This window comes from Pleurodeles waltl, chromosome 4_2 (genome assembly GCF_031143425.1).
Source record: "Pleurodeles waltl isolate 20211129_DDA chromosome 4_2, aPleWal1.hap1.20221129, whole genome shotgun sequence".
Taxonomy (NCBI): Eukaryota; Metazoa; Chordata; class Amphibia; order Caudata; family Salamandridae; genus Pleurodeles; species Pleurodeles waltl.
The window spans coordinates 602,966,885-604,120,317 of NC_090443.1; positions in this window are offsets into that span (position 1 = coordinate 602,966,885).

Below are 1,153,433 nucleotides of genomic sequence, written 5' to 3' on the forward strand. Positions count from 1 at the left end.
AAGTTAGTAAGCTATTAGTCCTAACTTTTTAGAAAAAATAAACCTTTTCAGAAACTTTTAGAAAGTTTTAAATAACTTTTTAGAAAGTTAAAAGTGACTTCTAGGTACAATTATGTATAGCTCTAAGTATTGAAGCAAGTTTCTCTTGTGAAAAGCACTAGTGACAAAGTGGTAAAGCAATTGCAAGTATTTATTCCATCGCTGCACCACCAATGTAAGAGGCTGGCCTGGTTTGTAGTGGGTACCCTAGGTACTTACACCTTATACCAGGTCCAGTTATCCCTTAATAGTGAAATGTAGTCAGTGTTCTAGCAGCTTAGGCTGATAGAGGTAGCTGTAGCCGAGCAGCTTAGGCTGAACTAGGAGACATGCAAAGCTCCTGAAATACCACTATAGTTACACAGTCCTTATACACAATAAAAGACAATACTCAGTGTTACCAAAAATAAAGGTTCTTTATTTTAGTGCCACAAGGCTAAAAATATCTTAGAGACAATACTCCTTCTGGAGGTAAGTATTCTACACAATATATACACTAGAGACCAAAATCAGTTAAGTAAATAGTCACAGAATAGTAGAAAATACCATAAAATGCAATAAAAAGAAATAGGCCTTGGGGTAACACAAACCATATACTAAGAAAGTGGACTGTGAATCACAAATTCCCCCCTATGCAAGTGTAGTGTGTAGAGGGGCGCTGGGAGTGTAAGAAAACCACAAAGGTGAGTAAAATACCCCACCCCAGAGCCCAGGAAAGTAGGAGTAAAGTACTGCAAGTTTCCTCAGGAGACACTACAAGTCGTGATAAGAGTTATTGCAAGAACCAAGCAAGACTGCAAGCAACAAATGGTAGATTCCTGGACCTGAAGACCTGTGAAGAGAGGAGACCAAGTCCAGAAGTCACAGAAGATTCCAGGAAGGACAGGAGTCCCTGCCAACCTAGAAGATGGTGCAAAAGAAGATTCTCCAGTTGGAAAAAGTCTGCAGAAGAGCACCAAAGAAGATGGCTGCAGGTTCCTGCATGATGCAAAGGATGTCCTACGTCGAGATGTTGGGTGCAGGCGAGTTGCAGAGCTGGATTCATCCAACAAGCCTTGGTTCAAGCAATGTCACAGATGGTGTCAAAATGGCGCTGCCTGGACCCAGGAGGGACCTGAGGGCCTCAACTCAGACTGAGGAGGCAGAAGGGGCTCCTAACACTAGAGGGAACCCACAGATGACCAGGCAGCACCCACGGGGGTCCCAGGACATGGGGACAAAGAAGGTGCAAATTGCAGTTGCTGCAGCACTACAAAGGAAGGCCCCACGCCGGAGAACAACTCAGCGAGTTCCGCGTCGCAGGATAGAGTGCTGGGGACCTGGGTTATGCTGTGCATGAAGCATTCTTGCAAATAGTGCACAGAGGCCTCAGGAGCTAGAGATGACGCAGGGCACAGAGGTACCATCGCAAACTGGGAAGGCAAACTTTTACCTCTGCCAAATTTGGACAGCTGGACATTAGGAAAGTCTGTGTTGAGAGGGTCCACCCCCTGTGTTCCAGGAGAGGAGTCAGGGAGGGAGCAATAGTTAAAAATATAAATAACACTTACCTGCCATGCGGCCTCGCCTCCGCCACTCCCGCTGCCTCAGTACTTCTGCCTTGCTCCCCTTCCCTACTCAATTCAGACGCTTTTGTCATGCTGTTACACAGCATGAGAGAAGCGCAGAGATTGGCCTGAATGGGCTGAAAAGCTGCTCAGCGAGGGAGTGGGAGCCTGAGCTTGGTCTTCACCCTGCTGTGAAACCCAGCCGGGTGAAGATTTCTAAGTGCGCATGTCGGTTTGGCCAGCCTTAGACGGCCGGCCAAACCAACATGCGCACTTAAAGTGCACCTAGTACTCCCCCACTACCCCTGCTGATGCGGAGGATGCTGGCCCCACCCTACCTAAGTGGAAAAATAAAATGATAATAAAATGCTTTTATCCCCATCTTATTTTTCTGCTTCCCTGCTTCCGTTCAGCAGTGGGAAGACGCTCCTTTGCCATAGTGGAAGGGCCGCCCCTATGTAGACTCGGGATTTAACGATGAGTAATCTGCTTGGTCTTTATTGCAGCAACTTAGAGGGTCCCCATTTAATTGCTATAGGTTCAACATGATATATGTATGCATTTCCTACTTGAACACGTGCCTATATGCATTCAGCATATAGGAAATGCCTTTATTCCAAAGCAAAACACGTCCTTGTATTTCTGAGACAATATGGGACATGTAGTTTGAGTTCTTGTCTATGTATTGCCAAAGTATGAGGTATTATCTCTTCGTTCCCTACTTTCATGGTATCAAGGAATTACATTTGAGTATCATCCACATCTATATTTTTCTGAGACATTGTGAGAGAAGTAGTTAGGATTTAGGTCCATGGATTTACAAAGTATGAAACTAAGAGATTCATCCCTCAATTCCCCAACCCTGTGATATCAGGGAATTACTTTTCAACAGTGCTAAGGGGATACTTCTTTTGCACACGTTCAAACTAAGTAACACATTGGTCACATTATGAATCCATGACGTGTATATCTTTTACCATGTCGGTGGGTGACTATTGCCTTATATATTGTAAAATTATTTTTTACGATGATAAAGCACGGAGAATTAAACAGTGATTGTCTTTTAGAACAAAATGATTTTTATAATTATTGCTCATGATAAATAATGCCTCTATGACATCGTACTCTAATGTCATTTTTATGTGGGTTGTTGTATGTATTTCATAATGATGCTGGGCACATAATGGACATTAGATATTTGGAATTATTTGATAAAGTATACGTTTTATATTTGACTCTTAATGCAATCGCTCTGTACTACAAAACAGCACATGCTGATGGAATTCATTCTTAATTTGTCGTACAGAAAAACAATTTCCGAAGAAACCGGAAACCTTGCTTGGGGGTTTTCCTGAACAGCTATCCTGGTTGTTTTCTGAAGAAGGCAACGGTAAAGTTCAAACTGTGAACAAGTAGCAATTTATTGTTTGATCAGAACCGAGAGATATACAAAAGTGAAGAACACGAGGTTGCCCCAAAAACACGAATGAGAAAGATTTCGGAAAATCCATGTTTTGACAATGAAGACAGTGGGATGTTATAATGTCTGTTGTAGTCATAGGCAATGACATGCCTAGTTACCCGAGCATAACATATAGGAGGAGTAACTTCTTAAGAGAAAAGCTACTCAAATGTAACATTGAGAGATCAAGTGAAGGGAGAGATAAGAGCCTGACCACCTTTTACATGTGGGGAATTGTAAAGTGTGTAAATGTAGTAAAAATACCAAGGGGTATTAGATATCGTGCAGTGATAAGAAGAGAACCGTAAGAAGATCCCAGATTGTAGTAGGTTACTACCTTTTAACGTGATGGGACCTTAGTTTTTCGTATAGAAAAATATGTATTCTATGTTTATAAGTCTGATTGTTGCCCTTCACTTACTTTGGGATGGTTACAGTCACTCTCCAACTTGACATCCACATTGTTTGACAAGCATTTGCAATATAGGGACCACACCATCAGATTTGGAATGTGTCTCTTTATGTCTCCAGCAGGCACAAATAGGGACAGAGCATATCTATATTTATGTGGGATTAAGTATTCCTGCCATATATCATAGGATATTGCAAGTCACCAAGGGGTTCCATGAGAATATAGAGGAACTAGGTCAAAGGCTGAGTTTATTTCTAAGGTTATGGATCTCCGAGGATACTTGTCATGTACTGCAGGAGGTACCTTGGGGCAGATTTGAGAAAAGTGGCACTGCACTGGGTGCAGCACCACTTTCCTTGCGTCCCTTAGTACCCCACTACCACCAATATGTGTTCGACATTTTTCAAATACGGCACAACATGGCGCAGGGAAGGGGGCAATAGAGTAAGAATTGTTGACTCTATTGATGTACTGTTCTGGATTAGCACCAAAATGTTGGCGCTAACCTTGAACAGTACATGTGGGCCCATTGTAACCAATGGTGGGCCCCATTTTAACGCCTGCTCTGAGCAGGCATTAAAAATGCTGAAAAAAATTACACAAACTTGTATTTATATAGCGCCTACTACCCCTGATGCGGTGGTCAAATACATCTTTTAGATTTCTTTGTGCCGTTTTTTGGGTCCTCCCTAAAGCCTGGCGCAGGGATAATGTGGGGCAAGGGGTTACAAAGTGGCACAATGCATGCATGGCGTTACTTTTGTAAATCTGGTGCAGCATTTTTGCCATAATATTGCCACATTAGCATTAAAAAAATGACACTAATGTGGCGATATGTCGCAAGGGGCTCTTAAATCTGCCCCTTTATTCCTTATAATACATCGTCATTCCATTACCTTTCCCACAAACCACTTAAATCCTTGGTGGGTATCTATTTCATCCCAAAGAGAGAACATGTTTGCAAACATGAATAATAAAATTAGAATCTCTAAACACATCATAAAAGCTGTTTTGTTTTTTAAAAAGGAGAAGTAAAAAGTTGCAGAAAGATTATAACTTTTAAATTGCCAAAGTTCAGCAAATAAACATGTTGTCGTAAATATCTGTTCTTCTTGTACAGCTAGAAAAACAAATCAGAAGAAAGAAAAGCAACATTTTGCTTTTTGTTCTGTAAACAGTTGCTTTAATTGTGCTCCATGACTTGTCCTATCTTTCTCCTGGGCTGCTGACTCTGGCAGCAGGCATAGTGAAGACGTCAGGGCTCAACTGTATAGAGAAATGCCATTAGAACTCAACTGTAATAATCAGCAACTGAGTTCCCCACAGATAAGAATACTGTAAATTTCCGTCATCTGACTCCCATTACTCATAATGGGGACCTCACCAACAACGTTCCTTGGCATTTCTACATAAAGTATTTGGCTACTGCTTATATTACAACAAAATAATTTAATTTGCGTAACAACAATATTTAAAAATAGTATTTTTAATGTTCTGCTGTCAGTAGTGAGAAATGCATCTATGCAGACAGGAACCCAAAAATGAACCTGTAAAAAGCAAAAACAAATTGCATATTTACAAACCCAAAGTTACTTTTTCTTAATATATTTCATGAGGCTGGCTCATAACCTTAGCACTCCATTTTTCAAATCATTGGTTCATTAAAGGAATTGAGAGGGGATTACTGAGGTATGTTGAATACATCTTGTCTGCCTCTAAGAGTTTTGCAAATTATTGGCTAATGTTTTCAGCAATAAAACATTAGCTGTAGAGATGGAACTGGCAGTTCAACTATCAATCCCATTCCTTAACCTCTTTCGGCATACTTTTAAATCTATCACCCACATGCTGCTCCTTTCTTCCTCACCTCTCCAGGTGTTTCATAGCAAAGACAAATTAGAATCCTTGTTTGTATTATGTTGTTCTTCCGGAAATCTTGAACTTACTTTCCCATCAAACGTACTAATTTTCTTACTTGAGAAAAGTACCTCATGCCCCTAAGCACTACCCAATTACCATTCTTCGAAAAAAATATATCCCATGACCTGAAAATGCAGAACAATGTTTGCCTGATCTTCTTTGTTCCCGCTTCTGCTAAAGCCCTGAAATTATTTCTCATAGCACAGTTTAAGGATTACTTTGCGCCCTCTGGCCACTTAGATGAACTCCAAGTCGAGGGGCATTAAATCTGTCCTCTTGTGCTTGATAACCCATGATTGAGAACAGATGCTGGCCGCATTAGTGTTCTGGCCCTTTCTGACCTGTCTGATGCAATCACCACTGTCAGCCAAGATATCCTTCAGAAATACTTCTCATAGGTCCAAGAGAGTTTAAGAAATGTTCACTGCTACATGTACACAAACTACCCACATCTTCTTTCATTTGGATAGTGATTTACGCACAGCTCTCATCAGCTTTCACAAGCTTAAATTGGAAATGCATTACTCAATGGAACTCAGCTTTATCTTTTTCAACACTGATAGGATAAAGATCACAGTTGTGGGTATCAGAGATGACTTCTGGGTTCCAACCTTTGTAGGAATCCTATTTTGGACTGTCTTCACCTTCCTGTACAAATGGTGAATATTCTTAGGTCCAAGATCGATTCATCCCTCTCCCTGTACATTCAGGTCTCCCAAGTCTTATCTTCCTTTTTCGGTCATCCTTAGATTCAGCATTTTAGCTTTGTACACCACATATATTGTCTACTCTTACTATCTTCCGCCTGAGCAACTGGAATGCCCTCTACCTCGGAGTTCCGAACATTTTTTGTGATATCTCTAGGATGTGCAGAACGCAGGCACGTCACCATACTGGGGTTCGTTTGTGTGACTCTGCTCGTATGTTTGCTTCTGCTTCCTCTCTTCCTGGTTCTTTGCCTACCTTTCCCACTTCCTCTACTGTCCACTTCAAGATTCTCTTTGTTGTACACAGTGGCATAGCAAAGGGCCCGCAACCCCTGAGGTTCGGCGGGGTCCCCGAGTTCCAGGGGGCCCCCTCAACACAGTACCCTGGCCTGAGTGCTCTTAAGTGAGTTCGGAGATGGGCCCCTCCATGTACTTGGCAGGGGGGTGGCCTCAAGTTTCGTTACGCCACTGACTGTACATAAGCCAATTTAAGATCACTCTTAAACTTTCATCCAGAATAAACACGTGAAGTGCATCTCAGGTAGGTGCTGCGCTCTCAGGACTACAAATTAGGGGGAAGAGGTACAGTTGTGTTTGTTCTTTCTCCTACGTTCTCAACAGTATTTCCATCACCATCAGAAACTTCTTTGATAACTTTCTGTTCAGCAAACATTTCAAATCATGCTTACTGTCTCTTCTTCCACAACTAATCTTTGACCTTACCTGATCCTGAATATCTGTATCTGCACCACGGATCGTTACATTGAACATATGCTGCCTAAAACACAAGACAACTACATAACATAACAAAACAGAACTCATAACTAACATAACATAATTAAATGCGTTTTTGTATATTTTCATCTAACATTTTAAAACTTGTTTTTTACTACAGAACTTTACCAAAGTACAACATTTACAAGATATGCCAGTTTTATTAAAATAGAAGAACTGTTCCTCTAAAAGAGAATGTCCCCTAACATTTCTGTGAGAGCTTTGAAGAACCATCAATTCCTGCCTAAATGGCAAACAGTCGAATATTTACAAACAGAAAACACCACACCTACAATAGGTCCAAAGTCTTGCAAAATATGTTTTAGGGGTTTCGCTAAAACTAACACGTCTTTACCAATGATTTCTGGAAAATATTGTTGTGAAATGCACCTTTAAATATGTTTTCGTGTACGTATTTGAAGGAAATCTCTCGATCCTCCTTTTGGACCACTGCAACACTGGGCGGCATTTTAACAAGACGTCCCGGGGAGCCCCTAACTCCCAAATAAATGTTTTGCTTGCTTGCATGCTATCCAGTCTAAATGTACAGTCTACCTGTTGATAAAGCAATTTTTTTCTCTGTTTCATAGAAAAATATGGTGGCCCTAGTCATCAAAAACGTGTGTTTAATGTGTAACTCCTGCTCGATTCATGGCAGCTGAGGGAAGAGGGGGCAAGTTGGGGTTCTCTCTGAGCTGCACATCAACACTACTAAGATTGAATACTTATATCATGCAGCCCTTTTCCAAAGGTTATATTATATAAATGCTGCTGCGTGTGGCATCAGTGATCCCAGCATCAGTTCATTAGTTTCACGCGGAGCTTGCTGTCAGCTCTGTAGATCAATTAAGGTTGACGTCCTGGCCTAGGGGGAGGTCACTTCCAGTCCATGGGATACTTGCACATGAATTATTCGAGCAATCGTCACAAGCGCAATGAGACATTGTTCTTTCCTCAAGGGTCTCTCCTAGTGAGGCCTTGACCTCTAAATCACACCCTGCCCCTTTTTAAACCCGGTACAAAATCAGAGAACCTCAACTGTGTTTCAAACGAGGCTTCAGTCCAGTGATAGAGAAGTTACAATGCCATTTTTAAATGCATTTCAAATGAACAAAAAAAGAAATAGGTTGGATAAACTGGAAGGAGCTGCATAAATTAGACTATAAATCGTTATCACTAACGTAAGGTTTTATTTAGGGCTATTAATCCATAAAACCGCGGGTTACATGAGCTTATCCAGTTTTGTTGGGATTCACACTTCGCAGCCATATAAAGCAGGTGTCTCTACCTGGACTCGGTAAGCTTGAAATGGGGGGGGGGGAGGTAGCAGGGGATAGCTTGATTAACAAGCATTGGCAAAGCCAACAGGTCTCGCCTTTCAGTGGAGTTACCCAACTTTTTTTGTTGCACTGTGTTCTTTGACAATGCTGTTATGAATCAGCAAAAAATAAACTAAACGCCCATTTGTTAATGTAGAACAGTATCAGCAAAGTTTTTCAGTCGTGCACATGGCGCTTTCAAGTTTTATACATCGATAACTCGATCAGCAGTCCTGCTATACAAAACTTGAAAGCGCCATGAGCACGACTGAAAAACAAAATAAACAATAACAAGTAACCTGTAGTTACCTGTCATTGTGTGTTTTGTTTTTCAATCGCGTTCATGGCGCTATCAAGTTTTTAACAGCAGGAACTTGATCGGCAGCATTGGGGCGCTTTATACAAATCGCTCCTGTACTGCCAGTTGAGAGAAGGTCTACCTAAAAATAACAAGCATTTGCAATGAAATGGGTCTCTCATTTGCTTGAGTTAGAGTTATTAGCATTGTAAATTAATAACTGGACTTTTCGTGCCACATAAATTGCCTCATTATTTGGTCTTTTCTTGCCACATAATTCAAGTGGTCCTGCATCTAACTAAAGCACTCCCATTTACCTTCTTTCTCTATCTGCAGCCAAAAATGAAAATGTTGCCACTTAGCACCCTAATTTAAATCTGCCATCCTAATTCCAATTGCATACCACTTTCACCACCCCACCATCAGAGTTGCTGGCTGGCTAACATAATTCCCCCCAAAAAGACACAAAACAGTCATGAGAGAGCTAAAAAAGACACTGAATGGTGGGAGGGGTTAATATTTTGAGTCCCCACTAACTTATTGTGGGGACTCAGAGATGGTCTAGACAGAAAGAGCAGGTTGTGGTAAACGTTTTGAAGGTCAATCAGTCAATCAGAAATTTGTAAAGCGCACTACTCACCCGTGAGGGTCTCAAGGTTCAGAGGTTAGGGGGGAGGGGAGGAGGTGCTGCTACTGCTTAAACAGCCAGGTCTGGAGAAGTTTCCTGAAGGTAAGGAGCTCTTTGGTTTGACGCAGGTGGGTGGGAAGAGTGTTTCATGTCATGGCAGCGAGGTGCAAGAATGATCTGCCGTCGGTTGTAGTTCTACGGACGTGTGGGACGATTGCGAGGGCGAGGTCGGCGGAGCGGAGATGCCGGATCATAGTGTAGAAGGAGAGACGTCTGTTGAGGTATTCTGGTCCAGTGTTGTGCAGTGCTTTGTGAGTGTGGGTGAGGAGTTTGAAGGTGATTCTGGTGTTGACTGGAAGCCAGTGCAGGTCTCTCAGTTGGCCTGTGATGTGGCAGTGGTGGGGGATGTCCAGGATGGATCCATTGCAGCCTCTTCTGGAGTTTGGCCGTGGTCCCTGCATAGAGGGCATTGCTGTAGTCCAGTTTGCTGCTTACATGTGCTTGGGAGACTGTTCTGGTATTGTTGTGGATCCATTTGTAGATCTTTCAGAGCATGCGGAGGGTGTTGAAGCAGGAGGAGGAGATTGCGTTGACTTGCTGGGTCATGGATAATGAGGAATCCAAGATGAATTCTAAGTTGCGTGCGTGGTCGAGGGGAGTCGGAGTGGCTCCCAGAGAGGCAGGCCACCAGGAGTCATCCTATGCGGAGGGAGTGGAGCTGAAGATGAGGACTTCCGTCTTGTCAGAATTGAGTTTGAGACAGCTGTATATCATCCATTCGGTGATGGCCTTCATTCCTTTGCGGAGATTGGTCTTGGTGAAGTCTTTGGTGAGGGAAAGGATCAGCGTATGAGATGATGTTGAGGTTGTGGGATTGGGCGGTGTTAGAGAGCGGCGCCATGTAGACGTTGAAGAGGATCGGGCTGAGGGATGAACCCTGGGGTATGCCGCAAATGATTTTGGTGGCCTCCGAGCGGAATGGGGGAGGCAGACTCTGAGAGTGTTCCTTTGTCCTAGGACCACCACAGGCAAAGATATGAACAAAAATGTTTTGGGTAAATGAATGCCCTGCTAATTATTATGGGACGACCGAGTACAGCGAATATTGTAGTATGTTAACTGTAATGCTTAGACCAGCCCCTAGAGAACACCACAATAAAAATAGCATGTGTCAGAAACATGGTCATGTAACCATACACTTATCCCCTGGAGGGCAGGGTCCCAAGACAACCACAACTCAATTGCACAATTCTAGTGGCCCTGACAAAAGGGCCCAGTTAGCCCTGACAAGAACCCACAATGCACGAAATACAGCAGCTGTGCCAACAGCATGGCACTGCCTATTGAAGAGCAGCACACCTGGCAGTGTCTCATGTCTGATAATTAGCATGGGCCGCGTGCAGCACCTATCGATTCCTATGGAATCTCTTTAATTACCAACAACATAAAGGAGAGACTATCAGGAGATAGAAAAAACCCCACCTCAGACTTAATTAAAATATTAGCCACTTTAGCAGGAAGCAGATTCCACTTAAATGAGAAACAATTTCTCTGTCTTTTTTTTTTTCAGCCGCGTGAAAATCTTGCAGCACATTATAGTAGTTTGCAAAATATAAGATGTCACTTTGGTCCACAAATCTAATGGTAGGTGCCAGTTTACCTTGAATGACTAACACATAATTTTAAATGCATAACAGGCAATCAATTGAGCGCTAAATGTACTAGAATTAACTTTCCCCTAATCCTGAACGGCCTGAATGTCCTGTTTGGTACAGGGCCAGTCAGAGAAAAAGAAAGGTTGAGCAATTGTTGCAGGTTTAATTGATTAATCAATGTTTTCCTCTGTATGCAAATTAGGGCGATTTTCCTAATGCGGAGCTGTGGAATGTACAGTTCAGGGAATGCGATCAATGGAACAATATTTGAAAACAACCCCTTGTCTGCTGGGGATGTCAATCCACGTGGAAGAATTTTGTGGCGATAAAAACGCGTCCAAAAAAACAGATTGCCAGGGTTTACTTTTATTTATCGGCGGTAGCATGAAACGGTGTGCATAGCACAGAGACGACGGATCATTATACCAGGAAGTATCTAGTCAATGATGGGCTTTAAGGGTTGACGATAACAAGACACATTTATCATTTGTACATATTTACACCCCACAAGCAATGACGAGAATAAATGCATCAGTGGGCAGGGGATATGTGGTGAGAAACAGAGGGGGTCAAGCAGAGGTGTGTCACTGCTGACATTACGATAAGGGGTTCTGCTTTTGCCCATACCACAGTGTACAGTTTGGGGCCTTTCGCCCTCAGTTATACAACTTTGCTCTAAAACGCCACTTTGTCTAACCTCGGAATGTGTGGAATATTAATGTGACTTAAGCAGGAACAGAGGACCCATACTCTTAAGGCCCACACCATATTCTTTTGTGCCCACAGGAAGTTGACCTGTACTGCGGAATCCAAGAAGTTGATAATTATGTGAACAATAGTCCTATGAATATGGTATTAGCCCAAAGTTGACAAATGTGTAATAAAGTCCCACAGTTCGTATGTATGAGAAATACTGCCTCGAATGTGACTTCTGTAGCAAAACGGCATTTTAGAGTGATCCTCAAACCAGGAAGTCTGCTGTAAGCATGTGAATAGGAACAGACGGGATAAAACTTCCAAAAAGCTGATAAGCGATGCCCTTTGACGCTCTCCTCTCTAACACTGCATTAGGATTATGTACACCATCTAATTGGACACTAAAATCTATTTTATTTTGGTCCCACAGCCAGCGATTCGGAGGCATGGTAGCACTTAGCAGACAAACTATTATAGGTTCTGAAAGTTAAAATCAGCACATACTACCACAGACAAAAAGAAGCCGAGCTCTTGGCTGCGAGGCGCACACTTTCCTCAATGCTGTTTCGTGTGGCATGGAGAGCCAGTGAGATGACGGAGGAGGCGCTTTCTAGAAAAGACAGACAGCGAAGCCCTCCCGCACGGGTTCATGCGAACTTAATCACCCCACCGTCCCCAGCCGTGTACCATAAGTATTTTTGTCTGAAAAGCCCTTGTTTGTATTGCTCCAGGGTGCTGCTAAGCTCCGATTTTAGCAACCACTTTGGCCGCCATGGAAGGCCAAGGGAAGAGACAAAACAAGCATTTGCAATGCAATAGGTTTTGCACATTTTGAACAATTGTCATCTTTTGACAACAGGCCCATAAGCCAAAAAAGCTCTAATAAAGTTAGCAGAGCAGCCTGAGAAGATTTATGGCCCCATAAACCAGATAAGCAATGCCCTGTGCATGATGTCATGTCCTGACTGCTGGCACGAGGGGCCCTGGAGACAGAAACTCTCTGTGATGGGATATCATATGGTTTTTGTTGATTAAAATAAGCTTATTTTAAGAGCCATTTGTTAAGTAAAATAAGCTTATTCTAGTAACCTACAAGGACAGCACTGGAATAAAGCCAAAACAAATGTCAGCTTGGGAGGAGGTGGGAGGAACGAATGCTGCAATAAAACTCAGGCAGCTATCAGCCTAAACCACCCACAGCGAAAGGGGAGCACCAAAGAAATGTCAAAAACAGCCCGTCACAGCAAGAGATAAAGAAAGCAAAGTGGAAGAATACAGTACTAGGTCACTGCTCTCAAACAGAAGAAGGATGGAGAAAAAGGCAGAACTGACCACTAGTTAGCAAGAATTTTTAAAGGACAGAGCAATCGACAAATGAAATTGCTTTAACTCACAGAATTAAGTATACACCAGGTTGAACGCTAGCGCTCGACCTAAAAATGTAGCCCAGAAACCATCCATAAAATATGGACGCTGCACACTTTCGCAGTAGTAGGCCGGTGCACTTGAGGAGGGCTAAACCCCGGAAAAGGCATGACATATGCATACCTTTGACCAGAGCCAGTTTTAGGGCTGGTGGCACCCTGCGCAACAGTCTTTTTTGGCACCCCTCCACATGACCACCTCCTCGAATTCACTCACTAACACACAGCAAATGTGCACCACATCTCTCTATAGCCCCCCCATTCATTTGTTTTAAAGCGCTTGTGAAGGCTGGCTTTATTGATCCACTTAGCTATCTATAAAATATAGTCCTGTTCTTTGCAGCAGCATATTAACCCTCTGCGCTACTTTATGGTGGGTCAAAGCTGCTGCTAGACAAAACTCCCATCTCTCTCCCTAGCAGGAACATTATTCACAATAGGTATCTTGACATTTTAATTGTTTCCTGAAGGCTGGACCCACAAGGAGCGTTTCAGTAGGTGCTTTTAAATTGCAACTTTCGTAGGTCTGTGCTAAATACAGCGCCCCCCTGAGGTCAGCACCCCCCAGTCCAGTTCAGCACCCGGTGCAGTAGCACTGCTCGCACCGCCCTAAAGCCGGCCCTGCCTTTGACAAGTGAAATCAAGAGAATTTTTAAAGGCAAGCCCACCAACAAATGAAAGTAATTGGCATGAAATGGGCGTGGTTAAAGCCCACAGAATCGATGACAACAGGTCTCAAGCGCTCTCCACCTAAAAAGGTCAACAGGATCCATCCCCTGCCTGCAATGGAAAAAAACCTACCTTGGCAAGCTCTACACAGTAAAACAAAATTAGAGGCAATGATTCAATCGCAGTAAATTAATATAACACTCATGTATACAGCGAGAGAGAAAGGGAGAGAGAAATGCAACATACAGCACTGCGAGTGCAGTAAAAAAATAAAGCACACGTTTAGCTTGGTTAAAACAGCAATACCCACCACAAGCCCACTTCCCAGCAAAAATAACGAAACTCACTTGCCCTGTGTCCAGAGCAATAATAACTCAGTACTGAAGCATTCTGCAGTATGAGATGGGGACAAAACAAAGTGGTGCTACTTTAATACCAAGGATATTAGAAAGCATGGATTTTGTCTGCAGTAACAAAATAGAGCTGGATAGGTAGAACAAACACATGCATGGACTTTACTCCAAGTAAACCACATATATATATGTGTGTGTGTATACATGTATATATATATATATATATATATATATATATATATATATATATATATATATATATATATATATATATATATATATACACATAGATAGATAGATAGATAGATAGATACATATATATATATATACACATAGATAGATAGATAGATAGATAGATAGATAGATAGATAGATAGATAGATAGATAGATAGATAGATAGATAGATAGATAGACAAAATACTTGCACAATCCCTGAAAAAAAAATGCAGCTATTATGCTTCTCTGGTCGTGGAAATAAAAAAAGGAAACTACAACAAATGCACTGTGCCTAAGGTAAAAACATCTCACACACATGCACTTGTCTAAGGGTAAAAGTAATATGGCACACTCATACCATTGTTTTGAGACAAATAACAAATAATACAAATATATTCTCTGCAAGGGCTTGAAATATTTTAACATGTCTGTAGTAATAATGCTGCAAACTTTGTCTGAGTTAAAAACAAAATAAAAACCACCTTATATACCTGTCACAGAAATGATACAACACTCATGCGCTGCATAATGTGTGCCTGTGTGACATAATAAAAACATATAAATTAGAGTTGCTTTCTAGATAGTATAAAGCTATTTCCGCTGACAGCTAATTTAGGGGGTCATTACGACCCTGGCAGTGAGCATTAATGTGGAGGTAAGTACCGCCAACAGGCTGGTGGTACTTACCGCCATATTATGACATTGGTGGGTTGGCTTAAGCCAACCCGGCAATGTACCTCTCCAGCTGCCATGCCGGTAACAGCCACCAGGCTGGAGATAACCATCTCCAGCCCGGCGGCCGCCATTGTTCTGCCTGCAGGATTATGACCCCGCCTACAGCCATGGTTTTCGTGGCATTCGTAACGCCACAAAAACCATAGCGGTAGGCCATATCAGTGACAGGGAATTCCTTCCCTGTTCACTGATAGGGGTCTCCCCCCTTCCTCTCCAGTTATCCCTCACCCTCTACCGCTCCAGGCCCCTCTCATCCCCACTACATTCACACCCCTTCACACACGCATACACACACCCATTCCCACATGCTTACACGCATGCATACATCTATTCACACACACATCTGCACACATTTTCAAACATACACGTAAACATGCATTCACATAACACCACATACATTCACTCACACCTCCATACATGCACACACGCATTCAACACACAACACACACCAGCATCCACGCACACACAAACATTCACACACACCCCCACACACACACACAACACACAACACCCCACTCTCCTGTCAGAGACCGGACTTACCTGGATCCAGGGGGTCCTCCAGCAGCAAACAGGACAGGGCGCTGCTACCGCCAGCAGCACCCACCAGGAGAACACCGCCAGGCTGTATTATTGGTCATAATAAGGCTGGTGGCTGTCTACTGGCATGGCGCTGCTGGTGGCAGCAGAGCCACCTTACCGCCATCTGCCGGTATGGCCACAGCCGGATTTCCGCCATTCTTGTGGTGGAAATCTGGCTGTGGTCATAATATGGCGAACGGGTGATGGCCACGGCTATGGTCTGTTGTCGGCTGTCACCCCGGCGGTAGGCTGTTTTTACCACCGATGTCAAAATGAGGGTCTTAATTTGTATACCCACAAACACTGTGACCCACTTTGCTAAGTCAAACTGTCGCGTGACAAAGCCCTGATCCTACGGCCCATAATGTAGATTTTCCTAGTAATTTATGAAGGAAATTCTTAATTTTATGAACGATACGGAGGTGAGTATTATGCTTCTCTTTTCATTTTATTTAAAATAGCAGCGAGCGGTCAACACTAAAAATCCCATGAGGCTAAGAACAACAGCCAATGAGAGACTTCAGAAAGACTTCAAAAATGCACCAATCAACGGTGAAAGCACCCATGAAGTAGTTATCTGGCGCGCGAGCAGCCCTCTTTTCTTGTGCAAGGGATCAAAAGGTAAAGAACATAGGAACAATAGATAAGATAATACAGGCAGCCATTAAAATGAAAAAAGTCTTTGTATAAAGTTCACGAATTAATGCAGCCATTGCAGCAAAACCATGGATTCCGGGACAGCAATGTGGGGAAGAATGTGAGATGACGTATCGCTCCGAATCTGGAAACGAAGAGTAGGATTATCCTTGTGATGAAGGTTGAGCCGAGGAAGATGAAGCTGTTAGGGAGGGAGAAAACAGAAGTGAAAAACATTGTGGTGGGATAATACTCGCCTCCGTATCTTTAATAAAATTAAGAATTTCCTTCATAAATTACTAGGAAATTCTACATTTTATGGCAAGAACGGAGGCTCATATTATGCTTGTTCAAAGCAAATTAATCACAGATAAGGCAGCATGTTGTACAGGTTTACAGTAAAAAACTTTGTAAACATTATCATTAGACCAATCAGACGATTTGAGAATGTCCTCCAGACAAGAGCCGGCCCAAAAGGCTTTAGAAGCCATGGCTCCTCTGAACGAATGAGCTCCAAAAGAAGAGATGTCAATGCCAGCTAAAGACATAACCCACTTAACCCAACTAGCAAGGGTAGGAGAGAAAACTGGCTTATATGGTTTCTTAAAGGAAATAAGCAGCTGGGACACTGAGGCCGATCTCAAATCGGCTGTCTTTTGTTCATAAATCTTTAAACATTGAGCTACACATAGCTTAGAATGATCAGGAAAAGAAGGATAAAACACTGTAGACAAATTAGTTTTTGTACGTCTATGAACTGAAAACAGTACACCTAAAGGAGTAAATTGGTGGACAGTAATATCGAGAGCTCTGACATCGGAAAGGAGTTTGATAGAAACTAAACATAGCAACATAGTAAGTTTTGCAGGTAACATTTTTAATGAAAGAAGAGAATTATCAGGCCATGAAATAAAAAGGTTTAACACTAGGTTAACATCCCACACCGAACTATACCCTGGTAAAGGGGGATTACAAAATGTTATTCCCTTTAAAAGACAACAGACTAGAGGATGTTCTCCAACTGGTTTTCCATTGATAAACGGATGTGAAGAGGAAATAGCAGATCGATATAGGTTAATGGTGTGGTAGGACTTACCTTTGCTGGCTTCAGCCGCTAGGAAATTGACTATAGCGGATACATCTGCTGAAAGGGAATCAATGTGTTTTCCCAAGCACCAGCTATCCCATAAGGACCAGGCAGATCTGTATGCTTTCTTAGTACCTGGGGCCCACGAATGGCTGATGAAGTTTGAAGCTTCTTCCGAAATAAGCAGGACTGAAGAGGAATCCCTGAAATTTTCCAGCCTGAGAGTGTTAAGAGATTGTCGGTAATGAGGTTGTGAAGGAGACCTTAAGGATTGTAAAGCAAGTGAGGGAAAGCAGGGAGAAGGAAAGGAGGTTCCACAGAGAGTTTTAGAAGGGTGGGAAATCACACCCGAGACTGCCAGAAAGGCGCTATGACAACCAGTACTGCCCCTTGGCGTCTGACTTGGGCCAGAAGTCTGCTGATCATAATAAAAGGAGGGAAAGCATAGTTGAGAGAGGTCGACCAGTCCTGAGAAAAAGCATCAGATGCTAAGGTCAATGAATCTGGACGCCAACTGAAGAATAGAGGGAGTTGGGCATTGAGACGGGAAGCATATAGGTCTATTTTGAAAGGACCCCAAAAACGATGGACAGAGTTGAAGATTTCTGGGTGAAGCTTCAAATTGCTTGAGTCCTGGAAATGACGTGAGTGCCAGTCCGCTACAGAGTTTCGGTTTCCTGGTAAATATTCTTCATGTACCGAGATTTTGTTTTGGAGGCAGAAATCCCCAAAACTCCTGGCTAGATCCGCCAAGGGTTTGGACTTGGTGCCTCCCAAGTGGTTGATGTAACTGACAGCAGAAATGTCCAACCTGAGGAGAACAGAACAGGAGACTCTGGGGGTCATTCCGACCCCTGTCGGGGACCAAGGAAGCACCGCCAACAGGCTGGCGGTGCTTCCCAGCCCATTCTGACCGCGGGGGTAAAGCCGCGGTCAGAAAAGGGAATCCGGCGGTTTCCCGCCGGATTTCCCCTGCATGGGCTGAATCTCCATGGCGGCGCTGCAAGCAGCGCCGCCATCGAGATTCCGACCCCCTTCCCGCCATCCTGTTTCTGGCGGTTTTTACCGCCAGGAACAGGATGGAGGGAACGGGTGTCGTGGGGCCCCTGCACTGCCCATGCCACTGGCATGGGCAGTGCAGGGGCCTCCTAACAGGGCCCCACCATGATTTTCACTGTCTGCTTAGCAGACAGTGAAAATCGCGACGGCTGTAACTGCACCCGTCGCACCCCTGCAACTCCGCCGGCTCCATTCGGAGCCGGCTTCATTGTTGCAGGGCCTTTCCCGCTGGGCCGGCGGGCGCTCTTTTGGCGGTTGCCCGCCGGCCCAGCGGGAAAGCCAGAATGGCCCCTGCGGTCTTCTGACCGCGGAGCGGCCATTTGGCGGTTCCCGCCAGGCGGGCGGCTCCCGCCGCCCGCCAGGGTCAGAATGACCCTCTCTGTCTTTTGCCAGGCTTCTGATCGCAAAGGAGCCGGCAAGCATCTCTAAACAATTGATATGCAACTTGGACTCCTCTAGTGACCATGTGCCTCCAGTCGAAATGGGGCCACACCGGGCACCCCAACCCGAAAGACTTGCGTCCGATTCCAAGACAGGATCTGGGGCTGAGGCAAAATGGTTCTTCCGTTCCAAGCATCTAAATGGTCTAGCCGCCATTGTAACTCTATTTGAGATTCTTGATCTAGGGAAATGACATCTGAATAAGTGAGGCCTTTCTGAAGAAGTCGAATTTTGAGCCTTTGAAGAGCTCGATAATGAAGGGGACCCAGAAAAATTGCCTGAATGGAAGAGGAGAGTAGGCCTACCATTCTTGCTAAAGTTCTGAGAGAAATTTGGGCTGATCATAAAATCTGAAAAATTTCTGACATGATGGATTTTACCTTTGCAGAAGGTAAGTGAAGAGTTGAGGAGACGGAGTCTACGAGGAAGCCTAAAAATTCTATCTGTTGTCGTGGGATTAAGGCAGACTTTTCTGGGTTGATGACGAACCTGAGATCTGAGTGAAGAGAACACGTTAATTGGATTTGAAATTGAAGGCAGGAAAGACTTTGATTCATGATGAGAATGTTGTCTAAGTAAATAATCAGTCTGACGCCTTGAGCCCTGAGATAGGCTACCACTGGTTTCATGAGTTTGGTAAAACACCATGGAGCGGAAGAAACACCGAAAGGAAGAGAGGAAAACCGAATAATCTGACCTAGCCATTGGAACTGTAAGAATTTTCTGGATTGGGGGTGAATTGAAATGGTAAGATATGCATCCTGAAGATCTAGACGAACCATCCAATCTCATTGTAACAGAGAGTCTCGGAGATGCAAAATAGTCTCCATCTTGAAGTGCCTGTAGACGACAAAGTGATTGAATTGTTTTAAATTGATGACTGGTCGCATCTTTTTGTTTTTCTTCTGGACAAGGAAGACAGAGCTGAGAAACCCGGATGGGTCCTGAGAACAAGGGACGATGGCTTGTTTTTTGAGAAGAGCTTGAACCTCCAATGAGATTAAGTTTGTCATTTCTGTAGAAAAACATGGGGGATGAGGAAGCACTGCTTGAAAGGGCTCTGAATAGAGTTCTATAACATAACCCAGAACAGTGTTTTAAACCCATGGATCCGAAGTTATAGTCTGCCACTTTGGAAGAAAATACTTGAGACGGCCTCCTACAATAAGAAGGCCAGAAGGGTGACTTACCTGCTTGAGAGGTATATTTGGAACCTCTGTTGCCTGTGCCACGGTATCCACAGCTTCTTTGCGGGTAGAATTGTGGATGATATTTCTGGTACGAGGCTTGGCAGGTGGCTCTGGCACCTTGGATATTGTATGGACGGCCGGCAAAGCGGTTCCTTCCTCTGCCGGCCCTGGGGAAAACCCGTCCAGAAAACATTTTCCTCAAGGACTGTTGGGATTTGTCCAGAGATGCAAAGGTGGCCACGTACTTACTGAGTTCTTGTCGCGCAGCGACACGCGGCACGAGCTGAACACTCAGCTCGGGACACGCGCGCGGCATCAAGACGCGCCGCACCCCCAGCCTCTCCTGTTTAACTCGAGGCCCCAAATTAGGCATGGGGCCTCGCTTCTATTCTGGTGCAGCGCGCCCCCATTGATTCATATGGTTTCCCCCCACTTACCTTCTATTGTGTTCCTTTTCTCTTGTTGTCGCCCTCATTTTTTCTCCCTTTTTTATGTTTTTCCTTTTCCCATGATTCCCCTCTCTTTCCCAGCCTACCTTGGTTCCCTACTCACTATGGTGCCTTGTCTATTGCCTTCTGTGTATTGTTCACTATCCAGTATGGTGTCCTTTTACTTCATGCCGGTCGTTTCCTGTCCTGTGGGTATTTAAGTGCTGTGATTCCTTTTCTTCTTGCGCTGCAACACTTCCTTTTGGATGGTGGTCTTCGCTCCTTCTCCTTTGCATCAGATACTGATTCCGCTTTTGTTCCAGTTTTTTCCTGTTCATTTTGTCTCGTGTTCGGAAATGATTGATCTTTTTGCTCTTATTTCAGGAGGTCCTTTTTGAGGTTTTTTTCCCCTTTCTAAGGGCTTTTTTCCCTCTGGCACTCCTTTTGAAGGACACGGACTGGCTTTGGTGCTCCCATCACCTGCAGCACCGTGGCTACCAGAAAGAGTCTCCCCTATCTGGGCCAAGGCAGAACCTACAAGAACAAGAACCTCGTCACACGTTCAACGGACTCCAGGCACCAGCAACGAGTAAGTTGTGACAGATTGCAGCGCCAAATTAACCCAACTTCGTCAAGCAGAATGGTTGATACTGTAGCGGCGGCTGCGGACCCCAACCAGTCCCTTCTGGCAACCGTTCAGCAACAGGCCCAGGAACTGCAACAATAATGAAACGAGAATGCTGCCTTACGACAAGCTTTGGCCTTCCGCAGTACGGATGTTCCTACCGTCTCCACATCAACTCCTCGGTTTTCTGGGGAACCAACTAAGCTGCAAGAGTTTGTGGATGCGTTCACTGTTTACTTTGCTTTCAGACCCACACAATTTTCTCACAACAAGACAAAGGTGGGTTATCTCATCAGTGCCTTATCCGGTACTGCCTTGGCCTGGGCGACTCCGATTGTAGCCTCCCATGACTCGGTGTTGTCTGATTATCCAGCCTTTGTGAATCGTTTCAAACAAATGTTTGGCTGTCCAGGATTAGAGGCCTCCGCAGAAGAAGCACTCCTCTGTGACATCCAACAAGGCTCTCAAGATGTCCTCCAATACATCACACGCTTTAGACAACTGGCTGCCGAAACAATATGGGTGGAGCGTACTTTGGTAACCCTTTTTCGTAGAGGGCTACGAGAGGAAATTAAAGGCAAATTAGTGCACTCTACCCGAGTAGAAGATCTTCGCGGTCTGATGGATTTAGCTCTTTCTATCGAATACCGTCTCCAAGAACGACGTTTGGAGAAAAGAAGAAATAGACGACCTTCCCAGTCAAGCACCTCACGTGCATCGTCCGGAAGAACCTGGAACTCCCTTAAGAGAAACCGAAGGTGAACCCATGCAGGTGGGTACTACTCGTGGCCCACTTTCATTCAGTGAACTTGAAGAAAGACGGAAAAAAGGATTGTGCCTGTGTTGTGGTGCTGCAGGTCATATGCTCTGTACATGCCCAGTTCATCCCCTAAAGCCATTGGGAAACGCTACTTCCCGTCCTCTATAAGGAGGGAGGTGACGGGATTATCTGCAATATCTTCCATCAGTTCTTTCAAGGACAATGCCACAATTTTGTTCATATTACCTGTGACCCTGCAGTTACCTGATGGTCATGAAGAAAGGACACTGGCCCTATTGGATTGTGGAGCTAGTGGCGTTTATATGGATATGTCCTGGGCTAAGACACAACTAATACCAACACGGTCTAAGGATGTCCTGGAACAAGTACACACTGTTGATGGGTCCTTAATATCCTCTGGTCCAGTTGTTACTACTACCTCGCTTCTAGGTCTACAATTTGGGAACCACCAAGAACAAGTCTCCTTTGACTTTATATTGTCTCCCAGTCATTCTATAATTCTAGGGATTCCATGGTTCGTAAAATACAATCCTTACGTAAATTGGGAAATCCGGACTATTTCTTTGTCTTCTCAGTTTTGTTACGAACACTGTTATGCCTCAGACACTTACTGGTCACCCAAGAAAATGATACCCTCTGAACCTACTGCAAGTTGTTCCATAAATATAGTCCAGGGGGTCCCCGACCACTATTTGGACTTTCAAGATGTCTTTCAAAAACCATCCAGGCCTGTATTGCCCCCACATAGAGATTATGATTGTGCAATTCCCTTGGAACCCGGGGCGACCGTTCCCTTTGGGAGAAAGTACTCTCTCACTGAACCTGAAAGGGAAATTCTCAAAGACTACCTCCAAGAAAATCTTTGCAGTGGTCTTATTGTACCATCTTCATCCCCGGCGGGGGTTCCCCTTTTTTTTGTACCCAAGAAAACGAAAGATCTTCGCCTCTGTTTGGACTTTCGTGGTTTAAATAAAATCACTATAAAGGATAGTTATCCATTACCTCTTATCAAAGACATTCTGGAAGCGCTCAGAGGGGCACAACAGTTTACCAAATTAAATCTTCGTGGAGCCTACCACCTTTTGCGCATCAAGAAAGGAGATGTGTGGAAGACTGCTTTTTAAACTCCATTTGGGCATTATGAATACAGGGTTATGCCTTTTGGCCTAACTAATGACCCCTCAATATTCCAAAGATTTATGGACTCTGTGTTCTCTGATTTGTTAAAACCATACAGTTGTGATATACTTAGACGATATTCTTATATATTCTAGACATCCTGAACTTCATTCTACACACGTTAAACAAGTTCTACAGAGACTCAGGCAACATCAACTCTACTATAAACCAGAGAAATGCGAGTTTGATAAAACCGAAGTCAAATACTTAGGCTATCATATCAGTCCCACTGGCATATCTATGGATCCGGAGAAGGTTCAAGCCATCCTAGACTGGCCTTCCCCTTCATCTATCAAGGAAATTCAATGTTTTCTAGGGCTGACCAAGTTCTATCGTCAATTTATCTTGGACTTTGCGGAACAGACCAATCACATTACACAAACACTAAAAAAGGAGAATCTACTAAATGGATTTATCTGGAAAGATGCGGCTGAAACAGCTTTTCAAAACCAAAAGAAGGCCTTCACTCAAGCACCAATTCTGAGACATCCGGACACCAACAAACAATTTGTTGTTGTTACTGACGCGTCCGTAAGAGCCATTGGAGCAGTATTATTACAACAACAAGATGACGATGGTTTAGAACATCCAGTTTTTTATCTGTCCCATGTACTCTCTGTGTCTGAACAGCATTATTCGGTACTGGAAAGGGAATTATTAGCCCTTAAAACTGCCTGCCAGGAGTGGAAACAATTCCTTATGGGATCCAAAGAACATTTTGAAGTGAGAATGAACCAACGGAATCTGCAATGTTTATGTAGTTTTCCGTGCCAAAACAGTTGTCAGGCTCGTTGGGCCTTTTTCTTTAGTCAGTACGACTTCTATGTCACCTATATACCTGGATCCCAAAATATTCTGGCCGATGCCCTATCTCGCCGTTACCCTGATTGTACTCCTATAAAGCCACAGTATTTACTTGAACCTAGCAAAATCATTGGTGTAACTCACTCATTCCTGGATGAAGTACAGCTGGAATACTCAAACCTTTCTGAAAAAGAACTTAAGGATTTATGCCCCCAGATACATGAACAGAAAGGATATTAATATTATAGGGACCTTTTGTTCCTCCCCACAAAAAGAGTACAAGAATGGGCGCTTCAGATGTGCCATGATTCTCTGATTGCTGGTCATAGAGGTATCAAAGCCTCGCAGGAATTACTCTTGCGATCTTTTTGGTGGCCTACTTTGAAACCGGATGGCGAAGATTATGTAAAGGCCTGTCCGATATGTGCCCAAGTAAAAATACCATGTACCAGGCCAGCAGGATTACTGCAACTGTTACCTGTTCCACCAACTCCCTGGCACACAATTTTGACCGATTTCATGTGTTCACTACCTCCATTAGCAGGAAATCGGGTTATCATGGTAACAATAGATTCCTTTACGAAAATGGCTCACTTCACTGTCCTGAAGAAATTACCCACCTCACAAGAACTAAGTCAGATATTCATCCACCATATTTTTCGTCTCCATGGGCTTCCCCACAGCATTGTGTCAGACAGAGAACCTCAATACATCTTACAGTTTTGGAAACATTTCTGTAGAACCTTGAACATCAATGTAGCATTGTCATCTGGATTCCATCACCAAACCAATGGGCAGACCGAATGTCTCAACCAAGGACTAGAGCAGTATCTTCGTTGCTTCTGTAATTCTACTCAGAGTAACTGGAACACTTACCTTCCTATCGCAGAATTCTCTTACAACAACACAGCCCATAGTGCCTCCAAGGTCACCCCCTTTTTCTGTTCCTACGGCTATCATCCTACCTCTTTTCCTACTACTCCTAAGTCTACCTCTTCTCTTCCTGCTATCACCTCTTTTTCCAAACTACTACAGAAAATCCATAGACTGATTTGATCTAATCTGCTGGACACAAAGAGATACATGAAAAGAGTGGCAGATAAGAAACGCAGTGAGACTCCAGTACATCACATCCAGGATAAAGTCTGGCTTTCCTCAAAATATCTGCCCCTGCGACTCTCTCAGAATAAGTTTACACCACATTACTACGGTCCTTTCCGTATTCTTCAGATAATCAATCCTGTCACTTTCCGTCTCCGCTTACCTCGAACCTGGAAAATCCATCCAGTCTTTCATGTTTCTCAGTTGAAACCCTAGACGCCTGATCATTTCTCCTGGCAATTCCCATGTCCTCCTCCCTTGTTGGTAGATGATGAACCAGAATATGAGATACAGGAAATTAGTGATTCTCGTTTCTTTCGAAACCGTCTTCAGTATCTGATCCATTGGAAGGGTTACCATCTTAGCGAATGCTCTTGGTAAGATGCTTCTTCTGTTCACGCCCCTCTTCTGATTCGTCCATTTTTCCGCCTGTTTCCACACAAACCTGGGGCTCCGGGGGGGACCTACTGTCGCACAGCGACACGCGACACGAGCCAAACACTCGGTTCGGGTCACGGCACGTGGCGGCAAGATGCGCCGCGCCTCCAGCCTCTCCTGTTTGACTCGAGGCCCCAAATTAGGCATGGGGCCTCGCTTCTATTCTGGCGCAGCGCGCCCCCATTGATTCATATGATTTCCCCCCACTTACCTTCTATTGTGTTCCTTTTCTCTTGCTGTCGCTCTAGTTTTTTCTCCCTTTTTCATGTTTTTCCTTTTCCCATGATTCCCCTCTCTTTCCCAGCCTACCTTGGTTCCCTACTCACTATGGTGCCTTGTCTATTGCCTTCTGTGTATTGTTCCCTATCCAATATGGTGTCCTTTTACTTCCTGCCGGTCGTTTCCTGTTCTGTTGGTATTTAAGGGCTGTGATTCCTTTTCTTCTTGCGCTGCAACACTTCCTTTTGGATGGTGGTCTTCGCTCCTTCTCCTTTGCATCAGATACTGATTCAGCTTTTGTTCCAGTTTTTTTCCTGTTCATTTTGTCTGGTGTTCTGAAATTATTGATCTTTTTGCTCTTATTTTTGAGGTTTTTGTCCCCTTTTTAAGGTTTTTTTTCCCTCTGGCACTCCTTCTGAAGGACACGGACTGCCTTTGGCGCTCCCATCGCCTGCAGCACCGTGGCTACCAGAAAGAGTCGCCTTTATTTGGCCAAGGCAGAACCTACAAGAACAAGAACCTCATCACACGTTCAGCGGACAGGCACCAGCAATGAGTAAGTCGTGAGAGTTCTTTAATAAAAAAATCCCCAAAGAGCATGCCTTCTGCCTTGATACCTGGGTCAGAGACCGCTAAGTTAACTAATTTGGGATCCAATTTTAGGAGGAGTCCCTTCCTACGCTCGTGCGTTATTGTGGCATTAGCGTTGCCTAAGAGGCACACAGCCCGTTGTACCCCTAGAGATAGTTCCTTTGGATTCACTGCAGCCTGTTCCAACCTAGTGGATTCTGCTAAGTAAAAAATACGTGTCACCGGGCCCACCACATCCAAAAGTTTATCTTGACAAGTTGACCAGGCCTTGTCCACACCCTTACGAGGGTCTTTCCCAAATTTTGTGAAAAAAGTGATCAAAGAAGGGTCAGTAGAGGGAGTAGAAGACATTTTTGAGTGAAGGGATGGGCGAGGGCATTCAGAGCGTAACTTTGCTCTAGTTTGTTTATCCAGCGGAGTACGCAAACAAGAGGCAACGTACTCCCCAACATGTTCAGCTGGGAACTATTCGGTTGATTGAGGGTGATGTATTTCACTAGGATCAAGCATAGGGACTCCTTGAGAGTCAGAAATGGAGGCAGAATTGGAGGAGGAGACTTTGGACTTTTTTGGAGGAGGAGCTTTGAAAGGATCATCATTGTCCATGTCAGATTTGTCAGCCTCCGAGGCTGCATCACCCATCTCATCGTCTGTGTCCAGATTTTTTGATATAACTATAGGGGTAGAAATATGTTTCGTTTTCATGGAACATTTAGCAGTCCATTTTGTAGTAGAAATCCCCTCCCTTAAGGGAGGCCTGTGAGGTGCCACGTCCTCCGCCTTTTGTGAGGAAGTCTCACCAATCAACAGCACCATTTTTGCAGAATTTTTGGGAAGAGGGCGCTTTCTGCTATCCCCCGCAGATTGGGCCAAAATCATCTTGAACACCAGATTTAAAACTGATTTCTCAAGATTTTTTGTCAATATAGTAATTGAAGCAGAAACTGCTTGATCCACAGAAACTTGAATTAAGTCATTCAAGGACTCATTAATCATTTTGTCCTCCTCATTTTGATTGATAGCTATGGGAGAGCTATCTATTTCCATGGTAAAATGCTTGGTAAAGAGAGAGGCAGTAAAAACAAGCAAACAAGGGGTTGAAACTGTAGAGATGAGGAAACTCCGTGTATGGGCGGGGAAAGAGGAGTGGCGGTGACCGGAGGAAGGGAAAACCCTTCTGTGATGAGGAAAACGAGCCTCGTAGAAGCAGAGAGTGAAGAACAGCTGCCAGGGAGCCAGGCGCTAGTCGGAAGGTGAGGAAATACAGCGTTCGCCTCAATCGTCGTCGTTCAAATGCGGTGACGCGAGGTGAGGGTAACACTGAAGAACCAGCTGCGAGACGCGCGAGCCGAGCGCAAAGGGGAAAACCTAGGCGTGCGGCTACAAGCCGTCTAGAAGGAACGCGCGAGTAAACCAGCGCGTTATGTAAACAAACAGAATAAAAATACATTAAAGGCAGTTCGTTAAACAAATAAACTTATTCTGAAGAGTACTTATCTTGACCGCCAGCAGCAAGAAAAGAGGGCTGCTCACGTGCAAGATAACTACTTCATGGGTGCTTTCACCGTTGATTGGTGCATTTTTGTAGTCTTTCTGTAGTCTCCCATTGGCTATTGTTCTTAGCCTCATTGGATTTGTAGTGTTGACCGCGTGCTGCTATTTTAAATAAAATTAAAAGAGAAGCACAATATGAGCCTCCGTTTTTGCCATAAAATTGTAGTTTTCATAGATTTTATGCTTCTGCATTTGATTTCTATCTTGTGTGGTCCGCGATGTCTCTGTCTATGCCTTGATAGATAGCGTGACTGTGCGCCTTGGAGTTCCCGATTTTTGAGGTTAGAGATGCAGCCAGAGGAGGCTTGCGCAGTGGAATCACGCGCTAAGTTGCCTCACCTGGTGCGTGGATTTAATGTCATACTATTTGGTACTTGTAGGAATGTACCCTCGTTTTGCCATAGTTACCCCCACATTTAGCCTGCTGTTAGTATGCTTAGACTGTTTTCACTGGGATCCTGCTAACCAGGACCCAAGTGATTGTGCTCTCTCCCTCTACATTTGGTTGCCTAGGGCTTTGCACACCCCACAATTGGCATATTGATGCCCACTTATAAGTCCCCAGTATTTGGTACTTAGGTACCTGGGGCATTGGGGCCCCAGGGGTTCCCCATGGGCTGCAGCATGTATTGTGCCACCCATGGGAGCCGTTTAGAAATGGGTCTCTAGTTGGCAGAGGTTTACACCCTTGTCTAAGTAGGGACCACAATCCTAGTCAGGGTAAGTCACAACACAATAAAAATTATCCTGTGACCACCTTCTGGCAACTTGGCAATGAGCAGTCAGGCTTAACTTAGAAGGCAATGTGTAAAGTATTTGTGCAATAAATCATGCAGTAACACAATAAAAACACCACAAAAATACATCACATTGGTTTAGAATAATAGATAATATTTTTCTGAATAACATAAGTCAAAACGACAAAGATCCAATAAGCACCAGTTGAAATATCACTTTTAAAAGGTTTAAAAGAGTGTCAATCCTTAGAAATTAACAGTTGTCTCTTTGTTACTCACAGTACCTGGTATGCGTCAAAAATAACACCACACGGAGACCGCAGAAGAGGAGATGCGTGGAAAAATAAGGTGTTGTGTTGGATTTTTCGACGTAGCACAGATGATGCGCTGTTTGCTTCCACGCTGCAAGGGGTTTGCGTCATTTTTCAGCACACAGTCTTGGTTCCTGTGGGAAACTGGCACCATATTGCAGTACTCCTCCACTTTTTGCCTGGTTTCTGAATGCAACTTGGACTGCAGTGCATTGAGATACTGCTAACCAGTTCCCCAGTGCCAGTGTTCTTTCACTAAAACAATTGTAAAGGTATTTGGATATACCTTTAGCTACCACTATAATTCCCTAGTAAAAGGTACTTAGGTACCCAGGGCATTGGGTACTAAGGGTAGGCCCTGAGGGCAGCAGCGCTGATTGTGCCACTCTCTAGGGCCATGCATCCATATGCACCCAGCACTGCCATTGCAGGCTGTGTGTCCTGGTGCAAACATAAAACACAAACTTGACTTGGCACACTACCTGTGTGCCCTGTCCACTATACACTGCAGTTACTACGGGTAGGACACCCCTCTAGCAGGCCTTCAAGCCCTAAGAAAGGGTGCTCCATAATATATGTGAGGGCATAGCTGCAGGAGCAACATGTCCATACTGTGTCCCTGCCAAACCTGGGACATAGTGAGTGACCATAGCAGCCATTTTAATATATGTGCTGGACACTGGTCAACACAAGTTTCCCAGTTACATAATGGCTACTCTGAACCCTGGGTTGTTTGGTATCAAACAACTCAGAATGAGAAATCCAAACTGGTACCAGTACTGGATTTATTATAAAATGTACCCAGAGGTCACCTTAGACTGGTTCCAGCCAGCCTGCTACCTCCAGACAGCCAATCTACAAACCTTGGGGGAGAACCCTATCTCTCTGGTTAGCAAAACTATGTCCTTCCTGGGTGGAGGAGATAACCCCCCCCCTTTCAGGAACTTGCACTGCTCTGACAGTGAACTTCAAAGGGCTACCACTCTTGAAACTCGACCCCTAGGTCTGCTGCTAGCAGCAGATGGCCTACCCCTTTGCAAACCCTCACTTTTGGAGGGAGCAAAGGTGGGAAATCACACAAAGGGAAGGGGGAGTGGCCTCACCTGGCATGCACCATCCCTAAGGTGTTGCCTGCCAAGAGGACCCTCTATTTCATTTTCCTCCATCTTGGATGGAAGGAAAATAGCCCGTCAGGTTTAAGGACGTGACCCTTCCCACAGGAAGTGGGCACTAAAGTGGGTGAAGCCACTGATAGGTAAGCGTCCCATTGGACACTACCAGGTTTCTCCTAAAACGCCCACTAAATTCAGTATTTAGTAGGCATCTTTTGGACCTGGCCCTTTTACAGGGTCATTCCCCAGACTTTTTGCCTTTTGCCTCCTTATTTTTCTGAACTTTGTTGGCTGACGTTATGACTCTGAGCATTTCTTCACTGCTAACCAGTGCTAAAGTGCATGTACTCTCCCTTGTAAAATTGGTATGATTGGATCATACTTAATTAGCATATTTAATTTACCTATAAGTCCCTTGTAAAGTGGTATCCCTATACCCAGGGCCTGTAAATTAAATGCTACTAGTGGGCCTGCAGCGCTGCTTGCGCCACCCCCTGAAGTAGCCTTTCAAACCTATCTCAGGTCCGCTAGTGCAGGGCCTGTGTGCGCAGTATCCTGCCACAGGGACCTGGCATCTAAATTTAATTGCCAGGCCCAGAATTCCCCTTTTACTACATGTAAGTCACCCCTAAGGTACGCCCTAGCTAGCCCTATGGGCAGGGTGCCATGTATGTAGAAGGCAGGACATGTGCCAGGTTGAGTGGCCTGTCCTGGTGGTGACAAACAGCCTAACTAGGTGTCTTATGCTGTGAGTGCCGCCTTCTCATAGGATTGCATTAGAAATGCCCTGCCTTATGAGTAAGGGGTATTGTCTGATTCATGAGGGGTAGCGTAGGCTTGTTTGGTATGGTTGTAATGGTGATGAGAAATGCTGCTTACTGGTGTAGGTGTATCTTTTATGACTGGACCTAAGTGGAGGTTAGTGGCCTATTGCTAAGTGTAGGTACTTACCTGCCCTTACCAATAGCCCATTTTCCAACATTATGTTTTGTGCAATACAGTTTATTTTTACATAGCTCATTGTTGTGTTTACTTTGTGTGGTATATTTTGTGTCACGTGTGTTGTGTGTGTTGTGCAAATACTTTATACATTGCCTCCGGGTTAGGCCTGCCTGCTCATGCCAAGCTACCATGGGGGTGAACAGGGGTTATCTTGGACATGTAACTCCCTTGCCCTGACTAGAGTGGGTGCGTTCTGCCTAGCTTAGGTACATACCCTAGCCAACCAGAAACCCCATTTCTAACATTGGTTGTCAGCGGTGAGGATAGGACTTGCCCTTGCACAGTACCACTGTGACAAATTTTTGCACTGCAAATTGCACTTAGACCATTATGGTGGTCATTACAACCCTGGCGGACGGTGTTAAAGCAGCGGTAAAACCGGCAACAGGCTGGCGGTAAAAAAATTGCAATTACGACAGTGGCTGAAACCGCCAACAAAGACAGCCACTTTAACACTCCGACCGCCACGATGGTACAAACAAACAGCGCGGCGGTCACCGCCAACAGACAGGCGGAGGACAATGTACCGCCCACACTATTATGACAGGCCAATCCGCCACGTTTTCCGGGGCGGATTCACCGCGGATAAAAACACGGCGGAAACAGGAATTTCGAAGGGAAAACGCTCACCTCTACACACTCCACGAGGAACGAGGACACCATGGACCCAGAACTCCAAATTCTCCCTGCGATAGTCTTCCTGCTCCTCTACCAGGAGCACGAACGCCGGCGGCGAAGACCACGGTGAGTACTGCACCTACGACACAGTGGAGGGGGGAGGGAAAAAACAGGGACACACACACGCAACACCCCCACCCCCACCCTCACCCACTACAACACACACACTAATACATATTAAAACATGATAGTTACACCCCCCCAACCCCCCCCGGAAGAATGCAAAGACAAAAGCAAATGAGTGTAACCATTGTAATATATTAAAATTAAGTAGGCAAAAATATATATATACACCATTAACAAAATATACACCTAGCATAGTAGTCCAGGTAGTGCTCCAATTAAGTCTGTGGAACACTGGGCCCACACGGTATGGGCGAGGCCCACACAAGATCCCCTGCCATGACGGAGAGAACACTGCAGGGGCATCAGAGAGCAAGAAAACAGGCACCTCAGGGCGAGGGAAAGGAGGGGCACCTCAGCGGGTTGAGTGCACAATGCCAAATCCACGAGAGGGCCACATGCCCACTGTTCAATACTGGGGAGTGCAAAGCCACAGTCTATCAAGTCTCTACAGTGGGTGGGTTGCCCACTGTTCAATCCTGGGGAGTGCAAAGCCACAGTCACTCAAGTCTCTACAGTGGGTGGGGTGCCCACTGTTCAATCCTGGGGCGTTCAAAGCCACAGTCTCTCAAGTCTCTAGAGTGGGTGGGTTGCCTGACCAGAATGAATGCCCTCCAGGAATGCATTTGTTTGTTGCAACTGCCTCTCTTCTCCCTGAATGGCATTCAAAATGGTAGACTGCCCAACAGTGAGGGACCTGAGGAGGTCAATGGCCTCCTCACTGAGGGCAGCAGGGGTGACTGGGGCAGGGGCTGAGGTGCCTGGGGCGAAGGTGATGCCCACCCTCCCGGGTGAGCGGGCACGGGGCAAAGGCTGAGGGGCTGCTGGGAGGGCGGTGCTGGTAGGGGGGGTGGCGGCTGTACCTGTAGATGGGGGGGCACAGATGTTGCCACCACCACAAGGGAGCTCCCATCAGAGGACGAGTCCGTGTCACTGGTTTCAGCTCCTGTCCCCGCCGTGGAGCTCCCCTCGCCCTCCGTCCCACTGGTGAAGTCCGAGTCCGTAGTGTGGCCCTCCATGGCCATGTGGGATGCAGCCCCCTCATGCTCCGGTGCCACTGCTCCTCTGCCTGATGATTCTAATGCACACAAGAACAGGGAGACCACAAAAAGGGGGGGCGACAGAAGAAAGACATGTTGAGTGCATGCATTACCGCTACCGTTGGCAGACACGACAGACACACAAGCCCCCTGCACTACGTCGCGCTCTTGGGCTCCACTGTTCAATTCCTGGGAAATGGGCTACTAGGCTATGGACGACATCTGCACACATGGATGACACAGGGGCATGACTAGGTGTACTTGGCACTCTACAGAGGTGGGGTGGGGTGCCACATGGCCTGCCTTACGGAGGGACCTTGCCTACGGAACTCGCCCTGGCCTAGGGAAACCCACAGCCCACCTCCCCCACCCAGACCCCTCCACTGCGCGCAAAATCAGCAGGATGAGAGTGTACTCACCCCCTTGTGGCTGCTGTGATGCCCTCAAGCGCCCATCCAACTCCGGGTACGCCGCCGCCAGGATCCTGAACATCAGGGGGGTCATGGTGCGACGTGCACCCCTCCCACGTTGGGAGGCTATCCCCAGCTGAGCCTCCGCCGTCTTCTTGCTCCAGCGGCGAATGTCCTCCCATCTTTTCCGGCAGTGGGTGCTCCGTCTGTGGTAGACCCCCAGGGTCCGGACGTCCTTGGCGATGGCACGCCAAATATATTTTTTCTGGTGGGGGTTGACCTACATGAATTGTACAGGTGGAAGAGGAACTTTTTACCAACTGCACAGTCACAGTCATTGGCCCCCATCCCTACCCTTGCCATGTGGCACATGCACTCACCGTCGTTTCATGCACGCCGCAATCTCCCCCCCCTTCTTACATCTACCCCACTCCACACAGGCATAGCCCATATAGCATGCTCCCAGTGTACTTACCTGTTTGTCTGGAGGACCGTAGAGTAGCGTGTACTGGGGGAGGACCCCGTCCACGAGTTTCTCCAACTCCTCCAATGTGAAGGCAGGGGCCCTTTCCCCAGACACACAAGCCATTGTCTCTTCCAGACCGAGGTCACAGCAGCACTTGCAGTGTAGGTCCTCTCCTGTCGAAGATCAGGTATCGAGTGATTGAACAGATAGGAAATGGTGGTCACGTCCACGGCGGGGCGTACCGTCACTGCCAGCGTACATCATCATTGGCTCCTGGGACCCCTAGGGTCCAATGTTAACCAATGCAGCATTGCGCGTGGTCTTCTACCGCCTACCACGACGGTGTACAACGCCAGCGCAGTTACCTCACATCCAATTGTCCCACTTTGCAGGTCAGGCAGGCGCCATTTCAGTGGCCCACATGGCTTCATTTTTAACTGCGTCACACTTACCTAGGCCTGGACTCAACACACATACAGGCCACTTTTTGGATTATGATTGGTGTTCTGTGTAAGCTGTGGGTACGTACCTCTGAGTTGTTTGACTCTGTGCTCGCTGTTGTCCATCATAGGCACCGTCCGCTGGGACATGTGAGGAGATGGCGGCATCCTTCGGTGTACCGACCCTTGGTGGACCTGTCGACAATGGAGGAAAGACATGTGATCATCACCTACAGGCTTGACTGTGCCACTATCCAGCCAGACCTGATGTCAGCTATCCGCCATCCCACAGGAATCCCCCCTCAAGTGCAGGTGCTGTCAGTGCTCCATTTCCTTGCAAGTGGGTCATTTCAAACAACAGTGGCCATAGCATCAGGGATGTCCCAGCCTATGATTTCCAACGTGTTGTCCAGAGTGTTGTCTGCCCTGCTGAAACACATGCGGAGCTACCTCATTTTCCCTCAGGTGGAGGATTTGCCTACAGTGAAAGGTGATTTCTATGCCCTGGGACATATCCTTAACATCATAGGTGCCATTGATGGGACCCATGTGGCTTTGGTCCCCCCCCCCACAGGAGTGAACAGGTGTACAGAAACCAGAAGAGTTACCATTCCATGAATGTACAGATGGTATGTTTGGCAGACCAGTACATCTCCCATGTGAATGGCAAGTTCCCTGGCTCAGTGCATGATGCCTACATCCTGCGGAATAGCAGCATCCCTTATGTGATGGGTCAACTCCAGAGGCACTGAGTGTGGCTATTAGGTGAGCACCTGGAAGCAAGACAGTGGGAATGGTTGTCTGGGTCTGGGGATATCCCTACAGGTTAGTGTGTGTCTAACAGTTGTCCCTCGCCATTTGCAGGTGACTCTGGTTACCCCAACCTGTCATGGCTACTGACCCCAGTGAGGAATCCCAGGACAAGGGCAGAGGAACGCTACAATGAGGCACATGGGCGTACACGGCGGATAATCGAGCGGACCTTCGGCCTCCAGAAGGCCAGGTTCCGGTGCCTCCATATGACTGGTGGATCCCTATTCTACTCACCAAAGAAGGTGTGCCAGATCATCGTGGCCTGCTGTATGCTTCACAACTTAACTTTGCGATGACAGGTGCCTTTTCTGCAGGAGGATGGTCCAGATGGCGGTGTTGTTGCAGCTGTGGAGCCTGTGGACAGTGAAGACGAGGAAGCAGAGGAAGAATACATGGACAATAGGGACTCAGTGATCCAGCAATATTTCCAATGAGACACAGGTAAGAATACAAACCAGCCTACTACATGTACTTTAACACTACTACCTCTCTACTGTCTGTCGTTTTCACCCAGTGTATGGTCACTGAGTTGTCACTTTCCCTTACGATTTCACAGATGTGTGTCCCACAGTGTGACTTCTGCTTTGATTCATCATGGACTACAGCTGTGTGACATAGGTATGTTGACATTGCAAATGAAAGAGCATTTTGCCACATTAATTGCTAATACACTATTCCGAAATCACAGACTGACTCCAGATTGTTTTGTGCTTTAAGGGTGTTTATTTTAGTGCTCAATATTGGAGGGGGTAGCAAAATGGTGAGGGGTGATGGCGGAGGAATGTCCATGGCAGAGTCCAGTCTATTAGTCTCACAGGTGCATTGCCCAAATGGGGCATAGGAAGTGGAGCTGGGGCAGTTTAAGGATGGACAGGGTGACAAAGTGGGACAGAAGGATGACAATCAGGGTGGTCTCATTTCTTGGCAGGGTCTCAGCATCGTTCTCTGTCTTTGTCCTGGACCTCAGGGACTGTTTGCGAGGTAGTTCTCCTTCTGCAGGGGGTGGGGTGCTGTTGTGGTGGTCCTGTGGCAGTGCCTCCTGTCCACTAGCGCCGGCGGAGGTGGTGGGCAGTTCATCGTCCAGGCTAGTGTCAGGGGCCCCTTGTAGTGCCACAGTGTCCCTCCTGGTGTTGAGTACTTCCTTCAGCACCTCTACAATGGTGCCCAGGGTGGAATTGATGGATCTGAGTTCCTCCCTGAAGCCCAAATACTGTTCCTCCTGCAGGTGCTGGGTCTCCTGAAACTTGGCCAGTACCGTTGCCATCGTCTCCTGGGAGTGGTGGTAGGCTCCCATGATATTGGAGAGGGCCTCGTAGAGAGTGGGTTCCCTTGACCTGTCCTCCCCTTGTCGCACAGCAGCCCTCCCAGTTCCCCTGTGTTCCTGGGCCTCCGTCCCCTGTACCGTGAGCCCAGTGCCACTGCCCCCAGGTCCCTGTTGTTGTTGGGGTGGTGGGTTAGCCTGGGTTCCCTGTAGTGGTGGACACACTGCTGATTGACGTGTCCTGGGGACGGAGGTATGGGCCCACTGGGTGGGTGCTGTGCTGGTGTTTCCAGAGGGGGGAAGCTCTGTAGTGGCCTGTGACTGTGTCAGGGGAACACACTGTCCCGAGGTCCCCGATGGGCCAGGCTGGTCATCTAGATCCAGTTGGACAGAGGTGCTGTCATCACCGTGGGCCTCTTGTGTTGGTGGTGTGGACCCTCCAGTCCGGTGACGTTGGGTAGGGGTCCTGCAGGGGTATAAAAGGATGTTTATTACATCTGTGTGTGCCATGGTGTGCAATGGGTGGGTGACCGTGTACCCCAGTGCTTGCATTCCTGAGTGGGACCTTGTGTGATGATGTTTTAGGGGGGTGTATGGGTATGTGCAGTGGACATGCTTTAGTGATGTGTGTCCATGCTTTGTTGTTGCATGCAGGGCTTGGTGTTGGGATGGGTGGTTTGTGATGTTGGGACATTTGTGAGGAGTTGGAGTGATGGGGTGAGGGTGAGGGTAGGGGTATGTGATGGCATGCAGGTAGGGTGGGGGATGTAATAGTTAAGATTTGACTTACCAGAGTCCATTCCTCCAGCTACTCCTGCGAGGCCCTCAGGATGCAGAATCGCCAAGACCTGCTCCTCCCATGTTGTTAGTTGTGGGGGAGGAGGTGGGGGTCCGCCACCAGTCCGCTATACCGCAAGGTGGTGTCTTGAGACCACGGAATGCACCTTCCCCCGTAGGTCATTCCACCTCTTCCTGATGTCATCCCGATTTCTTGGGTGTTGTCCCACTGCGTTGACCCTGTCCACTATTCTGCGCCATAGCTCCATCTTCCTTGCAATGGAGGTGTGCTGCACCTGTGATCCGAATAGCTGTGGCTCTACCCCCGGACGATTTCCTCCACCATGACCCTGAGCTCCTCCTCAGAGAACCTGGGGTGTCTTTGCCGTGTCATGGGGTGGTGTGGGTGATGTGTGGGGTGGTGTGTGTGGTGATAAGTGTGCTGATATGTAGTGGTGTGTTGTGTGAGGTGCGTGGAAGTTATGTGGGTGATGGTGTTGTATGCTTGTGGATGCTAGTATTGTTGATGGTGGTGTCTCTCTCTGGCCTTCTCTTTTTAATTGTGGTCGTAGATGTTTGTGGGTGATGTGGGTGTGTGTTTTATATTGTATTGGGTGTGTGGGAGTGGTGTGTGTATATGTATCAGGTGTGTGTATTTCAAATTGTCTAATGTGGCTGTGTTTTGGAGATGTGTGTGTATTTTGAGCGCAGCGGTGTGTACCGCCAATGGAATACCGCGGTTGAAAGGCCGCTTTGTGGGTTCGTGGGTCGTGATAGTGTGGGAGTATTTCTGTTGGCGTGACGGTGGAGGTTTTGTTTTCGCCAGTTTATCACTGACCTTTGGTGTGGCGGACTTGTGTGGGTGTCTGAATATTGGCGGATTCCGTGCTGTGGGTCATAATAGCTGTGGTGGAATTCCGCTGCCGCAGCAGTGTGTTGGCAGTCTTCTGCACGGCGGTAAGCAGCTTTTATCGCCAATGTTGTAATGACCGCCTTAGTCACATCTGCATTCATCTGCACACTGAATGGGTCTTTCTTCCTGGGCTGAAAGGGTGGAGAGCCTGATAGTTGCACTTCAAAGGCCAGTGGCTTGGCCACACCCCTGTGCACTGTGACTCTTGCAGCTACCAAGGCTTATTTACTCATGCTCCAAGGGACCTTCAGGCTCCATGTAGCCTCAGCCTCCAGCACTTCATCCTGCCAAGCACAGTCTCCTCTCTGTTGCTCCAGCGACATGGGACCCCTCTTTAGGTGTTCTGACTTGGGCTCGCTGCGACTTACTGTGCCTGCTGCCAGTGAGTTGCCTGTGGGGGCTGCAATTGCTTCTGTTGACTCTCACAGATGCTGAGGGCCACGCCAGACTCCCCTCCTTGGGTTGAGTCCCCTGGTCCTCTTCAGCCTTGCAACTCATCTTTTTTTGCATTTGCCAAGGCTTGTTGATGGTTCTCTGGCACCTCAGACCCACTGCAACCCAACATCTGACGTAGGACATCATCTGTATCACTTCAGGGACTCCTCTTCATCTCCTGCGCTGCACAGTGGTCTTGCTTTTGCCCGGTTGACCTGGTCCTGCATCCACAGAAGGGTGGGTAGGGTCTCCTGCCCTGACCGGACACTCCATCACAAACTGGACTTCGTCCTGTTCCTTTGCAGGCCCTCTTCTATCAGAATCCACCCTTGGGTTCTTCCATTCTGGTCTGGGTCTTGCACAATCTTTTTCCTAAGTCCTCCTGTTAGTTTTGGGGAAAACCAGGTACTTACTGCTTCTCTCCTGGTCGCTGGGGGTCACTCTGGTACTCACCTATTGGGGTTCCTAGTTCCCTCAGCTCCACTCTAAAGACTACACATTCTTGGTTGGGGTACTGTATCTCACATTCCACTTTCTTCGTAAATGGTTTGGCCCTCCCCTAGGGCCATCAGTTATTTCTACTACTTTTGATAATGCTTCTTGTTTTCATGCTCTTTACTGATTGCTATTGTGTATATAATTAGAGTGTTTAGTTAGCTACAGTTGGGGGGACTGCCCGTTAGTATTCTAGTATTTGTGTTACCATAATAAAGTACCTTTATTTTTGTAACGCTGTGTGGTTCTTTCATGTTTGATAGTGCTGTGTGACTATAGTGGTATTGCATAAGCTTTGCATGTCTCCTAGATAAGTCTTGGCCGCTCATCCACTGCTCCCTCTAGAGAGCCCTGGCTTCCTAGACACTGCCTACACTTCACTAATAGGGGATACCTGGTATAATGTGATAACACAATAGGTGCTCATCACACAGCATACCAGCTTCCTGCAACACTGATATTTAAATCGCCTGTGCTGCCTGCTTTTGTCAACTTGCTGCCATTTGAATTTGACTCCTAGAAAAAGGGAAAAGAAATGGTCCACCAAACCAATTGTCCAAAACCATACAGGTGTTGAATGCCTTAGTGCTCGATTATATATCATTGCATTCTATTTTTGTTGCTGGGTATTTAAATGTGACGCTTGAACCGAATCATGTATTCTCTGAGGTTACGCAGTTAGAAGATGTATCATGGAATATTCCTCCTTTCTCTTCTTTGAAGAAACAGGTTAAATTAAGTGCTAGGGTGCTTCAGATTATACATTTCATGTTAACGCATGGCCTCCGCACAGGGAATGGGCGTTTTCCCTCGGATACCCCCGCTAAACCCACGTTTTCTAGAAGGCTTTATAGTAGCATACTGTGGTAATTGATGTGAGGATTTGGAATATTATCCAAGATATTTGCATAGGAAATCAGTATAACAGTGATCATGCTCCATGCTTAGCCACATATGATGGCCTCACTGCTAAAAGAACAGTCATGCAACCAAGTAAAGGAATTTCATTACCCCTAGTAGTCTCTTCCAACAAGCGCACCTTGAAATGGGATTGATTCAAAAATTCAAGAAAATTGTGGGGGACCATGCATGACTTAGTCTCAAACCATCAACTAGTGGACGATCCTTGCTTATATTCCCCAAACAACATTATGAATCTGCATATGGATCTATTTTCTACTTTGAGGGAACTCTTTCTTAGAACTGTTAAAGAATCAAAACGCCCACTAGTGGATTTCCATAATAGGTGGTTTGGGAAAGCATGCAGAGAGTCCAAGAGTGGCTTGATTAAGGCAATTAAATCTAATGATAGATCTTTGATAATTAGCGCTAGGCGAGAGTATGCCCTAACATTAAAGACCTGTAAAAATAATTGGGAAGCAGAGTCCTGGCAGGAATTGCTGGTAGTGGCCAAGAAAAAGCAATCAAGATGTTTTTGGTCCCTGGTGGCTTCTAATGGATGAAGCTATCATTTTAGACCTGATTGTCATATTTCATCGGAAAATTGGGTGGCCCATTTCACAAAACTGTATGAAGCAGAAGCCGCCAATAGTGTGGTGCCTAGTGGAGAAGTGTGGCTCAGTGGTTAGAGCAGCAGACCCTAATGCAGAAATCAGGCCCGGGACCAGGGTTCAATTCCTGTCTCGGCGGGTCTTGGGCTCAATTTCCTCAGAGCTGATAATTCTCGCATCGGTGCCTAATCTAATTCATGGGTCCCACTCTGTAACTCTGGGCAATAGCTTGCTTAATCTCCACAATGGCCCCAACAGTGTTGGGTTGCCTGGCTTCACCTTGGAGGTTGCCCAGGAATAGGCACCTCACAGGGAAAAGCCAGGAGGGGTTCCACAGCGGTGTTCCTTGAGACCCTAACGGGTGAGTAGTGCACTATACAAGTACGAAGTTTTAGAATAGATCCCCCCACTGATAATACTCTTACTCCATTCTTGCTGAATGAATCCAAAATGGCAATAATGGCCCAAAAGCCAGGAAAAAACCCTGGTCTAGACGGCATACCTGCTGACCTATATAGATCTGACTTAGATATATGGGGCCCATATGTTAACAATGTATCAAACGGGGTCTTGACTAGTGGTATTTACCCTCGCTCCTAGAATGGTGCAATTATTGTACCCATCTATAAAAAGGGGAGAAGGGCTGCTCCGGAAAATTACAGGCTGATCACCCTTTTGGACAATCTTCAAAAAATATTCTGTTACCAGGTCCTGATAAGGATTAAGGAATGGTTAGGAGAGTCTCAAGTCCTCAGTGATCTCCAAGCAGGATTCAGACAGAAAGTTAGCACAATGGATCAGATATTTAGGTTCCTTACGATTAAATGGAAGTCTGTGGATCTGGATGGAGGGAACCTCTATGTGGCCTTTGTGGACCTTAAATCTGTGTTTGACCTGGTCCCGCGTTATAAGCTGTGGGAGGTGTTGGATGGAGCCAGATTCCCGAGTCCCTTATTAAACATAATTAAAAGTCTATACAAGGAGAGCTTTGCAAAAATAAGATGGGGGTAAATGGGAAGGTAACAAGTGAAATTCCGATTAAAAGGGGGGTGAGGCAGGGGTGCGTTTTGGCTCCGACATTGTTTTTAATATTTATTAACACAAGTATCCCTTACTTACTTGCCTGCGATAATTATGCACCCAAACTAGATGGGATAAAAACTCTGTGTTTACTCTTTGCAGATGACACTTTATTACTATCACAAACTGCTTCTGGTCTCACAAACTTACTTGTGAAGTTTATGTCTTTCTGTAAAGATTATGGTCTTGACGTCAACTCCACGAAAACCAAATACATGATCTTTGGTGACAAAAAATGCACAGCAAGGAAGGTAATTTTAATGGAAGGGGAAGTCATGGAGAGAGTCACTGATTTTGATTATTTGGGGGTTAGATTAGAGGATACGCATATATGGCAGGCCCAGCTATCAAAGGCTCATACGAGATTGAAGCAGAATTCGGGTGGCGACTTGAGATTTGCCAATAGGTCTCATAGATTTGATATTTCTCCTGCAATAGAAATATATAAAATACAAGCAAGACGTAGTGCCTTGTATGGAGCAGAGCTATGGGGGCATGGCAACTTGAGGGACCTAGAGCTTACTGAAAACTCATTTATAAAGGCTTTGCTCAAAATACCCACTAGCTCTCCCACGTTGCCTGTCCAGATGGACCTGAATTTAGACTCTATTGCACACATCGCTGCTTTAAGACCAACATTGTACTGGATTAGGATATGGTCCATGGACATTTTTAGACCTTTTAGGATATGGTTGAACGCCCTGATTAGTAAAAATACCACAAAGAAAATCCCATGGTGCAACCACGTTGAAGGCAGTTTGACTAACTTAGGATTGGCCCATTTCTAGTTAGCTCCATTTGGTCTTCCCAAAAATGCGGCGCAAATTGTCAAGGATACATACTGGTTAAAATTGAAAGCAGGTAATTTGGCTGAGGTGTCTCCGCTTAGCTTGACAGATAAGTTTATGTCAGTCAAATGCCACTATGAATTTGAAAATTACATGGATCTGATTATATCCCCTTGAGCACGTGTACTTTATATTAGGTTTAGGCTGGGATCGCTACCACTACGCACTTTTACCTGTAAATGGTCTCAACAGGATTCTCAACATGATTTATGCCCTATGGGCTGTGGCTTACCAGAATGTATTGCGCATGTATTATTTCATTGTCCAGCTTACGATAAACAACGGATGCAAATGATAATACCCCTTTGCAGATCCATGGGCTTTAATAACCGGTTTTTAGCACTTAAGATATGCAAAGCAAATACCCATGGTATAGTGGTATGCACGCTAGCTAGATTTTTAGATGCGATTTGGCATGTAAGAGTAAAACGTTTAGAGGCACCTTTTGAATAAGTGTATACACTTTTCTTATAGAGACTATCTGATATTAATTGCTAATATGGTTGTATTTGGTTTTTGCTTTTTTATTTTTTAACAATATTGTATTTCCTGCTCCCTATATCTTATAGGCAGAATTTTTTTAATTTACGGTTTTATTACTGTTGATATGTGTATTGTGGGATGTGCTTTTATGGTATTTTTATTACCGAAATAAAGCTGATAATGATGACTTAATCTCCTTGTGTCCAAAAAGGTGTAACATAATTTGGTTCTCATTAGAAGCACTTTATAAAAAACTACAAAATGAACTGTTCCAAAACTGTCTCTGCATGTGCATGTGTGATAATGAAATGTGTCCAGGTGCTGTTCTTTCTTCTGTTTCTACTGTGACGTGCTTGAATTTCAATCCTGGTGGCGCTGGACTCAAGTTTTTCTAGCGATATTTGTACTTTTCTCTGCAGTTGTGACAAGGAGCAGAGTTTGAAATCAGGAATGTTGAAAATGGCCTTTCTGCAGGGTCACCCCCAAATGTTTAGCCTTCTCCTCTTTTTCTGACCTCTTTTTTGCTGTCTTTAGGACTCTTCGCACTTTACCACTGCTAATCACTGCTAGAGTGCATATGCTCTTTCCTTAAAACATGGTGACATTGGCTCATACCCAATTGGCTTATTTAATTTACTTGCAAGTCCCTGGTCAAGTGCACTACATGTGCCCAGGGCCTGTAACTTAAATGGCCCGACTGCTCAGTGCCAAGCTACCAGAGGGTGGGCACAGGATAATTTGGATTTTGTGTGACTTACCCTAACTAGAGGGAGGGCCCTTGCTTGGACAGGGGGTAACCTGACTGCCAACCAAAGACCCCATTTCTATCAGGGGTTATCCAAGGTGAATGAGTTCTCCTAGTCTACTAGTTTATCAGCTATGAGAAGTTCTCAGAGCTAGTGATACAGCATGTGTGTGGTTGTAGCAGCCCCCAAAATGTTTAGGAGAATGGTACTCCTGCCATTAACCAGGATTCTTGTGGAGCTGAGTGCTGGCAATACCTAGCTACTCTGGTACTTTAGCACGAGGTAGTGGGAGGGATTGGAGTCTACGAGGAAGATACATTTTGTACTACTAGTCTGATCAAGGGGTTGTCTCCAGTGGGGCTACCTTGATAGCAAAGTTGCTGTTAATCGAAGATGTTAGAAATGGGGTCTCTAGTTGGCAGTCAGTTTACACTCTGTCCAAGTATGAACTCTCACTCTAGTCAAGGTAAGGGAGATGTCCAGCTCAGATAAACCTTGCTCACCCACTTGGTAGCTTGGCACGAGCAGTCAGGCTTATCTCAGAAGCAATGTGTAAAGCATTTGCACATAACACACAGTAATACAGTGAAAATACTACAAAAGGACACCACACCTGTGTTAGAACAATAGCCAATATGTAGCTGTGTAAAACAAGACTAAAATGAGCAAAATCCAACATACAGTAATAAAGATATGAACTTTACAAGAATTAACTTAAAAATACAGTTCCTAGGAGTTGATCTCTCCATCTGGGGCTATCATCGCATTGTGAACAAATCCAACAGTTCAGACCAACCGAGGTGTTGTGGGCCAGCTACAATGTTGGGAGGAGCCGCAAACAGTACTTTGGAAATGTAGGGCATTGTGGGCCTCGCAATGAGATCCAGAGTGCAGCGTCACTGGCATCAACGGGCTTTGGTTCTGGAGGTTGGTGCAGGGGTTGTAGGGTCGTTGAAGTCACACACGTTGCAGATTCAACTCCAGGCTGATGACGAATTCAGGAGCGCTGGCGTTGATGTAATCGGTGCTGTGGTGCAAAGCGAGACGATGCAACATGCGGTGCCTAGCGGTCATGGTTCAGGCAGTGACTCAGTGACAGCGTCCTGCGGTGTCGGAGAGACCAGGGCTGCAGTATGAAGCAGAGCGGTGCAACATGCAGTGTCTCCAGGTTGCTGTGCAGGCAGTGGCGGCATCATTGCTGAGTGCAGTGGGTAGGCTCAAGGCAGTGGTACGACTCAGAATGGGCTCCGTGCAGCACCCAGGGGTTGTGGTGCAGACAGTGGTGTCTGTTGATGATGCTGGAGTCGATGGCGTTGGCGTCGGTGGAGCTGGCCTTTGGGACAGGATGGTGCTTTGTGTACCTCACTAGCGGTGCCCTCAGGCCACAGTGCAGGCAACGGAGTCAGTGTCAGCCTAGAGTGGCATCATCGGGTATACCAAGGCTGTGGTGTGAGCGAGGCAGTGCAGAGTGTGGGGCCCACAGGACACGGTGCGAGCAGCAGTTCTGTGACGTCATCCGGTGGTGGCATCAGTGAGACCAGGGTTGTGGTGCAGAGCAGGGCACGCTTTGTGCGGTGTCGAAAGGTTACAGTGCAGGCAGCGGCATCGTTGACAGTGTCGTGGTAGTTTTTCTTCTGTTGCAGCACAAAACACACAGTTCCCAGTGTTGTAGTCAGATGAATCTGAAGTATTTGATAATCCTGAGACTTCCAACAGGAGGCAAGCTCTACTTCAAGCCTTTGAAGTAATTTCACAAGCAGGATACAGAGCAAAGTCCAGTCGTTGTTCTCTTTAAGGCAGAAGCAGCAACTGCAGGCCAACCCTGCAAAGCACACAAAGCAAAGGGACAGTACTCCTCCTCCAGCTCTTCTCCTTGGCAGAGGTTCCTCTTATCCAGAAGTGCCCTAAAAACCTGGGGTTTTAGGTTTGCTTAATTCTGCCTTTCAAGTAGGCAAACGTCAAAGGAAAGTCTCTGTTGTTCAAAAGATCCTGCCTTGCCCAGGCCTGGCCCCAGACATACTTCAGGGAATTGGAGACTGTATTGTGTGAGGACAGGCACAGCCCTTTCAGGTGCAGGTTTCAGCTCTTCCCTCCCCACTCTAGCCCAAGAAGACTGATCAGGATATGCAGGACACACCTCTAGAGGGAATTCGCAAACAGCCCAACTGTCTGTCTGACCTAGACTTGGATTCCACAGGCAGGCAGAGGCACAGAGTGGTCAAGCAAGGAAATGCCCACTTTCTAAAAGTGGCATTTTCAAACAGACAATCTAAAAAAACAACTCTACAAAATATGTATTTTTAAGACCTCAAACTCCATATCTCTATCTAGTCCCCATGGTAACCTATGGGAGGGATAGGCCTTGCAATGGTGAAAAATTAGTTTGGCAGTATTTCACTATCAGGACATGTAAAACACACCAGTACATGTCAAAGCTCCCAAATACACTGCACCCTGCCCATGGGGCTACCTAGGGCCACCTTTAGGGGTGACTTACACATAGTAAAAGGGAAGATTTGTGCTAGCAAGTGGGTACACTGGCTAAGTCGAACTGTCAGTGCACAACTACCCACACAGACACTGCAGTGGCAGGTCTGAAACATTTTTATAGGGCTACTCATGTGGGTGGTGCAATCAGTGCTGCAGGCCCACTAGAAGCATTTTCTTTACAGGTCCTGGGCACACATAGTGCACTTTACTAAGGACTTACTAATAAATCAAATATGCCAATCATGGAAAACCAATCAGAGTCACAATTTGCATAGAGAGCATATGCATTTTAGCAGTGGTAAAGTGCCAAGAGTCCTAAAGCCAACAAAAAAAGGTAGGAAATATAGGAGGAGGAAGGCAAAAAAGGGCCAGGTCCAACAGAGGAGTTCTCACACAATGAATGTTTTATAGATAGCAGATGAGGGGGGGGAGGCTTCAGACTACCATTACCTTACTGTTGTTCTTAAGAAATACTCTGGAGAATGAAAAGTCATAAATGTCGCATATGGTGCCTGGGTAGGACTTTTTTGGGGGAGGACAGTGTTATGGGGCAAGAAAAGCACATTTTATACATTTACAACGCCATTAGTTCTAACTTGAGCAAATGCAACACCTATTGCATTGCAAATGCTGGTTTACCATGCTGAGAGTTTACTGAATTCTAGCATATATGTTGAGCGAAAGGCAGAACACATCCTATCTCTCCAGGGAAGTCATTTTCAGTTATTTCAGCATTGCTGAATTCTCTATACAAGCCATGCATGGTGTGAATTTCAACCTCACACAAGCAATAGTTGGTAACGCATGTCTGCTAGAAAACCTTAGCCTATATATAAGACACCATAATATTCATTTTAGTTTTAATTTTAGTTTGATGAGACTATAGCTACACTAAAAAAGGCTGTGCTTACGTCAGGTAGTAAATCCATGATTGGAATAATAATCGTGCTTGGCCAATTGTCATTCCATGTACCTGTTTTTTAATTAAATCCAGTGTATCTTGTAAATGAAGAAACAATGGCCCAGATTTAGGAGGGCCTAGTGCCTCCTTCTGCCACTTTAGCGTAATCTTTTTTACACTAATGTGCCCCAACGAAGCCAAAATCGGTGTGCCTGATTTATAAAGTGGCGCAATGCACGCATTGTGCCACTTTGTAACCTCTTGCGCCACATTATGCCTGCGCCAGGCATAACCTATGCAAGGGGGCGTTCCCTCATTAAGGGGGCCAACAAAATGAAACAGAGAAATCTAAAAGATTTCTTTGCACCATTTTTTGCGGCAGTAAAAGGAGGCATACCATTATTTATAATGGGGCTCAATGTGCTTTTCAGGATTAGTATCAACATTTCTGACACTAATCCTACAAAGTCCCAAACTAGTGTAAAAAATGTTGATGCTAGTACCCTATCGCCATGGTGTGCCGTATCTTAGATACAGCGCACACATAGTGGAATAAGGGGCGCAAGAAAAGTGGTACTGCATTGGATGCGGCACCATTTTTCTTGAATCAGGCCCAATCATTTTTAAGATACCACATATTTAAAGAAAGAGACTTGCTGGAACATTTTAATCCTTCGCAGGAATCAATGCTCACTGAGGTCGATGGATCTTCAGGCCATGATTAAGATGTGGTAGAAATATACAGCAAAATTTCAATACAAACCAATTAAATTAGACAGTATGACCAATGTGGCCATACAAGGAACACTCCAGCCAGGAATAAAGTGAAGGGAGTTATTACAAACATAAGCTCAGAGTTGAGTAAACAATTTTCAAGACAAAGTTATAAAGATACAGAATCACTGAGAGTTGACCAAGGCAACAAAATAAGTTCAGGTGAATTAACAGTAGGAGAACTGGTCATTTGACAAAGACAAAGCAAAACATCAATAAGATAATTTGATGGACTGAAAATAAACATTGCTCAGTTTTAATAAGCATCACTGTAGTTCAAATCACCAAAGTTCAAATTAGCTGGACACAGGTAAGCCCGGCAGTTAAACAACAAGGGAAAAGCAGGTGTGGGGCAAAGCACATAATGGGCAAAAATCAAAGGAACAAAAAAAGTAAAAAAGAATTTGGAAAAAGGTAACCTCAACCAACAAGTTACTAACTGAGATGGGCAAAAGGTAGGTGAAAAGAGAAAGCGTCAGCATGTCAGAGGCTTGGACAAGAGTCTTCTGTAAGGGTTAGGAATAAAATCTACAAGTCTCAGCAAGGCATTTCAAAGGGTCTAAAGGCAGGGAGGTAGATAGCCCCCAAGAGGCTCAGTATTCAGAATTTGGGCAAAAAAGGGTTCAGCTCCCCATCTTCAGAAATCTTGAATTCTTCTGACCAGAGTCCAACTGGACATCAACATATCAAAGTTTGTACGACAACCTGATGTGTCAAGACACAGTTCATTTGATGTTGCTGAGGGATCATCGAACAAAAATCGATCATTCGATCATACGACTCCAAACTGAAACCTTCTCAGGTTTTCCCAAGTCTGTCATGGGAATGGCATTTGTCTGCGTTACTCCACACAAGATTGAAACAAATGTTTAAATTGCTAGTCCATAGTCCAGGATGTTCCACATCCAAGGTCCAATTGTGTAAAAAAATAGAGAGCTATTACCAAACTAGTCTTCTCATGGGAATGAAGTCTGAAAGAAAAGTTCATGTTAGCAAGATGACTTGACATTTTCTGCACAGTCACGGAATACAGGGCCTAGTAGGCCTCACTTAGGCTAATGCATGTGACTTTGCACGGCACATTAATGCATTCAAATAAAACACATTTTAATATGCAAAGTATGAATTAAAAAATAATAATTCTTCATTAGCATTCATGTTACAGTAAGTTTAAACAAAATGACTCTGATAATGCATTTCAATCAATATAATGTGGAACATCCTTTCTCTATTTTTGGACATGTATTTAAAAAACATTAATTATTAGAAATTCAATATTGTTTCAATATGGACTATTACTTAACTATCTACATTTTTAACATAATGTCAGCTAAACCCTTCAACATATAATTAAACTTCAATGCCAGTTCAAGTCCTGTTTCAAGTAGTCATGTTTGCAATGTATTTTCTTATCTCCTTACTATTGCCAATTATGTAAGTGCAACACTGTTGAGCATGAAACATTTTGCAAACTCTGCCTTCCTTTGTGAGAAGAGTATTTCATGCAAGGCGATTTTGTAAAACCATTGATCCTACAGCAACCATTTCTGTGTCCATTATCAATATGGCACCCGCAGTGTCTGTAGATATTTTCTCTACTATTGTTGACAACCTCCTAATCTTGAGATAATTTAAGATCACACCTACTGATGGAATTATGGCACCAAGATTATTTCCCACAATCTCCAAAGCACTGGCTCCTCTCTTGACTCTGATGTTTGAGTTCCCATCCCAGACTGGATCATTAAAATGGTTCACATGATATATGGAAGGAAAAATTGCTGCCAGGTAACGTACCATATAAGCCTTTCGGCAGCTTGTACTGGCATTCTTTCCCCACATGAAATATACACCTGGTATGGCAAGATCTTGTCCATTCAAAATGAAAGTCCAAACACTCTTAAACAAAAACACATCTGCATTCACTTGTTCCTACACAATGTTTCTTAGTCATTGATCTAGGTCCATATATAGATAACTTCCCTATATGTTGCCAATCTAAAGCCAGGAATCCTTGATTTCCATCTACTGAATGTCCTTCATCCTTTCTCCTTGTTGCTCAGATGAGATTTTACCTTAAAAACACAAGAGGCATCTGGCAAAAAACAGGAAACGGTTTGTTTAAATGAACATTACTGCTAGGAGAGAAGTTACAGCACCGAGGTCTGAGGACTGTCTCTCGTAGAACATTGAAATGACTCATGTTTTATACATTTCTTTTAGTGCAATAAACACAAAAACATTCTTCTGCCGATGAAATATGCAAACTATTGACAAGAAGTCAGATATACAATTTCCAGATGAGGAATGCAGGTGAACCTCTATCTGGTGTGGACAGCATGTAGGCCAGTGAGTACGTGTCCAGATGTCCGACCTGAGGGGCGAGTGGTCACTGCCTGTGCTGTGTGTGCGGTGTCCTGATTGGCTGTGTGCACCTAAATACATGTGGGGTCTGACTCAGGACATTTGTGCTTTATTGCAGCCATTCTCCGGGGACCATTGTAGTGTTGCTGCCTATCTGTGGGATCTGATCTGAGCTTGTGTGTTTGACTGTTGGCTGTGTTACCCCACCTCTGACCTGTCAGTCACCCTTCAGGCCTGGCCACAGTGCCTGCCTGACCACGTACCTACATCCTGAGGTTGCCGGAGAGCTCATGATGCTGGAATCCAAGAGGGGTGATGTGACTACTTGTATTAAAATGTATCGTTCATGTAAAGAGGTGTTTGTTGTTGCGTGTGTTGATTGATCCAATGCCAACACAAATGGTAACATTCTCCTCTCTAGTTGAATCTTCAGCTACACCATCAAGCCCCAGTGCTGACACTTTGGCCCATATTTACTTTGTTTGTGCCGGATTTGTGTCTTTTTTTTACACAAATCCAGCGCAAACTCAACTCCATATTTATATTTTGATGCTAGACCCGTCTGGCATCAAAACCTGATCTTGGTACATGTGGCCCTTAGTCACACATTTCAGGTGCAAAGACAACACATGTGCCCACGCATTCTGTCGACGGTCAGGTAAGACACTGTCAGCATACCACATTTCACTGTATCAGGACAGCAAAGTGGCCAATCCATGTTTAGCGCTACATTGTCATCATTACACACACATGATCCTTGCCATTATGTTGGCAAAGGAGCATTCACGCCGCAGGGACACTGCCAATGGGGCATTTGTTACCTACATACAAATGTGCCGCATCTGTTATGGACCACTGAATGCATGATAATTGCAGACTGAAAATTGAGCCACATGTCCATCACACGGTAACTCAGTGTCCCTTGATGCACAAGCCACAATACCTGAGTCACTTGAATTGCAGTGTACCAGGGAAGTGCCATTGAAATTGTCACTCAAATACAAATCATGACATGGAGTACCATCTGAAGTGGATTAGCCACAAATGTTTGTTGTTGGATTTAGCACCATATGATTGTTAGGCCCAGTGTATGTGTCTATCACACACTGGAGTGTAAGTCTCAATGTGAGTTTGCAGTGGTATGTCTGTTGGAGTGTCTATATGCAGGATCACCAGCTCACTCATATAAAATGTTACACACTGTGATATGTTGTCCACATGTTTGTACAGTGATCTGACATTGATCACATATTTCCTTTCCATGTGTTACAGGTGGACCTGCCCCCCTATAGCATCGGGAAGTGGCTTGGTTTCAGGACCTAGGCATTTCCAGTAAGTGTGATAATGTATGTCCTATTTAGTGATTGCAGCTGTTGTGTGAGTGGCTCTTGTGTGTTGCACTCATTAAAAGATATGATGAGCTGGCACGTGATCTGATATATTACTTGGCTGGTTGTTGAAATAGTGTTCTGTGCAAAGGTTAGACATTCACAGGCAGAGAGTCATATCTTGGGAGTCTTGTGCTGCACAATAGGCAGCAGCATGTGAACAAGGTGATTAGTAGCCACATGTAGGCCCACTTGTGACTTGGAAGTGCTCCAGTGTCAGAATATTGTCACTGAGTTATACCCTCATTCTCACAAGACAGTGATGCATCAGTTTTCAGCACAAAATTCTGCATTCCTGTATTGTAATATACATGTAGGACTGAATGGGTAACTGTCCCCAGCATCTAGCCCCATAAGATGTACTTCATTTATATGACACTTATGTGGTATGTAATAGGCGTGCATGCAGGTCAAGGCCAGACGTGTACTTTCATCAATGTGGGTGTTTTGGGAATTGTGTTGGCAGATCTGGTGTTGATGGTTGTCCACAATTGGACACATGAATGTAGATGTGAATGACCTATGGATACCTCATTACTAGGTGGCAGCCCTCCTCACTAAATACATGTGCAAGTGGAGATGGCTTCGTGGTTGTCCTCGACAGTTGTGATGATGTATTAGGCACAGGGGTAGGGAAACAACATATATGGAGATAGATGTGATGGTCACAGTGTAGATGATAGTCATCTTATTCAAGCATGCATGTGTCCCAAACAACACTGACCCCTTATGATTAGCAACTGCATACCATGCTGCCAATTACATCTACACATCACTGGTCTTGGGTGCCTTGAAGTTGACTCAGATGATAAAGATTAGTTGGCCAGGCCCATGTGAAGTAGTTGCTGCCTTTGCATTGTGACACATTACACTACATCAATGCACAGATCACTTCATTTGGTCCAACTCTTGTTGTGCTTTGCTGTGGTGTAAAAGACATGATGGGTAGGCAGCATTGCCATTTAATTAGTAAGGGACAATATATCATCTGGACTGTGATTTGGACTGCATGTGCAAATTGAGGCAGAGTGTTAGATTATCATCTGTACATGCATCACACAATGAGGATACTGATGGTTGCCTGTCTACTTTTTACAGCTGCCAACATGGATGTAGCAAAGATCAGGGTTTTCCAGAAGCGGGCAGTGTAGGAACGTACCATCTTGCCTGGCATGTTACCCCCATTTTTACTTGTATGTCAGTTTGTTTTTGCCTGTCTCACTGAGATCCTGCTAGCCCGGACCCCAGTGCTCATAGTTTGTGGCCTGAATGTGTGTCCCTGTGTAGTGACTAACTGTGTCACTGAGGCTCTGCTAATCAGAACCTCAGTGCTTATTATCACTGTCTTTAAAATTGTCACTGTAGGCTAGCAACCATTTTTACCAATTCTATTTGGCACACTGGAACACCCTTATAATTCCCTAGTATATGGTACTTAGGTATTGGTGTTCCAGGAGATCCCTATGGGCTGCAGCATTTTATTTGCCACCCATTGGGAGCTCAGACAATTCCTACACAGGACTGCCACTGCAGCCTGAGTGAAATAACGTCCTCGTTATTTCACAGCCATTTTACACTGCACTTAAGTAACTTATAAGTCACCTATATGTCTAACACTCACTTGGTGAAGGTTAGGTGCAAAGATACTAAGCGTGAGGGCACCCTGGCACTAGCCAAGGTGCCCCCTCATAGTTCAGGGCACTTTCCCCAGAAGTTGTGAGTGTGGGGACACCATTACACGCGTGCACTACATATAGGTCAATACCTCAATCAATCAATAATATTTATAAAGCGCGCTACTCACCCGTGAGGGTCTCAAGGCGCTAGGGGGAGGGGATTACTGCTGCTCGAAGAGCCAGGTCTTGAGCTGCCTCTGGAATCCGAGGTGGTCCTGGGTGGTCCTGAGGTTGGCGGGGAGGGAATTCCAAGTCTTGGCCGCCAGGCAGGAGAAGGATTTCCCACCTGCCGTGGTGCGGCGGATGCGAGGGACGGCGGCGAGGTTGGCGGAGCGAAGTTGACGGGTGGGCGTGTAGAAACTGAGGTGACGGTTGAGGTATTCGGGTCCCTTGTTGTGGAGGGCTTTGTGTGCGTGGGTGAGGAGCCTGAAGGTGATCCTTTTGTTGACGGGTAGCCAGTGCAGGTGTCTCAGGTGGGCGGAGATGTGGCTGTGGCTGGGTATGTCGAGGATGAGGCGTGCGGAGGCGTTTTGTATTCGCTGAAGACGTTTCTGGAGTTTTGCGGTGGTTCCTGCGTATAGGGTGTTTCCGTAGTCCAGGCGGCTTGTGACGAGGGCGTGGATCACAGTTTTTCTGGTGTCGGCGGGGATCCAGCGGAAGATCTTTCGGAGCATGCGGAGAGTATGGAAGCAGGAAGATGAGGCGGCGTTGACTTGTTTGGTCATGGTGAAGCGGGTCCAGGATGAATCCGAGGTTGCGTGTGTGGTCTGAGGGGGTTGGTGCGATGCCCAGGGCCGTGGGCCACCAAGAGTTGTGCCAGGCGGACAGGGTGTTTCCGAGGATGAGGACTTCCGTTTTGTCTGAGTTCAGTTTCAGGCGGCTGAGTTTCATCCATTCTGCGACGTCTTTCATTCCATCCTGCAGGTTGGTCTTGGCGATGGTAGGGTCCTTGGTGAGGGAAAGTACCAGCTGGGTGTCGTCGGCGTAGGAGATGATGTTGATGTTCTGTTTGCGTGCGATGTCGGGGATGGGGCTCATGTAGACTTTGAAGAGAGTCGGGCTGAGCGAGGAGCCCTGTGGGACGCCGCAGATGATCTCGGTGGGGTCCGAGCGGAACGGCAGGAGGTAGACTCTTTGGGAGCGGTTGGAGAGGAAAGAGGTGATCCAGTCCAGAGCCTGTCCTTGGATACCAGTGGAGTGGAGGCGGGAAATTAGGGTTCGGTGGCAGACAGTGTCGAAGGCGGCCAAGAGGTCGAGGAGGATGAGGGCGGCTGTTTCTCCGTTGTCCAGCAGAGATCTGATGTCATCTGTGACAGCGATGAGGGCGGTTTCTGTGCTGTGGTTGGCTCGGAATCCAGACTGGGAGGGATCGAGTAGGTTGTTGTCTTCAAGGAATTTGGTCAGTTGCTTGTTGACGGTCTTCTCGATGACTTTGGCAGGGAAGGGGAGGAGCGAGATGGGGCGGAAGTTCTTCAGGTCGCTGGGGTCCGCCGTAGGTTTCTTCAGGAGAGCGTTGACTTCCGCGTGTTTCCAGCTCTCGGGGAAGGTGGCAGATGCAAACGAGCTGTTGATGATGGTCTGGAGATGGGGGGCGATGATGTCGTCGGCTTTGTTGAAGATGAAGTGGGGGCAGGGGTCCAAGGGGGCACCGGAGTGAATGGTGTTCATGGTGGTTTTGGTCTCTTCCGCGCTGATGTGTGTCCAGGCGTTGAGGGTGATGGCTGAGGCTGTGGGTTCTGTTGTGGTTGGGTGGGTCTGAGGACCGAAGCTGTCGTGTGGGTCGGTGATCTTTCGATGGAAGAAGGTAGCGAGGGAGTTGCAGAGATCTTGTGAGGGCGTGATGGAGTTGGCGTTAGGGTTGGAGAGCTCTTTGACGATGTTGAAGAGTTCTTTGCTGTTGTGAGTGTTCTTGTCCAGTCTGTCTTTGAAGGATGTTCTTTTGGTGGCGCGGATCAGCTGATGGTGTTCGCGGGTGGCGTTTTTTAGGGCAGACATGTTTTCTACGGTGTGGTCTTTGCGCCAGGTTTTCTCGAGGGTACGGCAGTTTTTTTTGGATCCCTTGAGGGCGTCTGTGAACCATTGAGGTTTCCTGGCATTGGTCTGTCTTGGGAGGCGTCTGAGGGGTGCGAGGTTGTCAGCGCAGTTGGAGATCCATTGTGTGAGGCTGAGGGCTGCGTTGTTGGCGTCGGTGGGGATGGTAGGTTGGTTGTGGCTGAGAGTGGAGAGTAGCTGTTCCGAGGAGATTTTGTTCCAATGTCTACGTGGGATGGGTTGTGTGCGGAGGTGGAGAGTCTTGCGTCTGAAGGTGAAGTGGACACATCTGTGGTCGGACCAGTGTATTACGGAGGAGTGGCTGAAGGATACGTGGTTGCTGGCGGAGAAGATGGGGTCGAGCGTGTGTCCGGCGATGAGGGTGGGGGTGTTCACCAGTTGCTTGAGACCGAGGTTGGTGGGGTTGTCGAGCAGGGTGGTGGTGTTGGTGTCGTTGTTCTGCTCCAGGTGGAAGTTGAGGTCTCCGAGGAGGATGTAGTCCTGCGAGGCTAGGGCGTGCGGGGAGATGAAGTCAGTGATGGATTCGCTGAAGAGGGCGCGTGGTCCAGGGGGTCTGTAGATGAGAGTTCCTCTGAGGGTGGTCCTGGGGTCGGTGTGGATCTGGAAGTGCATGTGTTCGGCGGCGAGGGGGGTGTCTTCGGTGAAGGTGGTGACGTTGATGGAGTTCTTGAATATGATGGCGATACCTCCTCCGACTTGGTTGGTGCGGTCTCTCCTGGAGATCTTGTAGCCGTCGGGGATGGCTATGACGATGTCGGGGGCCGATGAGGCGTTCATCCAGGTCTCAGTGATGAGGCGACGTCCGGTGTGGTGGAGTCCAGGAGGTCCCATATTTCAATGGTGTGCTTGTGGACGGAGCGTGCGTTGATGAGGATACATTTGAGGTGGTTATTGGCGTGTGGGCTCGCGGGCGGGGTGCAGTCACGGTGGAAGGTGTGCTTGCAGGTAAGACATGCGAAGGGTCAATGGGTGCGTTTGGGGTTGGCTTGGAAGCAGGTTGTAGAGCGTCCCGGGTTGAGTGCGTGGAGGAAGGTGGGGTCGTAGCGGCGCTGGGGGGTTTGGGAGTGCAGAGGGCCAGGGGTCGTGGCGCTGGGCGCGGTCCGGGCGCGGATGGGCGCAGACGGGCTTGCCTTTGGCGCGCCCGCTGCGCGTGGCCGCGCAGCGGCCGCCATAAGAGGGAGGAGGGGGGAGGAGTGGTCAGCTGGGGCGGGAGGGGGGCGACGAATGGGAGCGGGGGCGGGGTCGCACGGCTGTTGGTGGCGGGAAAGCAGGGGGTGGGGGTGGGGGGGTCAGATAGAAGAGAAAGGGAGAGAAGAGAAGGAAGGGAAAGTGCAAAAAGAAAATTACAGGGGAAGGAGGTGAAAAAGGAGGAGTTGGCCAGGAGGAGAGCAGAGGAGAAACGTGAAGAAGAATGGACGAGGGAGAGAACAGAGAAGGAAGAAGAAAAATGGACTACCGAAGAAGAGAAGAACACAGAAGAAGAGAAGAACACAGAAGAAGAGAAGAACACGCAGGAATGGGGTGCAGAAGAGGAGAAGAACACAGAAGAGGAGAAGAGCACAGAAGAGGAGAAGAACACAGAAGGAGAGAGGGACACGAAGGAAATGGACTACAGCAGAAGAGAAGAACACAGGAGAAGAGCAGAACACGAAGAGAAATGGGGAGAGGAAGAAGAGCAGAACACGAAGGAAATGGGGTGAGGAAGAAGAGCAGAGCACAGGAGAAGAGAAGAACACGAAGAGAAATGGGGAGAGGAAGAAGAGCAGAACACGAAGAAAATGGGGTGAGGAAGAAGAGCAGAACACGAAGACAATGGGGTGAAGAAGAGGAGCAGAACACAAAGGAAATGGTCAGCAGAAGAAGAGAAGAACACAGGAGAAGAGAAGAACAGAGGAGAAGAGAAGAACACGAAGGAAATGGGATGCAGAAGGAGAGAAGAACACAGGAGAAGAGAAGAGCACGCAGGAATGGGGGGCAGAAGAGGAGAAGAACACAGAAGAGGAGAAGAACACAGAAGAGGAGAAGAACACAGAAGGAGAGAGGGGCACGAAGGAAATGGACTACAGCAGAAGAGAAGAACACAGGAGAAGAGCAGAACACTAAGAGAAATGGGGAGAGGAAGAAGAGCAGAACACGAAGGAAATGGGGTGAGGAAGAAGAGCAGAGCACAGGAGAAGAGAAGAACACGAAGAGAAATGGGGAGAGGAAGAAGAGCAGAACACGAAGAAAATGAGGTGAGGAAGAAGAGCAGAACACAAAGACAATGGGGTGAAGAAGAGGAGCAGAACACGAAGGAAATGGTCAGCAGAAGAAGAGAAGAACACAGGAGAAGAGAAGAACACAGGAGAAGAGAAGAGCACGCAGGAATGGGGTGCAGAAGAGGAGAAGAACACATAAGAAGAGCAGAAAACGAAGGAAAATGGATACCAGAGGAAGGGCAGAAAACGAAGGAAAATGGATGCCAGAGAAAGGGCAGAAAACAAAGGAAAATGGACAGAGAGAGGACAGCAGAGGTACGAAGAAAAAGTTGGAAGAGAGGGAGTTCAGAAGACAGAGGTGAGTAACGAGGGGCTGGACGGGGGGAGCGCAGGGAGTACTTACGGTTTTGCTGGGAGGTGGCAGGAGCCTGGGCAGGTGGAGCTGCAGCGGCGGGGGAAGCGACCTACCCTAGGGTCAATACCTATACCTATATGTAGCTTCACAATGGTAGCTCTGAATATGGCCATGTAACATGTCTAAGATCATGGCATTGTCCCCCCATGCCAAATCTGGTATTGGGGTGCCAATCCCATGCATCCCTGGGGCTCCAGCATAGACCCCGGGGACTGCCAAACCAGCTCTCTAGGGTTTTCACTGCAGCTACCACTGCTGCCAACCCACAGACAGGCTTCTGCCCTCCTGGGGTCTGGGCAGCCCAGTCCTAGGAAGGCAGAACCAAGGATTTCCTCTGAGAGGGGGTGTTACACCCTCTCCCTTTGGAAATAGGTGTTAAGGGCCTGAGAGGAGTAGCCTCTCCTGGCCTCTGGAAATGCTTTGAAGGGCACAGTTGGTGCCCTCCTTGCATAAACCAGCCTACACCAGTTCAGGGAACCCACAGCCCCTGCTCTGGCGTGAAACTGGACAAAGGAAAGGGGAATGACTACTCCCCTGTCCATCACCACCCCAGGGGTGGTGCCCAGAGCTCCTCCAGTGTGTCCCAGACCTCTGCCATCTTGAATCCAGAGGTGTGAGGGCACAATGAGGCCTCTGAGTGGCCAGTGCCAGCAGGTGACGTTAGAGACCCCTCCTGATAGGTGCTTACCTGATTAGGTGGCCAATCCTCCTCTGAGGGCTATTTAGTGTCTCTCCTGTGGGCTTTTCCTCAGATAACGAATGCAAGAGCTCACCAGAGTTCCTCTGCATATCCCTCTTAGACTTCTGCCAAGGATCGACCGCTGATTGCTCCAGGACGCCTGCAAAACTGCAACAAAGTAGCAAAAAGACTACCAGAGACATTGTAGCACCTAATCCTGCCGGCTTTCTCGACTGTTTCCTGGTGGTGCATGCTCTGGGGGCTGTCTGCCTTCACCCTGCACTGGAAGCCAAGAAGAAATCTCCTGTGGGTCAACGGAATCTCCCCCCTGCTAACGCAGACACCAAACTTCTGCTTCACTGGTCCTTTGGGTCCCCTCTCATCGTGACGAGAGTGGTCCCTAGAACACAGGTGCTAGATCCAAGTGACCCCGACAGTCCAGTGGTCTATCTGTCCAAATTTGGCGGAGGTAAGTCCTTGCCTCCCCTCGCCAGACAGTAATCCTGTGTACTGCGTGAACTGCAGCTGCTAGGGCTTCTGGGCACTTTTGCAAGGAATCCTTTGTGCACAGCACAGCCCAGGTCCCCAGCACTCCATCCTGCATTGCTCAACTCGCTGAGTTGACCACCGGCTTCGTGGGACCCTCCTTTGTAGTGTTGAGACAACCACTGTGCTCAGTTTTCTTGAACCCATGTTCAAGTACTTCCTTGGGTGCTGCCTTCTTCTGCATGGGCTCTCTGTATTGCTGAGGGCCCCCTCTGTCTCCTCTTCCAAGCGACGACCTCCTGGTCCTTCCTGAGCCCGGGCAGCACCCATTTTCTGTAACTGCAACCTTTGCAGCTAGTAAGGCTTGTCTGCAGTCTTTATGCAAAAAAACAACTCTGCATCCCCCAGCATTCCATGGGACATCTTCTGTGCAAAGGAGAAGTTCCTGGCACCTTCCGTAGTTGCAGAATCCTCAGCTTCTTCCACCCAGAGGCAGTCATTTTGCACCTTTATCCAGGGTTTAGAGGGCTCCTGCCCCCCCTGGACACTTTCGTGACTCTTGGACTTGGTCTCCTTCCTTTACAGGTCCTCAGGTGCAGGAATCCATCTTCAGTGCTTTGCAGTCAGTTGTGGTCTTTGCAGAATCTCCTAAGACAACTTTAGTGTGTTTCTGGGACAGTAGGGTCACTTTACTCCTACTTTTCAGGATCTTGGGGTAGGGTATCTTGGACACCCTTAGTGTTTTCTTACACTCCCGGCGACCCTCTATACACTACACTAGGCCTGGGGTCCCTAAGTGGTTTGCATTCCGCTTTCTTAGTATATGGTTTGTGTTGCCCCTAGGCCTATTGCATCCTATTGTATTCTACAGTGTTTGCACTACTTTTCTAACTGTTTACTTACCTGATTTTGGTTTGTGTGTATATTTTGTGTATTTTACTTAGCTCCTAAGGGAGTATATCCTCTAAGATATTTTTGGCACATTGTCACTAAAATAAAGTACCTTTATTTTTAGTAACTCTGAGTATTGTGATTCTAATGATATAGGCCCTCAATACAACATTGGCGGTAAAAGCCGCTTACCGCCGTGCAGAAGACCGCCAACACACCGCCGCGGCCGCGGAAAACCACCACAGCTATTATGACCCACATTTCGGAATCCGCAAAAATTCAGACACCCACACAAGTCCGCCACACCAAAGGTCAGTGATAAACTGGCGAAAACAAAACCTACACCGTCACGCCAACAGAAATACGGCCACACTATCACGACCCACAAATCCACGCGGCGGTCTTTCTCCCGTGGTATTCCACTGGCGGGACACACCTCCGCGCTCAAAATACACACACATCTACAAAACACAGCCACATTGGACAATTCTAAATACACACACCTGATACACATACACACACCACTCCCACACACCCATTACAATATAAAACACACACCCACATCACCCACAAACCCCCACGACCAGAATCACAGAGAGAAGGCCAGAGAGAGACACCACCATCAACAAACTAGCATCCACAGACACACAACACCATCACCCACACAACTTCCACGCCCCTCACACAACACACCACTACATATCACCACACTTATCACCACACACTCCACCCCACACATCACCTACACCACCCCATGGCAAGGCAAAGACAACCCCGGGTTCTCGGAGGAGGAGCTCAGGGTCATGGTGGAGGAAATCGTCCAGGTAGAGCCACAGCTATTCGGATCACAGGTGCAGCACACCTCCATTGCAAGGAAGATGGAGCTGTGGCGAAGAATAGTGGACAGGGTCAACGCAGTGGGACAGCATCCAAGAAATCGGGAGGACATCAGGAAGAGGTGGAACGACCTACGGAGGAAGGTGCATTCCGTGGTCTCAAGACACCACCTGGCGGTTCAGAGGACTGGCGGCGGACCCCCACCTCCTCCCCCACAACTAACAACATGGGAGGAGCAGGTCTTGGCGATTCTGCATCCTGAGGGCCTCGCAGGAGTAGCTGGAGGAATGGACTCTGGTAAGTCAAATCTCAATTATTACACCCCCCACCCTACCTGCATGCTATCACATACCCCACCCTCACCCCCAGCACCCCAACTCCTCACATATGTCCCAACATCACAAACCACCCATCCCAACACCAAGCCCTGCATGCAACAACAAAGCATGGACACCCATCACTAGAGCATGCCCACTGCACATACCCATACAACCCCCTAAACCATCATCACACAAGGTCCCACACAGGAATGCAAGCACTGGGGTACACGGTCACCCACCCATTGCACACCATGACACACACAGATGTAATAACCATCCTTTTATACCCCTGCAGGACCCCTACCCAACGTCACCGGACAGGAGGGTCCACACATGTCCACACCACCAACAGAAGAGGCCCACAGTGATGACAGCAGCTCTGTCCAACTGGATCTAGATGACCAGCCCGGCCCATCGGGGACCTCGGGACAGTCGGTTCCCATCACACAGTCACAGGCCACTACAGACCTTCCACCCTCTGGAAACACCAGCATAGCACCCAGCCAGCAGGCCCATACCTCCGTCCCCAGGACACGTCAATCAGCTGTGTGTCCACCACTACAGGGAACCCAGGCTAACCCACCACCCCACCAACAACAGGGACCTGGGGGCAGTGATAGTGGGCACACGGTCCAGGGGACGGAGGCCCAGGAACACAGGGGAACTGGGAGGGCTGCTGTGCGACAGGGGGCGGACAGGCCAAGGGAACCCACTCTCCACAAGGCCCTCTCCTCCATCATGGGAGCCTACCATCACTCCCAGGAGACGATGGCAACGGTACTGGCCAAGTTTCAGGAGACCCAGCGTCTGGGCTTCAGGGAGGAGCTCTGAACCATCAGCTCCACCCTGGGCACCATCGTAGGGGTGCTGAAGGAACTTGTGAACACCAGGAGGGACACTGTGGCACTAGAAGGGGCCCCTGACACTAGCATGGACGATGAACTGCCCACTACCTCCGCTAGTGGATAGGACGCCCTGCCACAGGACCACCACACCAGCACCCCACCCCCTGCAGAGGGAGAACTACCCCGCAAACAGTCCCTGAGATCCAGGACAAGGACAGAGCACGATGCCAAGACCCCCGCCAAGAAATGAGACCACCCTTATTGTCATCCTACTGTCCCACTTTGTCACCCTGTCCATACTTTAACTACCCCAGCTCCACTTCCAATGCCCATATGGGCAATGCACCTGTGAGACTAATAGACTGGACTCTGACATGGACATTCCTCCAACATCACCCCTCACCATTTCACTACCCCCTCCAATATTGAGCACTTAAATAAACACACCTAAAGCACAAAACGATCTGGAGTCTGTCTGTGATTTCAAAATAGTGTATTAGCAATTACAGTGACAAAATGCTTTTTAAATAGTAATGTCAACATACCTGTGTCACACAGCTCTAGTCCATGAGGAATCTAAGCAGATGTCACACAGTGGGACCCACATCTGTGAAATCGCAAGGGAAAGTGACAACTCAGTGACCATAAACTGGGTGAAAATGACAGTAGAGAGGTAGAAGTGTTAAAGTACATGTAGTATGCAGGATTGTATTCTTACCTGTGTCTCACTGGAAATATTGCAGGATCACTGAGTCCCTGTTGTGCATGTCTTCTTCCTCTGCTTCCTCGTCTTCACTATCCACAGGCTCCACAGCTGCCACAACACCGCCATCTGGACCATCCTCCTGCAGAAAAGGCACCTGTCATCGCAAAGCCAAGTTATGAAGCATACAGCAGGCCACGATGATCTGGCACACCTTCTTTGGTGAGTAGAATAGGGATCCACCTGTCATATGGAGGCACCTGAACCTGGCCTTCAGGAGCCCGAAGGTCCACTCGATCACTCTCCTAGTTCGTCCATGGGCCTCATTGTAGCGTTCCTCTGCCCTTGTCCTGGGATTCCTCACTGGGGTCAGTAGCCATGACAGGTTGGGGTAACCAGAGTCACCTGCAAATGGTGAGGGACAACTGTCAGACACACACTAACCTGTAGGGATATCCCCAGACCCAGACAACCATTCCCACTGACTTGCTTCCAGGTGCTCACCTAATAGCCACACACGGTGCCTCTGGAGTTGCCCCATCACATAAGGGATGCTGCTATTCCGCAGGATGTAGACGTCATGCACTGAGCCAGGGAACATGGCATTCACATGGGAGATGTACTGGTCGGCCAAACATACCATCTGTACATTCATGGAATTATAACTCTTCCGGTTTCTGTGTACCTGTTCACTCCTGTGGGGGGGACCAAAGCCACATGTGTCCCATCAGTGGCACCTATGATGTTGGGGATATGTCCCAGGGCATATAAATCACCTTTCACTGTAGGCAAATCGTCCACCTGAGGGAAAACGATGTAGCTCCGCATGTGTTTCAGAAGTCCAGACAACACTCTGGACAATACATTGGAAAACATAGGCTGGGACATCCCTGATGCCATGGCCACAGTTGTTTGAAATGAGCCACTTGCAAGGAAATGGAGCACTGACAGCACCTGCACTTGAGGGGGGATTCCTGTGGGATGGCGGATTGCTGACATCAGGTCTGGCTCCAACTGGGTACACAGTTCCTGGATTGTGGCACGGTCAAGCCTGTATGTGATAATCAAATCTCACTCCTCCATTGTCGACAGGTCCACCAATGGTCGGTACACCGGAGGATGCTGCCATCTCCTCACATGTCCCAGTGGACGGTGCCTATGAAGGACAATAGAGAGCACAGAGTCAAACAACTCAGAGGTAGGTACCCACAGTTTACACAGAACACCATTCATACACAAAAGGTGGCCTGTATGAGTGTTGAGTCTAGGCCCAAGTCTGTGTGACGCAGTTGAAAATGAAGCCATGTGGGCCCCTTAAATGGCGGCTGCCTGACCTCTAAAGTGGGACAATGGGATGTGAGGTAACTGCGCTGGCGTTGTACACCGTCGCGGTAGGCGGTCGAAGACCGCGGCGCAATGCTGCATTGGTTAACATTGGACCCTATGGGTCCCAGGAGCCAATGACGATGTACGCTGGCGGTGACGGTACGCACCGCCGAGAACGTGACCGCCATTTTCTATCACTTCAGTCACTCGATACCTGATCTTCGACAGGAGAGGACCTACACTGCAAGTGCTGCTGTGACCTCGGTCTGGAAGAGACAATGGCTTGAGTGTCTGGGGAAAGGGCCCCTGCCTTCACATCGGAGGAGTTGGAGAAACTTGTTGATGGGGTCCTCCCCCAGTACACACTACTCTACGGTCCTCCAGACAAACAGGTAAGTACACAGGGAGCATGTTGTATGGGCTATGCCTGTCTGGAGAGGGCTCGATGTAAGAAGGAAGGGGGCAGAGTGCTGCGTGCATGAAAGACGTTGAATGCATGTGCCACATGGCAAGGGTAGGGATGGGGGCCAATCAGTTCGACGCTGCAGTTGGTAATAACTTCTATTTTTCCCCTGTACATTTCATGTAGGTCAGCGCCCACCAGAAGAAAGATATTTGGCGTGCCATCGCCAAGGACGTCCGGACCCTGGGGGTCTACCACAGACGGAGCACCCACTGCCGTGAAAGATGGGAGGACATTCGCCGCTGGAGCAAGAAGACAGCAGAGGCTCAGCTGGGGATGACCTCCCAACGTGGGAGGGGTGCCCGTCGCACCATGACCCCCCTGATGTTCAGGATCCTGGCGGTGGCCTACCCGGAGTTGGATGGGCGCTTGAGGGCATCACAGCAGACACAAGGGGGTGAGTACACTCTCATTCAGCTGACTTTGCGCGCATTACGACGTGTCTGGGTGGGGGAGGTGGGCTGTGGGTTTGCCTAGGCCAGGGCGAGTTCCGTAGGCAAGGCCCCTCCATAAGGCAGGCCATGTGGCACCCCACCCCACCTCTGTAGAGTGCCAAGTACAGCTATTCATGCCCCTGTGTCATCTATGTGTGCAGATGTCGTCCATAGCCTTGTAGGCCATTTCCCAGGAATTGAACAGTGGAGCCCAAGAGCGCAGCGTAGTGCAGGGGGCTTCTGTGTCTGTCGTGTCCGCCAACGGTAGCAGTAATGCATGCACTCAACATGTCTTTCTTCTGTCTTCCCCCCCTTTTTTTGGCCTCCCTGTTCTTGTGTGCATTAGCATCATCAGGCGGAGGAGCGGTGGCACCTGAGCACGAGGGAGCTGCATCCCACATGGCCCTGGAGGGCAACACTACGGAGTCAGAATTCACCAGTGGGACGGAGGGCGAGGGGAGCTCCACGGCAGGGACAGGAGCTGAGACCAGCGACACGGACTCGTCCTCTGATGGGAGCTCCCTTGTGGTGGCGGCAACATCTGTGCCCCCCGCATCTACAGGTACAGCCGCCACCCCCCCCTACCAGCACCGCCCTCCCAGCAGCCCCTCAGCCTTTGCCCCGTGCCCACTCACCCAGGAGGGTGGGCATCACCTTCGCCCCAGGCACCTCAGGCCCTGCCCCAGTCACCCCTGCTGCCCTCAGTGAGGAGGCCATTGACCTCCTCAGGTCCCTCACTGTTGGGCAGTCTACCATTTTGAATGCCATCCAGGGTGAAGAGAGGCAGTTGCAACAAACAAATGCATTCCGGGAGGGCATTCATTCTGGTCAGGCGGCCCTTCACCGAGCTTTTCAGACTCTGGCCTCAGCACTGATGGCAGCCATTGTCCCCGTCTCTAGCCTCCCCCTCCAACTTCCTCCACCCCAACCCAATCCCCTGTACCTCTGCCTATCCCAAGCACACCTACAGACCAATATGCACACACGTCAACACACAAGGGTAGCTCTAGCAAACATAAGCACCACACATCCCACAGGCACTCACGCAAGCATCACACACATGCAGACACACCAACATCCACTGCCTCCACTGTGTCCCCCTCCTCCTCGTCTCCCTTCTCCCTCCCAGTCTCGTCTACACTCACACCTGCATGCACTACCTCTACAGGCACTACGTCCCTCTCCAGCACACCCACCACCACACCCCACTCACGTGCAGTCACCACCCCACTACCATTCACACGTCCCCTGTATCCTCTCCCAGTGTGTCTGTGACACCCCCTCCCAAGATACCAAACGCAGGCACACACCCACCCAACAGCCATCCACCTCACGACAGCCTCCAGCGCATGCACCTTCACCCAAAGTCAACAAACGTACACCTCCTACAGCTACCACATCTTCCTCCACTCCCAAACCCCCTCCAGCTACCCGTCCCAGTGTGTCCAAAAAACTTTTCCTGTCCACCCTTGACCTCTTTCCCACACCTCCCCCACCCCGTCCATTTCATAGGTCCCGCAGTAGGACCTCAGCCACAACATCTCCGGGATGAGTGGTGCCTGTAGTCACTGGAATCTGGAGTGCACCGGCCACCAGGGCAGCCAGTGTGGCACAGAGCCACAGCACAGACAGTTCCCCACCTGTGAATCATCAGAAGTTGGCCAGTGCCCGGCGGGAGAGGGGGAAGACTCCAGCCACCAAAGCCGCTCCCAGGGGTCCCGTTGGGAGTGTGGAGTCAGCTGTGACACCTTCCAAGGTGGGGAAGGGCCACAAGAAAACCCGGTAAGTCTGGGAAGAGCAGCACGGCGGAGAAGACCGCCATCATCCCCGCTGCCCAGGAGGCCACCGCCAGCCCCATCCCAGCTGCCCAGGAGGCCACCGCCAGCCCCAGCCCAGCTGTCCAGGAGGCCACCGCCAGCCCCAGCCCAGCCGCCCAGGAGGTCACCGCCAGCACCAGCCCAGCTGGGCCATGAAGGACCACCAGCGAAAGACCCGGTGGCCCATGAAGGACCACCAGCAAAATGCCCGTTGGGCCATGAAGGACTGCCAGCAGCTGAGACCCTGCAATGTAGACCGTCATCTGAAGCACCGCTGAACAGGGCACCGCCATCTGAAGCACCGCTGAACAGGGCACCGCCATCTGAAGCCCCGCTAGCCCATGAGCGGCAGGGGCAATGACGCAACTGGGTCCGTCACGGGGTGAATGATGCACTCTGGGCACCATGCCCCCTCCAGAACCAGTGGAGAGATCCATCCACTACCTCTGTCCTTAACAGGATGAAGCACTCTGGGCACCATGCCCCCTCCAGAACCAGTGGAGACTGTCATCCACTACCTCTGTCCTTAACAGGATGAAGCACTCTGGGCACCAGTCCCCCTCCAGAACCAGTGGAGAGATCCATCCACTACCTCTGTCCTTAACAGGATGAAGCACTCTGGGCACCATGCCCCCTCCAGAACCAGTGGAGAGATCCATCCACTACCTCTGTCATTAACACGATGAAGCACTCTGGGCACCATGCCCCCTCCAGAACCAGTGGAGACTGTCATCCACTTGTGAGACTGTGGCTTTGCACTCCCCAGGATTGAACAGTGGGCAGACCACCCACTGTATAGACTTGTGAGGCTGTGGCTTTGCACTCCCCAGGATGTAACAGTGGGCAGACCACCCACTGTATAGACTTGTGAGACTGTGGCTTTGCACTCCCCAGGATTGAACAGTGGGCAGACCACCCACTGTATAGACTTGTGAGACTGTGGCTTTGCACTCCATAGGATTGAACAGTGGGCAGACCACCCACTGTAGAGACTTGTGAGACTGTGGCTTTGCCCCTCGTGGATTTGGCGTCGTGCCCTCAAGTGGCTGAGGTGCCCCCCTTTCCCTCCCCCTGAGGTGCCTGTTTTCTTGCTCTCTGATGCCCCTGCAGTGTTCTCTCCGTCATGGTCAGGGATCTTGTGTGGGCCTCGCCCATACCGTGTGGTCCCAGTGTTCCACGGACTTTCTTTGTGCAGTACCTGGACTACTATGCCTGGTATTTATTTTGTACATTGTGTATATATATATTTCTGCCTACTTGTTTTTAATATATTCCGATGGTTACACTCATTTTCTTTGGTCTTTGCATTCTTCCGGGGGGGTTGGGGGACGTAAAAATATTGTATCATGATGTATTAGTGTGTGTGTTGTAGTGGGTGACGGTGGGGGTGGGGGTGTTGCGTGTTGCGTGTGTGTGTCCCTGTTTTTTCCCTCCCCTGTGTCGTAGGTGCAGTACTCACCGTGGTCTTCACCGCCGGCATTCGTGCTCCTGGTAGAGGAACAGGAAGACTATCGCAGGTAGAATTTGGAGTTCCGGTTCCATGGTGTCCTCGTTCCTCGTGGAGTGTGTAGAGGTGAGCGTTTTCCCTTCGAAATTCCAGTTTCCGCCGTGTTTTTATCCGCTGTGAATCCGCCCCGGAAAAGGTGGCGGATTGGCCTGTCATAATAGTGTGGGTGGTACATTGTCTCCCGCCTGTCTGTTGGCCGTGACCGCCGCGCTGTTTGTTTGTACCGCTGTGGTGGTCGGAGTGTTAAAGTGGCTGTCTTCGTTGGCGGTTTCCGCCACAGTCGTAATTGCAAATTTTTTACCGCCGGCCTGTTGGCGGTCTTACCGCCGCTTTAACACCGTCCGCCAGGGTTGTAATGACCACCATAGTGCTATATGATATAAGTGGTATAGTAGGAGCTTTGCATATCTCCTAGTTCAGCCTAAGCTGCTCTGCTATAGCCACCTCTATCAGCCTAAGCTGCTGGAACACTACTAATCTACTAATAAGGGATAACTGGACCTGGCACAAGGTGTAAGTACCATCAGGTACCCAATATAAGCCAGCCCAGCCTCCTACAGGCAGTGAAATACAGACACATATTGGATGTCGTGTCTGGGTACCGAAGGATGGCAAGATGCTATCAGAGAGAGCGAGCCTTAGGAGAATGGCGGGCTTTCAGCCAGGGGGAACCAGCATTGGCCACAAAGGTTGGAGTCACCACCACAACTGCAGCCAGTACCACAGCGGCCACCGTCACCAACCACCACACCTGCTGCACTGTCAACCTCGCCGCCACTGACCACCACACCTGCTGGACCATCAACCTCAGCAACACAGACCACCACATCTGCTGCTATGGACATGGCCACAAAAGGTGAGCTCCAGAGGGACATGAGAAAAGTGTTGAAAAAGCTTGACACCATACAGAGGGATGTGGACAAAAATACCCGGAGGCTCAAGGCAATAAAAAAAGACACTGAGGAGGGCAAACCTGTGAACTCTTGACTCCCCTCACCTCTAATTCAGTCCCCTCCCTCCTCATTCCTCATCCAGTTTTGGGGGTTAGTGGTAGATTAGAGTAGGGTAGTAGTTTAGATGGGATACGTAGGTTGGGGGGGTTTCAGGGTTTCATATTATTACATGTTAGTTTGTGGGTGGGTGGGGGTTAATATTGGGGCTTTTGTGTATTTAAAAAAAATAAAACAAAAAAAAATACAAAAGAATATATATATTTGTTTAGTATTAGTTAGTATATGTTTAGGCTAGTAAATGTCCTACATGTGTCTCGTCATATAAGGGGGAGGGGGACAAATATTTAGGGGGTCATTCTGACCCTGACGGGCGGCGGAGGCCGCCCGCCAGAGTTCCCCCCTCCGAAATACCGCTCCGCGGTCGAAAGACCGCGGAGGGTATTCTAAGTTTTTCCCTGGGCTGGCGGGCGGTCGCCAAAAGACCACCCGCCAGCCCTGGGAAAAACTCCCTTCCCACGAAGATGCCGGCTCGTAATCGAGCCGGCGGAGTGGGAAGGTGCGACGGGTGCTGTTGCACCCGTCGCGTATTTCACTGTCTGCCAAGCAGACAGTGAAATACTTGTAGGGGCCCTCTTACGGGGGCCCCTGCAGTGCCCATGCCAGTGGCATGGGCACTGCAGGGGCCCCCAGGGGCCCCGTGACCCCCCCTACTGCCATCCGGTTCCCGGCGGGCGGACCGCCGGGAACTGGATGGCGGTAGGGGGGGTCGGAATCCCCTCGGCGGCGCAGCTAGCTGCGCCGCCTTGGAGGATTCCAAAGGGCGGCGGTACACTGGCAGGAGACCGCCAGTGTTGCCGGTCCGACCGCGGCTTTACCGCCGCGGTCGGAATGCCCTTGGGAGCACCGCCGGCCTGTCGGCGGTGCTCCCGCAGTCCTCCAACCCGGCGGTCATTGACCGCCAGGGTTGGAATGACCCCCTTAGAGTGTGTTGTTAACAAATATTTAAAGTGTGTTGTTAAATGTGGTAAGTAAGCTTAGCATAGGGTAGTTAGGGCCAGTTGTTGGTAATGTATACTGTAGTTAGGATAGATTAGGTTAGTATAGGTGTGTTACATAGTTTTAAGTTCTGTTTCGTACATAGTTATTAAAGATTTTGGTACTCCCTTACTGCATGTGTCATATGCTTGGGGCTCAGTGTCTTTGCATGAGTGGACAATGCCAATTGTCTGTTGACCTGTGTATTCCGTGCTGCATCCACATCCCTCTCTTGACATGTTAATTCCCACTTCCAACTGAGCTGTCACATTGGCAGCTTCAACAAATCTGAATCTCAATGCATCTGTCATCCATTGTACCCACCACTGAACGTAACTATGGTTCCCATATATTGGACAGGTAAGTGTGCTTTTTAAGCTGTAATAGTTTTGATCCTGTGTCGTGATGTTGGGCACTTTGGGACATCTGCCTGCAGCCTGAAGTTCATGTCCACACTGCTAAACTGAGTAGTGCCAATTTCAGATGAAGTAAAGCATACAAATTTCACGCCTATGTGTTTTACTTGTACTCCCAGCTGACGTTATTGGCCAAACACTATTACACAGCCATTCCTGCTGTATGTTGTGGGTGAGGCATGTATGTTTTAAAGCAAATGTCACATACACAATGACTTGCTTGTAGGGGATGTGGGCAGCATTGATTTTCATCTTGTGGATACCTTGGCCCTGAATTATACTATTTTTGCACTGCATTTGCCTCATTTTTTAACTCAAAAGCAGCGCAAAATTACAAAATACAATGATATTTTGTAAGTTTGCACTGCTTTTGCTTAAAAAATTATGCAAATGCAGTGCATAAAAAGTAAAAATCTGGGCCCTTGTGCGTAGATATCTGCCCACATTATTTCTGAACTCTGGTATTGAAACTCTGTGACCATAGACATGTTACATGCATCACAAATCTCCAGCAAAGTAGATGTGTCACATTACACAGAGACAAAGTGGGTGTGTAAGTGTTGTTTATAAAAGTGCTGTAGTGCAATATTTACATAGTCCAGGTCTGTGACCCCATTAGTGTAAAGCATTCTATTATGACGCAACACAAGTGCAAAGGTTGAGTGACATGTCATGTGACATGCTGAGATTAACTGTTGTTCAGTGCAGAGGAACATGAATTGCCAATTTAGTAGTGAGAGGCAATTGCAGTCCATAGTGGAAAGGTTAACAGTGTGTCGGTGAAGAGTGCATATCACCAACTGTAGCAACACTGGCAGGTTGTCAAGCACAGGACAAAGGGAAATCAGTGCCCATTTGGCATGGGCTGGTGCTACCGGGTACTGCTGCGGGTGAAGATGATCTGTTCCACATCTTCATCCTCTGATGTGTGTGTCGTCTCCTCTGCCCTTGATGGTGGTTCTGGTGGGTTTGAAGGGGCCACACACACTTCAGTGGTTGGAGAAGTGGACACCAAATTCCCGGCAGCTGCCATCTGTGGAACTACATATGGCATCACTGAAGCAGGAGGAGCAGCTGATTATTGAGTATGGCAGCAACATCCCTGTGGTAGGCAGCCATGTCTGCCCTGTGGGAGGCCAGTTCCCGGTGCATGGAGTCCAACTTGTATTCATGCTTGCAGTTGCAAGATTGGGAGGGTAGGTGTTGTGGCAACTCCCTCACAGCAGTGGTGAGGTCCCTCACACACTGTTGGACTCCTTGAAGTAGGGATTGTGTGACTTGTATGGCTGCTGTCTGTTCTGCGCACGTCATCATGCACATGCGCATCCCCTCAAGGCTGGCTACCATAGTTTGCATCCCCAACCGCACTTCCTTGGCCAGCTCCTGCTGTACTCCCACTACTGTCCTCTCAAAGGTGGTCCCTGTGTCATCAAAGTCCTCAGCTGTGTTTGAGATGGCGGGTCTTACTATTGGGGTAGTGGGTGGCTCCTCTGGGATGGCTGCTACATGTATGCTCCTCCTTGTGATTTAAGGTTGTTAGATTTTCATCCTTGGTGTGGTTTCCCTTAACCTTTTGCCTCTGTTCCCCAGGTTGTTGATGTGTGCTGGACTCTGAGTTTGATGTTTTTGTTTCTCTGAGCACTTTACCACTGCTAACCAGTGCTAAAGTGCAAGTGCTCCTTTACAAAATGTGTATGTAATTGGCTTATCCTTTGATTGGCATATTTAATTTACTAGTAAGTCCCTAGTAAAGTGCACTGGAGATGCCAGGGTCTGTAAAGCAAATGCTGCTAGTGGGCCTGCAGCACTGGTTGTGCCACCCACATACGTAGCTATGTAATCATGTCTCAGACCTACCATTGCAGTGTCTTTGTATGCAGTTTTAACTGTAAATTCGACTTAACCCACTTGCCAGGCCTAACCTTCCCTTTTCTTACATATAAGTCACCCTACGGTAGGCCCTAGGTAGCCCCAAGGGCAGGGCAGGGCGCAGTGTATGGTTAAGGTAGTACATATAGGTGGTCATTACAACCCTGGCAGACGGTGTTAAAGCGGCGGTAAGACCGCCAACAGGCCGGTGGTAAAAATTTAGCAATTATGACCGTGGTGGAAACCGCCAACAAAGACAACCACTTTAACACTCCGACCGCCACGGCGGTACAAACAAACAGCACGGCGGTTACCACTAACAAACAGGCGGGAGACAATGTACCGCCCACAGTATCACAACCTAACAATCCACCACCTTTTCCAGGGCGGATTCACCGCGGATAAAAACACAGTGGAAACAGGAATTTCGAAGGGAAAACGCTCACCTCTACACACTCCGCGAGGAAGGAGGGCACCATGGAGCCGGAACTTCATATTCTCCCAGCGCTAGTCTTCCTGCTCTTCTACGAGGAGCATCAACGCCGGCGGCGAAGACCACAGTGAGTACTGCACCTACGACATAGGGGAGGGGGAGGCAAAAACACAGGGACACACACACTCAACACCCCAACCCCACCCCGACCCTCACCCACTACATCACACACACCAATGCTTATCTATACATTACAGTAACACCCCCCAACCACCCCGGAAGAATGCAAAGACAAAAGGAAATGAGTGGAACCATTGTAATATATCAAAATACAGTAAGCAAATATATACATATATATATACACACAATAAACAAAATATACACCACGATTAGCAGTGCAGGTTTTGCACCATTCATAGTCCGTGGCGAGGCCCACACAAGATACCGGAACATGACGGAGAGAACACTGCAGGGGCATCAGATAGAAATACAACAGGCACCTCAAGGGGGAAGGGAAGGGGGACACCTCAGCCGGATGAGTGCACCACGCCAGATCCACAAGGGGGCTCCATGCCCATTGATGTATCCTGGGGAGTGCAAAGCCACAGTCTCTCAAGTCTCGACAGTGGGTGGGTTGCCTACAGTACAATCCTGGGGAATGCAAAGCCACAGTCTCACAAGTCTATACAGTGGGTGGGTTGCCCACTGCTCCATCCTGGGGAGTGCACAGCCACAGTCTCACAAGTCTATACAGTGGGTGGGTTGCCCACTGCTCCATCCTGGGGAGTGCACAGCCACAGTCTCACAAGTCTATACAGTGGGTGGGTTGCCCACTGTTCCATCCTGGGGAGTGCAAAGCCACAGGCTCACAAGTCTATACAGTGGGTGGTTTGCCCACTGTACCATCCTGGGGAGTGAAAAGCCACAGTCTCACAAGTGGATGCATGTCTCTACTGGTTCTGGAGGGGGACTGGTGCCCAGTGTGATTCATCCTGTGCAGGACAGACGGAGTGGATGCAGGTCTCCACTGGTTCTGGAGGGGGACTGGTGCCCAGAGTGCTTCATCCTGTGCAGGACAGACGGAGTGGATGCAGGTCTCCACTGGTTCTGGGGGTGGACTGTTGCCCAGAGTGCTTCATCCTGTGCAGGACAGACGGAGGGGATGCAGGTCTCCACTGGTTCTGGAGGGGGACTGGTGCCCAGAGTGCAGCACTCACCCCGTGACGATCCCAGTTGCGTCACTGCCACTGCCGCAAATGGGCTAGCAGTGCTTTCCATGGCGGTCTTTGCCCTGTTCAGCAGTCCTTGGCCTGTTCAGCTGTGCTTGAGTTGCCAGTTTCTGGCCTGTTCAGCGGTGCTTTCCATGGCGGTCTTTGCCCTGTTCAGCGGTCCTTGCCATGGTGGTCTTTGCCCTGTTCAGCGGTCCTTGGCCTGTTCAGCGGTGCTTGAGTTGCCAGTGTCTGACCTGTTCAGCGGTGCTTTCCATGGCGGTCTTTGCCCTGTTCAGCGGTCCTTGCCATGGCGGTCTTTGCCCTGTTCAGCGGTCCTTGGCCTGTTCAGCGGTGCTTGAGTTGCCAGTGTCTGACCTGTTCAGTGGTCCTTGCCAAGGCGGTCCGTCATTGCCCAGCTGGGCTGTGGCTGGCGGTCCTTAATGGGTCAGCTGGGCTGTGGCTTGCGGGGCCCTCCTGGCCAGCTGGGCTGTGGCTGGCGGTGGCCTCCTGGGCAGTGACGATAGGGCTGGCGGTGGCCTCCTGGGCAGTGACTCTGGCGGTGGCCTCCTGGCCAGTGACGATGGGGCTGGCGATGGCCTCCTGGGCAGTGACAATGGGGCTGGCAGTGGCCTCCTGGGCAGCAGGGATGATGGCGGTCTTCTCCGCCGTGCTGCTCCTCCCAGACTTTGGAGATTTCTTCTGCCCCTTCCCCACCTTGGGAGGAGTCACACCTGAGTCCACACTCCCACCGGGACCCCTGTGAGCGGCTTGGCTGGCTGGAGTCTTCCCCCTCTCCCGCCGGGCACTGTCCAACTTCTGGTGCTTCACGGGGGGGACTGGCTGTGCTGTGGCTCCGTGCCACACTGGCTGCCCTGGTGGCCAATACACTCCACATACCTGTAACAACAGGCACCACTGTTCCCGGAGATTTTTTGGCTGAGGTGCTAGTACGGGACCTATGAGTTGGACGGGTGGGGGGTGGTGGGAAATAGGTTAAGGGTGGACAGGAAAAGTTTTTGGGAGACACTGGGACGGGTAGCTGGAGGGGGTTTGGGAGTGAGGAAGAGGTGGTGGTTGTAGGAGGTGTAACTTTTGTGGATTTGGGTGCAGGTGCATGAGCTGGAGGCTGCCGTGAGGTGGATGGCTGTTGGGTGGGTGTGTGCCTGCGTTTGTGTATCTTCGGAGGGGGCGTCACAGACACACTGGGAGAGGACACAGGGGACGTGTAAATGGTAGTGGGGGTGGTGAGTGCACATGAGCGGGGTGTGGTGGTGGGTGTGCTGGTGCAGGACGTAGTGGCTGTAGTGGTAGTGCATGCAGGTGTGAGTGTAGACGAGACTGGGAGGGAGGAGGGAGACGAGGAGGAGGGGGACACAGTGGAGGCAGTGGATGTTGGTGTGTCTGTATGTGTGTGATGCTTGCGTGAATGCCTGTGGGATGTGTGGTGCTTATGTTTGCCTGAGCTTCCCTTGTGTGTTGAGGTGTGTGCAGGCTGGTCTGATGGTGTGCTTGGGATAGGCATAGGTACAGGGGATTGGGTCTGGGTGGAGGATGTTGGAGGGGGGAGGCTAGACACAGGGACAATGGCTGCCATCAGTGCTAAGGCCAGAGTCTGAACGGTTCGATGAAGGGCAGCCTGACCAGAATGAATGCCCTCCAGGAATGCATTTGTGTGTTGCAACTCCCTTTCTACACCCTGGATGGCATTCAAAATGGTAGACTTCCCAACAGTGAGGAACCTGAGGAGGTCAATGGCCTCCTCACTGAGGGCAGCAGAGGTGACAGGGGCAGGGGCTGAGGTGCCTGGGGCGAAGGTGATGCCCACCCTCCTGGGTGAGCGGGCACGGGGCGAAGGCTGAGGGGCTGCTGGGAGGGCGGTGCTGGTAGGGGGGATGGCGGCTGTACCTGTAGAAGTGGGGGGCACAGATGTTGCCGCCACCACAAGGGAGCTCCCATCGGAGGATGAGTCTGTGTCGCTGGTTGCAGATCCTGTGACCGCCGTGGTGCTTCCCTCCATCCCACTGGTATATTCTGAGTCCGTAGTGTGGGCCTCCATGCCCATGTGGGATGCAGCTCCCTCGTGCTCTGGTGCCACTGTACCTCCGCCTGATGATGCTAATGCACACAAGAACAGGGAGACCACAAAAAGGGGGGGGGACAGAAGAAAGACAGGTTGAGTGCATGGCTTACCGCTACCGTTGGCGGACAATACAGACATAGCAGCCCCCTGCACTACGTCGCGCTGTTGGGCTCTACAGTGCAAATCCTGGGAAATGGCCTACAAGGCTCTGGACGACATCTGCACACATAGATGACACAGGGGCATGTATACCTGTACTTGGCACTCTACAGAGGTGGGCTGGGGGGCCACAGGGCCATGCCTTACGAATGGGCATAGCCTACGGAACTCGCCCGGGCATAGGGGAACCCACAGCCCTCCTCCCCCACCCAGACACCTTAACTGCGTGCAAACTCCACTGAATGATAGTGTACTCACCGCCTTGTGGCTGCTGTGATGCCCTCAAGCGCCCATCCAACTGCGGGTAGGCCACCGCCAGGATCCGGAACATCAGGGGGGTCATGGTTCGACGGGCATCCCTCCCACTTTGGGAGGCCATCCCCAGCTGAGCCTCTGCCGTCTTCTTGCTCCAGCAGCGAATGTCCTCCCATCTTTTCCGGCAGTGGGTGCTCCGTCTGTGGTGGACACCCAGGGTCCGGACGTCCTTGGCGATGGCACGCCAAATATCCTTCTTCTGGTGGGCGCTGACCTACATGAAATGTACAGGGGAAGAAGAAAAGTAAGTACCAACTGCACCGTCAAAGTGAGTGGCCCAAATCCCTACCCTTGCCATGTGGCACATGCATTCACAGTCTTTCATGGACGCAGAACTGTGCCGCATTCCTTCTTACTACCAGCCCTCTCCACACAGGCATAGCCCATACAACACGCTCCCTGTGTACTTACCTGTTGGTCTGGAGGACCGTAGAGTAGCGTGTACTGGGGGAGGACCCCGTCAATGAGCTTCTCCAACTCCTCTGCAGTGAAGGCAGGGGCCCTTTCCCCAGACGCACAAGCCATTGTCTCTTCCAGACCGAGGTCACAGCAGCACTTGCAGTGTAGTTCCTCTCCTGTCGAAGATCAGGTATCGAGTGATTCAACAGTCAGAAAATGGCCGTCACGCCCGCGTTGGAGCCTGACCTGATGTCAGCAATCCGCCATCCCACAGGAATCCCCCCTCAAGTGCAGGTGCTATCAGTGCTCCATTTCCTTGCAAGTGGGTCTTTTCAAACAACTGTGGCCATGGCATCAGGGTTGTCCCAGCCTATGTTTTCCAACGTGTTGTCCAGAGTGTTGTCTGCCCTGCTGAAACACATGCAGAGCTATATCGTTTTCCCTCAGGTGGAGGACTTGCCTACAGTGAAAGGTGACTTCTATGCCATGGGACATATCCCCAACATCATAGGTGCCATTGATGGGACCCATGTAGCTTTGGTCCCCCCCCACAGGAGTGAACAGGTGTACAGGAACCGGAAGAGTTATCATTCGATGAATGTACAGATGGTATGTTTGGCAGACCAGTACATCTCCCAGGTAAATGCTATGTTCCCTGGCTCTGTGCATGACGCCTACATCCTGCGGAGTAGCAGCATCCCTTATGTGATGGGTCAATTCCAGAGGCACCGGGTGTGGCTATTAGGGGACTCTGGTTACCCCAACCTGTCATGGCTACTGACCCCAGTGTGGAATCCCAGGACTAGGTTCAGAGGAATGCTACAATGAGGCCCATGGGTGGACTAGGAGGGTGATTGAGCGGACCTTCGGCCTCCTGAAGGCCAGGTTCCTCCATATGACAGGTGGATCCCTATACTACTCACCAAAGAAGGTGTGCCAGATCATCGTGGCCTGCTGTATGCTTCACAACTTGGCTTTGCGATGACAGGTGCCTTTTCTGCAGGAGGATGGTCCAGATGGTGGTGTTGTGGCAGCTGTGGAGCCTGTGGACAGTGATGAGGAGGAAGCAGAGGAAGAAGACATTGACAACAGGGACTCAGTCATCCAGCAATATTTCCAGTGACACACAGGTGAGAAAACATTCCTGCCTACTACAAGTACTTTAACACTTCTACCTCTATCCTGTCTGTCAATTTCACCCAGTGTATGGTCACTGAGTTCTCATTTTCCCTTACGGTTTCACAGGTGTGGTTTCCAACATGTGTCATCTGCTTAGATTCCTCATGGACTAGAGCTGTGTGACATAGGTATGTTGATATTACATTTAAAAAATCATTTTGTCACTGTAATTGCTAATACACAATTTCGAAATCACAGACTGACTCCAGATTGTTTTGTGCTTCAAGGGTATTTATTGAAGTGCTCAATATTGGAGGGGGCTGTAAAATGGTGAGGGGGGATGGTGGAGGAATGTCCATGGCAGAGTCCAGTCTATTAGTCTCACAGGTGCATTGCCCATATGGGCATAGGAAGTGGAGCTGGGGCAGTTCCAATATAGACAGGGTTACAAAGTGGGACAGTGGTTTGACAATCAGGGTGGTCTCATATCTTTGCGGGGGTCTTGGCATCATGCTCTGTCTTGTTCCTGGATCTTAGGGACCGCTTGCGGGGTGGTTCTCTGTCTGCAGGGTGTGGGGTGCTATTGTGGTGGTCCTGTGGCGGTGCCTCCTGTCCACTAGCGCCGGTGGAGGTGGTGGGCAGTTCATCGTCCATGCTAGTGCCAGGGGCCCCTTGGAGTGCCACAGTGTCCCTCCTGGTGTTAGGAATTTCCTTCAGCACCCCTACGATGGTGCCCAGGGCGGAGCTGATGGTTCTGAGTTCCTCCCTGAACCTCCTGCATGCGCTGGGTCTCCTGAAACTTGGCCAGGACCGTTGCCATCGTCTCCTGGGAGTGGTGGTAGGCTCTCATGATGGAGGAGAGGGCCTCATGGAGAGTGGGTTCCCTTGGCCTGTCGGCCCCCTGTCGCACAGCAGCCCTCCCAGTTCCCCTGTGTTCCTGGGCCTCCGTCCCCTAGACCGTGTGCCCACTGCCACTGCCCCCAGGTCCCTGTTGTTGTTGGGGTGGTGGGTTATCCTGGATTCCCTGTAGTGGTGGACACACAGCTGATTGACGTGTCCTGGGGACAGAGGTATGGGCCCGCTGGGTGGGTGCTGTGCTGGTGTTACCACAGAGTGGAAGGTCTGTGGTGGCCTGTGCCTGTGTGAGGGGAACCGACTGTCCCGAGGCCCACGATGGTCCGGGCTGGTCATCTGGATCCAGTTGGACAGAGCTGCTGTCATCACTGTGGGCCTCTTCTGTGGGTGGGGTGGAGATGTCTGGACCCTCCTGTCTGGTGACTTTGGGTAGTGGTCCTGCAGGAGTGTAAAAGCATGATTGTTGCATCTGTGTGTGTCATGGTGTGCAATGGGTGGGTGACCGTGTACCCCAGTGCTAATATTCCTGTGTGGGGGCTTGTGTGATGATGTATTAGGGGGGTGTTATGGGTATGTGCAGTGGGCATGCTTTAGTGATGGGTATCCATGCTTTGTTGTTGCATGCAGGGCTTGGTGTTGGGATGTGTGGTTTGTGATATTAGTACATTTGTGAGGAGTTGGAGTGATGGGGAGGGGGCGAGGGTGGGGGTCTGTGATAGCATGCAGGTAGGGTGGGGGATATGGTAGTTAAAGGTTTGACTTACCAGAGTCCATTCCTCCACCGACTCCTGCGAGGCCCTCAGGATGCAGAATCACCAAGACCTGCTCCTCCCATGTTGTTAGTTGTGGGTGAGGAGGTGGGGGTCCGCCGCCAGTCCGCTGTACCGCCAGGTGGTGTCTGGAGACCACGGAACGCACCTTCCCCCGTAGGTCGTTCCACCTCTTCCTGATGTTGTCACGATTTCTTGGGTGCTGTCCCACTGGGTTGACCCTGTCGACTATTCTTCTACATAGCTCCATCTTCCTTGCAATTGAGGTGTGCTGCACCTGTGATCCAAATAGCTGTGGCTCTACCCGGACAATTTCCTCCACCATGACCCTGAGCTCCTCCTCCGAGAACCTGGGGTGTCTTTGCCGTGCCATGGGGTGGTGTGGGTGATGTGTGGGGTGGTGTGTGTGGTGATAAGTGTGGTGATATGTAGTTGTGTGCGTTGTTTTGTGCATGGAAGTTGTGTGGGTGATGGTGTTGAGTGCCTGTGGATGCTACTTTGTGGATGGTGGTGTCTCTCTCTGGCCTTCTCTCTGTAATAGTGGTCGTAGCGGTTTGTGGGTGATGTGGGTGTGTGTTTTATATTGTAATGGGTGTGTGGGAGTGGTGTTTGTATGTGTATCAGGTGTGTGCATTTCGAATTGTCCAATGTGGCGGTGTTTTGTATGTGTGTGTGTATTTTGAGCGCGGCGGTGTGTACCGCCAATGGAATACCGCGGTTGAAAGACCGCCGCATGGATTCGTGGGTCGTGATAGCGTGGGCGTATTTCTGTTGGCGTGACGGTGGAGGATTTGTTTTCGCCAGTTTATCATTGACCTTTGGTGTGGCGGAGTTGTGTGGGTGTCTGATTTTTGGCGGATTTCGAGATGTGGGTCATATTAGCTGTGGCGGAATTCCACGGCCGCGGCGGTGTGTTGGCGGTCTTCTGCACGGCGGTAAGCGGCTTTTACCGCCAATGTTGTAATGACTCCCATAGTAATGTGTTTTAAATGTCCTGACAGTGAAATATTGCTAAATTTGTTTTTCACTGTTGCAAGGCCTGTCCCTCTCATAGGTTAACATGGGGGCTACCTTTAAATCTGATTATAGTATACATTCCCTTTGGGAACGGATGGACATGTGGAGTTTGGGGTCTCTGAGCTCACAATTAAAAAATACATCTTGTAGTAAAGTTGATTTTACGATTGTGTGTTTGAAAATGCCACTTTTAAAAAGTGAGCATTTTCTTGCTTATACCATTTCTGTGACTCTGCCTGTTTGTGGATTCCCTGTCTGGGTCGGTTTGACAGTTGGGCTGGTTGCACCTCACACTAGACAGTGACACAAAGGGAGCTGGGGTGTAGCCTGCATATCCTGGTGAGCCCTCTGTGCTAGGAGGGAGAGGAGGAGTGGTCACTCACACCTGAAAGGGCTGTGTCTGCCCTCACACAATGCAGTCTCCAACCCCCTGGTGAGAGTCTGGGGCCTGGCCTGGGCAAGGCAGGATTTCATATTCACAAGAGACTTTGCTTTGAAGTAGTCCTACTTCAAAGGAGAAACTGTGTATAAGAGGGGCACCCAAAACCACATACTTTAGAACACTTCTGGAAACAAGAGGATCCTCTGCCTGGAGAAGAGCTGAAGAGCTGAGGAAGAAGAGCTGCCCTGCCTGTGATTGTGCTTTGTGGAGCTATCATGCAGTTGCTGCTTCTGCCAGAGTAAGAGGGCAAAGACTGGACTTTGTGTGCCTTCCATCTTTTGAAGAAATCTCCAAGGGCTTGATTTAGAGCTTGCCTCCTCTTGTTTGAAGTCTCAGGGACAGCAAAGACTTCTCACTGCCAGCACCTGGAGTCTCTGGAGAGACTCCTGCTCTGACAAGTGGTGCTCTATCCAGTCCCTGGGCCCTTGGAAGGAAAGCTGGTGAACATTCAAGGAAATCGACTTCGGACGACTTCGGATCAGACGTCGCTGAATCCAGGGACGCCGCCTGCACCCAACTCCGTGATCTTTGGTGGAATGCAACGACCTTCGCAGGTCCAACATCGCTGCAGGCCCACTGAAGTCCGCGACTCCGTGGAAGTCGCCGCACCACATCGTGACCGACGCCTCTCGAAGTGCACGGATTCAACGTATCGCACAGACGCCGTGATCCCCGACTTCGCACATCGGCTCATTTTAATTTCTTTACCAAGGTACTGTACCTGGGGGTCTACGCGACTCTGTATCCGGCGCCGCTGGTGTCAGATTGTTGGGAATGACTCCGTTACGACGCCGTGTTAACACCTTATCAAAACACTTTTTGTTTCTAAGCGCTATTTTTGAGTTTAATCTTTAAAAATTCATAACTTGACTTGTGTATGTCGGATTTTTGTCGTTGTGGTCTTGTTTTGTTTAGATAAATATTTCCTATGTTTCTAAACTGGTGTTGTGTCATTTTCTAGTGCTTTCATTAAGTTACTGTGTGTGTTGGTCCAAACTGTACAGCTAGCACTCTGACGTTAAGCCTGCTGCTCTGCCAAGCTACCAAGGGGGTAAGCAGGGGTTAGCTGAGGGTGATTCTCTTTCACCCTGACTAGAGTGAGGGTCCTTGTTTGAACAGGGGATAACCTGACTGTCAACCAAAGACCCCATTTCTAACAGAGGTGGTGTCTGAAGGGTTCCCAGGACATCTTGGTGGGTTTCCTGGCTGATGGTTGTCAGCTGGTCATCCAGGTCATCAGGGTAGTCCAGGACAGACAGATCCACAGGAGAGCCATCGTCCTCTGCAATAAAATATTGTACAATTAGTGTGTCTGTGTTGTGCCAGTTGTAATGTGACGTCACTGACTTCCTATTGGTAGTACATTGTTATCATGGTTCCCATGCATTGCTCCTGTCATTAATGTCACATGTAATAAGGGCATTTTGGGCAATTGTCTGCGTCACATCTTCTAGGTGTGGGTTCTGTCCAAATTGTGACTTGCCACCTTCTTGTCCTCATCAACCCTCCCTCTGCTTCCATTAGCATGGTGAGGCTTTGAAATGATTGTTGGTGTGCTGATGCCACAGCACCACACATGACAATATGGCCCTGTCCCAGTCTATCATTTTTCACATACACCTATGCGGTGCTCAGACCTAGCACCATACCACGTATAGCATTTCCATGAAACAATACAGGTGCTACCATTGGTAGTTTCTCATGTTGCTGTTTGTGTATGTGTGCTACATTGCATTGTACTGATGGGCCTGGCAGAGTTCCATTTCCTCTTGTGACTGTGCAGGTGTGTTTGCCATCCTACACACATATGTGCTCCCCCTCAATGCAGTTCACTTAGCACTATGACAACTGAGATGTTGCATGGTGGCATTGATGCTAGTGTGACACAGACATGGGGTAAACCCAGGAATGGGTTCCATGGGTATGAGATTACTGCTGTGTACATCATTATGTATATGACAGTGCCTGATGGTTATTGAGTCTATGGACATGAGCAGTTGACAGGAGTTACACTTGGATAGGGATTGATGGGGATTGATCACATAGTCATACTGAACCCTCAATTTGAGTGTATTTGTGCCATGGGCACCTAACTGCCATTTCCTAATTGACCAGCACACACAGCACAGGTAGTAGTGGCAACTGTTATTAATGGTGAATGCCGCTTGAGCCAATGGCCTGAGACTGGGCATTGTCCTCTAGTTTACATTCTGACAATACCAGCTGTCCTGTGACACCAGACAAGTTTTACGTTCTACCCTAACCTCCTGGTCTGCTTCAGTATTTCCAGCAGCCTTGGCATGGCGGTTTATCCCCATGCAATGGTTGTTGGTGTTGTGTTGTGCCCCTGGATGCCCCTGCACAGCCCATGCACCAGGCATGGGCAGTGCAGGGAGTCCCGTGCCATGACCCTTTGCACATTCCACTGCCTGATTTTCAGGGATGACATACACTGTGTAGTAAGTGTGTGCCTCTCCCTTCTTGCTCTTCACATTCAGGCATTTTGGTCCCCCTTGCAAACTTACCCTGCATATGTGTTGTTTCCTGGTAGTCTGCACTGTCCTGCGATACCAGTGACGATTTCCTCTGGGATGATGGCTGCAACCATCTCATCTATCTCGTCCAAGTCCTCGTGTGGTGCTGGACTCCCACCTCTGGTCTGCAGTGCTGCCTCCCTGTTCTTTGCCATTTTTTCCTTTGTCCTGCTCTAGCTCTCATGCCAGCGTTTCTTGAACTCAGTGACAGTTCTCCTGACTGCTGCCACTCTGTTAATCTTGTCCACAATCTGTTACCAAATTGCCTCTCTCCTCCCAATTGGCAATTTAGAGGTGATGAAGAGTTGATGCTGGTGCTCCATCACCTCTCTCACCAGAATGTCATGCTCCTCTGCGCTGAAGCAACACTTCCTCTTCTTTTCTCTGTCCTCCTGCCTGGTTTCTGGCTGTCTGGGGGTCTCCCTGGGGTCTCTCCTGGCTTCTGGGATCCATTTTGGGGCTCCTTAGCACTGTTTGTGTCGCTTTTTGACTTTTTTCCATGTCGCAAACTGGATTAGAGTCATTTTTCCTGCGTTAAATTAATTTTGCCTTACGACAAGGAGCAATGGTTAACATCAGGAAAAATGACTCTAACCTATTTTTAGCACCACCCGTGCATCAAAGTATAAATTTGATGCACGGGTGGCATTAAGAAATGACGCTAGCCAGCGCTAACATTTTTGACGCAAAACTGCGTTAGCGCAGTTTTGTATCAAAAAGTATAAATTTGGCCATTTTTTGCTCCACTTCCCTCGCTAATTGTACCCTACCCAATTTGAGGAATGTGTTTATACAGCAGGAAACCCCCAATTGTAGGAAAAAAAAGTACCATGACAAAGTCGGGCAACAATGACGTGCACAAACAGTAAGCCACTGAGAGAGCCAGTTCATGAACCACTCCTGCTCAGGGGCACCTCCCTCCTCACGTAGTTCTCTCTGCAGTCGGTGCAACGCTTGAATGGCAAGTGTCAAAGTTTGATTGTCTGTATCATTGCCAGGTATATGGCTGCAGCAGGATGAACCGATCTTGGCACACACTCCACCTTCCATTGTGGTCATCAAGTCCAAAATATACTCATGTTGCATCATCATGAGGCAAATGGCTTTTAGTTTTTCCTTAATGGCATTAAAGCCGAGCTCAGTATTGTCCATCATTTTTAGCATCTCCCACTGTGTTATCTGCAACTAGCAGGCATTTGCTTTTTTCTGCAAGGGGAATGTTTTTCTCATTTGCCTTTTATTTTGAATACTACTGCAATGAATTTCAGGAGTACTCAAAATTTATACTTTGTATCGGGGGTGCTGAAGCTTACTGCACATTTGTGTTCTGTGTCTGTGAGAAAGCATTGCTTTCCCAAATGGTTACCCCATCCCTGTCGTGGTTGCAGCCCAAATCCATGATGGGCCTGGTTTTCTGGCTGCTGCTGCCATGCACTGTCCCAATTTCCTAACTCTTGCTGCAGTGGTGTTGCCTAGGCCAGCACTGCATTCTTAAACAAGACATTTCTTTCACTCTGTGCTTTTCTCAAGGCTGCAGTAAGATAGGTTGCGGGCAAAAGCGGTACGCTTTGGCTCTAATGTTCACAGAAACATACACACTCTTACGTGGGGATCCTTTCTTGGACCACCAGCTGTTTTATTATAAACACATTACTTTGACCCATGTACATTAGAGGGAGATTCCAGCCAGATGACCACAACTGTATGCTGATTGCTAAGTGCTTTGCTGCAGCTGCTTATGCAGGCCTCTTGCTCAGGTCTGAGGGATGATATCTTCCGGGGGGAACCTGAAGGGCAGAAATAGAGCTTAACATGCTGTGCTCTAACATAGCCTAGTTAGGAGCTATTCTTAACGATTTTAGTGACAATATGGTAGCGTTATTTTTATGCTTTACTCTCCTTGTCACAATTTTAATCCTGTAATGCTTCATCATCCTAGTTATTGCAATTCAATGCTTTATTATCTAAGATGCAGTTACTTCAATAACACCTTAATGAACTATGTTCTGCCTCTGATTGTCCTTGCATTGGTGAGACTAATGTAACTGAGAGAAACGGATGAGATCTGAGTGACAACGATTTGCCTGAGGAGTCAAGTGTGTAATGCGCTCGGTTACCCAATCATCCCTGCTCTTGGGTGGAGATGAGGCACTGCTAGTTAGCTGGAACAAAACCCGGATTAGGCTGACAGGTGTCACCTGTAGTGGGTTCAGACTCAGTCCCCCACAAATAGAAGTGATCCTGCCACCTGAATCCAGTAGTCTCATCAGGATAATGATAGCCTATGCGACAATGTGCTGTTGTGTTTCCCTGGGTCTGATTCTGTGGTTGGGAGTTTTGTGGGGCATGGCCTGGGCTTGTTGATTTCTGCACGTGGTGTGCTCTTAGCCAGCATCTTCTAGGCATATGGCCTATCTTATGGCAGTAGTAGCATTGTATGAGTTGGCTGCTGCCAGTCTCCCTGGTTTCCATTGCTGTAGCCATTTTTGAACCCTTGGGGTTCCTGCCCCAGAGTTCCCTTCATCACTTGTACCATTTGCCCGCTTGCTGCCAATGTAGCCCCCTCTAGGGCGGTCTTCTTTAGCTTATGTTGGATAAACTTAATGTTTTCCCTCTGGCCCTGTTACTGCTTCTTCTTATCTTTCTCTTGTTTCTTCTTCTGGAAGTGCAGTATGTGTGCCTGTATTTCTCGTCAGGGTTTAGTTTTCTAGCCCTACTACATTTTCCAGACCACTTTGTATGTAAGAGGGCAGCCCCTTTTTGAGGATGTTATAAAAGGAAATGACGTGAGGGCCTATGTCTGTCTACTTCTGTCCTGTCTCTTGTCCCCGCCATTCTCTCATCCTATCTAGGAAGTCTGTTATGGTCTCCTCAGTTCTCATGGTTTCTGCCATTAACCCACCTATGTCTGCACAGTCAGGGAGTATTTCCTTCAGGGCAATCCATATCTAGTGCCTGTATGAATTAAATGCAACCCTGTTGTGCTCTAAGTTAGTGAACGTGACCGCCAGGATGCAAGCATGGGCGAACACTGTGTTGGTCTGCTGACTGATAATGCTGCTTAGCAGACTCTTCACATTGCCAATTGATGAAGTGATCCCTGTGGTGTTCATTTCTAAACATGAAATCTGTTTCACAGCTACATCCAACAACAGTGGCAGCTTGGCTCTTAACCCCTCCTTATCGATCTGGGCCCATTGCACATAGATGGTCCCTTACCTGCCCTTCTGTACCAACGGGCATATTCTCGCTCCAGACATGTCTGACGGTTTTCCATCTACATAGCTTTCCCATCTCCTCAGACACTCCTGCATGTAAGGGAAATTCCACTCGGTATCCCCCCCGTGCTGGATGCAGTCTTCGGCAATTTCTATGTCCTATGGTTTGATAGATCCCACCTCTGGCCAGGGCCTATCGTACTGATCACTTCTCTCAGTCCAATGGGCTAGCAGGTGACAAAAGGGTTGGGAAAATAATTTTTCTTCTTCCTAAGCTATTATGGTTCTTGGCTTTGGTTTACCTGTCCCGCACGTCTGGATGAGTAGTAAACATCCTCATCCCTGCTTTCCTCGTGTGCACGCAGTGATGCCATTTTGGTCCTCCTATGTCTAAGTTGGGTTTGCACCAGTCTCCCTTGGTGCCTAATCTCCTGGTCATTCCCTCTCCTTTGCTGGTGTTCAGGTGAGGTATCGACAATCAAAAGTTTCCCTTCTGACTCTATCTCAGATTCTTCCATGACTGGGCCTCTGTGCCTACCCCTGCTCTCCTTAGGCGAAGGGTGCGCTGCTGTACTCTCTCGCTGGGCTTCCAGGGTAGAGCTCCCTCCCTCTCTTTTCTCAGTTCACACCTTTCCTCTGACTCCCATCTACACTCTCTCCTTCATTTGGAGCTATGTGTTGTCCTTCTAAGTCTGGACCTGCTCTCCTGCTCGCTCTCTGTAGCCTCCTCGTGGCTACCTGAGCGTACCCTGTGACTTCTTCCTCACTGCCAGATCTCTGAGGGCTGGGACCTCTTCTGTCACTCTCACTAGCTGTTTCACTATCTAAGACTGCTACAAATCTTCCCTTCACCCTGCCCCATTCCCCGGAACCTACAGGGGTGCATGCTCCCTGTGCTGTGAATGCCAACCGTGACGGACGGGGGGTCGAACTTTGGGGTGGTGCAGGGAGTGTTGCGCCTATGGGCCTTTTGGTCTGCCACACCGGAACCTAACAGCCTGCTGTTCGGTAGGGGCCGCCTGAGCTCCCTCAACTGGCAGGTTAGTGCATCCCAATGCAGGGATAGTTGGCATTTGGGAGATAACCTCATACCTACGTATGGGAGATGAGGTGGGGACAACTTGCTTACCTTCTCAATGCTGTCGGCCTGTACTTCCTCAAAGATGGCCCATAGTTCCAACAATGCTACCCTTTCGTCTTTCTTCTGCCCTGTGTATTTCTTTTGTACATATTTTCTTGTGTGGTCAATGGTGTTAGAGTTGGATGTTCCCTCTTTGGGCCAGGGGAACGTCTGTGTCTTGGTGTGTATGTGTAATTCATAGCTGAGCTTGCTAAACCTTTTGGCCTGTATGGGGAACTTACTCTGCATGTGTTTTAAAGCTGATCCCAAGGTGGTATTAGGGTAGTCTTTTCTGGGGACAGTTACTCTTGAGTTCTCGCTCTTTAGGAGATTTTTATGTTACATACATTGTAGCTTTGTATTTATATAGAGTTTCTCACTCATTCAAGTTGATGACTTTTCTGTTTTTATGGGTCTCTAAATTTTACTAGGGTGACAGGAAAATATATACAAGGGAATTATTGGGTCTTTTCTGTAATGGGAAAGTATGTACCCAACAGGGTTTACTGAACCTAATTCCGTGGTGGAGGCTATACACAGGGGGATTCCTAGACCTAATGAGCGCAAGGCTCTTCACAGATGCATCAAAATAAACAATCAACAAACAAATGCATGAAGAGACACAGCTCTAGGAAAAAAGTGCAATTGTTAGTTTGAAACAGCCTGCAATTTGGTGACAAAATAGCGAGCCTTACTTTGGTATCAAACAACACTTTGCGCTAATTAACAAGTTTCTTCATGTATACATTAAACATTGACAACAACATAACATTCAGCATTTAAGACAAACATAGTCACATTGCTCTATCAGCATCATAATATCAAAACAACACCATTTCAACTGGCGGAGAAGATGCTGACTGGGCCCAAAGAGATCAGGGGAATGCCCTGCCCACAATACCTTAGCCCTGCCCACTACTAGTGCATGTTATTCTGTCACCAAGTGAAAAGGGTATGTCCAGACATGGGTTCCATGCTCACTATATCATCAGATTCAAGCTAGCCTGGCTGATGAGGGGGTGACATGCTGAAACTGATCCAGGCCAGGTCCAGTGAGGACCTGGCCTTGCACTTAGGGCTAGACTGTTCCCAGGGTGGGGAGGGGGCAGTGTTAAGACTAATTTGCATATGGCTGGGTCTAAACTGGAATGGCATGGAATGGCATGGGATGGCATGTAATGGCATGCGTGCAAAAAAAACTGATGGATTAAACCCAGATCTGTGACGGGGGTGAATGGTTGATTTGTTCAACATTACTTCCACCAGCTGTTCTTTGCACAATTGTTGCCCTAAGTGAGAAGGCTATGCCCACACGTTGGTCTTGTACTCACTATGCCACCAGATTTAAGCTAGTCTGGCTAATGACGGATGATACCCCAAAACTGATCTCAGGATGTTTGCTTCCGGTCCAGTGAGGGCCTGGCCTAGTAGTTTGGGCTGGACTGTTCCCATGTGGGGCAGGGTCAAGACTGATTTGTATATAGATGAGTTCAAACAGGGATGGCTTGGCGAGCAAAAAAACTGGTGGATTAAACCCAGATCTGTGACTGGGGGTGAATGTTTGGTTTGTTCCGCAATCCATAATTCATCTGTTCTATTTGCAATTGTTGCCCTAAGTGGGAAGGGTATGCCCAGATATGGCTCCTATGCTTGCTATGCCAACAGATGCAAGATAGCCTTGCTAATGAAGGGTGACAACCCGAAACTGGTGCTAGAATTCTTGTTTCTGGTCCAGTGAGGAACTGGTCTGGTAACTCGGGCTGGAATGTTCCCACCGGGAGCCAGTTGAAGACTGATTTGTACATAGCTGGGTCCAAACTGGAATGGGATTTCGAGCAAAAACATTGTTGCATTAAACCCAGATCTGTGACTGGGGGGTGAATGTTTGATTTGTTCTACATTCCTTCCATCATGTGTTCTTTTTGCAAATGTTGCCCTAAGTGGGAAGGGTATGCCCAGATATGACTCCTATGCTTGCTATGCCACCAAATTCAAGATAGCCTTGCTAATGAAGGGTGACAACCTGAAACTGGTCCTAGAATGCTTGTTTCTTGTCCAGTGAGGAACTGGTCTGGTAGGTTGGGCTGGAATGTTCCCACCGGGAGGCGGTTGAAGACACTGATTTGGACATAGCTGGGTCCAAACTGGAATGGGATTTCGAGCAAAAAAATTGTTGCATTAAACCCTGTGACTGGGGGGTGAATGTTTGATTTGTTCTACATTCCTTTCATCATCTGTTCTTTTTGCAAATGTTGCTCTAAGTGGGAAGGGTATGCCCAGACGTAGGGCCCGTGCTCACTATGCCACCAGATTCAAGCCAGCCTGTCTAATGAGGGATGACACCCTTAAGAGCCCAGAATGGTAGAATCTTGTCCAGCGAGGAGCTGGTCTGGCAGATTGGGCAGGACTGGTCCAATGGGGAGCAGAGTCAAGACTGATTTAGATTTTTTATGGCTGGTTCAAAACTGAAATGGCATGGCGAGCAAAAAAAATGATGAATTAAATCCAGATCTGTCAATAGGGATGAATGTTTAATTTGATCCTCATTCCATCCATCATCTGTTCTTTTTGCAATTGTTGCCCTGAGTGGGAAGGTATGCCATGACTTGGGTCCCGTGCTCGCTATGCCGCCAAATTCAAGCAAGCCTGGCTGATGAGGAGTGACACCCTAAAACCAGTCTCACGATTCTTGTTTCTGGTCCAGTGAGGACTTGACCTGGCAGTTTGGGCTGGACTGTTCCCATGGGGAGCAGGGTCAAGACTTATTTTCATATGGCTGGGTCCAAAATAGAATAGCACGGCAAGCAAAAAAACTGATTGATTAAACTCTGATCTGTGACTGGGGGTGAATGTTTGATTTATTCTGCATTTTTTCCATCATCTGTTCTTTTTGCAATTGTCCCCCTAAGTGGGAAGGGCATGCCCAGATGTCGGTCTCGTGCTTGCTATGCCACCAGATTCAAGCTAGCCTAGCTGATGAGGGGTGACACCTTTAAACCAGTCCAGGCATGCTTGTTTCTGGTCTTGTGAGGACCTGGTCTGGCAGTTTTGGCTGGACTGGTCCCACAGGAAGCAGGGTCAAGACAAATTTGTGTATGGCTGTGTCCAAACTGGAATGGCATGGCAAGCAAAAAAGCTGATGGATTAAACCTAAATCTGTGTTTGATTGTGGATGAATGATTTGTTCTGCATTCTGTCCATCATCTGTTCTTTTTCTCATTGCCGTCCTAAGTGAGAAGTGTATGCCCAGACTTGGGTCCCATGCTCACTATGCATCCAGATTTAAACTAACCTGCCTGATTAGGGATGACACCCCAAAATCGGTCCCAGGATGCTCATTTCTGGTCCAGTGAGGGCTTGGTAATTCGGGTTGGACCGTTGCCATGGAGAACAGGGTCAGACTGCTCTGTATATGGCTGGGTCCAAACTGGAATGGCATAGTGAGTAAAAAAACAAATGGCTTAAACCCAGATCTGTGACTGGTGGTCAACATTTGATTTGCTCCACATTCCGTCCATCATCTGTTCTTTTTGCAACTGTTGCCCTTATTTGGAAGGGTATGCCGAGACGTGGGTACATGCTTGCTATGCCACCAGTTTAAAGCTAGCCTGGCTGATGAGGGGCAACACCCTGAAATTGGTCCCAGGATGCTTGTTTCTGACCGAGGGAGGACCTGGCCTGGCAGATCTGGCTGGACTCTCAGGATGGGGAACAGGATCAAGACTGCTTTGCATATGGCTAAGTCCAAACTGGAATGGAATGGCAGGCAAAAAAACGGATGGATTATACCCAGATGCGTGACTGGGGGTGAATGTTTGATTTGTTCTGCATCTCATACATCATCTGTTCTTTTACCAATTGTTCCCCTAAATGGGAAAGGTGTGCCCAGACATGTGCCCTGTGCTTGCTATGCCACCAGATTCAAGCTAACCTGGCTGATGAGAGGTGATGCTTGTTTCTGGTCCAGGGAGGTCCTGGCCTGGCAGTTCGGACTGCACTGTTTCTATTGGAAACAGGGTCAAGATTGTTTTGCATATGCCTCGCTCCAAACTGAAATGACTTGGTGAACAAAAAAATGGATGGAATAATCCATGATCTGTGACTGGAGAGGTCAATGTTCTATTTGTTCTACATTCCATTCATCATCTTTTCTTTTTGCAATTTGTCACCATCAGTGGGAAAGGCATGCTGAGAAGTTGGTCCTTTGCTCCCCTATGTTGCTGGATTCAAGCTGGCCTGGCTGATGGGGGGTCACACCCTAAAACCGGTTCCAGGTTGCTTGTTTCTGGCCCAGTGAGAACCTGGCGTGGCAGTTCATGCTGGGCTGTTCTCATGGGGAGCAGTGTCAATAATGATTTGCATACGCCGGGTTCTAAACTGGAATGGAATTGTGGGCAAAGAAAATGACTGATTAAACCTAGATCTGTCATTGGGGGTGAATGTTTGATTTGTTCTGCATTCCGTCCATCATCTGTACTTTTTGTAATTGTTGCCCTAAGTGGGAAGGGTTCCCTAGACATTGGTTCTGTGCTCGCTATGCCGCCAGATTCAAGCTATCCTGGATGATGATGAGTGATACTCTGTAATTTGTCCCAGGATGCTTATTTTTGGTCTAGTGAGGACCTGGCCTGGCAGTTCAGGCTGGACTGTTCCCAAGGTGGGCAGGGTCAAGATTGATATGCATATGGGTCCAAACTGCAATGGCATAGCGAGCAAAACTGTTGGAATAAACCCAGATCTGTGACTGAGGGTGAATATCTGATTTGCTCTGCATTTGGTTCATCATCTGTTCTTTTTGCACCTGTCACCCTTATTGGTAAGGGTATGCCCAGACATAGGACCCATGGTTTCTATGCCACCAGATTCAAGCTAATCTGGATGATGACGAGTGATACTCCGAAATCGGTCCCAGGATGCTTGGTTCTGGTCCAGTGAGGACCTTTCTGGCTTTTCGGGCTGGACTGTTCCTACGGGAAGCAGTGTCAAGACAGATTTGCATATAGCTGGGTCCAAACTGGAACAGCAAGGAAAACAAAAAATACTGATGTATTTAACCCATATCTGTGACTGTGGGTAAATGTATGATTTGTTCCGCATTCCAGCCATCATCTGATCTTTTTGCAATTGTTGCTCTAAGTGAGAAGGGTATACCCAGTCGTGGGTCCATGCTTGCTATGCCACCAGTTTAAAGCTAGCCTGGCTGATGAGGGGTGACTCCCCCACCCCCCAACCACCCATCCCCCCATCCACCCACCCCACCCCACCCCACCCCATCGCCATCCCCACCCCCACCCCCACCCCCACCCCCACCCCAACCCTCACCCCCTGATCCCAGGATGCTTGTTTCTGGTCCAGGAAGGACCTGGCCTGGCAGTTCTGGCTATACTGTTCTTATGGGGAGCAAAGTCAAGACTGATTTGCACATGGCTCGCCAAAAAACTTTGATGGCTTGGCAAGCAAAAAAATGGATTGATTAATCCTAGATCTGTGACTGAGGGATCAATGTTTGATTTGTTCTGCATTCTGTCCATCACCTGTTCTTTTTGCTCACTATCTCAAGCTAGTCTTGCTGATTAGGGGTGACACCCGAAACCTGTTCCAGACTGCTTCTTTCTGGTCTAGTGAGAACCTGGTCTTGCATTTCGGACTGGACTGTTCCAATGGTAAGTAGGGTCAAGACTGATTTGTATATGGCTGGGTCCAAACTGGAATGGTGTGGCAAGCAAAAGAACTGATGAATTAAACCCAGATCTGTGACGGTGGGGGTGAATGTTTGATTTATTCCGCAATCTGTCCATCATCTGTTCATTTTGCAGTGGTCCAAGCAGCCAACAACCCTGTATTTCACCTAGGGATCAAGTTAACTGACTGGCTGACACCCAGTGGTCCAACCGATCACCCTTCCTGACACTTCCAATCAAGAAAGTGACTTCAGTGGACTACAATTTTCCTAGTTTGCCACATGCCAAATGTTAAGACTAAGGCTCTGATCTATTCTCTTTCCCTTGTGATGGTGGCTTTAGGATAGACCTCAGCCCTCCGGATTCAGTAGAACTTTCAGTCAATTGATTTGTCTGCTTGATTTTCTTGTTTGCGCAAATGTGAATCTGTCTGGGCAGGGGTCTCCTTCCTTTGGTTGTAGTCAAGTTTGAAGAACCAATCTGCTCCTATCTGGCTCTCTAAAGTGTTGCTTGAATGAGATTTTACCTTAAAAAACAAAAGACAAGAGGCATCTGGCAAAAAAGGAACCGGTTTGTTTAATTAAGCATTATGGCTGCAAGAGCAATTACAGCACCGGGGTCTGTGAACTGTCCCTTGAAAAACATCAAAATGACCCATGGGAATGATTGTTTATGTGCAGGAAGGTGTCCTTTTCTGCACCTGAACAATCAACAACGGTGATTTTAGTACTTCTTTGAGTGCTGCAAAATGCAGCACACAAAGAAGTAGCAAATCATCATTATTTAATGATTGTTTATGAGCAGGAAGGGACTCCCCTGTCTGGGGGCCCCTGCACTGCCCTGCGACTACCCGTACCGTTCAAACCGCCAGGAAAAGGCTGGCAGTAGGGGGACTCGTAATCCCCTGGGCAGCGCTGCAAGCAGCGCTGCCCTGGCGGATTATCACCGCCGGGGCAAATGTGGCGGGAAACCGCCGGCCCCGGCGGTGCGACCGCAGCGCTACCGCCGCGGTCGGAATCCCCTCTGAAGCACCGCCAGCCTGTTGGCGGTGCTTCAGCCACAACAGCCCTCTTTGTACATCAAGTGGCAATGAGATGTCAATGTTCAGCTCCACCACAATTGCAAACTCAAGAATATTGAACTGGATTCAGGTTGTTAATTCAAAATGTTGCAAACTCCTTCTCCCAGTCATCATCATCAAGACAAAGCTTTATTCAGTCATTAGAAACCATCCAAGCATACAAACCAAAATACTCCATATATAATTACATATATAAATACAACAGATAAAACCATCATAAAAAATGCAGACAGCAATAAAATTATAAGTCCCCGAGAACCAAACCACTGTGCATGGATAAATAGCACTAATTGTTAAACCTAAATTCTGTAAAAAGGGAGAACAACCTTCTGTACGGAAATAAAAAAAAGAAGAAAAATAAATATGCTAACATTCTTTTAAAAGAAGGGTGTGTATGTACCATGCAGCCACAAGGAACTTGCTAACTGCATGTACCATAATAGTGGAAGTGTTGTTTTTAAGTTCCGGAAAGTAGTAGCATAGTGTCTAATGCCCAGGGTCCGGCAAATGGGACATATCCACTTACACTGAGAGATAGTGTAAGCTATACAAAAAAACAGAAAATGTTCAACTGACTCAGAGGCTAAGCCCTTGGGATTCTCCCAAAACTCCAAAGACCTAGAATACGAAACCAATTTGACACATATTTGAACCATGGGATGGAGACTGCATTAGGTCTTTTTAAAAGATCAAGAAGTGAATTCCTGTAGGTACTGAGTTCCGGGGTGGGCCAAATCCTTACCCAGTATAACAGAGATCTTAAAGCTAGCATATCTGAAATTCTATTAAGACCAAGATCCAGAATAATAGGAGCCAAAGGGGTACCACCTGGACAAGAAAGTAAAGCTCCAGCAAAACAGATTTCACTCGCAGACAGTTTGTGAGCTTTGTGATAACCCCACAACTCTGCGCAATAGGTAGAAGCATTTTGTGCTTTTGGCAGGTAAATCCTAAAGGCCAGAGATACAGTTCTCGTGCCAATGCTTTTTTTGCCATTTAGAGTGGGAGCGTCGTTCTGGCAGAGAGACACAGCTTACACCATCTCATTTATATATAAAGTAAATAATGTTGGTGCCAACCTTGATGAACTCCCCGCTTTATGTGGATATGATCAGTTAGTTCTCCCTGGTTGCCCCATCTCACCTGAGCATAGGTGCCTTTATGAAGCCACTCTGAAAAATTAATTATATTCCTGGGATTACCTGCTTCATGTAAAGCCTCCCCCAATTTCCCTCTAGGAACCAAATCAAATGCAGACCAAAGGTCCACAAAAACAACATACCGATTTTGTTTGGCAAGAAGTACATACTTCCAATATAAAAGAGCCAAACGGAAGACTTGATCCACAGTGCTAGTTTTAGATCAAAAACCTGCCTGAAGGGGAACAACACATGATTGGCGGGGAACAACACATGATTGGGGTCAACCCACTCTAACAACCTTTCCACAACCTGCTTAGCAAAGATTTTTTGTAGGTTATCGATGAGACTGATTGGTATATAATTAGCAGGGGAACTAAATTCACCTTTCTTATAGATGGGTATTATTTCAGCCCTCTTCCAGGTATGAGGGGTAGGGCCCCCGGGTGCTGTTGCATTAGAAATCATGTTAACATACCTGGACCAGATTTTCGGCTCAGATTTGTATAAGTCCACTGGTATTTTGTCTGGACCAGGGGCTTCGGAAGATTTTAAGAAGGCAATTGCAGCACTGGTTTACCCCAAGGTAAAAACAATGCAGTCATCAAGACTACTAATGCCCATTCCGGGCCCTCCTGACAAGGAGTTTGGTTCGAGGTGCCTCAGAGGGAAGAGTCATGACTGGATATATCACAGGGGGGAGCATAAAGTTCAAAATAATGATCAACCCAAGTCTCTGGTTGGAAATGAAAATGATTAAAGCTCCCACTCTCATGCTGACTATTAGAGAGTAACTTCCAGAAAGTCATGTTATCGTTTCGTCTGGTTGCTTCAAGCAAATTCTGCCATATGGTATCGTCCCAATTTATCTTCACCTGTGCAGGAGTTCTGGCCGTCCTAATCTCCCCCTGTGAACGAGACACGACAGCTAGCTTTAGAGCATCATTGTTAAACCACTCTTTTTTTGAGTGCGGAGATAGTCTTCATAGTAGTAGTCTTATTATAAAAGATATCCTGTAGTTTGGGAACCAAGATCTCATCAATACTGAGGATTGGAATGTTTCCAACCTCATACTCCTCATACTTAGATAAAGTATCAATAAATCTCCTTGTATAAATAAGGATTTGACATCACTTTCTGCCAGGTAACACTTTTGTAGTCATTTGCCACTAATGGCTCGGGCACCAAGGTAAAATAATTATTCTGTGATCTCAGAAATACATCATTATGTAGAGTAAGAAGCAGAGAATTATGATTGCTATTGTCGCGAAAGTCTACCCTCACATCTTCCAGCATAAGCCACAATCTAACATCCACTAAAAAATAATCAATGACACTAGTAGACTGGCCACGCTTGAAGGTAGAAGCATTACTTAGATCTGATTGCGTACGACCATTACAAGCCCTAAGCCCTTGTTTAAGACACAGCGCTGATAGCTGAAGAGTGGCATGAGAGCAAAAGCGCAGTTGTTTTCCCGTCAATTGTGGAATACCCCAGAATTCGTCCTCATCAACAGTCAAATCATTGCTATAAGAGGAGGGTTCAAATGAGCAGTTGGCATCACCTGTGACCACTAAGTTAAGAGAATAGTGCAATGTATCTATGCATTCAGTTAACTGGGCCAAGGTCTGAGACGCTACACACAGTGACACTGATCTAGCATACACATGAATTATTACAAGCTTAAAGCCTTGCTTTAATTCAAACTGTAGGCCTAGTAAATCAGATTAATCTATTTTTAGGGCTGAATAAGTGCACTGCAGATTCTTGTTTATCAGTATTACAAGTCCTCCCTTAGCCTGACCGCTGTCCCCAGCAGCAGGCTGGGCCTCCACATAATAAGATAGAAAACCATCAAGAAAGACTGGACCCGAGACCCAAGTCTCCTGAAATATATATGTATCCTGCTTGATGACATATTTAGCCCACTCGGGATCCACTAGTTTGCTATTCAACCAAGCCAAATTCCAAGACATGATAGATAACTTAGCACTATCTTCCCTAGTTTTAGGCCGATATCTCTGGACCTTATTCATTTTCCTACAATGAACTGGACCAGCCAACACCCCATCCCTGCCCACAAGGGTCATTGGCATAATTACAGCATGGGATTTGGTGGATAGTCAATCAATAGCAGTCAGGTGGGAGGAATTATTAACGGCCAAAACAGGGACAAGTAATTGGCTGAGGTCGCATTTCCCACCTACTGTCCCCCTGCAAATTGTAGGTGTGATGGAATCGGGCAGGGATAGTTTTAGCCTGATACCCACCCCTCTAGGGTTCTTGAGGTAATAGGTGCACAATTCAAAATCAATCAGATTGGTCACTAACAACTTGTCAATGAGAAGAATGGAGATAAAATCATGGTTTGACCCTTGTGGGCTATGTCTTTCAGCCTCTAAAATGTCCGCTCTAACAACAGAGAGGCAGTTGCGCTGGACTCTCAGCCAGTAGATAACCTTATTTATCAGGGAATCCTGTGTCTCTATAGACCCTAGTGGCAGCTTTGGTACCCCGAACATGAAGATAGCGCTTCCTAGCCTACCCACAACCTGAGCCTGTTTCTTAGATATTAATGGCCTTACATCAGACAGTTGTAGAGTACCACCTGATGTCCTGGTCTTTTGCACTCTAGACATAACTTCTCCAATGGCCCCCTGGAGGGGCCCTTATGTGAGCAGTGGGTTGGGCTTCAGCAAGGCAACCTATCTTTGCAAAATCCCTCCCCTTAACATTGAGGCAGTGCTTACACCTGCTGGCCTCATTGGAGGCCTTTGATCCCTTAGCATGAGAAGCGGGTTCATTAATAGGAGGCAAGTTACTGGCAGGCCCCGGAAGCTGATCACTTAATAATAACCTAGGTTCAGACAAAATAATACCGATGGTCCTTCCCCCTGAAACAGACACAGTACGACCTGCACTTGGCCACGGGCACGTACAACTGCAAAGCTAACCCGTTTCCCCTGTTACTTTATATAATAACAGCAACTCCAGGCTCTTAGCTTCATCGAATTTCTGGTGCACAGATGACAATCAGGATTATTACATATCCTCGGCGGGCTGCCTTGGCCCAAGGATATACTGTCCAAGGTGTTGTCTCCAGCAGGTAACCCAGGGCGTGCAACAGTAAAATCATCACAGAGCCCCCCATTCACTGCCAGAGGCCCATACACATTAGAGCACAAAATATACAGAACCACAACTATTGGGCAACATTTTTCATCTATCATTTGAAACCCAGATGTAATTGTAATTTCTCTTGACACATTCTGCTCTAACCCTACTCTGCTTCTGTTCTTCTGTCACTTCTTCTTGCAATCTCTTAACTTCCTCCAACGTATCAACATCAGTTAAGAGGAAATTTCGACTTTTGTCATCACTTGTCTCAATATTCCATTCTTCATTAAAGCAAGTACAACATAGGGCACAATATCTTGCCACTTCACCAGCATAAGTATTACCTAATGTTACATAGTCAGTAGATTTCTTATGGCCGTACATTTAAAGACAGTCATTTTTATAGGCAGCTGTAATGTATTCAACAGATTGTAAATCTTATCACAGTTGCGGATAGGGGATCCAGAGGAGGTCATTAAACCTCAGTGACACCAAATCCATACTGACAATAATTGAAGACTGTCACTTTGAGCTGTTCAGAAACACTGCATACTCTGGTAAAAGCAACCAATTTGTAGCAGGGAACTGGTACACCTCTTAATGTTAATATTTGGGGAAGCAAGGATGATTTGCTCATAGCGGGTCAAACGTGCTCTGGTCAAGTATTGGGTTTTAGTTGGGGCCAAAAATATTTCCACTGAGATGGGAATAAAAACTTTCAGGGTATGACCCATAACAATGCCTTTGCACTGTTCGATGCTAAAACTCAAAGTGGCGACTGCCTTGATCCTGTGGTTTGACCAAGTGTAGCAGAAAAACACCCCACTGGCTTCTTCCCATTTGCCATTTCCATGCAAAAGAAAACCACTTTTTATAAACAGACATTCCCAGGGCTGGGGCTCGACATATGCTTCTTCTCAGCTTCTTCTGCAGTTGTCATACAATGACACCGGATCAGACACATCTTTGTGTGTCAGCCTCTGTAAAGGCTTGGCCACAAGAGAAAAGTTTGGAATCCACTGGCGACAGTAGCCAACCATTTCCAAGAACATTCAGACTTTTCTTCTGAGTAGCAGGGCAATTTCTTTTCATTATTACTGAGACACTTTCTTGCAACACTTCCCTCACATTATTCCTAATGTTGTGCTCTAAGTTCAGGATTTTTTATTTGCAATACTGTAATTTTGATGAGGAAACTTTATGTTCATTGTCTCCTAAATGATTTAAGAGATGAATTGTATCTCTCCTGGCACTCCTGCATGCTTCTCGTGTATTTGTTGCAGTTAATAGGTCACCTCTGCACTGAACTAAGACTGAGTGATAGGGCATTTTAAGGGATTCCAGAATCATTTTTGCAAGATCTGGTTGAAAATTAAAGGCCTCTCAGTATATCCTTGAGGAGTTCAGCACCATGCCAAAACATGACTATCAAATTTGAACACAAAGAGGAATTGACTTTCCTCATGCAATGCTAAGAAGAAAAAAGGTTGACATAAATCAGTCACCGTAAACCATTCTGCTTCACATGGAATTTAGAATAAATTTACTACAGGATTCACTACCAAGGGACAATATAGGTCAACGATCTCATTTACCTTTCTCAGGTCCTAGACTATGTGATACTTTCTATTGGAATAAACTGGGAGAGTTACATGAACTTCCCATTATCTCTTTCAGGATACCTTGTTCAATTAAACTATAAAGCAGTGGAGTGATTCTGGCAATTATCTCGGATGTCATATTAAACAGGGGTGTTTTTGGATACCGTGCCTGTGGCTTCACTGTTACTTTGATAGACTCAACTCCTTTGATGAGTCCTATTTCCATTGCTGAAAAAATCCCAAACTTTAGGGGCCATATTTATACTCTGTTTGCGCCAGAATTGCGTCGTTCTTTTTTACGCAATTTCGACGCAAAACTAACTCCATATTTATACTTTGGCGTTAGACGCGTCTAGCGCCAAAGTCCATGGAGTTAGCGTCATTTTTTTGCGTGGACACCTACTTTGCGTTAATTATATGCAAGGTAGGCGTTCCCGTCTAAAAAATTGACTCCGAGGCATGTGCGTCGGATTTATACTCCCGGGCAAAAATCACGCCCGGGAGTGGGCGGGTCAAAAAAATGACGTACGCCCGCTTTTGCGCCGTTTTTTAGCGCCTGCAAAAGGCAGGCGTTAAGGGACCTGTGGGCTCTGAAGGAGCCCAGAGGTGCCCCCCCATGCCCCCAGGGACATCCCCTGTCACCCATGCCCACCCCAGGAGGACACCCAAGGCTGGAGGGACCCATCCCAGGGACATTAAGGTAAGTTCAGGTAAGTGTTTTTTTTTTTTTTTGTGGCATAGGGGGGCCTGATTTGTGCCCCCCTACATGCCACTATGCCCAATGACCATGCCCAGGGGACAGAAGTCCCCTGGGCATGGCCAATGGGCAAGGGGGCATGACTCCTGTCTTTGCTAAGACAGGAGTCATTTCTATGGGGGTTGGGAGTGAAAAAAAATGGCGCAAATCGGGTTGAGGCGAAAAAATTGCCTCAACCTGACTTGCCCCATTTCTTGACGCCCAAGCCCCATATCCCCCTACGCCGGCACTGCCTGGTGTACGTCGTTTTTTTTAACACACACCAGACGGCGCCGGCGGCTAACGCCGGCTAACGTCATTCAATAAATACGGCGCCCGCATGGCGCTTCAGAATGGCGTTAGCCGGCGCTAATTTTTTTGACGCAAAACTGCATTGGCGCAGTTTTGCGTCAAAAAGAATAAATATGGGCCTAGGTGTCACGGTGTCTTTTAAATCTTCAGGCAAATCATTACATGTCAGCATTGTTTACAATGTGACACTCGGGTATTGCTTCACAATTTTACAGAGCACATCTTCATTTGTTTCGGATTGTGATTCCTTGGGGAGCGCATTCAATAGAACAGTTTAGGTTGCGTCCAAGTAAACATACAGAACTTGAATCACAGACCACAAGTTGATGCGCATCTTCAAATGCACCTATTTTTTACAGGGATATATTCTGTTACAGGGTTTGTCAGGTGTTTGTTTGCAACTCCTACAACCTGGATTTTCTTTCCTGAAAGGCAAATTTGGCACTTCTGCTGTTCTGACAGTGGAACGTGTAGCTCCTGTGTCAACTAGGAATGGCAAATCATGATCCATAACACTGGCATTTACATAAGGGCCACTTTGATCTACTTCTAAGGATGCACCTATCATGCAATCTTCATCACCCGAGCTATCTGCTTGAAAAATCTCGGAAAATTCCTCATCACTCAGGCCCATTAGGGGCAACTGTGATGCTGTCTGACTCACATTGGCATTTACAATTTGATTTAAAATCTGTTGGGGAACAACCATTTGCTGTTAAGTCATCGGGGCTTGCAGAATCTGCATCTACTGTCCTGGGAGTCACATTTACATTTTGCACTTGGGGTCTTTGAACTCTTTGGATTTGAACCTGATTATTGCCATGTACTTGGGAAACTCCAACATATTGTGCTTGATTGTTCATATTGCTAAAGGTACGCTACCTTTGCCATTGCCCCAAATTTCTGCATGTGTGACACAGATTTGTTCTCTTCGAAGCAGGAACATCAACCACACCTCAACTTTGAACTACCTGAATACCACATCCTCTGCCTCTATGCTGGACAACATCCATCCATTAGCTGCTGTGACATTCCTTGCTTACCACCAATGTTCATCATCATCTGAGGGTTCTAACTAGCTTTCTGTCCAGCTTTCAATTGCATGACCATAACCTTCTCTTTTAACGTTTTCTGTTTCAATTCCAATTCGTCACTACAATACTTTGCATACCGCATGATTTCATCAGATGGGTTTGTTCTGCCAACAAAACATCTGAACACAAAATGACCCATATATTTAGCTTCTATTGTCTCCGTACCACTATCATGTTTGAAAGCTTGCAGCAATCTTTTGTAACAAGCATGAATTAACGCCTTTGCCTCCTGGGCTGTCCTGTCAATCTTCTGCCAATCAATGGCCTTCATTACAACATTGGCGGTAAATCCCACTTACCGCCGTGCAGAAGACCGCCAACATACCGCTGCTGCAGCAGAATTCCGCTACAGCTATTACGACCCACAGCTCGTAATCGGCCAAAATCCAGACACCCACACAAGTCCGCCACACCAAAGGTCAGTGATAAACTGGCAATAACAAAACCTTCACCGTCATGCCAACAGGAATACGCCCACACTATCACGACCCACGAATCCACGTGGCGGTCTTTCAACCGCGGCATTCCATTGGCAGTACACACGGCCGCGCTCAAAATACACACACATTTACAAAACACAACCACATTGGACAAATCAAAATACACACACCTGATACACATACACACACCACTCCCACACACCCAATCCAATATAAAACACCCACCCACAGCACCCACAAACTCTTACGACCAAAATTGAGAAAGAAGGCCAGAGAGAGACACCACCAGAAACAACACTAGCATCCACAGGCACACAACACCATCACTCACACACCATCCACGCACCTCAGACAACACACACAAACACATCCCCTCACACATCACAACACACACCACCTCACACATCACCCTCACCACACCATGGCACCTCAACGACACCCCAGGTTCTCTGAGGAGGAGCTCAGGGTCATGGTGGAGGAAATCATCCGGCTAGAGCCACAGCTATTCGGATAACAGGTGCAGCACACCTCCATTGCAAGGAAGATGGAGCTATGGCGCAGAATCGTCGACAGGGTCAACGCAGTGGAACAGCATCCAAGAACAGGGGTGACATCCGGAAGAGGTGGAACGACCTGCGGGGGAAGGTGCGTTCCGTGGTCTCAAGACACCAGATTGCAGTACAGAGGACTGGCGGCGGACCCCCACCTTCTCCCCCACAACTAACAACATGGGAGGAGCAAGTCTTGGCTATAGTGCATCCTGAGAGCCTCGCAGGAGTAGCAGGAGGAATGGACTCTGGTAAGTCAACTCTTTACTACATACCCCACCCTACCTGCATGCTATCACATACGCCCACCCTCACCCTCACCCCCATCACTCCAACACCTCACAAATGTCCCACTATCACAACCCACACATCCCAACACCAAGCCCGGCATGCAACACCAAAGCATGGACACCCATCACCAAAGCATGTCCACAACAGATACCCACACATACCCCAAACCAATTATCACACTAGGTCCTAGACAAGAATGCAAGCACTGGAGTACAGGGTCACTCACCAATTGCACACAATGGCACACACAGATGCAATAATCATACCTTTACACCCCTGCAGGGCCCCTACCCAACGTCACCGGACATGAGGTTCCAAACATGTCCACTCCCCCCACAGAAGAGGCCCACAGTGATGACAGCAGCTCTGTCCAACTGGATCAAGATGACCATCCCGGCCCATCTGGGACCTCGGGACAGTTGGTTCCCCCGACACTGGCACATGTCACCACAGAGCCTCCCCCCTCAGGAAACACCAGCACAGCACCCACCCAGCTGGCCCATCCCTCTGCCCCCAGGACACGTCAAGCAGCAGTGTGTCCACCACTATAGAGAACCCAGGCTTACCCACCAACCCAAGAAAATCAGGGACCTGTGGGCACTGACAGTGGGCACACGTTTCAGGAGACAGAGGCACAGGAAAACAGGAGAACTGGGAGGACAGCTGTGCGACAGGGGGAGGACAGGCCCAGGGAACCCACTCTCCACAAGGCCCTCTCCAACATCATCGGAGCGTACCATCATTCCCAGGAGACGATGGCAACGGTACTGGCCAACTTTCAGGAGACCCAGCGGCTGCAGGAGGAACACTATCTGGAGATCAGGGAGGAACTCAAGTCCATCAACACCACCCTGGTCACCATTATAGGGGTGCTGAAGGGCCTTGTCAACACCAGGAGGAACACTGTGGCACAACAATGGGCCCCTCACACTAGCCTGGATGATGAACAGCCCACCACCTCCGCTGGCGCTAGTGGACAGGAGGCACCTCCACAGGACCACAACACCAGCACCCCACCCCCTGCAGATGGAGAACCACCCGCAAACGGTCCCTGAGATGCAGGAACACGACAGAGAACAATGCCAAGACCCCCGCCAGGAAATGAGACCCCCCTGAATGTCATCCTTCTGTCCCACGTTGTTACCCTGTCCATCCATCAACTGCCCTAGCTCCATATCCTACGCCCCTTTGGACAATGCACCTGTGAAACAAATAGACTGGACTCTGCCATGGACATTCCTCCACCATCACCCCTGCCCATTTTACAACCCCTTCCACTTATTTGCACTGAAATAAACACCCTTGAATCACAAAACAATCTGGAGTCAGTCTGTGCTTTCACAAATGTGTATTTACAATAACTATGGAATATCGCAATGTCTGTTTTATTGTCAACATACCGATGTAACACAGCTCTAGTCCATGAGGTAATATAGCAGAGGGCACACAGTGGGACCCACATCTGTTAAATGGAAAGGCAAAGTGACAAGTCAGGGTCCATACACTGGGTAAAAGTGACAGACTTATGATAGGTCAAACAATTGCATGAGATGTGTGAGGCAGTGATATCTTCTTACCTGTGTCTCACTGGAAGTATTGCTGGATAACATTGTTTCTGTTGTCGATATCCTCTTCTTCTGCCTCCTCTTCTTCACTGTCCACAGGCTCCACAGCTGCCCCAAGACCTCCATCTGGACCATCCTCCTGCAGAAAAGGCACCTGTCATTGCAAAGCCAGGTTGTGCAGCATACAGCAGGCCACGATTATCTGGCACACCTTCTTTGGTGAGTAGTAGAGAGAACCACCTGTCATATGGAGGCACCGGAACCTGGCCTTCAGGAGGCCCAAGTTTCTTTCTATACTCCTCCTAGTTCACCCATGTGCCTCATTGTAGCGTCCCTCTGCCCTTGTCCTGGGATTCTTCACTGGGGTCAGTAGCCATGACAGGTTGGGGTACCCAGAGTCACCTGCAAATGTCGAGGGACAACTGTTAGACACACACTAACCCGTAGGGACAGCCCCAGACAACTATTCACAGGGTATAGGGTCCTTGTCCTCACCTGTTAGCCACACACGGTGCCTCTGGAGTTGCCCCATCACATAAGGGATGCTGCTATTCCTCAGAATGTAAGCGTCATACACTGAGCCAGGAAATTTGGCATTCACATGGGAGATGTACTGGTCGGCCAAACACACCATCTGCACATTCATAGAATCCAGTTTCTGTACACCTGTTCACTCCTGCGGGGGGTACCAAGGCCACATGTGTCCCATCAATGGCACCTATGATGTTGGGGATATGTCCCAGGGCACAGAAGTCACTTTCACTGTAGGCGAATCCTCCATCTGAGGGAAAACGATGTAGCTGCGTATGTGTTTCAGCAGGGCAGACAACACTCTGGACAACACGTTAGAGAACATTGGCTGGGACATCCCTGATGCAATGGCCACTGTAGTCTGAAAAGACCCACTTCCCAGGAAATGGAGTACTGACAGGACCTGCACTAGAGGGGGTATTTCTGTGGGATGGCGGATAGCTGACATCAGGTCTGGCTCCAACTGGGCACACAGTTCATGGATTGTTGCACGATCAAGTCTGCAGGTGACTATTACGTGTCTCTCTTCCATTGGCGACATGTCCACAAGTGGTCTGAACACCAGAGGATGCTGCCATCTCATCACCTGCCCCAGCGGACGTGCCCTATGGAGGAGAACAGCGAGCAGAGAGTCAGCCAACACTGAGGTATACAAACTGTCATTTGCACACATTTGTTAATCAACAATGTTCCTGTTACTGTGTGTATGCAAGGCCTAGATAGGTGTGACATAGTTATCATTAATGCCATGTGGCCCCCTGAAATGGCGGCTGCCTGACCTGTAAGGTGGGACAAGGGGATATGAGGTAATTGCGCTGGCGTTCTACGTTGCGGTAGGTGGTCGAAGACCGCAGCGCAATCCTGCAATGGTTAACATTGGACCCTCTGGGTCCCAGGAGCCAATGACGATGCACGCCAGCGATGACGGTACGCACCGCCGCGGACGTGACCGCCATTTTCTATCTGTATACTCACTTGATACCTGACCTTCAACAGGAGAGGACCTACACTGCAAGTACTGCTGTGACCTCAGTCTGGAAGCGATGATGGCTCATGTTTCTGGGGAAAGGGCCCCTGCCTTCACTTCGGAGGAGTTGGAGAAGTTAGTGGATGGGGTCCTCCCCCAGTACACGCTACTCTACGGTCCTCCAGACAAACAGGTGAGTACACTGTGAGCATGCTGCATGGGCAATGCCTGTTTGGAGTGGTGTGGATGGAAGATACATGGGGGGGGACTGAGCCCTGCATGAGCGGACCGTGCGTGTATGTGCGTCAGGGCAAGGGTGGGAACGTGGGCCAATGACTGTGACAGTCCGGACGGTTAAAGTGTTTCCTTGTCCCCTGTACTATTCCTGTAGATCAGCGCCCACCAGAATAAGGATATTTGGCGTGCCATCGCCAAGGACGTCCGGACCCTGGGGGTCCACCACAGACGGAGCACCCACTGTCGGAAAAGATGGGAGGACATTCGCCACTGGAGCAAGAAGACGGCGGAGGCCCAGCTGGGGATAGCCTCCCAATGTGGGAGGGGTGCCTGTTGCACCATGACTCCCCTGATGCTCCGGATCCTGGCGGTGGCGTATCCGGAGTTGGATGGGCGCTTGAGGGCATCACAGCAGCCACAAGGGGGTGAGTACACTCTCATTCAGCTGACTCTGCGCCCATTACGAGGTGTCTGGGTGGGGGATGTGGGCAGTGGATTACCCTAGGCCAGGGCGACCTTTGTAGGCAAGGTCCCTTTCTGAGGCAGGCTATGTGGCACCCGAACCCCACCAGTGGTAAGAGCCATCTATAGCTAGTCAGGCTTCTGTGACTTCCATGTGTGCAGCAATCGGACATAGGCCTTGTATCCCATGGCCCTGTGAATAATCTAGGAACTATAAGTGCATGGCGTAGTGCAGAGGGCTGCTGTGTCTGTAGTGTCTGCCAACGGTATTGGTATTGCATGCACTGAACATGTCTTTCTTCTGTCTCCCCCTCCCTTTTTGTGGTCTCCCTGTTCTTGTGTGCAATAGCATCATCAGACGGAGGAGCAGTGGCACCGGACCAGGAGGGAGCTGCATCCCACTTGGCCCTGGAGGGCGAGACAACGGAGTCTGAAGCCACCAGTGGGACGGAGGGCGAGGGGAGCTCCACGGCGGGGACTGGAGGTGACAGCAGCGACAGCGATTCCTCCTCTGATGGGAGGTCCCTTACGGTGGCGGGCCCCTCTGTGCCCCCGCATCAACAGGTACAGCCGCCAACGCCCCTGCCAGCACCGCCCTCCCAGCAGCCCCTCAGCGCGTGTCCCGTGGCCACTCACCCAGGAGGGTGGGCATCTCTTTCGCCCCAGGCACCTCAGGCCTTGCCCCAGTCAGCCCTGCAGCCCTCAGTGAGCAGGCTATTGACCTCCTGAGATCCCTCACTGTTGGGCAATCTACCATTGTGAATGCCATCCAGGGTGTCGAGAGGCATTTGCAACAAACAAATGCATACCTGGAAGGCATTCATTCTGGCCAGGCAGCCCAACAGAGAGCATTTCAGGCTCTGGCCTCAGCACTGATGGCAGCCATTGTCCCTGTGTCCAGCATCCCCCCTCCAACTTCCTCCACCCAGACCCAGTCCCCTGTAACTCAGCCTATCCCAAGCACACCATCAGACCAGCATGCACACACCTCAACACACAAGGATAGCTCAGGCAAACATAAGCACCACACATCCCACAGGCACTCACACAAGCATCATACCCATGCAGACATTCCAACATCCACTGCCTCCACTGTGTCCCCCTCCTCCATGTCCTCTCTTCCCTCCCTGTCTCGTCTCCACTCACACCTGCATGCACCACGTCTTCAGCCACTACCTCCATCACCAGCACGCCCATCACCACACACCACTCACGTGCACTCACCACCCCCACTACCATTCACACATCCCCTATGTCCTCTCCCAGTATGTCTGTGAGCCCTCCTCCCAAAGTACACAAACGCAGGCACACCCCCACCCAACAGCCATCCGCCTCACAACAGCCTCCAGCCCATGCACCTTCATCCAAATTCAGCAAACGTACACCACCTACAACCACTACCTCTTCCTCCACTCCCAAACCCCCTCCATCTACCCATCCCAGTGTGTCTAAAGAACGTTTCCTGGCTAATATTGACCTCTTCCCTACACCCCCCGTCCGTCCCTAGGGCCAGGCTTTCCAGGTTCCAACCCAGCACCTCAGCCACCACATCACCAGGCACAGTGGTGCCAGCAATTGCGGGCTATTGGAGTGCGCCAACCAACAGGGCTGCCAGTGTGCCATGGAGCGAGGGCAAGGACATTCCGCCACCTGCAAAAGTTAAAAAGTTGCAAGACAGCTGCGCCACCATCCAAGGTGGGGAAGGGCCAGAAAATAAAGGGCAGGTCAGGAGAGGGCATGGTGGGACCGACAATGTCACACCTTCTGTCCATGTCGACGCCAACTTGTACGGCGGAGAAGACCGCCACCTGCACCTGCACCGCCACCTGCACCGCCACCAGCACCGCAGTCATTGAGCCCGCCACCAGCACCGCCACCACAGAGCCCGCCGCCAGCACCGATGCCACAGAGCCCGCCACCAGCACCGCTGCCACTGAGCCTGCCACCAGCACTGCCACCACTGAGCCCACCACCAGCACCGATGCCACAGAGGCCGCCGCCAGCACCGCTGCCACTGAACCCGCCACCAGCACTGCTGCCACTGAGCCCACCGCCAGCACTGATGCCACAGAGCCCGCCACCAGCACCGCCGCGACTGAGACCGCCGCCAGCACCGATGCCACAGAGCCCGCCACCAGCACCGCTGCCACTGAGCCCGCCACCAGCACTGCCACCACTGAGCCCGCCACCAGCACCGATGCCACAGAGGCCGCCGCCAGCACCGCTGCCACTGAACCCGCCACCAGCACCGCTGCCACTGAGCCCACCGCCAGCACTGATGCCACAGAGCCCGCCACCAGCACCGCCGCGACTGACCCCGCCGCAATCACCGCCAGCGGCCCCGCGACATCCTGAGCCAGTGGCACCACCACAGACATGGCTGCCATCCCCAGTGGTCAGTCGTCCGATTCTGGTGGTCAGTTCCAGGAGCCTGGGCAGCTTCCATGATGAACGGCTTTCAGTGGACAAAGGCATTCACTACCTCAGTCCTTGGCAGGATGAAGCACTCATGGCACAAGGCCCCCTCCAGAACCAGTGGAGAAAGGCATCCAATACCTCAGTCCTTGGCAGGATGAAGCACTCTGGGCACAAAGCCCTCTCCAGAACCAGTGGAGAAAGGCATCCACTACCTCAGTCCTTGGCAGGATGAAGCACTCTGGGCACAAAGCCCCCTCCAGAACCAGTGGAGACTGTTATCCACTTGAGAGACTGTGGCTTTGCACCCCCTAGGATAAAGCAGTGGGCAAACCACCCACTGGAGAGACTTGAGAGACTGTGGCTTTACACTCCCAGGATACAGCAGTGTGCAAACCACCCACTGGAGAGACTTGAAAGACTGTGGCTTTGCACTCCCCAGGATACAACAGTGGGCATGGATCCCCCTCGTGGAACAGTGGCGTCGTGCATTCATCAGGCTGAGGTGCCCCCCTATCCCCCTCCCCCTGAGGTGCCTGTTTCATTTTGATCTGATGCCTCTGCAGTGTTCTCTCCGTTTGATGTCTGGTATTATGTGTGGGCCTCGCCCACGCATTTTGGGCCCAGTGGTCCACGGACAATAATTGGTGCACTATCCGGACTTGTGTAATTGGTGTACATAATTGTATATACTGTATTTCGAGTTTTGACTACTGGATTTTTCATGATTACAATAGTTTAACTCGTTTCCTTTTGTACTTGCGTTCTTCCGGGGGGGTGGAGGGGTGTAAATGTAATGTTGCGCCATGTATTTGTGTGTGTGTTGTACTGGGTGGGGGCGTTGCGTGTTGCGTGTGTGTGTCGCTCTCTTTTCCCTCCCCCCTCCCCTGTGTTGTAGGTGCAGTACTCACCGTGGTCGTTGCCGCCTTCTTTGGTGTTCCTGATAGAGGAGCAGGAAGACCATCGCAGGGAGTATCTGGAGTTCTGGCTCCATGGCGTCCTGGTTCCTCGTGGGGTGTGAAGAGGTGAGTGTTTTCCCTTCCAAGTCCTGTTTCCGCTGTGTTTTTGTTCGCGTTGGTTCCGCCCTGGAAAAGGTGGCGGATTGGCATCTTGTGATAGGGAGGCGGGACATTGTCTTCCGCCTGTCTGTTGGCGATGACCGCAGCAGTGTTTGTTTCTACCACCGTGGCGGTCGGAGTGTTAAAGTGGCTGTCTATGTTGGCGGTTTCCGCCGTGGTCGTGATTCCATTTTTTTTACCGCTGGGCTGTTGGCAGTCTTACCGCCGCTTTAACACCAACCGCCAGGGTTGTAATGAGGGCCAATATCTTTTGGAGACACCTTGGGCCTCATTTACAAGCGGCCTGCAGGGCTATATCCTCAAGGCCACCCAAAGTTACTTTGTGTGACTATGCATGGCCTTTTAGATCGTGCCACCTTGCACGCATTTCTCTGTGTGAAAGGGACCTTCCATGGGTGTTGATGGGGGTGTTTCCACACAACACCCATGGAATCTAATGCATTCAAATATTTATAAGGTTTTGTAAACCCAGGAATGCGTCAGCTTCCTTAGCCACCCCAGGGGTGGTGTAAGGGGGGCTCAACTGAGATAAATAACATAATTGCTCCCCATTGTTCCATTTTCTATGTGTGTTGCATTCTATAGTATGCATAGAAAGAGGAAAACACCTCTTGTGATTGTTTTTGTGCAGGGAGGTGTCTCTTCTGCACAAAAACAAGCATCCCTGCAACACAGGCATCCTTGCACCATGGTGTATGAGTGCCTGTGTTGCCACATGGCAGCAATTTGTGCACCAGCGCAAGTGACAAGGACAGGAATGCTCTGTATATTATAAATATAGTGCATTCCTGCCCTTTTGTTTTGATGCTGTTTTTTCATCAGTTCTTCAGAAGGTGCACCCGTTACTGAATCTGTTTGAGGTTCACAATCAGGCCAATCAAAATTCACCTTGCATTCAGTCCACAAATCAGTCATAACCACAATATCAAACAATGTGTTCAAATCAGCCCACAGGCATTTTGAAAGTTGCACAAATCTCTCTGTCTGCTTGTACCACTCCGCTGGTTTCTCTCCCAATCTCAGGTAATCATTTGTGAATGGCAAAATATAACTTCTACTCCAGGGTATATGAACATAATCTCTACCTGATATTTTTCTCATGGTCAGCATTGGTACACTGTCCTTGGCTTGATTTGCTCCTATCGGAGGCACATTTGGCTTGGCTTTCTTCTGATCTCTTTTCTTTGCCCATCTACCTTCCCACTTATCTATAGTTCCCCATCTACGAATGTATATAATCATGTCTTTTATGTGCATTTTCATTCCAGCATATCTTATATTGACTGTATCCTTTGTGCTGAACTCCGATCTGCAACTTCTCTTTAGGGGCATTGATTTTTCCAAATCCACATCATATTTCTCTGCCACTTCAGCTAATTTCTCATAAGCCTGTCCTGTCCTTTGAGTAATGTCTTTGCACATGATCCGTAGTTTATCTTCTGTGCAATTTTCTAATAAGCTGTGTCTAATGTTCCTAAAACCATTTGATTTGATTCCAGTTTCAGTCTGGGCACACTCACTGATTGATCTCTCTCTGGAGTCTATTCTGTTCTTACATTGCAGTTTGTCACAGCTCTCTCACCTTCAGGATTCAAATTGTTTAACCAATCATTCAGCTGCTGCGCAGCGAAAGCGTATATTATTATTCTGTGAAACTCCTGCTCTGAATGGTCCTACATTCTGCTGACTTGGGGTACTACAATTTAACGTTCTCTGGTGTGTTAATGGGTACCTCTCCTTGTGGAGTGCTACAATTTGCATTTGGAATCTGAATAGGTCTAGGGACAAAATAAGGTGGGGTTCCCTGAGGAAACTTTCTATCAGTAGTAAATGCTGTCTGACTTGTTATCAGGTTTGGATCTGCAATTCATGTAGGGGTTAATGATCTAACAAGAGAACCTATTCTCTCTATTTCTGAGTTGTTAGAATATACTGATCTCTGCACACCAAGTGGTGATATCCCAGAAGATGTAACTGGTGTTTCAGGAACTGTTGGGACATTTATTGAGTGTGCATTGCTTCCAGGTGTACCTGGAGCATACAAAGGAACAATGGGACCTATAGTCACAGGAACTGTTAATGCATCTGGACCCACATGATTTGTCTGATTCTGAGGAATTGGCATTCCTACACTCTGCCCTGTTAGGACAGTACTGAAACTTTGTCCTGTTTGACTTGGGGTAACATTTGACATAGACTGACCTGGAGTAAAAATGTGCACCATTTGGGCCCATATTTATACTTTTTGACGCAAAACTGCGCTAACGCAGTTTTGCGTCAAAAAAATTTGCGCCGGCTAACGCCATTCTGAAGCACCATGCGGGCGCCGTATTTATTGAATGACGTTAGCCGGCGTTAGCCGCCGGCGCCGTCTGGTGTGCGTTAAAAAAAACGACGTACACCAGGCAGCGCCGGCGTAGGGGGATATGGGGCTTGGGCATCAAGAAATGGGGCAAGTCAGGTTGAGGCAATTTTTTCGCCTCAACCCGATTTGCGCCATTTTTTTTCACTCCCAACCCCCATAGAAATGACTCCTGTCTTAGCAAAGACAGGAGTCATGCCCCCTTGCCCAATGGCCATGCCCAGGGGACTTCTGTCCCCTGGGCATGGTCATTGGGCATAGTGGCATGTAGGGGGGCACAAATCAGGCCCCCCTGTGCCACCAAAAAAATAAAAATAAAATACCTACCTGAACTTACCTTAATGTCCCTGGGATGGGTCCCTCCAGCCTTGGGTGTCATCCTGGGGTGGGCAAGGGTGACAGGGGTGTCCCTGGGGGCATGGGAGGGCACCTCTGGGCTCCTTCAGAGCCCACAGGTCCCTTAACGCCTGCCTTTTGCAGGCGCTAAAAAACGGCGCAAAAGCGGCCGTACGTCATTTTTTTTGACCCGCCCACTCCTGGGCGTGAATTTTGCCCGGGAGTATAAATCCGACGCACATGCCTCGGAGTCGATTTTTTAGACGGGAACGCCTACCTTGCATATAATTAACGCAAAGTAGGTGTCCACGCAAAAAAAATTACGCTAACTCCACGGACTTTGGCGCTAGACGCGTCTAACGGCAAAGTATAAATATGGAGTTAGTTTTGCGTCGAAATTGCGTCAAAAAAAACAACGCAATTCCGGCGCAAATGGAGTATAAATATGCCCCTTGATTCGAACTGAAACTTGGCACAGGCAGTTTCACATAAGGTGACTGCACGGTGTGCTTCACATTAGGATTGGACACTACCTGATTCACAGCGAGACTTTGTACAGGCTGAACTGTCTTAAAAATCTGAACTGGTTGATTCACATCAAGAACTTGTGTCACTGAACTTGCAGGCGGACCTGATACTATCTGATTCGGGGTCTGTGCAACTGGAGCAGTAGGCTTATTCGGGGTTACCTTTTGTGCCTTCACTTTTTGCTCCTACCTCAACTGAATGGTATAGCGATGGACGATTCGTCAGGAACTGATTTATAAATTCATCATCTGAATTTCTCTCATATGTCACTGTCTTTTTATCCTCAGTACCTGTTGTCTGTTCTTCCTTTTCTGCCCTTTTCTTAGTTGTAGGTTTAATGCTTTCATCCTCTTCACTCAAAATAATTGGATACATTGTGACTCCCTCAATTATATCGGCTCTCTACATATTCATTTCTGCATCCCATCTAGCCTCTGCAAGTGTCTTTATTGCTTTCAGCATTCTGTTTTCAGATTTGTTTGCTATTTTCTCTCATGTGTGGAGTTCCCAAATACTAAGGGATTCAAACTGTACGGGTCTTGGAGACAGTTTCATCTCGAAAAGCACTTGCCTCAGATTGTCTAGAATTCTCAGATTAAAAGTTCCATGATGGGGAATTGCTAAAGCACCTTCCTTTTCAATAATTTTGCATCACCGTTCAAGCCACAAACATGCATGAAATCCTTTTACAGATGGTACATAATGACCAAGAGTACCTTCGAGCGGGGTCTCTATGCCCTCTCTAATGGGGATAAACAAATCTCCTCTCAATGCACTCTTCAAAGCTTTCAAAAACTTCATTTTTAATCAAATTCAGTTAATCACAGTTACTTTGATTGAATCAGGAAGTAACCTCAATCCCATAATTCTTTTCTCTCAATGTTTTCAACCAATAGCAACGCAGCACTGTCCACCAGTACCAGCGTGGCTTCACACGAACCAACCCATGCCAGCGTGGCACACAATGATGTCACGTTCTCACTTCTTTCTGCACTGCAGTAGCTTCGCAATTGTCTTTCACACAAATGCTCACACCCACCTAATGCAAAATATTGTAAGCTAAAACCAACAACCTGTCTGCACAATATAGGGTGGGAACTTAAACACTTCAAAGCCGTACGGAGATACACTTTCCAGCTGTAGCATTCATCATTACACAATGTGTAAAACTTGACCAGCAATTCTCACTCCAGTTGATACATATCCTCCATGCGCACTTAGGATTCACTTAATACTGACTGCAACTCACTCAAGGAAAACTATTGGAACTGTCAACGACATCTCATGACAAGTACCTCACTGCAGACAATAAATTAACCAAGTGTCTTCTGTGTTATGCCGGGATCTTAGGCCACAACGGACTTGTGTACAACAACAACAATCACAGACATTTTTTAGCAATAAGCACTACAATCAAATGAATACAACAGCTCTGCAAAATACTTCACAGCATCATACTTTACCGCAATCTTCAGGCCAAAAGCAGTTCAAGCTCAAAACCCTATTAATACTCACATATCCGTCTCTCGTAGGCATGACACTGAAACCTCATCAGTCTTCGGAATGGACCATGGGACAGAAATCGGTATAAACAAATTATGGGCTGGGCAATCGCATGGGACCAATCCTATCTCCCTAACACTATGCTCGAATGGTTCTTCCTCCTTGTGGGACAAACCATTGCTCTGCTAACAGATCTGCTGGAGCATTTTCATTCTTTGCCGGAATCAATGCGCTTTTAGTTCAACAGATATTTGGACCTCGCATGGGATGTGGTAGAACCATACAACAAAATTTCAATACAAACCAATTAAATTACACAGTCTGACTAATGTGCCCATACAAGGAAAACTCCAGTCAGGAATAAAGTTAAGGGACTTATTAGAAACTTAAGAACAGAGTCATGTCAACAATTCACAAAACTAAGATAGAAAGATACAGAATCGCCAAGTTATTGACTAAGGCAACATAATAAGTACGCGCTAAATAACTTTAGGAGAAGTAGGTACTCTACAAATACAATGCAAAACATCAATAAGATAATTTGATGGACTGAAAATAAATGTTGCTCCGTTTTAACAAGTATCAAGGCAGTTAAAATCAACAAATTTCAAATTAACTGGGCACAGGTAAACCTTACAGTTGTGTGGGGGGAAACACATGCAGGAAAAACAAAAGGAACACAAAATTCAAAAAGACTTTGGAAAAAGGTAATCTCGGGCAACAAGTTACTAACTAAGATGGGTAAAAAGCAGCTGAAAAGAGAAAGTGTCAGCATGTTAGAAGCTCAGTGAAGAGTCTTCTGTGAGGGTTGGGAAAAAAAATCCCTAAGTCTCCACAAGGCATTTCAAAGGGACAGAAGACAGAGAGGAAGAACCCCCTTCTAGGGGTTCAGCATTCAGAATTTAGGTGAAAAGGGGTAAGCTTCTCATCTTCGGGAATCTTGAATTTTTCTGACCAAAGTCCAACTGGACATCGACATATCAAAGTTCATACGACTATCTGATTTGTCAGGACAACAGTTTATTTGACGTTAAAGGGTTAGTATCCAATAGAAATCGATCATATGATTCCAAGTTGAAACATTCTCAGATTTTCCCAAGTCTGTCATGAGAACAGCATTGTTAGAAATGAGGTCTCTAGTTGGCAGTCAGTTTGCACTCTGTCCGAGCAGGGACCCTCACTCTAGTCAGGGTAAGGGAGATACACACCTAGAATAACCCCTGCTCATGCCATAGATAGCTTGGCACAAGCAGTCAGGTTGATCTCAGAGGCATTGTGTAAAGTATTTGTATCGACACACACAGTAATACAGTGAAAACACCATAAGATGGACACAACACCAGTTTTATAAAAATGCCAATATGTATCTAAATAAAACAAAATCAAAACAAAAATCCAACATACACAAGCAAAGTTATGACTTTTCAAATTAAAAAGAGTCTCAATGCATAGAAATCAATGGATGTAAGCTTTTTCCAAAAAGTACCTGGTTTGCTTAAAAAATAAAGCCTCACAGGCGAGCGTGCATCAGAAAAGTCAGTTATGCATCGATTCCTTACTCGCAAGTGAGGCCATGCATTGCTTCTTCTCCGGACGGGTAGGCGATGCCTCATTTTGGTCTCCTGCAGAAGAGCGATGCATTGATTTCTGGATGGGCAACCTCGGATCCATGCAGGTTCACGGTGATTTTGACCCCCAGTGTCGATGCATGCGAAATTCCGGTGCACAGTGGTGGAGAGTTGTGCTGTGTGACTGATGCGTCAATTTTGGCTGCCACACACGGGTGTTGTGTCAATTTCCTAGCCACAAAGCAGGTGGTGCGCAGATTTTCAGCCGCAAAGCAGGTGCTGTGTCCATTTTTCTCCTGCATGGCTCCTGTGTGTGGATTTCAGTCTTGGTTCCACCAGCTTCTCCTTTCAAGTGCCCAGGGACTGGATTGGGTGCCACTTGGCAGGATAGGAATCTCAGCAAGAGAGTCCAGGTGATGGCAGAGGATGTCTTTGATAGCCCTGAAACATCCGAATGGGGGCAAGTTCAGTCCAAGCCCTTAGAAACATTTCACAAGGAGAAAAACACAGCAAATTCCAGTCTTTTTCCTGTCACAGGCAGAAGCTGCAACTGCAGGCCAACCGAGCAAAGCAAACTCACTGGCCAAAGTACTCCTCCTCCAGCTCTTCAACTCTTCTCCTTGGCAGAGGTTCCTCTTGATCCAGAAGTAATCTAAAAATCTTGTTTTTTGGATCCACTACTTATACTCCTTTCTGCCTTTGAAGAAGGCAAACCTCAAAGGAAAGTCTTTCTTGTTCACAAGATCATGCTTTTCCCAGGCCTGGCCCCAGACACACACAAGGGGGTTGAAGACTGCATTGTGTAAGGACAGGCACAGCCCATTCAGGTGTAAGTGTCAGCTCCTCTCTAACCACTCTAGCCCAGGAGACTTATCAGGATATCCAGGCTACGCACCAGCTCCCTTTGTTTCACAGTCTAGAGGGAATTTGCAACAGCCCACCTGTCAGTCTGACCCAGATGTGGAATACTTTCTAAAAGTGACATTTTCAAACAGACAATCTAAAAAACAACTTTACCAAAAGAGTTCAACTTCAGAGACCCCAAATTACATATCTCTTTCTGCTTCCAGTGGGAAACTGCACTTAAGAGATATTTAAAGGCAGTCCCTATGTTAACCTATGAGAGAGATAGGCCTTGCAACAGTGAACACCGAATTTGGCAGTATTTCACTATCAGGACTTGTAAAACACATCAGTACATGTCTTACCTTCAACATACACTGCACATTGCCCATTGGGCTACCTAGGGCCTACCTTAGGGGTGTCTTACATGTACAAAAAGAGAAGGTTTGGGCCTGGCGAAGTCAAATTGGCAGTTTAAGACTGCACACACAGACAATGCAGTGGCAGGTCTGAGATGTTTTCAGGGCTACTCATGTGGGTGGCACAACCAGTGCTACAGGCCTACAAGTAGCATTTAATTTACAGACCCTGGACACCTCTAATGCACTTTACTAGAGACTTACTAGTATATCAAATATGCTAATCATGGAAAAGCCAATTACACATACAGGCACATATTTATGGATTTTGATGCAAAGCTGCGCTAAAGCACTTTTGCGTCAACATCCATAGCGCCTGCTAGCACCATTCCGTAGCGCCAGCCAGGTGCCATGTTTATGCAATGGTGCACGGTGGCGCAAAGGACAGGCTAGCATCTAAGGAAAAGATGCTAGCTGGGGGGTGGGATTGCGGGAGGGGAAAAGGCCCTAGTGGGTCAGAAACAACGCTAGGCTTGTTTGCGGTAATAAATGTGCTGCTAACCAGCCTAGTGTCATTTTCTGATGAACTAGCACCCAAGCATGACTCCTGCCGTAAAAATTCTCCTTACTATTGTCAGATATGTACGTGCAACACTGTTGAGCATGCAACATCTTGCAAAGTCCGCCTTCTTTTGCAAAAAGAATGTCTAACCCTAGGTGATTTTGTAAAACAATTGATCCTACAGCAACCATTTCTGTGTCCGTTAACAATAAGGCATCATCAGTGGATGTAGTTTATCTACTATTATCGACAACTTCCTAATCATGAGATAATTCAAGATCATACCTACTCATGAAATTATGGCACCAAAAATATCTCCCACAATCTATGAAAAACTAGCTCCTCTCTTAACTCTGTTGTTTGATTTCTTATCCCAGACTGGATCATTAAAATGGTCCACATGATATATCTTCGGAAAAACTACTTTCGGGTAACATGTACAATAATAGCCTTTTAACAGCTTGTAATAGGCATTCTTTCCATATATGAAATAAGCACCTGGTATGGCAGGAGCTTGTCCGTTCAACATGAAAGGCCAAGCACCCTCAAATAAGAACACGTCTACATTCACTAGTTCCTACAAAATGAATGTCAGTCTTGTCTAGGTCTATATACCCATACCTTCCCTACATGTTGCCAATCTAAAACCAGGAATCTTTGATTTCCAGCTACTGAATGTGCTTAATCTTTTCCTCCAATTTTGGAAAGCTACTCCCTTTTCTATTTTAGCCTTCATAGCTCTTCTTCTCTCCTCAACTTGCCCAATGAAGTCTTTCTCTACTGGGGTAAGAATACAAGGCAAATAGTTTTTGTGGGCGTAAACTGTACCAAATGTCAATGTAGGCTCAAAGAAACCTCCTAGTGTTTCTATGTTTTCCATCCTTGCCATGTTGCTCAAAAGTTTCATAATGGGAACTACTGAAAACACTAGTCATATTTTGAATACAAGTATTGCTACTTCTCCTGCTAATACAAAAGTGTTAGTAACAGACTACAGAAAATGCCATAGGTCAGGGCTAACTATGGTATGTTGTAGCACATGTAGCAATCTCTAGCTTCCATGGTAGCTACATACTTGTTAAGCAACTTATACTACACATTTGCAGATAAATAATATCTAGAACCATCAGTTTGTAATTATTTCTCCTCAGTGTACAGGGGGGTTCTCTTCTGCAAGGGGAATTGCTCAGTTTGGGACACTTGTACATGTAGCTTTCTCTGAATCACTTGCTAAGGGCAGACTCAAACCAATGATCAATAATATAATCATTATAACTGTCACTACCACTAAGCTTATACATATGCATCTGCATTTGCTACTTCTATTTCGATACGACTCCATGAATTTTCTAATTTCAGACCAAAAGTTTGAATTCAAAATCGAAAAAACAAATCAAAATGGCAAGCGGGTTTAATGTACCACTGTCTCTTTTCAGTCCTTTTTATTTGTGAGAAAAGCAATAATCAAAATAGCCTTCTCCCATTCATGTGCTAAGTATTTTCTGTTTGGTACTCTCTTTCTCATCAATATTCTGTTTACTCAACCTTCAGCATCACTGTCACTTTGACCTGAATCTCGTTCTCCTCAACAATATTCAGAGACACTTCTCCAGCAGGCACTAAGGGGGTTATTCTAACTTTGGAGGAGTGTTAATCCGTCCCAAAAGTGACGGTAAAGTGACGGATATACCACCAGCCGTATTACGAGGTCCATAGGATATAATGGACTCGTAATACGGCTGGTGGTAAATCCGTCACTTTTCCGTCACTTTTGGGACGGATTAACACCTCCTCCAAAGTTAGAATAACCCCCTAAGTGCTCTTTAAGCCAATTGTCTCCTGTTATAGCTCTTTCTCTACAGCAACTGGTCCTTCATCAGCATCAAAGATCGCATGAGTCAACTGATTCTGTCTCGACCCTTCTGTACCATCAAATGTTGTTGACTCGCTCAGTCCTGTTTGACCATACTTATGCTGTAGCAGTCACTGGTCCATCCCCAATAGTTGACTAACCTGACCCCTTTCACTCATTGTAACCAACCCTTCTGGAACAGGTGCTGTATCATCAAGGGACTTGGAACTTTGTGAGTGTGGGTAGCATGCACCCAATTAGGGAGACCAGCACACTTCAAAGCTGTAGTAGTTACAAAGACCACTTGAAGAGGACCTCTTCAACTTGGTTCCAAGCATGTTTTGCTCACATACTTTTTCACCATGACCCAGTCACTGGGACATAGGTCACTGCAAAACTCCGGCTGTGACTGTACTATAGCTTCCCCAACCTCATGAGACAAAGACCAAACCACTTCAGCCAGTCCTTTGCAAAAATCCAGCACCAAGTCATCTGTAATGTTCACAAGTGTATTTGCACGCACTTCTGGCAATCTCACAGCGCTCCCCATGATAACCTCATGGGGGGACAATGCAGTTTTTCTGTTGGGTGTACGGCGCATACTCATAAAGACAAGAGGCAATGCATCTGGTCATTTCAAAGTGGTGAATTAATATAACCTTTGCCAATTTGGACTTCAGGGTGGCCATCTGCAAAGGATTTGCAAGCAAAGGACCCCCCCACCCATGAGCACCACCATGCATGTGTATCCTCCTCACCCCAGAAGACACCCTCAAGCTCATGAATACCACCCACTCTGGGGCACCTTTGGACCCATGCCCCCACCACATATTTAATCAAGCCAGCGCCATCATCGTTCCCATGCTGTGCCGCACCATCAACTGTTTCACCGAAACCACCACCTTCCTGGACGCCTGGAAACATGCAGAGATAAAGCCCCTTCTGAAGAAGCCTTCCACAGACCCTATGGAGCTGAAAAACTACAGACCTATCTCACTGCTCCACTTTCCAGACCAGGTAACCGAAAAAGCGATCAATGCACAGCTCACCAAGTTCTTCGAAAGCAAACCGCATCCTCGATCCCTCCCAATCTGGATTCAGGAGCAACCACAGCATTGAAACTGCACTCCTAGCAGGCACAGATGACATCCGCACCCTGCTGGACTGCGGTGAGACAGCTGCCCTCATCCTCCTTGACCCTTCCGCTGCCTTTAACACCATCTCCCACACCACCCGTGCACCAGGCTACACAACGCTGGCACCTACGGCAAAGCCCTGAAATGGATCCGCTCCTTCCTCACCGGCCGAACCCAGAGAGCCAGGCTCCCATCTTTCACCTTGAAGCTGATGTAAACCAGATGCGGAGTTCCCCAGAGCTCCTCCCTGAGCAACACCCTCTTCAATATCTACATGACCCCACTCGCCAAGATTATCAGACACCACGGGCTCAACATCGTCTCAGACACCGACAACACACAGCTCTTTCTCCCCCTAACAGACAAATCATCTTCAGCCACAATGAACTTTCACAATGGAACAAAGGCGGTCGGTGACTGGATGAGGGACAGCTGCCTCAAACTCAACTCGGACAAGACGGAGATTCTCATCTTAGGGCCTGCCACTTCCGCCCAAGATGACTCCTGGTCACCTAGCAGCCTCAGAACTGCCTCACCTCCGACCGACCACGCCCCCAACCTTGGCATCATTCTGGACTCATCACTGTCCATGACTCGCCAAGTCAATGCAGTCGCCTCATCATGCTTCCACATCCTGCGCCTGCTCTGAAAGATTTTCAAGTGGATCTCCATCGACACAAGGAGAAAAGTCACCCTGGCACTCATCAGCAGTAAACTCGACTACCGCAACACACTTTATGCCAGAATCAACAAAAGACTCCAAGAAAGACTCTGGAGAATACAGAATGGTGTGGCCAGACTGATCCTGGACATCCCTTGCCACAGCCACATCTCTGCCCACCTGAGAGATCTACACTGGCTCCCTGTCAACATATGCATCACCTTCAAACTCCTGACCCACACATACAAGGCCCTCCATAATGTTGGACCTGCCTACCTCAACCACCATCTCTCCTTCTCCACCCTCTCCAGGCAACTCCGCTCAGCACAACTGGTCCTCGCTACCATCCCCAGGATCTGGAAGAACATGGCTGGAGAAAGATCCTTCTCCAACCTCACCATTCAGACCTGGAACATGATGCCGCTCCACCTCAGGCAGTCCCCATTGCTGGCTCAGTTCAGGAAGGACCTCAAGACCTGGCTCTTTGACTAACCTGCGTCCCCCAGCTAGCGCCTCGAGACCCCATGAATGATAAGCTGCGCTTTATAAATGTTGATTGATTGATTGACTGTGAAAAATGCATACAGTGACTAGGACATATCTCAGTCAATGCCACACAGGCAGCTTTATGAAATCCACCTGCATCCTATTGAACGGTGCTCCTGATCTACCTATGCGACTCAGTGTAACAACTGTGCATTCTCCTACATTCATCTGCTTGCATGTGACACATCTGTGGCACACAGTTTCTGCAACCACTCTGAATCTGGAGTTAAACCATGTCTGTCTAAACGTTCTGATCATTTCACCCCTAGCTGTATGTACCTGTCCATGATAGGATCTAGCCATTGGTAACAGAAAGCTATTGGACAACACTTCTTTTCCGCCACTTGAAACCCAAATATCATTTTCAGTGCTCTTGACACATCCTGCTCTAACTCTACTCTGCTGCCTTTCTTGTGTCACTTCCTCCTGCAATTTCTTAACTTCCTCCCACATATCAACAGCAGTTAAGAGGAAATTTTGACTTGTCTCTTCACTTGTCTCATTAATCCATTCCCCATTAAAGGAAATACAACTTAGGGCACAATATCTTGCCACTTCATCAGCATATGTAGTACCTAATGTTACAAAGTCAGTAGATTTCTTGTGTGCTGTACGGTTAACAACAGCATTTTTTGAAGGCAGCTTTAATTCATTTATCAGATTGTAAATCTTATCACACTTGTGGATAGGGGGTCCAGAGGAAGTCATGATCCCTCTGTGGGACAACAACCGTCCGAAATCATGAAGGACACCAAACCCATACTGACTATCAGTGTAACCCATTTGGCTACTTGGGCAGAAAGACTTCTTGAAGCCAGGAGGCTTCAATTACACCTGAGACTATGCAAACTACATAACCTCTCAGGATATAATATTTATCTCTTAAACAAAAGCCATTAACGAACATGATACAGTCATTTTCAGTTAAGGGGGCATCTTGAATGCCAGGTCTTGGTTTGGTGCATGATTCAGTCACATCAAGACAGTCATGTGCAACCTCATCCACACAATCATTGACATTTTCAACAGGATTTGGCAATAATGTAGCAGGGTTCAAAACGATACAGCTTTTAATGTTAATATTTGGCGGAGCAAGAATGATTTGCTCATAGTGGGTCAAACACGCACTGGTCAAATATTGGGTTTTTGTTTGGGTCAAAAATATTTCCACTGAGTGGGGAATACAAATGTTCAGGGTATGACCCATAACAATGTCTTTGCACTGTTCAATGCTGACACTCAAAGCAGCAACTGCCTTTCAACAACCAGGCAGCACTAAACCCACAGGATTGAGTGAGGCAGGAAAATAAGCCACTGGCTTCTTCGCATTTCCATACAGCTGTGTCAGAACTGTGAGAGCATACCCAATCCTATCACAGTGAAACAAAGAGAAACAATTGTTATAATCAGGCATTGCCAGTGTTCGAGTTTGGGGCTCTGCATAGTCTTTCTCTCAGCTCTGTGAAAGCAAACATGCAGTTGTCATCCAATGGTACCGGGTCAGCCACATCTTTGTGTGTCAGCCTCTGTAAAGACTTGTTCAAAAGGGAAAAGTTTGGAATCCATTGGCAATAATGGCCAACTATTTCCAAGAACATTCTGACTTCTTTCTGAGTGGCCGAGAGATTCATTTTCATTATTGCTTTCTTGCAACATTTTCTGCACACCTTTCTCAATGGGGTAACCTAAGTGCAGGACTTCTTTTTTGCAATACCCTAACTTTCCTGCGGAAACTGTGTCTATTCTCTCCTAAATGATTTAAGAGATGAATTGTATCTCTCCTGCATGCTTCTTGAGTGTTTAATGCAACAAGTAGGTTGTCTATGTACTGTACTAAGACTGAGTGATAAGGGATTTTGAGGGATTCGAGATTCTTCTTTAAGATCTGGTTGAAAATCAGAGGACTTACAGTATGCCCTTGAGGAGTTTGGCACCATGCAAGAATATGACTGCCAAATTTGAACACTAAGAGGTATTTACTTTCCTCTTGCAATGGTATGGAGAAAAAGCCTGAAATATACAAATCCCTGTACACCACACTGCTTCACATGGAATTTGGAATAAAATCACTGCAGCATTTGATACACCTGGACTAAGGCTGGGCGAAACTCATGGACTTTTATTCTGTAGAAATCCTCAGAGTTGATAAAAACTCAGAGAGATTCTGTGGAGTTCCGTCCTTCCCCACTACCTGACAATATAAGCTGTCAAATGAAATACTTCAGTCCGCATAACTCTTTTAACTGCAAATAACTTAAATACTAGTAAATGAAATGCACTGCATCCTTCATTCTGTATGGCCTTACGGTGCACAAGGCCAGAATTGCTGATGCATCAGTAAAAGAGGCAGTGAGATCACAAACTAGAAAGTATGTCTTGTGAAAAAGCAGCACACTTGAAAAGATAAGTTGATTGAACAGTGTACTTCTTAAATGAATAAAGGCTGCACTCACCAAGTCATTGCTATCTTTGCAGGTCGGGCTGGACTTTTCCCATGCAGAACAGGGTCAAGACTGATTTGCAAATGGCTGGGTCCAAACTGGAATCGCATGGTGAGCAAAAAACTGATGGATTAAACCCAGATTTGTGACTGGGGGAGAATGTTTGATTTGGTCTACATTCCGTCCATCAACTGTTCTTTTTGCATTTGTCACCCCAAGTAGGAAGGGTATGCCCAGATGTGGGTCCCTTGCTTACTATGCCACGAGATTCAAGCTAGCCTGGCTGAGGAGGGGTGATACCCCGAAACTGGTCCCGGGATGCTTGTTTCTGGTTCAGGGAGGACCTGGCCTTGCAGTTCTGGCAAGACTGTTCCCATAGGGAACAGGGTCAAGACTGATTTGCATATGGCTGGGTCCAAACTGGAATTGCATGGTGAGCAAAAAAACTGATGGATTAAACCCAGATCTGTGACTGGGGGAGAAATCTTTGATTTAGTTTACATTCCGTCCATCAACTGTTCTTTTTGCATTTGTAGCCCCAAGTGGGAAGGGTATGCCCAGGCATCAGTCCGTGCTCACTATGACACCAGATTCAAGCTAGCCTGGCTAAAGAGGGGTGATACCCCGAAACCAGTCCCAGGCTTCTTGTTTTTGGTCCAGGGAGTACCTGGTCTTGCAGTTCGTGCTGGACTGTTCCGATGGGGAACAGGGTCAAGACTGATTTGCATGTGGCTGGGTCCAAATAGGAATGGCATGGTGAGCAGAAAAACTGATGGATTATACCTAGATCTGTGACTGGGGGAGAATGTTTGATTTGGTCTACATTCCGTCCATCAACTGTTCTGTTTGTATCTCTCTGACCACAGCATTTCGGGAATCCCAGCAGTGAAATGCTTATTGCTTTGACTTCTCTATGTTATGGCATGGAAATCTACAAGGGAGTGTTATTTGCAGTTCTCGTGAGGCTGCTGCTCACTGAATTCCCAAACCTCTTGACATCATTGCACCTGGTGAGGAATGCAAACCCAGATGACCATGCCCCGGGTCCCAGCACTGTCAAAGGAAACCAGACGTCTACCTGCCCTCAGTCAATTAAAGGAAATGCTGAAGCATTAGCAAGGGAATGGGATTTTGTAATTTCATGATCTGACAGCTCAGCACCAGCAAGTCCACAGCAGAGCAACAAAAACTATGATTGGGCGGGAGAAAGAGCACAATTGGATGTGATTGGAGAACACATCAAGGAAGATGGGACAAATAGAGTACCAATAGCTTGAAACAGACTGCCCGTGAGGATAAATAAAGGAAAACCAAAGCTGTGAGCAAAATTAGTGGAAACAGCATCGTGATTTCAGCACAGACATTTGTGATAGCCCTGTCTATTGTGAAAAGTGAGTGCTGATAAACTGAGTCCGCCGATGGAGCTGAGCGGCAGAATTTATTAGTAATTCTGCATTACAAGAGTAATGTGGAGTTACTTAAATTCCTCCAATTCTGCTGGCGGAATAAAAAATTCTGCCCACCCTTACATGGGATAACATGGAACCCCAATCTCATTTACCTTTCTCAGGTCCTGATCTATGCAGTGCTTTCCATTGGGATTCCGCATTCCTAAAATGGGAGAGTTACATGGACTTCCCATTATCTCTTTCAGGATATCTTGTTGAGATAAACTATTCATCATGGGTGTGAATGGCAGACTCTAGTGTGGATTTCCAATCGACAATACGCACAGCATCCCTGAGTTGTTCCCGAACGCAATTAAAGGTGTAAGTTTTATTCTAATATTGTCCCTATTTTTTAAATGAGTTTTGAAGTGGGTATGATGTGAATGTAAACTTTTTGAGGATTTTCAGACCAACTGCGTACATACAGTTACCCCTCCTTGCCGTGGCTGTGGCCCGTTCCTTGCTGGGCTGGGTTCCCTGTCTGCTGTTGCTGTCTAGAAAGTCAATCATGGTTTCCCCAGGCTTCATGCTCTCTGCCATTAATCCTCCTACGTCCTGACAGTCGGGGAACATTTCCCTCAGGGCCATCCATATCTGGCAAAACAAGGGGGTGTCTATTCCAGGGAGAATTGGAGCACTAAGTGATTTGGATTAGATTAATTCAACTAAATAGTGTACAACAGTGCACTACAGTGGGGATTACACCCTTCAAATCCCCTACATTGATTAGACAAGTTAATCATTCAAAACATAATGCAATACTGTGGCACTCGTTAATATCACCTTGTACCAAAATAAATCTAGTATCTATTATTAACCTTGACAATACCAGCATTGAAAAAGACCCCCACAATATCACATGAAAATCCAATAATGACATCAGAGAAAGGCATTAACATTTAAATAATTTACTATGAACAGTTATTTTCTATTAGAAGTCTCTATTATTCAATATTTTGTCACAAAAACTATTCTAAACCCAAATATTTGTCACAATTCCATCCAAAATTCCATCCAAAATTATAAGTCCATATTTTTATCCATCATATCTTGACATATGAGTTGTGTTCTTCCCACATTTTTCTCTTTGCTCCAAACTTGTATATCCCTTCGAGTCACTTTAGTCCATCCTCTCACAGTTTACTTCATGGTCATGTTGAATTTCCATTATTAGGTTATTAGTTCATCTCTTCCATGACACAATTACAGTCACAATAGTTAGTCCATCCTTTCCATAATGACCTCACAGCCAACACGTGTTTCGTCAAATGACTTCATCAGGGCTGAGATTTTAGTCGCTTTCATCAGTTGCAAAGGACCATCTGGATACCAAGCCCATAGAAAATAATCATCACTCACCATTAACCAATCCATATTTAAAGTTGCTCCTGTATGTAAAAAGTTAACTGAAATCTAAGAAAAACAAACCACACTCAATATCTACTTCCACATAATTATCCAAAACTCAAGAGTGATAAGCCGTTAGTATATAAGTATGCCAATTATAAATTCAATATACCGATGTACCAGTGCCATCAAGAATCGGTCTTTCAAAACCAGTAGTAATTAAAGCTTGTCTCAGTCCAACTAACCTATTATATAAATAGCAAGTCCAAAAACCCAAATGCAAAAACGGAACTACACCATTGTGTTAGTCTTGTGCAAAAAAGCGGCCACTTTTACTGACACTCAACGTGCAAAATCCTCAAAAGCACCACCATTGTAAAACCTGTGGATTATTAATTGGGTAAGAGTGACGAGTATCTGTTATCCATAGCGAAAGTAGTTTGTGAGTACCATCGCTTCCAAGGCAATTGCCTACTAATCAAAGGTTTGTAGTGAGTACAAAGAGTTTATAATAAATATCGCTAACAGAGTCAAACATGAAATATAAACAAGACTCTGTACACCTTTCGGCGTGTACCGTATTGTGTCTCTAATCCCCTTCATAAGTTATTTTTTACCTGAGAACAGTTGAATTCCGGTGTCTGAAAGAATCAGCAGTATGGGCGACCACCGTATGACTTCCTTCAAACGGACGCGAGCACACTATCAGCGCTGCATCTGTATGCCCCCTATTTCAACAAAGTGAAACAGTGAGGGCGCGGAAGCAATTGAGTGGTTTTTGAACAAGAAATCTGCGAGTTTATGGGAACACACAGGGATGTTATTGGACATGATTTCCTTGATTCTCAACAATAATTTTTTTCTTTTTAAGCCAGATTGGTATCAACAGAAACAGGGGGTGGCCATGGGCTCCAGGTTTTCCCCTTCTTATGCAGGTTTGTTTATGGGCCTGTTTGAGGAGAGGTGGATCTGGGGTCCTGGTGCTTCTCCTTGGCAAAAAATGTGGGAAGAACACAACTCTTATGTCAAGATATGATGGATAAAAACATGGACTCATAATTTTGGATGGAATTTTGGATGTAATTGTGACAAATATTTGGGCTTGGAATAGTTTATGTGACAAAATATTGAATAATAGAGACTTCTAATATAAAATAACTTTTCATAGTGAATTATTTAAATGTTAACGCCTTTCTCTGATGTCATTATTGGATTTTCATGTGATATTGTGGGGGTCTTTTTCAATGCTGGTATTGTCAAGGTTAATAATAGATACTAGATTTATTTTGGTACAAGGTGATATTAACGAGTGCCACAGTATAGCATTATGTTTTGATTGATTAACCATCCATATCTGGGTCTGAATGAATTGAATGTGGCTCCGTCGTGCTCGGTGTTATTCAGCGTGACTGCTGGGATGCAGGCTCAGGAAAACACCATATTAGTTTGCTCTCTGATGAAGCTGCTGAGCAGACTCTTGACATCGCATACTGCTAGGTTTAGTCCAGCAGTGTTTTTGCCAAAGTAAAAGATCCACTTTCCTGCTCTGTCCATCAATAGGGGCTGTTTAGTCCTGAGCCCTTCTTTTTGTCCATCTGTGCCCATGGCACATAGATGGTCCCTGATGCACTCTTCTGTAACAACGGGCATATTTTGGCTCAGAGCAGCTCTGCTGGTTTTTCTTCAATGTACCATTCCCATCTTCGCAGGCATTCCTGCATGTAGGCGAAGTTCTATTTAGGATCTCCCCCTGTGTGCCAGATGCAGTCTTCTGTGACGGCCGTGTCCTCTGGTTTGAAGGATCTCTCCTTCAGCCAAGGTCTATCATACTGGCGCTTCTTTTTGGTCCAGAGGGCTAGCAGGTGGTAAAATGGACATGCAAAGGACTCACCTTCTTCTCCAGACACTCTCTCTCTAGGGGTCAGTTTGTCTGAACGGCGCGTGTGGGTGGTACTAAGGACATCTCCATCGCTGCTCTCCTTGTGCATGCTTAAAGGTGCCATTCTGCTTTTCCTATGCCTTAACTTCTTTTGGGCTAGGCTACTATGATCTCTTATTTCTTTGTCGGCCCCTCTCCTACGCGGATGGTCTGGTGGGGTTTGGGGCCTCCCTTATGGATCTACCTCAGATTTGACTTCATGAGGAGCATAGGGGCTAGCTCTGTTCTCCCCTGAAGGAGGGCGCACTGTTCTGTTCTACCTTTATGCTTCCCAAGGAAGAGCTCTCTCTGTCCTCAACCTGTGCCTGTCTTCTAACTCCCACTTGGGCTGCCTCCTGCGCTGTGCGAGTTTCTCCTTGGTGAGATAATGCTCTTAAATTCATTTTCTGTTCTCTCTTCTATTGCATGGGCACCCCTTGGTGGAATTTACCCTGTGACTCCCCTTCTGGGTTGGACCCTGGAAGGCTGGGAACTGTTTTCTCTGCCCAATTGACGATTACATTTTCCAGGACCACTATGAACCTCCCAATCACCTGAGAGAGCTCTATTGGACGGGTTGGAGTATGTGCTCCCCATGGTGCTGGGGTTCAAATGTCTTGATGCAACAGACAGGGGTTAAAATTTTGGGGAACCCTTGCACTGACCGGGGATGGGCTCGGTACCATCTGTGCCTGCCAGTCTGGTGACTCCCCCGCCCTGGATCCAGTGTCTTGCTACTCTGGCGGAGAGTCCTCTAGGCCCCATAACCAGCAGATTGATGTACCCTAGTGCAGGAATGGCTGGGGTGGCAGGCATCAGACAGAGCACCTCCATGCCTACGTATGTTAGGGGAGGTATAGTAGCCTTGGTTGTGGGTTCTGGGTGGTTACATGTCAGAGCCACCTCAAAGATGGTCCATAGTTCTAACAGATCCTCTCTTTTACCGTACAAATTTTGTCTGAATGTGTGTCCTTGTGTGTCCTATGATGTTGGTGTCGAAGGTTTCCCCCGCTGGTCAGGGGAAGGTGTGTGCCTTAGTATATGCGTGCCATTCATGCTTGAATTCATCTAGCTTCTTAGTCTGTGTGGGAAATCTACTTTGCATGTGTGTAGGAAAGTACCATCTTGCCTGGCATGTTACCCCCATTTTTCACTGTATATATGTTGTTTTAGTTGTATGTGTCACTGGGACCCTGCTAGTCAGGGCCCCAGTGCTCATAAGTGTGCCTGAATGTGTTACCTGTGTTATGACTAACTGTCTCACTGAGGCTCTGCTAATCAGAACCTCAGTGGTTATGCTCTCTCATTTCTTTCAAATTGTCACTAACAGGCTAGTGACCAATTTTACCAATTTACATTGGCTTACTGGAACACCCTTATAATTCCCTAGTATATGGTACTGAGGTACCCAGGGTATTGGGTTTCCAGGAGATCCCTATGGGCTGCAGCATTTCTTTTGCCACCGATAGGGAGCTCTGACAATTCTTACACAGGCCTGCCACTGCAGCCTGAGTGAAATAACGTCCACGTTATTTCACAGCCATTTTACACTGCACTTAAGTAACTTATAAGTCACCTATATGTCTAACCTTTACCTGGTAAATGTTAGGTGCAAAGTTACTTAGTGTGAGGGCACCCTGGCACTAGCCAAGGTGCCCCCACATTGTTCAGGGCCAATTCCCCGGACTTTGTGAGTGCGGGGACACCATTACACGCGTGCACTACATATAGGTCACTACCTATATGTAGCTTCACAATGGTAACTCCGAATATGGCCATGTAACATGTCTATGATCATGGAATTGCCCCCTCTATGCCATCCTGGCATAGTTGGCACAATCCCATGATCCCAGTGGTCTGTAGCACAGACCCTGGTACTGCCAAACTGCCTTTCCCGGGGTTTCACTGCAGCTGCTGCTGCTGCCAACTCCTCAGACAGGCTTCTGCCCTCCTGGGGTCCAGCCAGGCCTGGCCCAGGATGGAAGAACAAAGGACTTCTTCTGAGAGAGGGTGTTACACCCTCTCCCTTTGGAAAATGGTGTGAAGGCAGGGGAGGAGTAGCCTCCCCCAGCCTCTGGAAATGCTTTCATGGGCACACATCGTGCCCATTTCTGCATAAGCCAGTCTACACCGGTTCAGGGACCCCTTAGCCCTGCTCTGGCGTGAAACTGGACAAAGGAAAGGGGAGTGACCACTCACCTGACCTGTACCTCCCGTGGGAGGTGCCCAGAGCTCCTCCAGTGTGCTCCAGACCTCTGCCATCTTGGAAACAGAGGTGCTGCTGGCACACTGGACTGCTCTGAGTGGCCAGGGCCAGCAGGTGACGTCAGAGACTCCTTCTGATAGGCTCCTTCAGGTGTTGCTAGCCTATCCTCTCTCCTAAGTAGCCAAACCCTCTTCTCTGGCAATTTAGGGTCTCTGCTTTGGGGATTTCCTTAGATAACGAATGCAAGAGCTCATCCGAGTTCCTCTGCATCTCTCTCTTCACCTTCTGCCAAGGAATCGACTGCTGACCGCGCTGGAAGCCTGCAAAACTGCAACAAAGTAGCTAAGACGACTACTGCAACTCTGTAACGCTGATCCTGCCGCCTTCTCGACTGTTTTCCTGGTGAAGCATGCTGTGGGGGTAGTCTGCCTCCTCTCTGCACTAGAAGCTCCAAAGAAATCTCCCGTGGGTCGACGGAATCGTCCCCCTGCAACCGCAGGCACCAAAGAACTGCATCACCGGTACCCTGTGTCTCCTCTCAGCACCACGAGCGAGGTCCCTTGAATCCAGCAACTCTGTCCAAGTGACTCCCACAGTCCAGTGACTCTTCAGTCCAAGTTTGGTGGAGGTAAGTCCTTGCCTCCCCACGCCAGACTGCATTGCTGGGAACCGCGACTTTTGCAGCTACTCCGGCTTCCGTGCACTTCCGGCGGAAATCCTTTGTGCACAGTCCAGCCTGGGTCCACGGCACTCTAACCTGCAGTACACGCCCTCCTAAGTTGTTCTCCGGTGACGTGGGACTCCTTTGTGCGACTTTGGGTGAGCACCGTTTCACGCATCCTCGTAGTGCCTGTTTCTGGCACTTCTGCGGGTGCTGCCTGCTTCTGAGAGGGTTCTTTGTCTTGCTCGATGCCCCCTCTGTCCCCTGACGCAATTGGCGACATCCTGGTCCCTCCTGGGCCACAGCAGCATCCAAAAACACTAACTGCATGATTTGCAGCTAGCAAGGCTTGTTGGTGGTCTTTCGTCGGGAAAACACTTCTGCACGACTTTCCAAGGCGAGAGGGATCTGTCCTCCAAAGGGGAAGTCTCTAGCCCTTGTCGTTCCTGCAGAAACCTAAGCTTCTACTGTCCAGTAGCAGCTTCTTTGCACCCACAGCTGGCATTTCCTGGGCATCTGCCCATCTCCGACTTGCTTGTGACTTTTGGACTTGGTCCCCTTGTTCCACAGGTACCCTCGACTGGAAATCCATTGTTGTTGCATTGTTGGTTTGTGTCTTTCCTGCAGAATTCCCCTATCACGACTTCTATGTCCTTTGGGGAACTTTAGTGCACTTTGCACTCACTTTTCAGGGTCTTGGGGTGGGCTATTTTTCGAACCCTTACTATTTTCTAATAGTCCCAGTGACCCTCTACAAGGTCACATAGGTTTGGGGTCCATTCGTGGTTCGCATTCCACTTTTGGAGTATATGGTTTGTGTTGCCCCTATCCCTATGTGTCCCTATTGCATCCTATTGTAACTATACATTGTTTGCACTGTTTTCTAATACTATTACTGCATATTTTGGTATTGTGTACATATATCTTGTGTATATTTGCTATCCTCATACTGAGGGTACTCACTGAGATACTTTTGGCATATTGTCATAAAAATAAAGTACCTTTATTTTTAGTATATCTGTGTATTGTGTTTTCTTATGATATTGTGCATATGACACTAGTGGTACTGTAGGAGCTTCACTCGTCTCCTAGTTCAGCCTAATCTGCTCTGCTAAGCTACCATTATCTATCAGCCTATGCTGCTAGACACCCTATACACTAATAAGGGATAACTGGGCCTGGTGCAAGGTGCAAGTACCCCTAGGTACTCACTACAAGCCAGTCCAGCCTCCTACATTGGTTGTGCAGCGGTGGGATAAGTGCTTTGAGACTACTTACCACTCTTGTCATTGTACTTTTCATAGGAGAAAAATATACAAAACAAGTTCAGTGTATGTACACCTAACCAAAAAGTTTTGCATTTCTTTTCTCACCTCTTTTCTAAAGTGCTGAAAAGTACTTCTAAACTTTCTTAAAAGTTCTTAAAAGTTTAAAAAGTTTTTTTTCTGTCTTTCTAAAAAGTTCTGAAAACTTTTTTCTCTTTTTCCATCACTTAAACTCTCTCTAAAAATGTCTGGCACAGGCCAAAATGTTGATCTGTCCAAACTTGCATATGATCACCTTAGCTGGAAAGGAGCAAGGAGTCTCTGCATAGAGAGAGGTTTGAGTGTAGGGAAGAATCCTTCTTTGGAATTATTGCTTAACATGCTTAGAGAACAAGATAAGGCCAGAAGGGCCCCATCTGTTGAAAAAGTAGCCAATGGTTCCCAATCTGATCCAGGGACTCCCCTAGGAAAAGATTCAGGAAAGAAACTTCCTAGCCTGCCCATTACTAGACAGTCTAGCATAGTTGGTAATGATGAAGAGGTACACCATACAGATAGTGTTATCTCACATCATAGCAAAAGTATTGTTTCTCACCACAGTAGAAGTGATGTTTCTGTTAACCAAGCTGTTAGGGTGCCTTCTGTAAGGGACAGGTCTCCTTCTGTCCATTCTCACCACACTTCTGTGTCAAGGAATGTCCCTCCCACCCACCCTGATGACAGATTGTTAGAAAGGGAGCTCAATAGATTGAGAGTGGAACAAACCAGACTGAAGCTTAAGAAGCAACTGCAGGATTTGGATAGACAGTCCTTAGAAGTAGAGAAGGAAAGACAGAAGTTGGGTTTTGAAACCCATGGTGGCAGCAGCAGTATTCCCAATAGTCATCCTGCAAAAGAGCATGATTCTAGGAATCTGCACAAGATAGTTCCCCCTTATAAGGAGGGGGATGACATTAACAAGTGGTTTGCTGCACTTGAGAGGGCCTGTGTTGTACAGGATGTCCCTCAAAGGCAGTGGGCTGCTATCCTATGGCTATCATTTAGTGGAAAGGGTAGGGATAGGCTCCTTACTGTGAAAGAAAGTGATGCCAATAATTTTACAGTTCTTAAGAATGCACTCCTGGATGGTTATGGCTTAACCACTGAACAATACAGGATAAGGTTCAGAGAGACCAAAAAGGAGTCTTCACAAGACTGGGTTGATTTCATTGACCATTCAGTGAAGGCCTTGGAGGGGTGGTTACATGGCAGTAAAGTTACTGATTATGACAGCCTGTATAACTTGATCCTGAGAGAGCATATTCTTAATAATTGTGTGTCTGATTTGTTGCACCAGTACTTGGTGGACTCTGATCTGACCTCTCCCCAAGAATTGGGAAAGAAGGCAGACAAATGGGTCAGAACAAGGGTGAACAGAAAAGTTCATACAGGGGGTGACAAAGATGGCAACAAGAAGAAGGATGGTAAGTCTTCTGACAAGGGTGGGGACAAATCTAAAAATGAGTCTTTATCAGGCCCACAAAAACACTCTGGTGGGGGAGGTGGGCCCAAATCCTCTTCAAATCAAAACAAAGAAAAGAAACCATGGTGCTATTTATGTAAAATAAAAGGCCATTGGACAACAGATCACAGTTGTCCAAAGAAAAGCACCAAGCCTCCTACCACTACAACCCCTACTGCTACACCTAGTGTCCCTACTAATAGCAGTGGTGGTGGGAGCAAACCTACTAATAGCCAATCCAAGGGAGTAGCTGGGATCACTTTTGGTAACTTAGTTGGGGTTGGTCTGATTAGGGAGACCACAGAGGCGGTGTTAGTCTCTGAGGGGGCTATTGATTTAGGCACCTTGGTTGCTTGTCCCCTTAACATGGATAAGTACAAGCAACTACCCCTAATAAATGGTGTTGAGGTTCAGGCCTACAGGGACACTGGAGCCAGTGTGACTATGGTCATAGAGAAACGGGTCCACCCTGAACAACACCTACTTGGTCACCAGTACCAAGTAACCGATGCTCACAACAACACACTTAGCCACCCCATGGCTGTTGTAAATCTCAACTGGGGGGGGGTTACTGGTCCAAAGAAAGTTGTGGTAGCCTCAGATTTACCTGTAGACTGTCTACTAGGAAAAAATGTGGAGACATCAGCTTGGTCAGATGTGGAGTTGGAGGCCCATGCAGCAATGCTGGGCATCCCAGGGCATATTTTTGCTTTAACCAGGGCTCAGGCCAAAAAGCAAAAAGGACAGGGTGACTTGGATCCTGGAACAATGGACCAAGTGCTCCCTAAAGCTAGGGCTAGTAGAAGTAAAACACTTCCTACTATCCCTCCCTCTACAGTGGATTCTACTTCTGAGGAAGAAGAATTTCCACCCTGTGCAGAACCTACACCAGAGGAGCTGGAAGCAGACACTGCTGAGCTTTTGGGTGAAGGGGGGCCTGCCAGGGAGGAGCTGAGTGTGGCACAGCATACCTGTCCCACACTAGAGGGTCTAAGACAGCAAGCTGTCAGACAAGCTAATGGGGATGTCAGTGACTCACACAGAGTTTACTGGGAGGACAACCTCTTGTACACTGAAGCAAGGGATCCTAAACCTGGAACTGCCAGGAGGTTAGTGATTCCTCAGGAGTACAGAAAGTTCCTCCTAACTCTAGCCCACGACATTCCCCTAGCTGGGCATCTGGGACAAATGAAAACTTGGGACAGGCTTGTTCCCTTGTTTCATTGGCCTAGAATGTCTGAGGACACAAAAGAATTTTGTAAGTCCTGTGAAACCTGTCAAGCCAGTGGCAAGACAGGTGGCACCCCAAAGGCACCCCTTATTCCACTGCCTGTGGTTGGGGTTCCCTTTGAAAGGGTAGGGGTTGACATAGTTTGCCCCCTTGACCCTCCTACTGCTTCAGGCAATAGGTTTATCTTGGTGGTAGTGGACCATGCCACGAGATATCCTGAAGCAATTCCTTTAAGGACCACTACAGCACCTGCAGTGGCAAAGGCCCTCCTGGGAATATTTTCCAGGGTGGGCTTCCCAAAGGAAGTAGTATCAGACAGGGGAAGCAATTTCATGTCTGCTTACTTAAAGGCCATGTGGAAGGAGTGTGGTGTGACTTACAAGTTCACTACACCCTATCATCCACAAACAAATGGACTGGTGGAGAGATTTAACAAAACTCTCAAAGGCATGATTATGGGACTCCCTGAAAAACTCCGCAGGAGATGGGATATCCTTTTACCATGCCTCCTTTTTGCCTAAAGGGAGGTACCCCAGAAAGGAGTGGGCTTCAGCCCCTTTGAACTCCTCTTTGGACACCCTGTTAGGGGTCCACTAACACTTGTCAAGGAGGGTTGGGAACAACCTTTAAAAGCTCCAAAGCAAGATATTGTGGATTATGTACTTGGCCTCAGATCAAGGATGGCTGAGTATATGAAAAAGGCCAGTAAAAACCTTCAGGCCAGCCAAGAGCTCCAGAAGCAATGGCATGACCAGAAGGCTGTTTTGGTTCAGTACCAACCAGGGCAGAAAGTGTGGGTCTTGGAGCCTGTGGCCCCAAGAGCACTCCAAGATAAATGGAGTGGACCCCACATAATTGTTGAAAAGAAGGGTGAAGTCACCTACTTAGTTGACTTAGGCACTGCCTGGAGTCCCCTTAGGGTGCTCCATGTCAATCGCCTGAAACCCTACTATGACAGGGCTGGTCTCACCCTGCTCATGGCAACTGATGAGGGACATGAAGAAGACAGTGATCCTCTACCTGATCTCTTCTCTTCCACAGAACAAGATGCTCTAGTGGAAGGTGTAGTTTTGGCTGATTGTCTTACTGCTGAGCAGAAAGACCATTGCATAAATCTCCTGGGTCAGTTTTCTGAACTCTTCTCTACTGTGCCAGGTACCACTTCTTGGTGTGAGCACACTATAGATACTGGAGACAGCTTGCCTGTCAAAAGTAAGATCTATAGGCAGCCTGACTATGTCAGAGACTGCATAAAGCAAGAGGTGCAGAAAATGTTAGAACTAGGAGTGGTTGAGCACTCTGAAAGTCCATGGGCTTCTCCTGTGGTACTTGTACCAAAACCTCATTCCAAGGATGGAAAGAAGGAAATGCGGTTTTGTGTAGACTACAGAGGTCTCAACCAGGTAACCAAAACTGATGCTCACCCTATACCCAGGGCAGATGAGCTCATAGATACACTGGCATCTGCCAAGTATCTAAGCACTTTTGACTTGACTGCAGGGTATTGGCAGATCAAATTATCAGAAGATGCAAAACCTAAAACTGCATTTTCAACCATTGGAGGCCATTACCAATTCACAGTAATGCCTTTTGGATTGAAAAATGCACCTGCCACTTTCCAGAGGTTGGTGAACACAGTCCTGCAAGGGCTGGAAGCTTTTAGTGCAGCATATCTGGACGATATAGCTGTCTTTAGCTCCAGTTGGGATGATCACCTGGTCCACCTATGTAAAGTTTTAGAGGCCCTGCAAAAGGCAGGCCTCGCTATCAAGGCTTCAAAGTGCCAGATAGGGCAGGGGAAGGTGGTTTATCTGGGACACCTTGTTGGTGGGGAACAGATTGCACCACTTCAGGGGAAAATCCAAACTATTATAGATTGGGTTCCCCCTACTACTCAGACTCAGGTGAGAGCCTTCCTAGGCCTCACTGGGTATTACAGGAGGTTCATTAAGAACTATGGCTCCATTGCAGCCCCTCTTAATGACCTCACATCCAAGAAGATGCCTAAAAAGGTATTATGGACAGCAAACTGTCAGAAAGCTTTTGAGGAGCTGAAGCAGGCCATGTGCTCTGCACCTGTCCTGAAAAGCCCTTGTTACTCTAAAAGATTCTATGTCCAAACTGATGCATCTGAATTAGGAGTAGGGGCAGTCCTATCACAACTTAATTCTGAGGGCCAGGATCAACCTGTTGCTTTTATTAGTAGGAGGTTGACCCCTAGAGAAAAGCGTTGGTCTGCCATTGAGAGGGAGGCCTTTGCTGTGGTCTGGGCACTGAAGAAGTTGAGGCCATCCTTGTTTGGCACTCACTTCATTGTTCAGACAGACCACAAACCTCTACTTTGGCTAAAACAAATGAAAGGTGAAAATCCTAAATTATTGAGGTGGTCCATATCCCTACAGGGAATGGACTATACAGTGGAACATAGACCTGGGAGTAGCCACTCCAATGCAGATGGACTCTCCAGATATTTCCACTTAGACAATGAAGACTCATCAGGTCATGGCTAGTCTTATTGTCCTTCGTTTGGGGGGGGGGGGGTTGTGTAGGAAAGTACCATTTTGCCTGACATGTTACCCCCATTTTTCACTGTATATATGTTGTTTTAGTTGTATGTGTTACTGGGACCCTGCTGGTCAGGGCCCCAGTGCTCATAAGTGTGCCTGAATGTGTTACCTGTGTTATGACTAACTGTCTCACTGAGGCTCTGCTAATCAGAACCTCAGTAGTTATGCTCTCTCATTTCTTTCAAATTGTCACTAACAGGCTAGTGACCAATTTTACCAATTTACATTGGCTTACTGGAACACCCTTATAATTCCCTAGTATATGGTACTGAGGTACCCAGGGTATTGGGGTTCCAGGAGATCCCTATGGGCTGCAGCATTTCTTTTGCCACCCATAGGGAGCTCTGACAATTCTTACACAGGCCTGCCACTGCAGCCTGAGTGAAATAACGTCCACGTTATTTCACAGCCATTTTACACTGCACTTAAGTAACTTATAAGTCACCTATATGTCTAACCTTTACCTGGTAAAGGTTAGGTGCAAAGTTACTTAGTGTGAGGGCACCCTGGCACTAGCCAAGGTGCCCCCACATTGTTCAGGGTCAATTCCCCGGACTTTGTGAGTGCGGGGACACCATTACATGCGTGCACTACATATAGGTCACTACCTATATGTAGCTTCACAATGGTAACTCCGAATATGGCCATGTAACATGTCTATGATCATGGAATTGCCCCCTCTATGCCATCCTGGCATAGTTGGCACAATCCCATGATCCCAGTGGTCTGTAGCACAGACCCTGGAAATGCCAAACTGCCTTTCCCGGGGTTTCACTGCAGCTGCTGCTGCTGCCAACCCCTCAGACAGGCTTCTGCCCTCCTGGGGTCCAGCCAGGCCTGGCCCAGGATGGCAGAACAAAGGACTTCCTCTGAGAGAGGGTGTTACACCCTCTCCCTTTGGAAAATGGTGTGAAGGCAAGGGAGGAGTAGCCTCCCCCAGCCTCTGGAAATGCTTTCATGGGCACACATGGTGCCCATTTCTGCATAAGCCAGTCTACACCGGTTCAGGAACCCCTTAGCCCTGCTCTGGCGCGAAACTGGACAAAGGAAAGGGGAGTGACCACTCTCCTGACCTGTACCTCCCCTGGGAGGTGCCCAGAGCTCCTCCAGTGTGCTCCAGACCTCTGCCATCTTGGAAACAGAGGTGCTGCTGGCACACTGGACTGCTCTGAGTGGCCAGGGCCAGCAGGTGACATCAGAGACTCCTTCTGATAGGCTCCTTCAGGTGTTGCTAGCCTATCCTCTCTCCTAAGTAGCCAAACCCTCTTTTCTGGCTATTTAGGGTCTCTGCTTTGGGGATTTCCTTAGATAACGAATGCAAGAGCTCATCCGAGTTCCTCTGCATCTCTCTCTTCACCTTCTGCCAAGAAATCGACTGCTGACCGCGCTGGAAGCCAGCAAAACTGCAACAAAGTAGCTAAGACGACTACTGCAACTCTGTAACGCTGATCCTGCCGCCTTCTCGACTGTTTTCCTGGTGGTGCATGCTGTGAGGGTAGTCTGCCTCCTCTCTGCACTAGAAGCTCCGAAGAAATCTCCCGTGGGTCGACGGAATCGTCCCCCTGCAACCGCAGGCACCAAAGAACTGCATCACTGGTACCCTGGGTCTCCTCTCAGCATGATGAGCGAGGTCCCTTGAATCCAGCAACTCTGTCCAAGTGACTCCCACAGTCCAGCGACTCTTCAGTCCAAGTTTGGTGGAGGTAAGTCCTTGCCTCCCCACGCCAGACTGCATTGCTGGGAACCGCAACTTTTGCAGCTACTCCGGCCTCCGTGCACTTCCGGTGGAAATCCTTTGTGCACAGTCCAGCCTGGGTCCACGGCACTCTAACCTGCATTGCACGACCTCCTAAGTTGTTCTCCGGCGACGTGGGACTCCTTTGTGCGACTTCGGGTGAGCACCATTTCACGCATCCTTGTAGTGCCTGTTTCTGGCACTTCTGTGGGTGCTGCCTGCTGCTGAGAGGGCTTCTTGTCTTGCTCGACGCCCCCTCTGTCCCCTGACGCAATTGGCGACATCCTGGTCCATCCTGGGCCACAGCAGCATCCAAAAACACTAACTGCACGATTTGCAGCTAGCAAGGCTTGTTGGTGGTCTTTCGGCAGGAAAACACTTCTGCACGACTTTCTACAGCGGGAGGGATCCGTCCTCCAAAGGGGAAGTCTCTAGCCCTTGTCATTCTTGCAGAAACCTAAGCTTCTACTGTCCAGTAGCAGCTTCTTTGCACCCACAGCTGGCATTTCCTGGGCATCTGCCCATCTCCGACTTGCTTGTGACTTTTGGACTTGGTCCCCTTGTTCCACAGGTACCCTCGACTGGAAATCCATTGTTGTTGCATTGTTGGTTTGTGTCTTTCCTGCAGAATTCCCCTATCACGACTTCTATGTCCTTTGGGGAACTTTAGTGCACTTTGCACTCACTTTTCAGGGTCTTGGGGTGGGCTATTTTTCTAACCCTTACTATTTTCTAATAGTCCCAGCGACCCTCTACAAGGTCACATAGGTTTGGGGTCCATTCGTGGTTCGCATTCCACTTTTGGAGTATATGGTTTGTGTTGCCCCTATCCCTATGTGTCCCCATTGCATCCTATTGTAACTATACATTGTTTGCACTGTTTTCTAATACTATTACTGCATATTTTGGTATTGTGTACATATATCTTGTGTATATTTGCTATCCTCATACTGAGGGTACTCACTGAGATACTTTTGGCATATTGTCATAAAAATAAAGTACCTTTATTTTTAGTATATCTGTGTATTGTGTTTTCTTATGATATTGTGCATATGACACTAGTGGTACTGTAGGAGCTTCACTCGTCTCCTAGTTCAGCCTAAGCTGCTCTGCTAAGCTACCATTATCTATCAGCCTATGCTGCTAGACACCCTATACACTAATAAGGGATAACTGGGCCTGGTGCAAGGTGCAGGTACCCCTAGGTACTCACTACAAGCCAGTCCAGCCTTCTACAATGTGGCTTAACAGTGACTCCATGATTGTCTGGGAACCTTTTTAAGAGACTGGTATAGTTCTAACTTTCTTGAGCTTTAAATAATCCTAAATTCTACTCTGACCACGGGAAATATGTACACAAGATTATGCCAGCAATAACTACTAGCGATAAGCTCAACTGTAGAGAGAGATGCATCAAACAGACTTTTCATAGTACTTAAAACAACGCATATGAAGGGTCACAACCTGAAAGAACGTGCAATGATTAGTTCAAAACATTATAACCTATTTTTAGCAGCTGATTAGCAGATATGGATTAATAATTTGTGAAAGAAAGGTAACGACTTCTTCATGCGTACATTAAACATTTATTGAGACACAGCATTTCAACCTAAAATGTAATTGTAATAGTTTATCAGCACCACAACATCAACAATGCATTAGTTGAAAACCACAATGGAAATAAAAGAGAAGAGAAAAAGAAGTGATAGAAAAAAAGGATGACTTTGTCCAAAAACAAAAACCTTAGCTTGCTCCTAGCGCATGCTGCCCGATGTCGAGGGGGAGGCTCTGCATTGTACATGGAACTAAGTGAGCCTGATAGTCTGTCAATATCGGCTTGGGGACAAAGACAGCAACAATTTATGCGGAGAAGGAACAACTCAACAACTACAGGCCTTCCTTGGCCAAGCACAAACTACACCATCTGTGTCAAGCCCAGCGGTCCAAGCGAATAACACCTCTCACTTCTTTCAGACGCCACCAATGTTTAAGAGACTGGTAGTATTGAGAAACCCTATTAGCCTGAAAAAAAAGATTGAGGCGTTGGCCATATATCAAACCCACGGCCTATGCACACCATCTGTGTCATGCCCAGTGGTCCAAGCAGTGAGGCTTCGTCCCTATATCACACTCAGGGATCAAGCATATCACCTGTGTCACGCCCAGCGGTCCAAGCGATACACTGCATCATACTGTATCACAATGAGGGATCAAGCATACCATTCAGCTCATGCCCAGCAGTCCAACCGACTAAGCAATACATTGACCTCACAAAGCAGTGTGTCAACTATCGTAAAATGGTCACCTCCAAGACTGGCCTGTGACTACTCAGTTCGGCTACATGAAATGTGCAAATGTCAGATTTCTGTCAGTGGCAGGGCGCTCAGGTTCAATTTTTACGCTTCTTCCTAGTCTACCATACACCAAATGCTCAGCCTAAGGATCAGCTATAGGGCCAGATTTACAAGGCCCTAGCACCACAGGAGTGTCACTTTTTAGTGGCGCTCCAGTGGTGCTTTTCACTGCAGTATATTTACAAGGAGGCGTTAAGCCATTTTTTGTGGCTTAATACCTCTTTGCAAATATGGCCCCCCAATGCAGTTTTCTGTGTCACTTTGGTGTGCAATGGGTGTTGTTGTGGGCGTTCCACCACAACACCCATTGCTTTTGACGCTGTCCCAGATTTTCAAGAAGGCATATATCTGAGGAAGCACCAAAAACTAGGGCCACCCCAGGGGTGGTTTTAACATGGTACAACAAGGAGGAATAATTGTATTCCTCCTCGTTTTTTGCTATTTGTGGGTACAGCACACATAGAAGGAGCTAAAGGCCATGAATGATTGTGATGAGCAGCACACATAGAAGTGCCAAATCACCATTGTAGATTGTTTATGTGCATGAATGGGCCCCTTCCTGCACATAAACTATAACATGCCTCAACGCAGACACCCTTGCACTATGGTGCATGAGCTTAATTCAGCACTGGTGCAGGCGGAAACACAGGGGTGTGTTGTATTTCTGTAAATACGGCGCATCCCTGCATTTCAAAAGTGTAGCAGCGCAGCAGTCCTATTTTTTATGTAGTACCATGCTGCGCCACTTTGTTGTAAATCTGGGCCGTAGTTTCTTACTCACTGGTAGGTGGCTTCAGAATGGACAACTGCCCCGTTATTCAGCAAAACTTTCAATCAATTGTGTCATCTGCTCACCTCTTTTTGCTACAAAGATCTGAATCCGTATTGTCGAGTCCTCGTCCTTCCGCTGCAGTCGAGCTCAAAGAACCAACCTTTCCAGGCTGGCTCACCTAAATGTTGCTCGAATGTGGATTTACCTTAACCCCTACTGCGCCAGGGACGTAACGATTACGTCCACCGGCACAGTGCTCCTGTGCCGAGGACGTAACCATTACGTCCTCGACCTGGAGCTCTGAGGGAGCGTTGGCTTCCCTCCCACCCCCCCAAGGCAGGGATGGAAGGTGAAGCCCTTCCCCTTTTGCCCTCTCCACCCCCTAATGACATCAGCACGTAATAGCACGCTGACATCCTTACAGGGTGCCAGTTGCACTGGAAGCCATTTGCTTCCAGATTGCAATCGGAGAAACAGGTAAGTTTCTCCTCTGGTGGGTGTGGAGTTTGAAACAAAGCGGCATCGGGGAAAGGAAAGGTTTTCCTTTCCCCCGTGTCTTTTTGAGCATTCCTGCTGCCCGATCGCACTGCCGCAGATATGCCCACTGGACGCCAGGGATTTTCTTTTTTTAGTTGAACTTGCTCGTTTCTGTGTCCCTTGGGCAAGGGTCACTCCCCTTTGGGGGGCATGTGTGTTATGGCCATTTCTGCCCACCTGGGGGGCAGATCGGCCTATTATTTTTAGGCTGGTCTGCCCCAAGGGGGCCAGAAAGCACTAGGGGCCATATGTACGAACACATTTTCCCATAGACACAGAATGGGCAAAACTGCTTGCTACATCTGGCCCTAGAACGCCAGGGATGTATTTTTCTTTGTTTATTTATGTGGGGGGGTGCCCCTTGGGCATGGGGCACCCACCCAAGGGGGGCATAGAACTGTTGGCCATTTCTGCCTCCCTTGGGGGTATATCAGCCTATTCTTTTTAGGCCCACCTGCCCCCAAGGGGGGCAGAAGCCACTTGGGCACCAGGGATAGTGTGTGTGTGTGTGTGTTTAGTGGATGGGGGGGCAGCCCCTTGGGCAAGGGTTGCTGCCCTTTGGGAGGCGTGTGTTTTATGGCCATTTCTGCCCCCCCTTGGGGGAAGATCTGCCTATTATGTTTAGGCCGATCTGCCCCCAATGGGGGCAGAAATCACTGGAACGCCAGGGATGTTTTTTTTAATTTGTTTATTTATGTGGGGGGGCATAGAATTGTTGGCCATGTCTGCCCCCCTTGGGGGCAGATCGCCCTATTTTTTTCAGGTCCACCTGCCCCCAAGGGGAGCAGAAGCCGCTTAGCCATCAGGGATAAAGTGTGTGTATGTGTGTTTATTGGATGGGGGCAGCCCCTTGGGCAAGGGTCGCACCCCCAAGGGGGGCATAGAACTGTTGGCCATTTCTGCCCCCTTTGGGGCAGAAGCCACTTAGGTACAAGGGATAGTGTGTGTGTGTTTTTTGTTGTTGTTTGGGGGTGGCCCCTTGGGCAAGGGTCGCTCCCCATGGGGACACACTACTAAAGGTATTTTTTGCCCCCCCACCCCCTATGGGGGGCAGAATCTACGTAGATGCCAATTTCTAAATGCTTGATGGTGGGGTGTTTGTCAACTGGCGAAGTATTTGCATTTGTGATACATTTTTTGTTCTCCTTTTTGTTCTAGTTCAAAGCTTTTGCTTTTTTTGCTGTGGCTCCTTGTGGTTTTGGCGGTGGTTGACCTGCGGTTTGCATAGTTGCATGTTTTAGGTAAGCAAAAACAATTTACTCCAAAGGAGTATTGTTGCCATGCATGAATGACATGTTTGTAGGTGGTGTACTAAATGCAGGATTGTGTGTGAAATTGTCCTTAGATTTGTGCACAATGATATTTGTGTTGTCTTATGTCTAATTTGCTTTTCTTTCTTTCTTTTTAGTGGGATATCATTGGTGATTGCTGTGTCTGTGCAGAGTAGTTGCTGTTGGGTCAAACTTTTTCAGGCAAGTGAGAGGTATAGTTTTTGAATTTATAACTCCTAGTGATAAAGCTTCACTTTATTACTTATCTTAAACAGTGCTGGTTGTTGGTGGTGCATTTGTCCAGTTACTTTTCGTAGGAAAGATCATAGCTAGCTGCAGGATGATCGCTCAGCAGGTTGCTGGTATGCTTTTTGAGTCATTGTCTGATCATGATTATGAGACAGACTCTGCATCTGAGGCAGAGGAGGAAGTGAGAGATTCTGGCAGTGAAGTTTCTGTCGGAGATTAATCTTCTGATGAGGAAGCCACTCTCAGTGCAGATGAAGAGCCTGTTTTAGAGGAGGACACTGATGTGCCATTGGTGCAGCAACCTGGGGCTGAAAGGTTTCCTGTTAGAAGACCTAAACTCTGGGTTGCCCCAAACATGGAGCAGCCAGAGTTGCCTGCCTTTACTGGTCTCCTGGGGTGTAGAGTCAATACTGAGAACTTTTTGCCTGTCAATTTCTTTGAGTTATTTATGGATGATGTGTTTTTGGAAGAGATTGTGTTGTGAAAACACGGTAAGAAGCGTTGTAAAGATTTGGGGACGTTTATTTCGATCCAATACAGGGACCGCCGCTGTCACGTCCTCCGGCTCCGCAGCCTTCAACCGTCTCTTCTCCTCGCGCTCGAGAGCACGGGAGAACGCGACAGCCGGCAGCACGCAGAAATAGGTTCGGCACGCGGTAACATTACCGCGTGCCTAACCACAGAACACAACATAATATCTTCTTCTTTTTTTTTTTTTTTTTTAACTTCCAAACCAGAGAAACACAACCCAACATTAGAACAAACATTATAATAACATAACATTTAACCACTAAACAGTCTTGGCAAAAATAACCATAGCAACAAGTAGATTTCCTGTTAAGGGCAATGACATACCCTAAGTTTGAGCGGCACCCGTTTCACTCGAACAGATCTTCTAAGTGTTTGGGGAACTCCCAACTTAGTGTCTGACACCAACCGTTCCTGAACCATGCCCTCTCATACCGCTCTACTACACCTTTTCATTCCACCGTCCCTGTCGTCATTCACCTTCACAGCTTTACTCATATTCCACCATTGACCACCCTCAACCATGATAGCATTACCACACACTTTCCTCACTGTAACTGGACTTCGATAACAAGCTTCCCCTTTCCTCACAAAGGTCTGTAACTTGATGCGCACACTATCACCTGGTTGAAAAGAGCGTTCTTTTGTAGAATTTTTCTGGTCATACCTAGCTTTCACCCTGTCTTGATTTTTCTTTACCTCACCCCTAACTTTATCCTTGTCCACCACATCAGGAAATTTACCCAACACGATCTTGGCTAACCAAGCCGGGAAAGGTTTCGACGTACTACGCCTACCTTTCAACAGTTCAAATGGGGAGATTTTCGTCACTGAATGTGGTGTGGTACGATAAAACCACAACATCGAATTCACAGCTTCTTCCACATCCAATCTACTCGCTTTAGCCCACTTTATGCATTCCACAACCACTCTGTTCATTCTTTCAACTAAACCATTCGTTTGAGGATGGTACAGCGAACTCTTCAAATGCTTCACATCAGACTCTCTTAGGAAGGTTTCCATCTCATTGCTCACAAACTGTACACCATTGTCCGAGATTAAATATTCTGGAAAACCTTCCCTCCAAAAAATCTCTTTGAGGAACTGTATGGCAGAACTTGCCGAAGGCTTAGCGAAAAAACACACTTCTGGCCACTTACTAAAATAATCCATCAGTACAAAAGCATAGTGCATGTGACTAGGGAGAAAATTGTAAGGCCCAACCATATCAACACCCACTTTAACCCAAGCCTTCTCTGGTAAAGGTATGGGTTGTAATGGTGGCTTCACAATCTTCAACCCTTTTTCAGCACCATTGCACACAACACATCCATGAACAGCCCTTTCCACATCCTTATCCATAGAAGGCCACCAATACAGCGCCCTGATCCGTCTTTTTGTCATGGTGCCACCATGGTGCCCATCATGCGCATGGTCCACCAATTTTTGTCTAAGCTCACATGGGGGTACACATTTATCATTCCTTAACACAATGTCATCCTGAATTGATAACTCATCAGCCACCTTGGCATACGGTTGGACTTCTGAATTCAAATTCCTTTCCTTAGGCCAACCGTTGACAATATACTGCTTAACCCTGGAAAGCACCTCATCATTGCTTTCAGCCATCTTCCATACCGTTTCCGTGCACACTTTGGATTCATCGGCATCCACAGCCGCTATAAAACAATCCTCCACATCATCCTCCACATCAACAGTACTTTCATCACTAATAGGTAAACGAGATAAAAAGTCAGCTGTGAAGTTGTCTTTTCCTGGAATATATCTGACATGAAAGTCATATTGTAACAGTTTCGTGGTGAGGCGTGCTATACGAGGGGTTGTATAATTGATCTTGTCTCCATTCAAAATGTACACCAATGGTTTATGATCAGTTTGAACAACAAATGTTCTCCCCCATAAATAGCTTCTAAATATCTCACTAGCCCAATAGCATGCTAGCAGCTCTTTCTCAATCACAGAGTAATTGAGTTCTGGCTCACGTAATACTCTAGAGGCATAACTAATAACCTTCTCATCCTTCCCCATACCTTGAGACAGCACCGCACCCAACCCATACCTACTAGCATCAACAGTGATGGTGCACAATTGGCTGGGTCATATGGACTCAATGGCCTAGCATCGACCAACTCCTGTTTGACCCTTTCGGATGTAGCTTGACACTCACTGTCCCATATGAACGGTACTTTGTTCTTGAGCAAGTTACACAAAATCTTCATTTTGCTAGCATAATTGGAAATGAACCTAGAATAGTATTCACACATGCCTACAAATGATCGCAACTCGTCTTTGTCCTTGGGATTAGGCGATTCCACAATCGCTTTTACCAAACCGGGCCGCGGTGCAACGCCATCCCCAGACACACAATGACCCAAAAATTCTATCTTATTCTTGTAAAACTCACATTTTTCTTTCCTTACACAGACGCCATAAGACTGAAAATTTTTAAAGACAGATCTGATTTTCACGTGATGACCTTCCAAATCCCTAGTATGAATCAAGACATCATCTTGGAAAACCAGAATGCCCTGTACTTCCCCCAACATTTTGTGCATGATGTGTTGAAACGCTGACGCAGCAGAGGCCAACCCAAATGGCATCCTGCAAAACTGGAAAGTGCCAAACGGAGAATTAAAAGCTGTGTAATGACGCGAATCCTCATCCAACACCACCTGGTGATATGCTGAAGCAAGATCTATTTTGGAAAACCACACAGAGCCTCTGAGCTCATCGAGCAGGTCGCTAATCTTAGTTAAAGGGTATGAGTCTACCCATATCTCCTTATTGAGACTCCTCAGGTCCACACATAAACGCAGGTCCCCATTTCGTTTCTGGGCAACCACCAATGGAGAAAGCCACAAACTGGACTCAATAGGCTCAATTACACCATTATTTTGTAGTTTGTGCAATTCAGTTTTAAGATCCTCTCTTAGACTAAATGGCACCGACCTGACCTTATGTCTCACTGGGATAGCCCGATCCTTTACCTCAATTTTGTGCTTGAAACCAGCAATCTTTACCAAACCCTGTGCAAAAATGCTAGGGAACTCCTCTTCAAAAGGTGCCTTAGATTCTGAGTTCCCTACGACAAGGACTTGTTCTTTAGCACCAGGTTTCAACACCATGCCAAACAGCCCTTGATGGTACCATCCTAAAATGTTCAAACCTTTACACGCCACATAAGTTTTACCGAAGATCTTCCGATCCTTGAACTCAAGACTATCTTCTATGTAGCCTTCCAGGTTAATTTTCCTGCCCTCATAAGACACAGGTGATCTGTCAGGAGGCAATAACTTCCTATCACCCCAAACATTGTGGAAAAGATCCGATGTGATCATAGTAATACGTGCCCCAGAATCCACTAACAACCGAAGCCACTTATCACCAACCCGAATATCAACAAGAGGATCTATGCATTGGTTTTGATCCTTGACTCCACATACCCTTTCAGTGACTACCATAATCATATCTTGATAGGCCTTAACAAAAGAATCCTCTTCATTTTCCCCCTCTTTTTCTACCACTGTGGACACCTTAGCTTGTTTATTAAACATGGATGGACAGACTTTAGCAAAGTGACCTACTTTACTACACTTCCTACATGCAGCATTCTTTGCTGGACAACTTTTGCCATCCTTAAAGTGAGGCATGTTCCCACATCTAAAACATATGTTAGACGACCTGAAAAATAGATTGTCATATTTTCTCGAGTCGCCTTTCTTTACCGCACTCAGTTTAGTAACGACATTCACATGCATTTGATCAGAGTCCTTCAGCCCAGTACTTATTGAAAGTTCCTTTAGAGATATCTGCGCCAGTTCAACGCTTTTAGCTGTTTTAATGACATCTTCCAAGGTAGGATTGCCCATGGTAAGTAGCTTCTGCTGAATGTGCCTATTTGAGCAGTGACCGATAAACTGGTCCATTATTAACTGGTCTTGGAAATCTCTAAAGTCACACTTCGCGGCTAATTGTCTCAGTGCGCTGACATATGTGTCAACATCCTCACTTTGAGACTGCTGACGCTTGAAGAATAGTCCCTGCTATAATGATACAATGTTTTGCACAGTTATTCAAGGAATTGCTTAGAGTGGACACTGTTGCTTGTGGCACAATTCGTTGTAACCAGAAAGGATACCCAAGGAAGCTTGTCTGTAAAAAACCTGAGAGGGGACAGTGCAGTGCCTTGCGGAATGATGAGCTGCTAGCTTTGAAATTTTCAGACGGGAGGGATGTCTACATGCTAAGGACAATCCATGATGAGAGTACTTCCCCCGTGACGGGGGCCAGGTTGCTGAAGTGAGCAAACCTGTGTGCATTTTAGATTATAATAAACACATGGGAGGTGTAGATAGAGTTGATCAGAGGTTGGAACCTTATACTGCTATTTGTAAGTCTTATGTTTGGTATAAGAAGTTAGCAATTCACCTTATCCACTTGGCAACTTTTAATGCTTTTATTGTGTTTAAGGATAGGTCTTGAGAGTCAACGATGACATTTGTGAAATTGCAGGAGTCAGTGATAGAGAGCCTTATTGTGGTGGAATAGGCAAGAGTTTCTAGAGAAGCAGTGGTGGAGGATGTGGCTAGACTGAAAGATCGCCACTTTGCTGGGCACATTCCTCCCACGCCCCAAAAAGACTTTCCAGCTAAGATATGTAGAGTCTGTGCTCGAAGAGGTATCCGGAGGGAGACTCGAATGTACTGCCCAGATTGTCCTTCAAAGCATGGGCTGTGTGTGGGTAGTTGTTTCACGAATTACCACACCCAGAAGAATTACTGGGAACTGGGAGTGTAAACTGCCTGTTTTATATGTTCATGTGCTCAGTTTCATGGTTGGCATTTCTGTCATGTACTTAGTTAAAGCTTTTGTGTTTGTAGTTTTGTAATTATTCCTAATTAGTTAGTGGTTATTTTGTTTTTAAAACAAACAAAAAAGTGATGCCATTGTGTGTGGAGTGGCGCTTGGCTGACAGTGTACATATTGACTTGCTTTTGGCTACTGCAACACACTGCCAGCCAAACGCCAGTCCACACACTCCCATCAGCTGGTGTGATTGCTGTATCAGGCATGTGGGCTTATGAAAGTGATGGGCCCTTGAGTGGCGCTGTCTGACGATGCAAGTGTTGTAATGTGCTGGGGACGTGGCTGGCGCCGTGAATGGTCTTGTGCATGTCATGTATGAAAGGTGTGTGAATGGACTGTAAAGCAGTTGGTGCCTTGTCGTGTCTTTACAGCTCACGAGCTGTGAGTCATTGGTTCAGTTTCAGTTATTAACAGTGCATTTCATTTTTGTGAAATCTCTTGTTAATAAAAATTTGATCCACTGAGCCATCACTCACCCTTGTGCCAAATCCACCCAGTATGTGTGGTAAAAATGACAAAACCTGCTCCGCTGTAATCAGGCATCGCAGCACACCTGTGACACGCTAGGTGTCTCGGGTGGGACCCCGATGATGAAGCATGCCATCAACTTGGTTGGTGGGTGAGGGTTCTTTTGAACATAACCTAAGGGTGTTTCTTTTCACAATTTTTGTGTTTGGAACATCACATAGGTATGTGGACACACCAAAATGATCTATTGCAAAACTACCTGTGTTTGGGGGGGACACCTATTTTTGTGGTCCTGGGTGCTGCCTTCATCTAGGGAAATCTACCAAACCCAGACATGTTTTAAAAATTGACACCCCAAGGAGTCCAAGGAGGTGTGGCTTGCCTGGATCCCCCAACATTTTCTTACACAGACTCCGCTGCAAACCTCAAAATTTGCCTAAAAAATAATATTTTCCTCACTTTTCTTTGCAGGATCACTGCTGCGGCACAAATTCCCTACCACACAGTGTTCCCCTCAGTCTCCCAAGTAAAATGATACCGCACTTGTGTGGGTTCCAAAAGCAGAGTCAGCCTAAAAGATGTAGAAAAGGAAAATATGTGCTTATCAAGTTGCTGTGCTATCCCTCAATCTCTAAAGGTTTTTGGCATTTTTCTGTTGCAGGCACCTGGGCCACCCACACAAGTGAGGTATCATTTTTATCGGGAGACTTGGGGGAATGATGTGTGGAAGGCAATTTGTGGCTCCTCTCAGATTCCAGAACTTTCTGTCACCAAAATGAGAGGAAAAAGTGTTTTTTTGGCCAAATATTGAGGTTTGCAAAGGGTTCTGGGTAACAGAACCTGGTGAGAGCCCCACTAGTCACCCCATCTTAGATTCCCCTAAGTGTCTAGTTTACAAAGATGCGCAGGTTGGTAGGTTTCCCTAGGTGCCAGCTGAGCTAGAGGCCAAAATCCACAGCTAGGCACTTTGTAAAAAACAGCTCTATTTTCTTTGTGAAATGTGATGTGTCCACGTTGTGTTTTGTGGCAAGTCCTTTCGCTGCTGCTAGGCTTACGCACACAAGTGAGGTACCATTTTTAATTGGAGACTTGGGGAATTGCTGGGCGGAAGGAAAGTTGTGACTCCTCTCAGATTCCAGAACTTTTTGTCACTGAAATGAGAGGGAAAAGTATTTTTTGGAACAATTTTGAGGTAGGCAAAGGATTCTGGGTAACAGAACCTGGTCAGAGCCCCACAAGTCACCCCATTCTGGATTCCCTTAGGTGTCTAGTTTTCAAAGATGCACAGGTTTGATAGGTTTCCCTAGGTGCCGACTGAGCTAGAAGCCAAAATTCACAGCTAGGCACTTTGTAAAAAACAGCTGTTTTCTTTGTGAAAATGTGATGTGTCCGCGTTGTGTTTTGGGGCATTTCCTTTTTTGGGGCGCTAGGCCTACCCACAGAAGTGAGGTACCATTTTTATCGGGAGACTTGGGGGAACGCTGGGTGGAAGGAAATTTGTGGCTCCTCTCAGATTCCAGAACTTTCTGCCACCGAAATGAGAGGAGGAAGTGCTTTTTTGGCCAAATTTTGAGGTTTGCAAAGGATTCTGGGTAACAGAACCTGGTCAGAGCCCCACAAGTCGCCCCATCTTGAATTCCCCTAGGTGTCTAGTTTTTAAAGATGCACAGGGGTGGTAGGTTTCCCTAGGTGCCAGCTGAGCTAGAGGCCAAAATCCACAGCTAGGCACTTTGTAAAAAACAGCTCTATTTTCTTTGTGAAATGTGATGTGTCCACGTTGTGTTTTGGGGCAAGTCCTTTCGCTGCTGCTAGGCTTACGCACACAAGTGAGGTACCATTTTTAATTGGAGACTTGGGGAATTGCTGGGCGGAAGGAAATTTGTGACTCCTCTCAGATCCCAGAACTTTCTGTCACTGAAATGAGAGGGAAGAGTATTTTTTTGGACCAATTTTGAGGTTGGCAAAGGATTCTGGGTAACAGAACCTGGTCAGAGCCCCACAAGTCACCCCATCTTAGATTCCCCTAGGTGTCTAGTTTTCAAAGATGCACAGGTTTGGCAGGTTTCCCTAGGTGCCAGCTGAGCTGTAAGCCAAAATCCACAGCGAGGCACTTTGTAAAAAACAGCTGTTTTCTTTATGAAAATGTGATGTGTCCGCGTTGTGTTTTGGAGCATTTCCTTTTTTTGGGCGCTAGGCCTACCCACAGAAGTGAGGTACCATTTTTATCGGGAGAATTGGGGGAACGCTGGGTGGAAGGAAATTTGTGGCTCCTCTCAAATTCCAGAACTTTCTGTCACCGAAATGAGAGGAGGACGTTTTTTGGGGCCAAATTTTGAGGTTTGCAAAGGATTCTGGGTAACAGAACCTGGTCAGAGCCCCACAAGTCGCCCCATCTTGAATTCCCCTAGGTGTCTAGTTTTTAAAGATGCACAGGGGTGGTAGGTTTCCCTAGGTGCCAGCTGAGCTAGAGGCCAAAATCCACAGCTAGGCACTTTGTAAAAAACAGCTCTATTTTCTTTGTGAAATGTGATGTGTCCACGTTGTGTTTTGGGGCAAGTCCTTTCGCTGCTGCTAGGCTTACGCACACAAGTGAGGTACCATTTTTAATTGGAGACTTGGGGAATTGCTGGGCGGAAGGAAATTTGTGACTCCTCTCAGATCCCAGAACTTTCTGTCACTGAAATGAGAGGGAAGAGTATTTTTTTGGACCAATTTTGAGGTTGGCAAAGGATTCTGGGTAACAGAACCTGGTCAGAGCCCCACAAGTCACCCCATCTTAGATTCCCCTAGGTGTCTAGTTTTCAAAGATGCACAGGTTTGGCAGGTTTCCCTAGGTGCCAGCTGAGCTGTAAGCCAAAATCCACAGCGAGGCACTTTGTAAAAAACAGCTGTTTTCTTTATGAAAATGTGATGTGTCCGCGTTGTGTTTTGGAGCATTTCCTTTTTTTGGGCGCTAGGCCTACCCACAGAAGTGAGGTACCATTTTTATCGGGAGAATTGGGGGAACGCTGGGTGGAAGGAAATTTGTGGCTCCTCTCAAATTCCTGAACTTTCTGTCACCGAAATGAGAGGAGGACGTTTTTTGGGGCCAAATTTTGAGGTTTGCAAAGGATTCTGGGCAACAGAACCTGGTCAGAACCCCACAAATCACCCCATCTTGGATTCCCCTAGGTGTCTAGTTTTCAAAGATGCACAGTGTGGTAGGTTTCCCTAGGTGCCAGCTGAGCTAGAGGCCAAAATCCACAGCTAGGCGCATTGTAAAAAACAGCTCTGTTTTCTTTGTGAAAATGTGATGTGTCCACGTTGTGTTTTGGTGCATTTCCTGTCGCGGGCGTTAGGCCTACCCACAGAAGTGAGCTACCATTTTTATCGGGAGACTTAGGGAAACACTTCGTGGAAGGAAATTTGTGGCTCCTCCCAGATTCCACAACTTTCTGTCACTGAAATGAGAGGAAAAAGTGTTTTTCTTCAGCAAATTTTGAGGTTTGCAAAGGATGCTGGGTAACAGAACCTGGTCAGAGCCCCACAAGTCACCCCACCCCACCTTTGATTCCCCTATGTGTTTAGTTTGCAAAAATGTGCATGTTTGCTAGGTTTCCCTAGGTTCCAACTGAGCTAGAGGCCAAAATCCACAGCTAGGCACTTTGTAAAAAACAGCTCTGTTTTCTTTCTGAAAATGTGATGTGTCCACGCTTTGTTTTGGGGGATTTCCTTTCTCTGGCGCTAGGCCTACCCACACAAGTGAGGTGCCATTTTTATCGGGAGACTTGGGGGAACGCTGGGTGGAAAGAAATTTCTGGTTCCTCTCAGATTACAGAACTTTCTGTCACCGAAATGATAGGAAAACGTGTTTTTTTGCCCACATTTTGAGGTTTGCAAAAGGATGCTGGGTAACAGAACCTGGTCAGAGTCCCACAAGTCACCCCATCTTGGATTCACCTAGGTGTCTAGTTATCAAAACTGTGCAGGTTTGCTAGGTTTCCCTAGGTGCCGGTTGAGCTAGAGGCCAAAATCTACAGCTAGGCACTTTGCAAAGACATGTCAGATTTCAATGTGAAAATGTGATGTGTCCGTTTTTCTGTTTCCTGTCGCGAGCATTAGGCCTACCCACGCAAGTGAGGTACCATTTTTATCAGGAGACTTGGGGGAACACAGAATAGTAAAACAAGTGTTATTGCCCCTTGTCTTTCTCTACATTTTGTCCTTCCAAATGTAAGACAGTGTGTAAAAAAGACGTCTATTTGAGAAATGCCCTGGAATTCACATGCTAGTATGGGCACTCCAGAATTCAGAGATGTGCAAATTACCACTGCTTTTCAACACCTTATCTTGTAGCCATTTTGTAAATACAAAGGTTTTCTTGATACCTATTTTTCACTTTTTATATTTCAGTAAATTAATTGCTGTATACCCGGTATAGAATGAAAACCCATTGCAAGGTGCAGCTCATTTATTGGCTCTGGGCACCTAGGGTTCTTGATGAACCTACAAGCCCTATCTATATATCCCCGCAACCAGAAGAGTCCAGCGGACGTAACGGTATATTGCTTTAAAACATCTAACATCGCAGGAAAAAGTTACAGAGTAAAACGTGGAGATAAATGGCTGTTTTTTTCACCTCAATTTCGATATTCTTTTATTTTAGCTGTTATTTTCTGTAGAAAACGCTTGTAGGATCTACACAAATGACCCCTTTCTGAATTCAGAATTTTGTCTACTCTTCAGAAATGTTTAGCTTTCTGGGATCCAGCATTGGTTTTTCACCTCTTTTTGTCACTAACTGGAAGGAGTCTGAAAGCACAAAAAATAGTAAAAATGGGGTATGTCCCAGTAAAATGTCAAAATTCTGTTGAAAAATAGGGTTTTCTAATTCAAGTCTTCCTGTTCCTGAAAGCTGGGAAGATGGTGATTTTACCACCACAAACCCTTTGTTGATGCCATTTTCAGGGAAAAAACCACCAGCCTTCTTCTGCAGCCCTTTTTTCAATTTGTTTTGAAAATTTTGAAATTGTCGCTGTATTTTGGCTAATGTCTGGGTCTCCTTGAAGGGAACCCACAAAGTCTGGGTACCTCTAGAATCCCTAGGATGTTGGAAAAAAGGACACAAATTTGGCATGGGTAGCTTATGTGGAGGAAAAGTTATGAGGGCCTAAGCGCAAACTGCCCCAAATAGCCAAAAAAAGGCTCGGCACAGGAGGGGAAAAGGCCTGGCAGCGAAGGGGTTAAAGAAATGAAACTCAAGAGCCATTTGGCAAAACAGGAACAGGTATTTTAATTAAATTCAGCAGCCGCTAGGGTGCAGTACAGAGTCGGGGTCTGATGACTGTCTCTCAAAGTTACAGAGTTCTAATAGCCCTTATATACATTATATTTAAGGGTTATAAAACAATTCTATATATTCTTTGCCGAAAGGAATCCGGTCCTACTCACGGAGTCGTAAATCTGACCATCTGATAAAGTGCTCAGGTGGGTCTCGACCTTGTGTGGACAAAATGCAGGACAGTTGGCAATATGTCCAGAGTCCGGCATGAGAAGTGCATGATCACTGTGTGTTGTGTGTGTGCTGTATGCTAATTGGCTGAGTGTTCCTAACGTCATGTGGCATCTAATTTTTATGGTGTTATGGGAAAGCGTGCCTCTCCAGCCAAATGTCTTTTATTGGGGGCCCATCTCCATGACTATTCTGGTGTTGCTGCCTGTCAGAGCGATCAATCTGGGTTTTTCCTGATCAAGTGTTTGTCTACGGGCTGCGTGTCACCCCACCTGAGATCTGTCAATCAGTTGCTTCAAGCCTAGGTCACAGGGCTTACCTGACCACGTATTTCTGACTCAGGTTGATAAAAAGGTCACATCAGGTGGAATCAACAATAGCAATGTGAGTTCGTAGTTATGCTCACAGATATCATGACATACATTGACATCATTTTTATCTCTATCAACATGCTGCTTGTGGTTGTTATTGTGGGTGAGTTTATGTTTGCATGTGCTTTGGATAGGGCTGAGTTGAGGGATTTGGGATGGGGAAGGGCTAGGAGTGTGGGCATGAGGTTGTGGTTTGTGGAAGGCTGTGGCCAAGGAGGAGGCCAGACCCTGGAATGTCCGCTGTCGGCTAGATAGGGCACTGTGAATGCCATCCAGGTAAGCCAACATCTGGGTGTTCTGGTCAGCTAGCCCCTGGATGGCATTCAGAAGTGTGGTCTTGCCTACCGCGATCGTCCATAAAAGTCTACAGCCTCTTGACTGAGCGCAGCCTGGGACACCAGGGCAGGGTCAGAGGTGCCTGCAGCAAAAGTGAAGCCACTCCTTTCAGGGGGATAGCTACGGCCAACTAGGGGGGAGCAAGAGGGAGGGAGGAGTTTGGAATGTGAGGGGTGACGAAGATGTAGGTGTCAGTCACTCCAAAGTCTACCCCCACTAGGGACTGGTCTTCATTGGAGGACCCCAAGGAAGATTTTGAACCATCTATGGCCTCTTGGCCAGTCCCTTTCCCCTCTGTGCCACTAATGTGGGCACATTCTTGTCTGTTGCAAGCAATACAGTTTGTCAGGCAAATTCATGTTGGTAATCACAGACTGGCTTACATGCATATTTGTGAAGGCTCAGGTCTACCTGCTACTGTCCATATTAACTTACTAGAAGTTTGTCGGACAATCTATTTTCAACCATATGTCAGATAAGAAATGATGCCACTGTACACAGAATTCCAATACTTTTGGTGCAGATGCACATACCCATATTGTCAGAGCACCAACTTACCAATGTCAACTCTGATATATCAGCTGCATTATAATTGCACAGTTTACACAGTTACCAGTAATGGGGCCTACATTCACTATACACATTTGTGGCATACAATCCCACCTGACCCAATCATGTCATGACATGGGGCATGTTTTGTGAAACTGTCTATCATGTCATTGTGAAAATTCTGGATATCCCTTTATTTGCATGCAGCCATGTGCCTGCCCACACTAGTACTTGCCTTGAGAGGAGAAATCTAGTGGCATTTTACAGCACAAAGCGATACACCACACACAGAATAATACACTGTCTGATCAACTTACATCTCCGGAAATTTTAATGGGCTTTGGATGTTTGTCAATCTCAATGTTTATGACATACAACAGAGCTAGAAAGTAAAGAGGTCAAAGCGCAACAATGTCTGCAGACAATGCCTTACCCCCTTGTTGCTGCTGTTGGGCCCTCAACTCCCCATCAAGCTCCCGGTAAGCCACAGCAAGGATGCGGACCATTGGGGGTTCAGGGTGGAGCGTACCCGCCTAGATCACTGGGAGATCTTCCTGACGCAGGTCCTCACACCTATTCCTACAGTGCAGACTGTGCCGCTTGTGGACTCCCATGGTCTGCACCTTCTTTATGATGGCCTTACAAATCTCCCGTTTCTGATGGATATTACCCTGTACGGATAACAGAAAGAACAAGAAAATACATTTAGGTGTTTCTGTTTGGCAGTACTGCTGTGACATTACATTTTGGATATTTCTAGGTACAGTCACCAATTAGCAACTAGATTTTTTCTAACATAATATGACAGGTATGACATATATTTTTCAAACAAAATATGACAGGTAGCTCAGAACTACAGTGATCTCATGAGCACTGTCAATACATGATTGTCAAAACTGTCAAAACATTATCTTGGCCAGACCTATGCACCCTATCCTGTTGTTAGAGACACCCCTGATGACTCCCAATCATTGTGAGCTGCTAAAGACCAAACCACCTGTACAATCCTTGCACATAATCACATGAACAGCTACATTGGCTTCCTACCTAAATTCCTGAGAGTCAGAACCCATGGTCTGTATCACATACAGTGGCCAAAGGCAAGATAGAGGGGCTGCTATGTGTCACTGATAGCAGAGATTTGTGGGATATATGAACAAGTGTGTTCTGGATTGGGACAGTCTGGGATATATAAGTTTGAGCCAGTGTCACATAAACTTGCTGTACATAAACTAACTATACATATATGTGGCTCCATGACAGAGTTAAACCGTACAGAGGAACCTAATAAACATTAAGGGGGTCATTTCGACCTTGGCGGTCTTTTCACAAGACCGCTGAGGGACCGCCGTGCTAAAGACCGCCAGTGGTGGCGGTTTTCTGCTCGGCGTATTATAACTGCTGGCAGCCCTCCGTCCTTTTCCGGACGGAGAGCCGCCAGCAGCCATACTGGCATGCGGCGGGGAAGTGGAGGTTGCTCCACCGCCACATCAACAGAACACCACCCACTGAATCATGTTCTGTGATTCGGCGTGGCGGTGTTCTGTTGACGGTGTGGTGGCGGCGGAGCAGCCCCCATGGATCCCGTCCCCTCCCGGAAGATCAACGGACAAGGTAAGTTGATCGTCCATTAGGGGAGGGGGGTGGGTGGGTGTTGTGTGATGTGTGGGTGCATGGGGGTGTGAGTATGTAGATGGGGTGTGTGAGTGCATGTATGCATGCGGGGGTGTAGTGTGAATGGAAATGTGTGCATGTCTGTCTGTATGTATGTCTGTATGGATGCGTGCGTGTATGTCTGAATGAGGGTGTGCGTGTATGACTGTGTGTGTGCCTGTTGACATGTTTGTTCGTGTGTGTGCGGGAATGTGTGTTGGTGGTGCCTGCATGCGTTTCGGGTGTCTGTCTGTGTTGTGATGTCGGGGATAGGGGTGGGGAGGGGGTCCTGCCACCTTTGGGGGGTGGCAGGGGGTGGGGGGTGTCGGGGACAGACTCGGGGGAGGGGGGTGGGGGGTGGCGGAGACCCCTATCAGTGCCAGGGATGGAATTCCCTGGCACTGATAGTGCTTACCGCCATGGATTTCATGGCGGTTCCAAACCCCATGAACTCCATGGCGGTAAGCCGGGTCATGATACCGCCAGCGGTCTTGTGACAGCCGCCGGGCTGGAGACCCAAGTCTCCAGCCCAGCGGTCGTCTCCGCCATGGCGGTCTGATCGGAGAAGTGGCGGATGACCATGGCGGTAACCGCCATGGTCATAATTAAACATTTTTTACCGCCAGCCTGTTGGCGGTAAAACCGCCACTTCTCCGTCAACCGCCAGGGTCGAAATGACCCCCTATGTCTTAGAATTCCACTTGACAGTACAGCATCAGACAACTCCAGACCCTATAAATTTTTCCCTCAACATCACTATCATTTCACCATGGCTGTATATTGTCAGTCATACTACTGGTACACTGTCTGCTGGCCATTGGTAGTCAGCTGCCTGCAGTTTGTATCATGAAATAGGACTTTTGTGTTACATGGACACACATTACTGCTTTTACTTTCAAGTAACTTCACATTGCCTTGCACAGGCATTTCAAACAGTGGCAAAAACCAAGCTGGTCCAAGTACATCATTCTGTCAACTCCAATCACAACTCTTCCCCATTAACAAAAAGGAACAAAATAGCCTGTGTATCAGAAAGCAGAGTCAGACATTCCCCAATCAGGCATGTACCTATTCCTCAGGAGTCCCATAGAGCTGACTGTACAGGGACAGGACCTCCCTAGCAATGAGCTTGGGCTCCTCCGTGCTGAAGCCAGGGGCCCTGTCACCTGCTTTGCCTAGCATCCTGGCCCCCAGAGATCGGTAATAGCAGCAACAAAAATTGAGAAGGTCTTGTTAGCTAGCTACAGCGTTAGGAGGAAAGTGAGTGTTTTTTTTACAATGCAGGGTGCAAGTACATGGCAGACGTGATCAGTGATGGAGATGGACACAGCCTTTGGCTTTCATGCATAGCCCTTACACACGTTATTCTATGGTAAGAACCATTGCAGAGAGTGCCACCTACCACACTGTCAACTTCCACCGACGGCTGTTGGGTAGGCAATGTTCTGATAGGAAGGTCATGCAGCCGCCACTTTAGGATGTGAAGCTGTGAATTTTTCTATTGTTAATGTGTCACCAGCACTCAAAGTGGAGGCTCTTGTATTTCTAAATGTCAGATATGAACAACACTTTTCTTGGCAAGATTTGACATAATAAAATGTGAACCGTGGCTGTGTATCAGATTTCAAATGTATTATTTGCACATAATGAAAAATCTAAGAATTGAAATTAATGTTTGAAGTCCACAAATTTGATGTTAATGTGTTGTTCATGTATTACCCAATGACATTTCTACTGTTACCAAGAAGTCAGATGTGTGTTGACATTAAAAGTATGGTGTGAACATTTCAGCTGATATTTTCTTTTCCATGCATACAAATGTCTGAACAAAGCCATGGGTAGGAGGCAAAGCCTCAGGTGTTTTGGCCCTTTGGAGACCTTGCTACGATGGTGGAAAGTGACATCATCAAGAAAATTCGACTAAATAGTCAAACTATCCTGGATTTGTGTCAGCAGTTGGAGCCTGTTCTCCTGCATTAAAATAGGAATCCAACAGGCTTAACACCAATTGTGAAACTCATTGCATTACTGCATTGTGTTGCCACTTGCACTTATCAATACACTGTGGCAGTATCAGGGGACATGTCCCAGCCAACCTTCAGTGGTGTGCTACAGGAAGTCCTTGCTTCCTTGATGAAACACATCAACAGCTACATCAAATTCCCACATGCACAAGATTTGGCCACCCTGAAGGGAGCTTTTAATACATTGAGTGGACTACCACATGGTTGAAGCAATAGGCGACATGCATATTGCCTTGGTGCTACCACACGAAGAGGAAAGGTCTATTGCAGTTGGAAGAACTTCCATTCCATCAGTGTGCAAGTTGTCTGCTTACCAGACCTATACATCTCAAGCGTGTATGCCCGCTTCCCTGGGTTAATACATGATTCATTCATATTATGAAACAGCAACATACCCATGCAGATGTCACAGTGGGTACGAGCTAAATGTTGGTTATGCCACAGGTTGGTTTACAACGGAATGGAACAGGGAGGTAGGATGGAATGGGACTTAGGAGAAGTCTGGATACAACAGGAAATGGTTGATCCTGAACTGGTACAAGATGTGGAGGGGACAGTTGATGAATACTCTCAATATGTCTGTGATGCTCTTCTGCTGTAATTTGATGCAATAGTAGCAATTATGTTTTTTAAGTGATCCAACGGTAAATATGGATTTATATTTATTTGTGCATGGTGTGACTCACATCTTTCTCCTTGTTTAGGAGGTGGGAGAGGGGACAGGTTAATGAATTGTAATGTTATTTTGTTTTTAAAATTAATACATCTAAAAAAAAGAAAAAAAGGAATGGTCAGTGCAGGAAAGTCCAAGGCAAAAATGTTAGTGGATCCGTTTCCCTACACTAAGGGGGTTATTACAACTTTGGAGGAGGTGTTAATCCGTTCCAAAAGTGACGGTAAAGTGACGGATATACCACCATCCGTATTACGAGTTCCATAAGATATAATGGACTCGTAATACGGCTGCTGGTATATCCGTCACTTTACCGTCACTTTTGGGACGGATTAACACCTCCTCCAAAGTTGTAATAACCCCCTAAGTACTGTGTTAATTGACAGAGATTAAGGCCAAAAGACCGCAGCGGCCATTCTGGCTTTCCCGCTGGGCCGGCGGGCGAACGTCAAAAGGCCGCCCGCCGGCCCAGCGGGAAAGACCCAGCAACGATGAAGCCGGCTCCGAATGGAGCCGGCGGAGTTGCTGGGGTGCGACGGGTGCAGTGGCACCCGTCGCGATTTTCAATGTCTGCAAAGCAGACACTGAAAATCATAATGGGGCCCTGTTAGGGGGCCCCTGCACTGCCCATGCCACTGGCATGGGCAGTGCAGGGGCCACCAGGGGCCCCACGACACCCGTTCCCGCCATCCTGTTCCTGGCGGTAAAAACCACCAGGAACGGGATGGCGGGAAGGGGGTCGGAATCCCCATGGCGGCGCTGCAAGCAGCGCCGCCATGGAGGATTCCCTGGGCCAGGGGAATACCGGTGGGAAACCGCCGGTTCCCCTTTTCTGACCGCGGCTTTACCGCCGCGGTCAGAATGGCCCAGGAAGCACCGCCAGCCTGTTGGCGGTGCTTCCGCGGTCCCCGGCCCGCCAGGGTCGGAATGACCCCCTAAGTGTGCTTGTGCTAAGTATGTCTGTCCTCATAACTTGTTATTTGAGTTAAATTTAACATGTGGTAAAATTAATTTTCCCTTGTTATTCTGTTTCAGGGACCTTCACCATTTCATCTGCATTTGGACATTTCAAAGTTGTGACATGTGCAGTGATATGTTGCTGTTTGATAGTACAAAGTGAACATGTGTTGATTCTGGGACACACACACATTGGGGATGGACAAATCTTTTGCAGAGACAAATTACACCCTGATAGTATGGAAGTTCAGAAGATTGTATCAAACCTGTTTTCTGTGTAATGGTGCCATCAAAGCAATATATGCAACTTGACTTGCTCAAAGCACATGTGTATGGCAAGCCCTAGCATACTTTTCTTTATTCACATTGTTTAAATCTTAAATTTGTGGAAAGTGGAGGTGGTGCTTGATATGTTTCTTCATAGGTGATAGAACCTTTTGTTAGCACACCACTGAATGGTGAATGTGTCATTGTACCAGATACTGACATGGTGTCCTGTAATGGTCTTGAGACCTCAACTGTTTTTACTGCCATGATGTAGACTATTGGTGTTATTGATCAGCGATTCCTATGGTGAGGGCAAGATGTATGGCTCCAACTGAGGTCATTCATCAGTGATAGTTTGCCTGTTTTATTTGATCCCATTGCATATTTCCTTTCCTCCATGGGTGTCAAGGTCATAGAGATTATAACCCTGAATGGCACATACTATTGGGGTTAGGCCAGGTTATTGAAACCCAGATTTCATTTCTTCAACTACTTGTTGCCAGCATTTGTAAGCTCCAAATACATTCTGATTTGAGTTTGTTTTCTTTGAATACATAGGATAACACTTTACCTTTTTGTCATTTCTACATTTTTTGGCAAATTAATGTTCAAAAGATTTGACAACATGATGATGGAAGGTGGACGTGACAAATGAAAGGCCACAAATATTCCAACTCGGGTCTTGTAGTCTGTGTCCAAAACATTTATTTGCATGACACAAAAGAACCGTAAGGTGGCTCAAAAAAGATGAAATGAACAAATAAAGCCTATATTGGTGGATGGAAACATGGTAGTAGAGCCAAAAACAGTTTGGAGTCCAATGTCCAAAATAGAACTGTCCTCACAAAAGGTAAATGTGTCCACGAAATAGTCTGCACAGTGAATGGTAGACACACAGAGGAGGAAATTAGGTTCTACATCTCTTGGAGGCGTTGGTGTTGGTCTTACCATCCTCTCCTGCTGGTATGGATGATTGTCCCCTCCAGTGAGGAGGTGGGGCACAGTTAGAGGGACTGGAGCAGGAGGAGCAGGCTCCTCATGTGGCAGGGCCTCCCTGTCTGTGGCTGGGAGTGGTGTACTTGGCCCAGATGTGGAGGGACCAGAGACGGGGCAGATGTAATGTGGAAATCCCAGCACATATGGTGATAGATGTCAAAAAGCACCCCAGTCAGGGAGCTCATTCTTTGATTGTGGTTCCATAGTGCCAAAATGTGCTCCCTCTGCACTTCCTTGATTGCCCTGAGCTCAGTTACAACCTGGCCCATCAGTCTTGGGACTGTTGTACTGATCCCAATACTTGGTCAATGGTGGTGTGGCTGACAATGACCCCAGTGGCCCCTCTTTGCTGGCCTACAGATTCCCTTCCACAACCCCTACTGCCCTGCGCCCTATAGGAAGTGTGTCCCATCCCGGTGGCTCCTGGCAGAACTGGAAGCTTTCTTGGTGTTACTGGTAGGAACAAGATTTTGTGTACCTCCTCAGTACACAAGAAGTGGAGGTGTCCTCATGCTGAGATGTTGTTGCAGCTGTGGTGGGAGGTGGAGGTGTGGGCTGAGAGTGACTCACTAGAGCTGTCGGCCAGACAGACCAGATGGACCAGCTGGCTCCTGATCATCTGGACTTGCAGTAGTGGAGTCCTCACTAAAGGCTTGCGCCTTGTCTGAAGTGAAGGTTTCTTGCCTGTCAGGCGATGGTCCACTGGGCCGGGTGGTAGGACCTGTGAAGGTTGCAGAGAAAATGCAAGTAATACATAATTTGTGCATCATATGTGTCTTTTTCTACAAATGGGCCAGCCTTAAAAGTATGACAGAGTGATAGACCTATTAGGCCTTTGTGTTATTTTCATTATTTTACACATGCAGCCTGATTTACATAGATGACAACTTCAGTGCTGACGTTGTAGAGGTGTCCTGAAATGCAAAAGTGTTATTTCAGAATTTTACGTAACGTGTAGCAGACATTCCACACAGCACAATGGTGTATAGACTGGAGTACTGGACCATTCCAAGGTCTAGCAGGCAACAAAACATTGGATTCATAGTGGTTCAATTTACCACTGGAACTGTATTTGGTCATCATATGGACCGTACAAATGAACTTGTGTGTGGCTACTACTTCTATTCAGCATGCCGCAACACATTTTTGGAAATCTTGGATTCAAAAGACAATGAATTATGTAAGCATTTTCATCAATTCAATTAGCTATGAGCAGGTGTCAGCATGGTTGAGAAACACAAGAAGCGGCATTTTAATTCATAGCATGACCTGTTGACTGTCAAATGCACTAGTTTTTTAAATGTGTGTACGTATGGAACAACATTACGTTGCACTATTGTTTTTCAGATCCAACAACAGAGCATCGCGGTAGTTGTAGACATCTGTTGACATCATAGACAATACTTATTTGAAAAGTAATTTACCCATATCACTTCCAATGACTATATTGGAGATGAACACACACTTTCAACATGTACACACAAATGGATATGATGTAACTAGGCTGCAATACTACTTAGAAACACTATACTTTCCTGTCAAAATGTATGTAGTTTTGGACCTGTTTTTGGAAAAACAACAACGTACATTGATAGAAAGCAAGTGGCAGAGCCAATGCAAGGAATGATCCATGGGGAAATACACATAATCTGCCTATACATGTTGCACTTTGTTAAAAGGAGAGCTACAACAATGCTGCTAGTAATTGGTATGACAACATATATTTTGTTGAGTGAGTCAAACGTATCTATAACTGTTTTGCTAAGTGTGTTTCAGCATTCTAAATGTCAAACGGAAGGGCAGGACTCCATTTGTGATTGTTGAGACATTGCTAAGCATAATTTAGCAGACTTTACTCCACCAGGGATTCCTTTCAAGCCTTCAGGAAGTAGGATCTGCAAGACCATCTCCTCCCAGGGTAGAACTTGTAATGGGTGTCATGGAGAACCACCAACAGTCCTCTTGGCCTTCAGGTGATGCATGGAGGCCAGTGAATTAACTTTCTCCTGCAGGTCATTCCACCTCTTCCTAATCTCGTCCTGTGTGGGCAGATTGCTAGCTACAGCATTTACTCTGTCAACTATTCTGGACCACATTTGCCTCTTCTGGGATATGATAGTGTTTTGGACTTGTGCTCTAAACATTTGTGGCTATACGCTTATGATTTCATCCACCATAACAGAATACCCTCCTTCTCAAAAATGTAGATTTCTCCTCCCTGCCACAGTGAAATATTGAAGAAAGCTAATCTAGTGCCCAAAAAGATGAAGGGGAATTCACGAAATATGGTTTTAAGAAAAAAAAATACAGAGGGAGAGAACTACAGAAAAAAAACCTGTCTCCTGTGTGGCAATTTCTGCATCCAAACTGTCTGCTGCGGTGTGATGACAAAGGATCATGGTCTGAAATGGAGTGTGTTTATTGCGTGTTTTGCATGTGTTCACAATTGTCCAACTTTGAACAGGTGTGGGGTGCTAGCATCCACTCAATGGCTACAGCCATAGTACTATACTGAACGGGTTCCGCGACAGACTCCTGCTGTCATGGGCCCACCACTGTCACACCACCAGCTCAACTGTGTGATCTCAATAAGCTCGGTAGGATGCCGCCGTCAAGAAGGCGATGAAGGGCATACTCATCATCATTGGAGTCGGCTACTGAAGGCAGCTGGCATGACGGAGTATTCAACTTCGTGACAGTCTTTGGCTTAGCTGCAAGACATCTAAATATGGTGGGTGGAAGACTGCCGAATTGACAGTTTGTTCATGCCCACTGGGTACATGGCTTGGCAGTGCAACCATCAAGATCGAAATCAGGCCATTTGTTTTAAACCCAGCTCGTAAACCAGATTGGGAAGGATGGAGAATATTATTCTACCCAAAGTAATTGGTGATTTGACAATTCACCAAAGATTCCAGCATCTTCCTGAAAATAGGGAGAAGAGAGGTTGGGCTGTAGTCACTCAACGTGAGTGGGTCAGCATTATCTTTTTTAAAGGAGCACAATAAGTGCCCTGTTCCAAAACGAAGGCACTTTGCCCTGCTCAAGAGACAGGTTGAAGAGAGAATTCATCTGGGGATTAATGATGGTGCCTGCCTTTAATAGTACTTGAGGGGGACATGGATCAAGGGGGGATCCAGGTTTGATTTTTTGCAAGGTTAATTCAGATTCTGTCAGAGAGATCTTTGTGAAATATTCCAGCAGCGGGCATTCCTGCTTATAAGAGGGACAAAGAATAGACCTCTTAGAGGTGGGGTCATCAGAATGATCAGACTTAGCACATTTTTTTCCACTTCAGAGTGGAAAATGTAGGATAGATCTTCTCCAAACAGCTGAGAAGACGTAAAGCATTCTTTTCACACCTCAGGTTTAAAAAATGACAACAATATTCAATAATGCTCTAGTGCCAATTTCTGATGAACAAAATCATTTTGGGCTTTTTTTCTCAATATCTAAAGCTTTCCCTCCACTTCCTTTCCAGTTGCTGAGATTTAAGCTTTTCCACCAGAAGACAAAATGAGAACTAACCAGAGTAAGGCATACTCTTTTCCTTGTACTAGTGTCATGGTACCAAACTTGCCAGTAATGTGATATCAAAGGAATTAACCCCTGTGTTGATCCCCTTAGACGTATAATCTTTATCTGAGAGAACAGTTTGTTTTCCCTTTAAGCACTAAGGGGGTCATTCTGACTTTGGCGGGCGGGGGAGGCCGCCCGCCAAAGTCCCGCCGTCAGAATACCGCTGCGCAGTCAAAAGACCGCCGCAGTAATTCTGAGTTTCCTGCTGGGCGGGCGGGCGACTGCCAGAATGGAGCCGGCGGAGTGGAAAGGGTGCAACGGGTGCAGTTGCACCCGTCGCGATTTTCAGTGTCTGCTATGCAGACACTGAAAATCTTGGTGGGGCCCTGTTATGGGGCCCCTGCAGTGCCCATGCCATTGGCATGGGCACTGCAGGGGCCCCCAGGGGCCCCACGACACCCGTTACCGCCAGCCAGGTTCTGGCGGTCAAAACCAGGTTCTGGCGGTAAGGGGGTCGGAATCCCCATGGCGGCGCTGCCTGCAGCGCCGCCATGGAGGATTCCTCAGGCCAGGGGAAAACCGGCAGGAAACCGCCGGTTTCCCTTTTCTGACCGCGGCTTTACCGCTGCGGTCAGAATTAGCCTGGATGCACCGCCAGCCTGTTATAGTTACATGTGGATGTTTGAGTCATGCCCTGGTTAAGATACAATGGCACAAGAAAACTGGAAAAAATGTCAAACGTACACAGCTTATCCTTGACAAGCTGTGTGAGGTTTAAGTCAGACATGGAATCATTAAACTGCTCTGCTAAACTATTGTTAGGTTCATCTATGTGAATAGAAAATTTTCCAATAGTACAATATTTCAGTATTGTAAGTAATAAGTAGTGATGACATCAATAAGATCATCCATAGACTGAGAGAAGGCTTTGGGAGGATGATACACTACAGTAACGGAGAGGGAGAAGTTCTCGAAAATCTTTACAGTGGAAATCAATACCTTAATAACTACCAGTACCTCTAGTGCAGAAAAAGTACATGCAAATTGAGAGCGGTAAATGACAGCAGTCACACCACCAGGGCCTACTACTCTGTCTACCTGTGAAATTAAATAGCCCTGTGATATGGCCAAATATCTGTATTTCCATTGAGCCACGGTTCGGTGAGGAACATAATATCCCACTCATTGTCCTTAGTTAGGAACATTATTTCCCACTCATTGTCATTTATTGAGTTCCAGGTAAGTTCCAGATTTTCCTCTTTGCCATTGTTTGTCTCTCTTTCTCTTCTTCTTTGTGTCCCACTTTTCTGCCTCTATCTCTATTGTTCTGGGTAAAAGTCTGATAATGAAAAATAAATCCAGGTTCTCAAAAATGAGTGCCAGTGTGCCCCACCCACAATCATTGGCTCACTTTAAGCACTGCCTCCACCTGCATGAGGATGCATTTGTTAGTTTACTGTCTCGAGTTTTCAGAGTGAAATGGTAAGCATGTTCAACCATTGGTTGCAAAATGCACAACTTTGCACCATCTTTTCAATATATTGTTGAGGGAGACCCACACTCAAATAGCCACTTCGATTCCTCTGACTTCCTCACTGCACTCACTTGCTCCACCCAGCCTAAGGGCTATTGTAACTAAATTTGCCAGTGCAGCCCTGCAGCTATTCATGCTAGATGTAGATAGTGCAAATTGTAAAGTTTACTTTCATTTTAAATAATGAACCTGACATTGCCTTTAATAAACTGGCGTTGACCAAGTTTACTTTCACTCAAAAAAGAAAGGTGTTGATATATAATCATCATATAAAATACGCATATTGTGCGTTATTTGAAAAACACAATGTTCAGTCTGAGCTGTGCTCTGTAAAAGATTTTCAACATATGTTTCGCAATCTCTTCCAAGCACATTCATGATAATGGAATCTGTTCAGCTATACAACAGCACTCATGTTTCAGTTTTGACAGCTGTGTGAGAGTAGGAGGATGCAAATTGTAATGTGGCAATCAAATATGCAGGGTCTAGAAATCTCCAGTGAAAATGGAAAGAAATTTCAGACATAGAAAAAGACTCTTTAAAGGCAAAATATTCATTTAGAAAAGAAATTGCATTAGGAGGTTTATATTTCTGCTTTCTTGAATGTAAATATTTCACACGTCACTACGAATTTGTAGTGTAAGCAAATAGCTTACAGGTGCACTCAGACGAAAACATAGTAGATTCGTAGTATCCTCACATTGCATGTTCGAATTGTGCATTATTTGCAAAAATCCGTGGCTGGAAAAAAGCACACTAATGCAGAAAGTGAGGGGACCAACTACATAAAACTATGCTCGCTGGGTCAATTAGACTCTGGAGGCCAGATTTTCAAACCTTTTGCGCTGGGTTTGTGTCACAAAAGTGACATAAACCTGCACACATTTTTTTGGGGTGGATTTATTTTCCTGCTCAAAAAATGTTATGTGCTGGAAAGTTGCCTAAAAGTAAGGCAAAGCAGTGTGCTAGTGCGCCTGGTCCTTGATAAGTAAACTTATAAGGGGACACTTGTAGGTCAATGAACCTTTTGATTCGCATGGAGTATCTTAGCTACGGTGTAACCAATGTTCATCAATAATCAACACACAAATCAATACCATTAAGCAAAACATTAGTCAGCAGTTAATAACATCGCACCATGACATTCAGTCGTGAATAACCACAATTCAATATACGTTTTATCAATTTTATTTCCCTATTAGTTACAATACTAAGTCATAGGGTTAATTCAAACTTTATTTAAAGCAAATCAAGATTAATTCATTAGTGACCACCAATAACATAATCTAATCATTTCTAACGCTTCAGCATAAGCCAACATATGAATCAAAGGCGAATATGTCAACATGAGGAGCAGGGCTCAGCAAATCAGTCCGCTGTCATTGTCACTATAGTTGTCAATGTCTAGAATAGGAACCTCACCTAACCCAGATTAGCATTAGCATGTGGGACTTAATGCAAAAACAATTTTAAACACAAATTTGGAAAAACATCTAGCTAGAAGGAAAACTATTAGACAGGGCAGTTGGTACCTAGAAAGAAAAGGCACAAAAGTTAATTCAGTCACATTGTCATAGCTACCTATCCACGATATGGATCAGCTACAAAGTCAGTCTTCATCTTCGATCAGCATCACATCAGGCTCTCAAGAGCTTGAGCCAAATGACAGAATCTCTAATCTTCTTCTATCTCGCCTCAATTTCAGAATATGGTCTGAGTTTTATCCCCTCTGTCAAGTTATTATATCAAAGTCGCCCAGACTATCGCCCAATTCCTAATTGGTCAATTAATCACAAGATGTTGCATTATCCAATAGTCCTTGTTTTCCTAATCTATGAATTCTAACATTACACAGTTCCCATGTAGTTGATTGGTTCACTTTACGATGTCCTCATCATCCGGCTTGTCAGGTATAAAAAATGTTGCATCTTCTTCTCCAGTCAGTATCTCTATTGTTCGAGTCCTGGGAATGTGCATACCTAGGCCCATATTTATATTTTTTGACGCAATCCAGCGCTGGCGCTGATTTACATCTAAAAATACAGTATACCGCCGGCTAACACCATTCCTACGCGCCATGCGGGTGCCTTATTTAAGGATTGACGTTAGCCGGCGCTGCGTGCTGGTCAGAGTAAAAAAAAGTGACTCAAACCAGGCAGCCCCGGCGTAGGGGAAAATGGGGGTTGTGCGTCAAAAACTGGTGCAAGTCAGGTTTGAGTCAAAAATCATGGCTCAAACTGGACTTGCGCCATTTATTGATGCACAACCCCCATTGAAATTACTCATGTCTTAGCAAAGACAGGAGTCATGCCCCCTTGCCCAATGGCCATGCCCAGGGGACCTCTGTCCCTGGGCATGGCCATTGGGCACAGTGGCATGTAGGGGGGCCCAAATTAGGCCCCCATATGCCACTTTAAAAAATAAAAAAATAATACTTACCTCAACTTACCTGTACTTACCTGGGATGGGTCCCCCATCCATGGGTGTCCTCCTGGGGTGGGTGATGGTGGCATGGGGTGTCCCTGGGATCAGGGAAGGGCACCTCTGGACTGCCTCCATGGTCTGAGACCATGGAAGTGAGCCTACAGGTCCCTTGACGCCTGCCCTCACCCAGGCGTTAAAAAACGGCGCACATCAGGCTGTGCGCTGTTTTTTAAGGCCCGCCCCCCTCCTGTGCGTCAAAATGACGTAGGAGTATAAATAAGGCGCCTTAAAGTCATTTTTTGGACGGGAACGCCTACCTTGCATGTCATTAACACACAGCGGTTTACCGCATCCAAAAAATGATGCACACAGAGGTTTTTTGACATCCACGGGGTCGGGTGTCATAGTTTAAATATGGGGCAAGGTTTGCGGCGAATGTGCGTCAAAATCTTTGACGCACATTTGGCACAAACAGAGTATAAATATGCCCCTGAATACTTTACACAGTCCTTGATACAAATTTTTATTCCCTCATCTCCTGTCCATCGATTCACGCATAGGATTTTAGCTGAGCAGATTTTATGAAACAATGAGCGGTTGATGGTCAGTTAAGCACACCAGCATTTCTACATTGAGCGTTAAGATTCTGCACAAGGCCTAGCAAAACTAGGCCATTACTTCGGCTAAGTTAAGCTTTACAATATAATGCAAAACATACGTTTTATCTTTGAATATGTCATATTACTACATTATTCAGTACGTTTTTCTATATTTCATACATGTTATTTATTTATTAGTACATTTGTGAATCTTGGTGATCGCTCTCTGATGGCACATTTTCAAACGCGCACATTATTTTTCTACATTAATCGATTTCTACATTTCAAAATACTTAAACATTCAATAATAGCTTTTAATTAATATATCTGCTCTAGCAAGTGCAAAACACTGCTTGTCGTTATTCTGCATCAGATGGTATATGGGCTTTCTCATTCAACGACCCAAGCTTTTTGACAGGAAATCTATATAGTAACAATAGGAGACAAGGATTTGTGCCAAAAAATAATGCCACTTTGAAGCGGACCTTAAAAGGAGAAATACTTATGGTTCCCTTTTCTTTTAATACTTTTCGTGTCTGCTGCACTGTATAGTACACATAAAAAGTAGGAAAAGTTTTACAGTTTGTCTAGGCATACTATTTTGCACTGGAGGGGTACCCTTCCAGCACAACAAATATGCTAGACTCACGCAGACACTGCTGCACTATGGTGCAATGGCGTGTGCATTTAGCTCACCAGCATGAGCGTGCACTGGCACTAGGGAGAGGGAAGGAGAATGCCATATCTCTGCAGATATGATGTGCTGTGTTGTGTGGTAGGGTGCTAAATCTGGCCCTTCTCGTGCAAAAATGGGTGCTAAAGTAATTTACACTCATTTTTGCACTATGGCCTATTAGGGTCTCGCTCTGCAACCGCTCGGGTTTTCTGCTTGTAATTGGCAACAGCTTTTGTCTAGTGTTAAAAACAAAACATAGCAAATGCAGATATATAGAGTGAAAAGCATTATTACTGTTTACACATACTATGGTCAAGTTTTGGCTCATATTTAAATCAGATGGAGAAATACACCTTATGAGTGGAGCAAATATAATTTGTAGTGGGTAGTTTTGTACTTTGTCTTAACACCAGACATTCAATGACTGTAAGAAATTGGGAGTATTATTTGAGGGAGGGTGATTACCTACCTCAAGTAATAATCATGAACCATATTAGGATGAATCACCAAAGTCACTGGCACAGTCCTGCGCTGTGCCATTTTCTGTTAAATATGGGCCCAAAAGTTTCCAAATACCAGGTTTTAGGATCAGATAGGAGGAGTACACTTTGACATAGCCATAGGTCCCATGACATTGGAGAAAACACTTGGGAGAGGGATTGAGACTCAGGACCTGGGTCCCAGGCAAGTTAAGTTGGAACTGGTCAGGTCAGCAGTTCCTGTAGCTTTTTTTGTCCCTGTCACTTGAACAGCAGGGCGTCCTTATGACCCTTGAATCCCACTTTGTTGTCCTGGGTACCAGAGAGATAGCAGATTGAGGGCCTGATTCTAACTTTGGAGGACGGTGTTAAACCGTCCCAAAAGTGGCGGATATACCACCTACCGTATTACGAGTCCATTATATCCTATGGAACTCGTAATACGGTAGGTGGTATATCCGCCACTTTTGGGACGGTTTAACACCGTCCTCCAAAGTTAGAATCAGGCCCTGAGTCTTCTCAGGTTTCAGAAGGTTCAGTTCTACTCAGATCTTCTATCGGTAGTGTAATGGGGAGGGAACTGCGAGTGCCACATTTATGCCTGGCACCTGCCTGTGTGTGAGGTGACTCCTGGCCCCACTCTAACCAATGGGATAAAAGTTGACAGGGGCAAGCCTACCCACCTTTACAGCACTTCCTGTGTCCCCAGAGCAAACAATCCCACAGTCCCCTCTCTGCCCAAAATCAAGATGGGGAAACCTTGCAGCACACACTGAGAGAGGAAAATACCTCCTACGATTGTTTTTGTGCAGGAAGGTGTCCCTTCTTACAAAAAAAATCACCCCCACAACACAGGCATCCTTGCATCATGGTGCAAGGGTGCGTGCGTTGGTGCATGGCAGCAATTTGTGTGCCAGCGCAGCGGACAAGGACATACAGTAGATGTGCCATATCTTGTGAATACAGCGCATTCCTGCCATTTTGTTTTGACGCAGGGCAGCACAGCAAAAAGGCCTGCAACACTGCCTTGCAGCAAAACTTTGTTAATGAGGCCCTGAATGCTTTTGAACTGGGCATTGTGAAACAGTGAATGCAGGTATGCAATGCCTTTGTCACGTTCAGAATAATGACATCCACCTCCCAGGTCCATTGGAGTTTGCTTAGTGATACCTGTGTGTGTTCTCTCAAAGCCTGATAGACCCAGGTGATAAGGAGTTGACTTATGTCTATGCTGTACTGAAGTATGAGAGTTTGGCTCCTCTGATGTAATGGTCCATTCTGCACCTCATACAATTACTATTAATCTGTAAGTCAGAAACTGGCCTTTGTGTATGTTATACTGATCCACTAGCTCTTCCAAAGTGCAAAGATGTTCCTCATGGAAGAAATTATCTAGTATGTATAAACCTGCTTCATCTCAGTGACACAATTTGTTTAGAGTGAGAAATCTATTTCTCTTAGGAAAGCCCAGCAGCAGAATAGTTAGGGAGTATTTAGCAATATGTTTTGTTAGTTGGACACTTCCATGGAGGTACCTGCAAGCAAGCTTCACCAACCATGGCATGTCTCCGCCAAACTTAGAGCCTGATTTAAGGAAAGTAGTGCTGCACCCAGTGCAGCGCCACTTTCCTTGCACCCCTTAGCACTCCCCTAATGCCATCATGTGGGCGCCGTATCTAAGATAACGCCGCTCTAGGCAATAGTTAGGGAAACTAGCATCAAACTTTTGGACGCTAGTTTGCAGCTTTGCAGGACTAGCGTAAAAAAATTGACGCTAATCCTGCAAAGCCCATTGAGGCCCATTGAAAACAATGGTGTGCCTCCTTTTAACACCTGCTCTGAGCAGGCATTAAAAGTGCTGAAAAAATGATGCAAAGAAATGTCTTGGATTTCTTTGTGCCATTTTTTCTGCCCCTCTAATAGGGGAACACTCTCTTTGCATGCATTATGCCTGGTGCAGGCATAGTGTAGTGTAAAGGGTTACAAAGCAGCACAATGCATGAGTTGCGCCACTTTGTAAATCTGGCGCATCGATTTTGGCCTCGTTGGGACAAATTAGTATAAAAAAACTACACTAACGTGGCACAAGGAGGCGGTAGGGGCTCTTAAATCAGCCCCTTAGTGCCTGATTTAGATCTTGATGGTATTGCCGCCAATCTGCTGCAGCGGCATTTGCAAGTACTCCTTCAAGCCAACGGTTTTCTGACCACCATACTTAGATCTATGGCTGTGCAGCTGCCTTCTGCATCGACAGAGTGTACTCCGTTGCACTGGCTGTAAACCCCAGCCAGCGCAGCAGACTCCATTCCTGGCGATGAGCATTCCGTCGCCATCGGATGGGCAGCATTGCACCAACCATATTTAGATAATACAGTTGAGCTGGCAGTGTACCAGCAGCGGTCCCAGGATGACAGAAGTCCATCTTAGGACCCGTTCAGCATTGGAAAATGGCTGCAGCTATTGGATGGATGTTAGCAGCCCAAAGCTGATGTATATTGACAATTGTGAACACCTGCAAAACACACTATAAAACCTGCTGCATTTCAGACCATGATCCTTTGCAATCCCACTGCTGACCACCATTCTGAGGACGACTTTGAACTGAACATCCAGGTTGTTTTTGGTTTGCCTGTACTCCCTCAGTTTTTTTCACTTTTCATTTTTTTCTCATTATTTTGCAATCATTGTAGGGGCACTAGTATATATAATTATAATCACAATTGCAGAGAGGAGGAACCATCATTTTACAGAGGGAGATGATAGACACAATTATTAGAGTACGGACCCAATTGTTTGGAGCACAAGTACAAAATACTACTCTATCTCAGGAAAGGCAAATGTGGGACAGAATAGTCAACAGAGTGAATGCTGCAGAAAATAATCTGTGCACACAGGAGGAAATTAGGAAGAGGTGAAAGGCCCTGGGGGGAAGAGTCTGTTCCCTGGCCACTAAGTGTCACCTGGAGGCCCAGGGGACTGGTGGTCGTTTTCCTACCCCCCCATTACAACTCTTTCACTGGAAGGAGAAGGCCTTGCAGATCCTTTATCCTGAAGGCTTGACAGGACTCCCTGGTGGAATGGAGACTGGCAAGTTCCACCTATAATTGTCTCACTAGTCACAAATGGAGTCCTTGTCCTTAACTTAGCTATTCAGACTGTTTCTAGACACCTGCCAAAACATATATATGTAAGCTTTACTTACCAACATATCTTGCGTTATCCAAATCAGTAGCATAATGATTGCAACTGAAGACACCTCCACTCCAGGCCAAGATCAAGCTTTCATTAAAGACACCACTCCTGCAAGTTCAGATGATGAGGGGATGAGTGGCCCATCTTGTCTGTCCAGGCAGACAGCCCCAGTTAGTCACACTCGGCCCACTCCTCCCACCCTGGCTGCTACAACAACTACATATATGGATACCTCTGCTCACTGTGTCCAGAGGAACACAACTTCCATCTTGGGCCCCTCAGTCCTGGCTACTGTAGAACAACCGCCACCACCTCCACTTGTGCCAGGACCCAGTGGGATGGGCCACACTGTCTCATGGGCATAGGATAGTGGGTGTAGGTGATATGGGAGGGAATCAGTGGGGCAGAAAACTGAGGGCACTGGAATCATTGTCAGCCAGACCACCATTGCCCAACTCTTGGGAGCAATACAACAGTCCTAAGACATGATCGGACAGGTCCTAACAGACATCAGGAACCTTAAGCAGTTGCAGAAGGAACACATTATTGAACTACAGGATCATAACACCAGTTTGTGCTTCCTTGACTGGGGTGTTGTTTGACATTTACCATCACATGTGCAGGGCTTTTCCTTCGCCCTGTCTGTGGTCCTTGTACATCAGGACACAAAAAAACCACCTTCCGTAGCTACAGACAGGGAGGCCCCGCCACAACAGGAAACTGATCCACCCACCCCAGTCCCTGCACCTATGCCCCTCTTCCTGGAGGAGACGTTCATCAGGACCACTAGGATAGGATGTCAAGACCTCCACCACTACCTCCAAGAGACAACAAACCTAATTTCCTCCAGTGTGTGTCTACCCTTTACTCAATGGAATATTTTATAGACACATTTTCCTTTTCTGAGGAGAGATGTATTCTGTACATTGGATTCCAAACAATTTATGCTCAGCAAATATAGTTTCATCCACCACGATGGACTTTTTTTTTATTACTGTCCTGTTTTCTTTCTGGTTTCAAAGCCATTACACTCATCTTTTTGTTGAAAATAAATGCACATAAAACCAAGTGAAAGACTGGTGTTGTATTTATTATGGTAATTCATTTTCTATATCTTCTGTGCACCATCATTTTTCAAAATCTGGAAAACAATGTGACACTAAATCAAAAATAGATTAAAATATACCATCTGGGTAATGTGTTGTCCATGTTCAAAAACAATGGAAAAAGAAACATTAAAATCTGAATGTATTTGTGTCATACAATCAAATATGCATTCCACAAATCATGCAGAAGCCAAACAGTCTGTGCCATTTAGAAGTTGACAATCCAGAATTATGAGGAAACACATCAACAGTTTCCTAACTGAACACAAATTGAAGATTTAGCAATGTGAAGGGAGACCAGTATGCTATGGCCTAACATACACATGTGGTTAGCGCAAGTTAAGCAGCACGTATTGACTTGGTGGCAACATCAAGAACTTCCATTCAATCACAGTGCATGTTGTCCCTCTACAAGATCTGTCCACTCCAAGTTGGTGTCTGTCCCGGGATCAACCCCTGTTCCCTTTGTCCTTTACAACAGCAACATATCACTGCAAATGTCACTACTTTGAAAAGTCCACATAAAGATGACATGGCGAAGGACACTCAAACAGAATAACAAGGGAAATTTCACAATTTCACATATTCAGTTTGACTCAAATGACAAGAGGACACATATATTTAAGGCAAGCAAAATTAATGTATGTCAATAGACACAGTAGTTAATGTAGGGAAACTGATCCACAAACATCTTTGCCTTGGACTTTCTTGAACGGACCATTCCTACAAAACTACCATTGCAAACTGATACGTTCCCTATATCACAAGTTTTTCTGACATTGGATGTCTCAATATGTAGGGGGACACTTACACTCAGGTCAAGAAGTAGTCAATGGCATCTGGACGTAGGTCAGTTCCTTCCTCTTCACCACTGTTATCTTCATTGGGCAATTCAACATCCTCACCTGATGGCTCTTCATGGTCTCCATCCTCTGCGATGATTAGGATGTTCATATGCAGGGCAATATGAAGCATGCAGCAGGCAACTGTGATTTGGCATACCTTATTGGGTGAGTAGAGGAGGGTTCCACTGTTCTTGACCAGACACCCAAATCCGGCCTGCAGGAGCCCAAACGTCTGCTCCACTGGCCTCCATGTTCTTCAACGCGCCTCACTGAAGCAGATTTTCCCTGGCTTTGTTGGATTTCTCTGCAGTGTCAACAACCACAGTCGGTTAGGATATGCTGAGTCTCCCACATGGAAGCAATAACTTGATAGATTAAAATAAAAAAATTCTAGCTAGCGTGTCAAGAAGTTTAGATTCTCTTAAGGACACGGAGGCAAGGATTATGCTTCTCTTTCTTTACTGACATTATAACAGTAGCCAATCACATGTAAGAAAACTTTAAACTACATATTCCATGAGCATCAGCCCTCCTTCTCATCCAATCAAATAGTGTCTCTGCTTTACATATGTTCCTGACTCTATCATCCTTCCTCTTTCTTTGCAACCATAATTATAATACAACCCGAACATAAGTCTCAACTCGGTAGAACATTAACACGTCCTCCTGTCAGACGACACGTCCCTGGAGAAAAGAACTGTTTGGAACTGGAACAGATCACATGAACCCTTGATGCAGATACATTCCTACAGACTTGTTGTCAGCACCTACGAAAACAGAAAACTGTAAGAATAACTTCAAAACAAAAATACAAATTATAATCAGGGTGGGCACAGAAGTAAAACATACCTTCATACATTTATATATATTAATCTCACAATATCAAGAACCATATGAAATAAAATATTACTTTTTCCAGGTGGGATAATCCTCACCTTTGTGTCCTTAATAAAATCTAAAATTCTTGATTCACTAGCTAGAAAATGTTTTATTCTGTGGCAGGACCGAAGACTTCAGATTATGCTAGTTTAATGTTAATCCACCACTCTTGATGCCACATCTACAATCAGTTTATGATAAAACACTTTAAAAGTTTAGTCAGAAGACCAGTCCACCACAGCCATAATATCTTCCAATCGTGTGCCAACAGAATAGGTTTTGGACCCCATGGTGCCATGAACAGAATGAGCCCCAGATTAGCCTATATCAATACCAGCTTCCCCAAGCAACCATTTAACCATCGGGCCAAAGTCTCAGAAGAGACCGGGCAGTAATCAAACTGACCGGTTGCATCACGTTGATGCTCCCTAGTACAATCCTCCTAAGCTTTTAAGCACTGAACCACACATAGATTATGATTATGAGGAAATGCAGGATAAGAAACACAATGTGAGGCAGTTTTAGTATGCCTAGAGATAGTGAAAGACACCCCAGAGGGTGTGAATACTCTACCTGCAATATCCAGCACCTTCACGTCTGAGACCTGTCTACAGGATATACATTATAAAAGGAGAGTCAACTTCTCAGATAACTGCTTATGAGAGAGGTCTTCATTAGAAGGCCAAGTCCTAAGAAATCGTAGGGCCACATTAACATCCCATAAAACCGAATATTTGGGCTGAGATGGACGCACCATTCTAATGTCATACAAGAGCCTACATACTAAAGGATACTACCCTGCTGACTTACCATCAACATGCGGATGTCCTGCAGATATGGCAGATATGGCTGACCTGAAATTATTCACAGTCCTGTAAGCCAAAGCTTTACTGGCCATTTCTGAGAGGAAGTTTACTGTTAGTTGAATTCCGGCCCCAAGAGAGCCACACCTTGTTCACAGCACCAACTAACCCATCATCGCCAGTCTGTCTCATACTATTGGTGAGTAGAGGGAGCCCGAGATTGAGAGAGGAAGAACATTGCATCCTCTGAAACTCCTGGCATCTGCCAGTATCTCCATGTCATGAGAGATAATAGCCTCTTCAGAATTAACAGAAGTTCAGAAAGAGCCAAATGGGAGCTGGAAGATCGCTATTGCCATCACCCCTGGACACCAAAGCTGTGTTTTCCAACATGTGGTTACCAACACCAATTCTGCTCTCTGACATCTGATCTGTGTCAAGACTCTTTGGATCATGAAAAATGGGGTAAACTCATAAAGGAGCCTCGTCGACCACGACTGTAGAAATGCATCTGAAGCCTCTGCCAGAGGGTCCGGCCTCCAACTGAAGAACACTGGAATCTGAGCATTCAGCCTCAGGGTGAACAGATCTATCTGGCATGGACCCCATCACTGATTTATGGCACAAAATATCATGGGACGCAGTTCCTAATCGCTTGAGTCATGAAAGAAACACAAGTTCCAGTCCACCATCATATTAGATTTGCTTGGAATGTATTCTGCCACTATCGACATCTGACGCTCCAAACAATAATGCCAAAAATCATTGGAAATCTTGACTAGAAGCCGAGATTTTGTTCCCCCTAGGCGATTTATGTACCTGACTGTGGAATTGGTGTCCATTCTCAGGAGAATACAACATTTCTCTGCATGAAGGAATAGACATTTGATTGCAAAAGCTCCTGCTAACAACTCCAGGCAGTTGATATGATGCTGAAGTTCCTCCAGAGATCATCTGCCGTCCATCTCTACCAGGCCACAATGCGCCCTCTCACCCCCCATGACTGGCGTCTGATTCTATTATCACTTCCGGGGACAATGCAAAGATGACTTTGCCGTTTCATGCATCCACGTGTTCCAACCACCAGGATATTCCCGCCCTGGCATCCTCTGAAAGCAGAATCCACTCTGAGTAGGCAAACCTTTACCAAAGATGTAAAATCTTCAGACGCTGAAAAGCCTGATAATGAAGGGGCCCTAGAAAGATCGCTTCAATAGACGATGCTAGAAGCCCTACCAGGCGAGCTAATGTCTTCAGTGATATAGTTGGAGAGACAAGGGCTCTCCTCAACTCTTTCTTGATGGACTTCCGTTTTGAAAGAGGTAATTTCAGCTGAGCATTGACCAAGACCTAAGAACCCAGTACTCTGAGAGGGGCACATACTCGATTGCTTGATTGATGACAAAGTCTAGATCTTCAATTAACTGAAAAAGTAAAGTTGTAATACTTCTAACTCCATTGAAACTGAAGGAACCTTCGATGAGGAGCAGAAATCGGAACCCATAGATAGGCGTCCTTGAGGTGGAGGCGCACCATCCAGTCCCTCTCTTGCAAAAGATCTCTGAGAAGATGTATGCCCTCCATTTTGAAATGGCAGTATGCTATCCACGTATTGAGCTGTTTCAAATTTAGTACGAGGCGAGATCCCCCACCTTTGTTTGAACTAAGAAGATTGGCTGGCGAACCCATAGGGATGGTGAATGGTCTCTACAATTGCCCCTTTCTGAAGCAGAGAATCAACCTCTTCGTCTATGAACTTGCTCTCTGTTAAAGAAAAAAAAAGTAGAGGGGTAGAAGGGTTTGTCTGCACCGGGGAGGAGTAAAACTCCAGACAAAAACCCTGTGTTTTCTACAAAACAGAAGGGTCTTGTGTAATGGAAGCCCATTTGCCCACAAAACGTTGAATCCTCCCCACTAAAAGAATGTCTGAGGTGGAAGTAAGTTTTACCTGTATACATGGCATCCGATGCATAGGTTTCACCACAGTGTCTGACTCTATGGGCCCTGCTATGGCCTCCCCTGTATCGTGTGGGATAGAAATTCTAACCAGATGAGCTTCCCCTGGTTCTTGATGTGAAACCTCTGGAGGTCGGATGAAAACCTCGACCTGGTACATGACCGCTATAATGCCCGGCCCTGGCAAAAAGGGCATTGTTGGAAACTTTTTTCATGGACCATTCAGCCTTGTCTAGGGCTGAAAAAGTGGCTAAATATTTGCCAAGGTCCTTCTCAAACTTGTTGCCGAACAATAAGCCATTAGCCAATGCCCCTGCCTCCGTGGACGCCAGTTTAGCCAACTTGGGGTCAATTCACATGAGGAACAACTTATGACATTCCGTGGACATCGTGCAGTTAGCGTTCCCTAGTAGACATACAGCTCTCTGAGCCCACTCTAAGATTACTTCAGGATCCAACTGGGTATTAGTGTTCTTTGCCTGGTTCACGAGGTTGAGAATTTTAGTGAGAGGACCTGACAGACCTAATACTTTATCTTGGCATTTGGAATACAACCCAGCTAGGTTACCTGAATTTGCTATACACCCATTACCCTTGAGCTGGGCCACGCTGCAATGTCTGACCTGGAATTAAGGGGCACCCACTGACTCACACCCACCACCCGGATCCCATGCCACCTACCAATGATTGTAGTTACGCCCACTGTACTCACCCCCTTGTGGCTGCTGTGATGCCCTCAAGCGCCCATCCAGATCTGGGTTGGCATACCACAATTCTTCTGATGGGTGCTGACCTGCAGAGAAATACAGACGGGAGAACACCATTACATATACAATCCAGCCTGTTGCACATATGGCCCACAAATTCCATTTCCATCTCCATTGGCACACACATCACCCGGTGCCCACCATGTATACTACTAAAAGACATACCACCACCCCAAATGCTTGCACACACATCTCCAAGCAACCTTGCCACATGCATTGTGTCCAAGGTGTACTCACCTGTTGGTCTGGAGGCCCATACATCAGTCCATATTGGGGTAGGACCCCTTCCACCAAACACTCCAACTCCTCCGAAGCGAAGGCAGGAGCCATTTCCCCAGTCACACGGGCCATGGTAGGTTCCAGACACAGGTCACAGCAGCACACGCAGCGGAGGTGTTGTCCTGTGGAAAATCAGGAATCAAGTGAGGATTTAGATAGAAAATGGCGGTCACGTCCGCGGCGGTGCAGACCGCAGCTGATCGCCATTGGCCACTGTACTCTATAGAGCCCCATATTAGCCAATGAGAAATTGCAGGGCGGTGCAAGACAGCCTTTCGCCACGACACCCAACGTCGGCAGAGTTACCTCACTTCCCTAGATACAGGACAGGTGGTCGCCATTTACTGGTGGTGGACAACATTCAGATAATCCATAACTGCGTCATTGCTAAAGGTTGCACGTACATGCCATTCCCACTGTCCCATCACATTAATGCTCTATGTACATTGAGGTAGTGGTTCCATTGTTCAATTTGTGACAGCATACTCACTCTTGAGTCCCTTAGATACCTACCACTGTGGAGGAATAGGAGAAGGAGGCAAGCCCCCATGTACAGACCCCTTTAGGACTTGGCTACACTGGAGGATGGGCACATAATACTCATCTATAGACTGGACAGGGCCACATTCACAGAGCTGTGTACCCACTTGGAGCCTGATCTGATATCTGCTATCCGTCATCCCACTGGGTCCCCCCTCTTGTACAAGTTCTATCAGTGCTCAATATCAGTGCTCCATTTCCTGGAAACTGGTTCTTTCCAAGTGACAGTGGGCTTGGCAGCAGGAATGTCACAGCCAATGTTCTCAATTGTGCTGGCAAGGGTTCTGTCTGCCTTTGTCAAACACATGTGCAGCTACATTGCTTTCCCCCAGATGGATGATTTGGCCACTGTGAAGGCAGGATTCTATGAAATGGGACATATACCCAATATTATTGGTGCGACTGATGGAACACATGTTGCGTTAGTGTCCTCCCGCCCCCCACCAGAATGAACAAGTGTTCAGGAATCGGAAGAGTTTCCACTCACTCAATGTGCAAATTGTGTGCCTGGCGGACCAGTACATCTCCCATGTCACTGCCAAGTATCCTGGGTCAGTGCATGACGCCTTTGCTCTGAGGAATAGCAGCATCACAAATGTGATGGCACAACTACAGAGGCACAGAGTGTGGCTAATAGGTGAGCCTGAGTGCCCACCCAATGTATGTCAGTGTATGCCTTCTGGTGTTAACCCCATACCATTGTGTAAGGCTAATGTTTGTCCCTCAATACTTGCAGGTGACTCAGGCTACCCAAACCTATTGTGGCTCCTGACCCCTGTGAGGAATGCCAGGACAGGGGCTGAGAATCGTTACAATGATGCACATGGGCGAACCAGGAGAATAATCGGGAGGACCTTCAGCCTCCTGAAGGCCAGGTTCAGATGCCTGCATCTGACAGATGGATCCCTGTGCTACTCACCTGAGAAGGTTTGCCAGATAGTAGTGGCATGCTGCATGTTGCACAACCTGGCCCTCAGACGACATGTGCCTTATCTGGAGGAGACTGGAAATGCCCCTGTGGCAGCAGTGGCCCCAGAGGACAGTGAGGATGAGGAGGCAGAGGATAAGAAAGAACATCAGTTATACGCCGATACTTCCAATGACACACAGGTGAGACAGTGGAACTGACCATTGCTCCGACTATTGATGTTTTCTGTGTGGCTGTGGCATGAAGGCATTCACTTCCTTTGAACTCAACTTATTTTCACCTATGGCTAGTCTTTTTACAGATATTGGTGATATGACAACAGTGTCCTGATGTGTTTACTGCAGACAGCTACAGGTCATCATTTGTATGCTATCACAGTGTTCAGATCATTTGCACTAGATGTGACTGTTCCGATAAATGCACATTCTCAAGGGTGTTTATTGTAGTGTAAATAATTGATGGAAAAGTGCAAGGGAATGGGGTGATGGTAGAGGAAAGTCCAGGGAATTGTTCCAGTCTGTTTGTAGCACAGGTCCAGTGTCCAAGGGGCCATCGAAAGGGAGCAAAGTCAGTTCAAAGTAGACAAGGTTGTTAAGGATCTGGCCCATTGTGTCCTAGGATTGTTGGTAGGCCCCCAGAATCTTGGTGAGTGCCCCCTGGAGAGTCGGTTCCCTGGGTCTGTCCTCCCCCTGGCACAGAGCGGTTCTCCTAGTGTCCCTGTTGCCCTGTGCCTCTGTCCCCTGAACGGTGTGCCCACTGCCGCTGTCCCCAGGTCCCTGATTGTCTTGGGGCGAGGTGTGTACTGGGATCCATGCACAGGTGGGCACACTGCTGATTGACGTGTCCTGGGGACAGAGGTGTGGGGACATTGGGTGGATGATGTGGTGTTAGATACTGATGAGGAAGGCTCTGTGGTGAGCTGTGAGTGGGCTGGGGTGGCAGACTGATCAGTGGTCCCTGATGGGCTAGGTAGTTCATCCAGATCCAGAAGTCCAGAGTTACTGTCATCACTGGGGGCATCTTCTGTTGAGGGACTGGTTAGACGTGGCACCTCCTCTCCGCTGAGATTGGCTGGGGCACCTGTGGGGATGTAAGTGATGTATTATGCTACATGTTTTTGACAAATTGTACATCGCTAGCTTGCTCTTTATTGTTGCTGTTGTCCTGCCACCTTTGTTTGTGTATGGTGATGTATTGTGTGATTGTTAGTTCTCCATGCTATGTATGCTTTTGTGAGGGGTGTACATGGAGGGCTGGGAGGGCATGCCCATGCATTGGTATAGTATGCTAGGCATTGGGGTTAGTCATATGTGTAGGTGCAGTGTGTGGGATTGAGTGGAGTGATGGGAGAGAGGGTGAGGGGTGTGATGGCATACAGGTATGGGGGTGATAAGTAATAAATATTGACTCACCAGTGTCCAGTCCTCCTGCTACTCCAGTGAGTCCCTCAGGATGCAGTATTGCCAAGACTTGCTCCTCCCATGCTGTGAGCTGTGGGGAACGAGGCGGGGTCACCACCAGTCCTCTGGTTGGTGAGCTGGTGCCTTGTTGCCACAGGATGTATCTTTCCCCGTAGGTCGTTCCACCTTTTCCTGATGTCATCCCTTGTTCTTGGATACTGTCCCACGGCGTTGACCCTATCCATGATTCTCCGCCATAGCTTCATCTTCCTGGCAATGGATATTTGCTGGACCTGTTCTCCAAACAGCTGTGGCTCTACCCTGACTATTTCCTCCAACATGACCCTCAGCTCCTCACCAGTGAAACAGGGGTGCCTTAGTGGGGACATGGGTGTTGTGTGGTGTGTGTTCGTGAGAGAGTGTTGAGTAATGTGGTGGGGTGTGGGATGTGGGGTGTATGACGTATGTATGGGTGTTTGAGGTGTGTGTGTCTAGTTGTATTAGTGGTCTTGGTTTCAATCTTGTGGCAATAATTGGTGTTTGCAAAGGGTTGTGGGTTATGTGGGTGTGTGTTTTATAGGGCTGTGTGTGGGTGGGTGTGGTGTGTGTATCAGTGTCAGGTGTGTAATTTCGGTTTTGGCCAATGTAGTGTTGTTTTGTATTTGGGTGTCCATTCTGAGTGCGCCGGTGTGTACCGCCAATGGTTAAGCGCCATTGAATGTCCGCCGTGGTGAATCGTGGATCATAATGTGGTGGGCGTTGTATTGTTGGCGGAATGGTATGGGTGTTGGTACCAACACTTTAACACTGACCTTTGGGCTGGCGGATTTGTGCAGGTGGCAGTATTCTGTTGGATTGGTGTGTGTGTGTCATAATATGGGGAACGGATATCCGCCACCGCGGCGGCATATTTGCGCCCGTCACCGCAGTGGTAAGCGGGATTTACCGCCAATGTCATGATGAGGGCCTATATGTGGTGCAAACCATAGTATCTGACTCTTAGAAGGTTAGGCATGAAGGAAATGTAGCTGTGCATGTGGTTATGTGCAAATAATGTACAGGATGTTTGGTCTTTAGTAGCTCACAATGAGTTGAACTAATCTAGAGTGGGTCTCACTACAGGAAATGTTTCCAGTCCCTGGCTTAGATAATGTTTGTGTCTTGGATTGCTAACATGATGAGAAAGAAAGTGTTGAGGCTACTCCACAGATCACTTGAAATTAGTGTTTCTTAGGAACTTGGAAATGATTGAGAATAATCTGTAATGACTGTTCTGGGAATGCATGTGAGAGATGGCAACAAATTGTGTCACTGCACTACAGACAGACATCTTTTATTGTATCTTGTTCTCATCCATACAGGTCAATGTCCATCAGAAGCTGGATTCGTGGATGGCCATTGCAAAGAAGGTACAAACCCTGGATCTCTTCAAGCGGCGCAACCTGCACTGCAGGAAGAGGTGGACCTCTGATGCTGGACCAGGAAGTCAGCAGAAGTCCAGCTCACCCGGGCCTCCCAATGAGGCAAGAGTGTGCACCGCGCCCTGATCACCCCTAATGGCCCGCATCCTTGCGGTGGCCTACCCAGACTCTGATGGGCAATTGGGAGCCTAACAGCAGCATCAAGGGGGGTGAGTTATTGTATATTGCTAATGCTGTTGCTTAACCTTTTTAATTGACACACATCCAACGTAGACAAGGATTTTTGGAGGTGTAAGTTTTTCAGACAGTGTCTGATGCTGTGTTTAGTGTATTGCTTTTTTCTAAAGGTTGTCACTAGATTCCTCATCACAAGCCAAGTACTGTTTTGAGCAGACACATGTCTGCATGCGATAAAAGGGGTACCTGCGTTTTATTCATGTTATGAGTGACACTTTTACCAAACATGCCCCATTTGAGGATTGGGTAGGTGTGATGCTCCATCACAAATGTGAGTAGGTAATGTGGACCCTATTCCTGCTGATATGGCATAGTAAGCACTTATGAGACAGTTCATGTTTCAAACTTTACATCGGTAAGTTGGTACAATGAAATATGATCATGAGGATCTGCACCAAAAGGACTGTAAACATGTGTACAATGGCATCATTCCTTATCTGAAATATGTTTCAATAGCAAAATTCAATTCATTTCATGTAGACAGTAGCAGATTGTCATGAAGACTTTTTCCCTAATGTGCATGTAAGCCAATCTGTGTCAACCAACATGAATGTTTCATGCCAGATTGTATTGATTGAAACAGACAGAAATGTGCCCACATTGGAGATAGAGTTACATGTACCCCAAAGAACATTTAGGCATCCTTATTTATGTGCAGATGAAAAAAGCAATTATGTTGAAAAAGGTGATAATTAAAAGGGCAATTGCAGATGGAAGGCTCCATCACATAGATGTTGGATTATCCCATTTGTATAAGTCAATATCGGGCTCAAAACATGTCTCTTTTGGATATGTGAAAATGTTTGTGCTCTGTACTGAATTGGTTTAGGAATGTATCCACCCCCCATGCATTGCTAGTGCAGTAGTAATTTCTTCCCAACCCTAACTCCTTCCCAAACACCCTACTCATTTTCTGAAGGAAGATATTATGGGGCATATTTAGAAGCCCCTAGTGCCACCTTGAACAGCCCTAGTGTCATTTTATTTATGCTAAGGAGGTGTTAAGGAGGCCTTTCTCCCATGCAGTATTTACGAAGTGGTGCAATGCTTGCATTGCGCCACTTTTTGTGAGCCCCTGCACCACATTATGCCTGTGACAGGTATAATGTATGCAAGGGGGGGGCGTTCTGATGCAGGGAGGCCTGAAAAAACGGTGCAGTGAAATTTACAACATTTCACTGCAGCATTTTTCTGTCATTTTTGACAACTGCACAGAGCAGGCATTAAAATGACACACCCATTTTAATCAATAGGCCTCCCTGTGCTTTGCTGCACTAGCATCAACACTTTTGACGCTAGTGTAGCAAAGCGCCACAATAGCGTCATGGAGCACCATATTGTAAATACCATGGTTTCATTGGGTGGGGCAGGAGCAATGCAAGATAAGTGATGCATCGGAACCAATACGACACTTTCTTGTACATATGCCCCTATGATTGCCCTGGCCTGACCCCTTACTCATCCTAGACCACCCCCAAACGTAAATCCACCCCACCAAATTGTCTTGCCACTCCTTCCACACCACAATCCAGCCCTTGTACATCCCAACCCACCCCTTCTAAAGCCAAACCTACCCCTCCTAAATACAAACCCACCCCTCCCAAATCCAGACTCACCCACCCAAAACCACTCCTCCCAAAACCAAGGACTCCCCCCGCCAAGTAAGATCATTGAGGTGCCTGCTCTCTACCCCAGAAATGCCCCTTCTAGAGGAGGCTTATTTCGGCAGTGTAACTGAGAAGCAAGTTATGGGCATGCAACCCAGACTTTGTACTTTGTGGCCTAGTGTCTTTGATGTGATTTTGTTTTTGAGTGAACCTTACAGAAAATATGAGAGAGTTCTCTCATACTTGTAAAAAATATTTTGATTCCAGAATATCTTTATCCTGGCCTTATTTTTAGATTGTTACAAATTGTTTGCTGATGATGTTATTTCTGCTATTGTGTGTGCCATGCACTTACTCTCATTTGTGATAGTGACAAGCACAGGCTGTATATTTTAGATATAAATTTTTTATGCATACATTTGTGTTGTACATTTGTGATGGATATGTTAATTTTGGTGCAAGCATTCATCAAGTTACTTGTCACTTACCCACATTTATTTGTGTTTCTGTTATTGTGACAGGAGAATTCATGTGTTTTTATTTTTACATGATGTGTCAATAATATACACACATGCATTATACAGGGAACTTGACATTTCACAGTTAAATGACATCTAATGTTTGTCATTCTTGCACAGATCTTCATACATCTCTGACATGTTTGCCGTTTGGAGGTAACATTGTTTGTACATTCTGTGTACACCCACTAGTAGCACTTTGTAGTGCAATTGCTATATTATCATGGATTTGAGTAGTTCCTATTGAGTATACTGTTTATGTATATGATATGGTACTTTAGGGAAAATTATTGCACACACCTGTGTGAACACATTTCTATTTGTGATTGCTGTGCCTTTTTGTGTAAGTGTCCATTGCCATGAAGGCAGTTAATACCAGATTGTTGGGTGTTACTAATATATCGAGGTCTGTTTTTAAACATTTTTCCAAGTACATTATTACAGACATATGCATTGCACATCATTGTAGTATTGCTTGCAAGCATTTCTTGAACATGCTTGAGTCCAGTGCTAATGTACAGGTAAAATTCTAAGGAAGGCAAGTAAAACAGTGAACTGTTCAGGTGACAACGGGGTTGGTTTTCATCTTGGCCCAGGAGCAGCCCCAATAGCAGGACTTGCACTATTGGATTCATGGCGGTAGGAAATGGGATAATTAGAAAAAAAGTACGCTTCATGGTGGCTTGGTTGCCACAGTTAGGTTGGCCGAAATGCACATCGTGATTGGCTCAGCTGTAAAAGGGGTTAGAGTCCCTCGACCCGCCTCTTTTGCATATGATTCAGTTGATGCGGGTGGAGATTCATGGCAGTGATGACGGTTCGTCAGCGGTCTTTTGTCTATGGGATCGGCAACATCAAAATTTGGTGGGCGGACGGGAAATCCAATGATAAATTAACGGCAGGACTGTTACCGCCAAATCTAAATCAGGCCCATGGTCTTTGGTAGAAAGAAGTGCAGAAGAGCATTAGGTGATAGTGGACCCTGAACCTGAATACAACAGGTATCCTTCAGTGATTTGTTGGATAACCAATAGGATGCCCATTGAAGTTGGCTTGCCAAATAGCAATGCTCAGTAACAAGAGCTCCAAAGCCCCCCTTGTTGATAGGCAATTAAAATTTAGTGGGGCTGCCAAGTAGCAATGCTCAGTTACAAGCGCTCAAAGACCCCCCCTTGTCTACAGTCTTTTATAATTAAGTGAGCGCAACTCAGCACCTCCCACTACCCCATATTAGGTCACTAAGCATTCTTTTGAAGTCTCTGGAAACGTTTCTAGGAGGATAGATCAGAATGTTGGTAAAGTAATACAATAGATGGGCGAACATAATTTTAGATAGGGCTATTTGACCTATGACAGTCAGAGGATTCCTTCTCTAAAAAACAATATGAGATCGCAACCTGACAAGATTGCCCCTGTACAGGCCTTGTTCTGAGTGGCATGTTCTGAACCCAAGGTAATAGAAGGATGTTTCCTCCCAGGGAATGGGGCCATCTCACAAATCAATGCTGGCAGCAGAAGCGCTAAGCGAGAGAGGAAAAACACGATTCACTTCCGTGTCATATCTATGCAAAACAGAGCCTATGTTACTGTGACCAGAGCAACGTCATCAGCACAGAGCGAGTAAGTAAGTGTCCCTACATTTAAGGGAATTCCCCAACGCATCCCCTCCTGATGCCCAACAGCAGCTAGTGTTTCATGGCGAATGTAAAAGGCAGTGGAGAAAGCGGACACCCTGCCTCATTTTCTTAACAGATAAAATTAATGTGCTAATCCCAACTTGTAATTTGGGGGCAACTGGAAAAGTATTGGTATCTAAAGATGAGAAAAAGTTTTTTAGAATTTCATCATTTTGATTCCATTCCACTATTAGTAATGTGACATATGATATACCATCTGACAATCTCTGTATTTCCAACTCTTTTTAGCTGGATAAACTCTGACTTTCTAGAGCTGTGATATAATTAAAAGCTTGGTTACATACGCAAGACGTAACTTGAAATATAATACAGATGTCAGTATAGATAAATGCCTTCAGTGTTTGGTAAATACTAACTACGACTTGAATGAGTCTCAATGTAACACGTTTGTAAGCTCCAACATATTAAATAACATTAGAATCATGAGTTTCCTTCTAGCAATAATAAATCATTTTCCCGCCTCTGTCAATACCTCATGTGATTCAAAAGAAATGGGAATATTTGCAAATAACAAGGGCAAGTGTAAAGTTCATAATCGTTGAAAGCGTCAATGTGGAAATAATGTGCAAATACCAAAGTCAAAATCTTTGGTCTCAAGTATTGTCCTAAAGTTCTTCTCCGAATCCACATTCTTTAAGTTCTAGACTCTAACAGGAAGGGTCCAGCTTCAGCATCTAAGAAGCATATTTATACTTTTTGATGCAAAACTGCACTAATGCAGTTTTGCATAAAAAATGTTAGCACCGACTTGCGCTATTCCTGAGCACCAGCTGGACACCATATTTATGGAATGGCGCAAAGCGTGGGCCAGCATAAAAAAAAATACGTTAGCCGGGTGGGGGTGGCGGTATGGGAGAAGGGGGTTTTGCACCAAAAATTTACGTTAGGTTGGTTAGAGGCAAAAATAATGCCTCTAACCAGCCTAGCATCGTTTTCTGACACAAAGCCATCCATACCGCATGACTCCTGTCTTAGAAAAGACAGGAGTCATGCTCACCACCCCAATGGTCAGCACAGGGGACCAGTGACTCCTGGGCATGGCCACTGCACCCTGTGCCATGCAGAGGGACCCAAGTTGGGAATTACCTATACTTACTCTGCTTACCTGGGATGGGGTCCCCCATCCTCCGGTGTCACCTGGGTGTGGGTGGGGGTGTTCCTGGGGCTTGAGGATGGCACCTGTGGACCCATTCCATGGTATTTAAACATGGGAATGGGTCCGCAGGTCCCCTAATGCCTGGTTTGACCCAGGTGTTAAATAATGGTGTAAAGCAAGCTTTGCACCATTATTTAGCCCCTCCTCCCATCATTTTAGCATGGGGGGATAAATATGGGGCTATGAGTTAGCATCATTTTTTAAATGGGAACGCCTACCTTGCATCTCATTGACTCAAGGTAGGTTCACGTATCTAAAAAAAGGTGCATACTCCAATATTTTGACGTTAGACGGGTCTAACGTCAAAATATAAATATGGAGTTAGTTTTGCATCAAATTTGCATTAAAAAAATGACTGAAATTCAGCACAAATGGAGTATAAATATGCCCCTAAGTATATTGTTTGCCTTGCAAGGAGCACTTTGAAATGCAAGAACGTTTTATTCCATGAATCCACTATAATCACAACATTTCAAGTCACATGAGAGTTGTGGGCAGTTCTGCAACATATAGTCTGCCTTGACTCCTTTTTTGTTTTTTGCATAAATGTCTGAGTGTACAGCTGACAGTTTCTGTGGTCGTAAACATGCTCACAAAGATGTCCAGAGACGTGCTTTCCGCATCTGCCCAGTGCATACAGGTAGCATTTGTCATGGACCATGAGTGTTCCAGCAAGAGCTGAAGCCTCAGTTGTGAGGCTCCAGGTTTAGTTGGATGATTTCTGTGGAACTCTTGAAGATTAAAGTCTGGTTCCAATGATTGATTCTCAAGGCCATGCCACTTCTAGTCCATTAAGTATTGTAATTGTCGTCTAACAATTTGTGCATCTATAATACTATGTATTTCATATTCATTTTCAGCATTCTCCTGGACAGACAGGATTTTGAGCAAGAAACAAGGTTTGTTGCAGAACAAAGTTTTAACAAGGGTGCTAGAAAAAACGTGGGATGACTTTTAAAAACTGTGACAATACTAATCACGTGGTTACAGGCTTCACAATTTATTCAATGGCAAATAGACCAACAAGCTTAGGTTGCAACTTGGAAGACTTTTGTGAATTCTCTGTGAGTTACAGTGTACTTTGGTGCTGCGATTTGTTTTTATCAGACTATAACTTTAGCTAGCATTTGCTTTTTCTGAAGCCTCATGTGCTAACCTCTCTAAAGTTCAATTAAATGTGCCTGGACTGAATGAACTGATACAGAGGATTGTAAATATAATCACAGATTTCTGTGGTGAGGTCCATACATACAAAACAAACGTGATATCTTTATGGCAGAATGTTAAGTATTGTTGTAGATTAGTTCACTAAACATACACTCTTACTCTAAGTTCTTGCAATAGTATTTGATACATCATATACTGTTCAACACATTGATTCAATCACTCTGTCTGCCTGTCAATCTGAGGATGATAACTAGTAGATAGACAGACTTCTATGTCTAACTCTTTACATAATGCAGCCCAGAACTATGAGATACGCCAAGATCTCAGTCTGTAATCAAAATCTGCGGCATACCATATAATCAAACTATATTTTGTGAACAAAAAGTGCTAAAAAGGATAACCTAGGCAATACAGTCAAATGTCCCATCATAGTCAAATGATCAACAACTGCCAGAGTAACAATTTAAGTCTGACTCTTAGATAACTGTACAATACATATGTTCTAGGAGGAATAGACATTAGTCCTTGGAGACATGTTTGAACTCTTAATTTAGTTACAAACAGTATCTGCATGCACATATTGCTTAATATTCTGTAGACATGTCAACACTGGCAATCAAAAGCATCTCAGTTATTCCAAGATGCCTAGCTGTCTTTTATTCAAGAAGCTAACTCATACCTTGCTGTCTTTGTTGAAATGAAAAGAAATACAAAGCTTTTCTTTCACATTTTTGTCACTTGACCGTCCTTTGCTCCGAACCAAGCTTCTTTATCAATAGACTGTCTCTGTGTGCACACATTTGATAAATCAGCTTTAACATTTATTAAAGTTATAGAATGGTTTCTCTAAATGTAATAAGCCAAAATCTGAGGAGGTTCACTAGAAATGTTATTTTCATGTTCAGGTTTATTTTGTTGCGTTCGGACAAGCCTTGCCATCACACCAACCAAGGGCCATATTTACAAGCCACTTGTACCACTAGTGCGTCACTTTTTGTGATGCGCTGGCTGGGCAGAGTGCAGACCCATATCTATGAGGCCACGTAAAGCCACTCTGCATGGCTTTTCATGGCCTCATAGATATGATATAAGGCATTGCAGTGCAAGTCACTGCGTTGCCTTACACTTCATCAGGGGGCTTTCCATGGGCATTGAGGTGGTGTTCTCCATGCAACACCCATGGGTGTTGAGACATACCCAGATTTACAAGGCTCTTTAACCCCGGAAATGTGCCAAAACTGTACTCAGCCCCAGGGGAGGTGCAAGGTGAAAATCTTTATTTCTCCTTGTTTTAACTCTTTCTATGTCTTCTGCATACTACAGCACACATAGAAAGAGAAACAGGCCTCCATAGATTGTTTATGTGCAGGAAGGTGTCCCTTCCTGCACAAAAACAATCCTGACAACAACACAGACACCCCTGCACCATGGTGCAAAGGTGCTTGCATTGGCTGTAGGCATATCTTGTAAATACGGTGCATTCCTGCTCTTTCAAACTAGTGTAGGGCAGTGCTGTAAAAAGGCTTGTGGTGCTGCCCTGTGCCAATTGCTAGCAAATATACCTCCAGGTTTTAGCTAATCCAAAAACAACCAAAAAAGTGCAGCATCATTCTCAACTTTCACAAAGTTAGGACCCTAGCGGACTTTGAAAACTGTAACTTTCTTTGATTTTGGCTGTCATACTTGGATAGGGAACAATCTTCTTTGACTTAAGTAACTTAGGTTGCAAGGTCGTGTTTTCTTAGCTTACAAGGATAATTTTATGTTGCAATTTAGATACCGCACCTATGGTTCAGGCAAGGTGATTTTAGTATCCACTGTTTGGTTTGGAATGATAATATAGGCTAGGCAATAGGTCAAGTTTACCCTAGCCTGGCCATCTGGATACAACAGAAGCCGTGCAAATATCCAAGCTTTTCTGAACTCACTGCTAACCATACAAAGGATACCATGCTGGTGAACAGTAGGCTCCGTGAATGGGATGAGATATACAAATGGAGACAATGCCTTTTCTGAAAGCTCTGCTCAATCTGCACAGCAGGAGTATTTTTATCTAAAGATAAGAAAGAGTTCTTTGGAATTCCATGATGTGTTCTGGGAAGTGGGAATAAAAGATAAGTCCCAAGATGTTCCTTTGGTTCTCACTGATTTACATGTCCCATATCAAATGTTTGATTAAACCATCACAAAATGACTACAGTCACATGAAAAGTGTTGGATCAAAAAAATTACCTAAAATGCATTACAAATGGTAGAATTTGGAGAAATCACTATGACATGGCTGCAAGCACTGGGAAATGCAAATGCAATTTGGCATACAGGGAAATGTACATTACATGAAATACGTCTCCATCAATTGTTTTGCCGCAATGAAGTTGGGCAGCATGTCCTGTGTAGTGGTGCCGTAAAAGTTGCCACAAGTCTTTCTAATTAGATACAGCAGAATGCAAATGAATGGGTTGTGCTAATAACTGTTGTTGTTCATAAATGTATAGATGTGCATCCTACCTACAAGAGATAAATACAATAACAACAGTGCTTATGAATACATGACTAATAACATGCACAAAGCCACTTGTACCCAGGACCGATTATGTGATGATATAGACTGCTGTATCCCAAGCTCTTGTGGGTGATATAATTGTAACAATATGATTAGGCAGATGATTTGGTTTTGCTCAACTGACTGTCCTTTTGGTGTTCATTCTCCATTCTTTCACTTTGGCCACAAGGTGCAACAACCCTATTGAGGCCTCATATTCCCACAGACTTGTCAATGTTATTTTTAGTAAAATGCCTCACACTGCCATGTTTAGTGCCTGTTGATTCACTATCGGCCACCATTTCATGTCACGTGATTTATTCTTTACATAACTCATGGTTGTGTAAAGGCACAAATAATACTTTGTTACATCAATATACATGCAGTTTCTTTCACAATGAGCATTTGACTCCTCTCTAAATTAAATATATACTGTGCTTGCCTCTTCATGTGTTCAGGAATATGGCACCTCCAATAGAGATATTGGCTTTGTTCTCTAAGGAGAATGTAAAGAACATCTGTGAGAAATTGGGTTGTTGGTTCAGTGGGGTGTTAACCCTGCACAAGCAACAGCCACAATCCCTGTCAGGGTGAACCACAAACATCACTACATTTACCTGTCCTTAACCCTCTGGGAGCTTAGCGCAAAAGCGATCAGACTTAATTTAGAGGTAATGTTTAACATATTTATGCACACAAACAGTAATAAAGTGAAAACACAAGAAAAATCCTACAAAATTTAAATTTATAAAGTAAATTTTAAAAAAAATTATTAGATACCAACATGACAAAAAATCCAATCAGTAGACCTGGGATTATTAATTTTTAAAGTTTAAGGGAAAAAAGAACTCTGACATCAAGTCGCACAAGACCAGGTCAAAGCCGAAAAATATTTCAGACTCTGATGGAGCCCAGGTTAGATACAAAAAGTAGATTGGGCTGGGGCTTAATTTCAGAAATGTTCTGAGAAGATGAAGTTTAGTGGGGCAAGGCTGCTCACTGTGTCCATAGAGGGAGCATTGTAGTTGGGAAGCTGCTGAAAGAAGTCACAGTGAAGATTTTTTTATTTGGACACTTTTATGGATGTCGAAAATCTCCAGCGGTACAAGTTGGAGGCTGTAGCTGAAGAGAGATCCAGGAGGCCGGATACCCCTTTGGTGAAGGACTACTGAACAAGATTTGCTGCTGTGGAGAGGAATGTAGCAGGAGCTGCTGCAAAGTTAGGTTGACTAGCGATGCACCTTTGGTGGATAGATGAGCAGGTTGGTAAGCAAGCAGGTTGATCCCAGTCTTGCCTTGTTTCTCAGAGCAGTTTTTAGCCAAATTTTCCAAGTTTGGGATTTTCCCTATCTGGGCATCTTTTGCACCACCATTAGGGGTCCAGGACTGGAAGGGCACCACTTGGGGGATTAGGACTCACTCAGACTGGTTCCATGTGTGTGTTCAAGATGGTTGGAGCCTTTTCTGTCCCTTCGGCTCCGATCAGGAGGCCAGCCAACTAGCCCTTAGAGTCACTCTGGTAGTCCTGGGTTCAAGCATCAAAACAGGGCTGAAGCAGCTGGGCAGGTGTCTGTGGGTTCAAGGCAGGCTCCAGGCAGTAAAGTGGTCCTTCCAGGTGCAGCAAAGCAGTCTTGTGGTACACACAGCAGGCTACAGCAACAGTCAGTCCTCTGAGAGCCCTTCCGATGGTCCAGAAAGTGAACTGAAAAGTGGAGGCCTCATTTACAATGTTTTGGCACAGGGGAGCACAGCAAGCCTTCTTGCTGTGCTGCCCTGCATCAAAACAAAAGGGCAGGAATGCACTGAAACCATAAGATACAGCGTATTCCTGTCCTCTTCCACAGCGCTGGTGCACAATTGGCTGCCATGCGCCAACGCAGGCACCCTTGCACCATGGTGCAAGGGTGTCTGCGTTGAAAGGATGAAATGTTTTTGTGCCTTCCTGCACCAAAACAATCATTGGAGGTGATTTCCTCTTACTATGTGTGCTGCAGAATGAAGAGATAATGGGTAGAAATAATGTTATTTCTCCTTGTTGCGCCTCCCTTATGCCTTCCCTGGGGAGGCATAGACTTTTGACACATTCCCAGATTTACTGCATGTTGTAAATCAGGCAATGTGTCAAATACCATGGGTGTTACACTAGAACACTGACCGTAACGCCCATGGCATGCCTCCCTATTGCAGTGTGAGGCAACGCAGTGACTTGCGCTGTATTGCCTCACTCCATATCTACAAGGCCATGGAAAGCCATGCAGGGTGGGTTTACGTGGCCTTGCAGTGTGCACCACCGGAGCGTAAAAAAAAGTGACACTCCAGTGACACACAACTGCTTGAAAATAAGCCCCATGGCACTTAAAACTTAAAAGTACATATCCAACCTATTAATTACAATGCACCCTGCCTTTTGGGCTTTCTGGGGCCTACCCTAGGGGTGACTTATATACAGTAAAAGGGGGTTTAAGGCTTGGCAAGGGGGTTATATTGCCAAATCGATTGGCAGGTTTAAAACTGCAGTCAGGCTGCAATGGTAGACCTGGGACATGTTCTAAGGGGCTTCTTAGGTCGGTGGCACAAAAATGCTGCAGGTCTACTAGTAGCATTTAATTTACAGGTCCTGGGAATATTATTTACCACTTTACTAGGGATTTGTAAGTAAAGTAAATTTGCTAAGCCAATTTTACCATGCTTAAAGAGACAGCACAAGCACGTTAGCACTGTTTACCAGTGGTAAAGTGTACAAAGCCCTAAGGCCAACAAAAACAATTTCAGAAAAAATAGGAGGGTGAAGGCAAAACGTTTGGAGGTGACTACGCAAAGAGGGTCAATTCTCTGCATCTCTGTTCAAAAAGTTTGAAACAGTTAGCTTGACTACTCAGGGTAGGATTGGGCACCCACATTCAGCAGAACAAGGTACTAGGGGGCCAGAGTGGACACTTTGGACAGTTACCTTGTCGACCCTGGAGTGTTTTTGAAGCAAAATTCAAACTTTTCAGGACAACCATGATAGACAATAATGGAGTGGCCTTGATGCTGAGAGATGCAGGCAAAGGATGCTCAAAAGATGCTCCAGTTGTGGTGCAATGGTGGAGGTGTCTTTGTGAGTGCTCTTTGTCCATGGGTGATGAGGGGCAACCTTGGCCAAAGAGATTAGGCTCCCTCAAAATCCTCCATGTTGCAGTAGCAGACCAGGTGATGCTGGGCTACTGCTCAGTCTGCACTGCGGTTGGGGCAAAATCCTTAGGTGGGGGCTAGTGTGCCTTGGGTGCTATGAATCTGGACTTGGATAGCACTCCCCAGTCCAGCAGACTCAGGTGCAACTTTGGCTACCACTGATTTGTCATCTGGGGGACCTGGTGACTGGTAACGGCAAACCGTCTACTGTGGATACCAACTTGTTGGTTTGGGCAATTTCAGCTTTTGTGTCCCTGGAGCTGGTTCCAGGGGATCAACCTACTGATCCTTGAAGTCACTGCTGTTGTTGGATGTTAGGAATCAACTTTTCCCCTAATCAGGAGCCATAGGCACAGTCTAAACTTTGCTATCCCAAAGTGCAGTAGGTGCAGACAGTCTGAGCATGCAGCAACTCTTTGTGCAGATCCAAAGGCAGCTGGGCAGTCCTTTTTCTGTACTCTCTCTGATTTCAGCATGATCTGAGGGTCAGAGTGCCAAGGGTGCCATATTTATCCCAGAAAAGTGCCCTAAGGGGACCATGCGGTCACTAGTCAATGAGCTACTGGGTCCTCTACTACCTAGTGATGAAGTTGTGTGGCATCTGGCTATCACAAAGTACCACATTCTTGCTCCTTTCAAGATGACACAACCCTTCCTCATTGTTAGGACAGTGGTAGCCCACCCTAGAGGTGTGCCACGCCCACAGTAGAACCAGCTTGAGGCGAGTTCTCCTTCCCTGACCCTGTCTCCACTTTGTCAACAGTAACAAAAAACAGCCTGCTTCAGGGTGTTGGCACTACTTCCCTCACAAAGGCAGCTTCACCTTTGAACCTCGCCTTTAGGGATAATACCCAAAGTGACCATCCTAGGGTAGGAGGTGACACCTCTCGCCAAGGCAATTTCCTTTGTTCCTGTGCTGGGGAGTCATTCACATATCTCCCCAGGTAGTCATAAAGCTGTTTGCTAAGGCCCTTGAGAGCACGCTGGACTAGCTGGAGCACAGAGTGGCAACTTTATAAAAGTTCCTTACCTTTCATAATGGTATTAAATTCATCCTGGGCATCAGGTCAAGTTTAATGCCACAATTAATTTGATACCTTATATGATTGAGTTAGGTAGTCCCATTCAGGAGTTAGCCAGGTTGGAATGCCAACCAGATACCCTGTGTTAGCCAATGGGGTCACCAACTTTATCCACAGCAAAACAACAATTTGGAAGTGTTGTTGTTAAGACACATCAAAAATAGATGTCTTACTTAACAAAATACAGCTCCCTGCAATAGAGCTCTATAGGCCTTCCTTAGGGGAGACACATATAGGCCCTCATTATGACATTGGCGGTAAGTCCCGCTTACCACCATGCCGACCGCCGCCAACATACCGCCGCCACGACAGATTACCGCTACCCATATAATGATTCACACATAGCAATCCGTCACTATAGAGACACACACACAAGTCCGCCAGCCCAAAGGTCAGTGATAAACTGGTGGTAGCAAAACCCACATCGTTACGCCAACAGAACTATGCCCACACCATTATGACCCACGACTCACTGCGGCGGACATTCAACTGCGGTAAACCATTTGCGGGACATGCCGCCACACTCAAAATACACGCACTCAAACCAAACAACACCACATTGGACTATTCAAACTACACACACCTGACACACATACACACACCACACCCACACCACTAGAAAACACACCCCCACACTACCCATAACCCCTTACTAAAAATTATTGCCAACTGAGAGAGACAGACCAAGAGCATCCACAGAACCACAGCCACAAAACATTATCACCCACACACCATCCACGCACCTTCCAGCACACACCCCAAAACATCACCCCACACACCCTCACACACACCACTCACACTACACCCATGGCACCACAAAGATACGCCAGGTTCTCAGAGGAAGAGCTAAGGGTCATGGTGGAGGAAATCATCCGGGAAGAGCCACAGCTATTCGGATCACAGGTGCAGCAGACATCCATTGCTAGGAAGATGTAGCTATGACGGAGGATCGTGGACAGGGTCAACGCCGTGGGACAGCACCCAAAAACAAGGGATGACATCAGAAAGAGGTGGAACGACCTACGGAGAAAGGTGCGTTCCATGGTAGCAAGACACCAGATAGCAGTACAAAGGACTGGTGGTGGATCCCCACCTCCTCCCCACAGCTAACAACATAGGAGGAACAAGTCTTGGCAATCATGCATCCTGAGGGCCTGGCAGGAGAAGCAGGAGGACTGGACTCTGGTAAGTCAAGTCTTCACTACTATCACCTCCCTACCTGCATGCCATCACATACCCCCACCCACACCCTCACTCCCATCACTCCACCACCTCCCACACACCCCACCATCACAACCCACCCCTCCTAAAACAAAAGCCTGCATGTAACATCAATGCACGGACCCCCATCACAGACCTGCATGGACACACATCACTAAAGCATGCACACTTGAGACAATCACCTAGCCCACTAAATCACTACTCACACAAGGCCAAGCTGCCAGGGCAATAACAACCATAGAGGGCAACACACCCATGCTCAAGATGGCACACACAGAAACAATAACACTGCATTTACATCCCCACAGGTCCCCCATCCAATGTCACGGTAGAGGAGGTGCCAGCAACATCCAGTCCCCCCCCAGAAGAGGCCCACAGTGATGACAGCAGCTCTGGATGCCTGGATCTGGATGATCAACCTGGCGCATCAAGGACCTCCGGACAGTCGGTTACCCAGGCACAGTCCCATACCACCACAGAGCCTCCCACCTCAGGAAACACCAGCACAGTACCCACCCAGCGAGCCCATACCACTGCCCCCAGGGCACGTCAATCAGCAGTGTGTCCACCACTACAGGGACCCCAGGACACTCCACAAATACAGGACGATCAGGGACCTGGGGTCAGTGGCAGTGGGCACACGGTTCAGGGGACAGAGGCACAGGACAACAGGGAAGCGGTGGGACTGCTGTGCAACAGGGGGAGGACAGGCCCAGGGAACCGACTCTCCAGGAAGCACTCACCAACATCCTGGGAGCATACCACCATTCCCAGGTGAATATGGGCCAGATACTGTACAAGTTGCAGGAGACCCAGCGGCTGCAGGAGGGACAGTACCTGGGGATCAGGGAGGACCTGAGGGCCATTCACACCACCCTGGTCACCATTGCAGGGGTGCTGGCAGACATAGCCAACACCATGAAGGAGGCAGTGGCACACCAACGGGCCCCTGACACTAGACACACCGATGAACGGACCTCCACCTCTGCTGCTGCTAGTGGACAGGAGGCCCCACCACAGGAACAACAGGCCACCAGCACTCCTTCCCCTGCAGAAGGAGAACCACCCCACAAATGGTACCTGTGATCCAGGCAGAAGCCAGAGACTATTCCAAGACCTCCGCCAGGAAATGAGACCCTCCTGATTGTCACCCTTGTGTCCCACTCTGTCACCCTGTGCACCTTGACCTGCCATTGCTCCACTTTCTATGCCCCCTTGGACAATGCACCTGTGATACAAATAGACTGGACTCTAACCTGGACTTTCCTCCATCAGCAACCCAGCCCACTGCAATACCCCCTCCACTTAGAAGCACCTAAATAAACAAAGGTGGAATAAATACAAGTATGGAGTCTGTCAATTGACTGAACTATGTATACGTTTAACACGCTTTAAGCATTGCAATTCAACTGTACAGTAATGTATACATAGGTATGACCTGTAGTTGGCTGCAGACAACACACCAGAAGCCAGAGTGGGGCACAGATATCTGAAAATAGAGATGCCAAAGGGTACAGTAAGTGGCCATAGCAGTGGGAAAAACAGACTGCCATGTACAATGTCCAACACAAAACTGTCAAAGGAAGGTGAAGTTACAGTGTCTTACCTGTGTGTCACTGGACATACTGTTGTATTATTGCTGTTCTGTTGTCCTCATTCTCATCCTCTGCCTCCTCTTCATCACTGTCCACACGGTCCACTGGTGCCACACGCCCATCTGCAGCCTCATCCGCCTGCAGAAAAGGCACCTGATGTCTCAAGGCAAGGTTATACAACATACAGCATGCCACAATGATCTGGCAGACTTTCTTGGGTGAGTAGCACAGGGAACCACCTGTTAGATGAAGGCAACGAAACCTGGCATCCAGGAGGCCGAACGTCCTCTCGATTATTCTTCTTGTTCACCCATGTACCACATTGTAACGTTCCTCTGCCCTTGTCCTGGGATTCCTCACAGGGGTCAGAGGCCATGAGAGGTTGGGGTAACAAGAGTCACCTGCAAATATCAAAGGATATCTGTTAGCCAAAGGCTAACCCCTAGGGCAAACACCATACCCATACACCAACATATACTGGGTGGGAACCATGGGCTCACCTATTAGCCACACCCGGTGCCTCTGGAGTTGAGCCATCACATATGGGATGCTGATATTCCTCAGGATAAAGGCATCATGCACAGACCCAGGATACTTTGCATTGACATGTGAGATGTACTGGTCCGCCAGGCACACTATCTGCACATTCATCAAGTGAAAGCTCTTTCAATTTCTGAACACCTATTCATTTCTCCGGTGGGGACAAATACAATACGTGTACCATCAATAGCCCCAATAATGTTGGGGATATGTCCCATTGCATAGAAATCAGCTTTCACTGTGGCCAAATCCTCAACCTGGGGGAAAACAATGTAGCTGTGCATGTGTTTTATCAGGGCAGACAATACTCTGGTCAGCACTATTGAGAACATTGTCTGAGACATTCCTGCTACCAAGCCCACTGTCACTTGGAAAGAACCAGTTGCCAAGAAATGGAGCACAGATAGGACTTGCACAAAAGGGGGGGATCCCAATGGGGTGACGGATAGCAGATATCAGGTCAGGCTCCAAATGGGCACACAGCTCCTTGATTGTGGCCCTGTCAGATCTGTAGGTGAGGATAGTGTGCCTGTCCTCCATTGTTGCCAAGTTCACCAAGGGTCTGTACACAGGGGGATGTCTCCATCTCCTATTCATCTGCAGCGGTTGTAATCTATGGTGCAAAACGGGGAGCAGCTGGTCAGTAGTGCACATTTCCAAACTGTACACTGCATTGCATGTTGTAACTGAAACAGTATGTTGTTGGATAGGCCCAAATGGTGCCTATGTGTACTTTGACCAGTTGCAGTTAGGTGCCATGGCCTGCCCCCCCATGAAATGGCGTCTGCCTGTCCTGTGTGGATGGACATGTGGAAATGAGGTAATGCCGCTGACGTTTTGCGCCTTTGCGGGAGGAGGTCGAGTACTGCCGTGCAACTACTCATTGGTTGTCATTGGGCTCTATGTGTTAAGGTGGCCAATGGTGATGTACGCTGGCGGTGACGGTATGCATGGCCATGCACGTGACCGCTATTTTCTATCTGTTCTCTCACTTGCTACCCGACCTTCAACAGGAGAGGACTTACACTGCAAGTAATGCTGTGACCTGTGTCTGGAACCGACCATTGATCGAGTCACTGGGGAAAGGGCCTCTGCCTTCACTGCTGCAGAGTTGGAAAGACTGCTGGATGGGGTACTACCCCAGTACCGAATGCTGTATGGGCCTCCAGACCAACAGGTGAGAACACTTTGAGCCCGATGCTTGGGGCATGAATGAATGGAGTGCTGTGTGTGAGGGCCTCGTGGAAGTGGGGGTTGGTGGAAGGGTCCTGGGCACCGTGCTGCATGTATGGTGGGCAATGTCTGTGCGTCAGGGGATGTGAGGGCTATGGTGGGCCATGAGTGTAACAGGGCGGACGGTATGGCTGATACCTTTTTCTATGTTTATTGGTCTGCAGGTCAGCGCCCATCACAAAAAGGGTGCCATCGCCAAGGACGAGCGGACCATAGGGTCTACGGCAGGCAGAGCACCCACTGTCACAAAGGGTGGGAGGACCTGGGACGCTGGGCACAGAAGATGGCGGAGGCCCAGCTGGGGATGGCCTCCCAATGAGGAAGGGGTGTCTGTCGAACGCTGACCCCCGTGGTGGCCTGCATACTGGCAGTAGCCTATCTGGAGCTGGATGGGCGCTTGAGGGCATCACAGCAGCCACAAGCAGGTAAGTACAGTTTCCAAATATTCTACTTGCCCATGGTGGGGTGCCCCTAGGCCAGGCTGGACATTGCAAGGTAGGTCCCATGTTGGGTGAGGCTGATGAACACCACCTCCTCGAAAGCTAGTAGGCATCCACTAATGGGCAGGGGTCTGTGGGTGTCAGGTATGCTGCTATTGGCGTTAGGTATTGCTGTCCTTGGGCTGGTGACTAGCATTGTGACTGGTAGTGCATTGCATAGTGCGTAAGCCTGTTCCCTGTGTGAGGGTGCTGTGTACGCCCACGGTAGGGTTGGTGCAGCCATTGACCAAGTGTATCCTTTGTCTCTCCCCCGCCTTTTTGATTTGTCACCCTGTACTTCTGTGCATTAGCATCATCTGGCGGAGGAGCAGAGGCCCCAGCAATAGAGGGAGCTGCATCCCACATGGCCCATGAGGCCGAATCCATCGAGGGTATCAATGAGATGCAAGGTTGGCGTTCCCGTCCAGAAAAGGACGATCTGGCCTTTGCGCCATATTTATCCCCTGTGCTAAAATCCAGCATGGGGAATTTGGGCCTTAAATAATGGTGCTAAGCTTGCTAGCACCATTATTTAATGCCTGAGTATGGGCAGGCGTAAGGGGACCTGTAGGCATATTTCCATGGTCCGAGACCATGGAAATTGTCTAAAGGGTGCCCTTCCCTGGCCCCAGGGACACCACCACCCACACCAGGAGGACACCTAAGGATGGGGGACCCATCCCAGGTAAGTCCGGGTAAGTATATATTTTTTTTCACCAACACCGCTCGGGGGCGCTGACTTGGGGCCCCCTGCACAGCACTGGCCCTATGGCCGTGCCCAGGGGACGTTTGTCCCCTGGGCATGGCCAATAGGGTGGTGGGCATGGCTCCTGTCTTTGCTAAGACAGGAGCCATGTACATGGAGGTTGTGTGCCAGAAAATGGTGCTACACTGCTTAGAGGCAATTGTTTTGCCTCTAAGCAGTGTAGCGCCATAATTCAGCGCACAAGCCCCCCCCATGCCTTCTCCGACCTGTTAGCGTCCTTTCCAAGGACACTGACAGGGCATTAGTGCCGGCTAGCGCCATTCCAAGATGCCAGCCGGGTGCCATATTTAGCCAGCGCTATACTTTTTCACACAAAACTGCGCTAACTGCGTTCACAGAGAAAGAGGAGAGCAAGTTACCCAAGGACCGTTAAGGTGTTCTGCCCCTAGGAATGCTGTACCAGACGTTTGCAGACAAGAACACTGAACACACCAAACAAAATCAACCACAAACTAATTGGTCATACACCCCGGAATAACCCTTGTATATGAACACGAAAGGGCATGGCTGAAGCTAAACATACACCAGCAGGAGATTATCATCTTGAAAGGGAAAACTCGGCCATTCAACTTCACTTGTAAAAAATATTGTTTTCAATATCACTGGCACTCGCATCGGAACTGTTTGAACTAGTCACTGAGCAGCAAAGAGCGAACTATCTTAGGCTGCTGTAGGCTGAATTCAGTAAGTAATTTCCAAAGGTGACGAAATGAGAATGCAAAGCTCTCTGTTGCCTAAGGGCCAAAAGAAAGTAAATAAACAGAGAAGCACTCGCCTACACGGGCCAAGCAGCCACAGATCCCTGAAGTGCATTACTGCTCAAAAAACCAACAAGAGTGCCATTAGTGAAAAAGGGATTCGAACCTTCTTCAGTTCTACAAACACAAAAGCACCTGTTTCACCATATTCGCTAGTAAAGAAACCCATCACACCAGACGCCAAAGCACAGACAAAGGAACAATCAACACTAGCAGAAGAAAGAAATGGAAGAAAAGAGAAAATCACCCGGCTAAGCACCAAGCTCATGGAGAACATCTCATTCAGTGATGGGGAATATATTGAACATTAGCAGAAAGCACATACATTTCCAGTGTCATCGACAGTAATAACTCAAAGTGCTGACAAGACTACCCTCTTTCCAAATAATTCAACAACGCCATAATCCGAAAAAACAAATATGTAGTGCTCAGGGCAACCTCACACTAAGGCCCATATTTATACCTTTTTTGCGCCGCATTTGAGTCATTTTCTGACGTAAAAGCAGTGCAAACTTCCAAAATACAATTATATTTTGTAAGTTTCCACCACTTTTGCGTCAAAAAATGACGCAAATGCGGCACAAAAAAAGTATAAATATTACCCTAACTCTCCATCCAACGAAACGCCCCAAAGTGATGATACAAATGAGATAATCAAAGAAAAATAAGGAGTATTAGGTAAATATGCTTACACCTACACAGAGCGTAGTAAGGAGGTCAGCAATGAGTTTTGCATTGAGGAGAACTGGAGCCGCTACCCTCTGGTTTGGGTTAGGAAGAAGATTGAAGCATCCGGAGCCTCTCCCCATCACATTGTTTGGGGAAAAAGATATAGATGCTATTGAGAGTGTTTTCACCCCAGCCTTGACTGCTTCTAGTCCAGTACACCATTCGAACACACCAAGGGCCTGATTTATACTTTTTTAGATCCGCTTTTGCGTCATTTTTTGAAGCAAAAGTGGCTCAAAATTACAAAATATAATTGCAACGCAAACGTACAAAATATAATTGAATTTTGTAAGTTTGCGCAGATGCGGCGCTAAAAAAGTATAAATCAGGCCCCTAGTGATCAGGCCCCCTAGTGCCCAAAAAGCTCTGGAAAGAGAGAGTGAAGGGAATTAGCCCACACATGGTGGGCAGTACTAGATATGACCCTAACTTCAATAGTTCAAGCAGTAGAGCTGCATGCAGATAAATTAGAAATTCAGATTTCAGTACGGTAAACATTAGCAACCTACAGCATTACTGTAGGTTTGAGGCCAGATAGATTTTAATCCGTTAACGAATGCAGCCCAAAAGCACGCTAACAAAAATGAAAAGTCTTGCTCATGTACACCAGTCACAGAAAAGTTGTCATGACTGAAATGATCCAATCGATCCTACATGATCTAAAAAGGGACAGTGGTGGCTGCTGCCGTTTGTAAATGGTGGGGCGTAAAAGTTGCGCATGAAAATTATATGTCGCAAGTGAGCAAAGACCTATGGATAAAAGGGGGTATGAGAGGCTTCTCCCCCAAGAAAAGTTTGAAAAAAGGAGTAGCAAATAATGCATTTTAAAGGAAATTTGAGAAAGTGGGTGGTATATAAAGCAATTGTGAATGTGTAGCCCTGAAATATTGAAACAGCATAAAAACAAACTTCTATTTATTACCGCATTAAGGGGCATATTTATACTCTGTTTGCGGCGAATGTGCGTCAAAAATTTTGACGCACATTCGGCGCAAACCGTGCACCATATTTAAACTTTGACGCCCGAGCCCACGGATGTCAAAATTCCTCCATGTGAGTCACTTTTTGGATGCGGAAAACTGCCTTGCATTATTGACATGCAAGGTAGGCGTTCCGCCCAAAAAATGACTTTAAGGCCTGTGCGCCTTATTTATACACCAGCGTCATTTTGACGCACAGGAGAGGGCAGGCCTTAAAAAACGGCGCACAGCCTGATGTGCGCCTTTTTTTAACGCCTAGGTCAGGGCAGGCGTTAAGGGACCTGTGGGCTCACTTTCATGGTCTCTGACCATGGAAGGAGTACAGAGGTTCCCTTCCCTGCCCCTAGGGACACCCCCTGCCACCCTCGCCCACCCCTGGAGGACACCCATGGATGAGGGGACCCATCCCAGGTAAGTACAGGTAAGTTGAGGTAAGTATTTTTTTTATTTTTTTTAAAGTGGTATGGGGGGGCCTAATTTGGGCCCCCTATATTCCACTGTGCCCAATGACCATGCCCAGGGGACAGAAGTCCCCTGGGCATGGCCATTGGGCAATGGGGCATGACTCCTGTCTTTGCTAAGACAGGAGTCATTTCAATGGGGGTTGTGCATCATAAAATTGTGCAAGTCCGGTTTGAGGCATGATTTTTGCCTTAAGCCTGACTTGCACCATTTTTTGATGCACAACCCCCCTTTTCCCCTGCGCCGGCACTGCCTGGTTTGAGTCTTTTTTTTTTACTCTGACCAGTCCGCAGCACCGACTAACGTCATTCTTTAAATAAGGCACCCGCATGGCGTATAGGAATGGCGTTAGCCGGCGGTAAATTTTTTGACGCAAACCAGCGCAGGCTCTGGTTTTCATCAAAAAGTATAAATATGGGCCTAAATATGTTCAACAGTTAGTAAAGAGTGGTAGAGAAGTGAAAATTAAATCCTGGGTTTGCCTACTTCACTGTCAGTGTGCAGGAATAACAGCGTGCAAGACTGCAAAATCCTTCCTCTGCCCATGGCATCCATTTAGGCTGTCTGTGGCTGGACTGGAAGAAACCCCCAGTGGGCTTTTCACAGCTAATATGCCTTGCTAGGTCTGCGCTCGGCCTCTCATTGACTCCAGAAGTGGCAGAGAAGGCGTCTGATTGATGTTGCATTTGTAATAAATAGCATACGGCGCAGAGTGCAAACATCAACCTGTAGACAAATTATGGGAGATCTCATTTATATGTAACTTTAGAAAGCCAAATACTAGAATACATTTCCATCCATACCCACAGTCTCCACATGTGCATTCATTTCATTCTTCTATCAATCTCGCGCTCAGATAGCAGTATTTAAGGAACTGGTACCTGGCGAGGGTTATACTGGAGCAGCCCAGTGCATACCGCACTCATGCTGGAGGGATGCAGGTGTTGCCCGTGTGGACAGGGCATTATTAGAAAAAGGGCCAGTCCTTGAGTTTACTAGATTCCATTTTAGGGATCACTACACCTGCCCCTGAAGCCACCCAGCAAGGCCCATAAAATCATATATGAAAAATAGACGCTAAAAAAGAAGTGGCAAGCTGTGACAGGAACTGTAAAATAATAGTCTCTAATCAGATGTTGTAAAAGCACACATGAGACATTAACTATACCAATGCATAGAAACGTGAATTTTATGGGATTACAGCTCCTCTGGGAACAGCTTCACTCTAAATTCGACTTTCTCTCACACTAGGTAAATTATCCTCTCCAATGGTATTGGCATCCAGTCATGTTTTTTAAAGCCACAATCTTTGTCGCTCAATTTATCATGGGTCAAAGGGAAGGGTGGGCAAAACTCCCAAAATCAATCTGTATCTAGGAAACTTGTCTCATTTCAATTTCATTTTAAGTTACCAGCTGCAGCTCGATCCCACGATGGACAAAGCACCTCACGTCATAAACCACGACAAGCACAGGTCAAACGTGCGTGATAGCCAGTGCTTAATTTGTAAATAAAAATTTGCGGTGCCCAAAGCCACCCTCTTAAACACACGGCTGCTGCAATTAAATGTGCGAACATGGATTACTAAGGAAGACTAATCCTGAAGCCATCTCGGGCCTCTTCAATTCATTTAAAGCCATTCCCTGCCTCTTCAGCTCACTCTTGCAGCTTTCTCTGATTGTGATGCTTTTTCTTTTTTCTCTTCCTCCATTTCTCCCATATGTGTCTTTTGCTCACAGTAAGTGCTTGAGGCAGAAACATAAGTGCCGGCCCCCAAAAAGAAGTGCCGGTGCTCCGCACCGGAACCAACAAGCACGAATTAAGCACTGGTGATCCCTCATGAGGGCATGTCATGCTACCCGCCATTAACTACCTGTAGCGGCTCTGCACACCCGATAACATTTTAACCTCCACAGACAGTTCCCTGTGATTAAAATTCTATAATCCAAAAATACCTGGGTGCCCATAACGATTTTATGACTTCCTTGACTACGGCGTTAGCAATCACAAGGATTAACGCAATCACCAACGTTCGTGGTTACCAACTCAGCCTCACCTCTCCGTTAACACTCTGCCTGAATGACTGAATCCCGCTTCTCATCCCCCCAGTAAACATTAGCCAACTCCAAGTCGCCTTCGCTGGCTCTTCCTTCATCGAGTTTCCGCTTAATATACACACAATAAATATATTTCAATTTTGCACAAAACATTATTATTGTGTCACCTACTTTTTCCTCAGGGTTAATGTGCCACATGACTGTGACTCAATTCCAATCTTTATGATTATGATGGCTGATCACATGAGGCTTGACTCGAGTTAAAGTCGCATTTGTAGTCTGACTGTTTTGCTCGCTGAGAGGGAGGAGAGGTAAAGAAAGGCTGGCTGAACAGCCCTCTCAACCAATCCAGGCGCTGCTCCCGTGCTGTTACACAGCAAAGGAGAAGCGCCAGGATTTGCTTGAGTGGGAAAGCTCACCACTCATTAGGAGACTGGGGGTCTGCGGCTTTGAGCAACCCCTGCTTACTAATGTGCAGTAGAGTGAAGCCTTTAGTGCGCATGTCTAGCTGGCCGGAGAAAGGCACCCGTAAACCTGATATGCGCACTATGGAGCCTAGGTGCTCGTTTGCCCACTGCTACCCATGACCATGTGTCATCAATGAAGCCCTACCTCCTTCAGAGCCATTGCCGTGGCTGAAGGCTGACACTGGCTAACTGAGCTAAATGTTTTCAATTCTGATAAGTGCAATATTAAGTGTAATATTCACATGCAATATGGGGGAGGGAGGCAAAATATCAGTGGGGCAATGCCCCAAAGCTCAAAGGCAGAAACCACCCCTGAAAAGGGAACCAACAAGAATTAAGAACCCATTTAAGTGGGAACCAGAGAAAGTAAAAGACAGCAGCCTCTAGCCGAAGTCAGAGAAGAGCTGTCCGGAGGAGAAAAAACGAGAGAAGTAGAGAACCATCAAATCTAAGAGAAAAGGAATGCCAGCATTTGGAATTAAAGGAAGATACCAAACATGGTCAGGAAATTGAGGCATTTCCCTCAACCTATTACAAAAAAAACAGGACTCTGTGAAAACGTGGATTATTAGTTGAGGTGGATGGAAGTCCGCCACAAGTAATAATTGCACAATTCTTGTTAGGTCCAGTAATGGATTTGGGCCCATATTTATACTTTTTCAGTGCTGCATTTGCGCTTCTTTTTGCTGCAAAAGCGGCGAAAAACGTACAAAGTACAATTGTATTTTGTAAGTTTGCGCTGCTTTTGCGTAAAAAATGACGCAAATGCGGCGTTAAACAAGTATAAATATGGGCCTTAGTAACTTAAACCTGAGCTCAAGCCGTAGTAGAAACGGCACAGAGCAGACATGTTTAACTTAAGAAAACATGCAGAGCATTTAGAAGTACCAAAACAGTTACAAAGTCAAAAACATAACACATTTTATAAAAATAGAAAATATGTTAATGAACAGAAATGGCACTAAAATGCCAAAAACCCAGTACGGGGAACCAGAGATTTGATTTTTTTAAGTTTTAAATAAAAAATGTGTTGAAATGTACTGCTAGCATGAAATCGCGATATGGTCCGTATTTATATAGGCAGTTTGTAACCTTGTTTCTTTTGCTTCCTAGAACGCTAACGTTTACTGAATTAATTAGTTTGTTATCTTGTGTACAGTATATGCTGGTTGATATAGACTAAAACAAAAATCGGGGCAAAATGTGTTAAGTGCCAACTGCAGTCATTAGGTTGCTGTTGGCTGGTACCTAGGCACGAGTTAATGCCAACTGCGATGAAGCATGGTTTGGATACAGAGACTAGGTATGCCCCGGTAGGAAGATTTACCTTGTGACTTAGGGCCTGATTTAGAGTTCAGCAGACAGATTACTCCATCACAAAACGTATTACAAGTGTCATTGGGTACAATGCACTTGTAATATGGTGGTTTGGACATCTGCCCAATTTGTGATGGAGTAACCAGTCAGCTGTACTCTAAATCATGCCTTTAGTCCCTAGGATGGTAGTCAAAAAACATCAGCAGGACAAGACAGTAGGTTGTGTTTCACAAGGCTGCATAAAGTCCGTGTGAAGCTATTAACTTTTGGAGAGAATGCTCTGAGCAGGAGAAATTCAAAATTTGTGGCAAAGAAGGTCCCTTGCTAGACGAATATTTTGGCACCTTTGCCCGTTAAAGATTTCTACTTTCAGACTTAGGGCCTGATTTAGATCTTGGCGGTAATGGTCCTGCCAATGATTTTTCGATGGAAAACCCATCCGCCTACTAGGTGGTGCACCCACCCGATTTAGATTTTGGCAGTCCCATAGACGTCAATCCACCTAAGTCCCACCGACTCAGCCGGAACTTCTCAACCATATTGAATGTGCCAAAGGAGAAAGCGTCTGACAGCAGGACTCCAGCCACCCTTCCTAACGAGCAAATTTGGATGCGCCTTCCCACCATGCGAACTGTGGGGGTGCTCCCTCCATACGTAGTTGGCGGATTTGGGGACAATGTTGTAAAAAAAAAAAAAAAATCCAGATTCCACTTCCGTTTTGGACTGGAAATGACCTTCTATCACTGCTGCAACTGGACCACAGAGAAAACACAACCCGGCCGTCATTTGACTCGAAGGTAGGGAATCCGCATTGCCAGTCTACGTTGTGTGGTAACTGCACATGAGCTCAAGACTACTGCAGTCATATACATGTCATAGTAATTGTTTAAAGTTACTATGACATATTTATGTCGGGAACACAATTTTGTCAGACATGGAGGGGGACACACTAGTATAAGGGCCAGATGTAGCAAAAATAAAAATTGCGACTCGCATTTTGCGAGTTGATGCGACTCGCAAAATGCGAGTCGCAAATTGGAATGTCAGAAACAAAAGCGATCCGATTTTGCGACTCGCAGCCGGACTCGCAATGCTGTGTGCGAGTCCGCAGTTTGCGAGGTCGCTGTTTGCGAGTGTGCAAAAAACGAACTCGCAATTAGCGAGTGGGTGTCGCAAATTGCGATTAACTTCAAAATTGCTTGCAGGTGCAGCAGAACACTCCAGAAAGCATACCAGAACACTCTGGAAACACTTCCTGGCACATGATGATGACATCACAGCCAGGAAGTTAACAAATACACCTGGGAGGAGGGCTCAACAGTGAGCAGTGTCTCTGCCACTGACAGTAGGGTGCTGAGGAGTGGTAGGCACAGCACCATGGACGCAGCAGGGACCAGCCAGGCTGGCAGGAGGGGCAGGAGATCATAGATAACAGCCAGGACAGATTAATGTGGCACATGGCTTTAATGTGCCACATGACTGGTTGGCATTTTCCTGCCCATGGACAATTTCAACTTGTATATAGTTTCTTCATGACATTAATAAAACAGTTATTTTTGTTCCACTTAACAAATGGTTAATAGGTGAGTATGGTGGGAGTTGACACGTACCGTCCAAAATATTGCGTTGCAATGTGGTCCCGTCTCAGTCTGCCTTGATTAGCTAGACTCCTATCCCCATGATGGCGATGTGGTTGTTCTTGCTCTTCATCATCAGGATCTGGGTCTGCAGGGGTGAGAGGTAGCCCACGTCGGGTGGCTATGTTGTGGAGGATGGCGCATGCGACCACAATTTTGAAAGCGGTAATGGGGGTGTATTGGAGGGCGCCTCCACTGCGGTGGAGGCATCTGAATCTTGCCTTCAGCAGTCCGAAGGTGCGCTCGATCAGGTTCCTGGTCCTCTTATGCGCACTGTTGTATTGCCTCTCTGATTCAGTTCTTGGTGTTAAAAACGGAGTCATGATCCAAGGCCTTAGAGCATATGCACTGTCACCTGTTGGGCACAAAAGTACACTGTTAGGAAGTCCAGATAGTCGTGCACAGTGACCTGTGTGTATGTCTGCAAGTGTCTGTGGCTCTACCTAGGAGGTAGCCGTCTCCGAATTCCCCACGTTCCAGGCGTTGATGTATCCCACTATGCCTAAAAATGTATGAGTCATGGGTACTGCCTGGAAACTTAGCTACGATGTCCGTGATGACGTAATGGGCATCACAAACAACCTGTATGTTGAGTGAGTGGGTACACTTTCTGTTGCGGAAAATGTGTTCCAGATTAGCAGGGGGGCATATTTGAATGTGTGTCCCATCTACACATCCAATGACATGGGGAAAGTGGGCAATGCGGTAAAAGTCCAGCTTGGTGCTGTTAATTTCTGCCTCATTCCTTGGTAAGTATATGAAGTGAGACCTGTGCGTGACTAAGGCATCTAGGAATGCCCTGAGGAACCTTGACACTGCACTTTGGGATACCCCACCTGCCACGGCAATGACCCCCTGATAGCTCCCTGAGGCCAAGAGGTGCAGTGCGCATAGTACTTGCACATGCGTAGGGATGGCGCAGCCACGCAGAGTCTTGTGTTCTAGCTGTGGTTTGAGTAAATCTATTAATTCTAGAATGGCTGCGCTGCTAAGGCGGTATTTATCATAGATCTCCTCTTCAGTTTGCTGGAAAAGAGTCTGCCTGGTTCTATATATCTTCTCCTGTCTGTGGCCCCTCCTCCTCCTCTGCTGGGCTGCGTAGACTCTCCTCCTCACTGCTATCAGGTATATCTCCGCCATCTTGAGTAACCCAGATGGCTTCTGGGTCTCCTTTTATACTTTGGTAATGTTTACCACCTGCTCTGAGTTAGTGGTAAATGGGACATGCAAACTGGGCTTTTTGCGAATAGTCGCAATTTGCGAGTTGCAATTGCATATGGGTTGCGACTCGCAAATTGCGACTCGCAATTTGCGGGTCGCAAAATGGGGTCGCAACAGATGCGACTCGCAAACGGATCCCATCGCTTTTTGCGAGTCGGAAATGGTCTTTTTGCATCCCATTTCCGATTTTGCACTGTCGCAAATTGCGATTCGGCCCGTTTGCGAGTCGCAAACGTTTGCTACATCTGGCCCTAAGGCACATATCACACACATACACAGATGTCATTTTGGTGTCAATATTCATTGTCAAATGAATGCCTGCACCACAATGACATAACATTCACACTTGTCAACTATGTTCATGTGTGCACATGGCAAGGGGACCTGTAACTGTGATGTTGTGCTTCCAGTTGTGTATGCGAGTCAGTATGTGTATGTGTGTGTGCGATTGGGTTGGCTGGTTGAGGGGGAGGGAGCTGGAGTGGGTGATGTGGTGGTGTCACATTGTACACCACCTACATGTGGGTCTGATGTTGTTGTGTATGTTTGGTTGTGTGTTGTGTTGCTGTGTGTAAAATTCAGATGAGTGTCTTGTGGTGTGGTGATCATTGTTGTGATGTGTGTAGCTGTGCTTTCATGTGAGTGTGTTTGTGTAGTTGAGTTGGTTGTCATGGTTGTGTTGTGTGTGGGTGTAGTGTCAATAGTGTGTCTATGTTGTGTTGTTGTGGGTCCATTTTAGTTAGTCACTTCGGTACCATGATAGCTCCGCTTAGGCTTGCATCCTGTGTCCTTTTATCTGATATTATGCTTTGTATGCCTGTATTCATTTTTATTCATTTTATTAATGCTTCTTTTAGTGGCATTGTTTGAATTTCATTATCAGCTGCTATTCTGAGAAAGTGTGGTTATCAGTGTTATGGATGATGTACTTTGCATCATGTTCTGTTCCTCGAAATCACAAGAACAGAATGCAAGGCACACAGAATAATATTTCGCATTGCCAGACCCAAGACAGCATAAACAGTCCAGTGCTTAGGTACATACCCGCGTTAGCCTTCTGTTCATTAACATAAACATGTCCCCTAAAAAAACACCTTGAAGGGCAATGGGCATTTGAGGGAATTCCAACCAGAATTTCCATCCATGCTGCATGTCAGTTTTCAGTAGACCTCAGCCTTTGTGTCTCCATGGATCCTGATCTGGAGACTGGCCGCATGAACTTGTGCTAAGGTATTGGGGTGGGGTGAGCTTCACAGGGACACTGTATAGACAGATTTGGCTTACAAGGCCATGCTTTAACTTAGGGGCTAGAGATTAGACTTTTAGGTAGGAGCTGTATACTCATGTCATGACATATGTTGGGGTTGTTTATATTTACACCTTTAATTTTCACAGCCCTGATTTAGTTATTACTCATCATCCTAATCATTGCAGCTCATGCATATTATGAGAGATTTCAGTCTTTTCAATAAATGTATAGAAAACTGTTCTGCATCTCTTTTCTTGCCTCTGTGTGTGTAAGAGACTCATATGTGGAGAGAAAAGGGTAAGGTTTGTTTAGCACGATTTTCCCTGAGTGATTTTCATCCATTCATGGATGCTACAAATCACCTCTACTGTTTGGGTTTTGGTGAGATGCTGTTAGAGAGCAGGGAGGGTTGGACTGACAGCTGCCAACTGGTGTGGGAGTGACTGGGGCCCTCATTATGACCCTGGTGGCCTGAAGACCGCCAGGGCCGCGGTGGCGGTCTCACCGGCGATGGACTGGCGGTGAAGACCGCCACATTATGAGTGTGGCAGATTGGCCTCTGCCAAAGCGCTACATCTCCGCTGGTACCGCCAGGGTGGTAGTGCAGCCAGGCCGGAGGACAGCACCTCCATGCCAGCTGTCCACTGAAGACCTCCGGCGGTATTATGATTCGGCTTTCCGCCAGCGTTTCCGCAGCAGTAGCACCTCCACAAAAACCCTGGCGGAAAGGCTGCAGGCGACAGGATATTCCTTCCTGTCACCGGCAGATGACTCCCCCAGCCCCTTGCAATTACAATACCTCCCTCCTTTTATGACAGCACCCCCCTTCCGTGATAGGACCCTCCCCTCCTCCCCTCCCTTAGACAGCACCCCCTCCTACCACCCCACCCTCCCTGCATACACGCACACATAAACACACACACATGCACCCTGCATACACATATTCATCAACACTTACAGACACGCATTCACCAACATGCATACATAGACTCATTCACTCGCATCAACAGACATGCATTCACACTTATATTCCAACATGTACTCACTTAAACAATAACAAATGCATTCACACTTACATTCACACACGCATACACACACACAGACAAACACCTACTCACACACGCACACACAACAGCCCCCACCCTCCCACCCCCATCCCCTGTCAGACGATTGACTTACCTTGTTCAGCGCGGAGATGGTCCACCAGGAAATGGGACCTGGCGCTTCCACCGTCGGCAGCGCCACACCATCAGGACACCGTCATGCCGTATTACTGCTCGTAATATGTCGGGCTGAGTCCTTTTGGAGTGGCAGTTGTGGCTGTGGACCTGCCTCTGTGCCACCGAACACCAGTACGACTGCAGAAGGATTTCTACCCAAATTGTGTCAGAAATCATCCAGTGCTCATAATATGGAGGTCAGAAGACCACCAGCACTGGCACCCGTGGCTTTGGAGGTCTGTGTAAAAGACCGCTGAAGTTGTAATGAGGGCCTCAGTCACCTGCAACACAGAGGTGCTGCCACCCCAAATCCAGCAGTCTTGCTGGGGTACAAGAGTCCTTATGACAGTGTCATGGATGTATGGCAATGTGTGTTTCTAACATGGATGTGTTGTGTTGTGGTGGAATGGCACTGGATAATAGTGTGTATGTCATGTGTTGTGTAGTGTGTAGTGCAGGGAGACACAAATACCTAAGGTACAGTGTGTGTGTGTGTGTGTGTGTGAGACTTACCTCTCTTTCATAGCCACTGCCATTGCATGATATCCATTGTGTCCTGGGATGGCACCCCTCCGTCAGCAATCCACTGCCATTACACCACCTCCAGGATTTTAACATCAAAATGTGGTTGGCAGGAACCCATTAGCTTGATATCTCAGAATAGCACTCCGTTGTGGCGGTCAGCAGCTCAGCCGCAATACATCTAAATATGGTGGTCGGAACACTATCAGCTTACAGCTTTTGTGTCCCTGTAACTTAACGTGATGGCAGACACCTGACCCTTGGATTCCACTTCTCCATCATGGGAACAGATGGAGCAAGGTCCAGTCCTTATGGCTTTCCTCGCAGGCCACAAAAGAAGGCACAGTCCTTCTTCTGGCTTCCACATGTCCAGCAGTGTTCTGAAGAAGGTACTGGGGGTGGCACATTTAAGAACAGTGCAAGCCTGTGGGTGGAGGGAAACTCCTGGACACTCCTGTACTAATGGGATGACAGTTCCCATGGGCTACCCTCCCCACTTTTGCAGCACATCCTGTGTGGTTTATTGTAAATGATTCCTCTCTACCTAAACCAACGTGCCAGAACCTTTCTTGCCCCGTGCAGAGCTCCCTGTGCCCACTCAGAGGTGTGGCTATGGTAATGGGCAAAACTTCCCTTGCGGCCACTCCCAGCCAGATGTGCGGTAGCTCCCCCTCTAACTGGGTTCAGAGACAAGTATGTTCTGAAGACAAAAGGAAGGCAGACCTAGGTAAGAGCAACATCTGCTAGTGACAGGGTTGGCATCCTTTGAAGTTAATTAAGTTCCTGGGAACATCCCAGATCGCTGTCAGGGGAAGGTTTGTTCCTCCTCCTTTGATTGAGTCCTAGGAGCCATTTCACTCCTAATCAAGGAGCACTTCAGTTTTCTGGATGTGACCATCAACACTAGCAAAAATGCATATTTGGCTCAGGAAGCAAAATTACAACTTTATAAAAGTGTAATTTTCAAAATAGAAATATAAAATCTACTTGAACATTAAAGGGGTGATTTAGATAATGGCAGACAGGGTACTCTGTCACAATGATGATTGATATCATGTCCACCGAAACAAAAATATAAAGGGGTTTAGATTTCGGTGGATGGGATATCCGTCACCATTGTGACAGAGTAACCTCTTCACCAATATCTAAATGTGGCCTTCGGTTGGATTTTAGATTGTTATAAAAATGAGTAATTGAATCATTTTTCAAGCCACTCCCAAACTGAAGGTAGGCATTATAAGGTGTTATAATGTAAACCAGGGCTTTACTATGGGAGAGCCTGCCTTACCACAATGGAAAATGACTTTGGAGGTTTTTCACTGCCAGGACATTAAAACATTAACTATGCATGTCTTACTTTTTAAAGATCATGCTCCCTGCTCTATGGGCATTTAGGGGCTACCTTAAGGATGACTTATGAATACCAAAAAGGAAGGTTTGGGCCTGACTAAAAGTTTATGTGGATGAATTGGAAGTCTTTAAACTTCTGACCCTGGTTGCAGAAGCAATCCTGGAGACATGCTTTGCATTTTCACTTTAGAGGTTGCACAATATGTGCTGGAACCCACAAGTGACATTTAACTTATAAAACATGGGTATATGTTGTACCATTTACTGGGGACTAATAGGTAAGTTAATTATGACAATTAGCTCTATACTAAGTTGACATGTTTTAGGGACCAGATCAAATACACTCTGCACTAGGGAGCAGTGTCCCAGTGTGCAGAAACCCAAAATCAGCAGAAGAATGTAGCAGTAAGTGGGAGTGAGCATGCAAAAATAGAAATTTTCCTACAGAAATGATTTTAAAAAACTGAAATAAGTAGACAGATGACTTGGTGACAGGGCATTAATACCCATTCAAATTAAAAAAAGTCTTCCCTATTTTCAAAACTGCCATAAAAATACACCTCACAATAAGCAGAAGAGCCAGTAGTCCCCCAGTGTCTACAGTGATGGCACTGGCTGTACAGACAATAACAACAAATAAGGAGGATGTAAGTGCAAGAAAGGTAAGGCAATTAGAAAGTGGCTTCATATACCCACAGGAGGCTGAAACAGGATTTTACACCCAAATTCAAACGTAACTACATTATGGACACATACATGTATGCTCATGGACCAAACAAATAATTACTCAGAGAATTTACAATAAATGAACATGATACTGCTGACACAACCAAACCCGTGAGGCACAAAAGTACCAATCCCAAGAAGGCATCAACATTGACGATTGACAGAGAATATCAAGAAATTGTATTAGAAAGGATTAACCAGGCTAAGTAGCTAGGGACAATATCCCAAAACATAGTAAGAATATCCCGGAGATCTGAGCAAAGTTACATCAATTGATTGAGGGGGCTAACATTAAACAACCGTAGTCCTTCCAACTCAACAAATCCCCAGCAAATGAAAATAGAAGGATCTGGTCGACCACAACAGACTATAACTCAGGCTAGTGCTTGGTCCCAAATAAACTGGCCCGGAACCCAACGACCTGTAATAACTCCAATTTCACTGAAACAAGATGTGCCAATAAAGAGCATTATAGCCAACATTCACTATCTGTGGCTAGTAACCCATTGATTCTATCTATATCCAGAATATGAATCGCGTGGTAGAGGATGTATCCAGAACAGAGGAAATATTATTAAACTTTGTAAAGCGCTGCCAGGGCTTGGAAACACTGAATCAAAAGATATTGAGTCATTTACCTTCAAACCACTAGTTGAATACATTAACAAAAGGAGATAGCCTTGTGTATATATAACTTGATAATCAAACTAATTAAAGGGCAAAGGATGCAATCAGTGCAATAGGGCATCAAAGAAGTAGTAACGTTGCTGGCAGGCCCCAGCAACAAAACCAGCCCCACCCTGCTAGCCTACATAAACAACCATTAGTCAGTTCAGCCCTGCAGACAGCCCTCAGATCAACCAGGGGCTTATACCTCTATATTGCATCAAATATTGACAACCTTAAATTACATGTTCATCTCAATTTCTAATTTCCATCAAATTAGCAAATTCAAGGTAATCCCAATATTGGGAATCGATGATGCCCTTTTAGAATCTACTATTGCTCTCTAAGGCACTCTACATGAAAATCAGGAACAATTGGGCAACCAGGATGGGATTGAAAAACTCAGCTGACAAATTACAAATACAGGAATGTCCATTGCTCAACTAAACATATACCTAAGTATTTGTAGATGCAAAGATAATTTGGGAGCATCCACTCCACTTCTCTGGCCCTAGTTTCGAGTGTCATTAACAGGGACCTTAACAGCAGGCTCAAAGAGGGTCAGGACAATCTTAAAAACGCACCCAGCATATCCAAGAGATCAATATTAGGAACTTGAAAAGCATAATTAAATAAAACCATGAGATGTATGAATCTTGCCAAGGACAATGGCGCAATAAAATGTGAAATAAAAGACTTAGGAACGTGGTGCAGGAAATGGATCTGGGAAGAAAAGAAATTAAGAGAGAAGAATTAATAATTTAAGCTATTTTAAGTCCTGCAAAAACATTATGGAACATTTTCAATCAAATATCACTGAACATAGCTCAAACATTCAATGTAAACATCACACCAGAAAACTGGGAAAGATGCATAGGAAAACTATATGTTGAAAGCCATAGATTGAACAATGAACCAGTACTAATCAGCACAAGTAAATGACACTTCAATGCACATGGTGAAAACCTGTCTCAGAACACAAGAAGAGATAGTGAACACAAGGCAATCTGCAGCAGTATTCCGGGATCAAATAGTAGACCAGCAGCCATTCTCAAACATGCTCAGCCACAAAGGACAGCAGTACTACTACCATTGTTTAACACGTCTAGCCACCAACACTACCCTAGACAGCTGGAGAGGCTCAGTTCATAAAAAGGGCCCTTTCAATGCACCAGAAAACATCCGTCTAATCCCTCTCTTGGATGTGGAAGGGAAATGCTATGCAAAAAAGTAAAACAAAGAACTGGAGTGATGGGCACAAGAGAAGAAATTGATCCCAATATATCAATCATGATTTCAGAATGGATGCTGTATAGAGGACAATGTGTTATGCTTAGTTGTATTAGTAGAATAGACAAAGTTCGAAAGGGGATGGTAACTATAGACTGGTTTATAGACTTTGTCACAGCATTTGGTAACATCAAAAGTACTTAATTATGAGCTAAATTAAGCAAGTGGGATATTCCAGCTACCATATTAAATGCTATAATTAATCTACATATAGGCACATTGATGAAGGTCAAAATTGATGTAAAGATTATAAATCCTGACTCCACTGTGAGTAGGCCATAGCTCCAATTTCTGTATTTCCAAGACACCTGATGTGACATCACTTGGGAACAAGAGCCTTATTATCTTAATTTTAAGATCAAACAAGAACAATATCCAAAACAGTATAGTCTGAATTGTCATATTGTTACATTGTTTGTTTTAAAGAACGTGTCTTACACCAGTATCTTGATGGTCATTGGTTGTAGAAGACATTCATAAGGTGATGTCGAAAACATCATCTTCGATAAGATATAGTATAAAAGGACTGACACTTGACCACTTGTCAAGAAAGATCCTTCTACCCAGATTATCAAGCAAGATACTGCCAGAGTAGATGTTGACCACCAGAGATGCTGCCATATCACACTTTCTACTGAAAGCTTACCACAAGTCTAAGAGGATCTGATGCTGATGTGATGGGTGTTTGACTTTCGCAGGGAACACCACCTCTCTGACTACTGATAATTACAGTGCTTGTTGTAAATAGGTATGCAGTTCACTTATTCTCCTTAAGAAACTCTAGATGCAAGTAATGCTACTTTATGTTCTCCTAGCATAGTACACAGAGGTATGCGCTAAGGGATTAGGTTTTTATTAGATAACACTTTAACCTTGGAAGAAATGTTAATTTTACTCTTGTTGTTTGCAACATTCATTTATGCTGTTTTAATCGTATTGTCTATGGTTGTTTTAGATGTGCTGAGTAACAGGGTAAACCTGTTGAAATAAACACTTGCTTTAGTTACAGTATCTTTTTTTTAGCAGATCCTGTGTGTGGTATTGAAGAGACTTAAAGAGGTTTCTTTATTTCTAATCACCACAATGTTCCTGGATCCCTGTTTAGAGACTATTAGTAACCCAAAAGCATTGACACCACTTCAACTATGTATTGGACGGGGTTCTGCGGGGCTACAAAAACCTGTCTTTCACAATCAAGAATTCATGTATTGAACTAATTTCACGTGTCATCCGTGGGTAGGAAAATACACTTTATAGAGCTGACCAGGAGACTCAGTTTCCACAACAAAATAATATCAGGATGGGTAATGTCCAAAAACCTCAACTCCAATAAGGGCCTTAAGCAAGGCTGCATATTAGCAGCTCTTCTCTTTAACCCCTTCACTGCCAGGCCTTTTCCCCTCCTGTGCCGAGCCTTTTTTTGGCTATTTGGGGCAGTTCGCGCTTAGGCCCTCATAACATTTTGTTCACATAAGCTACCCACGCCAAATTTGCATCCTTTGTTTCCAATATCCTAGGGATTCTAGAGGTACCCAGACTTTGTGGGTTCCCCTAAAGGAGACCAAGACATTAGCCAAAATACAGCGAAAATTCTGTTTTTTTCAAAAAAAGGGCTGCAGAAGAAGGCTAGCGGATTTTTCCCCGAAAATGGCAGCAACAAAGGGTTTGCGGTGGTAAAATCACCATCTTCCCAGCTTTCAGGAACAGTCAGACTTGAATTAGAAAACCCAATTTTTCAACCCAATTTTGACATTTTACTGGGACATACCCGATTTTTACTATTTGTTGTGCTTTCAGCCTCCTTCCAGTTAGTTACCAAGATGGGTGAGAAACCAATGCTGGATCCCAGAAAGCTAAACATTTCTGAAAAGTAGACACAATTCAGAATTCAGCAAGGGGTCATTTGTGTAGATCCTACAAGTGTTTCCTACAGAAAATAACAGCTGAAATAAAAGAATATTGAAATTGAGGTGAAACAAAGAGCCATTTTTCTCCATGTTTTACTCTGTAACTTTTTCCTGCAATGTCAGATTTTTGAAAGCAATATACCGTTACGTCAGCTGGACTCTTCTGGTTGCGGGGATATATAGGGCTTGGAGGTTCATCAAGAACCCTAGGTACCCAGAGCCAATAAATGAGCTGCACCTTGCAATGGGTTTTCATTATATACCGGGCATACAGCAATTCATTTGCTGAAATATAGAAAGTGAAAAATAGGTATCAAGAAAAACTTTGGGGCATACTTATACTCCGTCTGCGCCGAATGTGCGTCAAAAATTTTGACGCATATTCGGCGGAAACCTTGCCCCATATTTAAACTTTGACGCCCGAGGCCGCGGACGTCAAAATCCTGTTGTGTGCGGCATTTTCTGGATGCGGGAAACCGCCTTGCGTTAATGATATGAAGGGTAGGCGTTCCCGTCCAAAAAATGACTTAAACGCCCGTGCATCGTATTTATGCTACTGGGCAAAAATCCCACACGGCTGGGAGGCGGAGTCGGAAAATGCCGCTCAGCCTGATTTGCGTCAAAAATTAACGCCTGGGTCAGGGCAGGCGTTAAAATGGGGCAAACACACCTGTATTTGATCAGAACACACAGAAGCAACAGTAGAGCAGCAAAAGGAAGACATGGAGGTGCTTCTCATCCAGCGAGCACGCAGACGCAGAGCACAGCAACAACAGCAGCTTCCACAACACCAGCAGGGACCCCAAAGGCAACGCAGAAGGCAGGAGAGGATATTCCGCACCAGGACAACCCTTCATGGCCTCAGGGAACATGACATCATCCAGAGGTACAGGTTGAACTGGCAAGCCATTCAGCAGCTGCTGCGCAACATTGAGCCACAGTTGGCACCCAGCTTGCTGACACCCGCACCATCCCAACAGAAACCAAGCTGCTAGCTGTACTACACATGTTGGCAAGTGGCTCCTTTCAAACCACTGGCGCCCTGGTTGCTGGGATCTCACAGCCATCATTCTCTGCCTTCCTGCCCAAGGTACTGGATGCCATCATCACACTCACACCCCACCACATCTGCTTCCAAAACACACAGCAGAAGCAGAAGGAGACAAAACAGGGGTTTCATCTCATTGATTGATTCCCACACGTTCTTGGTGCCATTGACTGCACACATGTACGCCTTGTGCCACCTGCTGCAACTGAACATCTATACCACAACAGGAAACACACACACTCCATCAATGTGCAGGCCATTGTCGATCACCAAGGATTGATCACCAACATTGTGGCAAAGTATACTGGGAGTGTACATGACTCAATCATCTTCCGTCACTGTAACATCAATCAACCCTTCCAGGATAGACGATATGGAAATGGACTACTTGTTGGTAAGTACAGAAACCTACTTATATACACACTGCACAGCAACCCTCTAGACAAACAACACATACACCATTTCATTTACACGTGGCCGGGAACACACTGAGGTTGTGACATCGCTAGGCATGTTTGATAGGTCTGAAGTGAACCTGTCACACATCTGAAATTGTTGTACAGTCAAATCTTAAGACGTCAATGATCACAACGTATGGAGAGGTTTGGCTAATTGTCACCTTGCAAAATTTAAGCGTCTCACTGATGTTTAAATTAATCCATTGCATATGTCTAAAAGTATGAGATGTCCAGGGTACATAGATACTAACGTGTTACCACCACTGTCAAATTGAATTTGTGTATGGAACTATCATCTCACCCCCAGTGAAGACACAGGAACACCTGTATCACAAATCACAATGCAAGGGAGTACACACTGTACTGCAAATCCCAAAACATACTGCTGACAACCGGTCTGCAGGCAAACACTCGTTCAGCCAAAGAAACAACCTAATGCAAATGGTACATCCTAGAAGCCTAGGAATCAACACAATAACACAAAAGAGTCACAGACAACACAAGACAACTACTGCCATACAAGGTGATATTAATGGGGCAAGCTACATCAACTTGATCTCAATCATTTTCTCTTTCAGCTGATCAGGGGTATGGGATCAAGCCATGGATTATGACACCATTTGGCAACCCAAGCACTGCAGCAGAGGGTGCCTACAATGAGGCACATAGGAGGACACACACCATAGTCGAGAGGACCTTTGGCATCCTCAAGTCGAGATTCAGGTGCCTCGACATCACTGGTGGCAGCCTCCTATACTCACCAGAAATGGTCTGCAAGGTCATTTTAACATGTGCCATCCTCCACAACATTTGTGTACGAAGGAACATTCCCCTATTAGAACTAGAGCCACAAATACCTGAAGAGGAGGAAGAGGAGGATGCTGGCCTGCAACATGAGGGGGACCAACAAAACACAGCTGCTGGATTTTGTAGGCGCCAACATATTATGAACAATTTCTTTTGAAACAACTCACCATCACCACTGTATCAACATATGTAAATAAACACCTATAATAATCACCATATCATGGTCTGGGTAATCATTTTTGCTCACCTTTATCTCTAACTATCAGAATAAGAGTGTAGCCTCATGGAGCATTGCTGACATACCGATCAGGGCACAGAAATTTCCAAAGCAATTGTGATGTGTATTAATCAACAGTCACATTCACACACACTGTAAATGACATATATCATGTACATTTCACCTTTGAAGGGCAATAGCAGAGGACTATACCTATTTCACACATACATGTTGGTAACTTGGTTCATCGCAGCATGTGGCACACAAGTAAGACACCATGGGGGTTATTCTAACTTTGGAGGAGTGTTAATCCGTCCCAAAAGTGACGGTAAAGTGACGGATATACCACCAGCCGTATTACGAGTTCCATAGGATATAATGGACTCGTAATACGGCTGGTGGTAAATCCGTCACTTTTCCGTCACTTTTGGGACAGATTAACACCTCCTCCAAAGTTAGAATAACCCCCCATCAGTCAATCAGGGAAAAAAAAGCCTCATACATGAGACATTCAATGTGCTATTGCATTGGTAACAGGAATGTATGACCAGGCCCTTGACAGCAGTAAGTCGTACAGCACCTATCTTTGCAAGGACTATCTGTGACTAGAATTCCATCTAAGCAGAACATAGACAGCACAAGTGCCACACCTATGACAAGCACTGCACACATGACTTTCCATGTACATGTCAGCCCATTTCCTAAGTCCTGACACACCCATGCTCGTGGTCTCACCCCACCTGTCTTAAGAGGTACCTGGAATATTAATATGTGTACCCTGAGATTTTTCTGGGTAAATAGTATTATTTGTTCAAAAGTGCTTGTTTCAGCTACCTGTGTCTGTTTTACTGTGGACTCTCTGTGTTTCAGGCAGCCTGGCCTCTTTTAAAGTGGTGTTTTCTTTTAATTCGTCTTTGCCGTGACTGTGTGAATTGCTTTGCTAGTTTGTGGCATAAACCCCCCTTTCTTTTCTCTTCTAAGTAAAACGGATACATACATCTTGCAGAGTGTGTTTTTAGGAGACTGTTTTGATCTGTTCCTGTGATTTAAATTGTGCTTAAAAACTGTCTGCCCCCCTGTATTTTTGCCTTTAAGAAAAAGCCCGATTTTAGAGTGCACCCCAGCACTATTCCAGTGTTTGTTTCTTAAACAATCTCTCCCTTACCTGGAAAGTAGACTCTGCTAGCTTGGAAGTGTGGATTCAGCCTGTCTGTATCCAAGGCGATTCTGAATAGAGCAGCAGTTGCCTTTCCCCCCGAACCACAGGGACTGTACTTAGCTGATTGGCTTCCTGAGTCCCTGCTGCACCTGAGACCCGCCCCCCACACCTGCTCTGGCCCCTTAAGTTTGTGGAGGGAAGCCCAAGACAGCCACCTCCATTTTGTGAGCCTCTGTGCATCTCCCCTGTGTCCTGATACAGCCCAGTGTTCAAGGATTGCAAAAGACTTAGGCAAGGAGCCCTGAGATTTTTCTGGGTAAATAGTATTATTTGTTCAAAAGTGTTTGTTTCAGCTACCTGTGTCTGTTTTACTGTGGACTCTCTGTGTTTCAGGCAGCCTGGCCTCTTTTAAAGTGGTGTTTTTTTTAATTCGTCTTTGCCGTGACTGTGTGAATTGCCTTGCTAGTTTGTGGCACAACCCCCCTCCCCCCCTCTTTTTCTCTTCTAAGTAAAAAGGCTACATACATCTTGCAGAGTGTGTTTTTGGGAGACTGTTTTAATCTGTTTCTGTGATTTAAATTGTGCTTAAAAACTGTCTGCCCCCCCCTGTATTTTTGCCTTTAAAAAAAAGCCCGATTTTAGAGTGCGCACCCAGCACTATTCCAGTGGTTGTTTCTTAAACAATCTCTCCCTTACCTGGAAAGTAGACTCTGCTAGCTTGGAAGTGTGGATTCAGCCTGTCTGTATCCAAGGAGATTCTGAATAGAGCAGCAGTTGCCTTTCCCCCTGACCACAGGGACTGGACTTCAGTTAACTTGCTCCTTATATAAGTTCCTATTGGTTGTTGCATATGTTGTTGTGATAGGTTTTTGGGAGATGGTCTTTCATTGGTTGCTGGCTCCAGTGCTGGGGTTATGATTGGTGGATAGGGCTGGGAATCTGATTGGCTGTTGGTTCTAGGGCTGAGAATTCTGATTGGCTGTTGGTTCTAGGGCTGTGATTGGTGGATAGGGCTGAGATTCTGATTGGCTGTTGGTTCTAGGGCTGAGAATTCTGATTGGCTGTTGGTTCTAGGGCTGTGATTGGTGGATAGGGCTGAGACTCTGATTGGCTGTTGGTTCTAGGGCTGTGTTTGGTGGATAGGGCTGATCTTCTGATTGGCTGTTGGTTCTAGGGCTGTGATTGGTGGATAGGGCTGACATTCTGATTGGCTATGAATGGTGGATATGGCTGGGATTCTGACTGGTTGCTGGTTTTAGGGCTGGGGCTGTGATTGGTGGTCAGGAATAAGGCTGTGATTGGTGATTAGGGCTGGGTTTCCCATTAGTTGTTTGAATCAGGGCTTGAAATTGGATTGGCTAGGGTTAGGACCAGCTTCTTATTGGCCAGGATTCAGGACGTCTCAGCCCGGGCGTTGATGCAAAGGGCGGAGAGGACAAGGGCAGTTGCCTGTTTGGGCCTGTTCGGGACAGGTAGGGACTAGGGATTAGGGCCAGAAATGCTGCCCAATTCTCAGTGGACCAGGAATGGTTCCAGCCCCTACATCCCTCAACATGCAAACACATATTCTACAAAGGCATCCAACTAATACATCACAAACTGACCACAGACAGATTACATTGCCCCATCACCCAACACAATACCCTTTATACAACACATATACACATATCCCCCACAACTACTACAGTCAAACACCTGCATTCTCACAGCAAACACTACTCTGTCCACTCCCACTAACGCAACCTGCCATCACCCACACAACACAAAACTACAGTATACATTTCTCTCAGTCTCAGCCTTCCAGATACACACTCTCTGCTCATACTAACCAACAACACTATCCGCTGTTTGCTCCACACAGACCACCTGTCATCATAACAATGCCCAAACCCTGCATTCAAACACACCATCTACAAACACTCTTCCCCTCTCTTCACCAATTACACACAACCATACAATCCCCACATTTCACTCCACCACACATATTACCTCTTCCAGTCATTGCAACTAATACTAACTCCCCTGACACACACCCATCACCTCTTACACACCTCGTATATTCATCTCCAAAACACATCAACACCCAATCTAACACTCTAATTCCACTTACCAGCACTAACTCACATACAAATCCCTCACCAAAAACAACTACACCAATATCCCCTCTCACTCTTCCACAAAAACAATACCGACCACAAACATCAGCACATCAAAGCAACACAAATTTACATTACACTTATCATCATACCACTCCCACCCTTAGGACTACACAAAGAATACAAATTCCATCCTATCTCCACCCCTACTTTCTCACTCTTCACAAACACCTACCACAAGCACCCCAACCCAGCAACTTTCATTCACTCGCCTCTCCTCCATTGCACAATTTAGACCCTTACATCATGATCCACATGCTCCTCCACCACCCCTAACCCATACTCCATCCACACTAAACAAACGCAAACAAAATAAAAAACATGCCACTCATAGCAACCTCACATCCCCTTGTCTATTACATAATAAAACTACCCTACAAAAAACAGTACACTCCTCATTGCTCTCTCAGCCACCAAGTCCACCACCCACACACACAGACCCAACAAAATGCCTCCTTAACCTGCTGGAAGAGGAACACTTTATTGAAAAGCAAGACTATTGTGAGCCTCAAACAGTTATCACAACTAGCAACACTCCTGCTTCAAGCTCACATTATACTACTTACCCTTCTCCTAAACAAAACAACACTACCACTAACACACCTTTTCTAAACTGCCAGCTCATAAATGCTCAATCACTCTCATAAAACAAGCACCACATCTACGACCTGCTCACAGACACACAACCTGACTTCCTATTCATAACTGAATCCTGGTTGGGAGATGACATGGCACCAGTGTTGCACGAAGCCGTTCCTCCGGGCTATCAAACCATCACTCAAAACCGTATAGGCAAGAGAGGAGGTGGACTAGCTATTATATTCAAACAGGCATTGAACCTCAGTAAAACAGACAACATCTCCATACAAGGTTGTGAAGCCCCCCTTACCAGATGCCACCCTACTCCAACTTCCTCCTGTAACTTTCTCCTCCTTTACAGACCTCCACCTAACAACTCCACATTCCCAGATGCTTTTCTAGACACAGTCTCAAACCTTATTACACTATACTCCAACCTATGCATTCTTGGGGATCTAAACATTTGGTTTGAAAATCCCAATATGCCCTATCCAAAAGCTATCACCACTGGCCTAGTCGCATTGAACCCACATCTGATTGTACACAATCCCACACACATCACTGGTCACATCCTAGATGTCATTTTTGCTAAGCCTGAACTAGTTACTATTCATAGCATCACACCAATCACTTGGTCAGACCTCCATATGGTAACTTTCCAACATACAACTCCACAAATCAACACACCCCACAACTACTTACATACATACACCTATCGACCATGGAGCAAACTCAATTTGGATCACTTAGAAACACAACTAACAGCAAACACAGATCTACATACAATTAATTCTGTGCCAAAACTTTATGAGTGGCTACAGGAAGCTTTTGATATCCTAATACCACTCAGAAAAACTAAACACAACAAAAGAAAACAAACACCTTGGAGAAACACGGAACTTAAAAAGATAAAGCAACAAATCAGAAAGTTGCAGCGGACCTGGCTCAAAACAAACAACAGTCAAGACAAACTGCAGCTACACAAACTTAACAGGATATACAAATCATCAATCAAAAAAGCTAAAATAAGATACTACTCAGACAGAATTCAAAATGCTCAATCTACAACCAAGGAATTTTATAAAATTCTCTATGAATTTCGAAAACCTACATGCATGGAAGGAAGTCATCCCACTACTCAAGATTTCACAAACAAATTGGCGACTCACTACACAACCAAGGCAGACACATTGGACTCCTATTTAAAACAGAAGAAAACCATCAGCACCAACCCCTTTCCTAAAATACACTTTAAGAATAAACCAACCCAACCTCTACAGTCCTTCAAACAAATATCCAAGGATGAATTTATGGATTTGGTCAAAGCAAGCAGACCTTCTGGTTGCCCTTCTGACCCTTGCCCACCACAAATTCTTCTATCTACTTCTGCTGCCACACCTGTAAGAAGAATCATCAACAACTCTTTAACTTCAGGAACTTTTCCTGTAGACCTGAAAAAGGCATACATACGACCTTTATTAAAGAAAACAAACCTAGACCCGCAAGACCCCAACAACTACAGACCAATCACAAATTGACCTTTCCTGGGCAAATTGATAGAAAGAGCAGCATTTGCCCAGATGTCACAATTCATTGAAGACAATTCTATACTTTCAGACTTCCAAACTGGATTCCACCCAGGAAGAAGCACTGAATCGGCACTCATAGCAATCTGGGATGATCTTAAAATCACAGTCGATCAAAATGGAGTTGCTGCACTACTTCTCTCGGACCTCTCAGCTGCCTTTGATACGGTTGACCATGACACCCTAACTCAAAGACTCCACAAAGCCGGCATACAAGGGATTGCTCTCGACTGGATTACTTCCTATCTTCAAAAAAGATCTAATATCATCCACTCGCCCCCCTTCTCGTCCAAACCCTACCTCACAAAAGCAGGGGTACCCCAAGGATCAATCATCTCACCTTTGCTTTTCAACATCTACATGATATCTTTACCAGAACTGATCAATGATTTCCATCTCACATGCTACAACTATGCAGATGACACACAAATATTACTTAAATTAGAATGCCCCAACAACATTGAAAACTCACAAATCTTCAGTTGCCTCAGAGCTGTTGATCAGTTGATGACCTAGAGCCATCTCAAACTAAATACCTCCAAAACAGAAATACTCATATGTGGTGACTGGAAAAATTATGACCCTCTGTGAGTCTGGCCTGACGATCTTGGACCACCTCCTCAATTATCCAAGGAAGTTAAAAATCTAGGAATCACCATGGATTCCAAGTTAACTATGAATGCCCAAGTGGACAAATTAGCACAAACAAGCTTCATCACCTTGAAGACCTTACGACGCATCTTCCCCCACCTCAGATTTCCACACAAGGTGCAAGCTACTATCTCGCTTTTACTATCCAAACTGGATTTTGCCAATGGCCTCTACCATGGATCATCTCTATCTGTTATGAAAAAACTACAAAGTATCCAGAATTCCGCAGCCAGGCTATTATTACATGTAAAGCCGCAAGCCCACATCTCCCCTACCTTGAGAGCACTACACTGGTTACCCGTTGCCAGAAGATGCACTTTCAATCTGCTTTGTATCCCCACAAAGCTATACATGGAACAGGACCGCTTTTTATCAGAAACAGAATTACCAAATACATCCAACAAAGAAACCTCCGCTCAAGATTGGCACCCCGCCTTAGAACACCACCATACAAGAAAAAGACTATAGGTGGTACATCCTTCTCCGTTCAAGCAACCAAACTATGGAATTCATCACCCACAACTATAAGAGCCACAGATAACTTTCTTGTCTTCAGAAAACTACTCAAGAGTTGGCTCTTTCCTTCATAACCACCATATTCAAACAACTATGGACTGCATATGCCTATGTTGATAAATATTTTTTTCAGATTATGTATATATTTCTAGTTATTTCTAGTTTCTTTAGAAAATATGTACCGCTACTATGTCATAACAATAAAATACACACACACTCTTTAAACCTGTTTGACTAAGTATATTTTACCCATGGTTCTAATTATGTATTGTATGTGCATATGTGTGTGTATTCATGTGTGTATGTATATATATATATATATATATATATATAGATATATAGATATATATGTATGTGTGTGTATATGTTGTTTCAGTGCTTGGCATGTTCGTGGGTCATTGCATGGCTCCTGGGTGGGTTGTTATACTAGATATCTATGAATTCCTGCTCTCATCTTATCACACTTCCCTACCCATCATCATATGTCATGTCTCTATCAAACTATCGTCCATTCTCACTCTGACTCATCCCAAATCCTTTCTACTACTTTCATCTCCTAAATAACTCTGCCAAAGCTCTTCCCTCCGCTTCCACATCTAACTCACCAAACCTCACCGTGACCTCCCACACAACCCTACCAATTTCTCCTGCATTTATCTCACCCTGCTACTATGCTCTCCCTAACCCTTCCACATACTCTTCCCTCCTCCACCCCCCTTTACTCATCCCAAGCCTTTGGGTTGAGTAAATTAAGGATATACTCCCAATTAACACTTCTGGACTTCTTTCCTCTTCCACCCCTCCATTACTCCAGTCAATCTAACTAACAAACTGTCATATCCGCGGCTCAAATTAACTCATAATAATACTAAAACTGTACTCATTATTTCCAGATACTAATCCACCACTAATTCTTGTTGAGTTCCAGACCAGCGTGCTACTCACCGAAAAAGGGATTCGACGCCTCGTCAGGGGTAGTAAGCGCTATATAAATACGAATACAATACAATACAATACCCAGATATTCCCTCCTCTACACACACACAGACTAACAATAGTAATCCAGTGTGCTTCACCCTTTAGTATGGTATGCCATAGTCATTGTACATCTGTCTGCATGGACGTCAGGTTAAATTATGCACTGGCTTGTAGTCTCTAAGCCCTGTTATTGTTGGCCATTTGAACTAGAATCTCACCTACAGGACTTGTGAGAAACTGATGCAGCACACACCTGTGAGCACCTCCATGCAGACCAGCCATTTGTACATGCACTGCCCTTGTAGATGCTTGGAACAACATAGAAGCTGCCATTTTGTCGATTACACTGTTATGCATTGCTGGAAAAATAAGCTGTGTAACACAGCCCTTGGGTTTATGTGTCACCTTCCAAAACACAGGACAAACACAGTCTTCCATGTCAACTGTCTTGTTCTTCCTCCGACCAGTCTTAGTCAGACCACTGAGTATGTACCTTGTGAAATTGCTAGATCCTGATTGACCCTGCATCCTGTCAGCCTGATTGGCACCTGTCTGTGCGTTACCCTAAAGGTTCCTTGTGGCTACATATATATCATACTTGCTTTCCCAACCCTCACATTCCTCCGGGGGTATTTTGTCAGGTGGTTCTTCAATGCATACTCAAATGCATTGTATAGCATAATCTGCTTATTTATCATACCATAATTGGGAACTTGTCTCCAAATATCCAAATCATGGCCTATCCCTTGTCTGGGTCTCATGTATGTATGAGCGACAAAGTGAGACAGTGTACCATGGCTGTATGCAGGGATTGGGTATGGTGCCTCCAGCAGAACCAGCAACGTCAGATAATGTGCATGAAAAGTCCGCACATGTTAGGACCCTGACAGTTCACACGCTGAATCACATTGCTCACAACATATTGATGATCTGTGCGTGCTGAATAGCTGGAAGATTAATCAACACAGAGGCTATGATGTTCCCAGATGCAGTGGGAATTTTACAGGCCAACCTGTATACAAATGTTGTAATGCCACCTGCTGGAACAAGACTCCTGAGATATGATCTTACTCAGCACACCAAGGTTGCCCTGTTGACAGTCTCATAACACGTCTGCAGTGACAGGGTGGGACCATCCCCATGTAGGTTCTTATATCCTCATTGGCTTTACTTCCATTGATCTCCAAAGGATACTCAGTAGATACAGGAATAGCCGCCACTGACTCATGATGAGACCTGGATGTAACTGTGACAACATAGACCCCTAAAAATATACAGGATCAACATTGGACCACACACATGAACCATAGGCATTGAGGTATTGTACTTATGTGCGTCACCTTGCTATCCTCTCCTGACGCCAAACATGCCCAATTTGTGCAATACAGATATGTATGCCACACGTTTGGCCATTTAGTGCATCAGTCAAGAGTGAAAATCCTGGACATGAAGTAGCAGATCATGGTCCGCAGTAGTATGATGTCTCACATGTGCCCATACACCGTCATGACCAAAGTGGGTGCAATCAGCCTATCTCAGTTTTGTCACAAATGTAATATAACATTAAAATGGTAAAATGACCCAAACCCAGTTAATGCCTGAAAATTTGATGCATACTCGTCAAAAAATGATGCACAAGCGTCAAAAAATGACGCTTATGCCCGAAAAACAACGCATAATGCCTTGAAATAGCCATTGCCCCTGAGCTGTATCTTCCACACTGTACCTCAGAAAATTGGTTAAGTGTAAAACTATTTCCAAACATATGGATGCGGGCTCTATTCTACTCCTGTGCGTCGAAAAAAATGACGCGTAGACTGTATGCGTCAAAATATTTTGATGCATAATGATAAAAACGCCCCCCATTTTAGGCAGGAAGTGATATAATAGGCTATCCTGTTTACAGATTATGTACAGTGGGTGTACTTTCACTTTGCAGTCTGTGATACTTCCTGACTGTGTGGCTGTGTTGAGAGTTTTGTCTGGTCAAATTGTGCTTTTGTCTCCTGTGTGGTCTATTTTTTTAATCTTTTTGTGAATAAAAACTTGTTGTTGTATCCTGTCTGAGTGTTTTTTGTGTACATTTGTGTTGTAAAGTATTGTCTTTGTTTTGTTGGGAGTCTGTTGTGGGTAGTGTTAGTTTTGGTATAGTTGAGCTGTGTTAGTTGTTTAGTTTAAGTTTTTTCTGTTATACTTTCCCCCTATTCTGCTTTGTTCCCCTTTATCCCCTATTTCTCTGTTGCTTCTAAGATGTTGGGTAGGCCTCATCTTGGCAAGATGGGTGAGGAGGAGCTGGGTGGATTTATATGGCTGGTGTGCCATTTCCTACCCCTAATGATTGAGGCAGGTGGGCGGGTGATACGGGGGTATCACACTGAGGCCCGGAGGATCAGATGGGGAAAGGTGTTGCATCATCTGCAACGGATTTATCGGACACCAAGGAACGACCACCAGCTGAAGCACCCCTGGGCTGACCTTATCTCCAGGGAGCAAGATCTGCTGGACCACCTGGGGATTGTGATTGGTAGCCCTGTTGGTGAGTATAAATCATGTAAATGTGCACGTTTAAATGCTCTGTAGTGACATCAGTTGATTTTTACAATATCTGCCGGCAATGTTGTTGAGTGTGTGGAATGCTACTTTCATCATACAGGGTCATATATCTACTTTGTTAAGGACCACAATTGCTAGCTGTTAGGAAGCAAGAGCTCCGCAAACTTACTGAATACTTTTGCATTATGTAAGCTAGTGCCACCTTTGTGTCAAACAGCAACACAAATCAGGAGCCAATTATGTATAGATATAGGCCACAGTTGCCTGTGAGGTATAGAAATTTCCAAATAATTACCAACATTTGTTGACCCAACAGCTAGACTGACTTTTGAAACACTACATGAGGCTGAAAATGAGTGCAGGTTTCACGTCAATTGGTGATAGCAATGTGGCTCTAACATATGTCTCATGTGTGTCTGGTGAGTGTGTAAGGAAACCGATCACGGAAATTCCAAAAATCTTAGGGATTGTTGTGCCCCTCCTTCATTTCGGATACATGTCTGATCTGGATTTGGACACATAGGGAAAAAGTTCTAGCTGCGCTCAGCTAACATCTTAGACTGGTATTTGGAGTTTGTAGTGCCACATTAAGTTTAGGGATGGCTGGCCAAAGGTATGCACATGGGTTCATATCTCTATAGTTGGTGCAACTCATCGTAGCTGGGCCACATCAAATGAAGAAACTGTAACAACATGAGGGCTAACAACTGTCCCTGGCCCTCTGTACATTGTACCTGTGTGTCATAAATTTGTCATGGTCACAATGGCTGGTTGACTGGTAATGCAGTCCTCACGGAAAGTGGCTTTGGATGTCTCTCTTGGATACACATGATGAGACGAGTACACTCCATTATTATGTCTGCTCACTAATGAAGGAGCATGTTTGCCACCACATGATAGTTAGGGCCACTGCATGTGTGCAGATATGTGTGTAACACTCACTGGAGACCCATGGTATGTACATTTTAGCCGTGCTATACCGGATGCAGTATCATCATGTCTGAGAGGCTTTACTTTCTTATGTAATCTTACACATAGTATTTGTCTTTGGAATTGTTGTACAGTGCACAGACATTGAGCACATTTCTCCCTTCCATGCCTTACAGGTGGACCGGCACCCTACACTGTTGGCGAGGTGGCCCAGACATCTAGCAAGGTGTGATGCGCTGGCCAATCTTTTGTTTTGTTCCATGAGTGGAATATCATTTTATCACCATCTTTGAGTTGGCCAATCCTCATCCTATTGTCTTATTTAGGGATTCTAGGTCAGTCCTGTAGGCCCCGCAATGTGAATAGGGATGAGTCATGTGGATAACACTTGAATCAGAAGAATTGGACCTAATTTGTGATTTAGTCAGCCAGTCAGACCCAAATTCTCCCAGAATGAGGCTTCCAAATGCTTATCCACAGACCTCTGCTTCCCAGTTCACTAATGTACTTATTAAACTGTAGGTTGAACTTCCTAGCAGCATGTAGCTCCACATGTAGTGCTACGAGTATGTGGCACTTGAGTGCAATGGCCTAGGTGTGCATGTAACTCATGGCAGGGGTGTTCTTGCATATCTGTGTTTGTTGTAAGTTATGGCTCACTGGTAGTAAATGATGTGGACAAAGGTCTGCATTTCCAAACATGAGTGGCGCCGGGATTGGTCAAGGGTTTGCTGTCTCCTATTTGGAGATTCTCCTTATCCTGTGGTGTGTGTGTTGAGCCAAGCACATGTCCAGCTTTCCTAAGCTTCCTGGGTGTCCTTGTTGTTTGAAATTGTTAGTTGTTAGTCCACCCCACCCTCAAACACAGGCATAGGTTTTTGAATAGTGTACCTAGGACTGATGATACAAGTTTGGTACACAGACATGTAAATCAGTGAATCTTTTGTCTGAACCTAGTATACACACTCATGTTTTGCACATGAGTACTATACTAGCAAGTCCATTTACAACTTGCAGATCATGTGGCCTTAGACTTCCATCCCGTACAATGACATTTATAGCCCTGGCAGTGGTGGAGGATGTGCAGCATGATTGATAGCTGACAACTGGCAGAACTATGATGCCAAAATCATTACAGTTGTTACCCATCTTGTAGGGTTTGGATGTGCTATGTGTGATAGGACCTTTGTAGACTGGCTTGCCATGTACTTCCTCAGGGACAATCAATGATCTGTATGATGATAGGAGCTGTTACAAGTACAATAGATGTATTGTCTGATTTACTTATTGTGCCATTTCACACAATGCAGTACCTAATGTTAGATTTTCTATTTGTTTTCACAGCTGCAAATATGACACCCATCCAGGTCAGGGAGTTTCAACGAGGTATTAACACATACTTCAAGTCAAGTCTGGGTACCGAAAAATGGCCAGAAGATATCGGCATGAACGGGCATCCAGAGCCTGGAGGGCATTTTCACATGGCGGCCCTTCTTTGCTCACCACAACCACTACCACCCAGATGGCACCAGCAGTAGCTGGGACCATTGCAGGAACATCCTCAGCAAGTGCTCCAGGCCCAAGCACAGCACCACCGGCAGGGCAGCCCACAGCCATGGACACTACACGGGCCCACACTTCCTCGGCTGGCACCCAGACCACCCCAGCTGCGGCCATTGACCCTCCTGCTTTTGGACATATGCAGCGTAAATTGGACCGTGTCCTGCGGAAGATGAGTCGACTGCGGCAGGAGGTGCGACATGTCAACTGGCGGGTGCAGTCAATCAAGAGGACCCTCCGGAGGGCTAACCTGTACAGGTTAAACGGACATGATTCCCTCCCCTCCCTCCACTTTCCTGGTTCTTATACTTTGTGGGTTTAGGGGGCTTAGTGTTAGGTTAGTATAGGATGTTAGTTGCGTTAGTGTTAGTGGGTGGGGGGTCCTCTATATTTCTACTGTTTATTTTTAAGTGTGTGGGTGGGTGGGTTGATTGGCAATGTTGGTGTTCTTGTGTGTTTAAAAAAAAAGAAATTAAAAATAAAAACAAAAAAAACATATAAATATTTTTGTTTAGTATAGGATAGTATGTGTTTAGGTTAGTATCTGTTGTCCTCCATGTGCCCCGTCTCATAAGGGGGTGGGGGGTTGATGTTTAGAACGTTTTGTTAAATGTGATAAGTAAGTTTAGCTTAGGTTAGTTAGGGACAGTTGTGGGTAATGAGTACTTAGAGTAGATTAGGGTAAGTAAGGCTTTTCCCCGAGTTTTCAATTCTGTTTTTACTGTTTAATAAATATGTAGGTAACCCTTTACTGTATGTGTGACATGCTTGTAGATCAGGGCCTTGGCATGAGTGTACAGTGTTTCTTTTGTATTACATTTTGAGTCCTATGCTGCTAACAAATCCCAAATGAGCTGTAACATTGGCAGCTACCCCAAAGCTACCTTGCAAAGATTAGGCCATTCATTGCAACCACTAATCACAGTTACTATGGATCCCAAAGTGTGTTTATTTCATAATGTATGTTTTCAATGTCACATACAGTGCTTCCAGATTTAGTATTGGGGACACTAAGTTATGTCTGACTGCAGTCTCATGTCCAAGGAAACCCTTATAAGGTGAGTGGTAGTAAGCTCTCTTGTAGTATAGTGTACATAATTCACATGGATGATCATTTGTTACACTGTTCAGCATGATAACTTATTTGGATGTGAACTCATACACCTCCATTCATGCAGTTTGGTGACTGTTCGCTTATATTTGTGGGCAATGTTACATGTGTTAGTTTTGCATTGAAGCAGCATTTTGTAGGCACCATTTAATGGTTTAGATATCCCTTGCAGAAGGGTTGATCTGTCCAACACAGCATTATGGTGTATAGTTTCTCTTTTCCTCAGATATTAGCCTCAAGAAGGGCAGAGTATGGTAGAATCCAGGCCACTGTGCATAGTTATCAGCCTACATTATTTCAGGACAGTTGTATTGACAAGCTGGTTGTGTACGTGCTATTTATTGAAAAGTGATGTAGTGCTATATGTACATTGTCCATGATTGTGAGTCCATTATAGTGACATCTTCCATTGTGATCCTACACGAGTGCAAAAGGACATTTCATTGGACATGCTGGGGTGAAGTGACAGACAGTGCAGAGGGACAGGATTTGCCAATGAGTTAGTGAGAGACAATCACAGGGCAGGCTGACAAGATAGACAGTGGTTTGCTGAACAGTGCTTGAGTACAGTTGCTGCAAGACTGGCATGTTACGAAGTGCAGGACCTTGGTAATAGGTGGCCATGTGGCAGGGACTAGTGCTTCCGGGTACTTTTACGTGTGAAGATGATCTGTTTCTGGTCTTCATCTTCTGATGTGTGTGTTGCCTCCTTTGCCCTTGTTGGTGGTGGTTGTGAAGGGGCAACACACACCTCAGTGTCTGAGACATGGAGTCAGACATCCTGCTTGCTGCTACCTGTGGGGGTCTTAAGGGCAGTACTGCTGCAAGGAGGATCTGCTGGTTCTTAAGAATAGCAGCCACATCACAATGGTAGGCAGCCAGGTCGGCCCTGAGGGGGTCATGATTGCATTTGTGCATGCAGTGGAAGGTTTGGGGTGCGAGGTGTTGTGGCAACTCCCTTACTGCAGTGGTGAATTCCTTTACAGTTTGTTGTATTCCTTGCAGGATGGATGTTAGCGCTTGCATGGCTGCTGCCTGATCTGCAGATGACATCATGCACGAGCGCATCCCCTTAAGGCTGGCTGCCATATTTTGCATCCCCACCCGCACCTCCTTGGCCAGCTCCCACTGTACTCCCACTACAGTTCTCTCAAAGCTGGTGCCTATGTCATCAGAGTCCTCAGCTGTATTGGAGCAGGCAGGTTGTCCAATTGGGGTGGTGGGTGGATCCTCTGCGATGGATGCTTGTTCTGTGCTCCTCCTTGTGACTGAAGGTGGGGTCTGGAGGGTTCCAAGGACATCTTGGAGGGTCTGCTGACTGATGTTTGTCAGATAGTCATCCATGTCATCAGGGTAGTCCTGGACAGGCATATCCGCAGGAGATCCATCGTCCTATGCAATGAAATAGGGTACAATTAGTGTGTCTGTGTTGTGGCATTTGTGATGTGACATGCCTGCCTTGTGATGATTTCACATTGTGATCTTGGTTCCTGTTCACTGATCTAGTCTTTCAGATGGACATTCTCCCAGGCCTATGCCCCACCTGCATGTCACATGTATTGTGGTCAGTTAGTGGACTTGTCAGCATCACATCCTCTAGGTGTTGGGTTTGGCCAAATAGTGACTTGCCATCTTCTTGTCCTACTCAACCCTCCCCCTACTTCCATTCTCATGGTGAGACCTTTCACTGGCTGTGGGTGCTCTGATGGCACTAGCAACACACTTCACAATCTGGACCTGCCACAGTCTCTGATCTATCACATCCACCTATATGTAGTTGAAATGTAGCGTATACTATGCATAGCATTGTTATGGTACGATATGGATGTCGGCATTGGTAATGTGTACAGCTGATGTTGGGGAATGTGTGGTACATTGGATTGCCCTGATAGTCGGAGCAGTTTCCTATTTCCTCCTCTGACTGTGCAGGTGTATTTCAGTGACCAGTTACATGTGTCCTCCCCCTCAATGCTGTTGTCTGAGCAGTATGACATTTGGGATGTTGCATTGTGACCCAGGCACAGGGTGGACCCTGACATATGCAGCATGGGAATGACATTAGTGCTGTGTACCTCCTAAGGTTGATGACATTGGCTGATGTTTGCAGCAACTATGGGCATTCACATTTGACAGGACTGGAACATTTGTCTTGTTTTAGGGGATTGTTAAGGTTGTCATCCTAAACCCTCTAATTTAGGTGTGTATGATCCATGGGGACGTTACTGCCATTGGCTACTTGAGCTGCACACACAGCGGAGGTGGTAGTGGCAACTGCTGTCAAGGTTACATTCCAGTTGTCGGTATGGCTAGAGGTTGTTAATTGGGCCCTAGTTAATGTAGGGGGTATAGTGGCTGACGTGTGACGGGATGTCAGTTTGACATTGTGCCCTTCCCTCCTGGCGTGGCTTTACCTTTGCAACATCGTTGGCATGGCAGCATACCCCCATGGAAAGGTTGTTGGTGTTGTGTTATGGTGTGCCCCAGCTTTTCTCTGAACAGGCCATTTCCCCGTGCCGTACCCCTTTACCCATGCCACTCCATGTATATGATGACTTACATGCATTGTGTAGTGGGTATTCCCCCCGGGTTGCAGTTAACATTAGTGCATTTTAGTTTCCCATACGACTTACCCTGCATGTGCGTTGTCTCCTGTAGTCTGCGCTGTCCTGTCCTTGAATCCCTGTGATGATCTCCTCAAGGATGACGGCTGCGACCATCTCCTCCATGTGGTACAGGGGCTACTGGTGTGCTGAACTCCCACCTCCAGTCTGCAGTGCTGCCTTCCTTTTCCTGGCCTTCTTTTCCTTGGTCCTGCGCTTGCAGTCATGCTAGCGTTTCTTGCACTCGATGGCTGTTCTGCGTACTTCTGCCACACTGTTAATATTGTCAACAATTTGTTGCCATATTGCCTCTCTCCTACTGATTGGCAACTTTGAGGTAACAAACAGTTGGTGCTGGTGTTCTGTCACCTCTTTAACCAGGATTTCCTGCTCCTCTGCACTGAAGCGACACTTTCTTTTCTTCTTCTCCCTGTCCTGGGTCTTGTGTGGGTCCTCCTGGCTGGTTCCTGGTCTGTTGTCATCTTCCTGGGGTCTGTACAGGCATCCTGGATCCATTTTGGCTCTCCTTTGCTGAAATGGCTGTGTTTGCTGTGATTTTTGACGCTATTGCGTCAAAAAATGCTGCATGTCCGGTTTGCGTTGTCATAAATCGTCTCACAGTCATTTCTGCCACGTTAATGTCATTTTCCTTTACGACGTGACGCTGCGCTGTGCGTAAAAAAAAATTACTCACACCTGTGGTTTGTGCCGCAGTGTGTCAAAGTATAAATTTGACACCCGCACGGCGCACAGAAATGGCGTTAGCCGGCAGTAATATTTTTGATGCAAAACTGCGTAAGTATAAATATGGGCCTTTGTATTTCCAAAATGGCCACAAGATAAGGTGTTGAGAAGCAGTGGTTATTTGCACATCTCTGAATTACGGGGTACCCATACTAGCATGTGAATTGCAGGGCATTTCTCAAATAGACATCTTTTTTACACACTGTCTTACATTTGGAAGGAAAAAATGTAGAGAAAGACAAGGGGCAATAACACTTGTTTTGCTATTCTGTTTTCCCCCAAGTCTCCCGATATAAATGGTACCTCACTTGCGTGGCTAGCGCCCGCGACAGGATATGCCCCAAAACACAAAATGGACACATCACATTTTCACAAAGAAAACAGAGCTGTTTTTTGCAAAGTGCCTAGCTGTGGATTTTGGCCTCTAGCTTAGCCGGCACCTAGGAAAACCTAGAAAACCTGCACATTTTTGAAAACTAGACACCTAGGGGAATCCAAGATGGGGTGACTTTTTCAAAACCTCTTCATCTCTATTCTACTGTGTGCAATGTGTGATCTCCTTTCTTCTAGCATCATGAGAGAAGTATTTTCTAATGGTCTCATTGAACATGTCACATTGTTTTCATATGCCGGTATAAAATATTGGCAAGCTGTTTCCATTTCTTTTACCTTTGGATGTCAATTCATGCTCATCTGTAAAGGTACTTTTGAAAGAATCATGTCAAAGTTAGAATAAAAGTTAGAATAATAGTATTCAAAAGATTGTTGCCTATAACCTACGCTAAGCGATGCATGTAATGGCATGACAAGTGTAAGCGATGGTATGTCTCCCCCTCCATAGCTGATGAAGGTAAGTGCTCACACACATAATAATACTTTAAAGCTTGTATGTTCTTGAACTAAACTACAATAAACATTTGTTGTGTAATCTTCTTTCATGTAATCTACTAATGACACTTTCAATTTATCCTCATCTATGGCATGTGCAGATGTCATGCTATTAAGTGAAAATATGGATTTTTCTTTCTATGGTGTATAGTCTATATCTACCAATATTGCTATGGCTACTAAAAATGTAATTTAATAATCTTGCATCTAGCTCTGGTTAGGAAACACTTTTGTCTAAGGTCAGATCTTTTTAAACAAAGTGTAGCAGCAAAAATGTAAATAATTTGGTTTCAAAGTTCAATATTGCACAGTTTTTCAATTTCTTCTCTCATTGTTTAGTTCAGTTAGTTCTTTCAGCTTTCTTTATAGCAGACTTCATATAGTCATCCTTAACCCTACTCCGTCTTCTTCTAAAATGTCATCCCTACTCTCCTACTGCAGCCTTAGGCTAGGAAAATCTCTTTAATTATTTTTGTTTAGCTACCTATCAATCTTTATTTCAGTCTATTGCATTTCTCATTCAATAAAGTTCTTCAAGCAACTTTTTGTTTCTTTAAGAAATCATTTTCTGCAACTTTTCCTAATTCCAGACTCAATAAAATATCACAGTAGTTCGGACAGCCCTTCACTCAAATCAAGCAAATCTGATATTGGGACATTTAGCACTTTTTTCACCTAGTATGTCCTTTTAGGTGCAGAATACCTCCAACAAGGTATTCTTGCTCTTTTTGATCTTCTGGGTGTCTGTTGATCTTCTCCTTCTGTGTAACTTATACTGCTTGACTCTTTCTTGTCACCAATTGTTGGCAATAGGCGTTCAACTGACACACTTCGTCTCAATTTCTTTTGACCATAGGTTCTTGCCCATTTAGCTTGGTAAGTGACTCTTCTTGATTCAGTAGCTGTCCCTTCACCTGGATCTTCTATTTGTTCTGGTGTTGACTCAACTGTCACTTCAGGTTGAGCTCTTACTTCTCTTTCTTCTTCACCAGAAATTGCAATGCCATTTTGTGAGATATCAGGAAACTGGATTGATGCACCTGTCTACAATTCTTCACTCCTTTCTTGTCCTTGCTGTTGTACCTCTTGCAATATTGCTCCTTGTTCTTGTCTAACTTGCAGTGGTAGTGTCACTAGTGCTCTCGGTTCTGGCTCAAAGAACACTATTTCTTAGTATGGATCTCTGGGTATGCGATGGATGCACCCATTTTGGTACTCTGGCACATTTAACAGCAGTATTCGTGGTTAAAATCTCCTTGTATGGGGCCTTTCCACCTCAGCTCTAGGCAGGACTTCCTTAAATGCTTTTATATCAGCACCCAGTGTCCGGGGCTAAGGTCATGGCACTGCTCTTGATGTGGATTTGCAGTGACAGCTTCATCCTGTCGAGAAACAAAATGCACCACATCAGCCAATCCTTTGAAGTAATCTAGTATAATGTCATCTGTAATGTTTACAAATGCATTCACAGGTATAGCAGACAATTCATTGCACATTTGTTTGACCAGTCATCCGTAGGGTTGTATTCCCTCAAGCTTTTGCCCGCTTACCTCCTTTTTTCACTGATTCTTTTTTTTGGTGCAAGGATTCTGAGCACTTTACCACTGCTGATCAGTGCTAAAATACATGTACTTCTCCAATAAACATGGTAACATTGGTGTATCCACATAAGTGGTGTAGGAAAGTACCCTCTTTCTTGGCATGGTTACGCTATTTTCTGCCTGATGTCAGTGTGCTTGACTGTGTCTACTGGGATCCTGCTAATCAGGACCCCAGTAGTTATGCTCTCCCCATTAAAAATTGGTTGTTGGTGACTGTTGACACTGTATTTCATCCACAATTGGCATACTGGTGCCCTCTTATAAGTCCCTAGTATATGGTACCTAGGTACCTAGGGCGTTGGGGCTCCAGGAGATCCCTATGGACTGCAGCATATATATTGCCACCCATAGGGAGCCCATGCAAAGGCTTCTGCAGGACTGCCATTGCAGCCTGCCTGAAAAGGTGCAAGTACCCTTTCACTGCCATTTACACTGAACCTGGTCACTTATAAGTCACCCCAATAATAGACCCTCCAGAACTGAGGGCAGGGTGCAAGTACTTGTGTGTGAGGGCACCCCTGCACTAGCAAAGGTGCCCCCACAATCTCCAGGACCATTTTCCAAGCCTTCGTGAGTGCGCCATGTCATTTTATGCATGTACTGGACATAGGTCACTACCTATGTCCAGCTACATATTGGTAACTCCGAACATAGGCATGTTTGGTATCAAACATGTTGGAATTATACCCCAAGGCTTTTGCAATTATTGGTTGTATGATTCCATGCACTCTGGGGGCTCCTTAGAGGACCCCCAGTATTGTCATTTCAGCCTTCTGAGGTTTTCCAAGCACCTCACAGACAGGTTTCTGCCCTCCTGTTGTTTGAGAAGCTCATGCCCAGGAAGGCAGAACAAAGGATTTCCTTTGGGAGAGGGGTGTTACACCCTCTCCCTTTGGAAATAGGTGTTGCAGGCTGGAGAGGGGTAGCCTCCCCAAGCCACTGGAAATGCTTTGAAGGTCACATCTGGTGCCCTCCTTGCATAAACCATTCTATACCAGTTCAGGGACCCCCAGTCCCTGCTCTGGTGCAAAACTGGACAAAAAAAGGAAAGTGACCATTCCCCTGTCCATCACCACCCGAGGGGTGGTGCTTAGAGCTCCTCCAGAGGGTCCCTGGGTTTTGCCATCTTGGATTCAAGGTTGGCAGGGAACTCTGGGAGCATCTGAGTGGCCGGTGCCAGCAGGTGACGTCACAGCCCTCCCCTGATAGGTGCTTACCTGGTTAGGTGACCAATTCCACTTTCAGGGCTATTTAGGGTCTCTCCTTTGGGTGGTTCCTCAGATTCAGATTGCAAGACTCCAACAGGAATCCTCTGCATCCTCCACTTCGACTTCTCACTGAAGAAACTGCATCTGGACCCTCCAGGAACTCTACAAGCTGCAAAAAAGAAGCAAGACAAATTCTGCAACATTGAATCTTCAGCTCCTGCCAGCAACTGCTCCCGGTCATGCATCCTCTGAAGACAGCCCGTCTTCAGCCTGCATCAGAAGAGCGAAGGAATCTCCCTTGGGGGGAAGGAGTCACTCCCCTGCTTCTGCAGGCACCAACTGCAACGATGACCGGCTGTGTGGATCCACTCTCCTGCTGAGCTGCATGGATCCTGTATCACGGGTGATAGACTGAAGTGGTCCTGATTATCCACTCTTCCAACTGTCCAACTTTGGTGGAGGTAAGAGCTTCCCTCTCCACACAAGACAGTACCCCGTGTACCACGTGTTTTGCAGCTGCAAAGGGTTGTTGGCATCCTTTCTCAAAGTTTTTCATGCATCTTGAAGATCCCTAGCAATCTATCCTGTGATGCACAGCTTCCTGAGTGCTTCTCCGTCGGCATGGGAGTCTTTGTCATAGTGCTGTGTGGACCTCTTCTACAACTACCTTGTCCCCATGCTGTGGGAGTCCTGTGTGTGCTGCCTGGTCTTCTGTGGGCTCTCTGAGTTGCTGAGGACCCCCTCTGGTTCCCCCTCCTGGGTAGAGTCCACCTGGTCCTTCCTGGTCCCGGGCAGCACCATTTTCCGCTAACCGCGAGCTTTCAGTGGGCCAAGGCTTGTTGGTGGACCCCCGTGATGCAAATCAGACTGCAATCCTCCATCCGGCGTGGGACATCACTTGCACTCTCCAGGAACCCGACTTCATCTTCTTGGATGCAGTGCTGACTTTTCTTCTCCACCGGTGGTTCTCCTTTTGCACCTTTATCCGGGTTAGCAGGGGCTCCTGCTCTTCCTGGACTCTTCTGTGCTTCTTGGACTTAGTCCCCTTATTCCACAGGTCTTCTTGTCCAGGAATCCACTGTTGGTGTCTTGCAGTCCCTTCTGGTTCTTGCATAATTCTTCTTCTCGTTTCTGTGTGTGTTCTGGGAAAGTTACTGTGATTTACTCCTGTTTTCCTGGTCACTGGGGTGGGTTCTAATACTCCCCTTTGGGTTTTTTAGTACTCCCAGCTCCCCTCTACCCACTACACTTGCCTAGGTGGGGGACCCATGTTTACATTCCACTTTCTTATCATAAGGTTTGTGCTCCCCTGGCCCATTTCTAACTATTGTCATTCTCACTAATTGCAATGTTTTCTAACTGTTTTCATGCCTATTTCTGCATACTAGTGTACACAATTTGTGTATTACTTACCTCCCAAAGGAGTACAGTCTATGTGGTATTTTTGGTACTTGTGTCACCAAAATAAAGTTTCTTTATTTTTGTAACACTGAGTATTTTCTTTCATGTGTGTGAGTACTGTGTGACTAGAGTGATGTTACATGAGCTTTGCATGTCTCCTAGATAAGCATTGGCTGCCTATCCACAGCTACCTCCAGAGAGCCTGGCTTCTAGACACTGCCTACATTTCCCTAATAAGGGATAACTGGATCTGGTACAAGTTGTAAGTACCATATGTACCCACTACAAACCAGGCCAGCCTCCTACATTGGTGGTGCAGCGGTGGTGCCTTATCACTCTGTCACCTGGTGCTTTCCACAGGAAAGACTATCCTTACCTAGAGACAATACATTGTACCTAATGCAGGAATTGAGTCTCTAAACTTCTTTCCAAGATACTAAAGGTTAGGTAAGTTAGGTACATCCTACACCACCCTAACACACACCATGTCTGCAGCTGGACCTAGATCTGAGGGCATGGACTCTCCTTATGAGGGCATGACCTTCAAGGAATTGAAGGGGCTGTGTTCAGAGAGGAAGGTAGGTATGGAGAAGAATCCTAATAAGAGTTTACTTCTGAGCCTCCTTCTTCAAGACGACCAGGAACATGCTGGTAGCCAGGAAAAGGAGGAGGAGGAGGAGGGAGACTCTAACCCCCTTGAGTTAGAAAATAATCGTCCAGGCTCAGAGAAGGGTTCTTCAAGGATCTCACCCCTAGCAGATAAACTAGTGCAGCTGGCAGTGGGAGGGGAAGTCACTCAGGTAGGGCTCCCTTTACACCCAGAGGACTGTTAGCTAGGGTCACCAAGACTGAGAAAAGATCCACTTCCGCCCACTCTCATGTCACTGAGGGGTCACACTGTACAACTCCAGAGGAGGACTCTATAGATGGAGAACTCAGAAAGCTGAGACTGGAGTAGGCCAGGCTGGGGCTGTAGCAGCAACAGCTAGCCCTAGATAGTCAGACCTTGGCAGTGGAGAGGGAGAGGCAGGGGTTGGGGTTAACACCCCATGGTGGCAGCAGTTTCAGGGATTATAGAGTCAGGGAGGACTCCATATATTCCAGGAACCTGCAGAAAATTGTCCCCTCATACAAGATTGGAGATGACATATACAAGTCATTTGATGCACTTGAGAGGGCCTGTAAAGTTTGGAGGTTCCCTCAAAGACAGTCAGCTACTATTCTCTGGTTGCCTTTCTCTGACAAGGGGAGGGATAGACTTCTCGCTGTCAGAGAAGAGGATGCAGACAACTACATTATTTTAAAAACAGCACTCTTGGAAGGTTTTGGTCTCACTACTAAACAATATAGGATCAAGTTCAGGGAGACCAGAAAAGAGGCCTCACAGGATTGAGTTGACTTTGTGGACTGTTCTGTTAAAGCTTTAGAGGGCTGGTTACATGGCAACAAAGTGTTTGACTATGAGGGCTTATATAATCTGTTACTAAGAGAGCATATTTTAAATAATTGAGTGTCTGACTTGTTGCACCAGTAGTTGGTAGACTCAGATCTGACCTCTCTCCAAGAATTGAAAAAGAAGGCAGACAAATGGGTCAGAACAAGGGTGAGCAGAAAAGTTCATACACGGGGTGACAAGGACAAGAAGAAGGTTGGTAAGTCACATGACAACGGTGGGGACAAAGATAAAAACAAAGAGTCTTCATCAGGCCCACACAACTCTTCTGGGGGTGGGTCTAAATCCTCTTCTCATTACAATCAGAACAAAAAGCCTTGGTGCTACATTTGTAAAAACAAAGGCCATAGGGCAGGAGACAGTTCTTGCCCTAAGAAAAGCACCAAACCTCCCACCACCACTACCCCCACTGCTACAACTAGTGCCTCTAGCAATAGCAGTTGTGGTGGGAAAACTAATACTACAAATAGTCTGTCCAAGGGTGTAGCAGGGCTCACTTTGGGAAATGTAGTGGAGGTTGGTTTAGTTAGGGAAACCAAAGAGGCTGTTTTCGTCTCTGATGGTGGCATTGACCTTGCCACCTTTGTTGCTTGTCCCCTTAATATGAATAAGTACCAGCAACAACCCCTAATAAATGGTGCTCAGGTTGAGGCCTACAGGGACACAGGTGCCAGTGTCACCATGGCTACTGAAAAACTGGTGGCCCCTGAGCAAAACCTACTTGGTCATCAATGTCAAGTGATTGATGCCAATAACAGCAGTGTAAGCCACCCCATAGCTGTTGTTGATCTCAACTGCGGGGGAGGTTACTGGTCCTAAAAAAGTTGTGGCATCTACCAACCTATCTGTAGAGTGTCTAGCAGGGAACGACTTGGAAACTTCAGCTTGGGCTGATGTGTAGATGGAGGCCCATGCAGCCTTGGTGGTCATTCCTGGGCATATCTTTGCTTTAACCAGGGCTCAGGCCAAGAAGCAAAGAGAACAGGGAAACTTGGGCCCATATATATACTTTTTGACGGAAACCAGCGCCGGCGCTGGTTTGCGTAATTTTTTTACCGCCGGCTAATGTCATTCCTACGCGCCATGCGGGCGCCTTATTTAAGGAATGATTTTGGCCGGCGCTGCAGACTGATCAGAGTAAAAAGAAATTACTTAAACCAGGCAGCGCCGGCGTAGGGGAAAATGGGGGTTGTGCGTAAAAAAATGGTGCATGTCAGGTTTGAGGCAAAAATCATGCCTCAAACCGGACTTGCGCCATTTTTTGACGCACAACCCCCATTGAAATGGGGCAAAGACAGGAGTCATGCCCCCTTGCCCAATGGCCATGCCCAGGGGACTTCTGTCCCCTAGGCATAGTCAGTGGGCACAGTGGCATGTGGGGGAGGGGCAAATTAGGTCCCCCTATGCCACTTTAAAAAAAAAAAAAAAAAAAAAAAACCTCAACTTACCTGTGCTTACCTGGAATGGGTCCTCCCATCCATGGGTTCCTCCAGTGGAGGGCGAGGGTGGAAGGGGGTGTTCCTGGGGGCAGGGAAGGGCACCTCTGAACTCCTTCCATGGTCAGAGACCATGGAAGTGAGCCCACGGGTCCCTTAACGCCTGCCCTGACCCAAGCGTTAACAAACGGCGCACATCAGGCTTTGCACTGTTTTTTAAGGCCCTCCTGTGTGTCAAAATGACGCAGGAGTATAAATAAGGTGCACAGGCCTTAAAGTCATTTTTTGGGCGGGAACGCCTAGTCTTGCATGTCATTAACGCAAGGCAGTTTCCTGCATCCAACAAATGACGCACACTGAGGAATTTTGACGTCCGCGGGCGTCAAAGTTTAAATATGGTGCATGGTTTGCGCCGAATGTGCGTCAAAATGTTTGACACACATTTGGTGCAAAAAGAGTATAAATATGCCCCTTGGATCCCTAAAGTATGGACCAAGAGCTTCCCAAAAGCAGGGCTTGGAAGGGTAAACAATTATCCCCCATCCCTCCCTCCACTGATGATTCTCCCTTTGAGGAGGAGAAGTCAACTCCTTGGACAGAACCTACTCCTGAAGAACTTCAAGCTGATACAGCTGAACTCTTAGGTGCAAGGGGGTCTGCCAGGGAGGAGTTAAGTGTGGCACAGCGTACCTGCCCCACACTTGAGGGAATGCAACAGCAACCTGTCAAAAAAGAGGCAGGGGATGTCGGTGACACCCACAGGGTGTATTGGGAAAACATTCTCTTGTATTGAGAAGAAAGGAACCCCAAACCTGGTGCCACCAGGAGATTGGTCATCCCTATGCAATACAGAGAATTTTCGTTAACCTTGGCACGTGACATTCCCCTTGCTGGACATCTAGGGCAAAGTAAAACCTGGGACAGACTGGTCCCTCACTTTCACTGGCCCCACATGTCAGAAGATACCAAGGAGTTTTGTTGCTCCTATGTCACTTGTCAAGCCAGTGGCAAGACAGGTGGCACTCCATAGGCCCCCTTAATCCCACTGCCAGTGGTTGGTGTACCCTTTGAAAGGGTAAAGGTCGATAAGTTGGCCCCCTTGATCCTCCCACAGCTTCTGGGAACAGATTTATTCTGGTGGTGGTGGACCATGCCACTAGGTATCCATAAGGCATACCTCTTAGGACCACCACAGCTCCTGCAGTAGCCAAAGCCGTACTGGGAATCTTTTCCAGGGTGGGTTTCCCAAAAGAGGTTGTATCAGACAGGGGTAACAACTTCATGTCTGCATACTTGAAAGCAATGTGGAAAGGGTGTGGTGTAACATATACATTCTCTACACCTTACCATCCCCAGACAAATGGGTTGGTTGAGCGTTTTAATAAAATGCTCAAAGGCATGATCATGGGACTCTCTGAAAAACTCAGGAGGATATGGGATGTCCTGTTAACATGCCTCCTCTTTGCCTTAAGGGAGGTACTCCATAAAAGAGTGGGCTACAGCCCCTTTGAACTCCTCTTTGGACACCCTGTTAGGGGTCCATTAGCTCTTGTGAAAGAGGATTGGGAGCAATCCCTGAGGCCCCCTAAACAAGACATAGTGGGCTATGTACTTGGCCTCAGATCAAGGATGGCTGAGTATATGAAGAAGGCCAATAAGATCCCTCAGGCCAGCCAAGAATTGCAGAAGCAATGGCATACCAAGAAGGCTGTCCTGACAGTGTGCCAATCAGGGCAGAAAGTGTGGGTCCTGGAGCCTGTGGCAACAGGAGCACTCCAAGACAAATGGAGTGGAACACACATCATAGTGGAGAAAAGGGGTGAGGTTACTTACTTAGTTGACCTTGGCACTCCTAGAAGTCCTCTCAGAGTACTTCATGTGAACCGCCTAATGCCCTACTGTGACAGGGCTGACTTAACCCTGCTCAGGCTGCTGATGAGAGACAGGAAGAAGACAGTGACCCTCTCCCTGACCTATTTTCACATTCTGCAGCTGATGGCTCAGTAGACGGGGTGGTCTTAGCAGATGGCCTTTCTGAGTCTCAAAAAGAGGACTGCAGAAACCTCCTAGGACAGTTCTCAGAATTGTTTTCCCTTACACCCGGACAAATCACATGGTATGAACACACCACTGATGCAGGAGACACCATGCCTGTCAAGAGAAAAATCTACAGGCAACCTGATTATGTAAGGGATTGCATCAAAGCAGAGGTACAGAAGATGTTTGACCTAGGAGTGATTGAGCACTCTGACAGCCCCTGGGCTAGCCCATTGGTGCTGGTACCTAAACCTCACTCACAAAATGGGAAAAAAGAGATGAGGTTCTGTGCAGATTATACAGGGCTCAACACAGTCACTAAGACTGATGCAAACTTCATACCCAGGGCAGATGAGCTAATAGATTTACTGACATCTGCAAAGTATCTAAGCACCCTTGACTTGACCGCAGGGTATTGGCAAATCAAATTGTCACAGGATGCAAAACCAAAAACTCCATTCTCAACCATTGGAGGGCATTATCAATTTACTGTTAGGCCCTTTGGTTTGAAAAATGGACCTGCCACTTTTCAGAGGTTGGTGAATACAGTCCTCCAAGGGCCGGAAGCCTTCAGTGCAGCATATCTAGATGTCTTTAGATCCACCTGGGATGACCACCTGGTCCACCTATGGAAAGTTTTGGAGGCTCTGCAAAAAGCAGGCCTTACTATCAAGGCTTCAAAGTGCCAGATAGGGCAGGTGGCTTATCTGGGATACCTAGTAGGTGGGGAACAGACAGATTCAGCCACTACAAGGGAAGATCCAAACCATTTTGGATTTGACTCCCCCACAACACAAACCCAGGTCAGAGCCTTTCTAGGTCACACTGGGTATTACAGGAGGTTCATTAAGAACTATGGCTCCATTATTGCCCATCTTAATGATCTCACCTCCAAAAAAATGCCCAAGAAGGTATGATGGACAGCCAGCTGTCAAAAAACGTTTGAGGAACTAAAATAGGCAATGCTCTCTGCACCTGTTCTAAAAAGCCCAAACTGCAAGAAGTTCATAGTTCAGACTGATGCTTCAGAAGTAAGGATGGGGGCAGTTCTTTCACAGCTTAATACAGAGAGACAGGTTCAACCATTGCTTATCAGCAGAAGGTTGATCCTCAGAGAAAAGCGTAGGTCAGTCATAGAGAGGGATGACTTTGCTGTGGTCTGGACCTTGAAGAAGTTGAGACCATACCTCTTTGGAACTCACTTCATTGTTCAAACAGACCACAAACCTCTCTTATGGCTTAAGCAGATGAAAGGAAAAAACTCAAAATTGTTGAGGTGGTCTATTTCCCTACAGGGTATGGACATTACAGATCTGGAGTAACCACTCCAATCCAGAAATTTCCATTTAGACAATGAAGACTCATCTGGATAAGGTTAGGCTTATTGTCCCTCGTTGAGGGGGGGTGTACCCTCTTTCTTGGCATGGTTAACCCCATTTTATGCCTGATGTTGGTGTGCTTGACTGTGTCTACTGGGATCCTGCTAATCAGGACCCTAGTAGTTATGCTCTCTCCATTAGAAATTGTTTGTTGGTTACTGGTAACACAGTATTTCACCCAAAATTGGCATACTGGTGCTCCCTTATAAGTCGCTAGTATATGGTACCTAGGTACCCAGGGCATTGAGGTTCCAGGGGATCCCTATGGGCTGCAGCGTGTATATCACCCATAGGGAGCCCATGCAAAGGCTTTTGCAGGACTGCCATTGCAGCCTGCCTGAAAAGGTGCAAGCACCCTTTCACTGCCATTTACACTGCATCAGGTCACTTGTAAGTCATCCCTATAGCAGGCCCTCCAGCCCTGAGGGCAGGGCTCAAAGTATCTGTGTGTGAGGGCACCCCTGCAATAGCACAGGTGCTCCCATGACCTCCAGGACCATTTTCCCAGATTTCATGAGTGCGGAGATGCATTTGTAAGCATGTACTGGACATAGGTCACTACCTATGTCCAGCTACATAATGGTAACTCCGAACATAGATATGTTTGGTATCAAACATGTTGGAATCATACCCCAAGGCTTTTGCAAGCATTGGTATTATGATTCCATGCAGTCTTGGGGCTCCTTAGAAGACCCCCAGTATTGCCATTTCAGCCTTCTGAGGTTTTCTAGGCACCTCACGGACAGGTTTCTGCCCTCCTGTTGCTTGAGGAACTCAAACCCAGGAAGGCAGAACAAAGGATTTTCTTTGGGAGAGGGGTGCTACAGACTGTGTCTTTGGAAATAAGTGTTACAGGCTGAGGAAGGGTAGTCTCCCCAAGCCACTGTAAAAACTTTGAAGGGCACATTTGGGCCCTCCTTACATAAACCAGACAACCCCAGTTCAGGGACCCTCAGTCCCTGCATTGGCACAAAACTAGACAAAGGAAAGGAAAGTGAACACTCCCCTGTCAATCTCCACCCCAGGGGTGGTGCTCAGTGCTCCTCCAGGGGGTCCCTGGGTTTTGCCATCTTGGATTCAAGGTTGGCAGAGAACTCTAGGAGCATCTGAGTGGCCCATGCCAGCAGGAGATGTCACAGCCCTCCCCTGATAGGCGCTTACCTGGCTAGTGGACCAATCCCACTTTCAGGGCTATTTATGGTGTCTCCTTTGGGTGGTTCCTCAGATTCGGATTGCAAGACTCCAGGAGAAATCCTCTGCATCCTCCACTTCGACCTCTCTCTGAAGAAACTGCATCTGGAACCTCCAGGAACTCTACAAGCTGCAACAATGAAGCAAGACACCTTCTGCAACATTGTATCTCTGGCTCCTTCCAGCAACTGCAACTGTTTCCCAATTGTGCATCCTCTGAAGACAGCCCGTCTTCAGACTGCATCAGAAGAGCAAAGGAATCTCATTTGGGGTGAAGGAGTCACTCCCCTGCTTCTGCAATGACGACCGGCTGCATGGATCCCCTCTCCTGCTGAGCTATGTGGATCCTGCATCACGGGTGGTCGACTGAAGTGGTCCTGAAGGACCTCTGTTCCAACTGTCCAAATTTGGTGAAGGTAAGAGCTTGCCTCCCCACGCAAGACAGTACCCCCATGTATCGTATGTTTTGCAGCTGCCTAGGCTTGTTGGCATCCTTCCTCCAAGTTCTTCAGGCATCTTGAAGATTCAGCCCCCAGCACTCTATCCTGAAATGCACCGCTTCCTGAGTGGTTGTCTGGTAGTGAGGGAGCCTTTGTTGTAGTGCTGCATGGGCCTCTTCTGCAACTTCCTTGTCCCCGTGCTGTGGGACTCCTGTGTGTGCTGCCTGGTCTTCTGTGGGCTCTCTGAGTTGCTGAGGGCCCCCTCTGACTTCCCCCCCTGGGAAGAGTCCACCTGGTCCTTCCTAGTCCCGGGCACTGTCATTTTCCACTAACTGCGATCTTTGCGTGTGCCACGGCTTGTTGGCGGACTCCAGCGATCCAAACCAGACTGCAGTCCTCCATCCGGCGTGGGATATCACTTGCACCCTCCAGGAACCCGACTTCGTCTTCTTGAGTGCAGTGCTGACTTTTCTTTTCTACTGGTGGCTTTTGCACCTTCATCCGGGTTAGCAGGGACTCCTGCTCTTCCTGGACTCTTCTGTGCTTCTTGGACTTGCTCCCCTTCTTCCACAGGTCCTCTTGTCCAGGAATCCACTGTTGGTGTCTTGCAGTCTCTTCTGGTGCATGCATAATTCTTCTTCTTGTTTCTGTGTGTGTTCTGGGAAAGTCACTGTGATTTACTGCTGATTTCCTGGTCACTGGAGTGGATTCTAGTACTCCACTTTGGGGTTTTCTAATACTCCCAGCTCCCCACTACACACTACACTTGCATAGGTGGGGGACTAACTTTCGCATTCCACTTTCTTAGTATGTGGTTTTTGCTCCCCCAAGGCCCATTTCTAACTGTTGAGATTCTCACTAAATGCACTGTTTTCTAACTATTGTTATGCCTATTTCTGCATACTAGAGTCTATAATTTGTGTATTACTTACCTCCTAAGGCACTACAGTCTCTATGGTGTTTTTGGTATTTGTGTCACCAAAATAGAGTACCTTTTTATTTTTGTAACACTGAGTATTTTCTATCCTGTGTGTGAGGAATGAGTGACTACGGTGTTATTGCATGATCTTTGCGTGTCACCTGGATAAGCCTTGGCTGCTCATCCACAGCTACCTCTAGAGAGTCTGGATTCTAAACACTGCCTACATTCAACTAATAAGGCATAAATGGTCCAGGTATAAGGTGTAAGTACCATAGGTACCCACTACAAACCAGGATATCCTCCTACATTTGGTATGCCATATATCCAGGGCCTGTAAATCAAATACTACTATGGACCTGCAGCACTCATTGTGTCACCCTTAGATCTTTAAACATGTCTCAGGCCTGCCACTGCAGAGCCTATGGATGCAGTTTTACCACCACTTTTACTTTGCATCTAAATGCTCTTGTCAAGCTTTAAACTCCCCTTTAATTTCATAAAAGTCACCCCTAAGGTAGATCCTAGGTAACCTGTAGGGCAGTGTGCTTTGTAATTAAAAGGTAGGACGTGTACTTTTACATTTTATATGTCCTGGTAGCGAAAAACTCCCAAAGTAATTTTTCACTACTGTGATGCCTACACCTCTCATAGGTTAACATTGGGAATTCCTTAATATACTTTTAAGATGTAATTCCTGATTAGAAGAGAGTAATTGGTTATGTTTCACATCTTTGGAATGGTAATGATAAAAACTCTTTACTAGTGACACCAGATTTAACATCACTATTTTAGAATATGGGCATTTCTCTGCTCTTACAGATCTGTGTGCCTGCAGCCTGCCTCCAACACACGTCCGGGTTGGATAACAGCTACAATTTGTGAGTTCCCTCTAGACAGCCACAAACACAGGAAGGTTAGGCGTGTCCAAGTGCTCATCTACATTCATCTGCATTCTGATATCTCCTCCTGGGCAGGAAAGGAGTGAGGGGCTGACACCTACAACTGGATAGGCAGTGCCTGAACCCATCCAAAGAGCTGATTACCCCCTACAGATTGTCTGGAGCCAGGGTTAGGAGGAAATGACATCTGTGCACTTCAAAAACCCTTCTTGAAAGTCACCCCTGCTTCAAAGGCATAACTGGATCTGTGACCCCACAGAATCAGACAAGTCAGGACCTACAACTAGACTCTGTCAGAAGAACTTCTGTGATGCATCAAGGTCTATTTCTCTGCCGGACTGCTGACCTGGAAGGACTGTTTTTTTTGTGTTTTTTTTTGGGTGGACTCTGCCTTGCACACCAAGTGATCTCCAAGGGCTTTTTGGCTTACCTCCTGTTACTTGAGACTCAGGGATAACAAAGTCTCTACCCCTGCTCCTGTGCCTGGTTCACTGGAAGTGGACCCAGATACTTGCACCAGAAAAATTGACGGATCTCCATCCTGTTAGAAGCAGCAACTGACACATTAACCCTGTTGTGGGAGTAGGGTCAGCACATTGCTCTTGGAAACGCTGCCTTGCAGTTGAGAGGCCAGCATTCGAAGCCAAGCATCTCTGTTGCAGCAGCTGGGAGAGATCCACTGATCTCCTTGACTGCGCAGAGAACCCGGCTTTCAGACCGAGCACCTCTTGGCTCAGCACCCTGTCATCGAAACTGACAGAGCACCACCAGTGCATATGAAAAATCAGCACATCACCTCAACTCAGCCTCAACTTCGGGCTATTCACTGATGCATAGCTTGCCTGTGCCCCGCATCTTGTGTTGCAGCCAGGATCAAGGTACTCTGTACACCTGGCCTGCGCAGTTCTTGTACCTGGCCTGCTCTCCATTGCAGTTGGTATGCCTTGTTGGCTTTACCCTGGTGCAATGTGACCACAAGTAACCTCTCAAATGCTATTTGCTTCTAAGAGCCAGAACTGTTTTATTTTATTAAAATTCATAACTCAAATTCTACTTATTGGATTTTCGTCATTTTCGTCTTGATTTGTTCATAAAATTGTTGTCTATTTTTCTAATCTGGTGAAGAGTCATTTTGTGGTGTTTTCGTTGTGTTCCTGTGTGTGTTGCACAAATACTTTACACATTGCCTCTTTAGATAAGCCTGTCTGTTCTGTGCCCAGCTACCAGAGGGTGAGCACAGGTTATCTTTCAGTGTGTATCTGACTTTTATGACTGGACTGGTGGTCCCTACTTGGACTGGGTGCATACAACTGCCAAACTAGATACTTCATTTCTAACAATGCCCCACCAATATGTCATGTGGTGATAATCCGGTCTTCCTGTCAGGTGTACTTCAACGGCTCATCAGCACCAAGGGCAAACCATCAGGCTGTTTCAGTGAAGTGGATACGCAGACATTCACAAGCCGGGACTTTATAGTTCTATTTAGCTGCTTAACAACCCCAGACACCTCTGAATGATAGCTACAAAATAGTTTCTGCTCCACCTGTAATGCTGCACACAACATCCTAAGGACCTCATTGTTAAAATGAGTTCTGCGACCTGACTCGATGGAAACTGGTATTCTGTACCTGAGTATTAAGTCTCTCAACAGCAGTTTAGCTACAGTGAGACTGTCATTTCTCTGTGTTGGGTAGGCTTCCACCCATCAAGAGAAAATTCACACTATAACTAGGATGTATCTCCGGCTGTTGCACACATAAATCTTGATAAAGTCCATCTGCATCTTGATGAAGAGACCGCTTGATCTCCCTACATTACTCAGTGTGATTGGTCTTCTTTTCCCCACATTCATCTGTTGGATTGTTACACAATGGTGGAACAATTCCTCTGCAAGCATCCTAAATCTGGGGTTAAATAGTTTTGTCTAAACAATCTCACCTTTGTGTCCCTCCCTAAATGTGTGGGACCGTGAAAAAGTTGTGCCATGAGGAAACGATAAACTGTCTGGTAACAGTGGTTTCCCATCTGCTGGAATCCAAATGTAATTTGTGTCTTTTCAACATGCTGCTCTGATCAAACCCTGACGTTCAGCTTCTGATACATTTTCCTGCAATCTCTTGAGCTCTTCCCATGTATCAGCTATATACATCAACATTGAAACAACAGTGTCCTCTTCAGATTCATCCATATATGTCCCCTCAAGTGTGCAGACCACAAGTGCACAATAAAGTGCAACTTCATCAGAATATCTGTTTCTGACTGTGACACATCCACTACCACTTATGGGAACTGCACATTTAATAACTGCAATTTCAGTTGGAAGCTGCAATGCTTCTAGCAATCTTTTTGCATATTTGCCATTTCTGATGGGGGAGCCAGCAAAATCATGGACCACACCAAAGCCATACTGTATCGGTAAATATAGTCACTCTCATTTGAGCAGTTAGACTGCAAGCTCTGGTAAGGCAATGAATTCTGCAACTTGTCCTGAGTTAACACCTTGAAGCAATGAAGGTTCTACAAATTCTTGAATAGTATAGACAGCGTAAGCTTCACCTTACCTGTTTTTCCTGTTTCTTTGCTCATTTGCTCTCTAATTTCCATTTATGAAAGCATTTGACTAATTCTGTAATGTGCAACTGCATTCCCAAAGAATGCATTGTTTCAATTGGTTCATCATCTAATTGTACCCTGAACATTTAGTGCAATGGGACTCTTTTTGAAAGCTTGACAAGAGTTTCTGGACAATTCAGTTAATTGATCATGTGTAGCTGCTGCGTGCCAGGAAATTCTTTGCTCAAATAAATTAATTCTGTTTTTTGCTATTCGTTCATATTTTCAATATCTGAGCATCCTCTAATTATTTCTTCTAATTCTATTTTTAACTTCAGTACATTTAGTGGTCTTTCTTTCACTGTACTTTGACTGGGATCTAGACTTCCTGTGTTTTCTTTCTTTGTACTAATATTCACAGCTTCCACAAACCATAGGGGAAAAAATACCATTGTCAAATAAATTCATCTCACCTTGTGTTGTTTGTGTTTTAAAGATAATCCTTCTCCCCTCCCTTAATGATTGAACAGTCTGTGGGATTGTCCATGCAACAATGTATGAATTGTGCAAAGTGGGGATAAACTCTGCCACAGTTGCTCCTCCAACAGCTCCTTGAGCTACAGCATTTGAAACATAATAAATCGGAGAAGTTGCTGTGCAAATGTCCACTGGTTGTGCTGTTATAACCCAAACAACAGATGCTGGTACAGTTACAATAGAAGCAGTAGCACATGGAGAAATCACTGCCAGTGCAGTCTCAACTCGGGCAGGCACATGATTAGTTTTAACAGGTTGTACAGCAGGCTGTGTCATAACAGGCTATGTCATCTGTAATCAGCTCTCAATTTGAATTGCATTCACGTCAACAAGGGCTGTAACCACTGTCACATTAGTAGTTGCCGTTCCCTCAGTATTTGTCACCGGACCAACATAAGGTTGTGGACGTGCAGCCAATAATTCATCCAATATCTCATCTCCTTAATCTAAGATTCAGAATTGATTTAGGAGAAAGAGAAAAAAGATGTCAGTCACAACTCATAAAGAACTCCAGATAGAGAGATTAAAGCATAAAGCTTCAAAGTCAAATATCAGTTATCAATCAAAGCAGAACTTCCCATAAAGAGAGGTTCAAGAAACTCAGTACAGTCTCAGAGCAGCATAGATTCAAGCAGGAAAGTGAATGGGTATGAGTAATGAGGCCACCTACTCTAGCAACACATATTAATATAAATATGGCAATCTAAACGTTTGCAACATGTTTCTTCTTCCTCCTGTCAGCCACTCAGCATTCATTGTCTTCATGGGAACAGGAACATGTTGTTGTTGTCTCACCACAGCAACAATAATCCACAGACAGAAATGTTTAAGTGAATCACTTTTACCAAATACTTTTTATAAATCCACAAGAGTTCTAATCATTTACTTTCCTTACTTTCAGTTTTATGGTTAAGCTTCTATATCATTTTACTAAAAAACAACCTACCTATTGATTCCTTATACTAAATCTGTATGATTAGAAACATTTTGCAGAATTAACCTAAAACATTTTAAAGCATTATTGCATTCTATGAAAATGTGCCTATGGGAGTGTCAAAGCTAACTTCTTTCACATGAAGTCATCACTTTCACACCATATCAGCTTGTCAGAAATGTAACATATCACATACTTAACCTAGGCTAGCCTTTTAAAAAATGCAGTTTCAGCTATTCAAGTCTAATACATGTAAATGTGACTTGAATTAAAAAGCATTGTTTTTCCTACAAGGCCTACATGTTAATTCTGCACCATATTACATTAATTTTTAATATTTTAAAATGCTTCTTCAGTTGCTAAATGCAAGATTTTAATATTTGCCTGCAATCTAATTATGAAAGGGAGCTGGTTTTTGGAAAAGGTAAAAAAAGGAGGGAGCATCAGCGTGCAAATATCTGGGCATTTGGGGCCAGATGTATCATGAAGGCCTTTTGCGATTCTGTATCACATTTGAGAATCGGTAATAGCGATTGCTTAAAAATCGCAAATGCTATTACCGAATCGCAAATTGCGATACCGGCCCCATTCGCGCCTATGGGCCTGTTGGCCCATATCTGCGAATTGTTTGCATTTCCAAAATTGCGATTTCTTGACCAGAAATCGCAATTTTGGAAATGCAAAACCCCAGGGTGCTGGGGTCCTAAGGCCCCCTCTGCTGCACCCCAAAATTATTTTTTGGGACATGTAAGGTGCACACATGCCAAAAGGACATGTGTGCTTTACATGTACATTTTAAAAATGCATTTAAAATGCATTTTTCAATTTTGCACATGGTTACCACCAGGTTCAACCTGGTGGTAAATAGCGATTCCTAAATGCCCAAATCACCTTTAGGAATGGCTTCAGACATGTGCTAGGAAATCGCAAATAAGGAATCCTTATTTGTGATTTCTTATTTAGAGAGTCACAATTTGCGACTCTCTAAACAGGGTCGCAATTTTAAGGAATCGCTATTTTAGCGATTCCTTAAAATTGCGTTCAGAATGTCTTTCATACATTCTGAACTGGCTTTTTGCATTCGCAAACGGGCATTCGCACCGTTTGAGAATGCAAAAAACCTTGATACATCTGGCCCTTGGTTTGAAGAGAGAAGCAGTGTTACAACGCATTTGAATGCACTCAAAAGTTTGGCCCAATTGATAACTTGTGCTTTAAAAAAAATATTGAAGAACACCACAGGTCCAGTCGCGACCACACTCTTTAAGCTAATGCTGACGTTGGCATGTAGAATGGTCACTTTCAGAAATGTAAGAAAAAGCACAATGTAAATGTTAGCACTGGCTTCTCTATTTTTCAGACTCCTCCAAACAGTCTCAAATAAGTCTGGAAGTTAACCTCTCAAAAGTAGCGCCTGTAATTGAACGCCCTATTCCTAGCATATTGTGTGATTCTAAAAAAAGTTGCATTACTTACCCTGAAATAACATTTGTGGCAGTCTATCATGAAAGAGACATCATCATGAAAAACATAGTTTGATTAATGTCTTGTGATGGGAAGCAAAAGCAATATAGGAGATGGATGCTTGCTACATTGAAAGAGAACCCACTTACTTTCCTTATAAGCAGCCTAACTGCCATATTTTGGGAGGTGCCTGGCTCCCTCTTCAGGTTGTGTGTGCCATATTGAAGGGCTTTCCATCTTTTAATTGTAATTTTATGCGTTTGCAATTTCTCACTTTTACTTTATTTTAGAGTTGTGTTAACAGTAGGTTTAATGCACAAGGTAGCTCGTGCCTGAACTTCAGGGTTGCTAGACCTTGGTTTGCTTTTTGTTACCCACTCATTTATTGGCTTAGCGTGCTGCAGAGCGCTCAAGGCATGGCTCCTGCCATGACCCCTCTGATGGCAGGTTACTTCAAGGGCTCCACAGTGGGTCCGCTGTGCTTGCTGCATTGTAAGAGAACCCACTTACATTCCTTGTGGGCAGCCATATTTTGTGAAGTGCCTGGCTCGCTCATCAGGTTGTTGGTCCCATATTGAAGGGTGTTACTTCTTTTAATTTTAAATTTATGAGTTTGTAATTTCTCAATTTTACTTTCTCTTAGAGTTGTGCTACCAGTAGAGTTCAGAGCACAGGGCAGCCTCGGTCTGAAGTCCTGGGTGGCTGGACCCTGGTTTGCTTTTTGTTGCCCATTTGTTTATCAGCTTAACGCACTGCTGAGCGCTCAAGCTATGCCACCTGCAAAACTCCCCTCTGATGGCGGGTTACTTCAAGGGCTCCATAGTGTGTCAGCACCACTGGCACACCAAAGGTGCGTCAAAGACAAACCTGCCTGTGCCAATCCATGCCTGGACTAGGCCTAGCACCATACGTCCTGGCCATTTTGGCAAAGATTCTTGCCCCATAGGTTACTCCTGAAACGAGCTACTCATATGGAATCCAGGCAAGAGATTTGATTGCCCCGTCTGACTCAGCTGATTCTATCCGGAAATGTCAGGTATGTGGCACTTACTTTTGCCCGACTGCTCCATTGGCCATGGACGACCCCAACACTGCCTCAATGTCAATTACCTATCCCTCAGAATATAGAAGGAAAGTTAATCCTCCAGATAGACCATCACCCATTCTAGTTAACACCAGAGCCCTGGTTAGGCATAACACTGAGGTTTTTTTATTGATGGACACCCATAAGCCCTATGTTGCTTTCATCACAGAAACATGGGCAGATCCCTCTTCCAACCCTGATATATTAGTGGCTACACCACAAGGTTATGCAATTTTTAGGCTAGATAGAACAGCCAAATGTGGGGGTGGCATAGACATTGTTTACAGAGAGGACCTGAAAATTAGCTGCAACCCAACTCCCTCCACCTCCAACCCAAGCAGTCTCCTTCAAGATAAAAGTTTAAAAAAAAAAAACTTTTAACAGTTTGGTCATTAATTGGCCACCTGGTCCCAGGCACATGTTCTTGCAGGAGATCGGCAGCCTTCTTGAGGCCAACATTTTAGCCACTGACTATATGGTTTTAGGAGATTGTAATTTTTATCTAGCGGAACAGCAAAATAAGGATACTGCTGCTTTGACCCAGACAATATTGGGCTTGGGCCTCTCGCAGTTGTTAGATGGCCCTACCCACCAGACGGAACATACCCTGAATTTCATATTTACCAACAATACCTTCCTGGCTAATGTAAGCACTCTCCCACTTCTGTGGACTGACCACAGTGCAATCTTTTTTGATCTCCTCCACAACTCCCCTGGCACTAGTACTACGCCAGACCAACTAGCTCAGTGACTCTGCCTGGCATAAAATTCAACCAGGCCTCTTCAGATTTCTAGACGAGTCATTCCTCATCTTCCCAGAGGACCCTGACGTAGCTGTCTCTCTATGCCTGCAATGGTTAGACACGATGGGTAACTCACTTACACCTTCTAAAACAGGGAAGTCCAAATGAGTCAATAAATTGGCTCCTTGGTTCTCTGGAGAACTTAAGGACCTCAAGCAAATCTGTTGACCCCAGGAGAAAAGACGGATAAGGGAATATAAGGAGGAAGAGATGATCAACTACAAGAGCTGCCTAACAGCTATCTTCAAAGCAAAAACTACCTGGTTCATTAATAAGATATAAAAAGCAGAAAACTCCACAGAAAAACTGTTCTGAACCATCACATTGCTAACAAAGGGTGCAACAAAACATGACACCTCAGCTAAATAAAGGTTCTCTAGATCTCACAGATCCTAGTAGCTTCGGTCTCATATCCTGTCTGCCCGTTCCAGCAGAAATTGTAGACAAAATCATGAACAGGCAACTTGTTGATTACATCCAATCAAATAATCTCATGGATTCTACTCAGTTTGGCTTCTGAGGCGACCACAGCACAGAGACAACCTACAAGATAGACATTTGTGTTCCTTTCATTCCATAGATGAATTGCCCTATGGATATATTTGTAAGAAACTATTTAGAGGCTGTCTGGATGATTATATAACAACACACCATTAAATGTTAAGCAACAGTAATTCTTTCTAATTTACGGTTTTTGTGGTGTCTTTGTTTCACTTGGGGAGCACTTCTATCATCACGCACTATTTGTCAGTGTTTTTTAAATATAATTTGTTTGGTTCTTACGTTGATTTGCAATAAATTAATTTGGTGCATTTCAGGACTGGTGGCATAAGATATCACTATGATAAGCTTGACAGAATTATAACTGTCCTGATGAAAGAGTTGATCTGTTGATTATTTCAGCTGCAGGAACTCCTACCTCCTTCTACAATATTTTTAATGAGTTTCAAATGAATGTGTGCTTTTTTCACACATTACAGAGACAGCACTATTGAAGTCCACTAAGTGTAGGAGGCTGACCCTCTATGTAGTGGTCAAACCTAGGAACACTGTGCAGGGGGGCCAGGCAACCACACGTTGGTCCACAGAGGTAAACACTAGAACACCTAATGCTCTAATTTTTATAGTAGCTTGGTCGAGCAGTTAGACTAATCTTGGAGAAGTGCAAAGCACTTGTTGTAATCACAGTATCAAGAAATGAGACCACACACTCAAAAGAATAACTTGAGGCCAACTTACAAAAATGCTTCAGATTTTTATATACAATTTCAAGACCAAGATCATCAGAATCAGGTAAGTACTTTTTAAGTTATGTCTTTTTGAAGTTTCGCACCATAGGACTCAATGGAGAAAATACTTTGAAAATACATATAAAATCAGGCAGTGCATTTACCATTGTCTCTTTCTGAAGGTATGTTGAGGTCGTCACTGGGCACTATGGGCCAGAGCAAATCAGTGAGCCAGGAGCTGTGCGCAAAGGTGCCCCTGGAAGTAGTAGGTAGGTCCCTTTGAGGGTTGCTTACAGGTCAGCAGGGGCACACTGGTGGGAGGTCCTGGTGGTTTCTGAAGTCCCTTGACTGAGGCTTCCTCTTGGTTCTTTTACAGTCTGGAATGGGTTGTCCTTCTTGGTGTCCGATGTGAGATGACCAGTACCAAAGGCTATTGCACGGTTTGGCCACTGGAGGCTGAAGTGCCACCAAACTTGTCACACTTGCAAGGTTTGTCCTCACAGTTCATTGGGTGGAGTTTGGTCTGGCTGCATCAGCCGGTTCCTTTGTCAGCAGTCGTTCAGTGAAGTAGCCTTCACTGGGTCCTTGGTTCCTTGGTGCAGTAGAGTGATGTCTTTACTCTGGAGGGAGATCTTTGGTGATTTTTGAAGAGCGGAGGTCCTCTGGGGGTTTGCGGAGTCTGTCCAGTGTTCAAGCAACCCCTCAACAGCAATTGGCGAGTCCTGGGAGCAGCAGGCAGAGTTTGGTGCATTTCTTTGTGCAGCAGGACTTCAGTTTCCAAGCTTTGGGTCTCCTTTGTTGCTGGTCTTCTTTTGTCCTTTGACTCTGATTTCTTGGTCTAGGAATGCCCACTAAATACTGTATGTAGTGGGAGTTTGGGGGAGTACCTGGTAGTGACCAATGGGTCATCTACCTTAGGGTGGCTGCACCCACTAAGTGACCTCTTCCTGTGGGCAGAGGCCACTTTCCTACACTTGATTGGCTATTTTCCTTCTATGCAAGAAGGAAGCAAATGAAATGGAGAGGCCACCTTGCATGCAAAGCCTTAGGGGTGGTGCAAGCTAGGGATGACAACTCCTCCTATCCTTTTTGTGGTTTTCCACTGTTGCTCCCACCAAAAGTGAGGGTTTGCCATGGGGGTAGCCATCAGCTGCTAGCAGCAGGCTTGGGGGTCAAGTTTCAAGGGTTGTAAGCCCTTTGAAGCTCGCTAGCGGGGCAGTGCACATTCCTGAGGAAGGGGATGATTGCACCTCTACCCAGAAAGGGCTTTGTTCTGGGACCCAGAGAGCAGGATCTGTCTCTCCAGGGCTCCAGAATCTTGTTTGGCAGTGGCAGGCTGATTGTGACCGTCCAGCAAGCAAGCCAGTGTAGTTAGTTTTTGCAGGGGGCACCTCTAGCTGACTCCTCTTTACATTTTGTAATAAATCCAATACTGGTAACAATTTGGATTTATCATTCTGAGTTGGTTGATACCACACAACCCATGGTTCAGAGTAGCCTTCATGCAACTGTGAAACTCGTACTGACCAGTGTCCAGCACATGTATTAAAATGGCTGCCCTGTTCACTTACTATGTCCCAGGTTTAGCAAGGACACAGTAGGGGCATATTGCTCACGCATCTGTGCCCACACATACAACATAGTGCACCCTGCATTAGGGATGGAAAGCCTATCAGAGGGGTGACTTGCCTGTAGTGCATGCAGTGTGTAGTGGACAGGGCACACAGGCTGTGTGCCATGTTGAGTTTGTCTTTTAGGATTACATGAGAACACTCAGGGGGTCATTCCAGCTGCGGTGGTGGTACGGACCACCGCATACAGGGCAGTCTGACTGCCCCATTCTGACCATGGCAGAGCCACCATGGTCCAACCGCCGACATCGCCAGGCTGCAGCCAGCCTGCAGCCTGGCGGTTCCAGAAGTTGTTATCTGCCAGGGCAGCGCTGCAAGCAGCGCTGCCCTGGAGATTTCAAGTCCCCTTTCGCTACCCTTTCCATGGCGGTTAACACCCCCATGGAAAATCTGGTGGAATAGGGTTGTCAGGGGGCCCCTGTGGGCCCCTGCACTGCCCATGCACTTGGCCTGGGCATTGCAGGAGCTCCTGTGCACACCCCAATTGCGCATTTCACTGCCCGAATTACAGGCAGTGAAATGCGCAGCAGGTGCTACTGCACCCGACGCACCACAACATTGCTGCTGGCTCAATTTTGAGCCGGCGTCACTGTTGTGAGATCCCTCCTAGTATGGCGGGTCTAAAGACCCCCAGTACTGGTGGTCTTTTGCCTTCAGCAGCTTCGGTGGTCCAATGAAAGGACCGCCAAAATCAGAATGACAACAAAACATTACACCTCAGCTAAATAAAGGTTCTCTAGATCTCACAGATCCTAGTAGCTTCGGTCTCATATACTGTCTGCCCTTTCCAGCAGAAATTGTAGAAAAAATCATGAACAGGCAACTTGTTGATTACATCCAATCAAATAATCTCATGGATTCTACTCAGTTTGGCTTCTGAGGTGGCCACAGCACAGAGACAACCTACAAGATAGACATTTGTGTTCCTTTCATTCCATAGATGAATTGCCCTATGGATATATTTGTAAGAAACTATTTAGAGGCTGTCTGGATGATTATATAACAAGACACCATTAAATGTTAAGCAACAGTAATTTTTTCTAATTTACGGTTTTTGTGGTGTCTTTGTTTCACTTGGGGAGCACTTCTATCATCACGCACTATTTGTCAGTGTTTTTTAAATATAATTTGTTTGGTTCTAATGGTGATTTGCAATATGAAAGTGGCTTGGGTTAAACTGAATTTATCCCATTATTGGGAGAATCCCGAGATGATTCCTGGTAACGCTAAACGCCTGATCAAAGACCGCTATTGGGAAAAGATCCATGAGGAATCTCTCGGCTCAATTGGGTTAGGTCTGTTGACAGCAGAGTTTCTGCTGGTTAAGCACGAACCTCTGCCTGAAAGCTTCCTGAATCTCCCTATCCCAGCCCGTGCTCGCTCCTTATTACTTCAGTTCAGATATGGAACATTGGCAGTCAACAGCTTCACGGCTTGCTGGTCGACCAATAGTTCTTTGTCTGACAAATGCATAAACTGCCATCTATGCAAGGAAACTTCTGAGCATGTCCTATTTTTCTGTCCTCTGTACAAATGCCCTCGCTGGAAGTGGATAATCCCTCGGTGCAAAACACTGCCAACACAAAACCGTAACAGTGTATATAGAATATGCAAATATGACACTTCCATGCTGATAGTGAGTTCTGTTTCTAAATATTTGGCAGCAGCATGGAAAATCCACAGTAGGATCACTACAGATCTTAATCCACCGGTCGAAGAACGGTCTAGAAGTTAGCGAACTAGCACCCTGTTATATTAGTCAGGGATTTTAAATAAAATGATTAGTGCGACCTATCGAGGATATAAGACTGTAGCCCCGAGCATGCTGTCTAGTGGGCTACCCCAATTGAAGTGACTTATAGCTCCTCAGCATATATAATTTTATAAATCGCAAGATGCAATTTAGTTGATCAACTTATTCAATAGAACTGATTAACTTATGGCCTTTTTCTTCACTGGTTGACCTCTAGCTTTTGCTAACAGGAGCTATTATATGTAATTTTTATGTCTTATTTTATGTATAAACCCGTTTTAGAATGGTTTTTATGCTTTTACCAATTTATTAGTATTAGTTTAGCATTTAGCATCTTGCATAGGGTAAGATTCAGAGACTATTTTGAGAGTCTTGTCTTAATTATCTATGAAACTTTTTATGTAGTTTTATGAACTTTTTCTTTTTTTTGTATTAATTGCCAATGTCTTTTTTATTATGCAATGGTTTATGGCTTTTATCTTTTTGTACGTATGATCACTTTTAACTTCTCAAATGGTCCAAATCTGGACCGAATAAACTATTGATTGATTAGTTTGCAATAAATTAATTTGGCTCATTTCAGGACTGGTGGCATAAGATATCACTATGATAACCATGACAGAATTATAACTGTCCTGATGAAAGAGTTAATCTGTTGATGATTTCAGCTGCAGGAACTCCTACCTCATTGTACAATATTTTTTATGAGTTTCAAATGAATGTGTGCTTTTTTCACACAGTACAGAGACAGCACTATTGAAGTCCACTGAGTGTAGGAGGCTGACCCTCTATGTAGTGGTCAAACCTAGGAACACTGTGCAGGGGGGCCAGGCAACCACATGTTGGTCCACAGAGGTAAACACTAGAACACCTAATGCTCTAATTTTTATAGTAGCTTGGTGGAGCAGTTATACTAATCTTGGAGAAGTGCAAAGCACTTGTTGTAATCACAGTATCAAGAAATGAGACCACACACTCAAAAGAATAACTTGAGACAAACTTACAAAAATGCTTCAGATTTTTATATACAATTTCAAGACCAAGATCATCAGAATCAGGTAAGTACTTTTTAAGTTATGTCTTTTTGAAGTTTCGCACCATAGGACTCAATGGAGAAAATACTTTGAAAATACATATAAAATCAGGCAGTGCATTTACCATTGTCTCTTTCTGAAGGTATGTTTAGGTCGTCACTGGGCACTGTGGGCCAGAGCAAATCAGTGAGCCAGGAGCAGTGCGCAAAGGTGCCCTTGGAAGTAGTAGGTAGGTCCCTTTGAGGGTTGCTTACAGGTCACCAGGGGCACACTGGTGGGAGGTCCTGGTGGTTTCTGAAGACCCTTGACTGAGGCTTCCTCTTGGTCCTTTTACAGTCTGGAATGGGTTGTCCTTCTTGGTGTCCGATGTGAGATGACCAGTACCAAAGGCTATTGCACGGTTTGGCCACTGGATGCTGAAGTGCCACCAAACTTGTCACACTTGCAAGGTTTGTCTTCACAGTTCATTGGGTGGAGTTTGGTCTCACTGCATCAGCCGGTTCCTTTGTTAGCAGCCGTTCAGTGAAGTAGCCTTCACTGGGTCCTTGGTTCCTTGGTGCAGTAGAGTGATGTCTTTACTCTGGAGGGAGATCTTTGGTGATTTTTGAAGAGCGTAGGTCCTCTGGGGGTTTGTTGAGTCTGTCCAGTGTTCAAGCAACCCCTCAACAGCAATTGGCGAGTCCTGGGAGCAGCAGGCAGGGTTTGGTGCATTTCTTTGTGCAGCAGGACTTCAGTTTTCAAGCTTTGGGTCTCCTTTGTTGCTGGTCTTCTTTTGTCCTTTGACTCTGATTTCTTGGTCTAGGAATGCCCACTAAATACTGTATGTAGTGGGAGTTTGGGGGAGTACCTGGTAGTGACCAATGGGTCATCTACCTTAGGGTGGCTGCACCCACTAAGTGACCTCTTCCTGTGGGCAGAGGCCACTTTCCTACACTTGATTGGCTATTTTCCTTCTATGCAAGAAGGAAGAAAATGAAATGGAGAGGCCACCTTGCATGCAAAGCCTTAGGGGTGGCGCAAGCTAGGGATGACAACTCCTCCTATCCTTTTTGTGGTTTTACACTGTTGCTCCCACCAAAAACGAGGGTTTGCCAGGGGAGTAGCCATCAGCTGCTAGCAGCAGGCTTGGGGGTCGAGTTTCAAGGGTTGTAAGCCCTTTGAAGCTCGCTAGCGGGGCAGTGCACCTTCCTGAGGAAGGGGATGATTGCACCTCTACCCAGAAAGGGCTTTGTTCTGGGACCCAGAGAGCAGGCTCTGTCTCTCCAGGGTTCCAGAATCTTGTTTGGCAGTGGCAGGCTGATTGTGACCATCCAGCAAGCAAGCCAGTGTAGTTAGTTTTTGCAGGGGGCACCTCTAGCTGACTCCTCTTTACATTTTGTAATAAATCCAATACTGGTAACAATTTCGATTTATCATTCTGAGTTGGTTGATACCACACAACCCAGGGTTCAGAGTAGCCATCATGCAGCTGTGAAACTCGTACTGACCAGTGTCCAGCACATGTATTAAAATGGCTGCCCTGTTCACTTACTATGTCCCAGGTTTAGCAAGGACACAGTAGGGGCATGTTGCTCATGCATCTGTGCCCACACATACAATATAGTGCACCCTGCATTAGGGATGGAAAGCCTAGCAGAGGGGTACTTACCTATAGTGCATGCAGTGTGTAGTGGACAGGGCACACAGGCTGTGTGCCATGTTGAGTTTGTCTTTTAGGATTACATCAGAACACTCAGGGGGTCATTCCAGCCATGGTGGTGGTACGGAACACCGCAGACAGGGCGGTCCGACTGCCCCATTCTGACCATGGCAGAGCCACCATGGTCCAACCGCCAATACCGCCAGGCTGCAGCCAGCCTGCAGCCTGGCGGTTCCGGAAGTTGTTATCTGCCAGGGCAGCGCTGTCCTGGAGATTTCGAGTCTCCTTCCGCTAGCCTTTCCATGGCGGTTAACACCCCCATGGAAAATCTGGTGGAATAGGGTTGTCAGGGGGCCCCCTCGGGCCCCTGCACTGCCCATGCACTTGGCCTGGGCAGTGCAGGAGCCCCTGTGCACATCCCAATTGCGCACTTCACTGCCCGAATTACAGGCAGTGAAATGCGCAGCAGGTACTACTGCACCCGACGCACCACAACATTGCTGCTGGCTCAATTATGAGCCGGCGTCACTGTTGTGAGAACACTCCTAGTATGGCGGGTCTAAAGACCCCCAGTACTGGTGGTCTTTTGCCTTCAGCAGCTTCGGCGGTCCAATGAAAGGACAGCCGAAATCAGATAACCACTTTGAGACTACATCAAATACCAGGCAAAAAGTGGGGGCTAACCATGACAAAAGAGGCCTTGTCTCACACTGATGAAATCAAGGCATCACTTGACCAAGGTCACAACGTAGCCCTCATCCTGCTAGATCTATTAGCAACTTTTGACCTGGTTAACCATAAGTTGCTGATGGGTCAGCTAGCCAACTTTGGGATCACAGGAAAGGCCTGGAAACCGCTGAACTTCTTTCTTCTTAGCAGAGAACAGACTGTTTGACTGGGCAAATTTGTTTCCCAGCTTTTCTCCCTTCCTTGCGAGATCCCCCAAGAGTCCGCGCTTAGTCTGACACTTTTCAACATATACATCACCCCTTTAGCCAAACTAATAAAATCTTTTGGATTTTCCCTGACATCCCACACTGACGACACCCAAATTGTCGTCTCACTTGTCAAAGGGGACCCTGACACAAGGAAAAGTTTTTGAAACTGTCTACAGGCAGTCAACTTATGGATGAGTGGAAACTGTTTGAAAGTAAATGCAGGGAAGACCAAGGTCATACTGTATGGTACCCACACCTCCCCCTGGACACCTAACTGGTGGCTGCAGGACATAGGTTCTCTTTCCACACCAATTAAAAAAACTAGGAGCCTGGGAACCCTAATCAAGGATAAATTGAGTTATAACCAGCATGTCCACTCAGTAACCTCTTCTGCCTATTTTATGCTGAGGTCTATAAAAAGATTCTCCATTTTATCCCTGTCAATCTTCAGAAAATGGTGGTCATGTCACTGGCTATGGCCAAACTTCATTATTGTAACAGCCTTCTCCTCACCGCTCATCAATATCTACTGACTAAACTCCCAACCCTGCAAAATGCAGCAGCCAGACTTTTATTGAGGATCCCAAAACATCATTCAGTGTTGGAACCCATAAAAAACTCTTTTGGCTCCTTATAAGGCAGGGAATCACCTTCAAGGCACTCTGTATTGCGTATAAGGCACTACATCACTCTGGCCTAATTTTACTAAAACATTGCTTCAAGTGGTATACTCCAGCCAGACCTCCTACGTTCAATATCCGCCAAGCTTGCTGTCATCCCCAGGTTCAAAAGGGTCACTTGGGGCAGTAGAAATGTGGTATTGGGGCCAGCTAAAGCCTGGAATGCTCTACCCTGATACAGTAAAGAGTTGCCGAACCTCTTAGCTTTCAGAAAGGCTCTAAAAACCTGGCTGTTTAACATCTCCTAATGGCACCCAGGTACCTACAATGCTAGTCAAGCTCAGCGCCAAGACACGTCCAAGACACATATGGGTATTCAGTGTCTGAACACATTAAAAAACTCTATTGACTCCATTTAAGGCAGAGAATCACCTTCAAGTCACTCGGTATTGCATATAAGGTGCTATATGATTCTGGCCCAATTTTTCTAAAACATTGCTTCAAGTGGTATACTCCAGCCAAAACGTTTTGAGGCTAGTAAATATTGGACTGAATAAAGCAGCCTGCATGGCAATGTTAGCCCCTCTGGCTGTCAAACCACAGGAACAAGGATATGACAGTAAAGCACTGGATAAACATGGAGATGGGCAGTAGATATATTTAATTATTATGGACATGAAAGCAGTAGAAAAGGCTGACAAGTTAGCAAATGGCACGTCAATGGCATTTTATAGGTTGTCAAGTACCTTGAATAAGAAATAAGATCCTAATTGTCGAATTTCAGATTTTAATGTCTGTCCTTAACTGTTTTAAGTTTTCTCTTGTTCTTTTAATTTCTGTTATATTTATACAGGAGTTTGTGATTTTGATTAATCAAGCAATAAAAGTATCTATCTATCTATCTATCTATCTATCTATCTATCTATCTATCTATCTATCTATCTATCTATCTATCTATCTATCTATCTATCTATCTATCTATCTGTGTATTTGTTCTATGAAGCAGCATGGTGGCCATGGAAAATATGGAATCACTTCATCCAGTGATGAAGGTCTGCTTCTGCCTGGCCACTGCTCTGGAGTCCAGGCTTGAGATGCCATGGGTTATGGAATGCATAATCTGACGTACAACCCCAGGTTTTATCCTGATGATAAATAATTATGTTTTTTTTATTTTTTTTAGAAAACAAGATAGTGTCCCACTGCTTTCTAACCAGTTGCAAGCATTTCCAACGACTGAAATGATATAGTAAAATTGTTACCACATACCAGCGCACTATAGAACAATTGGTTACGTTTCCTAGATCCGATATGGCATGAGCAGTTTGCCTGTAGATTCACGTTCCAGAGCACGATCACTTGATAGGAATCCCAGAGTGTGAGCTGTCAAAGGCTGTTTGTCTCTAGATAGCCGGGCACTATAAAAGGGTAGTGTTAGTACTGGGGTTCCTGGTTGGCTAGGGCTGGCACCTAAGCCAGGCAGCAACCAACACTCTAGTCAGGGCAAGGGAGATACACACCTAAGATGACCCTTGCTCGCTCCCTTGGCAATTTTAGCCAGAGCAGTCAGGGTTATGCCTGAGGTAATGTGAAAAGCATTTGCATAACACACTCAACCCAGTGACCAAATAAATACACCACAAAAGAGACTTCACAATTAACTATATAAAAATAAACTGTATTGCATAAAGACATAGACTAAAATTACATAAATCAGTAATGCTTTTGCCAAAACAGGCAATTGTCAGACCCTCATAGGCCCATGAAAAACAAACATCTCCATGTCACGTTACTCATGAAAACATTACCCTCACCATGCATGCAAGGCAAATCCTGAAAATATGCATGTCCCTCAACATGGCAAGCACGATCTATCATGTCAGGTCATGAAAAATGCAGCATACACAATGAATGTGGAAATACCATGGTGAAATGCAACTGTTACAGTAATCACCAACAACCCCTTTTAGCTGAAGGTTGCAGCACGTCTGCACTTCTTCTAGAAGTAATACGGTAACTGGAAATCCACCACATAAGGCACAGAGGGGCAGATTTAAAAGCCTCTTGGATCACTTTAGTGCCACCTTAGTGTCTTTTTTTTGGTGCCATTGTGGCCTTTTCTCCACACCATATTTACCAAGTGATGCAATGCATGCATTGTGCCACTTTGTAATCCCTTGCTCCACATAATGCCTGCACCAGGTATTCTGTATGCAAGGGGGTTGTTCCCCAGTTAGGAGGCCCCAAAACACGGCGCAGTGAAATTTTAAAGATTTCACTGCACCATTTTTTTGGTCATTTTTAACACCTGGTCAGAGCAGGTGTTAAAATGACACACCCATTTAAATCAATGGGCCTCCTTGCACTTTGCCACACTAGCGTCAACATTTTTTAGGCTAGTGTAGCAAAGCGCCACACTAGCGTCAAAGATTTTGATGCTATTGTTCTAACTACCGCCATGGTGTGCCATATCTTAAAAGCAGTGCACACATATGGTGTTAATGGGTTGCGGGAGCCACATGAAAAGTGGCGCTGCATTAGATGCAGCACCATTTTTCTTAAATTCGCCCAGAGTCTTCTGTGCTCTTTCTACATGATGGGCAGTAAAAAAAGTTCATCCCTTCCAACACAGGAGCTCCTGCGCACCTATTACAGTAATTGTAGTACTTTCTTTGTATCAAGAGAAGTGACCCCGCTCCTCTCACGAGGGCCGCAACACAGAAAATACCCTGCCTCCCGTGGGCGCCTCCGGGAAGGGGAAACACCCAGGAAGCATGGGTTCCTAATCCCAAGGCCCCCACATGTGGCATCCAAGGCAGTGCAGCTACCAGTGGACATGCAGTGCAGCTGCCTTTACGGTACCGCCAGGCCTCCTCTCAAGGGGGTGTGGGAATTGAGGGAGGCCACTTTTCTGCTGTAGAGTGCACAAGGAGGCCCTCCATACCGAATGAGCGTGGCCCTTGCCAGACACGATAGAGCTCTGGCCCAGTCTACCCAGCGGCATCTCCTCTGGCGCTGCTTCACCGCGGCGTGAGGCGGCAGTGTTTTGCTTGCTGCTGGTTCGGCTGGCAGCCTCTCCTCATGGCCTCACGGAGCAACCGTTCTCCACTTTTGCTGAAGGCTAGAAGAAAATGGGTTTGGAGCGCGACGATCCTCGCCCACCACTGGGCCCGGATTCCCCAGACAGGAGGAGCACACAACAGAGCCTACGTCCGCGCTCAGCACGTGCTGATTAAAAAGAAATCCCATGGCCAGAACTGGGGCGTGCCTCCTTTCATGGTCCACACTGGTGCCAGACTCGTAGGCCACCACAGTCCCATGGCAGAGGTGAGCTAGACCCTCAAAGAATGACCCTGGGATTACAAACAACCAGGGAACCAGCCAACAGGTCCTGAGAGATCACTGGGACCATACAGAAGTAGAGAGACAACAGCAAGCCAGCACATCAGGATCCTTGGGTTTCAATAGCAGTCCTTCTTGTGACTCAGCAGGCCACAGGCCAGAAAAACAAGCAGGTCAGTCCGAATGGCGGTTCCTGACATTTCCTTAAGCAGCATATGGTGCCCAGTCCACCCAGTTGTCTAACAACATGCAGAACAACCCCTGTACTTATACTCATTTTGTCTTTTATCTCAGGGGGCACTTCAAAGGACCTTTAGAAGTGCACAACATCCCCCTTCAATCCCAGCCCTGGCTCATGACATCTGTAGGGGGTAAACAAGCCCTTTGTGTGAGGGCAGGACACAGCCTATACAAATGTAAGTGTGCCCTGCCTCTCCCTTTCTCAGCCCAGGAAGACCATTCAGTAAGCAGAGGTAATCCTCTTACGACTCCACCCTTCTATGTGAAATGACTGTCTGGAAAGTAAGCACAAAGCCCAGCTGTCGCTCTAACCCAGATGCGGATTGGAGTCAGGCTGCAAAGCACAAGAGCCATAAGCACAGTGAAATGCCCACTTTCTAAAAGTGGCATTTCCACAATGGTAATAAAAAATCCACCTACACCAATAAGAAGGATTTCTCACTACCAATCCAAACATACCAAACATGGCCACTCTGCTCCTCATGGATCAGAAAATAACAGACATATGCAAGGGCATTCCTAATGCAATCCTTGAGAGGGGCAGCACTCACAGCAGTGAGAAACCAAATAGGCGGTGCGTCACTAACAGGATAGGCCACACAATAGGTACAAGTCCTACCTTTTACCTACACAGCACCCTGCTCATAGGGCTACCTAGGGCCTACCTTAGGATTGACTAATATGTATTAAAAGGGGAGCTCCAGACCTGGCAAGTAATTTAGATGCAAAGCCAATGTGGCAGTAAACTGCACACACAGGCCCTGCAGTGGCAGGCCTGAGCCTGGTTTGAAGAGTACTTCTGTGGGTGGCGCAAGCTCGCAACAAGACCACTAGTAGCATTTCATGTACATACCCTGGGTATAAGGGATACCACGATAAAAGGGACATACAGGTAAACTAAATGTGTCAATCGGGTGTAAGTCAATCATACCAAGTTTAGAAGGGAGAGCACATGTATGTTAGCACTGATTAGCAGTGATAAAGTGCCCAGAGTCCTAGAGCCATCAAAAAGAGGGTCAGAGAAACAGGAGGAGGCAGGTAAAACATTTGTGGATGACCCTGCAAAAAGGACCAGGTCCAACAGGTAGGTATTCCCAGCATTCTCCTGTTTTGCCTGTCTCCCAAAGAGATAAGGAGTGTTGGGAATATGCCTTACTTTGACCCCCATTTTTTGCATCCAGTGGTCTCCTTATGTCTGTTTTAGGGATGTTCGTGCTCTGTGGTTGTACCGAGTCTGGAAGGTTTAATTTGATACCTGCCTTTGAGAGGAAATTAGAGGTTAGATGGGTACCTTAGTAAAGTGTCTATTGTGGCCAGGGTGCTCGGTTAGATGCTTGGCATCTTCCCTTGTCTGCCTAGAAAGTAATACACTTTTGGGGAATATTGTGGCCATTACTGCTTCAGCTTAGTTTTCATATTCTTTCTACTTCCACGGAGGAGAAGATGTTCCATTCCTTGGATCTCAGTAATGCTCCTCTTGTCTCCCTGAAATGGCCTCATGCTTTTCAACAATTTTAGCACTACGTAATTTCGGGAAGCTGGTCCAGGATGGCAAGTCTCTGGTACAGCTATTAGCAGGTAAATTAAATCCACCATTACTTTGGTCTACTCTTTGCCTAAGGTTCCCTCCGGGGTGGCATCCAGGGCATACGTGAGCAGTCTGGCACTATGGTGGGCTAAAATTCCAGGTATGGGTGTATCTGAGATTTGTAGGGATGCCACATCTGCCCTTTCCCACACTTTTGGTTAGCACTACTGTCTTTTGGGGTTAATTGAAGGAATTTTTCCAGTATTGTCAACAATTCTAATCTATCTTGATGTCATTTGGATTCACTTTAAAGTCTCTGGGTTTGCAGCAGTGAGTGGCTTTGGGCCATATGTACGAACACATTTCCCATAGACACAGAATGGATAAAACCCCTTGCTACATCTGGCCCTTTGTGTTTTCTTTCTGATATCTGATTTCCACTCTTGGGACACTGTCTGCCAGGGGCTCAAGCCTGTCTAATGCGTTTTGAACTGCACCTGTACCCCTCTGGTCTTGCCCTATTTTCTGGTGCATCACTCGCATAGAAGTCCTCGAGGAGGAATCATAGCCTGCCACTTTGGCATGTTCTGCCAAAAAACCCGTAACACAGGACTATTCTGTTGGGCTGCTCCTCCTCACAAAAAGTGTCACCACATAAGGTGAATGCTTCTCTTGTCACTCACAGAGTCAGTGTAGTTTTCACACTGGACACAGACATGACAAATTTTCAGCATATTTGTCTCTCTTGCTTCTGTCCTGAAGAGCTGTAAACAACTAAATTTTCACTTAGTCTCTCGTGTCCATTCAGGGTGACCAGGCAATCTACATTTTAAAATATAGTCCTGGTTTTTAACCATCTACCCTGGCAAATTTAATTAAATCACATGTCCTGATTTTCAGAGAGGGAAGACTCAATACATTGGGGCACGTTTTTGTGAGCTCCATTGTAGCATTAGTTAGAATTAAAATTAACACACGTGATGATACTGTGTGCAAAAACGTTGCATTCAATTCCCCCTAGTGCCTCATTGGGTCAGAGTGATTTGGCTACTGTGTTTTCTACGACTTTGACCTCTGTCAATTGTGTCATACTGTGCCCCTCTGTTGATGCAAACTTGTAGTCCTAGTTCTAGATTTGTGGAATTCCCTTTGTTGTTCCTTCAGGATCTGGTTATCCTGCCTCCAGTCCATCTCCTTAAGCATGAGTTCTCGTAGAACACCCAGGAGCAGCTCCTCCGCTAGGGAGGAGGAGGGTCGCACTCCCCCCACCCCCTGACAGCAGCCGCCAAACTTCCACAATAAAATATGTTTATCATTGTTTTATTGTAGAAGGGACGGGGCCACAGGCTGTGACAAGCACACACTCCCCCTCAGTGCGCATGTATCTTTGGCCTGCCATCTTGGGAGCGCCCTGGCTGGGCGCTCCGACCAATCTGAACGCTGCTGTCATGCAGCGTTCAGATTGGCCGAAGGGCAGGCTGGTTGCATGTGGCTGCAGCCTGCGGCGAAGGAAAGAGGAGCGGTGAGGTAGTGGCGGTGGCAATTCAGGTAAGTTTTTTTTTTTTTAATTAATTTTCTTTCCCATACACCGCCACACAACGCCCCGCCACGCGCCGCGAGCTGCTCCTGATGGAACTGTTGAAACATCTTGTGTAAGAAAAATCTTTTTTCATCAAAAACACATACACACGTCCACCCAAATTTAGGCTTACATTATACATTTCAAAAGCAAATGCTGTGGCTTTTCACCTCTTAAAAACAGAGTTCCAGTGTTTTTAAGTAAGTTAAATCTGACGATCTATGTGTTCTCTGAGTTAAATATGGCACAATAAAATGACCTTCCACTCAGCTCACAAGTGCACAAGCTGAATTTAAATAGAATGTCTGGGATCCACGAATGCTCTAAGATGATAAAATACCACCTATCAATAATGGAAATTTACCACGGGAAGAACGTTATTTATTTTCATCCAGATGAAAATTAATTTGACTGCAGAGTGACTTGTGCGCAAAAAGGAAATCTAAATTACTTTCATTTCACGGGTGTCCAAAAAGCTCAATTACTGTCGGAACGCTGTCAAGAATACAGACGAGCAGAATCAGTATGAGAAGCACATCTCCACAGGAGATGCATTTGGCGGCAGCTACTCAGAAAACAAACTGAGAGTAGTTGGAATTGAAGCCTAGCACATTCTGGGCACGTGAGCAGATTTCACTTCAGGTCACCCTGGCCCAGTAGCGCGATAAACGCATCTTTATTCAACATATCTGCATACTAAATACCTCAAGCAGCCCAAGAGAAGCTCCAAAAGAGGCCGATCGCATTTACTTTGTCACTATCCCTCACCTGAAGAGTGATGTTTAGCGGGTGGCTTCCAACAAACTCACGGGGACAGGAAAGAGTAAATCATTTTCAAATGTCTTGAAATAGATCATAGTCAACGCATTTTAACTTGTTTTCACGCACATGAAGATTGAATGCACTGGTCATGGGGCATATTTACAAGCCCCTTGTGCCGCCGTAGCGTAATTTCTTTTTGATGCTAAGGCAGCATTACGGTGACTTTCCCCCCACGCCGTATTTACAAAGTGGTGCAAAGCTTGTGTCGCACCACTTTTAACCCCTTGTGGCAGGCACATTAAGCCTACTTCAGCCATAATCTATGCAAGGGGGTCATTTCGACACAGGGAGACCCCAAAAAATGGTGCAGTGAAATGTGAAAGATTTCACTCCGCCAATTTTCTGTCATTTTCAATGCCTGCAGCAGGTGTTAAAATGATACACCAATTTTAATCAATGGGCCTCCCTGTGCTTTGCTGCACTAGTGTCAACATTTTTGACGCTAGGGCAGCAAAGGGACACAATAGCATTAAAAAATGTTGACCCTATTGTCCTAATGACTGCTACCATGGGGCAGGGGTGACGCAAGAAAAGTGGTGCATTGGGACCAATGCACCACTTTCTTGTAAATATGCCCCATAGTCTGTTATGACTCCTGTCATCATAGGAAATCTTGGTTGAAACACCGAAGCTAAACTATATTTATAAACACTGTTTTTATGTATTTCTATTTCAGTTAGAGTAGAAAAAGTATTTTCCACCACCGAAAGACTTCAAAGCATCAAAGGATGTGTAAGGATTATTTCTATTCTGTTTTGAGTCTGGGTTCAACCCACAATTTAGACTCTCTTTCACCACCATGACAGGAGGATTACATTCTATTTAAGAAATACAGGCAAAGTTTGACTTGCCTTCTGTGCTGGAAAACTCTGACATGCATTTAAGATGGCTGGCAAAGTATATACTGAAACACGGTTCAACAGTTAATGCTAAATGAAACCATGGGGTCACACCGTGTTTACAAATCCAGAAGCAAGGGACCCTCCAGCTACTCTAGTCTGTCTTCAGTTTTCCTCTTCGTTGTAGCAAAACAACAGATCATCATTGTCAAGACAATAATAATAATAAATAATAATAAAAGAGCAAGAATTGTAAGTCCAACAATGGCACAGTACATTTGTAAGAATTAGGCACCCCTAGTGATCTCTTGTCAATCACAGTAAAAGTGTTCGAACACCATGAAGGGAGAGTTTAGGAAGAATTGTCTTCATGTTTGTTGTCTACAATAGTAGCAATACTGCCTTTTACGCTATTGAGGGAGATTCTAACAGCTATTGTAAGACAATGTCATCTAAACAAATCTAACATTGGATTAAGTTGGATGAAAGATCCAAAATGCCTTTGCTGCCAGCTTGGCAGAGCAAAAGCAAACTATGGGCCTAATTATGAGTGTGGCGGTATTCGGATCGCCACACTCACAGTGGCTGTCCACTGCAGTGACTGTGGCAGTCTAACCGCCACATTACGAGGTTGCCATCTCTGCTGGGATCGGAGATCCCAGCGGGCTGACAATGGTGCAGGTTGGAATCAGCCAAGGCGGTGCTGAACACATCGTCGCCCTGCTGATTACAACCTGGTTCTCCACCAGCCTTTTCATGGTGGGTTCACAGCCATGGACAGGCTGGCAGAGAACAGGTGCAGGGGGCCTGTGGCATGTGCAGTGCAGGGGCACCCCGGCCCAGCAGCCTTGAAATGCACACTGTTTGCTCAATTATGAGCCCAGAACAATGCTGTTGCACCTTTTCCACTCGGCTGACCGACGGAAAACTTGGTTTCCACTGGTCAGCCCAGTGGGAAAGTTGTAATGGGGCCAATAGAGGGACCGCCAGCACTGTGGCGGTCACATCATTGGGAGTTTTTTAGACAGCTGTTTCCATCCACCAAACTCCTAATGACCCCCCTAAGTCTATTGTACCAAGTGAATCATATGTCAAATTATTTTAACATCCATTTGTAACTTTGTTTGTAAATACTTTAGTGTGGGTGCAGTCAAAATAAGACCAAGTAAACATTTTTTCTTTACAGACATGGCATTCTCCATTTTTCAAAGCTAAAGAAAATAAAGAGCACAGTGCCTCCACCAGTGCTAGAGGTTTGAGCTGAGAAAAGTAACTTTAAAAAAAAAGACATTAAAATGATTGAAGCAAGTATAGCAATTTAGCATTTATTCTAGGTTAATATTTTTTAAAAAGGCAAATGACTGAAAAAACAGTTGGGTCACCAGTTCAGAATTAGTATATGATTAGGGGTGTGAGACATTTGTGTACATTTTACCTCATATGGTGTATAATTACGTGAAGTTATATAATGTCGTAATTTCATAAATTTCATGTAACATGAATAATGCAAAATTCTAGAAAATAAGTGAAATATGCTGACTTTTTTTAAATTTGCGTAGGCCTCTACACGATGTGGGGGAATAAAGAGCTTTATTCGTTCTGCTCATAACTATACATCCCCATTCCTAGTGTGTGGTTCCAGTGGAATGGACCAGATGTGTAATGTGGTCTCTGTTCAAAATTTTTAGATTTCAGGGGACATATGCAACATAATTTTAGCCTGCAAAAGTAATTTTTTCTTGGAAAGATGTGAGGATGCATTTTGACCACTGTTATTGGGGGTATCTCCAGAGGACCTCGTGTACAAATTTTCAAAGGAGTGCATGGATGGATCACTGACACAATATTGTGGTAAACAATATAGATTATAAAAATATTGTGTGAAAATATCGTTTACCACAATATTGTGCTTCTATATTAACAATGGTAAGTACAGAAATATCAGAAATAAATATTTTTTAACACTAATATCGTCCATGAATTGACTAGAAGAATGGACGTTTTAATATAAATTGAGGTTAAAGTTGTATATGTTAGATGTCTTAATATGTAAACGTAATATAATGTAAATTATATATATTCAACTAATGTTTAAGAACATATATAAACATATACATATAAACACATAAACACACAAATATGTGTGTGTCTTCATACAAAGATATATATACATATATATATATATTTGTGTTTATATAAATATGTGTATATCTACATATTATTATATTATATAGTGTAACATATTTAATACAAATATTTATTTGACATTATATTAATGGTTTTCCATTTTAAATGTATTACTATGAATACATATAAATAATTAATAACATATTTATTTTACATTCTATTAACTTTTTTACTATGTTAACTTTATTAGTATGAAATGTTATATGTACACATATACGTAGTAACAAATTTAACATATCCATGGAATTAATAGAATGTGAGAAATATTTTTATTAATTATGTTGTGCTATATATATATATATATATATATATATATGTGTGTGTGCATATTCATATATATATGTGTGTGTGTGTGTCTGACATACATACACTATAAAACCATACAAAATATAAACAATTGAATAAGGAAAAATATATGAATTTATGTTGAAAACAAAGTAACATTAAAAAATTAAAAAATACAAAAAATATTATAAACACTAAAATATTTGTATAAATAAAAATAAATAATATGAACTATAAAAAATAATTACTGCTATAAAATCAATTTATCCAATTTTATGAAAATGATTGGGTTCTAAGAATATTTAATATACTATTCCCACTCCAGTTTATGCAACAGTAGAGAAAGAGTGGGAATTCGGACGGGTTAGATTTACTTTTCCTGCTCCAGTCAATGCAATAATAGGAAATGTCTTGGACTTCTGAAGAGTTAAATTTACTATTCCCACTCCAAACAACACAACAATAGGAAAAGTGTTAAACTTCGGATGGGTTAAATTTACTATCTGCACTCCAAACAGGACAAAAGTAGGGAAAGCATTGGCTTTCAGCGGGGTAAAATTTACGATTCCCACATCAGTCTCCACAAACGTAGGGAAACTGCTGTATTTTCAATAGGGGAAAATTTAGTATTCCCACTACAAACAGTGCAACAGTAGGGAAAGTGTTGGACTTTGAAGAGGTAAATTTAACAATTTCCCCTCCAGTCTGTTCAACAGTAGAGAAATAGTTGGATCTCATAGGGATGAAATGTACTATCTCCAGTCAGCACAACAATAGGGAAAGTGTTAAAAGTGAAAAGCCTAACTCTATTGTTCCTATTGCAGTCTAAACAAAAGCAGGGACAATACTTGGCTTCAAACATATTACATATTTGAGTAACTCCACGAATGTAGAAAAAATATTAAACTGACAATAATAAAATCAATTAAAGTAAAAAATAAACATATGTATTTATTTAAAAAAATGAAAAAATACATTCATTTACATATTTCTATTCAATAAAAAAATATAAATTAACAAATGCTTGTTATTAATTAATTAACTTCCCACCTTGTACCCCTACAAACCCAGCAACCCACACCTTCAACATAACTAAAAAAACACTATTCCATAATTTACATATTTAAAATAAATGAGCTAATTAATATTGAATTGTTAATTAATTATTACTTAGTTAACTTCCCATCGTAGTACTCTACTAATTTATCATCCCTCAACTAAAATAAAATGAAATTAATCAAGCATTTTACGATTTACATATTAAAAATTCAATTAAATAATTAATTTGCAGTTATTAATTAATAGCTCATTTAATATTACTTAATGATCTTCCCACTTTCTACACCTACAAACTAAGTATTGTGCACCTAAAATATAAGTGAAATAAATCAGTATTCCATAAATGACATAATTAAAAAATCAATTAAATAATTACAAATGTATGACTCATTGCTAATTAATTATTAGTTAACTCCCCAGCCAATACCCCTACAAACCGAACAGCCCGCAAATGACATATAATGAAAATAAATCAGTATTACATAAATTACATAATAAATATCTATCATATGATTAAAAACATACTCAATAATTCATAATTAATTATTACCTAGTTAACATGGCACCCTATCGTCTTAGCACCCTACAAACCCAACAACCTGCTACAAAACTATAAATGACTATTAAAAATGATTAGAATACTTAAAATTACAAGCCATATTTTAAAAACAATGTATAATGTTTATAATAAACAAAAGTAACACACAAAATTACAAAATAAAACACACTAAAGCATTTAAACAGCAATATTTGTAAGTACTATATTAGTGAAAACATAATTTAAAAGACCAATATCATTTAGAATAATATTACTTACCTCCAAAAAATGGTATCCTTATCAACGATATTTGTGCATCACAATATTTGTATGTCATGATATTTAGTTTCAGATAGTTCTATCTCTCAAAAGCTTTAAATCAATATTTTGTGCAAACCCTGGACTGGATTAATCATGTCAAAAGATACTTAGGAGGTGGCCATGCTTCTGTACTGAGACATCTATCTCAATATAGCTCCTTACTAAATTTATACTGATCCATGAATGGTGAAGCTTGGAAGAGATCAGACCCTGGCATGAGGGTTGTACTGCACTATCACTTGTTTAACTCTGGTAGTCACAGGATCTGTTTGAAAAAAACATTTCCGCAGCAGTGAGGGTGTAGTCTTTGAAGATTTCTGGCAGGTGCACATGCAAATGTAGAAACATATACGCTCTGGTGTCAGTCATTAATCATAAAAGCCATTGTGTAAGAATGGGATAGGACACAGAAGCTAAGAGAGAGAAGAGAGAATGAAAGCAGAAGGATGTGCTTTAAAGCATCTAATGCATTTAACCAAACACACGCATGCACATAGGCACACTCACACACATGCACACAAACACGCACACACATATATATCTATATAAACACCACCCGGGGCAATCTAGTCGTGCTAGACCTGGTGAAGTCTGGAGCACCAGTCAAATACAGGGACAACCTTGTCCCACTGAAAAAGTACCTTGATGCGCCGCTGATTGGTCCCAATGCATGGAGCAGAGGAGGGGATGTGTTGGTGTTGATCATGCTTGATGTAGGCAATGCATTGGTTCTGAGCTGTGCAATACGAGACGCGTCAGCTGTGTTTCTTAGCGATGTAGGCCATGTGTCATAGTTTTGCTACGCAGCCAGCAATGTCTTTATCCTCAGTGCCATTGGTGATGCATCAGCATCGAGGAGAGATGTGTCAGTTCTAACCGGCACATCAATGGTAATGCATGGATTTTGTAATTGCAGCACTTTATACCACTTCCAAGGGCCCAGGACTGGATTGGCACCACTTGGCAGGGCAAACTTGAGGCAAACAAAGTCCTGTTGTGGAATGAAGTGAAATCTTTGATGTCCTCGAGACTTAAGAACGGGAGGCAAGCCCTTGGAATTACTTTGATTCTGGGGATGTAGAGATGCAGGGCCAGTCCTCCCTCACTCGCAAGCAAGGAGGGCAGCAGGCAGGCACAGGAGAGCAGGAGTCCAGCAAAGTCCAGCAGAGTCCAGCAGAGTGGCAGTCCCTTCAGCAGCACGGCAGTCCTACTTCCTGGCTTAATGTCCTCAAGTCCAGAAGTGTACTGATTTGATGGGGTCAGAAGTACCATTTTTATACCTAGTAGTGTCTATGAAGTGGGGAGAGTTCAAAGAGAGACCTTTAAAGTGCACATGGACCCTGCCCTTCCAGCCCTGCTTCCATACACACTACAGGGGGCTATGCAGCCCTTTGTGTGGGCTTAGGACACAGCCCATTCAGATGTAAGTGCCAGCTCTTCCCTCTCATCCAGCCCAGAGTGGGCCATCAGGATGTTGATGGTCGATCAGTCACACATAAACTCCCTTTGTGTTTGGATGTCTGGAGGGAATGCACAACAGCCCAGCTGTCACCCACCCAGATGTGTATTCAGAGACAAGTAGAAGGCACTAGATGATTTAAAGTAAGAAAATGCCAACTTTCTAAAAGTGGAATTTTCAGAATTACAATTTAAAATCTGACTGTATCATCAGTTGTGATTTTTAATTGTGAATCCAGAGACACCACAATTGGGGGTCCCATCTCTTCCCAATTGGAAATTACACTAAAATGTAATACGGCAATTCCAATGTTAACTTATGGGAGAGATAGGGCTTGCAGTAGTGAAAAACAAATTCTGAACACCTGGACATGAAAAACCTAAAGGTACATGTCCATTTTTTCAAATGCACTGCACCCTTACCTTGTTCTGTCCAGGACCTACTTTAGGGGTAACCTATATTTATTTTTAAGAAAGTAGCTTTGGGCCAGAGGGTTAATGTTAGAAATTGGGTGTTTGGTTGGGAGTCAGGTTACCCCCTGTCCTAGCAAGGACCCTCACTCTAGTCAGGGTAAGTCACACACAATCCAAGTTATCCTGTGCCCACCCTCTGGTAGCTTGGCACTGAGCAGTCAGTCTTAACATAGAAGGCAATGTGTAAAGTATTTGTGCAATAAATCATACAATACCACAACATAACACCACAAAAATACAGCACACACTGTTTAGAAAAATATATAATATTTATCTGCATAAATGCAGGTCAAAACGATTACAGATGAAATAAGCAAATGTAAGTGAAAGTGATATCAAAGTGTTTTAGAGTTAAAATATTACTGTAAAAGCAATAAAAAGTGTCTTAAGTTCTCCTAGAAAAAACAAGTGTCTCTTTCAGGGCAAAGTACCTGGTTTGCGTTGCATAATCCTCACAAGGGACCGCGGAGGAGGAGGTGCGTGGAAAACGGGAAGTGTGTGTCGGTTTCACCCCTTCGCACGGACTAGCGTCATTATTTTCCACGCGGGGAAGACGTTGCGTCGGTTTACGGTGCATGGACTTGGATCTTCTTCAGGTTGAGGGACTTTCAGACGCCCCGGGGATGATGCGTTGAATCCTGGGCTTGCGGAGCGAAGTCACGGGGGCTGCGTCGATTCCAGTAGACGATGCGTGGAATTTCTTCCGCAGGAAGTCGGGCGGCGTCATTCTGAGTCAGCTTGCGTCGATCCAGTAGGGCCATGCATCGAAGTTCCTGTCGCATCGCTGGCGCTGCGGACTCAGAGTGCAATTAATTTTTCACTGCGAGCAGGCTGTGCGTCGTTCTTGGCAGGCAGTGCGTCGAATTTTCACCATACGAGGATTTCAGCTGCAGGAGAGAAGTCTTTTTGGTCCTGAGACTTCAGGGAACAGGAGGCACACTCTATCCAAGCCCTTGGAGAGCACTTCTGCAGCACAGCAAGAGAGCAGCAAGACAGCAGAGCAACGGCAACAGCAAGGCAGCAGTCCTCTTCAGAAAGCAGTCAGGTGGGTCTTTTGGGCAGCTAGTCAGTTCTTCTTGTCAAGGTACAGGTTCTGGTTCAGGTTTCTTCTCCGGGAAGTGTCTGAGGTGGTAGGGCAGAGGCCCTGTTTCTATACCCAAATGTGCCTTTGAAGTGGGGGAGACTTCAAAGAGTGGCTTAGAAGGTCCCCTTTCAGTTCAATCCTTTCTGCCAGGGTCCCAGTAGGAGGTGAGGCAGTCCTTGGTGTGAGAGCAGGCCCTCCAACCTCCCAGCCCAGGAAGACCCATTCAAAATGCAGATGTATGCAAGTGGGGCTGAGTATCCTGTGTTTGGGGTGTGTCTGAGTGAATGCACAAGGAGCTGTCAACTAAACCTAGCCAGACTTGGATTGTAAGGCACCAAAAGATTTAAGTGCAGAGAAATGCTCACTTTCTAAAAGTGGCATTTCTAAAATAGTAATATTAAATCCAACTTCAACAGTCAGCAGGATTTTGTATTACCATTGTGGCCATACTAAATATCACCTTCCTACTCCTTTCAGATCAGCAGCTACCACTCAAACAATGTATGAGGGCAGCCCCAGTGTTAGCCTATGAAGGGAGCAGGCCTCACAGTAGTGTAAAAACACATTTAGGACTTTTATACTACTAGGACATGTAAACTACACAGGTACATGTCCTGCCTTTTACCTAGACAGCACCCTGCCCTAGGGGTTACCTAGGGCACACATTAGGGGTGACTTATGTGTAGAAAAAGGGGAGTTTTAGGCTTGGCAAGTACTTTTAAATGCCAAGTCGAATTGGCAGTGAAACTGCACACACATGCCTTGCAATGGCAGCCTGAGACAAGGTTAGGGGCTGCTGAAGTGGGTGGCACAATCAGTGCTGCAGGCCCACCAGTAGCTTTTAATCTACAGGCCCTGGGCACATACAGTGCACTCTACTGGGGACTTATAAGTAAATTAAATAGCCCAATTGGGTGTGATCCAATGTTACCATGTTTAAAGGGAGAGAGCATAGGCACTTTAGCACTGGTTAGCAGTGGTAAAGTGCGCAGAGTCTAAAAACCAGCAAAAACAGTATCCTAAAAGTGGAGAGAGGCAGGCAAAACGTTAGGGGTGACCACCCTAAAGCTGTCAGGTCTAACAGTTAACTTGCCAGGTCAACATTGCAGTTTAAAACTGCACAGAAAGGCTCTGTAATGACAGGCCTGAGTCATGTTTGAAGGGCTACTTAAGTGGATGGCATAGCCAGTGCTGCAAGCACACCTTTACCATTTAATTTACAGGCCCTGGGCACAGGTAGTGCACTTTACTAGGGACTTGCATGTAAATTAACTGTGCCAATTGTGGATAAGACAATGTTACCATGTTTTGAGAGTGCATGCACTTTAACAGTGGTTAGCAGTGGTAAAGTGCCCAGAGTCCCAAAGGCCGTTTTTTTTAATGTTGGGTATTATTCAATTACTTTACGTTAATCCAACCACCGCCGTGCACAGCCTGCAGCCAACCCCCTATAAGCATTCAACCCCTGTGGCCAAATGGAGAGGGTTGGCTGCATGGTCTGGTTTTTGACGAGGCCCTGCAGCCAACACCCTGTAAGAACCCAATAGCTGCGGCTGCATAGTGGGGCTTGGCCGCATGGCCTGGTTTTCAGCAGTCAACCCCCTATAAACACACAACACCACAACACACACGGCCTTCGGCTATGCTCAGCAGGAGTTGGCTTATGGCCAAACCCTGTGGCCAACTTCCCATAAGGCTCCCCTCCCTGCGTGATTTGAGCCTTAGAGCCCTCATCCCCCACGGCCTGGGCAATTATTAAAAGAGTGAGGGCCCACCAAAATATTTTAAGGGAGAGAAGGCTCCCTCCTTCCCTGAGCTGATTTTGGCCCAAGGGACCCCATCTCCTGGGTCTTTTATACATTTAGAGGCATTCTGGGAATTGTGGTCCAATGTCTATCACACACTGGAAGTCATTCTTTCACCTGTAATGTATAAAAGTCACGACAGTAGGAACAGTGAGTAAAAACAGACTAAAACCACTGTGAAAAGGCGAGGAGTCTAAATGCGCTGTGGTCTCTGGCGCAATGCTGTTAACCATTAAAGGAATTTGCCAAGTGGAGTCTCTGGGAGTGCAGCATAATTTTTCTTTGGTGCACAATAAACAGGGTTTGTGGTTTTAGTCACTACGCTGGCATCAATAGTCAGAGTGCACCACTCTTTAGACCCCTTTGCTTTGGATTTAATACAAGCGGCAGCACCCAGTATCTGTGGTAACTGTATGGAGCTCATAATCTGTCAGAGGGTTGCCGAGGAGACACAAATCTCCTGCATTTGTACTAAACAATTGAAGACTACGGAACTGGAGAGCTGGACTTCAAATGCTCCTTGCGCGACTCTGTGATGGGTGGGACGGCCTCATCAAGGAATATGATGAGCATATGTCCATTGACAATGTTTCCACGGTACCGATGTGGCCCTTTAACTGAACAATGATTTGATGGGAGAAAAGGTCCAGAGGCTTTGTGCAATACTTTGTTGTCTTTGCAAGTGTGAATCACTAAATGAGGGAATATAGACTAGATATATGGAAATATTTTTTCCTTGGATGGAAGCTTTGTTGGCTTAAAGTTGAACACATAAACTGATAAACACTAAGGGGCATATTTATGAAAAATGGTGCTGCAACTAGTGCAGCGCCACTTTTCTTGCACCCCTTAGCACCACCCTAATGCCACCATGTGTGCGTCGTACTTAATATTTAATATATGGTGCACCGTGGCGGTAGGGAAGGAACTAGTGTCAGAATTTTTGACGCTAGCTTGGCGCTTTGCAGCATTAGCGCAAAAAATGATGATGCTAATCCTGCAAAGCACCGAAAGGCCCATTGTAACCAACGGGAGCCTCCTTTTAACCTGTTAGATGCGGGCGTCGGCCACACACCCTCCCTGGTGCGGGTCACGACCAGTGGCCGACACCAGGAAGGGTATTAATAAATCCTCGGCCTCGTAAGAAAGGCGAGAGTCTCCCCCTTCTTACGAGGCCTTCTGAAAGTGTTTCCTGGCCGCCAGGGATTTCACTTTGGGGGGGCGGCCCCCTCGGAAAACGGGCCGCCCCACCCGGCATAATTTTTATTTAAAAAAAAAGGTAGGTGCCCCCTGGGGATTTTTTTTTTTTCAAAAATAAAAATAACAAAAATAATATAAAATGACAGGGGGTCGCCCGTGGGCAGGGTGACCCCCTGTGGGGGCAATATTTTTTTTTAGATGTTGTAGGGTTTCCCTGGGGGCCACTAAAAAAAAATAGATATATATAGATCTATATATATCTATGTAGATAGATATATCTAGGTACATGGATATATCTATAGATATATCTATGTAGATAGATATATATATATATAGAGGTAGATCTATATCAATCAGAGAGATTTATAAAGCGCGCTACTCACCCGTGAGGGTCTCAAGGCGCTGGTGGGGGGGGGGGCGGGGGGAGGGAAAGGGGCTGGGAGGTTCACTGTTCGAAAAGCCAGGTTTTGAGGCCCTTCCTGAAAAGAAGTAGGTTTTGGGTCTTGCGAAGGTGGGTTGTGAGGGCGTTCCAGGTTTTGGGTGCAAGGTAGGAGAAGGATCTGCCCCCGGTGGTGGTGTGTTTGATGCAGGGGACAGAGGCGAGAGAGAGGTCAGCTGAGCGGACGTTTTGTGTGGGGGTGTGGAAGGTGACTCTCGTTGAGGTAGGCAGGGCCTGTGTTGTGGAGTGATTTGTGTGCAAGGATGAGGATCTTGAAGGTGATCCTTTTGTCAATGGGGAGCCAGTGGAGGGATTTGAGGTGTGGAGAGATGTGTTTGTGTCGGCGGAGGTCGAGGATGAGTCGTGCTGCTGAGTTCTGGATGCGTGTAGTTTGCGCTTGAGTTTTAGAGTGGTGCCGGCGTAGAGGGCGTTTCCGTAATCAAGCCTGCTGCTGATGAGTGCGTGAGTGACAGTTTTTCTGGTCTCTGTGGGGATCCATTTGAATGTTTTTCAGTATACGGAGTGTGTTGAAGCATGAGGAGGTGAGAGCGTTGATTTGTTGGGTCATCGAGAGGGAGGAGTCTAGGATGATGCTGAGGTTGCGTGCGTGGTTGGCGGGGGTGGGTGCAGGGCCTAGCGTGCTGGGCCACCATGAGGGGTCCCAGGTGTTTTTGTGTGGGCCAAAGAGGATTATTTTGGTTTTGCTTGAGTTGAGTTTCAGGTGGTTGGCTGTCATATATATATCACTTTTGTCAATATGTGTGTGGTTTCCCTGGGGGTAAAAGGGTCCGACTTGTCTAGTGGCAGTTTTAGTGCCGTAAAGAAGCGCAGAAGGTTTATATGCCTACTGCAAAGAGCAAATCTGTATTTTATGTAAATAGCTGAGCACATTAGTAAAGTCTATGGAGAGATGAAGGGCACTTTTGCTGGGTGGTAATGAGGGAATCCGAGGAGGAGGGAGTGGGAGCACCAATAATGATTGTTGGACTGGGCGCAGGAGGTGCTAAAGACTGTGACGAATGGTATGTGACAAGGTGTTTTTTGAGTGTCTTGAAAGTACGTGCTGATTGAGGGAAGAAGCGCAGGTAAGGTGGCCTCTATTGTTGCACGTATCTCACACACCATCGATTTTGTGACTGTCTACGTAGGCTAGTGTTTTAGAGCAACAGTTTAGCCAATAGCAGAGATGGCATCTTGATGGATGACTGCTGCCTGCACTCGGGTTATAGAGGACCGCTCTGACATAGGATCAGAGACTGAGACATCAGATACTGAGACAGCATCTGAGGGATAGGACAATGGCGCAGACTCTGGGAGTGATTTTTCAGTCAGAGGAGTCCCATTCGATAACTCCTCTTCCAGTACATTATGAGGGAGGTGATGAGGACAGTCCTGCTGTCCCTTCGCAAGCTGTTCGTGCAACTGGGTAATAGTGGGTTAGGCCAACCCAGAGAGCAGGTGAATGCGGCGGCAAGCAGAGAGAGAGTGCTCTCTTGGGAGCTCCCCAATTTAGTTCAGCCCCAAATTCCACCACCCAAATCATATTGTGGAGACATCAAAATTATCTATGGCAAAACAAACTGGTTTTGTAAGGCAGGCACCTGTGTTTTTGGTCCTGGATTCGGCGGCCATATAGAGAAACACACTAAACCCAAACATTTCTGGAAACTAGCCATTCGGGGGAGTCCACAGAGGTGTGACTTGTGTGGATTCCCCAAAGTTTTCTTACCCAGAATACCCTGCAAAGCTGAAATGTTGAAAAAAAACTCAATTTTTCTCGCATTTCTGTCACACAAACTACAGGAATATGCTGGGATCCACAACATTCCTACCACCCAGTGACTCCTCACCTGTCCTGATAAAAACACTACCCCACTTGAGTGCCTACACCTAGTGCCTGTGTCAGGAATGGATCACCCCAGGGTCAACAGCTGCCTCACGTAAGGACCAACATTGACCGTTGTGTGATCTATTCCTGTCGCAGGCACCAGGCCTAACCACACAAGTGAGGTATCATATTTATCGGGAGACTTGGGGGAACGCTGGGTAGAAGGAAATTTGTGGCTCCTATCAGATTCCAGAACTTTCTGTCACCGAAATGTGAGGAAAACGTGTTATGTTAGCCACATTTTGAGGTTTGCAAAGGATTCTGGGTAACAGAACCTGGTCCGAGCCCCACAAGTCACCTCATCTTGGATTCCCCTGGGTTTCTAGTTTTCAAAAATGTGCTGGTTTGCTAGGTTTTCCCAGGTGCCGGCTGAGCTAGAGGCCAAAATCCACAGGTAGGCACTGTTTTCTATGAAAAAATGTGATGTGTCCACGTTGTGTTTTGGGGCATTACCTGTCGCGGGCGCTAGGCCTACCCACACAAGTGAGGTATCATTTTTATCGTGAGACCTGGGGGAACGCTGGGTGGAAGGAAATTTGTGGCTCCTCTCAGATTCCAGAACTTTCTGTCACCGAAATGTGAGGAAAACTTGTTTTTTTTGCCACATTTTGAGGTTTGCAAAGGATTCTGGGTAACAGAACCTGGTCCGAGCCCCGCAAGTCACCCCTCCTTGGATTCCCCTAGGTCTCTAGTTTTCGGAAATGCACAAGTGTGGTAGGTTTCCCTAGGTGCCGGCTGAGCTAGAGGCCAAAATCTACAGGTAGGCACTTCGCAAAAAACACCTCTGTTTTCTTCCAAAATTTTTTATGTGTTCACGTTGCGCTTTGGGGCGTTTCCTGTCGCAGGCGCTAGGCCTACCCACACAAGTGAGGTATCATTTTTATCGGGAGACTTGGGGAAACCCTGGGTGGAAGGAAATTTGTGGCTCCTATCAGATTCCAGAACTTTCTGTCACCGAAATGTGAGGAAAACGTGTTATGTTAGCCACATTTTGAGGTTTGCAAAGGATTCTGGGTAACAGAACCTGGTCCGAGCCCCACAAGTCACCTCATCTTGGATTCCCCTGGGTTTCTAGTTTTCAAAAATGTGCTGGTTTGCTAGGTTTCCCCAGGTGCCGGCTGAGCTAGAGGCCAAAATCCACAGGTAGGCACTGTTTTCTATGAAAAAATGTGATGTGTCCACGTTGTATTTTGGGGCATTACCTGTCGCGGGCGCTAGGCCTACCCACACAAGTGAGGTATCATTTTTATCGTGAGACCTGGGGGAACGCTGGGTGGAAGGAAATTTGTGGCTCCTCTCAGATTCCAGAACTTTCTGTCACCGAAATGTGAGGAAAACTTGTTTTTTTTGCCACATTTTGAGGTTTGCAAAGGATTCTGGGTAACAGAACCTGGTCCGAGCCCCGCAAGTCACCCCTCCTTGGATTCCCCTAGGTCTCTAGTTTTCGGAAATGCACAAGTGTGGTAGGTTTCCCTAGGTGCCGGCTGAGCTAGAGGCCAAAATCTACAGGTAGGCACTTCGCAAAAAACACCTCTGTTTTCTTCCAAAAAATTTTATGTGTTCACGTTGCGCTTTGGGGCGTTTCCTGTCGCAGGCGCTAGGCCTACCCACACAAGTGAGGTATCATTTTTATCGGGAGACTTGGGGAAACCCTGGGTGGAAGGAAATTTGTGGCTCCTCTCAGATTCCAGAACTTTCTGCCACAGAAAGGTGAGGAATATGTGTTTTTTTAGCCAAATTTTGAGGTTTGCAAAGGATTCTGGGTAACAGAACCTGGTCCGAGCCCTGCAACTCACCCCTCCTTGGATTCCCCTAGGTCTCTAGTTTTCAGAAATGCACAGGTTTGGTAGGTTTCTCTAGGTGCCGGCTGAGCTAGAGGCCAAAATCTACAGGTAGGCACTGCGCAAAAAACACCTCTGTTTTCTTCCAAAAATGTGTATGTGTCCACGTTGCGCTTTGGGGCGTTTCCTGTCGCAGGCGCTAGGCCTACCCACACAAGTGAGGTATCATTTTTATCGGGAGACTTGGGGGAACGCTGGGTGGAAGAAATTTTGTGGCTCCTCTCAGATTCCAGAACTTTCTGTCACCGAAATGTGAGGAGAACTTGTTTTTTTAGCCACTTTTTGAGGTTTGCAAAGGATTCTGGGAAACAGAACCTGGTCCGAGCCCCGCAAGTCACCCCTCCTTGGATTCCCCTAGGTCTCTTGTTTTCAGAAATGCACAGGTTTGGTAGGTTTCCCTAGGTGCCGGCTGAGCTAGAGGCCAAAATCTACAGGTAGGCACTTCGCAAAAAACACCTCTGTTTTCTTCCAAAAATTTGTATGTGTCCACGTTGCGCTTTGTGGCGTTTCCTGTCGCAGGCGCTAGGCCTACCCACACAAGTGAGGTATCATTTTTATCGGGAGACTTGGGGGAACGCTGGGTGGAAGGAAATTTGTGGCTCCTCTCAGATTCCAGAACTTTCTGCCACAGAAATGTGAGGAACATGTGTTTTTTTTAGCCAAATTTTGAGGTTTGCAAAGGATTCTGGGTAACAGAACCTGGTCCGAGCCCCGCAAGTCACCCCTCCTTGGATTCCCCTAGGTCTCTAGTTTTCAGAAATGCACAGGTTTGGTAGGTTTCCCTAGGTGGCGGCTGAGCTAGAGGCCAAAATCTACAAGTAGGCACTTCGCAAAAAACACCTCTGTTTTCTTCCAAAAATTTGGATGTGTCCACGTTGCGCTTTGGGGTGCTTCCTGCCGCGGGCGCTAGGCCTACCCACACAAGTGAGGTATCATTTTTATCGGGAGACTTGGGGGAACACTGGGGGGAAGGAAATTTGTGGCTCCTCTCAGATTCCAGAACTTTCTGTCACCGAAATGTGAGGAAAACTTGTTTTTTTAGCCACTTTTTGAGGTTTGCAAAGGATTCTGGGTAACAGAACCTGGTCCGAGCCCCGCAAGTCACCCCTCCTTGGATTCCCCTAGGTCTCTAGTTTTCAGAAATGCACAGGTTTGGTAGGTTTCCCTAGGTGCCGGCTGAGCTAGAGGCCAAAATCTACAGGTAGGCACTTCGCAAAAAACACCTCTGTTTTCTTCCAAAAATTTGTATGTGTCTACGTTGCGCTTTGGGGCGTTTCCTGTCGCAGGCGCTAGGCCTACCCACACAAGTGAGCTATCATTTTTATCGGGAGACTTGCGGGAACACTGGGTGGAAGGACATTAGTGGCTCCTCTCAGATTCCAGAACTTTCTGTCACCGAAATGTGAGGAAAACTTGTTTTTTTAGCCACTTTTTGAGGTTTGCAGAGGATTCTGGGTAACAGAACCTGGTCCGAGCCCCGCAAGTCACCCCTTCTTGGATTCCCCTAGGTCTCTAGTTTTCAGAAATGCACAGGTTTGATAGGTTTCCCTAGGTGCCGGCTGAGCTAGAGGCCAAAATCTAAAGGTAGGCACTTCGCAAAAAACACCTCTGTTTTCTTCCAACAATTTGTATGTGTCCACGTTGCGCTTTGGGGCGTTTCCTGTCGCAGGCGCTAGGCCTACCCTCACAAGTGAGGTATCATTTTTATCGGAAAACTTGGGGGAACGCTGGGTGGAAGGAAATTTGTGGCTCCTCTCGGATTCCAGAACTTTCTGCCACAGAAATGTGAGGAACATGTGTTTTTTTTAGCAGAATTTTGAGGTTTGCAGAGGATTCTGGGTAACAGAACCTGGTCCGAGCCCCGCAAGTCACCCCTCCTTGGATTCCCCTAGGTCTCTAGTTTTCAGAAATGCACAGGTTTGGTAGGTTTCCCTAGGTGCCGGCTGAGCTAGAGTCCAAAATCTACAGGTAGGCACTTCGTAAAAAACACCTCTGTTTTCTTCCAAAAATTTGGATGTGTCCACGTTGCGCTTTGGGGCATTTCCTGTCGCGGGCGCTAGGCCTACCCACACAAGTGAGGTATAATTTTTATCGGGAGACTTGGGGGAACGCTGGGTGGAAAGAAATTTGAGGCTCCTCTCAGATTCCAGAACTTTCTGTCACCGAAATGTGAGGAAAACTTGTTTTTTTAGCCACTTTTTGAGGTTTGCAAAGGATTCTGGGTAACATAACCTGGTCAGAGCCCCACGAGTCACCCATCTTGGATTCCCCTAGGTCTCTAGTTTTCAAAAACGCACAGGTTTGGTAGGTTTCCCTATGTGCCGGCTGAGCTAGAGGCCAAAATCTACAGGTAGGCACTTTGGAAAAAACAGCTGTGTTTTCTATAAAAAAAATAGGATGTGTCCATGTTGTGTTTTGGGGCATTTCCTGTTGCGGGCACTAGGCCTACCCACACAAGTGAGGTATCATTTTTATCGGGAGACTTGGGGGAACATAGAATAGCAAAACAATTTTTATTGCCCCTTATCTTTCTCTACATTTTTTCCTTCCAAATATAAGAGAGTTTGTAAAAAAGACGTCTATTTGAGAAATGCCCTGCAATTCACATGCTAGTATGGGCACCTCGGAATTCAGCGATGTGCAAATACCCACTGCTCCTCAAAACCTTATCTTGATCCCATTTTGGAAATGCAAAGGTTTTCTTGATACCTCTTTTTCACTCTTCATATTTCAGCAAATGAATTGCTGTAAACCCAGTATAGAATGAAAACCAACCGCAGGGTGCAGCTCATTTATTGGCTCTGGGTACCTAGGGTTCTTGATGAACCTACAAGCCCTTTATATCCCCGCAACCAGAAGAGTCCAGCAGACAAAACGGTATATTGCTTTCAGAAATCTGATATCGCAGATAAAGAGTAAAACATAAAGAAAAATGGCTGTTGTTTTCAGCTCAATTTCAATATTTTTTTATTTCAGCTGTTATTTTCTGTAGGAAAACCTTGTAGGATCTACACAAATGACCCCTTGCTGAATTCAGAATTTTGTCTAGTTTTCAGAAATGTTTAGCATTCTGGGATCTAGCATTGGTTTCACACCCATTCCTGTCACTAACTGGAAGGAGGCTGAAAGCACCAAATATAGTAAAAATGGGGTATGTCCCAGTAAAATGCCAAATTTGTGTTGAAAAATGTGGTTTTCTGATTCAAGTCTGCCTGTTCCTGAAAGGTGGGAAGATAGTGATTTCAGCACCAGAAACCCTTTGTTGATGGCATTTTCAGGGAAAAAACCAAAAGCCTCCTTCGGCAGCCCTTTTTTCCCATTTTTTTGGAAAAAACAAAAATTTCACTGTATTTTGGCTATTTTCTTGGTCTCCTCCAGGGGTAACCACAAACTCTGGGTACCATTAGAATCCCTAGGATGTTGGAAAAAAAGGACGCAAATTTGGCGTGGTTAGCTTATGTGGACAAAAAGTTATGAAGCCCTAAGAGCGAACTACCCCAAATAGCCAATAAAGGGCTCAGCACTGGGGGGGAAAAGGCCCAGCAGCTAAGGGGTTAATGCCTGCTCATAGCAGGCGTTGAAAGTGCTGAAAAAAATGACACAAAGAAATCTCTTAAATTCCTTTGCACCATTTTTTTGCCTCCCCCCACTAACTGAGGAATGCCCCCTTCGCATACATTATGCCGGGTTGTACCTTGGCTGGTGGGAGGAGCAGTTATATTGTAGTGACCGTATGGAAAAGCATGCACTCCTCTTGGTTCGTTACATTGAAGATATATTCTGTATCCAGAATGGTACTTATGATTCAGCTAAGGCGTTTGTAAAGATTTTGAATGTGAATAATTTCAATTTTAAATTTTCCTGCCAGATTAATGCGGAGGCTATTGAATTCTTGGACTTGCATATAATGATTGAGAATGGAAAGTTGGGGGGCAAGCTGCATAGGAAGGAAACAGCTGGTAACAGCTTACTTCAGGCAAGTAGCTGTCACCAGAAAAGCCTGATTAGGAGTAATCCATATGGAGAACTATTAGGGACAAGGCAAAATTGTAGTTCAGATATGGCTTTTGAGGTAGAGATGAAAGTTATGACTCAGAGACTTGTGGAAAGAGGATACAATTTGTCAGATATTAATAAAGCATTGGAAAGAGTAACATTGATGAAATGTGAAGATCTGTTGGTGCCAAAAATGAAGTCCTCTGTTGAAAACAATTGTCCAAGGCTTATCATGCAAGTTATAGTCACCTTGGTTTTTTAAGTGAATATATTTGATAGATAGATAGATAGATAGATAGATAGATGTGTGTGTTTGAGACCACCACAGTACTTGCTAAAAAAATGCCTGCTGTCCTCAAATCTAAAATAAACAAATATATCTATATATATATACATATATATACATATAAATAAATATATATTCTAGCTAAAAATACATTCAATTACTTTCATGTTTATTTTTAAGTAGAACTCAGATATGTTATGTTACGTTATGTTATGCTATGTTATGTTATGACGATTTGTAGAGCGCAATTTATCACCTGTGAGGGTATCCAGGAGCTGGAACAAGAGTGTAGGCCGAGTGGAGGTCCTAGTTCAACAGCTAGGGTTTTGGTTCTTGTGGAAGTTGAGTAGAGAGGGAGAGGTCTTGATGTGTTGGGGAAAGTCATTCAAGGTATTGGCTTCGATGTAGGAGAAAGATCAGCCTCCTGGTTTGCTTCTGCCAATGAGAGGGTTATGTTAGCAGGAGAGAGGGGATGAGCATAATTGTCAGGTTGGATGGTAGAAGTGAAGGCGGTAGTTGAGGTAGACAGGTCCTATAGTGTGGAGGACTTTGTAGGTGTGGCTAAATACCTTGAATTGGGAATGTTTCTAGATGAATAGCCAGTGTAGCTCTCTGAGGTGGGGACTGATTTGTTCACTACGTGGAACATCTAGGATGTTAAGTGGCATTCTGTGTGGTCTGGAGTCTTTGTCAGCATGGAGTGTGTTGCTGTAGTCTAGTCTGCTGGTTATGATGGACTGGGTCACCCTGCATCTCTTGTTTGAGATTCACCTGAAGATCTTGCAAAGCATTCTTAGTGTGAGGAAGGAGTAAGAGGTTATGACATTCACCTGTTGATCATTGTGAGTTTGTCATCTGGGATAATTCCAAAGGTTTCTGTGAGGGGCAATGGGGTGGGCGTGGGTCCCACTTTCACTGGCCACCAGGAGGAGCCCCAATGAGAGCTCTTGTTCCCAAAGATCAGGGCTCCTTTTTGTCTGTATTGAGTTTTAGGCAGTTCTGCTTCATGCAGTTTGTCACATTGGTCATGCAGGCTGTGAACTTGGTCGTAGTGGTGTTGTTGTCATCTCTGAGGGAAAGGATGAGCTGAGTGTCGTCATCATAGGAGACGATGTTGATTCCATGAGCTGTTAGGATGCGGGCAAGAGATGCCATATATTCTCAAATCAATATAGTAAAAATGGGGAAAAATTTAATAAACAATATGATGCAAAATTGTTGCAAATCCAGTAAGGGAATCAGAGATACAAATGTTCAAGGTTTTATGGCAGAAAATGCCTAGAAACCATAAAGAATAAATTAACCAATATTTTCAGTTTACAGGGACCTAGCATGATATCAGGCCATATGTGCAGGAGCCAAGGTCAGATAAGCCAAGCGGATTGCACCATACAAAGGTTTCACGTAAGAAATTAGAGCTGACTGCTTGCGCTGGTGCACTGTGTGCTGCCTAGTGTCACTGAAGGCACCCTTACACCATGGTGCAAGGGTGCCTGTGTTATGTCAGAGTTGTTTTTGTGCAGGAAGGGATAACAAGCAGAAATATCTTTATTTCTCCTTGCTAGGCCTCCCTTGGAAAGACATGCAGTTTTGACGCAATCCCGATTTTCCTGCCATTAGTAAATCTGGGATTGTATCAGAATCTATAGGTGGATGCATGGGAACACCCATTGAACGTTTTCTCAACGCAGAGTAATGCATGGTAGCAATTTGCACTGTCTTGTGGTACTCTGGATTTACTGAACTACACAGAGCGACACGGTGGCTTTACATGGCTTAGTAAATCCCACCTAATGTGCAAGGGCAACACAAGCCCCCTAGTCTTTTTTCTATGGGGCTAGACAAGGTGCTGTAGCTGGCTTCCTCTAATTCAAATATGCCAAGTCTGGGTTCCCAATAAAGCTTTTGAGTTTAGCCTAAATACTTGAGCAGCACAAAACTACATTCTGTAGATACTAGTGTCACTTCAGTGGTGTGGTTTCTCCTCTCTCCCAGTCCCCAGTTTTCCCTTTTGATTTTTTTGTTCTCAAAATCCTTCTATAGGGAAAGGCAGGATTCTGTAACTAACCAGGGCTCCATAAGGTTATTTATGTCTTTTTAATAAAGCTCTGCACAGCAATAAACAGCAGCTCATAGCAAACAAAGTCATAACTTTCTCAGGCTGGCTTGACACCTTCTCTTGCTCTTCCAGCAGTTCCAAAAATAACTTAATTCTATTCACATGCAAAAACACCTGAAGGACCTGGCCCGTCAGTTCTAGCTGGACAGTTCTCATGAGGAGCATGGTCAAGACTGATATGCATATGACTGGGTCCAAACTGAGGTGGCATGGTGGGCGAAAAATGATGAATTTGGGTGAGGCCAGAGCGATTGCAAGTGGCAGAGATTAATTCAAGCATTCCGTCCATCACCTTGTTGTTTTTGTATTTGATGCTGTAAGTGTGCCGGGTATGCCCAGACATGGGTCCCAGGCTCACTGCCACTGGAAGCAAGCTATACCTTGCTGAAAAGCCCTAACTAGCCCAAAAACAGTCCTAGGTTGCTTGTGTTCTGGTTCAAGGAGGATCTGGCCTGGCAGTTCAGGCTGAAATGTTCTCATGAGGAGCAGGGTCAAGACTAATTTGCATATGGCGGGGTCCAAACTGAGGTGGCACTGTGATGGAAAAACAATGGATTGGTATGCGGCCCTAAGCAATCGCCAATGACTGTGATTAATTCAAGCATTCCATTAATCACCTTGTTGTTTATAAAATTAGTTCTATTCACAGGCAGGCCTAGGTGAACGTCTTTCTTCTGGACTTTCACAAATTCAAGTCATATGATGAGCTGGTGGTGTGGTCCCATTTTTAACAATAGCTTGTGATTGGTGTCAATTCTTGATCTACTTTTAACAAAAGTTCACAGCTCAGCCATCCAAATTTTACAGTGGGTCCCCCTGCCTGCAACTGTCCCAGAAGCAGTTATTCCAAATGACTAGATCATTTCTCCAGGTCCTCCACCGATGGCCTGTCCTATGTCAGTTAGGAATCAATACTACCAAAGTCCATCTGTTCTGAGCAGAGGATGAGGTCTAGGTAGGGTCCAAGTTCAGTGACTTCTATCATGCTTCTACCTGTTTAAATATGTTTGAATGACCAGGCCCAGCACTGTTCTTTGGCACACCATCTCCAATCCTCTTCACTTAAATCTTACACATTCCAGGCTAATTTGTCAGTGATTATTACATCCAGCCTTCATACTCCAAGATGTAATCTATTGTCTCTTGAAAGAGATGAATTTCACAACACACCAAGTCTTAATCACTGCTAGGAGGAAATCCCAGCAGAACTGAATTTATTACTACACTGTTTCTGGGTGAAATAAAGTTTTTTTTTAAAACCTTCATCATTTAACTAAATGTCTGATAATAGTGATAATAAATTTGAATGAGTTAATCTACATTTCCCTGACCGGTGGAAAAGTAACTTCTAATCACAATCAGCACGTCTCACTTTTATACAGTAAGCACTCTGCTTCATGGACTACAAGACACACAATTATGGCATCTTAGCTAATGTGTATAAGCAGGTTTTTATACATGCCAAAACAGTTTATTTTAGGCATGTGTTACTCTGGATAGAATGGTAGCCTTGAGGCCATGTTTTTTCCAGTCACCTATGTGACTGCAGGTCCACATGTGAATTTTACTTTTATGCCGTTAGTGATTTTCCTGCACAAATAAACTGCAACTTTACTTAAGAGCTAGAAAGGCAAATGGAGCTAGGCAGATGTATTATCCCATGTATAGGGGGAAAGCTCAGATACTGGGATGCTGAATGTCAGTCTTGTGGTGCCCAAAGTAAAAAAAACTGAAAAAGAAAATGTAAAATGAGAGAGCACTCAAAAAGATGCACTTTCTCACACTTGTATACCTATAGCTAGAAACTGTACAAACACAATGGCCCTGATGAGGACCCTGGCAGTCCGAAGGCCGCCGGGGCCGCAATGGTGGTGTCACTGCCAGTGGGCCAGCAGTGAATAACGCCAAATGAGGAGTTTGGCAGTTTGGCCAAAGCCAAACCGGTGAGCCTCCACCCATCCCACCACATTACCGCATTCTGCCGGGCTGGAGGTGAGCACCTCCAGCACTATGGATGACACGATCCCGCTAGTGGTGTCATGAGGCGGGAGGCTGACGGCTTTTTTCTGGCAGTTGCACCACCAGAAAAAGCTGGCAGTCTTGCAACCTGGCAACAGGAATAAGCATTCCTGTTGCCAGGATACACTTGCATACACATGCAGATACCCACACACACGTACTCACACACTTCTACACACAAACAACCCCCCACTCACCCATGCAAACAAGGCATATGCACCCATTAACACTAAAAAACATACACAAGCACCTCACTCATGCATGCATTCACTCCCCTCTCTCCCCATGTGCGTACATACATTCCCACCCCTACTACACCGTATACACGCACTCATCAGCCCTCCATATCCATTCACACAAACAGTCAGCCCCCTCCCCGTCCATGCACAATCACTCACACACCCAGACACGCACCCACAAACACTCCCCCTCACCCTACATTCACGACATTCACACACACACTCACACACACACACACCCCTTCCCTGTCGGATGATCCACTTACGTCATTTGTCGAGGAGATCGTCCAGGAGGGGATGGGTCCTGGCGCTAACACCGCTGGGAGTGCCTTGGCATCTGGACATCGCCACACCGTATTATGAGTTGTAATACGGTGTGCGGTCTCTTTTTGGCATGGCGGTACCGCCTCTGTACCACCGACCGCCAGCACAACTGGTTTCGAAGTTCCACCCGATTTTGGGCAGAAGTCAGAGATCAGTCGTATTAGGGCAGTCTTAAGACCAGCGGTATTTCAGCACCCGCTGCTTTTGCAGTCTTTGGAAAAGACCGCAAAAGTTGTTATGAAGGCCAATATAACAACATAAGCAGAATTGGTAAACATTTTATATAACACACAATACTGTAGCAATGTATTTTATATTCAATAAATGTAAACCAAAAGTTCTCATCTGCCAAAGCAGAGAAGAAGAGAAAGAATGTAGGCCAGCTAGAGCACTTGGATTATTGAACTTTTTGTGACATCCTGATTTCACAGATTTCTAGAACGTTGAACTGTGTTTTACTGTATATTTTTGTCATTCATTTTGTATGAATGTTGGAGACTTTTCTTTGCTGCTAGGTTTTTCCAATAGAGGAATTATGTTATAACCGGGACTCCAACCTTAAAATAGAAATGTGAATGTTTCACTTTATATGTTTTGTGACTGCACTGCTCAGTATGTGCAGTTTTTAGTCACCACAAGGCCTGGTCAAGCTAAGTCTCAATTATGACCCCCCCCCAGTAGTCAAGTCTGTTAATATTTAAGGTACAAATAATAAAAATGCATGTTTGGCTCCACAAGGAGAAGGTGCTGTGAGACAGTGCTTGGCTGTTCTCAAATTCAGATCATTTATAAAGAGTTATATCTTTAGAAAAAAACAGTAACACAAACTGAACGCCTTCACCACCCACCAAAACTTCAGATAATGTATTTATTCTTTTATCCTGTGTGTACCAAAATGTTGTTGCCTGCTATTGGGAGTTTGGCGCCTGAGGCTGTGTGTAGGTGTAGGCACATTGATTTGATGAGTAATACACATTTAGTTTTTGAACGTGAAAGCCAAACGCGTAAGTGACAGAATCGTAAAAGTAATTGTAGAAGAGAAAATCAATGCAACTACCTGAGAATATGCTTCAATTTGGCACGTCAGCTTCAGCTCCATTTAAAACCATTTCAGTACCCTGAAGAAAACCCTCCATAGGTGGATTAAAAGTGGTGCAGCTTCACCCTAAATTAGCTGGTGTGGTTGAGACAAGGCATTTTCCAGTCAAATGTGGTGACGTTAGAGGGGAAAAGGCATTTGTGATTACAGATATAGATGCAATTGTTCCAATTTACCCAGTCACGACTGGTGTCAGGGCAAGGTGGTGGGGCACAAACCAAAAACACAACAAAAAATGCAAAAAAACTTACCTGCTACCCGCCGCATCGCTGCATTGCTGTTCGTCAGGCTTCACTGCAGACGCAAGCTCCGAGACTGCCCTACGGCCAATCCTAATGCTGCTCCGATGCTGCTGGCAGCATAAGAGCAGCATCTGGATTCACATGAGTGCCCTCGTTTTGTACTTCCAGGTAGACTGGGACACTGTGCCTGCTGTCTCCAACCTGGCAACGCAGTTTGGGTTGGAGACAGCTCAGTGCACATGTCAGTTTGGCCATCCTGAGACTACCAGCCAAAACCACATACACACTGACAACAGTGCACAACACTCCCCCTCATGCTAGCCACTCCCCATGGGCCTGTCCCCTAGAAAAATAAAATGATAATAAACATGGTTTATTATTGTTTTATTTTTCAAGTTTTGCAGCTGTTGCCACTGGAGGGACTAGTGGGGGTGGTGACTCTCCTCCGCCATAGTGGAGGAGCCACTGCTGAATTTACCTGCTCTTTCCTTGCCCCAAGTATGATATTACTAGAAAGTGTTTTAAATAAAGGGGCACAGTGTGTCAAACTACAATTGTCCTATTTAGAAAGGAATTGCAACTTTTCTTATGTGCTGTTATTTTCCCACATTGAATAATTTACTTTTTATCTGTGCAGTTGTTTTATTTCTTTATATGGACTATTAAAGTCTAATAACTGAAAACAAACTGAAATTACTGGGACCGTGAGATATTTTTCATTCCAGACACCTAAGGTCTTTGCTGCTACCTTTAAGAATCTAGGAGTCTTTATCAACAGTGAGTTTGCCTTGTTATTCCACAACAAGGCTGTCACAATATGGATAATCGCCCAGGCTAGCTTGCCTGAAGCTTTTGTGGGCTCAGGTCACACAGCTCTTGCTGGGCCCTGCCCTGTTTTTTCAGAACCTGCCTTCTAACAATATATCACTAAAGCAGGCTAGGGACAATCTAAAATTTGGTGTATTGCACTCCATTCATCACGGTGCTGGAGGACGTTATGTCTGCCACCCTGATTGACTACTGTCCACCAAATTAAGAGATCACAGCTGGTTCAGCTGTAAGCTCTGTTTCTTGACAGGAACCAGTATCGTGAAGCTTTCTCTCAAGGTACAAAATGTTTGGTGGTCGGCTGCTATCAGTTTGATGGCCATCCAACTTTAACAATGTTTATGTTTTTAAACTCCTAAAAGGGAGTTTGTTATTATACAAACAAAAAAACAAAGGATCCCCACACTTAGGGTGTTTTTGACCTTGGTGTGTGAGTCAATATTTTGATTTTTTTATCCTGTTCATTAACAACAGGTTTTAGCTGTTGATGATGAGCAATGAAAAAAGGACATCACACTATCAACCATAAATAAGACAGGTGGCATATTAACCTTTCCTGACTGCTTGCACTGCATGGTGCTGTCAAAGGAAGCTTCTTGTCAATGGAGACAACTGGAACTACGTCAGGGGAAAGCTGTTAGTCATCCTGAAGCTAAATATGGTTGATGGGCTGTCAGTTTGCTGGGCAGGGTACTCTGACCTCCAAACTCTAAATTTCCCCCGACTCTACTTTTCTGATATCTACACATCTAGATCAGGTACACTTGAAGAGACATGTGCAACACTGAAATGGACTGGGTAGGACCATTGTGTTTAGGTCAGTGGCAAGCCCAACTGTGAATGATGAAAAAGTACTTTGGTTATTACAAATGGGAGTGGTGTACTTTTTAGTTTAGCGAAACGTTCTTATGTGGCTAGTGCGCGGTGAAAGAAAGGAGAATGGTCCATTTATTTAATGAGTCTTATTGTGGGGGGTGAAGTTAGCTCAACTTGGTTAACTCTGAAAAACAGCTAAGGTTACCAAGTTATTGCATATGATAGAGTATGTGGTGTGCAGTGCAGCCAGGTATCCACTCACTGCATTATATATTCATCGTTCACAGAGTTCAAGAAGGTTATAGTTTTCACAGTTGAGAGACCTAATACAGTTATATGGTGCATGAACAATGATGGCAAGAGTATCAGTGTAACAGTTTGCTTGTAAAGTTTATTAAGCAGGAATCTTGTGTTCTATTTCATGGACATATTAGGAAGACTACTATACCTATGAAGGAGGGGGAGGAAATGCTGCATAGCAAACAAAATCCTGCACTTCTTTGTGGAGGCCTACCCTATGAACCTTGCAAAAAAGTACATGAAGAACAAAAGTGACCTACTTTTGCTTGACTGTATCCCAATAATTGCAATATATATGGTATACGGTACACCTGCCATGCACTATAAGGTTATTGCAAGTCACAAAGAAGTTCCATGACTATTGAGATAGTAGAATCTTTACATAAATATTTAATAATCTCAACTTGTTACTGGACCTCCACGGCAATTAACCTTGGAGGTAAGTAAGAAGGGAGGAAGCTGCAAATCAAAACTTTTAAGATGCTCAATGATTCAAATACACTTGATCTATAGAGACAATAAGAGTTTGGGTTCTATTTAAAGAGGTTTAGTAATCATTTAACTCATCAATATCTTTATTAGTAAATCAATCAAAGTCAATAGCAATTCATAGAACAAAGCATATAGAATTGTCACATAATGCTCTAAACCATATGCTAGTCTTAGTTTCAGAAAATATAGTTCAGCAGAGAACCATTAAAAAGTTCTTGTATCAGGTGTGAAAGCATAAAGTTCAGTGGAATCTCTCAATAGATTCAAGCAGCTTAGGCAGAAACAAATGAATGAAAATTGTCAGAATCAGAGAGCCAGTAAAAAGCATGTGTCTGCAAAGAATGGAAGCGTCAGGGTCTGAACCTAGTGGGGTTGTGTTAAGATGGAGTAAAATCTGGCGTTTCTTTCCCTGGGGACTATTTTACAGCTTTTGCATTGAAACGATTCATAAAAGTCTCATAGATAATCTTTTTCATTTTGACCAATAGGGTTGCGAGGTCTTCGTGTGAACAGGACAGCTTCCATGGAGATTGCAAGTTTTAACAACGAACATTCTATATATGCAATATATTTTACTAAATTGTAAACAATGTTACATGGAGTGCTGTTCCCAGGCATTCATGCCTATGGAAGAAAGAAAGTGTCAGGGTAAAGTCAGGTCCACTCTCACACGTCGCTCCAGCAAAGCCTTATTCATATAGAAACATTTTTAAAGATAATCTAACATTGCAGTAATTCTTTTTATTTAGACTTAGAACAAAAGCACAAATGTGTTTTATTTGTTGCTATAAGGCATTTGTGTTATGAAATGTTATACTTGTGGTCATGACAGAGGTCAAAATAAGCAAAAGAAAGGACAAAAGTATTAGGAATTAACATTTTCTGCTAAGTGTATGTCATCGGGCAAGCTTTGAATGGAAACATTTTTATTGATCTGCAATGTTTAGTTAGGTCTACAATCCTTTAATACAGATTAATATATAATTATTTTATTTTTATGAAACTCTCTCTCACTATATAGAAGAACAAGGCAATAGGCCATTTCCATTATAACTCATGGACCAAGGCTAAGCTGAGGTGTAAAATAAAATATCTGAAACACCTTGGCACACTCATGGAGGCTGGATGCGTCTTCAAAATAAATCAATTAATCTCAGTGATTGTTCCTCAGTCCTCTAGGTTGTGCGACAAATGGCATTAACACATGCTTGCCTGGATGTCATAGAATCAGCACCTTCCCAATATTATGTTTTTCTAAAGAAAAAGTGATACCATATTCAGCTAATAATTAAAACGTGTATACTTATTTTAATGGACGCTAGAAACAAAATTGCATTTCAAAAACCATCCAAGGTCATAGATCAACTGGTGTCAGCATGCTTCTGCAACAAGTCTGATATTTCATGAATTCAGGCAAGGTACTTCTAAGGGGAAAATATAAGCAAGAGGAAATTAAAATCCTTACACATGAATACATCTCCAAACACTGGGGAATTCTCAGGTATTTATTTTTTAAGTCAACACAATGAGCCTTATTATGAGTTTGGAGGTTTTTTGGCAAGACCGCCTCGGTGGCAGCCGCCAAAAGACCGCCATGTTGGCGGTAATCCAACCGCCGTATTAAGAATCACACAGTCAACTCCGCCACAAAACAGCCAAATTTCTGAAACTGCCAGGATACTGGAGGACGGAAAAGAGGCAGTCCCACCACCAGCACCGCCAGTCCAACAAAAATCCTCCCATCAGATTATGATCCACAAATCACGACAGCGGTTCTTCCATGGAGGAAAACCATTGGCGGTGCACACCGCGGCTGTCTCAAGTCACATCACACTGAACACAACACCACATTGGATAGTTTGAATACCCTGCAACTGACACACATGGACACACCTGACACACCTACACACTGCACTATATAACACACCCCTACACAACCCACAATCCTTTGCAAACAGAACGCCACACACAGCCACCGACAAGCAAAATCTTTTTCAGATGAAGAAAAACCAACAATAGGCATCCATATACATTTCACCATGCATAAATTTCACACCTGCACTACATACACAATACACATTTTACTACCACACACAATCCACAACAACCAACACCCACTCACATCACAGCACCTACACCTCACCATTAACATTTTTCTGCAGCCTTTTTCTTGAACACTACCACACCATCTTCACCACCACGACCATGCCCCCACAAAAAAAAACACGATGGTGAGTTGAGGGTCATGGTGGATGAAATTGTCAGGGTAGAGCCACACCTGTTCAGACACAGGTCCAGCAAACATCAATTTCCAGTAAAATGGATTTGTGGCAAAGAATAGTCGACAGGGCAAATTCTGTAGGTAGCTATCCATACACAAGGGAGGACATCAGGAAGAGGTGGAATGACCTCAGGGGAAACTTACGTTCCATGGCATCCAGGCACCAGCTTGCGGTAATGAAGACTGGCGGTGGTCCCCCACCTCCTCCCCCAACTTTAATATCTTGGGAGGAGAAGGTCTTGGACATATTGCATTGTGAGGGTGTGACAGAAATATCTGAGGGAGTGGAGTCTGGTAAGTCCCCACAAAATCCATGTCACCCAATTGTTATGTCCTGCCTGCTCCCTCACCAGGAAGTCATGAAGCCATGGCAGGCACAAAATGCCATCCTGGCTTCCATTGCTGGGGTGCTGAGGGACATCAACACTACCCTCAGTAGGTCTGCCACACAACATCAGGCCTTTTCCATTAGTAATGAGTCATCAGGCCTTTCGACATCTGCGGCTGCTTGTGGAATTGAGGCTCTGCCAGGATAAGGACATGCCTCAGACACCCCACCCTCTGTAGCAGAGGAAACCCCCCATAAATGTGGACGTCCACCCAGACATCTAGGAGGAGCAGATGCCAAGACCAAACCCACTGCCAGGAAGTGAACCTCTCCTGACTGGTTACCCTTGTGTGCCACAGATACACCCTGTTGACTGTTCTGAAACCTATCTCCATTTTCCTCTGGTGCAAGGACACTGGACTTGTGTTTCCTGGTGGTTCAGTCAACATGACTGAACTCTTCACTGTTTACTTTGTGTTTTTTTAGCTACTAATCGCACATACATTTTTAGTGTTCACAGTAAATTACATTTAAACACAGGTCCTGTGTAAGTGTCATTTATCAACCATGTACAACTGTTATGCATGCCGACTCTAGTCTCAATATGTCCCTCCGTATTGTGTAACCTTTGTTATGGACATCACACATGGACCCTATCAGCAGGAGACTCATTATATTGGGATTGTAACATGGACAGAATCCAAAACCAGTGTATACTACATCTACACACATTAATTGCTAGATTTGCAAACAGCAGATAAAGTAGTACTGATAGTAACATCAGAATGTCTGCTTAGGTGTCCTACACTACTAACCCACAGGATACAGAGGTTAGGGATATATCAGTCTACCTACAAGCCAGGAGGCATTCAGATTGGTCCTTTATATCACCAGGTAAAGCCTCATCACATACCCATACCTTAACTTCCTAATAATCATACCCCATGATACATACAAAGATTAATACTGATGTCCCCAGTCCAGGGATCTTTCACTAACATTGGTCACGTACCTGTAGGCTTGGCACCCACCTATGTCATTCAACAGAGATATACAAACTGGTCTACAAAGTAGGAACACACTTCCAGCTATATACAAGGTAGGTCACATACAACAGAAATAATTGTGATGGTAGAGGCTATGGTTTAACATTTTCACATGTGTCAGATACATATGGACACACATGAAAGCATTTGACCACCTCCAGTACCAAACAGGTTATCTTGATGGGAAAACACACTTCCACCCCAGTGTCCTGACAGCCTGCCCATGTTAGTTACACTCCACATACTCATGGCAAATAGTACCTGGTATCAGCCTTGTCCACTTCACATGTCTGCCTACAATTCCCATCTGCCTCTGACACTGTCTGTGACTTGCCAAGGATAAAGAGCCAAACAGAAACTCAGCAAATCTGATTGACAGAGACGATGGATAGGACATAGCAGAAAACATTAATCAATTCTGATAAGTCATGTCCACAATTGTGACTTTGCTTGTGCATTAACAAATCATGACATTGTACACCACTCTGTTCTGTACACAATACCAATTTACAATCTGCATGCAAAACTCACTCATTGGCAATGGAGCTACTTAAGATCTCATAGATGATGGTAAAAAAGAGGTGACATGCTACCCATCAAATCTAGATTACAAAATGAAATCTCACCATTAAAAAGACATCACATACCTTGAGTCAGTTGAAGTACTGATTGATGAGATGTACCCTGAAGTCTCTAGGTTATTCTTCATCTGGCTCATCATCACTTGGCAAATCAGCATTTCCACCCACAGGTTCTGTTGCCTCCCCCTCATCTGGTATGAATATTATCTAATGTCTCATTGCAAGGTTGTGGAGCATGCAGTAGACAACAATTATGTGACACACCTTGTTGGGTGAATAGAGGAGGGCTCCTCCTGATATGTCCAGGAAACAAAATCTTGCCTTCAGGAGCCTAAAAGTCCGCTCAACGACCTGCTTTGTCCTTCTGTGGGCCTCATGTAGCGCACTTCCCCTGTTGTGGATGGGTACCTCATGGGTGTCAACAACCAAGGATGGTTTGGATAGCCAGAGTCACCTGTAAGGAATAGGTATAACAACACAAACACATATCGAGGACATGCACATTTGTGATAGCAGGAGATAAGCTCTGCAAACACAAGTGTCAAATCTGACTTACCAACCAGCCAGAGTTGTTTCATCAGCAGTGGATATTGTTGTTCCGCATGATGAAGGAATCATGGACTGATCCTGGATACTTTGCACTGACTTGTGAAATGTACTGGTCTGCCAAACACACCACTTGGAAGTTGATGGAGTGGTAGTTTTTCCCATTCCTGTTTCCATGCTCATTGTCACTGAGGGGAACCAAGGCTACATTGGTGCCATTTATGGCTCCAACCAAATGTGGAATGTGTCCCATAGCATAAAACTCTGCCTTCACATAAGCCAAATCCGCACGTTGGGGAAACCTGATGTAGCTGTCCAGGTGTTTCAACAATATGCACAGTACATCCTTCAAAACCAGACTGAACATGAGCTGAGACATCTCTGCAATTAGGGCCAATGTATTCTGAAATGACCCCGTGGCCAGGAAGTGTAGCACTGACATGACTTGAACGATGGGAGGTATGCTATAGGGATTGCGAATGGCAGGCATCAGATCTGGCTCCAACTGATCACACAGATCCATGATTGTATGCCTATTCAGGCAATATGTCTGTATAGTATGTCTCTCCTCCATCGTGTGTAGGTCTAGTAGTGGGTGGTACACTAGAGGTTGTCTTCCTCTCATCATGCCAGGGTAACTATGTTTAAACATAAAAATATTGTATGTGATGTGAATAATGCACACATAATCAATATGTCTATATACAAGTCACACATATCTGCAGTCGAGGTCAGTTAAAACATCTGACATCTAAAGTACAGCATATACATACCATGTCACTCCCCTTGGTGCACATTCCCTGAATTCTCTAATGTACTATACATGCATATTATCTGTGGCTGTCAATGTTTGATCGTCCAACCTAGTTTACATGTGAAACATATTTGTTGTACCTATTCTACATTACCAATGCATATAGGATGTTGAGAATAGGTGTATATTTCTATCACCACAAATCCCTCTGTTGTACAGCTTTAACTACTCACATGCGCAAATAGACTACTATACATGAAAGCAGTACTTACATATATTTAGCACAGTATAGGGAATTGTTAATGACACAGATTCCAAAGATTTTTCATACATGAAATTGCCTCAAAATGGCAGCCGCTTGACATACTGTACTGGACATGTGGAAGTGACCTAACTCCTCCTCATGGCAGTAGGTGGTTACAACCCCGATGGAAATTGCCATTGGAACACATTGCTGCCTTTGGCGGTCTTGGGCCAATGGCGATGTCTGCCGGCGGTGACAGTCCTATACGTGGCGAATGTGACCCCCATCTTTTGCAGTATTGCTCACTTGACTCCTGATACTGCTGCCAGCAAAACCTCCACTACCTGAGCTGCTGTGTACTGCCTCTGGGAGCTATCATGCCATGTCCTGCAAGTTATAGGGCCCCAACCTTCACCCCAGAAGTTTGTGGAAGAGGTCCTACCCCTGTATGAACAGCTATATGGTGCACCAGAGTATCAGGAGACTCTAATGCAATCCCAATGTGTGAAAGGTGGGGTGTATGATGGAGTACCTGAATAAAGTATTGAAAGTTTTGCCACTCATGTCTGGTTGTATGGAAATGTGTACAGGTGCATAAGCAGACATAGAGTAGGGTCACATTGTAGATAGTGTGTCATCTAACTTCTTTCATACACAGCATACATTGCAGTTTGGACAATAACAATGATAGTGTGAAAAATGTTTTTTGTTGACACTCCATGCTGTGGACAATCATGTGGCCAGGTCATATGTGGGTAGTCAATACCAAGTAATGATCATGCATGTTGTATGGGGCACTCCACTTCACACATGGGCTGCCTGCAGATGCTAAATTGTCCATGAGTGTGAACTGAGAGGATGGGAATGTTTGCCTACTTGCTGTGACTGAAGTATTCTGTCCACTTGTGTTAGTATGATGCATGTGGACATAACTTTCTCCTTTGGTCTTTGTCATCCATCCAGGTCGAGACCCATCAAAAAAACAAATAAAAGGGTATCTGGCGTTCCATCACCAAGCGAGTGTATACCCTGGGGGCCCACAGCCAGTGGAGCACCCACTGTAGGAAGCGGTGGGGGGACCTAAGATGCTGGGCCCGGAAGACTGCAGAGGCCCAGGTGGGGGTGTTCTCCCAAGGAGGGAGGGGTGCCCATCGGACCTTGACCCCCCACTTATGGCCCACATTTTGGCAGTGGCCTCCCCTGAGTTGGATGGGCGTTTGAGGGTAGCACAGCAGCCACAAGGGAGTAAGTACTGACTACACACATGTACATGCCTTTGCCAGTTAAGTGTATGATGTCTAAGTATCTCAGCTATGACAACGTGGTAAGTGCTACAGATAAAGGGTCTCCTGGGAAGACATAGTACTACAGTTGCCAACATTGAAACACAGATGTGGACATTGTATTGTGTATAGGGACATATTACTCACCTCTATTAACCACATTTTATAACAGCATGTGGTGATGCACATGTGACTGAGTCATATGTACACCTCTACCACCTCTACACTGTTATACATATGTATAGCCTGCTGTGTCATCCTTCCCACCTACTGGCCCACACTCCAAATACCCAATTGGTAAGTTGTCCATCTCTTTGGTCTCTGACCATTCCTATTCCACTGGATCAAGCTCTATGTGCAACATAGGGTCTGACAGATAAGTAACTGGGCCAAATATTCCTGTGTTTTGAAATAGATGGATGCTTCATGTGAGGGTGTTATCCCAATCAGAAAGTTTGACATGTCATACTTACTGCACTCCCTCTGAGGTGTGAGGATGTGTCCCATTGTTATGTCTAAACTATACATTGGCAAATGTGATGTTTGATCAGGGTGGGCATCATACATGATGGAAAGCATGGTGGTCATAATACATCCACAGTAAGATTAATCATTTACATGTATATTCAGACAATTTGTACCATGTACCTGGTATTGAGAAGGTACGTGGCTTGCCTGCTGATCCCTTATGCCATGTATTTTGTCCTTGCTACATAGGGCAGGACCATCCCTATATGGGTGCAACATACACTGTTTTTTGCCTACATCTTGTGTCAATTGGTGCTTCATGCCTTTTTTATGTTGAGGGATCTTCTTTGCCATACTCACCTTTGCTAATCGGAGTCTGTTTTGACAGTTTTTTTCAATGGATCAGCTCATTTCTGCCTGACTTAATTGTGTATCAGTTGTTCTAGTTGGGATTCACATGCTGGTGGAAGGGGATATGTTTTCAGTCATTTTGCTGGACTATAGGTGAATGTATCACTCATGGTTACATTAGAAGTGGTTAATGCTGGTGTAACCTTTGTTCTAAATGTTTGGTTATATAATGTCTGACAGTTGATAAAGATGTAGGTAATTTTATCATGTAGAGGTTTCTACTCAGCATGAATAGTGGAATAGTATGTGGCCTTTATACACATGATTATTTTCCATTGTATTTAAGGTGTTGGTATGCTCCCTATGGCTGTCTGTGGGTTTGTGGGTGCCTGTGTGCTAAGTAGGCCCCTATTGCTGGACATAACTTTGTTGTCTATCTGTCAATGAGTAAGATAAGTGGGTCCAGAAACTCTGTCCAAACCTTTGCTAAACACTTGATAGATGTTATGCTAACATGGTATATAAATGTATGAGCGTCACAGTTTGGGCATGCCATATGTAGTGATTTCATATGAGGTATTTGACATTGGGAATGTTATGGACAGAGTTACATGTTAGGTATGTGATTGCAAAGCAACATGATGTGTTGTACTTGAAATGTGATGAGTTTACTTTCACGGAACATGACTAATGGTGATGGTCTAGGCAAGTGTGGATTAGGGGTAGGCATGATATTGTGATGTGAGTAAACACCATTTGCTAAGGATGATTTGTTGCCACACAGTAATGATCTGTTCAGGGAGAGACTTTTTATGTTGCCAAGTCATCTTGTGCATGAATAGTTAGTGTTACAGCTAAATTGATAGGATGGTGATGTAGTGGGCAGATGGTTGGTTTATTTGGTGGGTGAGACTGTTGTCACATAGGATTGTTGGAAAAATGTAGTTGTGACATGATGTACGCTCTTAATGGTTCCAACCTGGGGTTTTCTTAGCCATAGATGTGATGTTACTGTTGTGTATGGTTTAATTTATGTGTTTGTAAAGAATGTGATGACCCTTCCTCTCTCTCTGTTTCTCAGCATCGGCAGGCAAAGGAGACAGAGCACAGCCAAGTGGGGAAGCTGCTGGTCGTGGTGCCTCCAGTCATGACACTACAGACACAGAGTGACCGAGTGACCTGGAGGGTAAGGGGATCCAGTTCATCATCTTCAGAATCCTCCTCCAGTGGACACTCCCTGGCCGTGTTAGACCCATCTGGGACCACCCCAGCACCATCTTAGTCCACCTCTCCCCTTACTACCACCACCCTCCCTGTAGTCCCCACTCAGTTGGCCATGCTCACTCACCCAAGAGGGTGGGTGTCTCCTTTGCCGCAGGCACCTCTGCCCCTGTCAGCCCTGCTGCCCTCAGTGAGGAGGCTATTGACCTCCTGAGCTCCATCTCTGTGGGTCAGTCTAACATCGTGAATGCCATCCAGGGACTTGCAACTTAGATAAAACATACTAATGTGTTCCTGGAGGGCATTCTCGGTGCACTGGCTGGCCTACAGAGATCCTTTCAGGCTGACAGCAGCCAGTTATCCTTTGTCTCCCGTTGCAACTCCACCTTCTTCCTCCCAATCCCAAGCTCCTCTTCCATGACCGAGCCAAAGCACACAGACAGACAACAATAGATCCACCTCAACATCCAAGGGTACCTCATACAAATATAAGCACCCTAAGACACACCACCGGCATGCACACAAGCAACATAAACCTCCACACACAGTAACAGTCACCACCTGCCCTGACACCCTCATCACCCCTAGCATCACTGACAGCATACCAGACACACCTGCAGACACATCAACATTCACAGATCCAGCCACTACACCTATCGTACCCACAAACAGCACCGCAGTAGATCCTCAGACAGCCACCCTTCACCACACCCACAGAGAGCACAACCACAGACATTCCTACTTGCAGCACATCTACCATACCTACAGTAACCACCCCAACAAACAGTCACCCACCCACCACGGTATCCCCCAGCACTTCCACCCCTTCTCCCAAGACACATAAACACCCTCACTCACCCACCCAGACACCCACCACCCACAAACATACCTCATACAAACATGTACCCAAGACATCCACACCAGCACCTCAGACAGCCTCTCCCCCTCCCTCCATACCCAAACCCTTTTGCTATGACCATCTCCATGTATGTAAAAAGTCTTTCCTTTCTTAGTTTGCCCTTTTACCCACTCCTCTCCTACCCCATGATACCACTAATCGGTATGTGTCCCTCCCCAAGTCTGGCCCTTCTACCTCCAAGACCTCTCCTGTCCCCACTGCAAGTACTGATGACCCTGCCAAGAAGTCTACCCCTCCACAAAAAGCCTGTCCTCCCCTGAACCTAAGACCAAGTCCAACCTCCCTCCCAAGCCAGATCCCAAAGCCCCCCTCCAAAATCTAAACCCAAGCCCCCCTTCTGCCCCCCCAGATAAACCCTGAGGTACCTGCCTGCCCCATAGATGGCCCTACCTGTGAAGATTACATGGCAGTCAGGAGTCAAGTTTGGGGTACACATCTGTACATTGTGTGCATACAGACAATTTCCATTAAGGACTGGCCTATGGCCTTTGCTTTTTACAATCATTTTGCTAAGAATAATAACTTAAACCAAAATCTAGTTGGTTTCCTGGTTACATCATGGTCATGCATTTCTTTTCCTGGTATGGAGTTATTCCTGACTGACATTAGTTGTGTGTCTGTATGTGTGTGTGTTCTGCTTGGACTACATGTGTTGTTTAGGCAGCATGTGAGGTTGTGTGCAGAGCTTCTGTCTAAAAGTGGTAGGGTATGTGTTGTGTTATAGACATTTGTGTGTTCAAGAGTTATTGTTGTGTTGGTATTATGTCTTGTTTGTGTTGAGATGTGTTTGTTGGTGTGTTGTGTGGTTTTGTGTGCGTTGCCTGTCTGTGTGTTATGAGCATGAAATGCCCGATTTGATGTTCTGTGTAAGTCAATCGGTAAGTAGTATGATTGTTTATTTGTATGCGTTTTTGCCTGTTGGTGTTACGTTGTGATGTATGTGTGATGTGTACCTGGGTAGTGTCCCCTGTGGGTCCCTGCCAAGAGAGTGGAGATGGTGCGGCTGTGTTGTGGTTGTGATATATTGTGGTGTTGTTTGGTACTGTGTGAGTGTGGGCCTGTGCAGTGTTTCCGTGCATACATGTGTGTGTTTGTGACGTGGGTTTGTGTGGTGGCCGTAGTGTGTTTTTTGTGTATATGCGAGTGTGTGTGTGTTAGTGTGCTGCTACATGTGAGTGTCGACCTCCCACCCCCTTCCTAAATGTATGTTGTGTGAGTGTACAAAAATTTACAATATACAACAGTAACAGGTAAGTGTATGTACTGACAGTTTCTGGAATCGTCGCAGATTCTGAAGTCAGTGGGCGAGCAGGAGCAGCGGGTAGACGTCTAGTTATGGTTCCATGGCGGCTCAGGACGAGAATGTTTTCCTGAAGGTGGGTGTCTCCTTTTATGTAGTTGGTTTCCATCTGGGTTTCTGTGGTGGTGCGACTGTGGCGAAACCTTGGCGGTGAGCAGCCTTGTAATATGTCCAGCAGAAACATGGTCTTCGTTGTTTTGCAGGTGGCTACCATCATCCGTGGTGGCTGGACCGCACTTTCAGTGCCGGCGGTGCTTTGGATCTATTCTGTTCAGAATACCGCCATGGTCGTAATTTGGCAGTCTTCTCCGCCAGCCTTTTGGCAGTATGACCACCAACCTAGCGGTCCTGAGACTGGCACACTCGTAATGAGGCCCATTATGTGGTTCACATAACTGCAACATAGTTACTTACCACTCTGTGCTTTTGAGGGAATAGCAGTTTTCTTTTACACAATTCACATTTGGACCCAAAACATGATTTAAATTAATGCCCCCTGGCCCACTGCCTGCTCGGCACCTGGGCCATTAACTTTTATCAAGTTTTTGGGCCACCACCTACAGGGCATGCGGCAGGCCTAGGGGGCATTTTTTTTTTTTTTAAGTTTATGGCCTACCACCCACGGAGCATGCGGTGGGACCAGGAGGCCTTTACTTTTATCAAGTTCCCCAAAACTTGAAAAAAATACATGCAAATAGCAAAATAAAGGGCAGTAGAAATGTTGCAACATTTCCATATTTGTGGCACAAAATTTCCATATTTGGGCCGCAAAATTTACTAATCCATGCATAATATCCTAGGGTCATGAGTCATGACATGTCATGAATTATTAAATGTGAGGTCCTAAGAGGTGCATTTTTGGGGGGCCTAGGGTAAAGTTAGCACAGGTAACTATAACTGCTGAAATTCTATGGTTTTGTGTGTTTAAAATCTGAGTCTAACTATAACGTCTCTTTTCAGTGAATTTTCAAGGATTTTTTAATGCTATCTCCTAACTACAACGTCCATGTAACCTTTGCTTTTTAATGAATTTCACCAGTTGTTTTAACATAAATCATACTACAACTTCTCCTTTAAGTTCAATTAGTGATACACATTTTTTCAAGTTTATAAATGCATTTCATTCCAATATTTATTCATATGTCACGTTTCAAAACGAACAATTAAAAAATGAACGGTAGTGACATATAGGCTCTCAATACAAGGTTGCTGGTCTTACGACCGCCAGCCTCGTCGTGGCATTCAGTACCGCCAACCGCCACCTTAAGACCCTGGTGGTTAGACCACCAGGGTGCCACCAGCACCGCTGGGATTCATGATCCCAAAGGCCTGACAGAGGCGGAGATTGCAATCAGCCAGGGTGACACTTCATGCAGCGCCGCCCTGCTGATTACAACCTTGTGCTCCAACAGCCTTTTTATGGCGGTGTTACCACCATGAAATGGCTGGCGGAGAACAGGTGCAGGGAGCCACAGGAGGACGCCTGCACTGCCCATTGGCTTAGCATGGGCAGTGCAGGGGTCCCCCTGCCCACCACCATTACTATGTTCAGTTTCTGCCGTGTAGATAGTGAACATTGCGGAGGTGCTGGAGCACCCTGCGGCGGCAGCATTGCCACCAGCTCGATTACAACCCAGAGATAACGCTGCTGCCTGTTTCCTGCTAGGATGGTGGGGGGATTAATGGGTCCTACATGGAGGTAGCCAGAGTGGTGTCAACCTCCCTGTCGGAAGTTCGGCGGACAGGGCAGACGGTCCGCTGAACTCCTAATGAGGCCCTATAAATACAATAGAACACTTTTTTCCTCTTTTTTTAATCATTTTATGGATCCATGGATCTGCCACAAATTCAACAGGAGGGCCTGCTTGATTAATCTATGGTTACTAGCTCCTGTGACAAGCTTGCAGTGGATTCGCAGATTTGTCAAAACATTTAAAAAATATATAAATATCATATACAGGCCCCTCAAATTTGAACATTGACATCAGAGAAAACATATCCGTACATTAATATTTGGAAGCCTATTTGTGTTTTATACTTATACTTTTTACCTACTTAGTTTTATACTTATACTTATTCATACTTATTTATTGCACAAGTTTTGCAAATGAGTGGATCTACCACAAAGGCACCATGGATCAGCCACGATGCCAGGAACACACTCGAACGTCAACCTCTGTATGGCTACAGTATGTTCCCACCAATGCAAATTGCAAACCACACCCAAAATCAGTCATTTGGCTTTCAGATCTCTTTTCAGAAACCCAGAGCTCTCATTGTGTTTTTTCTATACCTGCAAAACAACATAGTTTAACAATAAATGTGTCTTCTTCAGAGGAGTGAAGAGACTCAGAACAACATAATGATGATGAGAAGCATATGCCACCTCTCAAGAAGTAGTCCGAGGTATGGAAGCATTTTTAGGAGAAACAAAAGATAGTGGCTAAAATTGTGAAATGCAGCATCTGCCACAAAGAATTATTGCATGGAAAATGGAAAAAGTATTCCCATGGTACATCATCCATTTGGAAACATTTGAAGAAAATCCATCTGTGCACTTATGACAGAATGATGAGAGGGATGGCAGGAGGTGGCACATCATTGGCAGCTAGACCATCTATGCAACCATTAGAAATGGACCAGGTAATCACTATCCCCGGATATTCACAAAAACTTTCAGAGATGGTGACTCATTATGGAAAATGTCATATGCCTGTGGGACTCATTATATCTTCTGTGGCTGACTACAAGTATGCTGTTAACAACCATACTTGTTAATTTTCTTTTTTTTCCTCTCTGTTCCGCATTCCATTGTTTGCAAAGACTGAAGCCAGTTGCTTCCTCTGAGTTACCTTCATTTAACTTATTTCACTACCCTGGTTATTTGGGTTCCCAAAGACAAAATGCAAAAAAGATATAAATCTTTTTTTTTAAATCCATACACAACATGGTTAGTTTTAGAACCATTTCATCTGGTCAAAGAAAGAGCTAACTTTGGCCCAGACTTATACTGTGTTTGCACCAAATTTCCATCATTTTTGGACGCAAATTTGGCGCAAACCTAACTCCATATTTATACTTTGCCTCACCGCCGGCTACCGTCATACCATAAATATTAGCCTGGCCGGCATCTTTGGATGGCGCTAGCCGGTGGGATACTTTTTCTCGCAAAACTGCGTTAGCATAGTTTTGCGTGAAGAAGTTTAAATCAGGGCCTTTATATTTTAGGTTTTTGTGCAAGTGTGTGTTTAAGCTTTTGTGAGTTTTTCTATCTATACCTGTATCATTCCCGACAAAAGTGATATTAAAGTAGTACGTCACCAAGTGGAATAAACCTATAAAGTATTAAACAAGACACTAGCAAATGTTTTGTAATGCAATCTAGAATACTAAAATAGAAATGGATGTGTAAGTGACTCTATAGGTGTCTCAGTGGTTGTGTCAGTGGCCATATGGGTGTATCAGTGCTTGTGTAAGGGGCTCTCTGAGTATGCAAATAGCTGTATAAATCTGTGAGTGGGTGTGGAAACGGCTGTGGTGATGTGTGAATGAGAGTGTGAGTGTATGTATGGATGTGTGAATCTATGTGAGTAGGTGTACGCATGTGTAAATGTGTGTGTGTGTGACTATGTGGGAGTGTGAATTGGTATACATGTCTGTGGGGTTGTATCAGTGTGAGTGACAGTATGGGTGTGTTAGTGGGGATGTAAATGTCTGTGTGGGTGTGAAAGTGGGTGTGTCACTGTGTGTGTGACTGAGTGTGTAACTGGGTGTCTGGGATTATGAGTTGGCATGAGAGTGGCTGAATGGGTCAGTGAGTCAGCGTATAAGTGTCTGAGTGTTTGTGACCATGTGTCAGTAGCTGTGTGAGTGACTGTATTGAAGGGTCAGTGAGGATGTAAATGTCTGTGTGTGTGTGTAATTGGGTGTGTGACTGTGTGTGTGTGTGAGTACCTGTGTAGAGGTGTGAGTGGGTGTGAGAGTGGCTATATGGATGTTTGAGTGGCTGTGTGGATATGTGAGTTGGTGTGTGAGTTTTGGTATGGGTATACATTAGTCTATGTAAGAAGGTGTTTGCATGTGTAAATGGGTGTGTTAGCGGCTGTGTGGGTGTTTCAGTACCTGTGTGTGTTAGTGAGGATCTAAATATCTGTATGGGTGTGTGAGAGTGGATGTGTCAGTGTGTCAGAGGGTGTGTGAGTGTCTGTATCAGTCTGTGAGGGGGGTATGACAGTGGTTCTATGGGTGAGTGAGTGGATGTGTGGCTGTGTGAGTTTGTGTGTGAGTTCTTGTGTGGGTGTGTTTATGTGTTTCTAAGTGAGTGTGCGAGAGTATGAGTAGCTGTGTGTGTCTGTATTGGTGTGTAAGTATGTTTTTGAATCACTGAATGCGTATGTGAGAAGTGAGTGTCTGTATAAGTGTGTGAGTGGATATATGAGTGGCTGTATGGGACTGTAAGTGGGTGTCTGACTGTGTCCACTGTATAAAAAAGAAAAAAACAACTATTAATTAGTATTACAATTTATAAAATTCAAATTCAAAATGTTAGTGATTCATAACTTTACAATAGCAATAAATCACTACACATTTCCTATGCTCTAACGGTCTGTTATAATAAAAATAAGCATTTCATTTTCCCTTTTTTACTGTCCTCAGATTTTATATTTATACAACATAGATGATGTACCATATAAAGAATCAGGGGTAAAACAATGTATAAAAAACAACTGCATAGTATGTGTAGGAAAGTACCATCTTGCCTGGCATGTTACCCCCATATTTCACTGTATATATGTTGTTTTAGTTGTATGTGTCACTGGGACCCTGCCAGCCAGGGCCCCAGTGCTCATAAGTGTGCCCTGTATGTGTTACCTGTGTTATGACTAACTGTCTCACTGAGGCTCTGCTAATCAGAACCTCAGTGGTTATGCTCTCTCATTTCTTTCCAAATTGTCACTAACAGTCTAGTGACCAATTTTACCAATTTACATTGGCATACTGGAACACCCTTATAATTCCCTAGTATATGGTACTTAGGTACCCAGGGTATTGGGGTTCCAGGAGATCCCTATGGGCTGCAGCATTTCTTTTGCCACCCATAGGGAGCTCTGACAATTCTTACACAGGCCTGCCACTGCAGCCTGAGTGAAATAACGTCCACGTTATTTCACAGCCATTTTACACTGCACTTAAGTAACTTATAAGTCACCTATATGTCTAACCTTTACCTAGTAAAGGTTGGGTGCTAAGTTACTTAGTGTGTGGGCACCCTGGCACTAGCCAAGGTGCCCCCACATTGTTCAGGGCCAATTCCCCGGACTTTGTGAGTGCGGGGACACCATTACACGCGTGCACTACATATAGGTCACTACCTATGTGTAGCTTCACAATGGTAACTCCGAATATGGCCATGTAACATGTCTAAGATCATGGAATTGCCCCACCAATGCCATCCTGGTATTGGGGAGGCAATCCCATGATTCCCCGGGTCTCTAGCACAGACCCGGGTACTGCCAAACTGCCTTTCCCGGGGTTTCACTGCAGCTGCTTCTGCTGCCAACCCCTCAGACAGGTTTCTGCCCGCCTGGGGTCCAGCCAGGCTTGGCCCAGGAAGGCAGAACAAAGGACTTCCTCAGAGAGAGGGTGTTACACCCTCTCCCTTTGGAATAAGGTGTCAGGGCTGGGGAGGAGTAGCCTCCCCCAGCCTCTGGAAATGCTTTAATGGGTCCCCTATTACGACTTCTGTGCTCTTTGAGGAACTTTAGTGCACTTTCCACTCACTTTTCAGGGTCTTGCGGTGGGCTATTTTTCTAACCCTCACTGTTTTCTTACAGTCCCAGCGACCCTTTACAAGGTCACATAGGTTTGGGGTCCATTCGTGGTTCACATTCTACTTTTGGAGTATATGGTTTGTGTTGCCCCTATCCCCATGTGTCCCCATTGCATCCTATTGTAACTATACATTGTTTGCACTGTTTTCTAATACTATACTGCATATTTTTGGTATTGTGTACATATATCTTGTGTTTATTTGCTATCCTCATACTGAGGGTACTCACTGAGATACTTTTGGCATATTGTCATAAAAATAAAGTACCTTTATTTTTAGTATATCTGTGTATTGTGTTTTCTTATGATATTGTGCATATGACACTAGTGGTACTGTAGGAGCTTCACTCGTCTCCTAGTTCAGCCTAAGCTGCTCTGCTAAGCTACCATTATCTATCAGCCTAAGCTGCTAGACACCCTATACACTAATAAGGGATACCTGGGCCTGGTGCAAGGTGTAAGTACCCCTTGGTACTCACTACAAGCCAGTCCAGCCTCCTACAGCCTGTTGTTCCTGTGGTGGGGCTCCTGTCCACTAGCGTCAGCAGAGGTGGAGGGCTGTTCATCAGTGTGGTTAGTGTCAGGGGCCCTTTGATGTGCCACTGCCTCCCTCATGGTGTTGGCCATGTCTGCTAGCACCCCTGCAATGGTGACCAGAGTGGTATGGATGTCCGACAGGTCCTCCCTGATCCCCATGTACAGGCTCTCTTGCAGCCGCTGGCCCATCATCTCCTGGGAATGGTGGTATGCCCCCAGGATGTTGGTGAGTGCCCCGTGGAGAGTCAGTTCCCTGTTGTCCTGTGCCTCTGTCCCCTGAACCGTGTGCCCACTGCCACTGACCCCAGGTCCCTGATCATCCTGTGCCTGTGGGGTTGCCGGGGGTCTCTGTAGTGGTGGACACACAGCTGATTGACGTGTCCTGGGGACAGAGGTATGGGCCCACTGGGTGGGTGGTATGCTAGTGTTTCTTGTGGGGGGAGGCTCTGTGGTGGTATGGGACTGTGGCTGGGTAACTGACTTCCTTGTCATCCAGAGCCAAGCGAGCATAATGTCCTATATCCTGCTAATGCATCCTCAATAACTAGACTATTACACTTTAACAACTATGACCCTCCTTACAATTTTTGTTCCAAAAACAAAAGATAGGAGTTTGGTAACTTCAAAGGCAATCTTAGTCTGAATTTAGGGTCCATCAACTTCTCCTTTATAAACGGACAGTGTAATGACAGTGTAATGACTAGATCTAAGGCTAAATTCTTCATGAAAAATGATAGCGACAATAGTGTATGTTTTACCAAAAATATATATTTGTCCTGCTTTAAAGTTAGTAATCTCAGTATCTAATTTACTACCATCTGCTCTGCATCATTATAGCATTAAAATAACATACTTTCCACTTCTTGCTACATGTAAAGTCGACAGAACATCTGTACGACAATTTGGACATACATTATTTTGGGAAGCTTTTTTCACTAATCTCTCAAAACGCACATTTTTGGAGTCTGGTAACATTAAATAAATAAAATGCTCTCATTCTATTTGTATAGTTGATGTGTATAAGCAAACTTCACATTCACGTGCATGAGTAACTAAGTCCAAATAACTCAGTAACATGTATCTCTTCTTCTTCTTCTTTTCTTCTCCTCAAACAGCTCACATAAATATTGAAAACTCTAGTGCATCCTTTTGAATGTTTTGAGTAAACTCTACAGAACTACTGCAGAAATCGACCATGTCTAAGATTACTGATGCAGAATGTATTTTTGTTCTCTCTGTAAGCAAACTGTTGAACAAACTACACAGTGCAGAACACAATGCATTCTGTTGTCTCTCTTGAATTGCATCTTAAACATGAAGTAAAGCAAACAGAACATTTATCACAACAGTAGAAAAGTAGTTTGCACCAGCGAGGTTTGACAATTGATAACCAACAATCTCTCCATCATTTTCATGTTTTTGTTTCTTAACAACTTCCTTCTTCTCTTTTATTTCCTTATTTGTAACACTATCACTACACTTCTTTGAAACTTTACACTTTGGGCAATTGGATGTATCCTTTAATAAAACTTGAGTTTGCATTTACTCTGCTCTCATCAAGTGCTACTAGATGAAATGCAGGCAATATACTAACTCGACACAAAGCTATATATGACATACCTTCCTTAACCCCTTCGCTGGCAGGCCTTTTCCCCTCCTGTGCCGAGCCTTTTTTTGGCTATTTAGGGCAGTTCACGCTTAGGCCCTCATAACTTTTTGTCCAAATAAGCTATCCACTCCAAATTTGCGTCCTTTTTTTCTAACACCCTAGGGATTTTAGAGGTACCCAGAGTTTGAGGGTTCTCCTGGAGGAGGCCGAGAAATTAGCCAAAATACAGGGTTTTTTTTTGTGTGTTTTTTTTTTAAATGGGAAAAAAGGGGATGCAGAAGAAGGCTTGTGGTTTTTTCCCTGACAATTGCATCAACAAAGGGTTTGCAGTGCTAAAATCACCATCTTCCCAGCATTCAGGAACAGTCAGACTTGAATCAGAAAACCACATTTTTCAACACAAGTTTTGCATTTTACTGGGGCATACCCCATTTTCACTATTTTTTGTGCTTGGAGCCTCCTTCCAGTTAGTGACAGAAATGGGTGTGAAACCAATGCTGGATCCCAGAAAGCTAAACATTTCTGAGAAGTAGACAAACTTCTGAATTCAGAAAGGGGTAATTTGTGTAGATCCTACAAGTGTTTCCTACAGAAATTAACAGCTGAAATAAATAAATATTGAATTTGAGGTGAAAAAACAACCTTTTCTCTCCACGTTTTACTCTGTAACTTTTTCCTGCGATGTTATATTTTCAAAATCAATATACCGTTACATCTGCTAGACTCTTCTGGTTGTGGGGATATATAGGGCTTGTAGGTTCATCAAGAACTCTAGGTACCCAGAGCCAATAAAGGAGATGCACCTTGCAACAGGTTGTCATTGTATACTGGGCATGCAGCAATTATTTTGGTGAAATATAAAAAGTGAGAAATAGGTATCAAGAAAACATTTGTATTTACAAAATAGGCACCATATAAGGTGTTGAGAACAGTGGTTATTTGTACATCTCTGAATTCTGGGGTGCCCGTACTAGCATGTGAATTACAGGGCATTTCTCAAATAGAAGTCTTTATTACACACTGTCTTACATTTGGAAGGAAAAAATGTAGAGAAAGACAAGGGGCAATCACCCTTGTTTTGGTATTCTGTGTTTCCCTGAGTCTCCCGATACAAATGGTACCTCACTTGTGTGGGTAGACCTAATGCTCGCGACAGGAAACACAACATGGACACATCACATTTTTACATTGAAATCTGACATGTTTTTTGCAAAGTGCCTAGCTGTAGATTTTGGCCTCTAGCTCAGCCGGCACCTAAGGAAACCTATCAAACCGGCACATTTTTTAAAACAAGACACGTAGGGGAATCCAAGATGGGGTGACTTGCGGGGCTCTGACCAGGTTCTGTTACCCAGAATCCTTTGCAAACCTCAAAATTTGGTCAAAACAATACTTTTTCCTTTCATTTCGGTGACAGAAAGTTCTGGAATCTGAGAGGAGCCACAAATTTCCTTCCAACCAGCGTTCCCCCAAGTCTCCCGATAAAAATGGTACCTCACTTGTGTGGGTAGGCCTAGCACCCGTGACAGGAAATGCCCAAAAACACAACATGGACACATCACATTTTCCCAAAGAAAACAGAGCTGTTTTTTGCAAAGTGCCTAGCTGTAGATTTTGGCCTCTAGCACAGCCAGCACCTAAGGAAACCTTCATATTTTTTTAAACTAGAGACCTAGGGGAATCCAATATGGGGTGACTTGTGGCACTCTGACCAGGTTCTGTTTCCCAGAATCCTTTGCAAACCTCAAAATGTGGCTAAAAAAACACTTTTTCCTCTCATTTCGGTGACAGAAAGTTCTGGAATCTGAGAGGAGCCACAAATTTCCTTCCACCCAGCGTTCCCCCAAGTCTCCCGATAAAAATGGTACCTCACTTGTGTGGGTAGGCCATAGCATCCACGACAGGAAATGCCCCAAAACACTATCTGGACACATCAAAATTCATTTTCTAACTTTTCCCATAAATTTTTTCAACAAAGTCCTTTGCCAACATATTTTTTACATTAGCTCTTGTCTTAAGAATATGGTTAACAGTGTAGAACGTCCAGAGAAATTGCTTTCAAATAGAAGATAGACTACATATGGAACACTTTGTCAAAATATAGGGTCCTCAGAATATAACATTGTTGAACTATACAGATCTTAAGTCTCTAAATGTTTCTTCCACACACTCATTGAAGCTCCTTTAGCTTCTTTCATTTGCTACAGTTCAATTGCAACACCCATACCCTCTTTTGAATGCAGTGGATGGATACCGTAGTAGTCAGAACTTTCTTCAGATCTACTTCTATCCACTTTTTTAAACTGTCCACTTGAAGGCAACATTTTTTTCCTTCCTGTAACTTCCATGTGCGACATCTACATTTTATAGTACACACATTATTATCTTTAAGACACAATGTAGCTTACTTCACCTTATTTACATCCACTAGTTCCTGCCAGATTTGTTTTATTTTTCTTGATCACACCATTCACTAGAAACACAAGCAGTTCATCTACATCTCTTTCTACTCCCACAGTTTCAATATTACATTCACAAACTAAGGTTAAATACACAATTCTACCTTTAAGCCCTTTCTGAAGCTTAATAGGTGGAAGTTTCCTAATCTTTGGTCCTATACCAACTATTACTTTAAAGAAAATTCAAACACCTCTAGGTTATTGTGTATTGCTCTGGCAGGCCTTTTATTGTCCCCTAATTTATCATACCAATATTTTAACATTAACTGGCATGTTGACAAATCAAAACATTCATACAAATAAATACACTGCAAATTCTAGCCACTTTTCTCTGTTTTCTTCTTCAGTTTTCAAGGCATAGTAAAATTTCAAATGTGGCCTTTCTAGTGCACGCACCACCAAATACAAACATAGGCGGTCATTTTGATATTGGCGGTAAAAACCACCTACCGCCGCGGTGCCGGCCGCCAAAATACCTCCACCGGGGCTACCATCCGTCTGCCATATTATGAGCACTGCCGGCCTTCCGCCACAAGAACGGTGGAAATCGGGCAGTGTTCATGGTGACGGACTGTGATAAGGTGGCGCTGCTACCACCAGCACCGCCACACCAGTAGGACGCCGCCAGCCGTATTATGACCAGTAATATGGCCTAGAGGTGTTCTCCTGGTGGGGCGCTGCTGGCGGTAGCAGTGCCCCTTCCAGTTCCCCGCCGGAAGACCTCCTTGACCAAGGTAAGTCAGGCTTCTGACAGGGGAGGCGGGTGGGAGGGTGGGGGGTGTTGTATGTGTGTGTCTGAGTGTGTGCATGAATGTGTGAGTGTGTGTGTGTGAATGCGTCTGTGTGTGTTGTGTTGTTGGTGTATATGTGTGAGTGAATGCGTGTAAGAATAGTGAAGTGAGTGCGTGCCTGCATGTCAGTGTGAATGTGTGTAAGAATGTGTGCCAGCATGGCTGTAAGTATGCCTGTATGAATGTGTGTGTGCCAGTGTGAGTGAGTGATTGGGTGTATGCGTGGTGCATACCTGCAGGTGTGTCCGTGTATGGGGGTGGGGGGTTGAGTGAGAGGATCGGAGGGGGTGGGGGTGTGTTTGTTTGGATCAGGGGTGGGGAGGTGAGAAGAAAATAGGAGGGGGTGGGGTTTGTGTATTTGGATCGGGGGTGGTGGGTATATTTGAATGTCAGGGTGGGGGGTTAGTGTGTGTATGGGGGTGGAGAGGCTTTGGATGGAGGGGGGTGGAGGGGTTTGGTGGGTGTTGGGGTGGGGGGAGCCGCCTACTGGTGACAGAGAAGGAATTTCCTGTCACCGGTAGGGCCTACTACCATGGTTTTCGTGGATTTGCTAACGCCATGAAAACCATGGTGGTAGGCAGGCTCATAGTGCCTCCAGCGGTACTGTCCTGGCCGCCGGGCTGGAGAATGACATCTCTGGCCCAGTGGGTGATACCGCCATGACGGTATGAGTGCAGAAGTGGCGGGTTGGCTGCAACTAACCCGCAATTCTCATAATGTGGCCGTATGTACCGCCCGCCTGTTGGCGGCACTAACGCCACATTAACACTCACCGCCGGGGTCATAATGACCCCCATAGTTTGGTTTCTCTGTAGAAACTGCAAAACACTTTGCTAGTTCTCATGTAGAGTTGTCAGTGCTAATATCTATGTTTAGTTCCTCAGACCTGAACCAACTAACTCCTCATTTTGCCTAGACTCTACTTCAGGGCCATAGACACATAAGTGAAAAACTTCAAAAACATTTTCAACCTCTGATACTGTACCATAGAAAAGTGCTTTGTTCATGTATCCTAAACACAATGCAGGACTTTTTACAAAGTAAAATCTCCTAATGAAATTTCATTTTTTTGTATACTTTATTAAAAAAATTTACAGTCATACATTGGAGGCATCAATACAGTAAATACTACCAATAAACAGGAGATTTAGCAGTTGCAATCAATGGTACCATTTCACTTGAAGAATGTCACATTACATAGAATGCTCAGACACAGGGGCAAAAAATATGTGGTCCAACAGCAATACTGAGCACCTTGCATTCTAGGACACCTTGGCCTCCTCAGCCTTTACTCTCTCTCGGTGCCTCCTGGAGGCTACCCCTACAAGTCATTTGTGAAGCTAGCTCAGTCTCCTTGGCCATTGCCCCACTTGTTGGGCCCAATTTACAAAGGTAAACTTGGACCAAAAGTTTAAGTTTAGACCAAAAGTTAGACTTTTGGTTTAAGTTTAGACTTTTGATCTAAATCTCCCCACGTGTGCATTAGGCCCTCCTGAAAGAAGCCTCCCAAGCTATCACGTACTATTTCCTGTAGTGCAGACACCGCCCTCTTTTCCTACCTAGGAGGGAACCACTGGCAATGTTCCAATGCTATATTGAGTGAGTACAGCAGAGAACCAGCCTGTGTCTCCAACTCCCTGTGCAATGCATGTCCTGTTGTAGACAGAGTATATATAACATTGTACTTCAGAGTGGGTCTCATAAACAGAACCTGAATTAGCATCAGCGAAGAAGCCACAGTCCTCTCTAGCCAAATGAGCAGCAGCTCCTTTGGTCCGTGTATCCAGTAGTGTGCATATGTGAACTGAGCTACCCAATAGTACACTTCTAAGTCTGGAAAGGTAAGCCTTCCCATGTCATACAGTAATGTCAAGGCATTCCAACTAACTCATCATTGCCTATACGCACAAGCCAGTCTGACAAAGATAGCTTGCAAATTATTAAACAAAACACAAGATAGGAGGATCGGAATGTTAGCAAATAGAAAACAGAAACTAAGATAACACCACCATTTTCTTTATGGCTATCCGGCTGGTGAGCAAGAGTGGAAGACATATCCAGTGGTCAACGACCTCCTTTAATTTATGCACTGCCATACCATAATTCTCCGGTCTTGCAACTGACGGGTCAGTATGCACTTGAATCCCTAGGTAATGTACCGCATCAGTGGTCCACTTCAAGGGGAATTCCAGAACCACTAGGGTCGTAGCCGCCGTCAATGGAAATATCAATGACTTCTCCCAATTGATGCAGAGGTACAAGTGGCTTCTAAAGAACAACCCTTCCCACAATACTGGTGAGAAGCTCTGTTCTGGGTCATGGATATATAGCAGAGTATCATCCATGTATGTTGAAATAATCACGGTATAGTAAGTGAAGTATGGACCTCTGTGTGTGTGATACTCTCTGAGTGCACACTCCAGAGGCTCTGCCAACAGGACACGCTGCAGTGCTGACAAAAGGCATCCCTGTCTGGTTCCCCTGGTGATTTTGATGGAATCAGTGATTGCTCCATTAACTTGTATGCACACCATCGGTTTGGTATAGAGTACCTGAATCAAGGGTAAAAAAACATCCCCACATCTATACGGCATAACACTGCAAAAAGAAAGCTTCATTCCACTGAGTCAAAAGCTTTCTCAGAATCAAGGAAGCCAGCAGTCACTTTTCTGTCACGATTAAGACTTTCAATTGCACAGAATAAGTTCTGAATAGTGTATGATAGTGTCTAGCCAATCATGAATCTGGATTGCTCTGGACCCACCATCCTGGGAAGCAGAGATGCCTAACTATAGCATACTTTTTGCATCTACATTCAATAATGATAAAGGCCGATAGGATGGACAGTTAGCCACTGGATTGTCGGGCTTCACTAGAGTAACTAACAAGGCCTCTCTTATTGAACGTGGCATGTAGCCATCCTCCACCATTCCCTCATATAGTGAAATCGGGCAAGGAATCAACTTATCTCGATACGTCTTGTAAAAGGCAACCATGAGGCCATCTACACCCAGTACCTTCCCTGTGGGCATATCCTTAAGTGCAGCCCTGATTTCCCATCGACTCAGGAGAGCCGTAGGTCACTCCCTATGTTCATTGGCAAGCCATGTCCTAGCGATATGAGCCAAATAATCAGCTGTGGCATCCTCACCCAGCATTCATTTAGAGGTGTACAAGTTTGTTTAGTTTTGGCAAAATCGGTTGGAAATTTACCCCGCCACATATAGCAGCATTTCCTGTTCATCCTGAAGCACCGGAATGGCATCCTCCTCACGTTGAGGGAGAAGGAGGGTCACCAGTGTGGCGCAAGGTCATTCGCCCACTTCGTACACCTCTGCAGTTGCATACTTCCCTAAATGATTAAGCTCACTCTGTGAGGTAATGTGGTAGTCCTCTAACTTATCACGAATGTCCCCCCAGGAGACTAGGATCAGCGGTCTCTCTATGTCTATGCTCCAGAGCCCCCAGTACCTTTTTGTTAGACCTGACAGCCTTAGGGAGGTCACCCCCCAACTTTTTGCCTTCCTCCGTCCACTTTTCTGACACTGTTTTTGCTGGTTTTAGGACTCTGCACACTTACCAGTGCTAAAGTGCATATGCTCTTTCCCTGGTAACATGTTAACATTGGTTGATCCCCAGTTGGCATATTTGATTTACTCATAAGTCTCTAGTACAGTGCACTACATGTGCCCTGGGCCTGTAAATTAAATGCTGATAGTGGGCCTGCAGCACTGATTGTGCTACACACCTAATTAGTCCGTTAACCATGTCTCAGGCCTGGCATTGCAAGGCCTGTGTGAGCAGTTTCACTGCCACATCGACTTGGCATTTAAAAGTACTTGCCTAGACTTAAACTACCCTTTTTTTACATATACGTCACCTGTAAGGTAGGCCATAGGTAACCCATAGGGCAGGGTGCTATGCGGGTAAAAGGCAGGACATGTACATATGTGTTTCATATGTCCTTTTTAGTGAAATACTCCTAAATTTGTTTTCCTCTACTGTGAGGCCTGTTCCTTTCATAGGCCAATATTAGGACTGCCCTCATATACTTTTTGAGTGGTAGATTCTGATCTGAAAGGGGTAACCAGGTCTTATTTAGTATTGACAGAATGGTAATAGAAAATCCTGCTTCTTGATGATGTTGGATTTTATATTACTAGTTTAGAAATGCCATTTGTAGAAAGTGAGCATGTATCTGCTCTTAAAAACCATGTGTGCTTTACAGCTTGTCTCCAATCAACACCTGGACTGGGCTGGTTGACAGCTCCCTTGTGCATTTCACCCAGACATCCACAAATACAGGACACTCAGTCACACCTGCATTCATCTACATATTGAATGGATCTTCCTGGGCTGGAAGGGTGGAGGGCTTGACACTTACATTACAAAGGCCAGTGGCCTGCCCTCACACTATGGGCTGCCAAGCTCCCTACTAGGACCCTGGCAGACATGACTGCGCTGAAAGGGGAACTTGTGCACTTCAAACCCACTCTTTGAAGTCTTCCCCACTTCAAAGGCATTTTGGGGTATATAACCTGGGTCCCTGACCCCACCAACTCAGACACTTCTGGACCTACACCTGCAACCTGTCAAGAGGAACTGCCTGGCTGCCCAAAGGTCCCATCTGGACTGCTTTCTGAGAAGGACTGCTGTCCTGCTGTTGCCCTGCTGCCCTCTGACTTTGCTGAGAAGGACTCTGCCTTTCCCCAAAAGTGCTCTCCAAGGGCTTGGATTGAGCTTACCTCCTGTTCTGGGGTCTCAGGGACTGCAAAGACCTCTTCTGCTAGCTTTTTGCTAGTACACCGACTTCAGCGATTTTGGAACGACTTCAGTGACGCCAGCGGTGTCCCAGCCTGCTCCCGTTCCGTGGACCTCGCTGCACGACTCCGGTCTGCAATGCAAGTCCAATGTAGTCACAACTCCACTGATGTCACCCAGGGTCATCGCAACGCTGCAAAGTTGACACATCACGTCCTGATGGACCAGAACCAGCGACCCTGCTGGGTCACAAGGAATCAATGCATCGTGTACGATGACGCATCATCTCCCCTTGCATCCAGACGGAGCCGATGATGCCCATCCACCTGCTTCGCAACGCGGAGCCAATTCCTCTCTCCTCAAACGCGGTAAGGGACTGACGCCACACTGAATCCACTGACGCCTCTTTACGACGCTGTGCGACATCCTTCTTCTTCGTTTTCCAGACTGTACCTGGTGGTCCGTGCGACTCTGTAACCAGCACCTGGGGTGCTGGAGTGTTGGGAATGACTCCGTGATAGCCCCAGTTGGAGCTATTGTGTTTTCCAAGTGCTTTAGTTGGATTTAATCTTTAAAAATTCATAACTCTGCTGGTGTACATTGGATTTTCATCATTTTGTACTTATTTTATTCAGATAAATAGTCTCTATTTTCCTGAACCCATGTGGTGTATTTTTTGTGGTGTTTTCACTATGTTACTGCCTACATGTTGGCCCTCCGCAACCAGATGCACTGCTTCTGGAAAAAGAGCAGCCTCAAGGCCAGTCAGGAGGTTATGAAACTCTGATATGACCAGAAGGCCACCTTGGTGGAGTTTCAGCCTGGTGACAAAGTTTGGGTAATGGAGTCAGTAGAGCCTATAGCTCTCAAGGACTGCCGGACTGGCCCACTTGAGATGAAGGAGCATAAAGGGAAGGCCACTTACTTAGTAGACCTCCTGTCCCCTAGGAACCGCCTAAGGGTGCTCCATGTGAATAGACTGAAGCCTCATTTTGAGAGGACTAAAGTCAATATTCTTCTGGTGGCAGATGAGGGTGTGGTGGAGGAAAGGGAACCTCTCCCCGACCTCCTTTCTGCCAAAGAAGGTGATAGGTAAGTGGAGGGTGTCAATCTCTCTGACTCCATGACCCTGGACCAGCGAGGGGGCTGCTACCAGCTACAGAAGCAGTACCCCTCCCTGTTTTCCCTCACCCCTGGACTCACACACTTGGGTGTTCATGACATTGACATGGAAGACAGTCCCCTGTAAAAATAAAATGTACAGGTTGTAAGACAGGGTGAAGGCCAGCATCAAGGATGAAGTTGCCAATATGCAGGCCCTGTAGTGCTGGTACCCAAGGCTGACGCACTGGGTGCCAGAACAGAACTTAGGTTCTGCGTGGATTACCAGGGTCTTAATTCAATCACCGAGACTGACACTCACCCCATCTCCTGAGCTGATGATCTCATTGGCAAGCTAGGTGCTGTCAAATTCCTAAGAACTTTTGATTTGACATCAGGGTACTGGCAGATCGCCTTGACTGAGAGGGCTAAAGAGAGATCTGCCTTTTCAACACCTGAGGGACATTACCAGTTCAGGGTAATGTCCTTTGGCTTGAAGAATGTCCCCGCTACCTTCCAATGGTTGGTTAATGGGGTTCTGGCTGGAAAGAATGCGTTCTGCACCGCCTATCCAGATGACATTGCCATCTACAGTTCCAGCTGGGAGAAACACCTGCTCCACCTCCAAGAGGTGCCCCGGGCCCTGCAACAGGCAGGCCTGACAATCAAGGCAAGTAAGTGCCAGATTGGGCAGGGTTCCATGGTGTACGTGGGACTCCCAGTAGGTGGTGGCAAGGTGCAGCCCCCCTAGGCCAAGATTGAGACAATCATGGCCCAGCAACCACCTAGAACCCAAACAGAAGTGAGAGACTTTATGGGCCACACTGGAAACTACCATAGGTTTGTTAAGGGTTATGGCACCATAGTGGCTCCCTTAACAGAACTCACTTCCAAAAAGCAACATAGGTTGGTTAATTGGACAGAGGCTTGTCAGAAAGCCTTTGACTCCCTTAAGGAAGCCATGTGTACAGCACCCATGCCCAGGGCCCCTGACTACTCCAAAGAGTTCATTGTTCGTTCAGACAGACGCTTCAGAGCATGGCATAGGGGCAGTTCTACCACAGCTGCATGAGGAGGTCCTAGACCAACCAGTAACCTTTATTAGCAGAAGGCTATTACCACAGGAACAGAGGTGGAGTGCCATTAAAGGAGAAGCATTTGCGGTGGTCTGGGCACTGAAGAAGCTGAGACCATACCTTCTTGGGGCTCACTTCCGGGTTCAGACTAACCACAGACCCCTCAAATGGCTCAAGCAGATGAGGAGTGAAAATCCTAAACTCTTGAGGTGGTCCATTTCCCTAAAGGGGATGGACTTTACCATGGAGCATCGCCCTGGGACTGAACAGGCCAATGCTGATGGCCTCTCCAGATGCTTCCACTTTAATGATCAGAGGTCCCAGGGGGTTGGGTAGCTCTCCCTACTTTCAGCTGGGGGAGACACCTGTTAGACCTGACAGCCCTAGGGTGGTCATCCCCAATGTTTTTCCTACCTCCCTCCACTTTTCTGACACTGTTCCTGCTGGCTGTAGGACTCCTCACACTTTACTAGTGCTAAAGTGCGCATACTCTCTCTCTTAAACATGGTAACATTGGTTCGTCCCCAGTTGGCATATTTGATTTGCTCATAGGTCCCTATTAAAGTGCACTACATGTGCCCAGAGCCTGTAAATTAAATGTTACTAGTTGGCCTGGAGCACTGATTGTGCCATCCATATACGTTGCCCCCTAACCTTGTCTCAGGCCTGGAATTGCAAGGCCTGTGTGTGCAGTTTCACTGCCACTTCGACTTGGCATTTAAAAGTACTTGCCAAGCTTCAAACTTCCCTTTTCCTACACAGAAGTCACCCGTAAGGTAGGCCCTAGATAACCCATAGGGCAGGGTGCTATGTAGACAAAAGGCAGGCCATGTACATATGTGTTTCATATGTCCTTTTTAGTGAAATACTCCTAAATTTGTTTTCCTCTACTGTGAGCCCTGCTCCTTTCATAGGCTAGCATTAGGACTGCCCTCACATACTTTTTGAGTGGTAGATTCTGATCTGAAAGGGGTAACCAGGGCATATTTAGTATGTCCACAAAGGTAAAAGAAAATCCTGCTTATTGGTGAGGTTGGATTTTGTATTACTATTTTAGAAATGCCACTTTAAGAAAGTGAGCATTTCTCTGCACTTAAAAACCCTCTATGCCTTACAGCCTGTCTCCAATCAACGTCTGGGCTGGACTGGTTGACAGCTCCCCTGTGCATTTCACTCAGACAACCACAAACACAGGACACTCAGTCACACCTGCACTCATCTGCATACTGAATGGGTCTTCCTGGGCTGGAATGGTGAAGGGCCTGACACCTACATTACAAAGGCCAGTGGCCTGCCCTCACACAATGGGCTGCCAGACCCCCTACTGGGACCTCAGCTGACAGGACTGCGCTGAAAGGGGAACTTGTGCACTTCAAAATCACTCTTTGAAGTCTCCCCCATTTCAAAGGCATTTTGGGGTTTATAAACTGGGCCCCTGACCACACCAACCCAGACACCTCTGGACCTACACCTGCAACCTGTCAGGAGTTATTGCCTGGCTGCCCAAAGGACTCATCTGGACTGCTTTGCTGAGAAGGACTGCTGTCCTGCTGTTGCCTTGCTGCCCTTCTGGCCTCTGACTTTGCTGAGAAGGACTCTGCCTTCCCCAAAAGTGCTCTCTAAAGGCTTGGATTGAACTTACCCCCTGTTCTTGGGTCTCAGGGACTGCAAAGTCCTCTTCTGCTGTCTTTTTGCTAGTACACCGACTTTGGCAATTTCAGAACGACTTCAGCAACACCAGCAACACCACAGCCTGCTCCTGCTCCAAGGACCTTGCTGCACGACATCAGCCTGCAACGTAAGTTCGATGTCGCCAGGACTCTGCTGACGTCACCCAGGGTCATCGCGAGGCTGCAAAGTCAACATATCACATCCTGATGGACCAGACCCAGTGACCCGCCATGTCACAAGAAATCGACGCATCGCGGATGACGCTGCATCATCTCTCCCTGCATCCGGATTGAGCTGACACCTCCACCTGCTTCGTAGCACAAAACCGACGCCTCTCTCCTTGGACGCAGTAAGGGACTAATGCCACACCGATTCCATCAACGCCTCTTTCCGTCTCTGTGCAACGTCCTTGTTCTTAGTTTTCCATAGGTACTGTGTCTTCAGGTCTGTGTGACTCTGTAACTGGCACAGGTGGTGTTGGAGTGCTGAGGACAACTCTGTCAATGACGCCGTGATAGCCCCAGTTGTAGCTATTGTGTTTTGTAGGCACTTTCGTTGTATTTAATTTTTAAAAATTCATAACTCTGCTTGTGTACACTATATTTTCATCGTTTTGACCTTATATTATTATTCAGTTAAATATTATCTATTTTTCTAAACCTGTATGGTGTATTTTTGTGGTGTTTTCACTGTATCAGTGTATGATTTATTGCACAAATACTTTACACATTGCCTTCTAAGTTAAGTCTGAATGCTCAGTGCCAAGCTACCAGAGGGTGAACACAGGATAATTTGGATTGTGTGTGACTTACCCTGACTAGGATTTAGGTCCCTATTTAGACAAGGGTGTATATCTCTGCCAACTAGAGACCCCATTTCTGACACTTTTCCAGTCTCTGTAGGAGATTGTGAATTGAGCGGAGGACTCCAGCATGTTTCAAGATGGTGATACTCCTAATATGAGCTTTGAACACCTCCCAAACTGTGGCAAACTCAGTCACCGAGCCTATGTTCGTTCAGAAAAAAAGTCTATTGCCTGTGCTAATTCATCTTTTTAAGGCTGCATCTAACAGTGAATAGTTATGGGAGTGCCCACGGTTTGCAGCTGCGAACCTTATGTACAAAACTGCACAATAATAACCAAAAATGTACTTGTGCATGTACATTGTGCACTTTGGAATATTGTGTGAAGGCCCCCGCTGTGGGATGCTGAAACTGCCAAACTTCTAGCAGACCCCTCTGTTCGAAGATCTCATGTATAACGTGCACCTCTGCTGCTGTGCAACGTGTTGCACCTTCGGAGCAGTCCAACAGTGGGTCAAGTATACAATTAAAGTCACCACCCCGTTACTGAAGGATGTCTCCCCACTTCAGCAGCTCTGCATCTAATGTGCAATAAAAATCAGAATCCTGATAGTTAGGGCCATACACTCCCAGCAACAACACTGCAAAATAATTTCACACACAATTTGCAACCACATATCTGCCACCCTGATCTATGCACAACTCTTTCAGATAGATCCCTGGCCAACATCTAGTCCAAATCATCACCCCACGTACGTGCGAGGTAGAGTTGGCTGCACTGAAAGTACCCTGTAGCCTGCTCTGTGTAAGCATAACACTTCCCAGAGGGAGCTGAGTCTCCTGTAAGATACCTATATCCACACTTGTGACAGCCATTGCGGCTGTTGCATTGCATGTGAGTAGCCATGTGAGTAGCCATATAGGGTGGATTTTCATAGAATTGTTTGATGTACCAGTCACATCAGTCCCTGTGTCTGTGTGGCAAAGTCATATATCTCAACCCAACATGTATACTTGTAGCCATCATGTACTATCACCAATGCAGGGCCTCCAACTGTAAAGAACACAACCCTCCCCTCACCCACACCATGCATAACAAAAACAGGCACAGTGATAAATGCTTCCCACCCCAACTTGCCCAAGCCTTTGCATCTCAACAACAATGAACAACTATGTGGTACACATATGGGGGCAGATGTTACCTCAACGGCTCTTTTTCAATCACCCAGAGTGCTAGTCCTAGAAAGTTTAATACCTGTACCATAGTATCTAAAAGTTCTGTATAAAATCCTCTTCTCCATCTGCCACGCCCAGAATCATCTAAGCACAGCCACTACCCCCCACTCAAGGGCAGAGCCCAGGTGTGAAAGGGCAATCAAATAAATAGTGACAAGACACCCTAGGAATGAACAGTGGTGTCTCACAGAACATATACGTTGCCCATTGCAACACAACAGCAGTAAGTTCCCAGCACCCAACAGCAGCCCTTTACTGGCACACAGCTTTTACTAAAAATTCAGTAATATCTCATGAAAGAGTGAAAAGCAGCCAAGGCCAGTGGCAATCCACTGCCCACTGTGCCAGTCAGGTTACTTGTCCTCTGGGTCCTGCGAGGCAGCCTCTTCCATGTTGCTTGGGTTTGGTGTTCGCCGCTTTGATTTAGCAGAATCATATCACTTCAGGAACTGAGTCAGAGGTTTGGCACAGTGTCCTTTCCTCTGGATCTGCATGTTGCTGAACAAAAGGCCCACCGGCCGGCATCACCAGCTCAGAAAGATTCTCTCAGAACATCGTTTAGGAAATATTGAAAGGCTTCTGGGGCATTACATAGACCAAACAGCATAACTAGATACTCAAAGAGGCCATAACGAGTCTTAAAAGCCGTTTTCCACTCATCTCCCTCTCGAATTTGAACTAGGTGATAAGCACCTCGTAAGTCAAGTTTAGTATAAATAATGGTGGATTTTACCTGATCTAACAATACTGGTATGAGAAGTAGTGGATATTTATTTTTAACTGTGATCTTATTTATCGCTCTAAAGTCAATACAAGGCCTCAAATCGCCATTAGCTGTAGGTACGAAAAACAGTGGAGAAGCCGCTGGAGATTGTGATGGCTGAATTAGCTTGTTGGCTAAACATTGATCAAGGTATTCTCGTAGGACTTAATTTCCTTTTTCTGATAAGGAATAGATTCTACAATTTGGTATATTGGCACCAGGTACAAGGTCGATCTGACAATTGTACGGCCTGTGAGGTGGTAAGGAACTCGCTTTCTTTTCACAGAAAACGTCAGTATACTCTGAATACTGTGAGGGCAGATCAATTTCCTTCTCAACTGCAGTAGCAATAGAGTGTTGAAGATTTCCTTCTTTGTCTCGTCTTGGTTGAAAACATCTTTTTGCACAAGAGGAAGAAGAAAAACACAAAACCTGGTTGCGCCAGTCTATGCATGGATTGTGTAACATTAACCACGGCAGTCCTAGGATAAAACCATATTGGGGTGCTTGGATTATATCGAAATGAATTATCTTACAGTGGTTCTGATTCTTATCATCTTTGCAAATCATTTGTATTCATGAGGTTTGTTTAGTAACGGGGCCTCCTGCCAATTCACTACCATCAACTGCATAAACTCTGGAACCTTTTTCTTGACACTGGGTATATGCAAGGCTAGTGCAGTTTGTTGGTCCACAAAATTTCCTGTTGCCCCTGAATCAATTAGAACTTGTACATTATGTATTTTTCCCTGCACAGTCATTTGTACTAAAATTTGAAAATGTTTGACATAACTATTTGTGCAAGAGCACACTCAAGGGATTGTCAATTTGCCCAAGAGGTCCCCTTCGTTTTTTTCTTGGGCACTTTAGTTTTCCTGTGAATTTTCCAAAGCAACCGGTATCTTTTTCTTTGTCACAAATATAGGATCAATTTTACTTTTGGGTTTCTTTTGACATTCTTTTACAAAATGACCCTTTTTTCCACAATGCAGACACTGACCATTTCTCCGTTGCATGTCTTTCTCCTCTTTGGTCAATGATGGGCGAGCAGTTCTGATATCCATCGGTTCTATCATAGGATCAGAGGACAATTGAAGGTGTTTGGACCGTTCCATTCGACAGTTGGGTTTTTCCTATTTTTTCCTTACTCCTTTTCTTTCAGAGAGTCTATGATCTATCCGTAGGGTTAGATTTATTAAATCAGTGCAAGTTTCTGATTGTGGTTCAACTTGGGCCAATACATCTTTTAGTTTGTCTTTTAGCCCTCGATAAAATACTGCTAACATTTTTTCCTCTGGCCAAGTGGTTTCCAGTACTAACCGGTTGAAGTGTGAAAAATACACTATCAAGTCTTTGTTTCCTTGGCGTAATTCTAGTAACGCTTTGTCTGCAGACATAGTTATTGCGCGTCTGTCAAATACCTTGACAAATTCTTCTACGAAACGACGCCAATTATATAAAAGGGAACTGTCTAATCGGACTAATGGCACTACCCAAGTAGCTGCATCACCATTCAGATATGATATCAGGAATGCAATTCTAGATTGTGCGTCCGGAAAGGCACTGGGACGACACGTAAAATGTAGTTCCACCTGTGTGAGAAAAACTTGAACCTTATTGGGATCCCCTGAAAACCTCTGTGGTGCAGCTAGAGAAATCTGTGTCGCCACATTCACAGCTATGTTAGTAGGTGTGGAAAGCGTAGGACAAGACTCAGATTCAGAACCACCCACCTTTCTCTGTAACTGAGTTACTTTAGTAACTAAATCAGCTGTAACATTTTTTGAGTCTGTCAAATCCCTTTGCATCTGAGTGACTACTTGCATAAGGGTATCTAAGGTGGCCATTTTGCGCAGCTCACGTACAGACCAAGAGGAAAGTATAAACTTGTGGGCTCACTATTCTGTCACAGTGTCCTTTCCTCAGGATCTGCACGTTGCTGAACAAAAGGCCCACCTCCTGGCGTCACCAACTCAGAAAGCTATTATAGCACAGAGTTATGATGAAGCCAGGCGGGGGGAAGGGAATTAGGGTAGGGAACTGCAGGGAGAGAGATCTGAAAAGAAAAGGTTCGAACAAATATGCATATACTCATGCAATAGCAATATAACTCATCAATAGACTCTTGACCAAAGGCGTCTCCGTGATATCAGATTGAGACCCCTTTTGAAATGAGGGCAAAGCCCCTTCTTTGAATCATGAAACAAGAACAAACTACAACCTCAGAACCAAGAGATGGCAAGAGGTTTGGACTATGATCATACTCTGAATATCAAATCTGTAACAACTATGCATTCATAATATAAACTTTTGATCACAGCCTAGAAATTCTCAAAGAATTAAATATGCTTTTCACATATTATGCTTTCCAAAAAACAATGAAATCTATAATTTGCTTATCTCCAAAATGCTTTCACATTCACAACTATAGGTCGGAAAGTTTTACTCATTGAACTTGAAGCGCTTTGTTCCTTATGCCAGATAGCGCTTTCACTTGTTTCATCTGAAGCGCTACCCTCATTATGCTAAGGGGCGCCTTACTCATTTGGCCTCAATCACTTTGAATGTTGTGCCAAGGGCTTTTTACTCATGTGGACTGAAGCGCTTTGAGTACCGCGCCAAGGGTGCTTTACTCATGTGGACTGAATCGCTTTGATTCCCGTGCCAAAGGCGCTTTCCTCAAGTGGACTGAAGCACTTTGATTATCGTGCCAAGGGCGCTTTCATCAAGTGGACTGAAGCGCTTTGATTACCGTGCCAAGTACGCTTTCCTCATGCAGACTGAAGCTCTTTGATTGTCGTGCCAAGGGCGCTTTACTCATGCGGAGTGAATTGCTTTGATTGCCGTGCCAAGGGCGCTTTACTCATGCAGACTGAAGCACTTTGATTGCTGTGCCAAGAGCGCTTTACTTATGTGGACTGAAGCACTTTGATTGCCGTGCCAAGGGCGCTTTCCTCAAGTGGACTGAAGCGCTTTGATTGCCGTGCCAAGGGCGCTTTCCTTAAGTGGACTGAAGCGCTTTAATTGCTGTGTCAAGGGCGCTTTCCTCATGCGGACTGAAGCGCTTTGATTGCCGTGCCAAGAGCACTTTACTCATGCAGACTGAAGGGCTTTGATTGCTGTGCCAAGAGCGCTTTACTTCTGTGCTCCGAAGCACTTTAATCGTCGCCCCAAGGCTGCTTTACTCTGAAAACTGAGAACGCTTTGCTCGTTGTGCTAAGGGGTGCTTTACCTTTTGGAAGTTACAACTCCCTTCAAGATTGGGCTCATCAAGACCTTACCGCTATGAGTCCGACCTACTCGTATCTGAATTCACCATGGAAACAAGGATACTCGGATTGCCGTCCATCTGCCATGCAGGAAATCTGCTCTTCTTCAGAGGAACCCCCACGAGGTCTGACTGCATCGTAGTCTTCAAAATAGTGAGCAACGTGCTTGGGTGTGGCTGGGCTTTATAGGCCTGCCACACCCCAAGATGGCTGCTGCCTCTAAAAACATGGGAATTGTAGTCCCTTCATAGAATAGCACTGATAAGTGCCTCTTGTCCACCAATGTCCTGAACCTTCAGCTACATGAGCTTTACCACAGGGCAGACGGCATTGATGGCCACTTTTGGAATAAGAGGAGATAACAAGTGGTGCGCATAAAGCACAGCAAATCAGCGCAGCAGAGTTTCGGGCGGGACCTGGACCGCGCACAGCCTTATTCCTGACAGTTTTCAGATCTCCAAAAATCTTGGGCTTCCCATCCACCATTACTCTCAAGCTGGCTGGGATAAAGCATATAATATTTGAAGTGGAGCTGTTAAGTCTATGTTTAGCATGGATGAAGTGTTTACGGACCTCCTGGGCCTGCTGCATGAAAACGGGGTAGAGTGCCAGGACTGCATTGCACAGCTCCTTGAGATCACGTGCCCTTTGTAACATCACATCTGTCCCTGTAATTGAGTTGTTGTGCTACTATGGGGTGTGGTCTTTTGCCCGGTGCCAGTGGAGGCCTTGGAGCCAGTGAGCAATGAGCACATTCCACCACAAACATGTCTGGGAATGTGTCACGTCCCAACAGACTGATGAGCAGTGCCTCCATAAAGCTTTCCATATTAGCTATACATGTGGTCTCCGTCAGCCCCACGATGCGAAGATTATTATAACACGATCTGGCCTCTAGGTCTTCAGCCTTAGATTGTAGGGTTTGCATAATATTGTCCAGCCACTTCTGCGCTGTCACCATGGTTACCTGCTCATCCTCTGCCACAAACCTCTCTGCTCTACCATATCTAGGTGCTCCATGTGCCTGTCAAGTCCTTCGACATTTGGTCCATATGGAAGGATAAGGTATCTATCTTACCATCTATTTTTGTGAGGCTATGTGGCATTGCTATTAGCATTTGGTGCAAATCGTGGCTAATCCCCAGTTCTATCTCCTCCTGTCTCAGAGTCACCACTTCATCCTCAACCCGCTGCTTTGGTGTGCTATAGATGTCGAACTGGAGTTTAGATTGAGTTTATCTGCCTTTTCTCATGTTGACACAGAAATCCAGCAGAGCCCTGGGCACCTCTCCGGTGTGTGAGGCAAGCAGTTAGTAGGTTTTCAGAGCAACTACAGACGAGGGACTCACAAGCCTAGGCCATGCAATTCCCCACCATCTCCAGGGCAGTCAGACACGGTTAGTGTAGCTGCGCCCTCACCACAAAGTAACTACCTCATCTGTGCGGTCCTCCAGAGTGTACAGTGGCAATGCAGCAAGTAGGGGCCCCCAAATACGTAGGCTTCAGGAACAAGTTTTCATAGCCCCCCACTCCTCCTGTGATCCTCCGCTCTGCGCCTCTCTGCCCCCTGCCCCCCTGCTATCAGCGCTCACTCCCCTCCCTCTCTCTCTACCCGCCCGTTTTCTCCCTTCTCCGGCCGGTCTCCGCTTCCCCTGCCGCTGCCTCCCCTGTGGCCCCGCCTCCCGCACACACCCATTGGCCCTTCCTCCCTCCTCCCAGCTGCTCCACCCTCCCATCCCACCCTCTTAATGGCGGCCGCTGGTGCGCCAGAGGCAAGCCCGTCTGCACCCAGACCGCGCCAAGCGCCAGTCCCCCTGGACCCCCCAGCCAAGACACCCCCCAGACAACACTATTCCACAAACACACTCCACTCCCTCAACCCAGGAACACGCCCCGCATGCACCCAAACCAACCCCACACACACAAGGACCCTTCACCTGCTACGCCTGCTGCTTTTCCTGGTCCACCTCTCACACCTCCGACACCCACACGCCACACACCACCCCCGGCACCCCCCACACCAAACACCACAGCCTCAAAACAACAGACTCACGCACAACCCCCACACACCCCAACAAGTCCCACCTCAAAAAAACCCACAACCCCAACACACTCCACTACAAAACTTACAAAACCCACACCAACCCCACAGGCACCCACACCAACACCATCGCACAACACAACAACAACACCCCCACAACCATCTCAACTGCCTACTCCTCAACACCCGATCCTTACACAAGCACGCCATAGAACTCTTGGACCTCATCACATCACACTCACCTGACATCGTCTCCCACACAGAAACTTGGATAAACCACTCATCTGAGCCCGACATAGCCACAGCCACCCCTGACGGATACAAACTCCAACGCAAAGACCGGCTAAACAAACCAGGAGGTGGCATCGCCATCCTGCACAAAGACACAATTAAGGTCACCACCAACACACACAACACCCTCGACAGCGCAGAACACATGCACTTCCTAATCCACATAAACAATAATACCACCCTCAGAGGCACACTCATATCCAGACCCCCAGGGCAACGCACCCACTTCTGCGACACTATCAGCCCTCACGCACTCATCTCCACAGACTACATCCTCCTCGGTGATTTTAACTTTCACCTGGAGAACCCCAAAGACCACAACACCTCTTCCCTCCTAGACAACCTCATCAACCTCGGACTCAAACAACTGGTCACAGCACCCACCCACTCAGCAGGACACACACTAGACGCAGTCTTCACTTTGAGCCATCACATAACCTACACCCATACCACCGAACTCCACTGGACCGACCTCCACTGCATCCATTTCTCCTTCGCCAAACCCCCCTCACACCACCAACAACACACCATGCCCTACCGCTTGTGGGACAAAATCCCCTCAGAACACCTGAACTCCCAACTTGTACAGAACCCTCCCGCCTACACCAACGACCCCAACACTGCTGTCCACAACCTCACAAATTGGATCACCACCTGAGCAGACACACTCGCCCCCCCTCAGAAAAAACATCACCACTCGCAACATCAAGAACGCCCCATGGTTCACCACTGAACTCCAAGACTCCAAACGCAAATGCTGCAAAGCTGAGAAAGCCTGGCGACAGGAACACTCAACCACTAACTTCTCCACCCTCAAAACCAGCATTCGTACTCACCACCAACTCATACGCACCACCAAAAGAGCATACTACAAAGAACGCATAGATAGCAACTCCCACAACAGCAAAGAACTCTTTATCATCATCAAAGAGCTCTCCAAACCCAAAGCCTGCAACATACACCCCACACACACACAACTCCTCTATGACTCCCTCTCAAACCACTTCCACTGCAAAATCCTAGACATACACAATAGTTTCACAACACACACACCCACCGCACACACCCCCCACCCATCCAACACAGACCCCCCTCACACTCCCGCCAGCCTACTTACCACCTGGCCCCCAACCACCGACGAAGAAACCAAAACAACTTTGAACTCCATCCACTCTGGATCCCCATCCGACCCCTGCCCCTACCGCATCTACAACAAAGCCAGCCCCACCATCGCCCCCAAGCTTCGCGACATAATCAACACCTCATTCGACACCGCCACCTTCCCAGACGCCTGGAAGCACGCAGAAATCACTGCACTCCTAAAAAAGCCCAAAGCTGAACCGGACGACCTCGCCAACTACCGCCCCTTCTCTCTCCTCCCTTTCCCTGCCAAGGTCGCTGAAAAACTAGTAAACACACACCTATCCCACTTCCTGGAGGAAAACAACACACTCGACCCCTCCCAATCCGGTTTCTGCAAGAACCACAGCACGGAAACCGCCCTCATCGCATGCACTGACGACATCAGAACCAGAGTCGACAAGGGTGAGACCATTGCACTCATCCTCTCCGCGGCCTTTGACACAGTCTGCCATCACACACTCCGCACACATATCCACAACGCAGGGATTCGACACAAAGCCCTAGACTGGCTCACCTCCTTCCTCACCAATAGAACCCAAAAAGTCTGCCTCCCTCCCTTCCCATCCACCGCCACCAAAATCATCTGCGGTGTCTCCCAGGGATCCTCCCTCAGCCCCACCCTCTTCAACATTTACATGACCCCGCTCGCCAACATCCTCCGACAGCACGGAATCACCATCCTCTCCTACGCAGACGACACCCAACTCATCATCTCCCTCACCCGCAACCTCACTACCACCAACACCAACCTCCACGCTGCACTCCTCGACACCGCCGCCTGGATGACAGCCAACCACCTCAAGCTCAACTCCAACAAAACCTAAATAATCATTTTTGGACCCAACAAAACCATATGGGACGACTCCTGGTGGCCCACCGCCCTAGGTCCCGCTCCTACCCCTGCTAACCACGCATGCAACCTCAGCATCATCCTAGACCCCTCCCTCTCCATCTCACCACACCTCAGATCCCTTCACTGGCTCCCCATCGACAAGAGGATCACCTTCAAAATCCTCATCCATGCGCACAAATCCCTCCACAACGACGGCCCAACCTACCTCAACCAAAGAGTAAACTTCCACACTCCCATCCACCACCTCCGATCTGCCGACCTCGCACTCCCCATAGTCCACCGCATCAAACGCACCACCACAGGAGGCAGATCCTTCTCCTACGTTGCCCCCAAGGCCTGGAACTCCCTCCCCACCGACCTCCGCAAGACCCAGGACCTCCTGCTCTTCAGAAAAAAACTGAAGACACGGCTGTTCAAACAGTAACCTCCTCCCCCCCCCCTCAGCGCCTTGAGACCCTAGCGGGTGAGTAGCGCACTCTATACATGTTTTGATTGATTGATTGATATTTAGACTCAGAACAAAAGCACTAATATTTGTATTTGTTACTATAGGGCATTTGTGTCATGAAACGTTATACTTGTGATCATGATAGAGGTCAAAACCAGCAAAAGAAAGGACAAAATAATTAGAAATTAACATTTTCTGCTAAGTGCATGTCATTGTGCAAGCTTTGAATGTAAATGTCTTTATTTATATGCAAAGTTTAGTTAGGCATGCAATCCTTTAATACAGGTTAATATATAAAAATAATGTCTGATTAAACTCTCTCTTACTAAATAGAAGAACAAGGCAATATGCCCTTTCCATTATGACTCACTGGACCAAGGCTAAACAGAGGTGTAAAATAAAATATATGAAACACCTTTGCACACTCATGGGGGCTAGACAAGTCTCCAAAATAAATCAATTAATCTCATTGATTGTTCTTCAGTCCTCTAGGTTGCATGACAAATGGCATTAACACATGCTTGCCTGGATGTCATAGAATCAGCACCTTCCCAATATTCTGTCTTTCTAAAGGAAAACCAATCAATCAATCAATCAATATTTGTGAAGCGCGGTTACTCACCCGTGAGGGTTTCAAGGCACTCAAAGGCAGTGCAGGGGCCTCATCCGAGGAGTCACGTCTTGAGGTTCTTCCTGAAGGTGGTGAGCAATGGGCTTTGTCTGAGGTGGAGTGGGAGGTGCAAGGGGATACGATGTCCAGCTAATAATTAAAATGTGCATACTCATTTTAATGGATGCTAGAAACTAAATTGCATTTAAAAAAATGACCAAGGTCTTAGATCATCTGCATTGTGTCTGATATTTCATGAAATCAGGCAAGGTGGTTCTGCAGGGAAAATATAAGCAAGAGGAAACTAAAATCATTACACATGAATGCATTTCCATACACTGGGGCATTCTCAGGCATTTATTTTTTGTGAAAGAAAGTCAACACATGTGATTCACATTTCTGCAACATAGTTACTTACCACTCTGTGCTTTTGCTGGAGCAGCCATTTTCTTCTACACAGTTCACATTTTTTTCCATATAGCGTTAGGGATGTACTGGAAAATGGTGTCTTTAAAATAATTAACACAAATAAAAACAAAAGGAACTGACCCACCTAGGATATTGTGCATGGATTAGTAAGGTTTGCAGCCGAAATATGGAAATTCTGTGGCACAAATATGGAAAGTTTGTGGCATTTCTGCAGCACTTTATTTTGCTTTTTGCATGTATTTTTTTCAAGTTTGAGGAACTTGATGAAAGTAAATGCCCCCCTGGGCCAGCCGCATGCCCTGTGGGTGGTGGGCCCTAAACTGTTTTTAAATAAATGCCCCTTGGGCCTGCCATGTGCCCCATAGGAAGTGGGCCAAAAACTTGATTAAAGTGAATGCCATCAGGTGCCCATCAGGAAGCGGATGGGGGGTCATTAATTTGTATCATGTTTTGGGCCCACCTACCAAGTGGCAGAGACTGTAATAGCATGTTGGGGCATGCAACAGGCCCAGGGGGGGCATTTTTTTTTTTTAAACGTCTAGGGCTCATTGCCCCAGGACACGCAGCAGGTCCAAATATTGAAAAAAGTTAAAGGCCCAAGGTGACCTGTGGGGACATTCATTTGTATCAAATTTTGGCCTTCCCACCCACGGGGCATGCTTTGGGCCCAGGGGAATTTACAGATGGCAATAGTCACGGTCTCCAAAGCATGCAAGAAATCCTTCTTCCACTGGGCCAATACAAGGAGAGTCCAATTCTCAAATTATGCGGACACTTTTGTAAAAAGCGTGTTTTGACAAAACTGCTGATTTTGCGATATTTGTGAAAATGGCAAAATCACAAAATCCTAGAGGGTGTGATGGAAGCAAGCCCATTTCATTTAGAAACTAAAGTGTTAATGCATCCTGTAATGGTGTAAAGTACAAATGTATCCTTCCATCATCTACGAAGCTTTTGAAGAGGCCTGTCAAAGAAAACACTTTAGTCTGGGTGTGTAGTGTTTTCATAATATACATATACTTTATCACAGGATGAACGATCAATATTGGAATTAGGGCTATCATTCTGCCCAACAGCGAATTTTAACTATACGAAAACACGAATTGATATCTTTCACCTGATCAGGAAGTTGAAGTTAATGAAAATCTTTGCACAACAAAAGGACGTAACCATATCACATACAACGGAAATGAACAGATCGGAGTTGGCTTCAGAATTAATGATTAGCGATATAGACGGTTTAGCTGCCTTACGTGAACTGGAGATAGGAGAAAGAACATGGGGAACAGATATGGAGCTACTAGAGGACTTAGACCTACAAACGGATTGTGCCAGCGGTAGCAGTTTCAAAGCTAAATCGAGATGTAATCCAGTTTTACCACATGATAATATTGATGCTTTTCATGAAGCAGTAACTTTGGAGCTGCTTAATTTGTGGAAGAGGACAAAAGATGATTATGCACGGAATCTAACAGCAGGTCAACGAACAGCACTGACATCTCTTAAGAAAGCAACCTCATTTGTGATAAAGCCGGCGGATAAAGGCGGCAATGTAGTGTTATGGGATGCTACTAAGTACCAACAAGAAGTTAAGAGGCAACTGCTTAATCCAGCCTGTTATGAGATATCCACAATATCAGCTTACCTACACTCTATAAGCAGGTTTCATGATTTGCTCTTTGATGGTGTCAGTAGAGGTTTACTCTCGGATGACGAGTACAAGTTTTTACTGGTACGGAAACCAGTGGCACCTTGCTTCTATCTGCTACCCAAGATTCATAAGGATATTGATAAACCTCCGGGTCGTCCTATAGTATCAGCAAGAGGCAGTCTTTTGGAGAATGTTTCCATCTACTTAGACTATTTTTTGAGTCTGTATGTATTGAATTTAAACTCATATTGCAGAGACACTACAGATTTCTTAACAAAAATACAGGATACTCCTTGGCAAACTAACTATATCATGGTAACTATAGATGTAGTATCGTTGTACACCTGTATCCCACATGAGAAGGGAATTCAGGCGTGTCGACATTTCTTTAGGGCCAAACCAATCAGATTGTTGGAACACTCTGAACTACTTCTGAACATGTTAAAATTTTGCTTGGAAAATAATTTTTTCATATATGAGGATCAATGGTATAGACAAACAACTGGGACTGCGATGGGAAGTTGCTTTGCTCCCAGTTATGCCTGTTTATTTATGGGATGGTGGGAAACACAATGGGTGATGGCAGATGAAAAGATGGAATGGTTCCAACATATCATATTTTGGACACGATATATCGATGATATATTTATGATATGGGAAGGCCCAGATTCAGTGTTATATGATTTTTTGAATTCGCTACCGAATAGGGACCTAAATTTACAATTTTCCTATAAAATACATAAACAGGTAATGGCATTTTTAGACATAGAGGTCTGTGTAAAAGAAGGCACACTACATACAAAACTGTTTAGGAAAAGCACATCAGGGAACAGCATTCTACACGCCACAAGTCACCACCCTCCGAATGTAAAATGGAGCATACCCTATGGGGAATTATTAAGAGCTAAGAGAAACTGTAGTACCCCACAAAGTTTTGAGAAAGAACGATTAACAATGACACAGAGATTCAGATCTAGGGGATACCCATACAGAGTAGTAAAAAAGGCATGCCAAAAGACAGCAGTAGTTCAAAGGGCGGAACTATTGATTCCCAAAAAGAGAGGAGAAGGCACTAATACCCCGAGATTTGTGACAGTCTTTAATGCATATTCGTCAGAAGTCAAAAAGATCCTCATAAAATATTGGCATCTTATCAAGGCTGACAGAATAATTGGGCAGCTAGTCAGCCGTACTCCTTTGATAACTTACAAAAGGAGTAGTTCTTTAAGGGACATTTTGGTACATAGTTATACAAGGAAGAAGAAAGAAACTTTCTTAGATAAATATAAAGGCTTCTATAAGTGTGCCAAGTGTAAAGCATGCAGATACAGTTCAAACCGGAAGCAATGTGAGTTACCCACGGGTAGGCAAGTAGATATTAAAAAGTATATTAATTGTAACTCAGATTTTGCTATCTATGTAATAGAATGTCCATGTGGATTACAATATGTCGGCAGCACAATTTTTCCTCTGAAGAAACGCATTCTTGAGCACTGGAGAGCGATATTGAACAAGGATGCTGCGTATCCAGTAGCGAGACATTGTAATCTTGAGCATGAGGGGAAAGTTGAGAAGATGACATTTTTTGGTATAGACAGGGTCTTGGCCACTCCGAGAGGATGGGACAGAGAAAAACAATTGAGAAGTTTGGAGTCTGAATATATTATTCAGCTTAATAGCCGTTATCCTTGGGGATTGAACAAGGACGAGGAACTTTCTGTTCATATTGGTTAATAGGATGATGTCAAGGCAGGGTCCCATTACAACAATGTTCGGTCAGATTACCTCTTATTGTTTGATTGAAAGGCCTACAAAAATATTTATTTGATGATTCATTGTGTTACAATAGTGGCTCATCCGATTAGTGATATGATTTTTGGTTAAATAGGAGCATTATACTAAAATGGGAAGAGTATATAAAATGGACATTTAAAATTATATTAGAATGTATATTCCTATGGACATATATAAATATACATATATTATAAAAAAATTAAAAAAAAAAAAAAAAAATGTGTATATATAGATATATATCTTCTATGTCTATTGATGATGGTATATATAGCAGATGGGAGGGGCCACATTTTTTCTGTTGTATAACTCTGTAAGAAGGGCCAAGGAAGAAGACCGTGAAGGTTGAAACGCGTTGCCCTATGTTCTGTTTTATGGATTTTTGAAATAAATGAAGGCCATTGTTTTGCAAGGAGTGCCAGATTTTGAATTGTTTTTGGCGTGGATTTGAAATGGGTCCTGTGCCCATTGACTGAGCACCAACCTCGATAGGCGAGCCCTGAAAGAAACACAGGATTCCCTCTTTGATGATATATATATATATATATATATATATATATATATATATATATATATATATAAATGTTAATTGACTAATAAGTGAATTATTCACTTTTTATAGTTAACTATTTCTTAATTATTTGCATAAATGTTTAATTATTTCTAAATTATATGAAGAATTTTAATTTTGAGTTGTCGCATCACTAGAGGTATTAGGTAGGTAGTGTTTTAATTAAAATGACTACTAATTCATAATAAATAATTAAAATGTTATTTTTTCATTTGATAATTGGTATTTTTTGGGGTGTTGAATGTATTGATTGTATGGGTATGTACTGATTATTTTAGGAAACCTATATTTATTACTAATTATTGGTGCTGTTGTGTGCTTTTTCTATTGATTACTTATTCATTAACAAATTAAGAAACTATTTACATTTTTATATGATTTTTGTAAATGTATTTAAATTATTAGAATAGTTTCTTATTATGTCTATGTTAGAAATTTGTGCTTTTAGTGGGTCTGAAATATTTTTTCATAAAAAAAATTACATTATTCCTAGTCTTAAATGATACTTCGCCCCTATAATATGTGTTCCAATTTTACATAATTTGAGTATTTAGTTAACGTCTAATACATTTATTTGATATATAGATTTGCATTGTAGGTTATTTGTAATTACTTTTTAAACTACTACCGCAATTGGTATATTTATTTTTCACTGTAATATTAGAGCTATTTCTACCAATGAATATTGAATTGCATAACATTTAATGATTTGTTGTATAACTTTTTTAACATAAACATATTAATTAATTCTATTACCTGAAAAGTATGCCACTTTGTCCAGTGTTTGTTGAGTTGGATTTAGAATAGTAAATCTCAAAACCCACAAAATTAGGCACTTCCCCTATGTTTAATGGACTGAAGTTAGAAAAGTAAATCTACCCCCACCTCAAACCCAAGTATAATCTGTGCACTTTTCCAAATGTTTGTTAGACTGGTGTTGGATTAGTATAGCTGACTTCTTCCCAAGAAATAAACATGCATTTCACCAATCTTGGAGTGGAGTAAGAATAGTAAATTTAACACCCAATTAATGTCCTTTCCTCATAGTTTTTTTAAACTAGAGTTAGAATAGCAAATCATATTCCCCCCATATATTTCCACTTTTCCTAATGTTTGTTGGAGTGAAGACAGAATAAGGACGGTAAATTTAACCAACCAATGCCTGCATTTTACCCATTGTTTCTTATACTGGACTTAAAATAGTACATTTAATAACCCCATATATATGCATTTTTCTCAATGTGTGTTGGAGTGGAGCTAAATAGTAAATCTGAGCCCCTCCTCTTTCAAAACATAAGCTCTTTCCTCACTGTTTACTAGACTGGCATTAGAGCAGTACATTTGACTCCCAGCCCATATGTTAATGTACACATTTTCCTTAATTTTTGTTAGATTGGAGTTGCATTAGGGCATTTGATTTTTCGAGTATCAAATTTAGATTGGAGTTGGATTAGTATTTGATATTTCACCCAGAAAAAAAATGTTTAGATATTTGGATAATGTAAAATGTCAATTTAAATTTAATATATGAGTCTATTTTGATGTTCTTATGTTTCTTAAATTATTGTGATTTTTCTACATTATTTTTAAGTAATGTAAAATTATTTCTGCAGTATTTTTAATTTATAATGTTTTAATATGTTAAGAATATGTTTGAAGAAAAAGTTCAATAATTATAAATGTAAACATTTTTTAGGTTTGGGAAACAATTAATAATGTGTTCTATAAATTGTATTTATTACCTGAAGAGGGCACAAAATTTGAGTCTCATTTTTTAAAAGGTATGCATGGCTTCCAGTGTGATTTTCTAATAGTTAAAATTTATATCTCTCCAAGTTACCGCATCGTTAGATATGCAGTCTGATGTGTAACTGGAAGGAACAGTTGTGCCTATTTTCAGAGGAAATTATTGTGCCTCTACTATTGACTATTTAGTTTTCATGGACAGCTTCTCTAGAGTGTTGAATTAGAAGCAAACTGGTGGGATCACAATGGTTTAGTGACTGTCGTGCACTTTCTAGTGAAAACATTGTCAAAGTCAGTCAAGATGCTACTTTCTTCACAACCTTCTGATGACGATCTTAGGCTATGTTGGCATCTCAGGGATGAAGGGCATTTTCTTGCTTCTCTTTTGATAAAGCATTCAGAGATCTTTTGAAGTTGTTTGGCTGAAGTAAGTGGTGAAGTTATGCTAGCTCTCTTTGGAGAACTATGTGTAACTATCATGGATGGTTTAATGAAAATATCCAGGAATGCCCAAGATTTTCTTAGATTGTTTGATAGACATAGGGGCATATTTAAGAGCCCCTAGCGCCACGTTAGCGCCACAATAGCATAATTTTTTATGCTAAGGCAGCACTAAAGTGGCTTTCAACATGCACCATATTTACAAAGTGGCACAACACATGCATGACCCCTTTGTAACCCTTTGCGCCACATTATGCCTGCACCAAGCATAATGTATGCACGGGGGTATTTCCTCGTGGGGGGCAAAAAAATGGTGCAAAGAAATCTAAAAGATTTATTTGCACAATTGTTTTTCTGCACTTTTTAGGCCTGCAAAGAACAGGCATTAAAATTAGGCTCCCATTGTTTTCAATGGGCCTCTAGGTGCTTTGCAGGATTAGCATGCATTTTTTGGTGCTAATCCATCAAAGCACCAAACTAGCATAACATTTTTTGACGCTAGTTCCCTAACTACTGCCTTAGTGCGCCATATGTTAAATACGACGCACACATGGTGCTGTTAAGGGGCACTAAGGGGCGCAAGGAAAGTGGATCTGCACTGGGTGCAGCACCACTTTTCCTAAATATGCCCCATTGTTTCTTAGCAAATTGCTAGCTAAGGGAGGCTCTAACTGCTAAACCAACCATCTGTGGTTAGAGACGCGTGAAGAAGCTGCAAACACATCTTAAAGTCAAGGAGAGATGAATTGTCCTATAAAGATTTGGAAAGGTTAGAGGTCACTGCAATAAAAAAGAGCAGCAAAATGTTATGGGATACTATGAAAAGGTTCAGGCAAAGGACTGCTCCATCTAACACACTGTGCTGCAATATACCCGGCAACGAATCGGTGACCCATTTTAAATCCATACATTGGCCAAAGGAAGAGGACAACCTAACAATGTCATTATTGAACAGACTGGAAGGATGTCTGAGACTGACTGTCACCTATAGGAAGTGGAGAAGTGGAGCAGGCAATAAGGCAAAGCTCAGATAGGAAAGCTCCTGGGCCAGATGGTATGGCCAGTGGAATACCGTAGATTCGAGTGAGCAAGGGCCAGAAGTACTAAAATGCAACTTTGCATTTCTTAATAAATGACTTCATGGAAATCGTTAATTAGGAAATGCAAAATGCTATGTACAAAGATACTGATTTCCTAATAGCGATTCCTACAAAGTAGGAATCACTATTAGGAAATCACAAATATGAAATCCCATGTCATTTGAGACAATGGGACAGTTTTGCATTTTCCAAATAGTGACTTCCTATTAGGAAATTGCTAATTGGGAACTGCAAAACCAAGGATGATTATGGGCAAAAGACCCCCCTTGGTGCACCCCAAAAATAAGGTCAACATGCAGAGCACACATATTCCCAAGGGGCACTCTAAAATTGCATATGGTTACCATCAATTTGAAGTTGATGGTAATTGAATTTCCTAAATGCTCATTTTGCATTTAGGAAATGCTTTGTAGATGTGCCAAGAAATTAGAAATAGGGATTTCCTGTTTCAATTCCTTAAAGGGCTTTGTACATCAGAAAAGCCCATTCTGCATTTCTTAATGGCCTGAAATAGCGTTTGGGACCGTTAAGAAACACAAAATGGCTTTTTACATCTGGCCCATAGAGTGGAGTGGCATAGAGTGAAATGGCATATACTGGAGTGACTTACAGTGGAGTAGTGTAGAGTGGAGTTGCCTACACTGGAATAGCGTAGTGAGGAGTAGCATGTAGTGGAGTCTAGTGGCATGCAGTGGATTAGCATACAGTAGAGTGGTGAAGAGTAGAGTAACTTAGAGTAGAATAGGTTATGGTAGAGTTGCGTAGAGTGGAGAGGGGTACACTGAAGTGGCATTGAGTGGAGTGGTGTACAGTGGAGTGGCAGAGACTGTAATAGCATAGAGTACAGTGTTGTTGAGAGGAGTAGCATAGAGTGGAGAGGCATACAGTGGAATTGCATACTATGGAGTGGCAAAGAGTGGAGTAGTATAGAGTGAAGTGGGGTAGAGTGTAATAGCGTTCAGTGTAATAGTGTAGATTGCAGTGGTGTAGAGTGGAGTGGCATACAATGGAGTGAGGTAGAGTGTAGTGGCATACAGTGTACTACCATACAGTGTAATGGCATACAGTAGAGTGGCAAAAAGGGGAATGACAAAGTGGAATAGAGTACAGTGAAGTGGTGCAGAGTGCGGAGACTCAGAGTGAAGTGTGGTAGAGTGGGGATAGCATAGAGTGGAACACCGCAGAGTGAAGTGGCATAGAGTGTAGTGGCATACAGTGAAACAGCGAGCAGTATAGTAGCATACACTAAAACAGCAGAGAATGCATTACACTAGAATAGAGTGCCATACATTGGAGTGTCACTGACTGGAGTAGTATAGACTGGAGTGGCGTATGCTGAAATACCGTGGAACGAAGCGGTGCAGAGTAAAGTGGTGTACAGTAGAGTTGCATAGAGTGGAGTACTGTACACTAAAATAGCGTAGAGTGCAGTAGTGCAGAGTAGATTAGACTAGAGTGGAGTGGCATAAATTGGAGTGGCATAGAGTGGAATGGCTTACACTGGAATACTGTACAGTTGAGTGACAGAGAGTGGAGTAGTATAGATTGGAGTGCCATAGAGTGGATTGGAGTACAATGGAATAGCATAGAATGGAGTGGTGTACAGTGGAGCGGGGAGGAGTGAAGTGGTGAAAAGTTGAACAGCATAGAGTTGAGTGTCATTGACTTTAGTTGTGTAAAGTGGATAGGCCTATAGTGGAGTGGTGTACAGTGGAGGTGCATAGAGTCGAATAGCACACAATGTATAATTGTCAGTGTAATGTTGTAGAGCAGAGTGACATAGAGTGGAATGGCACACAGTGGAGTTGCGATGACTGGGCTGGCAAAGAATGTAGTGGGGTAGAGTGTAATAGTGTACAGTGTAGCAGAGACAGCAAAGTTGCGTAGGAGTTTAGTGGTGTACAGTGGAGGGAGGTAGAGTGTAGTGGCATACAGTGCAATAGCGTAGAGTTGAGTGACATAGAGTGGAGTGACATAGAGTGGATTAGTATACAGTGTAATGATGTACAGTGAAGTAGTGAAGAGTGGAGTGGTGTAGAGTGCAATAGCTTAGAGTATAGTGGTGAAGAGTGGAGGTGCGTGCACTGGAGTAAGGACTGGAGTGAGGACTAGCATTGCCTGGAGTAATGCATAGTGGAATGACGTAGACTGGGGAGGCATACAGTGGAGATCGTAGACTGGAATGGCGTATAGTGTGATGGCGTACAGTAGAGTGGCATAGATTTGAGTGGCACAAAGTGCAATAGTGTACTGTGTAGTGTTGTAGACTGGAGTGGCATAAAGTAGAGTGGTGTACAATGGAATTGTATACAGTGGAGTGGGGGAGTGCAATAGTGTTCAGTGGAGTATTGAAGATTCCAGTGGTGTAGAGTAGATTGGCATACGGTAGCACAAGTTAGAGTATACTGGCATATAGTATGGTAGCACACAGTGTAGTGGTGTACAGTGGAGTGGCAAGGAGTGGAATGCATTCAGTGGAATACAGTGCAGTGGTGCAGTGTGCAGAGGCTCAGAGTGAAGTGTGGTAGAGTGGAATAGTGTACAGTGGAACACCATAAAGTGATCTGTCATACAGCGGAGTGGCAGAGAATAGAATAGGATACAGTAGAGTGGCATAGGGTGGAGTGGTGTAGAGTAGAGTGACTTAGAGAAGAGTGAGGTTGGCTGTAGTGCCATACAGTGGAATGAGTAGTTGTGAGTGGAGTGGCGTACAATGCAATAGGGTGCACTGGTGTGGGGTGGAGTGGAGTAGAGTGGAGTGGTATAGAGTAGAATATCAGAGAGTGAAGTGGCATAGAGTGCAGTAGCATAGATTGGAGTGAGGTACAGTGTAGTGGCATGCAGTAGAATACTGTACACTGGAGCGGCGTACAGTGGAGTGGCATACAGTGGAGTGATGTACAGTGGAATACCATACTGTGTAGAGATGTAGAATGGCATAGCGTACAGTGGGTGTTGTAGAATGGACTAGCATAGAATGGAGTAGAGTAGAGTTGAGTGGCATACAGTGGAGTGCTGTACACTGGAGTGTCCAAGAATGGAGTGGCATAGAGTGTAACAGCTTGCAGTGGAGTGGTATAGAATGGAGTGCCATAAACTGGAGTGAGGTACAGCGTAGTGGCATGCAGTAGAATACCATACACTGGACTGACATACAGTGGAGTGGCATATAGTGGAGTGACATACAGTGAAATAGCATACTGTGTATAGATGTAGAGTGGAATAGTGTACAGTGTAGTGTTGGAGAATGGACTAGTGTAGAATGGAGAAGTGTAGAGAGGAGTTGCATACAGTGGAATGCTCTACATTGGAGTGTCCAAGAATGTAGTGGCACAGAGTGTAACAGCTTGCAGTGGAGTGACGTAGAGTGGAGTAGCACAGAGTGCAGATGTCATGTGCCAAGAATATAGATATGAGGTATCAATGATAATATTTGGTACTAAAGACCTCATTTACAAGAAACTGGCACATCAGAATCAATGCACCAGCTTTCTTGCACCAGCCCTGGACACCCTAACTATGCCAAGGTAGTGCTGTCCATGGCACACGTTTCCACAGATGCATCTGAAAATTTGGCGCACCAGTGGAGCTAAACTAACTCATTGCTGGACTATCGTCAAAAAAGTTTTGCTACTCCTGCAATACTAAGGGGAGTCCATTGTTAAAAAGCACACCATCACTTTAATGCCTGCTCTGAGAAAGCGTTAAAAAATTGACACTGTGAAAGCACAGAATGGCACAGTGAAATCTTGCAAATTTCACTGTGCCAGTTCTGCATGGCTTTTAATCGAGGAATGCTTACCTAGCATACATTATACCTGGTGTAGGTATAATGTGCTGCAAGGCTTTACAAACCAGCGCTATGGTCCAATTGCACCAGTTTGTAAATGTGGCACAGTGTAGGGGGCTGCTTTGCTCCACCGCTGCATCAAAAAAAATTATGCAACAGTAGCGCAAGGTGCTTGCAAATAAGCCCCTATATGTAAACAGTGCAAATGGTGTTAAGGCTCTAAGGGCCAGATGTAGGAAGCCTTTTGCACCTCGCAAACGGCGAAAAACGCAGTTTGCGAGACGCAAAAGGCCTTACGCGATGCAGAGTCACATTTTGCGAGTCGGTACCGACTCACAAAATGTGATTCCGACTCGCAAATAGGAAGGGGTGTTCCCTTCCTATTTGCAACCGCATCGCGATGTTGAGTTGCTTTGTGACCGCGAAAGCGGTCGCAAACCAACTCGCAGTTACCATCCACTTGAAGTGGATGGTAACTCATTTGCAAAAAGGAAGTGGTCCCCATGGGACCCCTTCCCCTTTGTGAATGCCACAAAAAAGTATTTTTCAGAGCAGGCAGTGGTCCTATGGACCACTGCCTACTCTGAAAAAAACAAAAACAAATGGTTTCGGTATTTTTTCTTTTTGCAGCTCGTTTTCCTTTAAGGAAAACAGGCTGCAAAAAGAAAAAAAAAAAAACGGCTTTATTTAAAAGCAGTCACAGACATGGTGGTCTGCTGTCTCCAGCAGGCCACCATCCCTGTGAGTGCCTAAACTCGCTATGGGGTCGCAAACTGCGACCCACCTCATTAATATTCATGAGGTGGGTCTTTGCGACCCCATAGCGAGTCTCAGAAGGTGTCTGAGACACCTTTCTGCATTTCATTTTGCGAGTTGCAAATTGCGAGTCGCTAGTACTCGCAATTTGCAACTCGCAAAATGAAACCTACCCACATCTTCCACTTCTGCTGCCGCTAGTGACCAGGAGGCCTCGCCACAGCACTCACAGCCCAATAGCACCCCTCCCCCTGCAGAAGTTGAACCACCCAGCAAACGTTCCCTGCGACCCCGACAGAAGCCAGAGACACTTGCCAAGTGCCCCACCTCAAAATGAGACTCTCCTGATTGTCCCCCTTGTGTCCCACTTAGTCACACTGTCCACCTTGAAATGCCACTGCTCCCCTTCCTATGTCCCCTTAGACATTCCCCCATTCCATTGCACTTTTTCCCTTTATGTTAGCATTTTAATAAACACCCTTTGAAAAAAATCAATTTTGAGTATGTCATGTACTTCAAATATGTATTGATTGAAACAGGTACAACCAGAGAAAAATAATTGTACATAGAATGAGCATAGAATTAATGGCCTGTAGCTGGTTGTTGTGATCACACCAGGAGTATTTGTCAAATCACCATCATCTGCAAAATGAATAGCCTGAGGCAACAGTAAGTGGGCATAGAAGTGGGCCAATGCCACACAACCAAAGTCATTGAAATGTAAAGTTACACTGTCTCACCTGTATGTCATTGGATGTACTGACAGATTAAAGTTGTCCTCATCCTCATCCTCTGCATCCCCATCCTCACTGTCCACAGGGTCTCCTGCTGCCACATGGGCATATCCAGTATCCTGCAGAAAAGGGACATGGCATCTGAGGGCAAGGTTGTGCAGCATGCAGCATGCCACGACTATCTGGCAGACCTTCTTGGGTGAGTAGCACAGGGATCCACCTGTTAGATGGAAGCACCGGAACCTGGTCTTCAGGAGGCCAAAGGTTCCCTCAATTATCTTTCTGGTTCGCCCATGTGCCTCATTATAATGTTCTTCTGCCCTTGCCCTGGTATTCCTCACAGGGGTCAGCAGCCATGATAGGTTTGGGTAGTCAGAGTAACCTGCAAAGATTGAGGGACAACATTTAGCCACACACTATCCTATATGGCCCACACCATACCCATACACCAACATATTTTGGGTGGGAACCAGGGCTCACCTATTAGCCACACCCTGTGCCTCTGTAGTTGGCTCATCATATTTGGGATGCTGCTATTCCTCATGACAAAGGCATCATGCACCAAACCAGGGTACTTAGCATTGACGTGGGAGATGTACTGGTCCGCCAAGCACACCATCTGCACATTCAGTGGAACTCTTACGATTCCTGAACACCTGTTGATTCTGGCGGGGAGAGACAAATGCAATATGTGTTCCGTCAATCGCCCCAATTATATTGGGGATATGTCCCATTGCATAAAACTCGGCCATCACAGTGGCCAAATCCTCAACCTGGGGGAATACAACATAGCTGCACATGTGTTTTATCAGGGCAGACAAGCCCACTGTCACTTGGAAAAAAACAGTTGAAATGAGCACTAATAGAACTTGCACAAGAGTGGGGATCCCAGTGGGATGACGGATAGCAGATCTCAGGTCAGGCTCCAATTGGGCACACAGCTCTGTGATTGTGGCTCTGTTCAGTCTAAAGGTGAGTTTTATGTGCCTGTCCTCCGGTGTAATCAAGTCCACCAGGGGTCTGAACACGGGGGTATGTCTCCTTCTCCTATTCATCCTCAGCGGTAGGAACCTAAGGGACAAAAGTGTGAGGAGGCTGTCACAAACTGAACAATGGAGCCACAACAGTAGTTTGCAATATGTATACATGTAATGAGTCAGTGTGATCTGTCCAGTATGTGCCTATTTCTCCTGTGATGCAGCATTATTCCATAGGCCTGCCACCCCCTGAAATTGCATTCGCTTGTCCTGTGTGGAGGGACAGGTGAAAGTGACGTAATTCCACTGACATTGTGTGATGTGGTGGAAGGCGGTCCGGAACCGCAGTGCAATTCCTCAATGGTTAATATTGGGCCCTATGGGGTACAGTGGCCAAAGGTGATCTACGCCGGCAGTGACTGCATGCACTGCTGCGGATGTGACCACCATTTACTATCTGAGTCCTCACTTTTTTCCTGACCTTCCATAAGAGAAGACCTACACTGCATGTGCTGCTGTGAAATGTGTCTGGAACCTACCATGGCCTGTGTGACTGGGGAAAGCGCCCCAGCCTTCACTTCGGAGGAGTTGGAGAGACTGGTGGATGGGGTCCTATCACAGTAGGGACTGCTGTGCAGGTGAGTACCCTGTGGGCACGATGAATGTGGCATGCATGTACGGAGGTGTGTGTGAAGGCATCGTGTAAGGGGTGAGGGATGTCCTCCTGGCTGGGTACACATTGAGTGCTGGGCTATGTGTGTGCCAATAGTGCTGGAAACAGGTATGATGGGCCATTTGTGTAACTGGCTGGACTGTTTGTCTAATGGTGTTCTCCTATCTGTATTGCCTTTGCAGGTCAGCGCCCATCAAAAGAAGGGTATATGGCATGCCATCACCAAGGAGGTGCGGACCCTTGGAGTCTATGGCAGGCGGAGCACCCACTGTTGGAAACGGTGGGAGGACCTGAGACGCTGGGCACGGAAGACGGCGGAGGCCCAGATGTGAATGGCTCCCAATGCAGAAGGGATGCCCATCGAACCCTGACCCCCCTAATGGCCTGCATACTGGCGGTGGCCTATCCAGAGCTGGATGGGCGCTTGAGGGCAACTCAGCAGCAACAAGGGGGTGAGTGCAGTGGCCATCATTAAAGAAAACAGCAGGAGGGGTGGTATCTGGGTGGTGGGTGGGTGTCAGTGGGTGCCCCTAGGCCAGGCCAGACATAGCAGCATAGGTTTTCTGGTGGCTAAGGGTCTGAAGGGAAAATACTGCTTACCTAGCTTGTTAGCATCCACTACTGGTCAGGGCTGCGTTGGTCCCAGGTGTGCTGCAGTTGGCAGTGCGTGCTCTTCCTCATGCCTTGGTGGCTAGCAATATCACTCGTAGGGCTATGCATAGTGCGTAGGCCTGTACCCTGTGTGTGAGGGTGCTGTGTATGCCAAAGGTGGTGTTGGTGCAGTCATTGACCCAGTGTATCCTTTGTCTCTCTTCCACCCTTTCTTGTTTTGTCATCCTGTCCTTATGTGCATTAGCATCATCTGGCGAAGGAGCAGAGGCACCGGCGATGGAGGGAGCTGCATCCCACAGGACCCAGGAGACAGAGTCCATCAATGCTGAGGGTACCAGTGGGATGGAGGGCGAGAGACTGGAGGGGACAATACAGACTCAGATACCTCCTCCGATGGGAGCTCCCTGGTGGTGGCTGACACCTCTGTGACCACGCCAGCTACAGGTACAGCCACCACCCCGTACCAGCACCCCTCTCCCAGCAGCCCCTCAGCGAGTTACCCGTGCCCGCTCACCCAGGAGGGTGGGCATCTCCTTTACCCCAGGCACCTCAGGCCCTGCCCCAGTCAGCCCTGCTGCCCTGAGTGGGGAGGCTATTGACCTCCTGAGATCCATCTCTGTAGGGCAATCAACCATTGTGAATGCCATCCAGGGGCTGCCAGCCCAGATGCAGCAATGCAATGCATTCCTGGAGGGCATTCACAGTGGATTAGCGGCCTAACAGAGATCAATTCAGGCTCTGGCCTCCTCCCTGATGACAGCCATTGTCCCTGTTTCAACCACCCTTCTCCAACTTCCACTTCCCAGTCCCATTCTCCTCAACCCAAACCCATCCCAAGCACACAGCAGACGAGCATGCACACAGGACAACACCCAAAAGTGTCACAGGCAAACACAAGCATCACACTTCATCTCACAGGCTCTCACACAAACACCATTCAGTTGCAGACACAACAACATCCACTATTCCCACTGTCTCCCCCTCCTTCTCCTCCTCCACCTCCCACCCAGTTACGTCCACACTCACACCTGCATGCCCTACATCATCATCCACTACCTGCATCATCACCACTCCAAGCAGAACACACACCTCACTGGCAGACACCTCAACAACATCCATGCACACATCCCCTGTGTCCTCTCCCACAGTGTCTGTCCCGCCCTCCTAATGTACACAAATGCAAGCACTCAGACACCTAACAGCTGTCCACCTAACAGCATATGACCCATGCACCTGCACCCAAATCCAGCAGACAAACACCTCCAACAACCATTCCCTAATCCTCCACTCCCATTTCTTAAACCCTCTTCCTGCTCCAATGTCCCTAAAAAGCTTTTCCTTTCAACCATTGACCTCTTCCCTACCTCTCTCCCCAGTCCTGCACATATGGCCAGGACAGCAAAAACCCAGCCAAGCTCCTCAGCCAAACAGTCCACGGGCCCAGTTCCATCAGCACCTACTCGTGGTGGAAAGGATTCCTGGCCACAAATACTGAAGGGGAAGGAGCCTGCACTAGCCATCAAAAAGGGCAAGGAGCCTGCACCAGCCAGCAGAAAGGACAAGGAGCCTGCACCAGCCAGCAGAAAGGGGAAGGAGCCTGCACCAGCCAGAAGAAAAGGCAAGGAGCCTGCACCAGCAGAAAGGGCAAGGGGCCTGCAGCTGTCACAGAACCCCCACTGCCAGCCGTGGTTGTGCAGCCATCAGTGAGTGCAAGGGCTGAGCAGGAGCCTCCCACTACCACCTCCACCACAGTGCAGCCATCGGAGGGTGCAGGGGCTGAGCAGGAGCCTCCCACTACCACCACCACCACAGTGCAGCCATCAGAAGGTGCAGGGGCTGAGCAGGAGCCTCCCACTACCACCACTACCGCAGTGCAGCCATCGGAGGTTGCAGGGGCTGAGCAGGAGCCTCCCACTGCCACTGCCACCACCACCACAGTGCAGTCGTCACCCCCGGCAGACACCATATGATCCAGCCTCCATTGGGCTGCTGTGCAGCCTGTCCCCTCCAGAACCAGTGAGCAAGTCACCCACTTGAAAGACTGTGGCCTTGCACTACCCAGGACCATGCACAGGGCATTTTGCCCCCTCCAGAACCAGTGGACTAGTCACCCACTTGAGAGACTGTGGCCTTGCAACTCCCAGTACCAAGCACAGGGCATGTTGCCCCCTCCAGAACCAGTGGTCTTGTTTCCACATCCGGCTAAGGTGCCCCCCCTGAGGTGCCTGTCTGTTTGCCAACTGATGCCCCTGCAGTGTTCTCTCTGTATTGGTGCAGGGAATGAGTGGGGCCTTGGACTTTGTCCTGTGGCATGTGGTCCCTGTGAACTTAGGACTGGGCAGAGTCACTTTTTTGTACATTTGTACATATCTGTTGCATTGTAAAATTGAATTATTAATTTTGTGCTGATCTTATTACAATCACTTTATTCAATTCCTGTTGTTTTTGCATTATTCAGCCGATTTACGGGGATAAATTGTGCAGCTGGTTGTGTGTATTGTGTGTGTGTATAGGGTGTGTGTTGTGCGTGTGTGTGTCACTGTCATTTTCCTCCCCCCTCCCTTGTGTGCTAGGCGGCTGTACTCCCTGTCTCCAATGGTGAGTCCTTTCACTTCTGTGATGTGTTTCCACCAGCCCTTTGATAGCGTTAGTACCGCCCCAGAAAAGGTGGCAGAGTCATGTGTCTTAATATGGTGGGCTGAAGTTTGTCTTCCGCCTGGCTGTAGGCGGCTACCGCCGGGGTGCCTGTTATTTCCACCCTGGCGGTCGGTGTGGTACATTGGCTGTCTTTCGGAGAAGTCACCGCCATTGTCATAATTTGGCGGTACTTACCACCAGCCAGTTGGCAGTATTACAACCACTTGATCACCAACCGCCAGGGTCGTAATGAGGGCCTTGGTTATGTAATGTGCCATGGTATACCACAGTAACCTTGCCGTATACTACAGTACATGCACATGAGTAGGCAGTATGTGATTGGCTAATGGCTGTCTTTACAAAACGTAAAAGCCATGATCAGATTTTCGCTTTGTTCTTGGCTAGCGTCTTAAATATACGTCAGAAACTTTTACGAAACACTCACACTCACTGGGTAATGTCATCAGAGATTGTCTATGACAACTGAAAATCTATGGTTTTGTGTGTGTAAAATCTGAGTTTAACCATAAGGTTTGTGTAACCATGTTGTTTTCAGTGAATTTACAAGTTTTTTTTAATCCTATTTCCTAACTTTAACGTCCCTGCGAATTTTGTTATTTTCAGTTATTTCTAAGGTTCTTTAATGTTATCGCCTAACTATAACATCCATGTAACCTTTGGTTTTTAGTGAATTTCATCAGATGTTTTAACATAAATCATACTGCAACTTCATATTTTACATCAATTTAGCAATACACATTTTTTACAAGTGCATTTAATTCCTATATTTATTCATATGACACATTTCAAAACTAACAATTAACAACAGAAGGTAAGTAGCATATAGGCCCTCATTACAAGGCTCTCTCGGTGGGGGTCAAGACCGCTGCTGCTGTGGTAGTCTGACCTACCCAGCTAGAAACTCTTTATGGGTCCGGCGGGGAGGTAGCCAATGTGGCGGTAACCTCCTCATCGGAAGTTCGTGGATGGTGCAAATTTTAACATTGAAATCAGAGAAAAGATATCTATACATTAATATTTGAAAGCCTATTTATGTTTATACTTATACTTTATACTTATTTCGTTTTATGCTTATGCTTATGCTTTATACTTATTTATTTTACAAGTTTGGCAAATCCGTAAATCTGCCACGAAGGTACCATGGATCGCCCACGATGACAGGAACACACCCAAACCTTAACTTCTGAATGACTACAGTACACCCCCACCAATGCACATTACAAAACACACCGTTAATCAGTCAGTTGCCTTTCAGATCTTAGAGAACACTGAAACCCAGAGCTGCATTGTGTTTTTTGCATTTCTGCAAAACAACACAGTTTGATAATGAATATGTCTTCCTCTGAAGAGGGAAGAGACCCAGAACAACATGATGATGATGAAGAAGATATGCCACCTCCTAAGAAGGAGTCTGAGGTATCGAAGCATTTATCCATACCATCAGGAGAAAAAAAGATAGTGGCTAAAATTGTGGAATGCAACATCTGCCACAAAAAATTACCCCATGGAACAGGGAAACAATATTCCCGTGGTAGTTCGTCCATGTGGAAACACTTGAAGACAATCCACCTGTGCACTTATGACAGGATGATGAGAGAGAAGGCAGGAGGTGGAGCATAATTGGCAGCTGGACCATCTGTGCAACCATCAGCACTGACCAGATGATCACTATCCCTGGATCTTCACAAAAACTTTCAGAGATGGTGACTCATTTTGGAACTTAATATATCTTCTGTGACTGACTACAAGTATGCTGTTAACAACCATAGTTGTTAATTTTCTTTTTTTGTCCTCTCTGTTCCACGTTCCATTGTTTGCAAAGACTGAAGCCAATTGCTTTTTCAGAGTTACCTTCCTTTACTCCTTTTACTACCCTAGTTATTTTGTTCCCAAAGAAAAATGTAAAAAAATATCTAAAACTTTTTTAAAAATCTATACAAAAAATTGTTCTTTTTAGAACTATTTCATCTGGTCAAAGAAAGAGCTAACTTTATGTTTTATGTTTTTGTGCAATCGTGTGTTTAAGCGTTTGTGAGTTTTTCCCCCAAAGTGAAATTAAAGTGGTAAATCTGACTACTTTAATATTCACCAAGGGTAATAAACCTATAGAGCGTTAAACAAGACAATAGCAAATGCTTTGCAATGCCATCTAGAATACTAAAATTGAAATGTATGTGTAAGTAACTCTATGGGTGTCTCAAGGGTTGTGTCAGTAGCTGTATATGTGTATTAGTGCTTGTGTAAGGGGCCCTCTCAGTATGTGAATAGCTGTATAAGTCTATGAGTGGGTATGGAAGTGGCTGTGGGGATGTGTGAATGAGAGTGTGAGTGTCTTTATGGATATGTGAATCTATGTGAGTAGGTGTATGCATGTGTAAATGGGTGTGTGAGTGACTATATGGGAGTGTGAATTGGTATGCACATGTCTGTGGGGCTGTATCAGTACCTGTGTGAGCGACAGCATGGGTATGTTAGTGGGGATGTAAATGTCTGTGTGGGTGTGTAAGTGGGTGTGTCACTGTGTGTGTGACTGAGTGTGTGACTGGTTGTTTGGGATTGTGAGTGGGTGTGAGAGTGGCCGAATGGGTTAGTGAATCAGCATATAAGTGTCTGAGTGGCTGTGAGGGTGTGTCAGAAGCTGTGTGAGTGACTATTTGAAGGGTTATTTGGGATGCAAATGTCTGTGTGGGTCTATAATTGGGTGTGTGACGAGTGTGTGTGTGTGTGTGTGAGTGCCTGTATAGGGGTGTGAGTGGATGTGAGAGTGTCTACATGAGTGTGTAAGTGGCTGTGTGGGTATGTGAGTTGGTGTGTGAATATCTGTATGGGTATATGAGTCTATGAAAGCAGGTGTTTGCATGTGTAAATGGATGTGTGACTGACTCTATGGGAGTGTGAGTGGGTGTGTTGGTGGCTGTGTGGGTGTATCAGTACTTGTGTATGTGACTATGGGTGTGTTAGTGGGGATCTAAATATTTGTATGGATGTGTAAGTTGGTGTGTGAGTGTCTGTATCAGTCTGTGAAGGGGGTATGACAGTGGCTCTATGGGTGAGTGAGTGAGTGAGTGTGTGGCAATGTGAATGTGTGTGTAAGTTCCTGTATGGGTGTGTTTATTTGTTTATAAGTGAGTGTGTGGAGTATGAGTAGCTGTGTGAGTGTCTGTATTGGTGTGCAAGAAGGTTTTTGAATGATTCAGTAAGTATGTGAGAAGTGAGTGTCTGTATAAGTGTGTGGGTGGGTGTATGAGTGGCTGTATGGGACTGTAAGTGGGTGTCTTCTAAGCCAGCAACACCCAACTGATCCTCTCCCTGTCCAAGGACTCTGCAAAGGTCAAGAGAAATTTTCACAATGGGAGGAGAGAAGTCGCTGCCTGGATGGAGGCCAGCTGCCTCAAACTCAACATGGACAAGACAGAGATCCTCATAACGGTCCACCCTTTCTGTCTGAAATGATTTTCTAGGGGCCCAATGTTCTGGGAAACGCACCTGTGGGCCACGCACACAATTTGGGCATCATTCTGGACTCCTCGCTCTCCATGACCCGATAAGTCAATGCTGTCTGTTCGGCATGCTTTCACACCCTCCCTCTCCTTAAGAAGATTTTCAACTGGATTCCCTCCGACACAATAAAGACAGTCATCCACACACTCGTCACCAGCAAACTTCCCACCTCAGAGACCTTCACTGGCTCCCAGTCAACAAGCGCATTAAATACAAACTCCTGATTCACACATAAAAGGCTCTGCACCACATAGGACTGGCATACCTCAACCACCACCTCGCCTTCAATGTACCCAACAGACATCTCCGCTCCTCCTAGCTTGCCATTGCAGTCGTCCTCAAGATCCGGAAAAGAACAGGTGGAGGAAGATCCTTCTCCTACCTGGCAGCTCATACATAGAACATGCTACCTCTTAAGTCAGGCAGATCGCATCACTGAAGAGTTAAGGAAGGACCTCAGGACCTGGCTCTTCAACTGACTGGAACGCCCACAAACAGCACCTTGAGACCCTATGGGTGATTAGCTGTCTTCTACAAATCTATGATTGATTGATTGAAGTGGGCGTATGTTTTTTAACTGTAGTCTGGAACACCCTCACAATGTAAACCAGTACAACAACACTGAACAACTCATTTGTAAACCACATTACTCCAATAGATGGTGTCATTCATCTGTATAGAAAAGAAAAAGCAAATATTATTTAGTATTACAATTTATAAAATTATAAATTAAACTTAGAAATGTTAGCAATGTATAACTTTACAATAGCAATAAATCGCTACACATTTCTCATGGTCTAACACTATGTTATAGTAAAAATAAGCATTTAATTTTCCCATTTTTACTGTCCTCAGATTTTATACTTATACAACTTAAATGATGTACTGTATAAAGAATCAGGGGTTAAACAATCATATAGACTATAGAAAAAAACAACTGCGCAGTATGTTACGGCAAATAAGCAACACTGTGCAATCCTTCACAAAAGATTTTTAAACAATCATTTTATATATACCTGCCCTACTAATCTAATTAAATATATGCTGAAAATTAGAATTTCATCATTAGCAGAAGTACTAGGTATTTAAGGCTCACCAGGATAGGCAAAACCTTATATCACTCTTGGTAGACTGCATAATGTCCTAAACCCAGATAACGCATCAACAATAACTAGAGTATTCCACTTTTATAACTGTGACCGTCCTTAGACGTTTTGTCCAAAAACGAAAGATAGGAATTTGGTAACTTCCAAGGAAATCTTTGTCCGAATTTTAGGTCCATCCACTTCTACTTTTTTAGATAGACAGTGTAATGACCAGATCTAATGCTAAATCTTTAATGAAAAATTATAACGACAATAGTGTATGTTTTACCAGAAATAGATATTTGTCCTGCTTTAAGTTAGTAATCTCAGTATCTAATTTACTACCATCTGCTCTGCATTGTTATGGCTTTATAATAACATACTTCCCACTTATTGCTACATGTAAAGTTGACAGAACATCTGTTGGACAACATTATTTTGCAAAGCTTTCTTCACTAATCTGTAAAAACTCATAGTTTTGGATTCTGGTAACATTAAATAAAGAAAATGCTCTAATTTTTTTAATAAAGTTGATATGTATGAGCAATCTTCACATTCATGTGCCATGAGTAACTAAGTCCAAATAACTCATTAACAGGTATCTCTTCTTCTTTTTCTTCTTCTTCTTCTAAAACAGCTAACATAAATATTTGAAACTCCTGTGCATCCTTTCAAATGTTTTGAGTAAACTGCACAGAACTACTACCTAAATCTACTACATCTCAGATTACTGATGAAGAATGTATTTTTGTTCTCTTAGTAAGCAGACGGTTGAACAAACTACACAGTGCCCAGCACAATGCCTTCTGTTGTTTCTCTTGAATTGCATCTTAAACATGAGGTAGTACAAACAGAACATTTACCACAACATTAAAATAGCAGTTAACACCAGAGGGGTTTGACAATTGATAACAAACAATATCTTCAACATTTTCACTTTTTGGTTTCTTAACAACTTCCTTCTTCTCTGTCATTTCCTTCTTTGCAACACCACCACTACACTGCTTTGAAACTTTCCACTTTGGACAGATCGAGCGTTTCTCATAAACTTTATACTGATCTAAAGGAGGAGCATAAAGACTCCTTAATTGGTTGTATTCTTTAATACAACTTGAGTCTGCCTTTACTCTGCTCTCATCAAGTGCAACTAGATACAAACCACTGTCCTAACATAACATATGACATAACTTCCTTAAACACTGTACTTCCAATGTTAATAGATGCTGCATTTAAACTTAACCCTTGTGATTTGTAAACAGTGAGCATATGCTAGAGAAATTGAAAACTGCTTCCAACAAACATATAAATCTTTCAGGAGCAAAAAAAAGTGCAGTAGATTGTCCAATTTGCTTTGTGTTGTCAATCTCATCAAATTAAATCGGAATTGGGTATTCCACCTCATTCTTATTAGGAAAATGAATAAAATCAAAACTGAACCAAATCTACTTCAACATTTACATTTTAGCTCAAAATCACCCTACAGTTTTTGCATAGGCAGACCAGTTTCTCCAAACCTGCAGTTTGTGAAACAGATTTTTCTAATGAATCATGTTTTGCTTGTAACTGTTCACTTAGAAATACAGTGACACCCTGGTGCTCCATTTTATCTATTGCCTTTAGTTGCAAAACGCCTTCTTTCTCCAATTCAAGCAATGTATTGTTGAAAGATGCACACTCCTCAAATGTAGGCACTAACCACACAATCGGGTTCATTATGACCCCGGCAGACGATGTTAATATGGAGGAAAGTACCCCCAACATGCTGGCGATACCTTTCTCCATATTAAGACATTGGCAGTTTGGCTAAAGCCAAACCGCCAATGTACCACACCATCCGCCACGGTGGTAATGACCGCCGGGCTGGAGACTTCAGGCTCCAGCCCGGCGGCAGTCACTAGCCCGACTGCGGGATTATGACCCCGCTTACCGCCATGGTTTTCGTGGCTTCCTTACCGCCACGAAAACCATGGTGGTAGGCACTATCAGTGACAGGGAATCCCTTTCCTGTCACTGACAGGGGTCTTCCCCGCCTCCTCCCCCTCCCCTGGTCCCCCTCCCACCTCCCCTCTCCAGACCCCTTCTTCATTCATGCACATTCATTCACACACGCACATGCACATTCACACACTCATTCCCACATTCAACCATGCATGCAGACATCCTTTAACACACACATCCACACACACTTACATGCATACAAGCACACACGCATTCACACAACACAAAATACACGCACTCACACATCCACACATGCACACACATATAACATGCAACACACACCCGCATTCATGCACGCACAGACATACACACACACCCTCCCACGCAGACAACACCCACCACCCCCTCCCCTTTTGGAGAATCCGACTTACCTTTTGTGAGGGGTTCCTCCGGCAGCAGACAGGACGGGGTGCTGCTGCCAGCAGCAGCGTCCGCCAGCAGAACACCGCTGCACCATATCATGGGTCATGATACAGACTGCGGCGGTCTACTGGCGTGGCGCTGCTGCTGGTAGCAGTGCCACTTTACCACCATCCTTCGGCATGTCCACAGCCGGATTTCCGCCATCCTTCTGGTGGAAATCCGGCTGTGGTTATAATACGGCTAATGGGTGGTAACCGTGGCGACGGTCTTTTGGCAGCAGTCGCCGCAGCGGTAGGCGGTGTATACCACTAATGTTATAATAAGGGTCAATATGGTTATCTTCTTGTATAAAACTGAATATATTTCTACTGCTGTCTTCGTTGTTGGATAATGTTTTTTTAGAAGATGACTTTCTAGAATACTCCTTCCCTCTTTTGAAAGAAAACTCTAATATCTTTCAAAATATTTCCAATTTCAATGTCAGATGCTTGTTGCCTATTCCTAATTAATTCTTGTGTAAGGTGTAAGTTGTAGTTGACCTCCAAAACAATCAAACGTTTTCCTCTAAATAGAACATCATAATGCATTCTCAAAACCTCTTGCATTCTCAAATGTACAAAGGCAAGCATTAAGTTTAAGACGATGCTCACCTCACTGATGATTAAAATGTTCAACTTTTTTAATACTTTGAAGCTTCATGACAAGCTTCATTGGGTAACTTTTGGTATTCCTGTTTGTTGTCATGTTCCACATGCAGCAAGAAAAGTCGATATAAAGTAATACCTTTAATATTGTGTGTACCACAAACAATAAATAGAGTCTATAGTCTTCTGTAGAAAAGTAATAAGAACTTGTATTAGGAAACTTTTACCAGTACCAGCTTGACCTCTGACATACAACAGTATAGGCTTAAATGTAGAGCATGCACACTCTTTTTGGTGTGAAGCAATCTGTGTTCAAGTGTAGCTTTCAATTTCATATATATTTCCATTTGCTTAGCATTTAGTTGTCCAACTAAATCTGCTAAATCAATTGCTTCTTGTCTTGATTGCTCCATTGCAGTCCCCACCCCATTCTTTGAAATAGCAGCCTCATTTTCAGTTACTGACTATCCAAGTGGATCCCGGCCTTGAGGACCTGAACTTTGGCTGCTTTTTTAACTTTCTTTAGCTACCTCAGCAGCAATTTTATCTTCCTGTTCAATTTCATCATTCAACATTTTCAAGTAGTTTGGAAATACTGAACACTCAAGGCCATCCTTTGCAGCATTGAATGAGTCTTAATTGTAGTCAAATTCTCTTAGTAATTCTGTTTCCAAACTCCAAGGTAAACCTCACACTTACACCTGAATAGGCTGTGTCTTGTTACCATACAAAGGGCTCATACCCCCCTGTAGGGAGTCCAGAGCCAGGACAGGAAGAACGGACCACTGTGCACTTCAAAGACCCCCCTTTACATTCACCCCCACTGCAAAGGTACAACTGGGTATAAGTACTGGACCTCTGACCCTACCAACTGCCTGCTGGAGCTGTGAAGAACTCTGCCAGGAGGAAGGACTACTGTGCTGCTACAAAGTCTGCCACTCTGGACTACTGCCCTGGAAGAACTGTATTTCTGCTCTGCTGCCGTGCTACCTGCTACCCTGTACCTTGCTTAGGAAGGACTAGACCCATCTCACTTGAACCCAGAGTGAACAGAGTTTTTGTTACAGATGAAGGACATCAGAGTTTGAAATCTGTGGTTGGAATACTGTAAAAAATGTGCATAATTCAAAGATCAAAGTTCTTCTGGTGTCTTCAATTTGATGCCTTTAATGTTACAGTTTTCTTCTCTCAAAAGCTCATGTAAATCATCCCATGCATACACTGCACCTCTAAGTGTTATAAACCAAGTTGGTGTACATAAAGTTTGCAACATACACTTGAGCTCACCATGACAACAGTACCAGTATTCATTGGTCCTACATTGGCATGCCATCACATTTATAAAGCTATACCTGTGCTTCAAATTTTTTCCATTAATATTTTCAACAACATCCTCTGCAGACATATTTTTTACATTAACTCATGTCTTAAAAATATGGTTAACAGCTTATGAGCGTCCAGACTGATCACTTTCAAATAAAAGATGGAATACATATGGAACACTTTGTAGAAATATAGGGTCCTCTGAATATAATCTTGTTGAACTATACTCATCTGTATTCTCTAAACGTTTCTCACACACACACTCATTGAAGCTCCTTTAGCTTGTTTAATTTGAAACAGTTCTATAGCATCCCCCAAAACCTCTTTAGGGGTGGGGTGAAAAAATGGCATAAGGAAATCCATGAGATTTCTGTGTGCCATTTTTTCAGCACTTTTAACGCCTGCTCAGAACCTATGCGGCATGCAAACTGTGGCTTGTCCCCTGTTTCATCTCCCCCTATCTCAGAGTCACTATTTCATCCTCAACCCGCAGCTTCGGTGTCCTACAGATGTCGAACTGGAGTTTAGATTGAGCTTAGCTGCCTCTTCTCATGTTGACAAAGAAATCCAGCAAAGCCCTGGGCACCTCTCAAGAGTGTGAGGCAAACAGCTAGTAGGTTTTCAGGGTAACTACAGAAGATTGGACTCACAAGCCTAGGCCATGCAATTACCCACTTTCTCCAAGGCAGTCAGACACGGTTAGTGTATCTGCGCCCTCACCACAAAGTGGCTACCTCATCTGCGCAGTCCTCCACAGTGACGATGTAGCAAGCAGGGGCCCCAAAAACGTAGGTTCCAGGATCAATACTTCACCTCCAACAACTCTGCAAATGAGCATTGTAGTCCACCCCTAGGTGCAATCACAGTGTCCCAGGGATCCGGCTGTCCTCCTCCCGCTCTTCCAGGAGGCACCCCTTGCTCATGGGTAGTGTGTCAACACTACCCACCTAATATCCAGTGCTCAGTAACCACTACAGGGGTTGCACAATGGCACATTGGCACTGCAAGTCAGAGTGTTGCAGTCAGTATGTTTCGGGCAGTCCCAGGCCTAGATCCTCAGCGTATGTCAGTCTCCACTCTAAATGCAGCCAGGAAGGTCCCCCTTGCAGCAATTCCTAGTACTTTGTGTGTCTGCAGAAGTGAGTCAGTTAGGCAGGGAGGTACCATCCAGCTATCCAAGTGTCAGCATCCTCTGATGCTTCACCCAGGGGTTCTTCAAGGGTAGCGATTTACCATGGCCCTTGTTGCAGAGTTCAATGGGGGCCAGGATTGAGGCACCGAGTATACATACAGTGGTGCTCAGCCACAAGAGGGTGTGGCCTCCACGCCGCATGGGCTGCAATCTTCACCAGTCATGCTGCCATGCAAGATGTCCACCACACCTTGGAGGAGTCTGTCTGGCAGAAAACAGCAAGGGCCCCACGCAGCCCCTGCATGCCTCCCCATGCCTTCCAGGTCAAGCTGCACTGCAATCCAGCTTCTTGCCATGCCCGATCACTAGTCCCAGCAAAGGCGGTACCTGCTGGCGCGATCGTACAGGAATTGCCTCAGGTCACCCCACAGCTACTCATACCGCCCTAAGTCCGACAAGACTCCAGCATGTGTGTGAGGGGCGTAGAATCTAAAACCAGGATGCCACTCCCAGTCTGGTTTCCACAGGAACCAGGAGCATCTGACTCAGTCAGGGTGGGCGTACCGTCCCCTGCCCAAGCATCACTCCAGGGCTCCGGGTCATTGAAGATTTCATTTTTTTGGGTTGAAAGGGTGAGCAACAATAGAGGGGTAATGTCTCGGGCAGAGGTGCTCGCCTACAAGGGCGGCCATCCTTGAGCCAGGCAACTCCCTCCCTCAAATTTCACATTTTTTGAATGATGAACAGCCAACATTTTAAATGATGAAAAATACTTGTGCACACTATCCTGGATAGCCACTCCAGTAAGTGTCCTTGCACATTAGAATATTTCCTAACTTTGCACGGATCTTACGCTTGCAACATTGCAGTTTTATGGTTCACACTTCTATCTGGTATTTGATGTAGAAAATGTCCTAATTGTTAGACCTGGCATCCTGGGCATAGTTTATCCTGTCTTTTTGCCTCTGCTTCATGTGTTTTGACTGTGTGCTGGGCTTTGTTTTTGCTGGCTTTGGTACTTTAGGCACTTTATCACTGCTGATCAGTGCTTAAGTGCAAGTACTCCCTGGGTAAATTGCATGTGTAATTGGCTTTTCCATTATTGGAATATTTGATTTACTAGTAAGTCCCTAGTAAAGTGCACTATAGGTGCCCAGGGCCTGTAAATCAAGTGCTACTAGTGGGCCTGCAGCACTGATTGTGCCACCCACATGAGTAGCCCTGTAAACATTGCTCAGACCTGCCACTGCTGTGTCTGTGTGTGCAGTTTTAAACTGCCAATTCGACCTGTCAAGTCTACCCACTTGCCATGCCCAAACCTTCCTTTTTTGGACATGTAAGACACCCCTAAGGTAGGCCCTAGATGGCCCATGGGCATGGTGCAGTGTGTGTTAAAGGTGGGACATGTACTGATGTGTTTTACACTTTCTAACAGTGAAATACTGCCAAACTCAGTTTTCACTGTTACAAGACCTATCTCTCTCAGAGGTTAACATGGGCACTGCCTTTAAATAGATTTTAAGTGCAGTTTCCCTTTGAGAGCAGATAGAGATCTGTAGTTTGGAGTCTCTAAACTCACAATTTAAAAATACATCGTTCAATAAAGTTGATTTTTAGATTGTCAGTTTGAAAAAACCACTTTTAGAAAGTGGGCATTTTCTTGTTTAAACTACTCTGTGACTCTGCCTGCTTGTGTATTTCCTGTCTGGGTCAGACTGACAGTTGGGCTGTTTTTGAATCTCCACTTTCCTTTCCTACTTCAAAGGCAGAAAGTGGTATAAGTAGTGGACCCAAAACCCTCAGATTTTCAGATTACTTCTGGAACCAAGAGGAACCTCTGCCAAAGAGAAGAGCTGAAGAGCTGGAGGAGGAGTACTGCCCCTTTGCCTGTGATTGTACTTTGCTGGGTTGTCCTGCAGTTGCTGCTTCTGCCTCAAAGAGGACAAAGACTGGACTTTCTGGTATATTTCTGCTTGTGGAGTGTCTCCAAGGGTGTGAACTGAGCTTGCCTCCCATTTTGAAGTCTCAGGGCCATCAAAGACTTCCTCTACCAGCACCTGGACTCTCTGCTGAGACTCCTACCATGCCAGGTGGTGCCCTACCCAGTCTCTGGGCCCTTGAAAGGGGAAGCTTGTGGAACCAAGGTGGAAATCCACACACAGGAGCCGTGCGGGTAAAATTTCGATGCACCACCTGCAACTCAACTGTAAAAGCGGCACGCCACCTGCATCATGGCTGAAATGGAAGCACCAGCTGCATCGTGGCTGGGAAATCGACGCATCATCCGGCATTGTGGCTGGAGAAAACATGCAACACCTGCTTGCGGCTGCTGAAATCGACGTGAACCCCATGCAGAGCGGATTCTGGTCCTCGTGTGGCTGGATTTTGCATGCAAAATCACTGTGCGTCAAAATTGACGTGAACCTGCTGGGACCTGAGGTGCCTGTCCGGAAATCAACGCATCAGTCTGTTGCAGGAGAGAAAAACGACGCATGGTCTAACCTACCGGAGAAGAAACGATGCACGTCCTCAATTGCGAGTAAGAAATCAACACATCGCTAACTTTTCTGATGTACGCTCGCCCGTGCAGCTTTATTTTGACGCAAACCATGTACTTTGTGTAACAACAACATTTCAATTGTTTTCAATGGAGTAAGATTCTATTATTTAAAAAATTCATAACTTTACTTCTGTATGTTGGATTTTTGTTGTTTTGGTCTTGTTTGATTTAGATACATTTTGTAGTGTTTTCACTGTATTATTGTGTGTTTTGGTACAAATACTTTACGCAGTGGCTTTGAGATAAGCCTGACTGCTTTTGCCACACTACCAAAGGGCGTGAGCAGAGGAGTCTTAAGTGAGAATCTCCCCTGCCCTGACTAGAGTGCGGGTCCCTGCTTGGACAGAGTGTAAAACTAACTGCCAACCAGAGACCCATTTCTAACACTAATATATCAATTGATTCCTGGTGAAAACTAAACATCTTATTACAGTCCCACTTATATACAGGGGCATGTCTGGGCCTTCCTAATACCTCTTCAGCTCTCTCTTCTTCTACATTTCTATGAACCATCTCCCCCTTTGCAATGAAAGTAGCATTGTTTACCTCATAGCATCTGTCACTTGTTTCAACTGCATGCACTAATGCCTCAGTACTTGACAAATTCTTCCTATCTCCTTTAAAGATTTTGCAAAAATTATTTTGATTAATAAACCTTTTTTCCCTACTTTTCTTCATTGACAACACTGTGTTATCCAGTGTTCTCATTTGTCAAGGTTTCTATGGTGTCAAGGTAAATAGTTTGCGCTTCATGGCCAATACTTTATCAACCACACTCATCGTACCAAATTATGTATTACCCAACTTCTAAACATTCTCATTCATATTTCTTTAAATTGTTTGTCTCTTTGTCAAACTAAGGGCCATACGTATCATGCATTTTACCAGTCACAAACGGCCCAATTTGCAGAATTGGGCAGTTTGCGACCGGAAAAAAATAATAATTGGTATGTACGAATTCCAACTTGCAATTTTCTAACATTTTACTGTATCGCAATTTGGAATTGTGAATACATATTGATTCGGTGTAAGGAATCGGCGTGTTCAGGGCATCCTACCCTAATACTGAATCACAGTGGTATTTAGAAATGTTTTGTGACTGAAATGTGGTTGTGAAACATTTGCATTTTAGGTGGTAACTCATTTGTAAATGGGAAGGGGTTCCGAAGGGACCCCTTCCACTTTGTGAATGCACACAAAAACGTTTTTTAGGAGCAGGCAATGGTCCCACGGACCACTACCTACTCTTTAAAAATGAAAAGAAACTTTTCATTTTAAATCTCTAAACACATCATGTTTTCCTTTAAGGAAAACGGGCTACTTTAAAAAAAAGATTGCTTTATTTAAAAGCAATCACAGACATGGAGGTCTGTTGACCCTGGCAGGCCACCATCTTGTGATTTTTGTTTCCTAATGGGTCACAAATTGTGACTTGCCTCATGAATATTGATGAGGTAGATCAATGTGCGACCCATTAGAAAGCTCTAAATGAAATTCATGAAGTTTCATACACCAGAATAGCGACTACCTAATTACGATTCACAGAGAATCGCAATTAGGTAATCGCCATTTGGAATATTGATACATCTGGCCCTAGGAGTTTTCTTATAAGATTTCTCACTTTAAATGTGATTTACTACTTCTCCTTTGTGAATTGATTTTAAGTCTCACTTTTTATTTGCATTTCTTTCCACATTTTGCATTTTTTCCCATACTTAATTTAAGAAACTCCTTAGTTCACTTACCAGCAGCTCTTTTTCCCAGCGCATTCTCCATATCATGTCCTTTTACACTCACAGTTTTAAGCAGATAGTAGTCTTTCTTCTGTTTTCTTCTTCTTTGCGTTTATCTCAGCATTGTAAACCTTCCTCTTTAAACACAGGTAGGTATCTGAAAAGCAATTATAGACTACATTTAACTTAATAGCACTTACTATTAGGTTGCATATTATAATCAAGTGAGTAGCTACATAAGTGGTTATGTGAGTGTGTAAGTGAATATATAAGTGTCTCATTGTGGGTATATAAGTGTATATATCAGTTACTGCATGGGTGGGTGACTGGGTATATGAGTAGTTCAGTGCTTTTGTGAGTGAGTGTATCAGTGCCTCTGTGGGTGTGTCACTGAGTGTATAAGTAGCTGTATGGGTGTGTGACTGGCTGTGTTAGTGACTGTATAGGTGTCTAAATTGGTATGTAAGTGGCAGTATGGATTGGTAACTGGTAGTGTTAGCGGGTGTTTGGGTGTGTAACTATTACTGGTGGATACATAAGTGCCGGGGGTGTGTGAGTGGATGTTTAAGTACCTCCCTCACTATCTGACAGGGTGTGTAAGTGCTCTGTGGGGTTGTAAATATATATGGGAGTTGCTGTATGGATGGGTGCCAGTGTATAATTGGGTGTATGGGTGTGTAAATCTGTGCATGACTGAATGTTGAGTAGCTGTATGGGTGTGTGAATTACTATATAAATGGAAGTATAGATGAGTAAATGGATGTATAAGTGCTTTTGCTGGTGTGGGGCTGAGAATGTCAGTCACTGACTGGCTATATGAATTGTGAGTATGTGAGTGTCACAGGGTGTGTGACTGCATTAGTAGATTAAAATTAAATATTATTAAATTAAATACGTATGCAACCACCCACATCTACTTCCAAACACACTCATTCATACTGGCTTAATAAAATAACTATATTTGTCAGTATACCAATGCTTTGTCGTCCATTGCTGCTCACTATGTTTTTACTTAATTTCCTCACCTGTCTAGAAGCTATACATTTTCTTTCAGCTTATATGCACTCATATTCGTTTTACATATACATTTTTATTGTACATCCTAATTCACATACCTGTAAAGTCTCTTTGCTGTTTTCCAACTTTTCTCTTAATATCGCTTAATATCTCTTTTCAGTGCAAATTTCAAGTCAGAAATATTGCAATGCTCCTCCACTCTCAGTACAAAAGTACCAATAATGGACACCCTTCCCACTGTGCTTTCACTCATACTCCTGTACTTAGCAAATCACAGGCTTCCTTTCATCTTTTAATTTTGTTATACCACTTCCAAATGGTCACTATTTCGAACCCTTTCTAAGTCTCCTCTAAAGAAGCTCAATTTAGTAGTTTTTTTGGCTGATCCGTGGATCCACCGCAGCACTGAGCACAGTCCCCTTGTAAATCTGCAGCAGAACCACACATCCATACCCAAGCCCTTAAAAGCATTCAACAATATTCTGTCAATTCTTTCCATTTATATTTGACTTTGTAAAAAATACTCAGTTACAAGCCATACATTCCTTACTGAGCTATTTTTGTACACCATTCTGCTTTTGAGTTTCACACTGCAGTCTCTTTTGTTCCCTTCACTCACACTCTTTTACATTTCCATAGTAACCATGTTTGCAACACTTTCTAGCTAGCAGTAGGTCAAAAACAAGACTTTGTCAGAGGAGCATACTAGTCTCAAATTAAGCTGTAGCAGATGTGTTTGACTGTTTGCACTTCCAATCATATCCCAAACAACATAACTTTTATTTTACTTTTTCAAAGCCAATCGCAGAGTTAGTTGCTTTTTTGTTAAAGTTACTACCTAATTTTAGTTCCCTGCAAATCTCCAACATCCAATCAAATATGATCTTTTATATTTTAGGTGGTGTATTCCATGTTAACTGCCTTTCATCTTTAAAAACTGCCTCATTCTAGAGTAGCCTTTTCCGGTGTGCTACTCCTGCTCGTCTGCAAAATGGTCACAGTATGGTTTGTAGGCCATAGTTTTGCGTTTTGGGCCTGAGAGAGTGATAGAAAGAGTGGTGTTGACAGTGTCCTGGGTTTACCTAATGACACTTTTCCCACATACTTCTTTGGTGTCCTTCAACATTTGCCTAAGACAGAAGTGGCAGTCATCAACCAAACTTTGTCCACAGGTAGAGAAATCCAGGAAACAAATCAATAAAACTGTTTCTTCATTCCTCCAAGATCACAAAATGGGCTCCATATACCTTAATAACTTATGCTTCGATATGGATGGAATATATTGAAATGATGGAGTCCATTTCACAGACAGAGGCAACCATGTGTTACTAAACAACTTAAAAGACTGCATCCTGTTCTTTGTCTAATGATTATCTACACATCATAAACACAAAGGCTCTTTTCAGAGACAACCCTTTTCCCAAACACTGGTTCATTTTGTTTTCAAATACTTTTTAAAAACATTTCTGACTCACATCCATGGATTTGTTGCAGATCCCCAACCAAAAGAACACAATCAACACAAAACAGCAACATATTTTGGATCTGCGATGGATCAGCGGATCCATTCCCAAGCAAAAGCACTTATTCAAAACAACAACACTTTTAATACAGTGACACGTGAGTGGCTGAGTGGGTGTGTGAGCCGCTGTGTGGGTTTGTGAGTAGGTGTGTGAGTGGTTTTATGGGTGTGCAAGTAGGTGTGTGAGCAGCTGTGTGAGTGTGTATGTGGGTGAATGAGTGGGTATGTGAGTGGGTGTATAGGTAGCTGTATGCATATATGTGTTGGTGGAAGCTCTGACAGCTCCCTCCAAGCAAAAGCAAACACTCCAGTTCCAGTAAGCGGGAGATATCAAAATGCTTCCGCTTGCTGGAAGCAGTGTTTTTCATCTCTTTCCCTTCCTGCAGACATGTGGGTAGGGAAAGATATGAAAGCATTGCTCCCGCACACAGGGAGATGCATTTTCAGCAGGAGGGGGGAGCCGACTGGGACCGTGGGGGCATTGAGGCTCCCCTCACAGTCCCGGGAAAGGGAAAATACAATGAAAGGGCACATAAAAAAAGGGTGAAAAGGCAAGGAAAAAGCTGTGAGAATGAGGAAAAAAAGCAAGGAAAGAGCATACAAAGTACAGGGGGAAAAAGCAATGACAATGAGGGCAAGCAAGGAGGCAGCACTCAAAAACAGGTGAAAAGACAAGGAAGAAGCAGTGAGAACAAGGGAAAAGCATGCAAGAGCCACACAAAATACTGGGAAAAGCAAGGAAAGGGCACCTAGAAAATGTGTGAAAAAGCAAAGTGAAAGCAGTGAGGATGAGGGAAAAGCAAGGAGAGGGCACATAAAATACGGAGGCAAAAGCAAGGAAAAATCAGTGACAACGAGGAAAAGCAAGGAGAGAGCACTAAGTAAATAGGTGAAAAAACAAGGAAAAAGCAGTGAGGACTGGGGAAAAGCAATGAGGGGCCACACAAAATATGGGGACAAGTGAGGAGAAAGCAGTGAAAATGAGGGGAAAGCAAGGAGAGGGCACACAAAATACAGGGACAAAGGAAAGAGAAAACAGTGAAAATCAGGAAAAGCAAGGAAAGGGCACACAAAAAACGGGTGTAAAGCATGGTGAAAGCAATGAGAACAAGTGAAAAGCAATGAAAGGGCACACAACATATGGGGAAAAGCTAGATGAAAGCAGTGAAAATGAGTGAAAAGCAAAAAAGAGTGCACACAAAAGCAACACAAAAAGCAAGGTGAAAGCAGTGAAAACGAGGAAAAGCATGGAGGAGGCAAACAAAAAACATGTAAACAAAACAGGGAGAAAGCAGTGAAAGTGAGGGAAAAGCAAGGCGTGGGCACATAAAACAATGGGAAGAAAGAAGGAGAAAGTAGTGAAAATTAGGGAAAAGCAAGGAGTGGACACACAAAATATAGTGTGAAAAAGCAAGGTGAAAGCTAAGAGAATGAGGGGAAAGCAAGGAGAAGGTATGCAAATAAAATGAGGGGAAGAGCAAGTAGAAACTATAAAAAACAAAGGAAAAGCAAGGAGTGGGCAGGCAAAATACAGGTGAAAAATGCATGGTGAAAGCAATGAAAATGAGTGAAAAGCAAGGAGAGGGCACACAAAAAACAGGTGAAAGAGCAAGGTGAAAGCAGTAAAACTGAGTGAAAAGAAAGGAAAGGTCACACAACAAAATGACAAAAGAAACAAGGTGAAAGCAGTGAGAACGAGAGAAAAGCAAGGAGAGGGCACTCAAAAAAGGGAGAAAAAGGCAAGGAGAAAGCAATGAAAATTAGTGAAAAGCAAGGAGAGGGCACACAAAAACAGGTGAAAGAGCAAGGTGAAAGCAGTAAAATTGAGTGAAAAGAAAGGATATGGCATGCAACAAAATGACAAGAAATAAGGTGAAGGCAGTGAGAACGAGGGAAAAGCAGGGAGAAGGCACACAAAATATGGGGGAATAGTAAGGACAAAGCAGTGCAACTTTTTGCAGCAAAATCTTGGCAGTTTCGCAGCAAAAAAAACAAGCTTGGGGTTGGGTTGCTTATACGTGGTTGGCAACAGGGGTTGGTGGGTTAAAGAGGGTAGGGTGCAGGGTCTGGCTACAGTCCTGGCCCTGAGCCCAACCCCTGTCATGCACGGCCAAAGGATGTGCATGGTAAGGGGTTGGGAGATTGGGGGGGTTGGTCACAGTCATGCCCTGCAGCTAACTCCTGCAACGCGTTGTGGAAGGCCGTGCACAGTGGAAGCTGGATTAACATATAGCAATTAAAATTACTTAACGTTAAAAAACCATTGAAATTCACTGAAAAATCAAAGGTTACAGGGACATTATAGTTAGGAGAGAGAATATTTTTTTTAAACATAGAAATTCACTGAGAAAAACAAAGGTTACAGTGGTGTTATAGTTTGGAAATAGAATTTAAAAAACCTGAGAAATTCTCTGAAAAAGACAAAGTTTACAGGGACATTGTAGTTAGGCTCAGTTTTCACTTGTACAAAACCATGGACATTCAGCAGTTATAGTTACCAGACCTATCTATAACCTATGCCCCTGCAATGCGCTACTTATGACCTCACATATTACATCGCACATGACAAATTCAGTGACATCACTAATGACATCTCAAACAGCTATTTCCCGAGGGTGGGCACCTCGAGAGATAGCAGGAGCCTGCCCTGGGGGTGGTGGTCCCGAAGGCCATAAATGGCTCCAGGAGGAGGGCCATTGTTGTGCACAGGCTGACCCCAGGCAGGTGGTAGTCCCGAAGCCATATATGGCCCAGGAGGTGGTCCACGTGGCCCCCCTCCCTTCTGTAAAAGGGACAGCTCCCACCAAGCAAGCAAGAGTCGTCAAAATTCTCCCGCTTGCTGACAGTGTTTTCATCTTTTTCCCTCCCCACAGACATGAGGGCAGGGAAAGAGATTAAAGTATTGCTCCCGCATGCAGGAGCTGCATTTCCAGCAGCTTCCTGCATGCAGGAGCAATGCCGACTCCTGCAGGAGGCGGAGAGCTGGCTGGGACTGCAGGGGGCTTAAGGTTCCCTCCGCGGTCCCGATTATGGAGATGCATTCCTGATCAACAGGAATATGATTGCATCTCCACCAAACAAAGAATCACTCCAGAAGTGGCATAGGGTTGGGTGATTATAGGGGGTAGGCCACAGGGCCTGACCATAGGTCAGGCCCAGTGGCTAACATCCAGCTGTGCACGGGCCAAGGCCATGCTTGGCACATGGTTGGGTGGTTATAGGGGGTAGGCTGCAGGGCCTGGACACATGCTTCCCCTGCGGCCAATCCCCACTGTGCATGGCCAAATGCCATGCATTGCGCAAGGTTGGGTGGTTGTAGGATGTAGGCCATACCGCCATGCCCCGCTGCACCACCACCATGCACAGTTAGCTCATCAATAATTTTACTGCTGTTACATTGATATTATTAATGATGCCATAAAAAATGTCATGAGTGCTGTAAGATCTGGGGCAATCAGCACTGCATGGTGAGGGTATGAGCTATAGTTACCTTATGGCACAAGTTACAGTTACTTGAGATAACCATAACTAAAACTGCTGAACTTCTATGATTTTGTGCGTGTAAAATCAGAAACTACAATGTTCCTGTAACTTTTGTTTTTTTCAGCTAACTTCTCTGTTTTTAATGTTAAGTCATTAAAGTTACTTTACGTTAATCCAACCACTGCCACCCCTGGCCTTCGGTCATGCACAATGGAAGTTGGCCGCAGGGCCAGGCCTGTGGTCAGGCACTGTGCCCGGCCCACTCTAACTGTTGCGTAGGCTCTCGTTATTCTAATGAGATACTGGATTTTGAGCAGCAAGATCGTCCAGGGTGTGGGAGTCTGAGTCTGACCCACAGTGGGTGACACCTGTCGCTCCAAATCCGGGTTTTGCTCCGGCTAACTAGCAGTGCCTCATCTCTCCCGAAAGGTAGAGATGATTGGGCAGCCGAGCGCATGACATATCATACTTCTCAGGGAAGTCGTGGTCACTCAGGTCGCATCCGGTTCTCTCATTCGCAATTCAGTCTCATATGAAAGCAGTATGAGTTTTAAAGACTGGTTTAATAAAACGACTGCATTTTAGATAGCAAAGCGTGAGCTGCAATAACCAGAATGACACAACATGACAATATTAAAATGGTGACGATGAGAGTGAAGCATAAGAATAACCCTATCATATTGTCACTAGAATCGATGGACTATTTTCTATCTGAGTCATAATTTGAGCACAGCATGTTAAGCTCTAATTCTGCCTTTCAGGTTCCCCCGGGAGGACATCGACCCTCATACCTGAGCAAAGGCCTGTAGTCTGCGTTAGCATCTGCAGCAAAGCATTCAGCAATCGGCATACAGTTGTGGTTCCCTGGCTGGAATCTCCCTCTTAACGTGTAATGGGACTAGAAAGAGTTTTTATAATAACACAGCTAATGTTCTAAGAAAATGAACCTAAGTAAGGATATGTATTTTCTACCAATGTTGGAGACTAAACTTCTATCACATTCACCGGCAATGTATCAAACTGTAGCCTTGACTGAAGCACAAAGTGATCAAGAATGTTTTATTTGAGAACACAGTGCTGGGCTAAGCAAAACAGTTAGATAGAAGAAATTAAAACAAGACCGTAAAACTGGTTATTGTAAAAATAACAATGGGAAGCCGAATAAAATATATCTAGGTCAAAGTGCACAGCGGCCTAGTGTATTAAACTAACGTGCATGGAGCTATAGCTAAAATGGCTACACAACATTACCACCCAACTCCCTCCCACGCACACCCTTTTTTGGCCATGCATGGTGGAGGTTGGCCGCATGGCCAGGCCATGCACAAAAACCTAATTAATCAGTCACCCCTGAACTACCCTCAGCTTTGGGAAATGAAAGAAAAGGTGCTGGGGTCCCCCTGGGGTCCCGCCAGGGCAAAAACTTTTTTTTATATTTGTGCTGCAAATTTGCAGCGGTTCAGTGAACCCATGGCAAAACTTTTTTTTTAAAACATACGTGGTCTCTGTTCTTGCATACAAAAAGCGCCCAGGTAGGCCAGGTCCTGGGGGCATGAGGGTAATTGTGATAATGAAGGAGGAGGGCCCAAAGGGCCCCCTTCCAAGAGCTTTTTTTTGCCCCGGGGACCATGACCTTCCCAGGGCTTTATTAAAAAAGGGAGGAGAGACGCGCGGGCCTCCCTCCATTGGTCTCAATGAGCCCTGGGGACCACCACCTCCCCAAGGCTCTATTGAGTAAAGATGGGGCAGTGGACCCTCCTCCTAGGGCTTAAAGATGTCCGGGACCCACCATCTCCTGGCACAAAATAAACACTAGGTGGGGGGCTGCGTGAACCACCCCCAGGGACACCACCTTTCCAGGGCCGAACTCTGAATTGAAATTGGGAAGGGGGGTGCACGGACCCCTTCCCTGTGCAGATTTTGGCCATGGAAACACCATCCCTCAGTGCCCGTCCATGTGTTGTGGGTGCCTTGGGCCCACCCAGGGCACCCACTTTACCATGATGAGGACCGCAAGGAGAGCCTCAAGGCCCTTGCGGTCGCAGCTGGCTCCACGCCTCCTGTGAGAGCCAGCATTGCTCCTGCAAGCAGGGATCTGTGAAATATGCAATCTCCAGAGGTGTTGTGTTGAGTGCTGCAGTGGAACCACAGATCAATGGAGCCCTCTAAAAAAAATGTTTTTTTATAAATTTGACCCGGAAGGCCCAGGGTGTCAGGGTGCTTCTATCTTGTGAACGGCTTACCACCTTCCTTGAGGTGGTGATAACATATTATTGTTTTTTAACCGGATTTCAGTCACAAAACTTTAATACATCCCTAAAGGAATTAGTATCAGGTGTACACCCTTAAAATGCCCCTTCCAAATACAGATTCTGTATTGTAAGAAATTGGGTTATTGGTTGAGGGAGGTGTGAAACCCTACTCATGCAGTAATCACAATACTTATCAGAGTGAAGTCACAAGCAAATCCTTGATTAACCTGTGCTCAACTGTCAGTTAGCTTCACACAGAGCAGTCAGGTGTGACTAAGAGGCAAAGTATTTGTGCAACACTTCAACAGTAATAAAGTGAAAATACAACACAACACAAGAAACATCCCACACTAAATTAGAAAAATAGATTAGATTTAAATAAATAAAACAAGACCAAAACAACAAACATCCAATCAGTAGAACCATGCCTATGCAAGTTTAAAGTTTTTAGTGAAAATAGCACCAAAAAGTGCACAGCACCAACTGTGGACATCTGGTCATGCTACACTGGGATAATGTTCCAAGTTCAGGCTGACTGTGATGGAGCATGAGCTGGATCCAGGGACCCACTTTAGCTCGCTGAACAAGAGTACCTTAAAGCTTGGTAGCGGAGCATTTAGAGGTCCCATGTGGAGGATGCATCATACAGCCGAGGAAAATTAAATTCTTGGTTGGAGATACGACACGCAGACTGTTCCTAAAAGTTGCGAGGTTACAGTGCCACGTCCTACATCATCTGCAAGGAGGCTGTCAACAAGGGGATCTTGTGATTCAAAGTCCTGCATTGAGGATGTGTTTCAGACTACTGGTTCCAAAGGTAGTTGCAGGGCTGGTGATGCGAGGTTCTGAGTTGTTGTCGAGGTTGCCGTAATGATAGGCGTGTGATGCAAGGGCCTGATTCAAAGATGCTTTGCACAGTGGCAGTTCTGATGAAGCTGCGTTCTGTGATGTGAAGTGCAGGTGCTGGTAAAGTCCATGCAGCAGAGGTGATGTGTCATCCTGCTTGGGGTTGCGCCTTGGAGCAGAGGCGATGCGTCTGTTCTGCTGACCCACCGATGGGCTGACAAAGTACCTTCAGGCCTACTTTCAATGATCCAGGACTGGAATAGCCCCAGTTGGCAGGGTAGGATTCACAGTTGCAGAGTCCAGGTGCTAGTTACAAGAGACTAGCCCTTGGAGTCATTCTGGTGGTCCTTGCTACAGGTGCAGGTCCAATCCTTCTTACCCAGGCAAGAGGGCAACAAGGTAGCAGGTCAGCACAGTAGGCAGCAGTCATTCAGAGCAGCAGTCCAGCAGAGCGACAGTCCTTTCAGCAGCATAGCAGGCCTTCTTCTTGGCAGAGTCTTCCACAGGTACAGAAGTGTACTGAAGAGTTGGGGTCTGAGGTCCAATGTTTATACCTGGTCTTTGAAGTGGGAGAAACTCAGGTTTTCTGCCTCCCCTGTCCTGACTCCAGACTAAATACAGGGGTGTGCAATCCTATGTGCGAAGGCAGAATACAGCTATTCAGGTGTAAGTAGGTCTGTGCCCAGCTCCATCCTCCCAGTGATGACCCATCCAGGTGCACCTAAACTATTATGTGGAATGCCTAGGAGGAATAAATAGAGACCTACTGCTAACTATACCTAGTCATGTGACCCAAAGACAGGCTGCAAGCAGTGAAGACAGGCTAAGGCAGCAAAATGCCAACTTTCTAATAGTGGAATTTTCAAAATTGTAATACAAAACCCAACTTTACCATGAAAGAGGATTTTTCATTACAATGCCAACTACACCATTCATGAACTGTTTACCAGTTCCCATTTGGAAGATATCCTCATTAAATCTAATCAGGTAATTCCAATGCTATCCTATGGGAAAGGTAGGCCTTGCAATAGTGAAAAGCAAATTTAGGAGTTTTTCACTATCAGGACATGTATAATTTAAAAGTGTATATCCAACTTTTTAAGTACACTGCACCCTGCCCTCTGGGATGTTCAGGGCCTTCTCTAGTGTTGGCTTATCTATATCAAAAAGGCCTGGCAAAAGGTGTATTTTGCCAGGTTGAAACAGCAGTTTAAAAGCTGCCCCACAGGCTGTAAGGGGAGGCCAGAGACATGTTTAAAAGGCTACTTAAGTGGGTGGCACAATCAGTGCTACAGAGCACAAGCACTTTAGCACTGGTTAGCAGTGATAAAGTGTGCAGAGTCTTAAGGCTAACAAAAACAAGATCAGAAAAATATGGAGGATTGGGTAAAAAGTTTGGAGTAAGGCCACAGGTATCTATTCCCAAACGCAGGTACAGATTGGGATTGGGGAAATCAAAAATGTTATTTTGCTGTCGGAAAAACTCCGATTTTATGAATCGGAGCCTTACAAACCATAAAATAGCTTAGTACATGTGGGCTCAAAATTCCTGAATACTGGTTTTTGTACCCTCTGAGATTCAATACAATCAATTTTTACTGAAGTACGACTTTTTCATTCACAAATTGCCTCACGGACCATGGAACAAGGGAGGAAGGGACTCCTACACCTAGCATCTTTGCGCCACTAATTTGATTTATTCCTGGTAAATGCTGCAAATTAGGCATGTTTAAACTACAAGTAATTAGCACGTTTGCAGACGTGCAATGTACGTTATTCGTGGCTATTGTTAGGAGAGTGTCAGAGGCAATTCTTGTAAAGGGAGTGAGCACATGCAGTGATGTGTTTTTCACACGAATCTGTACTTGGGCAAAAGCAGCAAAGTGTCCGTTTTCAATGTGTGTCTGGGGCTGAAACATTTAACTGGAAAACAATTTTAATCGAAGGAATTTGTAAAAAAAATATAACACCTCGTATTTGTAACTCTGTGCATGCACACTGTAAATAAGGGGCAGCAGAGACTCTCAAAGTTGTGAAGACAAGAATTTGGCAGCAATATTCTTGAATTCCATCCAAAACCACCTATATACTGCACATCGTGCATTCAAAGTTTGCGCATACCAAGAATATTCGACGCATCGAATACGCTTGAAAACTCTGCCCATGAGTATATGTAAACAATGATGTTGGAAATTTCATCCGTTTTGTGAAGCAGCCCCATGGAATGATGTAAAAGTAACAACAATGGGCAAGCCACAATCACAACCAGCCGCAATCCCATTTTTTCCCAACCTTGACGAATTATGCCTGCAAATAATGTTTGCAATTTGCAATGCGTTTAAACAAAATGAGATGCAATTTGCATCTAAAGAACTTTCTAGAATGTAGCAATTGAAACGTGTTCAGCAGAGCGATCAGTGCCCCCCTTGCCTTTTGTTAAACCAGATTAAAAGCCTCCGGTCGTTAATTGCACGTTTCCATGCTTTAGCAAGAGGCAGTCAAATAGTGGATAGAAAGAACATTTCCAGAGCATCGAACGACACATAAGCAAGGAATGACAATGGTACAGAGCAAATGATTCTGTGCGTTTTCGCTGGGAAAACCCATTCATGCAAAGTCCATCCCCAAAGAGAGACTGACCACGGAAGCATTTTCCACATTCTGTGTCGAATGCATATTTCATTACAGAGCACCAGGGAAATTAATATCCTGGGCACCAGTGAGTGCCTTCTAAAATAAATTACTATGCATGAGCTAAGTCTGACATCTCCTAAAAAATGAATGAATCTAAACCTGTGTTTTACTTTCAAGTGATATTTTAGCCGGGTTGCTCATCCTTCACACTAGAATCACAGTTGAGAATCATACTAATGAAGAAACTCTTTTTTGCCGATTTTTTTTCTAACCCACAGGCTTATAACTAAACGTCCCCGACTCCCCGTGACTTGAGAGAGGACGCAAATGGGGCATAAATGCCCTTCCTTCTAAATATATTTTCTTAGAGAAAACAAACAACCTAATCTTTGAGCCTGCTGGTGTGTGAGGAAGGGGAGGCAACACCCGTCTTCCTCTGTTATTAGTGCCTCATCTTGAGCTAAATTGTTATGTATGAAGCTATAGAGAGCAGAGGCCTCTCTCGCCTGCTCTCCCCGTAGGCGGCATATATAATTTCCATGGAAACGGTACAGCAGAGAATATGTCTGTTCTTAAGAGGGATTGCAATCCTGTGGCATCTCAAATTGTTTTGTACGATCCCTTCGCTTTAGGAAACTGAAATATGCTTTATTTAAATTTGTTAGGAGAAAAAACACACAGAATACATTTTAAGAATAATTATACATAATACATATATATGCATAGCATAAGTGTGAACTAGGTCTAAAAAATGAGAAAGTATCCTGGATTTTGATGTTCCTTGACAATTCAGATTTTGTTGCACTGAAAACATTGAATTGTTTGTTTTATCTTTGATTCCAGTTATGAACCACATTAAGGCAACCCTTCATATTGCAGGGTGCAACTGCAAAGGTGTGGTGTCAATCAAGTTAGATTAAACTAAGTTAAAAAGGCGCCAATACCAGGGGTATCCATGCGCCTAGTCCAGCATGCGATAGACCCGCAAAGATCGATAAACTAAGAAATCTGTTTTTGAATTATACAAGGGAAATCATGTTTCGAACGTTGAAAGGCATTCTTTTCCACAGTTTATCCCTGACTGTTTGAAACAATCTCCCCCTAGTGTAGCAAATATGTACTGACGGCTTCCTGCCATTCCTTGTTTGATAGATAACGTCTCAGCAATTCTGTTAAGGAAGTAAGGCGACACTGCCTAGCCTCCCAAAGGGCAGGGCCATGCATATATATGTATGAAAATTGTAAGTGAGAATTTAATGTTTGCCTATTGTGAGCCAATAACGTCTTAGCAAAACTGAACTTATATGGTCACTGCAGCTGAGTCCTTCTTAGGGCCACTTAGGGCCTGGTTTAAAGTTTGGCAGAGGGGGTTACTCCCAGTGCTTAATTTGTGCTTGTTGTTTCCTGTGCTGAGCACCGGCACTTATTTTTGAGGGCTGGCGCTTATTCTTCTGCCTCAAGCATTTGCTGCGAGCAAAAGACACACATGGGAAAGACGGAGGAAGAGAAAAACGAAAACACGGGAGAAGGCAGAAAGCTGCAGGAGTGAGATGAAGGGACAGGGAGTGGCTTTAAATGTATTGAAGAGGCCTGTGATGGCTTGGAGTGGGATGGGTTGGAATGGAGTGGGGTGGGATGGATTGGAGTGGGGTGGGATGGATTGGAGTGGGGTGGAATGGACCTGAGTGGGGTGGGGTGGATTGGGTAGCAGAGGACTTGATTGGAGTGGATTGGTTTGGATTAGATTGAAGTGGGATGGGCTGGATTGGAGTGGAATGGGTTGGACTGGGGTGGAGGAGGATGGTTTGGATTGGAGTAGGGTAGTTTGGGGTGGGTTGGATTGGAGTAGGGTGAGTTGGAGTGGGGTGGGGTGGATTAAAGTGGAGTAGGGTGGGTTGGATTGGATTGGAGTAGAGTGGGATGGATTGGAGTAGGTTGGCGTGGGTTAGACTGGAGCGGTGGTGGATTGGACTGGAGTGGGGTGGATTGGACTGGAGTGGGGTGGACTGGACTAGCATGGGGTGGAATGGAGTAGAGTAGATTGGATTGGACTGGAGAGGATTGGTGTGGGATGGATTGGACTGGGGAGAGGTGTGTTGGATTGGTGTGAGGTGGATTGTATTGGTGTGGGGTGGACAGGATTGTAGTGGGGTGTGTCGTGGTAGATTGAAGTGGGGTGAATTGGGATGGAATAAAGTGGATTGGATTAGGGTGAGGTGAGGTGGGCTGGACTGGAGTAGGGCAGATTGTTTTGGATTGCAGAATGGGGCAGATTGGAGTGGGCCAGACTGAAATGGATTGGAGTGGTGCAGGTTGCTTTGGATTGAAGTGGGGCATATTGTATTAGGGTGAATTGGGATGGGGTGAATTGAGATGGAGTGGGGTGGATTGTATTGGGTGAAGTGAGGTGGACTGGATTGGAGTGGAGCGTATTGTTTTGGATTGGACTGGGGCAGATTGGAGTGGGGTGGGTTGGAGTGTGACAGATGGTTTTGGATTAGAATGGGGCAGACTGGAGTGGGCCAGATTTGAGTGAGGCAGAATGTGAAGTGAGAGGGATTGGACTGGGGCAGATTGTTTTTTTTGTATTGGAGTGGGGCAGATTGTTTTGTATTGGAGTGGGGCAGATTGTTTTGGATTGTAGTGCAGCAGATTGCAGTGGGGCATATTGGTTTGGATTGGAGTGGTGCATATTGTTTTATATTGGAGTAGGGTAGATTGAAGTGGGGCAGATTGTTATTGATTTCAATGGGGCAGATTGTTTTGGAGTGTTGCAGATTGTTTTTGATTAGAGTGGGATGAATTGGAGTGGGGCAGATTAGATTGGGGTCCTTTGGGAGGATTGGAGTGGGGTGGGTTGAAGTGGTTTGGCTTGAGGTGAATGGTTTGGATTGGAGTGGGGTGGATTGGTGTGGGGTAAAGTGGGGTGGATTAGAGTATATTGGAGTGGGTAGTTTGGGGTGTACTGGGCGAATACGTGTTAAAGCATAATTTCATAAATTACGCATAGTAAGGAAACAATGTTGCTTGAACAAGTTCTCATCTTTTAAAAAGAGCGACCAGGTGCAAAAAATGAAGAAAACATGAGTGAAAAGTAAGAAAACAGGACCTGTCAAAATAAAATAAAGTTAGCTTTTAAAAATAAAACTTTTAAAAGTTTGTTTGCAGAGCACATTTTTGCCAGTCACAAGACTACTGTTTGCAGGACGCTAGAAGTTAAAAAGTACAAAATAATACCTCAATCACGATGGGTGCAGCGGACCGGCACTAATTAAGTTGAATCAATAAGTGCTTGATCCCTGCTCCACACCAAGGAACAGAAACAAGCAAATTATGAGGCTGTAAAGAAGAGTGCCACTCAAACCATCAAATGGTGAGCGATAGGCAGGCTCCAAACCCTCAACTGTAAACAACAGAGTCTTTCAAGCAAGACGCATGCACTAGCGCTTGCTATCGCAGGCTCAACCCTAAAAAGGTAGACAGGGCTTTGCACCAACAATGCATGCCTTTTTAGGGCGTGATAAGACTGGTGATCTCTGTATTCGTCCTTTGGTCACGTATGCACACCTAAACTCTTTATTTTTATTTTAGCTTGTGTTAGTGTGTTTTTTGTTTCCAATCACCTTCCCTTTGGGCGTCACTATGTGGTTACTGTTCTCCCAAATGATAGTGACAGCCAAATAGCTTTAGGTGATAGCAGGGTCATGCTGCCTCCAGAATAATGTGATGAGAAGCCTCCATACGTGCAGGAAACTCCGTAAAGGTTTCAGCTCATCTTGCGTTCCTTCGTGCGATATTGGCTCTTTTTCGGGTGACCCTGTGAAGACAGTCAATAATGTTTTACATAAGTTAGCACCGTCTGAGCTGGCAGATCCACATAAACATACAACTCCAGTGGCCTTCTATAGACAGAGCCATTGGGTCAGACAGGTCCCGACCATTAACTCTCTCAAACAAATTCCATGATCATGCTGTCCTTCAATCCCTTTTTTGTCAAGTCAAGTGTTGTACACTTGAGCACAACTACTACCGTTCTCCAAAGACAAAACTGGGCTGAGCCTACCTAGGCTGGCACACTCCAGTAGAAGAAAGCACTAAAACACCATTTCCATACTTCACTCAAGATCCCAATATTGACATTTTGCAATGTAGGGACGTCTGTGTGGATCCCTGATACTGAGAGATGCTGTGCTGCCTGCTATGCTTAACCTCTAATGGAATTTACAGCCTGCTTTCAGCAGATGTCATGGATTCAGGATTACGCTGCCTCTGTATTCCGTGTTTACACATTTAATTGCAGCAGCTGCATATTTAATAGGATCGCTTTGGGCACCAGCACCTTTTTATTTATAAATTAAGCACTGCACTATGGGGCATATTTGAAAAAAGTGGCACTGCACACAATTCCTTTAGCACCCCCCCCAACGCCACCATGTGTGCGTCATATTTAAAATATGGCGTACCATGGCAGTAGTTAGGGGACGAGCGTCAGAATTTTTTATGCTAGTCTGGCGCTTTGCAGGATTAGCATGAAAAATGTTGACGCTAATCCTGTAAAACATCCAGAGGCCCATTGTAACCAACGGAAGCCTCCTTTTAATGCCTGCTCTGAGCAGGCATTAAATGTGCTGGAAAAACATGACGCAAAGAAATCTGTCAGATTTCTTTGTGTCGTTTTTTGGGCCCGCCCTAACAGGGGGATGCCCCCTTTGCATACATTATGCCTGACGTAAGCATAATGTAGCACAAAAGGTTACAAAGTGGCGTAATGCATGCATTGTGCCACTTTGTAAATAAGGCACAGCGTTTTTGGCCTTCTAACGTCACATTAGCTTAAAACAAATGACACTAATGTGGCATTAGAATGGCACTAGGTGCTCTTAAATATGCCCCTAAAGGGCATATTTGAAAAAAGTGGCACTGCACATGGTGCTGCACCACTTTTCTTGCGCCCCTTAGCGCTCTCCTAACGCCACCACGTGTGCGCTGTATTTAAAATATGGTGCAACATGGCGGTAGTTAGGGGACTAGTGTCCGAATTTTTGATGCTAGTCTGGCGCATTGTAGGATTAGCATAAAAAATGTTGATGCTAGTCCTGCAAAGCACCCAGAGACTCATTGTAACCAACAGACACCTCCTTTTAACTCCTGCTCTGAGCAGGCATTAAAGTGGCAGAAAAAAATGGCACAAAGAAATCGGCCAGATTTCTTTGCACCATTTTTTTTTCCCTCCCTAACAGGGGAATCCCGCCTTTGCATACATGATGCCTGGCACAGGCATAACGTAGTGCAAAGGGATACAAAGTGGCGCAATGCGTGCTACTTTGTGAATATGGCACGGCCTTTTTGGCCTTCTAATGCCACATTCACGTAAAAAAATGATACTGTGGCTTTAGAATTTCACTATGGGCTCTTAAATATGCTCCTTTATTTTATGTGGCTAGCTGAGTGGATTAGTAAAGCCAGCCTTTACAAGTGCTTTAAAACACATGAATGTATGTGAAAGGGGAGCGATGGAGAGATGAGGGGCACATTTGCCGGGTGGTAGTGAGTGAAACCGAGGAGGCAGTCATGGGGTGGGGGGCGCCACAATAAACTGTTGCACAGGGCGCCACCAGTCCTAAAGCCTGCCCTGATTGTTGGAGTCAAAAGGCTTGTTGCTCTTTGAAGTGAAAATGTTGCAGACAGTTTTGACACCGGCAGATCAGCACTGGAACAAAGGGATAAACGGTATTCCCCATGAGTAAAATAATTGAGGGACGTGGACTGTAAAATGTGTTGATGTTGAAAATAATAATCTTTTGTTTAATATCACCTCAGATTTTTAGCTTCTTTAACTGAACCTGTTTTTGTTTGTCATAGGACTCTGCACAGTTTATTTCTGATAACTAGAGGTAAAGTGCTTGTGCTCTCCCCTTTAAACATGGTAAACTTGGTATACACCTAATTGGCACATTTGTTACTTAAATGTCTCTAGCATATGTTACTACATGTACCTAGGACCAGTACATTTAATGCTACAAGTAGGCTGCAGGACTCATTGTGCCATTTACCAAGTAGCACTTATGGGAAATTGGGTTGTTGATAGACTGGGATGTGAGCCCTACGAAAGCAGCAACCACAATGTTTGTCAGGGTGAGGCACAAGCCAACCCTATATTAACCTGTGCTCAACCCTCTGATAGCTTGGCCAAGAGCAGTTTGCCTTAATTTGTAAGCAATGTGTAAAGTATTTCTGTAACACTTCAAACAATAATAAAGTGAAAACACCGTACAAAAACAAACTTGATTTAATAAATAAGCAAGACCGGAACAAGAGAATCCAAACCATACACATGCAATTTTGAAGATTTTAGTGAAAATAGCTCCAAAAAGCATAAAGCCCCAATTGTGGAAATTTGGTCGCAGCTGACCGGGACAAAGTCACAAGTTCAGGCCAACCACAATGGAGCATGGGCCAGCTACAGGGACCTAGTTTAGGCCTCTGAACAGAGCACAATAAGTCCTGGTTAGAGAAGAGTTATGCGAATCCGTGGCAAAGATGCATCATACAGATGAAGAAATGCATCTGTGATGGGGTTGTGATGCGAAGTTGTGTAGCCGGGGTGATGCATCAGTTCCGAGGAGCGGTGAGGATCCAATGCACAGTCTGGCATTGTCATTGAGGCTGCTGCTGACGAAAGATGCGAGGGCCTGTGCTGAGGATGTGTCACGCATCAACGGTTCTGAAGACATTGCAGACTGTGAAGGTGATGTGGGTCATTGAGAAGGGTCCAATCCAAGCAGCAGCAGAGATGCATCAGTTCTGCTCAGGGTTGCGCCGTACAGCAGAGAAGATGAGTCCATTCTGCTGGATCCACTGAGGCTGGCATAGCACTTAATCCTATTTCCAGGGGCCAGGACTGGGTTGATACCATTTAGCAGGGTAGACTCACAGATGGCAGAGTCCAGGTGCAGATGCAAGTTTGTTGCAAGCCTGTTGTGTCCCTCAGGCTTCAGATAAGGAGGGCAGCCAACTAGCCCTTGAAGTCACTCTGTGTTCTGGGTTCAGGAGCTGCAGGTCCAGTCCTTCTCACCCAGGTGAGAGAGCAGTAGGTAAACACAGTAGGGCAGCACTCCTTCAGAGCACCAGGCCAGCAAAGTGGCAGAACTTTCAGCAGCACAGCACTCCTTCTTCCTGGCCGAGTATCCACAGGCCCAGAAGTGTAGTGAAGTAGTGCTGTCTGTTGTCAAGTATTTATACCCAGTTGTCCATTTGAAGTGGCTGAAGATCCTAGAGGCATGCATTTGAAGTGCCAAGGTGCCCTGCCTTCCTGGTCCCGGCTTCAGACTAAATACAGGGGGTATACAGGCCTTTGTGTGGAGGTAGGACACAGCCTATCTAAGTTTGAGTGGGGCTGGGTCCCGCTCCTCCCCCCTATCCAACCAGTAATGGCCCACCCAGTCACACTTAAGTTCCTCATTGTGTGTGGCTGTCTAGGAGGAATACACAAAGCCCAGCTGTCAACTACACCCAGTCATGTGACTCAGAGACAGAACCGAGGCACCAAACGGCTAAGGCAAGAAAATGTCAACTTTCTAAAAGTGGCATTTTCAAAAATGTAATTTGAGATCCGACTTTACCATGAGTTAGGATTTTTCATTACAATCCCAGAGACCAAAGATGAACTTGTTACCTATTCCCATTTAGAAATTATATTTATAAAATGCACCCTGCCCTCTGGGCTGTCCAGGGCTTGTCTTAAAGGTAAATTATATTTATTAAAATGGAAGAGTTGGGCCTGGCAAAATGTTTACTGTGCGGGGTCGAAATAGCAGTGTAAAACTGCCACACACATGCTGCAATGGCAGGCCTGAGACACATTTAAAGGGCTACTTAAGTGGGTGGCACAATCAGTTAAGGCCCAATAATAGCATTTAATGTACAAGTAGTGCCACTTTACAAAGGTATTGCAAGTCAATTAAATATACCAAATGGGTAAAATCAAACTGAACATGTTTTAAGCAGTGAGCTCAAGCACCTTAGCAGTGTTTAGCACTGGTAAAATGTGCTGAGTCCTAAGGCCAGCAAAAACAAAGTCAGCAAAAAGAGGAGGTCGGAAGGCACAAAGTTAGGAGGGAAGCCAAAGATGCCAAGTCTAACAGCTCTGTAAGGCCCTGATTTAGGAAAAGTAGAGCTGCAGCCAGTGCAGTGCCACTTTTCTTGCACCCCTTAGCGCCCCTCTAAAGCCACCATGTGTGCGCCATATCTAAAATATGGTGTACCATGTCAGTAGTTAGGGGAACTAGCATCAACATTTTTTATGCTAGCTCAGAGCTTTGCAGGATTAGTGTAAAAAATGTTGATGCTAATCCTGTCAAGCCATTTGAGGCCCATTTTAAACAATGGTGTGCCTCTTTTAACACCCGCACTGAGAAGGTGTTAAAAGTGCAGAAAAAAAGAGATTTCTTTGTGACATTTTTTGGGTCCCCCTAACGGGGTACACCCCTTTTGCATACATTATGCCTGGTGCAAAGGGTTACTAACTGGCACAATGCATGCATTGCGCCCCTTTGTAAATGTGGTTCAGCAATTTTGGCCTCGTTGGGCCACATTAGCATCAAAAATATTGAGCTAATTGTGGCGCAAGGAGGCGCTAGGGGCTCTTAAATCTGCCCCTAAATGTCTCCAAGCCTGCCTATGCAGCCTGCAGTTTTAAAGTGCAACTTTGACCTAGAAAATTAAATCTTTTGCCAGACCTAAACATTACATTATGACCTTTTTTTATGATGCTTAGCTTCAATTTGAGAGCAGTTAGAACCATTTGATTTAATGGGCTCATTTAAACAGTAATTTAAAACCCAACTTAATGGCCAGTTCAGATTGTAAATTACTATTTTAGAAATTACAATTTTAGAAAGTTGACATTTCCATGACTAAGCCAAATGTTCCAGCGTCTAGGTTCACTTGACTGTCAATAGGTCCCCTGTGGCGCTATGTGTATAGCTTTTAGACAGTGAACAAAAGGCTTGGGAGTGGAGAGGTGTTTTTCTTCCTTGAGCAGGATGGACTGGGAGGGTTGTGCCCAACCCCTTCTTGAGCTTTAAAGGGTGTCTACCCTGTCACTAGCAGATGTAGCTCACATATGAGCCTGCTTGCTTTTGACTTCTGGTAGCGCAGGTGTTTTAATAAAAATTATTAATGAGTGTTCATATATTTTGAATAATAAGTTTATGTAGAAAATATAATAACGTAGAAAAATAATGTACGCATTTGAAAATGTGATTACGAAGAATGGCCACCAATGTTAACAAATGTTCTAATCAATGATTAAATATTATGAAATGTTGAATATATTTCAGACTAATGCAGTAATATGTCATATTGAGGGTTATGAATTAGGCTTTATTAATTGTAGGCCTTAACTTAGCGAGTGTCTTTGCCTATTTTGCCAGGCCTCATGTAAAAGCTGTATTTCTTAGCGTTTAATAAAAATGTTGACCAAGTGAGTTAAACTGTGAATGTCTATTGTACTGTATAAATGTGCTCATAACGGATGCTTTTTTTGTGAACCAACAGCTAGGAGATTATTTTCTTGCTAATGCAACATTTTATGTGTAATGTGTGTGAGACTGACTTTCCCAGGACAAGAAAAATGAAGCACTAGAGTAGAAGCTGCAACAATATTGTTACCTGACAAACCGGATGATGAGGACATCGCAAGACGAACCAGTCAGCAATATGAGAACAGAGTAATATTAGAATTCATAGATTTGGGATTTTTGTTTTATTGGAAATAGTGTGAACATACGATTAACTGACCAATAGGGAATTAGGGGATAGTTTCAACAATTTTGACTTAACGACACTGCACAGTGAGAAGGGTCACTCATTCTGAGAGAAGACAGATTCATTGGCCGAAAGGTCGATATTTCTTATGCGTCTTTAGTAGAGATGTGCTTAACTTTAATGCTTAATGACTTTGCCCTTTTATAATTCTGATGTTGAAAACTGACACTTTGCTGATCGACTGATGTCCTCAGGACGAAGACTGATTTTTCTTTGCTGATCCACCCTGAGGATAGGTATATTCAGAATTGTGATTACCATGCTTATTTGCTTTTTCTTTCTAGGTACCAACTGCGCTGTTTTGATAGAACCATAGTTAGATGTTTTTCCAAATTTGTGTTACGAAATTGTTTTGCATGAAGCCCAACATGCTGATGATAATTTGACGTTAGTTAAGGATTCTCACTAATGAATTATGATAACAGGCACTAATGCTTGAAGAATTTCTCTGCTAAACTTCATGTACTTCATTTCATTGACGCAGTTGACTTTGCTATTGATGTGCACAATAACTTTAGAATGTGTTGTAGTTCAAGCTTTGATTAGGTTACGTTTCTTCTGCCGCTTTGGACAACCAGTATTGTTTCTGTATGTGTTTCATCTGATTTTGATATTTTTCTACATGACCTTAGCATTGTTAAAATAGGGAGATAAAAATTCTAAATTTTACTAAAGGTGTGGGTATTCATGGCAGAAAGGTCATGGTGCGTGACAATTACTGACTCTATTGATTATTGATTTGCTGACTGCTGATGATTATTGATTACCTGTGTATTGATTATTGATTATGTACAGGATCTATGGTAAGAACATCTTAATTGCGAGTCAAAAGGTTCATTGACCTATTTGTGTCCCCCTTGTCAGTTTACTAATTAAGGTCAGACGCGCTAGCGCTTCCTACTCAGCTTGGCTCTAAGCCGAATGGGAGGGAGTAACTGCCCCAGAACTGGTTTGGGGTGACCACAAGGGAGGGTGTGCCCATTATCATAGCTACACGTCTGAGTGGGCACAAGGAGCATTGACTAGGAATAGAAGGGTTCAGCTATATTGGATTTAGGTAGAGAAGGGCACCATGGGGTAGTTAACTATAAAACACACAGGAAGTGCTGCAAAAGTGGGTAGGATCACCCATCTGGCAACTTTTTATTTCATTGGTTGGGGATTGGCCAGGAGTTTCTCCTACCCACACGCTGGCACTGCTCATAAAAGTGGCATCTACTGTACCAATCTCAGAACATTTATGAACCCGTGAAGAAGGATTGCCCTGTTGTCTGAGAAACCTGAAAGAAGACTGGACCTGCTTGTTTTAAACCCAGGATCCTAGAAGTGGTCCCAATAGTAAGTTGGTTGACCTCTACTTTGAGATACAGGGACAGAACAAACTTCCAGAGGCCTTTCCTGCAACTGCCCAGCTGAGCAGGACTGGATGTGTCCGGGACCTTTTGGCCTCTGCTGAAGTGAGTCTTGACCCCTAAATGCTGTCCATAAGGTTCTTGTTGGTGTCAATGTGTCCTCCTCCTAAAGTTTCCTGCCAAATGTTTGCTCTGAGAATTGATGGGGAACAAAGACAGAAATTCCAATTTCTCCTACCTGGAGCTTTCCTGCCAAAAGTCAGCAGCTTCACTGAGACCTCGTCCAATGGTTAACAGATGACCTAGAGTCCCTATAGCCACAGCCTTGCTGATGATCTTTGACTTCCATTTCAGAAATTAAGTCCAAAGGTAAAACTTTTTGCTCTGACATACCTGTGTTATACGGTTCCTATTAAGGTAACAGAACTTCAGAATGTGGGGGACTAAGTCCATCCACATCAGCAGGACCTGTTGGCCCAATGCCCGGCAAGCTCACAATGCCTCACCTGAACCCCTAAGCCTACCAGGGTGGAAGGCGATTATGGAAACCTGAACATGGCACTCTGACTCCTCAAGGAAGTTGTGGCACCAGACCTTACCCTTTCATCTGATTAGTCATGCATGCATGCCCAAGCAAAACACAAGAGAGATATGAAATAAGTTTTCAATACATGTATTGAAACAATCATAACCTTGCATAGAAAGCTTGAACTGCGATAATTAGGCTGATGAAACAAAGCAAAGTTATCAGCATTATGAACATGGTAAAGCTAGAAGTTCTAGAGGTTCCTTCTTAACCCTAAGATGACACTGAGAGCATAGCTGGTGTACCCTTCTACCTGGCCCAATCTAAAGAAATAGCCTGCAGTGAGGATGGCAATCCTCTCGGGAAGCTGGTAGGTTAGCACCAGCAGAGATGCATGTTGAACACAGCATTGGTTCCAAGAGGGCAATCGCAGGAATGCCCTCTGCCCCTTCCGGGTCAGTGCACTATTTATATAATAAAACCATACTGTGTTGGAAGCACAGCTTTGATACATTGCTGTGTACCTAGATTTAAGAAACTGTCTCCTTAACAGGCAATACAAGAACTAGGATACAGTATACAGTGTCCTAGCCTTGAACAGAAAGTACTTATTACATATCATGCAAAGGCTAACTAAACAAGCCATACCACATATTTCTAGAAGAATATCATGCAAGTAGTGTGTGTAAAATGTTTTTGCTAAATGCAGTGCAGCTAAAATGCATAAAATATAAATATGAAATTAACTAAAAACACAAGGAACCAACCTGGGTACAGAAGGTCCTCATAACACCGGGTCCTGTATTCAACCTGAGCTCCATTGCTGTCAGTCTTAAGTTTTGACTTTGTCCCAGTCAAGTGCCACTAGATGACCATGGTTGTTGCATAATGCTTTTTGGCACTGTTTTGATTCTTAAACCTTAAAAAATCATAACCCTGGTTCTACTTATGAGATTTTTTGTCATTTCTGTGTCATTTTCCTTTATTAACATTTGCTAAATTTTTCTATATTAATTTGGGATTTTTCCTATATTGTGTTCTCACTTTATTACCATTTGAGTTCTAAATAAATACTTCATATAGTGTCTTTAAGTTAAGCCAACCTGCCTCTGTACTAAACTACGAGATGTTTATCCACACGTTTATTTAATTACTTTTGTGGTTCACCCTGAGAAGTATTGTGATTATTATTTGAGGTGGGTTCTCATCCTTTTATCTAATATTCTAAGGCCCATATTTATAGGAAAATGACGAAGCACGACGCTGCCCCAAAATTGGCAGTGCCGTGCTCTATCTTTTACACAACCCAGGGATGCACCGTATTTAATTGAATACGGCGTGGCCCTGTGTTGTCCCCTGCACTGGCGCTAAACTTAGCTGCCACTGCAGGCATCCTAGCACCATCGTGCAAGGATGTCTGCATTGAGGGGTGTGAGAAAAGGTGTCCTTTCCTGCACAGAAACAATCACTAATGGTGATTTTGCAAGTCTGTGTGTGCTGCACAATGCAGCACACACAGAAGTGCCAAAGCGTCATTTTCAAATGATTGTTTATGTGCAGGAAGTGACACCTTCCCGCACATAAACAATAATTTCTGGCATTTTGCTCTTTCTATGTGTGCTGCAGAATGCAGCACACATAGAAAAAGCAAAAAACAAGGAGGAATAAAAGTATTCCTCCTCGTTGTGCCTTGCTAATGCCACCCCTGGGGTGGCATTATATTTTTGCGCTGCCTCAGGTTTACAAAAACTTGTAAATCGGAGGCAGCGTCAAAATGCAATCGGTGTTCCTGTGGCACGCCCACAGCAACACCTGTTGCACAACCCTTCCAAGCAAAAGGGCTGCATGTGAAGGGGTCGTATTTACAAGGAGGCTTTAAGCCACAAGAAGTAGCTTAACGTCATGTTGCAAATACAGTGCAGGGCATTATGCCACCGGAGCATCATGAAATGTGCAGTTGAGGATCTGGTATAAAACCAAACAATCCTTCTTAGAATCTGACAACAAAATAGATTTTAGATTTTTAAATTCTCTGCTATTTGTAATTGAGCATTATTTCTGCTTTTTTTCTAAATGTCACCCCAGACCTCACCTTTGATTTTTGAAAGAATGGAAGTGGATATCAGCAACATTGAAAGCTTTACTATGGCGGAGCTTAAAACGTTGTGTAAGGGGAAAGGGGCTGAAGGTAGCAAATCCCTCCAAGAAACGGAAGCACCAGATAACCCTCATATCCTGGGAACAAGTCTGGATGCTGCAAGCACCATCACAGTAACAGGATGATGATGATGTGGGAGGGAGGAACTGGAAAAGAAGAGAGAATATCCTGGCAATGGTTCCAGAACCAACGGAGAGAGGAGTCCACAGGAGTGAGGCCACTGTCAGGAGCTGTGTGTCCTTCAATAGGCTGACAGTTGTAGGACAGGAAAGCTGAAAGAGAGCTGAGGCTGCAGCTGGCCAGTCTAGTCATAGAGGAGAATAAGCTATCCATGGAGGAAGCAGCCACAGCCAGGGACCTAGAGGAGAAGAGGGCAGAAGATGAGAGAGTCCTGGAAGACAAAAAGGCAGAAGTGGCGAGAGAGATGGAGGAGAAAAGCCTAGCACTAGAAAAGTAAAGAAAATTTTGCTGGAACATGTACTGAGCCAGACAGAACTGACCCGAAAGCCAGGAGGGTCAAAGAGATCACTGAAGATGGTGGCATCGACATAGCAGCACCTAGAGGAGGTAAAATTTCACATCCACAAAGAGCAGGTACCTAGCTTTGCGGTGGGGGGTAATACTCCTAGGTGGTTTAAGGCCTATGAGGTGGCCTTGGAAAAGCAGAGGAAGGACTAAGGGGGCAAATCTCTAGAATTATGCGCCCACTTCGGGAAGGGGTACTCTATTTGCCATAGTGAATGATGATAGGACAAAGGATACCCTCATGAAAGAAGCCCTTATTCTTAATATGTCTTGACCCTAGAGATGTATTACTTAAAGTTTAGGGGCAGCCAGAAACTCTCACTAGTCTTAGGTGGATTTCATAGATTACTCTGGGAAGGCACTGGAAGAATGGGTATAGGGGAGCAAAGTGAGTGACTATGATGTTCTCTACAATCTATTTTTGAGATAGCACATGTTCAGTAATTGTTCTGCAAAGATGTGAACAGCAACAGATTCATTCAAAGCTCCCTGTGCCCAGTGAGCTTGCAAAGGAAACTGACCTCTGGATTAGCACCAGGATGTATAAAACGCCAACTGGGGGGAGACTACCAGGAGGGTGGACAGAGTTTCCACCAGATGAAGAGGAGGGAGACAAAATAAAAATAAATGAGTTCTCTAAAGGCCTGCAAAAGAGGTGTGAGGGGAGAAATCCCAGCCCAATCATGGACAGAAAAAAAGGATTTAATTTGAAAGACTGCTTGGGCTAACGTCCGGTGCAAATTCCATGAATTTTAACAATATGGGTACTTTAAGTGGTATGCCATCTTCCCCGCAAGAAGCAGCACCCCACTGGAGGGCCTGCCCTGGGAATGGCCAATGTAGTGCTGGGGGAGGAGGATACCTGAGCTGGTTTTGGGAAGAGTGCAGAGGTTTACAACATTAAATGCAGGTGTCATAATATTATTCAAAGAATAAATTTGAGTTGACAAAGTTGTCATATGGTTGAGCCAAAGCTTTTTCCAAGGTTTCGCTGTCAATCTGTCTCACTCTTTCAGCAGCACCTTGCTGGAAAAATTTCCAAATCTCATTATATATAGCATGTAAGAAGTGTTTCTGAAAAGATATTGGAGGACCTGCCAAAAATCTTGTAAATCTATGTCATCAGATAGGAGTGATAGGTGTTTGTTTACTGCAGGTAGTGTTGGATGTTGTAACTATTGTTAGAATAATTTCCCCACACTAAAAGTGGTCACTACACATGAATGTTGTGATTGTTAGTAATGGGGGTCTTGTCTGCTTGCTTTAAAAGCCAAAGTGGGGTTTTAAAAACATGAATGACAACCATTAGTTTCTACTGGCCACACAAACCACCTTTCTGGATCTGAAAGTGAAGAGTTATATGTGCCATTCTGTGTCATGTCATTTAATTCATCTTTAGAATAGTTTGCAAAGTTTTGCCAATTTTAAAGACATGCAATAGAGGGAATACAAGGCATGGTCATGTCTTTAGATACATGCATGTTCTTTGTTGCACTGTTTTGTTCAGGAAAATCATATGCTGTGGTATTAGGCAGGCTCTAAATAAAGCATCTATATCCTGTACTCGCCAATTACGTGTTACCCAAATTGATCTCAAATCAATATTATTTTTCCAATATCCTTAACCTTGTATGGTCAGTTCAGATATAAATAAATCAGAATAAATCAATGTAATTTGTGTAAGCAGCTTCATTGCTGCTGGTGAAGGGATAAGTTTATAATAATGGGTCTAGGCGATTGTGTCCTGAAAAACATGCAAACTATTTCATGTATGTTTTTGAAAATGTCTACTGCTGGTGTTAGGCAATGTTCCCATTGTGTGTAATTAAATACTGCACAGGGAGAACTAGCCCTTTGTAAATAATGGTGAGAATATTGATGGTAATGAAACATTTCACCATAATTAGCAGAATTCAGGTACAAATCTTCAGTTTCAAATGAAGAACAGCTTTCCAATTCGAACATATTAATTCTCACTGTCGTCAAATCCCATTATTCAGAGATAGCACTAGGCATCATAATGTTGTACATAGATATTTTGAAGCCATATGGTATTTGAATAGTTTCAGTAGGGCCACCTCATCCAGCATACTTCCATTCAAGACGGGAAAAGCAGAAATGTTCACAAGAGACAGGTCTCTTTGCAGCCTATGCCAGGAAGGGTGAGGCTTCAACACCTCAGCTACAAGGTCAAGAGCAATGCGTTCTGGGAGGTAATGTCCATTTAAAATCAAGAAGAATACTGTGACAAACTCTATCCAAATGAAGAGAAAAATTTGTGCAATGGCAATTCAAATGTAGGACCGAGGTGGAATCATGTAAGGCTTTTTCAGCCAAACAAAAACGACATGTACTTCATGCACAGAAACGTGAAGAATTTGAAGAAAAATCATCAATGTGGATAAAATAACCAGAGGCAGTCTGTGCAAAAACAGGGACTTCACATGGTAAAGGGGAACTGGTAATCACTTCCAAAGGTGGTTGATATGATAATACAGAAGTTAATTGTTGGAAACAGTAGTTGAAGACTGTAAACTCACACCTGGAGCTTGTCCTGTAGTAACAGGAACCCACGGATCTAGAACACAAATCTACAGCTAATAGAATGCATTTAAAACCCCTATCGGAATTTAAGGGCCCACAATGGTCTAAATATACACACTGGAGGGGGGTGTCTGTGGTGGGCTTGCAGTGGTGTAACTTTTAATTTGTTGGCATATGTCACAGCTTAAGGACATACTGTTTTGTCAGTTTGTACAGCCCATGCCAACAGTAGCATGTCTGAAGTAAAGAAACTGTAGATGCCACACCAGCATGTGCAGGCACCAAACCCTCATTTGCAGCTGTTATTAGTTGTAGCCTGCAGTTCTGGTTGGATATCACTCAATCACCCACCCTGGGAATGTAGACAAAAGGAATGTCTTGCGCATTCAAAAAAATTGAATACTTTGCTGGATATTTTCTTAGGTAAAGGTGTGCCACTGCCTGATGCAGTGACTGCAACCATGAAGTCATCAACCGCCCTTGTATAAGAATCAGTATTCACAGCTACTGCAGCAGTTTGAACTGCAGCTTTTGCTGCTTCACCAGCCAATTAATTCCCTGCAACATGTACGCTGACATGTTGTTGACTTAGTGTATAAATTACATGAGACTGTGGCAAGCAATCTTTAAGATGCACCACTTTTTCCCAAAGCAGTATATGCTTGAAAGTATTCCCCTTGGAGTTTCTGAATCCATTTTCATGCAAATATTTCAAATTCTCATTATAATTCTGGGCACAGTAACACAAATCACACACTATTAATGTGGGGAATTCAGGATTTGTATTCATTTTTGCCAGGGTCAGTGCTTTTAATTCAGCCAGCTGGGCTGTGCCGTCCTCTAAGGACTGCACAAGTGTTTTTATGTGCTGGATTTCACCATTTTTCATGACACCGCATATTGCTGTTTGGTGGCTATTGCAGGTTGCGCAGAACCATCAGTATAGATTACATAATCATACTGTTCAGGAGGTAATACATCACTCGGCACAGAGTATTTGTATTGAAGAAATTCTTAAATCTGCAAAGTGGGGTCAAAAACATAAACTACATCAGATTGTGTCAAGGAAGTGGCCCACTGTATCCATATTTGATGTAAGGCTTTCACGTTTAGGAGACTCACCTTGGTAACAGCCTCGAGGGATTTGACAGGAGTTACGACAATGATGTGTTTCTTATGAGCCAATTGTCTTTCCTCTGTGATAGCCCTTTGAATTAAAGTCAATATTTTTCAGTGGATGCAAAGTGCATTTTAGCATTGGAATGGAGATGCAATTTATATGCAATAGGCATTGTGTCAACCTCAAAGAAGGTGACATATGTGTGTAGCCAATGGAACCTATAATGACGCATTTCACTAGGTTGGTTGTGTACGAGTATGTAAGTGTCTGGATACTAGCATGTCAGTCTGTAATGATCTGAGTATTTGTGTGTGTTCAGATGTCCAATGTGTATTGGGAAAATCTTGACAAATTAAAATATACAACAGTGTAGGAAATGACCCTCTCTACAGGGTCACCAACAAAGTTTTTGCCTTTTTCTCCAATTTGTTGCTGGATTTTTGCTTGTTGGCCTTAGGGCTCTGTGCACTTTACTACTGCTAACAAGTGCTAAAGTGCATTTGCTCACTCCCCTGAACATGGTGTGATTGGCATATACCTGATTCACATATTTAATTTACATGTAAGTACCTTGTAGAGTGGTATGCCATATACCTAGAAGGGCTGGGGGAGGGGCAGCAAGGTAGATGATTTCAATGGCTACACAACCTAATTGTGAGGGAACACATGCTCACAACCTGGTTTACAGGGATGCACCAACACCTGGTAGACAGCAAGCTTTCTGACCCCAGGAAGCTTGCTGAGAAGGTGAATCTCTGGGTCAGCACCAGAGTGTCTAAAAAGGTACCAGGGAAGAAGGGTGGCTCAGGTTCCTCCCAACAGAAGGAGGGGGAGATGAAGGGAGGCCAAAACAAGCCTGTGGATAAGGGGAAAGGAAAGAGTTGCCAAGTCCCTTCTGAAAAGAAAGAGGAAAGTTCTGGTGGATGGTGGCCCAGGGTGCCCCATTTACAACCCTGCTGCTTTGATTGTTCTTACTTAGGACACAAATGGGGGACTCTGTCTGTCCAAAGAAACTCCCCACTAGTTTGAACTCTACAGGAGTGACCCAAGTGGTCTTAGGGGGAGGTAGTCCCCAGGGGCAGGAGTTAGAACATGCCCTAGTCTCCCTTAGTTTGGGAGTGAGCTCATCGGGTAGACTGGAGATCCCTGAAGGGGAGAGTCATTAATTCCATCAGGTCAAAGTGAATGGGGTCCTTGTCACTGCTTTGAGGTACACTGGGGCCAACCAGACCATGAAAAGGCTAGTTTCACCTAAGAACAATACCAGTCAGGTATGTAGGGTGGCCCAGGTCCAGGGGCAAGTCGTTGTCCATCCCATGGCCCTGGCATCCCTGGAGTGGGGTGGGGAGGTAACCCAGAGAAAGTAATAGTTGGTTCCAAGATGCCGACAGACTGCCTTCTGAGAAATGGCTTGCCACCAGTGATAGAAGAGCCAGGAGGGGCACCAACCCAGGGTGCTTTAAAAGCTCAAACATCTGGACAGACCACTCCCAAACAGAGGGTACGGAAGCTCAGATGGAGCGATGGGGAAGGAAGGATTCACCCCTGATCCCTGTTCAGCCTTAGGGTACAGAACCTGGGCTGACTGACCAGTCTCACGTTGCCATCCCTGAACTGGTGGGAGGGAGAGTAGAGAAAGGGTACCTAACACCTGGGGCTACCGCCCCTCAAACTGAGAAACCACAGAAGTCAGAGACCCATGGAGGGCCTGTGGCCTGGTTACTGGAACTGGCAGTTGCCAGTGGCATTTGTTGGTTGTTGTCCTTATGAAAATAATTTTCCTTGGTTTGAGGACAGAAGTCTGATTCAAGGGTGGAATGAGCCACAGCACTTTGTTGGCCATGGTGGTACTGTCTGCCTACTGGGATAAATTTGTCAGCAAGTTAAGGTTAGGTGGTCCACAGGAGGAGATTGGCCCCATTGGCCAGTTCAGTGGCTCAGGACAGTGAAGACAGAGGGATTCAACTGAATTCAGAGAGGCATAGAGCTGACAAATGCACCTCCAGTAGAGGGCCATTGCCCATGTTCTATTGCGTGAGCAGGAAAGTCCATCAGGGTATTGATTAGTTTACCCTGGGTTTAGGCTGGGGGGGGGAGTCATGTTGGAAAAGGCCCCCTCTACAGGGTCACCACCAAACCTTTTGCTTTCCTCCTCTTACTTTTTTCTGATTTTTTGCTTGTTAGCCTTAGGGCTCTGATCACTTTACATTTTTTAACAAGTGCTAAAGTGCTTGTGCTCACTCCCCTAATCATGGTTTGATTGGCCTATGCCTGATTGGCATATTTAGTTTACTTGTAAGTCCCTTGTAGAGTGGTATACCATATACCCAGGGCTTGCAAATTAAATTCTAATAGTAGACCTGCAGCAGTTATTGTGTCACTCACTTAAGCAGGACCTTAAAACATGTCCCATGCCTGCCATTGCAGCCTGAAGGTAGTGTCCCACTGCCATGTCGACTTGGCATTTAAAAGCTATTGCCAAGCCTTAAACTCCCCTTTTATTGTATATAGAGCACCCCTAAGGTGGGTCCTAGGTAGTCCATAGGGCACCGTGCTGTATAATTAAAAGGTAGAACATGAACTTTTTAGTTTTATATGTCCTAGTATTGAGAAACTCCCAACTTCATTTTTTTCACTACTGTGAGGCCTATCCTTCCCATAGGATAACATTGGGGATTCCTTATTAGATTTAATACGCTGGAATTCCTAAACCAGAAGTGGTAGATATACCATGTTTGGTATCTATGCACTTGTAATGATAAACCCTCTTAAACTGTGAAGTCATATGTATCATTACCAGTTTAAAAATCCCACATCTAGAATGTTCATTTTCGTGTCCTTAGCTCTCTGTGCCGGCAGCCTATCTTAGGTCATATGACTGGGTGTAACTGACAGTTAGGGCTTCGTGAATTCCCTTCAGACACTCATACAATAGTGTGATTAGCTGAGCCTGAATGGTTCATTAACTGGCTTGATAGGGACAGAGCCAAGCACAGTCCCACTTGTAGCTGAATAGGCTGGGATCTGCCACCACACAATAGGCTTAACAGCCCTATATTGTCAGTGCAGCCAGCTAGGAGCCAGAGCAGGGAAGTCAGGAAACTCTTGGAACCTCAAAGAACCTTTCTGGAAACCTCTCCCATCTTCTAGGAGCAGGGCACCAGGGTATAAAAATAGGGCTCTCTGACCCACTCTTTAGTTAACTATTGGACCTGTGGAAGGAATCTCAGAGGACTGCCTGCTGCTGTGACCATCAGTGAACTATGCCAGAATTCTGCTGTACCTGTAAGGACTGCTTTGCTCCCTGGTGCCTTCCTTGACCCTTCAGAGGCCAACCCTGCACTAAAGTCCTGGCCTACCCTGCTATGAAGCCCTGCATCTTTACCTGCTCCCAAGACTTCCTGAAGTGACTCCAAGTGCCAGTTTTGCTGGCCTCTTGTTCAGAGCCACAGGGACAGAACAGTCTCCCAACATCTTGAACCCGCACGTGTACCCAGCCTGAGTGGGTAGTGAACCCCCAAGAGGTCTCTACCCACTCCTGGACCCTTGGTTGTGGTGATAAAGGTATCCAGGTGGCCCTTTTCCAAAACTCCAGTTCTACTAATTGGATTCTGTTGGTTTTGGTGTCAAATAATTTATTAAAAATGTTTATTTTCCTAAATTGATTTGGGATTTTTGTGGTTCATCCTGCAAGGGATTGTGGCTATTGCTTTACCAGAGCTCACACCCCAGTCAACCAACAACCCAATTTCTCACAAACAGTGTGATCTACATTGTGTGTAATCTGTATGTTTGTTCTACTATAATTAAAGAAGACTACTAGTGACTAGTTTGTTTTTGGTGTTTGGTGGTTACAAAAGAGCACACTTCTCTAAGAACTGTGGGGCAAGGCTGTTGCGATCTACTTTCACTGTCTACTTAAGTCATTGTCCATCAGATAGATGTCATCAACATATGACAATGCTTCAGAGTCAGTTTCATGTAGAACTGATGTTACTCAGGCAACGACCAGTCAAGGACTCCTGAGTTAGTTAGCAAAACATTCTTTGTGACCTTAGGGTGCTGAAGAAAGTTAAATCTCTGCTTTCAGGCATTATATTCTGTTTATTATGTTGTTCATTAGAACCGTGCTGTGTGAGTTTTGAATTGCACAGGTGCAGGTGAATTCTTTGGGCAGCCAGGCAGTTCATCTTGACAGGTTCCCGGTTTGGGTCCAGAACTGTCTGAGTTGGTAGGGTCAGGGACCCAGTTTATATACCCCAAACTGCCTTTGAAGCGGGGGAGACTTCAAAGAGTAGTTTTGAAGTGTACAAGTTCCCCTTTCAGTACAGATCCGTCTGCCAGGGTCCCATGGTCCCAATAGGGAGTTTGACAGTGCATTGTGTGAGGGCAGGCCACTAGCCTTTGAAATGTAAGTGTCGGGTCCTCCATCCTCCCACCCCAGGAAGACCCATTCAGTATGCAGATGAATGCAGATGTGACTGAGTATCCTGTGTTTGTGTTTGTCTGGGTGAAATGCACAAGGGAGCTGTAAACTAGCCCAGCCCAGACGTGGATTGGAGACAGGCTGTAAGGCACAGATGGATTTTAAGTGCAGAGAAATACTCACTTTCTAAAAGTGGCATTTCTAAAATAGTAATATATAGTCCAACCTCATCAAGAAGCAGGATTTTATATTACCATTCTGGTCATACTAAATATGACCTGGTTACCCCTTTGATGAGAATCTACCACTCAAACAGTATATGAGGGTAGTCCTAATGCCATCCTATGAAAGGGGCAGGCCTCACAGTAGTGGAAAACCAGTTTAGGAGTTTTCCACTACCAGGACATATAAACCACACATGTACATGTCCTGCCTTTTACCTACATTGCACATTGCCCTATCGGTCACCTAGGGCAGGGTGCTAGGGGTGACGTATGTGTGAAAAAAGGTGAGTTTTAGGGCTTGGCAAGTACGTTTACATGGCAGTGAGACTGCATGCACAGACCTAACAATGGCAGGCCTGAGGCATGGTTAAGGGGTTGCTTAGGTCGGTGGCACCATCAGTGCTGCAGACCCACTAGTAGCAGTTAATGTATAGGTCCTGGGCACATGCAGTAAACTTTACTAGGGACTTACAAGTAAAGCAAATATGCCAGTTGGGAATGAACCAATGTTACCATGTTTAAGGGAGAGAGCATATGCACTGTAGCACTGGATTGCAGTGGTAAAGTATGCAGAGTCCTAAAACAAGAAAAAATCTGTGTCAAAAGAGTGGAGGATGGCAGGCAAAAAGTTGGGTGATGACCACCCTAAGGCTTTCAGGTCTAACGGTAGAGAAACAAAAGGTTATGATTTTCCCAGACTTCACTAGGGAGGTCCAGAGGCAGTAAGCCTCCTTCACGGATGCTAAACGATGGTTTAGAACCATATGTCATGATGGTCCCAGCTTGGCTACGAGTTATCAATGCAGTTAATTTCTTTACTTCTCCATCAGAACTTTGGGACTGGATCAATCACCTCCCCGAGACAGAGAGGGATGCCACGGCCAACAACCGCAGACCGAACCAGAAATCACATGGGAAAAAGGTGAAACAGCGGACTCATGCTGTCCCTTCATGATCTCAGGCCTTACAGGATCATTGAAGAGTGGTGGAGGTGGTGGTAGCCCTCAGCGAGGCTAGATCTCACCCATCATCTGTGGCTGGCCATGACAATTCACAGGACTCTAACTGAGATCATGATTCAATTTCCTCACTTGGCTCTGGGAGCTTGCTGCCACTGATTACCCCGGCACATCAGATGAACTCATTTGACAACCCAGTGGTGCAACTGTAAATCCTGTTTTGAAACTGCCTATCTGTCTCACTGTTGGGCTTGTTTGATTGCTGACTCTCTACTGGGCCAAACAAGGGATCTGTTATTTCCTTAGCCCTAATGGGTGGTGGGGTGTGAAGCTGGGAGGCATCACGGCTGGTGGAACCCCCCTAGACTGAGACTGACATTGTGCAGGTGGTGTCTGCATGAGTGCTGCATGTTTTCTATATGGTTTAGATTGGGAGCATGTTACTTCTTGTCCAGGGGTTGGTGACTTGGGATACTAGTTTAAGGTTGTTGATGTATAGGTATAAGGCTACCCCTGCCTGTTCACACTGTGCTCTACTGAAACCACTGAGGTCCCCCACATACACAGGAGGCCCTCACCCTCCACCCTGTTCATTGTTGTACTACCACAATCACATACCACAATGGCAACCCCTTTGACTTACAGTTTCATTAGCTGGAACGTGCGAGAGCTAAATAATATGGCAAAACAGTACAAGGTCAGTGCCTATTTAAGAGAATGGGGGTGCATATTGCCCTCCTACAGGAAGGACATCTTACCCTCACTGAAAGAGAGGCATTGCGCAAACGAAGGCAGAGCCCAGTGTACGTCGCCACATACTCAGCTTTTGCCAGGGGTGTTCTGGTGTAGGTCTGCCTAGTGGTGCCCTTTCAAAAAACAAACAAACTAATTGACCCTGCTGGTAGATATGTGGTGGTGTCAGGTCAACTGGTGGGCAGGGATCTGACAATAGTGAGGATCTATGCTCCTAATACAGATCAGGGAGGTTTTCTTGATGGGCTGTCCAGACACTTAGCATCATACATGACACAGCACATTAAATTGGAAGGTGATTTTAAATATGTGGTGGATCCAACACTTTATTTGTTAGTGGAAAATCTAGAGGATCCTGCATTCTCCAATACCAATGGAGATGCTGTACGGAACTAGTTCTGAGATAATGCAGCTATGACTGAGTCCCCTTTGGCTGACTGGAACGTGTTCAAGCCATTTATTAGGGGGCACTGCGTAGTGGAGGTTGTAAAGTTTGACACATACTACTAAAGGAGGTGGAGACACAAGATAGAGCACTGAGAGACTTGGAGATTGCGAGGCCTGGGAATCTGGGGTTGAATAAACAATGATTAAAGGCTAAAGAACAGGTAGTGGTCTGTACTGAGTAATTGCACTGCCTTTACTATTGAGAATGCTTGACATGAGCCCATGCAGAGTGAGACAAAGCGGAACCCTGTTGGCTTGGCTTCAAAATCCTACAGCTAGAGACTCTTTAATATTAGAGGTAGACTCTGGGCTGGATGAGCGTCTATACAGGCAGGAGGGCATCAATGGTAGATTTGGGGAATAATACACAGAGTTATATGCTTCTGCACCAAAGTTACACCCTCAGGTCACTCAACACTTCCTGAACCCCATTGTGCTCACATCATTTTCTCAAACAGAAACAGTAAGATGAGATATTGCACTTCCAGAAGTGTGGGTGGCAATTAAACTCATGACACAGTTCACGATACCGTGAATGGATGGGCTGCTGGTAAAATATTATGCAAGCTATATCGAAGAACTGGCACCACAACTCTATGCAGCATCCCAAGAGGCGGGACGGCTGCCCACCTCAGTGGGTGAAACTCTGCTGGTCCCGCTATTGAAGCCGAGCCACCCCCCCCCCCAGGATGTGTAGGCACATCTCACTCTATCCAGGCTTCACATGGATTAAAAACTCCACAGTAGGGTCCCAGCAATGGGCCTCTTTCCCTTGAAGCCCACCTTGATCCACGCAGATCAAGCTGGATTTACTTTGGGGTATAACACTTTGTAGAATATTCGCAGGCTTCTTGCAATCATTAATTTAGAAATAGTGGATAGAGATCACGCAGCGATTACAGCCATAGATATCGAAAAGGCTTTTGACACCCTTCAATGAGATTTCATCTACCAGGTTCTGATGAAAATGGGGGTGGGCCATGGGTTTGTTCAATGAACTGAACTCCGGTACTCCTCGACTACAGCTTGATTCAGAATGGGACAATGTATTTCAAAAGTATATGAGGTAGGACAGGGAATCCGACAGGGATGCCCTCTCTCTCTGTTTCTTTTTGCCATAGCGGTTGAACCGCTGGGTAATGGGGCACACCCCGGCACAGGCTTTAGGATTAGAGATACGGTGGTCACACACTATTCTGCTCTGTACACTGAGGATATGCTACTGTTTTTGAAAAATACGGGTAAGGACCTGCCACATCTAATATCCTTTCTGGAGCAGTTTAGATGGGTCTCTGGGCTGTGTATTAACTGGCAAAAGTCTCACTTATTCCACCTGAGCAAGACTGCACCCCAGCATCATGTCCTCCACAGACCTACCTGGGAAGGGAATTGCCTCAAGTACTTTGGAGTTCGGATCTATCAAGATTTGACTGATTTCTTGATTTCAAGAGTGGGAGGACAGAGGAGGATGGATGAGTGGCATACTCATGGAGTGATGAGGGTTGGGGACCACTTAAGAGATTGGTAACTTTTAACATTTGTTGACCTCTCCACTGATTTGATATTCCGAGAGGACAATTTTTATGCCACTGGGCGATGATAGCCACGTTGCGAATTGACTGGGGTAGAGGCTCAGCAGAACCTCCATGACATAAGGGCTGCCAAGTCCTGTGCATCACATCAGGTCGACGTAAAGATGTAACATGTATATATCAGACATTGAAACAGGATATAACCACTCCATTGATAGGACTGTGTGTCAAATGGAAGGCGGACCTCACTAGTAGGGTTACAGAAGAGGATTGGGCCAAAATACTTGCATGCACATCCACTGTTTCCAGGATCGCCAGATTTAAGCTGATTAGTTTTATTTCTTACAAAGAGCATACCTTACACCTGTCAATTGTCTCTTTCACACGGCCATTGCAGCCTGCCCCTGCTGCAGGACCAGGGTGCAGTACTGTTGCATATGGTGTGGCCTTGCCTAGTCTTGACAAATTACTGGAGTGAGGTGGTGAATGATATCAATGAGGTGACCCAGAGAATGATTCTGTGTGCACCCTTGACATGTTTACTAGGAGGATACCCTAGACCAGCTAGCGGTAATATTAGTTCCTGGTTTATAGATTTAGCCCTGGTACTAGCTAAACAGGGGATCACCATGAATTGGAAGACCACTGGAGGATCTAGACATAGGAAATAAAAGGAGGAACTCTTTCAATGGGCGGGATATGAGGGCGCGGAATTTCACCGGGAGCTGAGAAGTGGTGGAGGCATAGTGGATAGCACTAGGGTGTGGAACCACTTTGGCCCACATGTATGTACGTTTTGCGACTCGCAAATCGGTCGCAGCTCTATTTGCGACTGTGCAAAACACGAAATGGTATGTACAAATGCCAATTAGGAGTCCCAAATAGCGATGCAACCAATTACCAAATCGCAAACATTTGCAACTTGAGTTTGCGACTCGCAATTAAGAAATCGCAATTTGTGAGTCGCAAACCGAATGTACAAGGCAGTCGCAAATTGCGAATAGTCGCAAATAGGCCATTTTTAACACCCAGATTAGAAATGATTCCAAACAGGTGGTAACCAGAACCAAAGTATAAAAGCAGACCCAGAAGGCATCTGGGTTTTTCAAAATGGCTGAACTCTACGTGATTGCATGGAGGAGGCGAGTCCAGGCTGCCCAGCAGAGGAGGATGAGGCGGAGACAGGAGTGGATATACAGAACCAGGCAGACCACATTTCAATAGACTGAGGAGGAAATATGTGATAAATATAGACTGAGCTGCACAGTATTCTTAGAGATTTATGAACTTCTGAAACCTCAGCTAGAAAGCCAGACCCTGCGCAGCTGCTCCATCCCCACACATGTGCAAGTGCTGTGCTCACTGCACCTCTTGGCCTTGGGTAACTACCAGGGCATGATTGCATTTGCTGGTGGGGTGTCCCAAAGTGCCCTGTCACGATTCTATAGACGGTTCATAGATGCCATACTCGCGCACATGTCCAGATACATTTATCTTCCCAGGAATGCGGAGGAAATACACAACACCAAATTGGACTTCTACAGAATTGCAAACTTTCCCCATGTAATAGGGTGTGTGGACGTGACACATATACCCATATGTCCTCCTGTAAATCTGGAATATGTGTTCCCCAATAGGAAATGTACTCACTCACTCAACATCCAGGTGGTATGTGATGCCCATATTGTCATAACTGATATAGTGGCAAAATTTCCAAGGAGCTCACATGATGCATACATATTAAGGCACAGTGGGATACACCAACGCCTAGAAAGTGGGGAGTTTGGTGAAGGATATTTATTAGGTACTGTGTAGTATACACCAATGTCAGAAATACATTTCAATGCATAACCATGCTCATATCTGCTGTTTTGTTACACAGGTGACAGTGTATATGCTCTGAGGCCATGCATACTCACCCCCTACCTAACACCTTCCAATCAGAATGAGAGGTGCTACAACATTGGACATCGGTGAACCAGAACCGTCATTGAGAGGACCTTTGGCATGTCGATGTCACGTTTTAGATGTCTGCACAAAAGTAGAGGTGCACTCCAGTATGCCCTACAGACTGCATGCAAGATTGTGGCGACATGTGCCATCCTCCACAACATAGCAACCAGATGTGGTCTACATCTCACCCTTGATGACACAGATTCTGAGGATGAGGAGCAGGAGCCACCAATACGACAGCCTGGAGATGGTAGCATCGCAATGGGGGTTAGACGGAGGCAGGATCACATAGCAAGTCACTACTTTGGCAGGTAAGTGCCAACCATAAAAGCACTCATAAACGTAGCCAGGTTGTGCAAAACAAAAATATCCTTTAAAGTCAGGAGTGCATAATGTAAATGGTGGAGTATAGCTAGCAGTAAAGAAGTATAATGTAACAAAGCCTAACATATTCAACTCATGTGCCTTAGGCTAAACCTAGGAAGACAACATCACAGCCTCCTACGGCTACGACCACCATGGCCTATGCCTGGTTGGTCCACAGATGTCTGCCGGGCACTGCTACTACGCAGGATGAGGGCATCTGAGGCAGAAACGCTGCTCATGCTTGATATGTCCTCACTGTCCTGAGGGGTGTCACCAGTGCCTCTTGCTGCCTGGGAGGTATGAAAAAGGTCAACAGAGGCAGTAAAGCACCCTAGTCCCATTGCCACATCTCCAGCAAAATGCCCTAATTCAACCTGGAGCGTGACAGTGCGTCTTGACAGGCAGGTAGTTGTGGTGGCTAGGCGGCCAATGGACTGACTGAGCCAGTCCAAACGTGCAGCTGTGTTGCGCTCTCTTCACCTTGCATGGGCCCAATCCGCCACCATTTCCCTACATAGGTCATTGATGGCGGTGATGAGGTAGACCATGTTGGTGTTCATGGTTGATAATTGGTTTTCAACATTTCCAAATCCCTGTGTGAGGGTCTGTTGCATTCGGTGCAGGTTCTGGTTCATCATTCACATTTGTTTGTTTTGCAGGCAGTGACTGTGCATTAGGGATGCCTCCAGTCCAAGGAATTGTTCTGTTGTGACATCCTCCTCACCTTCATCATGTGTCAGACGACGCCTTCTACACCCAGACCCACCTGTTTGCAGTGGTACACTCTCACCCATCTGTGGCCCCGGTGTCAGGTTTACTGCCTCATTGTCCACATCTGTCTCCTCTGTGGTCTCACGTGTATGGTGAACAATTGGTGTGGTACTGCACACCCCTGTGTAAATGCTGACTCCCTAGTCTGCTGTCATGGTGGCATCGTCATCTCCCTCCACACTAGGCTCATCAGTGGATACTTGAGAGAGACCTGTGGGACACAGGGGATACACTCTCAGTGCCTTTCTGATGGGTGGCTTATCAAAATAAATATTCCTCAAAATTTGAACTACTGTACTACATTACCAATAATGCACTGAACCTGAGGTGGGCATATAGGCATGGAACACTTTGGATGATGCATGCTTTTGTGAACTGTGGTTGTGTGCATGGTGCCTTGAATAGTATAAATAAGGGAGATTTGCTGCTTACTTTTGGAGGTTCCAGGTGCTGAACTGTCCAGGTCCCCAATTCCAACAACAGCCTCTGGCTCCAGAGTGGTCTCCACCATGCTCTCTATTGCTGTGGGTCGTGGTACTGTGGATGGTCCCCCATCTATTCCATGCACCTCCTTCTACCTCTCTGCAACCCTTTCCTTGGTTCTTGACCTGAGGTCATACCATTTTTTGCGCACCTCCTCGATGGAGCAATGACTGACTCCTATGGCATTTATCTTGCTTTGCATGTCCAGCCAAATCTTCTATTTTTGTCTGTCAGGGACACTTATTGCTACCTTTCCAAACAGGACCTCATGGTGTAGGCAGCGCTCCTCAGTGAGGACCTCCGACTCTTTGTCAGAGAATGTCAGCTTTCCCTTCCTCCCTGCAGTGGCTGCCTCCTTAGTTTGGCTTGCCATGGCTGCAGTTGCTCCTCTCAGCTGGGTGTGCCTCTGCTGTCTGTCCCAGCTAGACCCCTCCCACTTCCAATGGAGGTACTTCCTGGTTTTGAGGTCATCATCCAGCACCAAGAAGTGTAATTTCTCTTTTCTTTTGCACCCGTTCGCTAATTGTGGCTCAGTCGCAATTTGCGATTCTGTTACACACCCATGTGCAATGTAGGAAATCACAATTTGCGATTTTGCAAATTGCAATGCGACTCAGCACCGAATCGCAAAATTGATTTGCGTTTTTTTCTTACATCCCGTTTTGCAAGTCGGAAATATCAATTCACATTGAGTCGCTATTTCCGACTCGCAATTCTTTAGCTTCATACATGTGGCCGCTAGTGGACTTCCTTAGGGAGCTAATACCAGATGACCCAGTAGAGTCACCTGCACCATCAGCTAATCCAACAGAATATGTACAAACTCTCTTTCTGTGCACAATGGAGAGGGGACCAGTTTCGGGGTATCACCCCTTGTCAGCCAGGCTAGCTTAAACCTGGTGGCATAGCAAGCACGGGACCCATGTCTGGGTATACCCTTCCCCCTTTGGGCGAGAAATGCAAAAACCACAGATAACGGACGGAATGCAGAACAAATCAAACATTCACCCCCACTCACAGATGTGGCAGTTCGGGCTGAACTGTACCCATGGGGAACAGGGTCAAGACTGATTTGCATATGGCTGGGTCCAAACTGGAATGTCATGGCAAGCAAAAAAACTGATGGATTAAACCCAGATATGTGACTGGGGGTGAATGTTTGATTTGTTATGCATTCCATCCATCATCTGTTGTTTTACTAAGAATGGGCAACATGTACAATGATTTCTCAGTACATTATCACATAAAACAAAAGCCATGTAAAGGGTTACGGACAGAAAAGAAATGCTAAATTAAAAACATGCATTTAAAAATGGAGGCTCTAAGCAGGCTCTACCATGCTTTCAATACAGGTTAGCCTAGTGTATCTGACAAAGAGATGATGAATAAAATCTGACATGCCTGACAAAACTAAAAAGTATACGCATGGGCTCACCATCAATTGGCAGAGGGTAAAGTCTTTGAGACACATAGGAGTCTGCATGACTGTTACATGTCATCTGGTATCCTCAGAGCAGGTAGTCCCTGATGTAGTCGACCAGGATGTGACAGGAGACAATGAGGTGAGGCACTATCCAGTGGCTTTAGTTCCCTTTGAATGGGGGTAGTCTCCGGTTAGCTGTTAGTCCAGCCATGTTTGTTAAGTGTCTGTTATGGAATGACTTAAAGCACACCATTTGGAATGATGTGGAGCTCAGGTCTCACCTTGAGATGTTTGGATTGTCTGAGTCATTGTGCCTGACCCCAAAATTCATGGCAGCATGTCCTGGGAGTCAGAAGAACTCGGACCCTGAAACAGTGTCCCTGGTGCCTGCAATGAAGAGGACGGGCAAGGGGTGTGGGAAACCTATCCTAAAAATATCCACAGTCCAGGAGGAAGCTGATCCTGATGCCCCGGAAAGTCCAGGGTAATAAATTGCTGCCCTTGGAACCCTAACGAGGCCCTGATTTAGATCTTGGCAGTTGAGTCATCTGTCTTCCATGGTTGCAATTTGTCCATCTTGCTGGTGAAAGTTCTCTCACTTGAATTATATATTTGATGGAAACACCTCTGTCAGCCTTGATGGAGGTTTAGCCATCGGACCAGTGGTTGTCCTCCATTGGCAGCATATACTGTCTGCCACTGGACACTACTCCATAAGTGTTGGAGTGGCAGTTAACCTTTCAACAGATTTATATGTGTCTGTCATCACAACAGTGTTGCAGGGGTCATGCGATGGAGTACCTTAATGGCAGATGTGTTTATCATTGATTTTTTTTCCCATCTTATGAACATTAATCACATCTGGAATGCACAGTATAAAACACCCCTCTTCCTCACCAACAATCCATTGCCTTAAACTTTTCAAAGCAGCAGGAGCTCCCAAAGTTTTGGTCCTCATCTTTACAAATTCTTACTTTTTTTTTCACTATGCTTGTATTTTTTGCAAAAATTTTTTTTAACGTGGCACAGTGAAGGAATCCTATATTTTCAAAACTAGAATTAACAGTAACGATAGATGAGATTATTAGGATGGAGCCACAGTTGTGTGGTTCTCATGTTCACACTACCACAAGGATACAGAAAAGGCAAGTGTGGGATGTAGCTAACATCGGGTGCTCACAACAGGAAACATTTGAGGGTGAAATTTCACTTCCTGGCTGCCAAAGCACACCTAAAGGCTAAGTAGGCTGATGGTGGCTATCCAGGAAAATAAACCTCTCTCCCTGGAAGGAGAAGGTCTATGGAAGTCTGCACACTGAAAGCTTTGAAGGAATCCCTGGTGGAGTGGCGATTGATAACTCAATTTACTATTTTCCACCAACCTAACTTTAGCTACTCATAATTATTTTTGTTTCTATATTCTCTATATGTAGTCCTGATTTGACACATGCATACTGTGTTTAAATTAAGGTTTATTGTTATCTCTGAAATTATGGCTACATATTCTGAAAATTCTGGGGGTAGTGGAGATATGATCTATCCATAGTCATTATGTAATCTGATGGTCAATTTTTAAATTATATCTTTTTAATGTACTTTGTGTATTATATTTGATTTAGCCACAACAATCATGCTGAGATCAGCCTTATAATTTATTTTGCCTGACCAACTCAGGCAGGGGTTCAATCACTGGGACCTAGCAGGTCTGAGGGGGCAGTCAACTGGTACTGTGAGCAGCTGCCCCAGTGTCTCACAATTGTTGCCCTTGTTCCTGTTTTTGTATTCTTTGGGCCCAATTTACAAGAAACTGGTGCCCAGAATTGATGCACCAGTTATCTAGCACCAGCCCTAAGGACGCCATGGTAGAATAGCACTGTAATTGTGATACGGCACTCCATTGCACACATTTCCACAGATGCATCAGATATTCTGATGCATCTGTGGCGGTAAACTAATGCATTGCTAGACTGGTGTAAAAAAAGATGATGCCACTTCATCAATACGTGGGGGGTCCAATATAAAAAAGCCGAGCATCACTTTAATGCCCGCTCTTAGCAGGCATTAAAAAATGTATGCTGTAAAGATACAGAATGGCGCAGTGAAATCTTGTACATTTCACTGCACCAGTTCTGTGTGGCTTTTAATGGGGGAGCTCCTATCTTGCACACATTATACCTGGCAGAGGTATAATGTAGCTCAGAGCTTTACAAACTGGCGCAATAGTCCATGACCAAGAGCATGGTCAACTCAGACCTCTCAAAGTGCAGTTTGAGGTGGTTCACATGTAGTACCCTCAAAGGGTTCCTAGGGGACTGCATGTCTACCAGGTAGGTATCATCACTCTTGCGCTCCTTCACCTCAAGTGGCCTAGACCACCGGTCCTGGAGAGCACAGGGTTTTAACGGGGCCATCACCCAGACCTTCTGGCCAGGTTGAAACTCAAACAGAGTGTTATTCTGGTCATACCAGTGTTTCATGTCCTCCTGGCTATCTTCCAGATTATCTTAAGCGAGTTTCTGGAAGTGGGCTGTCTGGTTCCTGAGGCCAGAATGTAACTGAATACATCCTGGGGAGGCTTCTTGGGAGCTTGCTCCCAGCCCTCCGCCACCAAACTGAGAGCCCCTCTCACAGGGTGCCCATACAGAAATTCAAAAGGGTTGAAGCCAACTCCCTTCTGTGGTACCTCCCTGTAAGCAAACAACAGGCATGGCAATAAGATGTCCCACTTACGTCTCATGGATTTAAAGAGACCCATAATAATGCCCCTCAGGGTACTGTTGAATCTCTCAACCAACCCATTGCTTTGGTAGTGGTAAGGCATGTTGAACTTGTATGTTACACCACACGCCTTCCACATGGCCTTTATGTACTACGACATGAAATTAGCACCACAGTCAGATACTACCTCCTTGGGGAAACCCAAACAGGTAAATATCCCCATCAGTGCCCTGGCCACTGTGGGCTCAGTCACTGTCATCAGAGGGATAGCTTCTGGGTACCAGGTGGCATGGTCCACCAAGACCAGGATAAGCTTGTTGCCCATGGCTGTCTTGGGATCCAGAGGCTACACAATGTCAATGCCCACCCACCCAAAAGGGGTGCTCACAACAGGAAAGGGTTGAAGATATGCCTTGAACCTCTTCCCAGATGTTCTACTCACCTGGCAAGTCTGATAAGACCTGCGAAACGCATCTGAGGCCTTCCTCATGTGGGGCCAACAAACGTAGATGACAAGTCTGTCAAAGGTCTTGTCCTGCCCCAAATGACCTGCCAAAGGCACATCATAAGCCAGACCCAGTTGGAAGGCTATGAAACACTGGGTTACCACCCTGCACATGGGCTGCCCCATGCGCAATAACCTTAGGATCACTATACAGGAGATCATTCTCCCAGTAAATCAGGTGAGATCCAGAGGTGTCACCAGCTGCCTGGGCCTCGGTCTGTTTCTGAAGGACATCAAGGGTGATGCATGTTTTCTGCGCTGCACAGAACTCCTCCCTGGTGGGTCCTCCTTCCTGCAGCCAGTTGGTCAGCTTAGGCAAGTCCCTCAGTTCGGCCACTTCTTCCCCTTTGCTTCCAGGGTGTCCCACTCAGGTTAAGCCTCCTCCCAAACCATGGGAATCTCAGAAGTGGATTTCCCAGGTCCCTTGGCCCACCTCCTCATGGAAGGCACCTGGGCCACTGTTTCAGGCTCCAGGTCCTTCTGATCACCCTCTCTGGCAGCCAAGGGCCGTGTAGTCATGCACGCCTACTCTGGCAATCCCAACATTTCCAAATGTGACCTGAGCATCACCTCCTTCCAGGCAGTGTGCTCCGGGTCATTCCGTAGCAGATAGTCAACAAACATGGATGGACTCACAGCTACCCTCAAGGAACCTGAGATTCCCTGCCCCCATTCAAAGGGAACCTAAGCTACCAAGCATTGGGCCTCACTGTTGTCTACTGCTACAACCTGCTGGACCACATTAGGGATTACCTGCTCTTGAGATATCAGATGACAGCAGACTGTAGTCATACTGGCTCCTGTTTCTCTAAAAGCCTCCACTCATCTCCCATTGATGGTCACCCACTGTCTATATTTTTTAACATTGTGAGGCATCAGGGTTCCCTGGACCACCTTACCCTCTCCCAGGAAGACTAAGATTATCTCAGCTGGTTCCCCACCACTAACTGGGGTCAACTTCTCCAAAAGCGCTACACTGGCCACCCCAAATGACTGCCTAGTAGTCGGGGAATGTGTCCATTTGAGACACTTGGGGTTTCCTCTGAAATGTCCTTCCTGATTACAGCAAAGAATTTGAGGGGTCCCTTCCCTGCAGGCTTTCCTGAAGGAACCAACTCTTCTTATTTTCAACAGCGGGTTGAGACTCCTTACCCTGGGAACTAGTTTGGGGCCCTTTATAGTGCTCCTTACTTTTAACCTTCCCCAGCCCTTCTTCTGTTGGGGACCCATCCCACACTTGTCTAAGTCTCCGACAAACAACTTCTTGTGGACCCTGGTACTCATCCGGTCGTTCGCCTCCTGAGCAAGCTTCCTGAGGTCAGTGAGTCTGCTGACAATCGAGTGCTGGCATAGCTCTGGAAAACACAGACAAGACAACAGTTCCCTCATAAACAAATAGTACAGCCTCTGAGAATCTGTTACCTCAGTGCCCTTCATCCAATCATCCAGTGCTCTGCAGAAGGAATCCACACACTCAAGCCAGGTCTGAGAATCAAGTTTCCTACTTCCCTGAACTTCTTACTGTGTGTCAGGCCATGTCTAGTGATGAGGGCATCCTTCATCTTGGTGTATGTGAGCTCACCTAGTGCCAACAAGGTGTCCCTTCCCTCTGCTGTGAAGTAGTTCAACTAGCCTGCTCCCCGATCTCTCTCAGGGTTCACATGCATGTGGAGTGCTACCTCATAGCCATAACACCACCTGTGGATATCATCCTCCTTAGTGTACTCTTTCCCTAGACTCTTGGGAAGGAGCACTCTTCTCCCAGACTGCACTGATAAAATGCTGCCACCATCTATGCCGGGCTTGCTCCTCTGATCAAGCTCCTTTCAGCTCAGCTCCTGAGTTAAAAACAGTTTCCTCTTCTCTATGGCAAGTTTCTCTTTTTCTGAATCCCTAATGATCTTTGCTAGATCCAACTGAAGCTCCCTGTAATGCTGCAGCTTAAGTTTTTCCATCTCCATCTGATGCTTCCAAGCCTCCTGCCTGTCCCTCATTCCTCTGCAGTCAGACCACTGGAGGAAACACAGCAACTTGCCCTGGAGATTGCCACCCTTCTAGGCAGATCCTGGTTATCTACCACATTCTGCAGGTTTTCCTCTCCTGCCACAACAACATTCTCCTCCTCCCCTGGGGGCCCAAGAGCCTACTTTGCTAACCAGGTCATCCGTGCCTTTTGCAGCTCTTCCCTTTTGTTGATTCCTTTAATTGGGCACTGGAGCTGCTTACAAAACTTTCTGAGCAGAGAAACAGAGTATGCCTCTGACTTTTCCTCCTCAAACACTGCATCTGCCAGGGTTTCTATATAGAGATTAAATAACAATAGGGACAGTAGGCACCCGTGCCTGGTTCCTCTTTTGATTTTAAAGGAGCGAGTTAGGGTGCCATTAACCAAGACTCTTGCAATCAGGTCATGGTATAGCCTCTGCAATACCCTTATGAACTTCCCTCCCAAGCTTAAAGCTTCACAAAGAGTATACAAGTACACCCAATTAACCCTATTGAACGCCTTTGTGGCATCAATCGTAACTAAAGCTAAGGGTTCCTTGCATGAATTAGCTGAGTCTATTGAGCCTATCAAGCTGTGTGTCAATTCGTGCAAATATCTGCCTTTTAGAAACCCCTTTTGATCTTCCTGTATAAGACTACCTAAAATGCTTCCCAGTACGTCCGCCAGGATTTTTGTAAATATTTTATAATTGCAATTTAGCAAAGAAATCGGCCTATATGAATCGCAACTCTTGGGATCTTTCCCTGGATTTAAGATTAATGTGATGGTAGCTTCCTTCCAAGAGGGAGGCAGTGAGTCGCCTTCATCTAAGATGTTATTGCATAAACCCATTAAGTTTTTTGGGATGCTGCCCCCTAATACTTTATATATTACAAAGGGTAACCCATCTGGACCTGGTGCTTTCCCTAGCTTCCCCAACTATATAGCCCACTTTAGTTCGACCTGCTCTATCTGTTCACTTAGAACTTTGTTATCTTCCTCCTCCAATACTGCTAGGTCGAGGTCCTTTAACCATAACTTCACTGTCTCAGATGGCACCTCTAGATTCTCTGAATAAAGTTTCTTAACCGGTTCTGTGCCTTGGACGAGATGATCTCGTCCAAGGCTACAGTTCCCCTGTGCCTTGGACGAGATCATCTCGTCCATGGCACAGGGGAACTTGGGGGCGCGCTAGCGCGCCCCCGTGCACCCCCCTTCCCCTCCCCAAGTCGGGATGGAAGGGGAAGACCTTCCCCTTCCACCCCCGACCCCCCCCACCCCCCCCTGTGACGTCAGCGCGCGAGCGCGCGCTGATTTATCACAGGGGCCTCCCTAGTCGCGCTGGAAGCATTTCTTTTTCAATCACTTGGGAGGCCCGGAGGGGCTTCAAAGGGAAGGAAAAGTATTTCCTTCCCTTTGAAGTCCCTCCGAGGGTTTCAAAAGCCGTATTGCTTGCATAGAAACCACTAGACCCCAGGGATTTTTTTTTTTTTTGTATTGTTATTGACAAAAGGGAGTGACCCCTTGGGCAAGGGTCGCTCCCAGGGGGGGCATATTTTCGGGAAGGCCTTTTCTGCCCCCCCTGGGGGCAGATCGGCCTACTATTAGGCCGATCTGCCCCCAGGGGGAGCAGAAACCTCTAGGCACCAGGGACCATTTTGATTTTTTTTTTTTTTTTATGTTTCTTTTTTTTTTTTTTTTTGGTGGGGAGCGACCCCTTAGGCAAGGGTCGCTCCCCTTGGGGGAAAATTATATTTTGATGAGGCCAATCTGCCCCCAAGGGGGGTAGAAACCACTAGACACCAGGGAGTTTTTTCTTTGCGTGAATTTCACGCAAAGGGAGTGACCCCTTAGGCAAGGGTCGCTCCCTGGGGGGGAGGGCAATTTATTTTAGGCCATTTCTGCCCCGTAGGCAAGGGTCGCTCCCAGGGGCGGGGGTGGGGGCTGGGGGGGTAAATTTATTTTAGGCCATTTCTGCCCCCCCTGGGGGCAGTTCGGCCTATTATTAGGCTGAACTGCCCCCAGGGGGGGGGGCAGAACCCTCAGGGCACCAGGGCAAAATTTTTTGTTGTCTTTTTTTTTTGTTTGTTTGTTTTTTTCGAGATGGGGAGCGACCCATCAGGCAAGGGTGGCCCCCCTGGGGGGCAAATTGTATTTAGGCCATTTCTGCCCCCCTGGGGGCAGATTGGCCGATTTTAGGTCAATCTGCCCCTAAGGGGGCAGAAACCACTAGGCGCCTGGGATTTGTTTTTTGGCGCCAATGTCACGCAGGGGGAGCGACCCCATAGGCAAGGGTCGCTCCCGGGGGCGGGGGTGGGGGCTGGGGGGGCAAATTTATTTTAGGCCATTTCTGCCCCCCCTGGGGACAGTTCGGCCTATTATTAGGCCGAACTGCCCCCAGGGGGGGGGGGGCAGAACCCTCAGGGCACCAGGGCAAAATTTTTTGTTGTGTTTTTTTTGTTGTTTGTTTGTTTTTTTCGAGATGGGGAGCGACCCATCAGGCAAGGGTCGCTCCACTGGGGGGCAAATTGTATTTAGGCCATTTCTGCCCCCCCTGAGGGCAGAAACCTCTAGGCGCCAGGGCAATTTTTTTTTTTGTGTTTTATTTTTTTTTGTTCTTTCTTTTTTTTAGAGATGGGGAGCGACCCATCAGGCAAGGGTCGCTCCCCTGGGGGGCAAATTGTATTTAGGCCATTTCTGCCCCCCTGGGGGCAGATTGGCCGATTTTAGGTCAATCTGCCCCCAAGGGGGCAGAAACCACTAGGCACCGGGGATTTGTTTTTTGGCGCCAATGTCACGCAGGGGGAGCGACCCCGTAGGCAAGGGTCTCTCCCGGGGGCGGGGGTGGGGGCTGGGGGGGCAAATTTATTTTAGGCCATTTCTGACCCCCCTGGGGGCAGTTCGGCCTATTATTAGGCCGAACTGCCCCCGGGGGGGGCAGAACCCTCAGGGCACCAGGGCAAATTTTTTTGTTGTGTTTTCTTTTTGTTTGTTTGTTTTTTTTTAGATGGGGAGGGACCCATCAGGCAAGGGTCGCTCCCCTGGGGGGCTAATTGTATTTAGGCCATTTCTGCCCCCCTGGGGGCAGATTGGCCGATTTTAGGTCAATCTGCCCCCAAGGGGGCAGAATCCACTAGGCGCCTGGGATTTGTTTTTTGGCGCCAATGTCACGCAGGGGGAGCGACCCCTTAGGCAAGGGTCGCTCCCGGGGGCGGGGGTGGGGGCTGGGGGGGCAAATTTATTTTAGGCCATTTCGGCCCCCCCTGGGGGCAGTTCAGCCTATTATTAGGCCGAACTGCCCCCAGGGGGGGGGCAGAACCCTCAGGGCACCAGGGAACATTTTTTTGTTGTGTTTTTTTTTTTGTTTGTTTGTTTTTTTCGAGATGGGGAGCGACCCATCAGGCAAGGGTCGCTCCCCTGGGGGGGCAAATTGTATTTAGGTCATTTCTGCCCCCCTTGGGGGCAGATTGGCCGATTTTAGGTCAATCTGCCCCCAAGGGGGCAGAAACCACTAGGCACCTGGGATTTGTTTTTTGGCGCCAATGTCATGCAGGGGGAGCGACCCCGTAGGCAGGGGTTGTTCCCGGGCAGGGACAGGGGGATCTTGGGGAGTCAAATTTATTTTAGGGCATTTCTGCCCCCCCCCCCCTCCCGGGGGCGGCTGAGCTAGAGGCCAAACTCCACAGGTAGGCACTTTGCAAAAAACACCTCTGTTTTCTGTGAAAAAATATGTTCTGTCCACGTTGTGTTTTGGGCCATTTCCTTTCGTGGGCGCTTGGCCTACCCACAGAAGTGATGTACCATTTTTATCGAGAGACTTAGGGGAATGCTGGGTGGAAGGAAATTTGTGGCTCCTCTCAGATTCCAGAACTTTCTGCCACAGAAATGTGAGGAACATGTGTTTTTTTAGCCAAATTTTGAGGTTTGCAAAGGATTCTGGGTAACAGAACCTGGTCTGAGCCCCGCAAGTCACCCCATCTTGGATTCCCCTAGGTCTCTAGTTTTCAGAAATGCACAGGTTTGGTAGGTTTCCCTAGGTGTCGGCTGAGCTAGAGGCCAAAATCTACAGGTAGGCACTTCGCAAAAAACACCTCTGTTTTCTTCCAAAATTTTTGATGTGTCCACGTTGCGCTTTGGGGTGTTTCCTGTCGCGGGCGCTAGGCCTACCCACACAAGTGAGGTATCATTTTTATCGGGAGACTTGGGGGAACGCTGGGTGGAAGGAAATTTGTGGCTCCTCTCAGATTCCAGAACTTTCTGCCACAGAAATGTGAGGAACATGTGTTTTTTTAGCCACATTTTGAGGTTTGCAAAGGATTCTGGGTAACAGAACCTGGTCCGAGCCCCACAAGTCACCCCTCCTTGGATTCCCCTAGGTCTCTAGTTTTCAGAAATGCACAGGTTTGGTAGGTTTCCCTAGGTGCCGGCTGAGCTAGAGGCCAAAATCTACAGGTAGGCACTTCGCAAAAAACACCTCTGTTTTCTTCCAAAATTTTGGATGTGTCCACGTTGCGCTTTGGGGTGTTTCCTGTCGCGGGCGCTAGGCCTACCCACACAAGTGAGGTATCATTTTTATCGGGAGACTTGGGGGAACGCTGGGTGGCAGGAAATTCGTAGCTCCTCCCAGATTCCAGAACTTTCTGCCACAGAAATGTGAGGAACATGTGTTTTTTTAGCCAAATTTTGAGGTTTGCAAAGGATTCTGGGTAACAGAACCTGGTCCGAGCCCCGCAAGTCACCCCATCTTGGATTCCCCTAGGTCTCTAGTTTTCAGAAATGCACAGGTTTGGTAGGTTTCCCTAGGTGCCGGCTGAGCTAGAGGCCAAAATCTACAGGTAGGCACTTTGCAAAAAACACCTCTGTTTTCTTCCAAAATTTTTGATGTGTCCACGTTGCGCTTTGGGGTGTTTCCTGTCGGGGGCGCTAGGCCTACCCACACAAGTGAGGTATAATTTTTATCGGGAGACTTGGGGGAACGCTGGGTGGAAGGAAATTTGTGGCTCCTCTCAGATTCCAGAACTTTCTGCCACAGAAATGTGAGGAACATGTGTTTTTTTAGCCAAATTTTGAGGTTTGCAAAGGATTCTGGGTAACAGAACCTGGTCCAAGCCCCGCAAGTCACCCCTCCTTGGATACCCCTAGGTCTCTAGTTTTCAGAAATGCACAGGTTTGGTAGGTTTCCCTAGGTGCCGGCTGAGCTAGAGGCCAAAATCTACAGGTAGGCACTTCGCAAAAAACACCTCTGTTTTCTTCCAAAACTTTTGATGTGTCCACGTTGCGCTTTGGGGTGTTTCCTGTCGCGGGCGCTAGGCCTACCCACGCAAGTGAGGTATCATTTTTATCGGGAGACTTGGGGGAACGCTGGGTGGAAGGAAATTTGTGGCTCCTCTCAGATTCCAGAACTTTCTGCCACAGAAATGTGAGGAACATATGTTTTGTTAGCCAAATTTTGAGGTTTGCAAAGGATTCTGGGTAACAGAACCTGGTCCGAGCCCCGCAAGTCACCCCTCCTTGGATTCCCCTAGGTCTCTAGTTTTCAGAAATGCACAGGTTTGGTAGGTTTCCCTAGGTGCCGGCTGAGCTAGAGGCCAAACTCTACAGGTAGGCACTTCGCAAAAAACACCTCTGTTTTCTTCCAAAACTTTGGCTGTGTCCACGTTGCGCTTTGGGGTGTTTCCTGTCGCGGGCGCTAGGCCTACCCACGCAAGTGAGGTATCATTTTTATCGGGAGACTTGGGGGAACGCTGGGTGGAAGGAAATTTGTGGCTCCTCTCAGATTCCAGAACTTACTCCCACAGAAATGTGAGGAACATGTGTTTTTTTAGCCAAATTTTGAGGTTAGCAAAGGATTCTGGGTAACAGAACCTGGTCCGAGCCCCGCAAGTCACCCCATCTTGGATTCCCCTAGGTCTCTAGTTTTCAGAAATGCACAGGTTTGGTAGGTTTCCCTAGGTGCCGGCTGAGCTAGAGGCCAAAATCTACAGGTAGGCACTTCGCAAAAAACACCTCTGTTTTCTTCCAAAACTTTGGCTGTGTCCACGTTGCGCTTTGGGGTGTTTCCTGTCGCGGGCGCTAGGCCTACCCACGCAAGTGAGGAATCATTTTTATCGGGAGACTTGGGGGAACGCTGGGTGGAAGGAAATTTGTGGCTCCTCTCAGATTCCAGAACTTTCTGCCACAGAAATGTGAGGAACATGTGTTTTTTTAGCCAAATTTTGAGGTTTGCAAAGGATTCTGGGTAACAGAACCTGGTCCGAGCCCCGCAAGTCACCCCATCTTGGATTCCCCTAGGTCTCTAGTTTTCAGAAATGCACAGGTTTGGTGGGTTTCCCTAGGTGCCGGCTGAGCTAGAGGCCAAAATCTACAGGTAGGCACTTCGCAAAAAACACCTCTGTTTTCTTCCAAAATTTTGGATGTGTCCACGTTGCGCTTTGGGGTGTTTCCTGTCGCGGGCGCTAGGCCTACCCACACAAGTGAGGTATCATTTTTATCGGGAGACTTTGGGGAATGCTGAGTGGAAGGAAATTTGTGGCTCCTCTCAGATTCCAGAACTTTCTGCCACAGAAATGTGAGGAACATGTGTTTTTTTAGCCAAATTTTGAGGTTTGCAAAGGATTCTGGGTAACAGAACCTGGTCCGAGCTCCGCAAGTCACCCCTCCTTGGATTCCCCTAGGTCTCTAGTTTTCAGAAATGCACAGGTTTGGTAGGTTTCCCTAGGTGCCGGCTGAGCTAGAGGCCAAAATCTACAGGTAGGCACTTCGCAACAAACACCTCTGTTTTCTTCCAAAACTTTGGATGTGTCCACGTTGCGCTTTGGGGTGTTTCCTGTCGCGGGCGCTAGGCCTACCCACGCAAGTGAGGTATCATTTTTATCGGGAGACTTGGGGGAACGCTGGGTGGAAGGAAATTTGTGGCTCCTCTCAGATTCCAGAACTTTCTGCCACAGAAATGTGAGGAACATGTGTTTTTTTTAGCCAAATTTTGAGGTTAGCAAAGGATTCTGGGTAACAGAACCTGGTCCGAGCCCCGCAAGTCACCCCATCTTGGATTCCCCTAGGTCTCTAGTTTTCAGAAATGCACAGGTTTGGTAGGTTTCCCTAGGTGCCGGCTGAGCTAGAGGCCAAAATCTACAGGTAGGCACTTCGCAAAAAACACCTCTGTTTTCTTCCAAAATTTTGGATGTGTCCACGTTGCGCTTTGGGGTGTTTCCTGTCGCGGGCGTTAGGCCTACCCACGCAAGTGAGGTATCATTTTTATCGGGAGACTTGGGGGAACGCTGAGTGGAAGGAAATTTGTGGCTCCTCTCAGATTCCAGAACTTTCTGCCACAGAAATGTGAGGAACATGTGTTTTTTTAGCCAAATTTTGAGGTTTGCAAAGGATTCTGGGTAACAGAACCTGGTCCGAGCCCCACAAGTCACCCCTCCTTGGATTCCCCTAGGTCTCTAGTTTTCAGAAATGCACAGGTTTGGTAGGTTTCCCTAGGTGCCGGCTGAGCTAGAGGCCAAAATCTACAGGTAGGCACTTCGCAAAAAACACCTCTGTTTTCTTCCAAAACTTTTGATGTGTCCACGTTGCGCTTTGGGGTGTTTCCTGTCGCGGGCGCTAGGCCTACCCACGCAAGTGAGGTATCATTTTTATCGGGAGACTTGGGGGAACGCTGGATGGAAGGAAATTTGTGGCTCCTCTCAGATTCCAGAACTTTCTGCCACAGAAATGTGAGGAACATGTGTTTTTTTAGCCAAATTTTGAGGTTTGCAAAGGATTCTGGGTAACAGAACCTGGTCCGAGCCCCGCAAGTCACCCCATCTTGGATTCCCCTAGGTCTCTAGTTTTCAGAAATGCACAGGTTTGGTGGGTTTCCCTAGGTGCCGGCTGAGCTAGAGGCCAAAATCTACAGGTAGGCACTTCGCAAAAAACACCTCTGTTTTCTTCCAAAATTTTGGATGTGTCCACGTTGCGCTTTGGGGTGTTTCCTGTCGCGGGCGCTAGGCCTACCCACACAAGTGAGGTATCATTTTTATCGGGAGACTTGGGGGAATGCTGAGTGGAAGGAAATTTGTGGCTCCTCTCAGATTCCAGAACTTTCTGCCACAGAAATGTGAGGAACATGTGTTTTTTTAGCCAAATTTTGAGGTTTGCAAAGGATTCTGGGTAACAGAACCTGGTCCGAGCCCCGCAAGTCACCCCTCCTTGGATTCCCCTAGGTCTCTAGTTTTCAGAAATGCACAGGTTTGGTAGGTTTCCCTAGGTGCCGGCTGAGCTAGAGGCCAAAATCTGCAGGTAGGCACTTCGCAACAAACACCTCTGTTTTCTTCCAAAACTTTGGATGTGTCCACGTTGCGCTTTGGGTTGTTTCCTGTCGCGGGCGCTAGGCCTACCCACGCAAGTGAGGTATCATTTGTATCGGGAGACTTGGGGGAACGCTGGGTGGAAGGAAATTTGTGGCTCCTCTCAGATTCCAGAACTTTCTGCCACAGAAGTGTGACGAACATGTGTTTTTGTAGCCAAATTTTGAGGTTTGCAAAGGATTCTGGGTAACAGAACCTGGTCCGAGCCCCGCAAGTCACCCCATCTTGGATTCCCCTAGGTCTCTAGTTTTCAGAAATTCACAGGTTTGGTAGGTTTCCCTAGGTGCCGGCTGAGCTAGAGGCCAAAATCTACAGGTAGGCACTTCGCAAAAAACACCTCTGTTTTCTTCCAAAATTTTGGACGTGTCCACGTTGCGCTTTGGGGTGTTTCCTGTCGCGGGCGCTAGGCCTACCCACGCAAGTGAGGTATCATTTTTATCGGGAGACTTGGGGGAACGCTGAGTGGAAGGAAATTTGTGGCTCCTCTCAGATTCCAGAACTTTGTGCCACAGAAATGTGAGGAACATGTGTTTTTTTAGCCAAATTTTGAGGTTTGCAAAGGATTCTGGGTAACAGAACCTGGTCCGAGCCCCGCAAGTCACCCCTCCTTGGATTCCCCTAGGTCTCTAGTTTTCAGAAATGCACAGGTTTGGTAGGTTTCCCTAGGTGCCGGCTGAGCTAGAGGCCAAAATCTACAGGTAGGCACTTCGCAAAAAACACCTCTGTTTTCTTCCAAAATTTTTGATGTGTCCACGTTGCGCTTTGGGGTGTTTCCTGTCGCCGGCGCTAGGCCTACCCACACAAGTGAGGTATCATTTTTATCGGGAGACTTGGGGGAACGCTGGGTGGAAGGAAATTTGTGGCTCCTCTCAGATTCCAGAACTTTCTGCCACAGAAATGTGAGGAACATGTGTTTTTTTAGCCAAATTTTGAGGTTTGCAAAGGATTCTGGGTAACAGAACCTGGTCCGAGCCCCGCAAGTCACCCCTCCTTGGATTCCCCTAGGTCTCTAGTTTTCAGAAATGCACAGGTGTGGTAGGTTTCCCTAGGTGCCGGCTGAGCTAGAGGCCAAAATCTACAGGTAGACACTTCGCAAAAAACACCTCTGTTTTCTTTCAAAAAAATGGGATGTGTCCACGTTGCGTTTTGGGGCGTTTCCTGTCGCGGGCGCTAGGCCTACCCACACAAGTGAGGTATCATTTTTATCGGGAGACTTGGGGGAACATAGATTAGCAAAACAAGTGCTATTGCCCCTTGTCTTTCTCTACATTTTTTCCTTCCAAATATAGGAGAGTGTGTAAAAAAGACATCTATTTGAGAAATTCCCTATAATTCACATGCTAGTATGGTCACCCCGGAATTCAGAGATGTGCAAATAACCACTGCTCCTCAGCACCTTATCTTGTGCCCTTTTTGGAAATGCAAAGGTTTTCTTGATAGCAATTTTTTACTCTTTATATTTCAGCAAATGAATTGCTGTATACCCGGTATAGAATGAAAACGCACTGCAGGGTGCAGCTCATTTATTGGCTCTGGGTTCCTCGGGTTCTTGATGAACCTACAAGCCCTATATATCCCCGCAACCAGAGGAGTCCAGCAGACGTAACAGTATATTGCTTTCCATAATCTGACATTGCAGGGAAAAGTTACAGAGTAAAACGTAGAGAAAAATTGATGTTTTTTTCACCTCAATTTCAATATTTTTCTTTTTCAGCTGTTATTTTCTGTAGGAGACCCTTCTAGGATCTACACAAATGACCCCTTGCTGAATTCAGAATTTTGTCTACTTTTCAGAAATGGTTATGTTTCTGGGATCCAGCATTGGTTTCATGCCCATTCCTGTCACTGACTGGAAGGAGGCTGAAAGCACAAAAAATTGCAAAAATGGGGTATGCCCCAGTAAAATGCCAAAATTGTGTTGAAAAATTGGGTTTTCTGATTCAAGTCTGCCTGTTCCTGAAAGCTAGGAAGCTGCTGAGTTTAGCACTGCAAACCCTTTGTTGATGCCATTTTCAGGGGGAAATCCACAAGCCTTCTTCTGCAGCCACTTTTTCCAATTTGTTTGAAAAAAACGAAATTTTCACTGTATTTTGGCCAATTTCTTGGCCTCCTTCAAGGGAACCCACAAAGTCTGGGTACCTCTAGAATCCCTAGGATGTTGGAAAAAAAGGACACAAATTTGGCTTGGTTAGCTTATGTGGACAAAATGTTATGAGGGCCTAAGCGCAAACTGCCCCAAATAGGCAAAAAAAGGCCTGGCACAGGAGGGGGAAAAGGCCTGGTAGCGAAGGGGTTAAAGTAATTCCGGATAGCTTCCCCAATCTCCCCGTTACTCCTACAGATATCACCTGATTTCTTACCATAGATTTCTACCACCTTGTTCCTAACCAGGTTTGTCTTTATTTTCCAAGCTAACAATTTCCCGCAGTTTTCTCCATGTTTAAAATGTGTCATCCTGTTTAATTCAAATCTTGCCGTAACTCTCTTATCAATTACAGCTACAAGCTCCTACCTTAAATCTTGGTGTAGCTTATGTCATCTTTCAGTCCCCCCTCATTTATGATCCGGAAGTATCAACTCTTGCTCTACCTGATGTAATCGCTCGTCCAGTCACCTGACCTCTTCTTTGTAAGCCCTGGCGTGAAAAATCAGAAGAGACCAGAGTATATCCCCATTGATGTGTGGGGATTGGTGCAGGAATATAGCCTTGTATGCAGATGACCTGATGGTATACACTACAAATTTAGAGCAAACAGTCTTTATCCTGAAAAACCAAAGGTTGTATACTTATAACACACAGGTGGTCATTACAACTCTGGCGGTCGGTGTTAAAACTGCCAACAGGCCGGCAGTAAAAAAAATGGAGTTAAGACCGTGGCGGAAACCGCCAACATAGCCAGCCACTTGAACACTCCGACCGCCACGGCGGTACAAACAAACACGCAGCGGTAACCGCCAACAGACAGGCAGAGGACAATGTACCGCCCACGCTATTACAACCCACCAATCCGCCACCTTTTCCGGGACGGATTCACCGCAAACAAAACCACGGCGGAAACAGGACTTCGAAGGGAAAACGCTCACCTCTACACACCCCACGAGGAACCAGGACGCTATGGAACCAGAGCTCCAAATTCTGCCAGCCTTTATCTTCCTGCTCCTCAACCAGGAGCACGAACGCCGGCGGCGAAGACAACGGTGAGTACTGCACCTACGACACAGGAGAGGGAAAAAACAGTGACACGCAACATGCAAAACCCCCACCCCCACCCCCACCCTCACCCACTACAACACACACACAAGTACATGTTGATACATCACAGTTACACCCCCCAATCCCCCTGGAAGAAAGCAAGGAAAAAAGGAAATGAGTTGAATAATTGTGATATATTAAAAGACATGAATCAAAAATGTATACAAATATATAAATTTATACTATATACATTTATATACACCAAGAATACAAGTCCAAGGGATTCCACCATCATATTCGTTGGATCACTGGGCTCAAAAGGCATAGGTGAGGCCCTGTCTCAATACCCGATCAAAATGGAGAGAACACTGCAGGGGCATCAGATAGAAATAAAACAGGCACCTCAGGGGGAAGGGGGGGGCACCTCAGCCAGTTGAGTGCACGACGCCAGTTCCACAAGGGGGCTCCATGCCCATTGATGAATCCTGGGGAGTACAAATCCACAGTCTCACAAGTCTCTACAGTTGGTGGTTTGCCCACTGTTCAATCCTGGGGAGTGCAAAGCCACAGTCTCTCAAGTCTCTACAGTGGGTAGTTTGCCCACTGTTCAATCCTGGGGAGTGCAAAGCCACGGTCTCTCAAGTCTCTACAGTGGGTGGTTTGCCCACTGTTCAATCCTGGAGAGTGCAAAGCCACAGTCTCTCAAGTGGATAACAGTCACCACTGGTTCTGGAAGGGGCCTTGTGCCCAGAGTGCTTCAACCTGCCAAGGACTGAGGTAGTGAATGCCTTTCTCCACTGGTTCTGGAGGGGGCCTTGTGCCCAGAGTGCTTCATCCTGCCAAGGACAGGGGCAGTGGATGTATCTCTCCACTGGTTCTGGAGGGGGCCTTGTGCCCATAGTGCTTCATCCTGCCCGTGGCGAACTCAGTAGCGTCAGAATCATTTGCGCTGACTGGCCTGCGGGTCTGCTGGCGGTGGTGTCCTGGGCAGCAGTGCTTTTGGCGGTGTCCTTGGCAGCAATGCTTGTGGCGGCTGTGTCCTGGGCAGCAGTTCAGCTGCTGGAGGTCTTGTTCTGCCCTGCGGGGCTGCTGGCAGCGGTGTCCTTGGCAGCGGTGCTTTGCCGGTGTCCTTGGCAGCGGTGCTTGTGGCGGCGGTGTCCTGGGCAGCGGTTCAGCAGCTGGCGGTCTTGTTCTGCCCTGCGGGTGTGCTGGCAGCAGTGTCCTGGGCAGCGGTTCAGCTGCTGGTGGTCCTGTCTGTGGCAGCAGGGCTGCTGCTGATGGTCGCTTCCTGGGCAGCGGGGTTGCTGCTGGAGGTCGCTTCCTGGGCAGTGTGGCTGCTGGCAGTCCTGTCTGTGGCAGCGGGGCTGCTGCTGGCAGTCGCTTCCTGGGCAGTGTGGCTGCTGGCGGTACTGTCTGTGGCAGCGGGGCTGCTGCTGGCGTTCGCTTCCTGGGCAGCGGGGCTGGTGGCGGTCTTGTCCGCCGTGCTGATCTTCCCAGACTTGCCAGTTTTACTGTGCCCCTTTCCCCCCCTTGGATGGTGGCGCAGCTGTCTCCACACTCCCAACTGTACCTCTGGGAGCGGCTTTGGTGGCTAGTTTTTTTCCCTTCTCCCGCCGGGCACTGTCCAACATTTTATGCTTGACAGGTGGGGGACTGTCTGTGCTCTGGCTCCTTGCCTCACTGCCTGCCTTGTTGCCTGTTGCACTCCATAATCCGGTGACTACTGGCACCACTGGTCCCGCCGATGTTGTGGCTGAGGTGCTAGGTTGGGACCTGGAGAGTCGGGCCCTAGGAGACTGACGGGATGGGAAGGTGATGGAAAGAGGTCAAGGCTGGCCAGGAAAAGTTTCTTAGGAACACTGGGACAGGTAGCTGGAGGGGGTTTGGGAGTGGAGGAAGAGGTAGTGGTTGTAGGCGGTATACGTTTGGTGACTTTGGGTGAAGGTGCATGGGCTGGAGGCTGTCGTGAGGTGGATGGCTGTTGGGTGGGTGTGTGGTTGCGTTTGTGTACTTTGGGAGGTGGCCTCACAGACACACTGGGAGAGGACACAGGGGATGTGTGAATGGTAGTGGGGGTGGTGAGTGCACGTAAGCGGGTGTGGTGGTGGGTGTGCTGGTGATGGACGTAGTGGCTGAGGATGTGCTGCATGCAGGTGTGAGTGGAGACGAGACAGGGAGGGAGGAGGGAGACGAGGAGGAGGGAGACACAGTGGAGGCAGTGGATGTTGGTGTGTCTGCATGTGTGTGATGCTTGCGTGAGTGCCTGTGGGATGTGTGGTGCTTATGTTTGCCAGAACTTCCCTTGTGTGTTGAGGTGTGTGCATGCTGGTCTGATGGTGTGCTTGGGATAGGCTGAGGTACAGGGGTGTGGGTCTGGGTTGAGGAAGTTGGAGGGGGGAGGCTAGAGACAGGGACAATGGCTGCCATCCGTGCTGAGGCCAGAGTCTGAAAAGCTCGCTGAAGGGCTGCCTGACCAGAGGGAATGCCCTCCAGGAATGCATTGGTTTGTTGCAACTGCATCTCTGCACCCTGGATGGCATTCAAAATGGTAGACTGCCCAACAGTGAGGGACCTGAGGAGGTCAATGGCCTCCTCACTGAGGGCAGCAGGGGTGACAGGGTCTGAGGTGCCTGGGCCGAAGGTAATGCACACCCTCCTGGGTGAGCGGGCACGGGTCAAAGGCTGAGGGTCTGCTGGGAGGGCAGTGCTGGCTGGGGGGTGGCGGCTGTACCTGTAGATGCGGGGGGCACAGATGGGGCTGCCACCGCAAGGAGGCTCCCATCAGAGGAGGAGTCTGTCTCGCTGGTGTCAGCTCCTGTCCCCTGCCGTGGAGCACCCCTCGCCCTCCGTTCCACTGGTGAATTCGGAGTCAGTAGTGTCCTCCGGTGTACAGACCACTGGTGGACCTATCGACAATGGAGGAAAGACATGTGATCATCACCTACAGGCTTGATCGTGCCACAACCCAGTAACTGTGTGCCCAGTTGGAGCCAGACCTGATGTCAGCTATCTGCCTTGTTCTGCCTCCTTGTTCTGCCTCCTTGTTCGAGCATGTGCCCCATTGAAGCAGACTTCCACTGCCGAGGTGGTAACAACCATGGTCTGCTTGGGGATGCATCATTTGGAAATTAGATGTATTCATTTTTGTGGTAAAGCATCACATTTTTAAACTGTTGGACCACACATAAGAAAGTGGCTTGGTATATCCCATTGCATTCCCCAATTGTGTAGTAGAAGGACCCAATTACTGTGAAATGCAGTATTGCCATTGTCTTTGTAAGTGGTATGATAGTGGTGGGATTGTGATTCACAGACAGCAGTTCTGGTGAGCACTAATGTGCCAACCCAACATAGGCTGATGGTTCAATCTGTACCTTTTGATGATATCTCTCTCCTGTATGGTACCAAGGTCTGCAAAACTTTGGAAGGCTTTTGGCTGGCGTCTTCTGGCTCTAGAAGTGGGCATCTATGGTGCATGGACCAGTCAAGGTGTATTATGTAAACTGTAAGGAATATATAATATAAATAATATTTTTCAATATTTATACAGTTAATATACATTAGTTAGAATGAAAAATACATTGCAATTTTTTGTGTGTACTTTAGCTTTTTTCATTTTTTTCTCTGTCAACAGAGGCTTAAAAATACATGGTGTACAATTAAATTATTGCACATTATAGACCATATGTACAAAGCCATTTAGCATTTCTTTACCGTCCAAATCGCTATTTCGGGCCATTAAGAAATGCTAAATGGCTTTTTCAAATATACAAAGCCCTTCAGGGAATCGCAAATTGCGATTTCTACCCAGTAGAAATTTCAATTTGTGATCCTCTGAATAGGAAATCACAAATAGGGGTTACCTATTTGCAATTCCTATTCAGATCTACAAAGTATTTCCTAAATGCGAATTGGGCATTTAGGAAATGCTATTGCCATCGACTTCTAGTCGATAGTAACCATATGCAATTTTTTTTAAAGTACCCACATTTTTTTTATATACGTGCTCTACATGTGCACCACAATTTCTGGGGTGCTTTTGGGGGTCCTTTCGCCCATAGTTATCCTTGGTTTTGCATTTCCCAAATAGAAAACCGCTATTTGGGAAATGCAAAACCAGCCCATTGTCACAAATGGCATGGGATTTCATAATTGCAATTTCCTAATAGCGATTTGTACTTTGTAGGAATAGTTATTAGGAGATCAGTATTTTGATACACAGCATTTTGCATTTCCTTTACAGCAATTTCGAGGAAGTCGCTATTTAGGAAATTCAAAATTGCATCTATGTACGTCTGGCCCTACATCTCTAGCTTCTCAGTTGAATTGTCGAGTTATACATGAACGATGGAATAAAGTAACACCATCATAGTGAATACATTTTGCCATTTTAGATAACTCCATCAACATTTCTTCTATGTAACATTTGGCATTCTTAAAATGGGTGCTGTCTGACTTATACATCATGCAAGACTGACAAACTATGTCAGCCGGGACAAACATCCATCAGTAGCGTACACGCTCACAGGTTTGTATTGTTTGATTGACTTTGCCAAATGCAATGATTGGTGTAGGCATTTCATTGACATACACATATATCACTGTGGCGTACATGCAACTTCAACAACATTTAACTTGACTCCAAACCTTTGCACTGCACACACCTCCTCCAAGATTGCTTCTCACCTATCTCTGCAACCATAAATGGCTGATAGTTCTGAAAACAGGGCCCCCAACTTCACTGAAGAAGAACTTCAAATGTTGACTAATGAGGCCCAGTTCCTCCACAGCCAGCTGTATGGATCTGCAGAGGAACAGGTAAGGAAGGCAATCGTTCACCAATCATTGTGTATTTAGCTAAAATTATTACATAAACTCAATTTGTTTTGTTTATGTGCTTGCCTTTTTTTAATTGATATATAAAAAAGAGCATTTGTAAGCATTACCATGCTGTGTTTTTTCAGGTTGGCTGATCACACTACATGGAATGGTTTGAAAACGAACCCTAATTGCATGCATTTGTGGACATAGTGAAAAAGGAGTATTTGTGGGTTGTGTTGGTCTTTAGAATGATTAGAAATAGACCAATTAAGATTTCCACATATTGATAAGGTCTTAGTTTGTTTGTATGTTTAGAAATATATGTATATTATTTTAACATATACAGTGAACAGTTCCATTGTAGCATGGTCAAAACTGATTTTTATAGAGCTGGGGCCTAAGGTGGCATGGTGTGCAAAATAATGATCGACTGGGATGTGGCTCTAAGTAATTACCAGTGGTTGAGATTAATTCAAGCATTGAATCTATCACTGTTTGTAGACTTTTGTATGTCATCCTAAGTGGGACGAGTATGCCCAGATGTGAGTTCCATGCACACTGTGTCACTGAAACCAAGCCATACCTGGCTAATGATCCCATATAAAGAGCACAGCCGGTCCTGGGTTGCTTGTGTCCCGGTTCAGGAAGGATCTGACTTGGCAGTTTTGGCTGGACTGTTCCCACTGGAACAGGGTCAAAACTGATTTTCTTCTGCCTGAGTTGCTTGTCTCCCAGTTCAGGGAGGACCTGGCTTGGCAGTTTGGTCTGTACTGTTTCTACTGGAGTAGGGTCAAAACTGATTTGCTTATAGCTGGTTCCAAATGGAGGTGGCATGGTGTGCAAAATAATGATGGACACCGGGATGCGGCCCCAGTAATTACCAGTGGCTGAGATTAATTCAAGTGACCTATTCATCACCATTGCTATAATTTACTAAAGTAACTATAACTTGTGCCCCGCTATGCAGAGTGTTGTTACAATGGTGTCATTTCGGTGATGTAATATGTTAGGGAGTTAGCAGTGCATGATAAGGGCACGAGTTATAGCTAATTTATGACATAAGATATAGGCCCTCATTACAACCCTTGCGGTCGGTGATAAAGTGGCGGTAATACCGCCAACAGGCTGGTGGTAAATACGGCCAAATTATGACCATGGCGGAAAGAGCTCAGACAGACAGCCACTTTACCAAACCGACCGCCAGGGCGGAATCAACAGCCACCACGGCGGTAGCCGACTACAGCCAGGCGGAAGCCAAGGTACTGCCCATTGTATCATGACAGCCACCTTTTCCAGGGAGGTACCAATGACATCAAAAGCCTGGTGGAAACACTGCACAGAAGAGAAGCGGCTCACCATTGGAGACTCAGAAAAGAACTACGCCGCCATGGAGCCTGAACTGCAGATCTTTCCAATGCTCTTTTACATCCGGCTCCACCACGAACACCAACAACGGCGAAGACGACCACAGTGAGTACAGTCACCTTGCATACAGGGGAGGGGGGAGGAAAAAGAGAGTGACACACACACAAAGCATGCAACACCCCAACCCCAACACTATACACACAATCAGATGCAGTGAGAAAACATATGTACCCCGTACCCCTCAGGAATAATGCAAGGACAACACGAATAGATGAATGTGAGTGTAATAATTTAAATACATAAGAAATACGTACATCCAATCTAAAAGTATATACATATGTACAAATCAAGGGACACGTCCAGTCCTCAATGTGTGTGGGCCACAGGGCCACATTATAAAGTCCAAGGCCCCACTTGTCTCCTACAACAACACGGAGAGAACACTGCAGGGGCATCAGTTCGAAAATAGGCAGGCACCTCAGGGGGACAGGGAACGGGGAGCACCTCAGCTGGAAGATGGTACAACACCACTGGTCCTGGAGGGGGCATCTTGCCCTGTGATCTTCATCGTGGGGAGGATGGGGTGAGTGGGTGCCATACCCACTGGTTCTGGAGGGGGCATCCTGCCCAGTGATCTTCATCCTGGGGAGGATGGGGTGAGTTGGTGTTTTCCCCACTGGTTCTGGAGGGGCATCGTGCCCTGTGATCTTCATCCTGGGGAGGGTGGGGTGAGTGGGTGCCATACCCACTGGTTCTGGAGGGGGGATCGAGCCCCATGATGCAGATCTTGGGGAGTGCAAGGTCACAGTCTCTCAGGTGGGTGTCTTACTCACAGGATTTGCAGAGGGCAGGGCGCACAACAGACCATGGACGCAGGACTACAGACTGCCCGCCGGCAGTGACGGCTTCTCAGTGGTGGTGCTGCTGATACTGCTGGTGGTGGTGGTGGGGGGAAGCTCCAGCCCATCCCTTGCAGCCTCGGACGGCTGCCCACTGCTGGTTGTTGTGCTGGTGGTGGTGGTGCTGCTGCTGCTGGTGGTGGGGGTAAGCTCTAGCCCATCCCCTGCAGCCTTGGATGGCTGCCCACTGCTGGTGGTGGTGATGCTGCTGGTGGTGGGGGGGAAGCTCCAGCCCATCCCCAGGAGCCTCAGACGGCTGCCCACTGCTGGTGGTGGTGCTGGTGGTGCTGTTGTGTCTAGTGATGGGGGGCGGAAGCTCCAACCCATCCCCTGCAGTCTTAGACGGCTGCACCACCATAGTTGGTGGTGAGGGCTCTGACTGAGTCCCAGCACCAGGTACCTTGTCCTTTCTGCCTGTTGGTGCAGGCCTCTTGTCTTTCCTAGCAGCAGCTGGGGATTGCTCCTTGCCCTTCCTGGCAGCAGCAAGGGATTGCTCCTTGCCCTTCCTGGCAGCAGCAAGGGATTGCTCCTTGCCCTTCCTGGCAGCAGCTGTGTATTGTTCCTTGCCCTTCCTGGCAGCAGCTGGGGGTGGCACCTTGACCTTCACGGCATCAGCTGGGGAGGGCTCCTTGCCCTTCCTGGCAGCACTTGGGGCAGGCACTCTTTCCGCGTGGCTGGCTGGTGCCCGGGATCCTTTACCACCACAAATTGCTGTGGACACTACTGGACCCATGGACTGGGTGGCTGAGGTGCTTGCCTGGGTTTTAGCCACCCTGGCCAGACATGAAGGACGGGGAGGAGGGCTAGGGATAGAGGTCAATGGTGGAGAGGAAACGCTTCTTAGGGACATTGGGAAGGGAAGAGGAAGAAGGTTTGGGAGTGGAGGAAGAGGGAGTGGTTGTAGGATGAGTCAGTCTGCTGTGTTTGGGTGCAAGTGCATGGGTTGTTGTGAGGTGGATGGCTGTTGGGTGTCTGAGTGTTTCCGTTTGTGTACTTTGGGAGTGGGGGGCACAGACACAGGGGGAGAGGACACAGGGGACATGTGCATGGCTGTTGGGGTGGTGTCTGCCAGTGAGGTGTGTGTTCTGATAGGAGTGCTGGTGATGGCGGTGGTGGATGAGGATGTAGTGCATGCAGATGTCAGTGTATACGCAACTGGGAAGGAGGTGGAGGAGGAGGAGGGGGACACAGTGGAGGCAGTGGATGTTGGAATGTCTGCATCTGGATGGTGTTTGTGTGAGTGCCTGTGGGATGAAGTGTGGTGCTTGTGTTTCCCTGTGCCAGTCTTGTGTGTTGTTCTGTGTGCATGCTCGTCTTCCTGTGTACTTGGGATAGGTTGGGATTGAGGGGAATGGGATTGGGTAGAGGAAGTTGGAAAGGGGAGGGTGGAAACAGGGACAATCGCTGACATCAGAGAGGAGGCCAGAGCCTGGATTGATCTCTGTTGGGCCGCCATGCAAGAGTGATATCCCTCCAGGAATGCATTTGTTTGTTGCAAATGGGCTGCCAGCCCCTGGATGGCATTCACAATGGTTGACTGCCCAACAGAGATGGATCGCAGGAGGTCAATAGCCTCCTCACTCAGGGCAGCAGGGCTAACTGGGGCAGGGCCTGAGGTGCCTGGGGCGAAGGAGATACCCACCATCCTGGATGAGCGGGCACGGGCAACTCGATGAGGGGCTGCTGGGAGGGCTGTGCTGGTACGGGGTGGCGGCTGTACCTGTAGCAGGGGTGGGCACAGAGATGTCTGCCACCACCATGGAGCTTCCATCGGAGGAGGTATCCGTGTCCAAATTGTCCCCTCCAGTCCCCGCTGTGGGGCTCCCATCACCCTTCGTCCCACTGGTGCCCTCACCATCTTTGGACTCTACCTCCCGGGTCCTGTGGGATGCAGCTCCCTCAGTCGCCGGTGCTTCTGCTCCTCCGCCAGATGATGCTAATGCACATAAGGAGCGGATGACAAAACAAAAAGAGGGGGGATAGACAAAGGATACACGTGGTCAATGGCTGCACCTACACCACCGTTGGAGTACACAGCACACTCACACACAGGGAACAGCCCTTCGCACTATGCAATGCACTACCAGTAATAATGCTAGTCAGCAGGGCATGTGGAGGGACACATACCGCCAACTGCAGCATACCTGGGACCCCCACAGCCCTGCACAGTAGTGAATGCCTACTAGCTAGGTTAGAGGAATATCACATCAGAACCCTTGCCAAAATCAGACCTACTCAGCAATGTCAGGCCTGGCCGAGGGGTAGCCACAGACACACATTCCCCACCCAGATACTACCCCACCATGCGTAAGTAGTATTGATGGGCTCTGTACTCACCCCCTTGTGGCTGCTGTGATGCCCTCAAACGCCCATCCAGCTCCGGATAGGCCACTGCCAGTATGCCGGCCATGAGGGGGGTCAGGGTTCGACGGGCACCCCTTCCTCGTTGGGAGGCCATCCCCAGCTGGGCCTCCTCCTTCTTCCGTAGACCACTAGGGTCCGCACGTCCTTGGCGATGGCACACCATATACCCTTCTTTTGATGGGAGCTGACCTGCAGAGGAAATACACACAAGGAAAGGTATTAGTCAATCCGTCCTGGCTGTTACACTCATGTCCCACCATACCCCTTCCCATTCCATTGGCAGAGACATGGCCCAGCACACGAGCTGCACGCCACCCAGGGCCCATCCACCAACCCCCCCTCTACACGAGGCCTTCACACACACCACTCCATGAATTCATGCCCCATGCATTGTGCTCACAGTGTACTCACCTGTTGGTCTGGTGGTCCATACAGGAGTACCTACTGGGGTAGGACCCCTTGCACTAGTCTCTCCAACTCCGCCAAGCTGAAGGCAGCGGCCCTTTCCCTAGTCACACGGGCAATGGTAGGTTCCAGACCCAAGTCACAGCAGAGAATACAGGTAGGTCCTCTCCTGTAGCAAGTGAATGAACAGATAGAAAATGGCAGTGACGTCCACAGCAGTGCATACCGTCACTGCTGGCGTACATCACCATTGGTCACTGTACCCTATAGGGCCCAATAATATCCAATAAGGCGTTGCACAGCGGTTCCCGACTGCCTCCCGCAACAGCGCACAGCAGAACTAACTCACTTCTACCTGTCCCTCATACAGGACACTCGTCGCCATTTCAGGGGGGGCAGGCCATGGATCATAACTGTGTCACAGATCACAATTGTGCATACAGGACAAATGCACTAATACATTTAAAATTCACATCATGCATTAAAATGTAGTGGCTACAATGTACAGTTTATGACCAGCTCCTCACTCTTTTGCCCCATAGAGGATGAATAGGCGATGGAGACATCCCCTCATGTACAGACCTCTGGTAGACTTGGCAACAATGGAGGACAGGCACATTATCCTCACCTATAGACTTGACAGGGCCACAATCATGGAGCTGTGTGCCTAACTGGAGCCTGATCTGATATCTGCTATCCTTCACCCCACTGGGATCCCCCCTCTTGTGCAAGTGCTATCTGTGCTCCATTTCTCGGCAACTGGTTCTTTCCAAATGACAGTGGGCTTAGCAGCAGGCATGTCACAGCCTAAGTTCTCAAACGTGCTGACCAGAGTGTTGGCTGCCCTGATTAAACAGCTACATTGTTTTCCCCCAGGTGGAGGATTTGAATACAGTGAAAGCTGACTTCTATGCAATGGGACATATCCCCAACATCATTGGGGTGATTGATGGCACACATATTGCATTTGTTCCCCCCCCGGCACAATGAACAGGTCTTCAGAAATTGAAAAACGTTTCACTCGATCAATGTCCAGATAGTGTGCCTGGTGGACCAGTACATCTCCCACGTCAATGCGAAGTATACTGGGTCTGTGAATGGTGCCTTTATCCTGAGGAAAAGCAGCATCCCAAATGTGATGGCCCAACTACAGAGGCACAGGGTGTGGCTAGTAGGTGAGCCCTGGTTCCCACCCAGTGGATGTTGGTGTATGGGTATGGTGTGGGCCATAAGGGATAGTGTATGGCTAACTGTTGTCCCACGATATTTGCAGGTGACTCTAGTTACCAGAACCTATCATGGCTACTGACCCCTGTGAGGAATCCCAGGACAAGGGCTGAGGAACATTACAATGAGGCACATGGGCGAACAAGAAGGATCATTGAACGTACCTTTGGCCTCCTGAAGGCCAGGTTTCGGTGCCTCCATCTAACAGATGGATCCCTGTGCTACTCATCCAAGAAAGTCTGCCAGATAACTGTGGCATGCTGCATGTTGCATAACCTTGCCTTGAGATGCCATGTGCCATTTCTGCAGGAGGAGGAGGCTGGAGATGGCTGAGGGACAGCAATGGACCCTGTAGACAGTGAAATTGAGGAGGCAGAGGATGAGGATTAGGACAACAGAACTGCAGTGATTAGACAATACTTCCAATGACACACAGGTAAGGCATGTAACTTCACAGTCCATTGTCATTTATTTGTTTCCCATTGTCACTGGCATGCTGTGAATTCCCACTTCTATGCCTACTCACTGTACCCTTTGGCAACTCTTTTTGCAGATGTTGGTGCCCCACTATCACTCCTGGTGTGTTCACTGCAGCCAACAACAGGTCTTTCCTATGAAAACTTTACTGTACAGTTGAATTGCAATGTTTAAACCTTGTTAAACGATTACATACTTAAATCACTTGATATACTCCATACTTTTATTTCTTCAAAGTGTGTTTATTGCAGTGCTAAGAAGAAAAGGGAGAAGTGCAATGGACTGGGGTGATGATGGAGGAAAGCCCAGAGTAAAGTTCCAGTCTATTTGTAGCACAGGTGCATTGTCCAAGGGGGCACAGGAAGGGGAGCAATAGCAGTTCATGGTGGACAGGGTGTCTGAGTGGAACACAAGGGTGACAATCAGGAGAGTCCAATTTCCTGGTGGCGGTCTTTGCAATAGTCTCTGGCTTCTGCCTTGATTGCAGAGAACATTTGCGGGGTGGTTCTCCTTCTACAGGGGGAGGGGTGCTGGTGGCCTGTTGGTCCTGTGGCGGGGCCTCCTGTCCACTAGCAGCAACGGAGGTGGAGGGAAGTTCGTTACTCTGGCTAGTGGCAGGGGCCCACTGTTGTATGACTGCCTCCCTCATAATGTTGGCCATGTCTGCCAGCACCCCTGCAATGGAGACCAGGGTGGTGTTAATTGCCGTCAAGTCCTCCCTGATCCCCTGGTACTGTCCCTCCTGCAGCCACCTTTTCTCATGCATGTTGTCCAAGATCTGGCCCAGCGTATCCTGGGAATGTTGGTATGCTCCCAGGATCTCAGTGAGTGCCTCCTGGAGAGTCGGTTCCCTGGGCCTGTCCTCCCCCTGGTGCACAGCAGTCCTCCTAGTTTCCCTGTGTCCTGTGCCCCTGTCCCCTGAACCGTGTGCCCACTGCCACTGACCCCAGGTCCCTGATTGTCATGGGTATGAGGTGTGCCCTGGGGTCCCTGTAGTGATAGACACTGCAGATTGACGTGTCCTGGGGACAGAGGTACGGGTCTGCTGGGTGGGTGCTGTGGTGGTGTTTCCTTAGGGGGGAGGCTCTGTGGTGGTGTGTAACTGTGGCTGGGTAACCGACTGTCCAGAGGTCCCTGATGGGCCAGGTTAGTCATCCAGGCAAGCAGAGTCGCTGTCATCACTGTGGACCTCTTCTGTGGGGGGACTGGATAGAGCTGGCACCTCTTCTCCGGTGACATTGGCTGGGGTACCTCTGGGGATGTAAATGCAGTGTTATTGTTTCTGTGTGTGACATATTGTACATAGGTGGGTTGCTCCCTATGGTTGTAATTGCCCTGGCATCTTTACCTTGTGTGAGTTGTTATGTTGTGGGCTAGCTGATTGTCTCTAGTGTGCATGCCTTAGTGATAGGTGTTCATGCAGGTCTGTGAGTTGTGTCCATGCATTGGTATGGAATGCAGGGCTTGGCATTGGGATGAGTGAGTTGTGATGGTGGGGTGTGTGGGTAGTGGTGGAGTGATGGAGGTGAGGGGATGTGATGTCATGCAGGTAGGGGGGTGAAAGTAGTAAAGAGTTGACTTACCAGAGTCCAGTCTCCTGCTACTCCTGCCAGGCCCTTGGGATGCATGATTGCCAAGACTTACTCCTCCCATGTTGTTAGTTGTGGGGGAGGAGGTGGGGGTCCACTACCAGTCATCTGTACTGAGGGCTGGTGTCTTGCAGCAATGGAACGCACCTTCTTTCGTAGGTCATTCCACCTCTTCCTGATGTCATCCCTTGTTCTGGGGTGCTGTCCCATGGCATTGACCCTGTCCACAATCCTCCGCCATAGCTCAATCTTCCTAGCAATGGACATCTGCTGCGCCCGTTCTCCAAATAGCTGTGGCTCTACCCTGATGATTTCCTCCACCATGACCCTTAGCTCCTCCTCAGAGAATCTGAGGGGTCGTTGTGGCACCAAGGGTGTTGTGTGAGTAGTGTGGGTGAGGGTGTGTAGGGTGATGTGTTGGGGTGTGTATTGTAAGGTGCGTGGGTGGTGTATAGGTGATGTTGGTGTGTGTCTCTGGTCTTGTCTGTGGTCGTGGTGTCTGTCTCATGCCAAGGGTTTGTAATGGGCAAGGGTTGTGGGTGTGTGTTTTATAGTGGTGTGGGTGTGGTGTGTGTATGGGTGTCAGGTATGTGTTGTTTGAATTGTCCAATGTGGTGTTGTTTTGTTTGAGTGTGTGTATTTTGAGCGCAGCGCTATGTACCGACAATGGGTTACCTCCATTGAATGTCCGCCGTGGTGATTCGTGGGTCATAATGTGATGGGCGTAGTTCTGTTGGCGTAACAGTGTGGGTTTGGATACCGCCAGTTTATCACTGACTTTTGGTGTGGCGGATTTTTGTGTGTGGCTAAATAGTGACAGATTGGTGTGTGTCATAATATGGTGATCGGATATCCGTGGCGGCGGCGGTATGTTGGCGGCAGTCAGCAAGGCAGTAAGTGGGATTTACCGCCAATGTCATAATGAGGGCCATAGTTACTTATTATAACTATAACTAGTGAAATGCAGTGGTTTTGTTTGTTTTAAATGGCATGTTTTAACAGAGATTTTCAACCCTTTGTCCCTTTTACCTTTGGTTTTCAGTGAATTTCTAAGGATTTCTTAATGAAAGTTAGATATAATTACAATTCCTAACTACAGCATCACTTTAACCTGTATTTTGTTCAGTTAATTTCTATGTTTTTTAATGTAAAGTAAGATGTATTTCACCATGCACAGCATGGCGTTGGGCACATGGCCTGGCCTATACCCAGGCCCTGAGCCCAACCCCCTGCTGGTGCTCACCCTCTGCAACTGCTCTATCCCATGTTGTGAAAGCTGGCCAGTGGCAAGGCCTTGTGCCCAATCCTCACAGGATGACTATGTGAAGTTACAATTTAAAGGGTATTATTTTACGTAAGGCAGACTTATTGACTTTGTTAAAGGGTTAGAGCACCAAAATATAACAAAGGCTTGGCTTTGTGAAGGGGCCACCATATCAGTATACATAGAGCAGCCCTATTGTCTTTGTCAAAAAAGATACCAATGATTACAATCAAATGCATTTTTCATTAATTCATACATTGCAGTGTTTAATAAAAGCGAGTTATAAAATTGCAATAAAGTCGTATTTAAAAAGAAATCAACATGTCTATGAGTATTTCTTTTAATATATTTTAGGACATAAAATGCAGCCATAGAAACAACCACAAGGGGGCCCTGTACTCCAGCTGAAGAGCATAGAGTTCCCGCTTTGAGAGCTTTAAAAAAATATGGGAAGCTGTTCTGCGGTCATGGATTTAATGACCAAGGAGTCTTAGACCCTAATTACGAGTGTGACGGTCCACGGACTGCAGCACTTACAGTGGCTGTCAAACCTCTGCAATTGTAGCGGTCCGACCGCCACATTACAAGGTTGGCGGGCAGCCCGCCAACCTACTGCCATCTCTGCCGGGATCAGTGATCCCGATGGGCTGAGGGCGGTGCAGGTTGGAATCAGCCATGGCAACGCTGAACGCAACACCGCCCTGCTGATTAAAACCTGGTTCTCTGCCAGCCTTTTCATGGCGGTTTCAGGAGGCCACAAGTGGGCCCCCGCACTGCCCATGCACAGCATGGCATGGGCAGTGGAGGGGTCTGCTTGCCTAGCACCCTCGTAATGTGCACTGTCTGCTGTGCAGATGGTGGGCATTACGAAGATGCTGGTGCCGCCTGCTGGGAGCAGCAATGCCATCGACTCGATTATGAGCCAGCGACAATGCTGCCGCCACTTTTCCACAGGGCTGACCAATGGAAACCTTGGTTTCCAACAGTCAGCCCAGCAGGAAACTTTTAATGGGGCCGATAGGGAGGTAGCCAACATAGTAGCAACCACCCTGTCAGGATTTTGGCAGATGGGTGTTCCTGTATGCCAAAATCATAATCGGCCTTGCCACTCATTTATTATTTTTATTCTTTCCTATTAAAAAAAATAATAATAATTGGGTGTCCCAGTGACCATGCATAGCATGGCATGGACAGTGGAGGGGTCTGCTTGCCTAGCACCCTCGTAATGTGCACTGTCTGCTGTGCAGATGGTGGGCATTAAGAAGATGCTGGTGCCGCCTGCTGGGAGCAGCATTGCCATCGGCTCGATTATGAGCCAGCGACAATGCCAAAATCATAATCGGCCTTGCCACTCATTTATTATTTTTATTCTTTCCTATTAAAAAAAAAAAATTGGGTGTCCCGGTGACCACCCAGGACGCCTAGATCTTTAATTTTTGTTAGGGGTTTTAGGGGGAGCTTAGGGAGCCCTGTGGCCCCGTCGGCTCCCATGGCAGGAGCTGTCCACCTTTTAAATTTTTGGTGGGTGCTCACCTTGGGCACCTGCAAGCCAGCTTTTGTTAGGGGTATGCAGGGGTAGTCCCAGGGCCCTGATGGTCATCCTGATGGGAGGCAGCCACTTTTTAAATTTTAGGTGGGTGCCTTGGTGCCAACCAGGAGCTAACTTTTGTTAGGGGCTATAGGGGGAGACCCAGGCTCCTGAGGGCCCATCCAACTCCCCTGCCAGCACCATGCTGTGTGCTGGTGGTAGCCAGCTGTTACTTTGCTCGCTTCTGGGCTGGAGCAACATTTGTCACTGATCCCACAGGTGCAGGAACACCAGTGACTCTGGAGATGGGGACCCTAGGACATTGGAGTTGTAGTGGGCCTGGGAGATGGAGTTCCAGGAGTAAATACATGACTCATAGAGGGGGGCTGTATGCTCCCCTACAAAATGTAAATTATGCCCATGAGTGATGGGGTTCCTGGGGCCTCAATGAGGCTAGGGAGGAGGCTCACACCTCATTCCCTTATTTATCAGGATTGGCCTTGGGGGATGGGGTCCTTGAGGCCTCAAAAATCCTTAGGTGGGGCGTTACAAGCCTCCCTCCAATTAAATCATACATACGCCACCACCCTCCAGCAGATGCACAGTGCAGGGTAGAAAAAAATAAGTTTTGGGACCCAGGTCCAAAGGAAAATCTCCAAGAAACTTTCTAAAAAGGTGCTACTTTTTGATTAGTTGGTGCATTGAAAGATGCAGGGTGATCCGGCAAGCCAGGGTCTATATAAACGGGGGGGATCCCAAAACACAAAATCCACATTCCATTTTCCATAGACGTCTTTAGGATGGGCTACAGCAAAAACTATCAAACAGAATTACACCAGACTCGGGAAAAGCTAGATCTTGGTCCATGGCCTCCCTCCCTAAGCCTCTTTATGACCTTGGGACCCCATCGTCCAAGGCCATACATATAAGTTGTGGTCTCCTCTCATTTAATGAAAAAAACAAAAGGGCCCTGAGGATTGGGGCCTTACAAGGCTCAAGGAGGGGAGCTGCACAGCCCCTTTGTGGGCCCCTCCCCTTTCAACTAATATGTACAGCCTTGGGGGATATGGTCCACAGGGCATAAAGAGGTTTGGGGAGGAGGGCCTTGCAGCATCCCTCCCGTTTTAACTTATATGTGATGGGATCCTCAGGGCCTAAAGACACTCTGAGAGAGGGGCTGTGCGGTCCCCTACCTTCAATAAAAAAAGGCCCTGAGATATGGGGTCCGCAGGGCCTAAAGAGCTCAGGGAGGGGGGACGTGTGGCTTATCTCCCCTTTTAACTTAGACCTACAGCCCTGAGGGATGGGGTTCACAGGGCCTAAAGAGCCTTGGGGAGGGGTGTTGAGTGCCTCCTCCCATTTATTTTTAGAAATGGCCTTGGGAGATGTGGTCCCAAGGGCCTACCAAGACTCAGGGAATGGGGGCACACACTCCCCCTCCCTTATGATAAAAAATACAGCCCTGGGGAATGGAGTCCCCAGGGCCTAGGCCCCTAATTAACCCCCCTGCACATCCTCCCTCCCCTTTTAACTTGTGTATACGGCCATGAGGGATGGGGTCCCCAGGACCTAAAGAGGCAATGAGAGGGAGGTTGTGCAGTCCCCTCCCCTTTAATAAAAAACAGAGGCTCAGGAAGAGGGCCAATGCATCCCCCTCCCATTTATTTGTATTTATGGCACTGGGAGATGGGGTCTCCAGGGCCTAACAAGGCTCAGGGAGTGAGGTAAAGCAGCCCCTCTCCACTACAACAAAAGCCTCCCCCCCTTTTAACTTACATATACAGCCCTGGGGAATGTGGTCCCCAGGGCCTAACAAGGATCGAGGAGGGATCTCAAATGACATCATTGATGATATCACTAAAGAAATAAGTGATGACATCATCCAATGAGTGTGCTAATTTGTCTTATAACAAAACACATGTGTTCCTAGTACATCATAGGTCCGTTGGTAACTGTTACACTGGCAAAAACCATGTTTTGACAGCAAACAAAGTTTAAAGCTATTTATATAAAAAAAAAAGTTTGTTGTAGAGTTTATTAGCTTTTGTTACCAATAACATTGTTCACGGCAAGGCCACACTCACATATAGACATCTTGATATGGTTTTATGTGACATTTGATAGACATTTATATAAAAAAAGAATTGTGTGGCACATTATTGGGTACCTTGTACTAGCATCTTGAATGTGTCCTTTCCGTTGAATGTCCATAGCTTTGGATACCCCATTATTCACCCAAGTGCACATGTGGGTTGTGTGTATTTACTCAGACACTGTCAATGTGAAGTCACTTTCTATATTTAATTTCTAAAAAATATGCCAACTTGTTTTGGCTCTGATGTTCTATGTAATTTTTCCTTATGTGCTGTTGTATAGTCTATGTAACTTCATATTTCCTGCCTGTGTTCCTTTCAAGGGAGTCTATATGAATCTAACACTCAGAATTGTGAATCAACAACACGACTCACAATGTACAGAATTTCCATATACAGACAACATAGCGGGACTTCTGGAAATGCAATAGCATTTTTTTCACATCAAGGACACATGTCCAGTTTACACTGTGCCTTCTTCAGAACCTAATATTGGCTCTAGCTGTAATGATAGGTCTAACCTGAGGACCATATTTACAAGAAATGATGCATCGCTGCATTGCGGCAACAATGCATCAGAATAACTTGTGCTTCAGTATGACAGAATCCTACACCATGGATACTTATAATACGGTGCACCATGGCGTAAGGACCCAGGCTGCGTAAAAAAAATGTACGTATTCATGTGCATCATTTCATAAGGAAATCTAATGCTTCTGCTGCAAAAGTGATGCAGGGCTGATTTGTGACACGTAAAGTACCACAAATTGGCCTTGCATCACTTTAGAATGTGCCATGTTTAAAAAAAATACAAAAATAGAAGAAAAAAATGGCGCACACAACCGAAGGCAGCCATGAACCAGGGAGCAGAGACCAGAAGCAAGCACAACAACCCCAGCACCAGCCAGGATGTCCTTACAGACTACAAGGAGAAGAGGAAGAGGAAGTGTTACTTCAATGAAGAGGAGAATTACATCTTGATCACTGAGGTGACAGAGCACCAACATTACCTATTTGTCACCTCTGCCACTAGGGAGGAAAGAGGCCATTTGGCAGTACACTGTGAGCATGATGCATGGCACATGAATGTATGGAGTGTTGTGGATGGAAGAGACAGGGGCAGAGGCCAGCATGGAAGGATGGTGAGTGTATGTTTTTCTGGGCCAGGGTGGGATGTTTGTGGCCAATGAGTAAGAAGAACCGGACGGGGGAGTAACATGCATTCTTACTTCACTATTCCTCTAGGTCAGCACCCACCAGAAGAAGGGGATTTGGTGTGCCATCGCCAAGAAAGTGCGGACCCTCGGGGTCTACCATAGACGGAGCACCCACTGCCGCAAAAGATGGGAGGACCTGCGCCGCTGGACCAGGGCCTACAGAGGCTCAGGGAGGAGGCCCAATGCAATGCAAGAAGATGGCGGAGGCCTAGCTGGGGATGGTCTCCCAACGTGGAAGGGGTGCCCGTTGCACCATGACCCCCCCTGATGTACCAGGTCCTGGTGGTGGCATATCCTGAGTTGGATGGGCGCTTGAGGGCATCACAGCAGCCACAGGGGGGTGAGCTCAGTCTCATTCAGCTGATTCTGCGCACTTAATGAGGTTTCTGGGTGGGGGAAGTGGGCTGTGGGTTCCCTTGGGCCAGGGCAGATGCGCCAAAGTAGATCCATTGTTTTTCAGGCTCAGTGCCACTCCAACCCCAAAAGTGGTGGTGGCCCTCTACACCTAATCAGGCTCCGGTGAGTCCCAGCTGTGCATCAAATGGGTCTAGGCAGAGTCCCCCATGGGCATGTGCTTTTCCCCTGAACTGTTAGTGCATGGGTTAGTGCATAGGGCTGCTCCCTGTGTGTTGTGTCCGCCAACGGTAGTGGTGTTGCAGGCATTGACCATGGGTCTCTTCGGTCTTTCCTCCCCTTTTTGTTTTGTCACCCTGTCCTTGCGTGCATTTGCAGCCACCAAATCCTTAAGCACTGTGGTCCCTGCAAATCCTGTAACATCGCGGGCGGCACCCATCAGGGCTGGCAGTGTGCCATCTAGTGAAGCCAAGGATCAGCCCATTCCGCCACCTGCCAAGGTGAAGAAGGGGACCACATGCCGTAGGGAAAAGCTACACCAACCACCCAGCAAGGCCTCCTCCAAGCCAAAAGGGGACAGCGCCAAGGTCCCAGCAGCGACTTCCAAGATGGGGAAGGGACATAAGGCTAAAGGGAAGTCAGCACAGGACACGGAGCATTTGGCTGAGGGACTGGTGTCACCCCTTCTGGCAAACAGAGCAGCAACCTGTACGGCGGTGGTGACCGCCGCCTGCACTGCCACCTGCACCCCCATCTGCACCGCCACCTGCACTGCCACCTGCACCACCACCTGCACGTCTTCTGCATCAGCAACAGCCCCCAGCATAATTCCCAGTGGGCAGCTGTCCGAGGCTGCAGGAGACATCCTGGTGTCTCCCTCCACAGGTGCTGACACATGCACCACGGGCAGCATCTCCCCCAGAGACACCACTGCAACCACCGCCACCAGCCCCGCAGCGTGCACAGACAGTGCCACCACAGCCGACATGGACAACATTCCCAGTGGACAGCCGTCCGAGGCTGCAGAAGACGTCCTGGACCCTGCACAGCGTACATGAGGCACCACAACCAGCACTGTTAGTACCAGCAGTTGGCAGGCAAAGTTGCAGCAGGGTGGAGTGTGTCTCTGACTCCATGGAGCATCATGCTACCTGTTGCCAGGCAATCTCATGGCATACACACCCAGGTGAGGGAATGGGACCTGCCACACAGCATGTGCAGCACTCTGGGCACAAAGCCCCCTCCAGAACCAGTGGAGAACAGCATCCACTACCCCAATCCATGGCAGGATGAAGCCCTCTGAGCACAAAGCCCCCTCCAGAACCAGTGGAGAACAGCACCCACAACCCCAGTCCTTGGCAGGATGAAGCACTCTGGGCACTAAGCCCCCTCCAGAACCAGCGGAGAACAGCACCCACAACCCGAGTCCTTGGCAGGATGAAGCACTCTGGGCACTAAGCCCCCTCCAGAACCAGTGGAGAACAGCATCCACTACCCCAGTCCTTGGCAGGATGAAGCACTCTGGGCACTAAGCCCCCCCCCAGAACCAGTGGAGAAGGGCATCCACTACCCCAGTCCTTGGAAGGATGAAGCACTCTGGGCACTAAGCCCCCTCCAGAACATGTGGAGAGATACATCCACTACCACAGTCCTTGGCAGGATGAAGCACTCTGGGCACTAAGCCCCCTCCAGAACCAGTGGAACATGTCACACACCTGAGAGACTGTGGCTTTGCACTCCCCAGGATAAAGCAGTGGGCAACCCACCCACTTGAGAGACTTGAGAGACTGTGGCTTTGCACTCCCTAGGGTAAAGCAGTGGGCAACCCACCCACTTGAGAGACTTGAGAGACTGTGGTTTTGCACTCCCCAGGATAAGGCAGTGGGCAACCCACCCACTTGAAAGACTTGAGAGACTGTGGCTTTGCACTCCCCAGGATAAAGCAGTGGGAACCCACCCACTTGAGAGACTTGAGAGACTGTGGCTTTGCACTCCCCAGGACCAAACAGTGGGCATGGAGCCCCCTCGTGGAGCAGTGGTGTCCTCCCTTCATCCGGCTGAAGTGCCCCCCCTCCCCTTCCTCCTGAGGTGCCTGTTTATTTTTGACCTGATGCCCCAGCAGTGTTCTCTCCGTTTAGAGTCAGGTATCATGTGTGGGCTTGGCCCATGATTTTTGGCCCAGTGGCCCACAGAAATTTGCAAAGGACAATGTACAACCTTATGTACATAGTGTATATTTTTGTAACTACTGTATTTTTAATCTTTACGTATATCTGACTATTTCTAAAATATCACTGTTTTTTAACTCAATTCCATTTGTCCTTGTGTTCTTCCAGGGGGTTACAGGGTGTATATGTAATGTTGCTGCATGTGTTTGTGTGTATGGTGTTGTAGGTGAGGTTGGGGGTGTTGCAAATGTGTGTCACTCTCTTTTTCCTCCCGCCCTTGTACTAGATGCAGTACTCACTGTGGTCGTCACTGCCGTCTTTGCTGCTCCTGGTAGAAGAGGAGTTAAACCATCATTGGTAGCACCTGGAACTCGGGCTCCATGGCATCCTGGTTCTTCGTAGGGTGTCAAGAGGTGAATGGTTTCCGTTCCAGAGACTGTTTCAGCCGTGCTTTTGATGGCATTGGTACTGCTCCGGAAAAGGTGGTGGATTGGTGCCTTGTAATACAGTGGCCGGTACATTGTGTTCCGTCTGTCTGTTGGCGGTTACCGCTGTGGTGTTTGTTTCTACCGCCGTAGCGGTCGGAATGTTAAAGTGGTTGTCTGTGTTGGCGGTTTCTGCCATAGTCGTGATTCAATTTTTTTTACCGCCGGCCTGATGGTGGTCTTACCGCCGCTTTAACACCGACTGCCAGGGTTGTAATGAGGGCCTATGTTTTACTTGGCACCATGCACATATATCTGGACTGTAAAGCTTTGAAATAGAATGTGCTTGTCAGAGGAGAAACAGCTCACTTGAGATGGGGGGGTCAGGTGTGGGGCATGTGAAGTATCAACACAAGGGAACATGCCAAGAGCCACATGAATATAAACTGGCATGACACTACATAGTACGCAGTTGTCCTGATGTGTGAGTTGAGACCACACAGGTGTCAGCCGCGATGGTAGGGACCACCAGAACTCATGCCTTGTACTAAATCTGACTGGGTCAAGGTGAATGCAAGTGGTGCTGTTGTGTGCAGAGTACCATTTGTGTTGAATCCTAAGATAATGTGTGGCCCAAAGATGGTGTGCGACCCTGGTGGGGCCCTGGTTGTGCAGTGCATCGTAAGTGTTGGCTGAGTAGGTTGACCTGCCATTGTGTCTGAATGGGGAGACATTGCATAGCAAGGAAGTCACAATGGATATGTGTCCTGCAAGGTAGCCTATCCAATACACATGCACTGCTGTTTCTGACAGTGTCACACTTGTGTTGCAGCTGGGAAGGAAGGACATAGAAGATCCCATTCAGGTACAACATCCTACATGTGATGTGGCCCTGAGTGAAGACATAGCATGTGGCAGGAGGTAGTCAGAAGGGAAATTGTCTCACCATGCCACATCTGTTGCAGTTGTAGGATGTGAAACAGGGATCTGTCAAGGTACATGGAAGAACAGTCGGCCATTACAAAGGACAGGAGTCAACAATGTTGGAAGACCGAGGTGGATGTGCACAGTTATGTTTCAGACCTGGGTAGGTAGATGTCACCAATTCAATGTGGGGTACAGTGTGACCCATAGCACTCATTTACAGCCAGTCACGTCAGTCAATCGGATATGGTCACACATATTGTTGGTGTTATAGGCACATGAGAGTCTATGTATGCTCTGGGTTCCTTCACTGTGTAGCATTAGGTTAAGTCCCAGGCAACAAATGAGGAGTGGCAGAGGAGGCATTTACATTTACAAGTGAGTGGGCCTGAGTCAAAGGATGTATCAAACGATGCAGATACCCCACTATGGCAATTATCAACTGTGATGAGTGCCACTGCTAGCAACTAACCCAGTGTGACTGGGCCCATCCCCTAAGAGTTGTCATACAATGAACTCACATGAGTATACACAAATAGGAAATACATGGTAATTGCATGTCCTCTCACATTCCTGCAGTGTAGCAAAATGTATTGGTGTGTAGAGGTGTGCAAGAGTTGTTTTGCCATATTTTAACTTGGACTCAATAACTCTGTGTAACAAACATCCTGTGCATTAATGTTGTACTAAAAGTCAAATAGGAGCAAGTCTGTGTGTAAATCACATTACTCATGCCAATATCTAACATAGCACACCATTAACACATCTCTATCTTATTGTAGAGGATGTACCTACACCTCTAGACCAGCAGCCTGTCCAGGTGGATGACCTTGCTGAGGATGACAACCTGCAAACCCTAGACCAAAACACTCTCTAGCAAATCCTGGCCTCCATTGACACACCATCTAGGGTTGCGGGACGGGCCAACAGCATTGCGAGGTCTCCAGAGGATCTACCAATCACCCAACAAACACCCACCTGCCAGCCAACCACCAGCCCTGTACTCAGAGGACCCCCAAGTTGAATTCCAGCGTCATGTGGTAGGAGTCCAGCGAGAGATGTTAGATGCAATGTGGGTGGGGATGGAGACCAAGATGGGCACCTTAGAGTCAGTCCTTAGGTGCCTCAGTCCCAATAAGGACACCTCAGCAGCAATATAGAAATTGATCATCCATCTAAAAAAACATTCACTTTTCCTAATTTAACAAGGCCAAAGTACACAAGTGTTTTCAATGTTGGCAATTGCAATTGCATTGTCTGGCCAAATCTAGGAATACCCATGTCAATAGAGAACAAATAGGAACAGTGCTGTTGTGTGCACATGGTATGGTACACATGTCCCTAGTAATTGATCTTTTCGGTTCCTTATGCAGCCTGCGATAGGCTTGATTCAATGGCCATTAACCTTTGCAAAATGAGCAATGTCTGGCAAGTACATGTATTGTGACTCAATATTGTGTACCTGATATAACTAGGACTCACCTCTAGACACATTGCTACATAGACTTACTACGTCCCAGGTATTTGAAACATGGATGGAGGCTGGCTAGCTAACTCAGTAATAGAGATGTTAGATACATCTTCTATATTGACTAATGTACATACTTGGAGGACCATTCCATGGCTCATCACATGCATTTCAAATAATTGCATGTGTCCCTCTACATAGCCTAGTGTCTGTCCCTACATGTCAGCTATTAATGTCACCTTGCTGCACATCACCCCGTAGCATAGCCATGTGATGGGTGTGTGCATGCATGTCATACATCTCATATACACATGTATTGTGTGATATATCTAGCAAGTGTTAGCCGAACTGTAATCCTGGGTGACATTTTTGTTTCAAGCCGTTATGGGTTACACCACCAGAAGGTGGATTGTGTAATGGACTGTCAGATGACAACGCCGTGCAGACATGCCTTTGGTCAAACACACCTTGTCATTTTTGGTAACAATACACTGTAAAGGTATGACTATGTATTCAATATGGAAAATGGTGCATTATACAGCATGTGTGGGGCCTTTCACTGCATTTCCACGTGTGGAACACTGTCATCTGGGCCAGCTACCCTTACCTACTGTGTCTTCACTGAGGTGTGAATTCTCACTTCCTGTCTGGACTTACCATACAAAAGGTACATAGAATGCAATGTTGATAACTACAGTACCAATGTGCAGCTGACATGCATTTGAAAGGTTAACCATCCCAAGCCATGTTCACCTATAAATCCTCTCCCATATACTTTAACAGATTATGGCATTTTAGTCATGGCTTCTCTGTCACCCCATCTATCATGTGGGCCTGCATAGATTGGCAACTCATTCACCTTGACATTAGTCACTATCTAACGTACATACAACTTTGACCTATTTCATTTATAATGTACCATGTCCGGAGCAAAATATTTCATTGGAATTAGGATGCCTACTGAACATGTCACTGCAGCCATTAACCAATATCACACACAATCCTTGCATAACGCAGTAACCGTTGAGGTGACACTCACTGGTGGCCTCCAGATCCTTGAAGCTGTCCACCTCAGCCTTAGTGTAGGGTTGAGATCCACCTACAAGATATAACATGGTACATTACAATGTGAATGCAGAACACATAAACTATGGACATAAGAAGCACAGTACATTGAATTAGCAAATGTCTATGTAAGTTTGCACATTGAACTTGATGCACATGGGAAAGTTGACATGGCCTAATGACACACATAGGTAAGGCAGGTTGAAATGTTTACATATGTGATGTGCCTAATCAGGAGCACAGACTGAGGACCAAGTACAAATACATCACTCCTTGCAAAATGGTGCAAGGGTGCCTGCTTTTCATAGGTCTTTGACCCTAATGATTTGACATAGCACACTCTGTAAGGTATTACTCTTACATTAGCTGTGCCTTTCTCTTGTCCATGACAATGCTCTGCTCATCAGGCAGTTGCCATGCTTGTTCCTTGCCTTCATTGAGCTCAGTACATGTTAATGCTGCACAGGAAACAGACATTGTACATCCATAGCCTGTACAGACACAATGAGGAATTGAGAACATCTGCACACTGATATGTATGAGAAATGGTTATATGTGCCCCAAACAACCTGTCAAAAATTTTGACATAGTTGCATGAGAGTGGGTTCACCTGTAATATACATTGCGTCTCATTTACAAGAGGCTTGCGCCACTGGAGCGTCATTTTTTTATGACGCTCCGGTGGCACAGACCTCGCAATCATAGCTAACATGCATTGCAAAGCGACTCTGCATGGCTTGGTCTGACCTCATAGATATGGAGTAAAGCAAGGCAGCTCAAAGCGCTGCGTTGCCTTACTCTACGTCAATGAGGCATTCCGTGGGTGTTGCAGTGGCCTTTCCCACTCAACACCCACAGGTTTTGACACATTCCCAGATTCACAAGAATCTGTGAACATGGAAAGGTGTCATAACTGTGCGCCCCTCCCACCCAAGGGGAGTCGTAACATTGAGAAACAACCTTATTTATCATAGTTTTTTTCATATTTGTATGTGTGTTGCATTCTGCAGCACACATAGAAAGAATAAAACATATCAATTGATTGTTTTAATACAGGAAAGTGTTCCTTCCTACACAGAAACAATTGTGTCAACAATGCAGACACCCTTGCACCATGGTACAAGTGTGCCTGTGTTGGTGATAGGCACCAATCTGCCCACCTGCAGGCAGAAAGGACAGGAATGAGCCATATGTCATTAATACAGCACATTCCTGCCATTTCTTTTTGAGCCCTGTGTCAAAATGCCTCTGTGGCATGCTTCTTCTTATCAAGTTAGAGGCTTGGTATTCTGACCATAAAACATATGTGACCCTTAGAGTCATTGAAGCAATATCATATATTAGTATAGGAGACTCAACTATAAACTCACAGTTTATGTGTACTTACCAACAGCTCCCCCCACTTCAAGTCCAAGGTGATCAAGGAGATCAGCCTCCTGGCTGACCACATCTGCCCAGCGATGCTTCAGCTGATGCGTTATTCAGTCCACTTTAAAGATCCTGAGCATGTGCTGCTGCATCTTCTCCCACAGCGTATTCCAGTCCTGGATTGGGTAGAACTGGATTACTCTACACCCATTGGCAATCATGTTGGGGAGGTAGTGAGTTATCAGCCTCAGGAATCCTGAACTCCTGGTCTGGCATGTGGACCACTCTGTCCCTCCCAAAGATATCCCTCCCTGAAAAATAAGTACCCCCAAATAACAATAAACAACCTAAGACCCCCCAACTACCCCAAACAGTACAAAACCCTGAAAAGGCAGACACCCAACAATACAATGAACTAAACAATACAAATTGCAATTACAATATATAAAACAAGCTTTTGGGACACAACAGGAACATCACAGACACCAACAAGACCAAGAAATAGCTCAACACTCTCCGGCAATCACAAGACAAAACCACCAGCCAGCATAGACAAAAAGACTGCAAGGGAAAATAAAAGTAATTTCACACTTCCTGGTTTGCAGCGTGACAGAGCCATTGCATCATTTCCTGGGCAGATGTGTCATGTTTTCACCAAATGTGTCTTTTTTGTAACACATCCGTTGAAAGATGTGATTTTCACAGAATGCATGACTGAGGAAAACTGGTACTTTGTTGCAGTACCCCTCCCACACACACTTTTTGCCTGGCTTCTGGATGCAACTTTGACTGGAGTGCACTGGGATCCTGCTAACCAGGTTCCCAGTGCCAGTGTTCTTTCCTTAAAACATGGTAAAGGTAATTGGAAACACCCTTAGCTACCACTATAAGTCCCTAGTAAAAGGTATGTAGGTACCCAGGGCATGGGGTACTAAGGGTAGGCCCCTGATGGCAGCAGCACTGATAGTGCCACCCCCTAGGGCCATGCATCCAGATGCCCCCAGCACTGCCATTGCAGGCTGAATGTCCTGGTGCAAACCTAAAACATAAACTCGACATCACACATTGCCTGTGTGCCTGTGTGCCCTGTCTAACATAAACTGCATACACTATGGATAAGATAACCCTCTGGTAGGCCTTCCAGCCCTAAGCCAGGGTGCACCATATTATATATGAGGGCATAGCTGCATGAGCAATATGCCCCCACTGTGTCCTTGTCAAACCTGGAACATAGTGAGTGAACAGGGTAGCCATTTTAATACATGTTCTGGACAATGGTCATCACAAGTTTCCCAGCTACATATTGGCTACTTTGAACTCTGGGTTGTTTGGTATCAAACGACTCAGAATGATAAAACTAAACTGGTACCAGTACTGGATTTATCTCTAAATGTACCCAAGGGTCACCTTAGAGGTGCGCGCTACAAAAGCTAACTATTCTGGCATGGTTGCTGACTGGTTCTATCCAGCCTACCACCTCCTGACACTCAATCTCCAAACCTTGGGGGAGAGATCAGTCTCCATGGTTTGTAGAACACTGCCCTTCCTTGGTGGAGGTGCTAACACCCCCTCCCTCAGGAATGTGCACTGCCCTGCTAGTGAGCTTCAAAGGGCCTTGAAACTCGACCCCCAGGCCTGCTGCTAGCAGCAGATGGTCAACCCTTTTACAAACCCCCACATTTGGAAGGGAGCAAAGATGGGAAACACAAAGTGTAGGAGTTGTGGCCCCACCCGGCATGCACAAACCCTAAGGTGCTGCCTGCTAGGCGGACACTCCATTTCATTTTCCTCCATCTTAGATGAAAGGAAAATAGCCAATCAGGGATGGGGAAGTGACTCTTCCCACAGGAAGTGGTCACTATAGCGGGTGTAGCCACCAAAGGTAGGTGTCCCATTGGACACTACGGGGTTCCCCCTAAAACGCCCAATAAATTCAGTATTTAGTGGGCACCCCTAGCCCAGCTAAAGAGATTTGAAGGACACAAAGAAGACCAGCACCAAGAAGATCCAAGGCATGAGAACTGTGGACCTGCTGCACAAAGAAAAGGTGCCAAACCCTGCCTGTTGCACCCAGGACCCAACAATCATCGCTACGGAGAAGCTGGGCAACTGGATTGACCTCAAGAACCCTGAGGATCTCCAGGCTTTGCCAATAGCCCAAGAACTCCCTCCAGAGTGGAGGTACCACTCCACAACGAAGAAGAAACCAGCAACCCAGTGACAGTCACTTCACTAACTGGCCGCTAACTCCTGAAGCAGAAGTTGCAGCCAGACACACCAATAACCACCAGGTTAAACCTTGCAAGTGTGCCATGTTTCATGGCACTGTGCCCTCCAGTGGTCAAACTGTTCCAGTACCCTCGGTACTGGTCAGCTGATATTGGACACCTGGTAAACCAGCCCACCAGGGGCTGAAAACGGACCAGGAAGAAGAATCAGTTGAGGGACTTCAGGAACACCCTGGACCTCCCATTAGAGTGCTCCCATTGTCCTGTAAACGACCCTTGAACCGACTAACCGACTAACCTCCAGTTCCAAAGGGCATGCTTGCGCACAGCTCCTGGCTTATCGATTCACTCTGCACCCAGCCGTCCTGTGCCCTGCAACAAAGAACCTGCTCTGCTCGAAGGGTCCCTCACCCCTTGTGACCTTGACACTCCAAATGAACCCCAAGGAACCACCTCTAAACTTACCTGTACAGTGCATTTCCAAATAGTCCCTCACAGCGGTCCTGCACCCGCTCCAGAGACATTTCATTGCTGTTCCCGCTGGAACCAGAAGCCACCCAAACTTCTCCAGCTGGCACAATGTGCCCACCGACGACCTCAACCAACCTGCAAACTGCAAAAGAAGAACTTGGTAACTGAACTGTATGATTTTATATGCATTTTTAAAGGGGACTTTCCATTGATTCCTATAGTGCGTAATTACGCACAAAAATACTATTTCTATTAAACTTCAAAAATACCTATCTCCAAAAGTACTTAACCAATTTTGATAATCTTGGTTTTAAAAATTATATAAAAATCTGAAGTACTTTTATACATTGGTCTTGAGTTCTTCCTTTGAATATGTGTGCTTTGCAATTCACCAAGATTGGCCTAACTACTTGACCAAACTACCATATATATTAGTGCTTTGGGTAATCTAGTTTTCACTTCTGTAAACCAGTGTGTGGTTGCCTAGAGCCCCAGCACAGGGTGCCTAGCTTTGCACACTGCATAGAGGGCCAGCCTCCTACAGTGACAATGCAGAATGTTGTATTTTTGATGCATCTCCTTGGATGGGTGACATTTGGATAACGCAACTGGTGTAATGCAGCATGCATTACACTAATGCATCTGTTTAAATTGATGCAATGTGCCAAATGTGTGTTTTGTAGTGTAGTATATTAAGCAGTGCATGTAAACAATTCCAGGGATCAGTGTAGTGCCTGTGAATATATGAGGTGACATGCTTGATGTCTTGGAATGTGTTGCATGTGCATGTTGACAGTGCACATATGTATGACTTATTGCATTACTGGGGACCTATCACACATATGGTGCACTTCCTCTATTTGCGCCTCTTTGCACCTTACAAGAGGTGTGCCATGCGCAAACTGAGAAAGTGCACCCTATTATGTTGAATGCACTGTCCCTAGGGCAGCCACAAACTTGCACTGCCCTGGAGGCAGCACATTCAAGTCTAAAATGGAGCAGCTGTTTTAAACCATTCCGTGTTTCTCCGTGCAGGTCGCAACCCACCTGCACATTTAAGGGGGATTAGAGATCCCCTTGCAGGTGGATGCAGTGAATGACTGCACCCCCTTGCCAGGGTATGTCTGGGGGGTCCATAGAATACCCTTGTCCCACCCCAGAGAGCTGCCATCAGGGGGTACATTGACAGTGTTCCACCTTTCAGGTGGCACACTGCCAGTGCAGTTCCTGACAGCTTCTTTGCGCCTGTGCCTGCACCTATATTACAGTGCAGATGCAGAGGCAAAGGGATTCTCTCATTTGCATGGGGCCACGCCCCTTTGCAAATAAGGGAACACCCTCCGGTGATAGGGCTGGCATTATATGTGTGCCAGCACTTTTGGCATTGCAGAAGGGGCCACACAAGCATCTGCGCCCCCTTCTGCAATTCCAAAGTGCTTGGGGATGGGCAAAGTGGGTGCAATCAGCCATTGTGCTCCAAGGGCACTTCTATAATATGGCAGCTGGTGTGAATACTGGGGCACGTAAAGTAGCAATGTCATTTTACCTGGCATGTTAAGGGGCCTATTAACTAAACTTTGATGGAATTCAGGGCAGCAAGCCACATTGATGCGCTGCATAGCTTGAAAGGGAGAGGGCTGAACTGCTCCGTATTCACAAAGATGTGGAGCATTTCTGCTCTCTGCTTGCGCTGATGCACATCAGGTAGTCTAGTGCCAACACAGGCATCATGGCTCGGTGGTGCCAGGGTGCCTGCATTGCAAGGATAATTTTTTGTACAGGAAAGGATAGTTTCCTGCACAAGAGCAGTCTCTCAAGGCCATTCCCTCTCTCTATGTGTGCTGCAGAATGCTGCACACGTAGATAGAGAAAATAACAAGGACCTAAACATATTTTTCTCCTCGTTACACCATCTTCTGGAAAGCGTGGAGACTACACGCAATCACAGGTGTATAAACCTTTGTAAATCTGGTATTGCATGAAATCCATGGGTGGATGCATGAGAATGCCCATGTTCCACCCATGGAACACCTTCCAGAATGGAATGGAATGCATTGCAGCACAAGCTGCTGACTTGCATTACATTTTTTCTCTACCCCACACAAGGCGGCGCAGATAGCCCCTTGCATGGCTTTTTAATTGCCTAATAGCATTTTGCATCACAGATGCACCACAACAGTGTGCAACCATGATGCAAAATGGTAGAAATTATTGCCCTGAGTGATCTGGAGTTGTTTATATTAACAGTCTCACGTACAAGCATCCTGCCCACGCTGGAGAGTCACTTTTCCAAGCGTTCCACTGGCACGGGATTCTCAATCATACTTATGGTGCAATGCAAAGCTATCATGTATGGCTTGGCATAACCTCATAAATATTTAGTAAGGCATGGCATCGTAAAGCACTGCATTGCTTTACTCTGCATCAAGAAGGTGTTGCATGGGTATTGCGGTGGGCCAGCACCCATGGAGTTTGACACTGAGCCAGATTATCAGACTCACGTATACCTGGTACAGGCCAAAAGCCTTACACATCTCCAGAATAGCCGTAACAAGGAGAAAGGTTTCAACTTCTCCTTGATTTTTCTGTTTCAATGTGTGCTGCATTCTGAAGCGCACATAGAACAAACAAAAACACTCCATGGATGGTTTATGGCAGGAAGGTGCATGAAGAACTATGTGCAACCTGATGCCAGATTGGGTGATGGCATAAACCTTTTCTATGACACCAGGATTACATCCTAAATTTAAATGAATCATACTGAATTTTAATGGGTGTTGCCTTGCAAACCACCCCGTAAGACTGCTGCAACGCCCCCTTGACACACAGTAAACAAAGCCTGCATAATGAGGTGCCTTGATTTACTCCATGGCTATGAGGCAATGATGAGCCACACAGGGTGGCTTAGTATGGTCTCATAGATATGGTTGAGAGGCTTGGGCCACCTGAGGTCCAAAAGTAGTGATCCACCAGCAGCACCAGCCTGTGGTACATAGGCCCATATCTGTATACTTTTATCCTAGGATGTGTTGTAGATGCATTACCCACTCAGGGAGTGACACACACTGGCTGGTGCAGCCTTTATAGTGTTTGTGGCATCTGGGGGACAGATTGACTGTCTAGATGTGTAACAGAGGTGGCTAAGCATATATGACACATGTTGATATGTGCAAACCTACAGTTGCCATAGAGTGATACCCAACAACCACAATATCATGTGTGGTACACACACATCTGCTGTATGGGCTTGGGTCTGGAAGAATATGTGTGGCACATGCACAGTACTAATGCACATCATTGTTTGCCTCAAATCTTTGCCTGTATTTTAGTGATCGCGAGGCCAGCTTGGATAGCCAAAATAAGTCTGATTTATTCCCAGGAGGTATAAGTTTGCTATTGACATGCATCACATTCTGTTGCTATATTGTGTTGTTACTTCGACTTAGGATGTCTGATGGTCAGTACACTGCAACAGTACACATTATAAAAACATGTCCAAACTGTACCAAATTGCTATCTTTGGTGTCTGTCTTCCCAATGGACATGCCTCAGGGACAGGTTGTTGGCATGCACACATTTTTGCATTAACAAGATGTTGTCCAGCAGTGTTTGTTACACATTGCTGAATACCTTTGGTATGGGCCAGTTATTAGTATGTGTGATGTGAGTGTTTAAATGTTTACAGTGACTATGTAAGTAAGATTGCTTACACAATGTTAGTGTCATAAATGTACTGGCATTTTAGCACACTTTGTTCATGAAGTCCATATATTTGTGTCCATTGACGAGGCTCAGGCACCTGCAAAAAACTTTCTGTACTATTTGGTCTCTTCTCCATCTCCCAGCAATTGTCTGTATATTTTGGAGTTGTTCCTCATCTTCCTCATCACCCTCACCCGGGCCTTCATAGTCCTTATTTCCCTCCTCTCATGGGACATTGGTCCACACACATATTTTGTGCAAAATGCAGCCACAAGTATGATCTTACATGACATGGGGGGAGTAACGCAAACTTCCCCTGGACATGTCAAGACAGCAAAAGCGTGACTTAAGGATTCCAAAAGTCCACTCCACTATGGACCAGGTCCTGGTAAGTGCATAGTTGTGGCTCTGCTGGGCCTCCCTCAGAGGCTGTGCATAGGGGGAAATGTCCCTTGGCTGCAGACCATATCCTTGGTCAGCTGAAAAGACAGGAGGGGAACAAACAGTCAATGGTCATGACGGCTAATGGACCCATATTCAAGTGCATTCTGCTGTGTGGCCTGATTGACTCATACACATTTCAGCTGGTATGGAACATGCACTGACATTGTTTGGCATACATGCACTTTCATTTTTGGTACGATTGACACTGTACTACAAATACAGGTATACTGGTCTGTGTGATACACTTGCTCATTGTAAGTGTCAATACCATGAACTAGGTGGATAATTTTTGGTATGGAGAGTCAGTTATCCATTGAGGAGGCACCTCTCTCAGACTTCTCTACTGTGTTGGTTCGGGACTACTATTGGCATTTCTGACCTACAACATGTCTGATTTTTCAAACTTTAGCTGGTGCAGATGATGTTGTTACATTCATTCACTCAGATTTGAATGTGGCAGTAATAGTCACTGTTTTTCATTAGCAACTGTCATGGAGAGAATAGTGAGTGCATACCAATGGGGGACATGATAGTCTCCACATGGTATTGGACTGTGACCACTATGTTGACAGAAAACAAGTGGAAATATATGTGGGAGTCTTGCACTGTACAGTGCAACTGATAAACTATCACTGATTGAGGGTGCCATATTAATTAAATACAGCGCATTTCTGTTCCTTCTGCATGCGCAAGATCACAAATTAGTTACTAGTGTCAACACAGGTACCCTTGCAAAATGGTGCAGGTGTATCTGCATTGTTCGCTCAGTTGTTTTTAAGCAGTCAGGAACACCTTCCTGAACAAAAACAATCAATGGAAGCTTGTTCATCTTTCTATGTGTGCTGCAAAATGCAGAACTTATAGAAAGAGGAATTAACGAGGAGAAATAAAGTTATTTCTCCTCGTTACACCTCCTTTGGGTAAGCGCACACCTTTAACACATTTCCAGATTTACAGTTCCTTGTAAATCTAGGACTGTGTCAAAATCCATTAGTGTTGCGTGGGAATCCCACAGCAACGCCCAGAGAACACATCTTTGATGTAGAGTAAGACGACGCAGCACTTTGGCTCTGCCTTGCTTTACTCCAAATCTATCAGGTCATGCAAAGACTTTGCATTGCCTCATAGATGATTGAGAAACCTGCTCCAGCAGAGCGTCATGGAAATTGACACCCTAGCAGTGCAGGCTTCTTGTAGATGAGCTTAACAGTGGCTTAGCAGGGCTCAACATGTGTGCCTTGGAGGGTTGCATTGCACATGTGCCATGTAGTATGGTGCAAGTATAAAGTCCCATACCTGCTATGTATGCACTGTCTCATTCACCCAAACCAAATATGACTATTTTATCCAACGTATTTTACTGTCATGAGGTCGGTCATGTACTTCAGATGTACTTGCCAACAAGTAGGCATTTCCATGCATCATCCGCGGGGCATCTGTAAACCCCGCAACCTGAAAAGGATCCACGACCGGGTGCCGGAAATCGACGCACAGCCATCCCTGCGTGAAAACTAAACAACGCATTGCCGTGTGCGGCCCGAGAAAGCAGCGCACACCGCTTTGTTTCCACGCATCTCCTCCTCTGCGGCCCTTTGCAGAGATTTTTCACGCGAACCAGGTACTTTGGTCTTGAAAGAGACTTAGGGGCTCATTCCAACCCTGGCGGTCGGTGTTAAAGCGGCGGCCAACCCGCCAACAGGCAGGAGTTAAAAAAAATGGAATTCTGACCCTGGCGGGAGCCGCCAACACAGCCCGCCACTTTAACACTCCGACCGCCACGGCGGGGCAAACAAACAGCGCGGCGGTCACCGGCAACAGACAGGCGGCAGACAATGTACCGCCCACCCTATCACGACCCACCAATCCGCCACCTTTTCCGGGGCGGGAGCCCCGCCGATAAAAACACGGCGGAAACAGACCACGAACGGGAAAACGCTCACCTCTATACACTCCACGAGGAATCTGGACAGCATGGAACCCGAATTAAACATCCTACCAGCGATTGTCTACCTGCTCCTCTACCAGGAGCACGAACGCCGCCGCAGGAGACAACGGTGAGTACTGCACCTACGACACAGGGGAGGGGGGAGGAGAAAAGATTACGGGCACACACATACGCGACACCCCCCCCCCCAAATCCCCACACACCAATGCAGAGCAACAAGTCAGAGTTACACCCCCCAAACCCCCTGGAATAATTCAAAGACAAAATAAAATGATCATTAAAATAGAAGTATATTAAAGCATATTTGAACTTAAGTGAAATATGAAATTTATAAAATAAATAAATCACAACATGAACAATGCATACATAGTCCAAAAGTCCGGCACATATTGGCTACATGCCATTGTTCGTGGGCCAATGTGCATAAACACATGGGCAAAGCCCACACACGAGACCCGATTCCATTGGAGAGAACACTGCTGGGCATCAGATAATAAAACCACAGGCACCTCAGGGGGAAGGGAAGGGGGGGCACCTCAGCCACATGAGTCCACGATGCCAGATCCACGAGGGGCCTCCATGCCCACTGTACCATCCTGGGGAGTGCAAAGCCACAGTCTCTCAAGTCTCTACAGTGGGTGGATTGCCCACTGTACTATCCTGGGGAGTGCAAAGCCACAGTCCATCAGGTGGATTACAGACTCCACTGGTTATGGAGGAGGCATGGTGCCCAGAGTGCTTCGTGAAGCCCTGCCCGACACAGATCCGGCCCTGCCAATGGGCCAGCGGTGCTTGAGATGAAGGGCCCAGTGGAGCGGTGCTTGACAGGAGGGGCCCAGCAGAGCGGTGCTTGACAAGAAGGGCCCAGCGGAGCGGTGCTTGACAGGAAGGGCCCAGCGGAGCGGTGCAGAGACGCCGGGGCCCAGCGGAGCGGTGCTTGAGATGAAGGGCCCAGCGGAGCGGTGCAGAGACGGCGGGGCCCAGCGGAGCGGTGCTTGACAGGAAGGGCCCAGCGGAGCGGTGCTTGACAGGAAGGGCCCAGCGGAGCGGTGCTTGAGATGAAGGGCCCAGCGGAGCGGTGCAGAGACGGCGGGGCCCAGCGGAGCGGTGCTTGACAGGAAGGGCCCAGCGGAGCAGTGCTTGACAGGAAGGGCCCATCGGAGCGGTGCTTGACAGGAAGGGCCGAGCGGAGCGGAGCGGTGCTTGAGATGAAGGGCCCAGCGGAGTGGTGCAGAGACGGCGGGGCCCAGCGGAGCGGTGCTTGACAAGAAGGGCCCAGCGGAGCGGTGCTTGACAGGAAGGGCCCAGCGGAGCGGTGCAGAGACGGCGGGGCCCAGCGGAGCGGTGCTTGAGATGAAGAGCCCAGCGGAGCGGTGCAGAGACGGCGGGGCCCAGCGGAGCGGTGCTTGACAGGAAGGGCCCAGCGGAGCGGTGCTTGACAGGAAGGGCCCAGCGGAGCGGTGCAGAGACGGCGGGCCCTGTTCAGCAGTGCTTCTCTTGGCGGGGCCCTGTTCAGCGGTGCGTCTCACGGCGGGGCCCTGTTCAGCGGTGCTTCTCTTGGCGGGGCCCTGTTCAGCGGTGCTTCTCACGGCGGGGCCCTGTTCAGCGGTGCTTGTCTTGTGTTCCTAGGGAACCAGATCTGGCCAATTATTCCCGCTCAGTCGCCATCCGACCTATCACTTGCGGGGCCCTCCTGTGCTAGACTCCTGGGCCCGTGGGTGTCCTCCGTCACACCCCAAATGGGGCTGGTGGGGCCTTCCTGGGCAGCTCGCCTGCTGCCGGACTTGTCCGCCCTGCTGCCCTTGCCCCCCTTGGCCGAATCTCTGGGGCCCTTGCCTCCCTTTGTGGATGGGCCAGGTGACGGTGCAAGGGTGGTGTCCTTGGGGGCAGCCGTCTCAGGCCTGTCGCGCCGGCCCTTCCCTTTTTTGGTTCTTTTCCCAGGGGGTGGGCTGGCTGTCCCCTTGCTGCTGGCCAATGTTCCTGCCCTAGGAGCTGGTGGACTCCAATAGCCCTGAACGATCGTCCTAGTAGGTGCAGGGCTTGTGGTGGCTGAGGTGCTGTTTGGACTCTTACGAGATGGAGGGGGTGGGTCAGGTGATGCAAAGAGGTTAATTTTGGAGAGGAACAACTTTTTAGGAGCAATGGGAAGGGTAGGTGCAGTGGGTATGGGAGTGGAGGAAGAGGATGTGGTTGTAGGAGAGTCAAGTGTGCTGTCTTTGGGTGCAGGTGCTTGTGCTGGAGGCTGTGGTGAGGTGGATGGCTGTTGGGTGGGTGGCTGCCGGCGTTTGTGTGGCTTGGAAGAGGGAGTGACAGACACACTGGGAGAGGACACAGGGGACGTGTAAATGGCAGTGGGGTGGTGACTGCACATGTGCGGACTGTTCTGGTGGGTGTGGTGGTGATGACGTAGTGGCTGATGGTGGTGTGCATGCAGGTGTGAGTGGAGACATCACAGGGAGGGAGGAGGGAGACGAGGAGGAGGGGGACACAGAGGAGGCAGTGGCTGTTGGCATGTCTGCATGTGGCTGTTGCTTGGGTGAATGCTTGTGTGATCTGTGGTGCTTATGTCTGGATGAGCTGCCCTTGGGTGTTGAGGTGCGTGCAGGCTGGTCTGTAGGTGTGTCTGGGATAGGCAGAGGAACAGGGGAGTGGGACTGGGTTGAGGAAGTTGGAGGGGGGAGGCTAAAGACAGGGACAATTGCTGCCGTCAGTGCTGAGGCCAGAGCGTTGAACGATCGCTGATGGGCAGCCTGACCCGAATGAATGCCCTCCAGGTATGCATTGCTCCGATGCACCTCCCTTTCTACCCCCTGGATGGCATTCAAAAGGGTAGACTGCCCAACAATGAGCGTCTGGAGGAGGTCAATGATCTCCGCACTGAGGGCAGCAGGAGTAACTGGGGCAGGACCTGAGGTGCCAGGGGCGAAGGAGATGGCCGGCTTCCTGCCCGAGCGGGCACGGGGCGGAAGCTGAGGGGCTGCTGGGAGGGCAGAGCTGGTGCGCTGGGTGGCAGCTGTACCTGTTGTTGCGGTGGGCACGGATGTTGCCGCCACCACAAGGGAGCTCCCTTCCGAGGACGTGTCGGTGTCGCTGACGTCTCCACGGGTCCCCGTTGTGGAGCCCCCCTCGCCCTCCGTCTCACTGGTTAACTCCGAGTCGGTTGCAGGGCCCTCCGGGGCCATGTGAGATGCAGCTCCCTCGTGCGCCAGTGCCACTTCTCCTCCGCCTGATGATGCTAATGCACACATGAACAGGAAAACCAAAAAAAAGGGGGGGGAGAAGAAAGAAAGACATGTTGAGTGCATGCATTGGCGGCACCGTTGGCGGAGAGGACAGACACAGAAGCCCCATGCACTACGCCGCGCACTCGGGGTACACTACTCAATTATAATGACTTGGCCTACAAGTCTATGGTCGACAAATGCACACATAGGTGAGCCCGGGCCATGGATAGCTGTACTTAGCACCCTACAGAGGTGGGGGGCGGGGGCACAGGGCCATGTCTAACGGAGGGGCCTAGCCTACAGAAACCGCCCTGGCCTAGAGATAGCCACAGCCCTCCTCCCCCACCCAGACGCCTCCACTGTGCGCTAATATAGCGGAATGTGCTGATACTCACCCCCTTGTGTCTGCTGTGATGTCCTCACGCGCCCATCCAAATCGGGGTAGGCCACCGCCAGGATCCGGGACATCAGGGGGGTCAATTGATGACTGGCACCCCTCCTACGTTGGGAGGCCATCCCCAGTAGAGCCTCGGCGGTCTTTCTGCTCCCGCGGCGGATGTCCTCCCACCTCTTGCGGCAGTGGGTGCCCCGTCTGTTGTGGACACCCAGGGCCCGGACGTCGTTGGCGATGGCACGCCAAATGTCGATCTTCTGATGGGCGCTGACCTATGTGACATGTACAGGGTTGAAAAATAAATATCATCACTTTTCTGCATGGTCGATGTGCGCTGCCCCCCCTCCCCAACCTTGCCATGTGGCACATGCTCTCATCTGTCGTGCGTTGCACTCCTCAATCGCTCCCCTCCCCACCATCTTACATCCACCCCACTCAACACAGGCATAGCCCATACTACGTGCTCCCAGTGTACTTACCTGTTGGTCTGGAGGACCGTAGAGTAGCGCATACTGGGGGAGGACCCCATCAACAAGTTTATCCAATTCCTCAGATGTGAAGGCAGGGGCCCTTTCCCCAGTCGCAGCAGCCATTGTCTCTTCCAGACCGAGTTCACAGCAGCACTTGCAGTATAGGTCCTCTCCTGTGGATGATCAGGTCTCGAGTGATTAAGCAAGTAGAAAATGGCGGTCACGCCCGCGGCGGTGCGTACCGCGACCGCCGGCGCACATCGTCATTGGCTCCTGAGACCCATAGGGTTCAATGTTAACCAATGCTGCTTTGCGCCGCGGTCTTCGACCGCCTACCGCCACGGTGTGCCACGCCAACGCATTGACCTAACATCCCATTGTCACACTTCACAGGTCAGGCGTCACACAGGCCTAGGCCTTGCATTGCCACTCATACAAGCCATTCAATGCATAGCGAATCGTGTACTGTGCAAGCTGTGGTTACGTACCTGTGGGTTGCTTGACTCTGTGCTCCATGTTGTCCTTCCTAGGCACCGTCCGCTGGGACTTGCGAGGAGATGGAGGAATCCTCCCGTGTACAGACTGCTGGTGCACCTGTCGACAATGGAAGAAAGACATATCATACTTACATACAGACTTGACCGAGCCACTATACAGGAACTGTGTGCCCAGCTGGAGCCAGACCTGATGTCCCCCATTCGCCAACCCACAGGGATTCCCCCTCTGGTGCAGGTTCTGTCAGTACTCCATTTTTTGGCAAGTGGATCATTCCAAACAACAGTGGCCATATCATCAGGGATGTCTCAGCCTATGTTTTCTAAGGTTTTGTCCAGAGTATTGTCTGCCCTGATGAAATACATGCGGAGCTACATTGTTTTCCCTGAGGTGGCCGATTTGGCTACAGTGAAGGGTGATTTCTATGCCCTTGGACATATCCCCAACATCATTGGTGCCATTGATGGGACCCATGTGGCCTTGGTTCCCCCCAGTGGAAGTGAGCAGGTGTACAGGAACAGAAAAAGTTATAATTCTATGAATGTCCAGGTGGTCTGTTTGGCTGACCAGTACATCTCCCACGTAAATGGCAAGTTCCCTGGGTCAGTGCATGACGCGTACATCATGTGAGATAGCAGCATCCCTTATGTGATGGAACAGCTACAGAGACACCGTGTGTGGCTAATAGGTGACTCTGGTTACCCCAACCTGTCGTGGCTACTTACCCCAGTGAGGAATCCCAGGACAAGGGCAGAGGAACGCTACAATGAAGCCCATGGGCGAACTAGGAGGATTATAGAAAGAACCTTCGGCCTCCTGAAGGCCAGGTTTAGGTGCCTGCATATGACAGGGGGATCCCTAATGTACTCACCAAAGAAGGTGTGCCATATCATCGTGGCCTGCTGTATGCTTCACAACCTGGCTTTGCGACGCCAGGTGCCTTTCCTGCAGGAGGATGGTCCAGATGGTGGTGTTGTAGCAGCTGTGGAGCCTGTGGAGAGTGAAGAGGAGGAGGACGACGGGGACGACACAGACAACAGGGACACAGTGATACAACAGTATTTTCAGTAGCACACAGGTACGAATCAACCACGCCATTTTACATTTACTTAAAGTCTCCTGCCTCTCTACTGTCTGAGTTCCCCCCCAGTTCCTGTTAACTGAGTTGTGACTTTCCCTTCCGTTTTCAGAGCTGTGGGCCCCACTGCGTGACCTCTGCTTTGTTTGCCCATGGACTACAGCTGTGTGACAGTGGTATGTTGTCATCACAATGTAACTGAACATTTTGGCACCGTTATGTCTAATACATTTGTTCAAAATACAAGCAGACTCCAGATTTTTTTACTGCAAGAAGTGATTTAATTAAAGTGCTAAATTTAAGGAACATGATTGTAAAACGGGGATGGTGGAGTAATGTCCATGGCAGAGTCCAGTTCTCAGTCGCACAGGTGCATTGTCCATATGCCTGTGGAAGGATGGAGCAGGGGCAGTTCAAGGTTGGACAGGGTGACAATGTGGGACAGTGGGATGACATCAGGGGGTATCGTTTGCTGGCGGGGGTTTTGGCATCCTACTCTGTCTTCTTGTGAGATCTCAGGTTCCGCTTGCAGGGTGGTTCTTCTGCAGGAGGTGGGGTTCTGGTGGCCTGCCGTTGTGTGGGGGCCTCCTGTCCACTAGCGCCGGCGGAGCTGGTAGGCTGTTCCTGGTCCAGGCTAGTGACAGGGGCCCTTTGTGGTGCCACATGGTCCCGCAATGTGGTGACTATCTGGTTGAGGGCCACTACGATGGTCCCCATTGCGGAACTAATGCACCTCAGTTCCTCTCTGAACCCCATGTACTGTTCCTTCTGCAGTAACTGGATCTCCTGGAACCTGGCCAGTACCGTAGCCATCGTCTCCTGGGAGCGGTGGTATGCTCCCATGATGGAGGAGAGGGCCTCTTGGAGAGTCGGTTCCCTGGGCCTGTCCCCCCCCTGTCGCACAGCAGCCCTCCCAGCTCCCCTGTGTTCCTGGGCCTCTGTCCCCTGGACAGTGTGCCCACTACCACTGCCCCCAGGTCCCTGTTGTTGTTGGGGTGGTGGGTCAACCTGGGTGCCCTGTAGTGGTGGACACACCGCTGATTGACGTGTCCTGGGGACAGAGGCATGGGCCCGCTGGGTGGGAGCTGTGCTGGTGTTCCCAGAGGGGGTTAGGTCTGGTGTAGCCTGTGGCTGTCTGTGGGGAACCGTCTGTCCCGAGGTCCCCGATGGGCCGGGCTGGTCATCAGGGTCCAGGGAGACAGAGCTGCTGTCATCACTGGGGGCCTCTTCTGGGGGTGGGATGGACATCTCTGGACCCTCCGTGGCGGTGTGGTGGCGTTCGGGTCCTGCAGGGGTATAAGAGTATGGTTATTGCTTCTGTGTGTGGCATTTTGTGTAATGGGTGGGTGGCCGTGTCCCCCAGTGCTGGCATTCCCTTGTGGGGGCTTTTGTGATGGTGGCTTGTGGGGGTGATGGGTGTGTGCAGTGGGCATGCTTTGGGGATGGGTGTCCATGCTTTGGGGACGCACGCAGGGCTAGGTTTTGGGATGGGTGGGATGTGATGGTGAGAAAATTTGCAAGGAGTTGGTGTGATGGGGGTGGGGGTGAGGATGAGGATGGGGGTATGATTTGGCATGCAGGTGGGGTGGGGGGAATGGAGTAGTGAAGATTTGACTCACCAGAGTCCATTCCTCCGCCTACTCCTGCGAGGCCCTCAGGATGCAGGATGTGCAAGACTTCCTCCTCCCATGCTGTGAATTCTGGGGGAGTAGGTGGGGGTCCGCCGCCAGTCTTCTGCACCGCAATGTTGTGCCTTGATACCATGGAACGCACCTTCCCCCGTAGGTCGTTCCACCGCTTCCTGATGTCGTCCCGATTGCGTGGATGCTGTCCCACTGCGTTGACCCTGTCCACTATTCTTTGCCATAGCTCCATCTTCCTGGCAATGGTGGTGTGCTGCACCTGTGCCCCGAAGAGCTGGGGCTCTACACAAACTATTTCCTCCACCATGACCCTGAGTTCTGCGTCAGAGAACCTGGGGTGTCTTTGGGGTGCCATGGGGTGGTGTGGATGAGGTGAGGGGTGGTGTATGTGTTGTAGAGTGTGGTGAGTGTGGTGGCATGGCATCGTAAAGCACTGCATTGCTTTACTCTGCATCAAGAAGGTGTTGCATGGGTATTGCGGTGGGCCAGCACCCATGGAGTTTGACACTGAGCCAGATTATCAGACTCACGTATACCTGGTACAGGCCAAAAGCCTTACACATCTCCAGAATAGCCGTAACAAGGAGAAAGGTTTCAACTTCTCCTTGATTTTTCTGTTTCAATGTGTGCTGCATTCTGAAGCGCACATAGAACAAACAAAAACACTCCATGGATGGTTTATGGCAGGAAGGTGCATGAAGAACTATGTGCAACCTGATGCCAGATTGGGTGATGGCATAAACCTTTTCTATGACACCAGGATTACATCCTAAATTTAAATGAATCATACTGAATTTTAATGGGTGTTGCCTTGCAAACCACCCCGTAAGACTGCTGCAACGCCCCCTTGACACACAGTAAACAAAGCCTGCATAATGAGGTGCCTTGATTTACTCCATGGCTATGAGGCAATGATGAGCCACACAGGGTGGCTTAGTATGGTCTCATAGATATGGTTGAGAGGCTTGGGCCACCTGAGGTCCAAAAGTAGTGATCCACCAGCAGCACCAGCCTGTGGTACATAGGCCCATATCTGTATACTTTTATCCTAGGATGTGTTGTAGATGCATTACCCACTCAGGGAGTGACACACACTGGCTGGTGCAGCCTTTATAGTGTTTGTGGCATCTGGGGGACAGATTGACTGTCTAGATGTGTAACAGAGGTGGCTAAGCATATATGACACATGTTGATATGTGCAAACCTACAGTTGCCATAGAGTGATACCCAACAACCACAATATCATGTGTGGTACACACACATCTGCTGTATGGGCTTGGGTCTGGAAGAATATGTGTTACACATGCACAGTACTAATGCACATCATTGTTTGCCTCAAATCTTTGCCTGTATTTTAGTGATCGCGAGGCCAGCTTGGATAGCCAAAATAAGTCTGATTTATTCCCAGGAGGTATAAGTTTGCTATTGACATGCATCACATTCTGTTGCTATATTGTGTTGTTACTTCGACTTAGGATGTCTGATGGTCAGTACACTGCAACAGTACACATTATAAAAACATGTCCAAACTGTACCAAATTGCTATCTTTGGTGTCTGTCTTCCCAATGGACATGCCTCAGGGACAGGTTGTTGGCATGCACACATTTTTGCATTAACAAGATGTTTTCCAGCAGTGTTTGTTACACATTGCTGAATACCTTTGGTATGGGCCAGTTATTAGTATGTGTGATGTGAGTGTTTAAATGTTTACAGTGACTATGTAAGTAAGATTGCTTACACAATGTTAGTGTCATAAATGTACTGGCATTTTAGCACACTTTGTTCATGAAGTCCATATATTTGTGTCCATTGACGAGGCTCAGGCACCTGCAAAAAACTTTCTGTACTATTTGGTCTCTTCTCCATCTCCCAGCAATTGTCTGTATATTTTGGAGTTGGTCCTCATCTTCCTCATCACCCTCACCCGGGCCTTCATAGTCCTTATTTCCCTCCTCTCATGGGACATTGGTCCACACACATATTTTGTGCAAAATGCAGCCACAAGTATGATCTTACATGACATGGGGGGAGTAACGCAAACTTCCCCTGGACATGTCAAGACAGCAAAAGCGTGACTTAAGGATTCCAAAAGTCCACTCCACTATGGACCAGGTCCTGGTAAGTGCATAGTTGTGGCTCTGCTGGGCCTCCCTCAGAGGCTGTGCATAGGGGGAAATGTCCCTTGGCTGCAGACCATATCCTTGGTCAGCTGAAAAGACAGGAGGGGAACAAACAGTCAATGGTCATGACGGCTAATGGACCCATATTCAAGTGCATTCTGCTGTGTGGCCTGATTGACTCATACACATTTCAGCTGGTATGGAACATGCACTGACATTGTTTGGCATACATGCACTTTCATTTTTGGTACGATTGACACTGTACTACAAATACAGGTATACTGGTCTGTGTGATACACTTGCTCCTTGTAAGTGTCAATACCATGAACTAGGTGGATAATTTTTGGTATGGAGAGTCAGTTATCCATTGAGGAGGCACCTCTCTCAGACTTCTCTACTGTGTTGGTTCGGGACTACTATTGGCATTTCTGACCTACAACATGTCTGATTTTTCAAACTTTAGCTGGTGCAGATGATGTTGTTACATTCATTCACTCAGATTTGAATGTGGCAGTAATAGTCACTGTTTTTCATTAGCAACTGTCATGGAGAGAATAGTGAGTGCATACCAATGGGGGACATGATAGTCTCCACATGGTATTGGACTGTGACCACTATGTTGACAGAAAACAAGTGGAAATATATGTGGGAGTCTTGCACTGTACAGTGCAACTGATAAACTATCACTGATTGAGGGTGCCATATTAATTAAATACAGCGCATTTCTGTTCCTTCTGCATGCGCAAGATCACAAATTAGTTACTAGTGTCAACACAGGTACCCTTGCAAAATGGTGCAGGTGTATCTGCATTGTTCGCTCAGTTGTTTTTAAGCAGTCAGGAACACCTTCCTGAACAAAAACAATCAATGGAAGCTTGTTCATCTTTCTATGTGTGCTGCAAAATGCAGAACTTATAGAAAGAGGAATTAACGAGGAGAAATAAAGTTATTTCTCCTCCTTACACCTCCTTTGGGTAAGCGCACACCTTTAACACATTTCCAGATTTGCAGTTCCTTGTAAATCTAGGACTGTGTCAAAATCCATTAGTGTTGCGTGGGAATCCCACAGCAACGCCCAGAGAACACATCTTTGATGTAGAGTAAGACGACGCAGCACTTTGGCTCTGCCTTGCTTTACTCCAAATCTATCAGGTCATGCAAAGACTTTGCATTGCCTCATAGATGATTGAGAAACCTGCTCCAGCAGAGCGTCATGGAAATTGACACCCTAGCAGTGCAGGCTTCTTGTAGATGAGCTTAACAGTGGCTTAGCAGGGCTCAACATGTGTGCCTTGGAGGGTTGCATTGCACATGTGCCATGTAGTATGGTGCAAGTATAAAGTCCCATACCTGCTATGTATGCACTGTCTCATTCACCCAAACCAAATATGACTATTTTATCCAACGTATTTTACTGTCATGAGGTCGGTCATGTACTTCAGATGTACTTGCCAACAAGTAGGCATTTCCATGCATCATCCGCGGGGCATCTGTAAACCCGGCAACCTGAAAAGGATCCACGACCGGGTGCCGGAAATCGACGCACAGCCATCCCTGCGTGAAAACTAAACAACGCATTGCCGTGTGCGACCCGAGAAAGCAGCGCACACCGCTTTGTTTCCACGCATCTCCTCCTCTGCGGCCCTTTGCAGAGATTTTTCACGCGAACCAGGTACTTTGGTCTTGAAAGAGACTTAGGGGCTCATTCCAAACCTGGCGGTCGGTGTTAAAGCGGCGGCCAACCCGCCAACAGGCAGGCGTTAAAAAAAATGGAATTCTGACCCTGGCGGGAACCGCCAACACAGCCCGCCACTTTAACACTCCGACCGCCACGGCGGGGCAAACAAACAGCGCGGCGGTCACCGCCAACAGACAGGCGGCAGACAATGTACCGCCCACCCTATCACGACCCACCAATCCGCCACCTTTTCCGGGGCGGGAGCCCCGCCGATAAAAACACGGCGGAAACAGACCACGAACGGGAAAACGCTCACCTCTATACACTCCACGAGGAATCTGGACAGCATGGAACCCGAATTAAACATCCTACCAGCGATTGTCTACCTGCTCCTCTACCAGGAGCACGAACGCCGCCGCAGGAGACAACGGTGAGTACTGCACCTACGACACACGGGAGGGGGGAGGAGAAAAGATTACGGGCACACACATACGCGACACCCCCCCCCCCCAAATCCCCACACACCAATGCAGAGCAACAAGTCAGAGTTACACCCCCCAAACCCCCTGGAATAATTCAAAGACAAAATAAAATGATCATTAAAATAGAAGTATATTAAAGCATATTTGAACTTAAGTGAAATATGAAATTTATAAAATAAATAAATCACAACATGAACAATGTATACATAGTCCAAAAGTCCGGCACATATTGGCTACATGCCATTGTTCGTGGGCCAATGTGCATAAACACATGGGCAAAGCCCACACACGAGACCCGATTCCATTGGAGAGAACACTGCTGGGGCATCAGATAATAAAACCACAGGTACCTCAGGGGGAAGGGAAGGGGGGGCACCTCAGCCACATGAGTCCACGATGCCAGATCCACGAGGGGCCTCCATGCCCATTGTACCATCCTGGGGAGTGCAAAGCCACAGTCTCTCAAGTCTCTACAGTGGGTGGATTGCCCACTGTACTATCCTGGGGAGTGCAAAGCCACAGTCCATCAGGTGGATTACAGACTCCACTGGTTATGGAGGAGGCATGGTGCCCAGAGTGCTTCGTGAAGCCCTGCCCGACACAGATCCGGCCCTGCCAATGGGCCAGCGGTGCTTGAGATGAAGGGCCCAGCGGTGCTTGAGATGAAGGGCCCAGCGGAGCGGTGCTTGAGATGAAGGGCCCAGCGGAGCGGTGCAGAGACGGCGGGGCCCAGCGGAGCGGTGCTTGACAGGAAGGGCCCAGCGGAGCGGTGCTTGACAGGAAGGGCCCAGCGGAGCGGTGCTTGAGATGAAGGGCCCAGCGGAGCGGTGCAGAGACGGCGGGGCCCAGCGGAGCGGTGCTTGACAGGAAGGGTCCAGCGGAGCGGTGCTTGACAGGAAGGGCCGAGCGGAGCGGTGCTTGAGATGAAGGACCCAGCGGAGTGGTGCAGAGACGGCGGGGCCCAGCGGAGCGGTGCTTGACAGGAAGGGCCCAGCGGAGCGGTGCAGAGACGGCGGGGCCCAGCGGAGCGGTGCTTGAGATGAAGGGCCCAGCGGAGCGGTGCAGAGACGGCGGGGCCCAGCGGAGCGGTGCTTGACAGGAAGGGCCCAGCGGAGCGGTGCTTGACAGGAAGGGCCCAGCGGAGCGGTGCAGAGACGGCGGGGCCCTGTTCAGCAGTGCTTCTCTTGGCGGGGCCCTGTTCAGCGGTGCGTCTCACGGCGGGGCCCTGTTCAGCGGTGCTTCTCACGGCGGGGCCCTGTTCAGCGGTGCTTCTCACGGCGGGGCCCTGTTCAGCGGTGCTTGTCTTGTGTTCCTAGGGAACCAGATCTGGCCAATTATTCCCGCTCAGTCGCCATCCGACCTATCGCTTGCGGGGCCCTCCTGTGCTGGACTCCTGGGCCCGTGGGTGTCCTCCGTCACACCCCAAATGGGGCTGGTGGGGCCCTCCTGGGCAGCTCGCCTGCTGCCGGACTTGTCCGCCCTGCTGCCCTTGCCCCCCTTGGCCGAATCTCTGGGGCCCTTGCCTCCCTTTGTGGATGGGCCAGGTGACGGTGCAAGGGTGGTGTCCTTGGGGGCAGCCGTCTCAGGCCTGTCGCGCCGGCCCTTCCCTTTTTTGGTTCTTTTCCCAGGGGGTGGGCTGGCTGTCCCCTTGCTGCTGGCCAATGTTCCTGCCCTAGGAGCTGGTGGACTCCAATAGCCCTGAACGATCGTCCTAGTAGGTGCAGGGCTTGTGGTGGCTGAGGTGCTGTTTGGACTCTTACGAGATGGAGGGGGTGGGTCAGGTGATGCAAAGAGGTTAATTTTGGAGAGGAACAACTTTTTAGGAGCAATGGGAAGGGTAGGTGCAGTGGGTATGGGAGTGGAGGAAGAGGATGTGGTTGTAGGAGAGTCAAGTGTGCTGTCTTTGGGTGCAGGTGCTTGTGCTGGAGGCTGTGGTGAGGTGGATGGCTGTTGGGTGGGTGGCTGCCGGCGTTTGTGTGGCTTGGAAGAGGGAGTGACAGACACACTAGAAGAGGACACAGGGGACGTGTAAATGGCAGTGGGGTGGTGACTGCACATGTGCGGACTGTTCTGGTGGGTGTGGTGGTGATGGACGTAGTGGCTGATGGTGGTGTGCATGCAGGAGTGAGTGGAGACATCACAGGGAGGGAGGAGGGAGACGAGGAGGAGGGGGACACTGAGGAGTCAGTGGCTGTTGGCATGTCTGCATGTGGCTGTTGCTTGGGTGAATGCTTGTGTGATCTGTGGTGCTTATGTCTGGATGAGCTGCCCTTGGGTGTTGAGGTGCGTGCAGGCTGGTCTGTAGGTGTGTCTGGGATAGGCAGAGGAACAGGGGAGTGGAACTGGGTTGAGGAAGTTGGAGGGGGGAGGCTAAAGACAGGGACAATTGCTGCCGTCAGTGCTGAGGCCAGAGCGTTGAACGATCGCTGATGGGCAGCCTGACCCGAATGAATGCCCTCCAGGTATGCATTGCTCCGATGCACCTCCCTTTCTACCCCCTGGATGGCATTCAAAAGGGTAGACTGCCCAACAATGAGCGTCTGGAGGAGGTCAATGATCTCCGCACTGAGGGCAGCAGGGGTAACTGGGGCAGGACCTGAGGTGCCAGGGGCGAAGGAGATGGCCGGCTTCCTGCCCGAGCGGGCACGGGGCGGAAGCTGAGGGGCTGCTGGGAGGGCAGAGCTGGTGCGCTGGGTGGCAGCTGTACCTGTTGTTGCGGTGGGCACGGATGTTGCCGCCACCACAAGGGAGCTCCCTTCCGAGGACGTGTCGGTGTCGCTGACGTCTCCACGGGTCCCCGTTGTGGAGCCCCCCTCGCCCTCCGTCTCACTGGTTAACTCCGAGTCGGTTGCAGGGCCCTCCGGGGCCATGTGAGATGCAGCTCCCTCGTGCGCCAATGCCACTTCTCCTCCGCCTGATGATGCTAATGCACACATGAACAGGAAAACCAAAAAAAAGGGGGGGGAGAAGAAAGAAAGACATGTTGAGTGCATGCATTGGCGGCACCGTTGGCGGAGAGGACAGACACAGAAGCCCCCTGCACTACGCCGCGCACTCGGGGTACACTACTCAATTATAGTGACTTGGCCTACAAGTCTATGGACGACAAATGCACACATAGGTGAGCCCGGGCCATGGATAGCTGTACTTAGCACCCTACAGAGGTGGGGGGCGGGGGCACAGGGCCATGTCTAACGGAGGGGCCTAGCCTACAGAAACCGCCCTGGCCTAGAGATAGCCACAGCCCTCCTCCCCCACCCAGACGCCTCCACTGTGCGCTAATATAGCGGAATGTGCTGATACTCACCCCCTTGTGTCTGCTGTGATGTCCTCACGCGCCCATCCAAATCGGGGTAGGCCACCGCCAAGATCCGGGACATCAGGGGGGTCAATTGATGACTGGCACCCCTCCTACGTTGGGAGGCCATCCCCAGTAGAGCCTCGGCGGTCTTTCTGCTCCCGCGGCGGATGTCCTCCCACCTCTTGCGGCAGTGGGTGCCCCGTCTGTTGTGGACACCCAGGGCCCGGACGTCGTTGGCGATGGCACGCCAAATGTCGATCTTCTGATGGGCGCTGACCTATGTGACATGTACAGGGTTGAAAAATAAATATCATCACTTTTCTGCATGGTCGATGTGCGCTGCCCCCCCTCCCCAACCTTGCCATGTGGCACATGCTCTCATCTGTCGTGCGTTGCACTCCTCAATCGCTCCCCTCCCCACCATCTTACATCCACCCCACTCAACACAGGCATAGCCCATACTACGTGCTCCCAGTGTACTTACCTGTTGGTCTGGAGGACCGTAGAGTAGCGCATACTGGGGGAGGACCCCATCAACAAGTTTATCCAATTCCTCAGATGTGAAGGCAGGGGCCCTTTCCCCAGTCGCAGCAGCCATTGTCTCTTCCAGACCGAGTTCACAGCAGCACTTGCAGTATAGGTCCTCTCCTGTGGATGATCAGGTCTCGAGTGATTAAGCAAGTAGAAAATGGCGGTCACGCCCGCGGCGGTGCGTACCGCGACCGCCGGCGCACATCGTCATTGGCTCCTGAGACCCATAGGGTTCAATGTTAACCAATGCTGCTTTGCGCCGCGGTCTTCGACCGCCTACTGCCACGGTGTGCCACGCCAACGTATTGACCTAACATCCCACTGTCACACTTCACAGGTCAGGCGTCACACAGGCCTAGGCCTTGCATTGCCACTCATACAAGCCATTCAATGCATAGCGAATCGTGTACTGTGCAAGCTGTGGTTACGTACCTGTGGGTTGCTTGACTCTGTGCTCCATGTTGTCCTTCCTAGGCACCGTCCGCTGGGACTTGCGAGGAGATGGAGGAATCCTCCCGTGTACAGACTGCTGGTGCACCTGTCGACAATGGAAGAAAGACATATCATACTTACATACAGACTTGACCGAGCCACTATACAGGAACTGTGTGCCCAGCTGGAGCCAGACCTGATGTCCCCCATTCGCCAACCCACAGGGATTCCCCCTCTGGTGCAGGTTCTGTCAGTACTCCATTTTTTGGCAAGTGGATCATTCCAAACAACAGTGGCCATATCATCAGGGATGTCTAAGCCTATGTTTTCTAAGGTTTTGTCCAGAGTATTGTCTGCCCTGATGAAATACATGCGGAGCTACATTGTTTTCCCTGAGGTGGCCGATTTGGCTACAGTGAAGGGTGATTTCTATGCCCTTGGACATATCCCCAACATCATTGGTGCCATTGATGGGACCCATGTGGCCTTGGTTCCCCCCAGTGGAAGTGAGCAGGTGTACAGGAACAGAAAAAGTTATAATTCTATGAATGTCCAGGTGGTCTGTTTGGCTGACCAGTACATCTCCCATGTAAATGGCAAGTTCCCTGGGTCAGTGCATGACGCGTACATCATGCGAGATAGCAGCATCCCTTATGTGATGGAACAGCTACAGAGACACCGTGTGTGGCTAATAGGTGACTCTGGTTACCCCAACCTGTCGTGGCTACTTACCCCAGTGAGGAATCCCAGGACAAGGGCAGAGGAACGCTACAATGAAGCCCATGGGCGAACTAGGAGGATTATAGAAAGAACCTTCGGCCTCCTGAAGGCCCGGTTTAGGTGCCTGCATATGACAGGGGGATCCCTAATGTACTCACCAAAGAAGGTGTGCCATATCATCGTGGCCTGCTGTATGCTTCACAACCTGGCTTTGCGACGCCAGGTGCCTTTCCTGCAGGAGGATGGTCCAGATGGTGGTGTTGTAGCAGCTGTGGAGCCTGTGGAGAGTGAAGAGGAGGAGGACGACGGGGACGACACAGACAACAGGGACACAGTGATACAACAGTATTTTCAGTAGCACACAGGTACGAATCAACCACGCCATTTTACATTTACTTAAAGTCTCCTGCCTCTCTACTGTCTGAGTTCCCCCCCAGTTCCTGTTAACTGAGTTGTGACTTTCCCTTCCGTTTTCAGAGCTGTGGGCCCCACTGCGTGACCTCTGCTTTGTTTGCCCATGGACTACAGCTGTGTGACAGTGGTATGTTGTCATCACAATGTAACTGAACATTTTGGCACCGTTATGTCTAATACATTTGTTCAAAATACAAGCAGACTCCAGATTTTTTTACTGCAAGAAGTGATTTAATTAAAGTGCTAAATTTAAGGAACATGATTTTAAAACGGGGATGGTGGAGTAATGTCCATGGCAGAGTCCAGTTCTCAGTCGCACAGGTGCATTGTCCATATGCCTGTGGAAGGATGGAGCAGGGGCAGTTCAAGGTTGGACAGGGTGACAATGTGGGACAGTGGGATGACGTCAGGGGGTATCGTTTGCTGGCGGGGGTTTTGGCATCCTACTCTGTCTTCTTGTGAGATCTCAGGTTCCGCTTGCAGGGTGGTTCTTCTGCAGGAGGTGGGGTTCTGGTGGCCTGTCGTTGTGTGGTGGCCTCCTGTCCACTAGCGCCGGCGGAGCTGGTAGGCTGTTCCTGGTCCAGGCTAGTGACAGGGGCCCTTTGTGGTGCCACATGGTCCCGCAATGTGGTGACTATCTGGTTGAGGGCCACTACGATGGTCCCCATTGCGGAACTAATGCTCCTCAGTTCCTCTCTGAACCCCATGTACTGTTCCTTCTGCAGTACCTGGATCTCCTGGAACCTGGCCAGTACCGTAGCCATCGTCTCCTGGGAGCGGTGGTATGCTCCCATGATGGAGGAGAGGGCCTCTTGGAGAGTCGGTTCCCTGGGCCTGTCCCCCCCCTGTCGCACAGCAGCCCTCCCAGCTCCCCTGTGTTCCTGGGCCTCTGTCCCCTGGACGGTGTGCCCACTACCACTGCCCCCAGGTCCCTGTTGTTGTTGGGGTGGTGGGTCAACCTGGGTGCCCTGTAGTGGTGGACACACCGCTGATTGACGTGTCCTGGGGACAGAGGCATGGGCCCGCTGGGTGGGAGCTGTGCTGGTGTTCCCAGAGGGGGTTAGGTCTGGTGTAGCCTGTGGCTGTCTGTGGGGAACCGTCTGTCCCGAGGTCCCCGATGGGCCGGGCTGGTCATCAGGGTCCAGGGAGACAGAGCTGCTGTCATCACTGGGGGCCTCTTCTGGGGGTGGGATGGACATCTCTGGACCCTCCGTGGCGGTGTGGTGGCGTTCGGGTCCTGCAGGGGTATAAGAGTATGGTTATTGCTTCTGTGTGTGGCATTTTGTGTAATGGGTGGGTGGCCGTGTCCCCCAGTGCTGGCATTCCCTTGTGGGGGCTTTTGTGATGGTGGCTTGTGGGGGTGATGGGTGTGTGCAGTGGGCATGCTTTGGGGATGGGTGTCCATGCTTTGGGGACGCACGCAGGGCTAGGTTTTGGGATGGGTGGGATGTGATGGTGAGAAAATTTGCAAGGAGTTGGTGTGATGGGGGTGGGGGTGAGGATGAGGATGGGGGTATGATTTGGCATGCAGGTGGGGTGGGGGGAATGGAGTAGTGAAGATTTGACTCACCAGAGTCCATTCCTCCGCCTACTCCTGCGAGGCCCTCAGGATGCAGGATGTGCAAGACTTCCTCCTCCCATGCTGTGAATTCTGGGGGAGTAGGTTGGGGTCCGCCGCCAGTCTTCTGCACCGCAATGTTGTGCCTTGATACCATGGAACGCACCTTCCCCCGTAGGTCGTTCCACCGCTTCCTGATGTCGTCCCGATTGCGTGGATGCTGTCCCACTGCGTTGACCCTGTCCACTATTCTTTGCCATAGCTCCATCTTCCTGGCAATGGTGGTGTGCTGCACCTGTGCCCCGAAGAGCTGGGGCTCTACACAAACTATTTCCTCCACCATGACCCTGAGTTCTGCGTCAGAGAACCTGGGGTGTCTTTGGGGTGCCATGGGGTGGTGTGGATGAGGTGAGGGGTGGTGTATGTGTTGTAGAGTGTGGTGAGTGTGGTGGTGTATGGTGTTTTGTGCGTGGAAATTGTGTTGGTGATGTTGTGATTTGCCTCTGTGTGATGGTCTACTCTATGCTGTGCTCTCTCTCTCTGTCCTTCACTTGCAATTGTGGTCATAAGGGTTTGTGGGTGATGTGGGTGTGTGTTTTATATTTAATTGGGTGTGTGGGAGTGGTGTGTGTATGTGTCTCAGGTGTGTGTATTTTGAATTATCCAATGTGGTTGTGTTTTGTAAAGGTGTGTGTATTTTGACCGCGGCGGTGTGTACCGCCAATGGAATACCGCGGTTGAAAGACCGCTGCAGGGATTTGTGGGTCGGAATGGTATGGGCGTATTTCTGTTGGCGTGACGGTGGAGGTTTGCTCATCGCCAGTTTCCCGCTGACCTTTGGTGTGGCGGACTTTTGTGGATGTCGGGTTTTTGGCGGTTTGCCAGTTGCGGGTCAGAATGAACGTGGCGGTTTACCGCGGCCGCGGCGGTGTTATGGTGGCCTTCTGGCTGGCGGTAAGCGACTTTTACCGCCGAGGTCAGAATGACCCCCTTAGTTTGCTTTTTAAAGACTTAAGACACTTTGGGCCTGATTCTAACTTTGGAGGACGGTGTTAAACCGTCCCAAAAGTGGCGGATATACCACCTACCGTATTACGAGTTCCATAGGATATAATGGACTCGTAATACGGTAGGTGGTATATCCGCCACTTTTGGGACGGTTTAACACCGTCCTCCAAAGTTAGAATCAGGCCCTTTATATCACTTTTCAGTGATATCTCTCCATTTACTTATTGCATCTTTGATCGTTTTGACTGCAATTATACAGATAAATATTACATATTTTTCTAAACGCTGTGTGGTGTATTTTTGTGGTGCTATATGGTGGTATTGTATGATTTATTGCACACATACTTTACACATTGCCTTCTAAGTTAAGCCTGACTGCTCAGTGCCAAGCTACAAGAGGGTGGGCACAGGATAATTTGGATGGTGTGTGACTTACCCTGACTAGAGTGAGGGTCCTTGCTTGGACAGGAGGTAATCTGACTGCCAACCAAAGACCCTATTTCTAACAGCTTGTTTATGATGAAATGTCTGAAGATGTATGCATCATGAGCACTCCCAGAGAACTCTGCCAGCACATTGATGAACATCCTCAGATGGTCCACTATTCCCTGCATGTTTATTGAATATGTGTGCTTCTAATTGTGGCACTGGTGAGATGTAGCAGCAGAAGGCATCAGTTGCACGAGTGCAGTGCATTGACCCCAACCCATGTAGAAAACCTGCAATGGCATAGAATCCCTGCTTGTTTTTCCGTTGTTTCTGCTGTGTGTTGGGGAACATGAGGTAATAGGATATGAGGCTTATGATGGCATTGAGAACGGAGGAGAGGAATGTGGTAAAGGATGGCTGAGATATTCCTGCCACTCTGGCTGTGGTGGTTTAGAATGAGCCAGACACCAACATGTAGAGTACTGCCATCAGCTTGGCCTGCGGAGGGATGTTGGTGCACCTCTGGGATGTTGCCTGCAGCCTTGGTGCAATCTTCTGCTGGATCTGGACAAAGGACTCCCTCCTGAGCCTGTAATAGGTGATGACTTCCTCCTCTCTGAGGTCACTGAGGATAGTCCTCTGCTGGTATGTTGGCTCCCTTCCCCTGTGCTGTCTCTGTGGTAATGGTGGAGGTGGTGGTAGTGGCCATCGTCTTCTTCCTGCTTTGAGCTGTAGTATGAGTTTCTCCATGGCATAGTTGAGCTTCCCAAAGTGCTTTGGGTATGTTCGGCTTATGTACCAGTGCCAATGAGCCATTTGTACACCATTTTTACACCCGGGTTGCCAATGAACAGGAATTTTGATGTATTTTTGACTCTGTCTGTCACTTGCCAACAATGTGTCACTTTCCCATAAACTTGTAGATGTGGATGCTTTTGTTCTGTGGTGGATTTTAGAGGAGAACGCCTACCTTGCACATGTTTAACGTTACCTGATGCAGCCAGGTGTAGAGTAGATAAAAAGCTATGCAGGACAGAGAAAAATGACGCATTATGCCAAATGCATCACTTTGTAAATATTGAGCATGTATTGTGCCACTGCTGCATCAAAAAAAGATGCAATGGCAGTGCAAACTCCTTGCAAATATGCACCTGGGTATCAATGGATGGCCAACAGCCGGGTCTGCAATGTTGGTCATATCAGAAGAGACCAAAACACAAACCAAGGCTTATCTACAAGCCCTGTGGCACAGGCAGCCCAGCAAGTGACCTTGCAGCGCTATCCTGCACCTCATGGAAAGGGCAGAAATGCCCTGCATCTACAAGATAGAGTGGATTTCTGACCTCTCCCCTGCCTTGGGGCACAATGGGCTGCCTAGTGCTGACAGAGGAATCCTTGCACATGGTGCAAGGATGCCTTCATCGCAGGCATGATTGTTTCTGTGCAGGAAGGGACAGCTTTCTGCACTGAAACAATCCATGGAGACTGCTTTCTCTTTCTATCTGTGCTGCAGAATGTAGCACACATAGAAAGAGGAAAAAACGAGGAGAAATAAAGATATTTATCCTCGTTGCGCCACCCCTGGCAAGGCGCAAGATTTTGACAAATTCCCAAGTTTACTGATTTTTGTAAATCTGGGTATGCATCCAAACCCATGGGTCTAGTAAAATCCCCCACAATGCCCATGAAACGCTTCCCTGACGCAGTGTAAGGCAACGCAGCGGCTTGCACTGTGTTGCCATACACCATATCTACAAGGCTATGAAAAGCCACACAAAGTGGCTTTGCAAGGCCTTATAGATATGGGCCTCCAATTTGAATCACAAAAAGTGTGCTCATTTTGATAATGTCACCATCAAGCACTTGGTTTAAGTATTATTTGTGGCAACCCTTTAAATGGTACATCCAGCTATTAGACTATTGGTTGAATGTGGTGAGAACCCACTTCAAATTGGAGTCTAAATTCTTGTCACAGTGAACCACAAAAATATCTAAATTAACCTGTGCTTAGCCCTCTGACAGCTCAAACAGTAACAAACAACACCAGAGAAATTCCAGATAATTTTAGAAAAATAGTTATAACGTGTACAAATAAAATGACACCAAAATGACTAGCATAAAATAAACAGAACAGGAGTTACAGTTTTTTTAATCTTTTCTCAAAAAGATAGTACCAAAAACATGAAGCACAAATTGAAGTCATTTGGTTGCAGTAGTCTGGGGCAAAGTCAAAATGTTATGGCTGACCTCAATGGTGCATGGGTTGGGGTCAGTCAAAAGTTTCTTTTGTATGTAGAAGTTTTTTTAGCAGTGCTATTTCTTCAGTTGGAACAGATCTGCAGGCTCTATCCAAAGAGGGCTACTCGAGCCCTGATTCTTCAGCTGCAAGGTCCCAACGAATAAAATTTGCAGCTGTGGAGAAGAATGAAGCTGTAGCTGCAGGAAAGTCTATTCCTACAGTGATGCACCTTCAAAGGTTAGACTCTGCCGCTTGGCCAGGGTCTCCTGACAGTTCTTAGGGTAGATTTCTCATAACATTTTTCAATGTATCCACTTTCTCTTTTCCATGGGCTAATTAGTCCAATTCTGCCCCTCATAGAGGGTCAAGGACATAGGGTGCACCTCTTGTGGGGGTTAATACTCACTCGTTCAGAGAAAATAGAATAGTCTAGTATGGGTCAAGTTGGAGCTAGTCAGATAGACAGTCTGCAGGATATACCTGAAATTGAGAAAACTGGTGTTTGAACAAAATATTAGAAAACAATATTGTGCTACAAAAATATTGTGTCAAGAACATCAAAAATATCAGGAATATCGAAGGTCAAAACATAATTTTTAATGTTGCTTTAATAACGGTTTTAAAAATATTGATGTGGGAAATATTGTTATATGTAATATTGTTTGAATGTGTTAATTAGCATGTAAGGAACTGTAGTTTGTTTGATTGTATGTGTTTCTTAATTTTTTTTATTTGTGTTTTTAGTAAGATCATTTTTTTACCCGTCAAATTGTTGAAATTTGTATTTTTAATTCTCTAAAAGTATATAATTATTTTTTTTGGTAGCAGGATATTGGGCTTTAAGGGAATAAAGCTGAGGATATTTTTGTAAAATATGGCCCTCATTACGACCCTGGCGGTCGGTGATAAAGTGGCGGTAATACCATCAACAGGCTGGCAGTAACTACCGCCAAATTATGACCATGGCGGAAAGATCTCTGAAAGATAGCCAATGTACCATACAGACCACCAGGGCAGAAACAACAGCCACCACGGCGGTAGCTGACTAAAGCCAGGCAGAAGTCAATGTTCCGCCCACCATATTATAACCCTGCAAACCGCCACCTTTTCCGGGGTGGTACAAACGACATCAAAAGCCTGGCGAAAACAGAGCTCAGAAGGAAAAAGACTCACCACTGGAGACGCAGGAAACAACCACGCCGCCATGGAACCAGAACTGCATGTCTTCCCGATGATCTTCTATGTTCTGCTCCACCACGAACACCAACGCCGGTGAAGATGATGACAGTGAGTAGAGCTGCCTAGCACACAATGGAGGGAGGGAGGAAAACGAGAGTGACACACACACGCACAACACACACCCCACATACAACACACACCCCACACACACACAATACACACAACCAGATGCATTATGAAAAATATTTTACCCCGTAACTCGGTTGAATAATGCAAGAACAAAACGATTTTGCAAAAGTGAATGTAATGAGATCAACACAGTAGAAAAAATAAGTTAGGCAATATAATAGATATATACATATGTACAGAAAAAGGGACACAGCCCTGTCCACAATGTTTGTAGGCCACATGGCCACAGGCCAAAGTCCACAGCCACATGTGTCACCTGCTTCAACACGGAGAGAACACTGCAGCGGCATAAGTTGGTAAATAGGCAGGCCCCTCAGGGGGACAGGGGACGGGGGACACCTCAGCCGGGAGATGTTATAAGACGACTGGTTCAGGAGGAGGCAACATGCCCTGTGCATGTTCCTGGGGAGTGCAAGGCCACAGTCTCTCAAGTGGATGTCTTACCCACTGGTTCAGAAGGGGGCAACATGCCCTGTGCTTGATCCTGGGGAGTGAAGGGCCACAGTCTCTCAGCTGGGTGTCTTACCCACTGGTTCTGGAGGGGGCAACATGCCCTGTGCTTGATCCTGGGGATTGATTGGGCCACAGTCTCTCAGGTGGGTGTCTTCCCCACTGGTTATGGAGAGGGCAACATGCCCTGTGCTTGATCCTGGGGAGTGATGGCCATGTGGGTGTCTTACCCACTGGTTCTGGAGGGGGCAACATGCCCTGTGCTTGATCCTGGGTAGTGATGGCCCTGTGGGTGTCTTCCCCACTGGTTCTGGAGGGGGCAACATGCCCTGTGCTTGATCCCGGGGAGTGTAAGGTCACAGTCTCTCAGGTGGGTTTTATACCCACAGGCTTTGGAGGGGGCAGGCTGCACAGCAGCCCATGGCGACAGGATTATATACCGTACGCTGGCGTTGACAGCTGCACAGTGGTGGTGCTGCTGGTGGGGGGCAGCTCCTGCCCATCCCCTGCAACCTCAGATGGCTGCACAGTGGTGGTGGTGCTGCTGGTGGTGAGAGGCTCCTGCTCATCCCTGCAACCTCAGACGGCTGCACAACCATGGTTGGTGGTGGGGGCTCTGTCACAGTTCCTGCCCCAGGCCCCTTGGTCTTCCTGCCTGCTGGGGCAGGCTCCTTGGTCTTCCTGGCTGCTGGGGCAGGCTCCTTTCCCTTCTTGCCTACTGGTGCAGGCTCCTTGGTCTACCGGGCTGATGGGGCAGGCTCCTTTCCCTTCCTTGCCTGCTGGTGCAGGCTCCTTGGTCTTCCTGGCAGTTGGGGCAGGCTCCTTTTCCTTCTTGCCTGCTGGTGCAGGCTCTTTGGTCTTCCTGACAGCTGGGACAGGCTCCTTTCCCTTGAGGATGCCTGTTGCATGCTCCTTCACCTTCAGGACATGTGGCCTGGATCCTTATCCAGCACGAGTGGGTGTGGTGATGACTGGGCACATGGACTGTGTGGCTGAGGTGCTTGCCTGGGTTCTTCCTACCTTGCCCATACATGCAGGACAGGGTGAAGGGTAGGGAAGAGGTCAATGGTGGATAGAAACAGTTTTTTAGGGACGTTGGGGTGGGAAGAGGGAGAAGGAATGGGAGTGGAGGATGAGGGAGTGGTTGTTGGAGGTGTCTGTCTCCTGCTTTTGGGTGCAGGTGCATGGGCTGTATGCTGTTGTGAGGTGGATGGCTGTTGGGTGTCTGAGTCCTTGCATTTGTGTACTTTAGGCGGGGGACAGACACAGTAGGAGAGGACACAGGGGACATGTGCATGGCTGTTGTGGCGGTGTCTGCCAGTGAGGTGTGTGTTCTGCTTAGTGTGGTGATGCTGGTAGTGGATGATAATGTAGTGCATGCAGGTGTGAGTGTGGACGGAACTGGGTGGGAGGTGGTGGAGGAGTGGGAGGAGGAGACAGTGGAAATAGTGGATGCTAGTGTGTCTGCAACTAGATGGTGTTTCTGTGAGTGCCTGGGGAATGAAGTGTGGTGCTTGTGTTTGCCTGTGACTCTCCTGGGAGTTGTCTTGTGTGCATGCTCGTCTGCCTGTGTGCTTGGGATGGGTTGGGGTTGAGGAGAATGGGACTGGGCAGTGGAAGTTGGAGGGGGGAGGGTAGAAACAGGGACAATGGCTGAAATCAGAAAGGAGGCCAGAGCCTGAATCAATCTCTGTTGGGCCACCAATCCAGTGCGAATGCCCTCCAGGAATGTATTAGATTGTTGCATCTGGGCTGCCAGCACCTGGATGGCATTCATAATGGTTGACTGCCCCACAGAGATGGATCTCAGGAGGTTAATAGCCTCCTCACTCAGGCCAGCAGGGCTAACTGGGGCAGGGCCTGAGGTGCCTGGGGCGAAGGAGATGCCCACCCTCCTGAGTGACAGGGGCTGCTGGGAGGGTGGTGGTGGTACGGGGACGGCGGATGTACCTGTAGCTGGGGTGGTCACAGAAGTGTCCGCCTCCACCAGGGAGCTTCCATTGGAGGAGTTATCTGTGTCAGGACTGTCCTCTCCAGTCTTCGCCATGGTGGTCCCCTCACCCTCCATCCCACTGGTGCCCTTACCGTCGGTAGACTCTGCCTCCTGGGTCCTGTGGGATGCAGCTCCCTCCATCACCGGTGCCTCTGCTCCTCCGCCAGATGATCCAGATGATGCTAATGCACATAAGGACAGGATGACAAAACAAAAAGGGGGGGAGAGACAAAGGATACACTTGGTCAATGGCTGCAACAACACTACCGTTGGCATACACTGCACCCTCACACACAGGAAACAGGCCTAAGCAATATGCCATAGCACTACCAGAGAAATAGTTAGTGGCCAAGGAATGGGGAGGGCATACACTGCCAAATGCAGCACATCTGGGACCCACGCAGCACTGACCAGTAGTGGATGCCATCAAGCTAGGTAGGCAGTATTATCCTTCAGATCCCTAGTCACCAGAGGACCTACGCTGCTATGTCTGGCCTGGCCTAGGGGCACACAAGGACACACAATGACTACCCGGATACCACCCCACCAGGCGTAAGTTGTAATGATAGCCACTGTACTCACCCCCTTGTGGCTGCTGTGATGTCCTCAAGTGCCCATCCAGCTCTGGATATGCCACGCCAGTATGCTGGCCATCAGGGGGGTCAGGGTTCGACAGCACCCTTCCTTGTTGGGAGGCCATCCCCAGCTGGCCCTCTTCCGTCTTCCGTGCCCAGCGTCTCAGGTCCTCCCACCATTTGCAACAGTGGATGCTCCCCCTGCCATAGACCCCCAGGGTCTGCACCTCCTTGGCGATGGCCCGCCATATACTGTTCTTTTGATGAGCAATGACCTGCAGAGCCAATACACACAGGAAAATAGATTTAGACAGTCCAGCCAGTTACGCATATGGCCCACCATACCCGTTTCCATCACCATTGGCACACACATGGCCCAGCACATAACCTATATGCCGCCCTGAGGACATCCACCCACCCCCTTACACGAGGCCTTCACACACACCACTACCTGCATTCATGCCACATGCATTGTGCCCACAGTGTACTCACCTGTTGGTCTGGAGGCTCCTACAGCAGTCCATACTGGGGTAGGACCCCATCCACCAGTCTGCCCAACTCCTCTGAAGTGAAGGCTGGGGCCCTTTTCCCAGTCACACGGGCCATGGTATGTTCCAGATACAGGTCACAGCAGCACAGGCAGTGTAGGTAATCTCCTGTAGAAGGTGAGGTAGCAAGTGAGGAATCAGATAGAAAATGGCAGTCACGCCCGCTGCGGTGCATACCGTCACTGCCGGCGTAGATCACCACTGGCCACTGTACCCTATAGGGCCCAATTTTAAACAATGAGGAGTCGCACGGCGGTTCCCGACCACCTCCCGCAACGGAGCACGTCAGTGGAATTACCTCACTTCCACCTGTCCCTCCACAATGTACAGGTGGACACCATTTCAGGATAGGGGGCAGGCCCTAGAAAATTGCTGCATCACTGGTGATATTAGGACATACTGGACAAACCACACTGACCCATTATAAGTTAACAGGATGCAAAGTTCTGTTGTAGCTCCATTGTTCAGTTTGTGACGGGTTCTCACTCTTTTGTCCCTTAGATTCCTACCGCTGCGGATGAATAGGAGATGGAGACATACCCCCGTGTACAGACCCCTGGTGGACCTGGCAACACAGGAGGACAGGCACATTATCCTCACCTATAGACTAGACAGGGCCACAATCACAGAGCTGTGTGCCCAATTGGAGCCTGACCTGATATCTGCTATCCGTCACCCCACTGGGATCCCCCTCTTGTGCAAGTGCTACATTTCCTGGTAATTGGTTCTTTCCAAGTGGCAGTGGGCTTGGCAGCAGGAATGTCACAGCCAATGTTCTCAATAGTGCTGACAAGATTGTTGTCTGCCCTGATTAAACACATGTGCAGCTACATTGTTTTCCCCCAGGTTGAAGTTTGGCCTCAGTGAAGGCCGAGTTCTATGCAGTGGGACAGATCCCCAACATAATTGGGGTGATTGATGGAACACATATTGCATTTCTCCCCCCCCCCACCTGAATGAACAGGTGTTCAGAAAAAGGAAGAGTTTCCACTCTATTATTGTACAGATGGTGTGCTTGGCAGGCCAGTACATCTCCCTACTATCCTGGATCTGTGCATGATGCCTTTTTTCTGAGGAATAGCAGCATCCCAAATGTGATGAGCCAACTACAGAGGCACAGGGTGTGGCTAAGAGGTGAGCCCTGGTTCCCACCCAGTAGATGTTGGCGTATGGGTATGGTATGGGCCATATGGGATAGTGTGTGGCTAAATGTTCTCCCTCAATATTTGCACGTGACTCTGGTTGCACCAACCTATCATGGCTGCTGACCCCTGTGAGGAATGCCAGGACAAGGGCAGAAGAACGTTATAATGAGGCTCATGGGCGAACCAGAGGGATAATTTCTGTGGCACTGGCATGCTGGTATTTCCCGCCTCTATGCTCACTTACTGTTCCCTCTGGCAATTCATTTTGCAGATGTTGGTGACCTCACATATACTTCTGGTGTGATCACTGCAGCCAGCTACAGGTCATTAATCTATGCTCATTTTCTGTACAGTTGATTTGCAATGTTTGTTCTGTTTCAATGAATAGATAATTGATATACTTGACTTAATCCAAACTTCTTTTTTTCCCAGGGTGTTTATTGAGGTATTAAAATATAGTGGGCAAATGCAATGGGATGGGGTGATGATGGAGGAAAGACCAGGGTATTGTTCCAGTCTGTTTGTAGCACAGGTGCATTGTCCAAGAGGACATAGGAAGGGGAGCAATGGCAGTTCAAGGTGGACAGGGTGACTGAGTGGGACACAAGGATGACAATCAGGTGTGGGTGTGTGGGTGTGGTGTGTTTATGGGTGTCACGTGTGTTGTTTGAATTATCCAATGTGGTGTTGTTTTGTATGTGTGTGTCCATTTTGAGCGTGACAGTATGTACCGCCAATGGTTTGCCGCCGTTGAATGTGCGCCGTGGTGATTTGTGGGTCATAATGTGATGGGCGTTGTTCTGTTGGCATAACTGTGTGGGTTTGGATACCGCCAGTTTATCACTGACCTTTGGTGTGGCGGATTTGTGTCTGAATACTGATGGATTGGTGTGTGTTTGTCATAATATGGTGAACAGATATCCGCTGCAGCTGCGGTAAGTTGGTAGCAGTCAGTGTGGCGAAAAGTGGGATTTACCGCCAATGTCATAATGAGGGCCTATATGTTTTAAATTTGAATTGAAAAGTTATTAATTTTAAAGATATGCAAATGAATAGTTTAGAATTTTAAAATATATTTTATTATATCAATATTTGAATATTTTGTAATTTGATCTTAATTAAGATATATATTAATGGCATCATGTCTTTACAATATAAAATTGAATATTATAAAATATCAAAAATATCCTTTTTTTAAATGATGAAGTAGTGTTTTGAGAATAATTTTTAAGTGAACATTAAAAATATTACAGTATTTTAGGAGATTTTTATAATTGTATAAGACGTTTTTGTAAATATATGAAGTTTATTTTTAAGTTATATTTTGAAAATATTTTAATATATAACATTTTTAAAACTTTTTTTTATGATTGGTAAATTTGTATTAGGAATTTTAATTTATTGTATTTTTCAAAGTTTATGAATGGTAGTAAATATTTTCAAAACTATAAACCGGGCTGGGAGCCAGATTTTGGTGAGTACGCCCGCTGATGTGTGGCTCGCAGAGCTGAGGCATAACTGCTTCTCTCCTGGTGCGGTGGGCACGGAAGGTCCTAAAGTTATTGTGCCCTCCTCCCAACGCTGAAGTGTTGCTGGGTGTTTTGGCAGCCTCTGGTCCTCGGACATCCCTCCCACCTGCACTTCGCGATGAGCCTGGAAAGTGTGAGCCATTGCTGGCTATCAATTCACATGGCTCAATAAAGCCATGGGGACCAACACCCGCTGATGCGCTGCACACCCGGGAGCGCAGCAGAGGGCTCCTAAACCAAAAGAGACATATGGAGTGCTGAGAGGCCCTACAGATGACCCTGGGGCCACATATAACAATTACTCAGCTGGGCCTGTGCAGCCAAATTCAGAATTGCAACCCCACGGAGGCTCTACAAGCACCGTGTGGAATGGGCTTAATCCTTTCACCTCTTATGGCTAGATGATGGGGCTACCTCAGGGCCCTCCATCGAGCCTAGTGAGCAGCCTGACTCTGGATGGAGTAGCCCCCCTCGGGAACTTTTCTGCGCCAACTCAGATTAGAAGCAGCGGAGATACAAAATTGATTGCCAGTGAGATTGACTCGGCCCAGGACCCCGTGGGTCGGGCTGGGGACTGCCTGATTCGCAAAACACAGGAGAGCCAGGTGACCATGGGTGCAACCTACTGCTGCCAATCCCTCAAGCCCCACTGATGACCCCCACGCATTCTACCACAGCAGAGGTTGCCAACCTAGAACAACCAACTCCTTGTGACCTGATGCAGGCTCCCCAACCTGCTGCTGCCGCCTGACCTTGCCACATGAGTGCCAATAACGGAATGGTAGGACCAGATTTTCCTTGCCAGGTTCCCCTCAATCCCTCAGGGGGTGGGACAGCATTGTGGGACAAGTTGGATCTATTGGCCTGAGACTGTCCCATCCAATCCCTGGTTGTTCGGCTGCTCGTGCTGCTGCATTACTGTGGCAAGCCAGCTGACTCCTTGAGGGTGAGACTGAGAGACACGGGCAAGGATAAACCGACACATGCAAGATCAGTCCAAGCCTACATGGACCAATACACTACTGACCCTACCACTGGTGTCGCTGGTAAGAGCGCAATGGAGAAAGTCTCTGCTATCACCAGTGACCTTGTGACTATCCTCCAAGCCATTCATGCCTCTCAGTTGGCTGTAGAAACTAAGATAGGCAAGGTACACTAAGATGTCACCCTGCTCAGGCAAGATCCATACAATGCTGCAGCACGAATTGCAGAAGCAGAGTTAAGGTTCTCTGCAGAGAAGGATGATGTCATAACACTCAAAACCCAAACTTCAAAGCTGTTCACTCACACGGCAGAACTCCATTGCCGTACTGAATATGCTGAGAACTGACCTCGGCGCAACAGTATCAGAGTGATAGGTGTATCAGAGCGAACAGAATCACAACAGGCTGCAGACTTCCTGGAAGCCTGTGTTAAAAAATGGATGCTGGCTGACCTTCTCTCACCCTGGTTTGCAGTTGAGCGTGCTCACCGCACCCTAACACCTAAACCACCACCTGGTGCTCCTTATAGGCCAGTAATAGTATGCATCCTAAACGACCAAGGCAGAGATGTGGTTCTTTGAGAGGCTCGCACTCATCCCGACCTTTGCTTTACAGAAGCCAAGGTCCTTGTCTTTCCAAACTATACTTGCAAAGTTCAACAACAAAGATGCCCCTTTACAGACATCAAGCAAAACTAAGAGACATGGGTCTCCAACACTTCCTCCTCTTCCCAGCACGGCTTTGAGTGGTCCACACAAAAATAACTCATTTCTTTGATTCCCCAGAAACAGCGTGGCAGTGGATCAGAGAGGACTTTGCCCTCCAGTGCCTGTCAGAGATCCATGCACACCCCTCTGGCAGCCTATAACTACCTGCTGGGGGACCGGGGCTTATAAACCAATGCTGTCAGACCTGATCATGGGGGAAACACCATGGCTGTACCTCTGAACCCTGCTCCAGTTCTCCCCCGGCTTGAGGAGGCCCTCCATCCTTGTCAGTGATGCAACAATTTGCTGGAGCAGACGAAGAGCATCCACCAAATTCAAATGATCCTGAGAGACAATCACATGCTCCACTGCCCAACGATGTTGATTCTGATCTTTCTCGTATCCCTTACATTGTCATTATGCTGGAACAACCCATGATTGGGAGTATAGAGAGGAATATCCCCTGGAAAAACATATTGAGTTATAGTTACCACTTATCCTTCAAAGAGGGGGGGTACACTACATCACTCTCCTCCTGTTGAGTGTGTAGTTTTTTTTATGTTTTCATTGTTTGGGGGTGACAGAAGCTTCTGTGAGGGAAGTATGAGGAGGGGAGGGTGTTGGGGGTTGTGATTCAGTGAAGGTTTATTGTTTGATTTGTTGTTTGTTCAACTGTGTATGGTAAATGTTTCTTCAGGAGGTCCTCACATACAGACACACTTCCTTTTAAACTCAATCTACAGGATGCACTCTGACTGCCACCAGATAACACACATAACAGCGCTTCCAACTAGTTGCTGGGTGAGTGGCGAAACTAGGTATCCCCCCTCCCCGCATGTTAATGCTTGCTGCACCCCTTCCATGGCACCCTTGTGCACCCTTTCATGGAATGTTAACGGTCTGCTAGACTGAGTGTATCATGCGGGCCACAGCAGCGGATCCAGAGGAGTAGCCATACTACTCCGCAGATCCTTTCCCATGGCTGTCTCCCACAGGGTAAGTGACCCTCTGGTCCACTTCCTAATCCTCACTGGCACAATCGAGGGATGCACCATTAACCTAGTGTGTGTATATGCCCCACTGTCGCATAGGCTCTCATTATCCTAATGAGACTACTGGATTTTGAGCGGCAAGATCATTCACAGTGTGGGGGACTGAGTCTGACCCACAGTGGATGACACTTGTCACTCTAAATCCGTGTTTTGCTCTGGCTAACTAGCAGTGCCTCATCTCTCCCAAAGGGAAGAGACAATTGGGCAGCCGAGCGCATGACATCTTAGCACTTCCCAGGGGAGTCGTGGTCACACAGGTCACAACCAGTTCTCTCATACACAGTACGGTCTCATATATAAATGACAAAGGCAGTTTAAGTTTTAAAGATTGGTTTAATAAAACAACTGCATTTTAGATAGCAAAGCGTGAGCTGCAATAACCAGAACTACACAACACAGTAAGATTAAAATAGTAACGATGAGAGTGAAGCACAAGAATAAGGCTATCATAGTGCCGCTAGATTATTTTCTCTCTAAGTTATATTTCGAGCACAGCATGTGAAGCTCTAAGCCTGCCTTTCAGGTTCCCCTGGGAGGACATCAACCCTCATACCTGAGAAAAGGCCTGTAATCTGCATCAGCATCTGCAACGGGGCATTCAGCATCTAGTTGTGGGTTCCTGGCCGGAATCTCCCTCTTGACGTATACTAGGACTAGAAAGTGTTTTTATAACTAACACGCAGATGTTCTAAGAAAATGTCCCTATGTAAGGATGTGTATTTTCTACGAATACTGGAGACTAAACTTCTACCATGTTTACCGGCAATGTACCAGACTGTAGCCTTGACTGAAGCACGGGGCGATCAAGAATGCATTATTTGAGAACACAGTGCTGAACTAAGCTAAACAGCATAATTCGGCCTTTGAGCAAAAAAGCGATGAGGAGAAAATAGCAAAGCAGCAAAGCGAGCACTAGTTGCCAGGCCGTCTGAGGGGCGGAGGAGCTCAGCAGGCCGCGCGCTACCTTTCCCACGCACAAAACCACAAGGGGAAGGAGCTCAGCAGGCTGCGTGCTGCCTATCCCGCGCACAAAACCACGGCCTGGCAACTAGTGCTCGCTTTGCTGCTTTGCTATTGTCTCCTCATCGCTTTTCTGCACCAAGGCCGAATTACGCATGCCAGATACTGCCGCGTGAGCAGAGTGTGAGTTTATGACCTGGTTACTGACTGTCCGCTGGTATGATGTTCACAATGATCCACCAATAATTTCTGGAGCAAAGGAGTGACAATTATATTTTGAGCCCTGAAGAAGTCCTTCACTAAGGACGAAACGCATTGTCTGTTTTGTTTTTACATCTAGGGACACTTTAATAAAGAAAAATCACTTTCATTACAATATGGACTAAACTGATTTGATTATTTTTTGTGGTGCACATTCAAGAATTTCTTAGCTTCAAAATCCTCTGGAGTCAGGACCTTGGCAGCAGGTACTTTGTTCAGTGCACACGCTCCATCCTTTGATTATAAAAACTATATACAAGCTGGTGATAGGAATAGGTGCATCTCTTCTTCTTTATTTTTGAACCCACTGCTTGCTTTTGTCTAATTTTCTACAATAGAAATGGCTACACATACACCCTCCCCTTGTCAGTAGAAAGTGGTTTAAGCCTAAGATAAAAATGCCCTAAGCTAAAATATATTTAAAACCCTACTGAATTTTAACAAGTCAAGATGACACACAAGCATATTATTTGGCAATTTTAAAAATGAGCAGGCGGCCAAATCCGAATTCAAAGGAAAGTGTCAATTTAGGATAATTCCAAATGAAGCATCAGTCATGGAAAGCAGGAGATTCTCCACCTCAGCAGATGACAAAACCGGTAGATCCACGCCAAAAACTACCAAGGAGCAGGTGTGTTCCATAGCCCAAGTGTCAAAAAAGGTGACATCCCGTGCAGTGCCTATGAACAAGTTAATGGTAACTTCCTCTAGGAAGGGTAGCTCGTAAGCAGCTTCTCTGAGCAAACGCAACCGCAGCGCGCATGTCTGGTAATGAACCCTCAATGAGAACATCAACAGATCAGCATCAATCACTGAGGGGCGATGCTGTGAGAGACAAACTTCCAGTGCATGTTCAAAAGAGCACCAATGGCACCGAAACACGGGCTGCACACAATCCAAAACCGGTCTGAATGACAGAGACCAGTCACACCACAAATGTTCCAGGAGTGTTGCTCCAAAGTGCTGCATTATGCGTTCACGACACAGCTGCGCTGATGGGATCGCCCTCATTTGTCCTTGTTGCGGCGGGACAGCCATTGTGGAAAAACAACAGCAACAGCAAAATGCCGGCTAATAAAGCCAAAGTTATTGGAAATCCCCCAAAAATGCTTCCGAAAATTGAATGAATAGCCAAAGGTATTAAACCGAATATAGAGGAAGAGGTGTGAACAAAACCAATACCAACAGCTTTGAAAAAATGTGCAAATCCAGCTGTGCTGGACGCATTAAATATACGCCCCACGAGTGCACCGTAGTGGCTCGGAAAGTTCGCATTTAACAGGGATTGTATTTCCGCTGATGGCCTTGCCACCTGAAGTGCTTATGTCTCGCGTGCAGATGTAAGGGCTACATGCTTCTGAAACAATAAAGCTTTCAGTCTACTTAACTTGTCAAAATTCACCTTGGAAGTAGCAATGTGAGGCCAAATATCTGCTACCTCCCTAAATTTAGTGGGGGGGAAATAACACGTTCCTGCAGCATGTAACGATCTTAGTGACCGAAACAATGTAAACTATTCCGGCCCGCATGCCACAACAGTCTTCACTATTGAGGAGGACGTAGCTGCCGTTTGAAAGCACCTGGAACGTACGTTTAATCAAGGGAACTCCCTTCAGATAGCAAGCCAAGTTTGCAACCAAGGCATTACACGCCCCATGCAAGGACAGCTGCTTACATATCATCAAATGGCTGACTGAAGTATCGCTTGCACTACTGCTAAGAAAGACCTCTTTCATGCCATTGAGGCATTTGTACGAGAAGGGAAGCTCCCACACCTCATGGTTGTAACTATCTCCCAACTTTTCATATCTGCCTACCGGAACATGTTTCAAACAAGAAGTGAATTGTAATGTAGAAATAGGCAAATTAATAACCCCGTATATCAACCACTCTGCTGAAGGAATTTCAGCCACGGTAAAAGGCAATCTTTCTATCTTTTCAATGTTAAGCATGACATAAGTCGCCTCCTTTTTAGCCATTAGTTGTTGTTGTCACGTTAAATTAAAGGAAACAAATATTTCCCTGGCACTGATGTGCTGCCACAGAACGCGACCCGCCTTCAATATCTGAAGTGTCCAACCCAACTGCATAATGGACCTGGTCTGACTCTGTCCATGATATAAAAAAGATATATCAGATCGTATAATGTCTATAGCAGAAGAAACAATGGGGGTCATTTTGACCTCGAAGTCTTTTTTCCAGACCGCCGAGGGACCGCCGTGCGGAAGACCGCCAGTGTTGGCGGTTTGCCGCTAGGCCTATTATGACCGTTGGCAGCTCTCCGTCCTTTTACGGACGGAGAGCTGCCAACAGCCATACTGGCGGGCGGCGGGGAAGTGGAGGTTGCTCCACCTCCACCGCCATGCCAACAGAACACCGCCCAGCGAATCATGTCCTGTGATTCGGCGTGACGGTGTTCTGTCGGCGGTGTGGTGTTGGCGGAGCGGCCCCCATGGCTCCCGTCCCCTCCCGGAGGATCGTCGGACCAGGTAATTCGATCGTCCGTGAGGGGAGGGGGGTGGGAGGGTGTTGTGTGCGTGCATGGGGGTGTGTGTGTGTGTATGTAGAGGGGGTGTGTGAGTGCATGTACGCTTGCAGGGGTGTTGTGTGTATGGGAATGAGTGCGTTTATGTCTGTAGGTATGGCTGTATGGATGTGTGCGTGTATGTTTGAATGTGGGTGTGCGTCTCTGACTGTGTGTGTGGATGTTGGCATGTATGTCGGTGTGTGTGCATGTATGTGTGTTGGTGGTGCCTGCGTGCGTGTCGTATGTGTATGAGTGTTGTTATGTTGGGGGTCGGTGTGGGGAGGGGGGTCCTGCCACCTGTGGGGGGTGGCAGGGGGGTGGGGGTAGGGGAGGGAGTCGTGATGGAGTGGGGGAGACCCCTATCAGTGCCAGAGAAGGAATTCCCTGGCACTGATGGTGCTTACCGCCATGGATTTCATGGTGGTTTCAAACCGCATGAATTCCATGGTGGTCAGCCGGGTCCAAATACCGCTGGCGGTATAGTGACGGCCGCCGGGCTGGAGACCCTGGTCTCCACCCTGGCGGGCGGAACTGAGAACTGGCAGATGACCATGGCGGTAACCGCCATGGTCATAATACGCTGAGGAAAGACCGCCAGCCTGTTGGCAGTCTTACCGCCGCTTCTCCGCCTTCCGCCAGGGTCATAATGACCCCCAATGTTATTAATTGTATATATCCGGTCGGACATGGTGTGAATCCCATTGTCCACAACAGCTAATGCCTTTTTCATATTTTCCTGATCTATCTGCCTTAGCTGGGCTGCAGCCTCTTGTTGGGGAAGTTTCCATATTTCATTGTATACCTAATACAAGAAACGCTTCCTACGTGGTATCTTTGGGCCTGACAAAAAATCTTGTAAGTCAGTGTTGTTAGACAGGAGACTGAGATGTGTCTTAACTGCTTCTAGTGAGGATGATTTTAACCACTGTGGGCACAATTTTCCTACACTATATGTCATAATTATGTCAACATGTTCTGGTGATATATAGCGAGGGTCTGACCTCCTCGTTCAGAAACCCCCGAGGAGATGACAAAACGTTGATGACACCCGTTGGTATCTATTGGCCACAATAACCACCCGCCTGGACGTGTCAGTGAAGTATTAAATGTACCATTCTGGACCCACTCATTAAGCTCACTAAAAGTTGCATTTGTGTACTTTTGCCAGTTATTACATTTTGCAGGAGCAGGTATACTGGGCATGTTTAATTCTCTAATTGTAGCTAAGCCTAAGCAATTGGTCTGTTGTACTGTTTCATTTAAAAAAAATCATTTGAACGGGGATGAGACATGCTCTAAACAATGTTTCTCTACCCTTGGTCTGCCAATTTTTTGTTCCCCAAACACTTTTCAAATCAACATTTTTTGACCAATATTCATAACCTTCAATTGATAACCGGGAAACAAAGAAGTCCAAATAAATACATTTTGTGTTGGTCAACAACATATGTTAACCCTAGTGGGAGTTATCTTAAAATAATATGACTCAGCATTTTTTTGATGATGCCCAGAAAAATACAAACATTTTTCAAAATACGTTTTTGAACCCCCTTGCGGGGGAGTTGGTCAATGTTCCCATTGTGCATAATCAAATATTGTTTTTTGACTGCTCGCTTTATGTAGGAAGTGGTGTCCATAATAATTATAGCAAAACATGTCACCATAATTGTCTTTAAACTGGTAAAACATCTTCATTTTCATAGACAGTATAATATTTCAATTCTGTCATCATTGAATCAACCGTTTTCACATCTCAATCATCAGATACAATGCCTGGTATTACTATGTCGTTCATGGATAACTTTAACACATACAGTATTTTAATTATTTCAGTGGGACCATACTGTATATATCAAACATTACTTTATCCCACACAATCCTATCAGGAATTGGCACTGCAGAAATGTTCACAAAGGACAAGTCTCTTCGAACCTTATGTGATGAAAAATGTGGTTTCAAAACCTCCTCCACCTGTTCAACCGCTGATCTCTCGGGAAGAAAATGACCATGTATTAACAGGAAAAAAGTAATGACAAACCCAATCCAAAGCAAAAAGGCTAGGACAGTCAAGAAAAGCCACACATAGTTCCATGGAAAAATGAAATACGTATCTTTAAGCCAATATATCACCTCTGAACTCCATACAGGTGGGTTAGCCAACTATGACCCGTACCTAAGACTCTGGCCGTTAAGGATTGCTTTAAATCGCGATTTAATCGCTCCATGACAGAATTTTCCTCGGGATGAAATGGAGACGAGTAATGGAGCTCGACCCCCAACGAAGCCATGGTGTCCCTGAATGCCCTTAAGGCAAAAGCAGGGCCCTGGTCCGAATGGAATGCGGCAACTGCATATGTACCGACAAAGACTCGCAAATCTTTAATAACAGTCCGAGCGTCAGCCGAGCGTTGTGGCCACACCCACACAAATCGGGAGCAAGAATCAACAGCGACTAGTATATATTTGTATGCACTATCAGGTGTTAATGGACTGCAATGATACAAGTACACACATTGTAATGGTCTATTTGAGATTAAGAGGGGTGTCTGCGGCGGGCGCTTAGCTGTGGAAACTTTAATTTGTTGACAGATGTCACAACAAAGGACATACTGCTTAGTCTGTTTATGGAGACCAGGCCACCAGTAATGGGCCTGCAAGAGTGAAATTGTAGGCGCCACGCCTGCATGTGCAGGTGCCACCCCTTCATGTGCTGCTTTAATCAATTGTGGTCTTACATCTTTCTTGGGGATGTCGCATACGCCTGGAATCTTAACTTCAGCATTCAGCATACTTCCCATCAAGTACTGATATTTATTAGGAAATCCTTTAGGAAAAGGCTTACCATCAACCGTAGCTTTTATGGCAGCCATAATGTCTGTGTCTGGTTTGGAACTCGAACGAGTCACTGCAGCTACAGTGGCAACTGCCACTGCCGACTTTGCGCTTTCATCAGCCAAAGTATTGCCAGCAACGTGTATCCCAGTGCGCTGGTGTCCAAGTGTATGCACAACATGGACTTTGGGTGGTGTCTCTTTCATGTCTGCTACCTTCCCCCACAGTAGTCTGTGTTTTATGGTGTTGCCTTTCGAATCTCTGAACCCAGTCATGCTCCAGTAATGCAGGTATTCATTAAAAGACTGGCTCAATAATATGAATCACAAACAATCAGTGTGAACTGTGTCGGATCTGTATGCTCTAGTGCCATTAGTAGAGCTTTTAGCTCAGCCAATTGTGCTGTACAATCCCCTGAGGTCTGTGTATAGGTATGTTGGGGACAGAATTTCTCCCCCTCCATATAGTCGCTCACGACCGCACATGTAGCAGAATATTGATGTTTAGTTCCAATCGCTGGTTGCGCAGAGCCATCGGTGTACATGACTACATGATATTGATCAATAGGCAAGGTGTCAGCGGGAACTGGATATTCTACTTCATATTGTAGAAATTCTTGAGTTTGTAACTTTGGGTCGAAAATGTCGTCTACATCAGTGGTTGTTAAAGACGTAGCCCATTGTATCCAACGTGGATGAAGTGCTTTTGCGTTCGGGACGCTAGCTTTTGTAACAGCCTCAAGGGCCAGAATAGGAGAAATGACAATGATGTGTTTTCCTTGGGCAAGAGGTCTTTCTATAAAAACAGCCATCTGTACAGCAGTGAGAATTTTCTTCTTGGGTGCAAAGCATTGTTCTGCGCGGAATACAGGTGTGATTTGTATGCAATCAGGACTGTCTCACCTTCATTAAATGTGACATATGTAAACCCAATGGCCCCAGCTGTCACCCTGATGACCAAATGTGTCTTATTGTCCCGTGTGTGTAAATGTTTTGCTGCTAGCATATCTGCTGTAACTCTCGAAGAGTATGTGTAAGGTTCAATTGTCCAGAATTTGCTTGAAAAATCAGGACGTATTAACTCATATAAAGGTTTTATGCGTGTAGCATAATCAGGAATGTATGTTCTGCCAAAATTTAGAAAGCCCCACAAAGATTGTAGTATTTTAATCGTATTTGGTGGTTGCAATTTTGCACATTTTTCTAAAAATTGTGGCGCTAGGCTCTTCCCTTCATTCAACAGCTCATATCCCAGGAACAGGACGCTGAGGAAGGCAATTTTTGATTTTTTGAAGTCAAATTTATAGCCGGGGTTCGGCAAACCCTACAACAATGCGGGCTACCCGTCTTAAATGTTGTAGTAACTCGTCATCCGTGAGATATATATTGTCCACATATGACAATGCTTCAGGGTCTATCTCATGTAAAATGGCAGTCACACGAACTGCAAATAGTCCTGGGCTGTTCTTATACCCCTGAGGCAAACGACAGAATTTTTTCTGGGAGCCTATTGCGCTAAAGCTTGTTAAGTCTCTGCTTTCAGGTGCTATATTCTGGCAGAAGAATCCATTCGAGATATCCAAAGTCGTTTTATATTTTTTCTGCACAATGTTGCTCATTAGTGCAGTGCTATGAGAATTTTGTATAGCATATGTACGTATATGTCCGTTTAAATGTCTGTAGTCTAAAACTATTCTGTATGAATGGTACGGTTTAGCTACAGGGAATAAGGGGTTATTCATCGGTGAGACACAGGGTTCAATCACCCCCGGTATTCTAATTGCGTAAGTATTTCTCTCACTGGTGCCTTTGCTTCATGTTTTATTGGATACTGTGGTTGTGGCTGAGGTTCCTCTTTAATGGGAATTACATGGTATGGAGAATCCCTGTCCCACCCTACGTGATTTCTATATAACGCAGGTGCTTGTGCTAGAGCCCATTCTATAGAATAGGACTCAGCGAGTTCCTCTGGAACAAGGGGAGAGAAGGAAGGTTTAATAACCTCCTCTCCAGATGGGTAGGTGCGGACAAAATCAGGCGACAATCTTGTTCGGCCAACAAAATGTCATATATTTTAACTACACGATCCCAAAAGATTGCGTGTATGGTGCGTTCAATGTCTCCTTCTAATTGTAGAGTTACTCTATACACCCTATCGGGTTCGGAGACACGCATATCCGCTGTTTCTACTTGTATAAAGTCATCAGTTGCTTTCACCTCCAGATGCTCTAGAAGATTCTGGCGAACTATTGTGAGTGCAGTGCTAGAGCCCAGTTCTTGTTCTTCAAGAGAACCCTCTTCCTGATTGGCATGTCTAACTGAGACAGCTGCCACTTTTTTCTTTTTAAATTGTTGTTTTTGTTGTACTGGTTTCTCTTCCTTCTTAACAGAAACCTCCGAAGTGCATTGTGATTCCTGTCTCGGTTTCACGTACTCTGTTCTCCGCTCTGATCACCCACCTCTCTCATTTCTCTTTTCCGATGAGTCCTGAAAGGAACGAGATTGGCGTGTATCAGTATATTGATATCTATCAGGCGTTTTTATATTCTCCCTATTTCTGAGATTATACCTATTCTGTGGGGCCTCCGTGCTTGGAGATTCTCCCCTTTCTTTTTTAGGCGTTTGTTGTTTTTTCTCCCAGCGTTTCTTATTAACCTCAGGTTGTTGTTCAGTATTGTCTTTATTAATTTTACCCTGAAATTGAGGTTTTTGTGGTCTAGCCCCAAGTCTATCTCGACCGATACTGGAATATGTTTCCACTATTATTTTAGGCAGTTCTCGCTCCTGATCTAGTTGCGGAACGTCACGAAAACGCATGCGCACTGCAAGTGCAACTGCTTCCCTTTTAAGATTACTTAGGATAATTGAAGAAACTGTAGCAAAGTTGCCCATCAGTTCCATTCCCAAATCTAGGGCCAGGGCAGCCCAGTATTCATCTTGAATTTGTTTTAGCAGTTCCGGTAGTTTTGGCTAGTGTCGGTGTACTGTGTGCCGTTGTATAGAGCGTAGCAAATACCGTGCCCCATGGATTGAGGTGTTCAACTATAGCAAGCACATAGTTAATATTCTATGTTTATCCTGAGGTCCCGTATGGGGAAATACTGCCTCCTGCATATTAATTTTTTGTGCTAGCCAAAACGGAGTCTACTCTCGTTTGGCTGGGACTTTACCCATAATCGAGTGTACAGTCACTGTATTTCTACCTGGTGTTACTGCATGTGGTTTGCTGGAGCAGCACGCACTGGGTTTGTATTTAATGTCTGCATCACAAACTGTACTAATAGTCTATATATTGCTGTTAATTCAGTATATAAGCGTCGAACCTCAGCTACCGCCATTATCGCAACCACAGGATGAGGTGTATATGTGGCCAATAAGGCCAGGTAGGCCCATCATTACTTAGTGGACCTAACCTTACTGGTAATATTGTATGGGGTATGGCGCCATCATACCAATTATTATGTTCTTGAAAAGCTAGAGGTATCTCTAAGTATGCGTACGCCCTGTACTGCCCAGGCGCGTTCGCAACTGTGTATGTATGGAATGTATTTGTTCCCATCAACTGCTGGAAATGTGACCCAAGAGTAAAACAGCTCTGTTCTATAGGCTGCGTGGGCATCCACCACAAATGTGACTGGACCTTCCTGTGCTGTAAGACCATGTGCTAGTAAATGTGCCCTAAGTGGTTGTCTCATGTTAAGAGCTATTTGTACAGCCTGGGGATTCGCCATTATAAAAGCACTAAGGGTTCAGAGAAGGCACACCAAGACAGGGTTTTATTCCTTTTAAGGTTCAAGCTTGAACAACCACCCACTGAAAAATAGGGTTACCTATACGGCGGTGGTGAAAATCCTCAGTACCACGGACGTCTCCGTATTCGGAACTGAAGGGTCATTATATAAAAATGAGACCGAGATATGCCGGTGGACCCGAAAATTAGAGCCTGACCAAACGCTGGCAGCACCATGTCGGTTAAGGGTCTCATTATCCTAATGAGACTACTGGATTTTGAGCGGCAAGATCGTTCACAGTGTGGGGGACTGAGTCTGGCCCACAGTGGATGACACTTGTCACTCTAAATCCGGGTTTTGATCCAGCTAACTAGCAGTGCCTCATCTCTCCCAAAGGGAAGAGAGAATTGGGCAGCCGAGCGCATGACATCTTAGCACTTCCCAGGGAAGTCATGGTCACTCAGGTCACAACCGGTTCTCTCATACACAGTACGGTCTCATATATAAATGACAAAGGCAGTTTAAGTCTTAAAGATTGGTTTAATAAAACAACTGCATTTTAGATAGCAAAGAGTGAGCTGCAATAACCAGAACAACACAACACAGTAAGATTAAAATAGTAACGATGAGAGTGAAGCACAAGAATAAGGCTATCATAGTGCCGCTAGATTATTTTCTCTCTAAGTTATATTTCGAGCACAGCATGTGAAGCTCTAAGCCTGCCTTTTAGGTTCCCCCGGTAGTACATCAACCCTCATACCTGAGCAAAGGCCTGTAATCTGCATCAGCATCTGCAACAGGGCATTCAGCATCTAGTTGTAGGTTCCTGGACGGAATCTCCCTCTTGACGTATACTAGGACTAGAAAGTGTTTTATAACTAACACACAGATGTTCTAAGAAAATGTCCCTATGTAAGGATGTGTATTTTCTACGAATACTGGAGACTAAACTTCTACCATGTGTACCAGACTGTAGCCTTGACTGAAGCACGGGGCGATCAAGAATGCATTATTTGAGAACACAGTGCTGAACTAAGCTAAACAGTGTGATAGAAAAAATTAAAACAAGACCTTTAAAACTGGTTACTGTAAAATAACAGTGCAAAGCTGAATAAAATATATCTAGGTGAAGTGCACAGTGGCCTAATATGATAAACTAACGTGCAGCTATATTAATAATGGCTACACTACACCACCAGTCGCTCTCCATACCTTCCTCTGAAATCTTTCTTCACACTTACTAGATCTCTGACAAGGGATGACCTTGATAGGGGGTGATTTTAATGCAGCCCTGACTCCCGAGCTAGACATCTCTGGCCCTCTCTCTGTGTCCTGACATATGAATGCCCGTCATCTAGCTGATTGGATCCGAGACAGCAATTCACACATACCTCTGCAGCACATCACACTCACTCATGCATAGATTTGATATTCATGCTGCTGCAAGACTGCTGTTGCATCAGTCAGATCCAAATATTACCGAGAGGCCTTTCCAATCAATCTCCCATCCTTCTTCATATTGGACCCTCTAAGGAGAGTCTACGCCCACTGTGGCGCCTTAATGCACAATATTTTCAGGATAAAATCTATGTCCAGGACCTTTGGGCGGAGCTCCAGAACTACTTTAAGAACAGTGACGGCTTGGTCTTATTTGCGAGGACCCTCTGGGCTGCCAGCAAGGCGAATCTGTGGGGGCTTCACCAGGGGTTGTATACGGGCGCATGAAATAACATGTCTGCTGCAAATTACCCAGCTGGAAGCCTGTGTTCTTCAGTTGGAAACCAATATTGCGAAAGGAGCAACTGCGACCCGTGAACTGGGCCTGCTGAGAGATGAAATATGCCAGCAATCTCTGGAGGCAGCCAAGCATCTTTGGCGAGCTATTCAGGCCAATATATATGGCTTGGTAGACAAAAATGGTAAACTCCTATATTGACACGTTTCCCACAATCAAATGTCTAGGAGTGTGCTAGAACTCATCAACGAAGAGGGCAATAGAGTACACACGGTAGATGAGGTGGTAAAAACTTTTGCTTATTATTACCACAAACTATATACCGCTCCACATCAGCACAACTGAAATAATCCAAATAATTCCTCACACAACTGTTCCTCCTCCACGTATCTAAAACTGAGGTTCAAATGTTAGACGAACCTCTTACAGATAAAGAAATACATGCTATTCTATCAGTAATGCCCTCTTGGAAAATCCCCGGGCCATATAGTCTTCCAGCTGACTACACAACATTTTGAGAAACTCTAGTCCTGAAATTTTTGGCCCTTTATAAAGAGCCTACTGGCACCTTACCACCTGAACTGGACACAGCAACAATTGTGGTGATACCGAAAACTCCACCCCGTCTACATCTTGTGTCGCTTACCGGCCCATATCTCTTATTAGCTGTGAAGTCAAAATATATGTTACCCTGATAGCCTCCAGGGTCAAGTGTGTCCTCCCCACCATGATCCACCCAGATCAATGCGGCTTCATGCTAACGCGTAGCACGAGGAACTGCATCTGATGCCCCCACGTAGCCCTTGCCCACCAGCATTGCATGCTAACGAGTCTATTGTTACTTTTTCTTGACTTGAAAAGGCATTTGATAAGGTGGATTGGGGTTATTTGGGGGCTGTTTTGATGCGCGCTGGGCTAGGACCCCAACTCTGTACACTTGTTTGTGCCCTTTACTCCAATCTCATGGTACGATTTCAGATTAATGGACTCTTATCTGACGCCTTTCCCACTGTATGGGAAACTAGACAGGGGTGCCCCTTGTCCCTCCTCCTATTCACGCTTGTGATTGAACCACTTTGCGTACCTGATTCGCAGTGATACCCAGATCCAGGGTTGGAGTTGGGGGGAAGGAAGAGAGGATTGCTTTGCTCTATATGCAGATGATGCCCTCCTCTACCTGGCTAACCCTGCCTTCACATGCCCACGTTGCCTACGAATCCTTCAATGCTTTGGGGTTGCCACAGGATTCTGATTGAACCCTTCAAAGTAGGCACTTATTCCCTTGACCCCCTCTCGGGATTGTTTTGCCTGGCATCCCCATCCATTGCCTTAGCATTAGGTGCATGGGTATCTCTGCCCCCAGATCTGGCTTGGCGTCTTAATTTTGAACCTCTGGTGAGGAAGACCAAGTAAGTAGCAATCTCTACCATTAAACATAATGGGCAATGTTGCTCTCTATAAAATGATGGTCTTGCCTTGGTTCCTTTATGAGTTTCAGAATACTCCACTTACTATACTGTGGAGATGGTTCCGACTCCAATACAGATATGTGCCCTCCTTCCTCCGGCAGGGTGCTCAACCCCTATTAGCACTCAAAACATGCCAACGTACAGTGTACGAGGGTGGTCGGGGAATGACAAACTCATATCTATATCATCTGGCTTCTCACCTTCTCGTGATCCACAACTGGTTCAATAGTGGTTGGGCCGATGCCGCTTATTGCTTGGCGTTATCCCTCCTGAACTTTCCTCAAATCCAATCTATGTTATATTGCTCCCCGATTCCCCACAATTCTACTACTGCAACCAAAATAGTGCTGTTGGTCTGGACAGCAGCCCTGCGAGACATTCAATCGCTAAGCAGGCTTACACAGCAAACAACTTCTGGCACAGCACCTGGTTTTGCAACACCGCACAGTTGCAGGGTTTTAAGTAATAGGACCTCATCGACCTGTCACAACTAGGAGATGTCTGGAGATACATGAGGTCATTCTAGGATCTACAGCTCAAGTGCATTCTCACAAACATGCAATTTTATGAATACCTACAATTGCACCATGCCCTTCATGTCAGGTCCTGAACCTTTTCCTGAATTCAGCCCTTTAGAGGCCAAACTCCTCATGGGGCAGTAGGAAGATGAAAAATATCTCAAATCTACTGCACACTTATCCTCGAATATCCCAGGAGACCTAGCTTATCTGACGTCTTGTTAGGAAAACTGGATAGGATCCTTTAAAGATGATGACCGGCGGGGTGTGTTAATTGCACCCAGAACCCTTATTGCTTCTTCTCACCTGTGGCTGATCCAGCTTTATTACCTCCATGTAGCTTACCTTTCCCCACTGTGACTTTACCATTCAGTTCTGTGCACAGAGCCCGATTGTCTCCATTGTGGCAGTACCCCAGACGATTTCTACCATATGGTATGGGTATGTCCCAAAATTCAACACTACAGGTCAGCTGTCATGGCTGAACTCACAAAGTTCCTGGGGTGGGAGGTCCCTCTTTCCCCCTTTATGATCTTGCTGGGGGTGCTGGAGGGTGTGCAGGGCATGAGAGCGAATAAAGGGTATCTGGGAATGGCCCTCATGGTTGGTAAATGAGACATTATAAGCCACTAGAAAGCTCCTATGCTTCCAACTCCCACACAAGGGCACCGGGGAGTTGGCTGGTATGCACAGCATGAGAGGTCAGTCTATGAGGCCAGGGGTGCCCCTCAAAACATAATAGAGTATGGGGGAAGTGGCTGGGGCAAAACGTCTTGGTCACACTATGTGGAAGGATGGGGTGGTCAGTCTGATGCTAACAGATCGTAGTGACTATTTGATAATTCTGTTGTACAATCTTGCTATGAGTGACAGAAGTGAAGCGTTAAGAGCTATCTGTATAAGGTAGTGTTTCTTTCTTTTGATAACACCTAATAAAATTTGTTACAAATACATATTATTGCTATAATTTAAAGTATAAATATGTATAGAAAGGTTTGCAGTTTAGATTAGTGTCTTTTCAGATAACATTTCTGTTAATTTTATAATGAAAAATATGTGGGAATGTGGAGTATTGATTGTGTATGTAATGTTTTTAATTTGTGATATGGTATGTAAAATGTTTTATGCTGAAGTGGATATGTCCCCCTAATTGGTTAAGATTGGAGTGGGAATAGTAAATGTCACCCTTTCAGTGTCCAATACCTTCTCCCAAATCGGTGTAGGTTTGAGTGGGAATAGTGAATGTCACCTTTTTAGTGTTCAACATCTTCCCCAAGTTGGTTTAGATTGGAGTGGGAATAGTAAATGTCACCCCTTTAGTGTCCATCACCTTCTCCAAGTTGGTTTCGGTTGGCGTGGAAATAGTAAATGTCACCCCTTTAGAGTCCAAAGCCTTCCCCCAAATTGGTTTAGGATAGGTGAAGGTGTTGAACACCTTCCCCAAATTGTTTAGATTGGAGTATGAATAGTGAAGGTCACACTTTTAGTGTCCAACACCTTCGCTTAATTTTAGTATAATAAAGAGATGTCGCACATTTTTCTTTTTTTCTTTTCAATCTTTATTTATTCTATAGTTTTATGTTTTAAGATATATATATAAATACGTATATATATATATATATATATATATATATATATATATAAATACATGTTAGGTAAAAATAATATAAAGTAAAGTAAAGAAAACATTTTTGTTTGCTTTTTAATAAAAACACGTAAATTACATTTTATATACATTTGTGTGTTGTAGATTTTCAACTGTTGTTTTTTATTAACAATTTTTTATGTCTTAACTTTTTATATACATATTTGAACATTATTTCAACATGTGTTTTATTAGTACATATCATATAATTGTATATATTTTATACTACTATTTAATTTATGCCTTACAATTTGTTCATACTTTTTCGTAATATTGTCTGAAATGATCTATATTCTTAATATTTTTTTTTACATTTATTAAACATTTTCACTATATTTCCCGTTCATTTCTATAGGGAGATTATTCTTAGTTTCATTTACCGGTCATGCTTTTTTACAGTTTCCTTCTATTTGTGTTATTTATCTTCCTGGAACCAGGTTGTGGTACACTCTTGGTGTTCATCATAAAAGGTAAGTCCATTTTTAAGGATTTTTTAAGGGTTTGGATGGTAGGGGGATTTAGGAGGAAGGTTTAAAACTTGGTTCTAGTTCTTTGGTATATGTGGATGTATTGCTGTTAGTGTTTTATACTAGTTCGTTGTTTTGTTTTTTGTCTTTGTTTTAGTAAATAATATACTATGTTAAATTATGTGACATTAGTTATATTTTGATGCTTAAGTGTTATGTATATGTGTATTTGGGAATGCAATGTATTTTGTGGGTGGGTTTTTTACATTTACTTCACAGGTTTTGTCTACAAACACCTTCTATGGGCATTTGGAGTTTGGTTTCTTTTTTAAAAGGAAATCAGTTATGGTTTATAATAAACCAATGGTTTTTACTTAGGTTTACATTTTTTCTGGTTTCCTGGAGAAGTTTATTTTTAAAACACTTTTTCTATTTTTTTAATGAAATCTAGATACTTTGGATTGCTTCAAGGGATTTCTATTGGGTTCCTTAAATTTTTTCATTCAGAGTTTTTTTTTTTTTTAAATATATTTACCTTATTTATTGTAGATTACTTTTTTTTACATGGAGCTGCAGAACAGTAAGTTTTATTTCACTCATTTATTTTGAGTGAGAAATGTGATATTATATTATTTATTGATTATTATGTGGAATTGCTTCGATAATGTGTTGTATTTATTTTATGTGATGGACTGAATTCGTAAGATTTTTGGTTGCCAATTGTTATTTTTTTTAAATAATTAATACATATCTTTGTGTTATATTAGTGTTTATTGACATTGCAATTTTATATAACTGTTTCACTGATGTAATAACATATTATATTTATAATTTAAAAAAAAGGATTTGCTAAGTTGGTTTAGATTTTATTATGGTTTTTAAGGACTTTTGTAGGTTGGTTTAGGCTATCATTTCCAAGTAGTCTGTCTCTATAACCAGCACCAGACTGTGGGTGGGGGGAAAGTCCCTTTCTCCCCAAAACATGTTTGGTGAATTCTCTTCTCATTCCTGGGTTTGACTATAGCCTATCTAGTGAAACAATACTGAAGGGAGGTCTGGTGTCAGAGTCCTTTGTGTGTACAGGGAGCAGTGCCCTTTCAAATGTAAGGGGGGCAAGGTACACCTCGGCCTCACCCATCCTGCCAGGATAGCCAACTACTCTCGAGACTCAGGCCCTATGTCCTCTGTCTGATCCCAATACACACTAAATACACACTCAAGGAGACAAGCAAATCACACACCAGGTGCAGCTGGAAAGTTCTAAGAAGGCTCCAGACATTTTAGGCAGCAAAATGTCAATAGAGGTGCTGTCCAACTTAATAGTTAAAATCCTATTTTTGCATTAAGGAGGAACTTAAAATATTATCTAACAAGTGGAAGAAGCATATTTCAATCATTTCACAAACTGAATTTATGCATATTTAGGAATAATGAAGTAAACAAATGTTAGTCTATATCAGTGCTGGGCCTAGACTACTGAAAATAGCTTTTAGGTTCTTCAAGAGAAGGACATTTTCAAACATTAAATATACATATTCTACTTTTGATGTAGCAAGCACCCTGCCCTCTGGGCTTGTAGGGCCTACCTTTGGGGTGACCTATAAGTATTAATGAGGTATTTTACACTTTAAATGTATTCGTTGAGGACAGAACACTCCCTCACAACCATGATGTTTGAGATTACATGTGACAAAATACAAGATGCATAGCACAAATACTTTAGCAATATGAGTGACAAAGTCACCATGACATGTAACTCCTCATAAACAAACTGTAACAAATTGGAAATGTACATACCCATGTCAGAAAATTACAGAGCAACACCCTATTAGTGTTTATTTTTTAAGCATCCTCCTGAGCAATCGCAGGGGATGTTGGCCAAGAAGCTAGAGGACAGGTCTTCCGCTCGGCATCATGTTCATATCCTGCTTCTTGACCTACATATCAACAACAATAGGTGCATCAGAACATCCTCCTCACAGTCTATCCATTTCAGGTGGCAAGGTAGAGCAAGGAGTCAAGACATCAAAATTAAGAAGATAATATCCCTCACAGATCAAGCTGCCACCCCCAATTCCTAAAATTCTGAAAGCAGATAAAGACCCAACTCATCCAAAAACACCTTCTCAGTCATTTATAAGGAACTTACTAGCTCCTCTAGTCCTTCAACATCAATAACCTTCCCTGTTTCCTCAATATAGTTTCTGTATCTTCCTAAAGTATTGTGCAGAGGCAGATGGAGATTAATCCCTCTCCTCCATGGTACAATCTATAGGGTATAAAAATTATTACCTGCCCTAGTATGCCATATAAATATATTTACTGAGGCCTCCCACGTGTTGTTTGTTGTCCCTTCCAGGAAACCCAGCCCCATCCAGGAAATCCAGCCTCAACTAATAAATTAGTCATACAAAAAGTACACATAGGTGGTCATTACAACCCTGGCGGACGGTGTTAAAGCGGCGGTAAGACCGCCAACAGGCCGACAGTAAACAAATTGGAATTACGACCGTGGCGGAAACCGCCAACAAAGACAGCCACTTTAACACTCTGACCGCCACAGCGGTACAAACAAACAGTGCGGTGGTCACCGTCAACAGACAGGCGGAGGACAAAGTACCGCCCACACTATCACAACCTACCAATCCGTCACCTTTTCCGCGGCGGATTCACCGCGGCCAAAAACACGGCAGAAACAGGACTTCGAAGGGAAAACACTCACCTCTACACACCCCACAAGGAATCCGGACGCCATGGAACCAGAGCTGCAGATCCTGTCAGCCCTCATCTTCTTGCTCCTCTACCAGGAGCACGAACGCCGGCGGCGAAGACCACGGTGAGTACTGCACCTACGACACAGGGGAGGGGAGGGAAAAAACAGACACACACACACGCAATACCCCCACCCCCACCCTCACCCACGACAACACACACACTAATACATATTGATACATCACAGTTACACCCCCCAACCCTCCTGGAAGAATGCAAAGACAAAAGAAAATGAGTGTAATCATTGAAATATATTAAAATCCAGTATGCAAAAATATACATATATACACTATAAACAAAATATACACCAAGAACAGTAGTCCAGGTAGTGCTCCATTGAAGTCCGTGGAACACTGGGCCCACACGGTATGGGGGAGGCCCACACAAGATCCCTGACCATGATGAAGACAACCCTGCAGGGGCATCAGATACCAATAAAACAGGCACCTCAGGGGGAGGGGAAGGGGGGGCACCTCAGCCGGTTGAGTGCACAACGCCAAATCCACGAGGGGGCAACATGCCCACTGTTCAATGTGGGGGGGGCAATGCCACAGTCTCTCAAGTCTCTACAGTGGGTGGGTTGCCCACTGTTCCATCCTGGGGAGTGCAAAGCCACAGTCTCTCAAGTCTCTACAGTGGGTGGTTTGCCCACTGTTCCATCCTGGGGAGTGCAAAGCCACAGTCTCTCAAGTCTCTACAGTGGGTGGTTTGCCCACTGTTCCATCCTGGGGAGTGCAAAGCCACAGTCTCTCAAGTGGATGACAGTCTCCACTGGTTCTGGAGGGGGCTTGGTGCCCAGAGTGCTTCATCCTGCCAAGGACTGAGGTAGTGGATGTAAATCTCCACTGGTTCTGGGGGGGGGCTTGGTGCCCAGAGTGCTTCATCCTCCTTGTGACGGACTCAGTAGCGTCAGTGCCCTTGGCGCTCATGGGCCAGCGGTGCTTGTGGCGGCGGTGCCCTGTTCATCGGTGCTTGTGGCGGGGTGCCCTGTTCAGCGGTGCTTGTGGCGGCGGTGCCCTGTTCAGCGGTGCATGTGGCGGCGAGGTCCTTTGCAGTGACTGAGCTGCTGGCGGTCCTTCATTGCCCAGCGGGGCTGGTGCTGGCGGTCATGTCTGGCCCTGCGGGGCTGGTGGTCCTCTCTGGCCCAGCGGGGCTGGTGCTGGCGGTCCTTCATGGCCCAGCGGGGCTGGTGCTGGCGGTTGTGTCTGGCCCAACGAGGCTGGTGGTGGTGGTCCTCTCTGGCCCAGCGGGGCTGATGCTGGTGGTCCTTCATGGCCCAGCGGGGCTGGTGCTGGCGGTCGTGTCTGGCCCAGTGGGGCTGGTGCTGGCGTTCCTCTCTGGCCTAGCGGGGCTGGTGCTGGCGGTCCTCTCTGGCCCAGCTGGGCTGGTGCTGGCGGTCGTGTCTGGCCCAGTGGGGCTGGTGGCGGTGACCTCTTGGGCAGCAGGGCAGGTTCTGGCGGTGGCCTCTTGGGCAGCAGGGCAGGTGCTGGCAGTGGCCTCCTGGGCAGCGGGGATGATGGCGGTGGCCTCCTGAGTAGCGGGGATGATGGCGGTGGCCTCCTGGGCAGCAGGGCTGGTGGCGGTGGCCTCTTGGGCAGAAGGGCAGGCGCTGGCCTCTTTGGCAGCATGGCAGGTGCTGGCGGTGGCCTCTTGGGCAGCAGGGCAGGTGCTGGCGGTGGCCTCTTGGGCAGCAGGGCAGTTGCTGGTGGTGGCCTCTTGGGCAGCGGGGATGATGGCGGTGGCCTCCTGGGCAGCGGGGATGATGGCGGTGGCCTCCTGGGCAGCGGGGAAGATGGCGGTCTTCTCTGCTGTGCTGCTCTTCCCAGATCTGCTGACTTTCTTGTGGCCCTTCCCCACCTTGGAAGGTGTCGCAGCTCCACACTCCCACCTGGACCCCTGGGAGCGGCTTTGGTGGCTGGAGTCTTCCCCCTCTCCCGCCGGGCACTGGCCAAATTTTGATGCTTCACAGGTGGGGGACTGTCCGTGCTGTGGCTCTGTGCCACACTGGCCCCACCCCCGCAAACCACGCACGCAACCTCAGCATCATCCTCAACCCCTCCCTCTCCATGACACAGCAAATCAATGCTCTAACCTCCTCCTGCTTCCACACACTCCGCACTCTAAAAAAAATCCTTCAAATGGATTCCCCCAGAAACCAGAAAGACAGTCACCCACGCACTCATCAGCAGCAGACTGGACTACGGTAACGTCTCCTACGCCAGCACAACACTCAAACTCAAACGCAAACTCGAGAGAATCCTGAACACAGCAGCACGCCTCGTCCTTGGCCTCCCCCACCACGAACAAATCTCACCACACCTCAAATCCCTTCACTGGCTCCCCATAGAGAATCACATTCAAGATCCTCATCCACTCACACAAATCCCTCCACAACACCGGCCCAACCTACCTCAATGAAAGAGTTAACTTCCACACTCCCACACGCAACCTCCGATCAGCCGACCTCGCCCTAGCCACAGTCCCCCGCATCCAACGCACCACCACAGGAGGCAGGTCTTTCTCCTACCTCACCCCCAAAACCTGGAACTCCCTCCCCACCGACCTTTGCAAAACCAAAGACCTACTGGTCTTCAGAAAGAACCTCAAGACATGGTTGTTCGATCAGTGACCCTCACTGCCCCCCCCCGTTTTCCCTCCCCAGTGCCCTGAGACCCTCACGGCTGAGTAGCGCACTCTACAAATTTTTTTATTGAGTGGCTGCCCTGGTGGCCGGTGCACTCCAGATTCCGGTTACTACAGGCACCACTGGTCCCGGAGATGTTGTGGCTGAGGTGGTAGGATGGGACCTGGAGAGTCGGGCCCTAGGAGACGAACGGGGTGGGGGAGGTGTGGGAAAGAGGTCAAGGTTGGACAGGAAAAGTTTTTGGGAGACACTGGGTCGGGTAGCTGGAGGGGGTTTGGGAGTGGAGAAAGAGGTTGTGGTTGTAGGAGGTGTTCGTTTGGTGACTTTGGGTGAAGGTGCATGCGCTGTAGGCTGTTGTGAGGTGGATGGCTGTTGAGTGGGTGTGTGCCTGCGTTTGTGTATCTTGGGAGGTGGCGTCACAGACACACTGGGAGAGGACACAGGGGACGTGTGAATGGTAGTGGGGGTGGTGACTGCACGTGAGCGGGGTGTGGTGGTGTGTGTGCTGGTGATGGCAGTAGTGGCTGTAGATGTGGTGCATGCAGGTGTGAGTGTAGACAAGACTGGGAGGGAGGAGGGAGATGAAGAAGAGGGGGACACAGTGGAGGCAGTGGATGTTGGTGTGTCTGCATGTGTGTGATGCTTGCGTGAGTGCCTGTGGGATTTGTGGTGCTTATGTTTGCCTGAGCTTCCCTTGTGTGTTGAGGTGTGTGGTTGCTGGTCTGAAGGTGTGCTTGGGATAGGCTGAGGTAGAGGGGATAGGGTCTGGGTGGAGGAAGTTGGAGGGGGGAGGCTAGAGACAGGGACAATGGCTGCCATCAGCGCTGAGGCCAGAGTCTGAAAAGCTCGCTGAAAGGCCGCCTGACCAGAATGAATGCCCTCCAGGAATGCATTTGTTTGTTGCAACTACCTTTCTACACCCTGGATGGCATTCAAAATGGTAGACTGCCCAACAGTGAGGGACCTGAGGAGGTCAATGGCCTCCTCACTGAGGGCAGCAAGGGTGACTGGGGCATGGCCTGAGGTACCTGGGGCGAAGGTTATGCCCACCCTCCTGGGTGAGCGGGCACGGTGCAAAGGCTAAGGGGCTGCTGGGAGGGCGGTGCTGGTAGTGGGGGGCGGCTGTACCTGTAGATGCGGGGGGCACAGATGTTGCCGCCACCACAAGGGAGCTCCCATCATAGGAGGAGTCTGTGTCACTGGTGTCAGCTCCTGTCCCCGTCGTGGAGCTCCCCTTGCCCTCCGTCCCACTGGTGAAGTCCAAGTCCATTGTCTCGCCCTCCAGGGCCATGTGGGAGGCAGCTCCCTACTGCTCTGGTGCCACTGCTCCTCCACCTGATGATGCTAATGCACACAAGAACAGGGAGACCAAAAAAAGGGGGGGACGACAGAAGAAAAACATGTTGAGTACATGCATTACCGCTACCGTTGGCGGGCACGACAGACACAGAAGCCCCCTGCACTATGCCGCGCACTTGGGCTCCACTGTTCAATCCCTGGGACATGGCCTACAAGTCTATGGATGACATCTGCACACATGGATGACACAGGAGCATGACTAGGTGTCCTTGGCACTGTACACAGGTGGGGTGGGGTGCCACATGGCCTGCCTTACCGAGGGACCTTGCCTACTAAACTCGCCCTGGCCTAGGGAAACCCACAGCCCACCTCCCCCACCCAGACACCTCCACTGCGTGCAAAATCAGCAGGATGAGAGTGTACTCACCCCCTTGTGGCTGTTGTGATGCCCCCAAGCTCCCATCCAACTCCGGGTTCGCCACCGCCAGGATCCTGAACATAAGGGGGTCATGGTGCGACGTGCACCCCTCCCACGTTGGGAGGCCATCCCCAGCTGGGCCTCCGCCGTCTTCTTGCTCCAGCGGCGAATGTCCTCCCATCTCTTACGGCTGTGGGTGCTCCGTCTGTGGTAGACCCACAGGGTCCGGACGTCCTTGGCGATGGCATGCCAAATATATTTTTTTGGGTGGGCGCTGACCTACATTAATTGTACAGGGGGAAAAGAAATGTTATTACCAAATGCACCGTCACAGTCATTGGCCCCCATCCCTACCCTTGTCATGTGGCACATGCACTCATCGTCGTTTCATGCACGCCTCAATCTCCCCCCCCATCTTTCATCCACCCCACTCCACACAGGCATAGCCCATACACCATGCTCCCAGTGTACTTACCTGTTTGTCTAGAGGACCGTAGAGTAGCGTGTACTGGGGGAGGACCCCATCCACGAGTTTCTCCAACTCCTCCGATGTGAAGGCAGGGGCCCTTTCCCCAGACACTCGAGCCATTGTCTCTTCCAGATCGAGGTCACAGCAGTACCGTCACCACCGGCATCGTCATTGGCTCATCAGACCCATAGGGTCCAATGTTAACCAATGCAGAATTGTGCCGCGGTCTTCGACCGCCTACCGCGACGGTGTACAAAGCCAGCGCAATTACCTCACATCCCATTGTCCCATTTTACAGGTCAGGCAGCCGCCATTTCAGGGGCCCACATGGCTTAGTTTTTAACTGCGTCACACATACCTAGGCCTAGCCTCAGCACACATATAGGCCACTTTTCGGATTATGAGTCGTGGGTACGTGCCTCTGAGTTGGTTGACTCTGTGCTCGCTGTTTTCCTTCATAGGCACTGTCCGCTGGGACATGTGAGGAGATGGCAGCATCCTCCGGTGTACAGACTGCTGGTGGACCTGTCGACAATGGAGGAAAGACATGTGATCATCACCTACAGGCTTGACTGTGCCACAATCCAGGAACTGTGTGCCCAGCTGGAGCCAGACCTGATGTCAGCTATCCGCCATCCCACAGGAATCCCCCCTCAAGTGCAGGTGCTGTCAGTACTCCATTTCCTTGCAAGTGGGTCATTTCAAACAACAGTGGCCATAGCATCAGGGATGTACCAGCCTATGTTTTCCAACATGTTGTCCAGAGTGTTGTCTGCCCTGCTGAAACACATGCGGAGCTACATCATTTTCCCTCAGGTGGAGGATTTGCCTACAGTGAAAGGTGATTTCTATGCCCTGGGACATATCCCCAACATCATTGATGGGACCCATGTGGCTTTGGTACCCCCCGCAGGAGTGAACAGGTGTACAGAAACCAGAAGAGTTATCATTCCATGAATGTGCAGATGGTGTGTTTGGCAGACTAGTACATCTCCCATGTGAATGCCAAATTCCCTGGCTCAGTGCATGACGCTTACATTCTGCGAAATAGCAGCATCCCTTATGTGATGGGTCAACTCCAGAGGCACCGTGTGTGGCTATTAGGTGAGCACCTGGAAGCAAGTCAGTGGGAATGGTTGTCTGGGTCTAGGGATATCCCTACAGGTTAGTGTGTGTCTAACAGTTGTCCCTCGCCATTTGCAGGTGACTCTGGTTACCCCAACCTGTCATGGCTACTGACCCCAGTGAGGAATCCCAGGACAAGGGCAGAGGAACGCTACAATGAGGCCCATGGGCGAACTCAGCGGATTATAGAGCGGACCTTCGGCCTCCTGAAGGCCAGGTTCAGGTGCCTCCATATGACAGATGGATCCCTATTCTACTCACCAAAGAAGGTGTGCCAGATCATCATGGCCTGCTGTATGCTTCACAACTTAGCTTTGCGACGACAGGTGCCTTTTCTGCAGGAGGATGGTCCAGATGGCGGTGTTGTTGCAGCTGTGGAGCCTGTGAACAGCGAAGACGAGGAAGCAGAAGAAGAAGACATGGACTACAGGAACTCGGTGATCCTGCAATATTTCCAGTGAGACACAAGTAAGAATACAGACCTGCCTACTACATGTACTTTAACACTACTACCTCTCTACTGTCTGTCGTTTTCACCCAATGTATGGTCACTGAGTTGTCAATTTCCCTTACGATTTCACAGATGTGGGTCCCACAGTGTGACATCTGCTTTGTTTCCTCATGGACTAGAGTTGTGTGACATAGGTATTTTGACATTACAATTGAAAGAGCATTTTGTCACTGTAATTGCTAATACACTATTTCAAAATCACAGACTGACTCCAGATTGTTTTGTGCTTCAAGGGTGTTTATTTAAGTGATCAATATTGGAGGGGGTTGTAAAATGGTGAGGGGTGATGGTGGAGGAATGTCCATGGCAGAGTCCAGTCTATTCGTCTCACAGGTACATTGCCCAAATGGGCATAGGAAGTGGAGCTGGGGCAGTTTGAGGATGGACAGGGTGACAAAGTGGAACAGAAAGATGACATTCAGGGTGGTCTCATTTCTTGGTGGGGGTCTTGGCATCGTTCTCTGTCTTTGTCCTGGATCTCAGGGACCGTTTGCGGGGTGGTTCTCCCTCTGCAGGGGGTGGGGTGGGGTGCTGGTGTGGTGATCTTGTGGCTGTGCCTCCTGTCCCACTAGCGCCGGCGGAGGTGGTGGGCAGTTCATCATCCATGCTAGTGTCACGGGCCCCTTGTTGTGCCACAGTGTCCCTCCTGGTATTGAGTACTTCCTTCAGCACCTCTACGATGGTGCCCAGGGTGGAAATGATGGTTCTGAGTTCCTCCCTGAAGCCCAAATACTGTTCCTCCTGCAGGCGCTGGGTCTCCTGAAGAGAGTGGGTTCCCTTGGCCTGTCCTCCCCCTGTCGCACAGCAGCCCTCCCAGTTCCCCTGTGTTCCTGGGCCTCCGTCCCCTGGACCGTGTGCCCACTACCACTGCCCCCAGGTCCCTGTTGTTGTTGGGGTGGTGGGTTAGCCTGGGTTCCCTGTAGTGGTGGACACACTGCTGCTTGACGTGTCCTGGGGACAGAGGTATGGGCCCGCTGGGTGGGTGCTGTGCTGGTGTTTCCAGAGGGGGGAAGGTCTGTAGTGGCCTGTGACTCTGTGAGGGGAACCGACTGTCCAGAGGTCCCCGATGGGCCGGGCTGGTCATCTAAATCCAGTTGGACAGAGCTGCTGTCATCACTGTGGGCCTCTTCTGTTGGTGTGTGGACATGTCTGGACCCTCCTGTCTGGTGACGTTGGGTAGGGGTCCTGCAGGGGTGTAAAATAATGTTTATTACATCTGTGTGTGCCATGGTGTGCAATAGGTGGGTGACCGTGTACCCCAGTGCTTGCATTCCTGTGTGGGACCTTGTGTGATGGTGGTTTAGGGGGATGTATGGGTATGTGCAATGGCCATGCTTTGGTGATGGGTGTCCATGCTTTGTTGTTGCATGCAGGGCTTGGTGTTGGGATGTGTGGCTTGTGATGTTGGGACACTTGTGAGGAGTAGGAGTGATGGGGTGAGGGTGGGGGTGGGGGTATGTGATGGCATGCAGGTAGGGTGGGGGATGTAATAGTAAAGCTTTGACTTATCAGAGTCCATTCCTCCATCTACTCCTGCGAGGCCCTCAGGATGCAGAATCGCCAAGACTTGCTCCTCCCATGTTGTTAGTTATGGGGAGGATGTGGGGGTCCGCCGCCAGTCCGCTGAACCGCAAGGTGGTGTCTTGAGACCACGGAACGCACCTTCCCCCGTAGGTCGTTCCACCTCTTCCTGATGTCATCACGATTTCTTGGGTGCTGTCCCACTGCGTTAACCCTGTCCACTATTCTGCGCCATAGCTCCATCTTCCTAGCTATGGAGGTGTGCAGCACCTGTGATCCAAATAGCTGTGGCTCTACCCAGATGATTTCCTCTACCATGACCCTGAGCTCCTCCTCAGAGAACTTGAGGTGTCTTTGCCGTGCCATGGGGTGGTGTGGGTGATGTGTGGGGTGGTGTGTATAGTGATAAGTGGGGTGAGATTTAGTGGTGTGTTGTGTGAGGTGCGTGGAAGTTCTGTGGGTGATGGTATTGTGTGCCTGCGGATGCTTGGTAGTAGTTTGTAGTGTCTCTCTCTGGCCTTCTGTCTGTAATTGTGGTCGTAGGGGTTTGTGGGTGATGTGGGTGTGTGTTTTATATTGTATTGGGTGTGTGGGAGTGGTGTGTGTATGTGTATCAGGTGTCTGTATTTGGAATTGTCCAATGTGGCTGTGTTTTGTAAGAGTGTGTGTATTTTCAGCGCAGCAGTGTGTACCACCAATGGAATACCGCAGTTGAAAGACCGCCGCATGGATTTGTGTGTCGTGATAGTGTCAGCGGATTTCTATTGGCGTGACAGTGGAGGATTTGTTTTCGCCAGTTTATCTCTGACCTTTGGTGTGGCGGACTTTTGTGGGTGTCTGAATTTTGGCGGATTCCGTGCTGTGGGTCATAATAGCTGTGGCAGAATTCCGCAGCCACGGCGGTGTGTTGGCGGTCTTCTGTATAGCGGTAAGCGGCTTTTACCGCCAATGTTGTATAGAGGGCCAAAGTGACTTTGGACAAATTCACACTTGGGGGAAGTAGTTTATAAAAAATAATTTACCCAAGTGCATTAAAGACATAAGGCAGGAAGTGCTAAATTACATTGGATATCACAGTAAATAACACCCAGAGAGGACAAGTAAGTCTAGTGTCTGGGCCTTATCCAATAACTAGTACAGCACATGATCTGTTATCAAATGAGTGGCATATGGTGCTACCACAATTTAGGCCTTGAAAGGAACTCGTGGATTACAATACCCAGACCTTTTTTAGTAACGTGATGATACTTATATGACAGGATGCCGCTTTGCAGATGTTGTATAAAAATACCTTATATCTGACTGGGACAATGGTGTTGAGGTTTCAAGGTTTTCTGTATATTGCAGGCCATCAACAAGTTCCATTCCATCCCAAAAGCATTCTTTCTTTTTTATCTTCTCTTTGAAGCTGCTTATCTGTGCCCAACCAGATTACTCTGTATTGATGTTAACTATACTCATTCAGGATATTGTGTACTGATGTTAATTACATTCTTCCAGGACAGCGAGTGCTGATTTTAATTATACCAAACTACTTACTACAACTTAGAACCCACATAGAACTTGAACCTGCGACTCTTCTCATACAGTGAGTGTCTGCTTAGAATATTTATGCCAGCATCGCTTTACGGTCTAATACATATAACTCTAAAGCCAGAACTAATTAATGCCTCTACTGTCACTGGGTATGCTTCTGCCTTTAAAATCTAGCATAACACAGAAGACCAGGGTAAACTCAGATTAATAACTAAAGGCTTCATTATAAGTCTTGCAGTCTTAAGATCGCCAGACTCATGTTGGCAGTTGGACAGCTGCATTGGCAGGTGGCCCAACTGCCTAATTACGACCCTGGTGGTCGGACTGCCAGGGGACCGCCGTCTCCATCAGGAATGTTGTTCCCGACAGGGTGTTGGCGTTTGGAGTCGTGCTCATCCATGGCGGCGCTGAGTTGAGCGCCGCCGTCCTGATCAGGAGTCCACTTTCTGCCAGCCTTTTCATGGCATCATTCCCACCATGAAAAGACTATGAGGGGCTGTGTTCCTGCCATGTATTTGTGAGAATTACACAATTCACTTTACTTTTGCGTTGTAGGCAAAGTACACTGTTCTAGTGCATTTTTGATAATGGGAAAAGAAAAAGCACAGTTCAATATGTTTCCATTATATCTGGTCAAGTAAGGATAAAAATGGAACTTGGTAGTCTTGGGCTATACCATGATCAGGTTATTCTTTACTGTGCAAACAGAGAACAGGTCTATGCACCTATTTTTCCTGAAATTGCACTATTTGCAGCAAATACTAGGATACACAGAGCAGTGTTTGTCTTGCTGTTCTGCAATGTACTGCCAACAGCTCATTGACTAACTTGTAGGATTTCTGAGGTAATATATGAACTCAAACCAGCTCAGTTCTAGCAAACTATGGCACAAAACCCTTCTGGCCTTGTGCGTAGGCCCTGACCATGATACGACCAGTAACCCTTCTGTATGAGCGGACATGGCTCATATGGGGATGCTTTTCAAACCATCATGAAGTAAATCTAGGAAGAGAAATGTTGAATGCATTGTTTTGCTGAGAACATTGATTGTGGAGTCATCCATCATCAAAGTGAGTTTTATTCCCACAATATTATAGCAGAGCTTTGGTAAATGAAAAATCTGTAACACCCTCAATGAAGTAGAATAACATCATGAAGGTCCAACTTACCCTGACTTGAGACACTGCTCAGAGTTCAGCTGCGAACCAGCTTGTCACTACATAGCAACGAACAGTGAACAGTGAGGTGAGGCCATATGAAGTGAGCCAGGTTCCTAGAATGGAAATTAAGTAAGTCCTGAGTGGGCAATAGTGGGCACACTCATCACAAAAAAAGCTTAGAGGTAGGATTGAACTATACTGTTAGACTACAGACAGTGTCAAAGCTGTAAATATACAGCAAAATTGTGTTTTGCTTTCCAGTTTCCACTGAAAAGCAAATTTGCCTTTGGTTACTGATGGACATATGCCCTTCATGTATGGTCACCCTGATGTTTTGCCTATTTATGGAACCCAATTTTTTGTTGCTCGTAGGACTATGTGCACTTTACCCCTATTAGCAAGTAATAATGTGTTTGTGCTCTCCATTTTAAATGTATTTAAATTGGTATACACCTGAATGTCACATTCATTTTGATTTCTAAGTCTTCAACATATAGAACTACAAGTACCCAAGGCTTGTAAATCAAATACTACCATTGGGCCGAGTAAGCAGGTTTAAACTGCTACCTCAAACTTGCAAAAGAAACCTTTTTCCAGTCCTAAACCTTCTTTTAATATGCAGAAGTCACCCCCTATTTAGTCCCTAAAAGCCCATACGGCATGCTGCGTCATTCTATTTAAACTGTAGGACATGTATACGTAATAGTTTACGTGTCCAGGCAGTAAAAATTAAAAACAAAGTTGTTTTTCACCTTAACAAGGCTGGCTCTCCCATAGGAAAACACTGGGTTACCTCATAGCGACTTATAATGCTTAGTTTCAGTTTAGAAGCAACTAGAAAATTGATTTAAGGACTCATATTAATAGTCATTTAATATCCAACTTAATGGTCAAGTCAGATTTTATATTACTATATTACCAAGGTTGGTGTTGGTATAATGCTGGGATTTGGAGTTGTAGTTGGTTAAGGGGAGGAGGTAGGTGTGGCAATGGTCGTTGGATGATGGGTGCTAAAAGAGGAAGGGTCTAGAGATGGAGGGGCACATGGTAGTGGGTGGGAGGCAGTGCTGTCAGCGAAGGCTCTGCCCCGGCCCAAGTCTCTCTCTTCACAGCAGAGTGTATGCCATCCAAAAATGCAACTAGCTGTGTGATTTTCTGACTTATTTCCTGAATGTCTCACAGCAGTTCATTCTGCCCTACAGAGTGGCTTCACAACATAACCAGAGCCTCCTCAGAGAGCACTGCTGGGTTTACAGGTGCCGGAGCTGAGATGCCTGGGGAGAAGCAGACTCCAGACTTTTTCGGGGGCTGGGTGTTGCCCACTACCAGGGGAAGTAGTAGCGAGGGTGCTGATGGATCTAGTGGTGCTGGATTAGGTGGTAATTCCTGCAGATGATATGCAGCCCTGGACTCTTGGGGCTGACCTGATATGAAAGCCTATGAATCAGTTGAAGTATTGGCCTCTTGTCCAGCCTCATCCCCCACCGCTGCTGGCTCCTTCCACGTCAGTGCTATCACCGTCTGATGCCGAATCATGAGAATGAGAGTGATGTTGTGCTACCTTTTAAGTCCATTGACTTGGACTCTCTTCAGAGGGGCTAGTGAATATGTGGCCAATATCCAGCCAGTATACAGAATCCTCAAATTGACAATGAAAAATCATATGCATAACACTGCATCTTGAAGAGGATACTAAATGATCAGTCCCAAGGAAGTTGTAACCTTTTCAGCTCCCTCAAAGTGTACATCATTTGCAGTACTATAGCATTAGGATGTATCTTAAATTGCCCCCCCACACCCAAACCGTTCCCTGACTAGTGGCATAACCTTAAGGGTATCTAATTGCTATTCCATCTTGCCTGCCCTGCACTCCCTAGTTTGACAAGGCATCACAAAGCAAGGTTTAACCAAGTGTTACACAGAATGGCTGGCATTAGATTTAGACTATTCTCTTATGGGGCTATTCTGCAGGTGAATCACACATTACAGTCTCAGAACTCAGATGCAGCCTATGTAAACAGCTGCATACTCATCCTGGATTTATTTTTCATCTCACATCTAAACTAGTGGGATTTACATCCAGTCCTCCTCTTATAAAGATCTTTTCTTACCTTTCTTACTGCCTAGCGAAAACATGCAAATATGATGAATGCTACTAAATCCACTAACAAAGGTGGTACCTTCTGGTTAAAGTGAGTGAATAATCTTCATGTGCCTATCATTTACTGCAGCATGCATTGAGCACACATCAATGCCACTAGATGTATCTTGTTATGTATGGCTGCAACTTGTATATTGGGTTCCCGATCAATGTTCTAAATGCACTGGTTATGCTTAGTTAACCTAGTCCCGTCATTTGTTAATTAAAATATAACCTGCAACACATAGCTGTAACACAGAAATCTTTGGTACCCAATGAATTTGACACTTTAGGGTGGAAGATTAATTGACACACAGCCACTAATATCAAGGTCAACAAATGTATAATAATAAATCAATGAAAGATGAAAGACCCTGAAGACAAAATTGTTGTTCTGAAATTGGACCAAATTCCTTGAGACTCAGGTTGCAGCTCTGCATTCCTGCACATGCCTAAAATTCTCTATTCTTCCAAAGCAGACCTGTATCTGACCAATTGTCTTTTTCATGAAGTCTCAGAATCTAATAGTCTTTAAACCCCTTTTAAATAAGGCAGGCTGAAAGCCCTCCAAAGAAGGTGATGGCTATAGATCATATATCTTTAAAATAGGGTGTATATAGGAATAGGATGCTGGCCTATTAAGCCCATCGTCTAATCTGAGTTGCAAGTGCTGTCTTCCCACAGGCGCCCACCAAAATAAAACTGCTTTATTATGGTACACTGGTACCAGGCTGAGTGCTGTGGTGGATCCGTCTGTGGCTGTGCGGATCGGCAAAAATCAGAAAAACGTGCTCAGGGAACCCTCCTTGTGGCCTATGAGGTCAGGATACCTGAACGAAGGTTACCTAGTGGCCCTGCAGACCACCCCCCATATGCAGGCAACCCAGGAGGGGGGCATGCAGCCTCCCGCCCTGGGACAAAAATGGCCCCAGGGGGCCCATCCCTTGGGGCCCAACCAATTGCTAAAAGGGGGGGCTGCGCAGCCCCCTCCCTGGGCTGATTTCAGACCCGGGGACCCAATCCCCTCCGGCCTGGCCAATTACTAAAAGGGGAGGGGGGTCATGTGGCCCTCCTCCATGGGCCGATTTCATCCCCGGGGACCCCATCCCCTGGAGCTTGGCCAATCAGTAAAAGGGGAGGGGGCCCTCCCCTGGCAGATTTATTTTGACACTGGTGTGTCAGGGCTCCGTGTGCCTTATCTTAAACCCACAGGTAGGCCTTGCAGAGACGATATGAACCAACTCCACAATCCCTCTCCTCTTTCTTGCATACATGTGTTAAAAGTACAAGAAAGAAGGATGGGGAACGGGGAAGAGATCCTGATATATTCTGAAGTGGTAATCTTCTATGTGTGAGTCACTGCTCCTGTAAAATAAGAAAGAAACAATCATAAACTAGGATGTGCAGATATCCCCTGTGTAACCCTACCCACCCCTAGTAATACTATCTACCTGGTAAGGTAGATGAGTTAATGTATATTCACCTGTTTGAGTATTGCTTGTAAGCTGCAAAACTGGAATAATTCAACTTGAAGGATCCTTGAGGAGATAGGACTCCTTATGAGTGCAGGAACCCAGAATAGACTCAGTTAAAGTATCACTGAGTACTTTTAAACAATGTTGTAGACATATATAGGCTGGCGTATCCAAGCACCAAGTAATATATGTAGGTAGCCAGTTCAGGAATGCGTAGAGAAGCGCCCCAACATAGCACCAGTTGGCAGTCACTGATGAGGATCTAGATTCAATAGGCACACTTCATGTGCGTGCATTAAACCATGAACAGAAACAAGTACAAGCACTCCATGCGTAGACCCAAACTGGTAATAGTAACTAAGGTTAAAGTACTCCATGCATAGCAGAATACATGAATGAAAGCAATTTGGAAAAGTGCTCCATGTGGTTGCATCACACCATGAGTAACTGAAAGCGCTTCTTGCGCATGCAGCCAATGCAAGGGAAAATATGCAGGAAAAGCACTCCTTGGGCATGCAGCCAACACAAAGGAAAACAATTTGGAACAGTGCTCCTTACGCAGGTACTCACAGAGACCAGGGTAGCTGAGGAAGAAGACACGCTCCTCACGTCTCTGGAAGGCACTACTAGGAAAGTCGCTGAACGTGGCTTCAAGGGGGCAGGTCAGAGGTGAAGTGGCTTTGGGTCTGTAAACACCTGTTATAAGCACACCACAACCTGGAAACACACTCACCATGTGTGACCTTACAGGAAGTCCAGTCAGCCCAGTGCATCTACCGCCAACCTTGTATAGTACTGCTGAAGGTGCTTTGCCCATGCAGCTGGTGGACACAGAAACCTCTGGGCTTCCTCAATCAAGTTCGTGACTCCGGGCACATCGCTGCCTTGGGACCATTAGAGTGCCCTCCTCCCCTGAGACAGAAGACCCACTGCCAGAGTTGCTGTGTAGGGCTTTAAATGGTGACAGCCATGAAAGGAACCGACTGACCGAGAGGCATGATGGATATGGGAAAGAGGTTCGCATGAGCTCTCCTCGGGTCCATATCCCTTCCAGTCCATGAGGTAATGTAACTTGTCTCTTGTTCTTTGTGAATCAACGATGGCCCATAACTTGTATTCCTCTTCATCAGAAATTGGAATACGCAGAGTTGGGGAGTTAATCTGACTATCAGGATCTACTCTTTGGAGGAGTGATACATGGAATACAGGATGTGTTATTATTGCTGCAGGTAAGTCTAACTTCATGGAAACCTAATTAATTACTTTGACTATGGTGTAGGGACCCAAGTGCAATGGTAGAAGTTACTTTGACCCATGAAGGTTTAAGACCTTTATGAAAAGCCATACTCAATCCGCTAAAATGTATGGGGGTTCATATTGTCAGTGGGTATCCACCGCTTGTTTGTATGTGTCCAGTTCAAAACAGGCCTGCTGCCACAGGGTTTGTAAGGAGGTATGGAATTAATGAACAGTGGGCATTGTGCTGCTGCTGGGCTTTTTTCCATGGAATTACTTGAGGGTGATGTCCCTGAAGACAGTAAAAAGGGGATAAGCCTATGGATGTGTGTGTTGTGTTGTAGTATGCAAACTCTATCACTCATAGCATTTCCAACCACTCCTTATCTACGGAAAGTAAAAGGCATCATAAGTATTGTTCTATAGTCTAGTTAGTTCTTACTGGCTGCCAATTTGTTTGTGAATGGTATACAGAAGAGAGACGTACCTCCATATCTAAAGATGTGCATAATCCATTTCAGATACAGGATATGAACTGAGATCCTTGTTCTATGATTAGGACTAGGGCCATGCTCTGTAATCTTACTACGTGTTCAATGAAGACTGGCACAAGTTCAGAAGCTGAGGGAAGCTTGTTCAAAGGCATGAAATGTGCCATTTTAGAGAAATGTTCAACAGTAGTGAGAACGGTTGTGTAGCCTATCTTGATTTTAGGTAATTCAACCACAAGGTCCATGGATACTATGTGGCAAGGATGTGGGGGAATGGGTATGGGGTGCAGCAACCCCACAGTAGATGCATGTTGGGTCTTTCCCTGGGAACAAACTATACACCAAGCTATGTACTCTTCAGTATCCTTAGCCACGGAAGACCACCAACAGTGCCTTTGGAGGTGTTCAAAGGTTTTATGGTGCCCCAGATGGTTTGTCAGAGATGATCATGACATACAAAAAACACCTGTTGTTGGTGTTCCAAGGAAGGAAAGTAGCACCTGGTTTCTTTATACAAAAGCCTATCTTTATATTTGAGGCCTTTGCATACAGAAGACCATTCCTCAGGTGTTTTGTTACTAATGTCTTTACCTAGTGTGTCCAAAGAGGCAGAATTGAGGTGTAGACCATGAAAGCAATGTGTTGGGATGATTGGAGAAGGTTCAGATTCCATTGAACCTTCGTCCTCCTCTCCACTCCTGGAAAGATACTCTGCTTTAATGTCCTCTCTCCCTGGGTGGTAGGTAATGGTAAAGTCATAATCATTAAAAAACAGAGTCCATCTTAACTGCCTGGATGTTAGGTCCATAGCAGACTTCAGGAACTATAGATTCCTGTGATCAGTATATATGGTTATAGGATGCTTGGCATCTTTTAGAGGGTGCCGCCACTCCTCAAAGGTGGTCTTGATTGCCAATAGTTCACTGTCAGCTATGGTATAATGGCAATCGACTGGAACCAGTTTCCTTGAGTTGTAAGCTATGGAATGTAGTTATCCTGTTCAAACATTGCGTTGTGAAAAATCTCACAGTGCAGTTTGAGACGCATCAGCTTCCACAACAAAGGGTTGTTCTGGATAGGGATGGGCTAACAATGGGACAGAGGTAAACCTATTTTTCAGGGCTATGAATGCCTATTCAGCATCAGCATCCCAGACGGATTTGACACCTGTGCATAGCAGACAAGTGATGGGGGTTATGATGGTTGAGATATTGTCAATAAAACACCTATAGAAATTAGCAAACCCCAGAAAGCTTTGCAATTCATTGACTGTGGTAGGAGATGGCCACTGAAGAATGAAGTCATTCTTTTTTGTGCTCAAACTAATATTTTTGGGACTCATGATGTCACGGAGGAATTTGACATTGGTAGTATGAAACACACTTTTTTCCAGCTTTATGTACAGACCGTACTTGTGCAATTGCTCGAGTATGGCATGGACCTGCTGAATGTGGTCTTGCATGTTGGTGGAATATATCAATATGTCATCAATATATCAATATAGACAACACAGCAGGTACCAGTACCTTAACACCTCATCTGTGAAGAATTGGAAAGCAGGGGGAACATTACAGAGTACAAAAGGCATGACCTGGTATGTGTAGAGGCCATACTAGTCTGGAATGCAGCTGTCCACTTGTAATCCTCTTGGACTCTGATGAGATGGATTGCCCTGTGCCAATCCAGTTTGGTATATATGGTTGCATTTTTTATTTGAGCAAGAGAAAGGTGATCAAGGGTAATGGTTGTTCACGACTATGACATTCACTGTGCAGCTGTTGGATGCGGCACGATCCAGTTGGCTGAGGCAAGGCCGTAGCCAGTAAGAACCTACCACTCCCATCAGGGGTGGATGATCACATCCACTGTATAACCTGTGCTCACTCTTGCGTAGCTTAGCAGAGTGCAGTCAGGCTTATCACAGGTGCAATGGGTAAAGCATTGGCACAGCACTACCACACAACAATTACACTGAGCGACACAAAAGAGACTTCACATGAGGTGTATGCTAATAACATGGTCACATGGTCATGTGAAAGAACATAATACTTTTCCTCCCAGCACCCTCATGCAGTGCAACCATGTTGGCAGCACGAGACCCACCATAGCGATCACCCCAATTCAATATCAGTTTTAGGATGTGTCCTGGTTCCCAATGAAAGAAGCAATGTGTACATACAGAGAATCTCAGCACTTTTAAAATAGCTCTGCGGCCTAGACGACACAGGTCACCTTTAATGTCAACTATAATAGTAAACAAAATGCACAGCACCCCCACTATGCATGTGGTCAGTCCAAGGCAAACACTCTCACACACTCCCTCTGCACCTCTACGTGGTGCCATGGATATCAGGCAGGCTAGTATGCATGCACTCACACACACTCGCTTCCAGCACCCTAATGCGGCGCTCTGACATTTGGCAGGTGAATTGTCAATGAGTTTGCATACCCCTCTTGGACCCAAACCTTCCTCCACCCTCCAACCAATTCCCACCCCAAAGAACTAGAAATGCAGTAACCTTTCCCTGGATATTCGGTCGCTTGTTGCCGGTGGTTACACTTATTCAGGATCCTGGGGCAAAGGGGTGGGGGAGAAAGAGGAAATGGCTGACCAGGTAACAGTCAACAAATGGAGGTTTGGCGACAACTTGGGAAGTTCACTCAGGGGTCTCCACACCGGCCTTCTTGCGTGGGCCGCGGTCTGCAAAGCTCAGAGGGAGGGACTCCTTGGGGGACACACTATTCACAGGGGCACCCAGCCAAGCCGGACACTTCAATCCAATTATTGTTTCCAATTCCGTGCCTCCCAGGAATGGAGACATCACATCTGGAGCAGGGTGGCGTGGGCTACCCCAAATGTCCTGGTTGCACGCAAAGAGTTATCAAATCTTCACCTCCCAGAAAGGAATTGCAATTTTGGGTGTGCAGCCACATGAGTCGATTCTGATCAACAACAAAGAGTTACCAATTTCCGTGCCCTCCTGGTATAGGCACAGTGTCTGGTGTGTGACGCCTTGAGTTGAACCAGACAATTCTGATTGCACCTGCAAAGTGACCAATGTAGTACCTCCCTGGAATGAGGCACAATGTCTGGTGCACGATGAATTGAGTCCCACCAGACAATTCCACTTGCACATGAAAAGTTACAAAAGCAGCACCTCCCTGAAATGAGGTACAACATCGGATGCGCATGCCTTGAGTTGCACCAGACAATTTCTCTCACACACAAAAAGTTAGCAATGCAGCGCCTTCCTGGAATGAGGCACAACAACTGGTGTGCAATGAGTTGAGTCACATCAGAAACGTCCGACCACACGATTAGGTCCAATCCTGTACCTCCCTGGAATGAGGCACAATCTCTGGTGAGTGATGACTTGAGCCGCACTCGACAAATCCGGTCACACACACAGAGATGCAATTTCAGCAGTGTCATACAAGGTAGAATGCGGCACTGCTCTGGGTACGCCCCCACTTCAGAGGGTTGTTGCAACCAGTGACACAGACACCACACACAATGAGTATGCAGTCGGGTGTCGCACAAGAGAAATATGGCACGCTTGACAAATGAGGGCCACGCAGGGTCCCGAAACTGGAGAATCCACTCACTGCCAACCAGACGCACATGAGTGTCATGGCCACACAATGAAGGGCCACACTCCTTAAATGTGGGCAGTACTTTGAAGGCTCCACACCAGGCAAATCTTGTCTTCAGCTGCAATTACTTAGTTCTATGCGCATACCGCTGCTACCCAGTGGAAGACAGCAGATGATGGAAACACGTAGGAGGGCACTGCTCTCTAGATGACACAGGTAGAAGGTGTAGGCCTCTTGTAGGAGGTCTTTGACATCCCTGAGACCTCCAGAAAGAACAGAGGACAAGCCCTTGGAGAGCACACTTCAAAGTGCCACCCTGCTGCAAGCCGTTTGTCGAGGCAAGCCACAATGCAAGAAGGGTGCACGGTCCCTTATCAGGGCAGTAAATACTCCGGTGCCCAACAGATTCCTCTGGCAGTGTGCACCACACAGCTCAGGGTCTCCGTCACACATTCCTGCAAGTATATCTCTGAGTTGCTGAAGTGTGGTACCCCTGCTTATACTGAAGTGCGCCTTTGAAGTTGGGGATGGTTCAAAGGGTTACTCTAAATTTCATTCCTGTCTGCCATAGGGCCATGGAATGGAGATCCTAATCTTTAGTGCGGCCAGGATCTGGCTCTGAAAGGCCAAGTGTCAAAACCTCTCCTTCCAATCTGTCCATCCAAGCCCTCAAATTGCAGAGGTCTGTCAGTCCAGTTGCCCATGTTTTATAGCTGTCACTGGAGAATGCACAGATGTGCTTTTCCACAGCCTCTAGAGGAATGAAGCTGAATTAAAAAGGTATACAAAAGGAGTTTTAGAACATAGAAATGCACACTTTCTAGAAGTGGCATTCCCAAGGCATTACTGATAAGGCCATCTTTACCATTGGAAATGGTTTGCCATTGTGAATCCAATGATAGTAAACATTATGAGGCTGCCCCACTGCAATCCACTACTGCAGATAGGATTAATCGTAAACTGTCCCCTACATTAACCTATGGGTAAGGCAGCTCTCATTGGTAGTGAAAACACAGATGAGTATTCTTCACTCCATGGGCACATGTGCCCGGGTACACTGACAAGCCTGCAGGGGCAGGCTGGACACAAGTTTTAAGAACACCACTAAAGTGCAAGTGCACCCATACTGACCTGCTGTGACAGGCCCACTATACATACGAAAATGTCACTGTGCAAGTGTGCACATACTGGCTAGCTGTGCCAGGCTCATAATATATATGAAACCTCCATTGTGCAAATGTGCACCTACTGGTAAGCTATGGCAGGCTGAGTATATACATGAAAACATGAATGTGCAAGTGCGCACTTCCCGGCTAGCGCCACTTCCTAGCAGATGTAGGAAGGGCTTGTGCACTCTCATACTGTGCTTACAGTGGGAAAGGGCCCAGGGCCAAAGGACCATTAAAGAAAAATCTGCAAAGACCCCTAGAAAAAGCAAGAAAGTTTGGGGAACCACTACCTCAGCATGTCAGATATAACAGCAGTAGCCTATGCACATGGGTAGATCCCCCTCTTTCTTTGCTACAAAAAAGAGGGATGAAGAAATAGGGGACTTGGAACAATGTATGAACCCGTTCTCAAAGTATTAGACTAGAAAGGGAACGCAGATGGTTGTTCTCTTTTTTGGTGAGGGACTAGACCCAGCTGCAGGGATGTTTTGCTCCTGGTACCAGGTCTATGTGGCAGTCGAAACTATGATGAGTGGGTACGGTATTGGCTCCCTTCTTGTCGAATTTGTCCCTCAAGTCCACTTATTCTTCTTGTATTATCACCTGAGCAGCACCTGTAGTTGCCAGTGGAATAGCATGGGCCTGCACAGACGGCCTGAGTGTGCTGCCTTGGTGGTGATAAAATGAAGATGCACAGTACTTTGAATCCATATTATTAACTCTGGTCACCCAATCTATACTTGGGTTGTGGGCAGCAAGACCCAGGCTAAGTATGAACTATGGGTCAATCAATCACGTCAAACAATGCATTACTGATATCCATTCATGCAGTGTCCAAGGGTTTAGTCATGTAACCGATAAGCCCCAAGGTCAAGTCCTTTCCATCCACTGCTTTCATGGTTTCGGGTATGCTTTTTACTATGGTGGCTATCCCCAGTGCTAACAGATATTAGGGATCAATGAAGTCGCCTGTTGCCCCTGAATCAATAAGCGCGTTTGCTTGCCAGGTTTGACCGGACATGGAAACCAAAGGAACCGCCATGCTGTCATGTTGATGGTATATACAAGTTCTACTTTGCAGAAAAATTCAGTAGGCCAACATCAACTACTTCTAGGCTTGGTCGTTTCCTACCTGTTCTGTACTAACAACAGGAAGAGTGTATGGTCTATTCAACCTGGGTTTCATAGGCTTGACAGGGCATTCCTTATCAAAGTGGCCATTCCTACCACAGTACAAGCAGAGGTTATGCTTCCTTCTCTTTCTTTTTCTTCTTTCGTTAATGGTCATTCCTTAACAAAGTGGCCGTTCCACCATAATGGACCATGAACCCCTTCTATCTGCATAGGTTCAGTGACTTCGGGGTTCCTAGGTTTTTCTCTAACCACAAGGAGTTTGTGTTATCCAGTCCTTCCTTTCTCTGATTTGCGTTCCATTAACTGGTAGTTAAGTTTGACCACCAAATATATAAAGCCCCATTCTCATCAATAGGGTTTGCCATTTGTGCGATCAAGTCTTTTAGGTCATGGCTCAAACCACAGTAGAATACAAATATCTTTTTGGTCTCAGGCCATTCAGCTTCGATCACTAAATGCCTGAAGGTGGCTACATAATGACCTAGATCAGAACTACCCTGTTTCAGGTTAAGGAGCGCATTATCTGCAGCCTGCACAAAGGTGAGATGGGGAAACATTCTCTGCATAGTGTTCTTAAAGGCAACATAATTGTATAGCCGGGATCATTGTTTTCTACCAACAGAATGTACCATTGGGCAGCATCCCCTCCCAAATAGGAAAGGATAAAACCAACCTTGAAGGCATCATCAAGGAAGGCTACGGCACAGGCCATGAAGAGCAGATGACATTGGTTAAATAAAACACTAAACTTGTTGCTGTCACCCTAGAAGTGCTGAAGTGCACGCAGAGGAATGGGTTGAGGTGTAGCAACTTGTATCTGGGTCAGGGGACCCTGTGCTGGGGAGCCTGCTCCTGTTACAGAAGATGTTTTACAACCTGGTGAAAACACGGGTGCCCTTAGTATGTCTTTTTGTTTAGACTTGGTTGCGGAATCCGGACCCCAGGCACCAGAATGTCTTGCCCTGAGCTGGGTATGTAACATTGTTACGTCATGCCTTAAACTTTGGTTTTCCACTTGGATGTTTGCCAACATGGTGGCGATATCCCATAGGGTAGTCTTTAGGTTACTCATATTGTCTGGGCGAGGCAATCATCTTGGGCTTTGCCTTCTGTCAGGGCACTGCAAACCTTACCTTAAGCCTGCACGCAGGCCTCACAGAGATGATACGAACCAACTCCACAATCTCTCTCCTCTTTCTTACATATGTGTGTTAAAAGGACAAGGTAAAAGGATGAAGCACGGGAAGGAGGTCCTGATATATTCTGAAGTGGTATTCTTCAATGTGTGAGTCACTGCACCTATAAAATATGGAAGAAACAGTCACAAGCTAGGACGTGTGTAACCCTACCCAACCCCTGGTACTACTATCTACCTGGTAAGGTAGATGAGTTAATGTATATGCACCTGTTAGGGTATTAGTTGTAAGGTAGACAACTGGAATAATTCAAGTTGAAGGATCCTTGAGGAGACAGAACTCCTCACGGGTGCAGGAACCCAGGATAGACTCAGTTAAGGCGTCACTGAGTATATTTTGACAGAGTTGTAGACAGATATAGGCTGTTATATCCAAGCACAAAGTAATATATGCAGGTAGCCAGTTCAGGAATGCATAGAGAGGAACACCCTAACAAAGGAGCACCATTTGGCAGTCACTGATCTGGATCTAGATGTACTAGATGTACCAGGAGCACTCCGTGTGCATGCATTAAACCATGAACAGAAACAAGAACAAGCAATCCATGTTTGGACCCAAATTGGTAATAGTAACAAAGCTTGAAGTACACCATGTGCTTGTCTCACACAGTGAGCAAACAGAAGGTGCTCCTTCAACCTGCAGCAAACATGAATGAAAGCAATTTTGAAAAATGCTCCATGCACCTATATCACACCATGAGTAACTGAAAGACCTCCTTGAGCATGCTGCCAAGGTGAAGGAAAAAAGCAGGAAATGTGTTCCTTGCACATGCAGCCAACTTGAAGGAAAACAATTTGAAACAGCGCTCTGTGCGCAAGTACTCACAGAGATCAGTGTGGATGAGAAAGAAGACAGATTCCTGCACATTTCTGGAAAGCACTACTAGGAAAGTCACTGAACACAGCTTCAGCGGGGCAGGTCACAGGCGAAGCAGCTTCAGGTCTGTGAAGACCAACTATAGACGCGTCACAACCCGAACGCACACTAACCATGTGTGACCTTACAGGAAGTCCAGTTGGCCCAGTGCTTGCCAAAGGTGTTACGCATATGCAGCGACCAGACATGGCAACTTCCAGGTTTCCTCAATCAAGCTTTTGACTCCAAACACATTGCTACCTCAGAACCATGACAAGGGGGCCCCATCCCTCGAGGCCCAGCCAATTACTGAAAGGGGTTATGGGCTACATGGTCCCCCTCCCTGAGCTGATTTCCAGAGCACATAGGGGGTCATTCTGACCCCGGCGGTCTCTGACCGCCGGGGCCAGGGTCGGCGGGAGCACCGCCGACAGACCGGCGGTGCCCCGCAGGTCATTCTGACCGCGGCGGTTCGGCCGCGGTCAGATGCGGGAAACCGGCGGTCTCCCGCCGGTTTCCCGCTGCCCTGCAGAATCCTCCATGGCGGCGGAGCGCGCTCCGCCGCCTTGGGGATTCTGACACCCCCTACCGCCATCCTGTTCCTGGCGGGTCTCCCGCCAGGAACAGGATGGCGGTAGGGGGTGCCGCGGGGCCCCTGGGGGCCCCTGAGGTGCCCATGCCAATGGCATGGGCACTGCAGGGGCCCCCGTAAGAGGGCCCCACAAAGTATGTCAGTGTCTGCTATGCAGACACTGAAATACGCGACGGGTGCCACTGCACCCGTCGCACCTTCCCACTACGCCGGCTCAATTCTGAGCCGGCGTCCTCGTGGGAAGGTTGATTTGCCCTGGGCTGGCGGGCGGCCTTTTGGCGGCCGCCCGCCAGCCCAGGGCAAATCCCAAAATACCCTCAGCGGTCTTTCGACCGCGGAGCGGTATTTTGGTGGGGGAACTTTGGCGGGCGGCCTCCGCCGCCCCCCAAAGTTAGAATCACCCCCATAGTGTGCACTGTTGGGGCAGCAGGAGGAGCCTCAATGTTCCTGCCGTCCCTACTGGCTCCCTGCCTTCAGTGGCAGCAAGCATTGCTCTTGCATGCAGGGAGTAGCAAAAAATGCTGCTCCCTGCATGCAGAGCAATTTTTTCAACTGTGAAACTGATGAAAAGTCTGCTCCCAGTGGGTGGGAAGTGTTTTTCTGCTCCCGCCCGCTGGGAACATGCTTTCTGTTTCCTCTCACTTGGCGGGAGCTGTCAGAGCTTCCACCTAGTGAAAACAAAAGTATATGTCCCGTGGGTGGGTACCTCGGGACATAGGGAGCCTGCCCTGGGGGATAGCAGTCCCCAGGGTCATTAATGGCTCCAGGAAGAGGGCCCCAGAGACCCTTCCTTTAGAATTGCATGGGATGGCCCCCAGGAGGTGGTGGTCCCCAGGGCCAAAAACTGCCCAGGAGGTGGTCACGCGGCCCTTCTCCTCCTTGCAAAAAACAGCCTGACCCTGGGGAGGTGGTGGTCTCTAGCGCTAAAAAGGGCCTGGGAGTGGGGTCTACACGGTCCTCTTGTAAAGATTGGCCTTGCCTCTAGGAGGTGGCTTACCCGGGGCTGTAAATGGCCTTTAGCAGGGGGCCCCTCTCCCCCTTAATGAACATTGGCCTGGCCCCAGGAAGGAGGCATTCCCCATGGCCGAAGAAGGGCCATGTTTGACCCCTCTCCAATAGAGGGGCCAAAGTTTAAACAAGCACAGTCTTTAATTTTTTACAAGATTTGCAGATCTTCAGCAATTATTGCAGCAAATGTTTTTATAAAATGCTTTGTGGCCCCAGAAGGGTCCCTTGGGGACCCCATCACAAGGCCTAGGGGGTCAGGGTATTCTTACCCTGCCCCCTTCTCTTTTTTTAAAACTTTTTTTGGTACTCCTCTCAGTCCTAGTCCATTTCCTGGTTGAAGTGTTGGCAGCCAAACAGATCTCAGCAACAGGTCTGTCGAATCCACGGAGGAACCATAGGTCAGATGTATCAAGCATTTTTGCATTCACAAACGGTGTGAATGCCCGTTTGCAAATGCAAAAATTCCTTTCAGTATGTATGAAAGGCCTTCGCTATGCAATTTTAATGAATCGCTAAAATAGCGATTCCTTAAAATTGCGAGCCCATTTAGAGAATCGCATATTGCGATTCTCTAAGTAAGAAATTGCAAATAAGGAATTCTTATTTGCGATTTCTTAAGCACATGTATCAAGCTTTTTCTTAATGCAAATTGGGCATTAAGGAATCGCAATTACCACTAAGTAAAACTTGGTGGTAAACATGTGCAAAATTTTAAAATGCATTAAAAATTCATTAAAAAAATTTACATGTAACACACACATGCCCCTTCGGCATGTGTGCGCCTTACATGTCCTAAATTATTTTTTTGGGGTGCAGCAGAGGGGGGCATTAGGCCCCCAGCAACCTGGGGTTTGCATTTCCCAAATTGTGAATTCCAGTTGGGAATTCGCAATTTGGGAAATGCAAAAAATTCGCAAATATGGGCCTACAGGCCCATAGGTGCAAATGGGGTCCGTATCGCAATTTGCGATTCGGTAATAGCATTTGGGATTTTTAAGAAATCGCTATTACCGAATCGCAAATATGATACATACCATTTTGCGACTCAGAAATAGCGATTTCTTAAAAATCGCTATTACTGAATTGCAAAAGGGTTAGATAATACATCTTGCCCCATGTGCCTAGATATGCAGATTTCTTTGTATTTCAATATCTCAAAACAAAAACTGCTGAAAGGATTTACACCAAATCACAAAAAAGACAGTCCTGGACCAAGATCTTCCTTTCTGCCAAATGTGGAGTAATTCTCTTCAGCGGGCTGAAAATGCATCTTGGGACCCACCCTCTTTCTTCTCCCCCGCTTGACAAATCACCCTGAAACTAACAAGGCAGCAGCTGAAGTGAGTGGTAAACTACTGTTGAACATTTCATGAACATTTCTTCAAACAGTGCCAAAAATATAGGCGAACCAAAAAATGCTTAATTTATGGGAATCAGGTCCTAAGTATGACTACCTATTTTCCTTCTGTTTCTACCTCCCTAGTACATGTTTTATATTATTATGTTCTCTTCATTCCCCTATTTCTCACAGCAATTTATCTGCCTTTCTTTTCTTTTCTACTTACAATGTCTCTCTCCCTTGTTTGCCAGGGCCCAGACTGGCCCCATCTTCTTTAGATGCCCCATACCCTCCTCATCCTTCGGGATGTCCAGTTTTGACAGTGACAATATAACTGCAACCAAGGATCTTTTTCCCTGTGTTGCCTTCTTGTTTTCTACACCTTGATTGGGTTTCTTCCACCTTTTTCCTTTTTATGTAATTCTTCTCTCCTTTCTCTTGCTTTCTTTTTGCACTTTGTTTCTCAAATGGGTACTTCATTTGTTTACAATAATGTTGCATATGTTTTCCTATGATGTGCATAGATGACTTCTTCCAGAATAACAAAATGGAAAGTTAAAGGTTTAAAAAACCCCATTAAATGCCAACATGTTTCATCCCACCTATCTAGACTTAAATGTCAACTCCCACTAATTCAAGAAGCACACCTCACTGAAGCAGACTTTAAAAAATGTAATTAAAAATGCGTTGGTGAATTTTACTTCACCCCCTCTTTCCCTCATAAAAATGTCATAAACATTTAAATATCTCACTTGTTATCCAGGAGAATGAGGAAGAGGGTAGATGAGTATTAATTCAACTTAGAATTGATGATATCACTTTCAGAATTATGAATGTTTACGGCCCCACACACCAGGACCCAATTTTCTGAAAGACTATCTCTCAAAAGATTCCACAATACTCAACAGAAAGCTTTATTCTGGGTTGAGATTGCAAACAAATCATTCATGGCTTCCTCAGCTGACACTCAACCACTAGATTCCTTTGTCAAAAAGCTCATAAAAAAGCATATTATCAGGCAGAACACTTTATTCTTTAACAGACTCCTGGAGATTAGTTCATCCTTCCCTCCAAGAATTCTCCTTTTACTTAGCCCCTCACAGTTCCCAAACCGGGATAGATTACGGGCCTCATTACGACCCTGGTGGCCAGTGGTAAGCTGGCGGTAACACCGCCAACAGGCTGGCGGTGTTCCGCCAGCTATTATGACTGTAGCGCAATAGCCATGGCCATACCGCCGACCCCTCCAACATACCGCCAGGCGGAAGCACCGCTGCCACAGGGTTATCAATACCCGACTGCCAGCCTGGCCACGGCGGTAAACACCGCCATAGAAAGGCTGGCGGTAAGGGGGACTCAGGGTGCCCCTGGGGGCCCCTGCACTGCCCATGCACTTGGCATGGGCAGTGCAGGGGCCCCAAGGCACAGCCCCATCACGCATTTCACTCCCCGAATTTCGGGCAGTGAAATGCGTGACGGGTGCTACTGCACCCACTGCACATCAACATTGCCGTCGGCTCTATTACGAGCCGGCTGCAATGTTGATGTGACTTTTCAGCTGGGCCAGCGGATGGTCACACTGTGACCGTCCGCTGGCTCAGCGGAAAAGTCAAAATAGGGAGGCAGATATACCTCCAGCACTTGCGGTATACTGGCGCCTGCAACTTCGGCGGTCTTTAACAAAAGTTATAATGTTTCTTAGTAAAACCTTTACTCAACATTTGGTTAATTCCAAAATTGGTTCAATTTTGATCTTGGATCATGCCCCTGTATGTACCGTTCTAGATATTCTTCGAGATACTCTATACAAATCTCGTTGGAGTGTCAATAATATCTTATTAACTGACATAATTTCGTCAAATCCTATGAAGCTTTTGTTTATGATAATTTTGAGATTAATGAGACAGGATAGACCTCTTTTCAGTTTGTCTAGGGTGCCTTCAAAGCAGCCTCCATAAGTGTTTTTATTAACTATGTCTCTAACAAACGGAAGTCACTGAAAAAACAATCAGTTATCATTTTAACTGATATTGAAAGATTACAACAGAAATATTTTACCTCCAAAAATAACAAAGCAGATTTCTGTGCTTTGGTAGCAGCCAAGATTCAGTTTAATAAATCAACTACAGACAAAGCATGAGTTAATTTACTTCAGATAAATGCCAGATATTATGGGGGGGTTAATTACTTGAAATGTAGGAAGGAAAAAGCTTCCACCAAATCAATTATAAATCAGTCTGGCACTAAGCTGTTTTGTGATTCAGAAATTCCTAGCCAGCTACTTCTCTGACTATTATCAAGCCCTGAATTTACACCTTCAGAGGATTCTATCAAATAATTTTTCTCTCATGCTATAATGCACAAGTCTGTACCTATTGATTTGGCTTCTCTTGAGCTACAGCTACAAATGGAAGAATTATTTTCAGTAGTCAAACACCTCCCATTGGATTCATGATCGAATTCTATCTTCTTTTTTCAAAATTATTGTTCCCTAAATTAGTCAAATTCTTTATTCGATCTTATAAAAGCAGATCATAAAACATACATCATATATAAAAAAAGTACATGCATAATAAAAACACGAATAATGAATTCAGAAGTAAAAATGCAATCATAATAAAAAATAAAAAAAAGCATGATTAATAGATTCACAGTATAAAAGAAAATCACACTTATCCTGAAGGAGGGAGGGCCACTATCTCCATGTACAAATGAGAACAATAAAACATCATCATTAAAACATCATAGGCTTACGCAAATGAAGTCCACATTTTAAAAAGGAGCCTAGTGCATTACATGTAACACGGCCCTCTAGTTGTAAGAAAATCAGTGCCACTCTACACTTGCTAAACTTGCATTTTTGAAGCAGAGGCAATAAAAACCATTTGATGAGGTGAAGATAAAACTTGCAGAAAAAAACTAAATGCAAGAGGGTCTGAGGGGACAACTCATCACAAAGGCAAGTTCATATACCAGAAGGAACAAACTGGCCTTGCAAGAAACATAGGAGCCATCTAATAGAACCTAGTCTGAAACGGGTCAGCGTTCCCATGTACCTGGGACCAGATTCAAATATGGAGCGACCCCTTCAGCCACTTGTAAAAGATAATGAGCCCGATTTAGATCTTGGCGGTAATGATCCCGCCATCCACTTTTCGACCTACAACCTGTCCACAGCTGTGACAGCCCACCTAGCATATTTAAATGTTGGTGGTCCCATAGATCAAAGCATGCATTTGAACTGCCATCTCTGCCAAGAAACACTGCTCGCATCAACGATGCCATAGAGAAAAGTGGCTGACGGCTGAACCCCAGACACCATTCCCACTATGCAGATTTGGATGTGCCACTATGCAGATTTGGATGTGCCTTATTGCCAAGACCAAAAGTGGTGGTCCGACCTTCATGTTTGAGTTAGCCGATTGGGAGTACAAAAGGGGTGAAAACGTACCTTTTTTCTCCATTCCACACCCATCTTTGACTGGACAACACCTGCCATCACTGCAGCCACCGACCCACAGAGAAAACACGATCCCCTCTGCACAGGACTCGAAAGGTGGGATGCTGCATTGCCAGGGTACGTTGGGTAGGCATTGCACAGGACGACAGGACCACTGCAGGTATATACATGTCACAGTAATTTTTTTTAATCACAATGACATGCATATGTCGGGGTAACAATTGTTTCACAAATGGCTGGGGACACACTGGCACAAAACACATCTCACACACATACACAACTGTCATTGTGGTATCATCATTCATTGTAAAATGAAGGGTGGCACTACAACGATGGTACACTCACACTGGGCAATGATGTCCATATATGTAAATTGCAAGGGAACCTGTTTAGATGGGTTTGTGCTATCTGTTGTGTATGTGAGTCAGTATGTGCATGTGTGCGTGTGTGGATAGGCAGTTTGAGGTGGAGGGAGCTGTAGTGGGTGGTATGGTTGTGTCTATCTGTGTGTCACTGGCATGTGAGATCGATGCTGTGTATGTGGTGTTGTGTGGTGTGGTGGACATTGTCATGCTGTGTGTAGTTGTGCTTGTGTGTGAGTGTGTTTGTGTATCTGAGTGTGTAGTTGTGTTGGTTGTTGTGGTTGTGTCATGTGTGGGTGCAGTGTCAATGGTGTTTGTATGTTGTGTCATGGTTGTATGTCAATGTGTGTTTTCGGCATGTACGGGTTGTTTTGTGTTGGAATGGCAATGTGTTATTGTGTGTTTGTGGTGTGTTGTGTAGTGTGTACTGCAGAGGTACACATATTGCTAAGGAACAGTATGTGTGTGTCACTTATCTCTATTCCATAACCCCTGTTGTATGAATTCCAATGAGTTCCGCAGCCATCTACCTCCATCAGCAATCTGTAACTAGTCAATCCGCTTGCAGAGCTGTACCATAATAAATAGGGCAGGCAGAACACAGTTGGCTTTACAGTCTTTTCAGGTACACATCAAAACGGTGTGGCGGTGCAACCGCCAAGATCTAAATCAAGCCCAATATTCTGTAATAGCAGGTTTCATTACTTCCCTATCCTCCCTCTGTGCACTTCTATGGAACAGAAAGCAATTCCTAACCCATCCTTTATCCTTTTTTGTAATACCCTCTGGCTTCTCGTATATAAAAAAGAACAGCCTAGGGCAAAAGTTTCTCTCCCTGATGTATTTGAGCCAGTGGATTTTGATCTCATGTAAACAGGAGGGACAGTCTAGGATAATTGCGTGACTTAAACCAGCCTCTGCATTCAACCAGATTGAACACCAGAGGAACTGCGGGACAAGTTTGATCAAATCTGACACAGAGTCCAAGCCGAGCTCTGATGAGATGCAGAGTGCGAGGTAGACAGGTGGATCCCCCAACACACACCCCTGTAAAATCTATCGACCTCAGTTTGCAATCTTCCCACATCCCTATATCCCCAACCCCTCAAGCCTAAGTCACAGTAGGAAGGCACTTTCTCCTGTAGATCTCTAGTACAGGGGCTACAGGTTTTTTTCCTATCGAGGCAGCTAATGCAAAAATAAAGCCAACTGCATGCAGAAAGCAATTTACCCTGTTCCCTGCACACGATGCCCAAGTACTTGTATCATCAAACATCCAGGTCTGAGAACTGTCTCACTTTATCTATTGATCTTCCCCCAATACATACTGAGAGTGTTTTTGTGTTTTTGGTCCACACACCACAGTAAAGGTTTTTGAATAATTGGTTTCCAAGCTAAGCTTTTTCATAAAGACAACAAAGACGGAAACTAATACCTTTAAATCATTGGCCATTCTTGCAAGTAGCACAGCATCATCTAAATATAGAATAGCCGGCATGTTTTTTTTATTGACCAAAGGAACTTATGCCCCCATGTTAGAAATGGGGTCTTTGGTTGGCAGTCAGGTTACCCCCTGTCCAAGCAAGGACCCTCACTCTAGTGTGAGTAAGTCACACACAATCCAAATTTTCCTGTGCCCACCCTCTGGTAGCTTGGCACTGAGCAGTCAGGCTTAACCCTCTAAATATCTGAAACAATACTAGCTTTTGGAACCATTGCTTATTAACACTCTTGCCTCCTTCACAAGCTCTCCCATTAAGGTTCATGTCTCTCAGATGCCCCCTATCTACATCAAAAACACATCCAAAGCTGCATTATTATATTAAACACTGGATTGATAGCCCTAAATCCAAAACTGGACATTTATGGGAGTCTGATTTTCAATTTAGTTGGACTATGCCTTTCTGGGAGAAACTTTGGGAGTGATTCACAATACAGCACATCTTGCCATCCTTACACAAGCACTATACTATTTTTATAATAGACTTTTTTTATACCCCAGCACACCTCTTTACACTAAAGTTGCTCAAACAAAATACCTGTTGGCACTGTAATACCAATCCTGGTATCTACATTCATATGTTTTTCTATGCCCTTAATTATATCAATCTCTGTGCTTATTTGGGTAAGAATAGGGGATATTATTGTAATTTGTAATTGTTAGAAATTGGGTCTCTAGTTGTCAGTCAGTTAACACCCTGTCCAAGTAGGGACCCTCACTCTTGCCAGGGTAAGGGAGATACACGACACAGATAACCCCTGCTTACCCTCTTGGTAGCTTGGCACAAACAGTCAGGCTTATCTCAAAGACAGTGTATAAAGTATTAGCACAAACACACACAGTAACACAGTGAAAACATCACAAAAGGACTTCACACCAGTTTAGAAAAATAGCCAAACAAAATGTATCTAACTCAAACAAGACCAAAATGACAAACATCCAACATATACAAGCAAAGGTATGATTTTTTAAAGTAAAAAGAGTCTTTATCCATAGAAATTAATGAATGTGTTGTTTTTGCACAAAGTTCCTGGAATGTGTCAAAAATAAAGTCACACAAGTGAGCGTGGGTCGGAAAAGCAAGCAATACGTCAATTACTTACGCGCAAGTGAGGTCGCGTGTCGATTCTTTCTCCAGCGGCTAAGCGATGTATCAATTCTTTCATCGCATGGAAGGTATGCGTTGATTTCCTGACGAGCAGCCTCAGGTCTGTGCGATGATGTTGAAGATTGTGATGCCCAGGGACGATGCGTGGAAAATCCAGATGCACGGCAGCGATGAATCCACACTGAACTGGTGATGCGTTGGTTTCACTGGCGTTGCGTCGATTTTTCAGCCGCTGTGCAGGCGCTGTGTCAATTTTGCTGTTGCTTGGCTCCAGTGCATGATTTCACATTGGGTTCACCAGCTTCTCCTTTCAAGGGCCCAGGGACTGGATGTGGCCCAACTTGGCAGGGTAGGTGTCTCAGCAAGAGAGCCCAGGTGCTGACAGATGTTGTCTTTGATGTCCCTGAGACTTCAGAACAGGGGGCAAGCTCAGTTCAAGCCCTTGGAAAAACTTCACAAGTAGGATTTCAGAAAGTAAAATCCAGTCCTTTCACTCTCAAAGCAGAAGCAGCAGCAGGCCAGCACAGCAAAGCAACAGGCAGAGTGGCAGGTCCTCCTCAAGGATCAAGTTCTTCTCCTTGGCAGAGGTTCCTCCTGAGCCAGAAGTTATCTGAAGTTGTGAGGTCAGCAGTCTGATAATTATACTCATTTCTACCTTTGAAGTAGGCAAACTTCAAAGAAAAGTCTTTGTAGTGCACAAGATCCTGGTTCTTCCTTGCCCTGCCGCAGGCACACACTAGGGGGTTTGGGCACTGTATTGTGAGAGGACAGGCATAGCCCTTGCAAGTGCAGGTCTCAGCTCCTCCCTTCCACTCTAGCCCAGGAAGACTAATCAGGAAAGGCAGGACACACCTCAGCTTACTTTGTGTCACTGTCTAGAGGGAATTCACAAACAGCCCAATTATCAATATGACCCAGATGTGTATTGAGTAGCCGGCAGAAGCACAGAATGATTAAGCAAGAAAATGCCTACTTTCTAAAAGTGGCATTTCAAACAGACAATCTAAAAATCAACTTTACCAAAAGATGTATTTTTAAATTGTGAGTTCAGAGACCCCGAACTCCACATCTCTATCTACTCCCAATGGGAAATTGCACTTAAAAGAGGTCTAAAGGCAATCCCCATGTTAACCTAAGAGGGATATAGGTATTGCAAAATGAAAACCAGATTTGACAGTATTTCACTATCAGGACATGTAAAACACACCAGTACGTATCCTACCTTTTAAATACACTGCACCCTGCCCATACGGCTACCTAGGGCCTACCTTAAGGGTGACTTACATGTAGTAAAAGGGAGGCTTCGGGCCTGGCAAGTGGGGCCACTTGCCAGGTTGAATTGGCGGTACAAAAACTGCACTCACAGACAATGCAATGGCAGGTCCACATGTTTACAGGGTTACTCCTGTGTGTGGCACAATCCTTGCTGCAGGTCCATTAGTTGCATTTGATTTACAGGCCCTGGGCACAGATGGTGCACTATGCTAGGGACTTACCAGTAAATCAAATGTGCCAGTCATGGAAAACAAATTACCAGTATCATTTAGACAGAGAGCACTTGCACTGTAGCACTGGTTACCAGTGGTAAAGTGTCCATAGTATCAAAACCAGCAAAAACGAATTACAGCACAGGATTCAAAAACAGGAGGTCAGAAGCAAAAAGTACAGGGAAACCATGCCAAGAGCTGTCAGGTCTAAAAGTACTCCATTCTCTTTGGTTGCTTTTTTCTTGGGATGTTCAAGGAATTCCTGCTCCCATAATAAAATGTTAGGCTTGTTAGTAGACCTTTTAATCATGAATTGTTTACACATGGTTACCTCCTTTGTGAAATCTATGGATAATATTACTCTTCAACGGTAGTGGAACCTGGTTTGTCACAACCATCAATTGGATCAGTATGATCTAAATTCTACCTCTATATTTGCCAAATGCAAAATATTGTGGGAACCACTTACCAGATACTTGTCTTCAGTTACAAGCAATATAGCCTAAATATTTATAAAGTCACCATCTACTGTTTTAATGGTATTATTGTGCATATTTACAATGCTGCTCTATGTTGATTCTAATGTATTTGACATGTGTTATACTTTTTTGTACGTTTATGTTATTGAAAATGTCTACATTCTCTTTGTTCTCTCGTTTCCCCCTCTTTTCCTTTCCTGTGTGCTCTTTTTAATTTGTTGTGTATCCATTTTAGTTATAGCTCCATGCACATTATTTTAGAACACTAGGCCTGCCGCTGTGTACTTTAACCTAGAAACATTTTATTTAGCTTTGTTTATTATTTCAACAATAGCCACATTTGCAGGCTTGTTTTATTTTTCTCTATCTAGCTGTTCTTTGCCTAAGCCAGCACTTTGTTCCTAAACAAGACATTTCTTCCACTCTGTGCTTCTCTCAAGGCTGCAGTAAGATAGGTTGCTGGTAAACCTGGTAACGTTTTGTCTCTGGTATTCATAGAAACACACACATCCTTACGTAGGGACATTTGCTTAGAACATCAGCTGTGTATTATAAAAACACTTTCATGTCCCATACATGTTAGAGGGAGATTCCAGCCAGATGACCACAACTGTATGCTGATTGCTGAACGCTTCATTACAGCTGCTTATGCAGACTTCAGGCCTTTGCTCAGGTATGGGGGATGATGTCTTCCCAGGAGAACCTGAAGGGCAGAACTAGAGTTTAACATGCTGTGCTCCAATATAGCCTAGGTAGGAATTAGTCTATTGACTCTAGTGACAATATGGTAGCGTTATTTCTATGCTTTACTCTCCTTGTCACAGTTTTAATCCTGTCATGCTTTATCATCCTGGTTATTGCAGTACATGCTTTATTATCAAAGATGCAGTTGCTTCATTAAAACCTTATTGAAACATATACTGCCTCTGCTTGTCTTGTAATGTAACTGAGAGAAACAGATGTGATCTGAGTGACCACGATTCCCCTGAGAAGTCAATTGTGTCATGCGCTCGGCTGCCCAATCATCCCTGCTCTTGGGTAGAGATGAGGCACTGCTAGTTAGCAGGAGCAAAAAAAAACAGATTAGGCCAACAGGTATCACCTGTAGTGGGTTAAACTCAGTCCCCCACACCGCAGGCAATTCTGCCGTTCAAATCCAGTGGTCTCATTAGAATAATGAGACCCAACATGACAACTTCCTTTCCAATTCTTCTTGACATTGCTTCCTAAGTTTGCCTTCTGTTGGAACCAGGTTTAAGACAAGCATTATTATCTATTTGTTTACTTGTGGTTAAAACGTGTTAGAATGCTTGCCTCTTTTTAAAATAATACTTCCCAGATGGATTGGTATGTTAGAAGTCTTTCATACTTTCAATTTTCTTTAACGAAAATATTAAACAAAAAAGAAACGTTTGAAATCGTACTAGAAATAGAGTGATCCAAAAGTCATGTTTACATTAGCATCAACACATCTACATTATTTACATCATTTAATCAAATATTAGAGGCAGAAGTTCCTCTCCAGAATAACTTGCCAAACCAGTAGAGTATCTGGACTCTGGTCTTGTCCAATCCACAGTGGCCACAGACGGGCTCGCATGTCGAGCTGTTTTGGAGTCTCTGCTTGATGAGGCCAATGCACAGTGGCTTAAAATGTCTCATTAAAGAAGGCAGCAGGTCACTTCCAAAATGCACAGAGAGCGGCACCAAACTAGGAAGTTAAAAAGCCAAGTTGGCACCTACCCTTTGGCCTCTTGATCACATCATAATTACACAGAAATAACTTTTCTGCTACAAGTAAAATCAAATGAAACGACAAGGAATGCTGAAGAATTAGCTCCAGTCCCCCCCCCCCCTTGAATTTAAGTGCAGTGTGCAATATTGTGCCTCATCCAGAGTGCATATTAATCAATAACAAGATGCCCACTATATACCATAAATTACCATCATTATCCAAGGAGCAGCATTACCCATACTATAGGTATGCCATCATTCCATGTGTGTCCCAATAATTAAAGAAATATAATAGTTATGCCAAAGTTAGTTCTGTACCACCTGTGAGCACAATCATGCATGGATGCTCAAAATATGTGATAAATTATCACCATTATGCCAGTCCTAGACCCAGCATAATTCCAGAGATGGGCACCATTATACTGTCATCCCTTCCCATTCTCCCCACAATTAATACATTTTTCTGGTTATGCAGAGAGGTTGAAATAGTAATTCTCTAGGAGGACAAGAAATGGCACCTATTGGCTATTATTAGTTCAGATCAATGTCCTCTTGCTAGCGATGAGAACAGAGTTACTGGGAGATCGGGTGATAGAGAGTGTGACAGGATCAGATAGAGGAGATCAGAAAGAAATTAGAGTTAAGGAGACATATGTTGTTAGAAATGGGGTCTTTGGTTGGCAGTCAGTTTTCACTCTGTCCACGCAGGGACCCTCACTCTCGTCAAGGTAAAGGAGAAACACACCAGGGTAACCCCCACTCACCACCTTGGTAGCTTGGCACTAGCAGGAAGGCTTGACCCCAGAAGAAATGTGCAAAGTATTTGTACCAACATACACAGTAATACAGTCAAAACACAACAAAATGGACACCACACCAGTTTAGAAAAATAGATGACATTTATCTAAATCAAAGACCAAAACAACAAAACTCCAACATACAAAAGTCAAGATATGAATTTTCAAAAGAATAAGAGTCTTAGGGGGTGATTCTAACATTGGCGGGCGGCGGAGGCCGCCCGCCAATGTTCCCCCGACAAAAAAACCGCTCCGCGGTCACAAGACCGCTGAGGGTATTTTGAGATTTGCCCTGGGCTGGCGGGCGGCCGCCAAAAGGCCGCCCGCCAGCCCAGGGCAAATCTACCTTCCCACGAGGACGCCGGCTCCGAATGGAGCGGGCGTAGTGGGAAGGTGCGACGGGTGCAGTTGCACCCGTCGCGTATTTCAGTGTCTGCTTTGCAGACACTGAAATACTTTGCGGGGCCCTCTTACGGGGCCCACTGCAGTGCCCATGCCATTGGCATGGGCACTGCAGGGGCCCCCAGGGGCCCCGCGGCACCCCCTACCGCCATCCTGTTCCTGGCGGGAGACCCGCCAGGAACACGATGGCGGTAGGGGGTGTCAGAATCCCCATGGCGGCGGAGCGCGCTCCGCCGCCATGGAGGATTCCCCCGAGCAGCGGAAAGTCGGCGGGAGACCGCCGACTTTCCGTTTCTGACCGCGGCTGAACCGCCGCGGTCAGAATGCTCGAGGGAGCACCGCCAGCCTGTTGGCGGTGCTCCCGTGGTCGGTGACCCTGGCGGTCACCGGCCGCCAGGGTCAGAATGACCCCCTTAATCCTTAGAAAACAGTGAGAATGCTTTTGTTACACAAAAGTACCTGGTTTGTGTCAAAAATAAAGCTGCACAGGCTAGCGTGCGTCAGAAAAGTCAGTGATGTGTTGGTTCCTTACTCGCAAGCGAGGCCATGGGTCGTTTCCTTCTCTGATCTGTTTGTGTTGTTTTTCTCCCTCACAAGAGAGCGATGCATTGATTTCCAGGCAGGGCACCTCGGGTCCAGGCAGGTTTGCGTCGATCTTTCACGCCCAGCGATGTTTCTCTGAAACCCGGTCACACTGTCAGAAAACCACACAGCCTGGGGTTTGCATCGTTATCAGCATCTGTAAGTGGGTGATGCGCATTGTAACTCCAGCCGCAACGCAGGTGGAGCGTTGATGTTAGCCACAAAGCTTACGGCCCTTTGTTTACCAGTCACATTGCAAAAGGTGCATCAAAAATGTCCCTGCACTGTGGTGTTTACATGGATTTCAGTCCTTTTCCACCAACTTCACCTTTCAAGGGCCCAGGGAATGGATGGGGCACCACTTGGCAGGGTGGAGTCTCAACAGATAGTCCAGGTGCTGGCAGAGAGAAGCCTTTGATGGCCCTGAGACTTCAACAACAGAAGGCAAGCTCAACTCAAGCCCTCAGAGATTCTTCTCAAGCACGAATGCACAACAAAGTCTAGTCTTTGTCCCCTTTCACAGGGAGAAGCAGCAACTGCAGGATAGTCCAATAAAGCCAAGTCACAGGCAGGGGAAGCACTTCTCCTCAGCTCTTCAGCTCTTCTCCTTGGCAGAGGTTCCTCTTGAATCCTTGATGAAATCAAAAATGTGGGGTTTTGGGTCCAATAGTAATACTCCTTTCTACATTTGAAGTTAACAAAGTTCAAAGGAAAGTCTCTGTTGTTCACAAGATCCTGCCTTGCCTAGGCCAGACTCCAGGCTCATACCAGGAGGTTGGAGACTGCATTGTGTGAGGGCAGGCACATCCCATCAGATGTGAGTGCCCACTTCTCCCTCCACTCTAGCTCACATGGCCCATCAGGATATGCAGGCTACTCCCCAGCTCCATTTGTCTCACAGTCTAGAGGGAATTCACACCAGCCCAACTGTCAGTCTGACCCAGACAGGGAATCCACAAACAGGCAGTGTCACAGAATGGTTTAAGTAAGAAAATGCCCACTTTCTAAAAGTGGCATTTTCAAACTGACAATTTAAAAACCAACTTTACCAAAATATGTATTTTTAAATTGTGATTTCAGAGACGCCAAACACCATTTTTCTATTTGCACTGCACTTAAATATCATTTAAGGGCAGCCCCCATGTTAAACTATGAGGGAGATAGGCCTTGCAACAGTGAAATCTGAGTTTATCAGTATTTCACTGTTCAGACATGTAAAACACACCGGTACATGTCCCACCCTTAGCATACACTGCACCCTCACCATGAGGCTACCTAGAGCATACCTTAGGGGTGCCTTACATGTAGAAAAAGTGAAGGTTTAGGCCTGGTAAGTGGGTACACTTGCCAGGTCAAACTGGCAGCTTAGAACTGCACACACAGACACTGCAGTGGCAGGTCTGAGCCATGTTTACAGGGCAACTCGTGTGGGTGGCACAACCAGTGCTGCAGGCCCACTAGTAGCATTTGATTACAGACCCTAGGCACCTCTAGTGCACTTTACTAGGGACTTACTAGTAAATCAAATATGCCAATCAGGAATAAATCAATCATCCATACAATTTACAGAGAGAGCATAAGCACTTTAGCACTGCTTAGCAGTGGTAAAGTGCCCAGAGTCCTAAAGCCAACAAACACAGGTCAGAAAAAATAGGAGGAAGGAGGCAAAAAGATTGGGGATGGCCCTGCAAAAAGGGCCAGGTCCAACACAACCCCCCACCAGCCTAAAGTCAGGGGAGACCAATGAATACCTTGATGGACTTCCCTGATTGGGGTGATAGAACAAGGTCCTAGGCCCACAACAGCAGGGGCATGTTCCAGTTCTACGCCTTCCTGACTCTATTTGGATCCCTCTGTCTGTACTCTCAGGGCCCACTAAGCTAACCCATGGAGAACCTTTCTCCTCACCTGCAGATACCATCTGTGCAGCACCTAACCTTACTTTGCTCCCAGATGTATCCCGGGGGTAGTACCACCATGGCCAACACAGTGGTGTGGCCCACTCCACCCCCGGGGTGGACTCCTGTCTCCCCCGGGGCAAATCTGTCCACCAGTACAGCAATCCACAGTGGCCACTGATCGCTGTCAGGAATTAGAACTAGGCCAAAGGCCTTTCAAGGCTCTCCAACCACTGTGACTGTGGAGAGTGGTGGGCAGTAGCCCCAGGTGCCCGGCACCCTTTGACCACTCTCCCTTTCACCAGGTCAGGGATGACAACCTGACACTGGTTCTCCCCTCCTGGGCTCTGTACCCTCCCCCTAGGAGCGGCACCCCAGAGTCCAGAGTTGTGAGGCTGCTTGTGGAAGCAGCCATGCACAATTCTCCCATCAGTGCAGGGATGTTAACCTGCAACTTGTCTTCCAACCTGGGGTCTGTACCTTCAGGTTGGAAGGTTGGACCAGGGCCAGGGTCGAGGCTTCTCTCCCCTGCCCTTCCTTCTGGGGTCCTGCACCCCCCAACTAGGAGTGACCCCCCGCGAGAATCCAAAATTGTCAGGGTGCTTAAAAAAGCAGTCCTGCACAATTCTACCACCAGTGCAGGGATGTTAACCTGCAACTGGTTTTCCAACCTGGAGTCTAAACCTTCAGTTTGGAACAGGCGCAGGGCAAGGCTTCCCTTCTTCTGCTCTTCCTTCTGGGGTCCTGCACCCCCCCAATAGGAGTGGTCCCCCCAGAATACAACACAGTAGGTGCACTGTTAGCAGTAGTCACCTCCCTCCAGGTCAGGGGGGACACCCTGAACCTGGCCCTGCAAATGAGGGTCTGTGCCCTTGGATTGAACTGGGGTCAGGGGTGAGTCTCTCTCTCCTCTGCCCTTACTCCCAGGGTTATGCATCCCCCCACCATGGAAAGTACCCCTAGAAGTCACATCGTGGTGGGTGTGATTGGGCAAACCGCCCCCATCAGGTCAGAGTTTACCCTCTGCACCTGATCCTCCAGTCTAGCATCTGTACCCTCAGACTGGACTATTGCCTGGCAACCCAGGACTTCCTGGGGAGCACACCTACCCCCCACCAGGTCAGAGCTTACCCCCTGAACCTGGCCATCCAGCCTAGAGTCACCACCCCCAGGCTGGACCACTGCCTGGCAAGCCAGGACTTCCTCTGGAGTGCACCTACCCCTTACAAGGGAAACACCTTCCTTAAGGGCCACATGAGAGTCTGGCTGGTGCTGGTCCCCTGACCTCTGCCCACCTGGCAGAGCCTGGTTCCCCCCAGCCCAGAAATGGTATCACCAAGATCATTCCTGGGGGGATCTGACCTCAGAGCTAACCCCTGACCCTCCAGATTCTCCATTGGGCCCTAGAACCCCCTCTCATCCCTCTGTCTGGACTTCTGCACCCCCTCACTAGGAGTGGTACTGCCAGACACCAGAACTGGTGGGATGCTGGCTACAGCTGCTCCCACCCAAGTCCTCCTGACACTATGGGGTCTCCCTTAACAGATGACCCTATGGTACAGGGTAGGCTCCCCTCCTTGGGTTCACTCATGGAACCGTCACTTTTAGTGATGCACCTGCGGTGCTAAGCACAGCTCCGTATTTACAAGGTGGCGTTAAGCCACTTTTTGTGGCTTAACGCCACCTTGTAAATATGGCCCCTTGCCACACAGCACTGTGCGTGGAAGGGGCGTGCAATGGGTGTTGCTGTGGGCGTGCCACAGCAACACCCATTGCATTTTGACGCTGCCTCAGAATTATGAAATCTTGTAAGCCTGATGCAAAATCTAACACCACCCCAGGAGTGGCGTTAGCAGGGCGCAACGAGGAGGAATACTTTTTTGCTTTTTCTATGCATACTGCATTCTGCTGAAGGCATAGAAAAAGCAAAATGCCAGAAATTATTGTTTATGTGCGGGAAGGTGTCCCTTCCTGCACATAAACAATCACATCCTTTAACATAGACATCCCTGCACAATGGTGCAAGGATGCCTGCGTTGGTGCTAGCAGCTAAATTTAGCACCAGCGCAGGGAGAAACGTAGCACTGCCAATTTTGGCGCAGCACCGCGCTGCGCCACTTTTCTTGAAATCTGGCCCAAGTCTCTGGGCATGTGCACTTCTTCATCAGCACTGAACATCAAATTTTTGCTGCCACCATCGAAGCTGGACTCAGCCCTCATGACTTCCAGCTTCCACAATCTTAGCTCATAAGCCATTATCCTTTTCTCTTCTAAGGCCATCCTCAGCTTCTCTAACTCCAACTGGTGAGCCCTCTCTTCCTGTCCGTCCTGCAACTCTTCAGGAGTCAGACCTCTTGATGGCACACTGCTACCTATCCTGGTGACCCTCCCCCCTTGCGTAACAGGTACATCCACCACACCATTTTGAACTCTCGGCACCTTCTCACCCTCATACTCCTCCTCTGTGTGCCCCCCAGCCTCCTTGGCTGCCACCTAGGCCCTCAATACCTTTCGCAGCTCCTACTTCCTGGTGGAGCTCTTGATGGGGCAGGCAAGATCCTTACAAAACTGTTTTATTTGAGCAACTGTGTAACCCTCCAGCTCAAAAACAGTCTTTGTAGACACAGCTGGTGCATCCCCAAATTGAGGCATGTTAGTAAGGTTTACTCACAGATGCAGAGTCCCAAAAAGAACAGAGCGTTTCCAATGAGAAGTTAAAAAATCAACAAAGAAGATCACCAAAAATATGGAAGCAGGAAAAAGTCCAAAAAGAGAAAAAGCAAAACGAGTAGTATGTGGTCACTTAATGGTCTGCACTGAAAACAGTAGCGTACACTTAATCACTGTATGTCAAGTACAAATACAAGTCCAATCCCATTGCTGCTACCAATGTTAGAAATGGGATCTCTATGTAATAAAAGTTTCCACAAGGATCACTGTTGAGAGAAGAGCTGGGCTAAGATAGAATAAAATAAAATGTACCAAATGTGTGCTATACTTCTGTCCTACCTGAGTCAATAGAATCAGGGTTGTCTCCTTACACAACAATAGCTCTTTTTCACCCTGAAATACCATTCCCTACTAATAATGAAAATAGACGTTATCGGGAAGGAAAATCTAGAAAGCAGATTGAATGCTTCTATGTGTACACTAGAAAGAGCAAGGGTATTTGGGATCTAACAATGTATTGGGCTTGCATGGAGTACTAAGGACAGAAGAGTAATAAAAAGTAGGTCAATTCACTCTTCCGCTGTCACAGAAATATCCTACCAAGCACTTCATCTCTTAGCCTCACACGTGCATGATGCTGGTCTGACTAGAGTCTGAGCCTCAGCTGACTAAGGCTTATCCCACTGGTGCTTGATCACCTTTCAGATGGACTTGGAGCATAAAGCCTTGCTCAATATGTTGGCTTCCTCCGAGGTGTAATCTGAATCATCACAAGATTGTGCAGTTTCTATTGATGTTGCCAGCCCTTGTTGCTATCCCCCTTTCTTCCTCGTGTTTGGGCGTATTTACTCAGCAGAGGGAAGTATCCTTACTTTTAAAGAATTAGGTGCATGGCTACTGCACATCTACCCAATTTCCATTCCATTCCCCTTTTGGCATCCTTTGCATTTGACACCATCTCTGCCTGATTCATGTGGCCATCTGGACTACTGGGCCTTTTCTGCCTAACTCTCTATTTGGAGTACATACATTTAGCACCCAAGTGCCCCTTTGCCTAGGTTGGTGCTGTGTAGCTGCCAATATTTTATTTTATTATAATTATAGTTTGTGCATCTATTTCTCACACACCCTCACGCAACACACACCAGGCACTGAGGGGGTCATTCTAACCCTGGCGGTCGGCGACCGCCAGGGCTAAAATGACGGAAGCACCGCCAACAGGCTGGCGGTGCTTCCTTGGCCATTCTGACCGCGGCGGTAAAGCCGCGGTCAGAAAAGGGCAACCGGCGGTTTCCCGCCGGTTTACCCCTGGCCCAGGGAATCCTCCATGGCGGCGCTGCTTGCAGCGCCACCATGGGGATTCCGACCCACTTACTGCCATCCTGTTCCTGGCGGTTTTCACCGCCAGGAACAGGATGGCGGTAACGGGTGTCGTGGGGCCCCTGGGGGGCCCTGCAGTGCCCATGCCACTGGCATGGGCACTGCAGGGGCCCCCTAACAGGGCCCCACTAAGATTTTCAGTGTCTGCAAAGCAGACACTGAAAATCGCGACGGGTGCCACTGCACCCGTCGCACCCCTTCGACTCCGCCGGCTCCATTCGGAGCCGGCATCCTCGTAGAAGGGGGTTTCCCGCTGGGCGGTAGGAATGACCCCCTGAGTCCCATAACACAATGAGCCTGATTTAAGGAAGGTGGTGCTGCAACCAGTGCAGCGACACTTCCCTTGCGCCCCTTAGTGTCCTTCCCAATGCCACCATGTGTGCGCTGCATCTAAGATGCGGTGCACCATGGCAGTAGTTAGGGAGCTAGAGTCAAAACCTTTTACGCCAGTTCGGAGCTTTGCATGATTAGCATCAACTAATTGATGATTGATGCTAATCCAGCAAAGCCCATTGAGGCCCAATGTAAACAATGGTGTGCCTTCTTTTAATGCCTGCTGTGAGCAGGAGTTAAAAGTGCCGATAAAAATGATGCAAAGAAATCTCTTAGGTTTCTTTGCGTCATTTTTTCGGCCCCCCTAACGGGGTAATAGCCCATTTGCATACATTATGCCTGGTGCAGGCATAATGTAGTGCAAAAGGTTACAAAGTAGCGCAATGCATGCCTTGCACCACTTTATAAATTTGGTGCAGTGATTTTGGCCTTGTTGGGCCAAATTAGGATTAAAAAAATGAAGCTAATGAGGAGAAAGGAGGTGCTAGGGGCTCTTAAATCTTCCCCAATAACTCTTCTTTGTGGTCATCACACATGACATGAAAAAGCTTCCCACAGAGGCTGGAAATACAAACAGCATCGTTCCAACCACACACTCTACAAAGCGTAGCCTGCTACATATGTGGGTTAGCACTTCAGCGCTAAACACAAGGATGGTACATGCTATACAAATGTTTAATACAATGTGATACAAACACACACTCTCATGCACACTGAAAAACACCAGTATTTAGTGTGGCTCATGCAGTTAATGCTCCCTTTAGACTTATGCAGTCATCTGAAAGTCTCGATTTCGTCATTCCGAGGTCACCCTTGCTGGCAACCCGTTAGCCTTGATTTCGGCCCCTCTCTGTATCAGAGTACTGTGCATTAGTGCTCCGAACACCAGAAACTGTGCATGTCCGATGGTCTGCATGGAACTTTAGCTGCTCACACGTACATTTTTGTGTTTCACTTCTCCTTCATCAGTGAGTGTCTGTAGCTGAGCAGAAGAGGCGAAGCTACAACTTCAGACCTTCAGAGTGCTGAGTTAAAAAGAGGTGGGTTGATGCCTGAATTTCCTAATTAGCAAGCTGCTCCTGACTGCTGCCTCCATTCTTCCTGGCTTCCTTTCTGCCTCTCCCTGCAACTCTCTTCTTTAGATCTCGTCACTCTCTTCAACTTTCTTTCGCATGTATCTACCAATCTCCATCACCCACATCTCCGCTCTCCTGCATTTGCTTCTAATCATGGCTGTTATTTCTGCTCTTCCCATTATCTCTGAATCTTGCCATTTTCTCTCGTCTCCCTGTCTGCCTGCTTCCTGAGGTCTTCTGTCTTCCCTCAGTATTCTAATTACTGGTCTCCCTGTGACTTTTATTCCCACTTGTATCTGTGTCTAACACTATCTCCCTCTCTTTCCAAGCTGTCTCCTTGTATCACATTTCCATTCTGACACATCTGTCTCTCTCAAATGTCCTCTTTCGCCTTTCGACTGGCCATTGTTTCCCTCTCGCTTGTATGTCAGTGCTTAATTTGTGCTTGTTGTTTCTGGTGCTGAGCACCGGTACTTATTTTTGAGGGCCGGACCTTAGTTTTCTGCATCAGGCATTCACTGCGAGCAAAAGACACATGTGGGAAAGGCGGAGGAAGAGAAAAACGAAAAAGCGTTGAAAGGGAGAGAGCAGAAAGCTGCAAGAGTGAGACAGGAGGCAGGGAGTGGCTGTGATTGGATTTAAGAGGCCCGAGAAGGCTTTAGGATTACACTGCCTTGATGTTCTGTGTATGCACATTTAATTGCAGCAGCCGCGTGTTTCATAGGAGAGTTTTGGGCACCGGCACGTTTTTATTTACAAATTAAGCACTGTTGTATGTCACACAGATCGGACTCACACACTTAGCTGCCACATTATAACTTTGCTATGTCTCAAACACTAATCAACCTGTCACGTCCTCTTCTTTCCTCCTGCTCTTTCTTTCTACCGCGGTTTTGTTCTTTATCCTTTCTCACTCACTTTTCTCTTCGACCTCAGTCTTTTTAAGCCTGTCTTTTTCTAAGTTGCCTCTTTCTCCTGAACCTCGCTCTCTTGAAGTCTCGCTTCTCACTCTCTGGTCTCTCAACTCTCCCCAGGGCATTCCACGGAGCAGCAGTCAGGTAGCATCAGTTGCTACTAATTTTTTTTGTGTGCAAAATTGTACTGCCACTGCATTGGAGGTGGATGGGCCACTTCCATTATGGGGAAGCCAGGGCCTCCCCCCACACTGCGGGGGCTACAGTGCCCTGTGTGACCCCCTTCCACTGCCTTCTTTTAGTTCCAGTGAGCTTCCTCTATGTGATAGCAGTTTACAAGATCTTGTGCCATTGGCTGCTATGAATCAGCTATAAAACTGGCTAGTTGGCATTAGGGGCAGTGGTAGACATTTTTTTTTAATTTGTAGTAAGCAAGCAACGCTGCCATTTCTGCTGTTTTCGTACACTCCTGCCAAAGGTTAAAACAGAAGGTGGAATGAACAAAAAATGCCCTGAAAAACACTTAGGGGCATCTTTATACTCTGTTTGCACGGAATTAGTGTCATTTTTTTGTACTCTAATTCGGTGCAAAACTAACTCCATATTTATACTTTGGTACTCGACCCCTCTAGCACCACATTTATGGAGTTAAAGTCATTTTTTGAAAGTGGAGACCTACCTTGCCTTAATGAGATGCAAGGTAGGCGTTCCCGTGCAAAAAATGACTCTATGGCCTTAACACCATATTTAGGGGCATATTTATACTCTGCGGCATATTTATACTCTGTTTGCACCGAATTAGCATAATTTTTTTTACTCTAATTCGGTGCAAATCTAACTCCATATTTATACTTTGGTGCTAGACCCATCTAGCACCAAGGCCCTGATTTATACTTTTTTTGCACCGCATTAACGTCATTTTTTTATGCAAAAGTGGCGCAAACTTACAAAATATTGGCCCTTATTAATACTTATTGCTGCAAAACTGCACTAACTCAGTTTTGCACCAAAAAGTTTAACACTGGCTTGCACCATTTCTGTGCACCAGCCGGGCACCATATTTATGGAATGGTGCAAGCCGGTGCAAAGGGTAGGCTAGAGTTTTAAAAAATGACTTTAGTCGGGTGGGGCTGGCAGTATAGAAGAAGAGGGTTTAGCACCAAAAAATGGCTTTAGGCAGGTTAGAGTAAAAAAAAAGACTCTAACCAGATTAGCGTCATTTTATGGTGCTAAACCTACCATGCCACATGACTCCTGCCTTAGAAAAGCATAGCCATTGCACCCTGTGCATGGCCATTACACCCTGTGCCATGTATGGGGGCCCATTTCAGGGCCCCCTATGGCACTTTCAAAAATAAAATGCACTTACCTGTACTTACCTGGGATGGGGTCCCCCATCCTCGCAGTCCCTCTAGTGTGGGTGGGGGTGCCCCTGGGTCCTAGGGAGGGCACCTCTGGGCTTATTCCATGGTGTTCCACCATGGAAATAGGCCCACAGGTCCCCTAATGCCTGCCCTGACCCAGGTCTTAAAAAATGGGGCAAAGCAAGCTTTGCCCCATTTTTTGACCCCTCCTCCCTCCCTTGCACGATTTTTGCATGGGAGTATAAATATGGCGTTAAGGCCACAGAGTCATTTTTTGCACGGGAACGCCTACCTTGCATCTCATTAAGGCAAGGTAGGTTTCCACTTCCAAAAAATGACTTTAACTCCATAAATTTGGCGCTAGACGGGTCTAGCACCAAAGTATAAATATGGAGTTAGTTTTGCACCGAATTAGAGTAAAAAAAACGGACGCTGATTCAGTGCAAACAGAGTATAAATATGCCCCTTAGTGTAAAAAAATTATGCTAATCTGGTCAGAATCATTTATTTTGACTCAAAACTGCCTAACGTCATTTTTTTTTAAGCTAGCCTACCCTTTGCACCGGCTTGCACCATTCCATAAATATGGTGCCCAGCTGGTGCTAAAAAATGGTGCAAGCCGGTGCTAAACTTTTTGGTGAAAAACTGCGTTAGTGCAGTTTCGCACCAAAAAGTATAAATAAGGCCCTTATTCCTTCTTTCCTCCTGTGGGGAATGCATGGAACAAGGAATTCCGGTGCCGTCCAACATTATCACAGACCGAATAAAATAATTACCTTCTTGATATTACAACAAGTTAATTACACTGCCGAGCCCCTAGCAGTGCTCTTCAAATCAACTTTCCCAGCAGGGGAGCTTGCGTGAGATAACTGCCTGCTGAGGCGCCCGGAGGACACTACATGCAGGCTCAGCACATAGAATCCTCTCTTGGAGAAGTTGCTTTGAACTATGTTGTCAGGTCCGGGCAATATATTTACCTGACTGCAGTTTGCATTTAGCTAAATACAGTGCTCAGTTCCTAACATGGCCTTTGACGCCGAGGTTTCCGCTCTATGAGCTGAGGATCAGCCCCACTTCCACTCCAAGGACAGAAAAACAAAGATGTGCTTCTTTTGAAATTGGCTCTAAAATTTCATCCATACCTAATAAGGGTCAGTATTGCCGAAAGAACGTTCGCCAAATTACAGGGAACCTTTTGAGCCATGGCAAAAATGAAAGAATAGATTGGTGAAAAAGTGCTCAAACTATATCACATATCTACCTGCAATTGCTTGTAAATCAGTTACGTTTTTCATAACAATTGTAATGTGTTAATTATAGTGCATGATCAAGCTTGCCATTTAAATAATGAATAAACTGATTTCGCTCTTTGATACTTATGAAACAAAATAATGAAACACATTGGTTTTGCTCCACACATAGCCAGGCTTTTCGCTTTTGATAAGTGGAGAAAACGTATTTCCTCTACCTCTTATTATGTAAAAAAAAAAAAAAAATGAACGAAATCAGTTTGTGTCTTGCGTGCTTTTAAGAAAATGCCATGTGTCCATTCCGGTTTAGATAAATAGCAAAACGCATACAGATTTGTCAGTATTTTTTTTTGTTGCACAACTGAAAGGTTCCTCTGATATGGCGCCACCTGATTAGGTATCATGAGGATACAATGGAAGGAAAGAAGGGAACTATGTCACTCAATTGACTTTGCAAAGCAAGGTACCAGTGTTACTTTCAAACAGTTATGTGTGCAACATCTTCATTACGCCACACCTCAATATGCAGCATATATCGGGTTTAAACAGCAAAAAATCGGTGTTGAGTGTCATTCTGTTTAGTTGTGTCTCTTTTGCTTCATGTTATTGTATTACATGTTCGTATCTACACATTCTTATTTGATAGCAATTTAGATATGAACAGTTGAAATTAAAATGTAGCTTTTAATGAAATGGCTTGCACAAATCTGAGCCACAGTCCATGCAGTCATATTGTCTGTGATCGCAGACATACTCATGAATGTCGACTATGTTCCACTCTGTTATTAAATAAACAGTTCGATTCTTATCCCGATTTGGAATCCTTCTATTCTTATTGGAAATGCATTTAAAAAATAGCACTTACAAATATTGCAATGATTCTGCAGTTCTCTCAAAAACTTCATGTTGCTGACATCTGGTGGTTTAATTTAGTATTTCATGCCGATATATTGTCTAGCATTGGTTTCAGCCCTAAAGGCTCAAATTGAATTTGGTTTCTTGCATGGAGTATCTGTCACTAAGGGCCATATTTATACTTTTTGACGCAAAACTGCACCAATGCAGTTTTGTGTCAAAAAGTTTAACGCTGGCTAACACCATTTCTTTGTGCCACCCGGGCGTCAAATTTATACATTGACGCTCCGTGGCGCAAATCATGGGTTAGAGTCATTTTTTTTACTCTAAGCATTGCGCCACATCGTAAAGCAAAATTACGTTAACGCAGAGAAAATTACTCTAATCCAGTTTATGACATTGCAAACCGGATATGTGCCATTTTCCGCCGCAATAGCATCAAAAAGCGGCGCAAACACAGCAAAATGTGCTCAGGAGCCCCAAAATGGACCCCAAAAGCCAGGAGAGACCCCAGGGAGACCCCAGTCGACCAGGAACCAGCTAGGAGGACCCAGATAAGACCCAGGAGAGGGAGAAGAAGAAAAGGAAGTGTTGTTTCAGAGGAGCAGGAAATACCTGTGAAAGAGGTGACGGAACACCAGCATCAACTTTTTGTCACCTCAAAATTGCCAATTGGGAGGAGAGAGGCAATTTGGCAACAAATTGTGGACAAGATAAACAGTGTGCCAGAGGTACGGAGAACAGTCACTGAGTGCAAGACATGCTGGCATGACTGCAAGCGCAGGACCAAGGAAAAAATGGCAAGGAACAGGAAGGCAGCACTGCAGACTGGAGGTGGGAGTTCAGCACCGCAGGAGGCCCTGGACCAGATGGAGATGGTGGCAGCCGTCATACCAGAGGAGATCGTCACAGGAATTCAAGGACAGGACAGCGTAGACTACCAGGAAACAAAACAGATGCCGGGTAAGTCGCATGTGGGACAAAAATGCCTAAATGTTAACTGCAAGCGGGGGGGGGACATACCTACTACACAATGCATGTCAGCCATAGAAATCAGGCAGGGGAAATGGCAAGGGGGCATGGCACAGGTGCATGGGCTGTGCAGGGGAAACCAGCGGCACAGCACGATACTACACCAACAACCTTTGCATGAGGGTACTCCGCCATGCCAAGCCTGCTGGAAAGGCCAAGCCAGTATATGAGGGTAGGGTAGAACGTAAAACTGGCCTGCCATCACAGGACAGCTGGTATTGTCACAACATGAACTAGGTCTCAATTTCTAGTCTTAGGCCATTACCGCAAGTGGCATTTACCATTGACAACAGTTGCCACTACCACCTGTACAGTGTATGCTGGTCAAGTTGCAAATGGCAGTTAGGTGCCCATGGATCAAACACACCCAAAATAGAGGGTTCAGGATGACAACGTTATCAATCCCTTGTAATTCCTAACAAAGTGTAAATCCTGTCAAATGCTCATGTCTATAGGCGCAATAAACATCAGGTATTGTTACTTACATTATGAAGTACACAGCAGTAATGTCCATGCTGTCCATTCCAGGGTCCACCCCGTGCCTTTGTTACAATAGCTGCAATGCCACATTGCAACATCCCAGCTGTCATACTGCTAAGCCAACAGCATTGAGGGGGAGGATATATGTGTCTAGCTAGTTAAACACAACTGCACAGTTATAAGAGAAAATGGAGCACTGCCAGGCCCATCAGTGCAATCCAATGTAGCACACATTCGCAAACATCAACATGACACACTACCAATGCTGACACCTGTATCGTGCCATGCTAATGCTATATATAGTATGTGCTTGGTCTCAGCAACGTATAGGTGTATGTGAAATATCAGAGACTGGGTCAGTCCCATATTGTTAAGTGTGGTGCAAGTGGCATCAGAACACCCACAGCCATTGCAGGGCCTCACCATGCTCATGGAAGTAGAGGGAGGGTTGAGTAGGACAAGAAGGTGGCAACACACAATTTGGACAGAACCTACACCTAGAGGATGTGACGCAGACAATTCCCCAAACTGCCCACACTACATGTGACATGCAGGTGGGGCGTAGGCCTGTGAGAATGCTAATATTATTGAGAGGAACAATAAACAGGAACCAAGATTACAATGTCTCACTAATAGGAAGTCAGTGACATCACATTACAACTGCCACAACACAGACACACTAATTGTGCAATATCTCATTGCAGAGGGCGATGGCTCTCCTGAGGATATGCCTGTCCTGGACTTCCCTGATGACATGGATGACGAGCTGACAAACATTAGCCAGCAGACCCTCCAAGATGTCCTTAGAACCCTCTAGACCCCACCTTCAGTCGCAAGGAGGAGCACAGATGCAGCAGCCATCACAGAGGATCCACCCACCACCTCAATAGTACGACCTGCCAGCTCCAACCCATCTGAGGCCTCGGAGGACACTGGTACCACCTTTGAGAGGACAGTAGTGGGAGTACAGCAGGAGCTGGCCAAGGAGGTGCGGGTGGGGATGCAAAATATGACAGCCAGCCTTGAGGGGACACGCATGTGCATGATGTCATCTGCATAACAGTCAGCAACCATGCAAGCGCAACAATCCCTGCTGCAAGGACTACAACAATGTGTTGGACTTTTGCTTATGCAGGGTCATCCCCAGTCTTTTTCGCCTCCTGCCTCCTATTTTTTTCTGACATGTTGCTGTTGGCTTTTCAACTCTGAGCACTTTACCACTGCTAACCAGTGCTAAAGTGCATATGCTCTCCTGTTTAAATTGTATGTAAGTGGTTTATCCATGATTGGCATATTTGATTTACTAGTAAGTCCCTAATAAGGTGCACTAGAGGTGCCAGGGCCTGTAAATCAAATGCTACTAGTGGGCCTGCAGCACTGGTTGTGCCACCCACATAAGTAGCTCTGTAATCATGTCTCAGACCTGCCCCTGCAGTGTCTGTATGTGTATTTTTACACTGTAAATTCGACTTGGCAAGTGTACCCACTTGCCAGGCCTAAACCTTCCCTTTCCTTACATGTAAGGCACCCCTAAGGTAGGCCCTAGGTAGCCCCAAGGGCAGGGTGCAGTGTATGGATAAGGTAGGACATATAGTAATGTGGTTTATATGTCCTGACAGTGAAATACTGCCAATTTCGTTTTCACTGTTGCAAGGTCTGTCTCTCTCTCATAGGATAATATGGGGGCTACCTTTAAATATGATTAAAGTGTAGATTCCCCTAGAGAGTAGATGGACATGTGGAGTTTGGGATCCCTGAACTCACAATTTAAAAATACATCTTTTAGTAAAGTTGATTTTAAGATTGTGCGTTTGGAAATGCCACTTTTAGAAAGTGAGCATTTTCTTGCTTAAACCATTCTGTGACTCTGCCTGGTTTGTGGATTCCCTGTCTGGGTCAGTTTGACAGTTGGGTTGTTTTTCACCTCACACCAGACAGTGACACAAAGGGAGCTGGGGTGTGATCTGCATTTCCTGATTAGCCATCTCTGCTAGGAGGGAGGGGTGGAGTGGTCACTCTCATCTGAAAGGACTGTGCCTGCCTCTGACAATGCTGTCTCCAGCCCCCTGGTGTGTGTCTGAGGCCTTGCCTGGGCAAGGCAGGATTTCACAAGAAGGTGTGAGTCCCCTTTGAAGAAAGGTGACTTCAAAGACTAAAATGGGTATAAGAAGGGCACCCAAACTTACAAACTTCAGAAACACTTCTGGAACCAAGAGGAACCTCTGCCTGGAGAAGAGCTGATAGCTGAGGAAAACGTGCTGCCCTGCCTGTGACTGTGCTTTGTGGAGCTTTCCTGCAGTGCTGCTTCTGCCAGAGTAAGAGGGCAAAGACTGGACTTTGTGTGCCTTCCATCTTGAAGAAGAAATCTCCAAGGGCTTGATGTAGAGCTTGCCTCCTGTTGTTGAAGTCTCAGGGATAGCAAAGACTTCTTCCTGCCAGCACCTGGAGTCTCTGGAGAGACCCCTACTCTGCTCTGTGGTGCCCTTCCAGTCCCTGGGACCCTGAAAGGAGAGGCTGGCAGCCTAAGGACAAAAATACACGCACCGAGCGCCGTGCGGAGAAAAGATCGACGCGAATCCGATCGCGGCTGAGAAAACGACGCGACGCCGGTTCCGCAGCTGAGAAACGACGCCGCAGGAAACGCGACCGAAAAACCGACGCCCGGAGCAGGAGAAACGACGCGCAGCATCGCTGACGGAGGCTGAGAGATCGCACCCTGCGCCGCGGGACTTTCGGATCGTCGTGTGGCTGGCTTTTTCAACACGCACCGCCGTGCCGAGTTGTTTTCGACGCACACAGCCGTGCAGGGTTACTTTCGACGCACACCGCCCGTGCGGGGTTATTTTTGACGCAAACCAGGTACATTTACACGCTAGCAGCGCTAGTGTGTTGTTACAACTACCTAAAGACTCTTTTTATTTTAAACCTTTAAAAAATCATAACTTGACTTGTGTATGTTGGATTTTTGTCGTTTTGGTCTTGTTTTGTCTAGATAAATATTTCCTATTTTTCTAAACTGGTGTTGTGTCATTTTGGTAGTGTTTTCATTAAGTTACTGTGTGTGTTGGTACAAATACTTTACGCCCAGCACTCTGAGGTTAAGCCTACTGCTCTGCCAAGCTACCAAGGGGGTAAGCAGGGGTTAGCTGAGGGTGATTCTCTTTTATCCTAACTAGAGTGAGGGTCCTTGCTTGAACAGGGGGTAACCTGACTGTCAACCAGAGACCCCATTTCTAACACAATGTATGAGGGATTTCACCACAGCAGTTAGGGAGTTGCTACAACACATGGCATCCCAAACCTTTCACTGCATGCACGATTGCAATCATGACCCCCTCAGGGCCAACCTGGCTGCCTACCACAGTGATGTAGCTGCTATACTCAAGAACCAGCAGCTCCTCCTTGCTGCAGTAATGCCCTTAATAGCCCCACAGTTGTCAGCTACCAGGAATTCTGACTCGACATCTTCAAACACTGAAGTGTGTGTTGCCCCTTCAAACCCACCACCACCAAGGGCAGAGGAGACGACACACACATCAGAATATGAAGACGTGGAACAGATCACCTTCACCCATAGGAGTACCCAGTAGCACAAGTCCATGACACATAGGCACTGATTTGCTATGTCCTGTGCTTGTTAACATGCCAGTCTTGCTACAGTTGGTAACATTCACTGTTCTCCAGCACACTGTTTACCTTACCACTTTGCACTGAAATTATCTCTCACTACCTCATTGGCAATTCATGTTCCTCTGCACTGAATGACACTTCACCACAGCATGCCCAATGACATGTCCCTCACCATTGCACTTGTGTTGGGTCACAATAGAAGGCTTCACACTAATGGACTTACAATCCTGGACTATGTAAATATTGCACTGCAGCACTTTAAAATAAATAGCACTTACACAACCACTTTGTCTCTGTGTAATGTGACACATCAACTGTGTAGGAGATTTGTGATGTATGTAACAAGTCAATGGCCACAGAATGTTAATCGAACACTGTAGAAAGAATGTGGGCTGATAACTATGCACTGGGGTCTGGATTTTATCATCATCTGTGCTTCCTTAGGCTTATTTCTGAAGTTAAAAGATCACAAACAGTATAATGCTGTTTAGAACTGAAAATATCAGCTCCAAAGTATGTACAAGATGAAACTCAATGTGGCCGACATTCCCTTCAAGATGATCATTATGTATGTGACATCTGACTATAAACTTTAATCACACACACACACCATACAGCAGGAATGGATGTGTATGAGTGTATGGACAATTATGTAACCTGGGAGTACAATGTAATAAATGATAGGTGTGAGTTATGTATACAGAACTTCATCAGATTATAACATCACTCAGCTTATCAGGGTTCACATGAACATCAGGCTGCAGGCAGACGCCCACAGTGCCCAAGATTCCAACACATGACTCAAACGATGACAGATTTAAAAACACACCAACCTTTAAAACACGTTGGGAACCATAGTTACCTTGAGTGGTGGATGCTATGGATGGCAGATTCATAGAGAAGTAGCTTTGTTGTAGCTGCCAATGTGACAGCTCATTTGGAAGTGGGAATAACCATGTCAAGAATGGTATTTGGATCCAGGATGGAACACAAATGCAAGTACTAAATTTACACTACACACCCATGCAAAGGCCCTGATCCCCAAGCATATGGCACATACTGTAAAGGAGTACCTAAAACTTTATTATATCAGTATTAAAGGAAACTTAAACTAGGGGAAACACCTTAACTAACCTGACCTATCATAACTATACATTACCCACAACTGGCCCTCACTACCCTAAGCTAAACTTACTTACCACATTTAACTAAACACTCTAAACATCAACGCCCCCACCCTCCTTATATGACGGGACACGTGTAGGACAACATACACTAACCTAAACACATATTAACTTATCCTAAACAAATATATATATATATTTGTATTTTATTATACACATAAACCCCAACATCATCAACCCACAAAAAACATGTAATAATATAACACCCTCCACCTCCCCAACCCACTTATACTAACTAAACTAACAGCCTACTTTAACCTAACACTAAGCCCCCTAAACACACTAAAGAAAAGAACGAGGAAAGAGGAGGGAGGGGAGGGAATCATGGGTGAGGATCCAAAATCCACAAATTGGCCCTCCCCAGGATCTTCTGAATACCCCGCAGTCTCCTGCTATTGCGGGCCACCTCCTGCTGCAGCCTGCCCATCCGGCACAGCATACGTTGCATGTCATATATTAGTGTCTGGAATTCTTGAATGTCCACTACGGCAGCTGGGGTTGTCTGGGTACCACTTGTAGATGCTTGTGTTGGTGCAGTGGTTGGAGGGGGAGGTGCTGGAGGTGCTGCTTGTGGGCCCTGGGCTGACGAAGTCGAGGGACTTGCTGGAGTGGCTGTCATCCCTGGGGGCACTGTGGTCTGAGCTGTGGTGGTGGTGGCAGTTGTGGGCAAAGCTGGCCCACCATGGGCAAATGCCCTCCATAACCCTGTGGTTCTCTCATGGCGATATCTGCGTGCTATATTGCGGAACCCAGCCGCCACATCGAGTACGTGGCGGTAACGCACTGCCCGCCTCTGAAATTCCCGTATCTCCAGGGCATTCATGTTGGCAGCTGGAAAAATAGAGACAGCCAAACATTGATGACATCATTGTGTGATACATCTACAGATGATATTCACTTCATCAAAAATAGCACATACAGTCCAGATCACAGTACAGATGATAGAATGTCCTTGAGGAATGACATGCCAACTCAGCCTACCCATCAACTATCTAACAGCACAGCCATGCACAACAAGTTGTGTACTTAATTAAATGATCTGTGCATCTTTGTACAGCTATTAGTCACATAACAAATGCTGCAAGTACTCCACATGTGCCAGGCCGACTAATAACTATCTTCAGGATCAAAATCAAGGCACACTAGACCTGTGATTTGTATATGGAACTGCCAGGACGGTATGCAGTTGGTAATTATGAGGGGGCATTGTAGTTTGGAACACATGAATGCTTGAATTACATGTCTGTCATCTACACTGTGATCATCACACCTAGCTACACATATTTTCTAGCACTAACCTTGTGCCTCGGGGGGGAAGGACATGCAACACATACTTTAAAACATTAGGGACAACCACTGAGCTTTGGACAGCTGTCCATGGGTTTAGTCAGTCCACCACAGGAAAGGAGGCCTGCCAACTAGGATTGAGTCAACCTTTGGACAATCACATCTACATTTAGTTTACTAATTGCCGACAATTGTCAACATCATTAGATCTCACTGACACATTTCCAAAATCAAGCACATTGATGCAAGCACCCATCTGGCCTTGACCTACATGCACGCCTATGACATTTCACTCAAGTGCTACATAAATGGAGTACATGTGGAGCTAGATGCTGCTGGAAAGTCACCCATACAGTCCTACATGTTCATTACTTAACAGGGATGTGCAAGTCTGTGTGTAAAACAAATGCATCACTGGTCTGTGTGAATCAGGGTATTACTTGCTGACTAATTTATGACACTGGCCACCTCCAAATGAATTTTTGGCATACATGTAGCAACAAATCACCTTGTTCACCTGCCCCTGCCTATAGCGCAGCACTCGACTCTCAATATATGACTCTCCGCCGCAGAATGTCTAACTCTAACATTGAATAAAATGACAACCTCCAGTCAAGTCACATATCAGTCAGTGGTCCCTTGCACATCATCATGCTAATAAATAGTTTGTGACCATGCATTCACAGAGAGCAGGGATCCCATGATGAGCCATTCACTTTACAAAATTGTTTGGCTATAAAGTGACACAGATGGTAACTGCACCAGCTCTGTACCAGACATTGCGCTCAAGGATAAAATGTTGTTGGGCCATGCTTCTCAATGATAGGATTTCAACGCCTACTCCAAAAAGCCACGAGATGAACCTGTTTGTGCTACTGCAGTCTAATAGCATCCTGGCACAATTGGGTTTGGCCATTTGAAAGATTATCTGTCCAGACGTGTCTTTTTTTTAAGTTGCATTTTCTTCATTTGTTTACGCTACAGCTATGGAAATTAGCACAAAAAATTTGATTGTAGCAAATGTGCTATACTTTTGCATCCAGAAATAATGCAAATGCTGCACCAACAAAGTAGAAATATCGGCCTAAGATATTAGCAGAGGTTAGGAAGAGCTTTGTACATATGGCCATGAATACTGTTCAGACATGCTTAAAAAAAACTGGGGACCTCGTTGGTTCCTTGTATTAGCATGTGAAATAAATCCCATTCCTGGTACACTCACAGGCCCTGAATCATAATTTTTTTTGTGCCTCATTACCATCATCTATTGACGACAAAGTGGCACTAATTTACAAGATAAAATTGTCTTTTGGAAGTTTGCACAGCTTTTGTGTTAACAAATGACGGTAATGCGTTGCAAAATTTGTATAAATCAGGGCCACAGTTTGTTCAACTTGCATTCCACATGTCCACAAGCATGTCACAAAATCTGCTACTGTCACTACAGAGCATTGTACTGTACACATTAGTCAAATGTGTACTCACCAACAAGGCCACCAATCACCACACCCAGGTGGTCCAGCAGCTCCGGGGCCACCAGGTCAGCCCTCGATGTTTCAATTGGTGGTCGTTGCGCTGGCTGTTGAGGATTCTTCTTAGGTGGAACAGCACCTTTGCCCACCTGAGCCTCCTTGCCTCCGTGTGATACTCCTGTATCACCCGGCCCCCAGCCTCCAACATCAGGGGGAGGAAGTGGCACACCAGCCACACAAAAGCCCCTAGCTCCTCCTGACCCATTCTCCCCAGACGTGGCCTTCCTAACATCTCAAACAAAATAGGATAGTAGAGGGTAAAGAGGGGAAAAACAGGGAAAGGAGGTATGGAAAGAAAACTTAACTAGCCCACAGACAGCCCAACAATTCTCCAATTAACATTACCCACAAACATACTCCCAACAGTGCAAAGACAAATCTAATCACAATAAATGACATAAAAACACTTACACAGATTACCACAGACACTTACAAAACACCAAAATACAATAGCAATACCACACAGGAGACAAAATCACAATAGTCACAGAGACAACTCAAGACACAGCCACACAGTCTAGAATAATCACAGACTGCAAAGTGAAAGTGAAAGTACACCCACTGTGCCATTTCTGTAAACAGGATGTCCTATTACATCACATCCTGACTCAATTGCGGGCCGTTTTTTGTTTTGCGTATAATTTTATGACGCTTACGGGGTTTGCGTCAATATTTTTTCACCCATATGCATGAAAATTCCCAACCATTTAAGGATCAATACATTTTAAATAGATAACCAATTTCTTGGTGTGAGAGAACAGGACTGATTGCAGAAGCCCCCTAACTTTTTGCCCCCATTTTCCACTTTTTGCTGGTGTTCTCCTGACTCTGATGGTGCCCTGGGTACTGCTAACCAGTCCCAGGGCCTGTGCTCTGTGCAAAATCAGTATGCAAATTAGGCTAATTATAATTGGCTAAGTCAAACTACCTATAAGTCCCTAGTATATGGTAGGGCATGTAGGTTTAGGGTCCCCAGCATAGGTAGTGCCCCATAGGTGCACTGCTGAGGTGCCCATTGCCATTTTAAAGGCAGGCCTGCCTTGCTGGCTGCTTTTAAATTAAAGTTATATGCAAATTCGACTTTGGAATTAAAAGTAGTTCCAAAGTCTTAAACTACCTTATTTTTACATATATATGTCACCCCTAAGGTGTCCCCTATGTTCCCCTAGGGCTGGGTGCCATGTAACTATAAGCAGGGACCTTATAAAAATAGATTTATAAGCCCTGGTGAGGTAAAACAGCCAAATGTATTTTTCCCTCATTGTAGTGAATGGCCTCCATAGGCTAGAATGGGGAGACTTTATTTTAATTTCAAAAGTCCCCTTAAGTAACAGATACCAGAAGTTTGGTATCAAATTAATTGTTATAATAAATCCCAGAACTTCCAGTTGTTGAATTTAATATAACTTGTTCAGGTAAAGGGTTTTAAACTTTACCTGAAAAGTTGCCAACTTCAGCCCTGCAGTGTTTTTAGTACTGTGCTCTGATTGGCCAGCCTCTGGCAGCCTGGCCAGGCTGCTTTGATGAGGTGTGAAGTGGTCTGGCTCCACACAAAGAGATGTGCCTGGGGGAGGAGATCGCCCCTCAGCAGATGGTAAAGCAGGAAGGGGGAGGGCTGCAAACTGGCCTTCAAAGGCAGGGAAGGACATTTGGAGCAACCCAGCAACACCCTCACATCCTGCAAACCCAGACAATTAGGGTCCCCCTTGATTAGATTAGGAGAGGGCAGGAGAGGGGTGTGTTTAGGATTTTTAGCCACATCAGTGGGTGGTAACCTCCAAAAATCACTTTCAGCCATGATGGATTTTTGAGGAATGTTGCTCCCTGGGATTGATTTTTGCCACGCTTCCCAGGAAGTGGTCATCACAGGGGGAAGGACCCTGCACCTGATTGGAGAACCAGAACCCTCCTGTTTTTCACCCAGGAGCAGGGATAAAACTGGCAGACCTGCACCCACACCTCAGATCCCTATCAGATTCCAACAAGGAAGAACTACAGGAGAAGAAGGACTGCCCTGCTGGACCCCTGACCTGCAACTGGACACTGCACTCTGGAGGACTGCACCAGCTGCACACTTGGGCTTCACCACTAAAAGGACTTTACCTGTCTTCTACTGCTTACTGCTTCAAGAAGGGACTCCCTGTTTGCTACAGGTACAACGGAGCTGCCCAGAGTCCCCTGCATCAAGGCCTGGAAGCAGAGCCCAGCTGACCAGCGTCCAGTGGCCATTTGAGGATTCTGACCAGGTGCATTCTGGGAATTGCAGTCCCAAATTCCAAGGAGTAACTCAGAGCTTCTGGAACCTTGGATCAAGTTGTGGACACTTCAAGGACACAAAAAGGAACTCTGGAAAAAGATTCAGAAGTTTGGAGACGTTTGGAGCAACTCCATAAGTTGAAGAGGTGCATTGTGGGAGTTGTAGTCCCAGACCCCAAGAGGCACACCAGAGCCTCTGAACCATTGGCTGGTGCTGTGGACTACTTTCCTGAATTAAACACTTCTGAAAGTAAGTGTGACAGTGTTACCTCGTGGGTGGCCTGAACTCTGGACTTTGTTCCTTTCCAGTGTGACTTTTTTTTTTATCCCTTTGAGCTCTAGTTCCTTCTATGCGCTAGAAAGCATTATTTCTTTAAAAATGTATATCTCCGCTTCCCCTTATCCGATTTGGTGTCATTTTAAAGATACGAATATAATCTATTCTTAGAAATTGATTTTGGATTTTTAAACAGTTTCCTGTGTTTTATTTAATTATTGTTTTGTGATATTTGAATGCTTTACGCTTTGTCCCCTAAGTTAAGCCTTGTCGCTCATTGCCAAGCTACCAAGGGTTGAGCTGGGTTGAATTTACTGAGACCCAACTGGACCTAAGTGAAGGTTAGTGGCCTATTGCTAAGTGTAGGTACTTACCTGCCCTTACCAATAACCCATTTTCCAACACCTGGGGTGCGGTGTCGGAATTAACACTAGGGACCAATTGATGTATAATGTGTGTGAGCGTCATTTTGTAACGCATATGCGTCATATTTTGATGCATATGCCTCTTTTTTGACGTGCTTGCGTCAAAAAATCTGTCTTAAACTGTGTTTGTGTGATTTTTCAATTTTTTACATGTATGCAGCCTATAACTATACAAAGATACAATGGTATGACCTGCAGTGTGTGTTCTAGTGCTTGGGCACATGTGGCAGACTATATTACTGTGACCTATAATACTCATGTTGTTGTGCAGGATTAGCTCTCTTAACTGACACAACAGCAACACAAACTTTGGGAATATAATTGGTATTTCCTAGTGTAGGAGGCTGGACTGGCTTGTAGTGAGTACCAAGGGGTACTTGCACCTTGTACCAGGCCCAGTTATCCCTTATTAGTGTATAGGGTGTCTAGCAGCTTAGGCTGATAGATAATGGTAGCTTAGCAAAGCAGCTCAGGCTGAACTAGGAGACGTGTGAAGCTACTACAGTACCACTTAGTGTCATATGCACAATATCATAAGAAAACACAATACACAGTTATACTAAAAATAAAGGTACTTTATTTTTATGACAATATGCCAAAGTATCTTAGAGTGTACCCTCAGTGAGAGGATAGGAAATATACACAAGATATATATACACAATAGCAAAAATATGCAGTATAGTCTTAGAAAACAGTGCAAACAATGTATAGTTACAATAGGATGCAATGGGGAAACATAGGGATAGGGGCAACACAAACCATATACTCCAAAAGTGGAATGTGAACCACGAATGGACCCCAAACCTATGTGACCTTGTAGAGGGTCGCTGGGACTATTAGAAAATAGTGAGAGTTAGAAAAATAACCCTCCCCAAGACCCTGAAAAGTGAGTGCAAAGTGCACCAAAGTTCCCCTAAGGACAAAATAGTCGTGTTAGAGGGAGAATGCAAGGAAAACACAAATCAGCAATGCAACAACGATGGATTCCTGTCTGAAGGTACCTGTGGAACAAGGGGACCAAGTCCAAAAGTCACAAGCAGCTCGGAGATGGGCAGATGCCCAAGAAATGCCAGCGGTTGGTGCAAAGAAGCTCTTACTAGGCTGAAGAACTGTGAATACTGCAGGAACGACAAGGGCTAGAGACTTCCCCTTTGGAGGATGGATCCTCCACGCCTTGGAGAGTCGTGCAGAAGTGTTTTCCCGCCGGATGGACGCCAACAAGCCTTGCTACACGCAAATCGTGCGTTTGGCGTTTTTGGACGCTGCTGGGGCCCAGGAGGGACCAGAGGGTCGCAAATTGGACCTGCAGAGAGAGGGGACGTCGAGCAAGACAAAGAGCCCTCACTGAAGCAGGTAGCACCCGGAGAAGTGCCAGAAACAGGCACTACGAGGATGCGTGAAACGGTGCTCGCCGAAGTTGCACAAAGGAGTCCTACGTCGCCGGAGACCAACTTAGAAAGTCGTGCAATGCAGGTTAGAGTGCCGTGGACCCAGGCTTGGCTGTGCACGAAGGATTTCCGCCGGAAGTGCACAGGGGCCGGAGTAGCTTGCAAAGTCGCGGTTCCCAGCAATGCAGCCCAGCGAGGTGAGGCAAGGACTTACCTCCACCAAACTTGGGCTGAAGAGTCACTGGACTGTGGGGGTCACTTGGACGGTGTCGCTGGATTCGAGGGACCTCGCTCGTCGTGCTGAGAGGAGACCCAAGGGACCGGAGATGCAGCTTTTTGGTGCCTGCGGTTGCAGGGGGAAGATTCCGTCGACCCACGGGAGATTTCTTCGGAGCTTCTGGTGCAGAGAGGAGGCAGACTACCCCCACAGCATGCACAAGCAGGAAAACAGTCGAGAAGGCGGCAGGATCAGCGTTACAGAGTTGCAGTAGTCGTCTTTGCTACTATGTTGCAGGTTTGCAGGCTTCCAGCGCGGTCAGCGGTCGATTCCTTATCAGAAGGTGAAGAGGGAGATGCAGAGGAACTCGGCTGAGCTCATGCATTCGTTATCTGAAGTTTCCCCAGAGACAGAGACCCTAAATAGCCAGAAAAGAGGGTTTGGCTACCTAGGAGAGAGGAAAGGCTACTAACACCTGAAGGAGCCTATCAGCAGGAGTCTCTGACGTCACCTGGTGGCACTGGCCACTCAGAGCAGTCCAGTGTGCCAGCAGCACCTCTGTTTCCAAGATGGCAGAGGTCTGGAGCACACTGGAGGAGCTCTGGACACCTCCCAGGGGAGGTGCAGGTCAGGGGAGTGGTCACTCCCCTTTCCTTTGTCCAGTTTCGCGCCAGAGCAGGGGCTAAGGGGTCCCTGAACCGGTGTAGACTGGCTTATGCAGAATTGGGCACACCTGTGCCCAACAAAGCATTTCCAGAGGCTGGGGGAGGCTACTCCTCCCCTGCCTTCACACCATTTTCCAAAGGGAGAGGGTGTCACACCATCTCTCAGAGGAAGTTCTTTGTTCTGCCATCCTGGGCCAGGCCTGGCTGGACCCCAGGAGGGCAGCTGCCTGTCTGAGGGGTTGGCAGCAGCAGCAGCTGCAGAGAAACCCCAGGAAGGGCAGTCTGGCAGTACCAGGGTCTGTGCTACAGACCACTGGGATCATGGAATTGTACCAACAATGCCAGGATGGCATAGAGGGGGCAATTCCATGATCATAGACATGTTACATGGCCATATTCGGAGTTACCATGGTGAAGCTACATATAGGTAGTGACCTATATGTAGTGCACGCGTGTAATGGTGTCCCCGCACTCACAAAGTTCAGTGAATTGGCTCTGAACAATGTGGGGGCACCTTGGCTAGTGCCAGGGTGCCCTCACACTAAGTAACTTTGCACCTAACCTTTACCAGGTAAAGGTTAGACATATAGGTGACTTATAAGTTACTTAAGTGCAGTGTAAAATGGCTGTGAAATAACGTGGACGTTATTTCACTCAGGCTGCAGTGGCAGGCCTGTGTAAGAATTGTCAGAGCTCCCTATGGGTGGCAAAAGAAATGCTGCAGCCCATAGGGATCTCCTGGAACCCCAATACCCTGGGTACCTCAGTACCATATACTAGGGAATTATAAGGGTGTTCCAGTAAGCCAATGTAAATTGGTAAAAATGGTCACTAGCCTGTCAGTGACAATTTGGAAAGAAATGAGAGAGCATAACCACTGAGGTTCTGGTTAGCAGAGCCTCAGTGAGACAGTTAGGCACCACACAGGGAACATACACATGCACACCTATGAGCACTGGGGCCCTGTGTGACAGGGTCCCAGTGACACATACATATAGGCCACAAACCTATGAGCACTGGGGTCCTGACCAGCAGGATCCCAGTGACACATAACAACCATACTGAAAACATGGTGTTTTCACTATGAGCACTGAGGCCTGGCTATCAGGATCCCAGTGAGACAGTGAAAACAGTGACAAACACCCTGACATACACTCACAAACAGGCCAAAAGTGGGGGTAACAAGGCTAGAAAGAGGCTACCTTCTCACACAACCCCCCCCCAAACGAAGGACAATAAGGCTAACCTTGGCCAGTTGAGACTTTATTGTCTAAGTGGTGATAAGTAGAGAGTAGCTCTGCAATAGACTGGTTACTCCCTTTATCATCCACTATATGGTTACTTCCCTGTGGGGATGTAAACCACCCTGTTTGAAGTTTTTTAGCTAAGCAACAATGTGAAGATGTATTTTCAGAGTTTCTATCAGTAAGTTTTAGTTTAGAGCAGTGGGAATTGTCCACTGAACCTATTTGTAGTGATGGAAATGCCAGACAGGGATGCTGTCTCAGAAAAGCCATAGCTGGGCAAAAACTTTGTCCATCTGGCTGGAAGAGAGAACAGGGATGCTGTTTCTCTTGAGTTGGAGCAGGGCAGGGATGCTGTCCTATGAGCTCCACACTAGGGCAGGGATGCTGTCCTAAGTGTTGTGAGGTAGTGCAGGGTTTCTGCACTAAAGTTTCTCTGGAAGGGTTGGAGGGATGCTCCATGTTAACTAAAATGGTGCTGTTTTTCTCACCAATGTTAGTTATCCCACAGAGAGGTACTTCCACCTCAGGGAGTCCAGCTTTGCCAGCTGATGATTCCCTTAGAACAGGTGCCACCCCAGGAGAGGTTTCTCCCACCACAGGAATAGTATCCTGAATGGTAGGGTGGTTAGGGGATACTGTGATACCCTTTTTACCTGTTGATCGAGAGGGATCCTGAGTTTTCAGGCCTTCTCTCCTTTGCTTTTTCATTTCACTTGAAATGAGAGGGAACAATTCCTCAGGGATGCCCAGCATGGCTGCATGGGCATAAAACTCTACATCAGCCCAACCTGAGGCCTCTAGGTCATTACCTAAGAGACAGTCTACAGGTAAGCTAGGTGATACCACCACCTGCTTAGGGCCAGTAACTCCACCCCAACTAAACTGAATTATAGCTAAGGGAAGAAACTTAGTGGAGTTATGGACATCAATAATCTTATACTGTTGTCCAATGATGTGTTGTTCAGGAGGCACTAGGTTTTCAGTCACCAAAGTGAAACTGGCACCTGTGTCCCTGTAGGCCAAGGCCTCAACACCATTTATTGAAACTGTCTGCCTGTACTTATCCATTGTAAGGGGACAAGCAGCCAGTGTGGCAAGGCCAATGCCACTAGGTGTGACAGAAACTGTCTTGGGACTGATTACATCAGTTTCCACTATGGACCCATAAGTGAACCCAACTACACCCTTTGCTTGACTGTTGCCAGCAGTCCCACCACTAGTACCACTACTGCTAGGGGCACTAGAGCTTGATGTATTAGTGGTGGTAGGCTCAGGGGGTTTACCTGGACAGGACTTATCCCCTGGCCTATGGCCTCTGTTTTTACACACAAAGCACCAAGGCTTTTTAATGTGTGCAGGTTGGGAAGAAGAGGAATAATTTGTTTTATCCCCACCCTCTGAAGAGTGTTTAAGATTTGAAGTGGGATCTTTGGTTTTACCCTTATCCCATGCTTATCTTGAGATTTTTCACCATCTTTCTTCTTATTGCCATCTTTGTCACCCCCTGTATGAACTTTTCTGTTCACCCTTGTTCTGACCCATTTGTCTGCCTTCTTTCCCAATTCTTGGGGAGAGGTCAGATCAGAGTCTACCAGGTACTGGTGCAACAAATCAGACACACAATTATTAAGTATATGCTCTCTCAGGATTGTGTTATACAGGCTTTCATAATCAGTAACTTTACTGCCATGTAACCACCCCTCCAAGGCCTTCACTGAATGGTCAATGAAATCAACCCAGTCTTGTGAAGACTCCTTTTTGGTCTCTCTGAACTTTATCCTGTACTGTTCAGTGGTTAAGCCATAACCATCCAGGAGTGCATTCTTAAGAACTGTAAAATTATTGGCATCACTTTCTTTCACAGTAAGGAGTCTATCCCTACCCTTTCCACTAAATGATAGCCATAGGATAGCAGCCCACTGCTTTTGAGGGACATCCTGTACAGCACAAGCCCTCTCAAGTGCAGCAAACCACTTGTTAATGTCATCCCCCTCCTTATAAGGGGGAACTATCTTGTGCAGATTCCTGGAATCATGCTCTTTTGCAGGATGACTATGGGGAATACTGCTGCTGCCACCATGGGTATCTAAACCCAACTTCTGTCTTTCCTTCTCTAATTCTAAAGACTGTCTATCCAAATCCAGCTGTTGCTTCTTGAGCTTCAGTCTGGTTTGTTCCACTCTCAATCTATTGAGCTCCCTTTCTAACAATCTGTCATCAGGGTGGGTGGGAGGGACATTTCTAGATACAGAGGTATGATGGGAATGAACAGAAGGAGACCTGTCCCTTACCAAGGGCACCCTAACAGCTTGGCTACCAGCATAATGTGAGAGCACATCATCAGTATGATGTGATTCAACCTCTGTACCAACTATGCTAGACTGTCTAGTAATGGGCAGGCTGAGAAGTTTCTTTCCTGAACCTTTTCCTGGGGGAGTCCCTGGATCAGATTGAGAACCATTAGCTACTTTTTCTACAGATTGGGCACTTATGGCCTTATCCTGTACTCTAAGCATATTAATTAACAGTTCTAAGGAAGGATTCTTCCCTACACTCAAACCTCTCTCTATGCAGAGACTCCTTGCTCCTTTCCAGCTAAGGTGATCATATGCAAGTTTGGACAGTTCAACTTTTTGGCCTGTGCCAGACATTTTTTAGAGAGAGTTAAAGTGATAGCAAAAGAGAAAAAAGTTTTCAGAACTTTTTGGAAAGACAGAAAAAAAACTTTTTAAACTTTTAAGAACTTTTTGAAAGTTTAGAAGTACTTTTCAGCACTTAGAAAAGAGTGAAAAGAGGAAATGCAAAACTTTTTGGCTATGTGTATATACACTGACCTTGTTCTGTATATTTTTCTCTTATGAAAAGTACAATGACAAGAGTGGTAAGTAGTCTCAAAGCACTTATCCCACCGCTGCACAACCAATGTAGGAGGCTGGACTGGCTTGTAGTGAGTACCAAGGGGTACTTGCACCTTGTACCAGGCCCAGTTATCCCTTATTAGTGTATAGGGTGTCTAGCAGCTTAGGCTGATAGATAATGGTAGCTTAGCAAAGCAGCTCAGGCTGAACTAGGAGACGTGTGAAGCTACTACAGTACCACTTAGTGTCATATGCACAATATCATAAGAAAACACAATACACAGTTATACTAAAAATAAAGGTACTTTATTTTTATGACAATATGCCAAAGTATCTTAGAGTGTACCCTCAGTGAGAGGATAGGAAATATACACAAGATATATATACACAATAGCAAAAATATGCAGTATAGTCTTAGAAAACAGTGCAAACAATGTATAGTTACAATAGGATGCAATGGGGAAACATAGGGATAGGGGCAACACAAACCATATACTCCAAAAGTGGAATGTGAACCACGAATGGACCCCAAACCTATGTGACCTTGTAGAGGGTCGCTGGGACTATTAGAAAATAGTGAGAGTTAGAAAAATAACCCTCCCCAAGACCCTGAAAAGTGAGTGCAAAGTGCACCAAAGTTCCCCTAAGGACAAAATAGTCGTGTTAGAGGGAGAATACAAGGAAAACACAAATCAGCAATGCAACAACGATGGATTCCTGTCTGAAGGTACCTGTGGAACAAGGGGACCAAGTCCAAAAGTCACAAGCAGCTCGGAGATGGGCAGATGCCCAAGAAATGCCAGCGGTTGGTGCAAAGAAGCTCTTACTAGGCTGAAGAACTGTGAATACTGCAGGAACGACAAGGGCTAGAGACTTCCCCTTTGGAGGATGGATCCCCCACGCCTTGGAGAGTCGTGCAGAAGTGTTTTCCCGCCGGATGGACGCCAACAAGCCTTGCTACACGCAAATCGTGCGTTTGGCGTTTTTGGACGCTGCTGGGGCCCAGGAGGGACCAGAGGGTCGCAAATTGGACCTGCAGAGAGAGGGGACGTCGAGCAAGACAAAGAGCCCTCACTGAAGCAGGTAGCACCCGGAGAAGTGCCAGAAACAGGCACTACGAGGATGCGTGAAACGGTGCTCGCCGAAGTTGCACAAAGGAGTCCCACGTCGCCGGAGACCAACTTAGAAAGTCGTGCAATGCAGGTTAGAGTGCCGTGGACCCAGGCTTGGCTGTGCACGAAGGATTTCCGCCGGAAGTGCACAGGGGCCGGAGTAGCTTGCAAAGTCGCGGTTCCCAGCAATGCAGCCCAGCGAGGTGAGGCAAGGACTTACCTCCACCAAACTTGGGCTGAAGAGTCACTGGACTGTGGGGGTCACTTGGACGGTGTCGCTGGATTCGAGGGACCTCGCTCGTCGTGCTGAGAGGAGACCCAAGGGACCGGAGATGCAGCTTTTTGGTGCCTGCGGTTGCAGGGGGAAGATTCCGTCGACCCACGGGAGATTTCTTCGGAGCTTCTGGTGCAGAGAGGAGGCAGACTACCCCCACAGCATGCACAAGCAGGAAAACAGTCGAGAAGGCGGCAGGATCAGCGTTACAGAGTTGCAGTAGTCGTCTTTGCTACTATGTTGCAGGTTTGCAGGCTTCCAGCGCGGTCAGCGGTCGATTCCTTATCAGAAGGTGAAGAGGGAGATGCAGAGGAACTCGGCTGAGCTCATGCATTCGTTATCTGAAGTTTCCCCAGAGACAGAGACCCTAAATAGCCAGAAAAGAGGGTTTGGCTACCTAGGAGAGAGGAAAGGCTACTAACACCTGAAGGAGCCTATCAGCAGGAGTCTCTGACGTCACCTGGTGGCACTGGCCACTCAGAGCAGTCCAGTGTGCCAGCAGCACCTCTGTTTCCAAGATGGCAGAGGTCTGGAGCACACTGGAGGAGCTCTGGACACCTCCCAGGGGAGGTGCAGGTCAGGGGAGTGGTCACTCCCCTTTCCTTTGTCCAGTTTCGCGCCAGAGCAGGGGCTAAGGGGTCCCTGAACCGGTGTAGACTGGCTTATGCAGAATTGGGCACACCTGTGCCCAACAAAGCATTTCCAGAGGCTGGGGGAGGCTACTCCTCCCCTGCCTTCACACCATTTTCCAAAGGGAGAGGGTGTCACACCCTCTCTCAGAGGAAGTTCTTTGTTCTGCCATCCTGGGCCAGGCCTGGCTGGACCCCAGGAGGGCAGCTGCCTGTCTGAGGGGTTGGCAGCAGCAGCAGCTGCAGAGAAACCCCAGGAAGGGCAGTCTGGCAGTACCAGGGTCTGTGCTACAGACCACTGGGATCATGGAATTGTACCAACAATGCCAGGATGGCATAGAGGGGGCAATTCCATGATCATAGACATGTTACATGGCCATATTCGGAGTTACCATGGTGAAGCTACATATAGGTAGTGACCTATATGTAGTGCACGCGTGTAATGGTGTCCCCGCACTCACAAAGTTCAGTGAATTGGCTCTGAACAATGTGGGGGCACCTTGGCTAGTGCCAGGGTGCCCTCACACTAAGTAACTTTGCACCTAACCTTTACCAGGTAAAGGTTAGACATATAGGTGACTTATAAGTTACTTAAGTGCAGTGTAAAATGGCTGTGAAATAACGTGGACGTTATTTCACTCAGGCTGCAGTGGCAGGCCTGTGTAAGAATTGTCAGAGCTCCCTATGGGTGGCAAAAGAAATGCTGCAGCCCATAGGGATCTCCTGGAACCCCAATACCCTGGGTACCTCAGTACCATATACTAGGGAATTATAAGGGTGTTCCAGTAAGCCAATGTAAATTGGTAAAAATGGTCACTAGCCTGTCAGTGACAATTTGGAAAGAAATGAGAGAGCATAACCACTGAGGTTCTGGTTAGCAGAGCCTCAGTGAGACAGTTAGGCACCACACAGGGAACATACACATGCACACCTATGAGCACTGGGGCCCTGTGTGACAGGGTCCCAGTGACACATACATATAGGCCACAAACCTATGAGCACTGGGGTCCTGACCAGCAGGATCCCAGTGACACATAACAACCATACTGAAAACATGGTGTTTTCACTATGAGCACTGAGGCCTGGCTATCAGGATCCCAGTGAGACAGTGAAAACAGTGACAAACACCCTGACATACACTCACAAACAGGCCAAAAGTGGGGGTAACAAGGCTAGAAAGAGGCTACCTTCTCACACCTAGTTTGAGCAGGTGTTGCATCAATAGAGGACAGAAAGGCTACGCAACTAAACAAATAGACTCATGGCCCCTGGGCATGGCCATTGGGCAAGGGGGCATGGTCCTGTCTTAACTGAGACAGTAGTCATGTCCATGGGGTTTTAACGTAAAACAATGATGCTAGTTTGGGCAGAGGCATTTTTTTGCCTGTGCCCGTACTAGCGTCATCCTCTGATGCTAAACCCCCTGTTCCACCTACGCCTCCCGCACCCGGCTAGCATCCTTTTCCATGCGCAGTTCAGCGTCAAAAAGTATAAATATGGGCCAAAGTTTCATATGGGAAGACAGTGTGCCTGCTGACCTAGACAGCAGTGCTTTCAGAAAAAGTGTGCAAAGGGCAGGGCATTTGAAGGGGGTGGAGGGAGACAATTGAAGACAGAAGCTTTTTGTGGTAAGGTAAACTAAGCTATAAAATCGCCTTCAATTTTCACTGATGCATGATTATTCTCGAACTTGGAAATTGGGGTGGTGGACAGAACCCTGAAAATTTGTTTGCCACAATATAGTACAATTGATGATCATGCAAATAAATGTTGTGCTATTAGGAATGTTTGCAGTATGACAAGCAAGGCTGCTTATGAATGAGAAAGATAATAAAGTGAAGGTATGCGAGCAAACATATCAACGCAATTACTCTGAGATAATCAGTGATTGATTATACTGAACTGCATTGTTCGAGCTCCAGTTGCTGGGAGTGCAAAGAAATGATTTTCAAACAATTTCTTTCTTCTATACCTAGAGATATTTTTCTTCAACCATGTGCTTTCCATTGCAGTCCATGTAGTTTGCTTTTATTACCTCAGAAAGGATACCACATACATTTGTGGCTTCTTGCAAAAATTTATTTAGTACCATTTTCTCTCTCTAAAAAACAAACAAGTAATTGCATCCTGGATACTATTAAGTAGCATCTGAATGGGGTAAAAAATGGAGTTTGCATTTCAATGTGGAATACATCTGCCATATTTTTGTCCTGCAAAAAAAACTTCAAATAAAATGCTTTTGAAAGATCTGGCTGGTCCACTATTGGGTGGTAGCCCCTTGCACAGGAGAAACACCTGGTATCCCCTCTTTGCCGAACTCCGGGCACAAAGTGGAAATGGGTTTTTTTTTCTAATTCAATCTGCCTGGGCATAGAGTGATCATTTTTTTGTTACACCCCCATCCTTCCTGGAGGAATTGCTAACAGAGACCAACTTCTAGAGGTTGCAATGAAGGCTCTCTTAACATTATATTGTTGGGTCGTAATTGAGGAATGTTCTAGGTCTGAAAGCATGGTCTTATTGGAGAAATGAGTAGCCAAGAATTGTCAGATACTGATTTGTATCACTGATTATGTGTTACTACCGGGATGCATGATGGCATTGTGTGATACTGTGAATTGATCATTCGTGGTAGTGCTAAAGTGTAGGATTCATCACAGGTTTGAGGCAATACACTAACTGCCTGGGGAAGCAGTATTTACCCTTCATCATGTGCCATGTCAAACTACAGAGGTCCAAAATGGACCCTGTTGGGACAGAAAAGTCCTTTGCATGGTAAGAAATGTGTACCGCAACCCTGAGTGCCGAGCTTTTCTGTTGTCTGAATCCCTAATGCTGATTTGTCTGTCATAGGTGAACACAGATCATGTGTATGCGCCATGACATAGGCCTGTCACAAGGATTGTGGTGTTGTTGGACTGGGAGTGGCACCCAAAGTGTTACCCTCACAGTGGTGGAACGCTACCGCCTTAACCAGGAGTTATGCAGCCCAAGCGCCTTGGTGACAGTGTACTGTGCAGTGATCAGTAGTAGTGAACAGGATCCTTTTATCCTCTGTCACTGGAGTGAGGCCTTCAGGCTCACTCACCTTTTTGCATTTTCACTGCTTTGTGCCGAACTCATCCCTCGGCCCGCATCAGGTAAATGTGGAGTGCTGCACAGCAGGGAGTAGTGACTCTGCGCTGGTTGTGTGTGTGCCTAAGAAGGGTACAGTACAGAGATAAAGAGGTACTGGGAAGTAAGTGTGTGGTTAGTGCATTTACGTGCTGTGTGTATGCCTGCAAAGAATACAGGATGCAAGAGATTTAGTGCCATGCACTGTGTGCGCAATGATAGCATGTGCTGGGTGTATGTGTGCTTGAATGAATTAAAATACATGAAGGGTGAAGTGTTGTACTATGTGCACATTACGAGTGTGTGTGTTGGCAGTGTGTGTTTGTAAATAGCACCAGCCAGTTAAATCTAGAATAGCTTCAGTGCTGAACAGTGGGTGCAGACTGAGTGTGTGTGCTGAATGCATGTGCACATGTAAGGGTACAATGCATGGAGGTACTATCGCTGAAGTGTCCTGTGAATGTACACTGAGTAAGCATCCCTGTAATGGTACATTACCTGAGGAAATTGAGTCCCGTTTTGGGAAGCCCAGGCCTGCCTGGTGAAGACATGAGGAGGAGAGGAATCCATCCCGACAGATCTGTGTATTGCTGCATTCCTATTAGCTGAGTGGGGCACAAATTGGAGAGAAAGGGAAGAGACTCCATTTACATTTCAAAAGACTGCTCTTTGATTCAGATCACAAGGAAGGGGCCCAGACACATCTTATGAAAGCAGGTGAGGATGATAGATTCATTATTCATAAAGAGTAAGGCTGTGGGGTCGGGGATTAACCTTTGATGCACATATGTTTGTGGCTGACATCCAGTTGTGAACTCTGGTCACTGCCATAAATTTTGTTGAGGAGCCGGCTGTGACAGATATCTTTCATGAGGAAAGAAGAAAAGTAGAAGTGTCCACATCAAAAGAAGCAGACCCTCAACATAAAACCTCAAAGACTCAGATGCTAAATCACATTTGGTGTCTGGAAAAGGACTATTAAGAATGAGAGATTGATTTCCCAAACATTCATCATTTGTCAAGCAGCAAGACGGGCTCTCTTCAAGGCTTGTGCCTGTGACCAGCATACTGTGCAGTGGCATGCTAATCTTTATGCTGGATGAGGGGACATCACCCATGGAAACCAAGAACGCCTACCATTCAGGCTTGAGCACCATCAACTGACTGCTTGCCGTGACCAGTGTGTCCTGTGAGGAAGGGGAGTGCAAGTTCTGCGACCTCTGTATGACAGTAGAGGGCTGCAGTGATTTCAGACATGTAAAGTGTGCAATGTGGAAAGCACCATGCCCACACCACTGTGCCATGGTGAACTAGTGTGCCAGAAGGGGCTTAATAGGCATGAGCATGAGACTTATGTCTGCCATATTGATGGTGATCGCACCGAAGAGTCTGTGCCCAATTGTGAACAATGTGGCAACCCTGAATGCTAGAAGGGGCTGCCGGTATCACTCTGCCCAAGTGTTCAGGTAGTGGCTCATACAAAAGAATTACTGCTGTGACCAGCAGTCTAACCACGAACTGCATTTGACTGTTTCCCCCAAGGATCGAAGGATGCTGTAAAGGACGCTTGCACCCTCCCCAGAGTTCCAGTTGGGAGTTGAGCAATACCCTCCCTTTTGTTAAGGGAAGGGTGACTTACCCCAAGTTGGCCAGATGGGAGCAGGCCTGATCGCTGAATGAGGCCGCAGCACTGTTCATAGGGGAGAACCTGCGCCTACTGGGTGCTCCCACCCACAATCTTCACCAAACTGGATCTGAACTCCGGAGCACCCACGGAAAGGGCACTTACTGCACCGCTGAGCACTTCCATACCACTGGTGTGGGTAAGTTCAGAACTAGGACTGAGGGGCCCGGGAGACTTGCTGCTAATGGTGCTGCAGCACCATAGATACATCTGACTAAGGAGTCAAAGGGGAACTCTTCAGTGCAGCCTCATAGTAACCATTCACTGGATGCGGCCACCAGTAAATTGGGTATTACCTACACATCTTACACAAAGGAGGGTGGGACAGAGATTAGTCTGACAACTACTACAGCCCCAACATCAAGGGGATTGTGGTGTTTCTTTTGAATGTCATATTTCTTGGCATGTGTTGAATTAGAAATAGACTACTATTTTTTTTATAAAAGCAAGTATTTGGCTGGATATTGATTTATTGTTAGTACCATTTGCACTTTGACTTGTGAGTAGTGTTCACTACTGTACCTAAATTCCACTGAGGGAGGTTTGACTGCTCAACCACATCTACCACTGAGAGTCAAGTGCAAAAGGGGTACTTGGCTCAGTTGAGCAGGATCCATTGTAGGTCAGGCCCTGGGGCATTGAAAGTAAAAGACCTCAAATGGTATGGTTGCGCCCAGTAACCCCTGTGTACCCTGTGATCCTTTGAAGGGAGTTGTGACCTACCTGACTTTGCCTTACAATTAATATGGTGGGCTAAACGTGAGAAGATGTACACTTCAACATTTGCAGAATCTCCTTTAAAAGGTTTGCGTCTAGTGGTAGGCGAGTACCACACAAACTGTTCACTCAATTCTAGCGCTTATCAAAAGTATGGAATATAGCATTATCTTCACTTACCAATAACATTGCTTTGGTCTGGAGTCTTCTGTACTCATATTTCATGCTGTCTCAAAAAGTGTCCTCAATATTCACAAAATCTGCCATCAAAAAGTGATTGTTACTTAAATCTTTTGATTGTCATCTCTCCTTTTTCTTTCAAATGACACTCTTCTCCCTTTTCCATCCTCTTCATACCTTTTCTCTCTTAGAGCAATCTTCTCTAAGTCACTTGTAAGTATGCCTTAATCTTTGCTAATGTATTTCTACAATTTGCACACAACTCATTAAACAGATCATAATCTTTCCTTTTTTGAAAGCCACACCCCTGTAACTTAACTATACAAACCCTTCTGTAGCTCATTTATTAATCTCACTAAACATCTGCATGAACTCACACATCCCCCTCAGGCCACACTAATGATAAAACCAAACTCCTCTTTAGCTTACTACAAACCTAGGGGCAGATTTATGAAAAGTGGCACTGCCACTTTTCTTGTGCCCCTTAGCGCCCCCATAATGCCACCATGTGTGCGCCGTATTTAAAATATGGAGCACCATGGCGGTATTCAGGGGGACTAGCGTCATCATTTTTTACGCTAGTCCGTCGCTTTGCAGGATTAGCGTCAAGCATTTTGATGCTAATCCTGCAAAGCACCCAGAGGCACATTGAACATAATGGGAGCATATTTTTAAAAAATGTCAATAAAAATTACGCAAATAAATTTCTTAGATTTCTTTGCACCATTCCCCCTCCCCCCGGCAGCACCGGAACAACCCCCCTTACATACATTATGCCTGATGCAGGCATAATGTGGCGCAAGGGGTCACAAAGTGGAGCAATGCAAGCATTGTGCCACTTTCTTAATATGGCATGGCGTTTTTGGCCTTCCAACGTTACATTAGCGTAAAAAAAAATTATGCTAATGTGGCGTTGGAATGGTGCCAGGCCCACATAAATCTGGACCCTTGAGTTCTGGAGCAGCATGTTGCTCAATGTAAAGTGCTTTATTATCTTGTCAGGGGCAGTAAGAGCTTTTAAATGCAATTACAATTACAAAGATCGCACTCTCGTCCAAGAAGGGCACAAATACATAAACACTACATCCCGCAGTGTTCTTTAACTGGAGAAACATACAGGACTTATACCCAGTCAAACCATATTGTTTTACCAGCAACGTCCAAATATATATATTATGCTTTGCTACCAATTGCTATTCCACCTTATGACAATCATAGGTGTTATAAGCCGACTAGTAAAAGCTGTCTGGCTGCTTACTTAAAATGTACAAATAATTATTCTCTGTCTGTTGCAAGTTTTACAGTTCCCGACTTCACTGCTAAAGTTGCTCAGGGTACCGTGTTCACATCTTAACCTGGGTGTTTTTCTTTGATCAGCTTGTTCTCTCATCACTCAGTTCATAACAGCATCTTCGCTGCAAGTGAATTCCCTGTTGAAGATTCCATGCTTGTTTCTGCATAGGAATGCAGCAGGATGAGTACCTGAGCAGAAAGCATGATAGGAGGTTTGAATTAGCAGTAGCTACTTGGCTCCTTTTTAGGTCTGGATTGAGAGTGCAGTTATCACCAGACCTTATGTGATCAAGAGAAAAGATTTATGAAGTATTACTGAAAGAGAGGCTTTGGCTCCGCCCACAGTCTGATTGTCTTGACTATAGCATTTGTTTGGGCAGAAGTAGTATGCGTCTGCTGAAAGTGTCCTTGTGTTTTACCTTTTGCCTTATGTTCATTTTTATGCTGAATATAAGAGGGCTGAGTCGGTTATGGTGACAATAATTACGGTGACAATAATCAAAGCCATAGGCCTGATCTGTTTATTATGAAAAGATGTGACAAACAAAGTGCTGACATATTTGTTGTGAAAAGTATATGATAAAGACAAAAGGCATTTAAAAGTGGATTGCTCATACACTCAATTAAAGGCTGTATTTGGGTGTTTCACATGTAATTTCAAAGATAACCATAACAGGTAAGGAATTTCGTGTTGGTTTACTCTCTGACTAACCCAAAGAGCAGAAGATTCACCCTGTGGCAATCTTTCTTAAGTTGTGTTGTATGTGATTTTGTCAACTGCAATTTTGTACATAATTGGAAAATTACGACTGGATGTCTGAAAACCTACATCTAATGCTACAGGTCTTATCTGTTTAAAATGAAAATAAAAATTGTGACAAAACCCAGGGGCAAAGATTTTCAGAGTTAGAGTCCTTGTTAAATCCCCTTCACGGAGCTTGCACATTGTCCTGTCATCAGTAATTGTACATATTTAAGACTGTATACTTGATTGGTGCCTTGCATGAAATCTTATGCTCAATACAGTGGCCCGAGTTTATGTTGACAAGACAATAATAAAAGTTATAGTTCTGACTGGTGCATTAGGAAACATTATCTTCAAAGCTATTGGTCTGATCTGTGAATTATGTAAAGACAATTATGGCAGAAGGGCTAACTTATTTATTATGAAAAACATATGTTAATGGCAATAGACCTTTATGGGTGGATTGTTATTACACTGCAATAAAGGCTAAAGATAGGTACTTTTTAGAAGGAATAGGCAGATCGTTTGATGGTAGTTTCTCCCTTTAGCAAACACTAAGGGCAAACACTTTGTGTTGTGATAGTCATTGCTAGACCCTCTTTACAAGTGCCTGACAGGCATAAATTGTTTGTCAGGGGATGACGTTAAATGTAGGGGTGGGCAGAAGTCGTAGAGTTTCACTCCATGGAATTCCACTGAGTTACTGAAAAGCTCTTCAATTTTCTTTGCGATTTTATATAGCAAATTTTAGGCTCTCCAGAATTCGTCAAAAATTGTTTTAACAGCTTTTGTCAAAATCAGTTTCAATTGACTCTTTAGTAGATCATAATCTGCTGGTCACTGACTATTATTTCCAGTGTATAATGTTTTTTCTTTGTCATTTTTAGCAATGTAATTTTAAAATTCAGCTCAAGATTAATTTCAAATTCCGAAATGCTGGACTGGATTTTCACGGTCAAAACAAAAGGACATAAACTTGTTTTCCCACTCATCAGCTGCAAGGTATTCCCATTCAAAACCTGTGTATCTTCGATTTGCAACTCTTTATCTTTTCGATTTTCGACTTAGACTTGTTTGTCCTTCACTCAGATCTGTTCCTTCTGCTGTTTCTGCTTCCTCATTTACACTTAACAACACATCAGAAACCTTTACAACTGTAGACAGGGAAGGTCATTTATCTTCGTTCACAGTTTTTCTAGACAGTGGTGATACAACTGGACTTATGGTTCTTATTGACCTAGCAAGGACCTGACATGTTCTTCTTTGACTTTGACTTGTTTCACCTGCACCACTAGCCACTTCAGAAGAAGTCAAATCTATGTGCTATTTTGGGAAATGGTATTTGTTTTATCTCTTTTCCCAATTGTCTACTCTGGGAGAGTCCTTCTGCTCAGACTTGACTCTCTTGCTACTTTCACTTCCGGTTCTTCTGATAGAGGAGTATCAGGATTGTCTTTAATTTCTGCTGTCAAAGAAGTACCATGATCTAGGTCTTCACCAGTTTGCAATGCCTTTACTTCTGCAGTCTCTTGCTCTGTTTCTGTCACTTGATCCCCTTGAGACTGTACAGTTTCTGCTGGTGCTTTCAGGAACACTGGATCTTCATCATCTAGAGGATATGGCACTTTATGAGTATGACTTGCATGAATCCAGTTTGGAAATCCAGTACACATCACAGCAGACCTTTCCATCTGGGATTCAAGCAAGTCTTCTGCACATGCTTCTTGATCACCACCCAATCACCAGCCTGTATGCTGATTTTGGGATGGTAGCACAGCTGTTGCTTCCACCTAGTGAGACAAAGCATGAACCACATCTGCTAGACTCTTGCAGTAAGCCAGCACCAAGTCATCTGTTATGCTTACGAGCACATTTGCAGGAACAGCTGGCAACCTCCTGGCTCTGTCTGTTAATATTTCAAATGGCAAGAGTCCAGTCTTTCTGTTGGGTGTACTTTGCATACTCATCAGAACCAAAGGTAAAGCATCAGGCCATTTCATATTAGTAGATGAACACATTTTTGCCAATCGAGCTTTCGGAGTACCATTCATTTGCTCCACTAATCCAGAAGCTTCAGGACAGTAACTACAGTGCAGCTTCTGCTCAATGTTAAGGGATGAACATAGCATTTGTATCACTTTGTTTTTGAAGTGACTTCCTCTATCTGACTCTAAGAGGCTGGAAACCCAAATCTTGGGATCAGCCCCCTAAGTAAAAACTTTGCTACTGTGAGGCTTTCATTTCTATGTGTAGGGTACGCTTCAATCCAGTGACAAAATTTGCAGACAATCACCAACATGTACCTCAAATCACCACACACAGGCATCTCAGTGAAATCCATCTGCATTCTGTTAAATGGATCACCTGATCTTCCAATGTGACTCAAATTGACAACAGTTCTCTTTCCCACATTCATTTGCTGGTATGTAATATATCTGTGACAAATTGCTTTTGCAACCAGCCTAAATTTTGGATTGAACCAGGATTGCTTAAATGTTCGAATCATTGCATCTCTGCCAATGTGAGTTTGACCATGATAATATCTTGCCATGTGTGTCAGTAGACAGTTTGGTAAAACTACCTGTCCTTCATTTGAAACCCAGATTTAATCAATTTCTCTTTGGTTACAACTCCATTTTATCCAGCTTCTTTTTTCATCTTCTGGAACCTCATCTTGCAATCATTTAATCTCTTCCCAAATGTCAACCACTGTCAACAGAAAACTCTGACTTGTCTCATCAGTACATGTTAAATTTTTCCCTTCTTCATTGAAAGTGGCACAATGAAGTGCCCAATATCTGGCCTATTGATCAGCATATGCATTACCCAGTGAGATAAAATAATTTGCTTTGCTATGCGCAGTGCACTTCACAACTGAAACTTTGTCAAGTAATTCCAAAGCTTCTAGTAATCCATAATTTCTACCACCATTTCTAATTGGTGAGCCAGAAGAGGTCACAAAACCCCTTTGGGACCACAACTGCCCGCCAAACCCATATTGGCTCTCTGTAAAATCATACTTTTGAGCTGTGAAGACATAACAGCATGTTCTAGTAAGAGCAACCAATTCAGCCACTTGTGCAGAAAATACTCCTTGAAGCCATGAAGGTTTTAGAACACCAGAGATAGTGCACTCAGCATAACCAGCTCTTATTGTCTCTTAAAAGGAACCATCAACAAAAAATATTGTGGTCATTTTTCTCTAACTGAGTATCCTGAATATCAGGTGTTGTTTGGTGCACAGTTCAGTAACACCCAGCCAGTCATGTTTCACTTAATTTACACGTTCAGATTCAGCAGTGGCTATAGGTAATAATGTAGCAGGGTTAAGTACTCCACACCTTCTCAGGGTAATATCCGGGGACCCCAGAAACAACAATTCATAGCCAGTCAATCAAGCCTTTGTCAAGTATTGAGTTTAGGGCCTGGTAAGCAAGACCTCAACTGAATGAGGGACAAGAACAGTTAAAGGATATCTCATCACAATACTCTCACTCTGGGCAAGACTAACACCAACCGTAGCCACCTGCCTCAAACAACCTGGTAAAGCAGTGGCAACTGGATCCAATGTAACTGAAAAATATGCTACTGAATGATTTACACTACCATGTACCTGTGCCAGGACAGAAAGAGCGCAGCAAACACATTCAAGACAAAACAATGGTTTTGTGTAGTCAGACATTCGCAAAGCTGGTGCTCTGTACAGACTCTCAGCTTTCATATAAGCTTCATTAAAGGGCACCGGATCAGTAATATCTTTTTGGGTCAATCATTGCAAAGGCTTGGAAATAATGGAAAAATTGGGAATCCATTGGTGACAGTAACTTCACCATTCCCAAAAACATCCTGATATCTCTTTGAGTAACAGGAGGGTTCATTCGCAATATAGCTGTAACCCTTTCTCTGGTCACTTTCCTTGTACCTTCTCTATTTGATGTCCCAAGTATGTCACTTCTTTGTGACAGTACTGTAATGTTGCTGGAGACACTTTGGGGGTCATTCCGACCCCGGCGGGCGGCGGGCACAGCCCGCCGGGCGGAAGCCGCCAAAAGACCGCACCGCTGTCAAATGACCGCGGCGGTCATTCTAACTTTCCCGCTGGGCCGGCGGGCGATCTCGAAAAGATCGCCCGCCGGCCCAGCGGGAAAGCCCCTGCAAAGAGGAAGCCGGCTCCGAATGGAGCGGGCGGATTTGCAGGGGTGCGACGGGTGCAGTGGCACCCGTCGCGATTTTCTTTGTGGGGCCCTGTTAGGGGGCCCCTGCACTGCCCATGCCAGTGGCATGGGCAGTGCAGGGGCCCCCAGGGGCCCCACGACACCCGTTCCCGCCATCCTGTTCCTGCCGGTAAAAACCGCCAGGAACAGGATGGCGGGAAGGGGGTCGGAATCCCCATGGCGGCGCTGCAAGCAGCGCCGCCATGGAGGATTCCCTGGGCCAGGGGTAAACCGGCGGGAAACCGCCGGCTCCCCTTTTCTGACCGCGGCTTTACCGCCGCGGTCAGAATGGCCCAGGAAGCACCGCCAGCCTGTTGGCGGTGCTTCCGTGGTCGTTGGCCCTGGTGGTCGGTGACCGCCAGGGTCAGAATGACCCCCTTTATGTCCAATCTCACCTAAATGATTCAGTAAAGCAATAGTATCTTGCCTGCATGTTTCTTGTATCTTTGAAGAAACCATCAAACCATCAATGTATTGAACCAATATAGATTTGAAAGGCATTTCTAATGAGTCCAAATTATTTTTCATCGCATGATTAAATATTGATGGGGAATCTGAAAATCCTTGTGGAATTCTACACCAGGAATACACATGACTGCAGAATTTAAAACAAAAGAGAAACTGGCTGACCTCATGTAGAGGCACTGAGAAAAATGGATGTGACAAGTCCACTACTGTGAACCATTCTGCGTGACACAAAATTTGGAACAAAATCACTGCTGGATTAGGCACCACTGGACAACATCTGACCAATATATCATTTATTTTTCTCAAAACCTGAACTATGCAAAATTACCCACCAGGCTTTCGCAAACCCATAATAGGTGAATTATATGGACTGCTCAGGCTTTCTTTCAGAAATCCTTACTCAACGAAATCTGCAATTACAGGAGTAACTCCTTCCTGGATTCCTGGACCTGAAGACCTGTGGAAGAAGGGGACCAAGTCCAAGAAGCACAGAAGAGTCCAGGGAGAACAGGAGCCCTTGCTAACCTGGATGAAGGTGTAAATGAAGAACCACTGGTGAAGAACAACAGTCAGTACTGCACCCAAGAAGATGGATGCGGGTTCCTATTTGGTGCAGATAATCTCCCATGCCAGATGGATGATTGCAGTCTGGTTTGTGTTGCTGGACTTCGCCAACAAGCCTTGGCACACACAAAGAACAGGTTGGCGCTGCCCAGGACAAGAAGGGACCTGGTGGACTCTACCCAGGAGGAGGAGTCAGAAGGGGCTCTCAGCAACTCAGAGAGCCCTCAGAAGACCAGGCAGCATGCACAGGAGTCCCACAGCACGGAGACAAAGAAGGTGCAAAAGGAGGCCCATGCAGCACTACACAAAGGGATCCCATGCCGTTGGAGGACCACTTAGGAAGCGGTGCGCTACAGGATAGAGTGCTGGGGGCTGAAGGTGCATGAAGAACATTGTGGATGGATGCCAACAAGCCTTGGTAACTGCAAATATGCGGTGCATGGGGTAGTGTCTTGCGTCGGAAGGCAAGCTCTTACCTCCACCAAAGTTGGACAGTAAGACGTCAGGACCATTGGGATCACTTCAGTCCACAACCCATGATGCTGGATCCATGCACTTTATCAGGAGAGGGGACCCAGAACACCGGTCGTCACTGCAGAGGGGTGCCTGCTGAAGCAGAGAAGTTACTCCTTCACTTCAAGGGAGATTCCTTCGTACTTCTGATTCAGGATGAAGACAGGCAATCTTTGGAGGGTGCACGCCCTGGAAACAGGTGCAGTTGCTGGCCTAGTTCAACTAGGAGCTGAAGATACAATGTTGCAGAAGTCGTCTTTGCTTCTTTGTTGCAGGTTATAGAGATCCTGGAGGGTCCAGATGCAGTTTCTTCAGTAGGAAGGTGAAGTAAAGGATGCAGAGGATTCCTGCTGCAGTCTAGGAATCTGAATATGAAGAACCACCCAAGAGAGAGACCCTAAATAGCCCTGAAAGGGGGATTCCTCAGCTACAAGGGTGAGCACCTATCAGGGGAGGGCTCTGACGACACCTTCTGGCACTGGGCACTCAGATGCTCCCAGAGTTCTCTGCCAGCTTGGAATCCAAGTTGGCAAAACCCAGGGACCTTCTGGAGGAGCTCTGATCACCACCCCTGGGGTGGTGATGGACAGGGGAGTGGTCACTCCCCTTTTCTTTGTCCAGTTTCGCACCAGAGCAGAGACTGGAGGTCCCTGAACCGGTGTAGACTGGATTATGCAAGGAGGGCACACAGTGTGCCCTACAAAGCATTTCCAGTGGACTGGGGAGGCTACCCCCAAGCCTGTAACACCTATTTCCAAAGGGAGAGGGTGTAAAACCCCTCTCCTAAAGGAAATCCTTTGTTCTGCCTTCCTGGACTCGAGCTGCTTGAGCAACAGGAGGCCAGAAACCTGTCTCTGAGGTGGCAGGAGCTGAGGCTGCCTGGAAAACCTCAGAAGTCTGTAATGGAAGTACTGGGGGTCCTCTAAGGAGCCCCCAGAGTATATGGAATCATACAGCCAATGCTTGCAAAAGCCTTGGGGTATGATTCCAACATGTTTGATACCAAACATGGCCATATTCAGAGTTACCGTTGTGAAGCTGGACATAGGTAGTGACCTATTCCTTTGCACGCGTAAAATGGCATCCCCACTCTCACGAAGTCCAGAAAAATGGTCCTGGAGGTCGTGGGGGCACCTCTACTAGTGCAGGGGTGCCCTCACACACAGGTACTCTTCACCATGCCTTCAGGGCTGGAAGGCCTGCAATAAGGGTGACTTATAAGTGACCTGCTGCAGTGTAAATGGTAGTGAAAGGGTGCATGCACCATTTCACACACACTGCAATGGCAGTTCTGTAAAAGCCTTTGCATGGCCTCCCGATGACTGGCAAAAGAAATGCTGCATCCCATACCGATCCCCTGGAACCCTACTGCCTGGGTACCTAGGTACCATATACTAGGGACTTATAAAGGGTAACCAGTATGCCAATTTTGGGTGAAATACTGGGTTACCAGTATGCAGTTACAAAATTTAGAGGAGAGAGAGCATAATCACTGGGTTTCTGGTTAGCAGGATCCCAGTGAACACAGTCAAACACACTGACATCAGGCTGAAAAGGGGGGTAACATGCCAAAAAGAGGGTACTTTTCTACAGTAGGTCACTTGGCAGCCCCTGTACTGTAAATGCGCGTGTTAGACCTGGCATCCTTGGTGTGGTTTCCCTTGTCTTTTTGCCTCTGCTTACCGTGTTTCTGACTTTGTGCTGGACTCTGTTTTGCTGGTTTTGGTACTCTGGCCACTTAACTACTGCTGACCAGTGCTAAAGTGCAAGTGCTCTCTATGTAAACTGTGTGTGTAATTGACTTTTCCATGATTGTCATGTTTGATTTACTAGTAAGTCCATAGCAAAGTGCACTAGACGTGCTCAGGGCCTGTCAATCAAATGCTACGAGTGGGCCTGCAGCACTGATTTTGCCACCCCCATGTGTAGCCTTGTAAACATGGCTCAGACCTGCCACTGCAGTGTCTGTGTGTGTAGTTTTAAACTGGCAATTCGACCTGGCAAGTGTACCCATTTGCCAGGCCCAAACCTTCCCTTTTTGAACTTGTAAGGCACCCCTAAGGTAGGCCCTAGGCAGCCCCATGGGCAGGGTGTAGTGTATGTTAAAGGTAGAAAATGCACTGTTGTGTTTTACATGTACTGACAGTAAAATGATTTTCACTGTGGCAAGGCCTGTCTCTCTCAAAAGTTAACACGAGGACTGCCTTTAAATATCTTTTAAGTGCAGCTTCCCATTGGGAGCAGATAGAGATGTGGAGTTTGGGGTCCCTGAACTCATAATTTAAAAATACTTCTTTCGGTGAAGTTGGTTTTTAGGCTGGGATATTGACGCAACACCCGTGTGCGGCTGCCAAAATCGACGCATCACCCATGCAGCGTGGCTCTTCACCACTGTGTACCAAGCTTTTGCTTGCATTATAGCTGGCTGTCTAAACCACAATTAACCTGCATTGACCTGAGGTTGCCTGTAAAGAAATTGACGCATCGCTCTTCTGCATGAGAAAAAAATAATGCATTGCCTACCCGACAGGAGAAGAAGTGACGCACGGCCTCGCTTGTGAGTCAGGAATCGATGCCTTGCTTACTTTTCTGATACACACTCGCCTGTACAGCTTTATTTTTGACACAAAACCAGGCACTGTGTGTAAAAGCAATGCATCCATTGATTTCTATGGATTAAGACTTTTTAATTTAAAAATTCATATGTTTGCTTGTGTATGTTGGATTTTTGTCATTTTGGTCTTGTTTGATTTAGATAAATATTGGTTATTTTTCTTAACTGGTGTAGTGCCCCTTTTGTGGTGTTTTTACTGTATTACTGTGTGTGTTAGTACAAATACTTTACACATTGCCTTTGAGATAAGCCTGACTGCTTGTGCCAAGCTACCAAGGGGGTGAGCAGGGGTTGTTTTAGGAGTGTACTCCCTTATCCTGACTAGAGCGAGAGTCCCTACTTGAACAGAGTGCAATCTGACTGCCAAACAAAGACCACATTTCTAACAGTGGGGAAAAGAGTAATGAATTGGAATTCTTCATTATTTAGCCAATTGGTATGCATGTTTCCTCATCATCACTATTTGTTTGAATTGCAATTCCATCATTTGTACAAGTAATTGAACATCTTAATTTGCACAATAAGTTTCTTCCCAGCAAATATACTGGACTTGAGTCACAGACTACAAATGTATGCGTACCTTCAAAAGTACCAATTTTAACAGGAATGAATTCAGTAATTGGATTTGTCAGGTGCTGATTTGCTAGTTCTACAACCTGTACTCTTCTCTCAGAAAGTGGCACATTGGGAACTTCTGGAGTTCTGACAGTGGAGTGTGTAGCTCCTGTGTCAACCAGGAATGAAACTTCATGAGCCATAACTGTTCCATTTGCATAGGGACTACTCTGATCCATCTTTAATGAAGTTGCTAACACACATTCTTCCTCACTCATAATTTCATCACTCAATTCATTCTCACTGTGTAAGGGATATTGTGTAATCAATTCTTGTCCATCTTGACTTAACCTTTGTCCCATGTTCTGTTGAGGAACCACTACCTGCTGCTGTGCCATTGGAGTTTAAGTTATTTGCATTTGCTGTGGCACCATCTGCATCTGCTGTTGCATTTGCTGTTGTGGTACCTGAAACGTGGCACCTGCTGTTGGGGAATTTGTATTTGCTGAATCTGCATTTGATTATTCATATTCTGGACATTTGCATTGAGATTCCAATTTCTTAGTCTGCTCAAATTTGGAAAAAGATTATGTTCACTCATCTGTACAACACCTTCCTGCACCATCAAAGGACATTCCTGCTTCCAATGTTCAAAACTCCCGCACACATGACAAGGTAGCATCGTCTTCGTTGCCTCCACATCACCTGGATTAACAATAGTATTTAGATCAACACGATTTCTATTTCCACCACAACCACGTTCTCTTCCTCTCACCTGTCCCTGACTCTGAGCCACTTGCATGTTTCCTTGTGGCTGTTGTAGTTCCTGCATCTCTGCTTGTGATGCTCTAACCTGCATCACCATTGTCTTTTCTCTCAATCTATTCTGCTTCATATCAATTTACTCGCTGCAATATTTAGCAAACTGCAATACTTCATCAATCGTTTTTGCTTGCCAGCAAATCAAATGACTCTTAAGCATGTTACCAACTTCAGGTCTCAACCCCCGCATAAACCTGAACACAAAATGAAGCATATCTTTGAGCGCAGTTGTCCCCAAATCCTTTTTGATTGCTACTCTCAGGCAATAGCTGTTACGGTTGTCCACCAATCCATGCGAAGCTCCTTTCACCAACTGACCCATCCCAGTGCCGACCCAATGACGTCACTCTCACTCCACACAGTGGATGTCAAAGCCTCGTAACTCGTCTTCACGCAACTAAATGCAAATATTGTGAGCACCAAAAATCAACAAAAAACAACCTGTCTGCTTACTACACTTCGGAGTCTGTATGGAAATTTCGACTGTGGCCTTTAGCACAAACAGCTACTCTTCTGGCTGTGGCTTTCTCACAAATACAAGTAAGATTTGACCAGCAAACCTCACTCCGGTTAGTATGGATCTTCCTTGTGCACCCAGGATTTACCTTATACCAACCAACAACATACACACAAGGGGAATATTACTATAGCTGTTTTCGACAGCGCTGAATCGACCAACACCTTCCTGGCAGGCAAGTAAACAACAACAAACAAATGTCTCATACACTTGTACAATACACTGGAGTCTTAGACCTTGCAGAGCCCATTACAACAACAACCACGTGGGCAATATTTGAGCACAAAATGCCACACTCATCTAGAGTACAACAAATCCCTTACTCTCACCCTTTGCAGTATGCAAGCTCCCTATTCAACTAGTTTGGAATACAGAAACTCCCTACTTCATTCATACATCACAATTCACCGGCGATTTGCCAAAGCATTGCATGCAAACCCTAATTAGAACTCAAATGGCACTGGGATTATACCAACCTCATCTAAACAAACTTTGGCAAAACCAGTTGACACGAAACAATGGATGATCTCTCTCCTATTGAGACGAAACCATTAAAAATAAACAAAACAATAGATGATTTCTCTCATATTGAGGCAAAACAATCCTCTGCTACCAAAATTCTGTGGGTATGTGACCTCCTAAATTAGGTTTAGGTCACATGTAATAGGGCAGTGACATCTACCCTCAGAGTTCATCTCAAATCTTTTGTCTCAAACAGGAGAAATAAGATAATCAAATAAAAAAATAAGGATCAATAGCAATAAACAACAACAATATGCGATAAGGAGTCAGTAATATACTTACACCATGACTTATGTGGCCATAAATCACCACACTAATTTAGGAAAATTCAAACTTTTATTGCCCTTATATTAACAATGCTAAAGTCATATCAGTGATACGCAAAACCAGATGATAGCAATACAGAAACAACACAGGCTGTCCAAAACGTCTGAATAATCTTAGTTTGATAAAAACAATCACCATTAGACACTCCTAAAGAATTATACAGAATAACAACTGAATTATTTGAGGAATAGCAATAGATTTCATTATTTTGTGTAGTTGAATCAATCATAATCAATTCATAAGCATACATTTCAATTATTGGGTCTGACATCTTTGCTAAAAAATTCTAATTCAAAACATATACGTGGGGCTGGGATTTGTCACATAAAAAAATAAAAAATAATGCAAAAATGAATTTGGAAAACATCTGAAATATGGCGCTAGCAAAAATGCAGTTAGATTTCTAAGGAAAGACCTGAAAAGGAAACAAATGCACAATGGTTATACCTTTCATTTTTTTTGTTAATTTAGTTATTTTATTTTTTGTCCTCATAGTCTCGTAACCAGTCAGGTCAGGCTACCAAGACTTCTGAATTACAGCACCAGAGGGGCGAACCAGCACTCATAGGCCCCATCCGTCTGTCAGCCTTGTGATAAGGCCCGCTCTACCAAGAGACTCTGCTCCAAAGAGACAGGGCCACCCCTTTACCCCACAGGTTATGCAACCGGGGGACCAGCAAAACATATAATCATCGGACTCTCCACTATAATCATTTGTTCCATGTTTAGCTTACATCTACTTCCCTTTCCCTCCATAATGCCCAAAATCTATTTCTCATCCTCTGGAGGCCATCTTTTTCCAAATTACACACTTTGTTGATAGATACAACCCAATCATGAACACTCGGGCCTGGGGAAGCATCCATTTTTCGGCAAATCTCACGTCGTGTCAGAATAATTAGCACAAATAGCATGTGTCTCTGTTCTTTAACCAGATTTGGCAAGCCATTCTCCCTTAAGCTGATTCTAAATATTACTAACTAAAGAGTTACGCTGCTATCTGGGCTCACCACATCCCGGATCACTTGCCCTATTTCCATCCAGTATCGATCAAGCTTTCGACACCTCCAGAACATATGGATATCATTGGCACTTTCTTCATTGCATCTTGGACAACATTTCTTCCCCTTTCCAAAGGCAGTTAATTTCTCCGGAGACCAGTATACTCTATGCAAAGTAAAAAGATGATCCCTTTTCAGAGCAGCCGGTTTAACTATCTCCCAAAGTGTAGGAAACAAAATTTGACAAAACTTACCAATGTCCATTGAAATTACTTCCTTACTCCATTTTTTCGCTGGCACTAAGCAGGGGTCTTCTGTCGCCTCCATCAACATCCAATACCAGAGGGCAACTTCCTTATGATACCCTTAGTTATAGCACAGTTTCTACTCCCAAAGAACCTCTCTTTGCTCTAATCTTCTAATCTGGGAAGGACACTTGCCCAACTCGCCAGTTGACAATATTTGAACTTGGAAACCTTGCTTCCAGCTAGCTCCACAAACCCATCCCATGGTATCAATTCCTTCTTTACCAGAATTTGCCCCCAACTACCTACCCTGTTTCTCCATAATGGAAGAGATAAAATGTCTTGCAAACATTGTGGAGTGCCTGGTGAGTCCCATATTGGTGCGAAATCACTATAGTATGGTATACCCAGCAGTTATCACATCTGAAACCATATCTTACATGCTGAATTAAGATACTTAAGTCTAACCTTCTTAAAGTATTTAGGGTGACCATATTTGTATAAAAAGTGGTCTCCAGCCTTCAAGATATCGATCATGACGACTCTGTGGTACAGGTCATATATTTTTAAGGTGAAATTCCATCTAATATTTATACAGATCCGGGACAGCTATTCCCCCTTGATGCTTTTTCCTAGACAACCTTCTCCACGCAATGCGAGCTCCCCGTGATGCCCACAGAAAAGAAGTCAAGTCTCCCTGTACCCTTCTAAACCATATTTCTTTAAATTCTAGTGTGATAGTATTGAACAAGAAGGTGAATTTCGGTAGCACAAGCATCTTCAGAATGTTAGATCTACCGAACAAGGACAGTGGAAGCACAGCCCATGACCTCAATAACTTCTTTGTAGATAGCCATACTTTATTAAAGTTTTTTCAGGCCACCTCCCTGAAATCCACAGAAACTTGAACTCCCAGATATCTGATCTCTTCTTTAACAAGGGGGGATTTGTAACAGATATTCCAGCACATTAACTCTGTTTTCTCTTGATTGACCGAATACCCAGACACCTGACCAAACTCTTCCAAAACACTCCAAATGCTTGGTAATGAACCTATCAAATCACTAGTATATATCATAAGATTGTCACCATATAATGTCACCTTTTTCTACCACTCTCTCGGATGAACCTGTATTATATTTTGATTGGATCTAATCATCCTCGCCAAAGGTTCAATGTATAAATTAAATAAAAGAGGCTAGAGTGGGCAACCCTGAAGAGTACCTATCTCTATCCTAACTTGAGTTGATAGCTTACCATTCATCAAGACACTCACTACCGGATCCTTGTATAGCTCCTCTATTGCCTTAATAAAAAGGCCGCCAAAGCAATTTTTTTCCTTCAGCTAATGGTCCTATTCATTCCTTGTCTGAACGTTAAATCCCATTTCACCCCTAATTTGCAATTCCTGAAGCACCGACTCAAAACATCGAAGCTGATTCTTCTCTCCTCTGAGTTTATATTCAGAGATGCTAACTAATCTTCCTCTAATGAATGCCTTGTATGTGTCCCATACAACTTGTAATGAGGCGGACCCAACATTTGTTGCAAGAAAACATTTTGATTCTTGTTTTAGTCCTTCAATAATATTTTCATCAGCCAACAAGGCACGATTTTGGGGCCACCTAGGAGGATTAGTTGGAATATCATAACTCATATAAATTTTAACTGCCAAGTGGTCCGACAGATGTTCTGGTACACGAGCCACATATTTCACCTTCCCACAAAGACTAATTTGGATCAATATAAAATCAATCCTAGATCTATGTCTGTATTTTTTATTGTGGAAAGTGAATCTTGGGCCCCGTTAGCTCAACTGCACCAAATATCCACCAGACCCAGATCTTCCATAGCCTGTTTTACCCAACATCTAGTTCTTGGGGAATTCGCCATACCTCTAGTGGTGGATTTATCCAGGATTGCGTCTAACAGAATATTAAAATCACCACTCAGAACCACCAGATATTTGGCAAGAAGTAACTGATTATAAAGAGATTGAAAAGGTGTTGGATCATCCATATTTGGGCCATAATAGCCTGCAACCACGAACCAGACCCCGCCAACTTTAATCTCTATTGCCAGCCAACGACCCCTGGGATCCATAACCACTTCCCCCAGGGTTGCCTTAATTGTTTTTTTTAGTTAAGATGGCTATGTCCTGTACCACAGCTGTTTGCTTAGTGACCACAAAATGATCTGTCCATCTGCACTCTTCCCTTCCATTCTTGTTGTGATAGACTTCTTCATCTATCCTCCCCAGGAGCTCAAGGTTTTTCCACCTACAACCATTTACTCTGAGGCCATTAATGTTCCATGACAAAACCCTCAAGTATCCTGTATTAATGCTTGACATGGTAGCAAAAATAAGGGTTCATTCTGCCTAAAACAAACTAAATGGTAACCTGCCACCGTGGGCCTATATTTCTTAGGGACAATTTGTTTTTGCATGTTTTCTCCCTCAAATGCTCCCGGTGACCTACTGAATCTGAAATTAAAATTAAATTGTGCCTTTCCCTGAAGCCCCCACCCTCAACCCTGAGGAACCCTTCCTACATCTATTGGAGTAAAGGACTCCTATTTGGACTTCCAGGAACTCTCGACCTTACAGTATAGTATAATAAATCACTCTGCCCCCTGCATCTGCTCTAAGAAGGGATGTACTTCACCCGGCTCTCTTATGTTGCACATTTTGCTCTGCCACATAATACTAAGGGCTGCAGGAAATCACATCTGAACAGTGGCCCCCAATGCTCGAAGCTCCTGCATGTATTTCCCCAGCTCCCATTGCCTATCCTGGGTTGCCCTTGAAATGTCCCACCTAATGAGAAAGAACCAGTCCCCTTCAATAAACCTATTTGTTTTTAAAACCGCCGTCAAAATTCTTTCCATTATAGAATACGATCTGAAATTAATCAAGATTTTCCTGGGGTTTTTCCTATTTAGATCTTTCCTATTGGGGTCTCGGTGAACTCGTTGAATATCCTCCTCTAAATTCACATGCTGTAGATCTGGGAAAAATTACTTGAATAGTGCTATTACAAAGGCTTTAATGTCCTGCCCTTCGGCCTCCTCTGGAACCCGTCTCATGCTATTTTCCAGGCTCTCAAGCCGATCATGTAGCAATTTTTCCTTTACCATTATTTGCTGGATATCTTGTTCATTAAGAGTTACTTGTGAATCTAGCTCCTTAACTGTATTTTCTAAAGATACCATTTTGTCTGTTAGTGTATTTATTTTAGTTTCCATAATTTCACGGGTTGCTCTAATCCGTGCTAATTCTGCTCAGAAATCTGAAATTTCCCTCTGATCTCTTCTGATAATGTGGTAAGGAGGTTGGTTATATTACGTATTTGAGGGTCCTTAAACTGTGCCTTTGTGTCTGAAAGTATTGGACTTGGTAACAATCCTGAAAAGGGGAACTGTGTGGGGTCTCTATACCCTAATCCCTTCCGAAGGGGAGGAGGTGTCTATACACGTTCGAGACGTTCCTTCAACACTCCCCACCCCATCATTTTCAATAACAGTTTCCTTGTCCCCTAAGGAGCAGTTCTGTCCACTTGTGCCATGTCCAAACATCTAGCCCCCACATTAAAAATTGAAAATAAAGGTGTCCTCGTATGGGGGACCTTTCCTTTCCTTTTAGAAGCCCCAAGCTGCCTCTCTCATTTGACTGCTTCAAAATATCTTTAATAGGATCTTCTTGCTTCTGAGCAATTGAATGTATATGGCTTCCCTGTTTCTCTGTGCGGTTCCCCCACCCCAGAGTGGTTTGGGGTTTAGTGCTACACCCCTCCTTACCTTTATTTTTCTTATAAAGAAAGCGTGCCGCCTTACAGCTACCTATCTCGAGTACCTTCCCATGGCGTGCTCGGCTGGGCGTCATTCTTTCTTCTAAACCTGGGTGCCCTGCCCTAGCTTCCTATAATGTTCCCTCTCTGGAGCTCCATCTCGATAGAGAAAAAAGGGCCGGGGATGCACAGCCGGGAACACGTCCTCCCTTCCACCAAGGATCAGGAAGCGGCGTCCCCGCACCACGCTCCAGGCTGCTCCAGCCCACAACTCGGCACCGCGAGAAGCAGCGCGTCCGTTGTGCAGACTCCAACAGTGGTCCGCTGTGGTCCCACCGTTCATGAGAGGTAAGACAGGCTGCAATCCGATCCACGGTATACCGCATGAGCTCACGGCAGATGGTAGAGAGCATAGTCAAACGCAGTCGAGGTTCCTGGAGCCCGCAACTGCCCCCCTCACATGGCCGCCAGGTTCCTCCCTCTCAAGGATATACCTCTCATAAAAGAGACAGCAGTTAGCAAAGTCTTCAGCAGCAGAGCACCAGAACAGCAGATCTTCAACAATCGGCATCAAGAACATGGAAAAAGGCAATAGTTCAGTAAAGTTGGGCCTAAGTTAACTGATCCATTAGAATCATAAACATAACAGTGCTTCTTCCCCTCCCAACTGAACTACTTCAACTGAAACTTTGCTAAATTAAAGTCCCAAATATTACTAGCTAGACTCCTATTGGACAAGACTATGAGGTGTGACAGTGAGCAACCAATCGAATTACATCTCTTATTCAGTTTTCAACTTTCACTGTGTTTCTTCGAGATAAGCCCGTGTTGACACTTTTCTCCAGACGGCAGTTTCCGCAAAATAATAACATTGTAGAAAACGGCACAGATTGTGACAATTCAACTAACATTACTTCTTACCAGAAACTAAAGCCCATTGTTAAAAACTTTCAATAGTTATCACAAGGAAGTACAGAATGAGCAGAGTGAAAAAGCAGTAGATTTCCATTATGAGCTTTCAATCGAAAAGTTAATAAACAATGTTCGCAAAAGAATTTCAATAGAATCAGCATAACATCAAAACACCATACTTGTGAAAAAATACTTAAAGCTTAGGCCTTTTGACTAATGCTAATGCATGAAGAATAAATCAAATGTAATATTCAAACCATGAAAATCGTATAATTAATATTTCATGACTCTTAATTAGTATCATATATGTCAATCATATTTAGTACATTGTTTAACCAGTCAATAATAATTTAAAATCCCAGGGGGCAGATTTCTGGAAAGTGGCGCTGCACTGAGTGCAGCACCACTTTCCCTGTGCCCCTTAACATCCCCCCTACCTCCACCATGTGTGCGTCGTATTTGAAATACAGTTCACCATGGCGCAGGGTAGGGGGCGAAAGCATCAGTTTTCATGACACTATTGATGTACTCTTCAGGAGTAGATCCAAAATATTGGTGCTACGCCTGCAGAGCACATAGGGTCCTATTCTAAAGAATGGAAGCCCCCTTTTAACGCCTGCTCATGAGCAGGCGTTAAAAGTGCCATAAAAATGGCACAAGGAAATCTCATAGATTTCCTTACACCATTTTTCCGGCTCCCCCAGTGGGAGAACGCTCCCTTTGCATACATTATGCCTGGCGCAGGCATAATGTAACGTAAAGGATTACAGAGTGGCGCAATTCATGCATTGCACCACCCTGTAAATACGGCGCGGGATTTAGGCCTTGTTGGGCCACATTAAAGTGAAAAATAATGACGTTAATGTGGCTCAAGGTGGTGCAAGGGCATCATAAAAATGCCCTTAGTTTTATTCATCAAAATTAATTCTCTTTTGTTAGTACATGTAGTTATGATTCATCAAAATATGTTTTCAAAGTATTTTGGGCCATATGTACGAACGTTTTTTCCCATAGACACAGAAAGGGTAAAACCCTTTGCTACATCTGGCCCTTTGTTATTTCATATTGAACTCGAAAGGGTGGACACCAGGTCAAACACATTTCAAACATGCACGCTTCCATTTCTAGCACAAGTTTCTCTATTTGAGCTCTTTTATTACATGTCATTTATACAATTTATTTATTTATATTTTATTAATAATGTTTGCTCTCTAACACATCAAGCAAACAAAGGGCCAGATTTACAAAGCTTTTGCACTGGGTTTGCATCACACACCTGCTCAAAATGATTTTTTTGGGATGTACTTACAGGCGCAAAACTTGTTTCAAACTGGAAAGTTGTCTAAAAGTAACAGAGCACTATTTTGCATTACTCTGCATCAGAAGGGCATTACATGGGTGGGACATCGGTGTTATAATGCAACCACCCATGTTTTTTACTTAAAATTCTATATCCTGACAATAGTATACGGTGTTTTGCACCCAAATAATAATGCCAATTTGAAGCAGGCATTAATAAATTAAATACTTTTATTTCTTCTTTCTTTTCCTACTTTGCAGTGTGCTGCACTGTACAACACACATACAAAGTAGCAAAAGATTTACAGTTTGTCAAGGCAAGGTATTCTGTACTGGAAGGGTGGCCTTCCAGTACAAAATCTATGCTAAACTCATGCACACACCTTTTCACTCCAGAGCAAAGGTGTGTGCGTAGAGCTCTGCAGCCTTATTGTGCACTGGCTCTAGTGAGAGAGGAAGAGAGTGCAATATCTCTGTAGATATGACGTTTTCCTACTCTCTCCCTGTCATGCAACCCAGTACAGCAACTTTGGCCCAGATATTAGAGAGCCTTGCCCCAATCTAACACCACATTAGCATTATTTTTGTACACTGGTGTGACGTTAGAAGGCCAATAAAAACGCCATGCCATGCATTGCGCCACTTTGTAACCTTTTGCACCACATTATGCCTGCACCAGGCATAATGTATGTAAAGAGGAGGGGTTCCCCGTTAGAAGGGGCCAAAAAAATGGCACAAGGAAATCTAAAAGATTTCCTTGCGCCATTTTTTTCGGCACATTTAATGCCTGCTCAGAGCAGGCATTAAAAGGAGGGTTACATTGTTTTCAATTGGCCTCTGGGTGCTTTGCAGGAATAGCATCAAAATGTTTGACCCTAATCCTGGAAAGCATAAAAAATGTTGACGCTTGCACCCTTAACTACTGCCATGGTGTGCAGTATTTTAAATATGGCGCACACATGGTGGTGTTAGGGGGGAGCTAAGTGGCACAAGAAAAGTGCTGCTGCACTAGGTGCAGCATCCCTTTTTATAAATCTGCCCCTTTGTGTCCTGCGCTACATTGTGTGACAGGTGCTTAAATCTGACCAAAAGTGTGGTAAAAAATGCCATAGCAGTCAAACTCAGATACGCTGTCAAATAAGAATATTCTTCCCTGCTGAACTGGTCCAGTCAAAGCCATAGCTTTTCAGGAGTTTGAGGTACATTGAAAGGCACAGCTTTTTCATATGGAAACACATAAATCAACTTTACCACGCTAAAAGCAAAAAATAATTTGCCTGAAAAAATTACGCTTGAACAAAAGCAAGTAGTTTGAGTAAGCCAGAATAGGTGCAGCTTCGAGTTACATAATTTTAACCAAAGCACAATTCTCAGATTGCACTTGTGGCTTATGTCGAAGGCAAGATTTTGAAGCTGGGCAGGCTGACATTTAGGGCCTCATTTCTGTGGTCCATGGCACAGGGCAGCCCAGTAAGTGCCTAACTGTGCTGACCTGTACCACCAGAAAATGACAGAAATGCACAGTATCTACAAGATACAACACATTTCTGTCCTCTCCCCCTGCACTGGTGCATAAGTTGCAGCCTAGGACCAATGAAGTCACCCTCGCACCATCGTGCAAGGATGCCTGCATTGTGGGGATGATTGTTTTAGTTCAGTAAGGGACACCTTCCTGAATAGAAACAATCAGAAGTGGTGTTTTCCTCTTTCTATGTGTGCTGCAGAATTCTGCAGCACACATAGAAAGAGGAAAAAAACAGGGAAAAATAGCAATATCTCTCCCCATTGCATCACTCTTTTGCCATCCCTGAGGTGGTGTAGGAATCTGAGGTATTGCCAGATTTGTAAATCTGGGAATGCTTTAGATTCCTCCAGGTTCTATGGGTGCTGCATGGGGGTTTTGTGCCCACAGGGCTTCATCCTGCCAAGGACTGAGGTAGTGGATGTGATACTCCACTGGTTCTGGAGGGAGCTTTGTGCCCACAGTGCTTCATCCTGCCAAGGACTGCGGTAGTGGATGCCTTTCTCCACTGAAGGTGGTGCATCATGGAAGCTTCCCAGGCTCCTGGAACTGACCACTAGGCTCGGACGACTGACCAGTGGGGATGGCAGCCATGCCTGCGGTGGTGCCACTGGCTCAGGATGTCATGGGGCTGCTGGCAGTGCTTGCGGCGGTGTCAGTCGCGGAGTGCTTGTGACGGACTCTGTGGCATCGGTGCTGGCGGCGGACTCTGTGGCAGCGGTGCTTGCGGCGGGCTCTGTGACGGCGGTGCTGGTGGTGGGCTCAGTAACTGCGGTGCTGGTGGCGGGCTCAGTGACTGTGGTGCTGGTGGCGGTCTCAGTGACTGCAGTGCTGGTGGCGGGCTCAATGACCGCGGGGCTGGTGGCGGGCTCAATGACAGCAGTGCTGGTGGCGGTGCATATGGCAGTGCAGGTGGCAGTGCAGGTGGTGGTCTTCTCCGCTGTACAGGTTGGCGTCGACGTGGACAGAAGGTGTGACACTGGTCCCATTGTCGGTGCTAACATGCCCTCTCCTGGCCTGACCTTTATATTCTGGCCCTTCCCCACCTTGGATGGTGGCGCAGCTGTCTTGCCACTATCCCATTTTGTTTTCCCTGAGCCCTTGGTGGCAGGTGTTTTCGCCTTCTCCCTCTGGGATGTGGGCAACTTTTTTACTTTTGCAGGTGGCGGAATGTCCTTGCCCTCGCTCCGTGGCACACTGGCAGCCCTGATGCTTGGCGCACTCTAATAGCCCGCAGTTGCTGGCACCATTGTGCCCGGTGATGTGGTGGCTGTGGTGCTGGGTTGGGACTTGGAAAGCCTGGCCCTAGCGGACGGACGGGGAGGGAGGTGTAGGGAAGAGGTCAATATTAGCCAGGAAAAGTTTTTTAGACACACTGGGACGGGTAGATGGAGTGGGTTTGGGAGTGGAGGAAGAGGTAGTGTTTGTAGGAGGTGTACGTTTGCTGAATTTGAGTGAAGGTGAATGGGCTGGAGGCTGTTGTGAGGTGGATGGCTGTTGGGTGGGTGTGTGCCTGTGTTTTGTGTACTTTGGGAGGAGTGCTCACAGCCACACTGGTAGAGGACACAGAGGATGTGTGAATGGTAGTGGGGGTGGTGAGTGCACGTGAGCGGTGTGTGGTGATGGGCGGGCTGGTGATGGAGGTAGTGGCTGAAGATGTAGTGCATGCAGGTGTGAGTGGAGACGAGACAGGGAGGGAGGAGGATGACGTGGAGGAGGGAGACACAGTGGAGGCAGTGGATGTTGGTATGTGTGCATGGGTATGATGATTGTGTGAGTGCCTGTGGGATGTGTGGTGCTTATGTTTGCCCGAGCCACCCTTGTGTGTTTAGGTGTGTGCATGCTTGTCCAATGGTGTGCTTGGGATAGGCTGAGGTACAGGGGATTGGGTCTGGGTGGAGGAAGTTGGAAGGGGAGGCTGGACACAGGGACAATGGCTGCCATCAGTGCTGAGGCCAGAGCCTGAAATGCTCTCTGTTGGGCTGCCTGGCCAGAATGAATGCCCTCCAGGTATGCATTTGTTTGTTGCAAATGCCTCCCGACACCCTAGATGGCATTCACAATGGTAGATTGCCCAACAGTGAGGGATCTCAGGAGGTCAATAGCCTCCTCACTGAGGGCAGCAGGGCTGACTGGGGCACGGCCTGAGGTGCCTGGGGCGAATGAGATGCCCATCCTCCTGGGTGAGCGGCCACGGGACACACGCTGAGGGGCTGCTGGGAGGGCGGTGTTGGTAAGAGGGTGGCGGCTGTACCTGTTGAGGCGGGGGCAGAGAGGAGCTCCCATCAGAGGAGGAGTTGCTGTCGCTGCTGTCACCTCCTGTCCCCGCCGTGGAGCTCCCCTCGCCCTCTGTCCCACTGGTGGCTTCAGACTCTGTTGTCTCGCCCTCCCGGGCCAAGTGGGATGCAGCTCCCTCCTGCTCCGGTGCCACTGCTCCTCCACCTGATGATGCTATTGCACACAAGAACAGGGAGACCACAAAAAGGGGGGGAAGACAGAAGAAAGACATGTTCAAGTGCATGCAATACCACTACTGTTGGCGGACACTACAGACACAGCAGCCCTCTGCACTACGCCATGCACTTATAGTTCCTAGATTAATCACATGCCCATGGGGTACAAGGCATATGCCCGATTGCTGCACACATGGAAGTCACAGGAGCCTGACTAGGTGTCTTACCACTGGTGGGGTTGGGGTGCCACATAGCCTGCCTCACAAAGGGTCCTTGCCTACTAAGCTTGCCCTGGCCTAGAGTAACCCACTGCCCACCTCCCCCACCCAGACACCTTGTAATGCACGCAGAGTCAGATGGATGTGACTGTACTCACCCCCTTGTGGCTGCTGTGATGCCCTCAAGCACCCATCCAACTCCGGATACGCCACCACCAGGATCCGGAACATCAGGGGGGTCATGGTGCGATGGGCACCCCTCCCACGTTGGGAGACCATCCCCAGCAGGGCCTCCGCCATCTTCTTGCTCTAGCTCCCAACTTTTCTGGCAGTGGGTGCTCCGTCTGTGGTGGACCCCCAGATTCCGGACGTCCTTGGCGATGACACGCCATATATCCTTCTAATGGTGGACGCTGACCTAGAGGAATAGTACAGGGGAAAAGGAAAAACTTTAACCGTCTGGACTGTCACAGTCATTGGCCCACGTTCCCACCCTTGCCCTGATGCACATACACTCACTGTCCGCTCATGCAGGGCTCAGTCCCCCCCATGTATCTTCCATCCACACCACTCAAAAGAGGCATTGCCCATGCAGCATGCTCAAAGTGAACTCACCTGTTTATCTGGAGGACTGTAGAGTAGTGTGTACTGGGGGAGAACCCCATCCACTAACTTCTCCAACTCCTCCGAAGTGAAGGCAGGGGCCCTTTCCCAGACACATGAGCCATCGTCGCTTCCAGACTGAGGTCACAGCAGCACTTGCAGTGTAGGTCCTCTCCTGTCGAAGGTCAGGTATCAAGTGAGTGAACAGACAGAAAATGGCGGTCACGTCCACGGCGGTGCGTACCGTCACCCCCGGCGTACATCGTCATTGGCTCCTGGGACCCATAAGGTCCAATATTAACCAATGCAGGATTGCGCTGCAGTCTTCGACCGACTACTACGACGGTGTAGCACGCCAGCGCAGTTACATCATATCCCCTTGTCCCACCTTACAGGTCAGGCAGCTGCCATTTCAGCGGGCCACATGGCATTAATAATAATTGTGTCACACCTATCTAGGCCTTGCATACACACAGTAACAGGCACATTGCGGATTTACAAATGTGTGCTAATGACATTTTGTAATACCTCAGTGTTGGCTGACTCTCTGCTCGCTGTTCTCCTCCATAGGGCACGTCCGCTGGGGCAGGTGATGAGATGGCGGCATCCTCCGGTGTACATACCACTGGTGGACCTGTCGACAATGGAAGAGAGACATGAAATAGTCACCTACAGACTTGATCGTGCAACAATCCATGAACTGTGTGCCCTGTTGGAGCCAGACCTGATGTGAGCAATCCGCCATCCCACTGGGATCCCTCCCCTAGTGCAGGTCCTGTCAGTACTCCATTTCCTGGCAAGTGGGTCTTTTCAAACTACAGTGGCCGTTGCATCAGGGATATCCCAGCCTATGTTCTCAAACGTGTTGGCCTGAGTGTTGTCTGCCCTGCTGAAACACATGCGCAGCTACATCGTGTTCCCTCAGGTGGAGGATTTGCCTACAGTGAAAGGTGACTTCTATGCCCTGGGACATATCCCCAACATCATAGGTGCCATTGATGGGACACTTGTGGCCTTGGTACCCCCCCCCCGCAGGAGTGAACAGGTGTACAGAAACCAGAAGAGCTACCACTCTATGAATGTGCAGATGGTGTGTGTGTTTGGCCGACCAGTACATCTCCCATGTGAATGCCAACTTTCCTGGCTCAGTGCATGACACTTACATTCTGAGGAATAGCAGCATCCCTTACGTGATGGGGCAACTCCAGAGGCACCGTGTGTAGCTAATAGGTGAGGACAAGGACCCTATACCCTGTGAATAGTTGTCTGGGGTTGTCCCTAAGGGTTAGTTTGTGTCTAACAGTTGTCCCTTGACATTTGCAGGTGACTCTGGGTACCCCAACCTGTCATGGATACTGACCCCAGTGAGAAATCCCAGGACAAGGGCAGAGGAATGCTACAATGAGGCACATGGGCAAACTAGGAGAGTGATTGAAAGGACCTTCAGCCTCCTGAAGGCCAGGTTCCGGTGCCTCCATATGACAGGTGGTTCTCATTGCTACTCACCAAAGAAGGTGTGCCAGATCATCGTGGCCTGCTGTATGCTGCACAACCTGGCTTTGCGACGACAGGTGCCTTTTCTGCAGGAGGATGGGCCAGAAGGAGGTCTTGTGGTAGCTGTGGAACCTGTGGACAGTGAAGAAGAGGAGGCAGAAGAAGAGGATGTCGACAATAGAAACAACGTTATAGAGCAATACTTCCAGTGAGACACAGGTAAGAAGATGTCACTGCCTCACACATCTCATACAATTGTTAGTCCTATCATAAGTCTGTCACTTTCACCCAGTGTATGGACCCTGACTTGTCACTTTGCCTTTCCATTTCACAGATGTGGGTCCCACTGTGTGACCTCTGCTATATTACCTCATGGACTAGAGCTGTGTTACATCGGTATGTTGACAATACAATTGACATTGCTATATTCCATAGTTATTGCAAATACACATTTGTGAAAGCACAGACTGACTCCAGTTTGTTTTGTGATTCAAGGGTGTTTATTTCAGTGCAAATTAGTGGAGAGGATTGTAAAAATGGGCATGGGTGAGGGTGGATAATTGTCCATGGCAGAGTCCAGTCTATATGTTTCACAGGTGCATTGTCCAAAGGGGCATAGGAAGTGGAGCTAGGGCAGTTGATGGATGGACAGGGTGACGAAGTGGGACAGAAGGATGACATTTAGGGGGGTCTCATTTCCTGGTGGGGGTCTTGGCATTGTTCTCTGTCTTTGTCCTGGATCTCAGGGACCGTTTGCGGGGTGGTTCTCCATCTGCAGGGGGTGGGGTGCTGGGGTCGTGGTCCTGTGGCGGTGCCTTCTGTCCACTAGCTCCGGCGGAGGTGGTGGGCTGTTAATCATCCAGGCTAGTGTCAGGGGCCCCTTGTTGTGTCACAGTGTTCCTCCTGGTGTTGACAAGGTCCTTCAGCACCCCTACAATGGTGACCAGGGTGGTGTTGATGGAGTTGAGTTCCTCCCTGATCCCCAGATACTGTTCCTCCTGCAGCCACTGGGTCTCCTGAAACTTGGCCAGTACCGTTGCCATTGTCTCTTGGGAATGATAGCACGCTCCCATGATGTTGGAGAGGGCCTCATGGAGAGTGGGTTCCCTGGGCCTGTCCTCCCCCTGTCGCACAGCAGTCCTCCCAGTTACCCTGTTGTCCTGTGCCTCTGTCCCCTGAACCGTGTGCCCACTGGCACTGCCCCCAGGTCCCTGATTTTCTTGGGGTGGTGGGTTTGCCTGGGTTCCCTGTAGTGGTGGACACACTGTTGCTTGACGTGTCCTGGGGACAGAGGGATGGGCCCGCTGGGTAGGTGCTGTGCTGGTGTTTCCTGAGGGGGGAGGCTCTGTAGTGGCATGTGCCAGTGTCAGGGGAAACGACTGTCCCGAGGTCCCAGATGGGCCGGGCTGGTCATCTTGATCCAGTTGGACAGAGCTGCTGTCATCACTGTGGGCCTCTTCTGTGGGGGGAGTGGACTGTCCGGTGACGTTGGGTAGGGGTCCTGCAGGAGTGTAAAGGCATGATTATTGCATCTGTGTGTGCCATGGTGTGCAATGGGTGGGTGACCCTGTACTCCAGTGCTTGCATTCTTGTCTAGGACCTTGTGTGATAATTGGTTTGGGGTCTGTGTGGGTACCTGTAGTGGATATGCTTTGGTGATGGGTGTCCATGCTTTGGTGTTGCATGCAGGGCTTGGTTTGGGATGGGTGGGTTGTGATAGTGGGACATTTGTGAAGTGCTGGAGTGATGGGGGTGAGGGTAAGGGTGGGGTATGTGATAGCAAGCAGGTAGGGTGGGGGATGTAATAGTTAAGATTTGACTTACCAGACTCCATTCCTCCTGCTACTCCTGCGAGGCCCTCAGGATGCAGTATAGCCAAGACTTGCTCCTCCCATGTTGTTAGTTGTGGGAGAATGAGGTGGGGGTCCGCCACCTCTGTCCTCTGTACTGCAATCTGGTGTCTTGAGACCACAGAATGCACCTTCCCCCGTAGGTCGTTCCACCTCTTCCTGATGTCATCCCGTGTTCTTGGATGCTGTCCCACTGCGTTGACCCTGTCCACGATTCTGCACCATAGATCCATCTTCCTAGCAATGGAGGTGTGCTGCATCTGTGATCCAAATAGCTGTGGCTCTACCCGGATGATTTCCTCCACCATGACCCGGAGCTCCTCCACAGAGAACCTGGGGTGTCTTTGAGATGCCATGATGTGGTGTGGGTGATGTGTGAGGTGGTGTCGGTTGTGATGTGTGAGGGGATGTGTTTGTGTGTTTTGTCTGAGGTGCATGGATGTTGTGTGAGTGATGGTGTTGTGAGCCTGTGGATGCTAGTGTTGTTTCTGGTGGTGTCTCTTTCTGGGCTTCTTTCTCAGGTTTGGTCATAAGGGTTTGTGGGTGATGTGAGTGTGTGTTTATTATTGGATTGGGTGTGTGGGAGTAGTGTGTGTATGTGTATCAGGTGTGTGTATTTCTATTTGTCCAATGTGGTTGTGTTTTGTAAATGTGTGTGCATTTTTAGCACAGCGGTGTGTACTGCCAATGGTTTACCACGGTTGAAAGACCGCCGCGTGGATTCGTGGGTCGTGATAGTGTGGGCGTATTCCTGTTGGCGTGACGGTGGAGGTTTGGTTATCACCAGTTTATCACTGACCTTTGGTGTGGCGGACTTGTGTGGGTGTTGGGATTTTGGCGGATTCCAGGTTGTGGGTCGTAATAGCTGTAGCGGAATTCCGCCGCTGCAGCAGTGTGTTGGCGGTCTTCTGCATGGAGGTAAGTGGGATTTACCGCCAATGTTGTAATGAGGGCCTGAGTCTTAACCCTCTACAGGTGACACTCGTTGCTGTAATCCGGGTTTTGCTCTGGCTAACTAGCAGTGCCTCATCTGGACCCAAGAGCAGGGATGATTGGGCAGCAGAGCGCATGACATAATTGATTTCTCACAGAAATCGTGGTCACTCAGGTCTCATCCGTTTCTCTCAGTTACAGTAGAGTCACATACACGATGACAAATAGAGTCAGAATATGTTTCAATAAGGTTTTAATGAAGAGACTGCATCTTAGATAGCAAAGCAAGTACTGCAATAACCAGGACGATACAGCATGACAAGATTAGAATTGTGACAAAGAAAGTGAAGCATAGAAATAACATTACCATATTGTCACTAGAGTCAATAGACTAATTCCTAGCTAGGCTATAATAGAGCACAGTATGTTAAATTCTAATTCTGCCCTTCAGGTTCCCCTGGGAAGACATCATCCCCCATACCTGAGTAAAGGCCTGTAGTCTGCAAAAACAGCTGTAGTGAAGCGTTCAGCAATCAGCATACAGTCGTGGTTCTCTGGCTGGAATCTCCCTCTAACGTGTAGGGGACAAGGAAGTGTTTTTATAATAAAACAGCTGATGTTCTGAGAAAATGTCCCTGTGCAAGGATGTGTGTTTTTCTATGAATGCCAGAGGCAAAACTTTTACCACATTCACCGGCAACCTATCTTACTGCAGCCTTGAAAGAAGCACAGAGTGAACAAGAATGTCTTCTTTGAGAACGTGGTGCTGGCCTAAGCAAAAACAGCTAGATAGAGAGAAATAAAACAAGACTGCAAAAGTGGCTATTGTAAGAATAATAAATGAAACTGAATAAAATATATCTAGGTTAAAGTGCATGGCGGCAGCCATAGTATGCTAAAATAACATGCATGGAGCTGTAACTAAAATGGCTACATAACAATGGGAGCAGCGCAAATGAAGCTAACAGCATGTAGTATGAATGACTGAGGGCCTCAATAGAAGCAGTACTATGCACTGACAAAAAGAGTGTGTGCTTTAGGAGCAAAAAGACAAATTGGTATGCTGGAGCCCCTTTGTATTTCAGTAATATAACCAATTTTTGAAAAGCTCCATCTTCCCATGACAATTAAAATTTAGATTTTTGCATATTTTCTGTGCGTGAACTAAATACACTATTTTACAATTTGTGCATTTGTTTGATGCGTTGTTGTTTCCAAATGTTTGTGTTTTTTATGTTCAGATTGATGCCATTGCTATAACCAGGGTCCCTGGCTTCTAGCAGTGATATAAGTCCAGACCACACCACCTCCCTCACACCCTGGCAAACAGCACAAAGGTTGGAGATCTGATCCAGCATAATTTCCAACACTAGAAGGTAGATCTACGAGCTGTGCTGCCATAACTGCATGTACAATTACAGGTCGAGGACCAAAGGGTTCATTCACCAATGGCAATAGGCAAAGGCCTAGAATGGTAAAAAATGTCTGAGTCCATTGCGTATGCCATGGGAATATACTCTATTAGCTTTACGTGGTCATAGTCTGCAGTTTATTGGATGCAATAGGGAATAAATTAGCAGCCAAAACTGAAATCTGGATTGCCATTCCACCCCTACGGAAGATGTTGACAAAGCTACATATTTTGCCTACTGGGGGATTTCACAGGTCAGTGGTGTCTTCATGGTGCTAGACACTCTATGTTTTTTAAACATCTTAAAACAGGTAATGGGTGCCTTACCACAGTCTATGACCCATTGTTGTGTCCATTTCACAGTTCATTGATTCAAGGAAATAGCTAGACACCACATACCATGTAAACATTCCATTCATAAGGTTGATAGGTGAGTACAAAAACCTACTCCAGTTTAAATATTATTTCAATGCAATAGTGCTATTTTGAGTTACTGTTATAAGCCAGTTAGTGTTTGAGTGAATACCATTACCAGACTGATGTAATGACAGGAAGTCAATTAGGACCCAAAGTAACTAAGGTTGCAAGGCATTTTTTAAATGTGCACATTTTAACAAATTATTTGTGCGTGAAGCCTGCCTGGTCAAAATACATATTGCCAGAACATGGATCAAATCAGCAACGGTGGGAACACTGTAGATAGGCACAATTGCTCAATTTATTGTTAACGTATTTTCTTGTGTGATCACAGGGTATTATTTTGTTACTTTGTACTCACTGCCATTCATTGCCAAATATCAGTTAGGCCTTTGCACCACACACTCTCAATACATACTATTTTTGGAAGTGCAGTACATTAATCTGTAACAGTACATATTTAATGAAAACAACGGATAAGCATCTGTTTTAGCACCATGACACAATTTTCTCTATTCCCAAATTGTGTATAACAGGTTTTGACATTATCCAGTTTGATAATACTCAATTTAATGATCTCAGAGGAGGAATTGCTGGACATTGCTCTGCCTGCCAAGAGCTAAGCTTTTGTGGTCATTCCTCTGTGACCTTCCTAGGTACCCCGACATAGGGACAACTCCTTTGATGGCCACCATTTGTCTATGCTACCAACAGTGTGCGACTAGCAAGTGACTGGAAAAAAGTCACAATGTGGATAGCAACAAGGCTGATAAAAGCAATGCAAATGCCAAGTGAGAGAACCAAGCTAATGAGGATGAGAATACTGGAATGTAGGATAGCAACAATTAAAAATATAAGATAAAAGAGACAACTAAACATAGTGAGAAAGGTAGAGGTAAAAGAGGCAATGAAGTCGCTAGCAGAAATAGACTGTGCTGAAAAATATGAGTGTCATCTTGGTTTAGGATTAAAGTGGAAGGATGTTCCTTCTCTTCCTGTTTGTTGTTATGAATGAGCTGGGTGGCAGTTGTATCTCTTATTGTCTTGCAATTCATGTTGGAAAAGATGGGTATCCATGCTGATAGATTCATTCTTTGAAGTGATATGCTAGAGAGTGGGTGAGGAAACTTAACATGAAGTATTTCAGCCATGTTGAATACAGGTAGTGCCCAAAATCAAATGTTTGCAGATTATGGTGGAGAGTCATTAAACACTGTAGCTGATTGCCTAAAAAGAGGATTGTCTATGTGCTGCTGGGCTGTCACGAGGTGTGGCCGACAGTCCATGTGTAACTTCACTGTCACGAGAGGCAATTGGTGGCCCTATGCAGCTAGGTACCTGGTGCCTATGACATTGCTGAAGTGCTGATGCGCATCTCTTTTGGCATGCTCTCAAATACACATTTGACTACTTCCGCTTATGTGCGCCATTTCTGAACCAGAAAGCTTTGAGTGGGAAAAGCCACCAGTAGAGAGATCTCATCAGTGTTTGAGCCATTGATGCACCATATTTGCAAATTGAAAAGCAGTTGATTGACCACCCCTGAGCTCTCGTGTCCATGACTCAGGATGGTGCCATGATAGAGAATGAACATCTTCAGTGTCCTGTACTGTTGTCTCTTTATCATGTGTTCTTCAGGGAGATTATTTTATGCTCTGCTGGCGGAATTTGTTCACTCTGCATTCTGACCAAATTCCGCCATCTGCCACGTGGTGGAGCTTTTTCTTGCATGTGCCTTGCCAATGGTAAGTTGGCAAGCGAGAACGAGCATCCCTAGTGTGATTTCCGGGCGCTAGGAGGGCACTGGTGAGATTTTCTCACCATGAATGGTCACAGGTGGCCGCAACAGTTCACAGTGAGAAAGCTACCTCTCGAGAAGAACATCTACTCAAATTCAACGCAAGCAGCAGCGCCCTCCAGCATGCTTCTTGATGCCATTCGTGCTAATTTCTCAATGAGGAACCAGCTTCTGGTTCTTACAAAAAATGGGAGTAGCACTACGTGCCATTTTCTGCCCATTCATAGAACTCTGTGAATCTCACAGCGTTTTCATGTAATTCCACTGAATTCCACAGAGTAAAACTCCATTAGGTCCTCCCACCCCTAGTGTTCTCCCTTTAAGAACACAAATGGAATTAAAAAGCATAATTGTTGGCCAGCTCTTCTCACACCCACTTTCGGGACAGATCGGACACTATGTGGCATTTTCAACAGCTCACTGAGCTGGGAACCTAACCTGCTCTGGGATCACTCTGACATCTTGGTGGGCCATTTCGATCACTGGCACCCTCTCCGCCTGATCTTGATTGGGATGCTGAGCTGTGTTTCAGTGATCACTGTCTCACTCTGCAGCTTTATTGGTGCACGGACCTCAGGGTGCTCCTACTTTTGTGAGTAAGGAAAAGCTTCAGCATTGCCCAGAGATACAGTTAACATCTAGGGCCACTGCAATTGAAGCTGGGCGACATCTTTGCATATGATGGGTCAGGAATGTGACGTGCCAACTACAATAAATGACACTTCTGCATTGCAGTATGAAATGAATTAAGACTTCCAAGAGAAACTGACGCTTGGTAGGATAAAATGGCACAATCCATTTCTGACATCAGCATAGCAGTTTGAGTGGTGAAGAATGGATTTTAGGGCTTGGATGGAATTATTGTGATTTGTCACCTGGGATGGATGAGCTGTAAGTGCAAACGTGTGGTGCACACTCAACAGTAACACCATGCTAACAAAGTAGAGGATGGAGAGAATCAATCAAGGCAGATCAATTTGCAGATCAGAGGAATCCTGACTGTTGTTATACAATTAGAACATATTTTTCCATCTCTGATGGGCTTTTTCAAAATCCTCAATTATAGCTAGAGAGGACACATTAGGTGAGTTCCTCTTACTAGAGTAAGGGGGTTCTTGTACCCACACCACAATAAGGGTACATTTCTGAAAAGTAAAGGAGATGACCCTGGACAGCACCAGGAAATAATCAGAAATGCAGTGGTACACACATATTATTTATTTTGTCTGTTCTGTTATTTTGATAAGAAAATTGTAATGATTATTGTCCTTAACAAAATATTTTTAGTGTCCAAATGCTTAACCATGTGGCCATGAAACCTCCACCTCTTTATGCCCACCACCCCCTTGCCATCAACAACTGCTGAGCACTTTTATGTCATTGGTGTCGCCTAGCATTTGAGACTTCATAACCTTTTTCCACAAAAGATATCCAGGCCCATATTTGTGTCCTTCTTATCACATGTTGGCGTAGTCAGGGTTTGTGGAATCTACTGAAGGGAACTGAGCCAAGAAATCAGCCAAAAGGTAGCAAAATGTAGGGAGAAAATGCAAAATGTGAAAAAATGCTGTGCAACCAAGGCATTTTTGTTTCCACAAATGGCACCAGCAAAACATTTTGTTGTTTGACCACCCTCTACTTAGCTTTCAGGAATATGCACAGTTGCAAAAAAAAAACGTCCTTTTTACCACAGTTTGTGCAGTTTTCTAAGTGATAGTCAATTTTTTTCTATTTTTTGTGGATTGTTACTACTCGCAGTTTGTGGTGGAAATGTGTGAAATCTATATATCAACCTGGAAAGCTATACATTTCTGAAAAGTAGACAAAATTAACAATTCAACAAAAATACATTTTTGTGTCTCGCTCTTGGGTTTTCCAAATAAATTATTGAAATGAAAAACAAATCAAAATAGGCTAAGAAAATAGAAATAGGTGGCAATATTTTCATCTGTATTTTGCCTCAATTGCCAGTTTACAGAAGTAACACACATATCAAACTCTTCTAGTCACAGGAATATAAAATATTTGTTGATATGTGCAAAAACATGTGATATCCAGGCCCATCAAATAAACTGCAATGCATGATGATTGTTCATTGTGTACCGACCATGCATCAGTTCAGGCAGTAAAAGCTAGTGAATGAAAAATGAGTATAGAGGAAACATATATATATGTTTGAAATGTGCCCAAGAAAATTAGTTAAGGAATGGTGGTTATTGTACAACTCTGAATTTCAGTTTACCCAAATTATTTGATTCAAAGTGCATTTTTCAAAATGTGATAACTCCTCCACACTGGCTTACAGTTGGGATCGAAAAAATGATAAACATTCAACAGATACTAGCAAATGTTGGACTATTCTATGTTTAAAAACTTATCTAGATTATAACAGTACCACACTTATATGGGTAGACCTATCACCTGCAACAGGAAAGCCCCCAAAACACAAGGATACATAAAACGTTTTCTGCAAAGGTCAACCTTTGATATAATTATTTTCTTCATATTTCTTAGAGAAAGTTCTGCAATCTGCAAGATTCCACAAAATTCAAACCACCCAGTGTTCCCACACTTCTCCTACACACTTATGATGCTGGTCCTATCACTCATGATAGGAAAGTCTTTAACATGCAACAAGGAGCCATTAGGACTCTGGTTTGGATCCTGGCAGATGGAATAACATCACACAATAAAGTAGGACTTAAAATCTGGCATCCTGGCAGATGGTGGTCCATCCCAATTAAAGATGTCCACCAGCCAAGCGGTCATCTCTTCAGGTTGCTGCCATCACGGTGCTTCCTTTTAAGACACAAAGGTTTGGTGGACGGCTACTGCTGGTTTTGATGGTTGTCCTCCAAACTTTGAACATTTTTTGCTTTTCAGAAACAAACTCTCAAAATTGTAGTTTTTATTGAAAAACTAAATAATTAATGACCACAGAGTTTTGTCCGAGGATGTGGGATTCATTTTCTATCCTTGACTGCTACGTTTTCCCTGGCAGTGACCACCAGAAGAGAAAAACCATAAGACCCACCATTATAAATAGAATGGGCAGTGTGATGGTTTTATTCTGACAGTCTCATCTCTATTGGGCTGTCGGAGGTATCTTTCTTAATGGAGCCAAAAGAGGTTTCATTGATAGAAAGCTGAGTGTCCTCCCAACCCTAAATAGGGCAGGAAAACTATCAATTTGACAGACATGGTTCTTAGTCACATTTGTGAAGGAGAGTCCTGTCCTCCAAACTCTAAACACTGAATAACCCCCTAACATTTTTTTTCCTTCCAAATTCATCCATTCTGGTAATGTGAGTAGGTGCAGTATTTGGGTCCAGACTTGACTGTCTTCCATTAAAACCTACCAACCCCAGATATTTCTGAAAACTAGACACCCAGTGTAGTCCTGGCTGTATGTATCTCACTACTTATTCTTCCCCAGAATGCCCTGAAAACTTCAAAATTTGGCTTAAACCACAGATTTCCCTCCCATTTCTGTGAGGAAAAATTCCAAATGTCTGTGGGATGCACTAAATTCCTACCTCTTAGCAGTTGTGCACTAGTCAAATTAAATTAGTGTCCACTTCTGGGTACCACTTCTGGGCACCACCCTGGAGGCTAATATGGATTTTTCTCATATTTCTATAAGGGAAAGTTCTGGAATCTGTGGGGCTCCAAAAAATTCCTATCATTCACCACTTCCACACTTCTCTTGATAAAAATGTTACCTCACGTGTATGGCTGAGCCTATCACCCCTGACAGGAAAGGCCCCAAAACACACAAAGGAAACATTCAGGAGGTTCCTTTTAAAATTACTCATTCTGGTGATGTGGGTGTAGGAAAGTACCCTCTTTTTGGCATGTTACCCCCGATTTCTGCCTGATGTCAGTGTGTTTTTGACTGTGTCACTGGGATCCTGCTAGTCAGGACCCCAGCGCTTATGGTTTATGGCCTGCTTGTCAGTGTGTTTCACTGTTTTCTAAATTGTCACTGGAATCCTGCAAATCAGAACTCAAGTGCTCATGCTCTCTATGTTTCTAAATTTGTCACTACATACTGGTGACTCAGTATTTCACTCCAAATTGGCATGCTGGTCACCCCTTATAGGTCCCTACTACAGTGGTTCCCAAACTTTTTCCACCCATGGCTCCCTTGACCAATTGGCCATTGGCTGCTGCTCCCCGTTATGTAACTTTTTTTTTAAGGGTGGGGGAATGTAAGCCAGGATTCGGGAGCACTTCCATTTTTCTCCCCAAAAAATTATTGGAATGAAGCCGATAAAGGGCTTCTGCAATAGGGACTTGTCTTTAGTGACTTGGAGTATGCACTGCCAGTAATCTGTTGCTGCAGGCCAATGTACAACATTTTTATCACGCTCTTTCTGCCTGCCATAGTGCTTTCTCCTTGTTCCTGGCAAGTTAAAAAAAGCACATTAGCATTTTTGATCTCAGATCCTGCCGCACCACACTTGGAAGTCCCTCATATGACAATAGACCTGATTCATGCCTCAAGGGGAGAAATACATTCTTCTGAATCTTTTTTTTAAATCTCCCACTTTCCTCTTAAATTTTGACATTTTTGTAATTTCATGATTACCCTCTTTTCTTGAGTATCTGCAGAACACGGACAGCAGTAACACTCCACCACTGTCCTGATTGTGCCTGACCCTGTCTAAAGGGACACGTTCTTGTAGGAAGGTAGCCTCTTTCTAGTCTTGTTACCCCCCACTTTTGGCCTGTTTGTGAGTATATGTCAGGGTGTTTTTACTGTCTCACTGGGATCCTGCTAGCCATGGCCCAGTGCTCATAGTGAAAACCCTATGTTGTCAGTATGTTTGATATGTGTCACTGGGATCCTGCTAGCCAGGACCCCAGTGCTCATAAGTTTGTGGCCTATATGTGTTCCCTATGTGTGTATCACTGAGGCTCTGCTAACCAGAACCTCAGTGTTTATGCTCTCTCTGCTTTTAAAAATTGTCACTGGAGGCTAGTGACTAATTTTACCAATTCTGATTGGCACACTGGAACACCCTTATAATTCCCTAGTATATGGTACCTAGGTACCCAGGGTAATGGGGTTCCAGGACATCCCTATGGGCTGCAGCATTTCTTTTGCCACCCATAGGGAGCTCAGACAATTCTTACACAGGACTGCCACTGCAGCCTGAGTGAAATAACGTCCACGTTATTTCACAGCCATTTTACACTGCACTTAAGTAACTTATAAGTCACCTTTATGTCTAACCCTCACTTAGTGAAGGTTAGGTGCAAAGTTATTTAGTGTGAGGGCACCCTGGCACTAGCCAAGGTGCCCCCACATTGTTCAGGGCAATTTCCCCTGACTTTGTGAGTGCAGGGACACCATTACACGCGTTCACTACATCTAGGTCAATACCTATATGTAGCGTCACCATGGTAACTCCAAAACATGGCCATGTAACATGTCTAGGATCATGGAATTGTCACCCCAATACCATTCAGGTATTGGGGGGACAGTTCCATGCATCCCCGGGTCTCCAGCATAGAGCCCGGGTACTGGCAAACTAACTTTCCGGGGTTTTCTCTGCAGCTACCGCTGCTGCCAACCCTCAGACAGGTTTCTGTCACCCTGGGGCCTGGGCAGCCCAGTCCCAGGAAGGCAGAACAAAGGATTTCCTCTGAGAGAGGGTGTTACACCCTCTCCCTTTGGAAATAGGTGTGAAGGGCCTGAGAGGAGTAGCCTCAACTGGCCTATGGAAATGCTTTGAAGGGCACAGATGGTGCCCTCCTTGCATAAGCCAGTCTACACCGGTTCAGGGATCCCCCCAGCCCTGCTCTGAAGTGACACTGGACAAAGGAAAGGGGAGTGACCCCTCCCCTGACCAGCACCTCCAAGGGGAGGTGCCGAGAGCTCCTCCAGTGTGTCACAGACCTCTGCCATCTTGGATGCAGAGGTGTGAGGGCACAATGGACAGCTCTGAGTGGCCAGTGCCAGCAGGTGATGTCAGAGATCCCTCCTGATAGGTGCTTACCATTCTCTGTGGCCAATCCTCCTCTGAGGGCTATTTAGGGTCTCACCTGTGGGTATCTCATCAGATAACAAATGCAAGACCTCACCAGAGTTCCTCTGCACTTCCCTCTTCGACTTCTGCCAAGGATCGACTGCTGACTGCTCCAGGACGCCTGCAAAACCGCAACAAAGTAGCAAGAAGACTACCAGAAACATTGTAGCGCCTCATCCTGCCGGCCTTCTCGACTGTTTCCTGATGGTGCATGCTCTGAGGGCTGTCTGCCTTCACCCTGCACTGCAAGCCAAGAAGAAATCTCCCGTGGGTCGACTGAATCTTCCCCCTGCTAATGCAGGCACCAAACTTCTGCCTCACCGGTCCTCTGGGTCCCCTCTCATCCTGACGAGTGTGGTCCCTGGAACACAGGAGCTGGGTGCAAATGTCCCCGACAGTCCAGTGGCCCTTCTGTCCAAATTTGGTGGAGGTAAGTCCTTGCCTTCCCGCGTCAGACAGTAATCCTGTGCACTGCGTGAACTGCAGCTGCTAGGGCTTCTGTGCACTCTTGCAAAACTTCCTTCATGCACAGCCTAGCCAAGGTCCCCAGCACTCCGTCCTGTTTTGCACAATTTGCTGAGTTGGACTCCGACTTCGAGGGACCCCCTTTTGTTGTGCTGAGTGGACCGCCGTCCTCAGATCTTCTAAGCGCCTGTTCAGGTGATTCTTTCTTTTTCATAATACTATTCGGCTCCATTCTAAACGTAACTTGTCTTTAGACGGTAGTATGAAACAGAAAGAATCGCAGCGAAGATAAATCAAACTTGTTAGGTTTTTGCAATGTTATGATGTCTATTGTAAAATCCATCAAATTTGCTTTGTTTCCACTGCAAGTCTTTCTCTTTCATACTACCATGCAGCTTTTTTAGCTGTACGGTAGTATGAAAGAGAGACTCACAGTGGAAACAAATCAAACTTGATGGGTTTTACAACTTACAACATAACATTGCAAAACCCTAACAAGTTTGATTTATTTCCACTGTGATTCGTTCTTTTTCATACTCCTGTACAGCTCCATTTTAAATGTGATGTATTTTTAGAATGGGGCCATACGGTAGTATGAAAATGAAAGCATTTCAGTGTTCTCTAGAAGTGTGCGGTGCCCCTGGTGAGTTCTGATGGCGCACCAGGGAGCCACGGCGCACACTTTGGGAAACACTGCCCTACTATATGGTACATAGGTACCCAGGGCACTGTGGTTCCAGGGGATACTTATGGGCTGCAGCATTTCTTTTGCCACCCATAAAGAGCACTTATAAAGGCTTCTACAGGACTGCCATTGCAGCCTGTGTGAAATAGTGCATGCACTATTTCACAGCCATTTTCACTGCACCAGATCACTTATAAGTCACCTATATATCAGGTCTTCCAACCCTGAAGACTGGGTGCAAAGTACGTGTGTGTGAGGGCACCCCTGCAATAGCAGAGGTGCTCCCACATCATCCAGGCCCATTTCCCTGGACTTCGTGAGTGTGGGACGCCATTTTAAGTGTGCACTGCACAGGTCAGTACCTATGTACAGCTTCACAATGGTAACTCCGAATATGGCCAAGTAAGGTGTCCAACAACTGGGAATTGTACCCCAATACTGAGTCCACAGCTCCATAGTGGACCATCATTGCAGCCATACCAGCCTTCTGAGGTTTTCAATGCAGCCCCAGCTGCTGCCACCACACAGACAGGCTTATGCCCTCCTGGGGCTTGAGCAGCTCAATCCCAGGAAGGCAGAACAATACACCCTCTCCCTTTGGAAATAGGTGTTACAGGCATGAGAGGGGTATCCTTCCAGAGCCTCAGGAAATGCTTTGAAGGGCACAGATGGTGCCCTCCTTGTATAATCCAGTCTACACCAGTTCAGGGACAACTCCCCTGTCCATTACCACCCCAGGGGTAGTGCCCGGAGCTCCTTCAGAGTGTCCCTGGGTTCTGCCATCTTGTTTTCAGGATGGTCAGGGAACTCTGGGAGCATCTGAGTGGCCAGTGCCAAGAGGTGACGTCAGAGACCCCTCCTGATAGGTGCTTACCTGGTTAGGTGACCAATCCCCCACTCAGGGCTATTTAGGGTCTCTCCTTGGGGTGTTTCTTCAGATTCGGATTGCAAGACTCCAGCAGGAATCTTCTGCATCCTTTACTTCAACTTCTAATGATGTATCTACTGCTGACTGCTCCAGGGACTCTGCAAAACTGCAACAAAGAAGCAAAGATGACTTCTGCAACATTGTAACTTCAGCTCCTGCCAGCAACTGCAACAGTTTGCAGGTCATGCATCCTTCAAGGACTGCCTGTCTTCGGCCTGCACCAGAAGAAGCGAAGGAATCTCCTGTGGAGTGACTGAGTTCCTTCTATGCTTCAGCAAGCACCACTCTGCAGCAACGACCGGTCACTTGGGTCCCCTCTCAGATGACAGGTGTGGATCGAGCAACACGGGTGGTAGACTAAAGTGACCCGACAGTCCCAACATCCAGATGTCTAATTTTGGTGGAGGTAAGAGCTTGCCTCCCCACGCAAGACAGTACACCCATGCACTGCGTGACTTGCAGTTGTCAAGGCTTGTGTGCGACCTTCCAAGATGTTCTTCATGCACAGCACAGCTTAGGACCCCAGCATTCCATCCTGTGATGCATAGCTTCCTGAGTGGTTCTCCGGCAGCATGGGAATCCTTTGTGTCATGCTGCATGGGCCTCCATTTGCACCTTCTTTGCCCCTGTGCAGTGGGACTCGTGTGCATGCTGCCTGGTCTTCTGAAGGCTCTCTGAGTTGCTGAGAGCCCTCTCTGTCTTACCCTCCTGGGTAGAGGCCACCAGGTCCCTCCTGGTCATGGGCAGCGCCATTTTCTGTTAAGCACGAGCTTTGAGTGTTTTTGGTGGAATCCAGCAACGAAAACCAGACTGCATTCATGCATCCAGCGTGGGAAATTTTCAGCACCAACCAGGAACCCGCATCCATTTTTTCTTGGTACAATAGTGACTTTGTCTTCTCACCAGTGGTTCTCCTTTTGCACCTTCATTGGATTAGCAGGAGCTCCTGTTCTCCCTGGACTCTTCAGCGCTTCTTGGACTTGGTCCCCTTCTTACACAGGTCTTCAGGTCCAGGAATCTATTGTTGGTGTCTTGCCGTCATTTCTGCTTCTTGCATTATCTTCTATCACAACTTGTAGTGTGTTTTAGGAAACTTGCTGTGTTTTACTCCTGCTTTACTGTGCTCTGGGGTGGGGTATTTTACTTACCTTTGGTGTCTTCTTATACTCCCAGCACCCCTCTACATACTACACTTGCCTAGGTTGGAAACCGACTTTCGCATTCCACTATTTTAGTATATGGTTTGTGTTCCACCTAGGCCCATTGCACCCTATTGTGAATTTCACTGTTTGCACTATTTTCTGACTATTTATTTACCTGTTTTTGGTCACTAGTGTAGATATTGTGTAATTTACTTACCTCCTAAGGGAGTATAGTCTCCAAAGTATTTTTGGCAGTGTATCACTAAAATAAATTGCCTTTATTTTTGGTAACACTGAGTATTGTCTTTCACGTGTGTGAGTACTATGTGAGTACATTGGTATTGCAAGAGCTTTGCATGTCCACTAGTTAATCCTTGGTTGCTATGCCTACAGCTACCTCTAGACAGCCTGGCTTCTAGACATTGACTACATTTCACTAATAAGGGATAACTGGACCAGCCTTCAAAAGTGGGCAACTGTGGTATTTGGGCCTGGGATTCGCCAGCATTGAGGGAGACCTACCAACCCCATACACTTCTGGAAACAAGACTCCACAAAGAGTCCAGGATGGTAAGACTGTCATGGATCCCACAACATTTTATTAGCCAGAATGCATAACTATTAAACTTTGGCCAAAATCATAGATATTCCTCACATATCTATGAGAGAAAGTCCTGGAATCTTCTGGGATACACAAAACTCCTACCACCCAGTATTCCCACACTTCTTTTCAGTAAACAATTGGCCAAAGCTTTGCTGGTATGCCTATCGTCTGCAACACAAACAGGTCAAAACTTCAACAGTGTGAAGTCAATGTGGTGTCTATGAGGTCTTCACATGTTTATGGTTTTAGTCCATTCATTTCAGATGTGTTAGGTCAACCCACACATGGGAGGCAATGTTTCAATAGGATAAATGTAGGACTGCAAGGTGGTCAGACTTTGGCCATTGGCTGACAGTGCCTGAGTTTCTGTGCATAAATATGGGAAAACTAGCATTTGTGAGCCATACTTAGGGGCATATTTATACTCCGTTTGCGCCGAATTAGCGTCGTTTTTTTCGACGCAAATTCGGCGCAAAACTAACGCCATATTTATACTTTGGCGTTAGACGCGTCTAGCGCCAAAGTATGGGCAAATAGCGTCATTTTTTTGCGTGAACGCCTTCCTTGCGTTAATGAGATGCAAGGAAGGCGTTCCCGTCTAAAAAAATGACGGCGACGCAAATGCGTCGTATTTATACTCCCGGGCAAAAAGTGGTCGGGTCAAAAAACCCCGCATTTGCGCCACTTTTTAACGCCTGGGTCAGGGTAGGCGTTAAGGGGCCTGTGGGCTCAAAATGAGCCCACAGGTGCCCTCCCCCGCCCCCAGGGACCCCCCCTGCCACCCTTGCCCACCCCAGGAGGACACCCAAGGATGGAGGGACCCATCCCAGGGACATTCAGGTAAGTTCAGGTAAGTATAAATTATTATTATTTTTTTTTTTGGGTGGCATAGGGGGGCCTTATTTGTGCCCCCCTACATGCCACTATGCCCAATGACCATGCCCAGGGGGCATGACTCCTGTCTTTACTAAGACAGGAGTCATGTAAATGGCGTCTGGGCGTCGTTAAAAATGGCGCAAATCGGGTGGAGGCGATTTTTTGCGTCAACCTGACTTGCACCATTTTTAAGACGCCCTAGCGCCACTTTTCCCAACGCCGGCGCTGCCTGGTGTACGTGGTTTTTTTCCACGCACACCAGGCAGCGCCGGTCTGCTTGCGCCGGCTAACGCCATTCAATAAATACGGCGCCCGCATGGCGCTTCAGAATGACGTTAGCCGGCGCAAAATTTTTTGACGCTAAACTGCGTTAGCGCAGTTTAGCGTCAAAAAGTATAAATACGGGCCTTAATGTCAGCAGGTCATTCTCACTAAGGAAACTTTATGGGAATCACCAAGCTACACTGCCCTGGATTCCCCTCGGACTTTAGATTACAGAAATATCCAAGTTGTACACGGTTATCAGGGTTCCAGCTGACTCCAGGACAATAGAAAGGGAGAGGACATTGGGTGTTTCAGGCATATGTTTGTTACTTTTGTAGGGAATTCTGTCTAAGAAAACATGTGGGGAACCACACAAGCCACACCACCCTGGATTGCCCTGGCTAGCTGGGCTTCAGAAATGCCAATAATTGGTAGGGTCCCCCTGTTGCTCGCTGACCATAGCACAAAAACTGCAGCCTCTCCACACTGTAAGTGAAAGGAAAATGGAATTTTTGTGGGTGGTAGTTTTGATATGAGGGCTAGTAGAGAGGGGGGAACAGCCTTACTGCTTCCTCCTTGAGAATAAATAATCTCTAGGACCTCAGGTAGAACCTGAGACTAAGATGGTCTAGACCCGAACCCCATTCCTCTTCTCAGTTTTTCCCCTGGTAGGATAAAGTCTTTTGGCATCCCTTGGTGGGTAGACTGGGGTGTTTACCACCTATATGCCCATCCCTGAGGTGTTAGAAAGCTGAACAAAAACAAGGGAAACACTGAGAAACAGAATGGTGGGGGGGGTGGTTGTGTATCCTGACCATGGACTGCAGTCTCTACCTTAGGCATCAGACAGCCTTTCTGCCCCCTTAGTTGGCTAATAAGAGGGTTAACCTCCTATCCTTATGCCCAGTAGACAGAAAGTTCACTAGCCAAAATAGATCTATGTCCAAAAAATGAAGGAAATGAGTCAATGGCCTACCTTGGCACTGGAAAGTCTTCCTGCAAAATGGGGAGCTTTTGTGATCTCTCTTAACCCATTTATCAAAACTATGCCCAGATGAAATCAAATTTACTCTTACTTGTCGTGGTACTACTTCAGGATTCGGGCTCTAAGCCCTGGTAGACCAGATTTACTATTTGCTCCAGAGGTGGGGCATGTGGCCCGAAATGAGGACTGATTGGCTCCCACTACAAACTAAGTTTTCTTTTTTTAAAGAATCCTGGGCCCAAATTATATATCAGATACACTGTCCCTGTTTGCTCCCCAGTGCACCTTCAACTAGGTGCACCTGGCGCAGACTAGGTTGGTACTCTCAAAAGAAATGCTGTCCTCAGTGCAGTGTGGCAGCTGACAGTTTGCACCTGGTATGAGGAGAGCACATTGGTAAAGGACAGGGCCACAGGCTGAAACCACAGCTTCATCTTTCACTTAAGGTATAAAAGCCTGTCTTAAAGAGGGAGAAGCCTGGAGCTTCCAGGGACCCCCTGTTTCCCTCACATATTGTATCATGGAGCAACACTCTCACTGTGCGCTACCTCTATGTTTTTTTACTTCTACACCCTTTTCTGTAATACAGCACTGGCACAAACAGTTCCCTCATTTGCACAGGGCAAATGAGGGACCACTATACCCCAACGATGCAAGAGGAGGAGTAAAATACCCTTAAACTTTGTGGCACTTCCTGTAATATGGCCTGAGTGCCTTGTGTTTTTTGTCCTGGGGGGTAGTAGGAGGTAAATTCCTAAATCTGTCCTGCAGAGGAGCAGAAAGTCTGTTTGGGCTCCTGGATTGAGGGTGTAGCCAGATGCCAGAACACCTGCTCCCCACCACATTCCATTTAAATAAAACAAACAAAACCTATCTCTGGTGTCCAGTAGGCTTTCTGCCCCCTGGAATGGGTTGACTGGGCCAACCCCCCCAGTCGCCCTCCCAATGGGAGCAGGAAGAATATTTATTTTCTGAGGGTTTGAAGGCAGCCCAATGCGTGCAGGTCCAGGCCCCCATCAACTTCCATTTGTATAAACTTCCCTGCTTCTAGTGGGTTTTTGTGTCTCTGGCATGGGCAGAGTGAGGGTGAACCCCTGAATCTAACTCCCGGGGGCAGAAAAATTGTATTGCCTCTGGACTAGAGGGGTATGGCGCAACACCAATAAGGGCCAGCCTGCCATCCCATAATTTATATGACAGAAATGGAATTTCTGTTGTCTAGTGGTAATTTTTGCCCCTCCGGGCTTGCAGGTTTGGTGTAAACTCTCCAAAACTGCCTCCGGGGGGATGGGAGGATTGTGCATCTCTGAAGTGGACGAGTGTGACCTGATGCCATTTTAGGCTGTTGACCAACCGCTTTACTACAATATAAAATTCTCTGATGGTAAGAGGGGCTTTCTGTCTCACTGTGGTGGACAGATTTGGTGTAAAATCGTCAATCTGTTTCCCAGGGTTCAGAATAAATTAATAAGTCCCTGGGGTAGAAAGGTACGACCCAGTTCCACTCCATGCCTGCTCCCATCCCTTACGTTGTAAAAACAAAAGGAATTCTCAATGTCTACTGGTTCATTTTTCCCCCTTAGCAGAAAGGTTGGGTTAAACTCCCCAGTCAGCCTCCTGGGGGGACAGAAAGACTGTAAGCTCTCCTAATGTGATGGGGTATGTCATGACAACCTCGAGAACCAGAGTTGATCACCCCATTTTCACTTCATTTTACAGTTCTGATTTTTTTTCATTTTCGTAAGGCTACTTTTGGCAATGATGTTTACATATTTTTATCAGCTTGCTTTTATTATAGGAAAATGAGGAAGAAGCTGCTTGTTTAGTTAGCCTTTGTTGACATGTAATCAGTACTTTCTGCCCAAGGCTATTGAACACTGTACACGATATGCTAGTTGTGTTGTCTGTTTAGGAGACAACTTCTAACACCTAGACACAGCAGTGCATCCGGACTGTACTACCAACACAGTATGGTTTTTATATAAATGGTGCACAGACCCAGAGGGGGCAGATGGCATTCTTGCCTTGACTAATCTGGGGTGCATGCTCTGTGACATGCAACTTCCCTGCCTTTGATCTACCAGCCTCCGGAGAGGATTGCCATCTAAATCACATACCAACTCCTGACACTGTTTCCAGGTATGGGGTTGGGGCTAATTCCTTAGATCGTATCAGGCAGAAGGGTACACAGGATATGCTGTCAGTATAGTCATGGGGTTGGGTAGGAACCTTTAGACCATCACGAACCACTTATATCATGGTTGGATTGTTTATCTTTTTTTACCATGTTTGTAATGCTGATTGCCTTGCTTTGTTTCATCTGTCTAATTATCATAGTGCATTCTTTATATGCAAGATTGCGATTGTTTCAATAAATGTATTGAAAATGTATCTTGCACCTTTTGTGTTTCGCCTTGGCAAGCATGAGTAATAATACGATAGGGTTAAAATCTGATTCCACAGCATCCCTGGGGAGTAAGAGTGTGTGTTTAGGTTGCCATAATCACCTTCCATCCCAGTTGGTTTGGGGTTCGGGTGGTGCACTGTGAGCTAGCCAGGAGTTAGGCTGATAGTTACTAATGATGTGGATAGACTCAGCCTTCCACACTCTGCTCTTTTGCCATCCTAAACAGGCAGTCCTATTGCTATAGTAGGAACCACAGCTAAGAGATTTAGGACTTTTTTTCTACCAGATAGAAATCTTGCCAGACTGATGAAGGATGTTTCACCATATCCCTTGTTACTGCATCTAATTCCTTCCTCCATCAACCACCCCATAGAGGCAGTGGAGGACGGGCATGATACTTCTCAATAATGTGCAGTGGCAGTAGTATACTAGCAGAATGTTTTCTCACATCACTTCAGAGATCTCTTTGGGAGTCCATCTGGGAAGTTAATGATGATGGAATTAGGGGGGAAATCCTTTAATTGCTTGCAACCCTAGATCATTTTCAAAAGGGTGGTGACTTGAGTATTTGAAATGTCACATATAAACCATGCAAAGTAATGGGCTCATTGCAGGTACATAGTTTGCTGAGGATGCCCAGGATCCCCCAGCATCCATGACCAATCTATTTTGATGATATGATCTGATATGATTTGATCTATTTAGATTGATCAAGTTTTGTCATACATATCTGTTCCCTCTTTCACAGTGTGAGAAATTAGGTTGTTGGTTGACTGAAGTGTGAGCCCTGGCCAAGCAGCAACCACAATTCTTGTCAGGGTAAGGAACAAGCAACTCCAAATTAACCTATGCTCACCCTCTAATAGCTTTGCACAGCACAGTCAGGCTTAACTTGAAGGCAAGTATTTGTGCAACACTTCAAGAAGTAAAACAGTGAAAACACCACACAAAAAGGATCCCACACCAGGTTAGAAGACTAAGGCCCTCATTCCAACCCTGGCGGTCGGTGTTAAAGCGGCGGTCAAACCGCATACAGGCTGGAGGTAAAAAAAATGCAATGCCGACCTTGGCGGGAACCGCCAACAGAGACCGCCACTTTAACACACCGACCGCCACGGCGGGACAAACAAACAGCGCGGCGGTCACCGCCAACTGACAGGCGGGAGACAATGTACCGCCCACCCTATCACAACCCACCAATCCGCCACCTTTTCCGGGGCGGTAGCCCCGCCGATAAAAACACGGCGGAAACAGACATTTCAAACGGAAAACACTCACCTCCATACACCCCACGAGGAATCTGGACAGCATGGAACCCGAACTACACATCCTACCAGACATTGTCTTCCTGCTCCTCTACCAGGAGCACGAACGCCGGCGCAGAAGACAACGGTGAGTACTGCACCTACGACACAGGGGAGGGGGGAGGCAAAAAATTACGGGGACACACATATGCGACACACCCACCCTCGCCCTCAACCACTACAACACACACATCAATGCATAGCTACACATCACAGTTACACCCCCAAACCCCCCGGAAGAATGCAAAGGCAAAAGGAAATGATTATAAATATAGAATTATATTGTAAGACTGAGTATAAAATATATCACACATCTATAACTTAATATACATAAATTGTTCTGTCCAATATGTCCATCAGCCATTGTTCGTGGGCCACTGGGCCAAAACACATGGGCAAAGCCTACACAGGATACCTGCCTCCAACGGAGAGAACACTGCAGGGGAATCAGATAGGAAAACTACAGGCACCTCAGGGGGAAGGAAAGGGGGGGCACCTCAGCCAGATGAGTCTACGACGCCAGATCCACGAGGGGCCTCCATGGCCACTGTGCCATCCCTGGGGAGTGCAAAGCCACAGTCTCACAAGTCTCTACAGTGGGTGGGTTGCCCACTGTGCCATCCTGGGGAGTGCAAAGCCACAGTCTCTCAAGTCTCTACAGTGGGTGGGGTGCCCACTGTTCCATCCTGGGGAGTGCAAAGCCACAGTCTCTCAAGTCTCTACAGTGGATGGTTTGCCCACTGTTCAATCCTGGGGAGTGCAAAGCCACAGTCTCTCAAGTCTCTACAGTGGGTAGTTTGCCCACTGTTCAATCCTGGGGAGTGCAAAGCCACAGTCTCTCAAGTGGATAACAGTCTCCACTGGTACTGGAGGGGGACTAGTGCCCAGAGTGCTTCGTGCAGCCCTGCCCGACACAGATGCGGGCCTGCCCCTTCCGCCAATGGGCCAGCGGTGCTTGAGATGAAGGGCCCAGTGCAGCGGTTCTTGAGACGGCGGTGCCCAGCGGAGCGGTGCTTGAGATGAAGGGCCCACTTCAGCGGTGCTTGAGATGAAGGGCCCAGTTCAGCGGGGCTTGAGATGAAGGGCCCAGTGCAGCGGTGCTTGAGACGGCGGTGCCCAGCGGAGCGGTGCTTGAGATGAAGGGCCCAGTTCAGCGGTGCTTGAGATGAAGGGCCCAGTTCAGCGGTGCTTGAGACGGCGGTGCCCAGCGGAGCGGTGCTTTAGATAAAGGGCCCAGTTCAGCGGTGCTTGAGATGAAGGGCCCAGTTCAGCGGTGCTTGAGATGAAGGGCCAAGGTCAGCGGTGCTTGAGACGGCGGTGCCCAGTTCAGCTGTGCTTGAGATGAAGGGCCCAGTTCAGCGGTGCTTGAGATGAAGGGCCCAGTTCAGCGGTGCTTGAGACGGCGGTGCCCAGCGGAGCGGTGCTTGAGATGAAGGGCCCAGTTCAGCGGTGCTTGAGATGAAGGGCCCAGTTCAGCGGTGCTTGAGATGAAGGGCCCAGTGCAGCGGTTCTTGAGACGGCGGTGCCCAGCGGAGCGGTGCTTGAGATGAAGGGCCCAGTTCAGCGGTGCTTGAGATGAAGGGCCCAGTTCAGCGGTGCTTGAGATGAAGGGCCCAGTTCAGCGGTGCTTGTGATGAAGGGCCCAGTTCAGCGGTGCTTGAGACGGCGGTGCCCAGCGGAGCGGTGCTTGAGATGAAGGGCCCAGCGGAGCGGTGCTTGAGATGAAGGGCCCAGCGGAGTGGTGCTTGAGATGAAGGGCCCAGTTCAGGGGTGCTTGAGATGAAGGGCCCAGTTCAGCGGTTCTTGAGACAGCGGTGCCCAGCGGAGCGATGCTTGAGATGAAGGGCCCAGCGGAGCAGTGCTTGAGATGAAGGGCCCAGCGGAGCGGTGCTTGAGATGAAGGGCCCAGTTCAGGGGTGCTTGAGATGAAGGGCCCAGTTCAGCGGTTCTTGAGACAGCGGTGCCCAGCGGAGCGATGCTTGAGATGAAGGGCCCAGTTCAGCGGTGCTTGAGATGAAGGGCCCAGTTCAGCGGGGCTTCAGATGAAGGGCCCAGTGCAGCAGTGCTTGAGACGGTGGTGCCCAGCGGAGCGGTGCTTGAGATGAAGGGCCCAGTTCAGCGGTGCTTGAGATGAAGGGCCCAGTTCAGCGGTGCTTGAGATGAAGGCCCTAGTTCAGCGGTGCTTGAGATGAAGGGCCCAGTTCAGCGGTGCTTGAGATGAAGGGCTCAGTTCAGCGGTGCTTGAGACGGCGTTGCCCAGCGGAGCGGTGCTTGAGATGAAGGGCCCAGTTCAGCGGTGCTTGAGATGAAGGGCCCAGTTCAGCGGTGCTTGAGATGAAGGCCCTAGTTCAGCGGTGCTTGAGATGAAGGGCCCAGTGCAGCGGTTCTTGAGACGGCGGTGCCCAGCGGAGCGGTGCTTGAGATGAAGGGCCCAGTTCAGCAGGGCTTGAGATGAAGGGCCCAGTTCAGCGGTGCTTGAGATGAAGGGCCCAGTTCAGCGGTGCTTGTGATGAAGGGCCCAGTTCAGCGGTGCTTGAGATGGCGGTGCCCAGCGGAGCGGTGCTTGAGATGAAGGGCCCAGCGGAGCGGTGCTTGAGATGAAGGGCCCAGCGGAGCGGTGCTTGAGATGAAGGGCCCAGTTCAGCGGTGCTTGAGATGAAGGGCCCAGTTCAGCGGTGCTTGAGATGAAGGGCCCAGTTCAGCGGTTCTTGAGACGGTGGTGCCCAGCGGAGCGGTGCTTGAGATGAAGGGCCCAGCGTAGCGGTGCTTGAGATGAAGGGCCCAGTTCAGCGGTGCTTGAGATGAAGGGCCCAGTTCAGCGGTGCTTGTGATGAAGGGCCCAGTTCAGCGGTGCTTGAGATGAAGGGCCCAGTTCAGCGGTGCTTGCCCTGTTCAGCGGTGCTTGCCTTGGCAGTCCTTGCCATGTTCAGCGGTGCTTGCCTTGGCGGTCCTTGCCCTGTTCAGTGGTGCTTGCCTTGGCGGTACTTGCCCTGTTCAGCGGTGCTTGCCCTGTTCAGCGGTGCTTGCCTTGGCAGTCCTTGCCCTGTTCAGCGGTGCTTGCCTTGGCGGTCCTTGCCCTGTTCAGCGATGCTTGCCCTGTTCAGCGGTGCTTGCCTTGGCAGTCCTTGCCATGTTCAGCGGTGCTTGCCTTGGCAGTCCTTGCCCTGTTCAGCAGTCCTTGCCCTGTTCAGCGGTGCTTGCCCTGTTCAGCGGTGCTTGCCTTGGCGGTCCTTGCCCTGTTCAGCGGTGCTTGCCCTGTTCAGCGGTGCTTGCCTTGGCGGTCCTTGCCCTGTTCAGCGGTGCTTGCCTTGGCGGTCCTTGCCCTGTTCAGCGGTGCTTGCCCTGTTCAGCGGTGCTTGCCTTCGCAGTCCTTGCCCTGTTCAGCGGTGCTTGCCCTGTTCAGCGGTGCTTGCCTTGGCGGTCCTTGCCATGTTCAGCGGTCCTTGAGTTGGCGGTCCTTCATTGCCCAGCTGGGCTGTGGCTGGCGGTCCTTCATTGCCCAGCTGGGCTGTGGCTGGCGGGGCCCTCCTGGGCAGCTGGGCTGTGGTTGGCGGGGCACTCCTGGGCAGCTGGGCTGTGGCTGGCGGGGCCCTCCTGGGCAGGTGGGCTGTGGCTGGCGGGGCCCGCCTGGGCTGCAGTACCGGGCCTGTGTGTGTCCTCCTGCACACCTGGGATGGGGCTGGTGGGGCCCTCCTGGCCAGCTGGCCTGCTGCTGGACTTGTCGGGCGTGCTGCCCTTCCCACCCTTCCCTGCACGCTTGTGGCCCTTTCCCACCTTTGGCGGTGTGCCAGGTGGCACCTGACTTCCTGACGGAGCCAATGTAGGGATTTTTGTACCTGGGGTCTTTGGTCGCTCGTGCCGGGCACTGGCAATCTTAGGATGCTTTTCCGGTGGTGGGCTGGCCGTGCCTTGGCTCCTAGCTGAACTGGATGCCCTTGAGGGTGGGGGACTCCACAGTCCATGGACAACAGTCTTCACTGGTCCCGGTTTTGTGGTGGCTGAGGTGCTGATTGGAGTCTTATGAGATGGACGGGGTGGGGGAGTTGTAGGAAAGAGGTCAAGTTTGGAAAGGAAAATCAATTTGGAAAGAGAGGGACGGGTAGGTGTAGTGGGTATGGGAGTGGAGGAAGTGGATGTGGTTGTAGGAGTGTGAAGTCTGGTGTCTTTGGGTGCAGGTGCTTGGGCTGGAGGCTGTCGTGAGGTGGATGGCTGTTGGGTGGGTGGCTGCCTGCGTTTGTGTAGTTTGGAGGAGGGGTGACAGACACACTTGGAGAGGACACAGGGGACGTGTAAATGGTAGTGGGGGTGGTGACTGCACGTGTGCGGAGTGTTCTGGTGGGTGTGCCCGGTGATGGACGTAGTGGCTGAAGATGTTGTGCATGCAAGTGTGAGTGGAGACGTCACAGGGAGGGAGGAGGGAGACGAGGAGGAGGGGGACACAGTGGAGGCAGTGGCTGTTGGTATGTCTGCATGTGGATGTTGCTTGTGTGAATGCTTGTGTGATGTGTGGTGCTTATGTCTGGATGAGCTTCCCTTGGGTGTTGAGGTGTGTGCAGGCTGGTCTGTAGGTGTGTCTGGGATAGGCAGAGGTACAGGGGATTGGGTCTGGGTGGAGGAAGTTGGAGGGGGGAGGCTAGAGACAGGGACAATTGCTGCCATCAGTGCTGAGGCCAGAGCGTTGAACGATCACTGATGGGCAGCCTGACCAGAATGAATTCCCTCCAGGTATGCATTACTCTGGTGCACCTCTCTTTGTACACCCTGGATGGCATTCAAAAGGGTAGACTGCCCAACAATGATGGTCCTTAGGAGGTCAATGACCTCCTCACTGAGGGCAGCAGGGGCGAGAGGGGCAGGGGCGACAGGGGCCTGGGGCGAAGGAGATGCCCACCTTCCTGGGTGAGCGGGCACGGGGCAAACGCTGAGGGGCTGCTGGGAGGGCGGTGCTGGTGCACTGGGTGGCGGCTGTACCTGTTGTTGCGGGGGGCACGGATGTTGCCACCACCACAAGGGAGCTCCCTTCAGAGGATGAGTCGCTGTCACTGACATCAGCACGAGTCCGCGCTGTGGAGCTCCCCTCGCCCTCCGTCTCACTGGTGAAATCCGATTCTGTTGCATGGCCCGAATGGCCATGTGAGATGCAGCTCCCTCGTGCTCCGATGCCACTTCTCCTCCGCCTGATGATGCTAATGCACACATGAACAGGAAGACCACAAAAAAGGGGGGGAGGAGAAATAAAGACATGTTGAGTGCATGGATTACCGCTACCGTTGGTGGACAAGACAGACACAGAAGCCCCCTGCACTACGCCGCGCACTTGGGGTCCACTATGCAATCCGTGGGACATGGACTACAAGCCTATGGACGACAACTGCACACATAGATGACACAGGGCCATGGATACCTGTACTTGGCACCCTACAGAGGTGGGGGGCGGGGGCACAGGGCCATGCCTTACGGAGGGGCCTAGCCTACAGAAATCGCCCTGGCCTAGGGATACCCACAGCCCTCCTCCCCCACCCAGACACCTCCACTGCGCGCAAAGTCAGCAGAATGAGAGTGTACTCACCCCCTTGTGTCTGCTGTGATGTCCTCACGCGCCCATCCAAATCTGGATAGGCCACCGCCAGGATCCGGGACATCAGGGGGGTCAATTGACGAATGGCACCCCTCCTACGTTGGGAGGCCATCCCCAGCAGAGCCGCCGCTGTCTTCCTGCTCCCGTGTCGGATGTCCTCCCACCTCTTCCGGCAGTGGGTGCCCCGTCTGTTGTGGACCCCCAGGGTCCGGACGTCCTTGGCGATGGCACGCCAAATCGCGAATTTCTGGTGGGCGCTGACCTATGTGACATGTACAGGGAGAGAAAAATTGTCATCACCTTCTGCATGCTCGATGTGAGTGGCCCCCCATCCCCACCCTTGCCATGTGGCACATGCTCTCATCTGTCGTTTGAGGCATGCCTCTATCGCTCCCCTCCCCTCCATCTTTCATCCACCCCACTCAACCCAGGCATTGCTCACTAAGCATGGTCCCAGTGTACTTACCTGTTGGTCTGGAGGACCGTAGAGTAGCGCATACTGGAGGAGGACCCCATCCACAAGTTTCTCCAACTCCTCCGCAGTGAAGGCAGGGGCCCTTTCCCCAGTCGCATGAGCCATTGTCTCTTCCAGACCGAGGTCACAGCAGCACTTGCAGTGTAGGTCCTCTCCTGTCGAAGATCAGGTATCGAGTGATTAAGCAGATAGAAAATGTCGGTCACGCCCGCGGCGGTGCGTACCGCGACCGCCAGCGCACATCGTCATTGGCTCCTGAAACCCATAGGGATCAATGTTAACCAATGCGGCTTAGAGCCGCGGTCTTCGACCGCCTACCGCCGCGGTGTGCCACGCCAGCGCATTGACCTCACATCCCACTGTCGCACTTCACAGGTCAGGCAGCCGCCATTTCAAGGGCCCACATGGCCTAATTACCAACTGCGTCACACATACCTAGGCCATGCACCAACACTCATACAAGCCATTCAATGCATTGGGAATCGTGCTATGTGCAAGCTGTGGTTACGTACCTGTGGGTTGCTTGACTCTGTGCTCGCTGTTGTCCTTCATAGGCACCGTCCGCTGGGACATGCGAGGAGATGGAGGAATCTTCCCATGTACAGACCGCTGGTGGTTCTGTCGACAATGGAGGAACGACATGTCATACTGACATACAGGCGTGACCGAGCCACTATACAGGAACTGTATGCCCAGCTGGAGCCAGACCTGATGTCACCCATCCGCCAACCCACAGGGATCCCCTCTCTAGTGCAGGTGCTGTCAGTACTCCATTTCTTAGCAAGTGGGTCATTTCAAACAACAGTGGCCATATCATCAGGGATGTCCCAGCCTATGTTTTCCAAGGTGTTGTCCAGAGTGTTGTCCGCCCTGCTGAAACACATGCGGAGCTACATCGTTTTCCCTGAGGTGGGGGATTTGCCTACAGTGAAGGCTGATTTCTATGCCCTTGGACATATCCCCAACATCATAGGTGCCATTGATGGGACCCATGTTGCTTTGGTCCCCCCCAGCAGGAGTGAACAGGTGTACAGGAACCGGAAGAGTTATAATTCCATGAATGTACAGATGGTGTGTTTGGCTGACCAGTACATCTCCCATGTTAATGCCAAGTTCCCTGGGTCAGTGCATGACGCCTACATCCTGCGGAATAGCAGCATCCCGTATGTGATGGGTCAACTCCAGAGGCATCGGGTGTGGCTATTAGGGGACTCTGGTTACCCCAACCTGTCCTGGCTACTGACCCCAGTGGGGAATCCCAGGACAAGGGCAGAGGAACGGTACATTGAGGCCCATGGGCAGACCAGGAGGGTGATCGAGCGAACCTTTGGCCTCCTGAAGGCCAGGTTCAGGTGCCTCCATATGACAGGTGGATCCCTAATGTACTCACCAAAGAAGGTGTGCCAGATCATCGTGGCCTGCTGTATGCTTCACAACCTGGCTTTGCGCCGCCAGGTGCCTTTTCTGCAGGAGGATGGTCCAGATGGTGGTGTTGTAGCAGCTGTGGAGCCTGTGGAGAGTGAAGAGGAGGAAGCCGAAGAGGACGACATAGAGAACAGGAACACAGTAATACAGCAGGATTTTCAGTAACACACAGGTAAGAGTACACACCGGCATATTACATTTACTTAAAGACTCCTACCTCTCTACTGTCTGACTTTTTCCCCCAGTGTATGGTAACTGTGTTGTGACTTTCCCTTCCGTTTTCAGAGTTGTCGGCCCCACTGCGTGACATCTGCTTTGTTTCCCCATGGACTACAGCTGTGTGACAGCGGTTTGTTAGCATCACAATGTGAATGAACATTTTGGCACGGTCATGTCTAATACATTTGTTCTAAATCACAGCCAGACTCCAGATTGTTTTGTGCAATAATTGTTTTTATTCAAGTGCTCTAAATTGGATGGGTGGTTGCAAATCGGTGAGGGGTGATGGTGGAGGATTGTCCATGGCAGAGTCCATACTATCAGTTTCACAGGTGCATTGTCCAAATGCCTGTGGGAAGTGGAGCAGGGGCAGTTTAAGGTTGGACAGGGTGACAATGTGGGACAGTGGGTTGACAATCAGGACGGTATCCTTTGCTGGCGGGGGTCTTGACATCTTACTCTGTCTTCTTCCTGGATCTTAGGGCCCGCTTGCGGGGTGGTTCTCCTTCTTCAGGGGGTGGGGTTCTGGTGGCCTGTTGGTCTTGTGTAGGGGCCTCCTGTCCACTAGCGCCGGCGGAGGTGGTAGGCAGTTCTTGGTGCATGCTAGTGGCAGGGGCCCTTTGAGGTGCCACAGTGTTCCGCAATGTGGTGACTACCTCATTCAGGGCCACTACGATGGTACCCATGGCGGAACTGATGTTTCTTAGTTCCACCCTGAACCCCATATACTGTTCCTCCTGCAGAAGCTGGATCTCCTGAAATCTAGCCAGGACCGTCCCCATCGTCTCCTGGGAGCGGTGGTATGCTCCCATGATGGAGGATAGGGCCTCGTGGAGAGTGGGTTCCCTGGGCCCGTCCCCCCCCTGTCGCACAGCAGCCCTCCCAGTTCCCCTGTTTCCCTGGGCCTCTGTCCCCTGGACCGTGTGCCCACTACCACTGCCCCCAGGTCCCTGTTGCTGTTGGGGTGTTGGGTTAGCCTGGGTTCCCTGTAGTGGTGGACACACCGCTGATTGACGTGTCCTGGGGACAGAGGTATGGGCCCGCTGGGTGGGTGCTGTGCTGTGTTCCCAGAGGGGGGAAGGTCTACTGTGGCCTGTGGCTGTGTGAGGGGAACCGACTGTCCCGAGGTCCCCGATGGACCGGGCTGGTCATCTAGATCCAGGGAGACAGAGCTGCTGTCCTCACTGTGGGCCTCTTCTGGGGGTGGAGGGCACATTTGTGGACCCTCCTGCGCGGTGATGTGGCGTTCGGGTCCTGCAGGGGTATAAAAGCATGGTTATTGCTTCTGTGTGTGTCATAGCGTGCAATGGGTGGGTGCCCGTGTACCCCAGTGCTGGCATTCCTTTGTGGGGGCTGTTGTGACGGTAGTTGGGGGGGGGTTTATATGTGTATGTGCAGTGGGCATGCTTAGGTGATGGGTGTCCATGCTTTGTGGATGCATGCAGGGCTAGGTGTTGGGATGGGTGGGTTGTGATGGTGAGACAGTTGCAAGGAGTAGGATGTGATGGCGGTGAGGGTGGGGGTATGAGTTGGCATGCAGGTGGGGTGGGGGAAGAAGTAGTTAAGATTTGCCTTACCAGAGTCCATTCCTCCGCCTACTCCTGCAAGGCCCTCAGGATGCAGGATGTTCAAGACTTGCTCCTCCCATGTTGTAAATTCTGGGGGAGGAGGTGGGGGTCCGCCGCCAGTCTTCTGCACCGCGATGTTGTGCCTGGATACCATGGAACGCACCTTCCCCCGTAGGTCGTTCCACCTCTTCCTGATGTCGTCCCGATTTCTTGGGTGCTGTCCCACAGCGTTGACCCTGTCGACTATTCTTTGCCATAGCTCCATCTTCCTGGCAATGGTGGTGTGCTGCACCTGTGTCCAGAACAGCTGTGGCTCTACTCGTACAATTTCCTCCACCATGACCCTGAGTTCATCATCAGAGAACCTGGGGTGTCTTTGCGGTGCCATGGAGTGGTGTGGGTGATGTGTGGGGTGGATTGTGTGGTGCTAAGTTTGGTGATGTGTATTGTTGTGTTGTGTGAAGTGCGTGCAAATATTGCTGGGTGACAGTGAATTGGGCGTCTGGGTGCTCGGGTATCTTTTCTCGGTGCGTGTTCACGAATCTCTAGGAGTGGAGGTTTGTGGGTGATGTGGGTGTGTGTTTTATATTGTAATGGGTGTGTGGGAGTGGTGTGTGTATGTGTCTCAGGTGTGTGTATTTTGAATTGTCCAATGTGGTTGTGTTTTGAAAATGTGTGTGTATTTTGAGCGCAGCGGTGTGTACCGCCAATGGAATACCGTGGTTGAAAGACCGCCGCGTGGATTCGTGTGTCGTGATAGTGTGGGCGTATTTCTGTTGGCGTGATGGTGGAGGTTTGGTCATCGCCAGTTTCCCGCTGCCATTTGGTGTGGCGTTCTTTTGGTGATGTCTGTATTTTGGCGGTTTTCCTGTTGTGGGTCAGAATGACCGTGGCGGTTTACCGCGGCCGCGGCGGTGTTATGGCGGTCTTCTGAACGGCGGTAAGCGCCTTTTACCGCCGAGGTTGGAATGACCCCCTAAGACTTGATTTAATAAATAAGACAATACCAATATAATACAAATATAAAAAATTCAGCTGATTTCTTGGCTCAGTAGAACTTGAGTCATGAGGAAAGAAGGAAACAGCGCCTTAAAGCATTAAGGGGGTCATTCTGACCCCCGCCGGCGGCGGTAGCCGCCGGCCTGGCTGGGACCGCCAGAAGACCGTCCCGGGGTCAGAAGACCGCGGCGGACATTCTAGGTTTCCCACTGGGCTGGCGGGCGACCGCCAAAAGGCCGCCCGCCAGCCCAGTGGGAAACACCCTTCCACGAGGAAGCCAGCTCCGAATGGAGCCGGCGGAGTGGAAGGTGTGCGACGGGTGCAGTGGCACCCGTCGCGAATTTCAGTGTCTGCAAAGCAGACACTGAAATTCAAAGTGGGGCCCTCTTACGGGGGCCCCACGACACCCCTCACCGCCATCCTGTTCCTGGCGGTCGGAACCGCCAGGAACAGGATGGCGGTGAGGGGGTCGGATTCCCAGGGCAGCGGAAAACCGGCGGGACACCGCCAGTTTTCCTGTTCTGACCGCGGCCAAACCGCCGCGGTCAGAATGCCCTGCGGGGCACCGCCAGCCTGTTGGCGGTGCTCCCGCCGACCCCGGCCCCGGTGGTCCTTGACCGCCGGGGTTGGAATGACCCCCTAAGTGTCAGCCGAGGATATGTGGTCACGCTGGACCGGGATAAAGTCACAAGTTCAGGCCGACCACAACGTAGCATGGGCCAGCTACCAGGATCCAGTTAGGCTGGCTGAACAAAAGTACCTTCAGTCCTGGTTGTGAAATGTTGCGTGAATCAGAGTACAAGAAGTATCACACAGCCGATGCAATGCAATGGCTCTGAAATGCAGCAAAGCTGCTGTGTGATATCCTGATGTGTCATTGTTGAGGATCCCATTGATGGGGCTTGCAATGTGAAGGCTGAGTTTGGGGATGTGCTGCATAGCTGAGCCGATGCATTGGGTCTAATGAGTTGTGAAGCTGCGATGACGGGTTTCCGTGCCATCCTTGAGGCTGCCGTTGATGAGGGATGTGAGGACCTGCCGTGGAGAAGCGTTGTGCTGTGTCAGTTCCAAAGGTGATGCATCAAACCCCAGATTCGGGCTGCAGTGGTGATGTGAGTCCTCTGTGCTGGGTCCAAACAACACAGCAGCGGTGATGTGTTGATTCTGCTCGAGGATACATCGCTCAGCCAAGGAGATGACTTGGTTCTGCTCAGGGATCAGGGATGTGCCCCTCAGCAGAGAAGATATGTCAGTTTCTCTTTGAAGGACCCTAAGCCCACTTCCAAGGATACCGGACTGGGGTGGCACCACTGGCAGGGTAGACTCACAGAAGGCAAAGTCCAGGTGCAGAAGCAGGGTGGTTGAAAGTCTTTTAAATCCCTGAAACTTCAGATCAGGAGACCAGCCAACTAGCCCTTGGAGTCACTCTGGGCTCTGGGTTGGAGAGGTGCAAGTCCAGTCCTTCTCACACCCAGGCAAGAGGGAAGCAGGCAGCAGGCCAGCACAGCAGAGCAGGAGTCCTGCAAAAGAGCAATCTAGCAGAGTGGCAGCCCTTCAGCAGCACAGCAGTTCTTCCTGGCAGAGTATCCACAGTTCCAGAAGTGTACTGAATTGGTGGTGTGTAAGGTCCAGTATTTATACTTTGGTGCCCAGACTCTGGAAGATTGAAGAAACTTCTAGACAGTGGCTTTAAAGTGCAAGGAGTTCCCTTCCTCCTCTGCCCTTGCTCCAAGCTGGCTGGAGTGACAATACTACGTTGGTAAGCCCTTTGTGTGTGGACAGGACACAGCCTATTCAGGTATAAGCGAGGCCATGTCCGGTTCCTCCCTTCCATCATGCATAGTGTGAGAAAGGCTTCTTTTTGCATGGTTAGCCCCTCACTTTCTGCCTGGAAAATGTTGTGTTCTTGACCTGTAAGTGCCCTGAGCCCCTGCTCAACAGGTTTTCCAGGGACAGATTTATTTCCCCAAAATTGTACTATGCTTTGCACATCAGCCACCCTTGTAAGTCCCTAGTAAATGGTGCCCGGGGTATCTAGGGCCTTGGTACTGAAGAGGGTCCCCAGAGCTGAAGCACGAATTGTGAAACTCTCAGAGACCCCCACACCAGCCTCATGCAGACTGCCAATGAAGTGCATGACCTGGTGCATTTTAAAGTTACAAACTCGACAGGGCACTCACCAACAGTGCCCTGTCTACTAACACGACATGCACTATTGGTAGGTCACCTCTCTGACAGGCCTTGCAGCCCTAAGGCAGGGTGCAGTGTAATGCATGTCATGGCATATGTTTACATGAGCAAATATGCCCCTACTGTGTCTTTACAAAACATTAAGGCATAGTAGGTGAACAGGGGAGCCATAGCGAGTACATGTTCTGGAGACTGGTCATTATGAGTTTCCCATCTACATGATGGCTACTCTGAACCCTGGGTTGTTTGGTACCAAACAACCCAGAATAACAAATCCTCACTCATACCAGTGCTGGATTTATTATACCATGTAACCAGGGGCCACTTTAGAGGTGCCCCTGCAAAACCTACACCACCCTGGCATGGTTGATGGCTAGTCCAAACCAGCCCGCCACCATCAGACATGATTCTGGATCCCTTGGGTGAGAGCTTCTGCTCTCTGGGATTAGAATACAAAGTATTTCCTGGGCAGAGGGTGTCACACCTCCTCCCACAGGAATGTGCACTGCTCTGTCAGGAAGCTTCAAAGGCCATGCCACCTTTAAAGCTCCTCTCCAGCCATTTGCTGCTAGCAGCAGATGGCCACCCTCCATTCCAGACCCCACTTTTGGTTGGAGGAATGGCAGAAAAACATACAAAGAGTAGGGGGAGTGGCCACCCTCAGCCTGCACCACCCCTCAGGTGTGGAAGACAAGGTGACCTCCCATTTAATTTTCCTCCATCTGGAATGGCAGGAAAATAGCCAACCAGGGTTAGGGATGTGACCCCCTTCCCACAGGAAGTAAGTGAAGCCACCCAAAGGTAAGTGGCTCATTGGCCACTTCCAGGAACCCCCCTCTAGAGCCCATTGAATGCAGTATTTAATGGGCATCCCTAGACCTAAAAATCAGATTTGATGCATAAAAGAAGGCCAGTGACAAAGAAGACCCAAGGCTTAAGAACAGACGTCCTGCTGCAAGAAGAAAAAAGTGCCAGACTCTGCCTGCAGCACCCAGGACCCAACAATCGCCGCTGAGGGGTCAACTTGACATCGGGCAGACTCTAAGAAACCCCAGAGGACCTCCAACCTTCTAAAAATTGCCAAGAACCTCCCTCCAGAGTGAAGACATCACTCCCTGCACCCAGCAAGCAAGATCTAGTGAAGTCCAGTTCACTGACTAGCTGCTGACCAATGAACGGGACACAGCAGCCATTCCAAGTTCCACCTGAAGGGGCCGGACGACAAATCCTGCAAGTGTGCCAAGCTTGGTGGCACTGCAAACTCCAGTGGTGGAGAAGTGCCATAGCCTGTGGTATTGGACGCCCGCATGGGACACCCACAAGAAACGTCTGAACTCTCCAAGGACCAGAAGCAAGCACCAGATGAGGGACTTCAGGACACCCAAGAACCACCCCTCAGTGGCCCTGCTGACCTGTAATCAACCCTCAAAGTGACCTGAACCTGGCTCCAAAGGCTCTTTGACACACAACTCTTGGCTGACCTATCTGCCTTTCACCCGGCCTCGCTTGCCCCTGGATCGGAGAACCAGCTGTGCTCTGGTGTCCCTAACCCCTTGCAACCTCAACAGTCCAAGGTGACCTACGAGACTTACCTCTAAATCCCCCAGAGTAGTGTGTTTCCAAGTGGTCCACTTCCCCGTGGCTCACCAGCTCCATGACTTTCAGTCACTTCTCCCGGCAGAACCGTGAGCCACCCAAACTTCTCCGGCAGGCCCACGGAACATCTTGATAACCTTGACATAGAAACAAAAGGTGACACTCGTGAGATCATTGATTTTATATGCAATTTAAACATTTTATCCTATTGAATCCTATGGTGTGTAATTACACACAGAAACAGAGCATTCTCTAAACTTTGAAAAAACATAATTAAAAAAGTACTCACCTGATTTGGAGGATCTTGATCTTAAAAATGTTCTAAAAATCTGAAGCATTTTTGTAAATTGGTCTTAAATTATTCTTCTGAGTGTGTATCCACATTTATTGATACTGTGAGTACAACCAGTGCTTAGCACATTCCTGGTTTAGCCTAACTGCTCAACCAAGCTACCACAAAAATACAGCATTAGGTGATATATGTTTGGCCTCTGGACACGAAATGTGTTTGCTCTGACTCTCTGCACAGTGTACATCATTTTGTACACTATATAGCGAGCAAGTCTCCTACATTTGGTCTATCAGTGGTGGGATACAAGACTTTGCATTTGCTGATACTACTCTATCACTAAGGGGGTCATTCTGACCCCGGCGGTCAAGGACCGCCGGGGCCGGCGGTAGCACCGCCAACAGGCTGGCGGTGCTCCGCCGGGCATTCTGACCGCGGCGGTACAGCCGCGGCCAGAAACGGAAAGTCGGCGGTGTACCGCCGACTTTCCGCTGCCCATGGGAATCCGCCATGGGTATTCCGACCCCCTCACTGCCATCCTGTTCCTGGCGGTTCCGCCCGCCAGGAACAGGATGGTGGTGAGGGGTGTCGTGGGGCCCCTGGGGGCCCCTGCAGTGCCCATGCCAATGGCATGGGCACTGCAGAGGCCCCCGTAAGAGGGCCCCACTTTGAATTTCAGTGTCTGCTCAGCAGACACTGAAATTCGCGACAGGTGCTACTGCACCCGTCGCACATCCTCCACTCCGCCGGCTCCATTCGGAGCCGGCATCCTCATGGAGGGGTGTTTCCCACTGGGCTGGCGGGCGGCCTTTTGGCGGTCGCCCGCCAGCCCAGTGGGAAACCCAGAATACCCGCGGCAGTCTTTTGACCGCGCAGCGGTATTCTGGCGGTTCCCTCCAGGCGGGCGGCTCCCGCCGCCCGCCGGGGTCAGAATGACCCCCTAAGTGTTCACTCAACTAACTCTAAAAATTGTCTTTGACCTAGTAGTATCTTACAATTGGACTATATTTCAAATTTTTTATATTAATTACTAGGGCCCTGGTTAGGTCCCTAAACTAGTGATTAAAACTAAAGCAACTTTGGTTAGACCTTAGAAAAAGTCCCAAAACATTTGAAAAAATGTGCAAATGTTTTCCTAAACTAAAAAGGCCCCAAATTTAGGGCACTAAACATGTCTGACTCAGAGAACCAGACTCACAAAGTCGCCTGGGTCCTTATTTGGCCTATAGTCATAAACACCTAAGGGATCTCTGTCATACTTTACAAATCCCAACTGGGAAAAGGGCTTCCACAAAAAAGCTTAGACAGCTGGAAAAGCACGACTGAAAACACCCCAGAATAGATAGGGGAGAAGAAAGCATTGAACAAGAAAATAACTCTGAGGTTAGAGGCAGTAACCAGCCCCTCTGCCTCAAATACAGGTACCCCCTCAGAGGAAGAACTACACTTAGCTAGATTGACCCAAAGGATGGCTTTAGAGGCTCAACCTTTGAAGATAGAAGTACAAAGAAGGGAGTTGGGCCTAGGACCCATCTCTGGTGGATGCATACAAATAAATAGGGAGAAAGAGGGATCTTTCAACCTAAAACTCCCAAAAGGAGTTGTCTCCCCTTACACTGAAGGTGATAATATTGTCAAATGGTGTTTGCCTTTGTTCTCAGGTAAATGCAGGGACAGTCTCCTAGTGCTGAGTGAGGCAGATACCAAATCCTATGACCTTCTGAGGCGTACCCTGATTGAGGGTTTGGGATTCACAACTGAAGAGCATCACATCAAATTCAGTGAGACTTGAAAATCCCAGAGTCAGCCCTGGGTAGGCTTTGTTGACTGTTCAGTAAAAATGATATGTGGCTAGTTAGCAGGTAACAAGGTACAAAATTATGATGGGCTTTACAATTTGTTCATGAAAGAATATCTATTGAGCAATTGTTACAATGAGAACCAACATCAGTTCCTGGTAGGCCAAGATCCACTTTCCCTTCAAGTGTTGGGGAGGAAGGCAGACCACTGGGTCAAGACAAGGGTGACCAAAACAACTACTGGTGAGGGAAACCAAAAGAAAGTGGCCAAAAAGCCCCTCGCCCCCACCAAGGGAAACATAGGAAACAAAACAAAACCAAAGAGTCTGCATCAGGCCCCCAAAAACCTGTTCAGGAGGGTGGGCCTTGAGGCTCCTCACGGTTCAGTGGTGGGTATAAAGGAAACCACTTTCATCCTGAGAAGGCACCAAACTGGAGACCCTAGCTGTAATAACAAAAAGAATGACTCTAGTCCACTTGCAGTAAATGCAGTTGCTAACCTCCAGATGGGACCAGAGTTGTGGCCTGACCATGTCAGTGAGCCCACGGAGACAACAATAGTCACTGAGGGAGGGGTTAATTTATCCTGTACTGCCTGGCCCACTAATAAGCACAAATAGAGACAGCACCCTGTGATTAATGGGACTAGAATTGAGGCTTTGAGGGACACAGGGACTAGTGTCACCATGGTGGCCCAGCACTTGGACCACTCAGATAGGAGAAGACTTCTCCTGTCACCAATGTTGGCAATATCACAAATATCCACCTGGTGGCTATGGTATCTTTTGACTGGGGGGAGTAGTTGGACAGAATAACGTGGCTGTGTCCCCATCCATCCCTGTACCCTGGTTGCTTTGCATGACCTGGAAAATTCTTCCTGGGTTGCAGTAGCACTGAGGACCCATGCAGCCATGCTTCGGATCCCAGAATGGAGTTGTGTAAAAACCAGAGCACAAAGCAAACTCCAAAGTTTGTCCAAAGTGAACAAGAGGTGCTGGATCCTGTAAGGATGGACCAGCCCTCCAAGGGAAAGGGACAGAAGACTTGGAGACCAGCTTCTATACAGACTCCAACTCAGAACATCCCTTCCCAAGAAGAGGACCTGTGCACCCGAAAGGGAACGGAGCCTGAAGAGCTTGGGCTTACACAGCAGAGCTCTTGGGACTAGGGGGAACTTCTAGGGAGGATCTGTGCGAGGGACAGTTAACCTGTCCCATTGAAGGCCTGGGGCAGCAAGCTGCTCAGGAAGCTAAAGGGGGTGTTAGTGGTACCCACAGGGTCTACTGGGTGGATGGGCTGCTGTATACTGAGGTCAGAGACCTCAAGCCTGGTGCAACCAGGAGGGTGGCATTGCCTCAGCAAAAAAGAGATTTCCTCCTTATGCTAGCCACACACTAGCTGGGCACCTAGGCCAGAACAAAACCTGGAGCAGGTTAGTGAATCACTTTTCCTGGCCTGGGATGACCCAAAATGTGATGGACTTTTGCCAGTACAGTGTTACCTGTCAAGCCAGTGGCAAGGCAGGAGGCCACCTGAAGGCCCCTTTAATTCCACTATCTGTAGTTGGGGTATCCTTCAAAAGGGTAGGGGTGAACTTTGTTGGCCCCTTTGGTCCTTAGAACAAGCTCAGAAAATAGATACATCCAAGTGGTAGTGGATCATGCCACTAGATATCCTGAAGCTATCCCTCTTAGGACCATCACTGCCCCTACCGTGGCCAATGCCCTCCTATGTATTTTCACTAGAGTGGGCTTTCCTAAAGAGGTAGTATCAGACAGGGGTTCCAACTTCATGTCTTCACACTTAAAATATGCGTGTCAGGAATGTGGTGTGACTTACAAGTTCACTACCCCATACCATCCACAAACCAATGGGCTGGTTGAAAGATTTAACCAGACATTGAAAGGCATGATTGGAGGACTCCGTGAAAAACTCAGGAGATGGGATGTCTTACTCCCATGTCTGCTTTTTGTCTACAGGGAACTCCCACAAAAGAGAATAGAGTTTTCCCCCTTTGAACTTTTGTTTGCTTATCCTGTTAGAGATCCATTAAGTCATTTTAGAAAAGAATGGGAGAGGCCTCTCAAAGAGCCCAAACAGGACATAATGGATTATGTGCTTGGCCTCCGTTCCAGGATGGCTGAGTACATGGAAAAAGCAAGCCAAAACCTTCATGGCAGCCAGGGGCTCGAGAAACACTGGTAAGACCAAAAAGCTGCCATGGTGGAATTCCAACCAGGGTAGAAAGTTTGGGTGCTGGTGTCTGTGGTCCCAAGGGCTCTCGAGGAAAGTGATCTGGGGCCTATCCCATATTTGAAAGACAGGGGGAGGTCAACTATTTGGTTGACCTTGGCAGCTGTAAAAATCCCAAAAGGATGATCCATGTCAACTGTTTCAAATCCTATTTTCACAGAGCTGATGTGATCAGGTTCATGGTTACAGATGAGGGACAGGAAGAAGAGAGTGAGCCTTTCCATGATCCTTTCCTCTCCAGCAATCCACAAGATGGTTCTGTGGATGCAGTGGTCTTGTCAGACACCCTCACAGACCAATAACAAGCTGATTGAATGCAAGTCCTCAACCAGTATGCTGACCTATTCGCTCTGATCCCTGGTAGGACTAACTGGTGTACCCATGACGTGGACAGCCTTCCTGTCAAAAATAAAATCTGTAGGCAGTCAGACCATGTCAGAGAAAGCATCCAAGTTAAAGTCAACAAAATGCTGGATTTGGGTGTGATTGAGCCCTCTGAGACCCCCTGGGCTAGACCAGTAGTTTTAGTCCCTAAGCATCACTTAAAGGGAGAGAAAAAAGAAATGAGGTTCTGTGTGGACCACAGGGCCCGTAATGCAGTAACACGACGAAATGCATGTCCAATTCTAAGAGCGGATTAGCTCATAGACAGGTTAGGGGCACTGAAATATCTGGGTACCTTTGATCTTACATTTGAGTACTGGCAGATTGGCCTGACCCCTAAAGCAAAAGAAATATAAGCATTCTCCACCCAAGTGGGCATTATCAGTTCACTGTTATGCCCGTTGGGTTAAAGAATGCCCTGCCACCTTCTAAAGGTTGGTGAACCAAGTCCTAGCTGGGTTGGAATCCTTTAGTGCGGGTTATCTGGATGTTATTGCTGTCTACATCTCCACCTGGTAGTGTCACCTGATCCACCTGGGAAGGGCCCTTGAGGCTCTGTAAAAGGCAGGACTTACTGTCAAGGCCAGTAAATGCCAGATAGGGGAGTGAAAAGTGGTATACTTGGGCCACCTGGTAGCTGAAGGTCAAGTTCAGCCACTCTAACCCAAGATCTAGAGCATTCTGGCCTGGGAAGCACCAACCACCGAGACTCACGTCAGGGCATTCCTTGGCTTGACTGGGTAATAAAGGAGGTTTGTGAAGGATGATGGCACTATAGTGGTTAGTGGTACCCCTCACAGAACTCACCTCCAAGAAAACCCCCAAAAAGATGAATTGGACAGTGAGTTGTCAAAGGGCCTTTGGCACTTTGAAAGTTGCAATGTGCTCTGCTCAGTCCAGAAAGCTCCTGTTTACTCCAGGCAGTTTATTTTCCAAACAGACCCCTCATAACTTGAGGTAGGATCAGTTCTAGCCCAGAAAAATGATGAGGGGCATGACAAGTCTGTTGCTTTTATAAGCAGAAAACTACTCCCTAGGGAAAAATATGGAGTGCCATTTTGCTGTGTTCTGGGCCCTGATGAGGTTGAAGCCATATTTTTGGCTCTCACGTCCTAGTTTAAACAGACCACAGACCTCTTATGTAGCTGCAATAAGTGAAAGGTGAAAACCCCAAATTGCTTAGGTGGTCCATATCTCTACAGGGAATAGCCTTTAAAGTGGAACACTGCCCTGAGACTGATCTTGCCAATTAAGATGTCCTCTCCAAGTTCTTCCACTTAGAGGATGAAGCCTCTCCTTCCGTTTTGGGTGTGGTAGTGTGAGAGAGGTCTCTTTTTGCATGATTAGCACCCCACTTTTTAGCTCAAAAAGGATGTAGTTAATTTCTGGCAGTCCCTAACCCCTTGCAACCTTGACCCTCAAAGGGGACTCACCAGACTTACCTCTAAGTCCCCCGGAGCAGAGAGTTTCCAAGTGGTCCCCTTCCCTGTGGCACAACAGCGCCAAGAATTGCACCCACTGCTCCCGCCAGAACCGGGAGCCGTCCAAACTTCTTCACCTGGCCCAAAGGACATCTCGACGACCTCAACCTTGAAACAAAATATGATATTTGTGAGAGCTTTTCCTGGTTTTATATGCAATTTTAAAGATTTCTCCCATTGATACCTATGGTGCGTAATTGCACACAGAACATTTTCTAAACTGTGAAAAATCACTGTTTACTCCCAGGATGGCCCATTAAGTCACACCTAAGCTCCCCTTGTGTGTGGCTCACTTCCTTTCCTACAGCTCAAAAAATGAAAACACCAAAATAATTCAATAATAAAATAAAACAATAATTTCATTAAAATATTTAAATAAAACAAGTACAATGCAAACAATAATACATCTAATATGTGTTTTACAGTCTCTCATTCAATACACTTATCAATCAGAAAAGAACAAATAAAATACAGCAAATACTTTACATAACAAATTATCAATTAAATAACTTACACAATTAATTAACAAGTAAATATTTAACTATCATAAAACATTTTAAAAATTATAATTTAAATACCTTCAGACTCTAGTCCCCTGTAAACGCAAAAAACCACTGATATATTGTACATTAGTAACTAAATTATGCAAAAATTAAAAATCACATAATAAATTGAAATAAACAACAATTCATCAATTAAACAATTAACAAATATAATACCCAATGAAATGTGCATTATCCATTACAAACCCAATTTAAAATTAGAAACAATAGTTTATAATTTAAGTAACTTCCCAACATATTTCCCTACAAACCAAACAGGAAAAAATTAGAAATCTCCCCAGCAACAGCCCTAGAGACAACTACAAAAAATGACCCATGTGATTCTAAAGTCCAAGAGCTTGTATACACAAATCACACAAACCTTTTGTAGATTCTGCAAACTCAGCATGATATGACCATGGTTAGGGTTGCATTGTCAAATCAGAAATAGCAGCGTAATATCTTAAATATTTAGATCTAATCCATTTGAAGTCAATCACGTGGTGCATCGCAGAAATGAGAGGAGAGATGGTTTGCTGAGGGACACTGATTGGGAGGGGGATAAGCAAGTGCACAATGACGAGAATACCAGAAACTACATCTTATTAAAATAAATGGTCTCACTTGAAAAGTTGGCATGACTAATTCCCAGTATTAATTACATTTCATTGTGACTGAGTAAATTCATTTAAAGTGCAACAGCATTAATTTATCAGTTACAACATTATGCATCATTAAAACCATCAATTTTCAAAAATAATTGTTACCGCTTATTACACATTTGCACGTTTGTTTAAAAATCTAGTACAAATATTATTGTATGTAAATAGAGTTTTAAACAGCCGACGTATTGGGCAGACAATGGTAGAGTGCTTGGTTTGAAAATTGTTCAATTGCTGTGTAGCATTTGTGGGAATTGTTTTCGTGACATGCATGAATCAGTGGTGCTTCTCATTGCAGTTTCTGGGCATTAGCATGTAACTGAGGACAAAGGAGTAAGAGAAAGAACGCATGCTTTACCTGTTTTTGTTGTGTCGTGTTGCGGCGCATATGCATTGTACAGTGGCCTAGATTAAAATGTTAGTCTAAGGCTGGAAAATTGGAAGTGGATGACATATGAAGACAAAACACTTCTTCACCCTTCCATTATAAATCATCAGTGATGGGGAGACCATATATCACAAATAGCTAGAGGTATAAAACACCTGGTAAATCTCAATCTAATCCCTAATTCTTATGGGTGCATATTTTATTGTAGTTGACAATTATATCTTCTCCCATAGGTATTGTGGCCTAAATATTGTTTACAAAAATACTGTCCAATTGAGTGTAGACTTCGTATTATTAACTCCGATTGTTAACAATATTTAGAACACAATATTTTGGTAGAAATTATTTAGTCTACCATATTTTGGTACATACCATTCTTAATCCCTCCTTGACTGCAACTCTAAACTTTTTTCTCTTGTACATTGTAATGAGTCAGCCATTTATGGTGGAGGGGGATATCTATCCTCTTATCATTCGGTAGCACCATTCTCCTACACATTTCTTTTATACCATCCCTTACACTATCACTTATATGTCTAAGCCTGACCCAACCTACACATAACCTAACCTCACATAATACTTTGCCCTATGCCCCACCATAGCTGTAGCCTTACCCTCACCAAAAAACTAGCCCTTATTCGAACTGTAGACCAACTTTGCTTATACCATTCCTTACTCAAATCCTAACCCATCTCCTGAAAGCAAACTACCTAACTCTAACCAAGGAACAATATTTATCAACACAATAAGGTGGAAAGAAGACATTGATCAAATCAAATGAGGTGGTGGGAAAGGAAAAAATAGGGCAAGCACACTGAACCAGTATGTTTGTGTGACATTACAAATATGCTCTTATGTTACTGGCAAATTAATAAAACTTTTTACTTTCCAGTGCCGAATGCTCTCAGTATAGATTTACCAGGCACACTAGAAGAGTAGCAGCAGTACATAAGAAAGCAGCCATTGTTTACAAGGTTGAAGGCAAAGTTTGAAGACAACTTCTGTGTCCTCCCACTGGTTGGTGGAAGAAGAGAAAGAAAAATGTCCTTGATGTAGTGGTAACTTCAAAAGAAATGTGAACAAGGATCCATTTCATCCCAGCCCTGGCTCCAGACTACCAGTAAGGGGTGATCAGCCCTTTGTGTGAGGGCTGGACACAGCCTATTCAGATGTAAGTGTGAACTGCCTCTCCTTTCCAAGGATGGTTATCAGTATGCAGACGAATTCAGATGTATCTCCTGTCACACCAAGCCCTTCCTGTTTGTGGATCTATGGAAAGAATGTATAAATATAGCTGCCACCTCAAACCAGATGTGTACTCAGAGACAGGCTAAGGCACAGAATGGTTAAAGTAAGAAAATGCTATATTTCTAAAAGTGGCACTTTCAGACCTTTTTCAGCATAAAAAAAAAAAAAACTTTACCAAAAAATGTATTTACACTTTGACGCCCGAGCCCGCGGGTGACAAAAATCCGCCGTGTGTGCCAGTTTTTGGATGCGGCAACCCGCCTTGCGTTAATCATATGCAAGGTAGGCGTTCCCGTCAAAAAATGACTTAAACGGCCGTGCGTCGTATTTATGCTTTGGGGCAAAAATTACGCACAGCACGATTTGCGTCAAAATTTAACGCATGGGTCAGGGCAGGCGTTAAAATGGGGCAAACACACCTGTATTTCATCAGAACACACAGAAGCAACAGCAGAGCAGCAGAGCAGCAACAGGGAGCCATGGAGGTGATTCTAATCCAGCGTGCACGCAGACGCAGAGCCCAGCAGAAACAACAGCAAGTACAACAACACCAGCAGGGACCCCAAAGGCAGCGCAGAAGGCAGGAGAGGATATTCTGCCCCAGAACCACCCTTCAGGGCCTCAGGGAACACAACATCATCCAGAGGTACCAGTTGAACTGGCAGGCCATTCAGCAGCTGCTGCGCAACATTGAACCGCAGTTGGCCCCCACTTTGCTGACACCCGCACCATCGCAACAGAAACCAACCTGCTTGCCGTACTTCATTTGCTGGCAAGTGGCTCTTTTCAAACAACTGGTGCCCTGGTTGCCGGAATATCACAACCATCATTCTCTGCCTTTTTTCCCAAAGTACTGGATGCCTTCATTGGACTGACACCCCGCCACATCTGCTTCCCTAACACACTGCAGAAGCTGCAGGAAACAAAACAGGGGTTCTACCTCATCAGTGGCTTCCCACACGTCCTTGGTGCAATCGACTGCACACATGTACGCCTTGTGCCACCTGCTGCAACTGAACACTTCTACCGCAACAGGAAGCACACACATTCCATCAACATGCAGACCATAGTTGATCACCAGGGATTGATCACCAACATTGTGGCTAAATATCCTGGGAGTGTACATGACTCATTCATCTTCCGTCGCTGCACCATCAATGAACACTTCCAGGAGGGACGGTATGGCAATGGACTACTTGTTGGTAAGTACAAAAACCTACTTATATACACACTGCACAGCAACCCTCTAGGACACACAACACATACACCACAACAGCAACATGTAAACAGGAACACACTGAGGTCATTACATAGCTAGCCATGTTTCTTAGGTCACCATTGAACCTGCCACACACCGGAAATTACTGTACAGCCTAATTTTAAGAGGTCAATGATCACAACGTGTGGAGTGGGTTGCCTCTAAGAAACCCCAGAGGACCTCCAACCTTCTAAAAATTGCCAAGAACCTCCCTCCAGAGTGAAGACATCACTCCCTGCACCCAGCAAGCAAGATCTAGTGAAGTCCAGTTCACTGACTAGCTGCTGACCAATGAACGGGACACAGCAGCCATTCCAAGTTCCACCTGAAGGGGCCGGACGACAAATCCTGCAAGTGTGCCAAGCTTGGTGGCACTGCAAACTCCAGTGGTGGAGAAGTGCCATAGCCTGTGGTATTGGACGCCCGCATGGGACACCCACAAGAAAAGTCTGAACTCTCCAAGGACCAGAAGCAAGCACCAGATGAGGGACTTCAGGACACACAAGAACCACCCCTCAGTGGCCCTGCTGACCTGTAATCAACCCTCAAAGTGACCTGAACCTGGCTCCAAAGGCTCTTTGACACACAACTCTTGGCTGACCTATCTGCCTTTCACCCGGCCTCGCTGGCCCCTGGATCGGAGAACCAGCTGTGCTCTAGGTGTCCCTAACCCCTTGCAACCTCAACAGTCCAAGGTGACCTACGAGACTTACCTCTAAATCCCCCAGAGTAGTGTGTTTCCAAGTGGTCCACTTCCCCGTGGCTCACCAGCTCCATGACTTTCAGTCACTTCTCCCGGCAGAACCGTGAGCCACCCAAACTTCTCCGGCAGGCCCACGGAACATCTTGATAACCTTGACATAGAAACAAAAGGTGACACTCGTGAGATCATTGATTTTATATGCAATTTAAACATTTTATCCTATTGAATCCTATGGTGTGTAATTACACACAGAAACAGAGCATTCTCTAAACTTTGAAAAAACATAATTAAAAAAGTACTCACCTGATTTGTAGGATCTTGATCTTAAAAATGTTCTAAAAATCTGAAGCATTTTTGTAAATTGGTCTTAAATTATTCTTCTGAGTGTGTATCCACATTTATTGATACTGTGAGTACAACCAGTGCTTAGCACATTCCTGGATTAGCCTAACTGCTCAACCAAGCTACCACAAAAATACAGCATTAGGTGATATGTTTGGCCTCTGGACACGAAATGTGTTTGCTCTGACTCTCTGCACAGTGTACATCATTTTGTACACTATATAGCGAGCCAGTCTCCTACATTTGGTCTATCAGTGGTGGGATACAAGACTTTGCATTTGCTGAGACTACTCTATCACTAAGTGTTCACTCAACTAACTCTAAAAATTGTCTTTGACCTAGTAGTATCTTACAATTGGACTATATTTAAAAAAATGTATATTAATTGCTAGGGCCCTGGTTAGGTCCCTAAACTAGTGATTAAAACTAAAGCAACTTTGGTTAGACCTTAGAAAAAGTCCCAAAACATTTGAAAAAATTTGCAAATGTTTTCCTAAACTAAAAAGGCCCCAAATTTAGGGCACTAAACATGTCTGACTCAGAGAACCAGACTCACAAAGTCGCCTGGGTCCTTATTTGGCCTATAGTCAATAACACCTAAGGGATCTCTGTCATACTTTACAAATCCCAACTGGGAAAAGGGCTTCCACAAAAAAGCTTAGGCAGCTGGAAAAGCACGACTGAAAACACCCCAGAATAGATAGGGGAGAAGAAAGCATTGAACAAGAAAATAACTCTGAGGTTAGAGGCAGTAACCAGCCCCTCTGCCTCAAATACAGGTACCCCCTCAGAGGAAGAACTGCACTTAGGATGGACCCAAAGGATGGCTTTAGAGGCTCAACCTTTGAAGATAGAAGTACAAAGAAGGGAGTTGGGCCTAGGACCCATCTCTGGTGGATGCATACAAATAAATAGGGAGAAAGAGGGATCTTTCAACCTAAAAGTCCCAAAAGGAGTTGTTTCCCCTTACACTGAAGGTGATAATATTGTCAAATGGTGTTTGCCTTTGTTCTCAGGTAAATGCAGGGACAGTCTCCTAGTGCTGAGTGAGGCAGATACCAAATCCTATGACCTTCTGAGGCGTACCCTGATTGAGGGTTTGGGATTCACAACTGAAGAGCATCACATCAAATTCAGTGAGACTTGAAAATCCCAGAGTCAGCCCTGGGTAGGCTTTGTTGACTGTTCAGTAAAAATGATATGTGGCTAGTTAGCAGGTAACAAGGTACAAAATTATGATGGGCTTTACAATTTGTTCATGAAAGAATATCTATTGAGCAATTGTTACAATGAGGACCAACATCAGTTCCTGGTAGACCAAGATCCACTTTCCCTTCAAGTGTTGGGGAGGAAGGCAGACCACTAGGTCAAGACAAGGGTGACCAAAACAACTACTGGTGAGGGAAACCAAAAGAAAGTGGCCAAAAAGCCCCTCGCCCCCACCAAGGGAAACATAGGAAACAAAACAAAACCAAAGAGTCTGCATCAGGCCCCCAAAAACCTGTTCAGGAGGGTGGGCCTTGAGGCTCCTCACGGTTCAGTGGTGGGTATAAAGGAAACCACTTTGATCCTGAGAAGGCTTGTGCCATGATTACAAAACCAAAGGGCACCAAACTGGAGACCCTAGCTGTAATAACGAAAAGAATGACTCTAGTCCACTTGCAGTAAATGCAGTTGCTAACCTCCAGATGGGACCAGAGTTGTGGCCTGACCATGTCAGTGAGCCCACGGAGACAACAATAGTCACTGAGGGAGGGGTTAATTTATCCTGTGCTGCCTGGCCCACTAATAAGCACAAATAGAGACAGCACCCTGTGATTAATGGGACTAGAATTGAGGCTTTGAGGGACACAGGGACTAGTGTCACCATGGTGGCCCAGCACCTGGACCACTCAGATAGGGGAAGACTTCTCCTGTCTCCAATGTTGGCAATATCACAAATATCCACCTGGTGGCTATGGTATCTTTTGACTGGGGGGAGTAGTTGGACAGAATAACGTGGCTGTGTCCCCATCCATCCCTGTACCCTGGTTGCTTTGCATGACCTGGAAAATTCTTCCTGGGTTGCAGTAGCACTGAGGACCCATGCAGCCATGCTTCGGATCCCAGAATGGAGTTGTGTAAAAACCAGAGCACAAAGCAAACTCCAAAGTTTGTCCAAAGTGAACAAGAGGTGCTGGATCCTGTAAGGACGGACCAGCTCTCCAAGGGAAAGGGACAGAAGACTTGGAGACCTGCTTCTATACAGACTCCAACTCAGAACATCCCTTCCCAAGAAGAGGACCTGTGCACCCGAGAGGGAACGGAGCCTGAAGAGCTTGGGCTTACACAGCAGAGCTCTTGGGACTAGGGGGAACTTCTAGGGAGGATCTGTGCGAGGGACAGTTAACCTGTCCCATTGAAGGCCTGGGGCAGCAAGCTGCTCAGGAAGCTAAAGGGGGTGTTAGTGGTACCCACAGGGTCTACTGGGTGGATGGGCTGCTGTATACTGAGGTCAGAGACCTCAAGCCTGGTGCAACCAGGAGGGTGGCATTGCCTCAGCAAAAAAGAGATTTCCTCCTTACGCTAGCCACACACTAGCTGGGCACCTAGGCCAGAACAAAACCTGGAGCAGGTTAGTGAATCACTTTTCCTGGCCTGGGATGTCCCAAAATGTGATGGACTTTTGCCGGTACAGTGTTACCTGTCAAGCCAGTGGCAAGGCAGGAGGCCACCTGAAGGCCCCTTTAATTCCACTATCTGTAGTTGGGGTATCCTTCAAAAGGGTAGGGGTGAACTTTGTTGGCCCCTTTGGTCCTCAGAACAAGCTCAGGAAATAGATACATCCAAGTGGTAGTGGATCATGCCACTAGATATCCTGAAGCTATCCCTCTTAGGACCATCACTGCCCCTACCGTGGCCAATGCCCTCCTATGTATTTTCACTAGAGTGGGCTTTCCTAAAGAGGTAGTATCAGACAGGGGTTCCAACTTCATGTCTTCACACTTAAAACATGCGTGTCAGGAATGTGGTGTGACTTACAAGTTCACTACCCCATACCATCCACAAACCAATGGGCTGGTTGAAAGATTTAACCAGACATTGAAAGGCATGATTGGAGGACTCCGTGAAAAACTCAGGAGATGGGATGTCTTACTCCCATGTCTGCTTTTTGTCTACAGGGAACTCCCACAAAAGAGAATAGAGTTTTCCCCCTTTGAACTTTTGTTTGCTTATCCTGTTAGAGATCCATTGAGTCATGTCAGAAAAGAATGGGAGAGGCCTCTCAAAGAGCCCAAACAGGACATAATGGATTATGTGCTTGGCCTCCGTTCCAGGATGGCTGAGTACATGGAAAAAGCAAGCCAAAACCTTCATGGCGGCCAGGGGCTCCAGAAACACTGGTAAGACCAAAAAGCTGCCATGGTGGAATTCCAACCAGGGTAGAAAGTTTGGGTGCTGGTGTCTGTGGTCCCAAGGGCTCTCGAGGCAAGTGATCTGGGGCCTATCCCATATTTGAAAGACAGGGGGAGGTCAACTATTTGGTTGACCTTGGCAGCTGTAAAAATCCCAAAAGGATGATCCATGTCAACTGTTTCAAATCCTATTTTCACAGAGCTGATGTGATCAGGTTCATGGTTACAGATGAGGGACAGGAAGAAGAGAGTGAGCCTTTCCATGATCTCCTCTCCAGCAATCCACAAGATGGTTCTGTGGATGCAGTGGTCTTGTCAGACACCCTCACAGACCAATAACAGGCTGATTGAATGCAAGTCCTCAACCAGTATGCTGACATATTCGCTCTGATCCCTGGTAGGACTAACTGGTGTACCCATGACGTGGACAGCCTTCCTGTCAAAAATAAAATCTGAAGGCAGTCAGACCATGTCAGAGAAAGCATCCAAGTTAAAGTCAACAAAATGCTGGATTTGGGTGTGATTGAGCCCTCTGAGACCCCCTGGGCTAGACCAGTAGTTTTAGTCCCTAAGCATCACTTAAAGGGAGAGAAAAAAGAAATGAGGTTCTGTGTGGACCACAGGGCCCGTAATGCAGTAACACGATGAAATGCATGTCCAATTCTAAGAGCGGATTAGCTCATAGACAGGTTAGGGGCACTCAAATATCTGGGTACCTTTGATCTTACATTTGAGTACTGGCAGATTGGCCTGACCCCTAAAGCAAAAGAAATATAAGCATTCTCCACCCAAGTGGGCATTATCAGTTCACTGTTATGCCCGTTGGATTAAAGAATGCCCTGCCACCTTCTAAAGGTTGGTGAACCAAGTCCTAGCTGGGTTGGAATCCTTTAGTGCGGGTTATCTGGATGTTATTGCTGTCTACATCTCCACCTGGTAGTGTCACCTGATCCACCTGGGAAGGGCCCTTGAGGCTCTGTAAAAGGCAGGACTTACTGTCAAGGCCAGTAAATGCCAGATAGGGGAGTGAAAAGTGGTATACTTGGGCCACCTGGTAGCTGAAGGTCAAGTTCAGCCACTCTAACCCAAGATCTAGAGCATTCTGGCCTGGGAAGCACCAACCACCGAGACTCACGTCAGGGCATTCCTTGGCTTGACTGGGTAATAAAGGAGGTTTGTGAAGGATGATGGCACTATAGTGGTTAGTGGTACCCCTCACAGAACTCACCTCCAAGAAAACCCCCAAAAAGATGAATTGGACAGTGAGTTGTCAAAGGGCCTTTGGCACTTTGAAAGTTGCAATGTGCTCTGCTCAGTCCAGAAAGCTCCTGTTTACTCCAGGCAGTTTATTTTCCAAACAGACCCCTCATAACTTGAGGTAGGATCAGTTCTAGCCCAGAAAAATTATGAGGGGCATGACAAGTCTGTTGCTTTTATAAGCAGAAAACTACTCCCTAGGGAAAAATATGGAGTGCCATTTTGCTGTGTTCTGGGCCCTGATGAGGTTGAAGCCATATTTTTTGGCTCTCACGTCAAAGTTTAAACAGACCACAGACCTCTTATGTAGCTGCAATAAGTGAAAGGTGAAAACCCCAAATTGCTTAGGTGGTCCATATCTCTACAGGGAATAGCCTTTAAAGTGGAACACTGCCCTGAGACTGATCTTGCCAATTAAGATGTCCTCTCCAAGTTCTTCCACTTAGAGGATGAAGCCTCTCCTTCCGTTTTGGGTGTGGTAGTGTGAGAGAGGTCTCTTTTTGCATGATTAGCACCCCACTTTTTAGCTCAAAAAGGATGTAGTTAATTTCTGGCAGTCCCTAACCCCTTGCAACCTTGACCCTCAAAGGGGACTCACCAGACTTACCTCTAAGTCCCCTGAGCAGAGAGTTTCCAAGTGGTCCCCTTCCCTGTGGCACAACAGTGCCAAGAATTGCACCCACTGCTCCCGCCAGAACCGGGAGCCGTCCAAACTTCTTCACCTGGCAAAAAGGACATCTCGGCGACCTCAACCTTGAAACAAAATATGATACTTGTGAGAGCTTTGCCTGGTTTTATATGCAATTTTAAAGTTTTCTCCCATTGATACCTATGGTGCGTAATTGCACACAGAACATTTTCTAAACTGTGAAAAATCACTGTTTACTCCCAGGATGGCCCATTAAGTCACACCTAAGCTCCCCTTGTGTGTGGCTCACTTCCTTTCCTACAGCTCAAAAAATGAAAACACCAAAATAATTCAATAATAAAATAAAACAATAATTTCATTAAAATATTTAAATAAAACAAGTACAATGCAAACAATAATACATCTAATATGTGTTTTACAGTCTCTCATTCAATACACTTATCAATCAAAAAAGAACGAATAAAATACAGCAAATACTTTACATAACAAATTATCAATTAAATAACTTACACAATTAATTAACAAGTAAATATTTAACTATCATAAAACATTTTAAAAATTATGATTTAAATACCTTCAGACTCTAGTCCCCTGTAAACGCAAAAACCCACTGATATATTGTACATTAGTAACTAAATTATGCAAAAATGAAAAATCACATAATAAATTGAAATAAACAACAATTCATCAATTAAACAATTATCAAATATAATACCCAATGAAATGTGCATTATCCATTACAAACCCAATTTAAAATTAGAAACAATAGTTTATAATTTAAGTAACTTCCCAACCTATTTCCCTACAAACCAAACAGGAAAAAATGAGAAATCTCCCCAGCAACAGCCCTAGAGACAACTACAAAAAATGACCCATGTGATTCTAAAGTCCAAGAGCTTGTATACACAAATCACACAAACCTTTTGTAGATTCTGCAAACTCAGCATGATATGACCATGGTTAGGGTTGCATTGTCAAATCAGAAATAGCAGCGTAATATCTTAAATATTTAGATCTAATCCATTTGAAGTCAATCACGTGGCGCATCGCAGAAATGAGAGGAGAGATGGTTTGCTGAGGGACACTGATTGGGAGGGGGATAAGCAAGTGCACGATGACGAGAATACCAGAAACTACATCTTATTAAAATAAATGGTCTCACTTGAAAAGGTGGCATGACTAATTCCCAGTATTAATTACATTTCATTGTGACTGAGTAAATTCATTTCAAGTGCAACAGCATTACTTTATCAGTTACAACATTATGCATCATTAAAACCATCAATTTTCCAAAATAATTTTTACCGCTTATTACACATTTGCACGTTTGTTTAAAAATCTAGTACAAATATTATTGTATGTAAATAGAGTTTTAAACAGCCGACGTATTGGGCAGACAATGGTAGAGTGCTTGGTTTGAAAATTGTTCAATTGCTGTGTAGCATTTGTGGGAATTGTTTTCGTGACATGCATGAATCAGTGGTGCTTCTCATTGCAGTTTCTGGGCATTAGCATGTAACTGAGGAAAAAGGAGTAAGAGAAAGAACGCATGCTTTACCTGTTTTTGTTGTGTCGTGTTGCGGCGCATATGCATTGTACAGTGGCCTAGATTAAAATGTTAGTCTAAGGCTGGAAAATTGGAAGTGGATGACATATGAAGACAAAACACTTCTTCACCCTTCCATTATAAATCATCAGTGATGGGGAGACCATATATCACAAATAGCTAGAGGTATAAAACACCCGGTAAATCTCAATCTAATCCCTAATTCTTATGGGTGCATATTTTATTGTAGTTGACAATTATATCTTCTCCCATAGGTATTGTGGCCTAAATATTGTTTACAAAAATACTGTCCCATTGGGTGTAGACTTCGTATTATTAACTCCGATTGTTAACAATATTTAGAACACAATATTTTGGTAGAAATTATTTAGTCTACCATATTGTGGTACATACCATTCTTAATCCCTCCTTGACTGCAACTCTAAACTTTTTTCTCTTGTACATTGTAATGAGTCAGCCATTTATGGTGGAGGGGGATATCTATCCTCTTATCCTTCGGTAGCACCATTCTCCTACACATTTCTTTTATACCATCCCTTAAACTATCACTTATATGTCTAAGCCTGACCCAACCTACACATAACCTAACCTCACATAATACTTTGCCCTATGCCCCACCATAGCTGTAGCCTTACCCTCACCAAAAAACTAGCCCTTATTCGAACTGTAGACCAACTTTGCTTATACCATTCCTTACTCAAATCCTAACCCATCTCCTGAAAGCAAACTACCTAACTCTAACCAAGGAACAATATTTATCAACACAATAAGGTGGAAAGAAGACATTGATCAAATCAAATGAGGTGGTGGGAAAGGAAAAAATAGGGCAAGCACACTGAACCAGTATGTTTGTGTGACATTACAAATATGCTCTTATGTTACTGGCAAATTAATAAAACTTTTTACTTTCCAGTGCCGAATGCTCTCAGTATAGATTTACCAGGCACACTAGAAGAGTAGCAGCAGTACATAAGAAAGCAGCCATTGTTTACAAGGTTGAAGGCAAAGTTTGAAGACAACTTCTGTGTCCTCCCACTGGTTGGTGGAAGAAGAGAAAGAAAAATGTCCTTGATTTAGTGGTAACTTCAAAAGAATTGTGAACAAGGATCCATTTCAACCCAGCCCTGGCTCCAGACTACCAGTAAGGGGTGATCAGCCCTTTGTGTGAGGGCTGGACACAGCCTATTCAGATGTAAGTGTGAACTGCCTCTCCTTTCCAAGGATGGTTATCAGTATGCAGACAAATTCAGATGTATCTCCTGTCACACCAAGCCCTTCCTGTTTGTGGATCTATGGAAAGAATGTATAAATATAGCTGCCACCTCAAACCAGATGTGTACTCAGAGACAGGCTAAGGCACAGAATGGTTAACGTAAGAAAATGCTATATTTCTAAAAGTGGCACTTTCAGACCTTTTTCAGCATTAAAAAAAAAAAACTTTACCAAAAAATGTATCTTTAAATTGTGGGTCCAGAGAGAGCAAACTCAATTTTTTCTATCTTTTTCCAATTGGAAATTACACTTAGAAGAGATTCCAAGGTAACCTCAATGTTAGACTATGGAAGTGATTGTCCTTGCAATAGTGAAAAACAAATTTAAGAGTTGTTCACTTCCTGGACATGTCAAACTCAAAAGTGCATGTCCAACTTTTTAAATGCACTGAACCCTGCCCTTGGGGCTAACCAGGGCCTAACTTAGGGGTGACTTACATGTAATAAAAAGGAAGGTTTGGGCCTGGCAAGTGTGTACACTTGCCAGGTCGACATCACAGACACACAGGCTCTGCAGTGACAGGCCTGAGACAAGTTTGAAAGGCTACTGTAGTGGGTGGTAAAATCAGTGCTGCAGGTCCACTAGTAGCATTTGAATTGCCCTTGGTACACATAGTGCACTCTACTAGAGAATTAACAATAATTCAAATATGCCTATCATGGAGACACCAATGTTATCCTGTTTTAGACAGAGAGCGCATGCACTTTAGCACTGAACAAGGTACAAAGTCTGGGGATGACCCTGCAGAAAGACCCTTTTCCAACAGAACCCATAACAGAAGGTTTCAGAGACTATGTTGACAATGGTGGGACGAAACTCCAGAACAACTGAAACCTGCTTTGAGTACAGTAAATACACTACCAGTGACTTTCAGTGACTGTAAAAGGGGTTTCAGTACCATGAACCTGATTATGTGACCCTTACAAAACTATCTTGGTATTGTACATCTTTCTTTGTTAATGTTTATAAATCTAATGGCCATCCCCTACCCCTTTGGAATACAGTGCCATATCTTGACAGGTGACTGACTGTTCATCGTCATGCAGATGATACTTGGGGGCAGATTTATACTCCGTCTGTGCCAAATATGCGTCAAAAGTTTTGAAGCACATTCAGCGCAAACGTTGCCCCGTATTTACACTTTGACGCCCGAGCCCGCGGGTGACAAAATTCCGCCGTGTGTGCCAGTTTTTGGATGCGGCAACCCGCCTTGCGTTAATCATATGCAAGGTAGGCGTTCCCGTCAAAAAATGACTTAAACGGGCGTGCGTCGTATTTATGCTTTCGGGCAAAAATTACGCACAGCCCGATTTGCGTCAAAATTTAACGCATGGGTCAGGGCAGGCGTTAAAATGGGGCAAACACACCTGTATTTCATCAGAACACACAGAAGCAACAGCAGAGCAGCAGAGCTGCAACAGGGAGCCATGGAGGTGATTCTAATCCAGCGTGCACGCAGACGCAGAGCCCAGCAGCAACAACAGCAGGTACAACAACACCAGCAGGGACCCCAAAGGAAGCGCAGAAGGCAGGAGAGGATATTCTGCCCCAGAACCACCCTTCAGGGCCTCAGGGAACACAACATCATCCAGAGGTACCAGTTGAACTGGCAGGCCATTCAGCAGCTGCTGCGCAACATTGAACCGCAGTTGGCCCCCACTTTGCTGACACCCGCACCATCGCAACAGAAACCAACCTGCTTTCCGTACTTCATATGCTGGCAAGTGGCTCTTTTCAAACAACTGGTGCCCTGGTTGCCGGAATATCACAACCATCATTCTCTGCCTTTTTTCCCAAAGTACTGGATGCCTTCATTGAACTGACACCCGCCACATCTGCTTCCCTAACACACTGCAGAAGCAGCAGGAAACAAAACAGGGGTTCTACCTCATCAGTGGCTTCCCACACGTCCTTGGTGCAATCGACTGCACACATGTACGCCTTGTGCCACCTGCTGCAACTGAACACTTCTACCGCAACAGGAAGCACACACATTCCATCAACATGCAGAGCATAGTTGATCAACAGGGATTGATCACCAACATTGTGGCTAAATATCCTGGGAGTGTACATGACTCATTCATCTTCCGTCACTGCACCATCAATGAACACTTCCAGGATGGACGGTATGGCAATGGACTACTTGTTGGTAAGTACAAAAACCTACTTATATACACACTGCACAGCAACCCTCTAGGACACACAACACATACACCACAACAGCAACATGTAAACAGGAACACACTGAGGTCATGACATAGCTAGCCATGTTTCTTAGGTCACCATTGAACCTGTCACACACCGGAAATTAGTGTACAGCCTAATTTTAAGAGGTGAATGATCACAACGTGTGGAGTGGGTTGCCTAAATTTCACCTTGCAAATTGTAAGTGTCCCAATGACGTTTACATTAATCCATTGCATAAGTCTAAAGGTATGTGATGTCCAGGATACAGGATACATTGATATGAACGTGTTAACAACACTGTCAATTTTAACCTGTGTATGGAACTATCATCTCACCCCCAGTGAAGACACACAGACACCTGTATCACAAGTCACAATGCTAGGGAGGGCACACTGTACTGCAAATCCCAAAACATACTGCTGACAAACAAACGGTCAGCAGACAAACACTCGTTCAGCCAAGGAAACAACACAATGCAGATGGTACATCCTAGAAGCCTAGGATGCGACATTATAACACAAAAGAGTCACAGACAACACAAGACAACTACTGCCATGAAAGGTCATTTCAATAGGGCCAGCTACATCAACATGATCCCAATCATTTTCTCTTGCAGCTGATCAGGGGTATGGCATCCAGCCATGGATTATGACACCATTTGGCAACCCAAGTACTGCTGCAAAGCGTGCCTACAATGATGCACATAGGAGGAAACGCAGCACTGTCGAGAGGACCTTCGGCATCCTCAAGTCAAGGTTCCGGTGCCTCGACATCACTGGTGGTAGCCTCCTATATTCCCCGGAAATGGTCTGTAGGATCATCCTAACATGTGCAATATTGCACAACATTAGCATCAAAAGGAACATTCCCCTCCTGGAACCAGAGCCACACATGCCTGAAGAGGAGGAAGAGGAGGATGGTGGCCTGCAACATGAAGGGAACTACAGAACACGGCCGCTGGTATACGCAGGCGGCAACAGATCGTCAACAATTTCTTTTGAATATAATCACCTTCACCACTTTAGTTAACTAATTTAAATAAACACCTATAATAATCACCATATCATGGTCTGGCTATTGTTGATATACTGATTAAGACACTGAACATCCCAGAGCGAATGTGATGCCTAACATACAATGGTCACATACACACACACTGTTAATGACATATATCATGTACATTTCTCCTTTGAAGGCCAATAGCAGAGGACCACAACTATTTCACACATACATGTTGAAATCAAGGTCCAACGCAGCATAAGGCACACAACTAAGACACCATCACTCAATAAGGGTAAAACAAGCCTCATACATGAGGCAGTCAATGTGCTCTTGCATCAGTAACAGGACTGTCTGACCAGACCCTTGACAGTAGTAAGTCCAACTGCATCCAATATTAGCAAGGACTATCTGTGACCAGAGTTCCATAGAAGCAGAACATAGACAGCGCAAGTGGCACACATATGAGCAGCATTGCACACATGACATTCCATGTACATGTCAGCCCATTTCCTAACTCCTGACACACTCATGCACCTGCTCACAACCCACCTGTCGGAAGAAGAGGTCCCTGGAATACTAAGATGTGTACCCTGATATTCCATCCTCTACACACACAGCTTGTCAATAGCAATCCAGTGTGCTACACCCTTTCCTATGGTATGCCATTGTCATGGAACATCTGACTGCATGGACGACAGGTTAATTTATACACTGTCTTCTAGTTTCAAAGTCCTGTTAGCACCTGTAGATTGCTTACCGTGTGAAAATGTCTGTTGGCCCTTAGAATGCAAGTCTCACCTACAGGACTGGTGAGAAACAGATGCAGCCCAAACCTGTGATCACCGCCATGTACACCACCCATGTCAAAAAGCACTGCCCCTGCTGATGCCTGGAACAGCATAGGGGTTATCATTTAGCCAATTACACCGTTAAGCATTGATACTAATTAAGCTGTGTAACACAGCCCTTGGGTTCATTTGACACCTTCAAAAACACAGGACATACACAGTTTGACATGTCACTTCTCTAGTTTGTCCTCCAAACAGTCTGAGTCAGACCACTGATTATGTAACTTGGCAAATTGCTGGATCCTGAATCACCCTGCATTCTGTCAGCCTGACTGTCATCTGTCTGTGCGTCACACTAAAGTATCCCTGTGTCTACATATGTACAACACTTGCGTTAGCAAACCTCTCATTCATCCGGGGGTATTGTGCATGGGCTTCTTCAATGCATACACAAATACATTGTATAGCATCATCTGCCTTTTAACTGTAACGTTTGAGTCAAATCCTCTTGGAAAAGCAAAATTCATGGCCCATCCCTTGTCTGGCTTGCATTTATGCATGAATGACAAAGTGTGACAGTGTCCCAGGGCCGTAGGCAGGGATTGGGTACGGGGCTTTAAGCACAACCAGCAACCTCTGATAATGTCAATGAAAAATACACACATGTCAGGACCATGACTGTTCACACACAGAATCACAGTGCTCACAACATAGTGATGGGCCGTGTGTGGTGAATAGCTGCGAGAATAATAAGCACAGAGGCTATGATGTTCACAGATGCAGTGGGAATTGCAGAGGCTAACCTGTGTACAAATGTTGTAATGACACCTGCCGGAACATGACACCTGAGACATTATCTCACTCAGCACACCAAGGTTGCCCTGTTGACTGTCTCATTACACGTCTTTAGTGACAGGGTGGGACCATCCCCACGTAGGTTCACATGTCCACATCCACTTTACTCACATTGAGCAACCAAGGATACTCAGTAGATACAGTAATAGCTGCCACTGACTCATGATGAGTCCTTGACCGAACTGTGACAAATTACACCCCCAAAAATATACAGGATCATCATTGGACCACACACATGAACAAGACACCTATGTGCAATTGATCACTGGAAATATGTGGACACGTGCTGTCTTGTATGCTGGTCCACCACAGCCACTTGATAGTTGGGGCTCACTTCTATGGCCTCAACTGTGGTGTCATCATACATTTGAGATTCACCCTTGTCTGTCTGTGCAAACAACATGGTACCCACTTCCTCAAGGCATGTGTATGACTCACTGTGGGATTCACCAACTAGTGCCTAGGAAGCTGTTATCAATATTCTAGGACATAGGATGTAGAAAATGTGGACCATTGACATGAACAAGCGTCTGCCATCTATCTGGTGCATGCTATGTCACGTGTGGTGTCTACGTGACCCTAAATCTTGGAAGTCCACTTTACGGATGTTGCTACATGTATGACTAACACATGCCCTCTCTCATTTCCACAATGACTTGCATCTAAAGATTGGACACATGGAAGTCACATTCATACAAGCATATGTACAAATATGCTTCATGTGATACACACACACTTGGTCAACAAATACATTAGTTGCCAAAGCACACACTTTCAGCCAAAGGCATTTAGGTATTGTAAATATGTGCATCACATTGCTATCCTCTCCTTATGCCAAACATGCACAATTTGTGCAACACATATATGTAGGCCACACTTATGACCAACTATTGTGTCAGCCAACCGTAAAAATACTGTGAAGGGAGTAGCGGATCATGGTCCGCTGCAGTATGATGTCACACATGTGAACATACACCATCAACACCATAGTGTCTTCAATCAGCCTATCTCTGATGTGTCCCAAATGTAACATAACAAAAAAACAAGAAAAAATGCCCAAAACCAGTTAATGCACTGAAATGTTGACGTTCTTAGCGTTATGCGTCATTTTTTGTCTACCAAAACTGTATTTGCGTAATTTTTTTTGACGCACAGGAGTGAAAATTAGCCCGCATCCAGATATTTGTACATGCCATGTACTATTATGTGGATGCGGGCTAAGTTTCACTCCTGTGCGTAAAAAAAAAGACGCAAATACAGTTTTGGTAGATAAAAAAATGACGCATAACGCGAAAAAGGTGGGACTTTTCATACAGGAAGTGATGTAATAGGATATCCTGTTTAAAGATCATGTACAGTGGGTATACTTTCACTTTCACTTTGCAGTCTATAATCCTTCTAGACTGTGTGGCTGTGTAGAGAGTGGTGTCCTGAGATTTTGTGCTTTTTTGTCCTGTGTGCTATCTGTAAATTTGTGAATTAAATATTGTTGCTGTATACTGTACTACTGTGTTTTGTCTACATTTGTCCATTTATCTTGTGTTTTTGTTGTTTGTGGGAGTCTGTTGTGGGTAGTGTTAGTTTGGGGATAGTTGGGCTCTTTTAGTGGTTAAGTTTACTTTTCATCTGTATTTGTACCCCTACTTTCCCCCTTTTCCCCTTTCTATTTCTTTGACCCCTATTCCCTTTCACTTTTCAAGTATCTCTGGTAGGCCACGTCTTGCAGGATGGGTGAAGAGGAGTTGGGGGGGTTCATCTGGCTTGTGTGCCATTTCTTGCCACTCATGATCCAGGCAGGGGGCAGGGTGATACGGGGTATCCAACAGAGGCGTGCAGAATCCGGTGGGGAAAGGTGGTGCATCACCTGCAGCGTGTGTATGCCAGCCAGAGGAGTGACCACCAGCTGAAGCACCGGTGGGCTGACCTCATCACCAGGGAGCAGGATCTCTTGGACCACCTGGGAATCCTGATTGGTGGCACTGTTGGTGAGTACTAATCATGTAAATGTGCACGATTAAATGCTCTAGTGACATAAGAGGATTTGTACTATGTCTGCCAGCTAACTTGCTGACTGTGTGTAATGCTGGGGAAACCACTGTGAGTACAGGGGTTAGTCATGTGGATGACACTTGTATCACCAAGTCGCACTGGAAGTCAGCTCTGATTTAGTCAGCCTGTCAGACCCACATTCTCCAAGATTGGTACAGCAAGTTGCTTTCCAATAGACATCTGCTTCCCTATTTACCTACGTAATTATGAAACAGTAGGTAGAACCTCCTAGCAGCATGTACTTCCACATGTAGTGCTACAAGTATGTGGAACTTGAGTGCAATGGCCTAGGTGTGCATGCAATTCATGATCATGGGTGTTCTAGCAACTATGTGCCTGATGTAAGTCAGGCCTCACTGGAAGTATATGTTGTGTACCAAGTTCTGCATTTCCTGACATGTGTGGCCCTATGATTGCTCTAGGGTTTGCTGACTCCTAATAGTTGATAGACCTTACCTGTGGTGTGTGTATAGAGCCAAACATGTGTGGAGTTTTCTATACACTCCTCGGTGTACATGTTGTTGGAAATTGATAGTTGTTTATCCACCCCCCCACCCTCAAACACAGGCATGGGTTTGTGAATGGGGTACCTAGTACTGATGCTACCAGTATGTTACACATACATGTGAATAAGTGACTGTTTGGTTGCAACCTAGTATACACACTCAGGTTTGGCACTTGGTACTATACTGGCAAGTCCAGTTACAACTTGCAGACCATGTGGCTTTAGTTTTGCTTTCCGTACACTGACATTTGTAGCCCAGGTCTTGGCGGAGGTTATGCAGCATGATTCTTAGCTGATAACTGTCAGAACTCAGATTGCAAGTCAAAGCCAGTTGTTACCCATCTTGTAAGTTATGGATGTGCTATGTGTGATGTGACCTTTGTAGGCTGGCATGCCATATACTTCCTCAGGGACATTCAATTATCTGTATTGTGATATGAGCTGTTACAAATACAGTAGATGTATTGTCTGATTAACTTCTTGGGCCATTTCACACAATGCAGTTACTAATGTAGAATATCTGCATTTGTCTTCACAGCTGCAAACATGACTCCAGACCATCTCCGTGAATTCCAGCGCCGGGCCATGAGATACCAGCACATCCTGCTGGTGGAGTCGGGGTTCCGGAGGATGGCCCGGAGATATCGCCATGAACGGGCCTCCAGGGCATGGAGAGCCTTCCCACAGGGTGGCCCTACTTTGCCCACCACAGCCACCACCAGCACAACCACCAATCCAAGCCAGGTGGCCCCACCCACAGCTGAGACTGTTGGTCCTACATCTGCTGGGCTTCCAGGCCCCAGCATTGCCAACGGTGCAGGACAGCCCACTAGGCCTGGCACCACACACACACAGACCTCCTCCACCGGTACCCAGACTGCCACAGCTCCTTCTGTTGACCCTGCAGCCTTCCACAACATGGAACGTAAGATGGACCGTGTGCTGCGCAAGTTGAGCCACCTGAGCCGGGATGTGCGCCACATTAACCGGCGTGTTAAGTCTATTAAGGGGACCCTCCGGAGGGCCAACCTCTAGACATTTTTTGATGGACATGATTCCCTCCCCTCCCTCCTCTTTCCTTGTTCTTATAGTTAGTGGGCTTAGGGGGCTTAGTGTTAGGTTAGTATAGGCTGTTAGTTTAGTTAGTGTTAGTGGGTGGGGGGAGGGGGGTCCAGATTCTTTATATTTTTACTTATTAAGTGTGTGGGTGGGTGGGTGGGATGGAGGCTATGTTGGGGTTCTTGTGTGTTAAAAAAAAAAATATATATATATATATATATAAAACAAAAAATATATATATTTGTTTAGGATAGTATAGTATGTGTTTAGGTTAGTATGTGTTGTTCTCCATGTGTCCCGTCCCATAAGGGGGGTGGGAGGTAGATGTTTAGAACGTTTCATTGCATGTGATAAGTAAGTGTAGCTTAGGTTAGTTAGGGACAGTTGTGGGTAATGAGTAGTCAGGGTAGATTAGGGTAGGTAAGATTTTTCCCTCAGTTTCCTCTTCTGTGATTAGCATTTAATAAATATTTGGTTAACCCTTAATAGTATCTGTTGAATGGTACTTGATCGTAGGTTTGGATTCAGTGTACATACATTTTGTACTATAACATCTGTGTCCTATGCTACAAACAAATCCCAACTGAGCTGTACGATTGGCAGCTAGCCCAGAGCTACCTTGCAAAGTGTCGACCCTTCGTTGCAACCACCAATCACAGTTAATATGGATGACAATGTGTTTCTGTTGATAAGTGTGTTTTGAAACTCACAAACAGTGCTTCCAGACTTGGTATTGGGGAAACAGTTTTAGGTCTGACTGCAGTGTGATGATCATGGACACCCTTATAAGATGAGTTCTCATTGGCAATCTTGTATTCTTGTCTTCATGGATCTCATACATCATTTGTGACACAGTTCAGCATGATTACCTATTTGTATGTAAACTCAGACACCTTCATTTATGCAGTTTTTGTAGTGTTTGCTTAGATTAGTGTGCAATGTTATTTGTGTTATTTTTGCATGTTGACAACATTTTGCGGCCACTATTTGATGACTTAGTTATCCCCTGAGGAAGCATTCTTCTGTCCAACACAGCATGATGGTGTATGGTTTCTCACTTCATCAGATTTGTCACTCGGGATGAGCAGAGTATGATGCAATCATGGGTACTGTGCAGATTTCTCTGACTACATATTATCAGGACAGTTGTATTGACAAGCTACATAATTTGACAGTAGGCACATTTCAGTTATCTACTGCACAGTTGATATGTCACATTACCCAGAGACAGATTTGTTGTGTAAGTGCTATTTATTGAAAAGTGCTGTAGTGCCGTCTGTACATTGTCCATGATTGTGAGTCCAATATAGTGACATCTTACATTGTGATCCAACACAAGGGTTTACCAAAATGCTTTTGACATGCTGGGGTTGATGTTTCAGACAGTGCAGAGGGACTTAATTTGCCAATGAGTTGGAGAGAGACAATCACTGGGCTGGGTGACAAGATATACAGTGATTTGCAGAACAGTGCTTGAGTACAGTTGTTGCAAGACTGGCAAATTACAAAGCGCAGGACCTTGGTAAATGTTGGCCATGTGGCAGGGACTAATGCTTCCGGGTCATTTTCCTTGTGAATGTGATCTATTCCATGTCTTCTTCTTCTGATGAGTGTGTTGCCTCCTCTGTCCTTGTTGTTGTTGGTTGTGAAGGGGCAACACACACCTCAGTGGAGTGGAGTCAGACATCTCGGTCGCTGCTCACTGTGAAGGTCTTAAGGGCAGTACTGCAGCAAGGAAGATCTGCTGGTTCTTGAGAATAGCAGCCACATCACGATGGTAGGCAGCCAGGTCAGCCCTGAGGGGTTCAATGTTGCATTCGTGCACGTGTCGACAGGATTGCTGTTGTAGGTGTTGGGTCAACTGTATTACAGCTGTGCTGATTTCCTTCTGGGTTTTCTGCAGTTCCTGCAAGTTAGATGTTAGGGCTTGCATAGCTGCTGCCTGATCTGCAGATGACATCATGCACGAACGCATCCCCTCAAGGCTGGCTGCCATATTTTGCATCCCCACCCGCACCTCCTTGGCCAGCTCCCGCTGTACTCCAACTACAGTTCTCTCAAAGCTGGTGCCAGTGTCGTCTGAGTCCTCAGCTGTATTGGAGCTGGCAGGTCTTACAATTGGGGTGGTGGGTGGATCCTCTGCGATGGCTGCTTGTTCTGTGCTCCTCCTTGTGACTGAAGGTGGGGTCTGGAGGGTTTCAAGAACCTTTTGGATTGTCTCCTGGTGAATGTTTATCAGCTCGTCACCCATGTCATCAGGGAAATCTGGGACAGGCGTATCTGCAGGACATCCATGTTCCTCTGCAATGAAACAGGGTACAATTAGTGTGTCTGGGTTGTGGCATGAGTGATGTGACATGCCTGCCTTGTGATGAATTCACATTGTGATCTTGTTTTGTGTTAATTGCTCCAGTCCTTCAGATGGGCATTCCTCCAGGCCTATGGCCCACCTGCATGTCACATGTATGTTATTGAGTTATTAGACTTGTCAGCCTCATCGCCTCTAGGTGTTGGTTTAGGCCAAATAGAGAATTGCAACCTTCTTTTCCTACTCAAGCCTCCGTCTACATCCATTCTCATGGTGAGACCTTTCACTGGCTGTGGGTGTTCTGATGGCCCTGGAAGCACACTTAACAATCTGGACCTGCCCCAATCTCTGATCTTTCACATCCACTTAAATGTATTTGATATGTGGCATATCCTATGCATGGCAATGTTATGATCTGATATGGATGTTGACATTGGTAATGTGTACTGCTGATGTTGGGGAATGTGTGTTACATTGGATCGGCCTGATAATCGTATCAGTGTCCTATTTCCTCCTTTGACTGTGCAGGTGTATTTCAGTGACCAGTTACATGTGCCCCCCCCTCAATACTGTTGTCTGAGCAGTATGACATTTGGGATGTTGCATTGTGACCCAGGCACAGGATGGACCCTGACATATGCAGCATGGGTATGTCCTTACTGCTGTGTAGCTCCTATTGTTGTTAACATTGGCTGATGTTTGCGACAACTATGGGCATGGACATTTGAGAGTACTGGGGCCTTTGTCTTGTTTCTGGGGATTGTTGAAGTTGTCATCCCCACCCTCTAATTTAGGTGTGTATGATCAATGGGGAGGTGACTGCCATTGGCTACTTGAGCTGCACACAGAGCGGAGGTGGTAGTGGCAACTGTTGTCGCAGTTACATTCCAGTTGTCGGTATGGCTAGAGGTTGTTAATAGGGCCCTAGTTAATGTAGGGGTATGATGGCTGAGGTGTGCCGGGATGTCAGTTTGACGTTGTGGCCTTCCCTCCTGGCGTGGCTTTCCCTTTGCTCCATTGTTGGCATGACAGCATGCCCCCATGGGACTGTTGTTGGTGTTGTGTAATGGTGTTCCCCAGGTCTTCGCAGAATGGGTCATGCCCCCCAGCCGTGCCCCTTTACCCATGCCACTCCATGTATAAAATGACTTCCATGCATTTTGTGGTCGGTATCCCCCCCTGCTCACAGTTGACAATATTGCATTATAATTCCCCATGCAACTTACCCTGCATATGCGTTGTCTCCTGGTAGTCTGCACTCTCCTGACCTTGAATCCTTGTGACGATCTCCTCAGGGATGACAGCTGCGACCATCTCCTCCATGTGGACCAGGGCCTCCTGGTGTGCTGGACTCTCACCACCAGTCTGCAGTGCTGCCTTCCTGTTCCTGGCCATCTTTTCCTTGGTCCTGCGCTTGCAGTCATGCCAGCGTTTCTTGCACTCGATGACTGTTCTGCGTACTTCAGCCACACTGTTAATCTTGTCGACAATTTGTTGCCATATAGCCTCTCTCCTACTGATTGGCAACTTTGAGGTGACAAACAGTTGGTGCTGGTGTTCCGTCACCTCTTTAACCAGAATTTCCTGCTCCTCTGCACTAAAGCGTCACTTTCTTTTCTTCTTAAAAGTGTCCTGGTTCTTGTGTGGGTAATGGCTTGTTCCCGGTCTGCTGTCATCTTCCTGGGGCCTGTAGTGGAATCTGGGATCCATTTTGGCTCCCCTCTGGTGAAATGGCAGTGTTCGCGGGTTTGTTTGACGCTATTGCGTCAAAAAACAGCGCATATCCGGTTTGCGGGGTCGTAAATCGACCCACAGTCATTTCCGCCGCGTTAATGTCGTTTTGCTTTATGACTTGACGCTGCAGTGTGCGTCAAAAATAATGACTCCCACCTGTGGTTTGTGCCGCCGTGCGTCAAAGTATAAATATGACGCCTGCACGGCGCACCAAAATGGCGTTAGCCGGCTGTAATATTTTTGACGCAAAACTGCGCCGGCGCAGTTTTGCGTCAAAAAGTATAAATATGGGTCTTGGTCTGCTGCCCAGTGCAATAAAAGATATGCAGATGCATGGGATTTTTTAAAGTAATTTGCTAATCACTTGGTATGGAATCAATGATGTAAGAGATTATTTCTTAACGCTAAACGTCCTGTGGCAATATAGCATGGCCCATGATATCTCTAGTAGCATATATGTAGCATATATCTAGAATATCATTCACCATGCTCAAAATATCAAACATAGTGTGCAACTGCTCAGCGTATTACTTGTTATATCTCTTAATATATTTGAGTGTACTCATGATAGACCAACTGAACATGCAGGTCTCTTCCTGTGATGTCACTTCCACTGTCATTTCTTAAATTTGTTTGGTTATGCAGCGCGGCATCGTTATTACAGATGAGTCGGTTTTCTCAGGCGGTTGGTCCCTTTTTCATTGGATAAGGTAAGAGGCTTTGCACATTGTCATGTCGCTATTGGCGCTGTGACACCTTTATGCGCTGTAGTTTATATTAGTCAGCGTCGGTTACAGAGACTGTTTTTCTGTCACGTTTAACAGCCGCTGCCCCACTTTGCTTAATAGGAGGCAAGTCTCCTGTTTTTTTCTATTAGGTAAAGGTTAAATTTTTATGTGGGATTTCTCATCTTAAGTTCTTCTTTTGTATGGTTCTTTGGACTGTTTTCTCTTGAGATTCCTCGGGTGTTCGGTGACTTGCACCAATGGATTTAAAGGCCTTCACTGTCACGACTCACGTGCTGCTTGCGCCTGGAGTTTGCAGATCTTGAGGCGTGGATCTTGAGAGTTCGACTTTGGCCCAAAAAGGGGCGACTCTTTCTGGTAGCCACGGTGCTGTAGGCAAAGGAACGCCAAGGACAGACCGTGACCGTGAGAAAGTAGCGCCAGAGGGAAAAAAAACCTTCAGAAGAAGAGGAAAAAACCTCCAAGAAGATTCGCAGAGGATTCCTGAAACAAGAACAGAGGAACAGGAATCAAAAAGAACTGACGTAATAACACAGAAATGGCGAAATCCAGAACCAAAGGCTAGGAAATCAGGAGCGAGGACACTAACTGAACAGAGAGTGTTGCAGCGCAAAGAGGAGAAGAAAACACCACCCTTAAATACCATAAAACAGGAAGTGACCCACAGGAAGAAAAAGGACACCATCTTAGATAGGGAAAAGTAGATAGAATAGACTGGAGCAGAAACCATAGAGAATAGGGAAGGAGGAATGCTGGGAAGACAAGGGTAACCTGGGAAGGGGAAAAGACATAAAGGAAAGAGCAAGAAACAGACCCAAAAAGAAAGAAGACAGAAGAAAGAAGAAAAGGAGCCCAAACAGGTAAGAGGGGTCAGGAGACCCCAACAAAACGGAGGGAGAGAGCAGCGCGAGGCCCCAAGTAAGCCTTGGGGCCTCGTAGGGTGCAGGAAAGGCTCGGGGCGCGCCGCGTCTTAAAGACGCGAAGTGCGGCCCGAGCCGAACGCGCGGCTTGTGCTGAACGCTCGGCTCGCGCCGCGCGGTGCGGCGCGACAGTAGGCCCCCCTCCCGAAGGCCCTGGTTTGAAAGGAAATAAAAGGTGAAAGCGCTGAGTCAGAAGAGGAGCATGAACAGAAGATGCATCTTCCCAAGAACATTCACTGAGAGGATAACCCTTCCAATGAATCAGATACTGCAGACGGGTGTGAAAAAGACGAGAGTCACAAATCTCCTGAACCTCATATTCAGGAACATCATCCACTAAGACAGGAGGAGGACAGGAAAACTGACGAGAATACGGATCTGGTACATAAGGTTTGAGTTGGGAGACATGGAAGACTGGATGAATCTTCCACGTGTGAGGCAAGTGAAGACGGACAGTGACAGGATTAAGCAACTGGAGAATACGGAAAGGCCCGTAGTAGCGAGGTGTGAATTTGTTCTGAGAAAGACGTGAGGGTAAGAATTTTGAAGAAAGCCAAACTTTATCTTGTGGATGGTAGTCCGGAGTAGCCCTACGTTTCTTGTCTGCTACTTTCTTCATATATCTCTTGGTGTGTAAGAGATTAGAACGAATCAGTCTATGGATTTGTAGAAGACGTTTGGAAAAATGAGTAATAGCGGGCAAGGGAGTGGGAGACTGAGAAGAAGTAGGAAAAGAGGTAGGATGAAAACCATAAGAACAGAAAAAAGGAGTGGTCTTGGAGGCACTATGGACTGAATTATTGTAAGAGAATTCAGCAATAGGGAGATAAGTGTTCCAGTTGCTTTGAGTTGAGTTGCAAAAACAACGAAGGTATTGTTCTAAGCCTTGGTTCAGACGCTCGGTCTGTCCATTGGTCTGAGGATGGAAGCCCGATGACAGAGCTCTATCGATATTTAGTGTCTTACAAAAATACCTCCAAAACCGGGAAATGTACTGAGGTCCTCTATCAGATATAATAGTATGAGGAAGTCCATGAAGACGGAAGATATGTTCGATGAATATCTGGCTTAATTCTTGGGATGTAGGTAGCTTTTTCAAGGCAGTGAAGTGAGCCATCTTAGTAAAGGAGTCCACAGTGACCATGATTACCCGGTTTCCTGCTGAAAGTGGTAACGAACACATAAAATCAGTAGAGATGGTGTGCCATGGAGTTGGCGGAACCGGCAAGGGCTGGAGTAATCCTGCAGGTCTGGTTCGGGGAATCTTGACTTGAGCGCATGTGGGACAAGCCTGAACGTATGTTTCAATATCCTGTTTCCAAGTAGGCCACCAGAAAAATCGTGATAACAGTTCTTGTGTGGCCTTGATGCCTCTATGACCAGCAACCGGTGAATCATGACACATTTGTAATGCCTTTTCTCTAACTCTGTTAGTAGGGATGAATAACAGATCGTGATAATAATAGTATCCTTGTCTCTTATGTAAAAGAGGCCTTAAGTTCTCTACTTCATCATCAGATAGATTGGAGTATTCCAGTTGTACCTCCTCCAGAAAAGACTGAGCTACCCCAATGATCTTATTAGGTTCCAGTAGGGGTTGAGCTGGGACAGGAGTACAATCTGGATAACGACGCGACAGAGCATCAGCCAGAATGTTTTGGGAGCCAGGAATATATGTAATGTAGAAATCATGCTGGCTGAAGAAGAAGGCCCAATGAGCTTGACGACTATTTTGGCATACGAAATTTCGTAAACATTGTAAGTTTCGATGGTCTGTTCTCACTTCAAAAGGCTCCTTGGAACCCATCAGAAACTGTCTCCATTCAATACAAGCTGTTTTCAGAGCCAACAATTCTCTTTCCAGTACTGAGTAATGTTGTTCTGCAATAGAGAGTATATGAGACAAATAGAAAACAGGATGTTCAAGACCATCATCCTCTTGTTGTTGGAGTAGGACGGCACCAATGGCTTTTTCAGAAGCATCGGTGACGACAATAAATTGTTTGTTGGCATCTGGATGTCTTAAGATGGGAGCTTGTGTAAATGCCTTCTTTAAATCCTGAAAGGCTGTTTCGGCAGCTTTAGTCCAGACAAACCCTTTAATAAGATTTTCCTTCTTTAAAGTGTGAGTTATATGGCTAGTTTGTTTTGCAAAGTCTGCGATGAATTGTCGATAGAAGTTCGCTAATCCTAGAAAGCATTGTGTTTCTTTAATAGAAGATGGAGAAGGCCAATCTAGAATAGCTTGTACCTTTTCTTGATCCATAGCTACACCGGTGGGACTTAAATGATATCCCAGATATTTGACTTCCGTCTTGTCAAACTCACACTTTTCGGGTTTGCAAAATAATTGATGTGCCCGGAGTCGTTGAAGGACTTGTTTCACATGGGAAGAATGGAGTTCGGGATTTCTAGAATAAATAAGAATATCATCAAGGTAGATTACACCTGTCTGATTCAGGAGATCAGAGAATACTGAGTCCATAAATCTCTGAAAGATTGCCGGGGCATTAGTAAGACCGAAAGGCATTACCCTGTATTCAAATTGACCAAATGGAGTCCTAAAGGCCGTTTTCCACTCATCTCCTTCTTTAATGCGTAAAAGGTGGTAGGCTCCCCGTAGATCTAGTTTGGTAAACCGTTGGGCCCCTCTGACTGCCTCTAAAATGTCCCTTATGAGAGGCAAAGGATAACGATCTTTAATAGGTATTTTATTCAGGCCTCGAAAATCCAGGCAAGGGCGAAGATCCTTTGTCTTCTTGGGTACGAAAAAGAGAGGAGCCCCGGCCGGAGAAGACGATGGAACAATAAGACCACTTTGAATATTTTCATCCAAATACTCCTTTAGTACTTCCTTTTCAGTTTCCGTGAGGGAATACATCCTGCCGAAAGGAACGATAGTGCCAGGTTCCAAGGGAATAGCACAATCGTAATCTCGATGTGGAGGTAACACAGGTTTGGAAGGTTTTTGGAAGACATCTTGAAAATCCAAATAGTGTTCAGGAACTCCTTGGACTGTATTTATGGTCGAACCGGTAGTACCCTCCGTGATTATTGATCTCTTAGGCGACCAATACTTGTCTGAAGCAAAACAGTGCTCGTGACAGAACTGTGAAGACAAGGAAACCGTCCGGGTAGCCCAGTTCACATATGGATTATGTCTGATGAACCACGGGATTCCAAGAATGATGGTATGGTTGGGGGAAGTTATAAGATCAAAGGAGATGTGTTCCTGATGGTTACCGATCTGTAGATTCAGCATCAGGGTAGTTGTATCAACTGGACCCGATGATATCAAAGATCCGTCCACCGTGTGTACTTGTTCGGGAATCTCCTTAGGTTGTATAGGAACTTGTTGAGTAGTGGCCCACTTCTTATCCATATAAATACCACTAGCTCCACAATCTAGTAGTGCCATAGTCTTCTCTTGATGGCCATCAGGTAATTGTAACATGACTGGTACAATGAACAAGGATGTGGTATTGTCATTGAAAGAACTGATGGAAGGTATAGCTGCTAATCCCGTCCCCTCCCTTCTTACAGAGGACGGGAAGCGGCGTTTCCCGATGGCCTTGATGGACGTACTGGACAGGTACGCAGTATGTGGCTGGCAGAACCGCAGTATAAACACAAACCCTTCTTTCGTCTATCTTCTCGTTCGCTAGCGGAGAGAGGGCCTCGAGTTGTATCCACCTGCATGGGTTCTCCTTCGGTGTCTCTGACAGGAGGGCGAGGTTCCTCAGAACGATGCGGAAAAACTCGTGAGGTGCTTGGTTGAAAAGACCCTCTGCTCTTTCTCTTCTCTGCTCTCCGTTCCTGAAGGCGATACTCGATGGAGAGGGCTTGATCCATCAGGCCACGAAGATCTTCCACTCTGGTGGAATGTACTAGTTCATCTTTTATTTCTTCTTTGAGTCCTCTACGAAACAAAGTCACCAAAGTACGTTCCACCCAGGTGGTCTCTGCCGCTAGTTGCCGAAAGCGTGTAATGTATTGAAGGACATCTTGTGAACCTTGATGAATATCGCATAAGGCTTCTTCCGCTGAAGCCTCCAATCCCGGACGACTAAACATCAGCTTGAAGCGGTTTACAAAGGCGGAATAATCCGACAATACCGGATCGTTAGATGATACCATCGGGGTTGCCCAGGCCAAGGCAGGACCGGATAAGGCACTGATGAGATAACCCACCTTTGTTCTGTTATGGGAGAATTGGGTGGGTCGGAAGGCGAAGTACACTGTTAAGGAATCAAGGAACTCACGCAGCTTGGTTGGTTCACCAGAAAAACAATGGGTAGAGGCGGAGAGCGTCGGAACATCACCACTACGGAAAGCCAAAGCCTGTCGCAGCGCAGCATTCTCACTACGTAGTTGCTGTAATTCTTGAGCTTGTTGCTGAATTGTAGTTAGAAGAGCTTGATCCGGATCTGCAGCAGCTACCACAGTGTCTTCCATGGTGTTAGAAGACGTCGGGATGGTTTGGCGCTGCAATCTGTCACGACTCACGTGCTGCTTGCGCCTGGAGTTTGCAGATCTTGAGGCGTGGATCTTGAGAGTTCGACTTTGGCCCAAAAAGGGGCGACTCTTTCTGGTAGCCACGGTGCTGTAGGCAAAGGAACGCCAAGGACAGACCGTGACCGTGAGAAAGTAGCGCCAGAGGGAAAAAACCCCTTCAGAAGAAGAGGAAAAAACCTCCAAGAAGATTCGCAGAGGATTCCTGAAACAAGAACAGAGGAACAGGAATCAAAAAGAACTGACGTAATAACACAGAAATGGCGAAATCCAGAACCAAAGGCTAGGAAATCAGGAGCGAGGACACTAACTGAACAGAGAGTGTTGCAGCGCAAAGAGGAGAAGAAAACACCACCCTTAAATACCATAAAACAGGAAGTGACCCACAGGAAGAAAAAGGTCACCATCTTAGATAGGGAAAAGTAGATAGAATAGACTGGAGCAGAAACCATAGAGAATAGGGAAGGAGGAATGCTGGGAAGACAAGGGTAACCTGGGAAGGGGAAAAGACATAAAGGAAAGAGCAAGAAACAGACCCAAAAAGAAAGAAGACAGAAGAAAGAAGAAAAGGAGCCCAAACAGGTAAGAGGGGTCAGGAGACCCCAACAAAACAGAGGGAGAGAGCAGCGCGAGGCCCCAAGTAAGCCTTGGGGCCTCGTAGGGTGCAGGAAAGGCTCGGGGCGCGCCGCGTCTTAAAGACGCGAAGCGCGGCCCGAGCCGAACGCGCGGCTTGTGCCGAACGCTCGGCTCGCGCCGTGCGGTGCGGCGCGACATTTACTCCCACTGATCACGTTTAGGTGTATTGGTGAACAGACGCAATATGTGTCCCATTGTTATATGAAAGATGTTTGAAATGGGTTAATGTTTATGATTTTATTTATACACAGAAGCGAAGAGACGATGTTGTGCATCATTAAGGACTTAGGGGGTCATTCTAAGTTTGGCGGGCGGCGGTCGCCGCCCGCCAAACTTACGCCGCCAAATGACCGCTCTGCGGTCAAAAGACCGCGGGGGCCATTCAGACTTTCCCGCTGGGCTGGCGGGCGCCCGCCAAAGGAGCGCCCGCCGGCCCAGCGGGAAAGGCCCTGCAACACAGAAGCCGGCTCCGAATGGAGCTATGCAGACAGTGAAAATCATGCCGGGGCCCTGTTAGGGGGCCCCTGCACTGCCCATGCCAGCGGCATGGGCAGTGCAGGGGCCCCCAGGGGCCCCACGACACCCGTTCCCGCCATCCTGTTTCTGGCGGTGAAAACCGCCAGAAACAGGCTGGCGGGAAGGGGGTCGGAATCCCCATGGCGGCGCTGCTTGCAGCGCCGCCATGGAGGATTCTCCCAGCTGGGGCTAATCCTGCGGGAAACCGCCGGACCCAGCTGGGCGACCGCGGCTTTACGGCCGCGGTCGGAATACCACATGAAGCACCGCCAGCCTGTTGGCGGTGCTTCCGTGGACAGCCCCAGGGTTGGAATGAGGGCCTTAATGCCCTGATGAAGGTGGCTGTGAGTAAGATGTATTGACTCTGACGTGTAAGTCCACCAAAACACGTGTCGGCAAGTATGATGGCATACTTATGAATGGAGTTACATCAATTAAAATGAACTATATCTTGACAAATATGATGGCATACTTATGAATGGAGCTACATCAATTGAAATGAACTATATCTTACAGATTCACTGGGTGGAGTTCTGTCAGTGAATATTTGAATTGATTCTATCAAAACCGATTTTAATGACACCCATTCTGACATGTGTCCAAGAGACTTTTTTTGAGCGAACTACTGTGAGCCATTTGGAGATCACCCATATCCCATTTAGTTACAAATCGGATATACATATGTATGAATATTTGTGATTCACGTGTTTATGATGTAACGTTGTGTATTTGTATGTTGTATGTGTTGTTGTGTATGGTGAGTCGTCTCTGGTTTTGTATGTCCTTATCGTTTTAAGATGATTTGGTGAAGGGGGGTTGTTTCATTTTAAGCTTTATTGAAATATTGCATATTATTTTGGATATATTTGTATAATTATAATTAATTTGGATTGTTATTAAAAAGAAGAAAAAAGTTTGTTACATCCAATACTTCAGTCTCTGTCCTCTTGGATTGAGCTGTCTCTCTGAGTGTTTAGGAGAGTGTCATTTCCAGAGATGTTCATGCACAGTGATGTAATGGACGGTGAAGTCACACGCAGTGAGGGCACACCCATTCTACCTAGCTTGGTGAATCACACACTTCCTTTTTTAAAGCATACATTTTGGGATACAAGTTTGGTTGATCAAATACAATTACCATAAATGTGACTCGTACCCTGCCCTCTGTTCACAGAATTAAAAAAATGAAATTTTGCACATAGGTTTAGAAAGTTCGCCATGCAACCGTAATAATTTAAACACTTGAGCGACAAGGCATTATTTCAAATCAACTGTTTATATCCCAGGGCAATGTGCTTCTTTTTTCCATTGAAGTTGCAATAGAAGTGCTGTCCTTTAAAGCTTCAATGATGACAGTGAAATAAGGGGAATCAAGGTTAAGTTGTCACATGTGGCATCTACTTTATTTATTTCAGCATCTACTGCAGAGGCCATTTTTATAGACGGGTCTGTGGTTGATTGGAAGAATTTGTTTGTTTCTGTTTGTCCTTGTGCATACTAGTCAATTTTGATAATTTAAAAGAGGAGTAAATTGTTTAGTTGTAGTAGTGGTTTTTAAAACGTTTGTGTTATTCTTACATAGCCTGTAGTGTTAGTTTCTTTAGTTCATTCTTATTATTGTGAGCTTCTTAACATTTCGAGGAGACACATTTCTCCTTGTAAACAGCAACAGCTTCCCAAGACACACTGAAAACATATTTAAGTGATACACTGTATGCAGTACACAATGTATATTTTATTGCAAGCCTGCTGAATTCTATCATGTGTCCCTTTATCCTAGGCTTGAACATCAACGACTGATTATCTTCTGATCGTACCAGTACTCCTGTAACATCGTCTAACTAGCTGTATTTCCTATAACTGTCGGTTTGATGGAACTCATGGATTTTGGACTTGTAGTTAGAACAGAGGAAGATGAAGGTCTGCTGACAGAGCAACAGTGCCAGGTGCTGGTATAATGTCAATATTATGCTGATGGAGCCATGAGCGTGCTGTGTAAAATCCTGTGAAGAGAGAAATGTTCATTCGTCCTGCATGCCCTGCATGTTCCTGCATGTTACAATCTTTTATCTTCATTTTCATGATCCATGTCCTTTCCTAGAGACATCCTGTTCTGAAATGGGAACAAAACTAGCCAGTGCACGTTTCCAGAGTGGATCAAGAATAGTGGAACATATGTAGTCATCTTACAACCTGTTACTTATCTCCAGACTACTGATTAAGAGGTCAAAAAAACAAATTCACTTTCATGGTTATCTTGAAGTACATTTCCATCTTTTTCACCTTCATTGCAGCACATTCAGTAATGGAGTGGATTAGTTCATAGTTGCAATATGGCTGATGGCTGCAAGTGGCAAAACCTCAAACCGTGCAAACATTATGATATTGGATTGTAGTAGCTTCGTTGCTGAAGAGTCGACAACATGGCTTTGACAGAGCCATCACCTTTACTTTGCATTCTATACTCATTGAGCAACCTTGTGCTGCTCAAACAGGCATTAAAACGTAGGAGGTGGAGCTGAAATTGGTCCGAATCTCCTTTACCAGTGCAGGTAGAGGGATCGTGTTAGTGTGCTGAAGGGGTCTCCACTGCTTTCAGGCTTTCACCTAATCGACAAAACGTGCCCAAACCATGTAAAGGTTCACTATCAAGTCATTAACAACTTTTTCTTTTTTTAAATATTCAGGCACAAGAAGGTTGTTGCAATTAATATAACAGAGCAATCAGAAGTATCAACCATTTAACAACGGGCCATGGACAATATAACCGACATCGTCACTGAAAACAAATCTAATCATGTGATCTCTGGGTTGAAGCCATTCGTAGTCTTTGCCATTGACTTCTTTTAAGATCGTGGGGGCTCTCTGTGTTTTCTCTTTGGACAACATTGCTTTTGATATGTGTTGGCAAATAGCTGAAATAAGGCTGCCATTGATCTTTCAGAAAGAAGCCTCCAAGGAGCCTTTTCGGCTCTTTCATGGACACAGGTCCATGTTGTTTTTCATACTAAGGTCATTATTTATACTTTTTGGTGCAAAACTGCACTAACGCAGATTTACATCAAAATGTTTAGCACCAGCTTACACCATTTCTGTGCACCAGCCGGGCACCATATTTATGGAATGGTGCAAGCCGGTGCAAAGGGTAGGCTAGAGTAAAAAAAAATGACTTTAGTCGGGTGGGGTTGGCGGTATAGAAGAAGGGGGTTTAGCACCAAAAAATGACTTTAGGCAGGTTAGAGTAAAAAAGAAATGACTCTAACCAGATTAGCGTAATTTTATGGTGCTAAACCTACCATGCCACATGACTCCTGCCTTAGAAAAGGCAGGAGTCATGCCCACCACCCCAATGGCCAGCACAGGGGACAAGGGTCCCCTGGGCATGGCCATTGCACCCTGTGCCATGTATGGGGGCCCACTTCAGGGCCCCCTATGGCACTTTAAAAAATAAAATGCAATACTTCCCTGTACTTATCTGTTCTTACCTGGGATGGTGTCCTCCATGCTCCGAAGTTCCTCTGGTGTAGGTGGGGGTGCCCCTGGGGCCTGGGGAGGGTACCTGTGGGCTCATTCCATGGTGTTCCACCATGAAAATAGACCCACAGGTCCCCTCACGCATGCCCTGATCCAGGAGTTAAAAAACAGGGCAAAGCAAGCTTTGCACCATTTTTTGACCCCTCCTTCCTCCTGTGCACCATTTTTGCACGGGAGTATAAATATGGCGTTAAGGCCAAGGAGTCATTTTTTGCAAGGGAACGCCTACCTTGCATCTCATTAAGGCAAGGTAGATTTCCACATCCAAAAAATGACATTAACTCCATAAATTTGGGGCTAGACGGGTCTAGCACCATAGTATAAATATGGAGTTAGTTTTGCACCGAATTAGAGTGAAAAAAATTATGCTAATTCGGTGCAAACAGAGTATAAATATGCCCCTAAGTTTGGTTGGTATGTTAGGTCGAGCAGGACAACAATAATCAACTTCCAATAGAAGAAAAGATCAATCTTGTTCTCTGTTTGGATATCACTTATAATTAAAAGGAGAGTTGCTCTGTGAGGACGGCTAAGCATTTTCACTAATTAAAAACTAGACCTGTTTATTTGATTTTGAAGCAAGGAATACCAAGCAGGGCTCTGTATGTTGGGAGGGCCCACTGGAATTATGTGATTTTGTGGCTGTGATGTTATTGCATGATTATGATTTAACTGCATCTGCCCCACAATCCACCATCTGCTGCATAATCTGCAGATATTTAAACAACAATTGTTTCCAGCTCAGTAGGATCTCAAGTTACTAAAAACGTGGTGATGTGTTGCTGCTCAGTGGAAGATCCTTTGCAAAAGTTGACTTTCACCTTTCAGTTGTTTATTGCTGTACTTGGGTGTTAAACTGGTACTAATGAGGTGCTGGGACGGAAACGTGCTCTGCATGGTGAGAGATGTGTACCCCTGCTCTGAGCGGCCAATTGCATTGTTATCTGGATCCCTAATGGTGAAAATGGATCATGTGTGTGCGCCATGACATAGGTCTGTCTCACAGGTTGTGGTTTTGTTCGACCAGGAGGGGCTCCCAAATGGCTACCCTCATAGTAGTGGAAGGCTACTGCTTCACCAGGAGTTAAACAGCACAAGTGCTGTGGTGGCAGTATAACGTGTAGTGATCAGAAGTAGTGAACAGGTACTTTTAACCCTGTACCACAGGAATGAGGCCTACAGGGTTTTTTAAAAGTTCTGCTGCTGTGTGTTTAACTCGCCCCTGGCCTACATCAGGTTGCTGTGAAAGTGCGCGTGTGATGAAAGCTTACTGAGTGCATGTGTGCTTGCAATAAATATACTACACCTAGGGTGAAGTGTGGTACAGTGTACACTTGGTAAATGTGTGTGTGATGGCAGGATGTGTTTTTCAATAGCACACTGTGGTGCAGTACAGAGAGACAGTAGTACTGAACACTGTGCGCAGACAGAGTGTGTGTGCTGCATGTGGGAACGCTGGTGGTAGAATGGTACATAGGCACAACAGGACTAGACAGTGGATTGTGTTGTAAATGTACACTGAGTGCAGAAGTGCCTGCATTGATACAATTTATGGATGACCTTGGGTTCCAATTTGGGAAGCCTAGACCTGCATGGTGGAAACATAAGGAGTAGAGGAATTCCTCCCAGGCAGAGTTATACCTTTCTGCATTCTAGTAAATTGGGTGGGACAAGAACTAAGGGCCATATTTATACTTTTTGACGCAAAACTGCACCAGTGCAGTTTTGCGTCAAAAATAATACTGCTGGCTAACGCCATTTTGGTGCGCCTTGCGGGCGTCAAATTTATACTTTGACGCACGGCGGCACAAACCACAGGTGGGAGTCATTTATTTTGACGCACACCACAGCATCAAGTCGTAAAGCAAAACGACGTTAACGTGGCGGAAATGACTGTGGGTCGATTTATGACCCCGCAAACCGGATATGCTCCGTTTTTTGACGCAATAGCGTCAAAAAACCATGTGAACACTGCCATTTCACCAGAGGAGAGCCAAAATGGATCCCAGATGCCACTACAGACCCCAGGAAGATGACAACAGACCAGGAACCAGCCAGGAGGACCCACACAAGAACCAGGACACTTATAAGAAGAAAAGAAAGTGTTTCTTCAGTGCAGAGGAGCAGGAAATTCTGGTTAAAGAGGTGACGGAACATCAGCACCAACTGTTTGTCACTTCAAAATTGGCAATCATTAGGAGAGAGGCTATATGGCAACAAATTGTTGACAAGATCAACAGTGTGGCAGAAGTACGCAGAACAGTCATCGAGTGCAAGAAACGCTGGCATGACTGCAAGCACAGGACCAAGGAGAAGATGGCCAGGAACAGGAAGGCAGCACTGCAGATTGGAGGTGGGAGTCCAGCACACCAGGAGGCCCTGGACCACATGGAGGAGATGGTCGCAGCCGTCATCCCTGAGGAGATCGTCACAGGGATTCAAGGACAGGACAGCGCAGACTACCAGGAGACAACGCACATGCAGGGTAAGTTGCATGGGGAATTATAATGCACTAATGTGAACTGCAACCGGGGGGGGGGGGGAATACCTACTACACATTGCATGTAAGTCATCATATACATGGAGTGGCATGGGTAAAGGAGCATGGCATGGGGGCATGGCCTGCACAGACAGAAGCTGGGGCACACCATTACACTACACCAACAACAGTCCCATGGGGGCATGCTGCCATGCCAACGATGGAGCAAAGAGAAAGCCACGCCAGGAGGGAAGGGCACAACGTCAAACTGACATCCCGACACACGTCAGCCACCATACCCCCCACATTAACTAGGGCCCTATTAACAACCTCTAGCCATACCGACAACTGGAATGTAACTGCGACAACAGTTGCCACTACCACCTCCCCTCTGTGTGCAGCTCAAGTAGCCAATGGCAGTAACCTCCCCATGGATCATACACACCTAAATTAGAGGGTTGAGGATGAAAACTTCAACAATCCCCTGAAAAAAGACAAAGGCCCCAGTACTGTCAAATGTAAATGCCCATAGTTGTTGCAAACATCAGCCAATGTCAACAACAATAGGAGCTACACAGCACTAAGGACATACCCATGCTGCATATGTCAGGTCCATCCTGTGCCTGGGTCACAATGTAACATCCCAAATGTCATACTGCTCAGACAACAGCATTGAAGGGGAGGACACATGTAACTGGTCACTGACATACACCTGCACAGTCAGAGGAGGAAATATGACACTGATACGACTATCAGGGCAATCCAATGTACCACACATTCCCCTACATCAGCTGTACACATTACCAATGCTGACATCCATAACGTGGCATAACAATGCTATGCATAGTATACGCTACATTTCAACTACATATAAGTGGATGTGAAAGATCAGAGCATGGGGCAGGCAATGTTCCCTCTAAGGTGCGCGCCTGGGCGGCCGCCCACACAGCGGTCAATCTCAGCGCAGGGGGCACACTGGAGCGCGCATTTTAAATGACAGACTTTGAAGGTCTAAGTGAAGAAATCTCTCAGAGGAGAAATAAAACAAAGGAGGCTAATTAAACCTGAAAGGCAATCATTTGCATCTGTAGATGGGGTGACCTCCATCGTATTGGGCAACATTTAGCTTTTATTGCATTTCAGAAAACAAAGACAAACACTGCCAAATATGACGGAGATCATCCCATTCACAGATGCAAATGATTGCTTTTAAATATTTTCAGGGCTCTTGAAGGGGCGCTTCCCGTTTAATTCATTCTTTGTGTTCTAATCTGTTAGCAATAAAAGTTAAAGAATGACATTTTGGAAAAGGTGGCTGCAAGAGTCCACACTGTAGGCACAGAGAGGCCTGTCAAAATGTGCTGATTTCCTTCAACTATAGTGCAGACTACAGTGAGATTTCCATTTCCACAGTTTTCTTTTTTTAACATGGGATGTTTCATTAAATCACAAACTTTTGTACAAGTGGGTGAGCTAACAAATTAAAGGGGAGAGCCTGTGCAAGAGTCCAGCCCTGAAAATATTTAACAGGGAAAGTCTACATCAAATGTCACGTAAATATGATAAAACCTCTACAAAATTCAAAAAGTTTATTTCTTTAACGTGGAAGCTTTGACATTAATACTCAGATTACAGCACTGTTTTAAGAAGTACTTTATTTAAACATGAACAATGAGTAAGCTAGGAGGCAAAGCAATTTTTTTGTGAACACTGTATGTGGCCCAGGTAATTATTGAGCAATATTATAGTCTACTAAATCAAACATAGGTTTCTGTACACATACCTGAAAGTGCTTTTTTATGAAATATTGAAGAAAAAAGAGTTTTGCTAAAATAAAATATTTGCCTAAGATCACACAATTTAAATGGGGAAGCCACAATTTATCCAGGGTTCCTGGTGTCACTTTGTACAAATCAGGTACTAAATGGGTACCTATTTGACTCTTCTTATGTTAAAGCTTTCTCTTTACCTCTTTGTTCACTTTTCTGCAGTCTTTATATAGCACAAACATGACCCGAAGGTATTGCTACACAATGCTACAAAAATAAAAACATGCAATTTTTAAGACCAAACAAAAAAACCATCCACATTTTCTATACTAGTGGAAAATTTAATTCTACATTACTACATCACCTGAAAGCTTTACTTAGCTAGTCTAATAGAAAGGTTCAGAATTTATCATTGAGTTTTTAGTGTTCTAATAGCATATTTCTACATGTTTAACTGTGCCCCATCCTCTTCATTGTCATGTTTTTAAAAAAACAGAATAAAGAGAGAGAGAATGAATAAGTATTTGTATGACATTGCAGCACAGTTTGGTATTTCATATTATGACACTCCGGACATTCAGTAGCATGCGGGTGTAAGTTCTTATTCACTGTGACTTTTGGTGACTGGGTGAGACTGGAGTGTTATACCACATTCCTCATAGTCCTCATAGTCAATATATATATATATTTTTTTGTTTTAAAAAAAAATAAAAAAATGGGCACCTGAGGTTGAGTTGGCAGCCTGAACGTGTTGCCTACAGTATTTGGTTGGTAGACGGTGTAGAGGGTTATTCGGGGAAGAGCGTGAGAAGTTGAGTCTGTGCTCTGGGGGTGTCACAGAAAGAAGCCTGGGTAGGGGACAAGCTGCAGTGAATTAGGAAAGGACCATGTTAAATTTTACAAAACTCCTCTCTGGATCTTCTGTTGGACTGCAAAGATTGGATTATTGCATGAGCTGCATGATGCCCTCTGAAATGTCACTACTACCTATTTTTCTTTTGATAATACAGTTTGAATAATAACATTTAAAATATAAGTTACTGTTTGGCTCATTTGTGTAGAAAATTAAACTTTTCTTTCACCCGATCACCCAAGAGATAGGAGGCTCACTTGCATAATGACTAATGGTAAGTTCCATTTGCGCATACATCTCCAAATACTGTGCACAAAGCCACTGCACTGCAGCTCACCAAACAAAATAATTAGAGGGAACATTGGGGGCACGTCCAGATTGTTAAGTGTGCTGCTAGTGCCATCAGAGCACCCACAGCCAGTGAAAGGTCTCACCATGAGAATGGATGTAGACGAAGGCCTGAGTAGGACAAGAAGGTGGCAATTCACTATTTGACCGAAACCAACACCTAGAAGAGATGATGCCGACAAGTCTAATAACTTAATAACATACATGTGACATGCAGGTGGGCCATAGGCCTGGGAGAATGCCCATCTGAAAGACTGGAGCAATAAACACGAAACAAGATCACAATGTGAATTCATCACAAGGCGGGCATGTCACATCACTAATGCCACAACACAGACACACTAATTGTACCCCGTTTCATTGCAGAGGACAATGGATCTCCTGCGGATATGCCTGTCCCAGATTACCATGATGACATGGATGACGAGCTGATAAACATTCCCCAGGAGACCATCCAAAAGGTCCTTGAAATCCTCCAGACCCCACCTTCAGTCACAAGGAGGAGCACAGAACAAGCAGCCATCGCAGAGGATCCACCCACCACCCCAATTGTAAGACCTGCCAGCTCCAATACAGCTGAGGACTCAGACGACACAGGCACCAGCTTTGAGAGAACTGTAGTTGGGGTACAGCGGGAGCTGGCCAAGGAGGTGCGGGTGGGGATGCAAACTATGGCAGCCAACCTAGAGGGGGTGCGTTCGTGCATGATGTCATCTGCAGATCAGGCAGCAGCTATGCAAGTGCTAACATCTATCTTGCAGGAACAGCAAAAAAGCCTAAAGGAAATCAGCACAGCTGTAATACAGTTGACCCAACACCTACAACAGCAATCCTGTCAACGCGTGCACGAATGCAACATTGAACCCCTCAGGGCCGACCTGGCTGCCTACCATCGTGATGTGGCTCCTATTCTTAAGAATCAGCAGATCCTCCTTGCTGCAGTACTACCCTTAAGACCACAGGTAGCAGCGACCGGGATGTCTGACTCCACGTCTTCTAACACTGAGGTGTGTGCTGCCCCTTCACATCCACCACCACCAAGAACAGAGGAGGCAACACACACATCAGAAGAAGAATACATGGAACAGATCACCTTCACACGGAAAAGTACCCGGAAGCACTAGTCCCTGCCACATGGCCAAAAATTACCAAGGTCCTGCGCTTTGTAACATGCCAGTCTTACAACAACTCTACTTAATGACTGCTCTGCTTACCACTGTATATCTTGTCAGCCTGCCACTTGTGCTGTCTATGTACTGCTTCTATGGAACTCTGGTCACAGATAGTCCTTGATAATACTGGATGCAGTTGGACTTACTGCTGTCAAGGCTCTGGTCAGACATTCCTGTTACTGATGCAAAAGCACATCAACTGCCTCATGTATGAGGCTTGTTTTCCCCTTATTAAGTGATGGTGTCTTAGTTGTGTGCCATATGCTGCGTTGGACCTTGATTTCAACATGTATGTCTGAAATAGGTGTGGTCCTCTGCTATTGGCCTTCAAAGGAGAAATGTACATGATATATGTCATTTACAGTGTGTGTGTATGTGACCATTGTATGTTACGCATCACATTAGCTCTGGAATTTTCAGTGTCCTAATCGGTATATCAGCAATGCTCCATGAGGCAACACTCTTATTCTGATAGTTAGAGATGAAGGTGTGCAAAAATGAATAGCCAAACAATGATATGGTGATTATTATAGATGTTTATTTAAATTAGTTCATAAAGTGGTGATGGTGATTATATTTAAAAGAAATTGTTCACGATATGTTGGCGCCTGCGTAAACCAGCGGCCGTGTTTTGTAGTTCCCCCTCATGTTGCAGGCCACCATCCTCCTCTTCCTCCTCTTCAGGCATGTGTGGCTCGGGTTCCAGGAGGGGAATGTTCCTTTTTATGCAAATGTTGTGCAGAATAGCACATGTTAGGATGGTCTTACAGACCATCTCTGGGGAATATAGGAGGCTACCACCAGTGATGTCGAGGCACCGGAACCTTGACTTGAGGATGCCGAAGGTCCTCTTGACTATGGTGCGTGTCCTCATATGTGTGTCATTGTAGGCACGCTCTGCTGCAGTACTCGGGTTGCCAATAGGTGTCATTATCCATGGCTGGATACCATACCCCTGATCAGCTGCAAGAGAAAATGAAGGGGATCATGTTGATTTAGCTAGCCCTATTGAAATGACCTTTCATGGCAGTAGGGGCCAGATGTAGCAAAGGGTTTGCGCCTCGCAAACGGCGAAAATCGCCGTTTGCGAGGCGCAAAAGCCTCTTTGCTATTCGGAAATGCATATTGCGAGTCGGGACCGACTCGCAATATGCATTTCAGAATCGCAAATAGGAAGGGGTGTTCCCTTCCTATTTGCGATTCGGAGTGGAATGCAATTCCATTTGCGACCGCATATGCGGTCGCAAATGGAGTCGCAGTTACCATCCACTTGAAGTGGATGGTAACCCACTCGCAAATTGGAAGGGGTCCCCATGGGACCCCTTCCACTTTGTGAATGGACCCACAAATAGTTTTTCAGGCCAGGGAGTGGTCCAAGGGACCACTCGCTGCCCTGAAAAAATACCGAAACTAAAGTTTTTTTTTTTTTTTTTAAGTGCAGCTCGTTTTCCTTTAAGGAAAACGGGCTACACTTAAAAAAAAAAAAATAACTGCTTTATTTAAAGCAGTCACGAACATGGACGTCTGCTGACGACAGCAGGCCTCCATGTTTGTGAGTGCCTAGACTCAATATGGGGCCGCAATTAGCGACCCACCTCATGAATATTAATGAGGTGGGTCATTGCGACCCCATAGCGAGTCGCAGTCGGTGTCTGAGACACCGTACTGCATACCAATTTGCGAGTTGCAAATTGCGAGTCGCAGGGACTCGCAATTTGCAAGTCGCAAATTGGCGTTTTGCTACATCTGGCCCTAGTTGTCTTGTGTTGTCTGTGACTCTTTTGTGTTATTATGTCGCATCCTAGGCTTGTAGGATGTACCATCTGCATTGTGTTGTTTCCTTGGCTGAACGAGTGTTTGGCTGCTGACTGGTTGTCAGCAGTATGTTTTGGGATTTGCAGTACAGTGTGCTCTCCCTAGCATTGTGACTTGTGATACAGGTGTCCGTGTGTCTTCACTGGGGGTGAGATGATAGTTCCATACACAGATCAATTTTGACAGTGTTGTTAACACGTTCATATCAATGTACCCTGGGCATCCCATACCTTTAGACTTATGCAATTGATTAATGTAAACGTCATTGGGACACTTACAATTTGCAAGGTGACATTTAGGCAACCCACTCCACACGCTGTGATCTTTCACGTCTTAACATTAGACTGTACACTAATTTCCGATGTGTGACAGGTTCAATGGTGACCTAAGAAACATGCCTAGCGGTGTCACGACCTCAGTGTGTTCCTGTCGACATGTTGCTGTTGTGGAGAATGTGTTGTGTGTCCTAGAGGAATGCTGTGCAGTGTGTATATAAGTAGGTTTTTGTACTTACCAACAAGTAGTCCATTGCCATACCGTCTATCCTGGAAGTGTTCATTGATGGTGCAGTGACGGAAGATGAATGAGTCATGGACACTCCCAGGATATTTAGCCACGATGTTGGTGATCAATCCTTGGTGATCGACAATGGCCTGCACATTGATGGAATGTGTGTGCTTCCTGTTGCGGTAGAGGTGTTCAGTTGCAGCAGGTGGCACAAGGTGTACATGTGTGCAGTCGATTGCACAAGGGCGTGTGGGAAGCCACTAATGAGGTAAAACCCCTGTTTTGTTTCCTGCTGCTTGTGCAGTGTGTTAGGGAAGCAGATGTGGCGGGGTGTAAGTCCAAGGATGGCATCCAGTACTTTGGGCAAAAAGGCAGAGAATGATGGTTGTGATATTCCGGCAACCAGGGCACCAGTTGTTTGAAAAGAGCCACTTGCCAGCATGTGAAGTACGGCAAGCAGCTTGGTTTCTGTTGGGATGGTGCGGGGTGTCATCAAAGTGGGTGCCAAATGCGGCTCAATGTTTCACAGCAGCTGCTGAATGGCCTGCCAGTTCAACCTGTACCTCTGGATGATGTTGTGTTCCCTGAGGCCATGAAGAGTTGTTCTGGGGCGGAATATCCTCTCCTGCCTTCTGCGCTGCCTTTGGGGTCCCTGCTGGTGTTGTGGTAGCTGCTGTTGTAGCTGCTGAGCTCTGCGTCTGCATGCACGCTGGATAAGAATCACCTCCATGTCTCCCTTTTGCTGCTCTGCTGCTCTGCTGTTGCTTTTGTGTGTTCTGATTAAATACAGGTGTGTTTGCCCCATTTTAACGCCTGCCCTGACCCAGGCATTAAATTTTGACGCAAATCGGGCTGTGCGTCATTTTCCGGCTCCGCCTCCCGGCCGTTCGTAATTTTTGCCCGAAAGTATAAATACGACACACGGCCGTTTAAGTCATTTTTTGGACAGGAACGTCTATCTTGCATATGATTAACGCAAGGCGGGTTGCCGCATCCAAAATATTACACACACGGCGGACTTTTGTCGTCCGCGGGCTCGGGCGTCAAAGTTTAAATACGGGGCAACGTTTGCGCTGAATGTGCCTCAAAACTTTTTACGCACATTCGGCGCAGACGGAGTATAAATATGCCCCTAAATGAGGAGGAGTCAGGCTCCCCCTCTGTATTTCAAAGGGCTGTTTTATTCAGTGACAGATCACAAGGAAACATGCCTGGACGCACCTCAGGAAGATGGAGCTAATCAGGGAATCAGAAAGAATAGGTCTGAAGGCCCGGGATTAACCACTGATGCACATATCATTGTGGCTGCATCCAGGTGTTAACTCTGGTCATGCTCATGAATCTTGTTGTGGATTTATCAGCTTCGGAGTCCTGCCTGCTGTGACAGACATCAGGAAAAATAAAGGAGAGAGGTGACCATTTCAAAGAAGCAGAACCCCAACATAAAACTTCAAAGGAGCAGACCCCAAATCACATTTGATGTCTGGAAAAGAACTGTTAGTAGGGGACTTTTAGACCCCCAATGTTGTCATCTGCCAGCCAGCTGTGCTGCATAAGAAAGGGAAGCTCTGCAAGAATTCTGCCTGTGACCAGGACTAGGGGCCCAGCGTGCTAGTCCCCTTCTGGGTGAGGGGACATCACCCAGGGAAGCCAAGATCACCTGCTTGGGACCTGGAGCACCAGTGCCTGCCTGCTCACCAAGACTGGTGAGACTGTGAGGAAGAGGAGGGTGCAGGAGGGAGCAAGGCACAGAAGACAGCCTGGTGTGATCACTCTGTGTGAGGAATTCAGTCTGCTCTGATCGGGCAGTAGCCTGTGTGCTGGACTCCATTGGTGACCCGTATGCCAGGAGTGGCCACCATGAACTTATCTATGGGAGCAATCTGGGAGAACCCGCTCCCTGTAACTATCGGGCCATTGCCCATGTGCATACTGAACTGAGCACCCCCATATGCCACGAGGGGCTGCTGCTAAGTGACGAACATTTGTGGTGGGAGAAACTTGTCTCTGCATCGATCAGGCCATTGCCCAGGTGCTTACTTTGACTTGGCGCCCCATATGCCAGAAGGGGCCGCCGTTACATGGATTCAAAGTCTGTGGCTGGAGAAACCCATCCCCCATCGATTGCGCCATTGCCCATGTGATGAAGTGACTTGTCGACCCCATATGCCGGGAGGGGTCATTGTGGTTATTCATGTAAGGCTAGTGTGACTGGAGTGGGAAGTCCCTCATGCCAGTAGGGCCCGCCAAAGATGCTGAAGCTGAGCGGTCCAGGTAATAATCTGAGCCTGGAAAACTGTTGTGACCAAGGTGGACATAGCCTTATTCTGTAGATTGCACCCATGGAACCTGTCGGAACATGGAAACCAACCCCTCACCCTCTGCAAAGGGAAGGAGAGACTTACTGCATGACAGCCTGAGCCGAATCACCTCGCCTGTCTGGATTCTGCAGATAGCGTGGATTAGGGAAGAGAGCCGGGGCTTTCCACGTGCTGCTGTGTGTGACCACGAGCAGCCCAACTCAGCTGATCCAGATCAGGACCATGCTGCACCACTACAACGTACTTGGCTGCTGGAGGAAGTAATCAGAGAATTGGCCCTTTGGGGCCCCAGGGGACATACCACCATTGGTGCTGCCAATCTATAGACACTAAAACTGAACTTACTAGCAGAGTGTGAGGTAGGAACTCTTGAGTACGGCCTTATAGTTTACATTCCCTGGATGCCACCATGAGTGAATGGGGAATAACAGCAAACCTGTTGCACTAGAGGTGGGAGGACAGGGGGTGGCCTGACAACTACTAAAGTCCTGAGCTCAAGGGGATTGTGTTATTGCTTTTTAATTATTGTTTATCTTTGCAATGCAGATTTAGAATTAAAATACTCCTTTTTATACCAAAAACAAGTGTTTGACTGGACATTGATTTATTGTCACGCTGCCCGCACCTTGAGTTATGAGTCATGTCACTGATCTGTATATGAGCTTTCCCTGAAGGAGCCTTGACTGCTCCAGCTCTGCTATCCAACTGAGAGACAGGTGCAGGGGGGGTGGTTGACCCAGTTTAGGGGGATCCATATTAGGGTAGGCCCTGGGACTTCTGGGGTGAACAGCCTCAACCACCTCAGTTGGGGCCAGTAACTCTTGCATGTCCCATGGCCCCCCGGTCAGGGTTCTGACATGAGGGTAAACCTTTGCCAGGACAGTGTTCACATGTGCAAAATTTGCAAAATAATTAAGTAAAGCTACCACAAAATGTGCCACATTCGCCACATAATTTGCTTTTTCTTTCTGTATCATTTAGTGATCCCTGCCTCATAATTTGGTCCTCCCATCCAGCATAATTCCAGTCACTTGATGTTAGGCAAGCTATTTTAAGCACGTTGGTGCATACTTTTATCACTCAATTGTATTTGGCCTAAGCCCCAGTGATTGTTTTAAGAGAATCACACCTAAATTCCCATTTCTTATGAGGTCACTCTTACTTTTTCTCATGTAAGACATGGTTGGAATGAAACATTCTGTGTGCAAAGTAACACTGGAAGTGGGCCACACTATACTAGTACTGTTACTCTCACAATGCTACTCAAAAAGTTATTCGAGACATCTAAGCCTAGAATGATTGCACAAACGATCATCCCAAAAATGTTTCCTCTACCTTCAAAAACAAAGTAGAATGAATTATCGTCTTGTTAAATTCTGAATATGAAGGCCCAAAATACAATCCCAGCATCTCTGCATGACCAATCCGTTATCCTGTGATAATAACTTTACCGGGCCTCATTTGTTGACTCATAAATAAAAAAGATGAGAAGTTAGAAACCAGATAACTACCAGGACTAAGCGCTTTTAATATAAATGGCAGACACCTCCAACAAAATACAACTACAGACATATAAACATACATTTGCAAAAAGAAAAATAGAGCAAACATCCACACACAAACACCTCAAAGCACTCACGAACTGGAGAAATTGGAGAAGTTTAACAGAATGTTTTAATTGTTTTTAGTGAATGTTCACAATTTTCATGGGACAACGTAACTCCATGTTGCCAACTTAAAGGTTGCCCCTATTTTATTTTTCTTGTTTTGTATTTTGCTTTAAGGATTTGTTAAACTAATACACAATTTAAGGAGATTCATAGAAGACACAAACACCCCAAACCAAAAAGGTCACCTAGAATAGACAGACACCAATTTCAAACACAATCACTCATGAATGCTTAAAGAAAGTGGTAAATATTGGCTCACATGAACAACAAAACACAGCTAGGCTGACACGAAGCTACCCATGGCAATACAACATGTACGGATACACATATTGACAAACCATTAGGAACGACATTGAAAACCCACATCTCTCACATCAGTGAACCAAACACAGAAACACACTCACACAAAGAAATGCAAGAGCAACAAAATACTTAAATTATGTCACAAACAATTGCATAGTCAGTCCGTGAATACATAAGTGAGGAGACATCCCATGCATCGTATCACGAGAGCCCAGGACGCTGTCTGACTTGTGTACACTAGTAGCTGAAAGGTCATCACAAGAGCTCTAGTGTCCTGCTAGACTGCAGAAATCGTCCAAGAACCAACCGGCCACAAAGCCCCTTAGTTACATTAAAAAAACGCCCACCTCATGTCCATTAAATCTAGGTGGGGGGTGAAAAATTGTAACATGTGGGTAATGGTACTAAAAAGTTTGGGAAGCAGTGCCATAGAGATTCCCGACCAGTACAACGCCGGGATATTTATTTAGCATTTTTGAAGTGTGTCATGCAGGTTCTTATTTGTTTCAGCATGCTCACTGCATGAATCTCAGAAGTATATGTTCCAACGTTTTGAGGAGATCACTAGTATGTGCATGCCTCAGTGAGGATGTGCAGGGTCCATAAATGCATTAAGGGTTGCCGTGGCATCCACCCACGGCTTTCTCTGTGTGGGGGCTCCTGAGCATTGAGGCTCCCTGTACTGGCTGATGCCTGGAAGTAAAACCCAGATGTTTCTCGAAATGATACAGGTATAGACCAAATGCTGCTCAGCACAGGATACCACACAAATGCTTCTCTAGTGCTAAACTCCAGAAATTCTATAATAGTTAACTTCCATAAAGAATCACGCTGCTGTTTCTGTCTCACTGCCTATGCACCCACATAAGCTGGGTGGTGGTTTTTGTGTGGTGCAAATTAGTAGTGGCTAGAGACAAATTATGTGACAAGCAACTGCAGTCCCTGCTACAGAATCCTCTACTGTCAATCACCCAGGCAAAATATAACCTACAAAAAAACACGTGCACAACCTGTGGGCTGACCCACCCTGTGAAAGACATTTCAGAGAGTGCTTTGCATTGAAAAGTGGTCTAACAAGCATGTTATAGATTCTGCTCGTTGCTGAACACTGAAGAAAATGTGTGGCATAGGAGGGGTGGGCAAATTAGTACCCGCAGTGAAGTGCTCACAAGGAGGGAAGAAGAAAGGACCATCATGAATCACAGTAACAAGGAGGGTGGGGTAGAAGAGGAGGTCTGATTGCTGAGCCACTATGAAGCAGAAACAAGGACAGCAGGTTAGTGCAGGAACTGGGATCTCCATTGAAGTTCGGACTGCCATTTTGAGATCAGTCCTCCCCAAAGAATAAGCACAATAATGCAGTTAGGGGATCATCTGAAGAACATTAAAAAGGGTTTCTGCAGTGAAAAAATAACAAAATAATAACGCTTCCTGTATACAATGCATGTATGAGATGACAAACTGAATGTGTGATGGCTGAGTTTACTTTTCACGTGAACAATATACCCTCACGTACTGCAATGGATTCACTTTCTGGAAGGAGAAATGATAACTCCAGACAGCCACTAACATGAGCTGAGAGATGTAATCATCTCTGGGCTAATACAAACTGTGATTGACAAACTTTCTAAGAAGTGCATGTAGTTATTAGATCCAAAAAAGCTAATGACGGAAAAGACCTGACCAAAGTTCACTCTCTACATTGGAAACAATAGGTTTGCTGACAACCGTGCTGTCACGTCATACTTAAAGTGTACCCTGTCCATGTATTTCCTGGGAAATGGGCCGCCGAACTGGGAGTTTTTACAAAAACAATTGACTCTACTTTGCTCCTGTTGCATCATCTTCTCTGGCCTTATATGTGTTAGCACATACCCACAGTAAATGATTTATTGCTTTGGTTGTTAACACAATATTTCTCAGAGTTAGAGCTTATTTTCAGACAGAAAGACTTGACAACAATGAGCAGGGGTTGTCTCTTTCTGAGTTGCGCTGTCTAAAATAATGCACTAATTGAGAGAAACATCTGGATAAATGAGTAGATGCACTGTAGGCCAAAAAATCCCTTGTCTATGTGCTGAGCCAAAAAGACAAGTATTAATATTGTAAAGATCTGAATCTTACATGATCTAAGTCCAAAATTGATTTAAAAAAAAAAAAAAACGTGTACATGAAAAACTTGCTGAATCACCTACCTCTTTTCATGCAGCACCTTTCTTGCATTCTGGACGGTACGGCTTACCCACCTCCATTTCTTTAATGACTTGTTAGGTTATTCTGCTTTCTATGGACTTGGAGGAAGAGTGTTTAAAGCATTCCAATATGGTGTCTATACTGAGTGACAATCGAGCTATTTCACGCAGGTTTTCCGGGCTCTTTGGTGAGCCGTTGATTTGGCGATTTCCACCTTCATAAATTACTTATCGAATTCATTTACCTTGCATACCGGATTGTCGAACTGGCTAGTTTTAAATAACATTACCGCGTTATATTTATCAATCGCAAATAATTTTTTCGACATACGGGGGCCTCACACGTGCGCTCATATCACATGCTTACTTAATTATTTAACACGACCTTAATCACAGTTGACATGCGTTGTTAGCCTAACTTATCTCAATATGTATGTTCTAGAAAGTTGCCAATGTATGCGTCTCGATTAGCATTTATTTCACATTTTGTAACGCATATTCACTGACTTTTACAATAGCCAGAAACCCGGGCATATCCTCCTACAAAAATGGTATACCCTCAGTCCTGGCAACATGAACAATACTGATCTGTTTAACACTACATATAGAACATCGAGCGTGGACCTATTTTAACAGACAATATTAGTCAGTAGTAACCGGTCACGTAAACCATGTTAAACTGTTTTTCATCAAAGCTGAACAAGCGTGGGATCGATTCAACAAACGATATATTTTTACGGTAACCAGCAACAAAACTTCACAAACTTCATGTAAAACTTGATAGCTCGGTTTGTCAAAAAAAATATACTCTCAATAATTTATATTACAGCACATTACCAGGTCATTAAAGATTTACAAACAGTACTAAGTGATCATTTGACTACGAAATACCCCGGATTTATAGCCATATAAATACACACATAACATGAACAACTCCTCGTGGTCACATTTAAAGGGAAAATAAAGTACTGTGTTTGGCGTCTGCCAGAATCAATGATTATCCTAAAATATGTGTAACAAATCAATCGTTTCATTTATAAAACACGTTCAGAAGAAAGGTACAAAAATTCACCAGCAGCTCAATGGCTGAAGAGAAAAGCAACGAAGAAGTCAGGCTGTACACTGACAACAGCTGAGTACAGTCCACGCACAGGGCTGTCACTTAACATTTCAACTGGGTATCTCTGACTTAACGTGCTAAACATTGCAGCATAATCCAAGTCATAAAATATAGCTGTGCTGGTTAAAATGGGGTAGCTGACCAGGGGAGGGGAGGTCTCCCCGGGGATTATTGGGAAATTGGAGCAGTCTCGGGCTCCTTTTGGGCTATAGCCAGTGTGAGAGAGGGCCTCTTTTTGACATGGTTATCCCCCCACTTTTTGCCTGGCGTTGATGTGTCCTAGAAATTGTAGTGCTCAGGGACCCTGGTAACCAGGTTCCAGAGCTCTTTCCCTAAATCTGTTGTGATGCATTGGCACAATTGGATACACCCTTAACTACAACCATTGGCACAATTGGATACACCCTTAACTACCACCATAAGTCCCTAGTAAGTGGGTACCTATGTACTCAGGGCATTGGGTACTAGGGGTAGGCCCCTTAGGGCAGCAGCACTGGTTGTGCCACCCTCTAGGGCCATGCATCCAGATGCTCCCAGCACCACCGTTGCAGGCTGACTGCCCTGGTGCAAAATTAAAACACAAACTCAACATGGCACACTGTCCACCATACTGTGCATTTACTGTGGGTATGACACCCCTCTGGCAGGCCTTACAGCCTTAAGGCAGGGTGCTCCATATTATGTGTGAGGGCATAGCTGCATGAGCTGTATGCCCCCACTGTGTCCTTGCCAAACCTATGACATAGTGAGTGAACAGGGCAGCCATTTTAATGCATGTGCTGGACACTGGTCAACACGGTTTTCCAGCTACATGATAGCCAATCTAAACCCTCAGTTGTTTGGTATCAAACAACTCAGAATAATAAATCCAAACTGGTGCCAGTATTGGATTTATCCGTAAATGTACCCCGGGGTCACCTTAGAGGCATGGTTGCTGACCAGTCCTATCCAGCTGCCACCTCCAGAGAGCCAATATACAAACCTTGGGGCAGAGCCCTGCCTCTCCGGTTTGTAAGACAATGCCCTTCCTGGGCAGAGGAGCTAACACCCCCTCCCTCTGGAATGTGCACTGCCCTGGCGGTGAGCTTCAAAGGGCTTACCGCCCTTGAAACTCAACCTTCAAACCTGCTGCTAGCAGCAGATGGCCTCCCCCTTTGCAAACCTCCACCTTTGGCAGGAGCAAAGGCAGGAAACTCACAAAGGGTAGGGGACGTGGCCCCACCTGGCATCCACCACCCCTAAGGTGTTGCGATCGAGGGGGAGCCTCCACTTAATTTTCCTCCATCTTGGATGGAAGGAAAATAGCCAATTAGAGTTAGGAAAGTGACCCTTCCTACAGGAAGTGGTCACTATAATGGGTGTAGCCACCCAAAGATAACTGTCCCAATGGACAGTATCAGGTATCCCCTAAAACACCCACTAAATTCAGTATTTAATGGGCACCCCAGACCAGGAAACTAGATTTGAAATGACAAAGAGAAGACAGCACCAAGAAGAACCAAAGCACGAGAACTGTGGACCTGCTGCATGAGAGGAAGGTGCCAAACCCTGCCTGCCGCACCTGGTTCCAGACAATCGTCGCTGTGGAGGAGCTGACCACTGGACTGACCTCGAGAAACCCAGAGGACCTCCAGGCTTCGCCAATAGCCCAACATCTCCCTCCAGAGTGGAGGTACCACTCTGCAATGACAAAGAAAGCAGCAACCCAGTGAGGGTCACTTCACTGACTGGCCTACAACTCCCAAACCGGAAATTGCAGCTGGACTTGATGATACACAGACAACCACACAGACAAACCCTGTAATTGTGCCAAGCTTGGTGGCACTGCACCCTCCAGTGGCCGGACCATCCAAATACCCTGGGTAACTGTCAGTGGACATTGGACTCCAAGAAAACCAGCTTCCCCAGAACTGAAATTGGACCAGGAGGAAGCTCCAGTCAAGGGGCTTCAGGAACACCCTGGACCTCCCACCAGAGTGCCCCCGTTGTCCTGCAGGCGACCTTGAAAGCAACTTACCTCTGGACCTGAGAGGCACCTTTGCACACAGCCCTTGTATCAACAACTTGCCCTGCGCCCGGCCGCCCAATGCCCTGCAATGAGGAACCAGCTGTGCCCGAGGGTCCCTCACCCCTTGCGACTTCAACACCACAAGGGGACCCCAAGGCACCACCTTTGATTTAACAATAACAGATCTTTTCCAAGTGCTCCCCATCAGTGTCCCTGCACTAGCTCCAAGAGTCTTTTTATCGCTGCTCCTGCCGGAACCAAGACCTGCCTCCATCTGGCACACCGTTCCCACTGATGACCTTGACCAACCTGCAAAAGCTGAATTTGGTAACACAAATGTGTGATTTTATATGCATTTTTAAAAGTGACTGCCTATTGATTCTTATGGTGCGTAATTACGCATAGAAAGACTGCATTTATTCAAAGTTCAAAACTTCATATCTTAAAAAGTATTGAACCAATTTTGATAATGTTGGTCTTAAAAAATGCTTACTTCCCCCCCTCCCTCACGCTCTTTAGCTTGGCTGGTTGGGCGTGTCAGTTGGGGTGTTTTTAACTTGATGTTTGGGACGTCTTCTTGTTGACAGGTGCACCGGGGCGATGTTTGGTATGTTTGCATCTAATTGTCTTTTGGAAGCAGGAGCATTAGCGGGAGCAAGGCCCGTTGGCACGGTTTGCCCAGTTTTATGCTTGAAAGTGGCAGGCTAGATGAGAAAGGAGAGGGTAGACTGGACTTCGCCTGGACAAGCCAGGTTGTTAAACTGTTCAGCAGGAAGTTATGGTAGTTACAGTTGCAGAGTAATAGCATCTTGAAAGAAGTTTTAAAACAGCAATTTGAAAGGCAAAAGGAAGAGGACAGGATTGCTGTACTGCATGTGGGGTGGGGGGAGGTTAGGGGTGAGGGGGGTGGTGTAGTAAAATCATATGTATAGTGAGATGGTTAGCCTGTGAGGCAAAGGCCAGGGTTCGTGTGACTGTTAGGTGCACCTGTCTTCAATACCGCTGCCTTTTCCACACAGCACAGTATCAGACTTGGTTATGCCCCCATTTTCCTCAAGATATCCTATCAAGTCAGACTATAAAATTATAAAAAAGGCAGGTAACGGATACATAGTTACAGGGGAGTTTCATTATCGAATGTCTCCATTCCTTCTGGACTATATTAAAGACTGTGGAGTTTAATTGAGGTAAAGGCGGAACAGGTGTGCTTTTAGAGCTTTGTTATAGTGTTTAAAACACATTGGCAAAAGACATTGTCATTTACAAAGTCAATAGCTCTAGCTCTCACAAATGCGAGACCTACTGCATTGAAAATGCTTGTTAAATATTGTGGAAATGTGGTTTTAACTCTTTATGTCCTTTATAAATGTTAAGCTCTGAAGCAAAGGTCGCTGCAGTGCTGTGCTCTCTGAAACGCTCCTGTGGAATGCCTCAGACGTGCCCTTGTCCACAGGAGAAAACGTCCATCGGAATTTAGCATGTCTGCCGCCACACTGTGAAGTCGACGGAAAAACAAGTGCACGTTGGTTAGAGAGGTCCTGGAATGCACGCCAAATGGATTCCAGGCAGGAAGGGCGTAAGGTGGTAAAGTCCGATGTGTTTACAGCTCGCTATAAATACCTGTGGACTTAGCAAGTAGAATGACAGGCATTTGACGTAGATCTGTGACTCGCCTTCTGTTTGTTGTCAGGGCATTTATGCTGTATTTTCTAAATCGGTAATTTACATTAGTTACATCATGCTGCTGAAACTGCAGGAATGGGTTTCTGGTGAGCCGTTAACGAGGACTAAGTTCAACTCGAGAATTCTTGCTGCTTAGCATCTCGCTAATATCTAACATTTGATGGATCCTACACCTGTCCATACGTCAGCCATCTTAGTAGCGTAACTACACGTTTTTGGTCATTAATTTGTCCGCTATATGTCCAAATGTTGCTTGGACCTTGACGAGAACTCTTGCTGTAATTTTTGAAACATTTGTTTTCTCTGGCATTAAAGACTCGAGAATTCAAACTCTTAACTTGCGAAAACATTTCTTCATTTACAAAATTTTCCAAAACTTATAATGCACTGAGCAGAACTAAAACAGTACATAAAGCCTTAGGGATTTTAAGCAGTACAAAAATGGAAATGTGACAGTTAATGCCTATGATTTTTTTTTAAAGGTTTACTTTTAAGAAGCAAATCTGTGACTTATTTTGTAACTTTCTCTTAAAATACACAGCTAAAATGTCCCTCTTGTGTTTATATTATTTTATTTGGGAATTTTATAAAGTGCTGTAAAGCCCCAGGGGAGATTTTTAGCACTTCGACGGGGCATGCAAAATATGGCTATGATAATAATGGAATGTTTCAGAACTTTTCGAAAATAGGGGTATTTTATGGTCACTGTAACTATCATTACCTTGGGGCGAGGTAGTTACATGGTGGTGGAAATCTTGCCATTTCTCCCCATATATTTTACAGGGTTTTCCTGGTGAAATATGCCAAGAGAAAACTGTCAGGTCAGATTCTGATCCCTGTGCTCAAGTTCCTGTTTGTAGAGATATCCGAATTTGTTTAAGATTGTAAGAAGGCCCTAAAACACTAGGGAACCAATGGCAGCAATAACAAGGGGTCAGTTATGACAGCATTTCTCCTTTTGTAAAAGTTAACAAACTCAAATAATTGGTAGAAGCAGGGCCGGCCCTAAGGCGGTAAGACGGTGCTACCGCACTGGGTCCCGACTTCGGGTGGGGGTGCCATGTTTTCATGTACATTATGTTTTTAAGCACACTTACAGCCCTTCCTTGCCTCCAGCAATTTTTAGGTAATAATAAAGATGTCAAGATAACTCCAGTGATTAATGTTCTTCCTGAAAAGAGATCGGTTTTGTCTAGTGGAAGTTTTGACTCATCTGAAGGTTGCGGAGAGGGTTGATATGCTTGCTGAAAAGAATGTATACCATGCAGATCACAATGTGCATGTAATGTGAATAGGTCAGTGGGTTCCTGCTTTTTGAAAGTGCCTTTTGTTACTTGCAGTTTATAAGGTATATTCCTAATATAGAACAGATAACTTTTACCTGTCATTAAAGAGCGTTATGATTTCCCCCCATCTTTAATTATCCTTATTCTCCAAAAAGAGTTCAGGTGGGTGGAAATCAATTCTTCTTAGTAAAGAGACCCCCCAAACCTGGTGTCACATTTTTAATTCTGTGTTTGTGCTCCTCCAGACCAAACACTCTTAAACTATACTGCCTACCAGTATGGCTGACATGTGACTCCTACACCTTGTAGTCCTCTGTCTTATGTAACATTTCATTTACACTGATTTACACACATATGTCTCTGTGCTCTGACACCCTCTACTTATATGAGTGGTGCTATAAAACTAATTAAATGCATGTGAGTGAGAGAGGTTGTGGAGACTTGTGAGGCACTGTTGAAGGGTGGTGGAGAAGGAATCTGTGGCAGAGGTGGTCATTGGGGGAGTGCCGACAAATACTGTCACACTGGGCACAACCAGTGCTGAAGCCAGCCCTGGGCAGAAGAGGGGGGGAATCACTACGTCATAAAGTTGTTCCAATATGATAAGACAGAAGCTGGTCTCAGACATTTAATCAGCGAGGGAGCAAACATAGGAAGGATGGGCATGGGAGAAGGGAGTTACCAATAGCCCTGAATAAATAGGCAAATTTTCAGAGACCTCCTCTGAGTGGTGCTGCAAATCTGAAACAGGATCCCACAGTGAGTGCGGGCTACTCAGATGCAACTTGAATGATAAACATTCCTACACTAATATCTTTAAATATTGCACACAGTGAAAGCTCACCGCACAACTCAGAAAATAGAGAACAAAACTGAAGGATAACACATATAAATACTGAATTTAATCTATTTACTGAGAAGAGAACATCTAAAAATTCAAAAAATCACTGCATGAAAAATGCTTGCAGAACACCTCATTGAATGTTTATTCTCTGTTCTGATTTAAAATTGTTCCTCACCATCACACAATTTTTCCAAGTCTGGAGCAGTTATATTTATTTATTTTACTTGTACTAAGAATTTTATACTCAGATGAGTATAAAGGGATTCTTATAATTTCTTCATTCCACTTTCTTAATTTAATACAAAACGATTGCATTTTCTCAGAACTAGATAAATTCTGTGTCCCATAGATGCTAATATCTTTAAAAAATCCAACAAAAAAAGTAAAAAAGTGTATAAAACATTGGACTCCTTCTTCAGATGCGAGTCAGGATACAGTTATTATGCAATGGGAAGAATGTGGTTTGAAGTAAAATGCAATGTTTTCCTTAGTCACAGGCTTCTCAGGTAGTAGTGTGTGGGTGTTTGAGGTTAGCATTCAACCAATATACATTAGAGTAATACATGATCATCCAAACCAGTAGCAGACTTAAAAAAATAAAATGACTTTAATGCACACTAGAACTATGTACTGCACAACTTGAAATACACACAATATAGTTTAGTGTTCTAATTCTGGAGTTAAGTCTGTGCTTGCCCCCACTACTGGGTCGATTTCCACCCCTTGGAGTCAAGACAGAACCCATACTAAGTCAATAGTTAGTGAGATTAAGCTCAGATGCTGATTAACCCGAATACTCTTATAATTGAAAAGACAAAAACCTATTTTGGAAAAATACAAAAGCAAGGAAAAATAAAGTAAATGGCTGATTTACAAATCCCAACTGTTCTTGCTTGTGAAAGAAAATTAAACACGTTTCAATCAAAAATAGAAGTTCAAGTTCAATAAAATCACCTGTAAAATAAAACAGAAAACACTCCCTCAAAATAAAAATACCCAATGTAAACAATAACACACAAGACAAAATATCTAAAAATAGTTCAAGACAACTATGACAAAGCTCTCCCTAACTATAACCAAAGAAACACAATAATATACAAATACTTACCTTACTGATGATAAAGCAGTTTTTATGAAATGTAATGCTGTACACTAATGAAAACTGGAACGTTTGATAAAATGGATTCTAGACCTTAGATCCCATATTGTTTGTGACATTTCACTGCACCACATGGACAAACATGTATTTTCATGTCTCAGTGGAATAAAGTTTAAATGTGTTTCATGGGCCATGACAGACACGTTCACAAGCTGTTCCAAATACAAATTGTATTACCTCAAGGTTGCAGCTAGCTGTCTCTGCAGAATTATGTAACCATATTTGTTCCTTACAGGTGATGTCCTTGGTAAGCTCTGTGTTGTAGAATCATGAAATATTTTCGAATTGTTTTAATTTGCAACTGTTTCACTTTACTTAAATCTGTTTGCTTTAGTTTGTCAGAACCATGTAAATCCTCAGTAAATATCTAAAATCATTTGCTCATAACCCTATAAAAGAGTGTTCTTTTGCACGTGTAGAAAGAATCTTTTTATTACTGACCCTCAGAGATGAAGCCATGATGGATTTCTCGTCCATTTTAGATCTTGTAATTTGCTAACCTGAACTTTACTGAGGACTTTGATTTATTTTTGTACTTTAACTGAGCTTTGCACTCTGACTTATTTATTAATCGATTTTGACTTTTCCAAGCAATTATGTATTACAAAATTCTGAAAATAAAACCTTTAACCTTTTTAACCTTAAAACGTCTCTGACTGTCATTTTTGTAGCACCAAATGGGCTTTATGTGTTACATTGAAATCAGCAACTAGAAAGGTTTAGAACTGAGACACAGGTTCAGAGGAGAACACCAAAATCTGCAAAGGGATTAGCACTACCCCCAGTCAATTGGTCACCCCCACTCAAAGAGAAGAGCTGTAGTGTGATGTCACTAACAATCTATCACCCCCCAACATAGTAACTATAGAAAATACTTTAACATTAATCTTCCTTTACAGGAGAAGAGCAATGAGGAACCTCTAATCTGCAAAATGGCCGGGATGCATAAACAACAAAAACAGATTCCAAAATGAGGCAAACAGTAAAATAAAATCGGGAAAGAATTGAAATTATTATGCCTTTCTTACTCTGAAACCAATGCAATAAATCTAAATAATGAATATATTTTCTAAGTCTATATGAATACTTAAAAAGTGTAGATTGTAAAATTGTAGTCTGTAACAACTGTCGTAAAGAAGTCCTCTATGAAAATGCAATGATATGCCAAACAACTGTTAAATAAATTAAACATAACTTATGTGCAGTATTTAATTTATAATAGGAGTTAGGAAATAAAAAAATAAAATAAAAAAATACAAAATCTTTTTACAAAACAATTGTGCACAACAATATTCATGTAAATGTGTAAGAAAAAGTCATCAAAACAAATACATGCAAATACATGCATTTTCCTTTGTGACTATAAACTTTACAAATGTTTGTGAAAAAATAAAAAGTTTAATGTTGAATAAAAACCGGTACACTAAATGGTTACTTTTTTACTTAATAATGTTGAAAAGAGTGGAATATTTCACAAAAATAGCAATGAAGTTTACTAAATAAAATTTAAATAATTTTAACTCAAAAGTAACCAACTCAATAAAATTAGAAAGTTGCATTAAATAGTTCTACTCCAAACCTAACCATATTGGAGAAAGTGGTGGACTTCAGGGAAGGGTTCAGATTTACTATTATTATCACAAATGTAACCACAATGGGAAAGTGTTGGACTTTGTGGAAGGGGCAACATTTCTATCCTTGTTCCAAACTTCACCACAATGGAGAAATTGCTGGACTTTGGTGAAGGTAACATTTACTATCCTCACTCCTAAAGTAATCAAATTGGGGAAGTGTTGGACTTTGGGGTGGGGTAGATTTACTATCCCTATTCTAAACTTAACCACAACAGGGAAGTGTTGGACTTTGGGGGGGGGGGTTACATTTACTATTTCCACTCTGATAACCACATTGGGGGAAGTCATAGAATTTAGAGAAAGATCAAAGGTGCTTTTAAACCTCAAATCTTACCATTAAGAAAATCTGACAAACATATTCTTAGACATTCCATTTTTTAAAACTTAATTCAATTGCCAGTTTAATAAAAGAATCAAAACTAAAAACGTATATAAAACAAAAGTACCACAGCAACAATTTAAATATTTAAAAGGCAATACATGAAATTATAAAACTTTTTTTTTAAATAACTCCACTAAACAATAATCACATTATATAAAAAATATTTTTAAAACAAATTAAAAGTACAATTTTCCAATAAATACTGAAATTAATAATACCCAAATCCCAGGCTAAAAAAGTCACATTAAATACATACAAATAATTTTAAAATGGTATCTATTTTAAAAATAATATCTGTCTAAATAAATTAAATGTGTACAATTAATACATGAATACAAAATAACATGAAAAAGATAACACATTATAAAATTAAAAGCCCTTCTCACCATAATCTCCTGCTTAGCCTACAACCCACTTCTAAAATATGTACAAGCAATAAAAACATATCAATAATAAATTAAATAAAACTATAATGCTATCAAATGCTTAAATAAATATACAAATTATTATATATGGCATTATACATAACAGTATTTAACAGCTCAGTACTAAGTTGAGCAATATTAAATTTGAATTTAAAAAATGATATTCTTACTTGTGATAAACTATTGCACAACAGAAATTACATGTTGTTATTACAGCAATGATTTTTTTGACACAATATTAAGTTGGAACACCATATGTCACATTACAGGCATCCCTGTCCCAATTGCATACCTGTTAGTTATGATTATATAAATCAAGGGCTACAAAACCTCATATTATTTTCAAGGAGCCCTTGCCGGAAAAACAAAAGTTTGTCAGGGAAAAAAGTGGGTAATGAACTTCTATATTAACTACAAGGGACCTGATTTACAATTTGAATGATGGTACTCCATCGGCCTGTCAGTCATTTCAGTATGTTCAAAGTAAATGCCATCACACAATTCCCTTCAATGTACCAAACATTTGGTGTACAGCTGCTGTCCACTATGACAGCCATTCACCAAACTTAACTTTTTTTTATTCTTCAGAAACAAACTGATGACCTTCACACCCTGGAAATTTTGTCCCACAGCATGTGTGTTTATTGGTTATCTATTCCTCTGACAGCAAAAAGAGACTTTACAGCACCCATTCTAAATAGGGTGGGTGGTATAATGTACTTTTCTGTTCATAGACCCTACTGGGGGCTACATTTACTGAAAACGTAAGGTCCCCTCATCTCTAAACCATTCAACTATTCCCAGAGTTTAGCAGAAAGGGTACTCTGTGTCACTGTTGAGAGGGAGTACATTATCCACCAAACTCTAAACCTGGCCATAGATGCAAAATTATAGGCCAAATGCTAGCTTTTTTTCTTACTGAAAGATTTTAATATGACAATCAGAATATGTGAGTTGAATTAAATACTTAAAGTGTAACAGTTGCTAGTCTTTGCTTTGGCCTTGTTTTTAATATTTGCTTCATTAACAAATAAATGATGTTATCCTTTATTGAACAAATGCTTGTTTGCTCATATAATAATGCTTTTTTTGTGGATGGTAAAGTAATGGTATAAGGAAAGAGCAATACCACGGCAATAGTTTGGGGAGTTTGAGCAATTAGATTTGAATTTATTTAGGGAGTGTTTTTTGTTAGGCATTTTACCACCAAAGAAAGCTATTGGTCCGGGCTTTCATCTTTAAGTGGCAAAGACAAATATATGGGTACCACTGCTCACTCATCATCATGAACTTGGGTGATTTTTGTGACACAAGCATCTGGTCATTTGAACATGGAGTAATACTGCCAGATTAAGTTACTGATGTTTGCATCTGAACATACAACCATTATTTTATGTATTATGTAGACTAAGTAGAAATATTTGGGATGCCAACATAAATGCAAGCGAACATCAAACACGTAATAAATACATTATAAGTGTTAATGTTGGAAACGCAGCGCGTGAACTGAATGAAAAGAGAGACAGGAAAATTCTGAGAGATTTTCCAATGACGCCTTTCTTTGTGCCAATGAATTCTCCAGCTATTACAACACAGGCTTTGTTAAAGGACACAAACACATAGTTGAAATCTCTGTTGATGAAGTGAGAACGCAGACCAGTGTTAAATTTCCTGCTTCGTCATCGAAAGCTACACTGCGACTGATGGAAACACATTCCAGAATGATGGGATCAAAGGCAACATTAGCTGTCATTGAATGTGGCGGCTGTTGTGAGATGCGGGGTAAATGAAAGTACATTTTATCTGCATCCAGTGTATATTGTCTGATCTGAAGGGTGGCTTATTACACATAAACTGAAGTACTAGAAATTTTGGAAAGATATTAAAATATCTCAGAACTACAGCTATCCTGCAAACCTGAAAGACACATTTTGGCCACTTCACAGCTTCACTGTTTTCACTGCGAGGTTGTTAGTGCAGTCTGCAAGTAGTCCAAGATGAAGTTTATTAACCTATAGGAAAGACTAACTATAATATCCTGATCAACTTTGATACATCAAAAATAAATACACATTAAAAATACCAACGAAACCAAAAACAATATTGCACAACTCATACACCTTACTATCAGGTGAAAACACAACTAATACAGTAGTTAATCCATAAAAGACTAAAACGATTCCCAATAACACTCAGAAGTTAAAGTGAAGAGCATCACAAAGGATTTCTGAAATGTTTAAGATGTACTGTGAAGACTTACATTGCATGTGCCCAGGAGTTTACCCGATGCCCTATTCCATCATGGTGGTTCTCTGTCCCACCATTAGAAAGCACCCATTCAGTCTAAGGCCTATGGAAATCTGTGACACCTGAGAGTCAGTGGGGCCGTGGCTCAGCACATACCACAGGGACCCTATCATTTTGCATTACGCCACTGCCACCATCCTCTCCTTACTCCGATTTGGGTGGGGTGAGGCTGCAAGCTGCAAAGATGAGATCCAGTTCTGTATCCAGCCATAGTTGTGTCTGACCCGCTGTTCCCACTTTTCATATATCATTTCACTGACTACTTATTTCTGAGTGACCTATTCTTTAAACTGAATGATGTATCCTTCTGAATATTGTCATTGCATTGCACTTCTTTACTATCCTATTTAAATGTAAATTCAAATGTAGATAGAACGTGGCAATGCCTTTTAATATCTTGTTTTGCTGATTAAAATCCACCGTAAAGAATAAGACGAATACTTTGGAACCAATTATACGCAGGGCTGGACTGGCCATTTTACCACTCTGGCATTTTCCTGGTGGACTACAGGCCAGCCTGCTGCTTACAGAACTACATAGGCTGCAATAACCAAACCATAAAAGTTCCCAAGGCCTCAATTTAGTTGCTGCCTACTGCAATGTTAGGCAAATGTGAACATTTTTGCCAAGAGATAATTTTGGTTTCCATTTCAATCTTAAATTCATGCCTATTTCTTATTTCACATCAGCACAAAAGGATTGTCCAATTGTTTGAGCACCTCAATCGATGTTCTCTGTTCGACCTCTACACTACAGGGAAGTATCCTTAAAGTGTAGTTGACGTGATTGCATTCATTTTGGGGGTGAAAAAGTGAGACTAAATTGCCCCTTCACAAAAATGTTTATTGGGCATAGCACAAAGCCAGAACCCTACTGTTTTAGGTAGCAAAGGATGCAATTTCAATATTCATCTTTCTTAAGTAAAGAATATGAAGAGGATTAAAATGTGTAGGGATGTCACCTAGTTTTTAATGGTCCAGCAAGACAAATTTACAGTTTCACACCAGAAAGGAGGATTTTTCATTTCACTTGTGCGGATGCAAATTTTCTGCACCCAGGTCACAATTTATAAAGCACTTTGAGCACATAAAGTAAGTAACATGTTCTTGCACAGTTTTATGTGTCTACTGTTCTAGTATTTCTTGGCTCTAATGAGACACCTGAGGGAGGGTGTAGCAGGCTCCTATACATCAGCAACCCCTATGTTGTAAAAACCTCAGCTAGCTTGAGTAGATTTAGCTGGGTTTATTGGATGAAGATGAAATGCTCACCACTTAATGTCCTGATGCACAATCTCTCACAGAACTAAGAACCTGTAGCTCAACACTGCTGGTATCACAGATATAGCAACCTGGGGAACAATGATTCTTGTTCATAGTACACTGAATACAAAACCTTACTGGTTACATACCAAAAGTTACCACCAACTAAAAACTGGAGGTGCACATGAGTCTTAAACTAGAGAAAGCACAGTAAATCAGTCATAATGCAAACTCTAGCATAAAATTCAATGTATGATTTTGTTTTCTTACTGACATTGTGTAAATGAGGCTCTGAGTCTGATACACTAGGTTGGAACTCTGATATATTGTCTAACTGACCAACTGTTTTCTTTATAAAGGATGGCTAGTACATATTGTACACTTGAGATCTGGGCTCTGCTGCCTGCACTTCACTATTCGGAGCTAGGATGGTGAAGAGGGTAATGCGTGTTGGCTAGCATTCCTAATCTCTCGTCAGATTCCTTTATACACCCAAGCATCTCATCAAAGAGCTACTAGAACTATATTCTGTGATTGAAATGTGTGGATAGCAATGAGACAACTGAATGTACTAAGAGGCAGGAATGGTGCAAGGAATTGCATCGACCCAAATACATTGACAAAAGGCTGCTTTTTAGGCCTTTTGCACTAATTCGGTGCCATCAAGAGGTGGCCACGTTATATCCTCTAATGCACCTGCCTGCCTTGATACGAGATAAACAAACAGCAAGTACTGAGTCACAGAAATGTCACTTATATAGTTAATAGTTATATCTGTATATAAATAAATACGTTATATATATATATATATATATATATATATATATATATATATATATATATATATATATATGTTAATTAGAAATGTTTGGACTATAGCTGTGTGCCACTTCCTTATTAGCTCCATTTAACTTGTCATAGTGAAATCTCTCTGCATGCCCGCTTCAGGTTAATTTTCCCTGTCCTCTATTGCGCATGTGCGTCTTTACTGAGATCCCTCCTCCTTCCTCTGGCCCATTTCAGCAGTTCAAGTCAGTTAACCTATGTGCCCTCGTTTCACGTGCTCTCGTACAGTAGCTCTGCGAACCGTCATATTTTGGAGATTCCTGATTATTTTGACATTTACCAGTCCACTCTCGGTGGCCCACAAATGAGGCTGTTTTTCTACATTATGGGGGGGCCCGCGGAGAGAGAGACTCGCTCTAGTCTCTCCGCGGGTCTTTTCGGGACTACAGGAAGTGGCGCGGGTGCGCCATGATTGGGGGACAGGTGAGTAGGGGTGGGGTTTTAGGGAGGGGATAAAAGGGTTGGGTTGGGTGGGGTCGGCCTCTTTCCAGGCCGACCATTAGAGGGAGGAAGGTGTTGACCACCCACCCGCCCTGCACAGAAGGTAGGCAACAAGGATTTGGGGTTAAGGGTAGGGGGGGAGTCAGTTAGGTAGGTTGTTAGGTTTTCAACGTCAGCTAGGACAGGTGCAGTGCACAAGGGTTGGCAGGAAATGGGGGAGGGGGGAGAGCCAGATGCGGGCTTGTTCCCCCCTTCCAAGGGGAAAAATGAGGTGAAGGATCAGAATGGGGGGGGAGGATTGTTTACAAACAAGGAGGGCATGGAAGGAATGGGGGCGTGTCTAGGGGAGGGGATTTGAGGAGAGCTATTAGAAGAGGAGGAAGGGCATAAGGAAGCTTCTAAGTTCAAAGATGGGTGAGAGGGATTTCATACAGTTCAAAGTTGTTGTTATTGATGTTAAAATCCTGTCCTAAATAAATGACCTTTTGCACTAGAAAATGAGTGTCAATGTATGTTTGTCCCGAGTACCACCGCGAATTAATCCGGGCTTGCAGAAGGAAAAACCTGACTTTAAATTTCCTTCTCTGTCTGTGGGGTCAGAAGCAGCAAGAAGCGAAGCGGTTATAATGATAGATTCGTCTCACAGGCTGCAGTGACCTTTAGAGAGAACATTATGCACAGATGTATTCAGAAAAGGAAAATTTAAAGAGGGAAAGCAGCATGTGCGACTCCACGCCAACGCAGCCGGGATGAATATGCTGCTCACATCGGTGGTGAAGCTTTTAATCCACAAACCGCTGCGAAATTCCATTCATTTTGATCCTACTGCTTAGGCGGTAGGAAACAGCGCTACTTGTTTGCTGCCTACACACATTCCATGCCAGGCACTTTAAACTCGGTTATGCCTGGCGAATGGCGTTCACCCGCCCGTTCAGTTGTCTTAAAGTTCTGTAAAATAGAGCAAGGTAGGGAATAACAGAAAAAACACTCGCTGACCGCAGTTGAAAAGCCTCCTGTAAGTCTAGTGTCTTCTTAAAAGTGGTGAAACACACACTACCGCTGCTATGCGTCTGAAACACACAATTACTCATTTTGGAAATATCTGAACATGTATAGCAACACGTTTAAGTCGTGCTGTGAAATCCAGAGTGTGATTAGCGTGATTCTGCATCAGGCATGCGGTAAAATGAGTTCTGGAGTAGAAGCATTATCTCTTTCAACCAGCAAAAGACTAGAGTCAAATATCGGAATAAAAATTGCAGTGAAAGTATTGGTAGACGCCATGCTTAAAATGCAAAAGCAGCACTAAGTAACAGCTGTTCGAAACTTTTTTTGCAAACGGTCCCATTTGCTACATCGGGCCATTTAAAGAGCCCCAGAATGTGTCTGCATTTGCTACAATTACTGCTCTGTATAGAATGGCAAGGATGGCAAGAATACTGACTGGTTTGCAGAGAAGGAGGAGACGGGAGTGAAGATTTAGAGTCAGAGTTATTCTCTTTTAATAGACAGAGGAGGAAATCTTTAATAAATATAGGCTGAGTAGGTCAGTTATGTTAGATATTATTGCTGAAGTCAAGCCTTACATACAGAGACGCTCTCTTAGGAGCAATTCGGGCCCACCAATATGTATTATATTTACTGCACTTTTTAGAGTCTGGGAGTTTCCAAGGTATTATGGTTGCTCAGGGTGGGTTGTCCCAAAGCACATTGTCATGTTTGCTCACTACTTTTCTGGATGCAATATTCTTGAAAATTAATAATGATATAAAATTGTCTTCGGCTACACAGGAATTGCAGTTAACTAAGGTACAGTTTTATCAACGTGCACAATTTCGCCATGTAATTGGCTGTATTGATGGAGCTCATGTTCTAATATGTCCACCATCGTACAATGAATATATCTTTAAAATAGGAAGAGCCTATGCATGCAATCAATATTCAAATTGTTTGTAATGCATATATATTTCATTGTTGATATAATTGCAAGATTTACTGGTAGTATCCAATACTCCTTTATGTTTAGGCATGGTAGGATTTATGCACACCTTCAAAAAGGAGGATTGGGAATGCGTCCATTACTTACGATAATGGCATTACTCCTAGTCCTACTCCCTCGCCTTCCTTTCAACCAATGAGGCTTCCTGCCTCCCCCTAGACCCTCCCTTCCCCTTTAAAACCCCCACCACTCCCACCACCTCCTGTACAAAAACAAGCCCAAGCAGCAACTCAGGCGGTCCGTACCGGGGGGCGGGACGGAACGGAAAGGAAGGCGAGGGAGTAGGACTAGGAGTGATGCCATTATCGTAAGTAATGGACGCATTACCTCCCGTCCCTCCCTCGCCTTCCTTTTAACCAATGAGACATAGCAAGAGAAAACAGGAGTCGGACACTGAGTTGCAATAAGTTTAATTACAATCCATAAAGACCATAGAGAACCTACCCCCCTATTACATCATAGAGAATAAGACCCGGTGACCCAATACCGACTCCAAACTTCCCAAGTCCGCCAGCCTATAATGCCGAACAAATGTTGAAGGTGAGGCCCAAGTGGCGGCCCTGCAAATTTCCACTACTGAAGCGCCCTGAAGTTCAGCCACCGTAGCCGCCATACCCCTGGTAGAACGGCCTTGAATCCCCTGCGGAGGAACCACCTCTTTCAACGAATACGCCAACAGAATCAAGGAGCGCACCCACCGACTCAACGAAGCCGTGGAAGGCTTCTCACCCTTCCGGGCCGGACCGAAATTCACAAAAAGAGAATCACCTTTACGGAAAGGAGCCACAACATGCAGATACTCTAACAATGCCCTGCGCACATCCAAAAAATGTAACCGAACCTCCTCATCTGAGGAAGGATTCGGACAAAATGAAGGAAGGATGACCTACTGGCGAGCATGAAAAGAAGAATGAACTTTTGGAATAAAAGAAGGAACCGGAACAAGCACTACCCGATCCGGAAAAACCTTACAAAAAGGAAAAGAACAGGCCAAGGCCCCCAATTCCCCTAAACGGCGGGCCGAAGTAATGGCCACCAGAAAGAACGTCTTCAAAGAAAGATGACGCAAGTCACAGTCCCCCAGAGGTTCAAAAGGGGCAGCAGTCAATGCATCCAAAACTAATGAAAGATCCCAGGAAGTAAAAGAACGTACTGGGCGAGGAAACAAGTTAAGAAGACCCTGAAAAAATCTAGGCATCAAATGAACCTCATCCGACAGATTACGCCAAGGACCCCTAAATGCCTGAATAGCCGCCCACTGCACCCGCAGAGAAGCCACCGACAAACCCAATTGTGCACCATCCTGTAAAAATGGCATCACATCAAAAATAGAAGTGAATTTAGGATCCAATTTATGCCAGAAGCACCAAGAAGAAAAAACTTTCCACTGTCTACCATGAAAAATCAAAGTGGAACGCCGCCTTGAAGCCAGTAAAGTAGAACTCAAAGCTACTGGTACCCCCAGACCCGTCAAACCCCGTCGTTCAACTTCCAGGCTGTTAAGTGCAACCTCCTCAACGACCCCTTCGAGAGGCAAGGAAACTCCAGGGGAGACGGACAAAGAGGAAGAGGCCACATCCGACCTGACGCCATCAACTGCAGCAATGGAAACCAATTCGCCCTCGGCCAATGGGGCGCAATCAAGATATCCCTGGCTCCCAAATGCCGAACTCTCAACAGAAAAGCCCGGAGCAGCTGAAACGGCGGGAAAGCGTACAAAAGACCCCGAGGCCAAGGACACGATATCCCGTCCACCTCCCAAGCCTGAGGACAACGAAACCGGGAGCAGAAGCGACTGAGTTTCGCATTCTCCGGAGACGCAAACACATTCATTACCGGAAGACCCCAGAGGCGAACAAGATGAAGAAACAGCGACCTCCGGAGCGAGAAAAGTTGTGAGGAAGGAATCACCCTGCTTAGCAGATCCGCCCGAACATTGACCACCCCCCGAATGTAGGTAGCCCGGAGTGAAGGAACCCATTCCTGAGCCCACAAAAAAAAAAATCTTGCCAGACTGAACAAAGCCCTCGACCTGGTCCCCCCCTGCCGGTTTACATAAGCTTTGGTTACTAAGTTGTCTGTCCGAATAAGAACCACAACTCCTTTCAGGGATACCTGGAAATGAATCAGAGCCAACAACACTGCCTTCAATTCGCACCAGTTTGACGACCGATTGGCCTCCAGCGGGGACCAAAACCCCTGAATCTGCGCCAACCCCATCCAAGCACCCCAACCGGAGAGGCTGGCATCCGTCGTTATCACAACTGGGATTGGAGGAGACAAAGACCCCCCTACCTGAAGATGATTGGACCCCAACCACCATCTCAACTCCCTGCATATCAACCCTGACCCCGGAATCCGAGTCAGCAGAGAACCAGACCCTGGAGCCCACCTCCTTAGGAACCAGTTAATTAGGCAAAGAAGATGGAATCGCGCCCAGGGAACCAGAAAAATCACTGACGCCAAATGACCCTGCAGACGTAACCATAGAAGCGCTCAGGGGCAGACTGCAACACGATCGCCCTCACCAGGAACTGGAGGACACCTAACCTCTTTTCCGACACAGTCGCCAAACCTTGATGAGTCAGAAACCGAGCCCCTAGAAACACCAGATCTTGGGAAGGAGCCAAATCTGACTTCCCCCAGTTGATCAAAAACCTGTGGTTTTGCAGGACCACCAGTACCCGGGCCACATGCCTCCGCAACTGGACCTATGAGGGTGCATGTATTAGGATATCATCCAGATAAGGATGAATAAACACCCCTTCTGAATGTAGAAGAGCTACTAGAGGGGCCAGCACCTTGGTGAAAATCCAAGGAGATGACTTGAGGCCGAAAGGCAGCACACAAAACTGATAATGTTCCAGGCCTACTGCAAACCGTAGGAACCGCTGAGAAGCCCTTGCCACTGGCACATGTAGGCATGCATCCTGCAGATCCAGCGATGCCAGAAAATCCCCCTGACTGACCATCGGAAAAATAGTCTGAATTGACAGCATGCAGAAATACACCGTCTTGATCCAAGCATTCACTCCTTTCAGATTGAGGACAGGCCGAAAACCCCCGGACACCTTCTGAACTAGTAACAAGATGGAATAAGTGCCCAGACCCCTTTCTCCTACAGGAACGTGGGAAATGGCCCCTTTGAGAAGTAAGTCTCGGACCCCATTCAACAATGCCTCTCTTCATGCCCCGACCGCAGGCAGAGGAGTGGGACGCACCCCGGAATCTGGAGGCACCACATCGAAATCTATCACGTAACCATTGGCCACAATGTCCAGCACCCAATGATCACTGACACTCTCCTACCAAGCAGAAAGAAAGTGCCTCAGCCGTCCCCCAACCTGCCTTATGCCAGGCCCACAGTGATTGTCAGGACCCCTTCTTGAACCCACCCCTGTTCAAAGGAGCAGACTTCTTAGGGGAAAAACAGGGCTGAAAACGACGTTTCCTGAAAGAAAAAGATTTTGCATCCATTTTGGGAGAAGACCGGGAATGCTTCTTCCACCCATTGCCAGAAGCAGAGCCACCCTTATGAGGCAAGGCATGCTTCCTCTCCTTAAATGGCTTGGAAAGCATGGAAGGCAACTGATCACCAAACAAACTACGTCCTTCAAAAGGCAGTCTCAGGAGAGCAGACTTCTCCCCCAGATCCGCCTTCCATGATCTTAACCAGAGGGACCTACGGGCCCCAATCAAAGCCCCCGATGCCAGAGCCGAAGTACGGACCACATCCGATGATACGTCCGCCAGCAACCTGGCCTGCTGCTCCATGACAGCCAGAAGTTCGGAGCACTCCGCACCTTCCTGTACAGCAACCGCCAGTTTATCAAAGTCCTGCACCAACGACTGGGCCACATAAGCAGAATATATACCTGCTCTCAGGGCCAGATTTTCTGCCGCAAAAGCCCTCTTGAGCCCAGAATCCACCTTACGGTCTGTGGCATCAGTAGGCACACAATCCTCCGGATTGACTGTCGTCTTGCCAATCAGGGTTGCCAAAATGGAATCCAGACGAACAGAGGGAGGTAGTACATCCTCCCCTTCCAGTAAATAACGTTTCTGAAGAAATCGTGGTACTTGAGCTTTATCCACATCCTTCCATTCCTGAAACACCATATCCTTCACTGGTCCCTGAAAAGGCATGGCAAACTTAGAAGGCGTCTGATAGTGAGGGAACAAGTGTGAGTCAGATCCCGCAGGCTGAAACACTGGAAAACCTAAATTGTCCCGCACATGGGACATCACCTCCCACATCTCTTCCCTGGAGACATATTTCCCCCCAGAGGAAGTAGATGGAGCATCATCCTCCTCATCATCTGAAGAGGATCTCTCCGCAGTCGCAGGAGGACGGGCCGCTTTAGACCGACTAGGCCTGGCCGTCCCTGCCTGGAGAGCCCAAGAAACAGCCACCTCTATCATGTCCTGTACCTCCTCTCTTGACATCAGTTGTGCAGAAGAACTGCCCGGAACCTGGCGATCCCCAGGTGTAGAAATGGCAGTAGTACCCTCCGCCCCTGAGGAGGAGGAAGAAAAAACAATCCTGTGCCGTTTTGTAGGAACCTTCGGCATGATAATCTCAAATAGTACTACCACCCCCCTGAACCCAACCTCTAAATATACTAGGGAAAGGTCCTCCTACAAAAAATCAATCATCCAATAAAAGTACACCATTAATTAAGAAAATAAGTTAAAACGCGGGCAGAACGCCTGTCCTACCATTCAAGACGCCCAAAAATGCTCACCGGCACCCCAGCGCGGCTCCGCGGGCCGAGGAACCGGAAACAGATGCCCCAGCCGTAAAGAGCCGCCTGACCTCATGAGCCGACTCTCAGGACGCGTCTGCCAAGCAGCCCCGCCTGCTTTCAGAGACGCGACCGGCCGGAGCACACCCCGAGGAGCCCCGCGCCTCGAGGAGTGCAAGAACGATGACCCCCAGGCCCAGCCGTGGAGGAAAAGCGGAAGGTAAGTCTAGCGTGGGCTAGACAGAAAAAAACAGGAGGTGGTGGGGGTGGGGGGGGGGTGTTTAAAGGGGAAGGGAGGGTCTAGGGGGAGGCAGGAAGCCTCATTGGTTAAAAGGAAGACGAGGGAGGGACGGGAGGTAATGGATATTTACTAGACAATTTAACACTTTTTTGCATAGGTATATCATAGATATGTTCATACATTATGTTTTGACTTTTTTTAATTTAACATTGTAGGAGACAGTGATGAGTGATGAGTTTTAACCCCCTATCTGATCTTGGCAACAGCAAGGGAGTGGCCCCACGATGCTACCCATAAAAAAAACGTACTGACATTGAATGGATTTTCAGCTTTTTAAAATCTCGTTTCTGCTGCCTCCATTAACGTGGTGGTGAAGTGTAGTATAGACCTTATAAAAGGTGCACGTTAGTAGAAACATGTGCTATACAGCACCGCATAGTTACACAAAGAGAGAAGTGCCTATGATACTGTATGAGCCAGATGAACATAATGTTGCAATACCACTACGTCATCCTCAAGATGCCTCAAGTGTAGGAGAAGGAAGAGTGTGTTGTGCAGGGATCACTAGAAATTTTGTATAAAGTAAGTTTTATATTGAGATGTAAAATTAAAAACACACACAAATGTTGCTATTACTATAATTTGTATTACATTGTTTTCATGTTTTATCTTTTTTCTTCATGTTGATCCTCAAATATTATTTAAATGGTTTTACAGGAATGAGAAAATCCTTAACAGTGAAACAAATATAACAAGTGGAAAGATGTTTAAATGCTTGTTTCTCCCTCTCACAATGCTTGATCTTTCCGTGCTTTTAACATGATGTCCATCTGATACATCACTTTCAGTATTTTGTCTGCGATTGTGACACAGCCATTGCTTCTGCCACTGAGGCTTGAGACCTCTTCACTTTCACTCCCCATAATTCACCAATTGTGGAAATGTTTGAAGTTTGAATATTCTCTAAAACACTGGTGACTCGAACCAGGGCACAGGGAACATTCCCACTGTAGTGAACCGTCTCTACCTGCTTGTTGACTGTGCACCTTGATAAAGTAGCTATAGCGTATGTTAGCATGTGAACAGACTGTGAATTCATTTAACTTGCACAGAAGCTGATGATGGTGGTGCCCATCATTGGAAATGGCCCTTTTTGCTGGGTTATCCCCAAACCTTCTGCCTCTGACGACCTGTTTTTGCCTATGTCCTGAATTTCATTTTGCTAGCTTTAGGACTCTGGGCACCCTACCACAGCTTACCAGTGCTACAGTGCAAGTGCTCTCTGTCTAAATGGTATTGGTGATTGGTTTATCCATGATTAGCATGTCTAATTTACCACTAAGTCCCTAGTATAGTGCACCAGGTGTGCCAGTGCCTGTAAATCGAATGCTACTAGTTTGCCTGCAGCACTGATTGTGCCACGCATCTGAGAAGCCTGTCATGGAAGTGTCTAAGTGTGCAGTTTTAAACTGCCATTTCGACCTGGCAAGTGTACCCACTTGCCACGCCCAAACCTTCCCTTTTACTACATGTAAATCACCCCTAAGTTAGGCCCAAGGCAGCCCCATGGGCACGGTGTAGTGTATTTAAAAGGCAGTACATGTACTGGTGTGTTTTACTTGTCTTGATAGTGAAATACTACTAGATTAATTTTTCACTATTGCAAGGACTATCTTTTCCATAGGGTTACATGGGGATTGCCTTGACATATCTTTTAAGTGTAATTTCCTTTTGGGAGCAGATGTAGATAAGGAGTTTGGGGTCTCTGAACTCACAATTTAAAAATACATCTTTTAGTGAAGTTGGTTTTCGAATTGTAAGCTTGGAAAATGCACTTTTAGAAAACGGGTATTTTCTTGCTTAACCATTCTGTGCCTCTGCCTGTCGGTGGAATACACTTCTGGGCTGTTTGCACATTCACTCTAGAAAGTCACACAACAGGAGCTGAGTTGTGCCCTACATATCCTGATGGCCCATCACCAGACTGATGGGTCTTCCTGTGCTAGAGTGGTAGGAGGAGCTGACACTTGCACCTGAATAGGGCTGTGCCTGTTCTCACACAAAGCAGCCTCCAACTCCCTGGAGTGTGTCTGGGGCTAGGGCAGGGAAAGGCAGGGACTTGTGCAATACAAAGGCTTCTCTTTGAAGTTTGCCTACTTCAAAGACAGAAATGTGTATAAGTACTGGACCTCTGACACCACAAAGTTAGACTCCTTCTACACTGAAGTCATTCTGTCAGGAATAAGAGCTCGTTGCTGTAGGAGGGTCTCACACTATGCCTGTTGCTTTGCTTTGCTGGCCTGCTGCTTGCTGCTTCTGTCCTCGGAGTGAAAGGATTGGACTTTGCTTTCCACATCCTTCTTCCAAAGGTTCTCCAAGGGCTTTGCCTCCTGTTAAGAAGTCTCAGGTACATCAAAAACTTCATCTGGCAGCACCTAGGTTCTCTTGCTGTCCTGACTTGCCAAGTGGTGCCAAATCCAGTTCCTGGACCCTTGGAAGTGAGTTTTGGTGGAACCAAGAAGAAACAAGCACATTGACTTCAGTACTGGTGCTGCTGTATGACTCCGCACCGCTGTAGCACCGAAGACATGGTCTCCGCTGAGTGCAATGTCCGATGCTGCAGGCCCGATGCCAGTGCAGCACTTCCGGAGTCCCGCCACAGCCTGAGTTCCCATGTCACCCACGTTCGTGACACCTGACTCCGACTCCATCACAGCACCTGTGGCCCATGGTGTGATTGCGACATTGCAAAGTCCATGCCTTGCATTTTGACCTGCTGGATCGACCCCACCTTGTCATAAGGAAGTGATGCCTCGCCACCAGTGCTGCATCACCTCCCCTGTAACCCTAAGGAACCAACGCCTCACCTCCCCTTCCTAGCAGTAAGTAACTGATGCCTCACCTACCCAGTAGCATTAAGGAACCAAAGCCGCACCAGCTCCAGCGACGCCTCACCTCCTGACTCCGTGTAACATCTTTGTATCCTCATTTTCCAAGGTACTGTACCTGAGGTCCATGTGACTCCATGATCAGCCCACATTCCCTCGGGAGTGGCGTCTAACTGTTGGGAAGGACTCTGTTAAGACATAGTGATAACCTCAGTTGGAGCTATTGTGTTTCTAAGCGCTAGATTTAATCTTTGAAAATTCGTCCTTGCTTATGTATGTTGGATTTTTGTCATTTTGGTCTTGTTTTACTCAGATAAATATTGGTGATTTGTCTCAGGTGTGGAGTACTTTTGTAGTGTTTTCACGGTGGTATTGTGTGTGTGTGTGTGTGTGTGTACACAAATACTTATCACATTGCTCTGAGATAAGCCTGACTGCTTGTGCCAAGCTACCAAAGGAGTGAGCAAGAGTTATCTTAGCTGTGTGACTCCCTTATCCTGACTAGAGTGAGGGCCACTACTTGGACAGGGTGCAAACCACTGCCCACTAGAGATCCCATTTCTTACACTGGTGATCAGTGGTGAAGGCAGGACTTGTTTTTGTATTTTACAGCAGTGATTGGTGTACTCTACTTTTATATCACAGACCACTACACCTCAACATACTGGTTTGAGTTTTCTCTTTTTGCAACTTTTGAGTTTGATTTACAATCATGTCTCAGTCTCATGAGCTGTCAGTTGGAACTGCAGAGTGGGGGTTTGAGCCTGAGAGGTTGGAGACCTATTCGGTGCCTCAGCTCAAAAAGTTCTGCAAGGTGCTCAAATGTCCTATAATAGGCCTCACTAAAAAGGAATAGCTGCAAAAGGCGCCGAGGGCCTGGTTGGCATCAAAGGAGGCTGATGGGCACACAGGGGAAGAGAATGCTATTGTGGAAGGAGAGGAGCAAAATCTGCATGATGATTTGATGAAGAATCAGGATCTGCCTGGGAGGAGGGCACCTTCCAGGACAAGCAGCAATGTTTCCTCAAAAGGTCTTTCCCCAGAGGAGCTGGAGGACAGACGGGAGGCTAGGAGGGTCCTAATGGAGCTGGAGAAGCTCAAGCTGAAGCACGAGGTGGAGCTTCAGTTGGAGCTAGCTAGGTTCAAAAGAGCGACAGAGAAAGAGAAAATCTCAGTGGAGAAAGAGAAAATCTATATAGCTGGTCCAGCACAGATGGTGGCAGCAGTTCTACAGTGTGGTCTGAGGGGAAGGTGCATATACCCAAGGATGTGGTGAAGGATTTTATTGTCAGGGATGACTTAGAGCAGTCGTTTAGGGGTTATGAGTTGGCGCTGGGAAGCACAGGGCCCCTGAGAGAGATTGGTGGGCAGGCATGTGAAGGTATTTCTCGGTGGAGGGGAGGGACCCCTTGTTGGCTTTAGAAGAAGAGGATCAGAAAAAGGTACCCTGCTATGAAGGACACCCTGACCAGGATGTATGGTCTTACCCGAGAGAGTTACAGGGTAGAGTTTAGGGAGAGTACTAAACTTGGGTCTCAAACGGGGGTGGGGTATGTTGATTCTTTCTGCAGAGCACTGGTTGGTTGGGTGAAGGGCAGCAAGGTAACAGACTATCAGGGGCTGTACAATTTGATAGCATGGAAGCACTTGTCTAGTTGTTGTTCCAGAGCTGCACCAGCACTTGCTTGACAGCAAGCTCACTGAGCACCAGGGTCCAAAAGAAGTTCTATATGGGAGACTCAGCCAAAGGTGGGCAGGGTCCCCAACAGAAGGAGTGGGAGGTCAAGGGAGACATAAACATGTCCCAGGATAAGGATGGAGAAAAAGGTTCCCATGTTCCTTCTGGAAGGAAGGAAGGTGGTTCTAGTGGGTGGTGGCCCAGGGCACCCCATTTTCGATCCCATTGCTTTGAGTGTTCTCATATAGGACATAAAAAGGGGACTCTGTCTGACCTCAGAAAGCCTCCACTGGTGGCCCCTCTACATGGGTGGCCAATTTGGCCTTAAGGGAAGATAACCCCCATGGGCAGGTCATAGACCATGCCATATTGTCCCTTAGTTGGGAGGTGAACTCAGATGATAAGTTGGTGATCCCAGAAGGTGGATGTTGTCATTTCCACCAGGTAAAAGTAGTGGGGGTCCCAGTCACTGCTCTGAGGGACTCTAGGGCTAGCCGCACCATGGTTGTGGAAAGACTAGTTCCGGCCAGGTGTGTAGAGTGACTCCAGCCAATGGGCAGGACTTTTTCTGCCCTATGGCTCTGGTGTCCCAAGAGTGGGGTTGGGAGGTGACCCAGAGAAGGGTCATAGTTAGACCCAAGATGGCGATGGACTGCATTCTGGGGAAGGAGTTACCCCCGGTGCCAGGAGAACTGGGAAGGGCGGCTGCCAAAGGCACTTTAACAATTCAGTTTTGTGGGGGCACCACCTCAAAATGGAAGGTCCAGGATGCCAGCAAGAGGGACAGGAGGAAGGAGAGCCTACCTCTGTCCTCTGCTCAGCCTGAGGGTACAGACCATAAGCTGAGTGACCAGTCTCAGGGTACCACCCCTGAGCTGGTGGGAGGCGAAGTGGAAAAAGGCACCTGGGGCCACACCCCCCCACTTTTCGAAACCAAACAGGCTACAGATCCTGGAATGGCCTTGGGTCTGGCTCTTGAAACTGACAGCTGTCAGTGGCCGCTGTTGGTTGTTGTCCTTGTGGTCAGTGTTTTGCCTGGGTTAGGGAGCGGAGTTAAACACAAGGGGTGGAATGGGGCACATCAAACTGTTGACCATGTCTGCCTACTGGGATGCATCTGTGAGCAACGTAAGGTTAAGTGCTGCAAAGATGGAGTCCACAGATGAGGAGAAGGGTTACTCCTGGCTTAGTTCAGTGGGCCATGAGGGTGTAGCCAGAGGGATCCACCTGGGTTCAGAGAGCAGTAGAACTGGCAAGAGCCCCTGCAGTAGTGGGCCATTGTCTAGGTTCTATCGCCCTAAGCTTGGAAGTCCAGCAAGATATTGATTAACCTACCCTGGCTTAAGGCTGGGAGGGAGATGGGTTGGAAATGGCCTTTTTTGCAGGGTTATCCCCAAACTATTTGCCTCTGATCTCTTGTTTTTGACTATGTGCGGCATTTAGTTTTTGTTAGTTTTAGGACTCTGTGCACTTTATCACTGCTAACCAGAGCTAAAGTGCAAGTGCTTTCTGTCTAAATGGTACTGGTGATTGGTTTATCCATGATTGGCATATTTGATTTACCAGTAAGTTCCTAGTATAGTGCACTAGGTGTGCCCAGGGCCTGTAAATCAAATGCTACTAGTGGGCGTGTAGCACTGATTGTGCCCCCCACATGAGTATCCCTGCAAACATGTCTCAAGCCAACCATGGCAGTGTCTGTGTGTGCAGTTTTAAACCTGGCAAGTGCACCCACTTAGGCCCACACCTTCCCTTTTACTACATGTAAGTGACTTCTAAGGTAGGCCCAAGGCAGCCCCCTGGGCAGGGTGAAGTGTATTTAAAAGGCAGGGCATGTACTGGTGTGTTTTACATGTCTTGATAGTGAAATACTGCCAAAATAATTTTTCACTATTGCAAGGATTATCTCTCCCATAGGGTAACATGGGTATTCCCTCGAAATATCTTTTAAGTGTAATTTCCCATGTGGAGCAGATAGAGATTGAGAGTTTAGGGTCTCTGAAATCACAATTAAAAAATACATATTTTGGTGAAGTTGGTTTTTGAATTGTAAGTTTGAAAATGCCACTTTTAGAAAGTGGAAATTTTCTTGCTTATCAATTCTGTGCCGTTACCTGTCTGTAGAATACATATCTGGGTCAGGATCACAGCAGGGCTGTTTGCGTATTCACTCTAGTCAGTCACACAAAAGGAGCTAAGGTGTGCCCTGCATATCCTAATGGCCCAACACCAGAATGATGGTGTAGGAGGCTGTACTGGCTTGTAGTGAGTACCAAGGGGTACTTGCACCTTGCACCAGGCCCAGTTATCCCTTATTAGTGTATAGGGTGTCTAGCAGCATAGGCTGATAGATAATGGTAGCTTAGCAGAGCAGCTTAGGCTGAACTAGGAGACGAGTGAAGCTCCTACAGTACCACTTAGTGTCATATGCACAATATCATAAGAAAACACAATACACAGTTATACTAAAAATAAAGGTACTTTATTTTTATGACATATGCCAAAGTATCTCAGAGTGTACCCTCAGTGAGAGGATAAGAAATATACACAAGATATATATACACAATACCAAAAATATGCAGTATAGTCTTAGAAAACAGTGCAAACAATGTATAGTTACAATAGGATGCAATGGGGACACATAGGGATAGGGGCAACACAAACCATATACTCCAAAAGTGGAATGCGAACCACGAATGGACCCCAAACCTATGTGACCTTGTAGAGGGTCGCTGGGACTATTAGAAAATAGTGAGGGTTAGAAAAATAGCCCACCCAAAGACCCTGAAAAGTGAGTGCAAAGTGCACTAAAGTTCCCCCAAGGACAAAGACGTTGTGATAGAGGAATACTGCAGGAAAGACACAAACCAGCAATGCAACAACGATGGATTTCCAGTCGAGGGTACCTGTTGAACAAGGGGACCAAGTCCAAAAGTCACAAGCAAGTCAGAGATGGGCAGATGCCCAGGAAATGCCAGCTGTGGGTGCAAAGAAGCTTCTACTGGACAGAAGAAGCTAAGGTTTCTGCAGGAACGACAAGGGCTAGAGACTTCCCCTTTGGAGGACGAATCCCTCACGCCGTGGAGAGTCGTGCAGAAGTGTTTTCCTGCTGAAAGAACGCCAACAAGCCTTGCTAGCTGCAAATCATGCGGTTAGTGTTTTTGGATGCTGCTGTGGCCCAGGAGGAACCAGGATGTCGCAAATTGCGCCAGGAGACAGAGGGGACGTCGAGCAAGACAAGGAGCCCTCTCAGCAGCAGGTAGCACCCGGAGAAGTGCCAGAAACAGGCACTACGAGGATGCGTGAAACGGTGCTCACCCAAAGTTACACAAAGGAGTCCGACGTCGCCGGAGACCAACTTAGAAAGTCGTGCAATGCAGGTTAGAGTGCCGTGGACCCATGCTTGGCTGTGCACAAAGGATTTCCGCCGAAAGTGCAGAGGGGCCGGAGTAGCTGCAAAAGTCGCGGTTCCCAGCAATGCAGTCTGGCGTGGGGAGGCAAGGACTTACCTCCACCAAACTTGGACTGAAGAGTCACTGGACTGTGAGGGTCACTTGGACACAGCTGCTGGATTCGAGGGACCTCGCCCGTCGTGCTGAGAGGAGACCCAAGGGACCGGTAATGCAGCTTTTTGGTGCCTGCGGTTGCAGGGGGAAGATTCCGTCGACCCACGGGAGATTTCTTCGGAGCTTCTAGTGCAGAGAGGAGGCAGACTACCCCCACAGCATGCACCACCAGGAAAACAGTTGAGAAGGCGTCAGGATCAGCGTTACAGAGTTGCAGTAGTCGTCTTTGCTACTATGTTGCAGTTTTGCAGGCTTCCAGCGTGGTCAGCAGTCGATTCCTTGGCAGAAGGTGAAGAGAGAGATGCAGAGGAACTCGGATGAGCTCTTGCATTCGTTATCTAAAGTTTCCCCAGAGACAGAGACCCTAAATAGCCAGAAAAGAGGGTTTGGCTACCTAGGAGAGAGGATAGGCTAGCAACACCTGAAGGAGCCTATCAGAAGGAGTCTCTGACGTCACCTGGTGGCACTGGCCACTCAGAGCAGTCCAGTGTGCCAGCAGCACCTCTGTTTCCAAGATGGCAGAGGTCTGGAGCACACTGGAGGAGCTCTGGACACCTCCCAGGGGAGGTGCAGGTCAGGGGAGTGGTCACTCCCCTTTCCTTTGTCCAGTTTCGCGCCAGAGCAGGGCTAAGGGGTCACCTGAACCGGTGTAGACTGGCTTATGCAGAATTGGGCACATCTGTGCCCAAGAAAGCATTTCCAGAGGTTGGGGGAGGCTACTCCTCCCTTGCCTTCACACCATTTTCCAAAGGGAGAGGGTGTAACACCCTCTCTCAGAGGAAGTCCTTTGTTCTGCCATCCTGGGCCAGGCCTGGCTGGACCCCAGGAGGGCAGAAGCCTGTCTGAGGGGTTGGCAGCAGCAGCAGCTGCAGTGAAACCCCAGGAAAGGCAGTTTGGCAGTACCAGGGTCTGTGCTACAGACCACTGGGATCATGGGATTGTGCCAACTATGCCACGATGGCATAGAGGGGGCAATTCCATGATCATAGACATGTTACATGGCCATATTCGGAGTTACCATTGTGAAGCTACATATAGGTAGTGACCTATATGTAGTGCACGCGTGTAATGGTGTCCCCGCACTCACAAAGTCCGGGGAATGGGCCCTGAACAATGTGGGGGCACCTTGGCTAGTGCCAGGGTGCCCTCACACTAAGTAACTTTGCACCTAACCTTTACCAGGTAAAGGTTAGACATATAGGTGACTTATAAGTTACTTAAGTGCAGTGTAAAATGGCTGTGAAATAACGTGGACGTTATTTCACTCAGGCTGCAGTGGCAGGCCTGTGTAAGAATTGTCAGAGCTCCCTATGGGTGGCAAAAGAAATTCTGTAGGCCATAGGGATCTCCTGGAACCCCAATACCCTGGGTACCTCAGTACCATATACTAGGGAATTATAAGGGTGTTCCAGTAAGCCAATGTAAATTGGTAAAATTGGTCACTAGCCTGTTAGTGACAATTTGGAAAGAAATGAGAGAGCATAACCACTGAGGTTCTGTTTAGCAGAGCCTCAGTGAGACAGTTAGTCACTACACAGGTAACACATTCAGGCACACTTATGAGCACTGGGGCCCTGGATGACAGGATCCCAGTGACACATACAACTAAAACAACATATATACAGTGAAAAATGGGGGTAACATGCCAGGCAAGATGGTACTTTCCTACACAACCCCCCCCCAAACGAAGGACAATAAGACTAGCCATGACCTGATGAGTCTTCATTGTCTAAGTGGAAATATCTGGAGAGTCCATCTGCATTGGAGTGGCTACTCCCAGGTCTATGTTCCACTGTATAGTCCATTCCCTGTAGGGATATGGGCCACCTCAATAATTTAGGATTTTCACCTTTCATTTGTTTTAGCCAAAGTAGAGGTTTGTGGTCTGTCTGAACAATGAAGTGAGTGCCAAACAGGTATGGCCTCAACTTCTTCAGAGCCCAGACCACAGCAAAGGCCTCCCTCTCTATGGCAGACCAACGCTTTTCTCTAGGGGTCAACCTCCTACTAATAAAAGCAACAGGTTGATCCTGGCCCTCAGAATTAAGTTGTGATAGGACTGCCCCTACTCCTAATTCAGATGCATCAGTTTGGACATAGAATTTTTTAGAGTAACAAGGGCTTTTCAGGACAGGTGCAGAGCACATGGCCTGCTTCAGCTCCTCAAAAGCTTTCTGACAGTTTGCTGTCCATAATACCTTTTTAGGCATTTTCTTGGATGTGAGGTCATTAAGAGGGGCTGCAATGGAGCCATAGTTCTTAATGAACCTCCTGTAATACCCAGTGAGGCCTAGGAAGGCTCTCACCTGAGTCTGAGTAGTAGGGGGAACCCAATCTATAATAGTTTGGATTTTCCCCTGAAGTGGTGCAATCTGTTCCCCACCAACAAGGTGTCCCAGATAAACCACCTTACCCTGCCCTATCTGGCACTTTGAAGCCTTGATAGTGAGGCCTGCCTTTTGCAGGGCCTCTAAAACATTCCATAGGTGGACCAGGTGATCATCCCAGCTGGAGCTAAAGACAGCTATATCGTCCAAATATGCTGCACTGAAAGCTTCCAGCCCTTGCAGGACTGTGTTCACCAACCTCTGAAAAGTGGCAGGTGCATTTTTCAATCCAAAAGGCATTATAGTAAATTGGTAATGGCCTCCAATGGTTGAAAATGCAGTTTTAGGTTTAGCATCTTCTGACAATTTGATCTGCCAATACCCTGCAGTCAAATCAAAAGTGCTTAGATACTTGGCAGATGCCAGTGTATCTATGAGCTCATCTGCCCTGGGTATAGGGTGAGCATCAGTTTTGGTTACCTGGTTGAGACCTCTGTAGTCTACACAAAACCGCATTTCCTTCTTTCCATCTTTGGAATGGGGTTTTGGTACAAGTACCACAGGAGAAGCCCATGGACTTTCAGAGTGCTCAACCACTCCTAGTTCTAGCATTTTCTGCACCTCTTGCTTTATGCAGTCCCTGACATGGTCAGGCTGCCTATAGATCTTACTTTTGACAGGTAAACTGTCTCCAGTATCTATAGTGTGCTCACACCAAGAAGTGGTACCTGGCACAGTAGAGAAGAGTTCAGAAAACTGACCCAGGAGATTTATGCAATGGTCTTTCTGCTCAGCAGTAAGACAATCAGCCAAAACTATACCTTCCACAAGAGCATCTTGTTCAGTGGAAGAGAAGAGATCAGGTAGAGGATCACTGTCTTCTTCCTGTCCCTCATCAGTTGCCATGAGCAGGGTGAGATCAGCCCTGTCATAGTAGGGTTTCAGGCGGTTGACATGGAGCACCCTAAGGGGACTCCTGGCAGTGCCTAAGTCAACTAAATAGGTGACTTCACCCTTTTTCTCAACAATTGTGTGGGGACGGACCACTCCATTTATCTTGGAGTGCTCTTGGGGCCACAGGCTCCAAGACCCACACTTTCTGCCCTGGTTTGTACTGAACCAAAACAGCCTTCTGATCATGCCATTGCTTCTGGAGCTCTTGGCTGGCCTGAAGGTTTTTACTGGCCTTTTTCATATACTCAGCCATCCTTGATCTGAGGCCAAGTACATAATCCACAATATCTTGTTTTGGAGCTTTTAAAGGTTGTTCCCAACCCTCCTTGACAAGTGTTAGTGGACCCCTAACAGGGTGACCAAAGAGGAGTTCAAAGGGGCTGAAGCCCACTCCTTTCTGGGGTACCTCCCTGTAGGCAAAAAGGAGGCATGGTAACAGGATATCCCATCTCCTGCGGAGTTTTTCAGGGAGACCCATAATCATGCCTTTAAGAGTTTTGTTAAATCTCTCCACCAGTCCATTTGTTTGTGGATGATAGGGTGTAGTGAACTTGTAAGTTACACCACACTCCTTCCACATGGCCTTTAAGTATGCAGACATGAAATTGCTTCCCCTGCCTGATACTACTTCCTTTGGGAAGCCCACCCTAGAAAATATTCCTAGGAGGGCCTTTGCCACTGCAGGTGCTGTAGTGGTCCTTAAAGGAATTGCTTCAGGATATCTTGTGGCATGGTCCACTACCACCAAGATAAACCTATTGCCTGAAGCAGTAGGAGGGTCAAGGGGGCCAACTATGTCAACCCCTACCCTTTCAAAGGGAACCCCAACCACAGGCAGTGGAATAAGGGGTGCCTTTGGAGTGCCACCTGTCTTGCCACTGGCTTGACAGGTTTCACAGGACTTACAAAATTCCTTTGTGTCCTCAGACATCCTAGGCCAATGAAACAGGGGAACAAGTCTGTCCCAAGTTTTCATTTGTCCCAGGTGTCCAGCTAGGGGAATGTCGTGGGCTAGAGTTAGGAGGAACTTTCTGTACTCCTGAGGAATCACTAACCTCCTGGCAGTTCCAGGTTTAGGATCCCTTGCTTCAGTGTACAAGAGATTGTCCTCCCAGTAAACTCTGTGAGAGTCACTGACATCCCCATTAGCCTGTTTGACAGCTTGCTGTCTTAGACCCTCTAGTGTGGGACAGGTCTGCTGTGCCACACTCAGCTCCTCCCTGGCAGGCCCCCCTTCACCCAAAAGCTCAGCAGTGTCTGCTTCCAGCTCCTCTGGTGTAGGTTCTGCACAGGGTGGAAATTCTTCTTCCTCAGAAGTAGAATCCACTGTAGAGGGAGGGATAGTAGGAAGTGGTTTGTTTCTACTAACCCTAGCTTTAGGAAGCACTTGGTCCATTGTTCCAGGATCCAAGCTTCCCTGTCCTTTTTGCTTTTTGGCCTGAGCCCTGGTTAAAGCAAAAATATGCCCTGGGATGCCCAGCATTGCTGCATGGGCCTCCAACTCCACATCTGACCAAGCTGATGTCTCCAAATCATTTCCTAGTAGACAGTCTACAGGTAAATCTGTGGCTACCACAACTTTCTTTGGACCAGTAACCCCCCCCCCCAGTTGAGATTAACAACAGCCATGGGGTGGCTAAGTGTGTTGTTGTGAGCATCGGTTACTTGGTACTGGTGACCAAGTAGGTGTTGTTCAGGGTGGACCAGTTTCTCTATGACCATAGTCACACTGGCACCAGTGTCCCTGTAGGCCTGAACCTCAACACCATTTATTAGGGGTAGCTGCTTGTACTTATCCATATTAAGGGGACAAGCAACTAAGGTGACTAAATCAATAGCCCTCTCAGAGACTAATATAGCCTCTGTGGTCTCCCTAACAAGACCAACCCCAACTAAGTTACCAATAGTGAGCCCAGCTAATCCCTTGGATTGGCTATTAGTAGGTTTGCTCCCACCACCACTGCTATTAGTAGGGACACTAGGGGTAGCAGTAGGGGTTGTAGTGGTAGGAGGCTTGGTGCTTTTCTTTGGACAACTGGGATCTGTTGTCCAATGGCCTTTTACTTTACATAAATAGCACCATGGTTTCTTTTCTTTGTTTTGATTAAAAGAGGATTTGGGCCCACCACCCCCACCAGAGTGTTTTTGTGGGCCTGATGAAGACTCATTTTTAGATTTGTACCCACCCTTGTCAGAAGACTTACCATCCTTCTTTTTGTTGCCATCTTTGTCACCCCCTGTATGAACTTTTCTGTTCACCCTTGTTCTGACCCATTTGTCTGCCTTCTTTCCCAATTCTTGGGGAGAGGTCAGATCAGAGTCCACCAAGTACTGGTGCAACAAATCAGACACACAATTATTAAGAATATGCTCTCTCAGGATCAAGTTATACAGGCTGTCATAATCAGTAACTTTACTGCCATGTAACCACCCCTCCAAGGCCTTCACTGAATGGTCAATGAAATCCACCCAGTCTTGTGAAGACTCCTTTTTGGTCTCTCTGAACTTTATCCTGTATTGTTCAGTGGTTAAGCCATAACCATCCAGGAGAGCATTCTTAAGAACTGTAAAATTATTGGCATCACTTTCTTTCACAGTAAGGAGCCTATCCCTACCTTTTCCACTAAATAATAGCCATAGGATAGCAGCCCACTGCCTTTGAGGGACATTCTGTACAACACAGGCCCTCTCAAGTGCAGCAAACCACTTGTTAATGTCATCCCCCTCCTTATAAGGGGGAACTATCTTATGCAGATTCCTGGAATCATGCTCTTTTGCAGGATGACTATGGGGAATACTGCTGCTGCCACCATGGGTTTCAAAACCCAACTTCTGTCTTTCCTTCTCTAGTTCTAAAGACTGTCTATCCAAATCCAGCTGTTGCTTTTTAAGCTTCAGTCTGCTTTGTTCCACCCTCAACTTATTGAGTTCCCTCTCTAACAATCTGTCATCAGGGTTGGTGGGACGGACCTTCCTAGATACAGAGGTGTGATGAGAATGAACAGAAGGAGACCTGTCCCTTACAGAAGGCACCCTAACAGCTTGGCTGACAGTGTAATGTGAGAGCACATCATCTGAATGATGTGACTCCACCTCAGTAACAACTATGCTAGACTGTCTAGTAATGGGCAGGCTAAGAAGTTTCTTTCCTGAATCTTTTCCTGGGGGAGTCCCTGGATCAGATTGGGAACCATTAGCTACTTTTTCAACAGATGGGGCACTTTTAGCCTTATCTTGTTCTCTAAGCATGTTAAGTAACAATTCCAAGAAAGGATTCTTCCCTACACTCAAACCTCTCTCTATGCAGAGACTCCTTGCTCCTTTCCAGCTAAGGTGATCATATGCAATTTTGGACAGATCAACATTTTGGCCTGTGCCAAACATTTTTGGAGAGAGTTAAAGTGATAGAAAAAGAAAAAAAAGTTTTCAGAACTTTTAGAAAGACAGAAAAAAAACTTTTAAAACTTTTTAGAACTTTTTAGAAAGTTTAGAAGTACTTTTCAGCACTTAGAAAAGAGTGAAAAGAGGAAATGCAAAACTTTTTAGTTATGTGTATATACACTGAACTTGTTTTGTATATTTTTCTCTTATGAAAAGTACAATGACAAGAGTGGTAAGTAGTCTCAAAGCACTTATCCCGTCGCTGCTTCCAATGTAGGAGGCTGGACTGGCTTGTAGTGAGTACCAAGGGGTACTTGCACCTTGCACCAGGCCCAGTTATCCCTTATTAGTGTATAGGGTGTCTAGCAGCATAGGCTGATAGATAATGGTAGCTTAGCAGAGCAGCTTAGGCTGAACTAGGAGACGAGTGAAGCTCCTACAGTACCACTTAGTGTCATATGCACAATATCATAAGAAAACACAATACACAGTTATACTAAAAATAAAGGTACTTTATTTTTATGACAATATGCCAAAGTATCTCAGAGTGTACCCTCAGTGAGAGGATAAGAAATATACACAAGATATATATACACAATACCAAAAATATGCAGTATAGTCTTAGAAAACAGTGCAAACAATGTATAGTTACAATAGGATGCAATGGGGACACATAGGGATAGGGGCAACACAAACCATATACTCCAAAAGTGGAATGCGAACCACGAATGGACCCCAAACCTATGTGACCTTGTAGAGGGTCGCTGGGACTATTAGAAAATAGTGAGAGTTAGAAAAATAGCCCACCCCAAGACCCTGAAAAGTGAGTGCAAAGTGCACTAAAGTTCCCCCAAGGACAAAGACGTCGTGATAGAGGAATACTGCAGGAAAGACACAAACCAGCAATGCAACAACGATGGATTTCCAGTCGAGGGTACCTGTTGAACAAGGGGACCAAGTCCAAAAGTCACAAGCAAGTCGGAGATGGGCAGATGCCCAGGAAATGCCAGCTGTGGGTGCAAAGAAGCTTCTACTGGACAGAAGAAGCTAAGGTTTCTGCAGGAATGACAAGGGCTAGAGACTTCCCCTTTTGAGGACGGATCCCTCACGCCGTGGAGAGTCGTGCAGAAGTGTTTTCCCGCCGAAAGAACGCCAACAAGCCTTGCTAGCTGCAAATCGTGTGGTTAGCGTTTTTGGATGCTGCTGTGGCCCAGGAGGGATCAGGATGTCGCAAATTGCGCCAGGAGACAGAGGGGACGTCGAGCAAGACAAGGAACCCTCTCAGCAGAGGTAGCACCCGGAGAAGTGCCAGAAACAGGCACTACGAGGATGCATGAAACGGTGCTCACCCGAAGTTACACAAAGGAGTCTCACGTTGCCGGAGACCAACTTAGAAAGTCGTGCAATGCAGGTTAGAGTGCCGTGGACCCAGGCTTGGCTGTGCACAAAGGATTTCCACCGGAAGTGCACAGGGGCCGGAGTAGCTGCAAAAGTCGCGGTTCCCAGCAATGCAGTCTGGCATGGGGAGGCAAGGACTTACCTCCACCAAACTTGGACTGAAGAGTCACTGGACTGTGAGGGTCACTTGGACACAGTTGCTGGATTCGAGGGACCTCGCTCGTCGTGCTGAGAGGAGACCCAAGGGACCGGTAATGCAGCTTTTTGGTGCCTGCGGTTGCAGGGGGAAGATTCCGTTGACCCACGGGAGATTTCTTCGGAGCTTCTAGTGCAGAGAGGAGGCAGACTACCCCCACAGCATGCACCACCAGGAAAACAGTCGAGAAGGCGGCAGGATCAGCGTTACAGAGTTGCAGTAGTCGTCTTTGCTACTATGTTGCAGTTTTGCAGGCTTCCAGCGCGGTCAGCAGTCGATTCCTTGGCAGAAGGTGAAGAGAGAGATGCAGAGGAACTCGGATGAGCTCTTGCATTCGTTATCTAAAGTTTCCCCAGAGACAGAGACCCTAAATAGCCAGAAAAGAGGGTTTGGCTACCTAGGAGAGAGGATAGGCTAGCAACACCTGAAGGAGCCTATCAGAAGGAGTCTCTGACGTCACCTGGTGGCACTGGCCACTCAGAGCAGTCCAGTGTGCCAGCAGCACCTCTGTTTCCAAGATGGCAGAGGTCTGGAGCACACTGGAGGAGCTCTGGACACCTCCCAGGGGAGGTGCAGGTCAGGGGAGTGGTCACTCCCCTTTCCTTTGTCCAGTTTCGCGCCAGAGCAGGGCTAAGGGGTCCCCTGAACCGGTGTAGACTGGCTTATGCAGAATTGGGCACATCTGTGCCCAAGAAAGCATTTCCTGAGGCTGGGGGAGGCTACTCCTCCCCTGCCTTCACACCATTTTCCAAAGGGAGAGGGTGTAACACCCTCTCTCAGAGGAAGTCCTTTGTTCTGCCATCCTGGGCCAGGCCTGGCTGGACCCCAGGAGGGCAGAAGCCTGTCTGAGGGGTTGGCAGCAGCAGCAGCTGCAGTGAAACCCCAGGAAAGGCAGTTTGGCAGTACCAGGGTCTGTGCTACAGACCACTGGGATCATGGGATTGTGCCAACTATGCCAGGATGGCATAGAGGGGGCAATTCCATGATCATAGACATGTTACATGGCCATATTCGGAGTTACCATTGTGAAGCTACATATAGGTAGTGACCTATATGTAGTGCACGCGTGTAATGGTGTCCCTGCACTCACAAAGTCCGGGGAATGGGCCCTGAACAATGTGGGGGCACCTTGGCTAGTGCCAGGGTGCCCTCACACTAAGTAACTTTGCACCTAACCTTTACCAGGTAAAGGTTAGACATATAGGTGACTTATAAGTTACTTAAGTGCAGTGTAAAATGGCTGTGAAATAACGTGGACGTTATTTCACTCAGGCTGCAGTGGCAGGCCTGTGTAAGAATTGTCAGAGCTCCCTATGGGTGGCAAAAGAAATGCTGCAGGCCATAGGGATCTCCTGGAACCCCAATACCCTGGGTACCTCAGTACCATATACTAGGGAATTATAAGGGTGTTCCAGTAAGCCAATGTAAATTGGTAAAATTGGTCACTAGCATGTTAGTGACAATTTGGAAAGAAATGAGAGAGCATAACCACTGAGGTTCTGTTTAGCAGAGCCTCAGTGAGACAGTTAGTCACTACACAGGTAACACATTCAGGCACACTTATGAGCACTGGGGCCCTGGATGACAGGGTCCCAGTGACACATACAACTAAAACAACATATATACAGTGAAAAATGGGGGTAACATGCCAGGCAAGATGGTACTTTCCTACAGATGGGTCCTCCTGAGTTAGAGTGGTGGGAGGAGCTGATACTTGCACCTGAATAGGGCTGTGTCTGTGCTCGCACAATGCAGTTTCCAACCCCCTGGAGTGTGTCTGGGGCCAGGGCAGGGAAAGGCCGGACCTAGTGTACTACAAAGACTTCTCTATGAAGTTTGCCTACTTCAAAGACAAAACTGTGTATAAGTACTGGACCTCTGACACCACAACTTAGAATCATTCAGCACTGATGACATTCTGGCAGGAAGACAAGCTGGATGCAGTAGGAGGGGCTGACACTCTGCCTGTTGCTTTGCTGTGCTGGCCTGCTGCTTGCTGCTTCTGTCCTGGGAGTGAATGGACTGGACTTTATTTTCTACATCCTGCTTCCAAAGGTTCTCCAAGGGCTTGGACTGAGCTTGCCTCCTGTTAAGAAGTCTCAGGAACATCAAATACTTCATCTGCCAGCACTTGTGTTCTTTTGCTGAGAGTCCTGACTTGCCAAGTAGTGCCAAATCCAGTTCCTGGGCCCTTGGTAGTGCGTAATCAAGAAGAAACAAGCACATCGACCCCAGAACGGCTTTGGAACCAGTGCCACTGTCTGACTCTGCGCTACTGCCTGCACCAGAGCCGTGGTCCCTGCTGAGTGCAGCGACCGTGACCAATGCCACAGGCTCGACGCTGCCGCAGCGCCTCCGAAGTCCCGCCACAGTGTGAGTCCTGAGTGCTGTGTCACCGACGTCTGTGAAATTTGACTCCGACTCCACCCCAGAACCTGTGGCCCTGTGGTGTGATAGCAACACTGTAAAGTTGATGCCTCGCATCTTGACCTGCTGGATTCATTGACCCGACCTCATCGTAAGGAACCAATGGCTCGCCCCCGTGCCACATCACCTCCCCTAGAACTGTAAGGAACCAACGCCTCACCTCCCCTGCCTAGAAGAAAGTAACTGATGCCTCACCTGCTGGGTAGCAGTAGGTAACTGCCCTGCACTGGCTCCAGTGACACCTTACGTCCCGACTCCGTGCAATGTCTTTATTTCCTCGTTTTCCAAGGTACTGTACCTGCGGTCCATGTGACCCCATGACTGGTGCGCACTCCTTTGCGAGTGGCTTTGGACTGTTGTGAACAACTCTGTCAAGACATCATGATAGCCCCAGTTGGAGTTATTGTGTTTCTAAGCACTATATTAAGATTTAATCTTTGAAAATTCCTATCTTTGCTTGTGTATGTTGGCTTTTTGTCATTTCCATCTTGTTTTACTCAGATAAATATTGGCTATTTTCCTAAAATGTTGTGGAGTTATTTTGTGGTGTTTTCACTGTGCTACTAGAGTGAGGTTCCTTAATTGGACAGGGTAAAAACCACTGCTAAATAGAGACCCCGTTTCTAAAGCACCTATGATTTATATTATCCTGATACAGAATCTGCAAGTTGTTTGACATCCTCAGAAATAACATTTTGTCCCTCCTCAGCAGTATTGTTGTGCTTGTCTGTGTCATCTTCCATATTACCTAAATTAGGTTTTATTGACACGTATTGTGCATTAACAGATTTCATGTACTGGGCTGTGTCGCATTCATCTGTCGAATGAGCAACACCTGAACCACTCCATTTTGAAGCATGGTTTTTGCACACAAAAGGCATTATTTGCATGTGCCTGCCTCTTCTAGCAGCTTATGTTATATCCATGACTGTTGATTGTATCTCTGAGTCCTGCAGAACATCTGACAGTGGGGAGAATTGTGCTCTGCATCTGGCAGGCACTGATGGTGGTGGTGAGGGTGTTGTAACATTATCTTTGCGGACAGGCTTCTGTGAAGCTCCGACACCCAGCCATGATCGTGTACCATTGTGCCTGACAGCACTGAGTACACATGGCCCAGAAAGTGACTGGATGACCTCTAGACCCATGTGATTCCACAGGGTTACTGGGGGTAGCTGAGAGAACACAGAGGCTGTGTGGCAAACCCAACCACAGAGCCTGCCTAACTCCATAAAGGGGGGAGGCACCTAACCACGATCACCCTGCATCCCCAGATGGCAGAATAAGCTGGACCCTGTGATCAGTGAGGGAGCTGCCCCCCGTGTGTCCCTGGGGACAGCAGAGAGACCACCGATGCCCAATGGGGAACCTGATCGCGAGGCGGCCTGACTTCACGATGGCAGGTGCCGCTTAACTACAACCAGCCTGCATCTCCTGATGGCGGAATAGGCCAGCCTCTGCGGTCGTTAAGGGAGCTGCTCCCTACGTGTCCTGCTGCTTCCAAGTGTGGGCCTGTGATTGCCTGGATTGGGCCCCCCCTCATGACGGAGCCAACTTGCTGGCAGAGCGGCTGAGATGGGCCATGCAGAGGCGAGGTGAGGAGGGGCCTGCTGGCAACCAGCCTGACAGATCGTTGACTGTGTCCCAGCTTGCTAATTGGCCTGCGGCTCAACCAGGAGGGGGTGCTTGCATGCCCATCCCTTCTGCCATGGGTGGCGGACTGGGGGAGGCCCACTAGAGGGCTCAGCTTGTCAATGTGAGGTGCATATAGATGAGCAGCACCTGCAGCTCCCCAGGGTCTTGGAAGACAGCAGGTAATTTGCAGTGGTGCAGCAACCTGGGACCACCCAGGAATGGAGGTGCGGATGGAGGCTGGCCGTCCCGGCCCATAACTGACCGTGTGCTGTGAGCATTGTGGGTGGCACCTGGGGAGATGGCTGCAGCCTTCACCAGTGATATCCTATGGCATTGGGACTAAGAGGCTGGATCCAGCGGGACTGGGGTGGCTGTGGCATCCCCCCAGCACTGAGTCGCCTTAACGCCAGAGTGTCTTTCCACCGGTGGCCCTGACCCACACTGCTGCAAGAGGGCAGACGACCTTAACCTTATTTTTCCAGGCTGAGCCCATGCCCCTCCTGCACCACACCACCTCCTCACCATGGGTTACCAGATCCTATACCGCCCATCACTGCTTGGACTTCTACTGCCATGGAAGAGCATGTGGAGACACCTCTCATCTGTGGATGGGCAGATCCTGCTTCCCAGTTGCACGTGGACTGACCTAAGAGGGTGTTGCTGGCAACAGTTGGGGGGGCTCTGCCCAATGATGGGCCGGCTGCCACTGATCACACTGCCCCAGACCAAAATGAACCAATACAAGGTACCCAAACCTCTGCAGCGAGGAGCCCGCGTAAGCCTCAGGCCTCTGGCTGGCCCTCACCAACCTCAATGGAACTAAACATCTCTGCTCCTAAGAGGGGGTGGAAAACAAGGTTGACCGCCTCAGGATTGACCTCTCTGCCAAGACCTACACAAGGTAACTGACAGAGTCACTGAGGTAGAGGCGCACATTTCTACAACTGAAGACGAAGTGACCACACTTAAGCGTCAGGTGTCCAAACTATTGGCCTCAGTTGCAACAACTGACGAGCATGCAGAGGATGCCGTGAACTGGGCATGGCATAACAACTTATGTTTGGTCGACCTCCCTGAGAACTTAGATGAATCCGATCTGTCTACAGCCCTCCAGACCTGGTTTCCCTCCTGGGGGCCAACAATCAAATCCATGGACACCCGAGGCCCTTGGGAAATCCATTCACATATCACTCCTCCCATACTTACAGTATTTTTTCTTGAATGTGAACAGTCTATTAGACCATATCAAATGGCTGGATGTACTGAACTACATCAAGAGATACCAGCCGAATGTGGTACTACTGCAGGAGACCCATTTGGCTGGTACTCAGTGCAGCTTCCTCGGCTGCTTTGGGTATGACAGGGTTTATCACTCCAGTTTCGGTAGAGGCTCGAGGGTGGTTGCCCTCATGCTACATAGATCCTTATCCATGACGATTACCACGTGGGCTCCCAGGGAAGGTGCACTAGGATAGAGGGACGAATAGCTGCCAAGCCATGCAACTTGAACTCTTGTTACGTCCCTCCACAGCTGCTACAGCCTACTCTTGGGGTTCTTTGGGCCCTTTTGGTAGCACTCCTTCAGGGAACCACACTGATAGGTGGAGATTTTAACACAGTCCCGAACACCGAGCAAGACATCTCCGCTGTGCCCTGACCCAGTAGAAGGGCCAGTTTGGCATGTCTACACTCCTGAGTGGACTCCCTCGGCATGTGCGATGCATGGCATTCCTGGCATCTGCAGTTGAGGGCATGTACTTATACTTATCAATCTGCTGCTCACCACAATGAAGACCAGATTGACCTGATATAGCTGCCAGCAATGAATTTCCTGGTGCTGACTGCAGCCCAGATTCTCTCCTGCGGCATCTCTTACAACGATCCTCCTCTCATACTGAAATGGCGTATACAACCACAGACCCTGCACCCCATGTGGCAGTTCAGTACATGGAATCTGAAAGATCTGGAGTGTGTGGAGTTCAAAGAAGAGGAACTCTGTGTCTATTTCCAGGAGAACACTGGTTCGATAGCATCAGAAATTATGCTTTGGGCAGCATATAAACCCTATATGAGGGGGGAGCTTAAAGGATACGTCAGGGAAAAGGAGGCGCAGCAGCAGGAGGAAGTGAATAGATTAAAGTGTAAAATACAGGACCTACAGCACCAGCCCTATCAGCTGGATACTAGGGAGTGACAACGTCGGCTGATGCTCTTGAGGGCCAAGTTCAAACAGATGTCCTTTGAAGAGGCATGACAATGTTGGAAAGCCTCAATGCAAAGAGTAAACGAAACAGCAGATAAAACTGGGAACATTGGCTTGTGACCCGCAATGCATAAACCAGGGTAATACCAACCATTAGAGATTCCCCAGGCGCTTCTCAGGAAGACCTGCCAGCGATCGTCTGAACCTTTACAACATTTTAAAAAGACCCCTATGCACGGTGTTCGATGCCCCCAGTGGGGTGGGGGGACTTGATTCTCTGGGATATCCCGATGCCCTCTATCCCCATATTTCTAGCTGGCTAGCTGGAACAACCCCTGACAAGGGTGGAGGTAGATGTCTCCATTTTAGACCTTCAATTGAGAAAGACGCCAGGCCTTGATGACTATTCCATTGAATATTATAAACTGTTTGGATTGCATCTAGTGCCCCATCTATTGAGCAACTCCATAGAGGTGATACAGTGTGGCTCCTTTACCCCTGATCTGGACAGAGCTATGATTGTGGTCATCCCTAAAGAGGACCATCCCCCAGATCAATGCTCCTCCTATCGCCCCATATCACTTCTTAACGCTGACATAAAAATGTATGCAACGTCTTGGTGACCCGCCTGGCCTGCACTTTGCCCTACCTCATTCACCCGGATCAGTGAAGGTTCATGCCGGGTGTGGACCACACTGCATCTGACGGGTCCAAGTGGCCTTCTCTCAAACGCTGAGACTGGAGGGCATGCTGGCACTCCTCCTTGTGGCTTTTTGCAAGGCCTTTGGCTATTCTGGGAATTCCTGAGGGAGGTCCTTCTGCAGATGGGCCACAATTCCGTAATATGATCTGTCCCCTCTACCAGAACCCTGTAGCTCAGGTGCTAGTAAACAGCATGATGTCTGACCCATTCCCTATCCACCCAGGGATGCGTCAAGGTTGCCTCCTCTCCCTCTTATTATTTGCCTTGGCAATTGAGCCACTGGCCTGTCTTTTACGCTGTGATGCTCAGGTGAGGGGCTGGAGATGGCGTGTGGGGCTTGAGAACCACGTGTCACTGTATACTGATGACATCCTCCTCTTCCTCAAGGAGCCCCAGTTTTCTGGACCCTGCTATCTAGAGCTTTTGGCTCACTGTAGTGAGGCCTCCGGCCTCCACCTTAACACAGGAAAGTCAGTACTGGTTGAGGTTAGGGGAGATGTGGAAGGCCGCATCTGGTGCCTGGATAGTCCTCTGCAACGGAATGCCTTCAAGTACTTGGGGATCAATATCTAGTCCCTCCCAGATCAAGCCTGGCAGCTCAACTTCTGTCCCTTATCCTTGGCTTTGGACTAGGATCTGAGCCATTGCTGCGGCCTACCGCTTAATCCTCTTGGACTCAATGCTTTCCTTAAAATGATTTGTCTCCCCACTACTTTTATGTCTTGAAGAACTTCCCATCCTGCAAATGGTTCCATTGCCTGACTCCCAAACTCACTACCTTCATATGGGCCAGAGGGCACCATACAGTGGCTTTCAACACAGTGCAAAAGTCTCCCTTCGAGTAGGGACTGGGAGTGCAGGACATTTCTTTATTCTATTTGGCTGCACAATTAGGGCCAGATATGAAGAAAAGTGGCGCAGCGTGGTGCTGCACCAATATTGGCAGTGCCGCGCTGCGTCACTTTAGAAATTAAGGGATGCGCTATATTTAAGGGAATACGGTGCACCCCTGCATTTCCCCCTGCGCTGGCACTTAATTTAGCTGCCAGCACCAATGCAAGCATCCTTGCACCATCATGCAAGGATGTCTGTGTTGAGTGGTGTAATTGTTTATGTGCGGGAAGGTGTCCCTTCCTTCACATGAACAATCACTAATGGTGCTTTGGCACTTCTGTGTGTGCTGCACAATGCAGCCCACACAGAAGTGCCAAAGCGTCATTTTAAAATGATTGTTTATGTGCAGGAAAGGACACCTTCCCGCACATAAACAATCCTTTCTGGCAATTTGCTTTTCCTATGCGTGTGGCAGAATGCACCATGCATAGAAAAAGCAAAAAAAGGAAGAGGAATAAAAGTATTCCTCCTTGTTGCGCCTTGCTAACGCCACCCCTGGGGATGACGTTCAATTTTGGCTCTGCCTCAGGTTTCTGAAACTTTATAAATCTGACGCAGCAGCAAAATGCAATGGGTGTTGCTGTGGCACGCCCACAGCAACACCCATTGCACGCCCCTTCAACACACAGTGCTGTGTGGGAAGGTGCCATATTTACAAGGTGGCGTTAAGCCACAAAAAGTGGCTTAACGCCACTTTGTAAATACAGCACTGTGGGTAGCGCCACAGGAGCATCACAAAAAGGGACGCTCTTGTGGCGGTTGGGGCCTATAAATATGGCCGCTAGTACTCACCAATGACTGGTTCACTGGTGGATGGGACGACCTGGCCTACCGGTTGGAGCTTCATATACAGGGGTTTGATGGACTGTTAAGTCTGCTGTATGGAGGCCCGATCTCCCAAACAACACCCACATGTACACGAATCAAAGTGCAATGCTGGAGAGCAGCCTTATGCCTGATGCGGTGGGATTGCTGCCATACTAAATTGACTCCTCTATGGCAGGCATGTGATTGGGGCAGTTAAATGCATTTGAGGGTTTCCTTCAATGGGACAAAATCAGGATCCCATACCTAGGGGACATCCATGAAGGGAATCACTTAATGTTCTTTTAAACTTTGAGGGAACACTACTCCTTAGCCAATACGCAATTCTTCCACTTCCTACAGATGCACTACGCCCTTAAGATGCACTTGACCCCTGACCTGCATCTCCCAGACCACAACCCCCACTGAAGCTAAACTAATAAAGGAACGGCTAGGCAAAAAAGCAATCACTCAAATGTGCCGATCCTTCATTACTAATGCCACTGTGGGCTTGAATCTCTAAAATGGGTGGTTTGGCAAGATGATTGGAGGAAGGCATACCTCGTCCCTAGAGAACTGGCAATATTCTCACACCTGCGGATGGTACAGTTTAACTATTTTCACATGACATACCTGTCTCCCTCACGCATGCACCAAATGTCCTTGGACATCCTCCAGATGTGCGAGCTACAGACTACTAACAGCAGACATTATGCATATTGCCTGAGAGCGCCTCGTACTGTGCCCTTTCTGGAATGCAGTGGAGAGGGAGGTTTCAGAGGTCTTGGCTCGCCCGATTGAGCTGAGCCCTAAAGTAGCACTATTGGGACTTGTAGAAGAGCTGTGAGAGCCACAGGCGAACCGGTCCTTTATATGGATGGTATGTATAGTGGCAAAAAGAGACACTGCCCACCTATGGAAAAGATCACTAGCCCCATCGCTATTGATGTGGCAGATCGGTGTTGACTGGTCCGCCCAACAAGAAAAGCCAATATATGAATCGCAGAGCTGTCCTCAGAAGCATGATAAGATATGGGGTTTACCATGATCTGTTCCAGTAAGTGGATTGATCCTTTCAAAAGTCACAATATATGTTGTTATTGACCTGAACTCTCGAAGGATACCTCTGGCATGAACGTAATGTACTCACTGTTAATGTCTGAAAAATACAAAAATAAAGTAAAGTTGGTTATAAAAAAAAACATTATCTTACTCCGTTTCTGATGGAGTGTCTTGATGTGCCTCATTTTCAGAATCATCACCTCTTATTGATGGTACATCTGTGTTATATATAAAAAACTTTTACGTATGCAGAATCTAAGTGTTTTTTTAGTAATTTTTTAAAAATAAAAATGCATTTTCCTTTGGATTGGAATGTGTTTGGGGATTTGTTTTTGATTATAAATCAACTAAATAGTACAGTTTAAAAAAAGTCTAGGCTGTATGTACTGCATCACCCATAATGCATCATAAAAGTATTAGTAAGCATTGTTAGGACTGTGCTCCTCAGTGAGAAATATATACATTTTTAAAGTATTTTTTGTAAAAATACCTTTAATTTAGTGTTAGAAATTGGGTTGTTGGTTGACTGGGGTGTAAACCTTAGTCAAACAGGCAACCACAATCCTAGTTTGGGTATGTGTCAGACAAACCCTAAATTAACCTCTGCTCACCCACTGGAAGCTTGATACAGAGCAGTCAGGCTTAACTTAGAGGCAATGTGTATAGTATTTGTTCAACACTCCAAACAGTAAAACAGTGAAAACACCACACAAAATAAATCCAGACCAGCTTAGGAAATAGAGTATCATTTAATAAATAAAACAATACCAGAACAACAAAACTCCAATAAGTAGAACTTGAGTTACACATTTTTAAAGATTGACATGTAAAGTAGCTCTTAAAAGCAATTAGTGCCAATTGGGGATATCTGGTCGCAACGAACCATGACAAAGTCAAAGGTTCAGGCCGACTGCGAAAAAGCGTGGGCCAGCTAAAGGGACCTATTTAGGACTGTTGAACAAAAGTACCTTAATCCTGGGTGCAGATTGCTGCCTCAATTCTGAACCATGTAGTAAATGGAGTGCATTGAAATTATCCACACCACAGTGGCAATGCGTTGATGCTGAGATGCGACAGAGTTAGGCTGCAAGTTACTACTGCATCGATGTTGAGGATGCTGACACCCGGGTGGCGATGCAAAGACCAGGTTCGAGGATGCGTCGTGCAATTGAGGCAACATGTCAGTTCTAATGAACATAGAGGGTGTGATGCGGACCTTTCGACGTCGAGGCTGCCATCAACACGGATGCGAGGACTTTGTACTGGGAAAAGCAGTGCAGTGGCTGTTCTGAAGGCAATGCACCAGCTCTGTTCCACGCAACAGCGGCAAAATGCTGATTCTGCTTGTGCAGCAGAGGATGCATTGGTACCACTAGAGCAGACATGTTAGGCTCACTTCCAAGTTTCCAGAACTTGGGTGGCACCACTTGGCAGAGCAGACTCACAATTGGCAGAGTCCAGGTGCAGGAGCAGGGTGGTTGGAAGTATTTTATGTCCCTGAGGCATCAGGATCAGGAGGCCAGTTAGCTAGGCCTTGGAGTTACTCTGGGTTCAAGTGATCACTCAGACAGCGGAACAGTAGCATGGAGGGAAGCGCAGTATGGCAGCAGTCCAGCAAAGCAACAGTCCAGCAGAGTAGCAGTCCTTCAGCAGCACAGCAGTCCTTTTTCCTGGCAGAGTAGTCACAGGTCCAGAAGTGTACTGAGTTGGCGATGTCAGAGGTCCAGTACTAATAACCAGTTGGGCCTTTGAAGGGGGGGAACTTCCAAGCCAGGCCTTTGAAGTGCACAGAGGTCCTGCCCTTCCTGCCCTGGCTCCAGGCTCACTACAGGGGGTTATGCATCCCTTTGCATGGGCACTGGACACAGCCTATTCATGTGTAAGTGAGGCTGCGGCCAACTCCTTTCTCCGATCCTGCCAGGATAGACTATGAAGGTCCATCAAGTCACATCTAAGCTCCCATTCTGTGTGGCTGTCAAGGGGAATACACAAACCCAGCTGTCACCCACCCCAGACAAGTGATTAGAGACAGGCAGCAGGCGCACCAAATGGCTACAGTCAGAAAATGGCAAATTTCTAAAATAAGCATTTTCAGAATTGCAATCTAAAATCCAACTTCACCGTTAATAGCAATTTTAAATTATGATTTTAGAGACACCAAACTCGAAAAGCCATTCTCTTCCCGATTGCAAATTACACTTAGAAGATGTAATAAGGTAATCCCAATTTTGGGAGATATAGCCTTGCTGCAGTGAAAAACGACTTTGGGAGTTTTTCATCCGAGGACATGTAAAACCTCAAAGTATGTGTCCTGTCTTTTAAATACATTGCACCCTGGCCTCTGGGTTATCCAGGCCCTACTTTAGGGGTGACTTGAATGTATAAAAAGGAATGCTGTGGGCCTGGCATAAGGGTTGTCTTGCCAAGTCGACATGGCACTGTAAAACTGCACATACAGGTCCTGCAATGGCATGCACGAGACATGGGTAAAGGGTTACTTAAGTAGACGGCACAATCAGTGTTGCAGGCCCACAAGTAGCATTTAATTTATAGCCCCTCGGGACATGTAATGCACTTTTCCAGGAATGTATTATTAAATTAAATAGGTGTAAGCTAATGTTACCATGTTTAGGGGAGAGCGCAGAAGCACTTTAGCATTGGTCAGAAGTGGTAAAGTGCACAGAGTCCTAAAGTGAGAACAAAAATGGCAAAACGGTGAAGGAAGTAGGCAAAATGTTGGGGAGTAAGGCTACCCTAAGGCTGTCAGGTCTAACATTCACTAACCTACCTTTTGAAGTAGTAGGTGGTGTAAAGGCATCAATTTCTGAAAGCCCAATTAAGCTTGCTGGATTGAAGATGCTTTCAGTCATCAGGTGTTGGAGGCGCCTTGGTTGAGAGTCCTCCCCCCCACCTGTTCCATGTGCATCAGCAAGTTGACGTGCAACTTTTTTTCAGTACATGAATACCCATGGCGCTACCACTTCCTTAGCTCCTCCATGGTATGCTGTATCATTCCAACTGTATTAATTTTGTCTGAATGTCTTTCCATGTTTTTACTGGTTATGAGCAACTTGAAAGAGCTTTTTGCCAAATAGCTCATCAAGATGAAGCACATACCCTTCAGTGGGGAACCTCCAGCTCCTTCCCACAGAATTTCATTTTTATTTTACCTACTGCTGCTTCAGTTTCTGTTTCTTAATAGGACTGGTCACCAAAAGTAGCTCCAAAAGGGCCAACAAGGTAGCCAATAAATCAAAAACACACAACCTACTTTCCTCTCTCATTCATTGAACTTCAATAAACATGTAGGAAAACACTTCCACACTGTGAGGTCATCAAGGAGTTCCTGACAGCATCTTTCACAGATTCCAAATACCGATTTGCTATTTTGGAAATCATAATTCCGAAATTGCTAAATTGGGAATGTGAATCAAACCAGACTGCATAATGAAGTACAATGATCCACTTCGATACATTAGAATTAGCGATTTCTAAATTGTGATTCAGTAAAATTCACAATTTGGAAAGCAATAATCCAAACATTTTGTATATCTAGCCATAAATACCTTGCTGTCACATCATTTCCACGACAGATATTTACCTACTGAATTAACACCATGGCTCAAAATTAGCGTGGAAATTCAGCAACAGATTGTTCTCTGTAATTTAAATGAAATTGGGTGGAAAGTGAACGATTTTCTGCTGCCTCCAAACTCTAAATGAGGATCATTGTTGCAATTTTTCAGACCATGCCATAAACTTGTTCTTTTATAATACCATTGTCTCTGTTAGGCATTCATAGTAACATTTTCAGCAACATGATACATTTGAACATTTTCTGTCGAGTTGCAAAGTGTGAGGACTTCTTTTACATTACAAATTCCATATTCCAACAGCCCTAAACATGAAGGGGGAAAATATTAATTTAATATGATATACTATAAGAAAAGGTGTGACTCAATTTGGAATTCACTTCTTATCATTTGGTCATAACAGATGCAAGAGGCATAAAGTCTAAACTCAGCCGTAAATGGCAATGTCTCGTATGTGGTGACTACAGAGGATTACTGTCATCTTGCCCCCCCCCTTCCTCTCAGCAGTCCTACCATAACAAGCTTTACGCACACTGCTTACACAATTTGCTGCTAAAGTAAAATCAAAATTCTTAAATATCGATCTGTCCTGTAACTCCTCTTTCCTGGCTCCACCCAACTGCATCCGGCCAGGAAGTAAAATAGGATGATCCCATCATCACTTCCTGATTTCTTTTTTGTACATGTCAGAGTTTGCTGCACGTTGCCAAGTAAGAGAAATTTCTGCGTTTGCGACTTTTCTTTTTATTTATAAAGCAATTTGTGGCCTACGGAGGTTGCCATTTAGCCAGCATCTATTATCTTGTGTTATGTGTATCCCCAGTGATCACACAAGCCCAATATAGCAGTTCTGTCCTGTTTGCCTCAGTGACCCAAATTGAATACTTACTAGTTTAAAGCCAAACAGAGCGTGAATATTATTTTGTATATCTTTAAGACACCACAAGAGCAAACATCCACATGCTACTATGGGTCCGATTACGAGTTTGGCACTCGGACTGCAAGTGAACCATGCTCTCAATAAGACTGGTGCACCGGTGGCCTCCCACCCACTGTATTATGATGTATGCAGGTTGAACCACCAACCTCGTCAACATGTTGCTGCCCACCAGTGGGGAAGTGGGCTGCAATGTTGGTGGTACATACTCCATTACCATGATGGCTGCGGTCAACCGCTGAGCCTATAACAAAAACACAGTTGACACAGCAGCCCCCTTGTGATGGTTATCTGATGGCAGTTGGCTATCGCGATATGCTATCAGCAAAGCACCAGATAAGTCCCAATTGGATGGATTTAAAAAAAGGACAGCTGACATCCATTGGCTAAGTGGACACACCTGCAAATCACACTATAAAACACACCCCATCCCAGACCATGATCCTTTGCCTCTCCACTGCACACAGCAAGACAGAGACCACACATATTTTTTTCATTTTTGTTACATAAGGCAGCCATTTTTTCCCATCGCTTTTCCCATATTTCACACATTTCTTCTAATTCTTTTTTCCCCAATATCACTTGTCTTGCATAGTTAGTCACTGTGACCCACTTTAATTTACAGTCATGTCATGGCCCAAAAATCCATGTTTTTCAGAGGATGAGTTGGGTGTCAGGGTGGATGAAATCATAAGCGTAGAGCCAAAATGGTTTGGGTCCCAAGTCCAACATTCTGTACTCAGTAGGAAAATGGAAATGTGGCAAAGGATAGTCAACAGAGTGAATGCTGTAGGCACCACCTAGTACACAAAAGAGTATATTAGGGAGAGGTGGAATGACCTGAGGGGGAAGGTGTGTTCCCTGGCCTCCAGGCAACACATGGAGTCGCAGAAGACTGTTGGTGGTCCTCCCAGTGTCCCATTACACCTCTTTCTCTTGGAGGAGAAGGTCTTGGCCATCCTGCATCCTGAAGGCTTGACAGGAATAGCTGGGGGAGCAGAGTCTGGTAAGTCACATTGCAAAAACTGTCAGAAAAATTCAATGCCCTGTATCCGCACATCACAGTTTTTGCCATTGTGTTGTTCATCTACTTTCCTTTCATACAATACTCAAAGTATCGGAGATGGTAGATTGCCGACGTGCATTGTTGTACATAACATCACATGTATCAATCTCCATTACATGCCATATGATGGAATTAGGTCTGTAAGAGTTTTAATACCACAATATCATCCCAGGCCCCATGGCATGGGTCATCATGTAAATGTATGGTCCAACCTAACTGCAGTGTGGCAACAGGTATGTCAGACTAACCATTTGTTGGGAAGTAGAGAGAGTGACATGACTACAACTACTATGAGGCCCTCTTTCTGTAACTCAAAAAAAGAGGCCAATGTGCACTTGCACAAAGATGCTTGTTAGCCATGTCACAACTGATGGTCACACAACGTCTACTGTTACATATATAACCAAGTTGTGTGTTTGCCTGCATCTTACACATCTAGGCCTTAGAATGGTAAAATTCACATGCTACATCTTCACTGTCTTTCCTTAACTGTTTGACAGATGTCATATTCATTCCTTAATCCAAATGCAACTTATCAGCACATCTAAGGGACTGCTCAATCTTAATAGTTTTTGCAACCTCCACAAATGTCTTGTCAACAACTTCAATACCATGAAAATATATCACAATAGGAAACCCTACCTATTAACATTTTCCTTGGTCTCTACTTAATGTGACACTAAACATTTGGATGTAGATTCCACACTTCCACCAATAACAATGTACTCTATTTCTCAACAGGTCGAACTTTGTCAGACATTGTCCATCGAACAGACTCACAACCCACCTCCGGATGAAGCCTCAGGGATGACTCTCCTGGACATGTGGATGTGGATGACGCACCTGGGACATCTTGTCAGCCTGGCCAGACGGCAACAGTGAGTCTCACTGTGCCCACATCAGCACCTCTCACTCCAGCTGCTACAACATCTCAGCCAGCAACATACCCCCCAATCTGTGTACCTAGCATAGTTAGTACAATCTTGTGCCCCTCAGTCCTGAATCCTGAAGTGCAAATCACCAGCCCTGACACAGAGGGACCAGGACCCAGTAGGAGAGGGAACCCTGGGCGAAAGGCAAAGGCTTAGGTGGGTAGATTCCGTGGGAGGGATTCTGTGGGCTGGCAGAGTGAGGGCACTAGGGCCACTCCTGACCAGGACACCATCAGCCAAGTCTTGAGGTTCTATCATGAGTCCCATGGTGTGATGGGCCACTCAGTTACTGAACTCTATAAAATTAAGTAGCTGCATAGGGACATGTACGAACAGAGGGAGGCCCATTACTCCAACATGGGCACCCTAACGGGGAGCTGATGGACATCCGTACAACCCTGGGCAGGGTTTTTCAATCACCCTCTACTTCTTCCTGTGGTGCAGCTACATCAAGCCCATCTGCATCTGTGGCAGACACAGGAAGGGAGGCCCTGCCAGAAGAAGAAACATTGTCAGACAACCCTGCCACTGTAGCTGCTGAAACCCCCCGTCCTTGCAAGTGGCGACATTCATGCAAATATCCAGAAGGTGCGGATGACAAGACACCCACCACTGCCAGCAACAAATCTCAACCTTAATGTTCTCCTTGAGTGTCACACATTCACTCTGTGGACTAATTCTGAACACTTTTCCATTTCTGATGGGAGGAGTAATCTGAACTTTGGAATTCAGGTGATTTGGAATCTACATCTATGGTTTCATTCACCATGACTAACTACTTATTGTCTAAGAAGATTAATATTACATTGTTCAAACCATAGGCTGGCAAGATCTCAGAAACAGAGAAAATCAATCATGATTAATTGGTCTGTATAAGTGATCAAATTTACAGGTACAGAGCTCTACTACATGGAAGGAAGGGATATACCAGACATTGTCCTGTAGAATAGGCAAAAATGAATTTGATTGATGTCCTCAGCTGGAGCCATATCGCCTACCTCACAAACAGAATCCAGCATCTTATAGTACAAGATTCGGACAGATAGCAGTGCAACAGTTCCTGATCATAGAGTCATTATAATCCAGTGCTACTGCATCTGGTGGTATGACACAAACAAATGTCAGTGATGTGCCACAGGCACTTTGGCCTACAATAATTAAACACATCAACAGCTATATATAGTTTGTGCAAAACTAAATGTGTTTAGCCAATGTGAAAACTAACATGGATTTGGCCTACAACTACATATGTTCTGACCACATGGTGACACACATAATGCATCATAGCCACCACACGACAAGGAACAAGTTCAATGGAGTCTCCTTACCTTCCATCATATCACTGTGCAAGCTGTCTTGGCACAGGTCTTGTACACCCAAAGTCTGTGACACCAGGAACAATCCATGTCCACTTCGTATGTCCCAACAGCATCACATACCTGCCATTGTCACAACTCTGAAATGTCCAAATGAAGATGCCCTGGTGAAGGTGCCTAAACAAACACAAAAACAAAGATTATAGTTATGAAGCCATACACACTTCACATAGCAAACATCTGGGTGATGCAGTCCATGACACAAATCTGACATAAACACAGCAACATTTACTAAATATGAATGTGTTAAAAGCTTCCTCACCAAACACCCTTTGCCAGGTTTTGCCAGATCTTCTCTTTTAAAAATATATACTCCTCATATCATCACAACAAGAGTTCACTATACAGTCAAAGTCATGACATCTCACGACATACTTACTAAGAAGCTGCCGATGAGGTCTTGTCCCAAATCATCTCCTTCCTCTTCACCACTATCATCATCATTTGGCACCTCAGGATTCTCACCCGCTGGCACCTTAGACTCTCCCTCCTCTGCGATGTAAGAGATGTTCCTTCACAGGGCGATGGAATGGAGAATGCAACTGACGATGGTGATTTGACACACTTTCCCAGGTGTGTAGAGGAAGGCTCCAACAATCTTGTCCGGACAGAGAAACCTGCTGTCCAGGAGCCTCCATGTTCTTCCATGGGCCTCATTGAAGCAGACTTCCCCAGGCGTTGTTGGATTCCTCAGGGGTGTTAACAACCATGGACTGTTGGAATATGCTGAGTCTCCTGTTTTGTAATGACACATAAGTGCTACAATGGGTCACACACTTCCTGATTATAACACCTGACATTGCACACACAAAGGTAGGACAGATGTTACTTACCAACAGGCCAGACCCTCTACAGTTGCAGTTGTGACATCAGCTGTAGTATGGCGCTGTTCTGTATTACAAAGGAGTCATGGGCTGAACCTGGGAACCGGGCACAGATGTTTGAAATTTACAAATCTGGCAAGCAGACAACTTGCATATTGATAGAATGGAAGTGCTTCATGTTTCAGTAGAAGTGTTCACTGGCATGCAATATGGGTGCCATCAATGGCTCCTACCACATGTGGGAGGTGACCAAATCCTTAGAAACCAACATTCACAGTGGCTAAATCCTCACCTCTGGGGAACCTGATATAGCTGTCAATGTGTTTCATCATGTCTGATAGCACGTCTTTTAAAGCACCACTGAACATATGTGACATACCACCAGATATAGTCACTGTATATTGAAGGACCCTGTGGCCAGAAAGTGTAATACTGCCATGAGTCTCACAGTGGGTGGTATGCATGTTGGATTTGTGTTTTGAGGCATGAGATCTGATGACATAAATCTTGTATAGTTAGCCTTTTCAGATGAAACCTCTTAATTACATCCCTTTCCTCCTTGGTCTGAAGGTCTGGAAATAGGTGGACACTGGAGGTTGTCATCTCCTCCCTCTCCCAGGGTACCTATGTGTGGAATCAAATAAATAGGTTCATCACTCACAGTGTCCAGAGTGACATATATGATAAGTAAGACCAAAGTGGTCCTCATGTGCACCTTGATATAGAAAAGTAATTTTTGTCCTCCCAAAATACCGTCACTGGTGTTGTACCGTCCACTGAGGTTTGATGGCTATTATGACCAGTAACGCACTACACTAATGATTATGCAGAAGAAATTCCACACCAATGGAGTATTACATATATTTACATGTTACCACACACTTGTAGTGGTAGTAATGCATTTACCAGTCAGCAATACTGTTGCTTCAACCGTTAAAATGACGGATGCCTGACCTTGTATATTGGACTTTTGCCAGCTCCCGCCGCCAGCAGAAGTCAACCGCTCAATGGGCGGTTAATTCCACAGCGATCACAGCTTTAAACTAACATTATTGACTGTGATGATCAGGGACCAATGCTGTGCCCATCTACTCTAATGACCGTGTATGTGGTGTACTTATACGCCATGGTTTGCAAAATAATTCACTTGGCTCCTGACACTGCTGCCATCAACACCTTGGCCACTTTAGCTGCTGTCCCCCGCCTTTGGTAACAATTATGCCAGGCCAAGCATGTGAAAGGACCCCTGCCTTTTCTCCAGAGGAGCTGGAGAAACTTGTTGAAGAAGTCCTTCCCCTGTATGATCAGCTCTATGGCTCACCAGAGGTCCCAGATATTTTTTAGATGACTGTAGTCACATTTTGTCGTCCATACATAGGATGCACATGTCATGGATTGTTGAGTCCTGTACTTCGTGTATTTCAAATGACCATTGTGTTGGGTATTGAGTGAAAAGCCCTAGATCCTCCTTCTGTTGTAGTCACATGTCTATGCAGGTAAAAGTTTCAGGGTTACAATGATATATTTGATGATCAAATTATGGTAAATGAGAAAATAAATGTATTTGCATTATAGCATGAGCTGTGTATATATACTGTTATAAGCAGTCGAGGAGGAGGTTAGCAATGTGTACAGTCCCACATATCACTCAGCCCAGATCACGCCTTAGCAAACTATTGTCTGAGAGCTAGCTAAACCTCACTGACCCCTTCAGAGTGCCACACAACCTTGTGCTGACATATGGGATGGCCACAAGATGTACTGTTGTGAATTGAAGTGATGGAAATGTGATGTCCATGTTGGTTCATTATACTCAGCCTGCAGAGAGCAAGGCCTGTCAAAGACTTTTCCATTAGGTGCCGTAGCCCAGGCTGGGGCATAGTTACTGTGGCAATGTAACTGATATTAACGGTAAACTTCCTGTCGATCAGAAAATCCTTGAATGTTCCCCAAATGAGTCTTCTGAACCAAGTTAAATTGACTACATTTGGAATGGTGACTGAGGTAACCACCTGACCTGCTACATCTTTCCATTGACCCACATTGTCAATGTGTGACATTTACTACTGACAAGCCCCTTATACCCACGGGTCTGTTGTCACTTTTCCATAATTCATGTTTGCACGGTAGTGGCCTATTGCACACGAGACAAACATACATTTCAGATGGTTGGTTAATTCTTGAGAGATCATTACATGTGAATCACTAGCTTTCTTACATCCAACCAATCAGACCAAACATACCTTGTTATGTTGAATATCATCTCTGTAAGAGTGACACATATGGTAAAGGGTGTGTCCCGTGATACCAGTGCATACCACAGAAACTCAATAAGGTACAACATGAGATTCCATTCAGTAGTCCACATGTCCACACATCCACAGATAGGAAGCTCTCAGTGACACCCATGCCAGCACTTTCATTGTCACCTAAGTCTTAGGGTGCAGTTTATACTATGGTGGTAGCCTGTATGGACCGTATGCAACAAGTCAATGTGTCTGGATGTAAAGGTGTTTGTACAGTCATGCACAAGTAATTTATCCATCTGAAGGTAACAATGGTGTGTTGTGTTTCATAGTGGGTCACATCACAGTACATGTCGGTTGGCCCTGGGCTACATGATGTTAGTGGACTGGCTTAATCAGTCTAGGCCATGACCCAGGTTGTTGGTAGTCAGCAGATGACTGCAAAAGTGTGTATGTATAGCCCTGTACTTATCAGCATGTGGAATTTGTACATGTAGTGTGGTACCAATTCAAAAATGCTTGTGGTAGGTGACTACAAAATGTGTCTGGACCAAACAGAAATCCTGAAATATGCATTTATGATCTCTTCATTCATCTAGTTTATCCATACAGGTCAAACCACATCAGAAGCAAGCCATTTGGAGAGCTATAGCCCAGAAGGTGCTGACCCATTGGGGTCTATCGCCCACACAGCATCCATTGTTGGAAGAGATGGGAGGACCTGAGACACTGGGCCCAGAAGATCACGGAGGTCCACCTGGGGCTGTAACCCATCATGGATGGGGCGTGCGCTGGTCCCTGACCCCCTTAATGTCCCTCATACTGGTGGTGGCCTACCTGGAGCTTGATGGCCGGTTGAGCAGCTACAAAGGGATGAATCCTGGACATGTTACATTGCCACCTTTATGTGTTAGAAACAGCTATATCCCCCTGAATATTAGAGGTGGCTCTTGTGTGATGCACAAGAAGAGTTATTGTTTGTGTAGGTCTGGTAGTAGTTGCACTCTGATGTGCCTCACCTATTGTCCAAATGACCAGGCACACAACAGAGTCCAGTCCACTACCAATATCCACTCTTGGGCAGACCCATGGCTGAGTAAAGTGATCAATCAGCTCATGTTGTTTGATGTTGTGGGTGACATTTGTACCCAACAGGCCACTTGTCTTCAGTGTGTCATGAGTGCTGGTAACTCCCTACTGTGTCTCATGTGATAGCGGCCCTCATGCATGTGACATTGCATATAGTGAACTTTGGGTGCAGTCACTAAGCAATACTTTCCCTTGGTAAGTGGGAAATGTACAGTTGCATGAGTTGGCAAACATCACTGTTGCCAACAGTATTTGTGCTTGCATGTTGGTATGTGTACTTTTCACTTTTGTAGTGTAATTTACACTACTGTTTCACACATGATCAACCTATCTTCATAGGATGATGTCTGATTCCATCACATATGTGTGCATGCACAAATATGTTGGAAAGTAGTTTTATGTGATGGGTATTCAGGTCATGTGTTACCACATACAGGAGTGTAAAACATTGATTGGTGGCAGGGCAGACATCTGTGAGGAAACAGGCAGCCACAGTACCTCAGGTCATGACACTACAGACATGGAAGGACCTGGAGGCCTAGAGGGTGAGGGGAGTGCCACAGAGGACACAGACTCGATATGGTAGTTTTCCGAGTGCTGCTCCAGTGGACCTTCCCAATAGTGTTGGGACCTACAAGACCAGTTCCTACACCATCCTTGTCCGCCACCCCCACTACCATCTCCACCTTCCGTGTTACTCCCCTGTTGCTCCCCACCCACTTGGCCAGGCCTGCTCACCCAAGAGGCTCCTTTGCTCCAGCACCTCATCCCCTGCCCCTGTTCCCCCTGCTGCCCTGAGTGAGAAACATCTCTGTGGGTCAGATGGAACTTCTAAATACGATCCAGGTGCAGGGCAGTCATCTTCAACAGATGGTGGCCTACCTGGACAGCATCCACAATTATATGTCTGGCGTACAGAGATCTTTTCAGACTCTGGCCTCCTTCCTCACAGCAGCCTTCTACCCATCCCATACTTCCACCCTACCACCTCCCTCTTCCCCATCCAATTTCCCTATTCCCATACCTGTCCCAAGCACACTCACACATACGCATGCACACACCTCAACAGCGCCAAGCAGCACACGCAAACAGAAACAGAAACACCACAAAATACACAAGCACGTAACCACTCACCAGACACTCACCCCACTCACAACCACCACTGCCCCAACAGACCCCAGACACCACATCCACAGACCCATCTACCACTCTCACCATACCCTTAGACACCAACCCCACAGACCCACCCACCACCTCCACCATACCCCCAGACTCCACATCCACATACCGGGCATCACTCCCACCATACCCACAGACACCACACCAACAGACACATCCACCACTCCCACCATACCCCAGATACCACATCCACACCAACAGATGCATCTACCACTTACACCATATCCACAGGCACCACCCCCACCCCAACAGACACATCTCCCATTCCCAGCATACCCAGCCCATCCACATCACACACCACAAAGGAACGCAAACATGCACATTCACCTCACCCACACATCAAACACCTACAAAACACAAACATCACACTTCTGACACACAGACAGTATCACCAACAACACACATGTCCACACCTGACACTTCCACTTCCTCAACCTCCCAACCCCTAATCCCTCCTGGACACCCTATTCATTTCCCAAAAGAAAGTTTAATGTTTGCCCTTGCCTTTACTTCTGTAAAAACCACCCCACTCTCAGTGCCAAAGGGACCACATTGTCAAAGCCCAGCTCACCTGAGTCCTTGTTCAGTTCTGATGGAGGTTGAAGACAATCCGACCCCACCCTGAAACTGCTTGTTCCAGCACACTAGTTTTTTAAAACAGTGCACTAAGAACAGAAGCTCAAGGGAAGGGGGGAAGTGGATAAAATAAAATAAAGAGACAACAGCGTTCTTGCGTTTCCACTGTTGAAGTGCTGCACAAATCTGCGCCCCTCTCTGACTTCGGTAGAAACTGGTGCCTAATGAAACATAAACAAAGAACAGATAAGTACATCCTATTCCTAACTGGGTTCCTGACTATCCCTTTATTTATTAGAAATTTTCTTCTAAAAGTACCTCTTGGATCCTGGTCTCTAGTTTCCAGGTTTGGAATGTGTTACTGCTCTGGGATGTGCTTTCTATTACTCTAAAGCTTCTAAAACATTAAACAAATACCGTTATCAGAATTATCAATATCAAACATTCATCTTAATATAACTAAAGCCTAATTTGCCAATAGCAGACTCACTTTTCCCATATTTCCAGAATCTTTTATAAAACAAATACTGTACTTTTACGTCAAAATACAGCATGTAATTTGTGCAAGTCCTTGATTTACTGTTTGCATTGCTGTTAATGGTTTCCACGGTTCGATTCTTAAAAGTTCCATAAAAAAATGTTTGCTTCACAAAGTTCCGCAAAGTATTGTTGTAACAAAGAGTTTGAATCACAATGTTCGTGGAAGGTATCTTGTTTCAAATTGTCTATACACGAATCCAGAAATTATTGTCAAAGTTCTTTCAGGTAATAAAAGTTTTGCACTTACTTGTTGCTGGCAAGAGATACTGATCAGTCTAACCTTGTCTTCTTTCTCTTTTGCAGGTTGCTTGTAGGAGAGAGGCTGAGGCAAGGAGGAACCGGAAACCGGAAGAAGGAAGAGCCAGCAGCTGCACCCATTGAAGCCAATGAAAGTCTGTAGAGAGCAGGAGTGCCAGCGCCGAGGGATCTGTCCTCAGGTAAGCGGGAGGTAGACGAGCACAAGCACTGGGCGAGGCTCGAGGGCTGCCTTTTATAGACAGGGCTGGGTGTGGTCCTCACATGCTGCACATGTTCTTGAAAGGTGTGCAGAGCTGGGTGTGGTTTGAAGAGCTGGGTGTGGTCCTCACATGCTGCACATGTTCTTGAAAGGTGTGCAGAGTTTCAGTTATTATGCAAATGAGTTAAATTAACACATGGCCTAGAGAGGAGTGTTTTAAAGAAGCCTTGGTAAAAGCAAGGCCCAATGTGTAAACAAAACAGCACATTAAACAACATACACAGAAGCCTAGGGGGGGGGGGAAGGTGAGATAACAAGAAAGGCTTTCAATAGTAAGTTTAAAAGGGAGCTATTACAGAACCCACTAGTGCAGTGAGAGGGGACATGCTCTTTGCTGTGCACAAACCCTAACACACATCCACACCCCAACTCATCCCTTCCACATTCAAGTTCTTCCCTGTGACACCTGATTCCCACTCAACCCAGCCATGCCACAAATAAACCCACAAAACAGGGCACCCCTCCCAAAGTCAGGCCTACCCCTCCCACAACCAAACAACCTATCCCAAAACCGACCCCACCCCTCCCAAAGGACATAATTTAGGTACCCGGGCTGCCCATTAGATGCCCCTTTCTGGTGAGGTTCCTATGGTAATGTCCTGAGAGGCATGTGTAGTGGCACAGCAGTGTGCTGACCCACATTTGGACAACTGGACTGGCCAATTGCATTGACTACATGTCTTTCTGTTTTATTCGAATAAAAATAAGTTTGTAGTTTTTATATACATTAGTCCTGACATTATACTTCTTGCATTTTGATGTTCATGGATACTTTGGGGTGTATGACTACAGTTGTGTTTGTTTAACCCTGATTGATGATCCATGTGGTTGGTATGACCTGACCTTGAAACCAGTGCTGGAGTCACCCAGGACAAGGGAAAATGTTCAATAGATAGAGAGATGGGATGCAATCTTATTGGGGCTGACATTGTATTGGGTGGAGTTTCATATGGTAAGTATTTCATATTGGCCTGGCCAATGTCAACATCAATTGGGTTACCTTTCTCCCTATGATGTAGATTGGACATTTGTTTAATGTGTGCAGCTAGGGATGTGTTTGTCCACACATGTAGGGTGTTTAATTGTTAAACCTTTGTATACATTTTAATGGATATGTGTCCATTTTCATCTGTGTACCTTACACCTACTTGAACGAAATGTGTGACCCATGATGTTACTGCGATATTTGTTTTCATGACTTGCACTTACAGATTTCCACCATATGCATGGCACTTGGTTATATTATTGGTTGTCCCCTGATATACATCAATACACAGTTCCTGTGCAAATAGTCATTTTGAGGGATGCGCAAAGTGAAATGTGACCCAGGGCACCAGCCTTCCTGGTGTTCCCCTGGTAGAGGCATACCTATTCTGCAGGGATTCATTACATTGTGACCATTGAATATTTCTCACACTGATTAGTCTGCATCCCATTTACCTTGCATTATCTTGAATTGTGAGTGATATGTAAAAGTCCATTAAATAGATTTAGCAGAGAAGGTGTGTTTGAGTTTCAAGACACAACCATACAGATGTATCTTTAATATCACAACAGGCCATGGCATGTGAACAATGTGAGTGTGTCACTTAGATTTGTAGGTGGATTGTTGATGAGGAGTTGCTGCTGTGTGAAACAAGGTTATGGACACATCACTATCCCTGAATATTGGATGTTCACAAACTTAACATTTAGAAGTGTGTGCTGTGCAGTGTCACTGACCTGGCCAGAAAGGGCATCATGGGGATGTGATTGTGTCATACATTGAGTACAACTCCAAACTGGGGCACACAAAATATGTTTGACCCATGGACCATTTACCCCATGCCAGGTCCATGGCGGGGCATTGATTCGCTGTGGAGTTGATGGAAACAGGTAAGTGTTCGGCTTACAGCCGGTTGCATCCACAATGGAGTCGGTTTTGGGCATCATCTAGCAGCACAAGCAGCAGAAGTGCATGTACTTTCGGCTCCATGGCAGTACAGGATGTGTGAAGCTGAGTACAGGTGAGTTTGCACCTTATACGCCTCCCTCCAGCTCAGATATAGTGGTTGGACCTCCAAGGTCAAGTCAACAACAAGTCACCTTGCAATTGGTCCAATGGTTGCATGGGCAGTTCACCCTCTCACAGACACATTGGCCTATCTCATCAATGCTGCAGTCTAGACTTGCTGGGGAAATTGTCAGGACCTCAGCAGTCTTTCATCTGTGTGACTGACTGCATGCATGGTAATATGGCGGTCGGACTGCCAAAACTGTGGCGGGGTGATCGCCGCCATCACAATGGCAGTCCCAGCACCACCAAACTCATAATCAGGTCCTTTGTTTCTATAGAAACTGTCTCAAATATGAAATTATGCTTTTGTGCTGTCTTCTGTGCACACTGTGGCTCTCTGTTCAGTATGGAGTATTTGAAGCACTCTGCTAAGCTCAAGAATGCAGAACGGGAGAAACCTGTCCCCACAGATGACAAGCCTACAGCAGAAATTCGTTTACTCAATTTAATTCAGCAGATGATATATAAGGCTGTGGGTGCCGCCCTCAAGTCCAAAGAGCCTGCCCCTAAGCAGCAGAGCTTATCACAGGACACTGAATGTTTCCCAGAGTCTGTTCCCAATGATAAGGAGGAGGGCTTTTTCCAGCAGTACCACCAAAAGGAGCCTGAAAAATCTCCCTTGTTTAACACAGTGCACAAACTTCTCTTTAAGGATGGACAAAGGTAGTAAGATTCCTATCATGAAGATATCCACTTTTGAATTTAATTATTGAATTTTCACCTAATGTTAAGGTTGGCCCTCTGATGGCAGGTTTGTTATCTCAAGGCTCTATCATTTCAGGGAATGTTGAACTTGCTCTACAACATACATTTACAGTCTTCAATTTTGCAGTGCATACAGATGCTTACTCTTTCCTACATAATCCAATCTCTACTGAGACATTTCCAGAGTTTGGCAGGCTCATTTCAGCAAGGCAATGATGGACACCTCCATTTGTCGTTAGTGGAGCAACAAATTTGGTTTTTGACCAATATTTTATATGACCCTCTTTGTACAGCGAACACAGCTCAGTATGAGCAATAGCAGCAGGTAGATACTTCTGGGTGAGTTCTTGGTGAGCTGATTCAAGCCAAAAAACATTCCTTTCTCTAGTAAGAAGGTATTTTTGACCTCAGTTAGAGGACACGGTTAAAAAAAATGAGCAGAGAATCAAAAACTGATGGTTCTTGTCTGACTATCATTCTGCTGCACACATAGAAAAAAAAATGACTATGCCTCTAAGGATAGTTTTGCGCAGGAAAGTGCCATGGAGCAAGGTATCTGTGTTGGTGCTAGTCAGGCACAAGTGTGCCACTTCTATGAGAGAGGTGAACTGCACCACATCTTTGTAAATATGGCGTAACCCAGCTCTCTCCCTTTCACTCAGAGCAGGGTATCAACTTCCTGTACTGCGCTGCAGTGCGCAGAATGTTAGGAAGTATGCCCCCAGGTTATTTTTTTTGCTTTCCCTAGAATAATGATGGCAATACCAGCAATACTGTTTGCATCCAGGGTGGTCATCCATGAAATAAAAGTATCTGTGTGTTAATGTATTGGTGAGAGAATTTAAAATGTTGCACACACATGCAACAAAATCGGAATGTTTTGGCTGCAGCAAAGTGGTTAGACTTGGTGGGGTGAACCAAGGTGGAATCTGGGAAGCCTTAGAGGGTTTGGCAGGTTTTTTTTGCAGGTGATGAGGAAGTCAGAAATCCAAGTATAGGTAGATGAAAGAGTGGACAGCGTCTGAGTGGCAGAGGACCTCCTTCTGCTCTGGGTGGCCCATATGTTTTAAATTGCCAATATCTATTCACTTTGTGTAGCTACGCATAGAGTAAAATAGGTGAAGAATTGAAAACCATAACTCATCATATATTCACACTCCTCTTATAATGTAGCAAGTCTAATCATGTGTGGGCATCCACAGTATAAGATTGTTGACACAATATATTTTTGGATCTAGCATAAGATGGGGATATTTTGGTGTATTGATGCTCAACCATGGCATAATGATGCCCACCCAGCGTTTTTGCTGACTCTGGCATGGTGGTCATTCTTAGCCTATCTCAAGCACCTGTGGCATGATAACACACAAGTTGTGGTCAATTTCAGGTAGTCTCCTGGTCCTGTGATAATGGCACTAATCCTTAGTATACTGTGGCTTAGAAGTCATGATTTTGTTCAACCCTGGTATCAAGTGTTCTGTTACATACTGGTGGTAAATAGAAGGCTTAATACTTGGCAGTGCAAAATGGCAGTAATTTAAAGCATAATATAGCCTTTATGAATATGATGGTGATAATAACTGATTTAGTGCTGACTCCATCGGACCTCTGAAGTGCAAGGTGAGATGTACTTGTGACAACTTTGTAGAAAGTGAATATGCTTACTAGCTTAGGGACAGATTTAATTTGAAGATCTCACTCCCGAAAACAGATGTTTCAGAATGGCACAGGTTCTTTGAGTAATATTTAGATATGGCTCCCCCTTTGTTGGGAAACTTGTAAAATCTTTGTTAAAAATCCATATGACCAAAACTATTTGAAGAATTCTATGAGGTGATTAGATGTGAGGTTATATTAGATAGTCTCCTTAAAAATACAGAATTTGAATATTAATTACAATATTTACCTGTGGGTGTAATCAGCAATACCTTTTTTAGAGCTATTCTGGATGTAATTTCTTCGGATCAATCATGCAAAATCCTCTGGCTTGGTAATATACAGGAAAAGTTTGGAAAGCTTGATTGTTGAATATGTGCAGTGAAACTACTACTACTAGTAGTAGTAGTAGTAGTAGCAGTAGTAGCAGCCTTGGATGGCAACACGGGCTAGAAGCTCTGTGGTTAAGGCCCCTTGGTGGGCTGTTTTTTTGGTGGCCTTCTGAGTCTTCACAAGGGCACAACACCAAATGCTGTAGTTAAAGCCTTTGCATACATGTGAGCCTGACACATGCACAATAAGGTCAGGTCGCCGCAGAAGCAGAATGACAATGAGCTCCTCCATCTGAACCCACCACGAAGTGTGCCTCCCTCTTGGCTCCCTACCGGAGTTGCTGATGGGAAGCCATTAGCACTTACTTTGCAAGGGACTGTGTCAGAGGAGAGGACTGGAGCTGGTGGAGGGGGATTGGTGAGGGCCAGCAACGAGCTGGTGGTGGCCCTCAAGATGGTTCCTCAGTTGTATTGTCTCCCTGCGTTGAATAGAACAGGCAGAGATAAGTTACTCTCTGCAGTACTCCTTTGCCTGCCATAAATCAATTACTGTAGTCAACAGGAAAAGATTGTGGCCTGGGCCCACTTTGAAACTGGGAATCTAGGAGGCAGAATTAAGAGCCCCTAGCACCTCCTTCTGCCACATTAGCATCATTTTTTGCAAAGCAGGCATTAAAAGGAGGCACACTATTGTTTACATTGGGCCTCAATGGGCTTTGCAGATTTAGCATCATCATTTTATAAGCTAATTCTGCAAAGTTCTGAACAAGAGTAGAAATATTCCGGACGCTAGTTCCCTAGCTACCAACATGGTGCACCGTATCTTAGATACAGCGCACACATGGTGGAGTTAGGGGGGCACTAAGAGGCGCAGGACAAGTGCCACGCTTCTTAAAACTGGCCCCAAGTTTTTGAGTTCCAGCATCAGCCCAATAGCCTGTTTAAAGCACTTTACTTCCTCTGCTCCATTTCATTTTATATACAGCTGCCTGTATTTTAGGAAAGTGACACTATTATTTATTTATTTTGCATCTACACACTAGTGTCATTCCCTTTATTGCAGCTAGCAAGTGATGTTAGCAGTAAAACAACATAAAAAACAGATACATCTTTTACCAGTCCCTGAGCATTGGAGGGCCTCTCTTAAGTACTCTAAAAAAGAAATATCTGAAAGCCCTGTGTAAGATTAAAAGGCAGTATAGATCTGTGCCATTACCGCAAATGTTTTCCAACACATAGATGCATGAACCTAACCAGGCAGTATATTGTGAAAAGTTACAATCTGAGAATGTGGGCCACTTTATTTTTGTCTGCCTGGACCTAATTGTGGCCCCATTCTACCCAGTAACTAGATACATTTTATACTTCTATTACGACATAAGTGAAGAACCATTTTAGCAACAAATAAAAATTACAAAACACTTTCACTTTAAAGTTGGAAAAAATAGAACTTGAAATGCATTCTTAGAATTTAGGAGCACTGATAGGGCAATCCTTGACTTGTCTAAACCAACAGTAAAGTGAAATCAAAGTTCTAAGCATGCTCAGTGCCTTGAAATGACATGCTGCTCGGTGAGACCGTCTACATGAAGAACTTGTTAATCTGCGTAGGGCGGGCCTTGTGACATTGATGCTCAACTTCCTTGAAGGACAGTTGGCCCTTGACCAATTATTTAAATTTACATCAGAAGTTGATCCTTTCAAGCGACTATTCAGTTTACCTGGTTCTGTCCCCTACACAAGAATCACAGGACTTTATAGAGTAGGTGAATATTAGTAGCCAAAGATTTTGCAGATTAAAAGGTTGCTTATCATTCTCTTTTCATGCTGAAAACGTAAGATAAGTGTGAAGCAGTAGCAACCTTTTGGTTTGGGCAATGCCATTTAGAACAAAGGTGTTCACTGCACTATCAGTACTGAAATCTTGCCCTTTTATATTTGGAATATATTTATGAAACCTGTTACCTTTTATTGATTTCAATTTGTGGTAATGTTATGAATCTTAAGATATTGAATTGGACCGATTACTGGGGCTGTTTTTTACTTTATTATTGGGGGATGTCTATACAATCAAATGAAAAATAAAATGATTCAAAGACCAAGAAGTGATAAGAGCACGAACAGTAAAGCACAAAGTATGCGGTCATGGGTTACAAAACATGGCATGGAAAACAACATCATTAGGTTTGTGGACAACCCTGGCAAAGTGTAGCAGTTTCTCTGTAAGACTCAGTTTTAAGCCTGCACACAAATTGTACAATATACTTCAATATACGATTACCTCTTCGGTATTGGATAGCAATATTTTGTATCCACATTGCATTTCATTGAGTCTGTTTCTTGTTTCTTTATCTTGTAGAATGTTTGACATGTCACTGTGATGCACATTACATTCCTATGTGGTATCCTGGTTGCTAGGTGAGTTCAGACTTTCCCTGTACTTCACCTGGCAAGCAGTGGTTCTCCGTGGGTCCTTGTTTACCTTCAAATAAACTTCACCTAAAAGGTACTATTCTGCTTTTGGTCTTCCTTCGTTAGATACTACAAATGGTTCTGAGAGAGCGTAGTTTAAATATTACATATTATAGACGTGAAATGCTTATGTTTAACAATGCTGAATTAATAATTGAAATGTATTCATAAACGTGGAGAATTGTTCACCTGTGTAAACTAATGTCAACTAGAAGAAATAATCATTTACAACTGAGCACATTAACACGTATAAAACCGCATTCATTAGAACTCGTATATCTTAAGTTAGCGTGAGTAGAGAATTAGCTGTGTAACTCTCATATTAAAGCGTATTTTTCTGTTTCTCCAGTATGCTGACTTGCAAAAGACCATGACCCAGCGATTGTTCTTTCTTCTTACTTATTTGCAACAATGCCCAACTCTCTCATCCGCATGCTAGTAGCTTTATTATAAATTTTATAGGCTTTGCAACAAACATGGACACTTTCAAGGTCAATAAAGCAAGGAGAAGAGAACTCTTGACCCGAAGTGTGTGCCAAGGAAATGAAGTAACCCCGGATATGTCACCTACGAAAAACGTCAATTATGAAGACCAATTAGGATTTAGAGAGATATCGTGAGATGACAAATGCATTACTTAATGTAGAATTTGATTGGTTACCAATAGTGGGGTGTAGTGACTAACCAATAGAATTTTGGGGGAATGTATTTTGGGAAAAGGGATAAAAACCCATGACACAAGAGACAAAGCGCATTAGGTAGGGAATGATATAAATTGCATCCAGAAACTCTGTCACTCTATTTGGTGACTTGAGACTTAGGCAATAATCTTTGCCCATAGACTGCCCATTACACTTTCCTCCTTAAGGGGAGAGTGTCCCTTGCCTTTACTTAGATAGACTGACGGTGATCTAACTGATGTCCTGAAGACGAAGACTGACCCTGTATGCTGACCTATCCCGAGGTGGGTAAATATATTACTAATGAAATCTATTTTGCCTTTTCTTTCTAGGTACCAACTGCTGTATGTTTGATTAGAAATCTTAGTTAGACGTTTTCCAAATTGATGTTCTAAATTGTTTTGCATGAAGCCCCACATGCTAATGCTAATTCGAGGTTAGATGAGGTATTCATTAGACTGACGGACTGACGTGACTGACGTGGTGCTATGCTGAACTAAGACCTATAGGAGGTATCATGTATCGAGATCTGTTCTTATTCACATAATTATCTTATGTTCCTGATCTTTGCATTATTGAAAGCTCTTCGTAATTGTCACCTTGTGATTATGTTCATATGCTTCTTGGTTTTGGGACTAATGCATTTACTATTAGATTGTAATCAATAGGGAATAAAATTCACTAAAATCTCCATTAAGGTGTGGTTATTCGTAACTAAAAGGTCATGATTGCGCCGAAGGTTTATTAATGACTAAAGTGAAATATATTTTTATGTTAACTGTTGACAATGTTATTGACATATTGATTGACTTATTGTTTAGTTATCTCGTCTTACAGTGTCTCACCACTGGGTCCAAAGATTCATCGACCTAAAACGAGTCCTGATGTGTATAAATTAACATAGACGGACGCGTTAACAGTTCTGGTAGCAGAGGATGGTTTGGCCCTTGGGGGCCCTAGGACGGAGTTTTCATTGTTTAATTTGTTTTCTGTGATAATGCAGTTTGGAGAGATGATGAGTGGCTAGGTTCGCCATGGCTTTCCTGGGATCTCGGAGCCTGCCTGAATGAGTTGGGAATGTTCTCAGCACCATAGTATGCATGGTTAGGGTCTTTGCGCTTATTAAATCTTATGCATCTTGCAGGTGGTTGTGAAAAATTTGCGTGTGTCTAGGACAAATTAAGTGTCAATTAGAAGGAGTGGGCGTACTCCACAGTATGAGAGTAGGGAAGTCGGCGTACTTCATGTGAATGCAGCGCTTATTGCTCAAAATTATCCACGTGGTTGGTTGTTATATACGGACCTATTGAGGTCTAAGACTCCGGAGTATGATGGTAAATATTTTTGTTGTATGTTGTAATCTGTGCGGTTTAATAGGTCAATCGGGCGTGGTTGACAAGTCAAGTTCGAGTTATAATGCATGTGTGAAACCTTCGATGGAGATTTGACGAGTTCTAAAGTGCACTAGAAGGAGTCATTGACAAGTCGAGAGTAGGATTTGCAGGTCGAATTCTGCTTGCGTATGTGGGAACTGAGAAAGAGAAAGTAGCGGCCGAGGCTTCAAGTGAAATCTCTGTAAAGTTCTGAAGCAAATGTGTTACCCTTCCTGTAGTAAACCGGCAGATTTGTGTTGTCATTTTAAGGTGCTTGCAATAATTCGCATTAGTTTGTATGAATTGTAAGGAGTTAGCGAGGTGTGGACAAGCTGCAAGACTTTGTCAGCCGCAGTGTGTGTGAGTGTGACGTCAGTGGTGCCGCGCTGAGATAGGTCAGATAGGTCAGATGCCGAGAGGGGTTGCGCACGGATTGGCTGCCGTCTGTGAAAGGCAATAGGATGAGAAAAGGGTAGGTGAAGAGTGTCCTGGGAATTAAGCCGTTTTCTGATTAAATACGAAATAAAATAATTGCAAAAATGAATTTTGTTAAGGCATTCAAAAGCGCTTTGAAAGGAGATGTATATATTGTAGCAACCGATGGGGAACCTACACCACCTGAGGGTACTCCAGCTTATACAGTTATGGAGGAGAAGGGTGTTGGACCTTGTTTATGGATGAAACAATGGTGCAAATTAACAGAGAAAGAGGGGTGTCTAGCGTTTCCAGAACATGGGACATTCAATCCAAAGGTATTAGAAAATTTGAGGTGGATGTTAGGTACGCAGAAACCACCTCCGAGACCAGCACAATACGAGGCTTTGGCGATTTGGGACCTGATGGCTCTTAAACATAGGCAAGAAAGGTTTGACAAGAGCAGAAAAATCCTATGCAGAAGCTAGATGGGACAATGAGAATAAAATGTGGAGACGAGGAATAGTAGATGGGGTAAAGCTGTTTCCAGCAATAACACAGGGAGAAGAGACACAGGGAAAGAAAGCTTCTTGTAAAACCGACAAAGATTCAGGTAAAATTAAAGAGAACAAAAGGTCCTGGAAAGAAGAGGATGATTCAGATGATGAGGCGTTTATGGATAGATTGCTACATGACCGTCCACCACCGTATGCGGTGAGCGACAGTGTTCCGAGTACTAGCTTGGATCCTGGGAACCAGACGCAAGAGAAGGGAGTTACTGATACGGTACAGACTAGTGATACAGTCTCGATACAGAGTGGTGACAGTGTACCAATCCTACCTATGAGAGAAACAGCTGGTGGTATCTTAGTGCATGTGCCTTGGTCAAGGGGAGACATTTTGTCCTTTACTAATGATTATCCTAGGTTAAGAGAAAAACCGATTGATTGGTATCAACAGACAGATAGATTTGTGAAGCTTGCGAAGTGTCTTTGGGAAGATTTGAATACTTTATTTGAGATCATTGTTCCGCCAGACTTGTGGCTCGAGTGCAAGAGAGGGGTAGATTGGCCCACGAAGGAGCCGGCCAGGGATAAGGTGACTGGAGCACCTTCTGAAGAGGTGATGAAATATTATCATAAAGTAATTGAGTTTTTGAAACAAAAGGTGTCGCCGAAGGTGACTGGCAGAAAATTGACCGGACTTCGCAAGAGGTTAAAGAATCAATACATGCGTATTATGAGAGATTGTTGAAAGCATTCAAACATTACAGTGGTACTGAGACCATCGAACCAAAGGACATGAATCATCTTGTGTTTAGGTTCGTCGAAGGGCTGAGACCGGAAGTCAGCCAGATGATTAAAAATCATTTGATTTGTTGGCAAGCTAAACCGATTGATGAAGTGTTACAGTATGCGAAATACTGTAGTGATGAAATTGAGTTGAAGCAGAAAAAGTTGAAGGAGAAAGTGATGGTGATGCAGATAAGAGCTGCACAAGCTGGAATTCAAGGAAATGGTGTTCAGCAGATGATACAACAACAACCACAAATGAATAGCGTGTTTCAGGCACAGCCGCGAGGTAGAGGTCGAGGTTTTGTGAGCCGTAATTCAGATATGAATAATGTTGTTATTCAAAATGACGGTCAGGTAATGAAGAAGATGTCACCATGTCATGCGTGCGGGGGCATGGGGCATTGGAAACGGGATTGTCCGAATGTGGTGCAGGATGGTACAGTTCAGCAGAGCATTAATGCTGGTACACTACAAAATCCACGAGGTCCAAGAAAGAGACACCAGAACCCGAATTTTCAGAATAATTTGGTGCAAATGCCAGGGGTACAACCCATGCAGCAAATGCAAATGCCGCATTTCCAAACAGTGTCAGTACAACCAATACAACAGCAGATCCCTATGGTGCCTAGACAGCAAATGCAGTTACCCCTAGCTCCGATGGGACAGCAACAGGTGACGCTTCCTCAGCAGGTCACAGGCCAGGTAACAAACCAAAACAACACTGTACAACAATTCCCATTACGAGGTGAAAGTGATATGAATGAAGAATGGTCAGACGACAGCTCAGACAGTGAAGAGTGCAGGCTTGCAGCCTCTTTAGAGGTAGATCAGAGAGGCCCATATGTAGAGGGAAAAGTAATGGGCTATAAGGTTTCATTCTTAGTTGACACAGGAGCCACACGCTCTACAGTTCGCAGTGTAGAAGTACCGAGATTACCTCTTTCAGGGCGCACCATACGAGTGGTCGGTGTGGCTAACCAGTATCTGACAAATCCAATTACTGACCCAGTGCAGGTTGAAATTGAAATTTCCAAGGCCTGCATAGATTTGTTGTATGCGATTCAAGTCCAGTGTCCTTACTAGGAAGGGACTTACTATGTAAGACCAAATGTTCGATTACCTGTTCCAATGATGGAATAGAAGTTCAGACAAATAGTGATGATGAAGGAGATGAGGGTCAATTCATAGAAGGAGGAGAGACGAATGAAGATTACCCTCTAATTACTCTATTCCCAGTGTTTACTTTGATCGATCTACCTGCTGATCTACAAGGGTCTGTAACAGAGAAAGTGTGGGATTTGACTGGAAAAGAGGTTGGATTAATCAAGGGAGTAGGGCCAGTCAAGGTGCAAATAAAGCCAAATGCAGTGTTCCCACAAGTACCACAATACCACATGACTCAGGATGTCCTCATTGAAGTGACACAGATAATTGCAGATTTTCTCAGACAGGGAGTTTTGAAAGAAGTTCTGAGCAGTCCATCTAACTCACCTATTATGGGTTTAAAGAAGCCCTGTGGAAAGGTTCGAATTGTGCAGGATTTGAGAAAAATAAACGAAATTGTGATAAAATGCTGCCCTGTGGTACCTAACCCAGCGGTAATAATGTTCCAGGTTCCTTGTGATGCTGAATGGTTTACTGTAGTAGACCTATCACAAGCATTTTTCTCAATACCTCTACACGAAGATAGCCAATTTTTGTTCAGTTTCAAATTCCTGGATAAGGTGTACAGCTGGTGCAGAATTCCTCAGGGGTTTTCTGAGTCACCATCCATCTTCAATCAGATATTGAAGAAGGATTAGGAACCTCTTGTGCTGCCTTTTAATTCGACTCTTGTGCAGTGCATTGATGATTTGTTGATTGCATCCAAAACCAGAGACAGCTGTAAATACGATACCATTGCATTGTTGAATCATTTGGGAAAGAATGGACATAAGGTGTCACCTAAGAAGTTGAAATACTGTCAAAAAGAAGTGAAATATTTGGGGCATCTGATTGAGAAAGGGTCCCGAAGAATATCAAAAGAAAGAATAACAGCTGTTTTACAAATGAATCCCCCAACAACAAAGAGAGATGTCAGATTGTTTTTGGGAATGGTGGGTTACTGTCGCCAGTGGATACCCAATTTCTCAATCATCTCAAAACCCTTAATAAAATTGACAGGAAAAGAGGTCAAGGATGAACCATACACAATCACTTTGACAAAAGAAGAGCTTGAGTTATTTTTAGAGCTGAAGGAGTGCATGTGCAGGGCTCCAGCACTAGGAATGGCTGATTATGAGAAACCTTTTCTGTTGTTCTGTCATGAACGTGATGCTTGTTCTTTGTCTGTTTTAACACAGGTCCACGGAAATGCAAATCGCCCTGTAGCATATTTTTCAGATACTTTGGACCCTGTTGCAGCAGCCTTACCGGGTTGTTTGCGAGCAGTCGCAGCAGTTGGTCAAAGCCTTTCACAATGTGAGGGCATAGTCATGGGATACCCTTTGACAGTATTGGTTCCACATTCTGTCGAAATTCTGTTGACCCGAACTAAGACGCAACACATGACAAATGCACGACTTACCAAATATGAGACGATTATTTTGGGGTCACCAAATGTTACATTAAAAAGATGCACTGTGCTGAACCCGGCAACTCTACTTCCCAATGAGAATACAGAAATCAAAGATGGGGAAGAATTTGAGCATGATTGTCTTGAGGTGACTGAGCTCTGTACCAAACCTCGCCCAGATATACACGATACCCAGTTAAAATAATACGACTGCATTATGTTCGTTGATGGGTCCTGTTTAAGAGATTCAACAGGAACATTGAGAGCTGGTTACGCAGTATGTACCATATCTGGCATAGTCGAGGCCTCTTGGCTCGAGAAAGTGTTTTCTGCACAGGTGGCAGAATTAATAGCTCTTACAAAAGCCTGCCACGCTGCTGTGAATTTGAAAGTCACAATCTATACTGACAGCAGATATGGATTTGGAATTGTACATGATTTTGGCCAACTCTGGTCACAGAGGGGTTTCATGACATCCTCTGGTTCACCAGTAAAAAATGGAGAACAAATAAGAGATTTGTTACATGCGATTCAGTTACCTCTTGAAATTGCCGTGGTGAAGTGCAGTGCTCACACCAGATCACAAGACTTTGGGGGTGATTCTAACTTCGGCGGGCGGCGGAGGCCGCCCGCCAAAGTTCCCCCACCAAAATACCGCTCCGCGGTCGAAAGACCGCTGAGGGTATTTTGGGATTTGCCCTGGGCTGGCGGGCGGCCGCCAAAAGGCCGCCCGCCAGCCCAGGGCAAATCAACCTTCCCACGAGGACGCCGGCTCAGAATTGAGCCGGTGGAGTGGGAAGGTGCGACGGGTGCTGTTGCACCCGTCGCGTATTTCAGTGTCTGCATAGCAGACACTGAAATACTTTGTGGGGCCCCCAGGGGCCCCGCGGCATCCCCTACCGCCATCCTGTTCAGGATGGCGGTAGGGGGTGTCAGAATCCCCATGGCGGCAGAGCGCGCTCCGCCGCCATGGAGGATTCTGCAGGGCAGCAGGAAACCGGCGGGAGACCGCCGGTTTCCCGCATCTGACCGCGGCCGAACCGCCGCGGTCAGAATGCCCTGCGGGGCACCGCCGGTCTGTCGGCGGTGCTCCCGCCGACCCTGGCCCCGGCGGTCAGAGACCGCCGGGGTCAGAATGACCCCCTTTGTGTCAATGGGGAATGGTTACGCGGATCAAGTTGCAAGATTTTGTGCATTAAACTGTATATCATTTAAGGAGCAGTGGGAATTGTTACCACAACCTGAGAACGACACAACCTTAAGCCTAGCATTACGAGTGGTTGATACCTTAGACGAATTAAAGACATTACAAAGCCGTGCCAGCAAAGAAGAAAAACGTTCCTGGCAGAAAATGCAGTGTGTACAAAGAGCAGATGATATGTGGGTGTCAGAGGAAGGAAAATTGGTTCTGCCAAATAGTCTTCTATCACAATTTGCTTGATTATATCATGGGCAGGCACATTTGGGAAGAGATGCCATGATCAGATCTTTTAAAATTGATTGGTTCAATCCAAAATTCAGACATGCCGCAGAAATTACTTGTCACAGGTGCGTCATCTGTCAGCAGATGAACGCTGGAAAAGGAACATTGGTAACTTTGAGCCACATTGGAAGAGCTGGAGGTCCATTTAACAAAATGCAAATGGATTTCATTGAAATGCCTGTTTGTGGAGGATTGAAGTACGTGTTGGTGATTGTGTGTGTTTTCAGTCTTTGGACTGAGGCATACCCCACATGTAGGAATGACAGTCTTACAGTTGCAAAACTACTACTCAGAGAGTTAATACCAAGGTTTGGGTTTCCGGTTTCTATAGAATCAGATAGGGGAAGACACTTCGACAATGAGGTGATCAAACTTCTGTGTGCCGCACTCAACATTGAGCAGAAGTTGCACTGTAGCTATCGCCCTGAAGCATCAGGACTAGTTGAACAGATGAATGGTACCTTAAAATCAAGAATAGCAAAAATGTGTGCAGCAACAAACATGAAGTGGCCAGATGCATTACCTCTAGTACTGATGTCTATGAGAAACATGCCAGATAAGAAAACGGGACTGTCCCCCCATGAAATCCTCATGGGTAGAGCAATGAGGTTAACAGCGGTACCTGCAAATGCACTAGTGAATATTACAGATGATTTAGTGTTGGATTACTGCAAAGGTTTGGCTGACGTGATTCGCTCTTTCTCTCACCAGGTGGAAGCTAACACATTGCCGCCAATCGGCGAACCAGGACATTCTTTGCAAGCTGGAGATTGGGTGGTTGTCAAGAAGCACGTGAGAAAATCGTGTCTTGAGCCACGTTGGAAGGGGCCATATCAAGTAATATTGACAACCACTACTGCTGTGAAGTGTGCCGGGGTTCCCAACTGGATACATGCCAGTCACACAAAGAGGGTAACGTGTCCTGTTGAAGAGGAACTTGAAGATTCCGGTACAGCAACTTCAGGAGGAGAAGTCTCAGAGTCAGAGATCAGTCAAGGAAGATCTGAGACTGCGGGAGAGCCCACTGAGAACAGCCTTGTCCCTCAAGCTGACAGTGAGTTCGAGAGAGGTGACAGAGAGCCTATCTCAGTTGAGGCAGCAGGAGAATTAAGACAAGGAGAGGTTCTCCCAGAAGTAGACGAATACAATTCAGAGCCTGAGTTCAGTGTAGAACCAGAAGACGACAGAGAAGGAGAAGTTGAACCGGTTGCAAGTCCGTCAAGAGAAAACACCATATCACAAGAGGAGGGTGCTATTCAACGTCCTGAAGGAAAACACCGAAACAAGACACACAGAGGTGATAATTGGCCAGACAAGCCACATCTCAGAATAAGGGAAATAGCAAACGAGACAATAATAGAAGAAAGCGATACTTCACAGGCAGATGATCTGAGTGAAGGAGAACAACAAGGTGAACGAAAATTAAAAAGAAAGAGAATAGCAAACCGAAGATACACAGGTCCTGAATGGGCATATGCTACAACCTCTGAATGGCAACAAGAATTCTTAGCATTCTGCTTTGATCGAGAAGTGCCAGGCCAATACTACGGTACCTGAAGGTATTCTACAAGAAAACTTGGACAAAATTGAAAACGTAAAAGCTGAAAAGAGAAAGAGACTTTAGAAAACTACCGGAAAGTGACACTAAACCTGGATTTGACTTCAAGAAACCTGATTACGACAAGCTGCTAACCTGAATTGACGAAAAGGGTCCTGGAGTGAGTGAAGACGCTGTAAAATACGCAGAAAGAGTTTGCCTTCTTGAGTTGATTGTTGATCTGCTATTCTGATTCTATACAAACATGGCTTATAGTAGCAAAGGAAGTAAGGTGTGTGGTTGGTTAGGACTTATGATAGGTGTTGTATGCGCAATAATGATTGTGGGAGTGATTGTAGGAATGCCATGGAGAGAGAGTAAAACTATTAATGCAACTTCAAAACCTGAGACTACTACTGCTAGTAAACTATCACCGTGGGAGAAATTTGAGCAAGACGCCAGACATCTGGATGAGGGAACTAATGCAAAAGGGGAACTTTCTACTAATGTCTTCTATCGCTTACTAAATGAGTATGTGGAAACTATGGATGCGAAAGATTGTTATGTGTGTACTAAAATTCCTTCATCTGTGCAGGAGGGAGTTACTTATCATAGCCTCCCTCTTACTTATGGGATTAGCTGCAGCTTGCTATTAACAAGACTTTATAATCAAGAGCATGTGCAATACTTTTATTCAAATTTGGATGTTGTGTTTTCTTTTGTGCCTGTGATTGAATTCTTAAATAAGTTAGCTAAAGAGCATGATATTAAAATAGTTAGAGGATTCTTTGAGCCAACACTTACATTTGGAACTTGTTGGAAAATGGGTTATTGATAGGGCAGGTAGGTACCTACACCTAGCAACAAGACACAAACCTCCACAAAAGTACAGTTAGGTCTCAGTAAATTAATCCCAGCTCTACCCTTGGTAGCTTGGCATCGAGCGTCAAGGCTTAACTTAGGAGACAAAGTGTAAAGCATTCAAATATCACACAACAGTAATTAAATAAAACACAGGAAACAGTTTAAAAATCCAAAACCAATTTATAAAAATAGCTTATATTTTTATCTTTAAAATGACACAAAAACGATTAAAATCGGTTCAGGGGAACCGGAGATATGAATTTTTAAAGTATTATTATTTTCTAGCGCATAGAAACAAAAAGCGCCAATCGGGTCATCTGGTTGCACCAGGACCGGGACAAAGTCAAACTTTCAGGCCGACCGCGATGGAGCCCTGCTCGGCTACAGGTCGCGGAAGGCCTCGGTTAAAAAGTTACCTTCTGACTTAGTCTTTATTTTGAAGTTTTTCTTCACCGGGACGAACCTGCCAGTTGGATCCGACCTCCTGGAGCCCTTGTCCGGATACGCGAAGTCGGTTTCCTCGGTGGTGATTTCTACCTTCGGACTTAGTCGTTTTTTCGAGATGAAAATCCTTTGACCGGGGTAAACCTGGATCTTGATCCGACGTCCGTGGAGCCCTTCTCGGATACGATGGCTGGAAGGTCCCGGTCAACTTTTTACGTTCGGACTTAGTCTCTTTTTCGGATGTTTTTCTTGACCGGGACGAACCACGAAGTCAGGCCGGGTCGCGGTTGAGGCAAGCCGGCTAGAATTTCCGCGTCGAGTCGGTCACTTTATGGAGCTTTTTTCCAAAATTTCTCCAATCTTTTCCAAACTTCTGGGGCTTCACCCAGATGTTCTTTTAAGGTTCTTTTGGGGTCCACAGCTCACCCCAAGGGTCCAGAAGTTCTGTGATGGTCCTTGGGAAGTGCGGACTTCAACTCCCAGAATGCACCTGGCGCAAACTCCTTTTTGGCCACTGGACAGTGGTCAGCTGGTCACTTTTTCAGGAGTTGGTGCAGGGGACTCTGGTTAGCAATTTTTCACCTGTAGCAAACAGGGAGTCCCTCCTTGAACCAGTGGAAGCCAGGCAAAGTCCTTCTTGTGGTGAAGCCCAAGTGTGCAGCTGGTGCAGTCTTTCTGAGTGCAGGGTCCAGGTGCAGGCCAGGGGTCCAGCAGGGCAGTCCTTCTTCTTCTTTAGTTCCTTTCTTGTTGAATTCTGGAGGGGATCTGAGGCGTGGGTGCAGGTCTGCCAGTTTTATCCTTGCTCCTGGGTGAAAAGCAGGGGGGCCCTGGTCCTCCAATCAGGGACAGGGTCGTCCCCCTGTGATGACCACTTCCTGGGAAGTGTGGCAAAAATCCATCCCAGAAGGCAATAGTCTCTAAAAATCCAAAATGGATGAATCTGATTTTTGGAGGAGAGATCTGGCTGAGCCCACCCACTGGTGTGGCTAAAAATCATAAACACACCCCTCTCCTGCCCTCTCCTAATCTAATCAAGGGGGCACCTAGCTGTCTGGGGTTGCAGGATGTGGGGGTGTTGCTGGGTGCTCCAGATGTCCTTCTCTGCCTTTGAAGACCAGTTTGGCAGCCCTCCCCCTTCCTGCTTCCCCATCTGCTGAGGGGAGATTCTCTCCCCCAAGCACATTCCTTTGTGTGAAGTCAGGCCACTTCACACCTCATTAAAGTAGCCTGGCAGAAGCTGCTGCAGGCTGGCCAATCAGAGCACAGCAGCAAAAACAATGCAGAGCTGAAATTGGCAACTTTTTAGGTAAAGTCTAAACTTTTTACCTGCACTAGTTATATTAAATCCAACAACTGGAAGTTGTGGGATTTATTATAACAATCAATTTGATACCAAATTCTTGGTATGTAACATTTAAGGAGACTTTAAAATTTTAAATAAAGTCTGCCCATTCTAGCCTATGAAGGCCATTTACTTCAATGAGGGAAAAACGAATTTGGCTGTTTTTACCTCACCAGGGCTTATAAATCTATTTTTATAAAGTCCCTGCTTATAGTTACATGGCACCCAGCCCTAGGGGCACATAGGGCACACCTTAGGGGTGACTTATATGTAAAAATAAGGTAGTTTAAGACTTTGGAAGTACCTTTAATTCCAAAGTCGAATTTGCATATAACTTTAATTTAAAAGCAGCCAGCAAGGCAGGCTTGCTTTTAAAATGACACTGGGCACCTCAGCAATGCACCTAGGTGTGCACCACCTATGCTGTGGTCCCTAAACCTACATGCCCTACCATATACTAGGGACTTATAGGTAGGTTAACTTAGCCAATTATAATTAGCCTAATTTGCATATCCATTTTACACAGAGCACAGGCCCTGGGACTGGTTAGCAGTACCCAGGGCACCATCAGAGTCAGGAAAACACCAGCATAAAGTGGAAAATGGGGGCAAAAAGTTAGGGGGCCTCTGCAATCAGCCCCAGTTTCTCACACAACCCCCCCCCAGCCCACACGCCCAGGAGACTCAGCCCAACCCTGGGAGAGTCTTCCTGGCTTGTTAGGCGAGGAAGACAGTGAAGAAAACTGGCTGTCCCTTTGCAGGGCCTACTCTGCCTTATATCCTCCTGTCAGGGTCACTCCCTCTGGGTAGTGAAGCCATCCCAACAGTAAAAGGACCCAACCCAAACTGAAACTTCCCTCTAGGGGGGTCTTCCTCCTCTCTCTCTGCCAACTTGGGTAGTGAGGTGCCCACCTCCCCTACTCCTAACTTTGCTAGGGCAACACCTAGCTTACCCAAAGAAGTCACCCAACACTTGAGCAACCCCACCATGACCAATAGGGTCAGGGGGCCTACTTTGCTATTGGCCCTGGGGTCTGCCTCCCAGGCCAAGTACAGTGCTGCCAGAAAGGCTAGCACCCAGCAGAGGCTACTGACAGCTGTCAGTACCCAGAACCACACCCTAAGCTCTCCACTGACAGGTGGCTGAGCTGCTTTAGGGGCATCTTTAGGGTCCTGGCACCCCTCTTGCTGTCTAGAGTGGGGGGCTACCACCTCCTGTGGCAGACACCCTCCTTCCACTCTCCCTTCTGTCAGTGCAGGGGCAACACCTTGCATCTGGACAGCTGCCTGACTACTCAGGACTTCCTTGGGGTCAGGTGAGGCCTCACCAGTGCCAACTCTGGGCTCCCCCCCTACTGGGGCAGAAGGCCTTTGGCTCCCTGGAACTCTCTTTAAGAGTGGCCTACCCTTCCTTTTCTTCTTTCCTTTTCTTGGGGACCCCTGTCTCCTAACTGTAGGGACTGACTCCCCAGGACTTTGGGTTGGGGGGGCGCCTTGGGCAACCACCCCATCTGTGACCAGACTCACCTCTGGGAGGTCATTGCCCAGGATACAATCTAGGGGGAGGTCAGCACTGACTACCACCCTAATCCAGTCAAGGATACCCTCCCTCTCTAAGGGCACTATGGCTACAGGTTTGGAGGTGACCTCCCCTGTGGCTATCCTGACTTTCTTTGTCTTTCCTGGGACATACATGTGTGGGGTCACTAACCGGTCACTCACTACAGTGTGACTGGCACAGGTGTCTCTCAGGCCAGTGGTAGGGATCCCATTCACTTGAATGTGGTGGAAGTGCCTACTCCCACCCTCAGGGATCACCAGCTTACCATCTGGTCCTGTCTCCCAGCACAATGCTAGGAGGACTTCATCATCTGAGGAATCCTCCTCTATGGCTACACTGGACAGCCCAGTGCTAACCACTTTCTTTGGACAGGCTGCATCTCCTCTGAAGTGACCTGTCTGCTGACAGTCAAAGCAAGCCCTACTGTCCAAGAGCTTTTTTAACCCTGGGTCTCCCTGTCTCTGCATGTCAGATTGGGAGTGGGATTTACTCTCCTCCTTCTTAGGGTTCTGGGGTACAGAGGGAGTCTCTGTGGTGGGCTTACCACCTCCCTCCTTAGGTTTTTGGGGACCTGTCCCCCCCTTCTTGGAGTCTCCCCCCTGGGACTTGACAACCACCCTGGTTCTCAACCACTCATCAGCTGCCTCCCCTAGCTCTCTAGGGTTGGTCAGCTTAGAGTCCACTAGATGCTGGCGTAACCTTTCTTGGATACAATTGGTCAAGATGTGCTCTCTCATGATCAGATTGTATAACCCCTCATAAGTATTTACTTTGTTGCCAATAATCCAGCCCTCTAGTGCCTTTAGTGAGGTGTCCACAAAGTCAACCCAAGACTGGGTACTGACCTTCTGGGTGTCCCTGAACTTCATTCTATATTGCTCTGGGGTCAGACCAAACTTCTTGACTAAGCACCTCTTCATACTAGGGTATGAATCTGCCTCCTCCCCCCTTAAGGTCAGAAGCCTATCCCTCCCTGAGTTGGGGACCAACTCCCACAAAAGGGAACCCCAGTATTGAGGCCTAACCCTTCTCATTTGGAGTGCCCTCTCAAAGGCCCCTAGCCACTTATCTATGTCATCCCCCTCTACATAAGCAGGAACCACCCCCTTGGGTAATCTGGGGCAAACTCCCCCACCCATGGACACCTCAGCTTCTTTATCGCTGCTTCCATCTTTTTTTTCTTTGCTTGCCCACTTCTTTTTTTCTAGGGCAAGCTTATCTGCCTCCAAAGCTATGTAGGCTAGCTCGGCTTCCAGCTCTCTCTCCCTGATGGATGGGTTCTCTCCTCCTGAAAGGACCCTCTTCCTACCACTAGCTTTGGGTCTGCCCCTAGTGACTGTGTCCAGTGAGGACCGTTCCTCCTCTTCCTCACTTGGGGTCTGATGCCTTTCCTCCCCTGAGTGGTTAGAGTTAGCATCATCCTCTTTTGGTTCCTCCTCTGGAGCTTCCTCTGTCTCTACCTCTTGGGCCTCAGCCCATGCTGTCAGGGATTTAATCAGGATTTCCTTCCTGAGATTAGTGGTTGCAGGCAACCCCCTCTCAATACACAACCCCCTAAGCTGGACTACTGTCAGTGTGGGTAGGCTAGCCAGATCAAGCTCCATGGTTCCCTAGTTTTGTGTCAACAAAAACTTTTTGCAAAAATTGGAAACAAGAATTTAGAAAAATTACAAAAATTCAATAATTGAAATTAATCCAAATTAATTTTTTAAAAAAATTTAAAATTAAAAATTAAAAACAATTTTTGCACTAGGACAATTTAAAGGATTTTAAATTTGTTTTATCTAAAACTGTAACGTGATATTGAACACAAGTACAGGATCCCGTCGCTGCTTCCAATTATGTTGGAAAATGGGTTATTGATAGGGCAGGTAGGTACCTACACCTAGCAACAAGCCACAAACCTCCACAAAAGTACAGTTAGGTCTCAGTAAATTAATCCCAGCTCTACCCTTGGTAGCTTGGCATCGAGCGTCAAGGCTTAACTTAGGAGACAAAGTGTAAAGCATTCAAATATCACACAACAGTAATTAAATAAAACACAGGAAACAGTTTAAAAATCCAAAACCAATTTATAAAAATAGCTTATATTTTTATCTTTAAAATGACACAAAAACGATTAAAATCGGTTCAGGGGAACCGGAGATATGAATTTTTAAAGTATTATTATTTTCTAGCGCATAGAAACAAAAAGCGCCAATCGGGTCATCTGGTTGCACCAGGACCGGGACAAAGTCAAACTTTCAGGCCGACCGCGATGGAGCCCTGCTCGGCTACAGGTCGCGGAAGGCCTCGGTTAAAAAGTTACCTTCTGACTTAGTCTTTATTTTGAAGTTTTTCTTCACCGGGACGAACCTGCCAGTTGGATCCGACCTCCTGGAGCCCTTGTCCGGATACGCGAAGTCGGTTTCCTCGGTGGTGATTTCTACCTTCGGACTTAGTCGTTTTTTCGAGATGAAAATCCTTCGACCGGGGTAAACCTGGATCTTGATCCGACGTCCGTGGAGCCCTTCTCGGATACGATGGCTGGAAGGTCCCGGTCAACTTTTTACGTTCGGACTTAGTCTCTTTTTCGGATGTTTTTCTTGACCGGGACGAACCACGAAGTCAGGCCGGGTCGCGGTTGAGGCAAGCCGGCTAGAATTTCCGCGTCGAGTCGGTCACTTTATGGAGCTTTTTTCCAAAATTTCTCCAATCTTTTCCAAACTTCTGGGGCTTCACCCAGATGTTCTTTTAAGGTTCTTTTGGGGTCCACAGCTCACCCCAAGGGTCCAGAAGTTCTGTGATGGTCCTTGGGAAGTGCGGACTTCAACTCCCAGAATGCACCTGGCGCAAACTCCTTTTTGGCCACTGGACAGTGGTCAGCTGGTCACTTTTTCAGGAGTTGGTGCAGGGGACTCTGGTTAGCAATTTTTCACCTGTAGCAAACAGGGAGTCCCTCCTTGAACCAGTGGAAGCCAGGCAAAGTCCTTCTTGTGGTGAAGCCCAAGTGTGCAGCTGGTGCAGTCTTTCTGAGTGCAGGGTCCAGGTGCAGGCCAGGGGTCCAGCAGGGCAGTCCTTCTTCTTCTTTAGTTCCTTTCTTGTTGAATTCTGGAGGGGATCTGAGGCGTGGGTGCAGGTCTGCCAGTTTTATCCTTGCTCCTGGGTGAAAAGCAGGGGGGCCCTGGTCCTCCAATCAGGGACAGGGTCGTCCCCCTGTGATGACCACTTCCTGGGAAGTGTGGCAAAAATCCATCCCAGAAGGCAATAGTCTCTAAAAATCCAAAATGGATGAATCTGATTTTTGGAGGAGAGATCTGGCTGAGCCCACCCACTGGTGTGGCTAAAAATCATAAACACACCCCTCTCCTGCCCTCTCCTAATCTAATCAAGGGGGCACCTAGCTGTCTGGGGTTGCAGGATGTGGGGGTGTTGCTGGGTGCTCCAGATGTCCTTCTCTGCCTTTGAAGACCAGTTTGGCAGCCCTCCCCCTTCCTGCTTCCCCATCTGCTGAGGGGAGATTCTCTCCCCCAAGCACATTCCTTTGTGTGAAGTCAGGCCACTTCACACCTCATTAAAGTAGCCTGGCAGAAGCTGCTGCAGGCTGGCCAATCAGAGCACAGCAGCAAAAACAATGCAGAGCTGAAATTGGCAACTTTTTAGGTAAAGTCTAAACTTTTTACCTGCACTAGTTATATTAAATCCAACAACTGGAAGTTGTGGGATTTATTATAACAATCAATTTGATACCAAATTCTTGGTATGTAACATTTAAGGAGACTTTAAAATTTTAAATAAAGTCTGCCCATTCTAGCCTATGAAGGCCATTTACTTCAATGAGGGAAAAACGAATTTGGCTGTTTTTACCTCACCAGGGCTTATAAATCTATTTTTATAAAGTCCCTGCTTATAGTTACATGGCACCCAGCCCTAGGGGCACATAGGGCACACCTTAGGGGTGACTTATATGTAAAAATAAGGTAGTTTAAGACTTTGGAAGTACCTTTAATTCCAAAGTCGAATTTGCATATAACTTTAATTTAAAAGCAGCCAGCAAGGCAGGCTTGCTTTTAAAATGACACTGGGCACCTCAGCAATGCACCTAGGTGTGCACCACCTATGCTGTGGTCCCTAAACCTACATGCCCTACCATATACTAGGGACTTATAGGTAGGTTAACTTAGCCAATTATAATTAGCCTAATTTGCATATCCATTTTACACAGAGCACAGGCCCTGGGACTGGTTAGCAGTACCCAGGGCACCATCAGAGTCAGGAAAACACCAGCATAAAGTGGAAAATGGGGGCAAAAAGTTAGGGGGCCTCTGCAATCAGCCCCAGTTTCTCACAGAACTGCTTATGCACATCGCAATAATTTGACTTGCTTACTGTCTCCTGTAGAGAAAAGCTTTTTAGATCACACAGATGATAGACGCAAAGCATTGAAGGAAAGGTTAGAAAAAGGCTTAGAAAAACGTACTTATGCAAATGATTATGCTTACACGGCAATTAAAACACAAGGCAAGTTAGCTATAGATGCATTACATGTAGGTAGACTGTGTATATATAGGCCAAAATCTGATCAAGACAATCTATTTGTAGGCACGAGTGAATGTAGACATGTGTTTCTGTTTCAGAGTAAATGGACCTTTATGTTAAATGGACAAGACCCAGCGATTCCTGGAATCTATTACATCTGTGGGTTAAATGCATATTACCGTCTCCCTAAGGGATGGTATGGGACATGTTATTTGGGAATAGTATTCCCAAAGATATAAAAGATTGATGACTTAAAACAAATACCTAAAACGTCTGAAAAACAACATACTAGACAAAAGCGAGAATCAGTGGCGGCTGTCATTGGTGACATATTTGGAGCTATAATCCCATCAGTGGGGGTTATCTTAAATTCTATGAAAATCCAAAAGTTGTCTATTATTGTGGATAACATGCTGACAAATTTTACAGGAGCTATACTTCTGATGGATACTGAACTTGCTGCAGAAAGAGCTATGACTCTTCAAAACCGGCTTGCTTTAGACATTCTTTTAGCAAAGAGTGGAGGTGTGTGCAAAATGCTTAATGAACGTCATTGTTGTTCATTCACACCCGATAACAGTAAGAAAATTAGAAGCATGCTTACTAACCTTACTAGAGATAGTACAGATTTGAAGGATCTAAAAGAACCTGGTGTTTGGGAAAAATTTGGAAAAGAAATTGCCCGAGTGGGAAGCTGGTTTACCAACATTTGGAATGGGGTACTTGCAAAAATTATGATAAGTCTATTAATTGTTTTGATTTGTCTATTAGGATTATGGGGGGCATGCAAAATTAATGACAAAATAAAAAGAAATTTGCCAAAAAGAGCCAGACAAAATGAAGAAAGTGAAAGAGAGAAAATGTTCAATGAAATATGGGAAAGCTCACAAAAAGGGCAAGATGTTGAAATGCGTATCATGTGCAAGGTGAAAAATTAAGATCAAAAGATTGTGTGATGACGAGCGTCATCAGAGGAGGGACTGAGAGAGCGTAGTTTAAATATTACATATTATAGACGTGAAATGCTTATGTTTAACAATGCTGAATTAATAATTGAAATGTATTCATAAACGTGGAGAATTGTTCACCTGTGTAAACTAATGTCAACTAGAAGAAATAATCATTTACAACTGAGCACATTAACACGTATAAAACCGCATTCATTAGAACTCGTATATCTTAAGTTAGCGTGAGTCGAGAATTAGCTGTGTAACTCTCATATTAAAGCGTATTTTTCTGTTTCTCCAGTGTGCTGACTTGCAAAAGACCATGACCCAGCGATTGTTCTTTCTTCTTACTTATTTGCAACAATGCCCAACTCTCTCATCCGCATGCTAGTAGCTTTATTATACATTTTATAGGCTTTGCAACAAACATGGACACTTTCAAGGACAATAAAGCGAGGAGAAGAGAACTCTTGACCCGAAGTGTGTGCCAAGGAAATGAAGTAACCCCGGATATGCCACCTACGAAAAACGTCAATTATGAAGACCAATTAGGATTTAGAGAGATATCGTGAAATGACAAATGCATTACTTAATGTAGAATTTGATTGGTTACCAATAGTGGGGTGTAGTGACTAACCAATAGAATTTTGGGGGAATGTATTTTGGGAAAAGGGATAAAAACCCATGACACAAGAGACAAAGCGCATTAGGTAGCGAATGATATCAATTGCATCCAGAAACTCTGTCACTCTATTTGGTGACTTGAGACTTAGACAATAATCTTTGCCCATAGACTGCCCATTACACTTTCCTGCTTAAGGGGAGAGTGTCCCTTGCCTTTACTTAGATAGACTGACGGTGATCTAACTGATGTCCTGAAGACGAAGACTGATCCTGTATGCTGACCTATCCCGAGGAGGGTAAATATATTACTAATGAAATCTATTTTGCCTTTTCTTTCTAGGTACCAACTGCTGTATGTTTGATTAGAAATCTTAGTTAGACGTTTTCCAAATTGATGTTCTAAATTGTTTTGCATGAAGCCCCACATGCTAATGCTAATTCGAGGTTAGATGAGGTATTCATTAGACTGACGGACTGACGTGACTGACGTGGTGCTATGCTGAACTAAGACCTATAGGAGGTATCATGTATCGAGATCTGTTCTTATTCACATAATTATCTTATGTTCCTGATCTTTGCATTATTGAAAGCTCATCATAATTGTCACCTTGTGATTATGTTCATATGCTTCTTGGTTTTGGGACTAATGCATTTACTATTAGATTGTAATCAATAGGGAATAAAATTCACTAAAATCTCCATTAAGGTGTGGTTATTCGTGACTGAAAGGTCATGATTGCGCCGAAGGTTTATTAATGACTAAAGTGAAATATATTTTGATGTTAACTGTTGACAATGTTATTGACATATTGATTGACTTATTGATTAGTTATCTCGTCTTATGGTGTCTCACCACTGGGTCCAAAGATTCATCGACCTAAAACGAGTCCTGATGTGTATAAATTAACATAGACGGACGCGTTAACAGTTCCATCAATCATCTTACCAAAACATTGCAAAATAGTGATAGGCTTCACCTCTCCGAAAGTCACTGAGTAGCGACGCTTTTGTTCAGTGCAGGAAGGAGTTTTACTACCTACCTTAGGTGAGAACTGTGACATATGCCAAAGAAACATTAAAAAAATCCCAATGAACTATAGAAACGGACGCACCTTTCTAACAAGCAGTCCAGTTTGGGTATTCACAAGATAGCCTATAAACCTAACCAGCTACAAGAATTTGATCACCCTAGGGCAGAGGTCTCTAAACTTTTTAATGCCGCGCCCCCCCAGTTGAAAAATAAAAGTAATTGGGCCCCCCTCAGAATTTTTCACAATTATTTTATAAACATGGCAGTGTTTAAATATGTCTAAACCTATTTAAACATTGCAGTTAAGTACTGTTACCTTTTTAAAACTGCAATAACATGCTTCTACTTAAAACAAAGGCCTGTTATCTGTATAATATTTATTTTGGCCAGAGTCTGGAGCCCCCCCTGGGATCACTTGAGGCCCCCCTAGGGGGGGCCGCCCCCCAGTTTGAAGACCTCTGCCCTAGGGGAACCTAGTTGAAATAGCATTTTATTAGCCCCCTCTGCTGCCTGTGTATTCGTATCTGCTGCTTTTAGAGGCAATTTAGTTCACCTCCCACTGTCTCCCCCACTTCAAAGGCACATTTGGGTACTTAAAACAGGGCCTATGACTTTACCAACTCAGACACTTCTTGATAAGATACTATTGGGAAAGGAACTCTGAACTAGAACCTGCAACCTGCTAAGAGGAGCTGCCTGGCTCCCCAAAGGACTCACCTGTCTGCTTTTCTGAAAAGGACTGCTGCCCTCTGGCTCTTCTGAGAAGTGCTCTCCAAGGGCTTGGATTGAGCTTGCCTCCTGTTTCCTGAAGTCTCAGAGGCAAAAAAAGTCATCTCTGCAAAGAACTCCTTGTGCGGTGAAAATCCACGCACAGCCTGCCGGAATCGACGTACAGCCTGCCCTGCGATGAGAAAATCACTGCTCGCCAGACTGGAACGACGCAGCCCCGCTCCCTGAGTGGAGATCAAAGCAGCACCAGCGTTGTGACCGGAACTTCAACGCACAGCCCACTGGATTGACGAATCGCCGATCCGGAACGATGCAGCTGAGTCCCTGCAAGAAGAATCAACACAACATCTGCCGTGCAACAGAAATTTCCCCACATCACCCACCAGATCGACGCAGCTACTGTGACTTAGTCCTGCACGCCCAGGATTTCTCTGCATCGTCCCCCGGGGCATCCAAATACCCCGCAACCCAAAGAGGATGCAAGTCTGCACTCCAGAAATCGACACAAAGCCCTTGTTGTGTGAAAAAGCATTGATGCATCATCTGTGTGCGCCCGGCACAAACCAGGTACTTTGTTCTTGCAAGAGACACCTATTGGTTTTTAAGAACTAAAGACTTCATTGATCATTTCAAAAGTGATATTTCAACTTGTCTTTATCAAATCTTGATCGTTTTGACCCTATTCTACTCAGATAAATGTTCAATATTTTTCTAAACCTGTGTGGTGTATTTTTTGTGGTGTTTATACTGTGTTATTGCATGTTTTATGGTACAAATATTTTACATATTTCATTCTAGGTTAAGCATGACTGCTCAGTGCCAATTTCCCAGAGGGTGGGCACATGATAATTTGGATTGTGTGTGACTTATCCTGACTAGAGTGAGGGTCCTTGCTTGGAAAGAGGGTAACCTTACTGCCAACCAAAGACCCCATTTCTAACACAGTCTAGATATAATCAGAGCTTGGTAACTGTCCTTCGAGCTGCAGGGGGAATTTGCCAGATTATCTTTTTTAGCCATCTAAGAATTGTAAAACAAGTAACAGTTTCTTTGGTCACTTGTGGTTTCTTTGAAAGTTTTTCATCAGCGAGAAATCCCAGGTTTTTTTTTACTTCAGGGATGGAGTGGGCAAGGTCCCTAGAAGGTCCAGCCAATATCTAGGGCCCCAGAGAGAGGCATATTTGCCCAGAATGATCACCATTAAGCTTGGGAGAGTTTTATTCAATCCAGGTTCAAGGTCAATGGGTCCGAGTTCTGAGCCGGTGACAAAGAGAAAATGATCTGTGTGTCATCGGCATATGAAAAGAGAGCAGGCCCACAACTCTCTATTAAGTGTGCAAAAGGGCGGACATACTTATTGAATAGCAAAGGGTGCAGGACAGAGCCTTGAGGACTCCTGATGTCAGGGCATGTGGCTTAGATTTTTTCTCAGTTGAAAAAAACTGAAACACACGATCTTATAGGAAGGAGACCAGCAATCTTAGAGCTATGCCTGCCTGACACGCCTAGAGCCTCCTGCCTTTCCACAAGGATTGTGTGGGATACTGTGTCAAAGGCTGTACTCAAATCTCAAATCCAACAGGATGAGTGCAACTGTGCCTTCATCATCCAGGCGTTGTCTAAGATGTTCAGTAACGCTCAGCAGGGCAGACTCAGTGCTGTGTCCAGCCCTAAACCTGGACTGTGAAGGATAAATAAAGTTTTGGGCCTTAACAAAGTTATTAAAATAAGTGTTAAAATGCTTTTTCAGAACTTTGGAGAAGACAGCTAGCAAAGAAATAGGCCCAAAATTAGACAAGTTGAAGGGATCCAGATTAGTTTTTTTCAGTAAAGGAAGGCTCAATAGCATATTTCTACCTCAAATGTACAAACCCGTACCTCAAAGATGGTTTCAGAAGCTGCAATAGGAAAGTTAAACAAATTGTGTCCAGTAATCTGAGCTTATTGGGGAGTAAAGGTTCCAGTGGGGATCCAGTTCCGATCTTGATTTAATGGATTGCAGGACAACCAGGAAAGATGTGAAATCAAGAAGAGGCCATTCTCTCAATTTAGTGCCTTATTCTGTCTGAGATGACAGGTAATTGCCCTCCTCCGCTGGTAGATTAAACACATTTCATTCAAAACTGGGTCGGAACCTACTTACAAAGAGTCTCTGGCCAACTGTACGTAATTTTTTCCACTTTTTGATTTAAAATGAAACCTAACTCATCATACTTGCTCTGACCGTGACAGAGGAGACAGGGTGAAGACTATTAGTGTCTGCCAGTTCTTTCACAACTTCAAAAAGTGCCTGCAGGCAATTCTGGGTGTTAGTAATTTTATGAATTATGATATAATTCCTTGGTATGTACCTTATTTATGTGCACAAAACAACTTTTCAAAATTAAAATGCTGATTGATTGGCAGCATTGATGGTAGTATTGGCCATTTTCCACCTCTCCTCGGTATTGCCCTAACAGCTAAGATGCACTTAGGCTGTGTTTTCTTTACAGTGTCATAGAAAAAGAAAAAGAGAAAACCATGTAACAGTAGAGCCTGGGATGTGTAGTGCTTACAATTGTGAATCTCTAGTGCTACATTTGAAAATCAATCTAATCTATTAGTTTAGATGCTGCTGTTCCTGATCTCAGACTATTAAGACCCAAAATCTTCATGAAAACTTACACTATATTGGGACTGCTTGAGTAAATGTGGACTCATTACAAATAGCGAAGACGAAGGGCCTGTTTATGATCTTGGTGGACAGGGTTACTCCGTCACAAACGTGAAGGATATCCCGTCCCCCGTATTACGATCCTATTATATCCTTTGGAGATCGTGATACGGTGAACGGAACATCTGTCATGTTTGTGATGAAGTATTCTATCCGCCAAGATAATAATTAGGCCCTAAGCCTCAGTGATGGAGACATATATGAAAATTCATGTTTTCATCTACATAAGTAATCTATGGGGCTTATTTACAAGCCCCTTCAGCCTCAAATGTGTCAGGTTTTCCCATATAAAAAGTAATGCACCAGCTGTGCAGGGGGCTTGCAAATAAGCCCCTATGTGTCTAGCAAACAAACTACAAGCTGATTATGACTTTATCTTTGCCAAAATATAGTTAGGATCTATACCTGCAATAATAACACATTCCTGTGTCCGGATAAACCATGAAAGATCACTTCAATCGATAATGCATCACATAATGTACCAAGACTTGAATAACAGAACCACTAATTGACAAAACACATGCAACATCTAAATCAAAATAAACGCATGTTTAACACACCCTCCCACCAATATATAAAAATCTACAATTTGATTTACAATATTAAACGACTAGTACACAGAATGTATGCTTCAAAATGTAGCCTTTATTCAGTACAAATCAAGCACTGAAAAGAAAAAAACACCTGTGGCACCACTAAATACGCAGACTATGGGCTGCACCCAGGATCCCGCAAATGCTATAAAAAGTGAAGAGCTAACATTTCTCATCATGTCCTCCAGGAAAGCCCAAATCTCATGCACATGTTCTGCTTGTCAGCCACTGTCATGAAACATCTAGGGAAGTGGAAAGGATACACAAAAAGAAGGACAGGATTACACTGCTCAGGAATGGTTATGAAGGTTTATACTCAACAAGGTAACGATCACCAACCTGCTACTTCGCAGCCTAGCCAACATCACAGGGTAGAAGAAAACATCTGATTATTGCAATGACGGCTCTTAATTGAATTTTACTGATAGATGTTAAGTCAAGGATGCTCTCAAATCTTTTCATATCACCAGTCTGAGCACACTATAGCAGATTCAACACGTAGAGAAAGAATTCCATGATATCCATGATATCAGTGACTGTATTCTTACTATAGGTGCGATCATTTGCATATACACAGCCATCAAGAAACCCCTAGAGCAGAGGTTTTTAACCTGTGATCCAAAGACCACTGGGATCCACAAGACCTACTCAGGCGGGTCCCCAACTGTTAAAGAAAACAAATAATATTACAAATAATTAATTCAAATTAGTAAAGTATATACAAACAATGAAGCAACATTTATGCCCTTATTTGATAGCGAATTACAAAAATATTTGCAATAGTTGAGTTTGGTTTATGCTCGTTTTTGTATATTTGTCTATTGTACTGAGGTCCAAATATTACATTGCTGTTGCACAGCTGCACACATTATCTCAATGCTGGTTTGTGTTGCACTTGTAACAGAAAGTCCATTACCCTTGTGTGTACAAAGACTGACTCAAAAGTCTTCCTGTTTTATTGTAAGGCCACTGCGCCCTATAACCCCTCAAATTAAACTTTCAGCATGAGGGGCCCCCACAAGCATGGATGTTTGCATTGTTCTTGAAACCAACATGGTGCTTAGGGCTGCTGTCATCCTTCCTTGTGGCAACAATAAGCTTGCGTTTTGGAGGAAAATCACAATAAATGGGGAACTATGAAACTAGGAAATATAGGTATCCAAAAGTGAGAGGTACTTGATGAGAATCCACCCGAACCAGGGTAATAAGGTTTTGGTATAGGCTTTGAATCCTAGCCAGCTTGTGCTCAGTACTAGATGTGAGACATTTGTTAAAGTGAGAACACTAGAAGTGCCATTGATCTTCATACATAAAGGTTAAAGGTCCAAGCAACTGTCTTGTAACCATGGTCCTGTGACATTGCAGCCAATAGGAGGGGGGAGGGTTGGATGACTTGTATGCTAGGTCATGTATCAAGATAAATTCAGCGCCTGGTTGTTTGTGCCTCTTTAATCAAGGTGGTCTATACTGGTTGAGTCACTGTTCACTGCTTGTGCAACTGGTTTCACTACTTATGGAACACATGGTTTTGTGTGTTTTTATAACATCCACAAGGGCTTTTACTGACATGCTGTGGAGTGCAGTCCTTAATTTATCAGCCATTTCACCTGGCACCTAATGGGACCTCCAAACAACGAGCTAAAGTTTAAATACCCTTGTCTGCTGCTTCTCAGGAAGTTTTCTTCGTCAGCCCATGACACTGCTGCAAGCACAATGTTTGCCAAGGATGCTATGCTTTGATGAGAAGATAGGGAGTGAACTTGTTCCCAGGAGTCTGCTGGTGGATAAAAAAGACAAAATAAATAATGTTGCAACATAAAATATGTGTCTTTAAATTAGTGCATGTTCCTATAGTAGGGTGGAATTAATTTCTTCAACATTCAGACTAGATACTTTTTGACTTTTCTACATGAGAGGTTATTTAGCTGAATTCTAGATGTCTGCTGATTTAGAACTCTTCCTTGGGTTTCTGAAGTGACACCTTTTCTCTCATTAAATTAACTTATTAGAATAGGGCTTTTCCTCTATGGAACACCTTTATTGAATTATTACTATACTGACTGTGATTTAAAAAAATATTTTGTTCTACTGTATAATCAAATATTGATCCAAAGATTAATGCCTAATGACTAAATAGATAAAAAACTAGAAAAAATGACAATAAATCCCTTCAACTCACACTAATTCTTTATCAACTGATTTAAATGTCTTTAATAATTTATTGATTATATTCATGATTGATACTCATTTCTCTTCATCAATCAACAAAGGTCCACATGACTAGTGATTGGGGTTATTTAATGATTACACTCAAAGACTAAGATATAAACCACCCAGCTACATCAAGTGGTAGTGAGAGGACATTTTGGGGGTCATTCCTACCCTGGCGGTCTGAGACCGCCAGGGTAGGGGACGGAGGAAGCACCGCCAACAGGCTGGCGGTGCTTCTGGGGCTATTCTGTTACCGCCGCGGTCAGAAAAGGGAAGTCAGCGGTTTCCCGCCGGCTTCCCGCTGCCCCTGTGAATCCTCCACGGTGGCGCTGCAAGCAGCGCCGCCATGGGGATTCCGACCCCCTTCCCGCCAGCCTGGTTCTGGCGGTTTTCACCGCCAGAACCTGGCTGGCGGGAACGGGTGTCATGGGGCCCCTGGGGCCCCTAACAGGGCCCCACATTGATTTTCAGTGTCTGCTTGGCAGACACTGAAAATTGTGACGGGTGCAACTGCACCTGTCACACACCAGCAACTCCGCCGGCTCCATTCGGTGCCGGCTTCCTAGTTGCTGGTGCTTTCCCGCTGGGCGGGCGGGCGGCCTTTTGGCGGTCGCCCACCAGCCCAGCGGGAAAGACAGAATGACCGCCGCGGTCTTTTGACCGCGGTACGGTCTTCTGGCGGTTCCCGCCAGGCGGACGGAGGAATGACCGCCTTTATGGCACAACAGAGAGGAGCTGAAATATGTTGCTCCAACTTGGCCAAAACATGTACTTGAAGACTGAAGGAGTTGGGGTTTCAACAACAGTTGCAGTGGTGGAGGTGTGAGTAGGGTTATGTGTTGCAATTGTCTTTGTGAGATCACGTTCTTGTGATGAGGTTATTAGTTTTGTGTTTTGTAAAACAGTGTGTGTTTAAGCTTAGATGTTGAGCAGTTGAAGTTGTTATTGGACTGAAGGTAGTCTAAAATTCCAGGATAGATAGATAGATAGATAGATAGATAGATAGATAGATAGATAGATAGATAGATAGATAGATAGATAGATAGATAGATAGATAGATAGATAGATAGATAGATAGATAAAAAAGGTATTATTTGGCTGACGGTTAAATGTTTGTAGTGCAGATTTGTCTGGTACCATTGACTGCTCTTGATGAGTCCAACTATGTAATCTTTGTGGATGGCTCATGTTTAAGAGACAATGAAGGAACTGTGGCTATGTACTTAAGATGATGGATTGCTAATATGTCATGGAATGTAGGTATGTCATGAATGAGGAACATTCTATGAAGAGTTATCTCTGATCCCCTGATGTATGGTTGTGTATCTGTATTGTCAATAAATGGTTCTTATCATCTATGTGTTTCCCAAGAAGTATAACACAACAATATTTGGTGACAAGCAAAGGTTGACAGGTACTCCATGGCAAGTTTGGTGGTGTAAGCAGGGGTCAGAGGTCAAAGAATAAGGCAAGGCACGAACCGAAGTAAGAGGTAACTAAGTGCCAAATTAAGCAGGAATGGACGATTACCTGTCGAGTTCATACTGTATGTGAAGACTTTAACATTAATAGCAATTAATTGGTGTTGGCTCAGGTATATTTTACTAAGAGCTGACGAGCGGGTGGTGCATGTGAAGAACCTGCATGCACGTACCGAACCTTCTTGTGCGTCCAGAACTTGCTCGATCATCCTGATGGCTCAGGAAAGCTGCTGTGAGCAGGTTGCCAAGGAGAGTCATGCACACAAAGCAGGCTGAGCCGCAAACGCAGAGTCTATTTTCTTAAAGAGAAGAAAACATAAAACAAGAAACATGTGGTGGCCTGTGGGTACCTGATGGAAGTGTGCAGGCTGCCGATTTAGCTTCAGCTGGCAAGCATTCAGCTTGCAGGACGAGTGAAAATAGAACTAGAACTAACTACATTTAAGTTTTGTTTGGCTTCAAGACATTAAAGATGTGTGTGTTTTAGGCCAATTATGTCAGCAAATTGGCACGCCTTTAATAGTCTTGTGTAAGGTTTAAACCAGTGAATTGCCCACTTTTATGGAACCGTGCTCTAAGCCAATTGTTTCAGTGATTGGCACACTAATGGAATTGTGCACATTTTTAATCAGTGATTTTCACGCTTTCAAAAAACTATTGGTTCAGTGAATATCTGCAACATTCTAGTTTAACCACTTTCTACTTTCTGATAGCTAACACATTAGTTTCAAGATTTAGATATGCATAATATACCTCCACCTGCCCCTTTTCTGCAGGATCCAGGTTATCCACCTCTAGAGTGGAACTTATGGTTAAGATAACTGTAAAGCATACTTAGGTGTAATTGATGCATAAAAGTTTAGACATGAAAGAAAAAAGGTTTAATGTGTTATTATTTAGTACTGAGGGTCAGAATATGAATGATCACTTAATTGACTATAAGCCGGTAGGAGAAGAGGATTTTGATGAGCTTGATAGAACTGTGGCTCTAAAACAAAAAATATAGAGTGCAAAAACCTAATAAAAGTATTTATACATATGTAACATTGCTGACATTTGTAGCAGCCAAATGTAAATTTCAAAACTTTACTTTAGAGTTCTTTAGAGATCAGTTAGTTGTGAGAAGCAGCTCAAAGAAGATTGAGGAATGTTTATTACCATAAAATTCCTTCTTTGGATTCAGCTATAGATATTTTCAAAAGTATTGAAGAATCATATGAAGCTGCAAAACAGGTAGAGGAATCTTTAGCTAAGACAACAATTTCATGAGCTGTGGTTAACAAGGGTGTCTCCAATGTTCATTTGGCCCACATAAATTCTACCATAAAGGATGTGAACAGGTTGAATATGTAATTTACACAATCACAAAAAAATAAATTGTTTTAGATGTGGTTCTTTAGCACATTTCTTCATTTAATATTTGCCCTGCTTTTTGTCAACAATGTAGAATCTGTAGGAAAGTGGTTCATTTTCCCACAGTGTGTAGAGGTGTGAGGAACAGGAGTGTTCTTTGCATACCTAAAGAAGAATGTGAAAAAATGAAGATAAGTGTGGTGGAAAGTAAGGAATTGGTTTTGGGTGTAGATGGAAAGGAACACATTGCTGATCCAGATATTGACGTCTTGATTGAGGGAAAAGGGATTAAACTTTTAGTTGACACAGGTGCTCTCATTACCATTGTGCCTCAGGCAAGGTTTGACAAGATGTGAAATGTTGTCTCCACCTAACGTTTTTATAGTGACATTTGAAGGAAGCAAGGTAGATTTATTGGGTGTCTTGGGCCACAGTGAGGTGTTGGGTGAGTCAATCAAGGGAAAGAGTTATGTGGCTAAAATAATTATCAGTGCACTAGGTTGGGTACCTCAATCAGAACTGAAGATTACAAGAAGACCAGGGTTGGATGAGCTTATCATACCTAAAAGGCATGAGATAGGATCAGTGTACAGCACAAAAAGGCCTTGAGAAGAAAGATTCAAAAATGTTTTTCTGGATAAGCTAAGAAAAACAATTGAGTTATATACACTATTAAAACAAAGCAATGTGTGTCACAAACTATGCAATATTCCTTTAAGTGTGAGGAAAGATCTATCTATTATGTTGAAAAACATGTGTACTCAGGGTATCATTCAGAATGTTGAGGTGACTGTATGGTTGTTCCCTATTGTGTTAGCTCAGAAAAAGTCAGGGGAACTCAGAATGTGTGTGGATGTAGGGAGTGTTAATGAAGCTATATGGGTGGATAATTTTCCTTTACTAAGGATTGAAGATTTAATTACAAAGATTGGGCAACCTAGTTGGTTCACTAAGCTGGATTTGAGGGCAGCATATCAGCAAGTGGAGCTAGACATGGGTTCTCAGCATCTAACTGCTTTCCTTACACCAGAAGAAGTTTTCCAGTTTTGTAGAATGTCATTTGTCCTTGCATCTGCTGTGGCAGTCTTTTAGAGACTTATGCCTAATATGTTTGTTGATTACCCTCAAGCTGTAGTTTTTTAGGATAATATTTTAATATTTTCTGACAATGAATTTGAGCATGATTGTCTGTTGGAGGTTTTGGTGAGAAGAGGGACAATACTCAGAAAGGAAATGTGTATCTTAAAAAAAAAAGAGATTGAGTATCTAGGTCATGGAGTGAAATTTAAATGTAGGTTTGGTTAAAAGTATAATTGAAGCTCCAGCGCCTAAAAAAGTAACAGTTGATGTATTTGTAAGTCTCTGTGAATTTTACACCAAATCCATGAAAGGTTTTGCAAATTTGACTGAATACTCTAGGGTACTCCTGAAAAAAGGTTCTGAATTTGTATGGTCCAAGGAATGTGAATGTATGTTTTGAAGAATTAAGAAAAACAATTGTCAAGGAACCTGCTTTACAGCCATTTGTTGAAGAGGAGAAATCAATTGTTATAGTGTATAGCAGATGTGTGTGAGTATCAATTAGGGGCAGAAGTGTCTCAGTTGAATGGTAAATGAGAAAGCACAGCTGGTTTTGCTCCTTGAATGTTACATCAGGTAGAACAGAAATATTCAGCAATTGAAAAAATAATTGCTGGCATGTGTCTGTAGTGTGGATAAGTTTAAAGCGTATCCCTCGGGTAGATATCTTGCCTGATCAAATGAAATATTTCATAGTCATGATTGATCATCTTTAAAGATTTAACCTGTCACTGAACCCACCACAAAGAATATGATAGAGTGATTTTCAGGGGGTGTTTGTCAGAGAAGGGATTCCAGGTGAGATTATGGCAGATGATCGGGTTCAGTTTGCCTCATCTGATTTGGTATCTTTTTTGGCCAGTTTTGCTATTAAACATATTTAGACACCCTTATATCATCTTCAAAGCAATGAAAAGGTGGAACATTTCAACAGAATTTTAGTGAAATGTGTTCAATCTACGTAAAGATCTAAAATGGATGTCAGCAAAACTGTCAAAGAACTCGTGTGGGCCTGTTACACTACACCAAATAGTGTCATTGAGAATATTTCATTTGAATTATTGAGAAGAAGAAAAGCATCAACAGGAGTGTGTGCTTTTTGGATGGTTAAGCTATTTCCTAAGGGAGGAGATGTATGCAAATGGTGAGAGGTCAGCTGATATAAAGTCTAATATGGCTAAATTAGAAACAGTGGATGCTGATAAAAGAAATAAAATGTGTAAGAAAGCTGGATATTGGGTACATGTTAAAAATCCTAACATGGTTGGAAAAGGCTTTATGAAATTTAAAGATTCTACGCCAGTGAGTGAAGTTCAGAGAAATTCAGTTAGGTTGTCAGATCAAAATTGGTGGAGTGCGTTTCAAGTTGCTCTGGATCCCTGTGTACGTAGTGATAGAAAGAATGATTGTAGTAAAATGTGTGAAAAATCAGGATTGAATAAATGTGGTGGTGGTGTTAGGAGAAGTTCTCGGTATATGTGCGCACCAAAGTAATGGCAAGATTTGTCAAACAGTAAAAAACCAGGGGAGAGTATAGTAATAGTAATTGGATTTTCATTGTACTTGTTGAAATAGAAGGTCTTTTTTATTTGTTAGGTTTTTTGTGTGTGTTGGAGGTGGAGTGGAGGTTGTGTTTAGGCATTATTTGTAAAGAAAGGGAAAGTTAATAGTTTGTATAAGATGAATAAAATATTAAACAAGCATTTTCAATGCAACAGGGCTTGCATTTGCTTGAGTTGGAGCTATTTGCGTTGTAAACTCCTAACCTAACTTTTCTTGCCACACAAATAAAAAAAGAAAACACAGTGCAATCGGGATATGTAAAATGCAGCGTGATCACTGCGGGGAAAATTAACAGATAAAGTAGTCCAGAAACCAGGCTCAAAACATCAGGCCTCGTATGTTTTTAGTAGTTTACCAGTGCTGTGTAGGTGGGCTAAACACCGGAAAAGGCATGACGTATGCATGCCTTTCACAAATGAAAGCAAGCAGATTTTAAAGCCCAGTAACCAATGAAAGAGACTGACGTGACCTGGGCGTGGTTTGAAGCCCAAAGAGAGATTATTTAATGGATGGAGCACTTTGTGCTTGCCCATAAAAAGGGGAGAAGTGTGGTGATATATTTAAGATGATGGATTGCTAATATGTCTTGGAATGTAGATATGTCATAAGTGAGGAAGATTCGATGAAGAGTTATCTCTGAGCCCGGCTGTATAGCCATAAATCTGTATTGTCAATAAACTACTCCTGTCATCTATATGTATCCTAAGAAGTATGTCATAGGAGGAACTTTGAGAGCAGCTTATGCGGTTTGCGCAATCGAAGAAGTGGTGGAAGCTTCCTGGCTTTGAGGTGTTACCCCTACACAAGTAGCTGAACTAATTGCCTTTGCAAGAGCCCGAAGTGTTTCAGCTCAATTGAGAATGATTATATTTCCTGATAGAATAATCAATCAACAGAGAGAAAGCTTGCTTATTTTCTCAATTGTTAACTCACAATATGAAAAATGGACACACTATCCATTATATCTAATGCTCAATGTTCCCCTGGTGTGAATAAAACTAAATAAGGATCTAGAGTGTTTTAAGCATCCTTACGTCTTACTCACAATGACCCTTTCACCCACCAACCTAGTTGGTGCCACGCTTCATCATAGGGGTCCCACCCCTGACACCTAGCGTGTCAAGGGTGTGCTACAACGCCTGACTACAGAAGAGCTGGAATTTTCCTTGCGTGGAGAAGTGAAGTTAAATTGTGTAATGGATACATTACCAAATATGGTATATTTTAATTATGGTAAACGTGGGCATAGGTTATAACAGTGGCGGCTGTGTAATGAGAATACCATGACCTCTTACATCCATGATGTGGGTCAACACGTTTCAGCCATGTTGTCTAAGATGTCAAAGGTCAGTATGACTTTCGTCAGGACCAGTTTTTTTGCATGCACGCTAAGGCATGGGATCACCACACAAGTGTAACTTATGACCTTGTCTTCATTCAAGATATTTCTGGTCTTTGTTCTGCTCCATTTAAGTTGAGTATATTTCTAATAAGAGTTCAGGTCTTGCTGATGCAGAATCACAAATTTCAAACTCTGCATGATTTGGGACTTTACCAAAATCTTGGTAAGGTAAACAATGTTTTGTGAGTGCCATAGTACGTTCACCATAACATTAGTCGCATATGCAAAAAAGACTGAGGCACTTTGGGACATCTAGAAATTGTCTAAAGTTAAGTAGAAGGTCTACTGATCTTATCTTATTTAGATTATGATAAAAGAAGCATGCAGACCTCTTTCTCCTGCAAAGTGCTATGAATCATCTACTGGGATTTGTCCTCACACTTGGCAGGCCTTGTTTCTGGTGGACTCAACATGAGCTCCTAAATGACCATTTTTACATGGGTGAGAATCCTATTTCAGTTGTGTTAGGGGTACTTCTGCCTGTAGGTGTGATGACAAATTTTCTTGTTATACAGGATTAAAATGTTGGGGCTCTGTGGGTGTCTGTAAGGCACGTGCCACATCACTGAGAAAAAGTCAACATGCTTCTGTGCCTTGAAATTACACTCATCTGTCACGGGCTATTCATCAAGACCAAAAATACTCCTATTTCTTGCTTTATCAAACTTCTAATTCCCTAACTAGTCCTGTGTTTAGGGTGGACAAAATAAGCAGAAATGCAAAACCTGTATGTCAGGGAAATACAGTGTTAACTCTTGTTTGGGTAGTTTCCTAGGCTGATCTTATTAGCTAATATTGCGGTGGAGTATAGATGGTTAATGGATATCTCTGCTCTGGTGCTGTTGTTGCTTAATCCTTTGATTTTTGAAAGGCCTCCGCTCTACCGTCATGTCAAATTATGATAGAATGATATGGAAGCCAACATACTGAAAATCAAACGTTTGATATTCAACAGACGGAAATATGTTTGCTTCTCTTAGCCACATATTACTTGTGTTGACCATTCTCTTTTGGAATGTGACTTGCAGTTTTTGTCTGAGGAAATGAGTGGCAGAAGACCTGACAAAAATTTTCTATGGATCTTCGTTGTAATGGAAAGACAGAATTTATTGCTGGACATAATGCAAGACGTGTGTTCTTTTCCTAGAGTATGTGTGTTGTTAAAGAAAAGTGATGGAGCTTTGTCCTGGAGGTGTAGAGGATTGTTCATAGATATTCCATTTTAAACCCTGACATTTACATTTTTTTATCCTATGACAGTGAAGTCACAGTGGTATTGTGCAGCAACTTATCTGTTTTTATCCTTTTAGTCGACAGGTTCGACGCTACTGAATTTAGCCCATGCTATTACAGGCGTCTGGCTACTTTGCTATACAATCCACTGCTCATGACTGCTTGTCCTGACATGACACTGGAGTCCCCCGCACATAAATAGACAGGAAGGTTTTATTATTTTATGTGCACTCCTCAGACTCAAAGATACTACTAGTAGCAAATCTTTGTGAATAGCAAACAATTGCAAACTGACACAAAAGTGTAAATTTATCTTTGTGTATCAAACTTGCAATAACACCCCCCTATTGCAAATGTGTTCAGTGCAGAAAACCACAACTCTTTGGAGGGTTAGAAACCTCAATGCTTAAGGTTGAGTGTGTGCAACAGAAGCAAATAAAAATTGTAAACCTAAAAGTAGTAAACCTGGATAGAAACAATTTAGCTAATCTAACTAATACAATCAAGACCTTATGTAAGGAATTACATCATGAAAACGTACAGCATAGAAATAGGGAGCACCATACATCACCCAATATTAATGGGTTAATTCATGCAATCAAGCACAAGTCACAGCCACCTTATCACACCACACTGTTAACTGGAAGTCCACTATTAAGTGGAAATGGCCACCACAATGCGGATGTAGCAAGAGGACTCATAAAGGTCGCCAATGTGGTTAAAACTGTTCAAACAACACACATTGTAAGTGACATACAGGTTGTAATGGGAGAAAGTGAGAACCAATTTTTTGTGAGCAGCATCTCAGCTCAGCTCTGTTGAAGCTGGAGTCGCAGTGGTGCTGGTGAAAATGTTGGACGAAAGACATATGCTCACAGCTTTTGCAAGCCTTCAAAAAGAAAAATACAATATCCCTTCATTGCAAAACAATTACAAAGTCTATATATTTTTTTCTAAACAACCATCTGAAAAGAGAAATATTTATTCAGAAATACATCACGTCACCGGAAAATAAAGGTATTAGTTGAACAACCTAAAATGCCTCTTTCTAATTCTTTATGTCATTTTAATCGAAATAAGAATTGATGATGTTCGCACCTCTTGATCATCCTTCTGCAGCCTGAGTTTCCTCATGTGTCAGAGGTGGTGGGATTTATTCTTCCTCATCCTAAAACTCTTACACTCAATCCTTTTGTTGTTGCAATATTGTGCACAATAGCACATGTTGCTACAATGTTGCATCTTCTCTCTGTAGAATATTGTAGGGATTACCGCTCTTATGGCGACATCTAAAGCAACTTTTTAGTAGTCCGAAATTATGTGTAATAATACTTCTGGTTGTACAGTGTGCCATTAAATAACTATGTCCATTGGTAGTAGTGGCAGACAGATATATGAATTATTACCTACAAACAAAACATATTTAGCCATCAATTAAAGCGACATTTAAGGTCTATGTTACTTAGTTCTCTGTGCATTTGGCCAATAAATATCCCTCATCAAGATCTCCTGGTTGTAGCCTTTGGTAAATACCACTATGTAGTTGCTTCCTAGAAATTTGGAAACAATATCTGTTATTACATTTTTGGCATCACACACCACTTGGGTGTTAAGGGAATTTGCTTTTTTTTCCATTTCCTGAATAAATACTCAGTGGCATATAATGGACATATAGGCCCATGTGCACTGTTAGAAATGGGGTCTCTAGTTGGCAGCGGTTTGCACCCTGTCCAAGTAGGGACCATCACTCTAGTCAGGGTCACACAGCTTGGTAGCCTGGCACCAGCATTCAGGCTTATCTCAGAGGCAATGTGTATGGTATATGTACACACACACACAGTAATACAGTGAAAAACCACAAAAGTACACCACACTAGTTTAGAAAAGCAAGACCAAAACAACAAAATGCCAAAATACACAAGCAAGGATATGCATTTTTAAAGATTAAGACCCTCATTATGAGATTTGCGGTAAATGCCGCCTACCACCACGGCTACAGCCGCCAACATACCTTTGTCGTGGCTACTGACCGTCCATGCCATTATGACTGTAGACAGAATACCGCCAGAAGGCTCTCGGAATTCCGTCAACGGTCATGGTGGCAGACGGCGGTAAGGTGGCGTTGCTGCCAGCGTCCCGTCCCCTGCCAGAGGACCCCCTGAAAGCAGGTATGTCGGGTTCTCTGACAGGAGAGGTGGTGGAGGGTGTTGTGTGTGTGAGTGGGGGTGTGTGTGACTGCGTGTAAATGCGTGCATGTGTGTTTAATGCGTGTGTGCATGAGTGGTTGTGAGCATACGTGCATGTTGTGTTGTGAGATTGCATGTCTGCCTGGATGTATGTTTGTGAGTGTTGCTGTGAGTGTGTATGAATGTTTGAATGCATGGGTGAATGTGTGTATGCGTGTGTGTGTATGGGGGTGAATGTATGTGCGTGTATGTGTGTAAATGTGCAGGGGGGTCAGGAGAGGGAGGGGGAGGGTGGAGGAGGGTTCTGGGGAGGGGGGACTGGGAAAGTTACCACTGTGGCAGTCGGTGTGGTACATTGGTGGTTTGCCTTTGGCCAAACCGCCAATGTCATAATAGTGGAGGTAGGTACAGCCAGCCTGTTGGCGGTAATACCTCCACTATTCCACTGACCGCCAGGGCTGTAATGAGGGCCTAAATCTCAGTAAAGGGCTTAAAAACACTACTGGGGCTATCGCATTGTCTTTATGGAGTCATTACTAACAGTCTGACGTGACTCAAGATGGAGTGCAAGCCAGTCATGGAGTCGCACGGACCCCAAGCACAGTACCTTTGAAAATGATGATGAAGCAAAGGCGGTGTACGGAGTCAGGAAGGTGAGGCGTTACTGTAGCCAGCTGCGGTGTTGGTTCCTTACTGCTACCAGGGAGGTGAGGGGTTGGTGACTTACTGCAAGACAGGGGAGTTCCTTATGGTTGCAGGGGAGGTGATGCAGCATTGGTGGCGAGGCGTCGCTTCCTTACAATCTGGAGGGGTCGAGGAATCTAGCAGGTCTGGATGAGAGGCATCAACTTGCCAGTGTTTTGCGTCACACCAGGAAGCCACAGGTATTGCAGCAGAGTTGAAGATGGGTGTCCTCTGCACCAGGGACACGCACTCAGGAGTCATGCTGTGTCTGAACTTCAGAGGCGCTGCAGTGGCTTCAGGCCTTGTTGCACTCAGTGGGGGCCACGGGTCTGGTCCAGGCAGCGGCACTGGTTCGAAGTAGCTCTGGAGTTGATGTATCTGGTTTCTCCTTGGTTACACCAGAACGTACTCCCAAGGGCCCAGGAACTTGAACTGGCACCACTTGGCAAGTCAGGCCTCACAGAAAGAGAGTCCAGGTGCTGGCAGATACATTATCTGATGAACCCTGAGACTTCTAACAGGAAGGAAGCTCAGTCCAAGCCCTTGGAGAACCTTTGAAAGCAAGATGTAGAAAGCAAAGTCCAGTCCTTTCAATATCAGGACAGAAGCCACAAGTAGCAGGCCAGCGCAACACAGCATGTAGAAGAGTGACAGTCCCTCCAACAGCATCTAGCTCTTTTTTTCTGACATAATGTCCTCAGTCCAGAAGGATTCTAAAGTTGTGATCTCAGAGGTCAAGTACTTATACTCATTTTCACTTTTGAAGTAGGAACACTTCAAAAGAAGGTTTTTGTAGTGCTCAAGACCCTGCCTTTCCTGCCCTAGCACCAGGCACACTCTATGGGGTTGGTGACTGCTTTGTGTAAGGACAGGCACAGCTCTATTTAGGTGCAAGTGTCAGCTCCTCCCACCACTCTAGACCAGGAACACCCGTCAGGATATGCAGGGCACACCTCAGTTCACTTTTTGTGACGGTCTAGATTGAGTTCACAAACAGCCCAATTGTCATCCTAACCCAGGCATGTATTTCACAGCCAGGCCGAGGCACAGAATGGTTGAGCAAGAAAATTACTTTCTAAAAGTGGCATTTTCTAACACAGAATTCAAAAACCAACTTCACCAAAATATGTATTTTCAAATTGTTCAGAGACTCCAAACTCAAGGTCTCCATCTGCTCCCAATGGGAAACTACACTTGAAAGATATTTCAAGGCAATCCACATGTTAACCTGTGGGAGAGTTATGCCTTGCACAGTGAAAACCAAATCAGGACACGTAAAACACACAAGTGCATGACCTACCATTTAAATACACTGCACCCTGCCCATGAGGATGCCTTGGCCCTACCTCAGGGGTGACTGACATGAATTAAAAGGGAAGGTTTGAGCTTGGCAAGTGGGTGCATTAGCCAGGTCAAAATATCAGTTTAAAACTGCCCACACAGACACTGCAGTTGCAGGTCTGAGACATGTTTACTAAGCTGCTCATGTGGGTGGCACAATCAGTGCTGTAGGCCCATCAGTAGCATTTTATTTACAACCCCCAGTGCACACATAGTGTACTTTACTGGGGCCTTACTAGTAAATCAAACATGCCAATTGTGGATAAACCAATCACCAATACCATTTAGACAGATAGCACTTGTACTTTAGCACTGGTCGGGGTGGTAAAGTGCCCTGAGTCCTAAAGCAGGCAAAAACGAAATTCAGCACGGGTTCAGAAACAGGTCAAAAGAGAAAAGACAGGTGAAACCCTGAAGAAAGAGCCATTTTCAAGATGTACCATCTATAAATCCAATACCATGAGGAAAATTGTCAATCATATAAAATTCTACTTTGGTGGTGTACAATATATGTGCATTCCTGGGGAAATATACATGTCTGAATGTGCATTAACATTGCAGCTAGAAATGTGTGAAAAAAAGAGAAAAAGGGCACTCTGTAACACACCACCAGCTGTTGTAACCACAACTTGGTACCACCAGAGGCTGTGCATAAGACCTGTACATGGATGGGGATGGGAGATGGAATTACTGCACAAGGTGTTTCTCTCAAGCCTAGGCTTTAACTCAGCTATGAGCGCCAGGTTAACAGCGCTACTTAACCTGTACTTTGCACATATCTCTTCCACAGTTTTGTAAAATAATGTAATCCTCAGTTTGAAAATCCTCTCATGTCCTCTCTTCCTTCTCTGCAAACCAGCCAGAATATGCATTCTACTTTGCATCATATACAAAGCAACTATTTTAGAAACTTTAAGTGCATTCTAGGCCAACTTTTATAGTTTGCAACAGTTACAACCTGGTTTGAGTATGTGTAACTAGCATGTGCAAAATCGTGTTTTTGTAACTAATCGCTGTTTGTGACTGCGATCAACATGAGAACAGTGATTCACTACTAATGATTTCTTAATAGCGAATTGTTATTTGTTGTCAGTAAAATACTGATTCAGAATGAATTCGCATCACTAAATTGACACCAGCTAATTAATTTCCTACATTCAAACAATAGTCTATTGTGACCAGTAACACATTTGTGACTGATTGCCAAGTTGCACAAATGTTGTACATCTGACACATACTTCTTCGTTGAAGGTAACAAAGAGTGTCAAGTAACATATTACAAAGCCTCACACTCCATAAATAATCTACCAACAGCGATGCACATTAAAATTAAATCACTAAAGGAAAACCCACAAACTGCACTTACAAACCTCCATCAAGGTTGAGTCTACTGCCATATGAGGCAAGGGTACCTGAGCGATTAATAATCAAAAGGTGATGACTGCAGATAGTGAATAGCATGCACTCCCATACAACAGTACATGCAAGTAGAAAGAAACAGTTGTGAGATGTCCTGTCTCTTAACAACTTAACACTAAAAAATCGAGTCAACCTAAAACAATCATAGTTGAGAGAACAGCCTTGTCACCCCAAGTAGATAAGGAGGAGACCAAAATACAATACTCACAACTTGCACCTTTGAGAGTCGGAGTCCATCCTACTCCAGCATCACAGAAAACAAGGTACACCCCATCCGGTGCATCCCTATTGCTAGGCCTATCATTACTTTAAATGAGTATTAAGCTGATTGACCATTTCTTAAATACGAAATTGCATGACCTCAGCACAACCCTAGAACCCACATTGCTAGAGCTGGTGTCAGATATTTAAATCTGCCAACCTCTGTAATGGTCAGGTAAAGTAATTGCCAGGTTCCATAATGGCCATGATTGAAACATTGTTGATTTGAAAAAAAACGTGATATCTTCTCTTCTTAAAAGACTTTCCCAGTTATTCTCTTTCAGTGGTAAAGCTGTGCTTTGAGGACCATCCTTCTCAAAGCTATATGCTGCAGATGCAGGTATAGTCCCCCCTAAAGAAAAAAAGGGACCTAACCCCTAAGTTGACCTGTGGCAACATCTCTGAGAGCACTTCACAGCCATTCCTCAGATCTGCACAAATCTGTCCTTGTTTTATTCAAATTAATGTCTCCTGAGCCTTCTCCAACTGTGTAATCTGGTTATAGCATATGACCACTATCAGTGACTGATGTTTAGATTTACTGTCCATAACACCCACTTACACAAATGATAACAAAACAATGATGGTCGATCATTTCTCTATGCATCTCAGCAAAGGATGTACTGGAGGAGCTGGTGGTGCACAATACCAATTCCTCCTATGAAGTGGGTGGTGTGTTAAGTGGCTGGTGTGTTCAGCCATCCTGCCACTGCCAGCATGCCACACCACCAACACATATTTTAATGCCTTTCACAGTCTCTTACTGGCCTCTACAATCAGTAGATTGAAAACCTCTAAAATGGGCTGTTTCATTAATTAAAAGTAATCTCTTTGTATATCGTGGAGCTGATTCACAAAGGTTAATTTCAGTCATGAACATACATTTATGACCAGGAATACATAAACGATTTCCTTGCAGGCATAAGCATATTTCTCAAAGTGCAGCTCTCTCGAGGTGCGAAGGTCTCTGCACCTGTAAATCCCACTCAAGTGGGAATTCTGAGGTGTTTCAAGATGTGGATAGCATAGATAGTTTAGGAACAACCACAAATAAGTATGTTTGTCAGTATTTACAAACTTCTGACAATCGACTTTCCAGGCTGGAAAGAGCTAGATTTTTACTTTATCACAGTGCCACAGTGCTAGCATAAATCCTCTTCCAGGGAAGGAAGGAATGTATTCACTCTACATTTGATAGGGGTGTAGGAGAAAGTGTTTCTCTACCCTCACTAGAATCCACCTCTTGCCAATTAATTATTCATACACTCAACTATAAACTTACTCTCATCCTCACGCACTTACCCTACCACACACGAACTTGCCAATAGTTTTTCCAGTGATTGTTTCTTGAGGAGACAATTCAATGGTAAAGGAATTTTGAGATTTTTCTACAGAGGAATAGACTAACGAACCAAAAATGACCTCTTATTTTTTCACATATCCACAAGCTAGTTTGGACCTGCCATGGGCATCTTGGTCCACCATGTTTTCTCAAATTTCTTCATAGAAGTGAAAGGAATTGTAATTTATTTATTTTCTGACAGGAAACATGACTCTTTGGCACTCATTACAAGTTGGCTGTTAAATTCCATAGTGCGGTAACTCATGCTACCACACACACTGGAATTATAAGTATTGCAATAACAAAAGCAACCCTTAGGTCACATTTTAACAGGTAAAGCTTGCTGTTAATTATCAGAGTAAAAATGCCTGGTAAAATTCACATTTTGTCGTATTATCAGGGAAAAACTCATTACTTTTTGCTCTTTTTTTCAACAAATTAATTTTAAACAGTTGAACTGGATTTCATCAGTGCAATAAATATCGTATCAATTACTTGCCAACACATAGTGAGGATAATTGTAATTTATATTAAAGTTGTGGTAAAGGAGATAAAGAAAGGAGCAGTGGGCTATGTCCCACCCTTGTGCACTACAAGCACTGCAAAATGATGAGGCTTATTCATCAGCCCTGTGCACTGCTGAAGCGTCACTTTTATAAACATTAGTAGACAGGGTTTTGGACCTTTTGAAAGCAGGTGTTAAACGGAGAAATGTTTTAATTTCTCCATGGTTTTCCAACTTTGCATGTCTGCTGATGTATACAGCACACACACAAGGTAGAAACAGCTTTTAAACCTGTCTAGGCATAGTATTTTGTACAGGAAGGGTACCCTTCCAGTACAAAACCTATGCTAGACTCACACACACACTCTAGCACCAGTTCACTAAGGTGTGTAGTGTGTGTGACGCTCAGCAGCACAAATCTGCTCGGCGATCAGCAGAGGGAAGGAGAATGCCATATCTTTGTGAACATGGTGCTCTTCTCCTTTCTCACTGTCACACAATGCAAGGCAACATCTTTGTGTGCTACACTTAATTGTCTGATAGCTTTGACAATCTGGGCTATGGAAAGTGGAAAAAGCCTCCATAGATCGTTTTTGTGCAGGAAGGTGTCCCTTTCTGCACAGAAACAATTCTGGCTGTGACACAGGCCTTGCGGTGAAAGGGTGCCTGTGTCGGCAGTAGGCAGTCCATTCTGCATCAGTGCAGGGGGTGAGGACAGAACTGCACCATGTCTTGTTGATACAGCACATTTCTTCCCTTTCACTGTGGCGCAGGGCAGTGCAGAAATGTTGCATGCTGCGGTGCCAAGCGCCATGGGGCTTGTAAATAAGCCCCTAAGGACCTCATTTACAAGCCCCTTGCGCCTCTGCTCCATCATTTGTTTTGATACAGCTGCAGCACTAGCAGTGCACTACACTTCTCCATATTTACAAATTGACACATTGCGCCCAATGCGTCAGTTTGTAAAGCTCTGCTTCACATTATACCTGCAGCATGTATAATGTATGGTGGATAGGTGTTCCCACAAAAAAATCCAAGAAGAACTCTTGCAATTTACAACTTTTCACTGTGTCACTCTACGACTTCACTGCATCAAAATTTTACTGCCTGCTCGGACCAGGCATAAAATGGACGCAGGCCTTTTTCCAACAGGGCTCACCTCGCATTGCAGGAGTTGCATGAGTTTACCAACACAACTCCACCAATACGTCACTTTACCACCAACGGATGTATCAGAATTTCTAACTCATCTGTGAAAACGTGCAACATGGAGCTCTGTATTGTAAATATAGCACATCCATGGTGTCATTAGGGGATGTGCGGCAGGCGCTAAAAATCTGACGCATCCATGCTGATGTTTCTTGTAAGAGAGGCCCTATGAGGCTTATTTACAACTGCTTTGCGTAGTTTAATGCAGCCTTGTAAATATGGACCCCCCAACACAATTTCCTGCGGCAGAGGAGAGTTTCCACGCGTTACCTATTGATTTTGACATTGCCCCAGATTTACGCCAAATTGTGCAGCACACAAAGAAAGAGCAAAGCGCCATTACTGATTGTTTATGTGCAGGAAGGGACACCTTACGGCACATAAAAAATCATTCTCTCCAAGGCTGCACTGCTAATTTTGGCACCAACGCTGCACTGCTAATTTTGGCACCACGCTGCGTCACTTCCTCGTAAATGAGGCCCTATGTTTCTTAAACCATGATGTTTAACTAAGCAACTGATGAGGGTTCTTAAATTAGCAGTATGATATATGCCCTTTTCGATCAGATCATTGCTGCCTAACAAGATGTGTTTTAGAACTACAGTAATCTTTTCCTAGTAAAAATGCTATCCTCCTTTTTCCCTTTGGAAAATTCCATTAGCTCTGATGTTAGAGATCGACAGATTAGAATTTAGAATGTGTGTGCTGTAGGGCACCACAGGGTTAATGGAATGGATGACATCACAAGCGCAGAGGCAAAACTCAGGAGGAGGCCTGTTAAGAATGCAGTTCAGCGACAACACCAAGGGAATTTAGGGAAATAAGCCAATGCATAACTGAAATAAAACACAAAGGCATGAGTCGTGAAATGAGCTCATAAGCATTCACACCACGGAAATATCTACCTATTTTAAAGCTCCACTGTTCTTAGAAGCTGTGCGTCATCTAGAAAACGGCCAATCAGAAATCAACAAATTATCGCTTCCCTCAAGGCCTGTTCAGAAACGACAGACAGTCCACATTTTACTAGCGAAATAGAAGGCCTGTTTACTTAGTAAGGAATGCACGTGTTTCAGGTTTCATTGTGAAACTGCAGTGGATGAAGATAGGGACTTGTGGAAGCTGATGAAGAAAGCATGAGAGAGGGGCCCATATTGTGGACCTGAAAAGGGCATGGATTCTCATAAATGTACAATGGGATATCTCTTACTAAACACACCCTCACCCATTTGCCATATTTATTTATTTATGCATTCGTTCATTTATTTATGAATAAAAACATGGTATTCTCTAATCCCTGTACATAAACCTGCCTAACCGGTCCCTAATTTTTTGATAATCTTTATAATAGACAGTCAACTGTTATAAGAAATGACATAGTCACTCAAATGTAATAAAGTAATGCAGCTGAGTTCTGAAGTCACAATGCCTGCTGCTAGAGCCAGTGGCAGAAGGGACATGCAGGTCAGGTAATGTAGCATAATGCACGAAAACAAAACATTACCTTTCTTTCTTATACTCTATTTTTCTAGCTGTACAGTGACAAGCAGAAAGGAGATATTTATGTAAGATGTTTATTTTTTTGCAATCTGTTGGTAATTATACCACATTAGGCATATTATTGCATGTTTCCACCCATGCCAAGCTACTGTGCCTTATTTAAAAAAACAGCCTCGTATTAACTTGATTTTAATATATATTTTTGCAAGAAATATCTAACAGCTTTTTTATGTATTTCATTTTGCACTAGAGCTTCTGTTTTAATTTTTCATGTTTGCAAACAAGCTCTTCTATCATATAAAAGAGCTTCACATTAATGATTTAAGTGGTATTTCGGAAAAGTGATGGTGTGGCCATGTAGTATAAGGAATAAAGTACCCTATGCTGTACATGATAATGATATTGCAAGTCACCTCGGAGTTCCATGAACTTATAAAGGAACTTGGTCTTTGGTCTCGTTCCTCTATATGGTGCTGGAACTCCTTGGTGACTTGTAGTGTTCTTCAAATGTACTGCAAGGGGTACTTTATCCCAGATATAACAAGCACATTATCCAAAGGTGCTATAGCACTTTAAAACATAAACAGATCATTACATAGGCACATAACATTACCCAAAGGTGTTGGAATATTATGAGTGGGGGCATTATATGATTAAATGCGGAGTTTACCGACACTGCTTATTTTTTTGACTATTCGACTTTGAAGTATGTTTTTATGTTTTGTGTTTAATGCATTTTTAATTGTTGGTTTTAAATTTGGCCACATAAAGCTCCTCGGTCATCATACTGGGGATAGAGTAAAGGCAACCATGTTTACTTTTATTTAGTAGCTTATTTGGAGAAGCAGTCTTGAAGGCTCTCTCTAGTTCTGATGAACTATCACTGTAACTCTCTATTTAATGTCGGCGTGTCACGGATTAGGGCCATTACATGATGAATGGCTGATTTAATAACACAAATCTGTTTTGTTATCTATATCACGTTGAAGGGTGTCTATACTACAGTGAAGTGTGACTCCAAGGGGTCTTTTGTACAGTAAGGAGCCTGTGTCTGCTTACCATTCGTTTGCTCCATTGTCACCTTTCTATCATGCCTTGCAAAACTTTACTTACCCATAGAAAATGACTTTCACGATATTCTTGTCTTTAATATTTTTGACTGAGCGGACTTCACACATTCAAAGCACATGCCCTACTAATGAGCTGCATCCCCTATCCCTGTACTTCACACTACATAGGAATAGGTGTTGTAGTCCTAGTTGTGTACATTTACATGATGTTGATTATTATTTATATTGTTCCCCTTGCGAATCTCCGGTATGATCAGACACTGGATTTTTCAGGAGGCTCAGAAAGCGCTCTTTTCCAGCGGCGTTTACTGATGGTTATGTATTTTTTCCTTGCTATCTACCAAGTGGCTCCATGTCATGCTTGACACATTTGCCAGTCCTGACTTTGTCGGCAGCATCACCTTCCATTTTAGGATGTTCGAGACCACGCTAGCAGTGTTAAGAGCCAAACTACATGTCCCAGAGTGCAACATCTTGCTGGCTGATATGCATGACTGCTGGATGTTGTTGAAAATGACACAGCTGGTAGTCTTATCTTCCTGTACACTCCTCCTACAGTCTCTGCAACCCTTTTCTTGCCCCATCATCTCCTCCGCCCTCCTCTCTCATATAAAATTTCGCAACCTGCTAACCACAAAATGCACAGAAAGGAAATTAAAACTTTCACAGACGTTACTGCTGTGACAAATGAGAAACATTACAATGTCCCATTGTTAGAAATGGGGTCTCTAGTTGGTAGAGGCATACACCTTTGTCCAAATAGGGACCACAGTCCTAGTCTGGGTAAGTCACACACAATCCAAATTATCCTGTGCCCACCCTCTAGTAGCTTGGCACTGAGCAGTCAGGCATAACTTAGAAGGCAATGTGTAAAGTGTTTGAGCAATAAATTATACAGTAACACAGTGAGAATAAAACAAAAATACACCACACAGGTTTATAAAAATATAAGATATTTATCTGGTTAAATTAAGGTCAAAACGATAAAGATTCAGTATAAACACAAGTTACTGAGACTGCAGAAAACAGTAGGCAAGCTCAATCCAAACCCTTGGCGAGCTCTTCTCAGCAAAGTCAGAGGGCAGCAGGACAACAGCAGGGCAGCAGTCCTCAGCAAAGCAGTCCAGATGAGTCCTTTGTGCAACCAGGCAGTTCCTCTTGACAGGTTACAGATTCAGGTCCAGACGTGTCTGATTTGGTGGGGTCAAAGACCCAGTTTATATACCCATAAATGTCTTTAAAGTGGGGGAGACTTCAAAGGGTGGTTTTGAAGTGCACAAGGTCCCCTTTCAGTACAGATCTGTCTGCCAGGGTCCCAGTAGGGGGTTTGGCAATCCATTGTGTGAGGGCAGACTAGCCTTTGAAATTTAAGTGTCAGGCCCTCCACCCTCCTAGCCCAGGAAGACTGTCAGCCAGTACAGACCAGACGTTGATTGAGACTGAGGCTGTAAGGCACAGATGGATTTTAAGTGTAGAGAAATGCTCACTTTCTAAAAGTGGCATTTCTAAAATAGTAATATAAAATTCAACTTCACCAGTAAGCAGGATTTTCTATTATCATTCTGGCCATACTAAATATGACCTGATTACCCCTTTCTGATCTGAATCTACCACTCAAACAGTACATGAGGGTAGCCCTATCCTAAGAAAGGAGCAGGCCTCACAGTAGTGTAAAACAAATTTAGGAGTTTTCCACTACCAGGACAGATAAAACACACATGTACCTGTCCTGCCTTTTATCTACATAGCACCCTGTCCTATGGGTTACCTAAGGCCTACCTTAGGGGTGACTTATATGTGGAAAAATGGGAGTTTAGGGCTTGTCAAGTACTGTTAAATGCCAAGTTGAATTGGCAATGAAACTGCAGACACAGGCCTTGCAATGGCAGGCCTGAGACATGGGTAAGGGGCTATCTAAGTGGGTGGCACAACCAGTGCTGCAGGCCCACTAGGAGCATTTAATTTACAGGCCCTAGGCACATGTAGTGCACTTTACTGGGAACTTACAAGTAAATTAAATATGCCAATTGGGTATGAGCCATTTTTACCATGTTTTTAGGGAGAGAGAGCACATGCACTTTAGCACTGGGTAGCAGTGGTAAAGTGTCCTGAGTCCTAAAGCCAGCAGAAATGAGGCCAGAAAAAGTAGAGGAGGAAGGCAAAAAGTTTGGTGATGATCCTGCAGAGGGGCCAATGCGAATACCCATGTTGATAATTGTTTTACCTTCTAAAAAATACAGTAGAAGAAAAATAGTTAAAGGGATAAAAAGGCCCTTTGATCTGGATTTAAACGAACCACCTAAAGATATTAGCTGTTCCACTAGAGTCCTCCATTCTACTAATTGAGCTACCAAAAGCTCTCAAATCAGCTCTTTGTCTCCTATTTTTCAACTTGTAGAAGCGTGGAACAATTGCAAACCTGTAAGGGCCTGATTTATACTTTTTGAACGCCGCATTTGCATCATTTTTTGAAAAAGTATAAATCAGGCCCTAAGTATTAAAATCTCAACTCACTTTCCTTTTTGCCATTGTGGGTGTGTGACCTCCTAAATTAGGCTACGGTGACACATAATAGGGCAGTGACATCTACCCTCAGAGGTTGACTCAAATCATTTGACTCTATCAGGAGTAATAAGACCATCAAAGCAAACAACGAGAACTAATAGCTGTAAGCAACAACAATATACAATAAGGAGTCAGTAATTTATATGCACCACGGCCTTTGTCGTCATGAACCACCACACCAACTTAGTAAAATTTAAACAGTTATCACCCTTATATTAACAATGCTAAAGTCACATAAATTATGCCCAAATCCAAATGATAGCAATACAGAAACAACACAGGCTGGCTAAAGCATCTGAAGAATCTCAGTCTTACAAGAGCAATTACCATTAAACACTCCAAAAGAATTATACAGAATAACAACATAATTATTTGAGAATTAGTTCCTTAATTGTGCAGTTGAATCAATCATAATCAGTTAATAAACATTCAACTTAAAAAATAAGACAAAAATTAATACGGAAAACATCTAACTATGATGCTAACAAAAATATGTGGTTGGATTTCTAAAGGGGAAAACCTGCAAAGAAAAACAAATGGCCATTGGTTATTTCACTCCTAAGTAAAACAGCAGCTAGCAGAGTTTCCAACAGCAGGGCACAGGAACAGCAAGTCTTTAGTGGTCAGCGTCAGGAACATGGAAAGGGGCAGCAGTTCAGTAATGTTGGGCCTAATGTAAGTGAACTGTTGAAATCATACATACCTGGACCTAAGAGCTGGACAGGATTGAACCTGCAAAGAACTGAGCAGAACTAAACTGGAAAGAAACTAAACAGAATCTTAATGATATCACCAAAAGCTTTGCTAAACTAAAGAAAAATAAATTACTAGCTAAGCTTCTATTAGACTATGAGGTGTGATAGTGAGAAACCAATCAAATTATTTATTTTCTTCATTTGTATCTTTCTTTATTCCTTCTTCAAGATAGGCTCATATTGACGCTCTCTCAGGTTGGCAGTTTCAGCAGAATCATAACATTGTAGAAAACAGCACATGACATGACATTTAGCTAAGTTACTTCCTACAAAAAACCAAGGCCCATTGTGAAAGCTTGCACTATTTATCACAAGGAAGTACAGAGTGAACAGCACTAAAAAAGCAGTAGATTTTGACTGTGAGCTTTCATTAGGATGTGTAATAAACAATGTGCTTCTGAAAAAATACTAAAACATAGCCCTTTTTATTAATGCTAATCTATGAAGAATAAAATGATTTCATATACATTTCACATCATTAGTTTTGTTCATTAATATTAATCATTTTCTCTCAGTACATATAGTTATAATTCAGCAAAATACTTTTTCACAGACATTTATTATTTCACACATAATTTGATGTGGCGGACACCATGTGAGCCACATTTTAAACATGCATGTTTTATTTCTCTAATACATTTCTTTAATTAACTTTTTTAGTACACGTTATTAATGCAATTTCTCTGCTCATATGTTTATTAATAATGTTTGCTCTCTAACAACATGCTCACAGTGTTAATCAAGCAGACAGTGAAAGCTGAAGGAGAAGTGCTGCAGGGGGTTGCTGCAGTTTCATCTAAGAAGTCTAAATACCAGTAGCTACTGCTGCGCCATGTACAGTTGAATAATATTGGCACAAAAACTAGAAATAAAGACTTAGCAGCATTTGTGTTGCTTTGACAGTGTATATTTAGAAAAGCCATTAGCCCTCATGACATTTTGATATTACTGAACCATTGACCCTACAGGAAGGGTGAAGTCATGACTGCTGGTGGGTAATCACACTGAAGTCAATGGAGGTTGAGGTCTTTTTAGGTCTCGCCAGCACAGTGCATGCCCTGCACTTGGGAGGGGCATTGTTTACAATAAAGGGGTTGGAGCCCACCCATTGCTTACCATTCGTTGGCTTCATTGTCACTCTTCTATACTGCTTCCTAATTGTCTAGCACATGCCCGGAGTCAATTCCTTTTCTTTGTGTGGACTGCGCACAGATGGACTCTACTTAATTAGTGCCCATCCACTGATCTCACTCTGATTCACATAATATTCCTTTCAATGCCGCCACCTGGCTCAATCTTTCTTATCCTGAATCAGTAGGATATATGTAGCTCCCTTGCCCACTAGCCTATCTCGGTCTAAAACTAATTTATTTGTAAACATACCATTTCTCACAGAAGCATTGTACATGCTAACAGGCTCCTGCATAGGATAAAGGTATCAGATGTTTACATAGATCATAGGTTGAGATATTTAGTAACCTATTTTACTGAATTATAATTGCATTATATAGCACTAACTAGCTCTACCCAGGCTTTGAAGCACTATAGAGTACTTCAGTGGCAACTAGGGCAACTTTCCATACCGCACAATGCCATGCCATTCTACACCACACAATGCCACTCCACTCCACACAATAATACTCAACACCACACAATGCCACTCAGCTCTGTCATTCCACTCTGTCACGCTATGCCACTCTCCTCTACTCTGTCACTCTCACCACTCCACTCTGCACACCACACCACTATATTTGATTCCTCTTTACACCACTCTATGCTACGTAACTCCACACCAATCTAGTCTATGCAACTCTGCTCCACACAACTCCACGCCACTCCAATCTATGCCACTCCACTCTGTCATGCCACTCTATGCCACTTCACGCCACTGTACTCTATGCCAGTCTACTGTACGCCATGCCACTCTTCCTCATTCTACTTCACTACCCATCAGTCTACGCCACTCCACTCTACTTCACTCCATGTTACTCTACTCTAAGACACTCTGTTCTATGCCACTCCAATCTATGCTACTCCACGCCATTCTAGTCCCCTCTCCTCTACAGGACTCTGCTCTATGCCATGCCACTAACATATAGCCATGCTGAACAGCAACCACGCTATTATACAACATGGCTAAAAGACATTGACAAAATCAATAGCTCTTGCTTGGGTGAAATCTATTGGCTTTGCTGATGCTTGTTATTGATGGTTTGAAATTTGGGCATATAAAACTCAAAGGTCCACATACTGTGGACAGAGTAATGGTTTGCTTTTACTTAGAAGCACATTTTGAGCTACCGTCTTGAAAGTGGGCTCTAGTTCAGACGGACTGTCACTATTCTGCCCTATTCAATGTCCGCTGTGACTCGTCTAAGGCAAGTCTGTGTGCGCCTGACTGCAGCTAGTTAGGACCAGAGGCCATCCACTGTGCTGGCAAACACACCTATTCAGTAGAAACTCCTAACTCACTCCACTTGGTAAGTCAAAATGTTAGTTCTAATGTACTAATTAAACTAAAACAAAAGTGGATTCTCAATCATCCCATCTCTTTTATTCCTCTTGTAGTCATTGGGACTGCAAGCATACTTGACATGAGTAGAGCCAGCTTAGCCATTCCTCTCTTTAGGAACCAGGATGGCATTTGATTTTGATGCTCATTCTCTAGCTTAACACAGAGAAACCAAAATGCTATTATTATCTGAAACATGGCTCACAGGAGACTCTACCCCACACATTAGCAGCACTGCCCTGTAGCTTGAGCATATTCTATGTGAACAGATAGGAAGGCAAGAAAGGGGCAAGGATGTCAGGTAATGTCCTGCAGAAGCTTAAAGCTTTGCTGATCTAATGTGAATTTATTTCATGGGTCAATATTTTAACACATATTATTTAACTCATGCATTGTCGTGTAGGTTCTCATTATCCTAGTGAGACTACTGGATTTGGGCCGCAGAATCCCCGGGTCTGCGGGGAACTAAGTCTGAACCCACTGCAGGTGACGCCTGTCGGCCTAATCTGGGTTTGTTCCGGCTAACTAGCAGTGCCTCATCTTTACCCAAGAGCAGGGATGACTGGGCAAACGGGCGCATGACACAAATGACTCCTCAGGGAAATCGTGATCACTCAGATCTCATCCGTTTCCCTCAATTACATTGGTCTCACATATGCAAGGACAATCAGAGGCAGAGTATAGTTCAATAAGGTTTATTGAAGTAACTGCATTTTAGATAATAAAGCATGTATTGTAATAACTAGGACGATGAAGCACAAGATTAAAATTGTGACAAGGAGAGTAAAACACAAAAATAACGCTACCATTGTGTCACTAAGATTGTGAAGGTTAGTTGCTACATAGGCTCTGTTACAGCACAGCATGCTAAACTCTATTTCTGCCCTTCAGGTTCCCCCTGGGAAGACATCATCCCTCATACCTGAGCAAGAGGCCTGTAGTCTACATAAGCATCTGCAGCGAAACACTCAGCAATCAGCATACAGTCGTGGTCATCTGGATGGAATCTCCCTCTAACGTACATGGGTCAAAGTAGTGTTTTTATAATAAAACAGCTGATGTTCCAAGAAAGGATCCCCACATAAGAGTGTACATGTTTCTGTGAACATTGGAGACAAAGCGTACCACGTTTGCAGGCAACTTATCTCACTACAGCCTTGAGAAAGCAAAGAGTGAAAGAAATGTCTTGTTTAATAATGCAGCGCTGACTTAGGCAAAGAACAGCTAGATAGAGAGAAATAAAACTAGACCGCAAATGTGGCTATTGTTAAAAATAATATAATGAACAAAGAATAAATCATATCTAGGTTAAAGTGAACAGCAGCTGGCTTAGTTTGCTAAAATAACGTGTCTAAAACTATACCTAAAATGGCTACACAATAGCATCAAACTCTGTTTGTGACCCTATCAACCCTGTAATCTGATGACATCCTTTCTTCAATAATTTTTGACATAATACCCCCTGTATGTTTAGAGTACTCCCAATTCTTAATACTTAAAACGGCAGAATTTGTGAGATAATTAATTGTTTAAAATTGAATCACACGTCTCGGCCCCCATTCCACTTAAATGACATACCCTTGATCTGATTTTTGCATTTATTTACAATTACCTAATTTGGAAGCCACACTTTGTATTTGCTCATACCACTAATTAATTTTAATCTACCTGAACTATCACACAGTAATGACAGCAAAGCAGTTTTTCAATGTTTTCGTGAATGGAATCTCCTAGATAATGAGAATATGATAACACCTTTACTCATTATTGCCCCTCTCTAAGTCATAATGTCAATCTTGCTGAGAGAGAAGTGACTCAATCGCTTGCAGCTGCTAGCAATCAACACTGTCCTTTAAAAACGACACTACAGACTAAATATGCAAAGTCAGCTTCCCAGTTCTCCCAGTAACTAAAAACAGCAAAACTGAAACTTCACAAGTTAGAACGTCGATGGAGAAGAGCTTACTCTGTAAAAAAACATAATAGCTATATCTTTAAAAAGACATAACTGAATATAAAGCTATACTTTAACACAAATTATTTAACCAACAATATTCTGGAAGCTCCTAATACACACAAAGACATTTATAAAACTGTGAAGAGTTTGTCGACCCCAGATTGAATAACCTAAGCTCAAGAGTTTTGAGAGAATTCAAACAGTTTAAAACAATATATATATTACAGGCAGAACGCTTCATAAAGACATTGATAATATGTCAATACCAGCAGAAAGGAATCTCACCCCATACGCTCTTTTTCATCCAGAAAGATTCTTCACCTTGATGTCATAGGTGAAATTTGACTCACCCCTAGATCCATGCCCACACGCATTTTAAAATAAATGGTGCCTAAAATTGTAACTACCATGCAAACGTTATTGAATGAATCCTTCCTACAAGGGATAGTTCTTTACTCATTTTATTGCACAGGCAGAATGACCCTACTTACAAAATTGGGCGAAAGCCCACACTCGTGAAGAATTATTGTCTACTTTCCCTCCTGCCATTTCCAACTGAACATCTAGAAGCTCAAGTGGCACAAACGCTATGTCACCTCTTACAAGATACCAGCTTTCTTTTTTTTGGAATAATTTGATTGCACTTTTCCACTAAAGAAGTAGTCAACAATTAATTTCAGCATGCACCAGTTAGAGAACATAAAGAAAAAACATGTGCATATACTTTGGCCGAAAAAGACAAAATGCAGTACATCAATGCATCATACCCATTTGATTGATTATAAAAATTTGTAATCTACTGCCCATATCAAAATTCATCAGTGGTAACAAAATATAGTTTTATCCTTTTATTGCAGCCCGAACAGTCCGCCCATTAATCTTAGGCTATCTTCTTAGATCAATTAAGCACAAATTATATAGCAGAGTATACCTATAAAAGCAATTATTATTAGTAATGCATTTCCATACTATGTGAGGCCACCTCGTGATTACTCCTCACAAGCAAACCAGATTTTCTTCCTCTTCTTCTTGGCCTTGTTACCCTTTCGAAGACATAGGCTGTTCTCTAGATGAAACATTGAGAGCAGTCTAGCCAACCACTGATGGAATGTAGGAGGATCTGTATTAAGTCAGGCTGACACGATACAGATGCAAACTACAGCCATTGCAATAAAACTAAACAAGCATTTGCAATGCAATACGTCTCATATTTGATTGAGTTAGAGCTATTGGCCTATAGTGCATTACATACTTTCAAGGGTAGCAGGTCTATAGGAATGATATTACAAACAAGGCCCTTAAAACACAAGCTATTCCCAGCTATAAAACAAAAATTCTAGCCATGAGAATGCTTAATACACTGAATGGTGGGAAGGGTTATTATTTTGGGGTCCCAACTAGCATAGCGTGGGGACCCAGAGATGAGAGTGTGTCATGCTGAACATTTTGGTGGTGGTTCCACTGTCCTAGGACCACCACTAAGTGAGTTATGGGCAAAACATTTTGGAAAAGTAATGCCTTGCAAAGCATTATGGGGTGAGTGCAGTGAATATTGTAGTATAGGCTTTCCCACTGTGCTGGGAAAGCCCCTTTCGCTTTGAGGATTTCTGTTTTGTTTAAAGCATTTACCAATTTCAAGTGTTTTAAGGGGAGAGACACAAGAAGTGACTGATTAGGTAACTGAACAATATCACCAGCCCTCCAATACCGCTGATCGAGTTCAAACTGTTGTGCCTGTTTGAACTGTGAGCGCTATGGCCGTCATGCAGCACGAAGGGGAGAGACAAAAAATAGTTTGCCCATGCTGAAGTACATTGGCAATCGTGAAATAATCCATGTAACAGAGGCAGTCTGCAAGGCATGACAAAAACAGCCTCAAGACGGGACAAACGTAAAGTATTTACCTATGACATCAAGTGATTTTTGAAAGGTAAGCCCACAAATGAGTGAAAGTGACGGGCGTGACATGTGCGTGGTTAAAATCCCACAATACCTACAACAGGTCAAATCGCTTGCGCACTCAAACTAAAAATGCACATCACCCCCACCTGCACTGTTGTGTACTCCCAAGAGCATTAACTGGGGACATAATGCCACATCAGTAAGTATAATAATCGGCAGAAAGCAGAATATCTCTTGTTTATAAGAGTCTAGAGCCTTGCAGCTGAAAAACATGTACCCCTAAGTCTGCTTCCAGACTGCAATACAGACAAGAAGTGCCAGTATCCCTTCCCTAGCTTGCTATTTTACCTGGAGTTTAGTAAAGGTTAAAAAGTGTTCTAAAATGTTGTGACTGCAATCAAGCAGATAGTAATAGCATATGGCCGAACACTAGTGACTCAAAAAAGATACCGTCTGTAGCCCCTACCCTTCTCAGCCAATTGACTGAATGCTTCACAAGATAGTTGGGCATAAAATTACCCACATATTCATAAACGTGGCATACTGCTGTAGAGAAACTTGAGTAGTGTTTCTTTATTGAATCCAATAGCTCCGCCACACTTTCTACGTAAAAAGTCCCTAAACTGTAGGTTTTTAAAAACATCTCTCCTTTCAAGATTAATTTCTAGTTGAAGTTCTCCGAACAACATCATGAAAAATCATCAGCAGAAGTGGAGACCTGCACATGGGGGTATAAAATTAAATCTCCCAGTGTCTATCTTCTTCCTGACCACTTACCATATATTAACAGCAACCTGTAGGGTCTCAAATTTCACCTTTTTGTAGTCGCTGGGCTCAACCATTCTCAAAAAGAGAACCTTAGCATCGTGTCCTAGTAGCAGTTCATAAATACCGGGTGCCAGCTCCATTACCTAGGAATCAAACTGCTGTACACCAAGTAGGGAATTCATGTACTGTAAGGTAGCCACCCATTGCTAGAACCTGAAATTTGGAACAGTCCAGCCCCCTCTTGCATTGGGCAACATCATATACTTTTAAGCCCTCCTATTTTTAGCATAAGACTATATACAGCTACTAGATACCTCTTCCATTTTCTAAAAACATTGCTTTTCAAACTCTAAAGGTATAGTCCTGAAGAGGTAAGGAACCTTGGACAGAAATAACGTTTTGATAATATTGCAACAACCATTTATTGTGAGATGAAGATTATCCATTTTCCTGGAGTCCAATTTAGCATTTTGTATTACCATAGTCAAGTTTAATTCTACCATCTGATCTATTTTAGGCATAATCTTAACTCCTAAATAGACTTTACTATCCATGATCCAAACATCTTCTAGTTGTACCTGCTCATTCACAGCCAACAGTGCCTTGTTCTGGTTCAAAAGATAGCCTGAATTCTTCCCAAAATGTAAAGCCTCCTATTCAAGTTCCAAGATAGCGCCTTTTAGGGCAGATGTCACAACCGCGATTTCATCAGCATACACAAGTATTTTCATGCTGAACCCCTAAAGCATTGTTGGTTTAATTAATATATAGGTTTCTAGTTTCCTTATAAAAATATCAATATATAAAGCAAAGAGGGGGGGCAGGCATAGGTACCCTTGCATCGTACCCTGCCTAGTTACTCCGGATCAGATTCCCCACTGAATATTTGGAGCCTTGCTGTTCGATTTTTATATACTGCTTGGACATCCCTAATAAACCCAGCACCGAAGTCATTCTATCTCATCACTGCCCAAAGGTAATCCCATGCCACCCAATCAAAAGCCTTCTCAACGTCTCAACGTCTAAAAGCAGTAAGGCTATAAAAGACCCCTTCAAACCAGCCCCATCAAATAATGCTATAACCTGTCTGACATGATCAGTAGTTCCTCTCCCAGGTATGAAGCTGTATTGTTTAGGGGATACTAATTCCCCATTAATACGTATTAAACTAATCGCTAGAATTTTCTAATACAATTTAGCATCACTATTTATAAGACAGATAGGTCTATATGACCCTGGATGATGAGGTGATTTCCCTTTTGTCTTAAAGACATGATATTAGCGGTTGCCCAGGACAGAGTGGAGGGTTGGATGTTCTGTAGCCCCTGTAGAATCCCAAACAGGTTCTGTTCTAGGACAAAAAAAACAACACTTTGAAGAACTCAAGAGGGATTTAAGTGCAAGGGCTTTAAGTACTTAAAAAATGTTGTCCCGATAGAAGTGGGCCTCTAGAAAAACCTGGTCATCAGGGTTGACCATACAACTCACAAGGGAATCGTGGTATTAAAAAACACCCTGCTCGTCTTCCCATTCTTCAGCTTGATACAATTCTTTGTAGAGTTTCCTAAAAACTTCCATAATTGCCTCAGGGGAGCCAACCAACTGGCCGCATTTATCTCTGATCTCGGATATTTCCCCAGAGTCCCCCAGATGGCGGCTGAGTTCACTATTATTGACTGCTGTACTTGAGCTTCCAGATAGAATATTCTCTTTCTTACACCTCTGTAAGCCCTGTGTTGCAGGGGTCTTTCTACCCCTTTCTCCTCGTCGCCATGAGGAGATCCACTTTGGAGGACCGGGCCTGGCAGCCAGAGCCACAGCAGGAGCTATATCGCTCAGGGTATTGGTGTCCTTTCCCAATTGCTGGAGCTCACCAGATTTCAGCAGCAGCTTACGGGTGCCTGTACCACCTCCACCCCTTCTTAGCGCTCTGCCTTTTAATATGATTTTTTCAGTCTTTCCAAGCCGGATTCCTCACCAGGTAGCACTCTTATCTACTTATTATATCTATTTACTTGAATATATGTGCTGGGATGCAGACAAAGGACAGACATCAGCACTGGTTCAGCTGAATTTATCTGCAGCTTTCAACGGTCATAACATATTGGTGAACCATGTGGAAGGTACTGGCCAACAAACCGTTGTACTTGATTGGATAAAGTCATTTGTGGATAATCACAGTTTATCATGCCACTTTTAAGGCCACTGGAGCACAAGAGAATGGTGGCATTCCTTAGGGTTTTCATTATGACCCCACCTATTCATCCTATTTGTTAGTACCCTCAGGAACTAGGGAATTGAGACTGCAGACTTTATAGCTTAAAGACAATTCCCAAGCTGGTTGGCACCAGTGTCTTCCAACAAAACTTCCAGAATATTATGTGCTATACTGGGGAATGGACATGCAATAGCTATCTAATATTCAATGCTGAAAAGAACAGAAATAGTATCAATAAATAAAAAGTACAGTCTCTGAAATCAGTTATTCTGGCCTACTGTGTTGGGCCCAGCACCTATTCCTAAGAAACAAGCCAAAATGTTAAGCGTCATAATAGATGGAGACTTGTCAATGAAATCTCAAAATGGAGCATTACTATTCTCTTTTTTAATCATGTTTAAACAGATTAAGACAATCAATTTGTTTCTCATGAAAATGCCTTAACAACATTAAGTATGGCCTTTTTCTGTCCCAGATTGGAATATGCAAATTAAGTCTACAAAGGCTTGACAGAGATGCTGCTCCGTAGATTGCAGGTTACCCAAAATCAAGTAGCCACGCTGATTTGCAAACTTGCAAGCGATTTCCCGAGCTACATCACCCTTGAGGGACCTCCATTGGTTATCTATGAAACACAGAATGAGATGTAATACATGCTGCCTTACTTTCAAGGCCCTCTCAGGCTTCAGCCCTCAGTTTGCATCCAAAAGGATCAAAAAAGTACACCCATACTCAGGACCCCTGCTCATCATTATATCATTTCTTAATTACCCCTAGATTCAGGGAAAAATGCATTGGAAGGCATTGTTTTTCAGTCCAGGCACCAATTGTTTAAAATGCTTTTCTAGTATATTAATGACTGCAACCAGATCTTAAAAGCCATTGATGTACTTGGGCTTTACAAAATCAATCAACATAGCACAACAACATAACGTTCATAATAAGCCAAGATTATTAGAGGATGGTACAAAAATATGCAGTCCTAAATAGTGAGTAACCATATGATGGCTGGTGACAAGTACAAGATGGTATCACATAAACCAGGGGGGGAAGTAAGACTTAATACAATCATCAGTGTGGGGACTAAACAAATGAAGTGTGGAATAGAAAGGAGAGATTAAATAAATAGTGGGGCTAAAAGGTACTAATGGGTGGATTCAGAGGTAAAGAGTACAGTGGTTGCACTACTGGAAAGGTATTGGGCTATAAATCATTATCTTAAAGGTTTGGGGGTTCTAGCACGGGTGCTTCAGTGTTCCATGATGATCTAGCCCCACCGGGTAACTTAAGCTTGTCACCCAGATAACGCAGAATGCATGTGTGTGCCTTGTGAGTGATACAAGCCATCTTGTATAAGCCCTGCATTCAATGGGCAGCCATTCAAAAGCAACCAGAATCAGAAACATATAATAATTCTTTTTAATCATATAGATGAAATGTGCTGCCAAATGTAGAACTGATTTGGTGAGATGAATCTTAGGAAGAACCATCACAATAGAGCTACATTAGGTGAAGAAGAGTTTTGAGATTTTGCGCTGGAAATCCCCAGGAAGACGCAATTAAAAGCACACATTTCTGGCCATGGAGTTGATTTGTGATTGTAAGCTAGCTAGCTGGGAAAATGTAGTTGAGGAGATCCAGTTTGTGTCCCATGGCTTTTTGAACTATAGAACTGTGCTTAGTATGATGTTCTACTGGCACTTTCATCATTGGAAGATGGTTCTCAACGTATGAAAGATTGGCAAATGATGTTAGACCAGTAACTCACAGTGAGATGCTGGGCCAGAGTCTCAGCTGGGGATTGGTTCCCCCAATTTATGTTCCGACTTTATGTTCTGGAATTGATTCAAGGTTTTCTCTGTAGAAATAGGAGTCTACTATGGCTGCAGGTAAGGCAACTGAAAGGATAGGGAAGGTGAGGGAGATGATGTGCTGAGTGTGATTGGTTTTGGGAGGTGAGATGCGTCAGGCTAATTAGGAGGAAATACATATGTGTGAGGATTGCTTATGGCTATAGTTGGGGAAAGATCCTCTGGGAGTAGTTTGGGGAGGGGAGCTTATGGGGCATGTTGTGGGGAGTGACTGTAAACTGTGTGCCTTGAATAGGATTGCAGGAGAATGTATTTAGGGGGATGTAAGTATGGAATGAGCTAAGCAGCATTAGGTAAGACTTGTTCTTCAATGTGTAGGTACCAATAAGGTGTGGGGAAAGTAGACTTCAGTATGCAGGTAGAATTTTCCTTGTGTGGTTGATCTAGACGGGCGGGAATGGGGTGCCAATGGAAGGTATCATATCATGAGATGGTGTGTACTGTGTGGCATCAGGTTGTGTGCTGGTGTTCCGATGAGGGCTGATTGGGAAGCATTGAAAGTTCTGATAACACCAGTTGGGCCTAGGAAGGGTAGAACATTAGTGCAGCTAGCTAAAGTTAGAAATGGGGTCTCTAGTTGGCAGTCAGTTTACACCCTGTACAAGTAGAGACCCTCACTCTTGTCAGGGTAAGGGATTCACATACCTAAGATAACCCCTGCTCACCCCATTGGTAGCTTGGCATAAGAAGTCAGGCTTATCTCAGAGGCAATGTGTAAAGTATTTATACAGACACACAGTAACATAGTGAAAACACCACAAAGGTACTCAACACCAGTTTAGAAAAATAGCCAATATTTATCTGAGGAAAACAAGACCAAAACAACACAAATCCAACATACACAAATAAAGTTACGACACAAATCCAAGATAAACAAATAAAGTTATCAATCTTCAAAGGTTTAAAAGAGTCTTAATCCTGAACAATTAGTGGTTGTATCTTTGTAACACATAGGCCCTCATTACAACCCTGGCGGTCCAAGACCGCCAGGGCTGTTTCGGAGGAAGCACCGCCAACAGGCTGGTGGTGCTTCCCAAGGCATTACGACCGCGGAGGAAGCGCCGTGGTCACACCGCTGGGGCCGGCGGTTTCCCGCCACAATGGCGGTGGCGGTTGTAATCCGCCAGGGCAGCGCTGCTTGCAGGCTGCCCAGGGGATTAGAGTCCCCCTACTGCCAGCCTTTTCCTGGTGGTTTGAACTGCCAGGAAAAGGCTGGCCGTATGGGGAGTCGCGGGGCCCCTGGGGGCCCCTGCACTGCCCATGTGTTAGGGTTTGTACACAGCAAAGAGCATGTCCCCCCTCACTGCACTAGTGGGTTCTGTAATAGCTCCCTTTTAAACTTACTATTGAAAGCCTTTCTTGTTATCTCACCTCCCCCCCCCCTAGGCTTCTGTGTATGTTGTTTAATGTGCTGTTTTGTTTACACATTGGGCCTTGCTTTTACCAAGGCTTCTTTAAAACACTCCTCCCTAGGCCATGTGTTAATCCAACTCATTTGCATAATAACTGAAACTCTGCACACCTTTCAAGAACATGTGCAGCATGTGAGGACCACACCCAGCTCTTCAAACCACACCCAGCTCTGCACACCTTCCAAGAACATGTGCAGCATGTGAGGACCACACCCAGCCCTTCAAGCCACACCCAGCTCTTCGAACCACACCCAGCCCTGTCTATAAAAGGCATCCCCGAGCCTCACCCAGTGCTTGTGCTCGTCTACCTCCCGCTTACCTGAGAACAGATCCCTCAGCGCTGGCACTCCTGCTCTTTACAGACTTTCTTTGACTTCAATGGGCGCAGCTGCTGGCTCTTCCTTCTTCCAGTTTCCGGTTCCTCCTTGCCTCAGCCTCTCTCCTACGAGTAACCTGCAAAAGAGAAAGAAGACAAGGTTAGACTGATCAGTATCTCTTGCCAGCATCAAGTAAGTGCAAAACTTTTTATTACCTGAGGGAGCTTTGACGGCAATTTCTGGATTCGTGTATAGACAGTTTGAGGCGAAGTGCCTTCCACGAGCATTGTGATTCAGGCTCTTTGTTGCAGGAGTATTTTGCGGAACTTTGTGAAGCGGACATTGTTTTTTTTCATGGAACTTTTGGGAATTGAACAGTGGAAACCATTGAGAGCAAGGCAAACAGTAAATCAAGGACTTGCACAAATTACATGCTGTATTTTGATGTAAAAGTACAGTATTTGTTTTATAAAAGATTCTGGAAATATGGGAAAAGTGAGTCTGCTATTGGGAATTTAGGCTTTAGTTATATTATGATGAATGTTTGATATTGGTAATTCTGATAACGGTATTTGTTTAATGTTTTAGAAGCTTTACAGTAATAGAAAACACATCCCAGAGCAGTAACACATTCCAAACCTGGAAACTAGAGACCAGGATCCAAGAGGTACTTTTAGAAGAGAATTTCTAATAAATAAAGGGATAGTCAGGAACCCATTTAGGAATAGGTTGCACTTATCTGTTCTTTGTTTATGTTTCATTAGGCACCAGTTTCTACAGAAGTCAGAAAGGGCCGCAGATTTGTGCAGCACTTCAACAGTGGAAACGCAAGAACGGTGTTGTCTCTCTTTTTTTTATTTTATCCACTTCCCCCCTTCCCTTGAGCTTCTGTTCTTAGTGCACTGTTTTAAAAACTAGTGTGCTGGAACAAGCAGTTTCAGGGTGGGGTCGGATTGTCTTCAACCTCCATCAGAACTGAACAAGAACTCAGGTGAGCTGGGCTTTGACAGAAGCACAAGCCTTAAAAAATTTTAGTTCTGGTGGACGATGAATACCGGGGAAGAAATAGAGGGCATTGACGTCACGGGTATGGCGCAGGCCCTAAATGAGGACTTGGCTCATAATGAATCAGTGTCTGGCATCTTGCAACATATGCAAGAGGAAATAGAGAGATTAAAGATGGAGAATACCTCTTTAAAACAGGATTTAAGCAGGTATAAATTTAGGGGATCTCAGTGGAACACAGCTTCTACGCCTTTGTTTAAAACCTCCTCAGAGACAGGGGCGCCATCAAAACATACAACTTTGCCTTCCCCAGTTGAGGTTACTGTTAATGTTCCTAATGTTGTGCCCTTAGCAGCACCTGAACGTTTTCATGGAGATAGTAACAAATTCCATGTTTTTTTCAATCAATGTCAATTACACTTCATTTGTAAGCCACAACAGTTCCCTACTGATGATACGAAAGTGGCATTCGTCTTGTCTTATTTGGGTGGCACAGCAGCCAATTGGTCAATTCCTTTCGTGGATAGAGATGATCCCATCCTCCATAATTGGAATCAATTTAAACGTACCATGACCAGCCTTTTTGCAAAACACACTTTCATGCAGGCAAGTGATAATGAGCTTTTAAATCTTAAACAAGGTAACAAGGATTTATTGACCTATCTCACTAGTTTTAATCGTTTACTCACCGAGACACAGTGGCCAGAAGAAAAGCGTGTCTCCCTTTTTTATAAAGGTTTGAGAGACGAGTTAAAAGACGCGCTGGCTCATATCGTGGATTTGCCAAAAGACTTTTCGGACTTTGTAGATTTAGTTGTGAAATTAGAACATAGACTAGGAGAAAGAAAGGGAGATAAATACAAACTGGAATCACGGTTAACTTTTATTAGACACGAGAAGAAAGACACAGATAATAAACTCCCTGAACCAGAGCCTATGCAAATAGGGACACTCAGAGGTCCACTCACATCAGAGGAAAAAGAAAGAAGGAGAAAATTTCAATTATGTTTATATTGTGGCAGGGCAGGTCACTTTGCCAGAGAATGTCCAGTAAAGCCTAAAACTCCACGAAAGGGTGCTGTTTCCTCCACCTCCTCAACTGAATCGGGAAACGATTAAGCTCGACAAGGGGAGAGGTTACTTGTTCGAGAAAACATCTTAATCAAACCTCTAATGCTGCAGCCTTCAGGGTACCGCACATACCTAGACATTTCATAATTCAGGTCGTTTTAATTGTTACTACCCAAGTGAGGCATTCTCTCCCTGTCCTACTGGACTCAGGCGCGACAGGAAATTTTGTGGATAATAAGTTAGCTGAAATCTTAGGACTTCCTATGTGCCTAAAGCCTTGTCCAGAAGCAGTATGTGCAGTGGATGGGTCAGAATTGACCTCTGGGTTAATCACAAAACAAACAAGTCCACTTGTTATGGTCTGTCAGAAAGGGCACACAGAGGTGATTAGCTTTGATCTGATAGATACTCCTAATTTTGGTTTGATTCTCGGGGTACCCTGGTTAACAACTCATAACCCCAAAATTGATTGGGTGAATAGAACTGTTACTTTGGATTCCTCTTTCTGTAGAACCAATTGCTATCAAGAAGCAGGTACAGAACAGAGCACAGTATTACACTGTGCTAGTGTTACACAAGATGAACCAAGTCTCCCTCCTGAATATTCTGACTTTAAAGACATCTTTGATCCAGTAAAGGCTAGTGTGCTGCCCCCACATCGGTCTTATGACTGCCGTATAGATCTTATCCCAGGGGCCCCTTTACCTAATAACAGAGTATATGCTTTGACTGACGAAGAAACCAAATACTTAAGAACCTACCTAGATGACCTACTACAGTCTGGGTTCATCCGTCATTCCACATCTCCGGTGTCATCTCCACTCTTTTTTATCCCGAAGCCGGATAAATCCCTGCGCGCGTGTATCGATTATAGAGGACTAAATAAGGCTACAATAAAGAATAAATATCCTCTTCCTCTAATACCTGTGTTGTTGGATCAATTAAGACATTCTACTGTATACACTAAACTAGATCTGCGGGGAGCTTACCACCTGGTCCGAGTAAAAGAGGGGGATGAGTGGAAGACAGCTTTCAAGACAAAGTTTGGTTTATTTGAGTACACAGTAATGCCCTTTGGGTTATGTAATGCCCCTGCGGCCTTTCAGTTCTTTATAAATGAGGTCCTACACGAATTCCTGGACGTTTGTGTCATAGTATACATAGACGACATCCTCATTTACTCTAAGAACTCAGAAGAACATACCCAACATGTTCGTGCAGTATTATCAAAGTTAAAAGAAAATCATCTTTTTGCTAAGTTAGAAAAGTGTACTTTTAATGTCAACAAGGTGGACTTTTTAGGATACTGCCTGTCACCTCAAGGAATAACTATGGATGTAAAGAAAATCAGTGCTATTGCTGATTGGCCAGAACCATCCTCTGTAAAAGATATTCAGAAATTTCTGGGTTTCGACAATTTTTATAGGAGGTTTATTGCACATTTTGCAGACATTGCGGCCCCAATAACTACCTTGTTGCGGAAAGGGCAACGATTTCTTTGGACTGATGAGGCGGCACACGCCTTTCATCTCCTAAAACAAAAGTTCACTTCAGCCCCAATTCTGAAACATCCTGATCCTGACTTGCCCTTTTTTGTTGAAGCGGATGCTTCACAAGTAGCTTTAGGAGGAGTTCTCTCTCAACGAGATGCAGTAGATGGCCAGTTACATCCTATAGCCTTCTATTCCAAAAAGTTATTGCCAGCTGAACAAAATTACACTGTGGCTGAAAGGGAGCTACTAGCTATCAAAGTAGCCTTTTCAGAATGGAGGCACCATTTAATGGGAGCCAAGTACCCAGTTACAATCTTTTCTGACCATAAGAAACTACAGTTTTTTGGATCACTTAAAGCACTAAGACCACGTCAGATGCGCTGGTTAATTTTTTTTAGCACATTTGACTTTGTTATAACCTATAGACCAGGTACACAACAAATTCAATCTGATGTGTTATCTAGATACGGACATACCTCAGACATGAAACAAGATAAAATAGGAGAACCAATTATTCCTCCCCAAAAGTTGTTGGCACCAGTACAACAGAAGGATTTCATCACAGATCTATATAATGCACACATGCAAATAGCACCTCAGGATTGGTTAAAGGATTCCCATAACACAATACAACGAGGTTTATTGTATCACGACAACATGCTGTTAGTGCCCACCTCTGAATTACAAACACAGGTGATAATTTGGCATCACGCCTCACCGTTGGCAGGTCATCCTGGTTGGGTAAAAACCCTGGAAAATGTGCAAAAACACTTTTGGTGGGACACTATAAGAAAGGACATTAAGCAATTTGTCACTACCTGTCCAATTTGTGCAAGACATAAATCTTCTCATAAGGCTCCTGACGGCTTGTTAATACCAATGCCAACACCCAAACAACCTTGGCACACTGTGAGCGTAGACTTTATTGTAGGTTTACCACCTGTAAAATCCTTCACAACAGTGTTGGTTATAGTGGATTTTTTATCTAAAATGGCACATTTTGTACCATTACGGAAATTACCCACGGCGGCAGAATTTGCCGATATTTTTATAAGGGAAATTGTGCGTTTACATGGTTTGCCAAGCAAAGTGGTGTCAGACCGAGGGAGCCAGTTCAACTCCAGATTTTGGAAAAAATTATGTGAAAAACTGAAAATAGATGTGGCCTTATCCACTGCTTTCCACCCAGAGACAGATGGACAGACTGAACGACTGAACCAAACCTTACTTCAAACGCTACGTTGTTTATTGGCTGATTATTCTAGTGAATGGTTGGAAGCTCTTCCTGTAGCAGAGTTTGTTTATAATAATACTGAGCATTCAGCTCTACTTTGCTCACCATTCTATTTCTTGCAGGGGTATCATCCAAGAGCTATACCCATTTTGTTAGAAGATTCCCTGTTGCCTACAGTAACGGATAGACTAACGAGGTTAGGTGACATACAAGACAAAGCCAGGAAACATTTATTAAAGTACAAGGAAAGCATGAAAAGACAAGCAGACAAACACAGGTCTGAGGCCCCAATGTATAAAATTGGTGACAAGGTATGGCTCTCCACAAAGAACCTAAACATAGAGGGATCCCGAAAGCTGCAACCACGTTTCATTGGACCCTTTGGTATAACTGCCATAGTAAACCCGGTAACAGTAAAATTAGATTTACCAAAAGAATATCCAGTACATACTACATTCCATGTGTCCTTGCTTAAGCCGTACAACTCAAAAACCCGACCTGAACCACCACCTCCACCCATACCAATTAAGGGAAATCTGGAATATGAAGTGAAAAGCATAAAAGACTCAAAAAGAATTAGTGGACGTCTGTTTTATTTAGTAGAATGGAAAGGATATGATGAATCTGAGAATTCATGGGAACCAGCATCATATGTACATGCCCCACAGCTGATTAGACGGTTTTATTTAAAAAATCCTGGAAAACCCCGTCCTGTAGGAGGGCCTTTGAGGGGGGCAACTGTTAGGGTTTGTACACAGCAAAGAGCATGTCCCCTCTCACTGCACTAGTGGGTTCTGTAATAGCTCCCTTTTAAACTTACTATTGAAAGCCTTTCTTGTTATCTCACCTCCCCCCCCCCCTAGGCTTCTGTGTATGTTGTTTAATGTGCTGTTTTGTTTACACATTGGGCCTTGCTTTTACCAAGGCTTCTTTAAAACACTCCTCCCTAGGCCATGTGTTAATCCAACTCATTTGCATAATAACTGAAACTCTGCACACCTTTCAAGAACATGTGCAGCATGTGAGGACCACACCCAGCTCTTCAAACCACACCCAGCTCTGCACACCTTCCAAGAACATGTGCAGCATGTGAGGACCACACCCAGCCCTTCAAACCACACCCAGCTCTTCGAACCACACCCAGCCCTGTCTATAAAAGGCATCCCCCGAGCCTCACCCAGTGCTTGTGCTCGTCTACCTCCCGCTTACCTGAGAACAGATCCCTCGGCGCTGGCACTCCTGCTCTTTACAGACTTTCTTTGACTTCAATGGGCGCAGCTGCTGGCTCTTCCTTCTTCCAGTTTCCGGTTCCTCCTTGCCTCAGCCTCTCTCCTACGAGTAACCTGCAAAAGAGAAAGAAGACAAGGTTAGACTGATCAGTATCTCTTGCCAGCAACAAGTAAGTGCAAAACTTTTTATTACCTGAGGGAGCTTTGACAGCAATTTCTGGATTCGTGTATAGACAGTTTGAGGCGAAGTGCCTTCCACGAGCATTGTGATTCAGGCTCTTTGTTGCAGGAGTATTTTGCGGAACTTTGTGAAGCGGACATTGTTTATTTTCATGGAACTTTTGGGAATCGAACAGTGGAAACCATTGACAGCAAGGCAAACAGTAAATCAAGGACTTGCACAAATTACATGCTGTATTTTGATGTAAAAGTACAGTATTTGTTTTATAAAAGATTCTGGAAATATGGGAAAAGTGAGTCTGCTATTGGGAATTTAGGCTTTAGTTATATTATGATGAATGTTTGATATTGGTAATTCTGATAACGGTATTTGTTTAATGTTTTAGAAGCTTTACAGTAATAGAAAACACATCCCAGAGCAGTAACACATTCCAAACCTGGAAACTAGAGACCAGGATCCAAGAGGTACTTTTAGAAGAGAATTTCTAATAAATAAAGGGATAGTCAGGAACCCATTTAGGAATAGGTTGCACTTATCTGTTCTTTGTTTATGTTTCATTAGGCACCAGTTTCTACAGAAGTCAGAAAGGGCCGCAGATTTGTGCAGCACTTCAACAGTGGAAACGCAAGAACGGTGTTGTCTCTCTTTTTTATTTTATCCACTTCCCCCCTTCCCTTGAGCTTCTGTTCTTAGTGCACTGTTTTAAAAACTAGTGTGCTGGAACAAGCAGTTTCAGGGTGGGGTCGGATTGTCTTCAACCTCCATCAGAACTGAACAAGAACTCAGGTGAGCTGGGCTTTGACACCATGCCACTGGCATGGGCAGTGCAGGGGTCCCCTGACAGGGCCCCGTGCAGCTTTTCACTCTCTGCTATGCAGAGAGTGAAAAGGGCGACGGGTGCAACTGCACCAGTCGCACGACCGCAACCATGCCGGCTCCATTTGGAGCCAGCTCCTGTGTTGCGGCTGAGATCCCCGCTGGGCCGGCAGGCATAAACTAGGTTTCCGCCCGCGGGCCCAGCGGGGATCTCCAAATGGCCAGGGCGGGGGTGCGGCTGCATTGGTGGCCGCCCGGCGGTCAGATCTTGGTGGTCGCAATGAAGCCCATTGTTGCTTGGATGCATAGAAAACAAAGATGATGCGGGCCGCAAAGGAGGATATGTGTTGGAAAAGCAAGTGATGCATCAATTATGTCCCAGCTTGACATGCGATGCGTGGATTCTTTTCCCACTGGGTTTGCGATGTGTCAATTCTTTTCCCGCCGGATGGGCGTTGCGTGGATTCTTTGCCAGCTGGGCATCGATTCATTACTACGGTACAGTGTTGATAAAAAAAATCATGCCCAGGGATGATGCGTGGAAAATCCAATCGATTTTTCAACCATGGTGCAAGTGCTGCATCAATTTTTCTGCTGCAACGGCCTTGGTGTGTGCATTTTCAAGTCACCAGCCTCCACTTCCAAGGGCCCAGGGACTGGATTTGGCACCACTTGGCAAGTCAGGACTCTCAGCAGAACAGCCCAGGCACTGGCAAATGAAGTCTTTGATGCCCCTCACACTTCACAACAGGAAGCAAACTCAGTTCAAGCCCTTGGAGAACCTTGGAAAGCCGGATGCAGAAAGCAAAGTCCAGTCCTTTCACTCCCAGGACAGAAACAGCAAGCAGCAGGCCAGCACAGCAAAGCAACAGGCACAGTGGCAGTTCCTCCTATAGCATCCAGCTCTTCTTCATGACAGAATGTCCTCAGTCCAGAATTGTTCTGAAGTTGTGCTCTCAGAGACCCAATACTTATGCTCATTTCTGCCTTTGAAGTAGGCAAACTTCAAAGGAAAGTCTTTGTAGTGCACAAGACTCTGCTTTTCCTGCCCTGGTCCCACACATACTCCAGGGGTTAGAGACTGCGTTGTGTAAGGACAGGCACAGCCCCATTCAGATGCAAGTGTCAGATCCTCCCACTACTCTAGCCCAGGAAGACCCATCAGGATATGCAGGGCGCACATCAGCTCCCTTTGTGTGACTGTCTAGAGTGAATTCACAAACAACCAAACTGTCACCCTGACCCAGACGTGTATTCCACAGACAGGCAGAAGCACAGAATGGTTAGGCAAGAAAATGTCCCTTTTCTAAAAGTGGCATTTTCAAACTTACAATCTAAAAACCAACTTCACCCAAGAAGTATTTTTAAATTGTGACTTCGGAGACCCCAAACTCCACATCTCAATCTTGTCCCATTGGGAAATTACAATTAAAAGAAATTTCAAGGCAATCCCCGTGCTAACCTATGGGAGTGATAAGACTTGCAATAGCAAAAACAGAATTTAGCAATATTCCACTATGAGGACATGTAAAACACACCAGTACATGTCCTATCCTTTAAATACACTGCACCCTGACTATGGGGCTGCCTTGGGCCTACTTTAGGGGTGACTTAGATGCAGTAAAAGGGAAAGTTTGGACCTGGCAAGTGGATGCACTTGCCAAGTCAAACTGGCAGATAAACCTACACACACTGACACTGCAGTGACAGGTCTGAGACATTTAGAGGCCTACTCAGTCGGTGGCACAATCAGTGCTTCAGGCCCACTGGTAGCATTTGATTTACAGGCCTTGGGCACACCAAGTGCACTTTACTATGGACTTACTGGCAAACCAAGTATGCCAGTCATGGGTAAACCAATTACCAATACCATTTTAGACAGGGAGCACTTGCACTTTAGCACTGGTCAGCAGTGGTAAAGTGCACAGAGTCCTAAAGCCAACAAAAACAGGTCAGAAAAGATAGGAGGAAGGAGGCAAAATGTTTGGAGATGACTCTGCAAAAAGGGTCAGGTCCAACAGCTAGCATTTGGGATGGTGAGTTAAGAAGGAACATCCTGTTGGGAATCACATTCGTAGTCCCTGACTGAAAATCAGTAGGGAAAATATTGGAGCAGCATCAAGGAGGTAAGTAAAGAGGTTTAGTTTAGGTGGCTGTTCCTGAACAAGGATAGAGTTCCAAGTAGGGATAACTGATCCTCTGCTACACATGTGTAGCAAATAGGGCTTCCTGAGTAAAGAGTTTTCAGGTTTCATTGCTCCTATGACATGCAGTTAGAGAGGCAAGTTGTGTGTAAGTGTTGAATGATGGAGGAGTCAAGGGACAGTTGTTTGTGGAAGTATGAGAGTAGGAGTCAAGCAAAGCATGAGAAGGTGCAGCCAAGAGAACCTTCGTTATGGCATTGAGAAGGACTGGGATTAGGTGGTCAAATAATAATAGACATATATACATAGACTCAATCATTATCTTTCCATTTTTATTTACAGTGTCAGACCTGTCAGCCTTAGGTTAGTCTTCCCCCACATATTTTGCCTGCCTGCCTCCAATTTTACGAATTCGTTTTTGTTGGCCTTAGGATTGTGTGCACTTTACCACTGCTTACTAGTGCTAAAACATTGTTTGATTAGTTTATACCTAACTGGTATATTTAATTTACTCATAAGTCCCCAGTAAAGTGCACTACATGTGCCCCGGACCTGTAAATTAAATCCTACTAGTGGACCAGCATACTGCTTGCACCACCCACTTAAGAGCATTTTAAAACATGTCCCAGGCCTGACTTTACTGCCTGACTTCAGTGTTACTCTGCCATGCCAACTTGGCAAATACCCTTGCCAAGCCTTAAATTCCCCTTTTATTACATATGTCGCCCCTGAGGAAGGCCCTAGATAGTCCATAGGGGAGTGTGTTGTGTAATTAAAAGGCAGGTTATATACTTTTAAGTTTTACATTTCCTGGTGGTGAAAAACTCTCAAATTAATTTTTGTTACTACTGTAAGACCTACCCCTCTCATAGGATAGCACTGGGAATTCCTTATTACATTTAACAAGCTGCAATTCCTGATTGGGAAGGGTAGATCTGTCATGTTGAGCACCTATGGAATTGTAATGCTAAATCCTCTTTAATTGTAAAGTTGGATTTATTGTTACAAGTTTGAAAATGGCACTTTTGGAATGGTAGTATTCTCCGGCTCTTAGCTCTGTGTGCTTTCAGCCTGTCTCCAATACACATCTGGGGTGGGTGACTGCTGGATTTGTGCATTCCCTCTAGGCAGCTACACACAAAGGAAGCTTAGGTGTGACTGATGGGCCATCCAGATCCTGGGAGGATGGGAGGGAGGAGCTGGGTACACCCTCACACTTCCACCTGAATAGGCTGTGTCCTGTCCCCACACAAAGGACTGATTAACCCCCTGTAGTGAGTCTGAAGCCAGAGCAGGAAGGGAGGACCTTTGAGTACTTTAAAGCCCTTCTTTGCAGTCCTCTCCACTTCAAGGACACCACTGGGTATAAGAACTAGACTCCTGACCCTACCAATTCAGTACAATTCCTGACCTACGGATACTCTGCCAGGAAGAAGGACTGCTGTTCTGCTACAAGGACTGCCACTGTGCTGGACTGCTTCTGTGGAAGAACTGCTTTATTGCTGTGATGATCTGCTGCCCTCCCTGCCTGGGTGAGAAGGACTGGACCCACATCACTTGAACCCAGCACCAGAGTGACTCAAAGTGCTTGCTGTCCTACGTCCTGTTGGCTGAGGTCTCAGGGACACAAAAGACTTCCAACTCATGACATTCCGCATCTGGACTCTATTAACCTGTGATTCTTGGCCTGTCAAGTGATTCCAATCCAGTCCTGACCCTTGAAGGTGGGGTATAAAGTGCTGCTTCAGCCAAGAATCAAAGCATCAATGTCATTGCGCAGCTTTGAACTTGCGCATCTCCATTGCATCTCCATTGCCACGGCGCATCTCAGCTTCTGCAAGTATTGAGGACCATGGATCACCTCTATTTCTGATGCATTTTTTACTTTGCAGGTCTCAGAGCCAGCGCATCGCCTGTATCCCAAGGATTGACAATGATGCATCACCTCCTCTGCTTCTCACATCTGTTTTGATGTCTGTTAGACCTTTCATCCTTGGCGTGGTCTACCTTAACTTTTTGCCTCTGTTTCCCAGGTTGCTGGACTCTTATTTTGCTGTTTTTGTTACTCTGGGCACTTTACCACTGCTAACCAGTGCTAAAGTGCAAGTGCTCCTCTACAAAATGTGTATGTAATTGGTTTATCCATGATTGGCATATTTGATTTATTAGTAAGTCCCTAGTACAGTGCACTAGAGGTGCCCAGGGCCTGTAAATCAAATGCTACTAGTGGGCCTGCAGCACTGGTTGTGCCACCCACATAAGTAGCTCTGTAATCATGTCTCAGACCTGCCACTGCAGTGTCTGTGTGTGCAGTTTTTAACTGTAAATTCGACTTGGCAAGTGTACCCACTTGCTAGGCCTTAACCTTCCCTTTTCTTACATGTAAGGCACCCCTAAGGTAAGCCCCAGGTAGCCCAAAGGACAGGGTGCAGTGTATGGTAAAAGTAGGACATATAGGCCCTCATTTCAAACTTGGCAGGCGGCAGAGTCTGTGGGGATGTGGGCCGTAACATTGCCGCCGGCTCCAAATGGAGCCGGCGGCAATGTGGCAGTGCGACGGGTGCGATGGGTGCAGCAGCACCCTTCGTGCTTTCCACTGTCTGCCAAGCACTGTGGGCATGGGCAGTGCAGGGGCTAACCATGGGCCCCCAGGGGCCCCGCGAGTCCCCTTACCGCCAGCCTTTCCATGGCGGTGTCTAAATCCCCAGGGCATCCTAGCGGATTGCGACTGCTGGGACCTCCATGGCGATAAACCGCCGGTCCCAGCGGTGTGACCGCGGCAGTACCGCTGCGGTCAAAATATGGCATTTTGTACCACCAGCCTGTTGGCGGTACGAACGGCACTTTAACCCTTTGTTGAAATGAGGTCCATAGTAATGTGTTTTATATGTCCTAAAAGTGAAATATTGCTTAATTTGTTTTTCACTGTTGCAAGGCCGGTCCCTCTCATAGGTTAACATGGGGGCTAACTTTAAATCTGATTAAAGTGTAGATTCCCTTTGCAAGCGGATGGACATGTGGAGTTTGGGGTCTCTGAGCTCACAATTTAAAAATACATTTTTTATGAAGTTGATTTTAAGATTGTTTGTTTGAAAATGCCATTTTTAGAAAGTGAGCATTTTCTTGCTTATACCATTTCTGTGACTCTGCCTGTTTGTGGATTCCCTGTCTAGGTCAGTTTGACAGTTGGGCTGGTTGCACCTCACACTAGACAGTGACACAAAGGGAGCTGGTGTGTAGTATACATTTCCTGATGAGCCATCTGTGCTAGGAGGGAGGGGAGGAAAGGGCTGTGCCTGCCCTCAAACAATGCAGTCTCCAGCCCCCTGGTGAGTGTCTGGGGCCTGGCCTGGGCAAGGCAGGATTTCACATTCAAGAGAGACTTTGCTTTGAAGTAGGCTGACATCAAAGGAGAAATTGGGTATAAGAAGGGCATCCAAAACCACAGACCTTAGAACACTTCTGGAAACTAAGAGGAACCTCTGCCTGGAGAAGAGCTGAAGAGCTGAGGAAGAAGAGCTGCCCTGCTTGTGATTGTGCTTTGTGGAGGTATCCAGCAGTTGCTGCTTCTGCCAGAGTAAGTGGCCAAAGACTGGACTTTATGTGCCTTCCATCTTGTGAACGTCTCCAAGGGCTTGATTTAGAGCTCGCATCCTGTTGTTTGAAGTCTCAGGGACAGCAAAGACTTCTCTCTGCCAGCATCTGGAGTCTCTGGAGAGACTCCTACTCTGCCAAGTGGTGCCCATCCAGTACCTGGGACCCTGAAAGGAGAAGCTGGCTGCCGAAGAGGAAGAAATCCACGCACAGAACGCCGTGCGGGGAAAAGATCGACGCAACTCCAATCTGTGGCTGGGAAATTGACACGCCGCTGGCTTCGTGGCTGAAAATCGATGCTTGCTGCAACGCAACTGAGGAATCGATGCACAGAGATGGAGAAATGACGTGCAGCATCGCTGACGGAGGTGGGTGAGATCGCAACCAGTGCTGCATGGCTTTCGGATCATTGTGCGGCTGGATTTCCTATGCAAGCACCGCTGGGTGTGTAAAAACAACGCAAGGACTGCAGGGACCCGAGAGTACTGACCGGATCGACACATCGCTCTCCTGTGGAGAGAAGAAACGTCGTACCCCGACCCGATGAAAGGAGAAACAAAGCAAGGTCTCACTTGTGAGTGAAATCGACACATCGCAAGCCCTTTTTCACGCACACTCCCCGTGCAGGGTTATTTTTGATGCACCTAAGGTAAATTTTTACACTAACAGTGTTAGTGTGTGTTTCAAAGTACATGAAGACTCTTTTTACTTTTTAATTGATAACTTGACTTGTGTATTGTGGATTTTTGTTATTGTGGTCTTGTTTCATTTAGATAAATATTCTCTATTTTTCTACACATGTGTTGTGTCATTTTGTAGTGTTTTCATTAAGTTACTGTGTGTGTTGGTACAAATACTTTACACCTAGCACTCTGAAGTTAAGCCCACTGCTCGTTCCAAGCTACCAAGGGGGTAAGCAGGGGTTAGCTGAGGGTGATTCTCTTTTACCCTGACTAGAGTGAGGGTCCTTGCGTGGACAGGGGGTAACCTGACTGCCAACCAAATACCCCATTTCTAAAAACGTCAATTCAGATAAGGAAGTATTTCAGCTGGACAAGACTAGTCCCGGTATCTGACCCATGCTCCATGGTCGGAGGGGGAACCGGAGTGGATGGAGTTCATGTTTTTTTCGGTTTCTTCGTGTGTGGTGGGGGTCCAGGTGGAGAGTGTGGTGGGGGTCATGAGTGGGGGTTGGGTAGTGTGAGTGAGGGGGGTGTGTGGTGGGTGTGTGTGGTATGAAGCTGTTGTGGATGTCCAGGATCTTGTGGAGGAAGTGGTTGGAAAGGGCGTCACATAGGGGCTGTGTGTGTGTGTGGGGTCTATGTTCCTGGCTTTGGGTTTGGCAAGTTCCTTGATGATGGTGAAGAGTTCTTTGCGGTTTTGAGAGTTGTTGTCAAGGCGTGTCTTGTAGTGATCTCTTTTGGCGGTGCGTATGAGTTGGTGATGGGTGCGAATGGTGGTTTTGAGGGTGGAGAAGTTGGTTGTGGAAGGTTCTAGTTGCCATATTTTCTCAGCTTGGCTGCATTTGCGCTTGGAGTTCAGGGGTGAACCATGGGGCGTTCTTGATGTTGCGGGTGGCGATGTGTTTTCTGAGGGGGCTAGTGTGTCTGCACAGTTAGTGATCCATTTGGAGAGGTTGCGTGCTCCTGTGTTGGGGTCGTTGGTGTGGGGGGGTTGTGGGCCAGTTGGGAGTTTAGTCATTCTGTGGGGATCTTGTCCCACATGCGGTAGGGGGTGGTGTGTTGATGGTAGTGTGTGGGGGGTTTGGTGAAGGAGAAGTGGACGCAGTGGTGGTCAGTCTAGAGGAGTTTGGTGGTGTGGGCGTAGGCTATGTGTTGGCTTGCGGTGAAAATTGCGTGGAGCATGTGTCCTGCTGAGTGGGTGGGTGCGGTGACCAGTTGTTTGAGTCCAAGGTTGGTGAGGTTGTCTATGAGGGAGGTAGTGTTGTGGTCCTGTAGGTTTTCTAAGTGAAAGTTGAAATCACCGAGGATGATGTAGTCTGTGGAGGTGAGGGCGTCTGAGCTGATGCTGTCGGCGATGGTGTCGCAGAAGGCGGGGCGTGGCCCGGGTGGTCTGTAGATTAGTGTACCTCTGAGGGTGGAGTTGTTGTTAATGTGGATGAGGAAGTGCATGTGTTCAGTGTTGTTGATTGTGTCTTGGGAGCTGGTGGTGACTTTGATGGTGTCTCTGTGTAGGATGGCGATGCCACCGCCTGGCCTGTTGAGGCGGTCTTTCTGTTGGAGTTTGTATCCCTTGGGGGTGTCTATGGCTGTCGGGTTCTGAGGAGGGGTTGGTCCAGGTTTCCGTGAGGAAGGCGATGTCAGGTGAGTGTGATGTGATGAGGTCCCAGAGTTCTATGGCATGTTTGTGAAGGGAGCGGATGTTGAGGAGCAGGAAGTTGAGGTGGTTGTGGTGGGTGGCGTTGGTGTGGTGTGTGAGGGTGTTGTTGCGGGGTGTGTTCTGGTTGTGGGCTGGTGTGCGGCGGGGTTGGTTGGTGGGGGCAGGGTGTGTGAGTGTTGTGTTGGGGGTGTTGTGTTTGTTGATGCTGGGGTCGCTATGGTTGGTGTGTGGTGTTAGGGATGAGGAGCAGGAGAAGCGACAGGTGTGGCAGGTGAAGGGGCCATGAGTGTGTGTGGGGCTAGATGTGGAAATCACTGCTCTCCATAAAAAAAAACAAGCCAACCCGGATATCCTCTCCAACTACCACCCCATCTCCCTCCTCCCTTTCCCCGCCAAGGTTGCAGAGAAATTAGTTAACGCCCGCCTATCCCACTTCCTTGAAGCAAACAACACTCTTGACCCCTCACAATCTGGGTTCTGCAAAAACCACAGCACGGAAACTGCCCTCATCGCATGCACTGACTAAATCAGGACCAAAGTCGACAAAGGTGTGACCGTCGCACTCATCCTCCTAGACCTCTCCGCAGCTTTTGACACTGTCTGCCACCACACACTCCTCACACGCCTCCACAACATAGGAATTTGCCACAGAGCCTTAGACTGGCTCACCTCCTTCCTCACCGACCGGACCCAGAGAGTCCGCCTTCCACCCTTCCACTCCAACACTACCAAGATCACCTGCGGAGTCCCCGAAGGGTCCTCCCTCAGCCCCACACTCTTCAACATCTACATGATCCCCCTAGCCAACATCCTCCGAGCACACGGAATCATCATCCTCTCCTATGCAGATGACACCCAATTCATCCTCTCCCTCACCCACAACCCCTACCACTGCCAAAACCAACCTACAAGCCGCTCTCCTTGACACCGCCAACTGGATGACCACTAACCACCTCAAGCTCAACTCAAACAAAACCGAGATCATCATCTTCGGCCCCAACAAAACCACATGGGACGACTCCTGGTGGCCCACCGCCCTAGGCCCCGCACCCACCCCCACAAACCACGCACGCAACCTCGGCATCATCCTTGACCCCTCCCTCTCCATGACACAGCAAATCAATGCTCTAACCTCATCCTGCTTCCACACACTCCACACTCTAAAAAAATCCTTCAAATGGATTCCCCCAGAAACCAGAAAGACAGTCACCGACGCACTCATCAGCAGCAGACTGGACTACGGTAACGCCCTCTACGCCGGCACCACACTCAAACTGAAACGCAAACTCCAGAGAATCCAGAACACAGCCGCACGCCTCGTCCTTGGCCTCCCCCGCCACGAACGAATCTCACCACACCTCAAATCCCTTCACTGGCTCCCCATAGACAAGAGAATCACATTCAAGATCCTCAGCCACGCACACAAATCCCTCCACAACACCGGCCCGACCTACCTCAACGATAGAGTAAACTTCCACACTCCCACACGCAACCTCCGATCAGCCGACCTCACCCTAGCCGCAGTCCCCGCATCCACCGCACCACCACAGGAGGCAGGTCCTTCTCCTACCTCGCCCCCAAAACCTGGAACTCCCTCCCCACCGACCTTCGCAAAACCAAGGACCTCCTGGTCTTCAGAAAGAAGCTCAAGACATGGTTGTTTGATCAGTGACCCTCCCTGACCTTCCTGTTCCCCCCCCAGCGCCTTGAGACCCTCACGGGTGAGTAGCGCGCTCTACAAATTTTTTGATTGATTGACTGGTTTCTGCTATGGGGCGATGTGCTGTCACGAACGGATCACTACTTTGTTGACAATGGGTAATGCACAGAGGAGCTAGGGTTAGCATGACAGTTGATATTGTTATTACCTTCCCTTCTAGATTCTAATTGTCCCATAAGGGACCCTCAAGTTCTGCACAACGAATATTGCACAATGTTGACTTGTGTGTGTGATGTATGTCTTCCTTAGCTGACCTTTATAGTGAGTGTTACTGTACCTATGATTGTGTACCACATGCGTGTTCTCTTATTGCCTATTTCCTGTATCCAGATCACATAAGTTCCATTTGAGACATATCGTGCTTCTTTACACAATTAAGGATAACATAACCTGCTCAGTTTTTCATACTCAAACTAATGTACAGAACACTTCTGATAAGACATACTGTTATCATGCACTGTGCCCTAGACATATCTGTATTTGTATAGAGTATTAAAAAACAATAAACAGATATAAACAAAGACCTCCAAATCAATGTCTTATGACCTCGAGGACTACAACTTCCAAAGAAGGGCTCTGGGACCATGGTCTCTGAAGAAGGCCTCTGTCGGATCCACACAAACTAGAGAGATACTGGAATGGCTGAAGAGCATTGGAAGGCAACATAAAACGGTGGTCAGAGCAAACTACAGGGAAAGCAGACACAGCACTGAAAGGGCTGCAGCATGATGCTGTGGAGAGTAGGCCTCATGAAGGAGATTGTTTAGCAGCAAGCATATGACTCACCGGTGTGACCCATGACTGTAGGAAAGTACCATCTTGCCTGGCATGTTACCCCCATATTTCACTGTATGTATGTTGTTTTAGTCCATGTGTCACTGGGACCCTGCCAGACAGGGCCCCAGTGCCCATAAGTATGTGCCCTGTATGTGTTCCCTGTGTGATGCCTAACTGTCTCACTGAGGCTCTGCTAACCAGAACCTCAGTGGTTATGCTCTCTCTGCTTTCCAAGTTTGTCACTAACAGGCTAGTGACTAAATTTACCAATTCACATTGGCATACTGGTACACCCATATAATTCCCTTGTACATGGTACTGAGGTACCCAGGGTATTGGGGTTCCAGTAGATCCCTATCGGCTGCAGCATTTCTTTTGCCACCCATAGGGAGCTCTGACAATTTTTACACAGGCCTGCCACTGCAGCCTGAGTGAAATAACGTCCACATTATTTCACAGCCATTTACCACTGCACATAAGTCACCTATACGTCTAACCTTCACTTTACACCATTACACGCGTGCACTATACATAGGTCACTACCTATGTATAGCGTCACAATGGTAACTCCGAACATGGCCATGTAACGTGTTTAAGATCATGAAACTGTCACCCCAATACCATTCTAGTATTGGGAGTGACAATTCCATGATCCCCCGGGTCTCTAGCACAGAACCCGGGTACTGCCAAACGGCCTGCAGCTGCTTTCCACTGCAGCTGCTGCTGCTGCCAACCCCTCAGACAGGTTTCTGCCCTCCTGGGGTCCAGGCAGCCCTGGCCCAGGAAGGCAGAACAAAGGATTTCCTCTGAGAGTGTGTTATACCCTCTCCCTTTGGAAATAGGTGTGAAGGGCTGGGGAGGAGTAGCCTCCCCTAGCCTCTGGAAATGCTTTGATGGGCACAGTTGGTGCCCATCTCTGCTTAAGCCAGTCTACACCAGTTCAGGGATTCCCCAGCTCTGCTCTGGCACGAAACTGGACAAACGAAAGGGGAGTGACCACTCCCCTGACCAGTACATCCCAGGGGAGGTGCCTAGAGCTCCTCCAGTGTGTCCCAGACCTCTGCCATCTTGGAAACAGAGGTGTTGGGGGCACACTGGACTGCTCTGAGTGGCCAGTGCCAGCAGGTGACGTCAGAGGCTCCTTCTGATAGGCTCTTACCTCTCTTGGTAGCCAATCCTCCTTCCTTAGTAGCCAAACCTCCTTTTTTGGCTATTTAGGGTCTTTGTTTGGGGAATTCTTCAGATAACGAATGCAAGAGCTCACCAGAGTTCCTCTGCATCTCCCTATTCACCTTCTACCAAGGATCGACCGTTGACTGCTCCAGGACGCCTGCAAAACCACAACAAAGTAGCAAGACGACTACCAGCAACATTGTAGCGCCTAATCCTGCCGACTTTCTCGACTGTTTCCTGGTGGTGCATGCTCTGGGGGTAGCCTGCCTTCACCCTTCACCAGAAGCTTCGAAGAAATCTCCAGTGGGTCGACAGAATTTTCCCCCTGCTAACGCAGGCACCAAAAGACTGCATCACCGGTCCTCTGGGTCCCCTCTCATCCTGACGAGCATGGTCCCTGAAACACAGCAACTCTGACCAAGTGACTCCCACAGTACAGTGACTCTTCAGTCCAAGTTTGGTGGAGGTAAGTCCTTGCCTCCCCACACCAGATTGCAAAGCTGTGTACTGCGTGATTTGCAGCTGCTCCTGTGCACTCTTCCAGGATTTCCTTTGTGCACAACCTAGCCTGGGTCCCCAGCGCTCCGTCCTGCAGTGCACAACCTTCTGAGTTGTCCTCCGATGTCGTGGGACCCCCTTTTGTAACTTTGCTTGGACTTCGGTTCACTCTTCTTCTAAGTGCCTGTTGGGGTACTTCTGCAGGTGCGGCCTGCTTCTGTGAGGGCTCTCTGAGTTGCTGAGAGCCCCCTCTGTCTCCTCCTCCAAAAGGCGACATCCTAGTCCTTCCTGGTCCTCAGCAGCACCCAAAAACCTCTACCGCGACCCTTGCACCTAGCAAAGCTTGTTTGCAGTATTTCTATGTGGGAACACCTCTGCAAGCTTCATCACGACGTGGGACATCTGTCTTCCAAAGGAGATGTTCCTAGGCCTCTTCTTTCTTGCAGAACTCCAAGCTTCCTCCATCCGGAGGCAGCTTCCTTGCACCTTCATCCGGGGTTTCCTATGCTCCTGCTCCCCCTGGACACTGTTGCGACTATTGGAATTGGTCCCCTTGCAGGTCCTCAGGTCCGGAAATCTGTTGTCAGTGCACTACTGGTGTTTGTTCTTCCTGCAGAATCCCCCTATCATGACTATTGTGCTCTCTGGGGATAGTAGGTGCACTTTACTCCTACTTTTCAGGGTCTTGGTGTGGGGTATTTTGGTAACCCTCACTGTTTTCTTACAGTCCTAGCGACCCTTTACAAGCTCACATAGGTCTGGGGTCCATTCGTGGTTCGCATTCCACTTTTGGAGTATATGGTTTGTGTTGCCCTTATACCTATGTTCTCCTATTGCAACCTATTGTAATTCTACACTGTTTGCATTACTTTTCTTCCTCTTACTTACCTAATTTTGGTTTGTGTCCATGTAACTTGTGTATATTACTTACCTTCTTACTGAGGGTACTCACTGAGATACTTTTGGCATATTGTCATAAAAATAAAGTACCTTTATTTTTAGTAACTCTGCATATTGTGTTTTCTTATCATATTGTGCATATGATATAAGTGGTATAGTAGGAGCTTTGCATGTCTCCTAGTTCAGCCTAAGCTGCTTTGCCATAGCTACCTTCTATCAGTCTAAGCTGCTAGAAACACCTCTTCTCTACTAATAAGGGATAACTAGACCTGGCACAAGGTGCAAGTACCTTTGGTACCCACTACAAGCCAGGCCAGCCTCCTACAATAAAGCTAGGAAAATGTGGGGCCGAAGACCAATGCAGCCACCTAGATACAGAGATTAGGCCACCGTGTTACAATCTGGACTAGGAGTTACTGATTCACCCATGGGGAAGAAGAAGGAATAAGGCAGTTCGCGCGAACTGTCTGCCTGGTTCTGTCAGCCAGACAGGGTTGACTTTGAATGGGCTTTGCCAGGTGAGACAAGTCTCTAGTTTGTCTTGTGAAGGCAAAGCGTAGGCTTTTTGTTCTTGAGACTTGGGATTGAATATAGGTTTAAGTGCATGAGTAAGGTAGATAAGAGATTTGTAGTGGGTCCCAGGAGGTTAGCAGATGGGCCATGCAGTGACATGGCTTATGTGTACTGTGCACTGGAAAGAAGTATAATTTGCTGGAGTGTTTAGGTTACTGGGTGCAGTGCCACATACAGAGTAAAGCACATGTGGAGACAATAACACTGGTCACTGTTAGGTGTTACCTGGCTGTCCCATAGCACTGATGGAGCTCTCATCCTCAGGCCGCTCTGCCTCTGCTTTATAACCAACAGTAGCAGTGAGTTCCTGGTATGTATTTCCTATCCTTGTCCCCTGCTCTGGTACACAATGGGCTGCCATGCGCCAATGCAATGCGAACACCATGGTACAAGGGTGTTTGCATTGCGAGGATGAGGGCGCACATCCCTGCACCAAAACAATCATGAGAGGCATTTTCCTCTTTCCATGTGTGCTGCACCATGCCCATGCAGCACGCATAGAAAGAGGAAAAAACTAGGAGAAATAATGTTACTCTTCTCATTGCTCCTCCCTTACGCCTCCCCTGGGGAAGCAAAGGCTTTTGACATATTCCCAGGTTTACAAATTCTTGTAAGTCTGGGAATGAGTCAAACTCCATGAGTGTTGCATGAGAACACCCATAGCAAAACCCATAGAACCCCTCTGTGATGCAAAGTAAAGCAATGCAGCAATGTGAGCTGAGTTGCCTCACTTCATATCTACAAGGCCATGGAAAGCCATGCAAAATGGCTTTGAGTGGCCTTCTAGATATGGTCCTGACGCCTGCGCTGCCGGTGTGCCACAAAAAGTGTTGCACCGGTGGAGCAGGCCGTTTGTAAATATGGCCTAATGGGTCTTGTTGCATAGCATCATGGTCGACCCTCATTAGAAACAGACAGCCCTTTTTCTACAAACAGTCGGCCTTGTAGCAAAACGTCAAGTAGTCCTATTTCATTTTCAGTGTCAATCAATTTGAATATTTCTGCTTTGGTTTAAGTTTTCAGGCCTATCAAGATGGCCACATCAAACACGCACAAAATAGAGAGGAGCAGCTAAAAAACAGCAAGGGCCCATGTAGCATTTAAGTTGTTAGTTGTGCAGGAAGAGAGGCCTGTGCATGTAATAAGTCCATAGTTTCCCCAAGCACCCTGTTGTAGCACTTGACTCTCACAGGCCTTTAAAGCAGAGCAGTCCAAGGTCTACTCAGGGTAGGTATTGTGGGCTACTGCACACCACCAAGTATTATGCATTAATTTACAATTATATACATCAGGCCGATAGAAATACCTTAAGTGACATTCTGACATCACATTCGTCCCCTACTGGGTCATGACTCCCAAAACCGCAGTACTCTCCACAATACCAGATAGAACATCACAATACAGGGGGTATCACTTTAAGTGAACCAAAACTATAGGCTTTGTCAAAGTGTCACCACATTAAAAAGTGCAATACCCACATGTTAAGCATTAACATTATGGCCCTCATTATGCCTTTGGTGATCTCAAACTGAGACCGCCAAAGCCACGTGCGCCAGCAGACTGACATAATGTGGACACTGCCGGATTTTTGCCACATTTAGGATGGAAATCCGGCAGTAGCCATGCTGGCAACTGAGGCACCTGGGCGGTGCTACCACCTGCATCGCCCCACCAGTAGGACGCTGCTAACTGTATTTTGACCAAACAGACTGCTGGCGGTAGCAGTACCCCTTCCCGTTCCATGTCGGTCGACCTCCTCACCGGACAAGGTAAGTCAGGCGTCCGTCAGGGGAGGGGGCTGGAGGGTGAGGGGTGTTGTGTGTGAATGTGTGGTGGTATGAATGTGTGCATGTGAGTGAATGCATGTATGGATGAGTGTGAGTGAATGCGTACATGGAAGTGGTGGTGCATGGATACATGCGTGGTACGTGTTGATGTGTGTGCATGCTTGCAGGGAGGGGAGTGGGGGTTTTTGGGGGTGCTGTGATTCTGGGTTGGTGGGGGTTTGGGGGCACTGTTATTCTAGGGGCTGGGGGGTGCTGTGATTCTAGGGTGGTGGTGGGATAGGTGTTTGCTGAGGGGTGGGGGAGCCCTCTACCGGTGACAGGGAAGGAATTCCCTGTCACCAGTAGTCCTACTGCCATGGTTTTTGTGGCAGTGGTACCACTGCAAAAACCATGGCAGTAGGCCGGATCCTTATACCGCTGGTGGTCATGTGTGGACCGTCAGGTCAGAGATGCACATCTCTGGCCTGCGGTTTATACTGCTGTGGCGGTATGAGTGGTGATGTGGCAGGTTGGCTGCGGCCAACCCACCACACTCATAATGTGGTGCCTATTGGCAGTGAAACCGACACATTAACCCTGGCGGTCAAAAAACCGCCACATTAACCCTGGCAGTCAAAAGACCGCCAGGGTCAAAATGAGGGCCTATGTCTTTGGCTTGAGTAACCCCATTGAAATGCAATTGTTATTTTCTATAAACCACTGTTTTTCAAAAAATCACTTTCAATATTGTATTGGCAATTACGCATTTAAAACAGTCCTAACATGTTTTGAGTCCGAGCAATGGTGTAAAAGGTACAGTTGTATGTTTCCAAACACTATGATTTTGTTTAACCTTAAATGCTAAGTGCCCCTTATGCTCGGTGCCACCATCATATGCTAGCAGGAGCCTTCAAATGCTAAATAAAACCTTACATACAAAAGTGCCACTTTAGATACCAATCTGTAGCTCAACATGCACCAGTGCCATTTCAAATGGCACTTTTACAGCCTCTCATGGTCAGCGGCAGCTTTATCTGTGAATTAGAGACAGCAAATGTGATGGACAGCCCTACATCCCCAGGTGAAGCCCCAGGTGCTGTGAATATAATAGGCACAGTTGCACATGCTTGGGTATTGCCATCACACGTTAGGTCCAGCTTAATGTGCTAGACAAATCTTCAAAGGCCCTGATGCAGCTGCCATAATGTAGTATTATAGCCCACTACTGAGGGATATACCATATGTTAAGGGCAATCTCCTGAAGCTTTAACAGGGGAGAAGTTCTTTATCTACTGCCTGAAGTAAAGGCATAAGGGCTCTAAAGCCATTATAACACTCCCCTACCGTGGATTGAATGTTCGCAATTGAACAGGATGAACAAGAAAAGCCCCCTCTACAACCTATTGTCCTCAAGACAGTTCTCAACATTCCCATGTTCTGATATGATAGAGGCAGTTTCAATTGCTGAGTGACCCTCATATGCCCAGACACAACCTCATATCAAGGTATAGTTGGAATACCTTGGAGTAAGGCCAACATTCCGGGATACTGCCAAATTGTGAACTGTTCAGCTTCATATTTTCAGATGTAGTCTCATGTGCAAAAGATGTGTTTAGATGCCCCATTGAAGACTGATGTGAAGACCCAGCCATCTTATGCTAAGGACAGTATGTTGGGTACAGAATCATATGTCCAGGTAGTGCCATCACAAAATTCATTATGGGAATGCAGCATATGTAGGGTCACATGTGCAGTTTCACATGACCAGAGAGTGATACAATTGCTGAATGTCTTGCTGCCAAGGGATGCAGCAAACTACATATTCAGCACCCCAAATGTACACTAGACTGCGACGTAATTTGAACAAATCACTCCCATTTAACCAGAGTGAGCGGTATATATGAACAGTTCTACCATAACACTCAGGGGGAAATTTCAAATCCTCTGGGCAGCAGTAGCTGCTGGCTGACAGAATTGCAGTGCTTACCATTTGCTGTGGCTCAGGCAGGGTAAAAACCCACAACCAGGGTCACATGGTAGGCTTAGATAGTCTCAACTAGTGGCACAGCCTGGTCACAGGCCTAGGGTGATTTACATCCTCAGTCCCCCTAAACCACTGCCCTAGGAAATGTTAGGCCAAACCAATCTGTCAGCACCTCCACTAATCAAGCCACACAAGTCACTATCAGTAAAGTTGAATCTGTCAAGTGCAAAAGTGCATAAATGACACTGCCTCATCACTTAATTTACTTAATGTAGTGTGAGGTGCCAAGAAAAACACCGTCCAGGTCTTTGTGTGGATGTAGGACATGGCATGGAGTGGCTGCACCTGGTAGTGAAAGATTACCTAAAGTGCAGTTTTGCTGCCCTCATGTCTACAAAGTTCGGTAAGGAATCAAGCAGGAGTGACGCATATGATCCATGTTTGAATAGGCAGGTCCCAAGAACCTTTATGTACACCTGCTGCTCACCCAGAGTTGTTATATTTTTCTGGTTCAGCTCCGGATCAGATTCCAGGCCTTTTGTCACCCTGCTTAGCCAAGTTAATTCCTCTGTCCCCGGCGGAGGAAACATAGACCTCCCACCACAAAAGGAGCGATTAACAGTGCTTCAGTCAGCTCCTTAGGAGGAAGGGGTAGGGAAGAAAAGCTGCATCTTTTAATTGACTGCCATTCTATGCCAGGGTTGGGACAGCCCAGGCCTACTCAGCAAAGGAGGAAACCCAGACAACTGGAGCCAACACAGGAGTGGGCTCCCCTTTAATGGTTTGCTGGGAATGTCTCTGACAGTGATGTCAACAAGGGGTAGAGCTGCAGTGCCCAGTGGAGAAATGTACAGAGACAACTTGACTGCTACATCTTGGATTGTCCCAGCATTATGTGCAGGAGGGTTGGGACAAGGGGGAAGAGTGCTGTAGCACCTTGGATTGCCCAGGGGTGGCTGGCATCTAGGACTGTTCAACCTGACTTAAAAGCTCCTGCAAAAAGGAGAAACAGAGAGCTGGACACTGTAATTGGATGGTGGCAACACCATGGACAGCCAGGCAGAAGACTCTGGACCTCATTTAGAAGGCATTGGCACTGGGCAGAACCGCAAGGGATCAAAAGGAAAGGACAGGAATGCACCAAACCTATGAGATATGGCACTTTCCTGTTCTTCCCCCTGTAATGGTGCACAATGGGCTGGCATGTGCCAACACAAGCACCCTTGCACCATGGTGCAAGGGTGCCTGTGTTGTATGGATGGATATAAAGCAAACTATAGAAGCTTTTTGCTCTTTCTATGTGTGCTGCAGAGTGCAGCACACATAGAAAGAGGAAAAAACGTTATTTCCCCTTGTTTTGCCTCCCCTGGGGAGACGTAGACTTTTGATGTATTCCCAGTTTTACGAAATCTCACAAATCTGGTAATGTGTCAAATGCCATGGGTGTTATATGGGGACACCCACCCTAACACCCATGGTACGCCTTCCTATCTCTCTGTGAGGCAATGCAGCGACTTGCCCTGCATTGTTTCACTCCATATCTACAAGGTCATTCAAAGCCACACAGGGTGGCTTTAGGTGGCTTTGTATATGCAGATCTGCAGTGTGTGCTGCTGGACCATCATAAAAGGGAAGTCTGGAAGCGCAATGGGGCTTGTAAATAAGCCCCGAAGTCTACAGCTGACCATAGGACCACTGTGTCTCTCAAAGGGTCAGTGAGGCTGGCCCCTTTATACTCATTGAGGACCAGTTGGGGGAAGACATGAACTTCACTGCCTCCCCAAATGCTCTGCAAGATGGCCAGGAGGCCAGGGCGGTCTGTGGAGGGCATAGCAGAGGAGATGACTGGCACACGGTGTCAGTGAAACCAGCTCCCTGCAGAGTCGAACTCTTTTTTAGACAAGGAGGTTAGAGCTTGCAACAGGAGTAAAACAAGCCCAGGATCATCCACATCAGACCAATGGGGCCCAAGTTATGGGCTGTTAAAGGACTCGACATTTGGCCCCACTGCAAGAAATCAAGCATGTGATGCTCAGCTAAAATACTCTACATTACCCCAAGGTGGGCCAGTGTCCAGGGGTCAGTGCAAGATGTATTTAATTAATTTTTTCAGAGCGGGGTGGGCATGGGACCCCCTCCCCAGACTCCCTATCGGCCAAGTGACCCCATCCCTTGGGACATCAATAAACTTTACAGTCAGGCAGTGACCCCATCCTCAGTTCTCTAACACAAATTCTGGATCCCGGGACCCCATCCCCAGGACTCAACATGACCAGGAGAGTCCCAGTGCCACCATAAGCACCTCCCCTGCCCTCCATGCTCGTGTCTGGGAGGAGCAGGAGGCACCAACAAACTGCATCCCACCCACTTGAAAGTGCAGGTGAGAGCAAGAAGACATGTTGGCTCCAGCTCCAGTTGTGGGAGATGAGCAGGTGTGAGGGTGACAGTCAAGTATGCAGGGGCCTTCTGGCTCCTCTATAGGATCCAACCACAAAAAAAACTTCTTTGGGAGAATCTCAGGTGGGATTGGGCACTTACATAAAATAGAAAACAGAAAGAAAAAGACGCATGGTGTGAATGGACATAAATAAAGCTGCTCGTTTAAAATTCACCTCTCCTCCCTACGAGCCCCACATAATGCCTTATGGGCATGTTTTACAAAATGTTCCCCATCTTGTGGTGGCCCCAGGATGGCAGGAGCCTCACCAATTAATTTGAGGAGCGTTGTGAGACCTGGAGGAGTTACAGCAGCCCCCCAGAGGTAAATTTCAAAAGCTACCCCTTGCGCCTGGGGTTTTGGAATCCATGACATCCATTTTCACCATTATTCTCAAACTCTTCTAAAGCTGGAACTTTTGATGCAGTGCAGTTGGTTCTACAGATGCATGTTATGTGACCTAATGGCATATATGAAAGACTAGATGGTCAGTTGTGTAATCAATCACATATTCCCTATTCTTCCATATCACGCACAGTGGTGGAGACCCCTGCTTAATTAGACCTAGCAACTCACCATCTATCATCACATCTCTATCCTTGCAGCCTTAAAAAAGCCCCAAGCTACTGAGCAACTTAGGGGGCAAAACAGGTGTCAGCTGCCCACAGCACACCTATGAGTATAATCTGTACTACTTCCTGACAAACAGTATATGCTGTAGAAAAGTGATCCAGCCATGAAATAAACTACAAATGAAAAAAAGACACCAACGACTTTGAACCTTTTATAAATCCAAAGGTGGACACACTCACTCTTTCTCTACAAACTGTGCAAACTTGACATATTACTGGCAGAAGGTAGGTTAGTTCATAAGGTCCAAGGTTCCAATTTGCCACCACAGTTATTGCTCGTCCCCCAAACGAATCTGGTTACTAAGGGCGAGTTTTCCCTGACACTAGATTTCTAGAGGGATATTCTCCTCATCATGATATGAGCCTTCTGAGGTGGGTTCCTCAAGAACCTGAAAGTGGCTGGTCATTGTCTGGGTATGAGGCATAGTTAGCCCTCACACTATCCATTTTGGACAAATATTTATCCGTGTTTCATACTCTGGGACATATATACCTGTTGGAGTGGCTCTTAACCAACCATTGAAAGAATCGTATGACCACTCACAGGAGGCTGCCGAATTGTTTGTAGCGCAGTGAGTGTATTAATCTAGATACGTCTATCTGGAAAGTAAACCATTTGTTCGAGAAGTTTCCAGAATGCCAACGGATCAGAATTTGCACATGAAATCCAATTTACAGAACGTACATATCTTGAAAGGGCGTTGAATACAAGCTGGCTGACAATTTAAAATAATTATTCTAGTGTGAAAAACAGCCTCACAAGGAAAAAAGAGAGAGGGAGCGAAATATAATTCTAAGATGGGCAAACTGAAAAGGGAAGGAAAATATCGGGCCTTTTCTCTTTAATTCTGAGTGGGCCCAATGTTGACATGAGTTATTTAGAACGAATTTTCTTAATTTGAAAAACACAATATGGAAGTTAGTGAATAGAAACATAGCCGCCAAGGGTTTAAGCGTTAGTTTACGTGGTATGATGTTTTTTAAACAAAACATTCTGACTAATGTTTAACAAGCAACTCATAATGGCCGTTAAGAACTACTTTATTACCCTACCTCTCCGTACCCTGGCCACTTTGAATGTTTTTTGAGCGCGTGACACAACCGATATTTTCGCAGCCTATGAACTCTCTTTTAATGTAAGCAGCATGAGCTCATTGTGCTTAAAGCAGGCTTCCGCCAATTGCATTAAAAATACGTCCATTGTTTAGAGTCCTCTTATCTCAAAATCAGATAATAGAGTGAATCACCAAAAAAGAAGTATTGCGCATTTGAGAAGAGTGCTCAGCTGACTAACAAAAGGCCTCTATAGTGGGTCACAGAGCACTGGTGGCGCGTTGCCAAAGCAAAGGTAACGGTGCGTGAAAAGACTAATCATGAAAATCAAGACAGGAACGGAAATACTTGGCCAGTTCTCAAAGCTACGCTCAGGGAATCACAATTACTGTCGATCTGAAAATATATTAGGGAGGATTTTTCATTGAACTCCGTGTTATTTTCAGGGGTGAAGATTAAGCTTGTGAGACTCAGCCCAAATCAGATTGCTGGCTAATGTCTGACCTGAGAAAACATTTCACCACCCCAATCAATGAAGGGATTGCTTTAAGAAGAACAAACTCACTTGGTTAATCACTGCCTTCTTTGTCATTAACTCGCATTTTAATATTTAAAAATTGTCGTTCCCTTGTTCAATTTTGAATACATTTTCTTTTTCCACATCTCGGAGAACATTCATTCCGGCTTGCAAATGTGAGTTTAAAAGGCCCTTGCTTGATGTTGGTTTTATTTGTTGGCTTTGTCAGGGTTGGAGGAATGGTACAAGGTTTCTCCAGATATATCACTTGGGGAGGCAATGTTCATGCACTGTAGAGGTTTCGTGATGACACATTATTCTCACCGACAATGCTGCAACCAGATTTAGGAAAATTTGTTGGAGATAGGTGACTGCAAATGCAAGATAATGTAAATCTTTACCCCTTGGCTGCCAGGCCTTTCTCCTCTCCTGAGCCAAGCCCTTTTTTGGCTATTTAGGGTAATTCACGCTTAGAGCCCCATAACCTTTTGTCCTCATAAACTATTCCAAAATCCTGGGGATTCTAAAGGTACCCAGAGTTTGTGGGTTCCTCAGCAGGAGACCCAGAATTTAGCCAAAATACAGCTTAAACTTCGTTTTTTTGGGAAAAATTGGAAAAAAAGTGCTGCAGAAGAAAGCATCTGGTTTTGGAGTGATACAATTACCACCTCCCAAGCTTTCAGGAACAGGCAGACTTGAATCAGAAAACCACATTTTTCAACACTGTTTTGGCATTTTGCTGGGACATACCCCGTTTTTCACTAATCTTTGTGCTTTCAGCCTCAAATGAGTGTGAAACCAATGGTGGATTCTGGTCGCTAAACATTTCTGAAAAGTAGACAAAATTCTGAATTCAGAAGGGGTCATTTGTGTACATCATTCAAGGTTTTCCTACATCAAGATCCCAAAGGAAAAGAGAGCCAATAAATGAGCTGCACCTTGCAATGGGTTTTCATTATGAGTCACATGTGAGTCCCCCTTAAGGTAGACCCTGGTTAGCCCCAAGGGAAGGGTGCAGTGTATTTAAAATTAGGACAGGTACTTTTAGGTTTAAAATGTCCAGATAGTGAAATATTCTTACAATTGTTTTTCACTATTGCAAGGACTATCTCTCCCATAGGCTAACATTGGGACTACCCTAAAACATCTTTTGGATTTGTTGATGCCTGTTTTGGCATGCTTGACACACAATGGCAGCTCGCAGCAGGGTGCTGGACTCTGCTCCTGGCTCTTGGCTCTGTGTTCCCTGCTCCGAGCTCCTGGTGTCTGTTTCCTTGCTCCTGAAACAAGGCTCCCGACTACTGGCTAACCTTAACTGGCTGCAACCATCGTTTACAGCTGTGGTAAATCTATGATTGCCGGTGGTCAGATGGTGGAGTTCCTCAGTAAGGCTTGATGGGGCTTGACTGAGTAAGCTAGGAACTGAGTAGCGGGACATGCCCAGGAGCTTGGCGGTTTGTGTTTTTCTGGGTGGGAGCCACCAGCAGCTGTCAGGGCCCTCCCCTTTTGGTTTATCTGCGACCCCCAGTAAGTAAATACAAGCGCAAGAGGTGCTGCAAGTTTTTTTCTGCTAAGTCCAAGATAGCCCTCAATTGCTGACGGCGTGGGATTTAAATCTGTTGTGGTCAGAGGAGACTGCTCCAGTTCAACTATCACACCCCTCCCCCAATTGCTGTACAATCATCTTGTGTCAAGACCCTGACTTTTACATCTTTGCAAGACCTAAGAGGGGTTAGCTGTGGATTAGTCTCCACTGCACTGTGGTCGAACCCCATTCTTCAGAAGCGGCCCAGCTAGTTTCTGGTGTGGCTTGCAGCCTGGGTGGGCCCTCTCCCCCGTGAACCTTCATTTTACAGCTGAATATCTTGTGTTTTTACTGCACCTTAACAAGATCTTGGAACTTAAAGTTATCTTGCAATTGAAAGGACTGTGCCTGTGTCCTATTTTTGTTCCTCATAACAATTTACACTGCACAGTGGCCCTCCAAAAAAATAAGGCTTCTTAAAACTGTGTGTCTCTCAAGAAAGAGAAAAACGTTGAACATTAGAGTATTAGGATCAGCCTAACATAATCTGACTAATGTATTGCGAGGCACAGCAAATTAGAAGCAATCACTAAATGCAGCAATTTGCAACTGAAAAAAGTATTCTGGCACCTGGCTCAAAGTCTACTTTAAGATCTTCAAGCATGAAAACCAGATCCTTGTCTGCCAGAAATAAAGGCTATGATGGATGCAGAGCAAATCACTCTCTTCTGTAACAAATATCTCTCCTGCTGTTGTGTAGCCATTTTAGTTATAGCTCCATACATGTTATTTTAGCAAAACCAGGCCTGCAGCTGTGCACTTTAACCTAGATATATTTTATTCCGCTTTGTTTATTATTTTAACAATAGCCACATTTGTGGTCTTGTTTTATTTCTCTCTGTCTAGCTGTTCTTTGCCTCGGCCAGCACTGCATTCTTAAACAAGACATTTCTTTCACTCTGTGCTTTTCTCAAGGCTGCAGTAAGATAGGTTGCCGGTAAACGTGGTAACGCTTTGTCTCTGGTATTCATAGATACATACACATCCTTACGTAGGGACATTTTCTTAGAACATCTTTATTATAAAAACACTTCCCTGTCCCATACACGTTAGAGGGAGATTCCAGCCAGATGATCAAGACTGTATGCTGATTGCTGAACGCTTCGCTACAGCTGCTTATGCAGACTTCAGGCCTCTTGCTCAGGTATGAGGGATGATGTCTTCCCTGGGAACCTGAAGGGCAGAACTAGAGCTTAACATGCTGTGATCTAACATAGCCTAGGTAGGAATTACTTTAATGCTGTTAGTGACAACATGTTAGCGTTATTTTTATGCTTTACTCTCCTCTTCACAATTTTAATCCTGTCATGCTTCATCATCCTGGTTACTGCAGTACATACTTTATTGCTTAAGATGCAGTTGCTTCATTAAAACCTTATTGAAACATATACTGCCTCTGTTTGTCCCTGTGTATGTGAGACTAATGTAACTGAGAGAAACGGATGCGATCTGAGTGACCACGATTTCCCTCACGGGTGCTTTAGCATCATGTTTTATTGGACATTGGGGTTGTGGTTGGGGTTGATTTTTAATATGAATTACATGATAGGGGGAGTCTTTATCCCACCCTATGTGGTTGTGATATAACGTGGGTGCCTGCACCAATGGTGTAGGATTCTACGAGCTCCTCGGGAACAAGAGGCGAGAAAGAAGGTTTAATAACATCTTCCCCATATGGGCAAGTACGGACAAATTCAGGTGAGCAATCCCTTTCGGCCAGCAGGATATCACATATATTTACAACACGGTCCCAAAAGATTGCGTCAATTGTGTGTTCAATGTCTCTTTCTAACTGTAATGTTACTTTGTACACCCTATCAGGCCTGGAGACACGCATGTCCGCAGTCTCTACTTGTAGGAAGTCATCAGTTGCTTTCGCCTCCAGATGCTCTAGAAGATTCCGGCAAACTATTGTGACTTCTGTCATGCTGTCTGATAGTGCTAATGCCTACTTGTTGTTCTTTAATAGGGCCCTCTTCTTGAGTGGCATGTCGGACTGCAACTGCTGCCACCTTTTTCTTTTTGAATTAGGTTTTTTGTTGGGGAAGTTTCTCTTCTGTAGAGCGTTGTGATTCCTGTACGCTATACAAAACTCTCATAGCACAGCACTTATGAACAACATGGTGCGTAAAAAATACAAAACATTCGATCATGAGTAAAGTACCCGCCAAACGAGAAGAAATTCCGTTTTGGTTAGCTCAAAAAATAAACACACTGGAAGCAGTATTTTCCCATACAGGACCTCAGGATAAACACAGAATATTAACTATGTGCTTGCCATTTGGGATGACCCCACAATAGATAACCATAATACTTGGGGCACGGTATTTGCCACGCTCTATACTACAGCACATGGTACACGGACACTTGCCAATTTACCTGAAGTGTTGAAACAAATGCAAGACGAATACGGGGGTGCCGCAGCCCTGAACTTGGGGATGCAACTAATGGGCAATTTTGCCACAGTATCCTCAAATATATTAAGTAATCCTAAAGGGGAAGCAGTCGTACTAGCAGTGCACATGCGGCTCTGGGACGTTCCTCCACAGGATCAAGAACGTGAGCTACCAAAGATTATCGTGGAGACCTAATCTAGTCTCTCCAATCCCAGCCCTTGAGGCTGTTGCCAAAGCCAGCGTTCCAAACGCTAAAGCATTACATCCACATTGGATTCAATGGGCAACGTCTTTGACAGCCAGTGATGTTGACTACATTTTCGACCCAAAATTACAAACTCAAGAATTTTTCCAATATGATCTAGAATACCCTGTTCCAGCAAATACACTGCCTATTGATCAATGTCAAAGAGTCATGTACACCGATGGCTCAGCACAACCTGCAGTTGACACAAAACATCAATACTCCGCTGCTTGCGCAGTCCTAACTGGCTACATGGAAGATAATATATTTCGTCCCCAACATACATTCACACAAACCCTAGGGGACTGCACAGAACAATTAGCAGATCTAAAGGCTCTGGTGATGGCACTGGAACACACGGATCCTGCACAGCTAACATTGATTGTCTGTGATTCATATTATTGTGTCCAGTCCTTCAGTGAATACCTGCATTACTGGCCCCAGAATGGGTTCAGAGATTCCAAAGGCAACACCATTAAACACAGACTTCTGTGGGGGAAAGTAGCGGATCTAAGGGAAACGCTACCAAACTTCCATGTTGTACATACAGTTGGACATCATCGCGTTGGAATACACGTTGCTGGAAATACACTGGCTGGTGAAGCAGCAAAATCTGCCGTGGCTATGGCTGCTGTTGCTGCAGTAACCCGTTCTGGAATGAAACTGGATGATAACATATGGGCTGCTGTGAAAGCCACAGCTGAAGGCACACCCTATCCAAAAACATTTCCTGCTAAATATTCCTACAGAATGAGAGACTGCCTTGAAGCCGAAGTCAAAATACCAGGCATAGGGGTTTGAGTAATTCCCAACAAAGACATAAGATCAGAGTTGATTAAAGCAGCACATGAGGGGATAGCATCTGCCCATGCTGGTGTGGCGGCTACAATAGCATTATTGCAAGCACATTATTGGTGGCCAAGTCTATACAAACAGGCCAAGCAGTATGTCCTTTGTTGTGACATTTGCCACCGTCAAACGCCCACCGCAGAAACCCCTCCTAATCTCCAACAAACCACTGCAATGTGTGTACTTGGACCATTGTGGTCTCCTAACACTGGACAGTGCATAAAAATACATCTTAGTCTCAGTTGACTCTTGCTCCAGATTTCTATGGGTGTGGCCACAACGCTTGGCTGATGCTCGGACTTTTATTAAAGATTTGCAAGTCTTTATCGGTACATATGCAGTTGCAGCTTTCCACTTGGACCAGGGCCCCGCTTTTGCCTCAAGGGGATTCAGGGACGCCTCGGCTTCATTAAGGGTCCAACTCCATTATTCGTCTCCATTTCATCCTGAGGGAAATAGTGTCATGGAGCGACGAAACCGTGACTCAACGCAGTCCTTAACAGCTAGAGTCTTACGTATGGGTTGTAGTTGGCTTAATCACCTGTATGGAGTCCAGAGACCACTTAATAATCTGCCTAGCAGGTCCCTGGGGGTCGTACTTCATACGAGTGCCTGTTTGGAACTCAAATGTATGTTCCCGATCTTGATGGTCCTGGCGTGGAGGTGGCGGAAACACCCTTTGACATAAATTAACGTGTCACTGTCTTGCAGGAATTACAACAGTTCCATGGTGAAAATGCTTCTGCCAGTGCTGCCTCCACCTGAATTAAGGATGTACCAATAACACCCACCGGCTGTATTCCTAAAGCTTGGGATCTAGTACATGAAAATGTTGCTGCAAAAAAGGAGTTTGGTCCTTCTTATCGTGCACTGGTCTGGGTTTTGGGAATACATGAACTGTCATTCTACCACCGTTGGCTGGTTCTAAAGAAAATCGCGTTTGTATCTATTGACAATGTGAAGTTACACCATGTGGCCGATCCTGCACAGCAGACCAGGAGGAGTAGCCAGTAGTTCCCGAATCCCTCTCACTACTGGTCAAGATGTCCCTCAACAAGTTTTGGGCAGCAACTCTGACACCTGTCCGAGCTTGGGGAGGGTGGAAATTGATCTTGCATTAGTTCCACTAACATCTGTTACAACAAACAATACTGAAAGTACTAATCCTTTTGACACAATTTCAACACAGACGGATGGCGTCATTTACTATGAACCACTGAGGGAGACCCTTACCAGTTCTCCTCCTACAAATACGGCTCCAGCTTTTTCACGAACTGATTCTGGATACTTTGCCAACGTCAACAACACTTTCTCTGACTCATTTGCCTTTTCTACATCTGAACTGCCGAAAAAACATAAGCTTAAAAACTGGCTTAAAACAAATTACTTTATTTCCATATGGAACTATCTGTGGCTTTCCTTGACTGCTTTAGCTTTCCTCCTTTGGATTGGCTTTATGATTGATACATGGTCATTTTCTTCTTGAAAGATCAACAGTTGAACTGGTGGATGAGGTCCTAAAACACAATTTTTCTTCTCACAAGGTCCACAGAGACTTGTCTTTCCTGAACATTAACGCCATACCAATTCCTGATGGGATTGTTTGGTATAAAGTTACATTTGATATATACGGCCCGACAGAGGTCATTCAAATAGTATATGTGTTTAAACTTTCAATGAATGATGTTATAATACTCAGAGTTGTTTCTATGATGACTAAATTGCAGTATTTTACTTTATTCGTAAAAGTGAGGATGTTTATCAATCCAAAGAGAACTATGGTGATATATTTTGCTATAATTATTATGGCCACTATTTCATTCACTGAGCAAGTACCCCAAAGACTATTTTTAATTACACACAATGGGAATATTGTCCAATTCCACCACAAGGGAGTTCTAAAACATATTCAGAAAAGTTTGCATATTCTTCTGGGCACAATGTTAAAAATGCTGAGTCATATTATTTTAAATTGCCATCAATTGGAAAATGTACATATAATATTAACAGATACGAAATTCATTTATTTGGATTCCTTTGTTTCCTGGTTGGCTATAGAAGGCTATGAGTATCGGCTGAAGTCAATTGACTTAAAAAGTGTGCGGGGAACTAGAAATTGGCAAAAAAGGGGAAAGAAAGCTTTAGTCAGAGCATGCCTGATACTTGTTCAAATTATATTTTTAAATGAAACTGTACAACAAACTAGTTGTTTAGGCTTAGCAAAGATTAAGTCCTGCCCCTGCGAAAATTTACAAATGGCAAAAGTATATAAATGCAACTTAAGATCAGCTCGATGAATGGGTCCAGAATGGCACGTTTAATGCTTCACTGTCACGTCCTGGTGGGTGGTTATTGTGGCCAATAGATACCAATGGGTGTCAAAAAAGTTTAAAAAACTCTGCGGGGGTTTTAGAACTAGTAGGCCGGACCCTCGCTATGTGTCATCCAACAACATACAGTGTAGGGAAACTATGCCATCAATGGTTGAGGAGTTCCTCACAGGATGCTGTTGGAGAACACCTCAGTCTCCTGTCTAATGATACTGATTTACAGGGCTTCCTGTTAAGCCCCAGAAAACAACACAGAAAACGCTTCTTATTCGCAGTATATAATAAAATTTGGAAGCTTTCCCAACAAAAAGCTGCTGCCCGGTTAAGGCAAATAGATCAGGAAAACTTACAGAAGGCATTAGCTGTTGTAGATAATGGGATTAATGCCCTGTCCGACCGGATATACACCTTAAACAACATTGTTTCTTCTGCAATAGACATAATACAAAGTGATATGTCTTCTTTACACCATGGACAGAGTCAACTAAGGTCCGTTATGCAGTTGGGTTCAACTCTTCAAACATTGAAGGCAGGTCACGTTCCCTGGCAATACGTTAGAACAAGGGACACAACAACTGATGACTAAGAAAGAAGCAACTTATATCATGTTAAATATTGAAAAGTTAGAAAAGTTGCCTTTTACTGTGGCTGAAATGCCATCTGCTGAGTGGTTAATACACTGGGTCATTAATCTGCCTATTTCAACACTCCAATTCACACCCTGTTCAAAGCACATTCCAGTAGGCAGATATGAAAGGCTGGGAGATAGTTACATCCATGAGGTGTGGGAGCTGCCCTTCTTGTACAAATGTCTCAGTGTCTTAGTGGAAGGGAATGCAAGACGTCTGTCAGCCTTTCGATGGCTTGTAAACAGCTGTCCTTGCACGAGGCGTGTAACGCTTCAGCAGCAAACTTGGCTTGTTATCTGCAGGGAGTTCCCATCCCCTTGATTAGACCTGCGTTCGAGGTGCTCTCAAATGGCAGCTATGTTCTCCTAAATAGTGAAAACTGTTGTGGTATGTAAGCCGGAATAGTTTATGTTGTTTCGTTCTCTAAGATTGTTACATGCTGCGGGAACATACTTATTCCTCCCACAAGACAGAGGGAAGTAGCTGAGATTTGGCCCCATATTGCTACTTCCAATTTGAATTTTGACAAGTTGAGCAGACTCAAAGCTTTATTGTTCCAAAAACATGTGGCGCTCACATCTGCACGCAAGACCTACGCACTTTAGGTGGCAAGGTCATCAGCAGAGATACAGTCCCTTTTAAGTACTAACTTTCCAAGACACTTTGGTGAGCTCGTGGGACGAATATTAAATGTGTCCAGTACCACTGGAATCACAAATTTCTTTAAGGCTGTTGGTTCTGGTTTCGTTGACACCTTCTCCTCTATATTCGGTTTAATACCATCAGCCATCCACTCAATATTCTACAGTATTTTCGTGGGATTTCCAATAACTTTGGCTATAATAGGTGACATCTTGCTATTGCTACTTTTTCTGTGCAATGGCTGTCCCGCTGCAACAAGGAGAAATTAAAGCACTCCCACCAGCGCAGTTGTGTCATCAACGCATGATGCCATACTTCGGAGCAACACTCCTGGAGCAATTGAAGTGTGACTGGTCTCTGTCATTCAACCAGTTTTGCATTGTGTGCAAAACTACGCGACACTGCAAAAAGCAGTTCTCTGCCTACATCTCCAGTAACCAGGTCCCCAAAGGACCATTCAATATTCTTTTTTGATACTCTGCAGTTGCCCAGCAATGAGGTAAATGAATTAAACACCGACCACCCTCAAGCAATAGGGGCCCCACTGAGTGCTCACTCAAAAAATTATAGCAAAACAGAGTGCTGGAACGGGTTTACTTCATGTAATGCTGACAAAGGAGTGCAGCACCCTTTCAAATACAGCAGAGTTATGGAATCCGATATTTGGTTTTGTTTGTTCCAGACACAAGGTGCTACCGCTAAAGCTCTAGAACTTCAATCCAACAAATTCTACACACAACTTGCTTGACTGGAATCTCTAGCAGAATGTAGGGCCGCCATTCATAGTCAAATTGGGAATATGCATTCAACAATAAAAAAATATTGGGTGAGTCAATTAAAGCATCAGCTGCTAGCATACAAAAAATACAACAAGAGCCAGGTTTGCACCTGCAGTCCCGTTGTTGAAAAATTGCAGGAATTCCCTGCTATAGTGTCCACCCTGAAAAGAAAACTATCAAGGTGCACTTTCCCCTAAAACAGATAATAATCCTTCTGGTCCTTTACTGTTAGAAATGGGGTCTCTATTTGGCAGAGGTATACACCCATGTCCAAGTAGAGACCACAGCCCTAGTCAGGGTAAGTCACAACACAATCTAAATTATCCTGTGCCCACCCACTAGTAGCTTGGCACTGAGCAGTCAGGCTTAACTTAGAAGGCAATGTGCAAAGTATTTGTGAAAAATATCATAGAGTAACACAGTGAAAACACCACAAAAATACACCACAATGGTTTAGTAAAATAGATAATATTTATCTGAATAAAATAAGGTCAAAATGTCAAAGATCCAAACAGTACAAGTTGAAATATAACTTTTAAAAGGTTAAAAAGAGTCTCAATCACTAGAAATAAACAGTTGTCTCTTTGTTACACACAGTACCTGGTATGCGTAAAAAAATAACAACGTACTGAAACCGCATAGGAGGAGATGCGTGGAAAAATAAGGTGTTGCATCAAATTTTCTGACGTGGCACAGATGATGCATTGTTTCTTTCCACACTGCAAGAGGTTTGCATCATTTTACAGCACGCAGTCTTGGTTCCTCACTTCGATGCGGGGATATTTTGATGCCCAGGGACAATGCGTTGTAAATCCTTGGCACACTGGAAGAAGGCACAGAGGCTGCGTCAAGCTAGTAGGCGATGCGTCAAATTTTCCATCGCAAGGCAGGTGCTGCATCAAGTTTCCAGTAGGGAAGTCGGGCAGCGTAGTTCCGGTCAGCTGTGCAGCGATTTCTTACCCACAATGCAGGCATTGCAACAAGGAATATCTTGAAGTGGTGAAGTCTTTGTTGTCCCTGAGACTTCAGAAGCAGGAGGCAAACTCAATCCAAGCCCTTCAAGAGCAATTTTGGGGAAGGCAGAGTCCTTCCAGCAAAGTCAGAGGCCAGCAGGACAACAGCAGGGCAGCAGTCCTTCTCAGCAAAGCAGTCCAAATGAGTCTTTGGGCAACTAGGCAGCTCCCCTGACAGGGTGCAGGTGTAGGTCCAGAAGTGTCTGAGTTGGTGGGGTCAGAGAGCCAGTATATATAACCAAAATGCCTTTGAAATGGGGAGACTTCAAAGAGTGGTTTTGAAGTGCACAAGTTTCCCTTTCAGCCCAGTCCTGTCTGCCAGGTTCCCAGTGGGGGGCTATCAATCATTTGTGTGAGGCCAGGCCACTGACCTTTGAAATGCAAGTGTCAGGCCTCTTACCCTTCCAACCCAGGAAGGCACATTCAGTATGCAGATGAATGCAGATGTGACTGAGTGTCCTGTGTTTGTGGTTGTCTGGGTGAAATGCACAAGGGAACTGTCAACCACCCCAGAACAGACGTTGATTGGAGACAGGCTGCACAGATGGTTTTAAGTGCAGAGAAATGCTCACTTTCTAAAAGTGGAAAAAAACTGAAACTTTATTCCAACCTCATTAGAAATCATAAATCATGTAGTAGCAATGACATTCTGAATAGATCTAATATTCTGAACTACTGGCTTCACAGGAGGACTTGAGACACCTATCACCCACATGTAGGGATGCAATAGAATTCAAGCCTGGAAATCCTTACCAGGCCATATTAGTAACTTGGGCGTCTCCTGAAATTGCAAAACTGATTACATCAAACCACAGCGTCTTTGCAGGATGGGAAATAATGATATCAGATGCGACAGAGGAGAAATATCCAACGGCGCTATTGTCTAATGACCATAAATCACAACTATCAGCAAAGGCCATCCAACAAGTCTTGGTGGGTCAGACAAAGCCCCTCTCTCTTCTAATAAAAGTGACAGGCGCAGGAGGTGCTAGCTATATTTCTTCAACAGATTCAGTAATAATATCACCAAACAAATCACAGGGATGTACCTGTTAACTTTAAACTCCGGTACATCCCAAAACCCCATCCTTAATCAAAATAAAATTGATTGACATGACCAAAAGTTCTTTACTGTAATCATCCAGAGTCTCAACTTTTCACTGTGAAATTAAGTCTCTACCTCAGGAATCCTTCCACGAATGCAAATTACTTTCCCCAAATGTCCATGATGATGTCCATGATGAGTATTCATCTGACAAGGACCCAAGGCCAATGTCCATAATTTCATGGAATATTCAAGGCACTAAAACACTTCATTGGGAACCTGAACTGGAAAACTACCTGAGAAATGTTGACATCATGTGTCTTTAAGAGACGTGGAATGAGGTGGAATTGCCATTAGGAGAATATGTGAAAATCTTTGCCCCAGCACAAAAAGCCAAGAAAAATGGACATCCAAAAGGGGGATTATCAATTTATGTGTTGCTTGATAAAATGTTTACTGTAACCCATCTTTCAATTAATGCACCTTTTATACTAGGTAATATGATAAATAACTGGAACTTTGGAAGTGCCATGGGTTCTATGATAATCCTAAACATACATTAATCCCAGCTCTATACATAAACAACAGAACATCAAAGTGTTAGAAAATCTTCTTATGGATCTGGAAATCTCACATGGTGGGATCCCACATATAATCACTGGTGATTTTAATTTAAATCTGGCCAATCATCTGGGAAATAGTGGAAACCTAAAAAGAACAGATATGCGATGAGGAATCCCAATTCAAATCTCCAAGTTTAGTTCGGCCAATCAACTAGACCATGAACTGTTCCAAACTGTGGAGGCTCTCAGTCTCCGGGCACTAAATGGTCACTTCCAAGGAGAAACTAAATTTGTCCTAGACTGCATGTTTGTATCTCTTCAATTATTTCACATGACCCTGTCATATAATATAACTGCAAGATGTGAGAGTGACCACTCCCCACAGTCCTTCAGTGTCATAAGTTACAATATGAGGGTTCAGGTATACAAACCGATCAGCAAGCGAGATCCTGAAAAAGAGACAGATAGAATAAACTCTTGTTGGCCCGCTATGAGGCCCAAAAATGGTCCTGTGTATCAATCAAATGGGATTCACAAGACCCAATCACTGCATGGTGCAAGACCCAGCAAGAACTCAGAGCGGCACTTATAGCATTAAACACTCGACCTTCACTCTTATTAAGACCAAAGAAACAAATTTGGTACTCGAGTACTCTTAAAGAACAAGAAAGGGCACTGGATCAGGAAATTAGATCTATGAATCTTCATCCTGATCCCCAGGTACAAATAAAATTTAGTGAACTACGAAATGCCTATAAAAAAGCAGTTTGGGAAGCAAAAAGGGCCCAAGCTGGCCAGGGTTGGATCGACATAGTGCAAGCTTGTAAAAACAACTCAAAATCTCTCTGGTCCCTTATAAATTATCGAGATGAATGTTCTTCGGGATCAGTAGGCAACAATGTAAAACAAGAAGCATGGGTAACTCCTTCCAGGGGATGCATTTAAAGAAAACCACAAGAGTAACAGATGTCTTTATCCTTCAACATACTATCCTGCTCTGCATGCATTGTATCATAACTTTTAGAACCACACTCTAATACCTCCTATCCGATTATGTAATTCCTGTCTAGAGTCCACCCACGACCACAAAGGCTCTAGTATGCATGGTATCAAAAATACTACAGTGTTAATAGGTGCAGCAAAGTGCATCTTACTATGAAATTGCTAATTACCACAACATTTTGTGTGGACCTCTTTCAGAGGGCCACGGGGCAAGCAAGGGTTACATGTCCCAGCCATGGGGGTTGAGACATTTTACTCCTGATATCCCAGGGATGACTTACTGTGGATTGTAAGCAACAAGGTTAAGTACCCCTTCAACTCTTGACTGTCAGGAAAAGCGTGGTCTGAGCAGTCCAAACCTTCCACCCGGGGAGGTGGATACATGGGAGTGAACACAGGCTCACAACTGAAAATGCATGCATCAGCAGCAATAAATTATTGTCCAGTCAAATACAAATTTTTATGAAAAAATAGAAGTATTCTATTTCTACAGCTAACACCACAAAGGAAAAATACAACATTTACAGATAACTACTCAGTGTCCCTGACTTCAGAACTCTAGTGTTTCTTTTTACAGTCCACTGGGTCCCACTCACTCCTCGATCCTAGTGATAGTGGTTATTACCTGTTCACTATAGACAACATCCAGAGCAAGAACCAGTGGTACTCCTAGTCTCAAGAGTTAACACTGTTCCAGTGCTCCAGCGCTAACCAACAAGCAAGTTCCCTGGTTCCAACTTGCCCATAATCAGTCTTACCTGCACCTGCCACCTTGGAGCATCCACAGTGCCTGAGCCCACTCTGTTTGTGGGTGCTTGAAGCAGGATTAGCTGACTCAGGTGAGTTTGTCACAAGCGAGCCCAGGTGGGCTGCACTCAAGGGGCACAGACTTTCTCATACACTGTCAAAGCATCAAAATGACTGAAGGTTCTTTGTGGCTCCTTCTTGCAGGGTAAGTGTCTGATCCATCCAATGGTGTAGAGGTGATTGTCAGAGTCACCAGATCCTCGGGGTCTGCGCACGTTCCCAACACGTCCACCACTGAACAGCTCCAAGACTCTGATAGATAAATCACAGAGGCTAAGAGAGTTCAAGAGGCGAAGAGGGGATTAGGAAGGGAAACAGCTGGGAAGGAGACCTGTAGTAAGAAAAAGGTTAGAGCACACATTATGAAAATTATATCTCCTGAAATCAATACTGGACTATGATTCTAAGCATAGTCATTCTGAAAACATGAACAATCTAAGAATTAAGTTTAAAATGACTAAGTTTCAAGATGGCCGGATACCTGTAAGGGAGTCAAGATGGATTAAATGAAAACTTTCTTATTCAAGTACTTTCCTTTACATGAGAATCAGAAAAACGTTCTGACTAAATTTTAAACCAGTCATATAAATCCTTTTTTGAGAATGCATACTAGGACCATACAATATTGCATCTAGACACTCTGATCTTCTGTGCACTCTTAAAATGTTTCAACACAAATTGCGCATATTGTAGATTTATATATATATATATATATATATATATATATATATATATATATATAGTAAACACCATGAAAGGATTGTGCACCATGAATAACACAATATGGATTCAGGAAAAACAAATCACATAACTTGTCAACTCGAATATTTCATGATAAATATCTTAGAATAGTGGCATACAATAAACAACATGAATTAAACTCGAGGAGAGAATTGTGCGTCTTGCCGATTCGAGTGTCAACATGTAAAAAGCCAAGAAATGGTAGTACGCAATGAATATCAAAGTCAAATCATCATTGAACGAATCGCGCGTCTTGCCGATTCGTAAACCACGATGTAAATGCCAAGAAATAACAGCTCACAATGAATAACAAGATCAAAGTACAATTAAACGAATTGCGCGTCTTTTGCCGAATCTTAAGCCACCATGTAAATGTCAAGAAATGGCAGCGCGCAGTGAACAACAAAGTTAAAACACCATAAAACGAATCGTGCATCTTGCGGATTCTTAAGCCACCATGTAAATGTCAAGAAATGGTAGCGCGCAATAAACAACAAAGTTAAAACACCATAAAACGAATTGCGCGTCTTGGCGATTCTTAAGCCACCATGTAAATGTCAAGAAATGGTAGTGCGCAATGAATAACAAGATTAAATTATCATGAAACTAATCGAGTGTCTTGCCGATTCACAAGTCACCCTGCAAATGTCACAAACACTCAAGCGCATATTTCACATGCGCAAAGTACTCAGTCAAATCATAAAAAAATTAGCCCCAAGAACATGAGAGTTCTCAATAACGGCATCGGGAGGCCAGCCCAACCACCGTCTCACCGCCCAGAACAAGGATCTCCAAATGAAGAATAAAAGTCAGATGTCTGGAAGATCAAACAGCCCACCGGGACAGGAGCTCAGGAAGTAGCTGCTGCTCTGCACTGGTACCTCTGAATAGTGAGCACTTGGAGCTGGGCTGGCTCCTTTTTATAGAGTCTTGGCCCAGCCCACAACCACACCCAGGCATGTTGCAGGGAAAGTCTCTAGAAGGCCCTGGAAAGGGACCACACCCTAACACACTCTGAAAGCCTGCAGCAATACATTGCAAATGAACAGCATTTGTAAGCACAAAAAAAATAAGTCTTCAGGATTGAACTCTGCAATGCAAAAGGTTAAACAACAACATATCAGCACAATGCATAAATTACGTTGTTTTGAGAGTGCTGGGTTTTTGCATTCTAGTCGCCAATAGAGCGCGCACTGCCCTGGTGTTGACAGTGATGCAATGATGCTGAGGTGGGCCCCTCACCTTGATGACAGTGTATAGGTACTTCTACACAGCCTCACTTTCACAGCGGAGAGATGTTGATCAGGTTGCACTTCTTGTTGCTCCTGGTGACATAATCTGGCTAATATGGTTACCGTATCGTCCCTGTACACAGTACGTTCAGCACAGAGAAGTCCTCAGCGGCAGCCCCTTCTTGCATACCAGATCGTGGCTCACCATGGCCCAAGGGCTACAACCCTCACAGTAGGGCAATCTTCTTGCCATAGCCCCACCTGGCATAAGGGGTTGCGGCTCACCACAACAACAGAGCTACAGCCCTCACAGCATGTGTATCTTCTTGGGATGCTTTTTCGTGCATACGGTGTATCAGCTCCTCACTACACAGGGCTCCTGCCTGATTGGCGCAGCTTTGCATGCAGCTCTACTCATGGTGCCCCTGCCCTGGTATACAAATCCTGCACATGAGCAAACAACCCATTCGGTTCAGCAGCCATCTTCTCGCAAAGTGATTCCACTCAACAGGACACCCCACCAGTCATCACTCCCTCCAATATTCTCCTCTTCCTCACAGGGCACAATGGTCTTGGCAAGCAGGAAGGTGCTGATGCTATAGGGCATGTGGCCTTAGATTCCCTGGATGATGTCCTCTCTTTCAGCAAGGAGACTAGCAGGTCTTGTCAGCAAAACCCGATTCCAGAAAGAAGTCTTGCAGAGCGTCCTCTCCTCACACAGGCTCCCTTTCTTACAATCTATTTGCAAACACCAAATGTGATATAGCGTCTGAGTCTTTGAAGTTTATGTTGGGGGTCTGCATCTTTAGAAGTGCCCATTCCTCTGCCCTGTCTTCCTCTTGAAAGCTGTCTGTCACAGCAGGAGTGAATCCAGATCACACCTGGATGTCAGCCACTGTGATGTGTGTATCAAACATTTAGCCCAGGGCCCCAGCCCTACTCTTTATGATTGTGTTATGAGCCCCATCCCCTTCCTTGTGACCTCTCACTAAATCAAAGAGTATCCTTTGAAGTGTAGAGGGGAAGCATGGGTCTCTGCTCTCCAGTGTGCATACCACCCAGCTTATATGAATGCAGCAATACTCAAATCTGTCTGGGGTGGGGATCCTCTACCTTCGCCTCATGTTTCACTATGCAGGCCTGTGTGTTCCCCAAAAAACGTTGATTCTTCCATGTACTATGCCATTCACAGGCACCCACACAGCCAGTGCATGTATACAACCTACACACAGTACACAACACGGTGTCCTTCATGTGCTGTACCATTCACAGGCACACATACATTTAAAATGCATGCACTGCACAGCACTGTATCCTTCCTGTACTGTACCACCCTTAGGCACATATAATCCAGAACATACATTTACCATGCATACACTGCACAGCATTACATACCTCAGGTATTCTACTCCTCATGGACAAACAAACATCCAGCACATGCAGTCAGAATGCACACATTGCACAGTACTGCATTATCCCTTCATTGTATCCCTCCCAGGCCCACATACTCCCAGCACAGATACACCACTCATGTGCTGTGCATCACTACAAACCAACCTGATGCAGGCCAAGAGTGATTTAAGCAAACAGCAGTGGAACTTTCACTGGGTTATCCTGTAGGCCTCACTTCAGGGACACAGATTAGAAAGGACCTGCTCACTCCTACTGATCACAACAAGGTATGCTTCCACCATGGCACTTGTGCTGTATAACTGGTGGCGAAGTCAGTAGCTCCTCGCCACTATGAGGGCAGTGCTTTGGGCTCCCCTCTCCTCCCAACAAGATTTAAATCCATGATACTGGCCAATGGCATGATCTGTGTTTGCCTATGACAACAAAAATCAACATTAGGTATTCAGACATCAGTAGAGTTAGGACACTCAGGGCAGATGTTCATGTGGACGGCCTTTCCAGCCCCACAAATATATTTCACTCTAATGTTTGGTATAGCTTTTGATAAACTTTTCAAAACACCCTGGTCATTGTGCATAAGCTGGGAGAGTCCAGAAACTTGTTGGGGCATGATCAAAGGGATCCATGGAGAAGCCATCTTTTCTGCAATGGAACTACGCTAAGTGTGCCCTGACAGAGATTTGTAAAGCAGCAGCTGGTATTTCAACTGTAAAATCTACAATGGCACACCAACGGCATACTGTTATAAGACAAGAGGGTGCTTCTATCAGTGTGTGATGGTGCTGCTGTCAAGAGCAGCACTGAAAATATATGTCACCCCTCAGAAATAAATCACATGTTATGTTATAGGGTGCCCAGCCCATGACTGTACTGGGAGACTTGCAAATTGCATTGAGACTTTCACTATAGTTGATCAGGTACACAATGAGTCCAATGCTTTCTAGAGTGCTTGCCTCATGAAGGCCTTCAGATCTTTGCTATATAATTCCAAAGACGAATGTGGGAGTCAGACAGTCCAAATTACTTTGCCACCATAATTTTCACCCTGCTTTGGAGATATGTAGGTAATGGTTAAACACAACCCGATCTCTCACCTCAGCGCTCAACCCCTTATCTATTTTTTCTGCTGATGTACTATCGCTATGAAGTGGGTATGTACAAGTTAAAGGTGCAAACACTACTTTGTGTTAGATGTCAATCTGCCTGTGGTGATTGATACTGTAAAATGTCTCACATAATAACAAGTCTTTGCCACATAAGCCACCATGATGGTGGTCCAGTGAGAAATGTGTTTCTCAGAAAATATAACTGGGATTTGTTTCTGAGAAACACACAGTATGTATCGCTAATGAACATTTAGTTTTCTCTCTGTGCCAGGGCCCATTCATCATTTTTCTTCCCTCATTCAGTGTAGCCTCACCGGCCTGAGACCTGCCAGATGAGTGAACAAAAACTCTGGAAGGTCTGCTAAGTGACAACTGTTGAAAAGAAGCTGTGCAGCTGATGAGCAGCTTTACATCCAGCACCAGCAATTGGGTGGCATCTTACGCTGTCACAAGCTTGTTTTATTTCTCTCTTTTACTTTACTGTAGTACCTCAAGCACCCTGCCCTTGTAGCCCTCATCTGATGCAGCTTCAAGACCTACCTCAAAGGCTGTGTACATATCTATCTATATATCTGATTGTCTGCCACCACATAGACAAAGAAGATCTCAGGGACCAAATCCCTTGACCTACAAAAAAAATGTATAAAACAGCCCCCACACCAGGCATGACAATTGACATCTCATTTTACTTTGAAAAAGCATAGAAATTCCATGAAAAAAACAAAGGTTAAAGTGGCGTTACAGCTAGGAATTGTAATAATATGTTGCTTTATTTTAAAAAACCTTAGAAATTCACTGAAAGAAACAATGGCTAATGGGACATTATAGTTAGGTGAAAATGACAGTTAAAACATAGCATTTTAAACTAACAAAACCACTGAAATCCCCAGTGATAGTTATCTAAAGTAGCTAACAATGAATCTTGCCCTAAAGCAACTACACCTCACAGCCTCACCATGCCCTTGTAATTACCTCACATATTATACCACTCATGACACATTCTATGACATCATAGATAACAGCACTGCGGCATCCAAAATCACATCATTTATGACAATACTGTGATTAGCGCGGAGTGAGTTACAGTTCAATCCATAATTTGTAAGCGCTGCAAATCACCCATGAGGGTCTCAAGGTGCTCATCAGGCACAGGGAGATTGTGCCCAGGGACCACTGACCTAATATCAGAACCAACAATATCATGGAACAAAAATATTGTGTCAAAAATACTAATTACAAAAAAGTTGTTTTCCTATACTTATAATGGTAGCTACAAAAATATCAGACAAAAAATATTGCTTTACACTAATAATTGTTTTTTAATATAAATATACAAGAAAATAGTAAATCATAACGTTAATATAATGTAAGTTAATACATTTAAATGTTATTTAGTACTATATATAAATAAATACTTATCTAAACACACATATATGTATGATTATACATACATATATATAATGTAACTCTATTAAAATAAATTTGTAAGTTATTCTTTTCAATTAACTACCATAAAAAGCATATATATATTTATATATATATATGTATGTGTATACATATATATATATATATATGATTGAAGAATTGAAACATAAAAACAAATAACTGAATTATCAAATTATTTAAATAGGAAAAACTATAAAATCGAAATAAAGACATTTACTAAAGTATTAGAAATATAATGTATACATAATATAGCATATATATATATGTATATATATTTATATTTTCCAACAATGTGTTGAGTAAAACACCCTAGAAACCTTGGTGTAACAGAAACAACGTACCGTGACTCTTATCGCACCAGCATGTTTATTCAACTTGCAGCAGAGAAAAATAAAAATCCTAAGGCGTTTCAGAGCCTTCGCTCCTTGCTCACAGGTTACAAATGTGCCATTCTGTCAGTGATTACATGACAACTCGCTCTTGTGTTCTCAATATAGACATAGACAATGGACAAACATAAAACCTTAGTATTATATGTAAACATTTCGGCCATCTTTGAATATGCCCAATTTCTATTATTCCTCACTTAACATTGTATGCAAAACATAATAACTGTCATTTTTCTATTTCATAATTGTTGTTATTAATTCAATTTTTTTTTCTTCTCGTAAATTACCTTAAATGTAACTATTCCCATTTATACTCAAAACTGAAATGCTTAGATAACTCAGTGTTCCTACTGAGGAGTACTGCCATTATGAAATACCCTAATACACTAAAGCTTACATGAAATGCATCTGTCCAAAGTATATCATTCTTAATTGTATAAATAATTTATACTATAAATTAGTTTCAAAATCAATTTCATACTGCACCGTTCTTAGATATAATAGCTGTTTTGCCTTTATCGATTTGTTCCATTGCCGTAATATCATCCTAATGAATAAAGAAAAAATACCACATAAACAAAATTTTATACATTTTTTAGATTTATAATTTCTAAATTAATGTGCACTATGCACCCTATCAGATATCTAGCATAACTGGCATCACTGATAAATGTGAAAAAAAAAAAAAAAATTAACAATTTTTCTTACCAAAAAGTAATAAATGCTGATGAAACGTCAAGGAAAATCAATGTTCTATCCTAGATGAACTGATAGTTCTTCATCGAGATTTAACCCTCCTGGATGAGTTGTTGCATATTTAATAATACATTTTGACAATTTGATGATCACATTTCAAAAACAAATATTCATCTTTTTCAAATTATTTTTTTGTCAAACCAAACTTGTAATCTATCCAAATACTCCCTAGTGGAAGTAAAATGTTTCTGTCTAGTAGTTATTTCATATTGCCTCGTATCATGAAAATGAAATATAACACTTAATTTGATTCCATATGTTTCCTTATGATGTTACAGAATAGTTATCATTCAAATAATAATGCATTTCTTGATGGATGTGTATTAAATGTTATATGTTAATGTTAAAAAAGGTAGTTCCCATCATAATTACTGACATGCATTAAAGGTTATTTCCCTCGTGCAACTTATTTTAGCATGAAATTAGACAGGATTTATTCATGACTAATTTATTGTTGAAATGTTTATATGTGTCTCTTTAACATCTTTAACATGAATTAAGTCTGTCACTCTAATTCTGTTTTAGTTTAGTTAAGTAAAGGCCTGCTAGGCCTCAGCCTCATAGAATGTGGAGAAGTTAATTTATTTTGCTAATGCGTCATTTCTTTCAGAATTCGTTCACTTGAAATGTTAGTTTGGAAACAGATGTGCTGGTGCCTTATTCATAGAGAGCCTGAGAAAGTAGCTTTGAGGACAGTGCATGGAGAAACAGAATGTAAAGATTGGCTCTATTTATAATTGTTGCAAAGTTGTACAGGAGAGTAAAGAGGGATACCTTCCTGTGACGGTCCTGGGAACTTGCCTGGATGTCACAGATGTCTGTCGTATGTTGTGCCATGATTGGACAATTGAAATCTTTTGATCCATATGTTGTTACCAATGTATAAATCATCTTCCACCTTGGACTTTAATTTATAGTTTTCAGTTAGTTTCAGACCTCTTTGCCTCACACTTTCCCAAATGCTTGCTGAGAAAACTTAGGGCCTCATTACGAGTTTGGCGGTTGGGTTGTCAGTCGGACTGCCGTATTACGAGTGATGCAGGCCTATGGAGCAAGGACTGCCACAGTACCACTGGCACAGCCAGACAGCACAGACCGTCGCAGGCCCAAGGCAGCAAAAACAGGCCGGTGGAGACAGTGTTTCCGCTAGACACATCATGAGGTTACATACTGCCAATGTGACCGTGGCGGTCCAAGCACCACATCTCAGCATGCAGAAATGGGGAATATAAAGGGAGACACTCACCTGCAGGCAGCCTTACACGCACAAGCTAAAATACTTACCACACCAAACAGAACACACTGCTATGACACCACAATTGCATTAACACCCACATATCCATACAGTCAACATCTACCCTTGTCTTGGGGGGCACCAGCACTGCCCACAAAGTCAGATACCGCAAACAACAACAAATTGATCAGAAAGAAGGGTGAAACACACACAACTGTAGGCAGACAACACATTTTACTCAGAAACAACATAAAGGTAGAAAAGGAATTGCAGGACAAATATGTACCCAAAAAACAACTGCTTGGGTTTTTTTATAACCAAATTGGAAAAGTCAAAGCCATTGGCCAGTCAATATGAGATTGTCCATGCACATCACTGTGCTCTCACTTGACTCCTTTACTGCCAGGGAATCTCCACAGGAAGGGGCATCAAGTGGGCAGGCAGACACCTCATGGATCATCCTTGGGTCGGGGATCAGCTTTGGGATGTGTGAGTTTGAGAGGGGTGGACTGCTTCTTAGGAGGGGTGGGCTTCTTCTTGGGGGAGGGGTCTGAGTGCTTGCAGGTGTGAAAGGGGAGGACATGGAGGTGGAAGGGATGAGAGGTGGGTGAGGGGCCTCTTGGGTTTGGGATGGGATGGAGGGAACAGAGGAAAGGGAAAACTCAAACTGGAAATCTGTCTTAGGAACATAGGGACAGTCAGCTGAAGGGGGTGGGAATTTGGAGGTTGTGGGAGTGGTCGTCTGCTGTGTTGGTGTTGATGTCTTGGGTGTGTGCATGTGTGAGGTATGCTTATGTTTGGGTGGTGTCTGTTGCACATGTGAGTGTGTGTGTTTGCAGGCTGGGAGCTGGAGGTGCTGAGTGATGGAGTGGTGGATGTTTGTGTGTCTGTTGGGGTGGTGTCTGCAGCTATGCTTGTAGTGGTGGATGTTTGTGTGTCTTTTGGGGTAGTGTCTACGGTTATGGTAGAGGTGGATATATGTGTGTCTGTGTGTCTGTTGGGGTGGTGACTGTAGGTGTGGTGGGTGTGTCACTGACTTTTGTGGTGGTGCTTGTGGTATGTGGGCCGGTGGGTGAGGTGGGTGTGCCTGGGAAGTGATGATTGATGTTGTGTGTGTATGTGTCTGTTTGGAGCTTGCATGCCAGTGAGTTTTGTGGTGTTTGTGTTTATGTGTGCTGCTCTTGTGTGTTGAGGTGGGTGCGTGCAGATCAGTCTGTGTGCTTGGGATATGTAGGACAGTGGGGGATTTGGATTGGGAAGAGGGAGGTGGAGCAGGGACAGATGATGGGGAGTGACTGGCTGCCATCAGTTTGGAGGCAAGAGCCTGAAAAGATCTCTGTAGGCCAGACATTGCACTATGAGTGCCTTCCAGGAATGCATTTGTCTGCTGCAGCTGGGTGGACAACCCTGGCTGGCATTCTCAATGGCTGTCTGACCCACTGAGATATTCCTCAGGTGGTCAATAGCCTCCTCACTGAGGGCAGCAGAGGTAACATGGACTGGGGCAGAGGTGCCTGTGGTAAAGAAGATGTCCACCCTCTTGGGGGAGCAGGCACAGCCAACTGGGTGTGGAGCAACAGCAAGGGTGGCAATAGAACTGGGCCTGGTGGACAAAGGTGGTACAGGGGCACGTCCTGATGGGCCGCCACCAATATGCAGTGGCCTCTGAAGGAAGAATCCAATGGTGATGATGATGGAGATCCGGTCTCCCCGTGGCACTCCCCTCACCCTACGAGCCACTGGGCCCTTCTTTGTCGTTGGTGTCTGGATGGCAACCCCGCTCGGCTTTGCCCTGTCTCCTCAGCTTACCTGGGCTGATCCTGCAAATACAAAGATAAATAGGGTCATAACATATCCATGATCACACTTGAACAAAAGCTGTGATTAACAAACATTACTATGATGTCAAATAAGCCCCAGCAACAAACTCCACCAAAGTGTCCTAAACATGTACCATAGCATATGCATGCATGCCATCTTAGCTGTCAGCAGTTGCCCACAGGACAATCAGGATCTCACACACCTACAATTGCATGTCTGAAATTGTGCAATCACAGTAACCATTGAACAGGTATGAGACCTCATCAACTTCGATGCTTTGCCCCATGGAGCATACATCACTTACCTGTTGTCATACAATAGAAGGCCATTGCCAACTCCATTCCCACAGATCCCACATAAGGTCATGCACACATCTATTTGTCACATATACAATGACACACCAATAATAAATGATGCTTCCCGAACATGCCATGTTTCTGACAACCATACAATAGCCCGGAAAAGGTGACATGGAAATACTCATGTCACACTGGAAACATATCAACAATGCACACTTCACAAAGTGAAATTTGTTCTAATGGAGTCATGGAAGTAGCACTAATGTTGCTGAGATATGCCACACATTTGGCATGGAAAGTTACACTGCAAATAAAGTGCGCAAAATGTCAGGGAGATATGTCTCTAAACCCCACACACAAAATGAATCAGCAGGCCCCAGGAAAATCACCACTGTCTGGCACCCCTTACAATAACATACTCTGAGTGCATCAGTAGATGCCATTAGTCTTGGGTGTTGAAGAAGCCTAGAGATTTGCAAATACTTGTAGAAGGCCTGCCACGTGTTGCCTAATTAGAAGCTACATAATTGTCTCCATTTTGGTCATGCAACCCATGATGTCTGTGAGTGTATGCTTGTACCCAAACACATGTGTTTCCAACAGAACTGCAAGTCACTCCATGATGCATGCCAACAGTCAGGTTACACACCTTCCCTATTTCACATGTGCAAAGCACTTTGTTACATGATTCTACACCAATGGCATGGAAATGCACATTGTGGGTAAAAACTCCAGGCCTACCCGTCATGTCCTTCATTGCTACTGACGTTGTACATGCCAAAGGATATGCTATGATAGGTGAGGGTATGTGTCAGCCAATATACAATGGTGACACACACACTGCTGTCTGTGGCACCACATGAAATGTACCCCCATTGTAAATATCCTATTCCTCACACAGGTTGGCTGGCACATAAGTGTGAGGGAAAACAGAAATTATCCCCTCAACATGAGTAGACCATGTATGAAACAGCAGTTTACAAATGTGTTTTTAAAGAGAAAGGGACACTTGCTGACTTGAAGGCACAAGGAATGTTGGCAACAATGATGGCACAGAAATCATGTCAATGGACTGTAGAAAGCTAAGGTACTTACACCTTATACCAGGTCCAGGTATCCCCTATTAGTGTAGTGTAGGCAGTGTCTAGAAGCCAGGCTCTCTAGAAGTAGCTGTGGATGAGCATCCAAGGCTTAACTAGGAGACATGCAAAGCTCATGCAATACCACTGTAGTCACACAGCACTTACGCACATAAATGAATACACTCAGTGTTACAAAAATAAAGGTACTTTATTATGGTAACACAATACCAAAATACTTTAAAGCAATACTCCCTTAGGAGGGAAGTAATCACAATATATATACACTAGTTATCAGAAGTAGGCATATGAAAAAAATGGAATGCAAGAGTGTCACCCCCCACCCAGGTATGTGGAGTGTGTAGAGGGTCACTGGGGGTACCAGGAAAGCACAAAGGTAAGTACCACAGCACCCCCCAGCAACCAGGAAAGCAGGAGTACATTACTAGAATTTCCCCAGAACACCCACTTAGAAGAAAAGAACAGAATTACAAAACCCAGAGATGACTGCAAGAAACCAATGGTGGATTCCTGAAGAGGAAGACCTGTGGAAAGTCCAGAAGACATAGCGGAGTCCAGTGAGGGCAGGAGCCCCTACGCACCAAGCTGAGGATTGCAGGAGTTGGTCGACTGTGATAAATAAGAGTCAGTACTACAGCCCTGGAGTCGGAGTCAAGTTCCTGGAGGATGCAGGTGATGTCCCACGCCGGAAGGAAGATTGCAGTCAGGTTTGTGTGTCCAGATTCCACCAAAAAGCCTTGGCACAGGCAGAACTCGTGGCTGGCAGAAAGTAGTGCTGCCAGGGACCAGCAAGGCTCAAGAGGACTCAAACCAGGAGGGGGAGTCAGAGTGGGCCCTCAGCATTGCAGAGGGCACACAGAAGCACAGGCAGCATACACAGGAGTCCCACAGGAAGGGTACACAGAACGTGCAAATGAAGTCCACGCAGCACTACAAAAAGGAGTCCCACACTGCAGGAGAGTCACTCAGGGAGCTGTGCGTCTCAGGAAGGAGTGATGGGGGCTACAGCTACAAGAAGACTTAAGACCCCTTGGAAGAAGTGCCATCAAGCCTTGGCAGCTGCAAAGGACGCAGTGCATGAGGGTACTGTCCTGCGTAGCAGGCAAGGGCTTACCGCCACCCACGTTGGACAGCTGGTAGAGAGGACCATCTGGACCACTTCTTACTACCATCCATGTTGAAGGATCCACGCAGCTCAGCAGGAGAGGGGACCCATGCAGCCAGTCATCATTGCTGTTGGTACCTGCAGATGCAAGGGAGTGACTCCTTCACTCCAAGGGAGATTCCTTCTTCTTTCCTGTGCAGACTGAAGACAGGCTGTCCTCAGAGGATGCACGACTGAGGAAATGTTGGAGAAGCTGGAAGGAGCCAGAGAAACAATGCTGCAGGCAAAGTCTTCATCTTTGTTGCAGATTGTCGGGTCCTGGAGAGTCCAGATGCAGTTTCTTTGGTCAGAAGTCAGAGTAAGGGATGCAGAGGAATCCTGCTGGAATCTTGCAAACCAAAATCTGAGGAACCACCCAAAAGAGAGACCCTAAATAGCCCTGAAAAGGGGGTTGATCACCTAGCTGGGTTACCACCTATCAGAAGGGGGCTCTGACATCACCTGCCTGGCCTGGCCTTTCAGATGCTCCCAGAGTTCCCTGCCAACGTTGGATTCAAGATGGCAGAACCCAGGGACCCTCTGGTGGAGCACTGGGCACCACACCTGGGGTGGTGATGGATAGGAGAGTGGTCACTCCCCTTTCTATTTTCTAGTTTCGCACCAAAGCAGGGACTGGAGGTTCCTGAACTGGTGTAGACTGGTTTATGCATGGAGGGCACCAAATGTACACTCCAAAGCATACCAGTGGCTTGGGGAGGCTACCTCTCCCAAGCCATGTAACACCTATTTGCCAAAGTGAGAGGGTGTAACACCCCTTTCCCAAAATAAATCCTTCGTTCTGCCTTCCTGGGCTTGAGCTGCTCAAGCCACAGGAGGGCAGAAACCTGTCTGTGAGGTGGCAGCAGCTGGGGCTACCTGGAAAACCACAGAAGGCTGTAGGAGGGATGCTGGGGGTCCTGTAAGGGGCCCCAGAGTGCATGGAATCATACAACCAATACTTGCAAAAATATTGGGGTATGATTCCAACAGGCTTGATTCCAAAAATGCCTAGGTTCGGAGTTACCATTATGTGGCTGTACATAGGTAGTGACCTATGTCAGGTACATGCATAAAATGGTGTCCCCGCACTCACAAAGTCCAGGAAAGTGGGTCTAGAGTTTGCGGGGGTACCTCTACTAGTGTAGGAGTGCCCTCACACACAGGTACCCGCACCCTTCCCTCTGAGCTAAGAGGGCCTCCCATAGGGGTGACTTATGGTGACCTGGTGCAGTGACCTATAGTGAAAACGGGTGCATGCACCCGGTCCACGCAGTCTGCAATGGCAGTCCTGAAGAACCATTTCTGTGGGCTTCCTATGGGTGGCAGAGTAACTGCTGCAGCCCATAGGGATCCCCTGGAACCCCAATGCCCTAGGTACCTAGGTACTATACACTAAGGGCTTACATGGGGTACCAGTATGCCAGTTGTGGGATGGAATACATAGTTTTGGGGAGACAGAGCATAATCACTGGGGTCCTTGTGAACACAGTCAAACACACTGACATCAGGCAGAAAAGGAGGTAACCATGCCAAGAAAGAGGGTACTTTCCTACATGGACATTCGCCAGTACCAAGGGAAAGTATTGATCTATATCTGCCCCCAAAATAATGTTTGCATTGTCACATGTATGATGGCCATCTTCACATTACAGACAGTAGTGAGGCCTCAGCACCCATCATGTGCTGAAGACAAGTAGCCTCTGGGTGGAAGAGACCAATAAACACATTTCAACAGACACATGGCTGAGGACAGTGATCCATCACAACCTTTCTTTTGGCCTGTAACACTGAGGAGTAGTGGTCTGCTGCATAGAAGTTACCACCACTACAACAACAAACAATACTTGATTGATCACTGTACACAGCCATATGTTGTCTCTAGAGAGCAAATTGTTTGTGGATTGCACATAGGTATGTCCTAGGTCCCTGGGCCAATAGGCAAGGCACATCAGTATGCAACACATGATATTTCTACGCAAACAATCACTCATCTATTGTGTTACACATGGCTCATACCTAATCATCAAGGGGAGCTATCAGAACCTAACACATTCAGTTGGCAATGTGACAGGCAGGAATACGCCTTGTATTCAACCCCTTGTGGCTGCTCAGCTGGGCAATTAGGGGTGTCATGTCTCGATGGGCACTCTGCCCACATTGGGAGGACATCCCCAGCTGGACCTCAGTGATTTTACTGGGCCCAGCGTCTCAGGTCCTCCCATCTCTTCCGACAGTGGGTGTTCTGCAGGCTGTTGACCTTATTGGTGATGGCTCTCGATAGCTCCTTTTTCTGATGGGCATTGAGCTGCATGAATGCAAAAGACAAATCAAGAGATTACAATCACAAGTTCTGTGACAAATGTTTTAGTCACATACATGTCAGAAACACCAAGCTAGAACATTTCAATTTGTTAACACTCCACAAGTGTGAGACACACAAGCCCACACTAGACTGCAGACATATGTATTTGCATCTACAGGCTAACCTACTGCCTTGCTCATGGACTACAATGATTAAGAAAGCTTAGCGACATCATTTAGCCCCTGCTCCATCAACCTGTACTGTGATGTGAGCCACAATAAAACACTACACACCTATGTGGCTTCTGAAGGGTAAACTCCTTAGGCCTAAATGGACCAACACATCCACACTCTGTGAGATTGACTCGCTGCATACAGTTCCTGTAGGCAACTCCCATATTACAAACCTCACCATTACACTTGAGTAACAATCGAGGGGCTGGTTTGGTGAACACAGAAAGTGTCTTCCTTGTGCTTGTGTGGACATGTGGCCTACAAAATGCAGACTTATGCCACCTCAGGGGATGGATTCTGTGGTATGTACCTGTGCCACAGAACACTCCTTTGGACATGTGTGTCTATTCTACAGAGATGGCATCCAACATTCAAAGGCATGTATTGTACAGTTTCTGCTATGTGACTAAGCTACTGAGTCACATATCAAAGCCTCCCAGGAATCAACACACTGTCTGCACTGTGGGACTGTCATTTATGCAATAAGCCTTCCCAGGAAAATATGACCTTTTTGAAGGTGACAACAGAGGTGTGGGAGTAAGGGACCTGTCATGAGTCTAAGGCACACATTGACAATGATATAAAATGCACATATGGAGTAGATGAATGATTCACCCCTGTACCCATTCCTAATCTAGTCAAATGAATGAGGCATTTAGGGCAGGTTTTGCCACTACAGCATCATATTGGCCAGATACCAGGATCTGCTGGTGTACCAGGAGTGTGCACACTACCACAGTTGCATAGCCATTGTGAAACTTCTACAGCCTGAACTAGGTCCCATAATGAGAGATACATTTGACACCCTATGGTCTCTGCAGGCTGAGCATACAAAACCTACATGACACTCCATTACCATCACTTCCATGCATGACAGTACATTATGTGGCCATAATCAATTTGGCATGTAGTGTGTGGCAGCCAGAAGGGCACAGTGAGTGATGATATGCCTTCCACAAAACAGTTTAGGAAGACCAGATGTGGTTTGAAAGATCTGTAGCACTATAAACATCGCTCACATGATTCTCAAATGACTCATAGAACATGCATACACAGCTCGTGCTGTTATGCACATACATGTGGTCCAACATTTACAACAATCATGAAGAAAGAGATGTCACTGGATGGCAGTAATGTCTTCTTACCTAGTTATGTGCATCCAACACAAGGATGATCTAGGACCCCAATAACCTCACAAAACGCAATGTGACTGAACATAACATATGGCACTGGCCACCAATACCTGCAAATTCTATGTTCCATTGATGCCATACAGACTGCAACAACAGGTACACAAAAAAAACCTAACTGGCACACAGGGGCACATTGTAGCCTGTGAGGAGTAAATGGATGGTGAAGTACAGAGAATATTGTGCAAATGAGGTACTCTCCTGGTCTTCTGGTGAGCAATAGAGCTGTCCTGTCAGGGGTAGGACCTCAGTAACAAGTCTCTAAAGCTCCTCTGGAGAGAAGGCAGGTCCCTATAACCTACTGCAGCAGCACAGGCCATGGAGCTGTTGCTAGTAGCAGTGTCAGGAGTCAAGTGGCGTTGCAACCACCTCCCACCATGAGGACTTCTACCAGCAGTCACGGGCGCTACTTAATGTCCAGTGGAGTAGGTCAGGCATCCGCCATTTTTGTGGCCTGAAATATTTTTTGTGGCTTTTAAAAGTGCATCAGACCTATAAGTCATGATTTATTTTTACCTTACAAACATCCTTATCCTGTCTTGTCATGTAGATCCTACTACTCAACCACCATTGTATGTTGGAGGGCACAGATGACATTAAAAGTGGGGTACAGTCCACCACAGCTGACGGTCATTTTGGCGATTGGGATATACAGTCATATTTGGAGGGGCAATTGTGTTGCACATCTTTCAGTTTCTTCCAAATCCATGTTGTGGACACGTATTGAAAACCTTGGGGGGTCACATGTGCCCCTTGTGTATTTGGCAACTGTGATGTGTACTGTGTGTCATGTCTATACAGTCAGAAATGCTTTGTCACATGATATCATTGACATGCATCATATTTGTTGCTGGGCACACACTGACTAACATTAGAAATCATGTGTTGTCATACATAGGTACCCTAGGAGAGAGAGGATGCAACAACATCCTGTCTACCATCCACTGCCAGAACTTCACACCTTAAAGCACAGACACATTATCATGTACTATCGCCTGGATAGACAAACAATAGTGGACTTATGCCGTCATTTGGAGCCAGATCTCAGTGTCAGCTATTAGTTATCCAAGCAGCATGCCACCCTTTGCACAAGTCATGACAGTGCTGCAGTTCCTAGCCACAGGGTCCTTCCAACGTACAGTGGCCCTATCTGCTGGTATGTCCCAATCTATGTTCAGTCTGCTGTTGAAGGATGTCCTCTCAGAAATGTTGAACCTCCTTGACAGCTATAACGATTTCTCAGACGTAAGGATTTAGTCAATGTAAAGGATGGTTTCTATGGTTTTGCATTCCTCCCACATGTGGTGGGGGCCAACAATGGCACACATGTTGGCTAGCTGCCACCACAGGCCAATGAACAAGTTTATCATAAAAGAAATAACTGCATTCCATCAACGTTCAAGTTGTCTGTTTTGGCGTTTCTGTGCCCATTATCCAGGTTCAGCCCATGATTCCTTCATAATGCAGAAGAGCACCATACCCCAGCTGATGTCACAACTGTACCCAGAAAGGGCCTGGCTGGTTGGTAAGTCACATCTGTCCTGATTGTGTGTGTGCAATGTCAGGTGCTACAATCATTGAGTGACTCATTGTTGCACATATGTCCCATTCCTCAACTGGAGACTCCTCATATCCGAACCGTCCTTGGTTGTTGATGCCACTAAGGAATCCAACTATGCAGAGGAAGTCCACTTTAATGAGGCCTATGGATGAATACGTTGGGTAGTGGAGCAGGCTTTTGGGCTCCTGAAAGCCAGATTTAGGTGTCAAGACAAAACTGGTGGAGCCCTCCTCTATGCACCCAGAAAAGTGTGTCAGGTCACTGTGGCATGCTGTTTTGTCCATAACATTGCCTGTACATCCCGGAGGAGGGGGAGCCTGCAGTGCCACTGGTTGAGACTCCTGAAATGCCAAGTGAGGATGATAGTGGTGAAGAGGAATCAGTTGACTTGCAGGATGATCTCAGCTACGAGAGTGTAAGTATGTCATATTATGTAATGACTGTGACTGTACAATGAACTGTAGTTGTGAGAAAGTGTGAGTTGTGTGTTTTAGAATCAACTGGGGAGCTGATACTCTGCAATATTCAGTCAAAGGCTGCTTGATGAGTTAGCTTTTGCCATATCCCCCCAATAATGTTGCTTTGTTTGTGTCAGTTTCCTTGCAATGTAATTTCATTTCCAGATGCTTGATATGTGATTTGTGTAATAGGCATGTTTTCACTCCCATACTCCTTGTTTTGTCTGTGTACAGGTACCTTTACCATGACATCCTCATGTTGGCATTTCAGAGTTGTGACATTGGTAGGTATCAGATTGGGGTGTATGAGACCTATGCCAAAACAGCTTGCGAAGTGTTCAGGTCGAAGGTCAGAGGTCAGAAGTGCACAATGGACTAGTTTTGTGTGCTGTGGTGGGCAGATTCATCATGTGTTTCATCATATTGGCATGAAATATGTAGTAATAGATTACGACTAAGTCATTTTCCCTTCACATTGGCTAAACACTCTTCTTGTATGACCTGAACGCAACTGTAGATGTGTTTCATCATTGCAGGCCACAGTGCCTGTGCCACAACACTGACATATGTTTGTGTCATACCACCAGATGCATGGTCATTGGATTAAGATGGGCCTGTGATCGGGGACTGTTGTAGTGCCACCTGTATGTATCTTGGATCATGTGATGTTGGAGCTCTTTGGTGTGATATGGAATATGGTTCAAGCTGGTGAAATCATCCACTTTAATGTTTAACTATTCTGCAGGACAATGTCTGACAAATTCTTTCTTTCCATGGTCTGGGTGGCTGTACCTTAGAATATGTATATTGACTCAGTATGAGTCACACATTCTTGTTTCAAAACGTCCAGACATATAGACAGCCTATGTGCTGTACAATGGAATAAAATGTTTGGTGTGACCAGACACTTGTACTAATATTTTTGTGTGTAATGGTTGTAATCCTGAGCAGGATACTGTGTACCTCTAACATGTCCCTTCTTGCACAAGTAGCTTGTGTCTTCATCATATCGTTCACATGGTCTTGCATCTCTAAATAGCAAAATGTAGAAATGAAGCAAGAAGGCAATGAGTTTGTGATGGGTGAATTTATTACACTGCTGATGCATAAAATAAAATTTGGACAGAAAGGCACAAAAATGTAAAGTGAAGATGTCAGCAATGGGGAATTAAATCATTGGAGTATATGCCACACCATTGGTATTCCAAGGTCCAGAACTGGTATGTGGTTCAAGCTCAGTCAACAGAATGAATACGTGCACACAAGGAAGTCCATTAGGAAGAGGTTACTTGATGGCAGTGGTGGATGTCTTGCCATCCTCACCTCCTGGATTCTTTGCTGGATGTCCTGCTTGTGTGGGGAGGGGTATCTGCTGCTACAGAGGCAGGGGTGTCTGGGACGTGTTCTTCCTCTGGAATGGTCTTCCTTCCAGTGGCTGGCACCAATGTTGATGGGCCTGGTTTTGATGAGCTAAAGGAAGGGAAAGATTGGTTTTGAAAAGCCCTGCTCAGGACTTTGTGTATGGTTTCCTCATTGCCCTTTAGTGAGGCCATGTTGGTATTGTGGGCCTCTATTTCATGGGGTGAGTAAACTTCAATTGAGTGTAAGCAAGCAAGGGTACTTGGACAAGTGACCACATGTCTGGTGTTTAGAGTTATAGAAATAGTGCCTCCTGGGAGTTGCAGTCATGTCACTCTCCATACTACACACACTTGACAAATGTTATCCCGTCAGGTGAGTAAACTTTATTTGAGAGTTCACAAATAGATGGACTTGGGTAAGTGAACGCTGGTTTGTGGTTTTGTGGTTAAAGTTAGAGAAAAAGGGCATTCTGGGCTTTGCTTTCTAGACACTCCCTCCTGTTCCCACCACTATACAAATGGTATCCTTCCAGGTGAGTAAACTTCAAATGAGAGTTAACAGACATGGGTATTTGGGCATGTGAACACCAGGCTTGTGTTTGGAGTTAGAGAAACAGAGCCTCCTGGTCTTAGCAGTCATGTCACTCCCTCTACTTAATACACTTGATAAATGTCATCCCGAACCAGGTGAGTACACTTCATTTGTGAGCTACCAAACAAGGGTATTTGGAGAAGAAAACACTGGACTGGTGGTTGGCGTTATAGTAACAGAGCTTCCTGGGAGTTCTAGTCATGTCAGTCCCTGTACTACACACACTGTACAAATGTTATCCCCCCAGTTGAGTACACTTCATGTGGGAGTTGACAAACAGGAGCATTTGGAGAAGAGGACATTGGGCTGGTGAGTGGAGTAACAGTGGCAGAGCCTCCTGGCCTTATCAGTCATGTCACTCTTACAAGCATAGATCACTTACCTGTTGTCATACAATAGAAGGCCATTGCCAACTCCATTCCCACAGATCCCACATAAGGTCATGCACACATCTATTTGTCACATATACAATGACACACCAATAATAAATGATGCTTCCCGAACATGCCATGTTTCTGACAACCATACAATAGCCCGGAAAAGCTGACATGGAAATACTCATGTCACACTGGAAACATATCAACAATGCACACTTCACCAAGTGAAATTTGTTCTAATGGAGTCATGGAAGTAGCACTAATGTTGCTGAGATATGCCACACATTTGGCATGGAAAGTTACACTGCAAATAAAGTGCGCAAAATGTCAGGGAGATATGTCTCTAAACCCCACACACAAAATGAATCAGCAGGCCCCAGGAAAATCACCACTAATGTCTGGCACCCCTTACAATAACATACTCTGAGTGCATCAGTAGATGCCATTAGTCTTGGGTGTTGAAGAAGCCCAGAGATTTGCAAGTATTTGTAGAAGGCCTGCCACGTGTTGCCTAATTAGAAGCTACACAATTGTCTCCATTTTGGTCATGCAACCCATGATGTCTGTGAATGTATGCTTGTACCCAAACACATGTGTTTCCAACAGAACTGCAAGTCACTCCATGATGCATGCCAACAGTCAGGTTACACACCTTCCCCATTTCACATGTGCAAAGCACTTTGTTACATGATTCTACACCAATGGCATGGAAATGCACATTGTGGGTAAAAACTCCAGGCCTACCCGTCATGTCCTTCATTGCTACTGACGTTGTACATGCCAAAGGATATGCTATGATAGGTGAGGGTATGTGTCAGCCAATATTCAATGGTGACACACACACTGCTGTCTGTGGCACCACATGAAATGTACCCCCATTGTAAATATCCTATTCCTCACACAGATTGGCTGGCACATAAGTGTGAGGGAAAACAGAAATTATCCCCTCAACATGGGTAGACCATGTATGAAACAGCAGTTTACAAATGTGTTTCTAAAGAGAAAGGGACACTTGCTGACTTGTAGGCACAAGGAATGTTGGTAACAATGATGGCACATAAATCATGTCAATGGACTGTAGGAAGCTAAGGTACTTACACCTTATACCAGGTCCAGGTATCCCCTATTAGTGTAGTGTAGGCAGTGTCTAGAAGCCAGGCTCTCTAGAAGTAGCTGTGGATGAGCATCCAAGGCTTATCTAGGAGACATGCAAAGCTCATGCAATACCACTGTAGTCACACAGCACTTATGCACATAAATGAATACACTCAGTGTTACAAAAATAAAGGTACTTTATTATGGTAACACAATACCAAAATACTTTAAAGGCAATGCTCCCTTAGGAGGGAAGTAATCACAATATATATACACTAGTTATCAGAAGTAGGCATATGAACAAAATTGAATGCAAGAGTGTCACCCCCCACCCAGGTATGTGGAGTGTGTAGAGGGTCACTGGGGGTACCAGGAAAGCACAAAGGTAAGTACCACAGCACCCCCCAGCAACCAGGAAAGCAGGAGTACATTACTAGAATTTCCCCAGAACACCCACTTAGAAGAAAAGAACAGAATTACAAAACCCAGAGATGACTGCAAGAAACCAATGGTGGATTCCTGAAGAGGAAGACCTGTGGAAAGTCCAGAAGACATAGTGGAGTCCAGTGAGGGCAGGAGCCCCTACGCACCAAACTGAGGATTGCAGGAGTTGGTCGACTGTGATAAATAAGAGTCAGTACTACAGCCCTGGAGTCGGAGTCAAGTTCCTGGAGGATGCAGGTGATGTCCCACGCCGGAAGAAAGATTGCAGTCAGGTTTGTGTGTCCAGATTCCCCCAAAAAGCCTTGGCACAGGCAGAACTCGTGGCTGGCAGAAAGTAGTGCTGCCAGGGACCAGCAAGGCTCAGGAGGACTCAAACCAGGAGGGGGAGTCAGAGTGGGCCCTCAGCATTGCAGAGGGCACACAGAAGCACAGGCAGCATACACAGGAGTCCCACAGGAAGGGTACACAGAACGTGCAAATGAAGTCCACGCAGCACTACAAAAAGGAGTCCCACGCTGCAGGAGAGTCACTCAGGGAGCTGTGCTTCTCAGGAAGGAGTAATGGGGGCTACAGCTACAAGAAGACTTAAGACCCCTTGGAAGAAGTGCCATCAAGCCTTGGCAGCTGCAAAGGACGCAGTGCATGAGGGTACTGTCCTGCGTAGCAGGCAAGGGCTTACCGCCACCCACGTTGGACAGCTGGTAGAGAGGACCATCTGGACCACTTCTGACTACCATCCATGTTGAAGGATCCACGCAGCTCAGCAGGAGAGGGGACCCACGCAGCCAGTCATCATTGCTGTTGGTACCTGCAGATGCAAGGGAGTGACTCCTTCACTCCAAGGGAGATTCCTTCTTCTTTCCTGTGCAGACTGAAGACAGGCTGTCCTCAGAGGATGCACGACTGGGGAAATGTTGGAGAAGCTGGAAGGAGCCAGAGAAACAATGCTGCAGGCAAAGTCTTCATCTTTGTTGCAGATTGTCAGGTCCTGGAGAGTCCAGATGCAGTTTCTTTGGTCAGAAGTCAGAGTAGGGGATGCAGAGGAATCCTGCTGGAATCTTGCAAACCACAATCTGAGGAACCACCCAAAAGAGAGACCCTAAATAGCCCTGAAAAGGGGGTTGATCACCTCGCTGGGTTACCACCTATCAGAAGGGGGCTCTGACATCACCTGCCTGGCCTGGCCATTCAGATGCTCCCAGAGATCCCTGCCAACGTTGGATTCAAGATGGCAGAACCCAGGGACCCTCTGGTGGAGCACTGGGCACCACACCTGGGGTGGTGATGGATAGGAGAGTGGTCACTCCCCTTTCTATTTTCTAGTTTCGCACCAAAGCAGGGACTGGAGGTTCCTGAACTGGTGTAGACTGGTTTATGCATGGAGGGCACCAAATGTACACTCCAAAGCATACCAGTGGCTTGGGGAGGCTACCTCTCCCAAGCCATGTAACACCTATTTGCCAAAGTGAGAGGGTGTAACACCCCTTTCCCAAAGGAAATCCTTTGTTCTGCCTTCCTGGGCTTGAGCTGCTCAAGCCACAGGAGGGCAGAAACCTGTCTGTGAGGTGGCAGCAGCTGGGGCTACCTGGAAAACCACAGAAGGCTGTAGGAGGGATGCTGGGGGTCCTGTAATGGGCCCCAGAGTGCATGGAATCCTACAACCAATACTTGCAAAAATATTGGGGTATGATTCCAACATGCTTGATTCCAAAAATGCCTAGGTTCGGAGTTACCATTATGTGGCTGTACATAGGTAGTGACCTATGTCAGGTCCATGCATAGAAGTGTGTCCCCGCACTCACAAAGTCCAGGAAAGTGGGTCTAGAGTTTGCGGGGGTACCTCTACTAGTGTAGGAGTGCCCTCCGGAGGTACCTCTACTAGTGTAGGAGTGCCCTCACACACAGGTACCCGCACCCTTCCCTCTGAGCTAAGAGGGCCTCCCATAGGGGTGACTTATGGTGACCTGGTGCAGTGACCTATAGTGAAAACGGGTGCATGCACCCGGTCCACGCAGTCTGCAATGGCAGTCCTGAAGAACCATTTCTGTGGGCTTCCTATGGGTGGCAGAGTAACTGCTGCAGCCCATAGGGATCTCCTGGAACCCCAATGCCCTAGGTACCTAGGTACTATACACTAAGGGCTTACATGGGGTACCAGTATGCCAGTTGTGGGATGGAATACATAGTTTTGGGGAGACAGAGCATAATCACTGGGGTCCCTGTGAACACAGTCAAACACACTGACATCAGGCAGAAAAGGAGGTAACCATGCAAAGAAAGAGGGTACTTTCCTACATGGACATTCGCCAGTACCAAGGGAAAGTATTGATCTATATCTGCCTCCAAAATAATGTTTGCATTGTCACATGTATGATGGCCATCTTCACATTACAGACAGTAGTGAGGCCTCAGCACCCATCATATGCTGAAGACAAGTAGCCTCTGGGTGGAAGAGACCAATATACACATTTCAACAGACACATGGCTGAGGACAGTGATCCATCACAACCTTTCTTTTTGCCTGTAACACTGAGGAGTAGTGGTCTGCTGCATAGAAGTTACCACCACTACAACAACAAACAATACTTGATTGATCACTGTACACAGCCATATGTTGTCTCTAGAGAGCAAATTGTTTGTGGATTGCACATAGTTATGTCCTAGGTCCCTGGGCCAATAGGCAAGGCACATCAGTATGCAACACATGATATGTCTACGCAAACAATCACTCATCTATTGTGTTACACATGGCTCATACCTAATCATCAAGGGGAGCTATCAGAACCTAACACATTCAGTTGGCAATGTGACAGGCAGGAACATGCCTTGTATTCAACCCCTTGTGGCTGCTCAGCTGGGCAATTAGGGGTGTCATGTCTCGATGGGCAATCTGCCCACATTGGGAGGACATCCCCAGCTGGACCTCAGTGATTTTACTGGGCCCAGCGTCTCAGGTCTTCCCATCTCTTCCGACAGTGGGTGTTCTGCAGGCTGTTGACCTTATTGGTGATGGCTCTCGATAGCTTCTTGTTCTGATGGGCATTGAGCTCCATGAATGCAAAAGACAAATCAAGAGATTACAATCACAAGTTCTGTGACAAATGTTTTAGTCACATACATGTCAGAAACACCAAGCTAGAACATTTCAATTTGTTAACACTCCACAAGTGTGAAACACACAAGCCCACACTAGACTGCAGACATATGTATTTGCATCTACAGACTAACCTACTGCCTTGCTCATGGACTACAATAATTAAGAAAGCTTAGCGACATCATTTAGCCCCTGCTCCATCAACCTGTACTGTGATGTGAGCCAACAAAAAAACACTACACACCTATGTGGCTTCTGAAGGGTAAACTCCTTAGGCCTAAATGGACCAACACATCCACACTCTGTGAGATTGACTCGCTGCATACAGTTCCTGTAGGCAACTGCCATAGTACAAACCTCACCATTACACTTGAGTAACAATCGAGGGGCTGGTTTGGTGAGCACAGAAAGTGTCTTCCTTGTGCTTGTGTGGACATGTGGCCTACAAAATGCAGACTTATGCCACCTCAGGGGATGGATTCTGTGGTATGTACCTGTGCCACAGAACACTCCTTTGGACATGTGTGTCTATCCTACAGAGATGGCATCCAACATTCAAAGGCAAGTATTGTACAGTTTCTGCTATGTGACCAAGCTACTGAGTCACATATCAAAGCCTCCCAGGAATCAACACACTGTCTGCACTGTGGGACTGTCATTTATGCAATAAGCCTGCCCAGGAAAATATGACCTTTTTGAAGGTGACAACAGAGCTGTGGGAGTAAGGGACCTGTCATGAGTCTAAGGCACACATTGACAATGATACAAAATGCACATATGGAGTAGATGAATGATTCACCCCTGTACCCATTCCTAATCTAGTCAAATGAATGAGGCATTTAGGGCAGGTTTTGCCACTACAGCATCATATTGGCCAGATACCAGGATCTGCTTGTGTACCAGGAGTGTGCACACTACCACAGTTGCATAGCCATTGTGAAACTTCTACAGCCTGAACTAGGTCCCATAATGAGATATACATTTGACACCCTATGGTCTCTGCAGGCTGAGCATACAAAACCTACATGACACTCCATTACCATCACTTCCATGCATGACAGTGCATTATGTGGCCATAATCAATTTGGCATGTAGTGTGTGGCAGCCCGAAGGGCACAGTGAGTAATGATATGCCTTCCACAAAACAGTTTAGGAAGACCAGATGTGGTTTGAAAGATCTGTAGCACTATAAACATCGCTCACATGATTCTCAAATGACTCATAGAACATGCATACACAGCTCGTGCTGTTATGCACATACATGTGGTCCAACATTTACAACAATCATGGAGAAAGAGATGTCACTGGATGGCAGTAATGTCTTCTTACCTAGTTAAGTGCATCCAACACAAGGATGATCTAGGACCCCAAAAACCTCACAAAACACAATGTGACTGAACTTAACATATGGCACTGGCCACCAATACCTGCAAATTCTATGTTCCATTGATGCCATACAGGCTGCAACAACAGGTACACAAAAAAACCTAACTGGCACACAGGGGCACATTGGAGCCTGTGAGGAGGAAATGGATGGTGAAGTACAGAGAATATTGTGCAAATGAGGTACTCTCCTGGTCTTCTGGTGAGCAATAGAGCTGTCCTGTCAGGGGTAGGACCTCAGTCACAAGTCTCTAAAGCTCCTCTGGAGAGAAGGCAGGTCCCTATGACCTACTGCAGCAGCACAGGCCATGGAGCTGTTGCTAGTAGCAGTGTCAGGAGTCAAGTGAGTGAATCTGCAGGTATCTGCGACACATACACGGTCATCACTGCCAGCAGAAACAGCCATTGTATCGCGACTGCCACTGGCGTTGCAACCACCTCCCACCATGAGGACTTCTACCAGCAGTCACGGGTGGTACTTAATGTCCAGTGGAGTAGGTCAGGCATCCGCCATTTTTGTGGCCTGAGATATTTTTTGTGGCTTTTAAAAGTGCATCAGACCTATAAGTCATGATTTATTTTTACCTTACAAACATCCTTATCCTGTCTTGTCATGTAGGTCCTACTACTCAACCACCATTGTATGTTGGAGGGCACAGATGACATTAAAAGTGGGGTACAGTCCACCACAGCTGACGGTCATTTTGGCGATTGGGATATACAGTCATATTTGGAGGGGCAATTGTGTTGCACATCTTTCAGTTTCTTCCAAATCCATGTTGTGGACACGTATTGAAAACCTTGGGGGGTCACATGTGCCCCTTGTGTATTTGGCAACTGTGATGTGTACTGTGTGTCATGTCTATACAGTCAGAAATGCTTTGTCACATGATATCATTGACATGCATCATATTTGTTGCTGGGCACACACAGACTAACATTAGAAATCATGTTTTTGTCATACATAGGTACCCTAGGAGAGAGAGGATGCAACAACATCCTGTCTACCATCCACTGCCAGAACTTCAGACTTTAAAGCAAAGACACATTATCATGTACTATCGCCTGGATAGACAAACAATAGTGGACTTATGCCGTCATTTGGAGCCAGATCTCAGTGTCAGCTATTAGTTATCCAAGCAGCATGCCACCCTTTGCACAAGTCATGACAGTGCTGCAGTTCCTAGCCACAAGGTCCTTCCAACGTACAGTGGCCCTATCTGCTGGTATGTCCCAATCTATGTTCAGTCTGCTGTTGAAGGATGTCCTCTCAGAAATGTTGAACCTCCTTGACAGCTATAACGATTTCTCCGACGTAAGGATTTAGTCAATGTAAAGGCTGGTTTCTATGGTTTTGCATTCCTCCCACATGTGGTGGGGGCCAACAATGGCACACATGTTGGCTAGCTGCCACCACAGGCCAATGAACAAGTTTATCATAAAAGAAATAACTGCATTCCATCAACGTTCAAGTTGTCTGTTTTGGCGTTTCTGTGCCCATTATCCAGGTTCAGCCCATGATTCCTTCATAATGCAGAATAGCACCATACCCCAGCTGATGTCACAACTGTACCCAGAAAGGGCCTGGCTGGTTGGTAAGTCACATCTGTCCTGATTGTGTGTGTGCAATGTCAGGTGCTACAATCATTGAGTGACTCGTAGCACATATGTCCCATTCCTCAACTGGAGACTCCTCATATCCGAACCGTCCTTGGTTGTTGATGCCACTAAGGAATCCAACTATGCAGAGGAAGTCCACTTTAATGAGGCCTATGGATGAATACGTTGGGTAGTGGAGCAGGCTTTTGGGCTCCTGAAAGACAGATTTAGGTGTCAAGACAAAACTGGTGGAGCCCTCCTCTATGCACCCAGAAAAGTGTGTCAGATCACTGTGGCATGCTGTTTTGTCCATAACATTGCCTGTACATCCCGGAGGAGGGGGAGCCTGCAGTGCCACTGGTTGAGACTCCTGAAATGCCAAGTGAGGATGATAGTGGTGAAGAGGAATCAGTTGACTTGCAGGATGATCTCATCAACAGCTACGAGAGTGTAAGTATGTCATATTATGTAATGACTGTGACTGTACAATGAACTGTAGTTGTGAGAAAGTGTGAAGTTGTGTGTTTTAGAATCAACTGGGGAGCTGATACTCTGCAATATTCAGTCAAAGGCTGCTTGATGAGTTAGCTTTTGCCATATCCCCCCAATAATGTTGCTTTGTTTGTATCAGTTTCCTTGCAATGTAATTTCAATTCCAGATGCTTGATATGTGATTTGTGTAATAGGCATGTTTTCACTCCCATACTCCTTGTTTTGTCTGTGTACAGGTACCTTTACCATGACATCCTCATGTTGGCATTTCAGAGTTGTGACATTGGTAGGTATCAGATTGGGGTGTATGAGACCTATGCCAAAACAGCTTGCGAAGTGTTCAGGTCGAAGGTCAGAGGTCAGAAGTGCACAATGGACTAGTTTTGTGTGCTGTGGTGGGCAGATTCATCATGTGTGTCATCATATGGGCATGAAATATGTAGTAATAGATTACGACTAAGTCATTTTCCCTTCACATTGGCTAAACACTCTTCTTGTATGACCTGAACGCAACTGTAGATGTGTTTCATCATTGCAGGCCACAGTGCCTGTGCCACAACACTGACATATGTTTGTGTCATACCACCAGATGCATGGTCATTGGATTAAGATGGGCCTGTGATCGGGGACTGTTGTAGTGCCACCTGTATGTATCTTGGATCATGTGATGTTGGAGCTCTTTGGTGTGGTATGGAATATGGTTCAAGCTGGTGAAATCATCCACTTTAATGTTTACCTATTCTGCAGGACAATGTCTGACAAATTCTTTCTTTCCATGGTCTGGGTGGCTGTACCTTAGAATATGTATATTGACTCAGTATGAGTCACACATTCTTGTTTCAAAACGTCCAGACATATAGACAGCCTATGTGCTGTACAATGGAATAAAATGTTTGATGTGACCAGACACTTGTACTAATATTTTTGTGTATAATGGTTGTAATCCTGAGCAGGATACTGTGTACCTCTAACATGTCCCTTCTTGCACAAGTAGCTTGTGTCTTCATCATATCGTTCACATGGTCTTGCATCTCTAAATAGCAAAATGTAGAAATGAAGCAAGAAGACAATGAGTTTGTGATGGGTGAATTTATTACACTGCTGATGCATAAAATAAAATTTGGACAGAAAGGCACAAAAATGTAAAGTGAAGATGTCAGCAATGGGGAATTAAATCATTGGAGTATATGCCACACCATGAGTATTCCAAGGTCCAGAACTGGTATGTGGTTCAAGCTCAGTCAACAGAATGAATACGTGCACACAAGGAGGTCCATTAGGAAGAGGTTACTTGATGGCAGTGGTGGATGTCTTGCCATCCTCACCTCCTGGATTCTTTGCTGGATGTCCTGCTTGTGTGGGGAGGGGTATCTGCTGCTACAGAGGCAGGGGTGTCTGGGACGGGTTCTTCCTCTGGAATGGTCTTCCTTCCAGTGGCTGGCACCAATGTTGATGGGCCTGGTTTTGATGAGCTAAAGGAAGGGAAAGATTGGTTTTGAAAAGCCCTGCTCAGGACTTTGTGTATGGTTTCATCATTGCCCGTTAGTGAGGCCATGTTGGTATTGTGGGCCTCTATTTCATGGGGTGAGTAAACTTCAATTGAGTGTAAGCAAGCAAGGGTACTTGGACAAGTGACCACATGTCTGGTATTTAGAGTTATAGAAATAGTGCCTCCTGGGTGTTGCAGTCATGTCACTCTCCATACTACACACACTTGACAAATGTTATCCCCCCAGGTGAGTAAACTTTATTTGAGAGTTCACAAATAGATGGACTTGGGTAAGTGAACGCTGGTTTGTGGTTTTGTGGTTAAAGTTAGAGAAAAAGGGCATTCTGGGCTTTGCTTTCTAGACACTCCCTCCTGTTCCCACCACTATACAAATGGTATCCTTCCAGGTGAGTAAACTTCAAATGAGAGTTAACAGACATGGGTATTTGGGCATGTGAACACCAGGCTTGTGTTTGGAGTTAGAGAAACAGAGCCTCCTGGTCTTAGCAGTCATGTCACTCCCTCTACTTAATACACTTGATAAATGTCATCCCGAACCAGGTGAGTACACTTCATTTGTGAGCTACCAAACAAGGGTATTTGGAGAAGAAAACACTGGACTGGTGGTTGGCGTTATAGTAACAGAGCTTCCTGGGAGTTCTAGTCATGTCAGTCCCTGTACTACACACACTGTACAAATGTTATCCCCCCAGTTGAGTACACTTCATGTGTGAGTTGACAAACAGGAGCATTTGGAGAAGAGGACATTGGGCTGGTGAGTGGAGTAACAGTGGCAGAGCCTCCTGGCCTTATCAGTCATGTCACTCTTACAAGCATACATCACTTACCTGTTGTCATACAATAGAAGGCCATTGCCAACTCCAGTCCCACAGATCCCACATAAGGTCATGCACACATCTATTTGTCACATATACAATGACACACCAATAATAAATGATGCTTCCCGAACATGCCATGTTTCTGACAACCATACAATAGCCCGGAAAAGCTGACATGGAAATACTCATGTCACACTGGAAACATATCAACAATGCACACTTCACCAAGTGAAATTTGTTCTAATGGAGTCATGGAAGTAGCACTAATGTTGCTGAGATATGCAACACATTTGGCATGGAAAGTTACACTACAAATAAAGTGCGCAAAATGTCAGGGAGATATGTCTCTAAAGCCCACACTCAAAATGAATCAGCAGGCCCCAGGAAAATCACCACTAATGTCTGGCACCCCTTACTATAACATACTCTGAGTGCATCAGTAGATGCCATTAGTCTTGGGTGTTGAAGAAGCCCAGAGATTTGCAAGTATTTGTAGAAGGCCTGCCACGTGTTGCCTAATTAGAAGCTACATAATTGTCTCCATTTTGGTCATGCAACCCATGATGTCTGTGAATGTATGCTTGTACCCAAACACATGTGTTTCCAACAGAACTGCAAGTCACTCCATGATGCATGCCAACAGTCAGGTTACACACCTTCCCTATTTCACATGTGCAAAGCACTTTGTTACATGATTCTACACTAATGGCATGGAAATGCACATTGTGGGTAAAAACTCCAGGCCTACCCGTCATGTCCTTCATTGCTACTGACGTTGTACATGCCAAAGGATATGCTATGATAGGTAGGGTATGTGTCAGCCAATATTCAATGGTGACACACACACTGCTGTCTGTGGCACCACATGAAATGTACCCCCATTGTAAATATCCTATTCCTCACGCAGGTTGGCTGGCACATAAGTGTGAGGGAAAACAGAAATAATCCCCTCAACATGGGTAGACCATGTATGAAACAGCAGTTTACAAATGTGTTTCTAAAGAGAAAGGGACACTTGCTGACTTGTAGGCACAAGGAATGTTGGTAACAATGATGGCACATAAATCATGTCAATGGACTGTAGGAAGCTAAGGTACTTACACCTTATACCAGGTCCAGGTATCCCCTATTAGTGTAGTGTAGGCAGTGTCTAGAAGCCAGGCTCTCTAGAAGTAGCTGTGGATGAGCATCCAAGGCTTATCTAGGAGACATGCAAAGCTCATGCAATACCACTGTAGTCACACAGCACTTATGCACATAAATGAATACACTCAGTGTTACAAAAATAAAGGTACTTTATTATGGTAACACAATACCAAAATACTTTAAAGGCAATATTCCCTTAGGAGGGAAGTAATCACAATATATATACACTAGTTATCAGAAGTAGGCATATGAAAACAATTTAATGCAAGAGTGTCACCCCCCACCCAGGTATGTGGAGTGTGTAGAGGGTCACTGGGGGTACCAGGAAAGCACAAAGGTAAGTACCACAGCACCCCCCAGCAACCAGGAAAGCAGGAGTACATTACTAGAATTTCCCCAGAACACCCACTTAGAAGAAAAGAACAGAATTACAAAACCCAGAGATGACTGCAAGAAACCAATGGTGGATTCCTGAAGAGGAAGACCTGTGGAAAGTCCGGAAGACATAGTAGAGTCCAGTGAGGGCAGGAGCCCCTACGCACCAAGCTGAGGATTGCAGGAGTTGGTCGACTGTGATAAATAAGAGTCAGTACTACAGCCCTGGAGTCGGAGTCAAGTTCCTGGAGGATGCATGTGATGTCCCACGCCGGAAGGAAGATTGCAGTCAGGTTTGTGTGTCCAGATTCCACCAAAAAGCCTTGGCACAGGCAGAACTCGTGGCTGGCAGAAAGTAGTGCTGCCAGGAACCAGCAAGGCTCAGGAGGACTCAAACCAGGAGGGGGAGTCAGAGTGGGCCCTCAGCATTGCAGAGGGAACACAGAAGCACAGGCAGCATACACAGGAGTCCCACAGGAAGGGTACACAGAACGTGCAAATGAAGTCCACGCAGCACTACAAAAAGGAGTCCCACGCTGCAGGAGAGTCACTCAGGGAGCTGTGCGTCTCAGGAAGGAGTGATGGGGGCTACAGCTACAAGAAGACTTAAGACCCCTTGGAAGGAATGCCATCAAGCCTTGGCAGCTGCAAAGGACGCAGTGCATGAGGGTACTGTCCTGCGTGGCAGGCAAGGGCTTACCGCCACCCACGTTGGACAGCTGGTAGAGAGGACCATCTGGACCACTTCTGACTACCATCCGTGTTGAAGGATCCACGCAGCTCAGCAGGAGAGGGGACCCACGCAGCCAGTCATCATTGCTGTTGGTACCTGCAGATGCAAGGGAGTGACTCCTTCACTCCAAGGGAGATTCCTTCTTCTTTCCTGTGCAGACTGAAGACAGGCTGTCCTCAGAGGATGCACGACTGGGGAAATGTTGGAGAAGCTGGAAGGAGCCAGAGAAACAATGCTGCAGGCAAAGTCTTCATCTTTGTTGCAGATTGTCGGGTCCTGGAGAGGCCAGATGCAGTTTCTTTGGTCAGAAGTCAGAGTAAGGGATGCAGAGGAATCCTGCTATAATCTTGCAAACCAAAATCTGAGGAACCACCCAAAAGAGAGACCCTAAATAGCCCTGAAAAGGGGGTTGATCACCTAGCTGGGTTACCACCTATCAGAAGGGGGCTCTGACATCACCTGCCTGGCCTGGCCATTCAGATGCTCCCAGAGTTCCCTGCCAACGTTGGATTCAAGATGGCAGAACCCAGGGACCCTCTGGTGGAGCACTGGGCACCACACCTGGGGTGGTGATGGACAGGAGAGTGGTCACTCCCCTTTCTATTTTCTAGTTTCGCACCAAAGCAGGGACTGGAGGTTCCTGAACTGGTGTAGACTGGTTTATGATGGAGGCCACCAAATGTACACTCCAAAGCATACCAGTGGCTTGGGGAGGCTACCTCTCCCAAGCCATGTAACACCTATTTGCCAAAGTGAGAGGGTGTAACACCCCTTTCCCAAAGGAAATCTTTTGTTCTGCCTTCCTGGGCTTCAGCTGCTCAAGCCACAGGAGGGCAGAAACCTGTCTGTGAGGTGGCAGCAGTTGGGGCTACCTGGAAAACCACAGAAGGCTGTAGGAGCGATGCTGGGGGTCCTGTAAGGAGCCCCAGAGTGCATGGAATCATACAACCAATACTTGCAAAAATATTGGGGTATGATTCCAACAGGCTTGATTCCAAAAATGCCTAGGTTCGGAGTTACCATTATGTGGCTGTACATAGGTAGTGACCTATGTCAGGTACATGCATAAAATGGTGTCCCCGCACTCACAAAGTCCAGGAAAGTGGGTCTAGAGTTTGTGGGGGTACCTCTACTAGTGTAGGAGTGCCCTCACACACAGGTACCCGCACCCTTCCCTCTGAGCTAAGAGGGCCTCCCATAGGGGTGACTTATGGTGACCTGGTGCAGTGACCTATAGTGAAAACGGGTGCATGCACCCGGTCCATGCAGTCTGCAATGGCAGTCCTGAAGAACCCTTTCTGTGGGCTTCCTATGGGTGGCAGAGTAACTGCTGCAGCCCATAGGGATCCCCTGGAACCCCAATGCCCTAGGTACCTAGGTACTATACACTAAGGGCTTACATGGGGTACCAGTATGCCAGTTGTGGGATGGAATACATCGTTTTGGGGAGACAGAGCATAATCACTGGGGTCCCTGTGAACACAGTCAAACACACTGACATCAGGCAGAAAAGGGGGTAACCATGCCAAGAAAGAGGGTACTTTCCTACATGGACATTCGTCAGTACCAAGGGAAAGTATTGATCTATATCTGCCCCCAAAATAATGTTTGCATTGTCACATGTATGATGGCCATCTTCACATTACAGACAGTAGTGAGGCCCCAGCACCCATCATACGCTAAAGACAAGTAGCCTCTGGGTGGCAGAGACCAATATACACATTTCAACAGACACATGGCTGAGGACAGTGATCCATCACAACCTTTCCTTTGGCCTGTAACACTGAGGAGTAGTGATCTGCTGCATAGAAGTTACCACCACTACAAAAACAAACAATACTTTATTGATCACTGTACACAGCCATATGTTGTCTCTAGAGAGCAAATTGTTTGTGGATTGCACATAGTTATGTCCTAGGTCCCTGGGCCAGTAGGCAAGGCACATCAGTATGCAACACATGATATGTCTACGCAAACAATCACTCATCTATTGTGTTACACATGGCTCATACCTAATCATCAAGGGGAGCTATCAGAACCTAACACATTCAGTTGGCAATGTGACAGGCAGGAATACGCCTTGTATTCAACCCCTTGTGTCTGCTCAGCTGGGCAATTAGGGGTGTCATGTCTCGATGGGCACTCTGCCCACATTGGGAGGACATCCCCAGCTGGACCTCAGTGATTTTACTGGGCCCAGCGTCTCAGGTCTTCCCATCTCTTCCGACAGTGGGTGTTCTGCAGGCTGTTGACCTTATTGGTGATGGCTCTCGATAGCTTCTTTTTCTGATGGGCATTGAGCTGCATGAATGCAAAAGACAAATCAAGAGATTACAATCACAAGTTCTGTGACAAATGTTTTAGTCACATACATGTCAGAAACACCAAGCTAGAACATTTCAATTTGTTAACACTCCACAAGTGTGAAACACACAAGCCCACACTAGACTGCAGACATATGTATTTGCATCTACAGACTAACCTACTGCCTTCCTCATGGACTACAATGATTAAGAAAGCTTAGCGACATCAGTTAGCCCCTGCTCCATCAACCTGTACTGTGATGTGATCCACAATAAAACACTACACACCTATGTGGCTTCTGAAGGGTAAACTCCTTAGGCCTAAATGGACCAACACATCCACACTCTGTGAGATTGACTCGCTGCATACAGTTCCTGTAGGCAACTGCCATAGTACAAACCTCACCATTACACTTGAGTAACAATCGAGGGGCTGGTTTGGTGAGCACAGAAAGTGTCTTCCTTGTGCTTGTGTGGACATGTGGCCTACAAAATGCAGACTTATGCCACTTCAGGGGGTGGATTCTGTGGTATGTACCTGTGCCACAGAACACTCCTTTGGACATGTGTGTCTATCCTACAGAGATGGCATCCAACATTCAAAGGCATGTATTGTACAGTTTCTGCTATGTGACCAAGCTACTGAGTCACATATCAAAGCCTCCCAGGAATCAGCACACTGTCTGCACTGTGGGACTGTCATTTATGCAATAAGCCTGCCCAGGAAAATATGACCTTTGTGAAGGTGACAACAGAGCTGTGGGAGTAAGGGACCTGTCATGAGCCTAAGGCACACATTGACAATGATACAAAATGCACATATGGAGTAGATGAATGATTCACCCCTGTACCCATTCCTAATCTAGTCAAATGAATGAGGCATTTAGGGCAGGTTTTGCCACTACAGCATCATATTGCCCAGATACCAGGATCTGCTGGTGTACCAGGAGTGTGCACACTACCACAGTTGCATAGCCATTGTGAAACTTCTACAGCCTGAACTAGGTCCCATAATGAGAGATACATTTGACAGCCTGTGGTCTCTGCAGGCTGAGCATACAGAACCTACATGACACTCCATTACCATCACTTCCATGCATGACAGTACATTATGTGGCCATAATCAATTTGGCATGTAGTGTGTGGCAGCCCGAAGGGCAGAGTGAGTGATGATATGCCTTCCACAAAACAGTTTAGGAAGACCAGACGTGGTTTGAAAGATCTGTAGCACTATACACATCGCTCACATGATTCTCAAATGACTCATAGAACATGCATACACAGCTTGTGCTGTTATGCACATACATGTGGTCCAACATTTACAACAATCATGAAGAAAGAGATGTCACTGGATGGCAGTAATGTCTTCTTACCTAGTTAAGTGCATCCAACACAAGGATGATCTAGGACCCCAAAAACCTCACAAAACACAATGTGACTGAACTTAACATATGGCACTGGCCACCAATACCTGCAAATTCTATGTCCCATTGATGCATACAGACTGCAACAACAGGAACACAAAAAAACCTAACTAGCACACAGGGGCACGTTGTAGCCTGTGAGGAGGAAATGGATGGTGAAGTACAGAGAATATTGTGCAAATGAGGTACTCTTCTGGTCTTCTGGTGAGCAATAGAGCTGTCCTGTCAGGGGTAGGACCTCAGTAACAAGTCTCTAAAGCTCCTCTGGAGAGAAGGCAGGGCCCTATGACCTACTGCAGCAGCACTGGCCATGGAGCTGTTGCTAGTAGCAGTGTCAGGAGTCAAGTGAATGAATCTGCAGGTATCTGCGACACGTACACGGTCATCACTGCCAGCAGAAACAGCCATTGTATCGCGACTGCCACTGGCGTTGCAACCACCTCCCACCATGAGGACTTCTACCAGCAGTCAGGGGTGGTACTTAATGTCCAGTGGAGTAGGTCAGGCATCCGCCATTTTGTTGGCCTGAAATATTTTTGGGGGCTTTTAAAAGTGCATCAGACCTATAAGTCATGATTTATTTTTACCTTACAAACATCCTTATCCTGTCTTGTCATGTAGGTCCTACTACTCAACCACCATTGTATGTTGGAGGGCACAGATGACATTAAAAGTGGGGTACAGTCCACCACAGCTGACGGTCATTTTGGCGGTTGGGATATACAGTCATATTTGGAGGGGCAATTGTGTTGCACATCTTTCAGTTTCTTCCAAATCCATGTTGTGGACACGTATTGAAAACCTTGGGGGTCACATGTGCCCCTTGTGTATTTGGAAACTGTGATGTGTACTGTGTGTCATGTCTATACAGTCAGAAATGCTTTGTCACATGATATCATTGACATGCATCATATTTGTTGCTGGGCATACACTGACTAACATTAGAAATCATGTGTTGTCATACATAGGTACCCTAGGAGAGAGAGGATGCAACAACATCCTGTCTACCATCCACTGCCAGAACTTCAGACCTTAAAGCAAAGACACATTATCATGTACTATCGCCTGGATAGACAAACAATAGTGGACTTATGCTGTCATTTGGAGCCAGATCTCAGTGTCCGCTATTAGTTATCCAAGCAGCATGCCACCCTTTGCACAAGTCATGACAGTGCTGCAGTTCCTAGCCACAGGGTCCTTCCAACGTACAGTGGCCCTATCTGCTGGTATGTCCCAATCTATGTTCAGTCTGCTGTTGAAGGATGTCCTCTCAGAAATGTTGAACCACCTTGACAGCTATAACAATTTCTCCGACGTAAGGATTTACTCAATGTGAAGGCTGGTTTCTATGGTTTTGCATTCCTCCCACATGTGGTGGGGGCCAACAATGGCACACATGTTGGCTTGCTGCCACCACAGGCCAATGAACAAGTTTATCATAAAAGAAATAACTGCATTCCATCAACGTTCAAGTTGTCTGTTTTGGCGTTTCTGTGCCCATTATCCAGGTTCAGCCCATGATTCCTTCATAATGCAGAATAGCACCATACCCCAGCTGATGTCACAACTGTACCCAGAAAGGGCCTGGCTGGTTGGTAAGTCACATTTGTCCTGATTGTGTGTGTGCAATGTCAGGTGCTACAATCATTGAGTGACTCATTGTTGCACATATGTCCATTCCTCAACTGGAGACTCCGCATATCCGAACCGTCCTTGGTTGTTGATGCCACTAAGGAATCCAACTATGCAGAGGAAGTCCACTTTAATGAGGCCTATGGATGAATACGTTGGGTAGTGGAGCAGGCTTTTGGGCTCCTGAAAGACAGATTTAGGTGTCAAGACAAAACTGGTGGAGCCCTCCTCTATGCACCCAGAAAAGTGTGTCAGATCACTGTAGCATGCTGTTTTGTCCATAACATTGCCTGTACATCCCGGAGGAGGGGGAGCCTGCAGTGCCACTGGGTGAGACTCCTGAAATGCCAAGCGAGGATGATAGTGGTGAAGAGGAATCAGTTGACTTGCAGGATGATCTCATCAACAGCTACGAGAGTGTCAGTATGTCATATTATGTATTGACTGTGACTGTAAAATGAACTGTAGTTGTGAGAAAGTGTGAAGTTGTGTGTTTTGATGAGTTAGCTTTTGCCATATCCCCCCAATAATTTTGCTTTGTTTTTGTCAGTTTCCTTGCAATGTAATTTCATTTCCAGATGCTTGATATGTGATTTGTGTAATAGGCATGTTTTCACTCCCATACTCCTTGTTTTGTTTGTGTACTGGTACCTTTACCATGACATCCTCATGTTGGCATTTCAGAGTTGTGACATTGGTAGGTATCAGATTGGGGTGTATGAGACCTATGCCAAAACAGCTTGCGAAGTGTTCAGGTCGAAGGTCAGAGGTCAGAAGTGCACAATGGACTAGTTTTGTGTGCTGTGGTGGGCAGATTCATCATGTGTGTCATCATATGGGCATGAAATATGTAGTAATAGATTACGACTAAGTCATTTTCCCTTCGCATTGGCTAAACACTCTTCTTGTATGACCTGAACGCAACTGTAGATGTGTTTCATCATTGCAGGCCACAGTGCCTGTGCAACAACACTGACATATGTTTGTGTCAAACCACTAGATGCATGGTCATTGGATTAAGATGGGCCTGTGATCGGGGACTGTTGTAGTGCCACCTGTATGTATCTTGGATCATGTGATGTTGGAGCTCTTTGGTGTGATATGGAATATGGTTCAAGCTGGTGAAATCATCCACTTTAATGTTTGCCTATTCTGCAGGACAATGTCTGACAAATTCTTTCTTTCCATGGTCTGGGTGGCTGTACCTTAGAATATGTATATTGACTCAGTATGAGTCACATATTCTTGTTTCAAAACGTCCCGAAGTATAGACAGCCTATGTGCTGTACAATGGAATAAAATGTTTGGTGTGACCAGACACTTGTACTAATATTTTTCTGTGTAATGGTTGTAATCCTGAGCAGGACACTGTGTACCTCTAACATGTCCCTTCTTGCACAAGTAGCTTGTGTCTTCATCATATCGTTCACATGGTCTTGCATCTCTAAATAGCAAAATGTAGAAATGAAGCAAGAAGACAATGAATTTGTGATGGGTGAATTTATTACATTGCTGATGCATAAAATAAAATTTGGACAGAAAGGCACAAAAATGTAAAGTGAAGATGTCAGCAATGGGGAATTAAATCATTGGAGTATATGCCACACCATTGGTATTCCAAGGTCCAGAACTGGTATGTGGTTCAAGCTCAGTCAACAGAATGAATACGTGCACACAAGGAGGTCCATTAGGAAGAGGTTACTTGATGGCAGTGGTGGATGTCTTGCCATCCTCACCTCCTGGATTCTTTGCTGGATGTCCTGCTTGTGTAGGGAGGGGTATCTGCTGCTACAGAGGCAGGGGTGTCTGGGACGGGTTCTTCCTCTGGCATGGTCCCCCTTCCAGTGGCTGCTACCAATGTTGATGGGCCTGGTTTTGATGAGCTAAAGGAAGGGGAAGATTGGTTTTGAAAAGCCCTGCTCAGGACTTTGTGTATGGTTTCCTCATTGCCCGTTAGTGAGGCCATGTTGGTATTGTGGGCCTCTATTTCATGGGGTGAGTAAACTTCAATTGAGTGTAAGCAAGCAAGGGTACTTGGACAAGTGACCACATGTCTGGTATTTAGAGTTATAGAAATAGTGCCTCCTGGGTGTTGCAGTCATGTCACTCTCCATACTACACACACTTGACAAATGTTATCCCCCCAGGTGAGTAAACTTTATTTGAGAGTTCACAAATAGATGGACTTGGGTAAGTGAACGCTGGTTTGTGGTTTTGTGGTTAAAGTTAGAGAAAAAGGGCCTTCTGGGCTTTGCTTTCCAGACACTCCCTCCTGTTCCCACCACTATACAAATGGTATCCTTCCAGGTGAGTAAACTTCAAATGAGAGTTAACAGACATGGGTATTTGGGCATGTGAACACCAGGCTTGTGTTTGGAGTTAGAGAAACAGAGCCTCCTGGTCTTAGCAGTCATGTCACTCCCTCTACTTAATACACTTGATAAATGTCATCCCGAACCAGGTGAGTACACTTCATTTGTGAGCTACCAAACAAGGGTATTTGGAGAAGAAAACACTGGACTGGTGGTTGGCGTTATAGTAACAGAGCTTCCTGGGAGTTCTAGTCATGTCAGTCCCTGTACTACACACACTGTACAAATGTTATCCCCCCAGTTGAGTACACTTCATGTGTGAGTTGACAAACAGGAGCATTTGGAGAAGAGGACATTGGGCTGGTGAGTGGAGTAACAGTGGTAGAGCCTCCTGACCTTATCAGTCATGTCACTCCCTCTACATCATACATTTCCTAAGTGCCATCCTCCAGGTGAGTAAACTTCATTTGTGAGTTACCAAACAAGGTTATTTGGACAAGTGAACACTGTGATTGTGGTTAGAGTGAGAGTAACAAGGCCTATTGGGCTTTGTATTCCAGTCACTCCCTCTACTTCCCACCACTACACAAATGGTACGTAAACTTTAATTGAGAGTTAACAGACATGGGTATTTGGGTGTGTGAACACTGGACTTATGTTTGGAGTTAGAGAAACATAGCCTCCTGGCCTTAGCAGTCATGTCACGCCCTTTACTCCATACACTTGATAAATGTCATGCCCCACAAGTGAGTACACCTCATTTGTGAGTTACCAAACAAGGGTATTTGGAGAAGAAAACACTGGACTGGTGGTTAGAGGGATAGTAACAGTGCCTCCTAGGAGTTGCAGTCTTCAGTCCCTGTACTACACACACTATACAAATATTATCCCCCCAGATGAGTAGGCTTCATGTGTGAGTTACCAAATATGAGAAAACAGGGCTGATTGCAGGGCCCCCTGACTTTTTCCCCCCATTTTTTACTTTTTTGCTGGTGTTTTCCTGACTCTAATGGTCCCTTAGGTACTGCTAACCAGTCCCAGGGCCTGTGCTCTGTATAAAATGAGTATGCAAATTAGGCTAATTATAATTGGCTAAGTCAACCTACCTATAAGTCCCTAGTATATTGTAGGGCATGTAGGTTTAGGAACCCCAGCATAGGTTGTGTCCCCATAGGTGCCTTGCTGAGGTGCCCAGTGTCATTGTAAAGGCATGCCTGCCTTGCTGGCTTATTTTAAATTAAAGTTACATGCAAATTCGACTTTGGAATTAAAAGTAGTTCCAAAACCTTAAACGACCTTATTGTTACATGTAAGTCAGCCCTAAGGTGTGCCCTAGGTGCCCTATGGTTGGGTGTCATGTAACTATAAGCAGGGACCCTATAAAAATAGTTTTATAAGCCTGGTGAGGTAAAACAGTCAAATTTGTTTTTCCCTCCCTGTAGTGATTGGCCTCCATAGGCTAGAATGAGAAGTCTTTATTTTAATGTATAAAGTCCCCTTAAGTTTGGTATGAAATTAATTCTTATAATAAATCCCACAACTTACAATTGTTGGATTTAATATAATTTGTTCAGGTAAAGAGTTTTAAACTTTACCTAAAAATTTGCCAACTTCAGCCTTGTAGTGCTTTGCTGTGATTGGCCAGCCTCTGGCATCCTGGCCAGGCTGCCTTGATGAGGTGTGAAGTAGCCTGGGCTCAGCACAATGGAATGTGCCTGGGGGAGGAGTACTACCCTCAGCAGATAAAAAAGCAGGAGGGGGAGGGCTGCTAAACTGGTCTTCAAAGGCTGGGAAAGACATTTGGAGCAAGCCAGCACCTCCCTCACATCCTGCAAACCCAGACAATTAGGTGCCCCCTGATTAGATTGGGAGAGGGCAGGAGAAGGGTGTGTTTAAGATTTTCAGCCACACCAGTGGGTGTGCTCAGCCAGATGTAACCTCCAAAAATCACTTTCGGACATGATGGATTTTTGAGGAATGTTGCTCCCTGGGATTAATTTTTGCCACACTTCCCAGGAAGTGGTCATCACAGGGGAAAGGACCCTGCACCTGATTGGAGAACCAGAACTCCCCTGGTTTTCGCCAGGAAGCAAGGATACAACTGGCAGACCTGAACCCACACCTCAGATCCCTACTAAATTCCAACAAGGAAGAACTACAGAAGAAGGACGGCCCTGCTGGGCCCCTGACCTGCACCTGGACACTGCACTCTGGAGGACTGCAACAGTTGCACACTTGGGCTTCACCACAAGAAGGACCTTGCCTGGCTTCAACTGGTTCAAGGAGGGACTCCCTGTTTGCTACAGGTGAAAAATTGCTATCTGGAGTCCCCTGCACCAAATCCTGATGAAACTGACCAGCTGACCACTGTCTAGTGGCCGTTTTGGAGTTTGCACCAGGTGCATTCTGAGAGTTGTAGTCTGCACCCTCAAGGAGCATCTCAGAGCTTCTGGAACCTTGGGGTGAGCTGTGGACCTCAAAAGAACTCTAAAAGAACATCTGGAAGAAGATCCAGAAGTTTGGAGAACTTTTGGGAAAAAGCTTGATGAAGGGACCGACCCGCCGCAGCATCTCTAGCCGGCTTGCCTCAACCGCGACCCGGCCTGACTTGCAGGTTTGTCCAAGTGAGGAAAATCTCCCAAAAAGTGACTAAGTCCGAACGTAGAAAGTTGACCGGGACCTCCCAGGCAGTGCATCCAAAGAAAGCTCCAGGGACGTCGGATCAAGATCCAGGTTTGCCCCTGATCGAAGGATTTTCATCTAAAAAAAATGACTAAGTCCGAAGGTAAAAATCTCCACCGGGGGCTCCCACGATACTTATCCAAGGAAGAGTTCCAGGAGGTCAGATTGGACTGGCGAATTGGTCCCGCTGAAGAAAATCTTCAAGAACTAAGCCCGAAGGTAAACTTTTGACCGAGACCTCCTGCAAGCTATAGCTGAGCAAGGCTCCATTGTGGTTGGCCTCAAACTTTGACTTTGTCCCAGTTCAGGTGCAACCAGATGACCAGATTGGCACTATTAGTTTCTAAGCGCTGAAAAGCATTAATTCTTTAAACATTCATATCTCCGGTTCCCCTTATCCGATTTTAATCGTTTTGGTGTAATTTTAAAGATAAAAATATAGGTGGTCATTACAACCATGGAAGACGGTGTTAAAGTGGCGGTAAGACCCTCAACAGGCTGGCGGTAAACAAATTGCAATTACGAGCGTGGCGGAAAACGCCAACAAAGACAGCCACTTCAACACTCCGACCGCCACGGCGGTACAAACAAACAGCCCGGCAGTCACCGCCAACAGACAGGCAGAGGACAAAGTATCGCCCACAGTATCACAACAGGCCAATCCGCCACCTGTTCCGGGGCCGATTCACCATGGATAAAAACACGGCATGAACAGGATTTCGAAGGGAAAATGATCACCTCTACACACCCCACGAGGAACGAGGACACCATGGACCGGAACTCCAAATTCTCCCTGCGATTGTCTTCCTGCTCCTCTACCAGGAGCACCAATGCCGGCGGCGAAGACCACGGTGAGTACTGCACCTACGACACAAGTGAGGGGGGAGGGAAAAAACAGGGACACATACACGAAACACCCCCACCCTCACCCACTACAACACACAGCATGATACATCACAGTTACACCCCCCCGGGAAGAATGCAAAGACAATAGAAAATGAGTGTAACCATTGTAATATATTAAAATCCAGTTGGCAAAAATATATATATACACCATGTACAAAATATATACCAAGCATAGTAGTCCAGGTAATGCTCCAATTAAGTCTTGGAACACTGGGCCCACACGGTATGGGCAAGGCCCACACAAGATCCCCGACCATGACGGAGAGAACACTGCAGGGGCATCAGAGAGCAACAAAACAGGCACCTCAGGGGGAGGGAAAGGGGGGGCACCTCAGCCGGTTGAGTGCACGATGCCAAATCCACAAGAGGGCCACATGCCCACTGTTCCATCCTAGGGAGTGCAAAGCCACAGTCTCTCAAGTCTCTACAGTGGGTGGGTTGCCCACTGTTCCATCCTGGGGAGTGCAAAGCCACAGTCTCTCAAGTCTCTACAGTGGGTGGTTTGCCCACTGTTCAATCCTGGGGAGTGCAAAGCCACAGTCTCTCAAGTCTCTACAGTGGGTGGGTTGCCCACTGTGCAATCCTGGGGAGTGCAAAGCCACAGTCTCTCAATTCTCTACAGTGGGTGGTTTGCCCACTGTTCAATCCTGGGGAGTGCAAAGCCACAGTATCTAAAGTCTCTACAGTGGGTGGTTTGCCCACTGTTCAATCCTGGGGAGTACAAAGCCACAGTCTCCCAAGTCTCTACAGTGGGTTGGTTGCCCACTGTGCAATCCTGGGGAGTGCAAAGCCACAGTCTCTCAAGTGGATAACAGTCTCCACTGGTTCTGGAGGGGGCATGGTGCCCAGAGTGCTTCATCCTGCTAAGGACAGAGGTAAGGGATGGATCTCTCCACTGGTTCTGGAGGGGGCTTGGTGCCCAGAGTGCTTCATCCTGCTAAGGACATAGGTAGTGGATGGATCTCTCCACTGGTTCTGGAGGGGGCTTGGTGCACAGAGTGCTTCATCCTGCTAAGGACAGAGGTAGTGGATGGATCTCTCCACTGGTTCTGGAGGGGGCATGGTACCCAGGGTGCTTCATTCTGCCAGTGACAGACTCAGTGCCCTTGGCGCTCATGGGCCAACTTTGCTTGAGATGGCTGTGCCCTGTTCAGCGGTGCTTGAGACGGCGGTGCCCTGTTCAGCGGTGCATGAGACGGTGGTGCCCTGTTCAGCGGTGCTTAAGACGGCGGTGCCCTGTTCGGCGGTGCCCTGTTCAGCGGTGCTTGAGACCGCGGTGCCCTGTTCAGCGGTGCATGAGACGGTGGTGCCCTGTTCAGCGGTGCTTGAGACGGCGGTACTCTGTTCAGCGGTGCTTGAGACGGCAGTGCCCTGTTCAGCGGTGCTTGAGGCGGCGGTGCCCTGATCAGCGGTGCTTGGAGCGGCGGTCTTCTTTGCAGTGACTCAGCTTCTGGCAGTCCTTCATGGCACAGCAGGGCTTTTGCTGGCGGTCCTTCATGGCCCAGCGGGGCTTGTGCTGGCGGTCCTTCATGGCCCAGCGGGGCTTGTGCTGGCGGTCCTCTCTGTCCCAGCTGGGCTTGTGCTGGCGGTCCTCTCTGTCCCAGCGGGGCTTGTCCTGGCGGTCCTTCATGGCCCAGCGGGGCTTTTGCTGGCAGTCCTTCATGGCCCAGCGGGGCTTGTGCTGGCGGTGGCCTCCTGGGCAGCTGGGCTGCTGCTGGCGGTGGCCTCCTGGGCAGCTGGGCTGGTGCTGGCAGTGGCCTCCTGGGCAGCTGGGCTGGTGCTGGCGGTGGCCTCCTGGGTAGCTGGGCTGGTGGCCTCCTGGGCAGCGGGGATGATGGGGGTCTTCTCTGCCGTGCTGCTCTTCCCAGACTTGCTGACTTTCCTGTGCCCCTTCCCCACCTTGGAAGGTGTAGCAGCTGACTCCACACTCCCACCTGTACCCCTGGGAGCGGCTTTGGTGCCTGGAGTCTTCCACCTCTCCCGCCGGGCACTGGCCAACTTCTGATGCTTCACAGATGGGGGACTGTCTGTGCTGTGCTCCGTGCCACACTGGCTGCCCTGGTGGCTGGTGCACTCCATATTCCGGTGACTACAGGCACCACTGGTCCCGGAGATGTTGTGGCTGAGGTGCTAGTTCGGGACCTAGGAGACGGACAGGATGGGGGAAGTGTGGGAAAGAGGTCAAGGTTGGAAAGGAAATGTTTTTTGGAGACACTGGGACGGGTAGCTGGAGGGGGTTTGGGAGTGGAGGGAGAGGTTGTGGTTGTAGGAAGTGTTCGTTTGCTGACTTTGGGTGAAGGTGCATGCGCTGGAGGCTGTTGTGAGGTGGATGGCTGTTGGGTGGGTGTGTTCCTGCGTTTGTGTATCTTGGGAGGGAGCGTCACAGACACACTGGGAGAGGACACAGGGGACGTGTGAATGGTAGTGGGGGTGGTGACTGCACGTGAGCGGGGTGTGGTGGTGGGTGTGCTGCTGATGGTAGTAGTGGGTGTAGAGGTAGTGCATGCAGGTGTGAGTGTAGACGAGACTGGGAGGGTGGAGGGAGATGAGGAGGAGCGGGACACAGTGGAGGCAGTGGATGTTGGCGTGTCTGCATGTGTGATGCTTGCGTGAGTGCCTGTGGGATGTGTGGCGCTTATGTTTGCCTGAGCTTCCCTTGTGGGTTGACGTGTGTGCATGCTGGTCTAGAGGTGTGCTTGGGATAGGCTGGGGTACAGGGGATTGGGTCTGGGTGGTGGAGGGTGGAGGGGGAGGCTAGACACAGGGACAATGGCTGCCATCAGTGCTGAGGCCGCCTGACCAGAATGAAAGCCCTCCAGGAATGCATTTGTTTGTTGCAACTGCCGTTCTACACCCTGGATGGCATTCAAAATGGTAGACTGCCCAACAGTGAGGGACCTGAGGAGGTCAATGGCCTCCTCACTGAGGGCAGCAGGGGTGACTGGAGCAGGGCTCGAGGTGCCAGGGGCGAAGGTGATGCCCACCCTCCCGGGTGTGTGGGCACGGGGCGAAGGCTGAGGGGCTGCTGGGAGGGCGGTGCTGGAAGGGGGGGTGGCGGCTGTACCTGTAGATGGCGGGGGCACAGATGTTGCCACCACCACAAGGGAGCTCCCATCAGAGGACGAGTCCATGTCACTGGTGTCAGCTCCTGTCCCCACCGTGGAGATCCCCTCGCCCTCCGTCCCACTGGTGAAGTCCGATTCAGTAGTGTGGCCCTCCATGGCCATGTGGGATGCAGCACCCTCGTGCTCCGGTGCCACTGCTCCTCCCCCTGATGATGCTAATGCACACAAGAACAGGGAGACCACAAAAGGGGGGGGCGACAGAAGAAAGACATGTGCATTACCGCTACCATTGGCGGACACGACAGACACACAAGCCCCCTGCACTACGCCGCACTCTTGGGCTCCACTGTTCAATTCCTGGGAAATGGCCTACTAAGCTATGGACGACATCTGCGCACATGGATGACACAGGGGGATGACTAGGTGTACTTGGCACTCTACAGAGGTGCGGTGGGGTGCCACATGGCCTGCCTTACAGAGGGACCTTGCCTACGGAACTTGCCCTGGCCTAGGGAAACCCACAGCCCACCTCCCCCACCCAGACACCTCCACTGTGTGCAAAATCAGCAGAATGCGAGTGTACTCACCCCCTTGTGGCTGCTGTGATGCCCTCAAGTGCCCCTCCAACTCCGGGTACGCCACCGCCAGGATCCTGAACATCAGGAGGGTCATGGTGCGACGGGCACCCCTCCCACGTTGGGAGGCCATCCCCAGCTGAGCCTCCGCTGTCTTCTTGCTCCAGCGGCGAATGTCCTCCCATCTTTTCCGGCAGTGGGTGCTCCGTCTGTGGTAGACCCCCAGGGTCCGGACGTCCTTGGCGATGGCACGCCAAATATATTTTTTCTGGTGGGCGCTAACCTACATGACTTTTACAGGGGGAAGAGAAAGTTACTGCCAACTACACCGTCAAAGTGATTGGCCCCCATCCCTACCCTCGCCATGTGGCACTTGCACTCACCGTCGTTTCATGCACGTCGCACTCTCCCCCCTTCCTTCTTACATCCACACCTCTCCACACAAGCATAGCCCATACAGCATGCTCCCAGTGTACTTACCTGTTTGTCTGGAGGACCCTAGAGTAGCGTGTACTGGGGAGGACACCATCCACGAGTTTCTCCAACTCCTCTGATGTGAAGGCAGGAGCCCTTTCCCCAGACACTCGAGCCATTGAATCTACCAGACCGAGGTCACAGCAGCACTTGCAGTGTAGGTCCTCTCCTGTCGAAGATCAGGTATCGAGTGATTGAACAGATAGAAAATGGCGGTCACGTCCGCAGCGGTGCGTACCGCCACCGCCGGGGTACATCGTCATTGGCTCCTGGGACCCATAGGATCCAATGTTAACCAATGCAGCATTGCGCCGCGGTCTTCGACCGCCTACCGCGATGGTGTACAACGCCAGCGCAGTTATCTCACATCCCATTGTCCCACTTTACAGGTCAGGCAGCCGCCATTTCAGGGGCCCACATGCCTTCATTTTCAACTGCGTCACACATACCTAGGCCTAGACTCAACACACATACAGGCCACTTTTTAGATTATGAATGGTGTTCTGTGTAAGCTGAGGGTACGTACCTCTGAGTTGTTTGACTCTGTGCTCGCTGTTGTCCTTCATAGGCTCCGTCCTCTGGGACATGTGAGGAGATGGCGGCATCCTCCGGTGTACCGACCGTTGGTGGACCTGTCGACAATGGAGTAAAGACATGTGATAATCACATACAGGCTTGACCGTACCACAATCCAGGAACTGTGTACCCAGTTGGAGCCAGACCTGATGTCAGCTATCCGCCATCCCACAGGAATCCCCGCTCAAGTGCAGGTGCTGTCAGTGCTCCATTTCCTTGCAAGTGGGTCATTTCAAACAACAGTGGCCATAGCATCAGGGATGTCCCAGCCTATGTTTTCCAACGTGTTGCCCAGAGTGTTGTCTACCCTGTTGAAACACATGCGGAGCTACATCGTTTTCCCTCAGGTGGAGGATTTGCCTAGAGTGAAAGGTGATTTCTATGCCCTGGGACATATCCCCAACATCATAGGTGCCAGTGATGGGACACATGTGGCTTTGGTACCCCCCCCCCACAGGAGTGAACAGGTGTACAGAAACCGTAAGAGTTATCATTCCATGAATGTACAGATGGTATGTTTGGCAGACAAGTACATCTCCCATGTGAATGCCATGTTCCCTGGCTCAGTGCATGACGCCTACATCCTGCGGAGTAGCAGCATCCCTTATATGATGGGCCAACTCCAGAGGCACCGTGTGTGGCTATTAGGTGAGCACCTGGAAGCTAGTCAGTGGGAATGGTTGTCTGGGTCTGGGGATATCCCTACAGGTTAGTGTGTGTCTAACAGTTGTCCCTCGCATTTTGCAGGTGACTCTGGTTACCGCAACCTGTCATGGCTACTGACCCCAGTGAGGAATCCCAGGACAAGGGCAGAGGAACGCTACAATGAGGCCCATGGGCGAACTAGGAGGGTGATCGAGCGGACCTTTGGCCTCCTGAAGGCCAGGTTCAGGTGCCTCCATATGACAGGTGGATCCCTATTCTACTCACCAAAGAAGGTGTGCCAGATCATCGTGGCCTGCTGTATCCTTCACAACTTGGCTTTGTGAAAACAGGTGCCTTTTCTGCAGGAGGATGGTCCAGATGGCGGTGTTGTGGCAGCTGTGGAGCCTGTGGACAGTGAAGGCGAGGAAGCAGAGGAAGAAGTCATGGACAACAGGGACTCAGTGATCCAGCAATATTTCCAGTGAAACACAGGTAAGAATACAGACCTGCCTACTACATGTACTTAAACACTACTGCCTCTCTACTGTCTGTCGTTTTCACCCAGTGTATGGTCACTGAGTTGTCACTTTCCCTTACGATTTCACGGATCTGGGTCCCACAGTGTGACATCTGCTTTGATTCCTCATGGACTAGAGCTGTGTGACAAAGGTATGTTGACATTACAAATGAAAGAGCTTTTTGCCACAGTTATTGCTAATACAGTATTCTGAAATCACAGACTGACTCCAAATTGTTTTGTGCTTTAAGAGTGTTTATTTAAGTGCTCAATATTGGAGGGGGTTGTAAAATGGTGAGGCGTGATGGCGGAGGAATGTCCATGGCAGAGTCCAGTCTATTAGTCTCACAGGTGCATTGCCCAAATGGGCATAGGAAGTGGAGCTGGGGCAGTTTAAGGATGGACAGGGTGACAAAGTGGGACAGTAGGATGACAATCAGGGTGGTCTCATTTCTTGGCAGGGGTCCTGGCATCGTTCTCTGTCTTGTTCCTGGATCTCAGGGACCGTTTGCGAGGTGGTTCTCCCTCTGCAGGTGGTGGGGTGCTGGTGTGGTGGTCCTGTGGCGGTGCCTCCTGTCCACTAGCACCGGCAGAGGTGGTGGGCAGTTCATCGTCCAGGCTACTGTCAGGGGCCCCTTGTAGTGCCACAGTGTCCCTCCTGGTGTTGAGTACTTCCTTCAGTACCCCTACAATGGTGCCCAGGGTGGAATTGATGGTTCTGAGTTCCTCCCTGAAGCCCACATACTGTTCCTCCTGCAGGCGCTGGGTCTCCTGAAACTTGGCCAGTACTGTTGCCATCGTCTCCTGGGAGTGGTGGTAGGCTCCCATGATGGAGGAGAGGGCCTCGTAGAGAGTGGGTTCCCTGGGCCTGTCCGCCCCCTGTCGCACAGCAGCCCTCCCAGTTCCCCTGTGTTCCTGGGCCTCCGTCCCCTGGACCGTGTGCCCACTACTACTGCCCCCAGGTCCCTGTTGTTGTTGGGGTGGTGGGTTAGCCTGGGTTCCCTGTAGTGATGGACACATTGCTGATTGACGTGTCCTGGGGGCGGAGGTATGGGCCCGCTGGGTGGGTGCTGTGCTGGTGTTTCCAGAGGGGGCAGCTCTGTGGTGGCCTGTGACTGGGTGTGGGGAACTGACTGTCCCGAGGTCCCCGATGGGCCGGGCTGGTCATCTAGAGCCAGGTGGACAGAGGTGCTGTCATCACTGTGGGCCTCTTCGGTTGGTGGTGTGGACATGTGTGGACCCTCCTGTCCGGTGACTTTGGGTAGGGGTCCTGCAGGGGTATAAAAGGATGGTTATTACATCTGTATGTGGCATGGTGTGCAATGGGTGGGTGACCGTGTACCCCAGTGCTTGCATTCCTGTGTGGGACCTTGTGTGATGATGGTTTAGGGGTGTGTATGGGTATGTGCAGTGGGCATGCTTTAGTGATGGGTTTTCATGCTTTGTTGTTGCATGCAGGGCTTGGGGTTAGGATGTGTGATTTGTGATGTTGGGACATTTGTGAGGAGTTAGAGTGATGGGGGTGAGGGTGGGGGTATGTGCTGGCATGCAGGTAGGGTGGGGGATGTAATAGTTAAGATTTGACTTACCAGAGTTCATTCCTCCACCTACTCCTGTGAGGCCCACAGGATGCAGAATCGCCAAGACCTGCTCCTCCCATGTTATTAGTTGTGGGGGAGGAGGTGGGGTCCGCCGCCAGTCCTCTGAACCGCCAGGTGGTGTCTTGAGACCACGGAACACACCTTCCCCCGTAGGTCGTTCCACCTCTTCCTGATGTCCTCCCGATTTCTTGGGTGGTGTCCCACTGTGTTGACCCTGTCCACTATTCTTTGCCATAGCTCCATCTTCCTTGCAATTGAGGTGTGTTGCACCTGTGATCCGAATAGCTGTGGCTCTACCCGGACGATTTCCTCCACCATGACCCTGAGCTCATCCTCCGAGAACCTGGGGTGTTGTTGCCGTGCCATGGGGTGGTGTAAGTGATGTGTGGGGTGGTGTATGGGGTGATAAGGGTGCTGATATGTAGTGGTGTGTAGTGTGCGGTTCGTGGAAGTTATGTGGGTGATGGTGTTGTGTGCCTGTGGATGCTTGTATTGTTGATGGTGGTGTCTCTCTCTGGCCTTCGTTCATGATTTGTTGTTGTAAGGGTTTGTGGGTGATGTGGGTGTGTGTTTTATATAGTATTGGGTGTGTGGGAGTGGTGTGTGTATGTGCATCAGGTTTGTGTATTTCGAATTGTCCAATGTGGCTGTGTTTTGTATTAGTGTGTGTATTTTTAGCGCAGCGTTGTGTACTGCCAATGGAATACCGCGGTTGAAAGACCGCCGCGTGGGTTCGTGTGTCGTGATAGTGTGTACGTATTTCTGTTGGCATGACGGTGGAGGTTTTGTTATCGCCAGTTTATCACTGACCTTTGGTGTGGCGGACTTGTGTGGGTGTCTGAATTTTGGGGGATCCCGTGCTGTGGGTCATAATAGCTGTGGCGGTTTTCCGCGGCGGTGTGTTAACGGTCTTCTGCACAGCGGTACGTGGCTTTTACTGCCAATGTTTTAATGACAGCCATAATCTATTTTTATAAATTGGTGTTGGATTTTGTTTTGTTTTATGTTTTACTTAATCACTGTTTTGTGATTTTTAAATGCTTTCACATTTGTCTCCCAAGTTAAGCCTTGTCGCTCATTGCCAAGCTACCAAGGGTTGAGCTTGGTTTAATTTATTGAGACCTAACTGGACATAAGTAGAGGTTAGTGGCTTATTGCTAAGTGTAGGTACTTACCTGCCCTTACCAATAATCTATTTTACAACACCAAACAGGAGTCTTTGGAGAAGAGGATACTGGGCTGGTGAGTGAAGTAACAGTGACTGGGTTTCCTGGCCCTAGCAGTTATGCCACTCTCTCTACTACACACACTATACAAATGGTATCCTCCCAGCTGAGTAAACCTACATTGAGAGTTGCTAATCAGGGGTCTTTCAATGAATGAACACGGTTCTGGTGTTTGGAGTCAGAGAAACAGTGCCTCCTGTGAGTTGCAGTCAGGTTATTCCATCTACTTCACACACTTGATCAATGTTATCCCCCATGTGAGTAAACTCCATTTGGGAGTTGACACACAGGGATCTTTGGATAATGTTTGGGGTTATATAAACAATGCCTCCTGGGAGTTGCAAACGTGTCACACCCTCTACTTCATACACTATACAAATAGTATCCTCCCAGGTGAGTAAACTTAATTTGGGAGTTACCAAACAGGGATATTTAGTCAAGTGACCACCGGTCTGGTGTTTGGAGTTAGTGAAGAAGTGCCTCCCGTGAGTTGCAGTCAGGTTACTCTCTCTACTACACACACTTGATTAGTGTTCTCCCCCAGGGAAGTATACTCCAATTGAGAGTTCACTAACAAATTGTAGTAAGTTGGCTCTGTATATACTATTTCAAAGTAAGAAATAGTGTGCACAGAGTCCAAGGGTTCCCCTTAGAGGTAAGATAGTGGCAAAAAGGGATAATTCTAATGCTCTATTTTGTGGTAGTGTGGTTGAGCAATAGGCTTATCAGAGGGAAGTGTTAAGCATTTGTTGTACACACAAAGGCAATAAATAAGGAACACACACTCAAAGACTTACTCCAGGCCAATAGGTTTTTATATAGAAAAATGTATTTTCTTAGTTTATTTTAAGAACCACAGGTTCAAGATTTACAAGTAATACTTAAAATGAAAGGTATTTCACTCAGGTTTTCTAGAAACGTTGAATAATCACAACAACATGTACACTTTTGACAAAGATGGCAATAAGCTATTTTAAAAGTGGACACGGTGCAAAAATCAATAGTTCCTGGGGGAGGTAAGTAATTGTTAAGTTCACAGGTAAGTAAAACACTGACAGGGTTCAAAGTTAGGGCCAAGGTAGCCCACTGTTGGGGGTTGAAGGCAACCCCAAAGTTACCACACCAGCAGCTCAGGGCCGGTCAGGTGCAGAGGTCAAAGTGGTACACAAAACACGTAGGCTTCAATGGAAACAGGGGTGCCCTGATTCCAGTCTGCCAGCAGGTAAGTACCCACGTCCTCAGAGGGCAGACCAGTGGGGTTTTGTAGGGCACTGGGGGGGACACAAGCAGGCACAGAAAGTACACCCTCAGTGGCACAGGGGCGGCCGGGTGCCGAGTGCAAACAGGCGTTGGGTTTTGTGTAGAAAGCAATGGGGAGTCCCAGGGGTCTCTTCAACGTTGCAGGCAGGCACAGGGGGGCTCCTTGGGGTAGCCGCTACCTGGGCTAGGCAGAGGGTTGCCTGGGGATTGCTCCTGCACTGGAGTTCGGTTCCTTCAGGTCCTGGGGGCTGCGGCTGCAGTGTTGGTTCCAGGCGTTGGGTCCCTTGTTACAGGCAGTCACGGTCAGGGGGAGCCTCTGGATTTCCTCTGCAGACGTCGCTGTGAGGACTCAGGGGGGTCAACTATGGCTACTCATGGGCTTACAGTCGCCGGGGAGTACTCCCTGAGATGTTTGTTTTCCGCAGGTCGAGCCGGAGGCATCGGGTGTAGAGTGGAAAGTCTCACGCTTCCGTCAGGAAACGTGGGGTCTTTAAAGTTGCTTCATTGTTGCAGAAAGTTGCAGTTTGTTGAACAGGGCCACTGGTCTCTGGAGCTTCTTGGTCCTTTAGATGCAGGGCAGTCCTCTGAGGCTTCAGAGATCCCTGTTCCCTGTTGGATACGTCGCTGTTGCAGTTTTTGTCGAAGTAGGGAGACAGGCCGGTGGGGCTGGGGCCAAATCAGTTGTCGTCTCCGTCTTCACTGCAGGGCTTCAGGTCAGCAGTCCTTCTTCTTCTTTAGGTTACAGGAATCTGTCTTCCTTGGTTCTAAGGGCCCCTAAGTACTGAATTTAGGGGTGTGTTTAGGTCTGGGAGGGCAGTAGCCAATGGCTACTGTCCTAGAGGGTGGCTACACCCTCTTTGTGCCTCCTCCCTGTGGGGAGGGGGGCACATCCCTAATCCTATTGGGGGAATCCTCCTTCTACAAGATGGAGGATTTCTAAAAGTAAGAGTCACCTCTGCTCAGGACACCTTAGGGGCTGTCCTGACTGGGGGGTGACTCCTCCTTGTTTTTCTCATTATCTCCTCCAGCCTTGCCGCCAAAAGTGGGGGCAGTGGCCGGAGGGGCGGGCATCTCCACTAGCTGGGATGCCCTGTGGCACTGTAACAAAGGGGGTGAGCCTTTGAGGCTCACTGCCAGGTGTTACAGTTCCTGCAGAGGGAGGTGAGAAGCACCTCCACCCAGTTCAGGCTTTGTTCCTGGCCACAGAGTGACAAAGACACTCTCCCCATGTGGCCAGCAACATGTCTGGTGTGTGGCAGGCTGGCAAAAACTTGTCAGCCCACACTGGAAGTCGGGTATGTTTTCAAGGGGCATCTCTAAGATGCCTTCTGGGTGTATTTTACAATAAAGTGCACACTGGCATCAGTGTGCATTTATTGTTCTGAATAGTTTGATACCAAACTTTCCAGTTTTCAGAGTAACCGTTATGGTGCTGTGGAGTTCGTGTTTGACAGACTCCCAGGCCATATACTCTTATGGCTACCCTGCACTTACAATGTCTAAGGTTTTTCTTAGACACTGTAGGGGCATAGTGCTCATGCACATATGCCTCCACCTGTGGTATAGTGCACCCTGCCTTAGGGCTGTAAGGCCTGCTAGAGGGGTGACCTTCCTATGCCACAGGCAGCGTGAGGTTGCCATGGCACTCTGAGGGGAGTGCCATGTCGACTTAGTCATTTTCTCCCCACCAGCACACACAACCTGTGAAGCAGTGTGTATGTGCTGAGTGAGGGGTCCCTAGGGTGGCATAAGACATGCTGCAGCCCTTAGAGACCTTCCCTGCCATCAGGGCCCTTGGTACCAGGGGTACCAGTTACAAGAGACTTAACTGAGTGCCAGGGTTGTGCCAATTGTGGAGACAACGGTACAGTTTAGGGAAAGAACACTGGTGCTTGGGCCTGGTTAGCAGGGTCCCAGCACACTTTCAAATCATAACTTAGCATCAGCAAAGACAAAAAGTTAGGGGGTAACCATGCCAAGGAGGCCTTTCCTTACACAGCTGTATTGTAGCATGTGACCTCTGTGCTAGTGTTTGTGGTTGTAGGAATAGTACCTGCTGGGTCATGTCAGCCCCTGTACTGCACACACTATACAAATGTTATCTCTCCAGGTGAGTACACTCCCCAATAGAGGTCTTTGGACAGGTGAACACTGGGTTGGTGAGTGGAGTAACAGTAAATGAGACAAAGGTGAGCTTTGAGCATGCAGGACATTGCATTTTGGTGACATTTTTGATGTTGTAAGTCACCATACTCCACTCCCCCAGGTATTCCTGTTAAGCCCTCAGGATGCAGGATGGCCAAGACCTTCTCTTCCCAGGAAAAGAGATGTAATGAGAGACTGGGAGGGCCACCACCAGTATTCTTGGGCTGCAGCTGGTGCCTAGAGACAAGGGAACAGACCTTGCCCCTGAGGTCGTTTCACCTCTTCCTGATGTCCTCCCTTGTGGGCAGGGTGGTGCCTACAGCATTCACTCAGTCAGCGATCCTGTCCCACATTTCCCTTTCCTACTGAGAGGAGTATGCTGGACTTGTGCTCCAAACAATTGTGGCTCTTTATTTACCATGACTCATAACTCATTGTAAGAAAAAAAGGGATTTTTGAAACATGACATGGTGGAACAAAAAAGAACGGGTTACAGCGACTTCCTAAACAGGGGAAGTGCAATAAAGTGTGAATGGACTAAAGTGTGTACATGGTGTTCATTGGGATGATGAAAAAAGGGGTCCCTAATCTATGAACTCTACAAAATAAGGTGCTCGGGCTCCATTGTATTGCAGTGGATGTGCTAAGGATTGTGGTCTGTGAAGGGGTGTGTTTTATAGTGACCTTCGCAGGTGTGTCTAGTGTGGCAATGTTTCAACCGTGTTGTTTTCAAATTCACTCAATGTGTAGTTGTGCATTACTTTGCTGACCATGGACCACCATGGTTTGGACCTCCACTGACTGACTCCATTGACTGACTTTGTGCTTCTAATTATGGCAGTGGTTGGTCATTGTGCTATCTGTGCTGGAGGTTGGACCGCCTATTTCCAGGCTGCTGTGCCACTGGCAGTCTGGCTTTTTTTGGTTCGCAATCCTGCCTGTTTAACTCTTGATAGGGTGGTCATGGCAGTCTTTTCATGACCGCCAACATGGCGATCTGGCAGTCTGACTGCCAAACCCATAATCGATTTTTCTTGACCCATGAGTGTACCATTGACGGGGCTTCTGAGATGCTGACACCATCCTTTTTTACTTCTTGCTAACCTTGGTTAGCTTAATTTTGCCCCAAATGTCATTTTCCCAACTTCCTTTTGTCCTTTATTTCCTTTTCACTTTTTGTCCAAATATTTTGTAGCCCAGCAGGTGCCAATTAGTGACAGGTTGTCTATGATGGGATTCCTCATTGTTTAGTTAGCTGTTTAGATGATTCATAAATTTCTCAACTGTTTGGAAGAGTTGCTAAGCGTTTATTTTCAGAGCATCAGATTGTGCTTTGACTGTTTTGTATTGCATTAATCGAGTTCTTAGTTTGTCTCATGTTGATCAGCCTTTGGTTAGTTCAACGTTTGGTCACTTGATGGAGATAATGTACATACATAGCCTGGTTTTAGGAATTGCTTGCTTTAACCTGAGCATTAATTTGTAACAAAACATTTTAACTTTATTTCCGATTTGGGTTTTCATTGTGTGACCAAATTGGTCATACTGCGAGTTAAATGCTGATTGATTTTGATGTTAACCACTCTTACCCCCTGCTTAGGGCAAAAAGATTTGTCAACCTCGTTTAGAGCAGGCCTGCAATGCTCCATCAGGGCCTGTGGCGGAATACTGTGCATCTAATCACAAATCTCCATCCAATGAAACACTCATGTTAGTCACCCCTCTCACTAGCAACACCAGCAGATGGAGCAGGCTGTGGCTGCAGCACTGGGTTATAGGGAGTCCACTTGGGCCCCTATTACATCTCAGTAAACATGAGAAGTGGACATGGTGGTGTGTAGGAATGATAAGATACAAGCCAACACCATCCAACAGAATGCCTCTTTTCCTTGAAGTGATGAGAATGTCAATCCTGGTTTCTTGGATTTGTCACGTTCTTGCGCAGAGTTCCTCCCAGCATGCGCACATAAAGGGACAATGACACACTGTTTGCTAAAAGGAACAAGCACCTGTGAGCATTCCTATGTACCAGCAAGTACAATATAGCAATTATTTGGTTTGTTCTTTTTCTTTTACCTTCCTGCAAGGCTTTAGTCTGGATTCCTCTACAGACATACGAAGTGGCTAATTCTAGTCCCACTGACATTTTTCATACTTGCTTATTTGTGAGACAACAACAAAGTTATCCATTGAAAGTTTAGTGTTGAGTTATTATATTTGATTTCTACTTTACCCTCCCAACATGGGCATCTGTGGCTTTGATGTTCAGATCCAACTATCACCTCATCGTCTTAAGTTCCACTTTTCTTTCCATGGGCACTACTATCCTCTACTGAGCATTGTATGACTTGTAGTGTTTCTTCAATAAGCTGCTTATTTTGATTTGGCCATGTGTCTTGCTTTCCAGTCATTTATTGTACAATCTTCACTTGTTGTCAGGTTTTCCTTGGTTTGAAACAGCTATCTATTGGTGTCTCCTCTTTCCTGAGGGTTAGTATCTCCATGTCACTACCTGTAAAATTAATTGCCTCTTGCATACGATGGTGGGACCAGCAGCTGTTCTCTCATTCACTGTCCTGTCAAGCTTTCTTCCCTGCCAGCCACCATTCATTGCCACCACCCGGCTGCAGGCCTAACTACTACATGTTGCACTAGTTTGCTGAACCCTCATTTGTCTTTTGGCTGTATACCTTCTTATCATCTCAACCATGTGTCACACACAGTGCAGTGAAGTGCAGTGCACCCTTACCGTTCAGAAGTGGCTTTCATCTTTACATTTCACCCATGGCTGGTGTTTGAATGTTAGCAATGAGTGGAGAGAGTCAGTTTCTAAGCAAAGTTCTAAGCAGTGACACATTTCCATACCTTGTAAACTAAATTCCATAGTGGTCCAGGTGAGCCCAACATCATTGCATGCTTTACAGGAGTGCTAACTCAGTTTTTGCAGAAGGGCCTGCACACATAGATTCAGAAGGGGCCCTTAAAAAATGAGGTTATCTTGGATCCTGCTGCATCCAACCTCTCAGAAGCAAGAATTTTACATACCTAAAGATAAACAGATTACTCGAATTTCCCCACTTGCGTGGGCCTTTTCCATTAGGTGCTCCTTGACTAGATTCCATTTAGTTATTTGAAAGTTGAAAGACTAGCAAGGCGCACGGCCCTGTTGGGGCTTAATGTCGGAGCAGATGAGGGGAAGAATGAAGCAGTGCCCCAGGGGTGGGCGAGTTTGGCCCTCTCACCCCCACGGCAGGCTGACAGGCCGCAAGGGGGAAAAGGGGCAGGCAATGCAAAGGACGTTTTGGGTAACGTGACTGCAGCACACACAGTGGCGCCTCCCTCACCAGAATACACTGCGGCCCGGGCACTCCCAAAGAATGTCTACGGGACAGTGAAGAATAAAGAGAGTGGGGGAGGGGGCATTGACATCCTTTGCTCAGTAAATGAGAAAACAGAAGGGCTGGGGGCAGTCCAAAGTAGAGTGGGTGATGGGGGACCTATGGGGACTCCCAATCAATGGAATCCTTCTGGAGGAGGAAGGGGCATGTGTAGGTGGCTGGCCTAGTTTGTAGTGGGTACTTACACCTTATACCAGGTCCAGTTATCCCTTATTAGTGAAATGTAGTAGTGCTTAGGCTGATAGAGGTAGCTATAGCAGAGCAGCTTAGGCTGAACTAGGAGACATGCAATGCTCTTGCAATACCACTTATAGTTACACAGTACAGACAGTAGTTACAAATAAATACAATACTCAGTGTTACCAAAAAAATGCAGTTTATTTGGATGACACAGGGCCAAAAAATATCTTAGAGGCAATACTCCTTCCTTCTACACTAGACACAAAAATAAGGTATGTAATTAGACATAGAATAGTGCAAACAATAGGAAATGCTATAGAATATAATGGGAGAAAAAAGGTCTAGAGGCAACACAAACCATAGACTAAGAAAGTGGAATGCGAATCACAAATTCGCCCCTAGACAAGTGTAGTGTGTAGAGAATCACTTGGGGGCATATTTATACTCCGTTTGCACCGAATTTGCGTCGTTTTTTTAGACGCAAATTCGGCGCAAAACTAACGCCATATTTATACTTTGGCGTTAGACGCGTCTAGCACCAAAGTATGAGGAATGAGCGTCATTTTTTTGCGTGAACGCCTTCCTTGCGTTAATGAGATGCAAGGTAGGCGTTCCCGTCTAAAAAAATGAATGCGACGCAAATGCGTCGTATTTATACTCCCGTGCAAAAATCACGCCCGGGAGTGGGCGGGGCAAAAAACCCCGCATTTGCGCCTCTTTTTAACGCCTGGGTCAGGGCAGGCGTTAAGGGACCTGTGGGCTCAAAATGAGCCCACAGCTGCCCTCCCATGCCCCCAGGGACCCCCCCTGCCACCCTTGCCCACCCCAAGGATGGAGGGACCCATCCCAGGGACATTCAGGTAAGTTCAGGTAAGTATAATTATTATTTTTTTTATATTTTTTTTTGGCATAGGGGGGCCTGATTTGTGCCCCCCTACATGCCACAATGCCCAATGACCATGCCCAGGGGACATAAGTCCCCTGGGCATGGCCATTGGGCAAGGGGGCATGACTCCTGTCTTTACTAAGACAGGAGTCATGTAAATGGCGTCTGGGCGTCGTTAAAAATGGCGCAAATCGGGTGGAGGCGATTTTTTTGCCTCAACCTGACTTGCCCCATTTTAAGACGCCCTAACGCCATTTTCCCCAACGCCGGCGCTGCCTGGTGTACGTGGTTTTTTTCCACGCACACCAGGCAGCGCCGGTCTGCTAGCGCCGGCTAACGCCATTCAATAAATACGGCGCCCGCATGGCGCTTCAGAATGGCGTTAGCCGGCGCTAATCTTTTTGGCGCAAAACTGCGATAGCGCAGTTTTGCGTCAAAAAGTATAAATATGGCCCCTAGAGCGTAAGAAAACCACATAGGTGAGTAAAATACCCCAGATCCCAGGAAAATAGGAGTAAAGTACTGCAAGTTTCCTCAGGACACACTACAAGCTGTGATTAGAGTTATTGCAAGAACCATGCAAGACTGCAAACAACAAATGGTGGATTCCTGGACCTGAAGACCTGCAAAGAGAGGAGACCAAGTCCAGAACTCAGAAGAAGTTCCAGGAAGGACAGGAGCCCAAGCCAACCTAGAAGAGGGTGCAAAAGAAGAGTCCCCATTTGGACAAAGACTGCAGAAATGCACCAAAGGAAGATGGCTGCGGGTTCCTGCATAATGCAATGGATGTCCCATGAAGAGATGTTGGATGCAGGCAAGTTTCGGCACTAGATTCGTCCAACAAGCCTAGGTTCAAGCAAAGTCGCATTTTGCGTCACAGTGGTGCTGCCTGGACCCAGGAGGTTCCTGGGGGCCTCAACTCGGACTGAGGAGGCAGAGGGGGCTCCCAACACTGGAGGGAACCCATAGATGATCAGGCAGCACTCATGGAGGTCCCAGGATAAGGGGACAAATTGCGGCTGGTGCAGCACTACAAAAGAAGGTCCCACACCGCTGGAGGTCAACTCAGCGAGTTGACCGTTGCAGGATACAGTACTGGGGACCTGGGCCAGTCTGTGCATGATGGATTCTTGCAAATAGTGCACAGAGGCCCCAGGAGGTGAAGATGACGTGGTGCACAGTGATACTGTCGCTAACAGGGAAGGCAAGCTTTTACCTCCTCCAAATTTGGACAGCAGGACCTTAGGACAGTCTGTGTCTAAGGAGTCCACCACCTGTGTTCCAAGGAGCATGCTCGTCACCAGGAGAGGGGTCCAAGAGAACCAGTCATTGACTTAGAAGGTGCCTGCAAGAGCAGGGAAGTGACTCTGTTACTCCACTGGAGATTTTACGGTCCTTCTGATGCAGGGTGAAGACAGAGAGTCCCCAGAGCATGCACACTGTGGAAACCGTTGCAGTTGCTGGCTGGAGCTGAAGTTGCAGAGGAAAATTAGCCCTTCTGGATACTTTGTCGCTCTTACAGCTGTTCCTGGAGAAGTCTACAGTTGACCCAAGGTCAGAGGATGAAGTAGTAGTTGCAGAGGATTCCTGCTGGACACTTGCAAGCAGAATCTGAAGAGCAACCCAAGAGAGAGACCCTAAATAGCCCAGAGAGGGGGATTGGCTATCTTAACAGGTATGGACCTATCAGGAGGGCTCTCTGACATCACCTGCTCGCACTGGCCACTCAGAGGCCTCCAGAGTGTCCCCACACCTTGGAAAACAAGATGGATGAAGTTTGGGAGACTTTGAGGAGCTGTGGCCCTGGGGTGGTGATGGACAGGGGAGTGGTCACTCTCCTCTCCTTTGTTCAAAGGGAGAGGATGTAACACCCTGCTTGCAAAGGAAATGCTTTGTTCTGCCTTCCTGGGACTGAGCTGCTCATACCCCAGGAGGGTGGAACCCTATCTGTGAGGTGGCAGCAGCTGTACCTGCAGTGCAAGCCTCAGAGAGCTGGTTTGGCAGTACTGGGGGTCCATGGTGGAGCCCCCAGGATGCATGGAATTGGCTCCCCAATACCAGATTTGGAATGGGGGTACAATTCCATGATTTTAGACACCTTACATGGCCATATTTAGGATTACCATTGTGAAGCTACATATAGGTATTGATCTATATGTTGTGCACGCATGTAATGGCGTCCCCGAACTCACAAAGTCTGGGGAATTGGCCCTGGACTGCATGGGGGCACGAGGGGGGCGAGGGGTGCCCTCATACTTAGGGCCACATGTACGTACGTTTTGCAAATCGCAAATCAGTTGCAGTGCTATTTGCGACCGTGCAAAACGTGAAATAGTATGTACAAATGCCATTTCGGAGCCACAAATAGCCATGCGACCAATTACCGAATCACAAACATTTGCGACTGGTCTTTGCGACTCGCAAATAAGAAATTGCAATTTGCGACTCGCAAACTGAATGTACATGGCAGTCGCAATTGCGATTAGTCGCAAATAGCCCATTTTGCACATCCAGATTAGCACTGATTCCAAACAGGTGGTAAGCAGAATCAAAGTATAAAAGCAGACCCAGAAGGCATCTGGGTTTTTAAAAATGGCCGCACTCTACGTGATTGCATGGAGGAGGCGAGTCCAGGCTGCCCAGCAGAGGAGGAGGAGGCGGAGACAGGAGAGGATACACAGAACCAGGCAGACCATGTTTCAACAGATTGAGGAGGAATTATATGAGAAGTATAGACTGAGCAGCACAGTCATCTTAGAGATCATTGAACTGCTGGAACCTCAACTAGAAAGCCAAACCCTGCGCAGCTGCTCCATCCCCACACATGTGCAAGTGCTGTGCTCACTGCACCTCTTGGCCTCAGGTAGCTACTAGGGGTGATTGCTGTTGCTGGTGGGGTGTCCCAAAGTGCCCTGTCACGATTCTTTAGACGGTTCTTAGATGCCATACTCGCACACGTGCCCAGATACATTTACCTTCCCAGGAATGTGGAGGAAATACACAACATCAAATTGGATTTCTACAGAATTGCAAACTTTCCCAATGTAATAGGGTGTGTGGATGGGACACATACCCATATGTCCTCCTGAAAATCTGGAATGTGTGTTCCGCAATAGGAAATGTACTCACTCACTCAACATCCAGGTGGTGTGTGATGCCCATAATGTCATAACCAATATAGTGGCAAAATTTCCAGGGAGCACATATGATGCGTACATTTTCAGGCACAGTGGGATACACCAACGCCTAGAACGTGAGGAGTTTGATGATGGTTATTTATTAGGTGTCATAAATACGTGTCACTGCATAACCATGTGAAGCCACGCTCATATCTGCTGTTTTGTTACACAGGTGACAGTGCATATGCTCTGAGGCCATGGATACTCACCCCATACATAACACCTGCTAATCAGAATGAGAGGTACTACAACATTGGACATTGGCGCACCAGAACCGTCACTGAAAGGACCCTTGGCATGTTGAAGTCACATTTTAGATGCCTGCACAAAAGTGGAGGTGCACTCCAGTATGCCCCAGAGACTGCATGCAAGATTGTGGCAATGCTACTATGCTACGAGCATCTGAGGCAGAAATGCTGCTCACACTCCTGAGGGGTGTCACCAGTGCCTCCTGCTGCCTGGGAGGTATAAATAAGGTCCACAGCAGCAGTAATGTTGCCTAGTCCCCTTGCCACATCTCCAGCAAAATGTCCTAGTTCAACCTGGAGCATGAAAGTGCGTCTTGACAGGCATGTGGTTGTGGTGGCTACGTGGCCAATAGATTGACTGAGCCGGTCCAACCGTGCAGCTGTGTTGCGCTCATTGCGCCTTACATGGCCCCAATCTGCCACCATTTCCCTACATAGGTCAGTGATGGCAGTGGTGAGGTTGACCATGTTGGTGTTCATGGTGGATAATTACGTTTCAACATTCCCAAATCTCTGTGTGAGAGTCTGTTGCATTCGGTGTAGATTCCGGTTCATCAGCCGCATGTGTTTATTTTGCAAGCGGTGACTGCTGAGTAGGGATGCCTCCAGTGCCAGGAATAGTTGTGTACTGGCATCCTCCTCACCTGCATCATGGGTCAGATGACGCCTTCTATGCCCACACCCTGCTGATCTCAGTAGCTGGCTCTCACCCATCTGTGGCCCAAGGAGTCAGGTTTACTGCCTCATTTTCCACATCTGTATCCTCTGTTGTTTTAGGTGCATGGGGAACAATTGGTGTTGTGTTACACTCCTTTGCGGAAATGCTGACTGCCTCGTCTGCTGCCGTGGTGGCATCGTCACCTCCCTCCACACTGGGGTCATCAGTGGATACCTGAGGGAGGCCTGTGGGACACAGGGGATACACTGTCAGTGCCTCTCAGATGTGTGGCTTATCAAAAGTCAAAATTCCTCAAAATTTGGACTACTGTACTACATTACCCACAATGCACTGAACTTGAGGTGGGCATTTAGGCATGGAACTATTTGGATGATGCATGCTTTTGTGAACTACGGTTGTGTGCATGGTGCCTTGAAAAATGTGAATAAGTGAGATGTACTACTTACTTTTGGAGGTTCCAGGTGGTGAACTGTCCAGGTCCCCAATTCCAACAACAGCCTCTGGCTCCAGTGTGGTCTTCACCATGCTCTCAATTGCTGTGGGTGGTGGTACTGTGGATGGTCCCCCACTTGTTCCATGCACCTTTTTCATCCGCTCTGCAACCCTTTCCTTGGTTCTTGACCTGAGGTCATACCATCTTTTGCGCACTTCCTCAATGGAGCAGTGACTGACTCTAATGGCATTGATCTTACTTTGTATGTTCAGACAGATTTTCTTTTTTTGTGAGTGAGGGACACTCAGTGCTGCCTTCCCAAACAGGACCTCATGGTGTAGGCAGCACTCCTCAGTGAGGACGTCCAATTCTTTGTCTGAGAATTTGGGCTTTCTCTTCCTCCCTGCTGTGTTTACCTCCTTTCTTTGGCTTGCCATGGCTGCAATTGCTCCTCTCAGCTGGGTGTGCCTCTGCTGTATGTCCTGGCTAGACTCCTCCCACTTCCATGGGAGGCACTTCCTGGTTCTGAGGTCATCATCCAGCACCAGGAAGTGTAATTTCTCTGTTCCTTTCCATCTGTTTGCTAATTGTGACTCAGTCGCAATTTATGATTCCGGGTCGCAAATTCAGATTCGGTTACACCGCCCATATGCCATTTAGGTAATCGCAATTTGTGATTTTGCAAACTGCGATGCGACTTGGCACGAATCGCAAAATTGGTCTGCTATTTGTCCGTACATTCTGATTTGCGACTCAGTACGTGCGATTTGCATGGAATCGCAATTTCCGACTCGCAAACTTTTATCTTCGTACATGTGGCCCTAAGTAACTTCAAACCTAGCCTTCAGTAAATTAAAGTTAGACATATAGGTGACTTATAAGTTACTTAAGTGCAGTGAAAATGGCTGTGAAATAGTGTGTGCCCTATTTCATGCAGGCTGTAGTGGCAGTCCTGTGAAAGGGTTTGTCTGAGCTCCTTATGGGTGGAAAAAGAAATGCTGCAGCCATTAAGAATGTCCTGGAACCCCAATGACCTGAGTACCTAGGTACCATATTCTAGGGACTTATAAGGGGGTAGAGTGTGCCAATTGGAATTAGTAAATAAAGTCACTAGCCTATAGTGAAAAATTTAGAAGCAGAGAGAGCATAAGCACTGAGTTGCTGGTTAGCAGAGCCTTGGTGACACAGTTAAGCACTACTGACAACACACACATTAGGCCATAAACTATGAGCACTGGGGTCCTGGCTAGCAGGATCCCAGTGAGACAGGCAAAACACACCAACAAATAGGGTTTTCAGTATGAGCACTGGGGTCCTGGCTAGCAGGATCCGAGTGACACAGTAAAAACACACTGACACACACTCAGAAAAAGGCCAAAAGTGGGGGTAACCGTGCTAGAAAGAGGCTACTTTCTTACAGCATGGGAAAAGGGATTTTGGGGCCCCAGTAGATGAAGAGGCCTCGCAAATTTCTCCAATAGCAGAGCACTCTACTAGGGAGGCAGGTGGGGAGGGGGATCCTGGGCTGGGAAAATGAAAATGGGAAAACAGGGCCCACAGCTTTGCATGGTTTGGTGGGGAGATGTTGGCTAATTGAGACACAAGAGAAGCAAGAAATTTACTGCAGGGCCTGGAAGGACCACGCAGGGTGTACAGTACACAGCTGGGCGCTAGGGGTGGTCACTAACGATTCAAGTGGCAGGTTTGGAATGGAGAGATCACGAAGAGGATGAGGGACCAGCTGACAGGGGGAGAAACGTTTTCACTGAGGTGGCTACCTTGGCATTGACAGCCCCTTGTAGGGGCGTGGGCCAAAAGGGGGCTATTAGGAAGAGCATGCAGTGAAGTGGGACACGTTTTTTTTTAAGGAAGAGTGGGTCCTGAGGCTTGGGAGCTGGGTACCAGCATACCAGTCCTGTCTTCTAGTTTTTCAGGTAGGTAGGCATCGGTCTTTTCCCGACTCGGCTGATCTAGGTGTGGCTCTGAGACGCCGAGATGAAGAGATGGCTGAGCCCTGCACATCTTGCTGGATATTGGCGGGGGATCCCAGTGCAGTCAACACAGGTAGTTCCAGGATGTCCAGGATGACCTTGTTGACTCCTACATTGGGTAAGTCCAAGACATCTCCAGACAAGGCGGCAATAAGGAAGATGGCATTTGGAGACTGGTATGGTGGGGTCCTAGTGGCCTCTCTGGACACCAGATGCAGGCTCATGGTTAGGGGTAATTCCTCATTCCCAGAACGGTATAGTGGAGGAGGCCCGAGTTGCGCCTGAACAGAAAATGAGTAGGGTGTGTCCTTGGTGGACTATGGTAAAGACAGCTTTGAGGAAGGCGAAGTGAGAGATGCAGGGGATGATGGGGACAGGGCAGTGGCTCAGCTAACATGACGTATAGTATCTTACAGACAAGACAAGTGGTGGCATTGGACCACAGAAGGCCACTGCTGTGGCATCATGTACTGTTATGGGCACTTTCCATGGAGCCAGGTAAGGGCCTCGGTTGGAAAGGGGTCCTGAGTTGATATCCACAAGTGTGGATGTAGGTGGTGGTACAGGGAGGGGGGTAGGATGCGTGGAGGTAAGTATGCCAGGGACATAGGGGTTAGCACAGAAGCAGGAACCAACACTGTGACATTGGCACTGTCACAGGGAACGAGTCAGAGGAGCAGATAGGACCAAGCTTAGGGGGCTCAGAGGTAGCAGGTGTGCAGCAGTCAGGAGAGGGAGGTGGGAACAAAGAAGGGCCGGAGAGCAATGGAGCTGAAAGTGAAGTAAAGCGGCTACCCTACATGGGTACAACCAAGCCGCTTGGAGCACATTTAATGTCGTCCTCAAAAGAGAAGTTTTGGAAAGAGGAATATGTAGAAATGCTGGTTTTATTAAATAGGGTGGTGCATTCGAATGAGGGGTCGAAAGAAGTAGAAATTTGAATTGACCAAAAGGCCGAAAGTTCCCCTCACAATGGAGAACTGGACGGCGGCCTTTTATAATTTATTCCAGTGTTTACTGTGAGAAGTTTCCAGAGCGATGCATGGTCATACTTAAACACATGGACATGATTTGCAAAGCCCAGCTAACTTTTGGAGGTTATGCATGGGCTCAATATGATGAGGAATTCCGGGTGCAAATGGCGTGGGACCCAGAAGCATAGTGGGGGAAATTGGAAATGGATCTTTGGCAAAATACCATGGGCCCAGCAAAATTTGCCAAAATGATCTTCACAGCCATAGGCCTGCCTATTTTCTATAAGCCCTTTGAAGGGCAACCCACCGGAGGAGGCGTGGTACAATTTCTGAAGCAACAGGAGGGATCTAAAGAAGCATGCTGGGATTTTGACAAGGGTGCCTGAACTAGGGAATACTGCAGATTCAGACATGTGTGCTCTAAGTTCAAAGGAAGGCATGCGCTTATACACTGCGCGGTAGGTTCTACCAACTATCAGTGGGTGAGCGCAGGGAAATTACATCAGCAAAGCCAAACTCCAAATGAGCAGCAGTTTAGCAGCAGGGGAGGCAGAGGGATGCAAGGACCTAGCCCAAAAGAGTCATACTCCAATTAACCTAGAGAAATTGAAATACTGGCTGGAATTTTATGACTGGGCACAGGAGGCAAAGCATTTGAGGGATGGTTTTAGACAGGGTTTTAGATTAGGTTAGGAGGGCCCCAGGAAACCGAGATGAGCAGACAACCTGCGCTCGGCAAAGGAACACAAACAAGCAGTACAAGAGAAACTGGACAAGAAAATTGAGGAAGAGAAGATGGCAGGCCCTTTTGAGGATTGGCCTATGGAAAATCGGATAGTGTCACCTACTGGTGTTTTACCCAAAAAAGAGCAAGGCCTAGCCTGAAGGTAGGTCGATGAATTATTTTATACCAGTTGAAATGGTGCCAGTCTCCTATTTCTGAGTGGGCTTGGCCATGTCCATAGTGACTACAACAGACAGAGGGGCAAAGCTGGCAAAATGTGAAATAAAGTCGGCATTTTTTATATTCCAAGTATATCCTAGAGATTTCCAGTTATTGGTCATGCACTTTGAAGGGAACTGGCATGTGGACAAAGCACTGCCAATGGGATGCTCCATACCTTGTGCGCCATTTGAGTGTTTCAGTTCTTCCCTACAGTGGCTGTTCACATGGCAAACAGACCATGTAAGGGTGTCCCATTACCTTTATGATTTTCTGATCATTGAGGAGCCCAGCTCAGCAGACTGCCAGCAAGGGTTGGCAAGGTTTCAGGAACTCATGGGTGACCTTGGGGTGTTGTTGGTGCAGTGATGGGTCCATGTTTTGTGCTGTCTTTTCTCAAGATCTAGTTGGACACAGAAAGAATGGAAGCGAGACTGCCTAAGGACATAAAGGAGGCCATGCAGGATTTGTTGGTCGCCATGTTGGCAAAGGAAAAGGTGACAGAGACATACAGGTACTGTTGGTCCATCTTAATTTTGCTTGCAGGGTGGTCAGGACATGATGGACTTTCAACTGGAGGTTAGGGTTAGCCCTTGCCGGAGGCAAGTTGCCACACCATCACATGCGCTTGTTGGCTGGAGTCAGGGAGGACCTTGGGATTTGGTCTTTCTTCTTGGACTCTTTCAATGATATTCCAATGACGAAACTAGATGACCTTGATTGGGATGTGCACATTTTTTCCAATGCCGCTGGTGGTGCGGGTTTCGGCTTGTAATGACAGGGCAGGTGATGTGCAAAGGAGTGGCTGGAGCATTGGAAAGGTGGCGGCAGAAGCATTGTGTTTCTGGAATTTTTTCCACCAGTGGTGCTGTCTCAATGTGGGTGGATCAACTGCCACATTGGAATGTCTTACTCAAGGTGGACAAGATGGCATTGGTACAAATAGTGAACAGGCAGTCAGCCAGGGATGCACTGACTTTAAAGCTGTTACAAGTATTTTTCCTGGGTTGCTCGCAAAATGATATCTCTTTCAATTTGCAGCATGTCCCCGGGGGTGGAGAAGGATATTGCGGATGCTCTGTCTCATTTTCAGTAGGAAAGGTTCTGTGGGCTGGCCAAGGATGCGGACAAATGCAGGACACCAATACCATCGGAGCTGTGGTCAGTAGGCAACAAAGGCTGATAAATCTGTTCTTAGGCTTCTTAGCAGATTCCACTGGAAGAACTTATAGACAGACTTGGGTAGAGTTCTTGAATACCGGCGCAACAAGCAGGCTGCTGGGGTGGCACAGGACATAGGATGTGGTGCAATTTATTCTGGACTTGATGGGTAGAAGTTTATCGCAGGTGATGATAGTGGGGAGACTGGCAGTAATTGGCTTTATGGGTTTGTGCGGCTTCACGCTATTGGCAGTTGAATTGGATCACAAGATGCTTGAAAGGTGGGCCCAGAAACAAGGGCAAAAAAGGCTCAGTAAGCCTCTTAACTGAAATCTTCTTTGGTCAGGTGGTTCGGGGTCTGTAGCAGGTTTGAAGGGGTCAGGAGGAAATGCTCATCTTCTCCACTTTAATGTCTTGGTTTTTTTGGGGCCTTCAGAGAGTCCGAGTTACTTGATGGAAGGAGAAAAGAAGGAGTACGATGAGAGGAGGTCTGTAGGAGGAAGGACAGGGTGGTTGTTCTGCTGTGCAGTTCGAAAACTGACCAGAGGCATGAGGGAAAGAACGTAATCTTTCAGGAAATCTCAGAGTCAGACTTGTGCCCAGTAAGTTGGGGTGACAAGTGGGCAGCCCAGTACAGGTCTTATGGGGGAACTGTTTTTTTACGTCACTCTGGGTTGAAAGTGTCCGCTTTCCAATTGATTTCTGTTTTGTGCAATTCTCTGGGTTGGGGAACTTTGGGTTGGGGAACTTTGGAACTCTCATTTAACTTTATTTCGGTAAGTAAAAAAACATACCATAAAAGTACAGTGCAGACAATAATAGTTGAATAGTAAAAGGCACTAAAGTACATGCACAGTAAAGAATTAAAAAAATACAAGAGGGTTAAAATCCAACCAAAGTATCAAAAATGAGACTCTTAACAATAAGGGGGACCCCTCAACAAGGGGCCACTTCCTAGGATCCATACATACTCAATAATATAGTAAAAAAATAACTTTGTGCTAAAAAGGAAAATGTAAAATAGGTCATCACAAATAAATAAATATGCATAAATAAGTATACAAATTAGCTACCCTGTATTTTTCTTTAAAATAACTAATCTAAGGCGCCAGATGGCTTCGAGAAATTTTGCCACTGGAAAAACTACTTGGACGGATGGATCAGATTTTAGAATTCTCTCAGCATGAAGATGAGACCTGACACCAATAGATTTACAAAGCGGAATAATCCAAAGGGCTCTTTGTTTAAGGTATGCATGACAGAAGAAAAAAACATGTGGAACAGACTCTTCACTTTTACAACCCATTGGGCAAAACTTGGATCTGTTCGTGGAACTAGGCCAATTGTGCGTCAAAGAACATAAAGGGAGAGACCCTACTCTAAATCTAACAAAAAGAGCTCGTGCGAATGGTGAATATCCATGAAAGACTCGAATTCATAATGGCATTTGAATGATAAGAACTTGTACGACATAGAGACCGGGACAGTCTTAGCAAATTGCATAGTCTGAACATTGTGCCAAAAAGCATCCTTCAGTACCTGTGCAGCATTTTTGGGAATGGAGAGTGGGTCCATCCAGTTGGACTCTAGACCTAGGAGAGTTAAAGACTGTTTGACATAAGCACACCATTTGATTTTGATGATGGTGCTATGACCCACCAAGGATAGGAGCCCGCAGCGAAATGGAGATAGGGCATCTGTTGACCAAAGCTGAATCCAAAATAGCAAGGGCCTTAGAGCAGCAATCTGCGAAATAGAAAAAAGGTTTAGATCCATTCGAATGGGCAGAGATGGAGTACTGGAGGGACCTTTAAGCAACATTTTCAAAAATTGGTTTTCTGCCCTTGCCAAGCTCACCAGACTACAGTGGCCCCAGAGTTCGGCACCATAAAGGCCCCCCCCGGCATGAGATTTGTATATTTCAAGGGCAGGAGACATTGCAAATTTGGGAGATCTAGAAGCAAATCTAACAATGCCGCCCGCCCTTTGCTTCAAGCACAGTACGGATTTCTGGCGCTGAGCATGCCAATGATGTGAGTCTTCCAATTTAATGCCCAGGTAATCGAAGGTGCCCACTCTTTCCAGGGGAACACATTCTAAGTACACTGGTCTCTTCATTCTGCACCTAATGTCCCCAAAGACCATATATTTATTTTTTGCTGATTTAATTTCCAACCTGTGGTCCTTGCAGAAGTCCATAAAATGGGAAAGCAATCTTGAGAGGCCCATTGCAGTTCGTGAAAGTAACAGGGTGTCGTCCGCAAACAAAAGGCAAGGAAACTTTTGCCCACCCAGACTTGGAGCGTCGCCATGAGGATCTAAAAGATGTGGAATACATGCATTGATGAACAATAAGAATAAGGTAGGTGCCAGAACGCACCCCTGCCTCACACCGCGGGTTGTAGGAAAGGCTGAGGACAAATCACCAGCCGAACCCCAACGAACTCTGGCATAATTATCAGAATAAAGATCTTTAATAATGTTAATCATAGAACCAGGAATTCCAGTAGAGCTTAGGACCTCCCAGAGCTTAGCACGCGGGACAAGGTTGAACGCAGATTTCAGATCAACAAAGGCCACAAATAAGTGGCCTTGGTCTGCGTCTACGATCTTCCACTTGATGGTAGTAAATCGGAAGACCTGGTCGATAGTACTGACCTTGTCCCTAAATCCAGCCTGGATATGGCTTAAAACCTGGTTTTTCCTTATCCAGTACTTTAGTCTGGCTAGGAGCTGGAAAGAGAATTTTTTTTGCAGGTTATCTAGTAGACTAATGGGTCTGTAATTCCTTGGGGAGTTCTTATCTCCTTTTTTGTGGATGGGAACAATAATTGCCACCTTCCACGAGTCCGGATAAGAACGAGTTGTCAGGACGCTATTCGAAACCCTGTTGATGTACCGGATCCATACGGATAAGTCTGATTTATACAAATCCGAAGGGATGCCGTCTAGACCAGGAGCCTTCCATGTTTTTTGGGCAACAAATAGCCAGCTCTGTTTCTTTTAATGTAAAAGGTGGAACAGCAGAAAGAGACAATAAAGGATTAGGAGGAGTGTGTCCGGATCCTGGAAGGACCCATACAGGTCCCCAAAATGAGAGAGCCAGGTTTCTGCATCAATGTGACACTCAGGATTGGGTAAAAGGGCAGGATCTCTGCGAGAAACCAGAGACCAAAAAAGTTTGATATCACGAGCACTGGCTGCCTCCGCCAAGCATTTCCATAGGTTTTCCTCATATTTAAGTTTGGATAACTTACACGTGGAAGCATAGTTTCGTCTCGCATGTACAATAACATCCCTGATCTTTAACTTTAAGGCTTTAGACAGAAGACACATGGCCTCCCGACACTCCTTATCAAACCATTTGCAATTTGGTGCAAGAGGTTTCTTATATATTGGCGGAGTTTTGGTAAAAAGCTCCGTAAGGTCCGCAAAAAGAGCCTCATGGGAAGACATGACTTCTGAGGGAGAGAATACAGTAAAATCATCGAAAAGCTGGTGGCAGGAAGCTAGGGTGCGAAGCTTGTCGCTGAGCTGATTGGATTTCGAGAACGAAGACCATCTCACCGCACGCCTGTTGGGGGATAATTCCAGTGGAACTTTGGAAGCGTCCAAAGCAGGAAGGGGAGCATGCCCTTTAAAAAGCGTTACATTGTATACAATTTGTAAGGGGGCGTGATCACTGGTGTACCTCGAACCAACCTCCACATCGATTATGGAATGCCAGACTCGTAGATCAAGAATGACATAATCCAGAGTGCTAGTATAAGAGCCTCTGAAGAAGGTAGGTTTGGCAGGGTTATCATTTCGGAATCAACCATTTCCAAAACGGAGGCCATATGTGACTACACGGTCTATTATCTGCATCACCCTAGAGGTGGGGATACAAGATACTGAATGGGATGAAAGTGGGGGGATGTTCCACACTTCATCTTCAGCCTGGATGGACTCAGAAAAGGCTGAGTCAGTTTCAATTTGAGCGTTAAAATCACCTGCAATAATGACATGATATCTCAAATGAGATTCAGATAGAAGGTTGTGCAAAAGGTGGATAGTATCAGACTGAAGATTAGAAGGGCCTGGTCTATTATAAATGTTGATACATATTACGGGAACACCTGAAATTGGCCATATTACTGTTGCTAGAATATCACAGGAATCAACAGCAATTTCCTTAACCCTGCCCACCTCAGTCAACTTGACCCAGGTACATAGACCCCCAATCACCCTTCCCCTAGTAGATTGGGTTGCCTTTTTAGTAAAACAGCAATAACCTTGCCTATACACATAGTCCTTGGACCAGGTTTCCTGGAACATGCATATGGAAAAAGAATCAACATAGGACACCCACTCTGGGTCGGATAATTTGCTCTTAATACCTGCTACGTTCAAACACAGTAGTTTCCCAGGTGCGGTACTGCAACCCAGCTTGCATGAATCAACATTAAAAGATGGATTAGGAATCGCGTTAAAAGTACAAAGTGGGGCCCCTAAAATATTGACCCCTGTGTCCAGTGGAGATCCTAGGGGAGGCACTTCTTGATAATGTGGAGCACAGGGTTTGCCAGAGGAATAATGGCATAGTCAGTCCACATCAGATGTATCCCCTGGACAAATAGGATCTCGGATATTAAGAGCTTTAATGTTACGAACCATAGCAGCCCCATCACTAAAAAAAGGCAACAAACCAGGGGGGGCAACAGGAGCAGGAACATTACAAGGGATGGTCGTAGCCCTTGGAGGGCAAGAGAACAAGGTCTTGTCATCCATAATGGACAAGCTTTCTCTAAAAAAAAATGTCTAGATCCATTTTTGGAGGATTACGAGCTTCCATCTGCAAAAGCCCCTTAACTAAAGCGGGATTGGCAAGACTGAGTTTGATGGTATCCCGCCCCCCAGGGCACCCTCGAACACGTAAAGCAAAGACAATGTCAGCATGAATAATAGAGCCGCAGCCCCTATTGTGGTGAATCCAATATGACACTTTGTTAATAAGAGAGGAAGTGTCTTCCCTCTTGTAGGGTGTAAGTTGGGGTACATTGCACATGTCAATACAATTGCTAAGAGGGGCTGGAGCTGAAATCGAATGGTTTCTGTGATAAGGTCTACAACTAAGACCCTTGTCGACCTCTCGTGGCAGTGGCAAAACTACTGGCAGAGGAGCAGGAGCCGAAGAATGGACAGCTTGTGCTGAAACAAGAGGCGAAGTGCACTGGGGAGTTGGTTCGGGTTTTTTAAGAAGTTTTAAAACTTCAAACAGTAAGCTCTTCAGTTCCCCAACTTCACGTTGCAGACTGGACACCACTGTTAAAACATCATCACTAGGAGGACCACGGTTGGAGTTAGAGACTAAAGAAGGCAAGGGCTGGTTGACATCCTCCAATTCTGGGGAAGCCAAAACAGAGAATCGATTTGCACAAGAAATCCCATTGGGGAAGGAGTCGGGAGGAGCAACCTCCAAATTTGAACGGGATCGGGGATGAGGAGAGGGGCTGACCAAACAAGGCGAGGAGGAGGAAGTGGGGCCGGAAGCCAAGGTTGTCAAAGGCTGGACGGGAGCAAAGATCCAGATTTCAATCTCTTTCCGGCGTTGCTCTCTTTTCCCTTAAGAATAGATTCCACTTCCTCAATTAAGTTATCGATTTCTCTAGAGACACAATTGGAGTACCTTACGCTTCCCCATGTTGAGGAAAAAAGGAAGGGCTCACTCAATACCACTGGCAGCACAAAAAGCAAAAATTAAGAAGTGTGGCCCAGCCCAGCCTCAGACGGGCACAGGACGGAGCCGCCCTTGGCCCGGGGTTCACCTGGGCGCGCCCTCGCGCATCCAGCGAGCGGGAGCGCTGTGTAAGTTTTTAAAGGGCTCCTGACGTTTCCGAGGTGCAGCTCCTCCCTGTCCCCCAAGGTGAGGGAAATCTGGCAGCAAAAAGGCGCGTCCCCGATCCCGCGAGCGGGAGTGCTGTGTAAGTTTTTAAAGGGCTCCTGCCCTTTCCGAGGTGCAGCTCCTCCCTGTCCCCCCAGGTGAGGGAAATCTGGCAGCAAAAAGGCGCGTACCGCGATCCCGCGAGCGGGAGCGCTGTGTAAGTTTTTAAAGGGCTCCTGCCCTTTCCGAGGTGCAGCTCCTCCCTGTCCCCCAGGTGAGGGAAATCTGGCAGCAAAAAGGCACGTCCCGCGATCCCGCGAGCGGGAGCGCTGTGTACGTTTTTAAAGGGCTCCTGCCCGTTCCGAGGTGCAGCTCCTCCCTGTCCCCCCAGGTGAGGGAAATCTGGCAGCAAAAAGGCGCATCCCGCCTACTCAGTAGTGCTGCATCAGAGTGGCCACAGAAGCAGGCTACAGAGGTTGGTTCAGAGAAGGGATCATGAAGCTTGGAAGATGGTCTTCTGATTGTTACCAGAGATATTTGCGCATGCCACGGGGATTGCTGAGCATAAGGGTTTTTGGGTTGCATGCACTTACAGTTTCTTCTGTTGCAGGTTCAGTTGTGGGTCCGTTGGCAGAGGAGATGTCCATCTGGGTTGTAGGACATTCATTCCTCAAGTTGCTGGAGCGCCAGCAGTTCAGAGGGGATCTGGAACTAACTTAGGGTTTGACAACCAACTGTTTTCTTTTTCTTGGAAGACGAAGAGTGCCATGTGGTGGATGTAGCTTATCCCTTGTCTCAACTCAATGATTATTAGAGGCAGGTGCCCGGACATTTGGGGGGGGGGAATGACCTAGTGGTAGACAAGACTGTGGTGTTAATGAGGACAATGAAGCATGATTTATGGCAATTTAAAGAGAGACGGTTGGGTTATTTCATCCTTTGGACAGTCTATGTCTTGCAGGGGTAAATGGGTGCTGCAAAACCAGCGGCAGTGGATAGGGCTGTCAGGAAAGTCAACAGGGAGATGGACTGTTTCTGCAGGGAGTTAGGTTTTAGTCAGATTTGGCACTCAAACATACAGTATGATTCTGTTGAATTCTTCAGGAGTGGCGGTGTGCATCTGTCGAGAATGGGCTTGGAGCAGTATCTCATAGAAGTGAAGGAAGTGTTGGCGCCGGTTTTGCATCTCAGAAGATGAATAGGGGAGTGACAGGTCCTGAGGGGTAGTAAAACTCAGTGGCAAGGCTTTTACTTGGTGGCGGTGGCAGGAAAAGTTTTTCACAAGGTTCACAGAAGGTGATGTGGCATTGCCAGAGGGAAATACAGGAAAAGGAAAGGTAGACAAGACGTTTAAGGTTAAGAAGTTGGTTGTTTGAAGTTATTATTCAAAGTCTTAAGACAGAGGCATAGACCAAAGTTGGAAAGGTTGAAAGATTTGCATTTTCATTAAATATAAGAGGAAGTGGGCTATGGTGGGTCGGACAGTAGGGGTGGGGTTAGGGTTTGATTAGTTTATTGGTTGTTAAGGGAGGTAGTAGTTTTGTAAGGCAGAATTGCCCAGGTTTATGTTATCATTTGAGCACCTGCTTCAATAAAGCAGCCTTTTCCACACTCATAAGGTACTCAGTGGTATTGCCTGCGACCCTATCTCCCAATGGGGTTTTGTGGGATAGCCAACATTAGAAAAGGTTTGCTCCCCGAAGTTTTGGGGGTTCTATCCCAACGAGGCTATAATAGTGGGAGGTTTGGGTGCCCCAGCCATCATTTTGTTTAAAGGTGGCCTGATGGCTGGAGGCATTGTTGGCAGCCCTTGTGTTTTGCTGATGCCACATCCTTCAGTTAATAGGATCCACATTAGTCAGGTCACTATATTGTTGTAAATATACAGTGTTGTGTTTTGGCACAGGTGCTCAAAAGATGGTAAATGTAGAACTATGTTTTGGGTATTCCTGGAAGCAGGTGCTGAGCAGTGGGGCGGTGGCAGGGAAGGTATTTCAGGAGATTCACAGAACGTAATGTGGCAATGCAAGTGGGCAATACAGGAAAACAAAAGGTAGACAAGAAGTTGAAGGTTAAAATGTTGTATCAAGTTCATAGACCAAAGTTTTAAGGTAGAAAGATTTGCATTTTAATTAAATACGAGGGATGTTATGGTGAGTGGGACAGTGGTGGGGTAGGGTTTGTTTAGTTTATTGATTATTTAGCGAGATAGTAAGGCAGAATAGGTCAGATTTATGTTACATTTCGAGCACTTGCTTCAATAAAGTGCCTTTTTCACACTCATGAGGTAGTTGGTGGCTTTGCCTGTGAACCTATCTCCCAAATGTTTTTTCACACAGAGATTTTCATCTGCTTTAAGATGTCAAAATCTCTATGTGAAAATATGTGGGAAAAGGAGAAATTACTGCAAGAAACAGACATCAAATTAGTAACTTGCCGTGCAATTCCTCATTCCCAAGGTGACCTGAGGGTACAATCTGTATTGGTCTAGATTTTCCCCACACTCAAAGTTATCAATACCCCTATTTTACAGGCTATTTGTAATGAGAGTTTAAATTTTCATATTTTAGAGGCATAATATTTAGAGGCAAAATAAATCAATATGTTCAAAATTCAATAGCTTCATTATCTACCTTCATACACAGAAGATTACCTGCTCCTCACTTATTCCTCACTCTTCAGATCTAGTGACCAAACAGCTAGTTTCTTCCAAGATATAATCACCTCTGTAAGAGTGGGGATATCCTTATCTAAAAACAACTCAATTCACAACCCTGCCAAGTACCGAAATAGCAAGCATTTGGCACATTGCACCTCTCCGACCTCTTCAGATTCATGGAAACCTCAACCGAGCTGTGTATGTGGATGGGCCAAGCCATCTGAAAGCAGTCGAAGTTGCTCAGTCAAAGCTCCTCCTGTCCTTCACAAGCAATGCCTCATTGATTGAGGTGCTTTCCCAACTTCATTGCATGTTGCACAAATCACACTGCTGCTCAAAAAGCCAAAGTAGCAGCCAATTAGATGGCTCAGTGAGGTGAATATTTTAATGATGACGTGGTTGCTCAGCATGGCACAACTTCTAATCGTGTTAAGTGCAACTCACCTTTTCATTCTTCCAAGGTTAATAAACTATGGTCCAGACATTGGTTAAGAGTAACATCAGTTCATGTATTTACTGCATTTACAAACTGTACACAAGCATTGGCAAAACCAATAGGTCTTGCTTATACAAGAGCTATTGGCTTTGCCATTGTGTTTTAGCCCTGTTGTACACCAGTGTGGCTGCTCTTCAGCATGGCTAAAAGTTAGTGACATAGAGGAGACTGGCACAGAGTGAAGTGGCATAGAGTTGAGTGGCGTAGGTGGAGTGGTGTAGAGTGGATTGGAGTGGTAAAGACAGGCGTAAAGTGTTATACAGTGTAGTGTAGTCTCATAGAGTGCAGTGTTGCGTCATGGATTAGAGTAGAAAGCCACAGATTGGCAGGACACAAAGTGGAATAAAGTGTCATAAAGTGGTGTAGAATGGGGTGGGGTGCAGTGGCATAGGGTGGAGTAGAGGGTAGTAAAGTAGAGTGTCATAGAGTGCAGGGGCATGGAGTGGAGAGGTGCAGAGTTGAGGGGCATAAAGTGGAACAAAGGGGAGTGGAGTTGAGTGGAGAGAAGTGGAGTGGAGTATCATGGAGTGGCATTGCTAAGAGTGAAGTAAAGTGTTGTAGACAAGAGTGTGGTAGAGTGGAGTGTTGTGGAGTGTTTTAGAGTGCAGTTTTGCAGAGTGGAGTTCAGTGGTCTAGTGTGAGTTACATAGAGTGGCAGAGAGTGAAGTGTGGTGGACTGAATTGTAGCATCATAGAGTAGATTGTCATGTAGTAGAGTGTTGTAGAGTGGAGTGGTATAGAGTGGAGTGGCATAATGTGGAGGTATTCATGGTGCGGTAGCGCACTGCCATTACAGGCAACACATTGAAATGACAATTGCGTTTGCACATACAGTTTTACTGATAAAACTATACAACACAAACAATAATGTGTGCAAATTGCATCAGTTAGTGTACTGATTGTTTTGATCGTATTACAAATATTTCTACCACACTTCTTACTTACAAAAAAGTTGCTTCATTTGTGCTTTCTAATTCTGATATATTCTGAAATATTTGCAAAGTACATTTACAGAAATTTTAAAATGTGTTGTGTGCTAGAAAAACACCATTTCTTTTCAGGTACACAACAAGATTGCAAATAAATCCTCTCACTTTGAAGTCAGAGAAAGAAAAGTAAACAACAAGCTCCCGGGAAGACAGAGCCTGACATGTGACCTCTGTCTTTGAGCACACAGTACATGTGACAAGAAAAGAACAACATTTGAAGGCCTACATACAGAAAGTGAGGACTCGTGAAAGAATATAAGAAGTAATGGTGAGCAAGGTTTGCTTTACAGGAGCACCAAAGATATACTGGACAGCCTAAGACAAATAAAGCCAGCAAATAGAGAGCCATAAACCACAAAGCAAGTGGTAAGCACTAAGCCAGTGGTAATCAATGGGTGAAATGCATTCCAAGGGAAGCTTAGGAATGCTGAGAAGAAGTATTTTTTCTCCCAGACAGCTGAACTGTCTGGAAGGCTTCGCTCTAAAAATGTGATATGACATGTTACATAAAAACAAGTGTTGGCAAAGTCAATAGATGAGGCCCTAACATCATAAAGCATGCAAATAATTATGCTTGAATGTGATCTCACAATAAGAAAGGACCTTATAACGTTGCCAATTCAAACCCACTTTCAACAGATAAGAGATGTTGCTTGCTGTATATAAACAGTGTATGTAGTTATTCATGGGCCTACTTAAAGGTCAAGGTTAGTTGACAAAGGACTAGCAGTATACAGATATCCTGCACAGAGTGATTGGTCTCTTTGTGAATGATATCTCTATATCCACAATCCTTTGCAAATTCATCTTGATATTCTTAGTATATATGGAAAGCATTAGCACTGTGTGTTGTAATGATGAATCTCCACAAGTTCTTGTTTCAGGGGTTATGTATTCAAGATATGTATCCAGGGAGTATTTAACTGACCAGATTCAAACCTGCATCCAAACACATACATAAATCACAGCATCCCATATTCCATCTCATACATCATAATTTACTTCCTAGCAGCATTCCACCAACATAAAGAATGCCACACACCCTCCCTTTTAAGAATATATTCACACAACAAAACTAAACTAACTTGCAATATACTCCAAAACAGATTCGAAAATAGTGTAAAAGAACCTAGTCAAGATTGTGTGTTGGCCAACAAATTGTTATGCTAAACCATAGTCACTATAATTTATATGTATTTTTCTGACTGTGGGTCTACTTGGTTCTTTCAACACTGACATTAGAGTCTTCATTTTCTTCTGGAATGGAGAGTGTTGTAGTCTACACAGCCATTACAGTACAATTCAGACCTCTTAAAAAATTCTCACACGACACAACCATCTCTCCACCATGTCTATTCATGACAAGAACAAAAACACATTACCACACTTACTCTCGTTTCTTGAAGGACGGGGTTAACTGTCATCCTCCCAAACTTCCACAGATTGACACTCTACTCATATTCCAAACAGATCCTCACTCCACTCAAACACCACCATTCAGAATGTAGGGGATCGGAACATTTGGTTGATTTGCTACTGCACCTCTCGGGCAATTGCACCAAAGTTCCAACTCCAAAGACTTTGTTAGACATGTTTTCCCATCTTTGTGACAGAGAAAATTGTATTTTCTGATAGCACTCCTTCAGTCTCTACCTTACCTAATGATGAAGATTTTTTCTTGTATTCTCACTACTATCAAAGTTGCCCTTCTGTTCCTTCCACCGCCACGGAGCTAACAACCTGTCATAAAATTAGGTATGGTTCTGCAGAATAGCAAAGTAGCCAATAAAGCCTTATTCCAGTTTGTTCCATATATTACACGGCTGAATCGCTCCACTTTACCATGTGACTTGGGATAATATACAGCAGTGCATTTGTGGCTTATCCCGCACCTCTTTATAATAGCTGCAAGCCATTAGCGGAAATTAGACATTCAGCATGTCATTCTGTACAAAACACCTCTTCTTGAAAACTTAGCACATTGTCCAAAGACACACCATGTACCACTTTCACTTTGTGCAACTTGGAATAAGAGCCGATAAAAACCAAATTAAGCACTTCCTTGCAACTGGGGGGACAAAATGGACCTATAATGATGAGTCCCAATTTCTACCAAGGCTTATCAGGTAAGGAAACAGGAACAGAACATGCACACATTGATTAATCAGTTTATCACTGTTGGAATGTAACCTGTATAACCTTGAGTATACCATTTCATCTAATCTAGGCCACTAGTAGCACTCCCTGATATGTACTTGGTAGTGGATATCCTACAAGCCCCTTAAAACCCAAGGAAAATAGTTTGCTTCTCTGCATGTTCTGTGTGATGGCCTTATCTCCTGGTATCTGCACCCAGGCTAGCTCTTCTTCTCTCGAAAAACTCGTTCTTCCAATCAACCTTCATCAAGATATAACCTGACTGTACATATCAGAGATTCACATCGAGAGCTCTCTGAACACTCCTGTTCAGTACAGTTCAATTCAATCAATAGTAAACCATCACTCATATAAAAGACATCTGCACTATCATGTTCATTCTCATTCACAAACGTATTATCCAGAGGTAGATGAGACATACAATGAACTTGTTGGTTATCCTCACCATACACCTGCTGAATTGCAACCTGGCAATTCTGCAACCTGGCTGCCAACCTGCTCCCACCAGCATCAACATATTTAATAAGGGATTATGGTCCTTCAACATAAACTGCTACCCCACAAAAATATCTGGAAATGTTCTGCAGGCCAGGTTCAAGCTAAAATTACTTCTCTATGACCAAGGAATTGACTTCTGATTTGTGCAATGTCCTGGACCATATTTTAACATCCATTCACCACTACTATCTCTCTGCCACAACACAGCATCAGGGCTGCACTTGCTTGCATCCACAGAAACCACACATTGTTTCCCAACTGCAAATGGTTTAAGACACAAAGCACATACAACATAATTTTAAGTGAATTAAAAGCCTTTCTTTGGCTATTACCCCTATCATGTTTTACATTATTCCTCAATAGACTTCTCAAATGTTCCACTACACAGTCCTTCACAAACTGTGTGTTGAATTTGTGAGTCCCACAAATGACTTCTATTGCTCCATGGTTGTTATTTATGGAGCCTCCAAAATTGCCTTGACAGGACAATCTTTGGGTCTTATTCCTTCCTTCAAAATGGTATGACCTAGATACTCAATCCTGTCAGCTCTAAAATGACAGTTTTAATGTTTCAGTGTTGTCTGACAAAGCTTTGAGTATCTTCTTGAGTCATCTATGGTGTTGCTGCTCAATATTTACAGCAAACACCACAGGCATATCATCCTTGAAGGTTATCAGCCCCTCAACCTCAGCCAGAGTTTCCTTAATTATACCATAGAAAACTGAAGCAGTACTCACTAGTCCAAAACTCATCTATTTAAATTGGAGCATTTCTAGAGGGTTCACAAAGATTGTTAAGTACCCGGAAAACGTTTTGCAGAACGCTCTGGTAATAGGAACTAGCCGAATCTAGTTTTGAGAACACCTGCTAGACTGTTCATTGTAGAAGTCATTTCATGCATATTTGGTAAATAATGCCAGTCAATCTAAATTACCTCAGTTAGACTATAGAAGTTGATCCACAACCAAAGTTATCCTGAGATTTCCAGAACAGGAGGAGAAACACAGTAAGTAGAGTGGGACAGGAGAAGGAAAGTGTGATGCCAGCTACATCTGTGAGGGGAGTGGAGAAGGATCCAGAGGGAGAGGAGGATGGCATGGGAAAATAAGATTTGTGAGGGGAGATGGCAAGGGTATGACAGGCAATGAGCGGAGAAAATGAGACCTTCAGAGGGAGAGCAGAAGGGAGAAGGCAACTAAGGGCCTGATTTAAATTTTGTCAGAGGAATTACTCCATTACAATGGTGACGGTCATTCCGTCCACCAAAATTGAAATCCCATTAAAAACAATGGGATGTAGATTTCGTCGCACAGGATATCTGTCACTGTTCTGACAGAGCACCCCCTCTGCCAAAATCTATATCAGGCTCTACGAATGGTATGGAAAGAAGAAAGAGGAGGGTGGAGTAAGGACAAGGGTGGAGCAGCAGCACCAATGATATACAGAGGGAGTGGAAGAAGAGGGAATGTGGCAACTAAGATGACTAAGGGGAGAGTGGAAGAACTTGATGGAGAACAATAGGAAGAGGCCTAGCTCAGACTGGTTGAGAGTCAAGAAGAAGGATATGTTGCTGTCCTAAAGGGAGGAAATGGGGAAAAGAGAAGGAAGGGGGCATGATAGTTAGGAATGGTGACTGGAGTAGAGACAAGTGAAGCTCTCTAGGTAGAGGCGAGGCAGGCTGGGTCAGTGAGAGGAAACAGGATGGGTCACAGCTCTTGTGGCTCATAAACCATGTTGTGGAAGATTTGTGATAGAAGAAGAGGAGAGAGTATGGCAAAGCTCCTGATGCTGGTAAGGGGAAAACCGCTAAGAAGGCATGGTAGAGCTCCTACTGCTGGCCAGCAAGGGGTGGGGAGTGAAGCTATTGTTGTTGATGAAGACCCCATGCTACTGAATGAGAAACATAGAAAATCACAGTGTTTGATGTAGATGTGGCTGCAGAATAACAAGGAAATAGTCTTTGTGAATTAGGCCAGCCAGACCCCAAGACAGAAAGCTGCACCAATGTCATATGAGATGATAGTTACCGCCAGGTCTCACATGATGGTGGTCATCAAGGGACCAGGCTGCCCTCATCAGAAAAGAGACAAACAATGAAAGAGTCTATATTAACATCAGGCTGCACTTGAGTAGTGACAAAGCAAATAAAAAAAGGCTGTGGTAGTCTAAAAAGCAAAATAACGAATTGCTTTATGTTTATAATGCTTATATGATATAACAAATGTGTGATGAGGGAGTGTAATTTGTTGATGTCAAACATTCCCTCATGCATTGCAATACAAGTACTGACAGGACGTAGAATGGTATAATACTGCCACTCCATGAATAGTTTAAAGAATAAAAAATAGGTCTAGCAAATAGCTCCACTTTCAAGCTATTCCTCACAAGCGACTATTAATCAATGATGGCTCCTGTTTAAGGCTATTTTTATTTTGACCGTTCCACTATCAACAACATATTTGTCCATGAAGCGTTCTGATATTTCTGTCTGCCATGAGGAATTGTGGAAGGTGAGACCAGAGAGGCTCTCTCCCTTTCAGTCAGGACATGACTAAGAACTCGATCCGTTCACTCATTCTGTTTTATTTCTACAGGGAACTGCCGTAAGTTCTGTTATCTAACTTGAAGCTACAATCCATCACGTTGTAGCTAACATCCAACTATACCTAAGAACATCATTCTATCAGATACAAAAGGAGTATGGGGTGTCACGTGGGTGCAAAGTAGAGTTACATTGCCCTGGACCGTCTTTGTATCCCGGATTTCGGGACATGTTCGCGGGCGTCAGTTGAGATTCCCAACAGCAGGCTCTTTACCTTCCAAGGCTCCCCGGCCGGGCTTCATTGACAGTTAAGGAGGGAGTTGGATTAGGTGCGCCAACGAGCGCCACCCTTTGATGGCGTAAGTTGGCGCGGCCCCAAGGCATCCCGGGGCAGCATCCTCGGACCACTCAGATAAGATTCTTTGATTTTACAGTGTTTTCTTTGACTTTGTGGGATCTCTATTGTTTGATGTATTGACGTCAATATTCCATTTTCTGTTGCCTTTCTCCTAAATATAGTATGTGACTACAAGAGGACACACACCCTCCCGTGGACCAGGGGCTATTTGCCCTACAATGACAGGGTTAGAGACCGCATTTTCTTTTTCTTTTTCTTCCCGCAACTTGTGGGTCGAAGTACTACTCAATAGATTACCTAGTGTGACTAGTTTTAAATGTACTGCATGGTTAATTGCCTGTTTCAGCATGTATTTTCACTTTTTATTGTGCAGTTGTTTGCCGTGCATAGTTTCATGTACATGCAGTTTGCATGTCATATTTAAATAATTGTTCTCCTTTATCCACAGGCCCCCCCTGTTAAGCAATCCACAGGTAGGCCCTTCTTATTACAAGAGCCACCTCCTACTGAGGTAGGCCCCTATTTCTCAGCACATTACCCATTAGTGCATGAACCTAGGGATCCTAGGCCCTGACGAATGCCCCTAGACCTCCTTTGGCTTAAATTAATGGGCAGAAACATGTTGGCCAGTGAACTGCTGGTGACTCTTCTAACCATCATTCTCTAGAAGCGTCCCGTTGTTTTTTTAATCTCACCAACAATCACCTTTAATAAAGGTGTAATATTACACAGGTGATTGATTAGGTGATTTTAGATATTCTGTAGTACAACTGGGTCCCGTTATTATCCAGATAATCTTTATCTCAGCACTCCCTCCAAGTTCTTTTAACCACAAAGTTGTTGAGTCCGTCCAAGTGGTACTATCCTACCTGGATGGGAGTAGGTGGTCATATGATGAAGCATGACACTATATAGTGTGTGAGACCACCTAGTCCGTAAGGAGAACTTCTCCTCCTGACAACCACATTCAGCACACAAACAAGTCCCAAAGTCCGGGATACGAAGACGGTCCAGGGCAATGTAACTCTACTTTGCACCCAGGTGACACCCCATACTCCTTGTGTATTTGGTTGCGTGCTCAGGGTGGGCAGTATGGGGTCTTAGTCCTATCTCCCCTCCTCTCTCTTTGTGTTAACATCATTCTATCAGAACATAAATAGTGTTCCTTCAATTCCACTCCAAAGAAACTCCTTTAAGCATTTGAAATTTACTTTCATGATCTAACCCTTGAGAATTATCCTGTCATTGCTTGCCAAATCTTTGGGATTCATTTGGACCCAAGCAGCATACTGTTAAAACACTTCTCCACTGTAGCTAAATAACAATTCCTCCATAAAACAAACAATTGATTCCAACCAAACACTTCTGTACAGCACAACCAGTGCTAGTACCCCTCCAAAGGGCAGAATTCAAGCCCTACTCTTCATTCATCCTATATAAACAATACCCATACTAAAGCATTTTGCATCGGGCAGCTCAATTTTTACTTTAAACAAGGAGACCAGACTACTTGCCCTGACCCACCTCACATTTTTCACACACTATACCAGCACAGTAAAAATCTAATTTAAAATCTGCTGCAGTACATGTACAAATACTGATCATTACCAAGTCAATTACGTAGAACACAAGTTGTCTTACACAAGAGGATAGAAATATCTAGAAGTAAAGGCTCCTTATGCTAAAGCCCACAAAGGTAAAGAAATCAAAAACTAGTAGACACATGTTTTCCTACATTGACCCTGTTAGAAATGGGATCTCTAGTTGGCAGTCGATCTGCACCCTGTCCAAGTAGGGACCCTCACTCTAGTCAGGATAAGGGAGATACCCACTCAGATAACCCCTGCTCACCCCCTTGGTAGCTTGGCACGAGCAGTCAGGCTTATCTCAGAAGCAATGTGTAAAGCATTTGCACATAACACTCAGTAATAAGTGAAATCACTACAAAAGGACACCACACCAGTTTTAGAAAAATAACCAATATTTATCTATATAATGCAAGACCAAATATGATACAAATCCAACATAAAGTAAGAAAAATATGAATTCTGCAAGATGTACTCAAACCTACAGTTCCTTGAAGTCGATAGCTCCACCTCGGGCTATGACGGAGTCGTGATCAACAAAACCAACAGTTCAGGCCGGCCGTGGCATTGCGGGCCAGCTACGGTGTCGGGAAGACCTGCAAACAGTACCTTGGATTTGCAGGGCATCGTGATCCTCGCGGTGAGCTCCGGAGAGCGGCGTCATTGGCATTGCGGTGTCGGTTCCGGAGTCGGTGCAGGAGTCGTCGGGCGCTTGAGGTCACACACGTTGCACATTGAACTCCAGGCTGATGAAGTCAGGTGTGCCGGCGTGGATGGCGTCGGGCCGCAGTGCGAAGCGGGATGATGCGATGTGCAGTGTCCACAGGTCACGGTGCAGGCAGTGGCTCGGTGACAGCGTCCAGCGGCGGCGGTGAGACCAGGGCTGCGGTGTGAAGTGGGCCTGTGCGGTGTTCACAGGTCACGGTGCAGGCAGCGTCGTCGTCGTTGCTGAAGCGATGTCATCGGTAGGCCCAAGCCAGTGGTGCGGGACAGGACGGTGCTTTGTGACCCTCACGAGCAGTGTCCACAGGCCACGGTGCAGGCAGGATGCCTGGTGATGACACAGGAGCCGATGGTGCTGGCGTCGGTGGACTGGGGCTGCGGTGCAGGATGGGACAGGTGCTTTGTGTACCTCACGAGCGGTGGCCACGGTGCAGGCAGCAGCGCCGGTGTCAGCAGGAGCGGCGGAGTCGGGGATGCCCAAGCTGCGATGTGAGCAGGCGATGCCTGAGTGCAGGGCCCACAGGTCGTGGTGCGAGCAGCGGTTCGGTGAAGTCGTCCAATGAGGGCGTCGGTGAGACCAGGGTTGTGGTACGAAGCGGGGCAATGCAACTCCGTGTGCCGTCGGCAAGTCACGGTGCAGGCCAGTGGTGGCGTTGTCGGCGTCGCAGTGGGTTCTCCTTCTGAACAGCACAAAACACACAGTTCCCAGTGCGGCTGGTCGAGGAAACTGAAGTCTTTGGTGTTCCTGAGTCTTCCAACAGGAGGCAAGCTCTACTCCAAGCCCTTGGAGAATTTTCTCAAGCAGGACACACAGCAAAATTCACCCTTTGCACTCTTTTCGGGCACAAGCAGCAACTGCAGGCCAGTCCAGCAAAGCAACACAGCAAAGGGACAGTACTCCTCCCTCAGCTCTTCAGCTCTTCTCCTGGGCAGAGGGTCCTCTTGATCCCAGAAAGATTCTAAAAGTCTGGGGTTTTGGATCTTCTTCTTATACCCTGTTCTGCCTTTGAAGTTGGCAAACTTCAAAGCAAAGTCTCAAGTGTTTACAAGATCCTTCCTTGTCCAGGCTAGGCTCCGGCCACTCATCAGGGGGTCGGAGACGGCATTGTGTGAGGGCAGGTACAGTCCTTTCAGGTGTGAGTGACCACTCCTCCCCTCCCCTCCAGCACAGATGGCTAATCAAGATATGCAGGCTACACCCCAGCTGCCTTTGTGTCACTGTCTAGAGAAGAGGTGTGAACAGCCCAACTGTCAAACTGACCCAGACGGGGAATCCACAAACCAGCAGAGTCACAGAATGGATTAAGCAAGAAAATGCCTACTTTCTAAAAGGGTCATTTTCAAACTAACTATCTAAAAACCAACTTCACTAAAAGATGTATTTTTAAATTGTGAGGTCAGAGACCCTAAACTCCATATTTGTATCTGCTCTCAAAGAGAATCTGCGCTTTAAGGATATTTAAAGGCTGCCCCCATGTTAACCTATGAGAGAGATAGGCCTTGCACAGTGAAAACCGAATTTGGCAGTATTTCATTGTTAGGACATATAAAACGCACTAGTATGTGTCCTACCTTAAACATACACTGCACCCTGCCCATGGGGCTACCTAGGGCCTACCTTAGGGGTGCCTTACATGTAGTAAAAGGGAAGGTTGAGGCCTGGCAAGTGGGTACACTTGCCAAGTCGAATTGGCAGTTTAAAACTGCACACAAAGACACTGCAATGGCAGGTTTGAGTCATGTTTACTGGGCTACTAATGTGGGTGGCACGACCAGTGCTGCAGGCCCACTAGTAGCATTTGATTTACAGGCCCGGGGCACCTCTAGTGCACTTTACTAGTAAATCAAATATGTCAATCATGGATAAAACAATCAACAGTACAATATCTATAGGGAGCACTTGCACTTCAGCACTGATTAGCCGTGGTAAAGTGCGCAGAGACAATAAACCAGCAAAAACAGACCTAAAAAAATAGGAGGAAGAAGGCAAAATGTTTGGGGTAACCCTGCAAAAAGGGCCATTTCCAACAGACCCAAACTACGACAATTCTCTACTTGATGAAATCAACTTGCCTCCAAACTTCATCTGCTGTAGAAAACAAATCTGTAGGCAATCCTATTAAAATAATATAGTCAACTTTAAAGGCTTCCAATGCTTTATCAACACCATCATTAACATTTTTTCTATTCCACGTTACTTCCTCAAGACCATATTCTACTGTTTGTTCTATAATTTATTCTCCTTCATTTTTGCCAGGTGTTTTCTGTTCCCTGGAGTACTGTTCAGTTCAGATGTGCTATATTATACCATTATAATAATAAAATACTTTTCAAAGACTAGGGCTGCAAATGATATTGACATCAAAATGGTTACATCAACCAATTGAAACTCAGGAGAGAGGAAATGTCAAAGCCATATTGTAGACACAAATTTTAAGCCAAACATAGAATCACTGTTGAAAGCACAGAGGGCAACTTAGTAGTGAGCACACCCAAAAGTGTATTGAACAGAAAGGTAGAGAGTAATAACACAGTCTATGCCAAAGGGCCTGAGAAAGATGGATGCTGTGAAATAGCAAACAAACTTGTTTGTCTCTTTCTGATTATACTACACTTAACTAGAATAGTTGCATCACTTTTGCCCTTCATTAACAATATAAATGCTGAAGTAAGGGTGGTGTGTGAGTCATTACTCTTTAGTCTTTTAAGTATGAACATGTAAAATATTTATTCATGCCCCTCAGTTCCTTGAGCATACGATCATATTCTTCCACCATTTCTTTATAATTAATACCATCTACTGGTAGCTGAGGTCCCTTTCTCCCTCTCTCTCTCTCACTCTTGCTGTCTCTATTCAAGTGCTGGAACCCAGTCTCCCTTCAAATACAGATGGTACAGAAGGTCTAAACAGGATATTCCTTGTCAGGTCATCTTTTTTACCCCACTCCTCCTCTCATACACCCCGAGAACCCACTTGCCTGCCAAAACAAAATACCAGATACGGAAGTGCCTTGACAGGCCCTCTGCTCAATGACGACTGCTTAAAAGGACTCCTTTATATAGCGTAAATCCCTACCTGGGTCCTCCCACATGTCTGTTTCTTGAAAAGGGACAGGCCTTCCTCCTCACAGCCCTTCCCCTAAACACCCATTTTTACCCTGCTAGGTGTTTTTCTGGTGGTGTAAAAATGCAAGGCCACACCCTCTTTAAAACTATGCTCCACCCACTACATGTGGGAAACGTTTGGACAAAATACTGAGTTTTTAAATCTTGAATATCGTTGCGAGAATATTGTGACACAGTAAATATCATCGACAGGCATATCACTTGTAGGAATTTAGTTTTTAGGCATCTTTTTGATATCATTGTTAAAGGTAGCTTAAAAAAAGAATTCTGTTAGCAAGCTTTTTTATCACTATTTTGCAATTCCTAAATGTATTTTTAACCCCTTCAATAACAGGCCTTTTCCCTCTCATGTTCCAGGTATTTTTTTGGCTATTTGGAGCAGTTTGCACTTAGGCCCTCATAACTTTTTGTTCACATAAGCTATTTTGCATCCTTTTTTTCCAAAATTCTAGGGATTCCAGAGGTACCCAGAGTTTGTGGGTTCCCCTGAAGGAGACCAAGAAATTAGCCAAAATACAGCGAAAATGTTTTTTTTTTTCAAACAAATTGGAAAAAAGGGCTGCACACGAAGGCTTGTGGTTTCGTCCCTGAAAATAGCATCAGCAAAGGGTTTGTGGTGCTAAAATCATCATCTGTCCAGCTTTCAGGAACAGGCAGATCTGAATCAGAAAACCACATTTTTCAACACAATTGTGGCATTTTACTGGGACATACCCCATTTTTACTATTTTTTTGTGCTTTTAGCCTCCTTCCAGTTAGTGACAGAAATGGGTGTGAAACCAATGCTGGATCCCAGAAAGCTAAACATTTCTGAACCGTAGACAAAATTATGAATTTAGCAAATTTGTGTAGATCCAACAAGGTTTTCCTACAAAAAATAACAGCTGAAATAAAAAATATTGAAATTGAGGACAAAAAAAAACAGCCATTTTTCTCCACGTTTTACTCTGTAACTTTTTCCTACAATGTCAGATTTTTCAAAGCAATATACCGTTACATCTTCTGGACTCTTCTGGTTGTGGGGATATATAGGGCTTGTAGGTTCATCAAGATCCCTAGGTTCCTAGAGCCAATAAATGAGCTGCACCTTGCAAATGGTTTTCATTGTATACCGGGTATACAGCAATTCATTTGGTGAAATATAAAGACTGAAAAATAGGCATCAAGGAAACTTTGTATTGCCAAAATGGGCACAATACAAGGTGTTGAGAAGCAGTGGTTATTTGCACAACTCTGAATTCCGGGTGCCCATACTAGCGTGTGAATTACAGGGCATTTCTCGAACAGACGTCTTTTTTACACACTGTTTTACATTTGGAAGGAAAAAATGTAGGGAAAGACATGGGGCAATAACACGTGTTTTTCTATTCTGTGTTCCCCCACATCTCCTGATAAAAATGGTACCTCACTTGCGTGGGTAGGCCTAATGCTCACGACAGGAAACGCAACATGGACACATTTCATTTTTACATTGAAATCTGACGTGTTTTATGCAAAGTGCCTAGCTGTAGATTTTGGCCTCTAGCTCAGCCGACCCCTAGGGCAACCTACCAAACTTGTGCATTATTAAAAACTAGACACCTAGGGAAATCCAAGATGGGGTGACTTGGGGGGGCTCTCACTGGGTTCTGTTACCCAGAATCCTTTGCAAACCTCAAAATTTGGCTAAAAAAACACTTTTTCCTTATATTTTGGTGACAGAAAGTTCTGGAATCTGAGAGGAACCACAAATTTCTTTCCATCTAGCGTTCCCCCCAAGTCTCCCGATCAAAATGGTACCTCTCTTGTGTGGGTAGGCCTAGCGCCCTCGACAGGAAATGCCCCAAAACACAAAATGAACACATCACATTTTCCCAAAGAAAACAGCTGTTTTTTGCAAAGTGCCAAGCTGTATATTATGGCCTCTAGCTCAGCCGGCACCTCAGGAAACCTACCAAACCTGTGCATTTTTTAAAACTGGACACCTAGGGGAATCCAGGATGGGGTGACTTGCCACCAGGTTCTGTTACCCAGAATTCTTTGCAAACCTCAACATTTGGGCCCCAAAATTTTTTTTTCCTCACATTCGGTGACAGAAAGTTCTGGAATCTGAGAGGAGCCACAAATTTCCTTCCAGCTAGTGTTTCCCTAAGTCTCTCAATAAAATGGCACCTCACTTGTGTGGGTAAGCCTAGTGCCTGTGAAAGGAAATGCCCCAAAACACTATGGGATTGCATAGAAATTATCAAACACAAAACTACCTGTTTTTGCAGGGGGACCTGCGTCTTTGGTCCTGGACTCAGCAGCCATAGAGGGAAACCTACCAAAACCAAACATTTCTGAAAACTAGACACCCGAGGGAATCCGGGGAGGTGTAACTTGAGTGGATCCCTCAAAGTTTTCTTTCCCAGGATCCTGCGAACCTCAAATTTTGCTAAAAAAATGAAATTTTCCCACATTTCTGTATAGGATCACTGCACAGGGACACATTTTCTACCACCCAACGTTCCCCTCAGTCTCCTGGTAAAAATTATACCTCATTTGTGTAAGTGGGCCAACATTTTTAGGCTGACAAGTGGGGCAGAATTTTTATTGGTATAGCTGAGACAATGCTGGGTGGTAGGAATTTTGTGGATTCCTGCAGATTCTGGAAGGTTCCTTCACAAAAATGTTGAAAAAATGTGTGATTTCCAGCAAATCTGGAGGTTTGCAGGGCACTGTGGCTGCCCCCCAAGGGGGACAGAAATGGTCTAAAATAAATTTGCCCCCCAGGGGAGCGACACATGCCTAAGGGGTCGCTCCTCTTGTGTGAAATTGGCACAAAAAATCCCTGGTGTCTAGTGGTTTCTGCCCCCTTGGGGGCAGATTGGCCTAAGAAAAATAGGCAGATCTGCCCCCAAGGTGGGCAGAAATAGCCTAAAATAAATTGCCCCCACAGGGCAGTGACTCTTGCCTAAGGTGTCGCTCCTCTTGCGTGAAACTGACCTAAAACAAATCCTTGTTGTCTAGTGGTTACTGCCCCCCTTGGGGGCAGATTGGCCTAATAAAAATAGTCCGATCCGTCCCCAAGGGGAGCAGAAATGGCATAAAAAAGATGTATTCCCCCCCAAGGGGAGCGACCCTTTCCTAAGGGGTCACTACCCTTATCAATGTAAACAAATAAAAAAATCCCTGGTGTCTAGTGGCTTCTGCCCCCTGGGGGGGAGGAGGGGGACGGGGGGGCAGAAAATGCCTAATGATAAAATTACCCCCTGTGGAGCAACCCTTGCCTGAGGGGTCGCTCCCCTTATGCCAATTTCATATTCTGACCCCATGGGGGCAGATCGGCCTAATCAATATAGGTCTCAATATCTCAGATCCAGCAAAGAATGGATGGGCTCTGGGCACTCATCCAGCCAATGGCCATCCTATGCTTAGCCAAAACCAGCGCTAGTTGTGTGAGTCTATATAGGATACTCCTACCCCGCGGTCTCTGCACTACACCTATAAGGCAAGTTAAAGGCATTACTTCATGCCCAAATTCAATTACCACCTCTACTCTCCCAACCTCCTCCCACAAAATCGGTGCACCATCCTACAGGACCAAGCCAATTGCAGAACAGAGGAGCCTAATGCATCAAATCTGGGATACCCAGCCCCTCTTGTTGGGTCAATCTTATTAAGACGATCAGGTGTAATATATGTACGGTGCACAAAACTGAAATGCAAAAGTTTAAACCTGTTTTTACATGACACCGTGCGCACCAGCGATAGCGCCATACCCCAGTCCATGTCCCCTATGGGATCCTCCAGTTCACGCTCCCAAGCCCTACGCACAACACTTATCGCACCTGGTTGATCCCCCCGAAGAGCTTTATAAAACAGAGTGATTAAATGAACCTCCTCACCCCAATTTATCAGCCCACTCAACACCTTCGATGCCGGGGGTGCCACCGGGAAACCACACCAGATCTCCTGAACCAATGCTCTCCATTATGGCATATGCAGGAACTGACCAGGACCCAACTCGATAGTGTTCCGTGCTTCCTGAAAGGAGATAAACTCCCCATTGGGGTATAAGTCTCCCACCACCAAACATCCTCCCATTCTCCAGCCATCCATTGACATTAGGTCATCCATGTCCCTAAAGAGGGCTAAGCCCCATACCTTTAATTCCCTATCAAATGGGGCACGTCAAATCACTTTCTTAATTGCTTGCTCCCAGATCCAAGCAGAAGTTTCGACCAAATAGGGGACAACAGACTCTGACCGACCAACCGACATCAGTACATGCACCAGTGCATCCCCACCAAGCATTCCTGCAAACAGTCACTTCTCCCAATTGTCCGACTCAGTCATCCACTTTGCAGCATGTTGTGAGTGTGCCGCATAATAATAATGTCTAATAATAGGAATAGCCAATCCTCCCTCTTACATTTCCCTCTGCAGTGTCGCTAATGCCACCCTACTACAACACCCAGCCCCCAGCAGTGAGATCCACAAACTGTATAGGCGATTAAAGAGCCGAGCAGCCAGCAGAAACAAAGAATTCTAAACCAGGTAAAGATACTGTGTCAAGAATACCATCTTAGCCATTGCTGCCCTCCCCATCACTGAAAGAGGCAGCCTATTTCAAAACGATACTGAGTGCTCAAGGCCAGTCACCACTCATTCTGCATTATGTTTTACATGTGCAGCCATGGTGTGAGTGACCCAGATACCCAAATATTTAAAACTGGGGAGCTCCCACCTGAGCCCCGCCCGCGGTAAATCCTCTTGAGGAGCACCACAGAGAGACCCTAAAGTGAATAGAAGCAACTTCTTCCTTTTCGCCTGGAGACCAGACACAGCCCCAAAAGCCACCAACAACCGCAACAACAGAGGCACCGAAACACTTGGCTCTCGAAGATATAGCAACACATCATCAGCGTATAGGGAGAAAAAGTGGATAATCTGTCCCACCCGAATGCCCCAAGGTACATTGCTCACAGAGCCAGATCGCAAGTTGTTCCAACTGAAAAGAAGTGGCAAAAGTAGACATCCCCGCCTGGTTCCCCTGCCATCACCCAGGATTCCGAGAGCTCCCCTCCCACCCAAACATGCACAGAGGGTGCAATATACAGCAGTTGAACCCACGCACAAAATTGTGGACCAAGCCCTATTCCCCGCAACACCACCAGGAGGTATCCCCACTCCACCTTGTCAAAGGCCTTCTCCAGGTCTAATGATGCTAGCACCAACTCATCTTTTGCACTCATAGTTTCATGCAACACATGTGCCAGGCAATGTAAGTCATAAGTCGTACTACGGTCAGGAATAATACCACATTGATCGTCATGCGCCAAACCCTGAATCACTCCACGTAGCCGAGTAGCTAATATCTTCCACATGATCTTAACATCCCAATTAAGCATGGTAAGCGGGTGATAAGAGGAGGGGTCACCCGGATCCCCCCAGGCTTAAACATTAAACATGCCCTGGCGATTGGTTACTGGCAATACACCCTGATCCCGGGCCTTCTCAAACATCACCAACAACTTCTCTCACAGAAGTAGGGAAAACGTTTGATACAGCTCAACCAGGAGCCCATCCCCACCTGGGGACTTAGATTTTGTCAATGCTTCCAGCGCTGCATTCACTTCCTCTACAGTTATCTCAGCCTCCAGACTCTCCATACTCTCCAGTTCCAGCTGTGGGAGCCACATTCACTGCAGGAACTCTCCTAAATCGTCATCTGAGACTGAAGCGCCAGCACTCAATACTGCCTGGAAATGTTCCACTAACACCTGAAGGATATCCTTCCGATTGGTAATCATCACACCTTTGGCATTCCTGGTGTGTAAAATGGGGGGAGATTCCACGCCAATAATTTGCCAGACTTATCCCCCTCCCTCTGCAGGCACTGTCTGTATGATCTAAGTGTTACCTTATCTAGTGTTTCCCAGCAGCTACTGACTTTCTTATACAACTAGAGCTGCTCTTGTTCCACCTCCATTTTTATTGGTGTCTGGTGCTGCAGGACCACTAGCTTACTCTCCCATTCAGTAGGTTATTGTTCTATTTGTTTACACACCCCACAAGCGGTGCCTATACATACCCCTCTCAGTACGGCCTTCATGGCCTCCCACTCCATTCCCCTAAAGCTTGTCATGCTCCAATTCAAGTCTATATAATCTTTAATGGCAACCACCATCTTGTCTCGACATGCAACATCTGTCACAAAATCCATAGGCATGCGCCAACTGCGTATCACTCTATTATCTAATACCCACTGCAACTGCATCAACATCGATGCATGATCAGACAGAAATCCTCTCCAGATGTTTAAGATCCAACACCTGTGAGCAGTTCAGTTCACCTAGTAGGAAACGGTTCAGCCGACTATGCGTTTTAGGCATCTTAGAATGACAGGTGAACTCCCTACTCTCGGGGTGTAGTTCCTTCCACCCATCCCACAGCCCTAAATTGCGCATAACCTCTACGAGAGAACTCGTCATCAACGGTTTAGTACCCAATTTAGACGGGTAACGATCTTTCTCACCATCCAAGGTGCAATTGTAATCTCTAGCCCATGTAATAGGCGCATCCACCCCGTCCCCCAGAATCTCAGGTATATTATCATAGAAGGAATGATCATCTGTATTCGTTGCGTAAGTGTTAAGAATAGTGAGGGGCACACCACCTAATGTGCCCTGTATCAGTACATATCTCCCTTCTACATCCACTTCACTATAAACGTGGGTAAATGGGACCCGTGGAGCAACCCATAAGGGAAAAAGGATGAGGAGAACATCTGACCCTGCCATTTCTAGGCTAGTTTTGCGATTCCTCCTCCGTCATGTGCGTTTCCTGGAGACAAGCTATATGAACCTTATGGCGCCTCAGAAAAGAGTGCACCCTGTAGCGTGTAGTGTAACTTTTCATCCCCCTGACATTCCATGTCAGCACATTAATGTCAACCCATACCAAGGCTTTGTATCTTCCGTCCCCCTAGTCCTCCACCCCCCACCTCCCTCCTGCAAAGACAAGGCAAGATGAGTACTTATTTCACTTCCCACATACATACATGCACTGCAGTTGTAAACCTAAAACACATGCAAACCTGACCTAACCAGAGAAACCAATGCCCCATTCCCCACCCCGGATGAACAGTAAAACAGACACATCAAAACAAACTGTAGATCCCTATGTGTAAATGCTGCCAGGACAATAGCCTAATCCCTAACACCCCAGTTACAGGGCCCTACCACCACAGTGGATTAAACACCCCAAACCCCGTATGCAATATACTTTGTGCCTGAATACCTACCCAATCATAATCCAATGACCCCGTACAATGTAAATTCAAGTAGTGCCCATTCAAAATCTTAACCATAATGCGGAAACCTCCTACTATTCAGTGCAGGTGCCTCCCGCCTAAACACAGACCCCCCAGAAAGAAGCGCAACAGCCGCTTCCAAGTGTCCACAGGGATCCTCTCCACTCCCTGATCAACTACCCCACTCAGTCCAGCAGCCAGTCCAGCAACCACCACCGCCATTGTACCATCTTGTTGAATCTCAATTCTATTGTCAGCATCGACACCCTGTTCTTCAGTGCCCTCCATCTGGTTCCTCCAGTCTGAGCCATCCACAACAGAAACACGATGTGCCACCAAGCTAGTCTGCCCAGATCTACCAGGAGTGACTTTGTCCCACATCTCCAGCCATCTCCAGACCTCCTCCGAGCGTTCAAAAAAGTGGGACTTGCCCCCAGAGAGCATCTTGAAGCGTGCCGGATACAATAACATATATATGATGTTCATGGCATGGAGCTTGGCCTTCACCTCCAGAAACCCCTTTCTAGAGGTCTGAACCTTGTTCGTATAGTCAGGATAAATGGAAATGTTGCAGTTTTCAAAGACAGCTATATCAGATTCACGTGCCGCCCGTAGGATACAGTCTCTATCTTTATAATTCACAAGACGTGCAATGATAGCCCTCTGAGGTGCCCAGGGCGGAGGGGATGCAACCAGAGCCCTGTGAACACGCTCCATACACAAACACCTTGGACAGCCCAACAGGCTGCACAACATCTCTGATCCAGCACTCCACAAAGCCTTCTGCCGTGGCACCCTCTGCGCATTCCGGAAACCCAAGCAAGCGGACATTATTCAGACGGGACCTGCCCTCTGAGTCTTGCAGTCTTGCCTCCAGCATCCGAACTGAGGAAGTGACCTGCACCATCTGTTTTCGCAGAGCACCCACCTCCGCCTGCAAATCCACAAAGTACCCCTCTGCCACTTTGACCTTATCAGAAACTTTTCAGAGCTCCGCTAGTAGGAGGTTCACTTCCACTGCCACCATCTCTATCCTCCCCTCAAGGGCCACCCTGGAACCCTCTATAGCTGCTAGAAGTTCAGCTGGAGATGGTTCCTCCACAGTAACTGATGCGCCCAAAACATCTCCAGGCCCCCCTACACGAGTCTGGTGCTGCGGCAGTGGCACCAGCGTGGTGTTCTGCTCCATAGTGTTCCCCTGCGACGTGGCCAATTGCCGGTGCTGCCCCCGCTCACCATCAGCCATAAAAATAGGAGGTATCGCCGCCATGCCTGACCCAAAGGGGGGGTAAAGTTTCCTTGAAGCTGCAACACCCTTCAAATAATCCAAGTCGATTGCTTGGCTCTGTAAAAACCTCAACTACCGGACGCCAGTATGTCTCCGCCTCCGTGCAGTCAGCCCCCGACTCAGGCGATCCGGGCCCACCCATGTCTTTGGTAGAATATGGATTCTATTAGTATGTGGTTAGCTATGTCTATGACGGGTACGTATTTTATTTTTTTTATTTCAAAGGCGAAACCACTATTTGTTGCATTTTCTTCACTTAGTTCAAGTTTTGATGGTGCCTCCAAATGCCTTGGTTCAAATGATAACAGTAGCCTTGAATGGTCGTGCATGGGTATATTTTTAAAATTGTTTGTAACATTGCCTGCTCAAAATCTATAATTATATTTTGGGATATTAGTTCCTAGTTTGAATTTTAATCTCATTTAGTGGTTCAACTATGCTGCACTTTGCTTGTTAGGTAGTAGTGTGTAAATAAGGGTATATTACTATGATATTATCCATGTACTGTATATATTTGAGTGAATGGTGGGGACATGATTTGAAGGTGCCATCCATCATTGACGTTTCACATTAGGTAAGTCTGAGTTCATTGTTTTGTGTTGGATATATGGTTATTATCCTATCTTTATTTTTAGTTTCGTGCCCGAGGACGGGTTCTTCATTATGTGCAGTGGTTAGGTGTTCTGAAATGTTTATGTCTTGGTATCTTCCAGAAGCAGCAGGGGCTTGTGTTGTGGTTTTTCTAGTGCTTGCTTTTTTTGGGGGGACTGGCGGCAGCTGTCTGAAATGTGCCTAGGAATTTTAGGAAGTATAATCATTTACAGAATAGTCTCTGTAACGTCCTGAGAGCTAGTGATTGCTTCTCTGATATCTTGGAGAATGTGCCTTTATTCTCTCTCTTTTACATTTGGGGGTGGTTGTGTTCTCTAACATTAAACACAGTATAATTTTTACATGTGGACCTTCCAGAACAAGTGTTAGCATAACATTTGTTACATTTCTAATTATCATTTTTGCTGCTTGTGCTTTTCTTACTGCATGTATCACATGTGAGATAAAAATTGTTTTCCTTTCTGTGGGGTGATATATGTCACTCTTTTTGCCATTTCACTTGAAAATGGTAAATGTACATAGTAAGTAAATTGTGTTAATCATTTGAAAGTACTTACTACTAACATATTAAAATGCAGTTTAATTGTAACGTTTTCATACTTACATATTTGCTGTGTTTTTCACATGGAGTTTCTTTTTTTCAATTTCTGTTTATTTGAAATGTGAATCATGTGGGTCTCTCTCTTTGTTAGGTAGAAAATATTTCTTAATTGTATATTTAAAATGTAGCATAGCTTAGTTTGGAGGTTTGTTTAGGGTAGGTTTTAATTATATGTTTTAGGGGCTGGTGCTTGGTACACATTTGTTATAGTGTTACTTTTTGCATGTTTTTGTGGTGCTTCGTGTTTATGAAATTGTTGTTGGTCTGAAGAACGGTGTTTTCCTTTGAAATGTTGGAGCGGAAGCAAAAGTTTGAAGATGTAAACAAAAGTATATGTATTAGTTACTTAATTTAATTTTAGGTGAAAGCAGTTTCTTTAGTGCCCTGAGGTAACAGTTTCTCGCACCCTTGCCACACACTGCTAATTACACCAGATATTGCAGCACTCATGACAACTTCTATAACGTCACTGAAAATATAAATGAAACATTAGCAGTCAAATTATTGAAGAAAAAATGTGCATGGCATGTGTGCGAATTATAGTTACCTTAGGATGCAAGCTATGGTTAGTTGAAATAACTCTAACTCTAACTGCTGAATTTCTGTGGTTTAGGACGAGTAAAATCAGAATCTAATGATAACGCCCCTTAAACCTTTGTTTTCTTCAGTGAATATATTTATACATACACATATATAGCACTTATTTTTAAATATTAGTATATATGTACTATTTTTTAATAATTATTATTGTTTTTTTATATTCCAGTATTTGTTTAGAATCATTTTGGTGTGTTGTAATTTAATTGTAGGATGTATTTCACTTTATGAGACTTCGTTTATAATGTTTTATTATTTGCTTTTGATGTATGAATTAAGTAAAATGCTTTTAATATTTGTTTTTTTAGTGATGTTATTTGTTTTTTATTGGAATTGTATATTATTTTTTAATGCTTTATAATTTTTAAATAATTTTTCAACTTTATTATTGTGCGCAATACTTTTTTTTTGATACTTTACATATTCTTGTATTAATTGTTTAATGAGTTTGGTACATTAACATTGCTCTTAATATTACTCATTTTAAATATTTCTGACAGCAATGTCTTTCTTATCATTATTTATGCTTTTTGATGTTCATGTATAGGATGATAATATTTTGGTCAGTATTATTTTTTTGGTGATATTGTGGAAGTTCAATATTGTATTTGTTTTTAATATAGCGTATAAACATGTGAAAACCCACCTCTTTTTCGATTCTGCTATGCACGTTCTGTTGTGTCCTCCTGGAGATCTTGCCATAAACATATCTATAACTGAAGGTGCCTTAAGTTCCTATCTGACCTGTGTACTTTTCTCTTCTGTAAGAGGTGGCATATGGGCTGTATTCTTGGGGAGGTGTTGAGGCCATCAGTCGATGGTGGGCTGTAGCAGTTCCAAGATGCTACCTTCTGCTGGAATTAGGGACATTTCCGATACCCACCCAAATACACCATTGCCACAACCATGGAAACTGGTAGGGAAGATGGCAATGTTCTGACCAACTTCTCTTTATTCTGTGGCAACAAGGATATGTGAGTCTTGAAATAGGTCACTATTGTGCCCCACATTCATAAGATCAATGACAATGACATTGTCTTTCACCTGTGATTGTTTTGCAGTGTACTACTGTTGGATCCTAGAAAAGGGAACATCTTATAATGTCTACTGTTTTGAAATAAAATAATTGTTTCATGAGACTTTGGACTTTTTGTTGTTGTCACTCAAATAGATTGTGTGTTTATTACTCCTTTGACTAGTATACTGTTAATGTGGAATTTGTGTGTCAGTTACAACTCACAGGACTGGCAGACTGGCATCCCTCCAAGCAGTATGGTACCCTTAACTATACATGATTATGTTTTAAACTAACGTGTTGTTTAAGGATAAACTGATACATTGCCACGTTTTTGTTGGGTTCCTCTTACTGCATACTATTTCTCTTTCAGCTCTCAGTGGAGTCCTGCCCCTTAAGTAACAACATATATGTGCATTATATTAATACAGTTTGCCATATGTGTGTCACAAATTTGTCCGGTTCTTGATTGGCTGAAAATAAGGTGCACCACAGCTGCAGGATGAGGTACAGGGTCATTCTGTTAAAGGAGTCAAACACAAACTGATATGACTTGGTGGTGGCTTTCAGGAGGTATGTCCAATGTATTCAGGAAGAAACTCCTGTTGTTAGATTAATGAACCCCTGAAATTCGTTGCCAGATGTTCTGTTATTCTGTATTCATGTATTAAATAATTCTTAATTTAAAATTTTCTGAATTGTCAGGGTGTTTAATTTATCACTATGTTGTACTAGAGCCACTTCTCATGATCCTACAACCATAGGTGTGGATCACTGTTCCTCCTCTTATAGTTTTAGTAATATTGTGAGCTTAATGTATTCTTCTAGGGCAGGTCAGAAACATCCCTAAACTGGACATTTTCTTACATAGGTGCATTGTAACAAAACAAATTGTGTTTTTTTACTTGTTCATCCTGAAGAAATTAGGACCTTATTTATATCTTGGTGATAAGAAAAAATCCTCTGATTTCTGAAGAAAGTCCTGAATACTGGGGATCATCCACTGGTGGACCACTGGGGATTTTTTTCCATGGCAATCCAGCACCCCATGGTGGATAAGGTTCCCCAATGGATTCTCCTCTAGCTTTGAAATTACACTACAAAGCAAATGGTTTTCCATCCCTACACAGAAAGGGGCCCACTCAAACTAGTTCTGAATCAAAGTAAACTCCTCCTGTGACTGAGCCACGCTGTATATTAAGCTATCTTTCCTCAAATACACATTCAAACCAGAGATTTGTTTAAATAAAAAAAAAAAACACTATCAGGGTTTGTGTATGTTCTTTCTGCCCATATGTGCCTTCTCCTTCCCATTCTTAGATAACTAAGGGTGGATGTTAGGCAATATTCTCCCCTTGCCTTCCTGCCAGAGCTGTACTAGCAGTTCGTTTGTTCTCACCAATCATTTGGTTTTCTTGGGAGCCAATTTACAACTATTTAGCAGGGCTGAGGAATATAATTACTACCACTGTAGGGGGCAGAGCCTGCAATTACCATCCAGGTGACTGTGCAAAACATTTTTATAAACTGTCTTTATGGCATATTTAATAACAATTTCATGTTGAATAATAAATTAGATTTATTACATACACTGAAATGGTACATGGAAGGCTTTTGTACATCTCAGCGCAGGTTATGGAAAATATGACTTTTATTCATAACCAGATCTTGTAATGGCAAGGAGCTTTTGTAGCCCTATAACTTTGAATCCTGCTGTGGTAGAGACATGCCAATTTTATATATAGCATGCCTCATGTTTACACAATATAGACCCACGCCTTGTGTGGCTGAAATGCACTACTTACAGTTCATATAATATGTATGCTCTTCAACTGGCAGATCACATTGAGGCCCGCTCCAACCACAGCAAAGAATTCTCCAACATTGTCAGAGAGTTCTTCAACCCCTCACCCATTGAAAGCACCATCACCCCTACCCAGGAACTTTATGACACCCTGGCGGACTTCTACCACGACAATATCTCCACCTTCTACAAGAACCTTGAACCCCAGGCCACCGACTCTGACCTGTTTGACCACCTCGCTCCCACAGGATCAAGCCCTAGCCTCCTTACTACCTGGGGTGGCTCACTAGACAGAACACCACACGTATTATGAGCTCTGTCCAACCAGGAGCCCTCACGGACTCCTGTCCTCACCACATTTTCAACCTCGGGAGCAAGAATATCAGCAGTGAGCTCAACACCCTCTTCACTGATTCTATCACCATAAGCAGATGTCAGACCCTTTCTCAAGAAACCGTACACCAACCTCAGCATACTCAAGAACTACTGTCCCATCTCTCTTCTTTCCATCCCCACCAAAGTCCTTGAAAAAGCCATCAACCGACAACTCACAGAACACCTGGAGAACAACCATCTTTTATTCACCTCCCTATCCGGATTCTGTACCAACCACAGCCCTGAAAACCCCCAGATCTTGGCTACCAACGACATCAGATCCCTCCACAACCAGGGAGAAATTGCAGCTCTAATCCTCCTCGACATCTCAGCAGAGTTCGATACGGTATCCCGCCACACTGAGATCAAAAAACTTCAGCACATCGGAATCCAAGGAGACGCCCTCAAGAGGATCACATCCTTCCTCACTGGAACAACCCAGACAGTCCACCAACCACTGTCCACTTTGCAACCCAAGGGCATTATCTGCAGCTTTCCTAAAGGCTCCATGCTGTTCAACACCTACATGACCCAATTGGCCAACGTCGTCTGAGCCCATGGATTAAACATCATATCCTACGCAGACAACACCCAGCTCATCCTCTCGCTCTCAGAAGGCCCCACCCTTAGATCCAACTTCCACAGGTATACAACAAGCATTGCAGACTCAATGAAAAACGACTGCCTGAAACTCAACACAGACAAAACAGAAGTGCTAACCTTCAGAAACAACACTTCCTCATAGAATGACTCCTGGTGGCTCTCAGAACCAGAACCCTCCCCCACACTGACAGACCATGCGTGTAACCTTGGAATTATCCTGCAGAGCAAGCAAACCCAGATAAACACTGTCTCATCCGCCTGCTTCCTCATTCTTTGCATGCTCTGAAAAATCTTCAAATGGCTCCCCATCAACACCATATCGACCGTCACTCAAGCCCTAGTCATCAGCCACCTGGACTATTGCAATGAACTCCACGCAAAAATCACCACACACTTTCTTAAGAAGCTGCAGATCATATAGAACTCAGCAGCCAGACTCATTGTTGACCTCCCCATACTGAACCACATCACTCTTCACCTCAAGAAGCTCCATTGGCTCGATATACGGAAGAGATGTCAATTCAAGACCTTGATCCACACCTACAAAGCCCTGCACAACCAAGAATCAGCCTACATCAACTACATCTGAACTTCCACCGACCCTCCAGACACCTGCCCTCCGCCCATAAGGAAATCTGAACTATACGTAACTAATTGCTTGTTCATCAATAATAGTACTACTACACCCTACTGGAAGTCAAGTGTGCCAAATGGGATTAACTACTTTATAGTGTTTTAAGGAGCACAGCACATATACTGTGAAGTGTCTAGCAGCCTCTTAGCACTCAGAGACAAATTATGCCAGTTAATCCAGTCCCATAAAAGCAAATAAATGGAGAGAACACACAAGAGTGGCTACAAGCGAATAATATTTCCTGAGTGGCCATGAATGTATATTTAATATTTGATTGATTGGTTTACCTGCTTTGTAAATTTAAAGGAAGAGCCAATTCATAGGAATAATCAAACAAGTGAACTTTCCAAGACAACTAAGATTTCTTGTACCAGGATGGTTGCAACATCAGTCTAGATAATTACCTTCTTTGTATATTTTTAGGTCTGATATTTAAACAGCTTTAGATTTGTCTCCAGCTTCATGTTTCACAAACAAATTGTAATAAAAGAAACATACCTGTCCATATATGATGTGTGTATACGTTTTAGTATCTGTAGACTGCAAAAGTAGAGTGAGACTAATGGAGCACTGAAGATTGGGTATGATCCTGGGGAAGATGCAATCAATAGTTGAAGGTGAAGGTGAGCCTGTTGGGTCAGGGTTAGTAGTTCTTTAAGAGAGGTGTCTTCATCTTTTTTTAAATATATGAGAGAGAGTGCTGATTGAAAGTTGGTGGGGATGCTGATCTAGACTAGATCCTGACAGCATGATTAGAGAGAGTGTGCCTTCTGTTTTGTTTTTTCTTGCAGTATTTTGTCCCCAGTCTGGAGAAATTGAGACTACTGGTACGGCGTTGTCCCCCAGATGTGGCTCGTTTTTTTGCCAGGTTAGCTGAGGTCAGTTGATGAGGGCTTTATAAGTGATGTAGCTGGTTTTCAATGTATTCTAGGCTGAAAGGGTGAGCTAGTGTAGGCATTTGAATGTGGTGTCAAGTGGCTGTATTTCTTCAAGCACTCATTGAGATGTGCTGCTGCATGTAGGATACCTTTAGTGGTGCTAGAGGGTTACAGATGAGACAACTGAGCAGGAGCTTTTGGTTGGCCTTCTTCACCCATTGGTATGTTCAAGCATCATTCTCATGTTGCTTTCACCTACCATGTTCTATAGCATGGGGCAACAGGTCAATATTTGCCTTGCATCACTATGAGTGATGGCATTTTAACTCCTAAAAAGTAGTCCACTTCAGCGCCATGGCTGGTGGACCAATCTCTGCTATCATTTCATTTATTTTACCCTATTTTTATGATGGATCAGGATTACTTTTTTTTCTTGTAAACATGTGCAAGCTATACCTGTACAGTAGCATTTCGTCTTTGTATTACTCCCAAATATTGAGGGCCTAGTTATGAGTTTGGCAGACAGGAACACCCCTCAGGCAAACTCCCAACATGGTGGCTGCCGCCATAATGGCGACCACTTTGTCGTACTTAGCGGGAAACTGGCAGCAGAATGGTCTCTGGCTCAAAATCGAGCCAGTGGCAATGCTGTCGCCTGCAGGGTGCACCAGCACCTTCGCAATGCTCACTGTCTGCACAGCAGATAGTGAACATTGCAATGGTGCTGGGCAGTAGGGACCCCTGCACTGCCCATGCCAAGTGCATGGGCAGGGCAGGTGCCCCTCAGTGGCCCCCTGCACCTCTTCACCACTAGCCTTTTCAGGGTGGTAAAACCGTAATGAAAAGGCTGGCAGAGAATGAGGTCGTAATCAGCAGGGTGGCGCTACATGCAGCGCCACCCTGCCTGATTGCGACCTCCACCCACCGTCAACGAGTCAGGATCACCGATCCCGAATCGGACGCGGCAGAACCCTGGCGGTATGACCACCAGGGTCACCTGTCCACCACTGCGAGCGTGGTGGTGTTAAGACTGCCAGCCTCGTAATGAGGCCCTTAATGACTAATGCATACGTCTGCAAAAAAAATAATCAAATGCAGACATGCCAAGGCCACAACTATTGACTTCCCCAATGCTTGATTTATTTGATTTAACTCTAACCTACTGCTGAGGAGCAGTTGAGCACTTTACTTTTAATATTTCTATAATACGCTCACGGGCACTATAGAGTTCTGGGTCAGGCATAATACAATCTTATAGCAGAAGCATATAAAATCTTAACATGCCATTGCGTGTAGGGGGTAGGTAGGGAATGGAGAGGTAGGGTGAGTTCTACTCTGGACAGTTTATACCTATTGCCTCAAGTACCAAGACAATTCTTAATGAGAGATTATAACCACTCTGTCAGACACCTTGCATGCTACTCACTCAATCTTATCTTTTACATTAAGACCATTTTTCCAGGAAGACAAGATTCACCAAAACGTTTTCTCCTTAATATGTACTGATTTGCACCCTGCATCTTTGACAATGCAGCTTCTTTTTAAATTTCATTTTTTAAATAATACATAATTTTTCCACCCCTGTTGCTGACACACAAATACATAACAGGAGTGCTCAGCCATTTCAATAGGCGGGCGCGCTTTTCTCTCAGAACTCAGTGTTCCTTTAAACACCCACGCCCGCCGCTCATGCATCAGGTAATGTAGTGCTGTTGTTTCACATTCTGCCTGGGGCACAAATTATGCAATCTAACTCCTGCGGAAAATGCATGTCAAAATGGAAAAAATAACAACTTGGATCCAGAAAACACATTCAAGCTTGCAGTTCAAAAGACTTACCAGCATGTTTGTCAATGTGAGATTTTAACGTTAGCAGCAGGCTGGAGTCACTGCTGAACAGTAAGTCCGTTGTTCAACACTACATCACCTACCTGTCAAACTGAATACAAGGGTTTGAATAATTTGTCTAGCAGTAGGTCTGTTGTTGAAGTCTGTGTGAAATCTCATCTGCCAATATTTACGAAACGGTTAACCTCATCGGGCCCAGAAGATCTTTCTTTCAAAAATGTATATTTACTGCTGGGGAAGATCAGAAGGTTTGCATAACTGCAGTGCTTACTTAAGTTTATAGGGCAGTGCTGTGGCAGCCGACGTTTCTTTACCGTGGTCTCTCTGAATTTCTATTCCTACTGGATAGTGATACATCGAAGTCTGGAAATACTGAAAAGATTCTTTTAATTCTCACTCTGCTATTAGGTGGGTTTCTTTGAGTTGTTCAAAGCCTACAGCCATTCATCTCTTGATCTAATATAACACAGTTATAATATAATATATACTTAACACCACATAAACATACCTTGATACTATGTATCACACCAATGTACGAAGATGTCAAGTTAAGAATAGTAAATCTATACTTGCCTTTTGTTTGACAATATTTTGGTATGATAGTTTGCCAGCACAATATTTAAAACTTGATATTCTGAACTGCAACAAAAAATACTGACTAGTTATTGCATACTTACATTTAGTCCAATTATCTGATGGATGATATACAGTCTTCAATTAGGATTCAACCAAAAGCATGGTATTGCCTTGATGGGAATCTGAGGAAACCTTCTAAGAACTGGAGAGTCGGAGGACTTACTTGCTGGATTCTCCTATGCCCAGGGCCACTGGAGTTATGCAATTGTGTGGCCATGGTGATTTTTGCGTGATTATAAATTTGCTGCATTTGCCATATAATCCATCATCTGGCACATAGGGGGTCAGTCCGACCCTGGCGGTCATGGACCGCCAGGGCCGGGGACGGAGGAAGCACCGCCAACAGGCTGGCGGTGCTTCTGGGGCAATTCTGACCGCTGCGGTAAAGCCGCGGTCAGAAAAGGGAAACCGGCGGTTTCCCGCCGGTTTTCCCTGCCCCAGGGAATCCTCCACGGCGGCGCTGCAAGCAGCGCCGCCATGGGAATTCCGACCCCCTTCCCGCCAGCCTGTTCCTGGCGGTTTACACCGCCAGGAAGAGGCTGGCGGGAACGGGTGTCGTGGGGCCCCTGGGGGCCCCTGCAGTGCCCATGCCACTGGCATGGGCACTGCAGGGGCCCCCTAACAGGGCCCCATTAAGATTTTCAGTGTCTGCAAAGCAGACACTGAAAATCGCGACGGGTGCCACTGCACCCGTCGCACACCAGCAACTCCGCCGGCTACATTCGGAGCCGGTTTCATCATTGCTGGGGCTTTCCCGCTGGGCGGGCGGGCGGCCTTTTGGCGGTCGCCCATCCGCCCAGCGGGAAAGTCAGAATGACCGCCGCGGTCATTTGACCGCGGTACGGTCTTTTGCTGGTCTCCGCCCGGCGGGCGGTGCCCGCCGCCCACCGGGGTCGGAATGACCCCCATAAACTGCAGATTTCAACAACAAAAAATATGTTTCTAGCTCAAATGGTTCAAAAGTTACAAAAAATGTGACAACACATGCTACCGCTCAGTGAAAGGCCCTTTGCAAAGCTGTACTGGTCACCTTTCTGTTGCTTATTTCTATATTTGAATGTTAATCAGGTACTAAGGAAGTGTAACCAATGCTCAAATGGTATTGCCAAGGTTCAAAATTATGAAATAATGAAGAAATGTTTTTTTAAATATACCGTATTATGCAGCATAGTGAGCCTTTTTGCTGCATAATTTACTCAACCCGGTTGTATAATTTGGACCTCTCCAGCCACATAATTCAAGTGGCCTGCGTATGCCTACATATACCATTCAACTCTTTCGCCCATAACATCTTACACAGTTAGATGTCTGTGCCAGTAGACATGCACAGAACTGAAAATGGGGCTAAACTCCTGTTTTTGGTAACAAGACCAGGCTGATTCTTAAGACGCCTTAATTGCTCTCACCTGGCAATTTTACAAGCAGCGTTCCCCGGGTTTCGGCTATTGTACCTCTTGTAATTAGCCCTCACTAGAAACGAAGAAATAAAGATTTTAATTCATTCATGTTTTTGAATATTTAGCTAGAACTAACACATGGAACTTTTACACGGACTTAGGGGAGCAGTGTGAACTATAAGTAGTAATATATGTTATATATTTCCAAGTACTTTGAAAACACTCAAACCTGCTGCTTTCTGAGAGATTTACCCTTGGGACACATTTCACACCTGTGGCCTGTTCTCAAATGTTGCCTCAAAAGAAAAGTCCGATTTGGAAAAAAAACAGGAGGAAATATCTCTTAGAATCATATCTGGGTGGTGCGGTTCTTCTGTCTTGGTGCCAGTTTCCAAGGTTCAGAACGTAGAGTTTATGTCTGGTCGCCGAATTTCATATTCTGCTTCAAATGATCTAATAATTAAATCATTATGAGAAACGTCACTTTGTAAACAATCTTTCCTTCCGGTGTAACCATTTGGCAAAATCGGGCAAGCTGTGGCTTCTGCCTTCTGCCACCCGGTGTAATGCAACACTCCATACTTTGCCACGCCCTAAAACCTAATTACTTTATTAAACTGGACCAGAGCTTTGTTGTTTGTGTGACTGCTATCTCCAAGGCTAAGACCAAATAGGGTGACCACCCGTCCGTAAATTTCACGGACTGTCCGTAATTTCACCCTGCTGTCCGTTGTCCGTGATGAAAGCTTTAACGGACGGCATTTGTCCGTAATTTTAGGCTTTCACCTAAAGGGCAACGGAGGCAGGGCGAAATTACAGGCAGAGGAGTTTCCCCAGCTGGGTTGGAAGGCAGGGGGTCTCCTGTGCTCTGAGGGAGGGAGGGGCAGACAGATAAGAAAAGGCATTCTTGCCAGGGGGTCTCCTTCCCTAAAGTAATGCAAATGTGTGTAACTGGTAAATCTGCAAATACAAAGGGGCTTGAAAACCTGCATTGACTTTACTTAAAGTAGTCACTTGAAGTTTTCTGGTGGCAAAGATATTTCTTTCAGAGAGGTATTGTAATGGTGTTCCAAGGTGAGCTGTGGAGTGTGTGGTTTTAATGGAGTGTTATAACATTTTTTTAGCACTAGGTATAAACTGTATATTATTCAAATCTGTATTTGAGAAGCGTTTTTTTATTTATTTAACCGAAATGTATTTGCGCATTTTGTAGCAGCCTTTATTATGATGTAATTGTATTTTTTACAGTTCTTTCAGGTACCTCAGTACCTCATAGTACTAACAAACATTGGCAAAGCAATAGGTCTCATCTACAAAAGAGTTATTGGCTTTGCTAGTGTGTTTTAGCCATTAGCCATGTTATGCACCAGAGTAGCTGCTGTTCAGCATGGCTTAAAGCTAGTGGCATAGTGGTGTGGAGTGGAGTAGAGTAGCATAGGAGCAGTGGTGTAGAGCCCAGTGGTGCAAAGTACAGTGCAGTGGGGTACAGTGCAGTTGTTTAGAGTGCGTTAGCGTAGAGTGCAGTGGTTTAGAGTGGAGTGGCGTGGGACAGAGTAGAGTGGCATAGAGTGCAGTGAAGTAGAGTGGCATACAATAGAGTGGCAGAGAGAGCAGTAGTGTAGAGTGGTGCAGTGGCATAGATTGCAGAGTAGACTCACGTTGCAGGGAGTGCAGTGCTGTAGTTTAGAGTGGTGCAGAGTAGGGCAAAGTGCTGTAGAGTGTAGTGATGCAGAGTAGAGTGGCATAGAGTGCAGTGGCATAGAATGCAGTAGTACATAGTACATTGGTGTATAGTACGGTGGTGGAGAGTGCAACACTGCAGAGTAGAGTGTCAGTGCAGTGATGTTTTGTGGAGTAGAGTGGCACAAAGCAGTGGCGTAGAGTATAGTGGTACAGAGTAGAGGGCAGTGGCGTGCAGTTGTTTAGAGTGCATTGGTGCAGAGTGCAGTGGAGTAGAGTGGCATACAATAGAGTAGCAGAGAGTGCAGTAATGCAGAGTGGTTCAGTGTCATAGAGTGCAGAGTAGACTCATGTGGCATAGAGTGTAGTGGTGTAGAGTGGTGCAGAGTGAAGTATTGTAGAGTGGTGTAGAGTATAGTGCCTAGAGTGCAGTGGCATAGAGTAGAGTGGTGTAGAGTGCAGAGTTGCAGAGTAGAGTGTCAGTGCAGTGGTGTAGAGTGGTACAGAGAACAGTGGCATAGAGTACAGTGGTGCAGAGTAAAGGGCAGTGCAGTTGTTTAGAGTACACTGGTGTAGAGTGCAGTTGCATAGAGTGGCATTGGGCAGAGTAGAGTGGCATAGAATGCAGTGGAATAGAGTATATTGGTGCAAAATGCAGTAGTACAGAGCAGAGTGGTGTAGAGTATACAGTAGTGGTGGCCAGAGCAGTGTTGCAGAGTGTCAGCTTGCAGTGGTGTAGAGTGCATTGAACTAGAGTGCAGTGGTCAGAGTGGTATAGAGTACAGTGGCGTAGAATAGATTGTTTCAGAGTAGAGTGCAGTTGCATAGAGTGGAGAGGTGCAGGGTAGGGTGCAGTGGCATAGAATGCAGTGGCACAGAGTGCAGTGGCATAAAGTAGATTATTTCACAGTAGAGTGAGGTGGCTTAGAGTGGAGAAGTGCAGGTTAGAGTGGAGTTGCATAAAGTGGCATAGAGTGTGATGGCATAGAGTAAAGTAGTGTAGAGTGCCGTGGCATAGAGTGCAGAGTTGCAGAGTAGATTAGAATGATGTACAGTGTATTGATGTAGAGTGCAGGGGCATAGAGTTGAGTGTTAAAGAGTAAAGTGCATTAGCATAGAGTGTATTAGCTTAGAGTGCAGTGGCGTACAGTGCAGCGTTGCAGAGTGGCAGAGAGTGGAGTTGTGTGGATTAGATTTGTGTTGCCTAGACTGGAGTGGTATGGCGTGCAGACGAGCAGAGCGCATTGGTGTAGAGAGGCGTAAAGTGCAGTGGCTTAGAGTAGAGTAGTACAGAGTAGAGTAGAGAGGCATTATGTGAAGTAGCATAGAGAGCAGTGGCATAATGTGGAGTGGTTCCGAATGGAGAAGAGTGCAGTGGCATGGAGTGGCGTAAAGTGGAGTGATACAGAGTAGGCTGCAGTGGTGTGGAGTGGTGCAGAGCAGAGTGGAGTGGAGCATGCATGGTGTGGTAACACACTGCCATTACAGACAAAACATTTTTGATTGAAATGACCATTACATTTGCACAGATATACAGTTTTTCAAATCAAACTATATTGTGCAGAGACCATGATGTGTGGAAATTGCATCACCTAATTCAATGATTTGTTTTAAGCATGTAAAGGTATTTGTTTCCAGCACAGTTCAGAATTAACAAAAATGTGCTTGATTTGTACTTCTAATTCTGATATATTCTGAAGTCTATTTAAATGTTGTCATGTGATAGAAAAAACTCTTTCGTAACCCCAGTATCCAGCAAGATTGTCGCATAAATCCTCCCACTTTGAAGTCAGAGAAAGGAAAGTAAACACTAAGGGGGTCATTCTGACCTTGGCGGTCCATGACCGCCATGGCGGAGTGCGGCGGAAGCACCGCCAACAGGCTGGCGGTGCTTCCTTGGCGATTCTGACCGCGGCGGTAAAACCGCGGTCAGAAAAGGGGAGCCGGTGGTTTCCTGCCAGTTTCCCGCTGGCCCAGGGAACCCGCCATGGCAGCGCTGCTTGCAGCACCGCCATGGGGATTCCAACCCCCTTACCGCCAGCCTGTTTCTGGCGGTGTCCACCGCCGGAACCAGGATGGCGGGAACGGGTGCCGTGGGGCCCCTGGGGGCCCCTGCACTGCCCATGCCGCTGGCATGGGCAGTGCAGGGGCCCCCTAACAGGGCCCCACAAAGATTTTCACTGTCTGCTTAGCAGACAGTGAAAATCGCGACGGGTGCCACTGCACCCGTCGCACCCCTTTAACTCCGCCGGCTCCATTCCGAGCCGGCTTCATTGTTGAAGGGGCTTTCCCGCCGGGCCGGCCGGCGGTCTTCTGGCGGTCGCCCGCTGGCCCAGCGGGAAAGCCGGAATGACCGCCTCGGTCTTTTGACCGCGGTGCGGTCTTTCGGCGGGAACCGCTTGGAGGGCGGCGACTGCCGACCGCCGCGGTCAGAATGACCGCCTAAGTTCCCACCGAAGACAGAGCCTGACATTTGACTTTGTTCTTTGAATGCACAGCAAATATGATAAGATAAGAACAAGATTTACAGGCCTGTTTACAGAAAGGGAGCACTCAGCAAGATACTGTAAATAAGGTTTCGACAAGGGAAGGGAGGAATTCAAGCTGCATAGCCTAAAACAAATAAAGCCAGCAAATTGAAAGCAACAAATTGTGAGTTACAAACCACAAGGCCAATGGCAAGCAACGGGCAGAATGCATTCACAAGGAAGCACAATGAATTTACTTAAAGTGACAGCTGTGGGATACTTTGTGGGGAAAGTCCAGTATTTTAGTCCATATCTTGCAGAGGTTTGGTACATCAATCACCCAGGTAGTATGACAAGAAGACCTGGAGTGGTTTCCATGTTGCAGGATAGGTCTGTACACCCATTCAATCAGTTTGCCACCATTTCCTATGGTGCAGAGCTTCTGGCACACCTCTTGTAGGATTAGTGCTAGGTAGCAGACATGAAATAGGGCATTTAATGATTATTTAAGGTGGTTGTAAGTAAGGAGTTGACCGGGGTGAAGATGGTAGTCTGCCACAAGGGTTTGGAAATTTAGTAGCTCACTGTTCAGAAACAAAGTCCCCAATTTTAAGACACCTGCAACATGCCACTGATGGAGTTGCTCTGAGCACAGCCATCCTGTGCGAGTGGGAAGGCTTAGCAAAGGTAGTGCAGGAGCATAGGGTTTCTTTGTGTCAGTGAGTTTACAGGTTCTGACAAGGCAAGAGAAAGCCATGCATGATAACCCCGGATGGTGATCCGTAGAATGGTCAGTAGGAAACGATGAGCAGTGCATTAAGTCTTCCTTAAAAGTCTTTACTGGTAAACCCCATCTCATGCAGGGAGGTGGGCAGAAAGCCAGTGAGCCACCCATTGGACATCTGCAGCTGAATAAAAGCATTCTAAGTCCAGAAGATCTAATCCACCCGCAGTCACAGTTAGCTTTAGAGTGGAAAGAGCTCCCGATGGCGCCGCAGCGACCAAATCAGATGTGTGGCCTGTCTGAAGAAGGAATGAAGGACGAGCAGGGGAAGGTTTGCAAAATAATACTATCATTGGGGTAGCACACCATCTTCGCTAGTGCCACCTGGCCTCTACAGAAAGCAGAAGAGAAGACCAAAAAGCAAACTGGGCCTGGAGGGAACGTTCGCTCTGCCGAGATTTTCATCCTGGAAATCAGTGTAAGAATGGTAGATATTAATCATTAGGTATTGAAAGGTAACTGGTTCCCAGTTCAATCTGAGATCTAATTGTGTATGAAGGCGAAAACAGTGCCATATGTTAAAGAAACACTAATTCAATTTTAAAATTTGTAAATTTTGTTTGTGCAATTTACATCCCAAATATTTTGAAGGTTCTATGTGTACTTGACACTTAGGGATAACCCAGATCTCTATTTTGGCTTTTGCTCAATTTCAAAACCATATAAAGACATGGACTAAGCAGGCAATTGCCTTGCACAACCTTGCAAGTGGTCTGGCCCCTGCTCACCCTTCACAAGCACTGACAGCGAACCATTGCACCAGAAGAGTTTGCCAAGGTGGATGGGTGTTGATTGTTCAACCACTTGACAGTGCCCCTTCTGTTTCGCTCCTGTGTGCAGACAACTCCCCAGGTACCCAATACCTTCAAATAGTCTTGGTGGACCCATCCTGTCTGATTTTAGGAATTGTCCCACCTTGTTCTTCTCTTCTTTATTTGTCCAGTTGTTAGCAACAACCCTTTGAATTACTTGCTGTGGATCTCCCATTTGATCTCGATTTCATCCTACTCTTTTATTATCTTTGATTGGTAGTCCGGGCTCCCATTTCTGAGATAAATGTAGAGTCCCAAACATACACTCTAGTGGAGTGAGACTACAGACAAGTTATGGCTACATCACATCCTGTCATTAGGTGTGAGACTGTCACCCACACCATCTGCCCTGCCTCTTTAAAAAAAAATGGTTGAAAGTCCATGGGCGGTTGGGGTAAGCCAGATGTTTTTGTTCAATTTGTTTAAACTAGCATAAGGTTAATTACCTTAATGTTTCCCAAACTGTTTGCCAGGGGTTTTGAAATGTTCAGAAACATAATCAAAATGTTGCTGTTACTTTCTCTTCAGGAAAGATCGGGTAGATTTGGGTAGGGGTGATGGCCTTGCCGTGAAGGGCATTATTTACTACTGAACAAGGACGTAATGTGACACCTGAATGTAGCACACCAGGAGGCAATCACAAAAGGTCCACAGTGAATAAATAGTGCTATGTTAAAAAAGAGTAAATAAATGCACTGACAACATAGTGAGGCATGGCCTCTCTTGTGTGTGTCTGTAAAACTGACGTTTGTTCTTGAATTTTTGTCCTGAATTTTGACCCTTTGTCCTGAATTTTTGTCCAGAATTTTGACCCTTTGTCCTGAATTTTTTACAGTCCTGTCCAGAATTTGCCTCAGTGCCAGGTGGTCACCCTAAGACCAAATATGCCCTATTCAAAAGCCCTCGATTAACTAACAATCTTCCAGCGAGAACAGTTGAAAAACTCTGCGGCCTATGCAATCCCGTGTTCAAGAACATTTGCATTAATAGATCTTCTTTCCTACATACTATCATAATCAGTGCTGTTTTTCACCAACTAATTCCTAACTTTACGGTGTCCGTATTCATCTCTTTGATGGCAAACCTGAGTTGCAGCAGAATGTAAGCCAAACTGCTAAACCTTACGTTAGTGACAGTCAACCACCACTTTGTATCAGTAAAAAGGCAAGTGAACTCTCGAGGTGCCATTACTATCACATAAATTTGCAGTCTTATTTAATTCAACACTTTGGCATCTTAATTGACCCTGTATCCTTTGTTGGTTTGTTAGTGTTTTGGTGAGTATCGACAGGGCCTTTGGCGTCCTACCTTGATTGTTACAACATCAGAGATGCTTGTTAAGCAGGAAATATAAAATAAATAGCATCAATATTTGATTTATTGTGTTTGCACGGGAAAGAAAATGTCTACATAATTTATACTACTTGATAAAGCAGAATTAAAGAAACGGTTACAAAACAGCCACAATGGAGAAAACTACTCATTTTTGGAATTAACACAATAGCGAGGCCTCACTTTGCAATTTCCTGTTCAAATTGAATGAAAAGGCGCATTGTGTATGTGGAATGTTTAGATTGGTGTGGTGTGTGCATGCATTAGTTGATAAAAATGTGGGTACTGGGTAACCTGCCAGTGAAATGGTTGTGCTAGCTAAGAGGCACCCCACTGCTGAAATCTATGTGCAGGTACAGGTTTTAATCCCACAGGGCACTCCAGCCTTTCTTTGTTAAGAGGTGGATAAAATGAGCACCATTAAGTAGGGCATCAATCAACATTCCTTATTACCACCAATAACATGCCAATCCTTGTATGATCACCAGTGCTTAATTTGTAAATAAAAAGGTGCCAGTGCCCAAAGTTCTCCCCTTAAACACGCGGCGGCTGCAATTAAATGTGTGATTACGGAATGTTGACGCAGCGTAATCCTGAAGCCATCTTCGGCCTCTTCAATCCATATAAAGCCACTCCCTGCTCCTTCAGCTCACTCTTGCAGCTTTCTACTTTCTCTCTTTGTGACTCTTTTTCGTTTTTCCCTTCCTCTGTCCGTCCCATACGTGTCTTTTGCTCGCAGCAACCCCAGCCCGCAAAAGTAAATGCAGGTGCTCAGCACCGGAAACAACAAGCACAAATTAAGCACTGATGATCACTCTACGAAACCATGATATTTTAGGTCTATCATAAAGACAGGTATAGCGGTCTCGCTAGCCTCTTGTTTTCCAAAAATGAATGTTGAAAATACATGCATTGATGCATACAAGGGCCTTCCTTCTGTCCTCTTCACCCTTTGGTCAGTCAGGTGTCATTCACATTTTGCTTCTGTCCACCACAGACTAGGACAAAGGGTTAGCGCACGTAATCCATTGGCTCTCTTTCATCGCTTGTCAAGGCCAAAACTACTGGCTTTACCATAGATCAGTGGTTCCCAACCTGTGGTCCGGGACCCCTGGGGGTCCGCAAAGCCTTCTCAGGGGGTCCGCGAGAGCCTAGAAAATTAAAAAATATTAACAAATATTTACAAATTAGGTCCTCAGCTTCCAGTAATGACTCAGGCGGGGGTCCCTGGATTCCCATGATGATTCAGTGGGGGTCCCTGGGTTCCATTAATGTTAAAGTGGGGGTCCACAGAAATCAAAAGGTTGGGAACCACTGCCATAGATTATATATTATTACAGCCTGCCTTCTCCACGAACAAAAGTTTAAAAACAAAACATTCAGATTCACTTGCATGTACCTCTTGGGGTCAACCAAATCTGAACTGATTCCGCAAAAGGCAAATGTTCCTTCTAAATCCACACATGAAACTTTTGATTGCCTTGTATTCAAATATTTAATATTTTTGTTGTTATGTGGTTTTGTGTGAGGAGAGGCGCTATCAATTGTGTACTGACAAATATCAATAATAAATAACGAGCGTTTGAATCATGGCTATATTCTAGCAAGAACCCAAAAGGATTTTAGTGGCAAGAAAATATTTCGGAAGGAAGACTTCTTTGTAAAGGTCTCAGCCCAAAGAGCCTCTCAGTCTGGCAGCATCACAGCTGTTCTGGCTCAAAGATCTGACGAGATGTGGTGTCTCGGAAACTGCATTATCACCGGCCGGGGGGCTTAAGGGCGTGACAGCCGGCCTCATTCTTCCTATGCTGAGTAAATCCATTTTAAGGCCAGGATTAACATTGTTGGTACATGACACAGTGGTCAGTGTGAAAATTCTACCTAGCAACTGATGACGTTATGGAACTGAAAATATACTGCGCTGTGGGAGCCCATGCTTTAATAAACAGTGACGCTGCAATGCTAAACGATCGAACCATAGATTGCAAACAGTTTGGCTACGTTTTTTTTGTTCTTTCTGTAAGGTAAGCATATGACGGCACAAAAGTAGTACGCAACTTTACCTGATATTTACAAGCGATTTGAAGTACACAAGTCATAAGTGCAACGAGGCCTTCGGGCAGTTAGGCGCTATACAAATAAGTATAACATAACATAACAATTCACAATAAAATACCTAAAAAAAGTAAAACAAAAACTAAGGTTTATAACTGAATAACGTAAACGCCCATATCTTTTTAAGGTCAAATCTCTTTCAGTTGTGATGTACTGAAATATGCTTGTCCTAATACGTTGTCATTTTATTGTTTTAATCAATAATTTAGTGGTTGTTGGAAATTGGGTTATTGGTTGAGGGGGACAGAAACCTTACTCAAGTAGCAACCACAACCTCTGTCAGGGTGAAACACAAGCAAACCCCAAATTAGCCTGTGTTTAACCCTCTTGTAGCTTGGCACAAAGCACGCAGGCTTAACTTAGAAGCAATGTGTAAAGCATATATTCAGCACTTCAAACATTAATAATGTGAAAAAACAATACAAGAAAAATCCCACACCAATTTTTTACAACAATAGAGCGAAACGTAATAAATCATTTGACACAAAAACTACAAAAATCCAATCAGTAGAACCGGAGATGTGCAATTTCAAAGTTTAACATAAAAACTGCCTAAAAGCACAAAGTGCCAACTACAATTATCTGATTGCTGTGGACCAGGACAAATTCACAAGTTCAGGCCAACTGCAATGAATGCAGACTGACAACAAGGACCAAGTCAGGCCTTCTGAACAAAAGTATCTTAAAAAATCCTGGTTGTTGAGCAATGTGAAGTCCTGCTTTGAAGATGCATCATGCAGCAGAGACAGTGCACGGTCCTTGGGTGGATATGTGCTACGCAGCAGTAGTTCCAAAGAAGCTCTGTTGGTGAAGCTAGGTCTGTGTGTGGAGATGCATCGCACAGCAGCAGTTCTGAGGTGCTCCAGTGGCGATGCAGTGTCCATTCATGGAAATGTGTTGCAGCAGCGGTTCCAAAGAGCTGTGGGGCTAATGCAATGTCCTGAGTGGAGATGCGTTGTACAGTGGCGGTTCCAAGGGGCTGCAGACTGCAATGGAGAGGGCTGCATCAGGGTTGCATCATGCAGCGGTTCTGATGCAGAGTCTAGCAAAGCAATGCGTCACAGTGCTTTGGTACTGCTGAGACCACAGATAGGGACTGCCTATTCACTTGCAAGTCAGGCTGTGCTCAGCTCTGCCTCCCATCCTGCAGCTAACAGCCAATCCAGGCACACACAATCCCTCTATTGTGTGACTGTCTTGGAGGAATAAACAAAGTCCAACTGCCAACTACACCCAGTCATGTGACCCAGGAACAAGCTGCAGGCACCAAATGGTAAGGGCAGGAAAATGACAAGTTTCTAAAAGTGACATTTTCAAAATCACCACTTAATATCTGCTGTTACCATTAAAGAGATTTTTATTTGCATTTTCTTAGACACCAAACATGGGATTCATATCTGCTCCCAATTGAAAGTTATCACTTATCAAACGCAATAAGTTACCTAATGTTATCCTATCGGAGAGGTAGACCTTGTACTAGTGAAAAATGAATCTAAGAGTTTTTCCCTACCAGGACATGTAAAACTTAAAAGTGCATGTCCAACTTTACACTGCATCCTGCCTATGGGCTATTTAGGGCCTATCACAGGGATGGCTTTGGCCTGGCAAGAGGTTTATCTTGCTATTTCGAAATGCCAGTTTGAAACTGCACACACGGGCTGAAATGGCAGGCCTGAGACATGTCTAAAGGGCTACTTAAGTGGGTGTCACAATCAGTGCCTCCGGCCCACTAGTAGCATTTTATTTACAAGTACTGGGAACATTCAGTACCATTTTACTAGGGCACACAAATAAATTAAATATGCCAATTGAGTGAGCACAGGTTATTAGTGGTAAAGTGTGCAGAGTCTTAAAACCAGCAAAAACAAAGTGAGCAAAAGGAGGCCCAAAGTTGGGGAAATCCACGGCAAGGATGTCAGGTCCAAGGGTGGTCTACTGCATACACTACAGAAATCAATCCCCGGGGGTTCCACTCATCCTTTCATCTTTCTGAATTCTACAACAATAAGTACTATTGTGTTGAGTTAAAGTTGGTAAAGTGCTATAAGTAAACAGGTATTATAACGTTATCAGGAACTTCAAATCAGTGAAATATACTCAACCAATACTTGCAATTTTAAGGGGCATACTAGTGCACCAAATCTTTATTTTGTTTTATGTATATCAATGCTTTTTATGTGGTTTCGCTTTTTTTCTGCATTAGTATATTGCTACCTTTCTGGCTGTATGTGGTGCCTTATATATAAAAAAACATACATCTGTAAGCAAAAGCGCATCAAGGTTGTGTAGCACTATTTTACCACACCAGTAAAAACAATGACCCATCTGCCCAATTTCTAAAATACTTCCTAAGAGCTGAAACTTAGTCCTTACCTAGTTTGCAAAACACCCAGAAACATCTTGTTGAGCACTAGTGATCAAGTAAGGCCAGGGAACAGTTTGTTTCCTATAGACTGCAGGTTCTAGCTTCCCAAATTAGGAGTAGAGGAAGTTTTCAAAACTCTCTTCATTAATTATTTGAAATGTAGATATACCTGGTAGTCGTCAAGATAGCTTAATTGATTCTGAACTAACCGGCTTAAGTTTGTTATTGTGTGTATCACTCATGAAAGGCAGTATATTGGGGACAACCTCTACCTGTTGAAAAATTCTGTGTATTTGAATAAAAAGATATGAAAATAACTATTTTTTAAACATATTTCAAAATTAATTCTAACATTACTTAGTAGGCAAGTAATCACTGTTCAAAAGTAGTGATTCTTTGCTAAAGCATAACTAATGAAAATTATTCACCATAACTTAAGGATGCACTGCATCACAGCTATTTTGCAATTCCTGAAATTTTTTTAAAGGATGAGAGTAAATTAAACTAAGCTCTCAGAAGTAGGGGTATTCATTTGGGCAGTGGGAACGTTTACCAATTTAATAAACACAAACTGATTAGGTCAAAACACAGTTCTTACAGAACTTCAGTTTAATATGTGTTAGCTGAGGTAGAAGAAGAAGGCAACCCAGAGAGAAATGTATGTTAAGTTCAAGCACTACCAACACTCCTTAGGTGAAGAAAACATCACAATAAAATTAACAAATTTGAAAAAGTGTGAAAAATGTATTGACAAAAAAAGACACTAACATGATTACAATTGGATATGAGGAACCAAAGGTGTGATAAAAAAAAAAAAAATTAGGCAAAAAAAGCCTACAAGAAAATAGTGCATCACAGCACAACTGCTGAGACGGGGCCACTCACCTGAAAAGCAGAATGTCTGCAGGGGCTATGGTATGCCCCCTGACCTCCTGGAACACCTCTCGGCACTTCCTGGTGGACACAGGAACCCCGACAGGTGTCCCAAAAGGAAAGGGGGAGTGGAAGAGAAAGAGACAAAACACTGCTACGTCTTGCCGGTCCAAGCAGGCACCCTGTATCTTCGGGGGGGCAGGTGGTTGATGACGGAGTGATAGTAGAGTTAGTCAACATCCTTGAAACTGAATCTCTCTTTCTGATATGGGCACGGGAGCGGTAAAAGAACACCGCAATGCTCCAGCACTTTTCTTGGATAATAATAACTGTTGGCACTGCATTACCAAAAACCCAAACTGAGTACCATAACAATAAGTACTGCAACACTAGGGCTGGCTTCACAGATATTCACTGTTGCACACTACAATTAGAACTGTGGTTGCACTTATCATGCACAAGAAAGACAAACAAGGGCAGTAATTATATCACGTATAACTTTCCTGCATGCATAGGGTTAAACTAAAAGGAACAAAAACAATCCAAGAAAGTCAAATGTCCAATCTGGATTTAAACAGTTAGGGTGACACAGTTTGATTTGGTTTCACTGTGTGTGTGAAAAACCCTTCAAAATCAAATTCCTCAAACCTAAAACACAGGCATGAATGAGACAATTTAAATCCAAGAGTTATGCTATTAGAGAAAGAAAAGTCACGTAAATGCTCTTTTAGAATTGCACTCTCACTTTTTGCAGTACTTGAGCTCAAGCAGATTTCCTGAAGCACATTAAGGCAATTAACTACAATAATTATGTAGAATGTTCAGAAATGCATTTGTCTCTTCAAGATAAGCACTCTGCCAAAATACTAGGTCTGAAATACACCAGCTGTTCTAGGAAAGCACAGCGCTCATATAACAAACTCCCTGGAGAATACCAGTCACTTAGCTGCAGTCTTTTCTAGAGTGCTGGAGGAATGTCTGGTGCCAGCTGGTACTGGAATGAAGAAAATAATTGCCTCAAAAGTCCTGACTATGAGGATGACAGCAGGGGCTGGACTGCCAAATCAGATGCTGAGATCAGGGAGCAAAACAAAGCCAAGCAGGGAGGCATGCTTCACTCTGCTATTTCTAGCCAATCAGAAAAGCAGTTGAGTTTCCACATGTGGATGAGTCACCACACCCAATTAGAAGCACATGTCTACACCACACCCAATTAGAAGCACATGTCTACACCTGCTCACATTAGCAAACAAGCACTGGTAAAACAAGCATTGATAAAACCAATTGTGTAACACAGCACATTATGTTTAGTTAGAAACATGAAGGTTTAACCAAGAACAGGGATATGATTTAACCCTAATCCCTGGGGATGCTGACAGATAACGCAGGAGGCACCTTGGGGATTCCTGACAACAACAACCAATACTTTATTTTTTTAACCAAAGCCCAGCCTGCCACTTTAAGTACATTGGGCTTTGTATCAAAAACAATGGTTGGTTGCCCTAAAATGACCAATTAGTACCCATGGAACACCCCCTAATGCTCGTTCTAACAATTCTAGTAGATAGGGCTTTGCATCAAAAACCATAGGTGGTTGTGCTGGAATACCCAAATATCACTCATGGAACACCAGCTTGAAGCAAAGTTGTACAAATCTGTTTTCTGCTGGAAAGTAAATATCATCATTGGGCCTTATTTAGAGTTTGGCAGATGGAATACGTTGTCATTATGTAACGGATCGGATATGCTGTCTACCGTAGTGTAAGTGTCATAGTCTACAATCCACTTGTAATACGGCAGACGGAATATCCATCTTACTCATGATGGAGTATCCCATCCACCAAACTCTAAAGAAGTACCATTGTGCCACTTTGTACCACTTTCCTGTGGCACAAACCTTGATGAATCTGCTGCCAGGTATCTGTCCAGCCAGGGCTTTTACAGTGTCCATTTCTCAATAGTTAGTTGGGCATTATTGGAACCAGGAGTCACACTGCCAAAATGCCCTTGGAGAGCAGGTCTAGTCCCTGAGTACCAAGAGTAATCAGAAGTCCTTGATTTTTTTTCTTTCAGCAAGGCCTTGCATTTCTGGTGCAGTCTTACTATGTTCTGGAATCCGTTAAGGAGGCAGTGGTAGCGCAGCACTTGTACTTGTACACTACCAAGTAAATGGAGATTTTTTTCTGTGCAAGCTAGTCTGCTTACATACCTTCAATTGCAGCACTTTCTTTTTGCTTTAGAGAAAAAAAAATCCCAAAAGCCCTAAATCCAAAATGGCTAAAACCTTTCTACTAATGTTTCAGTGACTATCCTTAAACCACGTCCCTATTTGGATCCAGTAACTTCTCCTGGGCAAAACTGGTTCTTCCTAAGCTTAGTGTTGGAGCAAAAGGACAGAGGAGGGCTCTAGAAATGAACAGGAGCAAATCCATTTAGGATCATTTGGCATCTCCCACTAAAAAATAGTCAGAGTCAAGGCTGCCTTATGTTCAGTCAACTGTCAGTGCCTGCTCCCAGTTGGTGAATTAATTTATAAACCACAAGACTGAAGTCTGAGTTGTTTATAAATGTCATCTGAACCCCAAGATTACAATATAGTACCATCTTACACATATTACTTGTTATGTATTTTGCTGTACAATTTGTCAGTAGATTTTAGTAGTCTTCAGAAAGACTTTGGGCATTAGTGTCATTTGTTTAATATTCATTTTTTTCTGAGACTGCAAATGTGCTTTTTTGTTAGTTGTCATGAGCTAAGAATTAAAATGTGTTTTATGGAAAGTGTATTATTAAATGTCAAATTTTAACCGCAGGGTGCTTTGTAAGGAAATGAAAAATGTATTCTAAAATATGTTTTTCTTTTGTAGTACGTTGTCACTGTAGAGGAGGTTTAACAAGTGATATATAAAGAGGGAAAATAGAGAGCTTTGTGGTACAGTGGAACAGTTTGCTCACAGGTTCTGTGTTCACAATGTCTATTGCCACACAATGGGGGCAGTTCATTGTTGGGCTTGCAAGGGTAAGCTTGTCAAGTGTGCTGATCAATGCTCTGGGAGCAGCACTGTCATTGTGTGCATTGTATATATTTTTTTTCCAGCAGTAAAATATAGATGCAATACAGTGTTAACCATCTATTTAACTTTTTGGGGGGGTGTTTAATTGCAGGAAAATAAGGCCTCTTTTGTAAAAAGAAAAAAAAAAATCAAACCACTGGCAAATATTCACTTAGAATACTTATATACTACATACAGTAATACAAACAATAGGTAATAGGAATCCTGCCTGGCACTTCACTCCCAGGTCAATGATTACCTTCCAGTGTCAAAACCTTATGTAACCAGCCACAAAATATGATTATCCAAGAGACAATATAAAGGAAAGTCCTTGAACTATAATATTTCATACAAAATGTATTTTCATTGTCACAGATTAATAGACTTCATACTATCTCTCGACAATCAGTCATAGTTAGGTTCTGAATTTACTCGTACGAAACTGTAGAAATTCAGCAGTTATAGTTTGAGTTTTTTATGTAACTATGACTTGCCCCTAAGGTAACTATAACTTGTTCCCTTGCCATGCAGAGTTTTCTTATCAGTAGTTTTTTTGCAAATGTTGCAGTGATAATATAAAAAAATGCCATACAAGCTCTCATCAATGATTTCATATATGCAGAGTAATTAGCTGTGCATGGCGAAGGCACAAGTCATAGTTCCCTTAGGGGGCGAGCTATAGTTACTTGAAAGAACTCTAACTACAACTGCTGAATTTTATGGTTTAGAATGAGTAAATTCAGAACCTAACTGTAACCTCCCTGTAACCTTTGTTTTTGCAGTCAATTTCTATGGCTTTTTAACGTAAAGTAAGTTTAAGTACTATACGTTATTCCAACATGCGAAGCGGGGGTTGGTCACAAGGTCTGGCCTGCAGCCAGGCCTTGCATCCAAGCCCTTATTGGCACCCAAAACCACGCTGCGCATGGCCTTTGGCCATGTGCACCTCAGGTTGGCCACAGGGCCTGTCTGTCAGTGGATCTGTGAGGGGGTGCATGAGTGTCTGAGTGGGTGTGTCAGTCTATTAGTGGGTCTGAGTGGGTGCATAAGTGTGAGTGTCTGAGTGGGTGTGTGAGTGGGCACCTGGGTCTCTGAGTGCATATATGAGTGAATGAAGTAGTGTATTAATGAGTCTGTGGTTTTCTTTAAATGTTTTCATATTCACAAATATTTCGTGTATAAATCGCAAAATTCTTGAAAATTCACTAATTTTTGTGAATACAGTGCATGGTGATGAAAAGCTATTTCAAACCCATACTTTATCCATAAGACATACCTATATCACACCCTTGGGGACAGGGTACCTTCACTCTGACCATCTTATGCCACTTTCAATTTGGAATTTCACTCCCAGGGACCCTGCCCTGTGAAATAAAATGGCATCCACAATTTTCTAGTCAGAGTGCGGTCAGCCAATTGCAGTACTCCTTTTTGCATGTGTGTCCGTGAACATTTGTGAATTTTCAAGAATTATTTGTGATATCTTTGCGAAATATTCACAGCCAGAGATATACAAATGTATTTTCCCTTTAACATCTCTAAAACTACTGAATGGGTTTACGACAAATACACAAAAGATCAATCTGCGTACTGAAATATAGTCCTCTGCCGAATTTGGTGTAATTCCGTCCAGTGATTCGGACTGTACATGTGTCTAAAGGCCCAAGGTGAATTAACATGAGAAATGCAACTCCCCCCCGTTTTTCTCGGCCCCCACTTGAACCATCAGCCCGAAACTTTCTGTGCATAACAAGAATCATTGCAACACTTTTTTTCTTTTTTGGGAAAATTTCGTGAAGATTCATCAAGCAGCGGGCAACTAATTGCTAATAAGGGGTAGGGGTGCGTGGTCCCCCCTTGCACACGCAGGGACCACTGCCTTCCCGGGGCTGAAACAAGATAATGAAGGGGGTCCATTGAGAACTCCCGGCTCCAGGGACCACCACCTCCTTGGGGCAAAGTTCAATTTTGGAGGGGGCAGTGCAACCCCCCTTGAAGAGCCAATAATGGCCCTGGGGACTGCCACCCCCCCCCATGAGCCCCTCCTGTGACTCGCTTCATAGAAGCGGAGATTTTCTCTCTTTCTCTGCTCAAAGACATGCGGGCTAGAAAAAAGAGGGCCTTGAGGCTTCCTTGAGGTCCCATTGCACACTGGTGCCTTGAAGGGCACCCAGGAGAGATGGCTGGTCTCTGGGGGATGGGGTCCCTGGGGTCAAAATCAGTTTGGGTGGGGGGGGGGTGAGGGGGGGCGTGTAGCCTCCTCCTCCATTTAGTTAAGGCCAGGCTCCAGGGGATGGGGTTCCCAGGGCTGAGATAAGGGATGATTCTGTCAGGGATGAGATTAAATTATCATTTAATAGAGGTGAGTCCCAGAGGATGGGGTTTCCAGGGATGAAATTGGATGATGGAGAGCGGCAGCACACCCCCCTCCACAGTTGGATAGTGGTGGGCCCCTGGAGATGGGGTCTCTGGGGACAAAATCAGCTGGGGGAGGAGGACACTGTGCCACCCCTCCTCTAGAGTCAGTGGGTCACCCTTTAAATTGCGAAGACTAGGCTAATGTGCAAATCACCTAGAATCTGTTTGCCTCTAAAGGAGTATTCACTTCATCACACAATTCTAGAGAAATAGGCAACAGGAACAGTCATGTTGCCAAAACGCACACAAAGTGTCATTTCCTTGTGCTCCATCACACAGCTGTAGTGTAGAATACATACTAGACATTTACCCAAGGAGGCAGAAATGACTCAGTTTTGATAGATAGTTCATGCAAAGCTGTGGACTGCTGTTGGGTAAAAGGGCAGGTGAGGTTCCTTTGTGGCAGTCACTCACACAGCTACCGAAATAACCACACAGATACTCACACACCCACTTACAGGTAAACTCTGACACTCACTCAGACACTCATGCACCCACTCACAGATCCACACAAAGACACACACACCTACTCACAGACCTACTCAGAGACTCATGCACACACTCACAGACCCACTCAGAGACTCACGCACCCACTCACAGACCGACTCATGCACCCACTCGCAGACCCAGTCAGAGATGCATGCACCCACACACAGACCCACTTAGACACTCATGAACCCACTTACAGACCCACTCATACTCTCACACATACACTCACAGACCCACACAGACATTTACACACCCACTCATAGAGACACTCTCAGACCAATTGTTGCACTCAGGGACACTTTACTACTCCTACTATGACACCCATAGACTCTCACTCCCACTCCGACATCCATGTAGACCCCCTCACACCCACTCTCACACCCAGGCAGATTCTCTCACACCCACTCTCTCCCCCAGAGACAACCTTTCATACCTATTCTCCCGCCAAAAGTCATGCGCAGTGTGGAGTTGGGTGGTTAGGAGGATTGGCAGCAGGGTCTGGCGCTGACCATGTCCTGCAGCCAGCCCTGCTGTTCACAGCTGAAGGCTGTGCATGAGGCTGGGGAGTTTTAGGGGTTTGGCCACAGTGCCTGACCATAGGCCAGGTCCTGCTGCCAACCCCACACCGCTCACGGCCAAAGGCCATGCACTGCGGTGGTTGGATTAACATAAAGTAATTAAAATTACTTTACATTAAAACAAACATAGAAATTAACTGAGAGCACAGAGGTTACAGGGATGTTATAATTAGGAAATATAATTTTTTTTAAAACACAGAAATTCACCCAAACAAAACAAAGGTTACGAGGAAGTTATAGTTAGGTTCTGAATTTACTTGCACAAAACCAGAAAAACTCAGCAGTTATAGTTAGAGAGTTAGAGTTATTTCAAGTAACTATGTATACATATCTTTTTTGTGGGTTTACAATGTTACATTGCGGATTTACAATGTTACAATGCACATGAACAGGCTTTTCTCCATGGCAAAATTACTTTTCCTTCCCAGGTGTTACCCAGTGCTCTTAAAATACAGCCAGTCAGAGCACAGTGGTGCTCCTGACATTCATTACATTTTTATCAAATATGCTGATGGTGTAAATACTCATGGGAACCATATAAGACATTTAACTCACTATGGTCAATTTTGTGCACCATTTAGTAAGGCCGTACAAGAAAGTTAAAAAAAATGACTGGTACTAAAGAACAGTGTCACAATGCAAAAAAAGGAGTCTAGAAAAAGGCAAACATTTGGGGTGACCATGCACGATTTGGCAACACCAGTTCATATTGCATGCTCAGTCCCACTGATTACCCTTTTGTACAGTACATGAGATTTAAATAAACTTAAAGCAAACCATAAAACCTTGAGCCAAATGTGGCAGCCACATGCCCTTTCAGTTTTGAAAAGCTGCAAACAGCACTTTCCTGACGCAGCCACAGGACCTTTGCTCACTACTGGAATGTGCTTAAGTCTAACACAGACCCTGTCTACAGACCTACAGTACCAAAGACCATTATTAGAGGTCCCTTAAGTAAGGCACAAGTCCTTTCTGTAGCAAGTTTTAGCATATTGGGCCATTACTAGATGTACCTTGAGTCACGCACCAGCTAATGCTGTAACCAGGCTGTAGCACTTTAGAGCCATTCCTTAACTCTGGCATTTTTTGCACGTGGATTGACAACAAGGAGACTGTTTTCACTGTAGGATCGCTGTAATCAGTGGTCTGTGCCCCAGTGGTCCTATTCTAGTCTCGGTCACCTAGAGAGTGGGGCTGCTTTGGACATTTTTGACAGGACTAACTTTGGTTTCCAGTCCAGCTCTAGGCCCCACAGGTACCACCATTTCCACCTCAGACTCGGGATACAAGAAAATCTGCCCTAGAATGCGTATTGTTTAAAGTTGAAAGAAAGATTGGCAAATACTATAGTGTGCTTTTGTTTGTAGCATTCGAGGTCACAAAGTGTGCTTGGCCTCAAGGTATGAACTCTTTCCCTGATGGGGAGATTGAACATATCTGTGACAGAGCTTTATTAAAATAAATATGTGCAAGGTTGTTTAAATATTTGCACCTCTTTGGTCTCTTTGTGCACCCATACAAACTATATGCTTTTTGGCACACTCTGTATTCGTGCAAACCCTTGATTAATATTTTGTTGCAGCCTGAAGATATCATGAAAAAGTGGAGATATTTTAATTGTTTAAACAAATTTGCACAATAATTTGTTGCATTTTTCAAATGGACAAAAGAATAACCCTGAATACTGCTACGAAAAGGATTCCTTTAATGTGTGTAATCCAAGAATACGAAAGAAGTGTTGGTTTTCCTAGGAAATGTAGTCTGCACAGTCAATTGAGGAACATTAATTCAGATTACTATCTTGGGGCAGAATCACTGTTTATGGTACAAAGATCTTTTAATGACAGATATCAAAATCAGAACTATAAAGAAGTATAAGCTCTATACATTTTCTAATTATGTATGACTGCTAGACCTGACAGCTCTTGGCATGGTTTCCCTGTACATTTTTGCTTCTGACCCCTTGGTTTTGGATCCCGTGCTGCAATTCATTTATGCTGGTTTTGTTACTCTGGGCACTTCACCACTGCTAACCAGTGCTAAAGTGCAAGTACTCTCTGTTTAAAAGACATTGGTGGTTGAGTTTCCCTGATTGGCACTTTTCATTTACTGGTAAGTCCCTAGTAATGTGCACTATGTGTACCCAGAGCCTGTAAATCAAATGCTTCTAGTGGGCCTGCAGCACTGATTGTGCCACCCGCATGAGTAGCCCTGTAAACATGTCTCAGACCTGTCACTGCAGTATGTGTGTGCAGATGTGCACTGCCAATTCGACCTATGTGTGCCCACGTGCCAGTCCCAAACCTTCCCTTTTACTACATGTTAGACACCCCTCAGGCAGGACCTAGGTAGCTCCATAGGCAGGGTGTTGTGTATTTAAAAGGTAGGGCATGTAAAGGTGTGTTTTACATGTCTTGATAGTGAAATACTGCTAAATTAGTTTTTCACTATTGCAAGGCCTATCTCCCCCATAGGTTAACACAGGGACTACCTTTAAATTTCTTTTAAGTGGTGATTTCCACTGGGAGCAGATAGAGTGGAGTTTGGGGTCTTTGAATTTACAATTTAAAAATACATCTTTTTGTAGAGTTGTTTTTTAGAGTGTTTTTTTGCTTAACCCTCTCCTCCGCTGCCTGCCTGTGGAATTCACGTCTGGGTCAGACTGACAGTTGGGCTGTTTGGGAATTCCCTCTAGACAGTGACACAAAGGGAGCTGAGGAGTGTCCTGCATATCCTGATGAGTCTCCTTGACTACATTGGGAAGCAGGAGCTGACACTTACATCTTAAAGGGCTGTGCCTGTCCTCGCACAATGCAGTCTCCAGCCCCCTGGAGTGTGTTTGGGGCCAGGACTGGACAAGGCAGGATCCTATGAACAACAGAGACTTTCTTTTGAAGTTTGCATACTTCAAAGGCAGAAATTAGTATACATAGTGGACCCAAACCCCCAGATTTTTAGATTACTTCTGGGTCATGAGGAACCACTGCAAAGGAGAAGAGCTTGATGCTTGAGGAGGACCTGCCACTCTGTTTGTTGCTTTGCTGTGCTGGCCTGCTGCTGCTGCTTCTGCCTGAAGAAGGAAAGGACTGGACTTTGCTTTCTGAAATACTATTTGTGAAGTTTCTCCAAGGGCTTGGACTGAGCTTGCCACCTGTTCTGAAGTATCAGGGACATCAAAGATTTCATCTGCCAGTGCCTGGGCACTTCTGCTGAGAGTCCTGACTTGCCAAGTGGTGCCAAATCCAGTCCCTGGGCCCTTAGAAGTGGAAGCTGGTAACTTGTGGGAGAAAAGCCACGCACTGCTCTGTGCGTCAGAAAAATCAACACAGCACCTTTCCCACATGCTGAAAATTTGACACAGCACCTGCCTTCCAGCTGGAGAATTGACGCAGCGCCTATCTTCAACACAAACCCTTTACACATCACGAATTGTACGCGCAGTGACCCTGGATGTCTAATTCTTCAACATCACTGCATGGACCAGAGGCTGCTTGTCCAGAAATTGAAGCAACCCTTCCCTGCATGGAAAGAATCGATACATTGCTTGCCCGCGGATAAAGAATCAACACACAGCCTGACTTGCACGCAAGGAATCAACGCATCGTTTGCTTTTCCGACACACGCTCACCCATGCAGCTTTATTTTTGATGCATACCAGGTACTTTGTGCTAAACAACGCACCCATTGATTTCTATGGATTAAGACTCTTTTTACTTTAAAAATGTATATCTTTGCTTTGTATATTGGATTTTTGTCATTTTTGGTCTTGTTTGATTTAGATAAATATTGGCTGGGATTGCTCTTGAGGTGTTTTCACTGTGTTAATTTGTGTATTTGTGCAAATACTTTACACGTTGCCTGTAAGATAAGCCTGACTGCTTGTGCCAAGCTACCAAGAGGCTGAGCAGGGGCTATCCGAGCTGTGTATCTCCCTTACCCTGAATAGACTGAGGGTCCCTACTTGGACAGGGTGTAACTGATTGCCAACAAGATATCCTGTTTCTAACAATGACCTAACAAATCTATTGTTGTAAGGCAGATCTCCCTTGCCCTGACTAGCCAGTTAATAGATAAATCATGCACTGGTTTTCCATGGGTTCTGGGTGTCCAGAAGCGATAAACTGGGTGCAGTGCACTATGTAAATCTTAAAGGAAAATGCATGCAAAATGCGAGTTGATGGTTCCTGTCTTTTAGTCAGAAATATAATTCCTGAGCTGTAGGGAAACATTACACAATGATATAAATGTATAACATCTATAGCATAATGTTTCGTTCAATGGTTGCCCGAGCTGCATCACCCTGGTGGACCAGCTGGGAAGCCACACCCATCATGATGTGTGGCAGATTTGTAGCATTTTTTCCAAACCGTTTCCATTCTCTTCAGTCTTCCTGAAGCAAGATCATATCACTTTCAAATTATGACCCTACCTCTGCTTCCATGGGTCTCCCGAGTGTTAGGGTATGAGACATGTACTTTTTTGATAGGTTCAGGATGCAGTGCATTTTGAAAATTTGTAAAGCATCAGCATAAACACCTTTATTATGTTCTCAGGTGTGACCCCCCACGGGTTCTCTGGAAACAGACCACAACCATATATATTTTTAACATGCCTTTATCCTAAGGTTTGTGTCTCTGGGTGCCAGATCCCCCTTAACCTGATTTGCTGCAAGGACAATGCACTGAAAAAGATGTTTGTCAGATTTGTACCATATTTTCCCAAAACCAAAGTAGTTTTCTATCAGTCTTCCTCACACAAATAAATAAGGATTGACTCACATTTGCATTCCCCAGAGGTCTTCTGAATTTGGGGTTACCAGACATGTGTTGCTTTTCCTTGGGTTTCCACAGGATTCCACAACTTAACACGATGGAACATTTTTTATGTGTTGGACGCCAGTTGCCATGAAGAATGTCTCTAGCATTTGGGCCTGGAAAGAATGCGTTTAGTATTTGGGCCTGGATTGGTAGGTATCTTGAGGAACCTAAGATATTTCTATGGTACAGGAACATGCCAAAATAATGATTCTTTAGTCCAACCCACACATGAGACTTACTGTTTTTATTTGTAAAAATATGACAATATTGGACGGTGGGAGTTTTGCTAGTCCTTACAAATTCTCGTACGTTCTGCCACAGAATTTGAGGACATGTTGTTTTAAGCAATGATGGACATTTGCAGGGAATGTGAGGTAAGAAAACATGATGGCATCCAAGCAAACTATACCACATAGGAATCCTTCAGGACTCTAGCTTTCAGAAATGTCTGGTGTTGGTATGTTGCCTTATGTTCCAGCCAACACCAGAACCAAATACTGCATCTTCCTATATCCCAAAAATCAACCAAATTCCCAACTTCTTTCTTGCCCTTTCCAAAGTAAATTTTTTTGCCTTTTCGTATTCCCGGTTTGTAGGCCACTTGTTGGCTACTTGGGTTACTGTTTCAATCAGGTGTGTGGGAATTTGATATTATATATTTAATTTAAATTTTTGTCTTCCTGTTGAAAGTCGGTTTACACAAAAAAACACTTTCTCAGAATCTTCTGGCATTAAGGGTAGAGTAGACTTTGGAGTGGTACAAATATCCCCTGGCCCTAAAATCAGATTCTATGGTACATTTTAGAAACATATAGCTTTCATTCACCCCCAATTTCTGTCATTACATTATTTTTTATCAAGTGATGCATGTTTGGCATAGGGTAAAAAGCACTATAAAACAAGGCTCAGTTGTGGACTTTTCAACAAACAAGCATTATGCAAGATTGCTACTGGGAGAGTCTGCTGGACACAATGATATATTATTTTTGGAAATGTGACTTCTGTGTATAAATCAAGAGGTAAAAACCTTGTGATTTTTTACTCTTTTTTCCTACAATTCTGTACCCCAGCAACGAGCAAGACACAATTTGGACATTTAATTAACCTACGATAAATCCAAACAGCAGCTGCCTTCTTGCTGAGGCCCAGACATACAACTCTATGCCAAAGCAGATGGTGTTCGGATTTTTCTTAACCTAAGCAAGAATCCAAACAAAGCCTGGCCACGTGCTGGGGCACAGATGTGTGTCTATGCTCCAACAAGGAGCCCAATGCTGTTTGGAGCGGAGTGCAATGGGGTTAGGGTTGTGGGAGGCAGGGTAGGAAATGCTGGGCTATGCTCCTGCCTTCTTTACAATCAACAGAAGAAAGTGGTTTGACCGGGTGGACATGGCTAAGAAGGAGCAGGGGCAATAATAGCTTCCCTTGGCCTCTCTTTTTTTCCTACCCATGAGCTCGTTCCTTGGATAGACCTAGGAAGGGATAGGGACATAATAACTATATGACACACACATATCAATAAGATGACTCAGAAGCTGCAACATAATGAAAGCACCACTGGCAATATCTTAATACTATAAGTAATTCAAGAGATATGAACAAAGTATCTACAATACAGAGAATTCACTAGCACTTCTGTGGGGAGGGGCAACAAAGTTCGTAGAAGAATCTGCGACCCCAGAGTGTTTAATGAAATGCACTTTCACATCATGAGTATTTATTTTTCTGCCCTTCTTTTAGCCTTTGTGTGACTTTGATGAATCAGCAATAAAATATAACCTATGACTGCTGTGATTCATTGGTGGTGCACCTGAGCCTCCTGAGATACTTGTGAGGAGTAAACCCAAATCTCTCTAACAGAACCCCACTTTTGAGAGTGTATTGTTTTATCTCTGCCTCTTCCAGGTTCAACAATGCATTCCTCGCCTGGATAGTTAATTGCTCCAACAAGAGTGTACCTCAATGCTTCTTGTATACTCCATGTATCTCTATTGGTAACTCAAATTAAATAAACCATTTATTTATTCACCTAACAGAAATGTAGGTGCAACATCTTTTGGCAAGTGGGGTTCTGCATTCCTCTCACCGGTGCTCCACTCACTGGTCTTTTGTCGACAGTATTGCTGATGCCCATTTGGGCCTCAAGTCTAGTTTTCTGGCTTTCCTCATGCACCAGCATGCTTTTCAACTCTTTTTTATTTCTAGAGCAGAAGCTACCTTTTTCCTTTTAACGGCAAGTGTCTTGACTTCCAGAGGAAGGTCTTCCTTTTCCTCTTAGCAGCCAACCCAGATGCTGCCTTTTCCTTCTCATCAGGAAGCTTTCTCTCCAATAAGGCCAGGTAATCAGTTTCAACTTCATCTCCTTCTCATTCTTCTTGTCTCATACACCAGAGTGCATGCTCTCAGTTCACGCTAGCAGAGGACACATCCCTGGATTACGTGGTTGAAGCATCCTGCTCTAGAAAGTCTTCCCCTGTGTGTGACTCTTCATGCTCAGGTCCCAAGTTCACCTGTGAGATGATCCATGTCGCTACCCAAATTTCTGTCACCAAAATCAAGGTACAAGCAAGCATTAATGAAACCCAAAACATCTTGTTTTAATGTGCAAACATAGGCAAACCCCAAACATTCACAAATTCTGTTACCATGCAAATTCCAGTTAGCACTTTAAAGCCAGCTTGAGTGGCTTTGCAAATGCTGGAAAAAAGTAGCAAAACGTATTGCTTTCTGGATAGAATGTGAAGAGGATATGAAGAAGTCAATGTGACAAAGTATGTGGTGATTGGGTATATTTTTCAGATATAGAATAATCACTCTTACATTCCAAAGGAAGAACTTCTCGAGTGGAAAAGCCAATAGTACTGAGTGAGAGAGAAACATACTTCCAGACAGAGCCAAACCTTATCATGGGAACATGTGAATCAAGAATCTTCCCAAATCTGCTCTAAATTGCTCTTGAGTGTCAGGAAATCTTAACACATGACTTCTTCACTGATGTATCTCCTGCCAGTGCTCCATGAAGCTTGCATCACATTCAGAATTGCATGTTCCATGGTTGGCACTCTCTCCCAATTCTTTCCCAACATAATCTCCATGAAATGCTATCATGCTATTTTACCAGTCAATTATTTACTTCAGAGACTCTGTCACATCTACCAACAGGCTGCCATTTGTGTCTACAGCTTCTACCACATTAAGTCCTTCCTTACAACCTACAATAATCAATAGGAACCCACAGCTCTTCCTTTACCTGTGCTTAACCCAATAAATCTGCATCCCAACCAACCTCCACATGCAAGAGTCAAACCTTAAGGAAGAGTATACGTTATGTAGATTACAATTCATAACCCTAGGATTACTATCTTGGTATAATTACTTGTCCCCTTCCTTACTTTCGAGAATGTAACAAAGCTATCTCAAGGTAGGATGTGTATGCCTAAGCAAACTATACAAGACAAAATACATATTACTATTGATGCAAGTTATTTTATCTTACAAATGACCATGTTTCATGTATCATACTCATTGTAGTACCAACAGACCATCCCAACTCTCTTCTACAGCTGTAGGCTACTGTGCCATGGTCAACCGCAATTGTGTCAAAATGCCATTCCTAGGTCTAGTTTGCAACCCTACACTCATTCTGTAAGCAAACATTGGTAACTTCCGCCCATGAAGCTACCACTCCTCGTATTTATTCCCCCAAGTTATCGTTGGCAGCTCTACACCAGTCACCTTCTAAGCCTTTAAAAGTACTCAATGGATCCATCTGTGTAATGTTGAAAAACTTTGGAACATGCTCTTTATCCACACTCTAAGTTCCTTGAAATCAGATGATCCAGGGGTCAGAAAGATGTCCTCTCCACCTTTCTCACATCGAGGTCCTGTGATTCTGTTGTTAGTGCTGGAAGGAATTAAATTAATAATCTATTTCATATGGAATGTCACCCCAAACGTCTTTTTTAATAAATGCTATAGCTAAGGTATCTTAGCTACCTGAAAAGGCTCAAGGGCTAGGTTCAAAATGTTGGAATTTGAAGTTGTGATCTGCCAATCATAAATACAAGAGCAACAAGTGTTAACTTGCTGAGAAAACCTGGTGTCTATGTCCTTGTACATGTGAAATGACCTACATAACTTTGGCAAGAACTGCTATCTTTGATTCAAGATTTGTACTTTTATAAGGAGTTGTGTCACATCAGACCCTGTATGTTTGTATATTTGAACCCTGTTCCCTCTGGAATGTGTTGAATGCATAAAGAGATGTTAAAGGATAGTTATGCTTTTAGGAGTGTGTTCATAGGCAGTGATAGGAGATAGGCATACACGTCCTGTCATGGTCAGTCTTAGGGAGGTGATTTTCTGTCCAGAAGTTATCCTTCCAGATCCCAGAAGTAAAAGCACATCTCTAACCCCAGCCCCAATTCCACTGGGACACTATTATTTTAAAGTGTGGGAACTCCCTCAGGAAGGAGTTACTAAGGGGTGAGGGTGGGCTTCCAAGTGGGTATAATGTAGCCTGCAAGACGGAGAGGCTCTCTTCATCCTAGGCTCCTATTTGGGGAGGGTAAGATGTCATCTGTGCTTCCTCAAAAGAACCAGATCTTTTCTGTCTTGGATCACAAATGTACTCTGCAAGGTAATTTTACTTGGGTCGAGGCTCTAAATAATGGTTGGCTTGGTAATTCCAGTAGTCCCTGTTGTGTGTCCTTGCTATTAGGGGATTTAGAAATATAGAATATACTCTTCCAGAGGCCTGCCAGTCTGTGTTCATTCTACTTCAGTTGATTTATTCATCCTCACCAAATTTAAGGGGCACTCTCTTGGAGGTTGGTTGTCCTGTGACCAAGAGGGAGTGTACTACAGTGCAGACATCCATCCCACTGGAAGTTGCATAACACGTTACTTCACAGAAAGTAATTTTACTTATTTTTTCTGACAAATATTTCAAAACTTCATAATCTCTGTGATTTTCTTTTTTTTTAAAGCTCCAAAGTTTGTCCATGGCTACTGTGTGGCAAACTGATCCGCAACTGGTGGCCTGAACGTTTGTGGATGACTTCAAAGATTTCCTGACTAATCCTGAAAACATGCAAGGGCTGAAAGATCTGGCCCACCTGATACTCCACAACTCTTAAACCAGTTGATGATGGGGATATCAGACTGTCCTCTCTGCAATGCAGAAGCCCTGTTGCCTCATCCTCTAGCTAACTGATTTGAAAACGAAATTGACCTTTATCAAATATGGAGTTTACCCGATGATCACTTGCCATGCCAGCAGACCCCTCTGCATCAACGTAAAGATTCTTCTACACTTTAAAAAATACACACTCTATACTAACATCTGCCAGTCAAGAAAATATATGCATCCAGCTTTGTTCTTCATCCGATTTTGCTGGCATCTATCATTAATATGCTAACAGTTGTGTGGGCGCAAACGTTCTGGTGGTAGGCTATCCAGTTTCAACCACAATTATATTTTTGTCAAGTAAGTGTTCACACTATGTTTGCCTGACCCTTTGCCTGTAAACCAGTTCCTGGTTATAGTAGAAAGTGGTCCTCAAGCTTCAAATTTTACCAGGCCCATGGCTACCACAGAGGCAACAACAGGCCCTGAATTAATGAACATATATATAGCTTCTCTCTCTCAAGGACTCATTGCTTAACCCAGTACTATCAACATGTGAGCCCTTAGTTCATAGTTACAGTGGCAGGACAAAACCACTCAAGACTGTGTGCAAAAAGTATATTAAAAATATATATTATGCTTCAGGGTGACTATAAACCTGAAGAGCTTTAGAACCCATTTGATAGGCATGACTGAAAATCTTTACCCAACATCCACTACTAAATCTAAGAAAAAACAGTGACTCAATTACATTTTTACGTTTTACTCCCAGAAAAACACTGGCTTGTGCTCTGGCCACGTGAGAACACTTTTGTCAACCCTTTGTTTGCACTTGAAACATTGAAAAATGTGCAATAGCAACTAATAGGTATGTGTCCCCAGCGAAAACCAAATCCAATTATTAACAGCTGTTGAGAATTGTACTGCATTTTAATTTTCATGAAATACCCATAAAGGCCCCCATTTCAACCTCAGTGGTCTTTTTCCAAGACCACTGAGGTACCGCTGTGCTGAAGACCGCCAGTGCAGGTTGTTCTCCGCACAGCGAAACATGACTGCTGGCAGCCCTCCATCCTTTTTCGGACGGAGAGCCGCCAGCAGCCATACTGGCGGTCGGCGGGGAAGTGGAGGCCTCTCCACCTCCACCGCCTAGCCACCAGAACACCGCCCACCGAATACCAACCCAGGATTCAGTGTGGCGGTGTTCTGGTGACGGGGAGCTGGCAGCAGGGCAGCCCCCATGGATCCCGTCCCCTCCCGGAGCATCACCGGACAAGGTAAGGTGATCGTCCGTTAGGGGAGGGGGGTGGGAGGGTGTTGTGTGTTGTGTGCGTACATGGGGGTGTGCGTGTGAGTATGTAGAGTGTGTGTGTGAGTGCGTGTATGCATGCAGGGGGTGTGTTGTGTGTCTGGAAAATGTGTGTGGGTCGGTCTGTTTGCATATCTGTTTGTATGTGTGCGGGTATATGTTGTTGTAGTGTATGTGTGCTTATAGGGGGTGTGTAAGTTGATGTTGGGGTGAGGGTGGGGAGAGGATGTATGTATGTTGTTGGTGGGTTGGGGAGGGGGTGTGTATGTTGATGTTGGGGTTGAGGGTGGGGAGGGGGCTCCTGCCACATTTGGGGGGTGGTAGGAGGGTCGGGTGTGGGGGGATGACTCGGGGGAGGAGGAATGGGGGAGACCCCTATCATTGCCAGGGAAGGAATTCCCTGGCACTGATAGTGCCTACCGCCATGGATTTTGTGGCGGTTCCAAACCACCCAAAATCCATGGCAGTATGGAGGGTCCTGATAGCGCCGGCGGTCTGGTGACAGCCGCCGGGCTGGAGACCGAAGTCTCCAGCCTAGCGGTTGTCACCGCCCTGGTGGTCGTAGTGGAGAAGTGGCGGATGACCATCGCGGTAACCGCCATGGTCATAATTCCATTTTTTTCCGCCGGCCTGTTGGCGGTATTACCGCCACTTCTCCCCCACCCGCCAGGGTCGTATTGAGGGCCAAAGTGTCTGAGATTCTCCGAGAACACCCAGCGATTTAAATATACAATCTGATGCCCTGTCATTTTATTTGCATGGGATATAAAACACAGAAGTTTATACCAGACTTAAGGCCTTGTTACGAGGCTGGCGATCTTGAGCCTGCCAGCCTCTTGGTGGCGGTCAGGACTGCCGCTGCTGTGGTGGTCTGACTGCCACATTAAGACCCTGGCGGTCAGACCACCAGGGTACCGTCATCTCCGCCGGGATCAGTAATCCCGACAGGCTGACAGTGGCAGAGGTTGGAGGCCCTGTTAATTTTGACCTGGTTCTCCGCCAGTGGCTTTACCACAATGAAAAGGCTGGCGGAGAACAGGTGCAGAGGGCCACAGGCATGGGCAGTGCAGGGGCCCCCTGCCCAGAACCCTCGCAATGTTCACTGTGCACAGCAGACAGTGAACATTGTGAGTGTACTGGTGCACCCTGCAGGCAACAGCATTGCCTCTGGCTTGATTACGAGCCAGAGACAATGCTCTCTCCACTTTCCTCCTGGCTGACTGGCGGAAAACTCGGTTTCTGCCAGTCAGCCTAACGGAAAAATCTTAATGGGTCTGGGGGGGAGGTAGGCAGTATAGCAGCAACCTCCTTGTCAGAAGTTTGGTGGTCGGGTCCTCTGTTCTGCCGAAATCTTAATTAGGCCCTTAAACAAATTTGCAGAGGCAAAAATTTAAAGATCACAAATGCACCACTGGTTACACCCTCCTGGAAAGTAAGCGTTCGGAGGATGACTTTCATAGGAAAATCACTGAATCTCTGAGACTACTGCTAGCGCAGGTGTTTAAATAAAAATTATTAATGAGTGTTTATGTATTTTGAATAATGAGTTTATAAAGAAAATGAAATAAAGTAGAAAAATAATGCATACGTTGTGAAAATGTGATCTCGAAAAATGGCCACCAATGCTAACGAAGTGTACTAATTAATGATTAATACTTATGAAATATTGAATATGTGTTAGACTAATGCAGTAATATGTCATATTAAGGGTTATGAATTAAGCTTTAGCTTTATAAATTTGTAGGCCTTAACTTAGCGAGTGTCATGGCCTACTTGCCAGGCCTCATGTAAAAGCTGTATTTCTTAGCATTTAATAGAATCAACTGCTAAAAGATGATGTTCTTGTTAATGCAACATTTTATGTGTTATGTGTGTGAGAATGACTATCCCAGGACAAGAACAATGAAGATGCTGACTAGAGTGGAAGCTGCAACAATATTGTTACATGACAAGCCTGATGATGAGAGCATCGCAAGATGAACCAATCAACAATATGAGAACGGAGAAATATTAGAATTCATAGATTTGGTATACTAGTTTTATTGGACAGAGTGTGAACATACGATTAACTGACCAATAGGGAATTAGGGGATAGTTTAGGTGACTTTAATATAACAGCGACATTCTGAGAGAAGACAATTCATTTCTGCCCTTGTCTACAGACAGTCATTATACCCACATTTCCTGACCGAAAGGTTATTACTTTCTTATGCATCTTTACATGAGACGTGCTTAACTTTGATGCTTAATGACTTTGCACACATTTTCCTGACTGAGAACCTGATGCTTTGCTGATCGATTGATGTCCTGAGGACGAAGACTGATTCTGCTTTGCTGACCCATACTGAGGATAGGTATACATTGAAATGTGATTATTATGCATATTTGCTTTTTCTTTCTAGGTACCAACTGCCCTGTTTTGATAGAACCATATTTAGATGATTTTCCAAATTTATGTTACTAAATTGTTTTGCATGAAGAACAACATGCTGATGCTAATCTGATGGTAGTTGAGGATCCTGACTTATGACAATAGGGACTAATGCTTGATGGATTTCTCTGCTCAACTTCATGTACTTCATCTCATTAACGCTGCTGACTCTGCTATTGATTTGCACCGCATCTTTAGAATGTGTTGTAGTTCAAGCTTTGATTAGATTGCGTTTCGTCCTCCGCTTTGGACAACCAGTATTGTTTCTATATGTGTTTCATTTGATTTTGAGATTAATCTACATGATCTTAGTATTGTTATATAGGGAAATAAACTTTCTAAACTTTTACTAAAGGTGTGATTATTCATGACTGAAATTTCATAGTGCGTAATAATTACTGACTCCATTGATTACTGTTTTATTGATTACTAATGATTATTGCTTATTGTTCATTGATTATTGCTTATGTACTGGAGCTATGGTAAAAACTTCTTAATTGCGAGTCAAAAGGTTCATCGACCTATTTGCGGCCCATTATAAGTTTACTTATTACAGTTATGGTAGCAGACTGATAGTTAGTCTCCTTACGAGCTTGCCATAGGTGTTCGGTACAGACTGACAGGTGTTCTCAGAGATGGTAGCAGCTTGATGAAGTGGTCCTTTTGAGAGTTCATTATTATTATGGAGATTTGGATTTTGTTTTTCAATGATGATAATTGAAGAGAAAATGATGTTCCCTTAAGTCCAGAAATGACTTTCCCAGATTCTTGATCGTGCTAAAGGTTGTTTGGGGATGTTCCCGGCGTTCCAGTGATACAGTGAGTGAAATAGGCCGCACTTGCACAACTTATTCAAATTGCAGGTGAATTGTGAGGTTTGCGAGGGTTTTAGGGAGTTTGCGTACTCCAAATGAAGTTGTAGAAGGAGTGTGCGAACTCTGCAGTGTGAGAGTAGGGAAGTCGTCGTACTTCATATGTGTGTGGCACTTTGTGCTAAAAAAATTGTCCACGTGGTTGTTGATGTACGGATCCTGCATGGTCTAAGACTCTGGAGTATATTGGCAAGTGTATGAGACACCTGGTTTATGTTGTAATTTGTCTTGTTTAGTAGGTTGATCGGGTGTGGTCAACAAGTTAGTGTGTGAGTTAAAGTGGGCTAAAGAAAATTTTGACTGAGATTTGGCGATTCCTATGTGCAACAGGACAAACCCATTGATTAGTTGAGAGTAAAATTTGCGGGTCGAATTTTGCTTGCGTATCTGGGAGACCAAGAAAGAAAGAGTAGCTGTAAGTGCAGAAAGAGCCATCAGTGAAAAATCCGTAAGGTTTTTGAAGTGATTGTGTTACCTTTCCATAGTAAACCAGCAGATTTGTTTTTTGGTTTTTGATTAGTGCTCGCAATATTTAGCATTTAGTTTTGTGTGGATTGGAGTATAGGAGGACAAGCCGCAAGACTTTGTCAGCCGCAGTATGTGTGAGTGTGACTTCATTGGAGCTGCGCTGGGATAGGTCGGTTAGTGAGAAAGGTTGCGCACGGATTGGGAGCCATCCGTGAGAGACAATTGGTTGCGAATGTGGGTGAAAGGAATCTTGGAATTAAAAGTCACTTCCTGATTTCATTTTCAATAAACAAAAAGTAGAAAAGATTAAGTTTTTTAAAGCGTTAAAAAGTGCCCTAAGTGGAGCTACGTATATTACAGCTGTAGTGAATCCTAGTTTGTTTTAATGAGATAACAGGAGTTAGCTTAGCCTTTGGCTTGCAGACTCGTTCCCCCGTCACCTAGTGAGTTTTAACCTACTTAGCTTGCTCTGTCTTGGTCCATTTATTTAATTAATTATTTTAAGATGGCTGCCTTGTTTATAGTTAGGCCATTTGCTTAAGTTTGTATTATCAGTGCCACCGCGCTAAGGCATCAAATCAAGCGACAAAGACAAACTGTAGGTGTTCACATTAGGTAGTTTCCATCTTCATGCTTTTGAGGGTATTGTTTATATTAGTTACTGTCCCAAGCATGTTGTGTTATCTATTGTTTGGGAACCACCTACGTCAGGGTTCCAAATAGATGTGTATAAATACACCACACTTTAGACAGATAATCAGAGTGTGCCTCTGCAATGAATAACCCGTTATTTCCGGTTGCGAAGCCAGACCACTCCTATAGAATAGTCATAGATTACAGACAGTTAAACAGCCATATACGTACACATGCTATACAAAATTCACTTAGCATGGCACTAATAAACAATATAGTGCGCAAAAAATATAAAACAACGTTGGCCATCTCCAATGGGTTTTTCTGCCAGAATTTAGCGGAAGAAAGTCGGGACCTCAGTGCATTCCCATTTGGCTCACAAAAATGCTTTTGCCGTTTACCCCAGGGCCATAAGAATAGGCCAGGGCTTTTCTTAGCCCGAGTAACATCAATATTACATGACATTGATCCCAAGGTGTTATCCTATGTGGACTACATTTATCTCACAGACGACAACATCAACATTCATCTTGTTAGGGTCGCTCAAATAATTTTAGGTTTTGCAGAAGTCGATTATAAATTGAACTTTCAGAAAAGTAGGCTTGCCTTTCTCAGTGTATTGTTCCTTAGATACGAGCTATTGAACGAGGGGAAGAGCCTGGCCCGCACTTTCCAGAGAAGTGTGCACAACTGCACCCACCTAACACTCTAAAGAAACTAGTCTTTACTTGGTTTCTTTAATTTTGGCAATACATACATTCCTGACTATGCACAACGTATCAAGCCACTTTATCACTTAATACATCCAGATTTTTCTAGCAGACAGTGGACAATTGAACACACACGCGTCCTTAGGGAATTGCAACAGGACATGCTGGAAGCTAAACACTTGCACACACGTGACAATAAAACAAATTTGGTCATCAGAATAATTGCTAGTGCCATTGGGTTTACTTATGTCACCTATAATGTAGATGACACAGTGCCCATAGCATATAAATCACACGTATACTCCAATGCAGAACAACGTTTTGCGCCCACCAAACAAATTCTAACTGCAGTTCAGATGGCTGTCATAAAGGAGAGGCCACTTGCCCAAGGGAAACGCATTGTTGCTGTTACCCTGTTGCCAACCTTAGAGGCCGTCACCAAAGCAAGCGTTCCTAACGCTAAAGCATTACATCCACGTTGGATTCAGTGGGCAACTTCTCCGACCGCTACTGATGTTGATTATATCTTTGATCCAAAACTCCAGACACAAGACTTTCTCCAATACGAACAGGAGTGCCCCACTCCTCTACATCTGTTGCCTTTAGACAGATACCATACTGTCATTTATACTGATGGTTCAGCTCAACCAGCTGTAGGTACCAAACATCAGTACTCAGCCGCTTGCGCAACCGTGAGTGGAGAAATAAAGGATGGAGTCTTCCACCCTCACAATACCTACACGCAGTCCCTAGGGGACTGCACAGCTCAGTTGGCTGAACTCAAAGCCCTTATTTTAGCACTAGAACACACACAGACAGGAAGACTGAACTTAATAGCCTGCGACTCATATTACTGTGTCCAGTCCTACAATGATTATCTTAATCTTTGGAAGCTGAACGGGTTTAGAGATTCTAAAGGGGAACACCATAAAACACAAGACATTGTGGGGCAGGGTGGCTGATCTTAAGGATAAGCTACTGTGTGTCCATGTAGTACATACATTGGGCCACCAACGTGTAGGGGTACACGTTATCAGCAACACTTTGGCTGATGAAGCAGCCAAATCCGCAGTAGCTACAGCTTCGATGGCTGCTATGACTTGTTCCCATATGAGATTGGATAATGAAATTCTGACTGCCACGAAAGCTTCGGCTGATGGAAAGTCTCTCCCGAAAGGGTGCCCTAAAAAATACTCTAACCACATCAGTGCGCAGAATGTTGCTATTGCAACACTTCCTGGGGTTGGAGACCGAGCAATCCCCAACCAAGACCAGAGATTAGATCCAGTGAAAGCAGCGCATGAGGGTCGTTTATGCTCATGTTGGTATTTCGGCCACAGTAACACCCTTGCAAAAAAGATTCTGGTGGTCAGGTCTATACAAACAGGCAAAGCAGTACGTACTTTGTTGTGACATTTGCCAGCAAATAAAGGGCTCCATTGTCAAACGCCCACCACAGACATCCTTCGTAGTGTCCAGCAGGCCATTACAATGTGTGTACCTGGACCATTGTGGTCCACTCCAGCCTGATGGTGCATAAAGATACATCCTAGTCACTGTAGATTCTTGTTCTAGATTCCTGTGGGTATGGCCGCATCGGACGGCTGATGCTCGAACTGTTAAAAAAGACTTGTTGATCTTTATCGGTACATATGCGGTTGCAGCATTCCATTCAGGCCAACGCCCTGCATTTGCCTCTAAGGCATTCAGGGATACCATGGGGTTGATGGGTGCTGAACTCCATTACTCCTCACCATACCATCCCGAGGGAAATTTGGTCGTGGAGAGGCGGAACCATGATCTAAAGCAGTCCTTCACAGCTAGAGTATTAGGTTCTGGTCGCAGCTGGCTTCATCACCTATATGTGGTCCAGAGAGCAATAAATAATCTGCCAAGACGGTCCTTGGGAGGACGCACTCCCTATGAGGTTCTCTTTGGGATACCTATGTATGTCCCAGATCTTGATGGCTCTGGTATGGTGGCAGCAGAAACACCTTTTGACATAAATGAACATCTCACTGTCTGACAGGAGCTTCAGCAATTTTGTGATGATAAATCATCCACCAGTGCTGCCACCTTAAGAATAAGGGAAATAGCAACAACTTCCACTGGCTGGATTCCCAAAGTTGGGGATCTGATTCGTGAAAAGATCACTGTGAAGAAGGAATTCGGTCCTTCCTACAGAGCTCCGGTCTCAGTCCTGGGAGTATAAGGTACTAGAACTGTTATCTTGCCACTGCTGCCCAGTTCACGAGGAAACAGATTAATTTCCATTGACAATGTCAAACTTCTCATGGACATGGCATTGACAGATTAGGTTTAACATACCCAGATCTCCTTTAGGTAGAAGGTTAGGCCTAACAGAATAGGGTATTAGGACATATTATACACTCTATATCTTTCTATGTTACTGCAAGATGGTAGGAGTCTTTATAATCATGACTCTTGTTTTTACCATTCTGTTGCTTGCACTGCTCATTATCCTAATCATTGCAGCCCATGCAACTTACCGCAGATTGCAGTTGTGTTAAATAAAAACAATTGAAACCTTACTGCATCTTCGTTATTGCCTGTATTTGATTGAGACATGATGTATCTATAAGAAAGGGGTAATCTTCGTTTAACCACGACACTCCCTGAGATGTCATACTCTTGAGTCCATGCGTAAAGGCTACCACAAATCACCTTTAATTGTTTGGGTTTTTGGTGAGGTACTGCTAGTGAGCCGGAAGGGTTGGGACTACAGTTGTGACTTGTTGTAGGATAGGCATAGTCACCTACAAACATAAGTACTGTCATCCTTAAACCAGCAGTCTTGCCTAGAGCAAGAGTCCAACTACGACACAGCAAGTGTAGGCGAGGCTACACCACCAGAAGGTACACCAGCTTACATTGTAATGGAAGAGAGAGGTGTTGCTACATGTCCTTGGTTAAAGCAATGTTGCAAGTTGACAGAGAAAGATGAGAACTTAGCGTTTTCTACAAATGGGACGTTCAGTTTGAGGGTTTTGGAGCATTTATAGATGGTGCTATATGAATCAAAGCCCCTTCCGAGACCAGTACAGTTTGAGGCATTAGCGATTTGGGAGCTGGTAGCCAGACAGCAATAGCAATTGAAATTTGAGAGGAGAATGAGAAAGGCAGAAAAGACTCTAGCAGAGGTTAGATGGGATTGTGTTCAGAAGGTATGGAGAACGGAGACTTCGCAAGGGATTAAGTTGTTTCCGGCAATTATGCAAGAGAATGAGAAGGAAGGAAAGAAAGAAAGTGACTAGGAAGACTAATAAACATCTGTCTGAAGGTAAGGGAGCTAGAAAGTCTTCAGAGATGGAGGAGAAATCGGACGATGATGAGTTTCTTACACAATTATTGAGAGATCGACCACCACCATATACAGTACATGAGAGTGGTCCGAGTACTAGTGTTGGTCTGACAGCCCCGACACAGGTTAATGGGACAGCGAGTCCGGTGCAGGTTAATGCTAACATGACACAGAATGTGGTGCACACTGGTCTTAATATGCCTACTACTCCTGTAGTGCACACACAGATGCAACCGCCACAGGTGCAGAGAATATATCCTGATGTGCCCATTATGGAAATGACTTCAAACTTAGTGGTGCCCATGAGCAGGTCTTTCTGAGATCAATACTGGTCCAGACTGAGCAGACTCCAATTTTGTTGCCTCAAGTACAGCTGCAGGTAATGCCAAGATTTACGCCAGGAACACAGTCAAACATGACTCCGATGATGAATCAGAATATGGGAGTTACTCTCCCAGAGAGTGTAGGTGCCAGAGCAGCCCCAGATGTTATATCGCTACCTATTACTGTTGGTCCAGCAGTACCATTGTTTGCACAAAAGAAACCGACTGTAAGTGAACAGGGAGCAATGACCCAGAGCCTAATGAGGGGAGGACCTAATGAACATGTTCAGGTGATCTCTCCTGTGGGTCAGACTTTTCACGGATCAAGATTATTGCTAGACTTTAGTCCACTTGTAGCGCTTCCAGATAGAATGACATGGCTAAATGTTAGCCAGAACTTGAAATTATTGACACCGCAGACTCCGAATGCAGTTGCACAGCAGGTGCCACCGGTCCAAGCAAGTAACATTTTGTTATAAGGTTTGGCAGCTCAGCAATTAACTGAATGGTTAGACAAGCTGGATACCCCCACAGAGTGCCCCTAAAGGAGGGGAATATTGGAATTGTGCGAGGCTAAGCATGGAAGCAGGTGAACTCATTGAGGGAATGATGAGGGTGAATAGGTTAGTATCCTACACAGAGGCAGAGATGAGATATTTGTGCCCAAAGATTATGAGAGAAATTAGCAAGGTGCATGAGAGATTAGCAGACTTGACTGAGAAATCTGGCATAGAGATAGAGAAAACAAAGCATTTGAAGAGGAGTTACAGATTAGATTTCAAGGCAAAAGATTTTGAAAACATGAGGTCGGCCGGAATAAAGGCACACCTTAAGGAATTACTGCAGAGTGCTCAGACCTGGGAAACATTAGACAAATGGGAAGGCAGATGGGTAAAGAAAAGAGACAAGAGAAAAAGGTATTCTTTGAAGCTGAGTAAAAATGTACAGCAGGATAAAGATCCACTAAAGATTTTACCGATGAGGGAGATTCCAGGGGGGAATTTTGTTCACGTCCTTGGAGCAGAAGTGACATTCTATCATTTACAAATAATTATCAAAATTGAGAGAAAAGCAAGCAGAGTGGTATCAGCAGACAGACAGATTTGTGAAACTTGCGAAGTGTTTGTGGGAAGACTTGAACACATTACTAGAGATAGTGGTTCCAGCTGACTTGTGGATCGAGTGTAAGAGGAGTTTAGACTGGTCAACAAGTGAACCGGAGAGAGACAAGAATACAGGAACACCGTCTCCCGAAGTAGTGAAATATTACTGTAAGGTGATAGAGTTCCTGAACTCAAGAATTTCACCCAAGAATATTGATTGGCAGAGAATTAACAGGACAGCTCAGGAGGCAAAAGAGTCAATACATGTGTATTATGAGAGATTGTTGCAGGCATTCAAGCATTACAATGGTACAGAAACTCTTGAGGCGAAAGATATGCTTCATTTTGTGTTCAGATTTGTGGAAGGGTTGAGACCTGAAATTAGCCAGATGATTAAGAGTCATTTGATTTGCTGGCAAGCAAAGCCGATTGATGAGGAATTGCAGTGTGAGAAATGCTATAGTGGTGAGATTAAGTTGAAGCAGGAAAAGTTGAAAGAGAAAGCAATGGTGATGCAGATTAAAGCAGCTCAAACAGGAGTGCAAGGAAATTTTCCGTAGCCGTTACCACAGTAGCAGCAGGGAAATATGATGTTTCAGCCACAGATGAGAGGTAGAGGTCATGGAGGGAATCTGAATCGTGGTCCAGACTTGAATACTGCAGTGGTTCAGAACGATGTTCAGGGAATGAAGAAGCTATTGCCATGTCACATTTGCGGAGCTGTTGGACATTGGAAACTGGAGTGTCCGCTGATGGTGCAGGAAGGTTTTGTTCAGCAGAGTAATGACATCAATTCATTCCAGAATGTGAGAGGACCGAGACTAAGGGGTCCTAATTCAAATTTTCTGAATAATATGAACCAAGTGCACAATTTTCAGCCCATGCAGCAGGTGCAAATGCCCCATGCACAAGTGTCACAGCTGCAGCTGATGCAGCAGCAGGTTCCCATGGTACCTAAACAGCAAATTAAAATACCTCAAGCCCCGATGGAGCAGCAACAGATGATGCTTTCTCAACAGGTCACAGGACAGAGGCAAAACAGAAGTAGTAACCCAGTGCATCAATATCTGTTACACAGTGAGGATGGAATAAATGATGAATGGACGAGTGACAGTTCAGATGAGGAGCCATGTGCGCTCCTTAGAAGTAGATCAGAGAGGACCCTATGTGAGGGAAAGGTTATGGGTCACAGAGTTTCATTCTGGGTTGACACAGGAGCTACAAGCTCTACAGTGAGAAGCGCAGCTGTTCCGAATTTGCCCCTTTCAGGTAGAACAGTGTAGGTTGTGGGGTAGCAAACCAGTATTTGACAAACCCAATTACAGATCCAGTTCTAGTCGAGATTGGCAATTTCCAGGGATTGCATAAATTTGTAGTCTGCGATTCAAGTTCGGTGGCCCTACTGGGAAGAGACTTGTTGTGTAAAACAAAATATTTGATTACTTGCTCAAATGACGGAATTGAGATTCAGATGAATAGTGATGATAAAGAAGACCAAGCCCTAGAAATAGAGTGTGAATCTATGAATGAGGAGTACCTTTGATTGAGTTTTTCCCAATGTTCACACTGAAAGAGCTCCATCCTGATTTGCAGGGAACTGTACAAGAGAAGGGTTGGGACCTGACAGGAAAAGAAGTAGGTCTGATTAATGGAGTGGAGCCAGTCAAAGTTACCATAAAACCGAATGCAGTTTTTCCCCAACTTCCACAGTACCATATGCCACAAGATGTCCTGATGAAAGTGGCTCAGATAATCACAGACTTTGTAAAGTAAGGGTTCTGATGGAAGTGTTGAGCAGCCCATGTAATTCACCAATAATGGGTTTGAAGAAGCCCTGTGGGAAGGTTCGGATTGTTCAGGATTTGAGAAAGATAAATTAAATTGTGGTCAAATGTTGTCCTGTGGTGCCAAATCCAGCTGTGATAATGTTCCAGATTCCATGTGATGCTGAGTGGTTCACTGTCATCGATTTGTCACAAGCATTAATTTCTGTGCCTCTTCATGAGGATAGCCAGTTTCTCTTTTGTTTTAAATTCCTGGATCGAGTCTATTGCTGGTGCAGGATTCCTCAAGGGTATTCAGAGTCACCTTCCATATTCAATCAGTTCTTGAAAAAGAATTTGGAGTCGTTGGAATTGCCTTTGCAATCGACTTTGGTGCAATACATTGATGACTTACTGATTGCTTCCAAAACAAGGGACGAGTGCAAGTATGATACAATTGCCCTGTTGAACCATTTGGGAAAGAATGGACATAAAGGGCCTGATTACAACTTTGGAGGACGGTGTTAAACCGTCCCAAAAGTGGCGGATATACCACCTACCGTATTACGAGTCCATTATATCCTATGGAACTCGTAATACGGTAGGTGGTATATCCGTCACTTTTGGGACGGTTTAACACCGTCCTCCAAAGTTGTAATCAAGCCCAAAGAGTCTCCACTGAAATTGCAGTACAGCCAAAGAGTAGTGAAGTATTTGTGTCACCAGATTGAGAAAGGGTCGAGAAAGATATCCAGAGAAAGGATTACAACAATATTGCAGATAAGTCCCCCAACCACACAGAGAGATGTCAGGATGTTTTGGGGAATGGTGGGCTACTGTCACCAATGGATTCCAATTTGTTCAGTCATTTCAAGACCCTTGCAGAAGCTGATTCATAAGGAAGTCACTGATCCCATAGTGTTAGACCAGGATGATATGAAAGCGTTCACTGAATTGAGAGAGAGTTTGTGCAGGGCTCCGACGTTGGGTATGCCTGATTACAAAAAAGTATTTCACATTGTTTTGTCATGAGCATGATGCATGTTCTTTGTCTGTCTTGACACAGGTCCATGGAGATATAAACCGCCTAGTAGCCTATTTTTCAGCTACTTTGGACCCAGTTTTAGCAACCTTACCGCGTTGTTTGTATGCAGTTGCCGCAGTTGGTCAAAGCCTTACACAGTGTGAGGGCATTGTGATGGGATATCCCCTGACTGTAATAGTCCCTCACTCTACTGAGATCCTACTGACAACGACGAAAACCCAATATTTGACTGGTTCTAGGTTGACAAGATATGAAACGATAATTTGGGGGTCTCCAAATGTGACACTGAAAAGATGTACAGTTGTGAACCCGGCAACCTTACTTCCAGGTAAAAATGATGAAATTGAAAAAGAGGAAGATGTTGAACATGACTGTCTCGAAGTGATTGATTGATTTATGCACAAAACCAAGATCTGACATTAGAGATACCAGTTTGGAAGAAAATGACCAAATTATTTTTATTGATGGGTCCTGTCTGAGAGACAATACAGGAACATAGCCACCTTGGAAGCCTCTTGGCTTCGAGGAGTGTATTCTGCCCAAGTAGCGGAACTGGTAGCCCTTACTAGAGCGTGCCATGTTTCTGCTCAGTGGAAAGTTACTTTCTATATGGATAGCCAGTATGGATTTGGAATAGTCCATGATTTTGCTCAATTGTGGTCACAGAGAGGTTTCCTGATCTCTTCTGGTTCACCAGTGAGAAATGGTGAGAGAATCAAGGAATTGTTAAATGCTATTCAAATGCCTGAAAAGATTGCCATGGTGAAATGCAGTGCACATCTGAAGTTGCAGGACTATGGCCCTCATTCCGACCCTGGCGGTTTCAAACCGCCAGGGTGGAGGACCGCGGGAGCACCGCCGACAGGCCGGCGGTGCTCCAATGGGCATTCCGACCGCGGCGGTAAAGCCGCGGTCGGACCGGCAACACTGGCGGTCTCCCGCCAGTGTACCGCCGCCCATAGGAATCCTCCAAGGCAGCGCAGCTAGCTGCGCCGCCGAGGGGATTCCGACCCCCCCTACCGCCATCCAGTTCCCGGCGGTTCTCCCGCCGGGAACCGGATGGCGGTAGGGGGGGTCGCGGGGCCCCTGGGGGGCCCTGCAGTGCCCATGCCACTGCCATGGGCACTGCAGGGGCCCCGTAAGAGGGCCCCTAAATGTATTTCACTGTCTGCTTCGCAGACAGTGAAATACGCGACGGGTGCAACTGCACCCGTCGCACAGCTTCCACTCCGCCGGCTCGATTCCGAGCCGGCTTCATCGTGGAAGCCTCTTTCCCGCTGGGCTGGCGGGCGGCCTGAAGGCGGCCGCCCGCCAGCCCAGCGGGAAAGTCAGAATCACCGCCGCGGTCTTTCGACCGCGGAACGGTATTCTGGCGGCCCCCGACAGGCCGGTCGGCGACCGCCGCCGGCCAATGTCGGAATGAGGGCCTATGTGTCATTTGGAAATGGATATGCGGATCAAGTCGAAAGGTTTTGCGCATTGAACTACATATTGTTCAAAGACAAGTGGGAGCTGTTACCTGAAGAGGACGAAACTTGTACAAGCTATGCACTGAAAATAATTGATACTTTGGAAGAAATAAAATAGTTGCAGAATAATATTGACAAGGAAGAAAAATGTTCATGGAGCAAAATGAAATGTGTACAAAGACAAGATGAATTGTGGGTTTCTGAGGAGGGTCAATTGGTTTTGCTGAATAGCCTGTTGTCTCAAATGGCAAGGTACTATCATGGTCAAGCACATATTGGGAGGGATGCCATGGTTCGTCTGTTCAAACATGATTGGTTCAACCGAATATTTAGACAAGTTGCTGAAGCAGTTTGCCATCGTTGTGTCATTTGCCAACAGTTAAATGCAGGAAAAGGGACAGTTGTTAATTTGAGCCACATTGAAAGAGCAGGAGGTCCATTCAGCAGAATGCAAATGGATTTTATTGAGATGTGTGGAGGTTTGAGATATGTGTTGGTGATTGTTTCCATCTTTAGTCATTGGATTGAGGCTTACCCTACACAAAGTAATGATAGTCTCACAGTAGTGAAACTGCTGCTTAGGGAACTGATAACGCGTTTCGGATTTCGAATCTCTTTAGAATCAGATAGGGGAAGTAATTTCAACAGTGAAGTAATTAAATTACTGTGTGCAGCACTGTACATTGAGCAAAAGTTGCATTGTAGTTACCGCCCTGAAGCATCAGGACTAGTGGAACAGACGAATGGTACCTTGAAGTCAAGAGTTGCAAAGATGTGTGCGGCTACGAATTTGAAATGGCCTGACGCTTTGCCGTTAGTGTTAATGTCAATGAGAAAAACACCCGACAGGAAAACAGGATTGTGGCCCCATGAGATCCTCATGGGCAGAGAAATGAGGTTACCAGCGGTGCTAGCAAATGCACTTGTCAACATTATAGATGATATGGTGTTGGAATACTGCAAAGGTCTGGCTGGTGTGGTCGACTCTTTTTCGCAGCAGGTGGAGGCCACCACAATGTCACCGATCCATGACCAGGGCACAACCTGAGAGCTGGGGACTGGGTTGTTATCTGAAAGCACGTGAGAAAGATCTGTTTGGAGCCTTGCTGGAAGGGACCATACCAAGTGGGCTTGACGACTAACACAGCTGTGATGTGTCCTGGAATCCTGAACTGGATTCATGCAAGTCACATGAAGAAAGTGGCATGTCCACTGGATCATGAAGAAGCGTTGTTGAGAGTACCAACAACAGTGAAATAAGTCTCAGGGTCAGAAGGAGAACAAAGGGGAACTGAGACCGGATCTGAGCTCATTTAAGATGGTTCAGTCACTCCTGTGAGAGACGAGGTGGAAGATCCCCAGGAGAGTGACAGAGAGCCTATCTCAATTGAAGCAGCAGGAGAACCTAGTCAGAGGAGGGCTTTCCCAGAATCAGATGATCTTGAGAGACAAAAAGAGCCATTGCCGGACCCAGAAGGGGAAGAAGTTGAGGTGGATCAAAGTCAAAATTATCTGACTCCTTCTGAACCGGTTGCAGGTCCGTCAAGAGAAAACACCAATGAACAAGGAAAAGATTCAAGTTCTATTCTGAGGAGAATACTGACAAAGGGTCCACTGAAAGGAGATAAGTGACCGGAATCGCAAGTGGAGAAAGGGAAAGAGGTGGTTATTGAACCAACAATCAAGGAAGAAATAGATAGCACAAGGAAAGAAGATCTAAGTGAAGGAGAGCTTAATGGTGATCAAAAATTGAAGAGAAAGAGAATAGCAAGTCGAAGATACGCAGGTCCTGAATGGGCGTATGCAACTACTAACAAATGGCAGCAAGAGTTTTTGTCTTTTTGTTTTGATAGAGAAGTTTTGGGTCAGTATTTTGGCACGTGAAGGAGATTAATGAACTGAACTGTTGAAACAATCTGAGAGGGAAATTTTTGAGAAAAGAAAGTTATTGAGAGTAACATGAAGAGACATTGATAACCTGATTTTGACAAAGATGCTAACCAATTTTTCCACGGGTTCCTAGAAGTGAAACTGAACAGCTGAATAAAGAGTTGTCTATTTTTGATTTTTGCTGCAAGTTTTTCTAAATTTCTTCTGCTCTCTGATACTTTACGGATCCTGAGTAACATTAGTCAACAAGGGAGGGATGCTAGGTGCTGTAAATACATGACCATTGGTTTGGCGATTATGTGTGGGATATTGTTTGTGATATTGATTGTGGGTATGTCTGTTCTTGATATGAGAAAAGCCAACCATACGTATGCTTTTGAAACGACTATTGCACAAACCGCATTAGAGAAGTTTAAGTTAGATGAGAAATATTTGCATGAAGATACTAATACGCAGGGAGATTTTTCTTTTAAAGTTTTCTATCGCTTATTGAGTGAGTATGTTGAGACAATGGATGAGAAGAATTGTTTTGTGGGTACACAGATTCCTTCATCAGTCGAGGAAGGAGTCACCTATTATTGCTTACCTTTAACATACGGAATTAGTTGTAGACTGTTACTAACAAGATTTTATATTCAGGAGTACATTCAGTACTTCTAGTCAAATCATGATGTTGTGTTTTTGTTTATTCCTATAATTAGGTATTTGAGTAGAGCTAAGGATAATGACATAGGGGGTCATTCTGAGCTCTGCGGTAAATGGCGCTTACCGCCGGCCAGAAGGCCGCCATAACACCGCCGCGGCCGCAGTAAACCGCCACGGTCATTCTGACCCGCAACTGCCAAACCGCCGAAAACCCGACATCCTCAATAATCCGCCACACCAAAGGTCAGCGAAAAAATGGCGCTGGCCAAACCTCCACCGTCACGCCAACAGAAATACGCCCATACCATTCCGACCCACAAATCCACGCGGCGGTTTTTCAAACGCGGTATTCCTTTGGCGGCACACACCGCCGCGGTCAAAATACACACACCCATAGAAAACTCAGCCACATTGGTCAGTTCGAAATACACACACCTGATACACATACTAACACCACTCCCACACACCCAACACAATATAAAACACACACCCACATCACCCACAAGCCCCTACGACCCGAAATCATTGACGAAGGCTAGAGACAGAGCACAGAATAGAGAATCCCACAACACAGAGGCACACAACACCATCACCCACACAGAATCCACGCACCAAACACCACACACCACCACACGCACCACACTCATCACCACAAACGCCACCCCACACCTCAACCACACCACCCCATGGCACCCCAAAGGCACCCCAGGTTCAGTGACGCCGAACTCAGGGTCATGGTGGAGGAAATAGTCCGTGTAGAGCCCCAGCTCTTCGGGGCACAGGTGCAGCACACCACAATTGCCAGGAAGATGGAGCTATGGCAAAGGATAGTGGACAGGGTCAACGCGGTGGGACAGCATCCACGCAATCGGGAGGACATCAGGAAGAGATGGAACGACCTACGGGGGAAGGTGCGTTCCATGGTATCAAGGCACAACATAGCGGTGCAGAAGACTGGCGGCGGACCCCGACCTACTCCCCCAGAATTTACCCCGTGGGAGGAGGAAGTCTTGCACATCCTGCATCCTGAGGGCCTCGCTGGAGTAGGTGGAGGAATGGACTCTGATAAGGCAAATCTACACTACTGCTTCCCACCCCCACCCCACCTGAATGCCAAATCATACCCCCACCCTCACCCCCTCCCCCATCACACCAACCCCTAGCAAAAGCCTCACCATCACAACCCACCCATTCCAACACCAAGCCCTGCATGCGACCCCAAAGCATGGACACCCATCACCAAAGCATGCCCACTGCACACACACATCACCCCCACAAGCCACCCTCACAAAAGCCCCCACAAGGAAATGCCTGCACATGGGTACACGGACACCCACCCATCACACAAAATCCCACACACAGAAGCAATAACCATACCTTTATACCCCTGCAGGACCCGAACGCCACCACACCGCCACAGAGGGTCCAGAGATGTCCATCCCACCCCCAGAAGAGGCCCCAAGCGATGACAGCAGCTCTGTCTCCCTGGAGCCAGACGACCAGCCCAGGCCCATCGGGGACCTCTGGACAGTTGGTTCCCCACAGACAGCCACAGGCTACACCAGACCCAACCCCCTCTGGGAACACCAGCACAGCTCCCACCCAGCGGGCCCATGCCTCTGTCTCCAGGGCACGTAAATCAGCGGTGTGTCCACCACTACAGGGCACCCAGGTTGACCCACCACCCCAACATCAACAGGGACCTGGGGGCAGTGGTAGTGGGCACACCGGCCAGGGGACAGAGGCCCAGGAACACAGGGGAACTGGGAGGGCTGCTGTGCGACAGGGGGGGGACAGGCCCAGGGAACCGACTCTCCAAGAGGCCCTCTCCTCCATCATGGGAGCATACCACCGCTCCCAGGAGACGATGGCGACGGTACTGGCCCGGTTCCAGGAGATCCAGGAACTGCAGGAGGAACGGTACATGGGGTTCAGGGAGGAACTGAGGAACATCGGTTCCGCAATGGGGACCATCGTCCTGGCCCTTACCCAGATCGTCACCACATTGCGGGACCATGTGGCACCCCAAAGGGGCCCTGTCACTAGCCCAGGCCAGGAACAGCCTACCACCTCCGCCGGCGCCAGTGGACAGGAGGCCCCCACACAATGACAGGCCACCAGAACCCCACCTCCTGCAGAAGAAGAACCACCCCGCAAGCGGAACCTGAGATCTCACAAGAAGACAGAGTAGGATTGCAAGCCCCCCGCCAGCCTAAGATACCCCCTGATGTCATCCCACTGTCCCACATTGTCACCCTGTCCAACCTTGAACTGCCCCTGCTCCATCCTTCCACAGGCATATGGACAATGCACCTGTGCGACTGAGAACTGGACTCTGCCATGGACATTACTCCACCCCCACCCATCCCCGCTTCCCAATCATTTACCTATATCTAGCACTTAAAATAAATCACTTATTCCACTTAAATAAACAGGAGTCTGCTTGTATTCTTTTTTTTTTTTTTTAAGTTTCAAAGGTTTTATTAAGAATATATAAGGCGATACATACAGCATATAAACAAACTGGTTAGCTTTCAAAACATTGTTTTTGTTCTTTTACCACAATTATTTCCATTGTGAGCGTATATGCATGTACTGTCAGGTAAGTAAAAATTCCCAGTTGCATAGTTGAGTTTTGTACCCTTATTTTGAAGAAAAGTGGAGAACAGGTGGGGGGGGGGGTGATAAAGGGAGGGGGAGCGAGGATAGGGTCGTGTGGGAGGGGTTGATCTTGGTATAGGGGAGAGACGAAATAGTCATATGAAATGGGGAGGGGGAGAGAAGGGGAAGAAAGAGGAAGAAAGGGGAAGGGTAATCGCGGGTGAATGTAGGATGAAGAGACTCAAGGTAGGCAGGGGGTCTTTGTATCCTGAGACTAGCTTGTTCAGGCCTAAGAGTAGATCGTTCTGTACTGCTCCGTCTGTAGCAAGTTATTATCTAGGGGTAGATAGTATGAATGTTAGATATGGTAAGGTCGGTTAGAGAGTGTCTACGTCTTATGTGAGTTGATTTCTCAGTCCTTGTTTGTGTTAGGAAGCGACTTGTATTACTATGTTGAGTAGTTCAGGGTCTTGTGCATATGACAAGATTAGAGACCTGTGGATTGATAGAGAGAGACAAAAAAGAGAGAAAGGGGAGAGGATAGCGTAGCTAGGGAGAGAGAGAGGGGACAGTAGGAGATTAAATGTGTTTCCGGAGTCTAGGATTCTCAGAGGGTGATTGGTAATTGATATTCCCTAATCATTGATCATTGAACATTGATTATCCGTTGGTCATCCACCAGCCGCTTCATGGTCTCTTCAAGAATGGGCGCCAGACCTCCTCAAATTGTTCTGCTTGGTCCTGTAGGTTATAAATCACTCATTCATGGGTAGCCGTTTGATACATGGCCGTCATCCATTCTATGGGTGTGGGGGCAATTCTAGATCTCCAGTGCCGGAGTATGCATATTTTGGCCGTGGCAAGCGCCGTGTGGATTAATCGTTTATGTGCCCGCGATAGGGAGGGATACGGACGAATGTCATGTAGAATGATAAATGCTGGAGGGGTCGGTTTTGGTATCTCTATGAAGTCCGATAAGGCGAGGCGTACCGCGTCCCATAGTGACTGTACCGTTGGACAGTGGCATAAAATATGAAGTTGGTCACAATATGGTTCTGTGCATCTCCAACAGTTCGCGTGAGGTATCAGCCCTGCCCTGAAGAGTTTAACGGGGGTCCAGTACCACCCCTGAAGGATTTTAAATAGGCAACATTTCAGGCGTGCTTCACGTACGCCCCTGTCGAGGGCTTCTAGTATGTCTGGCCATACTTCATCCGTGTAGGTTATCTCTAGTATATCCTGCCACTTTAAGCGTAGTCGTTCAAGTAAAGGCTGAGAGTAAAGGTGGTTAGTTAATTCGGCATAGAGGCCACCCAAGACGCCTTTTTGTCGGCCCCATTTCTGAAGATAGGTGACGATGGGTGAGGTTTTGAGCATCCACGGGGGGGTTCCTAATGTTCTCCGCATACAGTGTTTGAGCTGTAGATATCGCCACTCCTGGTTACTTTGGATGCCGAATTCTTCCTGGAGGGAGGCGAATGTGCGGAAGCTATCTCCATCTATTATGTGAGATATATTGTGGATACCTGCCTCGGACCATTGGGGCCATCTGAGTATATTCCCTCCTATTTTAATGCTTTTATTCCCTGCTATGGGAGCCTGAGTATGCAAGGAGGGGTGTACTCCTAGTAGTCGATGGGCTCTGCACCACGCTGTGTTTGTAGCCTTGAGGATGGGGTTAGCTAAGGGAACATGGTCGGCGTATGTTCCTCCCATCTCTGTATACTGTCCATATAGGAGTTTCTCTGTGATCACCCATTGCGGTGGATCGGCTATATCTGGAAGCGTATATATTAGCTGTGAGAGTTGTAGGGCTAGAGAGTATTGTTCTACCGAGGGTAGTCCTAATCCTCCGTAGAGCCTTCGTGCCAGTATTATTGCAGGTTTCAGTCTTGGGCGTGAGGAGCCCCAGACGAAGGCCCTTATGGATGCGTCTATTAATCGGAGTGAGGAAAGAGGTATCTGTAGGGGGAGCATGCCTAGCACGTATGTGAAGCGTGGTAAGGTGACCATTCTGACCGCCTGTGTCCTGCCCCACATGGACAGGCCTAGTAGGGACCATTTGGCAAAGTCTTGTTTCATTTTAGATATAAGGGGGTCTATGTTGTCCCTGACCATATGTTCTAGACCTCTGTTAATAAACGTTCCTAAATATTTAAGGCGGGTCGGGGTCCATTTGAATTGGAGGCCATGTATCGCTGCCCTCGTCGTTATGCGGGATAATGGTAGTGCCTCACTTTTATCCCAGTTTACCCGATATCCGGATAGGGATGCGAAGTCTTCTATAGTGGAAAGTAGTGCTGGGAGCGAGGTTTCTAGATCGGACATTGTTAACAGAATGTCGTCTGCGTAGAGATATATTTTGGATATACCCCCGGTGATATGGATCCCTTTTATTTGGTGAGAATTTCGTATGGTGGCAGCTAGGGGTTCCATGGCCAATAAAAATAGAAGTGGCGACAAGGGGCATCCCTGGCGTGTGCCCCTTCCGATAGGGAATGGGTCTGACATGATGCCCCCACAGTTAACCTGTGCTGTGGGATGGTCATATAATAAATGCACTTTAGAGATAAATTGTTCCCCCAGGCCAAAATGCTTCATAGTTGTGAATAGGTAGGACCACTCAATGCGGTCGAATGCTTTCTCCGCGTCTAGGGACAGGGCTAGGGCTTCGTCAGGTAATTGTATGGATTCTAACAGTGTATGGCAAAGAGTTCGCATATGATTTCTGGAGGTACGGCCTGGTACAAATCCTACTTGGGTATTGTGAATCAATGATGGTATCACCTTGCGTAGCCGCGCTGCTAGAACACTGGCTAGGAGTTTGACCTCCCCATTCAAAAGGGAGATAGGACGGTAACTGCCGCAGAGAAGGGGGTCTCTCCCTGGCTTAGGCAAGATGACAATTGTGGCTTTATTGGATAGAGCGCCCAGGGAGCCTTCTTGACATGCTTCCGTCAGTGCTTCATGTACTGCGGTTATTGCCTCTTCCCCAGCCCATTTACAGAATTCCGCAGGGAATCCGTCCTCTCCTGGTGATTTATGGTAGGGGAGGCTTGTTATAACTTGGGTTATCTCTTCTTTGCTTATGTTACCGTCCAAGAGGGCCCTGCCTGCCTTAGACAGACGGGGCAGATTGGCCGCGGTAAGGAATGTCTCCAGTTGTGTTTGATCTGTCGTTGTTTCAGGAGTGTACAAATGTCGGTAGTACTTGGCAAACTCGTTTACAATGTCTTGTGGGCGAGTTAGTACTGCTCCTGAAGAAGATGTTATGGCCGCAATGGCAGAGGCTGCCTCTCTTTGTTGGAGCTGCGCCGCTAGAAGGCGACCAGCTTTTTCCCCTTGTTCGTAATGGCGGCCTTGCAATTTTTGCAGTGCGTATTCCGCCTGAGATGTATAGAGTTCATTGTGTGCCATGCGGGCCTGTTCTAAGGCGTGTCGCAGCCTAGAGGATGGTTGGGCGGTATATTGTTTAGTGAGGTCCTGTATCATGGTCTCTAAGGTGGTTTGGCGGGCTATTCTATCTTTGTTGGCCAGTGCTGCATCTCGCATCATATTCCCTCTTAGGGTTGCTTTTGCTGCCGCCCATAGGATCCTTTTTGAGGATACAGTGCCTGTATTCTCAGCCATGTATGTAGCTACATGAGCTTTTAATTGTTCCTTCCCTTGGGGAGAGCGATATCTGTGTACAGCCAATCGCCATAGTTTACGACCAGAGAAGGAGAGTCCCACCTGGATCCGGATTAGTATTGGGGAGTGATCTGAGAGCCGGCTATCTAGGATGCAGGTGTCTTGTATATGAGGGATTACAGTGTGTGATACTAAGAAATAATCCAGACGCGATTGGGTGCCATGGACGTTGGATAGGAAAGTATATTCCTTATCTTTCGGGTGTTGTATTCTTCAGCAGTCCACCAGACCGACGTCGGTAGTCAGGTCTGTCAGAAGCGCTCTGTCGTGATTGTTACATATATCAACAGGGCCTGTCCTATCCATTATGGCGTCTTGGACGAGATTCCAGTCTCCCCCGATTATGTATCGAGTAGTTCCGATCTCTGTCAGGAGGCGATTTAGCTGTAGAAGGAATGGGCGTTTTGGGCCGGTTGGTGCGTAAATGGATCCCACGCATAAAACAGTGTCCCCTAGTTTTAGTTTAGCAAATATATACCTTCCTTCCGTATCATTCCAGGTTTTAATGATAGTGACCGGGAGGGATTTACGTACTAGTATCGCCACACCACATTTGCGGGGTCCGTTACTTCCAGATTCCTGACTTGTCGTACGGCAGCTGAAGGCAACCCTCCCTACCCAATCCCGTTTAAGTTTACTAGATTCAGGAGTGTCAAGGTGAGTCTCTTGAATCAGAGCTATATCTGTTTTTTTAGATTGAAGATAGGACAGTATCTTTTTCCGCTTAACATAGCTCGTCATGCCGTGTACATTCCAAGAGAGTATGCATAATGGTCGCGTCGCTTGAGGGTGGGACTTCGACATATTGGATAGTTGTGAGTAAGCACCCTCGTTCCTGGGTTGGTGTTGGTGGGGGGGGGAAGGGAGGGTGGGAGATAATGACTTAGTTGGTAGAGTGGGAGTTGTGTTTCAATATGATACGGAGTTTTATTTTATGCAGGGGTTAGCGGCTGGTGGAGGCCAAGGGAGTCCTCTGGAGAAGAAAGAAAAGAGAGAGGGGAGGGTGAAGGAAGAGAGGCAATATAAGTAGGATGAGAGCCAGATGGAGGGGAAATATGAGGGGAAAAGAAGACAAGGAGAAGTGAGAGGGAGAAGAAAAGAGGGAGAAGGAGGGGGAAGGGATGGATGTGTGTGCTAAAGTTGAGATTAAGAGTATAGCAAGAGAGCGTACAATTTGGGGGAAGAAGTGGAGAAGGATAGGGATGAGGGAGGTTAGGAGTCCAACCTCCTTCGTTCGTTAGGTCTGTAAACGTCGGGACCGATTTCTCTCGGAGCTCTCGTGCCGTTGGGCGATCTCGATCGGGGGGGCCGAGGGGGGGGGGAATAACAGACAGCCAGTTATCGATATGTCGGTGATAAGGAGGGGTGGGGTACACATCAGTGCTTTTGTTTATGTTTATGTATCGGGAAGTGGGTCTATTCATCAGTGGTTAGTGGCTAGTGTATTAGTTATATAACTAAAGTGTATATTGGCAGAAGTAATGGTCGGTTAGTAACTATAGTACCTGGGCGGCGCTGGAGAGGAGGGGGGGTGTCGGGTGTTGATGGGGTATGGTGTTTAGGATGTTGTGCCTAGTACTTGAGGCTGTATGGTATCGTAGGGTGTTTAAGAGTTCATAAGATAGGGTCGTAAATTAAAGTAGGGACTGGGCAGACAGAAAGACCGAGACCGGCTGGCGAGGGGGGGGGGGCAGGGCGAAGGAGGGGGGGGGAAGAGCTCAAACAGAGTATTACAGTTCTCGCGTATGCATGGGTACATTAAGGAAACCAATATACAGTATAATATAATACTTCCTGAGCATTTCTATTAAACTATAACACTGCCTCGTCTCGTCTCGCCTTACAACTTTTCAATGACATATTAGGTTGATCAACATAGCATATCCTGGTATCTTATCACATTATCATGTTAGGAGCCATTATGCCAAGCGTCTCTCTATTAATCGTAGGATAGGTAATGAGTGTAGCTGAGCCCCGGATTATGCGAGGATAATGCGTATCTCGTCCTATTACTAACTCCTTGCCGTGTATTATTACATCATAATACTGACCTACTAAGGTCTTACATGGTATGTGCCACCATCATAGTCGTTCTATTGTAGATGGTAGGTTAAGATAGTAATAATGATTAGGATGAAGGTAGATACGAACATCTGGGGAAAGGAATAGCTAATAGTTTATAATTTACATTGTGATGTTATAATGTGGTGCGGAGTGGCAGTGTAGAATGTCATATTATTTCACTTCGTTATGCGGTATTATGTTGTATTATGTCCTCGTGTTCTATTTTTTTTTTTTTTTTTTCCCAGTTCCTTATTGTAGAGTAAAGTAAAGTCAAGTAATGGGAGCTTTGATGTGTCTCAGGTTATATCATATTGTGTGTCCCTGTATCGAAATTAATTCATCTTAAATGGTCTAGTCCCATCCCTTGGGGTGATAATGGGGGCTAAACGGTTCTAATGTCAGCGCTGGTCGAGTGTGGTGTGTATGAGGGAGGTTTCACATACTTTGTTATTTACTACCATGAGAAATTTTGTAGTGTATGGAATATTAGGTAAGTTCCATGATAGTTAATTAGTGTTTATTTTTGTTATCTGTTTAATGCCCCTGTTACCTTGGTACCTTGTTATAGGGTTATAGGGTCGGGACCGGGCTCTTATTCAACATACAGGGAGTTGGTGGGGTCTGATCCCTGTTATAATAATCATCATCTGTTGTATACTGAGGGCAAATAATGATGTACTGGTAGTTTTCCATTATAGGGCCTCGGCTCTAGTCATAAAGAGCATAGGTTTTTCATGTATCTGGTTTTAACATTGATACTAGCAGTCTTAGACAATTAAAGTAGTAAAACACATATGATCTGGAGAGGTACTCATCCTTCCGCAGAGTCTATAGTTGTTATTTTCGACTCTCTAGCGATAGTCCCACAAGTCGTCTTGTCGCGTTACCTTCTCAAGAAGACCCAGTTGTAGGCTTTAAAAGGGAGCGGGATTTGTCTCTTTCCGATAGTTGGGTGTGGGTTACTACTGCGTGTAAAATCTGACCCCTGTCATCATATGATCTGGTTCGTCTCTCCATGTCTCTACCCCTATGACTGGCTCCGGTATCGTGTAGAGCCGTCTTCACCTTTTCTATTCCCGAGTGGGGGGTTTCGGCCCTATCACTGCCTCCTACAATGTCATGCTCACTGTCTGTGTTGAGAGAGTCCATAGGCTGGGATTGGAAAGAGTCAAGGAAGAGTCTCAATTCGCCGGGATTATAAAAGTCCTTGGATACTCCATTTTTGGTAACCCACATTCTTGCAGGGTCAAAGAGACCGTATTTCATCTCTAGTTTGCGAAGCCGGGGTCGTAGGGCTAGGAAAGCCTTTCTATGTTCGTTGGTTTCCTTGGAGTAATCGGCGGTTATTCGGATCTCGTGCTGGTCTATTCGGAAAGGGCCGTGGTTGCGTGCTACTTGGAGTATTTGTCGGGTTTGATTATGCCGCAGCAAGCATGCGATGATTGGGCGGGGCCTTGAGGAGTTGTCAGAGCGTTTTGGACCTATCCAGTGTGCCCGTTGGAATTCTAACGGCGGGTCAAAGTCCAATGAAATCATTTTTGGAAGGGTGGAGGTCAGAAAAGCCTGCATATCCGAGCCTTCTTCGTTTTCCGGGATCCCAAGTACGCGGATATTATCTCTCCGGCTCCTGTCCTCCATGTCCGTTAGTTTACTCCTGAGGTAGATGAAGTCTTGTTCTCGCTCCTGAGACGTGTTGAACTGCGTCTCTAGTGATCCCATGCGTTGCTCTAGCCCTGTCACTCTAGATTGAAAGCCTGCAATGTCAGATCGCATGGATTTGGTTTCTAGTGTCAATGAAGTTATAGAGGCGTCCATTCCCTCTATGCGGCGGCTGACGGTGGTGATCTCTTGTAGTATCCTGTCCATAGTTGTGGATTGATCTTTATCAGACATCGTGGTGGACTCGTTTAAAGGTGGAGATGTTTGAGGGTTTATCTTCGTGGGGGTTAGGCGTTTGTGTTGTAGCGCTTCTGAGAATAATAGTTGTCGTGCGGGCTTGGTGACAGGTTTATGGTTCGGTTTGTTGCCGGGCATCGCCTCAATTGTCCACAGAGTCTGGCCACGTGGGGCCCGAGATTCCCTCCGAGGATTCTGATAAGGATATAGGTGTTCGGTGGCTTACGCTGGTGCCAGTCCTCTCCCTTCTCCTGTATCTCTGTTCTCTTGGCTCCCTCTGGCTCTCTTCGTCTCCGATGCCCCTCCAATCGCTCACCCCTCTCGTCTCCTCGCCTCCACGTGCCTCCCGTCGTGTCCCTCTGCCCTCCTCAGTATTAGTTGTCTGGAGGGAGGGTGGCGGAAGTTTATTATCCCAGCGGGAGGGTTTTTGTTGTCCCTCTGTGATGGAAAAGAGGGGAGAAGTCGTGCCTCTGCCTCCAGCGATGCCGTTCTTAGTTTGGAGAGATTCGATCCTACCTCTTTGACCGGGTTTCTCTTCCGGCTGTCGAAGGGGCCGCACCCCTTTGCTGCGTCTCCCCGTCTCTCTGTGTGGGGTCGAAGGTCCACGGGTGTTTGTTGGCGTTGTAGGGAGATGGATGCGAGTCGTCACGGCTCCCGCAGTCCCTGCGGCCTGTTCAGCTTGCTCCTTGCCGCTGCGGGCACGCCGTCCCCGATCTTCCGAAGACGCGACTCCACCCCTTTTGTCAGGCCTTATCGGCCTGGGGCGAGTCGCGAGTTTCCTGCCTTGCGTCCCGCTCCTACGGGGTCCCCGGACATGATTCCGTGTCGCCGCTGTTGTAAGGGTGGAGGGGTACCGAACCCGGTGTGTTGTCCGGCTGTCTTCTCGCCCCCATCGCCCCTCCGGGACCGCCTCGGCACGGAGCTCTCGCTCTAAGCAGCCATCTTGTTTCGTGGCCCGGCCACGCCCCCTGCTTGTATTCTTAACAAATGTATTACACATAACGGTTCAATAATGTCCAGTTACTTTGTGATGACAACATACCAATTTCAATAAGCTTTAGTCCATGGGCAAACAAAGCTGAAGTCAGGCAGTGGGTCATACAGCTCTGAAAAGGGAAGGGAAAGTCACAAATCAGTTAACAGGAACTGGGGGGAAACACAGACAGTGGAGACGCATGAGGCCTTAAGTAACTGTAAATTGGGGAGCCTGTTTCTTACCTGTGTGCTACTGAATGTATTGTTGTATGACTGTATCCCTGTTGTCCGTGTCGTCCCCGTCGTCTTCCTCCTCTTCACTCTCCACAGGCTCCACAGCTGCAACAACACCACCATCTGGATCATCCTCCTGCAGAAAAGGCACCTGGCGTCGCAATGCAAGATTGTGAAGCATACAGCAGGCCACGATGATCTGGCACACCTTCTTTGGTGAGTACATGAGGGATCCCCCTGTCATATGCAGGCACCTAAACCTGGCCTACAGGGCCCCGAAGGTCCTTTCTATGATCCTCCTAGTTCGCCCATGGGCCTCATTGTAGCGTTCCTCTGCCCTTGTCCTGGGATTCCTCACTGGGGTCAGTAGCCACGACAGGTTGGGGTAACCAGAGTCACCAATTAGCCACACACGGTGTCTCTGTAGCTGTTCCATCACATAAGGGATGCTGCTATTTCGCATGACATACGCGGCATGCACTGACCCAGGGAACTTGGCATTTACATGGGAGATGTACTGGTCAGCCAAACAGACCACCTGGACATTCATCGAATGATAACTTTTTCTGTTTCGGTACACCTGCTCACTGTCTTTGGGGGGAACCAAAGCCACATGGGTCCCATCAATGGCCCCAATGATGTTGGGGATATGTCCAAGGGCATAGAAATCACCCTTCACTGTAGCCAATTCGCCCACCTCAGGGAAAATAATGTAGCTCCGCATGTATTTCATCAGGGCAGACAACACTCTGGACAAAACCTTAGAAAACAGAGGCTGAGACATCCCAGATGATATGGCCACTGTTGTCTGAAACGACCCACTTGCCAAAAAATGTAGTACTGACAGAACCTGCACCAGAGGGGGAATCCCTGTGGGTTGGCGGATGGGGGACATCAGGTCTGGCTCCAGCTGGGCACATAGTTCATGTATAGTTGCTCTGTCAAGCCGGTATGTAAGTATGATATGTCGTTCTTCCATTGTCGACAGGTCCACCAGCGGTCGGTACACGGGAGGATTCATCCTTCTCCTCGCAAGTCCCAGCGGACGGTGCCTAGGAAGGACAACATGGAGCACAGAGTCAAGCAACCCACAGGTTCGTTCACACAGCTTGCACAGTACACGAATCGCTATGCATGGAACGGCTTGTATGAGTGGCAATGCAAGGCCTAGGCCTGTGTGACGCAGTAGAAATCATGCCATGTGGGCCCTTGAAATGGCGGCTGCCTGACCTGTGAAGTGTGACAGTGGGATGTGAGGTCACTGCGCTGGCTTGGCACACCGTGGCGGTATGCGGTCGAAGACCGCGGCGCAAAGCAGCATTGGTTAACATTGAACCCTATGGGTCTCAGGAGCCAATGACGGTCGTGGTACGCACCGCCGCGGTACGCACCGCTGCGGGCGTGACCGCCATTTTCTATCTGATTAATCACTCGAGACCTGATCATCCTCAGGAGAGGACCTATACTGCAAGTGCTGCTGTGACCTCGGACCAATGGCTGCTGCGACTGGGGAAAGGGCCCCTGCCTTCACTTCCGAAGAATTGGAGAAACTTGTTGATGGGGTCCTCCCCCAGTATGCGCTACTCTACGGTCCTCCAGACCAACAGGTTAGTACACAGGGCGCACGCTGAATGGGCTATGCCTGTGTTGAGTGGGGTGTATGTAAGATGGTGGGGAGGGGAGCGAATGAGGAGTGCAACGCACGACAGATGGGAACATGTGCCACATGGCAAGGTTGGGGAGGGGGGCCACTCACATCTACCATGCAGAAAAGTGATGATATTTCCTTTCCCACACTGTACATGTCAAATAGGTCAGCGCCCATCAGAAGATCGACATTTGGCGTGCCATCGCCAAGGACGTCCGGGCCCTGGGGGTCCACAACAGACGGGGCACCCACTGCCGAAAGAGGTGGGAGGACATCCGCTGCGGGACCAGAAAGACCGCCGAGTCTCTGCTGGGGATGGCCTCCCAACGTAGGAGGGGTGCCAGCCGCATATTGACCCCCCTGATGTCCCGGATCCTGGCGGTGGCCTACCCCGATTTGGATGGGCGTGTGAGGACATCACAGCAGACACAAGGGGGTGAGTACCAGCACATTCTGCTATCTTTGCGCGCAGTGGAGGTGTCTGGGTTGGGGAGGAGGGCTGTGGGTAACTCAAGGCCAGGGCGCTTTCTGTAGGCTAGTCCCCTCCGTTAGGCATGGCCCTGTGACCCCGCCCCCCACCTCTGTAGGGTGCCAAGTACAGCTATCCATGGTCCTGCATCACCCATGTGTGCATTTGTCGTCCATAGACCTGTAGGCCTAGTCACAAGAACTGAGTAGTGTACCCCGATTGCGCAGCGTAGTGCGGGGGCTTCTGTGTCTGTCCTCTCCGCCAACGGTGTTGCCAATGCATGCACTCAACCTGTCTTCATTTCTCCCCCCCACCCATTTTCTTTTTCTTCCTGTGCATGTGTGCATTAGTATCATCAGGCGGAGGAGAAGTGGCATCAGCGCACGAGGGAGCTGCATCTCATTTGGCCCCGGAGGGCCATGCAACCGACTCTGAGTTCAGCAGCTCCACAACGGGGACCCGTGGAGACGTCAGCGACACCGACACGTCCTCGGAAGGGAGCTCCCTTGCGGTGGCGGCAACATCCGTGCCCACCGCCACAACAGGTACAGCCGCCACCCAGCGCACCAGCCCTGCCCTCCCAGCAGCCCCTCAGCCTTCGCTCCGTGCCCGCTCACCCGGGAAGGTGGGCATCTCCTTCGCCCCAGGCACCTCAGGCCCTGCCCCAGTTACCCCTGCTGCCCTCAGTGAGGAGGTCATTGACCTCCTCCAGACCATCATTGTTGGGCAGTCTACCCTTTTGAATGCCATCCAGGGTGTAGAAAGGGAGGTGCATCGGAGCAATGCATACCTGGAGGGCATTCATTCGGGTCAGGCTGCCCATCAGCGATCGTTCAACGCTCTGGCCTCAGCACTGACGGCAGCCATTGTCCCTGTCTCCAGTCTCCCTCTTCTAACTCCCTCCACCCAGTCCCAGTCTCCTGTTCCTCAGCCTATCCAATCCACACCATCAGACCAGCCTGCACACACCTCAACACCCAAGGGCAGCTCATCCAGACATAAGCACCACAGATCCCACAAGCATTCACACAAACAACATCCAGATGCAGACATGCCAACAGTCACTACCACCTCTGTGTCCCCCTCCTCCTCGTCTCCCTCCTCCCTTCCCGTGATGTCTCCACTCACACCTGCATGCACACCACCATCAGCCAGGAATTCCATCACTAGCACACCCTCCATTACAGTCAGCACACGTGCAGTCACCACCCCCACTGCCATTTACACGTCCCCTGTGTCCTCTCCCACTGTGTCTGTCACCCCCTCTTCCAAACCACACAAACGCAGGCAGCCACCCACCCAACAGCCATCCACCTCACGACAGCCTCCAGCCCAAGCACCTGCACCCAAAGACAGCACACTTGACTCTCCTACAACCACATCCTCTTCCTCCACTCCCATACCCACTGCACCTACCCTTCCCATTGCTCCTAAAAAACTTTTCCTCTCCAAAATTAACCTCTTTGCATCACCTGACCCACCCCCTCCATCTGGTACGAGTCCAAAGAGCACCTCAGCCACCACCAGCCCTGCATCTAGTATCACCATAGTGCAGGGCTATTGGAGTCCACCAGCTCCTAGGGAAGGAACATCGGCCAGCAGCAAGGGGACAGCCAGCCCACCCCCTGGGAAGAGGACAAGAAAAATTAAGGGCCGGCGCGAAAAGCCTGAGACGGCTGCCACCAAGGAGAGTGGCCTTGCCACGTCACCTGCCACATCATCTAAGGGAGGCAAGGGCCAGAGAGCTGCTGCGAAGGAGGGCAAGGGCAGCAGGGCGGAGAAGACATGCAACAGCCGAGCGCACCAGGAGGGCCCCACCAGCCCCATACCGGGTGTGACGGACGACACCCACGGGCACAAGACTCCATCACAGGAGGGCCCCGCTACCGCAAGATCGGAGGGCGACTAAGCGGGGAGTCTTGGCCAGGTCTGGCTCCCTTGAAAGACAGGACAAGCACCGCTGAACAGGGCCCCGCCAAGACAGGCACCGCTGAACAGGGCCCCGCCGTGAAGAGCACCGCTGAAGAGGGCCCCGCCAAGACAGGCACCGCTGAACAGGGCCCCGCCGTGAAGAGCACCGCTGAAGAGGGCCCCGCCAAGACAGGCACCGCTGAACAGGGCCCCACCGTGAAGAGCACCACTGAAGAGGGCCCCGCCAAGACAGGCACCACTGAACAGGGCCCCGCCGTGAAGAGCACCGCTGAAGAGGGCCCCGCCGCCTCAAGCACCGCTCCGCTGGGCCCTTCATCTCAAGCACCGCTCTGCTGGGCCCTTCATCTCAAGCACCGCTCCGCTGGGCACCGCCGTCTCAAGCACCGCTCCGCTGGGCCCTTCATCTCAAGCACCGCTCCGCTGGGCCCTTCATCTCAAGCACCGCTCCGCTGGGGCCTTCCTGTCAAGCACCGCTCCGCTGGGCCCTTCATCTCAAGCACCGCTCCGCTGGGGCCTTCCTGTCAAGCACCGCTCTGCTGGGGCCTTCCTCTCAAGCACCGCTCCGCTGGGCACCGCCGTCTCAAGCACCGCTCTGCTGGGCACCGCCGTCTCAAGCACCGCTGGTCCATTGACAGTGCCGGTTCTGTGTCGAGCAGGTGTTCATGAAGCACTCTGGGCACCATGCCTCCTCCAATACCAGTGGAGTCGGTTATCCATCTGATGGACTGTGGCTTTGCACTCCCCAGGATGGTACAGTGGGCATGGAGGCCCCTCATGGATCTGGCGTCGTGGACTCATGTGGCTGAGGTGCCCCCCTTTCCCTTCCCCCTGAGGTGCCTGTTGTTTTATCATCTGATGCCCCTGCAGTGTTCTCTCCAATGGTATCCGGTCTCCGGTGTGGGCTTTGCCCATGTGTTTGTACACATTGGCCCACGGACTATGGATATTTAACGGACTGTGCAGGACTTATTGACTATGTTTATACTTTGCACTATGTTCATTATTTCTTTTGTATATTTCATATGGCATATTTACCATGACTTCAATGAACCTATTTTATCCATAAATTTTAAACTTCATTTGAATTATGTCTTTGCATTCTTCCGGGGGGTTTGGGGGGTGTCACTCTGACTTGTTGCTCTGCATTGGTGTGTAGGTATTGGGGGGGTGGGTTGGGGGGGTGGGTGTATCGCGTATGTCTGTACACGTAACCTTTCCTCCTCCCCCCTCCCCTGTGTCGTAGGTGCAGTACTCACCGTTGTCGTCTGCGCCGACGTTTGTACTCCTGATAGATGAGCAGGTAGACAATAGCCGGTAGGATGTGTAATTCGGGCTCCATGCTGTCCTCCTTCCTCGTGGAGTGTGTATAGGTGAGCGTTTTCCCGTTCGTAGTCTGTTTCCGCCGTGTTTTTATTGGCGGGGCTCCCGCCCCGGAAAAGGTGGCGGATTGGTGAGTTGTGATAGGGTGGGCGGTACATTGTCTGCCGCCTGCCTGTTGGCGGTGACCGCCGCGCTGTTTGTCGGTCCCGCCGTGGCGGTCGGAGTGTTAATGTGGCGGGCTGTGGTGGTGGTTCCCGCCAGGGTCAGAATTCCAATTTTTGGACCGCCTGCCTGTTGGCGGGTTGGCCGCCACTTTATCAACGACCGCCAGGGTTAGAATGACCCTCATAGTATTAGTTAAAGGTTTCTTTGAACCTACATTAACGTTTGGCACAGCTTATGCGCATAGAACTAATTTGACATGCTTGCTTACACCTTTAGAGAAGAGCTTCTTAGATCACACAGATGACAGGAGAAAAGCATTAAAGGAGAAACTAGAAAAAGGCTTAGAGAAAAGAACTTACAAGAATGATCATGCTTATAGTGCAATTAAAACGCAAGGGAAATTAGCTTTAGACTCTCAACATGTAGGGAAGCTTTGTGTATATAGGCCTAAATCGCACACTGACACTTTATTTGTGGGAACGAGTGAATGTAGACATGTATTTTTGTTTCAGATTAAATGGACTTTTATGTTGAATGGACAGGACGCAGCAATTCCAGGGATATACTATATTTGTGGACTTAATGCTCATTACCGATTTCCTAGAGGATGGTATGGGACATGCTATTTTGGGATAGTTTTCCTAAAGAGTTATCAAATGGAGGATCTGAAAAAGTTTCTGAAAATGACTGAATTACATCATAAGAGACAGAGGAGGGTGTCCTCTTCTGCTATAGTGAGTGATATATTTAGAGCGCTGATTCCTTCAGTGGGAGTCATTCTGAATTCGATTAAGATTCAAAAGTTGTCTACTATTGTGGATAACATGCTAAAAAAGAAAAAAGGGGCCATACTCCTGAGAGATACTGAATTAGCTGCTGCTAGAGCTATGACTCTTCAAAATCGTCTTGCTTTAGACATTTTTGGCGAAGGATGGTGGAGTCTGTAGAATGATTCTAGGCATTGTTGTTCATATATTCCAGATAATAGTAAAGAAATAAGAGACTTAGGCGGTCATTCTGACCTCGGCGGTCGGCGGTCGCCGCCCGCCAAGCGGTTCCCGCCGAAAGACCGCACCGCGGTCAAAAGACCGCGGCGGTCATTCCGGCTTTCCCGCTGGGCCGGCGGGCGACCGCCAGAAGACCGCCGGCCGGCCCGGCGGGAAAGCCCCTTCAACAATGAAGCCGGCTCGGAATGGAGCCGGCGGAGTTGAAGGGGTGCGACGGGTGCAGTGGCACCCGTCGCGATTTTCACTGTCTGCTAAGCAGACAGTGAAAATCCTGCTGGGGCCCTGTTAGGGGGCCCCACGGCACCCGTTCCCGCCATCCTGGTTCCGGTGGTGGACACCACCAGACACAGGCTGGCGGTAAGGGGGTTGGAATCCCCATGGCGGTGCTGCAAGCAGCGCCGCCATGGCGGGTTCCCTGGGCCAGCAGGAAACTGGCGGGAAACCGCTGGCTCCCCTTTTCCGACCGCAGCTTTACCGCCGCGGTCAGAATCGCCAAGGAAGCACCGCCAGCCTGTTGGCGGTGCTTCCGCCGCACTCCGCCATGGCGGTCATGGACCGCCAAGGTCAGAATGACCCCCTTAATTACTAATCTGACTAACGCAAGTGCTGATTTGAAATAGTTGAAAGAACCAGGTGTTTGGGAAAAAGGGTTTGCTTCAGTAGGAAATTTCACACAGAATTCACACAGAAAACGGACTACATAATCTGCTATATCCAGCAGGGCCGTCATTGTTGCGGTCATCTTTTGATGGTTAGAGTGTGTACAGTAACAATAACAAAGGCAATTCAAAAAGGCTATTAAACATTATAAACCAGGTTGCTTCATATTGTAATAATTTCAACTACATTACAGAGGTTACATGGTACTAACAACAATTGCTATGACAGTTCCATCCCTGTCAAAGTTCCCCATCCGATTAACATTAATGCTGTAAATTCATTCACATAAGTGCAAACATTGGCAGCTATCTAAGAGTGGCTATCTTACGCTAAATGTTAACGATGACACCAATAACGCCAATAATTTAATTGCCCATAATTGTGGAAAAAGCTGCCCGAGTGGGCTTGATGTTACCCCCCCTAAGACAATTGAGTCCTATCTACACCAACAAGCTAATGTAGAAAAAGGAAAGAAAACAAAACAATCTTTTATCCGTGTTAAACAATTTTGCACATATTGTTACTAAAATTGACCATGTGTAAAACATTTTACTTATATTGACCTACTAATTCATTTATCCAGCCCATTAAAAAGGATATAATAGCTCCTTTGCATTCCATCAATCTCATCCTGCTTGGAAAAATTAACAAATATAAAATATAAAACTGACATTAAACATTAAAACATACTAAAGACGTAACCTGCAGATAAACAAAAAGATCATATAAAATGACCCTGTTTCTCAACTAGAGATACTAGCATATGCCCTTATTTGACTCCAGACAACAAAGCACCTATTTTCGTGAATAACTAGGAAATGCTAATCACCTACATGTACTACCAACTCCTCATCCAAATTGAGACCTATTGGATGGTGTGTATCGAACCTTATAATATATTTTGTCTCCAATCTTCTCAACAGTAAGGTTCTATTACCTCCTCTTTCACTGATTGCAATTCTATCTAGAACTATAAGCCTCATTAAGTTTACTTTCTGTGAATGGAACTCCTTAAAATGTCTGGCTATTGAATACGTTTTATCCTGAGGTACAATAGCTCAGGCATGTTCCAGTACCCACTTCTTTGCTGTGTGGATAGTGCTTCCAATATAGAATTTGTTACAAGGACACATAAATGCGTAAACAGAATAGTATGAAAGACACATTAGATGTTTCTTAATATTATATGGTATCAAAATTGTGGGAAAATGTACCTTTTTTGTGCTCACACTGTGTTTACATGCTTTGCATTTCCCACAAATGTAAAAGCCTTGCATTGGATTATCAGTTTGCTCTTGTGGTAATAAACTTCTACTCAAAGAATCATTTAAAGAAGTACTTCTCCTAAATGTAAATAAAGGAAAATCACCTTAATTTCTAGAAAATGTATCATCAGTTTTCAAAACTTGCTAGAATGTATTGAAAATCTTTCTTACTTCACTGGTACTATCATGGTAAGTTGTAATAAACCTAATAGGTTGTTGCATATTTTTATTTAGTTTTTTATTTTTCATAACTAACAGATCATCTCTCTTAATATGAGAGACTTTGAGAATCGCCTTGTCAATCATAGATTTACTGTAGCCTCTCTGCAAAAATCATTATTTTGACTTCATGATAAAAACTTCATCTGAGCTACAATTGCTTCGGGCTCTCAAAATCTCTCCATAAGGGATGATTTGTATTAGATTTTTTATGTAAGGTACTTGTTAATTTGCTCCTCTCCTTGCAAATTAACATATCTAAAAATTCAATTGATTCTAAATCAATCATACTAGTGAATTTCAAATTTAAAGAATTACCCACCTGGATCTGCAAACAGACCTGCCTGAGCCGTGCTGGCCTCTGCTGGACTGAGTCCCTGTTCCTCAAGAAATGCTTCCAAAGTCCTGGACCCTTGACTGACCTCAGCGTGTACTCCTCCCTGTCTAACTGTGAGTTCAACTAAAACCAACGCAGTGCAAAGCAACCCAAAGCAGGACAGATCTCACAACCCTTGCAGGTCCTCATTGGAACTGATGCAGTGCAGAGCATCTCAGAGTCTCACATCAAGGACATGAGATACAACTCTAAGCAGGATGAACCTGCTTTGTGTATCCATCCCACAATTCATTGCGGTCGGCTTGAACTTGTGACTTTGTCCCTGTATTGTGCAACTAGATAACTGCAGTTGGCTCTTTGTGCTTCTTAGAACTTTTTTTACGTAAATGTTTAAAATTGTATATCTCGGATTCCGGTTCTACTGATTGGATATTTGTCATTTTGGTTTCAAATTACTTATTAAAATATATATTTTTAAATTGGTTTGGATTTCTTTTGTGTTGTGTTTTCACTTTATTTATGTTCAAATGCTGCATAAACACTAAGGCCCGTATTTATACTTTTTTAGCGCTGCATTTGTGTCATTTTCTGACGCAAAATCGGCGCAATCTTACAAAACATAAAAGTATTTTGTAACTTTGCGCCAATTTTGCATCAAAAAATGACCAAATGCGGCTCTAAAAAAAGTACAAATACGGGCCTAAGTTAGGTCTGACTACTTTGTGCCAAGCTATGAGAGGGTCAAGCACATGTTAATTTAGTGACTGTTTATGAATCCCTGACAGAGATTAGGCTGTTGCTTGAGTGGAGCATCCCCCAATCATAAATTCAATTTCTCATATTGGTGTTCAGTGGGGGGATCAAGTACTTGTGTTTGTGCAGTGCCTTTCAGTGATTTTCTGTAACACTAAAAATCCCATATAAATAAATTGAAACCAGATTCAAATTCTTTTTAAATTCTGCTAGATTGGCCCCTTTTGATTTTTCCTTATCCACTTCTATTTCATCTAACTTCATGCACTTGTGATTCTGCCTGCTGCATGCATGGAGTGTGAGCTCAACAATTTGGAGAGTTCCACTGTGGCTGAGCTCAAGGGATTCTGCAGGGAGAGAAGGCTTCCAGCAACCAAGGGCTCCAAGAAGCAGAAGCTTCAGTAGGAGAATCTGGAGGTGGACATAGAGGCGGAGGAGGAGATGGAAAGGGGGATGCCAGGATGAAGGAGGAGAGAGGAGGACCCACAGACGTGCAATCCCCTACCAGAATCCCAATCACGCAGCAGCATCTCCTCCCACAATCTGGCCCCAGAGGTGGAGGATAGTAGTAGAGAGGAAATTGAGGCTCCCGTCAGCTAAGTTAAAAATAGAAACAGTCAAGGAGGAGGCTGCTAAAAAGAGGGCTCTGGAGGACAGGAGGGCAGAAGAGGAGATCACCCTGGCCAATGAGAAAGCTGAGGCTGGGAGGTCCTTGACTGAGAGGAAGTTGATCTTAGTTCATGAGATCGGCCTGAAGAAGCTGGACCTAAAAGCAGAATAAGCCTCAGAATCCAGACCCAATGGTGGCAGCAATCCAGTGTCCAATGAAGAGCTGAGAGTCCACATACTGCAGAACCTGGTGCCGAGCTATATGATAAGGGATGATATAGACACATGGTTTCCTGTCTGTGAGGTAGTTCTGAGAATTCACAGGGTCCCAGAGGAGGTTTGGGGGGCTAGCTTGTGGAAACGGTGCCCAGAGTTGGGAGGGGCATCCTTCCTATACTACAGTGAGGAATCAAATGATGTATGTTCCCATAAAGGCCCTTTTGCCCAATAAGTTTGGACTCACTCCAGAGAGGTACCGCACGAGGTTCAGGGATATCCAGACGTTTCCTAACCAGCCTTGGGTGGATTTCATAGACTATTCCAGCACGGCACTGAGGGCCATATTTATCGCCAAGTTATGCAGCGCAGCAAGTCACCTTGCTGTGGAGCGTGATAGGGAAAGGGCAGGAATGTGCTGTATTGAAAAGTATATATCACATTCCTGCCTTTGACTCTGCACTGATGCCATTTTGGCTGTCTAGCACCAATGCACGCACACTTACACCATGGTGCAAGAGTATCTGCATGGTAAGGAGGATTGTTTTTGTGTAGGAAGGGGCACCTTCCTGCACAAAACAATCTCCTGAGGCATTTTCCTCTATCTATGTTCATTATAGAAAGCAGTACACATAGAAAAAGAAAAAAGAAAGGTGAAATAAAGATATTTCTCCTTGTTACGCCTCACTTAGGAAGGTGTAGCATTTTGGTGCATTCCCAGGTCCTTCACTTCTGATAAATCTGGGAATGGATCAAAATCCAACACTCATGCAACACCCAAGGAACACCTCCCTGGGGCAGAATAACTCAACACAGCAATTTGCGCTGCGTTGCATTACTTCAGATTTATGAAGCCACTCAGCGCCACACAAGGTGGCCAATCTGCCCGATGTTAAATCAAATGTGATGAGGAACGTGGCCGCTCCAAGACGATCTATGAGCTCATCAGCTCTGGGTATTTGGTGTGCATCAGTCTTGGTGACTGCACTGAGCCCACGGTAGTCCACACTACTTATGTTCAGGTGTGACACCTAGAGGGGCAGCCTTTGGGACCAAAATCACTGGGTTGGACAAGGGATGTTAGAGGACTCAGTTACCCCTAAAGCCAGCATCTCGGAGACCTCCTGCTTAATGCTGGCTCTCACTTTATCAAACAACCTATACATTTTGTTCTTTACAGGTAGGCTGTCCCCAGTATCAATATTATGTGTGCACCACGTAGTGAGTCCTGGAGTAAGGGAGAGCAACTACACAAACTGCCCCAGCAACTGGCGTTGGTCTCTCTGTTGGTCTAGGATCAGTGTAGGGGAGAGGCTGACACCCTCCACTGATCCATCCTGCTCCTTGGATGATAGAAGGTGAGGGAGAGGTTCACTCTCCTCTTCCACTCTATCATAAGTGACCAAGAGCATGGTAATCTCAGTCCTCTTAAAGTGGGGCTTGAGGCAATTAACATGCAAGACCCTCAAGAGGTCCAACCAGTAGGTGACATCGCTCTTACACTCCTTTACCTCATAGGGCCCAGGCCAGGGGTCTTGCAGAGCTCAGGGCTTCACGAGCTCCATCACCCATACTTATTGGCCAGGCTGAAACTAGACTAGAATGGCATTCTGGTCTTCCAGCATTTCATGTCCTCCTGACTGGCTTCAAGGTTCCCTTGGGTGAGTTTCCTGAAGTGCCACTTCTGGTTGCAAATGGCAAGCATGTAGCTGACCACATCCTGGGTGGCTCTCCCTAGAGCTTGCTCTGAGCCCTCCTTTATCAAACTGAGTGCCCCTCATACAGGGTGCATATATAGAAGTTCAAAGGGGTTGTAGCCAACCCCCTTCTCCAGTACCTCTCTGTATGCAAACAAAAGACATAACAGGAGGATGTCCCACTTATGCCTCATGGGTTTGGATAGATCCATAATCATGCCTTTGACGGTTCAGTTGAACCTTTCAACCAACCCATTAGTTTGGGGGTGGTAAGGAGTAGAGAACTTGTACATTACCCCAAACTCAGTCAGATACCACCTCCTTGGGGAATCCCACATGGGTAAAGATCCCTATCAGTGCCCTGGCTGTGGTGGGTGTAGTCACAGACCTCAGAGGGATAGCTTCCTTCGGGAAACAGGGTGGCATGGTCCACCAAGACCAGAATACATCTGTTGCCCATGGTTGTCTTCGGGACCATAGGCCCAAGAATGTTGATGCCCATCCTCTCAAAGGGGGTGCCAATGGCAAGTAAAGGATGTAGGGGGGCTTTGCACTTCCCCCTGTCTTGCAAATCGCCTAGCAGATAGGACAGGACCTACATTTTGCATCTGAGGCCTTCCTCACCTGAGGCCAATAGAAGTGGGTGAGAAACCTGTCAAAGGTCTTGCCTTGCCCCAAATTGCCTGCCAGTGGCACATCATGACCCAGACCCAGTAGGAAGGCCTGTAGTGCAAGGGGACCACCGCCACATGTGTTGCACCAGGCTCAGGAGCCTTAAGCTCACTACACAGGAGACCATTCTCCCAGTACATCAGCAGCTTGCCAGAGGCATCACTAGTTGCCTGGGATTCAGCCTGCTACCAAAAGCCCACAATACTAGGGCACTCCTACTATACCTTACAGAACTCCTCCTTGGTGGAACCCTTCCTGCTACTAGTTGGGCAGCTCAGACAGGTTCCCCAGCTTAGCCACTTCCTTCCCTGTGGGCACCGGGGCCTACCCCTCAGGTTCAGCCTCCTTCCAGACCATGGGAATCTCAGGAGTGGATTTCCTGCACCCCTGGTCATTCCTCTTCTTGGCAGGACCCAGGCTCCAGGTCCTTCTGATCATCCTCTCAAGCTGCCATGGACCTTGGGGGTCAGGCACACTTGTTCAGGCAACCCTACAATTCCCAAGTGTGGCTTGTGCACTACCTCCTTCAAGGCGGTATGCTCCAGGTAATTTCCAAACAGACAATCCACAAGCATAGATGGACTCACAGCTACCCTCAAAGAACCTAAACACTCCTTCCCATTTCAAAGGGAACCACAACATCTGGGTAGAGGCTCTCTTGGTTGTCAGCAGCAGCAACTTAGTGGAACACATTAGGGACTACCATCTCTAAAGACACCAGGTGACACTTAACAGTTTTCATACTGGCTCCTGTGTTTCTTAGAGCCTCCACCCTCTGCACATTGATGCTGAACCACCTACTATACCTCTTAGTATTGTCAGGCATGTGGGTCTGCTGCACCATCACTCCATCACCCAGGGACACTAGTATAACCTCTACACTGTCCCCCAAACTATATGGGACAATCACCTCTCCAAGAGCTACAATAGCCAACCCCAGTGACTGCCTACCACTGGCGGCAGTGCCTGCTTGAGACACTTGGCATCCCCTTTGTAATGTCCTTCCTGCTAACACTTATAGCACCTGGGGGGGTATACCTGAAGATTTACTCTCAGGGTACCATTTCTTCTTCTTCTCAGTAGAGGAATGGGTGCCCTGACCGACAGAACTATTTTGAACTCCATGGGGTCAGAGAGCTTAATATCAAGAAGGTGTAGACTGAACATGTACTCCTTTGCAATCAAGTTATATAGCCCATGCTAAACTTTTACTTTACTGCCCTTAACCTGACTATCCAGTGCTTTGAATCTACACCCAGTATGGATAGCCAAAGGGAGCTGGGTGAGCCTGATGGGCCATCCACCTCCTGATGGGCCATTAACATATTAATGGGTCATTTTGGGCAGGATGGGAGGGACGAGCTGACACACCTGGATAGGCTGGGTCCTGAGCCCTCACAAAGGGCTGCATAACCCCCATGTAGTGTGTCTAGAGCCAGGCGAAGAAGGGCAGAGACTTTGTGCTCTTTAATGGCCTCTCTTTGAAGTTTCTCTGACTTCAAAGGCAGTCCTGGCCATAAGTACTGGACCCCAAACACCACCAACTCAGTACACCTCTGGACCTGAGGACCTTCTGCCAGGAAGGACTGACGTGCAGCTAAAGGGACTGCCACTCTGCTAGAACTCTGCTGGACTTTGCTGGACTCCTGCTTTGCTGTGCATGCCCTGCTGCCTACTTCCCCCTCGCCCAGGCATGGGAATAACTGGATCTGCATCTCCACGTCCCCAAAACCAAAGATACTCCAAGAGCTTGCTGGATTGCCTCCTTTTCTGAAGACTCATGGACATCAAAGACTTCGATCCACTTTGCTACAGCTTCTGGACTCAGCTAAACTGGTGCTAATCCACTCCTTGGCCCTTGGAAGTGGATTCTGCAGCTGTCTTCTACAGAAATCCACTCATTGTCGCCACTGCGCTGATCAGAACCACTGGATTTCTCCTGGATGCTGACCCATTGTCGCTGAGGACGAGGATATCACAGCATCAACTATGTGGCTCGAAATTGATGCATTGCCCTTATCCCCGATGTATTGCCTCCGCATGCCAGCTGTGCGGCTCAATGATGACGCATCGCATTCATTGTAAAGGATTTAACGCCGCACCTCGAGGACATCACACCAACAACTGTGCGGCTTGACAACAATGCATCCCTGATTGCATGGATCGGAGCCAACGCATATCCTCCACATCATCTCATCTGCTTCTCGCATCTGATCTTCAACGTTAACGCAACCCTTCAAACAAGTCCCTGTTTCAGTGGGACATGGTTGATCACTGTAGCCGGGCTGTGCTCCCTCATGGTCAGCCTAAACTTTTGGATTCACTCCATCCCAGCACAACCAGATACCCCCAGTTGGCGCTTTATGTTTCTAAGCACCACAATTGCAGATATTCTCTAAATATTCATATATCTACTTCGAGTTATTGGATTTTGTCATTTTGGTCTTGTTTTGTTCATTAAATTAAGCTCTGTTTTTCTAACCCGGTGTGGAATATTTCTGTGTGGTCTTTTCCATGTTATACTGTTTTCAGTGGTGTACAAATACGTCGCACATTGCCTCTTAAGTTATGCCTACCTGCTCTGTGCCAAGCTACCCGTGGGTGAGCACAGGTTAGTTTATGGTGTGTATCTAACATATCATGACTGTGACTGTGTTTCCGGCTTGGACAGGGTGCATACCTCTGCCAACCAGAAACCCAATTTCTAACAAGCACATACTACAGGATCTGTGGTCCACGTACGGGTGTGACATATGGTCAGGCACCACACACTGTGCAGATGGTAGACTGTGGTAAGTACACTTAAACATTACTTTATTGAAGGCTCATAGTCTTAAATATTGGATTCTATGTCAGGAGTATGTGGTGTGTGTCTAATATCCCTGTTGTCACTTATCTTCATATGCTCAGATGTGGCTCATAAGAGTGTGCTACTTCATAACAAATTGGCTAATGAAAGGATGACTCTACTTTTATTTGTAATGTACACAGTATGTATCAAATTGCTTATATGTAGCCATAAGTGGGTTGAAAGTCTATACCTATGACATATACATGTAAAATGATTCACACCATCCTTTTTACTGGAATATGGATATGTATGGTACATTACAGCTGCTGTCAGGACAGACTAACAATTATTTTAAAGTCACTCTTTGCAAAACTTTAGTATTACTGATATTAAATAATACTTCCAACTGCATATTCTAAAATATTAGTGAGGTTGAATTATATTATTCTTATTCAAAATATACTTACGATTTCATATCTAGCTATATATTTTGAATAACATGCAATTTGAGCCTCCCAGTAAGTTTTTGCAGTTAAAAGGTGATGCTCCTATTTCATGGACTAGCTGAAGGGGGGAATTCATCACTTATATGAAGGCAAATGAAGGAAACAGAATGGGCTCAGAAAGAAAAAAAACATATTACTTAATTGTCTAGGTTCTGAGGGGCACGCCATATTTAGAACTTTACCGCATGTTCTGGATGAGGGTGAAATAAATACCTTAATAAAGAAACTTTGCATGGAAAGCAGATTCAAACCAACTACTAGTGTAGCATTAAATAGGTTTACGTTTTTATACTGGGGGAAAAGTGAAGCTGAGTCCTTTAATGACTTTTTAACTGCTTTGAGAGCATTATCTGTGAATTGTAATTTTGGTGTTAGGTGTGATGAAATGATCAAATTGTTGTGAATGTGAAAAATAACAATATACAGGAATGACTATGGGTTATGGGGGATCCTAACTTACAAAATGCAATCACAATAGCTAAGTCTTTTTAACAATCAGAGAGGTGGATGAGGTCAGTGCAAGACACCAATGCTAATGTCAAGAATGACAGTTTGGAGAGTGACATATGTGTAGTTAAGCATATTTCAACTCGCAAAATTCACACAAGTAGAAAAACAAGGGGACAAAATGATAAGTTGTTACAGGTGTGGAAGTTGTAACCATGCGGCCTCATTTGCTCAGTGTCCTTTTGTAGGTAAGGAATGCAGTAAGTGTGGTAGAGTAGAAAATTGTGCCCATGTATGTAAGAATGCCAAGAGAAAAGGTTTTCTCACATGTAAAGGGAAAATCTCTTACTGTGGGGGTGGTATCTTGTGTAAAATGTGTATGTGGGGCAGAAAATGATCAGAAGGAAACATGGATTGTGCTTTTGGTTGATACCTTTGTAGAAGAAAATGAGGGGAGAAGAAATCTCCTAATTGTAAGGTTCAGGTTTTGGTAAAAGAATTGGATCTAATGGCTCTCCATGGACCATAATTACTGAAGAATATTTTCTAGATACATTCCAACATGTATTTGCTGTGGAAGATTTGGAAAAGTCTGATGTAGTAGCTCAAAGCTTTGATGGATCAACTATAAATCTTATGGGCTACCTGCCTGTTGAGGTTGTTTTAAAGGGAGAGAACCATCTATCAAACTTTATGTGGCAAAGAAAGGCTTGAATGTTTTGGGATGGAGGGATCAATGGAAGTTAGGTTTTATACTTCATCCCCGCAGCAAGGATCCAGTTTTGGTAGTTAGTGAACAAGATGAGGCTGCAGGGATTGTGTCGCAACTTCCTGATGTTTTTACTGACAAATTAGAAAAACTTAAAGAGTATGCCCACCGCACTAAAGTCAAGCAAGGAGCGAAACCTGTTAAACAAAAACTTAGGAATGTACTTATCAATGTGCAGGATGAATTAAAGAGTATTTTCTATGAGATGTTAAAGGGAGAGATTATTGAACAAGTGGAATCACCTGAGTGAGTTTCTCCCATTGTGTTAGCACAGAAAGCAGACAAATCTTTAAGACTCTGTATAGATCTTAGAGCATTTAATGCTAACATCATTGTAGATTGTAACCCGTTGCCAAATATTAATAAGGTTGTGAGTATGTTAGGGTATGCCAGGGTATTTTTCACTTTGGAACCCAGGTCGGCTTATAACCAAATTGAACTTACTCAAGACTCTAGGAGTTTGACTGCATTTATCACCCACATTTATCACCCAATTGTTTGTTTCAATTCAAAAGAATGCTGTTTGGCCTAGCCTCAGCAGCATCTGTTTTTGAAAGACCTACGTTTCACATTTTTGGGGGTATGGAAGCATTTGTCAAGATGATATTCTCATTTACTCCAAAAATGTCTACGAGCATTCAGATGATTTGAGTAAAGTGTGTGGAGTATTGAAGAAAAAGGGTCTAACTCTTAGGAGTACTAAATATAAGCTGTTTCAAAATAAAGTAGAATATTGAGGTCATACGCTTTCCAAAGAAGGAGTGTACCGAAACAATCCCTTTTTGATGCCATCATGAAAGCACCAGCACCAGATAATAAGGAAAAGTTATTATCATTCTCAGGTCTGTGTCAATACTACAGCAAGTTTATCAAAGATCTTGCCACCAAGATAGTACCCTTAAAAGAATTAACAAGGAAGAACAGAGTTTACTTGGACTGAGAGACAACAGAGGGCATTTGATCAGATTAAGAAGGAAATGATGGAAGCACCCACATTGAAGCCTTTTCATGGGAACAAAAGTTGTTTTCATTACTGTGGATGCGAGCCCATATGGTCTCTGGAGGGTTCTGTAGCAGTGTAGTGGTAAAGAAGAATGGAATGTTGCCTTTGCTTCCCATCCTCTGAATGATACTGAAAGGCACTATGGTGTTATAGAAAAAGAACTACTGGCATGTGTATGGGCAGTTGAGCACTTTTGTAATTACATTTGGGGATCTAATTTTATGCTAAGGACTGATCATAAACCTTTGGTGGGAATTTTGTCACCTGGTGGTGGTAGAAATGACATGGCCAGAATTGCACGTCTAATGTCAAGATTGCAGGAATATAATCTCGTTGTGGAACATGTTCTGGGAAAATAAAATGTCACAGGTTACCTTGTGCTAGGAATGAAGATGTAAGATGTGTGGATTAAACTGAAGTGAAAGCTGGTGTTCCAGATGTAATGCTTAGGAAATTAGATTTTATCACAGAGGAAATTTGGAAAGATGCCATGAAAAAAAGGTAAAATTATTACGAGCGTTTCTGAAACACCTCAGAGAATGTTGACCTCTACGTAAAGAGATTTCTGTTGAACTGTTTCCATTTTCAAAAGTTTCTGAAAATTTGGAGATTGAAGGGAACATGTTGTTTAAAGACAGAAAAAGTATACCACTGGTCAGTTTGAGAGATCAGATTTTATCTATAGCGCATGACGGGCATTTAGGTATGTTATCCATGAAAAAGTTGACAAGATAGTTGACAGCAGAGTCAGAGAGTGTGAAAAGTGTGCTAAGAGTGGGAAAATGCTTAAAGTGACACCGCACCTTTAGTTCCTGTTGAATGGCCAGAGTTTCCATGGCAAAGGTTGGGTTGGATATTTTGGGTCCTTTCTATTTCTTGCCACAAGATTGTAGGTTTGGCATTATCTTGGTAGACTACCATTCTAAGTGGTCTGAGGTGAAGTTTTTACCTAATATCACCACTGGATATTCTATTGAGTTTTTAAAAGAACTATTTGCCAGAGAAGGGAATCCGGAAGTAGTAGTTACGGACAATGGAGTGCAGTGGAAGTCAGTGGAAATGGAAAGTTTTGTTAAATTTTCCAACATTCACCATTCCATTACTGCTTTATACGAGCCTCAAGGAAATGGTCAGGTGGAGAGATTCAACCATGTTTTGAAACAGGATATATTGTGGGCTTGTGGTTTTGGAGCAGGATGGAAAGATACACTCAGGGAAAAATTGTGATTGTATCCCATAACACCCCATACCACTACTATGGTTAATCATTTGCAGGATTACTTAAGGGTAGGGAACCCATATCCAAACTGTGTCCTTGGTGCTTTAAGAGGAGACACGGTAAAAGGGTTGGTGGTACAAGCAAAGAAAATGTGGCAACAAGAGTGAAAAAGCCACAGGACAAGTTTAAACATGCTTATGATTCCAAATGGAAAGTCAGGATACCTGATTTTGTAGTGGGTGATTGGGTCAGGATTCGAAAGCCTGGAGTGTTGGCAAAATACATGTGCTTAAAGTGAATTGTAACAGTGAAATCACTTAAGATGGAAAAGCGTGGAATGTCCGTAGAGTGGCCAGACGCAAAAATGATTTTAAAGCAGAATATCAATCCCACAATAATGATTTGGATACTTATGTTTCTTCTGCTCCCTGAGCGTCATATAAACATGATTTTATGTTTGTTTTCTGCTCCCTGAATGTAATATAAATATGACTGCATATTTTTATATTACACATTACATGTTTTGTGATTCTTAAAAAAAAAAAAAACTTATTGTATTTATACATTTCTTCCTTGATTTTTTATTCACTTAAGGAAGGGAGAAGTGTTACATCTTGGTACTGTGCCTTTAATTTCAATATGGTTTCATTCAACTGTGGCATGTGCCATCTGTACTGTTGTCTGTGTTTTGCTTTGGAACCCTTGTCCAGAGCATGTTTGGCTTCCTGAAAGGTCCAGGTGAGTACTGCGTCGTCTCCAATAAATCTATCTTTAATAGCATCCAAATTGTGAATTTATGGAATTTAACAGCATCCCCTCTCAGTTAGACAGAATTTCACTTCCTAACTGAGGGTGTGCTTCATGGGTACTCTCAGCTTTAATGGGGCCCCGTAGAACAACTGAATATTGCAGGGTAAACCCACATCTGCCAACATATTTTAGTGCACTGCAGCAGCAGGAATAAATGTGCTATACAGCACTAAATGTGTTGTAAGCGCTGGGACGATGTGTTATTTAACCATTTATTTCACAAACAGAGCCATCAACTCTTTGTCAAAATATTTGCATTGCTACCCGAAAGTATCCACGAGACAGCAGAATATTAAATTACCTGTCCTTTAGACCCATGTGTGTCATGCATCCAGAATAACACATACAATACTATGGCCCTCATTACAACCCTGGCTGAAAATGCCACCTACCGTTGTGCTGACAGCCGCCAACATACCGTGACCGCGGCGGTATACCGCTACGGTATTATGACCCACACAGAGAAATCCGCCACTATACAGACACCCACACAAGTCCGCCACACCAAAGGTCAGTGATAAATCCACACCGTTATGCCAGCAGGAATACACCCACAGTATCGGGACCCACGAATCACTGTGACGGTCTTTCAACTGCTGTAAACCATTGGCGGTATACACAGCCACGCTCAAAATAAACAAAACAGCACCACATTGGACAAATCCAACTATACACACCTGATACACATACACACACCACACCCACATACTCAGACCACTATAAAACACACAGCCACATTACTCACAACCCTTTCAACGAAAAAAAAATTGACAACAGAGAGAGACACAAGCCAGGAACACCCACCCAACCTGGCCATAGAACACCATCACCCATACACCATCCACGCACCTCACAGCACACACCACAACACATCACCCCACACATCCATGACACTCCAAAGACACCCCATGTTTTCAGAGGAAGAGCTAAGGGTCATGGTGGAGGAAATCATACGGATAAAGCCATAGCTATTCGGATCACAGGTACAGCAGACATCCATTGCAAGGAAGACGGAGCTATGGCGGAGAATCATGGACAGGGTCTACGCCGTGGGACAGCACCCCACAACAAGGGACGACATCAGGAAGAGGTGGAACGACCTACGGGGGAAGGTGCGTTCCGTGGTTGCAAGACACCAGGTAGCTGTACAGAGGACTGGCGGTGGACTCCCACCTCCTCCCCCACAAATAACAACACAGGAGGAGCAAGCCTTGGCGATCATGCATCCTGAGGGCCTTGCAGGAGTTGTAGGAGGACTGGACTCTGGTAAGTCAAATCTTTACTATTATATCCCCCACTCCACCTGCATGCCATCACAAACTCATACCGCTACCCTCACCCCATCACTCCACCACCCCAAATATACCCCACTATCACAACCCACCCATCCCAATACCAAGCCCTGCAAGCAACAACAACGCATGAACCACCATCACAGACCTCCATGGACACCCATCACCACAGCATGCCCATTAGATAGAATCACCTAGCCCACAAAATCACCACTCAGACAAGACAAAGCTGACAGGGCAATCCCAACCATACAGGGAAACACACCCATGCACAAGATGGCACACGCAGATACGATAACACTGCATTTGCATCCCCCCAGGACCCATACTCAACATCACCGGAGAGGAGTTGCCAGCAACATCCAGCCCCCCCCCCCAGAAGAGGCCCACAGTGATGACAGCAGCTCTTCACGCCTGGATCACGATGACCAACCTGGCCTATCAGGGACCTCTGGACAGTCGGTTACCCTGCCACAGTCCCATACCACCACAGGGCCTCCCCCCTCAGGAAACACCAGCACAGCACCCACTGAGCGGGCCCATGCTACTGTCCCCAGGACACGTCAATCAGCATTGTGTCCACCACTACAGGGACCCTAGGCAACCGCACAAACCCAAGACAATCAGCGACCTGGGGTCAGTGGCAGTGGGCACACAGTTCAGGGGACAAAGGCACAGGACAACAGGGAAGCTGAGAGTACTGCTGTGCGACAGGGGGAGGACAGGCCCACGGCACTCACAAACATCCTGGGAGCATACCACCATTCCCAGGAGACGATGGGGATCAGGGTGGACCTCAAACACATCTACACCATCCTGGTCACTATTGCAGGGGTGCTGGCTGACATGGCCAACACCATGAGGGAGGCAGTGGCACATCAATCGGCCCCTGACACTAGCCACACCGATGAACAGCCCTCCACCTCCGCCAGCGCTAGTGGACAGGAGGCCCCACCACTGGACCAACTGGCCACCAGCAGCCCACCCCCTGCAGAAGGAGAACCACCCCACAAACGGTCCCTGCGATCCAGGCAGAAGCCTGAGAACATTGCCAAGACCTCCGCCAGGAAATAAGACTCTTCTGATTGTCATCCTTGTGTCCCACTCTATCACCCTGTCCACCTTGAACTGCCATTACTCCCCTTCTTATGCCTCATTGGACAATGCACCTGTAATACAAAGAGACTGGACTCTTAACTGGACATTCCTCAACCATCACCCCAGTGTTAATAAACACCCTTGGAACACATATAAATCTGGAGTTTGTCAATTGATTGAAATATGTATTGGAACAACATTCTGAAAACATTGCAATTCATATGTACAGTAATTAATGCATTGGTATGACCTTTAGTGGGCAGCAGTAAACATACTAGGAGCCAGTGTGGGCCACAGAGATCTGAAAATAGAGATGCCAAAGGGTACAGTAAGTGGCCATAGACATAGGGAAATCATGCTGCCATGTACAATGTCCAAAAGAAAACTGAAAATTAAAGTGAAGTTACAGTGTGTCACTGGAAGTCCTGCTGTATTATATTACTTCTGTTGTCCACATCTTCTTCCTCTGCCTCCTCTTCCTCACTGTCCACAGGCTCCACCGCTGCCACATGACCATCTCCAGGCCCATCCTCCTGCAGAAAAGGCACCTGGCGTCTCAAGGCCAGGTTGTGCAACATGCAAAATGCAACGATTATCTGGCGCACCTTCTTGGGTGTGTAGTGCAGGGATCCACCTGTTAGATGAGGTACCGGAACCTCGCCTTTAGGAGGCCAAAGGTTCTCTCAATAATCCTCCTTGTTCGCCCCTGTGCCTCATTGTAACGTTCCTCTGCCCTCGTCCTGGCATTCCTCATTGGGGTCAGTAGCCATGAGAGGATGGGGTAGCCAGAGTCACCTGAAAACATTGAGGGACAACTGTTAGACACACACTAACCCGTACGGACAAACCCATACCCAGACACCAATATTTACTGGGTGGGGACCTTGGGCTCACCTATTAGCCACACCAGGTGCCTCTGGAGTTGAGCCATCACATATGGGATGCTGCTATTCCTCAAGATAAAGGCATCATGCACAGAGCCAGTATACTTGCCATTCACATGGGAGATGTACTGGTCAGCCAAACACACCATCTGCTAATTCATAGAGTGATAGCTTTTTCTATTCCTGAACACCTGTTCATTTCCTGGGGGGGACAAATGCTACATGTGTACCATCAATGGCACCAATGATGTTGGGGATATGTCCCAGGGCATAAAAGTCAGCTTTCAATGTGGCCAAATCCTCCTCTTGGGGGAATACGATGTAGCTGTGCATGTGTTTCAGCAGGGCAGACAACATTATGGACAACACGTTTGAGAACATTGGCTGGGACATCCCTGATGCCATGGCCACTGTTGTTTGGAAGGAACCACTTGCCAGGAAGTGGAGCACTGACATGACCTGCACTAGAGGGGGGATACCTGTGGGCTGGCGGATAGCTGACATCAGGTCTGGCTCCAATTGGGCACACAGTTCTTGGATTGTGGCCCTATCAAGTCTGTAGGTTAGGATGATGTGTCTGTCCTCCATTGTCGTAAGGTCCACCAGGGGTCTGTACATGGGGGGGGGATGTCTCCATCTCATATTCATCCTCAGCGGTCGAAGCCTAGGGAGGAAAATGGTGAGCCGAGGTTCATAATCACACATCTATTGCAATAATGATGCATCTCTTCATTTACAGAACCAGTATGTAAATCCAAGAGTCAGTTGATGTGCCAATGTCTGCTGTGACGCAGTTAGGTGCCATGGCCTGTGCTCCCCTGAAATGGCGGCTGCCTGACCTGTGTGGAGGGACAAATGGAAATGAGGTAAGTCCGCTGGCATTGTGCGCCGTTGCGGTACACGGTCGACGACCGGAGCACAACTGCACATTGGTTATCATTGGGCCCAATGGGTTCCAGGAGCCAATGGCGATGTACGCGGACGTGACCGCCATTTTCTATCTATTCACTCACTTGCTACCTTACCTTCAACAAGAGAGGACCAACACTGCAAGTGCTGCTGTGACCTGTGTCTGGAAGCAACCATGGCCATTTGTCTGGGGAAAGGGCCCCTGCCTTTACTGCGGAGGAGTTTGAGAGACTTGTGGATGGGGTCCTACCCCAGTACACTTTACTCTATGGTCCTCCAGACAAACAGGTGAGTACACTGTGAGCATGATGCGTGGGCCATGAATGTATGGAGTGCTGTGTGTGTGTAAGCCACATGTAGGAGGGGAGTGAGGCATCCTGGCCAGAGTGCTGCATGTATGGTGGTCAATGTATGTGCATCAAGGGATGCGAGGGATATGGTGGGCCATAAGTGTGATGGTCCGGACGGTTACCTAATCCCTTTTCTGCTGTATTTTTCCTGCAGGTCAGCACCCATCAGAAAAAGGGTACTTGGCGTGCCATCGCCAAGGAGGTGCGGACCCTGGGGGGCTTTGATAGGCAGAGGACCCACTGCCGCAAACAGTGGGAGGACCTGCGCTGCTGGGCAAGGAAGATGGCGGAGGCCCAGCTGGGGCTGGCCTCCCAATGAGGAAGGGGTGCCTGTCGTACCCTGACCCCCCCTGATGATCCGCATCCTGGTGGTAGCCTATCCGGAGTTGGATTGGCGCTTGAGGGCATCACAGCAGCCACAAGGGGGTGAGTACAAATTCAGATTTTTTACTTAACACACGCTAAGGTGTTACCTGGGTGTGGATGTGGACTGTGGTTTCCCCTAGGCCAGGGCGAACATACCAGGGTAGGTCCCTTGTTGGGCAGGCTCTGAAGCACTCTAACCCCAATAGTGTTAGTGGGCATCTACTACTGGTCAGGGTCCTGTTTGTTTCAGGTGTGCAGCTGATGGCGTTAGGCATTGTACCCCATGGGCTGGTGACTAGCATTGTAACTGGTAGTGCATGGAATAGTGCATAGGGCTGTTCTCTGTGTGTTGTGTACGCCAACGGTAGTGTTGTTGCGGGCATTGACCAAGTGTATCCTCTGTCCTCCCCCCCTTTTTGTTTTGTCACCCTGTCCTTGTGTGCATTAGCATCATCTGGCAGAGGAGCAGAGGCACCGGCGATGGAGGGAGCTGCATCCCACATGGGCCTGGAGGCCGAAACCTCAGAGGGTGAGGGCACCAGTGGGATGGAGGGCGAGGGGAGCACCACGACGGAGACAGGAGGGGACATTACAGACAGCGACTCTTCCTCTGATGGAAGCTCCCTAGCGGTGGCGGACACCTCTGTGTCCACCCCAACAACAGGTACAGCCGCCAGCCCCCCTACCAGCACCGCCCTCCCAGCAGCCCCTCAGCATGCTGCCTGTGCCCGCTCACCCAGGACGGTGGGCATCTCCTTCACTCCAGGTACCTCAGGCCCTGCCCCAGTCAGCCCTGCTGCCTTCAGTGAGGAGGCTATTGACCTCGTGAGATCCCTCACTGTTGGGCAGCCAACCATTCTGAATGCCATCCAGGGTGTCGATAGGCATTTGCAACAAACAAATGCATACCTGGAGGGCATTCACTCTGGCGTGGCGGCCCAACAGAGAGCATTTCAGGCTCTGGCCTCAGCACTGATGACAGCCATTGTCCCCGTCTCTTGCCTCCCCCCTCCAACTTCCTCTACCCAGTCCCAATCCCCTCAACCCCAGCCTCTCCTAAGCGCACATCAGACCAGCATTCGCCCAAATCAACACACAGAAGTGGCTCAGGCAAACACAAGCACCACACTTCATCTCACAGGCACTCACACAAGCACTATCCCCATGCAGACACACCAACACCCACTGCCTCCACTGTGTCCCCCTCCTCCTTGTTGTCCACCTCCCTCCCAGTACCGTCTACACTCACACCTGCATGCACTACATCCTCTTCCACTATCTCCAGCACTAGCACACCTATCACTGGCAATCACCACCCACACATCCATGTACACGTCCCCTGTGTCCTCTCCCACTGTGTCTGTGACCCCTCCTCCCAAATTACACAAATGCAAACACACACCCACCCAACAGCCATCCACCTCACAACAGCATCCAGCTCATGCACCTGCACCCCACCAAACAAAGCAGACTGACGCCTCCTACAACCACTCCCTCTTCCTCCACTCCCAAACCTTCACCCTCTTCCCACCCCAATGTCCCTAAGAAGCTTTTCCTGGCAAACATTGACCTGTTCCCTACCCCCGTCCCTCCCCTCAGGCCAGGGTGGCCAAAACCCAGCCCAGCACCTCATCCATCAAGTCCACGTCCGCTGTGGTTCCTGCAGCTGTCAGAAGCTCAAAGGGGGCACCCGTCAGCCCAGCCAGTGTGCTACCAAGCCCTGCCAAGGTAAAGACCATTCCGCCACCTGGCAAAGTGAAGAAGGGGACAGCATCCAGCAAGGGGAAGGAGCCACAACCACCCATCAAGGCCACCTCAAAGACTCCAGCTGCCAGACCCAAGGTGACACCGCCAGCTGGCAAGGGCAGGAAGGGGCACAAAACACCAGGCAAGGCACTTCAGCCATCAAAGCCTGCAGGTGAAGGCCTGGTGGCTACCAGCACAACCGCCAGCACCGCCACCTGTACCGCGGCCAGCATCACCAGCAGCATTGCCGCTATCACCGCCACAAGCACTGCCACCTGCACCGGCACCTGCACCCCCGCAAGCACCACTACTGTCAGCAGCAGCAGCCCCAGAGGGCAGCCATCCGAGGCTGCAGGAGAAGGGCTGGAGCCTCCCCCCACCACTGGCTGCACCGGCACCTGCACCACGGCCAGCACCGCCATCTGCACCACCGCAAGCCCCGCCGCAAGCACCGCTACCTGCACCGCTGAACGTAGCACCACTGCCAGCAGCAGCAGCCCCGGTGGGCAGCCGTCCGAGGCTGCAAGAGAGGGACTGGAGCCTCCCTCCACCACTGGCAGCACCGGCACTACCACCACTGTGCAGCCGTAGCCGCCGCCGGATGGACTCTCGCCCTGCCTCCATGGACTATCATTCATCCTGGTCACCGCAAAACTCGTGGCTCTGACATCCAGGTCAGGGACTGTGACCTGCCACTCACCAAGTGCTGCATCACTAGGCACAGACCCCCCTCCAGAACCAGTGGAAGAAGGCATCCACTCACTCTATCCTTGGCAGGATGAAGCAGACTGGGCACAGAACCCCCTCCCGAACCAGTGGAGAAAGGTATCCACTCACCATATCCTTGGCAGGATGAAGCAGACTGGCCACAAAGCCCCCTCCAGAACCAGTGGAGAAAGGGCACCCACTTGAGAGACTGTGGCTTTGCACTCCCCAGGACCAGGCAGTAGGCAGGCCAACCACAAGAGAGACTGTGGCTTTGCATTCCCCAGGACCAAGCAGTGGGCAAACCACCCACTAAAGAGACTGTGGCTTTGCACTCCCCAGGACCAAGTAGTGGGCAAACCACCCACTAGAGAGACTGTGGCCTTGCACTCCCCCGGACCAAGCAGTGGACAAACCACCCACTTGAGAGACTTGAGAGACTGTGGCCTTGCACTCCCCAGGACCAAGCAGTGGGCATACCACCCACTTGAGAGACTGTGGCTTTGCACTCCCCAGGACCAAGCAGTGGGCAAACCACCCACTAGAGAGACTGTGGCTTTGCACTCCTCAGGACCAAGCAGTGGGCATAACACCCACTAGAGAGACTGTGGCTTTGCACTCCCCAGGACCAAGCAGTGGGCAAACCACCCACTTGAGAGATTTGAGAGACTGTGGCCTTGCACTCCCCACAGGACCTCGCTGTGGGCATGTATCCCTCTCCAGGAGCAGTGGCGTTGTACCATCTTCCGGCTGAGGTTTCCCTCCTTCCCCGTCCCCCTGAGGTGCCTGTGTTTTTTCAACTTGATGCCCCTGCAGTGTTCTCTCCGTATTGGGGCAGGAGTCAAGTGAGGGCTTGGCCTAGGAGTTTTGGCCCACGGACATTTTGAGTGGACAATGTACCACCTTTTGTACATATTGTATATTTTGTAAATACTGTTTTTGAATTTATAACGTATATCTGACTATTTCTAATATAACACTCATTTGACTCCTTTCCTTTTGTCCTTGTGTTCTTCCAGAGGGTTACGGGGTGTATATGTAATGTTGTTGCATGTGTTTGTGTGTATGGTGTTGGATCTTCCTTGAGTGTCGAGAGGTGAGTGGTTTCCCTTCTATGTACTGTTTGTGCCGTGTTTTTGATGCCGTTGGTACTGCCCCGGAAAAGCTGGCGGATGGGCGTGTTGTAATGGGGTGGGCGGTACATTGTCCTCCGCCTGGCTGTTGGCGGTTACCGCTGCTGTGTTTGTTGCTACCGCTGTGGCGGTCGGAATGTTAAAGTGGCTGTATCTGTTGGAGGTTTCCGCTGTGGTCGCGATTCCATTTTTTTTACTGCCGGCCTGTTGGCAGTATTACCGCTGCTTTAACACCGACCGCCAGGGTTGTAATGAGGGCCTCTATGCCTTGATTGGTTTTTAGACACATGAAGGATTATGTTTCCAAGCAAGGAAAATACAGGACCGTACACAGGTACTTTTTACCCTGGTATAAATCTGAAAGACACATCACTACACTGCCACCTGAGTAGCAGTACACACAAATACAAGAGTTATTTCTACACTGGAACATACGTATTTACATGTTACTGACCTGTACCAACTCAACACAGATACTTACCTGCGTGCATTCAGTACTGTCTGAGTACATCACACAGGAAGCATGGAACTAGAAGGAGTGTTAGACCTGTCAGCTCTTGGTGTGGTTTTCCCGATCTTTTTTCCTCGGACCTCCTATTTTTGATCCCGTGCTAAATTTTGTTTTTTTGTTGGCTTTAGGACTCTGGGCACTTTACCACTGCTGACCAGTGCTAAAGTGTAAGTGCTTTTGTCTAAATGGTATCAGTGATTGGTTTACCCATGATTAGCATGTTTGATTTACTAGTAAGGCCCAAGCACAGTGTACCGGGTGTGCCCAGGCCCTGTAAATCAAATGCTACTAATGGGCCTGCAGCACTGATTGTGCCACCTAAATGAGTAGCCCTGTAAACATGTCTCTGACCTGCCACTGCAGTGTCTGTTTGTGCAGATTTAAACTGCCATTTCAACCTGGCAAGTGCACCTTCTTGCCAGGCCAAATCCTTCTCTTTTGCTACAAAAGTCACCCCTAAGGTATGCCCAAGGCAGCCCCACGAACAGGGTACAGTGTATTTAAATGGTAGGACATGTACTGGTGTGGTATACATGTCCTGGTAGTGAAATACTGCTAAATTTGTTTTTCACTATTGCAAAGCCTATCTCTCCTGTAGGGTAACATAAGGATTGCCTTGAAATACCTCTTAAGTGTGATTTCCAATTGGGAGCAGATGGCGATATTTAGTTTGAGGGTCTCTGAACTCTTTTGGTGTAGTTTGTTTTTAAATTTTAAGTTTGAAAATCCCACTTTTAGAAAGTATGCATTTTCTTGCTTAACCATTCTATGCTTTTGCCTGGCTATGGAATATACATCTGGGTCAGAATTACAGTTGGGCTGTTTGTGAATTCCCAGGGCAGGGAAAGGCAGGGTCTTGTGCACCTCAAAGACTTCTCTTTGAAGTTTGCCTACTTCAAAGGCAGGAATAGGTATAAGTATTGGAACTCTGACCCCACAAAGTTAGAATTCTTCTGGATTAAGGACATTCTGCCAGGAAGTACAGCTGGATGCTGTAAGAGGGGTCAGAAAATTAAGGAACGCGCTTGTATTGTTAAGGAATGAAGTAAAGTAATAATAGTTTCTTATTCAATTTTTGTTCTGGATGGGTCTTTTCTTCTCTTTGCCTTCCTTGTGAATCTTCACGCTTTTCTTCTCTTGTTCTTCTTTCTTTTCTCCAGGGTCAACTCAGGAGGAGCATGCAAAGAGAAGAAGAACACAGGAAGTGGGTAAGTATGTCCTTCTCTTGTTCTCTATTTTTCTCTTTTCTAGTTCCTTCTTCTATTCTTTCTCTGGCTCTTTCTGGTGCTGATCTCTCCTTGTTCTCTCTCTCTCTCTCTATCTATTCTTTCTGGTGCTGATCTCTCCTTGTTCTCTCTCGCTGTCACCCTCTGTCCTTTCCTACACTTCTGGTTGTCATTCCTTCCTTCTTTCCTTTTCTCTCTCTGTCCTGTTGCAGTTTTTGTTTTTCTCCTTTGTCTTTCAATGGCTTTCTACTTTGGAGTGTTCTATCTTTTGTTTTCTTATTGGTTCTCTTAAGTATCAATAAATTGGTGCTGTGAAAATAAAAGACTTGTGTGAGCCCCTGTTTTCCCCTTTTGATTCTGTTCTGTTTGCTAAATGCCTTTTATTTAAATGTTTACTTTAATGCCCACAGATTAACTTTTCTTATAGAAAAGAAATATATATATATCCCTCAGACAGTGTTCCGGTCCTTCGTTATATGGGCTATTGAAGAAAATAAGGAGAAAAAATGTACTAAAGCAAAAACACAACAAAAACACCAGAATATTCCCCTCCAAAAGCAACCCGTTCTTTCATCTCCCGCTTCCCTCCCGTACCTGGTTAGGCCACGCTCTCTAGCTTCAACACATTGCCGCCTCCTGGTTCCCCCTTCCGGATTATGGCAGTCGGCTGTGGTTGTCTCCGTCGGCGTTCCTGGCGTTGGTTTCCGGCGAGATCCCTCTTCCCTTGGTCGCACCACCTCCTGTTTGCTTCGGGCCGTTTAAAGGCCCTGCCGAGTCTTCCGTGTCCGCGTCTCTTTGAGGCCCGGATAATACTTCTGGGTCGGTTAAGCCGACACCGGAAGTCCCCCCAGGCCGCCAGGATCTCAGAACGTACCCCCGGGGCACTTAGGGGCATCTTCCACCGAGGATGCCCCATCACAGTCACTTCCCCCGGAACAGTGGCCGTTCATGCCACAGGTCAGCCGGATACCGGGAAAGGTAATCAGTATTGGCCAGAAGAGAGCCAGGCAAGTGCCGAACCTGAAAGGAAAAGGATTGTAGGGATAAAAACCAACAGAGAACCCGAGTATTAGAGTCTTTATGTCTCGTCAGCCGGGTCAAGGGAGCATGGTCGGTAAACAAGGTAAAGATCTGACCCGCCAAATAGTAACACAAAGACTCGATGGCCCATTTAATCACCAAGCATTCCTTTTCCAGGGTAGGGTAATGCCGCTCCCGGGGCAAGAGCTTACGGCTCAGGAATACTATAGAGTGGAGAAGCCCATGTTCATCAGCTTGGGAAAGAACAGGCCTGAGGCCTTGGTCCAAGACATCAGTCTGTACCTGAAAAGGCTGCTGAAAATCAGGACACCTTAACACGGGCTTGATAGTGAGGAGCTGTTTCAAGAGCTCGAAGCGGGCTTTCTCTATCTCAGACAGATGAGTGATTTGGTTGGGTTTGTTTTTCACTAATAGGGAGGTGAGGGGAGCTGCAATTTCAGATAAATGAGGTATGAACCTTCGGTAGTATCCAACCATCCCCAAGAAGGCCCTGACATCCTTTTTTTCTGGGTAATGGAATCTGGGTGATGGCCTGCACTTTTTCCAGCTGGGGTTTAACTGTTCCTTGACCTATTACATAGCCCAGGTAATTAATGAAGTCATACCCAAGTTTACATTTATCTGGGTTTGCCGTAAGGCCTTCATCTCTAAGGACAGATAAGACATTGGTCAAGTGGGATATGTGTTCTTTCCATGATTCACTATAGATGATGATGTCATCTAAGTAGGCTGCTGCATATGTTTGAAAGGGTCAAAGTACCAGATCTATCAACCGTTGGAAGGTTGCTGGGGTGCCATGGAGACAAAAAGGAAGAACTTTAAAGTGATAAAGTCCTCAGGGGGTAGAAAACGCAGTCTTTTCTTTGTCTTCTTCTTTTAAGGGTATTTGCCGATACCCTTTTGTAAGGTCCAATGTGGTCATGTACTTGGCTTTCCCTAGGTGTTCTAACAATTCATAGATTCTGGGCATTGGGTAAGTGTTGAAGTGGGAAAGAGCATTTACTTGGTGAAAGTCAATGTAGAATCTAATCGTACCATCTGGTTTTGGCACTAGTACGATGGGAAAGCACCAAGGACTGGATGATCGCTCAATGATACTTGCCTGCAACATGTCTTCTACTTCTTGTTCTACTACTTTCCGTCTAGCCTCAGGTATCCGATACAGTCTTTGTCTAGCTAGCTTATCCCCTATTGTTCGTATGTTGTGATATATTAAATGGGTTTTCCCTGGGATTTTTAAAAAAAACATCTATGTTGTTATCTACTAACTTTGTTAAGTGTGCTCTCTGCAGAAGGGAGAGACAGGTACCAAATTGGGAGTCTTCCTTTTGTTTTTTCTTGTGTTCCCAAGGGGTAGGGGGGTAGCTCATCTACAGATCCTGTGCTGACTAAGAATATACAGCAGGTATCTTCTGTTTCATGCCACAGTTTAAGGAGGTTAATGTGGTATATCTGCTCTCTCACATTGAGAATTTCTAACTTATAAGTAACAGGAGTGACCTGTTCCAGGACCATGAAGGGACCTTGTCACTGGGCTAGTAGCTTATTCTCTGTGCTTGGTAATAATACAAAGACCTTCTGCCCTACATCTAGGGTTCTGGATCGACAGGTTTTGTCAAAATACTTCTTTTGGGTTTCTTGAGCATTGTTTTGGGCATGTGTGAGCAGCTTCTCATACATCGTGTAGTGTTTCTTTTAATTCTTTCGCATAACTGAGCACATCCTTGCTTTCTTCGTCTACTTCTTCCCACTGCTCCACAAGCATATCTAGCAAGGTGCGCGGGTGATGTCCAAAGAGGAGCTCAAATGGACTATGGCTTGTGGACTACTGGATATGGGTACGGAGGGCATAGAGAACCAAGGGCAATTTTTTCTTCCAGTTCTTCCTCGACTCAATAAGGGCTTTCCGTGGGAAGTTTTTAATCATTTGGTTATACCTCTATACTAAACCATCAGTCTGGGGATTACATACGGATGTTCGAATCTGCTGGATTCCCAATATCCGACATACCTCTGCCATTAAGTGAGACATAAATGGGTCCCTTGATTTGTCAATATTTCTTTCGGAAACCCTACTCTACAGAAGAATTCGATCATAGCCTGGGCTATCGTTTTGGTGGTTATGCTAGCAATGGGAATAGCCTCAGGATAATGGGTGGCATAATCAACCAAAACAATTAGGTACTGATGGCCTTTTACTGAGGGGGTTAAGGGACCTAGGTCCGTACCAACTTGTGTACACGGTACCTCAATAACTGGGAAAGGTTGGAGGGGGCCTTATAATCGTTGGATGGAATAATGAGTTGGCAGCGGGGACAGACCTGGCAATGTTTCCTAATATCCCCATATATCCCAGGTCAATAGAATCTTTTTGTGATAGATTCTTCCGTTTTTTCTCTCCCTAGAAGTCCCTCACCATTATCCCCATGTGCTAAGTGCAATACCTGATCCCGGAATGGCTGAGGGACCACCAACTGGGCATTGAAGTTCGGAGATGGTCTATACAGCAAGTCGTTTTTAAGTTGGAATGTAGGACCTACCGACTGGTTTGCAGGAGTTAGGGATAAGTTCCAGGCATTTCTCATGGTTGGGTCTTCTTTTTGAGATTGTGAAAACTGACTGGCCATGGATAGGACGGACTTCGGGGATTCAGCAGGAGAGGATGTCATCATATATAGTTTACTATTCTCTCTTTTTTGTGATTTTGTGAGCTTTTCTCTGATACGAAGGATGCTTCTTTCCACTAGTTCTCTGTGGGGTTCTGTGGCTTGAGGCTTTCTAAGAGCTCTGAGAAAGCAACATAATCTGTCCCAATGATCAGATCTTCTCCTAAATCGGGTATTACCCCTACAGTGAGGTGCTCCTCTTGACCTCTCCAATTAATATTTACAATAGTTACTGGATAAAGCTTTTATTCTCTGTGGACGCAAGTTATGAAGACATTCACTCCTTTGTCCCACTGTTAAGGTTGGATGCATGTTTTGTTGATTACACTCTGATTACATCCTGAATCCATGAGTATGACCCTTCTTTCATTATTAACTCTTATGGGTATAGTATATTTCGCTTTTCCTGCACTAGCCCATAGGACTCGTCCCTTTGCCAGACCTATTTCCATCAGCTCTTCTGGTTCTTTCTTAAGGGGGCAGTGTCTGGCTATATGGCCCCACTCAGCGCAGTGAAAGCATTGGGGTCCCGCATTAAAGCATCTTGGTGGGCCACAGAGACCACTAGGTTTTTCTGGGCTAGGGCTTTGGGTTGGGTTTTACGAACAGTGGTTTAGGGTTGGAACCCTTGCTGGCAGGAGGAGTAAACTTGGTGGTAGTACTCCTGAATTCTGGGGCTCAACGAAAAGCGCATGCTAACTCAACAGCAGTTGTGTTAGTGAGATTTGGATGCTGTTGAATCCAGTTTCTAGTGGATGGAGGAAGGGCATCTAAATACTGTTCTAACACTACGGTATCAAACATAGGGCCTGATTAAAACTTTGGAGGAGGTGTTAATCCGTCCCAAATGTGACGGATATACCACCAGCTGTATTACGAGTTCCATAGGATATAATGGACTCGTAATACGGCTGGTGGTATATCCGTCACTTTTGGGACAGATTAACACCTTCCTCCAAAGTTGTAATCAGGCCCTAAGTGTCTTTAGGTGTTTCTGTTGGATTGAGCCATTTTCCCGCGGCATGTTGTACTTTGTAGTACAATGTAAGAGGGTTCTATTGGGAGGCCCACTTGATATGTCTGAATCGAACCCGGTAGCTCTCTTGATCTAATCCAATTCTTTCCAGGATATTTTTTTTAATTTCCGTATTGGGCATCACACCCCCTGAATTTACTGCCTGATAGGCCGCTTGTAATGTCCCAGTAAGAAGAGACACAATATATTGTCCCCACTTTTCTGCGGGCCAGTTAGCGGAGCTAGCAACCTGTTCGAAGTTGGTAAAGAACGAATCTGGGATGTCGGTTTCTTGGTGCTTTTATAGCACACTTCTGGGGACATTTGGATGTACCTTACTGCTGGCAATAGTATCAGTCAATTTCCCCAGAGCTGTTTCGTGAACCAATTGGTTGTTAGCGATGATGGTTGCCTGACTCTTCAACGCCGTCAGAAGGGCTTCCCTTTCTACCTTGGCTTCTCGGATTTGCTCTTCCCAAACAAGTTGTAGATGCCTCTGGCCCTCCGCAAATTGTGCAATCATATCAGCCAATAATGGTTTGTCCTCCATTTTCTTTCTTGGTTTAAGGATTGTGAGTCTAATGGGACAAAATCCCACTGCTGACACCACTGTAAGAGGGGTCAGAAAATGGAGGGACGCACTTGTATTGTTATGGAATGATTTATTAAAGTAAAGTAAAGTAATAATAGTTTCTTATTCACTTTTTGTTCTGGGTGGGTCTTAATTATTTTCTTCTCTTTGCCTTCTTTGTGAATCTTCACGCTTTTCTTCTCTTGTTCTTCTTTCTTTTCTCCAGAGTCAACTCAGGAGGAGCATGCACAGAGAAGAAGAACACAGGAAGTTGGTAAGTATGTCCTTCTCTTGTTCTCTATTTTTCTCTTTTCTAGTTCCTTTTCTATTCTTCCTCTGTCTCTTCTTTCTGGTGCTGATCTCTCCTTGTTCTCTCTCTCTCTCTCTCTATCTTTTCTTTCTGGTGCTGATCTCTCCTTGTTCTATCTCGCTGTCCCCCTCTGTCCTCTCCTACACTTCTGGTTATTCTTCCTTCCTTTTTTCCTTTTCTCTCTCTGTCCTGTTGCAGTTTTTATTTTTCTCCTCTGTCTTTTACTGGCTTTCTACTTTGGAGTGTTCTATCTTTTGTTTTCTTATTGGTTCTCTCAAGTATCAATAAATTGGTGCTTTGAAAATAAAAGACTTGTGGGAGCCCCTGTTTTCCCCCTTTGATTCTGTTCCGTTTGCTAGATGCCTTATATTAAAACGTTTATTTTAATGGCCACAGTTTTTTTTTGCTTGGAGAAAACAAAAAAAATTGTCCCTCAGACCGTGTTCCGGTCCTTCGTTATATGTGCTATTGAAGAAAATAAGGCAAAAAATGTACTAAAGCAAAAACACAACAAAAACAAAATATTCCACACCAAAAGCTACCCGTTCTTTCATCTCCCGCTTCCCTCCCGTCCCATACTTGGTTAGGCCATGCTCTCCAAAGCATGGCCGGCTTCAACACATTGCTGCCTCCTGTTCCCCCTTCCGGAATATGGCAGTCACTGTGGTCGTCTCCGTCGGCGTTCCTGGCATTGGTTTCTGGCAAGATCCTTCTTCCCGTGGTCGCACCGCCTCCTGTTTGCTTCAACAAAGGCCCGCCAAGTCTTCCATGTCCGCGTCTCTTTCAGGCCCAGATAATACTTCTGGGTCGGTTAAGCCAACACCAGAAGTCCCCCCAGGGCCGGCAGGATCCCTTCGACTAAGGACGCCCTATCACAGACTGCCACTCTGTCTGTTGATTTGCTGTGCTGGTCTGCTGCATGCTGCTTCTGTCCAGGGAATAAAAGGACTGGACTTTGCTTTCTACATTCTGCTTTCCAAGGGTATCCAAGGGCTTGAACAGAGCTTGCCTCCTGTTAAGAAGTCTCAGGGGCATCAAAGACTTCATCTGCCAGTGTCTGGGCTCTTCTGCTGAAAGTTCTGACTTGCCAAGTGGTGCCAGTTCCAGTCCCTGGGCCCTTGGAAGTATGAGCTGGTCACTTAAATGAGAAAATCCATGCACTTATGCACCGTAGCAGAAAAATCAATGCAGAGTCAGTCTGACAGCTGCAGAATCGATGCACCGTCTATTTCACTGTGGCTCCATCCACACAGCACATCTGGATTTTCCCCCGGGCGTCAATTTCTTATCAACCCCACACCGAAGTAAGGAACCAAGGCTGCATGTCTGGAAAACAATGCATCGCCTTTCCTGCGAGGAAAGAATCAACGCATCACCTCCCCTGCACAGTAAGGAATAGATGCATCACTTTGTTTTTCAGCGATTCACCTCCCCTGTGGCCTGCATCATCTTTGTTTTTGACACATACCGGGTACTTTGTGTGAAAAAGATACAATCATTGATTCCCATGGATCGAGACTCATTTCCACTTTTAAAAAGTGTATGCTGGATTTTTGACGTTTTGGCCTTGTTTTACTCAGATAAATATTGGCTATTTTCTTAGCTGGTGTGGAGTACTTTTGTGGTGTCTTCACTGTGTTACTGTGGGTTTGTGTGTGTGTGTACAAATAAATTATACTTTGCCTCTGAGATAAGCCTGACTGCTCGTGCCAAGATACCATGCAGATGAGCAGGGGTTATTTTAGCTGTGTGACTCCCTTATGCTGACTAGTGTGAGGGACCCTACTTGGACAGGGTGCAAACCACTGCCAACTAAAAATACTATTTCTAATAAGGAGTATGTAGTATTTTAGAATAGCATCATGCAGCCTATCAAGAGTCAACATGGTGAACCAGTGTATCATAGCCACTTAAGATTTTTCAACCCTAACCTCACTATGTTCAGATGGTAACTCCACCCTGACTATCTAGCATAATGTCCTCACAGTTACTTTTGACAGAACGGCACCATAAAAGCAGGCCAAGTCCGCCGCCTCTAGACCCCATGCCCCATGGTTTTCCAAGTAACTCTGAATCATGACCTGTAAAAAGCGGGAAAATGTTGGCATCATCCTAAATTGCCAGAAGATGGAGCATCTTATTAGTTGGCTCTTTCGAGCTATCACACACTTATTAGGAAAACCGGGAGAGCCTTCATCTCAAATTTAATTGAAAATGCAGGTAATTCATCTAAAGAGCCCTATAGAGTGCACAAGGACTTTACCATTTCGGCACCTATTCCCTGTGCATACTCAGCAACTTTGCAATTTCTTTGAGGAAAAAAATAGAGATGCTCTATAAAAAGTTCCCCACCAGCCAGAGTCATTTTAAGCCAGTGGATCTGGCACTGTCCTCATCTGAATCCTTGCCCCTCCTAGTTAAGATTGAACCTTGCACGTTAGATTAATTGACTGGGTTTTTGACTATAGTGAAATCCGGTTCCCCTGCCCATGTGTGTCGTCCTAGAATTACCTTTAAGATCACGTCTACCATTCTATCCCTCTTCAACCTTTCTTTAGACATGGCCAAATTCCCACTAGCCTGGAAAGCTGCATTGGTCTCTTTGTTATAAAAAAAAACCAAATGCAGACCCTAAAAATGTGGCTAACTAGCGTCCCATTTCTCTGCTTCCTTTGTTGGGAAAAATGTTGGAAAGCCTAATCAACAAACGGCTCATGGTGTTCCTCAACAATTATAAAATTCTTGATTCCTCCCAGTTAGGAGTTAGATCTGCTCACAGTACAGAGACAGTGCTTGTGGCAGTTACTGACACCATCCGCCTTTCTTTAGATGCAGGTTCACCTGCCCTGCTGGTGCTATTAGATCTGTCAGCATTCTTTGACACTGTCTCACATGCAACTTTGCTGCATAGACTACATGAGATCAGTGTCAGTGAAGATGCTCCCTGTTATATTACAGACTTTCTTGTCAGCACGCAGACAATTATGATGGACCTTTTTAAGTCCCACCCTATTCCCATCAACAAAGCGGGTGCCTTACTCCTTGTTGAGCCAAACATTGTTCAATATCTATGTAGCCCCCCTCATCCAGATTGTCAAATCCTGTAGCTTCAATTGCATCACATGAGCAGATGACAGCCAGCTGATCATTTTGTTTGGGCAAGATTATGACAGACTGAAGCTCAGTTTTATGGACTGTATGAGAAGGATTGCGACCTGAATATTGGCAAATAGTCTGCAGTTAAATAGTGTCATACTGCTGTTTGGCAAAGCATAGGACCTTTGGTCTCCTGAGAGGTGGCCTCCCAAACCTGGGGCAGCCTTCTCCCTCAGGCTGTCCGTGAAAAATCTGGGAGTCAAATTAGACTGGTCATTGTTCATGAAGGACCATGTTTCTGCAATCTGTGGCACTTACTTTTCTACCATGATTATGACAACGCCTTGCTTATGCCTACTGATGGCACATTACTGGCCAAACTCCAGGTAGTGCAGAATACGGCCGTCCTCCTGGATTGCAATCTTCCAGCAGGATACCAGAGGTGCCTAATTTGAGATCCTTGCATTGGCTTCTGGTCAGAAAGCGCATCATTTTCAACATCTGCTGCCTTACTCATAATGACCCTATAGGTGGAAACCCCTCATATCTAAAGGCCAAATTGTGGTGCTACTGCCCTGCAAGAATGCTTAGATCAAGTGACAAGGTGGCCTTGATTGTCCCCCGCATCTGCACCACCAGACTGGGCAGTAGAGCTTTTTCCTTTCTCATCACGTCCGCCTGGAAACAACTTCTGTAGCATCTGTAATGATGTTTGGACTTTAAAAAACCTTTGAAGACTTGGTTGTTCTAGCTGTTGTAGTGTTTTGTGCTGGCCCAGCGCTGAGATAAGCCTTTAGGCAATGGCAGCCAGTGGCATTTCAAAGTGGTGGGGCCTAAAGATTGGTGATGAGTTTTACTCAGCAAGCAAGCGAAACACCACAGCCAGAATCACAAAAGGTGAACTTGGGGGGTGGAGAGTTCTCCCCCTTAGAGAAATTTAAAAAAGAGGGACATTTTAAATCTAATTTTATTAAAGAATGCTGTGAAAAAATAAGGTGGTTTATGAAGCAGCTCTGATCATGTACTCCTGAATTATTTAAAAACATTCTAGTGCCCTATATCTTATTGCATTAAATATGTGCATCAGGAATTTAATCCATAACACAGTTTAAAAAGCAGTCATGTTTGAGCTTTTAAACATAGACTGGAGTATTCTAACCTTGGTAGAGGGACTGTATACTGCATAAAGGGAGGTGGAGCATGAACACAGAAATTCTGAGTTTTTGATCTTTCTCAATATTAATGCACATATAAACAAAGAGCCTGAGCCATTCCTGCATCATTTAATTTGATGCAGCGATGGTGCAGTTACTGCTCCATTTTTACAAAGTGACTCATTTGTAGAAAAGTGACATTTTTCTTCCCTGAGCGTCATTTTTAACCTGCGCTGCAACCTGTTGCATTAGGTTAAGTTAATCATATGCACGGTAGGTGTTCCCATTTAAAAGCCAACACAGAACTGACGCATCCATATTTACAAGAATACTGGAAAGTGATGCATCGCAAGAAAATGGCGTGCAGACTTCAAAGTGCATCCAAAATCCTGCCCATCAGAAACCCAGGCATAAAACTGATGCTTTGGCACTGGTACATAAGCAGAACATGCAAGAAACACTCCGGCAAGCTCAATCATACCATGGAGGTACTACTACTCAGCTCGGAGCGCTAATACAAAGACAGGCACCTCCACAGAGGTAGCACAGGAGAAGGGAGCGGATCTACCATCAAATGACTGCCCTCATTGAGCTTAAGGAGGAGGAAGTCATCACCTTTCACAGGCTCAAGAGCGAATCCATTGTCCAGCTCCTACACCGAATTGCACTAAGGCTGCAGACAACATCACAGAGGTGCACCTACATCCCTCTGTAGGCCAAGCTGATAGCTGTATTGCACATGCTGGCATCTGGCTCATTCCAAACCACCCCAGCCAGAGCAGCAGGAATATTACAGTCATCATTTTCTGCATTCCTCCCCCCATCCTTGAAGCCATCATCAGCCTAACTCCACAATACCTAATGTTCCCCAACACCCAGTAGAAACATCTGGAAAACTAGCATGGGTTCTATGCTATTGCTGGTTTTTCACATGTGTTGGGAGCAATGGATTGTACACATGTGAAACTGGTACCTCCTGCAGCTACAGCTCACCTGTACCAGAATCACAAGCACACATATTCAATCAGTGTGCAGGCAATCATGGACCATGTGGGGATGTTCATCAATGTGCTGGCAAAGTACCTAGGTAGCACTCATGATGCCCACATCTTCAGGAACTCCATCATCAATGAGCGCTTCCAGGACAGGACATATGGGAATGGCCTACTGGTTGGTAAGTACATCTCAAGCACATTACCAAAATCATGCCTGAAAATCAGGGTGCTCAAAATAGACATATTTGGATTGGATGAGTGAGGCAGTGCATACGTAGCAGGTTTGTGCCTCGCACTTGCAAACTCACACATGGTGCATGTGCAATATAACCCTTTAACCACCCATGTGCAGACCTTGAAAACTACTGTACAAGAAGTCAGTACTGCTGAGGTGTTGATTTCCATCATGCTCTGCTGAGACACAGTATTCCAATCACACATACGAGGCCATGCAAAGTCAGCCTGTGTGCCTTGGCATGGCCTCACTAATATGAATAAAGGCACAGAGGTGTAACAATAGCCTCTGCAACCCTTGTGGTGTGGGGGGTCCCAAGCTCCAGTGTGCTCCTAGGCACTGTGCATGGGCCCCTGGCCTAATAGCCCGAGTGGGTCAGAGCGTGGGGGCAGGGCTTGTACAACCAGTGCACTGACTTTGGTATGGGCACTGTGTTGAAAAATAAATGATATGTTTAGAGGCACTGGTCTTGGGTGTGCACCCATCAGTTTCTAGCCAACAACAGAAATGTCAAATTAACTATGGTAATAAATGTTAGTGCTGGTGAGAGCTCTGAATTTACTGCAGTGGCAGTTTATATTTAACATAAAGTAGTGCATAAAGTAGTGCAGAGGGTCAATGTGCCTGCTGCAAATAAGGTGTACCTTGCAGTTCACAAAACTGTGAGTGATCTATGAGTATAGCACTGTTGAAGAGTGGTACTGAGGGAAGTTGTGTAGAAGGAGGTGGGGGCAGGTTGTAAAAAGAATGCAGCACCAGGTGCCACCAACACTAAAGCCGGCGCAGTGTGGGTGCCTCCCTTCATGTATTGTGGCGGGGCGGGCGCAGGTTTTTTTATACACCACTACAAATGCAAAGAAGTGCAAAGTATTGCATTACCTTACTCTGCACCAAGGATGTGTCACATGGGCCTCATGTTGAGGTTAACCATGCAATACCTAGTGTTTCTGTTTCATGTCCAAATATGCTAGGACATGATGATCTGCACAACAGCACTTATTACAAAAAGTGTGGTGACACACTATACGATACAGGTTGTTGCCTACATTAGGCCAATGCTGTTGGGCGTTTTGACATGGGCTGAGCCACTATTCTCAGCAGTACTGCTCTTCTGTTTTTAGTGATACCTGTGGACACCACCATTCAAGGTAAATATACTGGTAGTCCTTAAGGTATTTTTAGCATATCTTTACTGTCCAGTAGTTTTTAATCTAAGAACTCCCTCTTGTCTAGGTTCACCAAGAGGTTGAGTCTGCCCTGGTGGCATGGTCCTACCAGGGAGGGAAGAGGAGGCTGATTATGAAGCATGACACTACGTAGTGTGCGAGTCCTTCTCTTCCACAAGAAATAGCTTTTCTTCGCGCTGCAACTAGCATTCCTGTTACTTCCCAACTTTGGTATGGAGGGTGTGGACCTAATGTAGGCAACAACCACTATTGTATAGTGTGCCACCACACTTTTTGTGATAAGTGATTCATAAACTGGGAGGACGTATGATGGCCCACAACCTCCCCTCTCCCTTTCGGGTTAAGGAGATCTGCACAACATCCCCGTGTATATGTCTCCCTAGGGGAGGTATAACAAGTGCAACCTCTTTACATTGTATCTTAGGTTACTCTTCATAAGCATACTGCATTCTTCAGCACACATACAAAGTGTCATGAGACTACCTTTATCCATATGCAGGAAAGTTTCTCTATGACATCATAACAAGTGGGTCCAAAATGCAGACATACCTGCACCATGATGCAAGGGGGCATGTTTTAACGTCCTTCACCAATCAGTGATAATGTGCATGCAGAAGAAACACAAATGTGATGTATGTCATTCTTATGACAATTTTATGATCTTTTCAGTTAATGCAAGGCAGTGTAACTAAGTGACTCCCTGGGATGCCCTATGGCAACAACCTGGAAATGACACCCTGTGTTTGCTTCCTAATGAAGGAAAGATCCTCAGCAATGGAACTACATCTAAAATGCTGTGTAACAATACTGTGTGCAAGGAAGGCCCTCTGTTTTTGCTATTTGTGTGTCCCCAAGTAACTTCCATGTTAATGAGCTATGTTATGTATCCACTACCATGGACAAATTATGAGGAAAACATATATCATACCCAACCCATGTGCACCCTGGCAAAGTAGCTCACATGTCATTTTGACACACCTGCCATCCTGTGTCTGACTAATATTGTCACCAAAATACCAAATCTATATGTCAGACAAGTCTTCCCAAAGTGAAGAAAGGTAGTCCCTTTTGCACAAAGTTGATTTCATACACCAGGCACCCATGCATTCACCATGTCTACAATTTGCATGTCTAGGTGCAGTGCTGACCATTCTCTCCAAGTTCTAATGGCAAAACACAGAACAATGCATTGTGCAAAACTCAAACAGCAACATTGTCCTCAATAAGTGTGGTAGGGTAGTGTTGACAGTCTCACAGTTGCATTGCATAGCGCAAAACTCTAAACAATCCCTCATGATTGGTAATGTGAACAGAGTAGACACAGTGCACTGCCATGTGAGGACTATTGTGTAGCTGATGACATGCTCTTTGAAAACCTCCATGAAAGTAGATAATTTATAACACTGAGTGCTACTGCCACATCCAAATATGTTAGCATGAATAGGACAACATCTTCAATATTTGTAAAATTTGTAACCTTATTACACATATGATGTCATGATGTGCCAACATAACTTTAAACAGGAAAAATAAATTGAAGAGTACTAGGAGTGTCAGCTCTATTGCAAAATTGATATCCATAACAGAGCAGACGTGCCATTGGCAGGGCAATGGCCCTCACAATTCAGAGAAATGGTAAGTGTAACACCAAGGCCACTACACTTGTATGTGTAGTACAGTGTCACTCATACCAAAATGTTAAGTGCATGTATGTCAATTAATGTCATTATACCTCCATTACTGCATGAAAACGTAATTAGTCCATCAGGAAGTAAAGCAGTATGTAAAAGGTTTTAGGCATAGCAGACATCATGAACATCATCTTATTGTTCATCTCTTGTCTTTACAGCTTACCCAGAATATGGGCTTCAGCCATGGGTCATGATCCCTCATAGACATCCCCAGATAGAGGCACAGCACAACTACAACAGTGCCCTCAGTAGGGCCCAGTCCATTGTTAAGAGGACGTTTGGGGGCTTATTTATACTCTGTTTGCGCCAACTGTGCGTCAAATATTTCGACGCACATTCATCGCAAACCCTGCACCATATTCAAACTTTGACGCCCGAGCCCGCGGACATTAAGATTCCTCCGTGTGCGTCATTTTTTGGATGCAGGAAACTGCCATGCGTTAATGACATGCAAGGTAGGTGTTCCCACCCAAAAAATGACTTTAAGGCCTGTGCGCCTTATTTATACTCCTGCGTCATTTTGACTCACAGGAGGGGCCGGGTCTTAAAAAATGGCGCACAGCCTGATGTGCGCCGTTTTTTAACGCCTGGGTGAGGTCAGGCGTTAAGGGACCTGTGGGCTCACTTCTATGTTCTCTGACCATTAAAGCAGTCCAGAGGTGCCCTTCCCTGCCCCTACGGACACCCCCTGCCACCCTTGCCCACCCCTGGAAGACACCCATGGATGGGGGGACCCATCCCAGGTAAGTACAGGTAAGTTGAGGTAAGTTTTTTTTTTTTTAAGTGGCATAGGGGGGCCTAATTTGGGCCCCCCTACATGCCACTGTGCCCAATGGCCATGCCCAGGGGACAGAAGTCCCCTGGGCATGGCCATTGGGCAAGGGGGCATGACTCCTGCCTTTGCTAAGACAGAAGTCATTTCAATGGGGGTTGTGCATCACAAAATGGTGCAAGTCCGGTTTGAGGCATGATTTTTGCCTCAAGCCTGACTTGCACCATTTTTTGACGCACAACCCCCATTTTCCCCTATGCCGGCGCTGCCTGGTTTGAGTCATAATTTTTTTACTCTCACCAGTCCGCAGCGCCGGCTAACGTCATTCCTTAAATAAGGCGCTCGCATGGTGCGTAGGAATGGCGTTAGCTGGCGGTAAAATTTTTGCCGCAAACCAGCACCGGCGCTGGTTTGCGTAAAAAAGTATAAATATGGGACTTGGTATCCTGAAATCTCATTTCCAGTGCCTCCATTTGTCCAGAGGAAGATTGCTTTACTCTCCCCAGATGCTCTGCAAAATCATCATGGTCTGCAGCAATCTGCATACCATCTGTGTGTGGACCAGTGTGCCCTGGGGTGATGAAAGTGTTCAGCAGGAAGACCCATATGATGAAGTGGGGGAAGAAGAGGGCCAACAGCCAAATGTGGCCTCAAGTGCTGTTATACGCAGAAGATAACAAATTGTAAATAATTTGTTCACAGAGGCATGGGAAAAATCAAGCCACAAAGAAACAGAATGTGGACCACAGTACAGATCAATTATTCTGGACAATTTGCAATGTGTATGCATTCTTAATTCAAAGGTACTGTAAAGACTAAAAACGGATAATCTTAAGTCATACTCATTGGCACACAGCCAAGGTATGTAGTAATGTGTAACAAACAGGGCTCAAATACATCATGTAATTATAAAATTTAGAGTTGTGGCTAATGCAGGTGTCTTGAGAATTCAGAACAGCAAAATGATCCTGTAATGTGTCAAATTCAGGACTGATCTCTATTATGTGGTATGTAGCATTGCAAATAATGTCAGACAACACAACTCTATCACAAATTGGCTTAAAGGTAATTATTCTCCTAAGATTATTTGTATGTTGTTCAGCCACCCATTTGCACTGCCACATACTTGGTAAGGATAATAGAGTGAACTCATAGTCCGATGAATATAATTTGAGCCACTTAAGGACATATTTACATTCTGCGTACGTAGGGCATGGCTACTATCTTTCTATTTACAATAAATAGTGCATTAATTTCCTTGTCCCCTGCACTGGTGCACAATGTGGTGCAATGCACCAACACAGACACCCTTGCACCAGCTGCAAGGTTGCATGCATTGCAGGGATGATTGCTGTTGTGCAGGAAAGGTATGTCTCCTAGTTGCGCTTGCCTAACACCTCACCAGTGGAGGCAGATGCTTTTAAAACATTTTTAGATGTGCAAAACCTTAGAAATTTGGGAATGTGTCGAATGCCATGGGTGTTCCCTAGGAACACCCACTGTAAAACCCATGGAATGCCTCCCTGTTACAGGGTGAGCCAATGCAGACACTTATGCTGTGTTGACTCAGGCCATACCTTCAAGACCATGAGAAGGCATGCAGGGGGGCATTACATGGCCTTGTAACTATGGGCCAGCAGTATGTGCCACCAGACTGTCACTAAAAGCAGCAGAACTGCTATTACCACATGTTCAAGGTGTATTCATGACCTCTCTGTCACACCGAACATTGATGAGGCCATCAACTTTATTGGCTACACTGCATAGTGTCCATGCTTAGCCTGCATGGGGATCTATGGTTGTGCAGGAAATTTATGATCGTATGCCATGCCCAGTGCAAAAATATAGCTCTGTGTAACACTTTACTGTGCAGCCCCCATGGCAGTGCAATTCCCGCCCAACTCTGTTCTCACTTCAACTTGAAAAATGTGTCCATTTCAAAAGATGAATGCAGGATGCACCTTTTGTAAGCTGTGGGGTTTGTCAATAATGAGAAATGTCCAACATAGGTTGTGGGCTTATTTGAAAGTCCATGTGCTGCTGGTGCATCATGTTTTGTGACGCACTAGCAGTGCAAAGTGCATGCCCATATCACAGGGTGGTTCAAGAGACTCGCTCCAAGTGGTTTCCTAAAGTGGATCTCAGGGCAGGACACCACCAATTGCTGTTAGCACACAAATCGAGAGTAATCACCACTTTTTCAACTCATGTGGACCTGAGATGATACAAGCGCCTCAGCTTCGGAGTCTCAAGTGCTGCTGAGGTTTCCAGGACACGAGTGCTGGCAGGACTTCCTGGTGTCTTCAATGTTCAGGACATTCACTCTGCACCTGCCACAACCAGTGTCACTGGAATATGGAGTTTCCTGAGAACAGTCATGTACTGCGACCGTTTCATCCCCAGCCTTGCCTCTCTCACTGCCTCCCTTCAGGAGCTGACTAAATCCAAACACTATCTGGGAATGGGGCCCCTCACAAGATAAGACTTTCCAAGCAACCAAAGACGCATTCTCAGAGAACACAATGCTGGCCTATTTTGACCCACGCCTCGAAGCAGAACTGTCTGTGGATGCTAGCTCACAGTTCTTGGGGCTGTGCTCTTGAAAAAGCAAGGCAACAGTGAATACGCCCCGGTAGCATATGCCAGTCGTGCCTTAACTGAAATGGAGCAACAGCATTTCAATATCGAAAAGGAGGCTAACACAAGTCACTGCGGGTGTTGGCATTTCCATTTCTATCTCTATCTCTATGGAGACCAGTTTACGGTTCATACTGATCATAAACCTCTCATTCCTTGCTTCACCAGGTCCTCCTCCAAGCCACCTCCAAGGATTGAAGAATGAATCCTTCAACTTCATGAATACTGCTTCTTGGTGGTCTACAGGCCAGGGACTCAGAACCCAGCACATTATCTCTCCAGACATGTCAGACATGCCACTGTGGGAGGAATCATAAGGAGAAGAGGTAGAGTAATATGTGAAGCTGGTGGTTGAAAGGTTGCGATCATTACCCATCTCTCTATCAGATATCATTGAAGAAACGAAAGAATGACTGCCTCCAGCTGGCTGTGAGGGCAGTGGCATTCATCAACTGGGACAAAGTGACCTAGAAATCTGTCCCATCGCACCACAGAGGCAGGCAGACCCTCCCATCTTTATAGCATGTCCATAATGAGTTAGCTGTTTCTCCAGAAGGATGCCTGTTGTGAGGGACTCTTCTCGGTGCAAAGTAAGGTCCCCCAGCCTAGACTGTCTGGTAGAACAGACTGTCAACCAATGCTCCATGTGCCAAGCAGCCAGTCCTGCTGAGTCAGCCGCACCCATCATTAAAATGCCCATCTCGCCTTTTCCCTGACATCAAGCTAGTGCTGACTTTGGCAGTCTCCCAGAAGGACGGCATATGCTAGTCATAGTTGATGACTCCTCAAAATATCCAGAAGTAGAGATTGTTGAATAAGTAATTGCTAACCAGATGATTCCTCGCCTAGAAATGTTCATGGCCACAATGGTCTTCTATGAGAACTCCGCACAGATAATGGACCTCTGTTCTCCAGGCAACAGTTTGCAGGATATATGAAGTTAGGGAACATCCTGCACCAGGAAATCCACCTAAGTGTCTCCAAGCGAATGGAGAAGTGGAGCACTTCGTGAGAACTTTAAATAAAACACTTTGCATTGCACAGGCTGTAGGACAGAATTTGGAATCTCCCTGTAGGCATTCCTAAGGGAGTACAGACTTACTCCCCACACCACCACGTGAGTCATTCCCTCTGCATTATGCATCAATCGAGCAGTGGGTGACAACATCTCTCACATGGAGGCCCATCCATCATCAATGACAAAGTGTTAGGTGCCCTGCAACAGCAGAAGATCTGAAATGACAAGATGTTTCTAAGCGAAAAGCACGCAACTAACTCCTGCAAGTGGGTGACATGGTTCTCATCAAATATCAACACTTGGGAAGTAAGTTCCATCTCACATTTGAATCTACTCCATGGAAAGTAACCAGAGTGCAGGGAACAATGGTCACAGTCACCAGGGGCAAAGAGACACTCACAAGAAATGTTGTATTCTTCAAGTGCTACAAGCCTGTGAGTAGTCTTGCTGAGTAGAACAATCAATCACCCAATGATGATGATCTAGATCCTGATTTGAATTTCTGGAGGAACTGTCACAATGAACCACCTGTTTGGCAGAGAATTTGATTGTGGGGGTAGATACGCCAGCTCATGGACAGAAGTCTCTGACACCTGGTGAGCAGGCACACAATCCTATGGACAAAGGTTTCCATCCTGACCACAGCACTAGAGGGCTGTGATCAGGAGGTACCACCTCAGGCCCCATCCAGTGGTATCAACAGAACTGAAAGATTTTGTTCTAGCGTGACTGACTGTTTAATAAGCTCTGTGATGCAGTGTTTTTCTGTATTTCTACCTCTTCAGACTTTCATCTGACAAACACCCTAAGTTGTTGATGTTCTTCTTTAGGACATATTTATTTTTGTTTATTTGTATTCTTTTACTGTTTAGGGAGGGATGAGTCAGTGAGAGGGGTTTCAGGACGAGACCCCTCCCAAGTATATGCATTATGGTTCTGACCATTACGTAGGGACCCAAGTTAAGATAGACTCCAAGGGCTGCCTGTAGGAGTTAGTTAATGGCCATTGCGTGTCCTGTGCATTAGTTCTATCCTGCTGACCCACAACCAGTGCAGGCCTTGTCATGTGGGTAATACCTGGTCAGTACCACACACACAGCCTCGACATAACAAAATTCATACATTGGCATTTAACGTGGTTTTTCACGACCTCACACATATGGTGTAAGGCAACGCAGTGCAAGGCACTGTGTTGCCCTACACCGCACCTGGGATAGGTTTCATGAGCTTTGCGGTGGTCTTTTTCCACACAAAACCCAATGGATTTTAACACATTCCCAGATGTACAAGGTTTTGTGACCCTGAGAATGTGTAAAAAGCCTCCTCCTCCCCGTGGGAGGGATAAGGGAGGAGCAACATGGAGAAATACCTTAATTTCTCCTTGGATAACAATTTTCCTATTTGTGCTGCATTTTTTAATAAAGGCTCTCATGATTGTTGCTGTGCAGAAAGAAGGTTGTGTTGTGGCTGTGCTGAAGAGTGTGTTGGTGTTTTGGGGAAATTGTTGTTGTGTGTGCTGTCCCTGTACTGCCCCTGTAGTTTTATATTGTGTACTGTAATTGTCTGTCAGATTGTTTTGTATTTTGTATTGTTGGGTGCCTGTCTTTTGGGGTTTAATTGTAGTTAAGAGTAGATGAGGGTTTTTTGTGGGTTATATATATTTTTGGGAGGGTAATGTCCGGTGAGGGAAGGGCAAAGAACATGAATGCCAAGGATTTGGGAGGTTTCCTGTGACTTGTGTCCCATTACCTGCCAAACATGATTGCAGTGTTAGAAGGGTTTTACAGGGCTAACCAACACAGGAACAGAAGAATCGTTGGGAAAAGGTGCAGAAACGCATGCAAAAAATGTTTGAGATTGAGCAGATGGTCCACCAACTGAAGCATCGCTGGGCGGATGTAGTGAGCCGTGAGCGTGACCTGCTGCACTACATTGCCATCAAAGTTGGTGATGAAGTTGTACATATATTTTGTTATAACATACCTGTTTGTCTATCACCTAAAAATGTTTTTGATTCATACTTTAGGGGCCATATTAACATACCTATTTATGCAGGGCAGGACTGCAAGCCTTCTTGCTGCCCTGCCCTGAGTCAAAATGTAAAAGGCAGGAATGCCCCATATCTACAAGACATGGAACATTCACATCATTATCCCTAGTGCAGGCACACAATAGGCTGCCATGCACCAACACAGGCATGCTTGCACCATGGTGCAAGGGTGTTTGTGTTTCGGGGATGATTGTGTTTGTGCAGCAAGCGACACCTTTATGCACATAAACATTCCCAAAAGGTATTTTCCTCTTCATGTGAGTGCTGCAGAGTTATAAAAGATGAGAAATTAAGGTATTTCTTGTAGCAGCATCTCCCTTTCTCCTCACCATGGGGATGCATAGGTTTCTGATGCATTCCTAGGTTTACAAAACCTTGTAAATGTGAGAATCTTTCAAACTACATGGGTGTTGTATGAGGAAACCCACTGCAACACCCATGGAAAGCATCTTTGATGCAAAGTGAGGCAAGGCAGCAAATTGTGCTGCTTTGTCTTACTCTGTGGCTACAAGGCCATGAAAAATAACACAAAGTGGCTTTGCATGGCCTTGTAGATATGGGCCTGAAGCCTGCGATGTTGGTGCATCAAAAAAATGACACAACAGTGGTACAAGATGACTTTAATCATGGCCCTAAGTCGCAAATATATATGCATGCACCAAAGATTCATGTCCCCTCTAAACTATGGGACACATACCCCATTTTATTTCACAGAGGCACACTGCAAAAAATCTTGCTTTCGTGCCCTGTATCAAAATAAAAGTGCAGGTTTGCACCATATCGATCACATATGAAGTATTCCTGACTTTTTGCCCTGCACTGGTGCACAATGTTTAGGCATGCACAAACCCAGCCATCCTTGCACGATGGTGCAAGAGTGTCAGCATTTTTTACAAGAATGTATTTGGACAGCAAGGGACACCTCCGTACAAAGAGACATTCAGAGGAGTTGTTTGACTTTTGCAATGTGTGCATTATAATGCAGCACACATACAATACTGAAGAACATTGAGACCGATGGTGATGCTCCTTCTAGATATGCCTCCCCTGGGTATGGCACCCAGTGATGAGGCATTACATGCTTCACATTGTTTTAGGTAATCCTGAGAAGGTGTAGAAAAACATATCTGCTGTGTGAGTCAGCAATTGCAATGTTGAAATTATGACTCCCTCATGTAGAACTGTTACACTGGTTTTTCACAGCCCTGCCTCACTCCATCCCTCTGATTGCATGCCAAGCCATGCAGGGTGGCTGGCATTGCCTCCTAGACATGACTGAGTTGGCTGAGCCACTGGAGTTCTTCTCATAATTGACACTCCGATTGGTCATTTCTCTTGTAAATGACTCTAGATGTTACAGGAGACCCCACTCACATGTAAGGTTGTCAAATGAAATACCAGGCTATATAAGACACATCTGAAAGTATCTCATACAAATATTTGTAATTTTTTTTAATTTCATCTTTGGAGGTGCACAGGACATATATGGAAACTCTCAGGTACTATGCAGCACTGACAGGCACTGACGTCAGCTTTGTTAGGGAATACGAATGGTAACTGTGTGATGTGCAAAGCTGGGTTCTGAACATGTAAAGATGTGAGAAAAGCACAGGAATTGTAGTGTCGTATGTGAGTTAATTAGGTGCACAGAGCCAAAAAAGTCAGCTACCCTTGGGACATTCAATAGGTATCTACTACAATCTGCCTTACCAATGTGTGTGGTTCATGCATGTGAACTGTACATTTGGAATAACTACAAACTGAAATCGTACATAGCAAATTGCTATTCAAATGTACTATGCTTAATATGCCCACAGTGTTTGTGTTCACCAATCACAGTGCAATGTTTCATGTTATGTTTTATAGGTGGACCGGAGCCACACACAGTTGAAGAGATTAAAAGCTTCAAGGCCCCTCATATTATCAGTGAGTGTCACCATGAATGGTTATTGTGTAGTGCAAGGATTGTGTGTAATTTGGGATGCTGTTGGGCAATGCGAGTTTCAATGTGTATCCCGGACACAAATCCCTGTATTTACTAGCAGCCTTCATCTCTGGTGTGTCACTTTTTGTGATGTACCAGAGGATCAGGCTGCAGAGCTATATCCATATTTGTGTGGCTTTACATGGCCTGGAAAATATGGAGTAAGGCAATGCAGCGCACATCTCTGCGTTGCATTGCTGTGCATCAGGGAGGCATTTCCATGAGTGTTGCATAGGTGTGCCCAGACAACACCCATGGATTTTGAGACAAGGTTTTATAAACCTGGGAATACGTCAAAAGCTTACATCTCCCCTGGGGTGGGATGAAGGTGGCGTAACAGGGAGCAAAAACATTATTTGTCCACATATTTTATGTTTTTTATGTGTACTGCATTCTGCTGCACACATAGTAGGAGGATATTGCCTCCATTTATTTTTTTGGGACAGGAAGGGGTCCCCTCACATTCATCCCTGCAACAGTGGCACACTTGCACCATAGCGCAAGGGTGTCTTCAATTGGGCATGACAGCAATTTGTGCACCAATGCAGGGGACAAGGACACAAAAGCACATTATCTTGTAGGTATAGCACATTGGTGCCCTTTTGTTTTGACACAGGGCAAGATAGCTAGTGGGGCTGGGCTGTAACAAATTACTGGAAATATGGACCAAAGTAAGCATATATCATATGAAGGTCATATTTGCGTGCCACATTTGCATTTTTGCTTGTGCAGTTTCATATGACTATTGTCAGAGTGGATAGATGGCCAATATCTGACGGACAATATGATGGGTGGGCTGAGATAGGAGCAATAACCAAAATGGCATAATCTGTGAATACATGTAGTAGTGTATTCTCATGTGAACATGGCAGGGGATGGTAACGCTTGCGAAAGCATGCCAGATGCCCAATTGTAACACAGTTGAGGACATTGCATTCTCTGACAAACTTGTTTGGCACATCCACACAGGAGGGGATGAATGACACAATAGTAAGGCCAGGAATTATACGGCATTCTTTGGCAGAACATGGAAGGGCAGGCATGGTGTCCTAATGTGTGCAATTTGAAAAGGCACTGCTGTGTGTGTCACAGGCCTGTGCCAAAATTAGAGGTCCTGGAATGACAAAGGAACTTTACAATAATCCTCCATGTGTATCAAACACAGGTGTCACCTATCTGCACATAGCAAGGCATTTGAAGGCCCACCCTCATGTTGTGTAATGTAGCATACTCCCTGGTGGGCACATGAACATACTTTTGCCCTGTCTTCTTATCTTAGTGCCAAGGTGAATCTGATAAGAGGCATGTCTGCACAGCTTTGTAAGCCAACATATATTTGCCAACTGAAGCTTCAGAATGTGTTGCACGATACTCTTCATTATTTATATCAATCAGGATCACACTTTAGCCAGAAATAGCTATGTAAATCACAGGATACCTGGGCAGATGGGATGTAAAGCATGCATGCACACATCCATCATCTAGCCCCCAGCTCTGTGGCAACCTCGCTGGCACCACTTTGGCAGGGCAGTTGTTCATGCCTCTGCCTCATAACACCAGCGATATCAGCCAGGGACTGTTGCAGTCTACAGAGAGGAGTGTAGGTGCCTTGTATAGTGGGGTGCCTCGTATAGCAGATGAGGCGTCCTTATTTGGACTGAGGCATCCATGGAATGCTTCTTGGATGCCCACCATGGTCTCTATCACCACCCGCACAACATCTAGCATCTCGCCCTGGACTCCTACCGCCTGATGTTGGAAAACTTGGGGGTCCTCGGAATCCAAGCCTGGGGCTGGTGTAGCAGGGTGCAGTTTTTGTGTGCTGGGTGGGTCCTCTGGAGAACCTGCAACACTGTTAGCCATTCCCGCAAACAGAGAAGGTGTGTCAAGGGAGCCCAGGAGTTCCCAGAAGATGTCTTGATCAAGGTTGGGTAGGCTGTCATCCTCAGCCAGGTCGTCATCCCAGACAGGCAGATGCTCAGGAGGTGTAGGTTCATCCTCTGTAATGAGACAGGACAATGTAAAGGGTGTCCTTTGTCAGATGTTGACATGGCTAAACTGTTTGACTATATGACTTGGTATTCTTTGGTATTATAGACAACATTTTTGGCTAAGATGTAGATTATACAGTGTCTTGGAGTACTAGTTGCACTGTATTTGGATTTTAAATGACAGTATGTCTGCATTATCAGTACAAACACTTTGGGACCAGATAGTGTTTTATGATCATGTAACATATTTCAACAATGTAACACAGGTCACTAGGCCTACCATTCATGAACATATGTAAGGACATCCTGTCCCCATCTGTCAATTTGATTTGCATTGGTTGACAGGATGCCTAGAGTGATTGTGTTCATACAAGTTGAACCCACTGCTGTTCTGATTACAACTAGTCCCCAGGTTGGCTGCACACCCTGTGGCAGTATTTATCCCACTGCTCTTCTGCATATAATGTGGCTCTGCTCATGAAGTTGTTATGATCCAGCACTCTGCGTTTTACACTGTACACTAGGAGACTCTGCCTTGTTGTGCTGGCTACCATGCACATCATGGCTCATCTTTACAAGCAGCCTGCACTGCAAGTGTGTCTCTTTTTGTGATGCACCGGTGGCGCTGGCTGCTGACCCATATGTACAAGGCCACGCAAAGCCACTTTGTATGGCTTTTCATGGTCTTGTAGATATGGAGAAAGGCAATGACATGCAAGTCGCTGTGTTGCCTTACTTTACATCAGAGAGGCATTTCCATGGGTGTTGCATGGGTGTTCCCACACAGCACCCATGGATTTTGACGCATTCTCAGATTTACAAAGTTTTGTACACCTGGGAATGTGTCAAAAGCCTACATCACCTTAGGGGTGGCAAAAGAGTGACGTAACAGAAATAAATATCTTTATTTCTCCTTGTTTTTTTCTCTTTCTATGCGTGCATTTTGCAGCACACACAGAAGGAGGAAATTGCCTCATTGATTGGTTTTGTGCAGGAAGGTGTCCCTTCCTGCACAAAAATAATCATCCCCACAGCGCAGGCACCTATACACCATGGTGCAAGGGTGCCTGCATTGGAGCATGGCAGACATTTGTGCGTCAGCGCAGGGGGAGAGGACATAAATGTGATGTATGTTGTAGATTCAACACATTTCTGCCCTTTCAAGTTGGTCCAGGGCAGCGCAGCAAGACACTTGCTGCACTATCTTGCACCATACACCTTGTAAATTTGGCCCTAGGAATTTAAGCAGCACTGACAGTCATCCAAGTTGATACTTTAGTTTCAGCATTGTGTGACACATCCTTCAACTAAATGCCTTTAACTTGGATATTTACATGCCTGCTCTACAACTAATCTTTTTGGGTCAGATACAATACTTGCCACCACATAGTGATGTCCCCCAGGTCAATAATTTACTCTGATGTGCCTACAAAGCCGACAATATGTGTGACCATGTGCTACATCCTGACATGTCTGTCTTTGATTAAGGACTATAGGGCCTCATTCCGACCTTGGCCGGCGGCTGTAGCCGCCGGCCTGGCGGGGCCCGCCAGAATACCGCTGCGCGGTCAAAAGACCGCCGCGGGTATTCTGGGTTTCCCGCTGGGATGGCGGACTACCGCCAGAAGGCCGCCCGCCAGCCCAGCGGGAAACACCCTTCCATGAGGAAGCCGGCCCTGAATGGAGCCGGCGGAGTGGAAGGGGTGCGACGGGTGCAGTTGCACCCGTCGCGATTTTCAGTGTCTGCATGGCAGACACTGAAAATCTTTGTGGGGCCCTGTTATGGGGGCCCCTGCAGTGCCCATGCCATTGGCATGGGCACTGCAGGGGCCCCCAGGGGCCCCACGACACCCCATACCGCCATTCTCTTCCTGGCGGCCAAAACCGCCAGGAACAGGATGGCGGTATGGGGCTCGGAATCCCCATGGCGGCGCAGCAAGCTGCGCCGCCATGGAGGATTCCCCAGGGCAGCGGGAAACCGGCGGTACACCGCCGGTTTTCCGTTTCTGACCGCGGCGGTACAGCCGCGGTCAGAATGCCCATGGGAGCACCGCCAGCCTGTTGGCGGTGCTCCCGCGGTCGTTGGCCCTGGCGGTTTTTACCGCCAGGGTCAGAATGACCCCCATAGTCTAATCTGTACCCCACATGGTAGTAGTGGTTGAAATGGTGACATGTATCTAACTGATTTTGCAACATGACTTATGGCATCCACTTCAGTATCCAAACATCACTGACTCCTGCCCTATGTGTTGGTGGACTATTTTTAAATGTCCACTGGGAGATCCATGCAACTGGGAAATTTCTGGCAATTTCAATTAATTTATATTCAGAATCCCTCTTGCCTGATGCTACTTCTTCACCCAGGAAAAAGTCACCTGTAGGCTCTTATACCCCAATGGCCTATTCAGTGGCATCCTTTCCCAGCTGCAACACAAGTGTGACACTGTCAGACGCAGCAATGCATGTATATCGTTTAGCTTACCTTTCAGGACACATATCCGTTTAGTTATACTTGCTATCCACAGTCTCACTGTTCAGACATAGGGGCAGTTTCACCTGCACGGTCATCACTTACAAGATTTAGGGGCATATTTACATGCCTGTAGCCCCACTGGAGCATCACGGTTTTTGAAGCTCCAGTGATGAACTGTGCTGGCCCATGTTTACAAGGCCAAGCGAAGCCACCTTGCATGTCTTTGTGTCCTTGTAATCATTGCCCACTTTCACACATTACTCTGGGCCTCATTTACGTGACCCTAGCAGCACACTGCTCCACTGGAGCGTCATTGTTTTTGGCACTCCAGTGACACAGTGTGCCAGTCCAAATTTACAAGACCATGCAAAGCCACCTTGCGTGGCTTTTCAGGGCCTTGTAAATATGGACCTCTTTAATTTATGACACTGCTTTAAAGGGGTGTTCCATGAGTGTTGCTTGGGGTGTTCCCATGCAACACCCATGGAATCCAGAGGAATCTGACACATTCCCATATTTGCAAGTCTGGGAATGTGTCAGATTCCTCAGTCACCCCAGGGGTGGTGTAAGAGTGGTGCAATGGGGAGAAATATCTTTATTTCTTCCAGTTTTTTCCTCTTTCTTCATTCTGCAGCACACATTAAAAGAGGAATACCTCTCTTGTGATTATTTTTGTGCACAAAAACAAAAATACCCACAACACAGTCACCCTTTCACCATGGTGCAAGGGTGCCTTCATTGGCACATTGCAGCAACTTGTGCACCAGTGCAGGGGGCGAGGACAGAAATGCACAGTTTCTTGTAGATAGGGCACATTGCTGCCCCTTTGTTGGGAGACAGGGCAGAAAAGCAAGCATGTTTGCAGCAATGCTGTGTGTCAGTAATTTGTAAATATGGCCCTTATTTTGTGCATTGCACTGCATGTCCCACAATGCACAGGTTAGGATGGCATATTGCTGCACATTCTAATTGTTATGAGTACATGTGATGGAGCCTCTGTGGCCTGTGCAACATATTACTGGGCAGTGTGAGTGACCATTCAGTGGCATTTGACAAAACATAATCCAGATTCCTGCACTATGTCCGGCAGACAACAACCTAGCTAGTGGAAGTGCATACCTTGCATTTGTGGCACTCAATGCCCCTTATTGTTACTCACCGTGTGCTGATACGCGTTCGTCACATGCTCCACTGTCTTGTGCTGGTACTCCAGCCACCAGCTCATCTGGGATGACACCTGCCACACACTCCTCAAAGGCATCCAGTTCCTCCTGGGGCACGGGGCTCCCTCTTCTGGTCTGCATTGCTTCCTTCAAGTTCTATGTAAGTTTCTCCTCTGTCAGGTGCTTATAATCATGCCAGTGCATAGACATGACTGGCTTGCCTGAGAAATAACCACAATGTCACTGGACACCTCCTGGAATGACCCAGTAGCAAAGGAAGGGAGAGTTGCTAGTATCTTTACATAGGCTGAGTTGGCTTGGGAGTGGCATGTCAGGGTTGTCAAGATCGTGCTACTACTCAGAAACCATCTCAAAGATGACATCAGGGGAAAATGGAATCTGGAGCTGACATCTTGTTTGGACATCCCAGAGAGGTTACTCCTTTGTCTGAAGATCCTCTCTGCTTTCCTTCTCTTCCTTCTCCTGACATCATTCTGTTGCATTCATTCTGTTGCATTCCTCCTGGAATGACCCAGTAGCAAAGGAAGTGAGAGTTGCTAGTATCTTTACATAGGCTGGGATGGCTTGGGAATGGCAGGTCAGAGTCGTCAAGATCCTTCTACCGCTCAGAAACCATCTCCAAGATGACATCAGGGGAAAATGGAATCTGGAGCTGACATCTTGTTTGGACATCCCAGAGAGGTTACTCCTTTGTCTGAAGGTCCTCTCTGCTTTCCTTCTCTTCCTTCTCCTGACATCATTCTGTTGCATTACAAGCAGCAAACCAACAAACACATTCAGTGACATGTTGTAAGGTCTGAAAGGGGTTTGTGTGTGGCAGCTCTGAATTTATGTATGCAGCCAGGCTGTGATTGACTAACAACTTTCAGCTGGGTGGGTGGATGGTAAACACTGACACAGGTGTGTGTTTGGTGTATTTGGGAGAAACTTAGAAATGTGTTGTTTAATCATAGATTTAGAGATGTATATTACAACGCAATTTATTTGTTTGTGGAAGACATTACATGACCCATGACTAAGAGTTAAATGTGCAACTGTAGAAGAGATGTTTTTTAGAACTTGTGATGCTTTGGTTGCCACTTGAAGGCTCAGAAGTATAGGTTTCTGGTATTATGTCTTACATGTTTTTCTACACTCTTGTAGGGGTGTGCTTTTGGCAGGACATTTATCACTCCAATACACACCCGACACTTACACATATGAAACTGTCCAATGACTACATATAGCTTTTTTACATTTTCCGTGGTGTATTTTGTGCTATGTTGGTTGTTCATCTAGATGTTTTGTGTTCCACCCTGAATGCGGAGATTCTGCCCCGAGTGTGGAACCCCCACAGTCATTAAGATATTACTCATAAGTCCTTATGTGAATACTTAAAGTGCTAAAGTTAGACTTTTGGTCTAACTTTGCCTTTGTGAATCGGGCCCAAGGATCTCCCTATAGGCCCCCTAAATAGTTCTCGGGGAAAGCTATCCAGTCCCAACCAGACCAGAAGAAAAAGAGGTTATTCGACAAGAAGACAGAAAGGTTTGCCTCTCTGTGTAATGAGTGTTTCAAGTATAGGCATTTGAACAGAGGTGCCAAATATCCCAAAAGGGCACAGCCCCCCACTGGTGGGCAGACACTTTAAGGGCATATTTAAGCGCCCCTAGCACCATTCCAACGCCATGTTAGCATAATTTTCTTTACACTTATGTGGCGTTAGAAGGCCAAAAAAGCGGTGCCGTATTTACAAAGTGGAACAATACATGCATTTGTGCTACATTATGACTGTGCCAGGAATTCCCCCGTGATGGGGGCCAAAAAATTGGAGCAAAGAAATCTAAGAGATTTCCTTGTGCCATTTTTTCGTCACTTTTAATGCCTGCTCAGAGCAGGAGTTAAAACAGGGCTTCTATTGATTACAATGGGCCTCTGGGTGCTTTGCAGGATTAGCGTCAGGATTTTTTACGCTAATGGGCTCAGGCCCGTATTTATACTTTTTGACGCTAAACTGCGCTAATGCAGTTTAGCGTCAAAAAATTCTGCGACGGCTAACGCCATTCTGAAGCGCCATGCGGGCGCCGTATTTATTGAATGGCGTTAGCCGGCGCAAGCAGACCGGCGCTGCCTGGTGTGCGTGGAAAAAAAACACGTACACCAGGCAGCGCCGGCGTAAGGAAAAATGGTGTTAGGGCGTCTTAAAAATGGTGCAAGTCAGGTTGACGCTAAAAAATCGCCTCCACCCGATTTGCGCCATTTTTAACAACGCCCAGACGCCATTTACATGACTCCTGTCTTAGTAAAGACAGGAGTCATGCCCCCTTGCCAAATGGCCATGCCCAGGGGACTTATGTCCCCGGGGCATGGTCATTGGGCATTGTGGCATGTAGGGGGGCACAAATCAGGGCCCCCTATGCCAAAAAATTTTTTACAAAAAAAAAAAATTATACTTACCTGAACTTACCTGAATGTCCCTGGGATGGGTCCCTCCATCCTTGGGTGTCCTCCTGGGGTGGGCAAGGGTGGCAGGGGGGGTCCCTGGGGGCATGGGAGGGAAGCTGTGGGCTCATTTTGAGCCCACAGGTCCCTTAACGCCTGCCCTGACCCAGGCGTTAAAAAGCGGCGCAAATGTGGGTTTTTTTGACCCGGCCACTCCCGGGCGTGATTTTTGCCAGGGAGTATAAATACGACGCATTTGCGGCGCAGTCATTTTTTTGGACGGGAACGCCTACCTTGCATCTCATTAACGCAAGGAAGGCGTTCACGCAAAAAAATGACGCTCTTTCCTCCTACTTTGGCGCTAGACGCGTCTAACACCAAAGTATAAATATGGCGTTAGTTTTGCGCCGAATTTGCGTCGAAAAAAACGACGCAAATTTGGCGCAAACGGAGTATAAATATGGCCCTCAATAAAAGTGGTGCTGCACTGTGTGCAGAGCCACTTTTCTTAAATATGCAACTTGGTTTGGCCAGTGTAGCACTTGGGGAGGAGGTTGTCACAGCTGGCATGAGAAGAGAACAGGGGTCACCATAGTGTCCCTGGGGTACAAGGAGATGGTGGCCAAAGCCCACATGCCTTTTTATACTTCTAAGTACAGGCAGTGGGGCACTATCAATGACCAAAGGATGGAGGCTCTGAGGGGCACAGGGTCCAGCATGACTACTATATGATGTCATCTGGTGTCCTCAGAGTAGGTAATCCCCAATACATTCCGCCAGGTTGAAGAAGCAGACAACCTTGAGCACCGCTACCCTGTGGCTCTGGTCCCCTTTGGGGCAGTCTCAGGTTCTTTAAAAGTAGCTGTGAGTCTTATCATGCCTGCTGATTGCCTGCTAGAAAATGATCTGGAGAACACTCTCTGGAAGAAAGTGGAGCTCAGGTCTCACCTGGAAATGTTAGGGTTCTTTGTGTGGGTCATGACCACACAGTCCATGGTTGCCCATGAAGTTATTCAAGGAGGTCTGGAGCCTGGGAAAATTGCCCAGGCAGATGCCAAGAAGAGGAAGGGTAAGGGCATGGAAAACCAGCCTCTGAAATTCCCTGGGTCCAGGGAGGAAAAATAAATTTGCCTATCTGGTCACCCATTTAATTACTCCCAGATGAAGACAGCCTCAGTTTCATTCTGCAGGTCATGCCCGCCAGCTAGGCCAGTGGGCAGTCAGGGAAAAAACTAAAGGCTATGTTGCTTGCACCCCCTATGAAATGGTGGGCATCATCATTGTTGGGCCCCAAAACTGCCCTAGGCAGCAGGTTTATCCTTTTTTTTGGGAACATGCCAATAGATACCCGGAAGCCATACTTGAGTTCTGCAAGTGCACCTGCAGTGGATAGGGCCTTGCTGGGGAAGGAGGTACTGTCCGAAAGAAGCACTAACTTCATACCTACGTACATGAGGTCCATGCAGGATGAGTGTGGAGCAACTTACAAGTTCTCCTAACCCTATCACCCTCAGACCAACAGGCTTGTTTAGAGATTCAAAAAGAACACTAAAGGTATGATTATGTAGCAATCACTGCAGAGTGTGTAAGGGTGCCGAGATGTATGCACTGCATTGTTTTTAAACAGGATTACAAGAGGGAGTATTCCCTCTATGTTTAAAAAAACTACAGTTTGAACTTTAATCTGCAGTGATTTTTAAACACAGAGTGGCTGTTCTCTCTTCTAGCCCTCTTTAGAAAATAATTTACTGCAGAATATTTCCACCAGTGGAGTAGCAGAATTTATAACTTATTCTGTGTTGCCGAGAGTAACGCAAAATTACCAAATTCTTCCAATTCCGTTTTTTGAATAGATAAGTCCAAACAGGCATACTGCTGTTCAGGGGTGAGAATAGGGGAGAAGTTAAAACCCTCTATTGACTCATCATTAATAGATGGGCAGAAAGTCAGGGAGATGTTCACTCACCTCTTCTACTCCATCATCTGTCATCAGGAGCATGGTGACTTCAAACCTGTCAAACTGTGTCCAAGGAGGTTCATGTGAAGCACCTTTAAGGGGCTCCAGGGGTCTTGAAATCCACAAGGTAGGTCGTCTCCCCTTTCTGCTTCACCTCATATGGACCTGTACAACAATATTGGAGAGCCCTGGGATCCACAGGTTCCATGACCCACACCTTCTGGCCAGCTGGCAACTCATACCATAAGTTCATTACTTCTTGAATGGCCTAAAGATTGTCTTTTGGCTTCTTCCAGAAGTGCTGCATATGGTTACGGTTAACCAGCATGCAACTACATCCTGAGGAGGTTTCCTGGGAGATTACTCTCACACCTCTTCAATAAGGCTGAGAAGTCCCCTAGGAAGGTAGCCAAAGAGGAGTTCAAATGGACTAAACTCAACCTCCTTCTCTGGCACCTCCTGTGGGCAAACACCAGACATGGCAAGAAGACGTCCCACTTTGGCCTCATGGGCTCAGGCATGCCCATTATCATGTCTTTCAGGATGTTGCTGAATCTCTCAGCAAGCCTTTTGGTTTGAGGGTGGTAAGGTGTGGAGAACTTGCAGTTTATCCCACACAGACTTCATATACACTGACAGACCATAGGCAGGTAAAAATGCCCCTCAGTGCCCTGGCCACCGCAGGTGTAGTAACCTATCTAAAAGGGATGACCTCTGGGTACTGTGTGATGTGGTCCACCAAGACCAGGGTGAACCTGTTTCCTAAGGTTATTTTGGAATCCAAGAGACCAACAATGTTGATGCCAACCCTCTCAAAGGGAGTGCCAATGACATGCACAGGAACCAGGGGGGGTTTAGCTTTTTCTCTTATGTCCTAATGCCTGGCAGGTGGGACAAGACCTGCAGAAGGTATTTTAGGCTGTCTTCATCTGGGGCCAATAGAAGTGTGGGACAAGCCTGGCAAAGGTCTTGGCCTTCCCCAGAAGTCCTACCTGGGGTATGTAATGAGCCTACCCCAGTAAAAAGGCCCTGTAACACTGAGGCACCACCAGCACAAGGGCTGCCGCAAGTTTCGGAACCTTAGGCTCACAGTATAGAAGGTAATTCTCCTAATAGATAAAGTGATATCCAGATGTATCACCTGATGCCCTGGGCATCAGCTTGCCACCTCAAGCCCTCTTAAGTTGGGCACTCTTTCTGTGTCTTCTGGAATTCCTCCCTGAGGAGACCACCCCCATCTTGCCATCCAGCAAGCTCAGCTAGGTCTCCCAGGGTAGCAATGTCCTCCCCAGTAGGCTCAGGGATGGCTTCCACAACCTGGACCGTGGGAACTTCAGCTGCTGTTTTCCCATGACCCTTGCTCTTCTTCTACTTGGCAGCTGCTTGAGCTCTTTTTCAGGACCCAAACTTCCTTTACTCTCCTCTTGGATAGCCATGGACCTTGTGATCATACAAACCAATTCAGGCAAGCCTCATATATCCAGGTGTGATCTGAGCTCCACTTCCTTCTAAAAAGTGTACCCTAGGTCATTTCTCAATGGACAATATACAGACATGGCATGGCTCATAACTACCATTAGAGACCCTGAGTCCCCCCCCCCCCAAATGAAAGGGAACCAGAGCCACTGGGTAATGACTCTCACAGTTGTTTGCAACTATGACCTGATGGAATATATTAGGGAGGACCTGCTCTGATGACACCAAATGACAACTCACAGTTGTTACTATGGCTCCTGTTTCCCTCAGATTCTGCACCCTCTGTCCACTGATGGTGACCAACTGCCTATACTTAGAAGTACTAGAAGGCACATGGGCCTTTGGCACCATCTCTCTATAACCAAGGGGCACTAATATAAACTCTGCTCTCTCTCCCATGCTAGCTGGGACAACCACCTCCCCAAGAGCTTCACTGGCCAACCCAGGTGTCTGCCCACTGGTGGTGGGCTGTGCCCTCTTGAGACATTTGGTGTCTCCCTTGGAGTGCCCATAATTGAAACACTCAGTTCATCAGCAGAGGAATACCCCTGTCTGTTTGTCATAAAATCCCTTTTTTTAGACTCAGACTGGGACTGGTTACTTTTTTCCCCCTGGAAATTATTTGGGGCCCTTTGAAAAATACCTTATGTTTATGTTTTTCTCCCTTCTTGTTTTCCTGGTGGGACCCTTGACCACTATTCTGGTGATCCCCCTATAGATACCTTTTTTGACATCTGCTGATCCAGGGTCCACCTCTTAGCATGCTCCTTGGGATCAGTGAGCTTACTATCAATCAGGTGCTGGCACAGCTCTCTAACACAGATATTGAACATGTGCTTTCCCAGTATCAGATTAAACAACCCAGTAAAATCATCAATTTTGCTGCCCTGCACTCAACCATGCAGCACCTTGCTGGCGTAATCCAGGAAATCTACCCAAGACTGGTTCAGCAACTTTTGGCTATCCCTGATCCTAATGCAGTATTTCTCTGGGGTGAGCCCAAACGTGGTGACAAAGATGGTTTTCATATGAGTGTACCACATCTGGTCCCCCACCTCCAGTGTAACTAAGATATCCCTCTCCTCTTGCATGTGTTTCTGGAGTGATGTCAGCAAATATTCTTCTGGATATTAAGGGACACCTCATAGGGATAAAACCACTTGTCAGTGTCATCCCCTGCCACATAACTGGGCACCAGATCTTTAGGTACATGGACTTTGCTATCCCCTTCAGACACTATGGGCATGCTGCCACCATTGTTGCTAGAATCTGCCTGGTTGACTCTAAGTTCTATGCTCATGGGCCAATCGCCTCTCCTCCATGTTCAGTTTCCTGTCCTCCAGGATTGTCTCCTTCTCCATTTTTAGTTTTGCCACATGTAGATGAAACTTTATCTTAGCTTTCCTGTCTGCCATCTCCTCTGGGGACAGGCCTTGTGAAGACACACTGCTCTCTGCTCTGGTAGGGAGTTCCAATGCAGGTGACATGTTATCCCACTTCCCTGAGTGCTGAATCTCAGGACTTGCACCCAGCTCCTCTCCTTGATCCTCCACATATTCTCCCTCATTCTAATCATCTGTTACTGTCAGCACAAGGTGAGCCTCTGCCCTGCCCTCAGAGCATTCTGAAGCTCCAACCTTTTGGTGCCCTCAGCACTCCAGGTTGATGAGCTCGAATTGCATTTCTGCAGGGATGGTCACAGACAAACAGGTAGAATGACAGTGAATTTGGAAAAAGTAAATAGGTAATCAAGGAGAATTAAAAGCTTGAATTGGTATCAAATTATTTATATGGATTTTTTTCTGTAACACAAAATCACTGTATGGCACTGCCCAAACACTTGACCAAATCCTCACTGCTAAACACAACTGTAGGAAATTAGGTGACTGGTTGAGGGGGTTGAAACTCTACTCAAGCAGCAACCACAATTCCTGTCAGGGTGAAGTCACAAGCAGACCCAAATTAAACAGTGCTTAACTCTCTAGTAGTTTGGCACAAAAGTATTAAGGCTTAAACTATGGACAATGTGTGGAGTATTTATGCAGCACTTGAACCAGTAATAAAATGAAAACACAACACAAGAAGAAACCCTCACCAATTTAGAAAAAGAGAAAAACGTAATAAATTATTTGACACCAAAATGACAGAAATCCAGTCAGTATCACTGGAGATGTGCAATTTTAAACATTTAAGTGAACATTTAAGTGAAAACAGTGCCTCTAAGCACAAAATGCCACATGTATTTATCTGGTCACACTGGACCGGGACAAAGTCACAAGTTCAGGTTGACTGCCATGGAGTGCGGGCTAGATACAGGGACCAAGTTAGGCCCACTGAACAAACTACCCTAAATCCTGGTTGCGGTGCATTGCTAGATCCCACATCGAGGATTCATTGTGCAGAGGTCGAAGTGATGTCCTGCGTCAAAGAGGGTTCATGTAGTTGCGGTTGCAAGGAGCTGCTGGGCTGCAGTGTGAGGTCCTGCATTGAGGATACGTCACACAGCCACGGTTCTGAGAACCTGTGAGGTCCTGCCCTGGAGAAGTGCTGTGCAGCTCTGCTTCCATTGAGAGGCTGCAATAGGATGCATAGTGCTGCATCAGATCTGCTTGGGCCACAGGTGGGCTGGCAGAGCACCTTCAGGGCTACTTCCAAGAGTCCAGGACTGGGGTGACACCACTTGGGATGCAAGACTCAGAGCAGGCAGAGTCCAGGTGATGGGTACAAGGTGGTTGGAGCCCTGCGACTCAGATCAGGAAGCCCGCCAATTAGCCATTGGAGTCACTCTGGTGATTAGGACAAGAAAATGCCAACTTTCTAACAGTTGAATTTTCAGAATTGTGACTTTAAAATCCGACCTTACCATTAAAGAGAGTTCTAAACTACAATTCTTTAGACACCAAACTTGACAATCCTGCCTGCTTCCAATTGAAAATTAGCATTTACTAAATGCAATAAGGTAACCCAATGTTATCTAATTGGAGAGGTAGGCCTTGAAGTAGGACAATATAAAAGTTAAAAGTTATAGTTGGCTTCTACCCAATTGACACATTTAGTTTAATCAAAAGTTGCAAGTAAAGTGGTACTACATATGCTCAGGGCTTGTAAATTAAATGTGACTAGTGGGCATACAGCACGTATTGTGCCAGTCACTTAAGTAGCACATTATAGACTGTGTGCAGTTTTAAACTGCCATTTCGCCCTGGCAAAATAAGCCTTTTGCAAAGCTTAAACATTGATTTTTATTAAATATATGTCACCCCTAGACAGCCTATGACATACCACCATGATCTCCCCTGCCCAGTCACACCTTCCTTTGATTTAGTAAACGTGCAACATTGAACCGAATGTAGTGTGCAATGCTGAGACAGAATGCCTTGGCAGGATGAGGGGATCCTGCTAATGGCGATTTCCTCCCCCACCCAATGCCTCCCCCCGCCCACTATGTTTAGCCTACTAAGTCCATTGACATGAGTGATGATGCTTGAGTCTTTTGTCAATATCTATCTCTGCCAGCCACTTTGGCACTTATACATAAATGCACCTGCCAGTGCTTACAGAATTGTTTTTCATTAAGGGACTGAATGCTCCGAGTTCTTTTCTGAGTTTGCCCAAAAAGGTTTTACTGTGTTTAATTGTTATTACTGGTTCCACATTCAACGACTCTTGTTAACGAGATTTTCAGGAACACATATACAGAAAAGGCAATAGAAATGTCCGATATAAGTAAAAACTCAATCGCGCTGGAAACTTTTAATATATGTTTGCAATGTTTATGAGTAAATCGAAATTGATACAACGATCCCAATAAAAATATATTGTGCAAAAAATCTGTTTGTCAAGTTCCGTAAAATGAAACACAACATGAGGGACAATATAAACATAATAGGTGAAAACACCAAACTAAACCAAGGCCATGCAGATACTTTGTTGTTTTTTGTTTCAATATCTGGCCGCATCACGTTTACACACACGGTCTCACACTTACACGCAGAAAATAAGTATTGTATAAATATTATAATGCAGACTGCTCCCCTGCAAAAGAGTTATTGGTATCCCATGAGTATCACTTTGTCGAACAAAACTTGATATACTTTTTCAGAATAAATATGCACAGCCTTCGTCGATAAAACATTAGGCTTCTGGAAAGCGGCAATTTGATACAGAGGTTGCTGTACTTCAAACCGATGTTTACAGTCTGCATTTAACAAGGCAATGAAATAAAGTGAAACATGTTTGTCAAATGAAGCAATGCCGTGCAACACGATGAAGTACAGTCAGATGCAAGGGACACGAAGCGTCCTTCTGTTTTTTCAACCTTAAAGGCATGGTGAGTACAGCCAAGTTTTAAAGGAATGTGGGAAGCCTCAACTTCAGCAGCAAAGATTCTTGTGCAGTCGAGTACATATTTTAGTCCCCACAAGAGGAATGTGTAAACAGTTATGGTGTGGCTATGCACAGAGCATGTATTGTTGTGTCATCCGAAGCATGGCGTAATCTACATCCTTCAGACTCTGGTCTGTGCTCTTGCTGTACAATGGATTGCCAGACCCCAGGGTAATGTTCAAACTAGCAGGACTGGAGCTAGTTAATATGATAGGACTGCCAGTTTCAGTTTCATTTGGTAACATTGCTTTAGTAACGCACACTCCGAAAATAGCCTATTGCAGTGACAGTTTTCTACAGGATCAAAGGGCCATATTTCCAAAAATTAGGGAAGGCGGTTTCCAAATTACAATTCTTATCGAGTGCAATTTGCAAATCGTAATTCCTAATGTACTAAAGAATATATTTTAAAATAGTGATTCCTAGCGGGGTCGCAAATCAACACACCTCATGAATATTAATGATGTAGTTTTGCAATTTGTGACCCAGGAGGAGTCACAGCAATCACAGGAATGGCAGCCTGCTGGGGACAGCAGACCATCATGTCTGTCATTGCTTTTTAATTAAAGCCAAAAAAAATTCTTTGATATGAAGCATGTTTTTCTTAAAAGAAAATGAGATGCATTTCAAAAGAAAAAAATGAAACTTTTAGGTTTCATTTTTTAAAAGTAGACAGTTCTTAAAAATATATATTTTTTTTAAATGCTCAAATGCTTACCCTTCCTTGCTGCCAGAAGTCCTGCAATTGCAGTTTGGGTACTGGAGAGGGAAAGATATACAGTTTATCAAAGCCAGTAAGCCATGGCTGGTGTGTAGCATGCTTGCAGCAATGTGTGGCCTCTTTTTCTATTACTATATTATTTTGTTAAACTTTTTTGCTAAAATTCAGGCTTCAGGAAGCCGGTGATATTTTTAAAAGGAGGGAAGCGGAAAGTTCTGCAACTTTGCAAAAACTATTTGAAGCTATAATACACTGTTGCCCCTTATTTAATATGCATATACACACAGGTACATCTAAAGATATTATAGTAATTCAATAACCTCACTATAGTTCAGATTAAGCTACACATTCCAAGGGGATTTCAAAACCTATTTTGGATCAGATTTAAAAATCTTTTACTAAAGTTCACAGCAAATCAAATAACGACCTGCAAAGAACATATAGCTTAAAATCTGTTTTAAGTAATTTTTTTGGTGATATTATAACATGGGTTTCATCAAAAATTACCTTCAAACACACGTTTCTCAAAACTATTTCTATCATATTTCCATATTTCACCAAAGTTTACATGCATTATCTACTTCACACTTGCCCACATTAATAAAAAAAGAGAACTTAAGCCTCCATCTGTTGGAAAGTGGATTATTAGTAAGGGCAGGTAGGTACTGCTAGCACATGTGTTTTAATAAAAAATGATCAATGAGAAATCATGTATTCTGTATAATGGATTTGTGTAGAAAATATAATAATGCACACATTTGAAAATGTAATCACAATGAGTGGCCGCCAATGTTCACAAAGTGTACTTATTAATATTCTAATACTGTGAAATGTTGAATATATGTTTGACTAATGTAGTAATATGTCATATTAAAGGTTATGCATTATTTATTAGCTTTATTAATTGTAGGCCTTAGTTTAGCGAAGGTCTTGGCCTACTTGCCAGGCCTCATGTCAAGTTGTATTTGTTATTGTTTAATAAAGGGCTTTCCTAGAGAGTTAAACTGTGATTTTCCATTGTATTATTTACATGTGCTCGCAGTTGAGACATTTTCTCATGTGAACCGACTGCTATAAGATGCTGTTCTTGCTAAATGCAACATTTAGTATGTAATGTGTGTGAGACTGACTTTCTCAGGAGGAGAACTATGGAGACACTGACTGGAGTAGAAGCTGCAACAATATTGTTACCTGACAAGCAGGATGATGAGGACATTGAAGGAAAACCAATTAACGACATGTGAACGGAGTAATAGTAGAATTCATAGATTTGGAGTTTTAGTTTTATTGTACAAAGAGTGAACATGTGATTCCTTGACCAATAGGGATTTGGGAAATATTTTTACTGGTTTTGATTTAACGAGACTGCACTGAGAAGAACCCAGCATTCTACATTTTGAAAATTTGCCTTGAGCATTCAGCATTTTGCCATAGCTCGTTCTTCCCCATTTTGCGTCTTGACAAGAGACATGCTTGACGTTAGTGCTTAAAGACTTTGCATTTTCTGAACTTTGATGCTGAATCCTGATGCCTTGCTGATCGACTGATGGTCTGAATACGAAGACTGACTCTGCTTGCTGATCCACATTGAGGATAGGTATTATGAATTAGAATATTGATCATCATGCACATTTGTTCTTAATTTCTAGGCACCAACTGCACTGTTTTTATAGAGCCATAGTTAGATGTTTTCCAAACTTGAGTTACTAAATTGTGTTGCATGAAGCCCAACATGCTGATGCTAATCTGATGTTAGTTAAGGATCCTCACTAATAAAATTCTGTTGATAAGGAATAATGCGGGATGAATTTCTCTGTTAAACTCAAATGCATGTAATCACTCTGACGCAGTTGACTTTGTTATTAATTTGCATGTAACCTTAGAATGTGTCGTAGGTCAAGATTTGATTAGATTACGTTTCTTCCGCCTCTTTAGACAGCCGGGATTGTTTCTGCAGGTGTTTAATTTGATATTGAGATTAATCTACAATGACCTTGGCATTGTTAATATAGAGAAATACATATTCTAACTTTTACTAAAAGGTGGGGTTATTCATGACTGAAAGGTCATGGTGCGTGACAATTACTGGCTCTATTGATTACTAATGTTATTGATTATTGTTGATTATTGATATTGTGTATTGGTTATTGATCATTGATCTGCATACACCGGACCTATGGTGGGAACATCTTAATTGCGAGTCAAAAGGTTCATCGACCTATTCGCGTCCCATTGTAAGTTTACTTATTAAGGTCAGACGAGCTAACAGTACCTACACTTAGTAACAGGCCACAATCCCACACAAGGCCCAGTCACGGTTTAAATAAATTAATCCTTGCTCAACAATTGGTAACTTGGCCCACGAGCAGTTAGGCTTAACTTAGTAGACAGGTGTGTAAAGCATTTAACATCCACAAATCAGTATATAAGTGAAACACAACACACCATAAAAATCCAACACCACTTTATACAAATAGAAAATATTTGTATTTTTAAAATGACACCAAAAGAACGAAAATCCATAATAGGAAACCAAAGATATGATTTTTTTAAATATTAAATGTAAAAATGTGCTTTCTAGTGCCTACAAACAGAAAGCACCAACAGGGGACATCTGGTCGCTCTTGACGGGGGCAAAGTCAAAAGTGGAGGCCAACTGCGAAAGAGCCCAAGTAAAATTCACAGAGTGGTAGGCCTTGGTCTAAATTTTACTTTCTAACTTAGTCTCTTTTTTGGAGCTTTTTCTCTCATCATCGGTTGAAGCTCCTCTTCAGGCCAGCTTGCGATGTGACGATATCAGCTTGGCTCAACACAAAGCACCAGTCAACTCCTGGAAGTCTTGTCATAGGGGAAAAGCTTTGGAGCTTCAGCAGGATGAACCTAAAATTCAGGCTGGGTCGCAGTTTGACATCGCTAGCTTGACTCTTGTCAACGGGTCACCTTCTAGAGCTTTTTCATGAAGTTGCTCCAAACTTCTGGATCTTCTTCCAGAAGTCATGTTTGGGTCCTTAAAGTGTCCACAAACTTAATCCAAGATTCGAGAAGCTTTGAGTAGCTCCTTGGAAGTTGTGACTACAGTCCCCAGAATATACCTCAATTGAATCGTCAAATGGCTACGGGATGCTGGTCAGCTGGCCACTTCTTGCAGGACTTGATGGAGGAGAATCTGGTCAGCTCCTTTATACCTGTCGCTTCCAGGGAGTTCACTCCTGGAATTGCAGGAGCAAGGCAAAGTCCTTCTTGGGGTGAAGTCCAGAGTGTGCAGCTGGTGTAGTCTTTGTTGGTGCAGTCTTTCTGGTGCAGACCAGGAGTACTACAAGGCAGTCCTTCTTCTCCAGTATCTTTTTCCACCAGAAATATGAATTGCTAGGCAACTCTGTCACATTTACCCTTGCTCCTGGGTTGGCAAGCATGTGGCACCACTGACCAATCAGGTGCAGGGTGCCCCCCTCTGGGTTGACCACTTCCCACGAAGTATGGCAAAAATCAAACCCAGAAAGCAACATTCTTTAAAAATTCAAGATGGAGAAAATGTCTCCTGGGACGTTACATCTGGCTGAGCCCACTCACAGGTGTGGCTAAGTTTCCCTAACTCACCCCTTCTAGCCCCTCTCCTAATCTAATTAGTGGGGCTCCCATCTGGCTAGGAAAGCAGGAAATGGGGAGGTCTAGTTTCTTGCCCAGTTGGCTTTCCCGCCTTTGAAAAACAGTTTGACTACTGTACTCCACTTCCTGCTCTGCCATCTGCTGAAGCAGTTCTCCTCCCACCAGATGCTTACTTTGTTTCCGCCCAGGCCACTTCACACCTCATTAAAGTAGCTTGGCTCAGGCTGCCAGGGACTGACCAGTCAGGAAAGGGGACTACGGGGCTGATTTTGGTAACTTTCAGAAAGAGTGCTAAAACTCTTTCTCTGTACTAGTTATAATAAATCCAACCTTTGCAAGTTGTTAAATTTATTCTTACATTTAATTTGATCAAACTTGACATATTTAGCTATTTTCTAGAAGAAACAAGGCTTTATTATTTTTAAATAGAGCTTCCCAATGTTAATTTATGGAGCTAATGCACTACACTGGGTAAAAACAAAGTTGGCTGTTTTTCCCACACCAGGGCTTATAAAGTCCCTGCTCATAATTACACCGCACCCAACCCTTGAAGCATCTAGGGC